This window comes from Argiope bruennichi, chromosome 11 (genome assembly GCF_947563725.1).
Source record: "Argiope bruennichi chromosome 11, qqArgBrue1.1, whole genome shotgun sequence".
Taxonomy (NCBI): domain Eukaryota; kingdom Metazoa; phylum Arthropoda; class Arachnida; order Araneae; family Araneidae; genus Argiope; species Argiope bruennichi.
This window is the reverse complement of record NC_079161.1, coordinates 12,326,560-13,479,992: the sequence shown is the minus strand read 5'-3', so window position 1 is coordinate 13,479,992 and position 1,153,433 is coordinate 12,326,560.

Here is a 1,153,433-nt window from a genome sequence, read left to right as displayed (position 1 = left end):
GGTATATGATCCTTATACCTGTAGATTTCTATCAAATCGTGACCAAAATATATTCAGAGGAACTCTGTCTCTTTGAATATAAGTTAACACGATAAGTACAACATGAAGAGAGCTAGATGGATGAAATTCGGTACATAGTGTAATATCTTGATTTAGACTGATCAAATAACGAAGCAGAATTTCCAGACAATTCTTTATTTTACAGCCCTATATATACAAAAGAACAACTTGTTCTAAACTTGGTTAAATAAATAGTTATTTACATCTGTAGTAGGAGACATAGCAGTTGAAGTCGAAAGTTTTCTTGAAACTCAGTTCGCCATCAATACGGAGAAACAACACCACAGGGAACTCACAGGTTGTTAGTCAACACGACCACTCCAGGGGTAGTTCTCCGGACTCCGAACTCGTGGGCGTAGTCCAACAGTCTGCCTGCAATTCGTTTCTTCTCTCCTCCTAAAGAAAATCTCCGCACTTTATTTCGGCAACAGTCTCCGCCTCTTAATTTACATTGGTCATTTCAGCTCTCTTTCCGCCAATCGGGGTTCAGCAATACGCTCTCTCAGCGGCGCCAGTGAGTTGTGGGAAGATCCTTTTAGTGAAGCCCCTTTCACAATGAGAAACATATAGCATCCAGATGTTTGGACACCCCTTTCTCTTTGAAGGTACTGTCAATATCTATTGGACAAGGATATCCCACATGTGGGCTTTCACTGTAGTCGCTAATAAACAGATGAGAGACCACCCAGGTGAAAAGATCCACCATCTGGCTATCTCGAGGAGTTTAATAATACACAGCTGGCTGTAAATATCTTATCAGTACTTGGAAACGGGGAATGTTACAATAGATTTAATATCTACATTGTAGACACATGTTAAAGTTTTAATTAATTAGAACAAGGGGTAAAGTGTTTGGCAGTCTGTAATTTCAAGAGCATGTAAATACGATTAACTCCGCAACACATTGATTTAAATATAAAAAATGTGGTATGGTGATTTTGCGATTCAAAATATAGTTTTGCATTGAATCTTTATTTCAATCGGTTGGGGAAAACGTTTATAAGACACATTTTTGATTATAGGATAATATTATCCTCATGTCAGTGATTAATCGCCAAAAACTAATCTAGGTTCATACGATAAATTCAGAAAAAATGTTAAATCCAAGAAAAGGGTTGATATTTCTTAAACATGAAAGGTGTATTTAGGGTAACACCTTTGTTAAAGAGATGCGAGAATGATTTGGGGAGAATGCCACAACTCAACCACTCCCACTGATTGAATTAAAACATTTATTCCCCGACAGAAAAAAAATGATAATCTAAAAACATTTTTTGGGGCGAGAGAAGGAGGGGTTGTTGTAAACCTTCTTTGATATTCTCGGACTCAGAAACATTTTAAAACAAGCAGATTCATTAAAATTTAGAAATAGAATTATTTAACAAATACAATACTTAAAGTACTTCGTACTTGAAAATGTTCGTCTGTCTGCTTGTGACAAAGTTAACTTAAAAACGCTTTGAATTAGACAGATAAACTTTGGTATCCACACTTAAAACAAAATTTGTAGATTATTATAATATTTTCAGGAAGTCTGTCTGATCTGCAGTTCGAATATATTTTGACACGATAACTACAAAACAAAGAGAGCTGGATAGATAAAATTTGATACTCAGAATTAACATCTATAATCTAGATAGCTATCAAATTTTGAGCAAAATATCCTACAACTGGCTTACCATATGTCGGTCTGTACTTTTAGAAACATATAAACGCGATAACTCAATGTTGCAAGGAAGTTAAGTAAAGGTTAAGTATATGAAATTTGGTATGTGACTGCACAACTACAAGGATAATTCTGTGTTAAGTTTTTATCTCAGTCGATTAGGAAAAATGGGTCTAAAACACAAATTCGATTTTATGATACTATTAACCACATACTGATAATGAATCGCCAAAAAACTCGCCAAGGATGATACGATAGATTCAATAAAAACGCTAAATTCAAGTAAAATAATATTTCGTAACTAATGCACGCCAAAGCTATTCAAGGTGTTCTCTAGGATAACATCTATATTAGAGTTTAGTTTAGTTATATTAAAGTCCCGTTTAAAGCAACATTAGGACTATTTTGGGACGGACCTCTTAATTTTGAACCGCGGTCAGATGATGAGGACGACACTTGAGCTGGCACCCCCCCCCCCCTCTCCACACCACACCAGCGGGAGGGCGTTTGGTCATGACAGATTTAGCGTGCAATAGAGCTCCCTTACACGACGGCTCTTCGGTGGAATAGGGTCACGAACCTGAAACCCTCCGGTTCCGAAGCCGAGACCTTAATACCAGGCCACCGCTGCCCATCTATATTAGAGAGTATGCGAGAAAGTTTTAAGGAGACCACTCCAGCTGATTACATTTGGTTTTGCGAAACATTCGTTATGAAAAGCACTCCTTCAGCGGAGTTTGAGTGTACTCTTTCGAAAGTCGTCATTCGCCATCAAACAAGATGTTCTGCAAAGTTCGTCATTTTCTACTTGGAAAAATTTATAATGATTACTACATCCTACAAAAATATTTATCTGTATAACATTTTAGCAAATTATCTGCGTGCTTTTTGTTTACCAAGTTTACCTCTGTCGAAAGAAAATGATTAGTTTAGTTTAGTTATATTAACGTCCCGTTCTAAAGCAACACTAGGTCTATTTTAGGACGGATCTCGTCATTTTGAACCGTGGTCAGATGACGAGGACGACACCTGAGCTGCACTCCCCTCTTCAAACCACACCACACCAGCGGGAGGATGTTTAGCATGACGGATTTAACGTGCAACACACCCCCTTACACGACGGTTCTTCAGTGGAATCGAGTCTCGAACCTTAAACCCTACGGCTCACAAGCCGAGATCTTAGCACCAGGCCACCGAGGCCCGCTCGAAGGAAAATGAATATCTAATATAAAAAAAATAATAATCAAAACGAAAATCCATAAGTAAAATAAAAATAACAAACCTTTGAGAGAATGAAGGCCAAATTTTGGGAAAAGAACGAAAAAGGGATCGAAACAGGTTGCCGCTCTGTATGAGCAGTGGATTTTCATAAGCCACTCGCAGTTTAGCGCTGACATTTATTTCTCTTACTTCTCATTTTCTCATTATTTTCATGCTTTATTGTTTACTTTTTTTCATTGAACATCGCATTTACAGAGTGAATTAGTTGATGTGGTCTCCCCCAAACTTTCTCGCATTTTTTTCTAATAAAGGTCTTATCTTAGAGAATGTCTTGAATGGCATTAGCGTACAATATTTAGGAAATAATATTCTTTGACATTAATGTAGCATTTTTGCTGAATCCATCGAGTGATGCAAGGAGAGTTTTTTTCTCCATTAACCCCTTCTATTAATAAATCAATTTTCGGTTTTAAACGATTTTTTCTCAACCGATTAAAACAAAATTAGACAAGTAATCACAAATCAAATTTGATATATTTTTGTCCTTGCGCTTTTGAGTTATCTCGTCTAGACGTTTCTGAAAGTACAGACCGAGAGATGGTCGAATCCCTCTTGGATTCGATTCAAAATTTGATAAGTGTCTACAATCTAGACGTTCAGTTTGTATACCACATTTTATCTATCTAGCTCTCTTTTGTTGTAGTCATCTTACACACATATATTCGAATAGCTAGACAGACAAACTTCTTCTGAATAAATTTTGCTAAAAATATGATAGGAATCTTCAAATTTGGTGTGAAGTCCGTAGACCAAATTTCATTCGTCTAGCTCAAAGCGTTTTTGAGTTATCTTTATCACAGACATGCGTAATACCTAAAATGCGTTGTTTTTGTTTGTTTTTTTCCAATTCGGGTAAATCTCAATTGTGGAAATTCTTCAAATTCGAATTTTTTTACCATTACAATATTTTCTATATCCTTCGCATACGAAAAAATAATTATTTTCATTCTGTATTGAAGAGTCCTCATATTAACAACTTAAATCAATTTCTTACTTAAATTAAACGTTTGTATGAGTGGAATTCACTGAAAAGAGAAAACGTTTTAATTTACTGCATCAGACAAACACAAAAACATAATTTTAAAGACAATATAATAATTTCGAACACTTTTCTCCGGTATAAACGAGTAAAAGAAAATGCGAAAAATTAAAGCGAAAACCTGCGCTTAATCTAAATTTAACAAGGAATTGTGAGAGTTAAGGCAATGGAATTCTTTTAGCAAGTAACTTCCCATGTTCGGTTTCTACGTAACAAGTGTCAGGTGAATAAAACGAAAAAAATAAGAAGGGAAGAAAATTATTTCGAATATAAAAGTAGAGAAAATTAGTTTACAAATATCATTCCGGGAGAAAAAAAATGAATTCTGTGTGAGGATATTTAAAACTACGTCGACAGGCAAGTAGGAAACTAAATTAATTTTTTTTTAAACGAGAAATATTTGAAAATTGTAATGGAAAAAAGTTGTACAATAAATGTATTAAATTAAATTGAAATGTATATCCCTCGGTGTTGAGTGTAGGGTTTTTTTTTTCATTTGTGTCCCCCAAGATTAATTTCTATAAAAATAAATAGGAAAGCTCTTAAAATTTCACATCATACAGAATAAATAAATCTCTAATTGAATTTAAAATTCTTTTATCAACCTCGTCTTTACCAATATTATAGTTATTAATATTTTTCAGCATTGAAATGATATTGTAAGCAATTTTATGCGCAAAAAATGGGAAATGCATTTTACAATTTAAAATTTTGTTAATGCTTTTTTTTTCAAATCTTTATTAATAAATTGCTTACCATACATTTAACTATAACAAGCGCAAAAATAAAATGTTTCTATTAAGTACTTAATGTTTCTGGATGCCAGAAAAAAGATAATAAAATCTAATTAAAAATGGTAAAAAATTATCATAATTATTATTATTAAATATGAAAATAAAATTAAAACCTTCATAATTTCACCTATAATATAAAAAAGAATATTGTATTTTTATAATACTGATCTTATAAGTTCATATATCTCGGAATCAAAATTAAGTTATTTCAAATTATATTTTAACAATGATATATTTTCAGTGAGATATATTACATCCTTGAAATGCTTGGCAGCAATGTCTTGGTCTTGACCTTGGAGTCAGAGGATTTCAGCTTCAAAACCCGAATTCACTAAAGACCTGTTTATGTGGGCATGATGCTTGCTAAATATCAGGCAGTGGGCCAAACGTCCTTCTGTTGGTGTGGTGTTGAAGTTGGGAGAGGAGAGTACTCTCTGAGTGTCATCATTGTAATCCGACTGGGGTTCAAAATTACGAGGTCCATCCCAAAATAGCCCTAATGTAGCTTTCGAAAGAGACATTAATATAACTATACTCTGTTTCACCCTAACTTGGCAGTATTGTAAAAGGTAGAAAATGTGACGCTCCGCGTTGGGAAAGAATTCCCCATCAATTCCGACTTTAAAATAGTTAAAATGCGCAGAAATTTATCAAATAGCATCATAAATTACAGAAATCCTTTTTTTATGAATATGTATTTAAAATTATTCTCAAGTTAGAAGTGCTTATATGTTAAGTATTTTGTAAATAAAGCGAACGAATAAAACTAAAAGATTGACATAATGAATTCCACTTTCGCTAAAACCGGTCTTCAAGGTCAATATTTGGAGCACTTTTCTTTTACGTCTCCGCCAACTCAACTTCATTCAGTTCGCAACCATTATCATCTTTCGTACTTTTTTATTTTAGCTTTTTTAGCAGCTGATATTTTTGATACTATTAATCGCATTAGTAGTTATTAGTTTTGTTTGGTGAATATTTATTCGATTCGTCATTTCTATTAACTTCTAAAATGTTTGAAAAAGAGAAAGTGTTTTTACCGACTACGCTGTGCACACCTTCAAGACGAGTGAAACCAACAAAAAGTGCAACATGTAAAAACATATTAAATGTTTATTCTCGACTCCGAGAAAACCCTTAAGATTCTATCAATCAAATCGTTGATAAAGTTTCGCATCTTACAGATGTTTCGAAATGAACAGTTGTCCTTTTCAAAAAAGAAATAAAAGCATCCTTTAAGTACCCCTGGAAAGAAGCGACCAGGCTCAGTAGATAAACATTCAGGTCTTGTAAAATATGATGATTTTACATTAATCTGTATTTGACGAAAAATCCGTGCATTTTTTTAGCAGAAATGAGATCCCAACATTAGATAAAGTTTTAAAAGTTGTGAACGATGATACAGATATCTTTTCGAAAAACATTAGCCGAACTACGCTTTACAGAATATTGAAAGATATATTGTTTTCTTTTGAGAAACGGTGAAACGAAATGAAATAACTTTAATGATTTATTAAAATAATGTGTCAATAATACTGAAAAAATAATGAAAATAAGGAAACAATTAATTCTCCGATAAAGTGATAATATGATAAAGTAAATAAATATTTACTATTTGGCGAAAAATTTGCGGGATAAAGTTTCGCCAGCGATCTGCATTTCTAGTAACATTGTACTTTAAAGTAACCCTGTTCCCCTGACGACGACTGCGATTCGGCATGCCTAGAATATACACTACTGCCAAGTTAGGGTGAAACAGAGTATAAATTAAATACTGAAATGCCTAGTTTTACAAGCTTTTATGTATTTTTAAGAGACTGCAAAGAGAGAATTTACTCGACTACTGGTTCTCATGTGAGCGCACCATCTTTTATAGCTCGCGTGACTCGTCTCTAATTTCTAATTGAATATTCGATAAGAAATTAGACATATAGCTAGATTCTTATATACCCTTGAACTTTCAATTTTGTCGAGATATTTGATGCCAGTGGCAGGTGTCACTGAAATGACATTTATTCAGCATCCTCTAGTGTAATTAGATATCAGTGAAACTCTGTTCGTTACTAAGAAAATGAGTAAAGAGGAAGTATAAAAGATTCGTAACATGAGTTTTTGTTTGAAGATTCTAAATGCGGGATTTTGCAAATGAGCTTCTCTAACTTAATGATGCGCTTGTCTGTTGAAATTGTACATATTAGTAAGTCAACCATCTGACTCTCCGACCCGCCACTAAGGCACACGGATTTAAATCATAAAACTGAATGACCGGACCGCCGCAACAGCAACATTGGCGGGAACTGTGGTTGAGTCCTAAGGGCCGTCACCGGCCAAGGTAAAACCCTCCCCGAAGGAAGTACGTCCCGCCATCGATGGTAGGAGCCAGATCCCTCACCTATTAGTGTACCTTCCAGGGTGGCGAGATCCAACCACTATGCCGGAAGCATCTCATCCTCATTTCGAGGTGCCCCCCCGGGGGGGGATTGTACATATTAGTAAGTTCCCAATAACATAATATTTTAACATTTCAACATTTTTTTTTATCAATTAACTTCTTTGTTTCGATACAGGAAGCGGGCATCTGGCAATACATTTGAAAAAAAATTAACGAAACAATTCCAAACAATTATAATAACGAATAGTTAAATAATGAAATTAATAGTGAATAGTTATAATAGTGTAAAGGGTTAGTAGCGACTAGTATTAATTATAGAAGTAAGTGATTACAGTAATGTAAATATTGCAATCTGGAATACGATTCTCCGATGGAAAATTTTTTGCACCGCTTAGCCATTAAAGCTGAGGGAAAAGTGATTAATACTAGGGGTTTGAAGATTATTTTTCACGCTTGTGGGTAACTCTGATGAGCGTATTTTATTGCTTAAAAATATATAAAAATTTTTGAGAAAGTAAAAAGAGGGTAAAAACATTCAGCTTTACAGTGCAAAAATTCGGGAATGAATAATCTATTTCCAGCCAAGCAAATATGTTTTTAAAGAAATCTGAAAATGCATTTTAATGTGAAAATAAGTTTAAGTCTAATTTTTTGCTTTGAATGTCAATTATATTTATTACTCTTGTGTACGAAAGTATATATAGAGTGTTGCAATCTTTGAAAACTATTGATTTTGACAAATTACCACATTTCAGTGTGGTAATTATATCTGTGTGTTGCTCTGTCTGCTTGTCTGCCGAGACAATACTTCAAAACAGCATTGAGCTAGACGGATGAAATTCAGTCATGTTGTTTTAATACCACATTTTTAGATTTCTATCAAATTTTGAACAAAATTCTTTCAAAGAAAAAGGAAATAAAGCCTTTTTTCTGCCTGTCTACCCAAATGTGAAAATATTATAGAAATCGGAGTAGGTAATCCGAGATGATGCGATGATTAGCAGAAAGAAATTAGAAAAAGAAAAAGATTAAATATGTTTTGAAAAAACTCATTTTTGTTGGTTGAATAAAATAAAGAAATATTTTTCTAGAAAAATGTAACTTTTTAAATCTCAAGCTCTTGATGTCATATATACATCAAGGTATCGGTTTCAAACTAATTTTTTTATTATAACTATCATTTGAATACTCTATAACTCGACACAAAAATTGTACATAACCCACAAATATTTCAAGTCTTATTTTCATGTATTCCGTATTGAAACAGTAATAAAGTATATTTCCCAAAGAAAAATGTCATGTAATTAGATTTTATAACCAGAAGGTTTGGTCTTTCCTAAACTTTCTTGCATATTCTCTAATAAAGATAATATCCCAATGCAAGGCGCTAGGATAAACTCTTTATTAGAGAGTATGCCTTGACGTACAATAGTAATAAAATATTAATCTTTGGCGTGAATTCAGCATTTTTATTGAATCTATCGTGTGATATTTGGCGAGTGTCTTAGCAATTCATCTCTGACATGCGGTGAAAAGCCTCCAAAAATTGAATTTGAGTTTCAGATGCGCTCTGCCCAACGGAAATTTGGCATAAATATACACTTAAAGTCGCAAAATCATGTGCCAAAAGTGATATATATTAATTCACTGCGTTTTCGAGTTATCGCATTTATATGTTTCTGAAACTACTGACCGACATACGGTCAACCCCTTGTAGGATTTCATTGAAAATTTGACAGGTGCGTACATTGTAGATGTTAAATCTGTGTACCAAATTTTATTCATTTAGTTCTCTTCATTTTGTAAAAATCGTGTTAACTTATATTCGGACAGCCGGACAGGTGGATTTCCTCTAATCAGATTTTACTCAAAATTTGGCAGAAGTTCTCCGTTAATTTTAAGTCTGCGTACCAAATTTCATCCGTCTAGCTCAAAGCGTCTTTGTGTTATCTTTATCATATACAGATGGACATATTCCAATAGGGGGATTTTCGAACAGGCAGGTTTAAAACTCAGAAATTCATCAAAATCTCGAGTTCGAATTTTTTTAGGATTATTATATTTTCTCTATACTTCGTTTATGATAAAGTAAAAAAAAAAAAAAAAAAAACAATTTCTACACAGCAAAGTAAAAGCAGCAAAAGCATGTGATGCTGACAACAATACAGGAAAGACATTAATCTATAATGGATATTAAAAGAAGGAGAATTCTTAAATTTCATAAAATATAAAAATATATATAAATGTGAATAAGATTTATAATTTCTTTAGAAAATTTATAATTGTGCTGTACATTTTCCTCCGACCTTTATGTTCCTGATTAAAAATATCATTTCAGACTTTTTAGTGCAATAACATATGAGTATTTTTTAAATTATTATTTTTTATTATTTTGTTTAAGATATAATTAATATTATAAATAGTTATTTGGACAAAAATTTCTTAAAAACATTTTGAAACATAAACTAAAAAATGATTGCATTTTTTTAAAGAGATGGGCTTAGCACTTTCGTTTCAAAAGTGCCTTTTCGTTTCGTACCTCCTCTAGTCAATGCATTTGAGCTAAAGCTTTTTAAATCGTCGATGAACAGATATTTAAATATAAATAGAGTTGTAAATATTTTAAGTCATCGCGTAGAAAGTTTCTGCTACTTAATTATTCACATCCAAATGCCGCCTACAACAAATACTACAAAAGCATTGCACTCAGGCTGTCTTTCGAATTGATTTCTACCATCCAATCCCAGGAAATACTGAAGCTTTTCATTTAAATTCCTTAAAATAAAAAGAAAGTATTCCTTTTTTTTTTCCTTCCCTCGTAAATAAAATATTTTTAAGTACATTGCAAGAACACGCATAAAAGAAATTTTAATTTATGAAAAGCTTTTTTTTTCTATTTTTCATATAATTTAATAAGAAATTTCAAAAATTGAACCTGTTTTTAGGATTTAATAAACTAAAGTATCGTAGTAAGGTAATATTTCTTTTGATTTGCAAAAGTTGGATTGGAATGTAGAGATCAAAAGACTGATCCATTAATATAAAATGCTTAGTTAAGTTATGTGATATGACATAAAATGTCATTACTTATGTGAATAAATGACCATAAAATTTTTACATTCATGAAATTATGTGAATAAATGACCATAACATTTTTACATTCATAAAATTATGTGAATAAATTACCATAACATTTTTATATTCATAAGATTATGTGAATAAATGACCATAACATTTTTATATTCATAAGATTATGTGAATAAATGACCATAACATTTTTACATTCATAAAATTATGTGAATAAATGACCATAACATTTTTACATTCATAAAATTATGTGAATAAATGACCATAACATTTTTATATTCATAAGATTATGTGAATAAATGACCATAACATTTTTATATTCATAAGATTATGTGAATAAATGACCATAACATTTTTACATTCATAAAATTATGTGAATAAATGACCATAACATTTTTACATTCATAAAATTATGTGAATAAATGACCATAACATTTTTATATTCATAAGATTATGTGAATAAATGACCATAACATTTTTATATTCATAAGATTATGTGAATAAATGACCATAACATTTTTACATTCATAAAATTATGTGAATAAATGACCATAACATTTTTACATTCATAAAATTATGTGAATAAATGAAAATAACATTTTTACATTCATAAAATTATGTGAATAAATGACCATAACATTTTTACATTCATAAAATTATGTGAATAAATGACCATAACATTTTTACATTCATAAAATTATGTGAATAAATGACCATAACATTTTTACATTCATAAAATTATGTGAATAAATGACCATAACATTTTTACATTCATAAAATTATGTGAATAAATGACCATAACATTTTTACATTCATAAAATTATGTGAATAAATGACCATAACATTTTTACATTCATAAAATTATGTGAATAAATGACCATAACATTTTTACATTCATAAAATTATGTGAATAAATGACCATAACATTTTTTACATTCATAAAATTATGTAATAAATGACCATAACATTTTTACATTCATAAAATTATGTGAATAAATGACCATAACATTTTTATATTCATAAAATTATGTGAATAAATTACCATAACATTTTTACATTCATAAAATTATGCATATATTAATGCATTATATTAATTAATATATTAATAAAATTCTGCATATATTAATGTGAATAAATGACCATAACATTTTTACATTCATAAAATTATGTGAATAAATGACCATAACATTTCTTACATTCATAAAATTATGTAATAAATGACCATAACATTTCTTACTTTCATAAAATTATGTAATAAATGACCATAACATTTTTATATTCATAAAATTATGTGAATAAATGACCATAACATTTTTACATTCATAAAATTATGTGAATAAATGACCATAACATTTTTATATTCATAAAATTATGTGAATAAATTACCATAACATTTTTACATTCATAAAATTATGTGAATAAATGACCATAACAATTTTATATTCATAAAATTATGTGAATAAATGACCATAACATTTTTACATTCATAAAATTATGTGAATAAATGACCATAACATTTTTACATTCATAAAATTATGTGAATAAATGACCATAACATTTTTACATTCATAAAATTATGTGAATAAATGACCATAACATTTTTTACATTCATAAAATTATGTAAATAAATGACCATAACATTTTTTACATTCATAAAATTATGTAATAAATGACCATAACATTTTTACATTCATAAAATTATGTGAATAAATGACCATAACATTTTTATATTCATAAAATTATGTGAATAAATTACCATAACATTTTTACATTCATAAAATTATGCATATATTAATGCATTATATTAATTAATATATTAATAAAATTATGCATATATTAATGTGAATAAATGACCATAACATTTTTACATTCATACCATTATGTGAATAAATGACCATAACATTTTTACATTCATAAAATTATGCATATATAATTGCATTATATTAATTAATATATTAATAAAATTATGCATATGTGGGAAGCGCTGACAGATCCCGTATCCTGTATGGCGCCATGCTGGCCATGTTGCGTCACGTCATTAATCACGTGATGCTTTCCCGCCATTATTGGCAGACGAGAGTTGGGCAGTGAGACTGCAAGACGTGTAGCTCACGCTCATGTATCTTTTATGTTTTATGTAGTAATGTTTTGTCCTTTGTACTTTAATCTTAATAAATATATTTCAAATATTAATGCTGGTCGTTGCCTTTTCCCACATTTTTGGGGGCTCGGCCTTTCTCGTGAATACCCCTAGCAAATCCCGCCAAATTGTTGAAAAGCTGTGGACGTTAGTACAATTTAAGACGTTAAATTGATGCTAAGAATTTTGATAAGAGTGGATTTTTGCCGTGGATATTTTAATGGACGTTAGTGCACTTTTGGATGGATATGATTCAGGTGGAAACGTTAAAGGCTCAATTACTTCGTGTTCTTGTGCAACTGTGCTGACATATATTGGCTGCTTTAAAAAAAAAAGGAACTTTTAAGAGTGAATAATTCGACTGCTCCCAACCAGGTAGGCGCAATTTTTACCCAAGTTTGTAATTTATAGTATAGTACGTTACTTTATTCCATTCTCCCTTTAAATTTTAATCCCGAGTGAATGTGCATTAGTTCTGTTTTAATTCATTACAATGTCTTTAAAACTAGGCGATATTGAATTAATCGCTAACACCCTTAAATATGCAAAAACTAATTCCGTAAAATTGCTTAACTCTGTGTTAGGTTACAGTAATTTTGACCATTCTTCTCGAAAAAGAATGAGAAATTTTGAAAGATTTGAAAATTTAGATGTAGAAAAACATAAACAAGAATTGCTGAAGATTTTTTCTTTATCTGATTTTATCTCCGTTTCTAATTTATTACACTTAGAAGTAACTGAGACCGACAAAGATGCTATGTGTGAAAATATTTTTAAAGCCCTAACAAATTTAAATGAATTTCAGAACTCGCTAGATATTAGTTTTTTATCGGAAACAGAAGAAAAACCTTTGTCTCCTCAAAAGGTTTCTCAAACCGAAACTTCATCTATTAATAACAGCTCTATGAGTAATACGGGTAATAATTCTTCCTTCCCCATCCCCGTAACTTCAGACGAAACATTAATAAATAACAGTCAGGCATTAATTACTGGCGCCAAAAGGGAATCACTCGAAAATGATCCCTCGAATAAACAAACGATGAATGAAATAAACCTTCAGTTTTGTTTTTTATTACGCGATCTCTGTGGTAGTAGCAGAAACTTCACAGGAAATGATTCCTATTCGATTAAAAGTTTTTTTTGTGATGTTGAAGAGAATTTTTCGCTTTTTCCTTCTTTAAGCGAACAACAAAAATTAATCTTTGCAAAGAGGTTAGTTTCCGGTACTGCTAAATCTTTTTTATTCTCCCAAAGAAATCTAAATTCCTATCAAGCTTTTAAAAGTGCATTAATTAATGAATTTTCCTATAAAGTAACTTCTATTGAAATACATAAACAACTAGAAAGACGTAAAATGCGCTCGAATGAAACTTTTATGCAATATTTTATTGCCATGCGTGAAATTGCGAATCAGTCTGAAACCCTTATTGATGAATGTTCTGTTATTCAATGCACAATAAATGGATACAGGGTTCTCCTTCTGATAAAATTATTCTTTATGGTGCAAAATGTTATTCTGAGTTTAAAGAAAAATTACGAATTTTCGAAACTATCGTAAGTGCAATGAACGCAAATAATTCAAAGATGTCGTATTCTAGATATGCTAATGACGGCCAAAGACGTGATACAATACATAAAATCCCTGTCCAACAAAGAGAATCAAAATTGAATCTTAGTAATCCGACTAACAGTAAGACGCGTTGTTTTAACTGTAACGATTTTGGACATATCTCAAAGTCTTGCCCTAATCGTAATCGTGGTCCTAAATGTCTTTCTTGTAATTTTTTCGGACATAAATCTTCCGATTGTCATCGTACTACTCGGAATGACAGTTCTACCCCACGGGATAATGTCAACACTTTACATTCATTGCATTCTCCGTCGAATATGCATAAAGAGGTTGTTATTCTTAATAATACACTTTCCGGATTAGTCGATACTGGTAGTTTTTCGACACTTCTCAAACATTCTGCATGGATTAAACTAGGATCGCCGCCGTTGACGAATAACAAGATAACACTAACTGGATTCGGTTTTTCCCAAACTAAAATAATAGGTTCCTTTGAATCTGAAATTATTATTGACAAACAAAGTTTTCCTGTTTTTATTTCTGTGGTACCTAATAATTGTACTACTTATGACCTAATAATAGGTTGCGACGTAATAAATCAGGCAAATTTGACAATTAAACCTGACGGTGTTGTATTTTCCAAAATTTCTAAATCTGATGATCCTGTTGAAACTGACAGTTTTATAATGGCTATTTCTGCCGAAACTCCCACGTTTGATATAGGTTCGAATATTTCTAAACAAATTCGCAATAAGGTTGAACAGATTTTGTTAGCCTATAAACCTAACAAAAATGAAACCGCGAACATCGCACTTGATATAACGCTTACTGACGATGAGCCAATTTTCCACTCTCCTCGACGTTTACCCTTTGCCGAACGTGATATAGTAAATGCGCAGATAGACGAGTGGTTAAAAAATGGAATTATAGAACCATGTTCTTCACCCTATGCTAGTCAAGTTGTCGTAGTTCGTAAGAAAGATGGAAAACATAGAGTCTGTATAGATTATAGAAAATTAAATCGTAAATTAGTTAAAGACCATTATCCACTACCATTAATTGATGACATTTTAGATCGTCTTCAAAATGCTAAAATTTTCAGTACTCTCGATTTGCGTAACGGATTTTTTCATGTGGCGGTAAAAGAAAAAAGTCGTTGTTACACCAGTTTCGTCACAAATACAGGTCAATTTCAATTCCGTTATATGCCATTCGGTTTAAGTTCATGTCCTCCTGTCTTTATGCGATACATAAATGCCGTTTTTCGTGATCTTATTGCAAAAGGCATTGTCCTCCCGTATATGGATGACATCGTCATTCCCGCAAATAATGAATCTGAGGCTCTCGAACGCCTTAACACTGTTCTAAAAGTAGCTCGCGATTATGGACTAGATATAAACTTTAAAAAATGTCAATTTTTGCATAGTCAGATTGAATTTTTGGGTCACGTAGTAGAACACGGCAAATTGCTCCCTTCACCCTCCAAAACTAAAGCCGTTCTTAATTATCCTGAGTTAAAAAATGCAAAAGACGTACAACGTTTTCTAGGTCTTACGGGATACTTTAGAAAATTTATTCCCTCATACTCTACTATAGCAAAACCACTTAGTGATCTTCTTCGTAAGGACAGCCCCTTTCTATTTCAAGCTCAGCAAAAAACTGCGTTTTTACGCTTAAAACAGTTACTTTCTGATAAACCCGTTTTAACTATTTTTAATCAAGGCAGTCCCATTGAAATTCATACAGACGCGTCAATTGATGGCTTGGGGGCAGTCCTACTACAAAAATCCAAAGATGATAACAAATTCCATCCAGTGTATTATATGTCCAAGAAAACGTCTGACAGCGAAAGAAAATACACCAGCTATGAACTGGAGGTACTCGCCATTGTAGAAGCTCTTAAAAAATTCCGAATTTACATCCTCGGATCACACTTTAAAATTATCACTGACTGTAATGCATTCGTCAAAACGTTAAATAAAAAAGAAATGAATTCCCGCATTTCGCGATGGGCATTATACCTTCAGGATTTTGACTACGAAATAGAGCATCGAACCGGTTCAAAGATGACTCATGTCGACGCTCTTAGCCGAAGCCCATGCTGCATGATCATTCAAGACTGTGTCAATCTTCAAATTTTCAAAGCTCAACAGACAGATGAGCATATTACAGCTATAAAAGCATTACTTCAAAATGCACCTTACGAGAACTACATAGTCAAGAACAACATTTTATATAAGAACTTAGACGGAATCGATTTATTTGTCGTACCTGATGATATGCAGGTCAACATTATTAAATCCTGTCATGAACGAGGCCATTTTGCAGTAAAACGCGCGCAGGAAATGTTAAACAAAGAATTCTTTATTCCGAACTTGAAAGAGAAAATTGAACGATGCATACGCAACTGTGTAACATGCATTCTAAATAACAGAAAACGTGGCAAATTAGATGGCACTTTGCATCCACTTGACAAAGACGATACTCCCTTTCATACATATCATATTGATCATTTGGGTCCTCTTCCCAGCACTTATAAGAAATATAAGCATATTCTGGCGATCATCGATTCCTTTACGAAGTTTGTGTGGCTTTACCCGACCAAGTCCACCGACACCGCTGAAGTTCTCAATAAGCTCGAATGCCAAAGATCAGTTTTCGGTAATCCTTCAAGGATTATTACGGACAGAGGTACCGCTTTCACATCTACGTCATTCAAAGAATATTGTGAACATCAGCATATCACCCACATTGCTATTACAGCTGGACTTCCTAGATCAAACGGTCAAGTAGAAAGACTTAATTCTACTATCATATCTGTACTCTCCAAGCTATCCATAGAAAACCCTGAGAAATGGTATAGCCATGTTGCTTCCGTTCAGCAAATTATTAATTCTACATTTCAACGAAGTATCAATTCTACTCCATTCGAAATTCTGTTTGGAACTAAAATGAAATCTGAGCATGATATAAAAATCCTCGAAATCGTCAACGAAGAGATCCAGTCTGCATTTCTCCAACAGCGTGATGAGCTCCGTAAAGATGCAAAACAACAAATCCTCAAAATCCAAGAAGAAAATCGCCGTACCTACAATCTGCGTAGGAAACATGCTCAGAAATTTCAATTGAATGATCTCGTCGCAATCAAGCGCACTCAATTTGGCCCTGGTCTGAAACTGAAACAAAAATTTCTCGGACCATATAAAGTGATCAAAATTAAAGCAAACGACACATACGATGTTGAAAAGTATGATTTCTTCGATGGACCATCAAAAACTTCAACTTGTGCAGAATATATGAAACCATGGTCCAGCAATATAGAACATATCACTTGAATTGTGTTTCAAAAGAAAACACTGAACACTACTTAAAGAGAAAGAGAACTATTTTCCTTCTTTTTGTGTGTGTATATTTGGACGATATAGACTTTGATTTTTTTTTCTCTGTTTATTTTGTGTTTTTATATTTTTATATGTTCAACACTAATATTATTTTTATTTTTAGTTAGTTATTCTATATTTCCAGTGCACGCTATTGTATTGCTATATACTTATGCTGTCACGGATGGTATGACTATTTTATTTGTTTTATCTTGTGAATATTTCAATTTTACATATCATTATTTTCCTGTATTTGCTGTTTGTTTTATATATTTACTTCAATGTACTGTATACCATAAGGCGAGGTCGCCTATCCTGTCATGATGGCCGATGTGGGAAGCGCTGACAGATCCCGTATCCTGTATGGCGCCATGCTGGCCATGTTGCGTCACGTCATTAATCACGTGATGCTTTCCCGCCATTATTGGCAGACGAGAGTTGGGCAGTGAGACTGCAAGACGTGTAGCTCACGCTCATGTATCTTTTATGTTTTATGTAGTAATGTTTTGTCCTTTGTACTTTAATCTTAATAAATATATTTCAAATATTAATGCTGGTCGTTGCCTTTTCCCACACATATATAATTGTATTATATTAATTAATATATTAATAAAATTATGCATATATAATTGCATTATATTAATTAATATATTAATAAAATTATGCATATATTAATCCTCTGAATTCACATTAAGAAAAAGTTTGTCTTTTTAACATGAACAATTCTTTCTTTTACATGCATTTTAGCCGTTCTTTTTTTTTTTTTTTTTTTTATAATTACAACTGAATTATATGTAGGGTAATTCTAAAAATGACAAATATACCAACTCGAGAATGAAATGAATATTAATGAAAGGTCACTTTGAAAAAATTCGATTTGACTGCCATTATTACCAATAATCAAAGACAGTAACTAACATTGTAATCCAATTTTGACATGAATCAATTTGAAAGATATTTTGCATAACATGGAAGCTTTATGGGTTAAACTATCGTTCTGTTTAGTATTTCTTGCAGCTTCTATAATCTACTAAATACCAAGGTCCAAAGAATTTAAATCTGGAATTCAAAGAGGCCAATAAGTCTGGCTTTAAAAAATTTGTCCAACAGACATGAAATCAAATATGTTAATTTGGTTCGATATGAAGGTGCAAAATTTTGTTAAAAGATGTAATTCTGTCTTGTTATACAATCTGTCAGTATGACACAATAGTCAATTATATAGTTATAGTTACCTTGTTTGTGATATTTTGCTTTGGTGTTCAGTCTTTTATTAATGAATTTCTTGGGGAATTTTCCATTGGTTGACATTGCAGAAAAACCCATAACAGAATTATTGTTCCGAAAGCGTATAATAAATCGAAGTTATGTCATAGTAACGTACTGAATTTGAGGAATTTTTAGCAACAGAAAAACATTCAGGATGAAATGGCTTCTTATTGAAAACAACCAAGCTGCCTACGTTTTGCTACAGTGCCAATTTAAAAATATTAAATCTACCATATTATCCCTTTATATTATCTGTACGTTAAATAAATCCCGAGCATTATTTTTGAGAAACTATCACATCTTTATTTACTAGCGTAATAACCTGTTATTTCTCATTTTTTTAGTTCTTTTTATTCGATTTTTTCATTTGCAGAAGACTATGGATTTCGGAAAATAAAATAGAATCATGAATTCCTTGATGAGTTATTTTGCACTGCTTGAGCGTTGCTGTAAAAAATGATATACTACTATTAGTATAGAAATTATCGGATTCCTTCATGAAATATCCTATTAAAACCAAAACCTTTAGCTTAGAAAGTTTATTGGCACAGCATAGCCAAGCATGGCTCTTGTGCCAGAAACTAACACAAACCAAACCAAATCCAAAACCTCCATGATCAAAAGCACTTAAACCATTATCCTTTTGATTCCCATCAATATGATAATTATAATTTTTATTTATTTTTATATATATAAATCGTCTGCACTAAAAGAATATTGAAAATTGTAGAAACTAGAGTAATGAATTATTTTACCAAACGATTTAAATTTTCTTTATTTTCTGGAGTGTAACAATATTTAGTAGCATCCGCTGTTTATGTAGCGGTTATTATTTTCTTTTAATTCAATTTTTATTTAATATTAGAAGTTAATTTGTCCATAGGTTTTTCTTTGATTATGAATTTAGAAATTGGTTAGATATTTTAAAATCACAATTCGTGTGTATTTGTATTATTACATCGTCTGCTAAAATTCCTCCTTTTTTTTATCTTCATGGTGCAGTACATTTTTTCACAGCAAGTGGTATTTTTTATTCGGTGCAAATTCTCTGCTGATGACATTCCTTGTTATTCAGAATATTTCATACATTGCTTCGGATCTCTCTTCATGTTTTCCTTGTCACTCTTCACCACTTCTTCCATATGTCTTTTTTTTATACACAGCTATTATATTCTGATTAACATATTTTTATTTCTTATCATTCAACTGAAATGAAATGGTAGACTATGTCAAACAAATGGGATACATTTATTACAAAAACGTCTTATTATTTTTTTTTCACCGCGCTATTAAATTCGAATGAACAGATTTTTATTTCTTAAGGTAATTAAGTGGTAGACTGTGTCTAGTAAATTTAATTGAATTTTTTCTAAAACATGTCCTTTTTGTGATCGCGCTATTAAATTCGAACTAATAATTTTTTTAATTATTTTTTCATTAAAGCAAAATGAAATAGTTCACAATGCTGGATAATTTATTTATAATTAATTATTTCTAAAGTATGCATTTTTTGTCGCCACACAATTAAATTTGAACTTTTCATTAACATCATATATAAGACATGTTGCAGATTAGAATGAAAATTAGAAAAGTAAATAAAAATTAATTCATTTAAATTAAGAAAAAGTTGACAAATAATTTCAGTTTTTCAAAGGTTGGTTGAAAATATGCAGAAAATAACAAATTAATTCCCGATATAAATTCCATGCACTGTTAACTTTATTTTTATCTGTTTTCCTCATTCATATTTGAAAGCCGTTCTACCATATTAAAATACTTCCCGAATTTAGGTTTTTATTGAAAAAAAATGGCAATCGGTGCCAGTTTTCTTTATTTTTATTAACTACTGTAGTATACTTTTCAAATAATATTCAATTCTAAGAGCTTAGTTATGAAAAAACAATTGTATTTTTAATTTCTTGTTAACACAGAATTCTAACTGCAAATGATTTGACATCAAGATTTTGGTAATGTACCACCAATTCGGAATTAATATTTAACTAAGATAAATCAATTAAACTGAAAATTAAATCCGAAAATTATGAAACATCGAGTAAACACAAGCATATAAAATTTTACTCTAATTCGTTTAGCAAATAATTGATTATAATACTCGAAATTATAATCATGTCTAAAATTCCAATTTAAAAATATATTTGTCACAAAATATAAATCCACAGATCTAAATCTAATTTTTATTTTTTTATTTTTCATGATCCAAAAATAGAACAGATTTCCATGTCAGTTTAAGTATTTGGGCGAGTCTACCTTTTACATTTTATGTTTCGTATTTATGGGTGGAGACTATGACGTAGTCGGTAATGTATCCTCAGTATTATGATCCACGCCCTTTGCCGCCAATCTAATTTGCGATCTCTTAAATCTACCACAAATTGTTCTCCATTTATGGACTTAAATTCACCAGGAATAGCAGAACATTAATACTAGCAAACGTTTGATAATAAGACTTTATCTTATAATGTTATGGAATTTCAGTGTAAAATGCAGAAAGAAGAGATTTTCTTCTCACAAACTTTGATTTCATCTCATATATCTTCTACGTATATTTAACCAGTTAAGTGCGTCCGATATGTATACATGTCAATACAAATCATCATTTTGGAACAATCGATATGCAAATTTTTATCTAGTAAAAATGAAACCATTTTTGCTTTTGCAAAATTTACAATGCAACCATTTGTATTAAGTTTGATATGTATATATATCATCATTTGATTTTAAAAAGAGGATCTTGAGGGCATTTAAAAAAAAATTTAGTTAACTGGTTACTAAATAGTCGTCTTTCAGGACCAGTGTGTTAACCGAGAATATAAGTTGTGCTTCATTTCAATTAAATCTCTTTTGTAAAATTTAATTTTTATGATTTCCTTAACGAAATAGTTTTAGACATCAAATGGTGTAAAAACTGCACTTTTTTTTTTACCGTAGTTCTTCTGAAATAGTTGGGCAATATCCATAAATCCCCTCAAAAATAAAAACAATTTTTAATCGAAGAAACAAATATATCTGCAGTTACACTTATATCATAGAACGAAAACATGCAGTATTGTTTAGAATGCAATCTTTATTAGTTGTTTTATTAAATACGATACAGTTTATAGCAATATCGGCACACTTCGACATGTGATATGCCGAAGAAAAATTGTTCCATAGTATAAATAGTTAGACCTTTTGGAATTTATTGAATTAAAAAAAAGAAAAAAAAAATGTTTGGCATATTATCAATTCTTAGGTAAAAGTTGCTCACCAGTAAAGGTTTTTTTAAATTTTAATTAAATATTAGTTGAATTTTAATGTTTATCTTCAAGAACTTAAGACATATTATGGCATATATGCCAATTTTATACCATTATAAAATTCATAGAAATAACTGTTTTTACACCAATTTCCTTGCTTTCCTTTTTTTTTCTAAATTTAATAAGGTTATGCTCTCTAGGTTAAGAAATAACCTTCAATTTAGTAAAGTTCCTCACGAATAGTAAGACGTGGTTACTAACATGAATTCAATTTGTTGATGAGTCTTAAATATGTTTATTTACTTTGGATTGTTTACTCCATCTACAGAAAAACATTTATATTTGCCTATAGAAATTTTGGTTTTGATGGTTATCATAATAATAAATCAACGCATGGAACACATGATGCCTAGTATTCGATAACAACAAAATAAAAATTGAAATTTTTTCAACTTTGTTTTCTACAAAATTTTTATTGTTATTACAATTAATCTGAAACTTTTGTTACACTTGTTATAATTACAGTTAAATTATTTTTAATTAAATGCGAGTTGTGACGACATTAGCAATTTAATGGTCGTTCGACTACGCAGTCAAACATCGCCAGGGGCTAGAAATTTTTTGAAGGATTAATTAAAAAAATCTTTATGCAAATTCAAGAAATAATTCAACATGCGTGAACATACATCTCTAAAAACATTACTAACACATTTAATGCAATACATTTAACAGCAAATTTAATATTTTTCCTTTGTGAGATAATTTTAAAACCAGGTAATAATACGATCATTACCTGAAATCAAAGATGCAGCGAGGGAATGAGAGACAATAACAATATTCACACATGTTTACGTTCCTCAGTCATCACACAGAGAGTTTAGAACCGGCCAAGGACCTTCAGCGGTAACATCACACACATGTTGTTTGAGAGGTCACAAACATTTGTTCTGGATATCATATACGTTGAGCGAATTCAGCCATTAACCCTTTAAAGGGCCATTTTTTTTCTTGTCATATTATGTTAAAATATTTTTAGGCTTGAAATTAGAATAAGAAAAAGGATTCATTTAGCTTATTAGATAAGTTTAATTTGATTCATTAATTAATTTAGTTAATTAATAATTAAGTAACAAATCAAGACACATCATTTTGTCTGAGATAAAGAACTGAAGCATCTAAGTTTCTGACTTATTAAAAAAATGTGTCAGAACTTATGCCAACCTACATAATTTCATATAAAGATTGATAAATTTGGTGGGAAGCATACTAGAAAGGGTTAAAGTAGTAAATAGAATTTTTGTAGGCACATTATATTTCTTAGGAGTCAATTTTTGAAATTACAAATGCAAAGAGTTATTATTCTACGATTTCTTAACTTGGGTGGGGGATTCGAATATGCTTAAAGATCGCTTATTCGTATGTGCCATCAAAGCGTTTTATATTAAAAATAAAATTTTGACTAAAGCACACGTCCTCAACATTGAAAAAAACATTAATTCTCTAATTATGCGTTTATATACTTGGAGAGTTACGAGGATATAGGAAATACAGATTTCTTTGTTTATTAAGTATAAGTATCATGTGTGTTGTAAACGACTGATTGTCCACTAAAGTCGAATACAGTAACCGACAGTCCCTAAATCTCCTATAGATATTACTCAGCAGATGAAGTAAGCCCATCCGAATTCGGCCAAAAGCCATATCCAAGAGGTGCCTGCAAATCAAATTCTGGTCATTTAATGAATCATGTTATTTCTGTGGGTCCCCGAATCGAGAGAGACGTAACACATAACAAAGCTTTCAGTCAGAGGAAGTTTTGAATGAGCTAATGCTTGGATTCTGTTCCCTTTTGCAACTGTGGAGATTTGTTTCATTTTAAAGATGTCGCCTATGGATTTCCTGGAATTCTATTAAAGCTATTTTCTCCAATTCAAGCTTGGCAAGTTCGAATCATTTAAAGGCAAACCAGCTGGAATGGTCTCTACGAAAATTTCTCGCATACTCTTTAATAAAGATATTATCTTCATTCCTCTCCATATAAAATGTTGGTACTTAGGTGAAGTCGAAAACACCACAAGACATCAGATTTTTATATTTAAATCACACACATCAGAGTTTAGTGTTTCGTACTACAGTAAAAAAAAAAATGCATTTTGAATGAAATTTTAGCGTCTGATTAAAATCAAAATTTGACATAATACCACAATTTTAAACAAGCACATTCCAAATTTGGTTTATGTAAATTATTGTGTCGAGATTTGGTGATTATGGAGCACCCGGCTGACGTAGCGAGGCTATCTCCTTCCTTACAACGGTTAAGACCTTGCGTCTAAGGATGCCATCGACTGATGACAGACTGAGATCGAAATGGTCCATCGCAGTGACCGGGGTGCAGAGACTGGGAGCGGGAGAGGGGGGGGGGAGTTCTCTTGTCCAATGGGAAAGCACTTCCATCGTTCTTGCGAACGTTCGGAACGCACTCCGAATCCATTTTTACGAGTCCGAACATTTTACGAGTCGCGACCGTTGTGGTCGCGGGGGACGCCTTGACTATGGAGGATCCCTCAGGTAAATTATTGTGTTTTTGAGTTGTTGCGTTTAAAGAATGGGAAGTACAGAGCGACAGATGGTTAACCCCTTGAGCGGATATGACTTCAAAACTGATGCAATTCTATACTTTAGACCACATCTTTGTACCACATTTTATCCCTCTAGTTTTTTACATTTTGTAGTTATCATATTCATTTGTACTAAGGCAGATAGATAAATAACCTTCCTTTATATGAATTTCGTATAATACATGAAAGAAATCTGCAAATTTCATATAAAAACCTCATACCAAATTCCTTTGGTCTGTTGTTATTTCTTATGGCACTTGCCATGGACAAGCCCGCTTGTTACGAAGACAATGGTTTTAAGCCGGTGGGGGAGGATCTCTTGTTTTTATAGTAGCGCCATCTAGGACCAAGAGTACGACTTAGCTACATACACATCACAACCCTTTTTACGGGGCGAACTTCATTCACTCATTTCCGCATCCACAGATTGTAATTTAGGCTTGAATCAGGGAACGATCACCCCTGTTCCAGTACCCCCAGATTCCATCCTGAGAACTTCTAGATGAAATGCTCTCCCACAAAAATCTTCCCCTCAAACTTTCTTCTTGAGGACATAATTTCCCTCAAACAAGAATTCCAACCTACAAACAAGACGGATATTTTTACAGATGGATCCAAAATCGAGGGGAAAACCGGCTTTGCCTACTGCGTATTCCAAAACGGACAAATTACTCATCAGTGGCTCGGCAAACTGAACGAAAATAATTCTGTCTTTCAGGCAGAGCTGCTGGCCATTAAGGAAGCATGTAAATGGGCTAGCAAATACGATCATAACGCTAAAATATGGAGTGATAGCGAGTCCAGCTTAAAAGTGATCAGTTCATTCTCCACCTCAAGCCCAATTGTTCAGGAAATTCAAGCCATTCTGCTCCCCCAACCTTCTATTAAGTTAGGATGGGTTAAAGCACATGTGGGCCACAACGGAAACGAGGTTGCAGATTCCCTAGCCAAACAGGCCATTTCTGCAGGTACGCCCGTTCAATACCCAGCTCCTAGAAGCCATCTGAAAAGTATTGTAAATGAATTGAGCCTACAGCGATGGCAAGAAGAATGGGATAATGGCTCAACTGGCAGAAACATCCATCAAATCATCTCGAAAGTGTCCTTTAACCCATCATCTTGGAATAGGCTTGACATTATCTTTGCAACTGGCCATGGCCCTTTCCCTTCATATTTCAAGAGATTCCATATTAAAGGATCTGATCAATGTGGCTGCGGCGAAGTAGGCGATCCCCTTCATTATGCCACCAGTTGCCCTCTCACCACATCTTTTCATCTCAAAAAACCCATCCACGACCTAGAAAATATCTGGTGGACTAACGTTATGAGAAACAAGATGTCCAAGGTTAAAATTAGAAATCTTGTGCGGTTCCTACAAGAGAACGAGGAATTGATTTCTCCAGACCCAAGCCCAGTATAAATTTTCGTTTCATTTCTCAACCAAGCTCTTCTCCAGAATATATTACCTTCAATAGATTTCATCTGCTCATACTCCCCACCGTACACCTCCCTCATCATTATAATATTGTATATAGTTACTTTTTATGTGTATTGATGATATTTTATGCCTTTTTATTTGTATATTGATATTTTATGTTTTTTTTGTGTATATTGATTTTTTTGTCTTTTTATGTGTATTTCTTTTATCTTAATAAATACTCCCACGTATATCCTTTCAACCGACAGGGAATCCTAGAGATTCCGAGTTCGGGGATATTCTGTGGCGAAAGAAAGAAAGTGGTATTACTCTCGAAAAGGAGGACTTTGTGACCCCGATAGATTTATACGCGCATCAGTCAAGACACATACGGACAGTATTCGGTCGGCGGGGTTCAAATTCGCAACCTAAGGGACGCGAATACAAAGCTCTACAAACCAGGTTATCCCAGCCCTTTCCCTTGGCCTAATGTATGTTTAAGCTAATGCGCTCATAGAAGAAAAAAAAAAAGGCAAACATCCCAAAAATAAGTTTCCCGAACTCAGTTAGTCTCTGAAATGCGGGTATTCTTCCAAATCTGGAGTTTAAATTTGATTTATCTAAATTCTTGTGTTTCTGAGTAATTGCGTCTATAAGCGTAGGAAGTACAAACCGACAGATGATCCACCCCTTGAAGGATATGACTCCAAATCTGATATAAATCTGCATTTTAGATGTTAAATGTTTGTACCATATTTTCTCTATTTAGCTCTTTACATTCTGTAGTTACCGCGCTCATTTGTATTCGGATGGATAGATAAATAACCTTCCTCTATGTGAATGTCTCACAAAAATGAATACAAAAAATTTGAAATAATTGAATTGAAAATAAATTTGAAAAAAAAATGTATAAATTTGGCTTAAAGACCTCATACAAAATGTTCTATATTTAAATTAATGTTTGTATGAGCTAATATGCTCACAGACAAACAAGCATCATTTTATAAATGAATTTCTCGCACATAAAAAGGTATTCGAAATGCAAATTTTCATCAAAATCTGACATTTTTTATGATTAAAATAATCTTTTCTTTGTGTATTATTTCGTACAGTAGAAAGTAATAACGTTCGCTGGAAAAGTGATGATTTATAATAAATGCCTCTCGTTGATGAAATTCAACGATCAGTTCACGGCTCAACAAATATGTTAATGGAAATTCCGGAACTGAAAAGCTGTTTACATAAATTTCTATGGTTCTTACAATAACTCCTGTCTTACAATAAAAATAAGGGAAAATGAATTCGTGTTGCCACTCAAATAAACATATCTCAAACTGCATAGAAATAGATTGAAATAAATGAATTTTACGAATTTTTCTACATATATCAAGTTATGGACATTTAAGGGAAATGCAGCGCGCGTATTTCTTAGTGAATTGGGAGCTTTGAAAGAAAGGTAGTTGTTATCTATGCCACAACATTTCTCAACTCGAAACGCGAATCACGTTTGGAAAATGAAGCCAAAAGAATTCATAGGCTACTTGCAAAAAAGAGGCTTTTTGACGATTGGGCTAACAAAGTTACGACAATTAGAGTTATACCTGTTAGATTTGGAGAGACATGGAAAAAAATACATTATTTTAAAGACGAAAATTATTATAAAAATATAAATATAATATATTTTTATAAAACCTGAGAAAATTAATGATCTACTATTTAGTGTAATGTATTATTGTAAATAATTTAAGAAAATTGAAATGCATCTTAATAAAAGATTGGAAAGACTGTTAGAGATATTACTATTAAAGATTGGTATATGATACAGCATTTCCATATATATGATATTTTATTATAAAAAATTGTAAATTTTTATTTACACTATTCCTATTTCATCCCTGCCAGAATTTAAAAAAAAAAAATCTTAATTGGCTTTTGATTTTGTAGAGCAAAGAAAATTAAGAAAACACTGTTTCCACAATTCTCCTATTAGTAATACTACTGTAACATTCCCCGTTTCCCAGTACTGATAAGACATTTACAGCAAGCTGTGTCGTCGCTGTTAATTACTAAACCCCTCGAGATAGCCAGATGGTGGATCTTTTCACCTGGGTGGTCTCGCATAGTTTCATTAGCAACTAGAATGACAGACCACATATGGAATTCCTCGTCCCAGAGGTATTGATAGTACCTTCAAAGAGAAAGGGGTGTCCTAAGATCTGGATGCTAGATGTTTCTCTTTGTGAAAGGACCTTCCCACGACCCACTGGCGCCGCTAAGAGAGCATATGGCTGAACCCCGATTGGCCGAAGGAGAGCTCAAATGACGAATGTAAATTAAGAGGCGAAGGTTGTCGCCGAAATAAAGCGCGGAGATTTCTTTTTAGAGAGGAGAAGAGACGAATTGCAGAAACTGTTGGACTACGCCCACGAGTTCGGAGTCTGAGAAACTACCCCTGGGAGTTGTCGTGTTGACATGATGGAGAACTGAGTTCCAAGAAAAACCTTCAAATTTGACTGTTGTATCTCTTACTACAGGTGTAAATAATTATTTATTTAACCAAGATTAGAACAAATTGTTCTTTGTATATATAGGGCTATAAAATAAAGAATTGTTTGGAAATTCTGCTTCGTTATTTGATCAGTCTAGATCAGGACATTACAATACAATATTCAAGGAATTTATTAAAATTAGTAATTTTATGATGAACAAAATAGAAGAAAATCTAGAATATCTTCAATAAAGAATCAAATAAAGTATCAAATCAAACATTACATATAAAACTGTTAATTCTAACATTGTACCGAATTATATGTATGCATATGTAAATTAACTATATGCCACAGTTAATTTCTTCGGCAGACAAAATACCTTAATTCCACACTATTTTGTGTATTTATTAGCAATTATCGTATTTGCCACTTCAACCCGATAGTCCACCCTCCCAAGATCCCCCTATCCACATTGTTGATCAAGGCAATCAAGTTAATCCTAGGTCTGTCTCACTTGCAAATGGGATTTCGGTTTCTCTCCAATCCTATTACCGATGAGAAGCTCTGAAGCGAAATTCATTCTCTACGTAAACATACCAAAGCTTTCCTGACAAGACTTTTAAATACTCTTACATTTCGGTTTTGCCTCTTTGAAAATCATAGCTTTGAACTTAAAATTTAAAAGGATTATGAATTCCGAAAAATTAGTTGCATTGCATGTAACTTGTCTAGATTTTTTTTTTAAGTTATAGATTAGAAGTCTTAATTTCTTTTAACAGGAATTCTTTTCTTGCAGTCACCAATTAAGTTTGTATGACAGGTGAAAGGAAGAAAACATGTTACAATTATACATATTAAAAATGTAATAATTATACATATTACATATTAAAATTATAAAGACTAACCTCTGAAGAGGGCAGAGAATCCATTGTATGGCATCGACATAAAATAAGTAAGAAATATTATTCTTTCGGACTTTTGCTGCATCTACCATGTGATCCTTGGCGAGTTTTTTGGCGATTAAATCCAGGAGAATGATTAAGAGTATTCGAAAATCCAATTTTTATTTTAGTCGCGTTTTCCTCAATCAATGAGAATCAAAATTTAACACACACTTCGCAAGTTATACACGTTAAGTTATCGCATTTGCATTTTTCTGAAAGTACAAACAGACAGACGGTCAACTCCTCCTTGGAGGTGGCTCAAAATTTTATAGGTGTCTACACTATAAATGTGATATCTCTGTAGTGAATTTTATGCATCTAGTTTTCTTCGTTTTGTAGTCATAGTGTTAACTTATATTCGAAAGCCAGACATACAGATTTCTTCAGACTGGATTTTGCTCAAAATTTGACAGAAATCTACAAATTTGGCGTAAAGATTGTATACCAAATTTCATCCATCAAGGTCAAAGTATTTTTGAATTATAAAAGTCACAGACGAATAGACAGACAAATGTGTGTTTTTCGATGTCAGTAAGATTTAATATGTGGAGATTTGTCAAAGTCTCAAATCTGAAATTTTTTCGATTATAATACATTTTCTGTACTTCGTATTTCAGAAAGTATCAAAGACTGATGATTTACTGTGTGAAATGCTGCTTTAGTGATTTTTAAACAAAAAAAGTGAATTTTTTTTTCTTTTTCAAACAAAACAAGATATATGTAAATTAAAATGTGAAATCTTTAATTAGTTGGCTGAAATATCCAACGTATCTAAGGATGTGCCTTCATGTTTTTTTTTTATGAGTGAACATTTAAAGTTTAATTAATTGTAACAAATACTTCATTAAATCCTTATTTATGCTTCGTTTTTTGTGAGCAAAATTCCAATTAGGAGTCCAATGCGTATATAATAATGGCATTCCAACGCACTCATAAGCAAACGATTTAAAAAACGCATTTCTAATGCAAAAGATTTAAATTATTTTGAATAAAATATTATATCATCCGAATTATTTCTTACGTCTATATTTTTATATTTCTTTTATTATAATAACAATAAATAATCATATTTATAATTTATCTGAAGACCAGACTGTTTGACTTAGAGCTAAAATGTACATTGGCGGTTAAAAATAAGTACCTTGGAGTCTTTTCTTTAAAAAATTTGATAAATTAAAATGTAAGCAAAATTTTGGTGTTTTCAGGAAAAACTTCGAAAATATTCCAGCTAAAAATTACTGTTATATCCTTTTAAAATATTTTTTCAATAATATCTACTATTTTGCAGCATATGTTTTCAATTTTTAATCACTTTCAAATGCAAAAATAACAATAAGAGGCATATAAAGAGAATCGTAACTTGAATCTCAAATCAACTTGTTTACACGGAATAAATCACCGTGTTTGTAACTACAAGTCGATTCCATTCCTTTCATGATCCACGTGTCCATCTAGCTGATGGCGCCAAATGAAACTTAATCCGCTGCGAGCCAGGCTTGGTTTGCCAACAAGATTTAGGTTCCTCGCCAATCCCGTTACCGATGAGAATCGCCAAAATGAAACTCCTTTGTGGACAAAGGATATGACAAAGCTGATTGCCGACTGGAGATTCGAAAATGATTACGCTTCTGTTTTGTTGCTCTACGAAGATTACAAATTTTGCATCTGTTAAAAGGATTATACAATTTGGGAAACTATTTGTAATACTTTCAAGTTGTGAAGAATATTATTTTTTTTTTGTTTTATGTTGTGACTTACTTTTTACTTTCTCATATATGAAGTATGGAAGAAATATTGTAATCTTCAGAAAATTCGAACTCTAGATTTTGACAAAACTCTTCATCTTGGAACTTTTTTAGTGCGCAAAACACATACCTGGAAAATGTCTTTCTGTAGCGAAGATAATTCAAAAACGCTTTGAGCTAAACGGATGAAATTTGCTATACAGGTTTTGCACCATATTTATAGATTTATATCAGATTTTGTGCGAAGTACAAATAGTGAAAATCTGTCGATCAGCTGAACAAAACAAATTTACCTAGATGGATAAAATTAGGCACACAAATTTAAAATCTATACTGCAGACTTCTACCAAATTTTGAGTGAAATTTAACAAGGGGTTAACCATCTGTCGGTCAGTACTTTCAGAAGCATGTAAACCGATAACTCAAAAACGCTATGACTTAAATACAGCAAATTTGATATGTGATTTTGGGAATAAAATTACAGTTCTGCGTCAAGTTTTTGTTTGAACCGGTTGAGAGAAATATATATGAAACACAAAATCATCTTTTTTAGAGAAAATGCGAGAAAGTTTTACGGAGGCCCTTCCAGCTGGCTTGGATTATGACTTGCTTTCTTATTAGAGTAACTTTCTTTTCGTTGGAATTATTTTATATTTAATAAATCCTTATAATTATGTAAAAGCATGTATATAATTAGTTGATATCTCCGGCACTGTTCAGAATTAAAATCAGTCCTTTCATGCATAATATTTTAACAGAAAAACTAACTTTGCTTAAAACATAATAATAAGCAAAGTCCTTTTATCATTAACTTTTAATTAAAATTAGAATATCTATTCAATCAAATAACTTTTTAAAGCCACTGATAAGTTATTCATTTTGTTAATATTTAATAATTATTCATTTATTATTAATATTTGTTATAATATCATTTCACATTTTGTTCATAAATTCAAAGTTATGCAAAAAAATTCTTCATTTCAGTAATTCACTTCAGATAAATTTTAAATATGGTTAAATCACTGCTTTAAAGCGAATAAAAGTATCGTCAAAATAAAAATTAAAAGATGAATTTAAAACATATTAATAGAGAATTTAGAACATATTAATTACAAATTTATAAAAATATAATATTTCTTTTTTATATTTTGAAGTTTCAAAATATAAAAAAGAAATATTCTATTTTTATAAATTTCTAATAAATTGAAGGTTTAATTAATTTTTGTGCTTCAAAAATTTGACAGTATTCTTTCTCGTGCTTCATATAATAAATGTACAAAATCTAATTGAACTTGGCCCATATGTTTACTAAATATGGAATATAAATGTGTGCACATACCAATAATGAATTTTACTTATATTTAGATTTATTAAGCCATTTAACAGCTAATAAATATTTAAAAATTAAAAATCAATAGAATTTAAATTCAGATTTTAATAATACCAATAAATTTTTCGTTTAAACATAAAATGAAGTTAATACTTAACGTGCTTTGTTTTGTCAAAATGTTTTATTTGCTCACCATGCATTTCCGTTTTACATTGAATGAATACATTAATTTTTCATTATCAGTTTTTTTCTTACAGTAAATTTACACTCTTAATTTATTCATAATAAGAACATGATCAACATTTGTTATATAAATCGACGCATAACAAATTCTATAATTTCATGTCCCATCCATATTTTATATTTTTTTGACCTCACCATTACAAATTTAATTATGCATTTTACTAAAGTATTTTTTTTCTTAATGTTTATATATTGCGGAATCTTATTGTGGGGCAGTGACTAATTTCTATAGATTAGATACAGACACATTTCTCCCAAAAAGTTCTAAATATCAAAAAGCTATATTCTATGTTATTCCAGTCTAAAAAAGTAACTACTGCAAAATTTTCGATGCCAAAATCTTAATATATCTCCAACCTTTTCTTTTTATTTAGTAAACTATCAGTGGCATCAATATATAGAAAAAGAAAACTGTTCCATATTCTTACGATTAGTACAGACTCAATTATAAAGCTTTGTATATTCTAGATTTTAGTCCTTTCTGCATATAACTATCATCCAAATTTCCAAGAAGAAACAATATTTCAAAAAAATATATATTTTCAGAGATTTGAAACAATTAAACATTTAGTGTTTATACGAAAAACATTACAAAGAATTTCTCTCTGATTGAAAGAATATTAACATTATCTTTAAACATACGAAGGAATGATTATGTTTGAGAATGAAAAAAAAAAAAAAATAACGAGTTACTGAAAGAAATGATAAGCTGTGACGAAAAAAAAAAAAAAAATCCTAACTTTATTTTGAAGTCAGGTTACGTACATCTTACAAGATAATTAATTATGCCAAAATTGTGAAAAAGAATGCAGCAAAAATAATGCATCGTTTTCATTGCTTTAGGACCATTAACTTGGTTGTCATGTACCATGAGAATTGATACGAAAAAAAAATTAACTGACACGGAAAATCTATAAGCTGAAGAAATCTATTTATTTCCTCCTTTTTTATATTCAAAATCACGCCGTCAAAAAAAATCACAAAAATGACAATCAAGTAAAAATCTGTTGGGAGATAAAGTAACATTGAAATTATTTGTAACTCTTCTTATTTTATTGAGATCTACCACTTACTTTCTTCAACACTTACTCAATCATGAAAACCGTCAAACAATAATTATTTTTTAAAGAAATAAATAAAAAAAAGTTACATCTTTTTTCATTCTAATTTCTCCAGTTTTAATCCATTAATTAATCGGCTGTTTATTGTTTAAACAATATATCTATGAAAAAAGAATAACTGCAGTAAAAATCTTAAAATAAATAAATAAATTTAGAGATTTAATTTACTTTTTAATGAAACAGAATTAAAATTACAACATTTTTTTTTCATTATGTTAATATAATTGCGAAAATGATTCTTATTATTTGATAAATGCGGGTTACACATTTTATTGTCATATGCTAGTGGAACACATATTAAAAAATATTTTTCATTTATGGTATTTTTGTTCCTGACAATTTTAGTAATTTTTATATTCTTATAGTGATAAAAAATCGTTTGAACTGTGGTTTCCTTTTCTTTTTATAATTCAGTTAATTTAATTGTAGAATGGAATCAATTTAATGTTACTTAATAATTATGTATTTAATTAATTCCATTTAATTATTTAATGAATTCCGTGTTTCTTAATAACACCTATTAATATTATTGTTTAATAATGAATTCTATGTTAATTTGAAATCTATTGCAATAGCGCAATTGTCACTCAGAAGGGCTAAAAAAATAATTTTGTCATTTAAAAAAGTATTTATGTTTTGTTTCACAAATTCCTTACTAACATAATTTTATTACATATATTAAATCTTTATTATATTCTAGTACATATTTTAAAGATTTTTATCTTCTCGCATGCGAAATATATAAAGAGAAAGTGTGGTAATTAAACATAATATTCAATATAGGCACATCGGCATTTGTAATTTTCGCGATTTAGTCCACAATATGTTCCAAAAAAGCATTCTTGTATTTGTGTAAAAATGCTCTGAAAATAAAAATCTGATTATTCGTAGATTTTTTCAAGCTTGATTGATAGTCATCCACATTGATTCAAATTATGATTTATAGTTATTTTTTGAAAGTTTGTTTATTTTTTGGTTTATATATTTTTGGATACAACACTTTGAATATACAAAATTCACCTAATATTTTTTCAAAAAACCTTTTTAATGTAATAGATTTATTGTTTCCACCATTTTTCGATACATAACTGTAGCGGCAAGTGCTGTTTGAAATAAAAAAAAATCATACAATAAGTTTGGACATTTGTCAGCAAAACGACAGCAGCAGATTAGTTCATTTGTATTTGTATCATAAATTTATTTTTGATCGAAGACATCAGTTAGTAACACTTAAAAATATCTTTATTCCAAAATGAAATATATTTTCAGTAACTGAATGCAAAGTTACGCATTTTATTAAGGAGTTTTCAAAGAACGGACTTTAATTCAATAATTCAGAAATGATTTATGTTATCCATATGTGGGAAATTTGCTTTTTTTTGCAAATGTCGACAAATAGAAGATAGATAAATCAAGCCTCAAATATTATCACGCTACGAACAGAAGTTAGAATTTAACCAATTATCCTTAATGGTATGTATCTTCTATGCCTCCGAAAAAATTTTGATAATAATAATTTTGATGTTAAAACTATCTACTTTCTTTTAGTATACTTGAGACTATGAGGAAATAAAAATTAAGAATAGATGTACAAACTCTGAACAAAATCAAAGAGAGAAAAAAATTCTATTGAATCAAAGAAATTTGTTTTTTATTTTCCTATTGAAACAAGCAACATGAAGAAACATTTCATATGAAACTGCTATTTTTAACTTATCTAGGTTGCTATTTTTAACATCTCAGAAATTGTGAGATGACATTTATTTTCAGCTGCAATTTCCAGATTTCATATCAGCTTCTGCAGGCCGGAAAAAGTGGCCATAAATAAATAATGATATCACGATAAATGTTGTGTTGGACGATATGTCGCAATAATGAAATTCCCTCATCGGCCAGCTGTCCTCTTTACTACAGGGGCATTAAAATTTCTAGCAATGCGATTCATTTTTTAGTAACCGAATCTGCAACAATCTAATTCATCCTCAGCGAAATGATTTTTTTTTAGAGACGTATAGCGCACATTCATTCAAAAACAAGTTTTATAGGCAAATATATATATAATTATTGAGAAAAAAACATTTAGTAAATATTAAAGGTAAAAATTGTTTACACGACTGATAGAGAAAGCAATGTGAAATGAACGCTTGCGCAACTTGAAGTGTATACTCATAATGAAATCGCGTGTCTGATTAAGTGAGCGGATCTAACAGGAGTTTCATTGCTTATATACGAATTGCATTTTGTTGTGTTGAAAATGATTTCCTTCCTACATCATATTTTTGAAACTTTTGGTACGATACAATATATTGATGAAATCTACCAAAAATTGACTCAGGATCCACAATTTATCCATCCCTTACCCTACTGTATAAACCCGAAAGTGAATTGCTCTGTATGGTGACGGAAGTAACCAATCATTTTTGTCAGAGAATTTGACCTTGATAAAGCACGCCAAAACCATCACTAGAAATAATCAGTATTCTGTCTGTGGTGTGGGCCGTGGTGGCCTGGTGGTAAGGTCTCGGCTTGTGAGCCGTAGGGTTTCAGGTTCGAAACCACATTCCACCGAAGAACCGCCGTGCAAGGGGGTCTGTTGCACGATAAATCCGTCAGGTCAAAACGTCCTCACGTTGGTGTGGTGTGGTGTGGAGGGGGATGCCAACTCGGGTGTCGTACCCGTCATCCTACCGCGGTTCAAAATTATGAGGCAAGTCCCAAAATAACCCTAGTGTTGCTTTAAACGGGACGTTAATATAACTAAACTAAAACCGCATGTGGTCTCTACCGTCGCAGTATGTTTAAAGTTATATGTTGTTATCTGCCGTGATGTCACAACAGTGCCACTATTGCTTGCGTTAAAATATGATTTGATTTCCCTATTGTTCAAAGAAATTTTGAATTATAGTGTCCTGATTACTTATTTCACAGAATGTTAAGGTAATGTTATCGCTATGGGTTGTTAAGTCATATTCTGATTTTTTTACTGTTCAAATAAATTTTTTGTTTTATAGTATTCTGATTGATTTTTTTTTCTTTTTAAAGTATGATAATGTTATTACATTGTAATACTAAAGTGTATTATATCTTAGCCACTGATAGACCTAAAAAGTTAGGCGTAATCCCTGGTTTTATTAATGCATTGCTCGGTAAAATGGCTGAAAGGAGAAAATTTGTTATATTCGATTTTTAATTAGAAATTAACAATCTTTGGCTGAAAAATGAAAACGAAGTACCGCTAGTATTTACCCAATGATACCAAATGTTATGCTGAAAAAAAATTGAACAAGGTTTCAAAAATGCAAGTTTGAGGTTAGAGTGGAATCCTGCTACTCTGTATATGTACTAAAAAAATTCTGATAGTTTTTACAACCTAGATCCGAATGTTGATGGTTAGTTAAATTTTCAAATTAAATCTAAATTAATCTTTGAATTTCATTATTTTGGAAAATGCAAAGTCTGCTTCCAAGAAGCGACATCTGTTGACTGGAGTTTTCCATTAAGCCTCCATTGAAATAGTTTGCCAGAATCGCTCAAAATAATGAAATTTAAAACTTGACAACTCGATCCATTTTGATTACAGAACAATGGATTTTCTTTGTTTAAAATGTTACTGAATCAAGATTATTTTACGAAACACTATCAATAGGATAGAATTATCGAATAAGAATTTACACTTCTTAATGTTTTCAGAGTACATAAATTGATTCAAACACTATAAAAATATTTTTTACTTCACATAAAGCATCTAAGTTAGAAATATATGCACTTCACGAACAGTTTAGTAATTAGCTGTTGAGCCATGATTAAATGAGACATTCTCTATTTCAAAGTCAACTTAATTATCATAATAAATAGTATTTGAAAATACATAATATTTTCTTAGTTTTACTGACAAAATATTCATAAAATCTAATAAATATTTTCAGTCATTAAAGTCAAAATTAAGATTTCAATTTGAAATAACAAATCTCAAAAAATTTATTTCAGATCTAGAGTATTTTTGGGAAGTGCTCTGCGTCTTTCTTTAATTATATAACGCCAACTGCTCCTCATTATTTGCATCTTTTTGTGAATATACTTATATCAAGTTTCTCATAGGGACTATCAGTTACAACAAATTTAACCAGCGTTTCACGCATGCCGATGGTACAAAGAAAGGATCCAAATGGATCTTGGAGGTTTCTTCTCTTTCAATTAAGCGATTTGAAGAAATATTGAAATCGAAGAGTGCTATTTTTAACTTCTTCGTCTCAGCAGTTTCTTTTCAGCTTCGCTTTCCAGATTTCGTATCAGACAAAACGCTTTGCTAAGTTCTTTTTCAACAAACCGCGAGTAGAAAATTCAATATTTTTCCAAAACGTCAGCAGGTTCAGCCGTAATGAAATGACTTGATAGGATTATATTTAGCACATTGTGAGATCGCTGTTTGAAGAAAGAGATAGGTGTATGTCTCGGTATACTTTGGTGTTTAATGAATATAATTCTGTTAAAACCGCCTGCTGTTTGTTTCAATTTGATATTTGCAAAATTTTTACATATATTCAAATTTCAGAACCTGTTTCATTTTTTTCATTTCTTTTAGACATCAGTATGACGCTTTCTGGTATATAGAATCTTATGATGGAGTAAGAAAGTATATAAATGAAATTATATCTTTGTGAGACCCTAATTTCGAACTCTTAGATGAAGAATCCATTTGTACTATAAGAGACTTTTTGATATAGAGAATTTGATAATAGAGAAAAAAAATAATATTAATAAAATTATGCTTTTGTGAACCCCCAGTTTTGAATTCTTAAAAGATAAATCCATTTAAACTGCATGCAAATTCATTGAAAACCGATAAAATATTATCAAAAAAAATTCATTCAAATTAAGATCCGATACCGTCAAGCGCGGGAACTTAAAATTAGAGTTTAATGTCTGAAGTGTCAGTATAGCTCATTTTACCGAAACACAAAAAACTGCAAATCTTAAATTAAATCTGAAAATTTATTTAAATTCCAAATTTAATGTTACATTTTATTTTAAACATTTATTGTTAAATCCATAAATGCTAAAAAATGCCCTTTAATTTAAATAAAAAATCGGAAGCTACCAAAAGTTTTCCTTTTGGAGCAACTAAAATTTTTATTTAAAAGTTTTCTGTTTAGTTTTTCTCGATACATAGTTCCTGCATCTGTTTAGTTTTCTGTTAACAGGAAATGAATTTATTGTTTGTTATAATATATACTAACTTTATCAATGAAAGAAAGAGAATCGATTCTAAAATGCTTTCATAATATAAATTTTATTTGAAATTCAAGTTTTAAACATTGAAAAAAATATCTTTCCTCAGCGTAAATATGTTTTTTTTTGTATTTTTAAGGAACACAATTGATATCTATTAAATTAAAACTTTTCCAATATTTTTTTCATATATTCAGCTAAAATTTGTGAACGTCTAGGCGGGCTGTTATCCTATTAAATATATCTCGGATACGATTATCGCAAATTAATTAACAAAAGTTTCCGTAGAAAGTCTCATTTTATGCTTAATCAAAAAAAATTATTTGCATTACATTGTACATGTTTTTAACAAAAGCGCATTCTATAATTAAAGCATCTATTGCCCATTTTGAATTCGTCAGTTATATAGCGCCAAACGTACTTGGAGCATTGTTGCGTTTTATAAACGTTTTATTTGAGATAACGTCACAAAAATTCGAATGAGTTGTTCAGTGAACGCGGAGGCTATTTTCCCATTTAACACTGGTGACATTTTTTTTTACTCTCTATTATGATAAATATACAAGAAAATTATTGTGATTGTCAAAAAATTCGATTTTCTGATTTTGGCGAGTATACTCATTCCCTACTTTGCTGAGGTCGAAAAAAATGTAAATGTAATTATTTATTATCTTTGAGCACGATAACTCAGACATACTTTGTGCTAGACGGATGAAATTTGGTATATGGTTTCTACTTCCAATTTGTCATCTTACCCTTACTTGAGAATGCAGGTAGCTTCAGGTAGCAGGTTTGCTTCAGGTAGCAAAAATCAGAAATGTACATCATATAGTCCACGGTCTTGTCATACAAACTTAATAAAATATTCTTATTACACTAGCAATTTAAATTAAACAAAATTAGTTTTGCATTCCGAACTAACTGATAGAGTTATGTGACTCATCATTTTAGACAATTTCAAAGGCCGGATCCATAAAAATGGACTCCACTTCCATCGATTGCCTCACAATAATGAAAAACGTTAAGATGAAACTAAACAATAAGGAATCATATGCATGCCAATATTAAGTAGATTTATTTTAATCCGACATGTATGGTGCAAGAAACCTGCCGGATTAACAAAAGTGTAAGAACTATGAAGAATCATATAGATATTATTTAATTCTACAATTATGGTGTTTTTTTTCTTTGTGTGAGGAACGCGCTAAAATGTGTAAAGGGGATGAATAGGAGACGTTAAACAGACAAAGCACTGAAGAGTGGGAAAGTGTTTCAAGTTGCAACCAGAAACTTTCTCGCATAAAACTCTCTAATAAAAGTGTTATACCAAATAATGCCTTGTTTCTTATTGGCGCACAATATTTACGAAATATTAAAGTTTGGCATGCATTTAGGATTTTTACTGACTCCATCATGCCATCCATGGCGATTTAGCCCGTTTAACTTGACATGCAGTTAATAGCATCCAAAAATCGAATCTGTGTTTTGAATGCCTTTTTCCCAATTCGATTGAAACAAAAATTCGCTAAAACGCTATATTTGCAGAAACAAAATTCAATATCAAATTTAAAGTATATAACTCATTGTGTTTTTGATTTTTTGCAACAGACCGTCACTCACTCTTTGGCTCAAAATTTGATGAGTGTCTATAATACAGAAGTTAAATGTGTGTGCGAAATTTCTTCCAGCTAGCTCTGATCGACTTCCTTCGAAAGAATTTTGTTCAAAATTTCATAGAATCCACAAATTTAGTCTTAATATCCAGTCCTTCTTCAAGTTAGTTCAAGTTAGTCTTCTTCAAGTCTGTCCAACACAAAGAGGCTTTGAGTTATCTGTGTCACCGATGCACAGACAAACGGATATTTTCCTAGAAATGTGTTTTACGAACTCAGCGAGATCTCAAAAGTGGAGATTTGTCAAAAGCTCGTGTTCGAGTTTTTTGGAGATAAATATACTTTCTCTATATCACGTATGCGAGAAAGTAAAATCCAACTTCTCTCCCCGAAATTCTTTCGCTTACCCTCTAATAAAGATTCTATAGTCCACCTCCCACAGAGAATTGTGGGCCTTGGTAAAGCAGAGAAAGCATACACTGACGTACAATAGTAACAAAATATTGATCTCTGGTTTGAATTTAGCATCTTTATAGAATAACTTATCGCGTCATCCTTGGTGAGTGTTACGGAGATCATGTAGTTATTAGAATCCGAAAATCGAATCTTGTTTTGGACGCGTTTTTCGCCAACCGATTGAAACAAAAATTTGATACAGAACTTTAACTATAGTCATAAAATCATATACGAAATTTGATATATTTAAATAGCTGAATTTTTGAGTTATCGATTTTACATGTACAGAAAAAATACAGACGATAGATGGTCATATCCCTAGTTGTATGTGGATGAAACTTTCATAGTGTTATGAAATTTACGGGTTCGTTTGGATAGTGGAAGTGACATGGCGTGGAGAACGCTCAATCAGCAGGCGTCAGTAGAAAAAAAAACAACGACGTTCATTTACACGAAGACAGGATAACACAAAGATGACAACTATGTAAAGCAGAGACGAACACAGTAGACGACAGTAGCACACTTCAGTAGACAGCAGCACACGAAGCGGATAGACAGAATCCAGCAGGAGAGGGGTTCCTGGGAGATTCGCTTTACCGTCTCTGCAACGGCTGAACTTCTCGCTTTAGCTGCCGACTCGCTACTTCTCACACGACTTCACTTACACCACTCACCTGCAGCTTGAGAGTGCCTGTCTTTTATAGTTGCGGGGGGGGGTCTAGAATCTTCCAGACCAATCATGACGTCTCTGGGTGTATGTCGGTTCCTACTGGATGGATCGTGAAACTTCTCGAACTTTCCGGTATGATCTATTTTCTCGCCAAATTCATCACCAAGTCGCCAAATGATCGCCAAGTTGGTCGCCAAGCTCTGAGTTCATTGACGCTCAGCACGCACAGGACAGATCGTACATCCTGTGTTTCTTACGATGACATTAGTCGTACTGGGAAGCAAAATTACAGGCTTGTAACAATAGGCATTTTCACCATAGTTTCAAAGGTATCTTTACCATGTTAAATCTGTGCAACGAATTCTATTCATCTAGCTCTGTTCGTTTCATAGTTATATTCGAGCAGCGGGGACAGACTTCTGACCGGAATTTGCCCAAAATTTGATAGAAATCTATAAATCGAATTCAGTGAGCTCTAAAACGTAGTGCTTCGTCAAAATCTATATTTCGATTTTTCTGCAATTATAGTATTTTCTCTGTACTTTGTAAGTGAGGAAGTAAAAAAAAAATGACTCATTACCATCGTCCAACACATAAAAATAGTGAAAATATCGGAGTAATGAGTGTAGGATTAGAGAGAGTCTGCTGAATATTTTTTTCCTTTTTGTGCATTTTCTAATCGTTAAAATGGAATAGCAAATGTGCAACAACGTATATTTTCAATACCATTTGATTTTTTTTTTTTTTTTTTTTTTTTTTTTTTACATTTTAAATGGGATCACGGAAATAATTCATGAGTTCTATGATGTAAAAGAAGAAGAAAATAATCCTTCAAAGTACCACTCACAACTGATTTCAGTGATGCATTTAATGCTACTAATAATAAGGAAACAAAAATCAATAATGATGGAATCAAATTCTTCAAATAACTAAAGGAATTTTTAAATTATAAATTTGAAAATGCCCTTGAGTGTAAGAATGCCTTATTATATTTCTTCAATCTTTTTCATTATTGTTCTAAGCAATTCTGCTTTATTCTGCAAAATTATAAATGATCTCAAAATATGAGCCATCTCAATGACGTCAAGATTCGAAAGACTTCCTATTTGAAATATTATTTAAAACTCAACTGACCAATTTACAGTTTATACAAAAAAAAGAAATCTCACAGTTAAAAAGAGGGGAAAAAAAGACAAATTCTTCGAAATGAATACTTGCTTTGGTTTTGTTGACTCAACTAAATGAAAGAAAATCATCCGAGGAAAAAAAACTAGTCATTTCCTCAAGATACTGAAAGCTACCGACCATCACTTCTAAAAAAGACTTTCCAAATTAAATGACTCACTGGAAAGTAACGTTTGGAAAGGAAATGAAAACAGAAAGCCTTAAAAAAGAACTAGATTAAACGGAATGAGCAAACGGATAAGGTCATCGAAGTAATATGCAAATCTTAGAAAAGATAGTAAAAGCAAACCAAAGTTTTTATGTAAAATATTATCTTTTGAGTATTCAAATTTTTTAAAGAATTAGATTTATGATTATTGAAAAACGCTATAATATATGATTCCTAGTGATTTTACCGTTCAAAAAAAGGGAATTAAATTTTAATTGCAAGTATTTTACAGTGTTCATTCGAGATTTATAGGAAAGGCAATCAGTAAGCTCTCACAGTTATGGTTGCGATGAAAACATTTCGAAATTTTAAAAAAGTAGCTTTTTTTTATGGAAGAGGAATCTTTATAGTAAGAAAAAGGCCAATATATGAAGTGCTATTTCATGAACAAATCTGCCAACACTGTGTGAACAGTTGTCAATCTACTTTGCTGAATCTTTGTCGAAGTCTGAAGAAGATACTAAGGTCTGCAGATTTCTTTCTATAGCATCATGTAGGTAATAGCCATTGCCATGAGGAACAAACAGTGATTTGAGATCTGCGTCTTGTTATCTTGCATTTTAACTTGAATAATATGTCTCTTAGGGTGAATTAGCGAGGTTAAATGATAGAACTACAAGACCTGAATGGTTCAAAAGGCATTTCATGTTTATCGAAGTAACCAAGGGCTACGATGAGTCCTGCATTCAGTGCAAACTGTATGGAACTGGATATGCAAATTTAAACAAATTGGTTCACTTAAAATCTATCTCGTCTTTCACTACTTTCTGTTCCTTGTGAAGTTGTTCGAAAAGTGCATCCAGTGATAGAAGAAAATTCATATAAGAAAAGTATGTGGGGTTTTACGGATGCCGAGGTCTAATTCCACAAAATTATACCCACTGTTTTTAATATGCTTCTTTACCGATTTCATATTGGTGGTGGTGGTTTGACAATTTCAGATTGTTTAAGATGATGATCAATTACTGCAATTGAATTTTGTTAATAAATTAATCATCCATTATGCTATTAGTAATAACTAATCACTCATTCACTTTCCGTGAACAGACGAGGTACATATACCATTCATTAATTCAAAAAAGAGCATTCGTTTGCTGGACTGTTGAAATTCTTTGTGATGTGGCCCCACTTCCGTTACACGAAGCAAAAGTGACTACTTGGTGAAGGATAACAGGTATGCGGTTAGGGATAATTTCATTTGACTCTTAGATTTTTGAAGTGATTTCCATAAAGACAACGCAAATGATTGTGTGCCAATGTCGGTAACTTTGACAGGGTATAAAAATTACGCTGCTATCACATTTTAATTTTTATTTTTCAATATTTTTCATTAAAAATAAATTATTCTGCTTAATTCATTTTTAAATACGCCTCTTTAAACTAACATTTTGAAATGATATCCTCCGGATTACTAAAAAAAAAATTAGAACTGATATTTTTTATTCATACGTTCATATATGAACATCTTTGTTTGAAAATACTGTCAAAGACTAAAACTTACAGCAACTTCGGCAGGAGCTAAATTGTTGAGAGAAACCATGAAAGGAAATAGGACTTACCTAAAAGAGAAAAAAAAAAACACATAAGAAAAAAGAAAGTCAGAGATTTTTCTGAAAATAGCATTTAAATAATAAATCACATAAAGATTATATATTTTAATACTAATAAATGTCATTGTAAATGCATATGTTCTTAAAGTTCCACATCTCTTCCTTAACAATTGTTTTCAAATTATACTAAATTTAGAGCATTTATTGTTTTTGACAAAAGAACAAATATTGTTGACTTTTCATTGTTCAAGCTTTAGTTAAATATTCAGCTAATCAGAAACTAAAACGAAATTGCTGTTTGTCTTCTATAATTTTGGAATAAATTATCCAATATGAAATATTTGGATAATTAGTTCCATTTAACTTTAAATTTTCTTTTCAGAGATATCAGTTTCCTTTCTGCACAGCAATTTCTTCGATTTTTATAAATTTCTGTAATTTAATGAATAATTGATAATAGAAATTCTAAAAAATGAAAATAAAGTAGTTGAATGCTTCACTGATGCCAAATAACAAAATATAAATAACTTCATTTGTTTTAAATTCATTAAAAGAAAAGTTTAAAAGCAAGCGATTAACAGTTTACAGCAGGATGAATTATTGATTTAGTCTATTTTCGAATTTTTTTATTAATAAAAATTTTACAATTGAAATATTTATCAAAAAATGTATTAGAACCACAGAGTTATGGAACTGTTTTGATTCAATAATATTTGAGAACAAAATTTCAAATATTTATATTGTAAATATTCAAATGCAAGAAAAAATATAGATATCCCAATTTTTTAAAAATCGTCTGCTCCAATTGGTATCGTCATTTTAATATAAAAAAACATTTCAGCCGATAAAAGTATTTTGTGCATTACAATATCTTGTGCAAAAGTAGTTCTTCCATTAAAAATATTAGATAAAAAGTATTTAATACATGCTACGAAAGATTATGAACTAATCAAAGATACATTCCTAATGCTTTGATTAAATTATAATTTTGCAGTCATTTTTTCCAAATATACTAAGTTGCGATAGAAATTACATAAATTTGCGATATAAAATAACTAATTATCAGCATTGTAGAGCCAAATAATGAGACTGGGTAACTTTATTTATTGATTTTTAGTTATAAATATTCAAATTAAAGGCTTTTATGAATATGCAGTATAGTATCGCTGCATTATTTCGCCATAATTAAAGAAAAATTTTCCATAGTATATCTCGTTACCATTTCAATAACATTTTTGATGACTGTTTTTCAGGCAATATTTTAGATGGTGATATTTCAGAGCATCAGGACATTCTACGGGGAAAAATATATACAGTGGCTCAAATAATTCAGAGTACACCTGACTTTTAATTGATAAATCCGACTTTTAATATAAATAACACATTACCGGGAAGTGCAGACATGTTTTTTTATTTTTACACCTAACAAATGGTTTAATTTAGAGTAAAAATAAAGAAAAACCAATGAAAAACTTCTAAATTGAAAAATTTCAGAAGCATTTTAAATAAACATACTCAGAATTTTGCCTCAAAAAATTGAGAATACACCAATGAAATTCTTGTAATATCCCGCATAGAAAGAATGTGCCTGCATTTAGTTACATGTCTTTTGGCTCTTATAATGGCCTTTAAACGTCATGGTACCGATTCGACCCATTTTTGGTGTTATCTGAAGATATTTTACCCCATTCTTCTTGCACTACTTGTTTTAAATGGGATTTGTTGTAATTTTGTGTTTTTGGATCACTGCTTCGAGTGTGGCCCACAGATATTCAATGGTATTGATGTCGGGGTACTGTGGTGGTGTATGCAACTGCTGTTTACAATGAAAAAGACACCATATTTTGATGTTACGTGCATTCTGTTTGGGGCCGTTGTCCTACTGGAAAATGAAATTTCCATCTAAACCCAAATTTTTAGCACTTTCCTTTACATTGCTGCGAAGTACATCGAAGTAAACAATATCGTTTATAATGCCATCTATAAAAATTAAATTTCCTTCCCCGGATGAAGCCATGCAACCTCACATCATGACGGAATCACCAGCATGTTTAATTTTAGTACGTAAATTTTTTGGATCCAAAGCAGTATTAGGTTTTCTCCATCAATACGATGTCAATTGTGTGCCAATTGTCTGCGGCTGCTTGAGTTTTCTTTCATTGCTAAATATAGCTCTCTTCCAAAGGTTATTGGTCTTTAATTGATGAGTTTTTGCAAACTTCAAATGCGTTTTCTGAATTTGCAAGCTGATGAACGGTTTCTCTCTAACAATGCGACTTTTATATCCAGCTTGTCTAATGGCATTTCGCACAGTTTCACTTACACTTCTGCCTATGATTTGAAAAGTTCCTGCAACAAGTTGGATAAACCATATGGTCGCAGCAATCTAAAGGAAAGTGTTAAACATTTGGGTTTAGATGGAAATTCAATTTTCCAGTAGGACAACGACCCCAAACAGAATGCACGTAACGTCAAAATAAGCTGTCTTTTTCATTGTAAACAGCAATTACACACACCATCACAGTACCCTGACATCTATAGCATTGGATATTCGTGGGCCATACCCGAAAAAGGGGCTCAAAACACAAAATTAGAAACAAAACCCATTTAAAACAAGTGGTGCAAGAAGAATGGGTTAAAATATTTTCAAATACCACCAAAAATTAATCGAATCGGTACCATGACGTTTAAAGGCCATTATAAGAGCCAAAAGACATGCAACTTAATAGTGGCACTTTATTTCTATGCCTGTATTGCAAAAAGTTCATTGGTGTATTCTCAATTTTTTGAGGCAAAAATCTGCTTATGTTTATTTCAAATTCTTCTGAAACTTTTCAATTTCGAAGTTTTTCGTTGATTTTTCTTTATTTTTACTCTAAATTAAACCATTTGTTATGTGTAAAAATAAAAACATATCTGCACTTCCCGGTAATGTGTTATTTATATTGAAAGTCGGATTTATTAATTAAAAGTCAGGTGTACTCTCAATTTTTTCAGCCACTGTATGTTTTATTAATTCCCTACTTTCTACGTGGAATTTCATTTATTTATGTATCTGTATTTTGAGTGATTAGCATTTACATATATGAGAATGTACAGACTAATACAACGGCCAACACTTTTACAGATTCCTTAGTATGAATTTAAATGCATCATTTCCCATACTATTTTTCTTAATATTAATTTTTTTCATATTATTTGAAAACGGAAATACGATTGTAGCATATCGCATCATAAATAGACCTAATAACAAAATTATGTTTAAAATCCGCGATAAATACTTTAGACAACCCAATTATCTATATGTGGCGTTGGAAAAAGGTGCTCAAATTGTCCAGCTCAAATACATTCTACTTGTGGCGTTGGCAACAGCAGCTAAAATACATTATTATTATTTAAAATAAATGTCGGATGGAGCAATGCCAATGTTGTTATTTATATTTCATTTTGCTGTAGTTCAAGGCTTTGCATCAGTAAAAAAATATTATTATAATAATTGTAGATTAATCCTTTCCACTTTAATTTAAAGTATAAATTCTACTGGAGCTAACAGAAAATGAGAGAGATACATATTAAGTTATGACTGAAGGCCTTTATAATATTACGAGTGAATTATATGAATATCAAAATTTGAAGTTTTAAAATATTTTGATGAAGAATCTATTAAAGTAGGAATTCGTAAAATATTTAATTATTAAAATTTAAACGAACATTAAGATTGGCGAACCGGCTGGTCGCCAAAGGTGGCTAGTTTAAAATAAATGTCGGATGGAGGAGCAATGTCAATGTTGTTATTTCTATTTCATTTTGCTGTAGTTCAAGCTTTGGATTTGGTTAATCATAGATGTGTATTGCATATTACTTCACCAAGCAGTAAAAGTGCTTTAAGTGTTATTAATTAAATTTATGGGTTTAAATCTATTAAGTTGTGTGTTTATTCTCCATTGCCAAATATATATACATAAACATAGACTGTAAAAGTACGAAGCACAGAAATCGCGTTTTTTACTTATTGTCGAATGGCAACAATCACATTTAACCAAACTATCTACGAATTCAAACTTCATCATTCAACGTTTTTAGATATATTTTGAATTCTTTGTTTCGGTTAGATAATCAATGCAGCTGCAAAATATAATCTGGAGAAGGTTAGCTGTGTCACTAAACATCCATTCGGCCAAAGTATCGTTTAAATTTGTTCAGCCAATGGAAAGAAGATACAAAAGAAATCAAAAATAAACTTCAAATAAAAAAAATTAAATGGAGTGCAAAAATAAGCTTAACCATCCTGAGAAAGATAATCGCTATGAATATTGATGTCCATATCCTCCAAAAATTTTATTACAAAAATAATCTTTGTTTTATCTTAAGACTCAAAAAATTGTCTTCTTAATGACATCAATTTCATTTAGGTATAATTTCTCCTTCGATTTTTATAATATTTTTTAATTCAGATTGATAAGCAATCTGTTTTGAACCATTATAATGGAATTCAAACTCCTTCGTTAAAACATTAAATAGCGTGGTTTTAACAATCATTAAATCGGTAGTAGGATTTTCATTTTCTCTTTTATTTCGCTTATTACATATGTACATTTTAATTACCGACAATTGATTGAACAGAATTCATGTTTATTATATAACTAGAAGAAATTTTTTTAAAGAATACAATTCATAATAATAATTTAAAATCTTAAAAAGTCAGTAATCTAAGGTAACAAACGGGTCACCAAAGGCGGCTGCTTTTATTTGAAAACCGGTAACAATTTCTCATAAAGTAGCAATCGTATTCAATAAAACAAATGTCTAACAATCAAATGCGATTATAACCCAGCGCCCAAATCTGCGTTCCAGCTCCCAATCAGCATCTTGGTAAACACACCGATCCCTCACCATGGCAACAGGCCACTTTTCCGTTGCTATTGACAACCAAGGAACTATTTGTTTCCCTTCTCTAATTTATGAGAGCTAAATTCCAAAGAAAAGCGAGAGTGCTGTTTTTACCACTTGCAGCTTTTTGCCGGAAATGCTCTTGGCTGGATTTATTGGCGGCAAATAAATCTTTTTTTTGCAGAATGAATAGAAATGAATAACCATATTTTGACGTCCCGAAATGCACTTTTCATCTGGAGAGAATAAAACAGGTCCGGAGTTTACGTTCTGTTCTGGCTGATTTGGCGATGTTTTTGTCGAACACCGGGAACATATTCCCCCTGAAAACATTCTCATGCGACGGAGCTGTCATATTTATAGGTTTACATATGTTTTGTCTATATTTGTTTATTTTTAGAAAGTTAAAACACTTATTTTGTTGTTGGGCATTTCATAATTTTTATTATTTTATAATTTCTTTTAAATAAAATATGGAGACATACATAATAAAAACAGATTCATATATAATACGAAACATGTTTAAACAGATTTTTTTTTTGTTTTAATGCGTAAATTTTATAAAGAATAAGAAAAATATAGGATATTAATTGACAGATCATTAATTTTACTTGTATTTAAAAACAAACATATCATTAGCATTTTTAATATGATATTTACTTTGTAAACAGTTGCGAAAGAATGCAAATACATAGGAAAAATTCATGAATATTAAAAACATATACTAGCGATATGAACTTTATTTTTAATTACTATATCCCTTATAATTCACATCAGCTTTAATTATTGATTTCAAAAATTAAAGAAAAATAATTAAAAAAAATTAAATTAACTTAAAAATGACTTAATAGTTACACGGAAATGTTACGTATAAATTAAAAATAAGGATATTGACAAATTAAATATATTAATACATATTATATGATTATCTGTATTATAATATATATTATATAAATATATTAATATATATTATAGCAAATTAAATAATTATATATATTATATAAATCACATAGTTTAAGTAAGTAAATTCGTAATATTATATTTTTAAAACATTTAAAAAACATTTAGAATTTTAAAATTCAAAATAAAAAAAAGAAAGGTTCCTAAAACAGATGTATACAGACATCAGATAATATATGTATGTCTCGTTTGAAAGCCACAGAAACGTTATTTCGGGACAGACATCATAATTTTGAAACAATATCAGATGACAAGGTGAAACCAGAGCTAACACTCTTTCTCCAAGAGAAATCTCAAAAATATCATTTCACTTGAGAGCTCATGACATCTAAATTCATTAAAGATGGACGCCTACTCTCCATTTTAAAGAATTATCTCAAAATAAAACATTAACCCAGTCTCAATAACTGCACCAGTTACGCCGTAATACATCTTCGCAAGTATAGCTAACTATTTTAAAAAAATTAATTATTATGTAAATATTATTTAAAATAATAATTTCATTTGGTAAGATAAAAAGTAGAGCTAGTTGGCTGTCATAGGCGGCCAGTTTTATATATAAGAACTAAAATAATTTTTCCGGAGTTATAACTATTCCTTACGAGATTAATAAATGAAAAACCATAAAATAGTAGTAATTTTTAGTAATTGAAGGGTAAAAAATCATATTTTCAATATTTGTTACTTGAAATAGTTTTTTAATAACTGATAATGGATTTATTTTTAAAAAGAAACTCCTAAAAATTCTCTCTTTCTGGGTCATAAAACCTTTTCGTATAAAAACTATCTTCCCTACATATAAATAATTGATTTTTCATACTTGATGGCAGCTGCTGTATTACGATATTCAATAATTTCAGAAAAGATATAAAAAGAAACAAGATTTATCTATACTACATAAAATCAGAAGCACTTTATCTCCATTCGCGGGGTCCTCGGTTCGCTGACCATCGGTCATAAAACTGAAAATGAAATCGTAAGAGATATTACCGTTGTTCGCGAGTTTTCTTTACATTGTGGTCAGTGACCCGACACTTGGACTATTAACGGTATAATAGCTGAAGCGAAGAAGAATTACGATAAAAGATTCGATATTAATTTTTTTTTCTTGCAGGTACATTAGATGTAAAGAGAGTAAGTCTCAATTTCAGTATATTGTCGATCAATGACAATGATTGAAAGAAGAATTCGAAATACGGACAGAATAAAAGCATTTCAATCGAATCAATTGGCAACAGTTTTTTCTATCATCTCAAAGAACGCAGTATCTATTAAATTAAAAAAAAAACATATGCGATCCATTTTGCACATTTTAATTGGATAGTGTCTTGAAACCGTATATTATATTTATTGAAATTGCAAGTTGAAACAAACATTCAAGCGTTCAAAATGCAAATTCTTTCATGTCAAAAGTGGCATTAAATTCTCACCAGAGAAATACAAGACTTAATAAAACGGTTTTTTTAAATTTTAATTATTTAATTTAATGTTTTATTTCATAATGTTTTAATTGTGAATATGATAATATTAATAACATTTTTACATCACTTTAAAATAATAACTTATTAGTAGTGTCAATTCTATTCAACGCATTTTTGAGTTTTCTTTGTAGTAGATAAAGAAACCGACAAACAGACAAATATATTTCAAAAAATCTGTTTTTCGAAATCAGAGAAGGCTGCAATACTTATTGAAAATGAAAAAATTGCCTCTATACTTCATATTTTACAGAATAAAAATAAATTGGTTGAAAATAAATTGAAGTTAGTAATTTCTCTCAGCTACTGTGTCTGAAACACATCCAATGGTTTAAGTCGCGCATCGTTTGCAGAGTTTATTAAGGAAACAAAACCACACAGTAGGAATTTTAAAAATGTTCTGTATTATTTTCTAAACACAGACTACAATAATATTTTCTGATAAGATAAAACCACAAGATAGGATTTAAAATAGAATTTTTTTTTTTTATGCATGCGAATTCGCACAGACGAAAACAATACAAACCTTTTTCGACAAGCTAGGTTTTTTTTTTAACAAAGTTGAATTTTTTTAAACATAATGTAGATACTGATCTTGAAATTTTCAGTAAACATTTTCTACTACGGAATTTGTATTTAAATAAAATTCCAAAAATGTAATTAAAAGAAAAATATATTAAACAACTCTAATCTTTGATTAAATTAAAATCTTATTTTAAAGATTTTATTTCACTCCTGTTTAATGCATTACTTTTCATTTTATTTACTCTTTTCTTAATTACAACCTCTCATTTGAATGTGAAAAATCATTACTTCGCTTTTCTCCCTCTCCCATATGACATCTCATCTGATATCCCTGGGGGAAACTTAGGAACCTGTTTTGCATGGCCAATTCAACAACCTTAATTCCAAAAATTATATAATAATAATGTACTGGGTTATTAAACGCGAAAAGATTACGATCATATTAAATACAATTTTTGTTTTGTAAATTTTTTCCAACTTCTTCATATCAACTTACATAGAATTTACAGAGCAGTAGCAGGACACAAAGTTGATCAAAGATCTAAAGCATTGCCCAAACATGATAAACAATAAATTAAACCCTTTCGTTACTAACCCGGATGTGAAAGTTTTATATTAATGTGCATGTGTTGAGCAGGATTCTTTTTTAAACGAGAGGTACATAATGAGAAACAAGTTATCACTAACGATGCCTTCGTTTTACACCCTAAATTTCTCGTTATCACTAACTATGCCTTCGTTTCACATCCTAAATTCCTCGTTATCACTAAAGATGCCTTCGTTTTACATCCAAAATTCCTCGTTATCACTAAAGATGCCTTCGTTTTACATCCAAAATACCTCGTTATCACTAAAGGTGCCTTCGTTTTACATCCTAAATTCCTCGTTATCACTAAAGGTGCCTTCGTTTTACATCCTAAATTCCTCGTTCTCACTAATGATCCTTCGTTTTACATCCTAAATTCCTCGTTATCACTAATGATGCCTTCGTTTTACATCCTAAATTCCTCGTTATCACTAATGATGCCTTCGTTTTACATCCTAAATTCCTCTTTATCACTAAAGATGCCTTCGTTTTACATCCTAAATTCCTCGTTATCACTAATGATGCCTTCGTTTTACATCCTAAATTCCTCGTTATCACTAATGATGCCTTCGTTTTACATCCTAAATTCCTCGTTTGAAAAAGAAACCGCTCCCCAAACGGCCATTTGGTATAAAATTTGCACTGCTTGTTTGGGCTAGTTTAGTAATGAGAAAGTAAAAATCGACCATTAGAATTCCATGGAGTGTCCGCAAACACTACGTAAAAATTATGGAAGTTAAATTTGAGATCTACATCTTTTATTTCTATTTTATCGAGTCATTCAGTTTCTGTCCTCTTAAATTTATTCCTAAAATGGATGTCAAAAGTATCATTTTGTAGAGCGATGAATGCAGTACAAAGCCCTCATTGGTATTCACAATTTATACGAAAGTCATTTGAAACTGGCATTTCTAAACAAATTTATTCCTTAAATGGATGTTTATTCTTATCCTTATGATGATACTTATGTTTTTGTACAAAGAATATTTTTGTAGAGCGATAAACGCAGCTAAAAGTCCAGACTGGCATTGAAAATGTATAAAAATGCCAGTTGAACTAGTATTTCCAAACAAATTCTCTTCTATCAAAATACATATACAATATCAAAATACAAAATACATACTAGATGCATATTCTATTTTGTTTCAAAAATCAGGAATTTAATCTGTTCTGAAACGTTTATAAGAAAATCTCTAAATTGAATTCTCTCTATTTTTGAAATCATTCAAATATTCCATTAAAAAAATTCATGGAGACAAATTAACATTTCATATTTGACTCCGTGCATCTTTTAAACCAGGTTTATAAAATATCAAATTCTTTGATATTCGGAAGAAATTGAGAAAAAAGAAGTTCTACTGCGAGTTTTTCCAATCCTCATTTGTATGCGAGATCAGAAAAGTGTAAATCAACAACTGCCTCAAAATATTTAAATTTCGTTTCATATAAAATATTCTGAGCAGATTTGGATATTTTATTCCTCTACGAATCATTTTTTTTCAAAGAACGTGACTGTTCCCAATGGAAATATAAAATAAAAATTATAGGAAATATATTTTTCCAAGTTCAATTTCGTGCTCAACGAATGTGATGTTTCTCAAATTACATAAACATCTTTTAAAATGTTTAGTTTTTGAGACAAATTTAAGTTTTTGTTACACTTTCTAAAGAAAATAAAGGATGTCCCAAAATTAACTCAAGGTTTGAATTTGCCACCATTCGTACAAGAAACAGTTGGCAACTCCATTAAAAAACAAGTTTTTTTTTTTTCTTTTTAGATAAAAATGATGACGTATATTAAATTTCTTCAGATTGTTTCATGTAGAATTCAAAATTATTTTTCAAGTATTTTAAATAAATGTTTAAGATTTGTAATTTAACTTTGATATACAAATTATTTATTTTTACTTTCTCTTGTTCGAAATACACTCAAATAAAATATTGTAACAGTAAAAAAAATTGGAATTCAAGATTTTGACATTCCAAAAAATAAAGTGGCTTTTTTTCTGTGTATTTGTGAGACAACTCAGAAACATTTTTTGTTACCTGAATGAAATTTAATATTTGGTCTTTACAGCAAATTTGCAAATTTCTATGAAGTTTCAACGAAATTCATTCGAAAGATGTGGATTTTCCTACCTATCCAAATAAAAGGTAATTTGATAGCTGCAAACAAAGGCAGTTAGATCAATAAAATTTAACTAGCAGATTTAGCATAAAAAGTTGTGATATGTATCAAATTTAGAACAATCGGTCGATTTGTATTTTTATATCCTAAAAAATGCGATATTCTAAAACCTAACTTAAAAAATGAAATTTGGCTCTTAGTTTTAGGCAAATATAGATCTTAAACTAATTTTGTATTATATCTGTGAAAAGACTGTCTGTCTGCCTGTTTGTATTTTCACTTACTTTTCACCTACATGAAAATAGCCACAGTTTAAAGATCAGTTCAACTAAAAAAAAATTAAATACTAGATTTATTTATTCGTTGCTGGTAGATTTTAATAAATATAAGAAACAAATACTTGCATAAATTTACAAAAAGAACTTAATTAAGAATTAAAAATATGAATCAATATTTATCAAGTAAAAAAAGCACCCGACATTTCTTTTTTTTTTAAGTAATAAAAACTTTCTCCCACTTTAATTAAATATTGTACAAAAATTTGTATGAGACAGATATTAAATAAATTACAAAATTATATGTATTTTTTCAACATTTCATTTTTCAATTTTCGCGTTATTTTTTTTTCCCTCAAAACTAGGAATGGCATCAGCTTGAAAAAAATGAAATGAATTGTGTGTCAAAATTAAAGAATTCATAGAAAATCAATGAAATTTTAATTAAAATGATAATGTCAATACATTTAAATTAGAATGCCAACGTCAATCAATTATTTGTTATGAAGTAATTTTTTTAAAAAGTGCATGTTGTTTTTTTCACCAAGTAAACACAAATTCAAAGAAAATTGGAAAAGTAATTATGCTTTTTTATTTTACATATTTCTTTTTTCACATTTTTAATTGAATTTATGAAAAACACTTTTGTTTAACGATAGAAATTTCTTAAATGCCAACAATTTGCAAAAAAAGAGTAACAATTTTTTTAATCATCTGGGAAATTAAAATAAGGAATAAATATTTAACAAAAGTTTGGTTTTTGAAAATTTATTGGATTTATAATTAACAGATGGAGTAAAAACAATTTGCAATTTCATTTTCCATAAATCTAATTCGTATGGTAGATATAGCCTTAAATAAAAGCAGAACTGAACATTTTTTTTAAATAAGATTTTCTAAATGAATTGGCACTAACATTGGCTAAATAAGTTGCGATAAAAGTTTCTTCAAAAAGCAATAAAAAACATAAATGAATTTTATTTTCCTTTATACAATATAATTTTTTTATGCTTTGAATTGGTGTTTATTGTTGGTGGTTTCAATGCCATAAAACAAACATGAAATATTTCTTTCATAATTATTTTTAAAAACTGATAATGAAATATTCTTTTCGATAAAAATTAGAATTCTTCAATTAATATATAATTCTTTACTAACCCTTTAAAGGGCCATTTTTTTCTAGTCATTATGTTAAAATATTTTTAGACTTGAAATTAGAATAAGAAAAGGGATTCATTTAGCTTATTAGATAAATTTGATTTCATTCATTCATTCATTTGGTTCATTAATAATTAAGTAACAAATCAAGACACATCATTTTGTGTGAGATAAAGAACTGAAGTATGTTAGTTTCTGTCTTTCTACAAAAGTGAATCAGAACTTATGCCAACCTACATCATTTCATACAAAGATTGATAAATTTGGTGGGAAGCATACTTCCCACGGCCCTAGAAAGAGTTAATCAACAGGACCACTGCTTTTGGTATTTACAAACTGAGAAATATCATTTATATAGATGTTGGACAATGTTTTGAATCACGAATCATGCTATCTTTGATGCATCTAAATTATCGCTTCCATCACTACATAAAAGAAACACGTAATTACTCTCCTACCGAGTAAGCACAGATTTCCATTTGAAAACTTTTTAAAAAGTTACTTTTAAAACTAGAGTTGCTTATAATTTTTTTTTAATTTTACTTTTTCTTGAATGAAGTCTATGAAGGGAAAACACTAAATTCTCACAAAACTTGATTTCAAGTCCAAATCTCCACGCTTCAAAACTCCAGAAGTTCGAAAAACACATTTAAAAAATTCAAAAATATTTTGAACTAGAAATATATGTTTTGGTGCAAGGTAAATTTGATTTACACTAGAATTTTAATTTATAATTTAACTAGAATTCTATTGAATTTCAAATAAAATCCACTTACATGAATTTAGGCTTTCCAATTGTATAAGTTATATTTGACTTCGCTATAACATATGAATACGACATCTACAAAATGTAAAGACCCAGATAGATTACTTTTGGTACCCAGGATTAGAATCTAAAATATGAATTCCTATCAGATTTTGAGATATGAATCTGAAGTTTTTAAAATGTAAATTGCTATCAGATTTTTAAAATGGTTGACTGTTTATTTTTTTGAATAAATGTAAAAGCGATTATTTAAAAACGTAAGTATGTTAAATTTAAATTTTGTATGTGATTTGGTGATTACAGTTTCAGTTTTATATCAAAATGCGGTTTTAATAGGTCGGAAAAAAGGCGTCATACAAATTAAATATTTGATTTTATGAAATCTGTTTATTAACCGCCATGTCAATGATTCATTCCTAAAAAAAGTAAGATAAATTTAGTATAAAAGCTAGATTTAAGATAAAAATAATCATTTTTTATTTCATAACTTTTACTCTCTAGAGATAAGTAAATATCGGTTTCCTTTACTATATTATTAAGCATACAACGCACATGGGTAAAAATTTAAATCTGAAAATTCCAGAAACATTCAGAATTTTATGTATTCGAGAAAGTTTAAAAGAAACCACTCCTACTGGTTTGAAGATTACGACATTTTTTTTTTTCTAACAAGTAACAATATACACTTCAATCGTCAGAAGCAATGTTATTCGAGTCTGCTTCTCGCCCTTTTATCGGAATTATTCTTGGAGTAGTTTTAAACTTTTCTTCATTCTTAAACCAAACCTCTTAACCAAATTGAAAACAGAGCAGAGAGACTCATCGGATGTGATACGGGATTTGATATTTTATTTATCAAACTGTTTTCTATAGTACTAGTTATCGAACATTTTAAATAGCCAATAAAACTGGAGAACGACAAAGAAACAATAATCATAAAATTGACGTAATAGGAGAAATTCCAGCTCTTAGATAAAAAATTGTTTCAGGAAATGGTTCCTTTCTACAAATACAATGTACTGTTTGTCTCATAAAGATATATATATTTTATTTTGGTTTATTTATTTATACGTCCATCCAATGTAATGAAGTGAATAGTATTTTTCGATGAAATTTAAATGAAAGAAACTTGTGCATTTTGTCGCTAAATGGATAAACAGTACTTGCATTTTTTCTGAACTTTTTAATATAATTGCACTTACGTTTTTTATAGATTTAAAAGACTGATACATTCTTGGGATTTATTCCAGACATAAAAAGAGTATCTAGCACATAAATAATAAATTACTGAGCAGAAATTTCAACTATCATTCTTCAGTTTGATGAAAATTGATTATAGTGATGAAATTCTTCCTATTCATTACATTTAGAATAATTGTGAACTTTTATTTAACTGTAAAATTTCCTACCAGTTAATAATCTATGTCAAAGTTTTTTCTGCGTTTAGAAAATATCCAGCATGAAGAGTCTTAAAAAGTCGTTCCTATTTCGTCAATGTGGAAACTAGAATTTAAATAAACATTCAAACAATCAAATAAATTCTCTGAAATTTGTAGTTTTGCTTTGAAATTCATTCAAAGTAGAAAAATGTTTTTAAAGTTATTTTAACAGAAAATTTAAGGAACTACGCAAAAATATCGAGTTATCGAAGAATTCGAATTAAACGCTTAGAATTTCCCAGCTCCACTTACCAAACTTACTTTGATCTTCTAAAGTCTCTTAGTAGGTAACGTAACAGCGACTAAGCATCTTGCATACTTAAAATTTATTTTAAGTGAAACTGCACATGAAAGAGTACAGTCATGAACTCTGAGTTCGGAAGGGGATCAAAAGGCAAATTTAGGCTATGAATGCGCCTTCTCAATGCTTTTGCATCTCTCAGTTCTCAACATAATCTCTACTTACAATAAAGTGTGCGCGCGTCCGTGCGTGTGAATGTATTTGTATGCGTGAGAGAGTGTGTGTGTGTATGCGTGCGAGTGTGTGTGTGTGTGTGTGTCTGTGTGTATGCGTGCGTGCGTGCGTGCGCGAGAACTAGAATGCTCAGCCTAGAATTACCTAACTGAGCATGTATACGTTTTGAAGGATGGAAATATTTACCTCGGAGATACATTTTAAAATTTTAATTAGAATTTCAATCAAATAAAAAGTAAACAAAAATCCGAAATGCTTTTGAAGTAGCTTGCGCGAACTAGAGTGCTTAGGCTAGAATTACCTAACTGAGCATGTATACGTTTTGAAGGATGAAAATATTTACCTCGGAGATACATTTTAAAATTTTAATTAGAATTTCAATCAAATAAAAAGTAAACAAAAATCCGAAATGCTTTTGAAGTAGCTTGCGCGAACTAGAATGCTTAGGCTAGAATTACCTAACTGAGCATGTATACGTTTTGAAGGATGAAAATATTTACCTCGGAGATACATTTTAAAATTTTAATTAGAATTTCAATCAAATAAAAAGTAAACAAAAATCCGAAATGCTTTTGAAGTAGCTTGCGCGAACTAGAATGCTTAGGCTAGAATTACCTAACTGAGCATGTATACATTTTGAAGGATGAAAATATTTACCTCGGAGATACATTTTAAAATTTTAATTAGAATTTCAATCAAATAAAAAGTAAACAAAAATCCGAAATGCTTTTGAAGTAGCTTGCGCGAACTAGAATGCTTAGGCTAGAATTACCTAACTGAGCATGTATACGTTTTGAAGGATGAAAATATTTACTTCGGAGATACATTTTAAAATTTTAATTAGAATTTCAATCAAATAAAAAGTAAACAAAAATCCGAAATGCTTTTGAAGTAGCTTGCGCGAACTAGAATGCTTAGGCTAGAATTACCTAACTGAGCATGTATACGTTTTGAAGGATGAAAATATTTTCCTCGGAGATACATTTTAAAATTTTAATTAGTATTTCAATCAAATAAAAAGTAAACAAAAATCCGAAATGCTTTTGAAGTAGCTTGCGCGAACTAGAATGCTTAGGCTAGAATTACCTAACTGAGCATGTATACGTTTTGAAGGATGGAAATATTTACCTCGGAGATACATTTTAAAATTTTAATTAGAATTTCAATCAAATAAAAAGTAAACAAAAATCCGAAATGCTTTTGAAGTAGCTTATATCCCAGCGCAATGTTGACATTTACATCATATTAAAACTAAGTTCGATTTCTATGATACATACGGTAGCGTTATATTATCTATACTTATAATAAAGCTCAATGTGTGTGTGTGTGTGTGTTGGCGCTCTACAGGCCAGGTCATTTGACATACAGCTACCAAATTTGGAACGTGTATACCTTAGATGTTGGGAAGAATTTTTAATTAGAATTTTAATTATTAATTAAAAACTACCCAAGCAGCAAGAGAAGTCGCTAAACGATTGGCCAAGCATCGCAGCCATCTGATATACGCCTCCCGTATTTTGCCAATGTCACCTTTGCATTGGCGCGACATTGGATTTTGACCCTATTTTTTTCTGTCGCCTCTGAAGATCGCTTTTTCATCGGGGCGAACTCCTACGGCGACTTAGTGAAAAAGACCGACTCAAAGCAATCGGCCCATAGTCGCCTCGATGTCGGGAAAGTTGCTTTTCCTAGGTGGCGCTATGCGAACATATTTTAGAAATTTCCCATGAATCACCTGGCGTGTATTGGATTTTGAAATTCAATCAGCAACGCATACTGTCATTTCAAGAAACTTGGTAAGTGTAAAGTTTTTATTATTATATATTTGTAAATAATATATTATTTATTCTAAATAGTGAATAAAAAAGATTATTTTTGTTGAAGCCGTTCGAACTCGTTGCTTAACATGGAGTTGCACGTGATATTATTAGCGTTAGGCGTAAGCTACGATTATCATTTCTTTTCTTGTTTGTATTCTTTTCAAGTGATTTTATTTCCTATCTTTTTTTGTGTGTGTGTGTCTGTTCTTAAATTATTGCAGATATTTTTCCATTTCATTTACAATGCCTTTCCTTTTGTTAACAACAATTTCTAAGTTAAAAAAAAATATTAAATTACGTTCTTATGTTTTGGTTTTGCAATAACATTTGTGTTATTATTTTTATTTCGACATAAAGCTAAAAAAATAGATTAGCAGAATATATTTATTGTAAATTTCAAAAAAAAAAAAAAAAAAAATCTTTAAAACTTTCAATTATGTAGTTATATTTGAATACTCTTATGTGAATAGTTTATAATTATTTCACCTTTCATAAAATAGTAACATAAATTTTACATCCATTAGTTTATATTATTTTTCTCTATTGTCCTAAACATTATTATAATATTTGCCTATATAGTTTTATCAGATTGATAACATTATCAAGCTTATGAAGTTCTATATATCTATTTTACTCCTTAATTACATATCTCCAATTGTCAACAAATATTTTATTTGTACTTTTAAAAGAAGTGAAAGCTCAATCATTATTCTAATTAAGGAATATGTTTTTTAGGTTCATCAAATCTGCAAAAAGAAGAGTGAACTTGAAGAAAAGTATATGTATAATTCTTTATATGTATTACCAGCAAGATATGAAATCCAGTATTCTATAGAATGCCCAAGCGTTGTATATAATGCCTAAAACAAGCCAGTAATGTATGAAACAATTTGTATTTCATACATTTTCTAAGCATTCTATAGAATGCCAAATGACAACCTGGCAAAGTATGAAATACAACTCTCATTCAATGAAATAAAAATTTTGTGCAACCTTTGTTTCAAAACTGAAAATGCAATTAAAGATAAAATAAATTTTAAAATTGATCTATAAATATAAACAAAAAAAAATTCTCAATATTTTTTTGGAAACTACTGCGCAAGCTTCTATTCCTGACTTCAAGAAAGAGCAAAATATTGGAAGTTATAATTAATGTGACGGAGTATGGTTTCTACCTACTTGGAACATCAGAAGGAAATTTAAAACAATTATATGTCCCATTTCACTTTATATCCTAAGAACTTGTTTAGAATTGAAGATATTCCAAATCAGAAAATTTCTCTCTGGTCAGTTGCAATTACTCAGAGCAATGGAAGCAATCAAGGATTTATCAGATGTATGTGTTTAAGTGCCAAAATATGTAATGTCTTTTCGTGAAAAATGTAGTAAAACTTCAAAATGTTGCAATGTGATAGGCTTGAATGACAAGTAGGTAAATTTTAATTTCTGATTTTTTTATCTGAAAACTTATTTGCCTTAATTAGAAAGGCATAAATTTTGTTTTGTACAAATTTTATTTTTCTATATAATTTGAATAAATTTTTTTAATGGCAACCTCATTATTTTTTCAGACTGACAATTCAAGTGATTTTAATTCTATTTAGCTTAGTTAATTTTCCTTTTCATTTACAATTTTTCTATGAAAGAAGTTTAATAAAATATTAAATAACATTTTTATATTTTGGTATTGAAATAACATTTGTGTAATTATTTTTATTTTGACATGAGGCTAAAAAAAAGTTTAGCAGAATGTATTTATTTTAAACTTCAAAAAAAAAAAAACTTTAAAACTTGAGATTATGCAAGCATTTTTGAGTTCTCTTATATGAATGTTTCAAAGTATTTCGCATTTCATATAACAGTAACATAAATTTTACTCCCATTAGTTTGAATTTTTTTTTTCTTTATTATCCTAAACCTTATTATAAAGTTTGCTTACACAGTCTAGTATCAGAACAAAAATATTATGCTTATGAAGTTCTATAAGACTTTTGCTTGTTAATTACTCATGTCCACTTGTAAACAAATGTTTTATTTGTACTTTTAAATGAAGCGAAATCTCAATTACTATTATAATTGTTTTCTAGGTTCAGTAAAAAGGAAAAATGAAATGTATAAATAAATGTATAATTTTTTATATGTAGCTGAAGATTCAGTTATACATATATAGAATATTTATATAAATGTGTGTGGATTTTTAGAAATTTCAAACTCTTCAAGTATTACATAATAAATAAAGTTTAAATAAATTTTTTATAAATTACTTTGTGTCAATATTATTTATTCTTCTAAATTATAAGTCATAGTTTCAGGATTTTGCTTTGGTGTATAAGTCATTACAGAAAATTCAGTAAAAAATTTCAAGTAAATTATTATTTTACTTTGTATTTCTAAAATATTATTTAATGAAGGTCTTTGTAAATAAATTGTTTTGCATAGTTGTTTTTCTTTTCTCCTAAAAATAAAGAGGGGAAAATAATAATTAAAAAAATATTTGTCTAAAGAAATTTTGTATAATTGAAAGTAGTGTTTACATTTTTAGGTATGGAGTTTTTGTAAAATATTCAGAGTTAATCATAGATAAAATTTGGTTCTTGTGCCATGAAACAAAACCAAACTAATCATAGATTTTAAAAAAAATTAGAAATTTGAAGTAAATTGTTAATTTGTGCTTGTAAAATGTTATCAATTGCACATTAGCTAACACTAACATTTGTAATAAGGTATAAAATTTCTACACCATAAAGTAACTTTGTAAGTTAATAATAATAAAGTAAATTTGTAAGTTAATAATAAGATTTCGTATAAGTAAAAGAAGTGTTGTATTTTTGTGCATGGAATTTTTGTGAAACATATTTTTCAAATATTCAGAGTTAATCATGGATCAAATTTGGTTATTTTGCCACAAATCTAAACCTCACTAAACATAAATTATGAAAATATTAGAAATTTGAAGTAAGTTATTAAATAAGAAGTAAGTTTGTGCTTGTAAATTGTTGTTTATTGAATATTAGCTAACACTAACATTTATAATGAGGTTTAAAATTAATGCAATATGAAGTAACTCTGTAAATTAATAGTAAATAAAATTTCCTATAATGGGAAGAAGTGTTCCATGTTTGGGTATGGAATTTTTGTGAAATATTCAGTGTTAATCATTAATTAAATTTGGTTCTTGTGCTACAAAACCAAACAACTAAATATAGATCAAGAAAATATTAGAAATTTGAAGTAAATTATTAATTTGTGCTTGTAAAATGTTGTATGTTGGACATCAACCGACACTAACATTTATAATGTGTAAAATTTCTACAACTTGAAGAAACTTTACATGTTAATAGTAAATTTAAGGAATTTTGTAGAATTGAAAGAAGTGCTGCATTTTTGTGTATGGAATTTTTGAGAAATATTCAGTGTTAATCAAAGATCAAATTTAATTCTTGTGCCATAAAACCAAACTAATCATAGATAATAAAAAAAAATATTAGAAATTTGAAGTAAATTATTATTTTGTGCTTGTAAAATGTTATCTATTGGACATTAGCTAACACTAAAATTTATAATGAGGTATAAAATTTCTTCATGAAGTAATTTTGTAAAATCAATAGTAAATAGAATCAGTAAAATTGAAAGAAGCGTTACATTTTTGTATATGGAATTTTTATGAAACATATTTGTGAAATATTCGGGGTTTAACATTGATCAAATTTTGTTATTTTGCTACGAATCTAAACCTCACTAAACATAAATTATGAAAATATTAGAAATTTGAAGTAACTTATTAATTTGTGCTTGTAAAATATTTTCTATTGAAGAAACATATAATAGGAATTATATAATTTAGTGTTTGAAACTATTTTTAACCAATGCATTAAATTTTAGGGTGTTAAAATAGGAATTTGTGTTTTATTCATTATTCTTTAGGAATTATTTGTTTATTGCTCACATTAAGCAATATAAAAGTGTGTATAGTAAATATATATATATATATATGTATATATATTTTTTTTAATAGGAATTATATATTTTTCTGTTTCGAATTTTTATAAAATAGCTTTTAAAAACAAATGATATAGGCAATATATATAATACATCTACTTTTAAATTTCTAATATCAGTTAACATCATACTAATTAATTATATAATTGAAACTATGATTATGTTAACATTTCTTCCCATGCATTAAACAATGAAAATAAATAGGAAATATCAATGAAGGAAATAAATCTTATATGTAGATAGATGTTCAGGGGATCAAATTTAAAATTGTCAGATAATTTTAACATTTGTTTATTTTTTTAAAGAACAGTAAAAAAATGTCATTTAAACATTTTATAGGGTAAAATTGTGGTAAAATCTATGCTATAATAATAGTTAAAAAAAAGTTGGAAGAATTGTTAGAATGACATTTTCCATGAATTTTTATCGAAAACAAGTATTTTATGGAATTTTAAATTTATCAAAATAAATAACAAACACTATTATTAATAGGTAAAAAAGAAAAGTAAACTATTCAAAATATCTCGTATTTTCAGGCTTTTGGCAAAATTTTGAAAGTATGATAGTTTTAAATATTATGACACTAGTTTCTAGAGTTTGAGAAAATTGAATAACCATTAAACTAATATTTCAATTTGACACCAGCAAGTGTTCAGAAATAAATTGCCTATTGATTTTCATTTAGTTGCCCATTGCTAAAATACTTGGGGAAATGATTGGTATTGGGTCGACCATTGCTAAAACACATGGGGAAATGATTGGGTATTGGGTCGCCGATTGTTAAAACACATGGGGAAATGATTGGTATTGGGTCGCCGATTGTTAAAACACATCGGGAAATGATTGGTATTGGGTCGCCCATTGCTAAAATACAAGGGGAAATGATTGGTATTGGGTCGCCCATTGCTAAAATACAAGGGGAAATGATTGGTATTGGGTCGCCGATTGTTAAAACACATCGGGAAATGATTGGTATTGGGTCGCCCATTGATAAAACAGGTCGCGAAATGATTGGTATAACGTCGCCCGTGATAATAACAAGTCGCCAAAGGATCGGCTAATTCGTCGAAAACAAGTCGAGGCGACCATCGCGCGGCGAACCGCCGGGGGACATGACCAATGTCGGGGCGAGATCGCCTCCGATCTCGCCCCAATCTCGCTCGTTCCGTGGGGCGATGCTTGGCCAATGGTTGGCCAACGATCTTTTGCTGCTTGGGTAACTTTCCCGCCAAAAAAATCTTCCATTTTCCCCACCGCCAACTTTTCCGCCAAAAAAAATCTTCCATTTTCCCCACCGCCAAATGAGAAAGGCTTCAAGTTTTTTTTTCTCCCAACAGTAAAGAGGCTAGGGTTAACATTTTTCAGCCGATTATTTCAAACGATTCTGTTTATTTTCTTAATGTTTTATGCATTTAAAATGAAACATTGTTAATTAATCCATGTTTCAGATTCATTCTGAAGTACTTTTGAATTAAAATAACAGAGAATAAAGTAAATTAAAAATGTCTCATCTGCATAGCGTTACCCCAACTGGCGTAGAAAAATTCACGCATTTGCGTTACCGTAAATGGCGAAGAAAATTCACACATGCGCATTGTGTTCTGATTGTTGCCATGACAATTATTATCAACGGATGATTTAAATTATTTTTAGGTTAGTTGCATGCTTTTGTAAGTAAATTGTATTTATGTTAGTTATATATTTTTTGTATATGCTTATAGTTTTAAGTACATCGTTTTTTAAGTGGTTTTTTTAAACCTGTTTCCGACCGATTATTTTAAACGATTCATTTTATTTTCTTAGTGTTTGATGATTTTAGAATTAAACATTGTTAATGAATCGATCTGTTCATGATGAATCTGAGAAAATTTTTGACAAATTCTTGAGATATTACATAAATTAAGAAATATATTCTTTAGTGCCCATATAGTTTAAATGCTCATTGACTCTGTTATCAGTAATCATATTATTAAAAAAAATGCTTTGTTTCAGTAAAAAATATTATTATATTAATTGCAGATTAATCATTTACATTTTAATTTAAAGCATAAATTCTACGGGAGGTAACAGAAAATGAGAGAGATTCATATTACGTTATGACTGAAGGCCTTTATAATATTATGAGTGAGTTATATGACTCTCAAAATTTGAAGTTTTAAAATATTTTGATGAAGAATCTATTAAAGTTGGAATTGCGTAAAATATTTAATGGTACGACCGGAGTTTAACCACTTGCTTGGCGCAATTTTTAAAAATCGCCAACAACGGTCTTGCGAAATATTCAAAAGCAAAGGATCAGATGTTCAATTATAGTGCATAAAAAAGATTGTCAGCTTTGGCGCGTTATCGCAACTTGGCGAAGAAGCGTGTTAAACTCCGGTTCAACCTATTTAATTATTAAAATTTAAGCGAACATTAAGATTGGCGAACCGGCTGGTCGCCAAAGGCGGCTGGTATTATATAAGAGAGACAGAGAATATGTAGGATAAAGGTTACAGATCAAAATCACTTCTCTGTTTTGGAAGTCTCAAAAGTTGAGACATTTCCTGTCCTTACCTAACTAGGAACCTCTTTCAAAACCTTATTCAGTATCCAACTTTCTCTGTGCTCTCACTTTAACAATCATGCCAAGAATACAAAATCGCTGAATCTACCATAGGACTCGTGAGACATTCTACAAGTATTTTATATACAGAAGGGGATACTACTGCAATGCCCTATCCGTTCCACTGGCTGCTATAGAGATAACTCTTAAAGTAAGGAAGCACGGGGAAGACTAAAATGTTATCCATTCCCCAGATAGAAAAGAGGATAAGAAGCAAAAACCATTTTCTACCATTTTCGTCGCCCAGACTAGCAAATCATCCATCTTCATTCCTACCCACCTCCCCTCCCTTACATACATACAGAATTGGTAGAACTTATGGTTCCTTATCAGGTAGACAAAGACTGAGGCATTCATTTTGCGTAGCTGAGGGGACCAAGAAGAATTTCCGTCCCCCTGCCCCGGGGGCAAAGAGAGCTTGCTGACGCTGAAAAGGTAATAGGATCCTCCAGTTGGGATCGAATAAAAGAAGGGACATGGAAAAAATATTAAAAGAGATAAATAGGAATTTTTCTTTCTTCTAATGGAGTGGTGTCCTTTTGTGCGCAGGTATTATTTAACCGATCGCATGTCGCGCCACATTCCGCTAATGACCTCGATGCAATTTTCATGAAATATGTATTTCTTAATAATAATGAATCGGACATTTCTTTCTCTCTCTCTCTCTCTAAATATATATATATATATATATATGAACAGAATTTCGTTTATAACGTCGCTTTTCGTGACTAGCTTGTTTCCACAGAATAATTACTTTTCTAGCTGTTTAACTATTAATACGAAATATATTTATTAAAATTTCACCATACAATTTAATGAAACACATGAATTAAATGTAATAATCTACAAAAACTTACTATTCTGGCAAATAAAATGTGGTTTAAACATATGATCAATGTACTATCGCCAAAATTCAATCACTATTTCACGCCAAAACGTTCCAGTTTTCATTGCAACCCTAAAATCTACTTGCAACTACTGCAATATTCGGTAGTTATACAAGATGATAGACTTTTTTCGAGTCTTTGAACGATTGGCACGATTTTGACGTGCTTAGAGAGACCAAAATATGCATAACAATTTGCATGTATAATTCAATGATTTCATAGAACTTAATTATTTCAAAATAACTGATAGCGAGTTATCAGCTATTTCATAGATATTTCATGAAGTATCTTATCGCATTGTACAAAATAATGGATTATATGCTTTAACGATAGTTATAAAGATTATTTAAGATGACAATGTTTATATAATTAGTTCTTTCCGAATAAAAAGAAATGAATTATGTCTGCATGTCTCTAAATTGGAAAGAGTTAAACAAAAAATGAACCTGGAACTAAAATAAACAACTAAAATAAGCATGCGAGAAAGAACTGTCAGTGCATAAATAAACAGGCGATATTCCAAAACCAAAATTTTATTGTTTAACATGTTGTTTTCGATATGTTTATTGCAATTGACATTCAAAAATGTATACTGTTGCAACGGGAAACGAACAAACTTTATTTATTTATTTATTTTTTGAGGATGTTTAACAGTTGTCGGTTAGAACTCCAAAAAGGAGAAATTGTATTTTTCAATAATCTGCATTAAAAATGTTAAACAAAATGTCCTCACTGCTTTTGTCTTGTGGAGAAGTCATTGGATTTTTTTTTAGTGTAGGCAAGCTCCATCCCGGGACATTTTGGTTCGAACTTTGATCAGCAGAAAGGTATGTGGATTCTTTTTTGTTGATCAGTAGAAATTAAAGAACATCAAATCCGCAATATATACAATTTGATTTTATCATACTTACATCATTATTTATTTTGCTTCATATCTAAATATAATTAAATATAAAGATTCTAGAATTAACGAAGAAGAGAAAAATAACATAGTTGTCAATTTTATATCATTGAATAAATTAATTCTTGAACGTTAAAATTGTTTTTGGCCTCTGACAGTTTCCAAAGATACCTCAAAATAATTATATAAAAATACAAAAGTCCTCAAACTTTAATATAAACGGTTATTCCGAATTTTATTATAGACGCGTAACACGCCGTCGTTTATTTTTTGACATTTTACATACAAATGGAAATATAGAAAAAAAAAATTCGATAACAGAGAATTACAATTTTTTCTTTTACACTTAGATAAACTTCAATGCTTACTGAAGTTTTTATAAATATTTGATCGTTTTCGAGTGTTAAAAAATTGTTCAGAAAATATTTCATATTTCAACTGTAATTATTTTCTTTAAACACGTAGTTTTGAATTACACGGATACACAAGAATCACTTCTCAAACTTGTAAAATGAAATCAAATCATATTCAGATAATACAAATGGATAAAAAAAATTACACCTTAAGTGCTGTATGGATTTTTAATTACATAATTGGCAGAGCACCTTCCCGAAACGTGAGGTATCATCGGATTAGATTATAAAAGCATTTAAGCGCGGGGCAGTTAAGGGGTTAATTACCTGGCTTTGGGAAACTTCGTCTTTTTTTCTTAGTTATTGGAAGCAATTGTTCTTATAACATTATTAAAGGGAAATTTAAATAATGGAATAAAGAAATAATATTTTCCACATAGTGAAATCCTTATCGTTACTAAAATGTAATGTAGATGTTTTTTCGTTTAAATACCGACATTCATTAATAATAATTACTAAGTCTTGGTGATCTGTCAAAAAAAAAAAAAAAAATTGGCAGTTGTTCTGAAGTTCCAGAGTTATAATGTTTTTAACCTTCTAAGGCAATTTTTTTAAAAAAATAATAATGACTATATAAACTCTTATTTTATTAAATTTTGCTAATTTTTTATCACTAAATACAATTAATCAGAAAAAAATCAAACTAATTCATTTGAAAGTTTCACAGCATTCAATATAAAATAAACTTTTAAAAACTGATTCTCATTTCTCTAAATCTAATTTCATTTTAAAGAAAAAATAAAAGTAAACATATGCATTAATACCCCTACAGTGTTTTAAAAACTATGCACTGGTTGTCCAGTCTTGTAATCCTATACGAAATATAAAAACTACTAAATATATGCTTTGAAAAATGCTTTGAATGGCATGAAGAATTATATTGTTACAAAATTTTTCTTCTACAAATACCGCCACTCAATTGTTGCGCCACTCAGCGTATTTAATTGCTAGCGCAGCAGCTTTCTTGCTGTCTAATTCTCCAGTTTTTCTACGTGTCGGCGACTCCGACCACTCTCACACACCATCGCCTCTGACTATACACACACTTCTGACGATACACACGACTTCTTCGTAGCTTCTGAGTGCCCGTCTTTTATAGTTCCGGGAGGCGGGGCTAGAATCTTCTGACCAATCAGGGCGTATCTGAGTGTATCTCTGTTATTACTGGATGGATCATGAAACTTCTCGAACTTTCTGGTATTATCCATTTAGTCGCCAAATTCGCCAAATTCAACGCCAAGTCGCCAAATGGTTGTCAAGCTCAGCACGCCGTGCCGGATAGCAAAATTACAGATTTGTAACAATATATATGTTTCGGTCATTAAATGAATCACTCAAAAAATCTAACAATTACAAATTTTAAATTGTTTTGATCAAAAATCTAATAATAAACAAATTTTAGAATTACAAAATCTAACTCTTTCTACACCGCCCACTCCTATCCTGTAAGTGATATTGATGAAAATTTTATTAACACGTTGATATTTCAAACACAGAAAAATGCGTCTGTTCTGAAATTAAAATGAACCGACTCATGAAACTTTCAATTCCATCAATATTTTAAACCAATCAACATCAATTCGAATGTGTACTATACTTTGATTTGTAGATCTTCTTCGAGTAAGTCATAGAAATGATTTAAAAACTTCTGAAATGGTGACATCCAAAACTTCATGGTTGAGTTATTGTCAGTTAGTGGTATGGTTGGATATAATGCATTAATGTGATTTCATCAGGTATCAAGTATTTGGTACCCGTTTTTGTATACCTCATTAGTTATCAATGTGCAATATTATATCAATCTGACACGAAGTATTAAATCGTTTTACACTAATTACTTTTTCTAACTGACATTGACTATCTGTTCTATGACCATACGAGAGATTTTTTTACTTCATATATATCTAATCTCCACTCTTTACTGTCCATTACTTCATGGCGCAGACTGCATATCAATGAACAATTCCTGGCTTCTCCTATATTTACAACAGCAAAATTCTTTTTCCCTTCCTAACCACCATAAGTCACTTTTAAAATAAAAACTACTGGTGTTTGTCATCAGTATCTCATATGAAAAAGCGAAATCCTTCGTTTGGAATCATATTCTTAAAGTATCAGTTATTTATGAAGTTGCAAGCGTGAGAGCAATGTACATAAAGTGCCCAATTTCATTCAACTACAAAAGAATCAACTCCAGGTTGTATCAGGTACAAAAACATCAGATACAGTGCAGTCAAATAACGTTATCAACCTATACCTGCTATTGCAAAACCAGATATCAACCCAAAACTGTCAGATATCAACTGTATCAGATACAAAATTATCAGGCACTGGCGAGTATCAGTATGATCATATTCTTGATATAGTAAAACCGGGTATTAAACGAATCCTAGTGAAATGCAGATTATTCAAGCACTGTATCATAGGGAGAAACAATAATTTGACCCTTTTTCACTACACACGGAAAAGATAAACAAAACCCATTTAGACGCTCAACCAAGAAAATTCTTCATCTTCATTCCGTGCCTCACATATAGAATTGAAAGAAGTTATGTTTTCTTACCAGGCAGAGAAAGACTGGGACATCCAGACTGTTTGGATGTGTTAATAAAGAAAGATTTCCATCCCGGGAGCTGACAGAATTTGCTGTCAATGAAATGACTAGTAGATTCCTTTTTTGGGAGGAGCATATAGTAAAGCGATCATAAAAAAATATCGAAAGTATAAATAGAATTTCCGTACATATAATTGAAGGGCTCTTTGTTTCAATATCATTTGTCGGATCGTTTGCAGCGACAGTATATAGTATTGATCATGAAGAACCTTTTATATTTGATGCCTTGTTCTTATTTAAATTCCTTAAGTCTTTAGTGATAGAGGGCATTCATTCGAATTGAAATAATAAGAAAAATTGGAATCAAGTGTGTATCGGGGAGCAATTGCCAATTTGTTAATTTTGAATTCATGGGTAAAAACTGGACTTGCTGATTATAATATGCAGTACAAAATTAAAAACGTCCCAATTGTGTTATAGTATATCCGTTAAACAAAATACTATCTTTCAATAATGAATTCTATTAACCGTTTAGATAGAATAAAAGAAAACATGAAAAAAATAAAATGTAATTTTTCTTTTAATTTAATGATTTACTGATAAATAGAAGGCATTTATTAAAAGGTGATAATGCTTTGAAAATAACTCAAGAAGATCCAACAAGTTTACATCCCCAATGGTACCAAAAAATCTAATCGCTAATATTAGAGTTAGGTAACAGTGTATCACACTTATACTTTGCATCAGTTATACAAAATTGATACTATTAATCTGTTTCAGGTACTTGGTACCAATTTTCGATCTCGGATTAATACCAATTGGCAATATCTCCAAGTAACTCACTTAAAGAATGATGTTTCTCAGAACGTGTAGTAAAGAGACACGTGACGTCCCATGCTGATTGGCCTGTATCAATCTGTGTTTGAAGGGAACCCTCATATCTACATGGAAGTTTGGTTCGGATAGCGTTGTCGAATGCGACTCCGAGGAATCTTAGCAAGTGTATATGGAGTTTTAAACGCAATATCCTTGATTATCACCGAGATTATGAGATTAGAGGTGGAAAGCAATGACATCGAGGAGATGGTGGCAGAATATGGCCAGAACTGCCGAAGAATGTATGGAACTTCATTCTGTGTCAACAGAAAACAAAACCTGTGAAAGAGATTCGGTCCGGATAAAAGAAAATAATAGCTGCAACAGAACGACAACTTTGTAGTGAGGAAAAAGAAAAAAATAATCGACGAGACTGTATTTAGTGTCAAGTTTATGCGATGTGAGGTGAATAGCAACAACATCGATGGACTGATCTAAGAACATAGAAGAATTCACGCAGCTGAATTCTATGCCAAAGCAAGAAGTTGTGGAGGAGATATGGTCAGGAGCAAGGGGGAAAAATAATTGGTGCATCAGAGCAGCTATCTTCCATTGAAATAAAGGATATGCTGAAAACAATGTCACCGTTACATCATATGTTGAGAATGAGAATTGGCGGATGAGGCATGATCGCTACAAATTCATTTATCGATAGTGCTGCGTCTCACTTCGGCCAATTTTTGAGAGTAGCCGAAGACATATTCTTAGACAATTTTCTTGTAAACAAATCATGCATTATGAGTATAAATTTGAGTATTTTTTTTTTGGAATAGAACGCGTTGCTCTGTTTTACATTGATTCCTATGGATAAAATTGTATCGTCTTAATTAGTGTTTCGCATCATGGGAGGTTCGGGAATGAATGACGCTCTTTAAGCAAAGTGAAAATAACCTAGTTCCCCATCCTCACATGGCAACGCTATGGGCAGGCATGGGTTTTTTTCACCATCCTCAACCACTATTGGTCTCTCCTCATATAATGGTACACTCAACTTTGAAAGAACCCCAAATTCCACTTAGCTTTTAATTTCATTATTTTGTCCACTCGTCCATCAATGTCAAAATCAACTCCACCGCACATAGTCATCAGTATCTCTTTTGAAATTACCATATTTGTATCAACATTCCACCACCAGCCGTATAAAGTACAAAAATATGAGATGCAATCAAGTATCAGTGTCAATTTCTACCTGATATAACAGGAGCAGAAAACAGCCCAATCCTAATAGAAATTAATATTAAGACAATCGGATTTTTAGGGTAGAAAGACAAGGGTTAGTAAGTTACAATTTTGGGAAAAAATGTTTTTGAATGTATCCTCGATTCCATGATTATAATTGCTTATTTTTATAGATTAACTATTCATTCGTTATATGTACTTTAAAAAGAACCATTCAATTTTTTTTTTAAATTTTAGCACCATTTAGCAATTTTGTTGATTTTTCAAAACTTTCCTGATGTTTGAATTAACCTGGATATGAAGTAAGTTGTGACCGGCGTGGAGAAAGATATAAAAATAAAAACAAAAATATTTAAAATTATATTTCCTTTATCATTTTTTATTAAATAAAATATATAAGATATTTGCTAATTATCATTACTTAACATAATGATAATACATAATATTAATTGGTTTATAGTAAAATAAACATAAAAAGTATTTAACCATTGAAAATGGAAGTCAGTTTTCAATGAACGCAAACACATAGTAAATCGTTTCAAATCGAAGAGATTTTGCAGCTACAATTTTTTTTAAACTAAGAGTTGAATCCATGCTTGTACATCAGAATTGCAAGACTTCGGGGGCCTGTTTATAATGTCTTCCAGCCTGGAATGTTCCAGGTTTGAAATCAGATTTCATTAAAAAAAATCACCGTGTAAATGGATTTAGAGCACGCATAGTAAAATAAATAAATAAATAAAGGAAAATCAGTCTGACCTGATCGGTTTCCCCCTAATGCCTCGCTGAAAGGGAAGAGGGAGAGCTAACTCAGGCGCAATCCACGTCATCTGACCGCTACTTAAAATTATATGGTTTATTCCAAAATAGCTGATGCTTCAAAATGGTGTCTAATAAAATATAATATATCGTCAGGGTTGATGTTAGAAAGAAGAAAGGTTAGATGTTCAAAATGTTTGAGTTATTTCTGTCATTGACGGACAGACAGACAAATTTTTTCAAAAATATGTTTTTCGATCTCAGGGAGGCTTAAAACGTGGAATTCGACAAAATCTCGAGTTCGAATTTTTTGACGATTACAATACGCTTTTTTTACTTGGTATACGAAAAACATTAGTTAAAATTAGAAAATATTTCGATGAAAATCTTGGAATGTTCTAACAATTGCAGTATTTTCTCTTCATATACTTGTATAGGAAAAAGTGAAAAATGGACGAAACATCAACTCATTTCATTCCACCCATACTTTGCTCGAAGAAATTGAAAAAAACATCTTCTGGGTTAAAAGTTGTGATCTATCTGCAAGGGTGCCACGATCATCAGAGCTGATGATTATTGATACCTTAAACTGATAATGTTTATAGGCAGGATAATACCTGTATATTGTGTGATGCATTAGGAGACATTCGCTTTGAGTATCCCTGTTACCGTTAAAGTTCGAACGCCCTTAATGTGCATATTACCTTGCTAATCCACATATTAACTAATTTGCTCCGTTAAAATGCGCCATCAAGAGTTTTCTGCTTTTTAACAAGGTAATGTGCACATTGGTGGTTTCCTTATCGTTAAAGTTCAAGAGTTTCTCTCTGCAGCTCGATTTCAGTTGTGGTTTTTAATAAAATAGAGGATGCATTTTATACACTTGGTACTAAAACGCGTATTTTTACAAAAATTATATGCGAGATTTGAATTATGTGTTGCAAAAAAAAAAAAAAAAAAAAAAAAGATTTTTTAACGACAGAAGATGGATGTCCCTGCTGCAGAAATATCTTAATGTCAAACAGCAATAAAACATTGGTACTGGGTAGGGTTTCAAAAACTGCGACAACAATTCTATATGTGCTACAAATAAGAGTGCTTGTCGTAAAAGCCATTTGCTATTCAGTTTAAAGGGTCCCCCAGTTTTAGATTGCAGTATAAATAAGCATCATTTTATCATACATTTCACATATTCAATTCCTTAATTGTAATATTATGCTAAACCATTTGACTCTTTTTTTTTAGTTTTTCAATTGATGGATGGTCGATTCTATCAATTAATTTGTTGTTTGCTTGTTTGTATTAACGCGATTCTTTATATATCGAAAAATAAATAACATTATATCCACTTTCTTAAAGGCAATAATATTTTAAACCGTTTGACTCTTTGTATTGAAGCTTTTCAATTAACTGATGATTGATTCTTTCAACTAAATTGTTGATTATTGTATTAACTTGATTCACTAGATATCAAAAAATAAATGGGCAAAATTTAATTTAAGGGAACAGAAACATGGCTGTCGCTTCAGGAAAGATCTTATTTTCACTTTAACGAAGGCCTAGTAGATAATGAGCAGATTAACTAAGTAATTCGCAGATTACCTAGGTAATTTGAGAAATGAAACAATTTATCGCAATTAACGGATCACCCCTATTCAAAGCGAAGATTAACTAGCCAATCTGCAGATTAAATCCCCTGCAATTAGCGGTAACACTTCTAAGTGCAGATTCTTTTATCTATAACTACCATATTTGACTGTTGTTTTTGCGTACTTAACTTTTTAATTAAAAATTAACCAAAATATCGATACTTCAAGGTTTTTTTTTTATAAGTATATATCTATATACTTTTTTATAAGTATATAAGTATATTTTTATAAAATATATCTTTAAGTTTTAGTTTATAAAAATAATAATGAAGTGAAGGTTCATTTTCAAGAAATAATAACTTTCCAAAAATGATAAAAATTTTAAATCTAATTATTAGAAAATGTCCTGGAGAAACTCCTATACACTCTATTCAAGAAATGATTTTGTAATTATAAAATGTTATACAGTTTGCAGGAGAAAATATAATGTTCATTTCTGAAGGTATGAAAATACAGAAGTTTATGAAAGATCCGTCTTTATCTGCCTCCCAGGTAAATTGAAAAATTGATTTAACGTTTAGTCAATGATCGATGAATTTAATTCTCTGTTAACAGATTCATTAGTAGATAATAGAAGCTGTAGAGGGTGTTAAAACAAAAAGACGCAAAATAAATTAGGAACCTGTTTACTAAAGATTCGTATTTAAATTGTGGCCAAAATACAAATATTTCTATTGCATTGCAATATAATACTTCTACAATATGGATTTACTCTAACTCAAATTATTAATTAGAAAAAAAAGTCTTGGTATCAAACATTAACTTTGAAAAGTTTAAAAAAATCCTTAAAATTGTTGGTAAAAATCTTCTAAAATTCCGCAACGTGTAATTTTTTTATTATAAGATGTTCTTTAATTCTTTAGGAATAAATTTATAGAAATTTTATATCTGAATGATAGAGATATGCCCCGTTACGTCCGAAAGGATTAAGTCATAAAAATTTACATTTTATTACATGCTAACAAACCCCGCAAAGAGTTTCTCGTAATATGATGGAAACTAGTGAAATTAAAATTATAGTCTGCATATATATTAAATGCTTACGTACATGGCACAGAAATCTCTTATTATTTTTTGTCGAATGACACAGTCAAATGTCATAAAAACGTATCAATCTCCTTTTTCAACCTTTTATAGCTGTCTTCAATTCAAGTCCCACTTAGCGAATTAAATAAGCTTATTAGAAATTCTGAGGAGAGGACTCACTGTGTCCTTCAAAACTCTATTCAACCAGAAGAAAAAATATGTAAAAAAAAAAATCAAGGTTATAGAAATAGGCATCAAAGCTTAATCGACGGTAAAATAGGCTTAACCGAAGTCGCTATGGCTAGCCCATGGAAATAGCCTTCCAAAATTATTCTCTCAGAAAAAATTGTTGCCACCTTATTTAACAATTCAAAACCTTTTTTTTAAATAATATTAATTTCATTTCGAAATTTTTTCTTTATCTTTAATATTTTCTAAAATTTAATTTGATACACAGTCTTTTTTAATGGCATGGTGAAATTCAAACTCATTCATTAAAACACTCAGCTATTTGTTTTTGCCAATATTAAAATTAATATTTAAAATGTCCCAAGAAAGCAGTTTTTAACTCCGAACTAAGATTTTCACTTCACATTCTTTTCGCTTTAAATAACAAGATAAAAACCTTGTTATTTGATCCAACAATTGCAAAAGGTTGTCGTATGACGTCTAGTAGCCTACTATAAAACTATGAAAAAGAAAAATAGAGATTTTACTGTTTTATTTTTATTTGTTTACTCTTGATGAATTATAAAGAATAAAAATCGAAATAAATAAATAAACATGAAGACTCTATAATAATAAATTTAATGATTTTTTTGCTTCTTAATTCTGTTTTTCTGAGAAATGTTTCGCAGCAGATCCAGGAAAAACAATCTTTGATTCTTGCCACATATTCTAAGAAGTAAAACTTCGCTCCCCAATTCTAAATTTTGATAAAAGTGTCTAGCATAAAGTATCGAAAATAAAATCCAAAGCAATTTTTTTTTCAAATTTATAACAATAAATTGTCTACATATTCTGCAGTTTCTGAACTACAGAATACGCACTCTGTTCATTTAAAAAGATCTTGCAGATGTTTAACAATGCGAACAAATTACACATTTCATGTTATTTGTCAGTAGAACTCCAGTATTTTAATATTAGATAAAAATACAGCGCATGTCTTATTTCAGAAACTAGGCAATGTATTTTTTTAAGTTATCTGGAAAATTTAGAACAAATCGTTGATAAATTTTCAACTTAGATGGTTTTAGCTTTCTACTTGTTTTTAACCTAAAAGCAAACCATTTGTCAAAGAAACTTGACTTATAACAGATATATTTTTGTTTCATTAATCTATTATTATCAGATCTGTTCTAAATTATATTTATTTTATATTTTTGTAACTATACTGAAAAATATTAACATAATTTTAATTCATTTATTTTGCAAATATTTTGATACATTGTCGTTTGGCAACAAAAATTCTAAAAACATTAAATCTTATGATTTACTCTAATTTTATAAATATGGTTTTGTCACTTGTATTTTTCGAAACGCTAGCATTCTTTGTAAGGATTCGCCTCTCAAAAGTGTCTATAAAAGACTAGATGCACAAAAGAATCGATTCGTCCAATCGTTTTTCGTTGATCCAAAAGAATGACGTCAGTCCTTTGAAATCCTCCAACGTGTCTATTTATACCTCTTTCCATCATTCTATCTTCTGCTACGCAAGTTATTACGGGATTAAACATTTTTGCAAACAAACACGTGATAGAAACATTGTCTCGTTTCAAAATACAGGTTGGTAATAAATGAATATCCCACCCCTGTAAGTCTGTAAGATAAGATAAAACAAAGTACAGCCTTGTTGTTCATCTAAAGTCAAGTACAGTACGCTCCCGAATATCCGGGCTAATGTAGTGGAAGGGTAGGCCGGATAACAAAAAAAGCCGGATAGCGCGGAGTTCTATGAACTCTTTTCTTTGCCCACCAATGCCAGAAAACAAAGTTTTTTTTATACCAAAAGTCACTGTTATATCTATTTTTTCACTTTTTATTGAGTACTAAGCCCTCCATGTATCTCAAGTCACGAAGAATGTAAACGTGGTCGCAGCCTTGTGAATCAAAGAAGCAGTTGTCGGAAAAATGTCAAGTTAAAATAGAAGACTCTGCACTGGTAGTTCATATATGTTTATACACTGCACTGCACATTTAAAAATTATTAGAGAAAAATTAAGTTTAAGGGATATAAACTTTTCACATCTATCTATACGTATAATAAAGCTCAATGTGTGTGTGTGTGTGTGTGTTGGCGCTCTACAGGCCAGGTCATTTGACATACAGCTTTCAAATTTGGTACATGTATACCTTAGAGGACGGGAATGTGCACCTGGGGTCCATTTTTTTGAATTTTTAATCAGAATTTTAATTATCAATTAAAAACTAAGTTTCCCGCCAAAAAAATCTTCCATTTTCCCCACCGCCAAATGAGTAAGGCTTCATTTTTTTTTCTCCCAACAGTAAAGAGGCTAGGGTTAACATTTTTCGGCGGATTATTTCAAACGATTCTGTTTATTTTCTTAATGTTTTATGCATTTAAAATGAAACATTGTTAATTAATCCATGTTTCAGATTCATTCTGAAGTACTTTTGAATTAAAATAACACAGAATAAAGGAAATTAAAAATGTATAATCTGCATAGCGTTACTCCAACTGGCGTAGAAAAATTCACGCATTTGCATGACCGTAATTGGCGAAGAAAATTCACGCATGCGCAGTGTGTTCTGATTGTTGCCATGACAACAATTATCAACGGATGATTTACATTATTTTTAGGTTAGTTGCATGCTTTTGTAAGTAAATTGTATTTATGTTAGTTATATATTTTTTTGTATATGCTTATAGTTTTAAGTACATCGTTTTTTAAGTAGTTTTTTTTAACCTGTTTTCAATTATTTAAATTATTTTTAGGTCAGTTGCATGCTTTTGTAATTAAATTATATTCATGTTAGTTATATATTTTTTTGTATATGCTTATAGTTTTAAGTACATCGTTTTTTAAGTAGTTTTTTTAGAACCTGTTTTCAACCGATTATTTTAAATGATTCGTTTTATTTTCTAAGTGTTTGATGCATTTAAAATTAAACATTGTTAATATATCGATCTGCTCATGATGAATTTGAGAAAATTTTGTGGACAAATTCTTGAGATATTACATAAATTAAGAAAGATATTCTTTGGTGAACATAAAGTTTAAACGCTCAGTGACTCTGTTTTCAGTAATCATATTATAAAAAATGCTTTGTTTCAGTAAAAAATGTTATATTAATTGCAGATTAATCCTTTCCACTTTAATTAAAAGCATAAATTTTACGGGATCTAACCGAAAATTAGAGGGATACATATTACGTTATGGCTGAAGGCCTTTATGAGTGAATTATATGACTCTCAAAATTTGAAGTTTTAAAATATTTTAATGAAGAAGTTATTAAAGTAGGAATTGCATAAAATATTTAATTATTAAAATTTTAACGAACATTAAGATTGGCAAACCGGCGTGTCGCCAAAGGCGGCTAGTTTTAGAATAAAATCTGTAATGCCTCACTTAAATTCAGGAAACAAACAAAACGTTAACGTAAAACGTAGGTCTAATCCTTAAGAAAAACTGACTGAAACTGATTTTATTTTTTGCTGATAAATAATTACACAGATATGAAAATGTAACCCTAAGATAAGAGTCACAATTTTCGAAAAATCCTTTAATAGATGACTTAATGGACGCATTGCCTTCCTCATTTAATTACGATAGAAGAAAACTAGGCCGGATATTCGAGAGTTTACTGTATAACCACTGAATTTTTAAATTCAGCAGAGTTGTAATGTTCAATGTGAGCTCCTCTAGAAATGCGTAGGGTATCGAGGCGGTACAATATTTCATCCAAAAAACGTATTTCCGCATGCTCGGTATGAAGTTTTGAAAGGATGCAGATATGCGTGACGAGAAATATTCGATTTTCTTTTTATTGAGCTAAGTAAAATAGCAGGTATTTGTTCCACCTCCTCTGCCAGCTGACGTTGACGAACTAAAGACTTGCATATCGGGAGGTTTTTGAAGTGTCACATCAGAGATGCTGAAAGAGTGTGCGATGAGCGAGTTATCGTATCGTCTTGATACCTTCTTCTTGTATACAGCCGACCACCCCACCACCACTGAACGTAGCAGTATCGACAGGATATTTTGTGGACGATTGCTATCTTTAGCATTGTCTTGATACCGTTCGTATTTTTAAACAGTGTCAAGTCGTAAGTATTCATTCGGCTTAATATGAATATTTATTTATGAATGTGTTAAATTTAAACATTCAACTTATTTGTAATTTCAGACGATCAATAAAGTTGCACTTTATTATTTCTTTTAGTGGGTCTGCAAAGATGGGATATTCAATTATAATCTCCCAGCATATATCCTCTTCAGGACGGACATGTCATAAGAATCACCTATGAACGTCTCTCACAGCTGGGCAACCTGTGTCCATTACTTTTGAAATGAAAATAACTTTAATATCCTGACCTTCAGTTCGTTGGTATCAGACCTACCTATGGTATTTCATTCATCAGCTGTTGAGGGAAGCTTTCCACGTGATAGAAACATTCTCGTGTTTATGGTCTCACTCCGAATTTTATTTATTATTATTTTCTATTTTATTTTTGCAACTATGCATGGTCTGTTTGGGTTTTACCGTAAGTTCTTTTGCATTTAGCGTAACATTCAAATACGTTACGCGTACTTTTTTTTTATTTCGGGATGCCTTGAATTCGATTTGTTATGGTAAAAAAAAAACGTTATTTATCAGAGGGAAAAAAACTCACATTATGTATAAGGCAATTAGTGGCACAGATGATGCCACTAATTGCCTTATACATAATGTGCTTAGCTGTGAGAGTGATGATTGATGTATGGTCTAAAGAATTAAGAATCGAGATTTTCAGAGATTCTGATACGGATATTTTATCAAAATCCGAGGTCACTACGTGTTTGCCATATTTTTGAATATTCATTTTAAAGTTTATAAAATTATTTGTCCATTAAAATTTCAGAATAATTTGAATAGAACTTCAGAAAATTATTTTACAAAGTAAATGTTGTTCTTTTGATACATTTTAATGTAAAAATAAAATTAATAAAAGATTACTTAATATTAATTTTAACGTATATGACAGCTGAACTAATAATCTAAATTGATACCAAAAATTATGATCTTTGGACTTCAACTTTATTTTTTGTGATTTTTTTTTAGAGTTAGGCTCAGCGACGTAAAACCTACGTCCAGTGGGATGATTCCTTTCGCTCACGCTCCGTCCTGACTGAACATCTACAGGACCCACGACCGGAGGATCTTCACAGATGTGGTCATAAAACTGTCATCCTTCCTTCGTGGTGCCACCCCCGTCTGTGGCGGCGGACCCACGACCGGAGAAATCTTCAGACGGCACGCGTTTCCCTTTCGACCCCTCTTGCGGTTTTCTGGGGTGCTTTGATGCCTCGGATGGCTGCTCAAAACAAACTGACTCTCAGTTTCTTTGACCCCCCCCCCCCGTAGCTCAAACAGATTTTCCGGCTTTGATTTTTTGTCCATTTTACCGACATGTTACGGGAAGCTCTCCGACGTCTACAGGCGTACCACGGGTGACGGGAAAGTGTGGTCCCCCAATGGGTCGGATGTCAGATTTATGACCAAATCCATGAGGTGGCAGGTCGTTGGACCGCCGCTTAAAAGAGAGACATCCCTTCCCGGAAGGGATATACTGTCAATTTTATACAAACTACCCACTTTAACTGTGATCTAATATATCATTTCTGAATCACAAAAATAGAAACATGTGTTTGCAACAAAAAGAATATTCTAAATGACAAAAAATTTGGTCGAAATTAATGATCTAAATTTTTGAACAAACACCTAATTCTATAAGTCCTATTTAGTAAACTATTCTTGATATGTTAATATACTTTCCTCGATACACATAAAAGTATTTTCTTCTACGGCATTATGTTCACTTCCGAGTTTTGAAATTTCGAATTTCAATTTTTTGGAACGTCAATGGCGGCCTCTGAAAAAAGGCTGTGTGTTCATTAGCAGATTTTCATCGAAATGATGATTAAAGTGGACTGACGTGCTGACTACTGCGTTCCTGAGGCTCGTAAAAGTAGTGCAAGTTTCATAACTCAGTCAGTTTTTGTCATAGAAAAAATGAACACATGTTTTGTCTAAAATAATAATGCACCAAGCATATTTTATCAAATTTGATTAAGAGGATTGATGCATTGTAAAAATATTTACAATTATGTTATAAATTAGGCCAGTAGACATTCTCAAAATGTGGTCGTACATCCTTTAAAGCAATTTTCAAGCGGAAATTATATGTATTCCTAACAGTGTAGAAATCAGTTATTGGATCAGAATTGGATTAAATATCTTCCATGTAATTCCATCTGTACAATGAAGTAAATTTTCAATAAATCTGCTCATTGCCAATATATTTATCTATTCAAATGTTACAATCTTTACAATATCAATTTAAAAGATTAAACAAGACCATCAAGCCTCCCCTCCTTTCCAAAAAAATAAAAACAGACTAATTACAACTTTAATTTGACGCTAACATTATGCAAGAGAAGTTTCAATGTGCAATGAAAAATACTACTCAAAATCTTAAAAAGTCAATCCAGTAAAAATTTAAACAATTAACGAATTTTCAATCTAAACAAATTTTGAAGGGGTAAAATAAGGAATAACTGGAACGAATTTACCGATTGTTATAAAAAAGTGGTTTAAAAATCAGTAGACAATGTACTTTAGTTCTAATTTGATTTCCTAGTAACTAAAAGAATCTTTATAGAAGTCCGTAGACAATGTAAAAAATCCATAATTTTAATCACAAAATCACTGATGCACTCCCCCCACCCCCACCCCTGTGGGATGGAAAGACTATATAATTTTCTTTCGCCCAGTTTCGTTAAATAGCGTAGGAGATCAAAAGTAAATTAACATTTTACGTGTTCTGTCCTGTATTTTCTTATTTGTACTTTGCGAATTAATTTTATCAGCTTTTTTTTTTATCATTTTGGACACAAACTTCATTCTTAATTTCGCCGCTAAAAGCGCCGCAGGTTGCTACATTGCGAAGGGTGTAGCAATTTTCGTATTTTTAGATTTTTCATTTACAGCCGATTTTTTCAAATGTTATTCGTTCTGAAGTTAATTTAAGTATTAATTCTGTATAGTTAAGAGTGATTTTAAACCATTTACAGCTTCGAATTTCATCCTGTTTATAATTATACAAGTCATTTGTACTCCGTTACTGAAATGTTTAACGGCTGTAATTACTTCTTTTAAGGAAATGCAATTGCAGTTTTTAAAAAAAATCGAAATATTTCCTTTTCTAATTTATCCTCACATAATAGGATACTTTCTGTTTACTTATGTATGAATGCTTTTCATAGGGACATCCATTACGTATGTTTTTCAGGAAACTATTTATTTCTACTTCAGACAAAACTAACTGTATATTGTATTTTTAGTTAAAATATTAAATAATTGTTTATTCAAGGGCAATTTACAATCACATCTTATAATTTATTTCATTTGTACCAAAAAGTAAAATCTGAACTTTAAAAATTTTAAAAAGAAATAATGTTTTACAGGAGCATTCGCGTTAACAATTTATACAACTTCTGAGCAATAGTATAATAAGTAAATGAAAGCGTTTACTCTCTTTATGCATAAATACCACACATTTTCTTTTGCTTAATATGAAATAGTCACAATAAATAATATAATAATAATGTAAATTAACTTTAAAAATGAATTTTAAATTAAAAATAAAGGCTTCTTTTAAAGAAAAGTATGATTCAAATTCAGCTTTTCTTTCATCTTATTATTAGAAAAATCCGCAACAAACCTCAATGTAAAAAAACGATTTAGAACAAAAAGCAAATGGATAAATACCGTACTTAAAAAATAAAATAAAACTGAATTCAAAAGACAAAAGCGGCGGACTGACAGGAAAATGATTTATTTACCAATAATTTATCCTCTTTAATATACAAAAGCTGTCATTTTCTAACTCAAACTGAATGATGAATGCTTCTTGTTTGTCAGAAATTATTAAAATATTTCTGCTTCGCTGTGCTTCATTAGATTAAATCAACATTACTTAACTCTAGTTCTTAAAAAAAACTAAAGAGGTTCACCATAAATGTTTACTTATTATTACTGAAAGTAAATCATGATGTTCTATAATAAAATGGAGAAATGAAAAGTTCTAGTTATTGATGATTACGTTGAAATCATTTTCTTTGAAATTAATGTAACTTCATTTTATCTCAGTTATGGTGTTGCTATATTTATGTCAGTTGGCTACAAGAATTCGCCGTAAAAATAGTTGCGTGTCGATGGGATGTTTATATATTTCAGAAGTGTGAAGCCAAAAAATTTATTATTAAAAGAAGACAAGCTTTTTAATTTTGAAAATAAAATTTTGATTTGAAATACGGTTTAAAAATTAAATAACATAATCAGGACCCAAAACATTGTAAATTTTCCTGCGTTTTCGTCAAATAATAATTGAAAAAAAAAAACTATGTTATATATAAGAAAACACAGGACCTCTATCGTCTTAGTATTTAAAAGCATTATATTAACATTAAAACTAGTCTGATATATATTATATTTAATTAATTTTTGTATGAAAATCTGATATATCCATCTTATATATATATTAAAATAATATGTAACCAATCTAAAGTAAGAAATGTTTAGAAAACGAAACTAAAATGAAAACGAAACGAAATAGTTTCGGAATCGCAACTAAAAATTATTTCTTATTCAAACTAAAACAAAAAAGGAACAGGAAAAACTTCATAGTATTTAGAGAGCGCAAATGCAGCTACTTCTAAAACACAGATGAATTGATACAAAAGTATTAAAATCAAGTTTATAGGAAAATCAAATAAACCAAATAAAAAAAGAATCCGCCTGAAGACTTTTTCAAGGGTCACCCTCAGGCAGGGATTCAAAAAAGGGATTTTTTTCTATGAGGGAATGTAGACAAAAGATCTAATGATTCCTCGTGACCCGAAAATCCCCTAAAATTAGGTCTAAGAGATATACCATTTTAATAGAAAGGACAATACAAAATAACAAATTAGAATAAAAAAATCCACTAATAAGTAAAAAACAATAACAAAATAACAATAAATAATTAAAACGCTTAAACCACTAAAGAAAAAACAAAACGAAAGCACATACCAGCAGCAGGCAAGGAAATTTTAAGCTATCGATTGTGATTCCCGCTTTTTAAAAACACAAAGCTAACGCATTAATGTAAATAATAATTGCAGTCTCCCAGCGCCATCTATTGAGTGATCTAATATGCAAGGAAAGTTCTATTTCTATTTTAGGTAAAGGATTAATCCCAAACCATACCTTGTTTAATTAAAAAGTTGGCATTACAGTAATTTTTAGGAAATTCATTTTTAATTAAATTTTTAATGACTTTATTTGATGCATCAATATAGGAATTTTTATTATTGCAAACCCTTCAACTTAAGAAAGAAAATTAGATTTTTGAAAATTTTAGAGTTTAGATTGGAATGATAGTTACATAGTTTTTTAATTTTAAAGTTGAATTCCTCCCTTTTATCGTAGATACCAACTACTGTTTTATCATTAGCAATTTCGATTTTTAAATCCAGTAAGGTAGCCTCAAGTTGATTTTTATTTGTTTCTGTTAGAGTTAAATCTTTTGGATAGCAATTAGTAACAATATTAGTATTGTCGAAGTTTATCAAAAGTAAGTCATCAATATACCTCCACCCGTTTATTAAATTATATTTAATTATTTTTTTTCTCATAGTAATGTAGCAAAATATTAGCTAAATCACTTGAGAAAGCTGTTCCCATTGGAATTCCCTTAACTTGTTTATAAAAATTAATACCATTAAACAGTAATTTTTAGTAACATTAAAATTACATAACTCTAGCCAGTTATTTTTAGGAATGACATTTTCATTTAAATATTCGTCATATATAAAAGACCTTTATTAATTTTTCATGTGGTAGATTGGTGTAATCATAAGAATTAAGTTTATTAATGTTGTTATCTTTAAGAAAATCCAGTACTTCTTTGTTATTAGAAATAATAAAGTTGTCATCTTTTATCTTGTCCAGGATAATTTTGAAGTATTTAAAGAAATATTTACCCGTATAGTAATTATAACTGCCAGTGCTACAGGTCACGAACCTGAATTTTAATGGATTTTTATAAAATTTGACTGTTGGCAATAAATAAGGATAGTTCAGAGAGCAAGTCTTAATTTTAGTTTTTTTTTTTTTTTTTTTTTTTTTTGCGAAAGCTAGCATTCTTTTATCTAATTCCTTTTTTCCGGTGTTCTTTAACATATAAGCTGCGTTAGAGTTATATTCATTAATTAAAAGTTCTTTATAATAATATTTACAAATTAAACAGAAAATTATTTGCTGATTTATCTATTACTGTAATAACAAATTTTTCTTTTAAATATTTTATTTCGTTTTTTAATGTTTTACTAAAATAAATCCCACCTATTAAAATAATATGATATATTAATCTTTCATATAAAAAACAATTTCAAAAAGCATTAAAAACAACACCATAAACATACAATAAAGAAAATATCTGGAGTATTCATTAAAAATTACAACAAAATATGAATACGAATACTGTTGCAACTCACATTTTTATCTGTGTCTCATACCTTTTACTTTTTTCCCTTCCATAAATTTGAATCAAAATTATGAAAACATAAAAGAACTAATAATAGTGCGTTCTCAAATAGAATTTATTATTTTACTTCCTGTTATAAATTTTTGCTCTTTTTTTTTAAAAAGTTGTTTCTTTATTTGAATTGTATTTCTTTTTTTTTCTAATACTTTCTCCCAGCTATTTGGGAGCACTCTAAGAGAGAATACATCACACAAGATAACCAGCCTGTCTTGATATTTAAACAAAGTATTTATATTCTGCTTACATTAAGTTAATGATTATTTCGATCAAGAATCCCGTGAAATGAGGGTTAATCATATATGAGGTAAACATAATGCTTGATGCATGGCGCCTTCATGAATCCGATATGAGACGACGGCAATTCAGATAATGTATCGGGCTTCTTGAAGGCAACAATGAATGAATTACTACTGTTAATCAATGAAATCAATGCAGGCCGAATGTTCTGTAATTTGTATACGATAGTCTTTGAATAATATTAATATTGCGCACTTATCAATGAGTTCCAGACTGCTGTAATTTATGAAAATACGGAATGAATTCTTGGTTTTATGTTTAGATATCCAATTAGGTTATAAGATGAATTTTTAAAAAAAATGTATACTTAAACATTTTTTTTATAGTTCGAAATAACTAAAAGACTTGAAAGATCACTATTAGAGGGTAAAAAATACATTCATTGATTTTAGTTTTTGAAATAAACTGTTTATTTAAAGAAAATTTAACAAGATTTTCAATATTAGGGAAAAGAGTAAGTTAAAAAATAAAGCGGATATTTAATTTTTATTTCATCTACATAGAGCTCAAACTACAGATCACAAGATAAAAGTTATTTTAATAAATAAACATTTTAGGGGCATTTGAAGGTATCGTTATATATCTTTTTTCCCATATGAGTCTTTTTTACTGAAAGTATCTGTAAAAATATGTATAAATGAAGCTATCTTAAAATGCGTGGTCTATTAAACACTCACAGGTTTAAGATATATAACTAATTTGATGAAATTTTATTGAAGTGATTTTGAGATATCAGTTTTCCGTGAACCAATTGCAGTGAAATATTCATTCTTCTGAAAATGCGTTTAGATATTGTATTTGTAAATTATATCCAAATGCGCTAGAAGCAAAAAATGTTTTCCCGTTTTTTTTTTAACTGAAATGCCAAAAATAAGCAGACGACGGCAGAGTAGGTGGAGAGTTGATATAAACATATCAAATATTTTGGAGAATTCCTCAGAAAAAAATAAAATAAATCACTCATTTTCGCTTAAAAATACCACTGGTTCCGATGTCATTTTTATTTGTTGCGTATTATTGAAACTACTGCATCTATACTTCTGTCTTACATATATTAAAAACAAAGTCAGTTTTAGGACTACGAAGTTTTTCAGATCATAAAAAAAATTCAAATTTTTATGGAAAATTATTTACAACCGAGTCAGATACCTTAACATCTTTAAGCCTAAAAATGTGTTTGCGTTCCTTTCATGTTAAATTCACACAAGTTTCCGATTATTCTGAAGAATTTATTCATTCATTAGAGCATAAACTATGCACCTCTCATCATAAACCACACGAGAAAAAGCTTTTCTTCTGTCAATTTTAAAGAGAACGTCGGATGTTTGCAAAACCTTAAAAAATATCAGACAAAGTATAACGAATATATCAGGAAAAAAATCTCATTAATGATTGCATAGCGGCTGATGTTATAAGCATTTAATACCACATAAGGCGAATATACACAACGCTAAAAACTTTCAAGAATTTTTACAAATGCCTGGTAAAATATTAATAAAAAAAAATAGAAATTTTGTTTTAATGTATTTAAAAAGTGAAAAATAAAAAAAAGGATTCTCAAACATTAAAATATAACATAAATAATGATATATAAAATTCATTCTTTTTGATGTTACCGAGATGGCATTTTAAACCACAAGAACTTAGAGAGTCATTTTTATATAGTCATATTTCCTTTTTAATTTCATAACCATAAATATTATTGTTGTCTTCTTTCAGCCGTACATCAATAGTATTTATTTCATTTTCTTAAACATGTGAAGATGTCCTTTTTATGATATTCGTACCTAATCAGTTTCCTTATAGTATTGTTTACAACACGATGATTTTACAACTTTTGTTTTGGCCTCCAGATTTTCCTTTAAAACCCCATTTTCATTTCTAATACACTAATAGAAATGTGCTTAACTTTCTTATTTTTAGATAGTTTGCATTTTATTGTCGTTCATATATTATTTTATTTATTATGAAAATAGTCATGGTTTCTTGTATTCTTTTAATAAGGCACTATACGGTTCTTTATGACACATATGAAATCAAAATTTAATCAAAATCAATTTACAAAATGATAATAAAGTTCTGAAAATATAGTATTGTATTACCATTTTAAATTAGATCATTTTAGTACTTCAAGAATTAAATAGGGAATGGATTATAAAGCTCCTTTTTCAGAAATGCGAAATTTACACTAATAATAAAAGGTTAGAAAAATAATCCGAACATTTCTTTTCACATTAAAATAAGTGTTTTAATGTGAAAGCAATGTTTAAAACCATTGTTAATTAATGCCATTAAAGCCAGTGTTTTATTGATCGTAAATGATAATTTTGTTTCTGATTTGCAAAAATAACCCAAACTTTTATAATTAGATTTCGATTATTTCCAAACAATTAAAACGAGTCTTTCCTGGAAAATATGTTGCTTGCAATCCTTGTTTAAATTGTACTGAAATTTATGATTTAAAGTGAATTCTTTTTGATTCATTTATTTTATAGTAATTTCAGAAAACTTCTCAAACCAGATTTCATGCTTCTAATTTGTAAATACGAAATTTTGCAATTGATATTTCGCTTACTTTCATAAATCCATTAATATATTTGGTTTAAAATTGATAAGAATATAACAATAAATGTTAAAAATGTATAATATTTTATTAATCTGGCCCTTTGAATTTTACATTTATCATATTCACTTGCACTTGGATAGGTGTGCTTCCTTTGAACGGAGTTTAAATATCTGTCAAAATTTGAACAATTTTAAGTATAGACCAGATTTCGTCTGCATGATATAAAGCATTTTTTATTTATTATGCACATAGACAGACAGACAGACAGAAATACAGATGGATGAACAAATGCAATTCTAGCAACGGGCTTGGGCTCCTCTAAAACATTCTAGTATATTCTCTAAATTGCAATTATCCCACAGAATGCCTTTTATGGCATTGACATCAAATTACGAGATACTAATCTATGGGGTGAATTTAGTAGTTTTACTGAATCTATCATATCGTTCTCGGAGAGGTTTTTGGACGCGATGTGACGCGTGAGTAATTTTGTAGCCACGTATCACATACTAAATTTGATTCTAGAAAGTCATTACGTTTTTGAATTATAGCGTTTACTTTTTTTGGAAATATAGACCGAGAGGCGCTCAACCCCTTGTAGAATTTGGCTCAAATTTGATAGGCGTCTACACAATACAAAATCTGTGTAAAATTTTAAATTTTATATAGCGCTCTACATTTTTAGCTATCATTTTAAATTAAATTCCAACAGTCGTACCTACAGAGTTCCTTAGAACGAAATTTTCCCAATATTTCATAGAAATTTACAAATTTGGTGTAAATGCTGTATATCAAATTTAATTTCAGTCAGTGACTTATTTTGTGTTTTCTTTGTCTCAAACAGACGAGCTAACAGAGAGACAAACATAATGCCAAAAACATATTTTTCTAACTCAGAGAGGTCTAAAACTTGGAGATTCATTAACAGCTTGAATTGGATTTTTTTTTTGACGATTGTTATGCTATTTCTATACTTCGTAAACCTCCCGCTGATAAGGAGTGGAAATTTTGAGAAGTGCGTGCCATCTCAGGTGTCGTCCTCGTCCTCTGACTGCGGTTCAAAATGACGAAGTCCGTCCCAAAATATTCCTAGGGTTGCTTTAATAAACGGGACGTTAAATACCTAAACTAAAAATTATACTTTGTATGCGAGAAACTAAAAATGAGTTTTTCAGAAAAGAGATATAAAACAGGGATATTCGTTAAAGTCTCCATGTTCGTTTGACGATTGCAAATACCTGCACTTCCTACACGAGAATATAAAAACGGTCTTCTCAATCAAAATCACTCTTCTTTATCATATATGAATACATAATGTCTTATGCATGAATAATAAACAACGGAATTTCCCAACACTCGATTGAGCATGCGCGTATAATTGCTTTATTTCAATGTTTTTCAACTGCCGGATGTAAACTGCTGCAAATCTAATAAGATCCTTTCTGCTTTCAAATAAAATTTTACCGAAAGAACTCACTTCGTTTTTATCCTTCCAGGAAAAGAGAGAAAATTTAATTTTCGGAAATGAAGGAACGTCATAAAATGTCACTCATAATGCAGTTTCCAATTTTTTTTTTTTTTTTTTTTTTTTAGAGTTTTCCAACGAGTGAACGCAAAAACGAGTGCTTCGCTTTCCTCAGTTTTATTTAGTTTGCTTTATGGAAATGATTTTTCTCGATTCTGGTTCTTTATTCTTTGGGAAAACATAGCTCGATTTCAGAGCTATAAAAACTCAAAACCGAGAAATATCTACAGAATTTTTCATGCATTTCTTTTTATGTGCTTAAAATTTTTTTTCTATGATATTAATGAAATAAAGCCATTTTCTAAATGAAATGTTTCTAGAAATATTTAGAATTTTATTCCTATAAGAATCGAATGTTCGAATATTTCTTTAACCCTTTATTTATCGAATTATTTTATCATCCATTTTTCAACTTTATTTTTGCACCAGTAATTAAGTTCCATTAGAGAATAATCCCAGGGAATCCAAAAAATGCTTTTCAATTAATCTAAATAAATTAATAATTAAAAATAAGGCCCGGGATAGTCTGGTTATTAGGGCGTGTATTTACATCCCTTGGGTTGCGAGTTCAAACCCTGCCGGGAAAAGATTCTACGTGTACATGGTGGCTGGTGCACGTATAAATCTGTCGTAGCCACAAAGTCCTCCAAGTCGAGACAATACCATTGAGGGTGCTGTTTAGAGGTGATCGTTCTCAGATTCAGCTCTAAATTACGATCTGTGGATGCTTGAATGAAGTCCGCCCCGTGAAAAGGGTTGTGACGCATAAGTAGCTAAGACGTACTCTTGGCCCTACATGGTACTACTGAAACAAGAGACGTTAAAATTCGGCTTAAAAAAACTGCTGACTTTGTCAGCAGGTTTATCTATGGAAACAGCCATAAGCAACAACAACATAATTAAAAAAAATTAATTTCTTCTTTTAGCATATATTAATTCCTTGTTATCTGGGTTATATTCTCCGTGTTCTTTAGAATACCATCAGAAAATATAGTCATATTGCGAATATATAAGTCAGTTTTAAATGGTACTTTTAGTACCGTCACTAAATAAAGGGATTACCGTCATGATATAATGCCTCAGTCTGGTGATTAATTAACTCCCTAGTATTATTGGTTATATTTTTCTCAACAAATAATTTAACATTCTGACAAACATGAAATGCATGTTAATTTAATAATCTTAAGCCTATCATGCGCAGGATCATTCCTAATGGAGTTAATTCCCATGGCGTCATAATACCATAGCTTTAGGAAATATATTTTCTCATTGTGCTCTGTTATTTCCATAATATAATTTCGTTTCTTGATTCCCTATGTAAAATGACAGAAATTAAACAGAATCTCTTTTTCTAAACTTTCAAAGTTGGCGGAAAATGACGTGAAGAAATATTTAACGAAATCGATTTGAATTTGAATACTACAATCAAAACTAATTTTGAAAATTATCTGTGAAGTAATTATCACAAACATTTTCAAAATTCAGGAAAAAATTACACTGCAAAAAATGAAGTATCATTCAGAAGACAATTTTTGTAATTTAAAACAGCTTAAAATTCAAATTTGAACAACATTTATAGAAGTTAGCGAAGAAAGATTACAAATTTCGTTTAATTTTTAATTAATTAATATTTTAATTCAAAAATTCAAAAAAAATGATGTAAAATACAAGTATCCACTTGCTGAAGTGAACTTTTAAGAAATTTGATATCTAGTTCTCGGTCAAACAGTCGATCTATAAACCCAAACCTTTTTGCTTTCTCCAGTGCAAAATATATAAAGAAAAATCGTTGTAATTGTTCAACGATTCGGCCTCAAGCTATTAACATTTTATATTTTCTGGAATCACATTTGTGTATCAGTCTGCAAACTCGGTAGTTTAAGAAAAAAATAGATGAAATGTATGGATTTACACCAAATTTGTAGATTTCTATTTGAACAATAGTCATGAGCGAGGAATTTCAATATCAGTCCGAGTAAAAATTATAATTCCAAAACATAAAACTTTAGATGAATAAAATTTCATACACAATTTTCTAAAATATAAATTTATATCAAATTTCGAACCAAATTCAACAACGGAGTGGAAGGTTGTTGTGTGTGCATTCGAGTACATAAAGAGATTCGAAAATATGCAATGATTTTTAGAAATGAAATTTGATGTACGATTTTGTTATTAAAATATTTAGTTTTTTAAAAACCAAGTTTTGGTTTTAATGACCGATAAACAAAAGTGTTCAATATGCATACTTTGTATTGTTTACTATATTATGAATCCCAAAAAGCTGATGTGTGGTACTCTGAAAATAAAAATCTGAGCTCATGCGGAGATCCACAATTTTTATGCGGAGTGAAGGTAGAGGGTGGGTTAATATTTTTACTAGGGAGTATTCGAGAAAGTTTCGGAAAGATCATTTCTATTGATGAATATTTAATAATTAGTCATGCATAACATCTATCAGAATGTTTTCATTGAATCCATGAGAGTACACATAATTCTAGTCAATAACAGCGAAAAGTCAACTTTTAAGAGCAATAAGATCTTTCCTGCATTGAATTAAAATGCCAACGAAAAGAATTCTTTTTCAAAAAAGACAAAATATTATTTTCAGAAATAAAGGAACTTCATCAAATGTCATTCATAATGTATTCTGCAATCATCAATAAAGTTTTCAAAAGATTGGAGAAGTCGGGTTCTTCATTTTTCTCCTGTTTTATTTATAGACATTTTTATGCAGATAAAGTTCTTTTTTCTACGCAAAAATACTTTTTTTTCCCTTGAAATAAATGAAATTTAATGTCTAAGATATATAAAAAATTTTCTTTATCTTAGTTATACTCCGATAGCTAATCCTAATATTATGTCCATTTTACTCCACATGATTTAAATTGCTCTAAAATAAAAAGAATACAACTTTCATACATATAAATATTAATTGCAGCTATTACAAAAGGTATTTTATTTTCAAATAACTTTGGCATTTTAAATATTTCAAGAAATCCGTTCTCCTTTGTGTGTTTACGAAAAATTTACTCTGTATTTCGCGTGAATTTAATATATCTTTGAAACACGTTAAATTTTCAGACAAAGGAATGAATCATTGATTCTCTCTGCTTATCTCTGGGCATTAAATAAGCCTCTAAACCACAAAAGTAGATTGGTCTCGGTTCTCAACTCCCAAAGTGGTCCACTTGGGAACACTCACTTCACGACTTTACTGCTCTCTCCAATTCGCAAAGGGTAAAACCACCGGCTGTGAAGTGAAGAGGGTATTTTCTTACTGAAAAGTTGCACCATAAAAATTTTAAAATGTGATCACTGATGAAGTTTATTCAAAAGCTCTTAGTTATTCACCACTGCTGCGAGTGCTTAAACAGAATGAACTGAGGAATGAGTAGTCATTTAAAGCTGTAGGAAGTGTAACGAACATTTAGATTAAGCATTTAAATCTTCAGAAATTATGAATTGTTTAGCAACTGAGCTATGAAGTAACTGACTTTCATTTCCAAATTCACATTTATCTCTCACACTTTGCCGTATGATAGAAAATGAACACTGCGCCTTTACTTTGAATGAATCCCTTTTCTTGATATCTAAATATACAGATATCTGAACAGTATTGTAATGTCTTGATCTAGACTGATCAAATAACGAAGCAGAATTTCCAGACAATTCTTTATTTTACATCCCTATATATACAAAAGAACAACTTGTTCTCATCTTGGTTAAATAAATAGTTATTTACACCTGTAGTAGGAGACACAACAGTCGAAGTCGAAGGCTTTCTTGAAACTCAGTTGGTTCTCGGACTCCAAATTCGTGGGCGTAGTCCAACAGTCTGCTTGCAATTCGTTTCTTCTCTTCCTAAAAAAATCTCCGCACTTTATTATTTCGGCGACAATCTCAGCCTCTTAATTTACATTGGTCATTTGAGCTCTCTTTCGGCCAATCGGGGTTCAGCAATATGCTCCCTCAGCGGTGCCAGTAGGTCGTGGGAAGGTCCTTTTAGTGATACACCTTTCATAACCGACTATTCTGGAACACGGAGTTATCGTAGTTCTTTCACAATGAGAAACATTTAGCATCCAGATGTTTGGACACCCCTTTCTCTTTGAAGATAATATCAATACCTCTTGGACGAGAAATTCCACATGTGGTCTTTCACTGTAGCCGCTAATGAGCAGATGCGAGACCACCCAGGTGAAAAGATCCACCATCTGGCTATCTCGAGGAGTTTAGTAAGTAACAGCGATGACACAGCTGGCTGTAAATGTCTTATCAGTGCTGGGAAACGGGGAATATTACAGTATAAAATTTCAATTTACCGTTTCGATAACCATTCCAGATAAGTCAATGTAATAGCTGAGTAGATTTTTACATACGCATACTTATTATCTTCAATTATTACTAGCTCTTGCACTCGCATTAGTTTTCATAATAGCTGCTTTGTAACAATCTGTAGAAGTATATATGAAGTATATATAGAAGTAGTATAATGCAGTAAATGTAAATATCGTCATATTATAATAAAAAATTTTAAGTAATCTCATTTCGTCAAGTCGAATTTTTGTTAAGTTCTATAACCAAGGTGATCAAAATTAAAAACACCCCTACTCTGATTTCTCTATACAGCGAATGACTCAGTGTAAAGGCGCCAAAATTGGTGAGCGTATTATTCACGACATGGGGAGGATTGCGAGAAAGAAAAAAATTAGTTTCTGAAACACCGATAGATGGAGCTGCACAACAAATAAAGGTTGAAAAGATTTAAAAGACACATTTATAGCATTTTGTTCTAACGTATCAAAGATTCAATCACACGGACCTTACCAATGCTTATCAGTTTGTTCAACTGCGGATTCTAATGGGTCGATTCAGATGCTTCTCACATGCAGAGTGTGATGCTGTCTTTCAAATCTGCCAAGATTACCAGACGCTCTCGATAAACAAAAGTTTTAAGTATCCAAAAGCCAAAAATCGTAGGGATTAAGATGTGTAGAACGAGATGGTTAGGTTGCCGGCAACACACGACAAATTACTCTATCATTAGTAAAATGTTGCCTAAAAAACTGTCGTACACAGTACAATGAGTGGACGTATTTCATCTTGCAAAAAGGTAATTGAGTCAAGACATTGGCGCAATTGCATTGGGGTACAACAAAATTTTCGATCATGGTGCCTTGCTGGTCCTTTGTCAAAATTCTTAAGCCAAAAAACTTTCGAAACGAAGCTGCAGCAGTTCCTTTGTTTTCATAAAACAACTTCACAAGCAAAGCACGAAGCCATCGCTGATAAGAAAGACATTTTCCCAGCTTTATCCATTTTATGGCTAGAACAGTAGCAGCTAACTAAAGATGTATGCACATTTTTGTTCTTACAGTGCGAAATTGCATTTGCAATGACAGTTTCAGTTTCTTCACTTTTTATATTTTTTTTTCATTTAAGCAATAGAAACTGGAAAGGAAACATTTCATACCGCATGTGTGTGTGTTTGTGTGTGATTATTTGTATCTTTTTAGCATGTTTTCTCTTGTACAATGCCATCTATAGGTGATTCTGGAACTAATTTTTTTTTAATTCTTGTCTTGACATGGGGCCCCATGTCTTGAATAGTATGCTCGACAATTTTGAGTAGTTCGCTTTATAGAGAGCTCAGAGTAGGGGTGTTTTAATTTGATCACCTCGTACTTTCGTAACCCAATTTAAAATAATACGCCAAGCATCTATTCCTATTAATAACCAACAATGATTATGAGCCTATCAAGCATCATGACTGCTTGTAGATAATTTGTTCTCGAATTCTTTCTACACATTTTACAAAGAAATAATGCTACTTTTCCGTTAGCCGGGCGCAAATGTCGCCAATTGTGAACCAAAAGCAAATTTGGCGGAAATCTACATTATTTGGCGATTTTTCGCTTCCGCCCAGTAACCGGATTGTGAATCAAACGCGAATTTGGCTTAAGAAATTTGGTGGAATTCTACATTATTTGGCGATTTTTCGCTTCCTCCCAGCTAACGAATTGTGAATCAAACGCGAATTTGGCTTAAGAAATTTGGCGGAATTCTACATTATTTGGCGATTTTTGGCATCCTCCCAGCTAACGAATTGTGAACCAAACTCGAATTTGGGTAAGAAATTTGGCGGAATTCTACATTATTTGGTGATTTTTCGCTTCCGCCCGGATAACGGATTGTGAACCAAACTCGAATTTGGCTTAAGAAATTTGGCGGAATTCTACATTATTTGGCGATTTTTCTCTTGCACCCGGCTAACTGAAAAGTACCGAAATAACAATGTTTACTGCACCATATGTAATGTATATGCCATAAGCAAAACATATTTTTATCGCTCACTTATTCTACAAGTTTTAAGTATTCATCTTACAATAACAAAAATAAGACTTAGAATGAAGTTTAGAAGAATCTAGATCAAAAACTTTCAGAAATGTTAAGTTTTACATTAAACAAATGCTTAATGTAAACGAAGTATCATACAATGTGAACAATAAAGCTGTTGTCGATAGAAATAGTTATAAAATGCACTTCTTTGTAAAACATTGACAGGTTTGTCTGCAAAGGGATTAAGAAGAAGAAGATAAACATGGATGAAATCCAATGACAAGTTCTTTCTTCGCATCCAGTAAACCGAGATAAGAAATAGACACATTTCTTAAAAATTAATCAAAAATAGAGAGTCGCATGTGGTGGGAACAAAATAAGACCAGACTGTCTGCTGCCATTAGGGATAGGAATAGTTTGGGAGGCAGATGGTATCAATTGTCCTTGGAAGGGACATTCAAATCGAATCAATGAGAGATGAAATCAATAAAATTGGATAAGAGAAAATGTTTCTTACGAGTTTTTTCCCCATGAACTACGATTTCAGTTAAAGAATACAAACACCTATTGAAATTATTTGAGTAGATTTGTTTCAGTTTCAACTAATATAAGTATTATCTGGGGGCTATTGTTTTTTAAGTTTGATTAATTAGCTAGTTTCAGACATTTCAGTCAGTTACTGTATGTTCATTTCCACAAAATTTTCTGGAAGTTTGAGCTTTGACGATAGATATGCCTGTCTTAAAAAGCAGCATAATTGAAAATGTAATCATTTGCGCCTTAAGTTTGGACAGACAGTTGCCTTTTCTTGGGTGATTTTATTTTCAAGGAGATGTAATGGATGTATAATGCAAAAAAAATGTATTAATTTTCATACATTTTTATTTATGTCTGTAAGTTTAAGTGTGCCTCGAATTTTCTTCGCTTAATTTTTTTTCTTTTTAGTTAGAGTATTTTTAATTTGCGGAACTGTGATTTTAACCTTTCCGTTATAGACAGTAGAAATGCTTTGAAAATCATTTTTAATTCCTCATTTGAGAAATATACAGATTATACAAATAATCATAAGATTCAAACCCAATATTGTGATGAATCTCCTAGTCTTAGAAGAGACGAGAAAAGTGCTTTAAACTTTGGAAAACTGATTAAAAATAAAAGACTGTTTATACGGGTAAGGCATTTCGAATTGTTTAAAAAATTAATCTTATTTGTTCTAAGATAATGCAAAACTAATGTCGACGAGGTGATAAGTTCTGAAGTTATCATGGAAAAACTTTAAAATGTGCAATCCCAATTTTAAACTCCGAAGAAAATATATCCATCAAATTTCTTTTGAATTCATCAAGATGTATAGAATTTTAAGATTCAAACAAGCAAATGGGTATTTATATTATATAAATTTGTAAATATTTTGTATTTTTATTATATTTCTTTGTAAATGTGTCAGGTGAATCAGATTTTATGCGTTAGTGCCCGCTAGCGAAGGATCGGTTTCTCCGTTTGCAGTGGTGCCGCTTGGCGACCAATTTAGTGACTTTAATGCAGACTTGGCGGCATTCCATAAGATTTCGAAAGATTGAGTATTGAAGCTCTAGCTCTAATATTTCGGGAGTTACGGGACTTTTCCGGAAATCAGTGGAATAATGCTTACGTCTCATCTCGCCAAGCTAGAATATAAATAGGACGTGTCATAGAACAAGTGGAGAGACGAGTTCACTAAGAGCATTTTCGCTTGTGATCTGATCGTCTGAGACTTTTTGAAGTCTGTTATTCTGCTGTTACTACTGGAATTATGTTGTATTTGCTTCGTGTACAATCCTGAATTCTCTGGAATAAATATTTTAGACTTTTAAAGGACTGTTTCTTCAAAGACTCACAAATCTAAAGAAGCCCGAATTCATAACAATATGCAGAGTGGTTATATTTAAAGTTTCACTTTGAAATGGTCATAAAAGGAAAACTACTGGACGAAATGCTATCAAATTTGGTAATAGTTTAAAGGAGGTCATGGGAATTTCTTTTCCGGCAGGAAAAAGTGCAAATACCATTACTCATTACTGAGCGTCATTGTTCACCACCAGGGGAGAAATGGCGCTGTATGCAATATTGTTAAACAACATGAAGACATCGGTTTAAAATGTATTTAATCATTTCTGAAACATGTTTGCAAAGCATGTTCAATGTGTGTTAATCTCAAAAAGGCACTATTTAAGGGGATAACATGAACAATTTGGCGGAAATAAAAGGTGCAATGCACCGAAAAGTGCGTAACATTTCTCCAGGTATGCTAAGAGTTACTGTTGAGAATGCAGTAATGCGATTTAAGGTGTATATAAACACTTGAAACTTCGAAAATCGTTCAAAATATCGAATATTTTTTTATTGCTTAATAATGTTCTCTGATACTTTAGCTTTCAAACGATATCCAGATGTTGTCAATATTCGAAATATTTCTCGAGTTATAATTATTTTTCTGGAGGTGTCTGCATTAAAAACTCTAGTTACGGGTTTTTTAAACTCATTTTATGAAGAATGTTATTTCTCCACTATGTTGCTTCATTCAAACAATTATAACTTAACAAGAAATGAACTAAATACAATTATTTTTATATCAAATTTAATCTGTATGAAATAGCGGATGTTTTGTGCCTCAATCAAAGTTATATTTATAGAAATAAATTTTTAATAGCTATTTAAAAGTTAAAATGACAAAAAAAATCTCTTTTTCTATTCATCGTTGATGAAAAAATTATTAAAAAAAAAACTATATATTTTCATAACTTGATTGAGGCAGGCAACATGAAGACTAATATGAGGCATCATTTCCAACTAGAATTGTGTGTCTGTACAAATTAGAATTTAAGATATCATGTTTCAAAAAATAGGCTCATTAGCTCATTAAATATTATTTATTTAATTAATAATTAGTGTAATATGATTTTTTCTCACTGAAATGAGTTTAAACATATATTAATGACCTACTGTGAAAAAACTGGATTTTTAAAGTTAAAATTTAAAAAAAAATCTTCTAGTGTGTACGTACACCTTAACTTGCTTTCAGAAAATGGTGAACGCCGCATTGAACATGCTTTGCAACACATTTTAGAAACGATTCAACATATTTTTGGGATGACAGCCTTTGTAGCTAAAAATCCCTAAATCCCCCTCATTCAAACAAACAAAAAACAAACATATTTTAAACCGATGTCTTTCTTCATTTCCTATTTTGCTTAACAATATTGAATACAACGCCATTTTCCCCCTGGTGAATAGTTTCTGAACTTTTTTTTTCCGCCAAAAAAAATTTCCATATCCTCTTTTAAATTATTACCAAGTTTGATAGCATTTGGTCCAGTAGTTTTCCTTTTATGACCATTTCAAAGTGAAACTTTAAACATAACCATTCTGTGTATATTATATGTATTTAGATAAATATAATTATATATGATATTTACGTCAGAAATTCTTCGTTTTATATATATATTTTCCGTACACTTATAATTTTGGAAATTTGAATTGAGAGAAAAAAAATCGCTATGTGGTAAATAAAATACCCAAACTAAGATCACAGATTTTAATATGTGAATATCTAAAAGATAAAAACAAAGCAATTACAGACGAAAAACATATTCCAGTTCTTATTCATCCACCCATTGGCTGCATTGCAATACATCATTGTAAATAAAACCCACCAGACTGCACGGCTTCCATTGATCAGTTCCCTTAGAAAAGGACTCGGAATATCCGAGTATATGTTCACAAAGCTCAAGGGCAATGTCTTTGTCCGACGCAAGAGGTATCGGATGCGCCTGGACTAGAACTTATTTCTCCAAAAAATAATCGAACGACTGTCGTATCTTAAGCCAAGAGGATGAAAGTAAGGAGATGCTGTCTAATATCAACACGGCGAGACGCATTTTTGGGAGCAGGTGGTGGAGAGAGAGTTGGAACTGCATTATACGATGAAGGAATAAATATGGACCAGAAAAGATCAATAAGATGTATACCTAATAAAATCAGCGAGAAACGTCTCCCTGTAGATGAATCGTAAATTTTCTAATTGCTGATTATGGGTAAGGCTGTTAAAGCTAGAAGTGTTTAGATATTTAGCAGTTTGTAAAGTAATTCGATGCATAGTTATTCAACCCAATACCTATCTTGTTTAGTGCCCCTAAAAATAAATATATGTACATATATGTGTTTAAGTTTCTCCGAAAAAGTAATCTACAACTTCTTGCAACACTGTAAACATTTTTAACAATTAAAAATTAAAAAAAAAAAATAAATAAAACGTCAAAATGAGGCACCGTCTTGAGTCCCAGAGCAAAGGATTAATTTTCAGCACATGACAGCCTTGTGTTTGATGTCTTTCTTAACCAAATGAAATAGAAATAGGATAAAAAGCTAAAATTTATGTGACAAAATCATTTACCAAATTTCATCTGTTTAACTCTTTAGTTTTATTTTTAACGTTATTAACGCCCCATTTTATAGCAACTCTAGGGCGATTTTGGAACGGTCACATAATTATGAACCTCGGTCAGATGACGAGGACGACACCTGATCTGTTACCTACCCTCCTCTCCATACTTCCACATCACCCCAGCGGGAGGAAGTTTGACTCCGATGGATTTAACGTGCACCAGTCCCGCTTACACGACTTGAATCATATAATAAATTTAGTTAAATTTTAATTCAAACTGCAAATTGTCTGTGCGTATTACTCCTGACGAATAAACTCGTCATAACGCAAGATGTACTTTTTTCATGGCGAGTATGAGTCGTCAAAAACAGTTAACTGGTTAAAACGGAGCATTAAATTATTATTAACGGAGCAAGCACCTAAAAATCAAGAAAAGGCAAAAAGTGGAATTAACTACCAATGCACTTTTCCTTTTAAAATTTAAACACTACATATTAACAATACAATAGGTAATATAAACACATCCTCTATTTCTGAGGCTTTTCTGATTTATTTTTACAACAAAAGGAAGCCAAAGATTTTCCGGGGTTCGTTTGGATAGTGGGAGTTGTATGGTGTGGAGAACACTAAATCAGCAGGCGGCAGTAGAAAATGAAACAACGACGTTTATTTACACGAAGACACACAGGACAGCACAAAGACGACAACTATATACAGCACAGAAGACGATTATCTTCAGCGGAGACGTGCAGCATACAACAATATACACAGCAGCATACAACAGTATACACAACAGCCTACAACAGTATACACAGCAGCTCTCCTCTGTCGCTGCTCCGCTAGTCCCTGGAAGACGAGTTCTTCACCGTCGCTTCCGACTACTCTTCGACTCCACGACCCAATTCACCGTCTGGTTCACAACTACGACGACTCCACTGGTCCACGACCACTCTGTTCTGTCGCTTCCGACTACTCCTCAATTTACCACTACTCCCCTTGATGGTTAGGTTGACGGGGCGCCTAGCCCCGGCAGAGGCTTATCCCCGGTAAGGAGAGACTTCACAGTGCTTTGCTGTCTATACTTTGCCGTGGCCGTCACCACTACTACCCGGCAGTTGAAGCTCCTTTTATAGGTCTCAGGAGGAGGGGCTAGAAGCCTCTCCACCAATCGGGAACGTTCGAGGCGTATCTCCGTTTCTACTAGACGAATCGGCAAAATTCTCGATGTTTCGGGTATAATCTATTTTGGCGCCAAATTCGTCGCCAAATAGTCGCCAAGCTCTGGGACCTCCCATGGAACCGACTATGCTGGGAAGTCGCCTCGCAGATTCGTAACAATATATTCAGTAAGAAAAACTGAATTTACGCTAAAACTAATATTTAATAACTATTGTACGACAGTGCTGTGCAAAGTATTCCCTGAGATAGCACATCTTTACTAAGCAGTGTGCGATGAAGTTTGGTTTATCCACACACGTTGGTTTTTGATTCATTCGAACCTAAGTTATCGGTTCTATCAACTTAGTTAATTACTTATTCTTGCTTCTATTTATGATAAATTTATTCAACTCACATGAGACGAAATAATCGAATGCCAATGTGAAACGCTTTGCAAGGTTAGCAGTAGTGTTTTGGAAACCAGTTTATATTTAGACAACAAAAGAGAAATTAAAAGTTTCATTATTCTTTGCCAGATGTTTCCAAAATTGAATAATATCTAAGATGCTGCTTATGAATTCAACAAAGGAGAGATTTAACAGATAAGAATACGGTAGGAAAGGAAATAGCATTGGCCAATCAATAATTTAGCATTCCTTATAGAAAGTAAATTCATAGTGTTAAAATATTTGTACTGCTGTAAGAATAAAATTAATGATATTTGCCTGTTAGAGAGTTGACGGTCACTTGGCGAAATCATGCTAAACTTAAAATAACATTTCAAAAATAAGATCTCCAGTCTTCCCGAGATTATTTTTTGAAAAATTGTATATTCTAAATTTTAAGATTCGGAAGCTAATAACGAATAATAAAATTAAAAGGAATCACTTAAAATCCTTTTTAAAAATAGTTACTAATGCATTGTTTTAAAATATTTCAGCGTATTGTATATTTAACGACGTCTTCCATCTATCTAAAGCTAACTTGCTTGCCATAGATATCGCTCTTATTACATATTGTCGAATGACAAATGTAGTTTAGTTATATAAACGTCCCGTTGTAAAGCAACACTTGGGTTACTTTGGGACGGCCCTTGCAATTTTGAACCAAGGTCAGATGACGAGGACGACACCAGAGCTGGCACCCCCCTCTCCACACCACACCAGCGAGAGGACGTTTGGTCTGATGGATTTAACGTGCAACAGACCCCCTTACATGACGGTTCTTCGGGGGATCTCGAACCTGAAACCCTACGGCTCACGAGCCGAGACCTTACTACCAGGCCATGGCGGCTCGCTGTCGAATGACAAAACTCAAATGTAAATAAACCATCATTCGAACTTCAGCCTGCTTCACTGAAAATCTTTAAAACGACGTTTTTTAACCTTTCGTATTTCTAATTAATGGAACTGCACAATATCATTAGAAATGTTCTAGAGAGGGTTCGCCGTGTCGCCAAAATGTATATTCAGTCAGAGGAAAGAAGATATAAATGAAATCTAGATATAGGCTTCAAACAGAAAGCGTAAGTAAGGGCAAAAAAGATTTAACCGTTGCCAGATATATAATAGTTAAGAGTTGCTCTCGGAAATTGATACTTATAACTTACAAAACAATTATCTTATCAAAATGGCTCTTTCTATTAACTTAAGATTAAAAATAACACTTTTTTTAATTATATCAATTTCATCTCCTTCGAATGTTTCCTTAATTTTAATATCTAAACGAATTTATTAATAGTATGCAAAAGTGTTTTCAAATGATATAATAGAATTCAAGCTCTTACATTAAAGCATTGAATCGTCTATTTTTGCCAACCATTAATTCCATAGTCACTTCAGCTTTTATTCTGAAATGTATACATTTTTTTTTTAATTTGCAGTAAGCTGATTCCATTTAAATCACATTTTCCCGTCGCATCAAATACCAAGATGATGCATGTTTTAGAAACGCATTCCATAAATTATTTGATAGTCTAAAAAGTTAATAAAATCAACTTTAACGAGAAAACTAGTCGCCAAGGGCGGCTAGTATTTATTTAAGTACAGTCAAAGAAATTAGGCAGTTATTGTTAATAGTGATGGTGATTAATATAGGTTAAGGGTGTTATTAATGCTAACTGAATTATCTTATATGTATCCTGTATATTAACATTCCATTCAATTTCTTGCAGCAAAACTTCGTAACATATTCTACCAGCTGCAAATGAATTATTTACCATCAAAGATGATGGCATGAAATTGAAGCGGTAGACGAACGAGAAAATATTTATGATCAGAAAATGGCGCAAGTATTGATATTACTACAAAGGACTCAATAGTCATTTCTTTTCAAACACGGTTTGTTTGTTTATTTCTTTATTTATTGAACCAATTCGATCGTGCACTTTCCTTTATGAAGGTTTCTTGGCCTTTTTTTCATCGACATATAAACCAGAAAAACATAGTAAGAACACAGACAATGCCCGAAAGCAAGTGTTTTGTTCGCAACAAACATCAATGGATTGCCAGATCCTATTTAAAAAAAATAGAATCTTTATCGTGACCCATGTGTTGGAGATGAAAAGAAATTAACCGATTAGAGTCGGGAAATTTCTTTGAGGCAGATGGTACCAGTAAAGACAGTTACCGAAGAGAGGCGGATCTATGGATCGAATCCTCCGAAATCTTTTTTTTTTTTTTTTTTTGTTCGTTCTGCAATGAAAGATCGATTATTTGCCATGAAAAATTCTTTATTCTTGATCAAATATGTAAATATTTACGGTTTTTTCGAACTGCAACTGTTGCCAACTATTGTCAATAACAAGATGAATGTTAAAAGAAGATTTTGTTTTCAAAAATGTCAGTTTTTTTTCCCCCTTTTCGTTTTTACCTCTCTGATCTTTTGTTTCCGCTTTACACCACTTTCCTCAAATTTAGATGTCATTCATTTGGTTCATTTGTTTGGCTTTTATTTTTCTTTATGTCTTATTTTCTTTGTGAAAGATGACGCGTTTTCGAAAACAATTTGTGATAATAAATTACGTGTTGACATCTCCCCAAATAATTTTTTTGTCTACTGTTTACCATCAAATTTAGTGATCCGAAAGAAGATTGGATTATCTTATTGTGAAATGCATACATTCTGTAAATTCATCTTGAAACTAAATTATTATTCATTTTTAAATCTTTTAAAAAAAACTGGACTCTTCAAATCTTTTCTTAATCATTTAATTATGGGCTACAGAAAAATCATACTTTTCATGCAGATAATTTGACAAAGAAACGAAAACTATTTCTTTTATTTTCAACTCATTAGAAAATAATGTTTGCTGCCACTTTCGAGTGAGTTTCGACTTATTCACTCTCACATACAAGATGGCGGATCTGGTAAGCCTGAGGTAACACATTCTTGCTTTCCTCCTTTGGGTGTAAAAATAATACATCTGCTTCCATGGTGAATAAAACTAACAGATTAATGACATAGTGGAGAGAAACTCTTATAAATTAGTTGTATAAAATCTATATGAGACCCTATTAAAAGAAAAACTGATCTAACAACATACGTACAATAAGAAAAAAAAATCAGTGCTAATTTTTTAGTAGAAAAACGTTATTTTTTAAAAAATGCTCTTAGTATATTGTACAGCACTATTTAAAAATGTATTCCTTAGCAATTCATTAATACGTGGGAGAAACTTGATCGCCTTTGGCATTTGAATTGGCGTTTTGGCGACATCATGCCAATTGTATCCATACAGCAGCGATCCCGAAGTTCCACCATCATTTCGCTATTTCTAGCTATTCAGAGTTTAAGGATTATATGAAAAGCATTATATTCGAATGCATCTGATAAGGAAGATAATGAGACATTATCATGACTAATATTAATTTAGCAGTTTTTATCCCTTATTTTAAACATTATCGTTGGTGTTTATTTCAATATTGTGTCTATCGAACATACGTCTATGGTTTAATACATTATGGTTGTTAACTTAAGTCGCAGGTTTATACATTAAAATTAGGAAGTTAGCCTCCCCCCCCCTCATTTTCATGACGTGACATACATGCCTCCAAAGGAAGCCTTTGTTTCTTAGTAAATACGTTGCGGCCTTGAGCAGTGCACATTACAAGGCCTTTTATACAATTAGGATGCCTTAGTTTCATATTTTTAACATAATAAAAGTATTAGCTTAAAAAATAAATTAATTTGTAGATGTGTATTTAATTTTATTTATCTATTATAATTCCAAACTAGAAGACATCCACATTTGTACCTAACATTACTGAAGCAGATAGTTGGTTTTTTAACTATTTTAATAGCTAAATGAAGTAAATGCAACATGTAGAAACCTAGGCACTTTTACTTGATGGAATGTTAATATTATCCTATAATTTTAAAATTCATAGACTTTGCATTTTACTATAAAAAAATATTTGATTATTAATAAAACAATGTTTTTAATTGACCTATTTGAGGACTCTGTGATCAGCGGTTGATTGACTTTGACTAAACAGCTGCTTAAGTGGAAATTGAGCAAGTTCCCACTGGATACGATCTTTAAGGCATTCCGCGCGTTTCGGCCGATCAGGTAAAATCTGGTACGATCAAGCTACTAGGTAAACAATTACGATATTTTAATGTTTTTCGAACTTATCAATTAAAAAGTTTTTTTTTTATTTATTAGTTCAGATTTAATACGATGGACGCAATCTAGAAAGGAATTTGTGAAAATATATTACAGCCATATAAGATTGTATGAAAACCGTAACAAAGCACTAAAAACTCAAAAAAGGAAATATATTTTTTAAATCACGTTTTTATTATAGTACTAAAATGAAGAAAAAAAATTCCTCGTCGGAAAAGCATAAAAGAATAGAGTTATAATTTTTTTTATAAAGTAGAATTATTTTCAAATCCTTGTATTGGTCTATGGCACCTAGGCAATTTCTTTTTTTATTGCCTTTTTAAATTTTATCTGTGCGAACAATGAAAGCAAGCAAACTTATGTAAATCCAAATATATTAAATATATTATACTGTCATCTGGAACCCATAGCAAATGTCCGATTTTTAGCCTAATAAGAAGCAAATGAAAATACTTTTGAAAATTTCAGTCTCACTATTTAAAACAAATTAATATAAGCATTTTTCAATTAGCTAAATGCAGTTACGGAAAATATATTACGGCTGTAATTTCGCCCTTAGGCAACAAGTGTTATTATTCAATTTTTTAAAGCTGAATTTAATTGAAAGCCGCGCATTTCAAAAATAACTCGGATTTGTACACTTTCATCCAAGTATTCCGGCTGTAATACAGAACGGTTAAGTTTCCAATCTGAAATATCCATTCGAGAGTTTCAACTTGAGAACTCTTAACCAGTAACGACTTTCATCCTCGGACGATGGATTTATACATAAAGGAACCAACTACGCATTTTATTTGAAGAATCTGGATAAATATTTTCAGTTATTGTTGAATTTTTCAGTTGGAAGTTGCAGAATCATTTTTATCTTTTCAATTCGTCTATTTCTTTTCTTAAGTTGTTATTGAAATTTTTGATTTTTAGTTTTTCGGGTATGAAAAATACAAAAAGAATGTATATTGCAATCAGTGGCGGATTTATACTGTTTGAGGTCTAGTTACTATGCATCAGGTGGTCTCCTTTGAATAAATCAGTGTAATTTTATATCATAAACAGATATATTTTAAAAATGAATCTTTAACATGTTCATCATGCAAGTTATTTTTGAAATTTAAATAACTTTATAAAAATAAAAATTTTATTTTTTTTAATAATTTTTAACTTCAATATTTTTTTTTACTCTTGTCAATCATGTTTGTATATAATTATATTAATTCAGACTTTCCCAAGTACATTATACATGGTAAATACCCACAATGATTATAAGAATATTATCCTATACAAAATTATTAGTATTATTATGATTGACAAGTATTATTAGTATTATTATGATTGACAAGTATTATTAGTATTATTATGATTGACAAGTATTATTAGTATTATTATCCTATACAAAATTATTAGTATTAGTATACAAGTATTAATTTATACTGATAATATTTGAATATTCTATAAAGTTATTTGATAATTAGCTAATGACATTCATGAGGGGCTACAATAAAATAAACAGTATCCTTAGGCTAATAGCCAAATAAAAAAAATTATAAAAAATATAAATGCAATGAATTTTAAAATAACGTAACTATTTAATATAATATTAATAACGTAAACTAATGTAACTTAAAGTAATGTAACATAAATAATTGACCCAGTTGTTATCTTTTCATTTCGTTCATTTAGTTATTGCAATTTTTATAAGCACTGAGTGCCTGTTTCATTGTGCATCTAGTAGTCATGAGTCATAATAAATACATAAAAACCTGCACTTGCACAAAATCAAAATTAAAAAAATTAGACTGAAATAAAAAAAAATTAACCTTAATTAAATAACTTATTGTTAAAATTGAGTTGAAATGTTAATTTCAAATGACAGTGAAATTTTGATTTATAAAGAAATTTCACAATGCTTAAATTTGGCCTTGATGCCAACACAATATATAAAAACAAGTTTAGAAAATAAAACTTGATCCGAGATCGTTAAATCAAAGCCATACATCCGAGATTTTAAATTACTAAAATAATATTCATTAAGTTAAGAAAACTTTATTTATAACTTCATTCGTTTCCATAGCAACACAACAGTTTGCAGAGAAGTTAAAAATTCAATCCATACTAATAATATCTGACGTAACAATGTTCTGAAGCAAAAAAAGAAGTTTGTAATAATAATATAGTTTTCTTTACATTTTTTAAAAAAATGCTCCACAATATAAATTCAATAGCTTCTTTTAATATTTTATACGTGATAGAGGTGAGAAATAAATTACACATTTTGATTAATCTCCGATATCTATGATTTGGCCAGACCTGAGAAACAATTATTGAATTACGTCCGTCATTCGGTTCTTAAACACGATAATCTGGCAAGCATTTAACATAAACTTTGCATTAATGTACATGTTTATAAAATTCTGAATAAAAATCGTTTACCGAATACTGTTGGTTCACTGGTGGTAAACTAAACGCATAAACTCAAAGCGTAATAAGCTAGTTGAATGAAATTCGGTATCCAAGATGAAACTCGACTAATCCAAATATAATGCGAATAATGGAAATTATCATTCGATTCTTTTCCAAATTCTACAGATATCTGTAAAAAGTTTGGAAATGCTGATTGTCTGGTTATGTGTATATAAATATAATAAAATGAATATATAATGAATTATACAAACGAATAAATACCTCCATAATACTAGCCCATTTATTAATTCATAATACATATTCATCAATTTTGGAATTTTAAAGGAATTGTTATAATTCTAAGAGAAAGATGCTGGATTTAGATACTGAATTTAATATTCTTTTTTACTATTCTTGAAGAAATTATTAATTTTAATTACTCTATTATCATTAATATTCGTCGAATATTATATATTAATATATCAAATTATTATTTCAATTACTCTATTATCATTAATATTTGTCGAATATTATATATTAATATATCAAATTATTATTTCAATTACTCTATTATCATTAATATTTGTCGAATATTATATATTAATATATCAAATTATTATTTCAATTACTCTATTATCATTAATATTTGTCGAATATTATATATTAATATATCAAATTATTATTTCAATTACTCTATTATCATTAATATTTGTCGAATACTATATATTAATATATCAAATTATTATTTCAATTACTCTATTATCATTAATATTTGTCGAATATTATATATTAATATAACAAATTATTATTTCAATTAGTCGATAATTTTTAATAACATTCCTTTGAATTTTTGCATGCTCTTTTGTGATACTTCAACATAAAATCGAAAAAGTATCAGATCGGTATGAAATTCTTTTGTGAAAGCTTTTTTCTTTTTATCTCTGAACCTTTACTAATTTTTTCATAAGAAAAAAGATAATAAATATAGTGAGAGAAAAGATAATTCTCATAATATTTTATTGCAATAAATCCCCAAAAGCTTTTAGACAGTAATTATTCAATAAAAACCTATGATATCAAATTGTCTTTCTTAAATAAACAGACTCCACTAAATATTCATTGAAAAATTTATTTGAAAAAGTTATCCATGTATTTTATTAAAATATCAAAACGATAATGAATTGTTAGATATAAAAATAAAATTAAGAAATTAATCGAATTAAAATTAATTAATTCGATGCTTTAGAGTTTAAAAAAATACTATACAAATTTTACACTTTCAATTTTGTTTGCATTTGTAGGCCACATAAAATTTTATCTTTCAAGCTTCGATGGCTTAGTATAGTAATCAAACTGTAAATACGAAGTTTAGAAAAAATATGGTATTAAAGCGCCATCTATCAACCAGAGTTACAGTTATAAGAAATTCTTCGGCGCTTTAGGACAATTTAGCAACAAATAGAAAAGAGCGTTTTATATTTGGACATAATATAAGTAAGTTAAACTTAATTAGCAAATACAATAACAAAACAGTTCAATACATATGGACAAGTTAAGCCAGTTCATTTATGTATGAATTTAGGAGAAATCCAAAAATGTTTAAATAATTAACGCCATTTCATATTGTTTCTATATGCTTTCTAAATTTTCTTTTACACAATTTTACTTCTGAAATTAAAAAATTACATTAAAACATTGTAGAATTCACTTTGAATAGTAACAATATAAACGTATAACGTTATTTCATTATATTGAAACCAGATAATAATATAAGAGAATCATTTGAAGTAATGAGCTCTAAAAATTTGTCAGTATCGGAAAAAAAAATCTTCTGTAAATAATTGATAATATGATCATTGGTTTAAAATTTGAATTTTAGAGCACAAGATTTTAAAAGTCTGAGTTCATGAACTCAAATGTTGTCGAGAGTTTTCTTTCGTTTTTTTAATGGATGCCAGTAATTAAATTACATATTAGAAACTAGTACTTACAAGCAATAATAATTAAAAAATTCATAATAAAAAGCATTTCCTTATTATTTGAAAAGACTTCATTCAATTTTTATTGATTGACATTTACTTATTTATTTTGACATTTTCGGACACTAAACTAAATAGCAAACATTAAAATGGTATTAAAAAAATCAATATAAGAAATTTGAACCGAACATCGTACCATAAAAATCACTTAGGCTTGATTACTCCCGCCTTATTTTATTTTTTAAAAACTTAATAATAGCAAAGAAAATGTGCACTAAATTTAATACCTTTGCAATGCGCGTGTGTGTAAAATACAATTACTAAATATAAAGAGTATTATAGTAAAATATACCTAAAGATATGTTTGACAAATATATAAAAGGAAAAAAATTTTACGGAAACAAAAAAAGTTAAAAAGAAAAATTCGTTTCCACAAAAAAATCCAAAAAATTTTAAAAACTGGAGAAAAATTAAAATGAAATCTCGATCGCAATTTCATCATGTGACAACATTATTATTTTTAAGTCATTATTTGTCTTAATTAAAGTCATTAACCAGTTTATAACAATCATGAGACTTCTCTATCGGTCTGTGTCTCTACAAATATAATTTTTTTTTAACTTTCATTTTCAATTTTTCTACCTGGCAAACAAAGTTTTGGAGCTCGACCGATTTTGAGATGAAATAACAGCTATGACGTCATGTTCTACGTCAACCTTTTAAAAGCGCATCTGCTGTCAAAGAAGCATCCGAAATAATAATGCAATACTGGTAAAAGCAGGTAAAAAAAAATAGATGCGAGTAAAAGATGATGTTGAAAATTGTCATTTATGCTTTATTCTTTGCCTACGCGATTTCGAGCTTCGAAATCTCCTAACCAAAACAACATCATGTTCTCGCATGACAATAAAAAGTAAGGATTTTTTTAAATTTTATTTTATTTTTCGACTAGCGTGAATACGCATTTGAGAATAATATGCTTCGTCGTTATTGAAGAAAAAACGTTAGATTCAATTAATACTTAGTTTAAAAATCTCATTAATTATTTAAAAGTATGTCTGCAACTTTAGATTTAAAGACTTTCCCTATCAAATAATTTTCATAAATTAGATATAAATGCTATTATAACAAAAATAAAACATCATCATAATTTTAAACTTTTCTTATTAAAATGAATAAATTTACGAAAAACATCTTTATTATTCGTGTTTTTTCCTATTTACCCGGGAACTAGTTATTTTTATAGATTGTGTAACATCCAAAATTGTAGCACGGGTTGAAAACATTTTAAAATTAAATTTAAAAAATGCAATGAGATTTTTATTTTACTTTAGAGGGGTTTTTTCCGAGACAAGGGCTATACTGTACCAAAAATTTGTTCTTCAAATCCCACATAAGAATATTTCAGCATTTAAAATTAAATCAATTTAATGAGTTTAACATCCCTCAAAAATGAAAGTTTTCATTAGGTATTTTTCTTCAAAATATTAATTTATTCCAAATTGTGCATACCTTTGAAAATAATTTTTGCAAACACGTAAAATATGTTTAATATTAAGAATAGAATATTAATTGTTGCATATATTAGCAAGTCGAATCATAAAAGAAACATATGTTAAAAATGCAAATCGATTAAATATTATGTATATAAGCGAATTGGATAAAAAAAAAGTAAAAATACTGGCAGGCATATTATTTCTACTGTTTTAGAAGTCATGAGCAATTGAGTTTATTGTGAAATACATTTTCCTAATTGTCTTATATCTTCATATATCCAATTATGTCACATGAAAGAGCAACAATGTCTAAAAAGGATTGCACTCAAATTTTTCATCAGTTCTTGATTCTAAAATTAAATCTTAATTCCAAGTAAAACAAAATTTTATCTTTTTAAGCATACTCTATATTGAAACTTACTCAACATAGAAATATAAGCCGAACTTTTCTGTTTTGATCCTGAAGCAATGGGAAAATATAAGAATAAAATATTGATTGCAGCAACGAAAACAACTCGAGTTTCATTTCAGCAATGGAATATGTTGTTTCAAAATATAAAGAATTTTGTTAATTTGTTAAAAATAGGAAAAAATTATATTCCAAAATTTGATATCATGAAAAAAGTAATCTTTTTAATTTTGAGATGGTTTAAAAATTATTTTCCTGTTATAATATTTTTGGAATTTATTACAAAACATTAAAGTTTCAGCTATTTTTTAATTAAAATTCTTATTCAAGATTTAAAAAAATGCTCCGAAGAGCACATTTTCACTTTCAAAGTTATGTATCTGTCAAATTTGGTGGTTTCGGGTTAACGGTTTAGCCAGTTGAACCCCAAAATAAACGCACTAATCTTAATACCACATTCTCATGTATAATTAATACAGATAAATTCTTTATTAATTTTCAAAAGAATAAAACAGATTGCTCCAAGTTCAGATACGTATTTCAAACAATTCGTTTCGCATGGTCAGCATATAATCTACTTAAAGTACAAAGCAAACATTGTAAATATATCGATAAAAAATAATCGATAAATTTATATTAAAATTTCGAAAATATTGTATTTTTATCAAGAACACAAAGCTGTATGTTAAGAATTCAGTTAACCACTAATCATATATCACGTGGTCTCTCTGTTATTTAGTATATTTTTTTTTCTAGTAGGAGCGAACTTGACTCCTGTACTAGGGGGAGTGTGATCTCGGCTCTCTCTTACCCGAGAAATTTTATGTGTAGTTTCCCTAGGCCTACTACACTATGGCGTACTCATGTGCCTTTTGTTGTTGATGTTAACAATAAACCCCATAAAAGACACCCTGCGTCTTGAAGTCATTTCACCCAGACCGCAACCTTCACTTTCGAATAAATTATTATGCAATCAAGAAATGCAATAATAATTTATACTGTACAAACTTTCGAACCTACACCGTCAAGAAATGAATGAGTCATTGTTTCTAAAATTCCATGTTTATAAACATAAAAACGGTTAAATAAAAAAAAACTTGTAAGAACATAATTTTGAAACAGTCTCTACCAGTTTCTATTTTGACTTTGTTCCAAAGAAAACAGGATCTCTCCAATGCTTGAAATGATCCAAACAAACCAAACTGCCAAACGGTTCTTTTCTGCCTAACCGACTCCGACATCCTCCACCTTCTAATGGTTTTGTCCCCGGTTGAAGAACTTTGAACTTCCTGCCCGACAACTTCCTCTCCTTCCTAAATCCGACTTCCTGAAGTAAGGGCAGGAAAGATATTATACAGGGACCATTGATTTTATTGTATCGCCATCCGAAGAATTTTGTTCAACAGCATCAAGACCCTGGCTGTTAAGAACAGCCATTTTACGGCAATTCTTATGGACATCAGAAAATGATTTTCGGCATATGAAGGTCTTATTTTCTCATTCGGAACTCAAATGAGTAGTTTCCAGATCATCGAGTTGTTATATTGTAGTTTAATAGCAAAAAAAAAAAAAAAAGATTGTACTAAAGAACAATAATAAGAGTTATGCCCTAGATAATTTATCTTTTTCACGCTATTCAACAGCAATGTTTAGAAGTATGAATTATGTTAATACACTAAGGGCCCAATTACAGACTATGTACTGGGCCAAGAACAATACAATTTCTTCTCCCAGGGTTAGCCTGGTTGGTAGAGCGTTGGATTCGCGTCCCTTAGGTTGCGAGTTCGAACCCCGCCGGCCGAAGATTCCTATAAATCTGTCATGGTCACAAAGTCCTCCATATCGAGAGTAATACCAATGGGGGTACTGGATCAGGGGTGATCGTTCTCTGATTCAGCTGTAAATTACGATCTGTGCATGAGTGAATGAAATCCGTGCATGAATTCCGCCCCGTAAAAAGGGTTGCGACGTGTGTGTAGCTAAGTCGTTCTCTTGGCCCTAGATGGCGCTAGTGTAAAAACAAGAGACGCTCCCCCACCGGCTTAAAATCGCTGCCTTCGTAACAGCGGGCTTGTCCATGGCAAGTGCGATAAGAAACAACAACAATTTCTTATAAATAGGAGGAAGAATCAATTTATAGAGGCAAAAGTACATTTTGGACAGTGAAATAGACAAAAATGGATATTAAAATAGATATAAAACTAAGAAAATACAACAATTAATGATAAAGGCTGTATTTTTGGAATGCAAAATAAATTTCTTTTTATAATGTAATTAAACATTTTATATATTTAAATATTTTAATGTAAAAATTTATTTTTTATGAATGACCTGCTCTTAAAGTTTGTCCTTTTATTTTGGAAGCACACTTTTTCAAACATTTTGATCATTATACAAAATTTGTAAACAAACCAAAATTTGATTCTAGTAAAAAATATAAAACAGATGCATTCCTTAATAAAATGTTTTGAGCGGTTGACTTATTTTTTCTCACATACATGCTGGAAATATACGTTAAAAGCAACAGAAAATATCAATATTTTCCACATCTTGGATGTTCATAATACTGAAAATTCATTTATACCTTCGTTTTTATTTGCGATGTTAACTTTTAAAAAAATCGAATGTCTATTTTTCTATAGCGTGAGAGCTTTGCTAAATGGGCGATTCCTCAGAATTATTTGATAAAATTGTTTCCCTGTACGAAATCGTTTGATTAAGAGATTCAGTTCAGATTTCAATATTGCCAGTTGAAAGGGAACCTCATCCATTTCAAGAATTTTATATGCATTTTATAAAATGAAGTGAAATATATATTAGCAAGTTCATTTCAAACAAAACGTTTACTTGCATCTTTTATTTAATCGTAAATAAAGTACAAAAAGGGTTAAACTGTAATCGTCCAAAAATATTCGAAATAGAATTTTGAACATTTCCATGCGTTATACTTTCCCCGAATCCTAAAAACATATTTTAAAAATTATATCTGTTTATAAACACAACAAACGGAAAACAGCGACAGGTAGAGCAAATGCAGATGCAAATTTATAAACGATATTCATAAGAATATTGTAGAATAATGGATGAAATCTACAGTAAATATTTCTATAGCTCCACTCGTTCATGGTCGCTTGGTCTGTCGATATGCGATCGGTTTGTGTTTTCGGAACTTTGGAGAAAGAGCGACAGCTCAGGTGTCATCTGAACGCTGTTCAAAATTAGAAGGACTGTCCCAAAATAGCTTTTGTGTTGCTTCAAAAAAAATGGATATAAAATTTTTTTACCCTTTTAAGACAATTTAATTAAGGTGTATATACACACTTGAAACTTCGAAAATCGTTCAAAATGTCGAATATTTTTTTATTGCTTAATAATGTTATCTGATCCTTTAGCTTTCAAACGATACCAAGATGTTGTCAATATTCGAAATATTTCTCGAGTTATAATTATTTTTCTGGAGGTGCTTTCATTAAAAACTCTAGTTACGGTGTTTTTAAAACTCATTTTATGAAGAATGACATTTTTCCTCTATGTTGTTTCATTCAAGCAATCATAACTCAACAAGAAATGAACAAAATACAGTTATTTATATATCAAAATAATCTATGAAATAGCGGATGTTTTGTGTCTCAATCACAGTTATAATTATAGAAATAAATTTTTAATAGCTGTTTAAAAGTTAAATTTACAGAAAAAAAACTCGCTTTTTCCATTCATCGTTGATGAAAAAATTGTTTTAAAAAAACTATACATTTTTATAACGTGTTTGAGGCAGACAACATGAAGACTAATATGAGGCATCATTTCCAACTAGAGTTGTGTGTCTATAGAATTTAAGATATCATGTTTCAAAAAATAGGCTCATTAGCTCATTAAATATTATTTAATTAATAATTAGTGTAACATGGTTTTTTTCTCACTGAAATGAGTTGAAACATATATTAATAACCTACTGTGAAAAAACTGGATTTTTAAAGTTAAATTTTTTAAAAAAATCTTCAAGTGTGTACGTACACCTTAAACTAAATTATCGACCCGTGTATAAGATAACTGAAAAAACGCAACGAGCTACAGAAATGAAATTTGGTACGAGGCCTTTTCACCTCATTTGCTGATAACAATCGAATTTTGTACACATTCGTTATTAGTCTATGCGATTATATGCTCCCGTCCATTTGAACACAACTGAAAAAGAGCAAATACCTAGTTGGAAGAAATAAAGCTTTGTTATTAAAACTATAACTAATGCTGCAAATCCCCAAGTGGTTATCAAAATAACGGAAGCGCCACAAACGAATACAAAAATCCATATTAATAAAGCGTTGGGCCACCTTTGCTGTAAGTAACTTGGATTCGACTGAAAATAGAATGATACAAGTGATGAATAGGGTTTAAAAGAATATTGTACCGTTCATCATAAAGACATTGTGGAAGTTAGGAGAGATGCCGGTGGAGGATATTGATTTCGGCTTGACAGCTCTAAAATAAACCATATCGGTTTCAATACAAGGTCGGGTGATTTGCGCAAGCCAAGGTAGATGTTTCACTTCACCCCTGTTTTTAACAAACAGCGATTGGACAAATCCCGTTGCATGAATAGGAGCGTTATCATCTTATAAAATTCCATCTCCTGCCAGAGAAAACGTTTCATCATAGGATGGACCTGGTCAGCTAACATTTCTCTATACTTCTCCCCAGTGATCCTTCTTTTCAGGGTTACGATTGAGCCAGCAGATCTGGCGTTTCCTACATTTAATAAAACTACATAAACTCCAAGATAAAACTCCTATACTAAAGCCACCTCATGATATAAACTTTTTATATTAAAAAAAATCTCGTAGCTATTATTATATTTTAATGCTCACGAAGCGCATTCTTTAGTGTAACATTTATTTAAAGACGTTTCCATTATTTTGATAAACACATATCTGACTATTTGGATGCTGTAAGTCAGAGGATTGCCGATATCTATATTTGAATATGCGAACGCGATGATGCGAAAACAAAATAATAAGGATTTTATAATAAATATGAAGGATTTTATAATCACACTTGTAAATAGGCATCGGCATTTTGCCCAATTGGTGAAAATATGAGCCCAAAATTTATACGCGATTTCTTCACAGTATCGTGAAACATTAAATGTGCATATCGTGTTAGAAACGAAGGAATTCGAGGGGATAACACGCCTACTCGTTTATTGTGTTGTTTATTATACTCTCTCTCAAAGGTATTAGCACACAGCTTCTGCAAAAAATTACGAAGCTCGAGTAAGACAGAATACCTTGCAAGATCTGGCTGTGCAATAATTATTTGATATTAACCCTTGGTGTGAATTTAGAACTTTTACTAAATTTATCCTATGATCCGCGAGATTTTCGGGTAAATAATCCTTTATGCAATTAATTTGTACTTAAAAGTAACTGAATTAATTTTGAATTATGCAATTAATAGTAACTGAAAACCGAATTTGTACTTAAAACGAATTTTTCATAAATTTTTGAAATAAAAATATGATATAGAATTATAGTCATACAATCACGTACGAAACTTGACGTGTTTCAGTCAATGCGCTTTTATCACTTTTACGTGCTTCTGAAAGCACAGACTGACAGGTGGTCAAACGTTTGCTGGATATGGCTCAAAATTACTTAGATGTCTACACTATAGATGTTAAATCTATGTACAGAATTTCATCTATGTAGCTCTCTTCATTTTGTAGTTATTGCGTTTACTTTTATCCGAGCAAACGAATACACTTCCTCAATGGAGTTTGATCAAAATTAAGAGGAATTTACGAATTTGGTGTAAAGACCCCATGCTAAATGTCATCCGTCTAGCACTAAGCGTTTTTGAGTTATCTTAGTCACAGGTAGACAAAAATGTGTTTTTAAGTATAAAATGTGGAGATCTGTCAAAATCTCGAGTTCGAATTTTTTGACGATTACAAACTTTCTCTACACTTTAGAAAAGAGGAAAATAATAGCGATTATTTTCACTTCATCACTATCTGGAGAATTATCAGTTCAGTGAATATCTTATTTTCCAACATATTTGCCTCCAATATTACGATGCTATCAAAACATTCAGCATTATTAAGTACAGTTTCCTTTTTAGTATAAGCAGCCTCTGCTAAAAATCAGAATTCGCATTTAACTGTTTGAAAAAATGTGCACATTTTTCTTTTTAAAACTGTAAGTTTGAACATTGTTTAATTTTAATTTTCCTTTAGATAAAAGATTCTTTAGTCAAGAGTTAGAAAATTTCTCACACATCTGTATTATATTGATATCTATATGATCATCTATTTGCTTACCATAAGCTATTGAGTGAAGAATAAATGCGAAGCACACTGAAAAAGAAATGGATGAGGATTTCTAATGAGCATAATGCGTATAGAGTAAAATTCGACAGAAGTTGAAAACAATTTTTCATCTCCTGTATTCTGAGACGTTGCAGCTGTCGAAAAACTTTTTAACAAAGACTGTTAATTATGGTGGTGGCATTTATTAACCCTTTAAAGGGCCATTTTTTAGGCTTGTTAAATATGTTAAAATATGTTAAATTATATTATATTATGTTAAAATATTTTTAGGCTTGAAATTAGAATAAGAAAAGGGATTCATTTAGCTTATTAGATAAATTTAATTTGATTCATTAATTTGGTTCATTAATAATTAAGTGACCAACCAAGACACATCATTTTGTGTGAGATAAGGAACTGAAGCATCTAAGTTTCTGTCTTTCTAAAAAAATGTGTCAAAACTTATGCCAACTTACATAATTTCATACAAAGATTGATAAATTTGATGGGAAACATACTTCCCACTGCCTTAGAAAGGGTTAAATTATAACACCACCAGAAAAAACACCTGAAAATACTAAAGTATTGTCTCCAGTAAAATTCTATAACAAATCCAACAATTTAAATAAAAATTCAATATTTTTTTTAATTTGTTTAAACTCGTGTTATGGGACATACGAATTATCTTTTTGAAAGACTCATTATATTCCAAAAGATATTTATTTCAATACTAGTTGTCTTAAGCGATCAGCTGATTCGATGTGGATACTGACTATATTTCCTTTCAGATAAATTTTTTAAATATAACTTCATATCCATGATTCCCACACATTGTCAAATATTAATGCTTTGTTATTGTAATTTTCTTTCCTAAATGTTCTATAAATTGTGCATTTTCGATGGATGTCAGGCCCATGACATTATGGCAGTATTAAAATAGTAAATATGAAATTTTCAGTATTGTAAGCTTAATTTTCTATTAGTCTTGAAAACAACACAAATTTAAACAATTTTCAAATATGGGAAAAAAAACAATGTTATTAAATATTTCATGGAACTATGAAAGCGATTTGAATTCGAGCAAAAATTCAATTTGTCGTTGAAAGTTAAACAAAAGATTTATTTTTAACCCTTTAAACTACCATTTTTTTATAGACATTATGTTAAAATATCTTTAGGCTTGAAATGAGAATAATAAAAGGTATTCATTTAGCTTATTAGATAAATTTAATATGATTAATTAATTTGGATAATTAATAATTAAGTAACAAATCAAGACACATCATTTTGTCTGAGATAAAGAATGAAGCATCTAAGTTTCTGACTTACTAAAAAAATGTGTCAGAACTGATGCCAACCTACATCATTTCATACAAAGGTTGATCAATTTGGTGGGAAGCATACTTCCCACGGCCTTAGAAAGGGTTAAAAAGTCAAACAATAGGACAAATTTGCACAATCATTAACTAAGTATAATTTAGAAGTTTTTATAAAATTTTGAAACGGTGTGAAATTTAATTTTGTGCAGTTATAGTTTCGGAAGTTATCGTAGAACAAAGGCAAAATTTCTTATTTTTTAGTTCTTTAAAAACATTTAGAAAAAGACTTATCCTAAGCGCACATTCTCGCCTTCCAAAGTACGTATGGGTCAAGTTTAGTAATTCTTGGTCTATTCTCTTGTGAAGAACATCCACACGCACGCACGTATAGTTTCATTTTTATTATTGATAAGGATATTGCATGCTTAGTATAAATAATTATCAGCATTTCACTAAAAATATTCAAAAAATATTTAAGTATATTTTGGAATATGGAATTGTCATATAAAACCTACCATTTATCTGGTTTCCAAATGCTTCAGATTTTTAATCTATTTTTTCTAATTAAAAAGCAAAACTAGGATTAAACTTATCACTTTCTATTCTATATATCTAACACATCCACTAGACTAACACTCCGAATGTATTACATTATGATGCCAAAAGACAATGCTTCATTCCCCATCACTAGTCTATTAACGCTTGCTCAGATTCAGGAGAGTTTTCTCCAGCTGTTAAGCTCCAGGAAGAGGTCGGCGACGTCATTAGCGGTGATCAGGGGTCACTTGACATCAGCTTAACACCTCCGCAGCGATTGCGTGTTTATGAATTTAGGAGAAAGCACTAAGTAGGGATTCTTTCGGGTGGTTTGTAGTCTTAATCTCAGGTTATGCGAAATTTCATAGGATACGGAGAAGACTTTACCAAGAATTGATTTATAAATTTTACATGAACACATTGTTATCTTATCCAATTCTATGGACAATAAAGACGCATGTATATGTTTTCATTTAACAGAACAGACCGTTTGACATCGAGTTACAAAATGTTGCCTAAATAAACAGTACACTCCCAAATATCCGGCTTAATGTGGCGGAAGCGTAGGCAGGATAACAAAAACGTCGAATAGACTGGAACTCTGAACTCATTTGTTTTCTGGTATTGGTGGGCAAAGAAAGTTTTAATAACAAAACACTTCTTATTAAATACTTTAACTTATATATATATTTTAACTTCTTATTGAATACTAAGTCTTCCATTTATCTCAAGTCAAGTAGAATGCGAATGGTTTGTTCTCATTTTCACCCCACTTCCACTAGCTTCTGCAACATGCCACTTCTCAATTCCTGTCTTATTTTTTTTATCAGTTACCCACTGTACTTTTCCCAAATCATAACTCCAAAGTTATTTTTTTTTTTTTGTTATTACACCTGGGTATAACCTTCTCCATATTCACCACGACTTTTTTTTTCTTTATCACACATTTCGGAATCTTCACTGTGGTATATTTAAAAAAAAAAAAAACATTAAGCATATTCTAAGAACAATTCACGAATACTGTAAGCACTGTGCAGTTATAATAGGAGACAGCATCGAAAATGGAGGTCCTTTACACACTGACAAAACAATGAGCAACAAGCAGAACTCTGCTCTTTTCCTGTCACAACTTGTATTTTGCACACGGCAAGTAGGACAGTAGTAGACGCCCCCTTCCAGTGCCTTAGCAAAATTGTCAATTGAACGGCATGCTTTACTCATTTAATTATGATAAAAAGAAAATTAGGCCGGATAATCAAGAACCGGACACTCGGGAATGTTCTGTAGACTACAGTGTACTTTGAAGCGATTTATTTGAAATCTTGGTCAAAAACTAATCGAAAAATCGATATTTTCCAAATATTTCCAAAAAAAAAAACAAAAATCTTCTCATTTACTCTTGTCCTCTCTCCACCGCAAAAAAATGGAGACTTTCGGTAATAGAGTAAATTCCTTACATAGGTGTACAATAATTACGAAATATTTACCTTTGGCGTAAATTTAGTATTTTTACTATATCTATCATGTCATTCTTGGCGAGTCTTTTGGCGATTATCCCCTGGCATGCGATTAAAAGTATCCGACAACTGAAACACAAAATCACTGATGTGCTGCTGTCATTATGTTTATCAGATGGCCAAGCTTTACTGTTGGCATTTCTGATCTGCCTATTTCAATCAGCACTTATCGCTGCCACCTACAGAAGAAGGTAGATGCAAAATTGCACACATAATAGAGTAGATGTAGTTATATGGCTACTCAATTTTTATTTCCTGTTTGAAATTTGCACAATGACTATTAGGATACGATATCTTAATTATAACTAGAGTGTAGATTTATTAACACACGTAACATAACACGAAACGGTCCATCATTATTTAATCATGCAAGATTTCAAAAGCAAATGATTCCCTTACAGAAAAATAAATTATCTCCTGATATTTCTTTTCAGCATTGCGATTTGAGAATTATAGTCATAACGCTCCTCAATTAACATATAAAAATTTATAAAACATTTCTTCAAAAACACTCATTTTTTCTCAATCCGTTTTCATTGTTATTTCATGAATATTTTCATAACAACTCCGAATTAATTTATCTGATTCATAATTGAATGATACCAAGCCTTTCAGTGACTACAGTTCTATACTTAGTCAATGTATTTGAAACAGCTAATCTCAAACGCGAAAAAATAAAATAAAAAATATTCTATCTTGTCTAAAAAAACTGAATAAATAAAGTATTATGCAACAATTAAAATTCAAAGAAACAATTAAAATTGAAATTTCCAGTATGAAACGTTTTTTAATTGCAAAGTTGTTTATTTAAATAAAAAAAATCATAAATAATATTATATTTGTTTCAAAACAGTCTATACATCTATGTACTCTCCACATCTGCTTATGAACCGAATTCGGCCAAACTTCATACATTTATTGTTTAAGATAAAAAAAAAAACCCTCAATTTTCAATGTAAAAAGTTCATTTAATATTGAATTAATTAAAAATGGATCGGAATGTGTACCAGTTTTAAGTTAAAAAAAATTATTCCACTAAAAATATTTTTATGCCATAAAATGAAAAATTTTACTGTTTTAATTACACTTATTTCATTTATGTTCAATTTTTACTTCGATTTGAATAAAACAGTTTTCAAATGTAATAGCTGAATAGGGGCTAATTGTTTTTAAAGAACACAATTTATAGATAATCCGTTGGTAGGAGACAAGGTTTTTAATTACAATTTTTTTAAATATGTCTGTTTAAAGCTTAAAAGAATTTTGATAAGTTTTATTATTCCCCTAAAATTTATTCCCAGAACTATAAATTAAATATAAATTAATTAAATATAAATAAAAATCAGCTTTTAAAATTTGATGCACTTTCTCGTAACTATTAAATAACAAAAAAGCACATGAAGAACTATAGCCAGAATATATTAGCAGAATGTTGCATGGACATAAACAGACAATTTGTCATTTATATGAAAAACAATTATAAATTTGGATTTGTAATTAAAAATTAATTGTATAATTATCTGTACTAAAAAATTCAGTAAGACTTTAATAATGCTTCAATTCTTAAGAATAAAATTCGTTGCATTTCTATAACGTATATCAATTACATATGGAGAAAATGAACTACAGACGATTTTAAAAATAATTCGTTTCAATGTTTTTCGAATTTTAATTGAAGACAATAGAATTGAGTATTGCAATATTTTATAAAAAAAAGTAATTTCACATTAAAAATATTAGACATTATGAGTATTTTGATTCCAAACATCGCCAGATATATCAGCTGATAAAGAATATAAATTCTTTTCTTACGAGTCTATTAACGCTCTCTTAGATTTAGGAAGTGAAACATTTCTGTAGATATTAAGCTCGGGAATAGACCGCCGACGTCATTAACAGTGACCGAGGATCACTCGACCCCAGCTTAACTACCTCCATGGAATCCATATAAGCTCCGATTACGTGTTTACGAAGTGTTATTGGGATTTATGAAAAGTCACTGAACTAACATTCTTTTGGGCATTCGTTTTCTTAATTCTCCGTTGCAGTTATTGCTGTTTCTGGAACAAAGATATTTTCTGTCACAGAAATTCTGACAAAAATTCTTTGTTAACAGTTTGCGAATATCTTCCTATTCAATGTAAGTAATCATTAACAAATGCTGAAATTATTTGCAATTTAAAGCCACTAACAGTTTAAGAACTAATACATTTGTTCGCAGAATTTATTTCTTCGGTATTAATTCGATTAAATTATTTAAACAAAGCTCGATTTTAATGACCCCTTCAGTAAAGAATTTTAAAATTCATATTTCAAATACAGGAATTAAATTCGTAGTAAATTTTAGGAAAGTTCCGCTTATTGCGCAAGGCACCTGTATTTACTGCTGTTTCACTATCCACTATGTAATCTGGCCGGCAAGAACTTAATATTTCCTTCACAGCCCGAAAGAGCTACTTCAACTTCTTCTGTTAATCTTTTTTGTTTTGTTCTTGTTTAAAGTAAAATCTCTTGTTCTTGTTAAAAATGGCGTAGCATTTCTTGCAGCTCTGAACATTTTAAGTGGAGGAATCATTCCATAGCCCCCACCCCACCTTTCTATCATCTCATCTAAAATTTCAAACTAATCAGTTGGTTATGCTTAATTTCAGTTAAGTTGTTTAGATAAAACTTCAAATCCACGATTCCCTCAAATTATCAAGTATTAAAGCCATATTATCTATTTTTAGTATATGGATCTGTGGTAATCCTGCTTTTATCAAGATGACGTCACAGATTAAGCTGCCTCTCGAGCCAGCGAATTAATCATGCGATGCACGAGCGAACTGTATTTTATTTCCTTTTTTGAGATTTATATATGTATTCAATTAACTAAGAAAACTTCTTAAAGTTTAGTGTCAAATAAAAATGTTACTTTTTACAACAGTTATTGAATTGAATATTATGGACAACATCCATATTGGTTTTTTGATGTATAGTTAAATGGAGTCAACAGAAACTTCTTCAAAATGGCTTTTTAACGTTAAATAATGCTTTATATCTTTCTTAATCAGAAACTTTCAAAATCCTACGAGGCTTCACTCCTTCTTCAAAAATTATACGTTGTTGTAAAAAAAAGAAATTTTTCTGCTTACAATGATGCAAAGATTTTGAAAATCCGTCCAATATTTCAAAAGTTATTGGCACGTGAAGATGCATCATTATTCCATTGAAGCAATTCAAGTAAAATGCTGGAAAATTCAAGCCTTTTTCATCACACAAAACTTCCTTTCATCAAATGAAAACAATATGTTAATTGCCCTTAAAAAATTAGGAAGGATTATAACCCTTTTTAGTGTTTTCTGATCCCATTTAATCTTTAATATTTATCCTATGGGACCCTCAAAAGTTTGATATAGTTATCGTTTAATTATATCAAAAGATAATATATTTACATTAATTCTATTTCTAAGTATTCATTAAATTTATTGTTTTACAAAGAACAATCTTAAATAAAAAAAAGAATAAATTAAATATTAAGTATAAAAAATATCGTCTGTTAAAATGTTGATTTCTTTTTTTCCCTTGAAATATAAAGCGTCGTGTATTAATTTCAAAATAAGCGACACAAAATTTGTTTTTGCAATTTATCGATTCTTGCAAAATAACTTAGCGACATTTCGATTATTTTTTATGCTAATTTAGAATTCTGACGGAGAATTTAGAGTTCATAAAACAGCGCTTATTAATTACATAAGAAATACTGATTTATTCCCTGACTTGAGTTTTTAAAAATTATTAATAGTAAGTGCAATACAAGGATTACAATGACATTAGGGGAAGTTTTGATATATTTTTTAGAATTTTTGCTTTTGAGTTATCTAAACTTCTCAACTTTTTTTATGTGCATAAAATAATAAGGAAGAGTTAAAAGACCTTTACTATGTAAAATAAATCAGTGAATTAATCCCAACTTTTATGTGACTGTCAGATCATTAAACACATTTCTAGTTATGGATTTTGGCATTTTATTTTCGTAGCAAAAATTATAATTATCATCAAAATGCTTTTACATTACACACATTTCATTTATGCACTTCATATACTATGTTCTTTTTTCTTGACTTATCCCTATCTGCTTAAGATACTTTTTATTCGTGTATATATTTTTCTACATCGTATAGTTTTATTTACTTTTATTACATACTAGCCGCCTTTGGCGACCAACCGGTTCGCCAATCTTAATGCTGATTAAAATTTTAATTAAATATTTTATGCAACTCCCATTTTAATAGCTTCTTCATCAAAATATTTTAAAGCTTTAAATTTTGGTAGTCATATAGTCACTCATAATATTATTAAGGCCTTCAGCCGTAAAGTAATAGGCATCTCTCTAATTTTCCGTTAGCTCCCGTAGAATTTATGCTTTAAATTAAAGTGGAAAAATGGTTAAATTGCAATTAATATAAGAGCATTTTTTACTGAAACAGGGCATTTTATTTTAATATGAGTACTGAAAACATAGTCGCTGAGAATTTAACCTTATGGACACTAAAGAATCTTTCTTAATTTATGTCATATCTCAAGAATTTTTCTATAAAATTCTGAGATTCTTCATGAACAGATCAATTAATGGACAATGTTTACTTTTAAATGCATGAAACTCTAAAAAAATAAACAATCGTTTGAAATAATCGATCGGAAACACATTCAAAACCAAGTCCGTATTCATTGAAAATAGATTGTTAACTAATCAGAACACAATGCGCATGCGTGAATTTTCAACGCCAATTATGGTAACGCAAATGCTTGAATTTTCTACGTCAGTTGGGGTAACGCTACGCACATAAGAAATTTTTAATTTCCTTTATTCAGTTTTATTTTAATTCAAAAGTACTTCAGAATGAATCTGGAAGATCGATTCATTAACAATGTTTAGTTTTAAATGCATGAAACATTAAGAAAATAAACAGAATCGTTTGAAATAATTGGCCTAAAATATGTTAAGCCTGTCCTCGTTAGCGTGGGAAAAAAACTGAAGCCTTACTCATTTGGCGGTGGAGAAAAGAAAATATTTTTTGGCGGGAAAGTTAATTTTTAATTAATAATTAAAATTTTAATTAATAATTAAAATTTTTATTAAAAATTCAGAAAAAGGGACCCCAGGTGCACATTCCCGCCCTCCGAGATATGCATGTGCCAAATTTGATAGCTGTAGGTCGAACGATCTGCCCTGTAGAGTGCCAACACACACACACACGAGATATATATAAGTATAGATTTCGGATAACATCTTTCTGGTAACATTTTGTAAATATTTGTAAAATCTTAGTTTGGTATGTTACTATACAAAAGGAATTTGAAAAATTTCTTTTAAAATTTTGGCTGATTTTGATTAAAAAGTGGAAAATTCATTTTCAAACTTTTGATTTTTTTTTTATTAGTCAAGAACTTGTATATGTAAATTAAATAGTAACATAGTTTAAATTATTTATGTTTTTAAATATAAACGTTTTATGGCATGATTAATTATACACTACTAAAATTGTACGCAAAGACAAAGTTTCTTTAAAATCGTGCAGTTCTTTAACTCGTGCATCAGATGTTCGAAGTGTTTAACATTTCTTTGAAGTGACATCAGCTTCAGATAGCAATACTAATTTATTTTTTGGTTTCTTACTTTTAATTAAGACATTCAAATAGCGCAACCAATTTATCATTTGGTTTCTTACTTTTAATTAATTAATTAATCTCGGGCACAAGTCATCGTGAAAATATCTTATGGCCTTTCCGAACTTTTTAAGCTTTAATTTTCCCACTTTTGTAATATGTAATTTATGTTTATTTTTAACGACGTTTTGGCATATATTATAAAAGCTCTTTTATTAATTTCTCGTGAATTGTTATTGTTTCTTAAAAAACCTGTATATAAGTTGAAAATATTAGAATATAAACTTTAAAATAAGCTGCATTGCACTCATTGGAATTTACTATTGATACAATAATTTCCAGATTAGTCCAATAATAGCGAACTTATGATCGAAAGTGACATATTTGTTCATTTCAGTTACCGGAATGCAATCTTACCATATTGACATAATTATTCAAAATTTTAACATAAATTTTGAGATCAGTCTATTTAATTTTAAGATATTCTCCAAATTATCTCGCATCAAATTATGAATTCAAGTGCCAATCTAAACTCACTCGTGCGGGAATTTATTTTTAGGTTCCGTTCGAAACGTTCTTACTTTTCTAAGCATAAATATTTTGTTTGTCACTAGAGCAGTAGATTTTCTGGTTAACTCCGAGTTTTTCTAAAAAATTTATATCTCTTGATCACTCATCGCGTTTTGTGTCAGAATGAAAGAATACTCTATTCTAGTATAATCAAAATGTTTCGTCTATCCATTTGATTGTCATTTGCATGATTTTAAAAATGAAGATGACACATAAGTAGACTATCTTTTCTTTAAATCTAAACACTACACCAACGGAAGTTTAATTTAGTTATAGTAACGAACCTTTTTAAAGTAACACTAGGGCTGTTTTGGGATGGACTCGTCATTTTGAACCGTCGTCAGATGACGAGGATGGCAACTGAGCCGGCACCTCCCGGATGCTTCCTTTTATAGGTCTCAGGAGGCGGGGCTAGAAGCCTCTCAACCAATCAGGAACGTTCGAGGCGTATTTCCGTTCCTACTCGACGGATCGGGAAAATTCTCGATGTTTCGCGTATAATCTATTTTGACGCCAAAGTCGCCAAATTCGTCGCCAAGTCGCCAAATGGTCGCCAAGTTTGTCGCCAAGCTCGGGGACCTCCTATGGAACCGACTATGCTGGGAAGCCGCCTCACAGATTCGTAACAATATTGAAACAGCCCCGCATCAACAATGAAATTGATTTCGCCAATTTATTTCGTCACTTTGCGTGCGTAATAAACAAATGAGATTGTTCTACGTTTATTAAGCAAGAATAATACAAAATAGTACTTTCAGTTGGGACAATCATACTCGGTAGATGTTGCCAAATACTATTAATATCGCTGATGAACAGCTGAACGAAGGCGGAAAATTTCCGTAATTATTTGCCTGCACTTATTTAAAGCAAAGTATAAATTATGCTCAGTACTTCTTATCAATAATCCTGCTTCTAATTTGAAAGATTCTCACATCCTTATAAACTTTTAAAGAAGAAGCGTTTAAAGCATTGTCATTCTTTAGTTTCCGATATTCATTCAGTAAATTTAGCAATCAGTGTTCCCTCGCCACTTTAATATTGTTACGAATCTGTGATGCTGCTTCCCAGCATAGTTGCTTTCATCATCAGAAAGACTGTAAAACAGTCATCTGTATTGGACGGAGTCCGGGTGCCGCGTCGGAGGAGCTTGGCGACAAACTTGGCGACCATTTGGCGACGGAGTCAAGCTAATGCTGAACTAAGCTGTGCGCTACTGTCTGCAGTAGAGTCTTGTTGTGTGCACGTCTCGGCTGAAGATAATTGTCTTCTCTGTGCTGTATATAGTTGTCGTCTTTGTGCTGTCCTGTGTGTCGTAGTGTCAATAAACGCGTTGTGTGTTCGTCTACAGAAAGGACTGATCATTGTGTTGTGTTCATCTTCATACCATACACAACCACTAAATACACACGAGTAAACGAACCCGACGGATTGGTAGTGATAGAGGGAAATCCGTAACAATATTAATATTATTAGCTGTAGCATTACTTAAAAATGATCCAGAAATTTAACGTGTTTGAAAGAGTCGAACAGCTCTTTCAAACATATTTCAAAAGTAGACTATCAAAATTATAAATCAAAAATGTCTTATAAAACTAAGTATTCATGAACTTCAGAACAAAATACCTCACTTTACCAAGTGATAAATACAACCAATTTTTAGATAATAATACAACCAATAAAAAATACAATATAAATACAACCAATAGGAACAGCTTTACCTTGGGTCTCAATATTATTTCTCTCATAGAACGCTTTCAAATATTTACATACATATAGGTTTCAGCGTTACATTTTAGATTGATAGGAAACAAATGATTTAATCTTTTAAATATCTTAATAGAAAATGTATACTGAATATTTAGGACTATCACAAACCAAAAAAAAAAAAAAAAAAATCAGTGGAAGTGGTTCCCTAAAATTTTCAAACATGATCCCTAGTAAATTAGTTATTCTTTTGATTCCAAATAAAACTGTGAACACAGGGTTAAGCCACGAATATCTTGCACTGCAATGGTGAATAATAGTTCCGAAACATAGACCTCTCTTGAATCTATCTTGGCGATTAATCTATGGCATTTAATAGTGAATGCTCGGAAATCGATTTGTGTTTCAGAGGCATTATAGTCAACAGATTGGAACCGAAATTCACACAAAACCACAATTCCAAGAACAAAATTACATCTCAAACTTGATAGATTTATGTCATTGCAGTTTTGTCTTATTGCGTTTAAATTCTTATGAAAGTGCAGGCAGACAAAAAAGTCAACACCTTTTTAAAATTTGGAAACAAATTCGTCAAATATCTGCATTTTAGACTGTAAATTTGAGTACCAGATTTTTTACTCTCTTCAAATTGTAGTTATCGTCGTTATCGGACAGCCGGACAGATAGAGGCTGGACAGATCGCTCAAAATTTGACAGAAATCAATAAATTTGGTATAAGGAACGATACAAATTTCATCAGCCTGGCCCAAAGTATTTTTTAATTATCTTAATTGTAGACGGACAGACAAATAAGATACCAAACATTTATTTTCATACTTTGGGAGGTCAAAAATGGAGATTCGTCAAAATTTGAAGTTCGACTTTTTTTTTCTTTTGAAGATAACAATTTTTTCTCTATTTCTTATGCGAGAAAGTACAGAGTGAAGCACATTAAGGAGGTTGGCGGTCTTTTACACTACTACTTCAATTATCACAATCACGAAATGCAAACATCTTCTATCGGCAACTATCGGTCTAGCAAGATCCAGGGACAGAGAGTCAGGGATGACGTCATGCTTATTCAACGTTTTGCCATTTGGTGGAATTAAAATGCCTTCTCATACAGTATTGTACAGTTTATCAGAAATCTTTCGGTACTGACATCCAACCCCACGTAAAATATCTTGGTATCTGTCTTCAGAAAATCTTTAATGATAAAGAAATTACGCTTTCGGTTACATTATTATTATTTTTGTAGTAACAGTTTCATATATGTTTGTTAGGCTTAATAATCAGAAAGTTTTCAAGTGAATTATTTTGTTAATCAAGAATAAAATTTAGCAGTAGAGATGTTATTTATCTAGCCATTATGTATACAGACAGTTTAGGCGAATTATTCTGTGATGTAAATAGAAAATATTCTTATTCATCAAATTCAATATTTATTAAAATACATTGTTATAATACTGGCTAGAAATGCTGACCGCAATAAGTTTTAATCAGAGCGGATTTAATGACTTTATTATTTATTTTATCGAAGAATGCACTTCTAATATTTGAAGCAACATGGAAGTTAGAGACTTCGCAATAATTTTTATCATGAAACGAGGGAAATATAGTATGTCTGAAGTAAACACCGCTGCAATACTATTATTTCAAATTTTGTTACTTTAACAAAAATGTTACCAAGCTTTCTGTGCAAGCTTTGGTCGAGATTTTCGGTTCATTTTCTTTTAAAGCTAATTATTTTGTTTACAAAGAATTACGACGAAAATGAAATAACTAGTATTCTGAAACTATCTTGATCAAAATTTAAATTCATGTCTCCCTTACTTTATTAAATTTAAAACAGAGAGAAATCTTCCACTTTAGAAATAAAATAAATAACATCTAGAATGTTTATTTGGGATATTTAATATTTTGGAAATAATTCTTTTGTAAATTATAACCAAAGTTTTATGCTGGTAAAGAATGACTTCCAAAATCTTATCCGATGAATTATTTAAATGAGATACGTACTTGCAAACGCTTGAGAAAATAAAACTTGAAAAATAACACAATATCCACTTTCCCATGCAATAATTATTCCATTTATGTAATTTAATCAAACTTGTGTTTCCACTGAATATTAAACTTTCAATGAACTCTAGAACAAATAGCAAAATGGTGAATTTTAAAGTACTGTATTATTGTGAATATCGAGTGAACTATTCTTGAATTAATATGCAACTTCAAATTTTCTTTTATGTTGCTTTAATAACCCTATTAAAACATAGTTTAATGATTGCTTTATTAATCAATTTAAACAATCTTATTCTACGCTTAGTTCTAGTTTTGTGAACAAAGTGACGAGATTCACTAGGATTCAGTACAAATTTTTATAATGAACAAGGAGAATTATCACTAATTATATATTTTCGAAATAAAACAATAAATGCTTGCATTACAGTTACAAATTTGAAATACAGTGGCTCCCAAAAGTGTTCGTACACTAAAGAAATTTGCAGAAATTGTGTTCTATACTTCTTAATAAAGCATTTTATTAGTTGATTTTTTTTAATTAGCATCTTTAAATAGTTCTTAATAAAACTGAACTAGTATTTTTATAAAAAAAATCAAGTAGTATTGTTCTAAAAAATAAATAAATAAAAAATGTCACAAAATTAGAACACAAAAGTCTTCGTACATCCAAACATTATTTAAATTCATCATAAAAATATCTTTTGCGGCTTATTTTTCTTCTAATTGAAAAATACACTAAAATCGTTTGATTTCAGTATTTAATATCACAATTATTTATTCTATTTACTTTATTCTTAGATATGAAGCGCATTCGTAAAGAAACGAGTTTAGACGTACGAAAATTATTTATATTTCATTTTAAAGCTGGAAAATCAATTAGAGGCATTGCAACTATAACTAATCTACCTCATTCAACGGTGCAAAGCATAATAAAACGTTACAGAGAGGGAAAAAGGATTGCAAACAAGCCTCGTAATGGTCGCCCTCAAATTCTGTCAGCTAGAAGTCAAAGAAATATTGTGAGTAAATTTTTAAAAAATCCACGTCTGAGTACAATCAAGTTTACTTCACAATATAATGAATCAAATGGAACTTCTATTTCCTGTGAAACTATTCGTAGAATTCTTCGGAATGCTGGTATACATGGCCGCTCTGCACGAAGAAAATTCTTTGTAAGTCAAAAGAATAGAATTGCTAGGCTTAAATTTGCCAAATCTATCATCTACCAGCCAGAGAGCTATTGGAATCGTGTCTTATTTGCAGATGAAAGTAAGTTTAACATCTTTGGGTCAGATGGGAGAATCATTGTATGGAGAAAAAAAAAACGAAGAACTTAATCCCAAGAATTTAGTTGGAACAGTAAAACATGGCGGTGGAGGTGTCATGGTTTGGGGGTGTATGTCAGCGGCTGGAGTGGGAAATTTAGTATTCATTGATGGTATAATGGATCATAGAGTTTATATAAATATTCCCAATAATAATTTAAAAGTGTCAGCACGAAAATTGGGCATTTTAAACAACTTTGTGTATTACCAAGACAACGATCCTAAGCACACGGCCATGAATGTTCGTCTTTTTTTCCTCTATCATTGACCTCAAACCCTTAAAACACCAGCTCAATCACCGGATTTAAACCCTATAGAACATATTTGGAAAAAATTAGAGGTGCGAATAAAAAGTCACGACATTAAATCGAAAATTCAACTGAAAGCAGTAATGATCGAAGAATGGAACAAGATAGGTGCAGAAGTAACCAACCGTTTAGTTAAATCGATGCCCAAACGTTTAAAAGCTGTTATAAAGAATAAAGGATATCCTACTAAATACTAAACATTTATAAAAATTTAGAAAATTTCTTATTTAATGATGTTTTTTTAAAGTGTATGATCAATTTTGTGTCCTATTTTTGTGCAATTTTATTTATTGTCATTTTTAAAAAAATAATTTGCACCGTAATTAAAATTTATTCTTCACTGCTTTATTAAGAACTGTAAAAATATGCTATGGAAAAATTTTCATGTAAAAATAAGAATATATAATGGTAAATAATGAGGTTTTTAATTGATTCTTGTTGGTGTACGAACACTTTTGGGAGCCACTGTATATATCAGTAAAATATTCTTTGTCGAGGAATTTTGCCATACTTTTGTTAGTAAAATGTAAATAACGCAAACGATTAAATATTTGTACTCAAAAGAATCTGGAACTACTGAATAAATTCTCCTTATTTTGCTTAGAAATACAACAGATCTAAAGAAGAGTTAACAATTTTTTTTTCCAGACATTTACTGTTTGAACTTTTTCTTAGTTAAACACTTGGCATTTATTGTTCTAAAAATAACATAGTAAACAAATGATGTGTGTAACTAAATTAAATTTAAAGCAAAAACAAGGAAAATATTTAAATAAAATTTATTTTCTCACCTTTATATCAATAATATTTTATTTAATTTTGAAATTGTTCCGAGGTCTAATACTCAAAAATTATTTAACTCGTAAGTTATTTGTTTTTAAACTCCAATCTCCATGATCAAAAACGACTGCTTTCACATTTTCAACTAGCTATCTTTGGTCACCAGCTGATTCGCCCGGATCATGGCCCCCTAAAATTTTTAAATATTTTAGTTGACTTGGTCTGTCAATATTATCTTCAGCAAAACAATTTTAAACTTTAAATTTTGTCAATAACTCATACTATTATAGAAGTCGTAAGCCATTCTGCTTTGTACTTCTCCAATTTTCCCTTGCTTTTCGCAGAATTTGAACTTTAAATTGAAAAGGTAGTAGATTAAATTTCAACTAATACTACAAAAAGTTTTAAACACGAGTACAAAAGAAAAAAACGAATCTTTCAGCATTGAAATCTTAAATAAATACAAAATATTTCTCACAAAAGAATTTACTACAGACTAATTTTACTAGTAAATAATGCAATATATCTCAAAGAATTATTTTAAAAAATTGCTTTGATTCATACTAAATTCATTCCTTGTTTTACTTTCAAAATTTCTAGAAAATATGTTTCATTTTTTTATGTCATTTGATGCGAACACGAGCTAAAAATTAGATTTCTATAGACTTAATTTTCAGTAAAAGTCAATTTTATGTTTTACTTTGAGCTTTTAACAACGCGAAGATAAAATGTTAATAAAAGCTAATATTTTTCCCACACACGCATAAAGGTTCAAGCATTGGTAATATTCATATTTCTATCGAACAATTCGGTATTTATTGTATTAATTATCATTCTAAAAATATGCACAAATATAGGCTTCTTACAAAGTTTATGTTACTGAATGTGTAGAAATATACGTTTGTAAATATACTTCTTTCAATCAAATGCAAAAAATAAGGTTTTATGGTAGAAAGTACGAATTTGTTTAGTTTTTCATTTATATTTGAGGAAAAATAGCGTCTGCTTTTCTTATTTAATATTTGATTTTATTTCATTTGCATTTAAATATTTCAATTATAATTATTCATTAGAGTAAAAGGAAATTTATCAACAGGTTTTTTTTTAATATTATTCTTTGGCATTTGTGTATTAATTGCAAGGCATTGCAAACTTTAGGCTTAAACACATGCCCTTAGCGAACATAATCAATAGATCGAATGAAATTCATTTTTTTAAAGATAAAAGCATAATTAAAAGAAAGGCTTCCGGAAATTTTTAAAGCTCATCATTTTTAAATAATGTGACCATTAAATCTTTTCCCCCTTTTACTTAATTAGTTTTCTTCAAACTTTTTTTATTTTTACTCCACATGCATTTAATCCATTTCAAACCATGGAAATAAAAGAAAAGTAAAAGGTTTGTTTTATTTCTTTTTAAACCTCTCAGTCAAAATCAGTCAAAATTAGGGCTTGAAAATCACTTTTCAGCTCTTCACTTCGAAGCAATTGCAGCTATAGAAAAACTTTAAATACAAAGGTTGTTTGTCTTAATGATGCGCTAATTCGGCTAATTTTAAGTTATTTTTCTATCTTTAGTATTTAGGGAGTTACAGCAAAATGAAAATTTAACCCCCACCATTTCCATCCCCTTTGGGCTAGATGGCTCATATACGAACTCATCCGAGGATTTTACATTTCTTACAACATATTCCAAGCTGGTTAAAATCCAAACAAAATTACTCCAGTTATATGTTCACAAGGTAACATGGGAAAAGTGTTAAGCGATTATATAACTTTTGAACGGAGGGTGGTTTTGGGTTCAAATGACCATTATCCGTGAAGATCTGCAGAAAGTTATTTTAAAAATGAAATTACGCTGTTTTTAATATAAAGAAAAGCTACTTCATGCATATATGGAGCTATCAAATTTCATAAAATTACAAAAGACTATTTCAACTATAGCCAATACAAAGGTATATTTCAAATATATACACATTTTTCATAGCTAAAAAAAACTGCAATACTGTGGATTCTATATTTATCCATGCGCGCAAAGTGGGAACCTAGTAACAGTACAGAAGTTAAAGCTTTAGAACATTTGGGAATATTCAAAAATACTTTCGGATATTGCTAAACATTTTTTTCAAATGTTACTGGAACATTTGGGCTCATTGTTTGATTTTAATTCATGAACTATAGTCAGATATTAAAATTAAATATATACATTATTAATATAATATTGTGAATCATTTGAAAATTTAAAATAAAGAAATATTTCTGTAAATTAATGCATTTTAGAACAATTTCATAACATTACACAACATTATGTAAATTTCCGAAAATTATAGATAATTCCATATTTTTTGTAATTCTATCAATCTGAAATATCCTAAAAAAGAATATTTCAGATTCGGAAAAGGATATTTTATGTACAATACAAAAAATAATTTTATTATGTATTGTATTTTACATCAATGGAAAATTTAAAATACGTACTTTTCTGCGTTTTTATTAGAATTATACCATTGAAGATTGATAAAGTTTGAAAGGATGAATTCAAAAAAAGAGGATCCATAAGATATTTATGTTTTCAGTTGAAAGTTATTGGCAATCTTTGCAAAAACAGAAAAGGAAGAAAACATGAAGAGACTATGATCTCACAAAACGTTGGATGTATAAACTAGAAATATTCGGGAGTAATTTGAATTTTATTAATAGGAATAAAGCTAGTAATAAAAGTATGCTAAGCAATATTCGGGAGCTCTCCAAGTAAATGTTAAAACTATTATTTCGTTTGGTAAAAACTAATACTTTCTAATCATTAATCATTCATACTTTCAACATTTATACTTTCCAGATACAATGTTAAAATTTTGATGCTTAGTTTCATTTATTTTTAGTTATACTTACGATCCATTTTAATATTTTACGAAAGCGCCTTTTTTGAGGACAAATTTCTAATTTAGAACCATGATCAGATGAAGAGGACGACAATGAGCCGACATCCCAACTTCTTAATGTCACTAGCGGGTATTTATTTGATCTACGATATTAGATTTGGTATCTACCATGTTCTCGCAACGTCTGTTTTCAGATTAAATCAGGTTTCGAACCTAGGACTCTGAAAATTTCACTTTACAAAAGGTCAACATAACCCCTTATTTGAGTGATTACTATTTACTGTAAACCTACAAATAATTATCGTTTAACTGACTTGGGCATTATATTAAAATATAAAGTACACATTTTATCAAATGCAATGTAGGATTAAAATTATTTTTGCAGATCTATTCTAGTAAGAAATATTGTTCGATTGCTTCCATGCAGATATTTATCTTAATTTCAGTTCAGCGAAATAAGATAAGGAAAAGAGCTTTAGAGAAAATAGTTAAAAAATGTTAAGAATTAGCATTCTTCCATTTCAGCTCTCAGCATCTTATTTGATCTATAAATTCGATTCAATTTTACTCGAATAAAATAAGAAAGATTAATGACATTTGATTAGTATTCTTTGTAAAAGGCTTAGAATTGCATTCAGTACTGTATAATTACATAAACCGCATTTTATCTAAAAGTTATTCTCGAAATTTTAACGACAGAACTGTTTACTCAAGAAAGATCCATGTTTGCTTAGACTTGGAGAGTTTATTTTAAGCCATCCAAAAGTTGCTGCATTTATTTTCCGTTCTAAAGCTTCACTAAGTTTGCTGCATTTTAAAGAATCAGAAATTCTGTTTAATTTCATTAACATTCTCTTTGTTCCAAGTTTAAAACTAAAAATATCCAAATTAAGAAAATTAAAGTCATTATGCATTCGTTCTAACGAGTAGTTAGAGTATATATAACAAACAAATTTTCCAACATTGCATTATCTGGTAAATAATGAATGACCACAACTTTCTGATCTCGGGTAAATGCAAAAAAAGTTCTACAGTCTTGTTGTCATAAGTAAATTAGATAATTAACTTGGCGGCATTTCAGCAACTACTATTGTTTATTCGTCTGAAACAGAATTTAAAATTATTCCGGTTATAAAATGACAAACATAAAGAAGTCGCACTTAACGAGTAAATAGTTGTTAAAAAGCTTCTTGTCAAGTTGATTTACTTTAGATTAATTTAAGCATTATTATTATTATTAAAAACCTTTTCTAATCGTACATCATACATTTATACCTTTTCTTTTTCAAAAATGTTATTTCTATTCTACGTTATTAAACATTTGACTAATTAAACTGTGCTTAATTAGGTATACTAGTAATAATTTTACTAATTTGTACTCTTATTAATTAGTAAAATAAACGCTACAACCTTGATGTGCTAACTTTCATAAAAAAAGTTGATGCCATTCATCAAATGTTTCAATTATTGATTTGAGGTTCTATTTAACGTTTGGTCACAATATATATTTAATTTCTACTATTAGAAGATTACATAAATTATTATAATAATTGAACAATTTAATGTCATAAATTTGTAACTCCCGAGTTTGTGAAGAATACCTTTATAATTATCTCTCTGCTAGTGTCCAGTATATTTGCACAGAAATTGTAATTCTCTGCAACTAATTTAAACATTTGTATCACATTTTGCGTCAAAATCGTCAACAATAAAATTAATTTTCTTTCTCAAGTAATAGGTTTTTTCCAGTCCAAACATAACTTAATTTACGAATTTTTAAATAAGAACTTCATATACAAAATTTTACGAAAAGTGCTGCCACATGCAGGTAGAATGAAAATATTAAATGCTAGCCGCCTTTATAGATTAGTTTACGCATCCAGATTGACATTTTAGGCTTCAAAATGATAAAATGTTGAATGCATTTAAATTGTATTGCTGAAAAACATTTCAATTATAATTTTAATATGCAGTTACTTTTTAATTTTAAGGGGGAAAGGAAATAAAAATCTTACTACAGAGTTAATACTTGTAAGCGATTGAATGTTTCGATGCATGAGTTCGAATTCCATCATAGCATTTAAAAACATTCTTACAGATGAACAATATCACAACGAACTGAATGAAAAGCATCTTTAAAATTAAGAGGGCATTTGAAAGAAAGGGAACTGATATGAATAAAAAAGTAATTTTTGAATCTTAAGATAATAAAAAGACCAGTTTTGAAGGTAATTGTATCAAAAAGGTAAAAATAAAATTTTCTAAGTCAGTCATAACGATTATTCGTTTAGCGACGGTTAAGTCATTTTTTGCGTAAATTTGTTTGAAATTTGCTTTTTGATTCCTTTTATATCTTCTTTTCTATGACTGAATAGGTATTTTGGTGATACGGCGAGCCATCTCCAGAACATTTCTAATAATATTTTGTAGTTCTCTTCGGGGAATTGAATTCTTTGCTGTTATAAAAACGACCAATAGAGCAGTCTGAAGTTGGTACGACTGTTTATTTGCTCCTGAATGTTGCCATTCGATAGTAAGTAATAAAGAGCGAATTTTATGTCTATTCCCTATTTGAAGATGATTTTCCGATTCATGAAAAGGTACATTCAGTCTGAGGAAAGAAGATTTAAAAGAAATCAAGAAACGGGCTTTAAGCAGAAAGTTAATCAAATAATAAGCTTAAAATCATCGCAAATACGAAATCGATTTGACTTAATTGTGGTTCATATCTTTCAAAGCAATTGTCTTAAAAAAAAAGTCTCTGAAATATCTTAAGACTAAAAAAAACATTTTTACATGATATCAATTTCAATCGCACGATATCCTTTAATTTTAATAATTTTAAATTCAAATTAACATAATCTTTTAAATATTATTATGGAATTAAAACTCATCTAGCGCAACATTTAGTTAAGTATTGGCAATTATTCACTTCGTAGAAGGATTTCCATTTATGTTTTTATTTCATATCTTATACACTTTAATTAAACTTTGTAAGCAAGCTGATCTTCAAAGGCAGCTTTTTTTTTAATTACACTAAATTGTATATTTTAACTGTATATTTTTTTCAGTTTCCAGATAGTGGAAAATGAATAGACGTGGAGATATACAGGCAAGAAAGCAATCCCAAATCACTCACCTTTCTTCAGATTTGGATTTCCACCGTAGGCTTCCTATGTCAGGTGATGGACAACGGTCAATAATGGCCGAAGAATGAGGTGGCAAGGGATTTCTGTTCGGAGATCTTCTGCTAGGGGAATGTCTGGACGAAGAACTTCGGGTGGAATATTTTTCCATAGCTAGCACTGTTTTTCAATAAGTTTACCGGGATATATCGACTGTATTTGAATGTATATCGTACTGTAGAATCCACTAAATGCACGGGATTTCAGCAGTCAGAACTTTTTTTTTTTTTATTCTCCAAAGTTCAGTTCTTGGACCCGATAATATATATGCAAAATATAGGCATCATGTAATTTATCAAAGCACTAATTTGAAAAATTCTTTTGATGTTGTTATAAAAACGTATCCGAGAAAATAATATTCATTCCTTTTATTTCAACTTTGGAAGTTCATTTTGAATTTCTTCTAATAATTTACTACAAAAGAACTGTCCGAATTTAGTGGAGGCAATATAGATTTTTCTATTGACGAATTAGTTTTAAAATAAGTGTTGAAGAATGTTCTCAAAACAGTTTTCTAGAAACTGATTACATAAATAACAATGAATTGATTTAAAGAAAAAAAAGGCCAGCGTAATTCTACAAAAAAATCAGTCTGAAATATAGATGTCAATTTATTTTAAGATTTAGTTTTATTAAATAGCACAAAATGTTTTGGCTGGCTTTTTTAATACAATCTATTTATAAAACATCAGCAAACTTGAAACCTTTTAGCATCATGGACTGAATTCTACATTCTTTGAAGTACAATTATTTATTTAAAAGAATTTTTAAACTTATTGAAAATAATGCAGTTCCGATTCAGTGGTTTTTCAACAATTTCTATGGTGCAGTATCAATAGACTTGTTCTGTTTTACAATTCTGTTTTCATATAATGGATAAAGTTATATTATAAATTTTACAACAAAGTGGAGCTGATTGATAACCTTTTTTTATAACAAGATAAAAATAATTCAAAAAAAGAATTTCTAGACATTATTTTATGCACAATTTTGTACTTTTAATAAGACTAGTGATTATTCAAATAAATCATAATCTTACATCAAAGAATAAGCCAATGTCATCCACTGTATTTTAATAAAGGTTCTTTTTTTATTTCACATCAGATTCTTTTTTAGAATAAAAAGTATAAAAAGAATTCAACACTATGGTTTCACCATAAAATTCACAAATTAGTTTTAAAAAAAAGATCGAAATTTTTAACCTATACTTTCAACAAAATTTTGCTGAACTTCTCAATTTTAATATAATATTTGAAGCAATAATGGATAAAGTAGCATCTTATATAGCCATCAGCTTTATAAGAAATTCATACTTATGAATTTCCAATAGAAGTTCATAGACAAACTTTCAATGATAAAATATTAAAATCATGATGGTCTAAGATTGAAAAATTAAAATCATTCATATAATCTGTAAACCAATTTCTTCAAAAGTTACGTTTGTTTGCCAATAGAAAATTTATGTCCTTATTTTGCTTTTCCCATCAAATATCATTTATACTAACTAGTATCGTAATCGTAACTAGTTTTAGTGGTATTAAGTTATAGTTTATTAATTATTCTAATATTTCCATTAAACATGTAGCATTTACCAACAGCACTTTATCATGACACTGAAACATATTTCGTCTTCCAAATAAAAGTCTTGACATCCGTTGCTATGGTTTCCTTTTATGTCTCTAATAAAATACTTTAGGAGGATATTACAACTTTAGTATCGAATTATATCCTTGGCTGACTAACGTTTACCACAACAACCAGAAGTAATAAGTATTGTTTTACGAGCATATAATTGTGAATACAAGGGGTTGACAGCGATAATATTAGGGTTAGTTTCAGATGCTATATAAAATAGATAGTTTCAGCAGTAGGTTCTCATGGAATGCACATTGGTGGACGTATTTCTACAAAAAAAAAAAAAAAAAAAAAAAAAAAAAAAAAAAAAAAAAGAATACTATCATTCTTTGGCTTTTAACTAAAAAATATGATTAATACTTTCTTTTGTTTAAAGATTGTTACTTAGTATATATATATAATTATTTCCTAACAAAAATGTACGTTTGAAATAATCCAAAACTGATTGATTATCAATCTTTTCAATCTTGATGCTTGCTGGATGGTTATTGAATACAAATTTTAGTAAAATTTTCATACGAACTGATGAAGAAAGAGCATATTACAATTTATTTTTTTAAATGCAAGTTTTCTGTCAAAAAATCCATATAAATAAGATTTTAAAAAAACTTTCACCACTTTAAAAGGATGATTCACTGAGTTTTAAACTTAACAGAGTTTAAGTAGTCAACATCTGACATTAAATAATTAGTATGTATTGTAATTGCAATAGAAGAGAATGATTGAAACAATTTGCTGAAATATTTATTTTGTTCGGTGGAATTATTCTCTTCGATTTAATATGAAATTTAATTTATCTAAATAAGAAGGCTAAAACAAACCAAGTTATTACAATATTTTTCTGAAACTATTCCTTTCCACTTTAACTATAAAATCGTTTGTTTATTTATATGAACTGACTGTTTCATGATCTGTCAAGTAATAAAACTTTTCACTGAATATGTTTGTAATTTCCTTTTTGGGCACTAAAGTTTTTTTCCAGTTAAATCCACTTAGTGAAGATTCAAATAATTTATACACTTCCTATTGATGCAATAACACTGAAATAAATTGATGACCAATGCAATATTAGCGATAAAATGTCATTCACGTTTCAGTTCGGTGCAATTAACACCGTTACGTAAATCACAGCAAATGGGACATTAAAATCAATACGAGCCAAGAAATCAATGTGTTGGCCCTCGCTTTCTGAAACCAGGCCAAGTCAATACATTTAAAAAAATCCGCACGTTTTACTTTTGGCGAGGTAATTATTCAGTAGTAATTAAATCCATTCACCACTGGACGCACACACATACACACACCAGCCTTACTACAAACGTAAACAAGCCACAGCGATCACGTGACAATGTTTGCACCACATTATAGAACACGCCGGGAGACGTTGACATTGGAGAGCAGCCCGGCAATGTCAAAGGGAAGACTTTTAGTCAATAAATTTGCGAGCACACTTCCGAATTTGCAGCAGGAAACCGAACCCTTTCAGGCATTCCTTCGTCACATTACAGAAATCGGATATTTTAAATCACGTACGAAACAGGCGGGAAAAAAGATCGCAACATCCCACGTTTACTACTTAGATTAAGGGAGGAGAAAACTGAGAGTGGACCAGTCCATTGCGGGGGGAATTCCTGGGGTGGGGGAAGGTGGGATGGAAGATGAGAGCTCCAAAGGGTATCATCCTGTTCGATGGAGGAGAAAGAAAAGCATGTTATTTTTTTCCCCGTCTCGACTTTTTTTTATTTTTTTTTATGTATTTTTATTTGGATTTGTTTCTGGCTTCAATTTGCAGACGGGTATCTTTAAAAGAGTTTTATAACCAGACCATCTTTTCTTTGAGATTTTTAACGAGTGAACTCTCTTTTTGTGAAGCATTGATCTTCATTTTTTGAAACAGGCTTAGTTACCTTGTCAAAAGTAACGATTCGGAAAGTCCATTTGAAGATATGAAACAATTTTTTTTTGAGTTGCACTCAATTGTGTTTGATATGAAGCTATCATTAATTAGCCAACGAAGATCATACAAACGAATTGAAGTAATTTTGTTTTGAAGATTTTTTTTTTCTTTTTACGAATCTTTGGAAATGAAGTACACATTCTTATAAAATTATTATAATGTTTTATAACTATCAACTCAATATTTTGAAGACTTACCTAAAGATCCTTATTAAATATTTTATTTTTTTCCTATATAAAGTTTTAATTGTGAAAGACAATCTTCTATGATACATCTTTTATTCAAAGAAAATTTTCAAAAATATAAAAACAGAAAAATAAGCCATTCATTTCACATAATAAATAAAATAATTTACTTCAAATTTACATTTTAAAATCCATTATCTTATATGGCAATTATATGTTTCCATTATCTGTCTACAAATTTTGCTTACTGAGATTTTGCTTTAATGCTATTACTTTAATTTTAATAAATAAGTTTCTTTATTTTTGGCATGCCTGCTTAATTTACCCCATTACCTAGGCCCACAATGTATTCTTGCGTAAAAGACAATGCTGAATTTCTAGCGAGGCAGCCTAAGCAGATGGGGCTGGGACGACTGGGCGCAGGGAAGGCAATTAAAAAATATTATAAGCACAATTTTTATATGTCCGAATTCTATTAACTATAAAATAATAAATCTACAATCTATGTTTGCATTATAATATCAAAGTTATTATATTAATCAAAATTACTTACTTATAATATGAAATAATTTTAAGCATTTTATTTGTTTCTTATTTTGTTATTTATCTGAATGTTCTGCCGAACTGTCTGACATCAAAATCTACTTATTGTCTTAGTTAAGTTCCATATATTGTGTACATAAAATTTTCTATTGGAGGCAATTGTATAACATCACTTAAAATATATATATATATATCCTTTGGATTTCTTCTAAATTTCGGCTTCGCAATTCGGTAATTTTAATTGTCTCGTAAATTAAACCCCCGGAGGGGCACCTCGAAATGACGGTCAGAGGCTTCCAAGTATGGTGGTTGGATCTAGCCAAGCCGGTGGTATATAAATAGGTGGAGATCCTCCCATCGATGACGGGACGTACTTCCTTCGGGAAGGGTTGTACCGTGGCCGGTGATGGCCCTTAGTACTCACAGTTCCTACCAATGTTGCTGTTGCGGCGGTCCGGTCATTCAGTATTCTTTAACCGTGGGCCTTCCGGCAGTTCGAAGGGTCAGTGATATAACTTGTCTCATAACATTAAACGGAGTTTTTTTTTTTTTTTTTTTTGCTTTCAAGAATGCAAGAAAATTGTAAGATGTAGAATTTCATGACACAAAACAGTTTGAACTTCAGGACGACAATTCAATTTATTATTGGAAACAAATTAAATTTTTTTAATTACCAAAAATCTGCAAAAATTCTCGCAATTAATTAATACAATTAAAAAGACAAATTAATAAAACTAATTTTTCAAGAATTTTACTACTACAGTTATTTTTTTTGTTTTACATTTTACATTGTTTCACAAACTTTTTACAAATTTACTGAAATAAATAAAAATTAATCACTATGTTAATTATTTGTTTTATTTTAAGAGAAAAATATGCTCAAAAATATGAAAATAAGTTAAAGAATTATAGAAACGAGCTAATATTGAGAACAACCTAGCATTATATTTAAATCCACCAATGATAGTCCTATATCTTTCTTATAAATATTTCGAATAATTTTCAATACATTCATTCTACCGGTGGGGTCTATGGCCTTTCATAGGCCGACGATAATGAGTTTCAGACGTTATAGGAAAATAATATGTCATTTAACTCCTTCTCAAAGCATGACGAGTTTGATTTACTCATTGAATTACTGATTTTTTTTTTTTACTCTGCAGATAAGCGAAGGTATTAAGTGAATTAAAAGATAAATGATTTAAAAACTCTTCAATATCTGAAATTACCATATTTTAAGAAAAATAATAATTGTTCCAAATTGGATGTGTCATCTAATTAATAAGTTAAATAAATTCATAAGTTAAGTGGTTGACGAGTTCTTTAAAAAAGAGCGTACATACAATTCGTTAATATAAATAAAGGCCAAACTATTTTATGTTTTTATAAATTACTACTTGCAAAAATTACTTTGAATTATGCAAATTTAGCGCCATTCTTTTGAAAAATTATCCAAAAATTTATCTAAGAATCAGAAATTTTTCTAATCAATTTATCAAAAAAAAAAAAAAAAAAGATAGCATTATTGGATTTTATAAATAAGATGCAACAAAAGTAGATTGGAATTACAGCTTTGACTACTGAGTGACTTCAAAAAAATTGCCCGCGTCCTTATAAATATATCAAACACATTTATGTTCATGTTGCCATGACTACTAATCAATGTATTCAATCAATGAACAGAAACTCATGGAATTTTAAAATAGATTAAAAATCATACGCATAGTCATTTTCGTTATTTTCCATAGAAAAGTTGTAATTATAAAATTAATCGAATAGAAAATTATAAAACTAAAATACTTTGATTTTCTTTAGTGTATTCTTTAAAATTTGAAACTGTCATTTTTCTTTCTTTAATGCATAAAAATTAGTGCTTAGAGTTAGTTCATTGAACGTTTTTGTACTTATACATGCACTTAAATTTATTCATAGAATTTTAAGAAAGCATATAAACATGGGTTTTAGATATATTCCATTCAGAAACAATACAGACTATTTTTCGATAGGCATTATTTTGCATAGCGGTCAAAGAATGACAACAAGACACGAAAAAGCATCTGCTCTTTTAATTTCCGCAGACTACCAGAGGGAGGGCATTTGACCTCAAACTTCAGATTCAGTGTACATTAGGCTCATACCCGACGGCCTCCTAGACCTTACCACCACGGAGACAAATATAAAGTCTCTTAAATGTTTTTGAAATGAACATAGAAAATGGAAGAGATTTGTTCAGCCGATTTAAAAAGATAAAAATTTGAATATGAAAGTTTTATTGAATATTAAAAAAAAATCCCCGAAATCTTTGTTATCAAATTTATTTCCTTCTTAGTATTATACATCATTTTTTATAGTTTAATAGGTTCCCGAAGAGTACAGGCAGTCAACTCTGAAACCCTTTATTACACAGATAAATGAAATAAATGGCAAAAATACACCAATTTAAAAGAAAATAATAAGAAAAAAATGTGCAAATAATAATTCAAATAAAAAAAAACTAATAAAAGTTGACAATTTATGTTATGTTGGCTTTAAACTCTTTCGGAATTTTTCTTGCTTTTAATTTTAACTCAAAATAAAGCTACTCTGAATTTTTTAGAATACAATAACTTTTAACGGGGGGTTTTCTAGGAAATATATTTTTTTTCCATCTCTTAGATTTCAACTATTAACAGTGTTCATCTCTTTGACTGTCGTGGGCGAGTATATGCGTCCACCAAACAATCGGTGCGCCTATGAACGCGTCTGTGCGTTCGGCGAAGGTCTAGGTTATTTACTGCAGTCTCATGTCTATATTCGAAAATTATTTTAATCGGATATGTTCCAACACTCGCAGAGATCTCATACTTGGTTGCTTATCAAAGAGGAAAAATCTCGTTTATTTGATTATTTGATTTGGTTCAACCTACCATTTCGTTTGAGGGATAAATATTTTTCTTCGAAAATTTTAAATGGAGCTGGCAACTTGAGAAGTAAAAAATGTGTTTCCTCTACAGGAAACATAAAAGAAGAAGGGATATTCCATACGAGTGTATAAAATGCGATGTCGGATTAGATGTGGATACATGTTTTGAAATTTATCATACACAATTGAACTATTAAATTTTTATTGTTGTTTCTTAGAAGAAAGGTTTTTTTTTGTTTATATATAGAATATTTATTACTTTTTTTTTTCATTTTCAATATCCAAATGCAAACATCATAAATTATAAAATTTTGGCGTTTTAAAACTTTACCATTGATGAATAAAAAAAAAAAATGGGGTCCGTTTTGGACAAGACAATATAATAGCAATTGGATTGTGCATTATATGTTAATACGCTGCCGACATGACCCATTTTGAGCTAAAAAGTATCGAGTCTTCAGTGATCGCTGTTGCAGGTCGCTCAAGCGAAGGACAATTAACAGTCAAAGGGGCAATCATCTAATTAGATAAAATGGTAATTATTTCTTTAATTCATTGATGGGATAGTGAAATAAGGAAATTACAAAGAGAACAAATTTACTTTTAATTAAGTTCGCAATTGTATTTTCTTTACAAGTCACCGTGTACCCAACGGTGAAGACATTAAAAAAATCACTTAAATCATCTTATTAATATGTCTAATGAGCTTATACGGATTTTCTTTGCCTAAAATAATTAAGTGAACTTTATTATAATGTGCACTGAAGCTGATGGAATGATCGAGTTAATTTCATTCATTAAAAATATTGATTTATCAGTCATTTCTTCCCAGCAAATAATATATCAGGAGAAAATATCTTTTACAAAATTTTTTTTACGCATCAAATACTTAATAATGACGAAGAAATCAAATAAGTTGTTTCTCCGTTATTCTTAATTGGGAAGTGTTCTATTAATTTTTTAAAGTTTACTTTCACCTTTCAAGATGTTAAAGAATGCTCCAAAAGTACTTGTGCTATTTATCAGAACAGCATACAAAAATTCCCCCCCTTTTAATCATTTTCCAAATGTTAAATTTTATCGTTTTGCGTAAAACCGGAAACTAGTCGGAACAGATTTTTTACCCTGTTTGAATATGTACAACTTAAGAACGTAGCCCATGATTACAAGCACTCAAAATTTCTAATCGAGGGGAGGTAAACCTGTGGGAACCTTCTGGTGACAAATTACCAATCGCATCTTAACATTCTGGTACTTCCTCAACCAGCTCGTTTCCCTGATAAAACTTCTCCTTTGGATGAAGAATTGACTTAAGGGGCAACGAATTCCAAAATTCTGTAAAAAAGTGTGTCAACGAAGGCATTAGAGAAAGAAATAAAAGCAGGCTTGCCGGATGTGGAGTGCAAGCTGCAATACTTCTGATATTAACAGGTTAACTAAAGTAATTTTGATCGGATCCAAACTGACGAGAAATCTGATATGTGGAGAGTGAACTCTCGGACGAGCTTATAAATGAGCTATCCAGCATAAAGTGCTTAAAGTGATGGGAGGCGCAAATTTTCATTTACCTTCAACTCTTACGATTAAAAAAACTGAAAGAGAATTCAGTTTAGTTGTAATAACGTCCACATTCAATTTTTAAAGCATTAGCGCTATTTTGGGACGAACCTAATAATTTCGAATCGCGGTTAGATGACGAGGACGACACCTGAGCTGACATCCCCCCTCTCCAAACTTCCGCACCGCACCACACCACACCACACCAGAGGGAGAACAATCAATCCCGACGTATTTAGCACGCACCACACCCACTTACACAACGGTTCTCCGGTGGAATCCAGTTTCAAACCTGGACTCCCCCTGCCCGTCCCGAAGACGAATCCTTACAACCAGACCGCCATGGCCCCGAAATATAATTCAAACTAAATGAACTGTCATCATTTTAACGAAAAAATTTTGTATAGAAATTTTTGCAGCTATAATAACTCAGGATTAAGACGCTGAAAAGTAATTTTCGATGACTTCAATAGCTTTATAACACAGACTGGCATACTTTACTAGAAAGACCCCCATAATTGCATTCCTTTTCCCTTTCTTTCAACCGCATAATATCAAGGAGAGGAAATTTAAAGGAGAAGTATTTCTTTAAATCTACTTGCAAATCGAAACTAGCTTCTTTATCTAGATAGCCGACATAAATATTTATGATTGAAAAAAAATATTTATATCATTCATCTCAGTGTTACTTTGATCTTTTCTTATCAAAACTCTGAAAGGTAAAAAGAAAAATAAAACAATATTAAAAGTAATTTTTCATTAAAGGCAGTCTATCGCAATTTATCTAGCTTCGATATAACTGGTTTTAAAAATTTTTAATTGTCACATAATTAGATGCAGATAATTATCTGCTTTTTCAAGAGTTATTTTTTAATCGCTAAAGTGAAGTCTATAATTAAATTATTTTTTATGCTATTTGAACAGAGTAATTACCGTAAATCGATGAATTAAAAAAAATAATTGATGAATTAAAGCATCTTCAATTTTAATATTTGGAAGATAGTACTTAATTAATTTGTGTTAAAATTTAATGGGTCGAAAGAAAACATTTAAAAATGAAAGTAATAAAAAAAATATATAATATGTCACTTTATTTTCGCGTTTCTCTTTATTCAAACAGCTTTATTAAAGTGCATAAAGCAAAAACGCCAAATTTAATACTTTAAAATGATCTTAAAATTATTTGTTTAGGCTATCAATAAAATGCTATTGCTAGAGAGGAATAAAATTTTTGAACTAAAACATGTAACCTTTTGAAATGTTAAAATTGTTGTAACATGTTGACATTTTTTTAAAACATGACAACTCTTTTTTAAAATTTCTACCTATTCTACCTTTAAAATTTCTACCTATTTTCCAGTACGACAGCGACCCCAAACAGAATGCAAGTAACGTCAAAACAGGGCGTCTTTTTCATTGTAAACAGCAGTTACACACACCACCATAGTAGCCAAACATCAATCCCATTGAATATCTGTGGGCCACACTCCAAGCAGTGGTCCAAAATCACAAAATTAGAAACAAAACTCATTTAAAACAAGTGGTGCAAGAAGAATGGGGTATAATTTAGATACACACCAAAAATTGGTTGAATCGGTACTACGACGTTTAGAGGCTATTATAAAAGCCAAAATACATGCAACTAAGTATTGACAGTTCTTTCTATGCGAGATATTACAAGAATTTCATTGGTGTATTCTCAATTTTTTGAGGCAAAATTCTGCGTATGTTTATTTAAAATGCTTCTAAAATTTTTCAGTTTAGAAGTTTTTCGTCGATTTTTCTATTTTTACTCTAAACTTGTTATGTGTAAAAATAAAATCATGTTTACACTTCCCGGTAGTGTGTTATTTATATTGAAAGTCAGATTTATCAAGTAAAACCTAGGTGTACTCTCAATTTTTTGAGCCACTGTATGCGCAACTTAAAATGAGTAAAGGAAGATATCAAATAATTTAATATTACCAAAAATGATTATTTAGAAGAGGAATCAATATTTTGATAAAAATGTTATTACTTCGCACACTCTTTGTTCTTAACGATAAAGAATAGTCCAATAAATGGGCCAGAGAAAATATTCTCTTTAATTTTTTATATTTTATCCCTTTCACTACTAATTTGACCCATCCGGTCGAGCGTATTTTATACCAATGGGTCGATTTCTTTTCAAACGGGGAATTCCGGATGTAAAGCGAGGGCATCCTTAGTAATAAATTGCTTTACTGCATGCACTCCTTATTTGGAACAGAAACGCCAATTAGTATAAAACTTTTATGACAAGATTAGTACTGAAAAAGTTAACATAAAATTGCATATTGTGTGCTTCATAATATATAAAATAAACTTTTAAACTTTGGTAAAATTACGCCAGTGAAATATCTGGTAAATCCATAAAACTGATTGGATTTCATTATACCAGTAAAAAACAAAGCTGGATATTATATTTAAATTTGAAAAAATTATTAGAATTGGATGAAAAAGTTTTACTAAAACTGCACCACTAAAATGCTGATTTTCAAATATGTTCAGATTAATGCTGAAAAATATGTTTCAGATTTATAACTGGATTATTAAAAAATAACAAAACTAAAAATTTGATTAGAACTTCTTAATGAAATTCTAATAAAGAAGAAATAATTACCTGCCAAATTTAATAGCTAAGTGCAAGTGTAACGTAATATTTCTAAATGTGAATTTTCCTTTTGAAACCATGCAATACACAAAAACGTTAAATGGCATAAAAATATTTCCGTATTGAATTAAATGTTACAAATTTTGATTTATGTTTTAATGAACACGATGAAAAATGCAAACGATAATAAATGCATATCTAATATCTAATCGTTTTGACTATTTCAAAATCTACAAAAATAACTAGCTGCTTATTTTTTTTAATTTGCACTAAACACAGCCGAACTGTTAAAAAATTCTTCCTTAGTACTTGAATAACCCAAAATATGTACGATGCTACCGCCCAAGGTTTTTGACCTGCATTACGTTTTCTGTGTGATGAACGATGAACATAAACAAGCTTTTAAAATTAACTCTTTAAAAATATTGCCGGAGACCCTGACGTTATTTGTCTGCGTGGGCGTTCGTCCATTCATTGCTAAACACCAACCTCTAATCTATTTATCAGAATAAGGAATTAAATAATGCATCGTGAAACCTCAAATATTTCATATGCTTATATTTTGCCGAACACTTGCAAATTTGTTTTGAATTACGCAACTTATTTCATGAAATATTCTCCAAATTATCAACTCATACATTTTTATATGCTATCATAAATATATGAATAGATTGATCATGCCATGGTTTTAAATATAAAAAAGGATATTTCATTATTTTTGTAAAAAATAACATATTAAAATGATTTGGTGTATATTATATACTAGCCGCCTTTGGCGACCAGCCGGTTCGCCAATCTTAATGTTCGTTAAAATTTTAATAATTAAATATTTTATAAAATTTCTACTTTAATAGCTTCTTCATCAAAATATTTTAAAACTTCAAATTTTGTTTGTCATATAATTGATTCATAATATTATAAAGGCCTTCAGTCATAACGTAATATGTATCTCTCATTTTCTTTTAGACCCGTAGAATTTATGCTTGAAATTAAAGTGGAAAGAATTAATCTTCAATTAATATAATAATATTTTTTATTGAAACAAAGCATTTTTTTATTATCTGATTACTGAAAATAGAGTCGCTCAGCGTTTAAACTTTATGGGCACTAAAGAATATCTTTTTTATTTTATGTAATAACTCAAGAGTTGGTCAACAAAATTTTCTTAGATTCATTATGAGCAGATAGATTCATTAACAATGTTTAAATTTAAATGCATCAAACACTAAGAAGATAGAACGAATCGTTTAAAATAAATGGTTGAAAACAGGTTTTAAAAAAACTACTTAAAAAACGATGTACTTAAAACTATAAGCATATACAAAAAATATATAACTAACATAAATACAATTTACTTACAAAAGCATGCGACTAACTCAAAAATAATTTAAATCATCCATTGATAACGGTTGTCATGGCAACAATCAGAACAGAATGCGCATGCGTCAATTTTCTTCCCCAGTTACATAACGCAAATACGTGATTTTTTCTACGCCAGTTGGGGTAACGCTATGTGGATTAGAAATTTTTAATTTCCTTTATTCTGTTTCATTTTAATTCAAAAGTACTTCAGAATGAATCTAAAAGATCGATTAATTAACAATGTTTAATTTTAAATGCATCAAACATTAAGAAAATAAACAGAAGCGATTGAAATAATCCGCCGAAAAATTTTAACCCTAGCCTCATTACTGTTGGGAAAAAAAAAATTGAAGCCTTTCTCATTTGGCGTTGGGGAAAATGGAAGATTTTTTTGGCGGGAAAGTTAGTTTTTAATTAATAATTAAAATTCTAATTAAAAATTCAAAAAAAGGGACCCCAGGTGCACATTCCCGACCTCTAAGGTATACATGTACCAAATTTGATAGCTGTATGTCAAATGACCTGGCCTGTAGAGCGCCAACACACACACACACACACACACACACACACACACACACACACACACACACACACACACACACACACACACACACACACACACACACACACACACACATTGAGCTTTATTATAAGTATAGATAACACATGTAACGGGTTAGAATTACAAGATTGTTCATATCGATTTATAGCGCAAAATGATTAGCTTTTATTTTTATTTAATTTTATGTTCATTTTTTTCCTTTTTCTCAAGTGAAAAGTAATGTACAATACAAATTTGAAGCTACAGTTCTCAAAGAAATTCCATTTCTAGTATGGATATTCTATTCCATCAACTTTTATCGAAAAACCACTCAAATCCTTCAGAAATCGAGCTTTCCTACAGAAACTTCACTTGAAAATTTTATATATAAATATATTTTTCGTCCTTTCTCTCTCTCTCAATAAGAAAATACTTTTACAGAAAAATAGATCCATAATTCTTCAGCATTTCTATATTGAATTAACGAAATCCCTTGATATATATATATATTATTTCTTCATTCTTTTCTTTTAGAAATTTCATACTAAAATTATGAAATGTTACTATCTATAATCTCAGTTTTAATTTTTGAATATAATATAAAATAACAATGACAAAAAATTACTGCCAGATTATTTCGACGTACTTAATATCAGTTATTTTTTTAAACAAGTGCACAATAAAATATATTAGAAGATCTGGCGACTGAGGCTATATTTTCAGGCCAAGTCGAAATCAAAGGAACAAATAAAAAGATATGCTTTGCGCCATGCTTTGCTCAATACCATTCTCCAACAATAAATTAAAATAAAATAATTTTTTTGTGTTTCTTTTCGTTCATATGCAAAAACATGTAGGTTAGTTTAAGTAAATTAATAAATGCAATTATTGAAATACAAAAAGGTCATTTCATTACAGCATAATTTCATATTACACATGCTCTGTTTTTGACGAGTAGACTCGTCGTCGCTAAATCTTCTCGAAACAATTTAAATAATCATTTTTCGAAGAAGTCAAAACAGTTAATTGGTTAAAAAATTCAGAAATGCAGTTGGTATACTCTTACCGCATAGAAATATAGCAGTTCATCTTCAGTATAACAACTCGAAATTTCTGTGGTGAATATCTTGTAAAACCAATCAACCAGTACTCAATCAATATTTCCAAAAAACAGTGTTTTCTAACAGACTTCAAAGGGGCACTTACTATCTGGATTGATCCTTTCAAATGACGATTAAGAACAACTTGTGATATCACACATAAAAAATTCGCCCGAGGATCTTGAATTAAATTCAGACGAACTAAATTTACAAAAGCAATTATCTTGCATTTCTTAAAGATGTTCCTTTCTCAGATATATAATTAAATCTACAATTCTCCCAGTTAAAATGCAAAAAACTGCTTATTAAATTTCTTTAAAAATAGAAAAAAAAACCTATCTTTTTTCAAAGTCTAAACCGTAATTACTCTTTTACTTCTCTGGAGCATATGGTCTCTAAGGTTCTTAAATTAAGGTTCTTTAATTCCATTAATTCCGGAATCAAATTTTGCCAACTTTTCCTTGTTTATATTGACTTTCAGCATTTACTGCAATTTTTAAAATCTATCAACAGATCTTTCAAAAGTCCTGTGATGTCTTAATTCAATGATTATCAATTTACTCAGCAAGAAAAAGTATTGATGAAGAGTTTTTTCCCCTTAAGCATTATCTTCGAAAGAATTAATCGGTTTTCTCGTGCTTTTGAAACACACAAATGCTGAATTGTGTCATGTTATTCAAGAAATGAAAAATATATTTTTTTTTACTTTAATATTCGTCTAAAGCAGATAGATTGCGACTTCAAATTATGACGCCAAGTAACGCCAAACTTAGTCACACAACCGCTTTTAAATCTGTAGAACTGGACAAATATAATATCAATTTACAAGTAGATGTATCAAGTATATCAATCAAATATAATATCAATTACTTTGTATTGAAGTATATAAAGTATTGTAAAAAATGTGAACTTTTTTTAATTTTTATTCTAAAAATTTTGAAAAGGTCGTAGTTTCAGCGAAGCTACTAGTGACGTAATAAAAAAAATTCACGAGGTAGAAAAATATGAAAATAAATAAATAAAAGTAAAAATCTATAAATTCCGCAAGCGTGTCATCTACAAACTAAATACAACTTCAAAAGATTATTACTTTTATGTACGGTCATCGGAAATGGCTAATATTTATAATGAATTTAATTATGCAAATCAAATTTAATGAATTATATTACCTCACAGCAAAAGAAAAATTATATTTACATAATAATGAATGAGTATTCTAATCAGTTAATTAAACAACAAAGAGGCAACATTAAATAATGAAGATGGATCCATTTTGAGACTGAGAATTTTGTCAATGTTTTATTTTGCAATATCTCTCGAAAAATTGAGAAAAGACTTCATTTGATCCTTAGATACCGAAAGTTGCACAATACCAACTCCTTTATAAACAGTAACAAATGTTGCTTTGATTGGTATTTAAAAGAAAATCTGAGGTATTTGTGCAAACATTTTCTTCTGATAATAGTTTATCAAAGTTGGTGGAATTTTAATTTTACACTCATTGCTTTCCCTATAAAAAATCCTCTAATGTCTGGGCTATTATCGTCCATTATTTCAATATCTTTACTCGGATGATATAAAACACTTATGAGAAAATGATGCTTACTCATATTATATTATACCCATGAAAAAAATTTGAAAATTCTTAATCTCAGAGGTTAAAAATCTTACATTTATATTGCATAATATAATAATTTAAAACTTTCATCAAATCATGAATTTCATCCCTTATCCACTTGTCAATTTAATAAATTTGTGAAAAGGAAAATGATTTTCCAAATAAAGATGATTGGGCATTCAAAACATATTGCTTATTTGAAAAGTAGTGAAATTATAGAAATTTTGCTTGCCATATAATATTCATACTGCAAGAAATCAGTGTGTGAAAAGGCATGAATAAATTATGGCAAAAAATATAGAGATGCAAACATATCAATTACACATAAGTTACAATACACGAGCAAAATGATATTTTCACAGGAATTATCCACGTCCGTCAATTTTACTACTAATCAAAATAAAACGGAATAGTTCCATCAAATCCTCCATTGGTTTGTGGCCAATCAGAGCAATTCAACAGATAGACGTCACATTTATACGAGGATGTATGCTATACTCATAGGTATTTCCCATTTCAACCATTCGGCACCAAATTGTACCTTAATGCAATATTAAAAATGCGTTTAAATGTATTGGACAACATTTCAATTGTATATCCTCCCTTGGCAATTTTTCTCGTCTACGAAAGATAGATAAAGTTTTGGAATCATGAAAAAATTAGAAGTTTAACTCGAAACTTTAATGAAACCCCATGTCTTATACATCCCAGTGTCCTAAAAAAGTTTTTGGCATTATGTCTAGCTGTCCGTCAGTCACAAAGATAACTAAAAAATGCCTTGATCTAGGGGGATGAAATTAAATATATGGTCTTTATACCAAATCTGTAAATTTCGAATAAATTTTGAGCAAACTCTGTTCAGAGGGGGTTTGTAGTGACAATATTCGAATTTAAGTTATAATGATAACTACGAAACGAAGATAACTGAATGGTTAAAATTCGGTACACTGATTTAACATCTATAATCTAGAAATTCGTCAAATATTGTGTCAAGTTCAACAGGGAGTTGGTCATCTGTCGGTCTGGACTTTCAGAAACATGCAACCGCGATAACTTAAAAATCACAACGATTTAAAAATATCTTATTATGATTTTGTACTTACAAGTATAATTCCATGGCAAATTTGATGAGACTCGGTTGAGGAAAATGCGTTTAAAGTACAAATTCGATTTTCAAACATTATTAACTGTAGAGATGCAGAATCCACGATTTTTTGAATAACAAATAATATTGCTATTGTTATTTTTAAATATGCGTTACAAATATCTGTTATTTCAATCATACTATTAATTAAAAATTTTACTTAATATTAAATATAAAATTTATTAATTGTAATTATACTTAATTTACTAATTTAAGTAACGTGTGAATTAATTTATCTGTTTCAGCTTACTTCTTAATTTTTTCTTCTTCAAAACTATTTATTTAATTTATTTATTAGAGTGTACCATTTTCTGGAAAAGGTGAGTTAAAAATATATGTCATTTCTTTAAAATGTTTACTTTAGTCCTATATTCTACCAATAGATGGCTCCAGCAGTAAACAGAGTACATGTAATCAAAGTCAATCATGTCACGAGCAATTAAAAATGATCTGTATGGAATAGTGCATCATCAAATACGAATATCGGTCACTCCCGTAAAGTGGAGCGGTGACTTCGCACTTTCCAGTGAAGCCTCGCAATCTCCGGTGAAATCACCGCTCCGATACATTTCAGTGATATGCAATTCAATGATACGATACGATAATTCCACTAACCGGTCCGTTCACTTTTCAATCCAATCAGATTTCTTTCGAGAGATTCCATTGGACAGATCGTATCGATTGTTACTTTCCAGCTAAGTCACTGCCCCCGTAAATTTCAGTGATATCGTATCGATTGTTACTTTCTATCGTGATCCAAGACCTGTAATCGGAATATCGCCAGTAAGATCGTATCAAGGATTTGAATCACACCCCTTTTTGAAAAGTATTGATCACTTGTATTTGACTTTTTGATATTGGTTACGTAATAACCGCTCTGAAAATATTCGTCATCCCTAATTAAGTGCATGCCAGGGATTAATCGACAAATAATTCACCAAGGATCCCACAATAGATTCAGTAAAACTGGTAAATCCCCACCAAAGGTTAATATTTCGCAATCATAGTACAACAGTGCCATGCAACCATACTTGGCCCAAGGTCCACAAGTTTTTGCGGTGGTTGGAGAATGACGTCGTTTTGAGGAGAAGGTTGTATTTTAAGGATTTTTGGAATAAAAGAAATGACTTCGATTAATTTGATTTTCTAAGAATTATTGGGGTTATTTTTATATACAAAGCTTAAATTTTACACTTATTTTATGAGATTGTTTAATCTGTTAAGATTTTATGGATTTTGCAATGTAATTATATCTGCTTCAGCTATATACATGTGGTGGTGATCGTAATCTGTCTTCTACTTGTTTATTTTAAATATTTGTTTTATGGTTTATAACTTACTATATTATATTCCGTATATAAATTTTACCGCTTATTTTTATATTTTTAACTATATGACGCAGCATAATGACATCTCGCTGCTGTGCCCTTAAATCCACTCATTCAGGAAAATTAATTCAAAATCTTTTACAATGATATTCCACACACGTTGCACAGAATGCAAGAATGTATGCTACTTGAGTCCCTATTTTTATTACTTCAAGATGAAGCGGTTCGTCTGTCAAAACTGTGAAGTAAAAATCAGAGCAAATCCCGCCCCATCTCCGAGAATCCGAGAAGAAAGTTATGAGCTCCAGACTCAAAGCAACCATAAAGCTCAGCATTCTTTTATTCTTTTCTTTGTATCAATGCCTATATAGATTGGCTAAAAAGAGGGGATATAAATGTATGTTGCGAATCTTGGGGTGGAACTAGTATTTTTTTTATTCGTGAATGGAATGGGCATGCATTTCCTTTTCCTCCATCCTTTTATTCTTTCGACAATCTCTGGCAACATTCCAAAATCGAGCGGAATGATACCCTTTCACAGGATCGTGGGGTTGGTTTCGATGATTGGTTTCGGGTCTTATCGGGAAGTTGCACTCGGATGAGTGCCTATTACTTGAGGCAAACAGCCAATCAGTTCAGAACACGAAAATGAAAAGGAAATTATTCATATTTTTTCTGATGATAATGCTTGTTTGGATACTTTGTGTTGTGTACTTGCATGAAGCACAGTGGCGGCTAGTCCATATGGGCTGCAGCATCCCCTTGAAGTTATTTTTTTAAAATTACATTTTCGGTTTTCATCAGATTTGCTTACCTTATCATTCAATTCAATAATGATTGTAAATTAACTAGACTCAGCATTGGCCATACCCGTTTAACTCATCGACATCTTTTATTCGGCGAAAGAGTTCCTACTTGCCCAAACTGCCTTGTAAATTTAACTATTGTTCATGTTTTAATCGAGTGTCCTAATTTTATATGTCATCGGAAACAATCTTTGAACTGCTCATCGCTAGAAATGCAAATTCTGGTGGGGGAACACCCCCACCAAAACATTTTAAAATTTTTAAAAGCTATTGGTGTGTACCATTTTATTTAATGCTTTATCATAATGTAATTTAAACCTCTTGTTCTCTTTTAAAAACACCATGCCTACATTTTAATCATAGTGCATTTTGACACTTATTAAATTTTTACACGCATAATATATATATTTTAACCATACGTCTGGCGCAGTATGGGCAGAATTGGTTCTTGCACCATTAAAACCCACAAATTCAATCCAATTCAATAATGAATGAAAATTGAAGATGCCAATACAGAAGTAAAAATAAGCGAAAAAATAAATCAATAAACCTGATAAAGGCAATCGGACCTGTTCGGTGAACAAAACATAATATGACTTTGAAGACCTTATGTGAACACTTTCAGCCTTTGAATTTAGGGGCATTAGAGCTACAGCAAGACAGAAACTAAGCTTTATATCATTTTACTCTTATACTTTCTCGTTTATGAAGTATAGAAAAAGTATTGTAATTGTGGAAAAATTCAAATTCGAGATTTTGACACAATTTTGGCAGATTTTGGTAGAAAAATACATTTTAGTAGATTTCCAACAAAGTTGAGTAAAATGCACAAAAAGGAAAAGCTAATACAAAGGATACCTTTACAAAAGGATTAGAGTGAGATGAATAAAATTCAATACACAGATTTAATATCTATAGCGTAGACACCTACCAAATTTTGAACGAAATCCAAGAAGGGGTTGAACGTCTGTCCGTACTTTCAGAAAATGCAAACGCGATAACTTAAAAACGCATTGAATTAAATACATCAAATTTGGTATATATTTTTGTAATTGCTTAGTTTTGTATCAATTATTGGATTTCCGGATATTAATAACCTCATATCAGGGAAAACTCGCCAAAGATCACACGATAGATTAAGTGATCTTTGGCGAGTTTGAAGATGCGAAATCCTCGCCAAATTTTAATATTTCTTAACAACTCTACGCCAATGCCATCCAAATGATTATTTAGTCACATCTTTATTAGAGGATTCGCGAAAATGCTGAGGTGACCCCTCCCACAGGCTTTTACCCCACTATGCAAGACCACATTAATTCTCTTTTCCTTCTTCCTATGTTTGGCTCCTTCTCTTTAGCTGTTTTATGAGCTTCATTTCGATTCTTGTTAATTGATCAAAGCATATGTGATTTGCCGACTATTCTTCTTTTCCTTTTGTTAATGGTCATACTAAGAAAAAAATATACATATTGTTTTCTTAAAGCGTTTTCCATAAACTTCATAAGACCTTCGGTGATTCCCTAAGTTCTATTCGATGTCGTTTCTATCCATTTATAGCTCCTATACCTTGGCTAGAGACATAATTTAATCGATTAATGCCTCCCATGTGTATATTCAAACCTCTCAGTCTTCTTCGACAACGCTATCTGGTCAAAGTTTCCATGTCGATACAAGGGGTTTCTTCAAACAAGCACCCATCTCTGACTAATACAAACCACTCCAGCATGTTACCATTCGCGAAACATCAGTAGCGTTATCACTATTTCGAATCCACTATCATATCAGTTTATATTGCGAGTTTATACAAATACTGTTCAGCTTCCTACGTGTTTTTTTTTCAAAGAATAAAGCGTTGCCTGTCATAAATCCACTGGACTCACACTACTTCCATGATGATTACAATTTATCTGTTTTCTAAAAATAATTATTTTCTAATAACTAAAATTTAAGCTTCACTTTGACCATAGCAGTAAATTTATATTGAACATTATTGTGAGTATTGTTAAACATCGTGAAAAAATTTATAATATTCTTGAATATTCAATAATATAATACAACAGGCTGTGCTACCTGGGGGCTGACTTCCCACACGCTATTGAACAAGTTTTTTGTTTTACATTTGGAAAACAGAAATCTCTGTGAGGAATGAAAATTGAATTCATCAAGAATAAAAATATATAATTCAAGAACTCCATGGTTGTTCTTTACAAAGAAAATATCTCATAAAGAGCTATTTTTGTTAGCTGTTATTTAACACAGAATTAAAAGTTAGGAATTAATAAAAACATATCACGAAATGTTAATTAGAATAATAAGAAACGCTTCTATAAAAATATTAATAATAGATGTAAAAGTCTAATATTTATATTCAGCTATTGTTTCTGTATTAATTACTTGTTAAAGCATTCAAAGTGAAATTTCTGTTTTTGACACATCGGATGTGGAAATATTGTATCCGATTTAGGAATTAGGACTCGAACTTTCGTGGAATGCGGATGCACACAAATTTCCGAATTCTTCCATTCTTCAAACAGTCTAGGTTTTACACACAAATAAGATATTCACTTCAAAATAATGAGAAAAAAAAATGCTCCAAAAGTAAAAAAAATACATGCAGATATATGAAACAGAAAATTCACAAAAACATCTTTAAAAACACTTTTCACAATAATCACGAACATAACTTACATAGAACATGTTTTTTATTTCTCGAAAAATAAAATAAATCCCTATTTTGTCAAAATCAACACACAAATTCCTAACAAATCCTGTCAAATCTCCCTGAAGAAATTGCGAGTTTTATGCAGAGAAATATCCCAACTTGCTTTTTCCTTTTTAGCATGGGTGTACTGAAGGATTGGATAAAAAGGGGACTTTCTAAAATCTTAGGCGGAATTCACTTTTTTTTTTTGGATGTGACGGGCATTCCTTTTTCTTGATGCCTCATTTTTTTTCTTTCTTTCCTTTTTATATTCTCCTTCGTTCTTTAGTCAATCTCTGGCAGGATTCCAAAGATGCGTGGTCTTTTTCTGCCATTGTAAGGTCCATTTCGATTACAGGTTCAAGGTCTTATCACAGATATGCACTCAAGTAAGCCATGTTTCTTTGTGCTATAAAAAGGAATGGGTTGAAAACTTGGAACGGAAAAATATTGGCTGGTATGTTATAGTAATTAAACATCTTTGGAGGCCACTTTGCTTGTCCAGGTCATTGGCTTTTTTTTATTCTGTTAAATATTAATGTGGAAAGCATATATTATATATTTAATTTCATTTTTTATAAGACCAAAAAATAAATTTAATTGTATAATTCAAAACAAATTGTAACCTGTTCAAATTAAAAAAGCGTATATAATATGAAATAAAAGCGGAAATGAATATACGATTTCAAAATGCCAAAGAAAGCATTTTGTAAACTGTATTTTAACATTGGCAAAAGCACTTTAATGAATGTTTTGATGGATGGATTTGAATTCCATTCCATTATAAAATATTACTAATTGCGTTTTAAAAACGATAATTAAAATAAAACACTGTATATAAATGAAACTGGTATCAATAAAAAGGTACTTTTTTTACTTTAAAATAATGCAAAAGCCATTTTGATGAGAAAATAGTTTCAGAAGATACGGTCATCCATTTCCATGGGTAAGCCATAGTTTTTTCCCAGATGTCAATAGTTAAGCCTATTTTCGAACCCGATTAAACTTTGACGCCTCTTTCTTGATTTCTTTTGTATCCTCTTTCCTCTAATTGTATAGAATTGTTGCATAGATTTAATCATAGATTTTAAACAATGCTTTCCAATTTCGTTAAGGAAACTTCAAATTAAATACAGCTATAAAAATGTTCAATAAAGTCGTCTGAAACGTTGGTATAGAGATGTGTTTTCATTTGACTGTTGCCATTCAGTAATATGTAATAACATTGATTACTGTGTCACAAATTAGAATTCTAAATTTAGAATTCTTTAGAATATAAAAATATATATATAAAATATATTCTATATTTAGAATTCTATGTAAATATAATAGAACTGTATAACCACATTTTTATACTATAACAATTACTTATCTTTGTAAAATCGGAATTCTATCTGTGCAATCAATTTTTTGAAAAGGTTCTCTTTCTAAAGCGCTAGAGGTTTCAAAATTCTAGCTTTCTTACAACAAAAAAGTATTTTAACATTTTCAGATTCACAAAATAATTGCTTTCATTCCATGAAATAAAACGACATCAAGAGCGAATTGCAAGGAAAAAAATCTAAAAGATATTCTGTAAAAAATATTCTGAATTACGAAATGTAATAAAATCCAAAATAATTAAAAAAATACTTTAATTCATGTACCTAAAAGCAATTTAAAAAAATCTGGAATAGATAAAAAATGTAAAGATAAGAAAATTAGTATTTGATAAGAAAATTAAGCAGCAAGTATATGCATTAAAGGAACGGCGTCGGAATCTCTTAGGCAGTTTTGTGAATTATTCATTTAAAGCTATAAAAATGTATAGGGCTTCTAATATAAATACATAAAATATTTTAAAACCCTGAAATGAAATATTATTTTAAAAATTAAATTCATGATTTAAAAATCTCAAAAATTTAAAGCGACTTAATTATTTTGTATTATATTTTGGTTATCCTATATAAATTTATTTTGAGCAGAACTATGAATGATTTTGTCATTCCAATTAAAGATTAATTTTTTGAAATATTTTTATACACATCGAATGCATTTTATGCATATCGAATTTTCGAAAGAATTGTGTTTCGTCTGTTTTCTTTTTAATGTACTTGAAAACTTTATTATCAATTTTACGTAATTTCCTTACAAATTAAGACACTCGGATCGTTTTAAAGATACTTAAAACTAATTATATCATAATTTGGATAAGGAGTCATTAAAAATATATTTAATCCTCTGATCTCCATAAATACACTTTTTATTGAATAATACATTTTATGTTTTTGTTGAATGAACTTATGTTTTGGTGATGAAATAAAATATATTAAAATATTAATGCCACCTTCGCTGACAAGGTGGCTAGCCCATCATAAATAATCAAGTTAATTCAACTTAATTTTTTTAGTACGCTTGGTAAGCAGAGATCACCGATTGCTACAAAAGATTGCTTTGATATTCTAGAGTAGAATAGAAAACTTTCGGATTTGAAATTAAAAAAAAAAATCTTTAAATCAATTTAGAAGAATAAACCGCCTTCACACATGCACCCATTCCAAAATTATCAAAAACTCTGTTCATAAAACTGATTATTCCTCTCGAAACAAGACCATAAAATTGAGTTCTTTCCACTTTCTTCACATGAGCAATTTTAAAGTAAAACAATCTACTTTACCAAAATTCTAGAAAGAACCTCCCCTTCAGTAGTTTTTAATCCCAGAGCAGACAATTGCGAATTCCATAAACGAAAATTCGAACACAGAAAAAGTCTTCTTTCTTTCCTAGGTTCACTTTTCCATTCGAAAACTGAATACACAGAATAGACAAAAGCTACAAAGACTAGATACACACAGAACTTGCAGTTTCATTTTCATCATTTCTGAAATCTGAAAGATATTGACTTTTTTTTATTCTTTATGTCTCTCATCTATTTGTCTTTCCTCTTTATTTTTTTTCATTTATTCCATGTAATATTCAAAAGATACATGGAAGAATATTCTTTCTATATTGCGAGACCGTTTCAATGACGAAAAGATGGAAAATGACACCTGAATGGACCATTCTTTTTAATAAAGAAATCGGCAGAAAAAAAATGATGATTGAAATTTGATTATACATTTTTATTGAAATTTGATTATACATTTTTATTGAAATGTTGATAAAATGCTTTTTTATAAAATGTTTTTTTATATTTTTATTTTGACACTTCTCATGAAAGGTACATGATCCATTGATTTTTCAGATAGGAGAGAACAATTGCCGATACTGACGAGCAGCCACATCGACAAACATTCGTCAGAACTTACCACAGTGAATTTGATTGACGGATCGTCTATCCCCGACAGGGATTATCCCCGGTAGACGGCAAGATGAGAATGGGCCTAATGATCAATATGTTACCTTGACCTTCGTACAAGATGGCATGGGACAGACGTTGATAGCCGGTAGTTCGAGGCAGAAATGAATAGGAATACGCTGAGAAAGGAAAGACTGAGGTCTGGGAGAAGATGGAGAGATAAGTTCCCTCAGCCAATAGGGAGGCAGTGCTTCAGATGAATATGCGAGGGTGAAGAAATGATTTCTTCACCTGTTTATAGATGATGATGGATTACAGGTTGTTGATGAGGAACTAATCAAGAGTGAAGAAAAAAACAGTTGGGTTGGAGTTAGGAATTTGCGACTTGGTTTAATTCACCAGCGCTTTGAAAATTATAAGTTTGTTTTACTTCCTTACAATTTGCTTGTTTGGCTAATTTCGCAGATTTTAAAGGATTAGGGAAATCCTTTAATATATGTTTGAGCTCCTTTAATACTTCAAGGGTTTCTTTAAGGGTGGAAATGGTCCCATGGGGGGGGGGGGGGGGCACCTCGCAATTGAGGATGAGAAGCTTCCTTCCGGCATGATGGTTGGTTCTCGTCACCCTTGTGAGTACACGAGAAGATGGGGGTCTGGCTCCTCCCATCGATGAGGATGTACTTCTTTAGGGAAGGATTTGTACTGGGGCCAGAGATGACCCTTAGTACTCAACAACAGTTCCTGCCAGTGTTGCTGTTGCGTAGATCCTATCATTCAAGTTTTTCCGTGTGCGTTCCGACGAGTCGGTTTGTTTGTTTGATTGTTGTTTTATGGCACAAGAACCATATTTGGTTATACTGCGCCAATCAAACGGTAAAATGAAAGCCAAATATTAAAATCTATATTAATATAGAACTTTATAAAAGATAGTATTGCAAAAATTAAATATACGATATTACAAAATAAACATACGTGTTAACATATGAAAATGTAAAACAATGAGACAATGCAAAACACAAAAGGTAAAAAGTGCTAAATACAAGTATAAAAATGAATGGCTTTTAAAAAGTTAAAAATATTTGGGTGGAATTTTTCACCCACCAAGTCCTGTAAAGTTATTGATGATGTATGAAAGTAATATATACGTTGATGGTTAAATACAGGGCATTCAATCAAAATGTGTTTTGTACTAAAATCAACATGGCATGTAGGGCACACTGGCTTCCTGTCACCAAAAATGAGATGCCTGTGAGTGTATCTAGTGTGTCCTATACGGAGACGAGTCAATTTAACATCGATCTCGCGTATTGGAAGAACAGGCCAAGAACCAATGATAGGTTTCACGGAGTGTAACTGATTATGGATCTGCAGACCCCATGCCTCCTGCCAAGAGGAATTTATATGACGGGAGAATGCCACCTTAAAGTCACAAAATGGAAGTCCAGTCCTCCGACGAGTCGGAGTAGTCAGTTTATGTTTATGGGTGGAAATGTTCGCCTAAATCTGGTAGATTTGCTGTGGGGTGAGGGGGTCTGGAGTTCACAGTTATTTGAGGCTGTTGAGTTTCTTTTCTATCGATTTTTCTGGAGATATCAGCATACGTTGGTCTACCACCTCTGAATTCAGCCTTGGGAAAGTTTGTGTCCTTTCCAGGAAGCTGCTCTTTTCAATTCACGCAGAGAGCCTCAGCAATATTGGTTCGGATTAGGGTTTATACAAAAACCGACTTTTTGAAAAACCGGTTTTCGAATTCGATATTTCCAAAAAAAAAACCGATTTTAGCCGGTTTTCGAATTTTTGACAAAAAAAATGAATAGGGAAAAATAAACTATTTTTCCCTATTCTATTTTTTTTATTTTATTTTAATTTAAATAAAAAAACGAAATCGATGTCAAAGTCAAAATATAAAAAACAAAATTAAAGATTACATATACATATTACTTACACAAGATAACGAAAACTCAAACAAAAATTTCAAATAATATTTATATTATTTTCACTAATTTTAATTTCTCCTAAGAAAATAGGATTTTAAAAAACATAAAATATCCACTGAACGGTGGCTGTCTCATTCTCATTTTGGACACAATATTGCCCGAAATTGAAAATGCTCGTTCACTAGTTACCGAGTTAGGCATCAAATTACAAATCTAAGTTTTTTGTTCTTTTATTCGCTTTTTCAAATAATAAAAATTCAGCTTTCAGAGTCTTTGGATTTGTAAGTTTTTCCTTCAGGGTCCTTAAGAAATTAAACAATTATATTATATCCGACAGTTATTTTATGAACTGCTTTCAAATGATTATGTAGATTGCTCGTAGATGATCCTTTGCAGCTCAACATTTTATTACAATGATTTCAGATTCCCTTGCCTATCCCGAATTTTTTGAAATTATCCCAAACTTCCGACTTACTCATTTTTATCTAAAAATGAAATTCAAGTTATTTAATAAATATTTTCGATGTTTATTTTACAATTTTATTATTTTAACTATTAATATTAATTGAATTTAAAATAATCTAATCTACACATTTTCTAGGAATGTTGAAAAAAAAAAACACTTCTTAATCTAATTCTGATGCTTGCTAAAGACATAATTTATATTAAAACGTTGCGAAAGAAAATATGGAATATTTTAACACCCTGTGTTTTATTTAAAATTCCAATTTTATTTTAATTGAATATTTCATATTGATATGGCTAGTTCAAGTGGTGTAGTAAGAAAGCTTTCAGAAGTGGTACGAAGAAAATTTTATATATCATTAAATACTGTGATCAGGAAGCAGAAAACGGGGAATTCTTTATTCCTTTCACACGTTCTTCGAAACGAGCCAGTCAAATTGCTGACGTTTCTATTAGCACCGACTTCATACTGATAGACAAAACATGCAACGAAAACTTCAAACTTTTGTTTTCACGTAGAAAAAAAAATGAAAAGGGATGTTCATGAGAAACAAATTGACGAATTCGAGACGCAACTGTGCAGTGCACAAGCATTGGTCAACGCAACTTGCAACGTTGAAACAATGTGTTTGCTGCCTGTTGCATAAAATGAATAGCAAATCAAATAAGTTCAAAATTAATTTTTACATAATAATATGAATTCTTAAAACCGGTTTTCGAATGTGATAAATTTACTTTAAAAAACCGGTTTTGAAAACCGTCAAACCCTAGTTCGGATTTCGCAATTCCTGGTCTGGTGCTCGCCCCCAAATTTTATGCATTTTCGCTTGCATTTGCAGTTTATCGTTGACTGGTAGAAACCTGGGTAGTTGTAGCAGAACGTGACAGTAAGTATTCTTTGTATGTTTATTTTAATTTTGAGGTGGATTAGAGTTTTTTCATTATAAATCTTCATTGAATTGGGTGATTTTTTTTTAATTTCCAGGAATTTGTTAGCATTACCAGTATGAGTGCTTGATAAATAACACGGAGGTAGGGCCATTTAGCAACTTGACATCAGCTTTATGTACAAATAAGGTAAAATGGTATCTTCTGTTTTTTTCTGTTCATATGAGGAGGCCAAATTTTCATAGTATGTTTTATATTCCGAAATTTGTTTTCGGTTTTGGAATTTTAAAGCGCCTTTTCGGTATTTACAGATGCTTTAATAGATATTTTTCAATCGTATTTCTCTCAAAATGATCGATCTCGCACCCTTGTTCGACTTCTAGTTTCATGCAAATCAACATGAGAATGCGTCAAACTAATTATAATTGTAAAGTTTCGAGAAAAACATACATTAGATAGAAAAAATTCTTTTAAATATGATATACCAACATGTATTTATACATGTTTAATAAACAAACTAAACTTGCATTAGAAAAGAATTCGCTTATGATTTTTAATGGGCGAATAAAATTTACTATGTCAAAATAGGTATAGGATTTAATACATTTGTAATATTAAGAAAGAAACATTTATTATTGAAAACATACGACGGAAACCTATAATAATACCAAATCTCACACACACACACACACACACACACACACACACACACACACACACACACACACACACACACACACACACACAATAATCTAATATATGTTTTCTCTTTAATCAATTTTTCATCCATTTTCCGATAGAATACTATCTAATTCCCTAGTTTATTTTCTGATGATAAATGGTGAATAAATTTAAGAAATGATATGGAAACGCGCCAAAAAAATATTATAGATTCCCTAATCCAACAATCAGATCTTCCAGAAAATTTTAAGAAAACAATTGTTAAAATATTATAAAACCAAAAAAAGAAAAGAGACGCGTTTAAACAAAATTATTTCCCCCTAGAAGAACACTTTTTTTTTAAGTAGAATCTTAGCACTCACAATTTGTCTTCCTTTATGTTTACAGTTTAGCAATAAGAAAATAATGTCCATTTTATTTAAACGGACGTATGAATGAATGAGTGAGTGGTTTGAAAGAAAGGAATAACTCAGTTTTCAAAGCAATTCATATAAAAGAAAATTTGCTTTTATTGTTTAAAATGATAATAAAAGAACTCCAATATAACAGCTATCAAGAATTAGAAAAAGATTCTTCCGAAGTCTTAAAAGGGCAAAAATTTGAACAGATTTAGTTTCTTTGTTAAACGACAATGGCTCCTAATAGTTTAGGAAATTGTATTTTATTGCTGGTCGTTCGCTAAGTCACCATTTTTTGTTTGGGGGGGGGGTCACTGAAACATAAATAGTGGCAATCATCTGGAAACATTTTTTATAAAGTCGTATATAAAACAAAAACTTTATGCTGTATTCGTCATTTAAAAATATACATCAAAAGCTTATCTTTAATGGTTCCGTTTTCTTAATATATACTTAGTTCCTTAATAGATAATAGTTTTTCTTCATAAGTGAATTTTATTTTATTGATCAATTTTATAAAAACTCAAGGATTTACTTTTTAGAAACGAATATCGTCATTCACAACAGTATCATAACTAGCAAGATACGCAAGATAGCATCACATCCTCCAAACATCAAAAAGATGCCAAAAGGAAGACATTTGACTGCCATTTTTATTCTTAAGAATTGATTTTGCACTTAAATATCTTCGATTGTGAAAGCGAAAAACATAAGACGACCTTTAGGAGTTTACTGTAAAGACATCTTTGAAGTTTTCCAAGAGGCCGCGGTGGCCTGGTGGTAAGGTCTCGGCTTGTGAACCGTAGGGTTTCAGGTTCGAGACACGATTCCACAGAAGAACCGTCGTGTAAGCGGGTCTGGTGCACGTTAAATCATTTGAGGCCAAATGTCCTCCCGCTGGCGTGGTGTGGAGAGGGGGCTGCCAGCTCAGGTGTCGTTCTCGTCATCTGACCGCGGTTCAAAATTACAAGATCCTTCCCAAAATAGCCCTAGCGTTTCTTTACAACGGGACGTTAATATAACTAAACTAAACTTGAAGTTTTCCGAAACTAACTCCTTCCATTCTATTTGTGAATGAGAATTTTTAAAATTCAGAGTCACTCATTGTCATGACAATATGCATGGGGTTATAAAACCCCAAAGGACTATGAGAAATTTTATACTTTAGTCCATTTTAAAAATGTGACGTATTATATTTATTTGAATAATTATTTTTTTTCTATAAAGCAAAACATCCTCCTCTAGGATTCAAAAATATGAGTAACTCGTGTCATGCATGTTCTTATCCAGTCTACATTTTTATGTAGGAAAAGACGTGGAAAATACTTTTATAAGAGGATGTGAAAAAATTTTGAGGTGGCCACCTCCACTGGTTGAAATTATCTACATAAATTGCATTCGCTGCAAACTGTTTTTGAATCTAATGTTTTTTTTTTTTTTTTCGTTTTTTTTAAAAATTTATAAAATTTGTAAGAATATAATACCAATTTTTTCTAACAATTTTATAAAGTAAACAATATTAAAATATATCCATGATGTGATCTGATAGTTTATTTCTAAATTTTATAAAGACATGTGAAAATATTATGATTTGCAAAGAAATAATTCATTATAAGTAATGTTGAAGTAATTAGAAATTTAGAGATGACTCTGAAGCCGTCATCATGGACCGTAACCTTTTATTGGATTCTAACAAAAAATAAAATTTGTTCGCCATCTTTGCGATTAAAACTGGCGATACATGAAGCCTTTTAATATCAATATTTTAAAGATAGTGTTAGACCATTACAATGACTGTGTCATGAAGACGCTCAAATCACCTCACAGCATTTCATCTAGCCGATCATTCATTGGACTAAAATAATAGGAAGCCCCACATCTATCAGATTTGGAGGCAGAAAATAAGTGACATTTTAAATGATAATACGATGATTATTTTATTGAATACTAGCCGCCTTTGGCGACCAGCCGGTTCGCCAATCTTAATGTTCGTTAAAATTTTAATAATTAAATATTTTATGCAATTCCAACTTTAATAGATTCTTCAGCAAAATATTTTAAAACTTCAAATTTTGATAGTCATATAATTCACTCATAATATTATAAAGGCCTTCAGTCATAACGTGATATGTATCTCTCATTTTCTGTTACACCTCGTAGAATTGATGCTTTAAATTAAAGTGTAAATGATTAATCTGCGATTAATATAATAATATTTTTTACTGAAACAAAGCATTTTTTTAATATGATTACTGATAATAGAATCACTGAGCGTTTAAACTTTATGGGCACTACAGAATATCTTTCTTAATTTATGTAATCTCTCAAGAATTTCTCAACAAAATTTTCTCAGATTCATCATGAACAGATCGATTCATTAACAATGTTTCATTTTAAATGCATCAAACACTAAGAAAATAAAATGAATCGTTTAAAATAATCGGTCTAAAACAGGTTTAAAAAAACTACTTAAAAAACGATGTACTTAAAACTATAAGCATATACAAAAAATATATAACTAACATAAATAAAATTTACTTACAAAAGCATGCAACTAACCGAAAAATAATTTAAATCATCCGTTGAGAATGGTTGTCATGACAACAATCAGAATACAATACGCATGCGTGAATTTTCTTCGCCAGTTACGGTAACGCAAATGCGTGCTTTTTTCTACTCCAGTTGGGGTAACGCTATGCAGATTAGACATTTTTAATTTCCTTTATTCTGTGTTATTTTAATTCAAAAGTACTTCAGAATGAATCTGAAACATGGATTGATTAACAATGTTTCATTTTAAATGCATAAAACGTTAAGAAAATAAACAGAATCGTTTGAAATAATCCGCCGAAAAATGTTAACCCTAGCCTCATTACTGTTGGGAGAAAAAATCTTACTCATTTGGCGGTGGGGAAAATGGAAGATTATTTTGGCGGGAAAGTTAGTTTTTAATTAATAATTAAAATTCTAATTAAAATTTCAAAAAAAGGGACCCCAGGTGCACATTCCCGGCCTCCAAGGTATACACGTGCCAAATTTGGTAGCTGTAGGTTGAATGGTCTGGCCTGTAGAGCGCCAACACACACACACATTGAGCTTTATTATAAGTATAGACTAGCCGCATTCCGAGACTAGCTGATCCGCCATGTTTAATGCCAGCTAAAAATTGAAAAAATCTATACTGCAAAATAAGAAATGAAGATATTTTTTGAATTTTAAAATGATGAAAAATTATTTGTCAGTTCTAATATTTTAGGAAATGATGGAAAGATGGCGAAATTTATCTTATTTTTCTTTAATTATATTTCTAATTAAAATTTGTAAAAAATTGTAAAAAATTATTAATAGTATAGGTAGATTAGTATAGAAAAAATTAAACGACCCAGCTGGTTTATGTCTGCAGTTCTACAAATCAGGGATATTCGCATATTTCGAAAACAGAAAAATTTATTGTAGATTCTTCTATCATATATCAACAGCCCCTTAATATATTTTGAATCGCATTTCAAAACAAAATTTAAATTACGTCTTGCAGAATCAATTGAAGGATATCTCGTTCTAAATAAATTCTAAAATTACATAATGTAGATATTTAAAACTTGATTTATATACTTCTTAACTTCATTATGAGTTAGATGAAAATAACAGACGAATTTCAGGAACAGTCATTTAATTATTTTCTAAGTTCCACATTTCACAAGACAAAACCAACACATACACGAAAATACAGGGCACTCACTTTGTATACAATCCAATAATAACCCCCAAGAAGGATCATGGAGAATATACCTTGATGTTAATAAGGTAACGCCATCTGTTGTATCAAAAGAGAAGAGAGTAGAGTTATGCAACCGCAACATGAAAATGTATTCAAATTTTAATTCAATAGCGCTCTTAAAAATATAATTCAAATCAGACGTCCTTTCATTTGTAAATTGGAAAGAAACTGACAAGGTAGAACTTTTTAACGGATTCCAGCGCTGTCAACTAACAAACACCATTGCCTCCAGCCTCCGTAACACTAATCCACCCATTTGCGTTTCCTCTCAAACAACTCAACCCACTTCATTAAATTCTGACAGATGCCAACACATAACCGAAGAGGCTTGTAGCTGAGAAGACTTAGCAATCAGAGAATGGCTTGTTACATCTAATTGGCATTACGATTCTGGAATGACTTGTTAAATTCCAACTTTAACAATGAGATATAATTCTCACTCAGCGTGATAAATTAAAAACAGTGAAAATTACAATTGCTTGGCGTGAGAAATTACAGAGTTCTAATATTTTATTTCTCGTAAATGGCTCAATGCGATGAATATGGTAGAAAAGGAGTTTGAAATATTATTTGTTAGATGCGTAACAACCATTAATTTAAACGTAGACCATAACTGAATCGAATTCAATTACAAGTAAGTACTGGGAAAGTCAAGGAAAGTACTGGGTCAAACGTAATTTCCTTTTTCATGTATAATATTAATACTATGGGGAACCATTTACAATGATGTAAAAAATAGTAATTTCATTACTTTATATCAACACGTAAACCGAGTAACTTCACTTGAATTATTAAAAGATAATTACCTTGAATATATTACTTTTAGCGATCTGATAAAACACTGTTCAATTATAAAGCTTTATTTGAAAAAGAAATCAAAAATTGATATCAGTAACTATTTCACCCAGTAACAAATTTAGTTGTTATATAAACAAACATGTAAAATTTGATTCGCTGCGAGTTTTCCTAATAATGTTAATTCTAATACTGTTTTTAATTCAATTTCACAGCAATGAAAAAGTAGATTCATTATAAAATTATGTAATAAATGTCATTGAATTTCATTATTAGTAATAGATTTTCAATTTTAATAATAAATAGCATTCATTTTCAGTTTTAGTAATAAATATCATTTTCAGTTTTAGTAATAAATAGCATTCATTTTCAGTTTTAGTAATAAATATCATTTTCAGTTTTAGTAATAAATATCATTTTCAGTTTTAGTAATAAATAGCATTCATTTTCAGTTTTAGTAATAAATATCATTTTCAGTTTTAGTAATAAATAGCATTCATTTTCAGTTTTAGTAATAAATATCATTTTCAGTTTTAGTAATAAATAGCATTCATTTTCAGTTTTAGTAATAAATAGCATTCATTTTCAGTTTTAGTAATAAATAGCATTCATTTTCAGTTTTAGTAATAAATAGCATTCATTTTCAGTTTTAGTAATAAATATCATTTTCAGTTTTAGTAATAAATATCATTTTCAGTTTTAGTAATAAATATCATTTTCAGTTTTAGTAATAAATATCATTTTCAGTTTTAGTAATAAATATCATTTTCAGTTTTAGTAATAAATATCATTTTCAGTTTTAGTAATAAATATCATTTTCAGTTTTAGTAATAAATATCATTTTCAGTTTTAGTAATAAATATCATTTTCAGTTTTAGTAATAAATATCATTTTCAGTTTTAGTAATAAATATCATTTTCAGTTTTAGTAATAAATATCATTTTCAGTTTTAGTAATAAATATCATTTTCAGTTTTAGTAATAAATATCATTTTCAGTTTTAGTAATAAATATCATTTTCAGTTTTAGTAATAAATATCATTTTCAGTTTTAGTAATAAATATCATTTTCAGTTTTAGTAATAAATATCATTTTCAGTTTTAGTAATAAATATCATTTTCAGTTTTAGTAATAAATATCATTTTCAGTTTTAGTAATAAATATCACGCACCAACCTTCATACGTCAACTCGTTATATTTTACGAGTCATTATGTTCCACTTGCTCTAGTGGACACAGACAAATTTTCTACTAGACAGGATTGGTCAAAAATTATATATTGTTATGAAACTGAAAAATTCAATTGCTAAATGAGCCCCATGGTCGTAGAGGTCGTTACAACTATTCTTAATAGATTTTGAATGGATGCCAAATCAATGATCATTGCTCTTGATGACAGAAACGAATGTTCTGGAAAATGCAAGAATCATGGTCTTTTTCTAAAATTAGAAATAGAGAGGAAAGATCCTTCCAAAAAAATCCCATGTGGCCTCATGCATTCTGAAGTTTCATAAAATTGTAAAGTTACATGACAAAAGCATTACTTTTTTTTTTGTACGTTGATAATACAGCGAACTCCACCTGAATATGCCAAGCGTTATTCTTCTATTTAACGATCTGATACTATTAAGTAGAGTAACAAAATAGAGTGAAATACAACTTTTCTCTATTTTGTTACCTCTGCCGAGTGTTTTCCAGAATAATCGTAGAAAAAAGTATCTATTTTAATTATCTAACGTGTTTGTTCATCAATCATTTATACATTTCAGATCCAAAACCGCCAAATGGTCAAAATGTCGTCAAGTGTGGCGGTCAGTGAGGCACACATCCATTTAGCATGCATTAAAAATCTGTAAATCGCTTTTTCCACAGATGAGATTAACATTGCAAGAAAGTGTGGTGAAGCTTTATAAGTCAGATAACAGCTACGAGACATGAGTAATTACTGTTGTCTTGTGGTAATGTTACTCGGTTGCGAGTTCGGTCCTCGCCTATCACCAATAGCAACAAAAGCAATACTACAGATTCGTAACAATATCAATATCTAAAATTTGAATACAAACATTAGAATAACTTTGACATTATGACTGAGTTTTTTGCAAACAGAATCGCAGACATGCAATTTCAAAAATGTTTCTCGTGGACTCGGTTAAGTTTAACTATTTGCGGTAGAAAGACGTGCCATGTACGTTGAATTACTTTAGTCTCAAAATCGCCAATGACGCATTACACACGTCAACAGGTAATTACTACAGAAGTAAAGACGAGGTTCTCGACTCGTCGACTGAGATTGTTTGCCGGCATACAGCTTACAGGACCAGTATCATAGATCGAAAATTTATTCATTTTGATGATAAATCTTTTTCCTATCAATATAAATAAATATAAAATATCGGATACTTTGTGTGACCTCACTGCGAATTCCAATGAATTGTTGAGCCACGCGCGCCTGTGATTTTTTTGTCACTCTGCAAGTATTTAACCTTTCTTTGCATGATTTTTTCTTCTTTTTTTAGGAGAGGGGGTTTAGTTTAGTTTAATTAGTTATATTAACGTCCCGTTGTAAAGCAACACTAGAGCTATTTTTGGGACGGACCTCGTCATTTTGAACCGCGGTCAGATGACGAGGACGACATCTGAGCTGACACCCCCCTCTCCACACCACACCAGCGCGAGTACGTTTGGCATAACGGATTTAACGTGCAACACACCCCCTTACACGGCGGTTCTTCTGTGGAATCGGGTCTCGAACCTGAAACCCTACAGCTAACAAGCCGAGACCTTGCCACCAGGCCACCGTGGCCCTTTTTTTGGGGGGGGGAATAAATCAGGGTGATATGATTCATTCTATAGATTAAAAGAAAAATGTTTAGAAGAATCCCAGTATAAATATATAATTTAAAATAATTAAAAAACAGTATGATAGAAATATCCATCATGAAAATTTACATGTTCAGCTCAATGCAAAATCTTCAGTGTCCCTCCCTTCTAAATTTCTCCACTTGCTTTTATCAGCGAAAATATCAGATTAGTTATAAATATTCAAGAAATCCCAACCACAACAAACAGCGGAATCACAAATTAAAATCCTCTGTAATGATTGTGACATTTGATTTTTTTAGAGCTATGTTCCTTATTAAGCAATAGTCTTAAAAAAAGTTGCCAACAACAATCAATTTACCGTACATCTGTTTTGAGTACAATTTTTTGTCCACTAAATTTTATGAGGGAAATTTCCATCACCATTGCAAAGAAGGACAGTCATGAAAATCGTAAGTCGATAACTTTTAAAATCAAAAAGTTCAATTTTTATACTTCTAAATGAGAAAATAACGCAAATATACGAGCGTTATAAATAAATAAAATATATAAATAATATGCAAAAAACGTAAAATATATAAATAAAATGCAAAAAACGTAAAATATATAAATAAAATGCAAAAAACGTAAAATATATAAATAAAATGCAAAAAACGTAAAATAAAATATATAAATAAAATGAAAAAAACGTAAAATAAAATATATAAATAAAATGAAAAAAACGTAAAATAAAATATATAAATAAAACGCAAATATACGAGCGTTGTATATTTAAAATACAGACTTAAATATATAAATTTTAATTTGAAATTCTAAATATAATTAACCTAAACTTAAAAAAATATTCAAAAAATTTCATTTGAAATAATCTAAAGAAATCTCGTAACTCACTTTTTTCAGTTGATTTATGAATTCAAATCTCCGATTTTTACTTTTTCGAGAAATACCGATTATTTAAAGAATTAATTGCTTATGAAGAGCGTTTTCCTTTTGAAATACGATATTTCTATTTTTGAAAAAAATAAACTTATTCTCCAAGACAAACACCCAGTATTCCAAAAGTGAAATTAAAATGAATGTTCAAAATTCAAAGGAAATATTTTCATAAGATTTTATTCCTCGGTAAAAACTAAATCGTCGTATTTGTTATCGCCTAAATTGCACGCATTTGTACTGAAAAAATATTTTTCAAGATTAATGAGCGAAATGAATTTCTTTCTTTTAATATGTCGTTATTTTCTGAAATAACGCAGTTCTGCACAATAGTTAGTAGGCGATTTCTCTTTGAAAGAAACGGGTTACTGTTACAAGAAATTAATTTGGCAGAAATGAAACTTTCCTTTTTACAAAAAAATATAAACAATCTTTTCTTTGAAAAAAAGTTCTTAAATAAATGATTAAGATAAATTCAAAACTTCAGCTCAAGTAATATCTTAGCGTTTAAACTCTTATTCGTCTTTCTTTATATTTTATTTAAAAGTTAATTTGTAACTAGCAGATAAAATTAGCTTTGCTCAGGATTAAAATACTTTTATGTTTTATATTTTTCATGCCAAAATTACGTAAGTATAAAATTCTTTTAACACGGGAAAGGATTTTTAAAAAGGAAAAGATCAGCTTTATAGACAATTTTTAAAATCTGCAGATAGTGATTTTTTTTCTCTTATCACTATACTAAAAATAGTAGTTGTTCTTTATAAAAATTCTTGTTAATTGCTGAAATTTTGTTATCATTATTCTATTAGAAGTCTTCTAATCTATTCTTGCTACTGTTCTTCGTTTGAATTTTTATTCCACAAACTCAGACAATATCGGTTAGTGGCTTTTGAAATCCATAATAAAACAAAAATGCCTTTAAAATGTTTTAAAGTAGAACTATCCAATATTAAATGTAGATTATTTGAAAATCTCTCACTTATTAAAAAGATATTTATAAATTCTTATTTCAAAATCGTATGTATTCATTAAAACTTAATAGAAAAAATGCTTGAAAAAATTAATAAAAAAATAACTGAAATAAAATTTCCGTGGAAATTAAATTGACATCATTGAAGTGGAAATTGACTTCTAAGATAATATTAATATAAATATATATTTTTTCAGCTGATTTACTTATTCATTACTGTTGACAAATGCCATATGTCGATTAATTTCAAATTTCAAATTAATTGTAAATTTTGAATTTATTTCAGAATGCTTTGTGCATTGCAAAATGTGAAATCATCCATTTTGAAAGATTTATGATCCAAATTTGCTTTTAAAAATTATTTAAAAAAATCCCTCAAACATTATGCGGTTCGTCATTTTAAGAAAATGACACAAATGCAAAATTTTGAAATACAAATGCAACACATAGATACATGTTTCTGCTGAAATAGACGTTTTTATATTAATCTATACTTATTATAAAGATGGGCGCGTGTGGCCGTTTTATCTTGTTACCAAATTTGGCATAAATATATCTTGAAGTGTGCTAATGTGCCCCCTCGCAGATACATATATTTTGAAACTTTTGATTAAAGTTTAGCTAATTAAAAATTATTTGAATATTACATCACAAATTTTTGAATATTGTCTTTTAAATAATGCCAGTTTAATAGTGTGAATTTTTGTTGTAAGTCCCCAATTTTTTTAAACCTTATTTATAAAAATAGATTAAAATTGTCATCTTGAAATCGTTTTTATTGGTTAATTAAATATATCATCACTGGAATTTTTTCCATTGTTGAAAGTTAAAGAACGAATTTTCTGCTTAATATCTATGTATTATGCGAGAAATATATAAAATCGCGAAATTTTGAAAATAGATGAACCGGACATTTACATTTTTCACACCGCTATGATGTTATGCGACTGACTCCAACACAGACACTTCTGCGCACAACATATAGAGTAAATAACATTTAGGAAAACTCGAGTTGAATGTCAAATAATTTGGCTGAATTTTAGACCTGAAGTTATATTTGAATAATTTAATCGAAAACAATTCGAAACATTCTGTTAAACAAGCTGGTCATCTGAGGCGACCGGAAGCAATAAAGATCAAAATCAAGTTAATACAGAGCAAAAAGTTGCTTAGCTAATGAAAAGTTTCAGATTAATAAAGTTCATTAATAAAGAGTTGACCCGAGTTAATAAAGTTAATATAGAGCAAAAAAAACTGAGTCTTCAAGAAACTTTCTCGCCTTCTTCATAAAAGTATTATCGCATAAAAATAATAAGCCTTGATCCAGATTGCGAATACATCGAGTGATCTGCTCTTTATTTTCAAAGTTTCATACAAGAGTGTTTTCTGCCTCGTATTACAAATATTCAGAAAATACAGAAGCTAACAATCTACATTTCAGTTTAAGAAAATCCTAAATTCGAAGCATTTTTAACAATCTCCTTCACTTCAGAAAAAAGTTGTTTCACTGAGCGCTAGTTACTACAAAATTACCTACGACTTCTTGAAACATTTATCATCTACCAGTTATCTAGATAAAAATAAATGTACTACTACTTCAGAAAAGATTGTTTCAAAAAAAAGAAAAATTAATTTTGAAACTTCGAAGAAAATATTCCGATCGTAATTTATATTCCACAAAATAAGGATCTAAATGTGTTTGCTCATTTTCTTATCTCCGAAAGATATTCAATTTTTACCGATTAAAAAAAAACGAAAATGAGAAAAATTCGTCTTTTCAATGTTATTATCTTCTTAACCAAAATAAATCTTCAAATACAAGAGGAAAAATATTTTAGAAGCAACTAATTCTTATATAAAGAAATAAATTATTTAAAGAACACGAAGTTCTTTCCAGTGAATTTAATAGTGTTGCCATCTTAGAAACCATTTCTTACATTTCAAGGAATAAAAATTGCAGCGAGAACTAAACGATAAAATATTTTGCAATGATGAAAGCGAAAACATCGAATAAACTTCAACATATTTTTGAATTGAAATACTCCATTTTCCAATGCGAAAAAAAATTCATAAAACAAACTTCAGAGAACTTTCAATTTATTCTGTAAAGAACATTTGTAAAATATTCGGAATATCTTTCCTTAATGCATTTTTCAATACTTTAAGAATATCATGTCTTTCTTAAAAGATTCATTTTTTGGAACAAAAAAAAAAGGATTCTTCTAAATAACTGTTGCAGATTATTTTTCTTGGTGTGCATATTTTAGCAAAATAGTCGTATAAAGTTTCATCCTAAAACATTTATATGAATTGCATCAAATATATTAAATCGTTATTCATACAGTTATATGGAAATGAGACAATTGGGAACTATAAATGCCCAGCGACATAAATTTCAAAAATATTCCAACATCGTTTTCGTGGTGAAGTCAGCGAAGCATTTATCTTTAATATTATGGCCTGGTGGTAAAATGTTCGGCAGTCTAGTAAAGAGTTAGCTACTACAAGCAGATTTTACTTTTCTGTTATACGAAATATGAAGTAATATAATCGTCAAAAACTTTGAACTCGAGATTGACGAATCTCCACGTTTTACATTTCCGAGTTTGAAAAACACTGATAACTTTGGCATTATACTTTGTATGTGACAAAGATAACTCAAAAATATTTTCACTTAGATAAAATTTCGTATAAGGTTTTTACATCAAATGTGTAGATTCACTCAAATTTTAAGCAAAATTCATTCAGACAAAATCTGTTTGTCCAGCTGCAGTGCATGGTTACAAAACGAAAGAATTACGTCGATAAAATTCAAACAAATTTAATATCTATACTATTTGATCCAAATCCAAGAAAGGGGTTGATCGTCTGTCCGTGTGCACGTTCAGAAACATGTAATTCAAAAACGTAGTGACTTAAATATGTCAAATTTGGTACATGATTTTGTGACTACAAGGTAGTATTGTATCAAATGTTGGTTTCAATTGGTTGGGAAAAACTGCATCTAAAAATATTCAATTTTTAGAAATTATCAACTGAATTTAATTATTCTTGAAAAAAATAAGCCAAAGATCAGACGATAGATTCTGTAACAATGCTAAACCTACGCCAAAGATTAATATTTCGTAACTGTAAGCCAATCTCACGCAACATTATGTCTGTTTTACCCCAAATCCACATTTTTTTGCTGGGTGTAAGTTGATATCTTTATTAGATATCATGCGAGAAAATTTCAAAGAAACCACTACCTTCGATTTCAATTGGAAGTATATGGCAATTTAACAGTTTAGAAAATTATAGACCCACAGAGAGAGTAGACATCCTCTATATATTTCGTTATATATACACGAAGGTAATTGGAATTTGGTCAACACATATCACTTCCTATATCTCATTGGATTGTACCGCAAACCCTATTCACCTGATTCGTAGTTGGCTAATTCATAGAATGGAGATTTGAGACTACATCTGCTTGGGGCTTTAGTGGGCGTGCAGTTGAGGAGTTCGCATATCCTCGTGGGTGTAACTTGTCTCTGTATATGGCTTGTGGTAATGGATACGAAATCTTCCCAACAAATAGATGATTCACAGTAGTTTTCCCATAAATTCGAATGTGGATTATAGTTAGTGGATTGGAAATGTTGATCTCGGCCACTGTCAATTATTTTCTTAAAAATATTTATGTAAACAAATTTGATTGCAAACAAAACCTAATTTCATTAGGGTTTTTTTCCCCTTACACAAATAATTCAAACGCAGAAATATTCTATATATTTTATTATAAAATATATTATACATAAATATTCAAAATTCATTTAATTGCTGTTAATTCTAATGCCAAACATTTAGAATTTTTCTTTACAAAGTAGATAAAAATTTTAAAATCTAGTTGATTCATTTGAAAGTTTTAACGCTAAAAAACACAAGGATTAATCTTAATGTTATATAAACAAATAGATTGAAAGATTGTAACGAGATGAATTTTTGAAGTTGATTCGTTTATGTTAAAATTGACTCATGATACTATAGCAGCAATAAGGTAGACAAATTTTATTTTTTTTAAATATTTGACACAAAGCATAGAGAATAAACGCAGAAACTCAAAAAGAATGAATAGCGCTGATGTAAAATACAATTTAAATACTCTTATAAATTTAATAAAATAAGAAAAGAAATCATATGGAAGAATTATTTTCGTTGGTAGGTTAAGAATTTAAATAATCAAAAATAAATAAATAATCATAAAAAATGGTGCTTGAAATATGAGGAGAATTATTGAAAAATATTAAAACGTTTAACATTTGAATAATATTAAAATAAAATATATAATTATAATTTTTATGAAATAATTTATTGAGTAAACATTACGCAAGAGACAACTACGTGTCAAATTCAGTAGCTCCGAGTGAAATGATCTGCTCTGTAAAGCGTTTTTAAAGATTCTTCAGTTTGAAGTTCATGAATATACTAGCCTAACTTTTTGTTTTAAAATTTAAGATATTTTTATGATGCATACTATCATTTATTTTACTTTTAAAAGGATAATTAGTTCATAAAAAAAACTTTAATGACATGACTAAACTCACTTTTCTACGATTAGTAAAACTTTTAAGCACCGAAAATGTCAATTATTTTGTTCTCCGACAAATAAAAAATGCAGCTTTCTTATCAACCATGTTGTAATTGTTTTTGATAATTATATTTCTGAAGTAGAATTCAACGAATGACAGGTACGCGAATTATTCTTTCGATTTTTTTTTCGTGTTTCATTGGAGAAAGAATGATTACTTTCCGCCTGCCTTGTTTCAAAGCAATTATTTAATTAAATAATAGAATTATCCGGTTTCTTTGAGTTTATTTTCTCTTTCAAAGAAACGGCAATTCTGATTAATGAGAGCAATCATTGTTATTAAAATGAATTATTGTTTAGTCGTAATGCATTTCTTTTTAAAGTAGTGCAGCTTTAATTCGCTTGAAATATTAATGTGAAAACTTTTCTATGTTAATCGCTCACGTCTTGGATATTTCGGTAATAAAAAGAATTTCTGCCATTCGAAATAATGTAAGCGGATATCTCGTAATGTAATAATATCGTAATGTAAGCGGAAATAATGTAATAATATCTCGGAAAAATTTGAATTATCATTCTATAATAAATGAGTTTATAGTTTTAAAGCCAATCTAATAACCCTTTACACTCGGAAAAGTAATTCGATGCTCAATTCTCCAAAAACGAGGAATTATATTTTTCGAAGCAATAAATAATATTTTTAAGTTGAACTGCCAAGAAAAATTAATCAATATCTTATTACTCTGTAGGCAATTTAACAATCAAAATTTAAATAAGAGTCTATAAAGCAAATCTACGTGGCACAGAAATCATGCTTATTAATAATTGTCGAATGACAGCAGTTAAACAAACAAAGCATTATACTGAATTTAAGATTACTTCAGTTATTGAAAATTTTTACGGCGGTATTGATTGAAATGCTCCGTATTTGCAAAATATCAGATGTGTTCCGGAGATAGTTCATTCCACCAAAGAGGGCATTCAATCGGAAAAAAAAGATATAAAAGAAATAGGTTTCAAATAAAAATTTCAAATCAAGCCCAAACGTAGTCATAACCGTTGTCAGATAAGTAATCTTGGCTAGACTTAAGATTAATGTACGGTTTCTCGCCAAGCACGTGAAAATGGTGCCAATCGCCCCAAAAAACTCTAAAAGACTGCATTCCTGGTTGTATACAGAACAGAACGCCGTCTCATACCCCCTTATCCGTGGCCATTCTGGTCACTGAACGGTTTGGTGGGCATGTTACGGGAATTTTATTTAATTAACAAAATATTTACAGTAGGAAAACGAAACAAAAATAACTTTTTACAGAATTTATAATTGTACAAGAAATTATATTGAGATGAGACCGTTTACATAAGTTTCCAACTTAGAAATATAATTTGTAGTAATAAACTTAGAAATATAATGTGTAAAAATACACATATAATCTGTGTTCACTTATATTTTATGATATAGTAGATCATAATGCAGTTAAAAATTAGATGGAAAATAATTTGAGAAATGGAAATGAAGAGAATCTGTTTGATTGAAATGTGTGACAGGAGACTACTGTGCTTGTTTTTTCCCTTAATATTTTTGGTGTGAGACTTGATGTTGGCAGCTATGGAGGCAAGAATATGTCTTTATTTTCACTTATAAATTTGATTATACTGTGGATTTTTTGCCAGGAAAGGAAGTTGCCGGCGACTCTTTTCAGCCATTCCTGTTCATGGCTTGGTGATGGTTTTTTCATATGCCAGGAGATTGTAAGGATGCATTCCGTAGCATAATGAAGTGCGGTGCCTGTCCCACCACAACTGCACTGGTCACTCTGACAGATTGAACGTTTTGAGGTAGGAAGGAAAAGGGCGTGTTCTGAAAAGAAAATAATATCCTCTCTGATCCAGTTAATTTGATTAAGGGTGAATGAAGGCAGGATATTAAAAAATTTTCTGCCTGTGACACCATTGTCCAATATCCTTGACATTCCTCAAGCATGTCTTTCCGGAGGAGGGCTTTTTATATGTGCTTTAGGAAGCTTTGTTTGCCTATAAAATTGCCCATTTTGCTTTGCGTCCTTTGCCAGTTGATCTGCTTTTTCATTGCCTATATTGCCCGCATGTACTTTAAGCCATGAAATTTTTATTTTTGGTTTTGAAAGCAGGACACCAAAAATTTCTCTTGCTGTTTGGTTTGTGCTCTTTGGATTTGAAGATGCCATGATACTAGCTCTATTGTCGACATGTATTTTAAAAGTATTGTTGTTTGAAAACTGTGATGTATATTTTACTGCTTCATGAAGTGCGGTGATTTCAGCTTGGAAAACCGTATTGTTGTCATTCAATTTGGCAGAACAGTGGTAGGACCAGGAATCATTAAACAGAACACAAAACGCAGCTCCAACTCCATGCTCTGTTTTTGAGCCATCTGTGAAGATATTGATATTATTTATTTGAGATAAATTTATTCCTTCATCTTCCAATGAGATTTGGTTGGGATTGAGATGCTGTGAAGGGTGAGTTGACCAACCAGTTGCTTTCTTCTCTAGATCTTCTGGTTGTATCTCTGTTATATTATGAGGAAGAGGGATTCTTAGGCGATATATTGTCGTTAGTCTGGCTTCAAACTGTAATTGCAGGTGCAGGGGTGGAATGCCGAGAATGGTTTGTAGCGCTGCTGTTGGAGTTGTGCGGTAAGCACCTGAAATGTAGAGAAGAAATGGTCTCTGAATGGTGGAGAGCTTCCTCTTCATTCTATATGTTGGGTTTAGACACCACGCTGATGAACCATGGGTGAGCATTCTCTCAACTACTGTCTTGTAGAGAACTCGTGTTTCTGAGAGATTCCCCATGTGCTGCCAGTGATTCTTTTGAGGTTTTGGTGCATTTTAATGGCCTTTTCTCCTTGTTTTTCTATGTGTTCTAGCCAGTTTAATTGGTCATCAATGTGGACTCCTAGATATTTAATAGATTTGTTTCGCTTAATGATGTCTCCATTCCACATGATTCTGGGGCCTCTCACCATTTTGCTAAATAAAATATTTGTTGTTTTTTCCGTGGAGATGGAAAGTTGATTATTTGAGCACCAGGAGTTAAATTTGGCTATTGCAAGTTCAGTTTCTCTTTCCAGGCTACTTTTTGTGTCCGCTTCGATAACCAGTCAAAATCATCTGCAAAGGCTTGGATGTGTACATTTTCTGGCCAGACCTGTTTGAGAATTTCGTTGGCTACGAGATTCCAGAGAGCGGGACCACTGCATGATCCTTCAGGGCAGCCTTGTTTCTGATCTTTCATGGCCCTACCTTCTGGAGTCATTAGGGTCACTTTCCTGTTTTGGAGGAGACTGAAAGAGTCCTGGTTGTATACAAGAAATGTCAACAAGCGGGTTTTAAAGTTACAATCAAAAATTGTTACGATTATATTTGGCTAGAAATTGTAAGTTTGGCGCTCATATAAATAATTTAAAGTCTAGGTCTAGCCATAATCGTTATGACTTGCCTACAAAATTGATACTTATATCTTTTAAAACAATTATCTTACAAAAGTGTTTTTTTTGTATTATTTCGAGATTAAAAAAATTATAATATAAATTTCACTTAGTTTTAATATTATTTCATTCAATTTGATGCTCTATCTGAAAAAAAATCATTTTAAATGATATGATGGGATTAAAACTCTCCATTAAAATATTCAAGCATTTGCTTTAGCCAATCCTTCAACCCTTAGTAGGATTTTTTCCCGCTTTTATTTCGTAATATATACATTTTATAATTTTCAGCAAATTATTTTAATTTATGTGTTTTAGTCGTATGGAATAACTAGGTGAAATGATTTTTTTAAAAGAAATACATCCCGTATTAATTAACGGCCTAAAAACACAATAATTAAGAGGAACAAACTGGACGTCAAAAGCGGCTAGTAAATAAAACATCACTATGATGCATCGTTTTGAATGGCGCCTAAAAGGAACCATTTGAGCGTAAAGGATTAAACAGTTTTACAATTCAGGTGTCTTATTATAGAGCACATAATAGTGTTAATCAGTAAAGGATTGATGGCCTAACTCACTGCACATTATAATACTTCGATTTTTAGAACTGCTAATTTTTCATTTTCACATCTCAACATATTTTTAGTTATCGTATACTTCGTATACATAAAAGCACTGTAATTTTCAACAAATTTTAAGAAGATTTTGACGCATAACATTTAAAAAGTGTCCATCGGTCTGTGATAGCTAAAAGAGAACTCAATAAAATTCTGAACTAAATGAATAAAAAAAAATTATAATCTTTATAAGAAATGTGTTGCTTTCTGTCAAATTTTGAGCTAAATATATTCAGAGGAAGTCTGTAAGGCTACTGGAATTCAAGTTAATACGATGACAATACGAAGAAAGAGGTGAATAAAATCAGGCAGACAGATTTAACATACATTGTAGCCACCAACTAGATGAGCCAAATCCAATTAGGGGCTGTACGTCTGTACTTTCAGAAGCATCTAAATAAGGTGATTCAAAAACGCAATGCCAAATATATCAAATTTGGTAAGTGATTTTGTGATTGCAATTGTAGTCTTATGTGAACTTTTGATTTCAATAGGTAGGAAAAAACACGTCTAGAACAAAAATTTGGTTTTCGGACACGATTAACACTTTGCACTCGGATGGTACCTCGCACTCGCCATTCAAGACTATACATCATTTTAACGTTTTATTTATTTTTCAAATTTGATTGTTAAAACCCCTACAGAATGGTAAAAAGATGCAGATTTTTTCCAAAGAATCCGACTTAAAACAATTGTACAAATATTTATTTTTGCAAACAATAAACAAATATTTTTATTAGGTGAATAATTTTGCATCGAATTACTTTTCAAAGTGCATAGGGTTAAACGCATTTCATCACTGTACAGCGAAAAGATTGCACCAGACCGGCTGATTTACGATATGATTTTTATTTTATCTCTAAGAGAATTCATGTACTTTATATTTATTTGATTGGAATGCTTCTCTTTCTCGAGAATAAAGAAATTTCCTGAAAACTTGGTCGAATATATACCTCCCATGGGGAGTTATAAAAGATTAATCTGAAGAGTTGTCTCAGGAAATTTAAAGGGTATCATTTCTTTTCTGCAAGCAACATACTATCAAAGTAAGAGAATTGCTGATATATTATTTATACTTTGTTCGGGAGATCTCGGGAAAAGCACTTTTTCGAACTCAAACAATCGAGATTCAATGCTACCCAAGAGATTTTTAGAGCCCTGGTTTTAAAAGCATTCACGTTTTCGGTTTTCCTGAAAGCTGGAAAATGTTCGCAACTTTCAGCAAGAACTGTAACTTATCGGCCGGGAATGCGTTTAAAGATACGCCACTCTAATGGCGAAATATAGTTTATAAACCATTGTTTATATAAAAATATATTCCTAATTGGAAAATATTCTTTGTTTTAGTCGATAAATGTTCTGCTGCAATCAATCACAAAATTTAAATTATGTAACCTACCGGTTTTATTAGTTGCATTTACCAAAAAAATTAGTTTATTGCCATTTTAAACAAAAAGTATTACTTTTTGGAAATCCAATTTTCTGTTATGTATCTTTCTATTCCATTGTTTTAAGGCCATTTGACGACCGATTCGTAGAAACGATAGGATTATTGGCGATCTAATCAATTTTAATATTATCGTCTGCAAGACATTGCCTAATACATTAAGTAAATAAGCTGAACTAATGTTTTGGAAAATATACATTTTTTTAATAAGGCATTTACGAAAACAGATATGTTGAAAAAGGTATTACTATTTGTGTTAACATTTTTCGATAAGATTGAGAATATAAATATTATTGCAAAGACTAGAAAACTATGGAATACTAATTGTTATGAACTGTTATAAAAAAATATCAAAGTTTCAACCCAATATGGAAGGAAAAAAATTATTAGCAGAAATTGATTTAATTAAGTTGTATTAATTAGAAATCGATAATTAAATTACATACTTTGCTATTATTTATGCTTTTACACCAGTAAACAACTATAAATTAATTTTATTTTAAAACACAAACAGCATGCATGCAAGTGAAATAGAAGCTCAACCTCTTCCAATAAAATTTTCATCAATGGAAATCGGCACCTTTAAGAAAGGAAATTTCCTTACAATTCATTGCATATTTTAGCTCTTTAGGATCCATTCATTTCATATTAAAGCCAAGAATTTAGCTTTTTTTTCCCGAAAACTTTTTCATTTTATGCGAAACATGGCAGTTTTTTTTTTCGGTTCACTAAAGGAAGTTTTATCCCAATACGAGATAAATAATACTTCAAATGAAATCGAATGTAAAAATCACTTTTTATAAATTCCGATCACTCAAAATATAAAAATTGGTTTTTAATAACAACATAATTACTTACTATAGTCTTTGTCAATTTTAAGTAACTCAATTCTTCAGAAAATTAAAAAATGTGGGAAATTTTCAAGTGTACAGAGTTTATGGTGAAATCGTATCCCAGTAAGGATTAAATTCCACCAGACAACTAGCAACAAAATGAAGTTCGCTTATTGTATTGCATCAGGAATGCTTTCAATGACATTTTGCTCAAACTTCCCTTGGGAAACAGGTGCTTTTCTGTTTACTTTTTAAGGGCTGCATAGAGAAAAAGATTTGTCTTTCAATAACTAATAAGAGGTTAGAAAAAAAATCACTATTTATTTAAATATTTTTTACCGTAATTTTACGTTTTAATATGTTCATATATTCATATGTTTGGCACGGCATGATCCTTTGGCTTTTATGTCATAAGAATCCAACTTTTTTTTTTTGGCCAGTTTTTAGGAATGACTTAATTTCTAATACATTAGAGATATACATATAAACCCAAATGGTTTTTACTTACAAAATATAAACTATGGAGAAAAATTACGAAAACTAAATGTTTATAGTATGAAAACTGTTAATGTGAAACCATAAACTCATAGAAAATTAATGTTATTTTGTTCCTTTATTTATGATCAACTACAAGACTAATGTAAATTTTTCAAATTTAGTAATTTTCAAACTTAACATATAGTGCCTTTTTAAGGTAGTCGACTACGTTCAAAGCAATATTTTTGAAAAATTGGATTTTTTAAAAACTATTTAGGGTTTCTAGATGCATTGTCAATTATAAACACTATATATACAAAAAAAATTTGGAAATATAATATATTGAGAAATAAGAAAATTTGTAGTAAATTTTAATGAAATTTAACCTAAACGGTTAACACTCTACACAAAATTGTAATGCAGGTATCCCATTTTTCTTTGTACACAAGTTATAGAATATAATGATGAATGAAATGAACCAAAATCTAAGAAACATTTTGAGAAATTATAGGTAAAAATGTACGTATATATACATTTTTTCCATAAATTTACAACTTAATTTTTCTAAAAATACCTATAAATGAAAAAGTATTTCACCAACAATAAAACTTTTGGTCCATTTCATTGCCCACAGTATTTAAAACACAAGCTGAAATTTTTATGTCAATACCTCTATTAGTTTTTGAGATATTATGTTAACGGTGGATAATTTTTATAAAAATTAAAGTTTAAGAAAATTGAAATTAAAAAAATATTTTAGCTAAAAAATTGTTTAAAATTATCCTGGATGATAGATCAGACCTTCTTTTTCCTAGAAAATACTATTTTGGAAAGAGGAAAGCCTGAACTATAAGAAATAATAATAAAAGAAGTTTGCTCTTAATAGAAAGACGATAAATGTAATGAAAAAATGTAATGTTGTTCATAATGCATTTGTAACTTAATGTAGTACCTAAAATAAAGAAAAGCGGTGGTGTGAAATAACTATGTTTTAAATAAGTTGTTTAAAAAATCTTTCGGAAAATAATTGGTACCACTATGAAAATTTAATTTTTAGTTTCTCGTACACAAGGTATTATAATCTTCGAAAAATTTGAATTCGAGATTTTGACAATTCGCCATGTTTCAAGACATCTTTGAATCAGGAATACGTATTTCCAGAACCATGTCTGCCAGGTGTGTCTCTCAAAGCGATAATTCAAAACAGTTTTATATGTGATCGTATGAAACGGAAAGTGATGAAATTCGGTACATTTAATTAAAACCGAATTTTCAGATTTCTATCAAAATTTCGAACGAATTTTTTTCAAAAAAGTCTGTCTACACATCTGTCAGGCTGCAAATGAACGCGATAGCTAAAAAACTTAAAGAAGCAAATGCATAAAATTTAGATTTAACATTGAATCTTTTTCACTAGGAAAGGTCATTAGAAGAATGTTTAACATAATATAAAAGTTCATTTCATTGTTAAGAGGTATAAAATACAAGGCAGAATTTAATTTTTTCAAAACCTTATGCTGTCCTTTTCTTACAAAACTGTATATATTCTCTCAAAGTAAAAAATTGAACATATATTCTACTTCAGGTGTACGCATTTCAGCCAAATGAGGGATCATTTTAAACTTCCATTTATCAAAATCGAAATCCACCCTTAGTTTTTCCAAAACTCACCGCCGAATCTTTTGATATATCCCTTAATCCACCGAAACTTCATTTTACACTCGAAAACAAAAGGGAGTTCCCTAGTTTTCTAATCCCAAGAACAATATCACGTCACATTTAATCGACCCTAAAACTCCAAGAAATCGATTTCTGAACCATTCCAAACCTCGATGTCTCCTTCAAAACTGATAGAGGTCGCACCATCCTTCTGAGAACACAAAGAGGACAAGCAAGGGTGTGCAGCAAACGATTTTTGGGAGTCAGCAGTCTTAATAGTCGGATAATTATCGTCCATCCCTCCCCTTGCTTCGTTAGTTCAATTCCGCGAATCCAACCTGCAGAACGGCGTCTTTGAAGTGGCTTCGAATTGATTAAGCTGGGGCAGATTTTTCCCACCCAGAACCGCGGGGGGCGTTTTAATGAATGGGATGATCTAGGAGAGATTTCAGCATCTATGCCAAATGCTTGTTCTGTCTGATGAAAATTAACTAATTCATTAGAATAATTATGGAGATAAAAGTTTTTGAAAATTCAGAATTGCTTATAGTTTCCTAGCATGACGCGTGCCATTCAGGATATAATGCACTTATAAATTAATATTAAGTTATATTATGTTAATGTTATTAATCTACATTAACATTAATAAAATATTACACGATGCGTCCTTTTAGAAGGGGCTGTTATAGAGTTAATAAACTTTCGGATATGATTTTCACCGATTGAGTTGTACTAGGAAATCCCATGCACATTGACAGATGGCTTAACGAATAAATGTTATTTGTAGTACATTTCAGGCTTAAATATACAATAACATTAGAAATGTTTTCTTGTCATTGACTTTTTCCATAATGTTCACAATTAATTGGTCTCCTTAATCGACTTAATTTTTTTAAATAAAACCATATGTATAAATTGAAGGTCCCTTTTCAGAACTTGCCTCAAGCGAATATTTCAGGGTAAACATGTAAATTGAGTGCCTAGAATGTGATGTCTAAGTGGTATAAAAAGCACGTGGTGTAAGGGCTTTTCCGTGAACTTTACATGTCAGTTCAGAAACTAGTGCTCGTACATCGAAATCTATACACATTTTTTTTTGTAATGTAAAATGTAATACTTGTCAGCGTGGTACCGAAGAAAACTCTATAAATCACGTGATCAACGCCTATGTTCAATGATTAGACATACTCAGATGACCAAGAAATTGGATGTCTCATGATGTCGAAGAACCCTTAAACATTCAAGCCATTAAATTTTGTATTTTAAAGACATTTTGTCAAAGCTCTTGTTTTTAATTCTTCCCTAATTTAAAAAGTTGACATACGTTTAATGTATTCCTAATGTTACACATTTTAATATGCAATGTAAAATGTTTTTTCGAGACCAATATGAATTCCGTCTAGAGGGTCCTTTGTTTTTTCTATTTTCCGATATCATGAAGTGTCATTCGTTCTTTCGTGTTTCCCAGATGGCATCTGGCTAGGTAGGTTGTTGTTCGTATATCGAAGGTTGTAGGAGGTACAACGAATACTCAGAGTTGTACGGCATCACCGTATTTGTACGAATATAACTTAACACAATATTATCAAGGATAGAATAATATGGAAATTTTTTCATTTGTTAACGATTTGAAACAAGCTCGGTCACGAAGTACCTTAGAAATAACGTTTCCTGAAATCCCATTTATTGCCGATACTCAATTCTTATTTCCGTTTAAGGGCAATTCACTTTTGAATTCTGAACTGATTCTCGTCCTACGATACTTCAGATGTGTAACACATCAACACATGCATCAGTCAGGGGAAATCTTCATTTCGACTTTCAGAGATAATGCCACAAGTCTACAGAAATCGAATTCTTAGAGTTAGATGAAATTATACATCAACTACATTTCGTTACATTATTTTTATCATAATTTTCTATGATTCCAGAAGAAAAAAACTTGGAAGCCATATGGAAAGCGAAAGGCTCGTATTACCTTTCTGAAGCCTTTTCTTTCATTACCAACACTTGAAATCACTACAGATGCATCAGCGGGAGGGGTCTTCTAGAACTTTCTAGCATCCACTAAAAACCTGATTTTTCTTTCAGAATTAACCTTCTGGCTGTGTAATTCTTTAAAATCACTATTTGCAGGCGATGTTTGCAAAGAAGTTCAAATATTTTTCAAAGAAAGTGAGCTAATTGTATATGTTACATGATAATATAATAAAAATCTGTAATTGTAAAAATAAATTCTCTAAACTTCAAAAAAACGCTGGATGCAACAGAAAATGGACTGATTTTGAACACGCGGAAATCGAGGGATATGCAGCTGAAGGGGAGGGGAGGGTTATATGTCAGTTCAAAATCCTCTTCTATACTCAATTTCCTTCATTTTCTCTTTTGGGGATTTTTTCTCTCTTAAACCTTTCATTTCCCTTCATCCTTTTATTTTCTTGTTTTCATTTTTTTATTAATTATGTCTCCATGTTCTTTTTCTTTTGCATATCAGGTGCTTCATTTAGGAAGAGCGATAATTATTAAGTTAATAATTATAATTATTATTATTAAGTTAATAATTATAATTATTATTATTAAGTTAATAATTATAATTATTACTATATTATTAAGTAGCTTTTGATACTCTTTTGAAGCTGAATCCTTGGAATAGGAGAGAATCTCATCTCTGAGGTCCATTCTAAGATTGCAGAAGATTGAATTACACGAATCAAATACAAATCGAGATAAATCTTGCAATTTGTAGCCGTCGAATACCTTCGGACGTTTTCGTAAATTCATAAAAAATTTATCGCGATTAGAAAAGAAAAACAAAATCAAAGCGATTTTTAAATCTTAATACATAATCAAAAAAGTTCCAAAAATATTTGACTAATTTACCTTAATTTTGTAAAATATTTTTTCCTTATTAACTATCTAAAAACAGAATACATATTCAAAACCTCTCACTATCCGTAGGGTAGTAATTTTATATAATAGTAAATGTCGTCGTACTTACTAAATATCCGAACTAAGAATTTTTAAAGCCCTTTGCAAAAATCGTCCGTTACAACATGTCCCGACATTCCTTTCTACATTTTTTTATTAATGAGAAATGGCAAGAATGCTAACCATATCGAAGTTGAGAAAGGCAGAAATAGTAAAATGACATAGAATTTCCACCTTTAACTTAAATTTTAAGATAATAAAATATTTGCCAATTAAGGTTGACAGAACACTTTTACAACATTGTGTTAAGAAATGTATCTTTAGAGGGAAGAAAAGAAATTCAATGAAATCTTACTTGAGAAATAAAATCAAAATATTTTATAAAAATAAAGTGAAATCTATTCAAAATTGGTTTGAAATCAAAACCTATTCAACTGCGAGATCTAATCAAGATTAAACTGAATCGAATTGATCACAATTCATAAACTGCCTTGTACCAAATCTGTAATTTATACAGTTATGCAGTGTGAATCATTGAATAAAGTGATTAATAAATATTATTAACGGATAATAAATGGATTACAGGTGAATGACCCCTTATATTGGCGATTCATTTGGCGATGGAAATAAATGGTTTGAGAAACGCGGGAATTTGGTGATATCTCTGTTAGGACTCGAAATCTAATGATTCATCAAGAACATACATTTCATGCATCGACAGAAAACCTATTTAAAAGCGAAAGATCCAAGTCAGTTAAGACAATTTTCTCTCTAAAATATTCGATCACCGAGTGATCAGAGTGTTATTGCAGTTCTCTTTGCTTGTAATACAAATTTCTATAGAAGCTGATCTGTGCATAAAATCCTGCTGTTTTTTCATTATTTGTGCTACAAGAATTCTCGTGAAATAAAACTTCATTTTACCCTTATTCTTCTTGCACTGTACACCCACAAGACAACTTTCATAAAAACAATAGAAGGTAAAAAAAGAGTATTAGATATCTTTATCTCACAAACTAATAGAATTTTTTTCTAACTGTATGGCGTCAAATTTTTCGAATGAACCTGCCGATATCATTCTTATGACAACCTATAGCAATTAAATTTTCTCAAATACTAAATGCAGAGAATTTCAAATTTCCTAAATTGTTCTTTATATCCGAAAACTGCATTCATAATGTATTAGCCCCAAGTAGTGGCCCTATAGTTTATGTATTCGTCCGTAATCCTATTGCAATTCCTCCTACATCATAGTGGCAATCGATTTTCTCCATACACGCATGCAAGGCCGATAATGTCATTCTTCAAGAACGGCCCACGATAAGAAAACGATATCTGGTAGTCAGCAGTTTCGTGTCCTTCATCGTTTCTATCGCCAATTACAGTTCGTCTTCCCCTTTACTTTATTCTATTTGCCAAGAACAATCTAGAAGAGACTCTTATCACAAATTAAGTTGCCAAGAGTAGATTTTTTGTTCCCGATATACCCAAGTTGCATCTTAATTTATTCGAGATTATTAAGGCAATTTTGTCCAATTCAAGTTTAATCGTTGTTATTGAATATTTTTTTTTCGCAACGGCAAATTTACATAATTTTCCTCAAAATTCAACTCCTGTACCCCCCCCCCCAAAAAAAATACCCACAAATATGTTGTTTAAATACTGAAAATGAATGTTGAACAAAATACAAATATTACGGCCAACGTGACTAATCGGTTATCGTTTGGATTATTCTGTTATTGATATCTGTAAAGCAGGGGTTCAGTTCAAAAATATCCCCCACCTTTTGCTCTGTATCTTTATCAGATGATGGAATCGCATTCTATGTTTTGACGTCAATCGATTTTAGAGGGGTTTTTTTTTTAATGTTTAAAGTAACTGAATTATTGTAATGTGAAAAACTAAGAATAAAAAAAAATAAACTTCATGTTTCATTTGCATTATTTTGTGCTGAATTGTAACAAAAGTCAATAGGCGGAGGACTTATTCACATTGTTTTATATTTATGCTGATTCAATATATTCTCCCTTTACGAATCAATCGAACTTTTTCACAAGAAAACCTTGCTTTATTAGCTTTCAAAATATATGATTACTTGGATTAACTGTTAAATTGGCTATGAAAAATCACAATTAAGTCCTCTACTAAAAAACGAAATGGCATTCCGAACAACCTAATATTAATAACTGCATTTTCAGCAACGTTTTGCTAACCTAAATTAAATAACTGCGTTTTTAAGCTTTCACATTTATATGCTTGTGAACGCATTGAAAGACCGGCAGTCTATCGATGAAAGATTCGGAATTCGATGCTTGTCTATACTTTGGATTTTAAAAATATGTGTACCAAATTTTAATCATCTAGTTGTATTTTGTTGTAAGTGTATTAAATTATATTCGGGCAGTCCGATATACCATTGAATGGATTTTGTTCACAATTTAATAGATTTCTGCAAATATGGTGTAAAGACTATTAAATGTCATGTTTAGCTTAAATCGAGCTTAAAGTTACAGAAAAATAGATAGTTCAAAAAAGATTTTTTCGGGCTCAAACGGTCGAAAACGTGCCGATTTGCGAAATTCTTGAAATCTTTTGACGATTTCAATACTTTGTAAACTTCGTATAAGATAAAGCAATAAGGTTTGTCTGTACATAGAATACACATAATTCTACTTTATTATGAGACTGAACACTTAATTTCAATAGCTTAAGGGAAGTGTTACAGACGATCATTAAATAAGTAATATTGATTCAGCATTTATTACATTCCAAAGGAAAGCTTACGACTAAAATTTGCATTGTATGTAATGATTCAATAAAGATAAACAAATAATTAATATTTAATTAATCATTTTTACAATTAATGGATTAAAGCTATAATGAAAATTAAATCACGATAGAATGGTACATTTATTCAAATGTCGCAAGTGAAAATGTAGATATAGAAATCAAAGATTTAGAGTAATGCACAGCTACACTTCTGAACAGATGATTAACTTTAGGGGCTAAGCGCTTTTGTGAAATATCACTCGTTTTAATTTATAAATAAAATAAAGCATTTTCTCAAAAAATGGCCATATTTTTACTGGTTTCTATATTACCATATGCAGCAAAGCATACAAAATAATAAAATACGTTTGAAAGAAAATTTTAAAATTATTTCAAGATAGTTCACAATTATTGAATATAGAAAATAATTTGCATGTAATATAAATTCGCTCTTTCACTCTCAGAAGATTAGTCTAGCAAGCGGATCAAGTTTTAGTCATTTATTATCAAATTCGACAGTCATCCGAACTCTTTCTGAATATTAATTCAAAAATCTTTTCAAGAGTTTACTATTCCTCCAAAGTTTCCCAAGACCCCAAACTAGGGAAGTTTTCAAAAATCCATTAATTTTCCTACGATTTCTTTAAAATTGGCACAGAAGGGTTGTGGTCTTTGTGTGATTTAATCCGAATAAGTGCTCCCACACATAATTGATTTACGCGTCCTTGAAATAATAGCCCGGGGAATGGATCCTCCAATCGCAGGCAAATTATCTGATGTTACGACATCTCTTTCAAAACTGTGGAAGGTCATTATCTATCAATGAAAACAAAAAGATCCGTCAGAGTGCGTCTTTAGGAATTGGATAATTATTAACCGCCCCTCCGACTTCAGCTCATTAGTCCATTTCACAAACATAAGCTACATTCCCTCAGTGCGATTGTTATGAATTAAGTTTTAATGATGGACTATTCAGATAGATTGTATTAATGAAAGAATTAAAATACATAAACTTTGGAATTAATTTCCAACTGCATATTTTCGTTATCCTTTCATAGTTAACTTCTATGATTATATATATTTTAATTTCCTAATTTTTATCACAATTTAGCCCAAATTAATTTTATTCTAAAATGTTTTATGTTCTGATCCAGTTCCACTTTATATTTAATTACTTTTAACAAGCGCTCTAGAATATGATGGTCTCAGAAGGTTCTTGAGCTCTGAATGAAGGGATCAAAATCCTTAATGCTTATCATATTCTTTTAAAGATGCCTGAATGTTTCCTATTCTAAATCTACACGTTCTAAAGAAATACTAAAATATCATAAAATCACTGAGGGATAAATTGCGGTTTCTTTTGTTCCGCTACACTTATTCTATATCTATAATTTCTCTTATTAATGAAGTTGCAGAATGTTTCCATTTCCGCTTTTATTTTGCAATATTCTTTTAAAAATTTGTAAGCGTTATAATTTATTTTGATTTATTCACTTAAATGACAAAGGGGAAATATTAAAAAATAGACAGGCATCCTACACTAATAATATTTAATAGTTGAAAAAGTCTACCACTGCCGAAGAAACTAGTCCCCAAAATTGGTTAATTTTATAGAAAAAAAAACATTGTAGTAAACTTTTAAATGCTTCTTTATATTTCAAAACTTATGTACATTTTTCCAGAATACCCAAAATTTTCTAAGCGGGAGTTCTTAATTACAGCTATGAGCGAAATATTAGTATTTTAAGAAGTAGGTAGGTCAAATATAGAGAACAGGAGCGAAGCAGGTTTTTTACATACAAAAATAGAATTTGCAAACTCTGTCATCACACGTGTCAGATGCAATGGCATTACCAGAGTAGAACAGACAGGCCAAGTAGCCTGGGAACCATTATCAGAGAGAGCAAAAATAGAGGGATAAATTAATCGCAATTTTGTAAAAAGTACTGTTTTTTACTATCATTCCTCAGGACTAGAATAAAACTTCGTAAAAATAAAAATGAAGTATTTAAATATCTTGATTCAGTTGTTTACCTCGAAACTGTCCAATACAAATCCTTACTTAAGCACCATGCCTAGTTTAGCTTCTGACTTTGATAATTGATACGCCAGAGTTCGGAAATATTTTTTTCAGTCAATGATTATATTAATAATTATAATAATAAATATATTGCATCAATCTCTTCGCATACAATGGCGAATCTTCTAAATTTTTAATTTTAAATTTATATTTAAGTGAAAGCATTAAGTAATTTAAAATGCAAAAATTACTTAAAAACGTTTCAATTTCTCAAATGTTTATGTTGATGATGCCGAGTTCGTGTTACCAGGGAAAGGGGAGGGGGCAGTAGCTTCTGAGGGTAAAGACCCCTGAGCACCAGAGGACAGAATTCTGACTTCTAGCTCGTATGAAGATGACACACATTTGCTTGCTCAACCCCTTTTTACAGGGGGGGGGGGGCACATTCACACACCTCACAGATAGAACAGAGATGAAGAACAACTATGCCCGAACTGGGATTCGAACCCCGGAGGCCCAGATCACGGGGAAGATGCGCTACCCCTATGCAAGGACGCTGGCAATGTTTATGTTATTGGAATCAAAATAACAAATGCCCTATATAGGACGTGTCATCTAATTAGGGAATTAAATTGTAGGTTAAGGGGTTAATATAAATTGATTATGAAGGTATTCAATTTCACTATCGTCTTATCTTTTTCTTTTTTTTTTAGTCTTTAAAGGGCAATGGAATTATTTAAAATATTAAAAATTTCCCGTTTTATAATAAACTTTCAAACTAAAGGGATACCAAATACATAAATAGGAAGATTTCCGTAAATTTCTTTATAAACATGCTTTTAACAAAATTAAGTAGATGGATAATGAACTAGTTATAGTACAGTACAGGTAAAGCCAAAAAATAGTATTTCAATTCTTGAAATTTTGACGGTAATTTTATTTGTAAATTAGTTTAAACCATTTCTATAGCCTAGCCTATCTATTGAGGATGTGTAATATGGATAATGAAACAATTTTCCAAAACACTCGAAAGGCGAGACGATCTTTGAATTTAGAGGTATCAAATCTGGCATGCAGTTGCTTCAGGTATAGTATGTATTCATTAAGAAATATTCTTTTAATAAGGAGTTTTTAATTTAAAAAGTTTCAAATCTTACTTCAAATTTTCCTGGTTTTAAAATAAATGTTTTTTGCACTTTCTTGCAATATGTTGAAAACTCGAAATTTTTATTAAGTTTAGTTATTGTATTTATATTCATATGCGAAATTAAGATAATTTTTTTGTATGTTGCTTTTGCTATCAAATTCTAAAAATAATGGAGGGTGAATCAAGCTTAAAAAATTTCATGCCACGATATTTCGATTTTTTTTTTTTTTTTAATATTCTTTGAAAGAATACTTTGAATCAACTATCTCAAACATAGTGCTTCGACTTCTTTCTCGAATATCTGCAAAATTATACGACAATATATCATGTAATGTTAATGTAAAATATACTAAAAATAGATTTGGAAATTTATATTCATAATTTCCCTTGAATCAAAGTGCTTAACTATAAAAAACAGTAAAGCTGTAAAAAGGCATAACTATGGAAGATTTAAACCAATGCATGTGATGGACACATTTTTTGTAATATGAAGGTAAACAGCAACATTACACAAAATATCCGAAAAATCAAATATTTTATAAATTTTGTTAATTAAATTCGAAAAATGAGAAAGCGGAACATTTATAAATGGTCGAAAGAATTTGAATTACAATATATTCCCGAGTAACCGGCCTGCCCTTCGCCACATTAGGCAAATTAGTTCATTAAAAACATTTAGAAAAAAAACATCCCAAGTGCACATTCTCGCCTTCCAAAGTACGTATGGGCCAAGTTCAATAATTCTTTGTCTATTCTCTTGAAGAATATCAACACACACGCTCGAACGCACGCGCGGTTTCATTTTCATTATTAATAAGGATATTGTGTGCTTAGTATGAATAATTCTCAGCATTTCACTAAAAACATTCAAAAAATATTTAAGTGTATTTTAGAATATGGCATTGTCATATAAAACCTACCATTTATCTGGTTTCCAAATGCTTCAGATTTTTAATCTATTTTTTCTAATTAAAAAGCAAAACTAGGATTAAACTTATCACTTTCTATTCTATATATCTAACACATCCACTAGACTAACACTCCGAATGTATTACATTATGATGCCAAAAGACAATGCTTCATTCCCCATCACTAGTCTATTAACGCTTGCTCAGATTCAGGAGAGATTTCTCCAGCTGTTAAGCTCCAGGAAGAGGTCGGCGACGTCATTAGCGGTGATCAGGGGTCACTTGACATCAGCTTAATACCTCAGCAGCGATTGCGTGTTTATGAATTTAGGAGAAAGCACTAAGTAGGGATTCTTTCGGGTGGTTTGTAGTCTTAATCTCAGGTTATGCGAAAATCAATTTCACAGGATACGGCGAAGACTTTACCAAGAATTGATTTATAATTATTACATGAGCACATTGTTATCTTATCTAATTCTATGGACAATAAAGACGCATGTATATGTTTTCATTTAACAGAACAGACCGTTTGACCTCGATTACCAAATGTCGCATAAATATACATTACACTCCCAAGTATCCGGCCAAATGTGACGAAGGGCAGGCCGGATAACAAAAACGCCGGATAGATTGCAGCTGTATGAACTCATTTCTTTACCCACTAATACCAAAAGACAGTTTTCATACCAAAAATTTGGCTTCGGGTATGTATTTTCTCGAATTTTATTCAGTACTGAGACCTCCATTTATCTTAAACCATTAGACAAATGTGACGGCCTGGTAAGTCATAGAAACCATTGTCGGCAGCGTGTCGGGTTAAAATAGAAGGATCTGTACTGGTAGTGTATATATATTTATATACTGCGCTGCGTGTTTCGGTAAAAGTGAATTATAGTGTGAACCCTGAATTGCGCCAACAATGCCAAGTCGCCAATAAAGATGGCGGACTAAATAAACAAATACTTCCACGGAACAGTTACGGTTACCATTTCCCGCCATATAATTAGGACTTTTATTGATATTTTTTCCCTACTACCCGGTGTCTTCTACAGATGTCTTCAGCAACTGCAGAAGGCACAGGGAAGAATTTTTTAACTTAAAAAACGCTTTGCTAGCAACGGGAGCGGGAATCTAGTAGCTTCGCTAGCGCGTTGAACACAAGGACTGTGTGGATAACAGAAACAGTACATAACCTGTGGTGATGTTCATGTAGAGTGTAGTGTAAAGCATTTCATCGCTATTAGAAAAATAAACTCTTTATTACACTAACAACTATCGGAACATCGCTGCTTAGCGCACGTATACACAGAACGGGGATTCCCCGGGAGAAGTATATACATAGATTGTATTAGGGAAAGTAGATAGGTAGCGCTTTAGAATGACATGATTAAAGATGGCGCTACGATCACTACATGAGTATCCCCCTAGTGAACAAGGAGAACGACAAATGTAATAATACAAGATAATTATACGCGCATAAAAATAAAACATCACATAATACAATAAGTATAATATAGGATAATGGTTTCAATGGTAAATAGAAATTGAAGTAAATAGATGCAATAATATATGAAATACATAAAATTACAGTTACAATATATATATATATGCATAACAATTTATATCTCAGTAATTAATCTCGTTGGAAAATGGACATGACGTCCACTACGAGTGGTAGTTGGTTTTGTCGGTAATTGTTCATTTTTAGAAGAAAGTTCACCTTGAGTTTTATGAATAGTTGCAGGTATAGAAGGTAACGAGTCATTAGATCCTGTCAACACATATGCAGGTTTGACACGGTCTATGGAAACTGTTACATTTTTATTATTAACTTTTAATACAAAAGTTTTATCTTTCCTGCTGATTACAAGGTGTGGACCAGTGTAAGGAGGTGAAAGAGGAGGTTTAACACTGTCCACTCTCAAAAATACATGAGAGCAAGTACTTAAGGATGGATGAATATAAATAGGTTTAACCGAGTGTCTAGACGTTGAGATAGGATTTATAGATTGCATTAGTGCTTTGAATTTTGATACATAAGTATCTGTTGGTACTGATAGATCTACTTTTGAGGTTAAAATGTCAGAAGGCAATCTGAGGCTTGTACCAAAGACTAATTCAGCACATGTGGCATTTATGTCCGGTTTAATTGCAGATCGAATTCCGAGTAAAACTATGGGAATAGTTTCAGTCCAGTTTGGTTGACAATGGGCTATAATAGAACTCTTAAGATCCCTGTGGAAACGTTCTACAAGTCCATTGGATTGGGGATGGTAGGACGTTGTGCGGATTCGATTTGTGCCCAAAATATTATTCAAATGTCTAAATAGATGTGAATCAAAATTTTTACCTTGATCTGTAGTTATAGTTACTGGACAACCGAAACGAGATATCCAATTATGAATTAGGGCTTTACATGTTGTTTCAGCAGTTATATCTGAAGTAGGAATAGCTTCCGGCCATCTGGTAAATCGGTCAACTATTGTCATACAATATTTATAACCATCAGATAGTGGGAGTGGTCCTATGAAATCAATGTTTATATGGGCAAATCGAGCATCTGGCAAAGCGAAAGTGCCTATAGGAGATTTTGTATGTTTTTGAATTTTAGAACGTTGGCAATTATGACAAGATTGAACAGAATTTTTAATAAATGAATTCATGTTTGGCCAAAAATAACGTTTAGTAATCAGCTTTCTTGTTGCTCGAATGCCAGGATGAGAAAGATTGTGAATATTTTCAAAAACTATTGAACGAAAAGAATTTGGAATGTACGGACGAGGTGAATTAGTAGATAAGTCACAATACAAGGATACATCCTCTAAGGGAAAATATTGCTTTTCTATTTTACAATTTGAAGACTTCAGATATTCTTTAAGTTCAGAATCATTTAACTGTGCAAGTGAGATGTCATTAAAATTTAAATTTTTCTTTGAAATTGAATTGATTTCAATGCGAGACAATGCATCTGCAACAATGTTTTCTGTACCCTTGACATAACGAATATCGGTAGAAAACTGGGATATGAAGTCTAAATGTCTCAGTTGACGAGGTGAACATTTATCCGGCTTTTGCTTAAAAGCTTCAGTAAGGGGTCTTTGATCAGTATAGATTGAAAATTCCCTACCTTCAAGCATGTGTCGAAATTTTTTTATGGAAGCATAAATAGCAAGAAGTTCTCTGTCGTATGTTGACCAATTAGTTTGACTTTTAGAAAGTTTCATTGAGAAGAATGCAATAGGTTCCCAAATTCCATTTGAAAGTTGATTTAAAGAGCTTCCGATAGCAAATAAGGATGCATCAGTCCACAGACTTAAAGGAGCTCCAGGAATCGGATGTTTGAGTAGGGTAGCTTCGGCAAGAGCTTTCTTAGCATTAGAAAATGCCTTATCAGCTTCCTCAGACCATTGCAGAGTAGTTTCAGATTTTTTTGCTGGCCGTGGTGATTTCTTTTTGTTAGTATGGCCTTCAAGAAACTTAATCAAAGGTGATAATATGTGAGCTGCCTTGGGAAGAAATCTGCGGTAAAAATTAAACATACCCAAAAATCTACGAAGTTGAGTAAGGGTAGTGGGTCGTGGGAATTCTTGAATTGCACTAACTCGATCAGGAATTGGAGAAATACCTTCTTTGGAAACTTTAAATCCTAAAAAATCTAGGGTAGGAACACCAAATGTACACTTAGAAGATTTAATTGTAAGTCCATAATGGTCTAATTTTGAAAAGAGAACTCTGAGATGTTGTCTATGCTCTTCGATTGATTTTGAAGCAATTAATAAATCGTCAATAAAAGCATACACACCATCTAAATCTCTAGTAACTTCATCAATAAATCTCTGAAAGGTACTTGATGCATTGCACAAACCAAATTGCATCCGAGTGCTCTCGAAGAGTCCGAACGGAGTACAAATAGCTGTTTTATGAACGTCCTCGGGAGCAATCGGAATTTGATGAAAAGCTTTTACTAAATCAATATGAGAAAAAATTGTGGTTCCATGTAGTTCGCTAGTAAAATCCAAAACACTGGGAATCGGATATTTGTCCTTTTTGGTCTGAGCATTAAGAGCTCTAAAATCACCAACAGGACGCCAATCGTCACTTCCCTTTTTCGGAACCATATGTAGAGGAGAGGCATAATTGCTGTTGGATGGCCGCATATGGCCTAAATCCAACATATGCTGAAATTCCATTTTAGCGATTTTTAAGCGATCGGGTGCTAGCCTACGAGGTTTAGCATAAACAGGAGAACCAAAAGTTTCAATATGATGCATAACAGAATGTTTTACAGTTTGGTTTGCACATGGAGCTTTAACAATATTAGGAAAATCATTCAATAACTTTGAAAAATCATCATTACAAAATACAGATTTTACAGAATGAACATCAGTATTATTAAGAATAGCATGGGCATTTATATGTGTATACATATCATTTAAACGACGATTTCTTAAATTAGGTTGCAAATTAAAATGATGTAAAAAATCTGCACCAATAATTGCAGTTTTAATATCACAAACATAAAAAGGATAAACAAATTGTTTTCTTAAACCTAAATCTAAAGATAATAACTTTTGTTTATAAACATTTATGATGGAACCATTTGCTGCAAAGAATTTTTGAATCGGAATACACAGTTTATCATTTCTAGTCGCAGGAATCAAACTACAATCACTGCCAGTGTCAACAAGAAAATTTACATTTGATTTTCTATCGCGAACAAAAAGGCGACGAGAACTACTGGGCGAGGCGTATGTCGCCGCTACTCCTTGCCGTTGTGGTTTGGCTGATAATTGCAAGGCGGAATGCATTTTTGCGCTTTGGAGTCGTACTTCCGATGATACCAACAGATATCATCATTACTGGCAGGGCTTTTCCGTCGAAAACGAGGTTGGCGATTCCGTGAATGACTTCTGGAATGGCGACGTATCTGTGCAATTTCTTTACGCAACATTTTAATTTCTGATAACAGTTCAGAATCAGCTGTAGCAGTTGCATTTGAAACAGCACTTACCTGGTTTGGTGTTATATCCAGTATTTTGTCGGCTATTTCAGAGGCTTTTTGAGGTGTCAAAGGTTGTATTGAGGCAAGAATCGATTGCACATTAGATGGTAGTTGCTGAAGAAATAATTCCAGTAAGAGAGAATCGGCAATATTGTGACTTTCGGCACGTCTTTGCATAATTCTTAACAGCTCGGACGGCTTTCTATCATGCAACTGTTCTCCAGCCAATAACTTACGAATTTCCTGAGATTTTGATTCTCCGCATCGGGAAATTATCTCAGATTTAAGTTGGCTGTAAGGGTCAGTTGCATCTGGCGAAAGAATGATATCGCGCACAGTTATCGCGATTTCAGGTGGCAAAGTGCTCACGCAGTAGTTGAATTTAGTGCGAGAAGCTGTAATTGGCTTTGGAATAGCCAATTCAAATGTTGACTCCACCATCGTAAACCATAGGGAAGGGTCGGACGGAATGAAGTTAGGCATCCTCACAGCTGAGATTTCCTCCATCATGAAGTGCGCTTTCGTTTCAAAACGAAACTTAGTAAGATAATATTAATCAAATTGAATCAAAAGAGATGCGAGATTTCTTATCCGGGTCACCATTTGTGGTGATGTTCATGTAGAGTGTAGTGTAAAGCATTTCATCGCTATTAGAAAAATAAACTCTTTATTACACTAACAACTATCGGAACATCGCTGCTTAGCGCACGTATACACAGAACGGGGATTCCCCGGGAGAAGTATATACATAGATTGTATTAGGGAAAGTAGATAGGTAGCGCTTTAGAATGACATGATTAAAGATGGCGCTACGATCACTACAAACCAAAAGAAAAGAACGGAGAAAGAAGGAACATTCTCCATACAAAATTTCAAACAAGCATCCTTTCCTAACTTCATCAACTCGTAAAATTATATATATATATATATATATATATATATATATATATATATTCATCCATTCTATAGGTTCGAAATATTCCCGACATAACAAATTATGAAGAGAACCAACCGTTAGAACACCAAAAGAATTACGAGAACTGCGAAGAAGTCCATTGCAACTGTCTTTTAAAGTGAGAATGCAGGCGATTTTTTAAAGCGCATACTGAGAATTAAAAATTGCAAAGGAATAAATATTTTCTGTTCGTATTCACATTAAACAAAGAAAGAGGAAAATAACTTAATTATAAGCTTAACTTTCTTTATTTAATAAACTTTTAATTATAATAAAGAACAAAATTAAAATCTTTAATCGATATTTTTTTAATATTTTTAATTTAACATTTTTCATAATACAGTTGTAGTTTATGTACAACTCAACCATTGCAAAAAGCAGTAAACAAAACAGCATTAGGGTTGTTAGAAGAGCGATCCGATGGGTTGCCATATTGGCGACAAACTCGGGGGCACACTATTTTTCACTTTATCCCGTGTTTCAAAAATTTACTAGAAAAGAAGCAAGTTAAAGGATATAAATTGTTCACATTTCAACATAAATTCTGTAATAACCGACTTAAATGCAGGAAACAAAACAACGTAAATCGTAGACCGAATTCTTAATAAAATTGGCTCAAACCAGATTTTATTTTTCTCTGATTAAATGATATACAAATTATAAAAAAGTAACCCTAAGTGGTAACTAGGGTTAACTAGGAAAATTATAAAAACTTTGAAAAACTAGGTCGGAGAGTACGGAAGAGAAATATTCGCGAATTGAATACTCGGGAGTGCACTGTACTTATTGAAAATGAGTTGTAAACATCAACAATTTTAAATTAATTCTATGAAGAAATAGTATCAATTGCTTTATAGCAATAGTAGTATCTTGGCTAGGAAATATTTTAGATATTTACTAAGAAAATGAAAATGTATTGTCGTAATTAGGGTTGCGTGTATTTGTTGCGACTCCAATTATTGCAACGTTTTAGAAAAAAATAATTTTATTTACATTTTTAACTAAAGAAATTAAACATTAGATTTTACTACGAGCTTCACCAAGGTAGTTCGGAAGTGAAAGGACGATGATAGCTTTTTTAGAAGGATACCCGGATGATGACCGGCGCGGTAATTGCATCACACACAGCCTCCATGGAGCCTGTAGTTTGCAGGTATTTGATATGATTTATGATAGATATATATGATTTGTGATAGGCATTCACTACAGTATAAAATACTTTCAGAATAGCAAAATTATCCGCACAAACTCCTTTCAAAAACATTTTGTAAATGAATCAATTACATATCAAATCTCCAAAAATGTAAACAAAATATTAACCTCTGATTGATTCATTATTCTGAAACACTGCCACTGGATTGTATTTCTCACAGAAATCTAACATCGACATTACATTCAAAATAAATTGAATATGATATCAAATTCAATTCGATATCATATTCAAATCATTTTTTTGTAGAAAAAAAACTGGCTAAGGGTGTTTGCAAAAAAAAATTTGGGGATTCAGCATTTTTAATAGAAGGATAATTGTCATTCCTCTGGCCATTCATTAGTTCATTTCCCCGGGCAAATCCCAACAATCAGATGCTTTTAAGGTTCCTCATATAAACCGTGTTGAGATTGAATTTTATGCTAGGCGACCATGAATATTTTAAATGAAAGAATTGAGATATTTTGTCAATAAATAAGAACTGCATCTGTGCATTATCTAGCACATTCAAATGAGTTGGCACTAGTTCTTTAGAATAACCATATTTAAAAAGTTGCACCTTCAAAGATTTTATTTCTCAGGCAGTTATTTTAGGAGTCTGTAAATAAAAGCCTAGTTACTTCAATTTCAAAATGTTAATTTAAACAAGTATTAAGAATTCATAGTAAATTTCCCCAAATCCTTAAATCCAAATAAAAGCGTTTTAATTTATTTACATCCTGGAATTTTTGTCAAATGTTAAATTTTAGTTAAATTTCCTTACAAAAAGGTCAGAAGTTAATGCTTATTTTTCGTAGAAATTTTGTATAATATGTTCTATAATATAAACAGTTTAGAAATATGTTACAGTTTTAATGTTTCATTATGCGAAAAAAATCAATTTTTAATGCTATTTATGCGTTGGACCCTAGTATTTAAAATTGGATAGAAAAATAATCTTTTAATTCAGGAAATATGTTCTTAAGTTATTTTTAAAAAAAATTTATTTAAAAATCAACCTGGGAAACCAAACTTCGCTCGGCAGTTGCATTTCTATTTTTATTTATTTATTTATTTGTAAAATTATAAATAAAATCCTATCTTCGGCTCGTTTAAAGTGAAATCTAATAGAATTGCAAACACGGAATCGAACGTGAGAAAAATGCATAGTAATTCGAATTTGTAACCACTACTCCATTTCTGATACACTTATGCAGGTCATGTATAGCCACATGTCAATATTTAGCTATAAAAATGTGGGTTGTTTTGGGGTAAAATCATGTTTTTTCAAGAAAAAAGCCCATTTAGATAAAATTAAAAAGCAGGACCCTATCTAAATATAATATTTAATCCAAATCGTTAGATCTGTTTCCGAAATAAATTGTATGTATGCAAGAATTGTTCGTTTGAAGTTGCAAGATTTAATAAATTTCAAAACGAGGTGGCTTTTGTTTTACATCATTTTTGACAAGAAACAGCATATTCTTCCAATTTTCAAACCACTTCTTTTTACCGATACATTTGTTTCATAAATGTTCTTTCTCTTATGCAAAAATTCGATAATATAAGTACTTTATAACATTTTTTCACAAAAATTCATTCTAACTGTAATCACATCAAAACACTACAAAATATACTTCTATAACAATGTACAGATATAAGCCTATGAAAGTCATACCTTTTTACGTCACTATACAAAACAATTTAATTTTCTTATTCAATTTTGAATAATCAGAATTTAATAGTATACAATTGCTTAAGGACAATAAAAGTTGCAAAACTGCATATTTAAAAGTTAATACAAATTATCGCTAAAACAATAAATTTCAATTTAAACAAAAAAAAAAAACATACACTTACCTTGGGATTTTTATTATTTGAGGCGAGTAAATCGCATAGCCTGTCGCTAAATTGAGAACATCACGCTCAGATTGTTATTGATACGCGTCTAGTAATAGCAAAGCAGTCAGATAACTACACGTTCCAAAAATGCAAGAACATGAATCTACTAAGTTGAAGTAAAATTTTACTGGCTTATGCTGCTTGAAAAACGAGATTTTGCCTGCCTGCCAGCCATCCAAACAATTAGTTGCACACGTTTGATTCCTATGTGAAAAGTCTCGTCATTTTTCACTGCTTCTCTGCAACTACGAAGTTGTCCCCAAATTTCTTATGACGAAATAGAACTCATGTTGCCACACACAAAAAGAAACATATGCTTATTATTATAAAATATTAATGTCTGGCTTTGAAGCAGCACGTGGATTTAATCTAGCCGAACACAAAATTTTGGAACGCAGTCGAATGTCTATAAATATAACTGAAAGAGCATTCTCCTTTCAGAATCAAACCCTAAATTCCTAAACCCTAAAATATTGTAAGCTATTCGCTGCTTCTTTAAAAAATATTTACCAATTAAATATTATTTTCAAATATCTTAGAGTTAAGTGCATTTTAGATTAAAGAAATATTTCTCATACAACTTTCTTCGAAATTCTAGGGAATTGATTCTCTAGAATGAATTGATGTACGTTTTTGGCTTAATATGGTATCAGAAATTGATAATTGGATACCGGCTACACGATGATATATTGGTCAATTCCCAAGAATATTGGTCACTAGGTACTTTTTAGCATTGTGTGTTGGGACTGTGACCTACCAGCCTCCGATGAACATTCACATTGGAAGATGTTCCGAGGGTGACCGTTTTTTAACACTCAAGTCAATGGACCATTCGTTTACATGAGCTTACGGTCGTGCGGCAGAAGCCTTTTGCCTCGTAAATCAGGTAAATAATCATTTTTATGTTTTTTTTAAGAAAATGAACAAGATAATGCCACCATTGCGAAATGACAACTGCAACTTCTTCTTTGCCATTATCTGGTTCTGTCAAACCGTCAAACATGGATTCAAGTTTAACAATGTCAAACATTTATCGCTTCGCGTAGCAGAAGCATTGGTTTTTGCAAATGACGAATGATTTGTTGCATTCTGTAAGGCCAATTGCCACGGGAATAGTCAGTGATTCCCGATCAAATACTTTCTAATTAATTGGTAACAAAGGAAGGTGCATCTAATTAGAATCATGGTTCCACCCTATGCATGTGTCGGCGCGGTAAACGTGTAAAAATCTTAATATTTGCTGAGTGGAGCCGAGATTAATTCGCAGACATTTTTTAAGAAAAAAACTAATCTGGTTCGAGAAATGAGTGAGCAGTTATTATTTATGGTATGTTATGATTTATTATATGGGCAAGCGATTAGTTAATTTACGGGGAAGATGTGTCCCTCAACTTCAAACAAATCGATTTCTCGTCGGATGGTTTTTGGATATAACTGATTGTATTTTGGCTTATTGAAAAATTTTTATTTATCGCCAATTGTAATTTTTGTTCAAGAGACAATTCCTTTTCACTATCGACATTAGTGTCATCAAAATATTCGATAACTGAAAGGAATTCCTCTGCATATGGATAGGTTTATGTGTAAAAAATGTTAAGAAAATTTACTGTAAACTTAATCAGATTTGAATTGGTTATTTTCTTTTCTTCTTTTTCATTTTCATTTTTAAAATCATTATAATTATGTAGATACCATAAGACATTTTCTATTTCGGTATGGTTTTCTTCTCTGTGATTTTCCAATGTAATATATAATTCTTCAGAATGTGATGTGTGCTGTTCTTTCAGTGACTGTAACATGAAATTTATTGTTGTATTAGTTGTTAATAAATTAGAATCTCTCCGACATAATGACTCAATATTCAGTTTTATTGGAAGTAGAGCTGATTCAGTTCTGATTAAATCGAATTCACAATCTGAAAAATTAATTTATAGGTTTAGGTCGATTATTGGTTGGATTGGATTTCTCAGTTTCAAAAATCGTTCCATCATTAGCAGTAAACTGTTCCAACGTGTTTTAGAATCTAATATTAATATTTATTCTATTTTATTTTCAGTTAGTATATATTTTAGTAATATGTCATTTTTTATAGGGGAACGTTTAAATATCTTAACAATTTTTCGAACTTTATAAATTATAGGAAGAAATTCTTGATGGGTTAATATTTCATCCTCATTAGCAATATCTTCTTCAACAATTACATTGTCATTATCTTCATTGTCAATATCACTCTCACTCTTACTCTCTTCAAAGTTGGAATCCGAATTTTCTATATCCACAGTATTTGGATTCTTCTGTTCTTTATATTTTTGGTATAATACATCTATTACACCTAATTGAATTCCATGAGCATAGCACAATTGCTGATTTGCACCAATCCACTTTCCAACTTTTTTCATAACTGTTGCTCCATCAGTGGATTAAGGATACAATATGGATACAATATTTTACTTCAGGGATAATCCATGTTTCGCTAAGTTAGACTTAAGCAATTAATTAAGCCATTAATTAGCTAATTAATTTCGTCTGTTTGGGAGATATAAAAACAAAAGTGTATACTATTTTGCTATGTTGGCGATCCCTGAACATATAGTGGAGTCAATTTTAAAAATTTCTAGTAAATACCGAAAAACCGGTATTTAAACTTGTGAATACCGGTATTACAAAATTGTAGAAATGGCTCAAAATACCGTTATATACCGGTATTGCAATCCCTAGTAGCAAAACCATTAAAGCAGAAGATTTCATGTTTACAATTTAACAGACATAATGTGAAAAATGTTTTTCCCCGAACTCAGGATGGTCTAAAACTTGAAGATTCGTCAAAAGCTCGAATTGAATTATTATTATTATTGAGGATTACAACATTTCCTCTGAACTTCATATAAGACAAAATACAGAATCTGCGAAAGAAGACAAGAAGTGGTGGCCGGTGTCTTAGCAATTATTTTAAATATATTCGTTTATAAATCTAGGTAAAAGAAAATACAATTTATTTGCAAGAAAATGCAAGTTGAAAAAGTTAGATTTATAAATAATTAAAATCCAAAGAAAATTCTTGATAATTTAAGACGCCGAGAGCAAGGTGATAAAAAAAAATTACTTTACTCTCCCTTTTATTTCATTATATTTTTTTAACTACAAAAGAACTTAGCTCTCACACAATAAGAGATTTTCCTAAATAAAAGGGTTTAAAAGCGATCAATCTCAGAAGCAAAAATTAAAGGAACCTAGCCTGCCGAAACCTCTTGGTATGTTCCTTAAAAAGATGTTATCCCATTTCTGTAATGCAAAAACAAAATTATGGATTTGGGCAAAAGACATAAAAGCCACGAGGGCTCAGATTTTTCCTTTCTCCTATATAAGGTACAGTGAAAATGCTGAAATTGTGGGGGATTATATGAGCGAGAATAGAACCTGGGACCTTGTGGTTCGCAGCCGAGTCACAGGACCACAAAACAAAAGTAATTACTTGTGGTGAAAGCGTATAAGCCAGATAACAACTACGGGACACATGTAATTACTCTTGTCTTGTGGTCTTGTTACTCGGCTACGAACCACAAGGTCCCAGTTTCTAACCTCGCTTATACAATCCACCACAAAACCATCAAAAGGTTTTAACTTAAGAACCTCCACGTTTGCTAAGTTCGAGAATCACATTTTTGTCATCATGCATGTCTGTCTATGGCAAACTCAAGTACGATTTGACTTAGAGAGATGAAATTTGATATACGATCTTTAGACCAAATTTGTAGCTTTCTACCGAATTTTGACAAATTCCGTTCAGAGGATGTATGTCTGTCAGGGTATCGCAATATAAGTCAAAACGATAATTACAAAGCGAACACCAATGGATAAAATTCATTACACGATTTCAAACCTATAATGTAGACACCTATAAAATTGTGATCCAAATCCTCCAAGGGGGTGGACCATCTGTCGGTCTGTACTTTCAGAATCAAGTAAACGCGGTAATTCAAAAACACAAGAACTTAAATGCATCAATTTTGGTAAGTTATTTTGTGACGGCATTTGTAATTCTATGTCAAATTTTAGTTTCATTTGGCTGGGAGAAAAATACATCTATGCGAGAAAGTTTTAGCTAGCTAATAGATTATTTTCAGAAACATGCATAGGAATGCTTTTTTGCTTAATTATATACTAGCCGCCTTTGGCAACCAGCCGGTTGCCAATCTTAATGCTCGTTAAAATTTTAATAATTAAATATTTTATGTAATTCCTACTTTAATAGCTTCTTCATCAAAATATTTTAAAACTTCAAATATTGATAGTCATATAATTCACTCATAATATTACACACTCCTTCAGTCATAACGTAATATGTATCTCTCTAATTTTCTGTTACCCCTCGTAGAATTTATGCTTTAAATGAAAGTGGAAAGGATTAATCTGCAATTAATAAAATAATATTTTTTACTGAAACAAAGCTTTTTTTTTAATAATATGATTACTGAAAACAGTGTCACTGAGCATTTAAACCTTATGGGCACTAAAGTATAAATTTCTTAATTTATGTAATATCTCAAGAATTTATGAACAACATTTTCTCAGATCATTAATCGATTCATGAACAATGTTTGATTTTAAATGCATCAAACACTAAGAAAATAAACAGAATCTTTTAAAATAATCGGTCGAAAACGGGTTAAAAAAACTACTTTAAAAAACGATGTACTTAAAATTATAAGCATATACAAAAAATAGATTATTTTCAGAAACATGAATAGGAATGTTTTTTTTTTTTTGCTTTATTATATACAAAAAATATATGACTAAAATAAATACAATTTAATTACAAAAGCATAAAACTAACCTAAAAATAATTTAAATCAAGACCGCATCCGTTGAAAATAATTGTGAACAATCAGAACACAATGCGCATGCGTGAATTTTCAACGCCAGTTATGGTAACGCAAATGCGTGCATTTTTCTACGCCAGTTGGGGGTAACGCTATGCAAATTAGACATTTTTAATTTCCTTTATTCTGTGTTATTTTAATTCAAAAGTACTTCAGAAGGAATCTGAAAGATCGATTCATTAACAATGTTTCATTTTAGATTCATCAAACACTAAGAAAATAAACAGAATCGGTTGAAACAATCGGTCGAAAATATGTTAAGACTATCCTTGTTAGCGTGGGAAAAAAACTGAAGCCTTACTCATTTGGCGGTGGAGAAATGAAAAGAATTTTTGGCGGGAAAGTTATTTTTTATTAATAATTAAAATTCTAATTAAAAATTCCAAAAAAGGGACCCCAGGGGCACATTCCCGACCACCAAAGTATGTAAGTGCCAAATTTGGTAGCTGTAGGTCGAACGATCTGGCCTGTAGAGCGCCAACACACACACACATTGAGCTTTATATAAGTATAGATAGTGAAGGATACTTATGCATTTAGGATTTCATTCTTCCAATCGATTGGAATTGAAATTTAACACAGAAATATAATTTTTGTAATAATATCATATTTAAGATTTCGTATATATTATGTCGTTGCATTTTGTAAGTTAATCGGATTCATATTTCTGGGAACGGGCAGACCGATGAATGGTAAATCTGCTGACGAAATTCGTTCAAAACTTGACACGAATGAAACTTCAAAAGCTATGAATCTAATTCAAATTTTATTCATTTAGCTCTTAACATTTTGTAGTTATCGCTTGAATGGAGAGAGACTTTCATTAAACGGGTTTCTGCAAATTTAGTGTAAAGATTAGGTACAGAATGTCACCCCTCTGTTAGTTTTGAGTTATCGTGCATACAGACAGACGGACATACATAATTCCAAAAAATTTTCAGACTCGAGGAGTTCTGAAAAGTTTAGAATTACCAAAAGTTTGATGATGATGGCAGTGTGTGTGTGTGTGTGTGTGTGTGTGTGTGTGTGTGTGTGTGTGTGTGTGTGTCTGTGTGTGTGCGTGTGCGTGTGTGTTTCAAATACGAGAAAGTAAAAATAAATCCCAATTTATCTAAGATTAATTTAAGGTACGCTATAAACCTTTTATGCTCTTACTGCAATTTTTTTATTCCTTTATGAATTATTCGTATCAAAAAATGATATTTAGAGAGTTTTGTTTCCTTACTCGTCTTATTATATTTTCACTAATCCAGCAAATTCGATATGGCAGCACTGGCACACAAAAAATGAATCAGTTATTAATATTCGTTCTGACACAAAAGGGAATGAGTAATTGTATTCCCTGGACATCTTTTTACTTTATTCTTTTTCTACTTACTCACACACCAGTTTTTTTTACACAATTAAATATATCGATTTTCTTCCCATAATGAACGTTTTTTCCTTCTGCGAAGATAATTTTATCTTTCTGTTAAGTTGAATTGAAAGTGGTAATGACATCTTATCCACAGCCAAAAATAAATTTACGGTTTTCCCCACCACCTTTTTCACCATGATATAATGTTACTCCGATCTAGTTAAAAGCCATGCTACTTTTTTTTCTTTTGAGGCATTTTTTTTCAAACGAAAATGTAATTAATGGTGATTTTTTTAGAAGTAATTTCGCAATGGGTTTCTTATAGCAAAAATGACAAATGCACTTGGAAATAGAATTTTTATAACTGGTTGTGAAGAAAAGTAAAAAATGTTTTCTGTTGAATGGATATACATGGATCGAAAAATCAAATGAATGTTCTTTATGCTTTGTTCTGATTGCAAAATGCACGAATCGAAAATACAAATGAATGTTCTTTATGCTTTGTTCTGATTTCAAAATACATGGATCGGAGATTCAAATAAATGTTCTTTATGCTTTGTTCTGATTTCAAAATACATGGATCGGAGATTCAAATGAATGTTCTTTATGCATTGTTCTGATTGCAAAATGCACGAATCGAAAATACAAATCAATGTTCTTTATGCTTTGTTCTGATTTCAAAATACATGGATCGGAGATTCAAATGAATGTTCTTTATGCTTTGTTCTGATTGCAAAATGCACGAATCGAAAATACAAATGAATGTTCTTTATGCTTTGTTCTGATTGAAAAATGCACGAATCGAAAATACAAATCAATGTTCTTTATGCTCTGTTCTGATTGCAAAATGCACGAATCGAAAATACAAATCAATGTTCTTTATGCTTTGTTCTGATTTCAAAATACATGGATCGGAGATTCAAATAAATGTTCTTTATGCTTTGTTCTGATTGCAAAATGCACGAATCGAAAATACAAATCAATGTTCTTTATGCTTTGTTCTGATTTCACAATACATGGATCGGAGATTCAAATAAATGTTCTTTATGCTTTGTTCTGATTGCAAAATGCACGGATCGAAAATACAAATCAATGTTTTTTATGCTTTGTTCTGATTTCAAAATACATGGATCGGAGATTCAAATAAATGTTCTTTACGCACGAATCGAAAATACAAATCAATGTTCTTTATGCTTGTTCTGATTGCAAACTATATAGAAAATTGAAATCAATGTTCTTTATGCTTTGTTCTGATTGCAAAATGCACGAATCGAAAATACAAATCAATGTTCTTTATGCTTTGTTCTGATTTCAAAATACATGGATCGGAGATTCAAATAAATGTTCTTTATGCTTTGTTCTGATTGCAAAATGCACGAATCGAAAATACAAATCAATGTTCTTTATGCTTTGTTCTGATTTCACAATACATGGATCGGAGATTCAAATAAATGTTCTTTATGCTTTGTTCTGATTGCAAAATGCACGGATCGAAAATACAAATCAATGTTTTTTATGCTTTGTTCTGATTTCAAAATACATGGATCGGAGATTCAAATAAATGTTCTTTACGCACGAATCGAAAATACAAATCAATGTTCTTTATGCTTGTTCTGATTGCAAACTATATAGAAAATTGAAATCAATGTTCTTTATGCTTTGTTCTGATTGCAAAATGCACGAATCGAAAATACAAATCAATGTTCTTTATGCTTTGTTCTGATTTCAAAATACATGGATCGGAGATTCAAATAAATGTTCTTTATGCTTTGCTCTGATTGCAAAATGCACGGATCGAAAATACAAATCAATGTTCTTTATGCTTTGTTCCGATTTCAAAATACATGGATCGGAGATTCAAATAAATGTTCTTTACGCACGAATCGAAAATACAAATCAATGTTCTTTATGCTTGTTCTGATTGCAAACTATATAGAAAATTGAAATCAATGTTCTTTATGCTTTGTTCTGATTGCAAAATGCACGAATCGAAAATACAAATCAATGTTCTTTATGCTTTGTTCTGATTTCAAAATACATGGATCGGAGATTCAAATAAATGTTCTTTATGCTTTGCTCTGATTGCAAAATGCACGGATCGAAAATACAAATCAATGTTCTTTATGCTTTGTTCCGATTTCAAAATACATGGATCGGAGATTCAAATAAATGTTCTTTACGCACGAATCGAAAATACAAATCAATGTTCTTTATGCTTGTTCTGATTGCAAACTATATAGAAAATTGAAATCAATGTTCTTTATGCTTTGTTCTGATTGCAAAATGCACGAATCGAAAATACAAATCAATGTTCTTTATGCTTTGTTCTGATTTCAAAATACATGGATCGGAGATTCAAATCAATGTTCTTTATGCTTTGTTCTTATTGTCAATTGCAGAGATCAAAAATTAAAATAAATGGTCTTCATGCTTTGTTCTTATTGCAAAATACATGGATCGGAAATTCAAATCCATATTTTTAGGTTTTGTTCTGACAGCAAAATACATAGAAAATTCAAATCAATATTCTTTGTGCTTTGTTCTGATTTTCATTCATTTGATAGGCAAAAGTAAAATTTTGAACTAATCTCCAACACTATATTTTTAAATATCTCTTTTATTTTAATAAAAGTCATTTCAAAATATCCTTTCATTGAAATAGTTATTTAATGGTTGCAAAATATGCTTTAAAATTTTCCTTCTACTTCATCATTTGTAAGGAAATTTTGCAGTATTAATTCAACAAATATTAATAACTTATTTAGAAATTATCTGTCATTGGTTTTTTAAAAATTGTCACATGATATTCTAATTTTTATTTAAAATAAATTTTTCAGATGACAAAAGGATTTTGTGTATTTTAATACTTTGCACAAAATTAATTTTTATGTTAAAAAGTGTCATACGCGAAAAGTTTCTAATCTCGAGAAACGCCGAGCATATATGGTATAGGTCATAAAAATCAAATTAGATTATGAATTAAAAGAAAAATAATGTAATGTAAAATACGAAATTGCAGCATGTAATTACTTATTTATTTATCTGAAAAATGGGTGCTAAAATTGATTTCAAAAATTGATTAACTTTCCATGTCTTATTTTGAAAAATTTGTAACTCCTTGCTGTTCATGGTTGATTACAAGAAATTTCTATTTGGTTTGAAAATTGAATAATTTCACTCTTTAGCTTCCAATTGTCTTAATAAAACTGAAATAAATAGTTTAAATGCAAGATTATGAGGGAAGAAATGTTCTAATCTGTAACAGCGAATGAAATCTAATAGTTAAACACAGCCTAAATCCCATCGTTCCATTTATCTTCACAGTAGCAGCAGAAATAAAATTTTGCAGACAATATAAAAAATTTTAAGTTAATATTATCATTATTGGTAATTTAGTGTTAAAAGTCGAAAAATATTAATTAATAATCTTAAAACACGTTTTTTAAGTACACAATGATTGAGCTACTGCCGTTTCTCCTAGCAGTCAATTGGCTTTTCTTCTTCCGCCAATTCCCATGGACCGCCAAGACCAGGCGGCTAATGAGTTTTCAGCCTCTTGTAAAATGAAGTAAAGTGTTTGGTGTCCCATCGTGAAACTTATGATAAATGCAACCAAATGTAAATTTCAAACATGCCATCCCAATTTATGTAAAAGAATATCAAGTTCTAATTTTCGTTACAGCTGCAAAAGGGTTCTGCAAGCGCAGTTGGTTAACCCTCTCTAAGGCCATGGGAAGTATGCTTTCCACCAAATTTATCAATCTTTGTATGAAATTTTGTAGGTTGGCATCAGTTCTGACAATTTTTTTTTAGAAAGACAGAAACTTAGATGCTTCAGTTCTTTATCTCACGCAAAATGATGTGTCTTGGTTTGTCGCTTAATTATTAATTAATCAAATTAAATTTATCTAATAAGCTAAATGAATCCCTTTTCTTATTCTAATTTCAAACCTAAAAATATTTTAACATAATACGACTGGAAAAAAATGGCCCTTTAAAGGGTTAAGGCAGTTGTTCGAAAGAATTACAGAAATCGGAATTTCCATTTTGAATTTTATTTTGGCATCGTTGTTAGATGCTGTGAGTTCAAACAGCTTATTTGAAAAAAAAAAAAAGAGTAAGTCCCTTATGGTAGATGCCACATTTCTTCAATTTTGACGACATTTTCTGGAAATTCTAAGCCAAAACATTGCAGACAAATAGAAAATTATCGTTCCCTATACTGTAGGTGGACATCGAAATAATAATTGCCTGTAATTTTGACTCTCTCGTACCAGTAGTATAGAGAAAGTATTTTAATTCTCAAAAAATTTGAACTCAAATGAACTTGTATTAATCTTCGTTTGCTTTTAGATGTGTATATAACTGCTACATTATATGATGGTATTTGAATACAAACTTAATGTAAAACAATTTGTGAGCCATAACGCAGTTTTCTCAATAGCTGAAGCTAAAATAAGTTAAAACAGGATTTTTTTTTAATAATTTTATTACATCATTTTATTTATGCATTTTCGAATGTAATGACGATTATAAAAACTTACAGGATTTTCTTAAAACCTTGAACAGGTGAAAGGAACAAGAAAAATAGTGATGAACTTACTTGAAACGAAAAAAAAAACATTTATTAAAAAAATACCAAAAAAATTTAAAGAAACAATTTGATTAAAATATAAATTACGAAAAAAACAATCAAATATTAAATAACATAAAATACAAAAATAAGGTTAATTATTTATGCATATATATTATCCTACATGGAAAAACAATTGAAATGTGTAGAAACTGCGCTAACTCATGCACTTGTTTACATTTCAATACCATTCATTGAAGAGTACCACAAAATACAACTTTTACACCAATTACAACAAAATATAAATAAAATATTTCAGAAGCCCGATTTTATCGAACAATTTGGAAGAAAAAAATTCAACTGCTCAGCGATAGACTTTTCCAGAATGATTTTATAAAGGGAAAAAAAAAACCCTCTTAAAAGCGCATTTCTCCAATTCCATTTCCGGCTTATTTCTTATTCACGCTGAAGTGAGTCGCAAAGATATTCCATATGATGATTTTCCCAAGTATGCATTGCCTCTAGAGAATATCCTAATCGTTCTCCGGAGGCGGGCTATTCGATATTCTTTCCGCACAATTCTTTCAGACCCTTCAAATTTCAAGCCGAAATGGGTAAGAGAATAAATCATTGTAAATCTGTCTCCTTTACTTCCTAATATGTCTGAAAGTAAATCTCTTTTCTTGGTTAATAAACGATCTCTGCTCACTCAGTGGGGAAATTTCATCAAAATGCTTTTTTCATGTTCGAATCATATAAGTAGTGGTATTTCATCATCTTAATGAAATGTAGAGTCAATAAATATCTATCTATAATATATTAAATAATCGCATATATTTAATGCATGATGCCGCCTCTGGCGTGGAGTTTGTTCGACCAGATTATTAATTTATTAAGCTGTTAAATTATTAATATGAGATACATTTCTTAAAAAAAATATTTCACCTAGTTATTTAATACGACCAAAACACATGAATTTAATTAAAACAGTTGACTAACAAAAGCACGTGATTGAAAGTTTTGGTAGAGCGTTTGAATCCAGTAAAGCATTGTTCTTGATATTGTATAAAATTGAATTAAAATATTATTAAAGTTGAATGAAGAATGGTACGAAAATGAAATTTATGTCATTAGAAAGTTAATTTTTTTGTCTTAAGATGAGACAAAAAGCACCTTTTATAAGATAATTTTTTTAGAAGATATGAACATCCATTTCCGAAGGCAAGTCATAGCGATTATGACTGGACTTCAAGATTAATATGCGGGCGCCAAAATGGAACAATGTTTGAGCGATTTCTTGCTAGATATAGTCCTGTCAATTTTTGATAGCAACTTTAAAAGCTTTTTGTTAGCATTTCTGGTATACACTTAGGATTGTAGACATCCAGAGACTTTTTGGATGATTGGCATGATTCCGACATGCTTGGCGGGAAACTATACATTAATCTTGCCACGATTACTTATTTGGCGGTGTTAATTCTATTTTTGCACTTGATTGAATCTTTTTTGTAGCATATTTCTTGATTTCTTTTATATCTTCTTTGCTCTGATTGAATGTCCTCTTTGGTGGCATGGCGAACTATTTGCAGAACACATCTAATATTATTGTGCAGCTCCATTGATTAGCTGAGCGAAGCATTTGATTCAGTACAGCTGTAAAATTGTTCAATGAATGAAGCAGTCTGAAATTCGTATGATGTTTTGTTTATATTTAACTGCCGCCATTCAACAATTAGTAATAAATTAGATTTCTTTACCGCATATGTTAGCATTTTATATATAAAGATATTGTTTGTTTCAGGATCCTACGCTTAGTACTTGATTGATGATTATATTACACTAAGATATGGCAGGGAGAAAAATGAGCAGTTATTTTATCTTCGAATTTTACAAATAATAAATAGTTCGCCCTAATACTAAAGGAAAATATCTACTATTTTCATATTTCCTTTCCTCATTTTTTTTTTTTTGACTAAATAATGGAATTCTGTCGCAGTTTCAATAGTATGGATTGTTTTCGAATCCGATAATGAACAGTATTAGTGATATATATTTAAGAGCAAAAGACAATACTTCCCTTTCACTTTCTCAAATAATATGAACGTTTTGTGCGCAGTATCCTAGCTTAGTATAGAAAATCGTCTGCATTTTATATATCTTCCTTTGTCAGAGAGTTTCCAAATAACAACGACAAATAACAATATCTTTGTTTTTCTTAATATAATTGTTCAATAAGATGTTTTGAGCTTATTGAGCTATTGCGCTTCAGCTACTTGAGCTTCATGTGCATTAGACATCAGTCACCCATTAGGCGGATTGCGGAAAACACAGATTCAGAAGACTGATGTTAAAACTATTTAGAGCATGAAATTGATTCTTTTTAATTATCGTGTAAATATGAATATATACAGACAGACGAACAGACTTATCTCTGAAGAAACGCTTGACAGAAATCTACAATTTTCTTGTAGAGAAGATACATTAAATAGCATTTCTCTGGATTGTGTAACTTTTGAGTCGACGTTTTTATAGAGAAATAAAATTCCAAAATTATTTTATGTAATCGAGGATATTTTAAACTTGAATATGTCCAAGGAAGTATTTATCATTTCTATTTTTAAATAATAGTTCACTTTTGGTATAAATAAATATTATATCCCCATTGAGAAAAATTAAAGATAATTTAAGTAATTCTTAGCTCACAGCAATAATTATTTTCATCTCCTTTGCGTAGTTATTAAGGCTAAAAAGATAAAATCGAAGAAATCAATTTATTATGAAAAGAAAACGAAAAAAATGGCACATGAATAAAATGCAAATGTAGCAAATTTATTACAACTTGCGCTAATATTCCTGAAATCTTAGAAGGGTGAGAATCGAATTTGTGGGGTCGAAAATCGGAGTAGCTATTAAGAACTGCATACAATTTTATTCATTTCAAGATCCAAATGGATTAAAATATTTCAGCTCCTTACATCATGCTGAAGTATTTTCAAATGGCACACTTTAAATATATAGGTGAGATGACGCCTAACTCAATTTACCAAAAAATGTCGGTATGTCCACTTTTGTTTCCAATGCCTCATTTGCGAAATTATCTAAATATATAATGATTCACTGCTATCTGTAATGGTGGGAGGAATTTAAAAATATTCCTGTACTTAAATTTTCACCGTTATCGAATGTAAAATTCCAAGTTCTGTTTAGAAGCCCAGCAACAATGAAATTGTTTTCATTTGTTTAAATTCATTGATTTATTGGTGTACAAATAAACCTAAGTAAAAATAAACAGTAAATATCAATGAGCTGATGTCTGCATTTTTATTATTTTCTAATTATGCCGATTCACTATAAACTCCCTTCATTTGCCAAACTAAAAATTCTTGTTAAGATTTTCTTTCAACCTTCTTTAAAATTCTGTATTCTTAATCGAGTATTTTTTTTTTCCTTAATGGATCATTATTTTTTTCAATCCGATTTTAGAGATGAGTTTTGATTTAGTTGTTCGCGAACACTATGGATAGAGAAGATCTCATTGCAAGGGGGAAAAAACTATATATTTACACCAAAAGTGAACTGAAATTAATATATAATATATATTTTAATGTCCTAAGCATTATGCTAACTTAGGGAATTTTGCAAAAATTCCTAAGCTGACAAAATGCTAACTATGCCTATGTCTTGCTAATTTTGCATAATAGCTAAATTTTGTCTCTGGTATTTTCTACTGCAACTACCGTTAGTTAATTCATAAAAATTAGATCTCAGATAATGGTGACAGCATAACAGACCATCCAGGCAGGCATATCTTCCAGTGACGAAATTTTAGGATACCATTAGACTTTAAAATTACAAAAACAACCCAGATTTAAACCTTATGTACCACAATCCATTAATAAGACTGGAGTCAGAGAATATTTGATTTCGATGATATCATTACTAAATAAAAATATCTTAAAGATATTTATTAGTAAAAAATAGAGTTTCAACAATATCTTATAAAGTTGTCCCAAAATGAATGCAAGATTTGAATTTTCTATTATTCGTGCAGTAATGCCTTGGTAGCCCTTATTAAAAAACATTTGGCAGCTGATAATTTAGAGTTAGTAATAATGGAGTGTTACACGATAGAATAAGGTGTTTCCATTGTTCAACAATATTTCAAAAATAATGAAAATCTGGCTTCCACAGTCCGAAAATTCGACAATTGGCCCCCTAGATCGTGTGATTTAACACCATTGGATTTCTTTTTGCTGCGATATTTGAAGTCAAAGATCTATGCCATCAGGGTCCACTAGCACTTAAGCACGTTGACGAAGGAAATTCAACCACATATTTGCAGAATGGCCATGGAAAATTTCGACAAAAGAGTACGTAAACGCTGGAGCCGTGGAGGCCATTTTTCCTATGTGTTATTCCATATATCACCCTATACTGTATACTTTACTATTTAATAAAATATTACAATTTGAAGAAAAATCTTTTTCGCAATCATTCAAGTCTTGCGTTAACACGTAGTATGTAACATTACGTTTTTACTAACCCTAAACTATCAGGAGTCAAATGATGTTTTAATAAGGTTGCTAACACTTTACTTCACGAATGGTGGCAAATTCAAATCTTGCGTCACTTTTTGGACACACTTTGCTTTAAAATCAAACATTTTTGAATAATAATTTCTGCTTTTAAATCAAACATTTTTGAATAATAATTTCTGCTTTCGAATCAAACATTTTTGAATAATAATTTCATTCTATTTTACCAACATTTTCAATAAAGAATTTATTCAAACAGATGGCTTTTATATATTCAGAGATTCTGCAATGAATTCACAGCACGGCTCATAAATTTTGTTACTTGGGATTTGTTTCGATGTTTGATCTCTTATTCATAATCAAATGTAGGAACTCGGTCATTACCGAGAAATATTTCATCTTAAGGATTTATTTATTTAAATTCCTACAGAAAATGCAAGCCTCGACAGATAACGAATTGGGAATTCTGGGGTAATTGGACATAATCTCTGAAATTTCTGTCGCCATGGCAATTCATTTCACGAGTAAATGTAACAAGCTGAAAATTGGTTTATGTAACGAATAAATTCTGAATCGCCTTAATGATGAGTTATGAGCAGAATAAAGATTGTGAGCGACACAATCTCAGTATTTTTTTATTTTTTATTTTATGTAATATCTGATTTTGTTACAATCTGAAATATTTAGTACTACAAAATTATTTATTAAGGAACTAAATTGTCATTGAATCTAGAATGCAGGACTTTTTATTATTTATAAAAAATATTGTTACGAATCTGTGATGCGGCTTTCCAGCATAGTTGGTTCCATATGAGGTCCCAGAGCTTGGCGACAAACTTGGCGCCATCTGGCGACTTGGCGACGAATTTGGTGACTTTGGCGCTAAAATAGATTATACCCGAAACATCGAGAATTTTCCCGATCCGTCCAGTAGGAACGGAGATACGCTTTGAACGTTCCTGATTGGTTGAGAGGCTTCTAGCCCCGCCTCCTGAGACCTATAAAAGGAGCTGCAGCTGCCGGGGAGTGGATCGGGGACCATTGGAGTCGAAGAGTAATCGGGATCGACGGTAAAGAACTGCCCTTTCAGAGATAAGCGGAGCAGCGACGGAGTGAAGCTAGTGCTGAACTAAGCTGTGCGCTACTGTCTGCAGTAGAGACTGTTGTATGCTGCTGTGTATGCTGCACGTCTCGGCTGAAGATAATCGTCTTTTGTGCTGTATATAGTTGTCGTCTTTGTGCTGTCCTGTGTGTCTTCGTGTAAATAAACGTCGTTGTTTTATTTTCTACTGCCGCCTGGTGATTGAGCGTTCTCCACACCATATAACTTCCACTATCTAAGCGAACCCAGGAAATTTCGTGACAATATATATATTTTAAATAGCTGGATATAACTTACGAAAATTAAGGAGAAAAAAAAATGAATATTTTAGTGAAATTAAAAACAAATTAATATGTTCCAAATGGCTACATTATGAATTAAAAAATATCCTAGGGGAAAAAAATAGCACTTAAAAATTCTGAAATAAAAAAATATCACTACCGATATATTCTTTATAATGCAAAAAAAAAAAAAAAAAAAATGATAGTACTTTTATTGGTAGAAATATCCATACGATAGCCATTTTAGTATTTTCCCAAGTTTCCAGTTTAAGTATAATTCCAGTATCGTTATTGGCATATATCGGTCTTTACTGCAAATTTTTATCAAAAAGTATTCTAAAAAGCATTTCTATACATTCATTATTGCCCTTTGGAACAGTCACGTGAAGCTAATAAATGAAAATAAAAATATGTAGCCAAATAGCTACACGATACACGATTGGGAAAAATGAAATTATTGGCATAAAATTCGCTATTAATTCACCCTTTAACTTTTTGGTACCAAAGGTAATTCAAAATCTAATCCACAAAACTATGAGGGAGATTAGAAAATACAAACATAAACCAGACTCCTGTAGGAAAGCATAAACGGAACAACCAATCAGATGATCAAGAGGATATAAGAAGGGACAAAGTTAATAAGGTAATTTACAAGTAAAAACTTTGCTCAGATAAACTTTTTACTTAGACAGTACGTGCACGTCTAAGTTCATAGCAGCTGTTCAAGCTCTTACCATACAAGATTCAAACAGGTTGTTACAAAATACATGCAGGGGAGTAGGTGGCGCTGTATGTATGCACTTTCATTTGTTAAAATTGCATACACTTTCTTGTAAATTGTTCACTTTTGTAAATTCTTCGTGCATTAAACATGAGTTTAATTGGAGTTTCATCCTAACAAGGAGTAACATGATATGCAGGCCAACTACAGGGAGTGAGTCCTCTAAACAAATAATTCACTGATACTTTTGTGAAAATATCCACCATTTCGTAAACACATTGGTCTCATCAGTTTCATTGTTATCAAATACTCTATAATTAAGGTGCACACCCGCTGTCGGTCCTTTAAAGGGTTAATTTTGCGCTCTGTCACACAATATATGAACGAGCAGGAGAGATATCGACTCACCGTTCTGGCATATTCTCTAATGTAGATGTTATTTCTCCTCCCTACATAAAAATCGGGGATCTTGGGAACGAATTCCCGAGAACACAAAAAATGTTCGGAATTTTATTCTCTGATTTCCGAATGTCAGCACTTTGTGTTTTGTAGTATATCGAAGAAAACGGAGTTCGATGTTTGGATGTTTATTTCAAAGGATTGAAAGCAGAACATGTCACAGAACTATAATATCATTAACACATACCAAATTTTGCCTGTCTAAATCACTACGATTTTGGATGATTTTATTTAAATGCATTCGAATGTACACAGAGAAAGAGAGTAAACCCTTTCAATGATATGGTTCAAAATTTGATTGGGATCAATATTTGAAACGCTAAAATTATGTAGCAAATTTTACTAAACAAACTCTTACTGAATTTTAAAATTATCATGCTATTCACACACGGATAGACAGACAGATAAACATCTGTTAAAGGATTTCATTCAAAATTTTCTAGAAATCTACACATTTGGAGTAAGGACCATAAACCAAATGCCATCGATCTAGCTCAAAGCATGTTTTATCTATTGTGATCACAGGTATAGGCATAATTAATGCCAAGAATAGTTTTTTTTCGGATTCAGGGTGATCTAAAACTTGGAGAATCATCAAAATCTCCAATTCTAATTTTTGACGATCATAATACTTTCTCTTTTTTATGGTTCTTGTATGAGAAGGTAAAAAGTAACAACATAAAAAATTAAAACCAAACTCAAAACATAAAAGCAAAATATAAAGACTTATGGCATATAATAAAATTTTAGCATTTAAAATTAAATTTGGCCTATACATGTCTATTACTTTTAATACTTTAAGATTATATCAAGGACTATTTAATGGATCGTAATTTCTCAATACACAAGTGGCATTTTGACCTGGATGCCATAATTATTAAATCTTATCTTTGTGCTTTAATATTCCATTCTGTATAATGTCAAAGCTCTAAAACTTAATCTGATTTAGCGAGGAAATAACCAATTTATGCAAACGAATGTCGCATCGAAGTAAATAGTGAACACCAGCTTCAAGTTCGTGACAGCTTGAAAAATGCAAACACTCATTTTCCACGCCCTTCCACTTTCAAAGGAAAGTACCTACTCATTTTCAGCGATTCTTTCTTATAAATATTTGCCGACTTTATTTGCCATTTATCACCCTGCAGCATGAGACGGATGCTGTAATTAATCTTAAGCATAAGCTCCGGGATGCCTCAGTTTGTTAAGAAGTTTAAAAGTACAGTTTGGATCGTTGTTTATGCAAAGATAGCGTAAATGAGTTTCCGGTCCATGTTTGAACATTGTCTTTAGTCGCGGCATCGTTTAAAAAGACTTGTGAACGTTTTGTCCAAATATCTGAAGTATTTCCACTGAAAGACGTCACTTATATTGGCATTTTAACTGCAATAAATAAATAAATAAAGGAGTAGTATCTTTTAAATTTCCATCTATACTTACTGATAAAGATGTTATCCCCCCCCCCACTCCGCAAAATATCTTGGATCTTGGGTATGGTAGAGAACGTCTTACATACCACTGCCGTACAATAGTTTACAAAACCTGAACTTTTACGGCATTTTTGCTGAATCCATCGTGGCATCTTTGGCGAACTTTTGGCGATTAATTCTTAATAGTACCCCAAAATCGAATTTGTGTTTTAGAAACACATTTTTTCCCGGCCGACTGAAACTAATATTTGACACATCATATGCCAAATTTCATACATATATGTCATTGCGTTATTGTGTCATCGCGTGTTCATGCTTCTTTGTAGTAGTTATCATGTTAAATTACATTTAAATAGCCGGACAGACAGACTTCCTCTAAACGGAGTTTGCTCAAAATTTGACAGAAATCTACAAATCATGCATTAATACCTCATTCGGAATTTCATCCTTCCAGGTCGATGTGTTAGTGAGTTATCTTTGTCACACACAGACATAATGCCAAAAGTGTATTTTTCGAACGCAGGGAGATCTGAAATTTGGAGATTCGTCTAGTTTTGCAGTTCTAATTTTTTGACGATTTCTATACTTTCTCTGTACTTCGAATACGAGAAAATAAAAATTGAATTATATTTCTCAGAAATATAATATAACTGTAATAATAAGTATCAAAAGGCGCAACAGCAATTTTTGTGCTATGTTGGTTATTCAAAACATCCGTATGTTTGCACCGAATACGCTAACATAGAAGAAAGTTGAACATAGATTTTTTCTTTTAAATAAACAATTATGAATTTGAAAAAAAAATGTTTAAATTAAAAAGGCCTATAAAATGAGACGAGGAACGTTTTTTGTTTATTTTATTTATTTATTTATTTTGTCGTGTGATTATTTAAACCAAATTTTTGCGCAGTAGTTTCTGAGGGTAAAGACGCCTGAGCACCTGAGGGCAGAAGTCAGACGTCTAGCTCAAATGAAGTTAGCACACACACACTCGCTTGCACAACCCCTTTTTACAGGGGCATTCACGCACCTCACACAGAGAACATAAGGTGAGAGAACAACCAAGCCCTAACCGGGACTCGAAACCAGGTCGCCCAGGTCACGGGGAAGAAGCACTACTGCTATGCCAGGACGCCGGCGAGGAACGTTATGACAGCTTAATTAGATCAGCGGTAAATTTTTAAAAGAGTGGAAATTTGGAAATATCTTTTTCCTTGTTTTTAAAATGTAAGCTTTTAGATAGATTCCTATTGGAAAACTATTTATTGCAATAGTTCTCCTGACAAGTCTCTGGGAAAATTTCTTCACTTCTTTATTGACCATGGTCCCCAGAAACCAAAACCATCCCTCGTTCAAAAAAATATATATATAGACTTTGTCCATTTTATCTGGGGAACAGAATAACTAGAGTAATATTGTTTGGAAAATGTTGTTAGAAATGTAAAAACTCTCGAACGCATTTGCAAATGGCCTATCTAACTGACTAAAGGGTGGAAATAGTGGGTGGGGAGGTAGAAATTTTCATTTCACTATATCTTTCTTAGCATTGGAAATAGAAAAATAAATCCAGTTATCCAAATTACACCATATTAAGAGGAACAACTTCTCTATTTATAGTTCTTCAATAATAAGAAATAGCTTAGAAGCTAAGGGCTGAAAAGTGATTTTCAAACCCTAATTTTGACTGTTTCGAGCATCAACAATTTATATTGCCAGATAGTAACTTACATGTAAAGGAATTTACCTTTGCCTTCACGCTTGCCGGGAGGATTTTTTAAATAAGAATTTCACTTAATTACGTCCTTCATCGAAAAGCATAACTAGTAAAAATTTCTGATCTATATCCACATTTATTTTATCTACCTATTTATATTGAAAAATTCGATTTTGTTGAAAAGGCAGGGTTGTCGAAAAATACCTGCATTCATCCCCCGAAGACAAATTTTATTCTAAAACTGTTGCTCTTCGACTTTTTAAAAAGTGTTCATTCTAATCGAGCGCATAGCTATTTTCTAGATTGTTAGAGGTTAGTACAAATTTTCAGTTGGAAAAATGCTCTAAATGGTTATATTTTCCGACTAGATGTTTCTAGTCGGAGATATACTGTGGTGAAAAGAATGAAAAAGAAAAGTTCTATTAGCCAAATAAAAATATATATTCTTGACATTCTAATACTTTACACATTTTTTTAAATTTCAGCGTTTTGTTTTAAATTGTTTCCACTGCCGCTCGGTGGGGAAATATACCAATCAAAGCAAGGTTTTATCTTTGGAGTAAAAAAAAAAAAACTGTTTTTTCCAAAACTCATAAAACGCATATTTTTAAAACTTATTTTGAGGTATTTTTTATCTATGGATAGAATCAGCAGCATTTTATTTCTAAAGGGTAGTAGTTTTAAAAAATAAAGAAATTCGTAGCTTCAATTCGTTAATTGGCTAGAAAAAAATAAATTTTCATAAAAATCAGTTTTGATCTCATCGGAATGAAACTTCTTTTTTGTTTAAAATGCGGGAGCGTAAAAAATTGTTTATTAACCATATACTTATTGGGATTGGGGAAATGAATAAAAAAAATATTCTTCGCATTTTTTTGGAATTCAATTAATGACTCAATTAACAGAAAATGCAAAGCGAATGTATTGCCCTCACTAGAAAATGTTGTTATGAAATAACCGCTGAAGATAGTAATAATAATTTAAATATTACATAGTCTTGATCTTGATCATTTTTTACCACTATATAATTGTGGAAATAATCCAAACATGTTAAACTGAATATTTTAAATTTTAATAGAATGGATTTGAGAGAAGAATGCAAAGAGTGATTTTTTTTATAATGCCCTGAAATAAATTTTTTCCCCAGAGAGCCATTTTATTTCCAGAGGAGTTAAAACTTAGTTATGGATGTTTGCCACACCGTTTCGTCATAATCAAGCACCGAATGCAAGGCAACAAATGTTGCGCCTAGGGTTAAGTAATAAATCTTGAACAATTTATGTTGAAAACTAGAATAGTGACTTGACACTTTTCGCGCTGCTCAAGGAGTTCACGATGAAATTTGCCACACTAATTAATAAGAATTTATAATTTATCACACTAGTTAGTAAAAATTTACATTTTGTGACAATATTTTTGCATTTACAATTTGCTAAAGGAAAATATATATCATTGTATTATATATATATATAAAGATATTTTTAAATCTAATTTAAATATTGATTCATTTCAAATTATTATCGTAATTTAATTCATTATTAGCTTCATTCTAAAATGGCCTCTTATTTCCTGATAAAATTCCATCTTTTTTATTTAATTAATGCTACAAGAGCTCTATGAAAATGTTTCCTTTTGCAAGTGCTCATTTTCCGAGTAAAGGGATAAAACTCTTTAATGTTTACCACATTCTTCTAAAGTTACCTAAAATTCTCATACCTAAATCGGCACGTGTCAAAAAAAAATCCTGTAAAATTCTCATTATAAAATCACCGAGGGAAAAATTTCGGTTTCTTTTGCTCTTGTGTCGCGATGTAGACTGATGTATTTCTTACCAAAAAATTATGCCTCCCAATACGGAATAAAATGAAATTTTTAAAAGCTTCTTCCATTCTGTTCTTCTATATTATATATATATATATATATATATATATATATATATATATATATATATATATATATACAAAAGTTATTATAATCTTTACGCTCACCCTCTATAATTTTTTACGCTTTTTTTTACCTGGAGGGATATGTCTGTTTCTAAAAGTTTAGAATCTAGCAATCAGGGCATTTAACACGTTCACTGCCGCTGCTCCCCCCTGATATTCAGTCCATTTATCTAATTAGATCGCCCCTTCCAATCATCTTATCTAATTAGACAGATGATTAGGTACGATTAAAAGTGGGTGATGCGCAGGGTAATGAAAGCGTTAAACTTTCAAACGAGAGGTAGAAACGAAAATGAGAAAAGTGATCATTGAAGATAAAAAGAAAGATTTCGGAGATTCTGCCATGGTAATCGCTGCAAGAAATATAATTCTTATCTGAAATCTACCTATTAAATACATTAACAGAGGTGAATCACATGAATTATACTAATAAACTTCACAACAAATACGTCAAAATAAACAAAAGTGTTTAATTAATCTTTTTCTTAACAAACAATATAACTTTTTTGCATTATTAGATGAGACATTTCATTGCGTTTGTTGATTTTAGAACATTAGTCCATACAGCCTTTGAACTCTCCAATATCAATAAAAGTGATATCATCTAAGAATATTTTTTATTTGCGATAGGAATTTATTCATATTTATTAAAAATAACAAATTAAATAAAAGAAGAAAAATAGAAACTAAATAATTCATATTCACTTAATTTTAAGCAACATTTGTACTTGTGTTTGTTTGAAAACATAATACGTATTCCTAATGTATTGTTAGTCACTAAAATTTGTACAGAAAATATACGTATAGGAAAACATCTTCCTCATTTCTGAAAGACAAATTTAATTCTAAGTAAAAAAAAAAATCAATTTTAACTTTAGAAACCATTAAGTCATAAGGTATTCTTTTTCTTAGAAAAGATGTTACCCCAAATTGCACAAAATATCATACAAAATTATTACAGTGCGTTTTCGTTACTGTACAGCATTAAAAATGGCGAAAAACATCATAAAAACATACGACAATATCTGTATAGCTTTAAGGAATGCATTTATCTTATGATTATTTTTTTAAATTCATTTTTAAAAATTTCATCTTGGAAATATTTGTTAAAACACTGTATTCAAATGAGAAATTAATATTTTAGGTATTCAGATTCAAACTTCAAATATTATGATAACAGTTTATAAATGTATACAATTTGTGAATGCAAAATAAAAGAAAAAATGGAAATATTTAATCATAATGGTATGAAAATAATGCAATTAAAATTATTTAATGAACTGCCAGTTTAGATTTATAACTACACATCCTGACCCTTCATAGATTCGATCAGAAAAAAGTTCGACTCCAAAAGAACTTAGACATTTACAATAACTGCAAATAAAAAGAATCGAGAAAATACTCTGATATTAAATGATGATTTTAATGAAATTTGAGTTAAATCTCTTTCAAACCTTTTATATTTTTATTTTAGCTATAATAAATTAAAATTTTGCTTTCTTATTCTTTTCAAGTGGAAAATCTCAGAAAATGTTTCTGTCTGAAAAACGATTACAAATCCTAAAATCTATAAATAGTTCGATCAGAAAAAAGTTCGACTCCAAAAGAACTCAAATATTTTCAATAACTGCAAATAAAAAGAATCGAGAAAATACTCTGATATTAAATGATGATTTTAATGAAATTTGAGTTAAATCTCTTTCAAACCTTTTATATTTTTATTTTAGCTATAATAAATTAAAATTTTGCTTTCTTATTCTTTTCAAGTGGAAAATCTCAGAAAATGTTTCTGTCTGAAAAACGATTACAAATCCTAAAATCTATAAATATCATTTATAAAGAATAAATAAAACATTATTCATCGTTTACTAGTATTCTTATTTAAAGTTTATTTGATAAAATGGTTTGAAATTTGTTTCAATGCAAAATTGTCATTGAAATAAGAAATATAAAATTCCAAACTGTACTTCAGCTCTGTATTACAGCGTGCAGCCACAGATGGCAGCACGTAATGAAGGGTCCACTGATTATTTGGAATTAAGAATATTAGAAAAATTCCGGACTATTACGTTAGGATAAAGTCTTGGTTAAAAGAAAAAAAATTACATTTCTCCTTTTAAATAGAATGTTCACAAGATAGCAGCGATAACTATTCATTTATTCCACAGACATAAATATTTTGTGAATGATAAAATAAAGTAATAATCATTTAATCATCTAATGATCAAATACATTATATCATTAGATGATTAGTTTCTGATTATACATATAATGCATGTTGATGAGCTATGGCAGATTTCCAAATACAAAGACTAGTCTCCTATCCGCTAAGCCAAGACGGGGTCGCAAAACTATCTATTACAAAACTTTATTTTCTTACTTGCCAAATAATATAAAGTTTGTAAAATTTACAAATACTATAATGATAAAATATTAGGACGCTATTAACCCTTAACTGGGGAGGTGAAATTTTAGGACTTAACTGGGGAGGTGCGGTCTACGAGACCGCATTTCATTTACACTCAAATTAAATTTTCTGATGAATGTATTAGTATGAAAAACTGCCAATCTATTTTGCAGATGTTTTTTTCTTGATATATAGATATGTTTTAGAAATTTTTCAAAATATATTATCATTGAAAAAAGTAAATGAGTTGGAACAAACATTTTCTTCTCAAATGACATGTTACAATAAATAATATTCATGTAAAAACATATTACTTTTTTAATCATATTTATTTTTACAGTATATGAAGGTGTATAGAAGACAATATAATGTAAAATTCAACAATTATATGAAAAATAATAAAAACTGACAATGAATAAAATTGGCCTTTTTTTTATCAGCTTCTGTGACTTTCATAGCTTGGTTTTCGAAGGCATTTTAAACATCCAGGTTCAGGTTAAGAACTAGTATAAAAATCAACTTATAAATTCTGTATATGTATATATATATATATATATATATATATATATATATATATATATATCATGGTATATTAATAAATTTTATAAATTTTTTAAAATACATTATCACTAAAAAAATTAATTATGTTTGAACATACATATCAGAATCAGTTGAATGCGAACTTTCATTGAAAAACTCTTCTGTACAATTATCCTTATCACTAAAATCACTTTCTGCTTCAATTAAAAGTGTCTGGAGAATTGCTTCATAACAGGATTAGTAAATTGGATAATATTACGGGACCCAAGTTTTAGCGCCATCTGCTAAGCCTTGTTTATCACTGGGACACTAACAGGGAGATGCGGTCTTAAAGGCCACACTCAAAGAAATAACTGAATTATTTTAAAAAGCATCCGCTGAAATCTGTTGAAAAAGTAGGCGTGTATTTTGAAGGTCACTAAACAGTAAGCTACAGGGTTAATCCATTCCATTGAGCTAAAAATAGAATAGGGGTGAAAGAAAATCCATCGCTAGCGGTCTCACAGACGTCCCCAGTTAAAGGTTAACACTTTATCAAGTATAACCAGTCAAATTCTTACAAGCTTCTTTTCTTTCATTTTGTTATTAGAAAATTAACAATAGAAGACGTGGGCCTGACAATCGATAAATAAATACAAATGCATATTCATAAAATTAATGAAAAAAAATTGAAATCTGAAAAATTGAAATGTCAAGTTATCATGTCAGAACGTTACTTTTTTTAAAGTCAAGTGGTACCAATCCAAGAGAAAATCAACATGTTCTCACATGACTCACATTTCGCAATCGCCAACATCAGAAAAGCGATGTTTTTAACCATCTCAAAATCAATCGAGTTCTAAAATTCTTCTCTCGAGGCCAGAATTTTTTTCGTGTAAAATCGGTTTAAACTGGTTTCAAATAATTACTTAACTATCAGATTACGCATGCGTCAATATTTAAAAAACATTTTTTTTTTTTTTTTTTTTTTTTTGCTAAAACTTGGTTTAAACCGGTTTTAGAATGATCACATGATTATTGTATTGCGCAATTGTCGACTTTTAAAAGAGCAATTTTTTTTTTATTCATCTTAAAATTATTTGAGCACCAAAGCTTTTTTTTGCCTGCTGCAAAAAATGAAAACTAAACTATATGACTTTCGGTATCTCCTCTCGCTGTTTCGCGTCTATTCCCATTTTCTTATTTGTGCTTCTTCGAGCGATAACTTCTTTACTCGCTAGACAGGGGAATCTTGTACATGGCGAACTTTCACGCTAAGTTGTAACCTTTTGTTGGCGGTAAGTCGCCAAATGTGACAACATTGTTCTTTATTATTTTTAATAACCGTAAAAGAGAGAAATGAATGCCTTAAAAGCGATAAATCTCCATTTTATTGCCCGTGCAATTTGAAGCTTTAAAAATTCCAAACCAAAACATTATCATGGACTCACACGATAAATATATATATATATTAATCTAGAAATTATTTGTCTGCTCACAAACTGCTGAATTAAAACTAAATTAAACATCGTATTAAAAAAGTGGTCTGAGAATGTGCATTTATCGCCAAGGACCGCAAAATATCAAATTCTACACTAGCTTTATATCAGCAACAAATTCTTTAACGTTAAACGCATTTTTCAACATGTTTTTTTTATCTGCGTTTTATGTTATCAGAGTTGTATCAGCCTGAAACTATGGATGTGATTCAGTTTTTTTTAAAGCAGTTTCGGAATTTCGTTTTACATGTCATTAATTAATGTTTCGATTTCTTATTTACTCTCGGTGCACCCCCGGGGTGGGCACTTCGAAATAGAGGATGAGATGCTTCCGGTATGGTGGTTGGATCTCGCCATCCCGGTGGGTACACAAAAAGGTGGGAAACTGGCTCCTCCCGTCGATGAAGGAACTTACTTCCTTCTGGAAGGGCTGTACCGTGGCCGGTGATGGCCCTTAGGACTCAACCACAGTTCCCGCCAGTGTTGCTGTTGCGGCGGTTCGGTCTTTCAGTATTCTTTATCCATGTGCCTTCGGGCGTGTCAGAGAGTCAGTGATATGACTTACTGTCGGTGCGACGAAAATATATAAAAAAGTAAATTTTGGAATCCAGGCAAAATATTGTGCAAGTAATATCGTCGCTTTTTTTAAACCATTCACAATTAATTTCAATCAGAAGATCCAAAAGCTGTGAACAGAGAATGCACAGCTCTGAGACATCAATAATCCAAGGGCTTCAGAATTTTCATTATACTGATTTTAATTTTGGATTAAAATATTTGCCTGGTTATAGTCTAATATTATGATTGGAGCTTATAAATTGTAATATACAACAATCGATTGTGTAATCTATACATATAATAAAGCTCAATGTGTGTGTGTGTGTGTGTTGGCGCTCTACAGGCAAGGTCATTTGACAGACAGCTACCAAATTTGGTACATATATACCTTAGAGGTCGGGAATGTGCACCTGGGGTCCCTTTTTTGAATTTTTAATTAGAATTTTAATTAAAAACTAACTTTCCCGCCAAAAATACCTTCCATTTTCCACACCGCCAACTTTCCCGCCAAAAAAATCTTCCATTTTCCCCACCGCCAAATGAGTGAGGCTTCATTTATTTTTTTTCTCCCAACAGTAATGAGGCTAGGGTTAACATTTTTCGGCGGATGATTTCAAACGATTCTGTTTATTTTCTTAATGTTTTATACATTTAAAATGAAACATTGTTAATGAATCCCTCTTTCAGATGCATTCTGAAGTACTATTGAATTAAAATAACACAGAATAAAGGAAATTAAAAATGTATAATCTGCATAGCGTCACCCCAACTGGCGTAGAAAAATTCACGCATTTGCGTTACCCAACTGGCGAAGAAAATTCACGCCTGCGCATTGTGTTCTGATTGTTGTCATGACAACCATTATCAACGGATGATTTAAATTATTTTTAGGTTAGTTGCATGCTTTTGTAATTAAATTGTATTTATGTTAGTTATATATTTTTTGTATATGCTTATAGTTTTAAGTACATCGTTTTTTAAGTAGTTTTTTTAAACCTGTTTTCAATGATTTAAATTATTTTTAGGTTAGTTGCATGCTTTTGTAATTAAATTGTATTTATGTTAGTTATATATTTTTTGTATATGCTTATAGTTTTAAGTACATCGTTTTTTAAGTAGTTTTTTTAAACCTGTTTTCAATGATTTAAATTATTTTTAGGTTAGTTGCATGCTTTTGTAATTAAATTGTATTTATGTTAGTTATATTTTTTTTGTATATGCTTATAGTTTTAAGTACATCGTTTTTTAAGTAGTTTTTTTAAACCTGTTTTCAATGATTTAAATTATTTTTAGGTTAGTTGCATGCTTTTGTAATTAAATTGTATTTATGTTAGTTATATATTTTTTGTATATGCTTATAGTTTTAAGTACATCGTTTTTTAAGTAGTTTTTTTAAACCTGTTTTCAATGATTTAAATTATTTTTAGGTTAGTTGCATGCTTTTGTAATTAAATTGTATTTATGTTAGTTATATTTTTTTTTTGTATATGCTTATAGTTTTAAGTACATCGTTTTTTAAGTAGTTTTTTAAACCTGTTTTCAATGATTTAAATTATTTTTAGGTTAGTTGCATGCTTTTGTAATTAAATTGTATTTATGTTAGTTATATATTTTTTGTATATGCTTATAGTTTTAAGTACATCGTTTTTAAAGTAGTTTTTTTTAACCTGTTTTCAATGATTTAAATTATTTTTAGGTTAGTTGCATGCTTTTGTAATTAAATTGTATTTATGTTAGTTATATTTTTTTTTGTATATGCTTATAGTTTTAAGTACATCCTTTTTTAAGTAGTTTTTTTAAACCTGTTCATACAAAGTCATACAATAAGAAAATCCTAAACTAAATGTTTATGAGAAGTTCCTTGAAGTTCTATATGATTAGAATAAATCTTTTGGTATTTTCTTTTACAAAAACGTTTCATGCATATTTTGATCCTTTTAATACTTTTTAAATGTTAAATAAAATACAATGTGAATACATTTCACTATGGTATTTTAATACATTTTACTGAATTTGAATACATTTTACTGTGCCGGCTTCCTAACATAGCGGTAGCGCGTCTTCCCCGTTATCTGGGCGTCCTGGGTTCGAGTCCCGGTTCGGACATGGTTGTTCTTCTGTTCTATCTGTGAGATGTGTGAATGTGCCTTCCTGTAAAAAGGGGCTGTACAAACGAATGTGATGCGTAAGTAGCAAAATAGTACTCTCAGCCCTAGTTGGCGCTATTAAAACAAGAGTCCATGACAAGTTTCATCATTAACAACAGCAATATTTTACTGTATTAATTTAAAAGCATTCTTAATTTAAGCACAATATATAAAGGTATTTGAAGGACACATTATAGAATCGTTATTAGAAATTTGAACAGTTACTATTTTACTGAATGTACAGTAAATTAATTAAAGGAAAGAAATAAAAATAAATCTTTTTTTAATGCTTGAATGAATTTTTTAATGCTATGGTATTGACAAGTCCCCTTCCGACAATCCTGATTCTGCATTTAATTAATATTATCATCTGCCTCATAAGAAATATTTTCATATAATTATTACATGAAACAATACAATCATACGCTTAAAATTGAAGATGTCAAGTCTTCACATTTCAGCAAAACAGCAAAGATTCAGTTGGGAAGTTTTGGACCATCCACAATACAACCTGGAATTCTCAGTTTTTCATCTGCTTCGACGATCTCAGATGGGCCTTGCATCAGCGGCTCAACTTCAAGCTGACGCCGTTAGAACTAATGCTTGAACACGATTAGCAGTTATGTCGCAAAACAGTGAACTGGCTACATTTTCCTTTTTCTTTCATATTATCATTCCACATTTATTTTTATAACTGGATTCAAAATTTTGTGAATGATTCTTGATTTCCCCTTGCAATTTTTTTCAATTTTTTAATAACGATTTTTTTTCCTTCATATAAGTAAAAAAATTGAATTGAATAAATGGAAGAAAATGAAAATAATATTTATAATTTTTGTGGGAAACAGTTGAACATTGTATTTATAATTCTTCCTATATAATTTTTTGTGGGAAATAATCAAAAATAAATCAAAATTTATGAATGACAATGATAATTTAAATGTTATTGAATTTTTTTTGAAATATCGAAGTTCATATATCAGCATGAAAGTCTTCTTTTTTCAGACCAAGCCAAAATTCTATTAGTATCGCCAAAATTCTTTTCTATAAATAGAGACCAAAGCGTCTCTATTTATAAACGTTGAATTTTATGTTCATGCCAAATTATTTTAAATAAAAAAAACGAATCATATATCATCAAAAGTTTTGTGATTAAAATGATAAAAAATATTAAAGGAGGGCATTAAGTTAGTTTTCTCTAAATTTTCTTTATGTCTTTAATCGTATTTTATTACATAACTAGCCGCCTTTGGCGACTAGCCGGTTCGCCAATCTTAATGCAAGTTAAAATTTTAATAATTTAATATTTTATGAACTCCTATTTTAATTGCTTTTTCATTAAAATATTTTAAAACTTCAAATTTCAATAGTCTTATAATTCATTCATATGGCCGTACCGTAACATGTATCAACGTATGTTCAACGTAATATGTATCTCTCTAATTTTCTGTTTGCTCCCGTAGAATGTATGCTTTAAATTAAATTGGAAATTATTAAACTGCTATAAATAAAATAATATTTTTTTTACTGAAACGAAGCATTTTTTAAATGTGGGTACTGAAAACAGAGTCGCTGAGTATTTAAAACGTATGGGCATTAAAGAATATTGTTCTTAATTTATATACTATCTCAAGAAGTTTTCAACAAAATTTTCTCAGATTCATCATGAACAGATCGATTCATTAACAATGTTTAGTTTTAAATGCGTAAAACACTAAAAAAAATAAACAGAATCGTTTGAAATAATCTGTCGAAAACATATTAAACCTTCGAAACCAAGTCCGTATCCGTTGAAAATAGTTATCAACAATCAGAACACAATGCGCATGCGTTAATTTTCAACGCCAATTATGGTAACGCAAATGCGTGAATTTTCTACTCCTGTTGGGGTCAAATTCAAAAGTACTTCAGAATGAATCTGAAAGATCGATTCATTAACAATGTTTAATTTTAAATGATTCAAACATTAAGAAAATAAACAGAATCCTTTGAATTAATCTGCCAAAAATTTCTTAAGCCTATCCTCCTTAGCGTGGGGGAAAAAAACTGAAACCTTACTCATTTGTAGGTGGGGAAATGAAAAGATTTTTTTGGTGGAAAAGTTAATTTTTAATTAATAATTAAAATTCTAATTAAAATTTCAAAAAAGGGACCCCAGGTGCACATTTCCGACCTCCAAGGTATGCATGTGCCAAATTTGGTAGCTGTAGGTCAAATGGCCTGGCCTGTAGAGCGCCAACACACACATACACACATTGAGCTTTATATAAGTATAGATATCACATCATTAAAGGGAAACAAAAAAAGAAAATTATTATTATTAAAACGAATTTTGCTTCTTCGCAAAATTTTGTTTTAAAGAAAAAGATAATTTTCATTTATTATGGCCTTGAACAACGTCAAAAGCTATTTTTGGAACTTATACTACAAAATTTACGATTTCGCACTTCTCCGTTTAAGGACACACAGCATAATACCATCAAGTTAGGAAAAAAAAGTGTAAAACTTTTTCATCGTTTTAGATATTTTGTAGCCTTTCAACTATCAATCATTTTGATGAATGGCGTCCTTTGTACTTTCTGAAACAATTTATTACCTAACCATTTTTCTTTGTACTTGTTCCTGTATCGTTTTTCTTTAAAAGCTTAGAGAGTTATGGTACCGGATATCATAATTATTAAGTTTTTTTTTCCTTAACTATACTGATAAATTTGGCACTTTTTAATCGAATTTCGTGTATATTTCGAAAATAATTTCTTTTAATGCTAATTCTTTAAGATACTAAAATAAAATAAGACTTTGCCTAAAATATTTAAATTATTTTCAGGATTTGACCTCAACATTTTTCCACAAAATGTTTAATATTAAAGGAAGTATTGTAACTTAAATTTCGTTCATATATGCATTAAAAATTTAGTATTTTTTAAAAAAAAGTATCGGATATAAATGCGTTGCTTCAATTTAATAACGCGGTATTTAACTCACTCATTTCTTATTTATACAGATGGGATTTTTTACTAAATTTTTGTTTACATATTACAGGACGAAGATTTGAAATTGCACACTTGTAAATTTTGAATGTTAATAGAAAATTTTCAAAAAAATTCAGAATCTGTTTACCATTTAATAAATTAATTCACGAAATTTTTGATTCCATGTGAATGTTTTTGCAGAATAGAAAATTTAAATAAAATTGAGTTAACGATGCCATAATACTTTTAATAATAAATTATATAATAATTATATATTTATTAATTATATATTATTATAATATATAATATATATTATAATTATATATTATTACATTATAATATAATATATTATATATAATATTATAATTTTAATAATAATTATAAATTATATAAATAAAAAATCTATTTGAATTTGTAAATAAGTCAAATAAAAAATTCAACTATTTAATACATAAATAAAAATGTGTTATAAAACCTGTTTGAATTTATTTTAAATAATAGAGATACATTTATATAATTGATTTTTTAAAGTTAGAGTATGCTTCGTTTCAGATATGTGCGTAATAAAATTTGTCAGTTGATAATAAATTCTTGATAGGATATGATTAACTCTGATTATTTAACGCTTTATGAAACAACAAAACTTAAAATATTGCATGTACTTACAAAGCTCATTTAAAATTTAAACTGTATTTTAAAAAAATTAAAAAATTTCAAAATTGAAAAAATATATATATTTTTTATACGTTATGCATGGAGTAGGGATTTATTGAAATACAGAAAATCATACAAAGAAAAATCTGAGATTCTCATATAAGAATATAAGACAACAAAATTCAAAGAAATTTTTATTGGTTTATTAAGAATAGATAATTAATCATTTTGTCATTTTATACATTTCCGACTCTAATTTACATAATTAATATCATTAAATCCGATAATTTATTTTCTAAAAGTCACTTTTAGGTGGTGCCACTGGTTTTGATATAATGATTAAATTATTTGATTAACTGACTATTAATTTCTAAAAAATATTAATAAAATTAATTTTCATCAATAACCTAAACGGGTCAAAATTTCATAATTCTGGTATGATCGAAAATAGGCGAAAACCGATTGCGAAATTCCATTTACACACACTTCAAACAATTTTTATAAATAAATGGGGGGGGGGGTGTAGCGCTTTAGATATATATTAGTAAATTCTGCCGACTGATAAATGTTAGCTGATGCAAATATTATGTCACTTCTTATTCAATGTTTTCTGCAAGAAAATGAAATGAAATGAAATATTGCAAATGTTATTTTCGGTCAAAAAAGAAAACTCCTCCGTCAAAAATTCTGATAAGTTCATTGATATCCAGCAGGAATCGTCTGCCTGATACTTTCTACATATAAAGGTGTTGTTCCCCTTCCCCTTGCATAAAAATTAAAACTATGGCAAGAGCATGGATTTCAGATTTATTTTCAAAGCTCAGCATGCAAGAATTTTATGCTTTATAGTATAGGCTAGAAAACGAAATATGCACTTTGGAGACCTTTCTTTAGGCCAATTGAAACCAAAATTTGACGCAGAACTGCAATTTCAGTAGCAAATTCCATACCATCTAAGTTTTCGCCTTTTTGAGTTATAGCGGTTATATACAGATCGACAGGTAATCACTCCCTTAAACTATACACGAAATGTTTTAAATCTATCACTTTCTGTTTTATAGTTAGGCGCATTGGATAGGCTAACTTCTTCTAAATGGATTTAGTTTAAAATTTGATTAAAAAAAACTACGAATATCTATCATTTCTGTGCCTACGAGATCACAAGAAAATATGAGTGAGTAATAAGTCTAGCCCTCTGAATTCCTTTGCTCTTTGAAATGCAGTTCTTTTAAAATCCAAAACGACCGAAATACACGATATACGATAGAAGACGAGCATTTCCCTCCCCCTTCTTGCGGTCAAGAGTTCATTTGAAGTGTGGGAGAGTATCGCTGTATTCCTGCAGTGAAATCACTGCTGATGAATAAGGGATTGTATACCGGCGTCTTGGCATAGGGGTAGCGCGTCTTCCCCGTGATCTGGGCGTCCCGGGTTCGAGTCCCGGTTTGGGCATGGTTGTTCTTCTGTTGTTCTATCTGTGAGATGTGTGAATGGGCCCTCCTGTAAAAAGGGGTTGTGCAAGCGAATGAATGATGCGTGAGTGGCAAAGTCGTACTCTTGGCCCTAGTTGGCGCTGTTATAAAAAAAATAAGAGACGTCCCCCTCAGGCTTAAATCGCTGTCTTCGTAACAGCGGGCTTGTCAATGGCAAGTGCCATAAGAAACAAACAAGGGATTGTATACAAAATTTAATAACACTTTATAATTTCACATAAAGATTTTCCAGGCGTTCCGTTTTTTTTTTTTTTTTCTTTCTTTTTACCGCTGTGTTTGATTATAATTTATCAGTTACTGAAAGACGCATTTGATGTTGAAATATAACATTGAAATAGTATATTCGCATATTCATTAAAATCACTGCTGCATCAGAAAATTTAATCATTCAGGAGTTCGCTCTCTCTTTTTTTTTTCATCTTTTTTTTATCTTTATTTTAGGCGTTATTGATATAAATAACGTACTGTAAGTACTTAAAAATTCTTCAAAGCAATTGCTTGCATTTATTTATTAGAATATTAAGAGAATAATGTTCTAATGTTGAAAACTTATTAAAATATATGTAGATTCATATTTAAAAAATAACTTAATTAACAATGCAAATTTTCAAAATTTACTAAAATTTATTAATTTAAAATGACAAAATAGTAACACAGGGCAAATATTATTTTATGGAAAAAATATTATTTTTCTGGTATACTTACAAAATTATCCTCCCCTTTCCCTTCAAAACGACTCTACATATCCAAAATAGCTGTTAAATACTAAAATATGCATTCTACAAAAAAAAAAAAAAATGTCCGATTTTTTGAATACAGCAATCAAACTCCGAATTTCTAACCAAACAGAACGTTTGTTAGCATTTTTTTAATTCTGTTTTTTTGATTTAAGCAATGCACAAAAGACATAATATCAGTCAATTTTCAAATGATTTGCAAAATTCTTTAAGGAAGGAATATTTAATTTGTTATTTCATAATTAAAACTGTTTCAAGAGCTGGTATAGGGGAGATTGAGCTTTGAAAAATAATGAATACTATTTTAAACACAGTTTTCTGAAACAATAAGCATTTTAATTCGTTTTTTTTAATTTATTATTTTTACATACTTTCCGATATTTGTAAATTATGGATTGGGCCTGAAAGTTGGTCCAATTTCGGAATGAAAACAATTTTATTTACTATCAAATCTGATATCCATTCAATAATCTGTCCCATGTTATCTATTTTAGGAAACTTTAATATTGTCTTCGTTAACAGAATCATTTTCTAATAAAGTAGAAATGTTTTCTTCTTGAAAAGAGCTTGAAGTCTCAAATCCAGCATTTTCCTCATCACTTATATCAAATTAGATTCATCTGAATCTTCAAAGAGTATTTTATTAATTTCTTTTTGAGTTAAGACTTTCCGATAACCCGGCATTTTAGCAAGAGATTTTAATGGTTGGCGAGCAGAAAGCGTACTGTAAATTAAGCATCTGCCCTCAAACACTTTCTGGAGACACCAATGAACAGTGTCAGTGGAAACCAGTGTTAAAAAGACAAAATCGACCGCACCGTTTTACGGCCCTGCTGAGAAAAGGGGAAGAAAATAAACAGCCGTAATAATAATAAAATAATAATTTCAGCCGCTCGGCCGTTCTGTAGATGTCTGAATGTACAGCCATCTCGGACGCATTGGGAGTCAGAAGGCTAGAAAAATTACCTACCAAATCATCCAATCGAAGAACCGTACGAAATTTAAAACTGAGAATATATTTAATTATCTGTAGACAATGAAAAGTAGGTGGTAGAATTTCATATCCAATATCGAATTTCTTTTGTCATAATTTGAAGTGAAAATGGATCAATGTAGATTTTAATTTCGAGAAAAGAACTGACTTTCAGAACCAATAAGAAAATATCGCATTTCCCTTTGATTTTTATTTTTATTTTCCTTGATTTGATTTTCTTTATCTGATATCGAAAAGTTGGGGAAATCAATAAAGATGCAAAGTTTAAGTTTGCTTAATATCTTCAAAAAATTCTGGAAATGCTCGAAATAGAAGGGAGAAAACCTCTGATGATAAAAAGAGTTAAATAAAATTTTGAAATATCAGTTCGACGAAATAGGGAAAAAAATAAAGTTTTATTTATCTTATGTAAATTTCTTTATTAAAAGAAAAAAAAGGTGAAATACTACGAAGAGTTATAACCTTTTACTTTTTCTTATCGAGAAAGTAGTATGAAAGTATTGTAATGTCAAAAAAAATTCAAATTCAATATTTTGACAAATCTCAATGTTTTAGTCCTCCATGTGTTCAAAAAACCCATTTTTTTTGTATTATGTCTGTCCGTCTGTGACAAAGATAACTCAAAAACGCTTTGAACTAGATGAGATTACTAGACTGATTAAATTTATGTGGTTTTTATACCACATTTGAAGATTTCTATCATATTTTGAGCAAAACACATTCAGAGAAAAAAATTCTGTCCAGTTGTTCGAATATAATTTAACATAATTACCGTAAAATAAAAAGAGCTAGATGGATTCAATTCGGTTCACAGTTTTAACACATACAGTGCATGTACCTATCCATTTTTGAGTGATATTCAACAAAATATCTACTTTCTGTAGGCTTGTTTTCATAAAAATGTAAATGCAATGACTTAAAGATGCAATGACATAAATATATCACAAATTTTGTGACCATTGTAGAGTTTTTTTTTCTTTCCTTTTGTCAAATTTTGGCTTCAATCGATTTGGAAAAATGCGTCTAAAACGCAAATTCACTTTTATTAGAAAGTTTGCAGAGACAGCTCCTGCTGATTCTTTGTCAGGTTTTTCTGAAATAAGAATTCTATATCAATAGTTTTCTATTTTGAGGAATCGATGTTATTATTTTGTAATTAATATTATCCAAATAGTTAATCTTGGCATAATAGGGTGTACTTCATAAGATTAAATCAAGCACATAATTTTCACCTTATATGTATCAATTAACCATTATACCAACAAATAGATTATCAAAAACCTGATATAAACTACTTTTTGAGAAAACGTAGTTGTAATAATCAATATAATAATATTAATTTACAATGGCATCGTTTCGATTATATTATGTTAAATTAATCTTATTATTCCATGCAAGAATACGTGCAAGAATTTGAAAGAATTTTTATGTATATTTTTCTATACATAATATTTCCAATAATTATTATCTGTCTGTTTTTTTTTGATTGACAAAAACTTTATTTTGCAGATGAATATTTATATTCCATTCAGTTTTAACACACGTCATTAATGAAGAAAGGAAACTTCTAAAAATAGGTTTCAATTATTGACTCTCATACAGAAGAAAACAAGCAAAATTCTATTCTTTTAGTATCCAATTGTTTCGCTTACCCGTTTTCAAAAATGTGTCACTTTTCGTAAAAATAGAATAATACTAAAAAAAATGCTCAGAAGGCTCCTCTGATAAAGATGATTGAATGCGTTACATATCCAAAGAAAAATCATCAAAATATTTTGCTAAAATTTCTAATCAGCGAAATGGGATAAAACAATTTTCGTACAACTAAATGACGTAACGTGAAAAGTAGCACAAAAGTTTCGGCACCATAAAGAAGTGATTTTAGTCTCATTATGAAACTAAAATGACTCCGGCTATTTTTGGCGCGAAACTGCAATCATTGGAGAAGAGTGTCCCTGAAATCACGGTGAATAATTTTTACCAATTTGTGATGAAAGGTGGTGGTGTATCAGAATCCACTCAAAATAGTTCTGAAAACATGATTGTTCGAAGTGGAATATATAATATTTTTGGCTGTTGAGTGATTACAAAAATAGAGGCTCATTTCAGTAGAAATATTTGGACTTCATTTCTGCTTAAATAGCAAAAATTTGTTTAAAGAAAATATTTATAACTTTATTATTCGATGAACGTTTCACTCTCATAATATAATTGATAATTCAAATATGGAATTCTCAACTCATTTACAAATCTTTTCATTCTAAAATGTGAATCTTTTTAATTAGTAATTAGTTGATATTATTTCGATTTTATTAAGATAAACGTTTACTTGCAATTATGATATAGAGAAAGATGAAAAATCGTAATTGTTAAAAGATCCGACCTAGAGATTTTGATGAATTTTTACGCTTTTATCTTCTTTTAGCCAAAAGTAATCCAGTTTTTTTAAATTATTCTTTGGCTGCCTACCTGTGAATGTGGTGATTAAACCGGTGGTGTAAAAAGATTTCTCGCATGCTCTCTAATAAAGGTATATCCCCCCCACCTGTAGTAAATATTCATAATAAATTTAAATGTGTTGTTACGAATCTGCGATGCGGCTTTCCAGCATAGTTGGTTCCATGGGAAGTTCCAGAGCTTGGCTACAAACTTGGCGATCATTTGGCGACGCATTTGGCGACTTTGGTGGAAAATAGATTATACCCGAAACATCTAGAATTTTCCCGATCCGTCCAGTAGGAACGAGTTACGCCTCGAACGTTCCTGATTGATTGAGAGGTTTCTAGTCCCGCCTCCTGAGACCTATAAAAGGAAGCACCCGCAGCTGCCGGGCAGTGATGAACCAGTGGTGAATTGAGTCGTGAACCAGATTGGAGAGTTGTAGTCGGAAGCGACAGAGTGGAGTCGAAGAGTAGTCGGAAGCGACGGTGAAGAACTCGTCTTCCAAGGACTAGCGGAGCAGCGACGGAGTAGAGCGGCTGTGTATACTGTTGTATGCTGCACGTCTCGGCTGAAGATAATCGTCTTCTGTGCTGTATATAGTTGTCGTCTTTGTGCTGTCCTGTGTGTCTTCGTGTAAATAAACGTCGTTGTTTTATTTTCTACTGCTGATTGAGCGTTCTCCAAACCATATAACTCCCACTATCCAAACGAACCCCCGGACATTTGGTAACAGTGTCTTTTTATGTGTATTTACATTAATAGTGAATATGTTATGTCTTATAGCAGATGCCAAATTAATTCTTAAATATTTATTCAAATTTAATTTAATAAATTCATATATATTCTGTCCTTATATTTGACTTTTGCCCACTTTCTGCAATTTATAATACCAAAAGTTTAAGGCAGATGCGAAACTCCTCATTGCGTTCTCCTATACATAACCAAATGGCGGCTTATTAATTAATTCCTAAATTAATAGTAGAAGCGAACATTCGGCTCGAAAAATGGTCTAAAATGGATTAAAAAATTGGAATGAGCAAATTTTTATATACCTTCACAGTCTTATTAGCCAAATATATTGAAATATTCTAGGCATTTTGATATTAAAAACAATTCCATGATTTCTGTGTTTTAAACTAACGGAAACAGGAAGCTTTAATATCACTATATCAGACAATCTCAATGATAGCTTTGAAAGAAATTTCGCTAAAGAATGGAAGTTGCTTCCTTGAGGCTACTATTGATTGACATATAATATTGAAATACAAACCTTCATATCTCGTTGAGTTTTGCGTTTTGGTTAATCTATTTCTTTTAAAACGTTATTTCGTTGAAAATATTTTATAAGAAATGATTAATAGCATCGTGGATATTAATTGATTTCATAAATTTTCGGTTGTATATTTATTGATTTACAAAATATAAAATTCTTTAGGTAATTAAAATTAATTTGTCAGTTTGAAGCATATGACTTTTTCTAAAGGGGTTAGAAATATATATGGCAACCTTTAGAATAAGCTTCATTTTAGTATTAACTAATCAGATTGATGGTTCTTTTATGTGGTTAAAAGAGCATTGCAGTCGAAGGAAAGTCCTATATTTAGATTTTGATGAGTCTCGAACATTTCAAACCTTCATAAATTTTCTTAAAATCATCTTTGAAAAAATGTTTGCTAACTTGCTGGAGTTTAAACTGCTGTGATAAACTAAAAGTTCAACTCATTTGGAAGATGAAATTCTGATTTTAATTGCTAATATTTTTTAAATTTATTGTTTAAATTTTAATACTAAATCTCATTTAAGTCTAAAACATTACAGTTGCACGAAATATAAAGATAACTAGCGGTATTTCAAATTATTATCTACAATCAAAATAATGCTATTATCATTTCACAGAATATTGTATGCAGCTAAAATAAAGAAAAAAAAACTTTAAAATTCGCATAAAACAGTAAACATTCGCAGATTTTTATTAACATTCCTCGGTTAATTAACCCTAAATTTTTAACAAATTTAGATACCGAAGAATTGAGGGATAAAGTTTCAAAATAATAGATTCTAAAATTTCGAAAAAGAAATGATAATTTCTGAATTTTAATAAGAAAGAAATCATAGTAAAAATGTTTCATTTTGCACTGGTCTTATTATTGAGCTAAATTTTCTTTGTTGTTTATTTCTATTTCACAGTAGATGAAAAAAGAAAGATGTTTCCTAATTTCAATAGATACCCTTCCCGCTTAATCGGGTTGAAAAAAAACAATGTGGTATGAAGAAGCCCGCTTGTTTATAAAAATAATTCCATGTAGAATGTGTAATTTACTTCCTTTCAGTTTGATTGTGTAAATATCAGTGTATATATATATGATTCAGTCCCTCTTTTCTTTCTTGTAATACAAAATATAGAGAAAATATTGCATCTTCAAAGGTATTTCGATGGAATTTTTACATTCTAAATCTTCATGAGATCGAAAAACATATTTTGGGTCATGTGTTAGTCTATCTGTGACAAAGATAACTTAAAAATGCTTTGAGCTAGACGGCTGAAATTTTGTGTACATTCTTTATATCAAATTTGTAAATTTCTTCCAAATTACCAGCAAATCTTATCCATAGGAAGTCTGTCTGATAAGTTCAAAACTTAGAAAGTTAGATGAATAAAATTGGGTCCACGGATTTAATATCTACATTGTACACACCTATCAAATTGTGAAGAAAATCCAAAAAGAGATTGGAAGTCTGTTGGTCTCTACTTCCAGAAGCATATAAATGCCATTAACTCAAATTCTTTAACTTAATTGCATGACTGTATACTAGTGTAATTCTGTAACACATTTTTGTTTCTATCGGTTGCGTCTAAATCCCAATGAGTCAATCGCGAAGAATACCACGATAGTTTCAGTGAGGATGTTAAATACACAAATAGATACACTTTTATATATCAAATTTGATATGTGACTGCAACAAAAACTATGTTGCAGTTGTTTGGGGAAAACCTGTATATGTTACGGCCAAAGCCCGAAATCGGCCAATTCGCGATCTGGCCAACGTTGCTGTAAACTTACCGGCCAATGTCCGATCTTTGCTTGATTTCGGGCTTTGGCCGGCCAATTCGCGAAATGGCTTGGGACGATCGGCCAAAGTAGGAAGAAAGGAATCAAGAGCAGATTGTTTTACACCCTGTTAAAAATGAAGTATTTAAAAATGAGTACTTCTGTGTACTGTTTTTTTTAAGTACAATTGTTTCAGAAACGAGTTCAAATATAAGTGACACCTCTGAGTTAAAAAAAGCTTGTAATATATAAAAATATGATCTCGTGTTATTTTGTTCTCATATTAAAGCCATAAAAGAAATTATTCAGTGAACGTATATACTGTAACAACGTGATAGCGTGAAGATTAGATTTGCGCCCTTCAAAATGAACGAATTATATCTTGAGCAAAGGCGTTGCGTATCGTGTATGAATACAAAGGCAAATTGAGTATTCTGTTTTCAATTACCTTTAAGGGTGATCCTTAAACTTTTTCTGCTCCATTTTCTAATGTCAAAGATCCCACATCACATTGTCTCCCGAAATATCGCTTCAAAAAATATGAAATTGTTTGCAAAGGCAAATAGCAAAAATAAGGACTAATTAAAACAAATATGAAGGACAAATAGTTTTGTTATTAATATCATTTAAGGACATTTCTTTGTTGGAACCATCCGTCGAATTTCACATACAACATGTCCTTAATTATATTTTATACATGAATACTCATTATATTTATTTACCACTAGTCGCCTTTGGCGACCAGCCGGTTCACCAGTATTAATGATCGCTAAAATTTTCAATTAATGTAACTTGTTCTCTTAGTAGCGTTTTCTGCAAAATATTTTTGAGCTTCATATTTTGGTAGTTATATGATTCAGTCGTACTTTTATGTAGGCCTTAAACAGTTCTGTTTCATTGTACTACTTTCCCTAATGTTCTGTCAGTATCCATAAAATTTTAAATTAAAGTGGAAATGTTAAACTGCAATCAATATAAAAGCTTTTTATATTGAAGCTAACCATGTCTTTTTTTAAATATGAAAATTGAAATCAGAGTCGTTCGGCAGTGAAATTATGTGTGCACTGCAGAATAATTTATATAATATCTTAAAGAATTATTCAACAAAAATTTCTCTGACTCATCGTAAAATTAATTTTTTACTTTCAAAAGGACGATGCAAATAAAAATATTTTATTTTATTTCAGTCAATAAATTACGAATTTTAAATTTTACACAATCCTTTGGTCCCAAGGAATCCTATTCTGCGAAATACTCTTGACACCAACTTTTAAATAAATAAATAAACTTCCTTATCTTTTGCGATGAATCTGACCGATTTATGAAATTTTTATACATCAGTTTTAGAACAATCAACATTTTTATAATAACACGCCAATCACTGTCGAGAAACCCTGCAGAGGATTAGCGTATCTTCATTGGAACAATCGTTGAAGTAGCCTAAAATCGCCAGTTTTTATAGAAGAGTGATACTGAAATTTCATAAATCAGTCAGTTTTAGTGATTGATTTATTTGGTTGATTTTTTATTAAAAATATTGGTGTCTCAAGAATATTTTGTTAAATATGATTCAAAGGGCAGAGGACCTATGTAAAAATTTAAAATTCCTGATTCATCGGAGCATTTATTGACTAAAGTTATATTAAATATAATTTAGTTCCTTTAGACCATTTTGTTAGCAAGTGTATGTCCCAAATTAGCTGATGGTCGCTGATTAAAATGATTATCCTAAGTATATTAAACTATTTTTGCCTTAAATTAAATTGTTTTATTGAATTAATAATATAGGTATTGTCAAAGATCCTAGAAAACTTTTCCTCCTTTTACTTTTCTGAAAATATCTTATTTCATTTTTTTTTTCATTTTATACAGACACCTGCCGAAAATTACAATTTTGTTTATTAAATTTGCAATAATAGTTGATTTATTTTTTAATTTAAACTTCTATCAATATGATGGCAACACGTTGATAAAAGCTATTTTTTTTAACTTGACGTGCTCGTGCAGATAACATTTTAGCATAATTTAATCTAAGCATAATTTATAAATTAAATTTTAAGCTTTAGTTAAAAAAAGCTTTAATTTGATGCAAAAATTGATTTTGTGCTGTAAATTTTCTGGTTACAGCGACAAAACGCCGAAATTACGCTTAATTTTTAATTAAAATTCTAATTAAAAATTTTAAAATATCGTTCCATGGTGCACATTCCCGACCTCCATGGTATATATATGCCAAATTTGATAACTCTATGTCAAACGGTTTGGACTGTAGAGCGCCAAAACACACACACAAACATACATTGAGCTTTATTCATAAGTATAGATTCCCGGCCACTTCGCGAAATGGCCAGCCAAAGTAGAAAATACAACATTAATTGCAAGTATTTCGGACTTTGGCCAAACCTCTTGGCCAGTTCGCGAATTTGCCAGGAAATTCGCGAACTGGCAGTTCTTCGGGCTTTGGCCGTAACATATACAATACAAATTCACTTTTATTAGAGAGTATACGAAAAAATATCAGGTAAACATTCCAGCTGGTTTTTGAAATGTGCTAGTTATTTAAAACCCCTTCGTGACGGGTGTGTCATATATGCATCAGCAGCGAACATCTCTCACAGTCGGGCCTACCACCCGTGCACTTCTAGAAATCGAACTCATGGGACGGTAATGTATATATGCATTCTAAACTGGAACAAATTTTAATCACCACTAGATGGAACACTGTTTCCATTGCTTTTTGAAACAAATATAGTTTTTGCACCCTGAGCTTCAATTTGTTCATATTCAGCCTTTGGTATTTCACTCATCAGTTGTTGCGGAGGAGGGGGGGGGGAAGAGTAATGTAAATAAACAGAGCTGAGTTGTGCAACGTTCCACTTGATAGAATCATATGCGTTCCTGATCTAACTCCGAATTCTTTTCTTTTTCTTCTTCTTCTTTCTTTTCTTTTTTGTTATTGCTGTATAACTGTAACTAGTCTTTTTTGGGTTTTACCATCAGTTTTGTTTATTTTGCGTAGCTTTCGGATACATTTCGCGTACTTCTCTTTTTCTTACGGAAAGCATTGGTTTCGTTTTATTATGGTAGGAAAGCGTGATTTGTGCACGAAGAATGTGCTCAAATTATGAATGAACTAATAATCTGAAAAGGTAGAAAAAATGACGACGTTAGGACTTATTATTTTTTTTTATTGTTTTTCAAAGTTAGGCTGAGCGACGCAAAAACCCCAACCTGTGGAATGATTGCTTTCGCGAACGCTTCGTCCCGTGCGTGCATCTAGGATAGAGGCCTCCAGTCCCAAAAGGGTTAAATTAAATATCAGTTTATTCAAAATACTTCCGTCCCAAAAATACATTATTGACGCATGTTTCGATCAAAAACAAATTCCACTATAAAAAAAATGCCGTTGTTTAAATACATTTCAGCTTTCAAGCCAAATTTGGATGTTTGTGTAGGAATTAAAATCTCCTTCAAAAAAGGTACTCAACATGAAGCAAAAGAAATAACATTTTGAAGGAGTATTACTGCTACTTTTTTTATAATTTATGTATCATTGTTTTACAGAAATAGATGCAAATGTTATTCAATTTTAAATTCCTACAAAAGTTTAATGGGGGGTCCAAAGGATATTACTTCTTCAGAAAGATATTTTAAAGCCTTTTACTTTTGAAGCTAGATCAAGCATTAAAATTGTCTTAAACTCTTATTAAATGAAATGGAAAGAAATAGATAGCAAAAATATATTCTCTGAAATAAAACATCAAGAAAGTTATTTAACTTTTATGAATTATATATAAAATCTTACAAATCACTAAACCTAAAAAGATTAAAAAAACCATGAAAGGGTTATATTCCTTGAAAGTCTGTTTTCCTTTTGGGTTTGAGGCACTTAAAATCAGTGAATTTACCTTTAAAATAAAGACAAATATAAGAAAAGAAAATTTAAAAATAAACACATATTTATGTTTCAAACGTTTTAAGAAATACTTGATGACGTATGGAATCAATACTTCGATTTTGTGATTGTTCTGATGGAGGATGAGGTTAAAATGGAATCCAAGAGAGATATATGTGTGGTTTTGCATCTGGGAGAGAATTCTAATAATAGGGGAAACTGCAGATGACGTCACATTAAATTACTAGTTACATTACTTAACGCTTAGGATCGACTAGGCATTTTCCCGAAAGATAAATAATGCATTTCATTTTAAAATAAGAGTTTTTTTTTTATCTTTAATTACAGTTATATTACAGTGCTTGTTTTTTTCCCAACAATTCATTTTATTTTCAAATTAACTAATGACAGCGTCTTTCAATTTTTTGATTTTGAATCTAAAATATTTTCAACTTACCCTCATGGGAATGTTTCTGAAAGGTTAAGCATGACGTCACTTAACCCTTAAAGGGCCATTTTTTTCTAGTTATATTATGTTAAAATATTTTTAGGCTTGAAATTAGAATAAGAAAAGGGATTCATTTAGCTTATTAGATAAATTTAATTTGATTCATTCATTCATTTGGTTCATTAATAATTAACTAACAAATCAAGACACATCATTTTGTCTGAGATAAAGAACTGACGCATCTAAGTTTCTGACTTACTAAAAAAATGTGTCCCAACTGATGCCAACCTACATAATTTCATACAAAGATTGATAAATTTGGTGGGAAGCATACTTCCCACGGCCCTAGAAAGGGTTAATTAAGCTACAATACAATAATAAAGTCTAAAATATATATGGAGAGTTTTGAATGGTCAAGTTTATTTTAATGACGTTAAGGTCATTTAAGCACTGCTTAGTTTAGTTGTCGAAAGCATCGTTTTGATGTTATACTAGGATTATTTTGGGCATTTTTTTTCGGCGAAATGACAATTTCGAACCGTAGTCAGACGATGAGGACAATTGAAACCGCTGCCCGACGATAGGATGATTGACCATCGACAATTTTAACAAGGTTGGTACACACGAAACTTCTTGACTAGAATCGAATTTCGATTCTATCATCCTCCAATTAGATAGTATGCGAGAAAGTTTTGAGGCGACCCCTTCCTCTGGTGTAACGTTATGATCACGTACAAAATTTCATTTCCCTTGCTTATTGCGCTTTTGAATTCCATCTTTTACACATTCATGAACTCGCAATCAAATATCTGATGGATTTGTTTCTAAATTCGACACACATCTTCGAATTCCAGCCTCGATTTGCCGAATCTTGAAAACCCATCCCATTGTATTTGTCCACACAAACAAGAACATATGCGAGAGAATTTTTTATCGAACTATTATTTCATGCTAGCGATTTTTTTTCAAAAATTTTACTAAAATCCCCAATTATGGGGGTTGATGCATCATTCCAATTTCCATTACTGTAGCTTATTACATGTAATAAGTTGAGTTCACATATGAATGATAATTATTATTCCAGAAATCTATTTTTCGTAATCAGGAAAGTCTGCAAAGTAGAGATTCATCATTACGTGATAAACGAATTTTTTTGAGAGTGCAATTTTTTCTCTTGGCATTCGGGAAAATGAATTAAACAGGAATCTGTTACAATTGCTATTATACCACATCATTTATGTTATAAGCATAAACAACAAGATAACTAACAAGAAAAAAAAGTAAAAATCGTGAACTTTACGATAAAGATATTTTTTTTATCATATGAGAACATGATGTTGTTTTGGTTTCAGGATTTCGAAGCCACAAAATGCAGGGGCAGAAAGCTGGCGATTTACCACTTTTGAAGCAGCCATTTTTCGCTTTTAGGGTTATTAGAAAATAATATTGTCACATTTAATGACTTATCGCCAACAAACATTATAACTTGGCGCGAACATTTGCCATGGACCCGATTCTCCTGTCTGGCCAATAAAGGGCATGGTCGTAAGAAACTAATGCCCGAACAGGCCCTAAGAAGTAAACGGGAATCAACGCGAAACAGCAAGGAGAGATATCGTAATATGAATATTTATATATTATATTGATAATAATAATATTATTTTTTTAAAACTTTCATTTTCGGTTTTTCTAGCTGACAAAAAAAGCTTTGAAGCTCTCAGAATTTTGAGATGGGGGGGGGGGGAAGCGTAGCTTTTCTAAAAATTAAAGATTCCAAAATACAATACTCACTTGATCATTCCAAATCAATTTAAACATGATTTTTGCAAAACAAAGTTTTCTGGCCTTCAGAAAAAATTTTGGAGCTCTAGCGATTTTGAGATGAATAAAACTCATCGTTTTTCTAAATATCGACGCATGCGTAATTTGATAGTCACGTAATTGTTTCACGTCGGTTTACACTGGTTTTGACTTAAATTAATTAAGACAAACAATGACAAAAATAATAATGTTCTCACATGATAACTTGAAATCTGCTATCGCAGATTTCCATTTATTTATTTTTAATTCTTTTACTGATTTCGACTGAAGTCTCCGCATTTCTTTCTTAATTTTCTTCAGTTATTTTTAAAAGAATGAAGCTTTCATTGAATCATTTTCCCCTCGACTGAAACTCTTTTCAGCTCCATTCTTCTTCTTTTCTTCTCTATTCTTGTCCGTGACAATTAGGAGACAGAAATTCTTTGAATAACACGAAGTTAAAGGTTCACTGTAGAGCAGCGTTGTACTTTCCAGTCTTTTTTTGCTGCGATCATTTCTCTCTCACATGCGCACATTTACCCCTTTACTGGTTAAAAAATTCAATGTAAGTACCTTAAATCTTCAATATCGGTCTTCAAATCTGTCTTCAAATAATTCAATTTTATTTAAATAATAACAATATAAACTATATAAAGTGTAAAGAATTCCTGAAATGTTTTCTTCCGACTAAAGGGGTCTTTATAAAAACCGATAGATAATCAATAATTTAAATAAATTCAAAATCAACGCTATGCCATGAATCTACTCTACTGCTCACTCTGAAATCCTCAATAGATAGACTGACAGGCAAAATTTCTACAAACGGATTTCGCTAAAAATTTGAAAGAAATGTATAAAATGGATGTAAAAAAAACTCTTCATTTCATTTCATTTCATTTATCAAGCTCAAAGAGTGTCTGAGTTATTTGTTCACAGATAGAAAAACATAGTTCTAAAAATGTGCTTTTCTAATTTGGGGATACTGAAACGCCGACATTCGTCGAAATATAAAGTTAAAATTTCAATACTTTCTCTTCATATACGAGAAATGTAAAAAAGAGAATTAATAAACAAATTTCCTATTAAAAGATATTTATGATTTTAAACAATTAAAATGCAGATGCGAAAGAAAGATAAATGCGTAAATTATTTATAAAATTTTGTGAGAAATTTACCATATCAATAGAGTCCTGCGTTTGCTATTTTTAAACAAAATATACTATTTGTACTGTATAAGCACATTTGCGACAACCAAATACATTTTCTTACACGCATTTACGAATTCAAGAACCAGGCACAATTTATCTTGAAGTACAGACAATATTTTATCATTTTGATGCATTTTGATATGGAGACAGAATGTAGGGTAAATATAAGATATATCTCACTGATATAAAATATATCCAGCAGCTTGTCACTGTTGATAAAGACAAAAATATGAGCCGTGTCTCAGCGAAAGATTTTTCAATATTTTCAGTAGAAAAGCGTTGGAGGAAACCATTCATTTCAAATACGTCCCTGAAGTTTCGATCAGCCATCAAAGTCCATAAATCTTTAAAATAAACTTCTCCTAAAGTTAAAAAGTTTCGGGAAATAGTATTTTTTGCTACACTTTTAGCATTATTTTTAGAAATATTCCTTCCCTATGCTAACTGGAATTATTTTTGAAATATTGCACTGTTTGCTTTCTGTGTTCTTATTTGAGATTTTTTTAATGTTGTTTTTTTATGCTGTTTAGTTATAAAACCAGAAGTTTGAGTAACGCTTACTAATTTCAAAACTAAGTTGTGGATTTGATGAAATTTTATATATACACTTAGAGAACAATTTTAATAAGCAGTTTTAATTCACAAGAAAACAAATACTTTCCTCTTCGTTTCACCTAACTAAAAATTGTTATGCATTCAATGAATTTACAAATAATAAACATTTTTTACAAATAATAAAATTAAAAAAATATTCCTAATGGTATTGGCAGTAATACATACAGTTATATTTTGCATTTACTGTTTAGAAAAATGATATTTCATATTTATTTCATTTGCAATAATATTTAACTTATTTTTTAATTTGAGCTTTTGTGAATGTGATGGCAAAGCGTTGACAAGCGCTAATTTTTTCCCATGCACGCGTAACGTTCTCGCGAGTTCGCAAATTGTACAGACTAAGTCTATGGCAAAGGATACCGAGGTGCTCTAATTGGTTTAAGCCTTGGCATCCTTTTGGCAATGTTTTGCCAAAAAGATGCCATAACAAAATATATTTTTACAAAAATAAATAAAATTTGTGGATTTATCCCCCCCCCTATTTTTTACGGTTTACATGTAATATTTATCTGAAACACATATACAGCGGAAAAGATCAAATCCTGAAACCTAAATTCAGGAAATATAAAAATTACAATTTATTCAAAATAATTTTTGTATGTGTTTCTTCTTAATATTATTTTGATATAACTAAAAAAATTAGCTGCGAAATCACATATTCCGTTAAAGCTTACATATTTATTCGTTTTGGGCATTAAGTAATCATCTCCCCATATGTAGTTGATGGGAAAGTAACAAATGTTCAGCAACAAGTTTCAATGACTGCATAAATTATCTAATAAAGGCACGAAAATCATAGAAAAATAAGAATTATTTAATTGCTGCATCATATGTTTAGTAATTACTTTCATATAGTTTTTATACTTCTGTGCATAAACAACATTAGTTACTTGTATTACTAGTATTATTAGTAATACTTATTATTATTATTAATAATTAGTATTAGTAGTATTACTAGTAATATTTAGAGAAAACAATTATATTAATAAAAATTAGATCGTGTTGATATTCACTCGTATCTTCCATAAAACTAATGAAAGGTACAAAGTTTGAGCCAAATAAGCGAAAACTACACTATTATGAGTGCAAAACATTGCCAAAAAGATGCCAAGGCTTAAACCAATCAGAGCACGTCGGTATCCTTTGCCATAGACTTAGTCTGTACAATTTGCGAACTCGCAACGTTCTCATGCAGGTTAAATTTTATTTTTATATCGTGCGAGCTAAACTGCTGATAAATATGATTCAATTATTTTTTTAAAAAATAATTAAAAAATGAAGATTTAATTTGTTGGTTAAAACATTAGTATTATAGAAAAGAATAATTTTTTGATCTTCAATATTGTTATATTTACGTTTGGAATTCAAAATTTTATGTTAGTGGCAATGCTTTTAGAATTTTTTTTAGTTTAGCGAAAGTGGCAACGCTGTTGTAATATTCCATAAAATCAAAATATGTCGTTTTAAAAAATGGTTGTTAGTTTCTTACTTTTGTTATGAATATCTATTTTAATATAATCTATTTTTCTATTTTAATATAAAACATAAACTTTATTTTGAGATATATAACGTACGAGTTTTTTGTGACTCTTTAGTAAACCACGTTTTCAACTTTATGCTAAACATACCGAAGTGATAAGTTAAAAAATTCAATATTCTTTCATTTTCATTCAGATAATATTAAAATTCAAAAGGAAATAATTTAATATTCTCTTAAAAATAGTTTTATTTTGCGTTTGTACAGAATGAATAATTAACTAAGAAAGTCCGATGAATGTTTATCTTTAATTTCCTTAAAGCGATTGAAAAAAACTCAAGGATATTTAAAATGTTAATTTTATGCGAAAGAAAAACACTTATAAATTAAGCAGGAGTTAAAAGTGTTTCAGCCAGTTAAATGTTGCTTAAAACAACAAAACAGAATTTAGTTAATCGAAAAAAAAAAAAACAAATATATTAATAATATACAATTTGAGGCTTCCTTTATTCCAACATTAACTCTATGCTATAACAATGTTTTAAAAAGCAGTCTCTCAATTAAGAACTCTTCCAAAATATATGCTTTGTTTCAAAAAAGATGAACATGGCATTTTTGATTTTATTGAAGTGTATGATTATATTGCTTTTCATTGATTCACAAAATAATAATAATAATAATAATTTTATATTTGGCACCTTTTTCTTAGGTAAATTTTAATTTTTCATTTCTAATTAACCTAATATATATTTTAAAATCTTACATGTACTGTACCGTGCATTTTTAAAAGTAATAATTAAATGTATTTCTGAATGAATAAGTGTCAGGTTTCTTCATCACAGTCAATAAATACAAAGAATCAGAAAGCAATGCAAACAAAATCAAAGTTATAATTAGATTACTACACTATTCCTAAATTGCTTTAAAAATAATTACTCTTTATTATGAATTTAAATAAATATCCAGCCGAATCTAAGCAAATATATTATAATCATTTAAAAAAATTCTATTTACAAATTTATATTATACGCACACACACATACATATCTAATATATAAAAAATGAATTTTTGTTTATTCATACCTCATGCGCTGCCGTACCGTTCAACCGATTGCGGTGAAGTTTGGTCAACTTATTACTTGCACCTGCGCGAAGTTTATAGGCATAGTACAGTTATAATATGTAATGTATAAAATTAATTTTTATTTGTCCGTACGTTATGTGCCGCCATACCGTTCAACCGATTGGTATGAAACTTGGCCTTCTTAATACTTGCACCTGCGCGGACAGCCAAGAAATTTACTTGTTTTTACTGAAGACGGAAAAACTAAAAAATATTGTCCTGTTGCGACATAAATTGTAAATATTTTATTTAAAAGTAGCTAACGCTTATTTTAATGATTATAAATTTTATTTTGTAAATAGTTGTAAAATTCAGATTGGCAACAGTGATATTTTTGGAACTTTTAAATTGTTGTTTAAAAACGATGCTAGAATGTTGAATGAAAATAAGTTGATGCAAATTCGATAATATTATCTATAATGTAATAAGATTTAGTTTTATAGTAAATTTGTCTGCGTTTTATTTTTGTTGACACACGAACACAACAGTCTAATATTAAAGCACTTGAGTTATAAAGTTAAAAAAAAAGGATAATATTTTTTTATACTTCTCCTTTGTATATCATTCAATTTCAATGAATGTATTCACTGTCGGCAAGAAAATAAATAACATTCGTCCTATCATTCCTAATTAAACAAGACAGCTATTTCAAATATCAAACGATATTTCCAAAATTATTTCTTCTCCGGTAGCAACGCTCCGGGTACTAGCTAGTATATATATATATATATATATAATTGTAACTCTTAATCTAATTTAAATCCTAATTAATTTCCTAATTTTTTTCTTCATTTAGGCCACATTAACTTTATTTACAAATGTTCTCTTATTTCCCGATCCAATTCCACATTTTTTATTTAATTCAAGCTAAACGACTCAGTAATACTACTGAAATCAATGAGTTTCCAGACTCCGAGTGAAAGGATAAAAGTCCTTACTGTTTAAACATTCCTTTAGAAATACCTTAATTTCCTAACCTAATCGACACATTTCAAAGAAAATTCCTATCAGAATCTCATAGTATAAAATTACAGAGGGGTCTCTTTTTGTGTGTGTGTGTGTGTCGCGATGTAGACGGATGTATTTCTGATCACTTATTCTTTGTACGCAAATCATACATCCTGGGGTGGAATAAATCGAGTTTAAAAACTGAAAAGTATCATATCTTATGCCACGCATCTCTAAAAATGATATATATATATGTGTGTGTGTGTGTGTGTGTGTGTGTGTGTGTGTGTGTGTGTGTGTGTGTGTGTGTGTGTGTGTGTGTGTGTGTGTGTGTGTGTGTGTGTGTGTGTGTGTGTGTGTGTGTGTGTGTGTGTGTGTGTGTGTGTGTGTGTGTGTGTGTGTGTGTGTGTCAGATGTGCATAAATGTATTCAAATATTTTCATTGAGTTTGATAGATGATATATTCGGAAAAAAAATTCTAACAAGAAAACTATGGCGGCGAAACGTATCTTAAAATGAGTTTATTGATCAAAGAGAAAAAAAAACCAGAAAGTGCTCTCTTCTCTTTCCTAGTGATTGGAAGGAACTATCCGTTATCTTTATTACCAATCTTAGGTCTCTTAGTCGTATCTTTTCTTGCTAAAAGCAAGCCATCACAAGGGACATCATTAGAGTCTCAATCGATATGTGAATAGAGTGAAACTGAATGCATCAGAAATGTACCAATCCGATCACGTAAGAATATGTGAGTCAATATGAAGTCTCTTTAAAATTACAAAAGCATTAAATAGATAATAGGAAAAAAAGATGATGGGCGACATAAATGAAACTAGCCGCCTTTGGCGAACAGTTAGATCACTAGATTAATAACACTTTTAGATAGCTAACTTCTTAATATAGGATGCATTTATTTAAAAAAATTTCATCTTATCATTTGATGAGACTAAAAAACTTAAGATATTGATTAATTTAAACACATTAATACTTTATTAATTTTATTATTATTATTATTATTTGATTATTTTTTATTAATATTTTATTAGTATTTAAGATATTAATTAATTAAAATTAAAACAATTTACTGCAATTTACAAAGTGTGTGTATTACGTGATCAATGTGTGCAATCAATAAATATTTACTCAATTATGGTATCATGCTAAAGAAATAAAAATTTTATGAAAAGAATCAAAAAAGCCTCAACTGCTAAAGAAAAGGCACAAAAGATTTACGAATCTATAGCAAAGTTTCCTTGCCATGTTAATTTTATGGTAAAAAGAAAACGATTTATAGAGAATTTCAACGGATGCTACAACACTGATATCCGATTTGGCGACAAAAACGAGAATTCGAAAATGAACGAATTATGGCCCTATTTTTATTAGGAAAGAGATTTGGATACATTTCTGGGGATTTCCATGTGATGCCACGTCCTGTTAAAAACTATGAATATACGTGCTGCTTGGACTTATTAATTTCTCTCTGAAACTATTACACTTTGAGTAATAGCACTATTACTGTTATTTAAATAGCGCTTTTGATAGCGCGGTTACTACTATATAAATAGTGCCTTTGTTGTAAGTTATTATACGATTTTTACAATCATTGGATTTCCTTCACCGTATGACCATTCGACGTATATTCCACGGTCGATTTTGTAAAAATATTTACCTTGGGACATGTATCTTTCTAGGACGGTTAGATTGAAGCTGTAAACTGTCGAACATAAATAAGATATTAATGACTTGAAGCAAAATATCATTTCAAATTTATTAAGAGATATAATGCCTTTTATTGCTCTTTAAATAATTAATGAATTATATTTTATTTTGATTTAGGCAATAAATATAGAGTTGAGAAATGACGAAATCTAAATTTTTATACTTTTTCCATTAAATTTATTTTACTAAAATCCTTAAGGAATCAATTTTTTTTTTTATAAAAAGCCTATTTCTTCTGATATTTTTAAACTGATTAGATTATGAAATTTAATATCAGCATTTTAGGACTTTTCAACTGCAAGGCAAATCCGACAATAAATGTACGTTGCTTCCTCGATTAAAAAAAGAAATCTATGAAATCCAAAACTTCATGACTCTGTCATCTGTGTTGTTAAGTGTTAGAAGAATGGGTTGCTTTCTTTTTCGAGTAGAAGTCAATATTTTAATATACTATATAACTAATAAATCTGAAAAATTGAATAAACATTTGAACTTCTTAATTTTTTCTGCAAAACATTTATTAATTGAACAATTCTTTCCGTTACATTTAGTATATTTTTCTAACCAAACTAATTTACCTAATTCTAAATATTTAGAAAATAGTCTCTGGACGACCGAGATTAAAATACATTTCTGCTTGTAATGCAGCTCTTTAGATTTATTTCATCATAATTTCCATTAATTGCATGAATAATAGCAAAATTGAAATGCTGAAATAATGTATTAAATATTGTGAAATACCGAAATAATGCATTAAGCATTTGAAGAACCGAAACAATTCTTTGAAGTAATTTGATATATCTAAATAAGAATATTAAAATATCTAAATAATGTATTAAGTAATTGGAAGTATCGAAATAATGTATTAAATAACCGGAAGTATCGAAATAATATATTAAGTAATTGGAAATATCGAAATAATGTATTAAGTATTTTGAAGCATCGAAATAAGGTATTAAGTAATTTGAAATATCGAAATAACATATTAAGTAATCGGAAGTATCGAAATAATGTATGAAGTATTGTGAAGTATCGAAATAATGTATTAAGTAATTTGAAATATCGAAATAACATATTAAGTAATCGGAAGTATCGAAATAATGTATTAAGTATTTTGAAGTATCGAAATAATGTATTAAGTAATTTGAAATATCGAAATAACATATTAAGTAATCGGAAGTATTGAAGTAATTGCAAATGCAAATGCAAATTAGGATTGCAAATGATGAAGTCGCACACTGGAATTTTCCCCAGCCGTTTCTGCTAATTGTTAAAAACTAGATCTCACCCCATCCATACATGAAAAAAAACTTTACATTTAAATTTTATTTGACATATGAAAACAAGTCTGCCATGTGATGTTTTCCTTCACTGAATTGATTCCATTATATTCTTTAATGCAGGGTAAAATCTATCTAAACAAGCATAATTTTTTGTACTTCACATTTTGCCACTATTAAATTCTTTATTTTAAACATTCTTCCATTTTTCGTGTTTATACATTTTTACTTTCCAATCTAATAGATTTTCTAATTTTCTCAACCAATTGAAATGAATGTAAGGAATATTAATTTGCAAACTTAATTAAACGAGATTACCTTTTGGTATTATTTAAGCAATATAAGAAATATCCCCAACAGAAATTTCACCCCTTAATTTCAAGCATCAGTTATCAATTTAAACAATCAATTTAGCTCTTAATATAATAGATGAAATTATTTCTGAAAACCAAACTCGTGGTAATCGGTTTAAAATAAAAATCATCTGCAATAACAGAAATATTATTTTCCGCTCCAATGAATAAATTGGAATTTCTCATTCAAGTGCAAAATAAGCAAGCCATTTCGGTTAGATTGTTTGTCTTTTATTTCATTAATTATGGTCCAAAGATTATTTATGCAACGGCAATATTCTACAATGACTAAATGAATCAGTAAGTGATCAGTAAGAATTGCTTTTCTATTATTCCGTGAGTAAAATGATTAAATGCGACGCAAATTAAATGCATTTACGCTGATTTAACATTCTACGAAATCGCAATTGAGGTTGGAATTAAATGAGCCTAAGCAAGAATTCCGTTCAAATATCCATTATTATTTTTTTCAGATATGATTACGTATTGAGTGAGATCTCATGAATATTTTACAATTAATTCTCTGGAAACAAAATGCTGATATTTTTGTTCGAGTTAAACTTCTTTAGCATAAAATCACAATGAATATAAAATATTGCTGTTCATTATTTTATGAAATATAATACATGTTTTGCTTTTTTTATTCTATTGTAAATAATTTGCTATATCTATAATTCTTCACCTGTACTACCCTATTTTTGGTCATAAAAAGAACACCAATGTTCTAAATAAAAATCAACAAAACAAGAATCCATTTTGTAGAATCCTTTTCTGAGCATACTTTCTTTTAGAGTTTTTTTTCCCTTTAAATAATTTGTTTACAATATTTTTTACACATGTAAACATTATCTGAGAAACTATAAGATGATAAGACAGTTTCTAAAGAACATCTTATTTTCAAATTAAACGTCCACTAAAAATAAAATTCAATCAAATTCCGCAAGCAAACGAAATTTAATCTGCTTCCGCCATTCCTGGAAATCATTCGTTCATTTCGAAACGATTTTATTAAGAACAATGCATTGACGGAGAAAACGATTCTTTAATGACCCCTGGAATTGACAAATCCGATTAGAATAATTCGACGCGCAATCATGAGAGCGATAATTTTTGGGTAATCTCGAAAGTCGTCTTACTACTCGTATAGGAATGACTAAATTGCAGGAAATAATTTCATTGGATAAATCGAATTCCACTTAATTGCATTTTATACGGACATTGAACGCAGCAGCAATGGACAGTTTAAATTACCGATCGGATATTTCACATTGGAATTTGGTAATTGCGTCTTCAAATGGTTGCTATCGGTAACGAAATTTAAAATTAGGAACAAATTAAATCCAATGTGAAGAGATATTAATTAAAAAATAGAATAAAATATATGAGTATAAAATCATATAGATATAAAAATATAAAAAAATATCTCATATTTCCGAAGGAAAAAAAAGTATTTAATACATCGCCCGAAGATATATATATATAGAAGAAATATTAAGCAAATAAATGCCAAATGAGAAGGTGGCTAATACTAGCGGGAATTGTCTTTCTCTCAAAAACTTTCTTTTTACTTTAAGATGAGGGTTAACTATAACGGCTTTTGGGAAAATGCTTATATTTTTAAATGTATCTGATTTCCTATTATAACAATATATTTTATAGCTTCACTATTCATTCTCAGTATACAAGAAGAAAAAAACATTTCACAAATTTGTTCATTTTAGTACCAAAAATTTTGTTTCAAAACTTGTTGCAATTTGTCTCTGATATGGGACAAGCTGGAAAAGATGTGCGGTAAGTTGTAACAGTAAAAACTACAATATTTAAAAATTAAAATGCGCAATGTATTTGGGAATTATTATCACTTATTATAGTGGTAATAACTGTTATCAAATGATTTACAATAAAATATAGAAAGAAAAAAAATATTTAACGCAACAACATAAAAGGTTAGTCCGTATCACAATTGCAGTTAACGTAAGCAAATGATGGACTGCTTTCTATCATAAACTTATTGTAACCAAAATTTTCAAATTAAGCAATGAACTCATTTTCCTTTATGAGAACCTCCGGTCGATGTCCTCGAAGAGCCATTGTTTAAGTTGGTCGAGTACATGCCGAATCTGAAGATGTTTCCTCAGGAAACGGTGTGGTACTCACGCAGTATCGTCGTCATCCTTTCAAAATCCAGCAGTTTGTCCCCAAATACCACTCACTTTGCTTCAAAACAGGAAGCCAGGGTAACATACTGTGTTATGATATATCGCCAATATGCGCTTCAGCAAACTAGGGAAAACTCTTTCCCATTTTCAGAATCTGTAGAGAAGTTCAAATTCTTCTTTTTCACCTCTTCTTACCCTTTCTTTCTCTTTCGGACTTTGTTTTAAATCTTTTTTTTTGTTATGCTTTTTTTCTTTTCTCCATTCTTTATTATTATTCCATTCCTTATGTTAGGAAGTGAGGTGTTTTTTTTATTATTATTATTAAGTAGACCATTGTCAAACTTCTTCTAAGATCAATCCTTAGGCAAGGATCTGATTGTAGAGGTCAAGTCATTTAAGTAGAAAGTCAAACTTAATAATCTTCGTTTCATAATATGTTATAACTTTCCCTATCCCACAGTTTAGGACATTTTTATTAATTAATAAAAAATATTAAGATTAGAAAAGAAATTAAAGCAGTTTTTAAAACTTAATACGTAGGCATAATAAATAAATAAAAATATTTTTGAGAAAACCAACTAATTTATCTTAAGTCAAATTTTATGAAATATTCCCTTTCATTACCTAGAATTACAATTGTAGTTACAAGAATATATATCAAATTTCATTGATTTGAGTCAGTGCGTGTTTGAGTTACATGCGTGTTTTACATGGGCATGCGAAAGTATAAACAGACAAAAGGTCAACTTCTTGATGATTTTTGTTCCAAATGTGATACATACCTACACTTTAAATCTTAAATCTGCATTATAAATTTCATACCTCTAACTATCTTTATTTTAAAGTTTTATTGTTAAATGACGATGTGCCAAATTTCATCCGCCTAGCTCAAAGAAGTTTAGGGTTTACAAATAGACAGACGAAAGCGCAAAATTAATCCAGAATGGCAGAAATCAGTTTTTGGAATTCGGAGGTCTCAAACGTGGAGATTCGATAAATTCTCGTGTTCAAATTTTTCGACTTGCAATATTAATTTTCCTCGATTATTTAGTATAACTTGTTACCCGAAGCAATTTACTTTGTATTAAATGTTTACATAAAGTGTAATTTTATATCAAAAGAAGGAAAATATTAAAATTTCTTCATATTGCTCAAATTAGTTCATATGTTCAAATTTTTCGACTTGCAGTATTATTTTTAATCAATTATTTAGTATAACTTGTTACCCAAAGCAATTTACTTTGTATTAAATGTTTACATAAAGTGTAATTTTATATCAAAAGAAGGAAAATATTAAAATTTCTTCATATTGCTCAAATTAGTTCATATGTTCAAATTTTTCGACTTGCAATATTATTTTTCCTCGATTATTTAGTATAACTTGTTACCCGAATCAATTGAATTTGAATTAAATGTTTACATGAAGTATAATTTTATTTCAAAAGAAAGAAAATATTAAAATTTCTTCATATTGCTCAAATTAGTTCATATGTTCAAATTTTTCGACTTGCAGTATTATTTTTCCTCAATTATTTAGTATAACTTGTTACCCGAATCAATTGAATTTGAATTAAATGTTTACATGAAGTATAATTTTATTTCAAAAGAAAGAAAATATTAAAATTTCTTCATATTGCTCAAATTAGTTCATATGTTCAAATTTTTCGACTTGCAGTATTATTTTTCCTCAATTATTTAGTATAACTTGTTACCCGAAGCAATTTACTTTGTATTAAATGTTTACATAAAGTGTAATTTTATATCAAAAGAAGGAAAATATTAAAATTTCTTCATATTGCTCAAATTAGTTCATATGTTCAAATTTTTCGACTTGCAGTATTATTTTTAATCAATTATTTAGTATAACTTGTTACCCAAAGCAATTTACTTTGTATTAAATGTTTACATAAAGTGTAATTTTATATCAAAAGAAGGAAAATATTAAAATTTCTTCATATTGCTCAAATTAGTTCATATTCAAATTTTTCGACTTGCAATATTATTTTTCCTCGATTATTTAGTATAACTTGTTACCCGAATCAATTGAATTTGAATTAAATGTTTACATGAAGTATAATTTTATTTCAAAAGAAAGAAAATATTAAAATTTCTTCATATTGCTCAAATTAGTTCATATGTTCAAATTTTTCGACTTGCAGTATTATTTTTCCTCAATTATTTAGTATAACTTGTTACCCGAAGCAATTTACTTTGTATTAAATGTTTACATAAAGTGTAATTTTATATCAAAAGAAGGAAAATATTAAAATTTCTTCATATTGCTCAAATTAGTTCATATGTTCAAATTTTTCGACTTGCAGTATTATTTTTCATCAATTATTTAGTATAACTTGTTACCCAAAGCAATTTACTTTGTATTAAATGTTTACATAAAGTATAATTTTATTTCAAAAGAGGAGAATATTAAAATTTCTTCATATTGCTGAAATTAGTTCATATGTTCAAATTTTTCGACTTGCAATATTATTTTTCCTCGATTATTTAGTATAACTTGTTACTCGAATCAATTGAATTTGAATTAAATGTTTACATGAAGTATAATTTTATTTCAAAAGAGGAAAATATTAAAATTTCTTCATATTGCTCAAATTGGTTTATCAATACATTAAAAGCTGTTGTCCTGGCATACGGGTAACGCGTCTTCCCCGAGATCTGGGGAAGTCATGGGTTCGAGTCCCGGTTTGGGCATGGGTGTTCTTCATCTGTTCTATCTGTGAGATGTGTGAATGTGCCCCCCTGTAAAAAAGGGTTGTGCAAGCGAATGTGATGCGTGAGTAGTTAAGACGTACTCTTGGTCCTAGTTGGAGCTACTAAAACAACAAACCCTTGGCTTAAAATCACCGACTTCGTCAGCGAGGCTTATCCATGGCAAGTGCCACTATAAACGACAATAAATTAAAAATAAATCTATTGTAATATTTAAATTGGTTATATTATGAGAATTAAGATAATATCGTAGTGTAATAAAAATAAAGTAGAAAATGCCTTATCTAACCCTGGTTCAAAATTATGCTATAAAGTTTTCAATATAAGCATAGATCTACATTTGAATGAGATTTAATAACAGTTGAGCATATTTCTATGGCAGATTTTAACATTCCTTTTATTTGAAGGAATTCCATTTTTTAATAAAAATAATTTAAATTAATGCAATAATAATGAATGTGTCTTTTTTTTCCAAAACTTCATGATTAGCATTATAAAATTATTACTATTTCTTAAAATTTTATCATAGAATCTCAACAAAATGTAATTATTAAGAACGGATAATAATGGTTTTTTTCTATTACATTAAAAAGAATTAGAATGATTATCTTTCGTTTCAAGTGTTTCTTATTGGCTAAATGTTTTAGCTTTGTATGAACAGAAAAGTTTTGATTTTAGTATGAATCAATTTTGATTCACTTGATTTTTTTAACTTGTTTGATTCTAGACTGCGATTAAATGATTATTGAGATTGAATTGATTTTATATCGTTAAGATTTGTCATCTCTTATGCTGTTAAACGATGCATTGTTAAATTTTGAAAAATCATGATAGTAAAAATTTTTTTTTTTTCAAATATAAAAATTAATGGTGTAATAAAAATATCTTCCTGCTGTCATATGAGGAATAAAAGCGATTTTCTTCAGCTAAGACTTATAAAAAGGGTTTAAATATAGAATTTGTGTTTAAGAAAAGTCTTTCTTCCTATTGAGGTAAGCGACTATGTGGGTAGGTCAATTGGTAAGACATCTTAACCAGTCAACATGTTGGTAAAACAACTTAGCGAATTGTAATGTTGATGTACTCTTAAAGTTTGTGTCTCGTCCTTGACAGAAGAAGCAGTTAGAGGTGCATAATCCACGATTTTTTGAATAACAAATAATATTGCTATTGTTATTTTTAAATATGCGTTCAAAATATCTGTTATTTCAATCATATTATTAAATAAAAATTATTACTTAATATTAAATATAAAATTTATTCATTGTAATTAATACTTAATTTACTAATTTAAGTAACGTGTGAATGAATTAATTTATCTGTTTCAGCTTACTTCTTAATTTTTTTTCTCAAAACTATTTATTTAATTTATTTATTAGAGTGAACCATTTTCTGGAAAAGATGAGTTAAAAATATATGTCATTTCTTTAAAATGTTTACTTTAGTCCTATACTCTACCAATAGATGGCGCCAGCTGTAAAAAGAGTACATATAATCAAAGTCAATCATGTCACGAACAATAAAAAATGATCTGTATGGAATAGTGCATCATCAAATACGAATATCGGTGACTTCGCACTTTCCAGTGAAGCCTCGCACTTTCCGGTGAAATCACCGCTCCGATACATTTCAGTGATATGCAATTCAATGATACGATACGATAATTCCAATAACCGGTCCGTTCACTTTTCAATCCAATCTCAGATTTCTTTCGAGAGCTTCCATTGGACAGATCGTATCGTCACCGCTCCGGCAAATTTCAGTGATATCGTATCGATTGTTAGTTTCTATCGTGATCCAAAACTTGTAATCGAAATATCATCAGTAAGATCGTATCAAGGATTTGAATCACACCCCTCTTTGAAAAGTATTGATCACTTGTATTTGTGACTTTTTGATATCGGTTACGTAATAACCGCTCTGAAAATATTCGTCATCTCTAGAAGCAGTAGCATGTGTGTCATGGGACTAGTCAGTTGAAATGGCGGCGTCTGCAGTGGCGAAGGTTTTTTGTGTTCTTCAACTTAGCAAAATGGAATCCGCAACTGTTGTGAAAAGTTCTAATTAGAAAATATATCTATCAGGAAAATGTAAAAAAAATTCGGGCTGTTTGTGCATAAGGTATAAATCCTGGACGACTGACTGTATCGCAAGAAGTAGTCATTCAATGAAACCTGGAAAAATCAATGCAAAAGGTGAGTTTTGGAGTTCAGATTTCTCAACCCACCGTCTGAAAATTTTTGAGAAAAAGGCTGAAAACGATTCCCGCACTTCGTATGGTGTTGTAAAATCTGAATGACTTTGATAGACAAAGGACTTTGAATTGTGTGCCGTTTCGTTTTGAAAATGCCGATCGCTTAGTTTTCATTGATAAAGCAACATTTCATATCAGTGAGAAGATACAAAAGCACAATGTTCCCTTTTGTGGAAGAGAGAATCTCAAATTCACAGTGCAACACACGCAAGATTCTTCTAAGGTAAATTTGCTCTGTGTATTGATTGTCTAGAAAGAAAGTGCATGGCCCCTTCTAAAGGGTAACACATAGAGCAACAACTGTCTCTAACAAAACTTAAAATAACTTCATACAATTATATTACAATAAACATATAATATCTTACATTGTTCTGATTTATTATCACTTATTTATGAATCACCCTGTATAATTCCTGTTGAAATTTGGTATAATAATTTCCCAATATATTCTGAAGTCCTAAAGAAAAATAAACTTATTCATTTTGGAAGATTTGCCATTGTTTAAAGCTTCGTAACGTAAAAAGAAAAAGAAAACTGGAAATATGTTATTTGTCAAAAGGACCTCAAAGACTTGATAAAAAATACAGTTTATTTTTTTAGCTTAGAATCTAAAACATAAGCTGTGTAATTTGATAAACTTTTAAATTAAGTTTTTTTTTTTTTTTTTTTTTTTTTTTTTTTTTTTTTTGCATTTCTAGCCGCCCCTCCCCCTTCCTCTTCAAAAAAAATTCAGCCTTCAAACTGCCATATTTCCGTTTCAAAGGAGTGTTTTAAAATTTACTACGTGTAAAAATTTATTTCTTATGACATTTCGGAAAAAACACTTTATCTCGAATGCAGTCACATACTCTTAAAATAATGATATAATAAGACATTTTGTCATCCATAAAAAGATTTTTAATGATAGAAAAACTCCGAACTTTTCAACTTCAATCTATTCAAGCGACAATAAAAGTGGATATTTAAAGTAACGCTCAATTTGAAATACTACAATGTAATGAACGGAAATAAAATGAAATCTTTCAAAAGATTAACTAAAATGAATCCCTATTCACATCGTAATAGAATTATCTATTCCTTTCGAATAGTTTTCATTCATTATCAATGCTCGCAAGGAGATAATTATCTTTTAATAGTTCTGAAATTGAAAAACTCGATTCAAGCAAATCGATACGTAATCACCGAGAGCAATAATTTATAGTTAATCTGGAAAGCTAGGCTACATCGGAATTGCAGAACAATGAGGAATCATTTCTGCGAATAAATTCACTTTCACTTAATTGCATTCCACAAGGACATTAAGGCTACCTACAATGTGGGACCTCGACTGGACCGTTAGGAAATTAAGAATTTAGAATTAGAATTTCACGTTTTTAAATGGCTGCCATTCTATCAAGGTTATTTCATTACTTTCTCGTATTCGATAGTAAAGAGATAATATTGCAATCGCCCCCCCCCAAAAAAATGAAATCTAGTTTTGACGGATCTACACGTTTTAGGCATCTCTAGTTCAGTAAACCTATTTTTGGAAAATGTCTGTCTGTCCGTCTATCTTCCAATGCCTGACAAAGATAACTAAAGGGTGCATTCTGGTTTAAGGTGTATGTACACACTTGAAACTTCGAAAATCGTTCAAAATATCGAATATTTTTTTTATTGCTTAATAATGTTCTCTGATCTTTTAGCTTTCAAACGATACCAAGATGCTATCAATATTCGAAATATGTCTCGAGTTATAATTATTTTTCTTGAGGTTGCTTGCATTAAAAACTCTAGTTACGGTGTTTTTAAAACTCATTTTATGAAGAATGATATTTTCCCACTATGTTGCTTCATTCAAACAATCATAACTCAACAAGAAATGAACCAAATACAATTATTTATATATCAAAATAATCTGTATGAAATAGCGGATGTTTTGTGCTTCCATCAAATTTATATTTATAGAAATAAATTTTTAATAGCTGTTTAAAAGTTAAAATGACAGAAAAAATCTCGCTTTTTCTATTCATCGTTGATGAAAAAATTGTAAAAAAAAACTATACATTTTTATAACTTGATTGAGGCAGACAACATGAAGACTCATATGAGGCATCATTTCCAACTAGAATTGTGTGTCTGTACAAATTAGAATTTAAGATATCATGTTTCAAAAAATAGGCTCATTAGCTCATTAATTATGATTTAATTAATTAATAATGAGTGTAATATTGTTTTTTCTCATTGAAATGAGTTTAAACAAATATTAATGACTTACTGTGAAAAAACTGGATTTTTAAATTTAAAATTAAAAAAAAAAATCTTCAAGTGTGTACGTACAAGTTTACATTGATGTTTGTGGATTATGTAACATCAAACAACTTTTGAAAATGTAATAAAATGTATTTCTGTAGCAACTTTCTTCAGTACCTGTATTCTGAAGGAAGAAAAGACAATGAATTATGCGCTGATCGAAACTGTTCTGCGAAGTTCATGTCCGATAAGTTTGCATGGCTTCAAATTCACACAACAGTTGAGAAACGAAGTTAATTCTTTATCGAGAAGTCAGAATTTCGACAGACACTACCTATGACAATTATATTTTTCTAATATCTTTTAAAGTAATAAAATAGTATAATGTGTTTATATGTGTTTATGAAAACAAAGAAACATACAATAGTTGAAAAATTTTCGGTTTTAGTTAGATAATAATGATATGATGAAAAATAATAATGAATTAATGGATAATTAGATAATAATGAATGATAATTAATCCAGTCAAGTATTAAGAACGCTGCTTAGTGTGCATATCTCTCTAAACTTCCGCACCAAACTAAGGCGTTTGTGTTATTAGAATTATGTGAAAATATATCAGAAGTTTATCAATATATCACATTATAAACTGCATTGCTATGGTGTCAAAGATTAGAAGGCAAAAGCACATTTGCCGTGTTTGACATCAGCACTGGTTACTTTCTACTTGACATTGTTCAAGATTAAAGTAATTTCAAGTCTAATATTTTTAATGTAAAAATTACTGTCATATAAAATAATATAATACACGAAATCTTCATCGTCTAAACTTTTTTTTGATTAAAATAATATCAGTTAAACAAGACTGTTTTTGTTTAAATGACGAGAAGTAATTTTTCTCCCCACTGCAAAACAAAGTTCAAAGTTACTACTTTTTCCAGGTATAAATTATTGTTCATGTGTTTTAAACTTCTCTTTTAGTGCTCTTTCAAAATAGAAACTAGCAATAGCTCTTCGTTTTATTTTATTCATGTTCTTCAACAGCAAAAAAAAAAAAAAAAAAAATGAATACATTTTGAACAAGTATGTAATAATATTTTTAAAGCCAATAAAAAATGCCAAAAATAGTTTAAAAATAAAACAGAAATATTCAAAAAATAAAGATCGAATAGTTCAACGTCTCGCCGTTTTCCTTTATTCAAAATCGGCTGCATATATACAACTATTTATTAAATTTTATAAGAAAAATAAAAGTTTTCAGGAAAATGAAACTGATATCACTGAAAAGGTAAAACTTTGAGTTTTAATTTATTAAAAAAATATTACTTCTGAGATAATTTTCTCCAAACTTACTGCAGAAAACTGGCAGTATTCCGATTATATTCTAATTAATGGACTATTTAGACAAGTTTTACATTCTGGAAAGTTGGCAACATTCTGCCGTCTGAAACAATAAATATACAAAGTCTAGTTGTATTCAACCCAGTTGTTGGTGATATAGAACGCACAAACAATGACTCTAATTTACTGTTCGATTCAGTATCCCAAGACAATCACATTTTGCCTCGTTAAGGGGTGAGACGCGGAAGAATGAACACATTTCTGGAATTCTTCGCCATTCTTCGACTTTGATTTCCGGCTCATTAGCTACTTTTTTTTCAGTTTTTCCCCCTGTTCTTTTCTTTACCACTGCATGTGAGTGTCGAGTCGTTTCTGGACCGTACCATTCTATTTTAAATCAAAATTCCATATTGATTGCTTATATGGTTAGTTCAAGCTGCAAAATAACTTTGAGGAGCGGCACACACAATACTTCTTATAACATCATTAAATGTGATCGAGTTTATCTACCACTGTCAACCCCCGGGGGGCACCTCGAAATGAGGATGAGATGCTTCCGGCATGGTGGTTGGATCTCGCCACCCTGGAGGGTACACTAATAGGTGGGGGATCTGACTCTTCCCATCGATGACGGAACATACTTCCTTCAGGGAGGGTTGTACCGTGGCCGGTGACGGCCCTTAGGACTCAACCACATTTCCCGCCAATGTTGCTGTTGCGGCAGTCCGGTCATTCAGTTTTATGGTTTAAATCCGTGTGCCTTCGTGGAGGGTCGGAGAGTTAGATGGTTGACTTATCTACCACTGTCATTTCAAAACGTTATCAAAATTTCAGTAATTAATTTTTAAAGTGTTTCCACATAAAAAGTTAATTATGAAATTTTTAGAACCGAAATCTTCCATTATTAGTACATTTTTTCTCCACAATATTACATCAGTAATTCTTTCTATGTCCGCGAACAATCCGAGTTCACATAATTGTTAAATGTGAACATGATCCCTTTTCATTTCTCCTCTCATTTTTTTTTATTAATAAATGCATCCTGACAAATGCACACAATTGCAGAGAGTTTTTGAATCTATGAACGGAAAGAATATATAAAGACTATTTCAATCGCAAATATATTTCAAGGCAAAAGAGCAGCATTATTATTATTGGATTAATTTATTCACTGCCATACAGCTAAAGCCCTTGATATTCAAAAAAAAAAAATTCTTATTGATAAAAACATTTTCATATAAAAAAAAGTTATTTCACTTTTAAAAGCGAAAACACAGCATAAACAAATATTATATTCACCTTTTATCATAAATTTCTTGAAGACTAAAATGGATATTTGCAAGCCTATTTTCCAAAAACACCTTTGTCACATATCCTATTATATTATAAAACATTCTTTGGGATAATTTTTTTTTAACTTTTCAAAACTCTAGTTCAAACAGAAAAATCTGAGGATTAATATTCTTTCTCCTTGAACATGTCATTTGCAATGAGATGTTACGCAAGGGATTAAATCGATCGGAGGCAGAATATCCGAGCCAGGAATAGAGATTTCGCAAACAAAAAACAGCTGGAATTGAGTGCAGATATTCTGTCGAGATTTCTTTTAAAGAATAGATTAACTTGAGAAGATGTCAAGCGGCGACAGTAAAGCTGTAAACAAAATATTTATTTTTTATTTCATTAAATCTAAAAGAAGGCTTATGAAAAAGGAAAGAATTCTTGGTATGATATTTTGACTATAATTCAGGTTTCTGGAATCAGTATGGTATTCTAAAATATGTTCGAATCATAAAAGAGCATACTATCAGGAACATAAGCATAATAATACATTTTTAAGATCCCAGTGAGTCTGCATGCTATGGTCCCTCCTCTAAGAACTGATTGATTTAGTTTTGGCTTTTAAAAAAATAACTTTTAATCATTTTTTTTTAAAATTAATTGAAATAATCATTTTCTCACACGTAGTATGTAGAAAATACAGTAATCGTCATAAAAATTCGAACTCGAGATTTTGAATATTCGACTGAGATTTGACTTTGAGGTGTGAGCTAGGCGAATGAAATTTGTTATATGGTCTTTACATAAAATTTTCAAATTTCTATCAAATTTTGAGTAAACCCAAGCGGCAAGAGTGATCGCTAAATGATTGGTCAATGGTCGGAATGCTCGGTAAAAACTCGCCCATTTTCCCGCGATAGTCGTTTTTGCGTTAGGGCGATATCGGATTCTGACCATATTTTTTTCTGTCGCATTTTCATCGGGGCGACATCCCAGGGCGATTTTGTGAAAATGGTCGTTTCAATGCGATCACCCTATAGTCGCTATGATGTCTAGAAAGTCGCCTTTTCTAGATGGCGCTTGCGAATATATTTTAGGAATTTCCCATGAATTATCTGGCTTGTATTGGATTTTGGAATTTCAAGCAGTCATTCCAAGAAACTTAGTAAGTGCAAATTATTTATTATTTTATATTTGTAAATAGTATAGTATTTATTCTAAATAATGAATAAAAGAGATTATTTTTGTTAAAGCCCTCCGAACTTGTTGACTACCTGAAACATGGAGTCGCATGCGATATTATTACTGTTAGGTGCAGGCGACCATAAAGCAGAATTAATATTTAAGTTAACGATCCACTGTTAATCTCTCTAATTCGTTTAAGTGCTGAAACTTCACTTTGTTAATTGAGCTATTGTCTTTTCTTTTCTTGTTCGTATTTTTTAAACGAGATTATTTCTTGTTAGATTTTTATTTTGCTTGTTCTTAAATTATTGCAGTTATTTTTTCCTTTTCATTTACAATTTCTTTCTTTTTGTTAACAACAATTTCAAATGTTCAAATGAATGAAATTTTTAAAAAATGTATTAAATAACATTCTTATATTTTGGCATGGCAATAACATTTGTGTAATTATTTTTATTTTGACATGAGGCTAAAAAAAGCTTAGCAGAATGTATTTATTGTAAACATCAAAAAAAAAAAAAAATTCTTTAAAACTTAAGATTCTGTAGACATTTTTGAGTACTCTTATATGAATAGTTTCTAATTATTTCACTTTTCATAAAGCAGTAAAAACTTTTTCTCCCATTTGATTGTGTTATTTTTATTTTTCTCTATTGTCCTAAACATTATTATAAAGTTTGCCTACACAGGCCAGTATCAGAACGAAAACATTAGCATGCTTATGAAGTTCTATAAGACTTTTTCTTGTTAATTACACATCTCCAATTGTCAACAAATGTTTTATTTGTACTTTTAAATGAAGAGAAAGCTCAATCATTATTATAATTGTTTTCTAGGTTCATCAAATCTAATCAAAAAGGGAAGATGAACCTAAAGAAATGTATAATCTATAATTATATAAAACTCAATGTTTGTGTGTGTGTGTGTTGGCGCTCTACAGGCCAGACCGTTCGACCTATAGCTACCAAATTTGGTACATGTATACCTCGGAGGTCGAGAATGTGCACCTGCGGTCCACTTTTTTTGATATTTTAATTAGAATTTTAATTATTAATTAAAAACTAACTTTCCCGACAAAAAAATATTTATTTTCCCCACCGCCAAATGAGTAAGGATTCAATTTTTCCCCCCAGGCTAATGAGGATAGTCTTAACATTTTTTGACTGATTATTTCAAACGATTCTGTTTACTTTCTTAATGTTTGATGCATTTAAAATTAAACATTGTTAATGAATCGATCTTTCAGATTCATTCTGAAGTACTTTTGAATTAAAATAAAACAGAATAAAAGGAAATTAAAAATTTCTTATCTGCATAGCGTTACCCCAACAGGAGTAGAAAATTCACGCATGCGCATTGTGTTCAGATTGTTGAAAGCTATTTTCAACTGATACGGACTTGGTTTTGAAGGTTTAATATGTTTTCGACAGATTATTTCAAACGATATTGTTTATTATTTTAGGGTTTGATGCATTTAAAACTAAACATTGTTAATGAATCGATCTGTTCAAGATGAATTTGAGAAAATTTTGTTGAAAACTTCTTGAGATATTATATAAATTAAGAAAAATATTCTTTAGTACCCATAAGGTTTAAATTGTGAATTAATAGATCTGTTCATGATGAATCTGCGAAAATTTTGTTGAAAACTTCTTTTAGGTATTATATAAATTAGAAAAATATTCTTTACTGCCCATAAGGTTTAAATACTTAGCGACTCTGTTTTCAGTACCGACATTTAAAAAAATGCTTCGTTTCAGTAAAAAAAAAAATATTATTATATTTATTGCAGTTTAATCCTTTCCACTTTAATTGAAAGCATAAATTCTACGGGAGCTAACAGAAAATGAGAGAGATACATATTACGTTATGGCTGAAGGCCTTTAAAATATTATGAGTGAATTATATGACTATTAAAATTTGAAGTTTTAAAATATTTTAATGAAGAAGCAATTAAAATGGGAGTTCCATAAAATATTTAATTATTAAAATTTTAACGAGCATTAAGATTGGCGAACTGGCTGGTCGCCAAAGGCGGCTAGTTCTTTATATATAGCAGAAGATTCAGTTATACATATATATAATATCTATATAAATGTCTGCGGAATTTTAGAAATTTCAAACTCATCATTACATTCTAAATAAAGACAAAAAGATTTGTGAATAAAGTTTAAATAAATTTTTTGATAAATGATTTTGTCACCTTATTATTTATTCTTGTAAGTTATAAGTCATAATTTCAGGATGTTGTTGGTTGTATGTTACAGAAAATTCAGTCAAAAATTTCAAGTAAATTATTATTTTACTTTGTATTTCTAAAATATTACTTAATGAAGGTCTTTGTAAATAAATTATTTTGCGTAATTGTTTTTCTTTTCTCCAAAAAATAAAAAGGAGAAAATGATAGTTTATTTTAATATTTGTCTAAAGAATGTTCGTATAATTCAAAGTAATGTCTTCATTTTTGAGTATGTAATTTTTGTGAAGTATTTTCACAAAATATGTGTCTATTGAATATTAGCTAACACTAGCATTTATAATGAGGTGTAAACCTAATTCAATATGAAGTAGTTTTGTAAATTAATAGTAAAATTTCCTGTAATGGGAAGAAGTGTTGCATTTTTGGGTATGGAATTTTTGTGAAATATATTTGTGAAATATTCAGAGTTAATCATTAATCAAATTTGGTTCTTGTGCCACAGAACCAAACGACTAAACATATAACAAGAAAATATTAGAAATTTGAAGTAAATTATTAATTTGTGCTTGTAATATTTTGTCTATTGGACATTAGCTAACAATAACATTTATAATGAGAGTTTCTACAACATGAAGTCACTTTGTAAGTTAATAATAAATAAAAGAGATTTCATATAAGTGAAAGAAGTGTTGCATATTTGTGAAATATTTAGAGTTTAACATCGATCAAATTTGGTTATTTTGCCAAAAATCCAAACCTCGCTAAACATAAATCATGAAAATATTAGAAATTTGAAGTAACTTATTAATTTGTGCTTGTAAAATGTTGTCTATTGAAGAAAAATATAATAAGAATTATATAATTTAGTGTTTTACACAATTTTTAATTAATGCATTAAAAAAGGGAGGTAGGGTATTCAAAATACGTTAAAATAGGAATTTGTGTTTTATTCATTATTCTTTAGAAATTACTTGTTTATTGCTCACATTAAGCAATATAAAGGTGTGTATAGTAAAGAAAATATGCTTTAAAAAGAACTATATATTTTTCTATTTGAATTTTTATGAAATAACTTTTAAAAACTGATGATATCGGCCATATTAGAAATTTAAAAGTAGATGTATTATATATACTTATATATATCAATAAAATTATATTGATTCATTATACAATTGAAACTATGATTATGTTAACATTTCTTCCTATAAATAATAATAATTAAATAATGAAAATAAGCAGGAAATATAAATGAAGGAAATAAATCTTGTAAATACAGAGATGTGTAGGTGATCAAATTTAAAATTATTTCAGATAATTTTAACATTTGTTTATTTTTCTTAAAGAGCAGTAAAAGAAGATATCATTTAAAAATTTTTTAGGCTAAGATTGTGGTAAAATATATGCTATAATTATAGTTTAAAAAGTTGAAGAAAAGTTAAAATCATGGAAAATGTCATTCTATCAAAAGCAAGTGCTTTGTGGAATTTTAAATATATCCAAATAAATAACAAACAAAATTATTCATCGGTAAAAAAAGAAAAGTAAACTATTCAAAATGTTTCGTATTTTCAGTCGTTTCACAAAATTTTGATAGTTTTAAATATTATGACACTAATTTATAGAATCTGAGAAAGCCGAACAACCAATAAACTAATATTTTAATTTGATGCCGGCAAGTGTTCAAAAAATAAATCGCCTTATGATTGGTATTGGGTCGCCCATTGCTAAAATACATGGGGAAATGATAGTATTGAGTTGCCCATTGTTAAAATACATCGCGAAATGCTTAGTATAAAGTATAAATATATTAGTATATTGCACGTCGGAATTTGATTAGCAAATTTGTCGGAAACAAGCCGGGGCGATCATCGTGTGGCGTTCCGACGGGGACATGACCAATGTCAGGGCGAGATCGGAGGCGATCTTATGTATAGTCTTTGTACCAAATTTCGTTGCAATTCGTTCACCCATTTGCGTTGCAGGATGCTGTTTACAGGGGAAGTTTAATTAAAACCATCCTGTAATATAATATAATGCAAACACATATTTAAGCAGTTTCGTGGTCGAAGAGAGAGGAGGCACTTCGAAATTTTAAAAATTCCGATATATTCCACCCCGGGAGGCATTATTTTTGTACAAGAAAGAAGCGACGATGAAACTAACATCCATTCACAAGCGATACAAGAGCAATAGAGCAAAATATTTTTCCCGAATGATTTTACACTATGAGATTCTGATAGGGATTCTTTCACACGTTTATATTTAGGAGAGGAAATATATGTATCTTGTAAAAGAACTTGTCTAACTTGTAAATTTTTATCCCTTCCCTTGGAACTTTTAGAAACACGAGCTCTGCGAGTTTCACAGAGCTCGGGTACAATAATTAAATAAAAAAAGGTGGAATTGGATCAGGAAATAAGAGAACATTTTAGAATTAAGTTAATATGAATTAAATTAAGATAAATACTTTGGTAATTAATTAAGTTTAAATTAGACTTAAAAATATTATATATATATATATATATATATATATATATATATATATATATATATATATATATATATATATATATGTATATATGTAATGATATTTTAACTCTAATTTCAGTTTAATTAATTTTCATAATAACTTCATCTTAATTTAGGACACAGTAACTTCATTCTAAAATATTCTCTTATTTCGTGATCCAATTCCACTGTCTCTACTTAATTAATTCAAGAGAAGCTTTGTTAAATTGTTGAATCAGCTAAAATCTAACTTTCCCACACTACGCGTGAAGAGATAACATACCTCTGATCAAGCAAATTCTTTTTTAAAATCTCCCTTTGTTTCCCCTACCTTCTCGGCGCCTGTAATGAAAATCCCTATCGAAATCTCATAATATATTAGCACTGTGAAGAAATATTTTCCCTATCAAAATCATAGGTTATATAAGACCATGGATAAAATGTCCGAGAGCTCTTCCTTCATTCCTTTCTGTGTCGTACTGTGTGCTCGTCGCTTGTACATATGCTTGCTTCGTCAAAATGAAATAAAACGACGTCACTTAATTAAAAGTATCTTCATTGTCTTCAAACTGCATCATGCTTCACAACAAATAATATTACATATTAAAAAGTCGACAAGGATAGTTTCCTGTGAAAAATTATGAAATGAACTAAAAGAATTAAAATTAAATCCGCTGGCCAGATTTCAACGTTGCAATGCGCTCGCCGTGCTCCAAAGATGAATTCCGTTCAAGTTTCGCCCAGTTGCGATGTTTTCAACGCCGTCTTCGTTCGGCTGCCGCCGGCCACATCGTTTCACGCAAACCGTAGTCCGGGATCCGGTCAAGTTCCCGTTGAATCCTATGCCTTCCACAACCTGTGACTTCATCCGACACTGCTTGTGTTTGTGCTCCATATCGTCATGTGAGTGCTCCTTATATCCTCAAGGAGTTGGGGCTCCTTGTCATCATAAAAATTTTCTTGCTCCTTACCTGTGCTGAATAATCCCGATCTCGACGTTATTTCCATTTTATATCATCACCACAATATAATACTCGCCAGTGGTCTCCAGTGCTAAATTGAATCAACCAGATTTTCAAAATATAACTTGTGATTTACGTCATCACCAAAATAATAGTCACCTGTCGTAGTCTCCAGTTCCAGTGCTCAAAATTTCATTTTGTTATTAATTAAAAAAGTGATTATTCTTCAAAAAGTGATCAGTGTTTAAAGAAAAAAAATCATCCATCAGCTGACTCAACGAGTGAAATTCGAAATTTATATTCTGTACTTTTGATTTGATTTTAAATTGCATTTTTCTGTTATAATATAATTGCAAATAATCTTGTTATATTATTATTCAAAATATCATGAGTTTTAGTTTAAAATATTGAGTTTTTAAATTTTTTCATATTTATTATTTAAAATTTATTCATAATATTATAATTTGTTGAATTTGAAATTTATATGCTTGCTATTAATAACTAAGAAAAAATGATTTCCCCAATTTAATTATATTTATCTAACTCAAAGGTTTTTAAAAATTATGCATACAAACCTTGTGAAAAAAAAATAACATACCAAGATTCTTATATACTTAATAATTAATGGTACATGATAATTAGACAAATGTAGTGAATACCTCAGGGGAAATATTTGCACCTCTGACAGTTATTAAGCTGCCGTCTGTTATCACTGTGTCCAAATACTTGTTTTTTACAAAATACAGATATTTTTTTTATATTACATTTTTTTTTTCTTTTTCAAATACTATAAGAGTATTTTGAGTCTTGCGTTTCTTACATTCATTCACAAGTGTTTTGTTTGATATTTTTAATTTTGCAATTATTATTTGAAATACATGAATCTCACATTTATTTACATTTCCAAATGTTTTATATGAAATCATTCAATTTTCCAAGTATTATTTTTATTACCAAGAATTTCATTACATATTTTTGAATTTCATATTTATGGTTTCAGTTCCAAGTGTTTAATATGAAATATTTCAATTCTGCAAGTATTATTTTCATATCCAAGTTTTTATCTGAAGTTTCGAATCTTGTGTTTTTATTTACAGTTAAAATACTTTACTTAAAAAAATAATTATACCGATAATTCATTTGCGTGAAATCATAACAATATTGATATTATATTTAATAATTTATATCTAAATTAATAATTTTGTTGAATCAGACTTTGTAGAATTTAAGAATAATATAAGCAAGCCTGTCAGATTATTTTCACTAAATTAAGAGAACTACATAATAATAAGAATACATTTGTACATTATATCATTTAATTTTTAATATTTTGTTATTACTGATGATTATTATGATTTTTATATACTATTTTCACAAATATAATTCTTTTTATACTTTTAATGTAAAATGATGAATGGGATTTCTGAATTAATGTTTATATAATGTGAAGGTAAGGGAAACTTTGGTATCAGTTATAATATGCTTTTAAATTTTAATTTTTCTTACTTGACCACCACTATAAGATAAGGCTGTGTGTCAAGGGCCCGACATACTTTCACAACTTGCAGTGGGGGGAAAAATGTAATGATATTTTAAACTTTAATTTCAACTTAATTAATTTCCAAAGTTTTATCTTAATTTAGCCCATAGTAACTTCATTCTAAAATATTCTCTTATTTCGTGATCCAATTCCACTGTCGCTACTTAATTAATTCAAGAGAAGCTTTATAAAATTGCTTAGTCAAGCTAAACGCCGATATTTTCACACGCTCGGCGTGAAGGGGTAAAAATGTCCAGTAAGCACATTCTTTCTTAAAATCTCCCTTTGTTTCCCCTACCTTCTCGGCGCCTGTAATGAAAATCCCTATCGAAATCTCATAATACATTAGCACTGTGAAGAAATGTTTTCCCTATCAAAATCATAGGTTATATAAGACCAGGGATAAAATGTCCGAGAGCTCTTCCCTCATTCCTTTCTGTGTCGTTCTGTGTGCTCGTCGCTTGTACATATGCTTGCTTCGTCAAAATGAAATAAAACGACGTCACTTAATTAAAAGTATCTTCATTGTCTTCAAACTGCATCATGCTTCACAACAAATAATATTATATTATATTATATTATATATATATATATATATATATAATAAAGTATTAATATATTCTTTTTACATTGATTTCTATGGCAAAGAATTGATTCGCATGACAAGTAAACTTTCTGGAACGAATTATATTCGGTAAGCGGGGCTTCTATTTACTATAGAAAATAGTAACGCTACGCATAAAATGAATACGTTGAAATGGAAATGCATCTCTTCCTTAGAATAAACATTTCTAATTAATTCCTTACACCGAGTTATACAGATTCTATTTTAAACATAAAGTGAAGGAAACAGGGTTATCCAGGAAGCTCATGCGAAATACCAAAGCCCACCAACACATTCATCAGTTATTCATGTCAGGAACAGTTTAATTTATCTGGCCGGCCAGGGTGTGGTTCCGCTCTCAGGTCGGGATATTTATTATAGTAGCATACCTCAGAGTTGGTACGTTAGGTAAACAGGAGCTGATATAATGGAAAATTACATTTATTCATTTTCTTCCATTGTGTTTAGATAAATTACCCAATAGTTTTTGTATTTAAAATTTTAGCAATAATTCTTTTCGTTTTCTTTTTAGTTTAACCCTTTAAAAGGGCCATTTCTTTATAGTCATATTATGTTAAAATATTTTTAGGTTTAAAATTAGAGTAAGAAAAGGGATTCATTTAGCTTATTAGATAAATTTAATTTTAATTAATTAATTAGATTAATTAATAATTAAGTAACACATCAAGACACATCATTTTGTCTGAGATAAAGAACTAAAGCATTTAAGTTTCTGACTTTCTAAAAAAATGTGTCAGAACTGATGCCAACCTACATAATTTCATACAAAGATTGAAAAATTTGGTGGGAAGCATACTTCCCACGGCCCTAGAAAGGGTTAATTAAACATTTCTTTTTGTGATAATCATATTTAAAACCTTTGTCCCAAATGTAATTAAAAAATTCTGAATGGTATGATAAATGATGCATTTGAGATTTTTATTCGTTTAACTTATGGAAAAGCAATTAAATTATTGTGAAGATTTGTATATTACTTTCAAAAGCAGAAAATTTTTATTCAAGGCCTTTCAAACAAACAAAAAAAAAAGATATTTAAATATTTTTGAGTCTGTGGTGGATTGCGATGAGCGAGAAGATAACGTGGGACCTTGTGGTTCGCTGCCGAGTAACATGACCACAATGCATAAGCAATTGCTCGTGTAGCGTGGCTGTTAACTCGCTTATAAGCTTTCATCACAGACTCTCCCTCCAGTGAGTCGGAGGTGAGACGAACGATATGGCTGTTGAGTGGTGATTATTAGCTGTTGATTCTAATGCGCCTGTACCCATTTGAGTAGCACCAAGCGTTATAGCGAACGTGCGTGGGTGAGTGGCTACTGTTGTGCGTCAAGTGAGTCTGACGCTTTGTGTTGCTGCGTCAAGTGAATCTGACGACTTTGGGTTTCTGCATAAAGTGAATCTGACGACTTTGGGTTTCTGCATAAAGGAATCTGACGACTTTGGTTTGCTATAGGTAGATGGCACCACAACAGCTGTACGAAGATTCAAGGTTCATCGTCCGAGGTCACCAATTTGGCGGATTGTGATGTGCGAAGATAGAACCTGGGACCTTGTGTGTTCGCAGTCCAGTAACATGACAATGATACTAAAGCAATTGCTCGGGTAGCGTAGTTGTTAACTGGTTTATAAGCTTTCATCCCAATTCCTTAAATATTGATTATAGGCATATACTGTAAATTACAAAATTGCATAAAAAAGTGTTAAAATGTTATGAAATCGATTAAAATTTTCAGAAGATAAATTATTTTCAGGGGATTCAGGGGACCAATAATCCACTAGTTTGTTATTCTTAACATAAAATATATTTTACTGGAGGGGCAAAATGGCTAACAATTTGAGATATGGTTGCTCAATGTATCGTTTGTAACTGTTTCAAACAATGCAATTCATTATGAAAAAAGAAGATAATTTTATGATAAATATTTTCATAATTATCTTCTTTGTAAAGTGGTTGATTATAGTTTCACAATTCCCTTAATAATAAAACTACTGTAGTAGAATAAAAGGCGCCACTTTAATCGATATCTGAAGCTTTCTAAACTATTAAAATAGGTACAGGCTTCAAGCATATGCTTAAAATAAATTAACGGATTATTTATGTTGCTTACTAAAATATATAGCTTAAGCATTTTGGCAAAATTTAAATTTTAATAAAATTCCCATTTTTATAAAACTCTTAACAGACACAAGAATTTTATACATAACTTATAAAGATCTATTGTCATGTGCGAGACGACTTACGACTGTTAAGGGTTAAAGTAATCTTTTCACAGAAACAATTTTACTCTTCCAAAATTAACAATATTAGAAAACATGCGAGTTTCATTACTTGGGTCAATCAAGAGTCGCCTCTAGAAAGTAGGCTCCTAGGCGGAATTTGCATGACAGAACATTTAACATTATCAATAATAGCTTTTAATAAACAAATTAACCACAGTGGTTATAAACCGGTCAGTTTAGACCATACAAGATTGGAATTCTTTTCTTTTAAAATGTTAATGTATAAATATGTAATGTATAAAGCATCTTAGTGTCAATTTACTAAATATGACACTAACAATGGACCAGAAAGATCCATTAAAATTTATATTTTTATAATTATTTCATCATAATAAATCTATACTTATTATAAAGCTTAATGTGTGTGCGTGTGTGCGTGTTGGCTCTCTACAGGCCAGACGGTTTGACCTACAGCTACCAAATTTGGTACATGTATACCTCGGAGGTCGAGAATGTGCACCTGCGGTCCACTTTTTTTGATATTTTAATTAGAATTTTAATTATTAATTAAAAACTAACTTTCCCGACAAAAAAATATTTATTTTCCCCACCGCCAAATGAGTAAGGATTCAATTTTTCCCCCCAGGCTAATGAGGATAGTCTTAACATTTTTTGACTGATTATTTCAAACGATTCTGTTTATTTTCTTATTGTTTGATGCATTTAAAATGAAACATTGTTCATTAATCGATCTTTCTGATTCATTCTGAAGTACTTTTGAATTAAAATAAAATAGAATAAAGGAAATAAAAAATGTCTAATCTGCATAGCGTTACCCCAACTGGCGTAGAAAAATTCACGCATTTGCGTTACCGTAATTGGCGTTGAAAATTCCCGCATGAGCATTGTGTTCTGATTGTTGACAACTATTTTCAACGGATGCGAACTTGATTTAAATTATTTTTAGGTTAGTTGTGTGCTTTTGTAATTAAATTGTATTTATGTTAGTTATATATTTTTTGTATATACTTATAGTTTTAAGCACATCGTTTTTTAGGTAGTTTTTTTTAACCTGTTTTTGACCGATTATTTCAAACGATTCTGTTTATTTTCTTAGTGTTCGTTGCATTTAAAATGAAACATTGTTAATAAATCGATCTGCTCATGGTGAATCTGAGAAAATTTTGTTGACTAATTCTGAGATATTACATAAATTAAGAAAGATATCCTTTAGTGTCCATAAGATTTACACGCTCAGTGACTGTTTTCAGTAATCATATTATAAAAAAATGCTTTGTTTCAGAAAAAATAATATTAATTGCAGATTAATCATTTCCACTTTAATTTAAAGCATATTCCACGGGAGCTAACAGAAAATTAGAGAGATGCATATTACGTTATGACTGAAGGCCTTTATAATAATATGAGTAAATTATAAGACTAACAAAATTTGAATTTTTAAAATATTAAAGTAGAAATTACATAAAATATGTAATTATTAAAATTTTAACGAACATTAAGATTGGCGAACCGGCTGGTCGCCAAAGGCAGGTAGTAAATAATACAACTAAAATAATACAAGATATAGTTTTTAGACCTTTTGAACTATTTTCGCCATTTCCAAATATAGCTTAAGGTCTGATGGTTTAAAAATAAGCCACGGCACCATGATGAGATAGATACACTGTATACCATTCGCGAAGAGAACGAGCTGTACTCGTGAAACATTATTGAAACCAAAATGCGTAGTCAGCCTCGTGCATGTGCCATGATATATTGCATGCAGGTTAGCAAGTGTCATTCGTGCTATGTTTGCAGCGACTGATTTTACACGTTATTACCTTTCTATGCCATTACAAAATAAATTTTTTTTGGGCCAAGATGGATAACCACAAACTTGGATACTTTGACCCGCCACTATAAGCTGATTGATCGAAAAGCATTCGCGACAACATTCGTGGGAACTAAGGTTGAGTTCTAACGGCCATCACCGGCCAAAGTACAACCCTCCTTTTGGAGGTACGTCCCATCATTGGTAGGAGGCAGATGACCCCCGTCATTTTTATTACCCACCCGGAGTGGAGAGAACCAATCACCAAGCCGGAAAATTCTCATCTCCATATCTGAAGGACTCTCAGATGAGGATACATTATAATGCTACACGGTTCATCAATGAATTTAATAACTCTTTTTTCAAAAGGAAATCATCTTTCAATTGTATATTTTTCTGTTCTCAAAACTTGTAATGCTTAAATCTCTATTCTATCAATTTATAAATATATTCCAATGTTTTATAAGCTGTTAGATTTTTTTTTGTAATATCACTGCCTTTTTTTTATTATGAAGACATACAATATTAGTTAGCAAAATAATTTTTTAAAGGACAAATGCTAATTTAAATCCACAATTTTACATAGTAAATCCAGTACATTCAAAGCGTTTTACAATTTAAAAAAAAAAAAAAAACATGAGGTTTTCATTATCTGAAAAAATAAGATCTGCATTCCTTTATTTTCTAGCATTCTACCACATTCTCAACCCTTTTTATCAAGCGGAACCACACCCTGGTCTGTTAACCGTTTCGGTCATGAATAACGAATGAGTGTCAGTGGACTTCGGAAGCTTATATGAGCTCAGTGCGTTTCAGTTAAAGCTCACACCAGAATCGATATCAGTACACACAGTGTCTATTCAGTAGGTCGGCAGACGTCGAAGGAAAATAAAAGTTTTAATGTGAATGTTTTACATTACAATGATTTATTATATCACGAGGACTATTTTAGGGGCATGAGAAATAACATGCATGGACAATAATATAACTATAACTTCAAGCAGCTACAGCTGAAAAGCACGAAACCATTAAAAGAATCAGGATTAACTGACATTTCCAGAAGCACATTCAGAAATTAACACGAGTGGCCTTAACGAATCTCTTTCGCATATTTGGTAATAAAGGCATAAACAATTAAATTCATTAAAATTTGCAAATCGAGTTTTTTTTTTAATTAGTAAAATATTTATCATGTTACGCAAAAAAACCACCAGGGTTAAATAATATATTTATTTCCATCGTTATATTTTGTACAATACTATCACATTAGAAGTTACGAATCTTCAACATCCCGTAGCCCCCACAAGTGCTCAGATTTTTACTTTTATAGACCTCCATATGAAATATTTATAATTTCAAAAGGCAAAGTTGTTTCTGGACTATAAATGTCCAAAACAATTAAATTCATTAAAATTTGAATATCGAGTTGTTTTTTTTAAATTAGTGAAATATTTATCATACTACGAAAAAAACCAACAGGGTTAAACAATATCTTTATTTCTATCGTTATATTTTGTAGAATACTATCACATTAGAAGTTAAGAATCTTCAACTTCCTATAGCCTCCACAAGTGCTCAGATTTTTACTTTTATAGACCTCCATATGAAATATTTATAATTCCAAAAATCAAAGTTGTTTCTGGACTATAAATGTCCAAAACAATTAAATTCATTAAAATTTGAATATCGAGTTTTTTTTTTAATTAGTAAAATATTTATCATATTACGAAAAAAACCAACAGGGTTAAACAATATATTTATTTGTATCGTTATATTTTGTAGAATACTATCACATTAGAAATTAAGAATCTTCAACATGCCGTTAACGCCACAAGTGCTCAGATTTTTATTTTCATAGACCTCCATATGAAGCATTAGATCTTGCAACAAGAGAAGGCTAAATTTCATTTCAATCAATTTGTTTTGTTTTGTTTATTTGTTTCAACTTTTTAGGGCTATTATTCTTAAATGCTGACAGATACACATCTATGATTGCAAAAACAAACGTTGTTTCCGGACTATAAATGTTCAAATCAATTCAATTCATCAAAATTTGGATGTCGAATTTTTTAAAACAGCAAGAAATAGATTATGTTAAGACAAAAACTGTCAGGGTTAAACAATATATTTATGTCTATTAACGAAGAATATAATCGCATTAATGTAACATTACTTAGTTACATAAGTGTAAGGTTACACTTTTTAAAAATATTTTATAATAAAGCTGTCTGAATAAAAAAAAAGTTTTAACACGTATGGCTGTCAAAGCGAATATGAGAAAAAAAAAAAGCTGTTTAAAGACACACACCCAAAATCCTTTTCAAAGAACGTTACTTAAATACTATGATTAGCCAATAGAAATTCTCGGTGGTTGGAATATGTGGTTGACGATATATAACGTGAGATTGAAGGCTTTTAAGAAAAAAATAACTTAAAATCAACAGATCAATTATTTTTCCTCAGTATCAGCAAATGCGGAAAGTTATGTGATGTCCTGTTTGACATAAAGATATCTCAGTTTTTAAGCCAAAATTATCAGTTTGGCAGACACTTTAATGGATTTTTTTTGTCACTGACTGACTCATGGGACATATATGTTAACACATTTTCTCGCCATATTGGATTTTGTGGATAGTAAAAGTTAAAACAAATTATCTTTCACATTGATAAATATCTGCATTTTTAACCATGTTACTATATTTCAATTGATTAATTATTAATTTTAATAAAATTTATTTCTTTATATGCCTTGATCAAGAAAAAAATACCTTGGAATTATAACTTTAATGAAAAATTTATTGTTTCACATGAATTAATTTAATTAGTTTAGTTATAATAACATGACGTTGAAAGTAACACAATGCTATATTGGGATGCACCTTGTAATATTGAACCTTGGTCAAATGATAAGAACTGTACTTGAGCTGTCAACTTTCTCTTCATGATTCCACGCCTACGTAAAAAGACGTCCTTCCGGACTGAAATCAAAACTTTATGATTTTTCTACAGCAACCGAATAAATTAAAATTAATTAATCTTATTATTATCTTAATCTTATTAATCTTAAATTTCGAAAAATATAAAAAAAAATAACCAATGATTTTTTTTTATTTTCCATTTTTCGCGATCAAAGATTGAAATATATAACTTTTTCCGCAACATTGCCCTACAAGGAAAGCTGCCATAAACGTTATTCGAGTATAATTACAAACATTACATGTGTTTATTCGAGTATATTTCAAAACAATACAAGCTTTATTTATAAAGTTGACGAAAAGAATTTGATAAAATCACAGGAAGTGGTCTCTCAAAATATTGATATGCTTACACAATTTAGCGCATTTCATAGCTCTTAGAACAGAGAAAAAAACTGAATATGGATTTCGGGTGCATTTCCTTTTGCCAATTGCATCCAACATTTGACACAAAATGACAACGTTAGTGAGTAAACCAGAAACTAAATTTCATTTATCCGTCTCCCTATTTATTATTATTAATTTTTACATTTATAGTCATCACAACAAATAACTGATCGACAGACAATCCAAATGATTACCCCCACTATTTGACATGGATTTACAACTTTAATTACACATCTATTGACTTAATTTATCCAATTGGAATACAAACTATTTTTTTTTGGTATATCATGCTTCTTTTTCAATTTTAAATAAGCCGTTAGCACTACCTAAGCATCTGTGCAGTGAGTAAAATTCAAAACAGAAATTGTCTCTTGTTGTACTACAGCCAAAAGCAAGCATGCAGTCCTGAAATTGTCCTACACGAAAAGATGTGGAAAAGCTTAAATTTTTAGTGGGAGAATAGCCGATTAGTTAACCCTTTAAAGGGCTATTTTTTTCTAGTCATGATATATTAAAATATTTTTAGAATTGTGATTGGCTTAAGAAAAGTGACTCATTTAGCTTATTAGATAAATTTCTTTTGATTCATTAATTAATTTGGTTAATTAATAATTAAGTAAAAAATCAATGCGCACCATTTTGTGTGAGATAAGGAAATGAAGCATCTAAGTTTGTTTCCGTCTGATTGAAAAATTTGTCAGAACTTACGCAAAACTGCATAATTCCATACAAAGATTGATGAATTTGGTGGGAAGCATACTTCCCATGGCCCTAGAAAGGGTTAAAACGTGACAGAATCCAAATAGATAAAAATATCCCAGGAACTGGAAATCTCACGTGTTCATATTTAGTTTATGATAAGGGTTTCAAAATGTTGAAAACGCAAGAAAAAAAATCTTCAGTATAGGACGTTTTTTATTTCGTATAAAATGGTCACGAAATAGGTGAATATTGTTACGAATCTGTAATTCGGCTTCCCAGCATATTTGGTTCCATAGGAGGTCCCAGAGCTTGGCGACAAAATTGGCAATCATTTGGCGACTTGGCGAGGAATTTGGCGACTTTGGCGCAAAAATAGATTGTACCCGAAACATCGAGAATTTTCCCGATCCGTCCAGTAGGAACCGAGTTACGCCTCGAACGTTCCTGCTTGGTTGAGAGGCTTCTAGCCCCGCCTCCTGAGACCTATAAAAGGAAGCAGTCCTGCCGCTGCCGGGTAGTCGTGAACCAGTCGTAGTCCGAGTGGTGGACAGAGAAGAGTAGTCGGGATCGACGGTAAAGAACTGGCCTTCCAGAGATAAGCGGAGCAGCGACGGAGTGAAGCTAGTGCTGAACTAAGCTGTGCGCTACTGACTGCAGTAGAGTCTGTTGTATGCTGCACGTCTCGGCTGAAGATAATCGTGTTGTCTGCTGTATATTGTTGCAAATCTGTAATTTTGCTACCCGGCATGAAAAGTGTCATCGTGAGAAAGACCGTTGTAAGATCTGTGCTGAGCAGCTGCCGCGTAAATAACCTGAGGGCTTGGCGACCATTTGGCGACTTGGCGACGAATTTGGCGAGTTTGGCGACTAAATGGATACTACTGGAAAGTTCGAGAACTTTCACGATCCATCCACTAAGACCCGAGATACAGCCAGAATACGCTCTGATTGGTCTGAAGACTCTAGCCCCGCCTCCCGGAACTATAAAAGACGGGCACTCAGAAGCTACGAGGAAGTCGTGTCGTGTGTATCGGAAGAAGTTGTGTGGATCGTCAGAAATGGTGTTTGCGAGTGGTCGGAGTCGCCGACGAGTAAACAGATTTGAGAGGATCAGACAGCAAGCAAGCTGCTGAACTATTAGAGATTAAATGTGCTGCGTCATTAAGATTAATTGACGATATTTGTAGTAGAAGAAAATTTTCGTAACATTTGGTGTCAGAAGTGGGATTAGTTGGACTTTCCTGTGTATGCCTTGAACCAGAAAAATGGTCGTGTCGTGTGTATCGGAAGAAGTTGTGTGGATCGCCAGAAATGGTGTGTGCGAGTGGTCGGAGTCGCCGACGAGTAAACAGATTTGAGAGGATCAGACAGCAAGCAAGCTGCTGAACTATTAGAGATTAAATGTGCTGCGTCATTAAGATTAATTGACGATATTTGTAGTAGAAGAAAATTTTCGTAACAATATAGTTGCCATCCTTGTGCTGTTCTATGTGTCTTCGTGTAAATAAACGTCGTTGTTTTATTTTCTACTGCCGCCTGGTGATTGAGCGTTTTTCACACCATATAACTTCCAATATCTAAATGAACCCCGGAAAATTTCGTAACAATATTTTCTGTAAAACTTGTCGCAACTATCGATATTCATAAAAAGTACTCTTTCAAGATTAACCGTCTGTTAAACATGGTTTATATTCCGTAGAGGTGTTCCTGTCAGGGGAAAGTTTTACTGAATCTCCAGCACAGAACACAGAGCGGGCAGAGAATATAATAATTGAAAAGTCAGAACAGTGCGCTGTTTTCAATTGAATCTAAAACTTTTCCCCAAACCGATTCACACCGCACATTCCACATGGAAAACATTAAGAATCCCTTATGATAAATATTAATTTAACTGAATTCTATAAATATTTCGCTTGAAAACAATACTAGGGATACTTTGGAAGGAATCGCATCATTTTAAACCCTAGTCAGATGATGAGAGCGACATCTGAACTGACAATTTCCTCTTTAAACTTCGGCATGATACCAAGTTATGATCAAGAAAATGCCAGTATCAAAACTCCGGAGATGCTGGATTTCTGGGTCTGGGGCGGCATTTCAAACAGATCTGGGTATCTTAGGAGAAGCATTAGCAGACTATGTTTATTTATTCATTACTTTGCAGCCCATTCTCCTTCAAAAAAGAGTAATGGATGCAGGTTTTATCTTTATGGTGGATAACGTGTATTTTTAGCGTGCAACCATATTAAAAAGATTTTTTGACGAAAATGGTATCATCATTACTAAGTAACCGGATTTTTCCTACAATTTGATCTCAGTTTACAATGAAGAGAACAAAATACGTCACCCACCTCCTTGTTCTGTTTTTGTACTTTAAATAGCGCTGATTGAAGAAGACCGTGTAATGTAATATCCTCTAGATATTTTATTACTCAGCATGAAAGAATATCGTTGTACTGATATTCTTGCAGCAAACAACAACTATACAGCATAATAGCTTTCATAAAAACTATATGATGTTCATTTTCCGTCTCAAGAATGGACTGTTTCTTCACTCGAAGATGCATTTCACCTATTTTATCAGGTATTGTAGTTCATATACCTAATTCATTCATATTCGTCATTTCCACGAACCGACTCTATTTTACAGTGTTTTGTTTGCCTCCTTTTGACTTAATATGTATTAAGTGTTATTATCGTAAGTTTATACTTATGAGTGCGATAGAGAAAGTTCATATTAAAACGGAATGCTTCCATTTAAAGATAAGTTTTACCTCCCCTTTTTATTCCCAAATTTAATTTCTCATATATAGCTTGCTAATTGTCGATAATTCTATAAATTATTTGATGTAGGGAGATTCACAAACAGAAAACACGTAATTTAATTTCAAATGTTCTTAATAAATAAGTAGAAAGATATACAGGGTGTTTATTTAGTCCCGGACCCATTTTGATGCTTAATTACTCATAAAATAATAAAGAGAGATTAAAATTAATAACATAAATGGTTAAATAGACTCAAAAAGTTTCATGACCCTTGTCAATGAACTTCCACGTGTGCCCCCTTCGTTGCACGGAGAATATCAAGTCGATAGTCAATTTCACGCCAGGTAGCGGCAAGCATGTCGGCATCCACAGAGCCTATTGCGGTTGTAATTCTGGCTTTTAGGTCACCAATGTTCGACAATCTCCTCCTGAAAACGTTGGAGGATCTTTTTGGTAAATTCTGAAATTTCTCTGTGCTTGCACTATCGATTTCGTTTCTATGAACCACCATAAAATCTGTGCTTTCTCTTGTGGTGTATGCATTCTCCTTAATATCCGCTCGAATAAAACATCACATACAAAAGTACTACATAGAACAAACACATCAAAAGTAAACATAACATAGCAATAGTTGCCAAAAACAAAAGAGAAAAATGCAATAAATAAGCAGACGATATTTAGAAAAGTACAGATATTTAGACTGGAAAATAAAATTATCTGAAATTAACCACACGCGCAGACGATATTTACAAAAGTAAAAATATTCAAACCTGAAAAGGAAAATATATGAATTATTCCATCAATAAATGCCATAAGTTTGTTTAAATCTTCATTATTTTATGAGTTATTAAACATCAAAATGGGTCCGAGACTTTATAAACACCCTGTATAATTGAAAAAATTAAGTAAAATTTTTTTAATTAGTTTTCTTTTTACATTTTAATCACCATGTTAATTATTTTCTTAAAGTAAGATGTTTAATAAATTGTTTTATCATCCATTTACAGTACAATAACTTAAATAGCTGGTTTTAAAAGTTTATACTTTATTATTTTTCTTGTAAAATTCTTGTATTTATTCAAATTTTCTTTTTAATTTCTTTTCTTTAAGATTGTATGTAATTACTTTCTAATCAGTAAATTTCCTTAACCCTCATTCACTTAAAGGTCTTTATTGTTTGTTTGTTTCTTATGGTACTTGCCACTGACAAGCCGGCTGTTAATTCGAAGACAGCGATTTAAGCCTGAGGGGGAACGTCTCTTATTTTTTATAGCAGCGCCAACTAGGGCCAAGAGTACGACTTTGCCACTCACGCATCATTCTTTCGCTTGCACAACCCCTTTTTACAGGAGGGCACATTCACACATCTCACAGATAGAACAACAGAAGAACAACCATGCCCAAACCGGGACTCGAACCCGAGACGCCCAGATCACGGGGAAGACGCGCTACCCCTATGCCAGGAAGCCGGCAAAGGTCTTTATAAATCAATTGAAAAAAGCAGGCAAAACACACATGTTAAATGACAATTGAATAAGTGAATAAAAATAGTCATAAAAAATCCATCAAAATCAATTTTGAGAACGTTATGAATAATCCATACACACACACACACAAATATTTTTGTATATTTTCTATCCTATACTCCAAATGGCATGCGTCATTCGAACTATTCCAAATAACAGTAGCATGTTGTTACGCAATGCAGTTTATGAAAATGGCAGTCACGTTTTGGAGTCACATCTCTGTAACCGAATCGATGAAATATGGCACAATATTCAGAACAGCACGAATTCAAGTTATCGAAAGAAAATATCAGTTTTCCATTTAGGCTTTTATGAGAAATCTTACGTTTCGCCAGATTTCGTGTTTCGGCAGCTATTAGGTTTTTACGAGAACGAAAGAGAATGATCTTTCCGAAATAAAATTACATACTATCTATTAAAGATATTATCCACTTAAATCTCTTAGTATAAAATTATGGAATTTGGGCAAAATTATAAATAATACTGCCAAGAGTTGTATTTACTGAACGTGACACATGAGAACGTTGAGTGCCATTGTGCAGTAAAGAAAACTAAATAAGAATTTTGGATGTTTTTTTTTATTGTTGCAATCATAATTTGACACAATATTACAAAATCAGATACCAAATTTCATATATTTAAATCATTGTGTTTTTAAGTTATAGGGTTTCAATACTTCTGAAAATACAGAACGAATGGCAGTCAACCCCTTGATAGATTTGGTTCCAAGCTGATACAGATATACATTTTAGATGCTAATTCTACATGCCAAATTTTATTTATCTAGCGCTCTTCACTGAGCAGTAATCTGCTCAATTACATTCTGAGATACGGAATAAAACTTTATTCGCATGAATTTCGTTTAAAATCTAAAAAAAAAATATATTGTTGTTGTTTCTAATGGCACTTGTTAAAGACAAGTCCGCTAACGAAGTCAGCGTCTTTAAGCCGAGAGAACGTCTCTTGTTTTCCAGCAGCGCCTTCTAGGGCCAAAAGTACGTCTTAGTTACTCACACCTCACAACCCTTTGTACGGGGCGAACTTCATTCATGCATTTCATTCAAAGATCGAAATTTAGAACTGAATCAGAGAACGAGCACCTCTGAACCAGTACCCCCAGTGGTATTACTCTCGATATGAAGGAATTTGTGACCACAACCGATTTATAGGTGCAACAGCTACCATGCACACGGAGAGTCTTCGACCGGCATGGTTCAAACTCACAAGACAAGGGGTGTTAATCCAACGCCCTACCAAACAGGATATCCCGGCCTTCTGAAAGAAATCTACACATTTGAAATTGAGACCAAGGGCCCAAATTCATCGGTCTACCTCAAAGTGGTTTCGAGACATCGTGTTCACAAACAAATGGGCAAAATGCCAAAAATGTTAAATTTTTTTTTTTTTTTTTTTTTTTTTTTTTTTTTTTTACTCAAGGAGATCTGAAGCGTGGTGAAGCGCGATTTCGAATTTATTAAAGATTACCTGTAATTTCTTTAATCATATTTTTCATATATGAGAAAATTGAAATACCTCTTGCAAAATACATTTACTTGTGCTCGTCTAATATTATTCAATTCGTAAAAAGAAGTGCAATTATTTTTTTAATTTACTAAAGTTTGGAACAGTTCCGAGAAACCTCAAACTATTTCATTTTTTTTATTTAATATCTATATACATATTCAGCAGCAAATATTTAAAATAATTATACTGTTTAGAAATTACTTATATAATATTTATGCAATACAAATACAAATTGTTTACATTTTACTTCGTGTTTTCATTTAAATTATTAATATATTTGCGATCCTTAATAAAATGTTTAAAAAATAAATGGTTAGAATAGCTATTTTTTTAACGCTTGCCTAGAGAGAAATGGAGGAAGAAAAAGTCGTTTAAAAAATTGAAAAAGGAGAAACAAAAAATGAAAAAGCGTGCGCTACGTTTTAAAACGTTTATTTAATGAAAGAAAAATTTCAAAATATCTGGTTATCACAAGTATACACATCAAATAAATTATTAAACTGTAAAGCGAAAAGATATAACAAAGAAATTAAGCCATAATGTATATCATTACGAAACGGATATAAATTTATGACATGTTAACATTATTATAAATTTGTAATAAATTATATATATGAATGAAATATATTTACTTAAGAGAATTCAAACCAGCGTCTTGTGTTGATATTTATTTTTCAATCCGAAACATTTTATAAAATATATTATCGCTTCCTTTTACATACAATATAAATATATTTAAAAAAAACTTATTTCATAATGTTTTACTCCAAAGACATATCCATTTATTCATAACGTAAAACAAAATTCGATCTCGCATCAAATGAAGCTATACTTGTCTAAAAGACCTTATCGAAATGCCTTTAGAAGTAAGTATTCATTGATCACGAAAATACCAATATCGTATATTTATTCTACTCCCAGAACCCTAATGGCATGCGACTTCGAACTTTTCCAAATAACGGCATCGGGTTATTACACAACGGGACTTTTGAAAATGGCCGTCACGTTCCCATGTCGGCCTTCGAATTTCCGAATCGATGAAATATGATACTCGTGACCCATTCGGAAGGCTGCCACGGAAAAGATAATTTTTCCTCGTTCCTGCTGAGGCTTTTACGTGAAAGGTCATTTTCTGCTATCGTGTTTCTGCAATAAAGGACTTTTACTCTCTCACTTACGACGTGTATAGAAAGTATTGTAATCCTCGAAAATTTCGAACTCGAGAGTTTAAGGATGCCGTATACACGCCACCTACAATTTTCAAACGTAATGTTATCCTATGGAGAAATATTGTAGCGTTTTTTTCATTTGCTATTGCGAGTTTTTTTATGAAGTCATCTGCAATCGGTAGTGGGAATGAAAACACAGGTTTCTACCAAAGGATTTTCTCTCGGACTTCTCAAAGTATTTTATATTATCGGAGGAATACTCTATAAACCCTCCCTTTACCCTTTGATTGATTGTGACTTTTATAATCTGGTCTTCACTACGTTTTAAAATCTCCCCCTCAGCATTATTTTCTTTTTGCCTTGCTTTCTTCTTTTCTTTTTCTTTTTAATTTATTTTGTTTGCTATTACAGCTGTGGAAAACAAAATCCACACTTGTTTCTGCGAATGCTATCGCACTTTTGGAAACAAATTTAGTAGACTTTTTTCAAGTATATGATATGAAAGTATATGCTCAAATATATGAAAACACAATAAGAATATTTCCGAAGCCTTTTGTTCTCTGGACACTTTTATAACTGCACTTTTTTTGTATATAATTCGTTGCTATTTTGCCTACGTTTTTTATCAGTGTTTTATATATTTGATCTTGTACATAAAATTTATCTTATTTATACATTTTGCAATAAATGATAATAAATTTTATTCTTAACGGAAAAGAAATATTGCTAATTTTAAGTTGATCTACAAATTAATTTTCATTACAATACTATCGATAATTATCTGTTTGAAATTTCAATTTATTTTTCAGATGATTTAAATTCTAAATAAAAAATTTAGAAATTCGCTCTTAGATGCACACTTCTCTTCCTTCAAAGTATAAATATGCAATGGTTGGTAATACTCGGTGAAACCCAAAACACACAGACATTCATTTATATTGTTAGTAGATATTTCACAAATCACTGCTCATTATAAAGATAAATGGGTGTATGTATGTGACATGGCATTCTACTTTCTCGCATATAAAGTATACAAAAAGAATGTGTTTTAATCATTAAAAAAATCAAACTGGAGATCTCGGTGAATCTCCACGTTTCAGATATCCAAAGTTTGAAAAATCGAAGTTTTGAATTATGCCTGTCTGTCCAATTAAAAGATAACATATATACATGAACTTATATTATAGTTTTAAAAAATGTTCAAGTAATGCATGAAATTTAAGCGCTTGTTCAAATTAAAACATTTGTTCAGAATGAGCACCTTCGATACCTATAAATATTGCATTCTTTTAACAACATTTGCGCATATGCGATCGCCGCTTGTGACTTCAGATAAGCTTTTTAAATTCATTAGCAAATATCTACAAATCATGAACTACCAGCGTTAATTCCTCCTTTAAATTAGGCATCAGTTTCAAACATCCCTAAATAATATTATGTGCATGTGTTGATATTTTAAACTTTAATTTAAATTTAATTAGTTTCCTAATTTTTATCGCAATTCAGCCAATAGTAACTTCATTCTAAAATATTCTCTTATTTCCTGATCCCATTCCACTTTTTTCTACTTAATTAATTCAACTGAAGCTTTGTGAAAATGCTTTCGTCAGCGGTTCCCACGCTCCGAGTGAGGGGATGGAAAATTGCTGATCTAAAAAAATTATTTTTAAAAGATCCCTGTGTTTCCCTTGTCTAAAGCGGTGCGTGTGAGAAATCCCTATCAGAATCTTAATAGTATATAATCACTGTGAAAAATATTTTCTCTATCAAAATATGGTATATAAGACCGATGATAATTTTTTTCGCTCTTGTGCCGCTTTGTCAGCGAACTTGCCTTTCCCGCGCCTCTTGTAAATAAGTATGCCTTCCCGGGATGGATTAAAGCGAACTTAAAATTGTCATGATCTTTTCCTCATTTCGTCGTTCATTGTATCGTTCTTTGTTGCGCTCGTCGCTTCTGCTTGTACAAGGGTCTCCCAGGACGGAAATAAAACGAAGTTAAAAAATTCAAAGTCTGCTCACTTCTTCGAAACTGCCTTCTGTTTTCAAAAATAATGTTCATATATATAAGTGTGTGTGTGTGTGTGTGTGTGTGTGTGTGTGTGTGTGTGTGTGTGTGTGTGTGCGTGTGTGTGTGTGTGCGTGCGTGTGTGTGTGTGTGTGTGTGTGCGTGTGTGTGTGTGTGTGTGTGTGTGTCAAAAATAGATGAAATAAATAGATGAAATTCAGTATATTGTCGTTAATAGAATATATACAAATGTGGTACAAATTTTGAACGAAATCCATTCAGAGGTAGTCTTGTCTATTTGACTGTCCGAGAACAAGCGAATTCAATAACTAAAAAATGAAGAGAGCTTGATGGATAAAATTTGTACCCTCGGATTTAACATTTAAAATATAGGTATGTATCAAATATTAAATCCGTCAAGATATTGATTAGTCGCGGTGTGTATTTTCAGAATCATGTAAAACGATGACACAGAATTGAATGATTAAAGTATATGGGATTTGGTATACGATTTTATGACTACAATTATAGTTAATCAGTAGGGAAAAAATCATCCAAAATCCATCCATATTCAATCTACCAGCACTTGTGAATGAGCAGCTTCCCAGGGAATTATCGCCAAAAATTGCCAAAGATGGCTCTTTATTACTTTTTCGTAACAACTTCTCGCCAATGGCATATGATTAATAATACACAGGTCACTTTATTAGAGAGTACATGAAAAAGTTTCGTGGAAATGAATCCCAATGGGTTTTTTTAAGACTTAAATTTCTAACAAGCATCAAATATGCTTGAATTCATCAAGCATAAATATGTCATCTAAACAAGCTGAAGAGATCCCGTCTGAACTTTATAGTGCACTTTATAATAAAAGTGAATTTGAGTTTTAGACGCGTTTTTCCCAACCGATTGAAATATTTGACACAGAAATGTAACTGCGGTCAGAAAATCACATACCAAATTTGATATAGTTAAGTCATCGCGTTTTGGAGTCATTGCTTTTCCATGTTTCTGAAAGCACAGATTGTCAGATGATCAACCCTTGTTGGTTTAGTTTAGTTATATTAACGTCCCGTTGTAAAGCAACACTAGGGCTATTTTGGGACGGACTTCGTCATTTTGAACCTCGGTCAGATGACGAGGACGACACCTGAGCTGGCACCCCCCTCGCCACACCACACCACATCACATCATCAGGATCAACCCTTGTTGGAATTGGAACAAGATTTCATAAGTATCTGCTCTATAACTGCCAATCTGTGTGCCAAATATTTGTTATCCGTGTACCGAATTTTCGATTGTTTTATTTGTAATTATCGTGTTATATTCCGGACAGTAAGTTTTCTTTTTATGAAGAGAGTTTGCTTAAAATTTGATACAAATCTACATTTTTGTTGTAAAAGCCCCGTGTCAAATTTCATTTATCTAGATCAAAGAGTTATGAGTTAACTTTGTAATAAACAAGCGGACATAATGCCAACAATGTGAATTCTCAAAACGTGGAAATTCTCAAAAACTCGAGTTTTTGACGATATTTCGTGTACAAAGTATAAAAGCGTGAGGGATATCGATCTGGAAGATTAACAGCCGCCGAGAGACTTAAGAGGCGCAATTTATCTCTCCGTAAATATTCGAAGTCAAGCCAGGGAGCTCGAAATTCTCGAGAACCATTACTTCTGCGTTGGAGCATATTTCATTATCCGCGCGATATTAAAAGGGTCTAAAGTGATTGTTTATGGCACTCATTAAGGCCTCATAAAAATCTGATGGAGAACCACATTAAATCCCTGGGATCCATACAGCTGATTTCGCTTCGATTTTCAAACTTAGGAAATATTCGTTTATAAGATGTTATTATTTCTTTATTAAAATTAAAATTAGATAGATGACTGCTGCAACGATATTTGGTTTAAAAAATGCAAACTTTGGATGTTTATTTCAGTAGAAGTTGAAATATTTAATATTTAATTTATTATTTACCGAAATTTGATTTTCGAATACTATTGACCGCATGACAGGATCAATCGCCAAAAAATTCGCCAAGATTCAATAGATTCAATACGTATGCTAAACTCAAGTCGAAGATTAATATCTTTCAACTATGGTACATCAATGGCATGCAAGGCGATTTCTCCCTTATCCAAGGACCACAATTTTTTTGAGAAATGGGGTTATCATCTTTATTAAAGAATATGCGAGAAAGATCAGGAAGAACACTCCAGCTTTATTCTGGACAATATTTCTGAATAATGTCGTGCTTCGCTAATGATAGTTTTATATGGTTTAGTAAATCAATTTGTTCTTTTAGGGAGCGCAAACACTCAAAATCTAAATTACCTTTGTCAAGATATATCCTTTTTCTTCCTCTTTTAACTGGGCACTGCAGGATTACAGCTTTGCAGAAATAAATCGCAGTGATTCCACTTTTTTTTTTTCTTGATAGTATTTGACTGAGAATAATTTATTGTGCTTCAAATAAGTTTTGATATTATGAGATGGTTACGCAAAATTAAAAAGTAAACAAACCAGAGATTCTATATTAAACTTATTAAATATAGTTCAAATTCTTGAAGCTATGCTAAGGCTATTTTGAGAGAGGCATCGTCATGTAGTGAAGCTTATAAGCCAGATAACAATATCGAGATAACAGTGTACACTTTTGTCTAGTGGTCTTGTTACTCGGCTACAAACCCCAACGTTGTGAGTTCGGTCCTACGCAATACACCACTCCTTCTCAGTCATTTTGAATGTTTTCGAATGATGAAGACAATACTTTAAATGCATATATCATTCAGACTTCATCCCAACAAGAAAATAAATTTTCCTTTGAAATAATCTTTCAGGTGATTTTGGTTACATTCATTTTACTTATTATAATATTTCAAGATGATGGAACTATTTAATTTTATTGATCTTTGAATTCTACTTTTGTACTAAATATCAATGCGATTATTTATTTGCTAGGAATAAGTGACGAGCGATAATAACAATCCAAACAGTTGAAAGAAACTCAGCTTGAGTACGTAATATTAGTATAGAAACATCATATAGGCATACTATTACTTAATCAACATGTTAACATTTACATAAGGTACATTAACATTTATATAAAAGCATTAATAGTTTTTATTTTTTGATAGAGATGTTATATTAAACTACTTAAAATTTAACCATTCCTATGTAAATAATCTGTGTCCTTTAATTTTCATTCAACTGACAATTTTTCTTTCTTATAATATTACGTAAAATTTAATGGCTGAATTTACTATAAAAGGAAGGAAGAATAGACGATTAACCCTAGCGGCAGATGAAAAGGATCACATATCTTATATTTTGATGAAATATATAAAAAGAGAAAACATATCCCCGTTTCTCCATGGCAGTCTATTTTCAAAGATATTTTGTAAATTTATAACCAATATAAAAAGCCCATATTTTCTATGAAAAAAGGTTAAAATAGTTTTTTGTTTATATCATTTACTTTGACAATTTGTTTTTTAGTATTAATTATAAAATAGATGCAATGCTCATATTAATTTTTGGTAATTGTTAATAAATATTAAGAAACGTTATTATATCCGGAATAATTGTGTCACGATATTTAACATTTAAAACTATACTTCGAAAAATATACATTATCTCACGTATCAAATTACTAATAGAATTCATTCATTTCAATTCGAGGAAATAATTCATTTTCTCATTACAATTTTATTACTGAACAAAAAAAATGGAACACCTTGGTGATAATAAGAGTTGGTACTTTTTCTACAAGACAAGCATCTAAAAAAAATTTGATGTAAAAATGTCGTCCATATATAAAATTGCACAAAAATTTGTTTCAGCGCTAATGACGTATTCTCCCCTTTATTGCTATTTTACTCAAATTTGTGTTTTATATAATCTGTTTTCTATGCATAAGAGACAGAAAGGAAAGGGCTATCAAATTACAAGAAAGTTCGAATCAATTCCATTCCGTTTGTTTTTATAGAAAATAAAACTAAAGCAATAAAAATAGTAATATATAAATTTCTAAAATCAAAAAGCTTTTTTAAAATTATACCAAATCCTGAAAATTTGTGAAATGCAGGAAAACAAAATCCAGTTAATTTTTTATGAAACGATCAGTGAGATAATAATGCGAACATAATTCAGAGGTTCAATTTATCATCTTAATACTTCATAAATTCCCCTCCTCTTGTGCACAGAGAAATACCACACTCCGTGCTATATTTTACTATTCGCCTGACACTTCAAAGTCATCTCTATGTGGATGATAGGGAAAATCCTTAAATTCTCATAAAAAGTGAAAAAAAGGCCAGAAAGGATAGGTCGTAGCACCTCTTTTTCCCCTTGAGCAGAGAGCGCCTCCTTGTAGCGTTTACAGACAAGCAGTTGAACGGCAGACCTGCAACCTGAGGTCGACTTTTTCCCTATGCGCAACCCTTGCGCTAACGCCGAATGTTTTCGGTTGGAAACGGTGGAACCCCTCTACCATACTGTTTTCTTTAACCTAATTGTCTATGTGTGTTTGTAAATTTTGTAGCGTAGCTGTGTTTGTGGAAATTTTAAATAGTATATTTAAAACAGGGAAGTTCATTAGAAAATCACAACACACTCACTATAAGGTTTAACTTGTGGAGGAAGGCGATTTTCGAACTACTTATACAATCACCATTAACTCTACTTTGTCTTTCCTTATGGAAAAAGGAGGGAAAATCTTGTTTTAACTGCTCATCTATTCCGTTTTTGGAGCTAAAACCAACAAGAGCGGTCTCTCAGAAACATTCTGGCATGTTTCCTAATAATTTCTTATTTACATTTCTCTCCGTATAAAAATCGTGGAAGGCCAAAGATACCACGAGTGCTCAGATTTTTATTTTCAAACTTTCGCGCACGAAAGTTTTGTTTTTTGTAGTAAAAAAAAGAAAAAGAAGAGAAAAGTGTATGCATTTTTTGACCGAATTTAACACGAAACTGCAAGGTTTAGCAACAAGATCATACATGAAAATTCATTTCTGCAAATCAATACATTTTTGAGTTAACCGCATTTACAAGAATCTAGGTGAACAGAAAGATAGACGATTAGCTGTTTGATGGATTTGATTTAAAATTTGATATTTATTTGATTTGAAATTTGATTCCGCACTTTAGAAGATAAAATATCGTATCAAATTTTATTCACTTGGCACTTTGCATTTTAATATTTTCATGTTCATTTGATTTCATCAGAAAGGCTTTCTGTGAAGAAGTTTCGTTAAAACTTTGATAGAATTCTTTTGTATGAAGACATCACACTCCATTTCATCCACCTAGTTTCAAATCTTTTTCGTATTATCATGTTCACAGACAGACAGAGTGACAGTCAAAGTTTCCAAAAATATGTTCTCCGCATACAGGGAGTTATGAAATGTGAAGTGTCCTCAAATTCTAGAACTGTTAATGTTTGACTATCATAGGACTTTTCGTTTTTATATTTCTTTAACTAGAAAGCGAAATTTATGGGAAACAATTTATTTCATTGTATAATAATATCTTATATATATTTTAAACTCTTAATTTAATCCAAATCAATTTCCAAAACTTTATCTTAATTTAGCCCATCGTAATTTCATTCTAAAATATTCTCTTATTTCGTGATCCAATTCCACTTTCGGTTTAATTAATTCCTCTGTAAAACTAATGCGCCATCAATACTACGTATCAAATGAAAGTGATATCTTCTATACCCTTCAAAAGGTGTCAAAAGTCACCACATTGGCGCCTGGCCAGAAATCCTATGTTATATAAGACTAGTGATCATTTGTTCGTTCCTTTTTTGCCTTCTGCTTTTGTGATGCGCTGCACCTTGTAAATAATCACGTTTGTCTCCCGTGAGAGAAGAGAAAGAATAAAACGAAATTAAAAATACCTAGTCTCTTCACTGCTTAGAACCTGCATTCTACTTAAACCAAAATAAGTTACATATTATTTAGCCGAATGGATTCGAAAATATGACATATATATATAAAGAATAGATAGCAGCAGTTCGAAAACAAAGTCCTTCAAACTCAAGAATGACTAAATCTACGATCAGACTACGCCCACTGTATGTGTGACGAAAACTGAGGAGAAAGATAAGAGCCGTCCTGATACTTAAAGCACACAATTTATCTCCGAAACTTTTCGTGAGTCTTTCCACGTCCAGACTAGAAGCTAGATATTTTCAAGAACAAAGAATTGTTTCTCTTAGAATATTTATGTGCTGGTTCATACGAAGTATTCGTGAACTGATAAAAAGCCGAGAAGATATCTTTAAATATCTTCTCGGCTTTTTATATGTATTTAATAATGGATATGCATTTAAGATACAGAAAATGATATTGCCTTCGAATAGTTTGATTTTTTTTCCTTACTGTCTCATGCACGATGGAAAAATAATGCATTTTCAAAAGATTAAACCATGAGAATATTTTTTCTTTAGTTTTAGATGTACAAAGATAAAATAATGTCACTGCCAAAAGTTTAAAAAATGATTTTTTTTCGTTACGTTATTACGTACAAAGAGCAAATAATATCAGCGTCAAAAACTTAAACAATAGTAATTTTATTTATTTATTCATTTATTCATTTTTCTTTATTATATCAGGCACTAAGAGAAAATAATGGGATTGCCAAATGATTAAACCATGAGAAAAATTGTTTTCTTTTTTCTTTAATTTTTTCTTTATTTTTCTCATGTTTAAAAAGAAAATAACTTGACTGGAAAAAGGCTAATTGTATTTTTTTTTCTGACACCGCCAAAAAATTAAACCATAATTTTTATTTTTAAGTACGAAAAGAAAACAATTCCATTGACAAAAGATTAAACCATAAGAATAAATTTTTTAATTTTTTTCTCTTATTTTCTAATCTACGAAGAAAAAATAAAGTGATTGCCAAAAGATTAAACCCTGATATTTGAAGAAAGATTCAAAGAAAGCTCATGATTTTGGAATTATATCTGTTTTTAAGTACATCAATATGCCACAATATACACGAAGCAATTTACGTTTATGGGTCTTACACCAAAATTGTAGATATTTACCGATTTGACTTGGTATGATTCAGGTATATTAACGTAATTGTAGATATCTACCGATTTGATTTGGATTGATTTAGGTATATTAACGTAATTGTAGATATCTACCGATTTGATTTGGTTTGATTTAGGTATATTAACGTAACTGTAGATATCTACCGACTTGATTTGGTTTGATTTAGGTATATTAACGTAACAGTAGATATCTACTGATTTGATTTGGTTTGGTTTGATTTAGGTATATTAACGTTCCGATTTAGAAGCAACATAAGGGCTATTTTGAAATACTTCTTATTTTTAATACCTGCCTGATGATTAGCACGGCACCAGAGTTGGCGTCCTCACCACACTTCCTCGCCATACGAGTACCAGAACATTTAACCCATGATATCAAATTTAGCGTAAGGTAGACTCTCAAACAGGACAGATCATTGATGGAATCAAACTCTTGGAACTCTCCGAAGCCGATGATTCCTTCATTGAATGGCATTTCGGATCTTCACAGAGTAGAACAACTTTGACTCGTCCATTCACCAGCAGGACCTCAGTTCCTTTGACATTACTTTAAAAATAAAAATTTCGCTATATATTGGAGGTAAATGGTATGCTTTATTTTAGATTGGGTTGATGAGAAATTATGGATAAAGTTCCAAGGAGATAATGACAAAAGCGATTTCTTTAATTGAAGAGATGATTATTGCATGCTTCAGTAAATCTAGTTAATTGGCTGATAATCCAATTTATTTGATACTGATAATTTACTTACTCTGGTTTCTCAAAGCTCACACTCTTTAATCAGGTGATTAACCGTTCCCACTCTCTTTCCTTACTGACATCTGTTGTCATTACCAAAAAGTCTCAGTTGGTGAATTCTAAAAATCTCATGTAAGCATTTGGATGAGGAAAGAGTTTCCTTTATTCCCTTTGAATTTAATTTCCTCAAAAAAATTCTTTTGTTTTTGAACTCTTCTTTCAGCATTATTACAATAAGCTTGCCCTTCCTCTTTCATTCCATGTGTACCTTCTTTTCTAATCTGAAAAATAGATAAATTGTAGTGAATTTCAATTTCGCCTGATAGAAGAAATGATTCGGCTCATTTATTTTCTCTTTCTGTTCCATAGTTCCCTTCAATAGTATTATGTAAAACAATTTCTTAAATTGGGAAATAAATTTTCAGAAAACAACAAAAAAAAAAAAAAAAAATGAATCGAGAATTGAAAATCACAAAAATAATGTTTTACCCTGTTTAAACAAAAGGAAAGGAAAACCAAATTTATTTGCATCTGCTCAATAGAAAATCCAAACATTGGGAAAAAAAAAGATTTAAAAGAAGTTCATAAAAAATCGTTAGGCGGGTATCGATCAGCAGAATAAGAAGCGAGATTCAATTGTTAGAACTATTTATCTCCGGACCCTTCTTAAATTCTCTAAGTCGAGGCATTAAAGTTTGCCAATTTTAAACAGCCAACGATTTTCAGTGGAAGGTTCTTTCATGATCCGGCTCATATGAAGTGGGTCCAAAGGGGTTGTTTATTATTCTAGCTAAAGCCTCATAAAAACGTGATGGAGTACCACACTGGCTGTTATCTCCCATCTCTTCTTTTTTTTTTGGAGACATAATCAAGTTTTACGCGCCATGCGATTTCTTTTTTCTAGTTTCGACATTTTTATAATGAGATAATATTTATTTCGTTATAAAAAATGACTTAATTTGTTATTTTAGATCTTTTCAATGGAAATCTAATTTTTTCTGAAATAGTGTTGTACAGAGAAAGAAAAAGAAATTGGAAAAATAATTTTTTGACAGCAGTTTTGTTTGTGGACTAAAAAGTAAAACATTTCCTCTAAAATCTGAGAGCCTCTAAATAAGTAAATTTAGAACTATTCAAAATATATCGGAATTTATAACGCAATTCAAATTTAATGAATACTCAAATTTATTTTTTATTATATTGTTACGAAATTTCCGGTGGTTCGATTGGATAGTGGGAGTTATATGGTGTGGAGAACGCTCAATCACCAGGCGGTAGTAGAAAATAAAACAATGACGTTTATTTACACGAAGACACACAGAACAGAACAAAGACGACAACTATATACAGCACAGAAGACGATTATCTTCAGCCGAGACGTGCAGCATACAACAGCAGCATACAATAGACTCTACTGCAGACAGTAGAACACAGCTTAGTTCAGCACTAGCTTCACTCCATCGCTGCTCCGCTAGTCCCTGTAAGGTCAGTTCTTTACCGTCGTTTCCGACTACTCTTCGACTCCACTGGTCCACGACTCAATTCTCCTTCGGTTCACAACTACGACGACTCCACTGGTCCACGACCACTCTTCTCTGTCGCTTCCGACTACTCAATTCACCACTAGACTCACCACTGCCCAGCAGCTGCGGGTGCTTCCTTTTATAGGTCTCAGGAGGCGGGGCTAGACGCCTATCAACCAATCAGGAACGTTCGAGGCGTATCTCCATTCCTGCTGGAAGGATTGGGAAAATTCTCGATGTTTCGGGTATAATCTATTTTGGCGCCAAAGTCGCCAAATTCGTCGCCAAATGGTTTCCAAGCTCTGGGACCTCCTATGGAACCGACTATGCTGGAAAGCAGCATTACAGATTCGTAACAATATCTTTTGCGACTATTTGTTCTGGCTATAAAGAGAAAGCATTGTAACGTCAGAAAATTAGATCATGAAATTTTTCATGAATCTCAAAGTTTTGGATCTCCCTCAATTCGAAAAACACATTTCTGGAACTATGTCTGTCTGTCTATCTATTCTGTGAATACAGTAGCTCAAAAACTCTTTGAGTTAAATCTTATAACTTTAAACGAGCAATTCTTGTATATATAAATTTCGTTTACCTTGGAAATAGCTCTAATGATTTGGATAAAATTTTATATTAAGTATAAAATTGTAAGTAATAAAATATCATATTTAAAAATTTTTTTATATAAAATTTTATATAGATAAGTTTTGCTTCTTAAGTTTATCTTTATAGGTGTTTTTACTGAAAAAACCTGATTTTATACAAAAAAAAACCCCATTTTTAATAACTAAATACGGGTTTGAAAGTCAATTAGATTTCACTTACAATTTTAAATGAGCCATCCAATAGGATTTTATTGACTATTTTCCAAAAAAACTGTCGAGCGAATCCTGGTCTGTGAGGTACTCGATATATTTTGGAATATGATCTTTAATCTAAATTTCTAAATATCAGATTTTCGATGAAATACTCTCACACCATCTGTTAATCCGGTTGTCCCAATATCGGTTAATTCATTACTACACAGCAAAATGAGGAAAATGTATAAAGTCTGACACAGAGATTTAGCACCTAAAGTGTAGATCTGGGAAAAATTTTGGTACTCAACCGTCAAGGGATTGAACGTTTTTCTGTCCATATCGTCATATCATGCAACGTAAAAGCACAAAAACGCAATGTCTAAAATGAATTGAAGTGGAAATATCTTTTGGCTTCAATTACAGCTCCGTGTCAACTTTTGGTTTTAATTGGTCTAAAAAGAGGTATCCTAAATACATATTAGATTTTCTGTTACATATGTATAAGCCTCATTCCAGGAATTTGCCGCCAAAATCACGTACCAATGCATTACTTCCTACCCATTTTTTTAATAGCATGCTTATAATGCACAAAGATCTGCCACGTGTAAGAAATCGATTTCTCAGAAGAACAATTCACATATGCTGACTTCCATAACGAAATGGTGATTTGACGATCATAATACTTTTTCTGTTCTTCAAGCACGAGAAAGTGAAAACGATACATGCACAAAAATATGTATTGATTGTTAAATAATAATTGTCAAAGAGGTAGAACAGCATTAACTAAAAAATATATTTTTTGAAATAAACTATAGGCAACCTTAAAATCATTCATCGGCAGATATTGTAATTAAAATTTCAAAAAAATGACTCTCAGATGCGTTTTTCCAAAGTGTATCAACCCCAAATTTAGTTGCGCTGAATCAAATTGTCTACCCTAAAACGCGCCAACGCATACACTTTTATTATTATTAGATATAATTAACGCCTTGACGTATGAACTTATTTAACTTCCGAATCAGATAACACATCCTATTTGGTGCATTTATTTTTATTTTAATTCCTATAATAATTTAAGAATCCTTCGATATATTGGAGAGTTTCTGAATGATTTTTGGGTAAAATCTTAGAATGGCCCACCTCTTGGCGACTTATTTGAAATTTCGCCAAGTTGACCACTAATTGAATATTTGTTATTATTATTTTTCAATTAAAAAATGGTACTTGAAGGCCAGAAATAATAATAAATAAAATAAATCTAATAAAAAATAAATACAATAAATAAATAAAATAAATAACTAAAAATAAATATAATAAATAAATAATAATAATAATAATAAAATAAAATAATAAATAAATAAAAAATAAAAATAAATAAATAAATATAATAAAAAATAAAATAAAATAAAAAAATCCGTCTACCACATTACCACATTGGCGACGTTATCGCCACTCGTTTGGCGAGAATTCAAAAAGACGCCAAGAGATGGGCTGTGCTAGGATCTACCCGATTTTTGCATTTTAAATTACTTAATTCCTTTATTTTATAGCAAATTTAAACCTAAAATTTCTCTATTTAGATGCGAGTCCGACTCGTCATTGTATGCGAAGGGAGTAATATTTGGTGTAATATCAAATATATTCACATCCTTTATCTCATTTGAAAATTCTGATACCGCTGGGACTGGGTTTTATTTATCTTGAATGAAATAAGATTCTTCTGATAATTCAATAAATGAACTGCAGTTCAGTTATGGAACTTGTCCATTAAAAGCGGCAGCAAAAACATTTGAACATAATTAAATAAACATCCACACACAAAATATCATCAAATGTACGCATTTTTATTTGTACAAATAATAACAAAGCGTTTTGCAGTCGCAGTCAGTTTCTCGAGGAGAATAGAAAATATATATATATAATTCTAAAGAGAAATAATTAAATCCGATGGCATGCTGTTAATTTCCATTTACAAGATTAATGTTATTTTAACATAAAAAATAACTTTTGATTTAAATACCATTTTAGTAGTTCCTGAATCAATAATTCAGTCAGCGTAGCAACTCAAACCCGGCAAAAGAAGCATGCTGTTTCGGTCTTTCAAACAGAATACCCCCCCCCCTACTGTGATTTAATACAAAAGAAAAAATAAATCTATGGCCACTTTTCTTCACTGTTCGGGAGCTATTTTATTCCCAGCACCTGCTTGCAATCGATTTTCTGCTTAGGAGAACAACATTTTCTTTTTTAGTCTTTCGCTTGGAAACATCAGACGCCTTTTGTTAAGAACTAAGAAACAAACAGCAAATTTCATCTTTTAATTTATAGAATCTTCATTCATTCATTCTATACATTCAGAGAATGTATAGAACTGTTTCATATTGGGTAAATAAGAAAATTTTCCAACGTTTCGTCATGTAATAAACATAAATATTTTTACAATAGATATCGTAGCGACAACTATTATAGAAATTCTGTAATTTCATAAAGTTGTCACGATACAAAACTATCGTATTTTGAAAACGTTTGGCCGTAATTTGTGGCTGGACAATTTTAAACAAGCTTGGACAAAAATTTGTTTTTCTGAATATTTACAGCTAATCTTATTTGATAAACTAATTAGAAAAACTTTTTCGTATACTCTCCCATAGAGATAATACTCTCCAATAAATATGTTATCCCAGAGAATGTATTGCATGGTATTGGCGAACAATAATCAAGAAATATTAATCTTTGGCGTGAGTTTGATTATTGAATCCATCGTGCCATATTTGGCGATAAATCCACGGAATGCGGTAAATAGAGAAAGAAAATCTAATTTCTACTTTAGACGAGTTTTTGCCAACCGACTAAAATCAAAATTCGACACAAAACTACACTTGTAATTACGAAATGCCATACATAATTAGACATATTTAAATCATTTTGTTTTTGAGTTTCGTTATGTTTCTGAAAATACAGAATGACATACGATCACCCCTTTTCTGGATTTGGCTCAACTTTGATATGCGTCTATGCTATTGAAGTTACGATTGTGTACCAAATTTCATTTATCTACCTCTTTTCGGGATGTAGTTATGGTGATAATTTATATTTGAACAACCGAATATGCAGACTTTCTTGGATTTTCAAAATTTGTTAAAAATTTACAACTTTGGTATGAAGGCCGTATGCGTATTGAAACTTGAAGATAAACGTTTTTCGCTTTTTATTTCCTTGAATCATATCTACTATAGGAGCTCCTGCTAGATTAATTGTAAAAGTATAATTAATAAGCTTTCGAATGATCAAATTTGTACAAATTATACATTCCTGTAATCAGTAAGGCGCTTTCTAATTTATTAGACAAAAATTGAAAAATCAATTTTTTAATGGCACAAATGTTTACAGTAAAAATAGACCTCATAATGTTTAGTCTAGGCAGCAAGATCCATTGACTTTATATTTATATATAATATTAACTAATCTAGGTTTGAATTATTACTAATCTGGGAAAGTGGGTAACACGCTTTACGGGATTTTATTTAAAGGTTGTATAAATAAAATTCCGTAAAGCGTATGCGATGCATATAATATTACCTGTAATAGGGACTTACTACATGTAATCAGGTTTTAACGCTTCAGCACATGCATCCATTTTATGAACCTTAGTATATGTGGGGTCATTTTGACCCCAAATTGTCAGGCACTCACTCCTTATATTATAGGCTATTTTATAAAAATTTATATATATATATATATATATATATATATATATATATATGAATATTTTTCATATAAATATGTTCATATTTAATATGCAAATTCGATTTTTAATAAGAACCAAAACCTCCCTTCCTCTGCCTCGAACTTAACCTTTACTTTTTTTTTCTAAACCTTTTCTGTATTCCCATTCCATTCATTAATTATTTTTAATGTAACTAGTTTTTTTTCTGCATAAAAATATTAAAAAAATAAGGAAACCTATATTTTACATGTAATTCATATTAGAAATTATTTGGAAAAAGAAGTATAATTTTACAATTTTAAAAATTTATATCTTAATATATATAAATTACGTGTCAAGTTGTTTGTCCGCGATGGACTCCTAAACTACTTAACCGATTTTAATCAAATTTGCACACCGTGTGCAGTTTGATCTAACTTAAAAGATAGGATAGCCCTTTTTTTGAATTTTTAATTAGAATTTAAATTATTAATTAAAAACTAACTTTCCCGCCAAAAAAATCTTTTCATTTTCCCCACCGCCAAATGAGTACGGCTTCAGTTTTTTTCCCCCAACAGTCATGAGGCTAAGCTTAAGATTTTTCGGCTGATTATTTGAAACGATTCTATTTATTTTCTTAATGTTTGATGCATTTAAAATGAAACATTGTTAATGAATCGATCTTTCAGATTCATTCTTAAGTACTTTTGAATTAAAATAAAACAGAATAAAGGAAACTAAAAATTTCTGATCTGCATAGCGTTACCCCAACTGGCCTAGAAAAACTCACGCATTTGCGTTAACGTAACTGGCGTTGAAAATTCACGCATGCGCATTGTGTTCTGATTGTTGAACACAATTTTCAACGAATGCGGACTACATTTTAATTATTTTTAGATTAGTTTTATGCTTTTGTAATTAAATTTTATTTATGTTAGTCATATTTTTTTGCATATGCTTATAGTTTTAAGTACATCGTTTTTTTAACCTGTTTTCAACCGATTATTTTAAACGATTCGTTTTATTTTCTTAGTGTTTGATGCATTTAAAATTAAACATTGTTAATGAATCGTTCTGGTCATAATGAATCTGAGAATATTTTGTTGACAAATTCTTGAAATATTACATAAATTAGGAAAAATATTCTTTAGTGCCCATAAAGTTTAAACACTCAGTGACTGTTTTCAGTAATCATATTACAAAAAAATACTTTGTTTTAGTAAAAAATATTATTATATTAATTGCAGATTAATCCTTTCCACTTTAATTTATAGTATAAATTCTACGGGAACTAACAGAAACTTAGAGAGATACATATTACATTATGACTGAAGGCGTTTATAATATTATGAGAGAATTATATGACTATCAAAATTTGAAGTTTTAAAATATTTTGATGAAGAAGCTATTAAAGTTGGAATGGCATAAAATATTTAATTATTAAAATTTTAACATTAAGATTGGCGAACCGGCTGGTCGCCAAAGGCGGCTAGTATATATATATATATATATATACACTCAAAAAATACTTTTATCGTTCCTCATTCAGAATAAAAGGAATTTTTAACATAAATTTCAAAAAAAAAATTATTCACACTATTATAGAATACATTTTATATGTGGATTTGCTGCATTTTCTATGAGCGGGAAAAGACGATCAAATGCTCCAGAGTATTCGTTATCTGCGTTTTATTCCAATTCTGTATCCTGATCACTTTACAAAATTTAATCAATACATTACAAATCTGAGATATCATCGTCTTCACTATCAATTGTAACACTTGTGAGAAGATCCCTGAATCTTTGCTGCTCAAGTCCGTACACTGTCGTAGCCTTAACATTAAAATAATCTGAAACGCTTGCGCGTGAAGGAGATAATTTGGCATGTATTTGTATGTACTAAGGAGGGAATTTGTAATCTATTTATTTTATATTCTGTAAGTTCGAAACAAGAGTATGAATACTTTTGTTTAGTCTTTATCTTTTAAAATAAATTTAACCGTGGCAGTATTTATGAGGTTCAGATTCTTAACCTTTTGGGAACACATTTATTTAACCCTTTAAAGGGCCATTTTTTTCTAGTCATAGTATGGCTAGAATATTTTTAGGCTTGAAATTAGAATAAGAAAAGGGATTCATTTAGCTTATTAGATAAATTTAATTAATTAATTAATTTGGTTCATTAATAATTAAGCAACAAATCAAGACACATCATTTTGTGTAAGATAAAGAACTGAAGCATCTAAGTTTCTGTCTTTGTAAAAAAAATTTCAGAACTTATGCCAACCTACATAATTTCATACGAATTTCATACGAAAATTGATAAATTTGGTGGGAAGCAAACTTCCCAAGGCCTTAGAAAGGGTTAAACCGGTTTTTTTTTTTTAATTTGAAGAACGTTTCATTTCCTGGGTATGTAAAAACAGTATTTACACCAGTAGCAATACTTACGCAATATTTTATTTACTTCCTAATTTTAATGAAATCTATATGATATTGAGATAATCGAAGGTTGTTAATAATACAAAATAAATTGATATATAAATTCAATGCTTGACGTTCTGTTTCGTTAAACACATCCAAAAGATTCATCTAAGTCTTTCTTTTTACAATCTTATATCTGTCATATTTTTAAGTAAATTGTGATTTCCAAACTTGGACATCATTCAGCATTCAAATCAGAATGAAACAAAAGCAGGAGAAAAAAGAAATACCACGCAACTTCATGAAGATATATGGTTTTTTCAATAAATATAAGACTAAATAACTCATGATTTATGCGTCCAAAAATTCTAAATGATAAGAAACGCAAATGTGTACTTCATTAAAGATTAGAGTTCTGAAATTACTGAACATGCACATACAAATGCAAAACGAAAAATTACGAATTGTGATAAAATATTAAAAAATATATAAAAATACAGCGAGTGATTTTTAATAGATGTCAAAACAGGCGTGGTTCGGGACCCGCTCATCTTAAATATGCTTAGCTCCATCAGAAATGAACGAGATTAAGCAGCCATTTTTTTCCTCATTTAGAGCATGCAATATTAACTCTTAATTGCAAAATCGATACATTAATCGATTGGTTCTGCTTTGGAGCTTTAAATGTCACTGCATTATCCGAATTCATGTTTTTGTAATCGATTCATTAAAATTTATGAAGAGGTATTGCTTGCTTATTTAATTCCCACATGCGGTATAGATAAAGAAATACAGTTTTTGGTATTTTATTATGCCCTCGTGGAAATTATGGCAAAGTTCGGAATGAAGTATTTTCATATTTAATTAGCCACCTTCGGGAATCAGATGTTCATCTACTTTATTAATAGGATTAATTTAAGCTGGGTTATCAATATTCATAAAATAAATCTCATACAAGCAAAAGACACTACAACTACTTCAAATTATACTTGTAAAATAAAACAGAACTGTAATTGTTTAATTATGCATTAAATGGCGAAACAGCTCCAATAGTTTAATTTGGGGCTCTTTCAAAGTTTTATTTTGTGAGATCTTTCGAAAATGGTGTTTGGTGGTAGCTGGCGACTACCTATGACATATCTAAAGACCACGAGTTTTCATTTAAAATAAAAATGGAGAAAATTGGATAGTAGTTGAACCTGGGAGGGGGGGGGGACAATCATACCTGGCTTAGCTAGACTTCCTCCATAACGAGTTATCTGCATAACAAGCATTGTCGGCGTAGCTCATGAAAAGAACTCACAACTAACTCAATAAATAAATGCTCATTTAGCGGACTGTAATTCACTTTTAATTCGCACTCAATAATTTGATGAGAGCCGATGTTACACACATCTCTTCCCGGCTGCTCGCACTCCACCGAACTGTTTACACAAAAACTCGTTTTCCATACAGACGGCGCGATGGTAGAACTAAAGCATTAAAATATTAAAAGAAAGACATAAAATACGATGCTTTATTAAGAGACATGTAGACTTCCCATGCATCTTAGTCATTCATTAGAAATAATGATCAGGTATAGAAACATTTTCAATCATTTAAGAATAGAATTTCTGGACAATGCAACAAAAATATTAATGGTATATAATATTGCCATACTTCTTCTTAGGCTGCTGTTTTATTTTATTTCATTTTTTGACGATGGATTAGTTTAGTTTAGTTATATTGACGTCCCGTTTTAAAGCAACACTAAGGCTATTTTGGGACGGACCTCGTAATTTTGAACGTCGGTCAGATGATGAGGACGTCACCTGAACTGGCACTCCCCTCTACACCACACCACACCAGCGGGAGGACATTTAGCCCGGACGGTTTAACGTGCACCAGACCCGCTTACACGACAGTGGAATAGGGTCTCGAATCTGAAACCCTACGGTTCCGAAGCCGTGACCTTACCATCAGGCCACCACGGTCCTTTTGACGATGAAATCATTTTCTAATCTTTTAGGCGAATAAATGAAACGTAAATACAGGAAAGATGCTTTTTATTAAGGCAACATTTTGTGGTTCATTAATTAGTTTCTATGCCAGAAACAAATACCCAGAAACGAAATTAAAATGTCCATGGCCCAAAAAACCATCTACAGTTTTAAACTTTTATAATTCACAAAGGATAATATTTCATTATATATCTAATCAAAAACTGGATATATCTATTCTTGAGTGGAAAATCAATGCTGTTAATTTTCCAAAAACGTATTTTTAAATTAACAATTTCATTTAAGACCTCAAAATAACAATGCGTTAGAAAATACTTTAAAATCAGAGAAATCATATTTCTTTGCGACATTTTCAAAGAATTCGAGTCTCGATACCTTAACACATTGTAGATCAGGGAGTGTTTTGAAAAAACAGAAGCGTGTGGTCGGTTTTTTTTTTTTTTTTTTTGAAAAGTGAAAAAAAATATTTATAATATAAACAACTTTTTCGTCACATAATAAATTTATTAGGAACTTTGCACATACGTTATTAAAGCATTTTAATATTTTTTTAAGAACATGATATACTGTACAGCTGGCACCTACGTGATTCCCAGTCAACAACGCATGATTATCGAAGGACGTCACCTGACATTTCCGATCAACAATCTGTTAACAGCAAGATTTGTTGGTAGATCGTATCAGAAAAAAAAAAGCTGGTTCGACAAATATGCTTTTTCTCACATACAAACCTTTATTTTGTTCATATTTTTGAACTAAGGCAACAACCAAAGACAAAGAATAAACATCTTAATGAAATGAAGGCATTTCAGATTTTCAGTAAATGTTAGACCAAAGAACATAAAAAAATGACAAATTCAATTTATTCTCGTATTTTTATTAACCTTAACAAAATCTTTAACCAGATTTTAGTTTTCTATAGATACACCCGCTTTGAAACATTTAGTAATTCATTTCTAATAATCACGATACAGTCTTCATGGATTTTTAAGAACTTAATTATACTAACTCTTTGCTTCCGAGCGTATTAGAAATTTAATGACGGATACCAATCTTAGACTTCAAAAATGACTTCTAACGATCGGGTAGTTTCATTAAAATTTATAAACAGAGCTAAAGCACTCACGCTTTTAAACAGCAATCCTTAAATCCGCCATCACTTTTAATGATACGAAATCAGTATATTATTATGGACAATCTAATTCCATCCACCGCTATGTCCTGCCATTTTCTCAGCAGAAACGTCTATCCTTTGATGATCCTCAAGCACTACCAAGTGCTGCAAATATATGCTTAGCGACCGATAGAAGAGGTTTAAAGCGATAATCACGACGGATCTGTAACGATGACGTTCTCAAAGCATAAAGCTATGCATGCGGTTAGGACTGGACATGGTTCAGCTTAATGGCTTTTCTGCGTAATGACAGGGAGAACATGAATGGGGTCTGTTATCATAAAATTGGTTTCAACCTGCTATTGGGGTTTATAGGAAATGGATTCAAATTTAAGATTGCTTCTGAGCGCTGATGCGTGTCATTTTTAATATTAAGAAGTCAGTTAATTCAAAGTTTATACATGCATTAGCAATAATTAATAACTTTTATAGCGAAGCACGGTAGTGCGTATGATTTAGAGGAGTGTATCATTTTCTATGAAGATTTATATTAAAAATTGTAGTCCTGGTGTGAAATAAGTTATGGTTTGATTATAAAAGGAAGAATTCAGTTTCGACTATTTTTGTATCGAAATATGAGATATACTAAAATATGTATACACAGTTTAAACAACTTGTTACAATAGCAATTACTGATATACATGAAAGTTTCAAAAGTCAAAATGATAAACGAAACTACAATGCTTTGAATTCAATTTAAAGTTTCATTGCTCAAAATGAATCTTTTTTTTTCTTTTCATTTAAAGGGGACACTGGACTTTGAAATAAGCAAAAGCGATCGAAAATATTAAATTTCTTTTTATTGCTTCAACATGACCCCCGGGGGGGGCACCTCGAAATGAGGATGATATGCTTCCGGCATGGTGGTTGGATCTCGCCACCATGGAGGGTACAATAATAGGTGGGGTATCTGACTCCTCCCATCGATTACGGGATGTACTTCCTTCGGGGAGGGTTGTACCGTGGCCGGTGATGGCCCTTAGGACTCAACCACAGTTCGAGCCAGTGCTGCTGTTGTGGCGGTCCGGTCATTCAGTTTTATGGTTTGACCCACCACAATACAGTATTTCAAGCTGAGATCCTGGCCCTATACAAGGCCGCAGAATTTCTGAAGTCCACATCAGCAACATCTACCATCTACGTAGACAATAGGGCCAGCATCTTAGCAGCAAAAAATCCAAAATCCAATAACAAATGTGCCAGGAAAATCTTTGCAATACTTTCTACAAATGCAAACATAAAGATATCCTGGATTAAAGCCCACGCCGGATATGCAGGTAATGAGAAAGCGGATAGACTTGCCAAACAAGCTGCTGATTCAGACAGCCCTATCCAGCCCGAACCATACCCAATCTCATTCATAAAGTCCAGTCTAAGGCTAAACATGTTGGAAAAGTGGCAAACGGAATGGGACAATGGCGAAACTGGAAGACTCATCTACCAGCTTCTTCCAAAAGCCACTCTACAACTCACGCCCTGGAGAAGGGAAGAAATTCTCTTCTTCACAGGCCATGGCCCATTTCCCACCTACTTAAAAAGGTTCAATTTAGCAGACGAACCTTACTGCACCTGCGGCGAAGTGGGGTCACCACTCCACTACGCAACAGAATGCATTTTAACTACATCTTATCACCTAACGAAACCATCAGCTAACCTTCAACAGGTCTGGTTCTCCAGGGTAGCAGATAACTCTCTCAGCAGGGCCAAGATCAGAAAAATGGTTCAATTCCTGCATGAAGAGTCACAGCTGTTCAGATACTGACCGCCACTCCTATAACATCGGAAAACCCATCTCACCACCTGCACGACAAGACTTCCACCCAGGCCCGGAAACTCCAACCACCAACGCAGCGCATCCTCAAGCTCAGACAACTCCATTCAGTCCTGCATAGCCCATGACATCCCTGCTCCAACCCAACCAAAAACCAACCATTCCTGCTCTAACCCAGCCAAGTCAGCTCCTCGCCAGTCTAACCGAATTCAGCTCGCCTACTCCAATGCAACCCACTGCAGCCTAAAAATCTTTAACCCATCCAACTACAACTCAGCCAACATCAGCTTCACATCATCAGCCCAATCACCATTACCTCCACATCATTAGCTTAGCCATCTGCAACTCTCACTCTCCATGTCCACCCAACTGTTTAAATAATCGTTAAGATTATAGTCGCAGGGGCATGGAGAGGTGTTAAGTGTTAAGTTTTATGGTTTAAATCCGTGCGTCTTCGTGGTGGGTCGGAGAGTCAGATGACTGACTTATTGTTTCAACACCAATATATATATATTTATATTCAATTAAAAGAGTGTGGTAAATTGTATTGCTCAATAAAATGAATATTCGGAAGGCCTAGAAAAAAGTGCATTTTATAACATTACATTTTCACAAAATGTTGGTTCTGATTAAAATATTTTTAAATGTTCCTGGTGTCTTAAATGTTGAGGAATTTAAATAAAATCGATCATTTTGACTAAGAGCATTTTATAGAAAACTGGGCATGCATTTTATGTTTCGAGTTTTTTAGATTCTTAAAAGACAATTTTACTTCAGAAAAACAGAAAAAAAAATAATTATAATGAAAATTTACTGCGTGTTCATAAAAATGTTTCTAAAAATTAATATATACTTGGAAGGATAAAATCCTAAACAATTTTATTCTATATAAATTTATATAGGACGATAAGGAAAAAAAAATAACTGAAAAAACTAAACCGCATGACATATTTTGAAATAGAATATTGACTTTGGCAAATGCCTTGCATTGCATGCCTGAACAATAAAGGCGAGATATTGAGCTAACATTTTAATTGTATCTATCATGTTCTCCTTGGCGATTTTCTTATTCATTCATTCCTACTATGTGATTAATAAAATAAGTACCCGGACATGGAATTTATATTTTGAAGCTTTTTTTTTTCTATGAACTGAAACCCAAATTTGACAGAGCCACGACTGCAGTCGCAAGACATGCCAAATTTCATTATTCAAAAGCCATTGGGGTATTGAGTTTTCGTATTTACTTATAAGCAAAAGTACCGACTGAAAGACGATCCATTCTATAACAGATTTTGTTAGAAATTTGATATGCATCTTTATTTCAGATATTATATCTATGTACCAAATGTTATTCATTCAGATGTCTTTGTTTTGTTGGTCGTTTTTAACTGTTGATTTTTAAATAATCAATTTACATGTAGGCAAAATTTTGAATCCAATAACAGTTGACACCTTAACGGATTTAGACTTTTTTTAAAAATTAAAATTTCTACATTTTAGATACTGAATCTACGCAATAAATTTCATTTACCTACTCTTTACGTTTTGTAGTTATTTTGCTTACAAATATTATAACAGCCCAGACAGAGAGACTTTAGAATGGATTCCACTTTAAATTTGATAAAAAAAAATCTTCTCATTTGGTTTTAAGTCTTCAGACCAAATGTCACAAGTCTAGCACAAAGCATTTTCGAGTTATCCTCTACACAGACAAACATAACTCCACAAAAGTGTTTTTCAAACTCAGGCAGGAAATCTGAAACGCGCAGATGCGTCACAATTTCGAGTTCAAATATTTTTGAACGATTTCATTCGTTTCTCTTTTGATATTTCGTATACCAAGAAGTAATAATGACTCGTATGTATTAAAGTTTGTAAATGTTTTTTCGGACAAATATTGAATTTGTGGTGAATAGCTTATAAGCCAGTTAACAGCTACGCTACCCGAGCGATTGCTTTTGTATCATGGTCATGTTACTTGGCTGCGAACCACAAGGTCTCAGGTTCTATCCTCGCGCATCACAATTCGCACAAACTCAAGATCAGTGACAGTCAAATAAATGAGAACATCTAACTGATACTGATTTGCGAACTTCTATTCCCTTTCTTGAGTTTTTTTAAAAAAGATATTTATTTTAATTACTAGGTTAGTTTGGCATCATAGAGTTACATTTCTTTCTCAATATGTTATAATGTATGAACAAGACTGTATACTGTACAGCCAATAGTCCAAACATTTTTAAAACAAATCGTTTTTTACTATAGCACACATCAGAACTACTTAATATTTTAATTCATTTGATATAAATTTTAGAAACGTCATTTCGGATTTGTCTGTCATGTTTCGCTTTCCGCGGCCATCTTCTTGTCTCTTTCTCTCCAATTTAACAAGGAAGAGCAACTCTTCTTGGTAATTCCAATAGATGGCGCTGTTACAAAATTTACTCAACTTACTCATGAGAATTGTGCAAAGGTGTTATTTATAAATGAGTTAGAAATAACAAAACCATAAATTCATTATCTACCCCGCGAAGCATTTTAAATCAACTGGTTTATACACTTTTTTCCTTTATAAAATTAAAGATCTGAAGAGTCAAAGTAAAGTTCATAGTTTTTTTGTTTTGTTTTTTTCACTTCAAGAAACTTCCAGAATTATTTCTGCCTGAGGTAATCGAATCATTTTTCAATTAAATTCTTGTTCTTTTATCTTAAGATTTTCGAAGAAGAATCTCATTAACTGACCTGCTTAATCTAGAGAATACCATAAAGTTAAAAAAAGTTAGTTCTGTTTTACTTTCTTATTATAGTAGAACAGTTTACTTTCATCTTTCCGCTCTTTTTCTTACTTTTTTTCATTTTTAATTACCGTTCGAGTTCTGACTTTTGTTTTCATTCAATTATCCGACACATTTACAAGAAAAATAAAGTTTTACGTTGCATTTAACGTCTCTCAAATCTCTATACACTTTCTGCAACTCGATCTGAGCTGTTTTTGTTAAGTATCCTTTGCTTCACATAAATTGATAGAATAATGCATGTATTTAAAGACATCAATATCGTATAATTTATGAAAAGAAATTAAAACATGTATTCTTATTCATATTTTCTTATGAAATATCTTAAATTCTTGTAAATAAAATCACAAAAAAATATCTAAGCCTTACAATATGTTTACTCCGTTCATTGAATGGAAGAATCATTTAATTTTAAATACAAATGTAGATGCAGAAATTGATTTCAGAGCGACAATATGACTAATACACAATGGGATCACTTCCATGAAAACAAGCGACACAATTAAAAATGTAGCGACCTTACGTCAATCATAGAAAGCAGTCTTTCTGCGTCTTCTATATTCTATTAAATACTCTGCTTTTTGTGTTAAGATTCGTACTCCAAAGAAGAGATGGAAGAATGTATTTACAGCTGTTCGTTTGAACCAATTATTTACAAAATATAATACAAATTTGCAATTATGATGTTATGGCCTCATACCAAATTTCATTTATTTAGTTTTGTGGTGAATAGCATATAAGCCAGTTAACAGCTCTGCTACGTGAGCAATTTTTTTGGTATCATGGTCATACTACTGGACTGCGAACCACAAGATCTCAGGTTCTATCCTCGCGCATCCCAATCTGCTAAATTGGTGACCTCGGACGATGAACCTTCGAAAAGCTGTTGTGGTGTCATCTACCCACAGCAAACCAAACTCGTCAGATTCACTTGAAGCAGCAACCCAAAAGTCGCCAGACTCACTCGGAGCAGCAGCATCAGCAACCACTCGCCATAACGCTTGGCGCTACTCAACTATGTACAGGCCCATTAGACAACAACCAATTAATACATCACCACTCAACAAGTCATATCGTTCGTCTCACCTCCGACTCACTGGAGGGAGAGTCTGTGGTGAATAGAAGCCAGTTAACAGCTCTGCTACCCGAGCAATTGTTTTGGTATCGTGGTCATGCTACTGGACTGCGAACCACAAGGTCTCAGGTTCTATCCTCGCGCATCCCAATCTACTACATTGGTGACCTCGGACGATGAACCTTCAACCTTCGAACAGCTGTTGTGGTGTCATGTACTCACAGCAAACCAAAGTCGTCAGATTCACTTGACGCAGCAACCCAAAAGTTGCCAGACTCACTCGGAGCAGCAGCATCAGCAACCACTCGCCATAACGCTTGGCGCTACTCAACTAGGTACAGGCCCAATAGACAACAGCCAATAAATACATCACCACTCAACAAGTCATATCGTTCGTCTCACCTCCGACTCACTGGAGGGACAGTCTGTGGTGAATAGAAGCCAGTTAACAGCTCTGCTACCCGAGCAATTGTTTTGGTATCGTGGTCATGTTACGGGACTGCGAACCACAAGGTCTCAGGTTCTATCCTCGCGCATCCCAATCTGCTACATTGGTGACCTCGGACGATGAACCTTCGAACAGCTGTTGTGGTGTCATCTACCCACAGCAAACCAAAGTCGTCAGATTCACTTGACGCAGCAAACCAAAAGTCGCCAGACTCACTCGGAGCAGCAGCATCAGCAACCACTCGCCATAACGCTTGGCGCTACTCAACTAGGTACAGGCCCATTAGACAACAACCAATTAATACATCACCACTCAACAAGTCACATCGTTCGTCTCACCTCCGACTCACTGGAGGGAGAGTCTGTGGTGAATAGAAGCCAGTTAACAGCTCTGCTACCCGAGCAATTGTTTTGGTATCGTGGTCATGCTACTGGACTGCGAACCACAAGGTCTCAGGTTCTATCCTCGCGCATCCCAATCTACTACATTGGTGACCTCGGACGATGAACCTTCAACCTTCGAACAGCTGTTGTGGTGTCATGTACTCACAGCAAACCAAAGTCGTCAGATTCACTTTACGCAGCAACCCAAAAGTCGCCAGACTCACTCGGAGCAGCAGCATCAGCAACAACTCGCCATAACGCTTGGCGCTACTCAACTAGGTACAGGCCCAATAGACAACAGCCAATAAATACATCACCACTCAACAAGTCATATCGTTCGTCTCACCTCCGACTCACTGGAGGGACAGTCTGTGGTGAATAGAAGCCAGTTAACAGCTCTGCTACCCGAGCAATTGTTTTGGTATCGTGGTCATGTTACGGGACTGCGAACCACAAGGTCTCAGGTTCTATCCTCGCGCATCCCAATCTCCTACATTGGTGACCTCGGACGATGAACCTTCGAACAGCTGTTGTGGTGTCATCTACCCACAGCAAACCAAAGTCGTCAGATTCACTTGACGCAGCAACCCAAAAGTCGCCAGACTCACTCGGAGCAGCAGCATCAGCAACCACTCGCCATAACGCTTGGCGCTACTCAACTAGGTACAGGCCTAATAGACAACAGCCAATAAATACATCACCACTCAACAAGTCATATCGTTCGTCTCACCTCCGACTCACTGGAGGGACAGTCTGTGGTGAATAGAAGCCAGTTAACAGCTCTGCTACCCGAGCAATTGTTTTGGTATCGTGGTCATGCTACTGGACTGCGAACCACAAGGTCTCAGGTTCTATCCTCGCGCATCCCAATCTACTACATTGGTGACCTCGGACGATGAACCTTCAACCTTCGAACAGCTGTTGTGGTGTCATGTACTCACAGCAAACCAAAGTCGTCAGATTCACTTGACGCAGCAACCCAAAAGTCGCCAGACTCACTCGGAGCAGCAGCAGCAGTAACCACTCGCCATAACGCTTGGCGCTACTCAACTAGGTACAGGCCCAATAGACAACAGCCAATAAATACATCACCACTCAACAAGTCATATCGTTCGTCTCACCTCCGACTCACTGGAGGGACAGTCTGTGGTGAATAGAAGCCAGTTAACAGCTCTGATACCCGAGCAATTGTTTTGGTATCGTGGTCATGTTACGGGACTGCGAACCACAAGGTCTCAGGTTCTATCCTCGCGCATCCCAATCTGCTACATTGGTGACCTCGGACGATGAACCTTCGAACAGCTGTTGTGGTGTCATCTACCCACAGCAAACCAAAGTCGTCAGATTCACTTGACGCAGCAACCCAAAAGTCGCCAGACTCACTCGGAGAATCAGCATCAGCAACCACTCGCCATAACGCTTGGCGCTACTCAACTAGGTACAGGCCCAATAGACAACAGCCAATAAATACATCACCACTCAACAAGTCATATCGTTCGTCTCACCACCGACTCACTGGAGGGAGAGTCTGTGGTGAATAGAAGCCAGTTAACAGCTCTGCTACCCGAGCAATTGTTTTGGTATCGTGGTCATGCTACTAGACTGCTAACCACAAGGTCTCAGGTTCTATCCTCGCGCATCCCAATCTACTACATTGGTGACCTCGGACGATGAACCTTCAACCTTCGAACAGCTGTTGTGGTGTCATCTACTCACAGCAAACCAAAGTCGTCAGATTCACTTGACGCAGCAAACCAAAGTCGTCAGATTCATTTGACGCAGCAACCCAAAAGTCGCCAGACTCACTCGGAGAATCAGCATCAGCAACCACTCGCCATAACGCTTGGCGCTACTCAACTAGGTACAGGCCCAATAGACAACAGCCAATAAATACATCACCACTCAACAAGTCATATCGTTCGTCTCACCTCCGACTCACTGGAGGGACAGTCTGTGGTGAATAGAAGCCAGTTAACAGCTCTGCTACCCGAGCAATTGTTTTGGTATCGTGGTCATGTTACGGGACTGCGAACCACAAGGTCTCAGGTTCAATCCTCGCGCATCCCAATCTGCTACATTGGTGACCTCGGACGATGAACCTTCGAACAGCTGTTGTGGTGTCATCTACCCACAGCAAACCAAAGTCGTCAGATTCACGTGACGCAGCAACCCAAAAGTCCCCAGACTCACTCGGAGCAGCAGCATCAGCAACCACTCGCCATAACGCTTGGTGCTACTCAATTAGGTACAGGCCCATTAGACAACAACCAATTAATACATCACCACTCAACAAGCCATATCGTTCGTCTCACCTCCGACTCACTGGAGGGAGAGTCTGTGGTGAATAGAAGCCAGTTAACAGCTCTGCTACCAGAGCAATTGTTTTGGTATCGTGCTCATGTTACTGGACTGCGAACCACAAGATCTCAGGTTCTATCCTTTCGCATCCCAATATGCTACAGTTTATCGTTTTGAGTCACCTGTTTCACAAATATGCGATTAACAGCCCTCAACACTTAAGTGTATTTGTCGATGCTTAACTTAAAGTTCTGTTGAATCATCGAATTCAATTTAAGAATGGTTTGACGTGCAGAGTTCGCTTTGGAGATCCAAGATTTAAAACAAATCCGAAATTTTATTGTAAATATTTTATATAAAAGAATACAAAATACTTTTTGCATTCTTATATATTTTATATAAAAGAATAAAAAAATATCAGGATCTGTAATTATACGAATACAGATTACGAATACAATACAATAATTTATTCGAAATATTTGATTAATTTATACTATATTTTAAATAAAGCTCTGTTATATAATTATTTTTCCAAGGTTATTAATGCCAAAATACAGCGATTATCAACTATGTTTTAAGTACATTGAAATCTTTCAACTCGCTGATTGTACTCCAAACCTTTTATTTCACGCATTTAAATGAGAAAAAAAAATCGTCTGGAGAGTACAGAGTTTCTATCCTCCTGTGTACTTTTTATCACGTTTCAGTGTCGAGGCGTGCAGGGTTCTCCATCCGTTGTAAGTACTCCTTTTCATTCTGTAACATTTGCAGCATCTTGCCAAAACGTATTCCTATTATGTGAATAGAAACGAGTTTCCCCCTATACTCATTAGATCTCCTACCTATAGTCTATCTTTTCCTTGAAACATGTAAAACTTAAGGCTTATAATTACTAGAATATCCAGATAAATATCTTAATATCGTCAAAATACCAGTTATAAATAATAAAGCGATATTTAAAACGAGCTTCTTGCATAGATTAACATTCACACTTTGTACCATTATCAAGTTTAGTTTCTTTATATTAACGTGCCGTTTTAAAGCAACCCTAGGGCTATTTGGGGACGGACCTCGAAATTTTGAATCGCGATCACAGGACGAAGACGACACCTGAGCGGAAGCCCCACTCTCCAAGCTTCCACACCACACCAGTAGGAGGACAATTGACCCCGACGTATTTAACGTGCACCAGTCCCGCTTTCACGATAGTTCAGTGGAATCGGGTCTCGAACCTGAAAACCACCGGCTCCGAGGCCGAGACCTTGCCACCAGGCCACCGTAGCCTCTTGTACCATTATTGAGACAGCGGGAATGGTCTCCGCAAAACTCTCTTGTACATTTTCTAATAAACAGGACACCCCACCCCACTTCTCCTAGCACAAAAATAGTGAATTTTGAGCAAATGCGATGAAAGCCGCCAGATTGAAGCCAAAATTAGATTCAGAACTGTAATTTTAATAACAAGAGGACAAAAAAAAAATGTTATTTATCTAAGTTACAGAGTTTCAGTTACCGCGATTACAAACACAAGATGCACTTCTTTTGTACAGCCGACCTCCCCGCCACCACTAAATGAAGTAGTACGATAAAATTTACTGTGGCCGAGTGCTGTCTTAAGCATAATCCATCCATAAAACCGGTCTATTCACCGAACTGTCATCCTCTTCGAAGTGGTTGGCCCAGAGCCACAAAATGGTCAATCCCTGACCATCCTCTTCATTTTCCTGTGCAAGTATCATTCACACAAGAAACACTATAAGATGGTCAAGGCGTTGATGGATTCAGTTCAAAATTCGATGCTGGTATAAACTTTAGCATATAAAGTTGTGTACTCATTTCATCCATCTAGTTCTTGACGTTTTGCAGTTGTCGCGTTCACTTTTACTCGGGTAGACAAACTTCCGCATGGATGTTGTTCAAAATTTTATAGATATTTACAGATTTGATATCCAATCTATATTCAAAGTCTCCTTCTATTTCAAAGCGTTTTTGCGTTTGCATACTCACATACAAATAGATAGATATAATTCCAAAAAGTATATTTTTGGATTCAAGAAGTGCTGAAACATGTAAATTACTCGAAATCTCAAGGTCAAATTTTGACAAATATTGCATTCTCCCTTTGTTCATTTCTTATATGAATCAATAAAAATTTTCTACCTCGGAAGCTGAAGCACTACCTTCGAAAGCACATTCCATATTAGAATCCTGAGATAATTAAACAATGCAGTAATGAAACTAAAAGAAAGTTGGTGAAAATAATTATTATTGACATTTCTTTTTTTATTTCATGGCATAAAAGAAACCATTTACATCGAAGCCATTTACCTGAAGAATAAAGAAAATAATTCTTCTTAACAAAATCTGAAAGCGAATTGAAGAAATTAAACTAAACTACTCGAAAAAAATTCTAGCAAAATTTAATTAAAATGAGAAACTAATGAAATCGTTCATTTGTACCAGAGGAGGAAGTAAAATTAATAAACGAACCAAATTTTCCTTTAATTATATCACTAAAATGATTTATTCTTATTATTTTAAACAACCGTATTTTTTTCAATTATTTAATTCATAGTTATTTTGAATATTTTAGTATCATTAACTAGATATGCAATTGAATATTGAAAAATATCAGCAGTGAGTCAGTAATCAAGTTAAACTTGTGGCGGATTGAAATGAGCGAGGATAGAAAGAATCTGGGACCTTGTGGTTCGCAGTCCAGTAACATAACCAGGATACAAAAGCAATTGCTCGTGCAGCGTAGTTGTTAACTGGCTTATAAACTATTCACTACAAACTGTAACTATTTATCTTGATTTAGATCGCCTTTGTTGGAAACATACTCAGGAATACTACTTTCTAGATTTTAACTATAATCGTTAAAGTATTATATGTATCTAAATAATACATTCTTTTGGAGCATCCTGCATGTCTCATATGCAAGAAACACATTCAGTAAACGTTATTTATGTGTTAGATATATGAATGGTTTTATTTCTACAAAAATGTGTCCTATATTTTATAAACATATCTCTCGTGAAATTTTCTCAGTCTTGAAAAGCTTCTCTGGCTTTATCATTACCGTAACTCTTGAAATGATTTCACTTATTCTAAGCCCAATTCAACATATTTTTCAGATCTTCAAAAATCCTATTTTTAAGTTTATGCAGTTTTTCTTCAAATGGAAAATTTAAACGGAATTGCTAAACGATTACTGTAGTAAATATTTTAAAGGAAACAATTTCTGAAAAAGAAGAATTTTGAAAAAACTGAACATATAACCAGATACACACGATAGCAAACAACAAAATATTTTTTTCCAGTAAGAATAAAGCCTTAATATATGTGGAACAAGAAAAAAAGAAAACTGGATGTTTTCAATGAGTGAAAAAAAACACATTCATGTTATGAAAACAAACTTACTTTCTTTTTCTTCACTCGAATGGATTTCTACAAAAACCAAATTCTATGATAAGCTTTTAAACGACGCAAAATTGAATTTTTTTTTCATGCTGTAAGCTTTTCGTTTGAAAATAAAAGGCAATTTATTTTTTTAACATCTGTACGGCTATTTTGTATCTTCTCCCAAAGAGATTTGAAGAGATTCGAATTTCTTATTTTATAATATTTTTGCATGATTTTTTTTTATTTCAACAAGTAGCAGAATATAGAAAGTTTTTCAGATAAATAATTTTTTATCAGTCCTTTAGTGGAAATACTATAGTATACATGTGCACATAACTTAGAAATCACCGAAAATGTTTATTTGAAATGTTTTAAAAGCCTTTATAAATAAAAGATATGCGTATGAATCCTGAAATATGAATACTTTTCAATCGTATTTAGTCGTAATGTTTAAAAATAAAGCAAACTGTCATTTTCCTGCAACGCAAAAAAGTTTTTTTAAACACCTTTGTTCTTACTCTGCAAATACAGGAATTTTTATTTAGATATGGCAACTTAAAATAAATAGGCAGTGGAAATTTTCATTTAAATTGTTGGCATTATGTGCAAGCTACATTAAATTTTTATTTAAAGGAAAATAAAGACAATTTAACTTGTTTATCAACTGTAAATACTGTTTACATATTTATTAGTTTAAGAAAATTTATAACAGAATGTTAATTATTTTTTTCTAAAATAGAATAGATAGAAATAAATGAACATTAACATAATCTTGATGAATCCTTACAAAATATAGTCAAGGCACGACGGGTACAGGTATCAGACAAACCATTTTTCTGGCCATCACAAAGCTGATCCATTTACTCAAAATTCCTTTATTCTGCCATACTGCTGCTGCTTTCCAGTCACGAAATGGAGTTTTTGTACGAGTATATCCAAAATGTCTGCACCTTTGCAGCGCTATCTACCGCATCAGGAAAGCGTTTGTAACTCAACATTGTTAAGCCGTTCATAGTCGTCTTGGTGAACCATCATTCTCTAAAATGTTTGTAGACTTTTAGTTGCGATACGTTTACAATAAATACAACTAACCTCGAGAATGCGTGTAACAGCTGTTTAGTGTAATTATATTAACATCCTACTTTGAAACAGCATGATGGCATTTCAAATAGAATCTTTTCATTTTGAACTGTGATAAGTTAATAAGGCGGAAATGGTGCTTTTCTTTTCAAACTTCCACTATTGAGAGGTCCACTAATTCCGCACTATTGAGAGGTTTTCCGATTCAAGATATTCGATTTCTTCTTATTCGATTTCGCACAAAATTTGATTGATAGAAATTCTATAAATTTTGTGTAAAAATCAAATGCCAAATCTTAGCCATCAAACTAAAAGTCTCCCAGTACTATTGACTATACTGAACGCATGAATTTTTATTTCATACGAAATTTTTTGACACCTAGATTTGCCACCAGTGGTAATCTACCCTTTTGCTTTCTCGATATAGAAGACATCGTAAATTTAAACTTCCACAGATTTCCCATTCTCAAAAGCTTGAGAAACTATTCCAATTTCATCTCTTTGAAAAAAATTTCATTTGGTGAAATGTGGTTCATCAAAGTTGTTTGTCATGACTAAATTATACTTTTAATGATGATTCTAAAAAAATAAGAAAAAAACTTTAAAATGATGGAAAAAATTAAATTTGAAAGGAAGTTCACGGCAAAAAAAATATTTCGTTAACTTTTGCACACCATTGTCCAGTAAAACGTTGTCTGCAATTTCTTTTTTTACGAAGAATAAAGGAATAACACCTTTATTAGAGGTTACGCCAGAATATTTTAAGAACTATTTCTGTTTATATAAATAAATAGAAACGTACATAAAAATATCCTCCCAAAGTGCTTTAATGCATCATGAAGAGCAAAAATTCATAAAAGATTTTCGGAATAGCAAATTGTATTATCTAAATTCTATTCGTCAAAAATAAATTTCTGCAGAAATTTAATAAAAATTTTCAAAACTAGTGCACGATTCTAAAAGCATCCGTTTTCTTTTACTGAAAAGAAAATATGGATGTATCAAAAATGGTATACTTTAGATTTGTGAGAAGTGTATATCTTTTTCAGATGCAAATGCACAAGTTCAATAAAATCCAGGAAACTTTAACATATTCATGACATGCGAAAAAATAAACATGAATTGGTGAAAAAGCCAGACTTTCCAAATCCGAAAATCCCGAGTTGAACAGTTTCCATGTCACGCGAAAAAAATAAACAACCATGAAATAAGCTTCAAGATTTTGTCAAGTTGAGTAAGCAAACCTAACAAAAACATAAACTTCTAGAAACATTTTACTTTTTACTTGAGATTTCGAATGCATTCCAGGTTATTATAAATCACTCTAGAAATATCTACATACTCGTGGCACTTTGACTATTTTTAGGAACTTTCGTTCAGGTTACAATAAAAAAAAGGGGGAGAAATACCTTTCCGAGTGTTAAAACAATTTCGTAATTTAACATTTTCCATTTTATAGTTAGTTCTCTAGTAATAGTTAAATCATGGGTACTAAAAGTTCACTACTTTAATTTGTAGATGGATCATCAGTTTATATACAAATAAGATTTTGGCGGTTCCTACAGTCGTACTATTGAGATAAAAAATTACAGAAAAAAAAAAAGATTACGATGATGTTCGTTTTAGAGTCACTAAGTTCAAAGAATATTATTATTCATGTTAAAATGAGGCACTGTAAAAGTTCGACAATTGAATATATTATTCAAGACATGTAGAAACGGATTGTACGAAAAAAATATTAGTTCCAGAAACATCGATAGATGGTGCTGTACAACAGAAAATATGCTGAAAAGACAATTACAGAAAACACACACACATGCGGTAGAATTTTTTCCTTTCTAATTTCTATCGCAGATATGAAAAATAGATAAAATAAGTGAAGAAACTTTAACTGTTGTTGTAACTGCAATTTCGCAATGTAAGCACAAAATTTTGAATAAACCCTTGTTTTGCCGCTACTGTTCTGAGCATTCTGGGATAAAGCTATAAAAATGCATTCTTATCAGCAATTTAAATGCACTTTTCCACTCTATACACATTAAGAACTAAAGTATCGCTCTGCTTTTACGTTTTATTTTTAACTGCTCTTGTTTTTGCTGTCCCTCCCTTATTCCTCCATCAATTACAACTCTTTTTGACTAACTCATGTTTTCTATTTCCAAAAAGCATCAAAATTTTAGATTTCAATTTTATGAAATGTGTTGTTTTCAAATATTTACAACATTTGTGGCAGTTTAACCGAGAAAACAATCGAAATGAAATGGCATGGCAACCAACTGAAAATGTTTCGAGTAACCATAGCATCATTTGCACATGGGGGAAAGGGTGAAAAAACAGTTCAATTCTATGAGAGCGTGTATACTATATATATATATATGTGTGTGTGTGTGTGTCTTGATGGCAGTGATCCTGGCGAAATATAAAAGATTGGTTGTAAGCTCACATTATTACTAAAAATATTAAGAGATATACAATTCTGTCTGAAACATTTTGTATACTTGGGTTCATAAATATACATATTGATATTTTAAGACGTTTCATAATTGATTCTTGAATAATTCGGCACTTTCGTTACTGTAACATACTTTTGATCTGATATGTGCAAAAACTGCCGAAAACTACAATATTGTAAAAAATTCCTAATATAATTTTTTGCCTTATATTTCACGGCGACAAAAACATGCACCACTCTATTATAAATTTCTTTAATTCATCCAAATTTGACATAATCTTAATTCTTATAGACTATAACCTAGATAACCTTATTTGTTTGAGCGCATTCACTTTGAAAGATTGCCTGCTATATGATGTAATACAAAACATGATAAGTTAGCATATTTCATACAACTAAAATATATAAAAAATAATATATATTTTTAAAATTCTATAACTGCATAAAATTCGTTGCAATTAACAATATTTGATGTAAAATAGTTTCAAAATAATTAATTTATCTACTTTTAATTTATCATTATTATGTGGACAACAGAGGGCTTGGTATTAATGCTATGTGAAATTCTGATTTTCTTTTTATTTTACAAATGCGATTATAATCCAAATTATGCAGTGTTTTTAATATGAAAACTGAATTATGTAACTGATTTTGTAAATAATTAGGATAAACAGATATAGGAAGCATTTGACATTTATTTCAAAATGTTTTTGACATCTGATTTATTTCACATCTCCCACAAATAACTTGAGATGTTACCTCTTTGTTTTGGGCGCATGTAACATGAGATGTAACATAATTTGATTTTCTTTCTTTGCAGCTTCTCGAGAGAATATTTGCATACTATTTGTGCAGCGTTTACAATGAGTTTTAAAAATAAAAAAAAAAAGCGAAATCTTTCAAAAAGTGCCTCATAGTAGCAAATTTTTCTGATGATTTAGTTTAGTTTAATTGCATTAACCTCCCGTTTTAAAGCAACACTGGCTATTTTATTTTTATTTGAACATTTATTATTGCCATTTAATACAGTATATGAAATAAAATAAAAACAGTAAAAGAATTTGCTACAGAACGTCGGAATCAGCAGCCAGTGTTTTGAACTGTTGAGCGATTTATGAATAAACAATTTGCAGCGGACACAAGTTCAAGGGCAAACACAGATATTAGAGCACATGGAGTAAACAAAAGGGGCTTTTGGTGAATAAATAACTCGACGCGAAAAAGAAACTCAAGGCCAAATGTAAATATTTAAACATCGGCGAAACGAAAATAGAAAAATGGGTTCGGATTAGGGATTGCAATACCGGACCAAAATTTCAATACCGGTATTCGGTATTTTTTAAATCTTAATACCGGGATACCGGTTTTAATACCGGTATTAGAAATTTTAGAAAAAGAAAGAAAACACAGGTGTTTCTTTGTTTTATTTGCCAGTTTTGTTAGAGAGTGTAAATATCACAAAAAATAATTTGTAACTTATAAATTATAACAGTATATAATCACAAAAAAGTAAAGAAATATTTTATTTATTTAAATCACAAAGAAAGTGTAAATATCACTATTCAGTCAGTGGTACTATTACAAATTTTTGAAATGTGATCTTACAAAACATTATGCATCAATTGTACTGTCATTAAGCCTGAAAAGTAATTTTGTGTAAAAATGACCAGCTGTCGAAAACGCTCTTCCGGCATCTACGCTAGTTGGTGGTTCTGTTAGCAATGCGCGATATACTTTTTCCAAGTATTTACCTCTAAATCCCTCATCTTCGAATAAATCGATTTCTCATCGGATGGTTTTGGATATAGCTGATTTCTGTATTGTATTTTGGTTCGTTGAAATTTTCTTATTTATCGCTAATTCTAATTTTTGTTCAAGAGACAATTCCTTTTCACTATCGACAGTAGTGACATCATAATCTTCGATAATTGAACCGAATTCTTCTGAATGTGGATAGGATTGTGGGTAAAAAATTTTAAGAAAATTTACTCTAAACTTAATCAGATTTGAATTGATTATTTTCTTTTCTTCTTTTTCATTTTCATTTTTAAAATCACTATAATTATGTAAATACCATAAGACATTTTCTATTTCGGTATGCCTTTCTTCTGTGCGATTTTTCAATGTAATATATAATTTTTCAGATAATGATGTGTGCTGTTCTTTCAGTGACTGCAACATGAAATTTATTGTTGCATTAGCTGTTAATAAATTAGAATCTCTCAGACATAATGCCTCAATAGTCAGTTTTATTAGAAGTAGAGCTGATATAGTTCTGGATATTAAGTCAAATCCCTTATCTGAAAAATTAATTTACAGGTTTAAGTCGACTATTGCTTTTTGGATTGGATTTCTCAGTTTCAAAAATCGTTCCATCATTAGGAGTAAACTGTTCCAACGTGTTTTAGAATCTAATATTAACATATATTCTGTTTTATTTTCAGCTAGTATATATTTAAGTAATATATCCTTTTATAGGGGAACGTTTAAATATCTTAACAATTTTTCGAACTCTATAAATTATACGAAGCAATTCTTGATGGGTTAATATTTCATCCTCATTAGTAATATCTTCTTCAACAATTACATTGTCATTATCTTCATTGTCTATATCACTCACCCTTTTACTCTCTTCAATGTCTGAATCCGAAGTTTCTATATCCACAGTATTTGAATTCTTTTGTTCTTTATTATTTTTTTTTCTATAATACATCTATTACTCCCAATTGAATTCCATGAGCATAGCTTAATTGCTGATTTGCACCAATCAACTTTTAAACTTTTTTATAACTGTTGCTCCATCAGCCGTTATTAATACAATATTTTCTTTCAGGGATAATGCATGTTTCACTAATTTAGATTTAAGCAATTAATGAAGCCATTAATTAGCTAATAAATTTTGCCCGTTAGGGAGACATAAAAACAAAAACGTATAATATTTTGCTATGCTGGCGATCCCTGAACATATAGTGGAGGCCATTTTAAAAATTTCTAGTAAATACCGAAAAACCGGTATTTAAACTTGTGAATACCGGTATTACAAAATTGTACAAATGGCTCAAAATACCGGTATTCGGTATCCCGGTATACCGGTATTGCAATCCCTAGTTCGGATATTAGCGCTATAGTTTTTTGAGAGAGAAATTCAAAATAGAAGAAGCGATAGATTAATTCATACGGCCTTTGAATTTTATTTCGTTTCTCTATCGCCCAACTAAATTAAAAGCATAAATCTTGTCAAATTTCTTTTAAATTATGTTGAACACTAAAACTGTGTTATTAAATTAAATATCGAGTTTCTCTTTTAAAAAATGTATCGAAAATTCGATCAAAAATTATTTGATCCTTTATGTCAAAATTTTTTAAATATAGTAAAATATAAAAACTTATAAATTTTTTGAATTCCTTTCAATCAAATTCAAGTTATGAATTAAATAATTTTAGAACATTATTAAAGGAAATTATTACTAATTATTTTAAATTTAATTAAATTAAAATCATATTAAAATTCAGGAATTTATATAGACGTATTAGATAAAACTAAATGGAAATGATGAAATAATATCGAACATTAGATTCGAACGTTAAATATAATTATTTTATTTATCAAACCATGTACAATAAAGATGAAAATTTTGAATTGATAAACAGATTGAAAAGATAACCATTTCGGATTGAATAGTTTTTGTTCATATGCCAGTGTTATGATATTCAGTCTATTTTGAATAATCTAGTATTAATAGATTAATAGATGAATTAATTGAAAATCAAATTAGTCGAATTTATTTTCGTAAAGAATAAAAATACAAAAAAAAGCACATTTAAGAACAATTTTTTTATTTCAGATTTTTAAACAGAATCTCATTCACAGACATGAAGATTTTTGGCAATAAATAAATTCCAGAAAAAGGAGAAATCGTTCGCAAGAATTATGAATATTTACTTCAGTAAAAGAGTGCACGATTTCTTATTTGCTGTTTCTGAGAGAGGGACACTTTCTTATGCAGAAAAAAAATATATGCAAGAATTCTATATTTATGATACAATATTGGTATAAATAATTTTTTTTATATATAATATTGCCAAGCATTCATAATGACATTTCCAAAGGAGTTATTTTCAAATCACCTTCGGATAAACAGTGAAAGAAACTACCAGACGAAAGGTATTTCAAAATAATGTGTTTAATTCCTTTTAATTTTTCACTTAAAAAATTAGAATATGTAAATTCATTTTGTAAGTTTGGACAATGTAGTATATATTGAGAGTAAAACGTGGAATTCGTAACTTTCAAATTAGGAGAAAAGAAAAAAAAATATTTTTTTTTTAAAATTCAAGAATAAAAAAGGAATTAAAACTTCAGTTTCAGTATACATTGGATGGAAGATTTTTTACTTCTTAATTAGTTATGTAAAATTTAAACTTCAGATATCTAAAAATTGGAAAGGTTTTTTTTTTTTTGAGTCAACTAAAAAGAAGAGATGAATTGCGTGGATTTAAAATGGTAGAAATAATCGATAGGAAAACAATTTAACCGAAATAAAAATCAAGAAAAACAGAGAAAGAAAAGTCATGACCCAATAAACACAAGCAATAAACAAGATGCGAGATTTAAAGTCGATTTTTTAAAGTGAGCTTTAATGGAACAAAAACACATCACAGAAGATTTCAAGGTCAAAACAGCATGGAAAGGTGTCGCAATCGATTTCCTTTGCTGTTGATTCGATCCGTTCGATTTTTTACGAAAGCAAACGGCTCCAGTAAGTCTCATCGAATACTTAAACATCGAATGCACGAACTGCTTGTAATAAAAAGAAATTAAAATCCAGCAGAAACGGGATGCTGTGGCCGATAGCAATCATTGCGGTTTTTAATCACAACATATGCATCCAGTTTTACAAAAAAAAATATTAATATTTTGCACTCGGAAAGAGTATTTGGATACATTATATTATTATTATTATTATTAAAAAGTAAGTAAATATATAATTGTTTTAAGATGAATTTTACCGAAAAATTCATTTACATCTTATGACACTGTATTTTTAACAATCAAAATTATAAAAAATAAATAAATAATATGATTCCCTGACTTGAATGATGTCCGAGAGGAGACATCCGCATTCAAAGGGTTCATTTTGATGTAACATTGAAAAAACAATATTGCATTTTCAAAATTTTATTTTAAAAATATTTTTTAGAATTTCTATTTTAATATTATTTTTAAATTTTCATTTATGTTAACAAATGAAAAGAATGAATGGAGAATTTTATATCAACCAATTAGAGATTACGATAGATTTTTTTCCTCTATAAGCCCTATACATTTTTAAAATTTTTCCAACGTAAAGGTCTCTTGTATGATAACATTTTATTTCAGAAACAGAAATAAACAAAATTTAAGAAATTCGGCGTGTCAGTATTTCTAACTCCAAACCTGTACATTAGAATGAAAACTTTGAATCATGCTATGCATAAAGAAAAAGCAATTCATAAATGCTAAATAAATTGCACAAATTTCCTTACAGTTGTAGTGGTTTGTGAAGATGAGTATAGAACCTGGGACGTTGCAGTTCGCAGCCGAGTAACATGACCACAATACAAAAGCAATTGCTCGTGTAGCATAGCTGTTAACTGTCTTATAAGCTTTCACCACAGACTCCCCTTCCAGTGAGTCGGAAATGAAACGAACGATATGGCTGCTGAGTGGTGATGTATTAGCTGTTGATTCTAATGAGCCTGTACCCATTTGTGTAGCTCCAAGCATTATGGCGAGCGTGTATGGGTGAGTGGTTGCTGATGCTGTTGCTGCGTCAAGGGAGTCTGACGACTTTGGTTTGCTGTGGGTAGATGGCGCCTCAACAATTGTACGAAGATTGAAAGTTCATCTTCCGAGGTCCCCAATGTGGCGAATTGAATTGAGCGAGGATAGAACATGGGGGCCTTGTGGTTCGCAGCCGAGTAACATGACCACAACACAAAAGCAATTGCTCGTGTAGCGTAGCTGTTAACTGGCTTATAAGCTTTCACCACACAGTGCATTGAAACTGTTTGAAAATGAGATAAAACAAATCCTTAAAAGTTTATTAACTAGTTACTGATCTTCATAAGCACAATTCAAAAAATTTTATTAAATGCATTCTCTGGCGTTCTGTTTAATCATGATAAAAAAGAATAGTTTTGCAAAATGGGGTGGAAATAAAATAAAACTAGTATCAGCTTGATTTCCTCGAAACTTTCCCTCACTCTTTCAAATCATTCTCCTTTTCCTTTCTAACATAAAATTGTTGTCCTAGACCAAAAAGTCTAGAGCAAACCGATTTTTACTTTCTCGAATATGGAATTTGAAGTCATGTAATAAAAAAAAATTCGAACTTGATATTGACAAATCTCCACGTTTTAGGCCTCCCAGAATTTGAAATACACATTTTTAGCATTATGTTTTTTTCTCGTCTGTCTGTAATATAGATAACTCAAAAACGATTTGAGATATACGGATAAAATATGATCTCTACATCGAATATGCAGATATCTATCAGCCGGCGTCCTGGCATAGGGGTAGCGCGCCTTCCCCGTGATCTGGGTGTCCCGGGTTCGAGTCCCAGTTTGGATTCTTACTGTTCTATCTGTGAGATGTGTGAATGTGCCCTCCTGCAAAAAGGGGTTGTGCAAGCGAATGAGGGATGCATGAGTAATCAAGTCGTACTCTTGGCCCAAGTTGGCTCTACGATAAAAAACAAGAGGCGCTTTCCCTTAGGCTTAAATTGGCTGTCTTCGAACAGCGGGCTTGTCCGCGGCAAGTGCCATAAGAAACAACAACAGATATCTATCAAATTTCGAGCAAAATTAATGCACAGGAATTTTGTCTGTCCGTCATTTCGAATATGATAACAAAACGAACAAAGTTAGATGAATAAAATTCAATACACAGATTTAATATCTATAATGTGAACACTCAAATTATGAATCAAATTCAACAAAGAGTCGACCGCAGGTCGGTAGATCTCAGAAGCATGTAAATTGGATAATTAAAAATGCAATGACTTGTTGTTTCTAATGGCACTTGCCATGGACAAGCCCGCTGTCGAAGACAGCCGATTTAAGCTTCAAGGGGAACGCCTCTTGTTTCAATAGTAGCGCCATCTAGGGCCAAGAGTACGACTTACCTACACACATCTCACAACCCTTTTTACGGGGAGGACTTCATTCATGCATTTCATTAACATATCGTAATTTAGACCTGAATCAGAGAACGATCGCCCCTGATCCAGTACCCCCAGTGGTATCACTCTCGACATGGAGGACCTTGTGACCACGACAGATTTAACGCGCGTCAGCCACCAAGCACGCGGGGAATCTTCGGCCGGCGGGGTTCGAACTCGCAACCTAAGGGACGCGAATCCGACGCTCTACCAACCAGGCTATCCCGGCCTTATGACTTAATATATTAAATGCAATGACTTAAATATATTAAATGTATGGGAATTTGTGGCTACAAGCGTTGTTCTGCGGCAAATTTTAGATTCTTTCAAATGGGAAAAATTCAAATTCGATTTTTGGATACTGTTAACCGCATGAGAAGGATTAATCGCCAAACTCTCGCCAAGAATCACATGACAGATTCAGTAAATTCGTACATGCCAAAACTTTCGTAACTGTTGTATTCCAATGCCATGCAAGCGTTCTCTGCTTTACCCAAGGTACATAATTTTTTACGGAAAGGTGAATAATAACACTTTTATCAAGGAGTACGCGAGAAAGTCTTGAGGAGACCCTCCCACTAGTTATTTTAATATAGTGAAGAGAATCCAATATGAATTTTAGGCGGCGCCTCTTTTTGTCAAAAGACACCAAAGGAACTTACAAGTTGGATTCGAATTCCTTATGTTGCGAGTTCGAACAACGCCGGCCGAAGACTCTCCGTGTGCTTGGTGGCTGACGCGCGTTAAATCTGTCGTGGTCACAAGGTCCTCCATGTCGAGAGTGATACCACTGGGGGTACTGGATCAGGGGCGATCGTTCTCTGATTCAGGTCTAAATTACGATCTGTATGAAGTCCGCCCCGTAAAAAAGGTTGTGGTGTGTGAGTAGCTAAGTCGTATTCTTGGCCCTAGATGGCGCTACTGAAAAAACAAGAGACGCTCATTCCGCTTAACACATTGACTGCCGCATGACGCGCCAGTGCGTCACAGATAATATGTAATTGTACCAAACCATCTATGTTATTAGATGACACCTTCTCTACTACAGTCAGGAGATAGCAAAGAAGGGGTCATCTAACTAGATGGAGGACCCGAATATTGGGTGTGAGTCGTGGCAGAGAGAGTGTTAAATCGCTGACAGATAACTGTAAGTGGGTTTGTAAAGTACCATAAATCACAACACAACAACAAACTTACAAGAACTACGATTCTCGGAACAACAACATATACCAAACTATGTTTATCTGATTTCGATTCATACCGAAGTACAGACAAACGGACTGTCAATTTCTTGACATATCTTGCTGAAAAGTGGATGCAGATCTACTCGTTAAATACTGATACCATGGACTATATATTAACAAATTAGTTTGACAGTTTGCAATTATTGTGTTCACTCACACTTGGACAGCCGGGCAGACAGACTTCCTCTGAATTGATTTCTCTGAAAATTTGACAGAAATCTACAAATTTAGTTTTCAGATAACATGCCAAATTTTAGCTTAAATATTTTTGAATAATCGTGTTCACAAACATAATTTCGAAAATATATTTTTCGTTCTCAAAGATAGCTTAAACGAGAGATTCGTCAAAATCTGGAGTTCGATTTTATTTTCCGAACGATAGCAGAACTTTATCTTTACATATTTCGTATTAGAGGAAGAAAAGATGCTCAAACTTAAGTTGTTAATAAAGTATCACTGAATTATAAATCCGAGTAAAAATTATTCTTCTGGGGAAAAAAAATTGTGAAGTTCTTACCAAAAAAAACTAGAAACAAAGGAAATTGAAAAATTGTGACAATTATCCATAGGAAATGTAATTTATGAAACTTTCGATGCAATTTTAAGAGATATCGAAAACAAAACAAGCAACATCATCTATGTAAATTTCTTAAGTTTTCAAGAGGAAGAAAAGAACTAATTTTCTTCATAACTAATAACGATTATTTCGCCTTTTTGTCATAAAAATTTGTAAACGTCAAAAAAATTCTTTTACAGATTGCAACGTGAAATTTTGATACGCAATCCTGTTACAATCATAGTTCTGCTTCAAATTTTGATACGCAATCCTGTTACAATCATAGTTCTGCTTCAAATTTTGATACGCAATCCTGTTACAATCATAGTTCTGCTTCAAATTTTGATACGCAATCCTGTTACAATCATAGTTCTGCTTCAAATTTTGATACGCAATCCTGTTACAATCATAGTTCTGCTTCAAATTTTGATACGCAATCCTGTTACAATCATAGTTCTGCTTCAAATTTTGATACGCAATCCTGTTACAATCATAGTTCTGCTTCAAATTTTGATACGCAATCCTGTTACAATCATAGTTCTGTTTCAAATTTTGATACGCAATCCTGTTACAATCATAGTTCTGCTTCAAATTTTGATACGCAATCCTGTTACAATCATAGTTCTGCTTCAAATTTTGATTTCCATAGTCGTAAAAAACGCATCTAAGAAGAATATGCGGTTTCTTTTGTTATTTTATAAAGCGCAAAACGCTCCATTTTGGAATTCTGAAAATATATTTTAAGAAAATTCGCACTCGTAGCGTTCACGTCCTATTCAAATGTTTCAAGAGTCGTAGTTTTTATGCAGGACATGGGTTAATACTTGAATTAGGAAATATGCGAAAAAGTTTTAGACAATTTCCAGCTGGTTTACTTCTGGTGCGAACATGAGTTTGCATGTTCATATCAGATATGAAAGAAAGTAATAAATATTGGTTTTTAATTGGAAAGTAATCTATTGTGAAAAAAACTCACTTTTTTCTGCCTCTTGAAAATTTAGGAAATTGAGACAAATATTGCTTATTCGACTATTATTCAGTGACAATGTTCAATAATTAAATTCTAAAAATATTAATATGCTGTTTATCAGGAACATTCAATCACAAAAAATTTGTTAACTCTAGATACACAAGAAATGATAAATTTCAAAATTCCATTTTTAGAAACATGAAATAAATAAGTTAAATAAAATGTGCAAAAAAAGTCTTTATCCGATTTTGTTTTTTAATTTTAATATCTTTCAAGAGAGTTGCAGAATTTTTTGATTCTATTTACAGCACAGAATTATATTTGAGAAAAATTTACACGATCAATTAAAACGTAAGACAATTTTCGATATCATATTTCCTTGAAAAATAAGAAATATTTTCAGAAACTATCGTTTGCAACTACATTAATAACTGACGAATATTAAAAGAGTACTTAATACTTGAAATAGAACAATTAAGGGAATAGAAACCAAAGAAGGAAATTATTACTGCTTAATAAATATGCAACGATTTTTTTCAAAATCTTTTAATAGAGACTTTTTCTTAGGATTGGATCTCATTTGGAGGTTCCTTACAGCACCCGTGATAATTCTGTCGTATAATTAAACTCCCTTAATTAGCTTACATATTTCAGTCTCATTAAAATTGGTAAGATCTTGTTCTCTCATTAGCAGAGCAGAAAATGCTGGGGGAAAAAGTTGAATTTCACACAGCAGGCACTTCAACCCCTCCCCCCCACACAAAATATATATATTGGCACATACACTGTTAATAAATCACGGGTCGTTTCATTTGAAATCATCTATGTTTAAAGCATTTGGCATTTTTTACAAAAGGTTACATTTACAGTAGACTAATAAATGAGTTATTATTCAAGAGAAACAATCTTTTCTGATAGGAATCCATATAAAATAAGCCGATGCGTTCAATTAAAAAAAAATACTATTATGTTGATTATTATTTATAATGCCTTTTCTTACAAGAAAGTTGTCTAAAGGCATTAGTTACGCTTCAAAATCTGTCCAAAATGAAATACAGTATTAATGCCTAATAAATATGATGCTTCCCAAAGCACAATGTTATATTACTCCCATGCTTTCATCATCTCCCTTATTTCACTGGAAAGTATTTGCTCAACAAAGGCTAGTATTTGCTTCTCCAATGATCAAATCTCCTCCGCAACTCTTTGCTGTGACACAGCCAGAAGAACTTATAGAATTGCATTCTAAGTTCTTGCACCAACTACTCGATGTTGTTACTATCCATCTTTAGGCTCACAATCTTGGCAAGAGAAACAAATTCGGCAGTTAAGGCTCTACAAGCACTTGTACCAACATCTCGAAGTCATATGTGACAAAATTATCATGCCCAAACTTTTTCCGAGTAGATGTAAGAGTTCTCTTTGAATAAGCATTCAACACAAATAGATATAAGACAATCCAGCTCGGTGTCTCCTCATCACACGTTCTGCGAAACATCGCTCGCTAAGCGATTCACTTTTTTGATTTTTGTTTCATCGTTATACGAGGTTTAACTGCATACCTAATTACTTAAGAACCGTGATCACCTCGTGGCAGAGTCTTAGTATCCGTGATAAGAGTACATAGGTTTCGAAACCGATTCCTTGAAAATATTCATCTGTGTATGCTAACCTGGAATTTCAAACATCCTCCTCCAGGTGTGGAGTGGAAATCTGCAGAAAGCTTATTTGCAGCAGTATTTCTCGTCTTTTTATAGAGAATTACGATGATAATAATGTTAGCCCCAAAATAGTCCTTGCATTGTTTTAAATCGGAAAGTTGAAACAGATTAATTATCTGTTTAATTATTTTATTCAACTATAAATAATTATAAGTATATTTATATAAATAATAATATTTAAGAATATAAAAAATCTACGTCTAATTTAACAATCCCCCCCCTCACAAAATAAAGAGTCAGATTTTTCAATTTATTATTTTACGCCTAAATTTCACAACAAAGGTTATATGTATGATTGCTCACTTTCACCATTTTAGATTTTGTTCTCGCTTCTTTGTAAACTGCACATTAACCAGCGGGGATGGTTTCCTCGACACTTCCTCGCATATTCTCTAACAAAATTGCTATCCACTACCTCAGCAAAATATTGTTGACCTTGGGCAAGTCAGAGAACGCCTTGCACGGCCTTGGCCTTCAACAGTTATGGAATATTAAACTCTTTCATAAATTTAGCCTTTCTGCTGTATCTATCATGTAACTTTGGCAAGTGTTTTGGCGATTAATCAATGGCATATGGTTAATAGTATCCGATAATCGAATTTGTGGTTTAGGCGTGTTTAGTTTTTGAATGAAACCAAAAGTTGACACAGAACTTTAAATGTTTTCATAACACCGCACAAGCAAAAGTTGGATTTGATTATAGCATTTTTGACCCTTTAACTATGAATAAGATTACATTCTGGAACACTGAACACACACAAAAAAAAAATAATAAGTCGATTTCAAAGTACATAAAAGTATATAAGAACATACATACTTCGTTGACTTTTGTATTTCTGGGAAGGCTCACATTCAAAACTTAATACTTTATTGAATTTAAACTTTCTACTATTATTTTTAATTCCGAATGAACAACAAAGTTGCAGTTTTTTTTTCTTTTAAAAGCCTTGCAAAATTGGGATGCTCATTTATAAATACCTTTTAGAATATCAATTACACGGTGAATCTTACAACAGAAAGTATTCCAATCTATAGGATGTGAAAATTCCACATTCTATGGCCGGGGTCCTGGCATAGAGGTAGCGAGCGCGTCTTCCCCGTGATCTCGGCGTCCCGGGTTCGAGTCCCGGTTTGGGCATGGTTGTTCTTCCTGTTCTATCTGTGAGATGTGTGAATGTGCCCCCCTGTTAAAAGGGGTTGTGCAAGCGAGTGTGTGATGCGTGAGTAATCAAGTCGTACTCTTGGCCCAAGTTGGCTCCACGATAAAAACAAGAGGCGCTCCTCCTTACGCTTAAATCGGCTGTCTTTGTACAGCGGGCTTGTCCGTGGCAAGTGCCATAAGAAACAACAGAGTATTTAGTAACAAGGATTGAATTACCGATTTAAATTATAATGATATATATTCTAACTACTCAATCATTTTCTGTTTAAATACTCATTTGACATTTAATTTTGAATATCGTTAGCTGAAAGATTTAACTTACAAGCAGAACGTTGCGTTTCATGACAAAATTATGACTAAACCTCTCCTATGTTTCAAGAATACAGGAGTTCAGCATAGTATTTAGTTAACAGCGACGCTGATTGATTACTTCAAAGTTGGAAGGAAATAATTTGTGAAATGTTAGTATAGACAGAGTAGAAATTTCTCTTCTAATTGAGACCATTCAATGAATTCCCCATCTGTTCAATTCGCTTTGCATATCTTTTAAAGGTCTGTTTAACCCTTTCTAGGGCTGTGAGTAGCATGCTTCCCACCAAATTTATCCATCTTTGTATGAAATGATATAGGTTGGCATCAGTTCTGACACATTTTTTTAGTAAGTCAGAAACTTAGATGCTTCAGTTCTTTATCTCAGACAAAATGATGGGTCTTGATTTGTTACTTATTAATTAACCAAACTAATTAATGAATCAAATTAAATTTATCTAATAAGCTAATGAATCCCTTTTCTTATTCTCATTTCAAGCCTCAAAATATTTTAACATAATATGACTAGAAAAAAATGGCCCTTTAAAGGGTTAAAATACAGTATCCGTAATGAATTATTGAGATAAATTAATTATCATTGAGATAAATAGTAACAAAAACTTTTTGAACCTTAAAGGATTGCTAAAACGCAATTGTATCATGATTGAATTTTTATAAATATATGCATATATAATTCTAATTTTTAAATATTTCGATTACACTGAGAAGCCTAATGTATTTAATTATAAAATAGCAAAAAATTTGAATAAAAAATTAATACTTTAGTGAATTCATCTGCATTCTAAAGAAACTTTTAACCTTGATGAAATAAAATAAGAATGGATACATACAAATTTCTGAAATGAAAGTAATTATTATATGCTATATTTGAAATCGGATGCATGAGGCAACTTGTGAAATCATTAAAAACCAGAAAACGATTCTCAAACTCACTGAAAGATATTTGACATTCCCCTGTTTTTAAAGTGAAAATTGTTTTTTCACTCTTGCAATTGAAATATCACTTGAGCCAATAAGCAGTTTAAACGTACAGTCAGTTTCGATATATTAAAAAAATATCCGAGACAACAGATATCTAAGATATCTTCAGTGTCTTCCCTTCTTTATAAAGTCGATTTGCAACTGTCGACCGATCAAAATGAACAAAATGATGCGTCATCGGGAAATAGGACGATTGGTTGATGTACGATTGGACACATATTTGTATCGCCGCATCGTACGTTGAAAAGCATTGACCTGATAAGGCAGTAGCTATAAGCACTTAAAATTCAATATCTGGAAGACTGAACTTTGCTCGGCATTTTTTTTTTTTTGGTAAGATTTGGAAATTCTGTACAATAATTTTCGGAGAAAATATTTAGATACGATTCACAAACAGATTACATATGAATATTTTCCCATTTTACCTACATATGAATTGGCCATTTAAATAATAAAAAAAAATCGTCAATACACTTAGTTTAACATGTTACTTACATTTTTGAACTTACACTCAGTTTTACCATGATGAAATCGAATCTGAGAGGGAGATATACGACATCCCCAGCATGAAAACTGATAGAAAAAAGCTCTAATAGTTATAAAAATTGGCGTGTGTGTGTTTTCTGGAAAGACACCTATATAGATTATATTTAATATTTTTGCTTTTTAAATTTAAGTTTAAAAAAACGCGAATCGAATCGAAGACTCGCAACACATGCGCCATTCATGGTGTAATGACCACTATACTGCACTGTCCATACTTCGAAGCGGAAGTTGAATATATTGATTCTATTAATTAGAAAAAAAAATGCTTTTTCTTTGTGCTATTTGTAAAATCACGTTTTCACAAGAATCACACCTATACAGACAAACTGAAAAAGCAAAACATTTTCTAAATATAAAATTTCATCCAAATCGTTAGAATCATTATTGAGATACATGAAATAAATTTGTAACCATACAAGAATGGCTCGTGTAAAGTTAAAACTGTGTCTCATTATCGTCAATTTGAGAAGTAGCCAAATAAAGGCATCTTTAGACAACTTTCTCGCCAAAAAGAAGCATGCATTATAAATAATAAATTACATTATAAATTTGAGTATTTTTTCACGAATGCATTATCCTATTTTACACATGTTTTTCTCTGAAAAATAGGTTTTATATACAGAGTGTTTCGCATTACGAGGAAAATTCGGGAACGAACTGCTTTGGTTCCAGAATTTTCCGAACTGCGAGGTTCAACAGTATAAATAATGATTCCACAGATAATAGACTCGCATTTATTTACAGTTTACTTTATTTTTACAGTTTGTTACATTTTAGAAACTTATAGCGCATCTTTCAATCACTTTTCCCCAAACTCCAAAAACAAATCTAGCAGTGCTCAACACAGACGTTACTTTTTTTTTTATAAGTAACTATAACGTTTACAATAAAACAAAAAGCAGCAAAAAAAAAAAAAGAGTAAAAAACGTATATATAAAAGATAAAATAAGCTACTTACTTAGTACAGATTGTTTCCGTCAAAGTCATCCTCTGTACATTACTTTTCTGACCCATCCACTAACGCAGGAGAAGAAAGGAAAATGTCATTTACCAGAAGCAGATTTATTTGTCTTTTTCCCATATAATGCGGCAGTCAATTCGGTTGCGGAAAAACATGTTATTACGCCGGCTTGATACACAGTATCTCCTATCCGCCTGTCTTTTAACAGATTGGGAGACAAGATATCCTCCATAATCTCTACTAGTAATAAAGTTGTATCAGAATATGCAATGCTTACCCCTCCAGCTGTTTATCTCGCGATTTCCGCGGGTTGGCAATCAGTCCATTTTCTAATGCATCCCGCGTTTTTCGCGATTTAGAGTTTATTTTTATGATTGCAGATTTTTATTATATTATCATCATGTAACATATATTTAACAAATATTTCTTACTTACAAACATCGCATCTAGATAGTGATTTTAAAAAAAATTACACGTTAAGGGGTTCAGAGGCTAGACTGTTTGAGCCAGATTTAAAATGCTTGTTTAGTTTAGTTATATAAACGTATCGTTGTAAAGCAACATTAGGGCTAGTTTGCGGATCTGGTCATTTTGAACCGCGGTCAGATGACGAGGACGACACCTGAGCTGGCACCTGCCTCTCCACACCACACCAGCGGGAGGACGTTTGGTCTGAGGGTTTTAACGTGCAACAGACCCCCTTACACGACGGTTCTTCGGTGAAATCGGGTCTTGAACCTGAAACCCTACGGCTTACAAACCGAGACTTTACCACCAGGTCACCGCGGCCTTTTTTAAAATGCTTAGAGCATATATACTTTAGAGGATAGAAATGCGCAAAACGAAGCAACTTTTCGATGAAATTTTTAAATATTTACCCTAATTTCAGAAAATGTTACAGCACAAGAAAATGTTTACGTCATCCTACAATCAAAATGTTATTTTTGAATGATATTTGCATTTCAATTTTTTTTAATTAACTTTCAAAAATTATTTAAGAATTTTTCAACAATGTATTTTATTTCTGAAGTGAAACACAAATCATTTTTTACTGTAGCTACTAATGTTCCATCCTAACTTTTTCATTATGATGATTCAAATATTCGGCTTAGATTCCAGAACTATTTCAGGATCTATATATAACATGATTTCTTTTGCTATAAATAAAGTTCAGATTTAACTTCAGAATAAAACAGCGGAGGAAATTTTTTTAAAGTACGTCCGATTTTAAACAATAAAAATAGTAAGAAATTTAAAGAAATGCTTAGCGCAAAAATGACAATGCTGTAATACTTACGAAATAGTAGTAATTATATAACTATTAAAGTATGGCATTTAATATTTTGTTGAGAAAGCCAATAAGGCCAAGCTTGTGAAATATTTTACTGAAATTTTCAGCAACCATCATTCCGGGTGAACCAACTGTTGACCAAGACGGTTAGTGTTTAATATACCAAAGTATATCTTAAAGTAAACGTTAAAAAATACAGCTGAAAATATAATTTTGCATAATTAATGATATTATCAAACGAATTGTTTTATTAATAATACTTTTGAAAATTAACATGTTTATTATGTTACGGTTGAATGAAAAAATGAGCGCCATTTCTTTTTTGTTGATATTAATAAAAAACCAACTCTCTATATTTATTGCATAGTTATCATTTTTATATAAACAGAGGTGCAAGGAAACTACTCGGGAAATATTAGATACACTGTTTTCTTTTCATTACAGTGAACATCTGAGTTCCTGCCTTTGCCCGAAAAGAAAACAATTATCGGAAACCAAATAATGAGCCTTATTCCCACACGTAGGATGATCTGCCGATGATGCTTCAGACAAACATTATTACTCTGGCTTGATATCACAGTTATTATTCATTACATAATACGTTTTATCCTCTTATTAATATTTTACATAATGTTTATATATCAAAGAATGCATTGAAGATGTTTTATAAATTTATATTAATTCGAGAAAAGTTGTACCTAATATAAAGCAGAAAATAAGATACGAATGTTTGTCAGTTACAAGACTTCAAATAGCAAAAGGCATTTTGAAATGCGTTTCAACCAGATGGAGTTCCAACTTTTGAAACTAATCTATCTCTACTAATAATAAACATTTATTTTTATGTGTTTTGGTGCTCTGCAAGCTAGACCATTTGATCAATAACCACCAAATTTCGTACATCGAAGACAGCTGTCGGCCACAACAAATCCTGTCGACACTGCTGCATTCAGTAATGGCGGGGTGGTCGACTGTACACAAGAAGAAACTTTCAAATTTCGCACCTTGAAGGATGAGAAAGTGCATCAAATAGTTCTTTGAAACTTTTGAATTTTAATTAATAAAAAATTAAGTTGAATTTTGACGTTTTCCTTGATTACTTCCGAAAATACTGCAAAAAAGAATTACGTTGTTTTTCAAAATTGTCTTTTAAATAATACCCATTTACTAGTTACGTAATTTTTGAAACACTTTGGTAATTTAAAATATATATATAAAAAATTTTAACAGCATTTCATTGTTTTTCTGAAGTTTAAATCGTTTCCATTGTTCCATCAACTATTAGATCATGTGATTTTCTTCCGTCACTGAAAATTAAAGAAGGATTTTCTTTCAAACTGGTGTAGTTTACTAGATATATAAAAAAAAGAAAAGTTACAATATTACGAAATTAATAAAGATGGACAAACAACACGTTTACATTTCTATTAACGCCATGTCATCGGATGGTCACGATGAACGGAACATATGTAAGACAATGACAGTAACACATCTTTAATATCTGGCAATATTAGGGTATTATGGAAAAGAAAGCATGTTATACCCAAACATTAAAAGATTTAACACAAATTAATGATAACCAATATTCCAGCGAATATCTGGTGGCCAAATGCGATTAATTCTTAATAAAATCATGACAATTACGATAAATATTAGGGAAAAACGAGCGGTAACTAAAGCACAAAAATTATTTTAACTATAATCAAGAAAAATAATTTATTATAATTATACTGATTTTATTGCAGAACAGTTTTTTTCGACTCATTTCAATAAGCCTTTCAGAATTCATTTCAAACACAATTTACAACAATGAAATCAAAAGCAACTTACAGTTACATCTAATAGGTAAATATTAACCCTCTGCACTCGACTGGTCACTCATGGTCGCCATTCAAGACTGTTCATCATTTTGACTTTTTATTTATTTAGTTTTGATTGTTAAACGTAAATGCAGAGTAGTAAGAAGATACAAATAAATTAAACTGGAGAATTCATCTTAAAACAATTATATATATATATATTTATTTTTCGGGGCAATAAAGAAGTCTTTGCATTAGTTGAATAATTACGCATGGAATTACTTTTTGCAAAGGGTTAATATGTTACAGCGCAATAGTGCGGCTTTGAATTATTCTATTTTTATTTTATAAATTTTTTTATTGCTTTTAATTGTTTGTGTGTGTGTGCGTGACAAATTCCAAAGCTCATTTAATTAAAATAAAAAATACTGCCATTAAAATCGTCTGCCGACTTAAAATTTCAGCTAATTAAAAATTAAGCAAACTTCTGGCGTCCTTCCAATCTTTCTTTCGAAAATTTCACAAAAATTTTTTAATCGTATTAAAATTTTAAAAAAATAAAACTTTTCCGTGACACGAATTTCATACAGTTTATTATGCACATTATTTTCATAAACTTATTTCTTTTATATCAATAAATTTTTGAAATTACTTTTGCACGCAATAATATAACTAAATTTTTCTAACGTTGAGGAACAAGAATATATAAAAATAAATGTTGCCAAAACGCATTAGTAGGAAGAACATTTGAAAAAATTTCAGTCAGATGTTTAAAGTTCTTATCACTAGGCACTATTTAGGATAACTATTAATTATTTTTATTTTCATGATCTTTATTTTTTTAAATTAATTGTCTCAATGAGTTCAGAGTGGCTTTTAAAAATCGCTTGGTTCAATTTCTTTTTTTATTAAAAAACATTTCAGAGGCTAGAATCTTGAGTGTTAAACCATTTTAAATAAAAATTTTATATTAAAATACTACGCACGTTAATACCTAGCGACACAGGATACATCGACTATAATATAAATGAAACAAAAATGATGCATTAATTTTTCATTATATCATAATATTTTCCACTCTAAATTGAAATAATGTGTTAAAGAAAGAAATGTGAATGCCAATTATTAAATGTTGCCTTTGATAGATTTAAAAAAAACTCGTGAAATTTATGTGCCAATCTTTCTTGTACGCTATAGAAATCCTAAACAACTTCATAGATTTTTTTTTATTTTGTTTCTAAATACAATTCTATAAACCATAAAAAGGTGCTAGTGAAGATTTCATGACAATTCATTAAACATAGTTATTATTTTATTAATTAAAAAACTTTCTCCAAATCCTTCTGTGCGATTCAAAGGTGTTTGCGGTTTTGCGTAGAAATGTAGTTTAGTTATATTAATGTCTTTTTTTTAAGGCAACACTAGGGCTATTTTGGGGCGGACCTCATCATTTTGAACCGTTTTCAGATGACGAGGAAGACACCTGAACTGGCACCTAACTCTCCACACCACATCAGAGGGAGGGTGTTTGGCCCCGATAGCTTTAACGTGAATGCTAGAAACATACGGTTTTGAAACGTTGCTTCCTAGCGCAATGAGTTAGAACATAAAAAAGGCAGTCGGTCCTGTTGAATGCTGACAACATGTCGGATGGAAGATCAATGTCGATTTCAGAGTCTAGTGAGGAATTCAGTCAAAATAAAAAAAAACACGGGGCACAAAAAGCACAAAGCAAAATAAAAAAAAGCACGGGGCACAAAAAGCACAAAGCAAAATAAAAAAAAGCACAAAACAAAAAAGCAAAATAAAAAAGCACATAAAAACACGGGGGGTTAAATGACTTGCCGAATAGAGTAACATTAACAACAAGACCGCTATCTTACATCATATATCAGCAAACAATCATCTGCTAAAATTAGTTAATGAAACATTTTTTTTTTTAATTTTAATATATGCCCTTTAAAATATCCAGTGGAAGTAGTCGCCAAAATTTTCTCACAAATTCTCAAATAAAGGTGTTATACCAGAGAATACCTTGCATGGCATGAGGGTATAATAACCCAATATAAACGTTTGGCGGGAATTTAGCATCCTTCTTGAATATATCGTGTGATCCTTGGCGAGGATTTTGGCGAGTTATTCACGACGTACAGTTAATAGATTCCGAAAATCTTTTACGCGTTCTTTTCAATTGATTGAAATAAAAATTTGATAGAGAACTACACGTATACAGTCATGTAATTAAGTAATCGCATTTACACATTTCTGAAAATACAGCCCAATAAACGACCAAAAAATACCGCCAAAATCTAGCTTCCGAATATAATATATTTTTGTTTGTTTTGAGGAATATAATATATTTTTTTATACTTCATACACGAGAAGGTAAAAAAAGAGAAAAATTTGAATAATTTAAAGTCTAATAAAGAGAAATTGCCGTTTCATTCTGAGATTTTATTTTATGTATATTTATGAAAGTCATTTAAAGGAGATTATATGAAAAAATATTTGTTTAAGTTTTTAAATTCAGAAAGAAAATCGGGACTACAAATACTAAAGGCTTTTAAATATTTAAATCCTCTACATTTATCGAGCTTCGCTTCCACAAATTTAAGCTTATTTTTTCAACAAAATATGGCTCAAATTGTACGAATCGTGTCTAGACAGTTTCTGTCTAAAAAAAAGATATCTAACATTTCCAGACCGTACTGAAGAAAAACAACCGGCAGTAGCAGATTGAAAGAAAACAGAAAATATCCGTTAACATTATTTTCTTTCTATCGCAGTGGTTTGTGAATACCGGACCAATAATATTCAGCACAAAAGAGAAAAACATAATATGCTAGAATGGAGCACTGTAGCAGTCAATTACGTTAAGATACATTATTACGGATTATATCAGAATTCTTGTTCAATACATAGTATTTCCTTTCGTCATAAGAATATCTTAATTTCACCCTACATGTAAGGAACATTTAGAATTCATATTAAATTATTTTTGACATTATTAATTAAAAGAACAAAGGGTATAAGTGAAATATTATAGTTACAATATTGCTCCCACCTTTTTTTCGAAAAATGGTTTATCGAACTTTAGTTTAGTTATAGTAAAATCCCGTTTTTAAAGCAAAGGGTAGGACTTTTGGGGACGGACTTTGTAATTTTTAACCGCGGTAAGATAACGAGGACGACACCTGAGCTGGCGCCCTCCTTCTCCAAACTTCTACACCAAAGAGGAGGTTACGCCCCGACGGATTTAGCGTGAACCAGAATCGCTTACACGACGGTTCTTCGGTGGAATAGGGTCTCGAACCTGAATCCCTCAGGTTCCGAAGCTGAGATCTTACCACCAGGCCACCGCAGCCCATGGCTAGTCGAAATGCGCACATTAAAAAAATGCGAGTTTAAGTGTGTGTCAATATATTAACATCACCATTTTATTGAATTTGTGTTTGCCTCATAAATTTATCCTAGATCGAAGATGTCAGTTTTCGATTCAAATTCTTATAATTTGCGGTAAATTTTGATTTTCCGCTTCCATTCGAAGAAAACTGTAGTTGAAGGGCATTGAATTTTCTTAAGCACTTACGGCGTGTCTTACGGTGAGAAAGAATATGTCCTGAGTTGTTTCAACCCGAATATTCATGGGTTGTTCTGTTTATTTAATGGAATCATCTAGGTAATATACATTATGAGCTATTTAAACTGATTAAAACCCTCACTGGGGATCAGTATCGAACAAAAATTTATGAGTTTGAGCCGAGAATTGAAGGAGAAACGACGGTAGTCCTAAGATACGACAAAGTTATCTTCCTCCTTGACAGTGCTCATCCAAGTGTTAAGACAAATTTGGAAACACTAACATGGAAGCTCTTACCTCTCCCACCGAATTTTCCAGATGTTGCTCCGTTCGATTACCATTTCTTTCGAAAAATAGAACACGACTCGCCAATCAACATTTCCGCTTTTATGATGAACTGGAAGTGATTTATCAATTGCTTGCGGTTTTTACAGTACGCAGTTTCATGTCATTTATTCCCGCTAATAACCAAAGATAATAAACAAACGCCTTTAGAGAACTAGTACCATCTGCATTTCCAAAAAATTGATTTTTCAATTTTAGTCTAATAATAACAAAGAGGACATTTTACTGATTACAGATATGTATTATTTGTATAAGTTTGAGATGCTGAAAAACATTATAAATTATTCTTTAACAATAAATCTAACATGAATTTCAGTGGTAAAAAGATAGAGATTTTTCTCTCTTTCTCGAAACATATTTTCTATAAATCTTGGTATGCATATAACAATCTATTTATTGCAAACATACGAAAATTTACACAACAAAATTTATAAAAATGAAGCATCCGTTAAACCTTTTTTTACTTTTTCTACGCTATAGTATCAATTTTTAAAGGATATTTATTATACAATATAATATTATTTGTTGTAAAGCATGATGCAGTTTGAAGACAATGAAGATACTTTTAATTTCGTGACGTCGTTTTATTTCATTTTGAAGAAGCAGGCATATGTACAAGCGATGAGCACACAGAGCGACACAGAAAAGGAATGAGGAAAAAGCTCTCGGACATTTTATCCCTGGTCTTATATAACCTATGATTTTGATGGGGAAAACATTTCTTTACAGTGCTTATATATTATGAGATTTCGATAGGGATTTTCGTTACACGCGTGGACAAGACAGGGGAAACACAGGGAGATTTTAAAAAAGAATTTGCCTGATCAGCGGTATTTTGCCTCTTCACGCGGAATGTGGGAAAGTTTGACTTTTAGCTGATTCAGCCATTTAACAAAGCTTCTCTTGAATTAATTAAGTAGAAATAGTGGAATTGGATCACGAAATAAAAGAATATTTTAGAATGAAGTTACTATGGGTTAAATTAAGATAAAATCTTGAAAATTAATTAAACTGAAATTAGAGTTAAAATATCATGAGATATATATATCAATTTATATTTTTCAAGTTCAACGTTATAAGTTTTGTTAGAAATTTTTATTGCAAGTATATTTAAATTCGACGTAATTACTAATTTATCTTTACACATTATGGTTATTTTAGTGTGATTTTAATCAGAATTTTTCTTTTCGTGGTACCGATTTTTGGTTATGAACTTTGAAATTATCGCATTTCAACTCATATTCGATTTCTCAATCAAAAATAAATTCCTAAAGAAACAAATATTCCTCTGCTATTTAAGATTAAAATACATAAGGCATGAATTATTTTAAACTTTTTTCAGCTATAAAATTTATTGGTAAAAACATCCGCATCATTTGGAATAAAAATTTTGGGATTTTTTTATCCAGAACATCCCAGTTCATTATATAATCATAGAATGATTAAGACAATTTTAATTGTGGTGTTTATTGTTGTAATTTGTCCCATATACGGGCAAAATGCAACAGATAAATTATGAAATATTTTTGGTGTAAAGATTCATAAAATTGTTGAATGTGTTTTTATGCATATTATGATGAATAGTTAAGCTTAAATCATTCTTTATATTCAAGAACTCGCAAAAACACAAACATATAAATGTTTTTTCCAAACGTTGCTGCAATTAGCTCCAGTTTCCCCTACATAAAAACTGTTCTTACAACCATATTCTACAAAACATGAATTAAAAAGAACATACATAAGCACAACGTCACTTTCTGTGCAAGAAAATACGCTTTATTGAATCTCACAAAATTATAGACATATATAGACATTATATAGAAAGACATTTTTAAAAATGAAAGATTTTTAAAATAAAAACTGAGATCCATACGTTTGTGAACGATGAAGTTCTTTTAAAAAAAAATATGGATAGTAGGAAAATGTCTGCTATGTAATTTCAAAGTGATATAAAAAAAAAGAACAAAATAACTTAAATTTGGAAATAATGACAAATACTGAAAATCATACTGTTAAAATATGCTACATTACGTTAAATTTATTACGTTTACATCTTAATATATATAAATTACGTGTCACGTTGTTTGTCCGCGATGGACTCCTAGACTACTTAACCGATTTTAATCAAATTTGCACACCGTGTGCAGTTTGATCTAACTTAAAAGATAGGATAGCCCTTTTTTTGAATTTTTAATTAGAATTTTAATTATTAATTAAAAACTAACTTTCCCGCCAAAAAAATCTTCAAATCGCCAAATGAGTACGGCTTCAATTTTTTTTTCCAACGGTCATGAGGCTAGGCTTAAGATTTTTCGGCTGATTATTTGAAACGATTCTATTTATTTTCTTAATGTTTGATGCATTTAAAATTAAACATTGTTAATGAATCGATCTTTCAGATTCATTCTGAAGTACTTTTGAATTAAAATAAAACAGAATAAAGGAAATTAAAAATTTCTAATCTGCAAAGCGTTACCCCAACTGGCGTAGAAAAAATCACGCATTTGCGTTCAGTAACTGGCGTTGAAATTTCACGCATGCGCATTGTATTATGATTGTTTACATTTCAACGGAAGCGGACTCGATTTAAATTATTTTTAGGTTCGTTGCATGTTTTTGTAATTAAATTGTATTTAAGTTAGTTATATATTTTTTGTATACGCTTATAGTTTTAAGTACATCGTTTTTTAAGTAGTTTTTTTTAACCTGTTTTCGACCGATTATTTTAAACGATTCGTTTTATTTTCTTAGTGTTTGATGCATTTAAAATTAAACGTTGTTAATGAATCGTTCTGGTCATGATGAATCTGAGAAGACTTATTTGTTGACAAATTCTTGAGATATTACATAAATTAAAAAAGATATTCTTTAGTGCCCATAAAGTTTAAACGCTCAGTGACTCTTTTCAGTAATCATATTACAAAAAAATGCTTTGTTTCAGTAAAAAATATTATTATATTAATTGCAGATTAATCCTTTCCACTTTAATTTATAGTATAAATTCTACGGGAACTAACAGAAAATTAGAGAGATACATATTACGTTGTGACTGAAGGCGTTTATAATATTATGAGTGAATTATATATAAAAATTTGAAGTTTTAAAATATTTTGATGAAGAAGTTATTAAAGTAGGAATTGCATAAAATATTTAATTATTAAAATTTTAACGAACATTAAGATGGGCGAACCGGCTGGTCGCCAAAGGCGGCTAGTTTATTTATATTTTTTCAAAATAAATTTCGCAACTTTCCTGCTTTTCAAGCGAAAATAATCACGTGTCTGACTATTCAAAACACGTTCCATCCAGTGCTAACACATACTTGTAGCTGGTAAATACAAGAATTCAAAATATCTCGTCGCGGGAAAATCAACTCATAAGTGCTCTTTCACCACAATATGGCAGTTCACGGGCTTAAGAACCAATGACGAGATGCTCTTGAGAACCAATTTATTCCTCTAATCGCTCCTCCTATGACTTCTCTCAGAGGAAGAATACAATAAAGATTGAACGATCTTTAAGTTCCGAAAAAGTGCATCGACCAAAGTACTGGAAGAGGTGGTAAGAGTCAATCTACAATCCGCATTTGCATTTTTATATAAAGATGACAAATATGCATGGTTTTGAAGAGTAATTATTTCAAAGGGTTTCAAATAAGCAAGCGCTATCTCTATTTCATTCTTTTAAATACAATAAATTCTGAAACTTTGAAAGGAGCAGTATATATAAATAATTCTAATCACAAAATTTTTCTTAAATTTATACTAAAAGCAATATCCATCATAATCAAACGGTTATTTAACATTTTTTATTATTATTCAATTAAAATAGAAGAGATCGATACATTTTTTTTCTCCTTAAAATAACTATATAAAGAAAGTTAGAAAAAAGGTTCCAAAATATTTCTTATTAATTGACATTTCAAAAGATAATTTTAATGTGGAATTCGAATATTAGTGCCGTCTAAAAGATTCAGGCCAATTTAGTTAACATTTTTTTTTAATGCAAAGGAAATTCGCTAGCCTTAAACCGTATAGAACACAAAAAAAGTTAAGGATAGCATTATAAGATTCTAGTCTTTACACATTAAAAAATAAAATATAAACTTGTTTTGAATTCCTTTCAATCTCATTTTCGAAAGACCCCAAAAGTATAAAATCCTAACATGTTTACAAAAACCTGAAGGCAGTTCCAATATTTCTAAAGAGAAAATCGCTGTTTCGAAAAATATTATTTTCGAAAATATCTTCGTGTATGTGTATATTATATATATAAATTTCACGCTTTCGTTACTACTTTAAATATAAAAGTAGTAACAAATCTTCAAAACATTTCGATCAGAAATGGAATGTTTTTCCTTGTGTGATAAAAGGATTTCAATTTATAAATTGAGTTGTGTTCGCGAAAGGAGTTCACAATTTAGTTCGCGAAAACATGTTTTTAATGCTTACCAAGATATTGCTTCTGAAATTCTTAAAGAAAATCTTATTCTATCGGCTACTACACTAAAGGGAACATTCTTTCAATGAACAAACGTACTTTTATGAATAAGGATATTTAGACGTAAAAATGTTATTCAAACGTAAAGGTACAGGATGATGAGAAGTAGGGGGTAGGGCTTTGGGCATTTCTGCTTCTTTGTTTCTTCAAACCATATCATATCATTCATTCATTCATCCATCCATCCATCACATCATATCATATATATGTTACCGCTAAAATGCAGAAATCAGTTAATCTGCCTATTAACTAGAGTAATCAGTTAAAGTGCTAAAATTATTTCATTTCTCAAATTACCTAGGTAATCAGGAATTACCTTGGTAATCTACACAGTACCTACTTGGCACTCATTTAAATGAAAATAAGATTTTTGCTGGAACAACGGCAACGTTCCTTTAAACTTCAGTGAAATGTAGTTTATTTGTTGATATCTAAAGTATCAAGTTAAGATAGTCGAGCAATCAACACATTAGTTTATAGAATCAATCATCAATCAAATGGTTCAATACAAAGAATCAAATGGTTTAAAATATTATGTGAATTAAAGAAAGTGACATAATGTGATCTATTTATTTTTCGATATCTAAAGAATCATGTTAATACAATCAAGCAAACAACAAATTAGTTAATGAATCAATGAACTGAAAAACTATATACAACGAATAAAACGATTTAATATAATATTACAACCAAGGAAACGGAATTGCGAAACATAAAATTATGCTTTTTTATTAGTGTAATCTAGTTTCTGACTTCTAGACTTTATTGAGACTCTACTTTATATCTCATTTCTATCTTGGTCTAGACTAGTTTCTATCTCATTGCTATCTTGATCTAGACTAGTTTCTATCTCATTTCTATCTTGATCTAGACTAGTTTCTATCTCATTTCTATCTTGATCTAGACTAGTTTCTATCTCATTTCTATCTTGATCTAGACTAGTTTCTATCTCATTTCTATCTTGATCTAGACTAGTTTCTATCTCATTTCTATCTTGATCTAGACTAGTTTCTATCTTGATCTAGACTAGTTTCTATCTCATTTCTATCTTGATCTAGACTCTAGTTATTTTCTAGATTCTATTTCTAGACTTTAAATCGCAAAGCAATTGATTTTTGCGACAAGCAGAACTATTCGTGGTACATTCCGATTTGCAGTCACCTTTTTTGAAACCCTGCTTGATACCAAAGGATTGTTTTATTGCTGTTTGGCATAAAGATATTTCTACAGCAGGAATATTTTCTTTCGTTAAAAATCTTTTTGGAAACACTGGATTCAGATCTCGCATAACAAGCTGGAAGGAGAGAGGGAAGAAGTAGGGAGCGGAAATGAAAGAAACTTTTAAACTTTAACAAAACGGAAGCCGATAATGTGCATATTACCTAGTTAAAATGCGGAAACCTCGATTACGCACTTTAATGGAGCAAATCAGTTAATCTTCAAATTGTCTAGGTAATCTGCACATTAATGGCTTCCGAGCTTTGACGGTAACATATATAAATATAGAAAGAATTAAATCTAACAAAATGGGCATTATGTCAAATATCAAAAACTAGATTTCTATTTTTTTTTATTTCTTTCCATGTTGGTGGCAACGATTGAAGTATTACAAGATAAGTTGTTAAGCGTTTTAAGTTTCGGTTTATGTGACAAAAACAGGTTCTTTTGGAGCAGATCTATTGTGAAGCGTACACAAACGATGAAATTCGACCATCTTCCTTTTCTCAAAACTACCAAGTCGTACCAATGGTGAGTTAAGTGACTCACTACGTAACACGGATTTCAACATAATGTAGAAAAACCCAATTGTGTAAAAATCAAAGAAACATTTTTAGGAAAATAAAAAAATAAAAAACAATTTCAAGGATTCTATAATTTATTTCAAAAGTAACTATTGAAACATTCATTAATTGTTGCTTGTCGACAATTATTCCTTAGGAGTACAATTATGCTTTGCAACACTTGTACTACATTTTAAAAAGTCGTTCAAAAATTGTTAAATTCTGCGTTCCCAAATAGCACTTGTCTCATTTCGACCTTCGTTGTTGTGTCTGTCTTTAAAATAATCGATCTGAGCGAAACCATCACGAATTATTCTCTGGTTCAGATAAAAAAATCAAATTCAAAATTTTTCAATGAAGTAACTGAAATTTTCAACAAAATGTTCACTCATTTTTTTTAATCAATATAAATAAGAATAATAATATATGATACTGCAGATATGAGAAAAAAATACATCTGGCAAACTAAATATTTCATCGAAGCATTAATTAATTTTAAATTTAAAGCCTGTAATTAAAAGGTCTTTGAAGAGATTGATAAAAATACAATTTTTAACGATCATCGATACGATTAAAAAAAAATTAAAATGAATATATATACATTATACGATAAACAAACACAAGAATTAATATTGTTAGTAAATAAAAAAAATTAATTAAGGAATAAAGAAATAAAATTTTCAAACAATACGAAGCCTCTTATTTCGAGGTACAAAGACTTTCAATAACAATTACTTCATAAAATTATATGTTCATAAAAAAATATAAATTAAATATACTTTGGTAATATAGATTTCAGCTGAATTATATTAAAGAAACATAAAATATTAATATACATTAGAGCAAAAATATTTCAATTCATTTTGAATGTATAAACCTAAAATGAGCCTTCAATTCATTAAAAACAATACATAAATGTCTAAATTCATTTAACAATGTTTGATATGATTTAAAAATTTATATCATATAATGTATCAATATTCATTTAACAAACACAAGAAGCAATGTTGGAAGAAAATAAAAAGAATTGAATGAATGATGAAATGAATTAAATGTATGAAATAAATTAAAAAATAAATGAAATGGAATAAATTAAATTGTATGTATCGAAAATGAATTTGAATAACAGATTTGGTAGATATACATTTTGATAACTAAGAATTTAATTATATAATTGTAATGTTTAAGATTTGTTAAAATTAATTATTTAGAATTACAAAAGAGACAATAGCAGAGAAAAACGAAGAAAAAAAAAATCAAAAACTATATATGAAGTAAATTTGAAATAAGAACTTTAATTCAATTTATCGAACACAGACATAGACACAATGTAGGAAGGAAAAGGGGGAATTCGGGAAAGAGAACGCTACTAATGGCGGTAGAATCAATACCTTGGAATTTTAAAACAGCGAATGAAAAATATTCAAATACTCATGAATATCGGAGAAACTATTTATAGATCAGAACACAGAAAGTTCCGAGACGAACTCGGAAGTACAATTGGTGCTTGTTGTACTTTATTGGATAGCGAATTTAAGGCTATTCAATCTGCCAACTCGAATTTCCAAATGGAACATTGGAAAATGAGAGCTGTAACGTGAGTTATACCATAAATGTCAACTTCGGAGTTGATGCTATTGGATATATATACATATTCTGGCATCCAGTAGTGGCTTTCATTTCAAAAATACTAGCAAGATATATTCTATAAAAATATTTTAATTTTCATCAAAACCAGAATGTTTATTTACATTCTCATCTTCTAAATTTTTATTCGAAAATGGACAAGTGTACAGGGCGTCCCAGAATCACGATTGCAATCTTTTAGGTGAGGTAGAGTGCATTTAAATAGCTCTAAATTCATATTCTAGGTTCGAAAGACTTTAGAGAAGCAAGGTATTCCCGAGGATATTCATCTGGACATTCCATAACAAGATTCAACGATCATAACCAATGACATCACAACGGGTCACATTGCAAGGAGCAATGTTGTTAAATCAGAAAATGCATCATTAATATTAAAGTTATGAAAAATTAATTCACAGCACACTCAAAAACCTCCATGCACTTTCGGATGAAACTAAAATCTTGAATGGAGAGGTTTCCAATCGTATTTTTCCCAACCAAAGAAAAGAATGATAAGTAGAAAGTGAACGTCAAAAAATGAACGTTTCTTTACAATTAAAAACTAATATGGCTTCATGACTTCATCGATCAAAATGCGTACGGTATAAAAGTTTTCTGCAGATGAACTCTCTCTCTCTCTCACTAATATATATTATATATATATTGAATCCAAAATTTGGATTTATTGACGTGAAATGTGACTACGTCATTTATGTAACTATTTTATTCTCACGTGAATAGCTGAAGTCACTGGTTAAGACCACTAAATCTTTTTATGATACACTGAGTGAAATCCAAAATTTGGATTTATTGACGTGAGATGTGACTACGTCATTTATGTAACTATTCTATTCTCACGTGAATAGCTGAAGTCACTGGTTAAGACCACTAAATCTTTTTATGATACACTGAGTGAAATCCAAAATTTGGATTTAAAGACGTGAGATGTGACTACGTCATTTATGTAACTATTCTATTCTCACGTGAATAGTTGAAGTCACTGGTTAAGACCACTAAATATTTTTATGGAATACTTAAATGCACTGCCATCGACCTCGTCTCGGAAGCGTTTCCGATCCTGCATTGTTCTGAGATTTCGAGTCTTCTCAGTGTGTCACACCCCTTCTAGAAGTTTGTAACCTCTAAAGATGAGTCACTATGTATTTGGTAGAAAATCATAACATATTTGGCTTCGGACACGAACTTCGTAGTTAGGTACCCAACACCAATAGTGGGAAAATAGAACAATTTATTGGGAACTAACGGGTACAAAATCACCTGTATCTAGAAATTCGATCAATAATGATTGGATTTTAGATCATGACTTTTCTTTCATGAAGCTTATCAAATTTGTTTATCTTTTATGCCTCTTTATATCATTTCTTAAGTGTTTACAGAGCAGAATATTCGTTTAAGATTCGTCACTAGTTTAAGTATAGGTCCCGAAATGCAGCTGTGCATTGAAGAAAGCAATTTAGATGAGAATCTACAGTTATATTTTTTTCTGTAAGATGTTTTTCGCTTACACAGCATTACAAAAGAGAAGAGACTTATAGAGCATTGGAATATTTTGGTAGATTTATAATTAAAATCATAGGTAATAATTGCATTTATCTCTCTATATGATTACCGAGAATGTGTGTGTCGATATACAACAAAGAGTTTAAGAAAATTTAAATACCTAGTAAAGAATTCTAAATCTTTCAAAAATGAAGAATTTGGGGAAAATTAAATTCATTAATAGGAAGGGCTAATGATGGTTCGTCTTGTTAATTTGCAAAGTAGGGCTTTTGAAACTTTTGAAACTGAAGACAGCGGGAGTAATTCTCTGAAAATTTTCTCATATACTCTCTAATCAAGATGTTATCCCAGAGGATGAGCCTCTTGCAAGGCACTTGGGAACAATGGTAACGAAATTCTAACCTTTGCATTTTTATTGAATCTATCATATTATCCTTGGCAAGATTTCTTTGGCGATTAAACCCTGAAATGCGGTTAATGGTATCCAAAAATCGAATTTCTGTTTTAAACGAATTTTTCAACCGACGAAAACCAAAATTTTCCTTGATTTATATTTGTATTCACAAAATCCCACGGTATATTTAGACCTTTGCATTTTTGAGTAATCACGTTGACATGTTCCTGATAGCACAGACTGACAGGTGGTCAACACTTGGATTTCGCTAAAAATTTCTAGCGCTAATTGTAATTGATTTGTGCGGGTTGAGGTTCGAACTCGCTACGTTAGGGTTCATAGCCGAGTAACAAAGCCACTAGACAAAAGTGTACACTCTTCTCCGGAAGTTGTTATCTGGCTTATGATGTTACCACCACAGATTCATATTTTCCACACAGGCGGAGAAACAAATATAATATCAAAAATGTGTTTCTAGAATTCAGAGAGGCTAAAGCTTGGAAATTTTAATTTTTTCTATGCTTAGTAAACAAGAAATAAAGAAGTTTATATAAAAACGCAGACCTAAAGCGGGAAGAAATTATTAACATAATTCAGAAGAAATATAATTAAAAGAATTTTCTCGTTACAGTAAATAGAATGATTAAAAAATAAAAAAAAAATCAGATGGAAAAACTTTCATTCTGTGGGAATGTTATTAGAAGATTCATGTCCCACTTCATTAGTAAACAATTCACAGTACCAATTACAGCTCAAGAAAGATAAATATCATTTTCTTGTTTAAATGATTCATCGTTATCAAAGAGAACACGAGTTAAAGCTTCATTCACAAATAAAAAAAATTGGGAGCAGACGAGATTAGATTTTTGGTGGAAAGAAAACTTATTTTAATATGGTTTTATTTATTTCAGATACATTTTGTTGGGTTGCAATATTTCACCTGGCACATTAAATCGGTCGATGAAGCATTTAATGTGCCGGGTGAAATATTAATCGTTCAATGGGTGTTAAGGTATTTAAAAAAAATGTGTGTCAAATGACCGGCTTCCAAATGAGGCTCTGAAATTTAGATTCATTAAGGGAAAATAGTTTTAATGAGATTCATAAGAAATTTCAAGAATTAAGATAAAATAGATATTAGCAATAAGACAAACAAAAAAAAAGTTGCTAAGAAAAGTATGAAAGAAAATATTTGAAAGATGAAACCGGTTGATAGTAGTAGTAAATATACCATTTAAAAATGAGAAAACAATCTTGGAAGCTGTAATGTCGAATGCTTAATTTCTTGGAGAATAAATGAAAGCTGAATATTTGGGATTGTTTATTATCTTTAAATATGGAGATTTCGGATTATATATGGTAGAATTCCTTAAATACATCATCTACTTTAAGGTGTACATACACACTTGAAACTTCGAAAATCGTTCAAAATATCGAATATTTTTTTTTTATTGCTTCAAAATATTCTCTGATTCTTTAGTTTTCAAACGAAACCAAGATGTTGTCAATATTCGGAATATTTCTCGAGTTATAATTATTTTTCTTGAGGTGCTTTCATTAAAAACTCTAGTTACGGTTTTTTTTAAACTCATTTTATGAGGAATGATATTTTCCCACTTTGTTGCTTCATTCAAACAGTCATAACTCAACAAGAAATGAACCAAATACAATTATTTATATGTCAAAATAATATGTATGAAACAGTGGATGTTTTGTGTCTCAATCAACGTTATATTTGTAGAAATAAATTTTTAATAGCTATTTAAAAGTTAAAATGACAAAAAAAATCTCGCTATGATCTCGCTAAAAACTATATTTTTATAACTTGATTGAGGCAGAAAGCATGAAGACTAATATTAGACACAATTTCCAACTAGAATTGTGTGTCTGTACAATTAGAATTTAAGATATCATGTTTCAAAAAATATGCTCATTAGCTCATTAAATATTATTTAATTAATTAATAATCAGTGTAATATGTTTTTTTCTCACTGAAATGAGTTTAAACACAAATTAATGACCTACTGTATAAAAACTGAATTTTTAAAGTTAAAATTTAAAAAAAAAAATCTTCAAGTGTGTACGTACACCTTAAGTCTAAATTAATTGTTCATAAACAAGTAATAGGTTAATAGATAGAAAATAAATTCCCACCATATAACTGTATAGAAATTTATTCTAATATTCCATTTTTAAGGAAAGATTCTTCTCTAAAACCAAAAATTTGGAGAAGGAATTTCCGCGAACAACCTCTAGAGCTTCTCTCCAATACTCTTTAATAAATATGCTGCCCACTTTCCCCTAAAAAATCTGTGGACTTTTACTGCGAATGTTTTGTATGACACTGGTGAAGAATTAAGAAATATCGATATTTGACATAAAATTAGAATTTTAATTTCATGAATGCATTTTTAATGATAAATGATATTTGGAATGAATTTGATGATGAATGATATTTGATGATTCATGCCTGGCGTGCAGTCAATACACAAGTACCCGAAAATAGAGTAGGAATTTTGAACACCTTTTATTCAATTTAAAAACTAAAATTTGACAAACCAGAATTATTACCACAAGATCGCATAATAAATTCCATTTAATCTTCTGAAAATAAAGACCGACAGATTGTCAACTGTTGCTTATTTGATTCAAATGTTATAAGAATCTATATTGTAAATAACAAAGCTATCTTATACAGTTTGGCCTGTTGAAACTCACTTATTAAGTTTTCCTCTTGGTTGTCTAAGAAAGATCAAAATGACGGCTTTCAATAAAACAGTATATTTTTTTTCACAAAAACAAAAATTAATGCGTGTTAAGAGATTAAGCTAACTTTTAAGACTTACAATATCTTCCAAAATAATTGTTTCAGCATGTATATGAAACATTATTTGTTGTGAAGCATGATGCAGTTTGAAGACAGTGAAGATACTTTTAATTTCGTGACGTCGTTTTATTTCATTTTGAAGAAGCAAGCATATGTACAAGCGATGAGCACACAGAACGACACAGAAAGGAATGAGGGAAGAGCTCTTGGACATTTTATCCCTGGTCTTATATAACCTATGATTTTGATAGGGAAAATATTTCTTTACAGTGCTAATATATTATGAGATTTCGATAGGGATTTTCGTTACGCGCGCGGAGAAGGTAGGGGAAACACAGGGAGATTTTAGAAAAGAATTTGCCTCATCAGCGGTATTTTGCCTCTTCACGCGGAATGTGGGGAAGTTTGACTTTTAGATGATTCAGCCATTTAACAAAGCTTCTCTTGAATTAATTAAGTAGAAATAGTGGAATTGGATCACGAAATAAAAGAATATTTTAGAATGAAGTTACTAGGGGCTAAATGAAGATAAAATCTTGAAAATTAATTAAATTGAAATTAGAGTTAAAATATCATTGCATATATACTTTTTCAACACACGAAAATCATTAATAACTTTTTTATTAGTGGCAGATGAAATTTGAAATTTATTCATTTAAAATAAAAGGAAAAATAGTCAGTGCATACTATTATTATGCAAAAAAGGAATTTAGATCAAGGAGATCAAAATACAAAGCATAATTCACAAAATATGACTGCCTTTTTTCATGTATCTTTATGTATATGATCCTGAAAGTTTTAAATTTGACGCAGAACTACAATTATAGTTTCAAAATGACATACCAAATTTGATGCAATACGCCAATGCACTTTTCAGCTATGGCGTTTACATGTTTCTGAACATACAGACCGACAGATGGTAAAACCCTCGTTAAATTTAGTTCAAAATTTGAGTGTCTACACTATAGATGTTAAATATGTGCATCGAATCTTATCTGTTTAGCTCTCTTCATTTTTGTAGTAAACTTGTTATATTCTATTGGACGGGCGGACTTCCTCTGAACGGATTTCGTGCAAAATTTGATAGAAATATACAAATTTGGTGTAAGGACCATATACCAAATTTCACCGGTACAGCTCAGCCCTTTTCAATTATATTTGTCACAGATAAAAAACAACAACAACGATCTGGAGTTCAAATTCTTTGACGATTGTATTATACTTTCCCAGCTACGAAGAATACAAAGAAAAAATGCGCCGAATCCTTTCCCAAAAGCAGGTAAATGGAAGTAAGTTTCTCTTCCACTCACTAGAACAATATATCACCATCTAAACAAGAGCATTTGTTCACTTGTTAGAATAAATGTGTCGCCTGAAATATTACTTCCTCAACAACGCTCGAAGGCACTCCGTTATAAATGATGCATGAATTCGTTATGCGTGGCCGCGATAAACGACGCCATCTCGATTCGCAAATGCATTGCGCTAAAGAACCGCAGTATAAATGATCTTATTTCATCCGTGTGTTGGATTGCAGTGAGCCACATTTGCGCAAACGTGCGTGCGAAACTGTTCATTTATGCAGAGATAAATAGGACTAATGGAGATGTGTATGGTAACAACTGAAGCCTTTCAACTGAAACCTGGCAGCATAGCTGCGTATTTATACCAATCCAGATCGCTCTAGTCCAGAATGAAGAATGGAAACTCCATCCGTGGGAAAAATTGCACTTAAATGTTTCTTTGCAATGGGCATGTCTGTTCTCTGTGTCAGAAATGCAAATACTAAAATAATGTATTTGAGTGCATTTGAAAACGTCAGTTAGGAGCGCGAGAATGTGATATAAAGCGGATGAGGCATTAACGGCGATCACATTAAGAGGTGTCCACTATAGCACGTTTTTTCGGTTGATTAATTAGAATTAAAACTACATATTAATCTGTAACACTCACGGCACTAAAAAGTAAATTTATTTTTTTCCTAATCACTTTGATTCTAAGTTATGCTCACAGACAAACACGTAATTTTATAAATGCTTATACGTTCAGGAAAAACCAAACGAGGCATCGAAACCGATAGATTGAGTTAATTAGCTATTATAATACATTAACCTTATACTCCGCATACGATTATACAAAATTCATGGTTGTGCTTTATATAAGTTAAGCAAAAGGAAAAACGAAGCATTTAATTATTCATGATTTTATTCAATCCAAAAGAAAACTGTTTCTTCAGCTAATTTAAATAAAGTACTAAAGACGGTCATTCCTTCATCAAAAAGGAACACCGCTAATAAACAAGGAATGGAAAGTTCGCTTCATTTATAATGGAAACAATAAATGAATCATACCTTTCTTTAACAAGACCTTTCGCTCATATATCTGAATAATTCATGCATTGTTTATCTAACATTCAAAGAGACGAGCCACTAGGAAGTATAACGTGATGAATATCATTATCTAGATCCCCGCATGCATTAAGCGGGTGAACAAAAATTATCTTGCTATGTAATGGTTAATTACATTAATTATTTAACGATGGTAAATGAGTTAAGATAATTAATCCCATCGAGCTGTATGTTTAATTTTGGTTGCATTAAATGGTGGATACCTAATGCACTTTATTTTTTACATTCTAAAATATACGATAAGATAGTAGACTGGAAAAAAAATATTTAAATGAAACTCTCCTCTTGACACTTTCCTGCCTCCTGCCAATATGATAGGCAGGGGGAGGGGGTTGACCAAAGAACAGGTTACAGGTATTGTAAAGAAAATGATAATTAACGTTTCTTTTTCATTTCATTTCTCATCTACATAATCGGTATATTTGCTGTTGCTTCTAACATCCCTTGGATATTCTTTTAATTGCCCCTCATTCCTTATGTGTTAATAAAAACAAAAGGTAAAAAAAATAGTATTAAAAATTTATGCTTATTTTATAAAATTTTATAATATATTTTTTCGTCTCCTTTTAAAAACTTCCTGTAAAAAGTTTCTCTATCCCAATTATCTATAATTCAAAAGATTGGTTTACGAATTTTTAATATTTTTCCCTTTACGCATTTTTCTAAAATAAAAAAAGTACAAATTTATTTTTTATGTACAAAACACATCAAAACTTTCTGTCATGACAAAAAAATATTCATTACTTTTAAAGCAAAAACTTTATAAACGGGAAGATCTTTTTTTTTTTTTTTTTTTTTTTTTACAGTATTACTGTCTTAAGCTCAGTTTTAAGCCAAATCCAATCCGTATTATTCCTGAGTAAAAAATTAATGACCTGTTAAAAATTTAGAATATTAACAAAAAAAAATTAAAATTTGTTAAAATTTCACAATTGAGATAAATGAATTTCTTTTATTTTAAAAGCAAAAATGATTCCGATTTTGTGACACTTATATTATTTCAGTGGAAAGATTCGATTTCTTTTCGTTGGTTAAAAATACATAATTACTTAAAAGTTAAAAAATGTCTCTGCGTAATAAAACAATAATATTCATTTTAAATTATCAGATTGTATTTCCGTAAATCAATTTTTATAAAGAAAAAAACCGTTTTGAGAAGAAATTCCTATTATGTTGCTTTTTATTACAAATATAAGTATTTTATTTTGTTCTAAACAAAAGATGTTAATCCATTTATTTTTTACTTTGAAGCTTATTTGACAATTACAAAAAATTATTTTGGAATAGTTTTATTTCCGTTAATATTAATGATATAATTCGTTAACACACAAGTAATTTAATTTCATTAAAGAATTCGAATGATTAAGTTAATAGAATACGTCAAAACAAATACGCTTTTCTTAAAAATTGGAAATGGAGCTTTTATTTATTTATAATTTGATTAGTCAATTTTCTTCATACATTATGGATATAAATACTAAACTATTTTATCAAATTCGTTATATTATAGACAAATTATTTTGTTATTAATTGATACATCCGACATTGTTTTGGATAAAAATCCTATCATGTTTTATATTTTTAACGTAAACTAATTTTGTATAAAATATTTTAATATACAAAAATTAGCTTGAAAAAAGAACAGAAATTTAAAAAAATTAGTGGTTAGTTCAGAGTCTTAAAATTCCGTAGCCAAATAGTACCTGCAAGCTTTACAAATCAAAATCGTCTGCTACAAATCAAATCGTCAGATTTTTGAATAATTGAAAATTGGATAACTGAAATAATTGAAAAATAAAATAACTGAAAAAAAATTGCGCAAAAATGAAATCGGCTGCGCAACTTTTAATTTTATGGCTCAATTTTTTCGGAATCATTTCTTGCAAAGTTTCTTCGAAAAAAAAGCCAAAATATTGGTTGAATTTTCCATAACCTAAAGCGACTGCTGTTTTCAATTATTTATTTGTTTGATAGGAAATGCATTATTTTCCTTACATCCATTTAATAAACTAAATTATGCCCTCTTTTATAGGCATTGCTAAATCAATACTTTGTAGAAAAATATGCATTAAAATAAAACGGAAAATATAAAATTAGTGCTAGAATAATTCAAAGTTAGATTTATTTTAAATGATTTTATTTTTTTTAAATCAATAGCAATTGAAGGATATATTATGCAAAAAGAAATTGATAACTTTGAAATAGTAACATTTTGAATTTTCAGAAGGTATTGAAATGTTTCGTGTCAGATTTCCTCCGAAGTTATCTAAAACAGAATTGTGCATTATAATTTCGGTTAAATTCTAATTGATTAAAATTTGCACTTGAAAAAAACTGATAATATTCTTTATCGTCTTTAAACAAATGTGCAAAGTTGGAAATAGGGCCAGTCGTTTAGAAGAAATTGTGGAATATATAAGCCACAATGATTTATTTATACTAATGTGATTAATGCAAACTGTGCGCATTTTAAGAAATTCAAAATCTGAGTAGCTAACAATTATATTTACTCTTGCAAATCCCATTAAATAGCACGACGAAACTTTTGAAACGAAAGTATCCATTAGTTTCTTCAAAGTAAAAGGATTTCTTTCAGAATTGAATCCTAATTCCTAATTCGAAGCTCTCAGCTTTTCTAAGTTTATTAATGCTAATCCTTTTGACGTAATGCATAAGTAAAATAGGACTCTCAAATGGGCTGTACAGTCTTAAAATTATATGCTATTAAATTGTAGGATAAATATTTATTTTTAGATTTATCGCGTCATTTTAGAATATTTAAATTCATCATTTGCTATACAAAGGAATAAATCAAATTTAAAATAAACTGTTATCTATTTGATATAAACATGGAATATCTGTAACTAAAAATAATTAAAAAAGTGTGTTTATGTCAAATCTTCATGTGAAAAATTAAAAAGCATCTTATTTTATATATATTCATATAGACCATTTTATATCATGATATACATTTCAAAATGTAATGAGAACGTGCACAATCAGCATATTAATTTTCAAAACTTGAAAATAACTTTATAAAATAAAATCTTAAATCTGGGAGAATCGTCTATTCAAAACTTTCTCGCCTACTCTTCAATAAAGGCATCATCTACTTCCCTTGGAAAAAATTGTGGACCTTAGGTAAGGCAGAGAAGGCCTTTCAAACCATTTGAGTATAATAGTTTCAATATATATAAGAAGTTGGCGCGAATTCATTCCTTTCTAGTGAATCTAACTTGCTATCCTTGGAGAATTTTTTGATGAATAATCCCTGCCAATCGGTTAATAGTACCAAAATGAGTGTTTTAGATGCATTTTTTCCCACCCGATTGAGACCAAAATTTGATAGAGGATTACACTTGTAGTTAAAAAATTCACAAATCAAATTTGATGCATTCAAAGCATTGCCTTTCTGAGTTATTGCGCTCTTAAGTTTCAGAATATATAGATAGACAAAAGATCAATTTCTGGTTCGATTTGGCTCAAAATTTGGCAGATGTCCTCATATAGATGTTAAATTTGTGTTAAACTGAATTCTATCCTCCTTTGTTCTTATAGAGTTATATTCGAACAGCAGGACAAACAGACTTTCTCTGAACAGAGTTTACTCAGAATACTTATCTACAAATTTGGTTTTCAGATCATAAACCAAATATCATCTGTCTATCGATTTTGAACTATTTCTCAGAAGACATTTTTCAAAAATGTGTTTTTTCGAGCTCAGTGATTTCTAAAACTTCTAAATTCGCCAAAATCTCGAGTTTTATTTTTTTATAATATTTTCTTAATATTTTGAATTCTAAAAATCTGATTTTTAGAGATACGTTTGTGGTAGTAATGGCGTCCTGGCAGATCGATGTTTTCTAGTAGCTATACAAAGTCATCTCAGTAAATGCATCGCATCTATACTTCATACATTCTAATTCTAGCTCAGTAGCATTTCGTCCATCCTCTTACAGAAAATCCAATTGCAGAAACAAACGCATTAGCTTAATTTATCATATGTGATTAAAAATTTACGAAGCTTATATGATCACATTTTTCATCCCAGCAATCCAATCGATTCGAAATCGCCATAAACAATGTTTGACAATTTATATGCCTGATCTTGTTGCCTAAATGTGAAACTAAAATTCTCTAATTTATTTCAAATGACTGGTTGTAAGTTTTAGATTTATGATTTTAACAAATACTAGGAACGTTCGATACAGTTTTACAATTTCTGGATAATGCTTTTGAAATTTTAGTAACAATGGTACTATAACATGCTAAAAAACTGATTTTAAGGTAAATAACTACGTTATTTTTTTTTTTTTTTTTTACGAAATTAGAAATTTTTTTTATTTATTAATATACTTAATGTTTGAAGTGTTCCTTCAAGTTTCCTTATAAAACCTTCAGAATTTGGTTTCCAAGTCTTTTTTTGAGAGGCTACAATTATTTTTATATTTGCATTGACATACTTTTTAATGCTGTTTTACATCTTCAGATGCTATTCTCACAAATTCTAATTTTTGTTGGAATTTTCTAACGAAAAACCTCATAAGTTAAAATACAAAGCATATCTTTTGTTCAAATTTGGTATATGTTTTGTAGCCCCTAAATTCATTTAAAATATTTATAATTGTTTTAGTGCTTCATAATTAGTAAAAAATTAAAATTTCCTGTTATTTGCCAGTAGAATCCTAAATATTTAAAGAATGGATAGAAATACAGCATATTTTTTTAATTCAGGAACAAGAAAACTATTTCGTAAGCTACCTGCAAAATTTTAAATCATTTCGTAAACCTCTAAACTAAAATATTTTTCTTTATACCTCTTTTTATACGAAAAATGACTTTTCCATTTTTTTAACATAAATAAATGTGCAACTTAACTGCTATAGTTTGGTTTGACAGATTTTTTTTCAATCTTTTTTATGCAAATATTCAAAAATATATTCATTTCCAAACCTTTTCTCAAAATGTTTGTTACAAAAGCAATCGCATACTTTAAAAAAAAATCACTTAATTTTGCTTTTTGTTTTATCTAAAAACGAAGGAAATATGGTAAAGAATTTAGAATATTTTTATCATCAAGTACCCATTAAAATGCGAAATGAATTTTTAAATATATATTTAAATCCAAAATATTTTTGACATCTTTGAAATTATAATTTCTCTTTCAGATCAATATTCTCCCAGTTCACAAAGCACCTGTACCAAATTTTGGAGATTTCGATTGTACGATTTGTCCGGTAGAACAACAGAGACACGCATCAGCTTTAATTATTATGAAAAATGAGGATTTGAAGAACAAATTTGTTTCGTCGTCTTATACTAGAACAAGAATTTAGCAAATAAACTAATTAGATCATACTAATTAGGAATCCCGTTCTCATTTGATAAAGAAAATTGTTAATACGCAGATATTAGAATTCCTCTTAAATATTCAAGTATAAAATTAATTTTTAAAACATGCGATTAAATTTATTTTCATTAAAATACAGCAGATCTGCAGGCATGTTTTAAATTCATAATACTGCCCTTCATTCAATGGGATTTAGAATTATTTTTTTAAATTTAACTATACAATAACTTACTATTCATCCACATTTTATGCAAATATCTTTTTAAATGCCATTATATCACATTTTTTCAGGGTATATATTAGAAGCATTTGCATATATATTATTTCAAAGTTAATTTTAAATCGAATCTAAACTTTTCAAACAAAATGTTCTTTTATTTTCCACTAAGTAAACGTAATTTTTCCAGACAGATTTAATTAATTCCATCGTTCTATCATTTTGTGAGCTCTTGTTGAAAACGGGTATTACAAAAAAGTGTTTTAGAAACTTGCATTTAACCTTCATAAAGTAATCTGAAGAACATTCATAATATTTATGAACTATTTGAATGCATTTGGCAACAAGATTCATTATATGAATTGATGCAGACGATTTTATCGTTTTACAATATATGAATAAAAAGCAAACGAACAATCCACAGTTTTAATTGAAATTTAATTATTTCTGCTTTTATCGGGCTTGTTATGGATTGTTAATCTATGAATTATTTCTCCAATGATATAATATTATATCCCTTTTTTTAGGTTTTTATCGTCTAGATTAAAAAAACTATTTTTTTCACAATACATGTATGGTAAAAAGGTTTATTTACATTTTAGAATAATTTAAATAAATTGAGCCTCTGTGTTTTCGGTTTAAAATAATATACAAAACTGGAACCGTTTTTTGATTATAAGTTAATCGCATATACGAAATGCATGAAAACATTGCAATAAATTGAGGAAAACAATCGAGTAATTTTTTAAATTTTCTATTCAACGTTTTATTCTTTATATCCAAAATTTAAGTGAATAATTATTTTAAATTAATTAATTCGTGTATTTCAATAAGTGCTGATATGCAAAAGAATTAGAATAAGATAAAACCAATTTATGATTCATTATATTTAAAAACCAAATATTAAAAAATTTAGCTTCTTAGGAATAAAATTTAGTTTTCAGAACAATTATTCATTCCGAAACTTAAAAGCCAAGTTGTTTTTGTATTATTGTTTTCGAATATAAAGAATGTTCTATCTTATTTAATTCGAGGATCATTAAATTTAGTAAAAATTTAATCACTATTATCTTAGAAATACGTTTCGACCATTCTTTAATGAGTCAATTAAAACAAAGAACATTCAATACATTAAAGCTAAATCTAAAAGTCGTACACGAAGATAAAACTTAAAATAAGACGTTAATATCCGGAATATCTTGACAATATACAGCGTTATCTCTTTCATGAAGTTTATTCAATAGTTTCTTTCGAGCAGGAAATAAACCAATTTATTAAATCTGGAAGAGCATCTTATTAACTATTCAACTATAATTCATGCAAATAAATGATTCTGAAGTCATTTACAAGCATGGTTCAAAGATCCTCAGAATACATTTTGGCATTTTTGCTCAGAGGATTGTATTAAATCTCACAACGAAAGTTTTCAGACGAATTTCTCCATTAGTTTCCGTTGAGTAAATGCAATTCTTTTTAGACAGGAACCCAATTAATTCCGTCGCTCAAAAGTTGGCGCGACTGTTGCCACTCCTCTGGATGTAACTTATAATTAGAGTGGGACTTTGAAAAATCAATGACTCTGAGATCTTAAAAATATTTTCACGTAGAAACTTTGAGACAGATAAATTCACGGGATTCTTTGTTTGAGGAAAAGTGAAGAATGGACTTTAAATGTCTAGACGTTATTATTATTTTTTTAATTAGCATTACGCGTTTAATAATAATTATTGTTATGAAGTTTCTTTAACTTTATTCAAATCAATTTTTTTAACTTTAAAAGCTATCTTAAGAGATTTCATGAAAATAGTTTGATTTATTTCAAGAATTGTTTCTTCCTTGTTTTCTGAATTCCCCAATTTAAAATTGTATTTATTTTTACTTTTATTTCAATTTCCTAATTATTTAATTCTTTTTAAATTGCATTTATTTTAAAGATTTTGGGCATAATAATTCTACTTAAATGTTGGGTATCAGAATCAACTTTTTTTTTTCATTCCTTCATTCATTCATTTCATAAATCCTTATTTTTGAATACTTATTGCTATCATATTCTTACCAAACATAATAAAGACATTCATTAAAGTCTCATTAATTCAAATGTAAGACTTTAGTGAAGATGTTGCTTGCTTAGATTAACTTGAAAAAAAAACGATTCGAATATATTGTTACGGATCTGTGATGCGGCTTCCCAGCATAGTGGGTTCCATAGGAGGTCCCAGACATTGGCGACACACTTGGCGACCCTTTGGCGACTTGGCGACGAATTTGGCGACTTTGGCGTCAAAATAGATTATACCCGAAACATCGAGAATTTTCCCGATCCGTCCAGTAGGAACCGAGATATGCTTCGAACGTTCCTGATTGGGTGAGAGGCTCCTAGCCCCGCCTCCTGAGACCTATAAAAGGAAGCAGCCTCAACTGCCGTGGTCGTGGTGAATTGGGTCATCGTGAACCAGATAGGTCGTCGTAGTCGGAATCGACGGTAAAGAACTGGCCTTCCAGAAATTAGCAGAGCAGCGACGGAGTCAAGCTAGTGCTGAACTAAGCTGTGCGCTACAGTCTGTAGTAGAGAGTCTTGTTGTATGTTGCACGTCTTGGCTGAAGATAATCGTCTTCTGTGCTGTGTATAGTTGTCGTCCTTGTGCTGTCCTGTGTGCCTTCGTGTAAATAAACGTAGTTGTTTTATTTTCTACTGCCGCCTGGTGATTGAGCGTTCTTCACACCATATAACTCCCACTATCCAAACGAACCCCGGAAATTTCGTAACAATATCTAACATTTACAGAATTCCATGTTGATTTTACTTTTTATTTCATTTCATTCATTCATTCATTCATTGAACGCCAACACGAATAAAAACAATATTCAAATGATTTCACAATTAACGCAATTAGTTACGAATTATCCATTTTATTACCAATTATTTATATAGAAGACCACTTGATCAATCAACTTGTGGCGCTAAGCTTTTATAATTTGGTTTAAGCGAAGGCAAATATTATTTGAAGTCTGGAGCTGCGCCCAGACAGGAGACAAGGATAAAATGGATTTTAAAAGCCAACTGCTCTTTCCACATATTTTATATTCGTGAAAGATTAAATACTTTAAGGTTTTAAATATTTTACTGCTATCATTCCGATGTCTTGAAGTACTTACTACTTTTATTTTCTCGTACACAAAGTATACAAAAAGAAAATTTTGTAATCGTTCAAAACAGTTGAATTCAATAATTCAAAATTTCAACGAATATCCAGATTTTTTAAGTCAGAAAAACACATGAAATTATGGCAATTTTCCTGTCTAAAAACAAGATGAGCTAGAAGTGTAAAATTTGGCATATAGTTTCTAAAATAAATTTGACAGAAATCCATTCCAAGGAAGTTTGGAAGAGCAAGTGAGCACACTAACTAAAAACTACACGGATTAAATTCTTTACATTTTTAGTAGCCAATGAATAGATTCGCATCAGATTTTAAGATATTTCTGCTCAGGTAATGACCATTTGACCATCGGTACCTTGATATCCATATAAACATGATAACTTATAAATGAAACGACTCAGATAAATTAAATTCGTTACATGCTTTTGAAATTGTGGTGTTCTGTCAAATTCTGGTCTCAGTCGATCTGAAAAATATAAGGAGTCTCAGTTTTCTTCACCGTACGAAGAAGCACAAAATGTTCATGCATCAAAATGCTCACGATCCTGAAAATAAAATTAAAAGCACTCCTGCTTCTAAAATGTTAATGCAGAGGAGCGATATCTTAGCGATTAGGAAGTAGACAAAAAGTATTGGGGAAACCATTATCTGCTGGGGTTTTTTTTCTTTCTTATTCTGTATTTTTGCACCTTTTCTTTTGTTGCATCTTAGTTTGTTTCTCACTGCCTAATGATTAAAACATCTGCTCTATTAGAAATCCTAAATTGGAAAAAGTCCCCATCACTTATTAGAGGGATTCTTAACTCTTGATGAGATTTCTGGCAACAAACTCATTCGTTTTCTTGCCCTCTATGGCGCCAAAATAAGGTCTCTAAAGCTACATAACAAGATAAATAACGAGATATTTAAGGTATATATATGCCCTCTCTCCAGCAGACTGCAGGGTCTTACACCCTTTCGGGTAGGCGGATCGTCTTGGGATAGACCAAGACCAAAGTATATATGTACAGCTAAGTAAATTCAAAGCATAGAGAACTTAAATATGAACAACAGACGACTATATAGGAGTAAATATGAGAATATTATTTATATTTAATATAAAATATAAGAATATTATTAGACTAAATATGATATTTGTGTATCCAATGTAAAAAAAGAATACTAACTTTTTCCTGAAATGTGCAAAATATTTTGTTACAATTACCACAGCTGAAAATGACTAAAAATATAATATCAATACTAAAGTGAGCATTTAAATTTTTCACAAATATCAATCATTTTGTTATGCCACATTTTTGAATTTCTACATAGAAATGTATTGAAATTAAAAGTTTTAATTTTTCTATATCAGTTTTGTTAATATAATTTAAGATGAAGGCCACACTCCAAACGCTCGATGCATATTTTTTCTCCACGTATTTTTACGGCGTCGGTATTAATTTGTTAAATTGCAGTTAAGTATTTTATAATCTTGCCTTAAATGTCTTTACCGAATGTTCATAATATATTTCATGCATTAAATTGTGGAAGATAAACCGGCTCTTTAAATAGCTTTACAATTGTTCTTTTCATTATCTACATGATTCTAAATGGAATCGAATTCCATGACATTCCATGTCCAATGCCATTAAAAAATTAAATCTTTCCATTAACTATTTCAAACTACATGCTATATTATATACTTTCTTCCTTAGTTTACAATGATGCAAGAAAAGAACGCGATTCAAAATTTGACTAAGCAATTAAAACGGCTTGGACAGTTAAGTCTATGATTTTTAATAATTAAATTTATTGTTAATCGCTTTACCAAAATTATACAAAATTAATTCTTACATTCAATAATTATACAAGAGTCATTCTTAAAAATTACCAAAATTCAAAATTTTTTTTAAAGGAAAATTTAATCGGAATGATTAAAAAGACATTTTTTTATATATATATGGGGTTAAAATTAGCCATGTGAAATAATATATTTGAGGAGTTTTGCGGACAAACGCTAAAATCTCGTTTAGTTTGCAATTTATAGACATTGTAATTTTAAAAATCGTTCCGATTTCCACATACCCACTATTTAACCCTTTAAAGGGCCATTTTTTCCTAGTCATGTTATGTTAAAATATTTTTAGGTTTGAAATTAGAATAAGAAAAGGGATTCATTTAGCTTATTAGATAAATTTAATTTGATTCATTAATTCATTTGGTTAATTAATAAAGTAACAAATCAAGACACATCATTTTGTCTGAAATGAAGAACTGAAGCATCTAAGTTTCTGACTTACTAAAAAAATGTGTCAGAACTTATGCCAACCTACATCATTTCATACAAAGATTGAAAAATTTGGTGGGAAGCATACTTCCCACGGCCCTAGAAAGGCTTAAAGTATATCTTATACAATTTGGCCGCTTTAAGTCAAACAATCTGTTCTATAAAATGCTTACTCAGAGATTTTCCTTCATTATTATTATCAGAGAAGCTCGTCAATCTTCAGTCACACAATGTCGTTTTCTAGATTTACAATTAATTCAGCTGATGTCAGTATCTTTATCAAGTCAAACCATTTATTAATAAAAATTTTCAATGAATCTTCTTTATTGTGTATTTTTGTTGTGAGGGACTTTCGATTCTTCGTGAGATATAACTGCAATTTCCTTTTTAACCCTGTGCGATGCCGAAATAAGAGTTTCGAAATTTCAGGGCAAAACAAATAATGGAAAACTTAGCTGCACTTATCCTCTTTAACATGTTCAAAGCATGTTAAAGCTTGTATAGTAGATGACTTCAAACATGTTATGCTAAAATTTTAGTGAACGTTACAGTATTATTCAATCAAATAATGAGGAATCATTAATTTCTGGGCATATCGGAAGAGGAGAACCAACATTTAAATGTTAAAAGTACTATAAAAACTAATAGAAGAACATCATATCTCACCGGATATCTAAAATATTATATAGGAATACAAATGACGCAAATTAAGTATCAAGAATTTTTTGGTGCAATTATTTTAAAATTTCTTTTTGAAACAACACTAAGGCTATTTTGGAGATACTTGCATAATATTGAACCATGGTCAGACAACTATGCTGACTGGTCACTTTCCAAACTTTTTGCACCTCATCAGCGAGAAAAGTTTGAGCTAAAATCTTAAATTTAGTATGCAGTTTGTCAACATACATGGAATATCTTCGTGGAATTTGATCTTGGATATGAAACTGTCGACATATTACCTTCAAGATTGCTATTTTTCAAAAATAAACGATACAGAAACGATCAATAGCAAGCAAAATAATGCACTAAGCAGACGATCAGTACCTAATAAACTATAATAAAATAGACAGAGGATCAGTACTTAGTAGATAGGTTGGGGGCTAGTTATAACAATATTTGGAAAAGATGTTTTTAAAAATTAGATTTCTCGATTATGTCTGATTTTTATAGTGCAAATATTCATTCATTATATACAAAAAAGAAACATATACACAAAAGCAATTTTAATGATTTCAGCACAATAATTTAAAAAAAATCAGCTGTTACAACTTGCCAAGATCTTGGGAAAATTTTAACAATAAAAATATTTTAAAAATAACTTTTTTCATTAACATTCTTTTATTAATTGAAATAAAAAAGATATCTGTTAAATATTATTTGACAATTATATCAAGTGATTAATAGCGAAAAAAAAAGTCAAGCCTGTATAAGCAATTCACTTTAAAAGTGAACATTCTCTAAAGCTAAGCACACAGCAAATGAGAGTTAATCACTTTCAAGAACTCTCAGGAAACGACCATAAAACTCTTGGCAAGAAGTTTAAGATTGCACATTCCACAAACGTTTTCCTTCCAATCTTCGTTTGAAATATATTTTTCCTTCTCTTTTCTTAATCTTTTCTCCAAAAACCACGAAAAGGTCGAATTAAAATTGTCATTACTCTGCTCTGAAATTCACAAAAAGGATTCAAAGTTTCGAAATGAGGAATTTCCAATTTAGAACAGCATACAATGAATGAAATATGTTATTAAACTTTAGCTGGGTATTCCAGCCTACTAAGAAGTTTAATTTTTTTTTAAAGGAAAGGAACGGAAATATTTTTTGAACTATGAAGCTATTTGATGGCGCTTCAATAGCAGCAAAATTCAGCAGAACATAAAGCCGATATTAAGATGACAAATATTTCAAGAGAATGATTAATGGGCTGAAAATATTTTTAAGCTCTATGCATAAGACTCTCGATTTGCAAGATATTCGAATTCCATGAATTACGATTTCACTCTAAAATATATTCAACCGAGCTCTCATTTTTAAAAAGAAGAACCATTGCGTCTTTAAGAGTAATTTATCACGTCTTTTATCATCAATTTTTTAAGCCTAAATTTTTTTCTTTTCCGGAAAAAAAAACCGTTTAGCGAATACAAGGTTATAAAACAAAAAAGTTACGATGGAAATTCGCAGATTTTATTTACAACATATAACATCTCATTGTTTCAGATGCGAAAAAACCTCCAAGAATATAAAATGTTTATGATTCCAAAATTAATTATAGCTCAAATAACAAATTCAAATTATATGGAATTCTTAAAAAGATATTAACATTTTAAGATAAAAAAAAAGTAAACCAAACAGTTTACGGAAATAATTCGGCCAGGAAGTAAATGAAAAAAGTTATTGTCTTGCGATTTTTAACAATACTTAATTAACTGACAATTTATATACTGCTACTACATGAATATGTCTGAAGCAAACGGAAATAAGTCTGAAGCAAACGGAAATAAGTCTGAAGCAAACGGGAATAAGTCTGAAGCAAACGGGAATAAGTCTGAAGCAAACGGGAATAAGTCTGAAGCAAACGGGAATATGTCTGAAGCAAACGGGAATATGTCTGAAGCAAACGGGAATATGTCTGAAGCAATGCATGTATGATAAAATAGGAATATGTATGAAGCAAAATCATCCAAGATCGACGAGTTGAGGACAGCCTTTGAAAAATAAGATGTAATTTCTCAAATGTAAATACAATTCCCACCATCAATAATCTAGTCGCTTGGCATTGTTAATAGTGTCTGGGCAACATCTGTAAATTATTCGAATATTAAAACATCGATAACTAATAGTACTCAATAATTGCATACATTAATTTCAATTATAGATCTTTAGTGTACGTTTATAATGATATATGGAATAATTACTCAATATCTGTACAAACTGTTTTGGAGCACCACATAATTATTTTTTTTAAGTACTGTCTTTCTCTTTCCTTAGAAAGTCTGCCGTGGAATTCTGTTGAAAAACGGAAGAAGGAGGGGAGGGGGGATAAGAATGTAAGTTAATTCTCACTCCAAACCGAACATAGAAAAATATAAATTTTAACACATGCCTGCATAAAATAAAATAAAAATGAAACATGGTACTTCCTACAAAAATAAATGCAAGAAAAATGACTTAAATATCTTTATTATTCAACTAGCCGCCTTTGGCGACCAGCCGGTCCGCCAATCTTAACGTTCGTTTAAATTTTAATAATTTACGCAATTCCAACTTTAATAGATTCTTCAGCAAAATATTTTTTAACTTCAAATTTTGAGAGTCATAATTTACTCATAATATTATAAAGGCCTTCAGTCATAGCGTGATATGTATCTCTCTCATTTTCTGTTACCCCTCGTAGAAATTATGCATTAAATTAAAGTGTAAATGATTAATCTGCAATTAATATAATAATATTTTTTACTGAAACAAAGCATTTTTGTTTAATAACATGATTACTGATAATAGAGTCACTGAGCGTTTAAACTTTATGGGCACTAAAGAATATCTTTCTTAATTTATGTAATATCTCAAGAATTTGTCAACAAAAATTTCTCAGATTCACCATGAACAGATCGATTCATTAACAATGTTTAATTTTAAATGCATCAAACATTAACAAAATAAACAGAATCGTTTGAAATTATCCGCCGAAAAATGTTAACCCTAGCCTCATTACTGTTGGGGGAAAAAAATTGAAGCCTTACTCATTTGGCGGTGGGGAAAATGGAAGATTTTTTTGGCGGAAAAGTTAGTTTTTAATTAATAATTAAAATTCTAATTAAAATTTCAAAAAAGGGACCCCAGATGCACATTCCCGACCTCTAAGGTATACATATACCAAATTTGATAGCTGTATGTCAAATGACCTGGCCTGTAGAGCGCCAACACACACACATTGAGCTTTATTATAAATATAGATATTACTTTCTAATCAATTTCGAATTCAATTTTACTTTTATATCTTTATTAATTCAATAATTCTGAGTTATTTAAGACAGACATGGTTTAATATATATAAGATAACCATTTTAATTCAGCTTAAAAGCTAATTTCTATGCAGGCAATAATTTCATACACATGTAGCTAGAAAAATCGCCTTAATGAAGAAAATAATTTCATTTTATGTAGTTTTGATCAAATGTTTTTTAAATTACGAAGTTTTTATATAGACCTCTGTTCATATGAACTATATTTATTAATTATTTTACTTGATATAGTAAACCGAGCTTATAAAAAATCATAAATTCTTGTTGAAAAATCTTCTGAGATATTGTATAAATTTTAAAAAAATGATATCAACATAAGGTTTAGCGTGGGGGATTTATCGACTGTATTCATATTTTTAAAAAGCATAATAAGCTTCAGCAAAATTGTTTCTGAATGAGCTGAAATCAAATTACATCCGTTTTAAATAAAAGGAAGGTTTACGGGCAGATGACAGACAATTAGAGAAATGAATGGTGCAACGAACACAGCATTGTTAAAATATAAAAATAATATAAGTTATATGATTATCAAGATTTGAATTTGCAAAACATTTTACTGAGAAAGCCATTAAAAACGAAGTTTCATAAAATATTTAATTGAAAATTTCAGTAATCATTCCTCTTGGTGGACCAGCTGATCGCCAAAGACGGCTAGCCTTCAAAAAAATGGAAAATGGAACTCTTTAGCACTTATTTTAATGGAATGTGAAATAAAAGAAAATACTCACGTATTCACGTTCAGTTGAATTTTGTCGCCATAACTGGTCGACCGCGAGAGGGCGCCGATATCCATGAGCAAATCAATAATTATTTTGATGTAGCAAATCAATTGCCTTGAAATTGCACATGATGAAATGGACCAATTATTGATGTTTTTCCCTCCTTTTAGTAAACACTGTTCTTAATATAAAATTATAGACTTAATTTTATAAAAGTGCCTCATAAGATTAGTCAGTCTTTCTATTCCAAGATGTAAATGGCAGATATAAAATTAGCATTCAGATATAAATTCCTACACAACAAGCAATTATATTATTGAAAGACAAAATAATCTGATTTAGAAGAGCACTGCTAACGCAACTCTTTACAAGAACAAAATCCAACAATAACAGGATATTGAGTCTATACAGACTAGTTAAAGATTCATTTGTCGTAGACATTGAAACACAAAGGAAACCGGAATGAACAAAAGCAACAGACAGTCTATAGCACACGGAATCTACCCGTTGCCAAGGGAACTATAAAAAAAATAATAAAAGCGTGAAATTACGAAGGAAATGAGCAATATCGAAGTTGGAAAAAACAAGGCAAAATTATTGTTTTAGATGATTGAGTCTGACACGATAGTCTTGAGATTGGGTAAGACTGCTCCAAAAGCATTTATCGCTCGCACGATACAGCTTTTAAAAGAAAGATTAATCCTTGATTTTTATTTAGTTTTTTGGCAATGGATAAACACTATATTTTGTTTATTTTTGTTTACTGATGGAAACATGATAGTGATTGGATAATTTCAGATACTGATATGGCGGATTTATGAGGCATTACACAATGCACATAACGACATCCATCTGTAAATAAACTGATAGCTTCCATTTTTAACACATTTGTAAGATGTTTATTATTTATTTTAAGCTAATCACTTTATTTTATTAAGTTTATCAAAATGTATATGGTTTTATTTATCCATTGTGACTCTAGATTGATTTCATCTATGTATGTAATTAATATTATTAATGCATACATTCGGTACATATAAAGATTCTAATAACTAATGAAAAATACATAATGGGATATCCAGGAATCTGTCTAAATATACTAGTTAAATAGTTAATATCGTTATTGTTTTCAGTAATATCAGAGTCGTGGTTCTTTAAGACAGCACATTTATTACATTAAAAAAATGAATGCATAAATTAAAACGAATAAAAGAACGCGCAACATTTTCTATTTAGTATCTTAAAGCACACATCTACATCTTCAAGGGATCGTAATGAAGAAGACAATGAGTGGAATGAAGGTTAGGTTAAGTTTGGTTTAGTTTAGTTACATCCATATTCCATTTTAAAGCAACACTAGTGCTATTTTGGAGTGGACCTCATAATTTTGAACCGGTCAGACGACGAGGACGGCACCTGAGCTGGCATCCCCTCTCCAAACTTCCACACTACATCAGTGGGAGAACACTTGGTCCCGAAGGATTTAATGTGCACCAGACTCACTTACATGGCGTTTCTTCGGTGGAATGGGGTCTCGAACCTGAAACCCTCCGGTTCCGAAGCCGAGACCTTACCATCAGAGCACCATGGCCCCTTGGAACATGGGAAGAGGAGAACGTAATGAAATATATATGCATTCAAACAAAGATAATTTAGGGAAATAGATCGAATGCTTCTTTCCAACAATTATCTCAATATTTCGTAATTCATAAAATTTGTATTTTTAAAAACTTATTATTAGATATCTGTTCTGCTGTTCGGCTATTCCAATATTAAATTAAATTTTATAATCGCCTCTGTTGCTATCCCCTCAGAGCCTAGGGACAATAGACCGCAATCAAGTTAGAAATTAACCACTGATAGTTGAGAAAAAATGTAATGAAAAAACTTTTAGATAATTCGATGCTACATTCCATTTTCTCGCAAAGGAAGTATTTTGAATAATTTTTCAAGTTTCAGACCCCCACCTGTTAGAACACTGAGCTAGAGGAATGAAATTTGGAATATAGTCTTTACACCACATTTGTAGATTTTTAACAAATTTTGAGCAAGATCTGGGTAGGACCGGAGTTTAACCCCTTGCTTTGCACAATTATCAAAAATCTCCAACAACGGTCTTGCGAAATGTTCAAAAGCGAGGGAGCAGATGTCCAATCATAGCGCATAATAATGATTGCCAGCATTGGCGCGTTATTTCAACTTGGCGAAGAAGGGGGTTAATCTCCGGTTCACAAGATCTGCTCAAAGAAAGTCCGTATGTCTTGCTGTTCGGCTATTCCAATATTAACACGATAATTACAAAACAAACAACTAGATGGATACAGTTCGATACAAAGATTATAATATAGGCACTTGCCAAATTTTCAGTCAAATCCAACAAGGATTTGATTGGTTGTTGACCTATACTTTCAGAAATATACAAAAGCGATAACACGAAACAAATATATCAAATTTGGTATGTTGATATATGCGACTAGTTATAGTTTTTTTTGTCAAATTTTAATTTTAATCGATTGGGGAAAATGCGTTTTTATTAGAGGTTATGAGAGAAAGTTTTGAGAAGACCACTCTTGCTGGCTGAGACAATGACAGTCTGTCAGATTTTTTCCCCCTGTCCTTATTCATAACTCAAAATCATAACCAATTGATGGGCTACTATATTCAATTACAAAAAGAAAGGAAAGTTCGTAAAATTTGTGGTTTAGATAGAATAATTCGGAATCATTTGTGAAAATTCTCGAAGCATATTCTTGTACTTATTGCACCTTGAAATGTTCAAATCACAGATAGGTTATAAATCGTTGAAAATAAGGTCCTGCCCCGTTTTACAGAGACTTGATTATGAATTGCGGAAAAATTTTGGATTATTTTTTAAATAGCGCGTTATCTGTTCCTACAAGATAAGAAGTCAAATTTTATCTTTAAAAAATTATAAAATATTATAAGCACCTGTTCAGCATTTTCAGATAAAATATAAGAATCAACAGAATATGTAGCAAGGATTTAAGAACTATATATTACGAAGAAATTTATTAAGTTAGGCAAAAATTTAGTTAAGCTGTCCAATTTTATATAAATATAAAGAAAGAATACCACCAATAATTACTCCATATTTTTCACTAACCTTGAGACGAAGATATTTAAAATATTTTTTTCTTCAAGCATCTTACGGAACCTCTTATAAAGGATTTATTGCATAGCTAAAATTATTTTATTATACTAGAATAAACGAAAAACATTAGGCCTCTGTTTCATTAATACTTAAATCCTTTGGAATAAAAGAAAAGATTGTTATGGACATAAAATAAAACTAGGATATACAAATCCAAAAAGCTTATTAGTTATGTAAATAAAGTTTTCTGTTTTTCTTTAGAACTTTTTGCCACGTAACTCCTTCCATTATTCTACTTTTTTTATTCATAGTTTTTCTAATACATTAGATTTTTTACTAAAGAAATGTGTTTAGCGTTTTCAGCTTACTAAGCAAATAAATTTTTTTTTATATTCATTTGAATATTTTATTTACCTTTAAAGATATTTTTTTCCCTAAAGAAAATTAGAATCTAATTTCTTGATGTCATTGGAAGCAATTCCTATAACATTTTATTCCTATAAAAATAAGCGTTTCTTTAATGGGCTATTTGACGATTTTTTTTATTATTGATATTCTCATTTTTTTTTAGTAATGCTTAAATCGATTTACTTTTGCAAACCTACAACATTCGGTGTACTTATTTTTGAATGTCGACAATAAATTAAATATACTTTTTCCTAGCATACTGTAAAGAAATTAACACTTCAGTACAAAAATTCTTAATAACTGCATACACTTAAGCAATTCACTAATAATAATTTTGAAATTAAGTAAATAAGTGCTACATACAAAAGTAACCACGTGTAGAAAAACAAAACGTCGAACTGAAGTTATTTTAAAAGCAAATTCCTGTCATTTCCAGAAATATCAAAAAATTATCCTTGAAAAAATTCATTTTCCCTACCCAGACAAGCAAAAAGAAATGGAGATGCAAGCTCATAAAAAGGATTTTCCCCACATAAGAATTCCCTAAATTGAGGGAAAATCTTTAAACTAGCCTCAGAATTCATCGGCAGTTCAAAGAAAGAAGATCTGACACCGCCGTAATGTGACCATTAATAAAAATTTCAAATTATATCAATTTTTTGTGAATTGAGATACCTCGATTATTTTCTTCTCCATCACTTTCTAATCGATCCCTTAAAGTTTTTGTGACGTAATTTTAATTGTAAAACGTGCATCACGAAGAAAATAATTCAGTGCTAAAATTTGATACTGAACATTTGAAGTAACAATCTACTTTGATACGGAATATTTGATGCAACAATGGAAATTGATTTAATTGCACTGCAACAATAGTTGTTACATGTACAATAATAATTACAATGATAATATTTGCTTGAAATGCGAATTAAAAATTCAAAAGTGCCTTTTTTTTCCGACCACGCATCTGCTAAAATACGTTTTACATTATATATATATATATAATGTGTGTGTGTGTGTAAGCATATAATTCTTAAAAGCAGAAGGCAGGTTCGAAGACATAGAAGACATTTTGCATTTTTAAGTCCATTTTAATCCATCCCGGGAAGGCAATTCATTTACAAGCAGACGCGGACATAACAGGTCTACAACAGTACGGAACAAAAGCAGAAGGGTACTTATGTATTATCGCAACCAGGTTGGCGCGATTTGTAAGTTTGAGCAAGAATTAGTCGCCAAATTCGTACAAGTTGAGTAAGAATTAGGGTCGCCAAATTCGTACAAGTTGAGTAAGAATTAGGGTCGCCAAATTTGGCGATTTATGCGAATTTTGGCCTGGTTGCATTAATACGTAAGTACCAGCAGAAGTAAGAAAGGGACGAAACAAATGATCACTAGTCTTATATAACATGGGATTTCCGGCCACGTGTCAGTTCAATACTTATGTTGACCTTGGCAAGGGCAACTAATGGCGCATTATTACAAAGCTTCAGTGAATTATTTAATCAGAAAGTGGAATTGGATCAGGAAATAAGAGAAAGAAATTATTATGGACTAAATTAAGATAAAGCTTTAGAAATTTATTTGGATTAAATTAAGAGTTTAAAATATCATTACATATATATGCAACAATAAACAAGTCCTCATAATAGGTGAATAATTTTTCATGGAATTAATTTTCCGAGTTTAGAGATTAATTTTTAAATTTCAAAGTAATCGCTCGACGCTGTACATTTTCATCCTCAAAAGTAAACTTCGTACCTCTAGATCAAATGGTCCGACTTGTAAAACGAGAACAGGCACACATACCTTCATTCTATCCAAAAAGGAAGATTATTAAAAGCAGTACTTTATCCAAATTAAAAATTATCATTTATCAAAATTATCTGCATTTTAAACAAAAATACTCAAAACCTGAAAATCGCCTTTTTTCCCCCAACACATAAATCAAAATTTACTCGTATTTAAAATTCGAAATTTCTATTTCTTTATGAGAATTCACGAGAAATGAAAAGCATTAATCATCTGTAAAGGATTATGTATTTAATTAACTTTTATTCTTCTAGAAAAATAAATTGAAAATTCAGTTTTAGAAACAATATATTATTATTTGTGTTCACATTTTCGAAGATGTCTTCATGAAAGAGTTTAAATTTTATATAATACGTAATTAAATTTTGCTTACTTTTTCCCTGGGGAATAAATATTGGATTTTTAATTTTTAAACTTTATTAATCAAATTTGAACAAAACTATCAGTAATCCGAAAAAAATATTTTCCTTTTCTTGTTTTAAAGTAGAATCCCTAAAGGCGTTATTTGTTTTGTTTATTAATACTTTCGTGTATGATAAATGAATTAAATACAGGCATAAATATTTGCTTTCTCGAGTTTTTAAATATTATTTAATCACAGACTTGTCACCGATTCTTTAAATATTAACTTTATATTGTATATTTATTTTTAAGAATTCTTGAAAAGTAAATGCATTTGTAGAAGAAAGATTAAGTAATTAAATTACAGCCTGAATTTAATATCTTATTATTCATGTGACAAAACGATAGTTTTAAAAACAAACTAAACTGAAAGGATTAAAATTGCTATACGAGTTAAATTTAAATCATTGACAGATAATATATTAATATGGTAATACTTCAAGTTTCGCTCAAGATACTTTTATTTCATAGAAGTTACTATTTCAATACCTGTGCAAAGAATTAATAAAAAAACCTTAAACAAAACATGTTCTTACATAATAAAAAAATTTTTTAATCTGCTATCGTAGATTTCAAGTTCTCATGCGAAAACATTTTCTTTAATTCCCGTGGAATCAGTCCGACAGAAAAACTTGTTCTCGCATGACTATACTTCGCGATCTCCAACATATAGAAAAACGATGGTTTTTGACAATCTCAAAATCATTCAAGCTCGAAAACTTTTTATACCAGCTAGAAAAATTGAATATATAACTTTCAATATCTCTCCTCGTTGTTTCGCTACCTACCTTTCGTTAATCCTACCTTTATTTCCTCTCCTTGAATTTTGAGGCTTCAAATCCCCCAAACCAAAACATATTTTCACATAAGAAAATCTTCGTGCTAAAATCTAGATGTCTTGTATTTTCGGTTATGTTACACTGCTTTTCGACTGAAATCATTGCATTTCCAAAACATTATAAATGAAGAAATAATGTAGGAACATTCAATAGAGTAATGCATTTTTATCAATATTCCTTTAATAAAATGTATTTTACAATCCACTAATGTCAAAAGTGGTACAATATATATCAAAATATTTCCCATCATTTCTATAACTTTTCCCCATTTCGTCCAATAAGTCTTGCAACTGACTGTCTTCGAATGTTTTTGGCCCTCCAGTCCATTCTCTGTCATTGGCATCGTAATCACCGCTCTGATATCGTTGAAACTAAAACCGACAATTGGGATATGACGGGGCAGCATCACCAAAAGTTTCTAAAAGTGTCCAATGGGTTTCAGCAGCAGATTTTTTTAAATCAAACAAAAAAAAAAGCAATGAATTTCGAAAATGCAATTTGGAGCGTTCCATGATTAGGGTCTTTATACGCTGAATAACTCAACAATACTAAATGGGAACACTTTCGAAATGATAACAATAAAGTAATAGTAAATTGGCAAAACCCAAAACCATTGTCGTTTATATAGATACTTCTCATGTTTACCAACAGATGTCGCTGATTAAAATTCATACAAGCATCTAATTAGATGAATATAGGACACAGATTTCCAGCTCTAATAAAAGGGCATCTATACTATAAGCATGTGAAAAAAGTAAGAAAAAATGAGTAATAACTACAAGTATTATCTACAAGTATTTTCCCTCTCGCAACTCAATGATGAATACTCAAGCATCTCGCAATCTGGACATTTGCTTGTTTAAGCGACGACCATTCCTACTCAATGTTTAACTCCCTTCTGTCATTAGAAGGGCGTGGGGGAATTCCCGACTCCACCACCACCACACGAGCATTAACGTTTTAATAAATATACTGGTGATGTATTAACTCGATTCTTGTGGAATACTATATTATCTGTCATTTCAAATCATGACTGTTGATTATTCGGTAAATTTTTTCCTAAATTGAAAAAAAAAGAACGGTAATCGAATAATGAACAAAATAATCAATAAAATAGCATTCATTATTGGTATTTTTCGCTACAAGTTATTTTATCCAAAATCAAAAATTTATATATATTAAACAAGCATAAGTTCTTTAAATCTAGGTAAGCCGAGCTCTAAACGATTCATATTTCTATAATAAGAAAGGAAAGTTATGAAACATTAAAACTATTAAAACAATTTTTAACACTCATTAAACACATTTAATTATTTCAATACTGATGAAAGAAGAACCTTTAATTGCAATTATTTCAACACTGATGAAAGCAGACCCTTCAATTGCAATTATTTCAACACTGATGAAAGCAGACCCTTAAATTGCAATTATATCAACACTGATGAAAGCAAACCCTTAAATTGCAATTATATCAACACTGATGAAAGCAAACCCTTAAATTGCAATTATATCAACACTGATGAAAGCAAACCCTTAAATTGCAATTATTTCAATACTAATAAAAGCAAACCCTTAAATTGCAATTATTTCAATACTAATAAAAGCAAACCCTTAAATTGCAATTATTTCAATACTAATAAAAGCAGACCTTTCATTGCAATTATTTCAATACTAATAAAAGCAGACCTTTCATTGCAATTATTTCAATGCTAATAAAAGCAGACCTTTCATTGCAATTATATCAACACTGATGAAAGCAAACCATTAAATAAATTGCAATTATTTCAACACTAATAAAAGCAAACCCTTAAATTGCAATTATTTCAACACTAATAAAAGCAAACCCTTAAATTGCAATTATTTCAACACTAATAAAAGCAAACCCTTAAATTGCAATTATTTCAATACTAATAAAAGCAAACCCTTAAATTGCAATTATTTCAATACTAATAAAAGCAGACCTTTCATTGCAATTATTTCAATACTAATAAAAGCAGGCCTTTCATTGCAATTATTTCAATACTAATAAAAGCAGACCTTAAATTCAATTATATAAATATTGATAAAAGCAAAGATTTTTAAAGTAATTATATCAATACTAATAGAAGCAGATTAATTACAATTTTGTGAAAGCTAATTAAAATCATTTAAGCAGACGTTTAAATATCATTTTATGAATACTGATAAAACAATTTTATGCCCCTGCTCTAAAAACCAAATATCCAAAAAAGAACAGAAAATTTATGGATTTCATGTACGATTTAAATTCTAAATTACAATAATATTAGAAGTATATAAATATTGGAAGGTCAGCAAAATGAGGGAGTATTCGCTGGAATGTAAAATCAGCCTGTATGTTATATTGTTTATTTTAAAGTAAAAATTTCTTCATAGCAATTTCTGTCAGACTTTTTTTTATTTTATGATTATCATTTATAAAAAGAAATGGGAATTAAACGTAAAGGAAGTTTTTATACATCATAATTACAGACATATCATATTGTCGGAGGCAAATAACGTTTTCAAATTTTTTCCCCATTTTTTTTTAACGAAATACTTTAGAAAAATTTTAGTGTAAGGCTTTATTTCTCTATCGTCGATATAAAGCTGTTTGTTAAAATATTTATCCTTGAAGAAATATTTTATTGGTTTTCGCATAAATGTTTGCGAGTTTTAGTTCGGTACACATGAAGCATTAAATAAATTACTGTCAATGAATTTTGTTATCTTAATGTATCATAAATTAACTGAGCGTTATATTTCACACTAGCTGGATTAGACGCCCAGCCGGTTCGTCAGAATAAATGCTCACTAAAATGTTCAATTAATATTTTATGTAACTTGGTCTCCTAACAGGATTTTCAGCGAAACATTTTTAAACTTCAAATTTTGATAGTCACATAATTCACACACATTATTATGTAGGCCTTAAACCATTCTTTTCATTGTACTACGCATCTATAATTATATATCAGCGCCCATAAAATTCAATTTTAAATTAAAGTGGAAATGATGAAACTGCAATTAATATAAAGACATTTTTTTACTGAAACCATGCATGCATTTTTTTTAATTGGAAACTGAAAAAAGAATAGTTAGGCATTGAAGTCTTGCGTGCACTACAGAATAATCTTCATAATTTATAATATTTCAAAGAATTATTCAACAAAGATTTCCCGGATTCTTCGTAAAATTTATTTTTCAGTCTTATTTTCAAAAGAATTTAAATTATGTCAATACTTGTTTATTTTCCGGTAAATATATTTAAATTATGAAGTTTAAATTTAGACAGTCCTTTGGTCATAAAAAAATCATTCCGCAAAATATTCTTGACAGAACAAATTTTAAATAAATAAATAAATGTATCTATCTTCTGCGATCATATCTGACCAATTTATTAAATTTTCAATATTACACTTTTAGAACAATCAATATTTTTATCATCTTGGCCAATAACTTTTGAGAAACCCTGGGAAAGGATTGGCTTCTTTAAGACGGTCGATGAAGCAATCTAAAATCGCCCGTTTTCATAGAATTGTAATATTTAAATTTTCATAAATCGGTTAGCTTTACTGATTGATTTAGTTGATTGGAGTGCAACTCTTAAATATTCGAGTCTCAAGAATATTTTGATAGGTATGATTCACAGGGCAGAGGATATATATAAAAACTTAACATTCGTAATTCATCAACATTTATTGACTCAATTTGCATAAAATATAAATATTTCATTTGGACCATTTTTTAGCAGATGTATGTCTATTACTAAAGGTTTAAAAATTAGCAGTTAGGCTTCGAATGAAGAAGATATCTTGTACATTTTAAACCATATTTACCTTTAATTTTTTATAAAGTATATTTCATATTTATTTCATACAGACACGTGCTGAAAATTACACTTTTGTATGTTTCATTTGCAATAATTGATTTGTTTTATTTAATTTCAGCTTTTATCAATATGATGGCAATGCTTTGATAAAAGTTGATTTTTTCGCGAGTTCGCAAATTGTACAGACTAAGTCTATGGCAAAGGATACCGACGTGCTCTGGTGGGTTTAAGCCTTGGCATCTTTTTGGCAATGTTTTGCACTCATAATAGTGTAGTTTTCGCTTATTTTTCTCAATCTTTGTACCTTTCATTAGTTTTATGGAAGATACGAGTGAATATCAACACGATCTAATTTTTATTAATATAATTGTTTTCTCTAAATATTACTAGTAATACTACTAATACTAATTATTAATAATAAATATTACTAATAATACTAATGTCGTTTATGCACAGAAGTATAAAAACTAAATGAAAGTAATTACTCAACATATGATGCAGCAATTAAATAATTCTTTTTTTTTCTATGATTTTCGGGCCTTTATTAGATAATTTATGCAGTCATTTAAACTTGTTGCTGAACTCGTGAACCATCAACTACATATGGGGAGATGATTACTTAATGCCGAAAACGTATAAATATGTAAGCTGTAACGGAATATGTGATTTCGTAGTTAATTTTTTTAGTTATATCAAAATTATATTAAGAAGAAACACACACAAAAATATTTTTAATAAATTGTAATTTTTATATTTGCTGTGTTTAGGTTTCAGGATTTGATCTTTTTTGCTGTATATGTGTTCCAGATTAATATTACATGTAAACCGTAAAAAAATACGGTGGGGGGGGATAAATTCAAATTTTATTTATTTTTATAAAAATATATTTCGGTATGGCATCTTTTTAGCCAAACATTGCCAAAAAGATGCCAAGGCTTAAACCAATCAGAGCACGTCGGTATCCTTTGCCATAGACTTAGTCTGTACAATTTGCGAACTCGCGATTTTTTCCCCTTGCACTCGTAACTTGATCTTGCAGGTTAAATTTTATTTTTATTTAGTGCGAAATAAATTGTTGAAAAATATGCAGTCTGAAATAAATTACCTAGTTATATAAGTTCAGAATGGCACTATGACATTATGGGACTCTACTCCATTAGGAAGGTTCATGTGGACAATAAACAAAATATATATATATTTGTTTTAATAACAAGGTTCTCGAATATTATGTAGTCACCAAAAGGCGGCTATTGTTTTCTAAATTTACACAAGAGGAAGACGAAGCTTAACAAAATTAACATGTATCAGACGCAAATATATAAAAACGGGTTCATATTTCGAAACACCATACAGCTCATAAACTTCAGGAAGGTTCAAGTATCGAACCTACAACCCTCTTTCCCGAAACCCAGACAATATCCTACTATGAAAAAAGGAAATCGGGTGCAAACTGGCTCTCACGAGTATTTTTATTGATTAGGAGATGGACTTGTATCAAAGTTTCTTCCTTCTGGTTAAGTTAATAAAACTAGTTCAGTTACATTTTGAACCACGGTCAGATGACGAGGAGGGCACTTGATCTGGCATCTTCCTTTCTAAACTTCCACACCACACCAGCAGAAGGACGTTTGGCCCCGACGGATTTAGCATGCACAAGACCGGCTTACACAGACACAACTACCTGCTCAAGGTTTCAACATTTCCCTCAAACAAATTCATTCGTTTATTTAAAAATAGAAAACCATAGTAAACAATAAAGGGGGGATTGAGGCACCACAACCAAATCAATTATTCCATGTCTTTCTAAATTAAGATGCTTATTGAACAAAATAAATTCGTAACATTTTCAACAAATTATAATTATTTCAAACTTAAAGAAGCAAGTATAAGAGCAATAATTTAAATAAAACTTAATATATCTATTTGAAAGGAATAGAGAAATGAAAGAATTACAACACCTTTTGAATTAAGTGGAAAAATAGTTTACATCACCCTCTTCCTTTTACTTATTTTAGCCAGTTATCGATCACATCACTTACACTCTTCTGAAATGCGGAATGAAATGCAGGAAATTGGCAAATTACTTTCTGAAATGGAATCTTTAATTCATCTGAAGAAGAGTCTATTTATAGCGCTTCTTCTTAATCGAAATATATTGAAAATACTCAATATCTTGTTCTGTAAGGCATGCACCTGAAGCTTATTTATTTCAATACCGGTTTTGAACTTACTCGATCAAATAATTAAGGGTTTTCAAAATTGTTACTTTGTAAAATTTATTTTATTATAACATAAATTTATTTAAATTTATTAAATTTATTTTATTAAATTTATTTTATTATAACATTTTTAATGCAATCTCTTCATGATGAAGCTATTGTTATTACTGCGCTCAGCCTGCAGAAATTTATTAATTTAACCCTTTCTAGGAACTTGGGAAGTATCCCACCAAATTTATCACTCTTTGTATGAATTTATGTAGGTTGGCATCAGTTCTGACAATTTTGTTTTAGAAAGATAGAAACTTAGATGCTTCAGTTCTTTATCTCAGACAAAATGATGTGTCTTGATTTGTTACTTAATTATTAATTAACCAAATTAATTAATTAATCAAATTACATTTATCTGATAAGCTAAATGAATCCCTTTTCTTATTCTCATTTCAAGCCTAAAAATATTTTAACATAATATGACTAAATAAATGGTCCTTTAAAGGCTTAAAGAATATAAGGGAATTTGTTTAAACTAATTACACATTGTGTAAATGTTTTTATTCAGTTTAAATGCTACTTTTACTTTAGCGTATATTAAATATAAAGAAAGTATTGTAATCGCCACATGCTTCGAACTCGATATTGTGGCAAATCATTACATTTCCGACCTTCCAAAGCTTGCAAAACACAACTTTTGTGTTATATCTGTCTGTTACCAAGGTAACTGCAGTGGGGAAATATGCGTTTAAAATACAAATTCGATTTTTGGATACTATTTACCACATGTCAGGGAATAATAATCAAGAAGCATACGAGATTTGGTAACATTTAAATTCATGCCCAAGATTAAATTTCATAAATATTGTGAACTCATAATATAAAAGCACTGGAATGTCTTGATCAAATAACGAAGCAGAATTTCCAGACAATTCTTTATTTTACAGACATATATATACAAAAGAACAACTTGTTCTCATCTTGGTTAAATAAATAGTTATTTACACATGTAGTAGAAGACACAACAGTCGAAGGTTTATCTTAAAACTCAGTTCTCCATGAATACGGAGAAACAATAACACAGGGAACTAACAGGTTGTTAGTTAACACGACCACTCCAGTAGTAGGTCTCGGACTCCGAACTCGTGGGCGTAGTCCAACAGTCTGCCTTCAATTCGTTTCTTCTCCTCTCCCTAAAAAAAAATCTCCGCCTCTTAATTTACTTTGGTCATTTTAGCCCTCTTTCGGCCAATCGGGGTTCAGCAATATGCTCCCGCAGCGGTGCCAGTTGGTCGCGGGAAGGTCCTTTTAGTAATGCACCTTTCATAACCGAGTATTCTGGAACACAGAGTTATAGTCCTTTCAGAATGAGAAACATATAGCATCCAGATATTTGGACACCACTTTCTGTTTGAAGGTACTCGCAATATCTCTTAGATGAGGAATTCCCACATGTGGTCTTTCACTGTAGTCGCTAATGAACAGATGCGAAACCACCCAGGTGAAAAGTGCCACCATCTGGCTATCTCGAGGAATTTAGTAATTAACAGCGACGACACAGCTGGCTGTAAATGTCTTATCAGTATTGGGAAAAACGGGGAATGTTACAGCGTTCTCCGGGACACATTTATTAAAGAATATGAGAGAAAGATTTGGGGAGACATTCCACTTGTTAAATTTAAGATGCACTTAATAACACATATGAAATGTTTCGGTGTATCAAATGTTCAGTGTACTTGTCAAATGGTTTTACACATGCACATAAGTATTTTGGTACATATCTTAGGGAGTTTATCTACTGCATTCATCAATGACAGATCCTAGGAAATGTATGAACATCATCATGTCTTCTTATGCTTCGTAATATAATGAAAAAAATTGAGAATGCATTTCGAATACTTTCATTTCAATCGATTGTATCCAATATTTCCTGCATGCCTACACTTTGTTCCAACACAAATTCCAATCATTGCACTTTTCTAGCGCATTTGCTTACTGAGGAATTAAAATGCTGACAGACGCTCAAATTTACGACAGACTAGTCAAAAAATTTCCAGTTTTAGTGATCAGAATGGATCGATTACGAACTTTTTTCTTTTCTTTCCCAATTGATCAGTTTAGAATTTTGTAGCTGAAATTTCATTGAATCCACTCATAGTTTCTTATTTCAAGTAAGACAAAGTAAGACCAGACTTCAAAAAACGCTAAAAAAAGAATTCTTCTTAAAGGTTTAAAATATAAGAACAAGCCGAAATTTGGAAGAAAACAATACTTTGTATACAAGAAATGAAAAATTGAAATCCAAAAATGCTAAGCGAAATCAAGACTGAGCATCCATTATTAATTCCATATAAGCAATTTACATTTTTGTTTTAATTCTTTCGCCAAATCATGTAATTTTGGTGATTGCCTAATTGTGAATCTATTCAGACTTTTACAAATCGGATCATGCGAAGAAGATATTACATAAATAAATTACATTTGTAATGTCATAAATTACATTACATTACTAAAGCATAACTGAACAACCTCAGATTATATCGGTAAGTTCAGAGTTGAAAATCGTTCCAAAAACACCCACTTTTATTCTACATTTAGCAGCCAGATATTACATTATGATCTCAAGTATATTTCAAAACATAACAAACAAAATTAGGAATTTTTCCAAATCTGGAAAAAGGCCATAAAAATAATAAATACAAAACTTGAAAGAAACAAACATTTACTAAAATTTTCTAAAAAACTAGAATAAAGCAATTTTTAAAAATATGAGTCTACATTCCCTGGAACCCTCAAAGGGAGAATTATTAAATTTCCGAAGAACGCAAGGAAGAAAAAACATACCATCGCAAAAAATCTCCTGGAGCTGGAAATTGAAAAGCCTTGAAATAAGCTGTCTATTTTCGTTACAAATCTAGCCCAAATTCTTTTCTTTGAAGCGAATAAAGCTGTCAAAAGCTATGCACAAAGAATCGGATTACTACTAACAGGACTCCGAAAAAACTTTAACATCTATAAAATCTGACAAAATAAATATCTGGAGATAGTGTATTGAAAAGTGACTCAAGTGACATTCTGAAGAAAAAAATAGAAAGGATTAGGATTTTTTTTTTTTAAAGTCTTCTAGACATTCTAATTTATTCTCTTAAATAGAGGCCAGTTATAGCATGCCATAAAAAATGATTTTGCGAAATTATAAAAATTAGGAGCTTTACAACAAAACATTTTTTGTTAACAAGCAATTTCCAAAACATCAAAATTAAGATTTTACAAAAATTGTTCATTTTCTGATTATATAATTTTGATCCTTTATGGGAATTATCACGTTATAATAGGATTTCAAACCCCGCCCTAACCAGAAACCATACATGAAAAACCTATTAAGATTGCAGAATACAATCATGGCCCTAACAGGTTGTAAATCATACATAAGAATGTGTAAGAGACCAGCGCCCATTCCTTTTACTTCAAAAGCACACAATGAAACATGCTCATTCGTCACAAGCACCATAAAGTCTATCCACCGCACCAAAAGTCATCTATACTTACTCGACAAACACTGTTAACAAAACAGCGTATTCCCACGTTATGTTATCTATATTTATTTGAAGTTCAGTGTGTGTGTATGTGTGTGTGTGTGTGTGTGTGTGTGTGTGTGTGTGTGTGTGTGTGTGTGTGTGTGTGTGTGTGTGTTTGTGAGTGTGTGTGTGTTGGCGCTCTACAGGCCAGACCGTTCGACTTACAGCTACCAAATTTGGCACATGCATACCTTGGATGTCGGGAATGTGCACCTGGGGTTCTTTTTTCTGAATTTTAATTAGAATTTTAATTATTAATTAAAAACTAACTTTCCCGCCAAAAAAATTCTTTTCATTTTCCACCGAAAAATGAATAAGGCTTCAGTTTATTTTCCACGCTAACAAGGATAGGCTTAACATATTTTCGGCCGATTATTTCAAACAATTCTGTTTATTTTCTTAGTGTTTGATGCATTTAAAATTACACATTGAAAATTAATCGATCTTTCAGATTCATTCTGAAGTACTTTTGAATTAAAATAAAACAGAATAAAGGAAATTAAAAATGTTCTAATCTGCATAGCGTTACCACTACTGGCGTATAAAAATTCACACATTTGCGTTGCTATAACGCGTTGAAAATTCACGCATGCGCATTCATTTCCGATATTCTTTAGTGCCCATAAGGTTGAAATGCTCAGTGACTCTGTTTTCAGTAATCATATTATAAAAAAATGCTTTGTTTCAGTAAAAAATATTACTATATTAATTGCAGATTAATCCTTTCACTTTAATTTAAAGCATAAATTCTACGGGAGCTATAGAAAATCAGAGAGATACATATCACGTTATGACTGAAGGCCTTTATAATATTATGAGTGAATTATATGACAATCAAAATTTGAAGTTTTAAAATATTTTGATGAAGAAGCCATTAAAGTAGGAATTACATAATATATAATTATTAAAATTTTAACGAGCATTAAGACTGGGGAACCAGCTGGTCGCCAAAGGCGGCTAGTATATAATATAATAATTATAAAATATATATAATAAATTATATATTTCCTTATATATAAAGCAGATAAGTGACCGTCAAGACAAACTGGGAATTTGATTTACTTTTCCACATTAGGGTATAATTAATAGATGGGAAATGTAAGTAGAACACGTCTGTTCACACCTAAACAAGAGGAAAGTTTCAGTTGTTTTCCCCCACAGCATTTTTACTCGGAGATTCCTACAGAGATTTCTTTAAAATGTATCGATCCAGGAAAAGAGAATCTTAGATATATCAAGAAGGAGGCGTGGGCATTAGACATTTTTAACCTTTCCTTTGCGTGAGAATTAAAATAAGGATTTCCCGATTTCTTTCAACCATTACAAAATTATTAAAATATCTATAGTAATTATTCAACACTTTACATAAATCATTTTCTTGTACTTAACTTTTCTGAAAAATATTTCGTATGTATTTCATCTCTTACAAACATGTGATAAAAATTACACTTTTCTAAGTTTAATTTGAAATAAGAGTTATCTTGACATTCTGTCATCGCTAAACCTCCTGATACAAATGAACTAACGAAACTTTCACGATGTGCGACTTTAATTTTAGTTATATAAACGTCCCTTTTTAAAGCAACAATAGTGCTATTTTGAGATGGACCACGTCATTTTCAATCACGGTCAGATGGCGAGGACGACATTTGAGCCGGCATCCCTTCTCCAAACTTTCATGTCACACCAGTGGGACGGATTTAACATGCACTAGACCCGCTTACATGATGGTTCTTTGGAAGAATCTGGTCTCGAACCTGAAGTCCTGCGGCTCGAAAGCCGAGATCTTGCCACCAGGCCACCGCGGTATTCCATGATGTGTGACATCGTGACCAGATAGACAATTGTCATCATTTGCCTCCATAAATTAATGTTCATATCTTCCAAAACAAACATTTTCGCACAATTTTAACTTAATTTAAATAATATTTTAAATACACTAATTTAGCAATCTTTTTAAATGTTATGATGAAACTTTTTGACGATTACATTCATTGCTTTTTGCATACTTCATATATAAAAAAGAGAGTAAGTAGTAAACGAAGATGAAATAGAAAGACTTCCATTTAAATAAGTGTCCCAATGACGCCCGAGCGTCAATTCCGGAAAAATCCAGAAACTTCATTCACAAGGAAAATCATTTCCTGCTCATTCCCTTCGCTTCCAATACTTTTCCTTTCGTCCACATTTCGTGGCAACTAGCCAATGTACGGGGTAATTCGAAACTGCCAAGAGCCAATCATGTTCTGTCAACCTCGTGGATGTGGTATGAATGAATTCTGTGAGAAGCTGACAAAATCCATTTTGTCAGCTTTATCATCGGGAGAGTAATTAGTTCCGAGAGCGACAAGATCGCTGCGAAGGTGGATAGAAACAAGAAAACTATATTAATAGAGCTAATTCTGCTACTGAAAAAACAAAATATTAAGGGAACTAGACGCTCTTGGAAATGAAAATTATCGAAATTTCAGTTGTAATTTTTTCTTTCAGAAGTAAAATTTAATATTCAACAGAAACTTTTGGACATTCAGAACGAATGATTTATTTAATTATAAAAAAGTAAGGACATATTTGCCCCCTGAAAATTAGTTTTTGAGTGGTAAACCGAATATGTGATGTGATGTGATGGTTTTCAAGTTCATAACCACAAATAGGTTCGCTCAGAAATAATCATTAAAAAACTAGCATAATATGTGATAATAGATTTAATAATTGCAATGAAATCATTTCACTTAACCCTTTTTAGGGCCGTGGGAAGTATGCTTCCTACCAAATTTATCAATCTTTGTATGAAATGATGTAGGTTGGCATAAGTTCTGACACATTTTTTTTAGAAAGACAGAAACTTAGATGCTTCAGTTCTTTATCCCACACAAAATGACATGTCTTGATTTGTTAATTATTAATTAACCAAATTAATTAAATTAAATTTATCTAATAACTTAAATGATTCCTTTTTTTCTTATTCTAATTTCAAACCTAAAAAAACATTTAACATAATATGACTAGAAAAAAATGGCCCTTTAAAGGGCGAAATATGTTAATAATAAAAATTTCAAAAATAAATAAATAAAATAAAACTCGTGCAACTTTAAAAAGCTAAAATATGATATTCTGTGTGACAAATTGCCACTAATGATTGATATTATCAAGCAGAAAATGTAAAAATGCGTTTATCATATGCCTAATGTTAGCAAATATTGCATAAAGTTTCCTACGATTGTAATGAATAGAATGCGCTCTATGCATACCGAAATTGGATGAAAACGTGTTTCGAGAAAAAGGCGAAAAACTACCTCGGGAATTCCTGTAGATTCATTATTAAACGATAGATTTTTAAAGAAACTACAGAAACAATATTAACAATCCAGAACAAGAGTTCAGTTCTAGGAAAAAAATGTCGGGACTTGCATGCTTGCTAGAAGAGGAAGCTTTATGCAAGCAGGCTAGGGTATGAAACGTTTGCAGACGTTGTCATGTTTTATGCCATGCGGTTTCTCGTTATGGGGCCACTTAAAAAGTAATGTATCGTGCAGGTGTTGCGACGTTGAAGGACTTAAAGTACTCCGATAACGCTTCATGTGCGAAGCATCACAACTGATCAGTTCCGATCTGCTGTTGAACACACTGTCCGTGGACTTGAAATTTTGCAGGTGAATGAGGGTGGCCACATGGAGCATCTCTCCCTACATCGTCCTAGAGACGATTAACAACTGCTCCTATTGCGCAATTCTTCCAAATCCATTTTTGCTTCTGCAAACTGAACTGGATTCCCCCTCCCCCTCCCCCTCTCCTTTCAAACAGCGGACTGTGATTTTTTTTCCTTACCTTTACTTAATATGGTTCGATGACAAGATGATCAGAAACGAGTCAATAAATGTTCATATTGTTTCTGAATTCTGTTTTGGTCGTTTATTGTGTTAAATTTAACGTTTTTCGGATAAAGCGCCCTCTGATAATAATTTGAACTGATTTTTTTCTTCTTCAAAATTCCGTGAGCGTATCTCGTGTATAGTTATATACCAAATTTCGTTGGAATCCATTCACCCGTTTGCGTTGTAGGGTGCTGTTTACAGGGGAAGTTTAATTATAACCATCCTGTATGTATATTATATATATAATATGCAGCAGGTATTTATGTAATTTTTTATTCATTCCGGAAATAATTTGCTAATGCTCTTCTGCAAAAGTGCCCCGAAAGTTTCTTCACAGCCATGAAGTCATTTCCGAATTTGTCTCGAAAGCCGTCCGATTCGTGGCATCGGGCCAACTCATCACTAAAACCCGATGATTAAGGCGAAATTATTAAGAACATGCTGCTCTCCCCCCCCCCCCCCCTGTCTCAAAGACGATAAGTTAATGAATTCTACGTGACGAAGACGATGACAAAAGACATTTCATTCGCTCTTATCAAAGCAAAAGTAATTAATTTCCGAAAGGTGACAGAAGATTGGAAAAGTAGATAATGCAATAAAGACCATTTATATTGTTTTCTAGCAATGCTAGAAGGTAACTATTTCAAAATAAGTTATAAGCTTGTAAGGGTTATGTTTTTTAATCCCAGGTACATCGAGTGATTGGTAATTTGTTTTTCTTGTGCTCTTTCAATCTAATAATGTTATTGCCATAATGTAGTTTATTCTTTTGTTATAAATTATTACCAAAATATATCATTGAGAGAAATAAAACAGCGAGAGTCGTCTTTCTGAAATTTCCTTCCCTTTGCCTCACCACTGCTGAGACGATGAAAGCCACTAATGCTCAGATTTTTATTGTTAAAGTGCCACAAATGAGAGTTTTGGATTTCGTAGTAAAGTGAGGAAAACTGAAGGTGCCTTTCAAACATCTTTATTCTGACCAACTAAAACCAAAATTAGACTAAGAACTACGAGTTTAGTAGCAATATCACAGATTCATTTATTTATGTCACTGCGTTTTTGAGTTTTACATTAGCGGGTATCTAAACATACAACGGACGGAGTGCAAACTAGGACTTATTTAATTAAAAATTTGAAACGAATCTATACTTAAGACGTTAAAAAAATATTAATTTTTAATCCCATTTTATCTTCTGTAAAAAGACGTACAAATTTTTAAAAGAGCAGTTAATTTTTCTAATTGCTAAGGAAGAAATATAGCAGACCTCTTTTGAATCCTTAAAAGGATTCGAAATTGTATAAGGTTCCCACAAACAAACTGATAATATTGTAACATTCCCCGTTTCCCAGTACTGATAAGACATTGTGTTGTACTGATTCATTGTGTCGTCGCTGTTACTTACTAAACTCCTCGGGATAGCCAGATGGTGGATCTTTTCACCTGGGTGGTCTCGCATCTGTTCATTAGCGACTACAATGAAAGACCACATGTGGAATTCCTCGTCCAAGAGATATTGAGAGTACCTTCAAAGAGAAAGGGGTGTCCAAACACCTGGATGCTAGATGTTTCTCTTTGTGAAAGGACCTTACCACGACCCACTGGCGCCGCTGAGAGAGCATATGGCTGAGCCCCGATTGGCCGAAGGAGAGCTCAAATGACCCACGTAAATTAAGAGGCGGGGATTATCGCCGAAATAAAGCGCGGAGATCTTTTTTATAGAGGAGAGAAGAAACGAATTGCAGAGGACGTTTGGACTACGCCCACGAGTTCGGAGTCTGAGAGACTACCCCTGGAGTTGTGTTGCCATGATGGAAAACTGAGTTCCAAGAAGAAACTTTCGAATTTGGCTGTTGTATCTCCTACTACAGGTGTAAATATCTATTTTATTTAACCAAGATTAGAACAAGTTGTTCTTTGTATATATAGGGCTGTAAAATAAAGAATTGTCTGGAAATTCTGCCTCGTTATTTGATCAGTCTAGATCAGGATATTACAATAGGTATACATATAAAATGTGGTAAAGTTTTTTATTAAAACTTTATGACAGCCGACGCGATTGATAGCCATGAGCAAAAGAAACAAACTTCATGTCAGAAATTAAGATTCAACAGCAGATTTGATCCTTTCTATCCTATATCTTCAAGATTCAGGTATGCTGCTTATGATAAATTCTATTTTTATTTTATTATGTATTAATCTCCGTTTTGCTCGAGAAGAAAAATAGCAATACTATCAATTCAATTAAGTCACAGTATTCGCATCAATAATATAAAAGGCATAAGAAGACAAAATCGGTTCGTTTAGCCTGGTTTGGTTTAGTTACTTTAACATCAGGTTTTGGAAGCAACAAGTGAGCTATTAAGGAAACAATCATTGAAATTTTGAAAAGCGAGGATGATACTGGAGCAGGCATCATCATTCTCCTTTAATTGTCCGCAAGAAAGAAAAGACAAGGACATTTAGCCTCGTTATATTTAATGTTCTCACACAACAATTTTTGGGGGTATCGGGGTTTGCACTAGATTTTCGGCACTGAAAATGAGAGCATATTAATAGGCTACCACGATCTGACAACCTCTTCGGAAGCTCACCATAGACCGATTTAGCCAGATAACCGAAAACATAAGAATGCTGAAACAACGCACATTACCTAACAGCATGTTAAATGACATAGGCATTTAAGTTTGCCATAAGACTGCGTGATTACGTTAACTGACTTTACTCTAAAGCAAACCTTTCCTCGTTAAATCCCTCAATATAATCCAATTAACTTTTCCATACGATTCTTAACTTTATTAACCCATTAGCTACCACGATCTCCACTCGAGGAGTTCGGAATTTTACGTTCATTAGTTGGTACCAAAACACATTTGGTACACCTTACAGTTAAGTTTCATTTTATATTATGCATACATCAATCAATAGTGTGTAATCTTTATAAGAAGCGAACAAATTTGAAATTCGTCTGTAACCTGAAAGGAAGAGAATTATGTTTGGGGCATTATATTTTTAGTTCGGATTGTATACCGTAATGAAATACCGTACATAAATATGTGATTTAGAAGTTATGGTAACGCTTTGTTGCCTACTCAGTCTTTTGTTTTTTATTAAATTATTTATAATAAATTATATCAAATATTTTCAAAACAAATATTTCATTCATATTATTTATATATATAAAATTATCCGCCCCAAAATTTTAAAATAAAATTTGATGGCTAATGGGTTAATATAATATTACTTGATCGAAAACAACAACAAAAAAAAAAAACACAGATTGAAGTGATTATTAATCCAGTCAAAGTGCTACTGAGTACGTGGTGCTCTTAGTCTATATTCGTTTTCTGCACCCGATATTTCACCAATCTATCAGGCTGAAATATTATCAGGTATTAGGTTGATACAATATCACCCAACCGTAATTATACGTACCTCTTCTATTTATCAATGAAATTGGGCCTTTGTGTTTGAGTATTAGCTTTCAAATTCGAAGGAATACGTATTGAAGATCATATTATGTAAAAGATGCAACAGCGGTGGCGCAGTAACAATGGTTCTGCTTCTGGATAAGAAGGTTCTAAATGCCCAGTCAATGATGAAACGCCATCATCTTAATCTCTTCAGAATGAAAAATAAGTCATTCGATTCCAAAATAGCTTTGTGGCGGATTGCGATGCGAAGGGATAGAACCTGGGACCTTGTGGATCGCAGCCCAGTAACATGACCACGATACAAAAGCAATCGCTCATGCAGCGTAGTTGTTAACTGGCTTATAAGCTTTCACCACAGCCTTATAATGGAGCATTAACCATTTCTATTAGAAAAAGCGATACGAAGTATAATAATTCAATGAATACGAAAACTTATTCCGTTTCTTGTAAAATTAAAGAGTTCTGTGTCTGTCATCTGCTCTCCCGTAAAATTAGGAATATCAAAATGCTGTACCATCTAAAAAATTAAACTAGGCGTTACAGCATTTTAGAAATGCGCATCTTAAACCTCTAAGATCTAATAACTTTAATATAGTAGCTGAAATGGTTAAAACCCATTTTTTATGGGTATTTCTATTTAAAAGTATATAAACAAAATTAAAATTTGAGACAATCTAAACAATTTGTTATCTGTTAGATAACAAATTGATATATTTTCTGATATATTTTCAATACTGATACTGATATATTTTCAAGGAATATTTTCAATTATATGATCTTTGTCTTTAAAAATATTCCTTTAGAGGAGAAATTATATTTTAATACCTTTAAAAATATTCCTTTGGAGGAGAAATTATATTTTAATACCATTTGATATAAAGAGAATTCGAGTGATCGATCAATGAAATTTTTTTAGTAAAACTGAAAGACTAAAAACGAAAAGAATCTGCAATGTATCGCCAAAATTAAATTCAAAATAAAAATCTCAAGTATCCGAGGAATTTCCAGAATGGATGCAAAGCTAGACGTTTTCACCTCGTCCATGTCACTCGTAAACAGCAAGTGCAAGAGGAACTTTATAAAGAAAGCGTTGAGAATGAACGTCCATAAAGTTGGCTCTTTTCTTTTTGTTATGGTTTTCTTAAACAGCGCCAGATTTCTGCCATTTTCTAGCCAAGTACCGCAATTATTTCATCGTACGTTTCATTATAAACTCTTTTTCTACAGTGCTTCTGAAATATTTCTCGCGATATTTAATCCCAATATCGCAGTTTGCATGGGATTTCTGATAAAATAAATGATTTTTCGTACAAAATTTGTAATTTTAAAAGCTTTATTTTTAGATACTAAGGCTTTAACGCTTTAGATGATAAAACTATGAAAAGCTCCAAATGAATGAAAATGCCTTTTCCACATTATATTCCACATGAAAATGTTTGTAAAAAGCTATTAACGTCATTATATTAGGTAGAGATGTTCGCGTTTCTAAATATATGATTACAATATTGTAATTTATGTACGTAAATAAACTGCAGTTAATTATATATTTAAAAAGACTCATTTGATACATCCCTTGCTTCTTTGCAATTAAAGATCCCCCCCTGAAAAGGGATGTTTCACTCTCGACAAATCAAACTTATGACAGACCTCTAAAGATTCGATTTCCCCATTTCGTACTTCCAATATCCTAAATTCCATTATAAAAATATCTAACTGAACTATAAAACAAATATTCACTATAAAAACATTTAATAAAGATGCATTCTTTGATTTAACTGACATTTAAACTCTGAATCCGAGAGTTGCAGAACAAAAAATTAACTCTGAATACAACAGCAAGCGTAGTTTAACCCTTTAAAGGGACATTTTGTTCTAGTCATATTATGTTAAAATATTTTTAGGCTTGAAATTAGAATAAGAAAAGGGATTCATTTAGCTTATTAGATAAATTTAATTTGATTCATTAATTAATTTGGTTAATAATTAAGTAGCAAACCAAGACATGATTTTGTGTTGGATAAAGAACTGAAGCATCTAAGTTTCTATCTTTCTAAAAAAATGTGTCAGAACTGATGTGTCAGAACTTTGATCTCATACAAAGATTGATAAATTTGTTGGGTAGCATACTTCCCACGGCCCTAGAAAGGGTTAACGTCTTTGTTTACGAATTATAACTTGAAATCGATTTTCTCTTTACCAAAATGTTACCAAAAGAGTTCTTGTTATGCACACTAATTTGGGGAAATTTTCCATCTAGTTCTTCAGCATAGCATTTTTTTCGTTTTTTCATTTATTATTATTTATTTCATATGTACTCTTTAAGGTGTACGTACACACTAGAAGACTTTTTTTTTTAAATTTTAACTTTAAAAATCCAGTTTTTTCACAGTAGGTCATTAATATATGTTTAAACTCATTTCAGTGAGAAAAAACCATATTACACTAATTATTAATTAAATAATATTTAATGAGCTAATGAGCCTATTTTTTGAAACATGATATCTTAAATTCTAATTTGTACAGACACACAATTCTAGTTGGAAATGATGCCCAATATTAGTCTTCATGTTGTCTGCCTCAATCAAGTTATAAAAAATATATAGTTTTTTTTAACAATTTTTTCATCAACGATGAATAGAAAAAGCGAGATTTTTTTCTATAATTTTAACTTTTAAATAGCTATTAAAATTTATTTCTATAAATATAACTTTGATGGAAGCACAAAACATCTGCTATTTCATACAGATTATTTTGATATATAAATAATTGTTTATGGTTAATTCTTGTTGAGTTATGATTGTTTGAATGAAGCAACTTAGTGGAAAAATATTCTTCATAAAATGAGTTTTAAAAACACCGTAACGAGATTTTTTAATGAAAGCACCTCAAGAAAAATAATTATAACTCGAGACATATTTCGAATATGGACAACATCTTGGTATCGTTCGAAAGCTAAAGGATCAGAGAACATTATTAAGCAATAAAAAAAAATATTCGATATTTTGAACGATTTTCGAAGTTTCAAGTGTGTACATACATCTTAAGAGATGAAGTTAAAGCATTAGAGATCCAATCTGGCTGTGGGAATGTGTAGGATATTGAAATTTCTACGAAAATATAACATACTTCTTTGGTTAATAACTACCTAGAAGGGTAAGAAAACAAAAAGGTATGAATTTATTCATCAAAACTTTACTACATCGGCAAACATTTTTATCAAAATTTAAATGTGTTTTTAAAACCTCTTCAGCGTTCATAACAAAATTTTCTTTTACCGAATAAATAAACTCAAATATTTATCTGTAGAAAAAAATAGCATCCAAATCACATGATATTTCTGTATGATTTTCTGATACTTCTGTATGAATTGCATGCCAGATACTCCTTAAATAATCACCGAAAATCATTCACTAATAAGTAATATTTGTAGTTCTCATTCACCATTAGTATGTCGTTAAATCATACGTATTTTTTTTTTTTTTTACAAAAATTCAAACTAAACTGTCTTTTATGTCTCCTCCTCTCCCTTGTTCTGCTGTTTTATGTAAAGGACTGACTAAAAATCTGAGATCCACACCAAAAATTTTATACGAGGGAGGGGAGGAGGGACAAAAAATTTCGGTGATATCACTTCCACTAGTATGTATATTGCAATGTACTTCCAATTTGTATGGAATAAAAATATATAAACATTTATTTTTAATTAGTAGTTTGAGTATAAAGACTATTAAAATCAGTTTTACACTAATTCACTTATAATAAATTCATTAATTTTGTTATTCCAATTCTCTATTTATACTGTTGCGTGTTTTCAAACATTCACTTTGAACTTATATCTTCGTTTGCATTGTGTCCCGTCTCTTTAAGGAGGTTTACGATCCAAACGTTCCAATAATTTAGCATTAATGTCCGAAATAAAGTTATGGATGTTTCTCTTTTATTGGTTTCTTTTATCGCTCTTCCATCTAACGATAAATTCTCTCCGGCTGACAATTCACAGTGGAGAAAAGAAACAGATGTTAAATTCTCTTTGACAGGAAACATGAGGTTAGCAGAATTCGCTTTCGCGAAGTGGATTTTATTTTGCCTCTGGCATCTGAATGTTTTAACATTCCGAAAATGGCTCGCATAAACTTTAAAAATGTTCACATAATGGAATTGATGAATGTTAATGTCAATAATTCAAATTAACAATATACTAAGAAATGACGATAACTTTTTTTTCATTTTTTTAAATTATAATATAGATGATTCTAGAGGATTCATTCGCTCCAATGCAGCAGCTACATTTGTCAACAGAAGAAAAATCTCCTAAATGATACCATAAAATTCAGTTTAAAAAATGTCATTTGATTTGGTATAATATGCAAAAATTTGATGTGAGTAAATTTTATTCACATAAGAGGCCATCTAAATATATACGTCTGAATAACCTTCAAATGCTCCAAATAAGAACTGCAATTTTTACTCATTTTGAATAATGAAACTTTTTCAGATATGAAATTTTATTGAAATCTGGTTAAAATCACCATTTATACCAGGTAAAATATTCAGAGTTTGTTTCAATATCAACAAATATAGTAAATAGGTCACTTTAAATAATTTTTATTCAAATTTTTAATTTCAGTTCATAGGATAAATTTACTCTTAAAAAAATTTATATTAACTACATATAATATGCAAATCTGTATGTAATTTGCAATGAAATAAAACTAAGATTTCGAAATCCGCGTTTCAATTTTTATATTGCAAAAATATAGTATTTTCGAGTTGAATTGTTTAGAATTTAAAAAATGATAAATTAAATAATTCATATTAATGAAACGTTTTAATTAAAAGTTCTTGGAACATCTAAACAAAATAAGTCATATGCTTATTTTCTGGAAACATTCTTTTATAACTGAAACGTAAATAATATGCTGTTGATCTGCCTGCTTATTTTTCTACAAAGTGATATTTTGAATCATTTTTTAAAAATTTTATACTTAAAACCTCATTTTTAACTACAAAGATTATTAAAAGCTTTTTAAAAAATGTTTTTGCTTTTATAAACTTTTGTTCATTTTTTAAAAAGGATTTTGTGAAAGTCCAAGGACACTACATTATCTTCGCTCAAGAAATTGCTCTCATATTTTATTCAATAATGCTTTATTTCAAGCTATGTAAATATTTTGCTGTCAACAATTTTTGCGTCTGCGCTTTTTTCATTAATTAAAAGTCAAACAATTTCTTTAATTGTAATCGTCTTCCATTTGTATCAACTGAAGTTTCATTTGATACGTAACTGGAATAAAATCTGTTATAAAGTTTGATTTTTCACCTCACCTTAGCATTTATTTAAAAAAAATATCTTATTTAAAACAACATTAAAACAACTGGCATCATAACTTTAATCAATTTCCATTCAAAACTTTTTAACTTGTAAATTTGAAAATTAAAACTAAAATATACATTGATATTTTTATAACGAATAAAACGTCTTGTTTATTCAGTATTTTAATACACAATAAAAATTATTCCCATTGTAACTTGAGATATTTTGAAAATTCGGGAACTCTTATTTAACATCAGGAATTCAAATTTTCAATTGCTTTTAAAACATCTCGCGTTTAACCCTTTAAAGGGCCATTTTTTTCTAGTCATATTATGTTAAAAAAATTTTAGGCTTGAAATTAGAATAAGAAAAGGGTATCATTTAGCTTATTAGATAAATTTAATTTGATTCATTCATTAATTTGGTTCATTAATAATGAAGTAACAAACCAAAACGCATCATTTTGTGTGAGATAAAGAAATGGTGCATTTAAGTTTCTGTCTTTCTAAATAAATGTGTCAGAACTGATGCTAACCTATATAATTTCATACAAAGATTGATAAATTTGGTTAGAAGCATACTTCCCACGGCCCCAGAAAGGGTTAATAAAAATTACAAAATGTTAGTTTAGAGAATTCAAATATGTATTCAAAACTGGGTTTTCCTATTTGAAAAATGATTTTGATTGAATCTAATTTGAGTGAATCTAAACATGGCGGGAGGGGTAAAGGGAAGGCCCCTTATATAAAGACCCTTGTAAAGAAGAGAACATATCTACAGCGATAAGCATTTACAATTTTTTTGTAAATGCTTATTAGTTTGAGTAAATAAGTTTGAGTAAAAAGAAGTGCCCGGGTACTTTCACCAGGAAATTGCGAATTATACACCCCAAGAACTATCGAATCACCTTACATCTATATTTCGATCCATTTATGTGAAGACATTCAAAAACACGTTACTTTTTACACTTCCAAACGCATTGAAAAATTCTCTAAATTTTGAAAGAGTGAAACAATGAATGGCTATGAGGAGTTTCATTTTTGTTACAAGTCATTCTCAGAATCTGATCATCATTCACTGTCACAGCTCAGCACTGGCCTTTTTTTTTTGTTTTATGCATAATTTCATAAAATATGCATAGAAAGAAGCAGACTGCCTCTTTCAGTTTATTAGAAGCAATAGAAAAAGGATCATTCAGTCAGTCGGAAAGAAAGTGATTGGATAATAAGATTTTTCGTTCAAAGCGAAAAAAGTAAAGCGAATCTTCGAAATAAAAAAATTTATTTCAAAGGTGTAAAAGGAAAGGAGATTGACAAAAATAAAACGGCCTCGTAGTATCTTTAGTATTATCATATCCTTAAAAGCTTTTCCTACGTCAGCTGTGATTAAGAACACCATTCTAAACGCATTTTCTTCTGAAGGCCTCCAGTATGAATTTTAAAGCGTGGGTTTTCTATAAATTCTGTTCTTGTAATATTATTCACAGATATCGGCTCCCTCAAATTCTACTAGACACTATCTAGAATAATTTATAAATCAAAGAATGGTCAAAGAACATTTAGTTTAAACATAAAGACAGCAGTTTCGACATTTCTCGCTATATCTCTCTAGAAGAATCAATATTGTACATAAAGATTTCATTAAGTCTGCAAAATGAATGGATTCGGTGTTTTAGATGCAAGGTAAAACAGTTCAACAGATTCAATAAAAAGGAAAGGCGTTTATTCAATATGAAGACACGAACATACAGAAGGCAAACACAAAGCCAAGACGTTTATTCAGTATGATGACAAGAACATACAAAAGGTAAACACAAAGCCAAGACGTTTATTCAGTATGAAGACACGAATATACAGAAGGCAAACACTAAGCCAAGACGTTTATTCAGTATGAAGACACGAATATACAGAAGGCAAACACAAAGCCAAGACGTTTATTCAGTATGAAGACACGAACATACAGAAGGCAAACACAAAGCCAAGACGTTTATTCAGTATGAAGACAAGAACATACAGAAGGCAAACACTAAGACGTTTACAAGAGCAGATCTCACAGTTTACAGCAGCACACAAACAGCGAATCGGTAACATCACAGAACTCAGCAGGAAAAAGAGTTCACACAACTATTAACGTCACTCAAACAACTGCTATTTTCCACTATCTACTTGCTTCAGCTGAATTGAGTGCCGACTCACTACTAACTCATCTATACGATTGGCTAATCAACAGACTCAATATTCAACACTAATCATTTGAACTTAACAACTGAATGTACGTTTTCGTTCCCACAACTGATTAACTCCAGCTCGGCTTTTTATAGCTTCAAAAATGGGGCACTGAAACTTCTAAAAGGACCACCATAATTTGCATTCTAATGGTTCTATGAGCTAAATTCCTGTTGATTCTGGTATCTTCCCTTTTATCACCAAAAATCGCCACATTTATCCCCAAGTTTATCGCCAAATTGGGCTTAATTGATCCGGAATCCATTTAGCATTCATTAGAACTGTTCTTAAAATAGTCTTTCTTGCGCTGAAAATTTGACATTACAATGAAAGTCGCGACAATTATAGAATGACTCAAAAATTCTGTTAAGGATTGTTCATTTTCATAATAACAAATTAGATATTATCTAAAATGAAAAATGGGAAAGAGTATAGAAATCTAAACGAGTTTTTAAATTCCATTTATTTCTCACAAGTTGCAAATCGTTGGTAAAAAATAAACCAGTATTTTCCCATTAGCAGGGCCCAAACCAAAGCTCCAAATCTTGAGAACAACTCATTGCTCTAAATGTTGATCTCTCTTTGCTTGCTTTAATCTTTGCTCTGAATGTTGATCTCTCTTTGCTCTGAATGTTGATCTCTCTTTGCTCTGAATGTTGATCTCTCTTTGCTCTGAATGTTGATCTCTCTTTGCTCTGAATGTTGATCTCTCTTTGCTCTGAATGTTGATCTCTCTTTGCTCTGAATGTTGATCTCTCTTTGCTCTGAATGTTGATCTCTCTTTGCTCTGAATGTTGATCTCTCTTTGCTCTGAATGTTGATCTCTCTTTGCTCTGAATGTTGATCTCTCTTTGCTCTGAATGTTGATCTCTCTTTGCTCTGAATGTTGATCTCTCTTTGCTTGATTTAATCTTTGCTCTGAATGTTGATCTCTCTTTGCTTGATCTAATCTTTGCTCTGAATGTTGATCTCTCTTTGCTTGATTTAATCTTTGCTCTGAATGTTGATCTCTCTTTGCTTGATCTAATCTTTGCTCTGAATGTTGATCTCTCTTTGCTTGATCTAATCTTTGCTCTGAATGTTGATCTCTCTTTGCTTGATCTAATCTTTGCTCTGAATGTTGATCTCTCTTTGCTTGATCTAATCTTTGCTCTGAATGTTGATCTCTCTTTGCTTGATCTAATCTTTGCTCTGAATGTTGATCTCTCTTTGCTTGATCTAATCTTTGCTCTGAATGTTGATCTCTCTTTGCTTGATCTAATCTTTGCTCTGAATGTTGATCTCTCTTTGCTTGATCTAATCTTTGCTCTGAATGTTGATCTCTCTTTGCTTGATCTAATCTTTGCTCTGAATGTTGATCTCTCTTTGCTTGATCTCTCTTTGCTCTGAATGTTGATCTCTCTTTGCTCTGAATGTTGATCTCTCTTTGCTCTGAATGTTGATCTCTCTTTGCTCTGAATGTTGATCTCTCTTTGCTCTGAATGTTGATCTCTCTTTGCTCTGAATGTTGATCTCTCTTTGCTCTGAATGTTGATCTCTCTTTGCTCTGAATGTTGATCTCTCTTTGCTCTGAATGTTGATCTCTCTTTGCTCTGAATGTTGATCTCTCTTTGCTCTGAATGTTGATCTCTCTTTGCTCTGAATGTTGATCTCTCTTTGCTCTGAATGTTGATCTCTCTTTGCTCTGAATGTTGATCTCTCTTTGCTCTGAATGTTGATCTCTCTTTGCTCTGAATGTTGATCTCTCTTTGCTCTGAATGTTGATCTCTCTTTGCTCTGAATGTTGATCTCTCTTTGCTCTGAATGTTGATCTCTCTTTGCGTGCTTTAATCTTTGCTCTGAATGTTGATCTCTCTTTGCGTGCTTTAATCTTTGCTCTGAATGTTGATCTCTCTTTGCGTGCTTTAATCTTTGCTCTGAATGTTGATCTCTCTTTGCTTGATTTCATCTTTGCTCTGAATGTTGATCTCTCTTTGCTTGATTTAATCTTTGCTCTGAATGTTGATCTCTGTTTGCTTGATTTAATCTTTGCTCTGAATGTTGATCTCTCTTTGCTTGATCTAATCTTTGCTCTGAATGTTGATCTCTCTTTGCTTGATTTAATCTTTGCTCTGAATGTTGATCTCTGTTTGCTTGATTTAATCTTTGCTCTGAATGTTGATCTCTGTTTGCTTGATCTAATCTTTGCTCTGAATGTTGATCTCTCTTTGCTTGATCTAATCTGTGCTCTGAATGTTGGCATTAAAGAAATAAACATCTCGTCAATGGAAAAGTACAATATTTCTAAAAGCCCTGTTTGGCTACTCCATAAAACGCTGATTTTCAAGCATTCATGCATACACTCTTGATAAGCATGTCCGCATTTACGGATCATTCATCTATGAGCCAAGAGAAAAATAACATTTCGCACTAATTCCAACAGTCTGCAGTCCAACAACTGCATAGCAAAAGGAAAAATATGCATAAAAGTTTATATTAATGAATGATTTAATTTCAATTATTCATTAAAATTAACCAGTTGAGTTTTATCTCTGGTGACCTTCAAGAGGCTGCATCCTTTTGAGTAGGCGGTTAGTTGTGGGACAGACCAAGACCAAATAGTTAACAGTGTTTAGTTTAGTTATATTAACGTCCCGTTAGAAAGCAACACTAGGGCTATTTTGGGACGGAACTCCTCATTTTGAACAGCGGTCAGATGACGAGAACGACACACGAGCTGGCACCCCCCCCCTCTCCACACCACACCAGCGGGAGGACATTTGGCATGACGGATTTAACGTGCAACAGACTCCCTTACACGACTGTTCTTCGGTGGAATCGGGTCTCGAACCTGAAACCCTACGGCTCACAAGCCGAGATCTTACCACCAGGCCACCGCGGCCTAGTTAACAGTGCATACGGAGTGTATGCACGTCAATCCAATTTTTTACTCTGATGTTGTCGATGGGCAATTTTTTGTCTAATAAAAATAAAATTTTATTCGTTTTAGGAATTTTTGAAAAATTTACTAGGCAACGATTTGTATTGCATTCAATATATAAATGCGCCATCGTTGGATTTTAAAATAGGATATTTGAGTGACTTTAAAAAATAAATTCCGCAGTAAACTGATTAATCCTATCGTAAAAAATTTGGCAGTTTTGATTAGTGTTCCCATTCAAGTGATGATCTGAAGTTCGGGTAGATTAAACATTCTTTTCGGAAATTGCACGAGGACTCCTTTTCCTTTCTATTATATATGGGAACCTTGATAAAATGACGAAGACGGCAGCAGCTGAACTGCCGTTATGTCTACAAATTTTCTTAGCACACCTACGGACTCTCCAAAATTAAGAGCAAGAAAATTAAATGCTTTTCGCATAGCATCTCTTTGGTCTGCAGCATAAGGAGACTGTGACTCCAATTAAGACAACCGAACAAAAATGTGTTATGAACTTATAATTAAGATGCAAGAAAAAGATATTGCTAAAAAGATTTTTGAAATAAGAAATCTTTGTAAACATATAGTTATTCTTAAAAGAATTTTAATATTTAAATTTTGTTAAAAAAATGTTAATCATTTCAAATGGAAAATGATATTCTAGTCAAAATATTAATTTGCGGTTCAAATTAAAGAATTCCCTTGGACAAGAGTAAACAGTTTCTATCATCAAACTTAATTGTGGAAACTGATTTTAAAATACAGTTCTCACTCGAATTAAAGTGGAATAGTAAATAATATCTTTAAGAATATTTCAGTTTGTCAAATGAATTTGAAAAAATGTTAATGAACTGGTTTAATTATTTGTTATTTCTAAAAATGAAGTTGTGTTTGGAAGAGAAAATTTATTCTTTACAGTAATGCTATTTGCTTTATGTAATTATTTTTTTTAAAGCCAAGTCGCAATACATTTTCAATGACATGTTATTCTTATCCTACAAAACTTTGCGATTTAAAATATTTTAAATTAAACTAATCGATTTGAAGGAAATTTATGCTCGGTGAAAATAGAAGATAGAAATATTTATTTCTTTTGCCCTTGAGATAACGAATGCAAGTAGTCATGTTGTTTATCATTATGAATGTTATAATAAACATTTTATGTGGAGCTTAAAGCAAAATGTTCTGAATTATAGGCTTTATAAAACAACCATTCAGCCCTAAGTTTATATCATCAAAATAAAAACTTAAATTTTTAACAAGTAAAATGTTCATAAAAATTAAATTTGGATCATGGATATTAAGTTTCGTCCAGTTTTTGAAATAAAAGAATGATTGATAAAAAATTAATAATTTGCTAATTTATTATTGGGGCCTGTACACACCTATATTTATCTCAGTTGTAGTAATGTTTTAATGGCCTCACATTTACGCAGTCAAACTTTGCCAAGGTTTGGAAATATTTTTAAAGTATTCATTTTAAAAATATTTCCAAACCTTGGTAAATTCACGACCTTGGTAAATTCACGAAATAATTCAACATGTGCGAACATACACATAAAACAACACACACTGTATGAGCGGCCATTAAAGTATTAATTTCAGTTTCAAGTACTTTACGTTGGTTTAAATAAACATCGAAAATAGTACCATTTTCTGCACTTAAGTTAACCCTTTCTAGGGCCATGGGAAACCAAATTTATCACTCTTTGTATAAAATTATGTAGGTTGCATAAGATCCGACAAATTTTTCAATAAGACAGAATCTTAATTGCTTTAGTGCCTTATATCGCACAATATGATATGCCTTGACGTTAATTATTAACTAACCAAATTAATCAAATTTTATCTAATAAGCTAAAAGAATCACTTTTCTTAAAGCAATCTCAATTCTAAAAATATTTTAATGTACCATGACTAGAAAAAATCTCCCTTTAAAGGATTAAAATGTTCTAGGTATGTGTTGGCTTAATTCTGCCAATCTATTAAACGGGTTCAAAAAATTTAAATTTGTAGCCTTTTCACGTGAAAAGAAAAAATATTTTAAATGCTATGGCGATGTTTCTTTAAATCGTCATTTGTCCTTAAGAGAACTGGGTTGGCACATTCAAAACATTTCTCTAAATCTACATCTGATTTGAAACGAATTGTCTCCAATTACCAAATAACGAAATACATATTTCTTGATTATCTGAATGCAGTTGATTCACTTTCCATCGCATTTAAATATTACTTAGAAAAAATGTATAACGCTGAATGGTATTTGTCAAAAACGTCCATCGAGTGCATGACGGGAATACTATTCAAAGCGGTTTACAAGGACATTTGAATTAAGAGTTATCAAATTTAGCACGAAGTTACTTCTTGAATAGCAGGCACTTGCGAAGAAAGTGTTTTCAAATTTTAAATACATATTTTTATTTAAATTCCACATTCATAAAATGATGATTTAACGTTTTCCTGTCAATTGCAGCGCATTTGATCAAAAATCATTTTTGTTTGTTTGTTTGTTTGTTTCTTATGGCACTTGCCACTGACAAGCCCGCGGTTACGAAGACAGCGATTTAAGCCTGAGGGGAACGTCTCTTATTTTTTATAGCAGCGCCAACTAGGGCCAAGAGTACGACTTTGCCACTCACGCATCATTCATTCGCTTGCACAACCCCTTTTTACAGGAGGGCACATTCACACATCTCACAGATAGAACAACAGAAGAACAACCATGCCCATACCGGGACTCGAACCCGGGACGCCCAGATCACAGGGAAGACGCGCTACCCCTATGCCAGGACGCCGGCAAATCATTTTTAATTCACTTTAAAAATAAATATATTAATGATTTCAATCATTCTACTTTTAATAATTTTCAAAAGCTTTTAAATTCAATTAAAATTTTCTTCATTTTGTTTTTCTTTACTGCTGGTATTTATACTCGAATTACAATTACAATAATTAAACGCGCATGCATTTGTGTATTACAATAAGATTTAGAGTAATTTTTTTTAATATAAAAGCAGATGAATAAAGCCAAAAACATAATCATACCAAAATGTTTCGGATTATAAACTCGAGACTATTTTACCGTCTAAGTATGCATGTATAATTTGATTTAAGAGACAAATACTATTTCAGCATTTCAAACTACGTAAATGCTGACTCATTATAAAACAGTATCAGCAGAATATTAACATTTAAATAGTCTTTAGGATTAAGAAATGAATGCGGGGGCGCGGTAAATCCACTTAGAGAAGCAGAATTTATATCACGCAAATAAAGTTAATTCTGGGAAGCTATTTATAGAAGTTAGAAAAGCTTTCTAAAGATAGAATATGCAAATATTCTCTGAACGGAGTGTCGAACACTTTAAAAAAGCTTAGAAAAACGCATATTTGGTTTATTTTACCCTTTTTCTGTATGGAGTGTGAAGGTTTTTCAGACCCGGTTTTTTAAAATAAATTTGTCACACTTGAAAACCGGTTTTTAAATTTAGGAAACCGGTTTTCCGGAACACTTGAATATTCCTCTTCTTCTTCAAAAAAAAAAATGTTTTGAATTTTATCGGTTGGGACTAATTCGTCTAGCAGCTGAAGGCTTAGGGCGACGAGATAACAATTTATTAACAAGTGAAGGAATATTTGAATTTCAGTTAAATGAACTAAAAAATTTGAATGCTTTAGAAAAAGGAATTAAAAAAAAAGAAGTCAAGTAGAATTAGCAACTCTTTTACTATATTTACAAAATCCACAAAACATTTCTAGTTCAGAGAAGAAATCTAGTGTACTTTCTTTAGTTTCAAAAACCGAAATTAAGTTAACTGGAAAGATATTGACTAGAATATTTCCAAATTCTCATGTGGAAACCGATTCTGATGAAGAGCAAATAGAAGAAACTATTCATCAGAGTAATGTTTTTTTTTTTTTTTTTTTTAAAGAAACCATGGAAAATTTAATTCATAAGTTTCTCGAAGACCCAGAAGAAAAACTTACAAATCCAAAGACACTAATGCCGAATTTTCATTATTTGAGATAATGAATAAAACAGAAAAACAGATTTGTTATTTGATGCCATGAAAACTATAAAACGAAGTTCAGTAGCTAACGAACGAGTGTATACAATTTCAGGCAATATTGTGCCCAAAATAAGAACAAGACTTAGCCACCGTTCAGTGGATATTATGTTTTTTTAAAATCCTATTTTCTTAGGAGAAATTAAAATTAGTGAAAATAATGTAAATATTATTTTTATATTATAAATATTTTCATTTTGTGTAAATAATATGTATGTAATCCTTAATTTTTTTTAATTTTATATTTTGACTTTAGTATTGATTTCGTTTGTTATTTTGCATAAATTAAATAAAATATTTTTCCTATCCTAATTTTTGACAAAAATTCGAAAACTGGCTAAAACCGATTTTTCGGAAATATTGAATTTGAAAATCGGTTTTTGTATAAAGCCTAGAATGGAGCATACAAAAAAGTAAAAAATATCGATATCGATACTATGATAAATAACCACGCTTCAGAAATTCTATGTTCGATATTCTTTTTAAATTATATTTATGTTATCCCATCAGTCTACTTTTGGAAAAGATATTTAAAAAAAAAAAACAAGCCTTATTAATGGATTTAGATATACGATTTCATAAAAATTAGTGCTTTTTATTTAATTGAGTGAAATCTGAGTGGTAAATATACGACTTAAGTCTAATTTTGTTTCTAATCATAATTGCACAGATGGAATCATGTTTGAAACCAAGAGAAATCCTAAATGAAGAGCTAGCTCCTCGAAGTTTTTGAGGTTTAACGATAGTGTATATATATATATATATATATATATATATATATATATATATATATATATATATATTATATATATATATATATATGCATATTTCATGCACGAGAAAGTAATATTTAGATTCGGAACTTTTATCGTAACTAACTAGGTTTACCGTATTAACATCTCGTTAATAAACATTTAATATAACTAGCCTATAGCCTAGAAAGTTTAAGATCTATTTTTACAGCAATGCTATGATATTTTCGATAGTTTGGTTTGCTTAGTTATTTTAACGTCTCATTTTAAAGCAACACTGGGGCTACTTTGGGACGTACATCGTAATTTGGAACCGCGGCCAGATGACGAGGACGATACCTGAGCTGGCACCCTTTCTCCAAACCCCAGCAGCTGAAGGATGTTGGCCCTGGTGGATTTAATGTGCACTAGACCGACGGTTCTTCGGTTGAATCTGGTCTCGAACCGAAAACCCTCCGGTTCCGAAGCCGAGACCTTATCACCCGGCCTTCGATATTTTGGTAATACACTACCACGGTCAGATGACAAGAACGGAACATGAGCTTGTGTCCCATCTCCAAACATCTGCACCAGCTCTACAGTGGAACCATTCATCCCAAAGCCAAAACTTGACCACCTGGCCACAGCATCCTAGTTATAGTAGGCAATTATTTTTATAATAGAAAAAAAACTACTTCAATTGATTAGATCAAATAATGCTAAATAAAAATATATAAATATGGGATGTAATATATCGTTGCGAAATTTCAAAGTAAGTCGCTTACAACTGGATGTACTTCAGCAAATACCAAAATAACTGAAATGAAATTCCAAAACTGCTTAGAATCAACAAAAATTTCATGAAAATTTCGTTCAAAAATTAAAGTTTATTTCAATACTGCCCAAAAAACAAAAATTTCACCTCAAAAACATTTTCTTAATATTTCTGTAAATTGTTCTCAGCTGTTGCCACCGCATTTGATAGTAATCCAAAAAATGAAAGGGAACATTTCTCAAGATATAGAAAGTCTATTTCTGATATTTCCACAGGAAAGTTGCCTTCGTATAATGTGTTTTCTCAGGAAAAGTTTTGAAACAACTCAAATGAATCAGAATGATTTATTGCGAGAACCCAAATAAATAGGTTCAGTGTTATCGAGAATAGTTCGAACTTTTTTGATTTAGAGCCCGATTTTCAAAAGTTAGCTTATCGAATTTCCAAAGCATAAATTTCAAATGTAGTTCCAAGTTAATTCCTGCGTTACAACGTGCAGGTAGCAGTTTCAGAAATTTTATATCATGTAGCAAATGAATGCAAAGATAGCACTCCACTCATGTAAAAGAATATTTTGAAATATTTTGTAAAGTAATCCAAAATATGTTACAAAGGTTGTAGTCCCACACGAAGGGTTTAATCTATATCTCAAATTAAATCAATTATTCTTATCTTAAGAAGGATTTCCGTTTAAGAAAACAAACTTGCAAAACATGCAAAGTAGTCAGACATAAGACATTAAAAGATACTCATTTTTTTAATATAAATAATTATTATAGTCAAAATTTGGAGGATTCGGATTATAATTTCTAAAAAATAAAATATTGCATTTAAAAATATATTAACACATAAAAATTATCTAAAATGTGATTAAAAGTGATTAAAAAGGGAACGCAACTGAAGTTATCAGCCAAGTAAGAATTAAATTTTTTAACTTTTTAAATTTAATTAAATTTTTTCTAGAAAAGCATTTGCTATTTTTTATTCATCCAATTTTTACAAATAATCCAGCGGAAGGGGTCATCCAAATTTTCGTGCATAATCTCTAATAAAGTGTTATCTCTCATCCTCCTCGCAAAAAATTATGATCTTGGAAGTGAAGTGGTAAACAATAGTTACTAAATATTAACCCTTTCAACTCGGAAAAGTAATTCGATGCGTAATTATTCACATAATACTAGAGTTTATTTCCACAAATTACATATAATTTTTTTAAGTTGAATTTCTCCAAAAAATGAATGTACGTCTTTTTACCATTCTGTAGGTATTTTTAACAATCAAAATTAAAGAATAAAGTTTCAAAATGATGCACCGTCTTGAAGGTGTCCGAGAGGCACTATTCGAGTGCAAAGAGTTAAACCTTTGAAAGCAAATTTAACAATCTTATTGAATCTATCGAGTGATTCAAGACGATTAATTCCTGGCAGGAAGTTAATAGTATCCAGAAATCGAGTTTGTATTTTACGCGATTTTGTATTTTGAATCAGATTTGTATTTTTGGCAAAATTTGATTAAAAGTTACTCTTTGTCGCAAAATCGCATACCAAATTTGACATATTTATAAGTCATTGCGTTTCAGTTATCGCTTTTATAGGCTTCTGAACGTACAGACTGACAGACATTAAGACTGTAGCTGGATTTGACTCAAAATTTGAAAGGTGTTTGCAATATCGATACAGCACTTCCTCACGAAATTTTATACATCTAATCGTTTGTTTTGCAGTTATAATGTTAACTTATATTCGAACAGCCAGACAGAATTCTGAATGAATTTTGTTCAAAACTTCGTAGAAATCGAAACATTTGATGTAAAGACCGTATACTAAATTTCATTCATCTAGCTGAAAGCGTTTTCGAATTATCTTTGCCAGAGACAGGAAGATGGGTATAATGCCAAAATTGTATTTTTCGAACTCAGTGAGGTCTAAAATGGAAAGTCAAATTTCCGTGTCCGAATTTTTTGAAGATTACAATACTTTTTTCTATACTTCGTATAAGAGAATGTAGAAAAGGTATAATTTTCAAATCAAAAATTTATTTATCTGCGATAGAATTAAATGATAATGCAATTTTAATTTAATTACATTATAATTTGAATTAATGTAATTTGATTTAATGTAGTAATGTACATTTGTATTGTATTTTTTTAAATCACACTTGTTATTTTATGATGCTTCTTAAACAAATAAATCGATAATCTTTCTTTTGAAAAAGTCATTTCCTCGTACTGTTGACAAATGTGACGCTTCTCTAAATTTGTATTCATTTCGCCAGAAGGGTGAACTAAATTTTGCTAAAAAACATGCGAAATAAATAGAAAAATATGCATTTTCTGCTCAACAGTGCAAATAAACTGAACGCTCGAAAAGTGAAGGCAAATTACCTAGGGAAATTTGATGCAGAATTTGTTTTTGAACTGAAGGGTCTCGAATGAAATCAAATCAGATACCTCAGACATTTGGAGCGAAATTCTATTACACAAAACAAATATTTACAAAAGCAATGGATATCATTCTGAAACTCCATTTTTTAATATATATTTCCGTCGAAATAGAACTGCAAACACATGCCTTTTACAAATATAAATATACCGAAAATGCTCATAATGCTGCATTCTATAAAAATAAAAAAAATCAGTTCCTGTTGATTCAAGAATTATTTTAGAGAAGTTTTCGCAAATGGAAATGAATTTAAAAGAAATTTGTTTTTATAAAAGATAAAATAAAGCGCGGCTTAGACAAATTGATAGCTGATCTCCGAGTGCAGACAGACGAATGGGTTTGTTGAGAGGCAGAAAGGAATGAAAAGGAAAGCGAGGCATGAAAATATAAAAGGATTCTAACAAATAAAATTTTGAAATCAATAAAATTTTTAATAATTATTTTTTATATTTTGATTTTTTTCCTTCAATATTTTGATTCAGATCTTTTATCTGAATTTCATAATTATTAGAATTATATTTTTAGCGCAGCAGATATTAAGGTGTCTATATGCGAGTTTACTCTGAAGATCTAATCAAAGAAATATCAAAAATCCGAGACTAATGTACTTTCAGATTAGTAAGTTTTAAAAGCTGGTAATTAAAAAGCTTAAATTTATTCTCTCCAATTTACCTAGAAACTTTATATTGCTCCCACAAATAAATATATTTTACAAATTTGTAGAGCGAAAAAACCGATTTTTATATATATGTTGCCGTTAAAGTATATAATGCAGTTATTTCATAGAATACCTAGTTATTCCATGAAATAACTGATCGTGTCCGTTAAAGTGTGTAATATGTTATTCATTTGACACTTTAACTAGTTATTTTATGAAATAACTAGTTATTCTATAAATTAACTAATGAGAGACAGTTAAAATGAAAATAAACAATTTATCTAAAATGAAATTAAACTAATGATAGACAATTAAAATGAAAAAGAAGCCATTTATCTCATTTATGCAGCGTATAAATGGTATTTATGGAAACGTACCATAAAATCATTTGTTTCCACAAGGATTACTAAAATGACACTTGGAACGACAAAGAATATTATTTCTAAAACAAAAACATTTTTTATTTCTAAAACAAACAAACAAAAACATAAATGCAGTAGGGGTGGAAGGTAAATGTATTTGTCGTGCGAGATATATGATATAGATTATTTTACACTTTAGCGGGCTGCAGATCGTTATTCTATGAAATAACTAGTTAAACCATGAAATACAAGAGAGTTTTACACTTTAACGGACACGATCAGTTATTTTATGGAATAACTAGGTATTCTATAAAATAACGGATTTCATACTTTAACGGTAACACACACACACACACACACACACACACACACACACACACACACACACACACACACACACACACACACACACACACACACACACACACACATACATACACATATATGCGCCAAGCAATAAAGGCCAAAAATGTTACAAGAAAGTTTTATATTATATTAATATTAACCCTTCGCACTCGGATGGTGCCTCTAACTCACCATTCAAGACGGTGCCTCATTTTGACATGTTATTTATTTTTCAATTGTGATTTTTAACAACGCCTACAGAATAGTAAAAAGATGTAGATTATTTTTAAGGAAAATTCAACTTGAAACAATTATTTATATATTTATTTCTTGGAGCAATAAACATGCCCTTGTTTTAGGTGAATAATGACACATCGAATTTCTTTTCCAAGTTCAAAGAGTTAAAAAGTCTGAAAACATTAAACACTCTTCAAGAGTTGAATATAAGAATTCGAAAAGCATAAGCGAAGCTGCGGAAACAGTGGCTTGTTGAATATATTTTTTCCCATATACACGTGATGATTTTCGAACCATGAACATATATAGATGGAAATTCAATGGATCGTAGCTTTGAATTTTTGATATCCGATCGTAATACTGGAATTTTATCGAGCCATTGATTCTAAATGTAAATGCTTGATTCGGAAGAAAACAGGCATTAGAGTCCCATAATTTCCTCGCAACTTTCAATGTTATAATAATAAAAATAATCATATTGTAATTTATTTTATTATTCACTGGAAAAGTAACGGGATTTAACCAAAGTATTGAATTTTCATTTATCGTATTTTTCCAAGAAATAAAATATAGACAGAAGATGATATATAATTCATAACATTCTCAATACAATTTTTCACTGAACCATTTCTAACTTTTAAATGTCAAGTATGTCTATCTTAAAATAAATTACAACGATTTTAAAATTTTCCACATAATTGAATAACAACTTTTAAACTTAATCAACAAGAACAAACATCTGTTATTTGACGAAGCCTCTACCCCCAAAATATCAAGTACATGTTTCTATTCACGAATATCTGCATTTTTCAAATCTTCAGACATGCGGAAAAAAATTGTGGGATGAATAATCTACAGTGTCTCACAAAAGTGATGGGACACTTTTGCTTTACAAAAGAAAACTGTAATAAAATAAATAGATAAACATGTTCAAAAATTTTTTGGGTGTGTTTCATATTTAAAGTTAGTGACAATTATTACATAACATACATTTTGTCAAAATATTAAAATATTAATTTAATAAAAATACAATTGCTTAGAACGGAGCAAAAAATAGCTGTGGGATAAGTGAACATAAGTGATGGGAAACCATTAGATATGCAACAAAAATCGTCTGAAATAAGCAATAAAAATATTTTTGGTGGTTTTATTTTTACTCAAAAGCAATTGAAAATAATTTATAAAATCGTCTTCAGTATTTCTCTCTAGTTTGTTTTGGAATTTGTGTTTTTTAGCTCTGTGCAGCCATGAATGCTAAACAAAAAGAAACTTCATCTGAAATTCGAAAATGAGTTATTAATTTGCATATTGAACGTGGAAAATCTATTAGAAAAACTGTTGAAACTGTTAACTTGAGTCATTCAACAGTTTTCAATATCATTAAACGATATAAAAAGAATCATATTATTCAGGATAAAAGAAGACCTGGCCGACCATCAAAGCTATCCAATGGAAGAAAGCGAATTATCGTTCGAAATATTAAAAAAAAAATCCAAGAAAGAGTGCTCCTAAAGTTGCTGCTGATTTACAAGCATTATATGGAATAATTGTTAATCCTGAGACTATTAGAAGGGTAATTCGATATGCTGGATATCACGGTAGAGTAGCCAGGAAAAAAATTTTCGTAAGTGAAAAGAATAGAAAACTCAGACTAGCTTTCGCAAAGTCCAACATAAATAAGAATTCTGATTACTGGAATAAAGTTATATTTGCTGATGAGAGTAAATTTAATATATTTGGTTCTGACGGTAGAATCTTGGTGAGGACAAAAACCCAGGGAAGAATTTCGCAAGCAGAACTTGGTGCCAACAGTAAAACATGGTGGAGGAGGAGTTATGGTATGGGAGTGTATGTCGTCCGCTGGTTGGTAATCTTGTTTTTATTGACAGTATAATGAAACAGTACAATTATATTGACATTTTAAAGCAAAATTTGAAATCTTCAGCACGAAAATTGAACCTTCATAACGATTTTAAATTCTACGAGGACAATGACCCCAAGCACACTGCTTTGAACGTTAGACTCTGGCTGCTGTATAACTGTCCTGAAATAATAAAAACACCACCACAATCTCCAGACTTAAAACCCATAGAGAATATTTGGCAAGAATTGGAATCAAGAATTCGCAAACGCACCATTTCTTCAGAACAACAATTAAAATCGGTGCTTCAAGAAGAATGGGGCAAAATCACTCCAGAAGTCACAAAAAAATGAGTCGAATCCATCCCAAGAAGATCAAAGCATGTTTTAAAAGTAAAAGGAAATCAACAAAATATTAAAACCTTTTAAAAAGTAAAATTTTTGGATAAATATTTGATGGAAAAGCAAGTGTCCCATCACTTATGTGAGCCATTTTTTGCTCCGTTCTAAGCAATTGTATTTTTATTAAATTAATATTTTAATATTTTGACAAAATGTATGTTATGTAATAATTGTCACTAACTTTAAATATGAAACACACCCAAAAAATTTTTGAACATGTTTATCTATTTATTTTATTACAGTTTTCTTTTGTAAAGCACAAGTGTCCCATCACTTTTGTGAGACACTGTATATCCTTTGTATTTCTGAATGAGTTCATATACAAAACTTATAATTGCGCTGAATTTAAACTTGCAGCTGTTATTTTTGATTTCCGATGAACAACAAGGCTATATTTTCTTTTTGCAGACTTGAATATGTGGATATTCATTTGTAATCATGATTTACTTTAGGATTAATTTTGGGGATAATCGTCGCTTTGCCCTTCGCTTTTGTGGGTAATATTTTCTTGTCTTTTATCCATGAAAAATAATTGTTACTTTTTATTACGAATCAGTATTGAAATTCCCGGGAGTAAAATAAAATCCATAAGAATTTGCCATAAAAATGCGCAAATACCTGTTGGGTACATTAATGGCTGTGTTGCATTATTTTCGAACCCATGTGCTACGGAAAATCATAGTTCTGGTTAAAGCAGTAATTGCATGTAATGGTGTTAATGAGAGCTGTGATGAATCAGCTATTGAAGTCCAAAATTATTATTCGCGGCGGCCGGATATTCTAGATATCTATCCAGAGGGTGCAAAAGTTAGGGCTATGGTTTGAGTGTTTTAGGATTGAAAGTATTATCACATATCACGCTCTTACAGCAAAGATTAAAATAATAGTTTATCAAATCAGTCCCTGATAACGACTATGTCATTTAAACTGTACGCGTGAAATATAATTTTAAAACTGGTCAAACGACAATACGAACTTAATAGTTGCATTTTTAATGTAAATATAGACCTCCTTGTAAAATATTATAATGCACAGAAATTTCTCATGAAAATTTCATTTTTCTTCAATAATTTCAATCTCGTAGCATTTTCAAAATTGTCGATTACTATTTTTAAAACATACCTGAAGCTATATTTTTCCCTAAATTAATAATAGCTTTAAAAAATAATCAAAAATATACAGTGGCTCCCAAAATTGAGTATACACTATACTCTTCTTTAATTTTATTCTTTTTGATCTTAACATTCCTGTTTATGGCTAATATTTATAAGAACGACAAAATATACATTAACAAAAGTATTAGGCTAAAAAAGAAAACGGAAAAATCAATAATATTTTTATTACAGTCATTTTTATGTCAAAGTTACAAATTCCAAAGTCACAAAATTGAGTATATACCTCATAAAATATGCGACTTGACTACTATTATTTATTTTCAAATGAATAAGTAAATCAGTTTTGTTACTTTAATTGGCAATCATTGATTTCCAAGCGAAAACAAATGTTTTGGTTATCATAATGAGCTCCAGAAATGAAACAAATGTTGAAATTCGGAAACTTGTTATTCGATTGTCTGAAGATGGTAAATATCTACGAGAAATTGCAAGGGGAATTCAACGCAGTCACGGATGCGTTCAAAAAATTATCAGGGAGTATAAAATGTATAGCCAAATTGTTAATAAACCTGGAAGAGGAAGAAAAGAAATCCTCAGTGTCATGACCAAGAGAAGAGTTATTCGAGAGGTAGCAAACAATCCTAAGGTGAATGCTACAAAAATTGCTACATTTACTTCAAGAACAATTGGAAAGGGTGTTTCTGCAGAAACAATTCGAAGAGTAATCTGAAAAGCAAATTAAAATGGTCGCCTAGCTAGAACAAAACCATTCATTTCCAAAGTAAATAGAGAGAAAAGAATTTCATTTGTTAAAAGTCATATTTCAAAACCTCCGGACATCTGGAATCAAGTAATATTCAGTGACGAAGTAATTTCAATGTTTTGGTAGTGATGGTAGATGTTATGTTTGGAGAAAGCCCAATTCTGCACTTCCTCCTAAAAACACCAATGCTTCTGTCAAGCATGGAGGTGGTTCACTTCTTGTATGGGGCTGTGTGTCAGCAAAAGGAGTGGGGAATTTAGTATTCATTGATGGAATCATGGACAAAATCAAATATTTGGATACATTGAAGAAGAATTTAAAAACAAAGTGCTCAGAATTTGCGTTTAGGGTCAAGTTTTCTGTTTCAACAAAATAATGACCCGAAGCATACAGCTGAAATAGTTAAGTTATGAGTGTTGTATAGTTGTAAATTGCAATTGCACACCCCTCCTCAATCTCCAGATCTCAATGTGATTGAAAATTTGTGGCATAATTAGGAAAATCAATTTAAAAACACAATATTAGAGGCAAGGAACACTTAAAAAGAGTATTACAAGAAAAATGGTCTAAAATATCCGACGAAACAACTCAAATTCTTGTCAACTCAATGCCCCACCGTTTACAAGCTGTTCTAAATGCAAAATGATATGCAACAAAATATTAATTTAGCTTTTTCCCTTTTTGTTTAGAGATTTTGCTAGATGTATTCTCAACTTTGTGACTTTGACATAAAAATGACTGTAATGAAAATATTATTGATTCCTCCGTTTTGTTTTTTAGCCTAATATTTTTGTTAATGTATATTTTGTCATTCTTATAAATATTAGCCATAAATAGGAATGTTAAGATCAAAAAGAATAAAATTAAAGAAGAAAGAGTATAGTGCATACTCAATTTTCGGAGCCACTGTATTTTCTATGAAATAGCTTCAGTATTTTGAGAGTAAAATGATAGAATAATCGCATATCAAATCAGTCTCTGACAATGAATATGTCATTAAAATCCTATGCGTGAAAGTAAAAATAGAATTATAATATTAGAAAAATAACTATAATAACTTAATAGTTGCATTTTTAGAATATCTTTTATGTAAAAAAATACAGAAATTTCTCATTGTTTGTAAATATACGTGAAAAAAAAAATGGAAATTTTATTTTCATTCTCGTAACTTTTTCAAAAATTACTGACAGTATCAAACGACTTTTAAGTCATACCTAAAGCTATTTTTTTCTAAATAATATTCAAAAAAATTCAAAATTTAAATATGTTTTAGAAAATAGCTTCAAGGTAAATAAAAAATGATTTGAAATATAATATTTTCATTCAAAAGGAATGTTAACACTAAGGATAAAATATTTTCAACCTATGAAGACATCGTTTTAGTTTAATACAAAAGTAATCATTTAATTGTTCTTCACCTTCCTAATATTTGAGAAATTTTGAAGAAAATCCATTTAGTAATTATAATAACTACAGTATGAAAATTAACAGTCTGTCTTGACTAATGTATTACATACGGATAACAATTTATAATTAATCGACGCTTCAGAAATAATTTCCTAATCGTGGAGAATCCAAAGTCACTGTAACTTTAAATTCCGAGGTGCAAGATCTGCGGAATCAAAACACTGAATTGAGCAAATTCTTTTCTAAAACTATATCAGTTCAAAATACTTTTTGCTGTCACTTCTCTGCTTGGTCTTTCTATTCGATTCGTTGCATTGCTCTCATCATTGCTGTACAAAGAAATCTTGACGAACGCTAAAAACTGTACTATTTCGTTAAACAGAAAGAATATATATGAAGAATTTCCAAATATGTTTCTTTTTATATTTAGATATATAACAAGAAAATATCAGTCTCTGAAATGTTATTTAGTAAAGTTATTTACACAGTTTATGAATCGTTCAAGTCTCAAATCCTATATAGATGAAAATGAATCTTTTTATTTAACCTTTTAGAATAGGATTACTTTGAAATCTATTTCTAAAATATAATTTCCGTTTATTAAAGCATAAAATGCCAAGTTCTTGATTTAATAATGTTAAGGCTTTCCGGATAATTTATAACTTGTATAGAAAAATTTTAATAAACGTCTACAAAATGTGCGAAATTTTAACAACCTTGCCTTTTCCAGAGGGAATAACTGTCAGACTTTTGAGGAGAAAAAAGAAAATGAACGACAATTATATTCCCTAGATACCCGAGATTAATTATAATTCTCGCTAAATATGCAACTCATTTCAATCGCCTCAAGAAATATTTCCTGATGAATATTCAACAAAATTCTGTCAATTTTACCGGCACTATTCCGTTATGCATATTCAGAAAACTCATCAACATAACAGACACAACTGAAAGAAAATTATTTTCTGCTACGCCATACATCATTCCAAAATAATTAAAACTTTCAACATTTCAAAAATATGTTTGGAAACAATTTCATTCAAATGGTTATCTCAATATGTTTTTGTAACCTTTTCATCGCTGTAATCTCTAATTCTTCAATTTTGAAAAGCCTCGAAATATATATTTAATCCAAGTTCATCTTTAGATTCCTCGATGAATTTACTCGAAATATAAAACGAGTATTTAATGATAGAGATATACAAGTTGTGTTCAATTTTCTTTTCAATGAAACAATTTATACTTTAGCATTAACAAAACTCAAAAATTGTGCAACATTTTTTACATATTATTTTAATTATCTATAAATAAGAAAAGCAATTTCTTACATTCATACGTGCAAAAAGAAATTCTTCTGATATTTCTTTATATATCACAGCAGATTTTATTTATTTGTAAAAGTTATTAATATCTATTGTTTCTAAAACGCAAAAAAAACGTCAACAAAAAACATTTCCTTGAATTTAAAAGTTTTACAGAAGAATTGGCAAAATAATTGCTAAAATGCCTCCAAATTGAAAAAAAAAAATGCTGCCGAATACGATAAAAGAAACATTTTTAATTAAGCATTTTTATTATTGTTTTGATGTTTGACTCAATAAAAAAATTGTGTCATTGCAAAGTTATAAAATGTTAATTATTATGGCATCTTTCAATTGCGGAAATTTATTTTCCCGCGTTTTATCACTGGAACAGGAACAGAAACAGAAATTGCCATAAAAATGTAGAGAGACAAAATTTTATATTATATATATATTTATTTAATAGCATATTTCTGAAATAAACTACAGCAGGAAGCATTTCAAAGTAACATTTGCGGATATGAAAGTAATGATAATCAGTATATAAATACAAATTAAAAATTAACATTTACGCGAAAAAGTAAGATTAAGAATACTTTCAATCTCGTATTTTATTTATACTTCGCTATAAGTCTTTAAAAAATACAACAATTCGCATAATCATCTTTGAAAATATATATATATATATATATATATATATATATATTAACCCTTTCTAGGGCCATGGGAAGTATGCTTCCCACCAAATTTATCAATCTTTGTATGAGGCTGGCATAAGTTCTGACACATTTTTTTAGAAAGACAGAAACTTAGATGCTTCAGTTCTTTATCTCACACAAAATGATGCGTCTTGGTTTGTTACTTAATTATTAATTAATCAAATTAAATTTATCTAATCAGCTAAATGAATCCCTTTTCTTATTCTAATTTCAAGCCTCAAAATATTTTAACATAATATGACTAGAAAATAATTGGCCCTTTAAAGGGTTAAAGAACAATGAAGAAAAGGCTTAGATTTTCTTACAGTAAAAATGAAAATTTGTACATAACGAATATAAAGTAAAACTCTTTCACACAATAAATAACTCAACAATACATGAAAAAATACAAAATGGATACGAAATATATTGAAAACCACACGAGTGTCTTTAACTCCTTAATTGCTTCCTCTGTTATATTTCATTAATTTATACCTTCCATTATAGATATGTGCTGTAGGACAGGTTCAAATAAGAAGTTATAGAATAATTGGTGCTCGTAGGTTATGTTTTAATTTTATATCAAATAGTTTATTATGAATTAAACTTAGGTTAGAATGACTTGATATTAGATAACCACTTTGAGAAGTGATAATTCGATGCACACTGATGGCAAGTTAAATTTCCATTATGAATGGACATCCGGCAGATTTCTTTCCCTTTAAAAAATGTGTTGAAGAATTTTTTTACTAAATTGGAAATAATTCAGCAAATCCTTTTTTAATATTTAGTTTGAAGTAACTTCATGCTTTACAGAGAAAGAAAACATTTCTTCATTGAATTAAGATGGCTCGCATAAAAATTTGAAAACAGGAGGAAAATAAGGCAATCTATCAAAATACTTGCTAAAAATAAATGCTTTTATCGAAAAAAATTAAAAGTTAAAAATGTTTTTCTCTCAAAGAGTTCGTATATTTTTCTGAGAATGTCGATTATAATGCATATTCAAAAATGAACGATATGTGAACATGCAATCAGACATCCACTAGCAATTTCTCATTTTTGGAATCCTAAATTTTCTCTAATTATTTATCCGTTTTTAAAAATTTAAGAGATATTTCAAACATGCTTTGAAGAAACAGTTCTTGAACGAATTTTATTCTCAATAATTGTAGAGAAATATATAAATTTTTATATGCTATCTAGATTCTTTGCCCAAGCGATGGCGAGAGCACGATGCAACGCAGCTAAAAGGTATGAAAACGGCAGAAAAAAGACGCCATGAGAAAATATTCTAATGCAAGTTTTAGAAACGCATTTGTCGATACAGAAAACAGCCTGCGTCTGTCAGAAGTTTGAGTTACAATAAAGCCAGAGTGTGAGTGATTAGATATTTTAGATTCTAAACATCATTCATTTGATATTATATTTTATTTATAAATAATTAAATCATAAAATTCAAAAACTCATAAATTCAGAAAGGATATTTGGATTACCATTCTATTTTTTTTTCCTTATTCAGTGATGAATTACTGACTAGGCACTTGCTTTTGGACCAATGGAATGTAGGATGTCAATTAAAAATTATTGGCGTAACCATCTTATGAATAATATAATATATTTATAATACATAGAATATCTATCTACAATATAAAAATTTTGATAAGTATAAATTCCAGGTCCCTACCTGCTCCGTTATGCTTTTTTATTTATTACAGTATTTATAAATATCGAGCATCCGCATGATTAATATCGGTTTCAAACATGCATGCCGCTGCCCCCTTTCTAAGACCGTGGGAAGTATACTTCCCACCAAATTTATCAATCTTTGTATGAAATGATGTAGGTTGGCATAAGTTCTGACACATTTTTTTAGAAAGATAGAAACTTAGATGCTTCAGTTCTTTATCTCACACAATATGATGTGGCTTGGTTTGTCACTTAATTATTAATTAACCAAATTAATTAATTAAATTAAATTTATCTAATTAGCTAAATTCTTATTCTAATTTCAATTCAATTCTAATTTCTAATTTTTTATTCTAATTTCAATTCAGTTCTAATTTCTAATTTTTTATTCTAATTTCAATTCAATTCTAATTTCTAATTTTTTATTCTAATTTCAATTCAATTCTAATTTCTAATTTTTTATTCTAATTTCAATTCAATTCTAATTTCTAATTTTTTATTCTAATTTCAATTCAATTCTAATTTCTAATTTTTTATTCTAATTTCAATTCAATTCTAATTTCTAATTTTTTATTCTAATTTCAATTCAATTCTAATTTCTAATTTTTTATTCTAATTTCAATTCAATTCTAATTTCTAATTTTTTATTCTAATTTCAATTCAATTCTAATTTCAATTCAATTCTAATTTCAATTCAATTCTAATTTCTAATTTTTTATTCTAATTTCATATTCTAATTCAATTTTTTCTTATTCTAATTTCATATTCTAATTCAATTTTTTCTTATCCTAATTTCATATTCTAATTCAATTTTTTCTTATCCTAATTTCATATTCTAATTCAATTTTTTCTTATCCTAATTTCATATTCTAATTCAATTTTTTCTTATCCTAATTTCATATTCTAATTCAATTTTTTCTTATCCTAATTTCATATTCTAATTCAATTTTTTCTTATCCTAATTTCATATTCTAATTCAATTTTTTCTTATCCTAATTTCATATTCTAATTCAATTTTTTCTTATCCTAATTTCATATTCTAATTCAATTTTTTCTTATCCTAATTTCATATTCTAATTCAATTTTTTCTTATCCTAATTTCATATTCTAATTCAATTTTTTCTTATCCTAATTTCTAATTTTTTATTCTAATTTCATATCCTAATTTCTAATTTTTTATTCTAATTTCAAGCCTAAAAATATTTTAACATAATATGAATAGAAAAAAAATGGCTTTTTAAAAGGTTAATCAAGTTGTGTTGAAATGAAAAAGAAAATGAGTGGCTGCTCTAGAATTTGTGCATTTTTTTTATTTCAATTATTTATTTCAATTTTTGTAAATATATATATATATATATTTTTAGAATGAGCTTCAGCTGAAAAAACTGTTTCTTGATGTTCTTTTTAATTTAATTTAAACTAAATTATTTTGAAGCATACGTAAATTGGATATATTTCTTGAAAGTAAATCATAGCCGTGCTGTTAGGAATCATTAACATACAAATATGCATTTCCACATATTCATTGAAATAAAAAAAACTCACCGAAAATAAGTTCTTAACAAATTGATAAAAAGACTCATTTGGAATATAAAACAAAATTGACAAGTTAATCAAAAGTTAGGAATGGCAATGTACTGATTAGGGTTGCCAAATGTCTTAATTTCTAGTATAATTCATAAAATCTTTATAAAAATCCGTTTTAGAATTATATTCATGATAATGGTGGACATTATGTGGATACAAATATCATTTTTATCGGTAGCTCTATGTGGAAATTAAATACAATTTGAACAATTTTTTCAAGAATACAAACACCCATGTTCCAATTTTTATTGATTCTACTCCTTTTTATTTAATTCCATAAAGCAACAATAATAATATGTAAAGATTGGTCATGCTCGATCACAAACTTGATTAAAAATTTGTTATAGATTAACATGACTGATTAAAAGAAATTGTGATTTTCTCCGACTCAAAATCAGCACTCGAAGATATACATAACGGTAAAACAACAATAACGCCAGAAATTAATATCCTTCTCCATTTACTAAATATACCTTGCACTCTCCAGTGGATCCCAGCTCATGTTGGAATCAAGGGGAACGAATGTGCAGTTGCCCTTGCAAAGGAAGCACGCGACGAAGTGTAACCTCGAGTGGTCACCTGTGCAGATGCGAACGAAGGCTCTACAACCAGCATCTTAGCAAGACAACAATCCCCGATCAGAACTGCCCAAGAAACCTTTCCTCTACAATAGCTAGGCTACGTACTGGACATTTCAAAGGCATGAAGATCTCACGAACCAATATAAAATCCTATCCCATCTGCAAGTACTGTCCCCATTCGCAACTAACTCCAGATCATGTTTTTGACTTCCAGGCCATTATCGGTTCCCTCTTTCAACTTGGAGCACCTCCAATCGAAATCCTCCATAGCCATTCGGCTCCAGAACTTGCAGATCTTGTCACCAAGGCTTTTGGAGGACTAATCTTTTTCACTGTATGCATAGACACGACGACAACAACAACATAGACCAACATATATGACCGAGTTAAAATCTCATCCATCTAGCTCATCGCATTTGTGAATTCCCGTGGTTACGAACAACATATACACCTCCTAAAGAAGTGCTTTTGTTTAAATGAAATTTGAAATTTTAAAATTCTTTCAACATGGAAGCCGAAGTTTATGGTCCATTATGTTATATATTATACTTCATTCTATTACACACCATGCTTCGCATATGAAGTGCGAAAAAGATGCCAAAATCAATATTTAAACCAAATAAATTACAAACATTTTATCTATACAAGTATTCGTCTTCGAAGGGCTCTGATTTTGGAACATTACATTATAGACAGAAAAAAAATTCTATACTGAAAATAGATGAATAAATCATGAGATTTTATTTTAAAATGGAGACACCATCCACATGCGGCATGAAGAAGTCTAACTTTAAATATTTCGGGCAGTAAATTATTACCCTTTTAGCTTATTGTATTGTTGTGTAGCATGAATTATAACCCTATTTGTATGGAAGACCACGGAATAAGTAAACCATATAGAGTATAGAATGTCATTTTCGTGTATTTATTAGTTTTATATAACTATAATAAATACACTTGATAGATACCAGATGGAATACACATATGTGACCTGAATGATTTACATTGAGCTGTAATTCTCCAAGTTTCATGATATTGCGAGTGGTTAGAGTTGAAATAGGCTTGATTTGAACACCATGGAGAAAGCGCAGAAATTTAAAAATTGAATTTCAGCCATACGATCCGAATTTTAACCAGCTGCATATTCCTATGTACAATGACACAAATTTTAATTAAATAAATTAAAATAATTAATAAATTGTTAAAAAGGTAAATAATCTTTTTGAAATTTATTCACGTTTAAAGTAAGTAACTTTCAGATATGCACTTTAACCCTTTAAAGGGCCACTTTTTTTCTAGTCATATTATGTTAAAATATCTTTAGGCTTGTAATTAGAATAAGAAAATGGATTCATTTACTTATTAGATAAATTTAATTTCATTCATTAATTAATTTGGTTAATTAATAATTAAGTAACAAATCAAAACATCATTTTGTGTGAGACAAAGAACTGAAGCATCTAAGTTTCTGACTTGCTAAAAAAATTTGTCAGAACTTATGCCAACCTACATAATTTCATACAAAGGTTGATCAATTTGGTGGGAAGCATACTTCCCACGGCCCTAGAAAGGGTTAAAATATGGGGGGGGGGGAGTTCGCCAGCGGTGCATTTCGGGTAACTGGTTTTCCAAATATGGTAGGATCACCTATTTATTTAATCGTTGGAGTGCCGCAGACCATTTTTGAATAAATATAACGCTGAATAGACTGACGTGTGCACGAGAAAATGATAAAAAGTCATAGAACTGCATTACTCGTATGCAATATTTGTACATAATACAAATATTGCACTATAAAAATAATCAAAAATAAGCATTGCAAAAACAGTAACATTCAAGCAACAGCATTTTAGGATTATAAATTCATATGGATACTCCATGTATGAATCGAAATATAGCATTTTAAACACTGCATTTTTTCCTCTTTTATATTATAAAGAATATGGAAAAAAAATGGTAAAATTTTATAATTCGATACAAGAAATGCGGATAACCCATGAACATTTCAAAACTTTTCAGATACAGTGGTTCAATTAATAAAACAGCATATTTCGGAACCAGACAACGTTACTTTGTTAGAGTAAAAACAGTTTTAAGGGATTATAACTCAGTATATTTAAAAATATTGTAATTTTTTTTATGAAATGTTGCCATTATATTTGTGAAAAAAATGGCTAACTAAATAAAACAATTTTTAAAAAAAATCACTCCATCTCTGTAAATATTGTATAACAGTTAAGAGCTTTTACAATTAAAATTGTATAGATTTAAATGGTAAGTTTTTTTTTTATTTACCATCTGCCATAAAGAGTATTTAATTTTTACATCTAAAACACTACTAGACTCTCGAATTTATTAGAAGACTAAATATAAGTGATTGGTTCGTGATGAAACAGGAGGGAGAAGTCTTATGAAATGTGGAGCCCATGAAATGTGAACAGAAATGTGATACATTATCCATTTACTCTACTCATCGAAGTGAAAGTGCACAATGACATTCAGTAATAAGCAGCTATCCAATTGCCCTCGCATCTAAATTCGGTAATTGCAGACATAACTTCTTGGGGGGGGTGATTTTTTTTCATGTCCAATTCCCTCTTCTTTCATTGCCGTCACATTAATTAACCTTTCGCCGGGCGCGCGAATTTTCTTTTCACGACCGGGCGCGCGTTGTAAATTGTACAACAGGTGAAAAACATTTAATTTTAGCTGCTTTATTTTAATTTTACAAACAATTTTACAAACAAGTAACATATAATTTATCTCTGATAATAATTTAAGAAAATATTGTACCATACATTTACATTTATTTTTTTATAGTATATTAAAACAGAAGTTTAAACGTATGAAACAGTAAATACTGCTACAATTACAAAAAAAATATTAATGAATAATGAGTAACTAAAGAATTATAAAGTACTTTTGGACTTGCAGAATCAGTCGGACATTTCACCTGCATTATTTGCTTCACATGGCAGGCATAGGATTTGCTTTTTTGAATGCTGTTTACCTATGAACCTTACGCATTTGTTACACCTCATTGTAGAGGAGGAATTATATTTTTTCTGATAATATTTAGCTTCTACTCCTTGTATATATTTATTTGTGCAATAAATTACTTCATCAATCATACTCAGATCTATCAATTTCAGAAAAGCGTCCATTTTGGAAGCAGTTCCTTTTGCATATGCAGTTGGTCTTGGCAGTTTCTTTATAATATTTTTGTTCTTGGTTTTGGAGGTTTTTCCATTTTGTGATTTTATCCTTTCCCGTATAGCAATTTTCATCACTATTATTTTCAGTAATTTCTTCTTCTGATGCAGATATTTTAGAGTCACTGCTGTGATTTTCCTGTTCTAAATTTTCGTCACTAAATCTGCGTCATATTCAGGAAATTGTAAATCATCTTCACTATCAGAATCTTCATTCAAAATTTTCATTAGGTAATCCACCATTTCTTTGTGATCTTTAAAATATTGTTTTCGTTTAGACATTATTTTACCTCAAATCCCATTCAAAATACTAACAATTTCACTTAGAAAGATTCTGTCAAAAAAGAATTTCACAAGCAGGTGCGCGTTGCATAAAGTACAACACCGCAGATGTTTACAGCTAAAATTGACAGGTGCAGCTGATTGCACAATCAGAAACGCAACTAACTTTCAGGAAATGCGAAGGAAGATTCAATAAACGAATATGCATGGTAATTAACGCCCTCTATTGCCAGAATTATGTTTTGAAGAAAAAACAACCCAACTGTTGTACCTTTTACAAAGGCGCGTCCGGCGGAAGGTTAAAAGGATTTGCAACATTTTATACTAGGCCTTAGCAAGTAAGTAACATCTAACTTCAGAAATATATTACTATTTTAAACCATTAGTTTTTTTATGATATTCATTCTATTATTGTCTTCATAATTTTTAACGCATTCTTTTTCAGCTTTGATATGATCACTTTTTTTACAAGAAAATTAATTTCCATTATTTTGAGTGCTAGTATTTTTACTTTTTGAGCTTTAATATAATTAATAATTCATTGCTTCAAACATTGCTTGAGCATTTGTTTCTCTAATTCACTAGATGATGGTATCTCCAGCATAAAAATGTATGAATATTAATTCATGAACTAACCTCCGAAAAAAATTAAATTATTGTATTTCATTCGAGATCTTACAATAGTACTAAATTTCAAAACTCTAAAATATTAGAAAGGGATGGAAGCATCGATAATTAAATTTATACATCTGCGAATATAAAAGTTAAACAAAAAAAATCGTAAAAAATAATCAACTTCTAAAGAAATATTTGTTTAAATAGCATTTAACACTCAATCTGTAAAATTGGGAAAATGCATCTTGAAAACAAAATCATCACTGCATACAAATAACCTCCATAATAGACCTTTTTTGTTATTTTAAAAGAAAGCATTGAATTCCAGTGCAAATTTTATCAGGAGGACAAGCTTAAAAATCATTTCATGAGTTTAGAAGATAAATTTATAATTTTTCTCATCCGAGATACAAGTACAAGAAAACGGTACAAATCAAAAGAAATATACTTTACAATAAACAGGCATTTATAAAAATCGTAGAAAACAAATCACAGGATTTCACGTTGTGGCAGAACAATCTTTTAGAAAAGATTAAGATATTGTGTATTTTAAATTTACTATTGAGACCTCTACAGCTAGTGACAGGAAGAAAATCGAAGCCTTATTTTCTGCAAGAATAGTGACAGCGAATGCCCAAACTTTGTTTTCTGAAAACTTTCTTGTCAAAGTAACAGAAAACTCGCTTAAAGGATTTTGAAAATCTTTCTTTTATGCCAGAAATTTAATTATAATCTCCATCGCAAGCTTTAAAAGTTCAAGGTAAAAGCAATGGTTCTAATTCTAACCAGCAGGTAAGGCGGAAGGATTTTAAAATTTACAGAAGAAACAAAGTCTGTGGAGTTATAACAAGTATCGCCAGGAAATTAATTTGATATTGTCTTTCTTTTTTATCTATTGCTTACTAAATGTAAATCGTTTACATAGTGCTTCTTTTTCACACATCTTTTTTCTATCAAAGTCGTTTCGCTACTGAATCGTTCAATTACTATTATTGCTGACCCCCGGGGGGCACCTCGAAATGAGGATGAGATGCTTCCGTCATGGGGGTTGGATCTCGCCACCCTGGAGGCTACACAAATAGATGAGGGATCTGACTTCTCCCATCGATGATGGGATGTACTTCCTTCGGGAAGGGTTGTACCGTGGCCGGTGATGGCCCTTATGACTCGACCACAGTTCCCGCCAGTGTTGCTGTTGCGGTGGTCCGGTCATTCAGCCTTATGTTTTAAATCTGCCCTAATGGCGGGTCGGAGAGTCAGTTGGTTGACTTGCAACTATTGCGTATGGATAAACACGTTGACTACCACTGGCGTCATATGATTCCTACCCGTGATTCACACCTCTCTGATCGGATGATTCCTACCTGCGATTCACACCTCTCTGATCGGATGATTCCTACCCGTGATTCACACCTCTCTGATCGGATGATTCCTACCCGTGATTCACACCTCTGATCGGATGATTCCTACCCGCGATTCACACCTCTCTGATCGGATGATTCCTACCCGCGATTCACACCTCTCTGATCGGATGATTCCTACCCGCGATTCACACCTCTCTGATCGGATGATTCCTACCCGCGATTCACACCTCTCTGATCGGATGATTCCTACCCGCGATTCACACCTCTCTGATCGGATGATTCCTACCCGCGATTCACACCTCTGATCGGATGATTCCTACCCGCGATTCACACCTCTCTGATCGGATGATTCCTACCCGCGATTCACACCTCTCTAATCGGATGATTCCTACCCGTGATTCACACCTCTCTAATCGGATGATTCCTACCCGTGATTCACACCTCTCTAATTGGATGATCTCTCCTCCACTATCTGACTGAATAGATTTGGGGGCTTCACATACAATCAGAGGGAGTGATCTCCCCCAAAACTTTCTCGCATGTTCTCTAAGGTTAATTTGTTTACCCATTTGGTTAATTGTTTTACCCATAAGGTTAACTTGTTTCACCCATTTACAAATCGATTGTAAAAAAAATTAACTAAAAACTGAAATTGCAGTCACGAATTGCATATTAAATTTGATACATTTAAGTCATAGGAGTTATCACTTTTACAAGTTTCTGAAAATACAGACCGACAGACGTTCAACCCCTTGTTGGATTTGGCTCAAAATTTGATAGGCATTTACAATATCGATGTTAAATCTGTGTACAGAATTTTATTCATCTGCTCGTCTTTGATTTGTACTTATCGAGTTCTCTAATATTCGAATAACCGGACAAACTTCCTCCCAAATGCATTTCGCTCAAAATTTGACAGAAATCTATAATCTTGTGTGTAAAGACGGTATACCAAATTTCATTGATCTACCTCAAAACAGTTTCCAAAAATATGGAGGTCTAACACTTGGAGATTTGTCAAAATCGCTTGTTCCAAATTTTTTTGACAATTACGGTATTTTATTCTTCGTATATAAGAAAGTACAAGTGTACAAAAAAAAATCCGTAAACAATAAATTCTGCAAAACAATTTATAGCGAAACACTGGATCGACTTTAATCCCAATTCTCAGATTTCTACCGTTTAAGGGTGATATTTTTTCACAGTCTAATAAACTACAATTTCGTTGACCCTTTTCAATCAATCTTTCGAAAAATTGTCCTCACTAGATGCTATTTCATTTCCAGAAAAAAATGAAAAGATTTTTTTTAAGAAACAGAAATGTCATTTCTGATGTAATATTGGAAAACTGATTCCATACCGTCCGCCTCTACAAAAGACGAAAACAGACTCCACTGAACTGGAAGGAATTGAAAAGATTACCGATATAACTTTGATAAGTATTGAAGTTAATAACTCAAGTACACTCTTGGAATGAACTCTTTTTGATGTATGTAACGGAACAGTTGAAGAAAAGGTTTAAAACATTGCTTGGATTTCAAGTTGGAGTGTGTAGTTAGCTCTTTCAAAAAGGATATGTTTCCATTTTATAGAATTGCAAAAGTACTTCGAGATAATGTTATATAAGTAATGTTTAAAATGAAGGTAATGCCGCTTGTCTTTTTTAAATTTTGGTTATAAAAATATAATAAGGCGAAATATAAAAATATAATAAAGCGCACTCGGTAAAAGTGACTTTTAGTGTGCACCCAGCTGCGCCAACAATGCCAAGTCGCCAATAAAGATGGCGGACAAAATAAACAAATACTTCCGCGGAACAGTTACGGTTACCATTTCCCGCCATCTATTTAGGACTTTTTACTGATAAGTATCTTTTTTTTTTCATACTTTCATCTGTAGAAGGCACCGGGCAGAATGTTTTAACTTAAAAAAAACATCCTACGGCTTCGCTAGCAGCGGGAGCGGGAACCTAGTAGCTAGCTTCGCTACCACATTGAACATAAAGACTGTGTGGATAACAGAAACAGTACATAACCGAAAGAAAAGAAAAAATGAAGAAATAAGCAATCGGAACATTCTCCATACAAAATTTCAAACAAACATACTTTTCCCAACTTCATAAACTCGTAAAAAAATATATTCCATTCACCCTACATCCATTCTGCCGGTTCGATATCAAACCATTCTCAATACAAAATTTCAAACAAGCATCCTTTCCTAACTTTATCAACTCGTAAAAAATATATATATGCATATTTAACTCACCCTTCATCCATTCTACAGATTCGAAATACTCCCGACATAACAAATTATGAATGTAACCAACCGTTAGAACACCAAAAGAATTACGAGGACTGCGAAGAATTCCATTGCATCTGTCTTTTAAAGTGAGAATGCAGACGATTGTTTAAAGCGCATACTGAGAATTAAAAATTGCAAAAAGAAAAATATTTTCTGTTCGTATTCACATTAAACAAAGAAAGAAGAAAATAACTTAATTATAAGCTTAACTTTCTTTATTTAATAAAATTTTAATTATAATAAAGAACAAAATTAAAATCTTTATTCGATATTTTAATATTTTTAACTTAACATTTTTCATAATGTAATTGTAGTTTATGTACAACTCAACAATTGCAAAAAGTAGTAAACAAAATAGCAGTACGGTTGCTATAAGAGGGATCCGATGGGTTGCAATATTGGCGACAAACAGCTGGTGCACACTAATCTTCACTTAGGCCGCGCACTCAAAGCGAATGTTTAAATTCAGTGATTTTCAATTTCCAAGTAATAAATGTACAAAGGAAGGATAAAATATATAAAAGTACAAACAAAATTATTAAAATGCAAACTAACAATCGATACATTTTGCTTATTCATTTCAGAATGATAAGAGTAACCCTGGCGTTTGGCAGATTCCTCAAATCATGTTCAATAACCAGAGAATAGGCTTATAAAAGAATTTTCATATTACATTAAAGTAGTTAAATAAACAAATACGTCTGGTAAAATTGCAGAAAATTTTCCGTAAAGAATCTGAAGAATATTCACAAATAAACTTTAAATATATTATTTTGAACTATTCATTCGTATAAGATTTTACAAAGATAATTTTTTTTTTAATCAACTTCAAAATTGTAAAAAAGCCTTTCCATCCATAATAAAAATAACTATCAACCTCAATAAGTCCTTATTACTATTTGGTAATATATACATATGAAAGGTTTTAATTAGCCTATCAAGAAAAAGGCTTTTCTCGGGGGTTGAGAATTCGTTTTATATTTTAAGTACTTAGTTCAGCTTTCCTTTCGTTTCACTACAAGTAGAAAAATATAATAAATATTTTAATGTAAAAAAATCTGAAATATTTTATTTATGTAACTCGTTGCGCATTAAATACAAATATCCTTTCCAGTAATTAGCAAATTCTGCTTAATTTCTTCCATAAAATCAAATATGCTTCCATAATAAATAAGTACATTAAAGAAATTTGTAAAAGCCTATTATAGTTCAGAAACTATCTATATAATCTATTGAAAAAGTCATTACATTTCAGAAAAGGATTTAATCAATAGAAACTACTCTCGGCTAAGACAATTTGATGAAAAACAGTCTACTTATAATCTCAAAGCAGATACAATTCATTTGGTACGATACAGAAAAATATTCAATCAAAAATTTAAAATTTTATTTTACATCTTCAATTTCAGTTTTGATAATTAGATATTAATCAGTGGACACATTAACAATATCCTCCACCCCTGGCGAGAGTTATAACACAATCACCCTTATTTAAACGCTTGAGCTACGAATTTACTTCTAATTAGATGGCACCTCCTATCCGGGTCATTATTTTAATTCTTATAATACAAGGGTATTTAACATATTAAAGCATTTTAAGAAATTTTTATCCTTTAAATTATTAAATACTTTTCCCTTAATCACATTTAAAATTAAAAATTCAGTCATTCGATGCGCGAATCAGACTTCTCATTGTTTGGGAAAGGATTCACTAAGAAACTCCTACGACTTATTTTTTATATAATGAAAATTAAAATCGATCTCAAAGAAATAAAATTTATTATATTATTAACTATTCCCAAATTATTAAAGCAATTAAATATTAAATACGCATTTGCGAATGCCGAATCATTAAAAACACTCAGGAAATAGTCAGGAAATTCAGCCATATTCATAAATTGCTACTAAAAAATTTGATTTTATTTATTGCAAATGACGCATTATTTAAATTTTAAATTCTATTGATTTTTGAATATATATCTACTTCCTATTATTTCCAAGTTTAAACTTACCTCGCCTCGACATCCTCCAATGTGACCGAAGATCAACAAATTACATTTGTCAAACGCAGAGATGAATAAACAGATCCGTTGAATCCAATCCACTTGCAGTGATATGAAGTATCGAGGAGATATCTATTAAAACATCCAACGTTCAACAGCTACTACGTGTTTACAATATCACCTACAGTTAGAGTCTGTACAATTACTTTAATGGATACTACGTTCATTTTATTTGTCCTTACAGATAAGTGCTGAAATTATCCGAAGTTGCTGCCAAATGGTTAAAATATCAATATTTTATCGAACCATTTTCTAAAACATGTAAAAGAAGGAAAATTCACCTAATGTCCAATTCATACGATCAGCATACCAAAAGCAGCAGCTTTCATGCAAGCACTTCTTAGCGTACGTATGAACGCAGTGCAAGTACAGAGGTGAATGTAACCGGAACTGAAATCACAAATCGCAACTTAAAAGAGGTTACAGTTACTTTTCGGTTCGGATCTGAATAGGTTTTTTTTTCTAATTATGTAGGGAGAAATGAGGAATTGAGACGCCCCAATGACTGAGTAATACTGAGCATTTGTTATTCAAAAGAAAAAAAACATGCTCTGTTTTCTTTTAAGATGGGCTATTTTTAATGTATTATATGAAGGATACAATGAAAAGTACATTAATGATATCCAAGGCTCAAAACTTCTGATTAGAAGTAAACAAAATGTAGTTTGAAGATGCATTTTCCGAAAACATTTTTCCAATTTCGGTTTCATTTTCCCATCTTGATTTGCTCTCGCTCGAGAAAATAATTTCCCATTTTTGTTTTCTCATATTCGAAGGAAAGAAAAAAGCATTTAAATCGATAAAAAAAATTCGAAATCGAAATTCTGATGAATCTTGGTTTTTTAGTAACCCACGAAAAAGAAAGTATTGAAACTTTAAAAGAAAAAAGAAGAAAAAAAATTCGAACTCGAAAAATTCGAAAATCTCCACGATTTAGATCTCTCTGAGCTTGCAAAATACATTTTTGGCGTTATGTCCAGTTGTCTCGGTCTGTGAAAAAAGTAATTCAAAAATTCTTTGAACTAGATGAATGAAATTTGGTATAGGATTTTGTCATCAAATTTCTATCAAATTTTGAGCAAAATCTAATCATATGAATTCTATCGGTCCGATTGTTCCCGAATGCCATAAGTTAACACGATAACTACAAAATGAAGAGAGCTAGATGGATGAAATTCGGTACATAGATTTAATATCTGAAATGTAGACTCCTATCAAATTTCGTATCAAATAAAAAAAAGAGGTTGAACATCTATCTCTCTGGTAATACTTTCAGAAGCATGTAAACATGATCACTCAAAAACGTAATAATTTAAATATATCGGCTTTGGTATAGGATATTGTGACTGCAACTGTAGTTCGATGTGAAATTTTGATTTTAATCGGTATGGAAAAACGGGCTTAAAACACAAATTCAACTTTCGAATTCACGCCACAGGTTAATATTTTGTCAATTGCTATGTAAAATGGTTTTCTGCCTTCCCCAATATGCACAATTTTTTGCTGAGAGTGTGAGGGGAGTGCGGGGGGGGGGGTAACACCTTTATTAAAGTGTGCGAGAAAATGTTGGGAAACTAAGCCCACTGATTTTGAATATTGATAAAAACGCTTTTTCATATTTTTTTCCTACATTTTGGATTTTTATAAATAATTTAAAATATATTTTATAAATCAATCCTATAAATATAAAATCTTTTGAACAATTTTTTTCTTATTTATTAATGAATAGCACTTCATACATGGTAAAAATTTTGATTCAAATCAAATCAATATTGAGCAAACTAAGCACCAGAAATATTCAAACATTACATTATCATCAGGAATACACATATGTACGGAATTGCACGATTTTAGTGTATCTGAAAGTGGTTGAAGCTTCAATTACAAAATAAACTTGCAAACACAAAATAAACGTATAAAATAAACAAAAAGTGACGCAGAATAAAAAAAATCAGCTGCTTTTGAAAGAATTTTTGCTTGAAAATCATTCAATATTTAACAAATCTAAAGACGAATGTAGAATGCATTTTGAAAAGATGAATTTTATCGTACGTTGTCTACTATAGGCTCTTTATAAACACGTTGAATGTAGTAGACAATGTCTGGTACTTCAGGAAAACTTTATTGAATTCTAATGCAAATGGTCTCAAGCAGATCAATTGAAAGCCCATGAAATGAATTTGGAAACTGTAAATTTATTGATTTCCTTGATACTGGGTTTTCGAGAAAATCGAAAAAGTATTTGGAAGGGTACTTTAAAATGAATACTCAAATTTGTTTATAAAATGTAATAAAAAAAAGAATTTCCGGCCTTCATATAGTATTTACATATCTGAACAAAACATAAGTATGCACATATAAATATGCAGGAAAATTTCAAACACATCATTTGAAAAAGACAGATCCCATTTAATCAGTTTGTATTTCAAATTTAGCATATGAAATATGTGTTTCTTAATCTGCTGTAGTATCATCTAATAAATGAGTCATCTAATGACAGAATCTCAGCTTAGAGACCGGCGGATTGCATGTTCAAAACCGGATTCCTCGGGAAATATCTCCTTTGTATACAGGCAGATAATCTAGGGTTAATCGTTTTTTAGTTAATATAATGTAGAACTATGGAGAAAAGGTACACCTGGAAATACAAATGCGTCCATTTTATCGGAGTTCAGACGCAAAATATTATGTTCCCAAATAACCCTCGCACAGTTTTTAAGCGAGTAGATAAATTTTATTAAACTATTCTAACAAATGAAATATTGAGGTCATGTTTCTTACACTAGGAAAATATTCAAATAAAATAAATACAAAAACGCATTTTTCACCATGTGCACATAAACTAAAAAAAGAAAACTTAAAAAGTGAAACAAAAATTACCACATCAAAGGAAAAAAATTAAAATATGAGAAATTAAGCGATGAAAAGCAAGTCAACAAAAAAAGGGTAAAAGGAAAACCAAAGAGCTTTTGTTATGAATATTATTTGCAAAGAGAAAAAAATATTTCATTCTATTCATAACTATTTTTTCTGCCTTAATTTCCACAAATTAACGTTAAACATGCCCCGTTAATACACTTCTTAATTAAAACTAGGCTTTTAGTCCACAAATAAGAAATATATTTAATAATATAAAAAATATGAATACATACGGTGAATTAAAATTTATTTCTACATATTTTTGTTGTAGAAAAAATGTTAAAAAAGAATTCTTATTTTATGAAACAAATAAATTCAAATATAAATTTTTGTCTATTAAATGTGAAGACAATCTAACCATTTACAGCTGTTATATTGTTTGTTGAAGATTTACGTTTGTTTTCATATAAAATAATAACAGCATAATATATGGTGAATGTATTTTCATAAGAGAATTTTAAAAATCGGCTCGAACTAATCTATCACCGAAATGGGGATGTTAAAATGTGTATGAATTTGAAAGTGAATGCTTTTGAAAGGTACATGTGAAGTTCGTTAAAAAAAAAATAGTATATCTGTACATTTTTACCTCTATCTTCTTCATGAATTCTTAAAAATGAATTCTTTTAAATTCTTGATTTGACGTAGCAGATCTAATGGATATCTTCGCTGTGTTTTGCAAAGTTGTTCTCTAAATCACTTAAAATCAAATATGTATAAACTGAATAAAATTCAATAGGAACTCAAGAAAGATAAATACCTTCGAATATGATGTAATGGGTTCGAATATGATGTAAAGTTTTTTATCGGTAGTTTTATACATCAATCAATGAAACGAATCAATAAATATTTCAAACGAATGAAATAAATGATTGACGATAAATCGCCAACTACTCCAAAACTTCGTGCCACCTATAATTCAACATAGAGCTTTAACTCTCGTACATCTAACGTTTGCCTTTAACGACGCATTTGCAAAAGAAATTAGAATTTTACATTACTTTTTCTGTTTAGTTAGAAATCAAATTACAAAATGAAACAGAAACAATATTTAGATTAAATCAAATACTAACAGATGTCTTCAGTTCAATTTCAAAAAAATTATATAAATCTTAAATAATTCTCTTACATTGTTTTGGAGAGTAGCAAAGATTTTGGAGCTTCACGTATTGAAAGAAGCCAAAAGAAAGTCCGAAAAAATGACTTGTTTCAAAGTAAAATTATATTTCAAAATATTCGATTAAGTATGTGAAATCAGTTTGTTATTACGATTTTAGAATTTCAAAGAGATTTGTATAGATACAATGCAATAAGCTGGAAAAATCCATATAGCTTTTTCGCTTCTTTTTTGTTTAAATTTTTCAGGAAAACTTTTTTGAGTAAATTATTATTACAGTGTTGTAGAACCAGCAGAAGTGACCAAAACTTTCTCGCATACTCTCTGAAAAATTTGCTATACCATAAAACGCCTTGTATGGCACTGATGTACAATAGTTACGAAGTATTAATTTTTGGCGTGGATTTAACATTTATATTGAATCTATTGTGTTATTCTTGGCGAGTGTTTTGGCACTTAATCCCCGACATGTGTTTAATAGTATCCTAAAACTAAATTTGTGTTTTAGATACGTTTTTCAAAACCGACAGAAACAAAAATTTCTCACAGACCTGCAATTGTAATCACAGAATCATATACCAAATTTGATATACGTCAGTCGCTGAGTTTTTTAGTAATCGCGTTTACATGTTCCTGAAAGTACAGATTGACTCAAAATTTGATAGGTCTTGTAATGGCTTGATCTAGACTGATCAAATAACGAAGCAGAATTTCCAGAAAATTCTTTATTTTACAGCCCTATATATACAAAAGAACAACTTGTTCTAATCTTGGTTAAATAAATAGTTATTTACACCTGTAGTAGGAGACACAACAGTCGAAGTCGAAGGTTTATCTTGAAACTCAGTTCTCCATCAATACGGAGAAACAACACCACAGGGAACTCACAGGTTGTTAGTCAACACGACCACTTCAGGGGTAGTACTCAGACTCCGAACTCGTGGGCGTAATCCAACAGTCTGCCTGCAATTCGTTTCTTCTCCTCTCCCTAAAAAAATCTCCCCACTTTATTTCGACGGCAATCTCCGCCTCTTAATTTACATTGGTCATTTGAGTACTCTTTCGGCCAATCTGGGTTCAGAAATATGCTTCCTCAGCGGCCTTTCATAACTGACTATTCTGGAACACGGAGTTATCCTAGTCCTTTCACAATGAGAAACATTTAGCATCCAGATGTTTGGACACCCCTTTCTCTTTGAAGGTACTCTCAATACCTCTGGGACGAGAGTACCTGGGACACATGGGGCCTTTCACTGCAGACGCTAATGAACAGATGCGAGACCACCCAGGTGAAAAGATCCCCTATCTGGCTATCTCGAGGTGTTTAGTCATTAACAGCGACGACACAGCTGACTGTAAATGTTTTATCAGTGCTGGGAAACGGGGAAGCCTCAACATTGTTGACGTTAAATCTGCGTACCGAATTTTATATATCTGGCTCTCTTTGTTTTGTAGATATCGTGTGGATTTATATCTGAACAGCCAGGCAGGCATTAAGGTTAATATTCAATGTAACGACTTTAACTATTTCGTATACTGTCCACCGCTGTTACGCCAGGCTGTTTCTAGTACAGAACATTTATCACAGCATATTCGAGGAAAATTTGGAGAGACCATTTTGCAGGTTTTACTTTTAGCTTCAATATTTCGCTTCAATTTTTGCTTAATCGCACAAAAACTATTACAAAATTCACGGTGATTATTTTTAATTTGGATGTTATGTTGCACGTGAATATGTGAAGAAAAAGAATTATTGCAAAATACTGTACAAAACTCATTTTGAATGATTTATTAAAGTTAAAATTTAGCATGGAAAGTTTCTGATGTCGCTAAAAAAACAATATTTCGAATTCTAAAATGGCATGAAAAATATTTACAAGCTACAGTATTCAATCAGATTTCGGTCTACACTATTTACCGTAGCCATAGTAACCTTCAAACTATCTCATGTTGAAACGAGTGCAGCTTTTAAAAAAACTTTTAAATGTTTTTTTTTAACTTCTTTATTTAAAAAAATCGCAGTGCACGCAATTAAATTTGTTTGGAAATGTTTCTTAATGCAATGAAAATGAAAAGCATCTCACATTTGAGATGTTTGAGAACTGCTGATGTAATTGGCTTAACTTTCCCATTTAAAATCCGATTTTTACCATATGCTCTTAAGTTTTACATATGCTTTCATTATTGCTTCTTCGTGTTTTACGTAATTATCTCGATTTTTCGTGTTTTCTTTCTTTAACTGTGTTTTTTAACTTAACCTTTTGCTTGGCGCAGTATATACCTTTTGCTCCGTATATAACCACAAAACCAACCGACCAACCCATTTAACCCTTTAAAAGGCCATTTTTTTCCAGTCATATTATGTTAAAATGCTTTTAGGCTTGAAATTAGAATAAGAAAAGGGATTCATTTAGCTTACTTGATAAATTTAATTTGATTAATTAGTTAATTTGGTTAATTAATAATTAAGTAACAAATCAAGACACATCATTTTGTCTGAGATAAAGAATTGAAGCGTCTAAGTTTCTGACTTGCTAAAAAAATGTGTCAGAACTGATGCCAACCTACATCATTTCATACAAAGATTGATAAATTTGGTGGGAAGCATACTTCCCACGGCTTTAGAAAGGGTTAAAATCCGAGTCAATAGTACCAGACCTTTCGAGATGATAGATTTAAGACAGCATTCTATCTAAACCCTAAGAAAATTAGAATTTGAAACTTTATTCGAGGAAAATGATAAATAAGTTTAATACATCTGGTTGTGCTTGAAGTATCTTTACTTTTCCATTAAAATTTCAACAGATAGTAACATGTATAATTCAATATTTTGAATTGTTCTTGCATTATAATAACCTAAGACAATGGAGATTTATTTTAAAATCAATCTGTTCTTCCTACAAAACGAAAATTTCAAGTCATAAACCAAAAGAGAACGATCGAACTCGGTGTTTTCTTACCAACTTTTAATAAATTGAAGAATTACAAAGAAAAATAATTCCATCAATGTAAAATTTTAAACTGGAAATGTTGTTCTTTCAAAATTTATATCTTTTAATCGGGTTCGAATCTTAAACCCCTTGGAATATGATTTTGTTTATCTTTTTTATTAGATGACACATTCTGTAACGGATAATTATTAATATAAGATCATTTGAAATAATAAATAAAATTCGATGATGACTCGTTTTTAAATGATTTTTACATTTTAAATGGATTCTTTCACTTAATTGTAGATTTAAAATTAAATGTTCAGTAATTCGATGCGTGAGTCAGACTCATCATAAACGAAGTGGTTAAATACATAATAAGAGGAATTTCTATTGAATTTCGAAAGTGAGTCAAATATGCATTTGAATTTATATTCTTAGGTCTGAATTGAGGCTTAAATTCTATATCTATCTACAATTTTGACGTCAAGTCATACATCCAATTTTATTCATATAGCTTGCAGAGTTTATGAGTAATTATGTCCACATACTCACAAAGTGGCAGATAGACGTACGGGCAACCATTTGTTGGAAACATCTTTACAATTCTGAACTAACTCTAGATGCCAAATTACATCCATATATTTCTTTGCGTTTTTCAGTCATCTTAGGCACATTTCTGCGAACGAACAGAAAGAACAGATTTTCCGATTGTTCGGCGTTTCTATGAACTGACGTCATCTTCAGATGGCTCTATTAATTTATCGTTTGGTTTCTTACTTTTAATTGACTAAGACCTTTAGATAGCGGCACTAATTTATCGTTTGTTTTCTTACTTTTAATTAATTAATATCGCACCAGAAAGAATCACGAGCTCAAAGTTTAGTGTTTTTGAAGTTTAAATTATCGCATTCTTATATAGGAAACTTATATCTATTCTTTCACTACTTTTTGCACACATTATAAACGCACTCTTACGAATTATAAGTTTTCTCAAAGAATAGGTAAATGCTGTGAATATCTGAATGTAACTTTAAAATCAAGTTGAATTATATTCATTGGATTTTAACACACATACAACAGCTTCCAGAATATTCCTGTAATAGCGAACTTGTGATAAAATTACTTGATACTACTAGTTACTATCAACTTCTGCAATATAAATAATAGAAACCAATCATCTTAAATTTGACTAAATCTTTAATTGGGTTGTAGAAATTTTTTTTATTTACTTTGCATTCAAAAAAGTAAAAAACTTTTTTGTCTTCATTGTAATAATAAAACAACACTTGTATAATCAAAGTAATTTAGTTTTATTAACAGTATACAATAAATTTGAAGAGCAATAAGATTACAATTGGTTAGTAGTTCGCTGCAGATACCAAATAGCATTATCTTCTTCAAAAAAACTTTAAGAAGTGGAACAAAATCCTTCTAAACCAGCGTTTCTCAACCTTTCAGTACTCGCGGCCCAGGTCTCAATCATAATTTTCATCGCCCCCCCCCCCCCGCTTGCAATAAAACGTATACAACAATAATGCATATTGAGTATTTTAAATTCTGTTTTTAAATTATTTTTAACTAACTGCCAAAACAAGAGCAAAAGCGAGCCAACGTTGGCGAGAAACCACATTTGGCATTTTGCCAAGCGGATAGTGAACAGATGAAGTGAATGAAAGCGGGGAATATTTTAAATATTATATTTGAAATGAAAGCCAAAAAGGGAGATAACGTTAAAAGAATAAGAAAGTAGGAAAATAGAGATTGGCTATTTCTAATATTAAGCCTTCCTTCGAAAAATTTTGCTCTGAAAGACAGGCCCAAGGAAGTCACTAATAATTACTAAATTGTTTTTAATTTAGTATGTTTTAATTAGTGAATTTTGATTTAGTAAGTTTTTTTACTGTCATAAGTTATTAAATATGTCAAAATGTATTTTGTTTTATATGTGTATTGTGCTTTCCTTTCAGTCAGTTGATCAATTTTTTAAAATAATATTTTATCTTGGATATTCTCGCGACCCCCCTCTAGTGAGCTCGCGCCCCCCTAGGGGGGCGCGCCCCACAGGTTGATAATCGCTGTTCTAAACGAATCCCCCTCTACGTTTTAAGAATTCGTCTTCAAGGTTATAATGAGATTGTATGCGTAATCGAATATACCCGCGATAATCCAATTGTCCTAAAAGTTACTAAATAGCGAAAGGGGAAAATTATAAAACACCAATGCCATTATCTTTTGTCCTAATAATATAACAAAATAAATTAGGTTATGTCACCTTAATGTCACTTAATTTTATAAATTAAATATTTCAAACTATAGTGTCGCACATGTTTAATAAAAGGCGGATATATGTTTATCTGCACAAGTTTTAAAAACTTTTATTTGCATAATAAACTTTATTTATCAAAATGGTCGAGGATTTTTGTATTGTTTTTGATCGTCAATTGAAAAGAAATGCAAAAATTCAACGAAAAGTTTAAAACTAAACAAACCCTTTATTGCCATCCATGTTGCGCGATGTCAGGTTTACAGTTTAACAAGTGAAAATAGTCTCCTCCAAACTTTCTCGTATACTCATTAATAAAGGTGAATTGATGTTTTAGACCTTATTTTTCCCAATGGATTGAAATAAAAATTTGAGACAGAATTACAATGACAGTCACAAAGTCACATATTAAATTTAATATATTTAAGTAACGCGTTTAAAATGCTTTTGGAAATAGATATCGACAGACGTTCGACTCTTTTTTGACTCAAAACGCGAAAAGTGTTTACAATATTGTCCCGTAGGTACTCTAGTGTGACACTCAATGACACCCACACAAGAAGTAGAGCTAAACCAATTTATTAACTCAACTGAGAATACAGTGACTGACAGATCTTCTGCTTTTATACTAGCAGAGAAAGTTCCAGAAAACTTTTCTGGATACAGTAAGAAAAGTCCAGAACACTTATCTTGTAAACTAAAGAAATGTCCAGAATCTTCTGGAACATGAAATAAAGGGAAACATAAAATCAAGTATTTAAATATTTACAGACTGTGAATCGCACTGTCTCTAGCGAAATTCGAACTTACGATCTCTTGATTAAGAGACCAATGCTATGACCATTCGGTCATGGAGAGTCGACTGCCTTTTTTTTTAATGTGGCAATATGATGTTAAATTTCTGTACCGAATTTTATCCATCTCTTCTTTTTGTAATTATCGGGTTAAATTATACTTGAACAGTGAGGAAGATAGGCTTCCTTTAAATGGATTTTACTCAAAATTTGATAGAAATCTACACATTTGGTGTAAAAATTATATACCAAATTTCATTCCTCTAACTGAAAGCCTTTTTGAGTTATCTTTGTCACAGATTCACGGATAAACAGAAATGTTCCAACAATGCCTTTTTCGAATTGAGAGAGATCTAAAACATAGAGATTTGTCAAATTCTATAGTTCGAATTTTTTTTTACTTTTTATATAGTTCATATACGAGAATGTTGTGGTGAAAGCTTATAATCCAGTTAACAGCTACGCTATACAAGCAATTGCTTTTGTATTGTGGGCAGGTTACTTGGCTGTGAACCACAAGGTCCCAGGTTCTATCCTTGCTTCCAATCCGCTACAATGTAATTAAATGATTCATGTAATATAAATTTATTAATATGTAAAATAATTTCTAAAGATGCAAAAAATGCATTATTAACTATTTTACCAGCACAACGATCTGAATAATTCATATTGCCACATAGTGTAATCCTGCACAAGAAATAAAAGACTTGAACCACATGACGGCGTAAAAAAACGAGTCATAGGTTTCTTATCGCTTCACTTTGAAATCACGAGAGCTGACCTTGTTGAATATTTGTATAAAAGGAACAACAAAAAAATGACATTTATTTTCATGTTGAAAGAAATCTTTTATATTCTTTAACCAAAAATGATATTTTTAGTCATCTAAACTGCTTTTGAAGCACTTTAAAAAAGTCAGCTTGATAGGGGAAAAAATCATTTTTAAGGGAAGAACATTTGCATTTTTTCTCCTTCTTCAAAATTATTCCATCTTGGCAACATTTCAGAACAATTTCGAGGTGTAATTCAATCGCAGTCTTGTAGCTGGTTTCAAAATATACCCAACTGCCCCAATTTCAAGTTGATCTGAAACACCGCAGACGAGGGCTTCCTTAAACATTTAAAATGAACTCTCTTTAAAATAGTCAAATAAATATTTACATTCATTGTACTAACGAATGTAAATATTCTGAAAAAATAATTGGGAAAATAATAATATGAAAAGGTTAATTTGAACACTTAATTATATGTAGGCAGGCTCAATTTCAGTTTTAACTTTGCAATCGCAAAATGTTGCATATTTTTATAAAATAAAACAAATATGAATATTATGCAACTCATTATTCATGCACAAACAATAGAAATGCATGCCCCACATTATTCATACAAATATGCAAATTAACGACCGTTTAGTGGAGGCCTAAATACTGCTTTACTTTATTCTGTTTACATGAATTATAAGTTAACATCTTCATTCAAGACAAAACAGCTTTACTTGCAAATTAATACAACAAAATACAACAAATGTATTTGTTTCAAATGGCCATTAAACAAAAGCTAAGTAATTAAATTCAGCCAAATATTAGAGAATGATATAAAGAATTTTATAGCCCTTGCTTCCAGGTTTACAATTAAAATATTCTAATGAACTTAATGGGATATTCTTTATGAAAAATATCATTTATAAATAAAAAAAATTATGAACTAACATGAAAATGATAAAGCTGCACATAATTTTGTAGAAGCCGAGTAATTATTTTCTAGAAAAATTCGCAAATTATAACAAGAAAATTTTTTGTTCTTCAAAAAGGCTAATAAAGACGTAAACATATAGTTTCTTCCAAAACACTTTTGCAGTAACGTTATCTCCAATTAGTCCTCAGGCACTATAGATAAGAATTATCTTAAATATTTCTTCGCATTATTTTAAAAATCCTCAGCCAGACATAAAATAAGAAAATATGCGCCCATAAATTTAACTAGAATAATTAAACTATCCGAATAATTACCAAACTTGTACAAGGATTTAATTAATACTTGTTCTTCAGAGCTTTCGTGTTTTGTACATTTTTCATGTAAAGAAAACCAGTTTCATTTTACGACATGAAATAACATCTCGAATTAAATTTTCCAACTAACCACTTTCTACATATTTAACAATTAATAAACGTTGAAACCAATTTTAGTTTTCGATACGATACTGATATAATATTCCGAATTAAATCTTCCAATTTATCATTTTCTGCATATTTGACGATTAACAAACTTTCGATTGTTTGCGCATTCTGAGGTACTTTTAACAGTTTCATTCAAAATAAACAGCTGACATTTTTCTCGTCCATCAGAAAGGCAGAATGGTATTCCAGAATCATACAATTTTTAATTTGAATTAAACAAATTCACCCAAAGGGTTCGGTGTTATACAGACATGTTTTCCAATTTAATTCGATTTCGAAACTAATTAAAGAAGTTCCAATTTTAAGATACCGTTTTAAACTAAAAGTATTTTAATTAGTTTAAGGAGTTATTTCTCCCTCGCATAAATCAATAAATTTGGAAAAAGGAGAAATCATTCTTTTATAGCGTGATGTGACAATACTGTATAAAACATTTCACTACTTTTATGCACCAAAAATAATTAAATTCGTTTTAAGTTACTGTTATTACTGTTACAGCACAAATAAACATTTCTCTACATCATTTTACTTTTTTTTATAAAAACAGATGGTATAGGTTATTTATAATTTGACTGTCATGGTCACAAAGTCCTCCATGTCGAGAGTAATACCACAGGAGGTACTGGATCAGGGGTGATCGTTCTCTGATTCAGGTCTAAATTACGATCTGTGGATGAATGAATGAAGTCCGCCCCGTAGAAAGGGTTGTGACGTGTGTGTAGTTAAGTCGTACTCTCGGCCCTAGATGGCGCTACTATAAAAACAAGAGACACTCCCCCACCGGCTTAAAGTGCGCAAGTGCGATAAGAAACAACAACAACATATAATTTGGAGTCACCTCGTTGAGAAACCGGTGAGGATGCGTTTTTGCAAGCACTGCGAGTGTAATGACGGTTTGCAAAATTTATTTTAAACCAACGGGGTTGGTTTTCTCAAAACTTTCTCGCATATTCTCGATAAAAATGTGTTATCCGAGAAAATACCTTGCATAGCATTGGAGTCGAAAAATGACGAACATTTTGACGTGATTTTAGCATATTTACTGAATCTATCGTATCATCCTTGGCCAGTTATTTGGCGATTAAACCGAAAATCTAATCCATGTTTTACACGTGATTTTTCCTACAGATTGAAATAAAAATTTGACACAATGCTGCACTTCCAATCACAAAAATCACATACCAAATTTGATACATTTAAATCATTGCGACCTTGAGATTTGTTAAGTGTATAGATGTTAATTTTGTGCATCAAAGTTTATCTATGTACCTTTCTTCATTTTGCATTTATCCCGTTTAATTACATTCCAACAGCCGGACAGATTTTCTCTGATAGGAATTTGCACAAAATTTGATAGAAATCTACATAGTTAGTATAAAGCCCTTATACCAAATTTCATCTATCTATCAAAGCATTTAATTATCTTTGTCACATAGAGACAGACTGAGTAACTGACATTTTGAAAAAAATGTGTTTTTCGAACTTAGGGATTCTAAAACGTTGAGATTTGTCAAAATCTATCTCGAATTCTAGTTTTTGGATGATTACTATACTTTTTCTAAACAACGTATATGAGAAAGAAAAAACCGCTTAATTAAAGTTCAGGAAAAATCTATAAGATAATGATTTTTTTAAAGAAGTATTTTTTAAAGTTTCAAAATGGTGCAAAAATAAACCTTGTGCAATAATATTTCCGAGAATTATCACTAAGAAACTCGAAAATATCAGTTAGTTTAAAATTAATGAAAATTGTAAAATCCCTTCGAAATGCACAATCTCTACCTTCCAAAATATATGTATACGAAATAAGGTTGTTCTTGGAAAAACAGTCAAAGAACAGTATCAAAACATATACCACCTCTTTTATTACTAGTAGTAGGGTTACAGCAAATTCATATATTTTTAATGAAATGCTTGGCTGATGGTAGTATTTTGCACATTAGTGATAATAATACTATTGACTTTTTTTTGAGTCCGCGGAGGCTATACTGTCTTATATTTCAAAAATTTGTAATAAGTTGAAATTCGATGATTAAACTCGCTAACCACCGGAAATTTCCAGCTGCAAACCTTACTGATGGGGCCGGTGAATGTTGTAAATAAATAAATAAAAAGTAAATGCTTCAATAGGAATTCGATTTTGAACTCAATTAATTAACTGATTATCATTACATCAATTATAAATTGTAATCAAAAGACTACATTTTAGAACTTCAACATACATTCAATAGAATTGTTCAGAAACATAAATTTAACATTATAATACTATTATATTTGACATTTAAATCAGAAAGAGATAAAAAAAAACGAATTTTTTCGCTATTCTATCATTTTATTTGAAAGTAAATCGTGTTGGCAATTACGAAATAATTCCATGTCGCCTAGGATTCTTTTCATACTCAGAAAGAATCATTATATAACATAACAAACGATAATTCTATGAGACACATGTTTCAAGTATTTTCTGAAGCAAAAATATTGAAGCATCGTGTCTTGAGTAGGAATTGCAACACCGGTATACCGAGATACCAAATACCGGTATTTTGAGCCATTTGTACAATTTTTTAATACCGGTATTCACAAGTTTAAATACCGGTTTTTCGGTATTTACTAGAGATTTTTAAACCTGTCTCCACTGTATGTTCAGGTATTGCGAAACATAGCAAAATAGTATACGTTTTTGTTTTTATGTCTCCCTAACGGGCGAAATTAATTAGCTAATTAATGGCTTAATTAATTACTTAAATCTAAGGTAGAGAAACATGGATTATCCCTGAAAGAAAATATTGTATCCATAATGACTGATGGAGCAACAAGTATGAAAAAAGTTGGAAAGTGGATTGGTGCAAATCAGCAGTTGTGCTATGCACATGGAATTCAATTAGGAGTACTAGATGTATTATACCAAAAATATAAAGAACAGAAGAATCCAAATACTGTGGATATAGAAACTTCGGATTCCAACTTTGGAAAGAGTAAGAGTGAGAGTGATATTGACAATGAAGATAATGACAATGTAATTGTTAAAGAAGATATTGCTAATGAGGATGAAATATTAACCTATCAAGAATTGCTTCCTATCATTTATAAAGTTCGAAAAATTGTTAAAATATTTAAACGTTCCCCTATAAAAAGGATATATTACTATAATATATACTAACTGAAAATAAAGCAGAATATATGTTAATATTAGATTCTAAAACACGTTGGAACAGTTTACTCCTAATGATGGAACCATTTTTGCAACTGAGAAATCCAATCCAAAAAACAATAATCGACTTAAACCTGTAAATTAATTTTTCAGATAGTGAATTCGACTTAATATCCAGAACTATATCAGCTCTACTTCCAATAAAACTGACAATTGAGGTATTATGTCGGAGAGATTCTAATTCATTAACAACTAATGCAACAATAAATTTCATGTTGCAGTCACTGAAAGAACAACACACATTAGTATCTGAAGAATTATATATTACATTGAAAAATACTTGGAAAAAGTATATCGCGCGTTGCTAACAGTACCACCAACTACCGTAGATGCCGAAAGAGCGTTTTCGACAGCTGGTAATTCTTACACAAAATTACTTTTAAGGCTTAATGACATGACAGTACAATTATGTTTTTTAAGATCACATTTCAAAAATTTGTAATAGTACCACAAACTGAATAGTGATATTTACACTTTTTTTGTGATTTAAATAAATAAAATATTCCTTTACTTTTTTGTGTTTATATACTGTTATAATTTATAAGTTACAAATTAATTTTTGTGATATTTACACTCTCTAACAAAACTGGCAAATAAGAAAAAGAAACACCCGTGTTTTCTTTCTTTTTCCACAATTTCTACTACCGGTATTAAAAACGGTATCCCGGTATTAAGATCTAAAAAATACCGAATACCGGTATTGAAATTTTGGTCCGGTATTGCAATCCCTAGTCTTGAGATATTGCTTTTCTGTCTTTATAACATTTTTATTATCTTATATACAAAGTATAGATCTCTCTATGGCAAAGTATAGTTGAGCTATACTTTGCCATATATTCACAGAGAGGTTGACATAATTCCAACAAAAGTCTCAAATGTGGAGATTCGTTACAATCTCAGACTTCGATTTATTCACGATTGCAATACCATTACGAGGAAAGGAAAACACTTACCACGAAATAACTAACTGCATGCAGAAATCGATATCTTTAAATTCAGCCCTATAAGTCTTCATGGACGATATTTGAATCATTCACAACGAAATTTTCAGAAATAATATATAGAAATGTTTTTTATGTATAATCGCCATATATTTTCTTTTATTTAAACAATAAAATAATTTTTGCTGCAAGCACTCTTGAGCCATGATCGGACGATGAATGACGACGTCACCTTAGCCGGCAACTCTTTTTCTTAACTAGGCGACATGATTGAGTTATAATATTTTCTACCTTTGAGTTATAATATTTTCTGCCATCGATGCGAAATTTCAGCTTCTGTTGTTGTTTCTTATGGCACTTGCCATGGACAAGCCCGCTGTTACGAAGACAGCGATTTCAAGCCGGTGGGGGAGCGTCTCTTGTTTTTTTAGTAGCGCCAACTAGGGCCAACACTACGACTTCGCTACACACGCGTCACTCATTCGCTTTCACAACCCCTTTTTACCGGAGGACGCATTCACACAACTCACAGATAGAACAACCATGCCCAAATTTGGAATCGAACCCAGTACGCCCATATCATGGAGAAGACGCGCTACCCCTATGCCAGGACACTGGCTCTCAGCTCCCGTTTTACCTTGACAATTTGTTGTTATGCTTAGTATAACTTTTTGGTGAGCAAATAAAACCAATAAAGTACATAATTTCAAATATTATGTATATTTTTCATTCTTGATTGCAGAAAAGGTTAATGAGCTGAGGTCTGCAATTGTTATAATTTGATTATATTTATACCGATTCCGATTCAATGAAGGTTACTGCAAATATTATATTTCAAGATTGTTGTTTTTTATTTTGTATTTGGCCTTATACTTCTTTCTGCTAATGGATCATCATTTGTTTAAATCTGATTTTAGTAATTAGTATTGATCTGAGAGTTTATGAATATTATGAATAGAACAGATGCCTTATCAAGAAATAATATTACAATACATTTTTAATATTACTTTATATTTAAATTTAAAATGTACCACATATATATTTTTATTTCTTAAGCACTTACCCCATGTTCGTGATATTTTCTTATACAAGTTTCGTTATCACAAGCGATGTTATATTATTTCGAACTACCTAATTATACAGCTACTAGTTAATTATTCGTTAATGACAATCATATCTAAGATGTTTTTAACATAATAACATCCCATCTAGATTGGTACATCTTCTTGCATTATGAAACAAAACTTTCGTTTTCATTTGAAAAAAAAAAATATCTTTTATTTCACATTTTTAAAGAATCCCGCTACTTTTCCCAGAAACTAATGTAGCCAGGCAATATTCCAAAATTTTTCCAAACCTGTAATTAAGTCGCTTTTCCAACAACACTAGATCTAAGTAATAAAATAAGCGTTTTCTTAAATGATTCTTCACAGTATAGTGTCAGACTTGTAATAAGCTTAAAGTATTTAATTAACATAAAAAGCAATCATTAAACTCTGCCCTCAATCATCATTTGCTTATGCAGACTTAATTAGAATTTTTCTTTGTTGCCATCATGTGTTGTACAATTCCAAGAAATAAAATGAATTTGAATTTTTTATCACTTCTTTCACACAATTCCCCAAATAGCAATAAATTATTTTATACATATTTATACAACTGATTTTTTTTCTTACTTACATTATAGTTTTGATCCCTTGGCATATGAATAAAGAGTAACTTGATGTGTCCGAAAAGTATTATTTCATTTGGCTTAACTGAACAGTTTTGTGTAAGCTTAGAAACAGAATATTTTATTTGAAATTTGCATTGCTATATAACATTGAACTAAGTAGATATATAATGTCGATGGCAGTCATTAAGTAATATTATAAAATAATAATAAATAAAAATTCTAACTACAAAGTATGAAACATTTCAACACATTATGGAACATGTTAAAAAACTAAATATTTTTGTTCCAACAATTTTTTTAAAATTATTTTTCAAGGACACACCACATATCTTTGCAGGATGTTTCTTTTTATTATCGAATGTATATGATGAGAAGGGGGAGAAAATTGTGCGTTCGAAACAAAACAGAATCAACACCGATTCTCAACATCCACTGGAGACACTTACTAACTTCTCGTAGACGTTAACCTTTTGCACTCAGAAAATTCGATGTATTTCACCTAATCCAAGGACTCATTTATTGTTCCAAATATATAAGTATGTGTGTGCATGTATTTAATTTCAAAATGTTTAACTTAATTAAACCACTAACTTCATTCTAAAATATTCCCTTATTTCCTGATCCAATTCAACTTTAATTTGATTACTTTCAACCAGCGCTCTATAAAAATGCCTACTTCTGCATTTTCTCACGATCCCAGTGAAGGGATAAAAGTCCTTAATGCTTAGCACATTCCTTTAAAGATACCTAAATTTCTCTGTCCTAAATCGACACGTGTTAAAGAAATCTATCAAAATCTCATTGTAAAAACCACCGAAGGGAAAATGTCGGTCTCTTTTGCTCTTGTGTCACAATGTAGACTGACGTATTTCCTATCAATTATTCTTTGTAAGCAAATTATGTCTCCCATGTTGGAAATAAATTGAATTTAAAATTCCAAATGCTTCTTCTATTCGGTCACGCAACTGCTAAAATATGTTTACATATATATAATTGTTTTAAGTTGAATTACTCCGAAAAATTTATCTACTATGTCTTTACCACTCTGTAGGTATTTTTATCAATCAAAATTAAAAATAAATAAAATGTCAAAATACAGCATCTTTTTGAATGGTGCCTGATAGAGAAGTCATATAAGTGCAGAGCACATGTAATGAATGCCGCCTCCCAGATGCCACTGTAAGCCAATAGCGTTTTTCAAAATGAAGTCCACATTTATCTGCGAAAGCCCCAGAGACTCCGGTAGTGTGGTGATAGGGTCGTTGGGTATATGATAAAATAATCCTATATTCGAAATTCGATTTGAAGATCCATCGTCAATGTTGTTCTGGTGCACGGTAAATATGGCGTTGAAAATTAAATACTTTTTTGATCATGCGGTGCGACAGTTAAGATAGAAAAGCCATAGCTCTGATAATGGCTTAAAATTGCTAAGTTCGTAAAAAATATCCCTTCTGTTTTCTCAAAATTGAACACGAATAAACATTATAAAACTGAACAAAAATTAATCTGTCCAATTCTCAAAAACTTACTGAAGCTCCTCATAGGTATTAATTTGAAATTACAGGAAATTTGATGAACAATTTCAGAAGGAAATTCGTGTTTTGTCGCAACTTGCATTTTATGATTGAAGAATTAATTTAACGCATCGTTCTTGAGATAAATATTTAACTTAATTCACTCAGATAAAGCTTTATTATTTATTTCATGAAGAACTGTCGAAGTCTTCTTTCAAAGATATAATAGAAAGGAATTGTTTCATTAGAATTCAACTACATTCACTTCCACGAAATCATCATTTTCTCAAATATTTCCAAACTTCGTTACGTGGAAAGGATCTTGGCAATGGTGGAAATATCAAAATATATAATCGAATAAAATGAAAATAAGTGGCAGTTGTTTCCCAAATCTTTCTTGTACACTCTTTAATAAAGATGTTGTCTCCATCTCCTCATAAAACTGTAGAAATTTACAAAACCGTGAATGTCACGATACTCAGATTTTTATTTTCACATATGATAGTTAAATGTTTCCAATTACAGCTAATAAAATCTCCTTTTGCGAATGAATCGCATGATATTTCGTACGTAATATTGATTCCTGGAAGGACTTTCGGCAATTTTTTAAGGACAAATCATTCGCATACGGTTAAAACACAGGCATCAGAAAATTGAGAATTTATTTTTGATGCCTTTTATTTCCGATCATTTAAAACCAACATTTGACATAGCAACTGCATTTCTAAATTTGCATCCACGCGAAACTGCAAACCAGCGGTTGGTGAACTTTGACAGATTTAGTTCAAAATTAAAAATTTACATTTTAGATGCTAAAGCTGTGTGCTAAATTTTATTACTCTATTTTTTTTTTTTTTTTTACGTTTTGTAGATATCATGTTCACTTTTGCTCAAACAAATGGACAGACAGATATTCTATGAATGGATTTCGTTTAAAATTTGATAGAAATTTACAAATGTAGTATAAAATTTATATACCAATTTTTTTGTCTATCTTAAAGCATTTTTGAATTATCATATTCAGGTCCGCGGTGGCCTGGTGGTAAGGTCTTGGCTCGTGAGCCGTTAGGTTTCAGGTTCGAGACCCGATTCCACCGAAGAACAGTCGTGTAAGGGGGTCTGTTGCACGCTAAATCCGTCAGGCCAAACGTCCTCCCGCTGGTGTAAAGAGGGGGGTGCCAGCTCAGGTGTCGCCCTCGACATCTGACCGCGGTTCAAAATGACGAGGTCCTTCCCTAAATAGCCCTAGTGTTGCTTTACAAAGTGACATTAATATAACTAACCAATATAATATAACTTAATATAACTCTCAATTCCAAAAATGTCATGTCTCTGGGGGGTCTCGAACATGCAAGATTCAGGCAGTCAATCATTTGACAAATTTCAATCGATATTTGATAAGAATCTACATTTTTGATTCTGAACTTGTGTACAAAATTTATTCTATGTCTCTCTATGCGTTGTAGTTATTAAGTACATTTGTACGCGAGCATCCATATAGACAGCCCTCTTGTAAATGAATTTCTTTCACAATTTGTTAGAAATTTGATCGTAAATTCACATGCTATTTTTCTTCCATGGGGTGTTTTAGGCATCTTGTTCACAGACAGACATAATGTCAAAGGGTTTTCGAACTCAGGTAAGTCTGAAACTTAATAATTCGATCTCTCTAGTTCGATTTGGTTTTTGTCAAAAACAGAGCTTTTTTTTTATACTTCGTTTATGAGAATGTAAAATGGAACGAAATACAATCTATTCATTCTGTTAACTCATTCAGAAATGATTTTTAAAAAAAATTAATGATACTCACTGATACAAATTCGTCGGGTTTGAAATTGTTGATTTGTGTCGTTTTCTTATTTAAGCTATCGCCTTGTGGCGGTTTGTTATGAGCGAGGATAGAACCTGCGACCTTGTGATTCGCAGCCGAGTAACCAGATCACAAGACAAAAGTAATACTCATGTCGCATAGCTATTATCTGGCATATAAGGTTCACCACAGTACCGCTACTCAAATGGGTACAGGCACATTAGACTCAACAGCTAATACATCACCACTCAACTGCCATATCGTTCGTCTCACCTCCGACTGACTGGAGGGAGAGCACTGTGGTGAACCTTATAAACCAGATAACAGCTACGCTACACGAGTAATTGCTTTTATCTTGTGGTCTGGTTACTCGGTTGCAAACCACGTGGTCGCAGGTTCTATTCTCGCTCATAACAAACCGCCACAGCCTTTTACGCAGAGGGATAGCTGTAATGGACTATAAAAAGTAAGGGGCACTCAGAAATAAAATCCAAGAGTATGTAAGGGGAAAAAACATTGAAAACCTTCCTTTTCGGTTAGTAGGTTAAATGAGGAGTAATTAGCAGACTCCCATTGTTTGGTTTTACTTCATGCTCTCCCAATAATATTATCCCAAGCAATCCTGCACCATCGTTTTAACATTCTCGTTGGTTAATGACCATTAAAAAAACTGTAACTGCTAACTTTTTTTTCTCGTATACAAAGTACAGAGAAAGTATTTTAAGTGTCAGAACATTCAAACTCAAGATTTTGATGAGTTCTGAAAACCTGTTTTTGGCATTATGTCTTTCTGTCTGAGACAGAGATAACCCTAAATTGCTTTGAGCAAGACAAATAAAATTTGGTGCACTGTCTTTGAATAACATCTGTAAACGTCCATCAAATGTTGAGCAAGATACGTTCAAAAGAAGTCTCAATTATAATTTAAAATAATAATAACAAAACGAAGAGAGCTAATAGATAAAATTCAGTACACACAATTAAGATCTATCGTACAGACATCTGTCAAATGCTGAGCCAAATCCAACAATAGATTGACCACCTGTTTGGTCTGTCCTTTCAGAAATATGTAAAATATGTAAACAAATGTGATATACTTAATCCAAAAACTAAATAACTGAAATATATCGATTTGATATGCAATTTTGTGATTACAATTGTAATTTTTTTATCAAATTTCTTATACAATTGGTTGTGAAGATGGTGTCGAAAACACAATTTCGATTATCGGATACTATTAACCGCATGCCAAGGATTAATTCCCAAAATACTCGCCAAGGATAACACGATAGATTCAATAAAAATGCTAAATTCATGGCAGAAGTTAATATTTTGCCTTTACCGCTAACCATTCTCATGCAAGGTGTTCTCTAAAACGACTATTAGAACCAGGACGTTTTGAGGAAAGCAACTCCATTGGCTAGAAATTATAACAAATCCTACAGCTATTTCTCAGATTTCTAAACATTAAAAGGAACCCTTTCACTCACATGTGTACAAAATAATGCATCTCAATACTTTTCACAGTTTCTAAGTGTTAAGCTAATAAATTCAGTTTTACTGATACTTGAATCCGCAACCGAAACACAAAGAGCCTTGCTTTGAATAAAATCGTTACGAGAAGATTTTAAGACTATTAAGTATATATTTACTTTTCTACTGTTTCTGCAAATTTCGGCTTTAATTAAACAACCATAATTAACGTAATGAATTGTAAACTCTAAGACCGATCAAGGTAAATATTTGCCTATGTTCATTTACTAAAAGGTTTCCTAAATGCAGGTTAGCATATATTAATGTTGCATGAATTTCTTACAGGTATTAATTTAGAAGTCAGTATGATTTCTTGGACTGTTTTTAACATTCTGGATTTTAAGTCTTTAACATTTTATTATGAAATATTAAAATGCTTTATTCATATTTGTGCATTGATTTCTGCATACGTAGAATGCGAAAAACAACAAACGATTTTCAGAAATTGTTTCAAATTATATTTAAGCTTTAATCAAATTGTTGTTCCAATAATTTTTTCAGTTTACTTTTTTAAATAATAGAAGAAATGTTGAATTAAGTTCTGTGTTTAGGGGAAATTATTAATAATATGTGCAGAATATTTTTCTAGACTTATGATTAATTTATTTTTACTAAGGAATCCACCTCTAAAAATGGTTTTTAAATTTAATTTCCGAGTAAATAGATTTAAATACAGCCTTGTCTTTATCCTCTTAATGAAATTTTGAAATCTTAAATAACGTTGAAATATTAGGCACTGATGTTTATTAAGGAACATTTTTCAAATATTTTATATTAACATAGAAGCATTAACGTTTATTAGTCTTTATTCACTAAACGAAGTCTTTTCACAATTTCTTTATAAACAATTTTAAAGATTAGTTAAATTATTAGAGCTGTCAACAGAAAAAGAGAATTACTTAAAAAAATTCTAGAGATATTAACTTAAAATAAATAGTAATTCAATCAACTGCTCTGTAATTAAGTAAATATTTACTTGCCGCTTTGCAAACCCGCTTTTCAAATAAAGGCGTTTTAATTAATCAGTTGCGTTGATTTAATGCCCATAAGTCTATTAAATAATTCAAGAACAATCCCTTAAGATGCAAATGATTTAGCAATGGATTATTTTATCTAATTTGGCAGCTGGACTTTTTTGTGAAGTGAAAACAGAATATTTAAAACAGATAAAGAAGTCTTTGGAATTTAATGTTCAAAATCATTAACAATTGCATGTTATTTAATGATTTAAATAAAGACGGATAGTAAAAACTAGTTTTATCCCCATTGCGTTTTAACACAAAAATACCCTTAGAATGAATTAAATTCGACTTTAATTTAGCGCGTGGATTTAGAAGCTCAGCTAAAGTCCAGGCACCCAGCTTTATCCCGTTCATAAACAACATTTTAAAATATTTAAGTTAATTAAAATCAGAGAATTTTTCTTCGATTTATTTCAGAATATGTATATTTGAAGGAAATTTTAAGGTATTCATTCTGTTTCTAACTATAAATTAGACATTGCCAAATAATTTTTGGCAATTCGCTTTATACGTCTTTTGGAATTTTCAGTTGAATACTTTAGACGATAAATCAATGCTAATTTATCTTACTAAATTTGTTCGAATGAAAAAAAAATTATGATTTTAATAATATTTTGTGCAATCTATATTCACAACAATTGTTGCTTGAGTTCATTACTGTAGTTATTTTCATAACAAATAAGGTTGTTGATCATTTAGAAATAACCAAACATTTATGGATAAGGCTACTCTGAAAAATAATGCAATGAATCCTATGCGGATGTTTACATCTCAACATGAAAAAGTTTTCGTTTTAAATCATATATTTTTAATATCATACGACCTAAATATTCTGCAACATGATTTTATTTATTGTTTACAAAACTTGTTGCAATAGGACGAGCCAACTTCTTGAAAAATACGTTTATGAAACCTTTGTACTTTAACATAATTCCCAAATACTTCAAGCCATTCCAGCATTTTTAATTCGAATCTTTTCTCAGAAAATTCCAGTTTCGTACATAATGTTGAAATATTACATCCATTTCGAGTTTATTTTGGTTAGTTCGAGTCTTCACTTTAATAGTAGTGATAACGGTATTATTGATAATGAGTAAATAACATTATTCCCTAATTCAGTTTCCACTTTACATTGAAAAAATAGCAACAAAATATTATGAATTTTAACAACACATTAAATATGATAGCGTATTTTTACAATACTTCATACCGCATTCAAAATCCTGTTTACGGTTCTTTAAATTAAAACAGCAGATGTGGATTCTTTAAGAATAATTTTTATTCTTCGTCGTGTAACTAAAACATTCCAATTTTAATCCATTATCAATATATCTTTGCAACAGCCATGACCTGCTAGAGACACTGTCAGAAAAGAATGTCAAAAATCAAGAAGAAAAGCTACCTGGGAACGTACAATGAGCTTATACAGCTTGCAAAAGTAATTTTTCCTGAATTCTAGCTGAATCGGCTTTTGTTTTACACAGGTGCAGATTGAAAAGTATGGGAAATAAAAACTCACGCAACTGAGAAGCCCGAGTTCGAATGATTAGAAATTATTAATTATTCTTAAAGCGCTATTAAATAGAATAAATATGAGAATTTTTTTTTTCAATGACACTTTCAAAATTGTTTTCAAACCCCTTAAATGCAACCTTAACACATTTTAACTTCTTATTTTTACAGTTTCGCTCCCGGAACGCTGAACCACATTTCTGGGCTGTTGAAAGGATAACACTTTCTCTTCCGTTCTTTCTTTACTTTGATATTTCTGGCGGAGAATATTTATATTGCTTTTACCATGTGGTCAGGGCTCGGAAAAATAAAATAATATTTGAAGACTACACATAAGAATCATCTTTAACAATTCAAGTTAACATTAAACAAACGAATTCATTGATTAACAATAAACCACACAGTTTATCTACTACTGATTTTCTTCGAGACTATACAGCACGGCTTTTTTCTAATATGTTGCAAATATGCATTCATTAAAAAAAAAATTGATATAGAATTGTCGAATATTTTGCATAAGATTATGAGAAATTAAATCTCATTTAAATTGTAAGAAAATAAAAAAAAAACTTTAAATACAAAAATTGTTCGTCACAGTAAAGCGTTAATTCGACAAATTTGATTTATTTTTCTATCTTCAATATTAAGGAAGTTACCCCCACCACCACCACCACCACCACCACTATTTTCGCTAACTATGAGCGACATGGTCTATCTAAAAACTCATCCTTGGTTTTTACATTCTTCACAACATATTCCAAATTAGTTAAAATCCAAACAAAATTACTCTAATTATCACATGAGCAAAGCATTGTGTGTGTGTGTGTGTGTGTGTGTGTGTGTGTGTGTGTGTGTGTATAATGATATTTTAAAATTTAATTTAAATCTTTATTACTTTCCAAACTTTTAATTTAAATCATATTAAACTTCATTCTAAAAAGTTCTCTTATTTCCTGATCCAATTCCCACTTTTTAACTTAATTAATTCAACAAGCGCTCTATAAAAATGCTCTCTTATGTATTTTCTCACGCTCCGAGTGAAGGAATAAAAATCCTTAATGTTTATCACATTCTTTCAAAGATACCTAAATTTCCCTATTCTAAATCGACGCGTGTCAAAGAAATCCCTATCAAAATATCATTGCAAAAAACCATTGAAGGTTAAATTTCGATCCTTTTTGCTTTTCTGCTCTCGCTTCTCGATGTAAACTGACGTATTTCTTACCACTTATTCTTGTACATCAATTATGCCTCCCGGGATGGAATAAATCAAAGTTAGAATTTCAAAAGTTTCTTCTTCTCGGCCATGCATCTGATAAAATGTGTTTACATTTTATATATGTATATATATAGCTAGATAGAGCTGACAACGTTCCAAATACAATGATCGGTCAGAATCTTCAGAAATTTTCTCGACGTCGTGTTATAAGAATCATTTGCAATAGATAATCTCCTATAATGAATCTACTTTAAATATCATTAGTATCCTCATTACTCGTATATAAAGCATGATATCATATATGATAATGATTTACTGATAATACGAAGTAATAATTCTGTGTTCAAAATGTTGACAACACCAATTCCTCTATATACCAAAACTTGGAAAAGGCCAAATCGCTAATTCAAATAAATCATCTCCTTCGACAATGACGCTCTCGTTCAGCTACTGTCAATATTGTTCTAATAAGGTTGGGAAGATTCGCCTCGATAGCCAGTTAAACACACAAGCCTGATTTCAATTCACCTCCATTTAGCCGTCGAGCAAAGGCAGAGTAGTTCCTTGTATCAACTGATACATAAGTGTCTATTCATCGTCCTGAGAGAATGGATGAACATGTAATTACTGTCTCTGTTTAATAGAATTGCTACTCATTAAAATGTAAGACAAATTCATCTGTTATATAACGATACATACGAGTATTGGAAATGGGATATTTGATTTCCTTAATAGATTATAAATTTACCATCATTTATGTAAATTATGATGGCATCCATAATATTCTTAATATAAGCATCAGACACATTTGTTTCTATGCCCGTTTCTATCCAATTATTTTAATGCATTTTATGATGTTTTTGGATTCTGATAATGCAAAGGGAATTTGGCAATCATTCATTCTAATCAACAAAATTAATTTCTTTTTCGGGATTTTAGAAAGTAATGTCACATATAGTTAAGATAAATAGGCAAAAGAACAAAACTGAAAATTTAATGGCTAATAAAGATTATGGTGGGTGTCATTTTAAAACTACTTTGTCTACCACATTTACTTGAGTCTATGAATCAAATATTCAAAATAAAGAATTTCTCTAAATTTCTAATGAATAAATAAAATTTCGTCAAATCAACTGAATAAATTAAAATCTTTTATATTAACACCTCTTTTCTGCCAAAATTCGTTTTAATTTCCTACCATCCAAATATTTTCTTGAAATGCTTTAAAATTAAATAGTTTATTTTCAATTTTTTTTTAAATTCCATTTTAATATCGAATCGGTTTTCATGTTATTATGCATACCTTCACTAGGTTTTTTCAGACTCAACATAAGAGCTATGAGACCGAAATAAAAGATCTATTTTCATTGGTTTAGTAAACAAATATTCCTAAATAATTTCTCATAAGAAGATTAACTGGTTTAGTAAAGAAATATTCATAAATAATTCCTCATAAGAAGATTAACTGGTTTAGTAAACAAATATTCCTAAATAATTCCTCATGAGAAGATTAACTGGTTTAGTAAACAAATATTCCTAAATAATTCCTCATAAGAAGATTAACTGGTTTAGTAAACAAATATTCCTAAATAATTCCTCATGAGAAGATTAACTGGTTTAGTAAACAAATATTCCTAAATAATTCCTCATAAGAAGATTAACTGGTTTAGTAAACAAATATTCCTAAATAATTCCTCATAAGAAGATTAACTGGTTTAGTAAACAAATATTCCTAAATAATTCCTCATAAGAAGATTAACTGGTTTAGTAAACAAATATTCCTAAATAATTCCTCATAAGAAGATTAACTGGTTTAGTAAACAAATATTCCTAAATAATTCCTCATGAGAAGATTAACTGGTTTAGTAAACAAATATTCCTAAATAATTCCTCATAAGAAGATTAACTGGTTTAGTAAACAAATATTCCTAAATAATTCCTCATAAGAAGATTAACTGGTTTAGTAAACAAATATTCCTAAATAATTCCTCATAAGAAGATTAACTGGTTTAGTAAACAAATATTCATAAATAATTCCTCATAAGAAGATTAAGTGATCTTGAAATATCTCCGGAAGTTGCAAAATTTGTCTGAATGCTAAAGAATGTCACAATAATTTTCAGCAAACATGAAAAATGCAGCATTACGAATTCGAATATCACAAGTCATGCCACATAGATAAGGAAGAGAAGCTACCGAATCGCTTTGTCGTCACGATCTGCTTAGGAAATTAGGCAATTCTAGAAAACTCTTGTGCTCAAGTTTGAATATACTTTTCAAGATATTTTTTAGTTATTTTTTATTATTATTTAATTTTCTCTTATTAAATTTATTATTCATGTTTTCTATTATATTTATTATTCTTTAATTTTCTCTTATTATATTTATTATTAAATTTTCTCTTATTATATTTATTATTAAATTTTCTCTTATTATATTTATTATTAAATTTTCTCTTATATTTATTATTCATATTTTTTATTATATTTATTATTATTAAATTTGGTATTTCTATTATAAGATTGAAAATGCTTTTGACTCTCTTTATCCTATCATTTAATATAATCTTGACCTTTTTTAAGATAATTTAAAAATATGATACATTTTTTTCATGCCTTAAATCTGGCTCAAAATTCAAGTCTTCTGTTTGAATATTATTTCAATTCAATCATGAATAGTCTTTGATTCTTCTTACAGAATACGATCTGGGATAAAATACAGTATCGCGATTATCCGCGGGCGGGTTATCCGCAGTGCGGATTATCCGCGCCTGCCGCACAAAGTTTTTTTTTTTTTTTTTGACTGATTTTTTCAAAAAGGTGCAGTTTTACAGTTATGCTTTTGTAATTACATAATACATTACAGTATTAAAACAGTACATATGTATTCATTTTTCTGTGTATCCTTGACGCCTCTCGTAAGTACAGTACACTCCCGATTATCCGCGGGATTGGGTGGCGCGGCCGCCGCGGATAACAAAAATCGCGGATAATACGAAAAAAGCTAAAAACGGGTATAGCAAAAAAGAAAACAGTCATTCCAACTTTGAATGACTTTTTTATGTACAATAAAACGTAAAATAAACAGCAGGAAATGTTTAACTAACGCTTAATCTTTTAGTATATCACTCAAAACTAACCTAAAATGCATTTTGTTAATGAAAATAGAAAAGTGCTTTGTACTTACGAGAGGCGTCAAGGATACACAGAAAAATGAATACATATGTACTGTTTTAATACTGTAATGTATTATGTAATTACAAAAGCATAACTGTAAAACTGCACCTTTTTGAAAAAATCAGTCAAAAAAAAAAAAAAAAAACTTTGTGCGGCAGGCGCGGATAATCCGCACCGCGGATAACCCGCCCGCGGATAATCGGGAGTCTACTGTACAAAGCACCTTTCTATTTTCATTAACAAAATGCATTTTAGGTTAGTTTTGAGTGATATACTAAAAGATTAAGCGTTAGTTAAACATTTCCTGCTGTTTATTTTACGTTTTATTGTACATAAAAAAGTCATTCAAAGTTGGAATGACTGTTTTCTTTTTTGCTATACCCGTTTTTAGCTTTTTTCGTATTATCCGCGATTTTTGTTATCCGCGGCGGCCGCGCCACCCAATCCCGCGGATAATCGGGAGTGTACTGTATTAAATATCCTAAACATCAGAATTTGCTTAACAAATCTGGAAATTCTTAAATTCGAATCTTTTAAAAACTTTGCCATTTTATAATTTAAAAACTAATGAATAATAATGATAGGAATTTAAGTTATTCAACTTCAGTTTTGTTTTGATACTTTAACTTAAGAATAGGCATATAACTACCTTTAAACGAAAGAGGTGAATGCTTTTTAATTGGAATTATGTTTGTATAATTTGATAGTTAAGTTCAAATGTTTATCATAAACTTTATTTGCCACTTTCAGCTTGAAATCAGTGAAATAAATTTATGTCACAGCACTTTTTAATATATCAGCTGATTTCAAATTAAGAATAGGCTCAAATGGCTTCAAGATCAAACTTCAACTTTGGTTCATAATGGTAAAGAATCTACAAATTCTCATAAAATATGTTTTTAATAAAACAAATGCCTGAAATTTCTGAATGATGCCAAAAAACAAATGCCTGAAATTTCTAATGAAAATAAAGATTTATTTTCCAAATTCATTTTAAATTCGAATAGACCTAAATTGTAGCAAAACGTGCTTTCAAAAAAGATTTCACTTGAATATAATTGAATTAATAATTCTTTTATTGTGGTTTACCTCTCTTATAAATTTTCATAAATATTTGTCATAGTGTATTTGTACAAACTATAATAATGAGATTCTTTTTGTAGAAAATTCAATTTATTATGAATTTAATTATAATCTAAATTTTAATATCCTTTTCTTAGGGAGTCCTCTTACCCAAGCAATAACTACCTACCAAAATTTAAAGTTCTAAAAGATCTATCTTGTAGAGAACTGCAACAAATCACATTTTAAATATAAAAATAGATTAGATATCAAATGAAATACTGTTAAGTTTCAAGGTTTTAAAAAAAGGGTCAAAAGTTTATTTCAACTTGTTTTCAGCTGTTTAAAAGGATGAAGAAAATCTAAAATAGAAGGAATAATATTTTCGCCCAGAAAAAAAGATGTACTTTTCTGGAAATCCCATGATTCTTGCTGGAAGTTCAGTTTAAACTTTTTTAAAAAGCAGTGAAAAACAAATACGACAGAGTTTATGCCATAAAAATGCAACGGTGAATTTATCTTTAAACCGGGTCATTTGTCGGTTTAAAAGATAAGAAATAGTTCTAATAAGATTTTAATAATTAATATTTTTTTTGAAAAAGAAAGGAGAGTTATTTAGTTATAAAGCTTTGCCAACAGGAAAAACAAGAAATTAGTTATTTTATAGTTTGCTGTGTTTAGAATATAATTTAATTTATTTAAAGATGAAATCAAATTCATTACAATTTCTCGTTGAATATCTATATGAAACTGCTCATTACTTCAAAACCAACACTCTGTGTCGTGATCATAAAAAATTATTTATACGTTTTAATTGCTTATTTTTTCTATAACAATGTTAATGTTAAATGCTGTTGAAATGTTAAATTTCAAATGGAAATTGTCATGAAATTTTACTATTGAAAACTCAATGCAAATTGATTTCTACTTAAAACATTCTGTTAAAAAATTTAAAAGGGAGAGAAAAATAATGCATCAGTTGGTCTATTTTAAACTGCTGAAGATATCTTTACACAAGCTAAACAGAATTGCGTCATATCTTCTAACGAAATTTCTCAGTAAATATAAATTTCCCATTGCTTTAAACCTAGCAAAAACCGAATGACACAATATTAATTTCTTAAACTCAAAATGCTTTTTATTTCATTATTCAAACCATAAAACTTTCTAGCAACCACTCTGTAATAACTTAAATTCCTAATTTATCTCACCATTAAATATAAACATAGTTATTGAACCGCAAATATTAAGAACCGTAAAAGCATGCCACTGCGAGTAAAACCGATCCCAATCGTTGAATAACAAAAAACAAAACAGCAAACGATTTATTTAAACCTTTTATCCGCAATAAAATAGCAAAAAGAAAGCATCGACCGCTTTTGTCAGTCACGCGAATATTTTTTTTTATTTCATTCTTATTCCCTTTATTTATTTACTCTTTCCTCTTTCAAGGATCATTCATTCCACTTCAGTTCTTTCATCTCAAAGCGCCGCTGCCGTGAGGGAAAGAGAACAGATGCGTTTAGTCACTTACCGCTGGCCGTCGTCTCCGAATGCAAAGTCTCCCAGTATCAGATCCCTCAGACGATACCTCGGAGGCATAGGGGGCACCACCCCGCTCGACATCATTGTCTCGTTCGCCATTAGAGCGTTCTCTAAAAAATAACGAGCCCACAAAGACCAAACGATAACGTCGTACCGAGGAATTTAAAGGAAATGTGACCCTTTTGACTGCGGCGAAGAGATCTCTTCTTTTCCCGCGCTGGGCTTGTACTTGCCGGCTACGCATGCGTGGATGATCTTAAGGGGGCTCTCCGGCGGGGGAGTGTCTTCTCTTATGTCAGATCCCGGAAAAGGGGGGTGCAACCACTTGTTGAATGCAGATTTGCACAGTTTTATTTATTGAATCCAGGATGGATGGAGTGGCATTTAAATCGGATAGGAGCCAGATAATTTAAGAGGAGTTTTCAACAGATATTATTTGTTTTGCGTTTTATTATATTTTATATCTGAATTGATTTATATTTTTAAGCATTAAATAGAATATAAAAAAAGAGGTTTCGATTTCAAAGAGATGCATATAAATATCTAATATCGATTTCCTTTGATTATTTATTTTTCATTTCAGCATTTCTTATTCTAAAAGAATCAAGATTGTTTTTATTTATTTAATGTTGGATATATTTTTATTTAATGTTGGATATATAAGATGGTTTTTATTTTTTTACCTTTTTATTTATTTATTCGGAAGTTGAAATAAATAACTTTTACTGACAGTCATTGAAGCAATTATTATAAATGTAAAGAATATTTCAAGTTTGTTTACTTTTTAATTAATGTTAATTTTTTAAAGGAAAGAATTATTTTAGTAAATATTCGGTTGGTTTGGTTGGTAAAATTGTTTCAGATAATAACAAAAAATAACAACAAGAATTTACATTAATGTGATTAGCCTTTTGTATTATGACTTTCGAAATAATATATATAGAGAATAGTTTTAAAATAAATGTATCTCCGGAATATGTCCTGTTAATTAATTCATTAGACCACAATCTGATTGACAAGTTGCTCTAATTATATTATACAATATTCATAATTAAATACAAATAAGTTTATGATCATGGTTGTCTTTCTTTAATATAAAATGAATTAATAAATACAATAGCGAAAAACATCATACGTTTGTTATAAAGAGAAGAAATTCGAACAAAATTTTTATAATATAGCATTTGTAGAATTAAAAAAGTTTAGGCTAATTATTATAAAAATTATAAAGTATTAATTAGAAAATTAATTTATGACGCATCCTATTCATTTGATATATAATTTTTTTTAATTATTTAAGAGGCAATCTTTGTTGTTCGAAATTTTGTCGGTTTGAACTCTGACAAAGATAAATACTTTTACTTTTAAAAATCAAGATGGAGACTTTAAAAGGAACTGAAAATTCAAAATTCATTTGGGATCAAATTTATTACATTATATAATATTTAGCAATTTTTTAAAAAAATATCTAAAGTGTAATGTTTTCCGTTTAACTCCAATGACATTCTGAACGACGCAAGGTATACCAGAAGAATAGATTCCTTATAAAAAACATAGAAATACCTATCTAAACCCAAACTTTGATTTAGAATTGTATTTTATAATTCAATATTATGTAAATAACACTCAATAAATTATTTTTAAAATAAACTCCTTACAACAAATTCCGTTCTTCACTACTTATTCTACTTATTTGCAGGAAAAGAATTCGGGAATATTTCTCATAATTTATTAAAATATATAGACTATTGTGCAATTATTAATATTGCATGCAATTTCAATAATATTTATATTAATATTTAAATATGCAATATTAATATTAATAATAAAAATAGCATTTGAATTGCAAATTCTGTCACCTAATAAATGTAAATTATAAATAAATTTTAAAAAGACAGATGTGGTTTTTTTATTACTTCATTATTAAGAAATCTAAATTACTGCTGATAAAAAGAATTATTTTTGCAAAAAATATAAATATATATATATAATTTCTTTTCTTTTTTTTAGAAAAAAAGTATAATAATTATTTTTTACAAAAAATATTGTATTAATTTTTTTTTAAATTTAGAAATTATTTCTAAGGTTTAATTACTTATATTTTTAAACAATCATGCTTTCCTTAATATATTTTTATTTGAACTGAAATCTAGTTATTAATTTTGACAGCACATGTAATCTTATTTTTTTTAATTCATTAATACACAGAAACTCTAACGGTATAAAAAAAATTGCATCCAAAGATTTCTATTTATTTTGCATTTTAGCTAGTACAGTTGATGTCCATTATAATTTCGATTTCCCACTTCTTTAGCTTAAAAACTATGTATTATTTTCCAATCCGTCTCTGACTGAAGGAGAAGAATTTCTAGTGAAAACATTTTCTAGTTTTTTTTCCTCGAAAAGTCTAGTTTCAAAAGAACTTAATGATACTTCAAAAAATGATTAAATAACTTAAGGGATACTTTAATTTAAGAGTTAACTAATTTTCTCGTAAACATATTTCCTCATAAACTATTATAATTAATAACAAATATTTATCACTTATGTTGGTTATAATAATATACATACATACGAAAATTTCATCTTCTTAGAAATAAATAAAGATAACATGTCTAAATTTCTTGAGGATTTATTGTAGAAATTTCGTTTCTTTCGCTCTATTTTATTACTTTTCCAAATTTTTATTTAGAATAAAAATTTTATTTATTTTAACAAAAAAAAAAAAAAGATTAGCACTGCTTTCTTTTCTTTTTTTCTTTCTTTTAGTATTTAATATTTTTCGAAAAATAATTACAGTTTAAGAATGACATTAATTTTTCAAACCTCTTACGAAGAATTCTTTTTCTACGAAATGACAAGTCCGTTTCTTAACAATGATACAACTGTTGCTCGATAACAAGTTTCACAGTACAAGAAGAGTCACTCGCATTTATACTCATTGAAGCATATAAGGGATTAGCACTTCTTTCTTTTTTCTTTTTTTTTTTTTTTTAGTTTTTAATATTTTTTGAAAAATAAATGCAGTTAAAGAATGACAATAATTTTTCAAACCTCTTACGAAGAATTCTTTTGATACGAAATGACAAGTCCGTTTCTTTACAATGATACAACTGTTGCTCGATAACAAGTTTCACAGAACAAGAAGAGTCACTTGCATTTATACTCATTGAAGCATATAAGGGATTAGCACTTCTTTCTTTTTTTCTTTTTTTTTTTAGTTTTTAATATTTTTTGAAAAATAAATGCAGTTAAAGAATGACAATAATTTTTCAAACCTCTTACGAAGAATTCTTTTGATACGAAATGACAAGTCCGTTTCTTAACAATGATACAACTGTTGCTCGATAACAAGTTTCACAGTACAAGAAGAGTCACTCGCATTTATACTCATTGAAGCATATAAGGGATTAGCACTTCTTTCTTTTTTTTTTTTTTTTTAGTTTTTAATATTTTTTGAAAAATAAATGCAGTTAAAGAATGACAATAATTTTTCAAACCTCTTACGAAGATTTCTTTTGATACGAAATGACAAGTCCGTTTCTTTACAATGATACAACTGTTGCTCGATAACAAGTTTCACAGTACAAGAAGAGTCACTTGCATTTATACTCATTGAAGCATATAAGGGATTAGCACTTCTTTCTTTTTTCTTTTTTTTTTTTTTTTTAGTTTTTAATATTTTTTGAAAAATAAATGCAGTTAAAGAATGACAATAATTTTTCAAACCTCTTACGAAGAATTCTTTTGATACGAAATGACAAGTCCGTTTCTTTACAATGATACAACTGTTGCACGATAACAAGTTTCACAGTACAAGAAGAGTCACTCGCATTTATACTCATTGAAGCATATAAGGGATTAGCACTTCTTTCTTTTTTCTTTTTTTTAGTTTTTAATATTTTTCGAAAAATAAATGCAGTTAAAGAATGACAATAATTTTTCAAACCTCTTACGAAGAATTCTTTTCATACGAAATGACCATTTCTTTACAATGATACAACTGTTGCTCGATAACAAGTTTCACAGCACAAGGAGAGTCACTCGCATTTGTACTCATTCAAGAATAAAAGGGATTAGCACTTAAAAAAATGTACTATATTAAAAAGAATCAAATACAAATATCTTCATAAAATAAATTTCCGTTTATAAATTAATGCATTCAAAATACAATATTTATAATCAAAGGATAAAACATTTTTAAATCATGTTATCTCATTGTGCCTTTAAATTGAAATTTCACATCGTAATAAAACATAAATATTCTATTTATAACAGAGTATTAAATAACTTTCAAGATTGGGTACAAACTCTAATAGAAATAAGAGTTTATTGTTCATTTTGGTTTTTTAATTCAAAATAATTTGTGATCACAGCAGTTTCGTAATAAATTTAATGCCATTTCCAGTTCGAGTGTTTGAATCGCCTACAAAATATTAGTTGATACTATTTGTATGGTCAAAATATCATTTAAATAACGCCCTTTTAGTTTCGCTTTAAGTTTTTAGAATAAAGAGAATTACAAATCCTAAACCAGAAAGATGTTTTTTTAAAAAACAAATACGCAATATTGCAACTGTTTCAAACTATACGCAAGTTTTGACCGAATGGTTGGTGGGTCGGTTTGGGGTAGGGATTGCAATACCGGACCAAAATTTCAATACCGGTATTCGGTATTTTTTAAATCTTAATACCGGGATACCGGTATTAGAAATTTTAGAAAAAGAAAGAAAACACAGTTGTTTCTATGTTTTATTTGCCAGTTTTGTTAGAGAGTGTAAATATCACAAAAAATAATCTGCAACTTATAAATTATAACAGTATATAATCACAAAAAAGTAAAGAAACATCTTATTTATTTAAATACCAAAAAAAAGTGTAAATATGACTATTCAGTCTGTGGTACTTTTACAAATTTTTGAAATATCATCTTAAAAAACATAATGCATCAATTGTACTGTCATTAAGACTGAAAAGTAATTTTGTGTAAAAATTACCAGCTGTCGAAAACGATGTTTCGGCATCTACACTAGTTGGTGGTACTGTTAGCAATACGCGATATACTTTTTCCAAGTATTTGCCTTTAAATCCCTCATCTTCAAATAAATCGATTTCTCGTCAAATGGTTTTGGATATAGCTGATTTCTGTATTGTAATTTGGTTCGTTGAAATTTTTTTTTTTTATTTATCGCTAATTCTAATTTTTGTTCAAGAGACGATTCCTTTTAATTATCGACAGTAGTTACATCATAATCTTCGATAATTTAACCGAATTCTACTGAATGTGGATAGGTTTGTGGGTAAAAAATTTTAAATAAATTTACTCTAAGCTTAATCAGATTTGAATTGGTTATTTCCTTTTCTACTTTTTCATTTTCATTTTTAAAATCATTATAATGATGTAAATACCATAAGGCATTTTCTATTTCGGTATGCCTTTCTTCTGTGGATTTTTCAATGTAATATATAATTCTTCAGATAGTGATGTGTGCTGTTCTTTCAGTGACTGCAATATGAAATTTATTGTTGCATTAGCTGTTAATAAATTAGAATCTCTCCGACATAATGTCTCAATAGTCAGTTTTATTGGAAGTAGAGCTGATATAGTTCTGGATATTAAGTCGAATTCACCATCTGAAAAATTAATTTACAGGTTTAAGTCGATTATTGCTTTTTGGATTGTATTTCTCAGTTTCAAAAATCGTTCCATCATTAGGAGTAAACTGTTCCAACGTGTTTTAGAATCTAATATTAACATATATTCTGTTTTATTTTCAGTTAGTATATATTTTTGGAATATGGCATTTTTTGTAGGGGAACGTTTAAATATCTTAACAATTTTTCGAACTTTATAAATGATAGGAAGCAATTCTCGATAGGTTCATATTTCATCCTTATTAGCAATATCTTCTTCAACAATTACATTGTCATTATCTTCATTGTCAATATCACTCTCACTCTCACTCTTACTCTTTTCAAAGTTGGAATCCGAATTTTCTATATCCACAGTATTTGGATTCTTCCGTTCTTTATTTTTTTGGTATAATACATCTATTACTCCTGATTGAATTTCATGTGCATAGCACAACTGCTGATTTGCACCCATCAACTTTCCAACTTTTTTCATAATTGTTGCTCCATCAGTCGTTATGGATACAATATTTTCTTTCAGATATAATCCATGTTTCGCTAATTTAGATTTAAGCAATTAATTAAGCCATTAATTAGCTAATTAATTTCGCCCTTTATGGAGATATAAAAACCAAAACGTATACTATTTTGCTATGTTCGCGATATCTGAACATATAGCGGAGACAATTTTAAAAATTTCTAGTAAATACCGAAAAACCGGTATTTAAACTGGTGAATACCGGTATTACAAAATTGTACAAATGGCTCAAAATACCGGTATTCAGTATCCCGGTATACCGGTATTGCAATCCCTAGTTTGGGGTTAGTAGCACAAAAGCCAGTTTTGGCCATGGTAATTTAAGAAATATAGTAAGATTTAAAATTATGATACTAATCAATGATATGAAAAAAACAGACTTGTTATAAACTTCTAATATAAATGTCTTCTAATATAAATTGAACTCCGTGTTAAAAACTAAGATGCTAGAACATATTCAAGTTCACAGTGTTAAATGAATTCACATTTGATGACATATAAATATTGAAATTCTAACTTATGCTGTATTTTAAATTTGACAAGATATAAAACTGCTTTCCAAAGTATGTAGCATGTATCTTCTTATTTAATTTTCAAAAATTTACAAATTTTTAGCATTTACAAATAAATATATAAAAATAAGTTATTCGTGCATTGCACAGAACACATTTAGCGCTTCATAACGTTTATATTTTTCATTAAATTGTTTTGCTAACGAAAACGGTTTTTATTTTAAAAACCCAGCGGTTGTTTATTTCATTAAAGATCTGTTTTTGTCCCCTATTTTTTTATTATTATTATATTGGAGAATTCTATCTATATTTTGAAGGAAGGGAGAAAATTTGGACACTTTTAGAGTTTTTGCATTTTTTTTAAAATTAACATGGATATCAATATGAGATTTATCCAGTTAATTCATCAAATGAAAACTAAGTTTATAAAAGTGAATTCTTTAAATAATACATTTAAACCATATAATAATTTATATTTAAATAGAGAAATCTTATTCTCTTTATATATTAATTTATTAATTATGTAAAACATTGAATGTTTTTTGAGGATTAAACAAGAAATAAAATTTTAAAAATGTAAATAATTAGAATCCCACTTTCAATTTATCAAAAAATATATGAAAGCAGTTTATCTTCATATCGAAAAGATTCCTATTAAAATATTTTTTCTGAACAGAGATTTTACACATCTATGAAAATATGTTCATATTATCATAAATTTCATAAATATAACAAATTTTTAAGTTACTATTTATAGAGCCCCTTTTAAGTAATTATTTATAATGTTATGTGTCAAGCACCGCTTAATTGATATGGAAAATTAAGTAGCAATGCACGCAAAAATAATGTCTTGATATTTTGTCTTCATTTTTAAAATATTCACTTGTAAAAGTCTCTGAATTAAGGTTCCTTGTTTCTTAGTATACATTATTTTTCCACGTTTTATATATTAAGTACTTTTTAATTAAGTTTTAACTCTTATGTTAATTTAAATTTTCAAATGAAGTTAGGCTGAGTAGATTTTTTTCGTTCTTGAATTATTTGTCAAAATTTAGGTTGATCTGAATTTGATAGCTTGATTTGAAATTTGATAATTTGTTGATACAAATTTGACCTAGAATTTAATGTGCACCAGATCGGCTTACACAACGGTTCTTCGAATCTCTAACCTGAAACCCTCCGGTTCCAAAGCCGAGATCTTACCTCAAGGCCACCACGACCCATTTAGAGCTAAGTCGTAAGCCTGTCACTGGTCATCCTCACATCACTGAATGCTTTAACAAAATATTACGCTAATGAAATTGGGGTTTGCCTTCTCTACTTGAAACTTTGTTAAGAAAAGACGACAAGAATTAAAAGCAATGCCGGGAAACGCTAAAATCTGCATAGATTTTGCAAAATGTACTATAAAAAAACCAAAGCCGCTAGGGAGTAAGACTGTGAAAAACAATATTACAAAGTTTTCTGACATCTGGACGTTGGGAATTTTTGAAAGAAATAGCGCAGCCGTTAGGGATTTGTTTCCCTTCGCTTGCAGCAAAGGAAATATAATCTTTTCGAGTCAGCCATTTCTTAGAGCACGCGTTAGAACTCATTAAATAAAATATTGGGATGTGGGTCAGGAAATAAGAAAAATTTTAGAATATGTTAGCATTTAATTAGATTAAATACTTTTCTGTTTGTTTATTAATTTAATTCATATTTTAAAGTATCATCACATATGTCAGCACTGCCGAGCTTTCTCAATTTCGATTACTCATCTGGAAAAATAAGTAAGGCAAATCCTGCCCTTTTTATTAGCAAATGTAAACTAGAATAATTAGTATGACGCCAGATTTAGTTTTTTAACAACATTTAACTGACATTCACTTAGGACGAGACATAACATACAAGAACAATATAACAAAATTTAATACAAGAATATCATCGAGCTCCAAACGTCAATCCTCTCTCCGAGCTCCGTCTCCCCCGCCGTTCAACTCCTCCACTCTCTTCCCTTCAGTTCGTTTTTTCCTTCTCATCATCATCAGCGCCCTCACAACATATATGTAATTTTTACTGATGCAACCTGAGTTTTCAAAGGTTATTTTAATTAACAGAAAATGCACCATTCCCGGTCAGAAGGAATCTACATGAGTCTGACTCCTGGAATTGAATAAATTAAATGGAATTTGAATCACTTATTTCTCCAGAAATCAGGGATGAAAGTTATTAATAAAACATATATGTTTCTAAAATTCCATACATTATGACCTGCTTGTCTGTAGTCCACTTATCTGCAGTATTTGAAATTCCCCTACGAACCCATTCCAGTCTTTCACTGAATATTAATCATCAAAAATTCCGAACATAATATTCCTAAAAAATTCCATACATTATGACCTGCTTGTCTGTAGTCCACTTATCTGCAGTATTTGAAATTCCCCTACGAACCCATTCCAGTCTTTCACTGAATATTAATCATCAAAAATTCCGAACATAATATTCCTAAAAAATTCCATACATTATGACCTGCTTGTCTGTAGTCCACTTATCTGCAGTATTTGAAATTCCCCTACGAACCCATTCCAGTCTTTCACTGAATATTAATCATCAAAAATTCCGAACATAATATTCCTAAAAAATTCCATACATCATGACCTGCTTGTCTGTAGTCCACTTATCTGCAGTATTTGAAATTCCCCTACGAACCCATTCCAGTCTTTCACTGAATATTAATCATCAAAAATTCCGAACATAATATTCCTAAAAATTCAAATGCCATAACGAAAATGCTAAACGATGTATTCGATGATTTAAAGCAGAATGGTGACTTTAGCTGAGGTTTATTGTCATAAATCTTTCACATTCGTTTCAGTTGAAATATGAAAATATATTACAGCAACGAATTTTAAGGGAGGGCTTCATCATTTCGAGAGCATAATAAACTACGATTTAGGCTTCGGTGCCAGGAATTTCGAGATTTCCATCTCTAAGTAGCGCGTTGTTTGAGGAGAGAAAACTTTCAATCATTTTCAATGATTGTGTAAATATTCAGTAGTTACAGGAATTCGGATGATAATTACTTCAACCCTTGATATTGGCAAGGGAAGCTAAATATGAACGTTGCAAAACATTTGTTACTGAATTTTTGGGAGATTTATATCTCTAAATATTACTTAAATCAAATGGAAAGAAATGATTTTATTGATTCTTTGCACTCGGATAACTCCTTTCAGGAGCCATTCAAACAATTAAATGTTTTTGACGAATATACTCGTCGTGGAAAAAGTTTATTTTGCTTTATGACGAGTTTATTCGTCAGGAGTAATAAGCAGTGACAATTTGCAGTTTGAATTACAATTTTAGTAAAAACTTAAACATATTCGCAAATTTCAAGATGTTTAAAATATTTTGAGACCAAGTCGAAATCAAGGGAACAAATAAAAGATTATTAATAATTATCAAAAAATGCCGCATATAATAGGAATTGTTTTCTTAAACATATCGCTCTGTTATATTAACCCTTAACTGGGGAGGTGAAATTTTAGGACTTAACTGGGGAGATGCGGACTACGAGACCGCATTTCATTTACACTCAAATTAAATTTTTTAATGAATGCATTAGTATGAAAAACTGCCAATCTATTTTGCAGATATTTTTCTTGATATATAGATATGTTTTAGAAATTTTTCAAAATATATTATCATTGAAAAAAGTAAATGAGTTGGAACATACATTTTCTCCTCAAATGACATGTTACAATAAATAATATTCTTAAAGAAGTATATTACTTTTTAAATCATATTTATTTTTGCAATATATGAAGGTATATAGAAAACAATATAATGTAAAAATCGGCAATTATATGAAAAATAAAAAAATTGACAATAGGTAAAACTGGACCTTTTTTATCGGGCTGTGTGACTTTCATAACGCGGTTTCCTAAGGCATTTTAAACATATAAGTTAAGAACTAATATAAAAATCAACCTGTAAATTCTGTATATATATCTCTTGGTATATTAATATATTTTATAAATTTTTCAAAATACATTATCACTAGAAAAATTAATTATGTTTGAACATACATATCAAAATCAGTTAAATGCGAACTTTCATCGAAAAACTCTTCTGTACAATTATCCTTATCACTAAAACCACTTTCTGCTTCATTTAAAAGTGTCTGGAGCACTGCTTCATAATAGGATGAGTAAACTGGATGATATTTCGGGCCCACGTTTTAGCGCCATCTACTAAGCCTTGTTTATCACTGGGACACTAACAGGGAGATGCGGTCTTAGAGACCGCACTCGAAGAAATAACTGAATTATTTTAAAAAGTATCTGCTGAAATCGGTTGAAAAAGTGCGCGTGTATTGAATGTCACAGAACAGGAAGCTACAGGGTCAATCCATTCAATTGACCTAAAAAAAGAATAGGGGTGACAGAAAATCCATCGCTAGCTGTCTCACAGACCGCACGTCCCCAGTTAAGGGTTAATCCTTTCAGAAGCAATTAGGACACTATAAATGGTTTTAGACTATTCAATAAGTAGAGAGCCTAGTAATAAAACTAGGAAGAGGATCCTTTTGTATCCTTTTTACGTGTTTTCTGGAGGAGTTTTTTTTTTTTTTTTTTTTTTTTTTTTTTATGGCTTGTGTGCGGTATTCTTACACATACATCTTTAATGTGCACACCTTCCTATAGATTTGCACATTATAGGTGTAAGCATAGGAAAAAAATACAAGGAATAAATACATTGTGATATATAATGCACGGAAAAAATCGCGATATTGATGCGAAGGTCCATTATGCGTTGTACCATGTTTTACTCAATACCATACAGTAAACTAAAATAATAAATTAAATTTTTATGTTTCTTTTCACTCATATGCAATACATGTTTGTTGGTGCAAGTAAATAAATAAATGTGATTATTGAAATAAAAATAAAAGTCATTTCATTACAACATAATTTCATATGACACATATTCTGTGCTTGTCGAGTAGACTCGTCATCGCTCAATTTTTGAGACGCCATTTAGATACGCATTTTCCGAAGAGGTCTAAATAGTTAACTAGTTAAGGCAGTGCCACATTTTCACTTTTTATTATATATTTTTTAAATCTGATTATTAAAAACTACAGAGCGGTAAGAAGATCTAAATTAACGTTTCGGGGAACTGCAACTTAAAACAATTATATATTGTTACGAATCTGTAATGCTGCTTCCCAGCATAATTGGTTTCCCCCTCGGAAAGAATGTTTTACAGTCATCTGTATTGGAAGGAGTCCGTGTGTCGCGTCGGAGGTTCCAGAGCTTGGCGACAAACTTGGCGACCGTTTGGCGACTTTGACGCCAAAATAGATTATACCCGAAACATAGAGAATTTTCCCGATCCGTCCAGTAGGTACCGAGATACGCCTCGAACGTTCCTGATTGGTTGAGAGGCTTCTAGCCCCGCCTCCTGAGACCTATATAAGGAGACAGCCGTAGCTGCCAGAGTAGAGTAGTCGGAATTGATGGTGAAGAACTGGTCTTCCAGGGATAAGCGGAGCAACGACGGAGTCAAGCTAGTGCTGACTAAGCTGTGCGCTACTGTCTGCAGTAGAGAGTCTTGTTATATGCTGCACGTCTCGGCTGAAGATAATCGTCTTCTGTGCTGTATATGGTTGTCGTCTTTGTGCTGTCCTGTGTGTCTTCGTGTAAATAAACGTCGTTGCCTTTTTTTCTACTGCTGATTGAGCGTTCTCCACACCATATAACTCCCACTATCCAACGAACCCCGGAAATTTCGTAACAATATATTTATTTTTCCGTCAATAAACAAGTCCTTGTATTAGGTGAGTAATTATGCATCTTATTACTTTTCCGAGTGCAATGGGTTAACAAGATTCCGTTGACACTGATTTAGTAATTAGTGATTGTCCTTAAATTTTCTGTACAGATCGTGGCAGTTGCCGGTGACTGTCTCGTTAAAACACGCTAAACATTTTTATTTAAGATGAATCTAAACATCTATGAAGATCTTGGGCCAAACGGAAAGGAAGGCAGTATCGCGGCGTGACATCTAAAATGTTCATTCTATTTGGCTAAAAAATTTTCTTATGGCTGAAATATTTTATTTTCCTTTGATTGAAGCTTTGTATTGGTACTTCAAAATAAACCAAACCTTTTTCCACCCATTTATTAAATTTATACCATGGACTACTATTCTGTAGTTAGACTTAAAATGTTGCTTCATTAAATCTCGGAAGTTTCCATAAGATTCTTTTATCAGACTGAGGAATAATGCATAGCGGTAGTACTAAACCAAGAAGGAAATATGTGAGATAAAGAATAAGAGAATCGTACTTGGGCAATCAATATTTATATCGAGCCCTTTTATTTTCAAATTAATAATCCTTCCTACACCATTAGAATAGCCAAAATTAAACTTCTTTATAAACTGTTGTTATAAATTAATTAATATTAAGGTTTATTATTTTTGTTTATAGTAAAATTATTGCAAATTAGCCTTTAAAAATAGCAAACTTAAATAAAAAAGTAATTAATCAATATTTGACTTTATTTTAATTTCTGTTTGTTGTTTGTTTGTTTGTTTCTTATGGCACTTAAGCCTGAGGGGGACGTCTCTTATTTTTTATAGCAGCGCCAACTAGGGCCAAGAGTACGGCTTTGCTACTCACGCATCACTCATTCGCTTGCACAACCCCTTTTTACAAGAGGGCACATTCACACATCTCGCAGATAGAACAACAGAAGAACAACCATGCCCAAACCGGGACTCGAACCCGGGACGCCCAGATCACGGGGAAGACGCGATACCCCTATGCCAGGACGCCGGCATTTTAATTTCTTAGAATTAGAATTTCTTAGATATAGAAAATCATATGTTTTACTTAAATATCTAAATAGTTATTAATAAATATATAATTATTAATATAGCCTATATAGTTACTTTCTAAAAGTAATCATCTTTAAAAACCACCCTCACTAGATTTACGTTTTACCTTTTTGGCATTTAATCTTGGCTTTAAGGTATTAATTTTGACTTTAACATGTCTCGCAATCGGACGACATCTTCCGTTGCGTGAGTGTGTTATCTTACTGATTTTATTAAGAACTCAAATAATGCTTGAAGCTTTTGTGGAATATGTGTAATTTTTGTATCAAATATAGTCTTTATATGATTTAATTTCAACTTATGTTTAAAAAGCAATAAGTCGATATTCCGGTGATATATGAACCATCAACAGACTAACTGAAACTCCATTAATTTACTCATCACCCAATTTTAATCTTAAACCAAGTTATAAGATGTTATCACCATAAATAGAAATATCTTCTAAGATACAAGAGATATGTGACAGAAGTGTGAATCAGTCAAATAAAGATGCACCAAAAAAATACATATAGCTTATAATAATTTACTTTTCACTAAAGTTGAATATTTGCAACAAAATAAGGAAAACAAGTAATATATATAAAAAAAAATTCAGTCAATTCCTACATAGGTAAACAATTTTTTTTTTATTTTAGTTACTTTTTATTAAATAATTACAATTAATATAAATATGTATATACATACGACAGAATTAGAATATTAAGTGGCAAAATAGAGCTTGGTGACAAACTTGGCGACCATTTGGCGACATGGCGACGGATTTGATGACCAAATAGAAATAACTAGACCAATTTAATTAATTAATTAATATTTGAAAAAAAACTGTATTAACATCAAGTGTCATCCACTACAAGTTTAAAAAAAATGAATTTGAACTTGAGTGGATGAATAAAAAGTATTTTATTAACAATTGAAAACTTGAACAAGATATATGTAGAGAGAGAGTGTGATCTAATAGTAGGAATTGAAAAAAAAACTCTCTCAATACGAAAAAATTATTCTTGAAAGTAGGATATTATGTGATATAAATTAAATTATGCGCCAAAATAAAGTAACACATAATCCCATTTATAACACACTTCGCTAGTTAATTGGATAAAATGCTTAATACGAAGCAGAGGACTATTAACGCAAATCTTATTAGACTCATATGATACAATCACATCATTGTCTCCTATTCACACTGTTTAGAAATCTTATTTTTTAATTTCGTTATTAATAATTGCAATTTTATTTTAAGCTGTCCTGGATTACATACTCAGTGAATCTCCTGAGAGCGAGATCTGAAATCCGACATGAATTGGACATGGCGTTTTAGATCTCATAGCAAGCATTACAGAAGTCGACTTGTCAAATTTCGAGCTAATATGAAAAATTAGATTTGAATAAGAATGTCAGTATAGTTTAGTTTTAATAACCGTTTTAAAACCGAGAGTAGTTAGCAATATTTAAAAGTTTGGGAATCTGTATCAAAAATACTGTTTTCCGCAATTTACATCTTTAAAATCTTCACTTTCACTTCCAGATTTTCTTTAACATAATTGATTGATAAAAACATGCTTATTAAAGTTTATTTTGTTTTCATTTTTCTACGTTTATTCATTTTGTAATATTTTTTTTAAATTCCGATTAGTATGGAATTTCTCATTAATTTTTCTTAAACAAAATCTGAAATAACAACAGCCTCACATAGAAACAAACCCAGTAAAAATATAATTAGTTGTTGATTATGTTTTGAAAATATTAAAGTATTCCATAGGAAAGAAGAACTTACAATTCAAATCTCGACATTATATCGACTACAAAATTATATCTTCATCAGCATAAAATAAATCCCGTTTTAATAATACAGCGTCATCAACACATTTTGCAAATTTCAGTATATTTTTATTGAAATTCCATTCTTTGAGTAAATCATATTAAAGTTAAGACGAAATCTAAGTCTGTAACTATACTAATGAAATTCAACTCTAAAAATTTAGTTTCTGAATATCATCAGTTTCCATAGCAACAAAACAAGAGAAATTTAAAATTCAGCAAACGTTTTAATTAAGTCGCCCGCAAGTGTTATCGTAATTTTCGATACATTTAGTGAATTTGAAACAATAGAAGAATTTAATTATGTACTGACTTTAAACAAATTCCAAGAAATCTGATCATTAAAATGTCTGAAACATTATACAAAAATAAAGCCATAAATAGCTAGTTTTATTTTCCGTATACGAAGTACTCAAACAGAAAGTTTTTGACGAAATTTCGACGGATTTCTACATTTTAGAACTCCTCGAATCCAAGAAACACATTTCTGGAATTACTGGAATCTTTGTATGACATCACAATTTTGGATTCTTTCTATGTGAATATGATCACATTGAGCTAGAGTGGTAAAATTTAGATTGTAATTTTTAACACCACATTTGCATACTTCTATCAAATTTTGGATAAAAAAACGACAAAGCAAAATCTTCCCGTACTCATGTGGAAACGTTAATTTGAAAACACAAAGATATATGGGTGACATTTGGTACATTAATTGTAAAAGATAATAAATTTTGGACCAAATCTGCCACAGATACCGCTTATTGTATGTCTCAAAGAAATGCTAAAACTCATAAACGCTATGTATGAATTCTACTAATAAAATCCAATACCTAAATCATTCTCTTATGGAATGAGCTGTACCAGAATTCGTCAACTGCCTCTTTAACTAAATTATTTTTCCCCACAATATCTCAAAGGTTAAATAACAAGCATTTCTTCAGTGATTTTCACTTATCAAAATTTCTTACTGGCCACGGTAATTTCAATTACTATCTCAAGAAATTTGGATTATCGGGCACTGATCTGTGCTCTTGCAGCGTGGGTGGAGTTCAAAATGTCGAACACTTGCTTTTTGACTGCTCCACACTTACTGAAGGGAGAAATGATTTTATTGTGAATCTCGATGCCTGTAATCTTAAGTTTCCACCTCCGCTTCATGTTTTGGTCGACCACAAAATGGCTTTTTTCTCATTCTGTAAATTTATTGCCTTTGCTGCTTCAATTTTTAATTAGTCTTGCTGTTTATTTAATTTTTTCCTGTTGTTTTTATCCTTATTTTTATCTGTTTTTATTTATGTATGTAGTTGTTTCTACTTACTTCTGTAAGCCTTGTGCTGTACTTTGTGATGCATATAATATCTAAATAATATAATCTATATATATATATATAATATCTAAATAATAATAATCTGAAATATATGTCATCTAAATAAAATGGGTTGGCAAATTTATTATGTCTCCAGGAAGATGTCAAAAATACATATTCAGTTCTGTTCATTATATGACGAAGCACAAAATGTTCCATTCCACATTACTACGCGGAGAAGACGGGGAGTGGATAAAATCTTATAAGACGCTGTGGTCTATGTCTATTTATCAGTTTATCGTCTCCTCCCTTCTATCGTACCCTTCCCTTAAATATGTTTCTAGAATAAGATAAAAGAGAAACAGAGAAAATTCTGCTACATTTTTCTAACTATAGGTGGGAAGAAAATATTCCTGCTGGTTACTTTCACGAAATCATAAAATCCATTCTTTTTGAATAATTTAACTGAATGTAATTGCACGGCTTAAGTCAAGTTTAAACTGCTTTGAATTCCAAAACTGAACAACTAATGAATTCCTTCGCTAATAAAATATGCAACAACAGTACTCAAGTTCTTTAAAAGTTCATTAAAAGGGAACTAAACTCTGAAACAATTGCAGTTTGTACGATTCGTTAAGGAAGTAATGGATATTTTAACTTTCTGGTAGAAGAAGTATAGAGCCACTATTATAATCACCAAAAGATTCAAAGCCCAAAAATTCGAAAAACTCAGGGAAGTGTAAAACATGGAGAATTTATCGAATCTTCATGTTTTAGACTTCAATCAGCCCAAGCAAATATATTTTTAAAAAATTGCCTGCTTGTCCGTGACAAAGATAACTCGAGCACTATTTAAACTAGAAGGATGAAATTTAGTATACGCCCTAGAAAACAAAGTTGTAGACTCCTAGCAAATGTGGATTAAATTATTCAGAGGAAGTCTGCCTGTCCGACTGTTCAAATATGTCTTAACAAGGTTAGTACTAAACGAAGAGAGCTAGATGGATAAAATTCAGTACACAGATTGAACATCTATAGTGCTGACACCTACCAAAGTTTGGGTTAAATCTAAAAAAGGGTTGAAAGTCTGTCGGTCTGTACTCTCAAAAGTATGTAAATGCAATAATTAAGAAACGTAATGACTTAAATATATAAAATGTGGTGTGTAATTTTGTGACTACAAGTGTCATATTTTGGTTTCCAGTTGGTTGAGAAAAATGCATCTAAAACACAAATTTGATTTCTGCAAACCTTTAACCACATGCCAAGGATTAATCACCAAAACACTCGCCAAGAATGACACTACTGATGCAGTAAAAACGCCAAGCTCAAGACAATAAGTAATATTTCGAAACTATTGTTCGCCCTACCATGCAAGACTATGCCTACTTTATCCAAGGTCCACAATTTTTGCGGCAGTGGGACATAACATTTTTACTTGAGAGTATGCATTTCGGGAGGCCACTCCCGTTGGTTTAAATTTGTTATTTCTCTCGACATTAAATATGAGATTAAATATTTGATGAAACAACGAAAACATAATTTCAAGGCAGCAATGTAATGTATTATTACAAATTAGGCAAAAAAAAATGTTTTTAAAAATTGCCAGAATTCATCGAAAATTTCCAAGACTTCTCATTAATTTGGTATCATTAAAAAGATATTTTTTAATATTTTAAAAGGGTCTAAAATTCATTTTTCTGCAGTAATATTTTAGATAGTTATCTCGAAAATTCAGCTTAATATTTAATTAATAAAAATTCTAATTACAATTTGTAAAAAAATCAGTCCGAAATATAAATGTTACAAGTTTGATAGCTCCAGGGAAAACGGTCTGGCCAACACACACACATTCACCTTTATTACAAGTAAAGATGAAAATAACTCATGATTGAATGGCATCAACACTTGTCAATAGTATTATTTAATCATATGCTACAACATATTAAATATTTTCCTCAGTAAACAAAACAGACTGGTACCTGACAAGTTATGCTTGACAAGACACTAATAATATTCTTTTATTTTATAATTCATAAAATTCTTCACTTTCGCCTTTTATATATATAGAAATATTTGCAAATTCTTTCATTTAAAAACCAAACTAAAAAGAATTTTTAATCGATCTGCCTTTAGTTCCCTAACATCCCTATGCAGTTACCTAGTCCGCCACTGTAAACTTTAAACGCCATTTCATACACATGGCGAGGGACATTGATTTTAAATTAACTAGACAAGTATGGAGTCGGTGTACAATTAAGGGAGGGAGTGTGTTTAAAGTGGTATTCTTAAAAAATACTCTTATTAATACACAAAAAAAAATAGATTTCTTAAAAATTTTGATAAAGTTCCATTTTTTAGTGTTTAATACATAATTCCTTACTATAAATATGTACACTCTTGTTTTCACTTGATTTTAAATTCGCCGCCATACACGCCATGAGAATGGAATTAACATTTAATGAATTCCTCTGTTAAATGATAATCATAATTTTGAAAATAGTATATTGTCATCAACAATACAAAAGTCTACAAAATTTCAGAACTCAAGAACAGTAAGTGTGAAATCGCTCACAAACATAAATAAATCAAATAAAAATATATAATAAATAGAAAAGATCCTAAACACAAATCCGGTTAATGAAACTAACTGAGCAATTAAGCTACTAAGTAAATATAACAAAAAGACGATTTAATTATCCAGTTCTAAATCCTTAATTAGCCACGACAGGTAAATCGATAACCCTACCAATAAATAATCGTAAAAAGACAATCGTAAATTTGTGAAATGCTATCCTACTTCGGGGTCAAAGGAAATTAAATTCAAGCCCTCTTCTTTTTCGAAAGGAAATTAACTATACAACGTTTCAAGCTTGTAGTGCTATTTATTTTTAGAGTCTAGTCAAAAGTATTCAAATTCGTTATAAGAAACGTAACGGAAAAATATATGGTGAAAGGCCTAATTTTATTGTATTTTTTAAGGATTTTTCCATTTTATTATTATAACTTTCAGTATATTTCCTGTTCGATTGCCAGATATGTTCATACAGATTTCCACAATTTAAATCAGAGATTCAAATCATTTCCTTAAAATGCTTTTATTGTATCATATGTTTTTGATTTCATTTTAACTACAGTCTCAAATCATCTAAAGTTAATTGCAATCCTTTTACCATTATTATCGGACCAATTCAAGTGAATTAAATTGATAATATGCTTGACTAAAAATGTCCTGACATATATTGAACTGTACTTTGTAGTGCACATTATCCTGAAAAAAAATGAATCTTTTCAAAAATCAAGTGATTTCTAAAGCACAAAATCACTAGCACTAGAATGTCCGCGGTTTCGATTACACTTAAATGTCCGTCAGTGTCGTTTCGACACCGCAATATAAAACATATAAAATAATTGTAATAACTAAATAACTGCAGAGCTACTATTCAGTAGGGTTTAGTTTTAAAACTTTTTAATATTATTTCATGTAATTATCTTGTATTATGACCCTTTATATCATACAAAAATGTAACAAAACAAATTGCTTTTTCAGATTCTTCGCACTCGCTTTCACGAAATCATATGTCTTCATCGAAATCTAAATTAGAACAAGACAGCTCACCACCATCAGATTCATTCTCAGAAAGTTCTCGCAAAAAAATTTCATCAATGCTTAGGCCTTTTCTACAAGCCATCGTTTCAGGCTGTCTGCTCTGCACAAAGTTCGAAAATCGAATGAAATTTTTTTATGAGCAGATCAGCAAATGCTGCATAACGAAACACTTAGAAGCAACAATTTTAGAATAAATGATTTATTTCCGCTGTGAGCCCAATAATACTGCCTTCAAGGTCAAACAAATGTGCGATAGCACTTTGGGAAGTTTGCTTTACTTGTAATTAGTTAACCATCATTTGTTGAACGACAGCTATTTATAATGATAAATTGCCTTGATGTCGAAACGACATCAGCGGACTTTTTAGATATATTTAATTGTAAAATCGCACCTAATTAACCTAGAACCACAAATCTTTTTGTGTGTAATCATCATGGAAAATGATTAAAAGTCACGAAAAATTTTCATATTCTCTGCAAAAATGCGGAAAGGAGAAGAAACTAAACAGGCTCCGTTGTCCAATCGACAACGACGGACGTTGAAGTGTTAGACCCATAAGTATACTTATATCGGATATTGGGATTTTAAATAACTAAAATCAAAATACAGTTAAAGATAACGTTTAGTTTCTTAATGGTGAGAGATGATTTGGCATTTAAACAATTTTTCCTTTTCTATTAAAGTATGCTTTCAATATTTAATTATGCACATAGTGATCACTTCTTTTAGCTTATCAATGAGAAATTGGACTGTACATCAGTTCGTAACAGAAAGATAATATAAAAACGCAAATAGCTGTTTTGATGAAATCTAGCATTTAGATTATTGACTAAAACTACACATCTGCATCAAATGTTGGACTCAATCCGTTTAAAGTCGACTTTTAATGATTTGTATGTTTGCCACCACATGTACATTTTAACCCTTTAAAGGGCCATTTTTTTCTAGTCATATTATGTTAAAATATTTTTAGGCTTGAAATGAGAATAAGAAAAGGGATTCATTTAGCTTATTCGATAAATTTAATTTGATTTATTCATTCATATGGTTAATTAATAATCAAGTAACAAATCAAGACACATCATTTTGTCTGAGATAAAGAACTGAAGCATCTAAGTTTCTGTCTATCTAAAAAAATTTATCGAGAACTTATACCAACTTACATAATTTCATACAAAGATTGATAAATTTGGTGGGAAGCATACTTCCCACGGCCCTAGAAAGGGGCTCAAATCGCATTGAAGTAGGTGAATGAAATTTGAAGCTGAGTATGAGTAGATATCATGTACGGGTATCTGATATCAACAATATTTAATATCAAATTTTATAACCGAATGGGTGGAAATGTGGAATTATAAAATCCATATTTAATTTTCCTCATTGTAGTACAAAACACGCCTTATTGTGTAGCATACAAGAAAGTAACGCGTAAAACACTCCTCCTGGTATTGTATAATCTTTACACTGAATTCCCTACAGTATTTACGTTTCAGTATTTGCGTATCTCTCTGCTGACATAATTTGCATGACAAAAGCTAAGCAGAATAGGCTACGAAAACAATGATAGCGTGAAGAATTATTATCTTACGCGCATACTAGCTAGCCTTCTATGAATAACTAATTATATTTCGGCGAGCATTAACAACTCGACTTACTGCAAGCTGCATGAATTTCTCACAGCGCTTGCAAATATTTTAACACGTCTAGTAGGGCCTTTTAATAATGTATGATGCTCTTCTTATAATTGAATAACTCACTGACATCTGAATGGGATATATTATTAAAATATTAATGGCAATGAATAAATTTGGTAAATGTTCTTTGTAATAAAAGTTGGGTATCTCTGTAATAGATAAGCACACACCAATTAACATGATTAGGAATTCATCTAATACAGATGATGATAAATTCATTGTTTAAGAAAATAAATTTTCTTTGAAGCAATTTATCAGCTTGGAATGATACGCGCATTGAATTATTCCATTTTGAATTTTAAATATATAAAAGTGAAAGTAGCGACTAATTTAAAATGCAAAAATCAATTAAAATGCTTTAAGTGCTTTTATCTATACTTATAATAAAGCTCAATGTGTGTGTGTGTGTGTGTGTGTGTGTGTGTGTGTGTGTGTGTGTTGGTGCTCTACAGGCAAGGTCATTTGACATACAGCTATCAAATTTGGTACATGTATACCTTAGAGGTCGGGAATGTGCACCTGGGGTCCCTTTTTGTGAAATTTTAATTAGAATTTTATTTATTAATTAAAAACTAACTTTCCCGCCAAAAAATCTTCCATTTTCTCCATCGCCAACTTTTCCACCAAAAAAATCTTCCATTTTTCCCACCGCCAAATGAGTAAGAGTTCAGTTTTTTTTTTCTCCCAACAGAAATGAGGCTAGTGTTAACGTTTTTCGGCAGATTATTTCAAACGATTCTGTTTATTTTCTTAATGTTTGATGCATTTAAAATGAAACATTGTTAATGAATCGATCTTTCAGATTCATTCTGAAGTACTTTTGAATTAAAATAAAACAGAATAAAGGAAATTAAAAATTTCTAATCTGCGTAGCGTTACCCCAACTGGCGTAGAAAAATTCACGCATTTACGTTATCGTAACTGGCGAAGAAAATTCACGCATGCGCATTCTGTTCCGATTGTTGCCATGACAACCCTTATCAACGGACGATTTAAATTATTTTTAGGTTAGTTGCATGCTTTTGTAAGTAAATTTTATTTATGTTAGTTATAAATTTTTTGTATATGCTTATAGTTTTAAGTACATCGTTTTTTAAGTAGCTTTTTTTAACCTGTTTTCAATGATTTAAATTATTTTTAGGTTAGTTGCATGCTTTTGTAAGTAAATTGTATTTATATTAGTTATATATATTTTTTGTATATGCTTATAGTTTTAAGTACATCGTTTTTTAAGTAGTTTTTTTAAACCTGTTTTCGACCGATTATTTTAAACGATTCATTTTATTTTCTTAGTGTTTGATGCATTTAAAATGAAACATTGTTAATGAATCGATCTGTTCATGATGAATCTGAGAAAATTTTGTTGACAAATTCTTGAGATAATACATAAATTTAGAAAGATATTCTTTAGTGCCCATAAAGTTTAAACGCTCAGTGACTCTATTATCAGCAATCATATTACTAAAAAAATGCTTTGTTTCAGTAAAAAATATTATTATATTAATTGCAGATTAATCATTTACACTTTAATTTAATGTAAAGCATAAATTCTACGGGAGCTAACAGAAAATTAGAGAGATACAGATTACGTTATGACTGAAGGTCTTTATAATAATATGAGTGAATTGAAATTTGAAATTTTGAAATATTTTACTGAAGAAGCTATTAAAGTAGGAATCACATAAAATATTTAACTATTAAAATTTTAATGAGCATTAAGATTGGCGAACCGGCTGGTCGCCAAAGGCGGCTAGTAAGAAATAAAATAATAATAAATGTTCCAAATAGCATGTGTCATCTAATTAGGAAATTAAATAAATTCGTAGATCTAGCTATTAATATGATCGCCCTTGAATGATTGCATAGTATTTAAAGATTGCAGTAAGCGCGATCTAAAAACATAATAAAAAGTCCTCTGAAGGGTAAACAGTTAGGCCTACAGATATGAAATTTGGTGTAATATTACTTTTTTTGGCAATAGGCGATTATTACGAAACAAGTTTTAAAAATTTTCTTTAGTTTTAATTTAGTTATAGTAACATCCTGTTTTAAAACATTACTAGGGCTATTTTAGAACGGACCTCGTCATTTTGAACCACGGTCAGATGATGAAGACGACACCTGAGATGGCAAATGCGATAAAATATCTTCAGATACCGCCAAAAATTGGTGGAATCGGCACCATTTAGAGATCATTATAAGAGCCAAAAGGCATACAACTTAACAGTGACACTTTGTTTCTATGCCAGATATTGCAAAAAATTTCATTGGTGTATTCTCAATTTTTTGAGGCAAGAATCTGAATAGGTCTATTTAAAATGATTCTGAAACTTTTCAATTTAGAAGTTTTCCGTTGATTTTTTCTTTATTTTTACTCTAAATTAAATAATTTGTTATGGGTAAAAATAAAAAAATGTTTGCACTTCTCGGTAATGTGTTGTTTATATTGAAAGACGGATTTATCAAGTAAAAGTAAGGTGCGCTCTCGATTTTTTGAGCCACTGTATATTATTTTAGTTGTCTTACTTGTGCTCAGTTTATTATGTACAGGAACCTTTCTAATGAGGACCAGCACTGTGACCTCATGGCGCTATTAAAAATATAAATATCAGATTCATCCATCCAATACATTGCGAATTATTGTACACTTTTTAAACGACTCGAAAATACACAGATATTGCCGGCGTCCTGGCATAGGGGTAATGCGTCTTCCCCGTGATCTGGGGTTCCCGGGTTCGAGTTATGATTTGGGCATGGGTGATCTGTCTGCTTGTTGTGTGAATGTGCCCTCCTGTAAAAAGGGGTTGTGCAAGCGAATGAGTGATGCGTGGGTAGCAAAAGTCGTTCTCTTGGCCCTAGTTGGCGCTACTATAAAAACAAGAGACGCTACCCCTCCGGCATAAATCGCTGTCTTAGTAACAGCGGGCTTGTCCGTGGCAAGTGCCATGAGAAACATCGACACAGATATTAAACAGATTAATTCTACAATAGAAGAAAACCACTTAATCGGTTTATCAAACATTCATTTGATAAAATAATGAACTAGATTTGATTTTCAAAGTAAAAATGTAATCTATCATTGGAAATTAATCAACAAAAATTTTTTTATTTAATTGCTAAAATTTATTAAAAAATAAATTATTTATTTCCGTTTTTTATTGCTAACCTCATATAGGATTGCATATCTCATAATATTACTTTGGTTTGGATATCAATTGCTTCCTTTAAGCGCCAAATTCTATAACAATTTCATGAAAAATAAATTATTTTGTTCCATTTTTTTTATCTTTATTTTTCATCGGTGCCTAAATATGTTTTTACTTCCGATTATTAGCGAGAGATTAGTATCATTAAGAAGATTCTAATTTTTCTTCATATGTTTAAAAATTTTTTTAAGCATCTATTTGAATGTAAAACACAAACATCCCCCAGATTTTAGATACGTTAAAAGGTCCCACTTTTATAAATATCTATCGAGAAAGATTTATTTTTGTTGCTTTCTGTTATTATAATTAATTCATTTGCCTGTTACCATAGCAACATTCTGCAGACGATATTTGAAAAAAAACTTCAAAAGAACGCTAATCTTTTTGCTTAGCTCAGAAAAGAAAAAAAATATTATTTGATGGAAGAAAAACATGAAACAATTACATAGATATTTGTTACAATATTAAAATTTAATCTTTCCGGCATAAATATTTTTTTATATATATAATGTTAAGACTCCGTAAAATCTCTATCTTCAGAAAATATTGACTTGAACAATTCAAAGTAAAACATTTTTGTTGGATATTTTTTCTAGTTCAATTTTTAAGACTTATTTTTTTAAAATATATCAGGGAAAGTCTCTGCCTTTAAAGAGAAATTAGAGCACGTGAAAATTTTTTTATAGAAACAACTGCTGTAATTATTTTGGTCTTTTACAAGAATTAAGGAAATAATTTTGATTTTAATCAAAGAACAAATATCTTAAGAAAAATGACTGCTATTTTTCGTGTTAATTATGTACAAACAAAGAATTTTAATGGACAATTTTAAATAGAAAGAATAAATATGAATTCGAACTGCTTTTAGTCTGTCTCTTGGTACATGAATTCCAAAACTCTTTAAAAGAAATTTAATGAAATATTGACAAGATTTAATTGACTAAATTCTGAAGTTGTTATTAGTTAATATGAATTTCAATTACTTCATTAAACTGATCAATGAGATTGCTTTTTCCCTTTATATGCATACGATAATGCTAAGGCTAGTTGACCAATGAGTGAAATCAAGCATATATTTAAACCTTTTTAGTTTGGTCCATTTGTCCAGTAATGTGAAACAGAATGAAAATTATGATGTTCTAGATTAAAAAGTTCTTCAGGCATCATGTTCACAAATCATTCAACGATATGCTGACAAACAGTCTGTGGTGAAAGCTTATAAACCAGTTAACAGCTACGCTACACGGGCGATTGCTTTTGTCTTGTGGTCTTGTTACACGGTTGTGAACCAGAAGGTCTCAGGTTCTATCTTTGCCCGTAAGAAATCCGCCACAAGTCCATAACTTGACAGATTAGATAGAAATAACTGTGCAATACGATAGATTTGATTTTAAAATTCTACGCCAAATTCCATTCATCCTGTTTTCGTCCTTGCTTTTATTCTCCCCTATACATAGGGAAAAATACGGAAGTCATAAAATTACACTTCAAGATTTTGTCCAATCTCCTCGTTTCAACTATCCATGAATTCAAAAGAAAAAAAAACTAATTTTTTGAGTTATATTTATCTCTGAACAAGTTGAAACCTACAAGTATGAAATTTAGTAGGCAGTCTTTTCATCAAACTTTCGAGTGTTTATAAAACTTTGTACGAAATCAGTCAAAAGAAAGTATGCTTATTGACCCGTAAGCAAATAATTTATTGAATTATACAATTACACGAAAACGTATACTAAATTAGAAACAAGATGAATAATGAAATTAAGCATATGCATGTGACATGAGTTTTGTAAATGCGTGGCCGAAACGAGGATAGATTTAAAATTTAATTTCGATTTATTTTCCAAGGGAACACATGGTTTGTACTTGGGGGTTAAAGACAGAATGCGTGATATATTCTGTTCGCACCAGAATACAGGAGAAAAGTGTAAGACAATTAGCTTGCTTTTTTAATATTTTTTGTCACATGTAGATTTAGCGAATCTTAGATACCTTTGAAAGAAATACGTGGGTATTAAGGATTTTTATTCCTTCGATCGGACCGTGAGAATTCCCGATTCAGCAACATTTTAGATTGCATGTTACAAATAGTTAAATACAAAAGTGGTATTTGGATCAGAAAATAAGAAATAATTTTAGAATAAAGCAACATAGGCTAATTTAAGATTTTTAAAAAATTAGGAAATTAGCTAAGATTTAAATTAAATTAAGATATATTATTTCATACATTTAAGATCACAATCGTAAATTTTATTTAAATTTTTATCCAATCTTTAACCCTCTGGTTACGTAATTCTTTACAAATCACTATTTAAATGCAATGTTTGCAAATATGTTCAAATATTTTTCGAAGAAAGTGAGCTAATACTCTATGTTATACGATAATCTATAGTTATAATAAAGCTCAATGTGTGTGTGTGTGTGTGTTGGCGCTCTACAGACCAGACCGTTCGACCTATAGCTTCGAAATTTGTCATGTGTATACCTTGGAAGCCGAAAATGTGCACTTCGGAGCGATTTTTTTAAAATTTTTAATTAATTAAAAATTAAGTGAAATTTTAACGTTTTTCAGCTATAAGTTCCGAAAATATTATGGCAAAAAAAATGAATTTTACATCAAATTGAAGCCCCAAAAAATATCTTTTTAATAATACTAATGTTTTTACCTACAAATTTAAATTTCTATTTTTAATGAATTTTTAAATAAATATTTTAATCATATATTTCATTAATTTATTTCCCATAAAATAAAATTTAATTTGCACAAGAACGCTTCGCGAGCAAGGGAAAAAATTAGCTTTCATCAACAAAAGCTCAAATACCAAAAATAAACTATTATTGCAAATTTCATATAAAAAAATATGATTTTCAGCATATATCTGAATTAAATGAAAAAAAAAGTGAAATATATTTTCTAAAAAGTGAGTGCAAGGAAAAGCTTTCTATGACATTTGACAATATCTGTATTTTAATTAAGTAAAATAGTTTAATTTGAGAGAAACATAGTTTAATATATATATAGGATAATCACTCTAATCAGCGCCCGTCAGCTAATTTTGGGCATACATCTGCTAACAAAATGGTCTAAATGAACTATATAATTATATTTTGTGTAACTTCAGTCAATAATTGCTCTGATGAATTATGAATTTTAAATTTTTACATAGGTACTCTGTCCTTAGAATTACATTTAACCAAATATTTTTGAGACACCAATATTTTAAATAAAAATTGTTGAACTCCAATCAACTAAATTAATCACTAAAACTGATTAATTTATGAAATTTGAAAAACACTCTTCTATAAAAATTGATGCTTTCAGACCACTTCAGCGACCGTCTCAAGGAAGATACGCCAATATTCTGCCACGGTTTCTCGACAACGATTGGCCTATGATTGTGAAAATGTTGATTGTTCTAAAATTGATATATAAAAAAACTTAATAATGGGTCAGATTTGATCGCAGAAGATGGAAACATTTATTTATGTATTTAAAAGGTGAAGTGTCAAAAATATTTCGCAGGCTATGATTCCTTAGGACCAACGGATTGTGTAAAATTTGAACTTTTTCTAAAAACTAAGAAATTATACATTTTTTACAATTTTACAAAAAAATAAGTACATTTATTGACTGAAATAAAATAAAATATTTTTATTTACATTACTTAAATATTTTGAAAGTAAAACTAAAAACTGAACTTTACGATGAATAAGAGATATTTTTTTTGCATAATTCTTTAAGATATTTTATAAAATATGAAACTTATTCTGCAGTGCATATACAACTTTACTGCCGAACGCTTCAGCTTTCAATTTTCATATTAAAAAAAAGATATAGTTGATTTCAGAAAAAAATGTTTTTATATTAATTGCAGTTTAACATTTCCACTTTAATTTAAGGCATAGCTTCCCAAACTTTTTTTTCTCGTGGACCACTTTCAAAGTTTTACTATTTTCGGTAGACCCCCTGCTGCTACATTTCTACTGTATCCTCAAAACTCCTAAAAAATATCACCCTAAATTGGGGGTGTTAAGAAGAAAAAAAAAGTAGCACATTTTCAGTTTCAAAAAAGCAGCACAGCGCAAGTGGCATTTCATCCCTTTGCAGGTCTAAACAAGCATTCCGGACGAGCGGGCGCACCGGCGGCACTTTGGAAGTCCCGACATGTGGTGTACACTTGTACTATTATCTATTGTTCTATTTAATTCTGTGTTTGAACTGAGTCTCGAATATTTCAGAGTACCTACCTAGTGAATGATGCTACCTGCCTACGTTGATAGGTAAATCCAAGCCAAAATTTTTGTTCTTTATTATGAAAACCAGAAAATTTTTCGTGGACCCCCACTTACAACTTGTGAACCCCTGTTTTCTTTTCACGTCTACGTGGACCCCCTTGTGGTCTCCTATGGACCCCTGGGGGTCCACCTGGACCACTTTGGGAACCTATGATTTAAGGTATCCGAACACATTTGAGCACTTTTTAGAAGAACATGGTGTAGACATACTTTAACCATATTTCTGGGTTTAAGACTATTCAAAATTAATAATAGGATGTCCGTATTTGAAATAAACATTAAAACTTTTTGAAAATTGGCATTTAATAGCATAAATTTAAACAAATTCTTTAAAAACTTTAAATTGGTTACACCAAAAACTATTACTCTCATCCGAAAAAACCTTATACCAAAATAAACTGCATAGTTTTCTCTAGGGAATAAACTACAATCGTTTCGTTATAATAATAAATAAAAATTTTAGAACCAGTCGAAGAATTTATCATGAAATTTTTAGTAAATTTACGACGTTATTGTTCAAACAATAAGCTGTAAATTAAAAAATATTTCCTCAATCTAAATTCTTTTAGTTCAGTTCCTAGAAAATAGTATAAAGACAAAGCCCATCGTATTTAATTATAATATGATAATTATATTTTGAGTTATTTGATTTGAAGTGAGCAAAAAATAAGAAAAAATCAATTTTGAGAAAAATGCATTTAAAGTATACACTAGCATGTTTTAATAATAAATTATGGGCGTACAAATTTAAAATTTACCACATTTATAGGTTATGCCTTCTTCCTCCTCAGCATTTAATAATTTTCCTATTATAATCATTTTTTTTCCGGCAATTTTTGTGTTTGGCAGTGAATGCCGCCTAGATTCGTATATTTTGTTTTTGTCGAGCTCAGCAAATGCTCTAACTGAATTTGCACTAGGATACACTCCAACAACCTTAAGGATATTCAGTAATCCTATAAAATTTTCGTTAAAATGTATTACAGACATAAATTCACCTAATCTGAGGGTTCGGAGCTCAACAAAGACATCTTTAGGTAAAAATTTTTACAAAACACCGTTAAAATTCTCATTTGCACTTTTAATTTTGCAGTGCAAAAAGTGTTCCGTATTTAAAACTAAATTTGTGTTTATTCAAATTTTTAATATGTTTTTGGCCCTTTAAATTGGTATTCTGGTTATTTAAATGTCCAATTCCGGTTTACCGATCATTACGAAAATATTAGTATCTTAACTTCTAATTAATGTAGAGATAAAAGTAAACCTGTTATGGATAGCTCAAAGACTGGTCTATTCAATAAAGGAATTTTTAAAAAATGTCATTTTTGGCAAAAATCCACCTTTTTAACGTGTTCAGATACTTTAAAGTAGAAATTTTATGGACTCTGACAGAAAATTAGAGAAAGATATAAGTAGTACAATGAACAGAACTGTTTAAGGTCTACATTATAGTATGACTGAATTATATAACTATCAAAATCTAAAGTTTAAAAATATTTTGCAGAAAAATTTATTTAGAGAACCAGTTAAATATTTAAGTTAAAATATTTAATTGGAAATTTTAGTCAACATTTTATACTAGCGAACCGGCTGGTTGCCAAAGGCAGAAATGAATATCATTAAATAGGGTATCAATAAAAATTTATTAAAGCTCTGCTTCATGATTGTCATTATATTTCCTACTTGCTAAGAGCATTTCTGTTAGCAATCAAAATTCTTACATTTTTGTTTTAAACAGCTGATTTTTAATAAAATAACATATTTGCTTCTTTAAATGTATGAGTTTAACTGTAGCTCTAATTTCCTAAAAAAATATTTATAAATGTTTATTATTTAATGGTCTGAGAAAGAGCATGAAATTTTCATATTTATATATTTTTACAGTACAAGTTACAGGTGGATACTTATACAATACGATATTTTAATTATATAAAAACTGGAATTTTATTCAGCTATATTTTGTAAAATGGAGAAAAAAAATTACACAGTGAATTCAATAAACATTTCAATAAATAATGAGACATAAAATTGAAGCCGAAATTTTATTTGTGTGAAGGATCATGACAGGGCTATTGGAAATTTCGACTATTCTATAAAGTCTTCATTCTATAAAATCATAAGGAATCAGGTTCTTTTTGGAATCGCCGGGATGGTAATAGCAGAGCCATGATGACAGAACAAGCCTGGAGCCGTCAAGATGAAAGACTTAGATGATGAATCAGGTACCGCCGAGGTGACAGAGCGTTTAGGAAAGTCTTGCAAGACCGAGATGACAAAGCGAGATTCTAAATCTGGAACCACCAATTGACAGAACGAGATAGTACGTTTTCAAACTGTGCGAGATGGAAACTGTGGAACCATCGAAATAGCAGAATGAGTTGATAAGTCTTGAGCCGCTGAGATGAGGAAACAAGGTAGAAATCATGAGTCACCGAGAAGACATAAGTGAAAAGACTGATGACACTAATGTGATGGCATTCTTGATTTGCAGTCTTCTCAGAAATTTGCTGATGTCCGAAGTCATAATCAGTGTTAACCTCAGTGAGGTATTAGTCAAAGTCGGGAAAGTTTTCATATCAAGTAGCAGTAATAACAGTTGCAATTTACTGTAATCCTGCCATGCATATAAAATACACATAGCACATATCCAGTATATAAAATCCACAGTTTTAATAATAAATAAGAGTCCGCAGGTGAAATATAAAAAACAAACATAGAAAAAACAAAATAATATATACAATATATAAAATGATTACTCGTGCCCATTAGGACAAGGAGATTCTTAGAAGGTTATTGAACTTGTGCTTTTAAATCCATAAGTCCTTTCATTTTAGCCTTTGTCAGATAGTATATAAATTCAGAAATCTTTGAAGATATTAAGTGTTCATTTACTTCTCGAAAAAGTTGTTCCAAAATAATTTGCATGGCGTTTATAGAATATGGGTAGAACAGGGCATCTCATCTATTGAAAGACTAGTGATAGCGCAAAATGTTTCTCCCAGTTCTTGAAAAGTTAGCTCATAAGTAATTCAATAAAATTTCGCCATTTTTTTTAATTTGTTTAAAATTGCCATAATTATTTCAAGATCATTTTTTTCAGATTGTAAATATGCATAAAACACGTGTATCAGTAAATGTTCACTATTGTCCGACAATATTATTACTACTTTAGTTTCAAATAACATGGTGAATTGGTAACCATATTTCTTGACTTCAACCAAGACGCAACTTTGTTCACCTTTCGTTTCAAATAATGGTTGGGACGTGATGCCACTAATGTAAGATTGTCTTGCTTTAGACAGGAGCAAGTGTTAAGTTCAGACATTTTTTGTTCATTTGAAATGCCAGAAAAGGGATTGCTTTTTGCAATGATTGATTCTTTGAACGGGTTTGTATTTGTTAGTTCGAAAGGATTTCTTGCCAAAAATGGATTTGTAGCAAAATCGTTTTCCGAAGGATTGTCAAGAACACTGAAGACATTTTTGGAGTTTTCAAATATTTCTATCAATTCAGGTTCGTCCACTTCAAACCAGGATGGATCTATTTCTGGAGGTTCATCAACTTCCTGGTATAAAAGAGCTGTTTTCTCATTCGAATAAATATCAGTTTTGAAAGGATTTGTTTCTTTTTTCACATCTACAAAATCATCAAAATTGTCCAAGAATGGATTAGTTGCTTTTAATTCAATTGGGGATGCAACAAAATTGTCCAAGAAAAGATTATTACCAGGTAGAATGCATTTAGACTTTATATCTTCAAATTCCGACTGTGCAGAATCAACATCAAACACATATAGTCCAATTTCGCCAGAGCCATAAATATCAGTCAAAGTTGAAGCATGTTTGGTTGCTTGATTCTGTTGATAATCTGTCTGCACAGAGACATCAGTCTTTTTCTTGTTTTTTACGCTTGAGTTGCCCATTACGACAAGGTAAATTTATGATTGAATGAAGTGAAGGCAATTGAAAAATTCTAGGCAGAATATTCGAAACAGAGTCGGCACAAAATGGATAAAAGCACAAGGACTAATAGCAATCTCCGCAGTTTCAATGACTTAAATTCACTTGATGAAATCGCAAACAAACTCAAGTTCACCACACTTGAATGCGAACAAGCAGATAATATTGTATTGTTAGATTATAATTGCATTGATATATCATCAATAATAATTCCAAGTATTGTTAACAACAAATATTGAATTTTAACAATCACTGTTTAAACATAGGCATGCACTGTTGCATCATAACAATAAAATAGTTTTTAATTCTTATAATATAATATAATAAAACTGTGTAACCGTAAAAATAAACACTCTAAACTGCGTAAAATCTGAGATTCAGCCGAAAATGAACTAATTGCCCACCCGCGGAAATCGCGGGATACGCAGCTGGAGGGTTAGAAGTGGTAATAGCTTTTCGACCTATGCATTTACGAGTATATAAAAGAGATAACTTAGAAAAGCACAGATGAAACTCAGTACTTCGATGTATCAACACCACTTTAGATATGTATGGAAGCTATAGAAAGGAAGGCGCCTAAAATCTATACTCAGTTATTTTCCCTGATTATGAAGCTCAAATTAGCCCTAAAGATAAATAATTCCGATAAGATTTTTGGATTATAATATCCACATACTTTTCCTTAATATGTTTCACCGAAAATTTATTAGAAATCTGCAAAGGAAAACAGAAACTTACACATATTTGGTTGGCCATGATTCAAAAACGGGTTAATTGCTGGAAAGTGATTTTTCAAAATCCCGAAGTTTTAATTGAATATCCTATTTTTAATTCTTATCGTGCTCGTTTATTAACTCGTCTTCTTCAGCAATACAAGACATGGTGGGTAAAAAATAACAGCCAAAATTTTATAATTCTTAAGAGCTATTGGCTTTTTTACTTACTTATAACCTTTTTTATTATTCTATTTAAGTTGAACAATCCTTTTTAAGTTCTTGTACATCACATCATTATATCAAATTTTCATGAATTATAAGTATAAATTTTAAGCCAATAAATTATTTTTTACATCATATTTATGCATTTTATCTTTACACATCTCTGGTTATATTTTAATAAGTGAGTATTTTTTTTAATCTTTCATATTTTTACCATTTGATTGGCGCAGTATTGCCAAATATGGCTCTTGCGCCAATAAACCTCACAAAACCAAGCCAACCATCAAAACCTCGAAGTTATATGTTTTGCCGATTGTCATACTGTATCATCTGAAAGAGCAATTAAAATGTCACAAATTCTGACAGAATAGCTAATATTTAACAAAACACAATCAATTTAATTCTAAATACATTAATAAGGAAATGACTTTAGAAATGAAAAATTCAATCACAATGTTGAACAAATTCAAGAAATTGAAATAAATATTCGCAGATATACAAAATTCATTGATCGGTTTTTGTTTTGTTTTTTCGTTTAATCTGCAGTTAAAGTGGAGAAAACGAGAATGAATAAAATAGAAAAACACAATGATAGAAAAAGAAAATGAAACGCTTTTAGAAAAGTAACGTCTTTCTTGAGTTAAAAAGCTTCTGAAGTAGGATGGTAGTTTTTCTACAGCCTACTTCACTAGTATTTTTTTAACCTCTTTCCGCTTAATACTTAATAGAAATCGTTTGTCTGGAGACTGTATAAAGGAAAAAAGATTAAATTTCTGAAGAGCACTTTTTGTCCCAAAGGTGGTAACAAAAGACTTTTTCGCTTTCTTTGATTCTTAAAAAAAACGCATAAAGTAGGCGGAATAAATATTGAATTACCTAATGTAAAACCTATTTCTTTCAAGTCAAATCCATTTTTACTTTCTCATTTACGAAGGATACAGAAAGTATTATAATCGTCAAAAAAAATCGAATTCAAGACTTTGACGAATCTGTATGTTTCAGATTCGTTTATACATTTGTGTAAAACTATATTATACATACACATTACAAATACATTTGTGGCATTATGGTTGTCTGTCCGAGCAAAAGATAGTTGAAAACTGTTTCGAGCTAGATGGATAAAATGTGGTCTTTATACCAAGATTTGTATATTTCTATCAAATGTTAAGTAAAATAAGTTTAAAGGAGATATATCTGTCTGTCTGGCTGTTCGAATATATATTAACAAGATAATTACAAAACAAAGAAGGATAGATGGATCAAATTCGGTATATAGATATAACATATATAGTGTAGTGCTCATCATATTGTTACAAACTTGTAATTTGCTTCCCATTCACGGCTAGTATCACCGTAAGAAAGACCGTTGTAAGATCTGAGCTGAGCGGCTGCCACGTCAATGACCTGAGAGCTTGGCGACCATTTGGCGACTTGGCGGTGAATTTGGCGACTAAATGGATAATACCAGAAAGTTCGAGAAGTTTCATGATCCATCCAGTAATAACAGAGATACACCCAGGTACGCCCTGATTGGTCTGCCGTTTCTAGCCCCGCCTCCCGGAACTATAAAAGACGGGCCCTCTGAAGCTGGAGAAGAAGTCGTGTGGATCGTCAGAAATGGTGTGTGCGAGTGGTCGGAGTCGCCGACGAGTAAACAGATTTGAGAGGATCAGACAGCAAGCAAGCTGCTGAACTATAGCAATTAAATGTGCTGCGCTATTACAATTGATTAGCGGTATTTGTTGTAGAAGAAAATTTTTGTAACAATATTTTGAGCGAAGACTAGAGAGGGGTTAGCCTACTGCCAGTTTGTATTTTCAGAAGAATTTATACCCTATAACTCAACAACTCAATGACTTAAATATATCAAATTTAGTATGCGATTATGTGAGTTCAAGTTCAGGGTCAAATTTTGGCTTCAACCAGTAGGGAAAAGCACGTCTAAAGTAATATTCATGTTTCGAATAATATTAACTCTTAATTGGGGAGGTGAAATTTTAGGACTTAAGTGGGGAGATGCGGTCTACGAGACCGCATTTCACTTACACTCAAATTAAATTTTTTAATGAATGTATTAGAATGAAAAACTGTCAATATATTTTGCAGATATTTTTCTTGATATATGGATATGTTTTAGAAATTTTTCAAAATATATTGTCATTGAAAAAAGTAAATGCGTTGGAACATACATTTTCTCCTCAAATGACACGTTACAATAAAAAATATTCTTGAAAAAGTATATTACTTTTTACTTTTTAAATCATATTTATTTTTACAGTATATGAAGGTATATAGAAAACAATATAATGTAAAAATCGGCAATTATATGAAAAATAAAAAAATTGACAATAGGTAAAACTGGACCTTTTTTATCGGGCTGTGTGACTTTCATAACGCGGTTTCCTAAGGCATTTTAAACATATAAGTTAAGAACTAGTCTAAAAATGAACCTATAAATTCTGTATATATATCTCTTGGTATATTAATATATTTTATACATTTTTCAAAATACATTATCACTAGAAAAATTAATTATGTTTGAACATACATATCAAAATCAGTTGAATGCGAACTTTCATCGAAAAACTCTTCTGTACAATTATCCTTATCACTAAAATCACTTTCTGCTTCATTTAAAAGTGTCTGGAGCACTGCTTCATAATAGGATCAGTAAACTGAATGATATTTCGGGCCCACGTTTTAGCGCCATCTGCTAAGCCTTGTTTATCACTAGGACACTAACAGGGAGATGCGGTCTTAGAAACCGCACTCGAAGAAATAACTGATTTATTTTAAAAAGCATCTGCTGAAATCGGTTGAAAAAGTGCACGTGTATTGAAGGTCACAAAACAGGAAGCTACAGGGTCAATCCATTCAATGGACCTAAAAATAGAAAAGGGGTGACAGATAATCCATCGCTAGCTGTCTGACAGACCGCACGTCCCCAGTTAAGGGTTAATCGCATGTCAGAGATCACTCTCCAAAAGTCTCGCCAAGAATCACACAGTGGATTTAGTAAAAATGCTAAATTCACGCCAAAAGTTAATAATTAATAATGTTTGTACACTAATGCCATAGAAGGCTTCTCAAGAAAAATACTATTTAACAGACAATGTCTGAGAAAATTATGGGAAAACTACTCCACCTGGTTTTTATTTCTAATTGGTTCTTTATCAGTGAGTTTTGATACAAGACAGAACTTAAATTTTATATCTTTGGACAGAAACATATTTGATTAATTGTATTTCATTTTTTTTTCTGTTAGAAGCACTTGAAGATAGAAATATAAGTTTTTTTTTTAAATATTTTAAAGCAAGTGTAAATTTAGAATTTTGAAGTGATTTCTATGTTTATTTCATTTGAAGTATTAATTACTACATTTTGAACTCTTGAATTTGTGAACAGAGAAGTAAAAACTTAAGAAGGCTGTTAAGTTAAGGACAAAATATGAAAAAAAGGGAATTTCGTTCTGATTTCAAATTGTGTCTCAAGAAAGTAAGTTATTTATATGTTTTTAACTTTCAATAATGAAAGTCTTGAAGTAATTGAACTTTTAAAGCGTTAATAAATCAGTAACTTGCTTGAGTTATCAAGAATATAGATAACATTTCAAAATAAGCATTTTGATAGATGATTTTTTATTCCTTCTTTTTGTTATTAAGCAGAAAAAATCTTAATTCACCACTGCAAAAGAGACGAAGAGAAAGAAACGCATTAAGAAGTTTTAACTTTGTTTGATCGAAAAAGTTTCGAAGTTTAGCCATTTTTCCTTTTTGCGTTTGGCATCGGTTACAAAAGTTCGAGAAATAAGGAATTATGGGAGGAAATGTTTTACTCTCTAACAGTAACGAAGAATGTAAAAAAAAAAAAGAAATATAATCTTCAAAAAAATATTTTATCTCTCTTTCTCTCTCTCTTTCGACATTTGATTAAATATTTAAGATTTCAGACCATCCCGAATCTGAAAAGCATATTTTTGTGATCATATTTGACAACCGATTTTTTAACACGATAATTCAAAACAACAGCGCATGGAATTCACTTTGGAAATTTTTCATTAATATAGCATACGTGTGTCAATGTTTGGATGAAATTCGTTAAGGGAAAATTTGTCGTTCGTCCATCTATCTATATACTTATAATAAAGCTCAATGTGTGTGTGTGTGTGTGTGTGTGTGTGTGTGTGTGTGTGTGTGTGTGTGTGTGTGTGTGTGTGTGTTGGCGCTCTACAGGCCAGACCGTTTGACATACAGCTACCAAATTTGGTACATGTATACCTTGGAGGTTGGGAATGTGCACCTGGGGTTCCGTTTTTCGAATTTTTAATTAGAATTTTAATTATTAATTAAAAACTAACTTTCCCGCCAAAAAAATCTTCCATTTTTCCCACCGCCAACTTTTCCGCCAAAAAAATCTTCAATTTTCCCCACCGCCAAACGAGAAAGGCTTCAGCTTTTTTTTTCTCCCAACAGTAATGAGGCTAGGGTTAGAATTTCTCGGCGGATTATTTCAATCGATTCTGTTTATTTTCTTAATGTTTGATGCATTTAAAATTAAACATTGTTAATGAATCGATCTTTCAGATTCATTCTGAAGTACTTTTGAATTAAAATAGAACAGAATAAAGGAAATTAAAAATTTCTAATCCGCATAGCGTTACCCCAACTGGCGTAGAAAAAATCACGTATTTGCGTTACGTAACCGGCGAAGAAAATTCACGCATGCGCATTCTGTTCTGATTGTTGCCATGACAACCGTTATGAATGGATGATTTAAATTATTTTTGGGTTAGTTGCATGCTTTTGTAAGTAAATTGTATTTATGTTAGTTATATATTTTTTGTATATGCTTATAGTTTTAAGTACATCGTTTTTTAAGTAGTTTTTTTAAAACCTGTTTTCAACCGTTTATTTTAAACGATTCGTTTTATTTTCTTAGTGTTTGATGCATTTAAATTTAAACATTGTTAATGAATCGATCAGCTCATAATGAATGTAAGAAAATTTTGTTGACCAACTCTTGAGATATTACATAAATTAAAAAAGATATTCTTTAGTGCCCATAAAGTTTAAACGCTGAGTGACTCTATTTTCAGTAATCAGATTATAAAAAAAAATGCTTTGTTTCAGTAAAAAATATTGTTATATTAATTGAAGATTAATTCTTTCCACTTTAATTTAAAGCATAAATTCTACGGGTGCTAACAGAAAATGAGAGAGATACATATTACGTTATGACTGAAGGCCTTTATAATATTATGAATGATTTATATGATAATCAAAATTTGAAGTTTTAAAATATTTTGATGAAGAAGCTATTAAAGTAGAAATTGCATAAAATATTAATTATTAAAATTTTAACGAACATTAAGATTGGCGAACCGGCTGGTCGCCAAAGGCGGCTAGTACTTATATAAAGCTCAGTGTGTGTGTGTGTGTGTGTGTGTGTGTGTGTGTTGGAGCTCTACAGGTCAGATCGTTCGACCTACAGCTACCAAATTTGGCACATGCATACCTTGGAGGTCAGGAATGTGCACCTGGGGTCCCTTTTTTTTGAATTTTTAATTAGAATTTTAAATATTAATTAAAAACTAACTTTACCACCAAAAATTCTTTTCGTTTCCCCACCGACAAATGAGTAAGGCTTCAGTTTTTTTCCCACTCTAACGAGGATAGGTTTAGCTTATTTTCTGTTTATTTTCTTATTGTTTGATGCATTTATAATGAAACATTGTTAATGAATCCATGCTTCAGATTCATTCTGAAGTACTTTTGAATTAAAATAAAACAGAATAAAGGAAATTAAAAATTTCTAATCTGCGTAGCGTTACCCCAACTGGCGTAGAAAATGCACGCATTTGCGTTACCATAACTGGCGTAGAAAATTCACGCATGCGCATTGTGTTCTGACTGTTGACAACTGTATTTTCAACGGATACGGGCTTGGTTTTGAAGGTTCAACGTGTTTCCGACCGATTATTTCAAATGATTCTGTTTATTTTCTTAGAGTTTCATTGTTAATTAATAGATCTGCTCATGATGAATCTGCGAAAATTTTGTAGACAAATTAAACAATTACTCATATTAAATTAATTACTCAAACAAATTAAATTAATTACTCATATTTTTAAAAAAATGCCTCGTTTCAGTAAAAAAATGTTCTTATATTAATTGCCATTTAACCATTTCCGTTTTAATTTAAAGCATAAATTTTACGGGAGCTAACAGAAACTTTGAGAGATACATATTACGGTATGGCTGAAGGCTTTTATAATATTATGAGTGAATTATATGACTATTAAAATTTGAAGCTTTAAATTATTTTGATGAAAAATCTATTAAAATAGGAGTTACATAAAATAATTAATTATTAAAATTTTAACGAGCATTAAGATAGGCGAACCGGCTGGTCGCCAAAGGCGGCTAGTAAAAAATAAATATACGATAGCTTAAAAATTCAAAGAACTAGATTGATGAAATTCTGCATATAAATATATCATTAGAAATGCAGTTATGAACCAGATTCTATATCAAATTCCTCGAAGAAATAAATTTCTGTCAGACTTGACATTTATGAGTAAATGATGTTTAGTTTTTAGTTCAGTTATATTAACGTCCCTTTATAAAGCAACACTAGGGCTATTTTGGGACGGACCTAGAGATTTTGAACCGCGGTCAGATGACGAGGACGACACCTGAGCTCTGAGCTGAGCGACAAATAGATTATACCCGACACATCGAGAATTTTCCCGATCCGTCGAGTAGGAACGGAGATACGCCTCGAACGATCCTGATTGGTTGAGAGGCGTCTAGCCCCGCCTCCTGAGACCTATAAAAGGAAGCAGCCGCAGCTGCTGGGCAGTCGTGAACCGGGACGGTGAATTGAGAAGAAGTCGGAAGTGGCAGAGCAGAACAGAGTAGAGTAGTGTGAACCAGTGGTGAGTCGAGTGGTGAACCAGTGGTGAATTGAGTAGTCGGAAGCAACAGAGAAGAGTGGTCGTGAACCAGTGGAGTCGTCGTAGTTGTGAACCGACGGTGAATTGAGTCGTGGACCAGTGGAGTCGAAGAGTGGCGGTGAACCAGATCGGAGAGCTGTAGTCGGAAGCGACAGAGTGAAGAACTGGTCTTCCAGGGACTAGCGGAACAGCGACGGAGTCGAGCTGCTGTTGTATTCTGCTGTTATATGCTGCTGCGTTTGCTGTTGTTGCTGCACGTCTCGGCTGAAGATAATCGTCTTCTGTGCTGTATATAGTGTCGTCTTTGTGTTGTCCTGTGTGTCTTCGTGTAAATAAACGTCGTTATTTTATTTTCTACTGCCGCCTGCTGATTGAGCGTTCTCCACACCATATAACTCCCACTATCCAAACGAACCCCGGAAATTTCGAAACAATATGTTAAATAACATTACATATGTTAAATCCGTGTACCGAATTTTATCCATCTATATTTGTTTTGTAGATACGTATTAATTTATATTTGTACAGACAGACTTTCTCTGAATAGATTTCACGAAAAATTTAATAAAAATTTACAAATTTCGTGTTAAAATTGTATGCCAAATATCGTCTGTCAAGCTCAAAGCATTTTTGAGTTATTTTTATCACAGATATACGGGAGGGCATGTAGACATAATGCAAAAAAATATTTTTTTCGAACTCTAGGAGGAGAATCGTCGAAATCTCGTGTTCAAAATTTTTGACAATTACGATACTTTTTCTATACTTTGTGTACGATAAAATAAAAACATTCAAAATCCAAATTCAATTTTCTTTACAATTCTTTAAAGTAAAAAAAGGAATTTCATACTGAGGTGGTGCACAAAAAGAAAGATTTCTTCCTTTAGTTATTGCCTGTTTCGGCACTTGAAAAATAGATGTTAACCCTTTAAAAGGCCATTTTTTTCTAGTCATATTATGTTAAAATATTTTTAGGCTTGAAATTAGAATAAGAAAAGGAATTCATTTAGCTTATTAGATAAATTTAATTTGATTCATTAATTAATTTGGTTAATTAATAATTAAGTAACAACTCAAGACACATCATTTTGTCTGAGATAAAGAACTGAAGCCTCTAAGCTTCTGTCTTTCTAAAACATTTTGTCAGAACTTATGCCAACCTACATAAATTCATACAAAGATTGATAAATTTGGTGGGAAGCACACTTCCCACGGCCCTAGAAAGGGTTAAAAAGCTTGCTACAGTGTGAGTGTTATGATTGATTCCTATTATCTTATAAGATGAAATCTTTTCTACAGTATTAAAGAGATAGTAAAGAAGGGCTTATCAAATTTATTCCTATGGACTTGAATTGTGGTAGCAAACATGTTGAAACATTTTAAGCAGCTGGGAAAAAAATTGTCCCCAGATTTTCCTCAAATTATTATTATTATTTGCTTTTTCTATACATTTTTTTCGGTTTTCGAAAATTCCTTCCTTTACAATTTATCAATAACCGAAGTCAACATATGATTCTTTACTTTTTCACGGCTTCATGTACTTCTTCTACAGCTGTTACTGCAGTGAAGAAATCAGAAGTGGATATAAAACGCAGACGATACTCGAACATTTGTTGCAAATAGTTTGTTTTTTTGAAATGCATCAAATAATAACGGATGTCTCGCAAGCGATAAGAAAAGGCAGCTGCTGTTCAAATACTGCTAACTTTTTATCCTCCGAAACTGTTCGCTGTTTATAAAGATGGCTTGCAAGCAAGGATGAGAAACTCAATCTAATAATATCAAAGTTTACACTTACTGAAAAGAAAACCTTCAATTTTTATAGAAATGTGGTTTATTTTGAAAATACAGTGTAGGAAAGAACATGAACGAAGATAAAACTGATTCACAGATCTTTTCTCTGTTGCCATCTTTCGTTCTCGAAGATTACCTTATTCTAAACTAGCCACCTTTGGCTACCAGCCGGTTCACCAATCTTAATGCACGTTAAAATTTTAATAATTAAATATTTTATGGAACATATAATTTACTCATAATATTATAAAGGCCTTCAGCCATAACGTAATATGTATCTCTCTCATTTTCTGTTAGCTCCTGTAGAATTTAGGCTTTAAATTAAAGTGGAAATGATTAAACTGCCATTAATCTAATAATATTTTTTTCTTACTGAAACGAATCATTTTTTTAAAAAAAATATGAATACTGAAAACAGAGTCGCTGAGTATTTAAACCTTATGGGCACTAAAGAATATTTTTCTTAATTTATTTAAAATCTCAAGAAGTTTTCAACAAAATTTTCTCAGATTCATCATGAACAGATCGATTCATTAACTATGTTTCATTTTAAATGCATCGAACACTAAAAAAATAAACACGATTGTTTGAAATAATGTGCCGAAAATATATTAAGCCTTCAAAACCCAAGTCCGTATTCGTTGAAAATAGTTGAAAATCGGAACACAATGCGCATGCGTGAATTTCCAACATCAATCATGGTAACGCAAATGCGTGAATTTTCTACGCCAGTTGGGGTAACGCGATGCAGATTAGAAATTTTTAATTTCCTTTATTCTGATTTATTTTTATTCAAAAGTACTTCAGAATGAATCTGAAAGATCGATTGATTAACGATGTTTCATTTTAAATGCATGAAACATTAAGAAAATAAACATAATCATTTGAAATAAGAGGCCGAAAATTTGTAAAGCCTATCCTCTTTAGCGTGGGAAAAAAAATTGAAGCCTTACTCATTTGGTGGTGGGGAAATAAAAAGTTTTTTTGGCGGGAAAGTTAGTTTTTAATTAATAATTAAAATTCTAACTAAAAATTCAAAAAAAGGGACGCTAGGTGCATATTCCCGATCTCCAAGGTATGCATGTGCCAAATTTGATAGCTGTAGGTCAAACGGTCTGGCCTGTAGAGCGCCAACACACACACACACACATATTGAGCTTTATATAAGTATAGATAGATAGATGATTACTTTTCAAACTCGTTTAATGTGAATGCCAGTATACTAGAATTTGACAGGAGATTAATTCTTTACTTTTATAAGTGAAATTAACTGCTTTCACAGAAAAGAACTTACAAATGTAGAGATAATTTCTTATAATTTTCAAAGGAACTAATTATGCATAATTAGGAATTTTTTTTAATAAAAGACTAATATACGAAATTTTTATGAAACAAATTATATGTTAGCATATAAATGGCAAATGCAGCCTATTTGCTTTGAATTCAATTTTTGTTTTTGAAGAGTGAAATTTTATTTCTTTTTCCGCTTTTTTACAAATTTCAGTTGAAAACTAAATTACAATGTTCCCTTAGCAAATTATTTTTTTAAATGAAAGTAGTATTTCTATACAGGTTGTAACAAAAATATTCTAAATATTTATCTCCCAAAATATTGCACCTAAACATATTGAGAATGAGAAAGTTTCAACAAATAAAGTGAGTACTTACATGGAAACATTTTGGCTTGTATATATGTTGATAATATAAGTTAAGAAGGTAAAATTTATATTACTGCGATATTACAAAAGTGTCATTTAGAAAAGTGTCATTATTACAGTTCATACATGTGGATACAAAATTTCACGCTTCTTTCAACAAAATTTACAGAAACGTCTCTTTATCTTTACCTTAAACGTTAACCTGGACGGAAGTATTTATTTCAGGAATATAAATTTATTTAACGCAAAAAATTTGCGATATGAAAGTATTTGTCTATTATTGTATCATTCAATCACCATGACATAAAATAAATTTGCTAATCATAAGTACTGTTACGAAATTTACGGGTTCGTTTGGATAGTGGGGGTTATATGGTGTGGAGAACGCTCAATCAGCAGGCGTCAGTAGAAAAAAAAAATGACGTTTATTTACACGAAGACAGGATAACACAAAGACGACAACTATGTACTGCAGAGACGAACACAGTAGACGACAGTAGCACACTTCAGTAGACAGCAGCACACGAAGTGGAGAGACAGAATCCAGCAGGAGAGGGGTTCCTGGGAGCATCGTTCTACCGTCTCTCTAACGCGGCTGAACTTCTCGTTTTAGCTGCCGACTCGCTACTTCTCACACGACTTCACTTACACCACTACATCACTTTCTCTCGCAGGTTGACAGTGCTTGTCTTTTATAGTTCCGGGGGCGGGTGTAGAATCTTCCAGACCAATCAGGACGTCTCTGGGTGTATCTCGGTTCCTACTGGATGGATCGTAAAACTTCTCGAACTTTCCAGTATGATATATTTTGTCGCCAAGTTAGTCGCCAAGCTTTGAGTTCATTGACGCTTAGCACGCACAGGACAGATCGTACATCCTGTCTTTCTTACGATGACACTAGTCGTACTGGGAAGCAAAATTACAGGTTTGTAACAGTACTCTTTTTTCATGTCAATAGTTGCAACTTCGAATTAATAGTAAAACGTAAAAATCTAGAAAAATTAAACCTTTTAAATATTTCAGATAAGTAATACTATTTCGAAATCAAGATTATCGGCATGAAATTTTGAGCATGATATTAAGCTTTCCTGAAGAATGACGCATTTTGTTGGCAATCATAATGCTACTGTAACTGTAGAAGAAAACAAGCTTTGTTTATTGAATTCCTGCCATCCTTCCAAGAGGAATATTTACAGAATGATATAACTATTTCAAATTACAATATAATATAGTTTAACTAGCATGATTCATTTCCCGAATCATACTCGTAATTGGAAACTTTCGTTAAACGAAACAATTTTTTTCCCGTAGTTATACAAATAAAATAAAACAATGCATTCAGGAAAAGAATAACCAAAAAAATTTATAATAATGTAATTTTCTGTTTATATGGCCGGGATAGCCTGGTTGGTAGAGCGTCGGATTCTCGTCCCTTAGGTTGCGAGTTCGAACCCCGCAGGCCGAAGATTCCCTCGTGCTTGATGGCTGACGCGCGTTAAATCTGTCGTGGTCACAAAGTCCTCCATGTCGAGAGTAATACCACTGGATCAGGGGTGATCGTTCTCTGATTCATGTCTAAATTACAATCCGTGGGTGAGTGAATGAAGTCCCCCTCGTAAAAAGGGTTGTGACGTGTGTGTAGCTAAGTCGTTCTCTTGGCCCTAGATGGCGCTACTACAGAAACAAGAGGCGCTCCCCCTCAGGCTTAAATCAGCTGTCTTCGAACAGCGGGCTTGTCCATGGCAAGTGCCATAAGAAACAACAACTATTTATATGCATGCTTTTATACAAGAAAATTGTATAAAGACATTTCACTTTGGCCTACACGCCAAATTTCGGCAAAAATGAGAGACAATATTACCGTTAAAGGAATTTGTAGCGCGAATAGATATTTCTTATCAGGCATTGCTTCTGAACATAAAATGCAATATTTTCCAAACTTTCAGCATCTCCTTTATTTCATGGGCTCTGTTGCATCTAATATTTCTTCTTCTCCTAACCTTCTTCGTTAGTTCTGGTTATGTTCTTCGATCCTCACTTCAATTTCGTCAGCCATCCAACTCTAGCTCCATAATCGTCAGAGATAAAATCTTGTAGATTAAGGCTCCAAGGAAAAATTATTCAAATCCATCGAAAAAGCTTTCGACAAAACTGCCGGCCCAAATTACTATCTTGTAAATATAAGTGTTCATTTCAAACAAGCACCTAATACAGACTGATAAAAGCCAATCCAGCATTGACGTCACTGTATCTTCTCGCCACTCTTTCTACGAAACATCGCTCATTACCAGAGTCCTTTTTTGGTTTAGTTTTACTCTTATTTGAAGTTCTCTTAAAGCTAGGTTTGACTGTATAAGATCCATACTTCTACGGGCAAAGAGAGACGTTATGTAGGTTATACAGAAATCATCAATTTTGATTATTAATTTATCTTTGTCGAGTTGTACCATAATGATTTTGCACGATATAAAAATTAAAAACAATTGGCAGATGAATATCCATTAAAAAATTAAATTAAATTATGTTTTGTAACTAAAAATATCATTGCTGTTAATAAAACATTCTGATGTTATTTTTAAAGTGAACTATAAAACGATAATATTTATCCTTTTGCAATGATTATTGAATTACTTTATTCTAATTAAAATCGTATCTTCATGAATTTTGTTGAAACAGAAAATTAAAAATTAAAAACATCTGCTCGAGCTTCTTTAAATCGTTTGTCTTTCTTTCACAATTTTACATTTTAATATTATCTCGTCATTCTAACATAATTCTTTGCCATTTGTTGTTCTTTTCGTGGAGTGTTAATTCGATAAGTCTGTGAGTGTTCAATAATCCGACTTCTGTGAGTGTTCGATAATCCGAACTAATATGATCACAAATATTATCAGGGATATTGTATTGGAGAATTCGGTGCCTACATGACGAAGTATATATTGCGCCAATAGAACAATGCTTGCATTACTGAAAAGTTCTGCCATTTTTTACAGAAATTCCCCAATCCTTACCTGCTCATATGCAGAATTAGTTGAACTGAGTAAGTGTATTAATTTCTTCAAATTTCTTCTTAACAAAAGTATCAGTTTCTGCCAGCAAAGCTACCAGGAACGGATGATTACTTTTTTCATTGTGATGTTTCTGTTATCCTTGTATAATGTGTTATCGAAGCTACTATGTTCCTGATTCTGCTGCCACAAAAGCCATAGGTTTTTTTTAAATTAAAAAATCCCCCCCGGTGCTTTCTTTAGATGTCGAAGGTATCGTGAGCTCTAATTTTATTGTATAAAGCACAGATAGGAGCAAACGGTTTCTTTAAATCAGAATTCATAGAAAATTCAGCAATTGTGGTCCATAGAGGTTCATGGAGGTTGGGTGTTTATCATCTCCATATAAATATAGACGTTAGCTTCTTAAAATCTAGTTCATAACGAAGAATAAAATTGTTCAAGAAAATTGCGTTTCCATCGTCTTAATTATAACAAAAGATTTATTTTAATCAATTGCCGAAAACCATTGAGCATAAGAAAATACTATAGAGAAAAAGGGCTAAATTCTAGAGACGGGTACCGCCAAGTTTGGCGCCAAATTTTAAAGCTAAAGTTGCAAATATGGCAACCCCTCTACACCTGCAATGTATGGCAACCCTGTGAAGAGAATGGGGTGATATGTCGGTGATGTAATTATAAACTAATCAGGTATGAATTGACTTTGAATATCAACCAATTAGGTATAAGTGCAGCTTTTCGCGGGGAATTTCTAATTTCTACTGCTCCCCAAGTCTTGTAACGTATTTTTTCTTACTTTCTTCGATTTCTCTTATGCTGGCAGCTTTTCGTGGGGAATTTCAAGATTTTCTCTTAATTGACGATTGGATTTATTCTGATTTCTTCTGCTTGTAAAGTATTTTTTTTTTCTTACTTTCGTCGATTTTTCTTGTGGTGTAAAATGGCTGGTATGAATGTGACAAATGAGGAATCCCTTAAATTGAGGGGGTTTTTCGATTTAGAACGTTTGGAAGCGAAAGCGTGTGTTGAATGGTGCATGAAAATGGATTTAATTGCTGATGGAAGTGTGGTGAATGCGGGCAGGATATGGTATTAACAGAAAGGAAAGGTTTGTAGAAGAGAAGGGCATTATTGTAAATTAACGAAATTCACATCGTTAAATCGGGTGAGTTAAAAAAAATTTGTATTGTTATTTTTGTGCATTTTTTTAAAATTTAACATTGTTCAAATTGTGCTATTTTTAATTATTTCTTATATAATTATTCTTATTTTATAATTATAATATTTTAAATTCTACTATTCTAATATTCTAAATATAAATATAATATTCTATTAAATATAATTATTTTTCTTTTTTTTCTTTTTGTATACTTCATGCCAAATTTTTCTCCTGCCATCGCCCCAAGGACGCTGTAATCTTCAGAAAAAAATCTCTTGAAAATAGTCATAATATTGAGAAATACAATTCTGAAGATTTCAGCGTCCGCGGGGCTTGGTGAGAAAAATTTGGTGGGAAATCGCCAAATGGTATCCGTCTCTAGAACTGTACCAGAAAAAGAAAAAATACAAACAAAGCTGCTATATGTAAAAAAATGCGTTCTGTATCAAAGTCACAGTTAACCTGATGTTTAACTAGAAATAATAATACAGTTAGCGGTGTAAAATCAATAAAATAAAATTTATTCAGTCAAACAAACAGTTAATGAATTAAAAAGAGTTTTTCAATTTTGATGTTGCCACTTCGCTACAGGCTCAAAAAGATATCTTCTTAGATAAAGCAACACGAACAATAAAGCACATAATTTCAATAAAAAAGATGGATAATTGTAACTATTTCACATCCATTTTTTTCTGGTCACCCATCATGAGTGACGACTTGACACTATTGGCATACTTGGCAAGGTAAGAAAAACATTAAATCAAGATTTTACCCAACAATGCTTCCTTTTATAAAAATCTTTTAAAAACTACAACTACAACTATTTTGATAACGCATAACAAACGCTAAACTCGTTTTAAACTCGTTGCATTCTTTACATATTACTTAGAGTTACATTCATACTGTTTAAAGTTTTCCCCATTTTGTAAATTTTTTTTTAAAAAATGACTATTTTTGAAACTATTTCCTGGACAGTTTTTTTAGTGAGAGGCAGTATTTTAAATAAGTGTGCAAGTAAAAATTCATCTCAGAAGTTGGTTGCATTTTAAAATGTACTTTAAATGTAATTTTTTTTTTAATTTAATATATTGTTACAAAATTTTTCTTCTACAACAAATACCGCTAATCAATTATAATAATGTAACGTATTTAATTGCTATAGTTCAGCAGCTTCCTTGCTGTCTAATCCTCCAAGACCTTTATTTGTCGGCGACTCCGACTCATCTCACACACAACTTTTTACGATACACACGACTTCTCACTATCCACACAACTTCAGAGTGCCCGCCGTCTTTTATAGCTCTGAGAGGCGGGGCTAGAATCTTCAGACCAATCAGGGCGTACCTAGGTGTATCTTAGTTTCTACTGGATGGATCGTGAAGCTTCTCGAACTTTCCAGTGTAATCCATTTAGTCGCCAACCTCGCCAAATTCATCTCCAAGCCGCCAAATTTGTCGCCAAGCGCCGAGGTTATTGACGCGGCACCCACTCAACATGCACAGGACAGATCGTACAATTGTCTTTGTTACGATGACACTATTCGGGCCGGGTAGCAAAATTACAGATTTGTAACAATATCTAAGTGCTGATCCAATCTCAGTTGCAAATATAAATATTCAAGCAAAGAAAATTTTACTGCGTGTCTGGTTGAATTGGAAGGGAGTTATTTACTACAGGCTTCTGTAACCTGATCAAATTACTACAATTGTATGTTACCAGGACCAATTGATCAAATTAAGGGGTGTTCTGGAGGGAAAAAGATTATTCACTTTTCAAGGAGAGTGGAAAGTGATATTGTTGCACGGCAACGCTTTCCTCAAACAACAAAATGAACCTAGGAACTCATCTTCTCCTCAAACGGGAAAATTGCCCAGCATGCGCCCTATTCTCCAGACTTAGCTCCTTCTGATTATCACTTATTCGGATCTATGTCTTCATATCTGAAGGACCAGGGATTCATGAAAATTGAAGATGTGTGAAAATGGTTCTGTGACTATTTCGCTTCGAAACAGCCAAATTATTATCTACACAATAAATGACATAAAACCCATAGATAGCAGTGGTGAATATTACGATTATTAATCATTGTAACAAGTATCCATTCATTAAAGTTGAATTTGATAAAAAAAAACGAGTTTTTGCTTGCGCACCTAATATTATCTAGTTGAAGATAAAGTTCATTTTTTGTCATATTTGAATCAGCCATGTTTCAACGCATTTGCATAAAGCTCTTTTATCTGTGAAGTACCGCCGACATTTCGATCGAAATATTCCCCTATAGAGATTGGCAGAACAAACTAAAAATGGAGACTCTTTGATATCAATGAATTCAAATTTCCTTCAGGGAATTTCATTCTGAAATGGATCGACTGAATATGCTAAAGAATCAAAGTCTGAAGGAAGCTCTCAAATCTTTCCATTGTTTATACTGATGAAATATTCTATGTAATGATCGTTTTTATATGATGGGAACTTTATTCAACTGAAGAGGAATATTTCAATAAATGTTTAATGTTTTCTTTTCTCAAAACATAGTTTTACGGAAAGTCTGCTGTGTGTGTAGTAATGATACGTATGGATACAACATCAAGTGCCAAACGTTCTTCAACTGTCATCTTGAAAAAGTTTCTAAAGGACATGACAGCTCAAGATATTGATATCATCATGTTATTACGGTACAAAATGCCATGATTCATCTTAAAAGAGTTCTACCTTAAAATCAGCAGGAGTAGTCTCGCTAAAACTTTCCCACATACTTTCTAATAAAGGTGTTTCCTCCTATCTCTGGCAAAAAATTGTGGATTGTGAATAAGGCAGAGAATGTCTTGCAGGGCATTGGCCTACAATATTTAAGAAATATTAACCTTTCTCATGAATGAAGCCTTTTTACTGCATCTATCCTTGGCGAGGTTTAGTTTTATTAATTCATCCCCGGCATACAGTTAATAGTATCCAAAAATCAAATCTGGATTTTAGAGACATAGACCTACACTTGCAGTCACAAAATCACTTACCAAATTTGATATATTTAAGTCATTGCATTTTTCAGTTATCGCGTTTATAGGTTTCTGAAAGTACAGACCGACAGACAGTCAACCTCTTTATGAAATTGATTTGAAATTTGAAAAGTGTCTATACTATTGATGTTAAATCGATATGCAGAATTTTATCTATCTAGTTCTCTTCGTCTGGCTGTAATTATCTATTAACATGTATTCAAAAATCCTGGCAAACAGACTTTGAGACGAAATTTGCTCAAAATTTCATAAAAATCTACAAATTTGGTGTAAAGACTATATATCTAATTCGTCCGTTTAGGACGAAGCCTTTTTCTTTTCCATAGACAAACTGAGATAATTCTAAAAATGTGTTTTCCGAACACAGGTAGGCAAGTCTAAGACGTGGAGATTCCTCAAGATTTTGAGTTCGAATTTTTTGACGATTTCAATATTTCCTCTATACTTCATATACGAAATAGCAAAAAATACTTCACATACGAAAGAGCAAAAAATACTTCATATACGAAAGAGCAAAAAATACTTCACATACGAAAGAGCAAAAAATACTTCACATACGAAAGAGCAAAAAATACTTCACATACGAAAGAGCAAAAAATACTTCACATACGAAAGAGCAAAAAATACTTCACATACGAAAGAGCAAAAAATACTTCATATACGAAAGAGCAAAAAATACTTCATATACGAAAGAGCAAAAAATACTTCACATACGAAAGAGCAAAAAATACTTCATACACGAAAGAGCAAAAAATGAAACTGTGGTATAAGTTAATGAAACTGTATAAAATTTTAATTATCAATCGCTAGATGATATACACTTTTTAAAAATTTATTGAAGATATTATATATAAGAATTTTATAAAAATACATTATGGAAGAAAACATATTATTTCTTTTCAGTGAGCTGTAGAATTTGTAATACATAAAATAAATTTTATTGGGTAAAGTTAAATCAAAACACATTGTTTCCTAACAGTTAAGGATGTGTGTGTGTGTGTGTGTGTGTGTGTGTGTGTGTGTGTGTGTGTGTGTGTGTGTGTGTGTGTGTGTGTGTGTGTGTGTGTGTGTGTGCGTGTGTGTGTGTGTGTGTGTGTGTGTGTGTGTGTGTGTAATGATATTTTAAGCTCTTAATTTAACCCAAATTAATTTCCAAAACTGTATCTTAATTTAGTCCATCGTCACTTCATTCTAAAATATTCTCTTATTTCGTGATCCAATTCCACTTTAATTAATCCCTTTATAAAAATAATGCGCCATCAGTACTACTTATCAAATGAAAGTGATACTTTTGCCCTTATCAGAGATCAAAATATGTATTTTTCATCTGCACGTGGCCGGAAATTCTATGTTATATAAGACTAGTGATCATTTGTTTCGTCCTTTTTCACTTCTTTCATACTTCTGCTTTTGTGCCGAGCTGCGTCTGCGTGTAAATAAATTGGTTTCCCGAAATAAATATTAAAGAGAATTAAAAATAAAACGTCTCGACTATGTCTTCAAACCTTATATATATATATATATATATATATATATATATATATATATATATATATATATTATTAGCAAAACTGTATTTCATTCTCTTCTCTGCCGAAAATAAAATTTATAAGTCTTTATTTGTGTGGGTAATGAAGCCTTAAAGGCCAGATCGTTTGACCTATAGCTATTAAATTTAGCACATATATATTTTAGAGGATGAAAAAATGCACTTCGGACCATTCTTTAGAATTTCTTATAGAATTTTGATTACTCAAAGAATGAAGCTAAATTTTGATGTTCCTCGGTGATAAATATGTGTACGTTATATTTAAATGTGTACGTTATATTTATATATATATAAATGTATACGTTATATTTAATGATTTTTCAAGAAAAAATTTCTGTTTGACCCTTGAAACCTCTTTTTGAAAGAAAAAGAAATTCAATACGATGAAATGGGTCGCGACATATTTGATTTCACTAAATGGATTATTACATTAAAAATTTTGGAACTCATAATTTTAACTCCTTCTTCGAAATATAAAAGAAAGTTAAATTTCTACAATTAAGAATTTCAATAATAAGTGGTTTCTAATTACAAGTTCAAAAAAAAGTTCAATGAGTTTCAAACTCACATAAGATTATTTTATGGATATGAAATTTGGATGAAATGTCTAATAAAACATTAGGTTTATGCTTAAATAAAAAAAAAGAAGTTAAAAATTGTTTTTTTCAAACTCTCAATGCTCGAAGTACTTCATCTTTTCAGTTTTCTTCAACTAAAATTGATTTTTTTTCTCAACCAGATTGGAAGTGGGGAAAAACGAGGAGCCTTATAATTAATGAAAGGATAACAAAAACACTTAATATTGTTTTTAATTTTTCCAACGTTCAGATTCTGTGTGTCATTTTTATCGTAATTGCAACTCCAAAATAGAAAAGTGTTAACTATATCCTAGAAAGTAATAAAATATGCATTGAAAAATAATCAGTTTTTTTTCATTTTTCTTCTCTGCCAATGTCAGAAGCAGCGTTTTGGCTACGCGCCCATATAGTAAAGAGAAACTGTCATTGCTGTTTATCAGCTGCTTTCAATACCAGTAAATAAAAAAATGCTCTTACAGACTTAATTTTTTGAATAAGATGAATCGTATCATATCTGCTTCATCTTGAAATCACGGCATACTTCTAATTATCACAGTAGCTTCTGACATTTCTTTTCATTCCACTTTTATACATCAGCAAAAAATTAGTGATCAAAAAGTATTACGAAGAAACAATTTTTCAAAAGCTAAACTTGTTATTGTTCTAAGCAGGTAGAGGGGTAGAGAGCAGACACGTTTTTGAGTGAATAGCTTATAAGCCAGTTAACAGCTACGCTACCCGAGCAATTGCTTTTGTATCATGGTCATGTTACTGGACTGAAAACCACAAGGTCCCAGGTTCTAATCCTCTCTCATCACAATCTTCTTCATTTGTGACCTCGGACGATGATCCTTCAACCTTCGTACAGCTGTTGTGGCGCCATCTACCCACAGCAAACCAAAGTCGTCAGATTCACTTGACTCAGTAAACCAAAATCGTGAGACTCACTTGACGCAGCAGCACTAAAAAGGTTGCAGCAACCCAAAGTCGTCAGACTCACTTGACGCAGTAAGCCTCACCTACACACGCTCGCCATAACGCTTGGCGCTACTCAAAAGGGTACAGGTGCATTTGAATCAATAGCTAATACATCATCACTCAACAGCCATATCGTCCGACTCACTGGAGGGAGAGTCTGTAGTGAATAGCTTATAAGCCAGTTAACAGCTACGCTACCCGAGCAATTGCTTTTGTATCATGGTCATGTTACAGGACTGCGAACCATAAGGCCCCAGGTTCTATCCTCGCTCATAACAATCCGTTACATTTTTAGCATATTGAAGCCAAAAATTGACTCAGAACTACAATAGCGCTCACGAAATCACATACCAGATTTGATATATTTAATCCATTGAGTTTTTGAATAATTGTGCTCTCCTGTTTCTGAAAGTACAGATAGATGTTCAACCTTCTGTTGGATTTTGCACAAAATTTGACAACGTCTGCAATATAGATTCTAAATCTGTGTTCTGAATCATATCCATCTAACTCTCTTCATTTTGTTGCTAATTCATTTATATTCGAATAGCTAGACGAGCAGACTTCATCTGAATAGCTTTCGCTCAAAATTTAAGAAGTCTGAAAATTTGGCGGAAAAACCATATACCAAAAGTAATATATCTAACTCAAAGAGTTTTTGAGTTGTCTTTGACATAAGCAGACAGAAATAATGACAAAAATGTGTTTACTGAACTAAAGAAGGTCTGAAAGGTGGAGATTGTTCAAATTCTCGAGATCAATTTTTTTGGCAATTACAACAATACTTCCATTATAGTTTATATACGAAAAAGTTAAAAAAAAAAAAAAAAAAAAAAAAAAAAAAAAAAAAAAAAGACTATCTGATTGTAAGATAGAGTTTTCGACAATAGAGGATCCACAAGTCTAAAATAAGATTTAGTCATTAATGACTTGTGTATGCAATTTTTAATAGAATAATTGATTCCACTAAAATGTTGTGTTAGAAATTTTCTCTAACGTTTGAAAAAAAATTATATATCTCAATACGCGATCTTAGAAGTTTTTCTCCAATTGCGTTACTACATCCAGTGAATGTTAAAATAATTTAAATATTTTTACGAAATTTCCGGGGTTCGTTTGGATAGTGGGGGTTATATGGTGTGAAGAACGCTCAATCAGCAGGCGGCAGTAGAAAATAAAACAACGACGTTTATTTACACGAAGACACACAGGACAGCACAAAGACGACAACTATATACAGCACAGAAGACGATTATCTTCAGCCGAGACGTGCAGCAACAACAGCATACACAGCAGCATATAACAAGACAGACAGACAGTAGTGCACAGCTTATTTCGGCACTAGCTTCCTTCAATCCGTCGCTGCTCCGCTTATCTCTAGAAGGCCAGTTCTTCCCGTCGATTCCGACTACTCTTCGACTCCACTGGTTTCTACGACTCTCTTCTCTGTCGCTTCCGACTACGACTCAATTCACGACCACCGTGGCAGCTGCAGGCTGCTCCTTTTATAGGTCTCAGGAGGCGGGGCTAGAAATCTCTCAACCAATCAGGAACGTTCGAAGCGTAACTCGGTTCCTACTGGAACGGTACGGGAAAATTCTCGATGTTTCGGGTATAATCCATTTTGGCACCGAAGTCGTCAAATTGTCGCCAAGCTCTGTGATCTCCTATTGAACCCACTATGCTGGGAAGCCGCATCAAGGATTCGTAACAATATGGTTATTTTCTAGCATGATAATATTTTAGGATTGATACTTTTCTCTTCTATTTGGAAAATGAATGAACATGGAGCAAATAAAAAAGTTGTTGAATCGTCACAACGGTTATACTAATTAAAACAATGAAAATATTGTTTTATTAATGCTAGAGAAAAAATACACGCAAATAAAATTGACATTTCTAAAAAGTCTTTTTTTTTTTTTTTTGAATTTCAAAATAAAATAAAATTGCTTGATGTGCAATAATACGCCAAATGAAATTTTTAAGGAAAAGCGTGAAAAATGAGATTGGTCATTTATTAAAAAAGATTAAAATTGTTGAAAAAAAAACTTTGCTAGTGAAATTACGGAAGTAATGCAGTACATGCCAAATTTGGTGACTTTAAATCCAAATAGCGAAATATATTGTTGTATAATTAAAAATATTTTTAATTAGAGAATTTTGAGCGATTTCTGAACTATACGTGTCACTATTTGGTACTCAAAATACAGTAAAATCCACATTAGAGCATTTTGAGAGATTTATAGTCACCCATGAGATAATTTATAGATTATAAGCATATTCAGCTTATAAATGAAGCTTAAAAAATTCAATTTTCGAACAAAATCATATATTTTGCATGAGTTTGCCTCGTGATTTCTAATTTCTAACTTGATAGGTACTCACGAAGATAAAATTCATATAACTCCTGCTATAATATTAGAATGGTAATAATATTCTGTTCAATTTAGAATAGCGATAGAATTTCATGGAATAAATTATAATTATAATCATAGAAAAGAAATGCCACAATGTATAGTAATTTACAGAACGCATTGCACTTGGATATTTCTTTAAGTGCTTTACTCCGAGCCATTCAATTTCAATAATTCCAGTTTTTAATGGATGCTTACTGTATGTATTTACGCATAAATACAGCGAGTTCGCAAATCCTATGGCAAAGGATATAAACGTGCTCTGATTGGTTTAAGCCTTGACATCTTTTTAGCAATGTTTTGCACTCATAATAGTGTAGTTATCGCTTATTTGGCTCAAACCTTGCAAAACTGTGCCGAACTGTTTCCGATCTTTCTGATATTCTTGAATCCATTTCTAAAATATGTGTTACAGAAATGCAAGAAATAAGTATTCAAAAGAAATGTATAAACTATTTATATATTTATAAATCTTAATATTAAGACTTAATATTAATAACAAATATCAAGATTAATAATTAGATTGTTAATAACTATATGGATCTAAATAACAAATATAGCACATTTGCAGATAGACATCTTATGGTAATAATTTGAATACGAAATTAATAAATAAATATCTCCTTGTGTTATTTTATTTTGCATGAATATTCAATAAGAATTATAATGATTTCTATTCCGTTTAATGTCATCTAAATATCTTAATAAATGTCGTATATTTGCATATAAGTATTTTATGTCAATGATTTTAACGTGAAAATTAAATAAAAAAATTGGCCGATCATTTCCCGTAAAATAAAAGCTTAATTTTCAAGTCTTATTTTAATAATACTTCACAGAAAAATTGCTACCTGTGCTGATTCTTTATTTACAAGATCTGAAATACGAAAAATAGCTCTATTCTCATCAATCTCAATTATTTTATAATTGTATTTCTCTGGAAGATTTAATTTCTCCATTTTGAAAAATGGCAGGCAAAAAAGTACGTAAAAACTAAACAATGCAACAGGGTTGCAGCAGCTACAGCATAGGAAGTCTGTGCGAAAGAAATCGACCAATCAGAGCACGTCGGTATCCTTTGCCATAGAGTTTGTCTGCACAATTTGCGAACTCGCATAAATACATACAGTAATTACTACTATAACATCATCCGTTGTAAGTATGAGTCACAGTGATTGTAATTTACGAGACAGTGTATTATTAGATACAACTCTTCCTGTTCTACACGGAATACCATTTATTACAACGGTGCATTGTCCGCGCTTATGCCCATGCTAAATGCTTGGCACGCGAATCTCTCTTATCTCAACAAATACATGTTTTAGTTGCAGGGTACCTGAGAATTATTTACATTATAATAACGATTCCCTTATTCACTGCACTAATTATAGTTTATATAAATAAAAGCAATGTACCGTTAAAAACATTTATGTGTTATTCAAACGATATATTTAATAAGGAATCTTTCATTACAAGTAGGAAAAAAAAATTGCATGCACACACTTTTAAAATAACGCAGTAATTTAATTTACTATAGAAATAAATTTATATAGAATAAAAATATATTAAATAATTTTACTAGAGAATAAAATTTCATCATAGTATGCAGAAATCTTTAATAATAGGCTCCAATCAATTGAAACATAATTTTTCTGCCTATCTGCTGAAATGCAAAGTAGAACACATATAAATTTTTCAGTAATTTTCGATCGTATGTAATTTGTAATAATATGGCTATGTATCTTCTAAAAAGGGCATATATTATTAAGAACTATCTCCCTTGTGTAGAAAGGGAGATAGTTTCATAGAAATAGTAGCTGCTGTCGAATGGATGTCGCCTTGATGATCCTTTCGCGAATTGGCGATGCATTTGGTGACATCGGCAACAAAAATGAAGAGCCTCGAATATAGGAGAATCTTGGGGATATCACCATTATAACTCGAGTTCAATGATTGCTGTAAAAGTTTTATTCTTCTATTATGGAAAATATTACAACTTGAACAGGAAAATAATAATTTTCACTATACATAAAATTAAAAAAAAATTAAATAAAACTTAAAAAAGTGAAGGTGAAACGAATGCCTTCAACGAAACGAAGAACGCGAATCGAACCTACGACCACTTGTTTGCAGTTTGACACTCGGACCACAAGGCCACATACGATCCGTCAGGAGTCCGAATTTAAAGCCACATGTTTATTTATTTATTTTCATTCTATAATGGTGCAAATCCATGCTTGAAAGCCATGTGTATAAGAGAAGGAATGAGTCTGCGCATGCCCAGAGTCTCTGACCGAACTGAGACTTTTATTTGTACAATTTCTTTATTTTGGAAGTATTTTTAAATATAATATTGAAATCTTTGTAAATTTTGGTCAAAATTTTACTACTTGAAAAGAAAAATAAGAATTTTCTCAATACTTAAAATTAAAAAATTAATATGAAGAAAAGTGTAAGTAAAACGAATGCCGAGAGCGCGGATCGAACCTACGGCCAATGTCCAGCGAGTTGGCACAAGGCAACATATGATCCACTGGGAGGCCGAATTAAGTCACGTGTTTATTTATTTATTTTTTATTCTATAATGGTGCAAATCCATGCATGAAAGCCATGTGTATAAGAGAAGGAATAACTCTGCGCATGCCCAGAATCTCTGACCAAACTGAGACATTTATTTCTACAATTTTTTTTATTTTGGAAATAATTTTTACTTTCACTTTTTACGCGTGCGAAAAATGTCGTATTGTAATCGCGCTGTTCAGAACAGCGCGATCGCACGTTTCTTCAGGATTGTAGGCTGGAGTCGCTTATTTTGCTGTTTTTCTTATTTATGTATTTTCATTTAATAATGTTTTCATATTTTTCAGATTTTTGCGACAATATTTAGTAATGTTTTCCCTCTTTTAATGGCGAAGTTTGTATGAAATCTCTCTTCCAGCAAAAATGACCTTATTATACAAACTATCTATGATCGCTGTACGATTACATTGTGTCTTTTTTTTATGCTTCTGTTCTTCATGGGGATTGCAATAATAATAGAACACGCGTATAGTTAACACCTGTGAATGTGTGTGTGAAATGCAGCAGAGTGATCAGAGCAATGCGCGTGTCGGGGGACATCGGTTCGAGTCACTTTTGTTTTTTTTGGAAAGGAATTTTTATTTCATATTTTTATTTGAATTTTCCTGATTTTCTAACCCTATTTTTGAATATTTTTCTTCTTTAAGCTTCGAATTTTGATCTGAAAATTCCCTTCCGACTAAAGCGTCGAAGAATCGTATTTAAATGAATTGATTACAGAAGTTTTTATCTTTGATCTATTTTAGTATTGAAGTAACATAAAATAAATTATTGTGATTTATAAATGTTTTTTTAAAATATCCTTAGAAATAATAACAAAATTTAAAAAAATGATACTTTTTAAAAATTAGCGGAGTAAAATAATTAAAAAAGTCGTCTGAATTAAGTACCAGGTTCGAACCCCAAACAACGGATCGGAAATCCGCTGATGTGTCCACTACTCCATCACTGATACAGTAACCGTCTCATTTTAAAGTCACATGTCAAGTCTTCCAGATATTTATATAATTAGTTCTGCCTTTCGTAAAAGTACTCTCAATAGGAAATGCAGAGGTCACAGCGCATTCTTCAAGGATTTGATTGATTATAGCAACTTATACCTCAGATTTATTTTATTTCTATAGGATTATTAAATAAATTCTTAGTAATTTATGCATATCTTTTTAAATTATTTGTAAAAAATTAAATAAATAAAAAAAGAAACTTCTTTAGATAGCGGCAATACTGGCGAACCGGCTGGTCGCCAAAGGCGGCTAGTATTTCATAAAGCACAATTCTAAAAACACAATACATTAGATACAAGAATTTTCTGCGCATGTGCGAGGTGCAGATATCCAAAAACTATAAATTGTATATAGAGTTATTGTGGTATATTTCAGATATTGGAAATCAAATTAATGAAATATTCCGATGAAAATATATGAATTGTGTATACATTAATATAAAAAATTACCTTAAAAAAAGGGACTCCAGGTGTTAGGACTCAGATTTGAACCAAAGGCCCGCAAAAAATGCGAAAAAACAAGGCCGAACATACCACCCCACTGTACTTCCTTAAAGCGATTAAATGATATATAACTTCTTTTTTCAGGATATATCTCCGACTAATAGTTCATGGTATATATACCTAAAAGCGCAATGCATTGGATAGAAGGACATCCATAAATTATTAATTTTGTGTAAAATATTTTGTAATATATTTCACATGTTTGAAATGAAATGAATGAAATACTGCGATGAAATTATTTGAATTGCATATATACATTAATATAAAAAATAACTAAAAAAAAAGACGAGAAACTCGGAGCATAGGTATTCAGATTCGAACCGATATGAATGTAAGTGTTAAACGTTGAACTCTAGACTGTGAACATTTTTTTTTATTTTATGAGAAGATTTTATGGCTGTTTAAAATGTACATGTAAACTGGGTGTTTACATCCATATTAATTCCTTTCGATTCTTGGCTAAGGTTATATTACTTTACGTCTTTTTAGAATCAAATGCCATAAAAAGCAAAGCCCCAAATATTTTTGAATAAAAATTTCAGTATATTATAGATATAATAATGGTTCCAACTAATCGAAAACTTTTCTGTTTATATTTTGCACATTTATGATTTTTGCTTTGACTTCCAGAATTTTTTCAGGTGTCGTCCTCGTCATCTGACCGCGGTTCAAAATGACGAGGTCCGTCCCAAAATAGCCTTAGTGTTGCTTCAAACGGGACGTTAATATAACTAACCTAAACGTAACTAACCAGAATTTTTTTATTGAAAATTATTTTTCCCTTTATAAACTGATATAATAGACTTTCAGTTTATAATTAGTTAGAACTTATTAATGCGATATTTTACAGTCTTATGAATTTTGCTTAAATGTTAATATATCTGGCAGTGAAAAGTAGAACACTTTCACCTTCATTTGCCAATTGGCAGCTGAAAGAAGTGAATCGAATTTTTATTGCAATGGAAAATCGAATTTCCCATAATATAAAATCCGAAGTAAATAGTTTAAAGTCAGTGTGGTAAGATAAAAAATATGGTTTCAAATAAATCATTACAATAAATATGTACATATTTAATAAATGATAGGCGATTTAATAAAAGAAGTAAAAGAAAATTTAAATCATTTTTAAATTAATTTTAATATGGAAAATGAGCAATAGTAGTTTAATGAAACTTCAACCTAAACTGTACAATTTACATCCAATTAGTTTAAAGTTTTTAAAAATTCGATTCATTTTTTCCCCCAACTCAAAATTTTATTCTCTTGCAATCACCAACTATAAAAAGAAAAATATGAAAGACTAAATAATTGTCAGCTTTGAAATCAAATTAGATTTATTTTAAAAATATATTCATAAAACATTTTTAAAAAAATCAAAGAAAAATACGAAATCCCAAAATTTTATTTTATTTCTCGAGCATAAACAGGTTTTAAATAATTTCACTAGTATGTACTATCATTACACTAGTGCAATGAATTCTAGTGATTTTGATTTAAAAGGAAACGAATAAAATAATTTCTGGAATAAGATAGAAACCAGCAACGAGAAATTCTTATGAATGTCTATTCTTCCCGCCCTCCAAGATTCGAATGGATTCGGTCTTCTTCAAACGGCTCACGCACAATCTTCGATTCAGTATACGAATTTGTAAGAGTAGTCTCTAGCAAATATCAAAATTCTATAAAAGCAATTATTTTTGACAAATGACAAAAATATTTAGTAAGTAAACACAAAATGAATGCAAAATACATACTTTATTTGCAAGTTTGTGCAAAAACAGATGCTTTTCAAGATTGTTACAGTATAAATGCATTTGAATTCAGAACATATATCAAAGTAAATCAGCTACTGCATACACATTAACAAGAAATTTAAACAATTTAGTTATAAAAAAACATTTTACATAGGATGATAGTTTAGTTACGAATTCTACTACTATAATATATGTATGTCTTAAAAACCACATACATGTAAAATAAATAGTATAGTGAATTTTTAATTGGATTGTCAATGATTTTTTCGATGTATCATTCAATTTAGAATAAGAAAAAATTAAATATTAAATTCAATGATTTAGAAAGAAATAATTGCATTTAATACTTTGTTTTTAAAAATTTAATATTTAGAATTCTAAATAATCAGTTGCTAAATTTTTCATTTCATTATTGAAAAAGGTAACCAAAACGCAGCACTTGATTATGAGACATTCATGACATGCATTCACCATTTTTCTCAAAAAATATCTTTTACTTTCTCGTATCTCCCGTAAATTTTCCGGTATCTAATAATTTTAATTCATATTATACATGTGACAGCATCAAGTATTGATTGTTGTGATCAGACACACTGATCAAATGTTTTGTAAGAATTAAAGGATATTTTGATTAGATGGTTAAACAATTATATAAAAAATTATCCTTCGTTTGTAGTTAAACGAATAATTATGTGAATTTGGATTCAAAATTTCTTACTTAAAACTAGTATTAATATCACTCTTTAATTTCAAATAGAGTACGTCCCGTTTGAAGCAACACTAGACGGTTGGTTTGAAAATCTTTGTAAATGGACGCAAAGAATATTTAATTCCGATTTATTATATCTTTAGAAAAAATAACATTTCTGAACAGCGGTAATTGGAATTATACTAAATTAATGGTCACAAGACTAATTTTTTACATTTTTATCCGAGAGCAGTTAAATGCTATGAATGTTACATCATTGTGATGTAGAGATTACAGAAAAGAGAACTCAGTTTTAAAGTAATTACAATCGCAGTAGTAAAGAATTTTCAAAATGGAAAATATTTTTTAAATACTAACATAAAAGATTTTATCAAAAAGCGCATATGTTGTTTCATGTCCGCCAACATACAACTGTTATGACTGCAGTATTTATTAGAACTTGATTTTACATTAATTAAAACAGTATAGATAATGTTGAGAATGTATCCCCCACCCCTCGCCTTTCTTGACAACAGTATAGTAACCAAACACAAGAATATATATTACGCTTTTTTAGCATACAAAAATGCATTCTAGGATTTGCTTTGTGGCAAAAATTCTTATTGAAAATTTCGAGTTCAGACCAGTAGACTGAAATTAAAAATGCAAAAAGTTTTTTTTATTTTGCTTAAGACCAGCACTTTAAGGGTAAATTCTTGCAAAATACAAAATTCGATATAATAGCAGTAAACTTATAATTTTAAATTTCGTAAAATAAATTCTTTAATTTGATGATTACGAAATTCATTATCGCAAAATGGAATTTCAGATATGAAAAAAGGAAACTGCTATCGCACTAATTGCTACTCAGTAAAAATGAAAAAGGGAGACAAGAATTTTTATAAAATGTGTTGATAAGTTGTAAATGCTGACTCGAGGATTTTTCTGCTTAACGTTTAATCGGTTGGCAACTTTAAAAACGGATTTAAAACCGTTTATTGACAGTTATTTTAAATAATCAACGACATCAAGATGCATTCTCGGTAGTCAATTAACAACGATTTATATATTTTGTAAGAATTTATATACGACGATACACAAATTAGAATATTTTTAGAAATTTAGAATTTTTTTTTTCGATGAGATTGTATTGTTGTTTAAAAGATTCATGTAAACTTGTAAGAAGCTCAACAATTCCTGGTTAAAGTCTTTGATTTTAATACAAATAAAGCATAATGGGGACAGTAAGAAGCAAAATTCCAGATTTTGTTTCGTAAAAAGTTAAATGCATCAGATGCAATTCCAATTCCAATTCATTTAAAGCTTTTCTTTCTTTATCTCCAGACTTATAGCAATATTTTTCTTTTAATATACCGAAAAAATCGTTTTAAAAGATCATATGATTTAGCTCTCATTTATTTCAATATGTAATGTCCTACGGTCATCGTCTAATAATTTGACTTTTAACCTACAGTAGAACATATTTATGCAATGAAATTTATCGAATCCGCAATTTGAGAGGAGAGAAAGTTTTATTATTGCAATAGAAATTCGATTAACCCACAACATACAAATTGGAGACAAAATCTAAAAACTAATACTGAGAGGCAAGATTTTAAATGAAAACGGCAGATAGTTTACAAAGTTAAATTGCAACCGATTTGAATATAGTAAATAGGAAACATTCGATCCATTTCCAGATAGATGTTAACAGATTGCGTACAGGTCGCAAGATTTCTCGATTTTAGCAGACAGAATGTTGGGGCAGGATCACGAGATACCCCTTTTCGTGTTTTTTGGCTAAATAATGCATAACCAACCATAGGCAAATATTTCACAAATTAAGGACCGCAAAGAAGTCTTGCGACATACGCCTGGGACAGCACGTTTTTGGGTAAACTTGTACTTTCTAAAATCACCAACTTTGTTATATATGAAGCAATAACAGACGGGATATGCTATACGAGGAATCTCTAGAATGGTCCGAAACGGATGGGACGCAAAACACGAGAAAATTCGAGAGCTGTCGTTAAAACAAGATACTGCGGCAAAACGTGCCGAACACCATGCACAAGGGAATATGCTTTACCAAATAACACACAAAAGTATTACTCAAGTCTGCGAAATAAATATTAGTTAAAATGTAAGAAATCTTATAAATACATGTATGAAATACACAGTAATATTTAAGATTTATATAAATATAATACAAAATGCAAATTAAAAATGTGCATATATGCATCCTTTTTGCTTACCAAGCATGCTTTCTAGACCGTCCAAATATGTGCAGGGCCCTGGAAGCGCCGTAAGTAATGTGTTAATATACAAAATGAGCAAAGATAGCGAGATAAATTGCACAGTTCACATCTAGCTCCGTCAGTTTTTAAAATGGGAATGATTTTGTCCCGAATTTAAAAATCAAAACTTTTCAATTGTGATCGGGAAAGAACACGCAATGAGTAAAACTTACCTTGAAATTCGAATGACGATGAATTAGAATTCAAGACTTTAAAAATTCCAATTAGTCAACTTCTGTATTTCTAGAGAATGACCCGTTTCTAATATCTTATAATTATGTTCCATTATATTTGAATTGAAACAATACGATTTCAGGAACAGGATAGAAACTAATAATTAGTAATACATCTTATGAATTTCTAATTTTAATTAGAATCTATTCAGTATTGTTTTAGAGGACTTGGATGCATGTACAAACTTAATTAAGCTTGCGAACGTGTTAGAGGAATAGTTTCTAGGATGTATTGTTACTTATTGCATTTTACAAGCCCGCTGACGAACTGGAAGTAATAAATTATCAAAGCAATTAGAAAGGAGACAAGGCTATTTGGTAATTAAATACAAAATAGAATTCAAAATACATACTTTATTTGCATATTTAATATAAAAAGAAATACAATTTACAATATTATTACAACATAACAAGTAGAATATAAATGAATGGAATTGAGAATTCAGTATACTCAACAAAATTCGCTTTTGTTACTTTATGTAATAAATATATGAAGAAAGTCGGTTTTTAAAGTGATTGATTTTAAAACATTGATTTAACATAAAATTGATATACTTGAGTGGAAAAATTTAATGGAAGCACCGATTCTTAAAATAAAATTAAAGAAAATTAACATAATTTATTGTATACTGATAGAATTAATTTCAGTGGAAATTCATAAAAAGTATTCTGATTTCTATTACACATTAAAAAGCGAAAATTTAATATTTTATTAAATAATTTAGAAATGTTTTTAGAAGATCTTTTATTTTTTTAAAAGTCAAAGCCTCGTATTACTGAAGGAAAAAAAGACGGTACTATCTATATTTAACATTCGTCGCATCCATTCGCTTTTTCTCAAGAAATCCGATATTTTATTGCATTAGGTTAGATTTAGAAATTTAAATTCCTTCTAATCATGAAAAAACGTCATTTTTTCCTATAGGCATATTGATCACCATGGTGATCAGACACAGTGATCAAATGCTTTCTAAGAATCAGAGGATACTTTGATTGGCTGGCCGGCCGAACCAATCAAAGTATCCTTTATTCGCGGATGTACACATTTGCATCAAAATTAAAAACCGAAATAAGGTATATAGGACTCAAGATTTCGTATTTTAAATTTACTATAATTTTTTTAAAAAAAATAAGCTAGTAGTAGTTAACAAGAATAAAATCTTGAATTAAAACGCAGCTGCAAATGGATGCAACGAATCGATCATTAATTTTAATATACCTTCTCAAACTACGGTAAAATTTCAGAAACATTAAAGTTAAATTTAAATTTAAATTAATGAGTATAGATACCATGTACTATTAAATTTGGATTTAGGAATCATTAATACTATGATTTTTATGTCATTTTCGGATGTTAAACTTAACGAGGAGCAAAAAAGGAAAAAAAAAACTATTTTAAAATTACAGTTCCAACCATCAAACAAATTTAAAATTCAAGCATAAAATATAATTTTCAAAGCATAGAACCATTTCATGTGCACAAACTCCAAGTTGCAGCTTAGCAATATATATTTAAAATATTTTCAGACAATCTAAGAGATGAAGCATGCATATGCACAAAGCATTTTCCTCCTAATCTTTCAAGCAAAGTATGACCATTCATAGGTCATTGATGACTATTTGCAGATTTTAAATTATCGGAACATAAATATTTAGACATTTATATATCAAATTTTATTGTTTTATAGTTTGCTATGAGAACAAAAGACCTCACTGAAAATAATTTAGAGATTTCGGGGCCAACTACCGAAAATTAGCATAAAACATTTTTCCCTAATTAAGACCAGTATTTCAAAAAAGAATGTTCAGATAATTACGAGTTGCAAAATCCCTTCATATTAGAACTATACACAGATAATTATAGCAATTATTTTCAGATATTTGATCACTTATTTCATCATCATAATATTAAGTTACGTTCTAGAAATCGACAATAATGAAATTAGTTAAGAGATCATTTACATTCAGTACAAAATAAAAACAAACTACTACCATTTTTATAAAATTGTAGATAAATTGAGAAGTATATTACAAGCCCTTATGCTGATGTGAAGAAACTACAATGAATCGTTTCATAACAATAAAATTCAATTTTGCAAATTGTGTTACAGTAAGTGGTGATGAAAAGCAATCGTAACAAATCACCTCATAACATAAAGATGGATTATCCGTTGACAATAAGGGAGGAATGCATATGCAAATTTTTATTTAAAAAATTAGTTCTGTGGCAGTAAATTTTTAGTTTTGTTAGAAATTTGACTCATTTGATTTTCCTAGAAATCAAATATTACATTTTAATTTATCTACATGAAACATGTTTATCGATATCGATTGTCTCAAAATAGCTTGTTTCTCAAAGTACAAAGCAAGCACTACGTTTGAAGAAAATGAATGCAAACCAATATTTAAAGTCGTTTTAAGTAGATATATGAAAATTTCAAACAATTTTTAGATGAAATATCGATTGATATGCCAAACATTTGTTTTGAATGATAATTACATGCATTTCAAACTTTCACAATTTAAAAAAAATCCAAAAAAATGTAAGAAGATTCATTGTCATAGTCTTAAAATGGGATCATGAAATACTTCAAAGATATGATATTTTCAAATAATTTGCCATTACATTAGTAATCACAATTTCACCACTATGCAAACTGATGATTTTTGATAGAAAATATACATTTTGGATTTGGTGTAACATTTATATATTTACAAACCAACTACATTTGTCCGGAAATCAACATTTTAACTGTAGTGGCTCCGAATTCCAGTTTGCACTTGATAGAAGCTTCAGATGCTGCAGGTTGTGGCAGGATCACTTCGATCAAAACAAGTCAACATCTGAATCGGAATAGATTAGATCTGAAAAACAAGAAACCATTCAATTGCAGAATATACATGACAATTTTACTCTTTAAATATGCATTGATAATTACAAACGAAGCTTATGATTTCACTATTAATAGAAGCGATAATAGAAATCCTACTTCAAATGTAGATTTAAGTTTACCAATGGCTGATCTTTTGAAAATGAAACTTTATAGTGATTTATAGATTTTAAAATAATTAACTAAACAAGATCTTTCAGAAGCTGTGCATATATGTATTCTCTAAGGATCAGAAGTGGAGCAAATAATGCTCAAATAGCATTAGCACACTTCAGAATACCATATGTTATTTTGCCCTTTTCTAGAAACTTTCGTAAAATCGTTTAAACTGTCTCGGAACGAACGAATTAGTGCATAATGTAGAAAGAAACAAGGCTTCAAGCTTCGTTTGACAAACATGGACGTTTTCTTTCTTAAGGGTACAACCGAAGTTTTCTGGATTATCATTTAAATACTTTAAAAGGAAATTAACTTGGTGACCTTACCGATATTAGTATGTACCAGTTACTTCGATTAAAAAAATATTGAAAATTTTATGTATTTTAAATATAAATTACAATGAATTTAGAGCTTTCCAAAAAATGAGTTTACTGGAGGTTGAAATCGAGACGAAACAAAATTACATGGAAACGTCTTTTGCTCATCTGTCACAGGCGTATGTTTGAAAAAACTTTCTGTCCATGCAATATTTCCTTAATAGACGCCATGAAGAAAGCCTTACCTAGGCCGATTACTTCGACAATTACTTTTAGAAGTTGATCTCTTGGAATAAGTATATCAACTCGTTTCTTAGGTAAAAATACTGTATATTTCAATAATTATTTCCAGGAAATTATGGTTTATTTATCTTTAACTGCCACCGATATACTTTCTGGAGAATCCAAATAAAATGGTTATCGAGTGCCTCTCTGTGGTAGTTTTATTGTTATAATTCAGAAACTTACCATGCCTTTGAATTCCATGTACTTCGAACTCATCTGAAGGGAATATCCTCCCCGTATAAACTGCTTTCTATTGAAGACGTTTTTGGACCGTGAAAAGCGTATTATCGATGGTGATGGCATACTTTTTAACCGGAAAAGTAGCATCAACGGCCATGAGTTGTCTGACAGAAGAATACCTAAAACAAATAAAAGTATATTGTTATGGTTCTCATTCTCATTTGATAATCCAAGCCAATGATTGGAAATCATTTGACGGTGTGACAATTCGCACAACTTACCGACATTACTTCAATGACGTTCTTTCCAGGACATCTAGATACCTTCAACACATATGTAGATACTATATGGCTGGAACTGAAAGGGCATTCATTCCACTTAATAAATTTGGTCATTCTAGAAAGTTTACCGCAAGCCATGCAGAGACAACAGAATTACCTAGAAGCATTTTTGTCCTGCGTAGATGCTGGAATACAGTTTCAAACGGTTCCTGGCCATGGAGAATTTCCCTCGTAAGGAGTGTCACTGGGTGATTCCATTCTAAGACGTTCAATTACTTCGAATCCTATACTCAGAAACGCGTATGACAGGCGTTTGAATTCCGGTAATTCATTATGGTAGGTAGCCAATAGGGCTGCATCTGTTTCAATAAATATTTTAAGATAATTATGTTTCGCGTCTCTTTGCAGCCTCCAGTAATTTAATTTCTAAATGAACCAATTAATAGTTTTCAAATTCCATGCCATTTTGTTAAAATAAATAGCGTACTTACTGCGCCCTTGAATTGTCTCATCACCTTCAACATCACCTGTAAGGAATACTTCCTCGCATCCAGCATATTTGGGGTGGACAATCAAGTGCATGGAACAGAAAGCAACACTACTGGTGGTTGACGTAGTGCCTTTATCAAGCAAAATTACATGGATATAGGCCATGTTGTCCTGTCTGTCAATGCCTAGTGAAAAAATGTGTACATTTTTACAGTTATAATTACCATAGATATAATCACATGATTATATCTAACATTCATCACGATACGATAATTATAAATATCATAACTCACCGATATTACTTCTGTACGAAAGAAAAAATTTCGTTGTCATCCAGATAGCTGCCATCCATATTTTCGTCAAGAAAAAAGGCGGTCGCTTTGCTTACAGGAGTTGGCCATTGTTTCAAGCGAACAGCATAAAAAGTTTTTTTGCAGTGAACAGCTCCAACAACGGCAGGCGATTTTGTTAAATTCCTGACTTCTATGACGTATTTCACTCTGATGAGTGAAAAGGCCAGTGAATTGAACAGAAACTTTCTAGTATTACAGATATTTGATTTAAACGTTTCCCACTGGATAGTCTTACACAGAAGACTTGTCAAATTTGCATTAAACATTCTGTTCATTTATAGAAGAGGGCACAAGAGAGCAACTGCCACTGTTTCCTCTGTCATATTATACTGTACCAAGTAAAATCCCCATGATTATGGAATTTTCGTCGCTTAGAAACTACTCGAGTGGAATATTCAAAGATTATGAATATTTCTTCCACATTAAATGTGCAGATTTTAATGCATTTTAGAAAGTTTCCAATAGATTAAAAATATTTGAGCGGGAAATTGTTAGTAATTTTTAAACTTTAAAAGGGAATGGACTACAGAGATTCCGCGTTTGTTTTTCTTTACAATAAACAAATTTGATTTCAGAAAAAACATCTTTGCCTTAACTCATTTCATATTTTTAAGTGTTATGAAGATGATAATTTTTTATATACTTAAGTATAAAATGCAATACGAAATTTATCTGAATAATTTCAAGTAAGTTCAAAATAGCTTAATTTAGTACGATTTTTTTCTCAAATGCTTAGTAACTTAATTCAATTTTATTTCTAAAGGTTTTTCCTATCCTTATTCTAACCGATTACTGCCTTTAATTCATTCATTTTGATTCGAAGACAATTGCAATTCCTTCACATGAAGCTATTCAAACTTCCATTTCTGAATTGCGATATAGAACAAACTAAGTTATTTCTAGATAACTGAAGCGTAAGAATTCGTCTTTATTCAGTAAAAATTATATGTATCACATTAGGATGTAGAAATATTAGACACCGAATTGAACTAGGGTTTTTTTAATGAGATTCCAAATTGTTACATCAACAAGGGGAATAGTTAATGTACAGAAGGCCAAAAAATAACGAGGCAGATTGGAGATTTTAATTCCAAAACCGGGAGAAAAATTTCGTTTCAAGTACGAAATGTCACATAATTGAGCCTCAGATACGGAGCCAATACTGCTTTTGATGGCAAAAACAGCTAATTGGAATTTGAAAGAAAATGGCAGCTTTTAATTACATTTGGAGAAATTGATTCCCAATAAGCCGTCACTCACTACAATCCCCCCTAAATGAGAATAAATGAATATTATTCGAAGAAATTGGATATTTTAAAAGTTCTATTAAATTAATATTTCAATTTAAGTATAATTACGAGTATAGGTTCTTTTTATCGGATTCCGTCACAGCAAAACTTTGGGTTTTCTGGGATTTATGTCATTGAAATATCAAATTTAATCTTAATATGAATTTTAATCTACTCGGCTCATTGGAAAGTTTGCATTAATATGGTATCTGCCAATTTTTCCCCTTACTATAAAGGAGGTACTTCAGTTATTGATTCAAGTCATTACAAGTTATAATTGCCGACATAAGCAAAGGGTTCCTTATTAAAGATTATCTATTAATTAATTGTTCTATGTTTCCTCTGGTTTGAGATTCAAGGGAGGGAGAAACTCGGCATGAATATTTAGTGATGTATCCATCCGAAAAAATATAACTACCTATTAATGGGATTTAAATACAAAATAATTTAAAATTACGAATTAAATTCTTGCATATTAAACCTCGTTCACTTCAATTTCCTAAACATTTTTCAATAATTTCCTTACTTCAAAACGTTTTAAATTCGCTGCTTATATTCCTAATTCCTATTAAAATATTGGCCACGAAGGTGAAACTAAACTACCCCAAATGATTAGAAGTATCAAATCCTTGCACAGTACGCAAATGCCACAACTCACACATACACAACCCACACCGGCACCCCTAAAACCACAACTCACACATACACAACCCACACCGGCACCCCTAAAACCACAACTCACACATACACAACCCACACCGGCACCCCTAAAACCACAACTCACACATACACAACCCACACCGGCACCCCTAAAACCACAACTCACACATACACAACCCACACCGGCACCCCTAAAACCACAACTCACACATACACAACCCACACCGACACCCCTAAAACCACAACTCACACATACACAACCCACACCGACACCCCTAAAACCACAACTCACACATACACAACCCACACCGACACCCCTAAAACCACAACTCGCACATACACAACCCACACCGACACCCCTAAAACCACAACTCGCACATACACAACCCACACCGACACCCCTAAAACCACAACTCACACATACACAACCCACACCGACACCCCTAAAACCACAACTCACACATACACAACCCACACCGACACCCCTAAAACCACAACTCACACATACACAACCCACACCGACACCCCTAAAACCACAACTCACACATACACAACCCACACCGACACCCCTAAAACCACAACTCACACATACACAACCCACACCGACACCCCTAAAACCACAACTCACACATACACAACCCACACCGACACCCCTAAAACCACAACTCACACATACACAACCCACACCGACACCCCTAAAACCAAAACTCACACATACACAACCCACACCGACACCCCTAAAACCAAAACTCACACATACACAACCCACACCGACACCCCTAAAACCAAAACTCACACATACACAACCCACACCTCCAACGCCACCCAGAGACCCACACTTTCACAAACATAACCCACGCCTCCAACGCCACCCCGATACTCAAACTTTCACACCTTACCCACGCAGCCAGTTCCACTTCCAGTTCCTGATGTTCGCAAATATTATCCACATAACCCAAACCAGGATACAGTCAACAATTCTCTCTCAACCCCCACTAACACTTCCAATTCCCAAATTTCAACATTGCATAACAATATGTGATAACTCGACGAGTTAACCATGAAGGCAATCGTTTCTTTTCCCATAAGCCCATGGCGAAATAATTTATCACGTATTCATAATGGCTATTTCCACATTCCCCTATGCCTTCACTTCATGACGACTCCCAAAACGAAATATTAATTCCATTCCGTACATCACGCCCATACTTAAGATGAGACGCGATGTCTTTCACTATGCACATTACTTCTCAATATTCTCATTTACATAATGCGTTTTAACCTCAGAATAAAATGCACGTCAGTACCCCCGTTGCGTCCAGCCATGCATCGCGGAAACGACTTTTTTGAAATTAACACAAACCTAATTTTAAAAATACTAAACCCGGCGAATTTATGCTAGTTATGATGAGCGAAACGGTGAATTAAAGCAGGAAAACAGATTAAAGAAGACGTGCGGTTTGCTCAAAAGCATTATTCTAAACTTCATTCAAATATTACCTATATTCTGCACTGCTTTCATCGATTCATGATTTTAAACATCATTTTCCTCAAAATTCGGTATGAAACTGTCAAAAATGGACAACTAGCAATTTTCGATCCTGTCTCGAAATAATTCGATTCATTACAATCAAAATATATTAAGAATTAAATTTTCGATAAAATGCCATCTGTATAGAATACATGAAATGATTATTAAGTTTAAAAGTAGATATTTGGAAGTACAAATCTGGAGTTAGACGTACTACACTACCGCTAATGTTTTCCTTGCATTTCTTCAGTTTACTGTTTCAAATTTGCAATCTCAATATTCCAGATTTTTGCATTTCTTATATTAGATGGATACAAGACTAAATGTAATTTCCCAAATTTTAATTAATAAATTTTAAGACTTAATTTAATATGGCTCACTTCAGGCCGAAAACGTTAAAATAAACCTGAACTGAAATGTTATAATACATTTCATGTAATAACATGCGGGAGAATTTGCGATTTGATTAAATAAAGGTAAAGCAATAAGAATAGCATTATGTAAAGGGTGCAAACAAAATGCATGACTACCAACTACGCTTATACGATTTATATTTACTATATTAATATAAACCTACACGAATAACGAAATAAATAGAAATTAAGACAAACACAAACTTCTAATAAAAGGCAATTTAAAGATTTTTTTTTATGTATAACTTGGATTGGACAACTGAAGAAAACACAAATATAAGCAAATTCTTTCAAACAGCAAGAGAATGTTTAAGATAACGATCGGGAATTTAAGTGTGCACTATGGGTTCCACATATGAATCAGCGACTAGCACTTTTCACGTTTTTAAAATGTAAAAATCCTTACACTTTTAACATGAATTACAAAATAACGCATTTAACTCCTATAAAAAGGCTAGTGACATTAGAATTTCAATAATTTTTGTATTCTTCTGCCATCACATAGAACAGAAATTCGATTTATCACTCATTCATTTCAAAAAAATTCGGTCATTCTGAAAACTACTCAAAGTTAAAAAGTCTAATTTTACATTTTCATCATCCAGAAAAATTTCTTTCCATCGTGCACAAATTTATCTCGATCTGTCTGATTGTATTTAGCTCTTAGTCACTTCTCTATAGTATATCTATAAAATTCCATAACCAATAGAGCAGAAAACTAGTACGCCTTGGTGTTTGGAATTTTAATATTTGAACAAACAATTTATTCCTTTTCTTATAAAACCTTGTTTTCGACAAAAATTCTTCGACCCGAACAAGTATCAACTGTAAGATTTTTATTCTCAACATCCAGACGCGGCTCTTGATTAAGTAGTTAAACTTGTTTTAACAATAAAAGTCTCCTTTTTAAGAATTTAATTTTTACTACACAATCCGAGATTTGCCATATCGCAATTCTTAAGCAGAAGTTTGAATAACAGCATGTAATTAGCTAAACTAACGTTTTAACGTACTGACTGAAAGAAGTCGAAGCTGCATTATGAAGAAACCCCAGGAATTGTCAACAAGTTCGATGAAACATTCGATATTAGTTAGAAATATCTCGACACGAAACTATAGGGAGTTAAATGAAAGATTTTGGACAATCAATGTTAGAATCAATATTTAGAAAATGAGTTGATCTCCAAATTATCAATCATGAAAATTATTGGAATAAGTGAATTGTAGTTTGAGAATTATTTTGGAAAATTCACCTGAACGATTTTAATACATATCGTATCGGAAAGATATTCGACTTTTATTTTTAATTCGAGGGGATTGCATTTATTGCCAGGTTATTCTTGATTTCCGAACTATTACTCATCTTTGAAAGGGGATTCGATTGTTTCATATGCCAAATTGTCTTTTAAAAATGTTTTGAGCGATTCGTAAAAACCTTGGAAGGCATTAAAATCCAATCCTCGAGTATTCTGAAAGAGTGGAAAAGAAATATATAATCTCCGAATTTTTCACACAAGTAACCGCTAAGAGGCTAGGATGCCACAATTATGTAGACATACCTGGTAAGTCCAATAGAGTGGGAAAATCCAAAAGAAAATATAGTCCTCCGTCATCCAAGCATGGTGTGGTGTGATTATTAAGATCAGGCTCTCTCCTCAAACCAACTTGAAACCCAGTGTTGGATATTTAATCCAGAAATTGGAAGAATGACACTTGGAGGGAAGATAGTTTCAGTATATACAGCATACAGACGCAAATGTCGCTTTGGAATCGAAATTCTTTGTGAAACGAGCTGAAAGAGAAATTGTGGTTATTTTTATCTGTAATTATAAATAATAAATTATATAAAGAAATGCCTTTTTCATTTCTTTTCGAAGTGGAAGACATCTTATATCTTACAGATTTGTATAGACAAGTGTTTCGTTCTACAAGTATATTGCATTCCGAATAAGATTCCCTGAGTGAATTATGCTCGTTCAACATGGTTCCACTGTATCTCAATCTAAACCTAAATCAATGTTAAAAGAGTTTACGATTTAAAAAATTCTACAGGAGTCTTTATATAGACTTGCAATCAATGGCAAACATAACAGAATGAATGAACAATGTTTTTATAAAAAAAACAGCTTTGGCTAAGCTGCGACATACAAGGATACACCATCTGCATCGTAAACGTAATAGCATATCAGACAAATATATGAACGTCTCGTTGCATAACAGAACATATAAGCTTACTCAACATTCCAAGACGTGTTAAAGCCTTCTGCTATTATTAACATTCGGATAAGAAAAGGAGAATACCTTATTCAGCTTGCATTGACATAACAAGATTAACAAACAAATACGTTTTAAGTTTCTTAACACTGGCATGGTTTCCAAGGGCTTTTGCCTTCATGAGTTTATTATACAATAAATATATGTTGGAATATTTACAATAGGTGGTGTATAATCATATTTTTATTAGTTTATTTCATTAGAATTACCAATAATCCCAGTGGCTTTGAAAGTGTTTTGATAATGAAACATTCATTTCTCCCAGTAAAAGCCCGCTAAGAAAACCACGCCAAAAAACTATAATTGTGCTACGATTTTGCAAAATGTGTTATCAAAGCAACTAGCAAAGTTGAAACGTTCTGCATGAAAAATTCAAAGCAACAAGGAGCAATTAAAAAAACTGTGGACCCAAATTTCAATATAAACAGAGTTACTTTTATATGCTTCATACTGTATTAGTTTTTTTCCACACCATTGTAGCAAAAAGGATAAAAGTTTTTAAGTATTGACATTTGTTCAAATTATGCATTTCAAAAATTTCGGCTCGCCATCATAGATAGTCCAATAGCATTCGAAAATCTATTAAAAGCATTAACATGGTTGCTAGAAACAGACCCGAAATTCATGTCCTGTATTACTAAACTTTAAGAAATTTTCCTATTTTTAGGTTAGTTTATTTTCTTTATATTACACAGTGCAAAGATTCTCATTACACAAGGAATACAACGCTCTTTGGACATGTCTTTGGACCTAAAGCTATCAAATTTGGCAAACAGTGACTTCTGGAGGAGTGTCATTCACCGAAAAAAAAATTCACTTTTTCGAAATTTTAGCTTTTTAATTAAAAAATTAAACTCACTGCAAAATTTCATTTCTAGTAATAGATAATTTTCCTCTACAATTCCGGAACATACAACAAAGAAACCAATTTAAGAATTTAAAAGTCAACTTTTCATTGATACCAATTTTATTTCTATGCATTTAGTTTTCGGCAGATTTAATTTTAAAAAATAGTGACAACACTTATAATTTGAATAAAATTCCATTTGTTTTCTTGCCTATTTCAATAGCATGCTTTAGCTAATGTAAAGATATAATTTTAAAAAGTGAAATTTTATACATTAATTCCAAAATACAACTTCCATTTCTAATAAAGAACAAAGATTCAGACTTGTATTTTTCCTACAAATCGAACGACTGTAAACTTCCTATCCCCAGAGAGAATTGACTAATGAAACTAGTTCTAGACCAAGATGATTGAAACCTAAAATGCTATGCTATTACGAAATACAAATTCAACGTCATTTTTTCTCCAAGTTTAATATTAATAGTGATAAATAAAAAATAGTTTTACATTAATTTCTAAAGCCAATCGGGAATGGAATGAATTTTCTGCTAATAATAAACACAAAAACTTCCATTATAAAGAGAAGGTAAAACAATTCTGAAAATTAAAAATATGTTCTCCAATATGAAAATTAAATCGCCAAATCTAAGAAGAATTTTTTAACATATAAATTATAAAATATTAACGATAAGCTTCTTCGGAAAAAAAATCATAAACTAATATTTCAGTATAACAATTCTTTGCATCTTCAAGAGATAAAAACAAATCTACTAATCTTCCATTAATATATTTATGCATACTCAAAAAAACGCAACTTACCCATTATTATTCAACTCTGTATAAATGATGAGAAATTCTTGAAAAGGTGAAACTAAAGACATGGAGAACCCATTCACAAGAAACAATGATAGTTAAAAAATGTATCGAGTTAAGCTATCTTCAAAACATCTACATAGTTCATACTATTTTGTAAAGGAAACCTAACGTGGAGTGCAAGCAATAGTAATAGGAAAACCGATTAATCATTTGAGTTTTTATAGATTCACTGGGATCTAGAAACTTCTTATAATTTTTTCTCTTCTTCCAAAGATTTGTACTCAGCAAGTCACCTTTAGAAAAAATTAGAAATTTTTTACCCAAATTCGAACCCGAAATAATTATTGGGATAAATTGAAAAATAAATCTGCTGACTTTCATAAAAAAATTAGCCTGTCATTCAGCAAATATCAGTGATTACTTAATATGTTATAAGCGGTGTTTTCATGTAAGGAACATCAAAAAGTGATGGCTCCATTTCATAAGCGTCAGTGCAAGCACACCATGCTATTGATTGGCTCCTAATCCAAACTAATCCTAGCTGAAATAATATGTAGTCTTCGTTCTAGATTGACTTCTTTTTTCGTCTCCTTAAAATGGATAGCCAGGTATGACCCCGACTTTCAAAATCAGAGATTTGTAAACTGAATCTTTATTCTAAAAATGGTGTAAAAAAGGTAAAAACGTAAAACGTTTTTAAAAAAAGGTGTACAACTCTAAATCCTTTATTTGAATGGCCCTGAAGAATGGGACCCACATGTGATTCATAGAGCAAAAAAAATGGGAAATTCCTCACATAACGTTAGTAAAATTACTAGTTTAAAATTACATACAGAACTTTTACACATCTAACGGAGAATTTCTGGCCACGCAATACATAAAAGCAATAACTCTTTTCTACACATTATAAATACATTCAAAGCTCGAGCTCAGAAAAGTTAATCTTTTTTCTACATTCTTCAAAATGTATGAATTTACAGATGAAAACCAAAGAACTCTTTATAAATTATATTAAAAAAAATTTCAAAGATAAACTACTCCTTTATGAAATGTCTGAACACTCCGCTGGAAATGGAATTATACATCAAAATGGTAACAGATCCAAATTCACTTTCTCTCCATGCGCAGTATGGAAAGAGTTAAAAACATAAATCAAAATGGATACAATTTATTTTTGAAAACTATATAAAAAGCAGTTGCCTGTGTGTAAGTTAACAATTGAGCCAAAAATATAAAGAACTTTTCTTAACACATCCAAAGGAGCCACTCAACCTTCTCAAAATGTCATTTGCATCTCCGATCCCACGGCTGACCTTTAACCTTATACTTTATACACGGCTGACCTTTAACCTTTTTATGTCCTCCCGCTGGTGTGGTGTGGTGTGAAGAGAGGGTGCCAGCTCAGGTGTCGTCCTTGTCATCTGACCGCGGTTCAAAATGACAAGGTCCGTCCCGAAATAACCCTAGTGTTGCTTCAAACGGAACGTTAATATAACTAAACTAAACTAACTTAACCTTTGTTATCCATTTGCAGATATAAACCTAACTCAATGGCCGTATTCGGACGTTTCAACGATTTTCTGAGCGGTCCAATCGATTTTCCATTTGAATTTTAAAACAGATATTTAATATTTATAAACATATTTTTTAATATCGATAGATTAAACTTTATGATTCTTTAAACATCTCTCTTGTGTGTCTGCCATGGTAAGGCTTTATTTGTGGAACTTGAACTACATTTTCTGTTTTCCAATGGTCAACCCGGGACGTAATCAACTTTTTACTTTTCATTCGATAAGTTTCGCGTAACTTTATAAGGTCCAAAATATTTCTTTAACATTTTTTCAGATAAACCTACTTTTCTAATCGTTTTGAGAATCCATAATAAGTCCTCTGGTGCATAAGCTACTAGTCAATGTTTTGCATCATATCTCACTATCTCTCTCCTGTCTTTCAAAAGGGCAAAGACGAAAAATTTACCGAACTACTTTTGCTTTGCAAACTATATTGGCTGCATAATGAGTTTTCTAATGATACCCTGAGTCATTTTTGCCTCGTACTCTATATGAGAGATAAAATAGTGTGAATCCCGTCGTTTCTCGATACGCGAAAGATAAAATGGCATCCTAAACTCTCTGATTAACATCGACATGAATCGATAATATATCGGAGTGCGTTTTATTTCAGTTTGCATTTTATGGTGTTGGTTGAAGTGGCTGATTCTCTACACTGCACATCGATAAAAATTGGCTACTGCCTTTGAAAGAAACAAAGCGTCTCGATCTGATATAACACTTGGGACGCCCCATTTCATTTGGATAGCCACCAAAAACAACTTCAGATGCTTTTGCGCAAGGGAGGTGCTTTCGCAATTGCGTATCGAATCAAATAATCCATATAAACTGTAATCCACTTATTTAACTGCAAAGAGTTTGGGAAACGAAGAAATCAATTCCAGCTGGATCACAGGCCGCTTCTGCCGGTGGAAAGGATCTCAGGTGATCCGATGGAAACTACGGAATACTCTTCTACGTCTGATTTTCTTTAAGATGGCTAAGAAATCGTCGAACAGTTCGATATAAGAAAGATTAATAAAACCGTCATCTTATTCCATCTAACATTTTAGCAATCCCTAAATGACCCCCTGTATGAGCATTATGAAAATGATGGAGAATATATATATATATATATATATATATATATATATATATATATATATATATATATATATATATATATTTATAGTTTATATATATATATATATAAAATTCTTTGAGTTGTAATTTACGAATACGTAATCGGTTTTTGCGTAATATTTTTTACTCGAAAGTTATGAGGTACGGAAACCCCGACAATAATTAATGAACACCCTGTATATATATATACACGTCTAAAATTGCACCATAAGATATTCTTTTCACTCTGACACTTATAGAAATGTTAAAATGTTGATGAAAGGAAACAATGAGGAAGTGATAATAACTCAACTGATTAAACTTTACATTTGAGAGTTACAAAATGAAGCAGGCACTTCATAAAAAAATTCCAGTTTGGTCACCTGGTTCTTTAAGTGAACCAATATAATAAATTCGAAGCTACAATTCACTATAATTTACTATCCAAATTCTCAAAATTAGCTTTATATCCGAAACATACTCCAAATTTATACTCGAGATTTTGTAATTTGAGTTATTGAAGGAGGCAAATCTCAAAGAAATTGCAATGAAAGCTCTGTGAAGTCATGGTGCGTTCAAAGTATCGACCAAAAGAATGTAATAAATCTTTCTTAATAAGAAATAAACCTTGTGGGGAATTCACATTTCAATAAGTAAGAGAAACATTATTAGATAAAAATGAAAAAAAAATTAGTTAGTGTTGTAAAAATATCTGAAACATTAAGTTTTTTGGCGCAAAGAGCTATGCTTGACTGCATTGAGCCGTAAACCACTAGGAAGAAGAGTTTCAACCGGAATAATTATTTCTCAGGGAAGCTATTTCTAATTATACATTAGGCTACCAGAAAAATCTTAACATTTACATTTAATAAAGAGAAACAAATCTCTTTTGCTAAAATGTAGAAGCGATAAAATTAAATTTAATGTTTTTGAAATTGATGACTGAAGTTTGGCGAAATCTAAGTATGTTGTATAATCGAAATTTGGCGAAAATCTACGCATGAGGAAAACTAAGTTCTTAAATAGCGATTAAAGGAAAATACGTGGGCCGGGATACCCTTGTTGGTAGGTCGTTGGATTCGCATCTCTTGGGATGTGAGTTCGAGCCCCGCCACCCGAAGACTCCTCGTGTATGTGGTGGCAGGTGCACGTATAAAATTGTCGTGGTCACAGAATTCTCGAGATAATAAAACTGGGGATACTGGTTCAGAGGTGATCGTCTGATTGAGGCCTCTGTCGAATGTGTCTCTGATTGAGGTCTAAATTACAATCTGTGAAAAAAAATGCATGAATGAAGTCCGCCCCGTAAAAAGGGTTGTGACACATGAATAGCTAAGTCACACTCTTGGTCCTAGATGGCGCTGCTGATGGACATATTCTCTAGACTAAGTGGTACTGATGGCACTAGATGGCGCTCTTTCGACTTAAATCGCTGACTATGTCAGCGAGTTTGTCTATGACAAGGGCCATTAGAAACAACAACAACAGGAAATATGTGGATATATATATTTTTTTATTTATACAAAGTTCCACTTTGAATTTAATATATCAAGATGATTATCCCAAAAAATATAGCCAAAACTGAAATAATTGGCATCAAATTATTGCAAACTATACTCACATACTTATCCCTAATTCATTAATATCAATGCTATGGAAAAGTCTGAATTAAGAAACTCATTTCGAACATTTAGAAGAAAGTATACTTAACCAGCGGGACTGGTCTCCCAAAGCCTTTTCAAATATTCTTTAATAAAGTTGTTATTCCAGAAAACGCCTTGGATTGGCGTGCAATTTTTATGAAATATTAACCATTGATGTGAATTTGGAATTATTACTGAATCTATCATGTAAATACAAGTCAATTTCTTGGCAATGAATCCCTTGTATGCGCCTAAGAATATCTAAAAATCCAATTTGTGTTTTACAAGCGTTTTTTCAAAAAAAAAATGATACATAACTACTCATGCAGTCACAAAATTTCGTTCCATATTTCATATATTTAAAATATTAGATTTTGGAATTATGCATTTACATGCCTTTGAAAGTACAGGCAGACAGATGGCCAAACACTTTTTTACATTTAGCGCAAAATTTAATAGTCATCTGTAATTATAAATGTTAATGTATGATATTATATATATTTCAAAGGCGCGATGTATTGGATAGAAGCATGTGTTGCACAGATTCGACACCCGAACAACAAAAAATAATATTTTTTGTATATGTACTTTGTAGTATATTTCTATTATTTCAAGTGAAACATATGGAATGTTTTGTAGATATATTGGGGATTATATATAAAACATTAGAAAAAATCTGAAGGAATAAAAAGAACTCTGATTGAAAGAATTCAGACTCAAACTGTAGGCCTGCAAAATAGGAACAAGAACCCTGACATCATAAAAAAAATGCAATTTATCCATTAGTGGCAGTGGAAAAATTTCATCTAACTTAGGAATAGGACTTCTTCTAATTTCTTCTATTAAGGTATATCCATCCTAAAGGCACAATGTTGTTGTTGTTGTTGTTTCTAGTTTCTAATGGCACTTGCCATGAACAAGCCCGCTGTCGTCGACAGCCGATTTAAGTCTCAAGGGGAGCGCCTCTTGTTTCAATAGTAGCGCCATCTAGGGCCAAGAGAACGACTTAGCTACACACACGTCACAACCCTTTTTACGGGGTGGATTTCATTCACTCATCCACAGTTAGATCTGAATCGGAGAACGATCACCCCTGATCCAGTACCCCCAGTGGTATTACTCTCGACATGGAGGACTTTGTGACCACGACAGATTTAACGCGCGTCAGCCACCAAGCATGCGGGGAATCTTCGGCCAGCGGGGTTCGAACTCGCAACCTAAGGGACGCGAATCCGACCCTCTACCAACCAGGCTATCCCGGCCTATTATTGGCTATAAGCGTTTATTGCGCTTGCGTAATACCTTGTCTTAAAATAATAATTTTTATATAGATGTTTTGTATAATATTTCCATTATTTAAAGCGAAATTTACATAATGTTCTGTAGATATATTCGGAATTATATATAAAGTGGTACAAAAGAATTTTGAAAAAAAAAAGGAATTTTGAATGACAGGATTCAGATTCGAACCGAAGGCCTGCGAAATTGAAACAAATCCATTACCACCACACCAACTCACCAACAACACATTTGAAGCATAGGAGATATAACTTCTAAATTTTAAGCAGGACCTCGTTTAATATACGACAGTATATCTATTCTAATTGCACAATGTATTGGATTGCGAGACCCTGACATCTACAAATAATATTTTTGTAAAGGAACTTTTTAGTATATATCTGTTATTCCAAGTGAAAATTCAGGAGGGTTTTATGGATATATTGGGAATTATATACGTACAATAGTAGAAAAATTGGAAAAAAAAAACAGAACTCTGAATTAAAGGATTCAGATTCGAACAGAAGACCGGCAAAATAAAAGCAGGTACACCATCATAACACTAAGCCACCTTCACAGCTCTAAACGAGAAAAAAAATAACTTGTTACTTTGAAACAGGACATGTTTTACAATACGATGGTATATGTATTCTACATACTTACTATATTCGATAGAAGTATGCATTGCGCATGTGCGAGATCCTGACATTTAAAAATTATATTTTTTGAGCAGATATTTTAACGTACATTTACGTTTTTTTTTAAGTGAAAATAATGAAATAATTTGTAGATATATTCGGAATTATGTACACAATAGTATAAAAAAAAACTTTTAAAAAAAGAAATTAATTTAATAAAAATTAAATTAAGAAAAAATGAATCTTATTTTAAAAACCTTTTAAAATAAGATTCAGATTCGAATCGAAAGCCTGCAAAATGGGAACAAGCCCTCCGACATCATACCACCTCGTCAAATAAACAGTAGTAGATGAGAAGAAATATATTGCGAACAAGATTTTGTTTACAGTATGATGGTATATCTGTTCTAAAGGCATAATGCATTGAACAGAACCATTCAATATGCATGTAAAACACTCTGACATCTAAAGATAATAATTCTTGTATAGATATTTTGAAGTACATTATTAGAAGTGAAAATTATAGAATGCCATGTAGATATATTCAGAATAATATTGGCAATAGTATAAAAGGAGTTTAAAAAAAAATAGAAATTTTGAATGACATGATTCAGATCCCAATTAAACGCCTGGAAAATAAGAACAAGTCCACTGCCATCATGCCGCCGTGTCATCTACGCAGCAGTTGATGAGTTGCAAAATGGGTCGTAATAGCTGAAAAGTTAGTATTTACATAATAATGAAAAAAAGAATGAAAATATATGTAAATTATTCGTCGCTTTCCAGACACGAACAGAGACCAGCAAAAAATAGCATTAAAAACAATATCGTTCTATAAACCAGGTCACACATTCCTACTGCAGCGCCCCGGTCTAAGATTCTTCATACGATTCACTTTATCAAGTTTCAAATGCGATTGAAATCTCATCTAAAAGCTCAATGCTAAGAAAACGAATGATCTCTGAAAAAGTCCAAGATCTCGGCACTTAAAATTTCAATGAAATTTAGAGCAGTTTTAAAGTCAATTTTTCATTTATGGGGGTGGAAAGTGGGTCGAATTCGTAAAAAATGGGACAATACTATTTAAAAAATATTGGGAAAAAGACAAACAGAAAAATGTATAAAAATTATTCTTCGGCTTTCAAATCCGAACTTAAGACAACAACAAAAAAAAGGGATCGGAAAACAACATGTGATTCTATCCACAAGGTCACGAATGCTTCGGTCACCGCAGCAATAAAAGATTCTTAATACCATTAACCAAGTTTCAAATGTGATGGAAATCTGGTTAAAAATGCACAATGCAAAGCATACGGTTGATCTCTGCGCATGTTCAAGACATCGAGACTTAAAATCTATCTTATATCTCTATCTTATATTTTATTCTATAATGGTGCAACTCCGTGCATGAAAGTCATGTGTATAAGAGAAGGAATAAATCTGCGCATGCCCAGAATCCCTGACCGAACACAGACTTTTATTTGCACAATTTCTTTATTTTGGAAGTTTTTTTAAATAATATATTGAAATCTTTGTTAATTCTGGTCAAAATTTTACTTCTTGAAAAGAAAAATGATAATTTTCTCTATACTTCAAATTAAAAAAATAATGAATAATATGAAAAAAAGTGAAAGTAAAACGAATGAAGAGAGCGAGGATCGAACGTGCGACCACTGGTTTGCAGGTTGATACTCGGACCAATAGGCAACATAAGATCTGTTTTGAGGCCGAATTTAAAGCCACATGTTTATTTATTTATTTTTATTCTTTAATGGTGCAAATCCAATCATGAAAGCCATGTGTATAAGAGAAGGAATAAGTCTGCGCATGCACAGAATCTCTGACCGAACTGAGACTTTTAATTGTACAATTTCTTTATGTTGGAAGTTTTTTTAAATATAATATTGAAATCTTTGTAAATTCTGGTCAACATTTTAATCCTTGAAAAGAAAAATAATAATTTTCTCTATACATAAAATTAAAAAAAAATATATATCAATAAAAGTGAAAGTAAAACGAACTCCGAGAGCGAGGATCGAACCTACGACCACTGGTTTGCAGGCTGACACTCGAACCACTAGGCATCATACGATCCGTTGTTAGGCCGAATTTAAAGCCACGTGTTTATTTATTTATTTTCATTCTATAATGGTGCAAATCCATGCATGAAAGCCATGTGTATAAGAGAAGGAATACGTCTGCGCATGCCCAGAGTCTCTGACCGAACTGAGACTTTTATTTGTACAATATCTTTATTTTGGAAGTATTTTTAAATATAATATTGAAATCTTTCCAAACTCTGGTGAAAATTTTACTTCTTGAAAAGAAAAATAATAATTTTCTCTATGGTTAAAATTTAAAAAAAAATAATAATAATATGAAGAAAAGTGAAAGTAAAACGAACTCCGAGAGAGAGAATCGAACCTACAACCACTGGTTTGCAGGTTGACACTCGGACCACTAGGCAACATACGATCCGTTGGGAGGTCGAATTTAAAGCCACATGTTTATTTATTTATTTTCATTCTATAATGGTGCAAATCCATGCATGAAAGCCATGTGTATAAGAGAAGGAGTAAATCTGCGCATGACCAGAGTCTCTGACCGAACTGAGACTTTTATTTGTACAATTTCTTTATTTTGGAAGTATTTTTAAATATAATATTGAAATCTTTGTAAATTCTGGTCAAAATTTTACTTCTTGAAAAGAAAATTAATAATTTTCTCTGTACTTAAAATTAAAAAAAAAATAAATAAGATGAAGAAAAGTGAAAGTAAAACGAATGCCGAGAGAGAGAATCGAACCTAAAACCAATGGTTTGCAGATTGACACTCGGACCACTAGACAATATACGATCCGTTGGGAGTCCGAATTTAAAGCCACATGTTTATTTATTCATTTTCATTCTATGTTGGTGCAAATCCATGCATGAAAGCCATGTGTATAAGAGAAGGAGTAAATCTGCGCCTGCCCAGAGTCTCGGACCGAACTGAGACATTTATTTGTACAATATCTTTATTTTGGAAGTATTTTTAAATTATATTGAAATCTTTCCAAACTCTGGTCGAAATTTTACTTCTTGAAAAGAAAAATAATAGTTTTCTCTATGGCTAAAATTTAAAAAAAAAAATAATAATATGAAGAAAAGTGAAAGTAAAACGAATTCCGAGAGCGAGGATCGAACCTACGACCACTGGTTTGCAGGTTGACACTCGAACCACTAGGCAACATACCACTAGGCAACACTGTTAGGTCGAATTTAAAGCCACATGTTTATTTATTTATTTTCATTCCATAATGGTGCAAATCCATGCATGAAAGCCATGTGTATAAGAGAAGGAATGAGTCTGCGCATGCCCAGAGTCTCTGACCGAACTGAGACTTTTGTTTGGACAATTTCTTTATTTTGGAAGTATTTTTAAATATAATATTAAAATGTTTGTAAACTCTGTTTAAACTTTTATTCTTGAAAAGAAAAATAATAATTTTCTCTATACTGAAAATTAAAAAAAAAAATAATAATATGTAGAAAATTAAACTAAAACGAATGCCGAGAGAGAGGATCGAACCTGCGACCACTTGTTCACAGGCTGACACTCGGACCACTAGGCAACATACGATCCATTGTGAGGTCGAATTTAAAGCCACATGTTTATTTATTTATTTTCATTATATAATGGTGCAAATCCATGCATGAAAGCCATGTGTATAAGAGAAGGAATGAGTCTGCGCATGCCCAGAGTCTCTGACCGAACTGAGACTTTTGTTTGTACAATTTCTTTATTTTGGAAGTATTTTTAAATATAATATTAAAATGTTTGTAAACTCTGGTTAAACTTTTATTCTGGAAAAGAAAAATAATAATTTTCTCTATACTGAAAATTAAAAAAAAAATAATAATATGTAGAAAAGTAAAACTAAAACGAATGCCGAGAGAGAGGATCGAACCTGCGACCACTTGTTCACAGGCTGACACTCGGACCACTAGGCAACATACGATCCGTTGGGAGGTCGAATTTAAAGCCACATGTTTATTTATATATTTTCATTCTATAATGGTGCAAATCCATGCATGAAAGCCATGTGTATAAGAGAAGGAATGAGTCTGCGCATGCCCAGAGTCTCTGACCGAACTGAGACTTTTGTTTGTACAATTTCTTTATTTTGGAAGTATTTTTAAATATAATATTAAAATGTTTGTAAACTCTGGTTAAACTTTTATTCTGGAAAAGAAAAATAATAATTTTCTCTATACTGAAAATTTAAAAAAAAATAATAATATGTAGAAAAGTAAAACTAAAACGAATGCCGAGAGAGAGGATCGAACCTGCGACCACTTGTTCACAGGCTGACACTCGGACCACTAGGCAACATACGATCCGTTGGGAGGTCGAATTTAAAGCCACATGTTTATTTATTTATTTTCATTCCATAATGGTGCAAATCCATGCATGAAAGCCATGTGTATAAGAGAAGGAATGAGTCTGCGCGTGCCCAGAGTCTCTGACCGAACTGAGACTTTTGTTTGTACAATTTCTTTATTTTGGAAGTATTTTTAAATATAATATTAAAATGTTTGTAAACTCTGGTTAAACTTTTATTCTGGAAAAGAAAAATAATAATTTTCTCTATACTGAAAATTTAAAAAAAAATAATAATATGTAGAAAAGTAAAACTAAAACGAATGCCGGGAGAGAGGATCGAACCTGCGACCACTTGTTCACAGGCTGACACTCGGACCACTAGGCAACATACGATCCGTTGGGAGGTCGAATTTAAAGCCACATGTTTATTTATATATTTTCATTCTATAATGGTGCATATCCATGCATGAAAGCCATGTGTATAAGAGAAGGAATGAGTCTGCGCATGCCCAGACTCTCTGACCGAACTGAGACTTTTGTTTGTACAATTTCTTTATTTTGGAAGTATTTTTAAAAATAATATTAAAATGTTTGTAAACTCTGGTTAAACTTTTATTCTGGAAAAGAAAAATAATAATTTTCTCTATACTGAAAATTTAAAAAAAAATAATAATATGTAGAAAAGTAAAACTAAAACGAATGCCGGGAGAGAGGATCGAACCTGCGACCACTTGTTCACAGGCTGACACTCGGACCACTAGGCAACATACGATCCGTTGGGAGGTCGAATTTAAAGCCACATGTTTATTTATATATTTTCATTCTATAATGGTGCATATCCATGCATGAAAGCCATGTGTATAAGAGAAGGAATGAGTCTGCGCATGCCCAGACTCTCTGACCGAACTGAGACTTTTGTTTGTACAATTTCTTTATTTTGGAAGTATTTTTAAAAATAATATTAAAATGTTTGTAAACTCTGGTTACACTTTTATTCTTGAAAAGAAAAATAATAATTTTCTCTATACTTAAAATTAAAAAAATAATAATAATATGTAGAAAAGTAAAACTAAAACGAATACCGAGAGAGAGGATCGAACCTGCGACCACTTGTTCACAGGCTGACACTCGGACCACTAGGCAACATACGATCCGTTGGGAGGTCGAATTTAAAGCCACATGTTTATTTATATATTTTCATTCTATAATGGTGCAAATCCATGCATGAAAGCCATGTGTATAAGAGAAGGAATGAGTCTGCGCATGCCCAGAGTCTCTGACCGAACTGAGACTTTTGTTTGTACAATTTCTTTATTTTGGAAGTATTTTTAAATATAATATTGAAATGTTTGTAAACTCTGGTTAAACTTTTATTCTTGAAAAGAAAAAAATTAATTTTCTCTATACTTAAAATTAAAAAAATAATAATAATATGTAGAAAAGTAAAACTAAAACGAATGCCGAGAGAGAGGATCGAACCTGCGACCACTTGTTCACAGGCTGACACTCGGACCACTAGGCAACATACGATCCGTTGGGAGGTCGAATTTAAAGCCACATGTTTATTTATATATTTTCATTCTATAATGGTGCAAATCCATGCATGAAAGCCATGTGTATAAGAGAAGGAATGAGTCTGCGCATGCCCAGATTCTCTGACCGAACTGAGACTTTTGTTTGTACAATTTCTTTATTTTGGAAGTATTTTTAAATATAATATTGAAATGTTTGTAAACTCTGGTTAAACTTTTTTTCTTGAAAAGAAAAATAATAATTTTCTCTATACTTAAAATTAAAAAAATAATAATAATATGTAGAAAAGTAAAACTAAAACGAATGCCGAGAGAGAGGATCGAACCTGCGACCACTTGTTCACAGGCTGACACTCGGACCACTAGGCAACATACGATCCGTTGGGAGGTCGAATTTAAAGCCACATGTTTATTTATATATTTTCATTCTATAATGGTGCAAATCCATGCATGAAAGCCATGTGTATAAGAGAAGGAATGAGTCTGCGCATGCCCAGATTCTCTGACCGAACTGAGACTTTTGTTTGTACAATTTCTTTATTTTGGAAGTATTTTTAAATATAATATTGAAATGTTTGTAAACTCTGGTTAAACTTTTATTCTTGAAAAGAAAAATAATAATTTTCTCTATACTTAAAATTAAAAAAATAATAATAATATGTAGAAAAGTAAAACTAAAACGAATGCCGAGAGAGAGGATCAAACCTGCGACCACTTGCTCACAGGCTGACACTCGGACCACTATGCAACATACGATCCGTTGGGAGGTCGAATTTAAAGCCACATGTTTATTTATATATTTTCATTCTATAATGGTGCAAATCCATGCATGAAAGCCATGTGTATAAGAGAAGGAATGAGTCTGCGCATGCCCAGAGTCTCTGACCGAACTGAGACTTTTGTTTGTACAATTTCTTTATTTTGGAAGTATTTTTAAATATAATATTGAAATGTTTGTAAACTCTGGTTAAACTTTTATTCTTGAAAAGAAAAATAATAATTTTCTCTATACTTAAAATTAAAAAAATAATAATAATATGTAGAAAAGTAAAACTAAAACGAATGCCGAGAGAGAGGATCGAACCTGCGAACACTTGTTCACAGGCTGACACTCGGACCACTAGGCAACATACGATCCGTTGGGAGGTCGAATTTAAAGCCACATGTTTATTTATATATTTTCATTCTATAATGGTGCAAATCCATGCATGAAAGCCATGTGTATAAGAGAAGGAATGAGTCTGCGCATGCCCAGAGTCTCTGACCGAACTGAGACTTTTGTTTGTACAATTTCTTTATTTTGGAAGTATTTTTAAATATAATATTGAAATGTTTGTAAACTCTGGTTAAACTTTTATTCTTGAAAAGAAAAAAATTAATTTTCTCTATACTTAAAATTAAAAAAATAATAATAATATGTAGAAAAGTAAAACTAAAACGAATGCCGAGAGAGAGGATCGAACCTGCGACCACTTGTTCACAGGCTGACACTCGGACCACTAGGCAACATACGATCCGTTGGGAGGTCGAATTTAAAGCCACATGTTTATTTATATATTTTCATTCTATAATGGTGCAAATCCATGCATGAAAGCCATGTGTATAAGAGAAGGAATGAGTCTGCGCATGCCCAGAGTCTCTGACCGAACTGAGACTTTTGTTTGTACAATTTCTTTATTTTGGAAGTATTTTTAAAAATAATATTAAAATGTTTGTAAACTCTGGTTAAACTTTTATTCTTGAAAAGAAAAATAATAATTTTCTCTATACTTAAAATTAAAAAAATAATAATAATATGTAGAAAAGTAAAACTAAAACGAATGCCGGGAGAGAGGATCGAACCTACGACCACTTGTTCACAGGCTGACACTCGGACCACTAGGCAACATACGATCCGTTGGGAGGTCGAATTTAAAGCCACATGTTTATTTATATATTTTCATTCTATAATGGTGCAAATCCATGCATGAAAGCCATGTGTATAAGAGAAGGAATGAGTCTGCGCATGCCCAGAGTCTCTGACCGAACTGAGACTTTTGTTTGTACAATTTCTTTATTTTGGAAGTATTTTTAAAAATAATATTAAAATGTTTGTAAACTCTGGTTAAACTTTTATTCTTGAAAAGAAAAATAATAATTTTCTCTATACTTAAAATTAAAAAAATAATAATAATATGTAGAAAAGTAAAACTAAAACGAATGCCGAGAGAGAGGATCGAACCTGCGACCACTTGTTCACAGGCTGACACTCGGACCACTAGGCAACATACGATCCGTTGGGAGGTCGAATTTAAAGCCACATGTTTATTTATATATTTTCATTCTATAATAGTGCAAATCCATGCATGAAAGCCATGTGTATAAGAGAAGGAATGAGTCTGCGCATGCCCAGAGTCTCTGACCGAACTGAGACTTTTGTTTGTACAATTTCTTTATTTTGGAAGTATTTTTAAAAATAATATTAAAATGTTTGTAAACTCTGGTTAAACTTTTATTCTTGAAAAGAAAAATAATAATTTTCTCTATACTTAAAATTAAAATAATAATAATAATATGTAGAAAAGTAAAACGAATGCCGAGAGAGAGGATCGAACCTACGATCACTTGTTCGGAGGCAGACACTCGGACCACTAGGCAACATACGATCCGTTGGGAGGTCGAATTTAAAGCCTCATGTTTATTTATTTATTTTCATTCTATAATGGTGCAAATCCATGCATGAAAGCCATGTGTATAAGAGAAGGAATGAGTCTGCGCATGCCCAGAGTCTCTGACCGAACTGAGACTTTTGTTTGTACAATTTCTTTATTTTGGAAGTATTTTTAAAAATAATATTGAAATGTTTGTAAACTCTGGTTAAACTTTTATTCTTGAAAAGAAAAATAATAATTTTCTCTATACTTAAAATTAAAATAATAATAATATGTAGAAAAGTAAAACGAAAGCCGAGAGAGAGGATCGAACCTACGATCACTTGTTCGGAGGCAGACACTCGAACCTCTAGGCAACATACGATCCGTTGGGAGGTCGAATTTAAAGCCTCATGTTTATTTATTTATTTTCATTCTATAATGGTGCAAATCCATGCATGAAAGCCATGTGTATAAGAGAAGGAATGAGTCTGCGCATGCCCAGAGTCTCTGACCGAACTGAGACTTTTGTTTGTACAATTTCTTTATTTTGGAAGTATTTTTAAATATAATATTGAAATGTTTGTAAACTCTGGTTAAACTTTTATTCTTGAAAAGAAAAATAATAATTTTCTCTATACTTAAAATTAAAAAAATAATAATAATATGTAGAAAAGTAAAACTAAAACGAATGCCGAGAGAGAGGATCGAACCTGCGACCACTTGTTCACAGGCTGACACTCGGACCACTAGGCAACATACGATCCGTTGGGAGGTCGAATTTAAAGCCACATGTTTATTTATTTATTTTCATTCTATAATGGTGCAAATCCATGCATGAAAGCCATGTGTATAAGAGAAGGAATGAGTCTGCGCATGCCCAGAGTCTCTGACCGAACTGAGACTTTTGTTTGTACAATTTCTTTATTTTGGAAGTATTTTTAAAAATAATATTGAAATGTTTGTAAACTCTGGTTAAACTTTTATGCTTGAAAAGAAAAATAATAATTTTCTCTATACTTAAAATTAAAAAAAAAATAATAATAATATGTAGAAAAGTAAAACGAATGCCGAGAGAGAGGATCGTACCTACGATCACTTGTTCGAAGGCAGACACTCGGACCACTAGGCAACATACGATCCGTTGGGAGGTCGAATTTAAAGCCTCATGTTTAATTATTTATTTTCATTCTATAATGGTGCAAATCCATGCATGAAAGCCATGTGTATAAGAGAAGGAATGAGTCTGCGCATGCCCAGAGTCTCTGACCGAACTGAGACTTTTGTTTGTACAATTTCTTTATTTTGGAAGTATTTTTAAAAATAATATTAAAATGTTTGTAAACTCTGGTTAAACTTTTATTCTTGAAAAGAAAAATAATAATTTTCTCTATACTTAAAATTAAAAAAATAATAATAATATGTAGAAAAGTAAAACTAAAACGAATGCCGGGAGAGAGGATCGAACCTACGACCACTTGTTCACAGGCTGACACTCGGACCACTAGGCAACATACGATCCGTTGGGAGGTCGAATTTAAAGCCACATGTTTATTTATATATTTTCATTCTATAATGGTGCAAATCCATGCATGAAAGCCATGTGTATAAGAGAAGGAATAAGTCTGCGCATGCCCAGAGTCTCTGACCGAACTGAGACTTTTGTTTGTACAATTTCTTTATTTTGGAAGTATTTTTAAAAATAATATTGAAATGTTTGTAAACTCTGGTTAAACTTTTATGCTTGTGAAAGAAAAAGAATAATTTTCTCTATACTTAAAATTAAAAAAAAAAAATAATAATATGTAGAAAAGTAAAAGGAATGCCGAGAGAGAGGATCGAACCTACGATCACTTGTTCGAAGGCAGACACTCGGACCACTAGGCAACATACGATCCGTTGGGAGGTCGAATTTAAAGCCTCATGTTTATTTATTTATTTTCATTCTATAATGGTGCAAATCCATGCATGAAAGCCATGTGTATAAGAGAAGGAATGAGTCTGCGCATGCCCAGAGTCTCTGACCGAACTGAGACTTTTGTTTGTACAATTTCTTTATTTTGGAAGTATTTTTAAATATAATATTGAAATGTTTGTAAACTCTGGTTAAACTTTTATTCTTGAAAAGAAAAATAATAATTTTCTCTATACTTAAAATTAAAAAAAAATAATAATATGTAGAAAAGTAAAACTAAAACGAATGCCGAGATAGAGGATCGAACCTGCGACCACTTGTTCACAGGCTGACACTCGGACCACTAGGCAACATACGATCCGTTGGGAGGTCGAATTTAAAGCCACATGTTTATTTATTTATTTTCATTCTATAATGGTGCAAATCCATGCATGAAAGCCATGTGTATAAGAGAAGGAATGAGTCTGCGCATGCCCAGAGTCTCTGACCGAACTGAGACTTTTGTTTGTACAATTTCTTTATTTTGGAATTATTTTTAAATATAATATTGAAATGTTTGTAAACTCTGGTTAAACTTTTATTCTTGAAAAGAAAAATAATAATTTTCTCTATACTTAAAATTAAAAAAATAATAATAATATGTAGAAAAGTAAAACTAAAACGAATGCCGAGAGAGAGGATCGAACCTGCGACCACTTGTTCACAGGCTGACACTCGGACCACTAGGCAACATACGATCCGTTGGGAGGTCGAATTTAAAGCCACATGTTTATTTATTTATTTTCATTCTATAATGGTGCAAATCCATGCATGAAAGCCATGTGTATAAGAGAAGGAATGAGTCTGCGCTTGCCCAGAGTCTCGGACCGAACTGAGACTTTTGTTTGTACAATTTCTTTATTTTGGAAGTATTTTTAAATGTAATATTGAAATGTTTGTAAACTCTGGTTAAACTTTTATTCTTGAAAAGAAATATAATAATTTTCTCTATACTTAAAATTAAAAAAAATAATAATAATATGTAGAAAAGTATAACGAATGCCGAGAGAGAGGATCGAACCTACGATCACTTGTTCGGAGGCAGACACTCGGACCACTAGGAAACATACGATCCGTTGGGAGGTCGAATTTAAAGCCTCATGTTTATTTATTTATTTTCATTCTATAATGGTGCAAATCCATGCATGAAAGAAATGTGTATAAGAGAAGGAATGAGTCTGCGCATGCCCAGAGTCTCTGACAGAACTGAGACTTTTGTTTGTACAATTTCTTTATTTTGGAAGTATTTTTAAATATAATATTGAAATGTTTGTAAACTCTGGTTAAACTTTTATTCTTGAAAAGAAAAATAATGTTTTTCTCTATACTTAAAATTAAAAAAAAAAATAATAATATGTAGAAAAGTAAAACTAAAACGAATGCCGAGAGAGAGGATCGAACCTGCGACCACTTGTTCACAGGCTGACACTCGGACCACTAGGCAACATACGATCCGTTGGGAGGTCGAATTTAAAGCCACATGTTTATTTATTTATTTTCATTCTATAATGGTGCAAATCCATGCATGAAAGCCATGTGTATAAGAGAAGGAATGAGTCTGCGCATGCCCAGAGTCTCTGACAGAACTGAGACTTTTGTTTGTACAATTTCTTTATTTTGGAAGTATTTTTAAATATAATATTGAAATGTTTGTAAACTCTGGTTAAACTTTTATTCTTGAAAAGAAAAATAATAATTTTCTCTATACTGAAAATTAAAAAAAATAATAATAATATGTAGAAAAGTAAAACTAAAACGAATGCCGAGAGAGAGGATCGAACCTGCGACCACTTGTTCACAGGCTGACACTCGGACCACTAGGCAACATACGATCCGTTGGGAGGTCGAATTTAAAGCCACATGTTTATTTATTTATTTTCATTCTATAATGGTGCAAATCCATGCATGAATGCCATGTGTATAAGAGAAAGAATGAGTCTGCGCATGCCCAGAGTCTCTGACAGAACTGAGACTTTTGTTTGTACAATTTCTTTATTTTGGAAGTATTTTTAAATATAATATTGAAATGTTTGTAAACTCTGGTTAAACTTTTATTCTTGAAAAGAAAAATAATGTTTTTCTCTATACTTAAAATTAAAAAAAAAATAATAATATGTAGAAAAGTAAAACTAAAACGAATGCCGAGAGAGAGGATCGAACCTGCGACCACTTGTTCACAGGCTGACACTCGGACCACTAGGCAACATACGATCCGTTGGGAGGTCGAATTTAAAGCCACATGTTTATTTATTTATTTTCATTCTATAATGGTGCAAATCCATGCATGAATGCCATGTGTATAAGAGAAAGAATGAGTCTGCGCATGCCCAGAGTCTCGGACAGAACTGAGACTTGTGTTTGTACAATTTCTTTATTTTGGAAGTATTTTTAAATATAATATTGAAATGTTTGTAAACTCTGGTTAAACTTTTATTCTTGAAAAGAAAAATAATAATTTTCTCTATACTGAAAATTAAAAAAAATAATAATAATATGTAGAAAAGTAAAACTAAAACGAATGCCGAGAGAGAGGATCGAACCTACGACCACTTGTTCACAGGCTGACACTCGGACCACTAGGCAACATACGATCCGTTGGGAGGTCGAATTTAAAGCCTCATGTTTATTTATTTATTTTCATTCTATAATGGTGCAAATCCATGCATGAAAGCCATGTGTATAAGAGAAGGAATGAGTCTGCGCATGCCCAGAGTCTCTGACCGAACTGAGACTTTTGTTTGTACAATTTCTTTATTTTGGAATTATTTTTAAATATAATATTGAAATGTTTGTAAACTCTGGTTAAACTTTTATGCTTGTGAAAGAAAAAGAATAATTTTCTCTATACTTAAAATTAAAAAAAAAATAATAATATGTAGAAAAGTAAAAGGAATGCCGAGAGAGAGGATCGAACCTACGATCACTTGTTCGAAGGCAGACACTCGGACCACTAGGCAACATACGATCCGTTGGGAGGTCGAATTTAAAGCCTCATGTTTATTTATTTATTTTCATTCTATAATGGTGCAAATCCATGCATGAAAGCCATGTGTATAAGAGAAGGAATGAGTCTGCGCATGCCCAGAGTCTCTGACCGAACTGAGACTTTTGTTTGTACAATTTCTTTATTTTAGAAGTATTTTTAAATATAATATTGAAATGTTTGTAAACTCTGGTTAAACTTTTATTCTTGAAAAGAAAAATAATAATTTTCTCTATACTGAAAATTAAAAAAAATAATAATAATATGTAGAAAAGTAAAACTAAAACGAATGCCGAGAGAGAGGATCGAACCTACGACCACTTGTTCACAGGCTGACACTCGGACCACTAGGCAACATACGATCCGTTGGGAGGTCGAATTTAAAGCCTCATGTTTATTTATTTATTTTCATTCTATAATGGTGCAAATCCATGCATGAAAGCCATGTGTATAAGAGAAGGAATGAGTCTGCGCATGCCCAGAGTCTCTGACCGAACTGAGACTTTTGTTTGTACAATTTCTTTATTTTGGAATTATTTTTAAATATAATATTGAAATGTTTGTAAACTCTGGTTAAACTTTTATGCTTGTGAAAGAAAAAGAATAATTTTCTCTATACTTAAAATTAAAAAAAAATAATAATATGTAGAAAAGTAAAAGGAATGCCGAGAGAGAGGATCGAACCTACGATCACTTGTTCGAAGGCAGACACTCGGACCACTAGGCAACATACGATCCGTTGGGAGGTCGAATTTAAAGCCTCATGTTTATTTATTTATTTTCATTCTATAATGGTGCAAATCCATGCATGAAAGCCATGTGTATAAGAGAAGGAATGAGTCTGCGCATGCCCAGAGTCTCTGACAGAACTGAGACTTTTGTTTGTACAATTTCTTTATTTTGGAAGTATTTTTAAATATAATATTGAAATGTTTGTAAACTCTGGTTAAACTTTTATTCTTGAAAAGAAAAATAATGATTTTCTCTATACTTAAAATTAAAAAAAAATAATAATATGTAGAAAAGTAAAACTAAAACGAATGCCGAGAGAGAGGATCTAACCTGCGACCACTTGTTCACAGGCTGACACTCGGACCACTAGGCAACTTACGATCCGTTGGGAGGTCGAATTTAAAGCCACATGTTTATTTATTTATTTTCATTCTATAATGGTGCAAATCCATGCATGAAAGCCATGTGTATAAGAGAAGGAATGAGTCTGCGCATGCCCAGAGTCTCTGACCGAACTGAGACTTTTGTTTGTACAATTTCTTTATTTTGGAATTATTTTTAAATATAATATTGAAATGTTTGTAAACTCTGGTTAAACCTTTATTCTTGAAAAGGAAAATAATAATTTTCTCTATACTGAAAATTAAAAAAAATAATAATAATATGTAGAAAAGTAAAACTAAAACGAATGCCGAGAGAGAGGATCGAACCTACGACCACTTGTTCACAGGCTGACACTCGGACCACTAGGCAACATACGATCCGTTGGGAGGTCGAATTTAAAGCCTCATGTTTATTTATTTATTTTCATTCTATAATGGTGCAAATCCATGCATGAAAGCCATGTGTATAAGAGAAGGAATGAGTCTGCGCATGCCTAGAGTCTCTGACCGAACTGAGACTTTTGTTTGTACAATTTCTTTATTTTGGAATTATTTTTAAATATAATATTGAAATGTTTGTAAACTCTGGTTAAACTTTTATTCTTGAAAAGGAAAATAATAATTTTCTCTATACTGAAAATTAAAAAAAATAATAATAATATGAAGAAAAGTAAAACTAAAACGAATGCCGAGAGAGAGGATCGAACCTACGACCACTTGTTCACAGGTTGACACTCGGACCACTAGGCAACATACGATCCGTTGGGAGGTCGAATTTAAAGCCTCATGTTTATTTATTTATTTTCATTCTATAATGGTGCAAATCCATGCATGAAAGCCATGTGTATAAGAGAAGGAATGAGTCTGCGCATGCCCAGAGTCTCGGACCGAACTGAGACTTTTGTTTGTACAATTTCTTTATTTTGGAATTATTTTTAAATATAATATTGAAATATTTGTAAACTCTGGTTAAACTTTTATTCTTGAAAAGGAAAATAATAATTTTCTCTATACTGAAAATTAAAAAAAATAATAATAATATGTAGAAAAGTAAAACTAAAACGAATGCCGAGAGAGAGGATCGAACCTACGACCACTTGTTCACAGGCTGCCACTCGGACCACTAGGCAACATACGATCCGTTGGGAGGTCGAATTTAAAGCCTCATGTTTATTTATTTATTTTCATTCTATAATGGTGCAAATCCATGCATGAAAGCCATGTGTATAAGAGAAGGAATGAGTCTGCGCATGCCCAGAGTCTCTGACCGAACTGAGACTTTTGTTTGTACAATTTCTTTATTTTGGAATTATTTTTAAATATAATATTGAAATGTTTGTAAACTCTGGTTAAACTTTTATTCTTGAAAAGGAAAATAATAATTTTCTCTATACTGAAAATTAAAAAAAATATTAATAATATGAAGAAAAGTAAAACTAAAACGAATGCCGAGAGAGAGGATCGAACCTACGACCACTTGTTCACAGGCTGACACTCGGACCACTAGGCAACATACGATCCGTTGGGAGGTCGAATTTAAAGCCTCATGTTTATTTATTTATTTTCATTCTATAATGGTGCAAATCCATGCATGAAAGCCATGTGTATAAGAGAAGGAATGAGTCTGCGCATGCCCAGAGTCTCTGACCGAACTGAGACTTTTGTTTGTACAATTTCTTTATTTTGGAATTATTTTTAAATATAATATTGAAATGTTTGTAAACTCTGGTTAAACTTTTATTCTTGAAAAGGAAAATAATAATTTTCTCTATACTGAAAATTAAAAAAAATAATAATAATATGTAGAAAAGTAAAACTAAAACGAATGCCGAGAGAGAGGATCGAACCTACGACCACTTGTTCACAGGCTGACACTCGGACCACTAGGCAACATACGATCCGTTGGGAGGTCGAATTTAAAGCCTCATGTTTATTTATTTATTTTCATTCTATAATGGTGCAAATCCATGCATGAAAGCCATGTGTATAAGAGAAGTAATGAGTCTGCGCATGCCCAGAGTCTCTGACCGAACTGAGACTTTTGTTTGTACAATTTCTTTATTTTGGAATTATTTTTAAATATAATATTGAAATATTTGTAAACTCTGGTTAAACTTTTATTCTTGAAAAGGAAAATAATAATTTTCTCTATACTGAAAATTAAAAAAAATAATAATAATATGTAGAAAAGTAAAACTAAAACGAATGCCGAGAGAGAGGATCGAACCTACGACCACTTGTTCACAGGCTGCCACTCGGACCACTAGGCAACATACGATCCGTTGGGAGGTCGAATTTAAAGCCTCATGTTTATTTATTTATTTTCATTCTATAATGGTGCAAATCCATGCATGAAAGCCATGTGTATAAGAGAAGGAATGAGTCTGCGCATGCCCAGAGTCTCTGACCGAACTGAGACTTTTGTTTGTACAATTTCTTTATTTTGGAAGTATTTTTAAATATAATATTGAAATGTTTGTAAACTCTGGTTAAACTTTTATTCTTGAAAAGAAAAATAATAATTTTCTCTATACTTAAAATTAAAAAAAAAAAATAATAATATGTAGAAAAGTAAAACGAATGCCGAGAGAGAGGATCGAACCTACGATCACTTTTTCGGAGGCAGACACTCGGACCACTAGGCAACATACGATCCGTTGGGAATTCGAATTTAAAGCCTCATGTTTATTTATTTATTTTCATTCTATAATGGTGCAAATCCATGCATGAAAGCCATGTGTATAAGAGAAGTAATGAGTCTGCGCATGCCCAGAGTCTCTGACCGAACTGAGACTTTTGTTTGTACAATTTCTTTATTTTGGAAGTATTTTTAAATATAATATTGAAATGTTTGTAAACTCTGGTTAAACTTTTTTGAAAAGAAAAATAATAATTTTCTCTATACTTAAAATTAAAAAAAAATAATAATATGTAGAAAAGTAAAACTAAACCGAATGCCGAGATAGAGGGTCAAACCTGCGACCACTTGTTCACAGGCTGACACTCGGACCACTAGGCAACATGCGATCCGTTGGGAGGTCGAATTTAAAGCCTCATGTTTATTTATTTATTTTCATTCTATAATGGTGCAAATCCATGCATGAAAGCCATGTGTATAAGAGAAGGAATGAGTCTGCGCATGCCCAGAGTCTCTGACCGAACTGAGACTTTTGTTTGTAGAATTTCTTTATTTTGGAAGTATTTTTAAATATAATATTGAAATGTTTGTAAACTCTGGTTAAACTTTTATTCTTGAAAAGAAAAATAATAATTTTCTCTATACTTAAAATTAAAAAAAAAATAATAATATGTAGAAAAGTAAAACTAAACCGAATGCCGAGATAGAGGATCGAACCTGCGACCACTTGTTCACAGGCTGACACTCGGACCACTAGGCAACATACGATCCGTTGGGAGGTCGAATTTAAAGCCTCATGTTTATTTATTTATTTTCATTCTATAATGGTGCAAATCCATGCATGAAAGCCATGTGTATAAGAGAAGGAATGAGTCTGCGCATGCCCAGAGTCTCTGACCGAACTGAGACTTTTGTTTGTACAATTTCTTTATTTTGGAAGTATTTTTAAATATAATATTGAAATGTTTGTAAACTCTGGTTAAACTTTTATTCTTGAAAAGAAAAATAATAATTTTCTCTATACTTAAAATTAAAAAAAAAATAATAATATGTAGAAAAGTAAAACTAAACCGAATGCCGAGATAGAGGATCGAACCTGCGACCACTTGTTCACAGGCTGACACTCGGACCACTAGGCAACATACAATCCGTTGGGAGGTTGAATTTAAAGCCACATGTTTATTTATTTATTTTCATTCTATAATGGTGCAAATCCATGCATGAAAGCCATGTGTATAAGAGAAGGAATGAGTCTGCGCATGCCCAGAGTCTCTGACCGAACTGAGACTTTTGTTTGTACAATTTCTTTATTTTGGAAGTATTTTTAAATATAATATTGAAATGTTTGTAAACTCTGGTTAAACTTTTATTCTTGAAAAGAAAAATAATAATTTTCTCTATACTTAAAATTTAAAAAAAAAAATAATAATATGTAGAAAAGTAAAACGAATGCCGAGAGAGAGGATCGAACCTACGATCACTTTTTCGGAGACAGACACTCGGACCACTAGGCAACATACGATCCGTTGGGAGGTCGAATTTAAAGCCTCATGTTTATTTATTTATTTTCATTCTATAATGGTGCAAATCCATGCATGAAAGCCATGTGTATAAGAGAAGGAATGAGTCTGCGCATGCCCAGAGTCTCTGACCGAACTGAGACTTTTGTTTGTACAATTTCTTTATTTTGGAATTATTTTTAAATATAATATTGAAATGTTTGTAAACTCTGGTTAAACTTTTATTCTTGAAAAGGAAAATAATAATTTTCTCTTTACTGAAAATTAAAAAAAATATTAATAATATGAAGAAAAGTAAAACTAAAACGAATGCCGAGAGAGAGGATCGAACCTACGACCACTTGTTCACAGGCTGACACTCGGACCACTAGGCAACATACGATCCGTTGGGAGGTCGAATTTAAAGCCTCATGTTTATTTATTTATTTTCATTCTATAATGGTGCAAATCCATGCATGAAAGCCATGTGTATAAGAGAAGGAATGAGTCTGCGCATGCCCAGAGTCTCTGACCGAACTGAGACTTTTGTTTGTACAATTTCTTTATTTTGGAATTATTTTTAAATATAATATTGAAATGTTTGTAAACTCTGGTTAAACTTTTATTCTTGAAAAGGAAAATAATAATTTTCTCTATACTGAAAATTAAAAAAAATAATAATAATATGTAGAAAAGTAAAACTAAACCGAATGCCGAGATAGAGGATCGAACCTACGACCACTTGTTCACAGGCTGACACTCGGACCACTAGGCAACATACGATCCGTTGGGAGGTCGAAATTAAAGCCTCATGTTTATTTATTTATTTTCATTCTATAATGGTGCAAATCCATGCATGAAAGCCATGTGTATAAGAGAAGGAATGAGTCTGCGCATGCCCAGAGTCTCTGACCGAACTGAGACTTTTGTTTGTACAATTTCTTTATTTTGGAAGTATTTTTAAATATAATATTGAAATGTTTGTAAACTCTGGTTAAACTTTTATTCTTGAAAAGAAAAATAATAATTTTCTCTATACTTAAAATTAAAAAAAATAATAATAATATGTAGAAAAGTATAACGAATGCCGAGAGAGAGGATTGAACCTACGATCACTTGTTCGGAGGCAGACACTCGGACCACTAGGCAACATACGATCCGTTGGGAGGTCGAATTTAAAGCCTCATGTTTATTTATTTTTTTTCATTCTATAATGGTGCAAATCCATGCATGAAAGCCATGTGTATAAGAGAAGGAATGAGTCTGCGCATGCCCAGAGTCTCTGACCGAACTGAGACTTTTGTTTGTACAATTTCTTTATTTTGGAATTATTTTTAAATATAATATTGAAATGTTTGTAAACTCTGGTTAAACTTTTATTCTTGAAAAGGAAAATAATAATTTTCTCTATACTGAAAATTAAAAAAAATAATAATAATATGTAGAAAAGTAAAACTAAACCGAATGCCGAGATAGAGGATCGAACCTACGACCACTTGTTCACAGGCTGACACTCGGACCACTAGGCAACATACGATCCGTTGGGAGGTCGAATTTAAAGCCTCATGTTTATTTATTTATTTTCATTCTATAATGGTGCAAATCCATGCATGAAAGCCATGTGTATAAGAGAAGGAATGAGTCTGCGCATGCCCAGAGTCTCTGACCGAACTGAGACTTTTGTTTGTACAATTTCTTTATTTTGGAATTATTTTTAAATATAATATTGAAATGTTTGTAAACTCTGGTTAAACTTTTATTCTTGAAAAGGAAAATAATAATTTTCTCTATACTGAAAATTAAAAAAAATAATAATAATATGTAGAAAAGTAAAACTAAACCGAATGCCGAGATAGAGGATCGAACCTACGACCACTTGTTCACAGGCTGACACTCGGACCACTAGGCAACATACGATCCGTTGGGAGGTCGAATTTAAAGCCTCATGTTTATTTATTTTTTTTCATTCTATAATGGTGCAAATCCATGCATGAAAGCCATGTGTATAAGAGAAGGAATGAGTCTGCGCATGCCCAGAGTCTCTGACCGAACTGAGACTTTTGTTTGTACAATTTCTTTATTTTGGAATTATTTTTAAATATAATATTGAAATGTTTGTAAACTCTGGTTAAACTTTTATTCTTGAAAAGGAAAATAATAATTTTCTCTATACTGAAAATTAAAAAAAATAATAATAATATGTAGAAAAGTAAAACTAAACCGAATGCCGAGATAGAGGATCGAACCTACGACCACTTGTTCACAGGCTGACACTCGGACCACTAGGCAACATACGATCCGTTGGGAGGTCGAATTTAAAGCCTCATGTTTATTTATTTATTTTCATTCTATAATGGTGCAAATCCATGCATGAAAGCCATGTGTATAAGAGAAGGAATGAGTCTGCGCATGCCCAGAGTCTCTGACCGAACTGAGACTTTTGTTTGTACAATTTCTTTATTTTGGAAGTATTTTTAAATATAATATTGAAATGTTTGTAAACTCTGGTTAAACTTTTATTCTTGAAAAGAAAAATAATAATTTTCTCTATACTGAAAATTAAAAAAAATAATAATAATATGTAGAAAAGTAAAACTAAACCGAATGCCGAGATAGAGGATCGAACCTACGACCACTTGTTCACAGGCTGACACTCGGACCACTAGGCAACATACGATCCGTTGGGAGGTCGAATTTAAAGCCTCATGTTTATTTATTTTTTTTCATTCTATAATGGTGCAAATCCATGCATGAAAGCCATGTGTATAAGAGAAGGAATGAGTCTGCGCATGCCCAGAGTCTCTGACCGAACTGAGACTTTTGTTTGTACAATTTCTTTATTTTGGAAGTATTTTTAAATATAATATTGAAATGTTTGTAAACTCTGGTTAAACTTTTATTCTTGAAAAGAAAAATAATAATTTTCTCTATACTTAAAATTAAAAAAAATAATAATAATATGTAGAAAAGTATTAACGAATGCCGAGAGAGAGGAACGAACCTACGACCACTTGTTCACAGGCTGACACTCGGACCACTAGGCAACATACGATCCGTTGGGAGGTCGAATTTAAAGCCTCATGTTTATTTATTTATTTTCATTCTATAATGGTGCAAATCCATGCATGAAAGCCATGTGTATAAGAGAAGGAATGAGTCTGCGCATGCCCAGAGTCTCTGACCGAACTGAGACTTTTGTTTGTACAATTTCTTTATTTTGGAATTATTTTTAAATATAATATTGAAATGTTTGTAAACTCTGGTTAAACTTTTATTCTTGAAAAGGAAAATAATAATTTTCTCTATACTGAAAATTAAAAAAAATAATAATAATATGTAGAAAAGTAAAACTAAACCGAATGCCGAGATAGAGGATCGAACCTACGACCACTTGTTCACAGGCTGACACTCGGACCACTAGGCAACATACGATCCGTTGGGAGGTCGAATTTAAAGCCTCATGTTTATTTATTTTTTTTCATTCTATAATGGTGCAAATCCATGCATGAAAGCCATGTGTATAAGAGAAGGAATGAGTCTGCGCATGCCCAGAGTCTCTGACCGAACTGAGACTTTTGTTTGTACAATTTCTTTATTTTGGAAGTATTTTTAAATATAATATTGAAATGTTTGTAAACTCTGGTTAAACTTTTATTCTTGAAAAGAAAAATAATAATTTTCTCTATACTTAAAATTAAAAAAAATAATTATAATATGTAGAAAAGTATAACGAATGCCGAGAGAGAGGATCGAACCTACGATCACTTGTTCGGAGGCAGACACTCGGACCACTAGGCAACATACGATCCGTTGGGAGGTCGAATTTAAAGCCTCATGTTTATTTATTTATTTTCATTCTATAATGGTGCAAATCCATGCATGAAAGCCATGTGTATAAGAGAAGGAATGAGTCTGCGCATGCCCAGAGTCTCTGACCGAACTGAGACTTTTGTTTGTACAATTTCTTTATTTTGGAATTATTTTTAAATATAATATTGAAATGTTTGTAAACTCTGGTTAAACTTTTATTCTTGAAAAGGAAAATAATAATTTTCTCTATACTGAAAATTAAAAAAAATAATAATAATATGTAGAAAAGTAAAACTAAACCGAATGCCGAGATAGAGGATCGAACCTACGACCACTTGTTCACAGGCTGACACTCGGACCACTAGGCAACATACGATCCGTTGGGAGGTCGAATTTAAAGCCTCATGTTTATTTATTTTTTTTCATTCTATAATGGTGCAAATCCATGCATGAAAGCCATGTGTATAAGAGAAGGAATGAGTCTGCGCATGCCCAGAGTCTCTGACCGAACTGAGACTTTTGTTTGTACAATTTCTTTATTTTGGAAGTATTTTTAAATATAATATTGAAATGTTTGTAAACTCTGGTTAAACTTTTATTCTTGAAAAGAAAAATAATAATTTTCTCTATACTTAAAATTAAAAAAAATAATAATAATATGTAGAAAAGTATAACGAATGCCGAGAGAGAGGATCGAACCTACGATCACTTGTTCGGAGGCAGACACTCGGACCACTAGGCAACATACGATCCGTTGGGAGGTCGAATTTAAAGCCTCATGTTTATTTATTTATTTTCATTCTATAATGGTGCAAATCCATGCATGAAAGCCATGTGTATAAGAGAAGGAATGAGTCTGCGCATGCCCAGAGTCTCTGACCGAACTGAGACTTTTGTTTGTACAATTTCTTTATTTTGGAATTATTTTTAAATATAATATTGAAATGTTTGTAAACTCTGGTTAAACTTTTATTCTTGAAAAGAAAAATAATAATTTTCTCTATACTTAAAATTAAAAAAAAATAATAATATGTAGAAAAGTATAACGAATGCCGAGAGAGAGGATCGAACCTACGACCACTTGTTCACAGGCTGACACTCGGACCACTAGGCAACATACGATCCGTTGGGAGGTCGAATTTAAAGCCTCATGTTTATTTATTTTTTTTCATTCTATAATGGTGCAAATCCATGCATGAAAGCCATGTGTATAAGAGAAGGAATGAGTCTGCGCATGCCCAGAGTCTCTGACCGAACTGAGACTTTTGTTTGTACAATTTCTTTATTTTGGAAGTATTTTTAAATATAATATTGAAATGTTTGTAAACTCTGGTTAAACTTTTATTCTTGAAAAGAAAAATAATAATTTTCTCTATACTTAAAATTAAAAATAATAATAATAATATGTAGAAAAGTATAACGAATGCCGAGAGAGAGGATCGAACCTACGATCACTTGTTCGGAGGCAGACACTCGGACCACTAGGCAACATACGATCCGTTGGGAGGTCGAATTTAAAGCCTCATGTTTATTTATTTATTTTCATTCTATAATGGTGCAAATCCATGCATGAAAGCCATGTGTATAAGAGAAGGAATGAGTCTGCGCATGCCCAGAGTCTCTGACCGAACTGAGACTTTTGTTTGTACAATTTCTTTATTTTGGAAGTATTTTTAAATATAATATTGAAATGTTTGTAAACTCTGGTTAAACTTTTATTCTTGAAAAGAAAAATAATAATTTTCTCTATACTTAAAATTAAAAATAATAATAATAATATGTAGAAAAGTATAACGAATGCCGAGAGAGAGGATCGAACCTACGATCACTTGTTCGGAGGCAGACACTCGGACCACTAGGCAACATACGATCCGTTGGGAGGTCGAATTTAAAGCCTCATGTTTATTTATTTATTTTCATTCTATAATGGTGCAAATCCATGCATGAAAGCCATGTGTATAAGAGAAGGAATGAGTCTGCGCATGCCCAGAGTCTCTGACCGAACTGAGACTTTTGTTTGTACAATTTCTTTATTTTGGAAGTATTTTTAAATATAATATTGAAATGTTTGTAAACTCTGGTTAAACTTTTATTGTTGAAAAGAAAAATAATAATTTTCTCTATACTTAAAATTAAAAAAAATAATAATAATATGTAGAAAAGTATAACGAATGCCGAGAGAGAGGATCGAACCTACGATCACTTGTTCGGAGGCAGACACTCGGACCACTAGGCAACATACGATCCGTTGGGAGGTCGAATTTAAAGCCTCATGTTTATTTATTTATTTTCATTCTATAATGGTGCAAATCCATGCATGAAAGCCATGTGTATAAGAGAAGGAATGAGTCTGCGCATGCCCAGAGTCTCTGACCGAACTGAGACTTTTGTTTGTACAATTTCTTTATTTTGGAAGTATTTTTAAATATAATATTGAAATGTTTGTAAACTCTGGTTAAACTTTTATTGTTGAAAAGAAAAATAATAATTTTCTCTATACTTAAAATTAAAAAAAATAATAATAATATGTAGAAAAGTATAACGAATGCCGAGAGAGAGGATCGAACCTACGATCACTTGTTCGGAGGCAGACACTCGGACCACTAGGCAACATACGATCCGTTGGGAGGTCGAATTTAAAGCCACATGTTTATTTATTTATTTTCATTCTATAATGGTGCAAATCCATGCATGAAAGCCATGTGTATAAGAGAAGGAATGAGTCTGCGCATGCCCAGAGTCTCTGACCGAACTGAGACTTTTGTTTGTACAATTTCTTTATTTTGGAAGTATTTTTAAATATAATATTGAAATGTTTGTAAACTCTGGTTAAACTTTTATTCTTGAAAAGAAAAATAATAATTTTCTCTATACTTAAAATTAAAAAAAATAATAATAATATGTAGAAAAGTATAACGAATGCCGAGAGAGAGGATCGAACCTACGATCACTTGTTCGGAGGCAGACACTCGGACCACTAGGCAACATACGATCCGTTGGGAGGTCGAATTTAAAGCCTCATGTTTATTTATTTATTTTCATTCTATAATGGTGCAAATCCATGCATGAAAGCCATGTGTATAAGAGAAGGAATGAGTCTGCGCATGCCCAGAGTCTCTGACCGAACTGAGACTTTTGTTTGTACAATTTCTTTATTTTGGAAGTATTTTTAAATATAATATTGAAATGTTTGTAAACTCTGGTTAAACTTTTATTCTTGAAAAGAAAAATAATAATTTTCTCTATACTTAAAATTAAAAAAAATAATAATAATATGTAGAAAAGTATAACGAATGCCGAGAGAGAGGATCGAACCTACGATCACTTGTTCGGAGGCAGACACTCGGACCACTAGGCAACATACGATCCGTTGGGAGGTCGAATTTAAAGCCTCATGTTTATTTATTTATTTTCATTCTATAATGGTGCAAATCCATGCATGAAAGCCATGTGTATAAGAGAAGGAATGAGTCTGCGCATGCCCAGAGTCTCTGACCGAACTGAGACTTTTGTTTGTACAATTTCTTTATTTTGGAATTATTTTTAAATATAATATTAAAATGTTTGTAAACTCTGGTTAAACTTTTATTCTTGAAAAGAAAAATAATAATTTTCTCTATACTTAAAATTAAAAAAAAATAATAATATGTAGAAAAGTAAAACTAAACCGAATGCCGAGATAGAGGATCGAACCTGCGACCACTTGTTCGGAGGCAGACACTCGGACCACTAGGCAACATACGATCCGTTGGGAGGTCGAATTTAAAGCCTCATGTTTATTTATTTTTTTTCATTCTATAATGGTGCAAATCCATGCATGAAAGCCATGTGTATAAGAGAAGGAATGAGTCTGCGCATGCCCAGAGTCTCTGACCGAACTGAGACTTTTGTTTGTACAATTTCTTTATTTTGGAAGTATTTTTAAATATAATATTGAAATGTTTGTAAACTCTGGTTAAACTTTTATTGTTGAAAAGAAAAATAATAATTTTCTCTATACTTAAAATTAAAAAAAATAATAATAATATGTAGAAAAGTATAACGAATGCCGAGAGAGAGGATCGAACCTACGATCACTTGTTCGGAGGCAGACACTCGGACCACTAGGCAACATACGATCCGTTGGGAGGTTGAATTTAAAGCCACATGTTTATTTATTTATTTTCATTCTATAATGGTGCAAATCCATGCATGAAAGCCATGTGTATAAGAGAAGGAATGAGTCTGCGCATGCCCAGAGTCTCTGACCGAACTGAGACTTTTGTTTGTACAATTTCTTTATTTTGGAAGTATTTTTAAATATAATATTGAAATGTTTGTAAACTCTGGTTAAACTTTTATTGTTGAAAAGAAAAATAATAATTTTCTCTATACTTAAAATTAAAAAAAATAATAATAATATGTAGAAAAGTATAACGAATGCCGAGAGAGAGGATCGAACCTACGATCACTTGTTCGGAGGCAGACACTCGGACCACTAGGCAACATACGATCCGTTGGGAGGTCGAATTTAAAGCCTCATGTTTATTTATTTATTTTCATTCTATAATGGTGCAAATCCATGCATGAAAGCCATGTGTATAAGAGAAGGAATGAGTCTGCGCATGCCCAGAGTCTCTGACCGAACTGAGACTTTTGTTTGTACAATTTCTTTATTTTGGAAGTATTTTTAAATATAATATTGAAATGTTTGTAAACTCTGGTTAAACTTTTATTCTTGAAAAGAAAAATAATAATTTTCTCTATACTTAAAATTAAAAAAAATAATAATAATATGTAGAAAAGTATAACGAATGCCGAGAGAGAGGATCGAACCTACGATCACTTGTTCGGAGGCAGACACTCGGACCACTAGGCAACATACGATCCGTTGGGAGGTCGAATTTAAAGCCTCATGTTTATTTATTTATTTTCATTCTATAATGGTGCAAATCCATGCATGAAAGCCATGTGTATAAGAGAAGGAATGAGTCTGCGCATGCCCAGAGTCTCTGACCGAACTGAGACTTTTGTTTGTACAATTTCTTTATTTTGGAATTATTTTTAAATATAATATTGAAATGTTTGTAAACTCTGGTTAAACTTTTATTCTTGAAAAGAAAAATAATAATTTTCTCTATACTTAAAATTAAAAAAAAATAATAATATGTAGAAAAGTAAAACTAAACCGAATGCCGAGATAGAGGATCGAACCTGCGACCACTTGTTCACAGGCTGACACTCGGACCACTAGGCAACATACGATCCGTTGGGAGGTCGAATTTAAAGCCTCATGTTTATTTATTTTTTTTCATTCTATAATGGTGCAAATCCATGCATGAAAGCCATGTGTATAAGAGAAGGAATGAGTCTGCGCATGCCCAGAGTCTCTGACCGAACTGAGACTTTTGTTTGTACAATTTCTTTATTTTGGAAGTATTTTTAAATATAATATTGAAATGTTTGTAAACTCTGGTTAAACTTTTATTCTTGAAAAGAAAAATAATAATTTTCTCTATACTTAAAATTAAAAAAAATAATAATAATATGTAGAAAAGTATAACGAATGCCGAGAGAGAGGATCGAACCTACGATCACTTGTTCGGAGGCAGACACTCGGACCACTAGGCAACATACGATCCGTTGGGAGGTCGAATTTAAAGCCTCATGTTTATTTATTTATTTTCATTCTATAATGGTGCAAATCCATGCATGAAAGCCATGTGTATAAGAGAAGGAATGAGTCTGCGCATGCCCAGAGTCTCTGACCGAACTGAGACTTTTGTTTGTACAATTTCTTTATTTTGGAATTATTTTTAAATATAATATTGAAATGTTTGTAAACTCTGGTTAAACTTTTATTCTTGAAAAGAAAAATAATAATTTTCTCTATACTTAAAATTAAAAAAAAATAATAATATGTAGAAAAGTAAAACTAAACCGAATGCCGAGATAGAGGATCGAACCTGCGACCACTTGTTCACAGGCTGACACTCGGACCACTAGGCAACATACGATCCGTTGGGAGGTCGAATTTAAAGCCACATGTTTATTTATTTATTTTCATTCTATAATGGTGCAAATCCATGCATGAAAGCCATGTGTATAAGAGAAGGAATGAGTCTGCGCATGCCCAGAGTCTCTGACCGAACTGAGACTTTTGTTTGTACAATTTCTTTATTTTGGAAGTATTTTTAAATATAATATTGAAATGTTTGTAAACTCTGGTTAAACTTTTATTCTTGAAAAGAAAAATAATAATTTTCTCTATACTTAAAATTAAAAAAAAATAATAATATGTAGAAAAGTAAAACTAAACCGAATGCCGAGATAGAGGATCAAACCTGCGACCACTTGTTCACAGGCTGACACTCGGACCACTAGGCAACATGCGATCCGTTGGGAGGTCGAATTTAAAGCCTCATGTTTATTTATTTTTTTTCATTCTATAATGGTGCAAATCCATGCATGAAAGCCATGTGTATAAGAGAAGGAATGAGTCTGCGCATGCCCAGAGTCTCTGACCGAACTGAGACTTTTGTTTGTACAATTTCTTTATTTTGGAAGTATTTTTAAATATAATATTGAAATGTTTGTAAACTCTGGTTAAACTTTTATTCTTGAAAAGAAAAATAATAATTTTCTCTATACTTAAAATTAAAAAAAAAATAATAATATGTAGAAAAGTAAAACTAAACCGAATGCCGAGATAGAGGATCGAACCTGCGACCACTTGTTCACAGGCTGACACTCGGACCACTAGGCAACATACAATCCGTTGGGAGGTTGAATTTAAAGCCACATGTTTATTTATTTATTTTCATTCTATAATGGTGCAAATCCATGCATGAAAGCCATGTGTATAAGAGAAGGAATGAGTCTGCGCATGCCCAGAGTCTCGGACCGAACTGAGACTTTTGTTTGTACAATTTCTTTATTTTGGAAGTATTTTTAAATATAATATTGAAATGTTTGTAAACTCTGGTTAAACTTTTATTCTTGAAAAGAAAAATAATAATTTTCTCTATACTTAAAATTAAAAAAAAAATAATAATATGTAGAAAAGTAAAACTAAACCGAAGGCCGAGATAGAGGATCGAACCTGCGACCACTTGTTCACAGGCTGACACTCGGACCACTAGGCAACATACAATCCGTTGGGAGGTTGAATTTAAAGCCACATGTTTATTTATTTATTTTCATTCTATAATGGTGCAAATCCATGCATGAAAGCCATGTGTATAAGAGAAGGAATGAGTCTGCGCATGCCCAGAGTCTCTGACCGAACTGAGACTTTTGTTTGTACAATTTCTTTATTTTGGAAGTATTTTTAAATATAATATTGAAATGTTTGTAAACTCTGGTTAAACTTTTATTCTTGAAAAGAAAAATAATAATTTTCTCTATACTTAAAATTTAAAAAAAAAAATAATAATATGTAGAAAAGTAAAACGAATGCCGAGAGAGAGGATCGAACCTACGATCTCTTTTTCGGAGGCAGACACTCGGACCACTAGGCAACATACGATCCGTTGGGAGGTCGAATTTAAAGCCTCATGTTTATTTATTTATTTTCATTCTATAATGGTGCAAATCCATGCATGAAAGCCATGTGTATAAGAGAAGGAATGAGTCTGCGCATGCCCAGAGTCTCTGACCGAACTGAGACTTTTGTTTGTACAATTTCTTTATTTTGGAAGTATTTTTAAATATAATATTGAAATGTTTGTAAACTCTGGTTAAACTTTTATTCTTGAAAAGAAAAATAATAATTTTCTCTATACTTAAAATTAAAAAAAAAATAATAATATGTAGAAAAGTAAAACTAAACTGAATGCCGAGATAGAGGATCGAACCTGCGACCACTTGTTCACAGGCTGACACTCGGACCACTAGGCAACATACGATCCGTTGGGAGGTCGAATTTAAAGCCACATGTTTATTTATTTATTTTCATTCTATAATGGTGCAAATCCATGCATGAAAGCCATGTGTATAAGAGAAGGAATGAGTCTGCGCATGCCCAGAGTCTCTGACCGAACTGAGACTTTTGTTTGTACAATTTCTTTATTTTGGAAGTATTTTTAAATATAATATTGAAATGTTTGTAAACTCTGGTTAAACTTTTATTCTTGAAAAGAAAAATAATAATTTTCTCTATACTTAAAATTAAAAAAAATAATAATAATATGTAGAAAAGTATAACGAATGCCGAGAGAGAGGATCGAACCTACGATCACTTGTTCACAGGCTGACACTCGGACCACTAGGCAACATACGATCCGTTGGGAGGTCGAATTTAAAGCCTCATGTTTATTTATTTATTTTCATTCTATAATGGTGCAAATCCATGCATGAAAGCCATGTGTATAAGAGAAGGAATGAGTCTGCGCATGCCCAGAGTCTCTGACCGAACTGAGACTTTTGTTTGTACAATTTCTTTATTTTGGAAGTATTTTTAAATATAATATTGAAATGTTTGTAAACTCTGGTTAAACTTTTATTCTTGAAAAGAAAAATAATAATTTTCTCTATACTTAAAATTTAAAAAAAAAAATAATAATATGTAGAAAAGTAAAACGAATGCCGAGAGAGAGGATCGAACCTACGATCACTTGTTCGGAGGCAGACACTCGGACCACTAGGCAACATACGATCCGTTGGGAGGTTGAATTTAAAGCCACATGTTTATTTATTTATTTTCATTCTATAATGGTGCAAATCCATGCATGAAAGCCATGTGTATAAGAGAAGGAATGAGTCTGCGCATGCCCAGAGTCTCTGACCGAACTGAGACTTTTGTTTGTACAATTTCTTTATTTTGGAAGTATTTTTAAATATAATATTGAAATGTTTGTAAACTCTGGTTAAACTTTTATTCTTGAAAAGAAAAATAATAATTTTCTCTATACTTAAAATTAAAAAAAATAATAATAATATGTAGAAAAGTATAACGAATGCCGAGAGAGAGGATCGAACCTACGATCACTTGTTCGGAGGCAGACACTCGGACCACTAGGCAACATACGATCCGTTGGGAGGTCGAATTTAAAGCCTCATGTTTATTTATTTATTTTCATTCTATAATGGTGCAAATCCATGCATGAAAGCCATGTGTATAAGAGAAGGAATGAGTCTGCGCATGCCCAGAGTCTCTGACCGAACTGAGACTTTTGTTTGTACAATTTCTTTATTTTGGAAGTATTTTTAAATATAATATTGAAATGTTTGTAAACTCTGGTTAAACTTTTATTCTTGAAAAGAAAAATAATAATTTTCTCTATACTTAAAATTTAAAAAAAAAAATAATAATATGTAGAAAAGTAAAACGAATGCCGAGAGAGAGGATCGAACCTACGATCACTTTTTCGGAGGCAGACACTCGGACCACTAGGCAACATACGATCCGTTGGGAGGTTGAATTTAAAGCCACATGTTTATTTATTTATTTTCATTCTATAATGGTGCAAATCCATGCATGAAAGCCATGTGTATAAGAGAAGGAATGAGTCTGCGCATGCCCAGAGTCTCTGACCGAACTGAGACTTTTGTTTGTACAATTTCTTTATTTTGGAAGTATTTTTAAATATAATATTGAAATGTTTGTAAACTCTGGTTAAACTTTTATTCTTGAAAAGAAAAATAATAATTTTCTCTATACTTAAAATTAAAAAAAATAATAATAATATGTAGAAAAGTATAACGAATGCCGAGAGAGAGGATCGAACCTACGATCACTTGTTCGGAGGCAGACACTCGGACCACTAGGCAACATACGATCCGTTGGGAGGTCGAATTTAAAGCCTCATGTTTATTTAATTATTTTCATTCTATAATGGTGCAAATCCATGCATGAAAGCCATGTGTATAAGAGAAGGAATGAGTCTGCGCATGCCCAGAGTCTCTGACCGAACTGAGACTTTTGTTTGTACAATTTCTTTATTTTGGAAGTATTTTTAAATATAATATTGAAATGTTTGTAAACTCTGTTTAAACTTTTATTCTTGAAAAGAAAAATAATAATTTTCTCTATACTTAAAATTAAAAAAAAATAATAATATGTAGAAAAGTAAAACTAAACCGAATGCCGAGATAGAGGATCGAACCTGCGACCACTTGTTCACAGGCTGACACTCGGACCACTAGGCAACATACGATCCGTTGGGAGGTCGAATTTAAAGCCACATGTTTATTTATTTATTTTCATTCTATAATGGTGCAAATCCATGCATGAAAGCCATGTGTATAAGAGAAGGAATGAGTCTGCGCATGCCCAGAGTCTCTGACCGAACTGAGACTTTTGTTTGTACAATTTCTTTATTTTGGAAGTATTTTTAAATATAATATTGAAATGTTTGTAAACTCTGGTTAAACTTTTATTCTTGAAAAGAAAAATAATAATTTTCTCTATACTTAAAATTAAAAAAAAATAATAATATGTAGAAAAGTAAAACTAAACCGAATGCCGAGATAGAGGATCGAACCTGCTACCACTTGTTCACAGGCTGACACTCGGACCACTAGGCAACATACGATCCGTTGGGAGGTTGAATTTAAAGCCACATGTTTATTTATTTATTTTCATTCTATAATGGTGCAAATCCATGCATGAAAGCCATGTGTATAAGAGAAGGAATGAGTCTGCGCATGCCCAGAGTCTCTGACCGAACTGAGACTTTTGTTTGTACAATTTCTTTATTTTGGAAGTATTTTTAAATATAATATTGAAATGTTTGTAAACTCTGGTTAAACTTTTATTCTTGAAAAGAAAAATAATAATTTTCTCTATACTTAAAATTAAAAAAAATAATAATAATATGTAGAAAAGTATAACGAATGCCGAGAGAGAGGATCGAACCTACGATCACTTGTTCGGAGGCAGACACTCGGACCACTAGGCAACATACGATCCGTTGGGAGGTCGAATTTAAAGCCTCATGTTTATTTATTTATTTTCATTCTATAATGGTGCAAATCCGTGCATGAAAGCCATGTGTATAAGAGAAGGAATGAGTCTGCGCATGCCCAGAGTCTCTGACCGAACTGAGACTTTTGTTTGTACAATTTCTTTATTTTGGAAGTATTTTTAAATATAATATTGAAATGTTTGTAAACTCTGGTTAAACTTTTATTCTTGAAAAGAAAAATAATAATTTTCTCTATACTTAAAATTAAAAAAAAAATAATAATATGTAGAAAAGTAAAACTAAACCGAATGCCGAGATAGAGGATCGAACCTGCGACCACTTGTTCACAAGCTGACACTCGGACCACTAGGCAACATACAATCCGTTGGGAGGTTGAATTTAAAGCCACATGTTTATTTATTTATTTTCATTCTATAATGGTGCAAATCCATGCATGACAGCCATGTGTATAAGAGAAGGAATGAGTCTGCGCATGCCCAGAGTCTCTGACCGAACTGAGACTTTTGTTTGTACAATTTCTTTATTTTGGAAGTATTTTTAAATATAATATTGAAATGTTTGTAAACTCTGGTTAAACTTTTATTCTTGAAAAGAAAAATAATAATTTTCTCTATACTTAAAATTAAAAAAAAAAATAATAATATGTAGAAAAGTAAAACTAAACCGAATGCCGAGATAGAGGATCGAACCTGCGACCACTTGTTCACAGGCTGACACTCGGACCACTAGGCAACATACGATCCGTTGGGAGGTCGAATTTAAAGCCTCATGTTTATTTATTTATTTTCATTCTATAATGGTGCAAATCCATGCATGAAAGCCATGTGTATAAGAGAAGGAATGAGTCTGCGCATGCCCAGAGTCTCGGACCGAACTGAGACTTTTGTTTGTACAATTTCTTTATTTTGGAAGTATTTTTAAATATAATATTGAAATGTTTGTAAACTCTGGTTAAACTTTTATTCTTGAAAAGAAAAATAATAATTTTCTCTATACTTAAAATTAAAAAAAAAATAATAATATGTAGAAAAGTAAAACTAAACCGAATGCCGAGATAGAGGATCGAACCTGCGACCACTTGTTCACAGGCTGACACTCGGACCACTAGGCAACATACAATCCGTTGGGAGGTTGAATTTAAAGCCACATGTTTATTTATTTATTTTCATTCTATAATGGTGCAAATCCATGCATGAAAGCCATGTGTATAAGAGAAGGAATGAGTCTGCGCATGCCCAGAGTCTCTGACCGAACTGAGACTTTTGTTTGTACAATTTCTTTATTTTGGAAGTATTTTTAAATATAATATTGAAATGTTTGTAAACTCTGGTTAAACTTTTATTCTTGAAAAGAAAAATAATAATTTTCTCTATACTTAAAATTTAAAAAAAAAAATAATAATATGTAGAAAAGTAAAACGAATGCCGAGAGAGAGGATCGAACCTACGATCACTTTTTCGGAGGCAGACACTCGGACCACTAGGCAACATACGATCCGTTGGGAGGTCGAATTTAAAGCCTCATGTTTATTTATTTATTTTCATTCTATAATGGTGCAAATCCATGCATGAAAGCCATGTGTATAAGAGAAGGAATGAGTCTGCGCATGCCCAGAGTCTCTGACCGAACTGAGACTTTTGTTTGTACAATTTCTTTATTTTGGAAGTATTTTTAAATATAATATTGAAATGTTTGTAAACTCTGGTTAAACTTTTATTCTTGAAAAGAAAAATAATAATTTTCTCTATACTTAAAATTAAAAAAAAATAATAATATGTAGAAAAGTAAAACTAAACCGAATGCCGAGATAGAGGATCGAACCTGCGACCACTTGTTCACAGGCTGACACTCGGACCACTAGGCAACATACGATCCGTTGGGAGGTCGAATTTAAAGCCACATGTTTATTTATTTATTTTCATTCTATAATGGTGCAAATCCATGCATGAAAGCCATGTGTATAAGAGAAGGAATGAGTCTGCGCATGCCCAGAGTCTCTGACCGAACGGAGACTTTTGTTTGTACAATTTCTTTATTTTGGAAGTATTTTTAAATATAATATTGAAATGTTTGTAAACTCTGGTTAAACTTTTATTCTTGAAAAGAAAAATAATAATTTTCTCTATACTTAAAATTAAAAAAAAAAATAATAATATGTAGAAAAGTAAAACTAAACCGAATGCCGAGATAGAGGATCAAACCTGCGACCACTTGTTCACAGGCTGACACTCGGACCACTAGGCAACATGCGATCCGTTGGGAGGTCGAATTTAAAGCCTCATGTTTATTTATTTTTTTTCATTCTATAATGGTGCAAATCCATGCATGAAAGCCATGTGTATAAGAGAAGGAATGAGTCTGCGCATGCCCAGAGTCTCTGACCGAACTGAGACTTTTGTTTGTACAATTTCTTTATTTTGGAAGTATTTTTAAATATAATATTGAAATGTTTGTAAACTCTGGTTAAACTTTTATTCTTGAAAAGAAAAATAATAATTTTCTCTATACTTAAAATTAAAAAAAAAATAATAATATGTAGAAAAGTAAAACTAAACCGAATGCCGAGATAGAGGATCGAACCTGCGACCACTTGTTCACAGGCTGACACTCGGACCACTAGGCAACATACAATCCGTTGGGAGGTTGAATTTAAAGCCACATGTTTATTTATTTATTTTCATTCTATAATGGTGCAAATCCATGCATGAAAGCCATGTGTATAAGAGAAGGAATGAGTCTGCGCATGCCCAGAGTCTCGGACCGAACTGAGACTTTTGTTTGTACAATTTCTTTATTTTGGAAGTATTTTTAAATATAATATTGAAATGTTTGTAAACTCTGGTTAAACTTTTATTCTTGAAAAGAAAAATAATAATTTTCTCTATACTTAAAATTAAAAAAAAATAATAATATGTAGAAAAGTAAAACTAAACCGAATGCCGAGATAGAGGATCAAACCTGCGACCACTTGTTCACAGGCTGACACTCGGACCACTAGGCAACATGCGATCCGTTGGGAGGTCGAATTTAAAGCCTCATGTTTATTTATTTTTTTTCATTCTATAATGGTGCAAATCCATGCATGAAAGCCATGTGTATAAGAGAAGGAATGAGTCTGCGCATGCCCAGAGTCTCTGACCGAACTGAGACTTTTGTTTGTACAATTTCTTTATTTTGGAAGTATTTTTAAATATAATATTGAAATGTTTGTAAACTCTGGTTAAACTTTTATTCTTGAAAAGAAAAATAATAATTTTCTCTATACTTAAAATTAAAAAAAAAATAATAATATGTAGAAAAGTAAAACTAAACCGAATGCCGAGATAGAGGATCGAACCTGCGACCACTTGTTCACAAGCTGACACTCGGACCACTAGGCAACATACAATCCGTTGGGAGGTTGAATTTAAAGCCACATGTTTATTTATTTATTTTCATTCTATAATGGTGCAAATCCATGCATGAAAGCCATGTGTATAAGAGAAGGAATGAGTCTGCGCATGCCCAGAGTCTCTGACCGAACTGAGACTTTTGTTTGTACAATTTCTTTATTTTGGAAGTATTTTTAAATATAATATTGAAATGTTTGTAAACTCTGGTTAAACTTTTATTCTTGAAAAGAAAAATAATAATTTTCTCTATACTTAAAATTAAAAAAAAAAATAATAATATGTAGAAAAGTAAAACTAAACCGAATGCCGAGATAGAGGATCGAACCTGCGACCACTTGTTCACAGGCTGACACTCGGACCACTAGGCAACATACGATCCGTTGGGAGGTCGAATTTAAAGCCTCATGTTTATTTATTTATTTTCATTCTATAATGGTGCAAATCCATGCATGAAAGCCATGTGTATAAGAGAAGGAATGAGTCTGCGCATGCCCAGAGTCTCGGACCGAACTGAGACTTTTGTTTGTACAATTTCTTTATTTTGGAAGTATTTTTAAATATAATATTGAAATGTTTGTAAACTCTGGTTAAACTTTTATTCTTGAAAAGAAAAATAATAATTTTCTCTATACTTAAAATTAAAAAAAAAATAATAATATGTAGAAAAGTAAAACTAAACCGAATGCCGAGATAGAGGATCGAACCTGCGACCACTTGTTCACAGGCTGACACTCGGACCACTAGGCAACATACAATCCGTTGGGAGGTTGAATTTAAAGCCACATGTTTATTTATTTATTTTCATTCTATAATGGTGCAAATCCATGCATGAAAGCCATGTGTATAAGAGAAGGAATGAGTCTGCGCATGCCCAGAGTCTCTGACCGAACTGAGACTTTTGTTTGTACAATTTCTTTATTTTGGAAGTATTTTTAAATATAATATTGAAATGTTTGTAAACTCTGGTTAAACTTTTATTCTTGAAAAGAAAAATAATAATTTTCTCTATACTTAAAATTTAAAAAAAAAAAATAATAATATGTAGAAAAGTAAAACGAATGCCGAGAGAGAGGATCGAACCTACGATCACTTTTTCGGAGGCAGACACTCGGACCACTAGGCAACATACGATCCGTTGGGAGGTCGAATTTAAAGCCTCATGTTTATTTATTTATTTTCATTCTATAATGGTGCAAATCCATGCATGAAAGCCATGTGTATAAGAGAAGGAATGAGTCTGCGCATGCCCAGAGTCTCTGACCGAACTGAGACTTTTGTTTGTACAATTTCTTTATTTTGGAAGTATTTTTATATATAATATTGAAATGTTTGTAAACTCTGGTTAAACTTTTATTCTTGAAAAGAAAAATAATAATTTTCTCTATACTTAAAATTAAAAAAAAATAATAATATGTAGAAAAGTAAAACTAAACCGAATGCCGAGATAGAGGATCGAACCTGCGACCACTTGTTCACAGGCTGACACTCGGACCACTAGGCAACATACGATCCGTTGGGAGGTCGAATTTAAAGCCACATGTTTATTTATTTATTTTCATTCTATAATGGTGCAAATCCATGCATGAAAGCCATGTGTATAAGAGAAGGAATGAGTCTGCGCATGCCCAGAGTCTCTGACCGAACGGAGACTTTTGTTTGTACAATTTCTTTATTTTGGAAGTATTTTTAAATATAATATTGAAATGTTTGTAAACTCTGGTTAAACTTTTATTCTTGAAAAGAAAAATAATAATTTTCTCTATACTTAAAATTAAAAAAAAAAAATAATAATATGTAGAAAAGTAAAACTAAACCGAATGCCGAGATAGAGGATCAAACCTGCGACCACTTGTTCACAGGCTGACACTCGGACCACTAGGCAACATGCGATCCGTTGGGAGGTCGAATTTAAAGCTTCATGTTTATTTATTTTTTTTCATTCTATAATGGTGCAAATCCATGCATGAAAGCCATGTGTATAAGAGAAGGAATGAGTCTGCGCATGCCCAGAGTCTCTGACCGAACTGAGACTTTTGTTTGTACAATTTCTTTATTTTGGAAGTATTTTTAAATATAATATTGAAATGTTTGTAAACTCTGGTTAAACTTTTATTCTTGAAAAGAAAAATAATAATTTTCTCTATACTTAAAATTAAAAAAAAAATAATAATATGTAGAAAAGTAAAACTAAACCGAATGCCGAGATAGAGGATCGAACCTGCGACCACTTGTTCACAGGCTGACACTCGGACCACTAGGCAACATACAATCCGTTGGGAGGTTGAATTTAATGCCACATGTTTATTTATTTATTTTCATTCTATAATGGTGCAAATCCATGCATGAAAGCCATGTGTATAAGAGAAGGAATGAGTCTGCGCATGCCCAGAGTCTCTGACCGAACTGAGACTTTTGTTTGTACAATTTCTTTATTTTGGAAGTATTTTTAAATATAATATTGAAATGTTTGTAAACTCTGGTTAAACTTTTATTCTTGAAAAGAAAAATAATAATTTTCTCTATACTTAAAATTAAAAAAAAAATAATAATATGTAGAAAAGTAAAACTAAACCGAATGCCGAGATAGAGGATCGAACCTGCGACCACTTGTTCACAGGCTGACACTCGGACCACTAGGCAACATACAATCCGTTGGGAGGTTGAATTTAAAGCCACATGTTTATTTATTTATTTTCATTCTATAATGGTGCAAATCCATGCATGAAAGCCATGTGTATAAGAGAAGGAATGAGTCTGCGCATGCCCAGAGTCTCTGACCGAACTGAGACTTTTGTTTGTACAATTTCTTTATTTTGGAAGTATTTTTAAATATAATATTGAAATGTTTGTAAACTCTGGTTAAACTTTTATTCTTGAAAAGAAAAATAATAATTTTCTCTATACTTAAAATTTAAAAAAAAAAATAATAATATGTAGAAAAGTAAAACGAATGCCGAGAGAGAGGATCGAACCTACGATCACTTTTTCGGAGGCAGACACTCGGACCACTAGGCAACATACGATCCCTTGGGAGGTCGAATTTAAAGCCTCATGTTTATTTATTTATTTTCATTCTATAATGGTGCAAATCCATGCATGAAAGCCATGTGTATAAGAGAAGGAATGAGTCTGCGCATGCCCAGAGTCTCTGACCGAACTGAGACTTTTGTTTGTACAATTTCTTTATTTTGGAAGTATTTTTAAATATAATATTGAAATGTTTGTAAACTCTGGTTAAACTTTTATTCTTGAAAAGAAAAATAATAATTTTCTCTATACTTAAAATTAAAAAAAAAATAATAATATGTAGAAAAGTAAAACTAAACCGAATGCCGAGATAGAGGATCGAACCTGCGACCACTTGTTCACAGGCTGACACTCGGACCACTAGGCAACATACGATCCGTTGGGAGGTCGAATTTAAAGCCACATGTTTATTTATTTATTTTCATTCTATAATGGTGCAAATCCATGCATGAAAGCCATGTGTATAAGAGAAGGAATGAGTCTGCGCATGCCCAGAGTCTCTGACCGAACTGAGACTTTTGTTTGTACAATTTCTTTATTTTGGAAGTATTTTTAAATATAATATTGAAATGTTTGTAAACTCTGGTTAAACTTTTATTCTTGAAAAGAAAAATAATAATTTTCTCTATACTTAAAATTAAAAAAAAAATAATAATATGTAGAAAAGTAAAACTAAACCGAATGCCGAGATAGAGGATCGAACCTGCGACCACTTGTTCACAGGCTGACACTCGGACCACTAGGCAACATACGATCCGTTGGGAGGTCGAATTTAAAGCCTCATGTTTATTTATTTATTTTCATTCTATAATGGTGCAAATCCATGCATGAAAGCCATGTGTATAAGAGAAGGAATGAGTCTGCGCATGCCCAGAGTCTCTGACCGAACTGAGACTTTTGTTTGTACAATTTCTTTATTTTGGAAGTATTTTTAAATATAATATTGAAATGTTTGTAAACTCTGGTTAAACTTTTATTCTTGAAAAGAAAAATAATAATTTTCTCTATACTTAAAATTAAAAAAAAATAATAATATGTAGAAAAGTAAAACTAAACCGAATGCCGAGATAGAGGATCGAACCTGCTACCACTTGTTCACAGGCTGACACTCGGACCACTAGGCAACATACGATCCGTTGGGAGGTTGAATTTAAAGCCACATGTTTATTTATTTATTTTCATTCTATAATGGTGCAAATCCATGCATGAAAGCCATGTGTATAAGAGAAGGAATGAGTCTGCGCATGCCCAGAGTCTCTGACCGAACTGAGACTTTTGTTTGTACAATTTCTTTATTTTGGAAGTATTTTTAAATATAATATTGAAATGTTTGTAAACTCTGGTTAAACTTTTATTCTTGAAAAGAAAAATAATAATTTTCTTTATACTTAAAATTAAAAAAAAAATAATAATATGTAGAAAAGTAAAACTAAACCGAATGCCGAGATAGAGGATCGAACCTGCGACCACTTGTTCACAGGCTGACACTCGGACCACTAGGCAACATACGATCCGTTGGGAGGTCGAATTTAAAGCCTCATGTTTATTTATTTATTTTCATTCTATAATGGTGCAAATCCATGCATGAAAGCCATGTGTATAAGAGAAGGAATGAGTCTGCGCACTTTTGTTTGTACAATTTCTTTATTTTGGAAGTATTTTTAAATATAATATTGAAATGTTTGTAAACTCTGGTTAAACTTTTATTCTTGAAAAGAAAAAGGGAGGTTGGGAGGTTGAATGTTTACATGTTTATTTATTTATTTTCATTCTATAATGGTGCAAATCCATGCATGAAAGCCATGTGTATAAGAGAAGGAATGAGTCTGCGCATGCCCAGAGTCTCTGACCGAACTGAGACTTTTGTTTGTACAATTTCTTTATTTTGGAAGTATTTTTAAATATAATATTGAAATGTTTGTAAACTCTGGTTAAACTTTTATTCTTGAAAAGAAAAATAATAATTTTCTCTATACTTAAAATTAAAAAAATAAATAATAATATGTAGAAAAGTAAAACTAAACCGAATGCCGAGATAGAGGATCGATCCTGCGACCACTTGTTTACAGGCTGACACTCGGACCACTAGGCACCATACGATCCGTTGGGAGGTCGAATTTAAAGCCTCATGTTTATTTATTTATTTTCATTCTATAATGGTGCAAATCCATGCATGAAAGCCATGTGTATAAGAGAAGGAATGAGTCTGCGCATGCCCAGAGTCTCGGACCGAACTGAGACTTTTGTTTGTACAATTTCTTTATTTTGGAAGTATTTTTAAATATAATATTGAAAGGTTTGTAAACTCTGGTTAAACTTTTATTCTTGAAAAGAAAAATAATAATTTTCTCCATACTTAAAATTAAAAAAAAATAATAATAATATGTAGAAAAATAAAACTAAAACGAAAGCCGAGAGAGAGGATCGAACCTGCGACCACTTGTTCACAGGCTGACACTCGGACCACTAGGCAACATACGATCCGTTGGAAGGTCGAATTTAAAGCCACATGTTTATTTATTTATTTTCATTCTATAATGGTGCAAATGAATGCATGAAAGCCATGTGTATAAGAGAAGGAATGAGTCTGCGCATGCCCAGAGTCTCTGACCGAACTGAGACTTTTGTTTGTACAATTTCTTTATTTTGGAAGTATTTTTAAATATAATATTGAAATGTTTGTAAACTCTGGTTAAACTTTTATTCTTGAAAAGAAAAATAATAATTTTCTCTATACTTAAAATTAAAAAAAAAAATAATAATATGTAGAAAAGTAAAACTAAAACGAATGCCGAGAGAGAGGATCGAACCTGCGACCACTTGTTCATAGGCTGACACTCGGACCACTAGGCAACATACGATCCGTTGGGAGGTCAAATTTAAAGCCACATGTTTATTTATTTATTTTCATTCTATAATGGTGCAAATCCATGCATGAAAGCCATGTGTATAAGAGAAGGAATGAGTCTGCGCATGCCCAGAGTCTCTGACCGAACTGAGACTTTTGTTTGTACAATTTCTTTATTTTGGAAGTATATTTAAATATAATATTGAAATGTTTGTAAACTCTGGTTAAACTTTTATTCTTGAAAAGAAAAATAATAATTTTCTCTATACTTAAAATTAAAAAAAAATAATAATAATATGTAGAAAAGTAAAACTAAAGCCAATGCCGAGAGAGAGGATCGAACCTGCGACCACTTGTTCACAGGCTGACACTCGGACCACTAGGCAACATACGATCCGTTGGGAGGTCAAATTTAAAGCCACATGTTTATTTATTTATTTTCATTCTATAATGGTGCAAATCCATGCATGAAAGCCATGTGTATAAGAGAAGGAATGAGTCTGCGCATGCCCAGAGTCTCTGACCGAACTGAGACTTTTGTTTGTACAATTTCTTTATTTTGGAAGTATTTTTAAATATAATATTGGAATGTTTGTAAACTCTGGTTAAACTTTTATGCTTGAAAAGAAAAATAATAATTTTCTCTATACTTAAAATTAAAAAATAATAATAATAATATGTAGAAAAGTAAAACTAAACCGAATGCCGAGATAGAGGATCGAACCTGCGACCACTTGTTCACAGGCTGACACTCGGACCACTAGGCAACATACGATCCGTTGGGAGGTCGAATTTAAAGCCACATGTTTATTTATTTATTTTCATTCTATAATGGTGCAAATCCATGCATGAAAGCCATGTGTATAAGAGAAGGAATGAGTCTGCGCATGCCCAGAGTCTCTGACCGAACTGAGACTTTTGTTTGTACAATTTCTTTAATTTGGAAGTATTTTTAAATAAAATATAGAAATGTTTGTAAACTCTGGTTAAACTTTTATTCTTGAAAAGAAAAATTATAATTTTCTCTATACTTAAAATTAAAAAAAAATAATAATATGTAGAAAAGTAAAACTAAAACGAATGCCGAGAGAGAGGATCGAACCTACGACCACTTGTTCACAGGCTGACACTCGGACCACTAGGCAACATACGATCCGTTGGGAGGTCGAATTTAAAGCCACATGTTTATTTATTTATTTTCATTCTATAATGGTGCAAATCCATGCATGAAAGCCATGTGTATAAGAGAAGGAATGAGTCTGCGCATGCCCAGAGTCTCGGACCGAACTGAGACTTTTGTTTGTACAATTTCTTTATTTTGGAAGTATTTTTAAATATAATATTGAAATGTTTGTAAACTCTGGTTAAACTTTTATTCTTGAAAAGAAAAATAATAATTTTCTCTATACTGATAATTAAAAAAAATAATAATAATATGTAGAAAAAAAAACTAAAACGAATGCCGAGAGAGAGGATCGAACCTACGACCACTTGTTCACAGGCTGACACTCGGACCACTATGCAACATACGATCCGTTGGGAGGTCGAATTTAAAGCCACATGGTTATTTATTTATTTTCATTCTATAATGGTGCAAATCCATGCATGAAAGCCATGTGTATAAGAGAAGGAATGAGTCTGCGCATGCCCAGAGTCTCTGACCGAACTGAGACTTTTGTTTGTACAATTTCTTTATTTTGGAAGTATTTTTAAATATAATATTTAAATGTTTGTAAACTCTGGTTAAACTTTTATTCTTGAAAAGAAAAATAATAATTTTCTCTATACTTAAAATTAAAAAAAAATAATAATATGTAGAAAAGTAAAACTAAAACGAATGCCGAGAGAGAGGATCGAACCTGCGACCACTTGTTCGCAGGCTGACACTCGGACCACTAGGCAACATACGATCCGTTGGGAGGTCGAATTTAAAGCCACATGTTTATTTATTTATTTTCATTCTATAATGGTGCAAATCCATGCATGAAAGCCATGTGTATAAGAGAAGGAATGAGTCTGCGCATGCCCAGAGTCTCTGACCGAACTGAGACTTTTGTTTGTACAATTTCTTTATTTTGGAAGTATTTTTAAATATAATATTGAAATGTTTGTAAACTCTGGTTAAACTTTTATTCTTGAAAAGAAAAATTATAATTTTCTCTATACTTAAAATTAAAAAAAAATAATAATATGTAGAAAAGTAAAACTAAAACGAATGCCGAGAGAGAGGATCGAACCTGCGACCACTTGTTCGCAGGCTGAACTCGGACCACTATGCAACATACGATCCGTTGGGAGGTCGAATTTAAAGCCACATGTTTATTTATTTATTTTCATTCTATAATGGTGCAAATCCATGCATGAAAGCCATGTGTATAAGAGAAGGAATGAGTCTGCGCATGCCCAGAGTCTCGGACCGAACTGAGACTTTTGTTTGTACAATTTCTTTATTTTGGAAGTATTTTTAAATATAATATTGAAATGTTTGTAAACTCTGGTTAAACTTTTATTCTTGAAAAGAAAAATAATAATTTTCTCTATACTTAAAATTAAAAAAAAATAATAATATGTAGAAAAGTAAAACTAAAACGAATGCCGAGAGAGAGGATCGAACCTACGACCACTTGTTCACAGGCTGACACTCGGACCACTAGGCAACATACGATCCGTTGGGAGGTCGAATTTAAAGCCACATGTTTATTTATTTATTTTCATTCTATAATGGTGCAAATCCATGCATGAAAGCCATGTGTATAAGAGAAGGAATGAGTCTGCGCATGCCCAGAGTCTCGGACCGAACTGAGACTTTTGTTTGTACAATTTCTTTATTTTGGAAGTATTTTTAAATATAATATTGAAATGTTTGTAAACTCTGGTTAAACTTTTATTCTTGAAAAGAAAAATAATAATTTTCTCTATACTGATAATTAAAAAAAATAATAATAATATGTAGAAAAAAAAACTAAAACGAATGCCGAGAGAGAGGATCGAACCTACGACCACTTGTTCACAGGCTGACACTCGGACCACTATGCAACATACGATCCGTTGGGAGGTCGAATTTAAAGCCACATGGTTATTTATTTATTTTCATTCTATAATGGTGCAAATCCATGCATGAAAGCCATGTGTATAAGAGAAGGAATGAGTCTGCGCATGCCCAGAGTCTCTGACCGAACTGAGACTTTTGTTTGTACAATTTCTTTATTTTGGAAGTATTTTTAAATATAATATTTAAATGTTTGTAAACTCTGGTTAAACTTTTATTCTTGAAAAGAAAAATAATAATTTTCTCTATACTTAAAATTAAAAAAAAATAATAATATGTAGAAAAGTAAAACTAAAACGAATGCCGAGAGAGAGGATCGAACCTGCGACCACTTGTTCGCAGGCTGACACTCGGACCACTAGGCAACATACGATCCGTTGGGAGGTCGAATTTAAAGCCACATGTTTATTTATTTATTTTCATTCTATAATGGTGCAAATCCATGCATGAAAGCCATGTGTATAAGAGAAGGAATGAGTCTGCGCATGCCCAGAGTCTCTGACCGAACTGAGACTTTTGTTTGTACAATTTCTTTATTTTGGAAGTATTTTTAAATATAATATTGAAATGTTTGTAAACTCTGGTTAAACTTTTATTCTTGAAAAGAAAAATTATAATTTTCTCTATACTTAAAATTAAAAAAAAATAATAATATGTAGAAAAGTAAAACTAAAACGAATGCCGAGAGAGAGGATCGAACCTGCGACCACTTGTTCGCAGGCTGAACTCGGACCACTATGCAACATACGATCCGTTGGGAGGTCGAATTTAAAGCCACATGTTTATTTATTTATTTTCATTCTATAATGGTGCAAATCCATGCATGAAAGCCATGTGTATAAGAGAAGGAATGAGTCTGCGCATGCCCAGAGTCTCGGACCGAACTGAGACTTTTGTTTGTACAATTTCTTTATTTTGGAAGTATTTTTAAATATAATATTGAAATGTTTGTAAACTCTGGTTAAACTTTTATTCTTGAAAAGAAAAATAATAATTTTCTCTATACTTAAAATTAAAAAAAAATAATAATATGTAGAAAAGTAAAACTAAAACGAATGCCGAGAGAGAGGATCGAACCTACGACCACTTGTTCACAGGCTGACACTCGGACCACTAGGCAACATACGATCCGTTGGGAGGTCGAATTTAAAGCCACATGTTTATTTATTTATTTTCATTCTATAATGGTGCAAATCCATGCATGAAAGCCATGTGTATAAGAGAAGGAATGAGTCTGCGCATGCCCAGAGTCTCTGACCGAACTGAGACTTTTGTTTGTACAATTTCTTTATTTTAGAAGTATTTTTAAATATAATATTGAAATGTTTGTAAACTCTGGTTAAACTTTTATTCTTGAAAAGAAAAATAATAATTTTCTCTATACTGAAAATTAAAAAAAAAATAATAATAATATGTAGAAAAGTAAAACTGAAACGAATGCCGAGAGAGAGGATCGAACCTACGACCACTTGTTCACAGGCTGACACTCGGACCACTATGCAACATACGATCCGTTGGGAGGTCGAATTTAAAGCCACATGTGTATTTATTTATTTTCATTCTATAATGGTGCAAATCCATGCATGAAAGCCATGTGTATAAGAGAAGGAATGAGTCTGCGCATGCCCAGAGTCTCTGACCGAACTGAGACTTTTGTTTGTACAATTTCTTTATTTTGGAAGTATTTTTAAATATAATATTGAAATGTTTGTAAACTCTGGTTAAACTTTTATTCTTGAAAAGAAAAATAATAATTTTCTCTATACTGAAAATTAAAAAAAATAATAATAATATGTAGAAAAGTAAAACTAAAACGAATGCCGAGAGAGAGGATCGAACCTACGACCACTTGTTCACAGGCTGACACTCGGACCACTATGCAACATACGATCCGTTGGGAGGTCGAATTTAAAGCCACATGGTTATTTATTTATTTTCATTCTATAATGGTGCAAATCCATGCATGAAAGCCATGTGTATAAGAGAAGGAATGAGTCTGCGCATGCAAAGAGTCTCTGACCGAACTGAGACTTTTGTTTGTACAATTTCTTTATTTTGGAAGTATTTTTAAATATAATATTTAAATGTTTGTAAACTCTGGTTAAACTTTTATTCTTGAAAAGAAAAATAATAATTTTCTCTATACTTAAAATTAAAAAAAAATAATAATATGTAGAAAAGTAAAACTAAAACGAATGCCGAGAGAGAGGATCGAACCTGCGACCACTTGTTCGCAGGCTGACACTCGGACCACTAGGCAACATACGATCCGTTGGGAGGTCGAATTTAAAGCCACATGTTTATTTATTTATTTTCATTCTATAATGGTGCAAATCCATGCATGAAAGCCATGTGTATAAGAGAAGGAATGAGTCCGCGCATGCCCAGAGTCTCTGACCGAACTGAGACTTTTGTTTGTACAATTTCTTTATTTTGGAAGTATTTTTAAATATAATATTGAAATGTTTGTAAACTCTGGTTAAACTTTTATTCTTGAAAAGAAAAATTATAATTTTCTCTATACTTAAAATTAAAAAAAAATAATAATATGTAGAAAAGTAAAACTAAAACGAATGCCGAGAGAGAGGATCGAACCTGCGACCACTTGTTCGCAGGCTGACACTCGGACCACTATGCAACATACGATCCGTTGGGAGGTCGAATTTAAAGCCACATGTTTATTTATTTATTTTCATTCTATAATGGTGCAAATCCATGCATGAAAGCCATGTGTATAAGAGAAGGAATGAGTCTGCGCATGCCCAGAGTCTCGGACCGAACTGAGACTTTTGTTTGTACAATTTCTTTATTTTGGAAGTATTTTTAAATATAATATTGAAATGTTTGTAAACTCTGGTTAAACTTTTATTCTTGAAAAGAAAAATAATAATTTTCTCTATACTTAAAATTAAAAAAAAATAATAATATGTAGAAAAGTAAAACTAAAACGAATGCCGAGAGAGAGGATCGAACCTACGACCACTTGTTCACAGTCTGACACTCGGACCACTAGGCAACATACGATCCGTTGGGAGGTCGAATTTAAAGCCACATGTTTATTTATTTATTTTCATTCTATAATGGTGCAAATCCATGCATGAAAGCCATGTGTATAAGAGAAGGAATGAGTCTGCGCATGCCCAGAGTCTCTGACCGAACTGAGACTTTTGTTTGTACAATTTCTTTATTTTGGAAGTATTTTATATATAATATTGAAATGTTTGTAAACTCTGGTTAAACTTTTATTCTTGAAAAGGAAAATAATAATTTTCTCTATACTGAAAATTAAGAAAAATAATAATAATATGTAGAAAGGTAAAACTAAAACGAATGCCGAGAGAGAGGATCGAACCTACGACCACTTGCTCACAGGCTGACACTCGGACCACTATGCAACATACGATCCGTTGGGAGGTCGAATTTAAAGCCACATGTTTATTTATTTATTTTCATTCTATAATGGTGCAAATCCATGCATGAAAGCCATGTGTATAAGAGAAGGAATGAGTCTGCGCATGCCCAGAGTCTCTGACCGAACTGAGACTTTTGTTTGTACAATTTCTTTATTTTGGAAGTATTTTTAAATATAATATTGAAATGTTTGTAAACTCTGGTTAAACTTTTATTCTTGAAAAGAAAAATAATAATTTTCTCTATACTGAAAATTAAGAAAAATAATAATAATATGTAGAAAGGTAAAACTAAAACGAATGCCGAGAGAGAGGATCGAACCTACGACCACTTGCTCACAGGCTGACACTCGGACCACTATGCAACATACGATCCGTTGGGAGGTCGAATTTAAAGCCACATGTTTATTTATTTATTTTCATTCTATAATGGTGCAAATCCATGCATGAAAGCCATGTGTATAAGAGAAGGAATGAGTCTGCGCATGCCCAGAGTCTCTGACCGAACTGAGACTTTTGTTTGTACAATTTCTTTATTTTGGAAGTATTTTTAAATATAATATTGAAATGTTTGTAAACTCTGGTTAAACTTTTATTCTTGAAAAGAAAAATAATAATTTTCTCTATACTGAAAATTAAAAAAAAAATAATAATATGCAGAAAAATAAAACTAAAACGAAAGCCGAGAGAGAGGATCGAACCTGCGATCACTTGTTCACAGGCTGACACTCGGACCACTAGGCAACATACGATCCGTTGGGAGGTCGAATTTAAAGCCACATGTTTATTTATTTATTTTCATTCTATAATGGTGCAAATCCATGCATGAAAGCCATGTGTATAAGAGAAGGAATGAGTCTGCGCATGCCCAGAGTCTCTGACCGAACTGAGACTTTTGTTTGTACAATTTCTTTATTTTGGAAGTATTTTTTAATATAATATTGAAATGTTTGTAAACTCTGGTTAAACTTTTATTCTTGAAAAGAAAAATAATAATTTTTTCTATACTTAAAATTAAAAAAAATAATAATAATATGTAGAAAAGTAAAACTAAAACGAATGCCGAGAGAGAGGATCGAACCTGCGACCACTTGTTCATAGGCTGACACTCGGACCACTAGGCAACATACGATCCGTTCGGAGGTCAAATTTAAAGCCACATGTTTATTTATTTATTTTCATTCTATAATGGTGCAAATCCATGCATGAAAGCCATGTGTATAAGAGAAGGAATGAGTCTGCGCATGCCCAGAGTCTCTGACCGAACTGAGACTTTTGTTTGTACAATTTCTTTATTTTGGAAGTATTTTTAAATATAATATTGAAATGTTTGTAAACTCTGGTTAAACTTTTATTCTTGAAAAGAAAAATAATAATTTTCTCTATACTTAAAATTAAAAAAAATAATAATAATATGTAGAAAAGTAAAACTAAAGCCAATGCCGAGAGAGAGGATCGAACCTGCGACCACTTGTTCACAGGCTGACACTCGGACCACTAGGCAACATACGATCCGTTGGGAGGTCAAATTTAAAGCCACATGTTTATTTATTTATTTTCATTCTATAATGGTGCAAATCCATGCATGAAAGCCATGTGTATAAGAGAAGGAATGAGTCTGCGCATGCCCAGAGTCTCTGACCGAACTGAGACTTTTGTTTGTACAATTTCTTTATTTTGGAAGTATTTTTAAATATAATATTGAAATGTTTGTAAACTCTGGTTAAACTTTTATTCTTGAAAAGAAAAATAATAATTTTCTCTATACTTAAAATTAAAAAAAAAATAATAATATGTAGAAAAGTAAAACTAAACCGAATGCCGAGATAGAGGATCGAACCTGCGACCACTTGTTCACAGGCTGACACTCGGACCACTAGGCAACATACGATCCGTTGGGAGGTCGAATTTAAAGCCACATGTTTATTTATTTATTTTCATTCTATAATGGTGCAAATCCATGCATGAAAGCCATGTGTATAAGAGAAGGAATGAGTCTGCGCATGCCCAGAGTCTCTGACCGAACTGAGACTTTTGTTTGTACAATTTCTTTATTTTGGAAGTATTTTTAAATAAAATATAGAAATGTTTGTAAACTCTGGTTAAACTTTTATTCTTGAAAAGAAAAATTATAATTTTCTCTATACTTAAATTTAAAAAAAAATAATAATATGTAGAAAAGTAAAACTAAAACGAATGCCGAGAGAGAGGATCGAACCTGCGACCACTTGTTCGCAGGCTGACACTCGGACCACTAGGCAACATACGATCCGTTGGGAGGTCGAATTTAAAGCCACATGTTTATTTATTTATTTTCATTCTATAATGGTGCAAATCCATGCATGAAAGCCATGTGTATAAGAGAAGGAATGAGTCTGCGCATGCCCAGAGTCTCTGACCGAACTGAGACTTTTGTTTGTACAATTTCTTTATTTTGGAAGTATTTTTAAATATAATATTGAAATGTTTGTAAACTCTGGTTAAACTTTTATTCTTGAAAAGAAAAATTATAATTTTCTCTATACTTAAAATTAAAAAAAATAATAATATGTAGAAAAGTAAAACTAAAACGAATGCCGAGAGAGAGGATCGAACCAGCGACCACTTGTTCGCAGGCTGACACTCGGACCACTAGGCAACATACGATCCGTTGGGAGGTCGAATTTAAAGCCACATGTTTATTTATTTATTTTCATTCTATAATGGTGCAAATCCATGCATGAAAGCCATGTGTATAAGAGAAGGAATGAGTCTGCGCATGCCCAGAGTCTCTGACCGAACTGAGACTTTTGTTTGTACAATTTCTTTATTTTGGAAGTATTTTTAAATATAATATTGAAATGTTTGTAAACTCTGGTTAAACTTTTATTCTTTAAAAGAAAAATTATAATTTTCTCTATACTTAAAATTAAAAAAAAATAATAATATGTAGAAAAGTAAAACTAAAACGAATGCCGAGAGAGAGGATCGAACCTGGACCACTTGTTCGCAGGCTGACACTCGGACCACTATGCAACATACGATCCGTTGGGAGGTCGAATTTAAAGCCACATGTTTATTTATTTATTTTCATTCTATAATGGTGCAAATCCATGCATGAAAGCCATGTGTATAAGAGAAGGAATGAGTCTGCGCATGCCCACAGTCTCTGACCGAACTGAGACTTTTGTTTGTACAATTTCTTTATTTTGGAAGTAATTTTAAATATAATATTGAAATGTTTGTAAACTCTGGTTAAACTTTTATTCTTGAAAAGAAAAATTATAATTTTCTCTATACTTAAAATTAAAAAAAAAATAATAATATGTAGAAAAGTAAAACTAAAACGAATGCCGAGAGAGAGGATCGAACCTGCGACCACTTGTTCGCAGGCTGACACTCGGACCACTAGGCAACATACGATCCGTTGGGAGGTCGAATTTAAAGCCACATGTTTATTTATTTTTTTTCATTCTATAATGGTGCAAATCCATGCATGAAAGCCATGTGTATAAGAGAAGGAATGAGTCTGCGCATGCCCAGAGTCTCGGACCGAACTGAGACGTTTGTTTGTACAATTTCTTTATTTTGGAAGTATTTTTAAATATAATATTGAAATGTTTGTAAACTCTGGTTAAACTTTTATTCTTGAAAAGAAAAATTATAATTTTCTCTATACTTAAAATTAAAAAAAAATAATAATATGTAGAAAAGTAAAACTAAAACGAATGCCGAGAGAGAGGATCGAACCTGCGACCACTTGTTCGCAGGCTGACACTCGGACCACTAGGCAACATACGATCCGTTGGGAGGTCGAATTTAAAGCCACATGTTTATTTATTTTTTTTCATTCTATAATGGTGCAAATCCATGCATGAAAGCCATGTGTATAAGAGAAGGAATGAGTCTGCGCATGCCCAGAGTCTCGGACCGAACTGAGACGTTTGTTTGTACAATTTCTTTATTTTGGAAGTATTTTTAAATATAATATTGAAATGTTTGTAAACTCTGGTTAAACTTTTATTCTTGAAAAGAAAAATAATAATTTTCTCTATACTTAAAATTAAAAAAAAATAATAATATGTAGAAAAGTAAAACTAAAACGAATGCCGAGAGAGAGGATCGAACCTACGACCACTTGTTCACAGGCTGACACTCGGACCACTAGGCAACATACGATCCGTTGGGAGGTCGAATTTAAAGCCACATGTTTATTTATTTATTTTCATTCTATAATGGTGCAAATCCATGCATGAAAGCCATGTGTATAAGAGAAGGAATGAGTCTGCGCATGCCCAGAGTCTCTGACCGAACTGAGACTTTTGTTTGTACAATTTCTTTATTTTGGAAGTATTTTTAAATATAATATTGAAATGTTTGTAAACTCTGGTTAAACTTTTATTCTTGAAAAGAAAAATAATAATTTTCTCTATACTGAAAATTAAAAAAAATAATAATAATATGTAGAAAAGTAAAACTAAAACGAATGCCGAGAGAGAGGATCGAACCTACGACCACTTGTTCACAGGCTGACACTCGGACCACTATGCAACATACGATCCGTTGGGAGGTCGAATTTAAAGCCACATGTTTATTTATTTATTTTCATTCTATAATGGTGCAAATCCATGCATGAAAGCCATGTGTATAAGAGAAGGAATGAGTCTGCGCATGCCCAGATTCTCTGACCGAACTGAGACTTTTGTTTGTACAATTTCTTTATTTTGGAAGTATTTTTAAATATAATATTGAAATGTTTGTAAACTCTGGTTAAACTTTTATTCTTGAAAAGAAAAATAATAATTTTCTCTATACTGAAAATTAAAAAAAAAAATAATAATATGTAGAAAAATAAAACTAAAACGAAAGCCGAGAGAGAGGATCGAACCTGCGACCACTTGTTCACAGGCTGACACTCGGACCACTAGGCAACATACGATCCGTTGGGAGGTCGAATTTAAAGCCACATGTTTATTTATTTATTTTCATTCTATAATGGTGCAAATCCATGCATGAAAGCCATGTGTATAAGAGAAGGAATGAGTCTGCGCATGCCCAGAGTCTCTGACCGAACTGAGACTTTTGTTTGTACAATTTCTTTATTTTGGAAGTATTTTTAAATATAATATTGAAATGTTTGTAAACTCTGGTTAAACTTTTATTCTTGAAAAGAAAAATTATAATTTTCTCTATACTTAAAATTAAAAAAAAATAATAATATGTAGAAAAGTAAAACTAAAACAAATGCCGAGAGAGAGGATCGAACCTACGACCACTTGTTCACAGGCTGACACTCGGACCACTAGGCAACATACGATCCGTTGGGAGGTCGAATTTAAAGCCACATGTTTATTTATTTATTTTCATTCTATAATGGTGCAAATCCATGCATGAAAGCCATGTGTATAAGAGAAGGAATGAGTCTGCGCATGCCCAGAGTCTCTGACCGAACTGAGACTTTTGTTTGTACAATTTCTTTATTTTGGAAGTATTTTTAAATATAATATTGAAATGTTTGTAAACTCTGGTTAAACTTTTATTCTTGAAAAGAAAAATAATAATTTTCTCTATACTTAAAATTAAAAAAAAAATAATAATATGTAGAAAAGTAAAACTAAACCGAATGCCGAGATAGAGGATCGAACCTGCGACCACTTGTTCACAGGCTGACACTCGGACCACTAGGCAACATACGATCCGTTGGGAGGTCGAATTTAAAGCCACATGTTTATTCATTTATTTTCATTTTATAATGGTGCAAATCCATGCATGAAAGCCATGTGTATAAGAGAAGGAATGAGTCTGCGCATGCCCAGAGTCTCTGACCGAACTGAGACTTTTGTTTGTACAATTTCTTTATTTTGGAAGTATTTTTAAATATAATATTGAAATGTTTGTAAACTCTGGTTAAACTTTTATTCTTGAAAAGAAAAATAATAATTTTCTCTATACTGAAAATTAAAAAAAATAATAATAATATGTAGAAAAGTAAAACTAAAACGAATGCCGAGAGAGAGGATCGAACCTACGACCACTTGTTCACAGGCTGACACTCGGACCACTATGTAACATACGATCCGTTGAGAGGTCGAATTTAAAGACACATGTTTATTTATTTATTTTCATTCTATAATGGTGCAAATCCATGCATGAAAGCCATGTGTATAAGAGCAGGAATGAGTCTGCGCATGCCCAGAGTCACTGACCGAACTGAGACTTTTGTTAGTACAATTTCTTTATTTTGGAAGTATTTTTAAATATAATATTGAAATGTTTGTAAACTCTGGTTAAACTTTTATTCTTGAAAAGAAAAATAATAATTTTCTCTATACTTAAAATTAAAAAAAAATAATAATATGTAGAAAAGTAAAACTAAAACGAATGCCGAGAGAGAGGATCGAACCTGCGACCACTTGTTCGCAGGCTGACACTCGGACCACTAGGCAACATACGATCCGTTGGGAGGTCGAATTTAAAGCCACATGTTTATTTATTTATTTTCATTCTATAATGGTGCAAATCCATGCATGAAAGCCATGTGTATAAGAGAAGGAATGAGTCTGCGCATGCCCAGAGTCTCTGACCGAACTGAGAATTTTGTTTGTACAATTTCTTTATTTTGGAAGTATTTTTAAATATAATATTGAAATGTTTGTAAACTCTTCTTAAACTTTTATTCTTGAAAAGAAAAATAATAATTTTCTCTATACTGAAAATTAAAACAAATAATAATAATATGTAGAAAAGTAAAACTAAAACGAATGCCGAGAGAGAGGATCGAACCTACGACCACTTGTTCACAGGCTGACACTCGGACCACTATGCAACATACGATCCGTTGGGAGGTCGAATTTAAAGCCACATGTTTATTTATTTATTTTCATTCTATAATGGTGCAAATCCATGCATGAAAGCCATGTGTATAAGAGAAGGAATGAGTCTGCGCATGCCCAGAGTCTCTGACCGAACTGAGACTTTTGTTTGAACAATTTCTTTATTTTGGAAGTATTTTTAAATATAATATTGAAATGTTTGTAAACTCTGGTTAAACATTTATTCTTGAAAAGAAAAATAATAGTTTTCTCTATACTTAAAATTAAAAAAAAAATAATAATATGTAGAAAAGTAAAACTAAAACGAATGTCGAGAGAGAGGATCGAACCTGCGACCACTTGTTCACAGGCTGACACTCGGACCACTAGGCAACAAACGATCCGTTGGGAGGTCGAATTTAAAGCCACATGTTTATTTATTTATTTTCATTCTATAATGGTGCAAATCCATGCATGAAAGCCATGTGTATAAGAGAAGGAATGAGTCTGCGCATGCCCAGAGTCTCTGACCGAACTGAGACTTTTGTTTGAACAATTTCTTTATTTTGGAAGTATTTTTAAATATAATATTGAAATGTTTGTAAACTCTGGTTAAACTTTTATTCTTGAAAAGAAAAATAATAGTTTTCTCTATACTTAAAATTAAAAAAAAAATAATAATAATATGTAGAAAAGTAAAACTAAAACGAATGCCGAGAGAGAGGATCGAACCTACGACCACTTGTTCACAGGCTGACACTCGGACCACTATGCAACATACGATCCGTTGAGAGGTCGAATTTAAAGCCACATGTTTATTTATTTATTTTCATTCTATAATGGTGCAAATCCATGCATGAAAGCCATGTGTATAAGAGAAGGAATGAGTCTGCGCATGCCCAGAGTCTCTGACCGAACTGAGACTTTTGTTTGTACAATTTCTTTATTTTGGAAGTATTTTTAAATATAATATTGAAATGTTTGTAAACTCTGGTTAAACTTTTATTCTTGAAAAGAAAAATAATAATTTTCTCTATACTTAAAATTAAAAAAAAATAATAATATGTAGAAAAGTAAAACTAAAACGAATGCCGAGAGAGATGATCGAACCTGCGACCACTTGTTCGCAGGCTGACACTCGGACCACTAGGCAACATACGATCCGTTGGGAGGTCGAATTTAAAGCCACATGTTTATTTATTTATTTTCATTCTATAATGGTGCAAATCCATGCATGAAAGCCATGTGTATAAGAGAAGGAATGAGTCTGCGCATGCCCAGAGTCTCTGACCGAACTGAGACTTTTGTTTGTACAATTTCTTTATTTTGGAAGTATTTTTAAATATAATATTGAAATGTTTGTAAACTCTGGTTAAACTTTTATTCTTGAAAAGAAAAATAATAATTTTCTCTATACTTAAAATTAAAAAAAAATAATAATATGTAGAAAAGTAAAACTAAAACGAATGCCGAGAGAGAGGATCGAACCTGCGACCACTTGTTCGCAGGCTGACACTCGGACCACTAGGCAACATACGATCCGTTGGGAGGTCGAATTTAAAGCCACATGTTTATTTATTTATTTTCATTCTATAATGGTGCAAATCCATGCATGAAAGCCATGTGTATAAGAGAAGGAATGAGTCTGCGCATGCCCAGAGTCTCTGACCGAACTGAGAATTTTGTTTGTACAATTTCTTTATTTTGGAAGTATTTTTAAATATAATATTGAAATGTTTGTAAACTCTTCTTAAACTTTTATTCTTGAAAAGAAAAATAATAATTTTCTCTATACTGAAAATTAAAACAAATAATAATAATATGTAGAAAAGTAAAACTAAAACGAATGCCGAGAGAGAGGATCGAACCTACGACCACTTGTTCACAGGCTGACACTCGGACCACTATGCAACATACGATCCGTTGGGAGGTCGAATTTAAAGCCACATGTTTATTTATTTATTTTCATTCTATAATGGTGCAAATCCATGCATGAAAGCCATGTGTATAAGAGAAGGAATGAGTCTGCGCATGCCCAGAGTCTCTGACCGAACTGAGACTTTTGTTTGAACAATTTCTTTATTTTGGAAGTATTTTTAAATATAATATTGAAATGTTTGTAAACTCTGGTTAAACTTTTATTCTTGAAAAGAAAAATAATAGTTTTCTCTATACTTAAAATTAAAAAAAAAATAATAATAATATGTAGAAAAGTAAAACTAAAACGAATGCCGAGAGAGAGGATCGAACCTACGACCACTTGTTCACAGGCTGACACTCGGACCACTATGCAACATACGATCCGTTGAGAGGTCGAATTTAAAGCCACATGTTTATTTATTTATTTTCATTCTATAATGGTGCAAATCCATGCATGAAAGCCATGTGTATAAGAGAAGGAATGAGTCTGCGCATGCCCAGAGTCTCTGACCGAACTGAGACTTTTGTTTGTACAATTTCTTTATTTTGGAAGTATTTTTAAATATAATATTGAAATGTTTGTAAACTCTGGTTAAACTTTTATTCTTGAAAAGAAAAATAATAATTTTCTCTATACTTAAAATTAAAAAAAAATAATAATATGTAGAAAAGTAAAACTAAAACGAATGCCGAGAGAGAGGATCGAACCTGCGACCACTTGTTCGCAGGCTGACACTCGGACCACTAGGCAACATACGATCCGTTGGGAGGTCGAATTTAAAGCCACATGTCTATTTATTTATTTTCATTCTATAATGGTGCAAATCCATGCATGAAAGCCATGTGTATAAGAGAAGGAATGAGTCTGCGCATGCCCAGAGTCTCTGACCGAACTGAGACTTTTGTTTGTACAATTTCTTTATTTTGGAAGTATTTTTAAATATAATATTGAAATGTTTGTAAACTCTGGTTAAACTTTTATTCTTGAAAAGAAAAATAATAATTTTCTCTATACTGAAAATTAAAACAAATAATAATAATATGTAGAAAAGTAAAACTAAAACGAATGCCGAGAGAGAGGATCGAACCTACGACCACTTGTTCACAGGCTGACACTCGGACCACTATGCAACATACGATCCGTTGGGAGGTCGAATTTAAAGCGACATGTTTATTTATTTATTTTCATTCTATAATGGTGCAAATCCATGCATGAAAGCCATGTGTATAAGAGAAGGAATGAGTCTGCGCATGCCCAGAGTCTCTGACCGAACTGAGACTTTTGTTTGTACAATTTCTTTATTTTAGAAGTATTTTTAAATATAATATTGAAATGTTTGTAAACTCTGGTTAAACTTTTATTCTTGAAAAGAAAAATAATAATTTTCTCTATACTGAAAATTAAAAAAAAAAAAATAATAATATGTAGAAAAGTAAAACTAAAACGAATGCCGAGAGAGAGGATCGAACCTACGACCACTTGTTCACAGGCTGACACTCGGACCACTATGCAACATACGATCCGTTGGGAGGTCGAATTTAAAGCCACATGTGTATTTATTTATTTTCATTTTATAATGGTGCAAATCCATGCATGAAAGCCATGTGTATAAGAGAAGGAATGAGTCTGCGCATGCCCAGAGTCTCTGACCGAACTGAGAATTTTGTTTGTACAATTTCTTTATTTTGGAAGTATTTTTAAATATAATATTGAAATGTTTGTAAACTCTGGTTAAACTTTTATTCTTGAAAAGAAAAATAATAATTTTCTCTATACTGAAAATTAAAAAAAATAATAATAATATGTAGAAAAGTAAAACTAAAACGAATGCCGAGAGAGAGGATCGAACCTACGACCACTTGTTCACAGGCTGACACTCGGACCACTATGCAACATACGATCCGTTGGGAGGTCGAATTTAAAGCCACAAGTTTATTTATTTATTTTCATTCTATAATGGTGCAAATCCATGCATGAAAGCCATGTGTATAAGAGAAGGAATGAGTCTGCGCATGCCCAGAGTCTCTGACCGAACTGAGACTTTTGTTTGTACAATTTCTTTATTTTAGAAGTATTTTTAAATATAATATTGAAATGTTTGTAAACTCTGGTTAAACTTTTATTCTTGAAAAGAAAAATAATAATTTTCTCTATACTGAAAATTAAAAAAAATAATAATAATAATATGTAGAAAAGTAAAACTAAAACGAATGCCGAGAGAGAGGATCGAACCTACGACCACTTGTTCACAGGCTGACACTCGGACCACTATGCAACATACGATCCGTTGGGAGGTCGAATTTAAAGCCACATGTTTATTTATTTATTTTCATTCTATAATGGTGCAAATCCATGCATGAAAGCCATGTGTATAAGAGAAGGAATGAGTCTGCGCATGCCCAGAGTCTCTGACCGAACTGAGAATTTTGTTTGTACAATTTCTTTATTTTGGAAGTATTTTTAAATATAATATTGAAATGTTTGTAAACTCTGGTTAAACTTTTATTCTTGAAAAGAAAAATAATAATTTTCTCTATACTGAAAATTAAAAAAAATAATAATAATATGTAGAAAAGTAAAACTAAAACGAATGCCGAGAGAGAGGATCGAACCTACGACCACTTGTTCACAGGCTGACACTCGGACCACTATGCAACATACGATCCTTTGGGAGGTCGAATTTAAAGCCACATGTTTATTTATTTATTTTCATTCTATAATGGTGCAAATCCATGCATGAAAGCCATGTGTATAAGAGAAGGAATGAGTCTGCGCATGCCCAGAGTCTCTGACCGAACTGAGAATTTTGTTTGTACAATTTCTTTATTTTGGAAGTATTTTTAAATATAATACTGAAATGTTTGTAAACTCTAGTTAAACTTTTATTCTTGAAAAGAAAAATAATAATTTTCTCTATACTGAAAATTAAAAAAAATAATAATAATATGTAGAAAAGTAAAACTAAAACGAATGCCGAGAGAGAGGATCGAACCTACGACCACTTGTTCACAGGCTGACACTCGGACCACTATGCAACATACGATCCGTTGGGAGGTCGAATTTAAAGCCACATGTTTATTTATTTATTTTCATTCTATAATGGTGCAAATCCATGCATGAAAGATATGTGTATAAGAGAAGGAATGAGTCTGCGCATGCCCAGAGTCTCTGACCGAACTGAGAATTTTGTTTGTACAATTTCTTTATTTTGGAAGTATTTTTAAATCTAATATTGAAATGTTTGTAAACTCTGGTTAAACTTTTATTCTTGAAAAGAAAAATAATAATTTTCTCTATACTGATAATTAAAAAAAATAATAATAATATGTAGAAAAGTAAAACTAAAACGAATGCCGAGAGAGAGGATCGAACCTACGACCACTTGTTCACAGGCTGACACTCGGACCACTATGCAATATACGATCCGTTGGGAGGTCGAATTTAAAGCCACATGTTTATTTATTTATTTTCATTCTATAATGGTGCAAATCCATGCATGAAAGCCATGTGTATAAGAGAAGGAATGAGTCTGCGCATGCCCAGAGTCTCTGACCGAACTGAGACTTTTGTTTGTACAATTTCTTTATTTTGGAAGTATTTTTAAATATAATATTGAAATGTTTGTAAACTCTGGTTAAACTTTTATTCTTGAAAAGAAAAATAATAATTTTCTCTATACTGAAAATTAAAAAAAAAATAATAATATGTAGAAAAGTAAAACTAAAACGAATGCCGAGAGAGAGGATCGAACCTGCGACCACTTGTTCACAGGCTGACACTCGGACCACTAGGCAACATACAATCCGTTGGGAGGTCGAATTTAAAGCCACATGTTTATTTATTTATTTTCATTCTATAATGGTGCAAATCCATGCATGAAAGCCATGTGTATAAGAGAAGGAATGAGTCTGCGCATGCCCAGAGTCTCTGACCGAACTGAGACTTTTGTTTGTACAATTTCTTTATTTTAGAAGTATTTTTAAATATAATATTGAAATCTTTGTAAACTCTGGTTAAACTTTTATTCTTGAAAAGAAAAATAATAATTTTCTCTATACTGAAAATTAAAAAAAAAAATAATAATATGTAGAAAAGTAAAACTAAAACGAATGCCGAGAGAGAGGATCGAACCTGCGACCACTTGTTCACAGGCTGACACTCGGACCACTATGCAACATACGATCCGTTGGAAGGTCGAATTTAAAGCCACATGTTTATTTATTTATTTTCATTCTATAATGGTGCAAATCCATGCATGAAAGCCATGTGTATAAGAGAAGGAATGAGTCTGCGCATGCCCAGAGTCTCTGACCGAACTGAGACTTTTCTTTGTACAATTTCTTTATTTTGGAAGTATTTTTAAATCTAATATTGAAATGTTTGTAAACTCTGGTTAAACTTTTATTCTTGAAAAGAAAAATAATAATTTTCTCTATACTGAAAATTAAAAAAAATAATAATAATATGTAGAAAAGTAAAACTAAAACGAATGCCGAGAGAGAGGATCGAACCTACGACCACTTGTTCACAGGCTGACACTCGGACCACTATGCAATATACGATCCGTTGGGAGGTCGAATTTAAAGCCACATGTTTATTTATTTATTTTCATTCTATAATGGTGCAAATCCATGCATGAAAGCCATGTGTATAAGAGAAGGAATGAGTCTGCGCATGCCCAGAGTCTCTGACCGAACTGAGACTTTTGTTTGTACAATTTCTTTATTTTGGAAGTATTTTTAAATATAATATTGAAATGTTTGTAAACTCTGGTTAAACTTTTATTCTTGAAAAGAAAAATAATAATTTTCTCTATACTGAAAATTAAAAAAAAAATAATAATATGTAGAAAAGTAAAACTAAAACGAATGCCGAGAGAGAGGATCGAACCTGCGACCACTTGTTCACAGGCTGACACTCGGACCACTAGGCAACATACAATCCGTTGGGAGGTCGAATTTAAAGCCACATGTTTATTTATTTATTTTCATTCTATAATGGTGCAAATCCATGCATGAAAGCCATGTGTATAAGAGAAGGAATGAGTCTGCGCATGCCCAGAGTCTCTGACCGAACTGAGACTTTTGTTTGTACAATTTCTTTATTTTAGAAGTATTTTTAAATATAATATTGAAATGTTTGTAAACTCTGGTTAAACTTTTATTCTTGAAAAGAAAAATAATAATTTTCTCTATACTGAAAATTAAAAAAAAAATAATAATATGTAGAAAAGTAAAACTAAAACGAATGCCGAGAGAGAGGATCGAACCTGCGACCACTTGTTCACAGGCTGACACTCGGACCACTATGCAACATACGATCCGTTGGAAGGTCGAATTTAAAGCCACATGTTTATTTATTTATTTTCATTCTATAATGGTGCAAATCCATGCATGAAAGCCATGTGTATAAGAGAAGGAATGAGTCTGCGCATGCCCAGAGTCTCTGACCGAACTGAGACTTTTCTTTGTACAATTTCTTTATTTTAGAAGTATTTTTAAATATAATATTGAAATGTTTGTAAACTCTGGTTAAACTTTTATTCTTGAAAAGAAAAATAATAATTTTCTCTATACTGAAAATTAAAAAAAAATAATAATAATATGTAGAAAAGTAAAACTAAACGAATGCCGAAAGAGAGGATCGAACATGCGACCACTTGTTCACAGGCTGACACTCTGACCACTATGCAACATACGATCCGTTGGGAGGTCGAATTTAAAGCCACATGTTTATTTATTTATTTTCATTCTATAATGGTGCAAATCCATGCATGAAAGCCATGTGTATAAGAGAAGGAATGAGTCTGCGCATGCCCAGAGTCTCTGACCGAACTGAGACTTTTTTTTGTACAATTTCTTTATTTTAGAAGTATTTTTAAATATAATATTGAAATGTTTGTAAACTCTGATTAAACTTTTATACTTGAAAAGAAAAATAATAATTTTCTCTATACTGAAAATTAAAAAAAAAAAAAATAATAATATGTAGAAAAGTAAAACTAAAACGAATGCCGAGAGAGAGGATCGAACCTGCGACCACTTGTTCACAGGCTGACACTCGGACCACTATGCAACATACGATCCGTTGGAAGGTCGAATTTAAAGCCACATGTTTATTTATTTATTTTCATTCTATAATGGTGCAAATCCATGCATGAAAGCCATGTGTATAAGAGAAGGAATGAGTCTGCGCATGCCCAGAGTCTCTGACCGAACTGAGACTTTTGTTTGTACAATTTCTTTATTTTGGAAGTATTTTTAAATATAATATTGAAATGTTTGTAAACTCTGATTAAACTTTTATACTTGAAAAGAAAAATAATAATTTTCTCTATACTTAAAATTAAAAAAAAATAATAATAATATGTAGAAAAGTAAAACTAAAACGAATGCCGAGAGAGAGGATCGAACCTGCGACCACTTGTTCACAGGCTGACACTCGGACCACTATGCAACATACGATCCGTTGGAAGGTCGAATTTAAAGCCACATGTTTATTTATTTATTTTCATTCTATAATGGTGCAAATCCATGCATGAAAGCCATGTGTATAAGAGAAGGAATGAGTCTGCGCATGCCCAGAGTCTCTGACCGAACTGAGACTTTTGTTTGTACAATTTCTTTATTTTGGAAGTATTTTTAAATATAATATTGAAATGTTTGTAAACTCTGATTAAACTTTTATACTTGAAAAGAAAAATAATAATTTTCTCTATACTTAAAATTAAAAAAAAATAATAATAATATGTAGAAAAGTAAAACTAAAACGAATGCCGAGAGAGAGGATCGAACCTGCGACCACTTGTTCACAGGCTGACACTCGGACCACTATGCAACATACGATCCGTTGGGAGGTCGAATTTAAAGCCACATGTTTATTTATTTATTTTCATTCTATAATGGTGCAAATCCATGCATGAAAGCCATGTGTATAAGAGAAGGAATGAGTCTGCGCATGCCCAGAGTCTCTGACCGAACTGAGACTTTTTTTTGTACAATTTCTTTATTTTAGAAGTATTTTTAAATATAATATTGAAATGTTTGTAAACTCTGGTTAAACTTTTATTCTTGAAAAGAAAAATAATAATTTTCTCTATACTGAAAATTAAAAAAAAAATAATAATATGTAGAAAAGTAAAACTAAAACGAATGCCGAGAGAGAGGATCGAACCTGCGACCACTTGTTCACAGGCTGACACTCGGACCACTATGCAACATACGATCCGTTGGAAGGTCGAATTTAAAGCCACATGTTTATTTATTTATTTTCATTCTATAATGGTGCAAATCCATGCATGAAAGCCATGTGTATAAGAGAAGGAATGAGTCTGCGCATGCCCAGAGTCTCTGACCGAACTGAGACTTTTCTTTGTACAATTTCTTTATTTTAGAAGTATTTTTAAATATAATATTGAAATGTTTGTAAACTCTGGTTAAACTTTTATTCTTGAAAAGAAAAATAATAATTTTCTCTATACTGAAAATTAAAAAAAAATAATAATAATATGTAGAAAAGTAAAACTAAACGAATGCCGAAAGAGAGGATCGAACATGCGACCACTTGTTCACAGGCTGACACTCTGACCACTATGCAACATACGATCCGTTGGGAGGTCGAATTTAAAGCCACATGTTTATTTATTTATTTTCATTCTATAATGGTGCAAATCCATGCATGAAAGCCATGTGTATAAGAGAAGGAATGAGTCTGCGCATGCCCAGAGTCTCTGACCGAACTGAGACTTTTTTTTGTACAATTTCTTTATTTTAGAAGTATTTTTAAATATAATATTGAAATGTTTGTAAACTCTGATTAAACTTTTATACTTGAAAAGAAAAATAATAATTTTCTCTATACTGAAAATTAAAAAAAAAAAAAATAATAATATGTAGAAAAGTAAAACTAAAACGAATGCCGAGAGAGAGGATCGAACCTGCGACCACTTGTTCACAGGCTGACACTCGGACCACTATGCAACATACGATCCGTTGGAAGGTCGAATTTAAAGCCACATGTTTATTTATTTATTTTCATTCTATAATGGTGCAAATCCATGCATGAAAGCCATGTGTATAAGAGAAGGAATGAGTCTGCGCATGCCCAGAGTCTCTGACCGAACTGAGACTTTTGTTTGTACAATTTCTTTATTTTGGAAGTATTTTTAAATATAATATTGAAATGTTTGTAAACTCTGATTAAACTTTTATACTTGAAAAGAAAAATAATAATTTTCTCTATACTTAAAATTAAAAAAAAATAATAATAATATGTAGAAAAGTAAAACTAAAACGAATGCCGAGAGAGAGGATCGAACCTGCGACCACTTGTTCACAGGCTGACACTCGGACCACTATGCAACATACGATCCGTTGGGAGGTCGAATTTAAAGCCACATGTTTATTTATTTATTTTCATTCTATAATGGTGCAAATCCATGCATGAAAGCCATGTGTATAAGAGAAGGAATGAGTCTGCGCATGCCCAGAGTCTCTGACCGAACTGAGACTTTTTTTTGTACAATTTCTTTATTTTAGAAGTATTTTTAAATATAATATTGAAATGTTTGTAAACTCTGATTAAACTTTTATACTTGAAAAGAAAAATAATAATTTTCTCTATACTGAAAATTAAAAAAAAAAAATAATAATAATATGTAGAAAAGTAAAACTAAAACGAATGCCGAGAGAGAGGATCGAACCTGCGACCACTTGTTCACAGGCTGACACTCGGACCACTATGCAACATACGATCCGTTGGAAGGTCGAATTTAAAGCCACATGTTTATTTATTTATTTTCATTCTATAATGGTGCAAATCCATGCATGAAAGCCATGTGTATAATAGAAGGAATGAGTCTGCGCATGCCCAGAGTCTCTGACCGAACTGAGACTTTTGTTTGTACAATTTCTTTATTTTGGAAGTATTTTTAAATATAATATTGAAATGTTTGTAAACTCTGATTAAACTTTTATACTTGAAAAGAAAAATAATAATTTTCTCTATACTTAAAATTAAAAAAATAATAATAATAATATGTAGAAAAGTAAAACTAAAACGAATGCCGAGAGAGAGGATCGAACCTGCGACCACTTGTTCACAGGCTGACACTCGGACCACTATGCAACATACGATCCGTTGGGAGGTCGAATTTAAAGCCACATGTTTATTTATTTATTTTCATTCTATAATGGTGCAAATCCATGCATGAAAGCCATGTGTATAAGAGAATTAATGAGTCTGCGCATGCCCAGAGTCTCTGACCGAACTGAGACTTTTGTTTGTACAATTTCTTTATTTTAGAAGTATTTTTAAATATAATATTGAAATGTTTGTAAACTCTGGTTAAACTTTTATTCTTGAAAAGAAAAATAATAATTTTCTCTATACTGAAAATTAAAAAAAAAATAATAATAATATGTAGAAAAGTAAAACTAAAACGAATGCCGAGAGAGAGGATCGAACATGCGACCACTTGTTCACAGGCTGACACTCGGACCACTAGGCAACATACAATCCGTTGGGAGGTCGAATTTAAAGCCACATGTTTATTTATTTATTTTCATTCTATAATGGTGCAAATCCATGCATGAAAGCCATGTGTATAAGAGAAGGAATGAGTCTGCGCATGCCCAGAGTCTCTGACCGAACTGAGACTTTTGTTTGTACAATTTCTTTATTTTGGAAGTATTTTTAAATATAATATTGAAATGTTTGTAAACTCTGATTAAACTTTTATACTTGAAAAGAAAAATAATAATTTTCTCTATACTTAAAATTAAAAAAAAATAATAATAATATGTAGAAAAGTAAAACTAAAACGAATGCCGAGAGAGAGGATCGAACCTGCGACCACTTGTTCACAGGCTGACACTCGGACCACTATGCAACATACGATCCGTTGGGAGGTCGAATTTAAAGCCACATGTTTATTTATTTATTTTCATTCTATAATGGTGCAAATCCATGCATGAAAGCCATGTGTATAAGAGAAGGAATGAGTCTGCGCATGCCCAGAGTCTATGACCGAACTGAGACTTTTGTTTGTACAATTTCTTTATTTTGGAAGTATTTTTAAATATAATATTGAAATGTTTGTAAACTCTGATTAAACTTTTATACTTGAAAAGAAAAATAATAATTTTCTCTATACTTAAAATTAAAAAAAAATAATAATAATATGTAGAAAAGTAAAACTAAAACGAATGCCGAGAGAGAGGATCGAACCTGCGACCACTTGTTCACAGGCTGACACTCGGACCACTATGCAACATACGATCCGTTGGGAGGTCGAATTTAAAGCCACATGTTTATTTATTTATTTTCATTCTATAATGGTGCAAATCCATGCATGAAAGCCATGTGTATAAGAGAAGGAATGAGTCTGCGCATGCCCAGAGTCTATGACCGAACTGAGACTTTTGTTTGTACAATTTCTTTATTTTAGAAGTATTTTTAAATATAATATTGAAATGTTTGTAAACTCTGGTTAAACTTTTATTCTTGAAAAGAAAAATAATAATTTTCTCTATACTGAAAATTAAAAAAAAAAATAATAATAATATGTAGAAAAGTAAAACTAAAACGAATGCCGAGAGAGAGGATCGAACCTGCGACCACTTGTTCACAGGCTGACACTCGGACCACTAGGCAACATACGATCCGTTGGGAGGTCGAATTTAAAGCCACATGTTTATTTATTTATTTTCATTCTATAATGGTGCAAATCCATGCATGAAAGCCATGTGTATAAGAGAAGGAATGAGTCTGCGCATGCCCAGAGTCTCTGACCGAACTGAGACTTTTGTTTGTACAATTTCTTTATTTTAGAAGTATTTTTAAATACAATATTGAAATGTTTGTAAACTCTGGTTAAACTTTTATTCTTGAAAAGAAAAATAATAATTTTCTCTATACTTAAAATTAAAAAAAAAATAATAATATGTAGAAAAGTAAAACTAAAACGAATGCCGAGATAGAGGATCGAACCTGCGACCACTTGTTCACAGGCTGACACTCGGACCACTAGGCAACATACGATCCGTTGGGAGGTCGAATTTAAAGCCACATGTTTATTTATTTATTTTCATTCTATAATGGTGCAAATCCATGCATGAAAGCCATGTGTATAAGAGAAGGAATGAGTCTGCGCATGCCCAGAGTCTCTGACCGAACTGAGACTTTTGTTTGTACAATTTCTTTATTTTGGAAGTATTTTTAAATATAATATTGAAATGTTTGTAAACTCTGGTTAAACTTTTATTCTTGAAAAGAAAAATAATAATTTTCTCTATACTGAAAATTAAAAAAAATAATAATATGTAGAAAAGTAAAACTAAAACGAATGCCGAGAGAGAGGATCGAACCTACGACCACTTGTTCACAGGCTGACACTCGGACCACTAGGCAACATACGATCCGTTGGGAGGTCGAATTTAAAGCCACATGTTTATTTATTTATTTTCATTCTATAATGGTGCAAATCCATGCATGAAAGCCATGTGTTTAAGAGAATTAATGAGTCTGCGCATGCCCAGAGTCTCTGACCGAACTGAGACTTTTGTTTGTACAATTTCTTTATTTTGGAAGTATTTTTAAATATAATATTGAAATGTTTGTAAACTCTGGTTAAACTTTTATTCTTGAAAAGAAAAATAATAATTTTCTCTATACTGAAAATTAAAAAAAAAAATAATAATATGTAGAAAAGTAAAACTAAAACGAATGCCGAGAGAGAGGATCGAACCTGCGACCACTTGTTCACAGGCTGACACTCGGACCACTATGCAACATACGATCCGTTGGGAGGTCGAATTTAAAGCCACATGTTTATTTATTTATTTTCATTCTATAATGGTGCAAATCCATGCATGAAAGCCATGTGTATAAGAGAAGGAATGAGTCTGCGCATGCCCAGAGTCTCTGACCGAACTGAGACTTTTTTTTGTACAATTTCTTTATTTTAGAAGTATTTTTAAATATAATATTGAAATGTTTGTAAACTCTGATTAAACTTTTATACTTGAAAATAAAAATAATAATTTTCTCTATACTTAAAATTTAAAAAAAAAATAATAATATGTAGAAAATTAAAATTAAACGAATGCCGAGAGAGAGGATCGAACCTGCGACCACTTGTTCACAGGCTGACACTCGGACCACTATGCAACATACGATCCGTTGGGAGGTCGAATTTAAAGCCACATGTTTATTTATTTATTTTCATTCTATAATGGTGTAAATCCATGCATGAAAGCCATGTGTATAAGAGAAGGAATGAGTCTGCGCATGCCCAGAGTCTCTGACCGAACTGAGACTTTTGTTTGTACAATTTCTTTATTTTAGAAGTATTTTTAAATATAATATTGAAATGTTTGTAAACTCTGGTTAAACTTTTATTCTTGAAAAGAAAAATAATAATTTTCTCTATACTGAAAATTAAAAAAAATAATAATAATAATATGTAGAAAAGTAAAACTAAAACGAATGCCGAGAGAGAGGATCGAACCTGCGACCACTTGTTCACAGGCTGACACTCGGACCACTATGCAACATACGATCCGTTGGGAGGTCGAATTTAAAGCCACATGTTTATTTATTTATTTTCATTCTATAATGGTGCAAATCCATGCATGAAAGCCATGTGTATAAGAGAAGGAATGAGTCTGCGCATGCCCAGAGTCTCTGACCGAACTGAGACTTTTTTTGTACAATTTCTTTATTTTAGAAGTATTTTTAAATATAATATTGAAATGTTTGTAAACTCTGATTAAACTTTTATACTTGAAAAGAAAAATAATAATTTTCTCTATACTTAAAATTTAAAAAAAAAATAATAATATGTAGAAAAGTAAAACTAAAACGAATGCCGAGAGAGAGGATCGAACCTGCGACCACTTGTTCACAGGCTGACACTCGGACCACTATGCAACATACGATCCGTTGGGAGGTCGAATTTAAAGCCGCATGTTTATTTATTTATTTTCATTCTATAATGGTGCAAATCCATGCATGAAAGCCATGTGTATAAGAGAAGGAATGAGTCTGCGCATGCGCAGAGTCTCTGACCGAACTGAGACTTTTTTTTGTACAATTTCTTTATTTTAGAAGTATTTTTAAATATAATATTGAAATGTTTGTAAACTCTGATTAAATTTTTATACTTGAAAAGAAAAATAATAATTTTCTCTATACTGAAAATTAAAAAAAAAAAATAATAATATGTAGAAAAGTAAAACTAAAACGAATGCCGAGAGAGAGGATCGAACATGCGACCACTTGTTCACAGGCTGACACTCGGACCACTAGGCAACATACAATCCGTTGGGAGGTCGAATTTAAAGCCACATGTTTATTTATTTATTTTCATTCTATAATGGTGCAAATCCATGCATGAAAGCCATGTGTATAAGAGAAGGAATGAGTCTGCGCATGCCCAGAGTCTCTGACCGAACTGAGACTTTTTTTTGTACAATTTCTTTATTTTGGAAGTATTTTTAAATATAATATTGAAATGTTTGTAAACTCTGGTTAAACTTTTATTCTTGAAAAGAAAAATAATAATTTTCTCTATACTGAAAATTAAAAAAAAAATAATAATATGTAGAAAAGTAAAACTAAAACGAATGCCGAGAGAGAGGATCGAACCTGCGACCACTTGTTCACAGGCTGACACTCGGACCACTATGCAACATACGATCCGTTGGGAGGTCGAATTTAAAGCCACATGTTTATTTATTTATTTTCATTCTATAATGGTGCAAATCCATGCATGAAAGCCATGTGTATAAGAGAAGGAATGAGTCTGCGCATGCCCAGAGTCTCTGACCGAACTGAGACTTTTGTTTGTACAATTTCTTTATTTTGGAAGTATTTTTAAATATAATATTGAAATGTTTGTAAACTCTGGTTAAACTTTTATTCTTGAAAAGAAAAATAATAATTTTCTCTATACTGAAAATTAAAAAAAATAATAATATGTAGAAAAGTAAAACTAAAACGAATGCCGAGAGAGAGGATCGAACCTACGACCACTTGTTCACAGGCTGACACTCGGACCACTAGGCAACATACGATCCGTTGGGAGGTAGAATTTAAAGCCACATGTTTATTTATTTATTTTCATTCTATAATGGTGCAAATCCATGCATGAAAGCCATGTGTATAAGAGAAGGAATGAGTCTGCGCATGCCCAGAGTCTCTGACCGAACTGAGACTTTTGTTTGTACAATTTCTTTATTTTGGAAGTATTTTTAAATATAATATTGAAATGTTTGTAAACTCTGGTTAAACTTTTATTCTTGAAAAGAAAAATAATAATTTTCTCTATACTGAAAATTAAAAAAAAAAAATATTAATATGTAGAAAAGTAAAACTAAAACGAATGCCGAAAGAGAGGATCGAACATGCGACCACTTGTTCACAGGCTGACACTCGGACCACTAGGCAACATACAATCCGTTGGGAGGTCGAATTTAAAGCCACATGTTTATTTATTTATTTTCATTCTATAATGGTGCAAATCCATGCATGAAAGCCATGTGTATAAGAGAAGGTATGAGTCTGCGCATGCCCAGAGTCTCTGACCGAACTGAGACTTTTGTTTGTACAATTTCTTTATTTTGGAAGTATTTTTAAATATAATATTGAAATGTTTGTAAACTCTGATTAAACTTTTATACTTGAAAAGAAAAATAATAATTTTCTCTATACTTAAAATTTAAAAAAAAAATAATAATATGTAGAAAAGTAAAACTAAAACGAATGCCGAGAGAGAGGATCGAACCTGCGACCACTTGTTCACAGGCTGACACTCGGACCACTATGCAACATACGATCCGTTGGGAGGTCGAATTTAAAGCCACATGTTTATTTATTTATTTTCATTCTATAATGGTGTAAATCCATGCATGAAAGCCATGTGTATAAGAGAAGGAATGAGTCTGCGCATGCCCAGAGTCTCTGACCGAACTGAGACTTTTGTTTGTACAATTTCTTTATTTTAGAAGTATTTTTAAATATAATATTGAAATGTTTGTAAACTCTGGTTAAACTTTTATTCTTGAAAAGAAAAATAATAATTTTCTCTATACTGAAAATTAAAAAAAAAATAATAATAATATGTAGAAAAGTAAAACTAAAACGAATGCCGAGAGAGAGGATCGAACCTGCGACCACTTGTTCACAGGCTGACACTCGGACCACTATGCAACATACGATCCGTTGGGAGGTCGAATTTAAAGCCACATGTTTATTTATTTATTTTCATTCTATAATGGTGCAAATCCATGCATGAAAGCCATGTGTATAAGAGAAGGAATGAGTCTGCGCATGCCCAGAGTCTCTGACCGAACTGAGACTTTTTTTTGTACAATTTCTTTATTTTAGAAGTATTTTTAAATATAATATTGAAATGTTTGTAAACTCTGATTAAACTTTTATACTTGAAAAGAAAAATAATAATTTTCTCTATACTTAAAATTTAAAAAAAAAAAATAATAATATGTAGAAAAGTAAAACTAAAACGAATGCCGAGAGAGAGGATCGAACCTGCGACCACTTGTTCACAGGCTGACACTCGGACCACTATGCAACATACGATCCGTTGGGAGGTCGAATTTAAAGCCGCATGTTTATTTATTTATTTTCATTCTATAATGGTGCAAATCCATGCATGAAAGCCATGTGTATAAGAGAAGGAATGAATCTGCGCATGCCCAGAGTCTCTGACCGAACTGAGACTTTTTTTTGTACAATTTCTTTATTTTAGAAGTATTTTTAAATATAATATTGAAATGTTTGTAAACTCTGATTAAATTTTTATACTTGAAAAGAAAAATAATAATTTTCTCTATACTGAAAATTAAAAAAAAAAAAATAATAATATGTAGAAAAGTAAAACTAAAACGAATGCCGAGAGAGAGGATCGAACATGCGACCACTTGTTCACAGGCTGACACTCGGACCACTAGGCAACATACAATCCGTTGGGAGGTCGAATTTAAAGCCACATGTTTATTTATTTATTTTCATTCTATAATGGTGCAAATCCATGCATGAAAGCCATGTGTATAAGAGAAGGAATGAGTCTGCGCATGCCCAGAGTCTCTGACCGAACTGAGACTTTTTTTTGTACAATTTCTTTATTTTAGAAGTATTTTTAAATATAATATTGAAATGTTTGTAAACTCTGATTAAACTTTTATACTTGAAAAGAAAAATAATAATTTTCTCTATACTGAAAATTAAAAAAAAAATAATAATATGTAGAAAAGTAAAACTAAAACGAATGCCGAGAGAGAGGATCGAACATGCGACCACTTGTTCACAGGCTGACACTCGGACCACTAGGCAACATACAATCCGTTGGGAGGTCGAATTTAAAGCCACATGTTTATTTATTTATTTTCATTCTATAATGGTGCAAATCCATGCATGAAAGCCATGTGTATAAGAGAAGGAATGAGTCTGCGCATGCCCAGAGTCTCGGACCGAACTGAGACTTTTGTTTGTACAATTTCTTTATTTTAGAAGTATTTTTAAATATAATATTGAAATGTTTGTAAACTCTGGTTAAACTTTTATTCTTGAAAAGAAAAATAATAATTTTCTCTATACTGAAAATTAAAAAAAAAAATAATAATATGTAGAAAAGTAAAACTAAAACGAATGCCGAAAGAGAGGATCGAACATGCGACCACTTGTTCACAGGCTGACACTCGGACCACTATGCAACATACGATCCGTTGGGAGGTCGAATTTAAAGCCACATGTTTATTTATTTATTTTCATTCTATAATGGTGCAAATCCATGCATGAAAGCCATGTGTATAAGAGAAGGAATGAGTCTGCGCATGGCCAGAGTCTCTGACCGAACTGAGACTTTTTTTTTGTACAATTTCTTTATTTTAGAAGTATTTTTAAATATAATATTGAAATGTTTGTAAACTCTGGTTAAACTTTTATTCTTGAAAAGAAAAATAATAATTTTCTCTATACTTAAAATTAAAAAAAAAAAAAATAATAATATGTAGAAAAGTAAAACTAAAACGAATGCCGAGAGAGAGGATCGAACATGCGACCACTTCTTCACAGGCTGACACTCGGACCACTAGGCAACATACAATCCGTTGGGAGGTCGAATTTAAAGCCACATGTTTATTTATTTATTTTCATTCTATAATGGTGCAAATCCATGCATGAAAGCCATGTGTATAAGAGAAGGAATGAGTCTGCGCATGCCCAGAGTCTCTGACCGAACTGAGACTTTTGTTTGTACAATTTCTTTATTTTAGAAGTATTTTTAAATATAATATTGAAATGTTTGTAAACTCTGATTAAACTTTTATACTTGAAAAGAAAAATAATAATTTTCTCTATACTTAAAATTAAAAAAAAATAATAATAATATGTAGAAAAGTAAAACTAAAACGAATGCCGAGAGAGAGGATCGAACCTGCGACCACTTGTTCACAGGCTGACACTCGGACCACTATGCAACATACGATCCGTTGGGAGGTCGAATTTAAAGCCACATGTTTATTTATTTATTTTCATTCTATAATGGTGCAAATCCATGCATGAAAGCCATGTGTATAAGAGAAGGAATGAGTCTGCGCATGCCCAGAGTCTCTGACCGAACTGAGACTTTTTTTTGTACAATTTCTTTATTTTAGAAGTATTTTTAAATATAATATTGAAATGTTTGTAAACTCTGATTAAACTTTTATACTTGAAAAGAAAAATAATAATTTTCTCTATACTGAAAATTAAAAAAAAAATAATAATATGTAGAAAAGTAAAACTAAAACGAATGCCGAGAGAGAGGATCGAACATACGACCACTTGTTCACAGGCTGACACTCGGACCACTAGGCAACATACAATCCGTTGGGAGGACGAATTTAAAGCCACATGTTTATTTATTTATTTTCATTCTATAATGGTGCAAATCCATGCATGAAAGCCATGTGTATAAGAGAAGGAATGAGGGTGCGCATGCCCAGAGTCTCTGACCGAACTGAGACTTTTTTTTGTACAATTTCTTTATTTTAGAAGTATTTTTAAATATAATATTGAAATGTTTGTAAACTCTGATTAAACTTTTATACTTGAAAAGAAAAATAATAATTTTCTCTATACTGAAAATTAAAAAAAAAAAATAATAATATGTAGAAAAGTAAAACTAAAACGAATGCCGAGAGAGAGGATCGAACATGCGACCACTTCTTCACAGGCTGACACTCGGACCACTAGGCAACATACAATCCGTTGGGAGGTCGAATTTAAAGCCACATGTTTATTTATTTATTTTCATTCTATAATGGTGCAAATCCATGCATGAAAGCCATGTGTATAAGAGAAGGAATGAGTCTGCGCATGCCCAGAGTCTCTGACCGAACTGAGACTTTTGTTTGTACAATTTCTTTATTTTAGAAGTATTTTTAAATATAATATTGAAATGTTTGTAAACTCTGGTTAAACTTTTATTCTTGAAAAGAAAAATAATAATTTTCTCTATACTGAAAATTAAAAAAAATAATAATAATAATATGTAGAAAAGTAAAACTAAAACGAATGCCGAGAGAGAGGATCGAACCTGCGACCACTTGTTCACAGGCTAACACTCGGACCACTATGCAACATACGATCCGTTGGGAGGTCGAATTTAAAGCCACATGTTTATTTATTTATTTTCATTCTATAATGGTGCAAATCCATGCATGAAAGCCATGTGTATAAGAGAAGGAATGAGTCTGCGCATGCTCAGAGTCTCTGACCGAACTGAGACTTTTTTTTGTACAATTTCTTTATTTTAGAAGTATTTTTAAATATAATATTGAAATGTTTGTAAACTCTGATTAAACTTTTATACTTGAAAAGAAAAATAATAATTTTCTCTATACTTAAAATTAAAAAAAAATAATAATAATATGTAGAAAAGTAAAACTAAAACGAATGCCGAGAGAGAGGATCGAACCTGCGACCACTTGTTCACAGGCTGACACTCGGACCACTATGCAACATACGATCCGTTGGGAGGTCGAATTTAAAGCCACATGTTTATTTATTTATTTTCATTCTATAATGGTGCAAATCCATGCATGAAAGCCATGTGTATAAGAGAAGGAATGAGTCTGCGCATGCCCAGAGTCTCTGACCGAACTGAGACTTTTTTTTGTACAATTTCTTTATTTTAGAAGTATTTTTAAATATAATATTGAAATGTTTGTAAACTCTGATTAAACTTTTATACTTGAAAAGAAAAATAATAATTTTCTCTATACTGAAAATTAAAAAAAAAATAATAATATGTAGAAAAGTAAAACTAAAACGAATGCCGAGAGAGAGGATCGAACATGCGACCACTTGTTCACAGGCTGACACTCGGACCACTAGGCAACATACAATCCGTTGGGAGGACGAATTTAAAGCCACATGTTTATTTTTTTATTTTCATTCTATAATGGTGCAAATCCATGCATGAAAGCCATGTGTATAAGAGAAGGAATGAGGGTGCGCATGCCCAGAGTCTCTGACCGAACTGAGACTTTTTTTTGTACAATTTCTTTATTTTAGAAGTATTTTTAAATATAATATTGAAATGTTTGTAAACTCTGATTAAACTTTTATACTTGAAAAGAAAAATAATAATTTTCTCTATACTGAAAATTAAAAAAAAAAATAATAATATGTAGAAAAGTAAAACTAAAACGAATGCCGAGAGAGAGGATCGAACATGCGACCACTTCTTCACAGGCTGACACTCGGACCACTAGGCAACATACAATCCGTTGGGAGGTCGAATTTAAAGCCACATGTTTATTTATTTATTTTCATTCTATAATGGTGCAAATCCATGCATGAAAGCCATGTGTATAAGAGAAGGAATGAGTCTGCGCATGCCCAGAGTCTCTGACCGAACTGAGACTTTTGTTTGTACAATTTCTTTATTTTAGAAGTATTTTTAAATATAATATTGAAATGTTTGTAAACTCTGGTTAAACTTTTATTCTTGAAAAGAAAAATAATAATTTTCTCTATACTGAAAATTAAAAAAAAAAATAATAATAATATGTAGAAAAGTAAAACTAAAACGAATGCCGAGAGAGAGGATCGAACCTGCGACCACTTGTTCACAGGCTGACACTCGGACCACTATGCAACATACGATCCGTTGGGAGGTCGAATTTAAAGCCACATGTTTATTTATTTATTTTCATTCTATAATGGTGCAAATCCATGCATGAAAGCCATGTGTATAAGAGAAGGAATGAGTCTGCGCATGCTCAGAGTCTCTGACCGAACTGAGACTTTTTTTTGTACAATTTCTTTATTTTAGAAGTATTTTTAAATATAATATTGAAATGTTTGTAAACTCTGATTAAACTTTTATACTTGAAAAGAAAAATAATAATTTTCTCTATACTGAAAATTAAAAAAATAATAATAATATGTAGAAAAGTAAAACTAAAACGAATGCCGAGAGAGAGGATCGAACATGCGACCACTTGTTCACAGGCTGACACTCGGACCACTAGGCAACATACAATCCGTTGGGAGGTCGAATTTAAAGCCACATGTTTATTTATTTATTTTCATTCTATAATGGTGCAAATCCATGCATGAAAGCCATGTGTATAAGAGAAGGAATGAGTCTGCGCATGCCCAGAGTCTCTGACTGAACTGAGACTTTTGTTTGTACAATTTCTTTATTTTAGAAGTATTTTTAAATATAATATTGAAATGTTTGTAAACTCTGGTTAAACTTTTATTCTTGAAAAGAAAAATAATAATTTTCTCTATACTGAAAATTAAAAAAAAAATAATAATATGTAGAAAAGTAAAACTAAAACGAATGCCGAAAGAGAGGATCGAACATGCGACCACTTGTTCACAGGCTGACACTCGGACCACTAGGGAACATACAATCCGTTGGGAGGTCGAATTTAAAGCCACATGTTTATTTATTTATTTTCATTCTATAATGGTGCAAATCCATGCATGAAAGCCATGTGTATAAGAGAAGGAATGAGTCTGCGCATGCCCAGAGTCTCTGACCGAACTGAGACTTTTGTTTGTACAATTTCTTTATTTTAGAAGTATTTTTAAATATAATATTGAAATGTTTGTAAACTCTGGTTAAACTTTTATTCTTGAAAAGAAAAATAATAATTTTCTCTATACTGAAAATTAAAAAAAAAAAATAATAATAATATGTAGAAAAGTAAAACTAAAACGAATGCCGAGAGAGAGGATCGAACCTGCGACCACTTGTTCACAGGCTGACACTCGGACCACTATGCAACATACGATCCGTTGGGAGGTCGAATTTAAAGCCACATGTTTATTTATTTATTTTCATTCTATAATGGTGCAAATCCATGCATGAAAGCCATGTGTATAAGAGAAGGAATGAGTCTGCGCATGCCCAGAGTCTCTGACCGAACTGAGACTTTTTTTTGTACAATTTCTTTATTTTAGAAGTATTTTTAAATATAATATTGAAATGTTTGTAAACTCTGATTAAACTTTTATACTTGAAAAGAAAAATAATAATTTTCTCTATACTTAAAATTTAAAAAAAAAAATAATAATATGTAGAAAAGTAAAACTAAAACGAATGCCGAGAGAGAGGATCGAACCTGCGACCACTTGTTCACAGGCTGACACTCGGACCACTATGCAACATACGATCCGTTGGGAGGTCGAATTTAAAGCCACATGTTTATTTATTTATTTTCATTCTATAATGGTGCAAATCCATGCATGAAAGCCATGTGTATAAGAGAAGGAATGAGTCTGCGCATGCCCAGAGTCTCTGACCGAACTGAGACTTTTTTTTGTACAATTTCTTTATTTTAGAAGTATTTTTAAATATAATATTGAAATGTTTGTAAACTCTGATTAAACTTTTATACTTGAAAAGAAAAATAATAATTTTCTCTATACTTAAAATTTAAAAAAAAAATAATAATATGTAGAAAAGTAAAACTAAAACGAATGCCGAGAGAGAGGATCGAACCTGCGACCACTTGTTCACAGGCTGACACTCGGACCACTATGCAACATACGATCCGTTGGGAGGTCGAATTTAAAGCCACATGTTTATTTATTTATTTTCATTCTATAATGGTGCAAATCCATGCATGAAAGCCATGTGTATAAGAGAAGGAATGAGTCTGCGCATGCCCAGAGTCTCTGACCGAACTGAGACTTTTTTTTGTACAATTTCTTTATTTTAGAAGTATTTTTAAATATAATATTGAAATGTTTGTAAACTCTGATTAAACTTTTATACTTGAAAAGAAAAATAATAATTTTCTCTATACTGAAAATTAAAAAAAAAAATAATAATATGTAGAAAAGTAAAACTAAAACGAATGCCGAAAGAGAGGATCGAACATGCGACCACTTGTTCACAGGCTGACACTCGGACCACTAGGCAACATACAATCCGTTGGGAGGTCGAATTTAAAGCCACATGTTTATTTATTTATTTTCATTCTATAATGGTGCAAATCCATGCATGAAAGCCATGTGTATAAGAGAAGGAATGAGTCTGCGCATGCCCAGAGTCTCTGACCGAACTGAGACTTTTGTTTGTACAATTTCTTTATTTTGGAAGTATTTTTAAATATAATATTGAAATGTTTGTAAACTCTGATTAAACTTTTATACTTGAAAAGAAAAATAATAATTTTCTCTATACTTAAAATTTAAAAAAAAAAATAATAATATGTAGAAAAGTAAAACTAAAACGAATGCCGAGAGAGAGGATCGAACCTGCGACCACTTGTTCACAGGCTGACACTCGGACCACTATGCAACATACGATCCGTTGGGAGGTCGAATTTAAAGCCACATGTTTATTTATTTATTTTCATTCTATAATGGAGCAAATCCATGCATGAAAGCCATGTGTATAAGAGAAGGAATGAGTCTGCGCATGCCCAGAGTCTCTGACCGAACTGAGACTTTTGTTTGTACAATTTCTTTATTTTAGAAGTATTTTTAAATATAATATTGAAATGTTTGTAAACTCTGGTTAAACTTTTATTCTTGAAAAGAAAAATAATAATTTTCTCTATACTGAAAATTAAAAAAAATAATAATAATAATATGTAGAAAAGTAAAACTAAAACGAATGCCGAGAGAGAGGATCGAACCTGCGACCACTTGTTCACAGGCTGACACTCGGACCACTATGCAACATACGATCCTTTGAGAGGTCGAATTTAAAGCCACATGTTTATTTATTTATTTTCATTCTATAATGGTGCAAATCCATGCATGAAAGCCATGTGTATAAGAGAAGGAATGAGTCTGCGCATGCCCAGAGTCTCTGACCGAACTGAGACTTTTTTTTGTACAATTTCTTTATTTTAGAAGTATTTTTAAATATAATATTGAAATGTTTGTAAACTCTGATTAAACTTTTATACTTGAAAAGAAAAATAATAATTTTCTCTATACTTAAAATTTAAAAAAAAAAAATAATAATATGTAGAAAAGTAAAACTAAAACGAATGCCGAGAGAGAGGATCGAACCTGCGACCACTTGTTCACAGGCTGACACTCGTACCACTAGGCAACATACAATCCGTTGGGAGGTCGAATTTAAAGCCACATGTCTATTTATTTATTTTCATTCTATAATGGTGCAAATCCATGCATGAAAGCCATGTGTATAAGAGAAGGAATGAGTCTGCGCATGCCCAGAGTCTCTGACCGAACTGAGACTTTTTTTTGTACAATTTCTTTATTTTAGAAGTATTTTTAAATATAATATTGAAATGTTTGTAAACTCTGATTAAACTTTTATACTTGAAAAGAAAAATAATAATTTTCTCTATACTGAAAATTAAAAAAAAAAATAATAATATGTAGAAAAGTAAAACTAAAACGAATGCCGAGAGAGAGGATCGAACATGCGACCACTTGTTCACAGGCTGACACTCGGACCACTAGGCAACATACAATCCGTTGGGAGGTCGAATTTAAAGCCACATGTTTATTTATTTATTTTCATTCTATAATGGTGCAAATCCATGCATGAAAGCCATGTGTATAAGAGAAGGAATGAGTCTGGGCATGCCCAGAGTCTCTGACCGAACTGAGACTTTTGTTTGTACAATTTCTTTATTTTAGAAGTATTTTTAAATATAATATTGAAATGTTTGTAAACTCTGGTTAAACTTTTATTCTTGAAAAGAAAAATAATAATTTTCTCTATACTGAAAATTAAAAAAAAAAATAATAATAATATGTAGAAAAGTAAAACTAAAACGAATGCCGAGAGAGAGGATCGAACCTGCGACCACTTGTTCACAGGCTGACACTCGGACCACTATGCAACATACGATCCGTTGGGAGGTCGAATTTAAAGCCACATGTTTATTTATTTATTTTCATTCTATAATGGTGCAAATCCATGCATGAAAGCCATGTGTATAAGAGAAGGAATGAGTCTGCGCATGCCCAGAGTCTCTGACCGAACTGAGACTTTTTTTTGTACAATTTCTTTATTTTAGAAGTATTTTTAAATATAATATTGAAATGTTTGTAAACTCTGATTAAACTTTTATACTTGAAAAGAAAAATAATAATTTTCTCTATACTTAAAATTTAAAAAAAAAATAATAATATGTAGAAAAGTAAAACTAAAACGAATGCCGAGAGAGAGGATCGAACCTGCGACCACTTGTTCACAGGCTGACACTCGGACCACTATGCAACATACGATCCGTTGGGAGGTCGAATTTAAAGCCACATGTTTATTTATTTATTTTCATTCTATAATGGTGCAAATCCATGCATGAAAGCCATGTGTATAAGAGAAGGAATGAGTCTGCGCATGCCCAGAGTCTCTGACCGAACTGAGACTTTTTTTTGTACAATTTCTTTATCTTAGAAGTATTTTTAAATATAATATTGAAATGTTTGTAAACTCTGATTAAACTTTTATACTTGAAAAGAAAAATAATAATTTTCTCTATACTGAAAATTAAAAAAAAAAATAATAATATGTCGAAAAAAAAACTAAAACGAATGCCGAGAGAGAGGATCGAACATGCGACCACTTGTTCACAGGCTGACACTCGGACCACTAGGCAACATACAATCCTTTGGGAGATCGAATTTAAAGCCACATGTTTATTTATTTATTTTCATTCTATAATGGTGCAAATCCATGCATGAAAGCCATGTGTATAAGAGAAGGAATGAGGGTGCGCATGCCCAGAGTCCCTGACCGAACTGAGACTTTTTTTTGTACAATTTCTTTATTTTAGAAGTATTTTTAAATATAATATTGAAATATTTGTAAACTCTGATTAAACTTTTATACTTGAAAAGAAAAATAATAATTTTCTCTATACTGAAAATTAAAAAAAATAATAATAATATGTAGAAAAGTAAAACTAAAACGAATGCCGAGAGAGAGGATCGAACATGCGACCACTTCTTCACAGGCTGACACTCGGACCACTAGGCAACATACAATCCGTTGGGAGGTCGAATTTAAAGCCACATGTTTATTTATTTATTTTCATTCTATAATGGTGCAAATCCATGCATGAAAGCCATGTGTATAAGAGAAGGAATGAGTCTGCGCATGCCCAGAGTCTCTGACCGAACTGAGACTTTTGTTTGTACAATTTCTTTATTTTAGAAGTATTTTTAAATATAATATTGAAATGTTTGTAAACTCTGGTTAAACTTTTATTCTTGAAAAGAAAAATAATAATTTTCTCTATACTGAAAATTAAAAAAAATAATAATAATAATATGTAGAAAAGTAAAACTAAAACGAATGCCGAGAGAGAGGATCGAACCTGCGACCACTTGTTCACAGGCTGACACTCGGACCACTATGCAACATACGATCCGTTGGGAGGTCGATGTTAAAGCCACATGTTTATTTATTTATTTTCATTCTATAATGGTGCAAATCCATGCATGAAAGCCATGTGTATAAGCGAAGGAATGAGTCTGCGCATGCTCAGAGTCTCTGACCGAACTGAGACTTTTTTTTGTACAATTTCTTTATTTTAGAAGTATTTTTAAATATAATATTGAAATGTTTGTAAACTCTGATTAAACTTTTATACTTGAAAAGAAAAATAATAATTTTCTCTATACTGAAAATTAAAAAAAAAAATAATAATATGTAGAAAAGTAAAACTAAAACGAATGCCGAGAGAGAGGATCGAACCTGCGACCACTTGTTCACAGGCTGACACTCGGACCACTAGGCAACATACAATCCGTTGGGAGGTCGAATTTAAAGCCACATGTTTATTTATTTATTTTCATTCTATAATGGTGCAAATCCATGCATGAAAGCCATGTGTATAAGAGAAGGAATGAGTCTGCGCATGCCCAGAGTCTCTGACCGAACTGAGACTTTTGTTTGTACAATTTCTTTATTTTAGAAGTATTTTTAAATATAATATTGAAATGTTTGTAAACTCTGGTTAAACTTTTATTCTTGAAAAGAAAAATAATAATTTTCTCTATACTGAAAATTAAAAAAAATAATAATAATAATATGTAGAAAAGTAAAACTAAAACGAATGCCGAGAGAGAGGATCGGACCTGCAACCACTTGTTCACAGGCTGACACTCGGACCACTATGCAACATACGATCCGTTGGGAGGTCGAATTTAAAGCCACATGTTTATTTATTTATTTTCATTCTATAATGGTGCAAATCCATGCATGAAAGCCATGTGTATAAGAGAAGGAATGAGTCTGCGCATGCCCAGAGTCTCTGACCGAACTGAGACTTTTTTTTGTACAATTTCTTTATCTTAGAAGTATTTTTAAATATAATATTGAAATGTTTGTAAACTCTGATTAAACTTTTATACTTGAAAAGAAAAATAATAATTTTCTCTATACTGAAAATTAAAAAAAAAAATAATAATATGTCGAAAAAAAAACTAAAACGAATGCCGAGAGAGAGGATCGAACATGCGACCACTTGTTCACAGGCTGACACTCGGACCACTAGGCAACATACAATCCTTTGGGAGATCGAATTTAAAGCCACATGTTTATTTATTTATTTTCATTCTATAATGGTGCAAATCCATGCATGAAAGCCATGTGTATAAGAGAAGGAATGAGGGTGCGCATGCCCAGAGTCCCTGACCGAACTGAGACTTTTTTTTGTACAATTTCTTTATTTTAGAAGTATTTTTAAATATAATATTGAAATATTTGTAAACTCTGATTAAACTTTTATACTTGAAAAGAAAAATAATAATTTTCTCTATACTGAAAATTAAAAAAAATAATAATAATATGTAGAAAAGTAAAACTAAAACGAATGCCGAGAGAGAGGATCGAACATGCGACCACTTCTTCACAGGCTGACACTCGGACCACTAGGCAACATACAATCCGTTGGGAGGTCGAATTTAAAGCCACATGTTTATTTATTTATTTTCATTCTATAATGGTGCAAATCCATGCATGAAAGCCATGTGTATAAGAGAAGGAATGAGTCTGCGCATGCCCAGAGTCTCTGACCGAACTGAGACTTTTGTTTGTACAATTTCTTTATTTTAGAAGTATTTTTAAATATAATATTGAAATGTTTGTAAACTCTGGTTAAACTTTTATTCTTGAAAAGAAAAATAATAATTTTCTCTATACTGAAAATTAAAAAAAATAATAATAATAATATGTAGAAAAGTAAAACTAAAACGAATGCCGAGAGAGAGGATCGAACCTGCGACCACTTGTTCACAGGCTGACACTCGGACCACTATGCAACATACGATCCGTTGGGAGGTCGATGTTAAAGCCACATGTTTATTTATTTATTTTCATTCTATAATGGTGCAAATCCATGCATGAAAGCCATGTGTATAAGCGAAGGAATGAGTCTGCGCATGCTCAGAGTCTCTGACCGAACTGAGACTTTTTTTTGTACAATTTCTTTATTTTAGAAGTATTTTTAAATATAATATTGAAATGTTTGTAAACTCTGATTAAACTTTTATACTTGAAAAGAAAAATAATAATTTTCTCTATACTGAAAATTAAAAAAAAAAATAATAATATGTAGAAAAGTAAAACTAAAACGAATGCCGAGAGAGAGGATCGAACCTGCGACCACTTGTTCACAGGCTGACACTCGGACCACTAGGCAACATACAATCCGTTGGGAGGTCGAATTTAAAGCCACATGTTTATTTATTTATTTTCATTCTATAATGGTGCAAATCCATGCATGAAAGCCATGTGTATAAGAGAAGGAATGAGTCTGCGCATGCCCAGAGTCTCTGACCGAACTGAGACTTTTGTTTGTACAATTTCTTTATTTTAGAAGTATTTTTAAATATAATATTGAAATGTTTGTAAACTCTGGTTAAACTTTTATTCTTGAAAAGAAAAATAATAATTTTCTCTATACTGAAAATTAAAAAAAATAATAATAATAATATGTAGAAAAGTAAAACTAAAACGAATGCCGAGAGAGAGGATCGGACCTGCAACCACTTGTTCACAGGCTGACACTCGGACCACTATGCAACATACGATCCGTTGGGAGGTCGAATTTAAAGCCACATGTTTATTTATTTATTTTCATTCTATAATGGTGCAAATCCATGCATGAAAGCCATGTGTATAAGAGAAGGAATGAGTCTGCGCATGCCCAGAGTCTCTGACCGAACTGAGACTTTTTTTTGTACATTTTCTTTATTTTAGAAGTATTTTTAAATATAATATTGAAATGTTTGTAAACTCTGATTAAACTTTTATACTTGAAAAGAAAAATAATAATTTTCTCTATACTTAAAATAATAATATGTAGAAAAGTAAAACTAAAACGAATGCCGAGAGAGAGGATCGAACATGCGACCACTTGTTCACAGGCTGACACTCGGACCACTAGGCAACATACAATCCGTTGGGAGGTCGAATTTAAAGCCACATGTTTATTTATTTATTTTCATTCTATAATGGTGCAAATCCATGCATGAAAGCCATGTGTATAAGAGAAGGAATGAGTCTGCGCATGCCCAGAGTCTCGGACCGAACTGAGACTTTTGTTTGTACAATTTCTTTATTTTGGAAGTATTTTTAAATATAATATTGAAATGTTTGTAAACTCTGATTAAACTTTTATACTTGAAAAGAAAAATAATAATTTTCTCTATACTTAAAATTTAAAAAAAAAAATAATAATATGTAGAAAAGTAAAACGAATGCCGAGAGAGATTATCGAACCTGCGACCACTTGTTCACAGGCTGACACTCGGACCACTATGCAACATACGATCCGTTGGGAGGTCGAATTTAAAGCCACATGTTTATTTATTTATTTTCATTCTATAATGGAGCAAATCCATGCATGAAAGCCATGTGTATAAGAGAAGGAATGAGTCTGCGCATGCCCAGAGTCTCTGACCGAACTGAGACTTTTGTTTGTACAATTTCTTTATTTTAGAAGTATTTTTAAATATAATATTGAAATGTTTGTAAACTGTGGTTAAACTTTTATTCTTGAAAAGAAAAATAATAATTTTCTCTATACTGAAAATTAAAAAAAATAATAATAATAATATGTAGAAAAGTAAAACTAAAACGAATGCCGAGAGAGAGGATCGAACCTGCGACCACTTGTTCACATTCTGACACTCGGACCACTATGCAACTTACGATCCGTTGGGAGGTCGAATTTAAAGCCACATGTTTATTTATTTATTTTCATTCTATAATGGTGCAAATCCATGCATGAAAGCCATGTGTATAAGAGAAGGAATGAGTCTGCGCATGCCCAGAGTCTCTGACCGAACTGAGACTTTTTTTTGTACAATTTCTTTATTTTAGAAGTATTTTTAAATATAATATTGAAATGTTTGTAAACTCTGATTAAACTTTTATACTTGAAAAGAAAAATAATAATTTTCTCTATACTGAAAATTAAAAAAAAAAATAATAATATGTAGAAAAGTAAAACTAAAACGAATGCCGAGAGAGAGGATCGAACCTGCGACCACTTGTTCACAGGCTGACACTCGGACCACTATGCAACATACGATCCGTTGGGAGGTCGAATTTAAAGCCACATGTTTATTTATTTATTTTCATTCTATAATGGTGCAAATCCATGCATGAAAGCCATGTGTATAAGAGAAGGAATGAGTCTGCGCATGCCCAGAGTCTCTGACCGAACTGAGACATTTTTTTGTACAATTTCTTTATTTTAGAAGTATTTTTAAATATAATATTGAAATGTTTGTAAACTCTGATTAAACTTTTATACTTGAAAAGAAAAATAATAATTTTCTCTATACTGAAAATTAAAAAAAAATAATAATATGTAGAAAAGTAAAACTAAAACGAATGCCGAGAGAGAGGATCGAACATGCGACCACTTGTTCACAGGCTGACACTCGGACCACTAGGCAACATAGAATCCGTTGGGAGGTCGAATTTAAAGCCACATGTTTATTTATTTATTTTCATTCTATAATGGTGCAAATCCATGCATGAAAGCCATGTGTATAAGAGAAGGAATGAGTCTGCGCATGCCCAGAGTCTCGGACCGAACTGAGACTTTTGTTTGTACAATTTCTTTATTTTAGAAGTATTTTTAAATATAATATTGAAATGTTTGTAAACTCTGATTAAACTTTTATACTTGAAAAGAAAAATAATAATTTTCTCTATACTGAAAATTAAAAAAAAAAAATAATAATATGTAGAAAAGTAAAACTAAAACGAATGCCGAGAGAGGATCGAACATGCGACCACTTGTTCACAGGCTGACACTCGGACCACTAGGCAACATACAATCCGTTGGGAGGTCGAATTTAAAGCCACATGTTTATTTATTTATTTTCATTCTATAATGGTGCAAATCCATGCATGAAAGCCATGTGTATAAGAGAAGGAATGAGTCTGCGCATGCCCAGAGTCTCTGACCGAACTGAGACTTTTGTTTGTACAATTTCTTTATTTTAGAAGTATTTTTAAATATAATATTGAAATGTTTGTAAACTCTGGTTAAACTTTTATTCTTGAAAAGAAAAATAATAATTTTCTCTATACTGAAAATTAAAAAAAATAATAATAATAATATGTAGAAAAGTAAAACTAAAACGAATGCCGAGAGAGAGGATCGAACCTGCAACCACTTGTTCACAGGCTGACACTCGGACCACTATGCAACATACGATCCGTTGGGAGGTCGAATTTAAAGCCACATGTTTATTTATTTATTTTCATTCTATAATGGTGCAAATCCATGCATGAAAGCCATGTGTATAAGAGAAGGAATGAGTCTGCGCATGCCCAGAGTCTCTGACCGAACTGAGACTTTTTTTTGTACAATTTCTTTATTTTAGAAGTATTTTTAAATATAATATTGAAATGTTTGTAAACTCTGATTAAACTTTTATACTTGAAAAGAAAAATAATAATTTTCTTTATACTGAAAATTAAAACAAAAATAATAATAATATGTAGAAAAGTAAAACTAAAACGAATGCCGAGAGAGAGGATCGAACATGCGACCACTTGTTCACAGGCTGACACTTTGACCACTAGGCAACATACAATCCGTTGGGAGGTCGAATTTAAAGCCACATGTTTATTTATTTATTTTCATTCTATAATGGTGCAAATCCATGCATGAAAGCCATGTGTATAAGAGAAGGAATGAGTCTGCGCATGCCCAGAGTCTCTGACCGAACTGAGACTTTTGTTTGTACAATTTCTTTATTTTAGAAGTATTTTTAAATATAATATTGAAATGTTTGTAAACTCTGGTTAAACTTTTATTCTTGAAAAGAAAAATAATAATTTTCTCTATACTGAAAATTAAAAAAAAAAAATAATAATATGTAGAAAAGTAAAACTAAAACGAATGCCGAGAGAGAGGATCGAACATGCGACCACTTGTTCACAGGCTGACACTCGGACCACTAGGCAACATACAATCCGTTGGGAGGTCGAATTTAAAGCCACATGTTTATTTATTTATTTTCATTCTATAATGGTGCAAATCCATGCATGAAAGCCATGTGTATAAGAGAAGGAATGAGTCTGCGCATGCCCAGAGTCTCTGACCGAACTGAGACTTTTGTTTGTACAATTTCTTTATTTTGGAAGTATTTTTAAATATAATATTGAAATGTTTGTAAACTCTGATTAAACTTTTATACTTGAAAAGAAAAATAATAATTTTCTCTATACTTAAAATTTAAAAAAAAAATAATAATATGTAGAAAAGTAAAAGTAAAACGAATGCCGAGAGAGAGGATCGAACATGCGACCACTTGTTCACAGGCTGACACTCGGACCACTATGCAACAGACGATCCGTTGGGAGGTCGAATTTAAAGCCACATGTTTATTTATTTATTTTCATTCTATAATGGTGCAAATCCATGCATGAAAGCCATGTGTATAAGAGAAGGAATGAGTCTGCGCATGCCCAGAGTCTCTGACCGAACTGAGACTTTTGTTTGTACAATTTCTTTATTTTAGAAGTATTTTTAAATATAATATTGAAATGTTTGTAAACTCTGGTTAAACTTTTATTCTTGAAAAGAAAAATAATAATTTTCTCTATACTGAAAATTTAAAAAAAAAAATAATAATATGTAGAAAAGTAAAACTAAAACGAATGCCGAGAGAGAGGATCGAACCTGCGACCACTTGTTCACAGGCTGACACTCGGACCACTATGCAACATACGATCCGTTGGGAGGTCGAATTTAAAGCCACATGTTTATTTATTTATTTTCATTCTATAATGGTGCAAATCCATGCATGAAAGCCATGTGTATAAGAGAAGGAATGAGTCTGCGCATGCCCAGAGTCTCTGACCGAACTGAGACTTTTGTTTGTACAATTTCTTTATTTTAGAAGTATTTTTAAATATAATATTGAAATGTTTGTAAACTCTGGTTAAACTTTTATTCTTGAAAAGAAAAATAAAAATTTTCTCTATACTGAAAATTAAAAAAAAAAAATAATAATACGTAGAAAAGTAAAACTAAAACGAATGCCGAGAGAGAGGATCGAACCTGCGACCACTTGTTCACAGGCTGACACTCGGACCACTATGCAACATACGATCCGTTGGGAGGTCGAATTTAAAGCCACATGTTTATTTATTTATTTTCATTCTATAATGGTGCAAATCCATGCATGAAAGCCATGTGTATAAGAGAAGGAATGAGTCTGCGCATGCCCAGAGTCTCTGACCGAACTGAGACTTTTGTTTGTACAATTTCTTTATTTTGGAAGTATTTTTAAATATAATATTGAAATGTTTGTAAACTCTGATTAAACTTTTATACTTGAAAAGAAAAATAATAATTTTCTCTATACTGAAAATTAAAAAAAATAATAATAATAATATGTAGAAAAGTAAAACTAAAACGAATGCCGAGAGAGAGGATCGAACCTGCGACCACTTGTTCACAGGCTGACACTCGGACCACTATGCAACATACGATCCGTTGGGAGGTCGAATTTAAAGCCACATGTTTATTTATTTATTTTCATTCTATAATGGTGCAAATCCATGCATGAAAGCCATGTGTATAAGAGAAGGAATGAGTCTGCGCATGCCCAGAGTCTCTGACCGAACTGAGACTTTTGTTTGTACAATTTCTTTATTTTAGAAGTATTTTTAAATATAATATTGAAATGTTTGTAAACTCTGGTTAAACTTTTATTCTTGAAAAGAAAAATAATAATTTTCTCTATACTGAAAATTAAAAAAAAAATAATAATATGTAGAAAAGTAAAACTAAAACGAATGCCGAGAGAGAGGATCGAACCTGCGACAACTTGTTCACGGGCTGACACTCGGACCACTAGGCAATATACAATTCGTTGGGAGGTCGAATTTAAAGCCACATGTTTATTTATTTATTTTCATTCTATAATGGTGCAAATCCATGCATGAAAGCCATGTGTATAAGAGAAGGAATGAGTCTGCGCATGCCCAGAGTCTCTGACTGAACTGAGACTTTTGTTAGTACAATTTCTTTATTTTGGAAGTATTTTTAAATATAATATTGAAATGTTTGTAAACTCTGGTTAAACTTTTATTCTTGAAAAGAAAAATAATAATTTTCTCTATACTTAAAATTAAAAAAAAAATAATAATATGTAGAAAAGTAAAACTAAAACGAATGCCGAGAGAGAGGATCGAACCTGCGACCACTTGTTCACAGGCTGACACTCGGACCACTAGGCAACATACAATCCGTTGGGAGGTCGAATTTAAAGCCACATGTTTATTTATTTATTTTCATTCTATAATGGTGCAAATCCATGCATGAAAGCCATGTGTATAAGAGAAGGAATGAGTCTGCGCATGCCCAGAGTCTCTGACTGAACTGAGACTTTTGTTAGTACAATTTCTTTATTTTGGAAGTATTTTTAAATATAATATTGAAATGTTTGTAAACTCTGGTTAAACTTTTATTGTTGAAAAGAAAAATAATAATTTTCTCTATACTTAAAATTAAAAAAAAAATAATAATAATATGTAGAAAAGTAAAACTAAAACGAATGCCGAGAGAGAGGATCGAACCTGCGACCACTTGTTCACAGGCTGACACTCGGACCACTAGGCAACATACAATTCGTTGGGAGGTCGAATTTAAAGCCACATGTTTATTTTTTTATTTTCATTCTATAATGGTGCAAATCCATGCATGAAAGCCATGTGTATAAGAGAAGGAATGAGTCTGCGCATGCCCAGAGTCTCTGACCGAACTGAGACTTTTGTTTGTACAATTTCTTTATTTTGGAAGTATTTTTAAATATAATATTGAAATGTTTGTAAACTCTGATTAAACTTTTATACTTGAAAAGAAAAATAATAATTTTCTCTATACTTAAATTTAAAAAAAAAATAATAATATGTAGAAAAGTAAAACTAAAACGAATGCCGAAAGAGAGGATCGAACCTGCGACCACTTGTTCACAGGCTGACACTCGGACCACTAGGCAACATACGATCCGTTGGGAGGTCGAATTTAAAGCCACATGTTTATTTATTTATTTTCATTCTATAATGGTGCAAATCCATGCATGAAAGCCATGTGTATAAGAGAAGGAATGAGTCTGCGCATGCCCAGAGTCTCTGACCGAACTGAGACTTTTGTTTGTACAATTTCTTTATTTTGGAAGTATTTTTAAATATAATATTGAAATGTTTGTAAACTCTGATTAAACTTTTATACTTGAAAAGAAAAATAATAATTTTCTCTATACTGAAAATTAAAAAAAAAAAATAATAATATGTAGAAAAGTAAAACTAAAACGAATGCCGAAAGAGAGGATCGAACATGCGACCACTTGTTCACAGGCTGACACTCGGACCACTATGCAACATACAATCCGTTGGGAGGTCGAATTTAAAGCCACATGTTTATTTATTTATTTTCATTCTATAATGGTGCAAATCCATGCATGAACGCCATATGTATAAGAGAAGGAATGAGTCTGCGCATGCCCAGAGTCTCTGACCGAACTGAGACTTTTGTTTGTACAATTTCTTTATTTTGGAAGTATTTTTAAATATAATATTGAAATGTTTGTAAACTCTGATTAAACTTTTATACTTGAAAAGAAAAATAATAATTTTCTCTATACTTAAAATTAAAAAAAAAAATAATAATATGTAGAAAAGTAAAACTAAACCGAATGCCGAGAGAGAGGATCGAACCTGCGACCACTTGTTCACAGGCTGACACTCGGACCACTATGCAACATACGATCCGTTGGGAGGTCGAATTTAAAGCCACATGTTTATTTATTTATTTTCATTCTATAATGGTGCAAATCCATGCATGAAAGCCATGTGTATAAGAGAAGGAATGAGTCTGCGCATGCCCAGAGTCTCTGACCGAACTGAGACTTTTGTTTGTACAATTTCTTTATTTTAGAAGTATTTTTAAATATAATATTGAAATGTTTGTAAACACTGGTTAAACTTTTATTCTTGAAAAGAAAAATAATAATTTTCTCTATACTGAAAATTAAAAAAAATAATAATAATAATATGTAGAAAAGTAAAACTAAAACGAATGCCGAGAGAGAGGATCGAACCTGCGACCACTTGTTCACAGGCTGACACTCGGACCACTATGCAACATACGATCCGTTGGGAGGTCGAATTTAAAGCCACATGTTTATTTATTTATTTTCATTCTATAATGGTGCAAATCCATGCATGAAAGCCATGTGTATAAGAGAAGGAATGAGTCTGCGCATGCCCAGAGTCTCTGACCGAACTGAGACTTTTTTTTGTACAATTTCTTTATTTTAGAAGTATTTTTAAATATAATATTGAAATGTTTGTAAACTCTGATTAAACTTTTATACTTGAAAAGAAAAATAATACTTTTCTCTATACTTAAAATTTAAAAAAAATAATAATAATATGTAGAAAAGTAAAACTAAAACGAATGCCGAGAGAGAGGATCGAACCTGCGACCACTTGTTCACAGGCTGACACTCGGACCACTATGCAACATACGATCCGTTGGGAGGTCGAATTTAAAGCCACATGTTTATTTATTTATTTTCATTCTATAATGGTGCAAATCCATGCATGAAAGCCATGTGTATAAGAGAAGGAATGAGTCTGCGCATGCCCAGAGTCTCTGACCGAACTGAGACTTTTGTTTGTACAATTTCTTTATTTTAGAAGTATTTTTAAATATAATATTGAAATGTTTGTAAACTCTGGTTAAACTTTTATTCTTGAAAAGAAAAATAATAATTTTCTCTATACTGAAAATTAAAAAAAAAATAATAATAATATGTAGAAAAGTAAAACTAAAACGAATGCCGAGAGAGAGGATCGAACCTGCGACCACTTGTTCACAGGCTGACACTCGGACCACTATGCAACATACGATCCGTTGGGAGGTCAAATTTAAAGCCACATGTTTATTTATTTATTTTCATTCTATAATGGTGCAAATCCATGCATGAAAGCCATGTGTATAAGAGAAGGAATGAGTCTGCGCATGCCCAGAGTCTCTGACCGAACTGAGACTTTTGTTTGTACAATTTCTTTATTTTGGAAGTATTTTTAAATATAATATTGAAATGTTTGTAAACTCTGATTAAACTTTTATACTTGAAAAGAAAAATAATAATTTTCTCTATACTTAAAATTAAAAAAAAAATAATAATATGTAGAAAAGTAAAACTAAAACGAATGCCGAGATAGAGGATCGAACCTGCGACCACTTGTTCACAGGCTGACACTCGGACCACTAGGCAACATACAATCCGTTGGGAGGTCGAATTTAAAGCCACATGTTTATTTATTTATTTTCATTCTATAATGGTGCAAATCCATGCATGAAAGCCATGTGTATAAGAGAAGGAATGAGTCTGCGCATGCCCAGAGTCTCTGACCGAACTGAGACTTTTGTTTGCACAATTTCTTTATTTTAGAAGTATTTTTAAATATAATATTGAAATGTTTGTAAACTCTGGTTAAACTTTTATTCTTGAAAAGAAAAATAATAATTTTCTCTATACTGAAAATTAAAAAAATAATAATAATATGTAGAAAAGTAAAACTAAAACGAATGCCGAAAGAGAGGATCGAACATGCGACCACTTGTTCACAGGCTGACACTCGGACCACTATGCAACATACGATCCGTTGGGAGGTCGAATTTAAAGCCACATGTTTATTTATTTATTTTCATTCTATAATGGTGCAAATCCATGCATGAAAGCCATGTGTATAAGAGAAGGAATGAGTCTGCGCATGCCCAGAGTCTCTGACCGAACTGAGACTTTTGTTTGTACAATTTCTCTATTTTGGAAGTATTTTTAAATATAATATTGAAATGTTTGTAAACTCTGATTAAACTTTTATACTTGAAAAGAAAAATAATAATTTTCTCTATACTTAAAATTTAAAAAAATAAAACAATAATATGTAGAAAAGTAAAACTAAAACGAATGCCGAGAGAGAGGATCGAACCTGCGACCACTTGTTCACAGGCTGACACTCGGACCACTATGCAACATACGATCCGTTGGGAGGTCGAATTTAAAGCCACATGTTTATTTATTTATTTTCATTCTATAATGGTGCAAATCCATGCATGAAAGCCATGTGTATAAGAGAAGGAATGAGTCTGCGCATGCCCAGAGTCTCTGACCGAACTGAGACTTTTGTTTGTACAATTTCTTTATTTTAGAAGTATTTTTAAATATAATATTGAAATGTTTGTAAACTCTGGTTAAACTTTTATTCTTGAAAAGAAAAATAATAATTTTCTCTATACTGAAAATTAAAAAAAAAAAATAATAATAATATGTAGAAAAGTAAAACTAAAACGAATGCCGAGAGAGAGGATCGAACATGCGACCACTTGTTCACAGGCTGACACTCGGACCACTATGCAACATACGATCCGTAGGGAGGTCGAATTTAAAGCCACATGTTTATTTATTTATTTTCATTCTATAATGGTGCAAATCCATGCATGAAAGCCATGTGTATAAGAGAAGGAATGAGTCTGCGCATGCCCAGAGTCTCTGACCGAACTGAGACTTTTTTTTGTACAATTTCTTTATTTTAGAAGTATTTTTAAATATAATATTGAAATGTTTGTAAACTCTGATTAAACTTTTATACTTGAAAAGAAAAATAATAATTTTCTCTATACTTAAAATTTAAAAAAATAAAATAATAATATGTAGAAAAGTAAAACTAAAACGAATGCCGAGAGAGAGGATCGAACCTGCGACCACTTGTTCACAGGCTGACACTCGGACCACTATGCAACATACGATCCGTTGGGAGGTCGAATTTAAAGCCACATGTTTATTTATTTATTTTCATTCTATAATGGTGCAAATCCATGCATGAAAGCCATGTGTATAAGAGAAGGAATGAGTCTGCGCATGCCCAGAGTCTCTGACCGAACTGAGACTTTTTTTTGTACAATTTCTTTATTTTAGAAGTATTTTTAAATATAATATTGAAATGTTTGTAAACTCTGATTAAACTTTTATACTTGAAAAGAAAAATAATAATTTTCTTTATACTGAAAATTAAAAAAAAAAATAATAATATGTAGAAAAGTAAAACTAAAACGAATGCCGAAAGAGAGGATCGAACATGCGACCACTTGTTCACAGGCTGACACTCGGACCACTATGCAACATACAATCCGTTGGGAGGTCGAATTTAAAGCCACATGTTTATTTATTTATTTTCATTCTATAATGGTGCAAATCCATGCATGAACGCCATATGTATAAGAGAAGGAATGAGTCTGCGCATGCCCAGAGTCTCTGACCGAACTGAGACTTTTGTTTGTACAATTTCTTTATTTTGGAAGTATTTTTAAATATAATATTGAAATGTTTGTAAACTCTGATTAAACTTTTATACTTGAAAAGAAAAATAATAATTTTCTCTATACTTAAAATTAAAAAAAAAAATAATAATATGTAGAAAAGTAAAACTAAACCGAATGCCGAGAGAGAGGATCGAACCTGCGACCACTTGTTCACAGGCTGACACTTTTACCACTATGCAACATACGATCCGTTGGGAGGTCGAATTTAAAGCCACATGTTTATTTATTTATTTTCATTCTATAATGGTGCAAATCCATGCATGAAAGCCATGTGTATAAGAGAAGGAATGAGTCTGCGCATGCCCAGAGTCTCGGACCGAACTGAGACTTTTGTTTGTACAATTTCTTTATTTTAGAAGTATTTTTAAATATAATATTGAAATGTTTGTAAACACTGGTTAAACTTTTATTCTTGAAAAGAAAAATAATAATTTTCTCTATACTGAAAATTAAAAAAAATAATAATAATAATATGTAGAAAAGTAAAACTAAAACGAATGCCGAGAGAGAGGATCGAACCTGCGACCACTTGTTCACAGGCTGACACTCGGACCACTATGCAACATACGATCCGTTGGGAGGTCGAATTTAAAGCCACATGTTTATTTATTTATTTTCATTCTATAATGGTGCAAATCCATGCATGAAAGCCATGTGTATAAGAGAAGGAATGAGTCTGCGCATGCCCAGAGTCTCTGACCGAACTGAGACTTTTGTTTGTACAATTTCTTTATTTTAGAAGTATTTTTAAATATAATATTGAAATGTTTGTAAACTCTGGTTAAACTTTTATTCTTGAAAAGAAAAATAATAATTTTCTCTATACTGAAAATTAAAAAAAATAATAATAATAATATGTAGAAAAGTAAAACTAAAACGAATGCCGAGAGAGAGGATCGAACCTGCGACCACTTGTTCACAGGCTGACACTCGGACCACTATGCAACATACGATCCGTTCTGAGGTCGAATTTAAAGCCACATGTTTATTTATTTATTTTCATTCTATAATGGTGCAAATCCATGCATGAAAGCCATGTGTATAAGAGAAGGAATGAGTCTGCGCATGCCCAGAGTCTCTGACCGAACTGAGACTTTTTTTTGTACAATTTCTTTATTTTAGAAGTATTTTTAAATATAATATTGAAATGTTTGTAAACTCTGATTAAACTTTTATACTTGAAAAGAAAAATAATAATTTTCTCTATACTTAAAATTTAAAAAAAAAAATAATAATATGTAGAAAAGTAAAACTAAAACGAATGCCGAGAGAGAGGATCGAACCTGCGACCACTTGTTCACAGGCTGACACTCGGACCACTATGCAACATACGATCCGTTGGGAGGTCGAATTTAAAGCCACATGTTTATTTATTTATTTTCATTCTATAATGGTGCAAATCCATGCATGAAAGCCATGTGTATAAGAGAAGGAATGAGTCTGCGCATGCCCAGAGTCTCTGACCGAACTGAGACTTTTGTTTTTACAATTTCTTTATTTTGGAAGTATTTTTAAATATAATATTGAAATGTTTGTAAACTCTGGTTAAACTTTTATTCTTGAAAAGAAAAATAATAATTTTCTCTATACTGAAAATTAAAAAAAATAATAATAATAATATGTAGAAAAGTAAAACTAAAACGAATGCCGAGAGAGAGGATCGAACCTGCGACCACTTGTTCACAGGCTGACACTCGGACCACTATGCAACATACGATCCGTTGGGAGGTCGAATTGAAAGCCACATGTTTATTTATTTATTTTCATTCTATAATGGTGCAAATCCATGCATGAAAGCCATGTGTATAAGAGAAGGAATGAGTCTGCGCATGCCCAGAGTCTCTGACCGAACTGAGACTTTTGTTTGTACAATTTCTTTATTTTAGAAGTATTTTTAAATATAATATTGAAATGTTTGTAAACTCTGGTTAAACTTTTATTCTTGAAAAGAAAAATAATAATTTTCTCTATACTGAAAATTAAAAAAAATAATAATAATAATATGTAGAAAAGTAAAACTAAAACGAATGCCGAGAGAGAGGATCGAACCTGCGACCACTTGTTCACAGGCTGACACTCGGACCACTATGCAACATACGATCCGTTGGGAGGTCGAATTTAAAGCCACATGTTTATTTATTTATTTTCATTCTATAATGGTGCAAATCCATGCATGAAAGCCATGTGTATAAGAGAAGGAATGAGTCTGCGCATGCCCAGAGTCTCTGACCGAACTGAGACTTTTTTTTGTACAATTTCTTTATTTTAGAAGTATTTTTAAATATAATATTGAAATGTTTGTAAACTCTGATTAAACTTTTATACTTGAAAAGAAAAATAATAATTTTCTCTATACTTAAAATTTAAAAAAAAAAATAATAATATGTAGAAAAGTAAAACTAAAACGAATGCCGAGAGAGAGGATCGAACCTGCGACCACTTGTTCACAGGCTGACACTCGGACCACTATGCAACATACGATCCGTTGGGAGGTCGAATTTAAAGCCACATGTTTATTTATTTATTTTCATTCTATAATGGTGCAAATCCATGCATGAAAGCCATGTGTATAAGAGAAGGAATGAGTCTGCGCATGCCCAGAGTCTCTGACCGAACTGAGACTTTTGTTTTTACAATTTCTTTATTTTGGAAGTATTTTTAAATATAATATTGAAATGTTTGTAAACTCTGGTTAAACTTTTATTCTTGAAAAGAAAAATAATAATTTTCTCTATACTGAAAATTAAAAAAAATAATAATAATAATATGTAGAAAAGTAAAACTAAAACGAATGCCGAGAGAGAGGATCGAACCTGCGACCACTTGTTCACAGGCTGACACTCGGACCACTATGCAACATACGATCCGTTGGGAGGTCGAATTGAAAGCCACATGTTTATTTATTTATTTTCATTCTATAATGGTGCAAATCCATGCATGAAAGCCATGTGTATAAGAGAAGGAATGAATCTGCGCATGCCCAGAGTCTCTGACCGAACTGAGACTTTTTTTTGTACAATTTCTTTATTTTAGAAGTATTTTTAAATATAATATTGAAATGTTTGTAAACTCTGATTAAACTTTTATACTTGAAAAGAAAAATAATAATTTTCTCTATACTTAAAATTTAAAAAAAAAATAATAATATGTAGAAAAGTAAAACTAAAACGAATGCCGAGAGAGAGGATCGAACCTGCGACCACTTGTTCACAGGCTGACACTCGGACCACTATGCAACATACGATCCGTTGGGAGGTCGAATTTAAAGCCACATGTTTATTTATTTATTTTCATTCTATAATGGTGCAAATCCATGCATGAAAGCCATGTGTATAAGAGAAGGAATGAGTCTGCGCATGCCCAGAGTCTCTGACCGAACTGAGACTTTTGTTTGTACAATTTCTTTATTTTAGAAGTATTTTTAAATATAATATTGAAATGTTTGTAAACTCTGGTTAAACTTTTATTCTTGAAAAGAAAAATAATAATTTTCTCTATACTGAAAATTAAAAAAAAAATAATAATAATAATATGTAGAAAAGTAAAACTAAAACGAATGCCGAGAGAGAGGATCGAACCTGCGACCACTTGTTCACAGGCTGACACTCGGACCACTATGCAACATACGATCCGTTGGGAGGTCAAATTTAAAGCCACATGTTTATTTATTTATTTTCATTCTATAATGGTGCAAATCCATGCATGAAAGCCATGTGTATAAGAGAAGGAATGAGTCTGCGCATGCCCAGAGTCTCTGACCGAACTGAGACTTGTTTGTACAATTTCTTTATTTTGGAAGTACTTTTAAATATAATATTGAAATGTGTGTAAACTCTGATTAAACTTTTATACTTGAAAAGAAAAATAATAATTTTCTCTATACTTAAAATTAAAAAAAATAATAATAATAATATGTAGAAAAGTAAAACTAAAACGAATGCCGAGAGAGAGGATCGAACCTGCGACCACTTGTTCACAGGCTGACACTCGGACCACTATGCAACATACGATCCGTTGGGAGGTCGAATTTAAAGCCACATGTTTATTTATTTATTTTCATTCTATAATGGTGCAAATCCATGCATGAAAGCCATGTGTATAAGAGAAGGAATGAGTCTGCGCATGCCCAGAGTCTCTGACCGAACTGAGACTTTTATTTGTACAATTTCTTTATTTTGGAAGTATTTTTATATATAATATTGAAATGTTTGTAAACTCTGATTAAACTTTTATACTTGAAAAGAAAAATAATAATTTTCTCTATACTTAAAATTAAAAAAAAATAATAATAATATGTAGAAAAGTAAAACTAAAACGAATGCCGAGAGAGAGGATCGAACCTGCGACCACTTGTTCACAGGCTGACACTCGGACCACTATGCAACATACGATCCGTTGGGAGGTCGAATTTAAAGCCACATGTTTATTTATTTATTTTCATTCTATAATGGTGCAAATCCATGCATGAAAGCCATGTGTATAAGAGAAGGAATGAGTCTGCGCATGCCCAGAGTCTCTGACCGAACTGAGACTTTTGTTTGTACAATTTCTTTATTTTAGAAGTATTTTTAAATATAATATTGAAATGTTTGTAAACTCTGGTTAAACTTTTATTCTTGAAAAGAAAAATAATAATTTTCTCTATACTGAAAATTAAAAAAAAATAATAATATGTAGAAAAGTAAAACTAAAACGAATGCCGAGAGAGAGGATCGAACATGCGACCACTTGTTCACAGGCTGACACTCGGACCACTAGGCAACATACAATCCGTTGGGAGGTCGAATTTAAAGCCACATGTTTATTTATTTATTTTCATTCTATAATGGTGCAAATCCATGCATGAAAGCCATGTGTATAAGAGAAGGAATGAGTCTGCGCATGCCCAGAGTCTCTGACCGAACTGAGACTTTTGTTTGTACAATTTCTTTATTTTAGAAGTATTTTTAAATATAATATTGAAATGTTAGTAAACTCTGGTTAAACTTTTATTCTTGAAAAGAAAAATAATAATTTTCTCTATACTGAAAATTAAAAAAAAAAAAATAATATGTAGAAAAGTAAAACTAAAACGAATGCCGAAAGAGAGGATCGAACATGCGACCACTTGTTCACAGGCTGACACTCGGACCACTAGGCAACATACAATCCGTTGGGAGGTCGAATTTAAAGCCACATGTTTATTTATTTATTTTCATTCTATAATGGTGCAAATCCATGCATGAAAGCCATGTGTATAAGAGAAGGAATGAGTCTGCGCATGCCCAGAGTCTCTGACCGAACTGAGACTTTGGTTTGTACAATTTCTTTATTTTGGAAGTATTTTTAAATATAATATTGAAATGTTTGTAAACTCTGGTTAAACTTTTATACTTGAAAAGAAAAATAATAATTTTCTCTATACTTAAAATTAAAAAAAAAATAATATGTAGAAAAGTAAAACTAAAACGAATGCCGAGATAGAGGATCGAACCTGCGACCACTTGTTCACAGGCTGACACTCGGACCACTAGGCAACATACGATCCGTTGGGAGGTCGAATTTAAAGCCACATGTTTATTTATTTATTTTCATTCTATAATGGTGCAAATCCATGCATGAAAGCCATGTGTATAAGAGAAGGAATGAGTCTGCGCATGCCCAGAGTCTCTGACCGAACTGAGACTTTTGTTTGTACAATTTCTTTATTTTAGAAGTATTTTTAAATATAATATTGAAATGTTTGTAAACTCTGGTTAAACTTTTATTCTTGAAAAGAAAAATAATAATTTTCTCTATACTGAAAATTAAAAAAAAAAAATAATAATAATATGTAGAAAAGTAAAACTAAAACGAATGCCGAGAGAGAGGATCGAACCTGCGACCACTTGTTCACAGGCTGACACTCGGACCACTATGCAACATACGATCCGTTGGGAGGTCAAATTTAAAGCCCGAGTTTATTTATTTATTTTCATTCTATAATGGTGCAAATCCATGCATGAAAGCCATGTGTATAAGAGAAGGAATGAGTCTGCGCATGCCCAGAGTCTCTGACCGAACTGAGACTTGTTTGTACAATTTCTTTATTTTGGAAGTACTTTTAAATATAATATTGAAATGTGTGTAAACTCTGATTAAACTTTTATACTTGAAAAGAAAAATAATAATTTTCTCTATACTTAAAATTAAAAAAAAAAATAATAATAATATGTAGAAAAGTAAAACTAAAACGAATGCCGAGAGAGAGGATCGAACCTGCGACCACTTGTTCACAGACTGACACTCGGACCACTATGCAACATACAATCCGTTGGGAGGTCGAATTTAAAGCCACATGTTTATTTATTTATTTTCATTCTATAATGGTGCAAATCCATGCATGAAAGCCATGTGTATAAGAGAAGGAATGAGTCTGCGCATGCCCAGAGTCTCTGACCGAACTGAGACTTTTGTTTGTACAATTTCTTTATTTTGGAAGTATTTTTAAATATAATATTGAAATGTTTGTAAACTCTGATTAAACTTTTATACTTGAAAAGAAAAATAATAATTTTCTCTATACTTAAAATTAAAAAAAAAAATAATAATAATATGTAGAAAAGTAAAACTAAAACGAATGCCGAGAGAGAGGATCGAACCTGCGACCACTTGTTCACAGGCTGACACTCGGACCACTATGCAACATACGATCCGTTGGGAGGTCGAATTTAAAGCCACATGTTTATTTATTTATTTTCATTCTATAATGGTGCAAATCCATGCATGAAAGCCATGTGTATAAGAGAAGGAATGAGTCTGCGCATGCCCAGAGTCTCTGACCGAACTGAGACTTTTGTTTGTACAATTTCTTTATTTTGGAAGTATTTTTAAATATAATATTGAAATGTTTGTAAACTCTGATTAAACTTTTATACTTGAAAAGAAAAATAATAATTTTCTCTATACTTAAAATTAAAAAAAAAATAATAATAATATGTAGAAAAGTAAAACTAAAACGAATGCCGAGAGAGAGGATCGAACCTGCGACCACTTCTTCACAGGCTGACACTCGGACCACTATGCAACATACGATCCGTTGGGAGGTCGAATTTAAAGCCACATGTTTATTTATTTATTTTCATTCTAGAATGGTGCAAATCCATGCATGAAAGCCATGTGTATAAGAGAAGGAATGAGTCTGCGCATGCCCAGAGTCTCTGACCGAACTGAGACTTTTGTTTGTACAATTTCTTTATTTTGGAAGTATTTTTAAATATAATATTGAAATGTTTGTAAACTCTGATTAAACTTTTATACTTGAAAAGAAAAATAATAATTTTCTCTATACTTAAAATTAAAAAAAAATAATAATAATATGTAGAAAAGTAAAACTAAAACGAATGCCGAGAGAGAGGATCGAACCTGCGACCACTTGTTCACAGGCTGACACTCGGACCACTATGCAACATACGATCCGTTGGGAGGTCGAATTTAAAGCCACATGTTTATTTATTTATTTTCATTCTATAATGGTGCAAATCCATGCATGAAAGCCATGTGTATAAGAGAAGGAATGAGTCTGCGCATGCCCAGAGTCTCTGACCGAACTGAGACTTTTGTTTGTACAATTTCTTTATTTTAGAAGTATTTTTAAATATAATATTGAAATGTTTGTAAACTCTGGTTAAACTTTTATTCTTGAAAAGAAAAATAATAATTTTCTCTATACTGAAAATTAAAAAAAAAAAATAATATGTAGAAAAGTAAAACTAAAACGAATGCCGAAAGAGAGGATCGAACATGCGACCACTTGTTCACAGGCTGACACTCGGACCACTAGGCAACATACAATCCGTTGGGAGGTCGAATTTAAAGCCACATGTTTATTTATTTATTTTCATTCTATAATGGTGCAAATCCATGCATGAAAGCCATGTGTATAAGAGAAGGAATGAGTCTGCGCATGCCCAGAGTCTCTGACCGAACTGAGACTTTGGTTTGTACAATTTCTTTATTTTGGAAGTATTTTTAAATATAATATTGAAATGTTTGTAAACTCTGGTTAAACTTTTATACTTGAAAAGAAAAATAATAATTTTCTCTATACTTAAAATTAAAAAAAAAATAATATGTAGAAAAGTAAAACTAAAACGAATGCCGAGATAGAGGATCGAACCTGCGACCACTTGTTCACAGGCTGACACTCGGACCACTAGGCAACATACGATCCGTTGGGAGGTCGAATTTAAAGCCACATGTTTATTTATTTATTTTCATTCTATAATGGTGCAAATCCATGCATGAAATCCATGTGTATAAGAGAAGGAATGAGTCTGCGCATGCCCAGAGTCTCTGACCGAACTGAGACTTTTGTTTGTACAATTTCTTTATTTTGGAAGTATTTTTAAATATAATATTGAAATGTTTGTAAACTCTGGTTAAACTTTTATTCTTGAAAAGAAAAATAATAATTTTCTCTATACTGAAAATTAAAAAAAAATAAATAATAATATGTAGAAAAGTAAAACTAAAACGAATGCCGAGAGAGAGGATCGAACCTGCGACCACTTGTTCACAGGCTGACACTCGGACCACTAGGCAACATACAATCCGTTGGGAGGTCGAATTTAAAGCCACATGTTTATTTATTTATTTTCATTCTATAATGGTGCAAATCCATGCATGAAATCCATGTGTATAAGAGAAGGAATGAGTCTGCGCATGCCCAGAGTCTCTGACCGAACTGAGACTTTTGTTTGTACAATTTCTTTATTTTGGAAGTATTTTTAAATATAATATTGAAATGTTTGTAAACTCTGGTTAAACTTTTATTCTTGAAAAGAAAAATAATAATTTTCTCTATACTGAAAATTAAAAAAAAAAATAATAATATGTAGAAAAGTAAAACTAAAACGAATGCCGAGAGAGAGGATCGAACCTGCAACCACTTGTTCACAGGCTGACACTCGGACCAATAGGCAACATACGATCCGTTGGGAGGTCGAATTTAAAGCCACATGTTTATTTATTTATTTTCATTCTATAATGGTGCAAATCCATGCATGAAATCCATGTGCATAAGAGAAGGAATGAGTCTGCGCATGCCCAGACTCTCTGACCGAACTGAGACTTTTGATTGTACAATTTCTTTATTTTGGAAGTATTTTTAAATATAATATTGAAATGTTTGTAAACTCTGGTTAAACTTTTATTCTTGAAAAGAAAAATAATAATTTTCTCTATACTGAAAATTAAAAAAAAAAAAATAATATGTAGAAAAGTAAAACTAAAACGAATGCCGAAAGAGAGGATCGAACATGCGACCACTTGTTCACAGGCTGACACTCGGACCACTAGGCAACATACAATCCGTTGGGAGGTCGAATTTAAAGCCACATGTTTATTTATTTATTTTCATTCTATAATGGTGCAAATCCATGCATGAAAGCCATGTGTATAAGAGAAGGAATGAGTCTGCGCATGCCCAGAGTCTCTGACCGAACTGAGACTTTGGTTTGTACAATTTCTTTATTTTGGAAGTATTTTTAAATATAATATTGAAATGTTTGTAAACTCTGGTTAAACTTTTATTCTTGAAAAGAAAAATAATAATTTTCTCTATACTGAAAATTAAAAAAAAAAAATAATAATATGTAGAAAAGTAAAACTAAAACGAATGCCGAGAGAGAGGATCGAACCTGCGACCACTTGTTCACAGGCTGACACTCGGACCACTAGGCAACATACAATCCGTTGGGAGGTCGAATTTAAAGCCACATGTTTATTTATTTATTTTCATTCTATAATGGTGCAAATCCATGCATGAAATCCATGTGTATAAGAGAAGGAATGAGTCTGCGCATGCCCAGAGTCTCTGACCGAACTGAGACTTTTGTTTGTACAATTTCTTTATTTTGGAAGTATTTTTAAATATAATATTGAAATGTTTGTAAACTCTGGTTAAACTTTTATTCTCGAAAAGAAAAATAATAATTTTCTCTATACTGAAAATTAAAAAAAAAATAATAATATGTAGAAAAGTAAAACTAAAACGAATGCCGAGAGAGAGGATCGAACCTGCAACCACTTGTTCACAGGCTGACACTCGGACCAATAGGCAACATACGATCCGTTGGGAGGTCGAATTTAAAGCCACATGTTTATTTATTTATTTTCATTCTATAATGGTGCAAATCCATGCATGAAATCCATGTGCATAAGAGAAGGAATGAGTCTGCGCATGCCCAGAGTCTCTGACCGAACTGAGACTTTTGATTGTACAATTTCTTTATTTTGGAAGTATTTTTAAATATAATATTGAAATGTTTGTAAACTCTGGTTAAACTTTTATTCTTGAAAAAAAAAATAATAATTTTCTCTATACTGAAAATTAAAAAAAAAATAATAATATTTAGAAAAGTAAAACTAAAACGAATGCCGAGAGAGAGGATCGAACCTGCGACCACTTGTTCACAGGCTGACACTCGGACCACTAGGCAACATACAATCCGTTGGGAGGTCGAATTTAAAGCCACATGTTTATTTATTTATTTTCATTCTATAATGGTGCAAATCCATGCATGAAATCCATGTGTATAAGAGAAGGAATGAGTCTGCGCATGCCCAGAGTCTCTGACCGAACTGAGACTTTTGTTTGTACAATTTCTTTATTTTGGAAGTATTTTTAAATATAATATTGAAATGTTTGTAAACTCTGGTTAAACTTTTATTCTTGAAAAGAAAAATAACAATTTTCTCTATACTGAAAATTAAAAAAAAAATAATAATATGTAGAAAAGTAAAACTAAAACGAATGCCGAGAGAGAGGATCGAACCTGCGACCACTTGTTCACAGGCTGACACTCGGACCACTAGGCAACATACAATCCGTTGGGAGGTCGAATTTAAAGCCACATGTTTATTTATTTATTTTCATTCTATAATGGTGCAAATCCATGCATGAAAGCCATGTGTATAAGAGAAGGAATGAGTCTGCGCATGCCCAGAGTCTCTGACCGAACTGAGACTTTTGTTTGTACAATTTCTTTATTTTGGAAGTATTTTTAAATATAATATTGAAATGTTTGTAAACTCTGATTAAACTTTTATTCTTGAAAAGAAAAATAATAATTTTCTCTATACTTAAAATTAAAAAAATAATAATAATATGTAGAAAAGTAAAACTAAAACGAATGCCGAGAGAGAGGATCGAACCTGCGACCACTTGTTCACAGGCTGAAACTCGGACCACTAGGCAACATACGATCCGCTGGGAGGTCGAACTTAAAGCCACATGTTTATTTATTTATTTTCATTCTATAATGGTGCAAATCCATGCATGAAAGCCATGTGTATAAGAGAAGGAATGAGTCTGCACATGCCCAGAGTCTCTGACCGAACTGAGACTTTTGTTTGTACAATTTCTTTATTTTGGAAGTATTTTTAAATATAATATTGAAATGTTTGTAAACTCTGATTAAACTTTTATACTTGAAAAGAAAAACAATAATTTTCTCTATACTTAAAATTAAAAAAAAATAATAATATGTAGAAAAGTAAAACTAAAACGAATGCCGAGAGAGAGGATCGAACCTGCGACCACTTGTTCACAGGCTGACACTCGGACCACTAGGCAACATACGATCCGTTGGGAGGTCGAACTTAAAGCCACATGTTTATTTATTTTTTTTCATTCTATAATGGTGCAAATCCATGCATGAAAGCCATGTGTATAAGAGAAGGAATGAGTCTGCACATGCCCAGAGTCTCTGACCGAACTGAGACTTTTGTTTGTACAATTTCTTTATTTTGGAAGTATTTTTAAATATAATATTGAAATGTTTGTAAACTCTGGTTAAACCTTTATACTTGAAAAGAAAAATAATAATTTTCTCTATACTTAAAATTAAAAAAATAATAATAATATGTAGAAAAGTAAAACTAAAACGAATGCCGAGAGAGAGGATCGAACCTGCGACCACTTGTTCACAGGCTGACACTTTGGACCACTAGGCAACATACGATCCGCTGGGAGGTCGAACTTAAAGCCACATGTTTATTTATTTATTTTCATTCTATAATGGTGCAAATCCATGCATGAAAGCCATGTGTATAAGAGAAGGAATGAGTCTGCGCATGCCCAGAGTCTCTGACCGAACTGAGACTTTTGTTTGTACAATTTCTTTATTTTGGAAGTATTTTTAAATATAATATTGAAATGTTTGTAAACTCTGGTTAAACTTTTATTCTTGAAAAGAAAAATAATAATTTTCTCTATACTTAAAATTAAAAAAAAAAATAATAATATGTAGAAAAGTAAAACTAAAAAGAATGCCGAGAGAGAGGATCGAACCTGCGACCACTTGTTCACAGGCTGACACTCGGACCACTAGGCAAACTATGATCCGTTGGGAGGTCCAATTTAAAGCCACATGTTTATTTATTTATTTTCATTCTATAATGGTGCAAATCCATGCATGAAAGCCATGTGTATAAGAGAAGGAATGAGTCTGCGCATGCCCAGAGTCTCTGACCGAACTGAGACTTTTGTTTGTACAATTTCTTTATTTTGGAAGTATTTTTAAATATAATATTGAAATGTTTGTAAACTCTGGTTAAACTTTTATTCTTGAAAAGAAAAATAATAATTTTCTCTATACTGAAAATTAAAAAAAAAAATAATAATAATATGTAGAAAAGTAAAACTAAAACGAATGCCGAGAGAGAGGATCGAACCTGCAACCACTTGTTCACAGGCTGACACTCGGACCACTAGGCAACATACAATCCGTTGGGAGGTCGAACTTAAAGCCACATATTTATTTATTTATTTTCATTCTATAATGGTGCAAATCCATGCATGAAAGCCATGTGTATAAGAGAAGGAATGAGTCTGCGCATGCCCAGAGTCTCTGACCGAACTGAGACTTTTGTTTGTACAATTTCTTTATTTTGGAAGTATTTTTAAATATAATATTGAAATGTTTGTAAATTCTGGTTAATTTTTTATTCTTGGAAAGAAAAATAATAATTTTCTCTATACTGAAAATTAAAAAAAAAAAATAATAATATGTAGAAAAGTAAAACTAAAACGAATGCCGAGAGACAGGATCGAACCTGCGACCACTTGTTCACAGGCTGACACTCGGACCACTAGGCAACATACAATCCGTTGGGAGGTCGAACTTAAAGCCACATATTTATTTATTTATTTTCATTCTATAATGGTGCAAATCCATGCATGAAAGCCATGTGTATAAGAGAAGGAATGAGTCTGCGCATGCCCAGAGTCTCTGACCGAACTGAGACTTTTGTTTGTACAATTTCTTTATTTTGGAAGTATTTTTAAATATAATATTGAAATGTTTGTAAACTCTGGTTAAACTTTTATTCTTGAAAAGAAAAATAATAATTTTCTCTATACTGAAAATTAAAAAAAATAATAATAATATTATGTAGAAAAGTAAAACTAAAACGAATGCCGAGAGAGAGGATCGAACCTGCGACCACTTGTTCACAGGCTGACACTCGGACCACTAGGCAACATACAATCCGTTGGGAGGTCGAACTTAAAGCCACATATTTATTTATTTATTTTCATTCTATAATGGTGCAAATCCATGCATGAAAGCCATGTGTATAAGAGAAGGAATGAGTCTGCGCATGCCCAGAGTCTCTGACCGAACTGAGACTTTTGTTTGTACAATTTCTTTATTTTAGAAGTATTTTTAAATATAATATTGAAATGTTTGTAAACTCTGGTTAAACTTTTATTCTTGAAAAGAAAAATAATAATTTTCTCTATACTGAAAATTAAAAAAAAAAAATAATATGTAGAAAAGTAAAACTAAAACGAATGCCGAAAGAGAGGATCGAACATGCGACCACTTGTTCACAGGCTGACACTCGGACCACTAGGCAACATACAATCCGTTGGGAGGTCGAACTTAAAGCCACATGTTTATTTATTTATTTTCATTCTATAATGGTGCAAATCCATGCATGAAAGCCATGTGTATAAGAGAAGGAATGAGTCTGCGCATGCCCAGAGTCTCTGACCGAACTGAGACTTTTGTTTGTACAATTTCTTTATTTTGGAAGTATTTTTAAATATAATATTGAAATGTTTGTAAACTCTGGTTAAACTTTTATTCTTGAAAAGAAAAATAATAATTTTCTCTATACTTAAAATTAAAAAATAATAATAATATGTAGAAAAGTAAAACGAATGCCGAGAGAGAGGATCGAACCTACGATCACTTGTTCGGAGGCAGACACTCGGACCACTAAGCAACATACGATCCGTTGGGAGGTCGAACTTAAAGCCACATATTTATTTATTTATTTTCATTCTATAATGGTGCAAATCCATGCATGAAAGCCATGTGTATAAGAGAAGGAATGAGTCTGCGCATGCCCAGAGTCTCTGACCGAACTGAGACTTTTGTTTGTACAATTTCTTTATTTTGGAAGTATTTTTAAATATAATATTGAAATGTTTGTAAACTCTGGTTAAACTTTTATTCTTGGAAAGAAAAATAATAATTTTCTCTATACTGAAAATTAAAAAAAAAATAATAATAATATGTAGAAAAGTAAAACTAAAACGAACGCCGAGATAGAGGATCGAACCTGCGACCACTTGTTCACAGGCTGACACTCGGACCACTAGGCAACATACAATCCGTTGGGAGGTCGAACTTAAAGCCACATATTTATTTATTTATTTTCATTCTATAATGGTGCAAATCCATGCATGAAAGCCATGTGTATAAGAGAAGGAATGAGTCTGCGCATGCCCAGAGTCTCTGACCGAACTGAGACTTTTGTTTGTACAATTTCTTTATTTTGGAAGTATTTTTAAATATAATATTGAAATGTTTGTAAACTCTGGTTAAACTTTTATTCTTGAAAAGGAAAATAATAATTTTCTCTATACTTAAAATTAAAAAAAAATTAATAATATGTTGAAAAGTAAAACTAAAACGAATGCCGAGAGAGAGGATCGAACCTGCGACCACTTCTTCACAGGCTGACACTCGGACCACTAGGCAACATACAATCCGTTGGGAGGTCGAACTTAAAGCCACATATTTATTTATTTATTTTCATTCTATAATGGTGCAAATCCATGCATGAAAGCCAGGTGTATAAGAGAAGGAATGAGTCTGCGCATGCCCAGAGTCTCTGACCGAACTGAGACTTTTGTTTGTACAATTTCTTTATTTTGGAAGTATTTTTAAATATAATATTGAAATGTTTGTAAACTCTGGTTAAACTTTTATTCTTGAAAAGAAAAATAATAATTTTCTCTATACTGAAAATTAAAAAAAAAATAATAATAATATGTAGAAAAGTAAAACTAAAACGAATGCCGAGAGAGAGGATCGAACCTGCGACCACTTGTTCGGAGGCAGACACTCGGACCACTAGGCAACATACGATCCGTTGGGAGGTCGAATTTAAAGCCACATGTTTATTTATTTATTTTCATTCTATAATGGTGCAAATCCATGCATGAAAGCCATGTGTATAAGAGAAGGAATGAGTCTGCGCATGCCCAGAGTCTCTGACCGAACTGAGACTTTTGTTTGTACAATTTCTTTATTTTGGAAGTATTTTTAAATATAATATTGAAATGTTTGTAAACTCTGGTTAAACTTTTATTCTTGAAAAGAAAAATAATAATTTTCTCTATACTTAAAATTAAAAAATAATAATAATATGTAGAAAAGTAAAACGAATGCCGAGAGAGAGGATCGAACCGACGATCACTTGTTTGGAGGCAGACACTCGGACCACTAAGCAACATACGATCCGTTGGGAGGTCGAATTTAAAGCCTCATGTTTATTTATTTATTTTCATTCTATAATGGTGCAAATCCATGCATGAAAGCCATGTGTATAAGAGAAGGAATGAGTCTGCGCATGCCCAGAGTCTCTGACCGAACTGAGACTTTTGTTTGTACAATTTCTTTATTTTGGAAGTATTTTTAAATATAATATTGAAATGTTTGTAAACTCTGGTTAAACTTTTATTCTTGAAAAGAAAAATAATAATTTTCTCTATACTGAAAATTAAAAAAAAAAAATAATAATATGTAGAAAAGTAAAACTAAAACGAATGCCGAGATAGAGGATCGAACCTGCGATCACTTGTTCACAGGCTGACACTCGGACCACTAGGCAACATACAATCCGTTGGGAGGTTGTATTTAAAGCCACATGTTTATTTATTTATTTTCATTCTATAATGGTGCAAATCCATGCATGAAAGCCATGTGTATAAGAGAAGGAATGAGTCTGCGCATGCCCAGAGTCTCTGACCGAACTGAGACTTTTGTTTGTACAATTTCTTTATTTTGGAAGTATTTTTAAATATAATATTGAAATGTTTGTAAACTCTGGTTAAACTTTTATTCTTGAAAAGAAAAATAATAATTTTCTCTATACTGAAAATTAAAAAAAATAAATAATAATAATATGTAGAAAAGTAAAACTAAAACGAATGCCGAGATAGAGGATCGAACCTGCGACCACTTGTTCACAGGCTGACACTCGGACCACTAGGCAACATACGATCCGTTGGGAGGTCGAACTTAAAGCTACATATTTATTTATTTATTTTCATTCTATAATGGTGCAAATCCATGCATGAAAGCCATGTGTATAAGAGAAGGAATGAGTCTGCGCATGCCCAGAGTCTCTGACCGAACTGAGACTTTTGTTTGTACAATTTCTTTATTTTGGAAGTATTTTTAAATATAATATTGAAATGTTTGTAAACTCTGGTTAAACTTTTATTCTTGGAAAGAAAAATAATAATTTTCTCTATACTGAAAATTAAAAAAAAAATAATAATAATATGTAGAAAAGTAAAACTAAAACGAACGCCGAGATAGAGGATCGAACCTGCGACCACTTGTTCACAGGCTGACACTCGGACCACTAGGCAACATACGATCCGTTGGGAGGTCGAACTTAAAGCCACATATTTATTTATTTATTTTCATTCTATAATGGTGCAAATCCATGCATGAAAGCCATGTGTATAAGAGAAGGAATGAGTCTGCGCATGCCCAGAGTCTCTGACCGAACTGAGACTTTTGTTTGTACAATTTCTTTTGTTTTGGAAGTATTTTTAAATATAATATTGAAATGTTTGTAAACTCTGGTTAAACTTTTATTCTTGAAAAGAAAAATAATAATTTTCTCTATACTTAAAATTAAAAAAATAATAATAATATGAAGAAAAGTAAAACTAAAACGAATGCCGAGAGAGAGGATCGAACCTACGACCACTTGTTCGCAGCCTGACACTCGGACCACTAGGCAACATACGACCCATTGGGAGATCGAATTTAAAGCCACATGTTTATTTATTTATTTTCATTCTATAATGGTGCAAATCCATGCATGAAAGCCATGTGTATAAGGAATGAGTCTGCGCATGCCCAGAGTCTCTGACCGAACTGAGACTTTTGTTTGTACAATTTCTTTATTTTGGAAGTATTTTTAAATATAATATTGAAATGTTTGTAAACTCTGGTTAAACTTTTATTCTTGAAAAGAAAAATAATAATTTTCTCTATACTGAAAATTAAAAAAAAAAAATAATAATATGTAGAAAAGTAAAACTAAAACGAATGCCGAGATAGAGGATCGAACCTGCGATCACTTGTTCACAGGCTGACACTCGGACCACTAGGCAACATACGATCCGTTGGGAGGTCGAACTTAAAGCCACATATTTATTTATTTATTTTCATTCTATAATGGTGCAAATCCATGCATGAAAGCCATGTGTATAAGAGAAGGAATGAGTCTGCGCATGCCCAGAGTCTCTGACCGAACTGAGACTTTTGTTTGTACAATTTCTTTATTTTGGAAGTATTTTTAAATATAATATTGAAATGTTTGTAAACTCTGGTTAAACTTTTATTCTTGAAAAGAAAAATAATAATTTTCTCTATACTGAAAATTAAAAAAAAAAAATAATAATATGTAGAAAAGTAAAACTAAAACGAATGCCGAGATAGAGGATCGAACCTGCGATCACTTGTTCACAGGCTGACACTCGGACCACTAGGCAACATACAATCCGTTGGGAGGTTGAATTTAAAGCCACATGTTTATTTATTTATTTTCATTCTATAATGGTGCAAATCCATGCATGAAAGCCATGTGTATAAGAGAAGGAATGAGTCTGCGCATGCCCAGAGTCTCTGACCGAACTGAGACTTTTGTTTGTACAATTTCTTTATTTTGGAAGTATTTTTAAATATAATATTGAAATGTTTGTAAACTCTGGTTAAACTTTTATTCTTGAAAAGAAAAATAATAATTTTCTCTATACTGAAAATTAAAAAAAATAAATAATGATAATATGTAGAAAAGTAAAACTAAAACGAATGCCGAGATAGAGGATCGAACCTGCGACCACTTGTTCACAGGCTGACACTCGGACCACTAGGCAACATACGATCCGTTGGGAGGTCGAACTTAAAGCCACATATTTATTTATTTATTTTCATTCTATAATGGTGCAAATCCATGCATGAAAGCCATGTGTATAAGAGAAGGAATGAGTCTGCGCATGCCCAGAGTCTCTGACCGAACTGAGACTTTTGTTTGTACAATTTCTTTATTTTGGAAGTATTTTTAAATATAATATTGAAATGTTTGTAAACTCTGGTTAAACTTTTATTCTTGAAAAGAAAAATAATAATTTTCTCTATACTGAAAATTAAAAAAAAATAATAATAATATGTAGAAAAGTAAAACTAAAACGAATGCCGAGATAGAGGATCGAACCTGTGATCACTTGTTCACAGGCTGACACTCGGACCACTAGGCAACATACAATCCGTTGGGAGGTTGAATTTAAAGCCACATGTTTATTTATTTATTTTCATTCTATAATGGTGCAAATCCATGCATGAAAGCCATGTGTATAAGAGAAGGAATGAGTCTGCGCATGCCCAGAGTCTCTGACCGAACTGAGACTTTTGTTTGTACAATTTCTTTATTTTGGAAGTATTTTTAAATATAATATTGAAATGTTTGTAAACTCTGGTTAAACTTTTATTCTTGAAAAGAAAAATAATAATTTTCTCTATACTGAAAATTAAAAAAAATAAATAATAATAATATGTAGAAAAGTAAAACTAAAACGAATGCCGAGATAGAGGATCGAACCTGCGACCACTTGTTCACAGGCTGACACTCGGACCACTAGGCAACATACGATCCGTTGGGAGGTCGAACTTAAAGCCACATATTTATTTATTTATTTTCATTCTATAATGGTGCAAATTTATGCATGAAAGCCATGTGTATAAGAGAAGGAATGAGTCTGCGCATGCCCAGAGTCTCGGACCGAACTGAGACTTTTGTTTGTACAATTTCTTTATTTTGGAAGTATTTTTAAATATAATATTGAAATGTTTGTAAACTCTAGCTAAACTTTTATTCTTGGAAAGAAAAATAATAATTTTCTCTATACTGAAAATTAAAAAAAAAAAATAATAATATGTAGAAAAGTAAAACTAAAACGAACGCCGAGATAGAGGATCGAACCTGCGACCACTTGTTCACAGGCTGACACTCGGACCACTAGGCAACATACAATCCGTTGGGAGGTCGAACTTAAAGCCACATATTTATTTATTTATTTTCATTCTATAATGGTGCAAATCCATGCATGAAAGCCATGTGTATAAGAGAAGGAATGAGTCTGCGCATGCCCAGAGTCTCTGACCGAACTGAGACTTTTATTTGTACAATTTCTTTATTTTGGAAGTATTTTTAAATATAATATTGAAATGTTTGTAAACTCTGGTTAAACTTTTATTCTTGAAAAGGAAAATAATATTTTTCTCTATACTTAAAATTAAAAAAAAATTAATAATATGTTGAAAAGTAAAACTAAAACGAATGCCGAGAGAGAGGATCGAACCTGCGACCACTTCTTCACAGGCTGACACTCGGACCACTAGGCAACATACGATCCGTTGGGAGGTCGAATTTACAGCCACATGTTTATTTATTTATTTTCATTCTATAATGGTGCAAATCCATGCATGAAAGCCATGTGTATAAGAGAAGGAATGAGTCTGCGCATGCCCAGAGTCTCTGACCGAACTGAGACTTTTGTTTGTACAATTTCTTTATTTTGGAAGTATTTTTAAATATAATATTGAAATGTTTGTAAACTCTGGTTAAACTTTTATTCTTGAAAAGGAAAATAATATTTTTCTCTATACTTAAAATTAAAAAAAAATAATAATATGTAGAAAAGTAAAACTAAAACGAATGCCGAGAGAGAGGATCGAACCTACGACCACTTGTTCAGAGGCTGACACTCGGACCACTAGGCAACAAACGATCCGTTGGGAGGTCGAATTTAAAGCCACATGTTTATTTATTTATTTTCATTCTATAATGGTGCAAATCCATGCATGAAAGCCATGTGTATAAGAGAAGGAATGAGTCTGCGCATGCCCAGAGTCTCTGACCGATCTGAGACTTTTGTTTGTACAATTTCTTTATTTTGGAAGTATTTTTAAATATAATATTGAAATGTTTGTAAACTCTGGTTAAACTTTTATTCTTGAAAAGAAAAATAATAATTTTCTCTATACTGAAAATTAAAAAAAAATAATAATAATAATATGTAGAAAAGTAAAACTAAAACGAATGCCGAGATAGAGGATCGAACCTGCGACCACTTGTTCACAGGCTGACACTCGGACCACTAGGCAACATACGATCCGTTGGGAGGTCGAACTTAAAGCCACATATTTATTTATTTATTTTCATTCTATAATGGTGCAAATCCATGCATGAAAGCCATGTGTATAAGAGAAGGAATGAGTCTGCGCATGCCCAGAGTCTCTGACCGAACTGAGACTTTTGTTTGTACAATTTCTTTATTTTGGAAGTATTTTTAAATATAATATTGAAATGTTTGTAAACTCTGGTTAAACTTTTATTCTTGAAAAGAAAAATAATAATTTTCTCTATACTGAAAATTAAAAAAAAATAATAATAATATGTAGAAAAGTAAAACTAAAACGAATGCCGAGATAGAGGATCGAACCTGCGATCACTTGTTCACAGGCTGACACTCGGACCACTAGGCAACATACAATCCGTTGGGAGGTTGAATTTAAAGCCACATGTTTATTTATTTATTTTCATTCTATAATGGTGCAAATCCATGCATGAAAGCCATGTGTATAAGAGAAGGAATGAGTCTGCGCATGCCCAGAGTCTCTGACCGAACTGAGACTTTTGTTTGTACAATTTCTTTATTTTGGAAGTATTTTTAAATATAATATTGAAATGTTTGTAAACTCTGGTTAAACTTTTATTCTTGAAAAGAAAAATAATAATTTTCTCTATACTGAAAATTAAAAAAAAATAATAATAATAATATGTAGAAAAGTAAAACTAAAACGAATGCCGAGATAGAGGATCGAACCTGCGACCACTTGTTCACAGGCTGACACTCGGACCACTAGGCAACATACGATCCGTTGGGAGGTCGAACTTAAAGCCACATATTTATTTATTTATTTTCATTCTATAATGGTGCAAATCCATGCATGAAAGCCATGTGTATAAGAGAAGGAATGAGTCTGCGCATGCCCAGAGTCTCTGACCGAACTGAGACTTTTGTTTGTACAATTTCTTTATTTTGGAAGTATTTTTAAATATAATATTGAAATGTTTGTAAACTCTGGTTAAACTTTTATTCTTGAAAAGAAAAATAATAATTTTCTCTATACTGAAAATTAAAAAAAAATAATAATAATATGTAGAAAAGTAAAACTAAAACGAATGCCGAGATAGAGGATCGAACCTGCGATCACTTGTTCACAGGCTGACACTCGGACCACTAGGCAACATACAATCCGTTGGGAGGTTGAATTTAAAGCCACATGTTTATTTATTTATTTTCATTCTATAATGGTGCAAATCCATGCATGAAAGCCATGTGTATAAGAGAAGGAATGAGTCTGCGCATGCCCAGAGTCTCTGACCGAACTGAGACTTTTGTTTGTACAATTTCTTTATTTTGGAAGTATTTTTAAATATAATATTGAAATGTTTGTAAACTCTGGTTAAACTTTTATTCTTGAAAAGAAAAATAATAATTTTCTCTATACTGAAAATTAAAAAAAATAAATAATAATAATATGTAGAAAAGTAAAACTAAAACGAATGCCGAGATAGAGGATCGAACCTGCGACCACTTGTTCACAGGCTGACACTCGGACCACTAGGCAACATACGATCCGTTGGGAGGTCGAACTTAAAGCCACATATTTATTTATTTATTTTCATTCTATAATGGTGCAAATTTATGCATGAAAGCCATGTGTATAAGAGAAGGAATGAGTCTGCGCATGCCCAGAGTCTCGGACCGAACTGAGACTTTTGTTTGTACAATTTCTTTATTTTGGAAGTATTTTTAAATATAATATTGAAATGTTTGTAAACTCTGGCTAAACTTTTATTCTTGGAAAGAAAAATAATAATTTTCTCTATACTGAAAATTAAAAAAAAAAAATAATAATATGTAGAAAAGTAAAACTAAAACGAACGCCGAGATAGAGGATCGAACCTGCGACCACTTGTTCACAGGCTGACACTCGGACCACTAGGCAACATACAATCCGTTGGGAGGTCGAACTTAAAGCCACATATTTATTTATTTATTTTCATTCTATAATGGTGCAAATCCATGCATGAAAGCCATGTGTATAAGAGAAGGAATGAGTCTGCGCATGCCCAGAGTCTCTGACCGAACTGAGACTTTTATTTGTACAATTTCTTTATTTTGGAAGTATTTTTAAATATAATATTGAAATGTTTGTAAACTCTGGTTAAACTTTTATTCTTGAAAAGGAAAATAATATTTTTCTCTATACATAAAATTAAAAAAAAATTAATAATATGTTGAAAAGTAAAACTAAAACGAATGCCGAGAGAGAGGATCGAACCTGCGACCACTTCTTCACAGGCTGACACTCGGACCACTAGGCAACATACGAACCGTTGGGAGGTCGAATTTACAGCCACATGTTTATTTATTTATTTTCATTCTATAATGGTGCAAATCCATGCATGAAAGCCATGTGTATAAGAGAAGGAATGAGTCTGCGCATGCCCAGAGTCTCTGACCGAACTGAGACTTTTGTTTGTACAATTTCTTTATTTTGGAAGTATTTTTAAATATAATATTGAAATGTTTGTAAACTCTGGTTAAACTTTTATTCTTGAAAAGGAAAATAATATTTTTCTCTATACTTAAAATTAAAAAAAAATAATAATATGTAGAAAAGTAAAACTAAAACGAATGCCGAGAGAGAGGATCGAACCTACGACCACTTGTTCAGAGGCTGACACTCGGACCACTAGGCAACAAACGATCCGTTGGGAGGTCGAATTTAAAGCCACATGTTTATTTATTTATTTTCATTCTATAATGGTGCAAATCCATGCATGAAAGCCATGTGTATAAGAGAAGGAATGAGTCTGCGCATGCCCAGAGTCTCTGACCGAACTGAGACTTTTGTTTGTACAATTTCTTTATTTTGGAAGTATTTTTAAATATAATATTGAAATGTTTGTAAACTCTGGTTAAACTTTTATTCTTGAAAAGAAAAATAATAATTTTCTCTATACTGAAAATTAAAAAAAATAAATAATAATAATATGTAGAAAAGTAAAACTAAAACGAATGCCGAGATAGAGGATCGAACCTGCGACCACTTGTTCACAGGCTGACACTCGGACCACTAGGCAACATACGATCCGTTGGGAGGTCGAACTTAAAGCCACATATTTATTTATTTATTTTCATTCTATAATGGTGCAAATTTATGCATGAAAGCCATGTGTATAAGAGAAGGAATGAGTCTGCGCATGCCCAGAGTCTCGGACCGAACTGAGACTTTTGTTTGTACAATTTCTTTATTTTGGAAGTATTTTTAAATATAATATTGAAATGTTTGTAAACTCTAGCTAAACTTTTATTCTTGGAAAGAAAAATAATAATTTTCTCTATACTGAAAATTAAAAAAAAAAAAATAATAATATGTAGAAAAGTAAAACTAAAACGAACGCCGAGATAGAGGATCGAACCTGCGACCACTTGTTCACAGGCTGACACTCGGACCACTAGGCAACATACAATCCGTTGGGAGGTCGAACTTAAAGACACATATTTATTTATTTATTTTCATTCTATAATGGTGCAAATCCATGCATGAAAGCCATGTGTATAAGAGAAGGAATGAGTCTGCGCATGCCCAGAGTCTCTGACCGAACTGAGACTTTTATTTGTACAATTTCTTTATTTTGGAAGTATTTTTAAATATAATATTGAAATGTTTGTAAACTCTGGTTAAACTTTTATTCTTGAAAAGGAAAATAATATTTTTCTCTATACTTAAAATTAAAAAAAAATTAATAATATGTTGAAAAGTAAAACTAAAACGAATGCCGAGAGAGAGGATCGAACCTGCGACCACTTCTTCACAGGCTGACACTCGGACCACTAGGCAACATACGATCCGTTGGGAGGTCGAATTTACAGCCACATGTTTATTTATTTATTTTCATTCTATAATGGTGCAAATCCATGCATGAAAGCCATGTGTATAAGAGAAGGAATGAGTCTGCGCATGCCCAGAGTCTCTGACCGAACTGAGACTTTTGTTTGTACAATTTCTTTATTTTGGAAGTATTTTTAAATATAATATTGAAATGTTTGTAAACTCTGGTTAAACTTTTATTCTTGAAAAGGAAAATAATATTTTTCTCTATACTTAAAATTAAAAAAAAATAATAATATGTAGAAAAGTAAAACTAAAACGAATGCCGAGAGAGAGGATCGAACCTACGACCACTTGTTCAGAGGCTGACACTCGGACCACTAGGCAACAAACGATCCGTTGGGAGGTCGAATTTAAAGCCACATGTTTATTTATTTATTTTCATTCTATAATGGTGCAAATCCATGCATGAAAGCCATGTGTATAAGAGAAGGAATGAGTCTGCGCATGCCCAGAGTCTCTGACCGATCTGAGACTTTTGTTTGTACAATTTCTTTATTTTGGAAGTATTTTTAAATATAATATTGAAATGTTTGTAAACTCTGGTTAAACTTTTATTCTTGAAAAGAAAAATAATAATTTTCTCTATACTGAAAATTAAAAAAAAATAATAATAATAATATGTAGAAAAGTAAAACTAAAACGAATGCCGAGATAGAGGATCGAACCTGCGACCACTTGTTCACAGGCTGACACTCGGACCACTAGGCAACATACGATCCGTTGGGAGGTCGAACTTAAAGCCACATATTTATTTATTTATTTTCATTCTATAATGGTGCAAATCCATGCATGAAAGCCATGTGTATAAGAGAAGGAATGAGTCTGCGCATGCCCAGAGTCTCTGACCGAACTGAGACTTTTGTTTGTACAATTTCTTTATTTTGGAAGTATTTTTAAATATAATATTGAAATGTTTGTAAACTCTGGTTAAACTTTTATTCTTGAAAAGAAAAATAATAATTTTCTCTATACTGAAAATTAAAAAAAAATAATAATAATATGTAGAAAAGTAAAACTAAAACGAATGCCGAGATAGAGGATCGAACCTGCGATCACTTGTTCACAGGCTGACACTCGGACCACTAGGCAACATACAATCCGTTGGGAGGTTGAATTTAAAGCCACATGTTTATTTATTTATTTTCATTCTATAATGGTGCAAATCCATGCATGAAAGCCATGTGTATAAGAGAAGGAATGAGTCTGCGCATGCCCAGAGTCTCTGACCGAACTGAGACTTTTGTTTGTACAATTTCTTTATTTTGGAAGTATTTTTAAATATAATATTGAAATGTTTGTAAACTCTGGTTAAACTTTTATTCTTGAAAAGAAAAATAATAATTTTCTCTATACTGAAAATTAAAAAAAAATAATAATAATAATATGTAGAAAAGTAAAACTAAAACGAATGCCGAGATAGAGGATCGAACCTGCGACCACTTGTTCACAGGCTGACACTCGGACCACTAGGCAACATACGATCCGTTGGGAGGTCGAACTTAAAGCCACATATTTATTTATTTATTTTCATTCTATAATGGTGCAAATCCATGCATGAAAGCCATGTGTATAAGAGAAGGAATGAGTCTGCGCATGCCCAGAGTCTCTGACCGAACTGAGACTTTTGTTTGTACAATTTCTTTATTTTGGAAGTATTTTTAAATATAATATTGAAATGTTTGTAAACTCTGGTTAAACTTTTATTCTTGAAAAGAAAAATAATAATTTTCTCTATACTGAAAATTAAAAAAAAATAATAATAATATGTAGAAAAGTAAAACTAAAACGAATGCCGAGATAGAGGATCGAACCTGCGATCACTTGTTCACAGGCTGACACTCGGACCACTAGGCAACATACAATCCGTTGGGAGGTTGAATTTAAAGCCACATGTTTATTTATTTATTTTCATTCTATAATGGTGCAAATCCATGCATGAAAGCCATGTGTATAAGAGAAGGAATGAGTCTGCGCATGCCCAGAGTCTCTGACCGAACTGAGACTTTTGTTTGTACAATTTCTTTATTTTGGAAGTATTTTTAAATATAATATTGAAATGTTTGTAAACTCTGGTTAAACTTTTATTCTTGAAAAGAAAAATAATAATTTTCTCTATACTGAAAATTAAAAAAAATAAATAATAATAATATGTAGAAAAGTAAAACTAAAACGAATGCCGAGATAGAGGATCGAACCTGCGACCACTTGTTCACAGGCTGACACTCGGACCACTAGGCAACATACGATCCGTTGGGAGGTCGAACTTAAAGCCACATATTTATTTATTTATTTTCATTCTATAATGGTGCAAATTTATGCATGAAAGCCATGTGTATAAGAGAAGGAATGAGTCTGCGCATGCCCAGAGTCTCGGACCGAACTGAGACTTTTGTTTGTACAATTTCTTTATTTTGGAAGTATTTTTAAATATAATATTGAAATGTTTGTAAACTCTGGCTAAACTTTTATTCTTGGAAAGAAAAATAATAATTTTCTCTATACTGAAAATTAAAAAAAAAAAATAATAATATGTAGAAAAGTAAAACTAAAACGAACGCCGAGATAGAGGATCGAACCTGCGACCACTTGTTCACAGGCTGACACTCGGACCACTAGGCAACATACAATCCGTTGGGAGGTCGAACTTAAAGCCACATATTTATTTATTTATTTTCATTCTATAATGGTGCAAATCCATGCATGAAAGCCATGTGTATAAGAGAAGGAATGAGTCTGCGCATGCCCAGAGTCTCTGACCGAACTGAGACTTTTATTTGTACAATTTCTTTATTTTGGAAGTATTTTTAAATATAATATTGAAATGTTTGTAAACTCTGGTTAAACTTTTATTCTTGAAAAGGAAAATAATATTTTTCTCTATACATAAAATTAAAAAAAAATTAATAATATGTTGAAAAGTAAAACTAAAACGAATGCCGAGAGAGAGGATCGAACCTGCGACCACTTCTTCACAGGCTGACACTCGGACCACTAGGCAACATACGAACCGTTGGGAGGTCGAATTTACAGCCACATGTTTATTTATTTATTTTCATTCTATAATGGTGCAAATCCATGCATGAAAGCCATGTGTATAAGAGAAGGAATGAGTCTGCGCATGCCCAGAGTCTCTGACCGAACTGAGACTTTTGTTTGTACAATTTCTTTATTTTGGAAGTATTTTTAAATATAATATTGAAATGTTTGTAAACTCTGGTTAAACTTTTATTCTTGAAAAGGAAAATAATATTTTTCTCTATACTTAAAATTAAAAAAAAATAATAATATGTAGAAAAGTAAAACTAAAACGAATGCCGAGAGAGAGGATCGAACCTACGACCACTTGTTCAGAGGCTGACACTCGGACCACTAGGCAACAAACGATCCGTTGGGAGGTCGAATTTAAAGCCACATGTTTATTTATTTATTTTCATTCTATAATGGTGCAAATCCATGCATGAAAGCCATGTGTATAAGAGAAGGAATGAGTCTGCGCATGCCCAGAGTCTCTGACCGATCTGAGACTTTTGTTTGTACAATTTCTTTATTTTGGAAGTATTTTTAAATATAATATTGAAATGTTTGTAAACTCTGGTTAAACTTTTATTCTTGAAAAGAAAAATAATAATTTTCTCTATACTGAAAATTAAAAAAAAATAATAATAATAATATGTAGAAAAGTAAAACTAAAACGAATGCCGAGATAGAGGATCGAACCTGCGACCACTTGTTCACAGGCTGACACTCGGACCACTAGGCAACATACGATCCGTTGGGAGGTCGAACTTAAAGCCACATATTTATTTATTTATTTTCATTCTATAATGGTGCAAATCCATGCATGAAAGCCATGTGTATAAGAGAAGGAATGAGTCTGCGCATGCCCAGAGTCTCTGACCGAACTGAGACTTTTGTTTGTACAATTTCTTTATTTTGGAAGTATTTTTAAATATAATATTGAAATGTTTGTAAACTCTGGTTAAACTTTTATTCTTGGAAAGAAAAATAATAATTTTCTCTATACTGAAAATTAAAAAAAAAATAATAATAATATGTAGAAAAGTAAAACTAAAACGAATGCCGAGAGAGAGGATCGAACCTGCGACCACTTGTTCACAGGCTGACACTAGGACCACTAGGCAACATACAATCCGTTGGGAGGTCGAACTTAAAGCCACATATTTATTTATTTATTTTCATTCTATAATGGTGCAAATCCATGCATGAAAGCCATGTGTATAAGAGAAGGAATGAGTCTGCGCATGCCCAGAGTCTCTGACCGAAATGAGACTTTTGTTTGTACAATTTCTTTATTTTGGAAGTATTTTTAAATATAATATTGAAATGTTTGTAAACTCTGGTTAAACTTTTATTCTTGGAAAGAAAAATAATAATTTTCTCTATACTGAAAATTAAAAAAAAATAATAATAATATGTAGAAAAGTAAAACTAAAACGAATGCCGAGAGAGAGGATCGAACCTGCGACCACTTGTTCACAGGCTGACACTCGGACCACTAGGCAACATACAATCCGTTGGGAGGTCGAACTTAAAGCCACATATTTATTTATTTATTTTCATTCTATAATGGTGCAAATCCATGCATGAAAGCCATGTGTATAAGAGAAGGAATGAGTCTGCGCATGCCCAGAGTCTCTGACCGAACTGAGACTTTTGTTTGTACAATTTCTTTATTTTGGAAGTATTTTTAAATATAATATTGAAATGTTTGTAAACTCTGGTTAAACTTTTATTCTTGAAAAGGAAAATAATATTTTTCTCTATACTTAAAATTAAAAAAAAAATAATAATATGTAGAAAAGTAAAACTAAAACGAATGCCGAGAGAGAGGATCGAACCTGCGACCACTTGTTCACAGGCTGACACTCGGACCACTAGGCAACATACGATCCGTTGGGAGGTCGAATTTACAGCCACATGTTTATTTATTTATTTTCATTCTATAGTGGTGCAAATCCATGCATGAAAGCCATGTGTATAAGAGAAGGAATGAGTCTGCGCATGCCCAGAGTCTCTGACCGAACTGAGACTTTTGTTTGTACAATTTCTTTATTTTGGAAGTATTTTTAAATATAATATTGAAATGTTTGTAAACTCTGGTTAAACTTTTATTCTTGAAAAGGAAAATAATATTTTTCTCTATACTTAAAATTAAAAAAAAATAATAATATGTAGAAAAGTAAAACTAAAACGAATGCCGAGAGAGAGGATCGAACCTACGACCACTTGTTCACAGGCTGACACTCGGACCACTAGGCAACAAACGATCCGTTGGGAGGTCGAATTTAAAGCCACATGTTTATTTATTTATTTTCATTCTATAATGGTGCAAATCCATGCATGAAAGCCATGTGTATAAGAGAAGGAATGAGTCTGCGCATGCCCAGAGTCTCTGACCGATCTGAGACTTTTGTTTGTACAATTTCTTTATTTTGGAAGTATTTTTAAATATAATATTGAAATGTTTGTAAACTCTGGTTAAACTTTTATTCTTGAAAAGAAAAATAATAATTTTCTCTATACTGAAAATTAAAAAAAAAATAATAATAATAATATGTAGAAAAGTAAAACTAAAACGAATGCCGAGATAGAGGATCGAACCTGCGACCACTTGTTCACAGGCTGACACTCGGACCACTAGGCAACATACGATCCGTTGGGAGGTCGAACTTAAAGCCACATATTTATTTATTTATTTTCATTCTATAATGGTGCAAATCCATGCATGAAAGCCATGTGTATAAGAGAAGGAATGAGTCTGCGCATGCCCAGAGTCTCTGACCGAAATGAGACTTTTGTTTGTACAATTTCTTTATTTTGGAAGTATTTTTAAATATAATATTGAAATGTTTGTAAACTCTGGTTAAACTTTTATTCTTGGAAAGAAAAATAATAATTTTCTCTATACTGAAAATTAAAAAAAAAATAATAATAATATGTAGAAAAGTAAAACTAAAACGAATGCCGAGAGAGAGGATCGAACCTGCGACCACTTGTTCACAGGCTGACACTCGGACCACTAGGCAACATACAATCCGTTGGGAGGTCGAACTTAAAGCCACATATTTATTTATTTATTTTCATTCTATAATGGTGCAAATCCATGCATGAAAGCCATGTGTATAAGAGAAGGAATGAGTCTGCGCATGCCCAGAGTCTCTGACCGAACTGAGACTTTTGTTTGTACAATTTCTTTATTTTGGAAGTATTTTTAAATATAATATTGAAATGTTTGTGAACTCTGGTTAAACTTTTATTCTTGAAAAGAAAAATAATAATTTTCTCTATACATAAAATTAAAAAAATAATAATAATATGTAGAAAAGTAAAACTAAAACGAATGCCGAGATAGAGGATCGAACCTACGATCACTTGTTCGGAGGCAGACACTCGGACCACTAGGCAACATACGATCCGTTGGGAGGTCGAATTTAAAGCCTCATGTTTATTTATTTATTTTCATTCTATAATGGTGCAAATCCATGCATGAAAGCCATGTGTATAAGAGAAGGAATGAGTCTGCGCATGCCCAGAGTCTCTGACCGAACTGAGACTTTTGTTTGTACAATTTCTTTATTTTGGAAGTATTTTTAAATATAATATTGAAATGTTTGTAAACTCTGGTTAAACTTTTATACTTGAAAAGAAAAATAATAATTTTCTCTATACTTAAAATTAAAAAAATAATAATAATATGTAGAAAAGTAAAACTAAAACGAATGCCGAGATAGAGGATCGAACCTGCGACCACTTGTTCACAGGCTGACACTCGGACCACTAGGCAACATACGATCCGTTGGGAGGTCGAATTTAAAGCCACATGTTTATTTATTTATTTTCATTCTATAATGGTGCAAATCCATGCATGAAAGCCATGTGTATAAGAGAAGGAATGAGTCTGCGCATGCCCAGAGTCTCTGACCGAACTGAGACTTTTGTTTGTACAATTTCTTTATTTTGGAAGTATTTTTAAATATAATATTGAAATGTTTGTAAACTCTGGTTAAACTTTTATTCTTGAAAAGGAAAATAATATTTTTCTCTATACTTAAAATTAAAAAAAAAATAATAATAATATGTAGAAAAGTAAAACTAAAACGAATGCCGAGAGAGAGGATCGAACCTGCGACCACTTGTTCACAGGCTGACACTCGGACCACTAGGCAACAAACGATCCGTTGGGAGGTCGAATTTAAAGCCACATGTTTATTTATTTATTTTCATTCTAGAATGGTGCAAATCCATGCATGAAAGCCATGTGTATAAGAGAAGGAATGAGTCTGCGCATGCCCAGAGTCTCTGACCGAACTGAGACTTTTGTTTGTACAATTTCTTTATTTTGGAAGTATTTTTAAATATAATATTGAAATGTTTGTAAACTCTGGTTAAACTTTTATTCTTGAAAAGGAAAATAATATTTTTCTCTATACTTAAAATTAAAAAAAAAATAATAATATGTAGAAAAGTAAAACTAAAACGAATGCTGGGAGAGAGGATCGAACCTGCGACCACTTGTTCGGAGGCAGACACTCGGACCACTAGGCAACATACGATCCGTTGGGAGGTCGAATTTACAGCCACATGTTTATTTATTTATTTTCATTCTATAATGGTGCAAATCCATGCATGAAAGCCATGTGTATAAGAGAAGGAATGAGTCTGCGCATGCCCAGAGTCTCTGACCGAACTGAGACTTTTGTTTGTACAATTTCTTTATTTTGGAAGTATTTTTAAATATAATATTGAAATGTTTGTAAACTCTGGTTAAACTTTTATTCTTGAAAAGGAAAATAATATTTTTCTCTATACTTAAAATTAAAAAAAAAATAATAATATGTAGAAAAGTAAAACTAAAACGAATGCCGGGAGAGAGGATCGAACCTGCGACCACTTGTTCGGAGGCAGACACTCGGACCACTAGGCAACATACGATCCGTTGGGAGGTCGAATTTACAGCCACATGTTTATTTATTTATTTTCATTCTATAATGGTGCAAATCCATGCATGAAAGCCATGTGTATAAGAGAAGGAATGAGTCTGCGCATGCCCAGAGTCTCTGACCGAACTGAGACTTTTGTTTGTACAATTTCTTTATTTTGGAAGTATTTTTAAATATAATATTGAAATGTTTGTAAACTCTGGTTAAACTTTTATACTTGAAAAGAAAAATAATAATTTTCTCTATACTTAAAATTAAAAAAATAATAATAATATGTAGAAAAGTAAAACTAAAACGAATGCCGAGATAGATGATCGAACCTGCGACCACTTGTTCACAGGCTGACACTCGGACCACTAGGCAACATACGATCCGTTGGGAGGTCGAACTTAAAGCCACATATTTATTTATTTATTTTCATTCTATAATGGTGCAAATCCATGCATGAAAGCCATGTGTATAAGAGAAGGAATGAGTCTGCGCATGCCCAGAGTCTCTGACCGAAATGAGACTTTTGTTTGTACAATTTCTTTATTTTGGAAGTATTTTTAAATATAATATTGAAATGTTTGTAAACTCTGGTTAAACTTTTATTCTTGGAAAGAAAAATAATAATTTTCTCTATACTGAAAATTAAAAAAAAAATAATAATAATATGTAGAAAAGTAAAACTAAAACGAATGCCGAGAGAGAGGATCGAACCTGCGACCACTTGTTCACAGGCTGACACTCGGACCACTAGGCAACATACAATCCGTTGGGAGGTCGAACTTAAAGCCACATATTTATTTATTTATTTTCATTCTATAATGGTGCAAATCCATGCATGAAAGCCATGTGTATAAGAGAAGGAATGAGTCTGCGCATGCCCAGAGTCTCTGACCGAACTGAGACTTTTGTTTGTACAATTTCTTTATTTTGGAAGTATTTTTAAATATAATATTGAAATGTTTGTAAACTCTGGTTAAACTTTTATTCTTGAAAAGAAAAATAATAATTTTCTCTATACTGAAAATTAAAAAAAAAATAATAATAATATGTAGAAAAGTAAAACTAAAACGAATGCCGAGAGAGAGGATCGAACCTGCGACCACTTGTTCACAGGCTGACACTCGGACCACTAGGCAACATACGATCCGTTGGGAGGTCGAACTTAAAGCCACATATTTATTTATTTATTTTCATTCTATAATGGTGCAAATCCATGCATGAAAGCCATGTGTATAAGAGAAGGAATGAGTCTGCGCATGCCCAGAGTCTCTGACCGAAATGAGACTTTTGTTTGTACAATTTCTTTATTTTGGAAGTATTTTTAAATATAATATTGAAATGTTTGTAAACTCTGGTTAAACTTTTATTCTTGGAAAGAAAAATAATAATTTTCTCTATACTGAAAATTAAAAAAAAAATAATAATAATATGTAGAAAAGTAAAACTAAAACGAATGCCGAGAGAGAGGATCGAACCTGCGACCACTTGTTCACAGGCTGACACTCGGACCACTAGGCAACATACAATCCGTTGGGAGGTCGAACTTAAAGCCACATATTTATTTATTTATTTTCATTCTATAATGGTGCAAATCCATGCATGAAAGCCATGTGTATAAGAGAAGGAATGAGTCTGCGCATGCCCAGAGTCTCTGACCGAACTGAGACTTTTGTTTGTACAATTTCTTTATTTTGGAAGTATTTTTAAATATAATATTGAAATGTTTGTGAACTCTGGTTAAACTTTTATTCTTGAAAAGAAAAATAATAATTTTCTCTATACATAAAATTAAAAAAATAATAATAATATGTAGAAAAGTAAAACTAAAACGAATGCCGAGAGAGAGGATCGAACCTGCGACCACTTGTTCACAGGCTGACACTCGGACCACTAGGCAACATACGATCCGTTGGGAGGTCGAATTTAAAGCCTCATGTTTATTTATTTATTTTCATTCTATAATGGTGCAAATCCATGCATGAAAGCCATGTGTATAAGAGAAGGAATGAGTCTGCGCATGCCCAGAGTCTCTGACCGAACTGAGACTTTTGTTTGTACAATTTCTTTATTTTGGAAGTATTTTTAAATATAATATTGAAATGTTTGTAAACTCTGGTTAAACTTTTATACTTGAAAAGAAAAATAATAATTTTCTCTATACTTAAAATTAAAAAAATAATAATAATATGTAGAAAAGTAAAACTAAAACGAATGCCGAGATAGAGGATCGAACCTGCGACCACTTGTTCACAGGCTGACACTCGGACCACTAGGCAACATACGATCCGTTGGGAGGTCGAATTTAAAGCCACATGTTTATTTATTTATTTTCATTCTATAATGGTGCAAATCCATGCATGAAAGCCATGTGTATAAGAGAAGGAATGAGTCTGCGCATGCCCAGAGTCTCTGACCGAACTGAGACTTTTGTTTGTACAATTTCTTTATTTTGGAAGTATTTTTAAATATAATATTGAAATGTTTGTAAACTCTGGTTAAACTTTTATTCTTGAAAAGGAAAATAATATTTTTCTCTATACTTAAAATTAAAAAAAAAATAATAATATGTAGAAAAGTAAAACTAAAACAAATGCCGGGAGAGAGGATCGAACCTGCGACCACTTGTTCGGAGGCAGACACTCGGACCACTAGGCAACATACGATCCGTTGGGAGGTCGAATTTACAGCCACATGTTTATTTATTTATTTTCATTCTATAATGGTGCAAATCCATGCATGAAAGCCATGTGTATAAGAGAAGGAATGAGTCTGCGCATGCCCAGAGTCTCTGACCGAACTGAGACTTTTGTTTGTACAATTTCTTTATTTTGGAAGTATTTTTAAATATAATATTGAAATGTTTGTAAACTCTGGTTAAACTTTTATTCTTGAAAAGGAAAATAATATTTTTCTCTATACTTAAAATTAAAAAAAAAATAATAATATGTAGAAAAGTAAAACTAAAACGAATGCCGGGAGAGAGGATCGAACCTGCGACCACTTGTTCGGAGGCAGACACTCGGACCACTAGGCAACATACGATCCGTTGGGAGGTCGAATTTACAGCCACATGTTTATTTATTTATTTTCATTCTATAATGGTGCAAATCCATGCATGAAAGCCATGTGTATAAGAGAAGGAATGAGTCTGCGCATGCCCAGAGTCTCTGACCGAACTGAGACTTTTGTTTGTACAATTTCTTTATTTTGGAAGTATTTTTAAATATAATATTGAAATGTTTGTAAACTCTGGTTAAACTTTTATACTTGAAAAGAAAAATAATAATTTTCTCTATACTTAAAATTAAAAAAATAATAATAATATGTAGAAAAGTAAAACTAAAACGAATGCCGAGATAGATGATCGAACCTGCGACCACTTGTTCACAGGCTGACACTCGGACCACTAGGCAACATACGATCCGTTGGGAGGTCGAACTTAAAGCCACATATTTATTTATTTATTTTCATTCTATAATGGTGCAAATCCATGCATGAAAGCCATGTGTATAAGAGAAGGAATGAGTCTGCGCATGCCCAGAGTCTCTGACCGAAATGAGACTTTTGTTTGTACAATTTCTTTATTTTGGAAGTATTTTTAAATATAATATTGAAATGTTTGTAAACTCTGGTTAAACTTTTATTCTTGGAAAGAAAAATAATAATTTTCTCTATACTGAAAATTAAAAAAAAAATAATAATAATATGTAGAAAAGTAAAACTAAAACGAATGCCGAGAGAGAGGATCGAACCTGCGACCACTTGTTCACAGGCTGACACTCGGACCACTAGGCAACATACAATCCGTTGGGAGGTCGAACTTAAAGCCACATATTTATTTATTTATTTTCATTCTATAATGGTGCAAATCCATGCATGAAAGCCATGTGTATAAGAGAAGGAATGAGTCTGCGCATGCCCAGAGTCTCTGACCGAACTGAGACTTTTGTTTGTACAATTTCTTTATTTTGGAAGTATTTTTAAATATAATATTGAAATGTTTGTGAACTCTGGTTAAACTTTTATTCTTGAAAAGAAAAATAATAATTTTCTCTATACATAAAATTAAAAAAATAATAATAATATGTAGAAAAGTAAAACTAAAACGAATGCCGAGATAGAGGATCGAACCTACGATCACTTGTTCGGAGGCAGACACTCGGACCACTAGGCAACATACGATCCGTTGGGAGGTCGAATTTAAAGCCTCATGTTTATTTATTTATTTTCATTCTATAATGGTGCAAATCCATGCATGAAAGCCATGTGTATAAGAGAAGGAATGAGTCTGCGCATGCCCAGAGTCTCTGACCGAACTGAGACTTTTGTTTGTACAATTTCTTTATTTTGGAAGTATTTTTAAATATAATATTGAAATGTTTGTAAACTCTGGTTAAACTTTTATACTTGAAAAGAAAAATAATAATTTTCTCTATACTTAAAATTAAAAAAATAATAATAATATGTAGAAAAGTAAAACTAAAACGAATGCCGAGATAGATGATCGAACCTGCGACCACTTGTTCACAGGCTGACACTCGGACCACTAGGCAACATACGATCCGTTGGGAGGTCGAACTTAAAGCCACATATTTATTTATTTATTTTCATTCTATAATGGTGCAAATCCATGCATGAAAGCCATGTGTATAAGAGAAGGAATGAGTCTGCGCATGCCCAGAGTCTCTGACCGAAATGAGACTTTTGTTTGTACAATTTCTTTATTTTGGAAGTATTTTTAAATATAATATTGAAATGTTTGTAAACTCTGGTTAAACTTTTATTCTTGGAAAGAAAAATAATAATTTTCTCTATACTGAAAATTAAAAAAAAAATAATAATAATATGTAGAAAAGTAAAACTAAAACGAATGCCGAGAGAGAGGATCGAACCTGCGACCACTTGTTCACAGGCTGACACTCGGACCACTAGGCAACATACAATCCGTTGGGAGGTCGAACTTAAAGCCACATATTTATTTATTTATTTTCATTCTATAATGGTGCAAATCCATGCATGAAAGCCATGTGTATAAGAGAAGGAATGAGTCTGCGCATGCCCAGAGTCTCTGACCGAACTGAGACTTTTGTTTGTACAATTTCTTTATTTTGGAAGTATTTTTAAATATAATATTGAAATGTTTGTGAACTCTGGTTAAACTTTTATTCTTGAAAAGAAAAATAATAATTTTCTCTATACATAAAATTAAAAAAATAATAATAATATGTAGAAAAGTAAAACTAAAACGAATGCCGAGATAGAGGATCGAACCTACGATCACTTGTTCGGAGGCAGACACTCGGACCACTAGGCAACATACGATCCGTTGGGAGGTCGAATTTAAAGCCTCATGTTTATTTATTTATTTTCATTCTATAATGGTGCAAATCCATGCATGAAAGCCATGTGTATAAGAGAAGGAATGAGTCTGCGCATGCCCAGAGTCTCTGACCGAACTGAGACTTTTGTTTGTACAATTTCTTTATTTTGGAAGTATTTTTAAATATAATATTGAAATGTTTGTAAACTCTGGTTAAACTTTTATACTTGAAAAGAAAAATAATAATTTTCTCTATACTTAAAATTAAAAAAATAATAATAATATGTAGAAAAGTAAAACTAAAACGAATGCCGAGATAGAGGATCGAACCTGCGACCACTTGTTCACAGGCTGACACTCGGACCACTAGGCAACATACGATCCGTTGGGAGGTCGAATTTAAAGCCACATGTTTATTTATTTATTTTCATTCTATAATGGTGCAAATCCATGCATGAAAGCCATGTGTATAAGAGAAGGAATGAGTCTGCGCATGCCCAGAGTCTCTGACCGAACTGAGACTTTTGTTTGTACAATTTCTTTATTTTGGAAGTATTTTTAAATATAATATTGAAATGTTTGTAAACTCTGGTTAAACTTTTATTCTTGAAAAGGAAAATAATATTTTTCTCTATACTTAAAATTAAAAAAAAAATAATAATAATATGTAGAAAAGTAAAACTAAAACGAATGCCGAGAGAGAGGATCGAACCTGCGACCACTTGTTCACAGGCTGACACTCGGACCACTAGGCAACAAACGATCCGTTGGGAGGTCGAATTTAAAGCCACATGTTTATTTATTTATTTTCATTCTATAATGGTGCAAATCCATGCATGAAAGCCATGTGTATAAGAGAAGGAATGAGTCTGCGCATGCCCAGAGTCTCTGACCGAACTGAGACTTTTGTTTGTACAATTTCTTTATTTTGGAAGTATTTTTAAATATAATATTGAAATGTTTGTAAACTCTGGTTAAACTTTTATTCTTGAAAAGGAAAATAATATTTTTCTCTATACTTAAAATTAAAAAAAAAATAATAATATGTAGAAAAGTAAAACTAAAACGAATGCCGGGAGAGAGGATCGAACCTGCGACCACTTGTTCGGAGGCAGACACTCGGACCACTAGGCAACATACGATCCGTTGGGAGGTCGAATTTACAGCCACATGTTTATTTATTTATTTTCATTCTATAATGGTGCAAATCCATGCATGAAAGCCATGTGTATAAGAGAAGGAATGAGTCTGCGCATGCCCAGAGTCTCTGACCGAACTGAGACTTTTGTTTGTACAATTTCTTTATTTTGGAAGTATTTTTAAATATAATATTGAAATGTTTGTAAACTCTGGTTAAACTTTTATTCTTGAAAAGGAAAATAATATTTTTCTCTATACTTAAAATTAAAAAAATAATAATAATATGTAGAAAAGTAAAACTAAAACGAATGCCGGGAGAGAGGACCGAACCTGCGACCACTTGTTCGGAGGCAGACACTCGGACCACTAGGCAACATACGATCCGTTGGGAGGTCGAATTTACAGCCACATGTTTATTTATCTATTTTCATTCTATAATGGTGCAAATCCATGCATGAAAGCCATGTGTATAAGAGAAGGAATGAGTCTGCGCATGCCCAGAGTCTCTGACCGAACTGAGACTTTTGTTTGTACAATTTCTTTATTTTGGAAGTATTTTTAAATATAATATTGAAATGTTTGTAAACTCTGGTTAAACTTTTATACTTGAAAAGAAAAATAATAATTTTCTCTATACTTAAAATTAAAAAAATAATAATAATATGTAGAAAAGTAAAACTAAAACGAATGCCGAGATAGATGATCGAACCTGCGACCACTTGTTCACAGGCTGACACTCGGACCACTAGGCAACATACGATCCGTTGGGAGGTCGAATTTAAAGCCACATGTTTATTTATTTATTTTCATTCTATAATGGTGCAAATCCATGCATGAAAGCCATGTGTATAAGAGAAGGAATGAGTCTGCGCATGCCCAGAGTCTCTGACCGAACTGAGACTTTTGTTTGTACAATTTCTTTATTTTGGAAGTATTTTTAAATATAATATTGAAATGTTTGTAAACTCTGGTTAAACTTTTATTCTTGAAAAGGAAAATAATATTTTTCTCTATACTTAAAATTAAAAAAAAAAATAATAATATGTAGAAAAGTAAAACTAAAACGAATGCCGAGAGAAAGGATCGAACCTACGACCACTTGTTCACAGGCTGACACTCGGACCACTAGGCAACAAACGATCCGTTGGGAGGTCGAATTTAAAGCCACATGTTTATTTATTTATTTTCATTCTATAATGGTGCAAATCCATGCATGAAAGCCATGTGTATAAGAGAAGGAATGAGTCTGCGCATGCCCAGAGTCTCTGACCGATCTGAGACTTTTGTTTGTACAATTTCTTTATTTTGGAAGTATTTTTAAATATAATATTGAAATGTTTGTAAACTCTGGTTAAACTTTTATTCTTGAAAAGGAAAATAATATTTTTCTCTATACTTAAAATTAAAAAAAAAATAATAATATGTAGAAAAGTAAAACTAAAACGAATGCCGAGAGAGAGGATCGAACCTGCGACCACTTGTTCACAGGCTGACACTCGGACCACTAGGCAACATACGATCCGTTGGGAGGTCGAATTTACAGCCACATGTTTATTTATTTATTTTCATTCTATAATGGTGCAAATCCATGCATGAAAGCCATGTGTATAAGAGAAGGAATGAGTCTGCGCATGCCCAGAGTCTCTGACCGAACTGAGACTTTTTTTTGAACAATTTCTTTATTTTGGAAGTATTTTTAAATATAATATTGAAATGTTTGTAAACTCTGGTTAAACTTTTATTCTTGAAAAGAAAAATAATATTTTTCTCTATACTTAAAATTAAAAAAAATAATAATAATATGTAGAAAAGTAAAACTAAAACGAATGCCGAGAGAGAGGATCGAACCTGCGACCACTTGTTCACAGGCTGACACTCGGACCACTAGGCAACAAACGATCCGTTGGGAGGTCAAATTTAAAGCCACATGTTTATTTATTTATTTTCATTCTATAATGGTGCAAATCCATGCATGAAAGCCATGTGTATAAGAGAAGGAATGAGTCTGCGCATGCCCAGAGTCTCGGACCGAACTGAGACTTTTGTTTGAACAATTTCTTTATTTTGGAAGTATTTTTAAATATAATATTGAAATGTTTGTAAACTCTGGTTAAACTTTTATTCTTGAAAAGAAAAATAATATTTTTCTCTATACTTAAAATTAAAAAAAAAAATAATAATATGTAGAAAAGTAAAACTAAAACGAATGCCGAGAGAGAGGATCGAACCTGCGACCACTTGTTCACAGGCTGACACTCGGACCACTAGGCAACAAACGATCCGTTGGGAGGTCGAATTTACAGCCACATGTTTATTTATTTATTTTCATTCTATAATGGTGCAAATCCATGCATGAATGCCATGTGTATAAGAGAAGGAATGAGTCTGCGCATGCCCAGAGTCTCTGACCGAACTGAGACTTTTGTTTGAACAATTTCTTTATTTTGGAAGTATTTTTAAATATAATATTGAAATGTTTGTAAACTCTGGTTAAACTTTTATTCTTGAAAAGAAAAATAATATTTTTCTCTATACTTAAAATTAAAAAAAAAAATAATAATATGTAGAAAAGTAAAACTAAAACGAATGCCGAGAGGGAGGATCGAACCTGCGACCACTTGTTCACAGGCTGACACTCAGACCACTAGGCAACAAACGATCCGTTGGGAGGTCGAATTTAAAGCCACATGTTTATTTATTTATTTTCATTCTATAATGGTGCAAATCCATGCATGAAAGCCATGTGTATAAGAGAAGGAATGAGTCTGCGCATGCCCAGAGTCTCTGACCGAACTGAGACTTTTGTTAGAACAATTTCTTTATTTTGGAAGTATTTTTAAATATAATATTGAAATGTTTGTAAACTCTGGTTAAACTTTTATTCTTGAAAAGAAAAATAATAGTTTTCTCTATACTTAAAATTAAAAAAAAATAATAATATGTAGAAAAGTAAAACTAAAAGGAATGCCGAGAGAGAGGATCGAACCTGCGACCACTTGTTCACAGGCTGACACTCGGACCACTAGGCAACAAACGATCCGTTGGGAGGTCGAATTTAAAGCCACATGTTTATTTATTTATTTTCATTCTATAATGGTGCAAATCCATGCATGAAAGCCATGTGTATAAGAGAAGGAATGAGTCTGCGCATGCCCAGAGTCTCGGACCGAACTGAGACTTTTGTTTGAACAATTTCTTTATTTTGGAAGTATTTTTAAATATAATATTGAAATGTTTGTAAACTCTGGTTAAACTTTTATTCTTGAAAAGAAAAATAATATTTTTCTCTATACTTAAAATTAAAAAAAAAATAATAATATGTAGAAAAGTAAAACTAAAACGAAAGCCGAGAGAGAGGATCGAACCTGCGACCACTTGTTCACAGGCTGACACTCGGACCACTAGGCAACAAACGATCCGTTGGGAGGTCGAATTTACAGCCAGATGTTTATTTATTTATTTTCATTCTATAATGGTGCAAATCCATGCATGAATGCCATGTGTATAAGAGAAGGAATGAGTCTGCGCATGCCCAGAGTCTCTGACCGAACTGAGACTTTTGTTTGAACAATTTCTTTATTTTGGAAGTATTTTTAAATATAATATTGAAATGTTTGTAAACTCTGGTTAAACTTTTATACTTGAAAAGAAAAATAATAATTTTCTCTATACTTAAAATTAAAAAAAAAAATAATAATATGTAGAAAAGTAAAACTAAAACGAATGCCGAGAGAGAGGATCGAACCTGCGACCACTTGTTCACAGGCTGACACTCGGACCACTAGGCAACAAACGATCCGTTGGGAGGTCAAATTTAAAGCCACATGTTTATTTATTTATTTTCATTCTATAATGGTGCAAATCCATGCATGAAAGCCATGTGTATAAGAGAAGGAATGAGTCTGCGCATGCCCAGAGTCTCTGACCGAACTGAGACTTTTGATTGTACAATTTCTTTATTTTGGAAGTATTTTTAAATATAATATTGAAATGTTTGTAAACTCTGGTTAAACTTTTATACTTGAAAAGAAAAATAATAATTTTCTCTATACTTAAAATAAAAAAAAAAATAATAATATGTAGAAAAGTAAAACTAAAACGAATGCCGAGAGAGAGGATCGAACCTGCGACCACTTGTTCACAGGCTGACACTCGGACCACTAGGCAACATACAATCCGTTGGGAGGTCGAATTTATAGCCACATGTTTATTTATTTATTTTCATTCTATAATGGTGCAAATCCATGCATGAAAGCCATGTGTATAAGAGAAGGAATGAGTCTGCGCATGCCCAGAGTCTCTGACCGAACTGAGACTTTTGTTTGTACAATTTCTTTATTTTGGAAGTATTTTTAAATATAATATTGAAATGTTTGTAAACTCTGGTTAAACTTTTATTCTTGAAAAGAAAAATAATATTTTTCTCTATACTTAAAATTAAAAAAATAATAATAATATGTAGAAAAGTAAAACTAAAACGAATGCCGAGAGAGAGGATCGAACCTGCGACCACTTGTTCACAGGCTGACACTCGGACCACTAGGCAACAAACGATCCGTTGGGAGGTCGAATTTAAAGCCACATGTTTATTTATTTATTTTCATTCTATAATGGTGCAAATCCATGCATGAAAGCCATGTGTATAAGAGAAGGAATGAGTCTGCGCATGCCCAGAGTCTCTGACCGAACTGAGACTTTTGTTTGAACAATTTCTTTATTTTGGAAGTATTTTTAAATATAATATTGAAATGTTTGTAAACTCTGGTTAAACTTTTATTCTTGAAAAGAAAAATAATATTTTTCTCTATACTTAAAATTAAAAAAATAATAATAATATGTAGAAAAGTAAAACTAAAACGAATGCCGAGAGAGAGGATCGAACCTGCGACCACTTGTTCACAGGCTGACACTCGGACCACTAGGCAACAAACGATCCGTTGGGAGGTCGAATTTAAAGCCACATGTTTATTTATTTATTTTCATTCTATAATGGTGCAAATCCATGCATGAAAGCCATGTGTATAAGAGAAGGAATGAGTCTGCGCATGCCCAGAGTCTCTGACCGAACTGAGACTTTTGTTTGAACAATTTCTTTATTTTGGAAGTATTTTTAAATATAATATTGAAATGTTTGTAAACTCTGGTTAAACTTTTATTCTTGAAAAGAAAAATAATATTTTTCTCTATACTTAAAATTAAAAAAAAAAATAATAATATGTAGAAAAGTAAAACTAAAACGAATGCCGAGAGGGAGGATCGAACCTGCGACCACTTGTTTACAGGCTGACACTCAGACCACTAGGCAACAAACGATCCGTTGGGAGGTCGAATTTAAAGCCACATGTTTATTTATTTATTTTCATTCTATAATGGTGCAAATCCATGCATGAAAGCCATGTATATAAGAGAAGGAATGAGTCTGCGCATGCCCAGAGTCTCTGACCGAACTGAGACTTTTGTTAGAACAATTTCTTTATTTTGGAAGTATTTTTAAATATAATATTGAAATGTTTGTAAACTCTGGTTAAACTTTTATTCTTGAAAAGAAAAATAATAGTTTTCTCTATACTTAAAATTAAAAAAAAATAATAATATGTAGAAAAGTAAAACTAAAAGGAATGCCGAGAGAGAGGATCGAACCTGCGACCACTTGTTCACAGGCTGACACTCGGACCACTAGGCAACAAACGATCCGTTGGGAGGTCGAATTTAAAGCCACATGTTTATTTATTTATTTTCATTCTATAATGGTGCAAATCCATGCATGAAAGCCATGTGTATAAGAGAAGGAATGAGTCTGCGCATGCCCAGAGTCTCTGACCGAACTGAGACTTTTGTTTGTACAATTTCTTTATTTTGGAAGTATTTTTAAATATAATATTGAAATGTTTGTAAACTCTGGTTAATTTTGTATTCTTGAAAAGAAAAATAATAATTTTCTCTATACTTAAAATTAAAAAAAAAATAATAATATGTAGAAAAGTAAAACTAAAACGAATGTCGAGAGAGAGGATCGAACCTGCGACCACTTGTTCACAGGCTGACACTCGGACCACTAGGCAACAAACGATCCGTTGGGAGGTCGAATTTAAAGCCACATGTTTATTTATTTATTTTCATTCTATAATGCTGCAAATCCATGCATGAAAGCCATGTGTATAAGAGAAGGAATGAGTCTGCGCATGCCCAGAGTCTCTGACCGAACTGAGACTTTTGTTTGAACAATTTCTTTATTTTGGAAGTATTTTTAAATATAATATTGAAATGTTTGTAAACTCTGGTTAAACTTTTATTCTTGAAAAGAAAAATAATAATTTTCTCTATACTTAAAATTAAAAAAAAATAATAATATGTAGAAAAGTAAAACTAAAACGAATGCCGAGAGAGAGGATCGAACCTGCTACCACTTGTTCACAGGCTGACACTCGGACCATTAGGCAACAAACGATCCGTTGAAAGGTCGAATTTAAAGCCACATGTTTATTTATTTATTTTCATTCTATAATGGTGCAAATCCATGCATGAAAGCCATGTGTATAAGAGAAGGAATGAGTCTGCGCATGCCCAGATTCTCTGACCGAACTGAGACTTTTGTTTGAACAATTTCTTTATTTTGGAAGTATTTTTAAATATAATATTGAAATGTTTGTAAACTCTGGTTAAACTTTTATTCTTGAAAAGAAAAATAATAATTTTCTCTATACTTAAAATTAAAAAAAAATAATAATATGTAGAAAAGTAAAACTAAAACGAATGCCGAGAGAGAGGATCGAACCTGCGACCACTTGTTCACAGGCTGACACTCGGACTACTAGGCAACAAACGATCCGTTGGGAGGTCGAATTTAAAGCCACATGTTTATTTATTTATTTTCATTCTATAATGGTGCAAATCCATGCATGAAAACCATGTGTATAAGAGAAGGAATGAGTCTGCGCATGCCCAGAGTCTCTGACCGAACTGACACTTTTGTTTGTACAATTTCTTTATTTTGGAAGTATTTTTAAATATAATATTGAAATGTTTGTAAACTCTGGTTAAACTTTTATACTTGAAAAGAAAAATAATAATTTTCTCTATACTTAAAATTAAAAAAATAATAATAATATGTAGAAAAGTAAAACTAAAACGAATGCCGAGAGAGAGGATCGAACCTGCGACCACTTGTTCACAGGCTGACACTCCGACCACTAGGCAACATACGATCCGTTGGGAGGTCGAATTTACAGCCACATGTTTATTTATTTATTTTCATTCTATAATGGTGCAAATCCATGCATGAAAGCCATGTGTATAAGAGAAGGAATGAGTCTGCGCATGCCCAGAGTCTCTGACCGAACTGAGACTTTTGTTTGAACAATTTCTTTATTTTGGAAGTATTTTTAAATATAATATTGAAATGTTTGTAAACTCTGGTTAAACTTTTATTCTTGAAAAGGAAAATAATATTTTTCTCTATACTTAAAATTAAAAAAAAAAATAATAATATGTAGAAAAGTAAAACGAATGCCGAGAGAGAGGATCGAACCTGCGACCACTTGTTCACAGGCTGACACTCGGACCACTATGCAACATACGATCCGTTGGGAGGTCGAATTTAAAGCCACATGTTTATTTATTTATTTTCATTCTATAATGGTGCAAATCCATGCATGAAAGCCATGTGTATAAGAGAAGGAATGAGTCTGCGCATGCCCAGAGTCTCTGACCGAACTGAGACTTTTGTTTGAACAATTTCTTTATTTTGGAAGTATTTTTAAATATAATATTGAAATGTTTGTAAACTCTGGTTAAACTTTTATTCTTGAAAAGAAAAATAATATTTTTCTCTATACTTAAAATTAAAAAAAAAATAATAATATGTAGAAAAGTAAAACTAAAACGAATGCCGAAAGAGAGGATCGAACCTGCGACCACTTGTTCACAGGCTGACACTCGGACCACTAGGCAACAAACGATCCGTTGGGAGGTCAAATTTAAAGCCACATGTTTATTTATTTATTTTCATTCTATAATGGTGCAAATCCATGCATGAAAGCCATGTGTATAAGAGAAGGAATGAGTCTGCGCATGCCCAGAGTCTCTGACCGAACTGAGACTTTTGTTTGAACAATTTCTTTATTTTGGAAGTATTTTTAAATATAATATTGAAATGTTTGTAAACTCTGGTTCAACTTTTATACTTGAAAAGAAAAATAATAATTTTCTCTATACTTAAAATTAAAAAAAAAATAATAATATGTAGAAAAGTAAAACTAAAACGAATGCCGAGAGAGAGGATCGAACCTGCGACCACTTGTTCACAGGCTGACACTCGGACCACTAGGCAACAAACGATCCGTTGGGAGGTCGAATTTAAAGCCACATGTTTATTTATTTATTTTCATTCTATAATGGTGCAAATCCATGCATGAATGCCATGTGTATAAGAGAAGGAATGAGTCTGCGCATGCCCAGAGTCTCTGACCGAACTGAGACTTTTGATTGAACAATTTCTTTATTTTGGAAGTATTTTTAAATATAATATTGAAATGTTTGTAAACTCTGGTTAAACTTTTATTCTTGAAAAGAAAAATAATATTTTTCTCTATACTTAAATTTAAAAAAAAAAATAATAATATGTAGAAAAGTAAAACTAAAACGAATGCCGAGAGAGAGGATCGAACCTGCGACCACTTGTTCACAGGCTGACACTCGGACCACTAGGCAACAAACGATCCGTTGGGAGGGCGAATTTAAAGCCACATGTTTATTTATTTATTTTTATTCTATAATGGTGCAAATCCATGCATGAATGCCATGTGTATAAGAGAAGGAATGAGTCTGCGCATGCCCAGAGTCTCTGACCGAACTGAGACTTTTGTTTGAACAATTTCTTTATTTTGGAAGTATTTTTAAATATAATATTGAAATGTTTGTAAACTCTGGTTAAACTTTTATTCTTGAAAAGAAAAATAATATTTTTCTCTATACTTAAAATTAAAAAAAAAATAATAATATGTAGAAAAGTAAAACTAAAACGAATGCCGAGAGAGAGGATCGAACCTGCGACCACTTGTTCACAGGCTGACACTCGGACCACTAGGCAACAAACGATCCGTTGGGAGGTCAAATTTAAAGCCACATGTTTATTTATTTATTTTCATTCTATAATGGTGCAAATCCATGCATGAAAGCCATGTGTATAAGAGAAGGAATGAGTCTGCGCATGCCCAGAGTCTCTGACCGAACTGAGACTTTTGTTTGAACAATTTCTTTATTTTGGAAGTATTTTTAAATATAATATTGAAATGTTTGTAAACTCTGGTTAAACTTTTATTCTTGAAAAGAAAAATAATATTTTTCTCTATACTTAAATTTAAAAAAAAAATAATAATATGTAGAAAAGTAAAACTAAAACGAATGCCGAGAGAGAGGATCGAACCTGCGACCACTTGTTCACAGGCTGACACTCGGACCACTAGGCAACAAACGATCCGTTGGGAGGTCGAATTTAAAGCCACATGTTTATTTATTTATTTTCATTCTATAATGGTGCAAATCCATGCATGAATGCCATGTGTATAAGATAAGGAATGAGTCTGCGCATGCCCAGAGTCTCTGACCGAACTGAGACTTTTGTTTGAACAATTTCTTTATTTTGGAAGTATTTTTAAATATAATATTGAAATGTTTGTAAACTCTGGTTAAACTTTTATACTTGAAAAGAAAAATAATAATTTTCTCTATACTTAAAATTAAAAAAAAAATAATAATATGTAGAAAAGTAAAACTAAAACGAATGCCGAGAGAGAGGATCGAACCTGCGACCACTTGTTCACAGGCTGACACTCGGACCACTAGGCAACAAACGATCCGTTGGGAGGTCGAATTTACAGCCACATGTTTATTTATTTATTTTCATTCTATAATGGTGCAAATCCATGCATGAATGCCATGTGTATAAGAGAAGGAATGAGTCTGCGCATGCCCAGAGTCTCTGACCGAACTGAGACTTTTGTTTGAACAATTTCTTTATTTTGGAAGTATTTTTTAAATATAATATTGAAATGTTTGTAAACTCTGGTTAAACTTTTATTCTTGAAAAGAAAAATAATATTTTTCTCTATACTTAAAATTAAAAAAAAAATAATAATATGTAGAAAAGTAAAACTAAAACGAATGCCGAGAGAGAGGATCGAACCTGCGACCACTTGTTCACAGGCTGAAACTCGGACCACTAGGCAACAAACGATCCGTTGGGAGGTCGAATTTAAAGCCACATGTTTATTTATTTATTTTCATTCTATAATGGTGCAAATCCATGCATGAATGCCATGTGTATAAGATAAGGAATGAGTCTGCGCATGCCCAGAGTCTCTGACCGAACTGAGACTTTTGTTTGAACAATTTCTTTATTTTGGAAGTATTTTTAAATATAATATTTAAATGTTTGTAAACTCTGGTTAAACTTTTATACTTGAAAAGAAAAATAATAATTTTCTCTATACTTAAAATTAAAAAAAAAATAATAATATGTAGAAAAGTAAAACTAAAACGAATGCCGAGAGAGAGGATCGAACCTGCGACCACTTGTTCACAGGCTGACACTCGGACCACTAGGCAACAAACGATCCGTTGGGAGGTCGAATTTAAAGCCACATGTTTATTTATTTATTTTCATTCTATAATGGTGCAAATCCATGCATGAATGCCATGTGTATAAGAGAAGGAATGAGTCTGCGCATGCCCAGAGTCTCGGACCGAACTGAGACTTTTGTTTGAACAATTTTTTTATTTTGGAAGTATTTTTAAATATAATATTGAAATGTTTGTAAACTCTGGTTAAACTTTTATTCTTGAAAAGAAAAATAATATTTTTCTCTATACTTAAAATTAAAAAAAAAAAAATAATATGTAGAAAAGTAAAACTAAAACGAATGCCGAGAGAGAGGATCGAAAATGCGACCACTTGTTCACAGGCTGACACTAGGACCACTAGGCAACAAACGATCCGTTGGGAGGTCGAATTTAAAGCCACATGTTTATTTATTTATTTTCATTCTATAATGGTGCAAATCCATGCATGAAAGCCATGTGTATAAGAGAAGGAATGAGTCTGCGCATGCCCAGAGTCTCTGACCGAACTGAGACTTTTGTTTGTACAATTTCTTTATTTTGGAAGTATTTTTAAATATAATATTGAAATGTTTGTAAACTCTGGTTAAACTTTTATTCTTGAAAAGAAAAATAATAATTTTCTCTATACTTAAAATTAAAAAAAAAATAATAATATGTAGAAAAGTAAAACTAAAACGAATGCTGGGAGAGAGGATCGAACCTGCGACTACTTGTTCACAGGCTGACACTCGGACCACTAGGCAACAAACGATCCGTTGGGAGGGCGAATTTAAAGCCACATGTTTATTTATTTATTTTCATTCTATAATGGTGCAAATCCATGCATGAATGCCATGTGTATAAGAGAAGGAATGAGTCTGCGCATGCCCAGAGTCTCTGACCGAACTGAGACTTTTGTTTGAACAATTTCTTTATTTTGGAAGTATTTTTAAATATAATATTGAAATGTTTGTAAACTCTGGTTAAACTTTTATACTTGAAAAGAAAAATAATAATTTTCTCTATACTTAAAATTAAAAAAAAAATAATAATATGTAGAAAAGTAAAACTAAAACGAATGCCGAGAGAGAGGATCGAACCTGCGACCACTTGTTCACAGGCTGACACTCGGACCACTAGGCAACAAACGATCCGTTGGGAGGTCGAATTTAAAGCCACATGTTTATTTATTTATTTTCATTCTATAATGGTGCAAATCCATGCATGAATGCCATGTGTATAAGAGAAGGAATGAGTCTGCGCATGCCCAGAGTCTCTGACCGAACTGAGACTTTTGATTGAACAATTTCTTTATTTTGGAAGTATTTTTAAATATAATATTGAAATGTTTGTAAACTCTGGTTAAACTTTTATTCTTGAAAAGAAAAATAATATTTTTCTCTATACTTAAATTTAAAAAAAAAAATAATAATATGTAGAAAAGTAAAACTAAAACGAATGCCGAGAGAGAGGATCGAACCTGCGACCACTTGTTCACAGGCTGACACTCGGACCACTAGGCAACAAACGATCCGTTGGGAGGGCGAATTTAAAGCCACATGTTTATTTATTTATTTTTATTCTATAATGGTGCAAATCCATGCATGAATGCCATGTGTATAAGAGAAGGAATGAGTCTGCGCATGCCCAGAGTCTCTGACCGAACTGAGACTTTTGTTTGAACAATTTCTTTATTTTGGAAGTATTTTTAAATATAATATTGAAATGTTTGTAAACTCTGGTTAAACTTTTATTCTTGAAAAGAAAAATAATATTTTTCTCTATACTTAAAATTAAAAAAAAAATAATAATATGTAGAAAAGTAAAACTAAAACGAATGCCGAGAGAGAGGATCGAACCTGCGACCACTTGTTCACAGGCTGACACTCGGACCACTAGGCAACAAACGATCCGTTGGGAGGTCAAATTTAAAGCCACATGTTTATTTATTTATTTTCATTCTATAATGGTGCAAATCCATGCATGAAAGCCATGTGTATAAGAGAAGGAATGAGTCTGCGCATGCCCAGAGTCTCTGACCGAACTGAGACTTTTGTTTGAACAATTTCTTTATTTTGGAAGTATTTTTAAATATAATATTGAAATGTTTGTAAACTCTGGTTAAACTTTTATTCTTGAAAAGAAAAATAATATTTTTCTCTATACTTAAATTTAAAAAAAAAATAATAATATGTAGAAAAGTAAAACTAAAACGAATGCCGAGAGAGAGGATCGAACCTGCGACCACTTGTTCACAGGCTGACACTCGGACCACTAGGCAACAAACGATCCGTTGGGAGGTCGAATTTAAAGCCACATGTTTATTTATTTATTTTCATTCTATAATGGTGCAAATCCATGCATGAATGCCATGTGTATAAGATAAGGAATGAGTCTGCGCATGCCCAGAGTCTCTGACCGAACTGAGACTTTTGTTTGAACAATTTCTTTATTTTGGAAGTATTTTTAAATATAATATTGAAATGTTTGTAAACTCTGGTTAAACTTTTATACTTGAAAAGAAAAATAATAATTTTCTCTATACTTAAAATTAAAAAAAAAATAATAATATGTAGAAAAGTAAAACTAAAACGAATGCCGAGAGAGAGGATCGAACCTGCGACCACTTGTTCACAGGCTGACACTCGGACCACTAGGCAACAAACGATCCGTTGGGAGGTCGAATTTACAGCCACATGTTTATTTATTTATTTTCATTCTATAATGGTGCAAATCCATGCATGAATGCCATGTGTATAAGAGAAGGAATGAGTCTGCGCATGCCCAGAGTCTCTGACCGAACTGAGACTTTTGTTTGAACAATTTCTTTATTTTGGAAGTATTTTTTAAATATAATATTGAAATGTTTGTAAACTCTGGTTAAACTTTTATTCTTGAAAAGAAAAATAATATTTTTCTCTATACTTAAAATTAAAAAAAAAATAATAATATGTAGAAAAGTAAAACTAAAACGAATGCCGAGAGAGAGGATCGAACCTGCGACCACTTGTTCACAGGCTGAAACTCGGACCACTAGGCAACAAACGATCCGTTGGGAGGTCGAATTTAAAGCCACATGTTTATTTATTTATTTTCATTCTATAATGGTGCAAATCCATGCATGAATGCCATGTGTATAAGATAAGGAATGAGTCTGCGCATGCCCAGAGTCTCTGACCGAACTGAGACTTTTGTTTGAACAATTTCTTTATTTTGGAAGTATTTTTAAATATAATATTTAAATGTTTGTAAACTCTGGTTAAACTTTTATACTTGAAAAGAAAAATAATAATTTTCTCTATACTTAAAATTAAAAAAAAAATAATAATATGTAGAAAAGTAAAACTAAAACGAATGCCGAGAGAGAGGATCGAACCTGCGACCACTTGTTCACAGGCTGACACTCGGACCACTAGGCAACAAACGATCCGTTGGGAGGTCGAATTTAAAGCCACATGTTTATTTATTTATTTTCATTCTATAATGGTGCAAATCCATGCATGAATGCCATGTGTATAAGAGAAGGAATGAGTCTGCGCATGCCCAGAGTCTCGGACCGAACTGAGACTTTTGTTTGAACAATTTTTTTATTTTGGAAGTATTTTTAAATATAATATTGAAATGTTTGTAAACTCTGGTTAAACTTTTATTCTTGAAAAGAAAAATAATATTTTTCTCTATACTTAAAATTAAAAAAAAAAAAATAATATGTAGAAAAGTAAAACTAAAACGAATGCCGAGAGAGAGGATCGAAAATGCGACCACTTGTTCACAGGCTGACACTAGGACCACTAGGCAACAAACGATCCGTTGGGAGGTCGAATTTAAAGCCACATGTTTATTTATTTATTTTCATTCTATAATGGTGCAAATCCATGCATGAAAGCCATGTGTATAAGAGAAGGAATGAGTCTGCGCATGCCCAGAGTCTCTGACCGAACTGAGACTTTTGTTTGTACAATTTCTTTATTTTGGAAGTATTTTTAAATATAATATTGAAATGTTTGTAAACTCTGGTTAAACTTTTATTCTTGAAAAGAAAAATAATAATTTTCTCTATACTTAAAATTAAAAAAAAAATAATAATATGTAGAAAAGTAAAACTAAAACGAATGCTGGGAGAGAGGATCGAACCTGCGACTACTTGTTCACAGGCTGACACTCGGACCACTAGGCAACAAACGATCCGTTGGGAGGGCGAATTTAAAGCCACATGTTTATTTATTTATTTTCATTCTATAATGGTGCAAATCCATGCATGAATGCCATGTGTATAAGAGAAGGAATGAGTCTGCGCATGCCCAGAGTCTCTGACCGAACTGAGACTTTTGTTTGAACAATTTCTTTATTTTGGAAGTATTTTTAAATATAATATTGAAATGTTTGTAAACTCTGGTTAAACTTTTATACTTGAAAAGAAAAATAATAATTTTCTCTATACTTAAAATTAAAAAAAAAATAATAATATGTAGAAAAGTAAAACTAAAACGAACTCCGAGAGAGAGGATCGAACCTGCGACCACTTGTTCACAGGCTGACACTCGGACCACTAGGCAACAAACGATCCGTTGGGAGGTCGAATTTACAGCCACATGTTTATTTATTTATTTTCATTCTATAATGGTGCAAATCCATGCATGAATGCCATGTGTATAAGAGAAGGAATGAGTCTGCGCATGCCCAGAGTCTCTGACCGAACTGAGACTTTTGTTTGAACAATTTCTTTATTTTGGAAGTATTTTTAAATATAATATTGAAATGTTTGTAAACTCTGGTTAAACTTTTATTCTTGAAAAGAAAAATAATATTTTTCTCTATACTTAAAATTAAAAAAAAAATAATAATATGTAGAAAAGTAAAACTAAAACGAATGCCGAGAGAGAGGATCGAACCTGCGACCACTTGTTCACAGGCTGACACTCGGACCACTAGGCAACAAACGATCCGTTGGGAGGTCGAATTTAAAGCCACATGTTTATTTATTTATTTTCATTCTATAATGGTGCAAATCCATGCATGAATGCCATGTGTATAAGATAAGGAATGAGTCTGCGCATGCCCAGAGTCTCTGACCGAACTGAGACTTTTGTTTGAACAATTTCTTTATTTTGGAAGTATTTTTAAATATAATATTTAAATGTTTGTAAACTCTGGTTAAACTTTTATACTTGAAAAGAAAAATAATAATTTTCTCTATACTTAAAATTAAAAAAAAAATAATAATATGTAGAAAAGTAAAACTAAAACGAATGCCGAGAGAGAGGATCGAACCTGCGACCACTTGTTCACAGGCTGACACTCGGACCACTAGGCAACAAACGATCCGTTGGGAGGTCGAATTTAAAGCCACATGTTTATTTATTTATTTTCATTCTATAATGGTGCAAATCCATGCATGAATGCCATGTGTATAAGAGAAGGAATGAGTCTGCGCATGCCCAGAGTCTCGGACCGAACTGAGACTTTTGTTTGAACAATTTTTTTATTTTGGAAGTATTTTTAAATATAATATTGAAATGTTTGTAAACTCTGGTTAAACTTTTATTCTTGAAAAGAAAAATAATATTTTTCTCTATACTTAAAATTAAAAAAAAAAATAATAATATGTAGAAAAGTAAAACTAAAACGAATGCCGAGAGAGAGGATCGAAAATGCGACCACTTGTTCACAGGCTGACACTCGGACCACTAGGCAACAAACGATCCGTTGGGAGGTCGAATTTACAGCCACATGTTTATTTATTTATTTTCATTCTATAATGGTGCAAATCCATGCATGAATGCCATGTGTATAAGAGAAGGAATGAGTCTGCGCATGCCCAGAGTCTCTGACCGAACTGAGACTTTTGTTTGAACAATTTCTTTATTTTGGAAGTATTTTTAAATATAATATTGAAATGTTTGTAAACTCTGGTTAAACTTTTATACTTGAAAAGAAAAATAATAATTTTCTCTATACTTAAAATTAAAAAAAAAATAATAATATGTAGAAAAGTAAAACTAAAACGAATGCCGAGAGAGAGGATCGAACCTGCGACCACTTGTTCACAGGCTGACACTCGGACCACTAGGCAACAAACGATCCGTTGGGAGGTCAAATTTAAAGCCACATGTTTATTTATTTATTTACATTCTATAATGGTGCAAATCCATGCATGAAAGCCATGTGTATAAGAGAAGGAATGAGTCTGCGCATGCCCAGAGTCTCTGACCGAACTGAGACTTTTGATTGTACAATTTCTTTATTTTGGAAGTATTTTTAAATATAATATTGAAATGTTTGTAAACTCTGGTTAAACTTTTATACTTGAAAAGAAAAATAATAATATTCTCTATACTTAAAATTAAAAAAAAAATAATAATATGTAGAAAAGTAAAACTAAAACGAATGCCGAGAGAGAGGATCGAACCTGCGACCACTTGTTCACAGGCTGACACTCGGACCACTAGGCAACAAACGATCCGTTGGGAGGTCAAATTTAAAGCCACATGTTTATTTATTTATTTTCATTCTATAATGGTGCAAATCCATGCATGAAAGCCATGTGTATAAGAGAAGGAATGAGTCTGCGCATGCCCAGAGTCTCTGACCGAACTGAGACTTTTGTTTGAACAATTTCTTTATTTTGGAAGTATTTTTAAATATAATATTGAAATGTTTGTAAACTCTGGTTAAACTTTTATACTTGAAAAGAAAAATAATAATTTTCTCTATACTTAAAATTAAAAAAAAAATAATAATATGTAGAAAAGTAAAACTAAAACGAATGCCGAGAGAGAGGATCGAACCTGCGACCACTTGTTCACAGGCTGACACTCGGACCACTAGGCAACAAACGATCCGTTGGGAGGTCGAATTTAAAGCCACATGTTTATTTATTTATTTTCATTCTATAATGGTGCAAATCCATGCATGAATGCCATGTGTATAAGAGAAGGAATGAGTCTGCGCATGCCCAGAGTCTCGGACCGAACTGAGACTTTTGTTTGAACAATTTTTTTATTTTGGAAGTATTTTTAAATATAATATTGAAATGTTTGTAAACTCTGGTTAAACTTTTATTCTTGAAAAGAAAAAATATATTTTTCTCTATACTTAAAATTAAAAAAAAAAAATAATAATATGTAGAAAAGTAAAACTAAAACGAATGCCGAGAGAGAGGATCGAAAATGCGACCACTTGTTCACAGGCTGACACTCGGACCACTAGGCAACAAACGATCCGTTGGGAGGTCGAATTTACAGCCACATGTTTATTTATTTATTTTCATTCTATAATGGTGCAAATCCATGCATGAATGCCATGTGTATAAGAGAAGGAATGAGTCTGCGCATGCCCAGAGTCTCTGACCGAACTGAGACTTTTGTTTGAACAATTTCTTTATTTTGGAAGTATTTTTAAATATAATATTGAAATGTTTGTAAACTCTGGTTAAACTTTTATACTTGAAAAGAAAAATAATAATTTTCTCTATACTTAAAATTAAAAAAAAAATAATAATATGTAGAAAAGTAAAACTAAAACGAATGCCGAGAGAGAGGATCGAACCTGCGACCACTTGTTCACAGGCTGACACTCGGACCACTAGGCAACAAACGATCCGTTGGGAGGTCAAATTTAAAGCCACATGTTTATTTATTTATTTACATTCTATAATGGTGCAAATCCATGCATGAAAGCCATGTGTATAAGAGAAGGAATGAGTCTGCGCATGCCCAGAGTCTCTGACCGAACTGAGACTTTTGATTGTACAATTTCTTTATTTTGGAAGTATTTTTAAATATAATATTGAAATGTTTGTAAACTCTGGTTAAACTTTTATACTTGAAAAGAAAAATAATAATATTCTCTATACTTAAAATTAAAAAAAAAATAATAATATGTAGAAAAGTAAAACTAAAACGAATGCCGAGAGAGAGGATCGAACCTGCGACCACTTGTTCACAGGCTGACACTCGGACCACTAGGCAACAAACGATCCGTTGGGAGGTCAAATTTAAAGCCACATGTTTATTTATTTATTTTCATTCTATAATGGTGCAAATCCATGCATGAAAGCCATGTGTATAAGAGAAGGAATGAGTCTGCGCATGCCCAGAGTCTCTGACCGAACTGAGACTTTTGTTTGAACAATTTCTTTATTTTGGAAGTATTTTTAAATATAATATTGAAATGTTTGTAAACTCTGGTTAAACTTTTATACTTGAAAAGAAAAATAATAATTTTCTCTATACTTAAAATTAAAAAAAAAAATAATAATATGTAGAAAAGTAAAACTAAAACGAATTCCGAGAGAGAGGATCGAACCTGCGACCACTTGTTCAAAGGCTGACACTCGGACCACTAGGCAACATACGATCCGTTGGGAGGTCGAATTTAAAGCCTCATGTTTATTTATTTATTTTCATTCTATAATGGTGCAAATCCATGCATGAAAGCCATGTGTATAAGAGAAGGAATGAGTCTGCGCATGCCCAGAGTCTCTGACCGAACTGAGACTTTTGTTTGAACAATTTCTTTATTTTGGAAGTATTTTTAAATATAATATTGAAATGTTTGTAAACTCTGGTTAAACTTTTATACTTGAAAAGAAAAATAATAATTTTCTCTATACTTAAAATTAAAAAAAAAATAATAATATGTAGAAAAGTAAAACTAAAACGAATGCCGAGAGAGAGGATCGAACCTGCGACCACTTGTTCACAGGCTGACACTCGGACCACTAGGCAACAAACGATCCGTTGGGAGGTCGAATTTAAAGCCACATGTTTATTTATTTATTTTCATTCTATAATGGTGCAAATCCATGCATGAAAGCCATGTGTATAAGAGAAGGAATGAGTCTGCGCATGCCCAGAGTCTCTGACCGAACTGAGACTTTTGTTTGTACAATTTCTTTATTTTGGAAGTATTTTTAAATATAATATTGAAATGTTTGTAAACTCTGGTTAAACTTTTATTCTTGAAAAGAAAAATAATAATTTTCTCTATACTTAAAATTAAAAAAAAAATAATAATATGTAGAAAAGTAAAACTAAAACGAATGCTGGGAGAGAGGATCGAACCTGCGACTACTTGTTCACAGGCTGACACTCGGACCACTAGGCAACAAACGATCCGTTGGGAGGTCGAATTTAAAGCCACATGTTTATTTATTTATTTTCATTCTATAATGGTGCAAATCCATGCATGAATGCCATGTGTATAAGAGAAGGAATGAGTCTGCGCATGCCCAGAGTCTCTGACCGAACTGAGACTTTTGTTTGTACAATTTCTTTATTTTGGAAGTATTTTTAAATATAGTATTGAAATGTTTGTAAACTCTGGTTAAACTTTTATTCTTGAAAAGAAAAATAATATTTTTCTCTATACTTAAAATTAAAAAAAAATAATAATAATATGTAGAAAAGTAAAACTAAAACGAATGCCGAGATAGAGGATCGAACCTGCGACCACTTGTTCACAGGCTGACACTCGGACCACTAGGCAACATACGATCCGTTGGGAGGTCGAATTTAAAGCCACATGTTTATTTATTTATTTTCATTCTATAATGGTGCAAATCCATGCATGAAAGCCATGTGTATAAGAGAAGGAATGAGTCTGCGCATGCCCAGAGTCTCTGACCGAACTGAGACTTTTGTTTGAACAATTTCTTTATTTTGGAAGTATTTTTAAATATAATATTGAAATGTTTGTAAACTCTGGTTAAACTTTTATTCTTGAAAAGAAAAATAATAATTTTCTCTATACTTAAAATTAAAAAAAAAATAATAATATGTAGAAAAGTAAAACTAAAACGAATGTCGAGAGAGAGGATCGAACCTGCGACCACTTGTTCACAGGCTGACACTCGGACCACTAGGCAACAAACGATCCGTTGGGAGGTCGAATTTAAAGCCACACGTTTATTTATTTATTTTCATTCTATAATGGTGCAAATCCATGCATGAAAGCCATGTGTATAAGAGAAGGAATGAGTCTGCGCATGCCCAGAGTCTCTGACCGAACTGAGACTTTTGTTTGAACAATTTCTTTATTTTGGAAGTATTTTTAAATATAATATTGAAATGTTTGTAAACTCTGGTTAAACTTTTATTCTTGAAAAGAAAAATAATAGTTTTCTCTATACTTAAAATTAAAAAAAATAATAATATGTAGAAAAGTAAAACTAAAACGAATGCCGAGAGAGAGGATCGAACCTGCGACCACTTGTTAACAGGCTGACACTCGGACCACTAGGCAACAAACGATCCGTTGGGAGGTCGAATTTAAAGCCACATGTTTATTTATTTATTTTCATTCTATAATGGTGCAAATCCATGCATGAAAGCCATGTGTATAAGAGAAGGAATGAGTCTGCGCATGCCCAGAGTCTCTGACCGAACTGAGACTTTTGTTTGTACAATTTCTTTATTTTGGAAGTATTTTTAAATATAATATTGAAATGTTTGTAAACTCTGGTTAAACTTTTATTCTTGAAAAGAAAAATAATATTTTTCTCTATACTTAAAATTAAAAAAAAATAATAATAATATGTAGAAAAGTAAAACTAAAACGAATGCCGAGATAGAGGATCGAACCTGCGACCACTTGTTCACAGGCTGACACTCGGACCACTAGGCAACATACGATCCGTTGGGAGGTCGAATTTAAAGCCACATGTTTATTTATTTATTTTCATTCTATAATGGTGCAAATCCATGCATGAAAGCCATGTGTATAAGAGAAGGAATGAGTCTGCGCATGCCCAGAGTCTCTGACCGAACTGAGACTTTTGTTTGAACAATTTCTTTATTTTGGAAGTATTTTTAAATATAATATTGAAATGTTTGTAAACTCTGGTTAAACTTTTATACTTGAAAAGAAAAATAATAATTTTCTCTATACTTAAAATTAAAAAAATAATAATAATATGTAGAAAAGTAAAACGAATTCCGAGAGAGAGGATCGAACCTGCGACCACTTGTTCACAGGCTGACACTCGGACCACTAGGCAACAAACGATCCGTTGGGAGGTCGAATTTAAAGCCACATGTTTATTTATTTATTTTCATTCTATAATGGTGCAAATCCATGCATGAAAGCCATGTGTATAAGAGAAGGAATGAGTCTGCGCATGCCCAGAGTCTCTGACCGAACTGAGACTTTTGTTTGTACAATTTCTTTATTTTGGAAGTATTTTTAAATATAATATTGAAATGTTTGTAAACTCTGGTTAAACTTTTATACTTGAAAAGAAAAATAATAATTTTCTCTATACTTAAAATTTAAAAAAAAATAATAATATGTAGAAAAGTAAAACTAAAACGAACTCCGAGAGAGAGGATCGAACCTGCGACCACTTGTTCACAGGTTGACACTCGGACCACTAGGCAACAAACGATCCGTTGGGAGGTCGAATTTAAAGCCACATGTTTATTTATTTATTTTCATTCTATAATGGTGCAAATCCATGCATGAAAGCCATGTGTATAAGAGAAGGAATGAGTCTGCGCATGCCCAGAGTCTCTGACCGAACTGAGACTTTTGTTTGTACAATTTCTTTATTTTGGAAGTATTTTTAAATATAGTATTGAAATGTTTGTAAACTCTGGTTAAACTTTTATTCTTGAAAAGAAAAATAATATTTTTCTCTATACTTAAAATTAAAAAAAAATAATAATAATATGTAGAAAAGTAAAACTAAAACGAATGCCGAGATAGAGGATCGAACCTGCGACCACTTGTTCACAGGCTGACACTCGGACCACTAGGCAACATACGATCCGTTGGGAGGTCGAATTTAAAGCCACATGTTTATTTATTTATTTTCATTCTATAATGGTGCAAATCCATGCATGAAAGCCATGTGTATAAGAGAAGGAATGAGTCTGCGCATGCCCAGAGTCTCTGACCGAACTCAGACTTTTGTTTGTACAATTTCTTTATTTTGGAAGTATTTTTAAATATAATATTGAAATGTTTGTAAACTCTGCTTAAACTTTCATTCTTGAAAAGAAAAATAATAATTTTCTCTATACTTAAAATTAAAAAAAAAATAATAATATGTAGAAAACTAAAACGAATGCCGAGAGAGAGGATCGAACCTGCGACCACTTGTTCACAGGCTGACACTCGGACCACTAGGCAACAAACGATCCGTTGGGAGGTCGAATTTAAAGCCACATGCTTATTTATTTATTTTCATTCTATAATGGTGCAAATCCATGCATGAAAGCCATGTGTATAAGAGAAGGAATGAGTCTGCGCATGCCCAGAGTCTCTGACCGAACTGAGACTTTTGTTTGAACAATTTCTTTATTTTGGAAGTATTTTTAAATATAATATTGAAATGTTTGTAAACTCTGGTTAAACTTTTATACTTGAAAAGAAAAATAATAATTTTCTCTATACTTAAAATTAAAAAAAAAATAATAATATGTAGAAAAGTAAAACTAAAACGAATTCCGAGAGAGAGGATCGAACCTGCGACCACTTGTTCACAGGCTGACACTCGGACCACTAGGCAACAAACGATCCGTTGGGAGGTCGAATTTAAAGCCACATGTTTATTTATTTATTTTCATTCTATAATGGTGCAAATCCATGCATGAAAGCCATGTGTATAAGAGAAGGAATGAGTCTGCGCATGCCCAGAGTCTCTGACCGAACTGAGACTTTTGTTTGTACAATTTCTTTATTTTGGAAGTATTTTTAAATATAATATTGAAATGTTTGTAAACTCTGGTTAAACTTTTATACTTGAAAAGAAAAATAATAATTTTCTCTATACTTAAAATTAAAAAAAAAATAATAATATGTAGAAAAGTAAAACTAAAACGAACTCCGAGAGAGAGGATCGAACCTGCGACCACTTGTTCACAGGTTGACACTCGGACCACTAGGCAACAAACGATCCGTTGGGAGGTCGAATTTAAAGCCACATGTTTATTTATTTATTTTCATTCTATAATGGTGCAAATCCATGCATGAAAGCCATGTGTATAAGAGAAGGAATGAGTCTGCGCATGCCCAGAGTCTCTGACCGAACTGAGACTTTTGTTTGTACAATTTCTTTATTTTGGAAGTATTTTTAAATATAGTATTGAAATGTTTGTAAACTCTGGTTAAACTTTTATTCTTGAAAAGAAAAATAATATTTTTCTCTATACTTAAAATTAAAAAAAAATAATAATAATATGTAGAAAAGTAAAACTAAAACGAATGCCGAGATAGAGGATCGAACCTGCGACCACTTGTTCACAGGCTGACACTCGGACCACTATGCAACATACGATCCGTTGGGAGGTCGAATTTAAAGCCACATGTTTATTTATTTATTTTCATTCTATAATGGTGCAAATCCATGCATGAAAGCCATGTGTATAAGAGAAGGAATGAGTCTGCGCATGCCCAGAGTCTCTGACCGAACTGAGACTTTTGTTTGTACAATTTCTTTATTTTGGAAGTATTTTTAAATATAATATTGAAATGTTTGTAAACTCTGGTTAAACTTTTATACTTGAAAAGAAAAATAATAATTTTCTCTATACTTAAAATTAAAAAAAAAATAATAATATGTAGAAAAGTAAAACTAAAACGAACTCCGAGAGAGAGGATCGAACCTGCGACCACTTGTTCACAGGTTGACACTCGGACCACTAGGCAACAAACGATCCGTTGGGAGGTCGAATTTAAAGCCACATGTTTATTTATTTATTTTCATTCTATAATGGTGCAAATCCATGCATGAAAGCCATGTGTATAAGAGAAGGAATGAGTCTGCGCATGCCCAGAGTCTCTGACCGAACTGAGACTTTTGTTTGTACAATTTCTTTATTTTGGAAGTATTTTTAAATATAGTATTGAAATGTTTGTAAACTCTGGTTAAACTTTTATTCTTGAAAAGAAAAATAATATTTTTCTCTATACTTAAAATTAAAAAAAAATAATAATAATATGTAGAAAAGTAAAACTAAAACGAATGCCGAGATAGAGGATCGAACCTGCGACCACTTGTTCACAGGCTGACACTCGGACCACTAGGCAACATACGATCCGTTGGGAGGTCGAATTTAAAGCCACATGTTTATTTATTTATTTTCATTCTATAATGGTGCAAATCCATGCATGAAAGCCATGTGTATAAGAGAAGGAATGAGTCTGCGCATGCCCAGAGTCTCTGACCGAACTGAGACTTTTGTTTGAACAATTTCTTTATTTTGGAAGTATTTTTAAATATAATATTGAAATGTTTGTAAACTCTGGTTAAACTTTTATTCTTGAAAAGAAAAATAATAGTTTTCTCTATACTTAAAATTAAAAAAAATAATAATATGTAGAAAAGTAAAACTAAAACGAATGCCGAGAGAGAGGATCGAACCTGCGACCACTTGTTAACAGGCTGACACTCGGACCACTAGGCAACAAACGATCCGTTGGGAGGTCGAATTTAAAGCCACATGTTTATTTATTTATTTTCATTCTATAATGGTGCAAATCCATGCATGAAAGCCATGTGTATAAGAGAAGGAATGAGTCTGCGCATGCCCAGAGTCTCTGACCGAACTGAGACTTTTGTTTGTACAATTTCTTTATTTTGGAAGTATTTTTAAATATAATATTGAAATGTTTGTAAACTCTGGTTAAACTTTTATTCTTGAAAAGAAAAATAATATTTTTCTCTATACTTAAAATTAAAAAAAAATAATAATAATATGTAGAAAAGTAAAACTAAAACGAATGCCGAGATAGAGGATCGAACCTGCGACCACTTGTTCACAGGCTGACACTCGGACCACTAGGCAACATACGATCCGTTGGGAGGTCGAATTTAAAGCCACATGTTTATTTATTTATTTTCATTCTATAATGGTGCAAATCCATGCATGAAAGCCATGTGTATAAGAGAAGGAATGAGTCTGCGCATGCCCAGAGTCTCTGACCGAACTGAGACTTTTGTTTGAACAATTTCTTTATTTTGGAAGTATTTTTAAATATAATATTGAAATGTTTGTAAACTCTGGTTAAACTTTTATACTTGAAAAGAAAAATAATAATTTTCTCTATACTTAAAATTAAAAAAATAATAATAATATGTAGAAAAGTAAAACGAATTCCGAGAGAGAGGATCGAACCTGCGACCACTTGTTCACAGGCTGACACTCGGACCACTAGGCAACAAACGATCCGTTGGGAGGTCGAATTTAAAGCCACATGTTTATTTATTTATTTTCATTCTATAATGGTGCAAATCCATGCATGAAAGCCATGTGTATAAGAGAAGGAATGAGTCTGCGCATGCCCAGAGTCTCTGACCGAACTGAGACTTTTGTTTGAACAATTTCTTTATTTTGGAAGTATTTTTAAATATAATATTGAAATGTTTGTAAACTCTGGTTAAACTTTTATACTTGAAAAGAAAAATAATAATTTTCTCTATACTTAAAATTAAAAAAATAATAATAATATGTAGAAAAGTAAAACGAATTCCGAGAGAGAGGATCGAACCTGCGACCACTTGTTCACAGGCTGACACTCGGACCACTAGGCAACAAACGATCCGTTGGGAGGTCGAATTTAAAGCCACATGTTTATTTATTTATTTTCATTCTATAATGGTGCAAATCCATGCATGAAAGCCATGTGTATAAGAGAAGGAATGAGTCTGCGCATGCCCAGAGTCTCTGACCGAACTGAGACTTTTGTTTGAACAATTTCTTTATTTTGGAAGTATTTTTAAATATAATATTGAAATGTTTGTAAACTCTGGTTAAACTTTTATACTTGAAAAGAAAAATAATAATTTTCTCTATACTTAAAATTAAAAAAAAAATAATAATATGTAGAAAAGTAAAACTAAAACGAATTCCGAGAGAGAGGATCGAACCTGCGACCACTTGTTCACAGGCTGACACTCGGACCACTAGGCAACAAACGATCCGTTGGGAGGTCGAATTTAAAGCCACATGTTTATTTATTTATTTTCATTCTATAATGGTGCAAATCCATGCATGAAAGCCATGTGTATAAGAGAAGGAATGAGTCTGCGCATGCCCAGAGTCTCTGACCGAACTGAGACTTTTGTTTGAACAATTTCTTTATTTTGGAAGTATTTTTAAATATAATATTGAAATGTTTGTAAACTCTGGTTAAACTTTTATACTTGAAAAGAAAAATAATAATTTTCTCTATACTTAAAATTAAAAAAAAAAATAATAATATGTAGAAAAGTAAAACTAAAACGAATGCTGAGAGAGAGGATCGAACCTGCGACTACTTGTTCACAGGCTGACACTCGGACCACTAGGCAACAAACGATCCGTTGGGAGGTCGAATTTAAAGCCACATGTTTATTTATTTATTTTCATTCTATAATGGTGCAAATCCATGCATGAATGCCATGTGTATAAGAGAAGGAATGAGTCTGCGCATGCCCAGAGTCTCTGACCGAACTGAGACTTTTGTTTGAACAATTTCTTTATTTTGGAAGTATTTTTAAATATAATATTGAAATGTTTGTAAACTCTGGTTAAACTTTTATACTTGAAAAGAAAAATAATAATTTTCTCTATACTTAAAATTAAAAAAAAAATAATAATATGTAGAAAAGTAAAACTAAAACGAACTCCGAGAGAGAGGATCGAACCTGCGACCACTTGTTCACAGGCTGACACTCGGACCACTAGGCAACAAACGATCCGTTGGGAGGTCGAATTTAAAGCCACATGTTTATTTATTTATTTTCATTCTATAATGGTGCAAATCCATGCATGAAAGCCATGTGTATAAGAGAAGGAATGAGTCTGCGCATGCCCAGAGTCTCTGACCGAACTGAGACTTTTGTTTGTACAATTTCTTTATTTTGGAAGTATTTTTAAATATAGTATTGAAATGTTTGTAAACTCTGGTTAAACTTTTATTCTTGAAAAGAAAAATAATATTTTTCTCTATACTTAAAATTAAAAAAAAATAATAATAATATGTAGAAAAGTAAAACTAAAACGAATGCCGAGATAGAGGATCGAACCTGCGACCACTTGTTCACAGGCTGACACTCGGACCACTAGGCAACATACGATCCGTTGGGAGGTCGAATTTAAAGCCACATGTTTATTTATTTATTTTCATTCTATAATGGTGCAAATCCATGCATGAAAGCCATGTGTATAAGAGAAGGAATGAGTCTGCGCATGCCCAGAGTCTCTGACCGAACTGAGACTTTTGTTTGAACAATTTCTTTATTTTGGAAGTATTTTTAAATATAATATTGAAATGTTTGTAAACTCTGGTTAAACTTTTATTCTTGAAAAGAAAAATAATAATTTTCTCTATACTTAAAATTAAAAAAAAAAATAATAATATGTAGAAAAGTAAAACTAAAACGAATGTCGAGAGAGAGGATCGAACCTGCGACCACTTGTTCACAGGCTGACACTCGGACCACTAGGCAACAAACGATCCGTTGGGAGGTCGAATTTAAAGCCACACGTTTATTTATTTATTTATTTTCATTCTATAATGGTGCAAATCCATGCATGAAAGCCATGTGTATAAGAGAAGGAATGAGTCTGCGCATGCCCAGAGTCTCTGACCGAACTGAGACTTTTGTTTGAACAATTTCTTTATTTTGGAAGTATTTTTAAATATAATATTGAAATGTTTGTAAACTCTGGTTAAACTTTTATTCTTGAAAAGAAAAATAATAGTTTTCTCTATACTTAAAATTAAAAAAAAATAATAATATGTAGAAAAGTAAAACTAAAACGAATGCCGAGAGAGAGGATCGAACCTGCGACCACTTGTTAACAGGCTGACACTCGGACCACTAGGCAACAAACGATCCGTTGGGAGGTCGAATTTAAAGCCACATGTTTATTTATTTATTTTCATTCTATAATGGTGCAAATCCATGCATGAAAGCCATGTGTATAAGAGAAGGAATGAGTCTGCGCATGCCCAGAGTCTCTGACCGAACTGAGACTTTTGTTTGTACAATTTCTTTATTTTGGAAGTATTTTTAAATATAATATTGAAATGTTTGTAAACTCTGGTTAAACTTTTATTCTTGAAAAGAAAAATAATATTTTTCTCTATACTTAAAATTAAAAAAAAATAATAATAATATGTAGAAAAGTAAAACTAAAACGAATGCCGAGATAGAGGATCGAACCTGCGACCACTTGTTCACAGGCTGACACTCGGACCACTAGGCAACATACGATCCGTTGGGAGGTCGAATTTAAAGCCACATGTTTATTTATTTATTTTCATTCTATAATGGTGCAAATATATGCATGAAAGCCATGTGTATAAGAGAAGGAATGAGTCTGCGCATGCCCAGAGTCTCTGACCGAACTGAGACTTTTGTTTGAACAATTTCTTTATTTTGGAAGTATTTTTAAATATAATATTGAAATGTTTGTAAACTCTGGTTAAACATTTATTCTTGAAAAGAAAAATAATAGTTTTCTCTATACTTAAAATTAAAAAAAAATAATAATATGTAGAAAAGTAAAACTAAAACGAATGTCGAGAGAGAGGATCGAACCTGCGACCACTTGTTCACAGGCTGACACTCGGACCACTAGGCAACAAACGATCCGTTGGGAGGTCGAATTTAAAGCCACATGTTTATTTATTTATTTTCATTCTATAATGGTGCAAATCCATGCATGAAAGCCATGTGTATAAGAGAAGGAATGAGTCTGCGCATGCCCAGAGTCTCTGACCGAACTGAGACTTTTGTTTGAACAATTTCTTTATTTTGGAAGTATTTTTAAATATAATATTGAAATGTTTGTAAACTCTGGTTAAACTTTTATTCTTGAAAAGAAAAATAATAGTTTTCTCTATACTTAAAATTAAAAAAAAATAATAATAATATGTAGAAAAGTAAAATTAAAACGAATGCCGAGAGAGAGGATCGAACCTGCGACCACTTGTTCACAGGCTGACACTCGGACCACTAGGCAACAAACGATCCGTTGGGAGGTCGAATTTAAAGCCACATGTTTATTTATTTATTTTCATTCTATAATGCTGCAAATCCATGCATGAAAGCCATGTGTATAAGAGAAGGAATGAGTCTGCGCATGCCCAGAGTCTCTGACCGAACTGAGATTTTTGTTTGAACAATTTCTTTATTTTGGAAGTATTTTTAAATATAATATTGAAATGTTTGTAAACTCTGGTTAAACTTTTATTCTTGAAAAGAAAAATAATAATTTTCTCTATACTTAAAATTAAAAAAAAATAATAATATGTAGAAAAGTAAAACTAAAACGAATGCCGAGAGAGAGGATCGAACCTGCGACCACTTGTTCACAGGCTGACACTCGGACCACTAGGCAACAAACGATCCGTTGGGAGGTCGAATTTAAAGCCACATGTTTATTTATTTATTTTCATTCTATAATGGTGCAAATCCATGCATGAAAGCCATGTGTATAAGAGAAGGAATGAGTCTGCGCATGCCCAGAGTCTCTGACCGAACTGACACTTTTGTTTGTACAATTTCTTTATTTTGGAAGTATTTTTAAATATAATATTGAAATGTTTGTAAACTCTGGTTAAACTTTTATTCTTGAAAAGAAAAATAATAATTTTCTCTATACTTAAAATTAAAAAAAAATAATAATATGTAGAAAAGTAAAACTAAAACGAATGCCGAGAGAGAGGATCGAACCTGCGACCACTTGTTCACAGGCTGACACTCGGACCACTAGGCAACAAACGATCCGTTGGGAGGTCGAATTTAAAGCCACATGTTTATTTATTTATTTTCATTCTATAATGGTGCAAATCAATGCATGAAAGCCATGTGTATAAGAGAAGGAATGAGTCTGCACATGCCCAGAGTCTCTGACCGAACTGAGACTTTTGTTTGTACAATTTCTTTATTTTGGAATTATTTTTAAATATAATATTGAAATGTTTGTAAACTCTGGTTAAACTTTTATTCTTGAAAAGAAAAATAATATTTTTCTCTATACTTAAAATTAAAAAAAAAATAATAATATGTAGAAAAGTAAAACTAAAACGAATGCCGAGATAGAGGATCGAACCTGCGACCACTTGTTCACAGGCTGACACTCGGACCACTAGGCAACATACGATCCGTTGGGATTTCAAATTTAAAGCCACATGTTTATTTATTTATTTTCATTCTATAATGGTGCAAATCCATGCATGAAAGCCATGTGTATAAGAGAAGGAATGAGTCTGCGCATGCCCAGAGTCTCTGACCGAACTGAGACTTTTGTTTGAACAATTTCTTTATTTTGGAAGTATTTTTAAATATAATATTGAAATGTTTGTAAACTCTGGTTAAACTTTTATTCTTGAAAAGAAAAATAATAATTTTCTCTATACTTAAAATTAAAAAAAAAATAATAATATGTAGAAAAGTAAAACTAAAACGAATGCCGAGAGAGAGGATCGAACCTGCGACCACTTGTTCACAGGCTGACACTCGGACCACTAGGCAACAAACGATCCGTTGGGAGGTCGAATTTAAAGCCACATGTTTATTTATTTATTTTCATTCTATAATGGTGCAAATCCATGCATGAAAGCCATGTGTATAAGAGAAGGAATGAGTCTGCGCATGCCCAGAGTCTCTGACCGAACTGACACTTTTGTTTGTACAATTTCTTTATTTTGGAAGTATTTTTAAATATAATATTGAAATGTTTGTAAACTCTGGTTAAACTTTTATTCTTGAAAAGAAAAATAATAATTTTCTCTATACTTAAAATTAAAAAAAAATAATAATATGTAGAAAAGTAAAACTAAAACGAATGCCGAGAGGGAGGATCGAACCTGCGACCACTTGTTCACAGGCTGACACTCGGACCACTAGGCAACAAACGATCCGTTGAGAGGTCGAATTTAAAGCCACATGTTTATTTATTTATTTTCATTCTATAATGGTGCAAATCAATGCATGAAAGCCATGTGTATAAGAGAAGGAATGAGTCTGCGCATGCCCAGAGTCTCTGACCGAACTGAGACTTTTGTTTGTACAATTTCTTTATTTTGGAATTATTTTTAAATATAATATTGAAATGTTTGTAAACTCTGGTTAAACTTTTATTCTTGAAAAGAAAAATAATATTTTTCTCTATACTTAAAATTAAAAAAAAAAATAATAATATGTAGAAAAGTAAAACTAAAACGAATGCCGAGATAGAGGATCGAACCTGCGACCACTTGTTCACAGGCTGACACTCGGACCACTAGGCAACATACGATCCGTTGGGAGGTCAAATTTAAAGCCACATGTTTATTTATTTATTTTCATTCTATAATGGTGCAAATCCATGCATGAAAGAGATGTGTATAAGAGAAGGAATGAGTCTGCGCATGCCCAGAGTCTCTGACCGAACTGAGACTTTTGTTTGAACAATTTCTTTATTTTGGAAGTATTTTTAAATATAATATTGAAATGTTTGTAAACTCTGGTTAAACTTTTATTCTTGAAAAGAAAAATAATATTTTTCTCTATACTTAAAATTAAAAAAAAATAATAATATGTAGAAAAGTAAAACTAAAACGAATGCCGAGAGACAGGATCGAACCTGCGACCACTTGTTCACAGGCTGACACTCGGACCACTAGGCAACAAACGATCCGTTGGGAGGTCGAATTTAAAGCCACATGTTTATTTATTTATTTTCATTCTATAATGGTGCAAATCCATGCATGAAAGCCATGTGTATAAGAGAAGGAATGAGTCTGCGCATGCCCAGAGTCTCTGACCGCACTGAGACTTTTGTTTGAACAATTTCTTTATTTTGGAAGTATTTTTAAATATAATATTGAAATGTTTGTAAACTCTGGTTAAACTTTTATACTTGAAAAAAAAATAATAATTTTCTCTATACTTAAAATTAAAAAAAAAAATAATAATATGTAGAAAAGTAAAACTAAAACGAATGCCGAGAGAGAGGATCGAACCTGCGACCACTTGTTCACAGGCTGACACTCGGACCACTAGGCAACATACGATCCGTTGGGAGGTCGAATATAAAGCCACATGTTTATTTATTTATTTTCATTCTATAATGGTGCAAATCCATGCATGAAAGCCATGTGTATAAGAGAAGGAATGAGTCTGCGCATGCCCAGAGTCTCTGACCGAACTGAGACTTTTGTTTGAACAATTTCTTTATTTTGGAAGTATTTTTAAATATAATATTGAAATGTTTGTAAACTCTGGTTAAACTTTTATACTTGAAAAGAAAAATAATAATTTTCTCTATACCTAAAATTAAAAAAAAATAATAATATGTAGAAAAGTAAAACTAAAACGAATGCCGAGAGAGAGGATCGAACCTGCGACCACTTGTTCACAGGCTGACACTCGGACCACTAGGCAACATACGATCCGTTGGGAGGTCGAATATAAAGCCACATGTTTATTTATTTATTTTCATTCTATAATGGTGCAAATCCATGCATGAAAGCCATGTGTATAAGAGAAGGAATGAGTCTGCGCATGCCCAGAGTCTCTGAAAGAACTGAGACTTTTGTTTGTACAATTTCTTTATTTTGGAAGTATTTTTAAATATAATATTGAAATGTTTGTAAACTCTGGTTAAACTTTTATTCTTGAAAAGAAAAATAATAATTTTCTCTATACTTAAAATTAAAAAAATAATAATAATATGTAGAAAAGTAAAACTAAAACGAATGCCGAGAGAGAGGATCGAACCTACGACCACTTGTTCACAGGCTGACACTCGGACCACTAGGCAACATACGATCCGTTGGGAGGTCGAATTTAAAGCCACATGTTTATTTATTTATTTTCATTCTATAATGGTGCAAATCCATGCATGAAAGCCATGTGTATAAGAGAAGGAATGAGTCTGCGCATGCCCAGAGTCTCTGACCGAACTGAGACTTTTGTTTGTACAATTTCTTTATTTTGGAAGTATTTTTAAATATAATATTGAAATGTTTGTAAACTCTGGTTAAACTTTTATTCTTGAAAAGAAAAATAATAATTTTCTCTATACTTAAAATTAAAAAAATAATAATAATATGTAGAAAAGTAAAACTAAAACGAATGCCGAGAGAGAGGATCGAACCTGCGACCACTTGTTCACAGGCTGACACTCGGACCACTAGGCAACATACGATCCGTTGGAGGTCGAAATTAAAGCCACATGCTTATTTATTTATTTTCATTCTATAATGGTGCAAATCCATGCATGAAAGCCATGTGTATAAGAGAAGGAATGAGTCTGCGCATGCCAAGAGTCTTTGACCGAACTGAGACTTTTGTTTGTACAATTTCTTTATTTTGGAAGTATTTTTAAATATAATATTGAAATGTTTGTAAACTCTGGTTAAACTTTTATTCTTGAAAAGAAAAATAATAATTTTCTCTATACTTAGAATTAAAAAAAAAATAATAATATGTAGAAAAGTAAAACTAAAACGAATGACGAGAGAGAGGATCGAACCTGCGACCACTTGTTCACAGGCTGACACTCGGACCACTAGGCAACATACGATCCGTTGGGAGGTCGAATTTAAAGCCACATGTTTATTTATTTATTTTCATTCTATAATGGTGCAAATCCATGCATGAAAGCCATGTGTATAAGAGAAGGAATGAGTCTGCGCATGCCAAGAGTCTTTGAACGAACTGAGACTTTTGTTTGTACAATTTCTTTATTTTGGAAGTATTTTTAAATATAATATTGAAATGTTTGTAAACTCTGGTTAAACTTTTATTCTTGAAAAGAAAAATAATAATTTTCTCTATACTGAAAATTTAAAATAATAATAATAATATGTAGAAAAGTAAAACTAAAACGAATGCCGAGAGAGAGGATCGAACCTGCGACCACTTGTTCACAGGCTGACACTCGGACCACTAGGCAACATACGATCCGTTGGAGGTCGAAATTAAAGCCACATGTTTATTTATTTATTTTCATTCTATAATGGTGCAAATCCATGCATGAAAGCCATGTGTATAAGAGAAGGAATGAGTCTGCGCATGCCAAGAGTCTTTGACCGAACTGAGACTTTTGTTTGTACAATTTCTTTATTTTGGAAGTATTTTTAAATATAATATTGAAATGTTTGTAAACTCTGGTTAAACTTTTATTCTTGAAAAGAAAAATAATAATTTTCTCTATACTTAGAATTAAAAAAAAAAATAATAATATGTAGAAAAGTAAAACTAAAACGAATGCCGAGAGAGAGGATCGAACCTGCGACCACTTGTTCACATGCTGACACTCGGACCACTAGGCAACATACGATCCGTTGGGAGGTCGAATTTAAAGCCTCATGTTTATTTATTTATTTTCATTCTATAATGGTTCAAATCCATGCATGAAAGCCATGTGTATAAGAGAAGGAATGAGTCTGCGCATGCCCAGAGTCTCTGACCGAACTGAGACTTTTGTTTGTACAATTTCTTTATTTTGGAAGTATTTTTAAATATAATATTGAAATGTTTGTAAACTCTGGTTAAACTTTTATTCTTGAAAAGAAAAATAATAATTTTCTCTATACTTAGAATTTAAAAAAAAAAATAATAATATGTAAAAAAGTAAAACTAAAACGAATGCCGAGAGAGAGGATCGAACCTGCGACCACTTGTTCACAGGCTGACACTCGGACCACTAGGCAACATACGATCCGTTGGGAGGTCGAATTTAAAGCCACATGTTTATTTATTTATTTTCATTCTATAATGGTGCAAATCCATGCATGAAAGCCATGTGTATAAGAGAAGGAATGAGTCTGCGCATGCCCAGAGTCTCGGACCGAACTGAGACTTTTGTTTGAACAATTTCTTTATTTTAGAAGTATTTTTAAATATAATATTGAAATGTTTGTAAACTCTGGTTAAACTTTTATTCTTGAAAAGAAAAATAATAATTTTCTCTATACTTAAAATTAAAAAAAATAATAATAATATGTAGAAAAGTAAAACTAAAACGAATGCCGAGAGAGAGGATCGAACCTGCGACCACTTGTTCACATGCTGACACTCGGACCACTAGGCAACATACGATCCCTTGGGAGGTCGAATTTAAAGCCTCATGTTTATTTATTTATTTTCATTCTATAATGGTTCAAATCCATGCATGAAAGTCATGTGTATAAGAGAAGGAATGAGTCTGCGCATGCCCAGAGTCTCTGACCGAACTGAGACTTTTGTTTGTACAATTTCTTTATTTTGGAAGTATTTTTAAATATAATATTGAAATGTTTGTAAACTCTGGTTAAACTTTTATTCTTGAAAAGAAAAATAATAATTTTCTCTATACTTAGAATTTAAAAAAAAAAATAATAATATGTAGAAAAGTAAAACTAAAACGAATGCCGAGAGAGAGGATCGAACCTGCGACCACTTGTTCACAGGCTGACACTCGGACCACTAGGCAACATACGATCCGTTGGGAGGTCGAATTTAAAGCCACATGTTTATTTATTTATTTTCATTCTATAATGGTGCAAATCCATGCATGAAAGCCATGTGTATAAGAGAAGGAATGAGTCTGCGCATGCCCAGAGTCTCGGACCGAACTGAGACTTTTGTTTGAACAATTTCTTTATTTTGGAAGTATTTTTAAATATAATATTGAAATGTTTGTAAACTCTGGTTAAACTTTTATTCTTGAAAAGAAAAATAATAATTTTCTCTATACTTAAAATTAAAAAAAATAATAATAATATGTAGAAAAGTAAAACTAAAACGAATGCCGAGAGAGAGGATCGAACCTGCGACCACTTGTTCACAGGCTGACACTCGGACCACTAGGCAACATACGATCCGTTGGGAGGTCGAATTTAAAGCCACATGTTTATTTATTTATTTTCATTCTATAATGGTGCAAATCCATGCATGAAAGCCATGTGTATAAGAGAAGGAATGAGTCTGCGCATGCCCAGAGTCTCGGACCGAACTGAGACTTTTGTTTGAACAATTTCTTTATTTTGGAAGTATTTTTAAATATAATATTGAAATGTTTGTAAACTCTGGTTAAACTTTTATTCTTGAAAAGAAAAATAATAATTTTCTCTATACTTAAAATTAAAAAAAATAATAATAATATGTAGAAAAGTAAAACTAAAACGAATGCCGAGAGAGAGGATCGAACCTGCGACCACTTGTTCACATGCTGACACTCGGACCACTAGGCAACATACGATCCGTTGGGAGGTCGAATTTAAAGCCTCATGTTTATTTATTTATTTTCATTCTATAATGGTTCAAATCCATGCATGAAAGCCATGTGTATAAGAGAAGGAATGAGTCTGCGCATGCCCAGAGTCTCTGACCGAACTGAGACTTTTGTTTGTACAATTTCTTTATTTTGGAAGTATTTTTAAATATAATATTGAAATGTTTGTAAACTCTGGTTAAACTTTTATTCTTGAAAAGAAAAATAATAATTTTCTCTATACTTAGAATTTAAAAAAAAAAATAATAATATGTAGAAAAGTAAAACTAAAACGAATGCCGAGAGAGAGGATCGAACCTGCGACCACTTGTTCACAGGCTGACACTCGGACCACTAGGCAACATACGATCCGTTGGGAGGTCGAATTTAAAGCCACATGTTTATTTATTTATTTTCATTCTATAATGGTGCAAATCCATGCATGAAAGCCATGTGTATAAGAGAAGGAATGAGTCTGCGCATGCCCAGAGTCTCGGACCGAACTGAGACTTTTGTTTGAACAATTTCTTTATTTTGGAAGTATTTTTAAATATAATATTGAAATGTTTGTAAACTCTGGTTAAACTTTTATTCTTGAAAAGAAAAATAATAATTTTCTCTATACTTAAAATTAAAAAAAATAATAATAATATGTAGAAAAGTAAAACTAAAACGAATGCCGAGAGAGAGGATCGAACCTGCGACCACTTGTTCACAGGCTGACACTCGGACCACTAGGCAACATACGATCCGTTGGGAGGTCGAATTTAAAGCCACATGTTTATTTATTTATTTTCATTCTATAATGGTGCAAATCCATGCATGAAAGCCATGTGTATAAGAGAAGGAATGAGTCTGCGCATGCCCAGAGTCTCGGACCGAACTGAGACTTTTGTTTGAACAATTTCTTTATTTTGGAAGTATTTTTAAATATAATATTGAAATGTTTGTAAACTCTGGTTAAACTTTTATTCTTGAAAAGAAAAATAATAATTTTCTCTATACTTAAAATTAAAAAAAATAATAATAATATGTAGAAAAGTAAAACTAAAACGAATGCCAAGAGAGAGGATCGAACCTGCGACCACTTGTTCACAGGCTGACACTCGGACCACTAGGCAACATACGATCCGTTGGGAGGTCGAATTTAAAGCCACATGTTTATTTATTTATTTTCATTCTATAATGGTGCAAATCCATGCATGAAAGCCATGTGTTTAAGAGAAGGAATGAGTCTGCGCATGCCCAGAGTCTCTGACCGAACTGAGACTTTTGTTTGAACAATTTCTTTATTTTGGAAGTATTTTTAAATATAATATTGAAATGTTTGTAAACTCTGGTTAAACTTTTATTCTTGAAAAGAAAAATAATAATTTTCTCTATACTTAAAATTAAAAAAAATAATAATAATATGTAGAAAAGTAAAACTAAAACGAATGCCAAGAGAGAGGATCGAACCTGCGACCACTTGTTCACAGGCTGACACTCGGACCACTATGCAACATACGATCCGTTGGGAGGTCGAATTTAAAGCCACATGTTTATTTATTTATTTTCATTCTATAATGGTGCAAATCCATGCATGAAAGCCATGTGTATAAGAGAAGGAATGAGTCTGCGCATGCCCAGAGTCTCTGACCGAACTGAGACTTTTGTTTGTACAATTTCTTTATTTTGGAAGTATTTTTAAATATAATATTGAAATGTTTGTAAACTCTGGTTAAACTTTTATTCTTGAAAAGGAAAATAATAATTTTCTCTATACTTAAAATTAAAAAAATAATAATAATATGTAGAAAAGTAAAACTAAAACGAATGCCGAGAGAGAGGATCGAACCTACGACCACTTGTTCACAGGCTGACACTCGGACCACTAGGCAACATACGATCCGTTGGGAGGTCGAATTTAAAGCCACATGTTTATTTATTTATTTTCATTCTATAATGGTGCAAATCCATGCATGAAAGCCATGTGTATAAGAGAAGGAATGAGTCTGCGCATGCCCAGAGTCTCTGACCGAACTGAGACTTTTGTTTGTCCAATTTCTTTATTTTGGAAGTATTTTTAAATATAATATTGAAATGTTTGTAAACTCTGGTTAAACTTTTATTCTTGAAAAGAAAAATAATAATTTTCTCTATACTGAAAATTTAAAATAATAATAATAATATGTAGAAAAGTAAAACTAAAACGAATGCCGAGAGAGAGGATCGAACCTGCGACCACTTGTTCACAGGCTGACACTCGGACCACTAGGCAACATACGATCCGTTGGGAGGTCGAAATTAAAGCCACATGTTTATTTATTTATTTTCATTCTATAATGGTGCAAATCCATGCATGAAAGCCATGTGTATAAGAGAAGGAATGAGTCTGCACATGCCCAGAGTCTCTGACCGAACTGAGACTTTTGTTTGTACAATTTCTTTATTTTGGAAGTATTTTTAAATATAATATTGAAATGTTTGTAAACTCTGGTTAAACTTTTATTCTTGAAAAGAAAAATAATAATTTTCTCTATACTGAAAATTTAAAATAATAATAATAATAGGTAGAAAAGTAAAACTAAAACTAATGCCGAGAGAGAGGATCGAACCTGCGACCACTTGTTAACAGGCTGACACTCGGACCACTAGGCAACATACGATCCGTTGGGAGGTCGAATTTAAAGCCACATGTTTATTTATTTATTTTCATTCTATAATGGTGCAAATCCATGCATGAAAGCCATGTGTATAAGAGAAGGAATGAGTCTGCGCATGCCCAGAGTCTCGGACCGAACTGAGACTTTTGTTTGAACAATTTCTTTATTTTGGAAGTATTTTTAAATATAATATTGAAATGTTTGTAAACTCTGGTTAAACTTTTATTCTTGAAAAGAAAAATAATAATTTTCTCTATACTTAAAATTAAAAAAAATAATAATAATATGTAGAAAAGTAAAACTAAAACGAATGCCAAGAGAGAGGATCGAACCTGCGACCACTTGTTCACAGGCTGACACTCGGACCACTAGGCAACATACGATCCGTTGGGAGGTCGAATTTAAAGCCACATGTTTATTTATTTATTTTCATTCTATAATGGTGCAAATCCATGCATGAAAGCCATGTGTATAAGAGAAGGAATGAGTCTGCGCATGCCCAGAGTCTCTGACCGAACTGAGACTTTTGTTTGTACAATTTCTTTATTTTGGAAGTATTTTTAAATATAATATTGAAATGTTTGTAAACTCTGGTTAAACTTTTATTCTTGAAAAGGAAAATAATAATTTTCTCTATACTTAAAATTAAAAAAATAATAATAATATGTAGAAAAGTAAAACTAAAACGAATGCCGAGAGAGAGGATCGAACCTACGACCACTTGTTCACAGGCTGACACTCGGACCACTAGGCAACATACGATCCGTTGGGAGGTCGAATTTAAAGCCACATGTTTATTTATTTATTTTCATTCTATAATGGTGCAAATCCATGCATGAAAGCCATGTGTATAAGAGAAGGAATGAGTCTGCGCATGCCCAGAGTCTCTGACCGAACTGAGACTTTTGTTTGTCCAATTTCTTTATTTTGGAAGTATTTTTAAATATAATATTGAAATGTTTGTAAACTCTGGTTAAACTTTTATTCTTGAAAAGAAAAATAATTATTTTCTCTATACTTAAAATTAAAAAAATAATAATAATATGTAGAAAAGTAAAACTAAAACGAATGCCGAGAGTGAGGATCGAACCTACAACCACTTGTTCACAGGCTGACACTCGGACCACTAGGCAACATACGATCCATTGGGAGGTCGAATTTAAAGCCACATGTTTATTTATTTATTTTCATTCTATAATGGTGCAAATCCATGCATGAAAGCCATGTGTATAAGAGAAGGAATGAGTCTGCGCATGCCCAGAGTCTCGGACCGAACTGAGACTTTTGTTTGTACAATTTCTTTATTTTGGAAGTATTTTTAAATATAATATTGAAATGTTTGTAAACTCTGGTTAAACTTTTATTCTTGAAAAGAAAAATAATAATTTTCTCTATACTGAAAATTTAAAATAATAATAATAATATGTAGAAAAGTAAAACTAAAACGAATGCCGAGAGAGAGGATCGAACCTGCGACCACTTGTTCACAGGCTGACACTCGGACCACTAGGCAACATACGATCCGTTGGGAGGTCGAAATTAAAGCCACATGTTTATTTATTTATTTTCATTCTATAATGGTGCAAATCCATGCATGAAAGCCATGTGTATAAGAGAAGGAATGAGTCTGCACATGCCCAGAGTCTCTGACCGAACTGAGACTTTTGTTTGTACAATTTCTTTATTTTGGAAGTATTTTTAAATATAATATTGAAATGTTTGTAAACTCTGGTTAAACTTTTATTCTTGAAAGGAAAAATAATAATTTTCTCTATACTTAGAATTAAAAAAATAAATAATAATATGTAGAAAAGTAAAACTAAAACGAATGCCGAGAGAGATGATCGAACCTGCGACCACTTGTTCACAGGCTGACACTCGGACCACTAGGCAACATACGATCCGTTGGGAGGTCGAAATTAAAGCCACATGTTTATTTATTTATTTTCATTCTATAATGGTGCAAATCCATGCATGAAAGCCATGTGTATAAAAGAAGGAATGAGTCTGCGCATGCCCAGAGTCTCTGACCGAACTGAGACTTTTGTTTGTACAATTTCTTTATTTTGGAAGTATTTTTAAATATAATATTGAAATGTTTGTAAACTCTGGTTAAACTTTTATTCTTGAAAAGAAAAATAATAATTTTCTCTATACTTAGAATTAAAAAAAAAATAATAATATGTAGAAAAGTAAAACTAAAACGAATGCCGAGAGAGAGAATCGAACCTGCGACCACTTGTTCACAGGCTGACATTTGGACCACTAGGCAACATACGATCCGTTGGGAGGTCGAAATTAAAGCCACATGTTTATTTATTTATTTTCATTCTATAATGGTGCAAATCCATGCATGAAAGCCATGTGTATAAAAGAAGGAATGAGTCTGCGCATGCCCAGAGTCTCTGACCGAACTCAGACTTTTGTTTGTACAATTTCTTTATTTTGGAAGTATTTTTAAATATAATATTGAAATGTTTGTAAACTCTGGTTAAACTTTTATTCTTGAAAAGAAAAATAATTATTTTCTCTATACTTAAAATTAAAAAAATAATAATAATATGTAGAAAAGTAAAACTAAAACGAATGCCGAGAGAGAGGATCGAACCTACAACCACTTCTTCACAGGCTGACACTCGGACCACTAGGCAACATACGATCCATTGGGAGGTCGAATTTAAAGCCACATGTTTATTTATTTATTTTCATTCTAGAATGGTGCAAATCCATGCATGAAAGCCATGTGTATAAGAGAAGGAATGAGTCTGCGCATGCCCAGAGTCTCTGACCGAACTGAGACTTTTGTTTGTACAATTTCTTTATTTTGGAAGTATTTTTAAATATAATATTGAAATGTTTGTAAACTCTGGTTAAACTTTTATTCTTGAAAAGAAAAATAATAATTTTCTCTATATTTAGAATTAAAAAAAAAATAATAATATGTAGAAAAGTAAAACTAAAACTAATGCCGAGAGAGAGGATCGAACCTGCGACCACTTGTTCACAGGCTGACACTCGGACCACTAGGCAACATACGATCCGTTGGGAGGTCGAATTTAAAGCCACATGTTTATTTATTTATTTTCATTCTATAATGGTGCAAATCCATGCATGAAAGCCATGTGTTCAAGAGAAGGAATGAGTCTGCGCATGCCAAGAGTCTTTGACCGAACTGAGACTTTTGTTTGTACAATTTCTTTATTTTGGAAGTATTTTTAAATATAATATTGAAATGTTTGTAAACTCAGGTTAAAATTTTATTCTTGAAAAGAAAAATAATAATTTTCTCTATACTGAAAATTTAAAATAATAATAATAATATGTAGAAAAGTAAAACTAAAACGAATGCCGAGAGAGAGGATCGAACCTGCGACCACTTGTTCACAGGCTGACACTCGGACCACTAGGGAACATACGATCCGTTGGGAGGTCGAAATTAAAGCCACATGTTTATTTATTTATTTTCATTCTATAATGGTGCAAATCCATGCATGAAAGCCATGTGTATAAGAGAAGGAATGAGTCTGCACATGCCCAGAGTCTCTGACCGAACTGAGACTTTTGTTTGTACAATTTCTTTATTTTGGAAGTATTTTTAAATATAATATTGAAATGTTTGTAAACTCTGGTTAAACTTTTATTCTTGAAAAGAAAAATAATAATTTTCTCTATACTTAGAATTAAAAAAAAAAATAATAATATGTAGAAAAGTAAAACTAAAACGAATGCCGAGAGAGAGGATCGAACCTGCGACCACTTGTTCACAGGCTGACACTCGGACCACTAGGCAACATACGATCCGTTGGGAGGTCGAAATTAAAGCCACATGTTTATTTATTTATTTTCATTCTATAATGGTGCAAATCCATGCATGAAAGCCATGTGTATAAAAGAAGGAATGAGTCTGCGCATGCCCAGAGTCTCTGACCGAACTGAGACTTTTGTTTGTACAATTTCTTTATTTTGGAAGTATTTTTAAATATAATATTGAAATGTTTGTAAACTCTGGTTAAACTTTTATTCTTGAAAAGAAAAATAATAATTTTCTCTATACTTAGAATTAAAAAAAAATAATAATATGTAGAAAAGTAAAACAAAAACGAATGCCGAGAGAGAGGATCGAACCTGCGACCACTTGTTCACAGGCTGACATTTGGACCACTAGGCAACATACGATCCGTTGGGAGGTCGAAATTAAAGCCACATGTTTATTTATTTATTTTCATTCTATAATGGTGCAAATCCATGCATGAAAGCCATGTGTATAAAAGAAGGAATGAGTCTGCGCATGCCCAGAGTCTCTGACCGAACTGAGACTTTTGTTTGTACAATTTCTTTATTTTGGAATTATTTTTAAATATAATATTGAAATGTTTGTAAACTCTGGTTAAACTTTTATTCTTGAAAAGAAAAATAATAATTTTCTCTATACTTAAAATTAATAAAAAAATAATAATATGTAGAAAAGTAAAACTAAAACGAATGCCGAGAGAGAGGATCGAACCTACGACCACTTGTTCACAGGCTGACACTCGGACCACTAGGCAACATACGATCCGTTGGGAGGTCGAATTTAGAGCCACATGTTTATTTATTTATTTTCATTCTATAATGGTGCAAATCCATGCATGAAAGCCATGTGTATAAGAGAAGGAATGAGTCTGCGCATGCCCAGAGTCTCTGACCGAACTGAGACTTTTGTTTGTACAATTTCTTTATTTTGGAAGTATTTTTAAATATAATATTGAAATGAACTCTGGTTAAACTTTTATTCTTGAAAAGGAAAATAATAATTTTCTCTATACTGAAAATTTAAAAAAAAATAATAATATGTAGAAAAGTAAAAATAAAACGAATGCCGAGAGAGAGGATCGACCCTACGACCACAAGTTCACAGGCTGACACTCGGACCACTAGGCAACATACGATCCGTTGGGAGGTCGAATTTAAAGCCACATGTTTATTGATTTATTTTCATTCTATAATGGTGCAAATCCATGCATGAAACCCATGTGTATAAGAGAAGGAATGAGTCTGCGCATGCCCAGAATCTCTGACCGAACTGAGACTTTTGTTTGTACAATTTCTTTATTTTGGAATTATTTTTAAATATAATATTGAAATGTTTGTAAACTCTGGTTAAACTTTTATTCTTGAAAAGAAAAATAATAATTTTCTCTATACTTAAAATTAAAAAAATAATAATAATATGTGGAAAAGTAAAACTAAAACGAATGCCGAGAGAGAGGATCGAACCTACGACCACTTGTTCACAGGCTGACACTCGGACCACTAGGCAACATACGATCCGTTGGGAGGTCGAATTTAGAGCCACATGTTTATTTATTTATTATCATTCTATAATGGTGCAAATCCATGCATGAAAGCCATGTGTATAAGAGAAGGAATGAGTCTGCGCATGCCCAGAGTCTCTGACCGAACTGAGACTTTTGTTTGTACAATTTCTTTATTTTGGAAGTATTTTTAAATATAATATTAAAATGTTTGTAAACTCTGGTTAAACTTTTATTCTTGAAAAGGAAAATAATAATTTTCTCTATACTGAAAATTTAAAAAAAAAAATAATAATATGTAGAAAAATAAAACTAAAACGAACGCCGAGAGAGAGGATCGAACCTACGACCACTTGTTCACAGGCTGACACTCGGACCACTAGGGAACATACGATCCGTTGGGAGGTCGAATTTAAAGCCACGTGTTTATTTATTGATTTTCATTCTATAATGGTGCAAATCCATGCATGAAAGCCATGTGTATAAGAGAAGGAATGAGTCGGCGCATGCCCAGAGTCTCTGACCGAACTGAGACTTTTGTTTGTACAATTTCTTTATTTTGGAAGTATTTTTATATATAATATTGAAATCTTTGTTAATTCTGTTCAAAATTTTACTTCTTGAAAAGAAAAATAATATTTTTCTCTATACTTAAAATTAAAAAAATAATAATAATATGATGATGAAAAGTAAAACTAAAACGAATGCCGAGAGAGAGAATCGAACCTGCGACCACTTGATCACAGGCTGACACTCGGACCACTAGGCAACATACGATCCGTTGGGAGGTCGAATTTAAAGCCACATGTTTATTTATTTATTTTCATTCTATAATGGTGCAAATCCATGCATGAAACCCATGTGTATAAGAGAAGGAATGAGTCTGCGCATTCCCAGAGTCTCTGACCGAACTGAGACTTTTGTTTGTACAATTTCTTTATTTTGGAATTATTTTTAAATATAATATTGAAATGTTTGTAAACTCTGGTTAAACTTTTATTCTTGAAAAGGAAAATAATAATTTTCTCTATACTGAAAATTTAAAAAAAAATAATAATAATATGTAGAAAAGTAAAACTAAAACGAATGCCGAGACAGAGGATCGAACCAACGACCACTTGTTCACAGGCTGACACTCGGACCACTAGGCAACATACGATCCGTTGGGAGGTCGAATTTAGAGCCACATGTTTATTTATTTATTTTCATTCTATAATGGATCAAATCCATGCATGAAAGCCATGTGTATAAGAGAAGGAATGAGTCTGCGCATGCCCAGAGTCTCTGACCGAACTGAGACTTTTGTTTGTACAATTTCTTTATTTTGGAACTATTTTTAAATATAATATTGAAATGTTTGTAAACTCTGGTTAAACTTTTATTCTTGAAAAGAAAAATAATAATTTTCTCTATACTTAGAATTAAAAAAAAATAATAATATGTAGAAAAGTAAAACTAAAACGAATGCCGAGAGAGAGGATCGAACCTGCGACCACTTGTTCACAGGCTGACATTTGGACCACTAGGCAACATACGATCCGTTGGGAGGTCGAAATTAAAGCCACATGTTTATTTATTTATTTTCATTCTATAATGGTGCAAATCCATGCATGAAAGCCATGTGTATAAAAGAAGGAATGAGTCTGCGCATGCCCAGAGTCTCTGACCGAACTGAGACTTTTGTTTGTACAATTTCTTTATTTTGGAATTATTTTTAAATATAATATTGAAATGTTTGTAAACTCTGGTTAAACTTTTATTCTTGAAAAGAAAAATAATAATTTTCTCTATACTTAAAATTAATAAAAAAATAATAATATGTAGAAAAGTAAAACTAAAACGAATGCCGAGAGAGAGGATCGAACCTACGACCACTTGTTCACAGGCTGACACTCGGACCACTAGGCAACATACGATCCGTTGGGAGGTCGAATTTAGAGCCACATGTTTATTTATTTATTTTCATTCTATAATGGTGCAAATCCATGCATGAAAGCCATGTGTATAAGAGAAGGAATGAGTCTGCGCATGCCCAGAGTCTCTGACCGAACTGAGACTTTTGTTTGTACAATTTCTTTATTTTGGAAGTATTTTTAAATATAATATTGAAATGAACTCTGGTTAAACTTTTATTCTTGAAAAGGAAAATAATAATTTTCTCTATACTGAAAATTTAAAAAAAAAATAATAATATGTAGAAAAGTAAAACTAAAACGAATGCCGAGAGAGAGGATCGACCCTACGACCACATGTTCACAGGCTGACACTCGGACCACTAGGCAACATACGATCCGTTGGGAGGTCGAATTTAAAGCCACATGTTTATTTATTTATTTTCATTCTATAATGGTGCAAATCCATGCATGAAACCCATGTGTATAAGAGAAGGAATGAGTCTGCGCATGCCCAGAGTCTCTGACCGAACTGAGACTTTTGTTTGTACAATTTCTTTATTTTGGAATTATTTTTAAATATAATATTGAAATGTTTGTAAACTCTGGTTAAACTTTTATTCTTGAAAAGAAAAATAATAATTTTCTCTATACTTAAAATTAAAAAAATAATAATAATATGTGGAAAAGTAAAACTAAAACGAATGCCGAGAGAGAGGATCGAACCTACGACCACTTGTTCACAGGCTGACACTCGGACCACTAGGCAACATACGATCCGTTGGGAGGTCGAATTTAGAGCCACATGTTTATTTATTTATTTTCATTCTATAATGGTGCAAATCCATGCATGAAAGCCATGTGTATAAGAGAAGGAATGAGTCTGCGCATGCCCAGAGTCTCTGACCGAACTGAGACTTTTGTTTGTACAATTTCTTTATTTTGGAAGTATTTTTATATATAATATTGAAATCTTTGTTAATTCTGTTCAAAATTTTACTTCTTGAAAAGAAAAATAATATTTTTCTCTATACTTAAAATTAAAAAAATAATAATAATAATATGATGAAAAGTAAAACTAAAACGAATGCCGAGAGAGAGGATCGAACCTGCGACCACTTGATCACAGGCTGACACTCGGACCACTAGGCAACATACGATCCGTTGGGAGGTCGAATTTAAAGCCACATGTTTATTTATTTATTTTCATTCTATAATGGTGCAAATCCATGCATGAAACCCATGTGTATAAGAGAAGGAATGAGTCTGCGCATGCCCAGAGTCTCTGACCGAACTGAGACTTTTGTTTGTACAATTTCTTTATTTTGGAATTATTTTTAAATATAATATTGAAATGTTTGTAAACTGTGGTTAAACTTTTATTCTTGAAAAGGAAAATAATAATTTTCTCTATACTGAAAATTTAAAAAAAAATAATAATAATATGTAGAAAAGTAAAACTAAAACGAATGCCGAGAGAGAGGATCGAACCTACGACCACTTGTTCGTAGGCTGACACTCGGACCACTAGGCAACATACGATCCGTTGGGAGGCCGAATTTAAAGCCACATGTTTATTTATTTATTTTCATTCTATAATGGTGCAAATCCATGCATGAAACCCATGTGTATAAGAGAAGGAATGAGTCTGCGCATGCCCAGAGTCTCTGACCGAACTGAGACTTTTGTTTGTACAATTTCTTTATTTTGGAATTATTTTTAAATATAATATTGAAATGTTTGTAAACTCTGGTTAAACTTTTATTCTTGAAAAGAAAAATAATAATTTTCTCTATACTTAAAATTAAAAAAAAAAATAATAATATGTAGAAAAGTAAAACTAAAACGAATGCCGAGAGAGAGAATCGAACCTGCGACCACTTGTTCACAGGCTGACACTCGGACCACTAGGCAACATACGATCCGTTGGGCGGTCGAATTTAAAGCCACATGTTTATTTATTTATTTTCATTCTATAATGGTGCAAATCCATGCATGAAACCCATGTGTATAAGAGAAGGAATGAGTCTGCGCATGCCCAGAGTCTCTGACCGAACTGAGACTTTTGTTTGTACAATTTCTTTATTTTGGAATTATTTTTAAATATAATATTGAAATGTTTGTAAACTCTGGTTAAACTTTTATTCTTGAAAAGAAAAATAATAATTTTCTCTATACTTAGAATTAAAAAAAAAAATAATAATATGTAGAAAAGTAAAACTAAAACGAATGCCGAGAGAGAGGATCGAACCTGCGACCACTTGTTCACAGGCTGACATTTGGACCACTAGGCAACATACGATCCGTTGGGAGGTCGAAATTAAAGCCACATGTTTATTTATTTATTTTCATTCTATAATGGTGCAAATCCATGCATGAAAGCCATGTGTATAAAAGAAGGAATGAGTCTGCGCATGCCCAGAGTCTCTGACCGAACTCAGACTTTTGTTTGTACAATTTCTTTATTTTGGAAGTATTTTTAAATATAATATTGAAATGTTTGTAAACTCTGGTTAAACTTTTATTCTTGAAAAGAAAAATAATTATTTTCTCTATACTTAAAATTAAAAAAATAATAATAATATGTAGAAAAGTAAAACTAAAACGAATGCCGAGAGAGAGGATCGAACCTACAACCACTTCTTCACAGGCTGACACTCGGACCACTAGGCAACATACGATTCATTGGGAGGTCGAATTTAAAGCCACATGTTTATTTATTTATTTTCATTCTATAATGGTGCAAATCCATGCATGAAAGCCATGTGTATAAGAGAAGGAATGAGTCTGCGCATGCCCAGAGTCTCTGACCGAACTGAGACTTTTGTTTGTACAATTTCTTTATTTTGGAAGTATTTTTAAATAAAATATTGAAATGTTTGTAAACTCTGGTTAAACTTTTATTCTTGAAAAGAAAAATAATAATTTTCTCTATACTTAGAATTAAAAAAAAAATAATAATATGTAGAAAAGTAAAACTAAAACGAATGCCGAGAGAGAGGATCGAACCTGCGACCACTTGTTCACAGGCTGACACTCGGACCACTAGGCAACATACGATCCGTTGGGAGGTCGAATTTAAAGCCACATGTTTATTTATTTATTTTCATTCTATAATGGTGCAAATCCATGCATGAAAGCCATGTGTTCAAGAGAAGGAATGAGTCTGCGCATGCCAAGAGTCTTTGACCGAACTGAGACTTTTGTTTGTACAATTTCTTTATTTTGGAAGTATTTTTAAATATAATATTGAAATGTTTGTAAACTCAGGTTAAAATTTTATTCTTGAAAAGAAAAATAATAATTTTCTCTATACTGAAAATTTAAAATAATAATAATAATATGTAGAAAAGTAAAACTAAAACGAATGCCGAGAGAGAGGATCGAACCTGCGACCACTTGTTCACAGGCTGACACTCGGACCACTAGGGAACATACGATCCGTTGGGAGGTCGAAATTAAAGCCACATGTTTATTTATTTATTTTCATTCTATAATGGTGCAAATCCATGCATGAAAGCCATGTGTATAAGAGAAGGAATGAGTCTGCACATGCCCAGAGTCTCTGACCGAACTGAGACTTTTGTTTGTACAATTTCTTTATTTTGGAAGTATTTTTAAATATAATATTGAAATGTTTGTAAACTCTGGTTAAACTTTTATTCTTGAAAAGAAAAATAATAATTTTCTCTATACTTAGAATTAAAAAAAAAAAAATAATATGTAGAAAAGTAAAACTAAAACGAATGCCGAGAGAGAGGATCGAACCTGCGACCACTTGTTCACAGGCTGACACTCGGACCACTAGGCAACATACGATCCGTTGGGAGGTCGAAATTAAAGCCACATGTTTATTTATTTATTTTCATTCTATAATGGTGCAAATCCATGCATGAAAGCCATGTGTATAAAAGAAGGAATGAGTCTGCGCATGCCCAGAGTCTCTGACCGAACTGAGACTTTTGTTTGTACAATTTCTTTATTTTGGAAGTATTTTTAAATATAATATTGAAATGTTTGTAAACTCTGGTTAAACTTTTATTCTTGAAAAGAAAAATAATAATTTTCTCTATACTTAGAATTAAAAAAAAAATAATAATATGTAGAAAAGTAAAACTAAAACGAATGCCGAGAGAGAGGATCGAACCTGCGACCACTTGTTCACAGGCTGACATTTGGACCACTAGGCAACATACGATCCGTTGGGAGGTCGAAATTAAAGCCACATGTTTATTTATTTATTTTCATTCTATAATGGTGCAAATCCATGCATGAAAGCCATGTGTATAAAAGAAGGAATGAGTCTGCGCATGCCCAGAGTCTCTGACCGAACTGAGACTTTTGTTTGTACAATTTCTTTATTTTGGAAGTATTTTTAAATATAATATTGAAATGTTTGTAAACTCTGGTTAAACTTTTATTCTTGAAAAGAAAAATAATAATTTTCTCTATACTTAGAATTAAAAAAAAATAATAATATGTAGAAAAGTAAAACTAAAACGAATGCCGAGAGAGAGGATCGAACCTGCGACCACTTGTTCACAGGCTGACACTCGGACCACTAGGCAACATACGATCCGTTGGGAGGTCGAATTTAAAGCCACATGTTTATTTATTTATTTTCATTCTATAATGGTGCAAATCCATGCATGAAAGCCATGTGTATAAGAGAAGGAATGAGTCTGCGCATGCCCAGAGTCTCTGACCGAACTGAGACTTTTGTTTGTACAATTTCTTTATTTTGGAACTATTTTTAAATATAATATTGAAATGTTTGTAAAATCTGGTTAAACTTTTATTCTTGAAAAGGAAAATAATAATTTTCTCTATACTGAAAATTTAAAAAAAAAAATAATAATATGTAGAAAAGTAAAACTAAAACGAATGCCGAGAGAGAGGATCGAACCTACGACCACTTGTTCACAGGCTGACACTCGGACCACTAGGCGACATACGATCCGTTGGGAGGTCGAATTTAAAGCCACATGTTTATTTATTTATTTTCATTCTATAATGGTGCAAATCCATGCATGAAAGCCATGTGTATAAGAGAAGGAATGAGTCTGCGCATGCCCAGAGTCTCTGACCGAACTGAGACTTTTGTTTGTACAATTTCTTTATTTTGGAATTATTTTTAAATATAATATGGAAATGTTTGTAAAATCTGGTTAAACTTTTATTCTTGAAAAGGAAAATAATAATTTTCTCTATACTGAAAATTTAAAAAAAAAAATAATAATATGTAGAAAAGTAAAACTAAAACGAATGCCGAGAGAGAGGATCGAACCTACGACCACTTGTTCACAGGCTGACACTCGGACCACTAGGCGACATACGATCCGTTGGGAGGTCGAATTTAAAGCCACATGTTTATTTATTTATTTTCATTCTATAATGGTGCAAATCCATGCATGAAAGCCATGTGTATAAGAGAAGGAATGAGTCTGCGCATGCCCAGAGTCTCTGACCGAACTGAGACTTTTGTTTGTACAATTTCTTTATTTTGGAATTATTTTTAAATATAATATGGAAATGTTTGTAAACTCTGGTTAAACTTTTATTCTTGAAAAGAAAAATAATAATTTTCTCTATACTTAAAATTAATAAAAAAATAATAATATGTAGAAAAGTAAAACTAAAACGAATGCCGAGAGAGAGGATCGAACCTACGACCACTTGTTCACAGGCTGACACTCGGACCACTAGGCAACATACGATCCGTTGGGAGGTCGAATTTAGAGCCACATGTTTATTTATTTATTTTCATTCTATAATGGTGCAAATCCATGCATGAAAGCCATGTGTATAAGAGAAGGAATGAGTCTGCGCATGCCCAGAGTCTCTGACCGAACTGAGACTTTTGTTTGTACAATTTCTTTATTTTGGAAGTATTTTTAAATATAATATTGAAATGAACTCTTTTTAAACTTTTATTCTTGAAAAGGAAAATAATAATTTTCTCTATACTGAAAATTTAAAAAAAAAATAATAATATGTAGAAAAGTAAAACTAAAACGAATGCCGAGAGAGAGGATCGACCCTACGACCACATGTTCACAGGCTGACACTCGGACCACTAGGCAACATACGATCCGTTGGGAGGTCGAATTTAAAGCCACATGTTTATTTATTTATTTTCATTCTATAATGGTGCAAATCCATGCATGAAACCCATGTGTATAAGAGAAGGAATGAGTCTGAACATGCCCAGAGTCTCTGACCGAACTGAGACTTTTGTTTGTACAATTTCTTTATTTTGGAATTATTTTTAAATATAATATTGAAATGTTTGTAAACTCTGGTTAAACTTTTATTCTTGAAAAGAAAAATAATAATTTTCTCTATACTTAAAATTAAAAAAATAATAATAATATGTGGAAAAGTAAAACTAAAACGAATGCCGAGAGAGAGGATCGAACCTACGACCACTTGTTCACAGGCTGACACTCGGACCACTAGGCAACATACGATCCGTTGGGAGGTCGAATTTAGAGCCACATGTTTATTTATTTATTTTCATTCTATAATGGTGCAAATCCATGCATGAAAGCCATGTGTATAAGAGAAGGAATGAGTCTGCGCATGCCCAGAGTCTCTGACCGAACTGAGACTTTTGTTTGTACAATTTCCTTATTTTGGAAGTATTTTTAAATATAATATTAAAATGTTTGTAAACTCTGGTTAAACTTTTATTCTTGAAAAGGAAAATAATAATTTTCTCTATACTGAAAATTTAAAAAAAAAATAATAATATGTAGAAAAATAAAACTAAAACGAACGCCGAGAGAGAGGATCGAACCTACGACCACTTGTTCACAGGCTGACACTCGGACCACTAGGGAACATACGATCCGTTGGGAGGTCGAATTTAAAGCCACATGTTTATTTATTGATTTTCATTCTATAATGGTGCAAATCCATGCATGAAAGCCATGTGTATAAGAGAAGGAATGAGTCGGCGCATGCCCAGAGTCTCTGACCGAACTGAGACTTTTGTTTGTACAATTTCTTTATTTTGGAAGTATTTTTATATATAATATTGAAATCTTTGTTAATTCTGTTCAAAATTTTACTTCTTGAAAAGAAAAATAATATTTTTCTCTATACTTAAAATTAAAAAAATAATAATAATAATATGATGAAAAGTAAAACTAAAACGAATGCCGAGAGAGAGAATCGAACCTGCGACCACTTGATCACAGGCTGACACTCGGACCACTAGGCAACATACGATCCGTTGGGAGGTCGAATTTAAAGCCACATGTTTATTTATTTATTTTCATTCTATAATGGTGCAAATCCATGCATGAAACCCATGTGTATAAGAGAAGGAATGAGTCTGCGCATGCCCAGAGTCTCTGACCGAACTGAGACTTTTGTTTGTACAATTTCTTTATTTTGGAATTATTTTTAAATATAATATTGAAATGTTTGTAAACTCTGGTTAAACTTTTATTCTTGAAAAGAAAAATAATAATTTTCTCTATACTTAAAATTAAAAAAATAATAATAATATGTGGAAAAGTAAAACTAAAACGAATGCCGAGAGAGAGGATCGAACCTACGACCACTTGTTCACAGGCTGACACTCGGACCACTAGGCAACATACGATCCGTTGGGAGGTCGAATTTAGAGCCACATGTTTATTTATTTATTTTCATTCTATAATGGTGCAAATCCATGCATGAAAGCCATGTGTATAAGAGAAGGAATGAGTCTGCGCATGCCCAGAGTCTCTGACCGAACTGAGACTTTTGTTTGTACAATTTCTTTATTTTGGAATTATTTTTAAATATAATATTGAAATGTTTGTAAACTCTGGTTAAACTTTTATTCTTGAAAAGAAAAATAATAATTTTCTCTATACTTAAAATTAAAAAAAAAATAATAATATGTAGAAAAGTAAAACTAAAACGAATGCCGAGAGAGAGAATCGAACCTGCGACCACTTGTTCACAGGCTGACACTCGGACCACTAGGCAACATACGATCCGTTGGGCGGTCGAATTTAAAGCCACATGTTTATTTATTTATTTTCATTCTATAATGGTGCAAATCCATGCATGAAAGCCATGTGTATAAGAGAAGGAATGAGTCGGCGCATGCCCAGAGTCTCTGACCGAACTGAGACTTTTGTTTGTACAATTTCTTTATTTTGGAATTATTTTTAAATATAATATTGAAATGTTTGTAAACTCTGGTTAAACTTTTATTCTTGAAAAGAAAAATAATAATTTTCTCTATACTTAAAATTAAAAAAAATAATAATAATATGTAGAAAAGTAAAACTAAAAGGAATGCCGAGAGAGAGGATCGAACCTACGACCACTTGTTCACAGGCTGACACTCGGACCACTAGGCAACATACGATCCGTTGGGAGGTCGAATTTAGAGCCACATGTTTATTTATTTATTTTCATTCTATAATGGTGCAAATCCATGCATGAAACCCATGTGTATAAGAGAAGGAATGAGTCTGCGCATGCCCAGAGTCTCTGACCGAACTGAGACTTTTGTTTGTACAATTTCTTTATTTTGGAATTATTTTTAAATATAATATTGAAATGTTTGTAAACTCTGGTTAAACTTTTATTCTTGAAAAGAAAAATAATAATTTTCTCTATACTTAAAATTAAAAAAATAATAATAATATGTAGAAAAGTAAAACTAAAACGAATGCCGAGAGAGAGGATCGAACCTACGACCACTTGTTCACAGGCTGACACTCGGACCACTAGGCAACATACGAACCGTTGGGAGGTCGAATTTAGAGCCACATGTTTATTTATTTATTTTCATTCTATAATGGTGCAAATCCATGCATGAAAGCCATGTGAATAAGAGAAGGAATGAGTCTGCGCATGCCCAGAGTCTCTGACCGAACTGAGACTTTTGTTTGTACAATTTCTTTATTTTGGAATTATTTTTAAATATAATATTGAAATGTTTGTAAACTCTGGTTAAACTTTTATTCTTGAAAAGAAAAATAATAATTTTCTCTATACTTAAAATTAAAAAAAAAATAATAATTTGTAGAAAAGTAAAATTAAACGAATGCCGAGAGAGAGGATCGAACCTACGACCACTTGTTCACAGGATGACACTCGGACCACTAGGCAACATACGATCCGTTGGGAGGTCGAATTTAGAGCCACATGTTTATTTATTTATTTTCATTCTATAATGGTGCAAATCCATGCATGAAACCCATGTGTATAAGAGAAGGAATGAGTCTGCGCATGCCCAGAGTCTCTGACCGAACTGAGACTTTTGTTTGTACAATTTCTTTATTTTGGAAGTATTTTTAAATATAATATTGAAATGTTTGTAAACTCAGGTTAAAATTTTATTCTTGAAAAGAAAAATAATAATTTTCTCTATACTGAAAATTTAAAATAATAATAATAATATGTAGAAAAGTAAAACTAAAACGAATGCCGAGAGAGAGGATCGAACCTGCGACCACTTGTTCACAGGCTGACACTCGGACCACTAGGGAACATACGATCCGTTGGGAGGTCGAAATTAAAGCCACATGTTTATTTATTTATTTTCATTCTATAATGGTGCAAATCCATGCATGAAAGCCATGTGTATAAGAGAAGGAATGAGTCTGCACATGCCCAGAGTCTCTGACCGAACTGAGACTTTTGTTTGTACAATTTCTTTATTTTGGAAGTATTTTTAAATATAATATTGAAATGTTTGTAAACTCTGGTTAAACTTTTATTCTTGAAAAGAAAAATAATAATTTTCTCTATACTTAGAATTAAAAAAAAAAAATAATATGTAGAAAAGTAAAACTAAAACGAATGCCGAGAGAGAGGATCGAACCTGCGACCACTTGTTCACAGGCTGACACTCGGACCACTAGGCAACATACGATCCGTTGGGAGGTCGAAATTAAAGCCACATGTTTATTTATTTATTTTCATTCTATAATGGTGCAAATCCATGCATGAAAGCCATGTGTATAAAAGAAGGAATGAGTCTGCGCATGCCCAGAGTCTCTGACCGAACTGAGACTTTTGTTTGTACAATTTCTTTATTTTGGAAGTATTTTTAAATATAATATTGAAATGTTTGTAAACTCTGGTTAAACTTTTATTCTTGAAAAGAAAAATAATAATTTTCTCTATACTTAGAATTAAAAAAAAAAATAATATGTAGAAAAGTAAAACTAAAACGAATGCCGAGAGAGAGGATCGAACCTGCGACCACTTGTTCACAGGCTGACACTCGGACCACTAGGCAACATACGATCCGTTGGGAGGTCGAAATTAAAGCCACATGTTTATTTATTTATTTTCATTCTATAATGGTGCAAATCCATGCATGAAAGCCATGTGTATAAAAGAAGGAATGAGTCTGCGCATGCCCAGAGTCTCTGACCGAACTGAGACTTTTGTTTGTACAATTTCTTTATTTTGGAAGTATTTTTAAATATAATATTGAAATGTTTGTAAACTGTGGTTAAACTTTTATTCTTGAAAAGAAAAATAATAATTTTCTCTATACTTAGAATTAAAAAAAAATAATAATATGTAGAAAAGTAAAACTAAAACGAATGCCGAGAGAGAGGATCGAACCTGCGACCACTTGTTCACAGGCTGACACTCGGACCACTAGGCAACATACGATCCGTTGGGAGGTCGAATTTAAAGCCACATGTTTATTTATTTATTTTCATTCTATAATGGTGCAAATCCATGCATGAAAGCCATGTGTATAAGAGAAGGAATGAGTCTGCGCATGCCCAGAGTCTCTGACCGAACTGAGACTTTTGTTTGTACAATTTCTTTATTTTGGAACTATTTTTAAATATAATATTGAAATGTTTGTAAACTCTGGTTAAACTTTTATTCTTGAAAAGGAAAATAATAATTTTCTCTATACTTAAAATTAAAAAAAAAATAATAATATGTAGAAAAGTAAAACTAAAACGAATGCCGAGAGAGAGGATCGAACCTACGACCACTTGTTCACAGGCTGACACTCGGACCACTAGGCAACATACGATCCGTTGGGAGGTCGAATTTAGAGCCACATGTTTATTTATTTATTTTCATTCTATAATGGTGCAAATCCATGCATGAAAGCCATGTGTATAAGAGAAGGAATGAGTCTGCGCATGCCCAGAGTCTCTGACCGAACTGAGACTTTTGTTTGTACAATTTCTTTATTTTGGAACTATTTTTAAATATAATATTGAAATGTTTGTAAAATCTGGTTAAACTTTTATTCTTGAAAAGGAAAATAATAATTTTCTCTATACTGAAAATTTAAAAAAAAAAAATAATAATATGTAGAAAAGTAAAACTAAAACGAATGCCGAGAGAGAGGATCGAACCTACGACCACTTGTTCACAGGCTGACACTCGGACCACTAGGCGACATACGATCCGTTGGGAGGTCGAATTTAAAGCCACATGTTTATTTATTTATTTTCATTCTATAATGGTGCAAATCCATGCATGAAAGCCATGTGTATAAGAGAAGGAATGAGTCTGCGCATGCCCAGAGTCTCTGACCGAACTGAGACTTTTGTTTGTACAATTTCTTTATTTTGGAATTATTTTTAAATATAATATGGAAATGTTTGTAAACTCTGGTTAAACTTTTATTCTTGAAAAGAAAAATAATAATTTTCTCTATACTTAAAATTAATAAAAAAATAATAATATGTAGAAAAGTAAAACTAAAACGAATGCCGAGAGAGAGGATCGAACCTACGACCACTTGTTCACAGGCTGACACTCGGACCACTAGGCAACATACGATCCGTTGGGAGGTCGAATTTAGAGCCACATGTTTATTTATTTATTTTCATTCTATAATGGTGCAAATCCATGCATGAAAGCCATGTGTATAAGAGAAGGAATGAGTCTGCGCATGCCCAGAGTCTCTGACCGAACTGAGACTTTTGTTTGTACAATTTCTTTATTTTGGAAGTATTTTTAAATATAATATTGAAATGAACTCTTTTTAAACTTTTATTCTTGAAAAGGAAAATAATAATTTTCTCTATACTGAAAATTTAAAAAAAAAATAATAATATGTAGAAAAGTAAAACTAAAACGAATGCCGAGAGAGAGGATCGACCCTACGACCACATGTTCACAGTCTGACACTCGGACCACTAGGCAACATACGATCCGTTGGGAGGTCGAATTTAAAGCCACATGTTTATTTATTTATTTTCATTCTATAATGGTGCAAATCCATGCATGAAACCCATGTGTATAAGAGAAGGAATGAGTCTGCGCATGCCCAGAGTCTCTGACCGAACTGAGACTTTTGTTTGTACAATTTCTTTATTTTGGAATTATTTTTAAATATAATATTGAAATGTTTGTAAACTCTGGTTAAACTTTTATTCTTGAAAAGAAAAATAATAATTTTCTCTATACTTAAAATTAAAAAAATAATAATAATATGTGGAAAAGTAAAACTAAAACGAATGCCGAGAGAGAGGATCGAACCTACGACCACTTGTTCACAGGCTGACACTCGGACCACTAGGCAACATACGATCCGTTGGGAGGTCGAATTTAGAGCCACATGTTTATTTATTTATTTTCATTCTATAATGGTGCAAATCCATGCATGAAAGCCATGTGTATAAGAGAAGGAATGAGTCTGCGCATGCCCAGAGTCTCTGACCGAACTGAGACTTTTGTTTGTACAATTTCTTTATTTTGGAAGTATTTTTAAATATAATATTAAAATGTTTGTAAACTCTGGTTAAACTTTTATTCTTGAAAAGGAAAATAATTATTTTCTCTATACTGAAAATTTAAAAAAAAAATAATAATATGTAGAAAAATAAAACTAAAACGAACGCCGAGAGAGAGGATCGAACCTACGACCACTTGTTCACAGGCTGACACTCGGACCACTAGGGAACATACGATCCGTTGGGAGGTCGAATTTAAAGCCACATGTTTATTTATTGATTTTCATTCTATAATGGTGCAAATCCATGCATGAAAGCCATGTGTATAAGAGAAGGAATGAGTCGGCGCATGCCCAGAGTCTCTGACCGAACTGAGACTTTTGTTTGTACAATTTCTTTATTTTGGAATTATTTTTATATATAATATTGAAATGTTTGTAAACTCTGGTTAAACTTTTATTCTTGAAAAGGAAAATAATAATTTTCTCTATACTGAAAATTTAAAAAAAAATAATAATAATATGTAGAAAAGTAAAACTAAAACGAATGCCGAGAGAGAGGATCGAACCTACGACCACTTGTTCGTAGGCTGACACTCGGACCACTAGGCAACATACGATCCGTTGGGAGGTCGAATTTAAAGCCACATGTTTATTTATTTATTTTCATTCTATAATGGTGCAAATCCATGCATGAAACCCATGTGTATAAGAGAAGGAATGAGTCTGCGCATGCCCAGAGTCTCTGACCGAACTGAGACTTTTGTTTGTACAATTTCTTTATTTTGGAATTATTTTTAAATATAATATTGAAATGTTTGTAAACTCTGGTTAAACTTTTATTCTTGAAAAGAAAAATAATAATTTTCTCTATACTTAAAATTAAAAAAAAAATAATAATATGTAGAAAAGTAAAACTAAAACGAATGCCGAGAGAGAGAATCGAACCTGCGACCACTTGTTCACAGGCTGACACTCGGACCACTAGGCAACATACGATCCGTTGGGCGGTCGAATTTAAAGCCACATGTTTATTTATTTATTTTCATTCTATAATGGTGCAAATCCATGCATGAAAGCCATGTGTATAAGAGAAGGAATGAGTCGGCGCATGCCCAGAGTCTCTGACCGAACTGAGACTTTTGTTTGTACAATTTCTTTATTTTGGAAGTATTTTTATATATAATATTGAAATCTTTGTTAATTCTGTTCAAAATTTTACTTCTTGAAAAGAAAAATAATATTTTTCTCTATACTTAAAATTAAAAAAATAATAATAATAATATGATGAAAAGTAAAACTAAAACGAATGCCGAGAGAGAGAATCGAACCTGCGACCACTTGATCACAGGCTGACACTCGGACCACTAGGCAACATACGATCCGTTGGGAGGTCGAATTTAAAGCCACATGTTTATTTATTTATTTTCATTCTATAATGGTGCAAATCCATGCATGAAACCCATGTGTATAAGAGAAGGAATGAGTCTGCGCATGCCCAGAGTCTCTGACCGAACTGAGACTTTTGTTTGTACAATTTCTTTATTTTGGAATTATTTTTAAATATAATATTGAAATGTTTGTAAACTCTGGTTAAACTTTTATTCTTGAAAAGGAAAATAATAATTTTCTCTATACTGAAAATTTAAAAAAAAATAATAATAATATGTAGAAAAGTAAAACTAAAACGAATGCCGAGAGAGAGGATCGAACCTACGACCACTTGTTCGTAGGCTGACACTCGGACCACTAGGCAACATACGATCCGTTGGGAGGTCGAATTTAAAGCCACATGTTTATTTATTTATTTTCATTCTATAATGGTGCAAATTCATGCATGAAACCCATGTGTATAAGAGAAGGAATGAGTCTGCGCATGCCCAGAGTCTCTGACCGAACTGAGACTTTTGTTTGTACAATTTCTTTATTTTGGAATTATTTTTAAATATAATATTGAAATGTTTGTAAACTCTGGTTAAACTTTTATTCTTGAAAAGAAAAATAATAATTTTCTCTATACTTAAAATTAAAAAAATAATAATAATATGTAGAAAAGTAAAACTAAAACGAATGCCGAGAGAGAGGATCGAACCTACGACCACAGGTTCACAGGCTGACACTCGGACCACTAGGCAACATACGATCCGTTGGGAGGTCGAATTTAGAGCCACATGTTTATTTATTTATTTTCATTCTATACTGGTGCAAATCCATGCATGAAAGCCATGTGTATAAGAGAAGGAATGAGTCTGCGCATGCCCAGAGTCTCTGACCGAACTGAGACTTTTGTTTGTACAATTTCTTTATTTTGGAATTATTTTTAAATATAATATTGAAATGTTTGTAAACTCTGGTTAAACTTTTATTCTTGAAAAGAAAAATAATAATTTTCTCTATACTTAAAATTAAAAAAAAAATAATAATATGTAGAAAAGTAAAACTAAAAGGAATGCCGAGAGAGAGGATCGAACCTACGACCACTTGTTCACAGGCTGACACTCGGACCACTAGGCAACATACGATCCGTTGGGAGGTCGAATTTAGAGCCACATGTTTATTTATTTATTTTCATTCTATAATGGTGCAAATCCATGCATGAAACCCATGTGTATAAGAGAAGGAATGAGTCTGCGCATGCCCAGAGTCTCTGACCGAACTGAGACTTTTGTTTGTACAATTTCTTTATTTTGGAATTATTTTTAAATATAATATTGAAATGTTTGTAAACTCTGGTTAAACTTTTATTCTTGAAAAGAAAAATAATAATTTTCTCTATACTTAAAATTAAAAAAATAATAATAATATGTAGAAAAGTAAAACTAAAACGAATGCCGAGAGAGAGGATCGAACCTACGACCACTTGTTCACAGGCTGACACTCGGACCACTAGGCAACATACGAACCGTTGGGAGGTCGAATTTAGAGCCACATGTTTATTTATTTATTTTCATTCTATAATGGTGCAAATCCATGCATGAAAGCCATGTGAATAAGAGAAGGAATGAGTCTGCGCATGCCCAGAGTCTCTGACCGAACTGAGACTTTTGTTTGTACAATTTCTTTATTTTGGAATTATTTTTAAATATAATATTGAAATGTTTGTAAACTCTGGTTAAACTTTTATTCTTGAAAAGAAAAATAATAATTTTCTCTATACTTAAAATTAAAAAAAAAAAATAATAATTTGTAGAAAAGTAAAATTAAACGAATGCCGAGAGAGAGGATCGAACCTACGACCACTTGTTCACAGGCTGACACTCGGACCACTAGGCAACATACGATCCGTTGGGAGGTCGAATTTAGAGCCACATGTTTATTTATTTATTTTCATTCTATAATGGTGCAAATCCATGCATGAAACCCATGTGTATAAGAGAAGGAATGAGTCTGCGCATGCCCAGAGTCTCTGACCGAACTGAGACTTTTGTTTGTACAATTTCTTTATTTTGGAATTATTTTTAAATATAATATTGAAATGTTTGTAAACTCTGGTTAAACTTTTATTCTTGAAAAGAAAAATAATAATTTTCTCTATACTTAAAATTAAAAAAAAAATAATAATATGTAGAAAAGTAAAACTAAAACGAATGCCGAGAGAGAGGATCGAACCTACGACCACTTGTTCACAGGCTGACACTCGGACCACTAGGCAACATACGATCCGTTGGGAGGTCGAATTTAAAGCCACATGTTTATTTATTTATTTTCATTCTATAATGGTGCAAATCCATGCATGAAAGCCATGTGTATAAGAGAAGGAATGAGTCTGCGCATACCCAGAGTCTCTGACCGAACTGAGACTTTTGTTTGTACAATTTCTTTATTTTGGAATTATTTTTAAATATAATATTGAAATGTTTGTAAACTCTGGTTAAACTTTTATTCTTGAAAAGGAAAATAATAATTTTCTCTATACTGAAAATTTAAAAAAAAATAATAATAATATGTAGAAAAGTAAAACTAAAACGAATGCCGAGAGAGAGGATCGAACCTACGACCACTTGTTCGTAGGCTGACACTCGGACCACTAGGCAACATACGATCCGTTGGGAGGTCGAATTTAAAGCCACATGTTTATTTATTTATTTTCATTCTATAATGGTGCAAATCCATGCATGAAACCCATGTGTATAAGAGAAGGAATGAGTCTGCGCATGCCCAGAGTCTCTGACCGAACTGAGACTTTTGTTTGTACAATTTCTTTATTTTGGAATTATTTTTAAATATAATATTGAAATGTTTGTAAACTCTGGTTAAACTTTTATTCTTGAAAAGAAAAATAATAATTTTCTCTATACTTAAAATTAAAAAAAAAAATAATAATATGTAGAAAAGTAAAACTAAAACGAATGCCGAGAGAGAGAATCGAACCTGCGACCACTTGTTCACAGGCTGACACTCGGACCACTAGGCAACATACGATCCGTTGGGAGGTCGAATTTAGAGCCACATGTTTATTTATTTATTTTCATTCTATAATGGTGCATATCCATGCATGAAACCCATGTGTATAAGAGAAGGAATGAGTCTGCGCATGCCCAGAGTCTCTGACCGAACTGAGACTTTTGTTTGTACAATTTCTTTATTTTGGAATTATTTTTAAATATAATATTGAAATGTTTGTAAACTCTGGTTAAACTTTTATTCTTGAAAAGAAAAATAATAATTTTCTCTATACTTAAAATTAAAAAAAAAAATAATAATATGTAGAAAAGTAAAACTAAAACGAATGCCGAGAGAGAGGATCGAACCTACGACCACTTGTTCACAGGCTGACACTCGGACCACTAGGCAACATACGATCCGTTGGGAGGCCGAATTTAGAGCCACATGTTTATTTATTTATTTTCATTCTATAATGGTGCAAATCCATGCATGAAACCCATGTGTATAAGAGAAGGAATGAGTCTGCGCATGCCCAGAGTCTCTGACCGAACTGAGACTTTTGTTTGTACAATTTCTTTATTTTGGAAGTATTTTTAAATATAATTTTGAAATGTTTGTAAACTCTGGTTAAACTTTTATTCTTGAAAAGAAAAATAATAATTTTCTCTATACTTAAAATTAAAAAAAAAATAATAATATGTAGAAAAGTAAAACTAAAACGAATGCCGAGAGAGAGGATCGAACCTACGACCACTTGTTCACAGGCTGACACTCGGACCACTAGGCAACATACGATCCGTTGGGAGGCCGAATTTAGAGCCACATGTTTATTTATTTATTTTCATTCTATAATGGTGCAAATCCATGCATGAAACCCATGTGTATAAGAGAAGGAATGAGTCTGCGCATGCCCAGAGTCTCTGACCGAACTCAGACTTTTGTTTGTACAATTTCTTTATTTTGGAATTATTTTTAAATATAATATTGAAATGTTTGTAAACTCTGGTTAAACTTTTATTCTTGAAAAGGAAAATAATAATTTTCTCTATTCTGAAAATTTAAAAAAAAATAATAATAATATGTAGAAAAGTAAAACTAAAACGAATGCCGAGAGAGAGGATCGAACCTGCGACCACTTGTTCACAGGCTGACACTCGGACCACTAGGCAACATACGATCCGTTGGGAGGTCGAATTTAAAGCCACATGTTTATTTATTTATTTTCATTCTATAATGGTGCAAATCCATGCATGCAACCCATGTGTATAAGAGAAGGAATGAGTCTGCGCATGCCCAGAGTCTCTGACCGAACTGAGACTTTTGTTTGTACAATTTCTTTATTTTGGAATTATTTTTAAATATAATATTGAAATGTTTGTAAACTCTGGTTAAACTTTTATTCTTGAAAAGAAAAATAATAATTTTCTCTATACTTAAAATTAAAAAAAAATAATAATATGTAGAAAAGTAAAACTAAAACGAATGCCGAGAGAGAGGATCGAACCTACGACCACTTGTTCACAGGCTGACACTCGGACCACTAGGCAACATACGATCCGTTGGGAGGTCGAATTTAGAGCCACATGTTTATTTATTTATTTTCATTCTATAATGGTGCAACTCCATGCATGAAAGCCATGTGTATAAGAGAAGGAATGAGTCTGCGCATGCCCAGAGTCTCTGACCGAACTGAGACTTTTGTTTGTACAATTTCTTTATTTTGGAAGTATTTTTAAATATAATATTGAAATGTTTGTAAACTCTGGTTAAACTTTTATTCTTGAAAAGAAAAATAATAATTTTCTCTATACTTAAAATTAAAAAAAAAATAATAATATGTAGAAAAGTAAAACTAAAACGAATGCCGAGAGAGAGGATCGAACCTACGACCACTTGTTCACAGGCTGACACTCGGACCACTAGGCAACATACGATCCGTTGGGAGGTCGAATTTAGAGCCACATGTTTATTTATTTATTTTCATTCTATAATGGTGCAAATCCATGCATGAAAGCCATGTGTATAAGAGAAGGAATGAGTCTGCGCATACCCAGAGTCTCTGACCGAACTGAGACTTTTGTTTGTACAATTTCTTTATTTTGGAAGTATTTTTAAATATAATATTGAAATGTTTGTAAACTCTGGTTAAACTTTTATTCTTGAAAAGAAAAATAATAATTTTCTCTATACTTAAAATTAAAAAAAAAATAATAATATGTAGAAAAGTAAAACTAAAACGAATGCCGAGAGAGAGGATCGAACCTACGACCACTTGTTCACAGGCTGACACTCGGACCACTAGGCAACATACGATCCGTTGGGAGGTCGAATTTAGAGCCACATGTTTATTTATTTATTTTCATTCTATAATGGTGCAAATCCATGCATGAAAGCCATGTGTATAAGAGAAGGAATGAGTCTGCGCATGCCCAGAGTCTCTGACCGAACTGAGACTTTTGTTTGTACAATTTCTTTATTTTGGAATTATTTTTAAATATAATATTGAAATGTTTGTAAACTCTGGTTAAACTTTTATTCTTGAAAAGAAAAATAATAATTTTCTCTATACTTAAAATTAAAAAAAAAATAATAATATGTAGAAAAGAAAAACTAAAACGAATGCCGAGAGAGAGGATCGAACCTACGACCACTTGTTCACAGGCTGACACTCGGACCACTAGGCAACATACGATCCGTTGGGAGGTCGAATTTAGAGCCACATGTTTATTTATTTATTTTCATTCTATAATGGTGCAAATCCATGCATGAAACCCATGTGTATAAGAGAAGGAATGAGTCTGCGCATGCCCAGAGTCTCTGACCGAACTGAGACTTTTGTTTGTACAATTTCTTTATTTTGGAATTATTTTTAAATATAATATTGAAATGTTTGTAAACTCTGGTTAAACTTTTATTCTTGAAAAGAAAAATAATAATTTTCTCTATACTTAAAATTTAAAAAAAAATAATAATATGTAGAAAAGTAAAACTAAAACGAATGCCGAGAGAGAGGATCGAACCTACGACCACTTGTTCACAGGCTGACACTCGGACCACTAGGCAACATACGATCCGTTGGGAGGTCGAATTTAGAGCCACATGTTTATTTATTTATTTTCATTCTATAATGGTGCAAATCCATGCATGAAAGCCATGTGTATAAGAGAAGGAATGAGTCTGCGCATGCCCAGAGTCTCTGACCGAACTGAGACTTTTGTTTGTACAATTTCTTTATTTTGGAATTATTTTTAAATATAATATTGAAATGTTTGTAAACTCTGGTTAAACTTTTATTCTTGAAAAGAAAAATAATAATTTTCTCTATACTTAAAATTAAAAAAAAAATAATAATATGTAGAAAAGAAAAACTAAAACGAATGCCGAGAGAGAGGATCGAACCTACGACCACTTGTTCACAGGCTGACACTCGGACCACTAGGCAACATACGATCCGTTGGGAGGTCGAATTTAGAGCCACATGTTTATTTATTTATTTTCATTCTATAATGGAGCAAATCCATGCATGAAACCCATGTGTATAAGAGAAGGAATGAGTCTGCGCATGCCCAGAGTCTCTGACCGAACTGAGACTTTTGTTTGTACAATTTCTTTATTTTGGAATTATTTTTAAATATAATATTGAAATGTTTGTAAACTCTGGTTAAACTTTTATTCTTGAAAAGAAAAATAATAATTTTCTCTATACTTAAAATTTAAAAAAAAATAATAATATGTAGAAAAGTAAAACTAAAACGAATGCCGAGAGAGAGGATCGAACCTACGACCACTTGTTCACAGGCTGACACTCGGACCACTAGGCAACATACGATCCGTTGGGAGGTCGAATTTAGAGCCACATGTTTATTTATTTATTTTCATTCTATAATGGTGCAAATCCATGCATGAAACCCATGTGTATTAGAGAAGGAATGAGTCTGCGCATGCCCAGAGTCTCTGACCGAACTGAGACTTTTGTTTGTACAATTTCTTTATTTTGGAATTATTTTTAAATATAATATTGAAATGTTTGTAAACTCTGGTTAAATTTTTATTCTTGAAAAGAAAAATAATAATTTTCTCTATACTTAAAATTAAAAAAAAAATAATATGTAGAAAAGTAAAACTAAAACGAATGCCGAGAGAGAGAATCGAACCTGCGACCACTTGTTCACAGGCTGACACTCGGACCACTAGGCAACATACGATCCGTTGGGAGGTCGAATTTAAAGCCACATGTTTATTTATTTATTTTCATTCTATAATGGTGCAAATCCATGCATGAAACCCATGTGTATAAGAGAAGGAATGAGTCTGCGCATGCCCAGAGTCTCTGACCGAACTGAGACTTTTGTTTGTACAATTTCTTTATTTTGGAATTATTTTTAAATATAATATTGAAATGTTTGTAAACTCTGGTTAAACTTTTATTCTTGAAAAGGAAAATAATAATTTTCTCTATACTGAAAATTTAAAAAAAATAAATAATAATATGTAGAAAAGTAAAACTAAAACGAATGCCGAGAGAGAGGATCGAACCTACGACCACTTGTTCACAGGCTGACACTCGGACCACTACGCAACATACGATCCGTTGGGAGGTCGAATTTAAAGCCACATGTTTATTTATTTATTTTCATTCTATAATGGTGCAAATCCATGCATGAAACCCATGTGTATAAGAGAAGGAATGAGTCTGCGCATGCCCAGAGTCTCTGACCGAACTGAGACTTTTGTTTGTACAATTTCTTTATTTTGGAATTATTTTTAAATATAATATTGAAATGTTTGTAAACTCTGGTTAAATTTTTATTCTTGAAAAGAAAATAATAATTTTCTCTATACTTAAAATTAAAAAAAAATAATAATATGTAGAAAAGTAAAACTAAAACGAATGCCGAGAGAGAGGATCGAACCTACGACCACTTGTTCATAGGCTGACACTCGGACCACTAGGCAACATACGATCCGTTGGGAGGTCGAATTTAAAGCCACATGTTTATTTATTTATTTTCATTCTATAATGGTGCAAATCCATGCATGAAAGCCATGTGTATAAGAGAAGGAATGAGTCTGCGCATGCCCAGAGTCTCTGACCGAACTGAGACTTTTGTTTGTACAATTTCTTTATTTTGGAATTATTTTTAAATATAATATTGAAATGTTTGTAAACTCTGGTTAAACTTTTATTCTTGAAAAGGAAAATAATAATTTTCTCTATACTGAAAATTTAAAAAAAATAATAATAATATGTAGAAAAGTAAAACTAAAACGAATGCCGAGAGAGAGGATCGAACCTGCGACCACTTATTCACAGGCTGACACTCGGACCACTAGGCAACATACGATCCGTTGGGAGGTCGAATTTAAAGCCACATGTTTATTTATTTATTTTCATTCTATAATGGTGCAAATCCATGCATGAAAGCCATGTGTATAAGAGAAGGAATGAGTCTGCGCATGCCCAGAGTCTCTGACCGAACTGAGACTTTTGTTTGTACAATTTCTTTATTTTGGAATTATTTTTAAATATAATATTGAAATGTTTGTAAACTCTGGTTAAACTTTTATTCTTGAAAAGAAAAATAATAATTTTCTCTATACTTAAAATTAAAATAATAATAATAATATGTAGAAAAGTAAAACTAAAACGAATGCCGAGAGAGAGAATCGAACCTGCGACCACTTGTTCACAGGCTGACACTCGGACCACTAGGCAACATACGATCCGTTGGGAGGTCGAATTTAAAGCCACATGTTTATTTATTTATTTTCATTCTATAATGGTGCAAATCCATGCATGAAACCCATGTGTATAAGAGAAGGAATGAGTCTGCGCATGCCCAGAGTCTCTGACCGAACTGAGACTTTTGTTTGTACAATTTCTTTATTTTGGAATTATTTTTAAATATAATATTGAAATGTTTGTAAACTCTGGTTAAACTTTTATTCTTGAAAAGAAAAATAATAATTTTCTCTATACTTAAAATTAAAAAAATAATAATAATATATAGAAAAGTAAAACTAAAACGAATGCCGAGAGAGAGGATCGAACCTACGACCACTTGTTCACAGGCTGACACTCGGACCACTAGGCAACATACGAACCGTTGGGAGGTCGAATTTAGAGCCACATGTTTATTTATTTATTTTCATTCTATAATGGTGCAAATCCATGCATGAAAGCCATGTGAATAAGAGAAGGAATGAGTCTGCGCATGCCCAGAGTCTCTGACCGAACTGAGACTTTTGTTTGTACAATTTCTTTATTTTGGAATTATTTTTAAATATAATATTGAAATGTTTGTAAACTCTGGTTAAACTTTTATTCTTGAAAAGAAAAATAATAATTTTCTCTATACTTAAAATTAAAAAAAATAATAATAATATGTAGAAAAGTAAAATTAAACGAATGCCGAGAGAGAGGATCGAACCTACGACCACTTGTTCACAGGCTGACACTCGGACCACTAGGCAACATACGATCCGTTGGGAGGTCGAATTTAGAGCCACATGTTTATTTATTTATTTTCATTCTATAATGGTGCAAATCCATGCATGAAACCCATGTGTATAAGAGAAGGAATGAGTCTGCGCATGCCCAGAGTCTCGGACCGAACTGAGACTTTTGTTTGTACAATTTCTTTATTTTGGAATTATTTTTAAATATAATATTGAAATGTTTGTAAACTCTGGTTAAACTTTTATTCTTGAAAAGAAAAATAATAATTTTCTCCATACTTAAAATTAAAAAAAAAAATAATAATATGTAGAAAAGTAAAACTAAAACGAATGCCGAGAGAGAGGATCGAACCTACGACCACTTGTTCACAGGCTGACACTCGGACCACTAGGCAACATACGATCCGTTGGGAGGTCGAATTTAAAGCCACATGTTTATTTATTTATTTTCATTCTATAATGGTGCAAATCCATGCATGAAACCCATGTGTATAAGAGAAGGAATGAGTCTGCGCATGCCCAGAGTCTCTGACCGAACTGAGACTTTTGTTTGTACAATTTCTTTATTTTGGAATTATTTTTAAATATAATATTGAAATGTTTGTAAACTCTGGTTAAACTTTTATTCTTGAAAAGAAAAATAATAATTTTCTCTATACTTAAAATTAAAAAAAAAATAATAATATGTAGAAAAGTAAAACTAAAACGAATGCCGAGAGAGAGGATCGAACCTACGACCACTTGTTCACAGGCTGACACTCGGACCACTAGGCAACATACGATCCGTTGGGAGGTCGAATTTAAAGCCACATGTTTATTTATTTATTTTCATTCTATAATGGTGCAAATCCATGCATGAAAGCCATGTGTATAAGAGAAGGAATGAGTCTGCGCATACCCAGAGTCTCTGACCGAACTGAGACTTTTGTTTGTACAATTTCTTTATTTTGGAATTATTTTTAAATATAATATTGAAATGTTTGTAAACTCTGGTTAAACTTTTATTCTTGAAAAGGAAAATAATAATTTTCTCTATACTGAAAATTTAAAAAAAAATAATAATAATATGTAGAAAAGTAAAACTAAAACGAATGCCGAGAGAGAGGATCGAACCTACGACCACTTGTTCGTAGGCTGACACTCGGACCACTAGGCAACATACGATCCGTTGGGAGGTCGAATTTAAAGCCACATGTTTATTTATTTATTTTCATTCTATAATGGTGCAAATCCATGCATGAAACCCATGTGTATAAGAGAAGGAATGAGTCTGCGCATGCCCAGAGTCTCTGACCGAACTGAGACTTTTGTTTGTACAATTTCTTTATTTTGGAATTATTTTTAAATATAATATTGAAATGTTTGTAAACTCTGGTTAAACTTTTATTCTTGAAAAGAAAAATAATAATTTTCTCTATACTTAAAATTAAAAAAAAAATAATAATATGTAGAAAAGTAAAACTAAAACGAATGCCGAGAGAGAGAATCGAACCTGCGACCACTTGTTCACAGGCTGACACTCGGACCACTAGGCAACATACGATCCGTTGGGAGGTCGAATTTAGAGCCACATGTTTATTTATTTATTTTCATTCTATAATGGTGCATATCCATGCATGAAACTCATGTGTATAAGAGAAGGAATGAGTCTGCGCATGCCCAGAGTCTCTGACCGAACTGAGACTTTTGTTTGTACAATTTCTTTATTTTGGAATTATTTTTAAATATAATATTGAAATGTTTGTAAACTCTGGTTAAACTTTTATTCTTGAAAAGAAAAATAATAATTTTCTCTATACTTAAAATTAAAAAAAAAATAATAATATGTAGAAAAGTAAAACTAAAACGAATGCCGAGAGAGAGGATCGAACCTACGACCACTTGTTCACAGGCTGACACTCGGACCACTAGGCAACATACGATCCGTTGGGAGGCCGAATTTAGAGCCACATGTTTATTTATTTATTTTCATTCTATAATGGTGCAAATCCATGCATGAAACCCATGTGTATAAGAGAAGGAATGAGTCTGCGCATGCCCAGAGTCTCTGACCGAACTGAGACTTTTGTTTGTACAATTTCTTTATTTTGGAAGTATTTTTAAATATAATATTGAAATGTTTGTAAACTCTGGTTAAACTTTTATTCTTGAAAAGAAAAATAATAATTTTCTCTATACTTAAAATTAAAAAAAAAATAATAATATGTAGAAAAGTAAAACTAAAACGAATGCCGAGAGAGAGGATCGAACCTACGACCACTTGGTCACAGGCTGACACTCGGACCACTAGGCAACATACGATCCGTTGGGAGGTCGAATTTAGAGCCACATGTTTATTTATTTATTTTCATTCTATAATGGTGCATATCCATGCATGAAACCCATGTGTATAAGAGAAGGAATGAGTCTGCGCATGCCCAGAGTCTCTGACCGAACTGAGACTTTTGTTTGTACAATTTCTTTATTTTGGAATTATTTTTAAATATAATATTGAAATGTTTGTAAACTCTGGTTAAACTTTTATTCTTGAAAAGAAAAATAATAATTTTCTCTATACTTAAAATTAAAAAAAAAATAATAATATGTAGAAAAGTAAAACTAAAACGAATGCCGAGAGAGAGGATCGAACCTACGACCACTTGTTCACAGGCTGACACTCGGACCACTAGGCAACATACGATCCGTTGGGAGGCCGAATTTAGAGCCACATGTTTATTTATTTATTTTCATTCTATAATGGTGCAAATCCATGCATGAAACCCATGTGTATAAGAGAAGGAATGAGTCTGCGCATGCCCAGAGTCTCTGACCGAACTCAGACTTTTGTTTGTACAATTTCTTTATTTTGGAATTATTTTTAAATATAATATTGAAATGTTTGTAAACTCTGGTTAAACTTTTATTCTTGAAAAGGAAAATAATAATTTTCTCTATTCTGAAAATTTAAAAAAAAATAATAATAATATGTAGAAAAGTAAAACTAAAACGAATGCCGAGAGAGAGGATCGAACCTGCGACCACTTGTTCACAGGCTGACACTCGGACCACTAGGCAACATACGATCCGTTGGGAGGTCGAATTTAAAGCCACATGTTTATTTATTTATTTTCATTCTATAATGGTGCAAATCCATGCATGCAACCCATGTGTATAAGAGAAGGAATGAGTCTGCGCATGCCCAGAGTCTCTGACCGAACTGAGACTTTTGTTTGTACAATTTCTTTATTTTGGAATTATTTTTAAATATAATATTGAAATGTTTGTAAACTCTGGTTAAACTTTTATTCTTGAAAAGAAAAATAATAATTTTCTCTATACTTAAAATTAAAAAAAAAATAATAATATGTAGAAAAGTAAAACTAAAACGAATGCCGAGAGAGAGGATCGAACCTACGACCACTTGTTCACAGGCTGACACTCGGACCACTAGGCAACATACGATCCGTTGGGAGGTCGAATTTAGAGCCACATGTTTATTTATTTATTTTCATTCTATAATGGTGCAAATCCATGCATGAAAGCCATGTGTATAAGAGAAGGAATGAGTCTGCGCATGCCCAGAGTCTCTGACCGAACTGAGACTTTTGTTTGTACAATTTCTTTATTTTGGAAGTATTTTTAAATATAATATTGAAATGTTTGTAAACTCTGGTTAAACTTTTATTCTTGAAAAGAAAAATAATAATTTTCTCTATACTTAAAATTAAAAAAAAAATAATAATATGTAGAAAAGTAAAACTAAAACGAATGCCGAGAGAGAGGATCGAACCTACGACCACTTGTTCACAGGCTGACACTCGGACCACTAGGCAACATACGATCCGTTGGGAGGTCGAATTTAGAGCCACATGTTTATTTATTTATTTTCATTCTATAATGGTGCAAATCCATGCATGAAAGCCATGTGTATAAGAGAAGGAATGAGTCTGCGCATGCCCAGAGTCTCTGACCGAACTGAGACTTTTGTTTGTACAATTTCTTTATTTTGGAATTATTTTTAAATATAATATTGAAATGTTTGTAAACTCTGGTTAAACTTTTATTCTTGAAAAGAAAAATAATAATTTTCTCTATACTTAAAATTAAAAAAAAAAATAATAATATGTAGAAAAGTAAAACTAAAACGAATGCCGAGAGAGAGGATCGAACCTACGACCACTTGTTCACAGGCTGACACTCGGACCACTAGGCAACATACGATCCGTTGGGAGGTCGAATTTAGAGCCACATGTTTATTTATTTATTTTCATTCTATAATGGTGCAAATCCATGCATGAAAGCCATGTGTATAAGAGAAGGAATGAGTCTGCGCATGCCCAGAGTCTCTGACCGAACTGAGACTTTTGTTTGTACAATTTCTTTATTTTGGAATTATTTTTAAATATAATATTGAAATGTTTGTAAACTCTGGTTAAACTTTTATTCTTGAAAAGAAAAATAATAATTTTCTCTATACTTAAAATTAAAAAAAAAATAATAATATGTAGAAAAGTAAAACTAAAACGAATGCCGAGAGAGAGGATCGAACCTACGACCACTTGTTCACAGGCTGACACTCGGACCACTAGGCAACATACGATCCGTTGGGAGGCCGAATTTAGAGCCACATGTTTATTTATTTATTTTCATTCTATAATGGTGCAAATCCATGCATGAAACCCATGTGTATAAGAGAAGGAATGAGTCTGCGCATGCCCAGAGTCTCTGACCGAACTCAGACTTTTGTTTGTACAATTTCTTTATTTTGGAATTATTTTTAAATATAATATTGAAATGTTTGTAAACTCTGGTTAAACTTTTATTCTTGAAAAGGAAAATAATAATTTTCTCTATTCTGAAAATTTAAAAAAAAATAATAATAATATGTAGAAAAGTAAAACTAAAACGAATGCCGAGAGAGAGGATCGAACCTGCGACCACTTGTTCACAGGCTGACACTCGGACCACTAGGCAACATACGATCCGTTGGGAGGTCGAATTTAAAGCCACATGTTTATTTATTTATTTTCATTCTATAATGGTGCAAATCCATGCATGCAACCCATGTGTATAAGAGAAGGAATGAGTCTGCGCATGCCCAGAGTCTCTGACTGAACTGAGACTTTTGTTTGTACAATTTCTTTATTTTGGAATTATTTTTAAATATAATATTGAAATGTTTGTAAACTCTGGTTAAACTTTTATTCTTGAAAAGAAAAATAATAATTTTCTCTATACTTAAAATTAAAAAAAAAATAATAATATGTAGAAAAGTAAAACTAAAACGAATGCCGAGAGAGAGGATCGAACCTACGACCACTTGTTCACAGGCTGACACTCGGACCACTAGGCAACATACGATCCGTTGGGAGGTCGAATTTAGAGCCACATGTTTATTTATTTATTTTCATTCTATAATGGTGCAAATCCATGCATGAAAGCCATGTGTATAAGAGAAGGAATGAGTCTGCGCATGCCCAGAGTCTCTGACCGAACTGAGACTTTTGTTTGTACAATTTCTTTATTTTGGAAGTATTTTTAAATATAATATTGAAATGTTTGTAAACTCTGGTTAAACTTTTATTCTTGAAAAGAAAAATAATAATTTTCTCTATACTTAAAATTAAAAAAAAAATAATAATATGTAGAAAAGTAAAACTAAAACGAATGCCGAGAGAGAGGATCGAACCTACGACCACTTGTTCACAGGCTGACACTCGGACCACTAGGCAACATACGATCCGTTGGGAGGTCGAATTTAGAGCCACATGTTTATTTATTTATTTTCATTCTATAATGGTGCAAATCCATGCATGAAAGCCATGTGTATAAGAGAAGGAATGAGTCTGCGCATGCCCAGAGTCTCTGACCGAACTGAGACTTTTGTTTGTACAATTTCTTTATTTTGGAATTATTTTTAAATATAATATTGAAATGTTTGTAAACTCTGGTTAAACTTTTATTCTTGAAAAGAAAAATAATAATTTTCTCTATACTTAAAATTAAAAAAAAAATAATAATATGTAGAAAAGTAAAACTAAAACGAATGCCGAGAGAGAGGATCGAACCTACGACCACTTGTTCACAGGCTGACACTCGGACCACTAGGCAACATACGATCCGTTGGGAGGTCGAATTTAGAGCCACATGTTTATTTATTTATTTTCATTCTATAATGGTGCAAATCCATGCATGAAAGCCATGTGTATAAGAGAAGGAATGAGTCTGCGCATGCCCAGAGTCTCTGACCGAACTGAGACTTTTGTTTGTACAATTTCTTTATTTTGGAAGTATTTTTAAATATAATATTGAAATGTTTGTAAACTCTGGTTAAACTTTTATTCTTGAAAAGAAAAATAATAATTTTCTCTATACTTAAAATTAAAAAAAAAATAATAATATGTAGAAAAGTAAAACTAAAACGAATGCCGAGAGAGAGGATCGAACCTACGACCACTTGTTCACAGGCTGACACTCGGACCACTAGGCAACATACGATCCGTTGGGAGGTCGAATTTAGAGCCACATGTTTATTTATTTATTTTCATTCTATAATGGTGCAAATCCATGCATGAAAGCCATGTGTATAAGAGAAGGAATGAGTCTGCGCATGCCCAGAGTCTCTGACCGAACTGAGACTTTTGTTTGTACAATTTCTTTATTTTGGAATTATTTTTAAATATAATATTGAAATGTTTGTAAACTCTGGTTAAACTTTTATTCTTGAAAAGAAAAATAATAATTTTCTCTATACTTAAAATTAAAAAAAAAAATAATAATATGTAGAAAAGTAAAACTAAAACGAATGCCGAGAGAGAGGATCGAACCTACGACCACTTGTTCACAGGCTGACACTCGGACCACTAGGCAACATACGATCCGTTGGGAGGTCGAATTTAGAGCCACATGTTTATTTATTTATTTTCATTCTATAATGGTGCAAATCCATGCATGAAAGCCATGTGTATAAGAGAAGGAATGAGTCTGCGCATGCCCAGAGTCTCTGACCGAACTGAGACTTTTGTTTGTACAATTTCTTTATTTTGGAAGTATTTTTAAATATAATATTGAAATGTTTGTAAACTCTGGTTAAACTTTTATTCTTGAAAAGAAAAATAATAATTTTCTCTATACTTAAAATTAAAAAAAAAATAATAATATGTAGAAAAGTAAAACTAAAACGAATGCCGAGAGAGAGGATCGAACCTACGACCACTTGTTCACAGGCTGACACTCGGACCACTAGGCAACATACGATCCGTTGGGAGGTCGAATTTAGAGCCACATGTTTATTTATTTATTTTCATTCTATAATGGTGCAAATCCATGCATGAAAGCCATGTGTATAAGAGAAGGAATGAGTCTGCGCATGCCCAGAGTCTCTGACCGAACTGAGACTTTTGTTTGTACAATTTCTTTATTTTGGAATTATTTTTAAATATAATATTGAAATGTTTGTAAACTCTGGTTAAACTTTTATTCTTGAAAAGAAAAATAATAATTTTCTCTATACTTAAAATTAAAAAAAAAATAATAATATGTAGAAAAGTAAAACTAAAACGAATGCCGAGAGAGAGGATCGAACCTACGACCACTTGTTCACAGGCTGACACTCGGACCACTAGGCAACATACGATCCGTTGGGAGGTCGAATTTAGAGCCACATGTTTATTTATTTATTTTCATTCTATAATGGTGCAAATCCATGCATGAAACCCATGTGTATAAGAGAAGGAATGAGTCTGCGCATGCCCAGAGTCTCTGACCGAACTGAGACTTTTGTTTGTACAATTTCTTTATTTTGGAATTATTTTTAAATATAATATTGAAATGTTTGTAAACTCTGGTTAAACTTTTATTCTTGAAAAGAAAAATAATTATTTTCTCTATACTTAAAATTTAAAAAAAAATAATAATATGTAGAAAAGTAAAACTAAAACGAATGCCGAGAGAGAGGATCGAACCTACGACCACTTGTTCACAGGCTGACACTCGGACCACTAGGCAACATACGATCCGTTGGGAGGTCGAATTTAAAGCCACATGTTTATTTATTTATTTTCATTCTATAATGGTGCAAATCCATGCATGAAACCCATGTGTATAAGAGAAGGAATGAGTCTGCGCATGCCCAGAGTCTCTGACCGAACTGAGACTTTTGTTTGTACAATTTCTTTATTTTGGAATTATTTTTAAATATAATATTGAAATGTTTGTAAACTCTGGTTAAACTTTTATTCTTGAAAAGAAAAATAATAATTTTCTCTATACTTAAAATTAAAAAAAAATAATAATATGTAGAAAAGTAAAACTAAAACGAATGCCGAGAGAGAGGATCGAACCTACGACCACTTGTTCACAGGCTGACACTCGGACCACTAGGCAACATACGATCCGTTGGGAGGTCGAATTTAAAGCCACATGTTTATTTATTTATTTTCATTCTATAATGGTGCAAATCCATGCATGAAAGCCATGTGTATAAGAGAAGGAATGAGTCTGCGCATGCCCAGAGTCTCTGACCGAACTGAGACTTTTGTTTGTACAATTTCTTTATTTTGGAATTATTTTTAAATATAATATTGAAATGTTTGTAAACTCTGGTTAAACTTTTATTCTTGAAAAGGAAAATAATAATTTTCTCTATACTGAAAATTTAAAAAAAAATAATAATAATATGTAGAAAAGTAAAACTAAAACGAATGCCGAGAGAGAGGATCGAACCTGCGACCACTTGTTCACAGGCTGACACTCGGACCACTAGGCAACATACGATCCGTTGGGAGGTCGAATTTAAAGCCACATGTTTATTTATTTATTTTCATTCTATAATGGTGCAAATCCATGCATGAAAGCCATGTGTATAAGAGAAGGAATGAGTCTGCGCATGCCCAGAGTCTCTGACCGAACTGAGACTTTTGTTTGTACAATTTCTTTATTTTGGAATTATTTTTAAATATAATATTGAAATGTTTGTAAACTCTGGTTAAACTTTTATTCTTGAAAATGAAAATAATAATTTTCTCTATACTGAAAATTTAAAAAAAAATAATAATAATATGTAGAAAAGTAAAACTAAAACGAATGCCGAGAGAGAGGATCGAACCTACGACCACTTGTTCGTAGGCTGACACTCGGACCACTAGGCAACATACGATCCGTTGGGAGGTCGAATTTAAAGCCACATGTTTATTTATTTATTTTCATTCTATAATGGTGCAAATCCATGCATGAAACCCATGTGTATAAGAGAAGGAATGAGTCTGCGCATGCCCAGAGTCTCTGACCGAACTAAGACTTTTGTTTGTACAATTTCTTTATTTTGGAATTATTTTTAAATATAATATTGAAATGTTTGTAAACTCTGGTTAAATTTTTATTCTTGAAAAGAAAAATAATAATTTTCTCTATACTTAAAATTAAAAAAAAAAATAATATGTAGAAAAGTAAAACTAAAACGAATGCCGAGAGAGAGAATCGAACCTGCGACCACTTGTTCACAGGCTGACACTCGGACCACTAGGCAACATACGATCCGTTGGGAGGTCGAATTTAAAGCCACATGTTTATTTATTTATTTTCATTCTATAATGGTGCAAATCCATGCATGAAACCCATGTGTATAAGAGAAGGAATGAGTCTGCGCATGCCCAGAGTCTCTGACCGAACTGAGACTTTTGTTTGTACAATTTCTTTATTTTGGAATTATTTTTAAATATAATATTGAAATGTTTGTAAACTCTGGTTAAACTTTTATTCTTGAAAAGGAAAATAATAATTTTCTCTATACTGAAAATTTAAAAAAAATAAATAATAATATGTAGAAAAGTAAAACTAAAACGAATGCCGAGAGAGAGGATCGAACCTACGACCACTTGTTCACAGGCTGACACTCGGACCACTAGGCAACATACGATCCGTTGGGAGGTCGAATTTAAAGCCACATGTTTATTTATTTATTTTCATTCTATAATGGTGCAAATCCATGCATGAAACCCATGTGTATAAGAGAAGGAATGAGTCTGCGCATGCCCAGAGTCTCTGACCGAACTGGGACTTTTGTTTGTACAATTTCTTTATTTTGGAATTATTTTTAAATATAATATTGAAATGTTTGTAAACTCTGGTTAAACTTTTATTCTTGAAAAGAAAAATAATAATTTTCTCTATACTTAAAATTAAAAAAAAATAATAATATGTAGAAAAGTAAAACTAAAACGAATGCCGAGAGAGAGGATCGAACCTACGACCACTTGTTCACAGGCTGACACTCGGACCACTAGGCAACATACGATCCGTTGGGAGGTCGAATTTAAAGCCACATGTTTATTTATTTATTTTCATTCTATAATGGTGCAAATCCATGCATGAAAGCCATGTGTATAAGAGAAGGAATGAGTCTGCGCATGCCCAGAGTCTCTGACCGAACTGAGACTTTTGTTTGTACAATTTCTTTATTTTGGAATTATTTTTAAATATAATATTGAAATGTTTGTAAACTCTGGTTAAACTTTTATTCTTGAAAAGGAAAATAATAATTTTCTCTATACTGAAAATTTAAAAAAAAATAATAATAATATGTAGAAAAGTAAAACTAAAACGAATGCCGAGAGAGAGGATCGAACCTGCGACCACTTGTTCACAGGCTGACACTCGGACCACTAGGCAACATACGATCCGTTGGGAGGTCGAATTTAAAGCCACATGTTTATTTATTTATTTTCATTCTATAATGGTGCAAATCCATGCATGAAAGCCATGTGTATAAGAGAAGGAATGAGTCTGCGCATGCCCAGAGTCTCTGACCGAACTGAGACTTTTGTTTGTACAATTTCTTTATTTTGGAATTATTTTTAAATATAATATTGAAATGTTTGTAAACTCTGGTTAAACTTTTATTCTTGAAAAGGAAAATAATAATTTTCTCTATACTGAAAATTTAAAAAAAAATAATAATAATATGTAGAAAAGTAAAACTAAAACGAATGCCGAGAGAGAGGATCGAACCTACGACCACTTGTTCGTAGGCTGACACTCGGACCACTAGGCAACATACGATCCGTTGGGAGGTCGAATTTAAAGCCACATGTTTATTTATTTATTTTCATTCTATAATGGTGCAAATCCATGCATGAAACCCATGTGTATAAGAGAAGGAATGAGTCTGCGCATGCCCAGAGTCTCTGACCGAACTGAGACTTTTGTTTGTACAATTTCTTTATTTTGGAATTATTTTTAAATATAATATTGAAATGTTTGTAAACTCTGGTTAAACTTTTATTCTTGAAAAGAAAAATAATAATTTTCTCTATACTTAAAATTAAAAAAATAATAATAATATGTAGAAAAGTAAAACTAAAACGAATGCCGAGAGAGAGAATCGAACCTGCGACCACTTGTTCACAGGCTGACACTCGGACCACTAGGCAACATACGATCCGTTGGGAGGTCGAATTTAAAGCCACATGTTTATTTATTTATTTTCATTCTATAATGGTGCAAATCCATGCATGAAACCCATGTGTATAAGAGAAGGAATGAGTCTGCGCATACCCAGAGTCTCTGACCGAACTGAGACTTTTGTTTGTACAATTTCTTTATTTTGGAATTATTTTTAAATATAATATTGAAATGTTTGTAAACTCTGGTTAAACTTTTATTCTTGAAAAGAAAAATAATAATTTTCTCTATACTTAAAATTTAAAAAAAAATAATAATATGTAGAAAAGTAAAACTAAAACGAATGCCGAGAGAGAGGATCGAACCTACGACCACTTGTTCACAGGCTGACACTCGGACCACTAGGCAACATACGATCCGTTGGGAGGTCGAATTTAGAGCCACATGTTTATTTATTTATTTTCATTCTATAATGGTGCAAATCCATGCATGAAAGCCATGTGTATAAGAGAAGGAATGAGTCTGCGCATGCCCAGAGTCTCTGACCGAACTGAGACTTTTGTTTGTACAATTTCTTTATTTTGGAAGTATTTTTAAATATAATATTGAAATGTTTGTAAACTCTGGTTAAACTTTTATTCTTGAAAAGAAAAATAATAATTTTCTCTATACTTAAAATTAAAAAAATAATAATAATATGTAGAAAAGTAAAACTAAAACGAATGCCGAGAGAGAGGATCGAACCTACGACCACTTGTTCACAGGCTGACACTCGGACCACTAGGCAACATACGATCCGTTGGGAGGTCGAATTTAGAGCCACATGTTTATTTATTTATTTTCATTCTATAATGGTGCAAATCCATGCATGAAACCCATGTGTATAAGAGAAGGAATGAGTCTGCGCATGCCCAGAGTCTCTGACCGAACTGAGACTTTTGTTTGTACAATTTCTTTATTTTGGAATTATTTTTAAATATAATATTGAAATGTTTGTAAACTCTGGTTAAACTATTATTCTTGAAAAGAAAAATAATAATTTTCTCTATACTTAAAATTAAAAAAAAAATAATAATATGTAGAAAAGTAAAACTAAAACGAATGCCGAGAGAGAGGATCGAACCTACGACCACTTGTTCACAGGCTGACACTCGGACCACTAGGCAACATACGATCCGTTGGGAGGCCGAATTTAGAGCCACATGTTTATTTATTTATTTTCATTCTATAATGGTGCAAATCCATGCATGAAACCCATGTGTATAAGAGAAGGAATAAGTCTGCGCATGCCCAGAGTCTCTGACCGAACTGAGACTTTTGTTTGTACAATTTCTTTATTTTGGAATTATTTTTAAATATAATATTGAAATGTTTGTAAACTCTGGTTAAACTTTTATTCTTGAAAAGGAAAATAATAATTTTCTCTATACTGAAAATTTAAAAAAAAATAATAATAATATGTAGAAAAGTAAAACTAAAACGAATGCCGAGAGAGAGGATCGAACCTACGACCACTTGTTCGTAGGCTGACACTCGGACCACTAGGCAACATACGATCCGTTGGGAGGTCGAATTTAAAGCCACATGTTTATTTATTTATTTTCATTCTATAATGGTGCAAATCCATGCATGAAACCCATGTGTATAAGAGAAGGAATGAGTCTGCGCATGCCCAGAGTCTCTGACCGAACTGAGACTTTTGTTTGTACAATTTCTTTATTTTGGAATTATTTTTAAATATAATATTGAAATGTTTGTAAACTCTGGTTAAACTTTTATTCTTGAAAAGAAAAATAATAATTTTCTCTATACTTAAAATTAAAAAAATAATAATAATATGTAGAAAAGTAAAACTAAAACGAATGCCGAGAGAGAGAATCGAACCTGCGACCACTTGTTCACAGGCTGACACTCGGACCACTAGGCAACATACGATCCGTTGGGAGGTCGAATTTAAAGCCACATGTTTATTTATTTATTTTCATTCTATAATGGTGCAAATCCATGCATGAAACCCATGTGTATAAGAGAAGGAATGAGTCTGCGCATACCCAGAGTCTCTGACCGAACTGAGACTTTTGTTTGTACAATTTCTTTATTTTGGAATTATTTTTAAATATAATATTGAAATGTTTGTAAACTCTGGTTAAACTTTTATTCTTGAAAAGAAAAATAATAATTTTCTCTATACTTAAAATTTAAAAAAAAATAATAATATGTAGAAAAGTAAAACTAAAACGAATGCCGAGAGAGAGGATCGAACCTACGACCACTTGTTCACAGGCTGACACTCGGACCACTAGGCAACATACGATCCGTTGGGAGGTCGAATTTAGAGCCACATGTTTATTTATTTATTTTCATTCTATAATGGTGCAAATCCATGCATGAAAGCCATGTGTATAAGAGAAGGAATGAGTCTGCGCATGCCCAGAGTCTCTGACCGAACTGAGACTTTTGTTTGTACAATTTCTTTATTTTGGAAGTATTTTTAAATATAATATTGAAATGTTTGTAAACTCTGGTTAAACTTTTATTCTTGAAAAGAAAAATAATAATTTTCTCTATACTTAAAATTAAAAAAATAATAATAATATGTAGAAAAGTAAAACTAAAACGAATGCCGAGAGAGAGGATCGAACCTACGACCACTTGTTCACAGGCTGACACTCGGACCACTAGGCAACATACGATCCGTTGGGAGGTCGAATTTAGAGCCACATGTTTATTTATTTATTTTCATTCTATAATGGTGCAAATCCATGCATGAAACCCATGTGTATAAGAGAAGGAATGAGTCTGCGCATGCCCAGAGTCTCTGACCGAACTGAGACTTTTGTTTGTACAATTTCTTTATTTTGGAATTATTTTTAAATATAATATTGAAATGTTTGTAAACTCTGGTTAAACTATTATTCTTGAAAAGAAAAATAATAATTTTCTCTATACTTAAAATTAAAAAAAAAATAATAATATGTAGAAAAGTAAAACTAAAACGAATGCCGAGAGAGAGGATCGAACCTACGACCACTTGTTCACAGGCTGACACTCGGACCACTAGGCAACATACGATCCGTTGGGAGGCCGAATTTAGAGCCACATGTTTATTTATTTATTTTCATTCTATAATGGTGCAAATCCATGCATGAAACCCATGTGTATAAGAGAAGGAATAAGTCTGCGCATGCCCAGAGTCTCTGACCGAACTGAGACTTTTGTTTGTACAATTTCTTTATTTTGGAATTATTTTTAAATATAATATTGAAATGTTTGTAAACTCTGGTTAAACTTTTATTCTTGAAAAGGAAAATAATAATTTTCTCTATTCTGAAAATTTAAAAAAAAATAATAATAATATGTAGAAAAGTAAAACTAAAACGAATGCCGAGAGAGAGGATCGAACCTGCGACCACTTGTTCACAGGCTGACACTCGGACCACTAGGCAACATACGATCCGTTGGGAGGTCGAATTTAAAGCCACATGTTTATTTATTTATTTTCATTCTATAATGGTGCAAATCCATGCATGAAACCCATGTGTATAAGAGAAGGAATGAGTCTGCGCATGCCCAGAGTCTCTGACCGAACTGAGACTTTTGTTTGTACAATTTCTTTATTTTGGAATTATTTTTAAATATAATATTGAAATGTTTGTAAACTCTGGTTAAACTTTTATTCTTGAAAAGAAAAATAATAATTTTCTCTATACTTAAAATTAAAAAAAAAATAATAATATGTAGAAAAGTAAAACTAAAACGAATGCCGAGAGAGAGGATCGAACCTACGACCACTTGTTCACAGGCTGACACTCGGACCACTAGGCAACATACGATCCGTTGGGAGGTCGAATTTAGAGCCACATGTTTATTTATTTATTTTCATTCTATAATGGTGCAAATCCATGCATGAAACCCATGTGTATAAGAGAAGGAATGAGTCTGCGCATGCCCAGAGTCTCTGACCGAACTGAGACTTTTGTTTGTACAATTTCTTTATTTTGGAATTATTTTTAAATATAATATTGAAATGTTTGTAAACTCTGGTTAAACTATTATTCTTGAAAAGAAAAATAATAATTTTCTCTATACTTAAAATTAAAAAAAAAATAATAATATGTAGAAAAGTAAAACTAAAACGAATGCCGAGAGAGAGGATCGAACCTACGACCACTTGTTCACAGGCTGACACTCGGACCACTAGGCAACATACGATCCGTTGGGAGGCCGAATTTAGAGCCACATGTTTATTTATTTATTTTCATTCTATAATGGTGCAAATCCATGCATGAAACCCATGTGTATAAGAGAAGGAATAAGTCTGCGCATGCCCAGAGTCTCTGACCGAACTGAGACTTTTGTTTGTACAATTTCTTTATTTTGGAATTATTTTTAAATATAATATTGAAATGTTTGTAAACTCTGGTTAAACTTTTATTCTTGAAAAGGAAAATAATAATTTTCTCTATTCTGAAAATTTAAAAAAAAATAATAATAATATGTAGAAAAGTAAAACTAAAACGAATGCCGAGAGAGAGGATCGAACCTGCGACCACTTGTTCACAGGCTGACACTCGGACCACTAGGCAACATACGATCCGTTGGGAGGTCGAATTTAAAGCCACATGTTTATTTATTTATTTTCATTCTATAATGGTGCAAATCCATGCATGAAACCCATGTGTATAAGAGAAGGAATGAGTCTGCGCATGCCCAGAGTCTCTGACCGAACTGAGACTTTTGTTTGTACAATTTCTTTATTTTGGAATTATTTTTAAATATAATATTGAAATGTTTGTAAACTCTGGTTAAACTTTTATTCTTGAAAAGAAAAATAATAATTTTCTCTATACTTAAAATTAAAAAAAAAATAATAATATGTAGAAAAGTAAAACTAAAACGAATGCCGAGAGAGAGGATCGAACCTACGACCACTTGTTCACAGGCTGACACTCGGACCACTAGGCAACATACGATCCGTTGGGAGGTCGAATTTAGAGCCACATGTTTATTTATTTATTTTCATTCTATAATGGTGCAAATCCATGCATGAAAGCCATGTGTATAAGAGAAGGAATGAGTCTGCGCATGCCCAGAGTCTCTGACCGAACTGAGACTTTTGTTTGTACAATTTCTTTATTTTGGAAGTATTTTTAAATATAATATTGAAATGTTTGTAAACTCTGGTTAAACTTTTATTCTTGAAAAGAAAAATAATAATTTTCTCTATACTTAAAATTAAAAAAAAAATAATAATATGTAGAAAAGTAAAACTAAAACGAATGCCGAGAGAGAGGATCGAACCTACGACCACTTGTTCACAGGCTGACACTCGGACCACTAGGCAACATACGATCCGTTGGGAGGTCGAATTTAGAGCCACATGTTTATTTATTTATTTTCATTCTATAATGGTGCAAATCCATGCATGAAACCCATGTGTATAAGAGAAGGAATGAGTCTGCGCATGCCCAGAGTCTCTGACCGAACTGAGACTTTTGTTTGTACAATTTCTTTATTTTGGAATTATTTTTAAATATAATATTGAAATGTTTGTAAACTCTGGTTAAACTATTATTCTTGAAAAGAAAAATAATAATTTTCTCTATACTTAAAATTAAAAAAAAAATAATAATATGTAGAAAAGTAAAACTAAAACGAATGCCGAGAGAGAGGATCGAACCTACGACCACTTGTTCACAGGCTGACACTCGGACCACTAGGCAACATACGATCCGTTGGGAGGCCGAATTTAGAGCCACATGTTTATTTATTTATTTTCATTCTATAATGGTGCAAATCCATGCATGAAACCCATGTGTATAAGAGAAGGAATAAGTCTGCGCATGCCCAGAGTCTCTGACCGAACTGAGACTTTTGTTTGTACAATTTCTTTATTTTGGAATTATTTTTAAATATAATATTGAAATGTTTGTAAACTCTGGTTAAACTTTTATTCTTGAAAAGGAAAATAATAATTTTCTCTATTCTGAAAATTTAAAAAAAAATAATAATAATATGTAGAAAAGTAAAACTAAAACGAATGCCGAGAGAGAGGATCGAACCTGCGACCACTTGTTCACAGGCTGACACTCGGACCACTAGGCAACATACGATCCGTTGGGAGGTCGAATTTAAAGCCACATGTTTATTTATTTATTTTCATTCTATAATGGTGCAAATCCATGCATGAAACCCATGTGTATAAGAGAAGGAATGAGTCTGCGCATGCCCAGAGTCTCTGACCGAACTGAGACTTTTGTTTGTACAATTTCTTTATTTTGGAATTATTTTTAAATATAATATTGAAATGTTTGTAAACTCTGGTTAAACTTTTATTCTTGAAAAGAAAAATAATAATTTTCTCTATACTTAAAATTAAAAAAAAAATAATAATATGTAGAAAAGTAAAACTAAAACGAATGACGAGAGAGAGGATCGAACCTACGACCACTTGTTCACAGGCTGACACTCGGACCACTAGGCAACATACGATCCGTTGGGAGGTCGAATTTAGAGCCACATGTTTATTTATTTATTTTCATTCTATAATGGTGCAAATCCATGCATGAAAGCCATGTGTATAAGAGAAGGAATGAGTCTGCGCATGCCCAGAGTCTCTGACCGAACTGAGACTTTTGTTTGTACAATTTCTTTATTTTGGAATTATTTTTAAATATAATATTGAAATGTTTGTAAACTCTGGTTAAACTTTTATTCTTGAAAAGAAAAATAATAATTTTCTCTATACTTAAAATTAAAAAAAAAATAATAATATGTAGAAAAGTAAAACTAAAACGAATGCCGAGAGAGAGGATCGAACCTACGACCACTTGTTCACAGGCTGACACTCGGACCACTAGGCAACATACGATCCGTTGGGAGGTCTAATTTAGAGCCACATGTTTATTTATTTATTTTCATTCTATAATGGTGCAAATCCATGCATGAAACCCATGTGTATAAGAGAAGGAATGAGTCTGCGCATGCCCAGAGTCTCTGACCGAACTGAGACTTTTGTTTGTACAATTTCTTTATTTTGGAATTATTTTTAAATATAATATTGAAATGTTTGTAAACTCTGGTTAAACTTTTATTCTTGAAAAGAAAAATAATAATTTTCTCTATACTTAAAATTTAAAAAAAAATAATAATATGTAGAAAAGTAAAACTAAAACGAATGCCGAGAGAGAGGATCGAACCTACGACCACTTGTTCACAGGCTGACACTCGGACCACTAGGCAACATACGATCCGTTGGGAGGTCGAATTTAGAGCCACATGTTTATTTATTTATTTTCATTCTATAATGGTGCAAATCCATGCATGAAACCCATGTGTATAAGAGAAGGAATGAGTCTGCGCTTGCCCAGAGTCTCTGACAGAACTGAGACTTTTGTTTGTACAATTTCTTTATTTTGGAATTATTTTTAAATATAATATTGAAATGTTGGTAAACTCTGGTTAAACTTTTATTCTTGAAAAGAAAAATAATAATTTTCTCTATACTTAAAATTAAAAAAAAAATAATAATATGTAGAAAAGTAAAACTAAAACGAATGCCGAGAGAGAGAATCGAACCTACGACCACTTGTTCACAGGCTGACACTCGGACCACTAGGCAACCTACGATCCGTTGTGAGGTCGAATTTAGAGCCACATGTTTATTTATTTATTTTCATTCTATAATGGTGCAAATCCATGCATGAAAGCCATGTGTATAAGAGAAGGAATGAGTCTGCGCATGCCCAGAGTCTCTGACCGAACTGAGACTTTTGTTTGTACAATTTCTTTATTTTGGAAGTATTTTTAAATATAATATTGAAATGTTTGTAAACTCTGGTTAAACTTTTATTCTTGAAAAGGAAAATAATAATTTTCTCTATACTGAAAATTTAAAAAAAAATATAATAATATGTAGAAAAGTAAAACTAAAACGAATGCCGAGAGAGAGGATCGAACCTGCGACCACTTGTTCACAGGCTGACACTCGGACCACTAGGCAACATACGATCCGTTGGGAGGTCGAATTTAAAGCCACATGTTTATTTATTTATTTTCATTCTATAATGGTGCAAATCCATGCATGAAAGCCATGTGTATAAGAGAAGGAATGAGTCTGCGCATGCCCAGAGTCTCTGACCGAACTGAGACTTTTGTTTGTACAATTTCTTTATTTTGGAAGTATTTTTAAATATAATATTGAAATGTTTGTAAACTCTGGTTAAACTTTTATTCTTGAAAAGGAAAATAATAATTTTCTCTATACTGAAAATTTAAAAAAAAAAAATAATAATATGTAGAAAAGTAAAACTAAAACGAATGCCGAGAGAGAGAATCGAACCTACGACCACTTGTTCACAGGCTGACACTCGGACCACTAGGTAACATACGATCCGTTGGGAGGTCGAATTTAGAGCCACATGTTTATTTATTTATTTTCATTCTATAATGGTGCAAATCCATGCATGAAAGCCATGTGTATAAGAGAAGGAATGAGTCTGCGCATGCCCAGAGTCTCTGACCGAACTGAGACTTTTGTTTGTACAATTTCTTTATTTTGGAAGTATTTTTAAATATAATATTGAAATGTTTGTAAACTCTGGTTAAACTTTTATTCTTGAAAAGGAAAATAATAATTTTCTCTATACTGAAAATTTAAAAAAAAAATAATAATATGTAGAAAAGTAAAACTAAAACGAATGCCGAGAGAGAGGATCGAACCTGCAACCACTTGTTCACAGGCTGACACTCGGACCACTAGGCAACATACGATCCGTTGGGAGGTCGAATTTAAAGCCACATGTTTATTTATTTATTTTCATTCTATAATGGTGCAAATCCATGCATGAAAGCCTTGTGTATAAGAGAAGGAATGAGTCTGCGCATGCCCAGAGTCTCTGACCGAACTGAGACTTTTGTTTGTACAATTTCTGTATTTTGGAATTATTTTTAAATATAATATTGAAATGTTTGTAAACTCTGGTTAAACTTTTATTCTTGAAAAGAAAAATAATAATTTTCTCTATACTTAAAATTAAAAAAAAAATAATAATATGTAGAAAAGTAAAACTAAAACGAATGCCGAGAGAGAGGATCGAACCTGCGACCACTTGTTCACAGGCTGACACTCGGACCACTAGGCAATATACGATCCGTTGGGAGGTCGAATTTAAAGCCACATGTTTATTTATTTATTTTCATTCTATAATGGTGCAAATCCATGCATGAAACCCATGTGTATAAGAGAAGGAATGAGTCTGCGCATGCCCAGAGTCTCTGACCGAACTGAGACTTTTGTTTGTACAATTTCTTTATTTTGGAAGTATTTTTAAATATAATATTGAAATGTTTGTAAACTCTGGTTAGACTTTTATTCTTGAAAAGGAAAATAATAATTTTCTCTATACTGAAAATTTAAAAAAAAAATAATAATATGTAGAAAAGTAAAACTAAAACGAATGCCGAGAGAGAGGATCGAACCTGCGACCACTTGTTCACAGGCTGACACTCGGACCACTAGGCAACATACGATCCGTTGGGAGGTCGAATTTAAAGCCACATGTTTATTTATTTATTTTCATTCTATAATGGTGCAAATCCATGCATGAAACCCATGTGTATAAGAGAAGGAATGAGTCTGCGCATGCCCAGAGTCTCTGACCGAACTGAGACTTTTGTTTGTACAATTTCTTTATTTTGGAAGTATTTTTAAATATAATATTGAAATGTTTGTAAACTCTGGTTAAACTTTTATTGTTGAAAAGAAAAATAATAATTTTCTCTATACTTAAAATTAAAAAAAAATAATAATATGTAGAAAAGTAAAACTAAAACGAATGCCGAGAGAGAGGATTGAACCTGTGACCACTTGTTCACAGGCTGACACTCGGACCACTAGGCAACATACGATCCGTTGGGAGGTCGAATTTAAAGCCACATGTTTATTTATTTATTTTCATTCTATAATGGTGCAAATCCATGCATGAAAGCCATGTGTATAAGAGAAGGAATGAGTCTGCGCATGCCCAGAGTCTCTGACCGAACTGAGACTTTTGTTTGTACAATTTCTTTATTTTGGAAGTATTTTTAAATATAATATTGAAATGTTTGTAAACTCTGGTTAAACTTTTATTCTTGAAAAGAAAAATAATAATTTTCTCTATACTTAAAATTAAAAAAAATAATAATATGTAGAAAAGTAAAACTAAAACGAATGCCGAGAGAGAGGATTGAACCTGTGACCACTTGTTCACAGGCTGACACTCGGACCACTAGGCAACATACGATCCGTTGGGAGGTCGAATTTAAAGCCACATGTTTATTTATTTATTTTCATTCTATAATGGTGCAAATCCATGCAAGAAAGCCATGTGTATAAGAGAAGGAATGAGTCTGCGCATGCCCAGAATCTCTGACCGAACTGAGACTTTTGTTTGTACAATTTCTTTATTTTGGAAGTATTTTTAAATATAATATTGAAATGTTTGTAAACTCTGGTTAAACTTTTATTCTTGAAAAGAAAAATAATAATTTTCTCTATACTTAAAATTAAAAAAAAATAATAATATGTAGAAAAGTAAAACTAAAACGAATGCCGAGAGAGAGGATTGAACCTGTGACCACTTGTTCACAGGCTGACACTCGGACCACTAGGCAACATACGATCCGTTGGGAGGTCGAATTTAAAGCCACATGTTTATTTATTTATTTTCATTCTATAATGGTGCAAATCCATGCATGAAACCCATGTGTATAAGAAAAGGAATGAGTCTGCGCATGCCCAGAGTCTCTGACCGAACTGAGACTTTTGTTTGTACAATTTCTTTATTTTGGAAGTATTTTTAAATATAATATTGAAATGTTTGTAAACTCTGGTTAAACTTTTATTGTTGAAAAGAAAAATAATAATTTTCTCTATACTTAAAATTAAAAAAAAAATAATAATATGTAGAAAAGTAAAACTAAAACGAATGCCGAGAGAGAGGATTGAACCTGTGACCACTTGTTCACAGGCTGACACTCGGACCACTAGGCAACATACGATCCGTTGGGAGGTCGAATTTAAAGCCTCATGTTTATTTATTTATTTTCATTCTATAATGGTGCAAATCCATGCATGAAAGCCATGTGTATAAGAGAAGGAATGAGTCTGCGCATGCCCAGAGTCTCTGACCGAACTGAGACTTTTGTTTGTACAATTTCTTTATTTTGGAAGTATTTTTAAATATAATATTGAAATGTTTGTAAACTCTGGTTAAACTTTTATTGTTGAAAAGAAAAATAATAATTTTCTCTATACTTAAAATTAAAAAAAAATAATAATATGTAGAAAAGTAAAACTAAAACGAATGCCGAGAGAGAGGATTGAACCTGTGACCACTTGTTCACAGGCTGACACTCGGACCACTAGGCAACATACGATCCGTTGGGAGGTCGAATTTAAAGCCACATGTTTATTTATTTATTTTCATTCTATAATGGTGCAAATCCATGCATGAAAGCCATGTGTATAAGAGAAGGAATGAGTCTGCGCATATAATATTGAAATGTTTGTAAACTCTGGTTAAACTTTTATTCTTGAAAAGAAAAATAATAATTTTCTCTATACTTAAAATTAAAAAAATAATAATAATATGTAGAAAAGTAAAACTAAAACGAATGCCGAGAGAGAGGATCGAACCTGCGACCACTTGTTCACAGGCTGACACTCGGACCACTAGGCAACATACGATCCGTTGGGTGGTCGAATTTAAAGCCTCATGTTTATTTATTTATTTTCATTCTATAATGGTGCAAATCCATGCATGAAAGCCATGTGTATAAGAGAAGGAATGAGTCTGCGCATGCCCAGAGTCTCTGACCGAACTGAGACTTTTGTTTGTACAATTTCTTTATTTTGGAAGTATTTTTAAATATAATATTGAAATGTTTGTAAACTCTGGTTAAACTTTTATTGTTGAAAAGAAAAATAATAATTTTCTCTATACTTAAAATAAAAAAAAATAATAATATGTAGAAAAGTAAAACTAAAACGAATGCCGAGAGAGAGGATTGAACCTGTGACCACTTGTTCACAGGCTGACACTCGGACCACTAGGCAACATACGATCCGTTGGGAGGTCGAATTTAAAGCCACATGTTTATTTATTTATTTTCATTCTATAATGGTGCAAATCCATGCATGAAAGCCATGTGTATAAGAGAAGGAATGAGTCTGCGCATATAATATTGAAATGTTTGTAAACTCTGGTTAAACTTTTATTCTTGAAAAGAAAAATAATAATTTTCTCTATACTTAAAATTAAAAAAATAATAATAATATGTAGAAAAGTAAAACTAAAACGAATGCCGAGAGAGAGGATCGAACCTGCGACCACTTGTTCACAGGCTGACACTCGGACCACTAGGCAACATACGATCCGTTGGGTGGTCGAATTTAAAGCCTCATGTTTATTTATTTATTTTCATTCTATAATGGTGCAAATCCATGCATGAAAGCCATGTGTATAAGAGAAGGAATGAGTCTGCGCATGCCCAGAGTCTCTGACCGAACTGAGACTTTTGTTTGTACAATTTCTTTATTTTGGAAGTATTTTTAAATATAATATTGAAATGTTTGTAAACTCTGGTTAAACTTTTATTCTTGAAAAGAAAAATAATAATTTTCTCTATACTTAAAATTAAAAAAATAATAATAATATGTAGAAAAGTAAAACTAAAACGAATGCCGAGAGAGAGGATCGAACCTGCGACCACTTGTTCACAGGCTGACACTCGGACCACTAGGCAACATACGATCCGTTGGGAGGTCGAATTTAAAGCCTCATGTTTATTTATTTATTTTCATTCTATAATGGTGCAAATCCATGCATGAAAGCCATGTGTATAAGAGAAGGAATGAGTCTGCGCATGCCCAGAGTCTCTGACCGAACTGAGACTTTTGTTTGTACAATTTCTTTATTTTGGAAGTATTTTTAAATATAATATTGAAATGTTTGTAAACTCTGGTTAAACTTTTATTCTTGAAAAGAAAAATAATAATTTTCTCTATACTTAAAATAAAAAAAAAATAATAATATGTAGAAAAGTAAAACTAAAACGAATGCCGAGAGAGAGGATCGAATCTGTGACCACTTGTTCACAGGCTGACACTCGGACCACTAGGCAACATACGATCCGTTGGGAGGTCGATTTTAAAGCCACATGTTTATTTATTTATTTTCATTCTATAATGGTGCAAATCCATGCATGAAAGCCATGTGTATAAGAGAAGGAATGAGTCTGCGCATGCCCAGAGTCTCTGACCGAACTGAGACTTTTGTTTGTACAATTTCTTTATTTTGGAAGTATTTTTAAATATAATATTGAAATGTTTGTAAACTCTGGTTAAACTTTTATTCTTGAAAAGAAAAATAATAATTTTCTCTATACTTAAAATTAAAAATAATAATAATAATATGTAGAAAAGTAAAACTAAAACGAATGCCGAGAGAGAGGATCGAACCTGCGACCACTTGTTCACAGGCTGACACTCGGACCACTAGGCAACATACGATCCGTTGGAAGGTCGAATTTAAAGCCTCATGTTTATTTATTTATTTTCATTCAATAATGGTGCAAATCCATGCATGAAAGCCATGTGTATAAGAGAAGGAATGAGTCTGCGCATATAATATTGAAATGTTTGTAAACTCTGGTTAAACTTTTATTCTTGAAAAGAAAAATAATAATTTTCTCTATACTTAAAATTAAAAAAATAATAATAATATGTAGAAAAGTAAAACTAAAACGAATGCCGAGAGAGAGGATCGAACCTGCGACCACTTGTTCACAGGCTGACACTCGGACCACTAGGCAACATACGATCCGTTGGGTGGTCGAATTTAAAGCCTCATGTTTATTTATTTATTTTCATTCTATAATGGTGCAAATCCATGCATGAAAGCCATGTGTATAAGAGAAGGAATGAGTCTGCGCATGCCCAGAGTCTCTGACCGAACTGAGACTTTTGTTTGTACAATTTCTTTATTTTGGAAGTATTTTTAAATATAATATTGAAATGTTTGTAAACTCTGGTTAAACTTTTATTCTTGAAAAGAAAAATAATAATTTTCTCTATACTTAAAATTAAAAAAATAATAATAATATGTAGAAAAGTAAAACTAAAACGAATGCCGAGAGAGAGGATCGAACCTGCGACCACTTGTTCACAGGCTGACACTCGGACCACTAGGCAACATACGATCCGTTGGGAGGTCGAATTTAAAGCCTCATGTTTATTTATTTATTTTCATTCTATAATGGTGCAAATCCATGCATGAAAGCCATGTGTATAAGAGAAGGAATGAGTCTGCGCATGCCCAGAGTCTCTGACCGAACTGAGACTTTTGTTTGTACAATTTCTTTATTTTGGAAGTATTTTTAAATATAATATTGAAATGTTTGTAAACTCTGGTTAAACTTTTATTCTTGAAAAGAAAAATAATAATTTTCTCTATACTTAAAATAAAAAAAAAATAATAATATGTAGAAAAGTAAAACTAAAACGAATGCCGAGAGAGAGGATCGAATCTGTGACCACTTGTTCACAGGCTGACACTCGGACCACTAGGCAACATACGATCCGTTGGGAGGTCGATTTTAAAGCCACATGTTTATTTATTTATTTTCATTCTATAATGGTGCAAATCCATGCATGAAAGCCATGTGTATAAGAGAAGGAATGAGTCTGCGCATGCCCAGAGTCTCTGACCGAACTGAGACTTTTGTTTGTACAATTTCTTTATTTTGGAAGTATTTTTAAATATAATATTGAAATGTTTGTAAACTCTGGTTAAACTTTTATTCTTGAAAAGAAAAATAATAATTTTCTCTATACTTAAAATTAAAAATAATAATAATAATATGTAGAAAAGTAAAACTAAAACGAATGCCGAGAGAGAGGATCGAACCTGCGACCACTTGTTCACAGGCTGACACTCGGACCACTAGGCAACATACGATCCGTTGGAAGGTCGAATTTAAAGCCTCATGTTTATTTATTTATTTTCATTCAATAATGGTGCAAATCCATGCATGAAAGCCATGTGTATAAGAGAAGGAATGAGTCTGCGCATGCCCAGAGTCTCTGACCGAACTGAGACTTTTGTTTGTACAATTTCTTTATTTTGGAAGTATTTTTAAATATAATATTGAAATGTTTGTAAACTCTGGTTAAACTTTTATTCTTGAAAAGAAAAATAATAATTTTCTCTATACTTAAAATTTAAAAAAAAATAATAATATGTATAAAAGTAAAACTAAAACGAATGCCGAGAGAGAGGATCGAACCTGCGACCACTTGTTCACAGGCTGACACTCGGACCACTAGGCAACATACGATCCGTTAGGAGGTCGAATTTAAAGCCTCATGTTTATTTATTTATTTTCATTCTATAATGGTGCAAATCCATGCATGAAAGCCATGTGTATAAGAGAAGGAATGAGTCTGCGCATATAATATTGAAATGTTTGTAAACTCTGGTTAAACTTTTATTCTTGAAAAGAAAAATAATAATTTTCTCTATACTTAAAATTAAAAAAATAATAATAATATGTAGAAAAGTAAAACTAAAACGAATGCCGAGAGAGAGGATCGAACCTGCGACCACTTGTTCACAGGCTGACACTCGGACCACTAGGCAACATACGATCCGTTGGGTGGTCGAATTTAAAGCCTCATGTTTATTTATTTATTTTCATTCTATAATGGTGCAAATCCATGCATGAAAGCCATGTGTATAAGAGAAGGAATGAGTCTGCGCATGCCCAGAGTCTCTGACCGAACTGAGACTTTTGTTTGTACAATTTCTTTATTTTGGAAGTATTTTTAAATATAATATTGAAATGTTTGTAAACTCTGGTTAAACTTTTATTCTTGAAAAGAAAAATAATAATTTTCTCTATACTTAAAATTAAAAAAATAATAATAATATGTAGAAAAGTAAAACTAAAACGAATGCCGAGAGAGAGGATCGAACCTGCGACCACTTGTTCACAGGCTGACACTCGGACCACTAGGCAACATACGATCCGTTGGGAGGTCGAATTTAAAGCCTCATGTTTATTTATTTATTTTCATTCTATAATGGTGCAAATCCATGCATGAAAGCCATGTGTATAAGAGAAGGAATGAGTCTGCGCATGCCCAGAGTCTCGGACCGAACTGAGACTTTTGTTTGTACAATTTCTTTATTTTGGAAGTATTTTTAAATATAATATTGAAATGTTTGTAAACTCTGGTTAAACTTTTATTCTTGAAAAGAAAAATAATAATTTTCTCTATACTTAAAATTAAAAAAATAATAATAATATGTAGAAAAGTAAAACTAAAACGAATGCCGAGAGAGAGGATCGAACCTGCGACCACTTGTTCACAGGCTGACACTCGGACCACTAGGCAACATACGATCCGTTGGGAGGTCGAATTTAAAGCCTCATGTTTATTTATTTATTTTCATTCTATAATGGTGCAAATCCATGCATGAAAGCCATGTGTATAAGAGAAGGAATGAGTCTGCGCATGCCCAGAGTCTCGGACCGAACTGAGACTTTTGTTTGTACAATTTCTTTATTTTGGAAGTATTTTTAAATATAATATTGAAATGTTTGTAAACTCTGGTTAAACTTTTATTCTTGAAAAGAAAAATAATAATTTTCTCTATACTTAAAATTTAAAAAAAAATAATAATATGTATAAAAGTAAAACTAAAACGAATGCCGAGAGAGAGGATCGAACCTGCGACCACTTGTTCACAGGCTGACACTCGGACCACTAGGCAACATACGATCCGTTAGGAGGTCGAATTTAAAGCCTCATGTTTATTTATTTATTTTCATTCTATAATGGTGCAAATCCATGCATGAAAGCCATGTGTATAAGAGAAGGAATGAGTCTGCGCATATAATATTGAAATGTTTGTAAACTCTGGTTAAACTTTTATTCTTGAAAAGAAAAATAATAATTTTCTCTATACTTAAAATTAAAAAAATAATAATAATATGTAGAAAAGTAAAACTAAAACGAATGCCGAGAGAGAGGATCGAACCTGCGACCACTTGTTCACAGGCTGACACTCGGACCACTAGGCAACATACGATCCGTTGGGTGGTCGAATTTAAAGCCTCATGTTTATTTATTTATTTTCATTCTATAATGGTGCAAATCCATGCATGAAAGCCATGTGTATAAGAGAAGGAATGAGTCTGCGCATGCCCAGAGTCTCTGACCGAACTGAGACTTTTGTTTGTACAATTTCTTTATTTTGGAAGTATTTTTAAATATAATATTGAAATGTTTGTAAACTCTGGTTAAACTTTTATTCTTGAAAAGAAAAATAATAATTTTCTCTATACTTAAAATTAAAAAAATAATAATAATATGTAGAAAAGTAAAACTAAAACGAATGCCGAGAGAGAGGATCGAACCTGCGACCACTTGTTCACAGGCTGACACTCGGACCACTAGGCAACATACGATCCGTTGGGAGGTCGAATTTAAAGCCTCATGTTTATTTATTTATTTTCATTATATAATGGTGCAAATCCATGCATGAAAGCCATGTGTATAAGAGAAGGAATGAGTCTGCGCATGCCCAGAGTCTCGGACCGAACTGAGACTTTTGTTTGTACAATTTCTTTATTTTGGAAGTATTTTTAAATATAATATTGAAATGTTTGTAAACTCTGGTTAAACTTTTATTCTTGAAAAGAAAAATAATAATTTTCTCTATACTTAAAATTAAAAAAATAATAATAATATGTAGAAAAGTAAAACTAAAACGAATGCCGAGAGAGAGGATCGAACCTGCGACCACTTGTTCACAGGCTGACACTCGGACCACTAGGCAACATACGATCCGTTGGGAGGTCGAATTTAAAGCCTCATGTTTATTTATTTATTTTCATTCTATAATGGTGCAAATCCATGCATGAAAGCCATGTGTATAAGAGAAGGAATGAGTCTGCGCATGCCCAGAGTCTCGGACCGAACTGAGACTTTTGTTTGTACAATTTCTTTATTTTGGAAGTATTTTTAAATATAATATTGAAATGTTTGTAAACTCTGATTAAACTTTTATTCTTGAAAAGAAAAATAATAATTTTCTCTATACTTAAAATTAAAAAAATAATAATAATATGTAGAAAAGTAAAACTAAAACGAATGCCGAGAGAGAGGATCGAACCTGCGACCACTTGTTCACAGGCTGACACTCGGACCACTAGGCAACATACGATCCGTTGGGAGGTCGAATTTAAAGCCTCATGTTTATTTATTTATTTTCATTCTATAATGGTGCAAATCCATGCATGAAAGCCATGTGTATAAGAGAAGGAATGATTCTGCGCATGCCCAGAGTCTCGGACCGAACTGAGACTTTTGTTTGTACAATTTCTTTATTTTGGAAGTATTTTTAAATATAATATTGAAATGTTTGTAAACTCTGGTTAAACTTTTATTCTTGAAAAGAAAAATAATAATTTTCTCTATACTTAAAATAAAAAAAAAATAATAATATGTAGAAAAGTAAAACTAAAACGAATGCCGAGAGAGAGGATCGAATCTGTGACCACTTGTTCACAGGCTGACACTCGGACCACTAGGCAACATACGATCCGTTGGGAGGTCGATTTTAAAGCCACATGTTTATTTATTTATTTTCATTCTATAATGGTGCAAATCCATGCATGAAAGCCATGTGTATAAGAGAAGGAATGAGTCTGCGCATATATTATTGAAATGTTTGTAAACTCTGGTTAAACTTTTATTCTTGAAAAGAAAAATAATAATTTTCTCTATACTTAAAATTAAAAAAATAATAATAATATGTAGAAAAGTAAAACTAAAACGAATGCCGAGAGAGAGGATCGAACCTGCGACCACTTGTTCACAGGCTGACACTCGGACCACTAGGCAACATACGATCCGTTGGGTGGTCGAATTTAAAGCCTCATGTTTATTTATTTATTTTCATTCTATAATGGTGCAAATCCATGCATGAAAGCCATGTGTATAAGAGAAGGAATGAGTCTGCGCATGCCCAGAGTCTCTGACCGAACTGAGACTTTTGTTTGTACAATTTCTTTATTTTGGAAGTATTTTTAAATATAATATTGAAATGTTTGTAAACTCTGGTTAAACTTTTATTCTTGAAAAGAAAAATAATAATTTTCTCTATACTTAAAATTAAAAAAATAATAATAATATGTAGAAAAGTAAAACTAAAACGAATGCCGAGAGAGAGGATCGAACCTGCGACCACTTGTTCACAGGCTGACACTCGGACCACTAGGCAACATACGATCCGTTGGGAGGTCGAATTTAAAGCCTCATGTTTATTTATTTATTTTCATTCTATAATGGTGCAAATCCATGCATGAAAGCCATGTGTATAAGAGAAGGAATGAGTCTGCGCATGCCCAGAGTCTCTGACCGAACTGAGACTTTTGTTTGTACAATTTCTTTATTTTGGAAGTATTTTTAAATATAATATTGAAATGTTTGTAAACTCTGGTTAAACTTTTATTCTTGAAAAGAAAAATAATAATTTTCTCTATACTTAAAATAAAAAAAAAATAATAATATGTAGAAAAGTAAAACTAAAACGAATGCCGAGAGAGAGGATCGAATCTGTGACCACTTGTTCACAGGCTGACACTCGGACCACTAGGCAACATACGATCCGTTGGGAGGTCGATTTTAAAGCCACATGTTTATTTATTTATTTTCATTCTATAATGGTGCAAATCCATGCATGAAAGCCATGTGTATAAGAGAAGGAATGAGTCTGCGCATGCCCAGAGTCTCTGACCGAACTGAGACTTTTGTTTGTACAATTTCTTTATTTTGGAAGTATTTTTAAATATAATATTGAAATGTTTGTAAACTCTGGTTAAACTTTTATTCTTGAAAAGAAAAATAATAATTTTATCTATACTTAAAATTAAAAAAAATAATAATAATATGTAGAAAAGTAAAACTAAAACGAATGCCGAGAGAGAGGATCGAACCTGCGACCACTTGTTCACAGGCTGACACTCGGACCACTAGGCAACATACGATCCGTTAGGAGGTTGAATTTAAAGCCTCATGTTTATTTATTTATTTTCATTCTATAATGGTGCAAATCCATGCATGAAAGCCATGTGTATAAGAGAAGGAATGAGTCTGCGCATGCCCAGAGTCTCTGACCGAACTGAGACTTTTGTTTGTACAATTTCTTTATTTTGGAAGTATTTTTAAATATAATATTGAAATGTTTGTAAACTCTGGTTAAACTTTCATTCTTGAAAAGAAAAATAATAATTTTCTCTATACTTAAAATTAAAAAAAAAAAATAATAATATGTAGAAAAGTAAAACTAAAACGAATGCCGAGAGAGAGGATCGAACCTGCAACCACTTGTTCACAGGCTGACACTCGGACCACTAGGCAACATACGATCCGTTGGGAGGTCGAATTTAAAGCCTCATGTTTATTTATTTATTTTCATTCTATAATGGTGCAAATCCATGCATGAAAGCCATGTGTATAAGAGAAGGAATGACTCTGCGCAAGCCCAGAGTCTCTGACCGAACTGAGACTTTTGTTTGTACAATTTCTTTATTTTGGAAGTATTTTTAAATATAATATTGAAATGTTTGTAAACTCTGGTTAAACTTTTATTCTTGAAAAGAAAAATAATAATTTTCTCTATACTTAAAATTAAAAAAAAATAATAATATGTAGAAAAGTAAAACTAAAACGAATGCCGAGAGAGAGGATCGAACCTGCGACCACTTGTTCACAGGCTGACACTCGGACCACTAGGCAACATACGATCCGTTGGGAGGTCGAATTTAAAGCCTCATGTTTATTTATTTATTTTCATTCTATAATGGTGCAAATCCATGCAAAAAAGCCATGTGTATAAGAGAAGGAATGAGTCTGCGCATGCCCAGAGTCTCGGACCGAACTGAGACTTTTGTTTGTACAATTTCTTTATTTTGGAAGTATTTTTAAATATAATATTGAAATGTTTGTAAACTCTGGTTAAACTTTTATTCTTGAAAAGAAAAATAATAATTTTCTCTATACTTAAAATTAAAAAAAAAATAATAATATGTAGAAAAGTAAAACTAAAACGAATGCCGAGAGAGAGGATCGAACCTGCGACCACTTGTTCACAGGCTGACACTCGGACCACTAGGCAACATACGATCCGTTAGGAGGTCGAATTTAAAGCCTCATGTTTATTTATTTATTTTCATTCTATAATGGTGCAAATCCATGCATGAAAGCCATGTGTATAAGAGAAGGAATGAGTCTGCGCATATAATATTGAAATGTTTGTAAACTCTGGTTAAACTTTTATTCTTGAAAAGAAAAATAATAAATTTCTCTATACTTTAAATTAAAAAAATAATAATAATATGTAGAAAAGTAAAACTAAAACGAATGCCGAGAGAGAGGATCGAACCTGCGACCACTTGTTCACAGGCTGACACTCGGACCACTAGGCAACATACGATCCGTTGGGTGGTCGAATTTAAAGCCTCATGTTTATTTATTTATTTTCATTCTATAATGGTGCAAATCCATGCATGAAAGCCATGTGTATAAGAGAAGGAATGAGTCTGCGCATGCCCACAGTCTCTGACCGAACTGAGACTTTTGTTTGTACAATTTCTTTATTTTGGAAGTATTTTTAAATATAATATTGAAATGTTTGTAAACTCTGGTTAAACTTTTATTCTTGAAAAGAAAAATAATAATTTTCTCTATACTTAAAATTAAAAAAATAATAATAATATGTAGAAAAGTAAAACTAAAACGAATGCCGAGAGAGAGGATCGAACCTGCGACCACTTGTTCACAGGCTGACACTCGGACCACTAGGCAACATACGATCCGTTGGGTGGTCGAATTTAAAGCCTCATGTTTATTTATTTATTTTCATTCTATAATGGTGCAAATCCATGCATGAAAGCCATGTGTATAAGAGAAGGAATGAGTCTGCGCATGCCCAGAGTCTCTGACCGAACTGAGACTTTTGTTTGTACAATTTCTTTATTTTGGAAGTATTTTTAAATATAATATTGAAATGTTTGTAAACTCTGGTTAAACTTTTATTCTTGAAAAGAAAAATAATAATTTTCTCTATACTTAAAATTAAAAAAATAATAATAATATGTAGAAAAGTAAAACTAAAACGAATGCCGAGAGAGAGGATCGAACCTGCGACCACTTGTTCACAGGCTGACACTCGGACCACTAGGCAACATACGATCCGTTGGGAGGTCGAATTTAAAGCCTCATGTTTATTTATTTATTTTCATTCTATAATGGTGCAAATCCATGCATGAAAGCCATGTGTATAAGAGAAGGAATGAGTCTGCGCATGCCCAGAGTCTCTGACCGAACTGAGACTTTTGTTTGTACAATTTCTTTATTTTGGAAGTATTTTTAAATATAATATTGAAATGTTTGTAAACTCTGGTTAAACTTTTATTCTTGAAAAGAAAAATAATAATTTTCTCTATACTTAAAATTAAAAAAATAATAATAATATGTAGAAAAGTAAAACTAAAACGAATGCCGAGAGAGAGGATCGAACCTGCGACCACTTGTTCACAGGCTGACACTCGGACCACTAAGCAACATACGACCCGTTAGGAGGTCGAATTTAAAGCCTCATGTTTATTTATTTATTTTCATTCTATAATGGTGCAAATCCATGCATGAAAGCCATGTGTATAAGAGAAGGAATGAGTCTGCGCATGCCCAGAGTCTCTGACCGAACTGAGACTTTTGTTTGTACAATTTCTTTATTTTGGAAGTATTTTTAAATATAATATTGAAATGTTTGTAAACTCTGGTTAAACTTTTATTCTTGAAAAGAAAAATAATAATTTTCTCTATACTTAAAATTAAAAAAAAAAAATAATAATATGTAGAAAAGTAAAACTAAAACGAATGCCGAGAGAGAGGATCGAACCTGCGACCACTTGTTCACAGGCTGACACTCGGACCACTAGGCAACATACGATCCGTTGGAAGGTCGAATTTAAAGCCTCATGTTTATTTATTTATTTTCATTCTATAATGGTGCAAATCCATGCATGAAAGCCATCTGTATAAGAGAAGGAATGAGTCTGCGCATGCCCAGAGTCTCTGACCGAACTGAGACTTTTGTTTGTACAATTTCTTTATTTTGGAAGTATTTTTAAATATAATATTGAAATGTTTGTAAACTCTGGTTAAACTTTTATTCTTGAAAAGAAAAATAATAATTTTCTCTATACTTAAAATTAAAAAAATAATAATAATATGTAGAAAAGTAAAACTAAAACGAATGCCGAGAGAGAGGATCGAACCTGCAACCACTTGTTCACAGGCTGACACTCGGACCACTAGGCAACATACGATCCGTTGGGAGGTCGAATTTAAAGCCTCATGTTTATTTATTTATTTTCATTCTATAATGGTGCAAATCCATGCATGAAAGCCATGTGTATAAGAGAAGGAATGACTCTGCGCAAGCCCAGAGTCTCTGACCGAACTGACACTTTTGTTTGTACAATTTCTTTATTTTGGAAATATTTTTAAATATAATATTGAAATGTTTGTAAACTCTGGTTAAACTTTTATTCTTGAAAAGAAAAATAATAATTTTCTCTATACTTAAAATTAAAAAAAATAATAATAATATGTAGAAAAGTAAAACTAAAACGAATGCCGAGAGAGAGAATCGAACCTGCGACCACTTGTTCACAGGCTGACACTCGGACCACTAGGCAACATACGATCCGTTGGAAGGTCGAATTTAAAGCCTCATGTTTATTTATTTATTTTCATTCTATAATGGTGCAAATCCATGCATGAAAGCCATCTGTATAAGAGAAGGAATGAGTCTGCGCATGCCCAGAGTCTCTGACCGAACTGAGACTTTTGTTTGTACAATTTCTTTATTTTGGAAGTATTTTTAAATATAATATTGAAATGTTTGTAAACTCTGGTTAAACTTTTATTCTTGAAAAGAAAAATAATAATTTTCTCTATACTTAAAATTAAAAAAATAATAATAATATGTAGAAAAGTAAAACTAAAACGAATGCCGAGAGAGAGGAATGAACCTGCGACCACTTGTTCACAGGCTGACACTCGGACTACTAGGCAACATACGATCCGTTGGGAGGCCGAATTTAAAGCCTCATGTTTATTTATTTATTTTCATTCTATAATGGTGCAAATCCATGCATGAAAGCCATGTGTATAAGAGAAGGAATGAGTCTGCGCATGCCCAGAGTCTCTGACCGAACTGAGACTTTTGTTTGTACAATTTCTTTATTTTGGAAGTATTTTTAAATATAATATTGAAATGTTTGTAAACTCTGGTTAAACTTTTATTCTTGAAAAGAAAAATAATAATTTTCTCTATACTTAAAATTAAAAAAAAAATAATAATATGTAGAAAAGTAAAACTAAAACGAATGCCGAGAGAGAGGATCGAACCTGCGACCACTTGTTCACAGGCTGACACTCGGACCACTAGGCAACATACGATCCGTTGGGAGGTCGAATTTAAAGCCTCATGTTTATTTATTTATTTTCATTCTATAATGGTGCAAATCCATGCATGAAAGCCATGTGTATAAGAGAAGGAATGAGTCTGCGCATGCCCAGAGTCTCGGACCGAACTGAGACTTTTGTTTGTACAATTTCTTTATTTTGGAAGTATTTTTAAATATAATATTGAAATGTTTGTAAACTCTGGTTAAACTTTTATTCTTGAAAAGAAAAATAATAATTTTCTCTATACTTAAAATTAAAAAAAAAAATAATAATATGTAGAAAAGTAAAACTAAAACGAATGCCGAGAGAGAGGATCGAACCTGCGACCACTTGTTCACAGGCTGACACTCGGACCACTAGGCAACATACGATCCGTTAGGAGGTCGAATTTAAAGCCTCATGTTTATTTATTTATTTTCATTCTATAATGGTGCAAATCCATGCATGAAAGCCATGTGTATAAGAGAAGGAATGAGTCTGCGCATATAATATTGAAATGTTTGTAAACTCTGGTTAAACTTTTATTCTTGAAAAGAAAAATAATAATTTTCTCTATACTTTAAATTAAAAAAATAATAATAATATGTAGAAAAGTAAAACTAAAACGAAAGCCGAGAGAGATTATCGAACCTGCGACCACTTGTTCACAGGCTGACACTCGGACCACTAGGCAACATACGATCCGTTGGGTGGTCGAATTTAAAGCCTCATGTTTATTTATTTATTTTCATTCTATAATGGTGCAAATCCATGCATGAAAGCCATGTGTATAAGAGAAGGAATGAGTCTGCGCATGCCCAGAGTCTCTGACCGAACTGAGACTTTTGTTTGTACAATTTCTTTATTTTGGAAGTATTTTTAAATATAATATTGAAATGTTTGTAAACTCTGGTTAAACTTTTATTCTTGAAAAGAAAAATAATAATTTTCTCTATACTTAAAATTAAAAAAAAAATAATAATATGTAGAAAAGTAAAACTAAAACGAATGCCGAGAGAGAGGATCGAACCTGCGACCACTTGTTCACAGGCTGACACTCGGACCACTAGGCAACATACGATCCGTTGGGAGGTCGAATTTAAAGCCTCATGTTTATTTATTTATTTTCATTCTATAATGGTGCAAATCCATGCATGAAAGCCATGTGTATAAGAGAAGGAATGAGTCTGCGCATGCCCAGAGTCTCTGACCGAACTGAGACTTTTGTTTGTACAATTTCTTTATTTTGGAAGTATTTTTAAATATAATATTGAAATGTTTGTAAACTCTGGTTAAACTTTTATTCTTGAAAAGAAAAATAATAATTTTCTCTATACTTAAAATTAAAAAAATAATAATAATATGTAGAAAAGTAAAACTAAAACGAATGCCGAGAGAGAAGATCGAACCAGCGACCACTTGTTCACAGGCTGACACTCGGACCACTAGGCAACATACGATCCGTTAGGAGGTCGAATTTAAAGCCTCATGTTTATTTATTTATTTTCATTCTATAATGGTGCAAATCCATGCATGAAAGCCATGTGTATAAGAGAAGGAATGAGTGTGCGCATGCCCAGAGTCTCTGACCGAACTGAGACTTTTGTTTGTACAATTTCTTTATTTTGGAAGTATTTTTAAATATAATATTGAAATGTTTGTAAACTCTGGTTAAACTTTTATTCTTGAAAAGAAAAATAATAATTTTCTCTATACTGAAAATTAAAAAAATAATAATAATATGTAGAAAAGTAAAACTAAAACGAATGCCGAGAGAGAGGATCGAACCTGCGACCACTTGTTCACAGGCTGACACTCGGACCACTAGGCAACATACGATCCGTTGGGAGGTCGAATTTAAAGCCTCACTTTTATTTATTTATTTTCATTCTATAATGGTGCAAATCCATGCATGAAAGCCATGTGTATAAGAGAAGGAATGAGTCTGCGCATATAATATTGAAATGTTTGTAAACTCCGGTTAAACTTTTATTCTTGAAAAGAAAAATAATAATTTTCTCTATACTTAAAATTAAAAAAATAATAATAATATGTAGAAAAGTAAAACTAAAACGAATGCCGAGAGAGAGGATCGAACCTGCGACCACTTGTTCACAGTCTGACACTCGGACCACTAGGCAACATACGATCCGTTGGGTGGTCGAATTTAAAGCCTCATGTTTATTTATTTATTTTCATTCTATAATGGTGCAAACCCATGCATGAAAGCCATGTGTATAAGAGAAGGAATGACTCTGCGCATGCCCAGAGTCTCTGACCGAACTGAGACTTTTGTTTGTACAATTTCTTTATTTTGGAAGTATTTTTAAATATAATATTGAAATGTTTGTAAACTCTGGTTAAACTTTTATTCTTGAAAAGAAAAATAATAATTTTCTCTATACTTAAAATTAAAAAAAAATAATAATATGTAGAAAAGTGAAACTAAAACGAATGCCGAGAGAGAGGATCGAACCTACGATCACTTGTTCGTAGGCTGACACTCGGGCCACTAGGCAACATACGATCCGTTGGGAGGTCGAATTTAAAGCCTCATGTTTATTTATTTATTTTCACTCTAAAATGGTGCAAATCCATGCATGAAAGCCATGTGTATAAGAAAAGGAATGAGTCTGCGCATGCCCAGAGTCTCTGACCGAACTGAGACTTTTGTTTGTACAATTTCTTTATTTTGGAAGTATTTTTAAATATAATATTGAAATGTTTGTAAACTCTGGTTAAACTTTTATTCTGGAAAAGAAAAATAATAATTTTCTCTATACTGAAAATTAAAAAAAAAATAATAATATGTAGAAAAGTAAAACTAAAACGAATGCCGAGAGAGAGGATCGAACCTGCGACCACTTGTTCACAGGCTGACACTCGGACCACAAGGCAACATACGATCCGTTGGGAGGTCGAATTTAAAGCCTCACGTTTATTTATTTATTTTAATTCTATAATGGTGCAAATCCATGCATGAAAGCCATGTGTATAAGAGAAGGAATGAGTCTGCGCATATAATATTGAAATGTTTGTAAACTCTGGTTAAACTTTTATTCTTGAAAAGAAAAATAATAATTTTCTCTATACTTAAAATTAAAAAAATAATAATAATATGTAGAAAAGTAAAACTAAAACGAATGCCGAGAGAGAGGATCGAACCTGCGACCACTTGTTCACAGGCTGACACTCGGACCACTAGGCAACATACGATCCGTTGGGTGGTCGAATTTAAAGCCTCATGTTTATTTATTTATTTTCATTCTATAATGGTGCAAACCCATGCATGAAAGCCATGTGTATAAGAGAAGGAATGACTCTGCGCATGCCCAGAGTCTCTGACCGAACTGAGACTTTTGTTTGTACAATTTCTTTATTTTGGAAGTATTTTTAAATATAATATTGAAATGTTTGTAAACTCTGGTTAAACTTTTATTCTTGAAAAGAAAAATAATAATTTTCTCTATACTTAAAATTAAAAAAAAATAATAATATGTAGAAAAGTGAAACTAAAACGAATGCCGAGAGAGAGGATCGAACCTACGATCACTTGTTCACAGGCTGACACTCGGACCACTAGGCAACATACGATCCGTTGGGTGGTCGAATTTAAAGCCTCATGTTTATTTATTTATTTTCATTCTATAATGGTGCAAACCCATGCATGAAAGCCATGTGTATAAGAGAAGGAATGACTCTGCGCATGCCCAGAGTCTCTGACCGAACTGAGACTTTTGTTTGTACAATTTCTTTATTTTGGAAGTATTTTTAAATATAATATTGAAATGTTTGTAAACTCTGGTTAAACTTTTATTCTTGAAAAGAAAAATAATAATTTTCTCTATACTTAAAATTAAAAAAAAATAATAATATGTAGAAAAGTGAAACTAAAACGAATGCCGAGAGAGAGGATCGAACCTACGATCACTTGTTCGTAGGCTGACACTCGGGCCACTAGGCAACATACGATCCATTGGGATGTCGAATTTAAAGCCTCATGTTTATTTATTTATTTTCATTCTATAATGGTGCAAATCCATGCATGAAAGCCATCTGTATAAGAGAAGGAATGAGTCTGCGCATGCCCAGAGTCTCTGACCGAACTGAGACTTTTGTTTGTACAATTTCTTTATTTTGAAAGTATTTTTAAATATAATATTGAAATGTTTGTAAACTCTGGTTAAACTTTTATTCTTGAAAAGAAAAATAATAATTTTCTCTATACTTAAAATTAAAAAAATAATAATAATATGTAGAAAAGTAAAACTAAAACGAATGCCGAGAGAGAGGATCGTACCTGCGACCACTTGTTCACAGGCTGACACTCGGACTACTAGGCAACATACGATCCGTTGGGAGGTCGAATTTAAAGCCTCATGTTTATTTATTTATTTTCATTCTATAATGGTGCAAATCCATGCATGAAAGCCATGTGTATAAGAGAAGGAATGAGTCTGCGCATGCCCAGAGTCTCGGACCGAACTGAGACTTTTGTTTGTACAATTTCTTTATTTTGGAAGTATTTTTAAATATAATATTGAAATGTTTGTAAACTCTGGTTAAACTTTTATTCTTGAAAAGAAAAATAATAATTTTCTCTATACTTAAAATTAAAAAAATAATAATAATATGTAGAAAAGTAAAACTAAAACGAATGCCGAGAGAGAGGATCGAACCTGCGACCACTTGTTCACAGGCTGACACTCGGTCCACTAGGCAACAAACGATCCGTTGGGAGGTCGAATTTACTGCCACATGTTTATTTATTTATTTTCATTCTATAATGGTGCAAATCCATGCATGAAAGCCATGTGTATAAGAGAAGGAATGAGTCTGCGCATGCCCAGAGTCTCTGACCGAACTGAGACTTTTGTTCGTAAAATTTCTTTATTTTGGAAGTATTTTTAAATATAATATTGAAATGTTTGTAAACTCTGGTTAAACTTTTATTCTTGAAAAGAAAAATAATAATTTTCTCTATACTTAAAATTAAAAAAATAATAATAATATGTAGAAAAGTAAAACTAAAACGAATGCCGAGAGAGAGGATCGTACCTGCGACCACTTGTTCACAGGCTGACACTCGGACTACTAGGCAACATACGATCCGTTGGGAGGTCGAATTTAAAGCCTCATGTTTATTTATTTATTTTCATTCTATAATGGTGCAAATCCATGCATGAAAGCCATGTGTATAAGAGAAGGAATGAGTCTGCGCATGCCCAGAGTCTCTGACCGAACTGAGACTTTTGTTTGTACAATTTCTTTATTTTGGAAGTATTTTTAAATATAATATTGAAATGTTTGTAAACTCTGGTTAAACTTTTATTCTTGAAAAGAAAAATAATAATTTTCTCTATACTTAAAATTAAAAAAATAATAATAATATGTAGAAAAGTAAAACTAAAACGAATGCCGAGAGAGAGGATCGAACCTGCGACCACTTGTTCACAGGCTGACACTCGGTCCACTAGGCAACATACGATCCGTTGGGAGGTCGAATTTACTGCCACATGTTTATTTATTTATTTTCATTCTATAATGGTGCAAATCCATGCATGAAAGCCATGTGTATAAGAGAAGGAATGAGTCTGCGCATGCCCAGAGTCTCTGACCGAACTGAGACTTTTGTTCGTAAAATTTCTTTATTTTGGAAGTATTTTTAAATATAATATTGAAATGTTTGTAAACTCTGGTTAAACTTTTATTCTTGAAAAGAAAAATAATAATTTTCTCTATACTTAAAATTAAAAAAAAAATAATAATATGTAGAAAAGTAAAACTAAAACGAATGCCGAGAGAGAGGATCGAACCTGCGACCACTTGTTCACAGGCTGACACTCGGACCACTATGCAACATACGATCCGTTGGGAGGTCGAATTTAAAGCCACATGTTTATTTATTTATTTTCATTCTATAATGGTGCAAATCCATGCATGAAAGCCATGTGTATAAGAGAAGGAATGAGTCTGCGCATGCCCAGAGTCTCTGACCGAACTGAGACTTTTGTTTGTACAATTTCTTTATTTTGGAAGTATTTTTAAATATAATATTGAAATGTTTGTAAACTGTGGTTAAACTTTTATTCTTGAAAAGAAAAATAATAATTTTCTCTATACTTAAAATTAAAAAAATAATAATAATATGTAGAAAAGTAAAACTAAAACGAATGCCGAGAGAGAGGATCGAACCTACGACCACTTGTTCACAGGCTGACACTCGGACCACTAGGCAACATACGATCCGTTGGGAGGTCGAATTTAAAGCCTCATGTTTATTTATTTATTTTCATTCTATAATGGTGCAAATCCATGCATGAAAGCCATGTGTATATGAGAAGGAATGAGTCTGCGCATGCCCAGAGTCTCTGACCGAACTGAGACTTTTGTTTGTACAATTTCTTTATTTTGGAAGTATTTTTAAATATAATATTGAAATGTTTGTAAACTCTGGTTAAACTTTTATTCTTGAAAAGAAAAATAATAATTTTCTCTATACTTAAAATTAAAAAAAAAATAATAATATGTAGAAAAGTAAAACTAAAACGAATGCCGAGAGAGAGGATCGAACCTACGACCACTTGTTCACAGGCTGACACTCGGACCACTAGGCAACATACGATCCGTTGGGAGGTCGAATTTAAAGCCTCATGTTTATTTATTTATTTTCATTCTATAATGGTGCAAATCCATGCATGAAAGCCATGTGTATAAGAGAAGGAATGAGTCTGCGCATGCCCAGAGTCTCTGACCGAACTGAGACTTTTGTTTGTACAATTTCTTTATTTTGGAAGTATTTTTAAATATAATATTGAAATGTTTGTAAACTCTGGTTAAACTTTTATTCTTGAAAAGAAAAATAATAATTTTCTCTATACTTAAAATTAAAAAAATAATAATAATATGTAGAAAAGTAAAACTAAAACGAATGCCGAGAGAGAGGATCGAACCTACGACCACTTGTTCACAGGCTGACACTCGGACCACTAGGCAACATACGATCCGTTGGGAGGTCGAATTTAAAGCCTCATGTTTATTTATTTATTTTCATTCTATAATGGTGCAAATCCATGCATGAAAGCCATGTGTATATGAGAAGGAATGAGTCTGCGCATGCCCAGAGTCTCTGACCGAACTGAGACTTTTGTTTGTACAATTTCTTTATTTTGGAAGTATTTTTAAATATAATATTGAAATGTTTGTAAACTCTGGTTAAACTTTTATTCTTGAAAAGAAAAATAATAATTTTCTCTATACTTAAAATTAAAAAAAAAATAATAATATGTAGAAAAGTAAAACTAAAACGAATGCCGAGAGAGAGGATCGAACCTACGACCACTTGTTCACAGGCTGACACTCGGACCACTAGGCAACATACGATCCGTTGGGAGGTCGAATTTAAAGCCTCATGTTTATTTATTTATTTTCATTCTATAATGGTGCAAATCCATGCATGAAAGCCATGTGTATAAGAGAAGGAATGAGTCTGCGCATGCCCAGAGTCTCTGACCGAACTGAGACTTTTGTTTGTACAATTTCTTTATTTTGGAAGTATTTTTAAATATAATATTGAAATGTTTGTAAACTCTGGTTAAACTTTTATTCTTGAAAAGAAAAATAATAATTTTCTCTATACTTAAAATTAAAAAAATAATAATAATATGTAGAAAAGTAAAACTAAAACGAATGCCGAGAGAGAGGATCGAACCTACGACCACTTGTTCACAGGCTGACACTCGGACCACTAGGCAACATACGATCCGTTGGGAGGTCGAATTTAAAGCCTCATGTTTATTTATTTATTTTCATTCTATAATGGTGCAAATCCATGCATGAAAGCCATGTGTATATGAGAAGGAATGAGTCTGCGCATGCCCAGAGTCTCTGACCGAACTGAGACTTTTGTTTGTACAATTTCTTTATTTTGGAAGTATTTTTAAATATAATATTGAAATGTTTGTAAACTCTGGTTAAACTTTTATTCTTGAAAAGAAAAATAATAATTTTCTCTATACTTAAAATTAAAAAAATAATAATAATATGTAGAAAAGTAAAACTAAAACGAATGCCGAGAGAGAGGATCGAACCTACGACCACTTGTTCACAGGCTGACACTCGGACCACTAGGCAACATACGATCCGTTGGGAGGTCCAATTTAAAGCCACATGTTTATTTATTTATTTTCATTCTATAATGGTGCAAATCCATGCATGAAAGCCATGTGTATAAGAGAAGGAATGAGTCTGCGCATGCCCAGAGTCTCTGACCGAACTGAGACTTTTGTTTGTACAATTTCTTTATTTTGGAAGTATTTTTAAATATAATATTGAAATGTTTGTAAACTCTGGTTAAACTTTTATTCTTGAAAAGAAAAATAATAATTTTCTCTATACTTAAAATTAAAAAAAAAATAATAATATGTAGAAAAGTAACTAAAGAAAACTAAAACGAATGCCGAGAGAGAGGATCGAACCTACGACCACTTGTTCACAGGCTGACACTCGGACCACTAGGCAACATACGATCCGTTGTGAGGTCGAATTTACAGCCACATGTTTATTTATTTATTTTCATTCTATAATGGTGCAAATCCATGCATGAAAGCCATGTGTATAAGAGAAGGAATGAGCCTGCGCATGCCCAGAGTCTCTGACCGAACTGAGACTTTTGTTCGTAAAATTTCTTTATTTTGGAAGTATTTTTAAATATAATATTGAAATGTTTGTAAACTCTGGTTAAACTTTTATTCTTGAAAAGAAAAATAATAATTTTATCTATACTTAAAATTAAAAAAAAATAATAATATGTAGAAAAGTAAAACTAAAACGAATGCCGAGAGAGAGGATCGAACCTACGACCACTTGTTCACAGGCTGACACTCGGACCACTAGGCAACATACGATCCGTTGGGAGGTCGAATTTAAAGCCTCATGTTTATTTATTTATTTTCATTCTATAATGGTGCAAATCCATGCATGAAAGCCATGTGTATAAGAGAAGGAATGAGTCTGCGCATGCCCAGAGTCTCTGACCGAACTGAGACTTTTGTTTGTACAATTTCTTTATTTTGGAAGTATTTTTAAATATAATATTGAAATGTTTGTAAACTCTGGTTAAACTTTTATTCTTGAAAAGAAAAATAATAATTTTCTCTATACTTAAAATTAAAAAAAAAATAATAATATGTAGAAAAGTAAAACTAAAACGAATGCCGAGAGAGAGGATCGAACCTACGACCACTTGTTCACAGGCTGACACTCGGACCACTAGGCAACATACGATCCGTTGGGAGGTCGAATTTAAAGCCTCGTGTTTATTTATTTATTTTCATTCTATAATGGTGCAAATCCATGCATGAAAGCCATGTGTATAAGAGAAGGAATGAGTCTGCGCATGCCCAGAGTCTCTGACCGAACTGAGACTTTTGTTTGTACAATTTCTTTATTTTGGAAGTATTTTTAAATATAATATTGAAATGTTTGTAAACTCTGGTTAAACTTTTATTCTTGAAAAGAAAAATAATAATTTTCTCTATACTTAAAATTAAAAAAATAATAATAATATGTAGAAAAGTAAAACTAAAACGAATGCCGAGAGAGAGGATCGAACCTACGACCACTTGTTCACAGGCTGACACTCGGACCACTAGGCAACATACGATCCGTTGGGAGGTCGAATTTAAAGCCTCATGTTTATTTATTTATTTTCATTCTATAATGGTGCAAATCCATGCATGAAAGCCATGTGTATATGAGAAGGAATGAGTCTGCGCATGCCCAGAGTCTCTGACCGAACTGAGACTTTTGTTTGTACAATTTCTTTATTTTGGAAGTATTTTTAAATATAATATTGAAATGTTTGTAAACTCTGGTTAAACTTTTATTCTTGAAAAGAAAAATAATAATTTTCTCTATACTTAAAATTAAAAAAATAATAATAATATGTAGAAAAGTAAAACTAAAACGAATGCCGAGAGAGAGGATCGAACCTACGACCACTTGTTCACAGGCTGACACTCGGACCACTAGGCAACATACGATCCGTTGGGAGGTCGAATTTAAAGCCTCATGTTTATTTATTTATTTTCATTCTATAATGGTGCAAATCCATGCATGAAAGCCATGTGTATAAGAGAAGGAATGAGTCTGCGCATGCCCAGAGTCTCTGACCGAACTGAGACTTTTGTTTGTACAATTTCTTTATTTTGGAAGTATTTTTAAATATAATATTGAAATGTTTGTAAACTCTGGTTAAACTTTTATTCTTGAAAAGAAAAATAATAATTTTCTCTATACTTAAAATTAAAAAAATAATAATAATATGTAGAAAAGTAAAACTAAAACGAATGCCGAGAGAGAGGATCGAACCTACGACCACTTGTTCACAGGCTGACACTCGGACCACTAGGCAACATACGATCCGTTGGGAGGTCGAATTTAAAGCCTCATGTTTATTTATTTATTTTCATTCTATAATGGTGCAAATCCATGCATGAAAGCCATGTGTATATGAGAAGGAATGAGTCTGCGCATGCCCAGAGTCTCTGACCGAACTGAGACTTTTGTTTGTACAATTTCTTTATTTTGGAAGTATTTTTAAATATAATATTGAAATGTTTGTAAACTCTGGTTAAACTTTTATTCTTGAAAAGAAAAATAATAATTTTCTCTATACTTAAAATTAAAAAAATAATAATAATATGTAGAAAAGTAAAACTAAAACGAATGCCGAGAGAGAGGATCGAACCTACGACCACTTGTTCACAGGCTGACACTCGGACCACTAGGCAACATACGATCCGTTGGGAGGTCCAATTTAAAGCCTCATGTTTATTTATTTATTTTCATTCTATAATGGTGCAAATCCATGCATGAAAGCCATGTGTATAAGAGAAGGAATGAGTCTGCGCATGCCCAGAGTCTCTGACCGAACTGAGACTTTTGTTTGTACAATTTCTTTATTTTGGAAGTATTTTTAAATATAATATTGAAATGTTTGTAAACTCTGGTTAAACTTTTATTCTTGAAAAGAAAAATAATAATTTTCTCTATACTTAAAATTAAAAAAAAAATAATAATATGTAGAAAAGTAAAACTAAAACGAATGCCGAGAGAGAGGATCGAACCTACGACCACTTGTTCACAGGCTGACACTCGGACCACTAGGCAACATACGATCCGTTGGGAGGTCGAATTTAAAGCCTCGTGTTTATTTATTTATTTTCATTCTATAATGGTGCAAATCCATGCATGAAAGCCATGTGTATAAGAGAAGGAATGAGTCTGCGCATGCCCAGAGTCTCTGACCGAACTGAGACTTTTGTTTGTACAATTTCTTTATTTTGGAAGTATTTTTAAATATAATATTGAAATGTTTGTAAACTCTGGTTAAACTTTTATTCTTGAAAAGAAAAATAATAATTTTCTCTATACTTAAAATTAAAAAAATAATAATAATATGTAGAAAAGTAAAACTAAAACGAATGCCGAGAGAGAGGATCGAACCTACGACCACTTGTTCACAGGCTGACACTCGGACCACTAGGCAACATACGATCCGTTGGGAGGTCCAATTTAAAGCCTCATGTTTATTTATTTATTTTCATTCTATAATGGTGCAAATCCATGCATGAAAGCCATGTGTATAAGAGAAGGAATGAGTCTGCGCATGCCCAGAGTCTCTGACCGAACTGAGACTTTTGTTTGTACAATTTCTTTATTTTGGAAGTATTTTTAAATATAATATTGAAATGTTTGTAAACTCTGGTTAAACTTTTATTCTTGAAAAGAAAAATAATAATTTTCTCTATACTTAAAATTAAAAAAAAAATAATAATATGTAGAAAAGTAAAACTAAAACGAATGCCGAGAGAGAGGATCGAACCTACGACCACTTGTTCACAGGCTGACACTCGGACCACTAGGCAACATACGATCCGTTGGGAGGTCGAATTTAAAGCCTCGTGTTTATTTATTTATTTTCATTCTATAATGGTGCAAATCCATGCATGAAAGCCATGTGTATAAGAGAAGGAATGAGTCTGCGCATGCCCAGAGTCTCTGACCGAACTGAGACTTTTGTTTGTACAATTTCTTTATTTTGGAAGTATTTTTAAATATAATATTGAAATGTTTGTAAACTCTGGTTAAACTTTTATTCTTGAAAAGAAAAATAATAATTTTCTCTATACTTAAAATTAAAAAAATAATAATAATATGTAGAAAAGTAAAACTAAAACGAATGCCGAGAGAGAGGATCGAACCTACGACCACTTGTTCACAGGCTGACACTCGGACCACTAGGCAACATACGATCCGTTGGGAGGTCGAATTTAAAGCCTCATGTTTATTTATTTATTTTCATTCTATAATGGTGCAAATCCATGCATGAAAGCCATGTGTATATGAGAAGGAATGAGTCTGCGCATGCCCAGAGTCTCTGACCGAACTGAGACTTTTGTTTGTACAATTTCTTTATTTTGGAAGTATTTTTAAATATAATATTGAAATGTTTGTAAACTCTGGTTAAACTTTTATTCTTGAAAAGAAAAATAATAATTTTCTCTATACTTAAAATTAAAAAAATAATAATAATATGTAGAAAAGTAAAACTAAAACGAATGCCGAGAGAGAGGATCGAACCTACGACCACTTGTTCACAGGCTGACACTCGGACCACTAGGCAACATACGATCCGTTGGGAGGTCGAATTTAAAGCCTCATGTTTATTTATTTATTTTCATTCTATAATGGTGCAAATCCATGCATGAAAGCCATGTGTATAAGAGAAGGAATGAGTCTGCGCATGCCCAGAGTCTCTGACCGAACTGAGACTTTTGTTTGTACAATTTCTTTATTTTGGAAGTATTTTTAAATATAATATTGAAATGTTTGTAAACTCTGGTTAAACTTTTATTCTTGAAAAGAAAAATAATAATTTTCTCTATACTTAAAATTAAAAAAATAATAATAATATGTAGAAAAGTAAAACTAAAACGAATGCCGAGAGAGAGGATCGAACCTACGACCACTTGTTCACAGGCTGACACTCGGACCACTAGGCAACATACGATCCGTTGGGAGGTCGAATTTAAAGCCTCATGTTTATTTATTTATTTTCATTCTATAATGGTGCAAATCCATGCATGAAAGCCATGTGTATATGAGAAGGAATGAGTCTGCGCATGCCCAGAGTCTCTGACCGAACTGAGACTTTTGTTTGTACAATTTCTTTATTTTGGAAGTATTTTTAAATATAATATTGAAATGTTTGTAAACTCTGGTTAAACTTTTATTCTTGAAAAGAAAAATAATAATTTTCTCTATACTTAAAATTAAAAAAATAATAATAATATGTAGAAAAGTAAAACTAAAACGAATGCCGAGAGAGAGGATCGAACCTACGACCACTTGTTCACAGGCTGACACTCGGACCACTAGGCAACATACGATCCGTTGGGAGGTCCAATTTAAAGCCTCATGTTTATTTATTTATTTTCATTCTATAATGGTGCAAATCCATGCATGAAAGCCATGTGTATAAGAGAAGGAATGAGTCTGCGCATGCCCAGAGTCTCTGACCGAACTGAGACTTTTGTTTGTACAATTTCTTTATTTTGGAAGTATTTTTAAATATAATATTGAAATGTTTGTAAACTCTGGTTAAACTTTTATTCTTGAAAAGAAAAATAATAATTTTCTCTATACTTAAAATTAAAAAAATAATAATAATATGTAGAAAAGTAAAACTAAAACGAATGCCGAGAGAGAGGATCGAACCTACGACCACTTGTTCACAGGCTGACACTCGGACCACTAGGCAACATACGATCCGTTGGGAGGTCGAATTTAAAGCCTCATGTTTATTTATTTATTTTCATTCTATAATGGTGCAAATCCATGCATGAAAGCCATGTGTATATGAGAAGGAATGAGTCTGCGCATGCCCAGAGTCTCTGACCGAACTGAGACTTTTGTTTGTACAATTTCTTTATTTTGGAAGTATTTTTAAATATAATATTGAAATGTTTGTAAACTCTGGTTAAACTTTTATTCTTGAAAAGAAAAATAATAATTTTCTCTATACTTAAAATTAAAAAAAAAATAATAATATGTAGAAAAGTAAAACTAAAACGAATGCCGAGAGAGAGGATCGAACCTACGACCACTTGTTCACAGGCTGACACTCGGACCACTAGGCAACATACGATCCGTTGGGAGGTCGAATTTAAAGCCTCATGTTTATTTATTTATTTTCATTCTATAATGGTGCAAATCCATGCATGAAAGCCATGTGTATAAGAGAAGGAATGAGTCTGCGCATGCCCAGAGTCTCTGACCGAACTGAGACTTTTGTTTGTACAATTTCTTTATTTTGGAAGTATTTTTAAATATAATATTGAAATGTTTGTAAACTCTGGTTAAACTTTTATTCTTGAAAAGAAAAATAATAATTTTCTCTATACTTAAAATTAAAAAAATAATAATAATATGTAGAAAAGTAAAACTAAAACGAATGCCGAGAGAGAGGATCGAACCTACGACCACTTGTTCACAGGCTGACACTCGGACCACTAGGCAACATACGATCCGTTGGGAGGTCCAATTTAAAGCCTCATGTTTATTTATTTATTTTCATTCTATAATGGTGCAAATCCATGCATGAAAGCCATGTGTATAAGAGAAGGAATGAGTCTGCGCATGCCCAGAGTCTCTGACCGAACTGAGACTTTTGTTTGTACAATTTCTTTATTTTGGAAGTATTTTTAAATATAATATTGAAATGTTTGTAAACTCTGGTTAAACTTTTATTCTTGAAAAGAAAAATAATAATTTTCTCTATACTTAAAATTAAAAAAAAAATAATAATATGTAGAAAAGTAAAACTAAAACGAATGCCGAGAGAGAGGATCGAACCTACGACCACTTGTTCACAGGCTGACACTCGGACCACTAGGCAACATACGATCCGTTGGGAGGTCGAATTTAAAGCCTCGTGTTTATTTATTTATTTTCATTCTATAATGGTGCAAATCCATGCATGAAAGCCATGTGTATAAGAGAAGGAATGAGTCTGCGCATGCCCAGAGTCTCTGACCGAACTGAGACTTTTGTTTGTACAATTTCTTTATTTTGGAAGTATTTTTAAATATAATATTGAAATGTTTGTAAACTCTGGTTAAACTTTTATTCTTGAAAAGAAAAATAATAATTTTCTCTATACTTAAAATTAAAAAAATAATAATAATATGTAGAAAAGTAAAACTAAAACGAATGCCGAGAGAGAGGATCGAACCTACGACCACTTGTTCACAGGCTGACACTCGGACCACTAGGCAACATACGATCCGTTGGGAGGTCGAATTTAAAGCCTCATGTTTATTTATTTATTTTCATTCTATAATGGTGCAAATCCATGCATGAAAGCCATGTGTATATGAGAAGGAATGAGTCTGCGCATGCCCAGAGTCTCTGACCGAACTGAGACTTTTGTTTGTACAATTTCTTTATTTTGGAAGTATTTTTAAATATAATATTGAAATGTTTGTAAACTCTGGTTAAACTTTTATTCTTGAAAAGAAAAATAATAATTTTCTCTATACTTAAAATTAAAAAAATAATAATAATATGTAGAAAAGTAAAACTAAAACGAATGCCGAGAGAGAGGATCGAACCTACGACCACTTGTTCACAGGCTGACACTCGGACCACTAGGCAACATACGATCCGTTGGGAGGTCGAATTTAAAGCCTCATGTTTATTTATTTATTTTCATTCTATAATGGTGCAAATCCATGCATGAAAGCCATGTGTATAAGAGAAGGAATGAGTCTGCGCATGCCCAGAGTCTCTGACCGAACTGAGACTTTTGTTTGTACAATTTCTTTATTTTGGAAGTATTTTTAAATATAATATTGAAATGTTTGTAAACTCTGGTTAAACTTTTATTCTTGAAAAGAAAAATAATAATTTTCTCTATACTTAAAATTAAAAAAATAATAATAATATGTAGAAAAGTAAAACTAAAACGAATGCCGAGAGAGAGGATCGAACCTACGACCACTTGTTCACAGGCTGACACTCGGACCACTAGGCAACATACGATCCGTTGGGAGGTCGAATTTAAAGCCTCATGTTTATTTATTTATTTTCATTCTATAATGGTGCAAATCCATGCATGAAAGCCATGTGTATATGAGAAGGAATGAGTCTGCGCATGCCCAGAGTCTCTGACCGAACTGAGACTTTTGTTTGTACAATTTCTTTATTTTGGAAGTATTTTTAAATATAATATTGAAATGTTTGTAAACTCTGGTTAAACTTTTATTCTTGAAAAGAAAAATAATAATTTTCTCTATACTTAAAATTAAAAAAATAATAATAATATGTAGAAAAGTAAAACTAAAACGAATGCCGAGAGAGAGGATCGAACCTACGACCACTTGTTCACAGGCTGACACTCGGACCACTAGGCAACATACGATCCGTTGGGAGGTCCAATTTAAAGCCTCATGTTTATTTATTTATTTTCATTCTATAATGGTGCAAATCCATGCATGAAAGCCATGTGTATAAGAGAAGGAATGAGTCTGCGCATGCCCAGAGTCTCTGACCGAACTGAGACTTTTGTTTGTACAATTTCTTTATTTTGGAAGTATTTTTAAATATAATATTGAAATGTTTGTAAACTCTGGTTAAACTTTTATTCTTGAAAAGAAAAATAATAATTTTCTCTATACTTAAAATTAAAAAAATAATAATAATATGTAGAAAAGTAAAACTAAAACGAATGCCGAGAGAGAGGATCGAACCTACGACCACTTGTTCACAGGCTGACACTCGGACCACTAGGCAACATACGATCCGTTGGGAGGTCGAATTTAAAGCCTCATGTTTATTTATTTATTTTCATTCTATAATGGTGCAAATCCATGCATGAAAGCCATGTGTATATGAGAAGGAATGAGTCTGCGCATGCCCAGAGTCTCTGACCGAACTGAGACTTTTGTTTGTACAATTTCTTTATTTTGGAAGTATTTTTAAATATAATATTGAAATGTTTGTAAACTCTGGTTAAACTTTTATTCTTGAAAAGAAAAATAATAATTTTCTCTATACTTAAAATTAAAAAAAAAATAATAATATGTAGAAAAGTAAAACTAAAACGAATGCCGAGAGAGAGGATCGAACCTACGACCACTTGTTCACAGGCTGACACTCGGACCACTAGGCAACATACGATCCGTTGGGAGGTCGAATTTAAAGCCTCATGTTTATTTATTTATTTTCATTCTATAATGGTGCAAATCCATGCATGAAAGCCATGTGTATAAGAGAAGGAATGAGTCTGCGCATGCCCAGAGTCTCTGACCGAACTGAGACTTTTGTTTGTACAATTTCTTTATTTTGGAAGTATTTTTAAATATAATATTGAAATGTTTGTAAACTCTGGTTAAACTTTTATTCTTGAAAAGAAAAATAATAATTTTCTCTATACTTAAAATTAAAAAAATAATAATAATATGTAGAAAAGTAAAACTAAAACGAATGCCGAGAGAGAGGATCGAACCTACGACCACTTGTTCACAGGCTGACACTCGGACCACTAGGCAACATACGATCCGTTGGGAGGTCGAATTTAAAGCCTCATGTTTATTTATTTATTTTCATTCTATAATGGTGCAAATCCATGCATGAAAGCCATGTGTATATGAGAAGGAATGAGTCTGCGCATGCCCAGAGTCTCTGACCGAACTGAGACTTTTGTTTGTACAATTTCTTTATTTTGGAAGTATTTTTAAATATAATATTGAAATGTTTGTAAACTCTGGTTAAACTTTTATTCTTGAAAAGAAAAATAATAATTTTCTCTATACTTAAAATTAAAAAAATAATAATAATATGTAGAAAAGTAAAACTAAAACGAATGCCGAGAGAGAGGATCGAACCTACGACCACTTGTTCACAGGCTGACACTCGGACCACTAGGCAACATACGATCCGTTGGGAGGTCCAATTTAAAGCCTCATGTTTATTTATTTATTTTCATTCTATAATGGTGCAAATCCATGCATGAAAGCCATGTGTATAAGAGAAGGAATGAGTCTGCGCATGCCCAGAGTCTCGGACCGAACTGAGACTTTTGTTTGTACAATTTCTTTATTTTGGAAGTATTTTTAAATATAATATTGAAATGTTTGTAAACTCTGGTTAAACTTTTATTCTTGAAAAGAAAAATAATAATTTTCTCTATACTTAAAATTAAAAAAATAATAATAATATGTAGAAAACTAAAACGAATGCCGAGAGAGAGGATCGAACCTACGACCACTTGTTCACAGGCTGACACTCGGACCACTAGGCAACATACGATCCGTTGGGAGGTCGAATTTACTGCCACATGTTTATTTATTTATTTTCATTCTATAATGGTGCAAATCCATGCATGAAAGCCATGTGTATAAGAGAAGGAATGAGTCTGCGCATGCCCAGAGTCTCTGACCGAACTGAGACTTTTGTTCGTAAAATTTCTTTATTTTGGAAGTATTTTTAAATATAATATTGAAATGTTTGTAAACTCTGGTTAAACTTTTATTCTTGAAAAGAAAAATAATAATTTTCTCTATACTTAAAATTAAAAAAAAAATAATAATATGTAGAAAAGTAAAACTAAAACGAATGCCGAGAGAGAGGATCGAACCTGCGACCACTTGTTCACAGGCTGACACTCGGACCACTATGCAACATACGATCCGTTGGGAGGTCGAATTTAAAGCCACATGTTTATTTATTTATTTTCATTCTATAATGGTGCAAATCCATGCATGAAAGCCATGTGTATAAGAGAAGGAATGAGTCTGCGCATGCCCAGAGTCTCTGACCGAACTGAGACTTTTGTTTGTACAATTTCTTTATTTTGGAAGTATTTTTAAATATAATATTGAAATGTTTGTAAACTCTGGTTAAACTTTTATTCTTGAAAAGAAAAATAATAATTTTCTCTATACTTAAAATTAAAAAAATAATAATAATATGTAGAAAAGTAAAACTAAAACGAATGCCGAGAGAGAGGATCGAACCTACGACCACTTGTTCACAGGCTGACACTCGGACCACTAGGCAACATACGATCCGTTGGGAGGTCGAATTTAAAGCCTCATGTTTATTTATTTATTTTCATTCTATAATGGTGCAAATCCATGCATGAACGCCATGTGTATATGAGAAGGAATGAGTCTGCGCATGCCCAGAGTCTCTGACCGAACTGAGACTTTTGTTTGTACAATTTCTTTATTTTGGAAGTATTTTTAAATATAATATTGAAATGTTTGTAAACTCTGGTTAAACTTTTATTCTTGAAAAGAAAAATAATAATTTTCTCTATACTTAAAATTAAAAAAAAAATAATAATATGTAGAAAAGTAAAACTAAAACGAATGCCGAGAGAGAGGATCGAACCTACGACCACTTGTTCACAGGCTGACACTCGGACCACTAGGCAACATACGATCCGTTGGGAGGTCGAATTTAAAGCCTCATGTTTATTTATTTATTTTCATTCTATAATGGTGCAAATCCATGCATGAAAGCCATGTGTATAAGAGAAGGAATGAGTCTGCGCATGCCCAGAGTCTCTGACCGAACTGAGACTTTTGTTTGTACAATTTCTTTATTTTGGAAGTATTTTTAAATATAATATTGAAATGTTTGTAAACTCTGGTTAAACTTTTATTCTTGAAAAGAAAAATAATAATTTTCTCTATACTTAAAATTAAAAAAATAATAATAATATGTAGAAAAGTAAAACTAAAACGAATGCCGAGAGAGAGGATCGAACCTACGACCACTTGTTCACAGGCTGACACTCGGACCACTAGGCAACATACGATCCGTTGGGAGGTCGAATTTAAAGCCTCATGTTTATTTATTTATTTTCATTCTATAATGGTGCAAATCCATGCATGAAAGCCATGTGTATATGAGAAGGAATGAGTCTGCGCATGCCCAGAGTCTCTGACCGAACTGAGACTTTTGTTTGTACAATTTCTTTATTTTGGAAGTATTTTTAAATATAATATTGAAATGTTTGTAAACTCTGGTTAAACTTTTATTCTTGAAAAGAAAAATAATAATTTTCTCTATACTTAAAATTAAAAAAAAAATAATAATATGTAGAAAAGTAAAACTAAAACGAATGCCGAGAGAGAGGATCGAACCTACGACCACTTTTTCACAGGCTGACACTCGGACCACTAGGCAACATACGATCCGTTGGGAGGTCGAATTTAAAGCCTCATGTTTATTTATTTATTTTCATTCTATAATGGTGCAAATCCATGCATGAAAGCCATGTGTATAAGAGAAGGAATGAGTCTGCGCATGCCCAGAGTCTCTGACCGAACTGAGACTTTTGTTTGTACAATTTCTTTATTTTGGAAGTATTTTTAAATATAATATTGAAATGTTTGTAAACTCTGGTTAAACTTTTATTCTTGAAAAGAAAAATAATAATTTTCTCTATACTTAAAATTAAAAAAATAATAATAATATGTAGAAAAGTAAAACTAAAACGAATGCCGAGAGAGAGGATCGAACCTACGACCACTTGTTCACAGGCTGACACTCGGACCACTAGGCAACATACGATCCGTTGGGAGGTCGAATTTAAAGCCTCATGTTTATTTATTTATTTTCATTCTATAATGGTGCAAATCCATGCATGAAAGCCATGTGTATATGAGAAGGAATGAGTCTGCGCATGCCCAGAGTCTCTGACCGAACTGAGACTTTTGTTTGTACAATTTCTTTATTTTGGAAGTATTTTTAAATATAATATTGAAATGTTTGTAAACTCTGGTTAAACTTTTATTCTTGAAAAGAAAAATAATAATTTTCTCTATACTTAAAATTAAAAAAATAATAATAATATGTAGAAAAGTAAAACTAAAACGAATGCCGAGAGAGAGGATCGAACCTACGACCACTTGTTCACAGGCTGACACTCGGACCACTAGGCAACATACGATCCGTTGGGAGGTCGAATTTAAAGCCTCATGTTTATTTATTTATTTTCATTCTATAATGGTGCAAATCCATGCATGAAAGCCATGTGTATATGAGAAGGAATGAGTCTGCGCATGCCCAGAGTCTCTGACCGAACTGAGACTTTTGTTTGTACAATTTCTTTATTTTGGAAGTATTTTTAAATATAATATTGAAATGTTTGTAAACTCTGGTTAAACTTTTATTCTTGAAAAGAAAAATAATAATTTTCTCTATACTTAAAATTAAAAAAAAAATAATAATATGTAGAAAAGTAAAACTAAAACGAATGCCGAGAGAGAGGATCGAACCTACGACCACTTTTTCACAGGCTGACACTCGGACCACTAGGCAACATACGATCCGTTGGGAGGTCGAATTTAAAGCCTCATGTTTATTTATTTATTTTCATTCTATAATGGTGCAAATCCATGCATGAAAGCCATGTGTATAAGAGAAGGAATGAGTCTGCGCATGCCCAGAGTCTCTGACCGAACTGAGACTTTTGTTTGTACAATTTCTTTATTTTGGAAGTATTTTTAAATATAATATTGAAATGTTTGTAAACTCTGGTTAAACTTTTATTCTTGAAAAGAAAAATAATAATTTTCTCTATACTTAAAATTAAAAAAATAATAATAATATGTAGAAAAGTAAAACTAAAACGAATGCCGAGAGAGAGGATCGAACCTACGACCACTTGTTCACAGGCTGACACTCGGACCACTAGGCAACATACGATCCGTTGGGAGGTCGAATTTAAAGCCTCATGTTTATTTATTTATTTTCATTCTATAATGGTGCAAATCCATGCATGAAAGCCATGTGTATATGAGAAGGAATGAGTCTGCGCATGCCCAGAGTCTCTGACCGAACTGAGACTTTTGTTTGTACAATTTCTTTATTTTGGAAGTATTTTTAAATATAATATTGAAATGTTTGTAAACTCTGGTTAAACTTTTATTCTTGAAAAGAAAAATAATAATTTTCTCTATACTTAAAATTAAAAAAATAATAATAATATGTAGAAAAGTAAAACTAAAACGAATGCCGAGAGAGAGGATCGAACCTACGACCACTTGTTCACAGGCTGACACTCGGACCACTAGGCAACATACGATCCGTTGGGAGGTCCAATTTAAAGCCTCATGTTTATTTATTTATTTTCATTCTATAATGGTGCAAATCCATGCATGAAAGCCATGTGTATAAGAGAAGGAATGAGTCTGCGCATGCCCAGAGTCTCTGACCGAACTGAGACTTTTGTTTGTACAATTTCTTTATTTTGGAAGTATTTTTAAATATAATATTGAAATGTTTGTAAACTCTGGTTAAACTTTTATTCTTGAAAAGAAAAATAATAATTTTCTCTATACTTAAAATTAAAAAAAAAAATAATAATATGTAGAAAAGTAAAACTAAAACGAATGCCGAGAGAGAGGATCGAACCTACGACCACTTGTTCACAGGCTGACACTCGGACCACTAGGCAACATACGATCCGTTGGGAGGTCGAATTTAAAGCCTCATGTTTATTTATTTATTTTCATTCTATAATGGTGCAAATCCATGCATGAAAGCCATGTGTATAAGAGAAGGAATGAGTCTGCGCATGCCCAGAGTCTCTGACCGAACTGAGACTTTTGTTTGTACAATTTCTTTATTTTGGAAGTATTTTTAAATATAATATTGAAATGTTTGTAAACTCTGGTTAAACTTTTATTCTTGAAAAGAAAAATAATAATTTTCTCTATACTTAAAATTAAAAAAATAATAATAATATGTAGAAAAGTAAAACTAAAACGAATGCCGAGAGAGAGGATCGAACCTACGACCACTTGTTCACAGGCTGACACTCGGACCACTAGGCAACATACGATCCGTTGGGAGGTCGAATTTAAAGCCTCATGTTTATTTATTTATTTTCATTCTATAATGGTGCAAATCCATGCATGAAAGCCATGTGTATATGAGAAGGAATGAGTCTGCGCATGCCCAGAGTCTCTGACCGAACTGAGACTTTTGTTTGTACAATTTCTTTATTTTGGAAGTATTTTTAAATATAATATTGAAATGTTTGTAAACTCTGGTTAAACTTTTATTCTTGAAAAGAAAAATAATAATTTTCTCTATACTTAAAATTAAAAAAAAAATAATAATATGTAGAAAAGTAAAACTAAAACGAATGCCGAGAGAGAGGATCGAACCTACGACCACTTTTTCACAGGCTGACACTCGGACCACTAGGCAACATACGATCCGTTGGGAGGTCGAATTTAAAGCCTCATGTTTATTTATTTATTTTCATTCTATAATGGTGCAAATCCATGCATGAAAGCCATGTGTATAAGAGAAGGAATGAGTCTGCGCATGCCCAGAGTCTCTGACCGAACTGAGACTTTTGTTTGTACAATTTCTTTATTTTGGAAGTATTTTTAAATATAATATTGAAATGTTTGTAAACTCTGGTTAAACTTTTATTCTTGAAAAGAAAAATAATAATTTTCTCTATACTTAAAATTAAAAAAATAATAATAATATGTAGAAAAGTAAAACTAAAACGAATGCCGAGAGAGAGGATCGAACCTACGACCACTTGTTCACAGGCTGACACTCGGACCACTAGGCAACATACGATCCGTTGGGAGGTCGAATTTAAAGCCTCATGTTTATTTATTTATTTTCATTCTATAATGGTGCAAATCCATGCATGAAAGCCATGTGTATATGAGAAGGAATGAGTCTGCGCATGCCCAGAGTCTCTGACCGAACTGAGACTTTTGTTTGTACAATTTCTTTATTTTGGAAGTATTTTTAAATATAATATTGAAATGTTTGTAAACTCTGGTTAAACTTTTATTCTTGAAAAGAAAAATAATAATTTTCTCTATACTTAAAATTAAAAAAATAATAATAATATGTAGAAAAGTAAAACTAAAACGAATGCCGAGAGAGAGGATCGAACCTACGACCACTTGTTCACAGGCTGACACTCGGACCACTAGGCAACATACGATCCGTTGGGAGGTCGAATTTAAAGCCTCATGTTTATTTATTTATTTTCATTCTATAATGGTGCAAATCCATGCATGAAAGCCATGTGTATATGAGAAGGAATGAGTCTGCGCATGCCCAGAGTCTCTGACCGAACTGAGACTTTTGTTTGTACAATTTCTTTATTTTGGAAGTATTTTTAAATATAATATTGAAATGTTTGTAAACTCTGGTTAAACTTTTATTCTTGAAAAGAAAAATAATAATTTTCTCTATACTTAAAATTAAAAAAAAAATAATAATATGTAGAAAAGTAAAACTAAAACGAATGCCGAGAGAGAGGATCGAACCTACGACCACTTTTTCACAGGCTGACACTCGGACCACTAGGCAACATACGATCCGTTGGGAGGTCGAATTTAAAGCCTCATGTTTATTTATTTATTTTCATTCTATAATGGTGCAAATCCATGCATGAAAGCCATGTGTATAAGAGAAGGAATGAGTCTGCGCATGCCCAGAGTCTCTGACCGAACTGAGACTTTTGTTTGTACAATTTCTTTATTTTGGAAGTATTTTTAAATATAATATTGAAATGTTTGTAAACTCTGGTTAAACTTTTATTCTTGAAAAGAAAAATAATAATTTTCTCTATACTTAAAATTAAAAAAATAATAATAATATGTAGAAAAGTAAAACTAAAACGAATGCCGAGAGAGAGGATCGAACCTACGACCACTTGTTCACAGGCTGACACTCGGACCACTAGGCAACATACGATCCGTTGGGAGGTCGAATTTAAAGCCTCATGTTTATTTATTTATTTTCATTCTATAATGGTGCAAATCCATGCATGAAAGCCATGTGTATATGAGAAGGAATGAGTCTGCGCATGCCCAGAGTCTCTGACCGAACTGAGACTTTTGTTTGTACAATTTCTTTATTTTGGAAGTATTTTTAAATATAATATTGAAATGTTTGTAAACTCTGGTTAAACTTTTATTCTTGAAAAGAAAAATAATAATTTTCTCTATACTTAAAATTAAAAAAATAATAATAATATGTAGAAAAGTAAAACTAAAACGAATGCCGAGAGAGAGGATCGAACCTACGACCACTTGTTCACAGGCTGACACTCGGACCACTAGGCAACATACGATCCGTTGGGAGGTCCAATTTAAAGCCTCATGTTTATTTATTTATTTTCATTCTATAATGGTGCAAATCCATGCATGAAAGCCATGTGTATAAGAGAAGGAATGAGTCTGCGCATGCCCAGAGTCTCTGACCGAACTGAGACTTTTGTTTGTACAATTTCTTTATTTTGGAAGTATTTTTAAATATAATATTGAAATGTTTGTAAACTCTGGTTAAACTTTTACTCTTGAAAAGAAAAATAATAATTTTCTCTATACTTAAAATTAAAAAAAAAATAATAATATGTAGAAAAGTAACTAAAGAAAACTAAAACGAATGCCGAGAGAGAGGATCGAACCTACGACCACTTGTTCACAGGCTGACACTCGGACCACTAGGCAACATACGATCCGTTGTGAGGTCGAATTTACAGCCACATGTTTATTTATTTATTTTCATTCTATAATGGTGCAAATCCATGCATGAAAGCCATGTGTATAAGAGAAGGAATGAGCCTGCGCATGCCCAGAGTCTCTGACCGAACTGAGACTTTTGTTCGTAAAATTTCTTTATTTTGGAAGTATTTTTAAATATAATATTGAAATGTTTGTAAACTCTGGTTAAACTTTTATTCTTGAAAAGAAAAATAATAATTTTATCTATACTTAAAATTAAAAAAATAATAATAATATGTAGAAAAGTAAAACTAAAACGAATGCCGAGAGAGAGGATCGAACCTGCGACCACTTGTTCACAGGCTGACACTCGGACCACTAGGCAACATACGACCCGTTAGGAGGTCGAATTTAAAGCCTCATGTTTATTTATTTATTTTCATTCTATAATGGTGCAAATCCATGCATGAAAGCCATGTGTATAAGAGAAGGAATGAGTCTGCGCATGCCCAGAGTCTCTGACCGAACTGAGACTTTTGTTTGTACAATTTCTTTATTTTGGAAGTATTTTTAAATATAATATTGAAATGTTTGTAAACTCTGGTTAAACTTTTATTCTTGAAAAGAAAAATAATAATTTTCTCTATACTTAAAATTAAAAAAAAAAAATAATAATATGTAGAAAAGTAAAACTAAAACGAATGCCGAGAGAGAGGATCGAACCTGCGACCACTTGTTCACAGGCTGACACTCGGACCACTAGGCAACATACGATCCGTTGGAAGGTCGAATTTAAAGCCTCATGTTTATTTATTTATTTTCATTCTATAATGGTGCAAATCCATGCATGAAAGCCATCTGTATAAGAGAAGGAATGAGTCTGCGCATGCCCAGAGTCTCTGACCGAACTGAGACTTTTGTTTGTACAATTTCTTTATTTTGGAAGTATTTTTAAATATAATATTGAAATGTTTGTAAACTCTGGTTAAACTTTTATTCTTGAAAAGAAAAATAATAATTTTCTCTATACTTAAAATTAAAAAAATAATAATAATATGTAGAAAATTAAAACTAAAACGAATGCCGAGAGAGAGGATCGAACCTGCAACCACTTGTTCACAGGCTGACACTCGGACCATTAGGCAACATACGATCCGTTGGGAGGTCGAATTTAAAGCCTCATGTTTATTTATTTATTTTCATTCTATAATGGTGCAAATCCATGCATGAAAGCCATGTGTATAAGAGAAGGAATGACTCTGCGCAAGCCCAGAGTCTCTGACCGAACTGAGACTTTTGTTTGTACAATTTCTTTATTTTGGAAATATTTTTAAATATAATATTGAAATGTTTGTAAACTCTGGTTAAACTTTTATTCTTGAAAAGAAAAATAATAATTTTCTCTATACTTAAAATTAAAAAAAATAATAATAATATGTAGAAAAGTAAAACTAAAACGAATGCCGAGAGAGAGGATCGAACCTGCGACCACTTGTTCACAGGCTGACACTCGGACCACTAGGCAACATACGATCCGTTGGAAGGTCGAATTTAAAGCCTCATGTTTATTTATTTATTTTCATTCTATAATGGTGCAAATCCATGCATGAAAGCCATCTGTATAAGAGAAGGAATGAGTCTGCGCATGCCCAGAGTCTCTGACCGAACTGAGACTTTTGTTTGTACAATTTCTTTATTTTGGAAGTATTTTTAAATATAATATTGAAATGTTTGTAAACTCTGGTTAAACTTTTATTCTTGAAAAGAAAAATAATAATTTTCTCTATACTTAAAATTAAAAAAATAATAATAATATGTAGAAAAGTAAAACTAAAACGAATGCCGAGAGAGAGGAATGAACCTGCGACCACTTGTTCACAGGCTGACACTCGGACTACTAGGCAACATACGATCCGTTGGGAGGCCGAATTTAAAGCCTCATGTTTATTTATTTATTTTCATTCTATAATGGTGCAAATCCATGCATGAAAGCCATGTGTATAAGAGAAGGAATGAGTCTGCGCATGCCCAGAGTCTCTGACCGAACTGAGACTTTTGTTTGTACAATTTCTTTATTTTGGAAGTATTTTTAAATATAATATTGAAATGTTTGTAAACTCTGGTTAAACGTTTATTCTTGAAAAGAAAAATAATAATTTTCTCTATACTTAAAATTAAAAAAAAAATAATAATATGTAGAAAAGTAAAACTAAAACGAATGCCGAGAGAGAGGATCGAACCTGCGACCACTTGTTCACAGGCTGACACTCGGACCACTAGGCAACATACGATCCGTTGGGAGGTCGAATTTAAAGCCTCATGTTTATTTATTTATTTTCATTCTATAATGGTGCAAATCCATGCATGAAAGCCATGTGTATAAGAGAAGGAATGAGTCTGCGCATGCCCAGAGTCTCGGACCGAACTGAGACTTTTGTTTGTACAATTTCTTTATTTTGGAAGTATTTTTAAATATAATATTGAAATGTTTGTAAACTCTGGTTAAACTTTTATTCTTGAAAAGAAAAATAATAATTTTCTCTATACTTAAAATTAAAAAAAAAATAATAATATGTAGAAAAGTAAAACTAAAACGAATGCCGAGAGAGAGGATCGAACCTGCGACCACTTGTTCACAGGCTGACACTCGGACCACTAGGCAACATACGATCCGTTAGGAGGTCGAATTTAAAGCCTCATGTTTATTTATTTATTTTCATTCTATAATGGTGCAAATCCATGCATGAAAGCCATGTGTATAAGAGAAGGAATGAGTCTGCGCATATAATATTGAAATGTTTGTAAACTCTGGTTAAACTTTTATTCTTGAAAAGAAAAATAATAATTTTCTCTATACTTTAAATTAAAAAAATAATAATAATATGTAGAAAAGTAAAACTAAAACGAATGCCGAGAGAGATTATCGAACCTGCGACCACTTGTTCACAGGCTGACACTCGGACCACTAGGCAACATACGATCCGTTGGGTGGTCGAATTTAAAGCCTCATGTTTATTTATTTATTTTCATTCTATAATGGTGCAAATCCATGCATGAAAGCCATGTGTATAAGAGAAGGAATGAGTCTGCGCATGCCCAGAGTCTCTGACCGAACTGAGACTTTTGTTTGTACAATTTCTTTATTTTGGAAGTATTTTTAAATATAATATTAAAATGTTTGTAAACTCTGGTTAAACTTTTATTCTTGAAAAGAAAAATAATAATTTTCTCTATACTTAAAATTAAAAAAAAAATAATAATATGTAGAAAAGTAAAACTAAAACGAATGCCGAGAGAGAGGATCGAACCTGCGACCACTTGTTCACAGGCTGACACTCGGACCACTAGGCAACATACGATCCGTTGGGAGGTCGAATTTAAAGCCTCATGTTTATTTATTTATTTTCATTCTATAATGGTGCAAATCCATGCATGAAAGCCATGTGTATAAGAGAAGGAATGAGTCTGCGCATGCCCAGAGTCTCTGACCGAACTGAGACTTTTGTTTGTACAATTTCTTTATTTTGGAAGTATTTTTAAATATAATATTGAAATGTTTGTAAACTCTGGTTAAACTTTTATTCTTGAAAAGAAAAATAATAATTTTCTCTATACTTAAAATTAAAAAAATAATAATAATATGTAGAAAAGTAAAACTAAAACGAATGCCGAGAGAGAAGATCGAACCAGCGACCACTTGTTCACAGGCTGACACTCGGACCACTAGGCAACATACGATCCGTTAGGAGGTCGAATTTAAAGCCTCATGTTTATTTATTTATTTTCATTCTATAATGGTGCAAATCCATGCATGAAAGCCATGTGTATAAGAGAAGGAATGAGTGTGCGCATGCCCAGAGTCTCTGACCGAACTGAGACTTTTGTTTGTACAATTTCTTTATTTTGGAAGTATTTTTAAATATAATATTGAAATGTTTGTAAACTCTGGTTAAACTTTTATTCTTGAAAAGAAAAATAATAATTTTCTCTATACTGAAAATTAAAAAAATAATAATAATATGTAGAAAAGTAAAACTAAAACGAATGCCGAGAGAGAGGATCGAACCTGCGACCACTTGTTCACAGGCTGACACTCGGACCACTAGGCAACATACGATCCGTTGGGAGGTCGAATTTAAAGCCTCACTTTTATTTATTTATTTTCATTCTATAATGGTGCAAATCCATGCATGAAAGCCATGTGTATAAGAGAAGGAATGAGTCTGCGCATATAATATTGAAATGTTTGTAAACTCCGGTTAAACTTTTATTCTTGAAAAGAAAAATAATAATTTTCTCTATACTTAAAATTAAAAAAATAATAATAATATGTAGAAAAGTAAAACTAAAACGAATGCCGAGAGAGAGGATCGAACCTGCGACCACTTGTTCACAGGCTGACACTCGGACCACTAGGCAACATACGATCCGTTGGGTGGTCGAATTTAAAGCCTCATGTTTATTTATTTATTTTCATTCTATAATGGTGCAAACCCATGCATGAAAGCCATGTGTATAAGAGAAGGAATGACTCTGCGCATGCCCAGAGTCTCTGACCGAACTGAGACTTTTGTTTGTACAATTTCTTTATTTTGGAAGTATTTTTAAATATAATATTGAAATGTTTGTAAACTCTGGTTAAACTTTTATTCTTGAAAAGAAAAATAATAATTTTCTCTATACTTAAAATTAAAAAAAAATAATAATATGTAGAAAAGTGAAACTAAAACGAATGCCGAGAGAGAGGATCGAACCTACGATCACTTGTTCGTAGGCTGACACTCGGGCCACTAGGCAACATACGATCCGTTGGGAGGTCGAATTTAAAGCCTCATGTTTATTTATTTATTTTCACTCTAAAATGGTGCAAATCCATGCATGAAAGCCATGTGTATAAGAAAAGGAATGAGTTTGCGCATGCCCAGAGTCTCTGACCGAACTGAGACTTTTGTTTGTACAATTTCTTTATTTTGGAAGTATTTTTAAATATAATATTGAAATGTTTGTAAACTCTGGTTAAACTTTTATTCTGGAAAAGAAAAATAATAATTTTCTCTATACTGAAAATTAAAAAAAAAATAATAATATGTAGAAAAGTAAAACTAAAACGAATGCCGAGAGAGAGGATCGAACCTGCGACCACTTTTTCACAGGCTGACACTCGGACCACTAGGCAACATACGATCCGTTGGGAGGTCGAATTTAAAGCCTCACGTTTATTTATTTATTTTAATTCTATAATGGTGCAAATCCATGCATGAAAGCCATGTGTATAAGAGAAGGAATGAGTCTGCGCATATAATATTGAAATGTTTGTAAACTCCGGTTAAACTTTTATTCTTGAAAAGAAAAATAATAATTTTCTCTATACTTAAAATTAAAAAAATAATAATAATATGTAGAAAAGTAAAACTAAAACGAATGCCGAGAGAGAGGATCGAACCTGCGACCACTTGTTCACAGGCTGACACTCGGACCACTAGGCAACATACGATCCGTTGGGTGGTCGAATTTAAAGCCTCATGTTTATTTATTTATTTTCATTCTATAATGGTGCAAACCCATGCATGAAAGCCATGTGTATAAGAGAAGGAATGACTCTGCGCATGCCCAGAGTCTCTGACCGAACTGAGACTTTTGTTTGTACAATTTCTTTATTTTGGAAGTATTTTTAAATATAATATTGAAATGTTTGTAAACTCTGGTTAAACTTTTATTCTTGAAAAGAAAAATAATAATTTTCTCTATACTTAAAATTAAAAAAAAATAATAATATGTAGAAAAGTGAAACTAAAACGAATGCCGAGAGAGAGGATCGAACCTACGATCACTTGTTCGTAGGCTGACACTCGGGCCACTAGGCAACATACGATCCGTTGGGAGGTCGAATTTAAAGCCTCATGTTTATTTATTTATTTTCACTCTAAAATGGTGCAAATCCATGCATGAAAGCCATGTGTATAAGAAAAGGAATGAGTTTGCGCATGCCCAGAGTCTCTGACCGAACTGAGACTTTTGTTTGTACAATTTCTTTATTTTGGAAGTATTTTTAAATATAATATTGAAATGTTTGTAAACTCTGGTTAAACTTTTATTCTGGAAAAGAAAAATAATAATTTTCTCTATACTGAAAATTAAAAAAAAAATAATAATATGTAGAAAAGTAAAACTAAAACGAATGCCGAGAGAGAGGATCGAACCTGCGACCACTTGTTCACAGGCTGACACTCGGACCACTAGGCAACATACGATCCGTTGGGAGGTCGAATTTAAAGCCTCACGTTTATTTATTTATTTTAATTCTATAATGGTGCAAATCCATGCATGAAAGCCATGTGTATAAGAGAAGGAATGAGTCTGCGCATATAATATTGAAATGTTTGTAAACTCTGGTTAAACTTTTATTCTTGAAAAGAAAAATAATAATTTTCTCTATACTTAAAATTAAAAAAATAATAATAATATGTAGAAAAGTAAAACTAAAATGAATGCCGAGAGAGAGGATCGAACCTGCGACCACTTGTTCACAGGCTGACACTCGGACCACTAGGCAACATACGATCCGTTGGGTGGTCGAATTTAAAGCCTCATGTTTATTTATTTATTTTCATTCTATAATGGTGCAAACCCATGCATGAAAGCCATGTGTATAAGAGAAGGAATGACTCTGCGCATGCCCAGAGTCTCTGACCGAACTGAGACTTTTGTTTGTACAATTTCTTTATTTTGGAAGTATTTTTAAATATAATATTGAAATGTTTGTAAACTCTGGTTAAACTTTTATTCTTGAAAACAAAAATAATAATTTTCTCTATACTTAAAATTAAAAAAAAATAATAATATGTAGAAAAGTGAAACTAAAACGAATGCCGAGAGAGAGGATCGAACCTACGATCACTTGTTCGTAGGCTGACACTCGGGAAACTAGGCAACATACGATCCATTGGGAGGTCGAATTTAAAGCCTCATGTTTATTTATTTATTTTCATTCTATAATGGTGCAAATCCATGCATGAAAGCCATCTGTATAAGAGAAGGAATGAGTCTGCGCATGCCCAGAGTCTCTGACCGAACTGAGACTTTTGTTTGTACAATTTCTTTATTTTGAAAGTATTTTTAAATATAATATTGAAATGTTTGTAAACTCTGGTTAAACTTTTATTCTTGAAAAGAAAAATAATAATTTTCTCTATACTTAAAATTAAAAAAATAATAATAATATGTAGAAAAGTAAAACTAAAACGAATGCCGAGAGAGAGGATCGTACCTGCGACCACTTGTTCACAGGCTGACACTCGGACTACTAGGCAACATACGATCCGTTGGGAGGTCGAATTTAAAGCCTCATGTTTATTTATTTATTTTCATTCTATAATGGTGCAAATCCATGCATGAAAGCCATGTGTATAAGAGAAGGAATGAGTCTGCGCATGCCCAGAGTCTCTGACCGAACTGAGACTTTTGTTTGTACAATTTCTTTATTTTGGAAGTATTTTTAAATATAATATTGAAATGTTTGTAAACTCTGGTTAAACTTTTATTCTTGAAAAGAAAAATAATAATTTTCTCTATACTTAAAATTAAAAAAATAATAATAATATGTAGAAAAGTAAAACTAAAACGAATGCCGAGAGAGAGGATCAAACCTGCGACCACTTGTTCACAGGCTGACACTCGGTCCACTAGGCAACATACGATCCGTTGGGAGGTCGAATTTAAAGCCTCATGTTTATTTATTTATTTTCATTCTATAATGGTGCAAATCCATGCATGAAAGCCATGTGTATAAGAGAAGGAATGAGTCTGCGCATATAATATTGAAATGTTTGTAAACTCTGGTTAAACTTTTATTCTTGAAAAGAAAAATAATAATTTTCTCTATACTTAAAATTAAAAAAAAATAATAATATGTAGAAAAGTGAAACTAAAACGAATGCCGAGAGAGAGGATCGAACCTACGATCACTTGTTCACAGGCTGACACTCGGACCACTAGGCAACATACGATCCGTTGGGAGGTCGAATTTACAGCCACATGTTTATTTATTTATTTTCATTCTATAATGGTGCAAATCCATGCATGAAAGCCATGTGTATAAGAGAAGGAATGACTCTGCGCAAGCCCAGAGTCTCTGACCGAACTGAGACTTTTGTTTGTATAATTTCTTTATTTTGGAAGTATTTTTAAATATAATATTGAAATGTTTGTAAACTCTGGTTAAACTTTTATTCTTGAAAAGAAAAATAATAATTTTCTCTATACTTAAAATTAAAAAAAAAATACTAATAATATGTAGAAAACTAAAACGAATGCCGAGAGAGAGGATCGAACCTACGACCACTTTTTCACAGGCTGACACTCGGACCACTAGGCAACATACGATCCGTTGGGAGGTCGAATTTAAAGCCTCATGTTTATTTATTTATTTTCATTCTATAATGGTGCAAATCCATGCATGAAAGCCATGTGTATAAGAGAAGGAATGAGTCTGCGCATGCCCAGAGTCTCGGACCGAACTGAGACTTTTGTTTGTACAATTTCTTTATTTTGGAAGTATTTTTAAATATAATATTGAAATGTTTGTAAACTCTGGTTAAACTTTTATTCTTGAAAAGAAAAATAATAATTTTCTCTATACTTAAAATTAAAAAAATAATAATAATATGTAGAAAACTAAAACGAATGCCGAGTGAGAGGATCGAACCTACGACCACTTGTTCACAGGCTGACACTCGGACCACTAGGCAACATACGATCCGTTGGGAGGTCGAATTTAAAGCCTCATGTTTATTTATTTATTTTCATTCTATAATGGTGCAAATCCATGCATGAAACCCATGTGTATAAGAGAAGGAATGAGTCTGCGCATGCCCAGAGTCTCTGACCGAACTGAGACTTTTGTTTGTACAATTTCTTTATTTTGGAAGTATTTTTAAATATAATATTGAAATGTTTGTAAACTCTGGTCAAACTTTTATTCTTGAAAAGAAAAATAATAATTTTCTCTATACTTAAAATTAAAAAAATAATAATAATATGTAGAAAAGTAAAACTAAAACGAATGCCGAGAGAGAGGATCGAACCTGCGACCACTTGTTCACAGGCTGACACTCGGACCACTAGGCAACATACGATCCGTTGGGAGGTCGAATTTACTGCCACATGTTTATTTATTTATTTTCATTCTATAATGGTGCAAATCCATGCATGAAAGCCATGTGTATAAGAGAAGGAATGAGTCTGCGCATGCCCAGAGTCTCTGACCGAACTGAGACTTTTGTTCGTAAAATTTCTTTATTTTGGAAGTATTTTTAAATATAATATTGAAATGTTTGTAAACTCTGGTTAAACTTTTATTCTTGAAAAGAAAAATAATAATTTTCTCTATACTTAAAATTAAAAAAAAAATAATAATATGTAGAAAAGTAAAACTAAAACGAATGCCGAGAGAGAGGATCGAACCTGCGACCACTTGTTCACAGGCTGACACTCGGACCACTATGCAACATACGATCCGTTGGGAGGTCGAATTTAAAGCCACATGTTTATTTATTTATTTTCATTCTATAATGGTGCAAATCCATGCATGAAAGCCATGTGTATAAGAGAAGGAATGAGTCTGCGCATGCCCAGAGTCTCTGACCGAACTGAGACTTTTGTTTGTACAATTTCTTTATTTTGGAAGTATTTTTAAATATAATATTGAAATGTTTGTAAACTCTGGTTAAACTTTTATTCTTGAAAAGAAAAATAATAATTTTCTCTATACTTAAAATTAAAAAAATAATAATAATATGTAGAAAAGTAAAACTAAAACGAATGCCGAGAGAGAGGATCGAACCTACGACCACTTGTTCACAGGCTGACACTCGGACCACTAGGCAACATACGATCCGTTGGGAGGTCGAATTTAAAGCCTCATGTTTATTTATTTATTTTCATTCTATAATGGTGCAAATCCATGCATGAAAGCCATGTGTATATGAGAAGGAATGAGTCTGCGCATGCCCAGAGTCTCTGACCGAACTGAGACTTTTGTTTGTACAATTTCTTTATTTTGGAAGTATTTTTAAATATAATATTGAAATGTTTGTAAACTCTGGTTAAACTTTTATTCTTGAAAAGAAAAATAATAATTTTCTCTATACTTAAAATTAAAAAAATAATAATAATATGTAGAAAAGTAAAACTAAAACGAATGCCGAGAGAGAGGATCGAACCTACGACCACTTGTTCACAGGCTGACACTCGGACCACTAGGCAACATACGATCCGTTGGGAGGTCGAATTTAAAGCCTCATGTTTATTTATTTATTTTCATTCTATAATGGTGCAAATCCATGCATGAAAGCCATGTGTATATGAGAAGGAATGAGTCTGCGCATGCCCAGAGTCTCTGACCGAACTGAGACTTTTGTTTGTACAATTTCTTTATTTTGGAAGTATTTTTAAATATAATATTGAAATGTTTGTAAACTCTGGTTAAACTTTTATTCTTGAAAAGAAAAATAATAATTTTCTCTATACTTAAAATTAAAAAATAATAATAATATGTAGAAAAGTAAAACTAAAACGAATGCCGAGAGAGAGGATCGAACCTACGACCACTTGTTCACAGGCTGACACTCGGACCACTAGGCAGCATACGATCCGTTGGGAGGTCCAATTTAAAGCCTCATGTTTATTTATTTATTTTCATTCTATAATGGTGCAAATCCATGCATGAAAGCCATGTGTATAAGAGAAGGAATGAGTCTGCGCATGCCCAGAGTCTCTGACCGAACTGAGACTTTTGTTTGTACAATTTCTTTATTTTGGAAGTATTTTTAAATATAATATTGAAATGTTTGTAAACTCTGGTTAAACTTTTATTCTTGAAAAGAAAAATAATAATTTTCTCTATACTTAAAATTAAAAAAATAATAATAATATGTAGAAAAGTAAAACTAAAACGAATGCCGAGAGAGAGGCTCGAACCTACGACCACTTGTTCACAGGCTGACACTCGGACCACTAGGCAACATACGATCCGTTGGGAGGTCGAATTTAAAGCCTCATGTTTATTTATTTATTTTCATTCTATAATGGTGCAAATCCATGCATGAAAGCCATGTGTATAAGAGAAGGAATGAGTCTGCGCATGCCCAGAGTCTCTGACCGAACTGAGACTTTTGTTTGTACAATTTCTTTATTTTGGAAGTATTTTTAAATATAATATTGAAATGTTTGTAAACTCTGGTTAAACTTTTATTCTTGAAAAGAAAAATAATAATTTTCTCTATACTTAAAATTAAAAAAATAATAATAATATGTAGAAAAGTAAAACTAAAACGAATGCCGAGAGAGAGGATCGAACCTACGACCACTTGTTCACAGGCTGACACTCGGACCACTAGGCAACATACGATCCGTTGGGAGGTCGAATTTAAAGCCTCATGTTTATTTATTTATTTTCATTCTATAATGGTGCAAATCCATGCATGAAAGCCATGTGTATATGAGAAGGAATGAGTCTGCGCATGCCCAGAGTCTCTGACCGAACTGAGACTTTTGTTTGTACAATTTCTTTATTTTGGAAGTATTTTTAAATATAATATTGAAATGTTTGTAAACTCTGGTTAAACTTTTATTCTTGAAAAGAAAAATAATAATTTTCTCTATACTTAAAATTAAAAAAATAATAATAATATGTAGAAAAGTAAAACTAAAACGAATGCCGAGAGAGAGGATCGAACCTACGACCACTTGTTCACAGGCTGACACTCGGACCACTAGGCAACATACGATCCGTTGGGAGGTCCAATTTAAAGCCTCATGTTTATTTATTTATTTTCATTCTATAATGGTGCAAATCCATGCATGAAAGCCATGTGTATAAGAGAAGGAATGAGTCTGCGCATGCCCAGAGTCTCTGACCGAACTGAGACTTTTGTTTGTACAATTTCTTTATTTTGGAAGTATTTTTAAATATAATATTGAAATGTTTGTAAACTCTGGTTAAACTTTTATTCTTGAAAAGAAAAATAATAATTTTATCTATACTTAAAATTAAAAAAAAAATAATAATATGTAGAAAAGTAAAACTAAAACGAATGCCGAGAGAGAGGATCGAACCTACGACCACTTGTTCACAGGCTGACACTCGGACCACTAGGCAACATACGATCCGTTGGGAGGTCGAATTTAAAGCCTCATGTTTATTTATTTATTTTCATTCTATAATGGTGCAAATCCATGCATGAAAGCCATGTGTATAAGAGAAGGAATGAGTCTGCGCATGCCCAGAGTCTCTGACCGAACTGAGACTTTTGTTTGTACAATTTCTTTATTTTGGAAGTATTTTTAAATATAATATTGAAATGTTTGTAAACTCTGGTTAAACTTTTATTCTTGAAAAGAAAAATAATAATTTTCTCTATACTTAAAATTAAAAAAATAATAATAATATGTAGAAAAGTAAAACTAAAACGAATGCCGAGAGAGAGGATCGAACCTACGACCACTTGTTCACAGGCTGACACTCGGACCACTAGGCAACATACGATCCGTTGGGAGGTCGAATTTAAAGCCTCATGTTTATTTATTTATTTTCATTCTATAATGGTGCAAATCCATGCATGAAAGCCATGTGTATATGAGAAGGAATGAGTCTGCGCATGCCCAGAGTCTCTGACCGAACTGAGACTTTTATTTGTACAATTTCTTTATTTTGGAAGTATTTTTAAATATAATATTGAAATGTTTGTAAACTCTGGTTAAACTTTTATTCTTGAAAAGAAAAATAATAATTTTCTCTATACTTAAAATTAAAAAAAAAATAATAATATGTAGAAAAGTAAAACTAAAACGAATGCCGAGAGAGAGGATCGAACCTACGACCACTTGTTCACAGGCTGACACTCGGACCACTAGGCAACATACGATCCGTTGGGAGGTCGAATTTAAAGCCTCATGTTTATTTATTTATTTTCATTCTATAATGGTGCAAATCCATGCATGAAAGCCATGTGTATAAGAGAAGGAATGAGTCTGCGCATGCCCAGAGTCTCTGACCGAACTGAGACTTTTGTTTGTACAATTTCTTTATTTTGGAAGTATTTTTAAATATAATATTGAAATGTTTGTAAACTCTGGTTAAACTTTTATTCTTGAAAAGAAAAATAATAATTTTCTCTATACTTAAAATTAAAAAAATAATAATAATATGTAGAAAAGTAAAACTAAAACGAATGCCGAGAGAGAGGATCGAACCTACGACCACTTGTTCACAGGCTGACACTCGGACCACTAGGCAACATACGATCCGTTGGGAGGTCGAATTTAAAGCCTCATGTTTATTTATTTATTTTCATTCTATAATGGTGCAAATCCATGCATGAAAGCCATGTGTATATGAGAAGGAATGAGTCTGCGCATGCCCAGAGTCTCTGACCGAACTGAGACTTTTGTTTGTACAATTTCTTTATTTTGGAAGTATTTTTAAATATAATATTGAAATGTTTGTAAACTCTGGTTAAACTTTTATTCTTGAAAAGAAAAATAATAATTTTCTCTATACTTAAAATTAAAAAAATAATAATAATATGTAGAAAAGTAAAACTAAAACGAATGCCGAGAGAGAGGATCGAACCTACGACCACTTGTTCACAGGCTGACACTCGGACCACTAGGCAACATACGATCCGTTGGGAGGTCTAATTTAAAGCCTCATGTTTATTTATTTATTTTCATTCTATAATGGTGCAAATCCATGCATGAAAGCCATGTGTATAAGAGAAGGAATGAGTCTGCGCATGCCCAGAGTCTCTGACCGAACTGAGACTTTTGTTTGTACAATTTCTTTATTTTGGAAGTATTTTTAAATATAATATTGAAATGTTTGTAAACTCTGGTTAAACTTTTATTCTTGAAAAGAAAAATAATAATTTTCTCTATACTTAAAATTAAAAAAAAATAATAATATGTAGAAAAGTAACTAAAGAAAACTAAAACGAATGCCGAGAGAGAGGATCGAACCTACGACCACTTGTTCACAGGCTGACACTCGGACCACTAGGCAACATACGATCCGTTGTGAGGTCGAATTTACAGCCACATGTTTATTTATTTATTTTCATTCTATAATGGTGCAAATCCATGCATGAAAGCCATGTGTATAAGAGAAGGAATGAGCCTGCGCATGCCCAGAGTCTCTGACCGAACTGAGACTTTTGTTCGTAAAATTTCTTTATTTTGGAAGTATTTTTAAATATAATATTGAAATGTTTGTACACTCTGGTTAAACTTTTATTCTTGAAAAGAAAAATAATAATTTTCTCTATACTTAAAATTAAAAAAAAAATAATAATATGTAGAAAAGTAAAACTAAAACGAATGCCGAGAGAGAGGATCGAACCTACGACCACTTGTTCACAGGCTGACACTCGGACCACTAGGCAACATACGATCCGTTGGGAGGTCGAATTTAAAGCCTCATGTTTATTTATTTATTTTCATTCTATAATGGTGCAAATCCATGCATGAAAGCCATGTGTATAAGAGAAGGAATGAGTCTGCGCATGCCCAGAGTCTCGGACCGAACTGAGACTTTTGTTTGTACAATTTCTTTATTTTGGAAGTATTTTTAAATATAATATTGAAATGTTTGTAAACTCTGGTTAAACTTTTATTCTTGAAAAGAAAAATAATAATTTTCTCTATACTTAAAATTAAAAAAATAATAATAATATGTAGAAAAGTAAAACTAAAACGAATGCCGAGAGAGAGGATCGAACCTGCGACCACTTGTTCACAGGCTGACACTCGGACCACTAGGCAACATACGATCCGTTGGGAGGTCGAATTTAAAGCCTCATGTTTATTTATTTATTTTCATTCTATAATGGTGCAAATCCATGCATGAAAGCCATCTGTATAAGAGAAGGAATGAGTCTGCGCATGCCCAGAGTCTCTGACCGAACTGAGACTTTTGTTTGTACAATTTCTTTATTTTGGAAGTATTTTTAAATATAATATTGAAATGTTTGTAAACTCTGGTTAAACTTTTATTCTTGAAAAGAAAAATAATAATTTTATCTATACTTAAAATTAAAAAAAAAATAATAATATGTAGAAAACTAAAACGAATGCCGAGAGAGAGGATCGAACCTACGACCACTTGTTCTCAGGCTGACACTCGGACCACTAGGCAACATACGATCCGTTGGGAGGTCGAATTTAAAGCCTCATGTTTATTTATTTTCATTCTATAATGGTGCAAATCCATGCATGAAAGCCATGTGTATAAGAGAAGGAATGAGTCTGCGCATGCCCAGAGTCTCTGACCGAACTGAGACTTTTGTTTGTACAATTTCTTTATTTTGGAAGTATTTTTAAATATAATATTGAAATGTTTGTAAACTCTGGTTAAAATTTTATTCTTGAAAAGAAAAATAATAATTTTCTCTATACTTAAAATTAAAAAAAAAATAATAATATGTAGAAAACTAAAACGAATGCCGAGAGAGAGGATCGAACCTACGACCACTTGTTCACAGGCTGACACTCGGACCACTAGGCAACATACGATCCGTTGGGAGGTCGAATTTAAAGCCTCATGTTTATTTATTTATTTTCATTCTATAATGGTGCAAATCCATGCATGAAAGCCGTGTGTATAAGAGAAGGAATGAGTCTGCGCATGCCCAGAGTCTCTGACCGAACTGAGACTTTTGTTTGTACAATTTCTTTATTTTGGAAGTATTTTTAAATATAATATTGAAATGTTTGTAAACTCTGGTTAAACTTTTATTCTTGAAAAGAAAAATAATAATTTTCTCTATACTTAAAATTAAAAAAAAAAATAATAATATGTAGAAAACTAAAACGAATGCCGAGAGAGAGGATCGAACCTACGACCACTTGTTCACAGGCTGACACTCGGACCACTAGGCAACATACGATCCGTTGGGAGGTCGAATTTAAAGCCTCATGTTTATTTATTTATTTTCATTCTATAATGGTGCAAATCCATGCATGAAAGCCATGTGTATAAGAGAAGGAATGAGTCTGCGCATGCCCAGAGTCTCTGACCGAACTGAGACTTTTGTTTGTACAATTTCTTTATTTTGGAAGTATTTTTAAATATAATATTGAAATGTTTGTAAACTCTGGTTAAACTTTTATTCTTGAAAAGAAAAATAATAATTTTCTCTATACTTAAAAGTAAAAAAAAAATAATAATATGTAGAAAAGTAAAACGAATGCCGAGAGAGAGGATCGAACCTACGACCACTTGTTCACAGGCTGACACTCGGACCACTAGGCAACATACGATCCGTTGGGAGGTCGAATTTAAAGCCTCATGTTTATTTATTTATTTTCATTCTATAATGGTGCAAATCCATGCATGAAAGCCATGTGTATAAGAGAAGGAATGAGTCTGCGCATGCCCAGAGTCTCTGACCGAACTGAGACTTTTGTTTGTACAATTTCTTTATTTTGGAAGTATTTTTAAATATAATATTGAAATGTTTGTAAACTCTGGTTAAACTTTTATTCTTGAAAAGAAAAATAATAATTTTCTCTATACTTAAAATTAAAAAAAAAATAATAATATGTAGAAAACTAAAACGAATGCCGAGAGAGAGGATCGAACCTACGACCACTTGTTCACAGGCTGACACTCGGACCACTAGGCAACATACGATCCGTTGGGAGGTCGAATTTAAAGCCTCATGTTTATTTATTTATTTTCATTCTATAATGGTGCAAATCCATGCATGAAAGCCATGTGTATAAGAGAAGGAATGAGTCTGCGCATGCCCAGAGTCTCTGACCGAACTGAGACTTTTGTTTGTACAATTTCTTTATTTTGGAAGTATTTTTAAATATAATATTGAAATGTTTGTAAACTCTGGTTAAACTTTTATTCTTGAAAAGAAAAATAATAATTTTCTCTATACTTAAAATTAAAAAAAAATAATAATATGTAGAAAACTAAAACGAATGCCGAGAGAGAGGACCGAACCTACGACCACTTGTTCACAGGCTGACACTCGGACCACTAGGCAACATACGATCCGTTGGGAGGTCGAATTTAAAGCCTCATGTTTATTTATTTATTTTCATTCTCTAATGGTGCAAATCCATGCATGAAAGCCATGTGTATAAGAGAAGGAATGAGTCTGCGCATGCCCAGAGTCTCTGACCGAACTCAGACTTTTGTTTGTACAATTTCTTTATTTTGGAAGTATTTTTAAATATAATATTGAAATGTTTGCAATCTCTGGTTAAACTTTTATTCTTGAAAAGAAAAATAATAATTTTCTCTATACTTAAAATTAAAAAAATAATAATAATATGTAGAAAACTAAAACGAATGCCGAGAGAGAGGATCGAACCTACGACCACTTGTTCACAGGCTGACACTCGGACCACTAGGCAACATACGATCCTTTGGGAGGTCGAATTTAAAGCCTCATGTTTATTTATTTATTTTCATTCTATAATGGTGCAAATCCATGCATGAAAGCCATGTGTATAAGAGAAGGAATGAGTCTGCGCATGCCCAGAGTCTCGGACCGAACTGAGACTTTTGTTTGTACAATTTCTTTATTTTGGAAGTATTTTTAAATATAATATTGAAATGTTTGTAAACTCTGGTTAAACTTTTATTCTTGAAAAGAAAAATAATAATTTTCTCTATACTTAAAATTAAAAAAATAATAATAATATGTAGAAAATTAAAACTAAAACGAATGCCGAGAGAGAGGATCGAACCTGCGACCACTTGTTCACAGGCTGACACTCGGACCACTAGGCAACATACGTTCCGTTGGGAGGTCGAATTTACAGCCACATGTTTATTTATTTATTATCATTCTATAATGGTGCAAATCCATGCATGAAAGCCATGTGTATAAGAGAAGGAATGAGTCTGCGCATGCCCAGAGTCTCTGACCGAACTGAGACTTTTGTTCGTAAAATTTCTTTATTTTGGAAGTATTTTTAAATATAATATTGAAATGTTTGTAAACTCTGGTTAAACTTTTATTCTTGAAAAGAAAAATAATAATTTTCTCTATACTTAAAATTAAAAAAAAAAATAATAATATGTAGAAAACTAAAACGAATGCCGAGAGAGAGGATCGAACCTACGACCACTTGTTCACAGGCTGACACTCGGACCACTAGGCAACATACGATCCGTTGGGAGGTCGAATTTAAAGCCTCATGTTTATTTATTTATTTTCATTCTATAATGGTGCAAATCCATGCATGAAAGCCATGTGTATAAGAGAAGGAATGAGTCTGCGCATGCCCAGAGTCTCTGACCGAACTGAGACTTTTGTTTGTACAATTTCTTTATTTTGGAAGTATTTTTAAATATAATATTGAAATGTTTGTAAACTCTGGTTAAACTTTTATTCTTGAAAAGAAAAATAATAATTTTCTCTATACTTAAAATTAAAAAAAAAAATAATAATATGTAGAAAAGTAAAACGAATGCCGAGAGAGAGGATCGAACCTACGATCACTTGTTCACAGGCTGACACTCGGACCACTAGGCAACATACGATCCGTTGGGAGGTCGAATTTAAAGCCTCATGTTTATTTATTTATTTTCATTCTATAATGGTGCAAATCCATGCATGAAAGCCATGTGTATAAGAGAAGGAATGAGTTTGCGCATGCCCAGAGTCTCTGACCGAACTGAGACTTTTGTTTGTACAATTTCTTTATTTTGGAAGTATTTTTAAATATAATATTGAAATGTTTGTAAACTCTGGTTAAACTTTTATTCTTGAAAAGAAAAATAATAATTTTCTCTATACTTAAAATTAAAAAAAAAATAATAATATGTAGAAAAGTACAACGAATGCCGAGAGAGAGGATCGAACCTACGATCACTTGTTCACAGGCTGACACTCGGACCACTAGGCAACATACGATCCGTTGGGAGGTCGAATTTATAGCCTCATGTTTATTTATTTATTTTCATTCTATAATGGTGCAAATCCATGCATGAAAGCCATGTGTATAAGAGAAGGAATGAGTTTGCGCATGCACAGAGTCTCTGACCGAACTGAGACTTTTGTTTGTACAATTTCTAAATTTTGGAAGTATTTTTAAATATAATATTGAAATGTTTGTAAACTCTGGTTAAACTTTTATTCTTGAAAAGAAAAATAATAATTTTCTCTATACTTAAAATTAAAAAAATAATAATAATATGTTGAAAACTAAAACGAATGCCGAGAGAGAGGATCGAACCTACGACCACTTGTTCACAGGCTGACACTCGGACCACTAGGCAACATACGATCCGTTGGGAGGTCGAATTTAAAGCCTCATGTTTATTTATTTATTTTCATTCTATAATGGTGCAAATCCATGCATGAAAGCCATGTGTATAAGAGAAGGAATGAGTCTGCGCATGCCCAGAGTCTCTGACCGAACTCAGACTTTTGTTTGTACAATTTCTTTATTTTGGAAGTATTTTTAAATATAATATTGAAATTTTTGTAAACTCTGGTTAAACTTTTATTCTTGAAAAGAAAAATAATAATTTTCTCTATACTTAAAATTAAAAAAATAATAATAATATGTAGAAAACTAAAACGAATGCCGAGAGAGAGGATCGAACCTACGACCACTTTTTCACAGGCTGACACTCGGACCACTAGGCAACATACGATCCGTTGGGAGGTCGAATTTAAAGCCTCATGTTTATTTATTTATTTTCATTCTATAATGGTGCAAATCCATGCATGAAAGCCATGTGTATAAGAGAAGGAATGAGTCTGCGCATGCCCAGAGTCTCTGACCGAACTGAGACTTTTGTTTGTACAATTTCTTTATTTTGGAAGTATTTTTAAATATAATATTGAAATGTTTGTAAACTCTGGTTAAACTTTTATTCTTGAAAAGAAAAATAATAATTTTCTCTATACTTAAAATTAAAAAAAAAAATAATAATATGTAGAAAACTAAAACGAATGCCGAGAGAGAGGATCGAACCTACGACCACGTGTTCACAGGCTGACACTCGGACCACTAGGCAACATACGATCCGTTGGGAGGTCGAATTTAAAGCCTCATGTTTATTTATTTATTTTCATTCTATAATGGTGCAAATCCATGCATGAAAGCCATGTGTATAACAGAAGGAATGAGTCTGCGCATGCCCAGAGTCTCTGACCGAACTGAGACTTTTGTTTGTACAATTTCTTTATTTTGGAAGTATTTTTAAATATAATATTGAAATGTTTGTAAACTCTGGTTAAACTTTTATTCTTGAAAAGAAAAATAATAATTTTCTCTATACTTAAAATTAAAAAAATAATAATAATATGTAGAAAATTAAAACTAAAACGAATGCCGAGAGAGAGGATCGAACCTGCGACCACTTGTTCACAGGCTGACACTCGGACCACTAGGCAACATACGTTCCGTTGGGAGGTCGAATTTACAGCCACATGTTTATTTATTTATTATCATTCTATAATGGTGCAAATCCATGCATGAAAGCCATGTGTATAAGAGAAGGAATGAGTCTGCGCATGCCCAGAGTCTCTGACCGAACTGAGACTTTTGTTCGTAAAATTTCTTTATTTTGGAAGTATTTTTAAATATAATATTGAAATGTTTGTAAACTCTGGTTAAACTTTTATTCTTGAAAAGAAAAATAATAATTTTCTCTATACTTAAAATTAAAAAAAAAAATAATAATATGTAGAAAACTAAAACGAATGCCGAGAGAGAGGATCGAACCTACGACCACTTGTTCACAGGCTGACACTCGGACCACTAGGCAACATACGATCCGTTGGGAGGTCGAATTTAAAGCCTCATGTTTATTTATTTATTTTCATTCTATAATGGTGCAAATCCATGCATGAAAGCCATGTGTATAAGAGAAGGAATGAGTCTGCGCATGCCCAGAGTCTCTGACCGAACTGAGACTTTTGTTTGTACAATTTCTTTATTTTGGAAGTATTTTTAAATATAATATTGAAATGTTTGTAAACTCTGGTTAAACTTTTATTCTTGAAAAGAAAAATAATAATTTTCTCTATACTTAAAATTAAAAAAAAAAATAATAATATGTAGAAAAGTAAAACGAATGCCGAGAGAGAGGATCGAACCTACGATCACTTGTTCACAGGCTGACACTCGGACCACTAGGCAACATACGATCCGTTGGGAGGTCGAATTTAAAGCCTCATGTTTATTTATTTATTTTCATTCTATAATGGTGCAAATCCATGCATGAAAGCCATGTGTATAAGAGAAGGAATGAGTTTGCGCATGCCCAGAGTCTCTGACCGAACTGAGACTTTTGTTTGTACAATTTCTTTATTTTGGAAGTATTTTTAAATATAATATTGAAATGTTTGTAAACTCTGGTTAAACTTTTATTCTTGAAAAGAAAAATAATAATTTTCTCTATACTTAAAATTAAAAAAAAAATAATAATATGTAGAAAAGTACAACGAATGCCGAGAGAGAGGATCGAACCTACGATCACTTGTTCACAGGCTGACACTCGGACCACTAGGCAACATACGATCCGTTGGGAGGTCGAATTTATAGCCTCATGTTTATTTATTTATTTTCATTCTATAATGGTGCAAATCCATGCATGAAAGCCATGTGTATAAGAGAAGGAATGAGTTTGCGCATGCACAGAGTCTCTGACCGAACTGAGACTTTTGTTTGTACAATTTCTAAATTTTGGAAGTATTTTTAAATATAATATTGAAATGTTTGTAAACTCTGGTTAAACTTTTATTCTTGAAAAGAAAAATAATAATTTTCTCTATACTTAAAATTAAAAAAATAATAATAATATGTTGAAAACTAAAACGAATGCCGAGAGAGAGGATCGAACCTACGACCACTTGTTCACAGGCTGACACTCGGACCACTAGGCAACATACGATCCGTTGGGAGGTCGAATTTAAAGCCTCATGTTTATTTATTTATTTTCATTCTATAATGGTGCAAATCCATGCATGAAAGCCATGTGTATAAGAGAAGGAATGAGTCTGCGCATGCCCAGAGTCTCTGACCGAACTCAGACTTTTGTTTGTACAATTTCTTTATTTTGGAAGTATTTTTAAATATAATATTGAAATTTTTGTAAACTCTGGTTAAACTTTTATTCTTGAAAAGAAAAATAATAATTTTCTCTATACTTAAAATTAAAAAAATAATAATAATATGTAGAAAACTAAAACGAATGCCGAGAGAGAGGATCGAACCTACGACCACTTTTTCACAGGCTGACACTCGGACCACTAGGCAACATACGATCCGTTGGGAGGTCGAATTTAAAGCCTCATGTTTATTTATTTATTTTCATTCTATAATGGTGCAAATCCATGCATGAAAGCCATGTGTATAAGAGAAGGAATGAGTCTGCGCATGCCCAGAGTCTCTGACCGAACTGAGACTTTTGTTTGTACAATTTCTTTATTTTGGAAGTATTTTTAAATATAATATTGAAATGTTTGTAAACTCTGGTTAAACTTTTATTCTTGAAAAGAAAAATAATAATTTTCTCTATACTTAAAATTAAAAAAAAAAATAATAATATGTAGAAAACTAAAACGAATGCCGAGAGAGAGGATCGAACCTACGACCACGTGTTCACAGGCTGACACTCGGACCACTAGGCAACATACGATCCGTTGGGAGGTCGAATTTAAAGCCTCATGTTTATTTATTTATTTTCATTCTATAATGGTGCAAATCCATGCATGAAAGCCATGTGTATAACAGAAGGAATGAGTCTGCGCATGCCCAGAGTCTCTGACCGAACTGAGACTTTTGTTTGTACAATTTCTTTATTTTGGAAGTATTTTTAAATATAATATTGAAATGTTTGTAAACTCTGGTTAAACTTTTATTCTTGAAAAGAAAAATAATAATTTTATCTATACTTAAAATTAAAAAAAAAATAATAATATGTAGAAAAGTAAAACTAAAACGAATGCCGAGAGAGAGGATCGAACCTACGACCACTGGTTCACAGGCTGACACTCGGACCACTAGGCAACATACGATCCGTTGGGCGGTCGAATTTAAAGCCTCATGTTTATTTATTTATTTTCATTCTAGAATGGTGCAAATCCATGCATGAAAGCCATGTGTATAAGAGAAGGAATGAGTCTGCGCATGCCCAGAGTCTCTGACCGAACTGAGACTTTTGTTTGTACAATTTCTTTATTTTGGAAGTATTTTTAAATATAATATTGAAATGTTTGTAAACTCTGGTTAAACTTTTATTCTTGAAAAGAAAAATAATAATTTTCTCTATACTTAAAATTAAAAAAAAATAATAATATGTAGAAAAGTAAAACTAAAACGAATGCCGAGAGAGAGGATCGAACCTACGACCACTTGTTCACAGGCTGACACTCGGACCACTAGGCAACATACGATCCGGTGGGAGGTCGAATTTAAAGCCTCATGTTTATTTATTTATTTTCATTCTATAATGGTGCAAATCCATGCATGAAAGCCATGTGTATAAGAGAAGGAATGAGTCTGCGCATGCCCAGAGTCTCTGACCGAACTCAGACTTTTGTTTGTACAATTTCTTTATTTTGGAAGTATTTTGAAATATAATATTGAAATGTTTGTAAACTCTGGTTAAACTTTTATTCTTGAAAAGAAAAATAATAATTTTCTCTATACTTAAAATTAAAAAAAATAATAATAATATGTAGAAAAGTAAAACTAAAACGAATGCCGAGAGAGAAGATCGAACCTACGACCACTTGTTCACAGGCTGACACTCGGACCACTAGGCAACATACGATCCGTTGGGAGGTCGAATTTAAAGCCTCATGTTTATTTATTTATTTTCATTCTATAATGGTGCAAATCCATGCATGAAAGCCATGTGTATAAGAGAAGGAATGAGTCTGCGCATGCCCAGAGTCTGACCGAACTGAGACTTTTGTTTGTACAATTTCTTTATTTTGGAAGTATTTTTAAATATAATATTGAAATGTTTGTAAACTCTGGTTAAACTTTTATTCTTGAAAAGAAAAATAATAATTGTATCTATACTTAAAATTAAAAAAAATAATAATAATATGTAGAAAAGTAAAACTAAAACGAATGCCGAGAGAGAGGATCGAACCTGCGACCACTTGTTCACAGGCTGACACTCGGACCACTAGGCAACATACGATCCGTTGGGAGGTCGAATTTAAAGCCTCATGTTTATTTATTTATTTTCATTCTATAATGGTGCAAATCCATGCATGAAAGCCATGTGTATAAGAGAAGGAATGAGTCTGCGCATGCCCAGAGTCTGACCGAACTGTGACTTTTGTTTGTACAATTTCTTTATTTTGGAAGTATTTTTAAATATAATATTGAAATGTTTGTAAACTCTGGTTAAACTTTTATTCTTGAAAAGAAAAATAATAATTTTATCTATACTTAAAATTTAAAAAAATAATAATAATATGTAGAAAAGTAAAACTAAAACGAATGCCGAGAGAGAGGATCGAACCTACGACCACTTGTTCACAGGCTGACACTCGGACCACTAGGCAACATACGATCCGTTGGGAGGTCGAATTTAAAGCCTCATGTTTATTTATTTATTTTCATTCTATAATGGTGCAAATCCATGCATGAAAGCCATGTGTATAAGAGAAGGAATGAGTCTGCGCATGCCCAGAGTCTCCGACCGAACTCAGACTTTTGTTTGTACAATTTCTTTATTTTGGAAGTATTTTTAAATATAATATTGAAATGTTTGTAAACTCTGGTTAAACTTTTATTCTTGAAAACAAAAATAATAATTGTATCTCTCTTTAAATTAAAAAAAAAATAATAATATGTTGAAAACTAAAACGAATGCCGAGAGAGAGCATCGAACCTACGACCACTTGTTCACAGGCTGACACTCGGACCACTAGGCAACATACGATCCGTTGGGAGGTCGAATTTAAAGCCTCATGTTTATTTATTTATTTTCATTCTATAATGGTGCAAATCCATGCATGAAAGCCATGTGTATAAGAGAAGGAATGAGTTTGCGCATGCCCAGAGTCTCTGACCGAACTGAGACTTTTGTTTGTACAATTTCTTTATTTTGGAAGTATTTTTAAATATAATATTGAAATGTTTGTAAACTCTGGTTAAACTTTTATTCTTGAAAAGAAAAATAATAATTTTCTCTATACTTAAAATTAAAAAAAAAATAATAATATGTTGAAAACTAAAACGAATGCCGAGAGAGAGGATCGAACCTACGACCACTTGTTCACAGGCTGACACTCGGACCACTAGGCAACATACGATCCGTTGGGAGGTCGAATTTAAAGCCTCATGTTTATTTATTTATTTTCATTCTATAATGGTGCAAATCCATGCATGAAAGCCATGTGTATAAGAGAAGGAATGAGTCTGCGCATGCCCAGAGTCTGACCGAACTGTGACTTTTGTTTGTACAATTTCTTTATTTTGGAAGTATTTTTAAATATAATATTGAAATGTTTGTAAACTCTGGTTAAACTTTTATTCTTGAAAAGAAAAATAATAATTTTATCTATACTTAAAATTTAAAAAAATAATAATAATATGTAGAAAAGTAAAACTAAAACGAATGCCGAGAGAGAGGATCGAACCTACGACCACTTGTTCACAGGCTGACCCTCGGACCACTAGGCAACATACGATCCGTTGGGAGGTCGAATTTAAAGCCTCATGTTTATTTATTTATTTTCATTCTATAATGGTGCAAATCCATGCATGAAAGCCATGTGTATAAGAGAAGGAATGAGTCTGCGCATGCCCAGAGTCTCCGACCGAACTCAGACTTTTGTTTGTACAATTTCTTTATTTTGGAAGTATTTTTAAATATAATATTGAAATGTTTGTAAACTCTGGTTAAACTTTTATTCTTGAACAGAAAAATAATAATTTTATCTATACTTAAAATTAAAAAAATAATAATAATATGTAGAAAAGTAAAACTAAAACGAATGCCGAGAGAGAGGATCGAACCTACGACCACTTGTTCACAGGCTGACACTCGGACCACTAGGCAACATACGATCCGTTGGGAGGTCGAATTTAAAGCCTCATGTTTATTTATTTATTTTCATTCTATAATGGTGCAAATCCATGCATGAAAGCCATGTGTATAAGAGAAGGAATGAGTCTGCGCATGCCCAGAGTCTCCGACCGAACTCAGACTTTTGTTTGTACAATTTCTTTATTTTGGAAGTATTTTTAAATATAATATTGAAATGTTTGTAAAATCTGGTTAAACTTTTATTCATGAAAAGAAAAATAATAATTGTATCTATACTTAAAATTAAAAAAATAATAATAATATGTAGAAAAGTAAAACTAAAACGAATGCCGAGAGAGAGGATCGAACCTACGACCACTTGTTCACAGGCTGACACTCGGACCACTAGACAACATACGATCCGTTGGGAGGTCGAATTTAAAGCCTCATGTTTATTTATTTATTTTCATTCTATAATGGTGCAAATCCATGCATGAAAGCCATGTGTATAAGAGAAGGAATGAGTCTGCGCATGCCCAGAGTCTGACCGAACTGAGACTTTTGTTTGTACAATTTCTTTATTTTGGAAGTATTTTTAAATATAATATTGAAATGTTTGTAAACTCTGGTTAAACTTTTATTCTTGAAAAGAAAAATAATAATTGTATCTATACTTAAAATTAAAAAAAAATAATAATATGTAGAAAAGTAAAACTAAAACGAATGCCGAGAGAGAGGATCGAACCTGCGACCACTTGTTCACAGGCTGACACTCGGACCACTAGGCAACATACGATCCGTTGGGAGGTCGAATTTAAAGCCTCATGTTTATTTATTTATTTTCATTCTATAATGGTGCAAATCCATGCATGAAAGCCATGTGTATAAGAGAAGGAATGAGTCTGCGCATGCCCAGAGTCTGACCGAACTGTGACTTTTGTTTGTACAATTTCTTTATTTTGGAAGTATTTTTAAATATAATATTGAAATGTTTGTAAACTCTGGTTAAACTTTTATTCTTGAAAAGAAAAATAATAATTTTATCTATACTTAAAATTTAAAAAAATAATAATAATATGTAGAAAAGTAAAACTAAAACGAATGCCGAGAGAGAGGATCGAACCTACGACCACTTGTTCACAGGCTGACACTCGGACCACTAGGCAACATACGATCCGTTGGGAGGTCGAATTTAAAGCCTCATGTTTATTTATTTATTTTCATTCTATAATGGTGCAAATCCATGCATGAAAGCCATGTGTATAAGAGAAGGAATGAGTTTGCGCATGCCCAGAGTCTCCGACCGAACTCAGACTTTTGTTTGTACAATTTCTTTATTTTGGAAGTATTTTTAAATATAATATTGAAATGTTTGTAAACTCTGGTTAAACTTTTATTCTTGAAAAGAAAAATAATAATTTTATCTATACTTAAAATTAAAAAAATAATAATAATATGTAGAAAAGTAAAACTAAAACGAATGCCGAGAGAGAGGATCGAACCTACGACCACTTGCTCACAGGCTGACACTCGGACCACTAGGCAACATACGATCCGTTGGGAGGTCGAATTTAAAGCCTCATGTTTATTTATTTATTTTCATTCTATAATGGTGCAAATCCATGCATGAAAGCCATGTGTATAAGAGAAGGAATGAGTCTGCGCATGCCCAGAGTCTCCGACCGAACTCAGACTTTTGTTTGTACAATTTCTTTATTTTGGAAGTATTTTTATATATAATATTGAAATGTTTGTAAACTCTGGTTAAACTTTTATTCTTGAAAAGAAAAATAATAATTGTATCTATACTTAAAATTAAAAAAAAAATAATAATATGTAGAAAAGTAAAACTAAAACGAATGCCGAGAGAGAGGATCGAACCTACGACCACTTGTTCACAGGCTGACACTCGGACCACTAGGCAACATACGATCCGTTGGGAGGTCGAATTTAAAGCCTCATGTTTATTTATTTATTTTCATTCTATAATGGTGCAAATCCATGCATGAAAGCCATGTGTATAAGAGAAGGAATGAGTCTGCGCATGCCCAGAGTCTCCGACCGAACTCAGACTTTTGTTTGTGCAATTTCTTTATTTTGGAAGTATTTTTAAATATAATATTGAAATGTTTGTAAACTCTGGTTAAACTTTTATTCTTGAAAAGAAAAATAATAATTGTATCTATACTTAAAATTAAAAAAATAATAATAATATGTAGAAAAGTAAAACTAAAACGAATGCCAAGAGAGAGGATCGAACCTACGACCACTTGTTCACAGGCTGACACTCGGACCACTAGGCAACATACGATCCGTTGGGAGGTCGAATTTAAAGCCTCATGTTTATTTATTTATTTTCATTCTATAATGGTGCAAATCCATGCATGAAAGCCATGTGTATAAGAGAAGGAATGAGTCTGCGCATGCCCAGAGTCTCCGACCGAACTCAGACTTTTGTTTGTACAATTTCTTTATTTTGGAAGTATTTTTAAATATAATATTGAAATGTTTGTAAACTCTGGTTAAACTTTTATTCTTGAAAAGAAAAATAATAATTTTATCTATACTTAAAATTAAAAAAATAATAATAATATGTAGAAAAGTAAAACTAAAACGAATGCCAAGAGAGAGGATCGAACCTACGACCACTTGTTCACAGGCTGACACTCGGACCACTAGGCAACATACGATCCGTTGGGAGGTCGAATTTAAAGCCTCATGTTTATTTATTTATTTTCATTCTATAATGGTGCAAATCCATGCATGAAAGCCATGTGTATAAGAGAAGGAATGAGTCTGCGCATGCCCAGAGTCTCCGACCGAACTCAGACTTTTGTTTGTACAATTTCTTTATTTTGGAAGTATTTTTAAATATAATATTGAAATGTTTGTAAACTCTGGTTAAACTTTTATTCTTGAAAAGAAAAATAATAATTTTATCTATACTTAAATTAAAAAAAATAATAATAATATGTAGAAAAGTAAAACTAAAACGAATGCCGAGAGAGAGGATCGAACCTACGACCACTTGTTCACAGGCCTACACTCGGACCACTAGGCAACATACGATCCGTTGGGAGGTCGAATTTAAAGCCTCATGTTTATTTATTTATTTTCATTCTATAATGGTGCAAATCCATGCATGAAAGCCATGTGTATAAGAGAAGGAATGAGTCTGCGCATGCCCAGAGTCTGACCGAACTGAGCTTTTGTTTGTACAATTTCTTTATTTTGGAAGTATTTTTAAATATAATATTGAAATGTTTGTAAACTCTGGTTAAACTTTTATTCTTGAAAAGAAAAATAATAATTGTATCTATACTTAAAATTTAAAAAAAAAATAATAATCTGTAGAAAAGAAAAACTAAAACGAATGCCGAGAGAGAGGATCGAACCTACGACCACTTGTTCACAGGCTGACACTCGGACCACTAGGCAACATACGATCCGTTGGGAGGTCGAATTTAAAGCCTCATGTTTATTTATTTATTTTCATTCTATTATGGTGCAAATCCATGCATGAAAGCCATGTGTATAAGAGAAGGAATGAGTCTGCGCATGCCCAGAGTCTGACCGAACTGAGACTTTTGTTTGTACAATTTCTTTATTTTGGAAGTATTTTTAAATATAATATTGAAATGTTTGTAAACTCTGGTTAAACTTTTATTCTTGAAAAGAAAAATAATAATTTTATCTATACTTAAAATTAAAAAAAAAATAATAATATGTAGAAAAGTAAAACTAAAACGAATGCCGAGAGAGAGGATCGAACCTACGACCACTTGTTCACAGGCTGACACTCGGACCACTAGGCAACATACGATCCGTTGGGAGGTCGAATTTAAAGCCTCATGTTTATTTATTTATTTTCATTCTATAATGGTGCAAATCCATGCATGAAAGCCATGTGTATAAGAGAAGGAATGAGTCTGCGCATGCCCAGAGTCTGACCGAACTGAGACTTTTGTTTGTACAATTTCTTTATTTTGGAAGTATTTTTAAATATAATATTGAAATGTTTGTAAACTCTGGTTAAACTTTTATTCTTGAAAAGAAAAATAATAATTGTATCTATACTTAAAATTAAAAAAAAATAATAATAATATGTAGAAAAGTAAAACTAAAACGAATGCCGAGAGAGAGGATCGAACCTACGACCACTTGTTCACAGGCTGACACTCGGACCACTAGGCAACATACGATCCGTTGGGAGGTCGAATTTAAAGCCTCATGTTTATTTATTTATTTTCATTCTATAATGGTGCAAATCCATGCATGAAAGCCATGTGTATAAGAGAAGGAATGAGTCTGCGCATGCCCAGAGTCTGACCGAACTGAGACTTTTGTTTGTACAATTTCTTTATTTTGGAAGTATTTTTAAATATAATATTGAAATGTTTGTAAACTCTGGTTAAACTTTTATTCTTGAAAAGAAAAATAATAATTGTATCTATACTTAAAATTAAAAAATAATAATAATAATATGTAGAAAAGTAAAACTAAAACGAATGCCGAGAGAGAGGATCGAACCTACGACCACTTGTTCACAGGCTGACACTCGGACCACTAGGCAACATACGATCCGTTGGGAGGTCGAATTTAAAGCCTCATGTTTATTTATTTATTTTCATTCTATAATGGTGCAAATCCATGCATGAAAGCCATGTGTATAAGAGAAGGAATGAGTCTGCGCATGCCCAGAGTCTGACCGAACTGAGACTTTTGTTTGTACAATTTCTTTATTTTGGAAGTATTTTTAAATATAATATTGAAATGTTTGTAAACTCTGGTTAAACTTTTATTCTTGAAAAGAAAAATAATAATTTTATCTATACTTAAAATTAAAAAAAAAATAATAATATGTAGAAAAGTAAAACTAAAACGAATGCCGAGAGAGAGGATCGAACCTACGACCACTTGTTCACAGGCTGACACTCGGACCACTAGGCAACATACGATCCGTTGGGAGGTCGAATTTATAGCCTCATGTTTATTTATTTATTTTCATTCTATAATGGTGCAAATCCATGCATGAAAGCCATGTGTATAAGAGAAGGAATGAGTTTGCGCATGCACAGAGTCTCTGACCGAACTGAGACTTTTGTTTGTACAATTTCTAAATTTTGGAAGTATTTTTAAATATAATATTGAAATGTTTGTAAACTCTGGTTAAACTTTTATTCTTGAAAAGAAAAATAATAATTTTCTCTATACTTAAAATTAAAAAAATAATAATAATATGTTGAAAACTAAAACGAATGCCGAGAGAGAGAATCGAACCTACGACCACTTGTTCACAGGCTGACACTCGGACCACTAGGCAACATACGATCCGTTGGGAGGTCGAATTTAAAGCCTCATGTTTATTTATTTATTTTCATTCTATAATGGTGCAAATCCATGCATGAAAGCCATGTGTATAAGAGAAGGAATGAGTCTGCGCATGCCCAGAGTCTCTGACCGAACTCAGACTTTTGTTTGTACAATTTCTTTATTTTGGAAGTATTTTTAAATATAATATTGAAATTTTTGTAAACTCTGGTTAAACTTTTATTCTTGAAAAGAAAAATAATAATTTTCTCTATACTTAAAATTAAAAAAATAATAATAATATGTAGAAAACTAAAACGAATGCCGAGAGAGAGGATCGAACCTACGACCACTTTTTCACAGGCTGACACTCGGACCACTAGGCAACATACGATCCGTTGGGAGGTCGAATTTAAAGCCTCATGTTTATTTATTTATTTTCATTCTATAATGGTGCAAATCCATGCATGAAAGCCATGTGTATAAGAGAAGGAATGAGTCTGCGCATGCCCAGAGTCTCTGACCGAACTGAGACTTTTGTTTGTACAATTTCTTTATTTTGGAAGTATTTTTAAATATAATATTGAAATGTTTGTAAACTCTGGTTAAACTTTTATTCTTGAAAAGAAAAATAATAATTTTCTCTATACTTAAAATTAAAAAAAAAAATAATAATATGTAGAAAACTAAAACGAATGCCGAGAGAGAGGATCGAACCTACGACCACGTGTTCACAGGCTGACACTCGGACCACTAGGCAACATACGATCCGTTGGGAGGTCGAATTTAAAGCCTCATGTTTATTTATTTATTTTCATTCTATAATGGTGCAAATCCATGCATGAAAGCCATGTGTATAACAGAAGGAATGAGTCTGCGCATGCCCAGAGTCTCTGACCGAACTGAGACTTTTGTTTGTACAATTTCTTTATTTTGGAAGTATTTTTAAATATAATATTGAAATGTTTGTAAACTCTGGTTAAACTTTTATTCTTGAAAAGAAAAATAATAATTTTCTCTATACTTAAAATTAAAAAAATAATAATAATATGTAGAAAATTAAAACTAAAACGAATGCCGAGAGAGAGGATCGAACCTGCGACCACTTGTTCACAGGCTGACACTCGGACCACTAGGCAACATACGTTCCGTTGGGAGGTCGAATTTACAGCCACATGTTTATTTATTTATTATCATTCTATAATGGTGCAAATCCATGCATGAACGCCATGTGTATAAGAGAAGGAATGAGTCTGCGCATGCCCAGAGTCTCTGACCGAACTGAGACTTTTGTTCGTAAAATTTCTTTATTTTGGAAGTATTTTTAAATATAATATTGAAATGTTTGTAAACTCTGGTTAAACTTTTATTCTTGAAAAGAAAAATAATAATTTTCTCTATACTTAAAATTAAAAAAAAAAATAATAATATGTAGAAAACTAAAACGAATGCCGAGAGAGAGGATCGAACCTACGACCACTTGTTCACAGGCTGACACTCGGACCACTAGGCAACATACGATCCGTTGGGAGGTCGAATTTAAAGCCTCATGTTTATTTATTTATTTTCATTCTATAATGGTGCAAATCCATGCATGAAAGCCATGTGTATAAGAGAAGGAATGAGTCTGCGCATGCCCAGAGTCTCTGACCGAACTGAGACTTTTGTTTGTACAATTTCTTTATTTTGGAAGTATTTTTAAATATAATATTGAAATGTTTGTAAACTCTGGTTAAACTTTTATTCTTGAAAAGAAAAATAATAATTTTCTCTATACTTAAAATTAAAAAAAAAAATAATAATATGTAGAAAAGTAAAACGAATGCCGAGAGAGAGGATCGAACCTACGATCACTTGTTCACAGGCTGACACTCGGACCACTAGGCAACATACGATCCGTTGGGAGGTCGAATTTAAAGCCTCATGTTTATTTATTTATTTTCATTCTATAATGGTGCAAATCCATGCATGAAAGCCATGTGTATAAGAGAAGGAATGAGTTTGCGCATGCCCAGAGTCTCTGACCGAACTGAGACTTTTGTTTGTACAATTTCTTTATTTTGGAAGTATTTTTAAATATAATATTGAAATGTTTGTAAACTCTGGTTAAACTTTTATTCTTGAAAAGAAAAATAATAATTTTCTCTATACTTAAAATTAAAAAAAAAATAATAATATGTAGAAAAGTACAACGAATGCCGAGAGAGAGGATCGAACCTACGATCACTTGTTCACAGGCTGACACTCGGACCACTAGGCAACATACGATCCGTTGGGAGGTCGAATTTATAGCCTCATGTTTATTTATTTATTTTCATTCTATAATGGTGCAAATCCATGCATGAAAGCCATGTGTATAAGAGAAGGAATGAGTTTGCGCATGCACAGAGTCTCTGACCGAACTGAGACTTTTGTTTGTACAATTTCTAAATTTTGGAAGTATTTTTAAATATAATATTGAAATGTTTGTAAACTCTGGTTAAACTTTTATTCTTGAAAAGAAAAATAATAATTTTCTCTATACTTAAAATTAAAAAAATAATAATAATATGTTGAAAACTAAAACGAATGCCGAGAGAGAGGATCGAACCTACGACCACTTGTTCACAGGCTGACACTCGGACCACTAGGCAACATACGATCCGTTGGGAGGTCGAATTTAAAGCCTCATGTTTATTTATTTATTTTCATTCTATAATGGTGCAAATCCATGCATGAAAGCCATGTGTATAAGAGAAGGAATGAGTCTGCGCATGCCCAGAGTCTCTGACCGAACTCAGACTTTTGTTTGTACAATTTCTTTATTTTGGAAGTATTTTTAAATATAATATTGAAATTTTTGTAAACTCTGGTTAAACTTTTATTCTTGAAAAGAAAAATAATAATTTTCTCTATACTTAAAATTAAAAAAATAATAATAATATGTAGAAAACTAAAACGAATGCCGAGAGAGAGGATCGAACCTACGACCACTTTTTCACAGGCTGACACTCGGACCACTAGGCAACATACGATCCGTTGGGAGGTCGAATTTAAAGCCTCATGTTTATTTATTTATTTTCATTCTATAATGGTGCAAATCCATGCATGAAAGCCATGTGTATAAGAGAAGGAATGAGTCTGCGCATGCCCAGAGTCTCTGACCGAACTGAGACTTTTGTTTGTACAATTTCTTTATTTTGGAAGTATTTTTAAATATAATATTGAAATGTTTGTAAACTCTGGTTAAACTTTTATTCTTGAAAAGAAAAATAATAATTTTCTCTATACTTAAAATTAAAAAAAAAAATAATAATATGTAGAAAACTAAAACGAATGCCGAGAGAGAGGATCGAACCTACGACCACGTGTTCACAGGCTGACACTCGGACCACTAGGCAACATACGATCCGTTGGGAGGTCGAATTTAAAGCCTCATGTTTATTTATTTATTTTCATTCTATAATGGTGCAAATCCATGCATGAAAGCCATGTGTATAACAGAAGGAATGAGTCTGCGCATGCCCAGAGTCTCTGACCGAACTGAGACTTTTGTTTGTACAATTTCTTTATTTTGGAAGTATTTTTAAATATAATATTGAAATGTTTGTAAACTCTGGTTAAACTTTTATTCTTGAAAAGAAAAATAATAATTTTATCTATACTTAAAATTAAAAAAAAAATAATAATATGTAGAAAAGTAAAACTAAAACGAATGCCGAGAGAGAGGATCGAACCTACGACCACTGGTTCACAGGCTGACACTCGGACCACTAGGCAACATACGATCCGTTGGGCGGTCGAATTTAAAGCCTCATGTTTATTTATTTATTTTCATTCTAGAATGGTGCAAATCCATGCATGAAAGCCATGTGTATAAGAGAAGGAATGAGTCTGCGCATGCCCAGAGTCTCTGACCGAACTGAGACTTTTGTTTGTACAATTTCTTTATTTTGGAAGTATTTTTAAATATAATATTGAAATGTTTGTAAACTCTGGTTAAACTTTTATTCTTGAAAAGAAAAATAATAATTTTCTCTATACTTAAAATTAAAAAAAAATAATAATATGTAGAAAAGTAAAACTAAAACGAATGCCGAGAGAGAGGATCGAACCTACGACCACTTGTTCACAGGCTGACACTCGGACCACTAGGCAACATACGATCCGGTGGGAGGTCGAATTTAAAGCCTCATGTTTATTTATTTATTTTCATTCTATAATGGTGCAAATCCATGCATGAAAGCCATGTGTATAAGAGAAGGAATGAGTCTGCGCATGCCCAGAGTCTCTGACCGAACTGAGACTTTTGTTTGTACAATTTCTTTATTTTGGAAGTATTTTGAAATATAATATTGAAATGTTTGTAAACTCTGGTTAAACTTTTATTCTTGAAAAGAAAAATAATAATTTTCTCTATACTTAAAATTAAAAAAAATAATAATAATATGTAGAAAAGTAAAACTAAAACGAATGCCGAGAGAGAAGATCGAACCTACGACCACTTGTTCACAGGCTGACACTCGGACCACTAGGCAACATACGATCCGTTGGGAGGTCGAATTTAAAGCCTCATGTTTATTTATTTATTTTCATTCTATAATGGTGCAAATCCATGCATGAAAGCCATGTGTATAAGAGAAGGAATGAGTCTGCGCATGCCCAGAGTCTGACCGAACTGAGACTTTTGTTTGTACAATTTCTTTATTTTGGAAGTATTTTTAAATATAATATTGAAATGTTTGTAAACTCTGGTTAAACTTTTATTCTTGAAAAGAAAAATAATAATTGTATCTATACTTAAAATTAAAAAAAATAATAATAATATGTAGAAAAGTAAAACTAAAACGAATGCCGAGAGAGAGGATCGAACCTGCGACCACTTGTTCACAGGCTGACACTCGGACCACTAGGCAACATACGATCCGTTGGGAGGTCGAATTTAAAGCCTCATGTTTATTTATTTATTTTCATTCTATAATGGTGCAAATCCATGCATGAAAGCCATGTGTATAAGAGAAGGAATGAGTCTGCGCATGCCCAGAGTCTGACCGAACTGTGACTTTTGTTTGTACAATTTCTTTATTTTGGAAGTATTTTTAAATATAATATTGAAATGTTTGTAAACTCTGGTTAAACTTTTATTCTTGAAAAGAAAAATAATAATTTTATCTATACTTAAAATTTAAAAAAATAATAATAATATGTAGAAAAGTAAAACTAAAACGAATGCCGAGAGAGAGGATCGAACCTACGACCACTTGTTCACAGGCTGACACTCGGACCACTAGGCAACATACGATCCGTTGGGAGGTCGAATTTAAAGCCTCATGTTTATTTATTTATTTTCATTCTATAATGGTGCAAATCCATGCATGAAAGCCATGTGTATAAGAGAAGGAATGAGTCTGCGCATGCCCAGAGTCTCCGACCGAACTCAGACTTTTGTTTGTACAATTTCTTTATTTTGGAAGTATTTTTAAATATAATATTGAAATGTTTGTAAACTCTGGTTAAACTTTTATTCTTGAAAACAAAAATAATAATTGTATCTCTCTTTAAATTAAAAAAAAAATAATAATATGTTGAAAACTAAAACGAATGCCGAGAGAGAGCATCGAACCTACGACCACTTGTTCACAGGCTGACACTCGGACCACTAGGCAACATACGATCCGTTGGGAGGTCGAATTTAAAGCCTCATGTTTATTTATTTATTTTCATTCTATAATGGTGCAAATCCATGCATGAAAGCCATGTGTATAAGAGAAGGAATGAGTTTGCGCATGCCCAGAGTCTCTGACCGAACTGAGACTTTTGTTTGTACAATTTCTTTATTTTGGAAGTATTTTTAAATATAATATTGAAATGTTTGTAAACTCTGGTTAAACTTTTATTCTTGAAAAGAAAAATAATAATTTTCTCTATACTTAAAATTAAAAAAAAAATAATAATATGTTGAAAACTAAAACGAATGCCGAGAGAGAGGATCGAACCTACGACCACTTGTTCACAGGCTGACACTCGGACCACTAGGCAACATACGATCCGTTGGGAGGTCGAATTTAAAGCCTCATGTTTATTTATTTATTTTCATTCTATAATGGTGCAAATCCATGCATGAAAGCCATGTGTATAAGAGAAGGAATGAGTCTGCGCATGCCCAGAGTCTGACCGAACTGTGACTTTTGTTTGTACAATTTCTTTATTTTGGAAGTATTTTTAAATATAATATTGAAATGTTTGTAAACTCTGGTTAAACTTTTATTCTTGAAAAGAAAAATAATAATTTTATCTATACTTAAAATTTAAAAAAATAATAATAATATGTAGAAAAGTAAAACTAAAACGAATGCCGAGAGAGAGGATCGAACCTACGACCACTTGTTCACAGGCTGACCCTCGGACCACTAGGCAACATACGATCCGTTGGGAGGTCGAATTTAAAGCCTCATGTTTATTTATTTATTTTCATTCTATAATGGTGCAAATCCATGCATGAAAGCCATGTGTATAAGAGAAGGAATGAGTCTGCGCATGCCCAGAGTCTCCGACCGAACTCAGACTTTTGTTTGTACAATTTCTTTATTTTGGAAGTATTTTTAAATATAATATTGAAATGTTTGTAAACTCTGGTTAAACTTTTATTCTTGAACAGAAAAATAATAATTTTATCTATACTTAAAATTAAAAAAATAATAATAATATGTAGAAAAGTAAAACTAAAACGAATGCCGAGAGAGAGGATCGAACCTACGACCACTTGTTCACAGGCTGACACTCGGACCACTAGGCAACATACGATCCGTTGGGAGGTCGAATTTAAAGCCTCATGTTTATTTATTTATTTTCATTCTATAATGGTGCAAATCCATGCATGAAAGCCATGTGTATAAGAGAAGGAATGAGTCTGCGCATGCCCAGAGTCTCCGACCGAACTCAGACTTTTGTTTGTACAATTTCTTTATTTTGGAAGTATTTTTAAATATAATATTGAAATGTTTGTAAAATCTGGTTAAACTTTTATTCATGAAAAGAAAAATAATAATTGTATCTATACTTAAAATTAAAAAAATAATAATAATATGTAGAAAAGTAAAACTAAAACGAATGCCGAGAGAGAGGATCGAACCTACGACCACTTGTTCACAGGCTGACACTCGGACCACTAGACAACATACGATCCGTTGGGAGGTCGAATTTAAAGCCTCATGTTTATTTATTTATTTTCATTCTATAATGGTGCAAATCCATGCATGAAAGCCATGTGTATAAGAGAAGGAATGAGTCTGCGCATGCCCAGAGTCTGACCGAACTGAGACTTTTGTTTGTACAATTTCTTTATTTTGGAAGTATTTTTAAATATAATATTGAAATGTTTGTAAACTCTGGTTAAACTTTTATTCTTGAAAAGAAAAATAATAATTGTATCTATACTTAAAATTAAAAAAAAATAATAATATGTAGAAAAGTAAAACTAAAACGAATGCCGAGAGAGAGGATCGAACCTGCGACCACTTGTTCACAGGCTGACACTCGGACCACTAGGCAACATACGATCCGTTGGGAGGTCGAATTTAAAGCCTCATGTTTATTTATTTATTTTCATTCTATAATGGTGCAAATCCATGCATGAAAGCCATGTGTATAAGAGAAGGAATGAGTCTGCGCATGCCCAGAGTCTGACCGAACTGTGACTTTTGTTTGTACAATTTCTTTATTTTGGAAGTATTTTTAAATATAATATTGAAATGTTTGTAAACTCTGGTTAAACTTTTATTCTTGAAAAGAAAAATAATAATTTTATCTATACTTAAAATTTAAAAAAATAATAATAATATGTAGAAAAGTAAAACTAAAACGAATGCCGAGAGAGAGGATCGAACCTACGACCACTTGTTCACAGGCTGACACTCGGACCACTAGGCAACATACGATCCGTTGGGAGGTCGAATTTAAAGCCTCATGTTTATTTATTTATTTTCATTCTATAATGGTGCAAATCCATGCATGAAAGCCATGTGTATAAGAGAAGGAATGAGTTTGCGCATGCCCAGAGTCTCCGACCGAACTCAGACTTTTGTTTGTACAATTTCTTTATTTTGGAAGTATTTTTAAATATAATATTGAAATGTTTGTAAACTCTGGTTAAACTTTTATTCTTGAAAAGAAAAATAATAATTTTATCTATACTTAAAATTAAAAAAATAATAATAATATGTAGAAAAGTAAAACTAAAACGAATGCCGAGAGAGAGGATCGAACCTACGACCACTTGCTCACAGGCTGACACTCGGACCACTAGGCAACATACGATCCGTTGGGAGGTCGAATTTAAAGCCTCATGTTTATTTATTTATTTTCATTCTATAATGGTGCAAATCCATGCATGAAAGCCATGTGTATAAGAGAAGGAATGAGTCTGCGCATGCCCAGAGTCTCCGACCGAACTCAGACTTTTGTTTGTACAATTTCTTTATTTTGGAAGTATTTTTATATATAATATTGAAATGTTTGTAAACTCTGGTTAAACTTTTATTCTTGAAAAGAAAAATAATAATTGTATCTATACTTAAAATTAAAAAAAAAATAATAATATGTAGAAAAGTAAAACTAAAACGAATGCCGAGAGAGAGGATCGAACCTACGACCACTTGTTCACAGGCTGACACTCGGACCACTAGGCAACATACGATCCGTTGGGAGGTCGAATTTAAAGCCTCATGTTTATTTATTTATTTTCATTCTATAATGGTGCAAATCCATGCATGAAAGCCATGTGTATAAGAGAAGGAATGAGTCTGCGCATGCCCAGAGTCTCCGACCGAACTCAGACTTTTGTTTGTGCAATTTCTTTATTTTGGAAGTATTTTTAAATATAATATTGAAATGTTTGTAAACTCTGGTTAAACTTTTATTCTTGAAAAGAAAAATAATAATTGTATCTATACTTAAAATTAAAAAAATAATAATAATATGTAGAAAAGTAAAACTAAAACGAATGCCAAGAGAGAGGATCGAACCTACGACCACTTGTTCACAGGCTGACACTCGGACCACTAGGCAACATACGATCCGTTGGGAGGTCGAATTTAAAGCCTCATGTTTATTTATTTATTTTCATTCTATAATGGTGCAAATCCATGCATGAAAGCCATGTGTATAAGAGAAGGAATGAGTCTGCGCATGCCCAGAGTCTCCGACCGAACTCAGACTTTTGTTTGTACAATTTCTTTATTTTGGAAGTATTTTTAAATATAATATTGAAATGTTTGTAAACTCTGGTTAAACTTTTATTCTTGAAAAGAAAAATAATAATTTTATCTATACTTAAATTAAAAAAAATAATAATAATATGTAGAAAAGTAAAACTAAAACGAATGCCGAGAGAGAGGATCGAACCTACGACCACTTGTTCACAGGCCTACACTCGGACCACTAGGCAACATACGATCCGTTGGGAGGTCGAATTTAAAGCCTCATGTTTATTTATTTATTTTCATTCTATAATGGTGCAAATCCATGCATGAAAGCCATGTGTATAAGAGAAGGAATGAGTCTGCGCATGCCCAGAGTCTGACCGAACTGAGCTTTTGTTTGTACAATTTCTTTATTTTGGAAGTATTTTTAAATATAATATTGAAATGTTTGTAAACTCTGGTTAAACTTTTATTCTTGAAAAGAAAAATAATAATTGTATCTATACTTAAAATTTAAAAAAAAAATAATAATCTGTAGAAAAGAAAAACTAAAACGAATGCCGAGAGAGAGGATCGAACCTACGACCACTTGTTCACAGGCTGACACTCGGACCACTAGGCAACATACGATCCGTTGGGAGGTCGAATTTAAAGCCTCATGTTTATTTATTTATTTTCATTCTATAATGGTGCAAATCCATGCATGAAAGCCATGTGTATAAGAGAAGGAATGAGTCTGCGCATGCCCAGAGTCTGACCGAACTGAGACTTTTGTTTGTACAATTTCTTTATTTTGGAAGTATTTTTAAATATAATATTGAAATGTTTGTAAACTCTGGTTAAACTTTTATTCTTGAAAAGAAAAATAATAATTTTATCTATACTTAAAATTAAAAAAAAAATAATAATATGTAGAAAAGTAAAACTAAAACGAATGCCGAGAGAGAGGATCGAACCTACGACCACTTGTTCACAGGCTGACACTCGGACCACTAGGCAACATACGATCCGTTGGGAGGTCGAATTTAAAGCCTCATGTTTATTTATTTATTTTCATTCTATAATGGTGCAAATCCATGCATGAAAGCCATGTGTATAAGAGAAGGAATGAGTCTGCGCATGCCCAGAGTCTGACCGAACTGAGACTTTTGTTTGTACAATTTCTTTATTTTGGAAGTATTTTTAAATATAATATTGAAATGTTTGTAAACTCTGGTTAAACTTTTATTCTTGAAAAGAAAAATAATAATTGTATCTATACTTAAAATTAAAAAAAAATAATAATAATATGTAGAAAAGTAAAACTAAAACGAATGCCGAGAGAGAGGATCGAACCTACGACCACTTGTTCACAGGCTGACACTCGGACCACTAGGCAACATACGATCCGTTGGGAGGTCGAATTTAAAGCCTCATGTTTATTTATTTATTTTCATTCTATAATGGTGCAAATCCATGCATGAAAGCCATGTGTATAAGAGAAGGAATGAGTCTGCGCATGCCCAGAGTCTGACCGAACTGAGACTTTTGTTTGTACAATTTCTTTATTTTGGAAGTATTTTTAAATATAATATTGAAATGTTTGTAAACTCTGGTTAAACTTTTATTCTTGAAAAGAAAAATAATAATTGTATCTATACTTAAAATTAAAAAAAAATAATAATAATATGTAGAAAAGTAAAACTAAAACGAATGCCGAGAGAGAGGATCGAACCTACGACCACTTGTTCACAGGCTGACACTCGGACCACTAGGCAACATACGATCCGTTGGGAGGTCGAATTTAAAGCCTCATGTTTATTTATTTATTTTCATTCTATAATGGTGCAAATCCATGCATGAAAGCCATGTGTATAAGAGAAGGAATGAGTCTGCGCATGCCCAGAGTCTGACCGAACTGAGACTTTTGTTTGTACAATTTCTTTATTTTGGAAGTATTTTTAAATATAATATTGAAATGTTTGTAAACTCTGGTTAAACTTTTATTCTTGAAAAGAAAAATAATAATTTTATCTATACTTAAAATTAAAAAAAAAATAATAATATGTAGAAAAGTAAAACTAAAACGAATGCCGAGAGAGAGGATCGAACCTACGACCACTTGTTCACAGGCTGACACTCGGACCACTAGGCAACATACGATCCGTTGGGAGGTCGAATTTAAAGCCTCATGTTTATTTATTTATTTTCATTCTATAATGGTGCAAATCCATGCATGAAAGCCATGTGTATAAGAGAAGGAATGAGTCTGCGCATGCCCAGAGTCTGACCGAACTGAGACTTTTGTTTGTACAATTTCTTTATTTTGGAAGTATTTTTAAATATAATATTGAAATGTTTGTAAACTCTGGTTAAACTTTTATTCTTGAAAAGAAAAATAATAATTGTATCTATACTTAAAATTAAAAAAAAAATAATAATATGTAGAAAAGTAAAACTAAAACGAATGCCGAGAGAGAGGATCGAACCTACGACCACTTGTTCACAGGCTGACACTCGGACCACTAGGCAACATACGATCCGTTGGGAGGTCGAATTTAAAGCCTCATGTTTATTTATTTATTTTCATTCTATAATGGTGCAAATCCATGCATGAAAGCCATGTGTATAAGAGAAGGAATGAGTCTGCGCATGCCCAGAGTCTGACCGAACTGAGACTTTTGTTTGTACAATTTCTTTATTTTGGAAGTATTTTTAAATATAATATTGAAATGTTTGTAAACTCTGGTTAAACTTTTATTCTTGAAAAGAAAAATAATAATTGTATCTATACTTAAAATTAAAAAAAAAATAATAATATGTAGAAAAGTAAAACTAAAACGAATGCCGAGAGAGAGGATCGAACCTACAACCACTTGTTCACAGGCTGACACTCGGACCACTAGGCAACATACGATCCGTTGGGAGGTCGAATTTAAAGCCTCATGTTTATTTATTTATTTTCATTCTATAATGGTGCAAATCCATGCATGAAAGCCATGTGTATAAGAGAAGGAATGAGTCTGCGCATGCCCAGAGTCTCCGACCGAACTTAGACTTTTGTTTGTACAATTTCTTTATTTTGGAAGTATTTTTAAATATAATATTGAAATGTTTGTAAACTCTGGTTAAACTTTTATTCTTGAAAAGAAAAATAATAATTTTATCTATACTTAAAATTAAAAAAAATAATAATAATATGTAGAAAAGTAAAACTAAAACGAATGCCGAGAGAGAGGATCGAACCTACGACCACTTGTTCACAGGCTGACACTCGGACCACTAGGCAACATACGATCCGTTGGGAGGTCGAATTTAAAGCCTCATGTTTATTTATTTATTTTCATTCTATAATGGTGCAAATCCATGCATGAAAGCCATGTGTATAAGAGAAGGAATGAGTCTGCGCATGCCCAGAGTCTCCGACCGAACTTAGACTTTTGTTTGTACAATTTCTTTATTTTGGAAGTATTTTTAAATATAATATTGAAATGTTTGTAAACTCTGGTTAAACTTTTATTCTTGAATAGAAAAATAATAATTTTATCTATACTTAAAATTAAAAAAAATAATAATATTATGTAGAAAAGTAAAACTAAAACGAATGCCGAGAGAGAGGATCGAACCTACGACCACTTGTTCACAGGCAGACACTCGGACCACTAGGCAACATACGATCCGTTGGGAGGTCGAATTTAAAGCCTCATGTTTATTTATTTATTTTCATTCTATAATGGTGCAAATCCATGCATGAAAGCCATGTGTATAAGAGAAGGAATGAGTCTGCGCATGCCCAGAGTCTCCGACCGAACTTAGACTTTTGTTTGTACAATTTCTTTATTTTGGAAGTATTTTTAAATATAATATTGAAATGTTTGTAAACTCTGGTTAAACTTTTATTCTTGAAAAGAAAAATAATAATTTTATCTATACTTAAAATTAAAAAAAATAATAATAATATGTAGAAAAGTAAAACTAAAACGAATGCCGAGAGAGAGGATCGAACGTACGACCACTTGTTCACAGGCTGACACTCGGACCACTAGGCAACATACGATCCGTTGGGAGGTCGAATTTAAAGCCTCATGTTTATTTATTTATTTTCATTCTATAATGGTGCAAATCCATGCATGAAAGCCATGTGTATAAGAGAAGGAATGAGTCTGCGCATGCCCAGAGTCTCCGACCGAACTTAGACTTTTGTTTGTACAATTTCTTTATTTTGGAAGTATTTTTAAATATAATATTGAAATGTTTGTAAACTCTGGTTAAACTTTTATTCTTGAATAGAAAAATAATAATTTTATCTATACTTAAAATTAAAAAAAATAATAATAATATGTAGAAAAGTAAAACTAAAACGAATGCCGAGAGAGAGGATCGAACCTACGACCACTTGTTCACAGGCAGACACTCGGACCACTAGGCAACATACGATCCGTTGGGAGGTCGAATTTAAAGCCTCATGTTTATTTATTTATTTTCATTCTATAATGGTGCAAATCCATGCATGAAAGCCATGTGTATAAGAGCAGGAATGAGTCTGCGCATGCCCAGAGTCTGACCGAACTGAGACTTTTGTTTGTACAATTTCTTTATTTTGGAAGTATTTTTAAATATTATATTGAAATGTTTGTAAACTCTGGTTAAACTTTTATTCTTGAAAAGAAAAATAATAATTTTATCTATACTTAAAATTAAAAAAAATAATAATAATATGTAGAAAAGTAAAACTAAAACGAATGCCGAGAGAGAGGATCGAACCTACGACCACTTGTTCACAGGCTGACACTCGGACCACTAGGCAACATACGATCCGTTGGGAGGTCGAATTTAAAGCCTCATGTTTATTTATTTATTTTCATTCTATAATGGTGCAAATCCATGCATGAAAGCCATGTGTATAAGAGAAGGAATGAGTCTGCGCATGCCCAGAGTCTCCGACCGAACTTAGACTTTTGTTTGTACAATTTCTTTATTTTGGAAGTATTTTTAAATATTATATTGAAATGTTTGTAAACTCTGGTTAAACTTTTATTCTTGAATAGAAAAATAATAATTTTATCTATACTTAAAATTAAAAAAAATAATAATATTATGTAGAAAAGTAAAACTAAAACGAATGCCGAGAGAGAGGATCGAACCTACGACCACTTGTTCACAGGCTGACACTCGGACCACTAGGCAACATACGATCCGTTGGGAGGTCGAATTTAAAGCCTCATGTTTATTTATTTATTTTCATTCTATAATGGTGCAAATCCATGCATGAAAGCCATGTGTATAAGAGAAGGAATGAGTCTGCGCATGCCCAGAGTCTCCGACCGAACTCAGACTTTTGTTTGTACAATTTCTTTATTTTGGAAGTATTTTTAAATATAATATTGAAATGTTTGTAAACTCTGGTTAAACTTTTATTCTTGAAAAGAAAAATAATAATTTTATCTATACTTAAAATTAAAAAAAATAATAATAATATGTAGAAAAGTAAAACTAAAACGAATGCCGAGAGAAAGGATCGAACCTACGACCACTTGTTCACAGGCTGACACTCGGACCACTATGCACCATACGATCCGTTGGGAGGTCGAATTTAAAGCCTCATGTTTATTTATTTATTTTCATTCTATAATGGTGCAAATCCATGCATGAAAGCCATGTGTATAAGAGAAGGAATGAGTCTGCGCATGCCCAGAGTCTGACCGAACTGAGACTTTTGTTTGTACAATTTCTTTATTTTGGAAGTATTTTTAAATATAATATTGAAATCTTTGTAAACTCTGGTTAAACTTTTATTCTTGAAAAGAAAAATAATAATTTTATCTATACTTAAAATTAAAAAAAATTATAATAATATGTAGAAAAGTAAAACTAAAACGAATGCCGAGAGAGAGGATCGAACCTACGACCACTTGTTCACAGGCTGACACTCGGACCACTAGGCAACATACGATCCGTTGGGAGGTCGAATTTAAAGCCTCATGTTTATTTATTTATTTTCATTCTATAATGGTGCAAATCCATGCATGAAAGCCATGTGTATAAGAGAAGGAATGAGTCTGCGCATGCCCAGAGTCTCCGACCGAACTCAGACTTTTGTTTGTACAATTTCTTTATTTTGGAAGTATTTTTAAATATAATATTGAAATGTTTGTAAACTCTGGATAAACTTTTATTCTTGAAAAGAAAAATAATAATTTTATCTATACTTAAAATTAAAAAAAAAATAATAATATGTAGAAAAGTAAAACTAAAACGAATGCCGAGAGAGAGGATCGAACCTACGACCACTTGTTCACAGGCTGACACTCGGACCACTAGGCAACATACGATCCGTTGGGAGGTCGAATTTAAAGCCTCATGTTTATTTATTTATTTTCATTCTATAATGGTGCAAATCCATGCATGAAAGCCATGTGTATAAGAGAAGGAATGAGTCTGCGCATGCCCAGAGTCTCCGACCGAACTCAGACTTTTGTTTGTACAATTTCTTTATTTTGGAAGTATTTTTAAATATAATATTGAAATGTTTGTAAACTCTGGTTAAACTTTTATTCTTGAAAAGAAAAATAATAATTGTATCTATACTTAAAATTAAAAAAAAATAATAATATGTAGAAAAGTAAAACTAAAACGAATGCCGAGAGAGAGGATCGAACCTACGACCACTTGTTCACAGGCTGACACTCGGACCACTAGGCAACATACGATCCGTTGGGAGGTCGAATTTAAAGCCTCATGTTTATTTATTTATTTTCATTCTATAATGGTGCAAATCCATGCATGAAAGCCATGTGTATAAGAGAAGGAATGAGTCTGCGCATGCCCAGAGTCTCCGACCGAACTCAGACTTTTGTTTGTACAATTTCTTTATTTTGGAAGTATTTTTAAATATAATATTGAAATGTTTGTAAACTCTGGTTAAACTTTTATTCTTGAAAAGAAAAATAATAATTTTATCTATACTTAAAATTAAAAAAAATAATAATAATATGTAGAAAAGTAAAACTAAAACGAATGCCGAGAGAGAGGATCGAACCTACGACCACTTGTTCACAGGCTGACACTCGGACCACTAGGCAACATACGATCCGTTGGGAGGTCGAATTTAAAGCCTCATGTTTATTTATTTATTTTCATTCTATAATGGTGCAAATCCATGCATGAAAGCCATGTGTATAAGAGAAGGAATGAGTCTGCGCATGCCCAGAGTCTGACCGAACTGAGACTTTTGTTTGTACAATTTCTTTATTTTGGAAGTATTTTTAAATATAATATTGAAATGTTTGTAAACTCTGGTTAAACTTTTATTTTTGAAAAGAAAAATAATAATTTTATCTATACTTAAAATTAAAAAAATAATAATAATATGTAGAAAAGTAAAACTAAAACGAATGCCGAGAGAGAGGATCGAACCTACGACCACTTGTTCACAGGCTGACACTCGGACCACTAGGCAACATACGATCCGTTGGGAGGTTGAATTTAAAGCCTCATGTTTATTTATTTATTTTCATTCTATAATGGTGCAAATCCATGCATGAAAGCCATGTGTATAAGAGAAGGAATGAGTCTGCGCATGCCCAGAGTCTCTGACCGAACTGAGACTTTTGTTTGTACAATTTCTTTATTTTGGAAGTATTTTTAAATATAATATTGAAATGTTTGTAAACTCTGGTTAAAATTTTATTCTTGAAAAGAAAAATAATAATTTTATCTATACTTAAAATTAAAAAAATAATAATAATATGTAGAAAAGTAAAACTAAAACGAATGCCGAGAGAGAGGATCGAACCTACGACCACTTGTTCACAGGCTGACACTCGGACCACTAGGAAACATACGATCCGTTGGGAGGTCGAATTTAAAGCCTCGTGTTTATTTATTTATTTTCATTCTAGAATGGTGCAAATCCATGCATGAAAGCCATGTGTATAATAGAAGGAATGAGTCTGCGCATGCCCAGAGTCTCTGACCGAACTGAGACTTTTGTTTGTACAATATCTTTATTTTGGAAGTATTTTTAAATATAATATTAAAATGTTTGTAAACTCTGGTTAAACTTTTATTCTTGAAAAGAAAAATAATAATTTTATCTATACTTAAAATTAAAAAAAATAATAATAATATGTAGAAAAGTAAAACTAAAACGAATGCCGAGAGAGAGGATCGAACCTACGACCACTTGTTCACAGGCTGACACTCGGACCACTAGGCAACATACGATCCGTTGGGAGGTCGAATTTAAAGCCTCGTGTTTATTTATTTATTTTCATTCTAGAATGGTGCAAATCCATGCATGAAAGCCATGTGTATAATAGAAGGAATGAGTCTGCGCATGCCCAGAGTCTCTGACCGAACTGAGACTTTTGTTTGTACAATATCTTTATTTTGGAAGTATTTTTAAATATAATATTGAAATGTTTGTAAACTCTGGTTAAACTTTTATTCTTGAAAAGAAAAATAATAATTTTATCTATACTTAAAATTAAAAAAAAAATAATAATATGTAGAAAAGTAAAACTAAAACGAATGCCGAGAGAGAGGATCGAACCTACGACCACTTGTACACAGGCTGACACTCGGACCACTAGGCAACATACGATCCGTTGGGAGGTCGAATTTAAAGCCTCGTGTTTATTTATTTATTTTCATTCTAGAATGGTGCAAATCCATGCATGAAAGCCATGTGTATAATAGAAGGAATTAGTCTGCGCATGCCCAGAGTCTCTGACCGAACTGAGACTTTTGTTTGTACAATATCTTTATTTTGGAAGTATTTTTAAATATAATATTGAAATGTTTGTAAACTCTGGTTAAACTATTATTCTTGAAAAGAAAAATAATAATTTTATCTATACTTAAAATTAAAAAAAAAATAATAATATGTAGAAAAGTAAAACTAAAACGAATGCCGAGAGAGAGGATCGAACCTACGACCACTTGTTCACAGGCTGACACTCGGGCCACTAGGCAACATACGATCCGTTGGGAGGTCGAATTTAAAGCCTCGTGTTTATTTATTTATTTTCATTCTAGAATGGTGCAAATCCATGCATGAAAGCCATGTGTATAATAGAAGGAATGAGTCTGCGCATGCCCAGAGTCTCTGACCGAACTGAGACTTTTGTTTGTACAATATCTTTATTTTGGAAGTATTTTTAAATATAATATTGAAATGTTTGTAAACTCTGGTTAAACTTTTATTCTTGAAAAGAAAAATAATAATTTTATCTATACTTAAAATTAAAAAAAATAATAATAATATGTAGAAAAGTAAAACTAAAACGAATGCCGAGAGAGAGGATCGAACCTACGACCACTTGTTCACAGGCTGACACTCGGACCACTAGGCAACATACGATCCGTTGGGAGGTCGAATTTAAAGCCTCATGTTTATTTATTTATTTTCATTCTATAATGGTGCAAATCCATGCATGAAAGCCATGTGTATAAGAGAAGGAATGAGTCTGCGCATGCCCAGAGTCTGACCGAACTGAGACTTTTGTTTGTACAATTTCTTTATTTTGGAAGTATTTTTAAATATAATATTGAAATGTTTGTAAACTCTGGTTAAACTTTTATTTTTGAAAAGAAAAATAATAATTTTATCTATACTTAAAATTAAAAAAAAAATAATAATATGTAGAAAAGTAAAACTAAAACGAATGCCGAGAGAGAGGATCGAACCTACGACCACTTGTTCACAGGCTGACACTCGGACCACTAGGCAACATACGATCCGTTGGGAGGTCGAATTTAAAGCCTCATGTTTATTTATTTATTTTCATTCTATAATGGTGCAAATCCATGCATGAAAGCCATGTGTATAAGAGAAGGAATGAGTCTGCGCATGCCCAGAGTCTGACCGAACTGAGACTTTTGTTTGTACAATTTCTTTATTTTGGAAGTATTTTTAAATATAATATTGAAATGTTTGTAAACTCTGGTTAAACTTTTATTTTTGAAAAGAAAAATAATAATTTTATCTATACTTAAAATTAAAAAAAAAATAATAATATGTAGAAAAGTAAAACTAAAACGAATGCCGAGAGAGAGGATCGAACCTACGACCACTTGTTCACAGGCTGACACTCGGACCACTAGGCAACATACGATCCGTTGGGAGGTTGAATTTAAAGCCTCATGTTTATTTATTTATTTTCATTCTATAATGGTGCAAATCCATGCATGAAAGCCATGTGTATAAGAGAAGGAATGAGTCTGCGCATGCCCAGAGTCTCTGACCGAACTGAGACTTTTGTTTGTACAATTTCTTTATTTTGGAAGTATTTTTAAATATAATATTGAAATGTTTGTAAACTCTGGTTAAAATTTTATTCTTGAAAAGAAAAATAATAATTTTATCTATACTTAAAATTAAAAAAAAAATAATAATATGTAGAAAAGTAAAACTAAAACGAATGCCGAGAGAGAGGATCGAACCTACGACCACTTGTTCACAGGCTGACACTCGGACCACTAGGCAACATACGATCCGTTGGGAGGTCGAATTTAAAGCCTCGTGTTTATTTATTTATTTTCATTCTAGAATGGTGCAAATCCATGCATGAAAGCCATGTGTATAATAGAAGGAATGAGTCTGCGCATGCCCAGAGTCTCTGACCGAACTGAGACTTTTGTTTGTACAATATCTTTATTTTGGAAGTATTTTGAAATATAATATTGAAATGTTTGTAAACTCTGGTTAAACTTTTATTCTTGAAAAGAAAAATAATAATTTTATCTATACTTAAAATTAAAAAAAATAATAATAATATGTAGAAAAGTAAAACTAAAACGAATGCCGAGAGAGAGGATCGAACCTACGACCACTTGTTCACAGGCTGACACTCGGACCACTAGGCAACATACGATCCGTTGGGAGGTCGAATTTAAAGCCTCGTGTTTATTTATTTATTTTCATTCTAGAATGGTGCAAATCCATGCATGAAAGCCATGTGTATAATAGAAGGAATGAGTCTGCGCATGCCCAGAGTCTCTGACCGAACTGAGACTTTTGTTTGTACAATATCTTTATTTTGGAAGTATTTTTAAATATAATATTGAAATGTTTGTAAACTCTGGTTAAACTTTTATTCTTGAAAAGAAAAATAATAATTTTATCTATACTTAAAATTAAAAAAAAAATAATAATATGTAGAAAAGTAAAACTAAAACGAATGCCGAGAGAGAGGATCGAACCTACGACCACTTGTTCACAGGCTGACACTCGGACCACTAGGCAACATACGATCCGTTGGGAGGTCGAATTTAAAGCCTCGTGTTTATTTATTTATTTTCATTCTAGAATGGTGCAAATCCATGCATGAAAGCCATGTGTATAATAGAAGGAATGAGTCTGCGCATGCCCAGAGTCTCTGACCGAACTGAGACTTTTGTTTGTACAATATCTTTATTTTGGAAGTATTTTTAAATATAATATTGAAATGTTTGTAAACTCTGGTTAAACTATTATTCTTGAAAAGAAAAATAATAATTTTATCTATACTTAAAATTAAAAAAAAAATAATAATATGTAGAAAAGTAAAACTAAAACGAATGCCGAGAGAGAGGATCGAACCTACGACCACTTGTTCACAGGCTGACACTCGGACCACTAGGCAACATACGATCCGTTGGGAGGTCGAATTTAAAGCCTCGTGTTTATTTATTTATTTTCATTCTAGAATGGTGCAAATCCATGCATGAAAGCCATGTGTATAATAGAAGGAATGAGTCTGCGCATGCCCAGAGTCTCTGACCGAACTGAGACTTTTGTTTGTACAATATCTTTATTTTGGAAGTATTTTTAAATATAATATTGAAATGTTTGTAAACTCTGGTTAAACTTTTATTCTTGAAAAGAAAAATAATAATTTTATCTATACTTAAAATTAAAAAAAAAATAATAATATGTAGAAAAGTAAAACTAAAACGAATGCCGAGAGAGAGGATCGAACCTACGACCACTTGTTCACAGGCTGACACTCGGACCACTAGGCAACATACGATCCGTTGGGAGGTCGAATTTAAAGCCTCGTGTTTATTTATTTATTTTCATTCTAGAATGGTGCAAATCCATGCATGAAAGCCATGTGTATAATAGAAGGAATGAGTCTGCGCATGCCCAGAGTCTCTGACCGAACTGAGACTTTTGTTTCTACAATATCTTTATTTTGGAAGTATTTTTAAATATAATATTGAAATGTTTGTAAACTCTGGTTAAACTTTTATTCTTGAAAAGAAAAATAATAATTTTATCTATACTTAAAATTAAAAAAAAAATAATAATATGTAGAAAAGTAAAACTAAAACGAATGCCGAGAGAGAGGATCGAACCTACGACCACTTGTTCACAGGCTGACACTCGGACCACTAGACAACATACGATCCGTTGGGAGGTCGAATTTAAAGCCTCGTGTTTATTTATTTATTTTCATTCTAGAATGGTGCAAATCCATGCATGAAAGCCATGTGTATAATAGAAGGAATGAGTCTGCGCATGCCCAGAGTCTCTGACCGAACTGAGACTTTTGTTTGTACAATATCTTTATTTTGGAAGTATTTTTAAATATAATATTGAAATGTTTGTAAACTCTGGTTAAACTTTTATTCTTGAAAAGAAAAATAATAATTTTATCTATACTTAAAATTAAAAAAAAAATAATAATATGTAGAAAAGTAAAACTAAAACGAATGCCGAGAGAGAGGATCGAACCTACGACCACTTGTTCACAGGCTGACACTCGGACCACTAGGCAACATACGATCCGTTGGGAGGTCGAATTTAAAGCCTCGTGTTTATTTATTTATTTTCATTCTAGAATGGTGCAAATCCATGCATGAAAGCCATGTGTATAATAGAAGGAATGAGTCTGCGCATGCCCAGAGTCTCTGACCGAACTGAGACTTTTGTTTGTACAATATCTTTATTTTGGAAGTATTTTTAAATATAATATTGAAATGTTTGTAAACTCTGGTTAAACTTTTATTCTTGAAAAGAAAAATAATAATTTTATCTATACTTAAAATTAAAAAAAAAATAATAATATGTAGAAAAGTAAAACTAAAACGAATGCCGAGAGAGAGGATCGAACCTACGACCACTTGTTCACAGGCTGACACTCGGACCACTAGGCAACATACGATCCGTTGGGAGGTCGAATTTAAAGCCTCATGTTTATTTATTTATTTTCATTCTAGAATGGTGCAAATCCATGCATGAAAGCCATGTGTATAATAGAAGGAATGAGTCTGCGCATGCCCAGAGTCTCTGACCGAACTGAGACTTTTGTTTGTACAATATCTTTATTTTGGAAGTATTTTTAAATATAATATTGAAATGTTTGTAAACTCTGGTTAAACTTTTATTCTTGAAAAGAAAAATAATAATTTTATCTATACTTAAAATTAAAAAAAAAATAATAATATGTAGAAAAGTAAAACTAAAACGAATGCCGAGAGAGAGGATCGAACCTACGACCACTTGTTCACAGGCTGACACTCGGACCACTAGGCAACATACGATCCGTTGGGAGGTCGAATTTAAAGCCTCGTGTTTATTTATTTATTTTCATTCTAGAATGGTGCAAATCCATGCATGAAAGCCATGTGTATAATAGAAGGAATGAGTCTGCGCATGCCCAGAGTCTCTGACCGAACTGAGACTTTTGTTTGTACAATATCTTTATTTTGGAAGTATTTTTAAATATAATATTGAAATGTTTGTAAACTCTGGTTAAACTTTTATTCTTGAAAAGAAAAATAATAATTTTATCTATACTTAAAATTAAAAAAAAAATAATAATATGTAGAAAAGTAAAACTAAAACGAATGCCGAGAGAGAGGATCGAACCTACGACCACTTGTTCACAGGCTGACACTCGGACCACTAGGCAACATACGATCCGTTGGGAGGTTGAATTTAAAGCCTCATGTTTATTTATTTATTTTCATTCTATAATGGTGCAAATCCATGCATGAAAGCCATGTGTATAAGAGAAGGAATGAGTCTGCGCATGCCCAGAGTCTCTGACCGAACTGAGACTTTTGTTTGTACAATTTCTTTATTTTGGAAGTATTTTTAAATATAATATTGAAATGTTTGTAAACTCTGGTTAAACTTTTATTCTTGAAAAGAAAAATAATAATTTTCTCTATACTTAAAATTTAAAAAAAATAATAATATGTAGAAAACTAAAACGAATGCCGAGAGAGAGAATCGAACCTACGACCACTTGTTCACAGGCTGACACTCGGACCACTAGGCAACATACGATCCGTTGGGAGGTCGAATTTAAAGCCTCGTGTTTATTTATTTATTTTCATTCTAGAATGGTGCAAATCCATGCATGAAAGCCATGTGTATAAGAGAAGGAATGAGTCTGCGCATGCCCAGAGTCTCTGACCGAACTGAGACTTTTGTTTGTACAATATCTTTATTTTGGAAGTATTTTTAAATATAATATTGAAATGTTTGTAAACTCTGGTTAAACTTTTATTCTTGAAAAGAAAAATAATAATTTTCTCTATACTTAAAATTAAAAAAATAATAATAATATGTAGAAAAGTAAAACTAAAACGAATGCCGAGAGAGAGGATCGAACCTACGACCACTTGTTCACAGGCTGACACTCGGACCACTAGGCAACATACGATCCGTTGGGAGGTCGAATTTAAAGCCTCATGTTTATTTATTTATTTTCATTCTATAATGGTGCAAATCCATGCATGAAAGCCATGTGTATAAGAGAAGGAATGAGTCTGCGCATGCCCAGAGTCTCTGACCGAACTGAGACTTTTGTTTGTACAATTTCTTTATTTTGGAAGTATTTTTAAATATAATATTGAAATGTTTGTAAACTCTGGTTAAACTTTTATTCTTGAAAAGAAAAATAATAATTTTCTCTATACTTAAAATTTAAAAAAAATAATAATATGTAGAAAACTAAAACGAATGGCGAGAGAGAGGATCGAACCTACGACCACTTGTTCACAGGCTGACACTCGGACCACTAGGCAACATACGATCCGTTGGGAGGTCGAATTTAAAGCCTCGTGTTTATTTATTTATTTTCATTCTATAATGGTGCAAATCCATGCATGAAAGCAATGTGTATAAGAGAAGGAATGAGTCTGCGCATGCCCAGAGTCTCTGACCGAACTGAGACTTTTGTTTGTACAATTTCTTTATTTTGGAAGTATTTTTAAATATAATATTGAAATGTTTGTAAACTCTGGTTAAACTTTTATTCTTGAAAAGAAAAATAATAATTTTATCTATACTTAAAATTAAAAAAAAATAATAATATGTAGAAAAGTAAAACTAAAACGAATGCCGAGAGAGAGGATCGAACCTACGACCACTTGTTCACAGGCTGACACTCGGACCACTAGGCAACATACGATCCGTTGGGAGGTCGAATTTAAAGCCTCGTGTTTATTTATTTATTTTCATTCTAGAATGGTGCAAATCCATGCATGAAAGCCATGTGTATAAGAGAAGGAATGAGTCTGCGCATGCCCAGAGTCTCTGACCGAACTCAGACTTTTGTTTGTACAATTTCTTTATTTTGGAAGTATTTTTAAATATAATATTGAAATGTTTGTAAACTCTGGTTAAACTTTTATTCTTGAAAAGAAAAATAATAATTTTATCTATACTTAAAATTAAAAAAAAAAATAATAATATGTAGAAAAGTAAAACTAAAACGAATGCCGAGAGAGAGGATCGAACCTACGACCACTTGTTCACAGGCTGACACTCGGACCACTAGGCAACAAACGATCCGTTGGGAGGTCGAATTTAAAGCCTCATGTTTATTTATTTATTTTCATTCTAGAATGGTGCAAATCCATGCATGAAACCCATGTGTATAAGAGAAGGAATGAGTCTGCGCATGCCCAGAGTCTCTGACCGAACTCAGACTTTTGTTTGTACAATTTCTTTATTTTGGAAGTATTTTTAAATATAATATTGAAATGTTTGTAAACTCTGGTTAAACTTTTATTCTTGAAAAGAAAAATAATAATTTTATCTATACTTAAAATTAAAAAAAAATAATAATATGTAGAAAAGTAAAACTAAAACGAATGCCGAGAGAGAGGATCGAACCTACGACCACTTGTTCACAGGCTGACACTCGGACCACTAGGCAACATACGATCCGTTGGGAGGTCGAATTTAAAGCCTCATGTTTATTTATTTATTTTCATTCTATAATGGTGCAAATCCATGCATGAAACCCATGTGTATAAGAGAAGGAATGAGTCTGCGCATGCCCAGAGTCTCTGACCGAACTCAGACTTTTGTTTGTACAATTTCTTTATTTTGGAAGTATTTTTAAATATAATATTGAAATGTTTGTAAACTCTGGTTAAACTTTTATTCTTGAAAAGAAAAATAATAATTTTATCTATACTTAAAATTAAAAAAAAAAATAATAATATGTAGAAAAGTAAAACTAAAACGAATGCCGAGAGAGAGGATCGAACCTACGACCACTTGTTCACAGGCTGACACTCGGACCACTAGGCAACATACGATCCGTTGGGAGGTCGAATTTAAAGCCTCATGTTTATTTATTTATTTTCATTCTATAATGGTGCAAATCCATGCATGAAACCCATGTGTATAAGAGAAGGAATGAGTCTGCGCATGCCCAGAGTCTCTGACCGAACTCAGACTTTTGTTTGTACAATTTCTTTATTTTGGAAGTATTTTTAAATATAATATTGAAATGTTTGTAAACTCTGGTTAAACTTTTATTCTTGAAAAGAAAAATAATAATTTTATCTATACTTAAAATTAAAAAAAAAAATAATATGTAGAAAAGTAAAACTAAAACGAATGCCGAGAGAGAGGATCGAACCTACGACCACTTGTTCACAGGCTGACACTCGGACCACTAGGCAACATACGATCCGTTGGGAGGTCGAATTTAAAGCCTCGTGTTTATTTATTTATTTTCATTCTAGAATGGTGCAAATCCATGCATGAAAGCCATGTGTATAAGAGAAGGAATGAGTCTGCGCATGCCCAGAGTCTCTGACCGAACTCAGACTTTTGTTTGTACAATTTCTTTATTTTGGAAGTATTTTTAAATATAATATTGAAATGTTTGTAAACTCTGGTTAAACTTTTATTCTTGAAAAGAAAAATAATAATTTTATCTATACTTAAAATTAAAAAAAAATAATAATATGTAGAAAAGTAAAACTAAAACGAATGCCGAGAGAGAGGATCGAACCTACGACCACTTGTTCACAGGCTGACACTCGGACCACTAGGCAACATACGATCCGTTGGGAGGTCGAATTTAAAGCCTCATGTTTATTTATTTATTTTCATTCTAGAATGGTGCAAATCCATGCATGAAAGCCATGTGTATAAGAGAAGGAATGAGTCTGCGCATGCCCAGAGTCTCTGACCGAACTCAGACTTTTGTTTGTACAATTTCTTTATTTTGGAAGTATTTTTAAATATAATATTGAAATGTTTGTAAACTCTGGTTAAACTTTTATTCTTGAAAAGAAAAATAATAATTTTATCTATACTTAAAATTAAAAAAAAATAATAATATGTAGAAAAGTAAAACTAAAACGAATGCCGAGAGAGAGGATCGAACCTACGACCACTTGTTCACAGGCTGACACTCGGACCACTAGGCAACATACGATCCGTTGGGAGGTCGAATTTAAAGCCTCATGTTTATTTATTTATTTTCATTCTATAATGGTGCAAATCCATGCATGAAACCCATGTGTATAAGAGAAGGAATGAGTCTGCGCATGCCCAGAGTCTCTGACCGAACTCAGACTTTTGTTTGTACAATTTCTTTATTTTGGAAGTAATTTTAAATATAATATTGAAATGTTTGTAAACTCTGGTTAAACTTTTATTCTTGAAAAGAAAAATAATAATTTTATCTATACTTAAAATTAAAAAAAAATAATAATATGTAGAAAAGTAAAACTAAAACGAATGCCGAGAGAGAGGATCGAACCTACGACCACTTGTTCACAGGCTGACACTCGGACCACTAGGCAACATACGATCCGTTGGGAGGTCGAATTTAAAGCCTCATGTTTATTTATTTATTTTCATTCTATAATGGTGCAAATCCATGCATGAAAGCCATGTGTATAAGAGAAGGAATGAGTCTGCGCATGCCCAGAGTCTCTGACCGAACTGAGACTTTTGTTTGTACAATATCTTTATTTTGGAAGTATTTTTAAATATAATATTGAAATGTTTGTAAACTCTGGTTAAACTTTTATTCTTGAAAAGAAAAATAATAATTTTCTCTATACTTAAAATTAAAAAAAAATAATAATATGTAGAAAAGTAAAACTAAAACGAATGCCGAGAGAGAGGATCGAACCTACGACCACTTGTTCACAGGCTGACACTCGGACCACTAGGCAACATACGATCCGTTGGGAGGTCGAATTTAAAGCCTCATGTTTATTTATTTATTTTCATTCTATAATGGTGCAAATCCATGCATGAAAGCCATGTGTATAAGAGAAGGAATGAGTCTGCGCATGCCCAGAGTCTCTGACCGAACTGAGACTTTTGTTTGTACAATTTCTTTATTTTGGAAGTATTTTTAAATATAATATTGAAATGTTTGTAAACTCTGGTTAAACTTTTATTCTTGAAAAGAAAAATAATAATTTTCTCTATACTTAAAATTTAAAAAAAATAATAATATGTAGAAAACTAAAACGAATGCCGAGAGAGAGGATCGAACCTACGACCACTTGTTCACAGGCTGACACTCGGACCACTAGGCAACATACGATCCGTTGGGAGGTCGAATTTAAAGCCTCGTGTTTATTTATTTATTTTCATTCTAGAATGGTGCAAATCCATGCATGAAAGCCATGTGTATAAGAGAAGGAATGAGTCTGCGCATGCCCAGAGTCTCTGACCGAACTGAGACTTTTGTTTGTACAATTTCTTTATTTTGGAAGTATTTTTAAATATAATATTGAAATGTTTGTAAACTCTGGTTAAACTTTTATTCTTGAAAAGAAAAATAATAATTTTATCTATACTTAAAATTAAAAAAAAATAATAATATGTAGAAAAGTAAAACTAAAACGAATGCCGAGAGAGAGGATCGAACCTACGACCACTTGTTCACAGGCTGACACTCGGACCACTAGGCAACATACGATCCGTTGGGAGGTCGAATTTAAAGCCTCGTGTTTATTTATTTATTTTCATTCTAGAATGGTGCAAATCCATGCATGAAAGCCATGTGTATAAGAGAAGGAATGAGTCTGCGCATGCCCAGAGTCTCTGACCGAACTCAGACTTTTGTTTGTACAATTTCTTTATTTTGGAAGTATTTTTAAATATAATATTGAAATGTTTGTAAACTCTGGTTAAACTTTTATTCTTGAAAAGAAAAATAATAATTTTATCTATACTTAAAATTAAAAAAAAAAATAATAATATGTAGAAAAGTAAAACTAAAACGAATGCCGAGAGAGAGGATCGAACCTACGACCACTTGTTCACAGGCTGACACTCGGACCACTAGGCAACATACGATCCGTTGGGAGGTCGAATTTAAAGCCTCATGTTTATTTATTTATTTTCATTCTAGAATGGTGCAAATCCATGCATGAAACCCATGTGTATAAGAGAAGGAATGAGTCTGCGCATGCCCAGAGTCTCTGACCGAACTCAGACTTTTGTTTGTACAATTTCTTTATTTTGGAAGTATTTTTAAATATAATATTGAAATGTTTGTAAACTCTGGTTAAACTTTTATTCTTGAAAAGAAAAATAATAATTTTATCTATACTTAAAATTAAAAAAAAATAATAATATGTAGAAAAGTAAAACTAAAACGAATGCCGAGAGAGAGGATCGAACCTACGACCACTTGTTCACAGGCTGACACTCGGACCACTAGGCAACATACGATCCATTGGGAGGTCGAATTTAAAGCCTCATGTTTATTTATTTATTTTCATTCTATAATGGTGCAAATCCATGCATGAAACCCATGTGTATAAGAGAAGGAATGAGTCTGCGCATGCCCAGAGTCTCTGACCGAACTCAGACTTTTGTTTGTACAATTTCTTTATTTTGGAAGTATTTTTAAATATAATATTGAAATGTTTGTAAACTCTGGTTAAACTTTTATTCTTGAAAAGAAAAATAATAATTTTATCTATACTTAAAATTAAAAAAAAATAATAATAATATGTAGAAAAGTAAAACTAAAACGAATGCCGAGAGAGAGGATCGAACCTACGACCACTTGTTCACAGGCTGACACTCGGACCACTAGGCAACATACGATCCGTTGGGAGGTCGAATTTAAAGCCTCATGTTTATTTATTTATTTTCATTCTATAACGGTGCAAATCCATGCATGAAACCCATGTGTATAAGAGAAGGAATGAGTCTGCGCATGCCCAGAGTCTCTGACCGAACTCAGACTTTTGTTTGTACAATTTCTTTATTTTGGAAGTATTTTTAAATATAATATTGAAATGTTTGTAAACTCTGGTTAAACTTTTATTCTTGAAAAGAAAAATAATAATTTTATCTATACTTAAAATTAAAAAAAAAAATAATAATATGTAGAAAAGTAAAACTAAAACGAATGCCGAGAGAGAGGATCGAACCTACGACCACTTGTTCACAGGCTGACACTCGGACGACTAGGCAACATACGATCCGTTGGGAGGTCGAATTTAAAGCCTCATGTTTATTTATTTATTTTCATTCTATAATGGTGCAAATCCATGCATGAAACCCATGTGTATAAGAGAAGGAATGAGTCTGCGCATGCCCAGAGTCTCTGACCGAACTCAGACTTTTGTTTGTACAATTTCTTTATTTTGGAAGTATTTTTAAATATAATATTGAAATGTTTGTAAACTCTGGTTAAACTTTTATTCTTGAAAAGAAAAATAATAATTTTATCTATACTTAAAATTAAAAAAAAATAATAATATGTAGAAAAGTAAAACTAAAACGAATGCCGAGAGAGAGGATCGAACCTACGACCACTTGTTCACAGGCTGACACTCGGACCACTAGGCAACATACGATCCGTTGGGAGGTCGAATTTAAAGCCTCATGTTTATTTATTTATTTTCATTCTATAATGGTGCAAATCCATGCATGAAACCCATGTGTATAAGAGAAGGAATGAGTCTGCGCATGCCCAGAGTCTCTGACCGAACTCAGACTTTTTTTTGTACAATTTCTTTATTTTAGAAGTATTTTTAAATATAATATTGAAATATTTGTAAACTCTGATTAAACTTTTATACTTGAAAAGAAAAATAATAATTTTCTCTATACTTAAAATTTAAAAAAAAAAATAATAATATGTAGAAAAGTAAAACTAAAACGAATGCCGAGAGAGAGGATCGAACCTGCGACCACTTGTTCACAGGCTGACACTCGGACCACTATGCAACATACGATCCGTTGGGAGGTCGAATTTAAAGCCACATGTTTATTTATTTATTTTCATTCTATAATGGTGCAAATCCATGCATGAAAGCCATGTGTATAAGAGAAGGAATGAGTCTGCGCATGCCCAGAGTCTCTGACCGAACTGAGACTTTTTTTTGTACAATTTCTTTATTTTAGAAGTATTTTTAAATATAATATTGAAATGTTTGTAAACTCTGATTAAACTTTTATACTTGAAAAGAAAAATAATAATTTTCTCTATACTGAAAATTAAAAAAAAAAAATAATAATATGTAGAAAAGTAAAACTAAAACGAATGCCGAGAGAGAGGATCGAACATGCGACCACTTCTTCACAGGCTGACACTCGGACCACTAGGCAACATACAATCCGTTGGGAGGTCGAATTTAAAGCCACATGTTTATTTATTTATTTTCATTCTATAATGGTGCAAATCCATGCATGAAAGCCATGTGTATAAGAGAAGGAATGAGTCTGCGCATGCCCAGAGTCTCTGACCGAACTGAGACTTTTGTTTGTACAATTTCTTTATTTTAGAAGTATTTTTAAATATAATATTGAAATGTTTGTAAACTCTGGTTAAACTTTTATTCTTGAAAAGAAAAATAATAATTTTCTCTATACTGAAAATTAAAAAAAAAAATAATAATAATATGTAGAAAAGTAAAACTAAAACGAATGCCGAGAGAGAGGATCGAACCTGCGACCACTTGTTCACAGGCTGACACTCGGACCACTATGCAACATACGATCCGTTGGGAGGTCGAATTTAAAGCCACATGTTTATTTATTTATTTTCATTCTATAATGGTGCAAATCCATGCATGAAAGCCATGTGTATAAGAGAAGGAATGAGTCTGCGCATGCCCAGAGTCTCTGACCGAACTGAGACTTTTGTTTGTACAATTTCTTTATTTTGGAAGTATTTTTAAATATAATATTGAAATGTTTGTAAACTCTGGTTAAACTTTTATTCTTGAAAAGAAAAATAATAATTTTCTCTATACTGAAAATTAAAAAAAATAATAATATGTAGAAAAGTAAAACTAAAACGAATGCCGAGAGAGAGGATCGAACCTACGACCACTTGTTCACAGGCTGACACTCGGACCACTAGGCAACATACGATCCGTTGGGAGGTCGAATTTAAAGCCACATGTTTATTTATTTATTTTCATTCTATAATGGTGCAAATCCATGCATGAAAGCCATGTGTATAAGAGAAGGAATGAGTCTGCGCATGCCCAGAGTCTCTGACCGAACTGAGACTTTTGTTTGTACAATTTCTTTATTTTGGAAGTATTTTTAAATATAATATTGAAATGTTTGTAAACTCTGGTTAAACTTTTATTCTTGAAAAGAAAAATAATAATTTTCTCTATACTGAAAATTAAAAAAAAAATATTAATATGTAGAAAAGTAAAACTAAAACGAATGCCGAAAGAGAGGATCGAACATGCGACCACTTGTTCACAGGCTGACACTCGGACCACTAGGCAACATACAATCCGTTGGGAGGTCGAATTTAAAGCCACATGTTTATTTATTTATTTTCATTCTATAATGGTGCAAATCCATGCATGAAAGCCATGTGTATAAGAGAAGGAATGAGTCTGCGCATGCCCAGAGTCTCTGACCGAACTGAGACTTTTGTTTGTACAATTTCTTTATTTTGGAAGTATTTTTAAATATAATATTGAAATGTTTGTAAACTCTGATTAAACTTTTATACTTGAAAAGAAAAATAATAATTTTCTCTATACTTAAAATTTAAAAAAAAATAATAATATGTAGAAAATTAAAACTAAAACGAATGCCGAGAGAGAGGATCGAACCTGCGACCACTTGTTCACAGGCTGACACTCGGACCACTATGCAACATACGATCCGTTGGGAGGTCGAATTTAAAGCCACATGTTTATTTATTTATTTTCATTCTATAATGGTGTAAATCCATGCATGAAAGCCATGTGTATAAGAGAAGGAATGAGTCTGCGCATGCCCAGAGTCTCTGACCGAACTGAGACTTTTGTTTGTACAATTTCTTTATTTTAGAAGTATTTTTAAATATAATATTGAAATGTTTGTAAACTCTGGTTAAACTTTTATTCTTGAAAAGAAAAATAATAATTTTCTCTATACTGAAAATTAAAAAAAATAATAATATGTAGAAAAGTAAAACTAAAACGAATGCCGAGAGAGAGGATCGAACCTGCGACCACTTGTTCACAGGCTGACACTCGGACCACTATGCAACATACGATCCGTTGGGAGGTCGAATTTAAAGCCACATGTTTATTTATTTATTTTCATTCTATAATGGTGCAAATCCATGCATGAAAGCCATTTGTATAAGAGAAGGAATGAGTCTGCGCATGCCCAGAGTCTCTGACCGAACTGAGACTTTTGTTTGTACAATTTCTTTATTTTGGAAGTATTTTTAAATATAATATTGAAATGTTTGTAAACTCTGGTTAAACTTTTATTCTTGAAAAGAAAAATAATAATTTTCTCTATACTGAAAATTAAAAAAAAAAATATTAATATGTAGAAAAGTAAAACTAAAACGAATGCCGAAAGAGAGGATCGAACATGCGACCACTTGTTCACAGGCTGACACTCGGACCACTAGGCAACATACAATCCGTTGGGAGGTCGAATTTAAAGCCACATGTTTATTTATTTATTTTCATTCTATAATGGTGCAAATACATGCATGAAAGCCATGTGTATAAGAGAAGGAATGAGTCTGCGCATGCCCAGAGTCTCTGACCGAACTGAGACTTTTGTTTGTACAATTTCTTTATTTTGGAAGTATTTTTAAATATAATATTGAAATGTTTGTAAACTCTGATTAAACTTTTATACTTGAAAAGAAAAATAATAATTTTCTCTATACTTAAAATTTAAAAAAAAAATAATAATATGTAGAAAATTAAAACTAAAACGAATGCCGAGAGAGAGGATCGAACCTGCGACCACTTGTTCACAGGCTGACACTCGGACCACTATGCAACATACGATCCGTTGGGAGGTCGAATTTAAAGCCACATGTTTATTTATTTATTTTCATTCTATAATGGTGTAAATCCATGCATGAAAGCCATGTGTATAAGAGAAGGAATGAGTCTGCGCATGCCCAGAGTCTCTGACCGAACTGAGACTTTTGTTTGTACAATTTCTTTATTTTAGAAGTATTTTTAAATATAATATTGAAATGTTTGTAAACTCTGGTTAAACTTTTATTCTTGAAAAGAAAAATAATTATTTTCTCTATACTGAAAATTAAAAAAAATAATAATAATAATATGTAGAAAAGTAAAACTAAAACGAATGCCGAGAGAGAGGATCGAACCTGCGACCACTTGTTCACAGGCTGACACTCGGACCACTATGCAACATACGATCCGTTGGGAGGTCGAATTTAAAGCCACATGTTTATTTATTTATTTTCATTCTATAATGGTGCAAATCCATGCATGAAAGCCATGTGTATAAGAGAAGGAATGAGTCTGCGCATGCCCAGAGTCTCTCACCGAACTGAGACTTTTTTTGTACAATTTCTTTATTTTAGAAGTATTTTTAAATATAATATTGAAATGTTTGTAAACTCTGATTAAACTTTTATACTTGAAAAGAAAAATAATAATTTTCTCTATACTTAAAATTTAAAAAAAAAATAATAATATGTAGAAAAGTAAAACTGAAACGAATGCCGAGAGAGAGGATCGAACCTGCGACCACTTGTTCACAGGCTGACACTCGGACCACTATGCAACATACGATCCGTTGGGAGGTCGAATTTAAAGCCGCATGTTTATTTATTTATTTTCATTCTATAATGGTGCAAATCCATGCATGAAAGCCATGTGTATAAGAGAAGGAATGAGTCTGCGCATGCGCAGAGTCTCTGACCGAACTGAGACTTTTTTTTGTACAATTTCTTTATTTTAGAAGTATTTTTAAATATAATATTGAAATGTTTGTAAACTCTGATTAAATTTTTATACTTGAAAAGAAAAATAATAATTTTCTCTATACTGAAAATTAAAAAAAAAAATAATAATATGTAGAAAAGTAAAACTAAAACGAATGCCGAGAGAGAGGATCGAACATGCGACCACTTGTTCACAGGCTGACACTCGGACCACTAGGCAACATACAATCCGTTGGGAGGTCGAATTTAAAGCCACATGTTTATTTATTTATTTTCATTCTATAATGGTGCAAATCCATGCATGAAAGCCATGTGTATAAGAGAAGGAATGAGTCTGCGCATGCCCAGAGTCTCTGACCGAACTGAGACTTTTGTTTGTACAATTTCTTTATTTTGGAAGTATTTTTAAATATAATATTGAAATGTTTGTAAACTCTGGTTAAACTTTTATTCTTGAAAAGAAAAATAATAATTTTCTCTATACTGAAAATTAAAAAAAAAAAATATTAATATGTAGAAAAGTAAAACTAAAACGAATGCCGAAAGAGAGGATCGAACATGCGACCACTTGTTCACAGGCTGACACTCGGACCACTAGGCAACATACAATCCGTTGGGAGGTCGAATTTAAAGCCACATGTTTATTTATTTATTTTCATTCTATAATGGTGCAAATCCATGCATGAAAGCCATGTGTATAAGAGAAGGAATGAGTCTGCGCATGCCCAGAGTCTCTGACCGAACTGAGACTTTTGTTTGTACAATTTCTTTATTTTGGAAGTATTTTTAAATATAATATTGAAATGTTTGTAAACTCTGATTAAACTTTTATACTTGAAAAGAAAAATAATAATTTTCACTATACTGAAAATTAAAAAAAATAATAATAATAATATGTAGAAAAGTAAAACTAAAACGAATGCCGAGAGAGAGGATCGAACCTGCGACCACTTGTTCACAGGCTGACACTCGGACCACTATGCAACATACGATCCGTTGGGAGGTCGAATTTAAAGCCACATGTTTATTTATTTATTTTCATTCTATAATGGTGCAAATCCATGCATGAAAGCCATGTGTATAAGAGAAGGAATGAGTCTGCGCATGCCCAGAGTCTCTCACCGAACTGAGACTTTTTTTGTACAATTTCTTTATTTTAGAAGTATTTTTAAATATAATATTGAAATGTTTGTAAACTCTGATTAAACTTTTATACTTGAAAAGAAAAATAATAATTTTCTCTATACTTAAAATTTAAAAAAAAAAATAATAATATGTAGAAAAGTAAAACTGAAACGAATGCCGAGAGAGAGGATCGAACCTGCGACCACTTGTTCACAGGCTGACACTCGGACCACTATGCAACATACGATCCGTTGGGAGGTCGAATTTAAAGCCGCATGTTTATTTATTTATTTTCATTCTATAATGGTGCAAATCCATGCATGAAAGCCATGTGTATAAGAGAAGGAATGAGTCTGCGCATGCCCAGAGTCTCTGACCGAACTGAGACTTTTGTTTGTACAATTTCTTTATTTTGGAAGTATTTTTAAATATAATATTGAAATGTTTGTAAACTCTGGTTAAACTTTTATTCTTGAAAAGAAAAATAATAATTTTCTCTATACTGAAAATTAAAAAAAAAAAATATTAATATGTAGAAAAGTAAAACTAAAACGAATGCCGAAAGAGAGGATCGAACATGCGACCACTTGTTCACAGGCTGACACTCGGACCACTAGGCAACATACAATCCGTTGGGAGGTCGAATTTAAAGCCACATGTTTATTTATTTATTTTCATTCTATAATGGTGCAAATCCATGCATGAAAGCCATGTGTATAAGAGAAGGAATGAGTCTGCGCATGCCCAGAGTCTCTGACCGAACTGAGACTTTTGTTTGTACAATTTCTTTATTTTGGAAGTATTTTTAAATATAATATTGAAATGTTTGTAAACTCTGATTAAACTTTTATACTTGAAAAGAAAAATAATAATTTTCTCTATACTTAAAATTTAAAAAAAAAAATAATAATATGTAGAAAAGTAAAACTAAAACGAATGCCGAGAGAGAGGATCGAACCTGCGACCACTTGTTCACAGGCTGACACTCGGACCACTATGCAACATACGATCCGTTGGGAGGTCGAATTTAAAGCCACATGTTTATTTATTTATTTTCATTCTATAATGGTGTAAATCCATGCATGAAAGCCATGTGTATAAGAGAAGGAATGAGTCTGCGCATGCCCAGAGTCTCTGACCGAACTGAGACTTTTGTTTGTACAATTTCTTTATTTTAGAAGTATTTTTAAATATAATATTGAAATGTTTGTAACCTCTGGTTAAACTTTTATTCTTGAAAAGAAAAATAATAATTTTCTCTATACTGAAAATTAAAAAAAAAATAATAATAATATGTAGAAAAGTAAAACTAAAACGAATGCCGAGAGAGAGGATCGAACCTGCGACCACTTGTTCACAGGCTGACACTCGGACCACTATGCAACATACGATCCGTTGGGAGGTCGAATTTAAAGCCACATGTTTATTTATTTATTTTCATTCTATAATGGTGCAAATCCATGCATGAAAGCCATGTGTATAAGAGAAGGAATGAGTCTGCGCATGCCCAGAGTCTCGGACCGAACTGAGACTTTTTTTTGTACAATTTCTTTATTTTAGAAGTATTTTTAAATATAATATTGAAATGTTTGTAAACTCTGATTAAACTTTTATACTTGAAAAGAAAAATAATAATTTTCTCTATACTTAAAATTTAAAAAAAAAAATAATAATATGTAGAAAAGTAAAACTAAAACGAATGCCGAGAGAGAGGATCGAACCTGCGACCACTTGTTCACAGGCTGACACTCGGACCACTATGCAACATACGATCCGTTGGGAGGTCGAATTTAAAGCCACATGTTTATTTATTTATTTTCATTCTATAATGGTGCAAATCCATGCATGAAAGCCATGTGTATAAGAGAAGGAATGAGTCTGCGCATGCCCAGAGTCTCTGACCGAACTGAGACTTTTGTTTGTACAATTTCTTTATTTTGGAAGTATTTTTAAATATAATATTGAAATGTTTGTAAACTCTGGTTAAACTTTTATTCTTGAAAAGAAAAATAATAATTTTCTCTATACTGAAAATTAAAAAAAAAAATATTAATATGTAGAAAAGTAAAACTAAAACGAATCCCGAGAGAGAGGATCGAACATGCGACCACTTCTTCACAGGCTGACACTCGGACCACTATGCAACATACGATCCGTTGGGAGGTCGAATTTAAAGCCACATGTTTATTTATTTATTTTCATTCTATAATGGTGCAAATCCATGCATGAAAGCCATGTGTATAAGAGAAGGAATGAGTCTGCGCATGCCCAGAGTCTCTGACCGAACTGAGACTTTTTTTTGTACAATTTCTTTATTTTAGAAGTATTTTTAAATATAATATTGAAATATTTGTAAACTCTGATTAAACTTTTATACTTGAAAAGAAAAATAATAATTTTCTCTATACTTAAAATTTAAAAAAAAAATAATAATATGTAGAAAAGTAAAACTAAAACGAATGCCGAGAGAGAGGATCGAACCTGCGACCACTTGTTCACAGGCTGACACTCGGACCACTATGCAACATACGATCCGTTGGGAGGTCGAATTTAAAGCCACATGTTTATTTATTTATTTTCATTCTATAATGGTGCAAATCCATGCATGAAAGCCATGTGTATAAGAGAAGGAATGAGTCTGCGCATGCCCAGAGTCTCTGACCGAACTGAGACTTTTTTTTGTACAATTTCTTTATTTTAGAAGTATTTTTAAATATAATATTGAAATGTTTGTAAACTCTGATTAAACTTTTATACTTGAAAAGAAAAATAATAATTTTCTCTATACTGAAAATTAAAAAAAAAAAATAATAATATGTAGAAAAGTAAAACTAAAACGAATGCCGAGAGAGAGGATCGAACATGCGACCACTTCTTCACAGGCTGACACTCGGACCACTAGGCAACATACAATCCGTTGGGAGGTCGAATTTAAAGCCACATGTTTATTTATTTATTTTCATTCTATAATGGTGCAAATCCATGCATGAAAGCCATGTGTATAAGAGAAGGAATGAGTCTGCGCATGCCCAGAGTCTCTGACCGAACTGAGACTTTTGTTTGTACAATTTCTTTATTTTAGAAGTATTTTTAAATATAATATTGAAATGTTTGTAAACTCTGGTTAAACTTTTATTCTTGAAAAGAAAAATAATAATTTTCTCTATACTGAAAATTAAAAAAAAAAATAATAATAATATGTAGAAAAGTAAAACTAAAACGAATGCCGAGAGAGAGGATCGAACCTGCGACCACTTGTTCACAGGCTGACACTCGGACCACTATGCAACATACGATCCGTTGGGAGGTCGAATTTAAAGCCACATGTTTATTTATTTATTTTCATTCTATAATGGTGCAAATCCATGCATGAAAGCCATGTGTATAAGAGAAGGAATGAGTCTGCGCATGCCCAGAGTCTCGGACCGAACTGAGACTTTTGTTTGTACAATTTCTTTATTTTGGAAGTATTTTTAAATATAATATTGAAATGTTTGTAAACTCTGGTTAAACTTTTATTCTTGAAAAGAAAAATAATAATTTTCTCTATACTGAAAATTAAAAAAAATAATAATATGTAGAAAAGTAAAACTAAAACGAATGCCGAGAGAGAGGATCGAACCTACGACCACTTGTTCACAGGCTGACACTCGGACCACTAGGCAACATACGATCCGTTGGGAGGTCGAATTTAAAGCCACATGTTTATTTATTTATTTTCATTCTATAATGGTGCAAATCCATGCATGAAAGCCATGTGTATAAGAGAAGGAATGAGTCTGCGCATGCCCAGAGTCTCTGACCGAACTGAGACTTTTGTTTGTACAATTTCTTTATTTTGGAAGTATTTTTAAATATAATATTGAAATGTTTGTAAACTCTGGTTAAACTTTTATTCTTGAAAAGAAAAATAATAATTTTCTCTATACTGAAAATTAAAAAAAAATATTAATATGTAGAAAAGTAAAACTAAAACGAATGCCGAAAGAGAGGATCGAACATGCGACCACTTGTTCACAGGCTGACACTCGGACCACTAGGCAACATACAATCCGTTGGGAGGTCGAATTTAAAGCCACATGTTTATTTATTTATTTTCATTCTATAATGGTGCAAATCCATGCATGAAAGCCATGTGTATAAGAGAAGGAATGAGTCTGCGCATGCCCAGAGTCTCTGACCGAACTGAGACTTTTGTTTGTACAATTTCTTTATTTTGGAAGTATTTTTAAATATAATATTGAAATGTTTGTAAACTCTGATTAAACTTTTATACTTGAAAAGAAAAATAATAATTTTCTCTATACTTAAAATTTAAAAAAAAAAAATAATAATATGTAGAAAATTAAAACTAAAACGAATGCCGAGAGAGAGGATCGAACCTGCGACCACTTGTTCACAGGCTGACACTCGGACCACTATGCAACATACGATCCGTTGGGAGGTCGAATTTAAAGCCACATGTTTATTTATTTATTTTCATTCTATAATGGTGTAAATCCATGCATGAAAGCCATGTGTATAAGAGAAGGAATGAGTCTGCGCATGCCCAGAGTCTCTGACCGAACTGAGACTTTTGTTTGTACAATTTCTTTATTTTAGAAGTATTTTTAAATATAATATTGAAATGTTTGTAAACTCTGGTTAAACTTTTATTCTTGAAAAGAAAAATAATAATTTTCTCTATACTGAAAATTAAAAAAAATAATAATATGTAGAAAAGTAAAACTAAAACGAATGCCGAGAGAGAGGATCGAACCTGCGACCACTTGTTCACAGGCTGACACTCGGACCACTATGCAACATACGATCCGTTGGGAGGTCGAATTTAAAGCCACATGTTTATTTATTTATTTTCATTCTATAATGGTGCAAATCCATGCATGAAAGCCATTTGTATAAGAGAAGGAATGAGTCTGCGCATGCCCAGAGTCTCTGACCGAACTGAGACTTTTGTTTGTACAATTTCTTTATTTTGGAAGTATTTTTAAATATAATATTGAAATGTTTGTAAACTCTGGTTAAACTTTTATTCTTGAAAAGAAAAATAATAATTTTCTCTATACTGAAAATTAAAAAAAAAAATATTAATATGTAGAAAAGTAAAACTAAAACGAATGCCGAAAGAGAGGATCGAACATGCGACCACTTGTTCACAGGCTGACACTCGGACCACTAGGCAACATACAATCCGTTGGGAGGTCGAATTTAAAGCCACATGTTTATTTATTTATTTTCATTCTATAATGGTGCAAATACATGCATGAAAGCCATGTGTATAAGAGAAGGAATGAGTCTGCGCATGCCCAGAGTCTCTGACCGAACTGAGACTTTTGTTTGTACAATTTCTTTATTTTGGAAGTATTTTTAAATATAATATTGAAATGTTTGTAAACTCTGATTAAACTTTTATACTTGAAAAGAAAAATAATAATTTTCTCTATACTTAAAATTTAAAAAAAAAATAATAATATGTAGAAAATTAAAACTAAAACGAATGCCGAGAGAGAGGATCGAACCTGCGACCACTTGTTCACAGGCTGACACTCGGACCACTATGCAACATACGATCCGTTGGGAGGTCGAATTTAAAGCCACATGTTTATTTATTTATTTTCATTCTATAATGGTGTAAATCCATGCATGAAAGCCATGTGTATAAGAGAAGGAATGAGTCTGCGCATGCCCAGAGTCTCTGACCGAACTGAGACTTTTGTTTGTACAATTTCTTTATTTTAGAAGTATTTTTAAATATAATATTGAAATGTTTGTAAACTCTGGTTAAACTTTTATTCTTGAAAAGAAAAATAATAATTTTCTCTATACTGAAAATTAAAAAAAATAATAATAATAATATGTAGAAAAGTAAAACTAAAACGAATGCCGAGAGAGAGGATCGAACCTGCGACCACTTGTTCACAGGCTGACACTCGGACCACTATGCAACATACGATCCGTTGGGAGGTCGAATTTAAAGCCGCATGTTTATTTATTTATTTTCATTCTATAATGGTGCAAATCCATGCATGAAAGCCATGTGTATAAGAGAAGGAATGAGTCTGCGCATGCGCAGAGTCTCTGACCGAACTGAGACTTTTTTTTGTACAATTTCTTTATTTTAGAAGTATTTTTAAATATAATATTGAAATGTTTGTAAACTCTGATTAAATTTTTATACTTGAAAAGAAAAATAATAATTTTCTCTATACTGAAAATTAAAAAAAAAAATAATAATATGTAGAAAAGTAAAACTAAAACGAATGCCGAGAGAGAGGATCGAACATGCGACCACTTGTTCACAGGCTGACACTCGGACCACTAGGCAACATACAATCCGTTGGGAGGTCGAATTTAAAGCCACATGTTTATTTATTTATTTTCATTCTATAATGGTGCAAATCCATGCATGAAAGCCATGTGTATAAGAGAAGGAATGAGTCTGCGCATGCCCAGAGTCTCTGACCGAACTGAGACTTTTTTTTGTACAATTTCTTTATTTTGGAAGTATTTTTAAATATAATATTGAAATGTTTGTAAACTCTGGTTAAACTTTTATTCTTGAAAAGAAAAATAATAATTTTCTCTATACTGAAAATTAAAAAAAAAAATAATAATATGTAGAAAAGTAAAACTAAAACGAATGCCGAGAGAGAGGATCGAACCTGCGACCACTTGTTCACAGGCTGACACTCGGACCACTATGCAACATACGATCCGTTGGGAGGTCGAATTTAAAGCCACATGTTTATTTATTTATTTTCATTCTATAATGGTGCAAATCCATGCATGAAAGCCATGTGTATAAGAGAAGGAATGAGTCTGCGCATGCCCAGAGTCTCTGACCGAACTGAGACTTTTGTTTGTACAATTTCTTTATTTTGGAAGTATTTTTAAATATAATATTGAAATGTTTGTAAACTCTGGTTAAACTTTTATTCTTGAAAAGAAAAATAATAATTTTCTCTATACTGAAAATTAAAAAAAATAATAATATGTAGAAAAGTAAAACTAAAACGAATGCCGAGAGAGAGGATCGAACCTACGACCACTTGTTCACAGGCTGACACTCGGACCACTAGGCAACATACGATCCGTTGGGAGGTAGAATTTAAAGCCACATGTTTATTTATTTATTTTCATTCTATAATGGTGCAAATCCATGCATGAAAGCCATGTGTATAAGAGAAGGAATGAGTCTGCGCATGCCCAGAGTCTCTGACCGAACTGAGACTTTTGTTTGTACAATTTCTTTATTTTGGAAGTATTTTTAAATATAATATTGAAATGTTTGTAAACTCTGGTTAAACTTTTATTCTTGAAAAGAAAAATAATAATTTTCTCTATACTGAAAATTAAAAAAAAAAAATATTAATATGTAGAAAAGTAAAACTAAAACGAATGCCGAAAGAGAGGATCGAACATGCGACCACTTGTTCACAGGCTGACACTCGGACCACTAGGCAACATACAATCCGTTGGGAGGTCGAATTTAAAGCCACATGTTTATTTATTTATTTTCATTCTATAATGGTGCAAATCCATGCATGAAAGCCATGTGTATAAGAGAAGGAATGAGTCTGCGCATGCCCAGAGTCTCTGACCGAACTGAGACTTTTGTTTGTACAATTTCTTTATTTTGGAAGTATTTTTAAATATAATATTGAAATGTTTGTAAACTCTGATTAAACTTTTATACTTGAAAAGAAAAATAATAATTTTCTCTATACTTAAAATTTAAAAAAAAAATAATAATATGTAGAAAAGTAAAACTAAAACGAATGCCGAGAGAGAGGATCGAACCTGCGACCACTTGTTCACAGGCTGACACTCGGACCACTATGCAACATACGATCCGTTGGGAGGTCGAATTTAAAGCCACATGTTTATTTATTTATTTTCATTCTATAATGGTGTAAATCCATGCATGAAAGCCATGTGTATAAGAGAAGGAATGAGTCTGCGCATGCCCAGAGTCTCTGACCGAACTGAGACTTTTGTTTGTACAATTTCTTTATTTTAGAAGTATTTTTAAATATAATATTGAAATGTTTGTAAACTCTGGTTAAACTTTTATTCTTGAAAAGAAAAATAATAATTTTCTCTATACTGAAAATTAAAAAAAAAATAATAATAATATGTAGAAAAGTGTAAAACTAAAACGAATGCCGAGAGAGAGGATCGAACCTGCGACCACTTGTTCACAGGCTGACACTCGGACCACTATGCAACATACGATCCGTTGGGAGGTCGAATTTAAAGCCACATGTTTATTTATTTATTTTCATTCTATAATGGTGTAAATCCATGCATGAAAGCCATGTGTATAAGAGAAGGAATGAGTCTGCGCATGCCCAGAGTCTCTGACCGAACTGAGACTTTTGTTTGTACAATTTCTTTATTTTAGAAGTATTTTTAAATATAATATTGAAATGTTTGTAAACTCTGGTTAAACTTTTATTCTTGAAAAGAAAAATAATAATTTTCTCTATACTGAAAATTAAAAAAAAAATAATAATAATATGTAGAAAAGTGTAAAACTAAAACGAATGCCGAGAGAGAGGATCGAACCTGCGACCACTTGTTCACAGGCTGACACTCGGACCACTATGCAACATACGATCCGTTGGGAGGTCGAATTTAAAGCCACATGTTTATTTATTTATTTTCATTCTATAATGGTGCAAATCCATGCATGAAAGCCATGTGTATAAGAGAAGGAATGAGTCTGCGCATGCCCAGAGTCTCTGACCGAACTGAGACTTTTTTTTGTACAATTTCTTTATTTTTGAAGTATTTTTAAATATAATATTGAAATGTTTGTAAACTCTGATTAAACTTTTATACTTGAAAAGAAAAATAATAATTTTCTCTATACTTAAAATTTAAAAAAAAAAAATAATAATATGTAGAAAAGTAAAACTAAAACGAATGCCGAGAGAGAGGATCGAACCTGCGACCACTTGTTCACAGGCTGACACTCGGACCACTATGCAACATACGATCCGTTGGGAGGTCGAATTTAAAGCCGCATGTTTATTTATTTATTTTCATTCTATAATGGTGCAAATCCATGCATGAAAGCCATGTGTATAAGAGAAGGAATGAATCTGCGCATGCCCAGAGTCTCTGACCGAACTGAGACTTTTTTTTGTACAATTTCTTTATTTTAGAAGTATTTTTAAATATAATATTGAAATGTTTGTAAACTCTGATTAAATTTTTATACTTGAAAAGAAAAATAATAATTTTCTCTATACTGAAAATTAAAAAAAAAAAATAATAATATGTAGAAAAGTAAAACTAAAACGAATGCCGAGAGAGAGGATCGAACATGCGACCACTTGTTCACAGGCTGACACTCGGACCACTAGGCAACATACAATCCGTTGGGAGGTCGAATTTAAAGCCACATGTTTATTTATTTATTTTCATTCTATAATGGTGCAAATCCATGCATGAAAGCCATGTGTATAAGAGAAGGAATGAGTCTGCGCATGCCCAGAGTCTCTGACCGAACTGAGACTTTTTTTTGTACAATTTCTTTATTTTAGAAGTATTTTTAAATATAATATTGAAATGTTTGTAAACTCTGATTAAACTTTTATACTTGAAAAGAAAAATAATAATTTTCTCTATACTGAAAATTAAAAAAAAAATAATAATATGTAGAAAAGTAAAACTAAAACGAATGCCGAGAGAGAGGATCGAACATGCGACCACTTGTTCACAGGCTGACACTCGGACCACTAGGCAACATACAATCCGTTGGGAGGTCGAATTTAAAGCCACATGTTTATTTATTTATTTTCATTCTATAATGGTGCAAATCCATGCATGAAAGCCATGTGTATAAGAGAAGGAATGAGTCTGCGCATGCCCAGAGTCTCGGACCGAACTGAGACTTTTGTTTGTACAATTTCTTTATTTTAGAAGTATTTTTAAATATAATATTGAAATGTTTGTAAACTCTGGTTAAACTTTTATTCTTGAAAAGAAAAATAATAATTTTCTCTATACTGAAAATTAAAAAAAAAAATAATAATATGTAGAAAAGTAAAACTAAAACGAATGCCGAAAGAGAGGATCGAACATGCGACCACTTGTTCACAGGCTGACACTCGGACCACTATGCAACATACGATCCGTTGGGAGGTCGAATTTAAAGCCACATGTTTATTTATTTATTTTCATTCTATAATGGTGCAAATCCATGCATGAAAGCCATGTGTATAAGAGAAGGAATGAGTCTGCGCATGGCCAGAGTCTCTGACCGAACTGAGACTTTTTTTTTGTACAATTTCTTTATTTTAGAAGTATTTTTAAATATAATATTGAAATGTTTGTAAACTCTGGTTAAACTTTTATTCTTGAAAAGAAAAATAATAATTTTCTCTATACTTAAAATTAAAAAAAAAAAATAATAATATGTAGAAAAGTAAAACTAAAACGAATGCCGAGAGAGAGGATCGAACCTGCGACCACTTGTTCACAGGCTGACACTCGGACCACTATGCAACATACGATCCGTTGGGAGGTCGAATTTAAAGCCACATGTTTATTTATTTATTTTCATTCTATAATGGTGCAAATCCATGCATGAAAGCCATGTGTATAAGAGAAGGAATGAGTCTGCGCATGCCCAGAGTCTCTGACCGAACTGAGACTTTTGTTTGTACAATTTCTTTATTTTAGAAGTATTTTTAAATATAATATTGAAATGTTTGTAAACTCTGATTAAACTTTTATACTTGAAAAGAAAAATAATAATTTTCTCTATACTTAAAATTAAAAAAAAATAATAATAATATGTAGAAAAGTAAAACTAAAACGAATGCCGAGAGAGAGGATCGAACCTGCGACCACTTGTTCACAGGCTGACACTCGGACCACTATGCAACATACGATCCGTTGGGAGGTCGAATTTAAAGCCACATGTTTATTTATTTATTTTCATTCTATAATGGTGCAAATCCATGCATGAAAGCCATGTGTATAAGAGAAGGAATGAGTCTGCGCATGCCCAGAGTCTCTGACCGAACTGAGACTTTTTTTTGTACAATTTCTTTATTTTAGAAGTATTTTTAAATATAATATTGAAATGTTTGTAAACTCTGATTAAACTTTTATACTTGAAAAGAAAAATAATAATTTTCTCTATACTGAAAATTAAAAAAAAAATAATAATATGTAGAAAAGTAAAACTAAAACGAATGCCGAGAGAGAGGATCGAACATGCGACCACTTGTTCACAGGCTGACACTCGGACCACTAGGCAACATACAATCCGTTGGGAGGACGAATTTAAAGCCACATGTTTATTTATTTATTTTCATTCTATAATGGTGCAAATCCATGCATGAAAGCCATGTGTATAAGAGAAGGAATGAGGGTGCGCATGCCCAGAGTCTCTGACCGAACTGAGACTTTTTTTTGTACAATTTCTTTATTTTAGAAGTATTTTTAAATATAATATTGAAATGTTTGTAAACTCTGATTAAACTTTTATACTTGAAAAGAAAAATAATAATTTTCTCTATACTGAAAATTAAAAAAAATAATAATAATATGTAGAAAAGTAAAACTAGAACGAATGCCGAGAGAGAGGATCGAACATGCGACCACTTCTTCACAGGCTGACACTCGGACCACTAGGCAACATACAATCCGTTGGGAGGTCGAATTTAAAGCCACATGTTTATTTATTTATTTTCATTCTATAATGGTGCAAATCCATGCATGAAAGCCATGTGTATAAGAGAAGGAATGAGTCTGCGCATGCCCAGAGTCTCTGACCGAACTGAGACTTTTGTTTGTACAATTTCTTTATTTTAGAAGTATTTTTAAATATAATATTGAAATGTTTGTAAACTCTGGTTAAACTTTTATTCTTGAAAAGAAAAATAATAATTTTATCTATACTGAAAATTAAAAAAAATAATAATAATAATATGTAGAAAAGTAAAACTAAAACGAATGCCGAGAGAGAGGATCGAACCTGCGACCACTTGTTCACAGGCTAACACTCGGACCACTATGCAACATACGATCCGTTGGGAGGTCGAATTTAAAGCCACATGTTTATTTATTTATTTTCATTCTATAATGGTGCAAATCCATGCATGAAAGCCATGTGTATAAGAGAAGGAATGAGTCTGCGCATGCTCAGAGTCTCTGACCGAACTGAGACTTTTTTTTGTACAATTTCTTTATTTTAGAAGTATTTTTAAATATAATATTGAAATGTTTGTAAACTCTGATTAAACTTTTATACTTGAAAAGAAAAATAATAATTTTCTCTATACTTAAAATTAAAAAAAAATAATAATAATATGTAGAAAAGTAAAACTAAAACGAATGCCGAGAGAGAGGATCGAACCTGCGACCACTTGTTCACAGGCTGACACTCGGACCACTATGCAACATACGATCCGTTGGGAGGTCGAAATTAAAGCCACATGTTTATTTATTTATTTTCATTCTATAATGGTGCAAATCCATGCATGAAAGCCATGTGTATAAGAGAAGGAATGAGTCTGCGCATGCCCAGAGTCTCTGACCGAACTGAGACTTTTTTTTGTACAATTTCTTTATTTTAGAAGTATTTTTAAATATAATATTGAAATGTTTGTAAACTCTGATTAAACTTTTATACTTGAAAAGAAAAATAATAATTTTCTCTATACTGAAAATTAAAAAAAAAATAATAATATGTAGAAAAGTAAAACTAAAACGAATGCCGAGAGAGAGGATCGAACATGCGACCACTTGTTCACAGGCTGACACTCGGACCACTAGGCAACATACAATCCGTTGGGAGGACGAATTTAAAGCCACATGTTTATTTTTTTATTTTCATTCTATAATGGTGCAAATCCATGCATGAAAGCCATGTGTATAAGAGAAGGAATGAGGGTGCGCATGCCCAGAGTCTCTGACCGAACTGAGACTTTTTTTTGTACAATTTCTTTATTTTAGAAGTATTTTTAAATATAATATTGAAATGTTTGTAAACTCTGATTAAACTTTTATACTTGAAAAGAAAAATAATAATTTTCTCTATACTGAAAATTAAAAAAAAAATAATAATATGTAGAAAAGTAAAACTAAAACGAATGCCGAGAGAGAGGATCGAACATGCGACCACTTCTTCACAGGCTGACACTCGGACCACTAGGCAACATACAATCCGTTGGGAGGTCGAATTTAAAGCCACATGTTTATTTATTTATTTTCATTCTATAATGGTGCAAATCCATGCATGAAAGCCATGTGTATAAGAGAAGGAATGAGTCTGCGCATGCCCAGAGTCTCTGACCGAACTGAGACTTTTGTTTGTACAATTTCTTTATTTTAGAAGTATTTTTAAATATAATATTGAAATGTTTGTAAACTCTGGTTAAACTTTTATTCTTGAAAAGAAAAATAATAATTTTCTCTATACTGAAAATTTAAAAAAATAATAATAATAATATGTAGAAAAGTAAAACTAAAACGAATGCCGAGAGAGAGGATCGAACCTGCGACCACTTGTTCACAGGCTGACACTCGGACCACTATGCAACATACGATCCGTTGGGAGGTCGAATTTAAAGCCACATGTTTATTTATTTATTTTCATTCTATAATGGTGCAAATCCATGCATGAAAGCCATGTGTATAAGAGAAGGAATGAGTCTGCGCATGCTCAGAGTCTCTGACCGAACTGAGACTTTTTTTTGTACAATTTCTTTATTTTAGAAGTATTTTTAAATATAATATTGAAATGTTTGTAAACTCTGATTAAACTTTTATACTTGAAAAGAAAAATAATAATTTTCTCTATACTGAAAATTAAAAAAATAATAATAATATGTAGAAAAGTAAAACTAAAACGAATGCCGAGAGAGAGGATCGAACATGCGACCACTTGTTCACAGGCTGACACTCGGACCACTAGGCAACATACAATCCGTTGGGAGGTCGAATTTAAAGCCACATGTTTATTTATTTATTTTCATTCTATAATGGTGCAAATCCATGCATGAAAGCCATGTGTATAAGAGAAGGAATGAGTCTGCGCATGCCCAGAGTCTCTGACTGAACTGAGACTTTTGTTTGTACAATTTCTTTATTTTAGAAGTATTTTTAAATATAATATTGAAATGTTTGTAAACTCTGGTTAAACTTTTATTCTTGAAAAGAAAAATAATAATTTTCTCTATACTGAAAATTAAAAAAAAAATAATAATATGTAGAAAAGTAAAACTAAAACGAATGCCGAAAGAGAGGATCGAACATGCGACCACTTGTTCACAGGCTGACACTCGGACCACTAGGCAACATACAATCCGTTGGGAGGTCGAATTTAAAGCCACATGTTTATTTATTTATTTTCATTCTATAATGGTGCAAATCCATGCATGAAAGCCATGTGTATAAGAGAAGGAATGAGTCTGCGCATGCCCAGAGTCTCTGACCGAACTGAGACTTTTGTTTGTACAATTTCTTTATTTTAGAAGTATTTTTAAATATAATATTGAAATGTTTGTAAACTCTGGTTAAACTTTTATTCTTGAAAAGAAAAATAATAATTTTCTCTATACTGAAAATTAAAAAAAAAAATAATAATAATATGTAGAAAAGTAAAACTAAAACGAATGCCGAGAGAGAGGATCGAACCTGCGACCACTTGTTCACAGGCTGACACTCGGACCACTATGCAACATACGATCCGTTGGGAGGTCGAATTTAAAGCCACATGTTTATTTATTTATTTTCATTCTATAATGGTGCAAATCCATGCATGAAAGCCATGTGTATAAGAGAAGGAATGAGTCTGCGCATGCCCAGAGTCTCTGACCGAACTGAGACTTTTTTTTGTACAATTTCTTTATTTTAGAAGTATTTTTAAATATAATATTGAAATGTTTGTAAACTCTGATTAAACTTTTATACTTGAAAAGAAAAATAATAATTTTCTCTATACTTAAAATTTAAAAAAAAAAATAATAATATGTAGAAAAGTAAAACTAAAACGAATGCCGAGAGAGAGGATCGAACCTGCGACCACTTGTTCACAGGCTGACACTCGGACCACTATGCAACATACGATCCGTTGGGAGGTCGAATTTAAAGCCACATGTTTATTTATTTATTTTCATTCTATAATGGTGCAAATCCATGCATGAAAGCCATGTGTATAAGAGAAGGAATGAGTCTGCGCATGCCCAGAGTCTCTGACCGAACTGAGACTTTTTTTTGTACAATTTCTTTATTTTAGAAGTATTTTTAAATATAATATTGAAATGTTTGTAAACTCTGATTAAACTTTTATACTTGAAAAGAAAAATAATAATTTTCTCTATACTGAAAATTAAAAAAAAAAATAATAATATGTAGAAAAGTAAAACTAAAACGAATGCCGAAAGAGAGGATCGAACATGCGACCACTTGTTCACAGGCTGACACTCGGACCACTAGGCAACATACAATCCGTTGGGAGGTCGAATTTAAAGCCACATGTTTATTTATTTATTTTCATTCTATAATGGTGCAAATCCATGCATGAAAGCCATGTGTATAAGAGAAGGAATGAGTCTGCGCATGCCCAGAGTCTCTGACCGAACTGAGACTTTTGTTTGTACAATTTCTTTATTTTGGAAGTATTTTTAAATATAATATTTAAATGTTTGTAAACTCTGATTAAACTTTTATACTTGAAAAGAAAAATAATAATTTTCTCTATACTTAAAATTTAAAAAAAAAAATAATAATATGTAGAAAAGTAAAACTAAAACGAATGCCGAGAGAGAGGATCGAACATGCGACCACTTGTTCACAGGCTGACACTCGGACCACTAGGCAACATACAATCCGTTGGGAGGTCGAATTTAAAGCCACATGTTTATTTATTTATTTTCATTCTATAATGGTGCAAATCCATGCATGAAAGCCATGTGTATAAGAGAAGGAATGAGTCTGGGCATGCCCAGAGTCTCTGACCGAACTGAGACTTTTGTTTGTACAATTTCTTTATTTTAGAAGTATTTTTAAATATAATATTGAAATGTTTGTAAACTCTGGTTAAACTTTTATTCTTGAAAAGAAAAATAATAATTTTCTCTATACTGAAAATTAAAAAAAAAAATAATAATAATATGTAGAAAAGTAAAACTAAAACGAATGCCGAGAGAGAGGATCGAACCTGCGACCACTTGTTCACAGGCTGACACTCGGACCACTATGCAACATACGATCCGTTGGGAGGTCGAATTTAAAGCCACATGTTTATTTATTTATTTTCATTCTATAATGGTGCAAATCCATGCATGAAAGCCATGTGTATAAGAGAAGGAATGAGTCTGCGCATGCCCAGAGTCTCTGACCGAACTGAGACTTTTTTTTGTACAATTTCTTTATTTTAGAAGTATTTTTAAATATAATATTGAAATGTTTGTAAACTCTGGTTAAACTTTTATTCTTGAAAAGAAAAATAATAATTTTCTCTATACTGAAAATTAAAAAAAATAATAATAATAATATGTAGAAAAGTAAAACTAAAACGAATGCCGAGAGAGAGGATCTAACCTGCGACCACTTGCTCACAGGCTGACACTCGGACCACTATGCAACATACGATCCGTTGGGAGGTCGATGTTAAAGCCACATGTTTATTTATTTATTTTCATTCTATAATGGTGCAAATCCATGCATGAAAGCCATGTGTATAAGCGAAGGAATGAGTCTGCGCATGCTCAGAGTCTCTGACCGAACTGAGACTTTTTTTTGTACAATTTCTTTATTTTAGAAGTATTTTTAAATATAATATTGAAATGTTTGTAAACTCTGATTAAACTTTTATACTTGAAAAGAAAAATAATAATTTTCTCTATACTGAAAATTAAAAAAAAAATAATAATATGTAGAAAAGTAAAACTAAAACGAATGCCGAGAGAGAGGATCGAACATGCGACCACTTGTTCACAGGCTGACACTCGGACCACTAGGCAACATACAATCCGTTGGGAGGTCGAATTTAAAGCCACATGTTTATTTATTTATTTTCATTCTATAATGGTGCAAATCCATGCATGAAAGCCATGTGTATAAGAGAAGGAATGAGTCTGCGCATGCCCAGAGTCTCTGACCGAACTGAGACTTTTGTTTGTACAATTTCTTTATTTTAGAAGTATTTTTAAATATAATATTGAAATGTTTGTAAACTCTGATTAAACTTTTATACTTGAAAAGAAAAATAATAATTTTCTCTATACTGAAAATTAAAAAAAAAAATAATAATATGTAGAAAAGTAAAACTAAAACGAATGCCGAGAGAGAGGATCGAACCTGCGACCACTTGTTCACAGGCTGACACTCGGACCACTAGGCAACATACAATCCGTTGGGAGGTCGAATTTAAAGCCACTTGTTTATTTATTTATTTTCATTCTATAATGGTGCAAATCCATGCATGAAAGCCATGTGTATAAGAGAAGGAATGAGTCTGCGCATGCCCAGAGTCTCTGACCGAACTGAGACTTTTGTTTGTACAATTTCTTTATTTTAGAAGTATTTTTAAATATAATATTGAAATGTTTGTAAACTCTGGTTAAACTTTTATTCTTGAAAAGAAAAATAATAATTTTCTCTATACTGAAAATTAAAAAAAATAATAATAATAATATGTAGAAAAGTAAAACTAAAACGAATGCCGAGAGAGAGGATCGGACCTGCAACCACTTGTTCACAGGCTGACACTCGGACCACTATGCAACATACGATCCGTTGGGAGGTCGAATTTAAAGCCACATGTTTATTTATTTATTTTCATTCTATAATGGTGCAAATCCATGCATGAAAGCCATGTGTATAAGAGAAGGAATGAGTCTGCGCATGCCCAGAGTCTCTGACCGAACTGAGACTTTTTTTTGTACATTTTCTTTATTTTAGAAGTATTTTTAAATATAATATTGAAATGTTTGTAAACTCTGATTAAACTTTTATACTTGAAAAGAAAAATAATAATTTTCTCTATACTTAAAATAATAATATGTAGAAAAGTAAAACTAAAACGAATGCCGAGAGAGAGGATCGAACATGCGACCACTTGTTCACAGGCTGACACTCGGACCACTAGGCAACATACAATCCGTTGGGAGGTCGAATTTAAAGCCACATGTTTATTTATTTATTTTCATTCTATAATGGTGCAAATCCATGCATGAAAGCCATGTGTATAAGAGAAGGAATGAGTCTGCGCATGCCCAGAGTCTCTGACCGAACTGAGACTTTTGTTTGTACAATTTCTTTATTTTGGAAGTATTTTTAAATATAATATTGAAATGTTTGTAAACTCTGATTAAACTTTTATACTTGAAAAGAAAAATAATAATTTTCTCTATACTTAAAATTTAAAAAAAAAAAATAATAATATGTAGAAAAGTAAAACGAATGCCGAGAGAGATTATCGAACCTGCGACCACTTGTTCACAGGCTGACACTCGGACCACTATGCAACATACGATCCGTTGGGAGGTCGAATTTAAAGCCACATGTTTATTTATTTATTTTCATTCTATAATGGAGCAAATCCATGCATGAAAGCCATGTGTATAAGAGAAGGAATGAGTCTGCGCATGCCTAGAGTCTCTGACCGAACTGAGACTTTTGTTTGTACAATTTCTTTATTTTAGAAGTATTTTTAAATATAATATTGAAATGTTTGTAAACTGTGGTTAAACTTTTATTCTTGAAAAGAAAAATAATAATTTTCTCTATACTGAAAATTAAAAAAAATAATAATAATAATATGTAGAAAAGTAAAACTAAAACGAATGCCGAGAGAGAGGATCGAACCTGCGACCACTTGTTCACAGGCTGACACTCGGACCACTATGCAACTTACGATCCGTTGGGAGGTCGAATTTAAAGCCACATGTTTATTTATTTATTTTCATTCTATAATGGTGCAAATCCATGCATGAAAGCCATGTGTATAAGAGAAGGAATGAGTCTGCGCATGCCCAGAGTCTCTGACCGAACTGAGACTTTTTTTTGTACAATTTCTTTATTTTAGAAGTATTTTTAAATATAATATTGAAATGTTTGTAAACTCTGATTAAACTTTTATACTTGAAAAGAAAAATAATAATTTTCTCTATACTGAAAATTAAAAAAAAAAATAATAATATGTAGAAAAGTAAAACTAAAACGAATGCCGAGAGAGAGGATCGAACCTGCGACCACTTGTTCACAGGCTGACACTCGGACCACTATGCAACATACGATCCGTTGGGAGGTCGAATTTAAAGCCACATGTTTATTTATTTATTTTCATTCTATAATGGTGCAAATCCATGCATGAAAGCCATGTGTATAAGAGAAGGAATGAGTCTGCGCATGCCCAGAGTCTCTGACCGAACTGAGACATTTTTTTGTACAATTTCTTTATTTTAGAAGTATTTTTAAATATAATATTGAAATGTTTGTAAACTCTGATTAAACTTTTATACTTGAAAAGAAAAATAATAATTTTCTCTATACTGAAAATTAAAAAAAAATAATAATATGTAGAAAAGTAAAACTAAAACGAATGCCGAGAGAGAGGATCGAACATGCGACCACTTGTTCACAGGCTGACACTCGGACCACTAGGCAACATACAATCCGTTGGGAGGTCGAATTTAAAGCCACATGTTGATTTATTTATTTTCATTCTATAATGGTGCAAATCCATGCATGAAAGCCATGTGTATAAGAGAAGGAATGAGTCTGCGCATGCCCAGAGTCTCGGACCGAACTGAGACTTTTGTTTGTACAATTTCTTTATTTTAGAAGTATTTTTAAATATAATATTGAAATGTTTGTAAACTCTGATTAAACTTTTATACTTGAAAAGAAAAATAATAATTTTCTCTATACTGAAAATTAAAAAAAAAAAATAATAATATGTAGAAAAGTAAAACTAAAACGAATGCCGAGAGAGGATCGAACATGCGACCACTTGTTCACAGGCTGACACTCGGACCACTAGGCAACATACAATCCGTTGGGAGGGCGAATTTAAAGCCACATGTTTATTTATTTATTTTCATTCTATAATGGTGCAAATCCATGCATGAAAGCCATGTGTATAAGAGAAGGAATGAGTCTGCGCATGCCCAGAGTCTCTGACCGAACTGAGACTTTTGTTTGTACAATTTCTTTATTTTAGAAGTATTTTTAAATATAATATTGAAATGTTTGTAAACTCTGGTTAAACTTTTATTCTTGAAAAGAAAAATAATAATTTTCTCTATACTGAAAATTAAAAAAAATAATAATAATAATATGTAGAAAAGTAAAACTAAAACGAATGCCGAGAGAGAGGATCGAACCTGCGACCACTTGTTCACAGGCTGACACTCGGACCACTATGCAACATACGATCCGTTGGGAGGTCGAATTTAAAGCCACATGTTTATTTATTTATTTTCATTCTATAATGGTGCAAATCCATGCATGAAAGCCATGTGTATAAGAGAAGGAATGAGTCTGCGCATGCCCAGAGTCTCTGACCGAACTGAGACTTTTGTTTGTACAATTTCTTTATTTTAGAAGTATTTTTAAATATAATATTGAAATGTTTGTAAACTCTGGTTAAACTTTTATTCTTGAAAAGAAAAATAATAATTTTCTCTATACTGAAAATTAAAAAAAAAAAATAATAATATGTAGAAAAGTAAAACTAAAACGAATGCCGAGAGAGAGGATCGAACATGCGACCACTTGTTCACAGGCTGACACTCGGACCACTAGGCAACATACAATCCGTTGGGAGGTCGAATTTAAAGCCACATGTTTATTTATTTATTTTCATTCTATAATGGTGCAAATCCATGCATGAAAGCCATGTGTATAAGAGAAGGAATGAGTCTGCGCATGCCCAGAGTCTCTGACCGAACTGAGACTTTTGTTTGTACAATTTCTTTATTTTGGAAGTATTTTTAAATATAATATTGAAATGTTTGTAAACTCTGATTAAACTTTTATACTTGAAAAGAAAAATAATAATTTTCTCTATACTTAAAATTTAAAAAAAAAATAATAATATGTAGAAAAGTAAAAGTAAAACGAATGCCGAGAGAGAGGATCGAACATGCGACCACTTGTTCACAGGCTGACACTCGGACCACTATGCAACAGACGATCCGTTGGGAGGTCGAATTTAAAGCCACATGTTTATTTATTTATTTTCATTCTATAATGGTGCAAATCCATGCATGAAAGCCATGTGTATAAGAGAAGGAATGAGTCTGCGCATGCCCAGAGTCTCTGACCGAACTGAGACTTTTTTTTGTACAATTTCTTTATTTTAGAAGTATTTTTAAATATAATATTGAAATGTTTGTAAACTCTGATTAAACTTTTATACTTGAAAAGAAATTAATAATTTTCTCTATACTTAAAATTTAAAAAAAAAAAATAATAATATGTAGAAAAGTAAAACTAAAACGAATGCCGAGAGAGAGGATCGAACCTGCGACCACTTGTTCACAGGCTGACACTCGGACCACTATGCAACATACGATCCGTTGGGAGGTCGAATTTAAAGCCACATGTTTATTTATTTATTTTCATTCTATAATGGTGCAAATCCATGCATGAAAGCCATGTGTATAAGAGAAGGAATGAGTCTGCGCATGCCCAGAGTCTCTGACCGAACTGAGACTTTTGTTTGTACAATTTCTTTATTTTAGAAGTATTTTTAAATATAATATTGAAATGTTTGTAAACTCTGGTTAAACATTTATTCTTGAAAAGAAAAATAATAATTTTCTCTATACTGAAAATTTAAAAAAAAAAATAATAATATGTAGAAAAGTAAAACTAAAACGAATGCCGAGAGAGAGGATCGAACCTGCGACCACTTGTTCACAGGCTGACACTCGGACCACTATGCAACATACGATCCGTTGGGAGGTCGAATTTAAAGCCACATGTTTATTTATTTATTTTCATTCTATAATGGTGCAAATCCATGCATGAAAGCCATGTGTATAAGAGAAGGAATGAGTCTGCGCATGCCCAGAGTCTCTGACCGAACTGAGACTTTTGTTTGTACAATTTCTTTATTTTAGAAGTATTTTTAAATATAATATTGAAATGTTTGTAAACTCTGGTTAAACTTTTATTCTTGAAAAGAAAAATAAAAATTTTCTCTATACTGAAAATTAAAAAAAAATAATAATAATACGTAGAAAAGTAAAACTAAAACGAATGCCGAGAGAGAGGATCGAACCTGCGACCACTTGTTCACAGGCTGACACTCGGACCACTATGCAACATACGATCCGTTGGGAGGTCGAATTTAAAGCCACATGTTTATTTATTTATTTTCATTCTATAATGGTGCAAATCCATGCATGAAAGCCATGTGTATAAGAGAAGGAATGAGTCTGCGCATGCCCAGAGTCTCTGACCGAACTGAGACTTTTGTTTGTACAATTTCTTTATTTTGGAAGTATTTTTAAATATAATATTGAAATGTTTGTAAACTCTGATTAAACTTTTATACTTGAAAAGAAAAATAATAATTTTCTCTATACTGAAAATTAAAAAAAATAATAATAATAATATGTAGAAAAGTAAAACTAAAACGAATGCCGAGAGAGAGGATCGAACCTGCGACCACTTGTTCACAGGCTGACACTCGGACCACTATGCAACATACGATCCGTTGGGAGGTCGAATTTAAAGCCACATGTTTATTTATTTATTTTCATTCTATAATGGTGCAAATCCATGCATGAAAGCCATGTGTATAAGAGAAGGAATGAGTCTGCGCATGCCCAGAGTCTCTGACCGAACTGAGACTTTTGTTTGTACAATTTCTTTATTTTAGAAGTATTTTTAAATATAATATTGAAATGTTTGTAAACTCTGGTTAAACTTTTATTCTTGAAAAGAAAAATAATAATTTTCTCTATACTGAAAATTAAAAAAAAAAATAATAATATGTAGAAAAGTAAAACTAAAACGAATGCCGAGAGAGAGGATCGAACCTGCGACAACTTGTTCACGGGCTGACACTCGGACCACTAGGCAACATACAATTCGTTGGGAGGTCGAATTTAAAGCCACATGTTTATTTATTTATTTTCATTCTATAATGGTGCAAATCCATGCATGAAAGCCATGTGTATAAGAGAAGGAATGAGTCTGCGCATGCCCAGAGTCTCTGACCGAACTGAGACTTTTGTTAGTACAATTTCTTTATTTTGGAAGTATTTTTAAATATAATATTGAAATGTTTGTAAACTCTGGTTAAACTTTTATTGTTGAAAAGAAAAATAATAATTTTCTCTATACTTAAAATTAAAAAAAAAATAATAATATGTAGAAAAGTAAAACTAAAACGAATGCCGAGATAGAGGATCGAACCTGCGACCACTTGTTCACAGGCTGACACTCGGACCACTAGGCACCATACGATCCGTTGGGAGGTCGAATTTAAAGCCACATGTTTATTTATTTATTTTCATTCTATAATGGTGCAAATCCATGCATGAAAGCCATGTGTATAAGAGAAGGAATGAGTCTGCGCATGCCCAGAGTCTCTGACTGAACTGAGACTTTTGTTAGTACAATTTCTTTATTTTGGAAGTATTTTTAAATATAATATTGAAATGTTTGTAAACTCTGGTTAAACTTTTATTCTTGAAAAGAAAAATAATAATTTTCTCTATACTTAAAATTAAAAAAAAAATAATAATATGTAGAAAAGTAAAACTAAAACGAATGCCGAGAGAGAGGATCGAACCTGCGACCACTTGTTCACAGGCTGACACTCGGACCACTAGGCAACATACAATCCGTTGGGAGGTCGAATTTAAAGCCACATGTTTATTTATTTATTTTCATTCTATAATGGTGCAAATCCATGCATGAAAGCCATGTGTATAAGAGAAGGAATGAGTCTGCGCATGCCCAGAGTCTCTGACTGAACTGAGACTTTTGTTAGTACAATTTCTTTATTTTGGAAGTATTTTTAAATATAATATTGAAATGTTTGTAAACTCTGGTTAAACTTTTATTGTTGAAAAGAAAAATAATAATTTTCTCTATACTTAAAATTAAAAAAAAATAATAATATGTAGAAAAGTAAAACTAAAACGAATGCCGAGAGAGAGGATCGAACCTGCGACCACTTGTTCACAGGCTGACACTCGGACCACTAGGCAACATACAATTCGTTGGGAGGTCGAATTTAAAGCCACATGTTTATTTTTTTATTTTCATTCTATAATGGTGCAAATCCATGCATGAAAGCCATGTGTATAAGAGAAGGAATGAGTCTGCGCATGCCCAGAGTCTCTGACCGAACTGAGACTTTTGTTTGTACAATTTCTTTATTTTGGAAGTATTTTTAAATATAATATTGAAATGTTTGTAAACTCTGATTAAACTTTTATACTTGAAAAGAAAAATAATAATTTTCTCTATACTTAAAATTAAAAAAAAAATAATAATATGTAGAAAAGTAAAACTAAAACGAATGCCGAAAGAGAGGATCGAACCTGCGACCACTTGTTCACAGGCTGACACTCGGACCACTAGGCAACATACGATCCGTTGGGAGGTCGAATTTAAAGCCACATGTTTATTTATTTATTTTCATTCTATAATGGTGAAAATCCATGCATGAAAGCCATGTGTATAAGAGAAGGAATGAGTCTGCGCATGCCCAGAGTCTCTGACCGAACTGAGACTTTTGTTTGTACAATTTCTTTATTTTGGAAGTATTTTTAAATATAATATTGAAATGTTTGTAAACTCTGATTAAACTTTTATACTTGAAAAGAAAAATAATAATTTTCTCTATACTGAAAATTAAAAAAAAAAATAATAATATGTAGAAAAGTAAAACTAAAACGAATGCCGAAAGAGAGGATCGAACATGCGACCACTTGTTCACAGGCTGACACTCGGACCACTATGCAACATACAATCCGTTGGGAGGTCGAATTTAAAGCCACATGTTTATTTATTTATTTTCATTCTATAATGGTGCAAATCCATGCATGAACGCCATATGTATAAGAGAAGGAATGAGTCTGCGCATGCCCAGAGTCTCTGACCGAACTGAGACTTTTGTTTGTACAATTTCTTTATTTTGGAAGTATTTTTAAATATAATATTGAAATGTTTGTAAACTCTGATTAAACTTTTATACTTGAAAAGAAAAATAATAATTTTCTCTATACTTAAAATTAAAAAAAAAAAATAATAATATGTAGAAAAGTAAAACTAAACCGAATGCCGAGAGAGAGGATCGAACCTGCGACCACTTGTTCACAGGCTGACACTCGGACCACTATGCAACATACGATCCGTTGGGAGGTCGAATTTAAAGCCACATGTTTATTTATTTATTTTCATTCTATAATGGTGCAAATCCATGCATGAAAGCCATGTGTATAAGAGAAGGAATGAGTCTGCGCATGCCCAGAGTCTCTGACCGAACAGAGACTTTTGTTTGTACAATTTCTTTATTTTAGAAGTATTTTTAAATATAATATTGAAATGTTTGTAAACACTGGTTAAACTTTTATTCTTGAAAAGAAAAATAATAATTTTCTCTATACTGAAAATTAAAAAAAATAATAATAATAATATGTAGAAAAGTAAAACTAAAACGAATGCCGAGAGAGAGGATCGAACCTGCGACCACTTGTTCACAGGCTGACACTCGGACCACTATGCAACATACGATCCGTTGGGAGGTCGAATTTAAAGCCACATGTTTATTTATTTATTTTCATTCTATAATGGTGCAAATCCATGCATGAAAGCCATGTGTATAAGAGAAGGAATGAGTCTGCGCATGCCCAGAGTCTCTGACCGAACTGAGACTTTTTTTTGTACAATTTCTTTATTTTAGAAGTATTTTTAAATATAATATTGAAATGTTTGTAAACTCTGATTAAACTTTTATACTTGAAAAGAAAAATAATAATTTTCTCTATACTTAAAATTTAAAAAAAATAATAATAATATGTAGAAAAGTAAAACTAAAACGAATGCCGAGAGAGAGGATCGAACCTGCGACCACTTGTTCACAGGCTGACACTCGGACCACTATGCAACATACGATCCGTTGGGAGGTCGAATTTAAAGCCACATGTTTATTTATTTATTTTCATTCTATAATGGTGCAAATCCATGCATGAAAGCCATGTGTATAAGAGAAGGAATGATTCTGCGCATGCCCAGAGTCTCTGACCGAACTGAGACTTTTGTTTGTACAATTTCTTTATTTTAGAAGTATTTTTAAATATAATATTGAAATGTTTGTAAACTCTGGTTAAACTTTTATTCTTGAAAAGAAAAATAATAATTTTCTCTATACTGAAAATTAAAAAAAAAATAATAATAATATGTAGAAAAGTAAAACTAAAACGAATGCCGAGAGAGAGGATCGAACCTGCGACCACTTGTTCACAGGCTGACACTCGGACCACTATGCAACATACGATCCGTTGGGAGGTCAAATTTAAAGCCACATGTTTATTTATTTATTTTCATTCTATAATGGTGCAAATCCATGCATGAAAGCCATGTGTATAAGAGAAGGAATGAGTCTGCGCATGCCCAGAGTCTCTGACCGAACTGAGACTTTTGTTTGTACAATTTCTTTATTTTGGAAGTATTTTTAAATATAATATTGAAATGTTTGTAAACTCTGATTAAACTTTTATACTTGAAAAGAAAAATAATAATTTTCTCTATACTTAAAATTAAAAAAAAAATAATAATATGTAGAAAAGTAAAACTAAAACGAATGCCGAGATAGAGGATCGAACCTGCGACCACTTGTTCACAGGCTGACACTCGGACCACTAGGCAACATACAATCCGTTGGGAGGTCGAATTTAAAGCCACATGTTTATTTATTTATTTTCATTCTATAATGGTGCAAATCCATGCATGAAAGCCATGTGTATAAGAGAAGGAATGAGTCTGCGCATGCCCAGAGTCTCTGACCGAACTGAGACTTTTGTTTGCACAATTTCTTTATTTTAGAAGTATTTTTAAATATAATATTGAAATGTTTGTAAACTCTGGTTAAACTTTTATTCTTGAAAAGAAAAATAATAATTTTCTCTATACTGAAAATTAAAAAAATAATAATAATATGTAGAAAAGTAAAACTAAAACGAATGCCGAAAGAGAGGATCGAACATGCGACCACTTGTTCACAGGCTGACACTCGGACCACTATGCAACATACGATCCGTTGGGAGGTCGAATTTAAAGCCACATGTTTATTTATTTATTTTCATTCTATAATGGTGCAAATCCATGCATGAAAGCCATGTGTATAAGAGAAGGAATGAGTCTGCGCATGCCCAGAGTCTCTGACCGAACTGAGACTTTTGTTTGTACAATTTCTCTATTTTGGAAGTATTTTTAAATATAATATTGAAATGTTTGTAAACTCTGATTAAACTTTTATACTTGAAAAGAAAAATAATAATTTTCTCTATACTTAAAATTTAAAAAAATAAAACAATAATATGTAGAAAAGTAAAACTAAAACGAATGCCGAGAGAGAGGATCGAACCTGCGACCACTTGTTCACAGGCTGACACTCGGACCACTATGCAACATACGATCCGTTGGGAGGTCGAATTTAAAGCCACATGTTTATTTATTTATTTTCATTCTATAATGGTGCAAATCCATGCATGAAAGCCATGTGTATAAGAGAAGGAATGAGTCTGCGCATGCCCAGAGTCTCTGACCGAACTGAGACTTTTGTTTGTACAATTTCTTTATTTTAGAAGTATTTTTAAATATAATATTGAAATGTTTGTAAACTCTGGTTAAACTTTTATTCTTGAAAAGAAAAATAATAATTTTCTCTATACTGAAAATTAAAAAAAAAAAATAATAATAATATGTAGAAAAGTAAAACTAAAACGAATGCCGAGAGAGAGGATCGAACATGCGACCACTTGTTCACAGGCTGACACTCGGACCACTATGCAACATACGATCCGTAGGGAGGTCGAATTTAAAGCCACATGTTTATTTATTTATTTTCATTCTATAATGGTGCAAAACCATGCATGAAAGCCATGTGTATAAGAGAAGGAATGAGTCTGCGCATGCCCAGAGTCTCTGACCGAACTGAGACTTTTTTTTGTACAATTTCTTTATTTTAGAAGTATTTTTAAATATAATATTGAAATGTTTGTAAACTCTGATTAAACTTTTATACTTGAAAAGAAAAATAATAATTTTCTCTATACTTAAAATTTAAAAAAATAAAATAATAATATGTAGAAAAGTAAAACTAAAACGAATGCCGAGAGAGAGGATCGAACCTGCGACCACTTGTTCACAGGCTGACACTCGGACCACTATGCAACATACGATCCGTTGGGAGGTCGAATTTAAAGCCACATGTTTATTTATTTATTTTCATTCTATAATGGTGCAAATCCATGCATGAAAGCCATGTGTATAAGAGAAGGAATGAGTCTGCGCATGCCCAGAGTCTCTGACCGAACTGAGACTTTTTTTTGTACAATTTCTTTATTTTAGAAGTATTTTTAAATATAATATTGAAATGTTTGTAAACTCTGATTAAACTTTTATACTTGAAAAGAAAAATAATAATTTTCTTTATACTGAAAATTAAAAAAAAAAATAATAATATGTAGAAAAGTAAAACTAAAACGAATGCCGAAAGAGAGGATCGAACATGCGACCACTTGTTCACAGGCTGACACTCGGACCACTATGCAACATACAATCCGTTGGGAGGTCGAATTTAAAGCCACATGTTTATTTATTTATTTTCATTCTATAATGGTGCAAATCCATGCATGAACGCCATATGTATAAGAGAAGGAATGAGTCTGCGCATGCCCAGAGTCTCTGACCGAACTGAGACTTTTGTTTGTACAATTTCTTTATTTTGGAAGTATTTTTAAATATAATATTGAAATGTTTGTAAACTCTGATTAAACTTTTATACTTGAAAAGAAAAATAATAATTTTCTCTATACTTAAAATTAAAAAAAAAAATAATAATATGTAGAAAAGTAAAACTAAACCGAATACCGAGAGAGAGGATCGAACCTGCGACCACTTGTTCACAGGCTGACACTTTTACCACTATGCACCATACGATCCGTTGGGAGGTCGAATTTAAAGCCACATGTTTATTTATTTATTTTCATTCTATAATGGTGCAAATCCATGCATGAAAGCCATGTGTATAAGAGAAGGAATGAGTCTGCGCATGCCCAGAGTCTCTGACCGAACTGAGACTTTTGTTTGTACAATTTCTTTATTTTAGAAGTATTTTTAAATATAATATTGAAATGTTTGTAAACACTGGTTAAACTTTTATTCTTGAAAAGAAAAATAATAATTTTCTCTATACTGAAAATTAAAAAAAATAATAATAATAATATGTAGAAAAGTAAAACTAAAACGAATGCCGAGAGAGAGGATCGAACCTGCGACCACTTGTTCACAGGCTGACACTCGGACCACTATGCAACATACGATCCGTTGGGAGGTCGAATTTAAAGCCACATGTTTATTTATTTATTTTCATTCTATAATGGTGCAAATCCATGCATGAAAGCCATGTGTATAAGAGAAGGAATGAGTCTGCGCATGCCCAGAGTCTCTGACCGAACTGAGACTTTTGTTTGTACAATTTCTTTATTTTAGAAGTATTTTTAAATATAATATTGAAATGTTTGTAAACTCTGGTTAAACTTTTATTCTTGAAAAGAAAAATAATAATTTTCTCTATACTGAAAATTAAAAAAAATAATAATAATAATATGTAGAAAAGTAAAACTAAAACGAATGCCGAGAGAGAGGATCGAACCTGCGACCACTTGTTCACAGGCTGACACTCGGACCACTATGCAACATACGATCCGTTGGGAGGTCGAATTTAAAGCCACATGTTTATTTATTTATTTTCATTCTATAATGGTGCAAATCCATGCATGAAAGCCATGTGTATAAGAGAAGGAATGAGTCTGCGCATGCCCAGAGTCTCTGACCGAACTGAGACTTTTTTTTGTACAATTTCTTTATTTTAGAAGTATTTTTAAATATAATATTGAAATGTTTGTAAACTCTGATTAAACTTTTATACTTGAAAAGAAAAATAATAATTTTCTCTATACTTAAAATTTTAAAAAAAAAATAATAATATGTAGAAAAGTAAAACTAAAACGAATGCCGAGAGAGAGGATCGAACCTGCGACCACTTGTTCACAGGCTGACACTCGGACCACTATGCAACATACGATCCGTTGGGAGGTCGAATTTAAAGCCACATGTTTATTTATTTATTTTCATTCTATAATGGTGCAAATCCATGCATGAAAGCCATGTGTATAAGAGAAGGAATGAGTCTGCGCATGCCCAGAGTCTCTGACCGAACTGAGACTTTTGTTTTTACAATTTCTTTATTTTGGAAGTATTTTTAAATATAATATTGAAATGTTTGTAAACTCTGGTTAAACTTTTATTCTTGAAAAGAAAAATAATAATTTTCTCTATACTGAAAATTAAAAAAAATAATAATAATAATATGTAGAAAAGTAAAACTAAAACGAATGCCGAGAGAGAGGATCGAACCTGCGACCACTTGTTCACAGGCTGACACTCGGACCACTATGCAACATACGATCCGTTGGGAGGTCGAATTGAAAGCCACATGTTTATTTATTTATTTTCATTCTATAATGGTGCAAATCCATGCATGAAAGCCATGTGTATAAGAGAAGGAATGAATCTGCGCATGCCCAGAGTCTCTGACCGAACTGAGACTTTTTTTTGTACAATTTCTTTATTTTAGAAGTATTTTTAAATATAATATTGAAATGTTTGTAAACTCTGATTAAACTTTTATACTTGAAAAGAAAAATAATAATTTTCTCTATACTTAAAATTTAAAAAAAAAAATAATAATATGTAGAAAAGTAAAACTAAAACGAATGCCGAGAGAGAGGATCGAACCTGCGACCACTTGTTCACAGGCTGACACTCGGACCACTATGCAACATACGATCCGTTGGGAGGTCGAATTTAAAGCCACATGTTTATTTATTTATTTTCATTCTATAATGGTGCAAATCCATGCATGAAAGCCATGTGTATAAGAGAAGGAATGAGTCTGCGCATGCCCAGAGTCTCGGACCGAACTGAGACTTTTGTTTGTACAATTTCTTTATTTTAGAAGTATTTTTAAATATAATATTGAAATGTTTGTAAACTCTGGTTAAACTTTTATTCTTGAAAAGAAAAATAATAATTTTCTCTATACTGAAAATTAAAAAAAAAAAAATAATAATAATATGTAGAAAAGTAAAACTAAAACGAATGCCGAGAGAGAGGATCGAACCTGCGACCACTTGTTCACAGGCTGACACTCGGACCACTATGCAACATACGATCCGTTGGGAGGTCAAATTTAAAGCCACATGTTTATTTATTTATTTTCATTCTATAATGGTGCAAATCCATGCATGAAAGCCATGTGTATAAGAGAAGGAATGAGTCTGCGCATGCCCAGAGTCTCTGACCGAACTGAGACTTGTTTGTACAATTTCTTTATTTTGGAAGTACTTTTAAATATAATATTGAAATGTGTGTAAACTCTGATTAAACTTTTATACTTGAAAAGAAAAATAATAATTTTCTCTATACTTAAAATTAAAAAAAAAAATAATAATAATATGTAGAAAAGTAAAACTAAAACGAATGCCGAGAGAGAGGATCGAACCTGCGACCACTTGTTCACAGGCTGACACTCGGACCACTATGCAACATACAATCCGTTGGGAGGTCGAATTTAAAGCCACATGTTTATTTATTTATTTTCATTCTATAATGGTGCAAATCCATGCATGAAAGCCATGTGTATAAGAGAAGGAATGAGTCTGCGCATGCCCAGAGTCTCTCACCGAACTGAGACTTTTATTTGTACAATTTCTTTATTTTGGAAGTATTTTTATATATAATATTGAAATGTTTGTAAACTCTGATTAAACTTTTATACTTGAAAAGAAAAATAATAATTTTCTCTATACTTAAAATTAAAAAAAAATAATAATAATATGTAGAAAAGTAAAACTAAAACGAATGCCGAGAGAGAGGATCGAACCTGCGACCACTTGTTCACAGGCTGACACTCGGACCACTATGCAACATACGATCCGTTGGGAGGTCGAATTTAAAGCCACATGTTTATTTATTTATTTTCATTCTATAATGGTGCAAATCCATGCATGAAAGCCATGTGTATAAGAGAAGGAATGAGTCTGCGCATGCCCAGAGTCTCTGACCGAACTGAGACTTTTGTTTGTACAATTTCTTTATTTTAGAAGTATTTTTAAATATAATATTGAAATGTTTGTAAACTCTGGTTAAACTTTTATTCTTGAAAAGAAAAATAATAATTTTCTCTATACTGAAAATTAAAAAAAAAATAATAATATGTAGAAAAGTAAAACTAAAACGAATGCCGAGAGAGAGGATCGAACATGCGACCACTTGTTCACAGGCTGACACTCGGACCACTAGGCAACATACAATCCGTTGGGAGGTCGAATTTAAAGCCACATGTTTATTTATTTATTTTCATTCTATAATGGTGCAAATCCATGCATGAAAGCCATGTGTATAAGAGAAGGAATGAGTCTGCGCATGCCCAGAGTCTCTGACCGAACTGAGACTTTTGTTTGTACAATTTCTTTATTTTAGAAGTATTTTTAAATATAATATTGAAATGTTAGTAAACTCTGGTTAAACTTTTATTCTTGAAAAGAAAAATAATAATTTTCTCTATACTGAAAATTAAAAAAAAAAAAATAATATGTAGAAAAGTAAAACTAAAACGAATGCCGAAAGAGAGGATCGAACATGCGACCACTTGTTCACAGGCTGACACTCGGACCACTAGGCAACATACAATCCGTTGGGAGGTCGAATTTAAAGCCACATGTTTATTTATTTATTTTCATTCTATAATGGTGCAAATCCATGCATGAAAGCCATGTGTATAAGAGAAGGAATGAGTCTGCGCATGCCCAGAGTCTCTGACCGAACTGAGACTTTGGTTTGTACAATTTCTTTATTTTGGAAGTATTTTTAAATATAATATTGAAATGTTTGTAAACTCTGGTTAAACTTTTATACTTGAAAAGAAAAATAATAATTTTCTCTATACTTAAAATTAAAAAAAAAATAATATGTAGAAAAGTAAAACTAAAACGAATGCCGAGATAGAGGATCGAAACTGCGACCACTTGTTCACAGGCTGACACTCGGACCACTAGGCAACATACGATCCGTTGGGAGGTCGAATTTAAAGCCACATGTTTATTTATTTATTTTCATTCTATAATGGTGCAAATCCATGCATGAAAGCCATGTGTATAAGAGAAGGAATGAGTCTGCGCATGCCCAGAGTCTCTGACCGAACTGAGACTTTTGTTTGTACAATTTCTTTATTTTAGAAGTATTTTTAAATATAATATTGAAATGTTTGTAAACTCTGGTTAAACTTTTATTCTTGAAAAGAAAAATAATAATTTTCTCTATACTGAAAATTAAAAAAAAAAATAATAATAATATGTAGAAAAGTAAAACTAAAACGAATGCCGAGAGAGAGGATCGAACCTGCGACCACTTGTTCACAGGCTGACACTCGGACCACTATGCAACATACGATCCGTTGGGAGGTCGAATTTAAAGCCACATGTTTATTTATTTATTTTCATTCTATAATGGTGCAAATCCATGCATGAAAGCCATGTGTATAAGAGAAGGAATGAGTCTGCGCATGCCCAGAGTCTCTGACCGAACTGAGACTTTTGTTTGTACAATTTCTTTATTTTAGAAGTATTTTTAAATATAATATTGAAATGTTTGTAAACTCTGGTTAAACTTTTATTCTTGAAAAGAAAAATAATAATTTTCTCTATACTGAAAATTAAAAAAAAAAAAATAATAATAATATGTAGAAAAGTAAAACTAAAACGAATGCCGAGAGAGAGGATCGAACATGCGACCACTTGTTCACAGGCTGACACTCGGACCACTATGCAACATACGATCCGTAGGGAGGTCGAATTTAAAGCCACATGTTTATTTATTTATTTTCATTCTATAATGGTGCAAATCCATGCATGAAAGCCATGTGTATAAGAGAAGGAATGAGTCTGCGCATGCCCAGAGTCTCTGACCGAACTGAGACTTTTTTTTGTACAATTTCTTTATTTTAGAAGTATTTTTAAATATAATATTGAAATGTTTGTAAACTCTGATTAAACTTTTATACTTGAAAAGAAAAATAATAATTTTCTCTATACTTAAAATTTAAAAAAATAAAATAATAATATGTAGAAAAGTAAAACTAAAACGAATGCCGAGAGAGAGGATCGAACCTGCGACCACTTGTTCACAGGCTGACACTCGGACCACTATGCAACATACGATCCGTTGGGAGGTCGAATTTAAAGCCACATGTTTATTTATTTATTTTCATTCTATAATGGTGCAAATCCATGCATGAAAGCCATGTGTATAAGAGAAGGAATGAGTCTGCGCATGCCCAGAGTCTCTGACCGAACTGAGACTTTTTTTTGTACAATTTCTTTATTTTAGAAGTATTTTTAAATATAATATTGAAATGTTTGTAAACTCTGATTAAACTTTTATACTTGAAAAGAAAAATAATAATTTTCTTTATACTGAAAATTAAAAAAAAAAATAATAATATGTAGAAAAGTAAAACTAAAACGAATGCCGAAAGAGAGGATCGAACATGCGACCACTTGTTCACAGGCTGACACTCGGACCACTATGCAACATACAATCCGTTGGGAGGTCGAATTTAAAGCCACATGTTTATTTATTTATTTTCATTCTATAATGGTGCAAATCCATGCATGAACGCCATATGTATAAGAGAAGGAATGAGTCTGCGCATGCCCAGAGTCTCTGACCGAACTGAGACTTTTGTTTGTACAATTTCTTTATTTTGGAAGTATTTTTAAATATAATATTGAAATGTTTGTAAACTCTGATTAAACTTTTATACTTGAAAAGAAAAATAATAATTTTCTCTATACTTAAAATTAAAAAAAAAAATAATAATATGTAGAAAAGTAAAACTAAACCGAATGCCGAGAGAGAGGATCGAACCTGCGACCACTTGTTCACAGGCTGACACTTTTACCACTATGCAACATACGATCCGTTGGGAGGTCGAATTTAAAGCCACATGTTTATTTATTTATTTTCATTCTATAATGGTGCAAATCCATGCATGAAAGCCATGTGTATAAGAGAAGGAATGAGTCTGCGCATGCCCAGAGTCTCTGACCGAACTGAGACTTTTGTTTGTACAATTTCTTTATTTTAGAAGTATTTTTAAATATAATATTGAAATGTTTGTAAACACTGGTTAAACTTTTATTCTTGAAAAGAAAAATAATAATTTTCTCTATACTGAAAATTAAAAAAAATAATAATAATAATATGTAGAAAAGTAAAACTAAAACGAATGCCGAGAGAGAGGATCGAACCTGCGACCACTTGTTCACAGGCTGACACTCGGACCACTATGCAACATACGATCCGTTGGGAGGTCGAATTTAAAGCCACATGTTTATTTATTTATTTTCATTCTATAATGGTGCAAATCCATGCATGAAAGCCATGTGTATAAGAGAAGGAATGAGTCTGCGCATGCCCAGAGTCTCTGACCGAACTGAGACTTTTGTTTGTACAATTTCTTTATTTTAGAAGTATTTTTAAATATAATATTGAAATGTTTGTAAACTCTGGTTAAACTTTTATTCTTGAAAAGAAAAATAATAATTTTCTCTATACTGAAAATTAAAAAAAATAATAATAATAATATGTAGAAAAGTAAAACTAAAACGAATGCCGAGAGAGAGGATCGAACCTGCGACCACTTGTTCACAGGCTGACACTCGGACCACTATGCAACATACGATCCGTTGGGAGGTCGAATTTAAAGCCACATGTTTATTTATTTATTTTCATTCTATAATGGTGCAAATCCATGCATGAAAGCCATGTGTATAAGAGAAGGAATGAGTCTGCGCATGCCCAGAGTCTCTGACCGAACTGAGACTTTTTTTTGTACAATTTCTTTATTTTAGAAGTATTTTTAAATATAATATTGAAATGTTTGTAAACTCTGATTAAACTTTTATACTTGAAAAGAAAAATAATAATTTTCTCTATACTTAAAATTTTAAAAAAAAAATAATAATATGTAGAAAAGTAAAACTAAAACGAATGCCGAGAGAGAGGATCGAACCTGCGACAACTTGTTCACAGGCTGACACTCGGACCACTATGCAACATACGATCCGTTGGGAGGTCGAATTTAAAGCCACATGTTTATTTATTTATTTTCATTCTATAATGGTGCAAATCCATGCATGAAAGCCATGTGTATAAGAGAAGGAATGAGTCTGCGCATGCCCAGAGTCTCTGACCGAACTGAGACTTTTGTTTTTACAATTTCTTTATTTTGGAAGTATTTTTAAATATAATATTGAAATGTTTGTAAACTCTGGTTAAACTTTTATTCTTGAAAAGAAAAATAATAATTTTCTCTATACTGAAAATTAAAAAAAATAATAATAATAATATGTAGAAAAGTAAAACTAAAACGAATGCCGAGAGAGAGGATCGAACCTGCGACCACTTGTTCACAGGCTGACACTCGGACCACTATGCAACATACGATCCGTTGGGAGGTCGAATTGAAAGCCACATGTTTATTTATTTATTTTCATTCTATAATGGTGCAAATCCATGCATGAAAGCCATGTGTATAAGAGAAGGAATGAATCTGCGCATGCCCAGAGTCTCTGACCGAACTGAGACTTTTTTTTGTACAATTTCTTTATTTTAGAAGTATTTTTAAATATAATATTGAAATGTTTGTAAACTCTGATTAAACTTTTATACTTGAAAAGAAAAATAATAATTTTCTCTATACTTAAAATTTAAAAAAAAAAATAATAATATGTAGAAAAGTAAAACTAAAACGAATGCCGAGAGAGAGGATCGAACCTGCGACCACTTGTTCACAGGCTGACACTCGGACCACTATGCAACATACGATCCGTTGGGAGGTCGAATTTAAAGCCACATGTTTATTTATTTATTTTCATTCTATAATGGTGCAAATCCATGCATGAAAGCCATGTGTATAAGAGAAGGAATGAGTCTGCGCATGCCCAGAGTCTCTGACCGAACTGAGACTTTTGTTTGTACAATTTCTTTATTTTAGAAGTATTTTTAAATATAATATTGAAATGTTTGTAAACTCTGGTTAAACTTTTATTCTTGAAAAGAAAAATAATAATTTTCTCTATACTGAAAATTAAAAAAAAAATAATAATAATAATATGTAGAAAAGTAAAACTAAAACGAATGCCGAGAGAGAGGATCGAACCTGCGACCACTTGTTCACAGGCTGACACTCGGACCACTATGCAACATACGATCCGTTGGGAGGTCAAATTTAAAGCCACATGTTTATTTATTTATTTTCATTCTATAATGGTGCAAATCCATGCATGAAAGCCATGTGTATAAGAGAAGGAATGAGTCTGCGCATGCCCAGAGTCTCTGACCGAACTGAGACTTGTTTGTACAATTTCTTTATTTTGGAAGTACTTTTAAATATAATATTGAAATGTGTGTAAACTCTGATTAAACTTTTATACTTGAAAAGAAAAATAATAATTTTCTCTATACTTAAAATTAAAAAAAAAAATAATAATAATATGTAGAAAAGTAAAACTAAAACGAATGCCGAGAGAGAGGATCGAACCTGCGACCACTTGTTCACAGGCTGACACTCGGACCACTATGCAACATACAATCCGTTGGGAGGTCGAATTTAAAGCCACATGTTTATTTATTTATTTTCATTCTATAATGGTGCAAATCCATGCATGAAAGCCATGTGTATAAGAGAAGGAATGAGTCTGCGCATGCCCAGAGTCTCTCACCGAACTGAGACTTTTATTTGTACAATTTCTTTATTTTGGAAGTATTTTTATATATAATATTGAAATGTTTGTAAACTCTGATTAAACTTTTATACTTGAAAAGAAAAATAATAATTTTCTCTATACTTAAAATTAAAAAAAAATAATAATAATATGTAGAAAAGTAAAACTAAAACGAATGCCGAGAGAGAGGATCGAATCTGCGACCACTTGTTCACAGGCTGACACTCGGACCACTATGCAACATACGATCCGTTGGGAGGTCGAATTTAAAGCCACATGTTTATTTATTTATTTTCATTCTATAATGGTGCAAATCCATGCATGAAAGCCATGTGTATAAGAGAAGGAATGAGTCTGCGCATGCCCAGAGTCTCTGACCGAACTGAGACTTTTGTTTGTACAATTTCTTTATTTTAGAAGTATTTTTAAATATAATATTGAAATGTTTGTAAACTCTGGTTAAACTTTTATTCTTGAAAAGAAAAATAATAATTTTCTCTATACTGAAAATTAAAAAAAAAATAATAATATGTAGAAAAGTAAAACTAAAACGAATGCCGAGAGAGAGGATCGAACATGCGACCACTTGTTCACAGGCTGACACTCGGACCACTAGGCAACATACAATCCGTTGGGAGGTCGAATTTAAAGCCACGTGTTTATTTATTTATTTTCATTCTATAATGGTGCAAATCCATGCATGAAAGCCATGTGTATAAGAGAAGGAATGAGTCTGCGCATGCCCAGAGTCTCTGACCGAACTGAGACTTTTGTTTGTACAATTTCTTTATTTTAGAAGTATTTTTAAATATAATATTGAAATGTTAGTAAACTCTGGTTAAACTTTTATTCTTGAAAAGAAAAATAATAATTTTCTCTATACTGAAAATTAAAAAAAAAAAAATAATATGTAGAAAAGTAAAACTAAAACGAATGCCGAAAGAGAGGATCGAACATGCGACCACTTGTTCACAGGCTGACACTCGGACCACTAGGCAACATACAATCCGTTGGGAGGTCGAATTTAAAGCCACATGTTTATTTATTTATTTTCATTCTATAATGGTGCAAATCCATGCATGAAAGCCATGTGTATAAGAGAAGGAATGAGTCTGCGCATGCCCAGAGTCTCTGACCGAACTGAGACTTTGGTTTGTACAATTTCTTTATTTTGGAAGTATTTTTAAATATAATATTGAAATGTTTGTAAACTCTGGTTAAACTTTTATACTTGAAAAGAAAAATAATAATTTTCTCTATACTTAAAATTAAAAAAAAAATAATATGTAGAAAAGTAAAACTAAAACGAATGCCGAGATAGAGGATCGAACCTGCGACCACTTGTTCACAGGCTGACACTCGGACCACTAGGCAACATACGATCCGTTGGGAGGTCGAATTTAAAGCCACATGTTTATTTATTTATTTTCATTCTATAATGGTGCAAATCCATGCATGAAAGCCATGTGTATAAGAGAAGGAATGAGTCTGCGCATGCCCAGAGTCTCTGACCGAACTGAGACTTTTGTTTGTACAATTTCTTTATTTTAGAAGTATTTTTAAATATAATATTGAAATGTTTGTAAACTCTGGTTAAACTTTTATTCTTGAAAAGAAAAATAATAATTTTCTCTATACTGAAAATTAAAAAAAAAAAATAATAATAATATGTAGAAAAGTAAAACTAAAACGAATGCCGAGAGAGAGGATCGAACCTGCGACCACTTGTTCACAGGCTGCCACTCGGACCACTATGCAACATACGATCCGTTGGGAGGTCAAATTTAAAGCCACATGTTTATTTATTTATTTTCATTCTATAATGGTGCAAATCCATGCATGAAAGCCATGTGTATAAGAGAAGGAATGAGTCTGCGCATGCCCAGAGTCTCTGACCGAACTGAGACTTGTTTGTACAATTTCTTTATTTTGGAAGTACTTTTAAATATAATATTGAAATGTGTGTAAACTCTGATTAAACTTTTATACTTGAAAAGAAAAATAATAATTTTCTCTATACTTAAAATTAAAAAAAAAAAAATAATAATAATATGTAGAAAAGTAAAACTAAAACGAATGCCGAGAGAGAGGATCGAACCTGCGACCACTTGTTCACAGGCTGACACTCGGACCACTATGCAACATACAATCCGTTGGGAGGTCGAATTTAAAGCCACATGTTTATTTATTTATTTTCATTCTATAATGGTGCAAATCCATGCATGAAAGCCATGTGTATAAGAGAAGGAATGAGTCTGCGCATGCCCAGAGTCTCTGACCGAACTGAGACTTTTGTTTGTACAATTTCTTTATTTTGGAAGTATTTTTAAATATAATATTGAAATGTTTGTAAACTCTGATTAAACTTTTATACTTGAAAAGAAAAATAATAATTTTCTCTATACTTAAAATTAAAAAAAAAAATAATAATAATATGTAGAAAAGTAAAACTAAAACGAATGCCGAGAGAGAGGATCGAACCTGCGACCACTTGTTCACAGGCTGACACTCGGACCACTATGCAACATACGATCCGTTGGGAGGTCGAATTTAAAGCCACATGTTTATTTATTTATTTTCATTCTATAATGGTGCAAATCCATGCATGAAAGCCATGTGTATAAGAGAAGGAATGAGTCTGCGCATGCCCAGAGTCTCTGACCGAACTGAGACTTTTGTTTGTACAATTTCTTTATTTTGGAAGTATTTTTAAATATAATATTGAAATGTTTGTAAACTCTGATTAAACTTTTATACTTGAAAAGAAAAATAATAATTTTCTCTATACTTAAAATTAAAAAAAAAAATAATAATAATATGTAGAAAAGTAAAACTAAAACGAATGCCGAGAGAGAGGATCGAACCTGCGACCACTTCTTCACAGGCTGACACTCGGACCACTATGCAACATACGATCCGTTGGGAGGTCGAATTTAAAGCCACAGGTTTATTTATTTATTTTCATTCTAGAATGGTGCAAATCCATGCATGAAAGCCATGTGTATAAGAGAAGGAATGAGTCTGCGCATGCCCAGAGTCTCTGACCGAACTGAGACTTTTGTTTGTACAATTTCTTTATTTTGGAAGTATTTTTAAATATAATATTGAAATGTTTGTAAACTCTGATTAAACTTTTATACTTGAAAAGAAAAATAATAATTTTCTCTATACTTAAAATTAAAAAAAAATAATAATAATATGTAGAAAAGTAAAACTAAAACGAATGCCGAGAGAGAGGATCGAACCTGCGACCACTTGTTCACAGGCTGACACTCGGACCACTATGCAACATACGATCCGTTGGGAGGTCGAATTTAAAGCCACATGTTTATTTATTTATTTTCATTCTATAATGGTGCAAATCCATGCATGAAAGCCATGTGTATAAGAGAAGGAATGAGTCTGCGCATGCCCAGAGTCTCTGACCGAACTGAGACTTTTGTTTGTACAATTTCTTTATTTTAGAAGTATTTTTAAATATAATATTGAAATGTTTGTAAACTCTGGTTAAACTTTTATTCTTGAAAAGAAAAATAATAATTTTCTCTATACTGAAAATTAAAAAAAAAAAATAATATGTAGAAAAGTAAAACTAAAACGAATGCCGAAAGAGAGGATCGAACATGCGACCACTTGTTCACAGGCTGACACTCGGACCACTAGGCAACATACAATCCGTTGGGAGGTCGAATTTAAAGCCACATGTTTATTTATTTATTTTCATTCTATAATGGTGCAAATCCATGCATGAAAGCCATGTGTATAAGAGAAGGAATGAGTCTGCGCATGCCCAGAGTCTCTGACCGAACTGAGACTTTGGTTTGTACAATTTCTTTATTTTGGAAGTATTTTTAAATATAATATTGAAATGTTTGTAAACTCTGGTTAAACTTTTATACTTGAAAAGAAAAATAATAATTTTCTCTATACTTAAAATTAAAAAAAAAATAATATGTAGAAAAGTAAAACTAAAACGAATGCCGAGATAGAGGATCGAACCTGCGACCACTTGTTCACAGGCTGACACTCGGACCACTAGGCAACATACGATCCGTTGGGAGGTCGAATTTAAAGCCACATGTTTATTTATTTATTTTCATTCTATAATGGTGCAAATCCATGCATGAAATCCATGTGTATAAGAGAAGGAATGAGTCTGCGCATGCCCAGAGTCTCTGACCGAACTGAGACTTTTGTTTGTACAATTTCTTTATTTTGGAAGTATTTTTAAATATAATATTGAAATGTTTGTAAACTCTGGTTAAACTTTTATTCTTGAAAAGAAAAATAATAATTTTCTCTATACTGAAAATTAAAAAAAAATAAATAATAATATGTAGAAAAGTAAAACTAAAACGAATGCCGAGAGAGAGGATCGAACCTGCGACCACTTGTTCACAGGCTGACACTCGGACCACTAGGCAACATACAATCCGTTGGGAGGTCGAATTTAAAGCCACATGTTTATTTATTTATTTTCATTCTATAATGGTGCAAATCCATGCATGAAATCCATGTGTATAAGAGAAGGAATGAGTCTGCGCATGCCCAGAGTCTCTGACCGAACTGAGACTTTTGTTTGTACAATTTCTTTATTTTGGAAGTATTTTTAAATATAATATTGAAATGTTTGTAAACTCTGGTTAAACTTTTATTCTTGAAAAGAAAAATAATAATTTTCTCTATACTGAAAATTAAAAAAAAAAATAATAATATGTAGAAAAGTAAAACTAAAACGAATGCCGAGAGAGAGGATCGAACCTGCAACCACTTGTTCACAGGCTGACACTCGGACCAATAGGCAACATACGATCCGTTGGGAGGTCGAATTTAAAGCCACATGTTTATTTATTTATTTTCATTCTATAATGGTGCAAATCCATGCATGAAATCCATGTGCATAAGAGAAGGAATGAGTCTGCGCATGCCCAGACTCTCTGACCGAACTGAGACTTTTGATTGTACAATTTCTTTATTTTGGAAGTATTTTTAAATATAATATTGAAATGTTTGTAAACTCTGGTTAAACTTTTATTCTTGAAAAGAAAAATAATAATTTTCTCTATACTGAAAATTAAAAAAAAAAAAATAATATGTAGAAAAGTAAAACTAAAACGAATGCCGAAAGAGAGGATCGAACATGCGACCACTTGTTCACAGGCTGACACTCGGACCACTAGGCAACATACAATCCGTTGGGAGGTCGAATTTAAAGCCACATGTTTATTTATTTATTTTCATTCTATAATGGTGCAAATCCATGCATGAAAGCCATGTGTATAAGAGAAGGAATGAGTCTGCGCATGCCCAGAGTCTCTGACCGAACTGAGACTTTGGTTTGTACAATTTCTTTATTTTGGAAGTATTTTTAAATATAATATTGAAATGTTTGTAAACTCTGGTTAAACTTTTATTCTTGAAAAGAAAAATAATAATTTTCTCTATACTGAAAATTAAAAAAAAAAAAATAATAATATGTAGAAAAGTAAAACTAAAACGAATGCCGAGAGAGAGGATCGAACCTGCGACCACTTGTTCACAGGCTGACACTCGGACCACTAGGCAACATACAATCCGTTGGGAGGTCGAATTTAAAGCCACATGTTTATTTATTTATTTTCATTCTATAATGGTGCAAATCCATGCATGAAATCCATGTGTATAAGAGAAGGAATGAGTCTGCGCATGCCCAGAGTCTCTGACCGAACTGAGACTTTTGTTTGTACAATTTCTTTATTTTGGAAGTATTTTTAAATATAATATTGAAATGTTTGTAAACTCTGGTTAAACTTTTATTCTTGAAAAGAAAAATAATAATTTTCTCTATACTGAAAATTAAAAAAAAAAATAATAATATGTAGAAAAGTAAAACTAAAACGAATGCCGAGAGAGAGGATCGAACCTGCAACCACTTGTTCACAGGCTGACACTCGGACCAATAGGCAACATACGATCCGTTGGGAGGTCGAATTTAAAGCCACATGTTTATTTATTTATTTTCATTCTATAATGGTGCAAATCCATGCATGAAATCCATGTGCATAAGAGAAGGAATGAGTCTGCGCATGCCCAGAGTCTCTGACCGAACTGAGACTTTTGATTGTACAATTTCTTTATTTTGGAAGTATTTTTAAATATAATATTGAAATGTTTGTAAACTCTGGTTAAACTTTTATTCTTGAAAAAAAAAATAATAATTTTCTCTATACTGAAAATTAAAAAAAAAATAATAATATTTAGAAAAGTAAAACTAAAACGAATGCCGAGAGAGAGGATCGAACCTGCGACCACTTGTTCACAGGCTGACACTCGGACCACTAGGCAACATACAATCCGTTGGGAGGTCGAATTTAAAGCCACATGTTTATTTATTTATTTTCATTCTATAATGGTGCAAATCCATGCATGAAATCCATGTGTATAAGAGAAGGAATGAGTCTGCGCATGCCCAGAGTCTCTGACCGAACTGAGACTTTTGTTTGTACAATTTCTTTATTTTGGAAGTATTTTTAAATATAATATTGAAATGTTTGTAAACTCTGGTTAAACTTTTATTCTTGAAAAGAAAAATAACAATTTTCTCTATACTGAAAATTAAAAAAAAAATAATAATATGTAGAAAAGTAAAACTAAAACGAATGCCGAGAGAGAGGATCGAACCTGCGACCACTTGTTCACAGGCTGACACTCGGACCACTAGGCAACATACAATCCGTTGGGAGGTCGAATTTAAAGCCACATGTTTATTTATTTATTTTCATTCTATAATGGTGCAAATCCATGCATGAAAGCCATGTGTATAAGAGAAGGAATGAGTCTGCGCATGCCCAGAGTCTCTGACCGAACTGAGACTTTTGTTTGTACAATTTCTTTATTTTGGAAGTATTTTTAAATATAATATTGAAATGTTTGTAAACTCTGATTAAACTTTTATTCTTGAAAAGAAAAATAATAATTTTCTCTATACTTAAAATTAAAAAAATAATAATAATATGTAGAAAAGTAAAACTAAAACGAATGCCGAGAGAGAGGATCGAACCTGCGACCACTTGTTCACAGGCTGACACTCGGACCACTAGGCAACATACGATCCGTTGGGAGGTCGAACTTAAAGCCACATGTTTATTTATTTATTTTCATTCTATAATGGTGCAAATCCATGCATGAAAGCCATGTGTATAAGAGAAGGAATGAGTCTGCGCATGCCCAGAGTCTCTGACCGAACTGAGACTTTTGTTTGTACAATTTCTTTATTTTGGAAGTATTTTTAAATATAATATTGAAATGTTTGTAAACTCTGGTTAAACTTTTATACTTGAAAAGAAAAATAATAATTTTCTCTATACTTAAAATTAAAAAAATAATAATAATATGTAGAAAAGTAAAACTAAAACGAATGCCGAGAGAGAGGATCGAACCTGCGACCACTTGTTCACAGGCTGAAACTCGGACCACTAGGCAACATACGATCCGCTGGGAGGTCGAACTTAAAGCCACATGTTTATTTATTTATTTTCATTCTATAATGGTGCAAATCCATGCATGAAAGCCATGTGTATAAGAGAAGGAATGAGTCTGCACATGCCCAGAGTCTCTGACCGAACTGAGACTTTTGTTTGTACAATTTCTTTATTTTGGAAGTATTTTTAAATATAATATTGAAATGTTTGTAAACTCTGATTAAACTTTTATACTTGAAAAGAAAAATAATAATTTTCTCTATACTTAAAATTAAAAAAAAATAATAATATGTAGAAAAGTAAAACTAAAACGAATGCCGAGAGAGAGGATCGAACCTGCGACCACTTGTTCACAGGCTGACACTCGGACCACTAGGCAACATACAATCCGTTGGGAGGTCGAATTTAAAGCCACATGTTTATTTATTTATTTTCATTCTATAATGGTGCAAATCCATGCATGAAATCCATGTGTATAAGAGAAGGAATGAGTCTGCGCATGCCCAGAGTCTCTGACCGAACTGAGACTTTTGTTTGTACAATTTCTTTATTTTGGAAGTATTTTTAAATATAATATTGAAATGTTTGTAAACTCTGGTTAAACTTTTATTCTTGAAAAGAAAAATAATAATTTTCTCTATACTGAAAATTAAAAAAAAAAATAATAATATGTAGAAAAGTAAAACTAAAACGAATGCCGAGAGAGAGGATCGAACCTGCAACCACTTGTTCACAGGCTGACACTCGGACCAATAGGCAACATACGATCCGTTGGGAGGTCGAATTTAAAGCCACATGTTTATTTATTTATTTTCATTCTATAATGGTGCAAATCGATGCATGAAATCCATGTGCATAAGAGAAGGAATGAGTCTGCGCATGCCCAGAGTCTCTGACCGAACTGAGACTTTTGATTGTACAATTTCTTTATTTTGGAAGTATTTTTAAATATAATATTGAAATGTTTGTAAACTCTGGTTAAACTTTTATTCTTGAAAAAAAAATAATAATTTTCTCTATACTGAAAATTAAAAAAAAAATAATAATATTTAGAAAAGTAAAACTAAAACGAATGCCGAGAGAGAGGATCGAACCTGCGACCACTTGTTCACAGGCTGACACTCGGACCACTAGGCAACATACAATCCGTTGGGAGGTCGAATTTAAAGCCACATGTTTATTTATTTATTTTCATTCTATAATGGTGCAAATCCATGCATGAAATCCATGTGTATAAGAGAAGGAATGAGTCTGCGCATGCCCAGAGTCTCTGACCGAACTGAGACTTTTTTTTGTACAATTTCTTTATTTTGGAAGTATTTTTAAATATAATATTGAAATGTTTGTAAACTCTGGTTAAACTTTTATTCTTGAAAAGAAAAATAACAATTTTCTCTATACTGAAAATTAAAAAAAAAATAATAATATGTAGAAAAGTAAAACTAAAACGAATGCCGAGAGAGAGGATCGAACCTGCGACCACTTGTTCACAGGCTGACACTCGGACCACTAGGCAACATACAATCCGTTGGGAGGTCGAATTTAAAGCCACATGTTTATTTATTTATTTTCATTCTATAATGGTGCAAATCCATGCATGAAAGCCATGTGTATAAGAGAAGGAATGAGTCTGCGCATGCCCAGAGTCTCTGACCGAACTGAGACTTTTGTTTGTACAATTTCTTTATTTTGGAAGTATTTTTAAATATAATATTGAAATGTTTGTAAACTCTGATTAAACTTTTATTCTTGAAAAGAAAAATAATAATTTTCTCTATACTTAAAATTAAAAAAATAATAATAATATGTAGAAAAGTAAAACTAAAACGAATGCCGAGAGAGAGGATCGAACCTGCGACCACTTGTTCACAGGCTGACACTCGGACCACTAGGCAACATACGATCCGTTGGGAGGTCGAACTTAAAGCCACATGTTTATTTATTTATTTTCATTCTATAATGGTGCAAATCCATGCATGAAAGCCATGTGTATAAGAGAAGGAATGAGTCTGCGCATGCCCAGAGTCTCTGACCGAACTGAGACTTTTGTTTGTACAATTTCTTTATTTTGGAAGTATTTTTAAATATAATATTGAAATGTTTGTAAACTCTGGTTAAACTTTTATACTTGAAAAGAAAAATAATAATTTTCTCTATACTTAAAATTAAAAAAATAATAATAATATGTAGAAAAGTAAAACTAAAACGAATGCCGAGAGAGAGGATCGAACCTGCGACCACTTGTTCACAGGCTGAAACTCGGACCACTAGGCAACATACGATCCGCTGGGAGGTCGAACTTAAAGCCACATGTTTATTTATTTATTTTCATTCTATAATGGTGCAAATCCATGCATGAAAGCCATGTGTATAAGAGAAGGAATGAGTCTGCACATGCCCAGAGTCTCTGACCGAACTGAGACTTTTGTTTGTACAATTTCTTTATTTTGGAAGTATTTTTAAATATAATATTGAAATGTTTGTAAACTCTGGTTAAACCTTTATACTTGAAAAGAAAAATAATAATTTTCTCTATACTTAAAATTAAAAAAATAATAATAATATGTAGAAAAGTAAAACTAAAACGAATGCCGAGAGAGAGGATCGAACCTGCGACCACTTGTTCACAGGCTGACACTTTGGACCACTAGGCAACATACGATCCGCTGGGAGGTCGAACTTAAAGCCACATGTTTATTTATTTATTTTCATTCTATAATGGTGCAAATCCATGCATGAAAGCCATGTATATAAGAGAAGGAATGAGTCTGCGCATGCCCAGAGTCTCTGACCGAACTGAGACTTTTGTTTGTACAATTTCTTTATTTTGGAAGTATTTTTAAATATAATATTGAAATGTTTGTAAACTCTGGTTAAACTTTTATTCTTGAAAAGAAAAATAATAATTTTCTCTATACTTAAAATTAAAAAAAAAAAATAATAATATGTAGAAAAGTAAAACTAAAAAGAATGCCGAGAGAGAGGATCGAACCTGCGACCACTTGTTCACAGGCTGACACTCGGACCACTAGGCAAACTATGATCCGTTGGGAGGTCCAATTTAAAGCCACATGTTTATTTATTTATTTTCATTCTATAATGGTGCAAATCCATGCATGAAAGCCATGTGTATAAGAGAAGGAATGAGTCTGCGCATGCCCAGAGTCTCTGACCGAACTGAGACTTTTGTTTGTACAATTTCTTTATTTTGGAAGTATTTTTAAATATAATATTGAAATGTTTGTAAACTCTGGTTAAACTTTTATTCTTGAAAAGAAAAATAATAATTTTCTCTATACTGAAAATTAAAAAAAAAAAAAATAATAATATGTAGAAAAGTAAAACTAAAACGAATGCCGAGAGAGAGGATCGAACCTGCAACCACTTGTTCACAGGCTGACACTCGGACCACTAGGCAACATACAATCCGTTGGGAGGTCGAACTTAAAGCCACATATTTATTTATTTATTTTCATTCTATAATGGTGCAAATCCATGCATGAAAGCCATGTGTATAAGAGAAGGAATGAGTCTGCGCATGCCCAGAGTCTCTGACCGAACTGAGACTTTTGTTTGTACAATTTCTTTATTTTGGAAGTATTTTTAAATATAATATTGAAATGTTTGTAAATTCTGGTTAATTTTTTATTCTTGGAAAGAAAAATAATAATTTTCTCTATACTGAAAATTAAAAAAAAAAAATAATAATATGTAGAAAAGTAAAACTAAAACGAATGCCGAGAGACAGGATCGAACCTGCGACCACTTGTTCACAGGCTGACACTCGGACCACTAGGCAACATACAATCCGTTGGGAGGTCGAACTTAAAGCCACATATTTATTTATTTATTTTCATTCTATAATGGTGCAAATCCATGCATGAAAGCCATGTGTATAAGAGAAGGAATGAGTCTGCGCATGCCCAGAGTCTCTGACCGAACTGAGACTTTTGTTTGTACAATTTCTTTATTTTGGAAGTATTTTTAAATATAATATTGAAATGTTTGTAAACTCTGGTTAAACTTTTATTCTTGAAAAGAAAAATAATAATTTTCTCTATACTGAAAATTAAAAAAAATAATAATAATATTATGTAGAAAAGTAAAACTAAAACGAATGCCGAGAGAGAGGATCGAACCTGCGACCACTTGTTCACAGGCTGACACTCGGACCACTAGGCAACATACAATCCGTTGGGAGGTCGAACTTAAAGCCACATATTTATTTATTTATTTTCATTCTATAATGGTGCAAATCCATGCATGAAAGCCATGTGTATAAGAGAAGGAATGAGTCTGCGCATGCCCAGAGTCTCTGACCGAACTGAGACTTTTGTTTGTACAATTTCTTTATTTTAGAAGTATTTTTAAATATAATATTGAAATGTTTGTAAACTCTGGTTAAACTTTTATTCTTGAAAAGAAAAATAATAAATTTCTCTATACTGAAAATTAAAAAAAAAAATAATATGTAGAAAAGTAAAACTAAAACGAATGCCGAAAGAGAGGATCGAACATGCGACCACTTGTTCACAGGCTGACACTCGGACCACTAGGCAACATACAATCCGTTGGGAGGTCGAACTTAAAGCCACATGTTTATTTATTTATTTTCATTCTATAATGGTGCAAATCCATGCATGAAAGCCATGTGTATAAGAGAAGGAATGAGTCTGCGCATGCCCAGAGTCTCTGACCGAACTGAGACTTTTGTTTGTACAATTTCTTTATTTTGGAAGTATTTTTAAATATAATATTGAAATGTTTGTAAACTCTGGTTAAACTTTTATTCTTGAAAAGAAAAATAATAATTTTCTCTATACTTAAAATTAAAAAATAATAATAATATGTAGAAAAGTAAAACGAATGCCGAGAGAGAGGATCGAACCTACGATCACTTGTTCGGAGGCAGACACTCGGACCACTAAGCAACATACGATCCGTTGGGAGGTCGAATTTAAAGCCTCATGTTTATTTATTTATTTTCATTCTATAATGGTGCAAATCCATGCATGAAAGCCATGTGTATAAGAGAAGGAATGAGTCTGCGCATGCCCAGAGTCTCTGACCGAACTGAGACTTTTGTTTGTACAATTTCTTTATTTTGGAAGTATTTTTAAATATAATATTGAAATGTTTGTAAACTCTGGTTAAACTTTTATTCTTGAAAAGAAAAATAATAATTTTCTCTATACTGAAAATTAAAAAAAAAATAATAATAATATGTAGAAAAGTAAAACTAAAACGAATGCCGAGATAGAGGATCGAACCTGCGATCACTTGTTCAAAGGCTGACACTCGGACCACTAGGCAACATACAATCCGTTGGGAGGTTGAATTTAAAGCCACATGTTTATTTATTTATTTTCATTCTATAATGGTGCAAATCCATGCATGAAAGCCATGTGTATAAGAGAAGGAAGGAGTCTGCGCATGCCCAGAGTCTCTGACCGAACTGAGACTTTTGTTTGTACAATTTCTTTATTTTGGAAGTATTTTTAAATATAATATTGAAATGTTTGTAAACTCTGGTTAAACTTTTATTCTTGAAAAGAAAAATAATAATTTTCTCTATACTGAAAATTAAAAAAAATAAATAATAATAATATGTAGAAAAGTAAAACTAAAACGAATGCCGAGATAGAGGATCGAACCTGCGACCACTTGTTCACAGGCTGACACTCGGACCACTAGGCAACATACGATCCGTTGGGAGGTCGAACTTAAAGCCACATATTTATTTATTTATTTTCATTCTATAATGGTGCAAATCCATGCATGAAAGCCATGTGTATAAGAGAAGGAATGAGTCTGCGCATGCCCAGAGTCTCTGACCGAACTGAGACTTTTGTTTGTACAATTTCTTTATTTTGGAAGTATTTTTAAATATAATATTGAAATGTTTGTAAACTCTGGTTAAACTTTTATTCTTGGAAAGAAAAATAATAATTTTCTCTATACTGAAAATTAAAAAAAAAATAATAATAATATGTAGAAAAGTAAAACTAAAACGAACGCCGAGATAGAGGATCGAACCTGCGACCACTTGTTCACAGGCTGACACTCGGACCACTAGGCAACATACAATCCGTTGGGAGGTCGAACTTAAAGCCACATATTTATTTATTTATTTCCATTCTATAATGGTGCAAATCCATGCATGAAAGCCATGTGTATAAGAGAAGGAATGAGTCTGCGCATGCCCAGAGTCTCTGACCGAACTGAGACTTTTGTTTGTACAATTTCTTTATTTTGGAAGTATTTTTAAATATAATATTGAAATGTTTGTAAACTCTGGTTAAACTTTTATTCTTGAAAAGGAAAATAATAATTTTCTCTATACTTAAAATTAAAAAAAAATTAATAATATGTTGAAAAGTAAAACTAAAACGAATGCCGAGAGAGAGGATCGAACCTGCGACCACTTCTTCACAGGCTGACACTCGGACCACTAGGCAACATACAATCCGTTGGGAGGTCGAACTTAAAGCCACATATTTATTTATTTATTTTCATTCTATAATGGTGCAAATCCATGCATGAAAGCCATGTGTATAAGAGAAGGAATGAGTCTGCGCATGCCCAGAGTCTCTGACCGAACTGAGACTTTTGTTTGTACAATTTCTTTATTTTGGAAGTATTTTTAAATATAATATTGAAATGTTTGTAAACTCTGGTTAAACTTTTATTCTTGAAAAGAAAAATAATAATTTTCTCTATACTGAAAATTAAAAAAAATAAATAATAATAATATGTAGAAAAGTAAAACTAAAACGAATGCCGAGATAGAGGATCGAACCTGCGACCACTTGGTCACAGGCTGACACTCGGACCACTAGGCAACATACGATCCGTTGGGAGGTCGAACTTAAAGCTACATATTTATTTATTTATTTTCATTCTATAATGGTGCAAATCCATGCATGAAAGCCATGTGTATAAGAGAAGGAATGAGTCTGCGCATGCCCAGAGTCTCTGACCGAACTGAGACTTTTGTTTGTACAATTTCTTTATTTTGGAAGTATTTTTAAATATAATATTGAAATGTTTGTAAACTCTGGTTAAACTTTTATTCTTGGAAAGAAAAATAATAATTTTCTCTATACTGAAAATTAAAAAAAAAATAATAATAATATGTAGAAAAGTAAAACTAAAACGAACGCCGAGATAGAGGATCGAACCTGCGACCACTTGTTCACAGGCTGACACTCGGACCACTAGGCAACATACAATCCGTTGGGAGGTCGAACTTAAAGCCACATATTTATTTATTTATTTTCATTCTATAATGGTGCAAATCCATGCATGAAAGCCATGTGTATAAGAGAAGGAATGAGTCTGCGCATGCCCAGAGTCTCTGACCGAACTGAGACTTTTGTTTGTACAATTTCTTTTGTTTTGGAAGTATTTTTAAATATAATATTGAAATGTTTGTAAACTCTGGTTAAACTTTTATTCTTGAAAAGAAAAATAATAATTTTCTCTATACTTAAAATTAAAAAAATAATAATAATATGAAGAAAAGTAAAACTAAAACGAATGCCGAGAGAGAGGATCGAACCTACGACCACTTGTTCGCAGCCTGACACTCGGACCACTAGGCAACATACGACCCATTGGGAGATCGAATTTAAAGCCACATGTTTATTTATTTATTTTCATTCTATAATGGTGCAAATCCATGCATGAAAGCCATGTGTATAAGAGAAGGAATGAGTCTGCGCATGCCCAGAGTCTCTGACCGAACTGAGACTTTTGTTTGTACAATTTCTTTATTTTGGAAGTATTTTTAAATATAATATTGAAATGTTTGTAAACTCTGGTTAAACTTTTATTCTTGAAAAGAAAAATAATAATTTTCTCTATACTGAAAATTAAAAAAAAAAAATAATAATATGTAGAAAAGTAAAACTAAAACGAATGCCGAGATAGAGGATCGAACCTGCGATCACTTGTTCACAGGCTGACACTCGGACCACTAGGCAACATACAATCCGTTGGGAGGTTGAATTTAAAGCCACATGTTTATTTATTTATTTTCATTCTATAATGGTGCAAATCCATGCATGAAAGCCATGTGTATAAGAGAAGGAATGAGTCTGCGCATGCCCAGAGTCTCTGACCGAACTGAGACTTTTGTTTGTACAATTTCTTTATTTTGGAAGTATTTTTAAATATAATATTGAAATGTTTGTAAACTCTGGTTAAACTTTTATTCTTGAAAAGAAAAATAATAATTTTCTCTATACTGAAAATTAAAAAAAATAAATAATGATAATATGTAGAAAAGTAAAACTAAAACGAATGCCGAGATAGAGGATCGAACCTGCGACCACTTGTTCACAGGCTGACACTCGGACCACTAGGCAACATACGATCCGTTGGGAGGTCGAACTTAAAGCTACATATTTATTTATTTATTTTCATTCTATAATGGTGCAAATCCATGCATGAAAGCCATGTGTATAAGAGAAGGAATGAGTCTGCGCATGCCCAGAGTCTCTGACCGAACTGAGACTTTTGTTTGTACAATTTCTTTATTTTGGAAGTATTTTTAAATATAATATTGAAATGTTTGTAAACTCTGGTTAAACTTTTATTCTTGGAAAGAAAAATAATAATTTTCTCTATACTGAAAATTAAAAAAAAAATAATAATAATATGTAGAAAAGTAAAACTAAAACGAACGCCGAGATAGAGGATCGAACCTGCGACCACTTGTTCACAGGCTGACACTCGGACCACTAGGCAACATACAACCCGTTGGGAGGTCGAACTTAAAGCCACATATTTATTTATTTATTTTCATTCTAGAATGGTGCAAATCCATGCATGAAAGCCATGTGTATAAGAGAAGGAATGAGTCTGCGCATGCCCAGAGTCTCTGACCGAACTGAGACTTTTGTTTGTACAATTTCTTTATTTTGGAAGTATTTTTAAATATAATATTGAAATGTTTGTAAACTCTGGTTAAAATTTTATTCTTGAAAAGGAAAATAATATTTTTCTCTATACTTAAAATTAAAAAAAAATTAATAATATGTTGAAAAGTAAAACTAAAACGAATGCCGAGAGAGAGGATCGAACCTGCGACCACTTCTTCACAGGCTGACACTCGGACCACTAGGCAACATACGATCCGTTGGGAGGTCGAACTTAAAGCCACATATTTATTTATTTATTTTCATTCTATAATGGTGCAAATCCATGCATGAAAGCCATGTGTATAAGAGAAGGAATGAGTCTGCGCATGCCCAGAGTCTCTGACCGAACTGAGACTTTTGTTTGTACAATTTCTTTTGTTTTGGAAGTATTTTTAAATATAATATTGAAATGTTTGTAAACTCTGGTTAAACTTTTATTCTTGAAAAGAAAAATAATAATTTTCTCTATACTTAAAATTAAAAAAATAATAATAATATGAAGAAAAGTAAAACTAAAACGAATGCCGAGAGTGAGGATCGAACCTACGACCACTTGTTCGCAGCCTGACACTCGGACCACTAGGCAACATACGACCCATTGGGAGATCGAATTTAAAGCCACATGTTTATTTATTTATTTTCATTCTATAATGGTGCAAATCCATGCATGAAAGCCATGTGTATAAGAGAAGGAATGAGTCTGCGCATGCCCAGAGTCTCTGACCGAACTGAGACTTTTGTTTGTACAATTTCTTTATTTTGGAAGTATTTTTAAATATAATATTGAAATGTTTGTAAACTCTGGTTAAACTTTTATTCTTGAAAAGAAAAATAATAATTTTCTCTATACTGAAAATTAAAAAAAATAAATAATAATAATATGTAGAAAAGTAAAACTAAAACGAATGCCGAGATAGAGGATCGAACCTGCGACCACTTGTTCACAGGCTGACACTCGGACCACTAGGCAACATACGATCCGTTGGGAGGTCGAACTTAAAGCCACATATTTATTTATTTATTTTCATTCTATAATGGTGCAAATTTATGCATGAAAGCCATGTGTATAAGAGAAGGAATGAGTCTGCGCATGCCCAGAGTCTCGGACCGAACTGAGACTTTTGTTTGTACAATTTCTTTATTTTGGAAGTATTTTTAAATATAATATTGAAATGTTTGTAAACTCTGGCTAAACTTTTATTCTTGGAAAGAAAAATAATAATTTTCTCTATACTGAAAATTAAAAAAAAAAAAAAAATAATATGTAGAAAAGTAAAACTAAAACGAACGCCGAGATAGAGGATCGAACCTGCGACCACTTGTTCACAGGCTGACACTCGGACCACTAGGCAACATACAATCCGTTGGGAGGTCGAACTTAAAGCCACATATTTATTTATTTATTTTCATTCTATAATGGTGCAAATCCATGCATGAAAGCCATGTGTATAAGAGAAGGAATGAGTCTGCGCATGCCCAGAGTCTCTGACCGAACTGAGACTTTTATTTGTACAATTTCTTTATTTTGGAAGTATTTTTAAATATAATATTGAAATGTTTGTAAACTCTGGTTAAACTTTTATTCTTGAAAAGGAAAATAATATTTTTCTCTATACTTAAAATTAAAAAAAAATTAATAATATGTTGAAAAGTAAAACTAAAACGAATGCCGAGAGAGAGGATCGAACCTGCGACCACTTCTTCACAGGCTGACACTCGGACCACTAGGCAACATACGATCCGTTGTGAGGTCGAATTTACAGCCACATGTTTATTTATTTATTTTCATTCTATAATGGTGCAAATCCATGCATGAAAGCCATGTGTATAAGAGAAGGAATGAGTCTGCGCATGCCCAGAGTCTCTGACCGAACTGAGACTTTTGTTTGTACAATTTCTTTATTTTGGAAGTATTTTTAAATATAATATTGAAATGTTTGTAAACTCTGGTTAAACTTTTATTCTTGAAAAGGAAAATAATATTTTTCTCTATACTTAAAATTAAAAAAAAATAATAATATGTAGAAAAGTAAAACTAAAACGAATGCCGAGAGAGAGGATCGAACCTACGACCACTTGTTCAGAGGCTGACACTCGGACCACTAGGCAACAAACGATCCGTTGGGAGGTCGAATTTAAAGCCACATGTTTATTTATTTATTTTCATTCTATAATGGTGCAAATCCATGCATGAAAGCCATGTGTATAAGAGAAGGAATGAGTCTGCGCATGCCCAGAGTCTCTGACCGATCTGAGACTTTTGTTTGTACAATTTCTTTATTTTGGAAGTATTTTTAAATATAATATTGAAATGTTTGTAAACTCTGGTTAAACTTTTATTCTTGAAAAGAAAAATAATAATTTTCTCTATACTGAAAATTAAAAAAAAATAATAATAATAATATGTAGAAAAGTAAAACTAAAACGAATGCCGAGATAGAGGATCGAACCTGCGACCACTTGTTCACAGGCTGACACTCGGACCACTAGGCAACATACGATCCGTTGGGAGGTCGAACTTAAAGCCACATATTTATTTATTTATTTTCATTCTATAATGGTGCAAATCCATGCATGAAAGCCATGTGTATAAGAGAAGGAATGAGTCTGCGCATGCCCAGAGTCTCTGACCGAACTGAGACTTTTGTTTGTACAATTTCTTTATTTTGGAAGTATTTTTAAATATAATATTGAAATGTTTGTAAACTCTGGTTAAACTTTTATTCTTGGAAAGAAAAATAATAATTTTCTCTATACTGAAAATTAAAAAAAAAATAATAATAATATGTAGAAAAGTAAAACTAAAACGAATGCCGAGAGAGAGGATCGAACCTGCGACCACTTGTTCACAGGCTGACACTCGGACCACTAGGCAACATACAATCCGTTGGGAGGTCGAACTTAAAGCCACATATTTATTTATTTATTTTCATTCTATAATGGTGCAAATCCATGCATGAAAGCCATGTGTATAAGAGAAGGAATGAGTCTGCGCATGCCCAGAGTCTCTGACCGAACTGAGACTTTTGTTTGTACAATTTCTTTATTTTGGAAGTATTTTTAAATATAATATTGAAATGTTTGTAAACTCTGGTTAAACTTTTATTCTTGGAAAGAAAAATAATAATTTTCTCTATACTGAAAATTAAAAAAAAATAATAATAATATGTAGAAAAGTAAAACTAAAACGAATGCCGAGAGAGAGGATCGAACCTGCGACCACTTGTTCACAGGCTGACACTCGGACCACTAGGCAACATACAATCCGTTGGGAGGTCGAACTTAAAGCCACATATTTATTTATTTATTTTCATTCTATAATGGTGCAAATCCATGCATGAAAGCCATGTGTATAAGAGAAGGAATGAGTCTGCGCATGCCCAGAGTCTCTGACCGAACTGAGACTTTTGTTTGTACAATTTCTTTATTTTGGAAGTATTTTTAAATATAATATTGAAATGTTTGTAAACTCTGGTTAAACTTTTATTCTTGAAAAGGAAAATAATATTTTTCTCTATACTTAAAATTAAAAAAAAAATAATAATATGTAGAAAAGTAAAACTAAAACGAATGCCGAGAGAGAGGATCGAACCTGCGACCACTTGTTCACAGGCTGACACTCGGACCACTAGGCAACATACGATCCGTTGGGAGGTCGAATTTACAGCCACATGTTTATTTATTTATTTTCATTCTATAATGGTGCAAATCCATGCATGAAAGCCATGTGTATAAGAGAAGGAATGAGTCTGCGCATGCCCAGAGTCTCTGACCGAACTGAGACTTTTGTTTGTACAATTTCTTTATTTTGGAAGTATTTTTAAATATAATATTGAAATGTTTGTAAACTCTGGTTAAACTTTTATTCTTGAAAAGGAAAATAATATTTTTCTCTATACTTAAAATTAAAAAAAAATAATAATATGTAGAAAAGTAAAACTAAAACGAATGCCGAGAGAGAGGATCGAACCTACGACCACTTGTTCACAGGCTGACACTCGGACCACTAGGCAACAAACGATCCGTTGGGAGGTCGAATTTAAAGCCACATGTTTATTTATTTATTTTCATTCTATAATGGTGCAAATCCATGCATGAAAGCCATGTGTATAAGAGAAGGAATGAGTCTGCGCATGCCCAGAGTCTCTGACCGATCTGAGACTTTTGTTTGTACAATTTCTTTATTTTGGAAGTATTTTTAAATATAATATTGAAATGTTTGTAAACTCTGGTTAAACTTTTATTCTTGAAAAGAAAAATAATAATTTTCTCTATACTGAAAATTAAAAAAAAAATAATAATAATAATATGTAGAAAAGTAAAACTAAAACGAATGCCGAGATAGAGGATCGAACCTGCGACCACTTGTTCACAGGCTGACACTCGGACCACTAGGCAACATACGATCCGTTGGGAGGTCGAACTTAAAGCCACATATTTATTTATTTATTTTCATTCTATAATGGTGCAAATCCATGCATGAAAGCCATGTGTATAAGAGAAGGAATGAGTCTGCGCATGCCCAGAGTCTCTGACCGAAATGAGACTTTTGTTTGTACAATTTCTTTATTTTGGAAGTATTTTTAAATATAATATTGAAATGTTTGTAAACTCTGGTTAAACTTTTATTCTTGGAAAGAAAAATAATAATTTTCTCTATACTGAAAATTAAAAAAAAAATAATAATAATATGTAGAAAAGTAAAACTAAAACGAATGCCGAGAGAGAGGATCGAACCTGCGACCACTTGTTCACAGGCTGACACTCGGACCACTAGGCAACATACAATCCGTTGGGAGGTCGAACTTAAAGCCACATATTTATTTATTTATTTTCATTCTATAATGGTGCAAATCCATGCATGAAAGCCATGTGTATAAGAGAAGGAATGAGTCTGCGCATGCCCAGAGTCTCTGACCGAACTGAGACTTTTGTTTGTACAATTTCTTTATTTTGGAAGTATTTTTAAATATAATATTGAAATGTTTGTGAACTCTGGTTAAACTTTTATTCTTGAAAAGAAAAATAATAATTTTCTCTATACATAAAATTAAAAAAATAATAATAATATGTAGAAAAGTAAAACTAAAACGAATGCCGAGATAGAGGATCGAACCTACGATCACTTGTTCGGAGGCAGACACTCGGACCACTAGGCAACATACGATCCGTTGGGAGGTCGAATTTAAAGCCTCATGTTTATTTATTTATTTTCATTCTATAATGGTGCAAATCCATGCATGAAAGCCATGTGTATAAGAGAAGGAATGAGTCTGCGCATGCCCAGAGTCTCTGACCGAACTGAGACTTTTGTTTGTACAATTTCTTTATTTTGGAAGTATTTTTAAATATAATATTGAAATGTTTGTAAACTCTGGTTAAACTTTTATACTTGAAAAGAAAAATAATAATTTTCTCTATACTTAAAATTAAAAAAATAATAATAATATGTAAAAAAGTAAAACTAAAACGAATGCCGAGATAGAGGATCGAACCTGCGACCACTTGTTCACAGGCTGACACTCGGACCACTAGGCAACATACGATCCGTTGGGAGGTCGAATTTAAAGCCACATGTTTATTTATTTATTTTCATTCTATAATGGTGCAAATCCATGCATGAAAGCCATGTGTATAAGAGAAGGAATGAGTCTGCGCATGCCCAGAGTCTCTGACCGAACTGAGACTTTTGTTTGTACAATTTCTTTATTTTGGAAGTATTTTTAAATATAATATTGAAATGTTTGTAAACTCTGGTTAAACTTTTATTCTTGAAAAGGAAAATAATATTTTTCTCTATACTTAAAATTAAAAAAAAAATAATAATAATATGTAGAAAAGTAAAACTAAAACGAATGCCGAGAGAGAGGATCGAACCTGCGACCACTTGTTCACAGGCTGACACTCGGACCACTAGGCAACAAACGATCCGTTGGGAGGTCGAATTTAAAGCCACATGTTTATTTATTTATTTTCATTCTAGAATGGTGCAAATCCATGCATGAAAGCCATGTGTATAAGAGAAGGAATGAGTCTGCGCATGCCCAGAGTCTCTGACCGAACTGAGACTTTTGTTTGTACAATTTCTTTATTTTGGAAGTATTTTTAAATATAATATTGAAATGTTTGTAAACTCTGGTTAAACTTTTATTCTTGAAAAGGAAAATAATATTTTTCTCTATACTTAAAATTAAAAAAAAAATAATAATATGTAGAAAAGTAAAACTAAAACGAATGCCGGGAGAGAGGATCGAACCTGCGACCACTTGTTCGGAGGCAGACACTCGGACCACTAGGCAACATACGATCCGTTGGGAGGTCGAATTTACAGCCACATGTTTATTTATTTATTTTCATTCTATAATGGTGCAAATCCATGCATGAAAGCCATGTGTATAAGAGAAGGAATGAGTCTGCGCATGCCCAGAGTCTCTGACCGAACTGAGACTTTTGTTTGTACAATTTCTTTATTTTGGAAGTATTTTTAAATATAATATTGAAATGTTTGTAAACTCTGGTTAAACTTTTATTCTTGAAAAGGAAAATAATATTTTTCTCTATACTTAAAATTAAAAAAAAAATAATAATATGTAGAAAAGTAAAACTAAAACGAATGCCGGGAGAGAGGATCGAACCTGCGACCACTTGTTCGGAGGCAGACACTCGGACCACTAGGCAACATACGATCCGTTGGGAGGTCGAATTTACAGCCACATGTTTATTTATTTATTTTCATTCTATAATGGTGCAAATCCATGCATGAAAGCCATGTGTATAAGAGAAGGAATGAGTCTGCGCATGCCCAGAGTCTCTGACCGAACTGAGACTTTTGTTTGTACAATTTCTTTATTTTGGAAGTATTTTTAAATATAATATTGAAATGTTTGTAAACTCTGGTTAAACTTTTATACTTGAAAAGAAAAATAATAATTTTCTCTATACTTAAAATTAAAAAAATAATAATAATATGTAGAAAAGTAAAACTAAAACGAATGCCGAGATAGATGATCGAACCTGCGACCACTTGTTCACAGGCTGACACTCGGACCACTAGGCAACATACGATCCGTTGGGAGGTCGAACTTAAAGCCACATATTTATTTATTTATTTTCATTCTATAATGGTGCAAATCCATGCATGAAAGCCATGTGTATAAGAGAAGGAATGAGTCTGCGCATGCCCAGAGTCTCTGACCGAAATGAGACTTTTGTTTGTACAATTTCTTTATTTTGGAAGTATTTTTAAATATAATATTGAAATGTTTGTAAACTCTGGTTAAACTTTTATTCTTGGAAAGAAAAATAATAATTTTCTCTATACTGAAAATTAAAAAAAAAATAATAATAATATGTAGAAAAGTAAAACTAAAACGAATGCCGAGAGAGAGGATCGAACCTGCGACCACTTGTTCACAGGCTGACACTCGGACCACTAGGCAACATACAATCCGTTGGGAGGTCGAACTTAAAGCCACATATTTATTTATTTATTTTCATTCTATAATGGTGCAAATCCATGCATGAAAGCCATGTGTATAAGAGAAGGAATGAGTCTGCGCATGCCCAGAGTCTCTGACCGAACTGAGACTTTTGTTTGTACAATTTCTTTATTTTGGAAGTATTTTTAAATATAATATTGAAATGTTTGTGAACTCTGGTTAAACTTTTATTCTTGAAAAGAAAAATAATAATTTTCTCTATACATAAAATTAAAAAAATAATAATAATATGTAGAAAAGTAAAACTAAAACGAATGCCGAGATAGAGGATCGAACCTACGATCACTTGTTCGGAGGCAGACACTCGGACCACTAGGCAACATACGATCCGTTGGGAGGTCGAATTTAAAGCCTCATGTTTATTTATTTATTTTCATTCTATAATGGTGCAAATCCATGCATGAAAGCCATGTGTATAAGAGAAGGAATGAGTCTGCGCATGCCCAGAGTCTCTGACCGAACTGAGACTTTTGTTTGTACAATTTCTTTATTTTGGAAGTATTTTTAAATATAATATTGAAATGTTTGTAAACTCTGGTTAAACTTTTATACTTGAAAAGAAAAATAATAATTTTCTCTATACTTAAAATTAAAAAAATAATAATAATATGTAGAAAAGTAAAACTAAAACGAATGCCGAGATAGAGGATCGAACCTGCGACCACTTGTTCACAGGCTGACACTCGGACCACTAGGCAACATACGATCCGTTGGGAGGTCGAATTTAAAGCCACATGTTTATTTATTTATTTTCATTCTATAATGGTGCAAATCCATGCATGAAAGCCATGTGTATAAGAGAAGGAATGAGTCTGCGCATGCCCAGAGTCTCGGACCGAACTGAGACTTTTGTTTGTACAATTTCTTTATTTTGGAAGTATTTTTAAATATAATATTGAAATGTTTGTAAACTCTGGTTAAACTTTTATTCTTGAAAAGGAAAATAATATTTTTCTCTATACTTAAAATTAAAAAAAAAAATAATAATAATATGTAGAAAAGTAAAACTAAAACGAATGCCGAGAGAGAGGATCGAACCTGCGACCACTTGTTCACAGGCTGACACTCGGACCACTAGGCAACAAACGATCCGTTGGGAGGTCGAATTTAAAGCCACATGTTTATTTATTTATTTTCATTCTATAATGGTGCAAATCCATGCATGAAAGCCATGTGTATAAGAGAAGGAATGAGTCTGCGCATGCCCAGAGTCTCTGACCGAACTGAGACTTTTGTTTGTACAATTTCTTTATTTTGGAAGTATTTTTAAATATAATATTGAAATGTTTGTAAACTCTGGTTAAACTTTTATTCTTGAAAAGGAAAATAATATTTTTCTCTATACTTAAAATTAAAAAAAAAATAATAATATGTAGAAAAGTAAAACTAAAACGAATGCCGGGAGAGAGGATCGAACCTGCGACCACTTGTTCGGAGGCAGACACTCGGACCACTAGGCAACATACGATCCGTTGGGAGGTCGAATCTACAGCCACATGTTTATTTATTTATTTTCATTCTATAATGGTGCAAATCCATGCATGAAAGCCATGTATATAAGAGAAGGAATGAGTCTGCGCATGCCCAGAGTCTCTGACCGAACTGAGACTTTTGTTTGTACAATTTCTTTATTTTGGAAGTATTTTTAAATATAATATTGAAATGTTTTTAAACTCTGGTTAAACTTTTATTCTTGAAAAGGAAAATAATATTTTTCTCTATACTTAAAATTAAAAAAAAAATAATAATATGTAGAAAAGTAAAACTAAAACGAATGCCAGGAGAGAGGATCGAACCTGCGACCACTTGTTCGGAGGCAGACACTCGGACCACTAGGCAACATACGATCCGTTGGGAGGTCGAATTTACAGCCACATGTTTATTTATTTATTTTCATTCTATAATGGTGCAAATCCATGCATGAAAGCCATGTGTATAAGAGAAGGAATGAGTCTGCGCATGCCCAGAGTCTCTGACCGAACTGAGACTTTTGTTTGTACAATTTCTTTATTTTGGAAGTATTTTTAAATATAATATTGAAATGTTTGTAAACTCTGGTTAAACTTTTATACTTGAAAAGAAAAATAATAATTTTCTCTATACTTAAAATTAAAAAAATAATAATAATATGTAGAAAAGTAAAACTAAAACGAATGCCGAGATAGATGATCGAACCTGCGACCACTTGTTCACAGGCTGACACTCGGACCACTAGGCAACATACGATCCGTTGGGAGGTCGAATTTAAAGCCACATGTTTATTTATTTATTTTCATTCTATAATGGTGCAAATCCATGCATGAAAGCCATGTGTATAAGAGAAGGAATGAGTCTGCGCATGCCCAGAGTCTCTGACCGAACTGAGACTTTTGTTTGTACAATTTCTTTATTTTGGAAGTATTTTTAAATATAATATTGAAATGTTTGTAAACTCTGGTTAAACTTTTATTCTTGAAAAGGAAAATAATATTTTTCTCTATACTTAAAATTAAAAAAAAAAATAATAATATGTAGAAAAGTAAAACTAAAACGAATGCCGAGAGAAAGGATCGAACCTACGACCACTTGTTCACAGGCTGACACTCGGACCACTAGGCAACAAACGATCCGTTGGGAGGTCGAATTTAAAGCCACATGTTTATTTATTTATTTTCATTCTATAATGGTGCAAATCCATGCATGAAAGCCATGTGTATAAGAGAAGGAATGAGTCTGCGCATGCCCAGAGTCTCTGACCGATCTGAGACTTTTGTTTGTACAATTTCTTTATTTTGGAAGTATTTTTAAATATAATATTGAAATGTTTGTAAACTCTGGTTAAACTTTTATTCTTGAAAAGGAAAATAATATTTTTCTCTATACTTAAAATTAAAAAAAAAATAATAATATGTAGAAAAGTAAAACTAAAACGAATGCCGAGAGAGAGGATCGAACCTGCGACCACTTGTTCACAGGCTGACACTCGGACCACTAGGCAACATACGATCCGTTGGGAGGTCGAATTTACAGCCACATGTTTATTTATTTATTTTCATTCTATAATGGTGCAAATCCATGCATGAAAGCCATGTGTATAAGAGAAGGAATGAGTCTGCGCATGCCCAGAGTCTCTGACCGAACTGAGACTTTTTTTTGAACAATTTCTTTATTTTGGAAGTATTTTTAAATATAATATTGAAATGTTTGTAAACTCTGGTTAAACTTTTATTCTTGAAAAGAAAAATAATATTTTTCTCTATACTTAAAATTAAAAAAAATAATAATAATATGTAGAAAAGTAAAACTAAAACGAATGCCGAGAGAGAGGATCGAACCTGCGACCACTTGTTCACAGGCTGACACTCGGACCACTAGGCAACAAACGATCCGTTGGGAGGTCAAATTTAAAGCCACATGTTTATTTATTTATTTTCATTCTATAATGGTGCAAATCCATGCATGAAAGCCATGTGTATAAGAGAAGGAATGAGTCTGCGCATGCCCAGAGTCTCGGACCGAACTGAGACTTTTGTTTGAACAATTTCTTTATTTTGGAAGTATTTTTAAATATAATATTGAAATGTTTGTAAACTCTGGTTAAACTTTTATTCTTGAAAAGAAAAATAATATTTTTCTCTATACTTAAAATTAAAAAAAAAAATAATAATATGTAGAAAAGTAAAACTAAAACGAATGCCGAGAGAGAGGATCGAACCTGCGACCACTTGTTCACAGGCTGACACTCGGACCACTAGGCAACAAACGATCCGTTGGGAGGTCGAATTTACAGCCACATGTTTATTTATTTATTTTCATTCTATAATGGTGCAAATCCATGCATGAATGCCATGTGTATAAGAGAAGGAATGAGTCTGCGCATGCCCAGAGTCTCTGACCGAACTGAGACTTTTGTTTGAACAATTTCTTTATTTTGGAAGTATTTTTAAATATAATATTGAAATGTTTGTAAACTCTGGTTAAACTTTTATACTTGAAAAGAAAAATAATAATTTTCTCTATACTTAAAATTAAAAAAAAAAAATAATAATATGTAGAAAAGTAAAACTAAAACGAATGCCGAGAGAGAGGATCGAACCTGCGACCACTTGTTCACAGGCTGACACTCGGACCACTAGGCAACAAACGATCCGTTGGGAGGTCAAATTTAAAGCCACATGTTTATTTATTTATTTTCATTCTATAATGGTGCAAATCCATGCATGAAAGCCATGTGTATAAGAGAAGGAATGAGTCTGCGCATGCCCAGAGTCTCTGACCGAACTGAGACTTTTGATTGTACAATTTCTTTATTTTGGAAGTATTTTTAAATATAATATTGAAATGTTTGTAAACTCTGGTTAAACTTTTATACTTGAAAAGAAAAATAATAATTTTCTCTATACTTAAAATAAAAAAAAAATAATAATATGTAGAAAAGTAAAACTAAAACGAATGCCGAGAGAGAGGATCGAACCTGCGACCACTTGTTCACAGGCTGACACTCGGACCACTAGGCAACATACAATCCGTTGGGAGGTCGAATTTATAGCCACATGTTTATTTATTTATTTTCATTCTATAATGGTGCAAATCCATGCATGAAAGCCATGTGTATAAGAGAAGGAATGAGTCTGCGCATGCCCAGAGTCTCTGACCGAACTGAGACTTTTGTTTGTACAATTTCTTTATTTTGGAAGTATTTTTAAATATAATATTGAAATGTTTGTAAACTCTGGTTAAACTTTTATTCTTGAAAAGAAAAATAATATTTTTCTCTATACTTAAAATTAAAAAAATAATAATAATATGTAGAAAAGTAAAACTAAAACGAATGCCGAGAGAGAGGATCGAACCTGCGACCACTTGTTCACAGGCTGACACTCGGACCACTAGGCAACAAACGATCCGTTGGGAGGTCGAATTTAAAGCCACATGTTTATTTATTTATTTTCATTCTATAATGGTGCAAATCCATGCATGAAAGCCATGTGTATAAGAGAAGGAATGAGTCTGCGCATGCCCAGTCTCTGACCGAACTGAGACTTTTGTTTGAACAATTTCTTTATTTTGGAAGTATTTTTAAATATAATATTGAAATGTTTGTAAACTCTGGTTAAACTTTTATTCTTGAAAAGAAAAATAATAGTTTTCTCTATACTTAAAATTAAAAAAAAATAATAATATGTAGAAAAGTAAAACTAAAAGGAATGCCGAGAGAGAGGATCGAACCTGCGACCACTTGTTCACAGGCTGACACTCGGACCACTAGGCAACAAACGATCCGTTGGGAGGTCGAATTTAAAGCCACATGTTTATTTATTTATTTTCATTCTATAATGGTGCAAATCCATGCATGAAAGCCATGTGTATAAGAGAAGGAATGAGTCTGCGCATGCCCAGAGTCTCGGACCGAACTGAGACTTTTGTTTGAACAATTTCTTTATTTTGGAAGTATTTTTAAATATAATATTGAAATGTTTGTAAACTCTGGTTAAACTTTTATTCTTGAAAAGAAAAATAATATTTTTCTCTATACTTAAAATTAAAAAAAAAAATAATAATATGTAGAAAAGTAAAACTAAAACGAATGCCGAGAGAGAGGATCGAACCTGCGACCACTTGTTCACAGGCTGACACTCGGACCACTAGGCAACAAACGATCCGTTGGGAGGTCGAATTTACAGCCACATGTTTATTTATTTATTTTCATTCTATAATGGTGCAAATCCATGCATGAATGCCATGTGTATAAGAGAAGGAATGAGTCTGCGCATGCCCAGAGTCTCTGACCGAACTGAGACTTTTGTTTGAACAATTTCTTTATTTTGGAAGTATTTTTAAATATAATATTGAAATGTTTGTAAACTCTGGTTAAACTTTTATACTTGAAAAGAAAAATAATAATTTTCTCTATACTTAAAATTAAAAAAAAAAATAATAATATGTAGAAAAGTAAAACTAAAACGAATGCCGAGAGAGAGGATCGAACCTGCGACCACTTGTTCACAGGCTGACACTCGGACCACTAGGCAACAAACGATCCGTTGGGAGGTCAAATTTAAAGCCACATGTTTATTTATTTATTTTCATTCTATAATGGTGCAAATCCATGCATGAAAGCCATGTGTATAAGAGAAGGAATGAGTCTGCGCATGCCCAGAGTCTCTGACCGAACTGAGACTTTTGATTGTACAATTTCTTTATTTTGGAAGTATTTTTAAATATAATATTGAAATGTTTGTAAACTCTGGTTAAACTTTTATACTTGAAAAGAAAAATAATAATTTTCTCTATACTTAAAATAAAAAAAAAAAATAATAATATGTAGAAAAGTAAAACTAAAACGAATGCCGAGAGAGAGGATCGAACCTGCGACCACTTGTTCACAGGCTGACACTCGGACCACTAGGCAACATACAATCCGTTGGGAGGTCGAATTTATAGCCACATGTTTATTTATTTATTTTCATTCTATAATGGTGCAAATCCATGCATGAAAGCCATGTGTATAAGAGAAGGAATGAGTCTGCGCATGCCCAGAGTCTCTGACCGAACTGAGACTTTTGTTTGTACAATTTCTTTATTTTGGAAGTATTTTTAAATATAATATTGAAATGTTTGTAAACTCTGGTTAAACTTTTATTCTTGAAAAGAAAAATAATATTTTTCTCTATACTTAAAATTAAAAAAATAATAATAATATGTAGAAAAGTAAAACTAAAACGAATGCCGAGAGAGAGGATCGAACCTGCGACCACTTGTTCACAGGCTGACACTCGGACCACTAGGCAACAAACGATCCGTTGGGAGGTCGTATTTAAAGCCACATGTTTATTTATTTATTTTCATTCTATAATGGTGCAAATCCATGCATGAAAGCCATGTGTATAAGAGAAGGAATGAGTCTGCGCATGCCCAGAGTCTCTGACCGAACTGAGACTTTTGTTTGAACAATTTCTTTATTTTGGAAGTATTTTTAAATATAATATTGAAATGTTTGTAAACTCTGGTTAAACTTTTATTCTTGAAAAGAAAAATAATATTTTTCTCTATACTTAAAATTAAAAAAATAATAATAATATGTAGAAAAGTAAAACTAAAACGAATGCCGAGAGAGAGGATCGAACCTGCGACCACTTGTTCACAGGCTGACACTCGGACCACTAGGCAACAAACGATCCGTTGGGAGGTCGAATTTAAAGCCACATGTTTATTTATTTATTTTCATTCTATAATGGTGCAAATCCATGCATGAAAGCCATGTGTATAAGAGAAGGAATGAGTCTGCGCATGCCCAGAGTCTCTGACCGAACTGAGACTTTTGTTTGAACAATTTCTTTATTTTGGAAGTATTTTTAAATATAATATTGAAATGTTTGTAAACTCTGGTTAAACTTTTATTCTTGAAAAGAAAAATAATATTTTTCTCTATACTTAAAATTAAAAAAAAAAAATAATAATATGTAGAAAAGTAAAACTAAAACGAATGCCGAGAGGGAGGATCGAACCTGCGACCACTTGTTCACAGGCTGACACTCAGACCACTAGGCAACAAACGATCCGTTGGGAGGTCGAATTTAAAGCCACATGTTTATTTATTTATTTTCATTCTATAATGGTGCAAATCCATGCATGAAAGCCATGTGTATAAGAGAAGGAATGAGTCTGCGCATGCCCAGAGTCTCTGACCGAACTGAGACTTTTGTTAGAACAATTTCTTTATTTTGGAAGTATTTTTAAATATAATATTGAAATGTTTGTAAACTCTGGTTAAACTTTTATTCTTGAAAAGAAAAATAATAGTTTTCTCTATACTTAAAATTAAAAAAAAATAATAATATGTAGAAAAGTAAAACTAAAAGGAATGCCGAGAGAGAGGATCGAACCTGCGACCACTTGTTCACAGGCTGACACTCGGACCACTAGGCAACAAACGATCCGTTGGGAGGTCGAATTTAAAGCCACATGTTTATTTATTTATTTTCATTCTATAATGGTGCAAATCCATGCATGAAAGCCATGTGTATAAGAGAAGGAATGAGTCTGCGCATGCCCAGAGTCTCTGACCGAACCGAGACTTTTGTTTGAACAATTTCTTTATTTTGGAAGTATTTTTAAATATAATATTGAAATGTTTGTAAACTCTGGTTAATTTTGTATTCTTGAAAAGAAAAATAATAATTTTCTCTATACTTAAAATTAAAAAAAAAATAATAATATGTAGAAAAGTAAAACTAAAACGAATGTCGAGAGAGAGGATCGAACCTGCGACCACTTGTTCACAGGCTGACACTCGGACCACTAGGCAACAAACGATCCGTTGGGAGGTCGAATTTAAAGCCACATGTTTATTTATTTATTTTCATTCTATAATGCTGCAAATCCATGCATGAAAGCCATGTGTATAAGAGAAGGAATGAGTCTGCGCATGCCCAGAGTCTCTGACCGAACTGAGACTTTTGTTTGAACAATTTCTTTATTTTGGAAGTATTTTTAAATATAATATTGAAATGTTTGTAAACTCTGGTTAAACTTTTATTCTTGAAAAGAAAAATAATAATTTTCTCTATACTTAAAATTAAAAAAAAATAATAATATGTAGAAAAGTAAAACTAAAACGAATGCCGAGAGAGAGGATCGAACCTGCGACCACTTGTTCACAGGCTGACACTCGGACCATTAGGCAACAAACGATCCGTTGAAAGGTCGAATTTAAAGCCACATGTTTATTTATTTATTTTCATTCTATAATGGTGCAAATCCATGCATGAAAGCCATGTGTATAAGAGAAGGAATGAGTCTGCGCATGCCCAGATTCTCTGACCGAACTGAGACTTTTGTTTGAACAATTTCTTTATTTTGGAAGTATTTTTAAATATAATATTGAAATGTTTGTAAACTCTGGTTAAACTTTTATTCTTGAAAAGAAAAATAATAATTTTCTCTATACTTAAAATTAAAAAAAAATAATAATATGTAGAAAAGTAAAACTAAAACGAATGCCGAGAGAGAGGATCGAACCTGCGACCACTTGTTCACAGGCTGACACTCGGACTACTAGGCAACAAACGATCCGTTGGGAGGTCGAATTTAAAGCCACATGTTTATTTATTTATTTTCATTCTATAATGGTGCAAATCCATGCATGAAAACCATGTGTATAAGAGAAGGAATGAGTCTGCGCATGCCCAGAGTCTCTGACCGAACTGACACTTTTGTTTGTACAATTTCTTTATTTTGGAAGTATTTTTAAATATAATATTGAAATGTTTGTAAACTCTGGTTAAACTTTTATACTTGAAAAGAAAAATAATAATTTTCTCTATACTTAAAATTAAAAAAATAATAATAATATGTAGAAAAGTAAAACTAAAACGAATGCCGAGAGAGAGGATCGAACCTGCGACCACTTGTTCACAGGCTGACACTCCGACCACTAGGCAACATACGATCCGTTGGGAGGTCGAATTTACAGCCACATGTTTATTTATTTATTTTCATTCTATAATGGTGCAAATCCATGTATGAAAGCCATGTGTATAAGAGAAGGAATGAGTCTGCGCATGCCCAGAGTCTCTGACCGAACTGAGACTTTTGTTTGAACAATTTCTTTATTTTGGAAGTATTTTTAAATATAATATTGAAATGTTTGTAAACTCTGGTTAAACTTTTATTCTTGAAAAGGAAAATAATATTTTTCTCTATACTTAAAATTAAAAAAAAAAATAATAATATGTAGAAAAGTAAAACTAAAACGAATGCCGAGAGAGAGGATCGAACCTGCGACCACTTGTTCACAGGCTGACACTCGGACCACTATGCAACATACGATCCGTTGGGAGGTCGAATTTAAAGCCACATGTTTATTTATTTATTTTCATTCTATAATGGTGCAAATCCATGCATGAAAGCCATGTGTATAAGAGAAGGAATGAGTCTGCGCATGCCCAGAGTCTCTGACCGAACTGAGACTTTTGTTTGAACAATTTCTTTATTTTGGAAGTATTTTTAAATATAATATTGAAATGTTTGTAAACTCTGGTTAAACTTTTATTCTTGAAAAGAAAAATAATATTTTTCTCTATACTTAAAATTAAAAAAAAAATAATAATATGTAGAAAAGTAAAACTAAAACGAATGCCGAAAGAGAGGATCGAACCTGCGACCACTTGTTCACAGGCTGACACTCGGACCACTAGGCAACAAACGATCCGTTGGGAGGTCAAATTTAAAGCCACATGTTTATTTATTTATTTTCATTCTATAATGGTGCAAATCCATGCATGAAAGCCATGTGTATAAGAGAAGGAATGAGTCTGCGCATGCCCAGAGTCTCTGACCGAACTGAGACTTTTGTTTGAACAATTTCTTTATTTTGGAAGTATTTTTAAATATAATATTGAAATGTTTGTAAACTCTGGTTCAACTTTTATACTTGAAAAGAAAAATAATAATTTTCTCTATACTTAAAATTAAAAAAAAAATAATAATATGTAGAAAAGTAAAACTAAAACGAATGCCGAGAGAGAGGATCGAACCTGCGACCACTTGTTCACAGGCTGACACTCGGACCACTAGGCAACAAACGATCCGTTGGGAGGTCGAATTTAAAGCCACATGTTTATTTATTTATTTTCATTCTATAATGGTGCAAATCCATGCATGAATGTCATGTGTATAAGAGAAGGAATGAGTCTGCGCATGCCCAGAGTCTCTGACCGAACTGAGACTTTTGATTGAACAATTTCTTTATTTTGGAAGTATTTTTAAATATAATATTGAAATGTTTGTAAACTCTGGTTAAACTTTTATTCTTGAAAAGAAAAATAATATTTTTCTCTATACTTAAATTTAAAAAAAAAAATAATAATATGTAGAAAAGTAAAACTAAAACGAATGCCGAGAGAGAGGATCGAACCTGCGACCACTTGTTCACAGGCTGACACTCGGACCACTAGGCAACAAACGATCCGTTGGGAGGGCGAATTTAAAGCCACATGTTTATTTATTTATTTTTATTCTATAATGGTGCAAATCCATGCATGAATGCCATGTGTATAAGAGAAGGAATGAGTCTGCGCATGCCCAGAGTCTCTGACCGAACTGAGACTTTTGTTTTAACAATTTCTTTATTTTGGAAGTATTTTTAAATATAATATTGAAATGTTTGTAAACTCTGGTTAAACTTTTATTCTTGAAAAGAAAAATAATATTTTTCTCTATACTTAAAATTAAAAAAAAAATAATAATATGTAGAAAAGTAAAACTAAAACGAATGCCGAGAGAGAGGATCGAACCTGCGACCACTTGTTCACAGGCTGACACTCGGACCACTAGGCAACAAACGATCCGTTGGGAGGTCAAATTTAAAGCCACATGTTTATTTATTTATTTTCATTCTATAATGGTGCAAATCCATGCATGAAAGCCATGTGTATAAGAGAAGGAATGAGTCTGCGCATGCCCAGAGTCTCTGACCGAACTGAGACTTTTGTTTGAACAATTTCTTTATTTTGGAAGTATTTTTAAATATAATATTGAAATGTTTGTAAACTCTGGTTAAACTTTTATTCTTGAAAAGAAAAATAATATTTTTCTCTATACTTAAATTTAAAAAAAAAATAATATTATGTAGAAAAGTAAAACTAAAACGAATGCCGAGAGAGAGGATCGAACCTGCGACCACTTGTTCACAGGCTGACACTCGGACCACTAGGCAACAAACGATCCGTTGGGAGGTCGAATTTAAAGCCACATGTTTATTTATTTATTTTCATTCTATAATGGTGCAAATCCATGCATGAATGCCATGTGTATAAGATAAGGAATGAGTCTGCGCATGACCAGAGTCTCTGACCGAACTGAGACTTTTGTTTGAACAATTTCTTTATTTTGGAAGTATTTTTAAATATAATATTTAAATGTTTGTAAACTCTGGTTAAACTTTTATACTTGAAAAGAAAAATAATAATTTTCTCTATACTTAAAATTAAAAAAAAAATAATAATATGTAGAAAAGTAAAACTAAAACGAATGCCGAGAGAGAGGATCGAAACTGCGACCACTTGTTCACAGGCTGACACTCGGACCACTAGGCAACAAACGATCCGTTGGGAGGTCGAATTTAAAGCCACATGTTTATTTATTTATTTTCATTCTATAATGGTGCAAATCCATGCATGAATGCCATGTGTATAAGAGAAGGAATGAGTCTGCGCATGCCCAGAGTCTCTGACCGAACTGAGACTTTTGTTTGAACAATTTTTTTATTTTGGAAGTATTTTTAAATATAATATTGAAATGTTTGTAAACTCTGGTTAAACTTTTATTCTTGAAAAGAAAAATAATATTTTTCTCTATACTTAAAATTAAAAAAAAAATAATAATATGTAGAAAAGTAAAACTAAAACGAATGCCGAGAGAGAGGATCGAACCTGCGACCACTTGTTCACAGGCTGACACTCGGACCACTAGGCAACAAACGATCCGTTGGGAGGTCGAATTTACAGCCACATGTTTATTTATTTATTTTCATTCTATAATGGTGCAAATCCATGCATGAATGCCATGTGTATAAGAGAAGGAATGAGTCTGCGCATGCCCAGAGTCTCTGACCGAACTGAGACTTTTGTTTGAACAATTTCTTTATTTTGGAAGTATTTTTAAATATAATATTGAAATGTTTGTAAACTCTGGTTAAACTTTTATTCTTGAAAAGAAAAATAATATTTTTCTCTATACTTAAAATTAAAAAAAAAATAATAATATGTAGAAAAGTAAAACTAAAACGAATGCCGAGAGAGAGGATCGAACCTGCGACCACTTGTTCACAGGCTGACACTCGGACCACTAGGCAACAAACGATCCGTTGGGAGGTCGAATTTAAAGCCACATGTTTATTTATTTATTTTCATTCTATAATGGTGCAAATCCATGCATGAATGCCATGTGTATAAGATAAGGAATGAGTCTGCGCATGCCCAGAGTCTCTGACCGAACTGAGACTTTTGTTTGAACAATTTCTTTATTTTGGAAGTATTTTTAAATATAATATTTAAATGTTTGTAAACTCTGGTTAAACTTTTATACTTGAAAAGAAAAATAATAATTTTCTCTATACTTAAAATTAAAAAAAAAATAATAATATGTAGAAAAGTAAAACTAAAACGAATGCCGAGAGAGAGGATCGAACCTGCGACCACTTGTTCACAGGCTGACACTCGGACCACTAGGCAACAAACGATCCGTTGGGAGGTCGAATTTAAAGCCACATGTTTATTTATTTATTTTCATTCTATAATGGTGCAAATCCATGCATGAATGCCATGTGTATAAGAGAAGGAATGAGTCTGCGCATGCCCAGAGTCTCGGACCGAACTGAGACTTTTGTTTGAACAATTTTTTTATTTTGGAAGTATTTTTAAATATAATATTGAAATGTTTGTAAACTCTGGTTAAACTTTTATTCTTGAAAAGAAAAATAATATTTTTCTCTATACTTAAAATTAAAAAAAAAAAATAATAATATGTAGAAAAGTAAAACTAAAACGAATGCCGAGAGAGAGGATCGAAAATGCGACCACTTGTTCACAGGCTGACACTCGGACCACTAGGCAACAAACGATCCGTTGGGAGGTCGAATTTACAGCCACATGTTTATTTATTTATTTTCATTCTATAATGGTGCAAATCCATGCATGAATGCCATGTGTATAAGAGAAGGAATGAGTCTGCGCATGCCCAGAGTCTCTGACCGAACTGAGACTTTTGTTTGAACAATTTCTTTATTTTGGAAGTATTTTTAAATATAATATTGAAATGTTTGTAAACTCTGGTTAAACTTTTATACTTGAAAAGAAAAATAATAATTTTCTCTATACTTAAAATTAAAAAAATAATAATAATATGTAGAAAAGTAAAACTAAAACGAATGCCGAGAGAGAGGATCGAACCTGCGACCACTTGTTCACAGGCTGACACTCGGACCACTAGGCAACAAACGATCCGTTGGGAGGTCAAATTTAAAGCCACATGTTTATTTATTTATTTTCATTCTATAATGGTGCAAATCCATGCATGAATGCCATGTGTATAAGAGAAGGAATGAGTCTGCGCATGCCCAGAGTCTCTGACCGAACTGAGACTTTTGTTTGAACAATTTCTTTATTTTGGAAGTATTTTTAAATATAATATTGAAATGTTTGTAAACTCTGGTTAAACTTTTATACTTGAAAAGAAAAATAATAATTTTCTCTATACTTAAAATTAAAAAAAAAATAATAATATGTAGAAAAGTAAAACTAAAACGAATGCCGAGAGAGAGGATCGAACCTGCGACCACTTGTTCACAGGCTGACACTCGGACCACTAGGCAACAAACGATCCGTTGGGAGGTCGAATTTACAGCCACATGTTTATTTATTTATTTTCATTCTATAATGGTGCAATTCCATGCATGAATGCCATGTGTATAAGAGAAGGAATGAGTCTGCGCATGCCCAGAGTCTCTGACCGAACTGAGACTTTTGTTTGAACAATTTCTTTATTTTGGAAGTATTTTTTAAATATAATATTGAAATGTTTGTAAACTCTGGTTAAACTTTTATTCTTGAAAAGAAAAATAATATTTTTCTCTATACTTAAAATTAAAAAAAAAATAATAATATGTAGAAAAGTAAAACTAAAACGAATGCCGAGAGAGAGGATCGAACCTGCGACCACTTGTTCACAGGCTGAAACTCGGACCACTAGGCAACAAACGATCCGTTGGGAGGTCGAATTTAAAGCCACATGTTTATTTATTTATTTTCATTCTATAATGGTGCAAATCCATGCATGAATGCCATGTGTATAAGATAAGGAATGAGTCTGCGCATGCCCAGAGTCTCTGACCGAACTGAGACTTTTGTTTGAACAATTTCTTTATTTTGGAAGTATTTTTAAATATAATATTTAAATGTTTGTAAACTCTGGTTAAACTTTTATACTTGAAAAGAAAAATAATAATTTTCTCTATACTTAAAATTTAAAAAAAAATAATAATATGTAGAAAAGTAAAACTAAAACGAATGCCGAGAGAGAGGATCGAACCTGCGACCACTTGTTCACAGGCTGACACTCGGACCACTAGGCAACAAACGATCCGTTGGGAGGTCGAATTTAAAGCCACATGTTTATTTATTTATTTTCATTCTATAATGGTGCAAATCCATGCATGAATGCCATGTGTATAAGAGAAGGAATGAGTCTGCGCATGCCCAGAGTCTCGGACCGAACTGAGACTTTTGTTTGAACAATTTTTTTATTTTGGAAGTATTTTTAAATATAATATTGAAATGTTTGTAAACTCTGGTTAAACTTTTATTCTTGAAAAGAAAAATAATATTTTTCTCTATACTTAAAATTAAAAAAAAAAATAATAATATGTAGAAAAGTAAAACTAAAACGAATGCCGAGAGAGAGGATCGAAAATGCGACCACTTGTTCACAGGCTGACACTAGGACCACTAGGCAACAAACGATCCGTTGGGAGGTCGAATTTACAGCCACATGTTTATTTATTTATTTTCATTCTATAATGGTGCAAATCCATGCATGAATGCCATGTGTATAAGAGAAGGAATGAGTCTGCGCATGCCCAGAGTCTCTGACCGAACTGAGACTTTTGTTTGAACAATTTCTTTATTTTGGAAGTATTTTTAAATATAATATTGAAATGTTTGTAAACTCTGGTTAAACTTTTATACTTGAAAAGAAAAATAATAATTTTCTCTATACTTAAAATTAAAAAAAAAATAATAATATGTAGAAAAGTAAAACTAAAACGAATTCCGAGAGAGAGGATCGAACCTGCGACCACTTGTTCAAAGGCTGACACTCGGACCACTAGGCAACATACGATCCGTTGGGAGGTCGAATTTAAAGCCTCATGTTTATTTATTTATTTTCATTCTATAATGGTGCAAATCCATGCATGAAAGCCATGTGTATAAGAGAAGGAATGAGTCTGCGCATGCCCAGAGTCTCTGACCGAACTGAGACTTTTGTTTGAACAATTTCTTTATTTTGGAAGTATTTTTAAATATAATATTGAAATGTTTGTAAACTCTGGTTAAACTTTTATACTTGAAAAGAAAAATAATAATTTTCTCTATACTTAAAATTAAAAAAAAAATAATAATATGTAGAAAAGTAAAACTAAAACGAATGCCGAGAGAGAGGATCGAACCTGCGACCACTTGTTCACAGGCTGACACTCGGACCACTAGGCAACAAACGATCCGTTGGGAGGTCGAATTTAAAGCCACATGTTTATTTATTTATTTTCATTCTATAATGGTGCAAATCCATGCATGAATGCCATGTGTATAAGAGAAGGAATGAGTCTGCGCATGCCCAGAGTCTCGGACCGAACTGAGACTTTTGTTTGAACAATTTTTTTATTTTGGAAGTATTTTTAAATATAATATTGAAATGTTTGTAAACTCTGGTTAAACTTTTATTCTTGAAAAGAAAAATAATAATTTTCTCTATACTTAAAATTAAAAAAAAAATAATAATATGTAGAAAAGTAAAACTAAAACGAATGCCGAGAGAGAGGATCGAACCTGCGACCACTTGTTCACAGGCTGACACTCGGACCACTAGGCAACAAACGATCCGTTGGGAGGTCGAATTTAAAGCCACATGTTTATTTATTTATTTTCATTCTATAATGGTGCAAATCCATGCATGAATGCCATGTGTATAAGAGAAGGAATGAGTCTGCGCATGCCCAGAGTCTCGGACCGAACTGAGACTTTTGTTTGAACAATTTTTTTATTTTGGAAGTATTTTTAAATATAATATTGAAATGTTTGTAAACTCTGGTTAAACTTTTATTCTTGAAAAGAAAAATAATATTTTTCTCTATACTTAAAATTAAAAAAAAAAATAATAATATGTAGAAAAGTAAAACTAAAACGAATGCCGAGAGAGAGGATCGAAAATGCGACCACTTGTTCACAGGCTGACACTCGGACCACTAGGCAACAAACGATCCGTTGGGAGGTCGAATTTACAGCCACATGTTTATTTATTTATTTTCATTCTATAATGGTGCAAATCCATGCATGAATGCCATGTGTATAAGAGAAGGAATGAGTCTGCGCATGCCCAGAGTCTCTGACCGAACTGAGACTTTTGTTTGAACAATTTCTTTATTTTGGAAGTATTTTTAAATATAATATTGAAATGTTTGTAAACTCTGGTTAAACTTTTATACTTGAAAAGAAAAATAATAATTTTCTCTATACTTAAAATTAAAAAAAAAATAATAATATGTAGAAAAGTAAAACTAAAACGAATGCCGAGAGAGAGGATCGAACCTGCGACCACTTGTTCACAGGCTGACACTCGGACCACTAGGCAACAAACGATCCGTTTGGAGGTCAAATTTAAAGCCACATGTTTATTTATTTATTTTCATTCTATAATGGTGCAAATCCATGCATGAATGCCATGTGTATAAGAGAAGGAATGAGTCTGCGCATGCCCAGAGTCTCTGACCGAACTGAGACTTTTGTTTGAACAATTTCTTTATTTTGGAAGTATTTTTAAATATAATATTGAAATGTTTGTAAACTCTGGTTAAACTTTTATACTTGAAAAGAAAAATAATAATTTTCTCTATACTTAAAATTAAAAAAAAAATAATAATATGTAGAAAAGTAAAACTAAAACGAATGCCGAGAGAGAGGATCGAACCTGCGACCACTTGTTCACAGGCTGACACTCGGACCACTAGGCAACAAACGATCCGTTGGGAGGTCGAATTTACAGCCACATGTTTATTTATTTATTTTCATTCTATAATGGTGCAAATCCATGCATGAATGCCATGTGTATAAGAGAAGGAATGAGTCTGCGCATGCCCAGAGTCTCTGACCGAACTGAGACTTTTGTTTGAACAATTTCTTTATTTTGGAAGTATTTTTTAAATATAATATTGAAATGTTTGTAAACTCTGGTTAAACTTTTATTCTTGAAAAGAAAAATAATATTTTTCTCTATACTTAAAATTAAAAAAAAAATAATAATATGTAGAAAAGTAAAACTAAAACGAATGCCGAGAGAGAGGATCGAACCTGCGACCACTTGTTCACAGGCTGAAACTCGGACCACTAGGCAACAAACGATCCGTTGGGAGGTCGAATTTAAAGCCACATGTTTATTTATTTATTTTCATTCTATAATGGTGCAAATCCATGCATGAATGCCATGTGTATAAGATAAGGAATGAGTCTGCGCATGCCCAGAGTCTCTGACCGAACTGAGACTTTTGTTTGAACAATTTCTTTATTTTGGAAGTATTTTTAAATATAATATTTAAATGTTTGTAAACTCTGGTTAAACTTTTATACTTGAAAAGAAAAATAATAATTTTCTCTATACTTAAAATAAAAAAAAAATAATAATATGTAGAAAAGTAAAACTAAAACGAATGCCGAGAGAGAGGATCGAACCTGCGACCACTTGTTCACAGGCTGACACTCGGACCACTAGGCAACAAACGATCCGTTGGGAGGTCGAATTTAAAGCCACATGTTTATTTATTTATTTTCATTCTATAATGGTGCAAATCCATGCATGAATGCCATGTGTATAAGAGAAGGAATGAGTCTGCGCATGCCCAGAGTCTCGGACCGAACTGAGACTTTTGTTTGAACAATTTTTTTATTTTGGAAGTATTTTTAAATATAATATTGAAATGTTTGTAAACTCTGGTTAAACTTTTATTCTTGAAAAGAAAAATAATATTTTTCTCTATACTTAAAATTAAAAAAAAAAAAATAATATGTAGAAAAGTAAAACTAAAACGAATGCCGAGAGAGAGGATCGAAAATGCGACCACTTGTTCACAGGCTGACACTAGGACCACTAGGCAACAAACGATCCGTTGGGAGGTCGAATTTACAGCCACATGTTTATTTATTTATTTTCATTCTATAATGGTGCAAATCCATGCATGAATGCCATGTGTATAAGAGAAGGAATGAGTCTGCGCATGCCCAGAGTCTCTGACCGAACTGAGACTTTTGTTTGAACAATTTCTTTATTTTGGAAGTATTTTTAAATATAATATTGAAATGTTTGTAAACTCTGGTTAAACTTTTATACTTGAAAAGAAAAATAATAATTTTCTCTATACTTAAAATTAAAAAAAAAATAATAATATGTAGAAAAGTAAAACTAAAACGAATTCCGAGAGAGAGGATCGAACCTGCGACCACTTGTTCAAAGGCTGACACTCGGACCACTAGGCAACATACGATCCGTTGGGAGGTCGAATTTAAAGCCTCATGTTTATTTATTTATTTTCATTCTATAATGGTGCAAATCCATGCATGAAAGCCATGTGTATAAGAGAAGGAATGAGTCTGCGCATGCCCAGAGTCTCTGACCGAACTGAGACTTTTGTTTGAACAATTTCTTTATTTTGGAAGTATTTTTAAATATAATATTGAAATGTTTGTAAACTCTGGTTAAACTTTTATACTTGAAAAGAAAAATAATAATTTTCTCTATACTTAAAATTAAAAAAAAAATAATAATATGTAGAAAAGTAAAACTAAAACGAATGCCGAGAGAGAGGATCGAACCTGCGACCACTTGTTCACAGGCTGACACTCGGACCACTAGGCAACAAACGATCCGTTGGGAGGTCGAATTTAAAGCCACATGTTTATTTATTTATTTTCATTCTATAATGGTGCAAATCCATGCATGAAAGCCATGTGTATAAGAGAAGGAATGAGTCTGCGCATGCCCAGAGTCTCTGACCGAACTGAGACTTTTGTTTGTACAATTTCTTTATTTTGGAAGTATTTTTAAATATAATATTGAAATGTTTGTAAACTCTGGTTAAACTTTTATTCTTGAAAAGAAAAATAATAATTTTCTCTATACTTAAAATTAAAAAAAAAAAAAAAATATGTAGAAAAGTAAAACTAAAACGAATGCTGGGAGAGAGGATCGAACCTGCGACTACTTGTTCACAGGCTGACACTCGGACCACTAGGCAACAAACGATCCGTTGGGAGGTCGAATTTAAAGCCACATGTTTATTTATTTATTTTCATTCTATAATGGTGCAAATCCATGCATGAATGCCATGTGTATAAGAGAAGGAATGAGTCTGCGCATGCCCAGAGTCTCTGACCGAACTGAGACTTTTGTTTGAACAATTTCTTTATTTTGGAAGTATTTTTAAATATAATATTGAAATGTTTGTAAACTCTGGTTAAACTTTTATACTTGAAAAGAAAAATAATAATTTTCTCTATACTTAAAATTAAAAAAAAAAATAATAATATGTAGAAAAGTAAAACTAAAACGAACTCCGAGAGAGAGGATCGAACCTGCGACCACTTGTTCACAGGCTGACACTCGGACCACTAGGCAACAAACGATCCGTTGGGAGGTCGAATTTACAGCCACATGTTTATTTATTTATTTTCATTCTATAATGGTGCAAATCCATGCATGAATGCCATGTGTATAAGAGAAGGAATGAGTCTGCGCATGCCCAGAGTCTCTGACCGAACTGAGACTTTTGTTTGAACAATTTCTTTATTTTGGAAGTATTTTTAAATATAATATTGAAATGTTTGTAAACTCTGGTTAAACTTTTATTCTTGAAAAGAAAAATAATATTTTTCTCTATACTTAAAATTAAAAAAAAAATAATAATATGTAGAAAAGTAAAACTAAAACGAATGCCGAGAGAGAGGATCGAACCTGCGACCACTTGTTCACAGGCTGACACTCGGACCACTAGGCAACAAACGATCCGTTGGGAGGTCGAATTTAAAGCCACATGTTTATTTATTTATTTTCATTCTATAATGGTGCAAATCCATGCATGAATGCCATGTGTATAAGATAAGGAATGAGTCTGCGCATGCCCAGAGTCTCTGACCGAACTGAGACTTTTGTTTGAACAATTTCTTTATTTTGGAAGTATTTTTAAATATAATATTTAAATGTTTGTAAACTCTGGTTAAACTTTTATACTTGAAAAGAAAAATAATAATTTTCTCTATACTTAAAATTAAAAAAAAAATAATAATATGTAGAAAAGTAAAACTAAAACGAATGCCGAGAGAGAGGATCGAACCTGCGACCACTTGTTCACAGGCTGACACTCGGACCACTAGGCAACAAACGATCCGTTGGGAGGTCGAATTTAAAGCCACATGTTTATTTATTTATTTTCATTCTATAATGGTGCAAATCCATGCATGAATGCCATGTGTATAAGAGAAGGAATGAGTCTGCGCATGCCCAGAGTCTCGGACCGAACTGAGACTTTTGTTTGAACAATTTTTTTATTTTGGAAGTATTTTTAAATATAATATTGAAATGTTTGTAAACTCTGGTTAAACTTTTATTCTTGAAAAGAAAAATAATATTTTTCTCTATACTTAAAATTAAAAAAAAAAAATAATATGTAGAAAAGTAAAACTAAAACGAATGCCGAGAGAGAGGATCGAAAATGCGACCACTTGTTCACAGGCTGACACTAGGACCACTAGGCAACAAACGATCCGTTGGGAGGTCGAATTTACAGCCACATGTTTATTTATTTATTTTCATTCTATAATGGTGCAAATCCATGCATGAATGCCATGTGTATAAGAGAAGGAATGAGTCTGCGCATGCCCAGAGTCTCTGACCGAACTGAGACTTTTGTTTGAACAATTTCTTTATTTTGGAAGTATTTTTAAATATAATATTGAAATGTTTGTAAACTCTGGTTAAACTTTTATACTTGAAAAGAAAAATAATAATTTTCTCTATACTTAAAATTAAAAAAAAAATAATAATATGTAGAAAAGTAAAACTAAAACGAATTCCGAGAGAGAGGATCGAACCTGCGACCACTTGTTCAAAGGCTGACACTCGGACCACTAGGCAACATACGATCCGTTGGGAGGTCGAATTTAAAGCCACATGTTTATTTATTTATTTTCATTCTATAATGGTGCAAATCCATGCATGAATGCCATGTGTATAAGAGAAGGAATGAGTCTGCGCATGCCCAGAGTCTCGGACCGAACTGAGACTTTTGTTTGAACAATTTTTTTATTTTGGAAGTATTTTTAAATATAATATTGAAATGTTTGTAAACTCTGGTTAAACTTTTATTCTTGAAAAGAAAAATAATATTTTTCTCTATACTTAAAATTAAAAAAAAAATAATAATATGTAGAAAAGTAAAACTAAAACGAATGCCGAGAGAGAGGATCGAAAATGCGACCACTTGTTCACAGGCTGACACTAGGACCACTAGGCAACAAACGATCCGTTGGGAGGTCGAATTTACAGCCACATGTTTATTTATTTATTTTCATTCTATAATGGTGCAAATCCATGCATGAATGCCATGTGTATAAGAGAAGGAATGAGTCTGCGCATGCCCAGAGTCTCTGACCGAACTGAGACTTTTGTTTGAACAATTTCTTTATTTTGGAAGTATTTTTAAATATAATATTGAAATGTTTGTAAACTCTGGTTAAACTTTTATACTTGAAAAGAAAAATAATAATTTTCTCTATACTTAAAATTAAAAAAAAAATAATAATATGTAGAAAAGTAAAACTAAAACGAATTCCGAGAGAGAGGATCGAACCTGCGACCACTTGTTCAAAGGCTGACACTCGGACCACTAGGCAACATACGATCCGTTGGGAGGTCGAATTTAAAGCCTCATGTTTATTTATTTATTTTCATTCTATAATGGTGCAAATCCATGCATGAAAGCCATGTGTATAAGAGAAGGAATGAGTCTGCGCATGCCCAGAGTCTCTGACCGAACTGAGACTTTTGTTTGAACAATTTCTTTATTTTGGAAGTATTTTTAAATATAATATTGAAATGTTTGTAAACTCTGGTTAAACTTTTATACTTGAAAAGAAAAATAATAATTTTCTCTATACTTAAAATTAAAAAAAAAATAATAATATGTAGAAAAGTAAAACTAAAACGAATGCCGAGAGAGAGGATCGAACCTGCGACCACTTGTTCACAGGCTGACACTCGGACCACTAGGCAACAAACGATCCGTTGGGAGGTCGAATTTAAAGCCACATGTTTATTTATTTATTTTCATTCTATAATGGTGCAAATCCATGCATGAAAGCCATGTGTATAAGAGAAGGAATGAGTCTGCGCATGCCCAGAGTCTCTGACCGAACTGAGACTTTTGTTTGTACAATTTCTTTATTTTGGAAGTATTTTTAAATATAATATTGAAATGTTTGTAAACTCTGGTTAAACTTTTATTCTTGAAAAGAAAAATAATAATTTTCTCTATACTTAAAATTAAAAAAAAAAAAAAATATGTAGAAAAGTAAAACTAAAACGAATGCTGGGAGAGAGGATCGAACCTGCGACTACTTGTTCACAAGCTGACACTCGGACCACTAGGCAACAAACGATCCGTTGGGAGGTCGAATTTAAAGCCACATGTTTATTTATTTATTTTCATTCTATAATGGTGCAAATCCATGCATGAATGCCATGTGTATAAGAGAAGGAATGAGTCTGCGCATGCCCAGAGTCTCTGACCGAACTGAGACTTTTGTTTGAACAATTTCTTTATTTTGGAAGTATTTTTAAATATAATATTGAAATGTTTGTAAACTCTGGTTAAACTTTTATACTTGAAAAGAAAAATAATAATTTTCTCTATACTTAAAATTAAAAAAAAAATAATAATATGTAGAAAAGTAAAACTAAAACGAAATCCGAGAGAGAGGATCGAACCTGCGACCACTTGTTCACAGGCTGACACTCGGACCACTAGGCAACAAACGATCCGTTGGGAGGTCGAATTTACAGCCACATGTTTATTTATTTATTTTCATTCTATAATGGTGCAAATCCATGCATGAATGCCATGTGTATAAGAGAAGGAATGAGTCTGCGCATGCCCAGAGTCTCTGACCGAACTGAGACTTTTGTTTGAACAATTTCTTTAATTTGGAAGTATTTTTAAATATAATATTGAAATGTTTGTAAACTCTGGTTAAACTTTTATTCTTGAAAAGAAAAATAATATTTTTCTCTATACTTAAAATTAAAAAAAAAATAATAATATGTAGAAAAGTAAAACTAAAACGAATGCCGAGAGAGAGGATCGAACCTGCGACCACTTGTTCACAGGCTGACACTCGGACCACTAGGCAACAAACGATCCGTTGGGAGGTCGAATTTAAAGCCACATGTTTATTTATTTATTTTCATTCTATAATGGTGCAAATCCATGCATGAATGCCATGTGTATAAGATAAGGAATGAGTCTGCGCATGCCCAGAGTCTCTGACCGAACTGAGACTTTTGTTTGAACAATTTCTTTATTTTGGAAGTATTTTTAAATATAATATTTAAATGTTTGTAAACTCTGGTTAAACTTTTATACTTGAAAAGAAAAATAATAATTTTCTCTATACTTAAAATTAAAAAAAAAATAATAATATGTAGAAAAGTAAAACTAAAACGAATGCCGAGAGAGAGGATCGAACCTGCGACCACTTGTTCACAGGCTGACACTCGGACCACTAGGCAACAAACGATCCGTTGGGAGGTCGAATTTAAAGCCACATGTTTATTTATTTATTTTCATTCTATAATGGTGCAAATCCATGCATGAATGCCATGTGTATAAGAGAAGGAATGAGTCTGCGCATGCCCAGAGTCTCGGACCGAACTGAGACTTTTGTTTGAACAATTTTTTTATTTTGGAAGTATTTTTAAATATAATATTGAAATGTTTGTAAACTCTGGTTAAACTTTTATTCTTGAAAAGAAAAATAATATTTTTCTCTATACTTAAAATTAAAAAAAAAAAATAATAATATGTAGAAAAGTAAAACTAAAACGAATGCCGAGAGAGAGGATCGAAAATGCGACCACTTGTTCACAGGCTGACACTCGGACCACTAGGCAACAAACGATCCGTTGGGAGGTCGAATTTACAGCCACATGTTTATTTATTTATTTTCATTCTATAATGGTGCAAATCCATGCATGAATGCCATGTGTATAAGAGAAGGAATGAGTCTGCGCATGCCCAGAGTCTCTGACCGAACTGAGACTTTTGTTTGAACAATTTCTTTATTTTGGAAGTATTTTTAAATATAATATTGAAATGTTTGTAAACTCTGGTTAAACTTTTATACTTGAAAAGAAAAATAATAATTTTCTCTATACTTAAAATTAAAAAAAAAATAATAATATGTAGAAAAGTAAAACTAAAACGAATGCCGAGAGAGAGGATCGAACCTGCGACCACTTGTTCACAGGCTGACACTCGGACCACTAGGCAACAAACGATCCGTTGGGAGGTCAAATTTAAAGCCACATGTTTATTTATTTATTTACATTCTATAATGGTGCAAATCCATGCATGAAAGCCATGTGTATAAGAGAAGGAATGAGTCTGCGCATGCCCAGAGTCTCTGACCGAACTGAGACTTTTGATTGTACAATTTCTTTATTTTGGAAGTATTTTTAAATATAATATTGAAATGTTTGTAAACTCTGGTTAAACTTTTATACTTGAAAAGAAAAATAATAATATTCTCTATACTTAAAATTAAAAAAAAAATAATAATATGTAGAAAAGTAAAACTAAAACGAATGCCGAGAGAGAGGATCGAACCTGCGACCACTTGTTCACAGGCTGACACTCGGACCACTAGGCAACAAACGATCCGTTGGGAGGTCAAATTTAAAGCCACATGTTTATTTATTTATTTTCATTCTATAATGGTGCAAATCCATGCATGAAAGCCATGTGTATAAGAGAAGGAATGAGTCTGCGCATGCCCAGAGTCTCTGACCGAACTGAGACTTTTGTTTGAACAATTTCTTTATTTTGGAAGTATTTTTAAATATAATATTGAAATGTTTGTAAACTCTGGTTAAACTTTTATACTTGAAAAGAAAAATAATAATTTTCTCTATACTTAAAATTAAAAAAAAAAATAATAATATGTAGAAAAGTAAAACTAAAACGAATTCCGAGAGAGAGGATCGAACCTGCGACCACTTGTTCAAAGGCTGACACTCGGACCACTAGGCAACATACGATCCGTTGGGAGGTCGAATTTAAAGCCTCATGTTTATTTATTTATTTTCATTCTATAATGGTGCAAATCCATGCATGAAAGCCATGTGTATAAGAGAAGGAATGAGTCTGCGCATGCCCAGAGTCTCGGACCGAACTGAGACTTTTGTTTGAACAATTTCTTTATTTTGGAAGTATTTTTAAATATAATATTTAAATGTTTGTAAACTCTGGTTAAACTTTTATACTTGAAAAGAAAAATAATAATTTTCTCTATACTTAAAATTAAAAAAAAAATAATAATATGTAGAAAAGTAAAACTAAAACGAATGCCGAGAGAGAGGATCGAACCTGCGACCACTTGTTCACAGGCTGACACTCGGACCACTAGGCAACAAACGATCCGTTGGGAGGTCGAATTTAAAGCCACATGTTTATTTATTTATTTTCATTCTATAATGGTGCAAATCCATGCATGAATGCCATGTGTATAAGAGAAGGAATGAGTCTGCGCATGCCCAGAGTCTCGGACCGAACTGAGACTTTTGTTTGAACAATTTTTTTATTTTGGAAGTATTTTTAAATATAATATTGAAATGTTTGTAAACTCTGGTTAAACTTTTATTCTTGAAAAGAAAAATAATATTTTTCTCTATACTTAAAATTAAAAAAAAAAATAATAATATGTAGAAAAGTAAAACTAAAACGAATGCCGAGAGAGAGGATCGAAAATGCGACCACTTGTTCACAGGCTGACACTCGGACCACTAGGCAACAAACGATCCGTTGGGAGGTCGAATTTACAGCCACATGTTTATTTATTTTCATTCTATAATGGTGCAAATCCATGCATGAATGCCATGTGTATAAGAGAAGGAATGAGTCTGCGCATGCCCAGAGTCTCTGACCGAACTGAGACTTTTGTTTGAACAATTTCTTTATTTTGGAAGTATTTTTAAATATAATATTGAAATGTTTGTAAACTCTGGTTAAACTTTTATACTTGAAAAGAAAAATAATAATATTCTCTATACTTAAAATTAAAAAAAAAATAATAATATGTAGAAAAGTAAAACTAAAACGAATGCCGAGAGAGAGGATCGAACCTGCGACCACTTGTTCACAGGCTGACACTCGGACCACTAGGCAACAAACGATCCGTTGGGAGGTCAAATTTAAAGCCACATGTTTATTTATTTATTTTCATTCTATAATGGTGCAAATCCATGCATGAAAGCCATGTGTATAAGAGAAGGAATGAGTCTGCGCATGCCCAGAGTCTCTGACCGAACTGAGACTTTTGTTTGAACAATTTCTTTATTTTGGAAGTATTTTTAAATATAATATTGAAATGTTTGTAAACTCTGGTTAAACTTTTATACTTGAAAAGAAAAATAATAATTTTCTCTATACTTAAAATTAAAAAAAAAAATAATAATATGTAGAAAAGTAAAACTAAAACGAATTCCGAGAGAGAGGATCGAACCTGCGACCACTTGTTCAAAGGCTGACACTCGGACCACTAGGCAACATACGATCCGTTGGGAGGTCGAATTTAAAGCCTCATGTTTATTTATTTATTTTCATTCTATAATGGTGCAAATCCATGCATGAAAGCCATGTGTATAAGAGAAGGAATGAGTCTGCGCATGCCCAGAGTCTCTGACCGAACTGAGACTTTTGTTTGAACAATTTCTTTATTTTGGAAGTATTTTTAAATATAATATTGAAATGTTTGTAAACTCTGGTTAAACTTTTATACTTGAAAAGAAAAATAATAATTTTCTCTATACTTAAAATTAAAAAAAAAATAATAATATGTAGAAAAGTAAAACTAAAACGAATGCCGAGAGAGAGGATCGAACCTGCGACCACTTGTTCACAGGCTGACACTCGGACCACTAGGCAACAAACGATCCGTTGGGAGGTCGAATTTAAAGCCACATGTTTATTTATTTATTTTCATTCTATAATGGTGCAAATCCATGCATGAAAGCCATGTGTATAAGAGAAGGAATGAGTCTGCGCATGCCCAGAGTCTCTGACCGAACTGAGACTTTTGTTTGTACAATTTCTTTATTTTGGAAGTATTTTTAAATATAATATTGAAATGTTTGTAAACTCTGGTTAAACTTTTATTCTTGAAAAGAAAAATAATAATTTTCTCTATACTTAAAATTAAAAAAAAAATAATAATATGTAGAAAAGTAAAACTAAAACGAATGCTGGGAGAGAGGATCGAACCTGCGACTACTTGTTCACAGGCTGACACTCGGACCACTAGGCAACAAACGATCCGTTGGGAGGTCGAATTTAAAGCCACATGTTTATTTATTTATTTTCATTCTATAATGGTGCAAATCCATGCATGAATGCCATGTGTATAAGAGAAGGAATGAGTCTGCGCATGCCCAGAGTCTCTGACCGAACTGAGACTTTTGTTTGTACAATTTCTTTATTTTGGAAGTATTTTTAAATATAGTATTGAAATGTTTGTAAACTCTGGTTAAACTTTTATTCTTGAAAAGAAAAATAATATTTTTCTCTATACTTAAAATTAAAAAAAAATAATAATAATATGTAGAAAAGTAAAACTAAAACGAATGCCGAGATAGAGGATCGAACCTGCGACCACTTGTTCACAGGCTGACACTCGGACCACTAGGCAACATACGATCCGTTGGGAGGTCGAATTTAAAGCCACATGTTTATTTATTTATTTTCATTCTATAATGGTGCAAATCCATGCATGAAAGCCATGTGTATAAGAGAAGGAATGAGTCTGCGCATGCCCAGAGTCTCTGACCGAACTGAGACTTTTGTTTGAACAATTTCTTTATTTTGGAAGTATTTTTAAATATAATATTGAAATGTTTGTAAACTCTGGTTAAACTTTTATTCTTGAAAAGAAAAATAATAATTTTCTCTATACTTAAAATTAAAAAAAAAATAATAATATGTAGAAAAGTAAAACTAAAACGAATGTCGAGAGAGAGGATCGAACCTGCGACCACTTGTTCACAGGCTGACACTCGGACCACTAGGCAACAAACGATCCGTTGGGAGGTCGAATTTAAAGCCACACGTTTATTTATTTATTTTCATTCTATAATGGTGCAAATCCATGCATGAAAGCCATGTGTATAAGAGAAGGAATGAGTCTGCGCATGCCCAGAGTCTCTGACCGAACTGAGACTTTTGTTTGAACAATTTCTTTATTTTGGAAGTATTTTTAAATATAATATTGAAATGTTTGTAAACTCTGGTTAAACTTTTATTCTTGAAAAGAAAAATAATAGTTTTCTCTATACTTAAAATTAAAAAAAATAATAATATGTAGAAAAGTAAAACTAAAACGAATGCCGAGAGAGAGGATCGAACCTGCGACCACTTGTTAACAGGCTGACACTCGGACCACTAGGCAACAAACGATCCGTTGGGAGGTCGAATTTAAAGCCACATGTTTATTTATTTATTTTCATTCTATAATGGTGCAAATCCATGCATGAAAGCCATGTGTATAAGAGAAGGAATGAGTCTGCGCATGCCCAGAGTCTTTGACCGAACTGAGACTTTTGTTTGTACAATTTCTTTATTTTGGAAGTATTTTTAAATATAATATTGAAATGTTTGTAAACTCTGGTTAAACTTTTATTCTTGAAAAGAAAAATAATAATTTTCTCTATACTTAAAATTAAAAAAAAAATAATAATATGTAGAAAAGTAAAACTAAAACGAATGCTGGGAGAGAGGATCGAACCTGCGACTACTTGTTCACAGGCTGACACTCGGACCACTAGGCAACAAACGATCCGTTGGGAGGTCGAATTTAAAGCCACATGTTTATTTATTTATTTTCATTCTATAATGGTGCAAATCCATGCATGAATGCCATGTGTATAAGAGAAGGAATGAGTCTGCGCATGCCCAGAGTCTCTGACCGAACTGAGACTTTTGTTTGTACAATTTCTTTATTTTGGAAGTATTTTTAAATATAGTATTGAAATGTTTGTAAACTCTGGTTAAACTTTTATTCTTGAAAAGAAAAATAATATTTTTCTCTATACTTAAAATTAAAAAAAAATAATAATAATATGTAGAAAAGTAAAACTAAAACGAATGCCGAGATAGAGGATCGAACCTGCGACCACTTGTTCACAGGCTGACACTCGGACCACTAGGCAACATACGATCCGTTGGGAGGTCGAATTTAAAGCCACATGTTTATTTATTTATTTTCATTCTATAATGGTGCAAATCCATGCATGAAAGCCATGTGTATAAGAGAAGGAATGAGTCTGCGCATGCCCAGAGTCTCTGACCGAACTGAGACTTTTGTTTGAACAATTTCTTTATTTTGGAAGTATTTTTAAATATAATATTGAAATGTTTGTAAACTCTGGATAAACTTTTATTCTTGAAAAGAAAAATAATAATTTTCTCTATACTTAAAATTAAAAAAATAATAATAATATGTAGAAAAGTAAAACTAAAACGAATGTCGAGAGAGAGGATCGAACCTGCGACCACTTGTTCACAGGCTGACACTCGGACCACTAGGCAACAAACGATCCGTTGGGAGGTCGAATTTAAAGCCACACGTTTATTTATTTATTTTCATTCTATAATGGTGCAAATCCATGCATGAAAGCCATGTGTATAAGAGAAGGAATGAGTCTGCGCATGCCCAGAGTCTCTGACCGAACTGAGACTTTTGTTTGAACAATTTCTTTATTTTGGAAGTATTTTTAAATATAATATTGAAATGTTTGTAAACTCTGGTTAAACTTTTATTCTTGAAAAGAAAAATAATAGTTTTCTCTATACTTAAAATTAAAAAAAATAATAATATGTAGAAAAGTAAAACTAAAACGAATGCCGAGAGAGAGGATCGAACCTGCGACCACTTGTTAACAGGCTGACACTCGGACCACTAGGCAACAAACGATCCGTTGGGAGGTCGAATTTAAAGCCACATGTTTATTTATTTATTTTCATTCTATAATGGTGCAAATCCATGCATGAAAGCCATGTGTATAAGAGAAGGAATGAGTCTGCGCATGCCCAGAGTCTTTGACCGAACTGAGACTTTTGTTTGTACAATTTCTTTATTTTGGAAGTATTTTTAAATATAATATTGAAATGTTTGTAAACTCTGGTTAAACTTTTATTCTTGAAAAGAAAAATAATATTTTTCTCTATACTTAAAATTAAAAAAAAATAATAATAATATGTAGAAAAGTAAAACTAAAACGAATGCCGAGATAGAGGATCGAACCTGCGACCACTTGTTCACAGGCTGACACTCGGACCACTAGGCAACATACGATCCGTTGGGAGGTCGAATTTAAAGCCACATGTTTATTTATTTATTTTCATTCTATAATGGTGCAAATCCATGCATGAAAGCCATGTGTATAAGAGAAGGAATGAGTCTGCGCATGCCCAGAGTCTCTGACCGAACTGAGACTTTTGTTTGAACAATTTCTTTATTTTGGAAGTATTTTTAAATATAATATTGAAATGTTTGTAAACTCTGGTTAAACTTTTATACTTGAAAAGAAAAATAATAATTTTCTCTATACTTAAAATTAAAAAAATAATAATAATATGTAGAAAAGTAAAACGAATTCCGAGAGAGAGGATCGAACCTGCGACCACTTGTTCACAGGCTGACACTCGGACCACTAGGCAACAAACGATCCGTTGGGAGGTCGAATTTAAAGCCACATGTTTATTTATTTATTTTCATTCTATAATGGTGCAAATCCATGCATGAAAGCCATGTGTATAAGAGAAGGAATGAGTCTGCGCATGCCCGGAGTCTCTGACCGAACTGAGACTTTTGTTTGTACAATTTCTTTATTTTGGAAGTATTTTTAAATATAATATTGAAATGTTTGTAAACTCTGGTTAAACTTTTATACTTGAAAAGAAAAATAATAATTTTCTCTATACTTAAAATTAAAAAAAAAATAATAATATGTAGAAAAGTAAAACTAAAACGAACTCCGAGAGAGAGGATCGAACCTGCGACCACTTGTTCACAGGTTGACACTCGGACCACTAGGCAACAAACGATCCGTTGGGAGGTCGAATTTAAAGCCACATGTTTATTTATTTATTTTCATTCTATAATGGTGCAAATCCATGCATGAAAGCCATGTGTATAAGAGAAGGAATGAGTCTGCGCATGCCCAGAGTCTCTGACCGAACTGAGACTTTTGTTTGTACAATTTCTTTATTTTGGAAGTATTTTTAAATATAGTATTGAAATGTTTGTAAACTCTGGTTAAACTTTTATTCTTGAAAAGAAAAATAATATTTTTCTCTATACTTAAAATTAAAAAAAAATAATAATAATATGTAGAAAAGTAAAACTAAAACGAATGCCGAGATAGAGGATCGAACCTGCGACCACTTGTTCACAGGCTGACACTCGGACCACTAGGCAACATACGATCCGTTGGGAGGTCGAATTTAAAGCCACATGTTTATTTATTTATTTTCATTCTATAATGGTGCAAATCCATGCATGAAAGCCATGTGTATAAGAGAAGGAATGAGTCTGCGCATGCCCAGAGTCTCTGACCGAACTCAGACTTTTGTTTGTACAATTTCTTTATTTTGGAAGTATTTTTAAATATAATATTGAAATGTTTGTAAACTCTGCTTAAACTTTCATTCTTGAAAAGAAAAATAATAATTTTCTCTATACTTAAAATTAAAAAAAAAATAATAATATGTAGAAAACTAAAACGAATGCCGAGAGAGAGGATCGAACCTGCGACCACTTGTTCACAGGCTGACACTCGGACCACTAGGCAACAAACGATCCGTTGGGAGGTCGAATTTAAAGCCACATGCTTATTTATTTATTTTCATTCTATAATGGTGCAAATCCATGCATGAAAGCCATGTGTATAAGAGAAGGAATGAGTCTGCGCATGCCCAGAGTCTCTGACCGAACTGAGACTTTTGTTTGAACAATTTCTTTATTTTGGAAGTATTTTTAAATATAATATTGAAATGTTTGTAAACTCTGGTTAAACTTTTATACTTGAAAAGAAAAATAATAATTTTCTCTATACTTAAAATTAAAAAAAAAATAATAATATGTAGAAAAGTAAAACTAAAACGAATTCCGAGAGAGAGGATCGAACCTGCGACCACTTGTTCACAGGCTGACACTCGGACCACTAGGCAACAAACGATCCGTTGGGAGGTCGAATTTAAAGCCACATGTTTATTTATTTATTTTCATTCTATAATGGTGCAAATCCATGCATGAAAGCCATGTGTATAAGAGAAGGAATGAGTCTGCGCATGCCCAGAGTCTCTGACCGAACTGAGACTTTTGTTTGTACAATTTCTTTATTTTGGAAGTATTTTTAAATATAATATTGAAATGTTTGTAAACTCTGGTTAAACTTTTATACTTGAAAAGAAAAATAATAATTTTCTCTATACTTAAAATTAAAAAAAAAATAATAATATGTAGAAAAGTAAAACTAAAACGAACTCCGAGAGAGAGGATCGAACCTGCGACCACTTGTTCACAGGTTGACACTCGGACCACTAGGCAACAAACGATCCGTTGGGAGGTCGAATTTAAAGCCACATGTTTATTTATTTATTTTCATTCTATAATGGTGCAAATCCATGCATGAAAGCCATGTGTATAAGAGAAGGAATGAGTCTGCGCATGCCCAGAGTCTCTGACCGAACTGAGACTTTTGTTTGTACAATTTCTTTATTTTGGAAGTATTTTTAAATATAGTATTGAAATGTTTGTAAACTCTGGTTAAACTTTTATTCTTGAAAAGAAAAATAATATTTTTCTCTATACTTAAAATTAAAAAAAAATAATAATAATATGTAGAAAAGTAAAACTAAAACGAATGCCGAGATAGAGGATCGAACCTGCGACCACTTGTTCACAGGCTGACACTCGGACCACTAGGCAACATACGATCCGTTGGGAGGTCGAATTTAAAGCCACATGTTTATTTATTTATTTTCATTCTATAATGGTGCAAATCCATGCATGAAAGCCATGTGTATAAGAGAAGGAATGAGTCTGCGCATGCCCAGAGTCTCTGACCGAACTGAGACTTTTGTTTGAACAATTTCTTTATTTTGGAAGTATTTTTAAATATAATATTGAAATGTTTGTAAACTCTGGTTAAACTTTTATTCTTGAAAAGAAAAATAATAGTTTTCTCTATACTTAAAATTAAAAAAAATAATAATATGTAGAAAAGTAAAACTAAAACGAATGCCGAGAGAGAGGATCGAACCTGCGACCACTTGTTAACAGGCTGACACTCGGACCGCTAGGCAACAAACGATCCGTTGGGAGGTCGAATTTAAAGCCACATGTTTATTTATTTATTTTCATTCTATAATGGTGCAAATCCATGCATGAAAGCCATGTGTATAAGAGAAGGAATGAGTCTGCGCATGCCCAGAGTCTCTGACCGAACTGAGACTTTTGTTTGTACAATTTCTTTATTTTGGAAGTATTTTTAAATATAATATTGAAATGTTTGTAAACTCTGGTTAAACTTTTATTCTTGAAAAGAAAAATAATATTTTTCTCTATACTTAAAATTAAAAAAAAATAATAATAATATGTAGAAAAGTAAAACTAAAACGAATGCCGAGATAGAGGATCGAACCTGCGACCACTTGTTCACAGGCTGACACTCGGACCACTAGGCAACATACGATCCGTTGGGAGGTCGAATTTAAAGCCACATGTTTATTTATTTATTTTCATTCTATAATGGTGCAAATCCATGCATGAAAGCCATGTGTATAAGAGAAGGAATGAGTCTGCGCATGCCCAGAGTCTCTGACCGAACTGAGACTTTTGTTTGAACAATTTCTTTATTTTGGAAGTATTTTTAAATATAATATTGAAATGTTTGTAAACTCTGGTTAAACTTTTATACTTGAAAAGAAAAATAATAATTTTCTCTATACTTAAAATTAAAAAAATAATAATAATATGTAGAAAAGTAAAACGAATTCCGAGAGAGAGGATCGAACCTGCGACCACTTGTTCACAGGCTGACACTCGGACCACTAGGCAACAAACGATCCGTTGGGAGGTCGAATTTAAAGCCACATGTTTATTTATTTATTTTCATTCTATAATGGTGCAAATCCATGCATGAAAGCCATGTGTATAAGAGAAGGAATGAGTCTGCGCATGCCCAGAGTCTCTGACCGAACTGAGACTTTTGTTTGAACAATTTCTTTATTTTGGAAGTATTTTTAAATATAATATTGAAATGTTTGTAAACTCTGGTTAAACTTTTATACTTGAAAAGAAAAATAATAATTTTCTCTATACTTAAAATTAAAAAAAAAATAATAATATGTAGAAAAGTAAAACTAAAACGAATTCCGAGAGAGAGGATCGAACCTGCGACCACTTGTTCACAGGCTGACACTCGGACCACTAGGCAACAAACGATCCGTTGGGAGGTCGAATTTAAAGCCACATGTTTATTTATTTATTTTCATTCTATAATGGTGCAAATCCATGCATGAAAGCCATGTGTATAAGAGAAGGAATGAGTCTGCGCATGCCCAGAGTCTCTGACCGAACTGAGACTTTTGTTTGAACAATTTCTTTATTTTGGAAGTATTTTTAAATATAATATTGAAATGTTTGTAAACTCTGGTTAAACTTTTATACTTGAAAAGAAAAATAATAATTTTCTCTATACTTAAAATTAAAAAAAAAAATAATAATATGTAGAAAAGTAAAACTAAAACGAATGCTGAGAGAGAGGATCGAACCTGCGACTATTTGTTCACAGGCTGACACTCGGACCACTAGGCAACAAACGATCCGTTGGGAGGTCGAATTTAAAGCCACATGTTTATTTATTTATTTTCATTCTATAATGGTGCAAATCCATGCATGAATGCCATGTGTATAAGAGAAGGAATGAGTCTGCGCATGCCCAGAGTCTCTGACCGAACTGAGACTTTTGTTTGAACAATTTCTTTATTTTGGAAGTATTTTTAAATATAATATTGAAATGTTTGTAAACTCTGGTTAAACTTTTATACTTGAAAAGAAAAATAATAATTTTCTCTATACTTAAAATTAAAAAAAAAATAATAATATGTAGAAAAGTAAAACTAAAACGAACTCCGAGAGAGAGGATCGAACCTGCGACCACTTGTTCACAGGCTGACACTCGGACCACTAGGCAACAAACGATCCGTTGGGAGGTCGAATTTAAAGCCACATGTTTATTTATTTATTTTCATTCTATAATGGTGCAAATCCATGCATGAAAGCCATGTGTATAAGAGAAGGAATGAGTCTGCGCATGCCCAGAGTCTCTGACCGAACTGAGACTTTTGTTTGTACAATTTCTTTATTTTGGAAGTATTTTTAAATATAGTATTGAAATGTTTGTAAACTCTGGTTAAACTTTTATTCTTGAAAAGAAAAATAATATTTTTCTCTATACTTAAAATTAAAAAAAAATAATAATAATATGTAGAAAAGTAAAACTAAAACGAATGCCGAGATAGAGGATCGAACCTGCGACCACTTGTTCACAGGCTGACACTCGGACCACTAGGCAACATACGATCCGTTGGGAGGTCGAATTTAAAGCCACATGTTTATTTATTTATTTTCATTCTATAATGGTGCAAATCCATGCATGAAAGCCATGTGTATAAGAGAAGGAATGAGTCTGCGCATGCCCAGAGTCTCTGACCGAACTGAGACTTTTGTTTGAACAATTTCTTTATTTTGAAGTATTTTTAAATATAATATTGAAATGTTTGTAAACTCTGGTTAAACTTTTATTCTTGAAAAGAAAAATAATAATTTTCTCTATACTTAAAATTAAAAAAAAAATAATAATATGTAGAAAAGTAAAACTAAAACGAATGTCGAGAGAGAGGATCGAACCTGCGACCACTTGTTCACAGGCTGACACTCGGACCACTAGGCAACAAACGATCCGTTGGGAGGTCGAATTTAAAGCCACACGTTTATTTATTTATTTATTTTCATTCTATAATGGTGCAAATCCATGCATGAAAGCCATGTGTATAAGAGAAGGAATGAGTCTGCGCATGCCCAGAGTCTCTGACCGAACTGAGACTTTTGTTTGAACAATTTCTTTATTTTGGAAGTATTTTTAAATATAATATTGAAATGTTTGTAAACTCTGGTTAAACTTTTATTCTTGAAAAGAAAAATAATAGTTTTCTCTATACTTAAAATTAAAAAAAAATAATAATATGTAGAAAAGTAAAACTAAAACGAATGCCGAGAGAGAGGATCGAACCTGCGACCACTTGTTAACAGGCTGACACTCGGACCACTAGGCAACAAACGATCCGTTGGGAGGTCGAATTTAAAGCCACATGTTTATTTATTTATTTTCATTCTATAATGGTGCAAATCCATGCATGAAAGCCATGTGTATAAGAGAAGGAATGAGTCTGCGCATGCCCAGAGTCTCTGACCGAACTGAGACTTTTGTTTGTACAATTTCTTTATTTTGGAAGTATTTTTAAATATAATATTGAAATGTTTGTAAACTCTGGTTAAACTTTTATTCTTGAAAAGAAAAATAATATTTTTCTCTATACTTAAAATTAAAAAAAAATAATAATAATATGTAGAAAAGTAAAACTAAAACGAATGCCGAGATAGAGGATCGAACCTGCGACCACTTGTTCACAGGCTGACACTCGGACCACTAGGCAACATACGATCCGTTGGGAGGTCGAATTTAAAGCCACATGTTTATTTATTTATTTTCATTCTATAATGGTGCAAATATATGCATGAAAGCCATGTGTATAAGAGAAGGAATGAGTCTGCGCATGCCCAGAGTCTCTGACCGAACTGAGACTTTTGTTTGAACAATTTCTTTATTTTGGAAGTATTTTTAAATATAATATTGAAATGTTTGTAAACTCTGGTTAAACATTTATTCTTGAAAAGAAAAATAATAGTTTTCTCTATACTTAAAATTAAAAAAAAATAATAATATGTAGAAAAGTAAAACTAAAACGAATGTCGAGAGAGAGGATCGAACCTGCGACCACTTGTTCACAGGCTGACACTCGGACCACTAGGCAACAAACGATCCGTTGGGAGGTCGAATTTAAAGCCACATGTTTATTTATTTATTTTCATTCTATAATGATGCAAATCCATGCATGAAAGCCATGTGTATAAGAGAAGGAATGAGTCTGCGCATGCCCAGAGTCTCTGACCGAACTGAGACTTTTGTTTGAACAATTTCTTTATTTTGGAAGTATTTTTAAATATAATATTGAAATGTTTGTAAACTCTGGTTAAACTTTTATTCTTGAAAAGAAAAATAATAGTTTTCTCTATACTTAAAATTAAAAAAAAATAATAATAATATGTAGAAAAGTAAAATTAAAACGAATGCCGAGAGAGAGGATCGAACCTGCGACCACTTGTTCACAGGCTGACACTCGGACCACTAGGCAACAAACGATCCGTTGGGAGGTCGAATTTAAAGCCACATGTTTATTTATTTATTTTCATTCTATAATGCTGCAAATCCATGCATGAAAGCCATGTGTATAAGAGAAGGAATGAGTCTGCGCATGCCCAGAGTCTCTGACCGAACTGAGATTTTTGTTTGAACAATTTCTTTATTTTGGAAGTATTTTTAAATATAATATTGAAATGTTTGTAAACTCTGGTTAAACTTTTATTCTTGAAAAGAAAAATAATAATTTTCTCTATACTTAAAATTAAAAAAAAATAATAATATGTAGAAAAGTAAAACTAAAACGAATGCCGAGAGAGAGGATCGAACCTGCGACCACTTGTTCACAGGCTGACACTCGGACCACTAGGCAACAAACGATCCGTTGGGAGGTCGAATTTAAAGCCACATGTTTATTTATTTATTTTCATTCTATAATGGTGCAAATCCATGCATGAAAGCCATGTGTATAAGAGAAGGAATGAGTCTGCGCATGCCCAGAGTCTCTGACCGAACTGACACTTTTGTTTGTACAATTTCTTTATTTTGGAAGTATTTTTAAATATAATATTGAAATGTTTGTAAACTCTGGTTAAACTTTTATTCTTGAAAAGAAAAATAATAATTTTCTCTATACTTAAAATTAAAAAAAAAAATAATATGTAGAAAAGTAAAACTAAAACGAATGCCGAGAGAGAGGATCGAACCTGCGACCACTTGTTCACAGGCTGACACTCGGACCACTAGGCAACAAACGATCCGTTGGGAGGTCGAATTTAAAGCCACATGTTTATTTATTTATTTTCATTCTATAATGGTGCAAATCAATGCATGAAAGCCATGTGTATAAGAGAAGGAATGAGTCTGCACATGCCCAGAGTCTCTGACCGAACTGAGACTTTTGTTTGTACAATTTCTTTATTTTGGAATTATTTTTAAATATAATATTGAAATGTTTGTAAACTCTGGTTAAACTTTTATTCTTGAAAAGAAAAATAATATTTTTCTCTATACTTAAAATTAAAAAAAAAATAATAATATGTAGAAAAGTAAAACTAAAACGAATGCCGAGATAGAGGATCGAACCTGCGACCACTTGTTCACAGGCTGACACTCGGACCACTAGGCAACATACGATCCGTTGGGATTTCAAATTTAAAGCCACATGTTTATTTATTTATTTTCATTCTATAATGGTGCAAATCCATGCATGAAAGCCATGTGTATAAGAGAAGGAATGAGTCTGCGCATGCCCAGAGTCTCTGACCGAACTGAGACTTTTGTTTGAACAATTTCTTTATTTTGGAAGTATTTTTAAATATAATATTGAAATGTTTGTAAACTCTGGTTAAACTTTTATTCTTGAAAAGAAAAATAATAATTTTCTCTATACTTAAAATTAAAAAAAAAATAATAATATGTAGAAAAGTAAAACTAAAACGAATGCCGAGAGAGAGGATCGAACCTGCGACCACTTGTTCACAGGCTGACACTCGGACCACTAGGCAACAAACGATCCGTTGGGAGGTCGAATTTAAAGCCACATGTTTATTTATTTATTTTCATTCTATAATGGTGCAAATCCATGCATGAAAGCCATGTGTATAAGAGAAGGAATGAGTCTGCGCATGCCCAGAGTCTCTGACCGAACTGACACTTTTGTTTGTACAATTTCTTTATTTTGGAAGTATTTTTAAATATAATATTGAAATGTTTGTAAACTCTGGTTAAACTTTTATTCTTGAAAAGAAAAATAATAATTTTCTCTATACTTAAAATTAAAAAAAAATAATAATATGTAGAAAAGTAAAACTAAAACGAATGCCGAGAGGGAGGATCGAACCTGCGACCACTTGTTCACAGGCTGACACTCGGACCACTAGGCAACAAACGATCCGTTGGGAGGTCGAATTTAAAGCCACATGTTTATTTATTTATTTTCATTCTATAATGGTGCAAATCAATGCATGAAAGCCATGTGTATAAGAGAAGGAATGAGTCTGCGCATGCCCAGAGTCTCTGACCGAACTGAGACTTTTGTTTGTACAATTTCTTTATTTTGGAATTATTTTTAAATATAATATTGAAATGTTTGTAAACTCTGGTTAAACTTTTATTCTTGAAAAGAAAAATAATATTTTTCTCTATACTTAAAATTAAAAAAAAAAATAATAATATGTAGAAAAGTAAAACTAAAACGAATGCCGAGATAGAGGATCGAACCTGCGACCACTTGTTCACAGGCTGACACTCGGACCACTAGGCAACATACGATCCGTTGGGAGGTCAAATTTAAAGCCACATGTTTATTTATTTATTTTCATTCTATAATGGTGCAAATCCATGCATGAAAGAGATGTGTATAAGAGAAGGAATGAGTCTGCGCATGCCCAGAGTCTCTGACCGAACTGAGACTTTTGTTTGAACAATTTCTTTATTTTGGAAGTATTTTTAAATATAATATTGAAATGTTTGTAAACTCTGGTTAAACTTTTATACTTGAAAAGAAAAATAATAATTTTCTCTATACTTAAAATTAAAAAAAAAATAATAATATGTAGAAAAGTAAAACTAAAACGAATGCCGAGAGAGAGGATCGAACCTGCGACCACTTGTTCACAGGCTGACACTCGGACCACTAGGCAACATACGATCCGTTGGGAGGTCGAATATAAAGCCACATGTTTATTTATTTATTTTCATTCTATAATGGTGCAAATCCATGCATGAAAGCCATGTGTATAAGAGAAGGAATGAGTCTGCGCATGCCCAGAGTCTCTGAAAGAACTGAGACTTTTGTTTGTACAATTTCTTTATTTTGGAAGTATTTTTAAATATAATATTGAAATGTTTGTAAACTCTGGTTAAACTTTTATTCTTGAAAAGAAAAATAATAATTTTCTCTATACTTAAAATTAAAAAAATAATAATAATATGTAGAAAAGTAAAACTAAAACGAATGCCGAGAGAGAGGATCGAACCTACGACCACTTGTTCACAGGCTGACACTCGGACCACTAGGCAACATACGATCCGTTGGGAGGTCGAATTTAAAGCCACATGTTTATTTATTTATTTTCATTCTATAATGGTGCAAATCCATGCATGAAAGCCATGTGTATAAGAGAAGGAATGAGTCTGCGCATGCCCAGAGTCTCTGACCGAACTGAGACTTTTGTTTGTACAATTTCTTTATTTTGGAAGTATTTTTAAATATAATATTGAAATGTTTGTAAACTCTGGTTAAACTTTTATTCTTGAAAAGAAAAATAATAATTTTCTCTATACTTAAAATTAAAAAAATAATAATAATATGTAGAAAAGTAAAACTAAAACGAATGCCGAGAGAGAGGATCGAACCTGCGACCACTTGTTCACAGGCTGACACTCGGACCACTAGGCAACATACGATCCGTTGGAGGTCGAAATTAAAGCCACATGCTTATTTATTTATTTTCATTCTATAATGGTGCAAATCCATGCATGAAAGCCATGTGTATAAGAGAAGGAATGAGTCTGCGCATGCCAAGAGTCTTTGACCGAACTGAGACTTTTGTTTGTACAATTTCTTTATTTTGGAAGTATTTTTAAATATAATATTGAAATGTTTGTAAACTCTGGTTAAACTTTTATTCTTGAAAAGAAAAATAATAATTTTCTCTATACTTAGAATTAAAAAAAAAATAATAATATGTAGAAAAGTAAAACTAAAACGAATGCCGAGAGAGAGGATCGAACCTGCGACCACTTGTTCACAGGCTGACACTCGGACCACTAGGCAACATACGATCCGTTGGGAGGTCGAATTTAAAGCCACATGTTTATTTATTTATTTTCATTCTATAATGGTGCAAATCCATGCATGAAAGCCATGTGTATAAGAGAAGGAATGAGTCTGCGCATGCCAAGAGTCTTTGAACGAACTGAGACTTTTGTTTGTACAATTTCTTTATTTTGGAAGTATTTTTAAATATAATATTGAAATGTTTGTAAACTCTGGTTAAACTTTTATTCTTGAAAAGAAAAATAATAATTTTCTCTATACTGAAAATTTAAAATAATAATAATAATATGTAGAAAAGTAAAACTAAAACGAATGCCGAGAGAGAGGATCGAACCTGCGACCACTTGTTCACAGGCTGACACTCGGACCACTAGGCAACATACGATCCGTTGGAGGTCGAAATTAAAGCCACATGTTTATTTATTTATTTTCATTCTATAATGGTGCAAATCCATGCATGAAAGCCATATGTGTATAAGAGAAGGAATGAGTCTGCGCATGCCAAGAGTCATTGACCGAACTGAGACTTTTGTTTGTACAATTTCTTTATTTTGGAAGTATTTTTAAATATAATATTGAAATGTTTGTAAACTCTGGTTAAACTTTTATTCTTGAAAAGAAAAATAATAATTTTCTCTATACTTAGAATTAAAAAAAAAAATAATAATATGTAGAAAAGTAAAACTAAAACGAATGCCGAGAGAGAGGATCGAACCTGCGACCACTTGTTCACATGCTGACACTCGGACCACTAGGCAACATACGATCCGTTGGGAGGTCGAATTTAAAGCCTCATGTTTATTTATTTATTTTCATTCTATAATGGTTCAAATCCATGCATGAAAGCCATGTGTATAAGAGAAGGAATGAGTCTGCGCATGCCCAGAGTCTCTGACCGAACTGAGACTTTTGTTTGTACAATTTCTTTATTTTGGAAGTATTTTTAAATATAATATTGAAATGTTTGTAAACTCTGGTTAAACTTTTATTCTTGAAAAGAAAAATAATAATTTTCTCTATACTTAGAATTTAAAAAAAAAAATAATAATATGTAAAAAAGTAAAACTAAAACGAATGCCGAGAGAGAGGATCGAACCTGCGACCACTTGTTCACAGGCTGACACTCGGACCACTAGGCAACATACGATCCGTTGGGAGGTCGAATTTAAAGCCACATGTTTATTTATTTATTTTCATTCTATAATGGTGCAAATCCATGCATGAAAGCCATGTGTATAAGAGAAGGAATGAGTCTGCGCATGCCCAGAGTCTCGGACCGAACTGAGACTTTTGTTTGAACAATTTCTTTATTTTAGAAGTATTTTTAAATATAATATTGAAATGTTTGTAAACTCTGGTTAAACTTTTATTCTTGAAAAGAAAAATAATAATTTTCTCTATACTTAAAATTAAAAAAAAAAATAATAATATGTAGAAAAGTAAAACTAAAACGAATGCCGAGAGAGAGGATCGAACCTGCGACCACTTGTTCACATGCTGACACTCGGACCACTAGGCAACATACGATCCCTTGGGAGGTCGAATTTAAAGCCTCATGTTTATTTATTTATTTTCATTCTATAATGGTTCAAATCCATGCATGAAAGCCATGTGTATAAGAGAAGGAATGAGTCTGCGCATGCCCAGAGTCTCTGACCGAACTGAGACTTTTGTTTGTACAATTTCTTTATTTTGGAAGTATTTTTAAATATAATATTGAAATGTTTGTAAACTCTGGTTAAACTTTTATTCTTGAAAAGAAAAATAATAATTTTCTCTATACTTAGAATTTAAAAAAAAAAATAATAATATGTAGAAAAGTAAAACTAAAACGAATGCCGAGAGAGAGGATCGAACCTGCGACCACTTGTTCACAGGCTGACACTCGGACCACTAGGCAACATACGATCCGTTGGGAGGTCGAATTTAAAGCCACATGTTTATTTATTTATTTTCATTCTATAATGGTGCAAATCCATGCATGAAAGCCATGTGTATAAGAGAAGGAATGAGTCTGCGCATGCCCAGAGTCTCGGACCGAACTGAGACTTTTGTTTGAACAATTTCTTTATTTTGGAAGTATTTTTAAATATAATATTGAAATGTTTGTAAACTCTGGTTAAACTTTTATTCTTGAAAAGAAAAATAATAATTTTCTCTATACTTAAAATTAAAAAAAATAATAATAATATGTAGAAAAGTAAAACTAAAACGAATGCCGAGAGAGAGGATCGAACCTGCGACCACTTGTTCACAGGCTGACACTCGGACCACTAGGCAACATACGATCCGTTGGGAGGTCGAATTTAAAGCCACATGTTTATTTATTTATTTTCATTCTATAATGGTGCAAATCCATGCATGAAAGCCATGTGTATAAGAGAAGGAATGAGTCTGCGCATGCCCAGAGTCTCGGACCGAACTGAGACTTTTGTTTGAACAATTTCTTTATTTTGGAAGTATTTTTAAATATAATATTGAAATGTTTGTAAACTCTGGTTAAACTTTTATTCTTGAAAAGAAAAATAATAATTTTCTCTATACTTAAAATTAAAAAAAATAATAATAATATGTAGAAAAGTAAAACTAAAACGAATGCCGAGAGAGAGGATCGAACCTGCGACCACTTGTTCACATGCTGACACTCGGACCCCTAGGCAACATACGATCCGTTGGGAGGTCGAATTTAAAGCCTCATGTTTATTTATTTATTTTCATTCTATAATGGTTCAAATCCATGCATGAAAGCCATGTGTATAAGAGAAGGAATGAGTCTGCGCATGCCCAGAGTCTCTGACCGAACTGAGACTTTTGTTTGTACAATTTCTTTATTTTGGAAGTATTTTTAAATATAATATTGAAATGTTTGTAAACTCTGGTTAAACTTTTATTCTTGAAAAGAAAAATAATAATTTTCTCTATACTTAGAATTTAAAAAAAAAATAATAATATGTAGAAAAGTAAAACTAAAACGAATGCCGAGAGAGAGGATCGAACCTGCGACCACTTGTTCGCAGGCTGACACTCGGACCACTAGGCAACATACGATCCGTTGGGAGGTCGAATTTAAAGCCACATGTTTATTTATTTATTTTCATTCTATAATGGTGCAAATCCATGCATGAAAGCCATGTGTATAAGAGAAGGAATGAGTCTGCGCATGCCCAGAGTCTCGGACCGAACTGAGACTTTTGTTTGAACAATTTCTTTATTTTGGAAGTATTTTTAAATATAATATTGAAATGTTTGTAAACTCTGGTTAAACTTTTATTCTTGAAAAGAAAAATAATAATTTTCTCTATACTTAAAATTAAAAAAAATAATAATAATATGTAGAAAAGTAAAACTAAAACGAATGCCGAGAGAGAGGATCGAACCTGCGACCACTTGTTCACAGGCTGACACTCGGACCACTAGGCAACATACGATCCGTTGGGAGGTCGAATTTAAAGCCACATGTTTATTTATTTATTTTCATTCTATAATGGTGCAAATCCATGCATGAAAGCCATGTGTATAAGAGAAGGAATGAGTCTGCGCATGCCCAGAGTCTCTGACCGAACTGAGACTTTTGTTTGTACAATTTCTTTATTTTGGAAGTATTTTTAAATATAATATTGAAATGTTTGTAAACTCTGGTTAAACTTTTATTCTTGAAAAGGAAAATAATAATTTTCTCTATACTTAAAATTAAAAAAATAATAATAATATGTAGAAAAGTAAAACTAAAACGAATGCCGAGAGAGAGGATCGAACCTACGACCACTTGTTCACAGGCTGACACTCGGACCACTAGGCAACATACGATCCGTTGGGAGGTCGAATTTAAAGCCACATGTTTATTTATTTATTTTCATTCTATAATGGTGCAAATCCATGCATGAAAGCCATGTGTATAAGAGAAGGAATGAGTCTGCGCATGCCCAGAGTCTCTGACCGAACTGAGACTTTTGTTTGTCCAATTTCTTTATTTTGGAAGTATTTTTAAATATAATATTGAAATGTTTGTAAACTCTGGTTAAACTTTTATTCTTGAAAAGAAAAATAATTATTTTCTCTATACTTAAAATTAAAAAAATAATAATAATATGTAGAAAAGTAAAACTAAAACGAATGCCGAGAGTGAGGATCGAACCTACAACCACTTGTTCACAGGCTGACACTCGGACCACTAGGCAACATACGATCCATTGGGAGGTCGAATTTAAAGCCACATGTTTATTTATTTATTTTCATTCTATAATGGTGCAAATCCATGCATGAAAGCCATGTGTATAAGAGAAGGAATGAGTCTGCGCATGCCCAGAGTCTCGGACCGAACTGAGACTTTTGTTTGTACAATTTCTTTATTTTGGAAGTATTTTTAAATATAATATTGAAATGTTTGTAAACTCTGGTTAAACTTTTATTCTTGAAAAGAAAAATAATAATTTTCTCTATACTGAAAATTTAAAATAATAATAATAATATGTAGAAAAGTAAAACTAAAACGAATGCCGAGAGAGAGGATCGAACCTGCGACCACTTGTTCACAGGCTGACACTCGGACCACTAGGCAACATACGATCCGTTGGGAGGTCGAAATTAAAGCCACATGTTTATTTATTTATTTTCATTCTATAATGGTGCAAATCCATGCATGAAAGCCATGTGTATAAGAGAAGGAATGAGTCTGCACATGCCCAGAGTCTCTGACCGAACTGAGACTTTTGTTTGTACAATTTCTTTATTTTGGAAGTATTTTTAAATATAATATTGAAATGTTTGTAAACTCTGGTTAAACTTTTATTCTTGAAAAGAAAAATAATAATTTTCTCTATACTGAAAATTTAAAATAATAATAATAATATGTAGAAAAGTAAAACTAAAACTAATGCCGAGAGAGAGGATCGAACCTGCGACCACTTGTTAACAGGCTGACACTCGGACCACTAGGCAACATACGATCCGTTGGGAGGTCGAATTTAAAGCCACATGTTTATTTATTTATTTTCATTCTATAATGGTGCAAATCCATGCATGAAAGCCATGTGTATAAGAGAAGGAATGAGTCTGCGCATGCCCAGAGTCTCGGACCGAACTGAGACTTTTGTTTGAACAATTTCTTTATTTTGGAAGTATTTTTAAATATAATATTGAAATGTTTGTAAACTCTGGTTAAACTTTTATTCTTGAAAAGAAAAATAATAATTTTCTCTATACTTAAAATTAAAAAAATAATAATAATATGTAGAAAAGTAAAACTAAAACGAAGGCCGAGAGAGAGGATCGAACCTGCGACCACTTGTTCACAGGCTGACACTCGGACCACTAGGCAACATACGATCCGTTGGAGGTCGAAATTAAAGCCACATGCTTATTTATTTATTTTCATTCTATAATGGTGCAAATCCATGCATGAAAGCCATGTGTATAAGAGAAGGAATGAGTCTGCGCATGCCAAGAGTCTTTGACCGAACTGAGACTTTTGTTTGTACAATTTCTTTATTTTGGAAGTATTTTTAAATATAATATTGAAATGTTTGTAAACTCTGGTTAAACTTTTATTCTTGAAAAGAAAAATAATAATTTTCTCTATACTTAGAATTAAAAAAAAAATAATAATATGTAGAAAAGTAAAACTAAAACGAATGCCGAGAGAGAGGATCGAACCTGCGACCACTTGTTCACAGGCTGACACTCGGACCACTAGGCAACATACGATCCGTTGGGAGGTCGAATTTAAAGCCACATGTTTATTTATTTATTTTCATTCTATAATGGTGCAAATCCATGCATGAAAGCCATGTGTATAAGAGAAGGAATGAGTCTGCGCATGCCAAGAGTCTTTGAACGAACTGAGACTTTTGTTTGTACAATTTCTTTATTTTGGAAGTATTTTTAAATATAATATTGAAATGTTTGTAAACTCTGGTTAAACTTTTATTCTTGAAAAGAAAAATAATAATTTTCTCTATACTGAAAATTTAAAATAATAATAATAATATGTAGAAAAGTAAAACTAAAACGAATGCCGAGAGAGAGGATCGAACCTGCGACCACTTGTTCACAGGCTGACACTCGGACCACTAGGCAACATACGATCCGTTGGAGGTCGAAATTAAAGCCACATGTTTATTTATTTATTTTCATTCTATAATGGTGCAAATCCATGCATGAAAGCCATGTGTATAAGAGAAGGAATGAGTCTGCGCATGCCAAGAGTCTTTGACCGAACTGAGACTTTTGTTTGTACAATTTCTTTATTTTGGAAGTATTTTTAAATATAATATTGAAATGTTTGTAAACTCTGGTTAAACTTTTATTCTTGAAAAGAAAAATAATAATTTTCTCTATACTTAGAATTAAAAAAAAAAATAATAATATGTAGAAAAGTAAAACTAAAACGAATGCCGAGAGAGAGGATCGAACCTGCGACCACTTGTTCACATGCTGACACTCGGACCACTAGGCAACATACGATCCGTTGGGAGGTCGAATTTAAAGCCTCATGTTTATTTATTTATTTTCATTCTATAATGGTTCAAATCCATGCATGAAAGCCATGTGTATAAGAGAAGGAATGAGTCTGCGCATGCCCAGAGTCTCTGACCGAACTGAGACTTTTGTTTGTACAATTTCTTTATTTTGGAAGTATTTTTAAATATAATATTGAAATGTTTGTAAACTCTGGTTAAACTTTTATTCTTGAAAAGAAAAATAATAATTTTCTCTATACTTAGAATTTAAAAAAAAAAATAATAATATGTAAAAAAGTAAAACTAAAACGAATGCCGAGAGAGAGGATCGAACCTGCGACCACTTGTTCACAGGCTGACACTCGGACCACTAGGCAACATACGATCCGTTGGGAGGTCGAATTTAAAGCCACATGTTTATTTATTTATTTTCATTCTATAATGGTGCAAATCCATGCATGAAAGCCATGTGTATAAGAGAAGGAATGAGTCTGCGCATGCCCAGAGTCTCGGACCGAACTGAGACTTTTGTTTGAACAATTTCTTTATTTTAGAAGTATTTTTAAATATAATATTGAAATGTTTGTAAACTCTGGTTAAACTTTTATTCTTGAAAAGAAAAATAATAATTTTCTCTATACTTAAAATTAAAAAAAAAAATAATAATATGTAGAAAAGTAAAACTAAAACGAATGCCGAGAGAGAGGATCGAACCTGCGACCACTTGTTCACATGCTGACACTCGGACCACTAGGCAACATACGATCCCTTGGGAGGTCGAATTTAAAGCCTCATGTTTATTTATTTATTTTCATTCTATAATGGTTCAAATCCATGCATGAAAGCCATGTGTATAAGAGAAGGAATGAGTCTGCGCATGCCCAGAGTCTCTGACCGAACTGAGACTTTTGTTTGTACAATTTCTTTATTTTGGAAGTATTTTTAAATATAATATTGAAATGTTTGTAAACTCTGGTTAAACTTTTATTCTTGAAAAGAAAAATAATAATTTTCTCTATACTTAGAATTTAAAAAAAAAAATAATAATATGTAGAAAAGTAAAACTAAAACGAATGCCGAGAGAGAGGATCGAACCTGCGACCACTTGTTCACAGGCTGACACTCGGACCACTAGGCAACATACGATCCGTTGGGAGGTCGAATTTAAAGCCACATGTTTATTTATTTATTTTCATTCTATAATGGTGCAAATCCATGCATGAAAGCCATGTGTATAAGAGAAGGAATGAGTCTGCGCATGCCCAGAGTCTCGGACCGAACTGAGACTTTTGTTTGAACAATTTCTTTATTTTGGAAGTATTTTTAAATATAATATTGAAATGTTTGTAAACTCTGGTTAAACTTTTATTCTTGAAAAGAAAAATAATAATTTTCTCTATACTTAAAATTAAAAAAAATAATAATAATATGTAGAAAAGTAAAACTAAAACGAATGCCGAGAGAGAGGATCGAACCTGCGACCACTTGTTCACAGGCTGACACTCGGACCACTAGGCAACATACGATCCGTTGGGAGGTCGAATTTAAAGCCACATGTTTATTTATTTATTTTCATTCTATAATGGTGCAAATCCATGCATGAAAGCCATGTGTATAAGAGAAGGAATGAGTCTGCGCATGCCCAGAGTCTCTGACCGAACTGAGACTTTTGTTTGTACAATTTCTTTATTTTGGAAGTATTTTTAAATATAATATTGAAATGTTTGTAAACTCTGGTTAAACTTTTATTCTTGAAAAGAAAAATAATAATTTTCTCTATACTTAGAATTTAAAAAAAAAAATAATAATATGTAGAAAAGTAAAACTAAAACGAATGCCGAGAGAGAGGATCGAACCTGCGACCACTTGTTCACAGGCTGACACTCGGACCACTAGGCAACATACGATCCGTTGGGAGGTCGAATTTAAAGCCACATGTTTATTTATTTATTTTCATTCTATAATGGTGCAAATCCATGCATGAAAGCCATGTGTATAAGAGAAGGAATGAGTCTGCGCATGCCCAGAGTCTCGGACCGAACTGAGACTTTTGTTTGAACAATTTCTTTATTTTGGAAGTATTTTTAAATATAATATTGAAATGTTTGTAAACTCTGGTTAAACTTTTATTCTTGAAAAGAAAAATAATAATTTTCTCTATACTTAAAATTAAAAAAAATAATAATAATATGTAGAAAAGTAAAACTAAAACGAATGCCGAGAGAGAGGATCGAACCTGCGACCACTTGTTCACAGGCTGACACTCGGACCACTAGGCAACATACGATCCGTTGGGAGGTCGAATTTAAAGCCACATGTTTATTTATTTATTTTCATTCTATAATGGTGCAAATCCATGCATGAAAGCCATGTGTATAAGAGAAGGAATGAGTCTGCGCATGCCCAGAGTCTCTGACCGAACTGAGACTTTTGTTTGTACAATTTCTTTATTTTGGAAGTATTTTTAAATATAATATTGAAATGTTTGTAAACTCTGGTTAAACTTTTATTCTTGAAAAGGAAAATAATAATTTTCTCTATACTTAAAATTAAAAAAATAATAATAATATGTAGAAAAGTAAAACTAAAACGAATGCCGAGAGAGAGGATCGAACCTACGACCACTTGTTCACAGGCTGACACTCGGACCACTAGGCAACATACGATCCGTTGGGAGGTCGAATTTAAAGCCACATGTTTATTTATTTATTTTCATTCTATAATGGTGCAAATCCATGCATGAAAGCCATGTGTATAAGAGAAGGAATGAGTCTGCGCATGCCCAGAGTCTCTGACCGAACTGAGACTTTTGTTTGTCCAATTTCTTTATTTTGGAAGTATTTTTAAATATAATATTGAAATGTTTGTAAACTCTGGTTAAACTTTTATTCTTGAAAAGAAAAATAATTATTTTCTCTATACTTAAAATTAAAAAAATAATAATAATATGTAGAAAAGTAAAACTAAAACGAATGCCGAGAGTGAGGATCGAACCTACAACCACTTGTTCACAGGCTGACACTCGGACCACTAGGCAACATACGATCCATTGGGAGGTCGAATTTAAAGCCACATGTTTATTTATTTATTTTCATTCTATAATGGTGCAAATCCATGCATGAAAGCCATGTGTATAAGAGAAGGAATGAGTCTGCGCATGCCCAGAGTCTCGGACCGAACTGAGACTTTTGTTTGTACAATTTCTTTATTTTGGAAGTATTTTTAAATATAATATTGAAATGTTTGTAAACTCTGGTTAAACTTTTATTCTTGAAAAGAAAAATAATAATTTTCTCTATACTGAAAATTTAAAATAATAATAATAATATGTAGAAAAGTAAAACTAAAACGAATGCCGAGAGAGAGGATCGAACCTGCGACCACTTGTTCACAGGCTGACACTCGGACCACTAGGCAACATACGATCCGTTGGGAGGTCGAAATTAAAGCCACATGTTTATTTATTTATTTTCATTCTATAATGGTGCAAATCCATGCATGAAAGCCATGTGTATAAGAGAAGGAATGAGTCTGCACATGCCCAGAGTCTCTGACCGAACTGAGACTTTTGTTTGTACAATTTCTTTATTTTGGAAGTATTTTTAAATATAATATTGAAATGTTTGTAAACTCTGGTTAAACTTTTATTCTTGAAAAGAAAAATAATAATTTTCTCTATACTGAAAATTTAAAATAATAATAATAATATGTAGAAAAGTAAAACTAAAACTAATGCCGAGAGAGAGGATCGAACCTGCGACCACTTGTTAACAGGCTGACACTCGGACCACTAGGCAACATACGATCCGTTGGGAGGTCGAATTTAAAGCCACATGTTTATTTATTTATTTTCATTCTATAATGGTGCAAATCCATGCATGAAAGCCATGTGTATAAGAGAAGGAATGAGTCTGCGCATGCCCAGAGTCTCGGACCGAACTGAGACTTTTGTTTGAACAATTTCTTTATTTTGGAAGTATTTTTAAATATAATATTGAAATGTTTGTAAACTCTGGTTAAACTTTTATTCTTGAAAAGAAAAATAATAATTTTCTCTATACTTAAAATTAAAAAAAATAATAATAATATGTAGAAAAGTAAAACTAAAACGAATGCCAAGAGAGAGGATCGAACCTGCGACCACTTGTTCACAGGCTGACACTCGGACCACTAGGCAACATACGATCCGTTGGGAGGTCGAATTTAAAGCCACATGTTTATTTATTTATTTTCATTCTATAATGGTGCAAATCCATGCATGAAAGCCATGTGTATAAGAGAAGGAATGAGTCTGCGCATGCCCAGAGTCTCTGACCGAACTGAGACTTTTGTTTGAACAATTTCTTTATTTTGGAAGTATTTTTAAATATAATATTGAAATGTTTGTAAACTCTGGTTAAACTTTTATTCTTGAAAAGAAAAATAATAATTTTCTCTATACTTAAAATTAAAAAAAATAATAATAATATGTAGAAAAGTAAAACTAAAACGAATGCCAAGAGAGAGGATCGAACCTGCGACCACTTGTTCACAGGCTGACACTCGGACCACTAGGGAACATACGATCCGTTGGGAGGTCGAATTTAAAGCCACATGTTTATTTATTTATTTTCATTCTATAATGGTGCAAATCCATGCATGAAAGCCATGTGTATAAGAGAAGGAATGAGTCTGCGCATGCCCAGAGTCTCTGACCGAACTGAGACTTTTGTTTGTACAATTTCTTTATTTTGGAAGTATTTTTAAATATAATATTGAAATGTTTGTAAACTCTGGTTAAACTTTTATTCTTGAAAAGGAAAATAATAATTTTCTCTATACTTAAAATTAAAAAAATAATAATAATATGTAGAAAAGTAAAACTAAAACGAATGCCGAGAGAGAGGATCGAACCTACGACCACTTGTTCACAGGCTGACACTCGGACCACTAGGCAACATACGATCCGTTGGGAGGTCGAATTTAAAGCCACATGTTTATTTATTTATTTTCATTCTATAATGGTGCAAATCCATGCATGAAAGCCATGTGTATAAGAGAAGGAATGAGTCTGCGCATGCCCAGAGTCTCTGACCGAACTGAGACTTTTGTTTGTCCAATTTCTTTATTTTGGAAGTATTTTTAAATATAATATTGAAATGTTTGTAAACTCTGGTTAAACTTTTATTCTTGAAAAGAAAAATAATTATTTTCTCTATACTTAAAATTAAAAAAATAATAATAATATGTAGAAAAGTAAAACTAAAACGAATGCCGAGAGTGAGGATCGAACCTACAACCACTTGTTCACAGGCTGACACTCGGACCACTAGGCAACATACGATCCATTGGGAGGTCGAATTTAAAGCCACATGTTTATTTATTTATTTTCATTCTATAATGGTGCAAATCCATGCATGAAAGCCATGTGTATAAGAGAAGGAATGAGTCTGCGCATGCCCAGAGTCTCGGACCGAACTGAGACTTTTGTTTGTACAATTTCTTTATTTTGGAAGTATTTTTAAATATAATATTGAAATGTTTGTAAACTCTGGTTAAACTTTTATTCTTGAAAAGAAAAATAATAATTTTCTCTATACTGAAAATTTAAAATAATAATAATAATATGTAGAAAAGTAAAACTAAAACGAATGCCGAGAGAGAGGATCGAACCTGCGACCACTTGTTCACAGGCTGACACTCGGACCACTAGGCAACATACGATCCGTTGGGAGGTCGAAATTAAAGCCACATGTTTATTTATTTATTTTCATTCTATAATGGTGCAAATCCATGCATGAAAGCCATGTGTATAAGAGAAGGAATGAGTCTGCACATGCCCAGAGTCTCTGACCGAACTGAGACTTTTGTTTGTACAATTTCTTTATTTTGGAAGTATTTTTAAATATAATATTGAAATGTTTGTAAACTCTGGTTAAACTTTTATTCTTGAAAAGAAAAATAATAATTTTCTCTATACTTAGAATTAAAAAAATAAATAATAATATGTAGAAAAGTAAAACTAAAACGAATGCCGAGAGAGATGATCGAACCTGCGACCACTTGTTCACAGGCTGACACTCGGACCACTAGGCAACATACGATCCGTTGGGAGGTCGAAATTAAAGCCACATGTTTATTTATTTATTTTCATTCTATAATGGTGCAAATCCATGCATGAAAGCCATGTGTATAAAAGAAGGAATGAGTCTGCGCATGCCCAGAGTCTCTGACCGAACTGAGACTTTTGTTTGTACAATTTCTTTATTTTGGAAGTATTTTTAAATATAATATTGAAATGTTTGTAAACTCTGGTTAAACTTTTATTCTTGAAAAGAAAAATAATAATTTTCTCTATACTTAGAATTAAAAAAAAAATAATAATATGTAGAAAAGTAAAACTAAAACGAATGCCGAGAGAGAGAATCGAACCTGCGACCACTTGTTCACAGGCTGACATTTGGACCACTAGGCAACATACGATCCGTTGGGAGGTCGAAATTAAAGCCACATGTTTATTTATTTATTTTCATTCTATAATGGTGCAAATCCATGCATGAAAGCCATGTGTATAAAAGAAGGAATGAGTCTGCGCATGCCCAGAGTCTCTGACCGAACTCAGACTTTTGTTTGTACAATTTCTTTATTTTGGAAGTATTTTTAAATATAATATTGAAATGTTTGTAAACTCTGGTTAAACTTTTATTCTTGAAAAGAAAAATAATTATTTTCTCTATACTTAAAATTAAAAAAATAATAATAATATGTAGAAAAGTAAAACTAAAACGAATGCCGAGAGAGAGGATCGAACCTACAACCACTTCTTCACAGGCTGACACTCGGACCACTAGGCAACATACGATCCATTGGGAGGTCGAATTTAAAGCCACATGTTTATTTATTTATTTTCATTCTAGAATGGTGCAAATCCATGCATGAAAGCCATGTGTATAAGAGAAGGAATGAGTCTGCGCATGCCCAGAGTCTCTGACCGAACTGAGACTTTTGTTTGTACAATTTCTTTATTTTGGAAGTATTTTTAAATATAATATTGAAATGTTTGTAAACTCTGGTTAAACTTTTATTCTTGAAAAGAAAAATAATAATTTTCTCTATATTTAGAATTAAAAAAAAAATAATAATATGTAGAAAAGTAAAACTAAAACTAATGCCGAGAGAGAGGATCGAACCTGCGACCACTTGTTCACAGGCTGACACTCGGACCACTAGGCAACATACGATCCGTTGGGAGGTCGAATTTAAAGCCACATGTTTATTTATTTATTTTCATTCTATAATGGTGCAAATCCATGCATGAAAGCCATGTGTTCAAGAGAAGGAATGAGTCTGCGCATGCCAAGAGTCTTTGACCGAACTGAGACTTTTGTTTGTACAATTTCTTTATTTTGGAAGTATTTTTAAATATAATATTGAAATGTTTGTAAACTCAGGTTAAAATTTTATTCTTGAAAAGAAAAATAATAATTTTCTCTATACTGAAAATTTAAAATAATAATAATAATATGTAGAAAAGTAAAACTAAAACGAATGCCGAGAGAGAGGATCGAACCTGCGACCACTTGTTCACAGGCTGACACTCGGACCACTAGGGAACATACGATCCGTTGGGAGGTCGAAATTAAAGCCACATGTTTATTTATTTATTTTCATTCTATAATGGTGCAAATCCATGCATGAAAGCCATGTGTATAAGAGAAGGAATGAGTCTGCACATGCCCAGAGTCTCTGACCGAACTGAGACTTTTGTTTGTACAATTTCTTTATTTTGGAAGTATTTTTAAATATAATATTGAAATGTTTGTAAACTCTGGTTAAACTTTTATTCTTGAAAAGAAAAATAATAATTTTCTCTATACTTAGAATTAAAAAAAAAAATAATAATATGTAGAAAAGTAAAACTAAAACGAATGCCGAGAGAGAGGATCGAACCTGCGACCACTTGTTCACAGGCTGACACTCGGACCACTAGGCAACATACGATCCGTTGGGAGGTCGAAATTAAAGCCACATGTTTATTTATTTATTTTCATTCTATAATGGTGCAAATCCATGCATGAAAGCCATGTGTATAAAAGAAGGAATGAGTCTGCGCATGCCCAGAGTCTCTGAACGAACTGAGACTTTTGTTTGTACAATTTCTTTATTTTGGAAGTATTTTTAAATATAATATTGAAATGTTTGTAAACTCTGGTTAAACTTTTATTCTTGAAAAGAAAAATAATAATTTTCTCTATACTTAGAATTAAAAAAAAATAATAATATGTAGAAAAGTAAAACAAAAACGAATGCCGAGAGAGAGGATCGAACCTGCGACCACTTGTTCACAGGCTGACATTTGGACCACTAGGCAACATACGATCCGTTGGGAGGTCGAAATTAAAGCCACATGTTTATTTATTTATTTTCATTCTATAATGGTGCAAATCCATGCATGAAAGCCATGTGTATAAAAGAAGGAATGAGTCTGCGCATGCCCAGAGTCTCTGACCGAACTGAGACTTTTGTTTGTACAATTTCTTTATTTTGGAATTATTTTTAAATATAATATTGAAATGTTTGTAAACTCTGGTTAAACTTTTATTCTTGAAAAGAAAAATAATAATTTTCTCTATACTTAAAATTAATAAAAAAATAATAATATGTAGAAAAGTAAAACTAAAACGAATGCCGAGAGAGAGGATCGAACCTACGACCACTTGTTCACAGGCTGACACTCGGACCACTAGGCAACATACGATCCGTTGGGAGGTCGAATTTAGAGCCACATGTTTATTTATTTATTTTCATTCTATAATGGTGCAAATCCATGCATGAAAGCCATGTGTATAAGAGAAGGAATGAGTCTGCGCATGCCCAGAGTCTCTGACCGAACTGAGACTTTTGTTTGTACAATTTCTTTATTTTGGAAGTATTTTTAAATATAATATTGAAATGAACTCTGGTTAAACTTTTATTCTTGAAAAGGAAAATAATAATTTTCTCTATACTGAAAATTTAAAAAAAAATAATAATATGTAGAAAAGTAAAAATAAAACGAATGCCGAGAGAGAGGATCGAACCTACGACCACTTGTTCACAGGCTGACACTCGGACCACTAGGCAACATACGATCCGTTGGGAGGTCGAATTTAGAGCCACATGTTTATTTATTTATTTTCATTCTATAATGGTGCAAATCCATGCATGAAAGCCATGTGTATAAGAGAAGGAATGAGTCTGCGCATGCCCAGAGTCTCTGACCGAACTGAGACTTTTGTTTGTACAATTTCTTTATTTTGGAAGTATTTTTAAATATAATATTAAAATGTTTGTAAACTCTGGTTAAACTTTTATTCTTGAAAAGGAAAATAATAATTTTCTCTATACTGAAAATTTAAAAAAAAAAATAATAATATGTAGAAAAATAAAACTAAAACGAACGCCGAGAGAGAGGATCGAACCTACGACCACTTGTTCACAGGCTGACACTCGGACCACTAGGGAACATACGATCCGTTGGGAGGTCGAATTTAAAGCCACATGTTTATTTATTGATTTTCATTCTATAATGGTGCAAATCCATGCATGAAAGCCATGTGTATAAGAGAAGGAATGAGTCGGCGCATGCCCAGAGTCTCTGACCGAACTGAGACTTTTGTTTGTACAATTTCTTTATTTTGGAAGTATTTTTATATATAATATTGAAATCTTTGTTAATTCTGTTCAAAATTTTACTTCTTGAAAAGAAAAATAATATTTTTCTCTATACTTAAAATTAAAAAAATAATAATAATATGATGATGAAAAGTAAAACTAAAACGAATGCCGAGAGAGAGAATCGAACCTGCGACCACTTGATCACAGGCTGACACTCGGACCACTAGGCAACATACGATCCGTTGGGAGGTCGAATTTAAAGCCACATGTTTATTTATTTATTTTCATTCTATAATGGTGCAAATCCATGCATGAAACCCATGTGTATAAGAGAAGGAATGAGTCTGCGCATGCCCAGAGTCTCTGACCGAACTGAGACTTTTGTTTGTACAATTTCTTTATTTTGGAATTATTTTTAAATATAATATTGAAATGTTTGTAAACTCTGGTTAAACTTTTATTCTTGAAAAGGAAAATAATAATTTTCTCTATACTGAAAATTTAAAAAAAAATAATAATAATATGTAGAAAAGTAAAACTAAAACGAATGCCGAGACAGAGGATCGAACCTACGACCACTTGTTCACAGGCTGACACTCGGACCACTAGGCAACATACGATCCGTTGGGAGGTCGAATTTAGAGCCACATGTTTATTTATTTATTTTCATTCTATAATGGATCAAATCCATGCATGAAAGCCATGTGTATAAGAGAAGGAATGAGTCTGCGCATGCCCAGAGTCTCTGACCGAACTGAGACTTTTGTTTGTACAATTTCTTTATTTTGGAACTATTTTTAAATATAATATTGAAATGTTTGTAAACTCTGGTTAAACTTTTATTCTTGAAAAGAAAAATAATAATTTTCTCTATACTTAGAATTAAAAAAAAAATAATAATATGTAGAAAAGTAAAACTAAAACGAATGCCGAGAGAGAGGATCGAACCTGCGACCACTTGTTCACAGGCTGACATTTGGACCACTAGGCAACATACGATCCGTTGGGAGGTCGAAATTAAAGCCACATGTTTATTTATTTATTTTCATTCTATAATGGTGCAAATCCATGCATGAAAGCCATGTGTATAAAAGAAGGAATGAGTCTGCGCATGCCCAGAGTCTCTGACCGAACTGAGACTTTTGTTTGTACAATTTCTTTATTTTGGAATTATTTTTAAATATAATATTGAAATGTTTGTAAACTCTGGTTAAACTTTTATTCTTGAAAAGAAAAATAATAATTTTCTCTATACTTAAAATTAATAAAAAAATAATAATATGTAGAAAAGTAAAACTAAAACGAATGCCGAGAGAGAGGATCGAACCTACGACCACTTGTTCACAGGCTGACACTCGGACCACTAGGCAACATACGATCCGTTGGGAGGTCGAATTTAGAGCCACATGTTTATTTATTTATTTTCATTCTATAATGGTGCAAATCCATGCATGAAAGCCATGTGTATAAGAGAAGGAATGAGTCTGCGCATGCCCAGAGTCTCTGACCGAACTGAGACTTTTGTTTGTACAATTTCTTTATTTTGGAAGTATTTTTAAATATAATATTGAAATGAACTCTGGTTAAACTTTTATTCTTGAAAAGGAAAATAATAATTTTCTCTATACTGAAAATTTAAAAAAAAAATAATAATATGTAGAAAAGTAAAACTAAAACGAATGCCGAGAGAGAGGATCGACCCTACGACCACATGTTCACAGGCTGACACTCGGACCACTAGGCAACATACGATCCGTTGGGAGGTCGAATTTAAAGCCACATGTTTATTTATTTATTTTCATTCTATAATGGTGCAAATCCATGCATGAAACCCATGTGTATAAGAGAAGGAATGAGTCTGCGCATGCCCAGAGTCTCTGACCGAACTGAGACTTTTGTTTGTACAATTTCTTTATTTTGGAATTATTTTTAAATATAATATTGAAATGTTTGTAAACTCTGGTTAAACTTTTATTCTTGAAAAGAAAAATAATAATTTTCTCTATACTTAAAATTAAAAAAATAATAATAATATGTGGAAAAGTAAAACTAAAACGAATGCCGAGAGAGAGGATCGAACCTACGACCACTTGTTCACAGGCTGACACTCGGACCACTAGGCAACATACGATCCGTTGGGAGGTCGAATTTAGAGCCACATGTTTATTTATTTATTTTCATTCTATAATGGTGCAAATCCATGCATGAAAGCCATGTGTATAAGAGAAGGAATGAGTCTGCGCATGCCCAGAGTCTCTGACCGAACTGAGACTTTTGTTTGTACAATTTCTTTATTTTGGAAATATTTTTAAATATAATATTAAAATGTTTGTAAACTCTGGTTAAACTTTTATTCTTGAAAAGGAAAATAATAATTTTCTCTATACTGAAAATTTAAAAAAAAATAATAATATGTAGAAAAATAAAACTAAAACGAACGCCGAGAGAGAGGATCGAACCTACGACCACTTGTTCACAGGCTGACACTCGGACCACTAGGGAACATACGATCCGTTGGGAGGTCGAATTTAAAGCCACATGTTTATTTATTGATTTTCATTCTATAATGGTGCAAATCCATGCATGAAAGCCATGTGTATAAGAGAAGGAATGAGTCGGCGCATGCCCAGAGTCTCTGACCGAACTGAGGCTTTTGTTTGTACAATTTCTTTATTTTGGAAGTATTTTTATATATAATATTGAAATCTTTGTTAATTCTGTTCAAAATTTTACTTCTTGAAAAGAAAAATAATATTTTTCTCTATACTTAAAATTAAAAAAATAATAATAATAATATGATGAAAAGTAAAACTAAAACGAATGCCGAGAGAGAGAATCGAACCTGCGACCACTTGATCACAGGCTGACACTCGGACCACTAGGCAACATACGATCCGTTGGGAGGTCGAATTTAAAGCCACATGTTTATTTATTTATTTTCATTCTATAATGGTGCAAATCCATGCATGAAACCCATGTGTATAAGAGAAGGAATGAGTCTGCGCATGCCCAGAGTCTCTGACCGAACTGAGACTTTTGTTTGTACAATTTCTTTATTTTGGAATTATTTTTAAATATAATATTGAAATGTTTGTAAACTGTGGTTAAACTTTTATTCTTGAAAAGGAAAATAATAATTTTCTCTATACTGAAAATTTAAAAAAAAATAATAATAATATGTAGAAAAGTAAAACTAAAACGAATGCCGAGAGAGAGGATCGAACCTACGACCACTTGTTCGTAGGCTGACACTCGGACCACTAGGCAACATACGATCCGTTGGGAGGCCGAATTTAAAGCCACATGTTTATTTATTTATTTTCATTCTATAATGGTGCAAATCCATGCATGAAACCCATGTGTATAAGAGAAGGAATGAGTCTGCGCATGCCCAGAGTCTCTGACCGAACTGAGACTTTTGTTTGTACAATTTCTTTATTTTGGAATTATTTTTAAATATAATATTGAAATGTTTGTAAACTCTGGTTAAACTTTTATTCTTGAAAAGAAAAATAATAATTTTCTCTATACTTAAAATTAAAAAAAAAAATAATAATATGTAGAAAAGTAAAACTAAAACGAATGCCGAGAGAGAGAATCGAACCTGCGACCACTTGTTCACAGGCTGACACTCGGACCACTAGGCAACATACGATCCGTTGGGCGGTCGAATTTAAAGCCACATGTTTATTTATTTATTTTCATTCTATAATGGTGCAAATCCATGCATGAAACCCATGTGTATAAGAGAAGGAATGAGTCTGCGCATGCCCAGAGTCTCTGACCGAACTGAGACTTTTGTTTGTACAATTTCTTTATTTTGGAATTATTTTTAAATATAATATTGAAATGTTTGTAAACTCTGGTTAAACTTTTATTCTTGAAAAGAAAAATAATAATTTTCTCTATACTTAGAATTAAAAAAAAAATAATAATATGTAGAAAAGTAAAACTAAAACGAATGCCGAGAGAGAGGATCGAACCTGCGACCACTTGTTCACAGGCTGACATTTGGACCACTAGGCAACATACGATCCGTTGGGAGGTCGAAATTAAAGCCACATGTTTATTTATTTATTTTCATTCTATAATGGTGCAAATCCATGCATGAAAGCCATGTGTATAAAAGAAGGAATGAGTCTGCGCATGCCCAGAGTCTCTGACCAAACTCAGACTTTTGTTTGTACAATTTCTTTATTTTGGAAGTATTTTTAAATATAATATTGAAATGTTTGTAAACTCTGGTTAAACTTTTATTCTTGAAAAGAAAAATAATTATTTTCTCTATACTTAAAATTAAAAAAATAATAATAATATGTAGAAAAGTAAAACTAAAACGAATGCCGAGAGAGAGGATCGAACCTACAACCACTTCTTCACAGGCTGACACTCGGACCACTAGGCAACATACGATCCATTGGGAGGTCGAATTTAAAGCCACATGTTTATTTATTTATTTTCATTCTATAATGGTGCAAATCCATGCATGAAAGCCATGTGTATAAGAGAAGGAATGAGTCTGCGCATGCCCAGAGTCTCTGACCGAACTGAGACTTTTGTTTGTACAATTTCTTTATTTTGGAAGTATTTTTAAATATAATATTGAAATGTTTGTAAACTCTGGTTAAACTTTTATTCTTGAAAAGAAAAATAATAATTTTCTCTATACTTAGAATTAAAAAAAAAATAATAATATGTAGAAAAGTAAAACTAAAACGAATGCCGAGAGAGAGGATCGAACCTGCGACCACTTGTTCACAGGCTGACACTCGGACCACTAGGCAACATACGATCCGTTGGGAGGTCGAAATTAAAGCCACATGTTTATTTATTTATTTTCATTCTATAATGGTGCAAATCCATGCATGAAAGCCATGTGTATAAAAGAAGGAATGAGTCTGCGCATGCCCAGAGTCTCTGACCGAACTGAGACTTTTGTTTGTACAATTTCTTTATTTTGGAAGTATTTTTAAATATAATATTGAAATGTTTGTAAACTCTGGTTAAACTTTTATTCTTGAAAAGAAAAATAATAATTTTCTCTATACTTAGAATTAAAAAAAAAATAATAATATGTAGAAAAGTAAAACTAAAACGAATGCCGAGAGAGAGGATCGAACCTGCGACCACTTGTTCACAGGCTGACATTTGGACCACTAGGCAACATACGATCCGTTGGGAGGTCGAAATTAAAGCCACATGTTTATTTATTTATTTTCATTCTATAATGGTGCAAATCCATGCATGAAAGCCATGTGTATAAAAGAAGGAATGAGTCTGCGCATGCCCAGAGTCTCTGACCGAACTGAGACTTTTGTTTGTACAATTTCTTTATTTTGGAAGTATTTTTAAATATAATATTGAAATGTTTGTAAACTCTGGTTAAACTTTTATTCTTGAAAAGAAAAATAATAATTTTCTCTATACTTAGAATTAAAAAAAAATAATAATATGTAGAAAAGTAAAACTAAAACGAATGCCGAGAGAGAGGATCGAACCTGCGACCACTTGTTCACAGGCTGACACTCGGACCACTAGGCAACATACGATCCGTTGGGAGGTCGAATTTAAAGCCACATGTTTATTTATTTATTTTCATTCTATAATGGTGCAAATCCATGCATGAAAGCCATGTGTATAAGAGAAGGAATGAGTCTGCGCATGCCCAGAGTCTCTGACCGAACTGAGACTTTTGTTTGTACAATTTCTTTATTTTGGAACTATTTTTAAATATAATATTGAAATGTTTGTAAAATCTGGTTAAACTTTTATTCTTGAAAAGGAAAATAATAATTTTCTCTATACTGAAAATTTAAAAAAAAAAATAATAATATGTAGAAAAGTAAAACTAAAACGAATGCCGAGAGAGAGGATCGAACCTACGACCACTTGTTCACAGGCTGACACTCGGACCACTAGGCGACATACGATCCGTTGGGAGGTCGAATTTAAAGCCACATGTTTATTTATTTATTTTCATTCTATAATGGTGCAAATCCATGCATGAAAGCCATGTGTATAAGAGAAGGAATGAGTCTGCGCATGCCCAGAGTCTCTGACCGAACTGAGACTTTTGTTTGTACAATTTCTTTATTTTGGAATTATTTTTAAATATAATATGGAAATGTTTGTAAAATCTGGTTAAACTTTTATTCTTGAAAAGGAAAATAATAATTTTCTCTATACTGAAAATTTAAAAAAAAAATAATAATATGTAGAAAAGTAAAACTAAAACGAATGCCGAGAGAGAGGATCGAACCTACGACCACTTGTTCACAGGCTGACACTCGGACCACTAGGCGACATACGATCCGTTGGGAGGTCGAATTTAAAGCCACATGTTTATTTATTTATTTTCATTCTATAATGGTGCAAATCCATGCATGAAAGCCATGTGTATAAGAGAAGGAATGAGTCTGCGCATGCCCAGAGTCTCTGACCGAACTGAGACTTTTGTTTGTACAATTTCTTTATTTTGGAATTATTTTTAAATATAATATGGAAATGTTTGTAAACTCTGGTTAAACTTTTATTCTTGAAAAGAAAAATAATAATTTTCTCTATACTTAAAATTAATAAAAAAATAATAATATGTAGAAAAGTAAAACTAAAACGAATGCCGAGAGAGAGGATCGAACCTACGACCACTTGTTCACAGGCTGACACTCGGACCACTAGGCAACATACGATCCGTTGGGAGGTCGAATTTAGAGCCACATGTTTATTTATTTATTTTCATTCTATAATGGTGCAAATCCATGCATGAAAGCCATGTGTATAAGAGAAGGAATGAGTCTGCGCATGCCCAGAGTCTCTGACCGAACTGAGACTTTTGTTTGTACAATTTCTTTATTTTGGAAGTATTTTTAAATATAATATTGAAATGAACTCTTTTTAAACTTTTATTCTTGAAAAGGAAAATAATAATTTTCTCTATACTGAAAATTTAAAAAAAAAATAATAATATGTAGAAAAGTAAAACTAAAACGAATGCCGAGAGAGAGGATCGACCCTACGACCACATGTTCACAGGCTGACACTCGGACCACTAGGCAACATACGATCCGTTGGGAGGTCGAATTTAAAGCCACATGTTTATTTATTTATTTTCATTCTATAATGGTGCAAATCCATGCATGAAACCCATGTGTATAAGAGAAGGAATGAGTCTGCGCATGCCCAGAGTCTCTGACCGAACTGAGACTTTTGTTTGTACAATTTCTTTATTTTTGAATTATTTTTAAATATAATATTGAAATGTTTGTAAACTCTGGTTAAACTTTTATTCTTGAAAAGAAAAATAATAATTTTCTCTATACTTAAAATTAAAAAAATAATAATAATATGTGGAAAAGTAAAACTAAAACGAATGCCGAGAGAGAGGATCGAACCTACGACCACTTGTTCACAGGCTGACACTCGGACCACTAGGCAACATACGATCCGTTGGGAGGTCGAATTTAGAGCCACATGTTTATTTATTTATTTTCATTCTATAATGGTGCAAATCCATGCATGAAAGCCATGTGTATAAGAGAAGGAATGAGTCTGCGCATGCCCAGAGTCTCTGACCGAACTGAGACTTTTGTTTGTACAATTTCCTTATTTTGGAAGTATTTTTAAATATAATATTAAAATGTTTGTAAACTCTGGTTAAACTTTTATTCTTGAAAAGGAAAATAATAATTTTCTCTATACTGAAAATTTAAAAAAAAAATAATAATATGTAGAAAAATAAAACTAAAACGAACGCCGAGAGAGAGGATCGAACCTACGACCACTTGTTCACAGGCTGACACTCGGACCACTAGGGAACATACGATCCGTTGGGAGGTCGAATTTAAAGCCACATGTTTATTTATTGATTTTCATTCTATAATGGTGCAAATCCATGCATGAAAGCCATGTGTATAAGAGAAGGAATGAGTCGGCGCATGCCCAGAGTCTCTGACCGAACTGAGACTTTTGTTTGTACAATTTCTTTATTTTGGAAGTATTTTTATATATAATATTGAAATCTTTGTTAATTCTGTTCAAAATTTTACTTCTTGAAAAGAAAAATAATATTTTTCTCTATACTTAAAATTAAAAAAATAATAATAATAATATGATGAAAAGTAAAACTAAAACGAATGCCGAGAGAGAGAATCGAACCTGCGACCACTTGATCACAGGCTGACACTCGGACCACTAGGCAACATACGATCCGTTGGGAGGTCGAATTTAAAGCCACATGTTTATTTATTTATTTTCATTCTATAATGGTGCAAATCCATGCATGAAACCCATGTGTATAAGAGAAGGAATGAGTCTGCGCATGCCCAGAGTCTCTGACCGAACTGAGACTTTTGTTTGTACAATTTCTTTATTTTGGAATTATTTTTAAATATAATATTGAAATGTTTGTAAACTCTGGTTAAACTTTTATTCTTGAAAAGAAAAATAATAATTTTCTCTATACTTAAAATTAAAAAAATAATAATAATATGTGGAAAAGTAAAACTAAAACGAATGCCGAGAGAGAGGATCGAACCTACGACCACTTGTTCACAGGCTGACACTCGGACCACTAGGCAACATACGATCCGTTGGGAGGTCGAATTTAGAGCCACATGTTTATTTATTTATTTTCATTCTATAATGGTGCAAATCCATGCATGAAAGCCATGTGTATAAGAGAAGGAATGAGTCTGCGCATGCCCAGAGTCTCTGACCGAACTGAGACTTTTGTTTGTACAATTTCTTTATTTTGGAAGTATTTTTAAATATAATATTAAAATGTTTGTAAACTCTGGTTAAACTTTTATTCTTGAAAAGGAAAATAATAATTTTCTCTATACTGAAAATTTAAAAAAAAAATAATAATATGTAGAAAAATAAAACTAAAACGAACGCCGAGAGAGAGGATCGAACCTACGACCACTTGTTCACAGGCTGACACTCGGACCACTAGGGAACATACGATCCGTTGGGAGGTCGAATTTAAAGCCACATGTTTATTTATTGATTTTCATTCTATAATGGTGCAAATCCATGCATGAAAGCCATGTGTATAAGAGAAGGAATGAGTCGGCGCATGCCCAGAGTCTCTGACCGAACTGAGACTTTTGTTTGCACAATTTCTTTATTTTGGAAGTATTTTTATATATAATATTGAAATCTTTGTTAATTCTGTTCAAAATTTTACTTCTTGAAAAGAAAAATAATATTTTTCTCTATACTTAAAATTAAAAAAATAATAATAATAATATGATGAAAAGTAAAACTAAAACGAATGCCGAGAGAGAGAATCGAACCTGCGACCACTTGATCACAGGCTGACACTCGGACCACTAGGCAACATACGATCCGTTGGGAGGTCGAATTTAAAGCCACATGTTTATTTATTTATTTTCATTCTATAATGGTGCAAATCCATGCATGAAACCCATGTGTATAAGAGAAGGAATGAGTCTGCGCATGCCCAGAGTCTCTGACCGAACTGAGACTTTTGTTTGTACAATTTCTTTATTTTGGAATTATTTTTAAATATAATATTGAAATGTTTGTAAACTCTGGTTAAACTTTTATTCTTGAAAAGAAAAATAATAATTTTCTCTATACTTAAAATTAAAAAAAAAATAATAATATGTAGAAAAGTAAAACTAAAACGAATGCCGAGAGAGAGAATCGAACCTGCGACCACTTGTTCACAGGCTGACACTCGGACCACTAGGCAACATACGATCCGTTGGGCGGTCGAATTTAAAGCCACATGTTTATTTATTTATTTTCATTCTATAATGGTGCAAATCCATGCATGAAAGCCATGTGTATAAGAGAAGGAATGAGTCGGCGCATGCCCAGAGTCTCTGACCGAACTGAGACTTTTGTTTGTACAATTTCTTTATTTTGGAATTATTTTTAAATATAATATTGAAATGTTTGTAAACTCTGGTTAAACTTTTATTCTTGAAAAGAAAAATAATAATTTTCTCTATACTTAAAATTAAAAAAATAATAATAATATGTAGAAAAGTAAAACTAAAAGGAATGCCGAGAGAGAGGATCGAACCTACGACCACTTGTTCACAGGCTGACACTCGGACCACTAGGCAACATACGATCCGTTGGGAGGTCGAATTTAGAGCCACATGTTTATTTATTTATTTTCATTCTATAATGGTGCAAATCCATGCATGAAACCCATGTGTATAAGAGAAGGAATGAGTCTGCGCATGCCCAGAGTCTCTGACCGAACTGAGACTTTTGTTTGTACAATTTCTTTATTTTGGAATTATTTTTAAATATAATATTGAAATGTTTGTAAACTCTGGTTAAACTTTTATTCTTGAAAAGAAAAATAATAATTTTCTCTATACTTAAAATTAAAAAAATAATAATAATATGTAGAAAAGTAAAACTAAAACGAATGCCGAGAGAGAGAATCGAACCTACGACCACTTGTTCACAGGCTGACACTCGGACCACTAGGCAACATACGAACCGTTGGGAGGTCGAATTTAGAGCCACATGTTTATTTATTTATTTTCATTCTATAATGGTGCAAATCCATGCATGAAAGCCATGTGAATAAGAGAAGGAATGAGTCTGCGCATGCCCAGAGTCTCTGACCGAACTGAGACTTTTGTTTGTACAATTTCTTTATTTTGGAATTATTTTTAAATATAATATTGAAATGTTTGTAAACTCTGGTTAAACTTTTATTCTTGAAAAGAAAAATAATAATTTTCTCTATACTTAAAATTAAAAAAAAAATAATAATTTGTAGAAAAGTAAAATTAAACGAATGCCGAGAGAGAGGATCGAACCTACGACCACTTGTTCACAGGCTGACACTCGGACCACTAGGCAACATACGATCCGTTGGGAGGTCGAATTTAGAGCCACATGTTTATTTATTTATTTTCATTCTATAATGGTGCAAATCCATGCATGAAACCCATGTGTATAAGAGAAGGAATGAGTCTGCGCATGCCCAGAGTCTCTGACCGAACTGAGACTTTTGTTTGTACAATTTCTTTATTTTGGAAGTATTTTTAAATATAATATTGAAATGTTTGTAAACTCAGGTTAAAATTTTATTCTTGAAAAGAAAAATAATAATTTTCTCTTTACTGAAAATTTAAAATAATAATAATAATATGTAGAAAAGTAAAACTAAAACGAATGCCGAGAGAGAGGATCGAACCTGCGACCACTTGTTCACAGGCTGACACTCGGACCACTAGGGAACATACGATCCGTTGGGAGGTCGAAATTAAAGCCACATGTTTATTTATTTATTTTCATTCTATAATGGTGCAAATCCATGCATGAAAGCCATGTGTATAAGAGAAGGAATGAGTCTGCACATGCCCAGAGTCTCTGACCGAACTGAGACTTTTGTTTGTACAATTTCTTTATTTTGGAAGTATTTTTAAATATAATATTGAAATGTTTGTAAACTCTGGTTAAACTTTTATTCTTGAAAAGAAAAATAATAATTTTCTCTATACTTAGAATTAAAAAAAAAAAAAATAATATGTAGAAAAGTAAAACTAAAACGAATGCCGAGAGAGAGGATCGAACCTGCGACCACTTGTTCACAGGCTGACACTCGGACCACTAGGCAACATACGATCCGTTGGGAGGTCGAAATTAAAGCCACATGTTTATTTATTTATTTTCATTCTATAATGGTGCAAATCCATGCATGAAAGCCATGTGTATAAAAGAAGGAATGAGTCTGCGCATGCCCAGAGTCTCTGACCGAACTGAGACTTTTGTTTGTACAATTTCTTTATTTTGGAAGTATTTTTAAATATAATATTGAAATGTTTGTAAATTCTGGTTAAACTTTTATTCTTGAAAAGAAAAATAATAATTTTCTCTATTCTTAGAATTAAAAAAAAAAAATAATATGTAGAAAAGTAAAACTAAAACGAATGCCGAGAGAGAGGATCGAACCTGCGACCACTTGTTCACAGGCTGACACTCGGACCACTAGGCAACATACGATCCGTTGGTAGGTCGAAATTAAAGCCACATGTTTATTTATTTATTTTCATTCTATAATGGTGCAAATCCATGCATGAAAGCCATGTGTATAAAAGAAGGAATGAGTCTGCGCATGCCCAGAGTCTCTGACCGAACTGAGACTTTTGTTTGTACAATTTCTTTATTTTGGAAGTATTTTTAAATATAATATTGAAATGTTTGTAAACTCTGGTTAAACTTTTATTCTTGAAAAGAAAAATAATAATTTTCTCTATACTTAGAATTAAAAAAAAAATAATAATATGTAGAAAAGTAAAACTAAAACGAATGCCGAGAGAGAGGATCGAACCTGCGACCACTTGTTCACAGGCTGACATTTGGACCACTAGGCAACATACGATCCGTTGGGAGGTCGAAATTAAAGCCACATGTTTATTTATTTATTTTCATTCTATAATGGTGCAAATCCATGCATGAAAGCCATGTGTATAAAAGAAGGAATGAGTCTGCGCATGCCCAGAGTCTCTGACCGAACTGAGACTTTTGTTTGTACAATTTCTTTATTTTGGAAGTATTTTTAAATATAATATTGAAATGTTTGTAAACTCTGGTTAAACTTTTATTCTTGAAAAGAAAAATAATAATTTTCTCTATACTTAGAATTAAAAAAAAATAATAATATGTAGAAAAGTAAAACTAAAACGAATGCCGAGAGAGAGGACAGAACCTGCGACCACTTGTTCACAGGCTGACACTCGGACCACTAGGCAACATACGATCCGTTGGGAGGTCGAATTTAAAGCCACATGTTTATTTATTTATTTTCATTCTATAATGGTGCAAATCCATGCATGAAAGCCATGTGTATAAGAGAAGGAATGAGTCTGCGCATGCCCAGAGTCTCTGACCGAACTGAGACTTTTGTTTGTACAATTTCTTTATTTTGGAACTATTTTTAAATATAATATTGAAATGTTTGTAAACTCTGGTTAAACTTTTATTCTTGAAAAGGAAAATAATAATTTTCTCTATACTTAAAATTAAAAAAAAAATAATAATATGTAGAAAAGTAAAACTAAAACGAATGCCGAGAGAGAGGATCGAACCTACGACCACTTGTTCACAGGCTGACACTCGGACCACTAGGCAACATACGATCCGTTGGGAGGTCGAATTTAGAGCCACATGTTTATTTATTTATTTTCATTCTATAATGGTGCAAATCCATGCATGAAAGCCATGTGTATAAGAGAAGGAATGAGTCTGCGCATGCCCAGAGTCTCTGACCGAACTGAGACTTTTGTTTGTACAATTTCTTTATTTTGGAACTATTTTTAAATATAATATTGAAATGTTTGTAAAATCTGGTTAAACTTTTATTCTTGAAAAGGAAAATAATAATTTTCTCTATACTGAAAATTTAAAAAAAAAAAATAATAATATGTAGAAAAGTAAAACTAAAACGAATGCCGAGAGAGAGGATCGAACCTACGACCACTTGTTCACAGGCTGACACTCGGACCACTAGGCGACATACGATCCGTTGGGAGGTCGAATTTAAAGCCACATGTTTATTTATTTATTTTCATTCTATAATGGTGCAAATCCATGCATGAAAGCCATGTGTATAAGAGAAGGAATGAGTCTGCGCATGCCCAGAGTCTCTGACCGAACTGAGACTTTTGTTTGTACAATTTCTTTATTTTGGAATTATTTTTAAATATAATATGGAAATGTTTGTAAACTCTGGTTAAACTTTTATTCTTGAAAAGAAAAATAATAATTTTCTCTATACTTAAAATTAATAAAAAAATAATAATATGTAGAAAAGTAAAACTAAAACGAATGCCGAGAGAGAGGATCGAACCTACGACCACTTGTTCACAGGCTGACACTCGGACCACTAGGCAACATACGATCCGTTGGGAGGTCGAATTTAGAGCCACATGTTTATTTATTTATTTTCATTCTATAATGGTGCAAATCCATGCATGAAAGCCATGTGTATAAGAGAAGGAATGAGTCTGCGCATGCCCAGAGTCTCTGACCGAACTGAGACTTTTGTTTGTACAATTTCTTTATTTTGGAAGTATTTTTAAATATAATATTGAAATGAACTCTTTTTAAACTTTTATTCTTGAAAAGGAAAATAATAATTTTCTCTATACTGAAAATTTAAAAAAAAAATAATAATATGTAGAAAAGTAAAACTAAAACGAATGCCGAGAGAGAGGATCGACCCTACGACCACATGTTCACAGGCTGACACTCGGACCACTAGGCAACATACGATCCGTTGGGAGGTCGAATTTAAAGCCACATGTTTATTTATTTATTTTCATTCTATAATGGTGCAAATCCATGCATGAAACCCATGTGTATAAGAGAAGGAATGAGTCTGCGCATGCCCAGAGTCTCTGACCGAACTGAGACTTTTGTTTGTACAATTTCTTTATTTTGGAATTATTTTTAAATATAATATTGAAATGTTTGTAAACTCTGGTTAAACTTTTATTCTTGAAAAGAAAAATAATAATTTTCTCTATACTTAAAATTAAAAAAATAATAATAATATGTGGAAAAGTAAAACTAAAACGAATGCCGAGAGAGAGGATCGAACCTACGACCACTTGTTCACAGGCTGACACTCGGACCACTAGGCAACATACGATCCGTTGGGAGGTCGAATTTAGAGCCACATGTTTATTTATTTATTTTCATTCTATAATGGTGCAAATCCATGCATGAAAGCCATGTGTATAAGAGAAGGAATGAGTCTGCGCATGCCCAGAGTCTCTGACCGAACTGAGACTTTTGTTTGTACAATTTCTTTATTTTGGAAGTATTTTTAAATATAATATTAAAATGTTTGTAAACTCTGGTTAAACTTTTATTCTTGAAAAGGAAAATAATAATTTTCTCTATACTGAAAATTTAAAAAAAAAAATAATAATATGTAGAAAAATAAAACTAAAACGAACGCCGAGAGAGAGGATCGAACCTACGACCACTTGTTCACAGGCTGACACTCGGACCACTAGGGAACATACGATCCGTTGGGAGGTCGAATTTAAAGCCACATGTTTATTTATTGATTTTCATTCTATAATGGTGCAAATCCATGCATGAAAGCCATGTGTATAAGAGAAGGAATGAGTCGGCGCATGCCCAGAGTCTCTGACCGAACTGAGACTTTTGTTTGTACAATTTCTTTATTTTGGAAGTATTTTTATATATAATATTGAAATCTTTGTTAATTCTGTTCAAAATTTTAATTCTTGAAAAGAAAAATAATATTTTTCTCTATACTTAAAATTAAAAAAATAATAATAATAATATGATGAAAAGTAAAACTAAAACGAATGCCGAGAGAGAGAATCGAACCTGCGACCACTTGATCACAGGCTGACACTCGGACCACTAGGCAACATACGATCCGTTGGGAGGTCGAATTTAAAGCCACATGTTTATTTATTTATTTTCATTCTATAATGGTGCAAATCCATGCATGAAACCCATGTGTATAAGAGAAGGAATGAGTCTGCGCATGCCCAGAGTCTCGGACCGAACTGAGACTTTTGTTTGTACAATTTCTTTATTTTGGAATTATTTTTAAATATAATATTGAAATGTTTGTAAACTCTGGTTAAACTTTTATTCTTGAAAAGGAAAATAATAATTTTCTCTATACTGAAAATTTAAAAAAAAATAATAATAATATGTAGAAAAGTAAAACTAAAACGAATGCCGAGAGAGAGGATCGAACCTACGACCACTTGTTCGTAGGCTGACACTCGGACCACTAGGCAACATACGATCCGTTGGGAGGTCGAATTTAAAGCCACATGTTTATTTATTTATTTTCATTCTATAATGGTGCAAATCCATGCATGAAACCCATGTGTATAAGAGAAGGAATGAGTCTGCGCATGCCCAGAGTCTCTGACCGAACTGAGACTTTTGTTTGTACAATTTCTTTATTTTGGAATTATTTTTAAATATAATATTGAAATGTTTGTAAACTCTGGTTAAACTTTTATTCTTGAAAAGAAAAATAATAATTTTCTCTATACTTAAAATTAAAAAAAAAATAATAATATGTAGAAAAGTAAAACTAAAACGAATGCCGAGAGAGAGAATCGAACCTGCGACCACTTGTTCACAGGCTGACACTCGGACCACTAGGCAACATACGATCCGTTGGGCGGTCGAATTTAAAGCCACATGTTTATTTATTTATTTTCATTCTATAATGGTGCAAATCCATGCATGAAAGCCATGTGTATAAGAGAAGGAATGAGTCGGCGCATGCCCAGAGTCTCTGACCGAACTGAGACTTTTGTTTGTACAATTTCTTTATTTTGGAAGTATTTTTATATATAATATTGAAATCTTTGTTAATTCTGTTCAAAATTTTACTTCTTGAAAAGAAAAATAATATTTTTCTCTATACTTAAAATTAAAAAAATAATAATAATAATATGATGAAAAGTAAAACTAAAACGAATGCCGAGAGAGAGAATCGAACCTGCGACCACTTGATCACAGGCTGACACTCGGACCACTAGGCAACATACGATCCGTTGGGAGGTCGAATTTAAAGCCACATGTTTATTTATTTATTTTCATTCTATAATGGTGCAAATCCATGCATGAAACCCATGTGTATAAGAGAAGGAATGAGTCTGCGCATGCCCAGAGTCTCTGACCGAACTGAGACTTTTGTTTGTACAATTTCTTTATTTTGGAATTATTTTTAAATATAATATTGAAATGTTTGTAAACTCTGGTTAAACTTTTATTCTTGAAAAGGAAAATAATAATTTTCTCTATACTGAAAATTTAAAAAAAAATAATAATAATATGTAGAAAAGTAAAACTAAAACGAATGCCGAGAGAGAGGATCGAACCTACGACCACTTGTTCGTAGGCTGACACTCGGACCACTAGGCAACATACGATCCGTTGGGAGGTCGAATTTAAAGCCACATGTTTATTTATTTATTTTCATTCTATAATGGTGCAAATTCATGCATGAAACCCATGTGTATAAGAGAAGGAATGAGTCTGCGCATGCCCAGAGTCTCTGACCGAACTGAGACTTTTGTTTGTACAATTTCTTTATTTTGGAATTATTTTTAAATATAATATTGAAATGTTTGTAAACTCTGGTTAAACTTTTATTCTTGAAAAGAAAAATAATAATTTTCTCTATACTTAAAATTAAAAAAATAATAATAATATGTAGAAAAGTAAAACTAAAACGAATGCCGAGAGAGAGGATCGAACCTACGACCACAGGTTCACAGGCTGACACTCGGACCACTAGGCAACATACGATCCGTTGGGAGGTCGAATTTAGAGCCACATGTTTATTTATTTATTTTCATTCTATACTGGTGCAAATCCATGCATGAAAGCCATGTGTATAAGAGAAGGAATGAGTCTGCGCATGCCCAGAGTCTCTGACCGAACTGAGACTTTTGTTTGTACAATTTCATTATTTTGGAATTATTTTTAAATATAATATTGAAATGTTTGTAAACTCTGGTTAAACTTTTATTCTTGAAAAGAAAAATAATAATTTTCTCTATACTTAAAATTAAAAAAAAAATAATAATATGTAGAAAAGTAAAACTAAAAGGAATGCCGAGAGAGAGGATCGAACCTACGACCACTTGTTCACAGGCTGACACTCGGACCACTAGGCAACATACGATCCGTTGGGAGGTCGAATTTAGAGCCACATGTTTATTTATTTATTTTCATTCTATAATGGTGCAAATCCATGCATGAAACCCATGTGTATAAGAGAAGGAATGAGTCTGCGCATGCCCAGAGTCTCTGACCGAACTGAGACTTTTGTTTGTACAATTTCTTTATTTTGGAATTATTTTTAAATATAATATTGAAATGTTTGTAAACTCTGGTTAAACTTTTATTCTTGAAAAGAAAAATAATAATTTTCTCTATACTTAAAATTAAAAAAATAATAATAATATGTAGAAAAGTAAAACTAAAACGAATGCCGAGAGAGAGGATCGAACCTACGACCACTTGTTCACAGGCTGACACTCGGACCACTAGGCAACATACGAACCGTTGGGAGGTCGAATTTAGAGCCACATGTTTATTTATTTATTTTCATTCTATAATGGTGCAAATCCATGCATGAAAGCCATGTGAATAAGAGAAGGAATGAGTCTGCGCATGCCCAGAGTCTCTGACCGAACTGAGACTTTTGTTTGTACAATTTCTTTATTTTGGAATTATTTTTAAATATAATATTGAAATGTTTGTAAACTCTGGTTAAACTTTTATTCTTGAAAAGAAAAATAATAATTTTCTCTATACTTAAAATTAAAAAAAAAAATAATAATTTGTAGAAAAGTAAAATTAAACGAATGCCGAGAGAGAGGATCGAACCTACGACCACTTGTTCACAGGCTGACACTCGGACCACTAGGCAACATACGATCCGTTGGGAGGTCGAATTTAGAGCCACATGTTTATTTATTTATTTTCATTCTATAATGGTGCAAATCCATGCATGAAACCCATGTGTATAAGAGAAGGAATGAGTCTGCGCATGCCCAGAGTCTCTGACCGAACTGAGACTTTTGTTTGTACAATTTCTTTATTTTGGAATTATTTTTAAATATAATATTGAAATGTTTGTAAACTCTGGTTAAACTTTTATTCTTGAAAAGAAAAATAATAATTTTCTCTATACTTAAAATTAAAAAAAAAATAATAATATGTAGAAAAGTAAAACTAAAACGAATGCCGAGAGAGAGGATCGAACCTACGACCACTTGTTCACAGGCTGACACTCGGACCACTAGGCAACATACGATCCGTTGGGAGGTCGAATTTAAAGCCACATGTTTATTTATTTATTTTCATTCTATAATGGTGCAAATCCATGCATGAAAGCCATGTGTATAAGAGAAGGAATGAGTCTGCGCATACCCAGAGTCTCTGACCGAACTGAGACTTTTGTTTGTACAATTTCTTTATTTTGGAATTATTTTTAAATATAATATTGAAATGTTTGTAAACTCTGGTTAAACTTTTATTCTTGAAAAGGAAAATAATAATTTTCTCTATACTGAAAATTTAAAAAAAAATAATAATAATATGTAGAAAAGTAAAACTAAAACGAATGCCGAGAGAGAGGATCGAACCTACGACCACTTGTTCGTAGGCTGACACTCGGACCACTAGGCAACATACGATCCGTTGGGAGGTCGAATTTAAAGCCACATGTTTATTTATTTATTTTCATTCTATAATGGTGCAAATCCATGCATGAAACCCATGTGTATAAGAGAAGGAATGAGTCTGCGCATGCCCAGAGTCTCTGACCGAACTGAGACTTTTGTTTGTACAATTTCTTTATTTTGGAATTATTTTTAAATATAATATTGAAATGTTTGTAAACTCTGGTTAAACTTTTATTCTTGAAAAGAAAAATAATAATTTTCTCTATACTTAAAATTAAAAAAAAAAATAATAATATGTAGAAAAGTAAAACTAAAACGAATGCCGAGAGAGAGAATCGAACCTGCGACCACTTGTTCACAGGCTGACACTCGGACCACTAGGCAACATACGATCCGTTGGGAGGTCGAATTTAGAGCCACATGTTTATTTATTTATTTTCATTCTATAATGGTGCATATCCATGCATGAAACCCATGTGTATAAGAGAAGGAATGAGTCTGCGCATGCCCAGAGTCTCTGACCGAACTGAGACTTTTGTTTGTACAATTTCTTTATTTTGGAATTATTTTTAAATATAATATTGAAATGTTTGTAAACTCTGGTTAAACTTTTATTCTTGAAAAGAAAAATAATAATTTTCTCTATACTTAAAATTAAAAAAAAAAATAATAATATGTAGAAAAGTAAAACTAAAACGAATGCCGAGAGAGAGGATCGAACCGACGACCACTTGTTCACAGGCTGACACTCGGACCACTAGGCAACATACGATCCGTTGGGAGGCCGAATTTAGAGCCACATGTTTATTTATTTATTTTCATTCTATAATGGTGCAAATCCATGCATGAAACCCATGTGTATAAGAGAAGGAATGAGTCTGCGCATGCCCAGAGTCTCTGACCGAACTGAGACTTTTGTTTGTACAATTTCTTTATTTTGGAAGTATTTTTAAATATAATTTTGAAATGTTTGTAAACTCTGGTTAAACTTTTATTCTTGAAAAGAAAAATAATAATTTTCTCTATACTTAAAATTAAAAAAAAAATAATAATATGTAGAAAAGTAAAACTAAAACGAATGCCGAGAGAGAGGATCGAACCTACGACCACTTGTTCACAGGCTGACACTCGGACCACTAGGCAACATACGATCCGTTGGGAGGCCGAATTTAGAGCCACATGTTTATTTATTTATTTTCATTCTATAATGGTGCAAATCCATGCATGAAACCCATGTGTATAAGAGAAGGAATGAGTCTGCGCATGCCCAGAGTCTCTGACCGAACTCAGACTTTTGTTTGTACAATTTCTTTATTTTGGAATTATTTTTAAATATAATATTGAAATGTTTGTAAACTCTGGTTAAACTTTTATTCTTGAAAAGGAAAATAATAATTTTCTCTATTCTGAAAATTTAAAAAAAAATAATAATAATATGTAGAAAAGTAAAACTAAAACGAATGCCGAGAGAGAGGATCGAACCTGCGACCACTTGTTCACAGGCTGACACTCGGACCACTAGGCAACATACGATCCGTTGGGAGGTCGAATTTAAAGCCACATGTTTATTTATTTATTTTCATTCTATAATGGTGCAAATCCATGCATGCAACCCATGTGTATAAGAGAAGGAATGAGTCTGCGCATGCCCAGAGTCTCTGACCGAACTGAGACTTTTGTTTGTACAATTTCTTTATTTTGGAATTATTTTTAAATATAATATTGAAATGTTTGTAAACTCTGGTTAAACTTTTATTCTTGAAAAGAAAAATAATAATTTTCTCTATACTTAAAATTAAAAAAAAAATAATAATATGTAGAAAAGTAAAACTAAAACGAATGCCGAGAGAGAGGATCGAACCTACGACCACTTGTTCACAGGCTGACACTCGGACCACTAGGCAACATACGATCCGTTGGGAGGTCGAATTTAGAGCCACATGTTTATTTATTTATTTTCATTCTATAATGGTGCAAATCCATGCATGAAAGCCATGTGTATAAGAGAAGGAATGAGTCTGCGCATGCCCAGAGTCTCTGACCGAACTGAGACTTTTGTTTGTACAATTTCTTTATTTTGGAAGTATTTTTAAATATAATATTGAAATGTTTGTAAACTCTGGTTAAACTTTTATTCTTGAAAAGAAAAATAATAATTTTCTCTATACTTAAAATTAAAAAAAAAATAATAATATGTAGAAAAGTAAAACTAAAACGAATGCCGAGAGAGAGGATCGAACCTACGACCACTTGTTCACAGGCTGACACTCGGACCACTAGGCAACATACGATCCGTTGGGAGGTCGAATTTAGAGCCACATGTTTATTTATTTATTTTCATTCTATAATGGTGCAAATCCATGCATGAAAGCCATGTGTATAAGAGAAGGAATGAGTCTGCGCATACCCAGAGTCTCTGACCGAACTGAGACTTTTGTTTGTACAATTTCTTTATTTTGGAAGTATTTTTAAATATAATATTGAAATGTTTGTAAACTCTGGTTAAACTTTTATTCTTGAAAAGAAAAATAATAATTTTCTCTATACTTAAAATTAAAAAAAAAATAATAATATGTAGAAAAGTAAAACTAAAACGAATGCCGAGAGAGAGGATCGAACCTACGACCACTTGTTCACAGGCTGACACTCGGACCACTAGGCAACATACGATCCGTTGGGAGGTCGAATTTAGAGCCACATGTTTATTTATTTATTTTCATTCTATAATGGTGCAAATCCATGCATGAAAGCCATGTGTATAAGAGAAGGAATGAGTCTGCGCATGCCCAGAGTCTCTGACCGAACTGAGACTTTTGTTTGTACAATTTCTTTATTTTGGAATTATTTTTAAATATAATATTGAAATGTTTGTAAACTCTGGTTAAACTTTTATTCTTGAAAAGAAAAATAATAATTTTCTCTATACTTAAAATTAAAAAAAAAATAATAATATGTAGAAAAGAAAAACTAAAACGAATGCCGAGAGAGAGGATCGAACCTACGACCACTTGTTCACAGGCTGACACTCGGACCACTAGGCAACATACGATCCGTTGGGAGGTCGAATTTAGAGCCACATGTTTATTTATTTATTTTCATTCTATAATGGTGCAAATCCATGCATGAAACCCATGTGTATAAGAGAAGGAATGAGTCTGCGCATGCCCAGAGTCTCTGACCGAACTGAGACTTTTGTTTGTACAATTTCTTTATTTTGGAATTATTTTTAAATATAATATTGAAATGTTTGTAAACTCTGGTTAAACTTTTATTCTTGAAAAGAAAAATAATAATTTTCTCTATACTTAAAATTTAAAAAAAAATAATAATATGTAGAAAAGTAAAACTAAAACGAATGCCGAGAGAGAGGATCGAACCTACGACCACTTGTTCACAGGCTGACACTCGGACCACTAGGCAACATACGATCCGTTGGGAGGTCGAATTTAGAGCCACATGTTTATTTATTTATTTTCATTCTATAATGGTGCAAATCCATGCATGAAAGCCATGTGTATAAGAGAAGGAATGAGTCTGCGCATGCCCAGAGTCTCTGACCGAACTGAGACTTTTGTTTGTACAATTTCTTTATTTTGGAATTATTTTTAAATATAATATTGAAATGTTTGTAAACTCTGGTTAAACTTTTATTCTTGAAAAGAAAAATAATAATTTTCTCTATACTTAAAATTAAAAAAAAAATAATAATATGTAGAAAAGAAAAACTAAAACGAATGCCGAGAGAGAGGATCGAACCTACGACCACTTGTTCACAGGCTGACACTCGGACCACTAGGCAACATACGATCCGTTGGGAGGTCGAATTTAGAGCCACATGTTTATTTATTTATTTTCATTCTATAATGGTGCAAATCCATGCATGAAACCCATGTGTATAAGAGAAGGAATGAGTCTGCGCATGCCCAGAGTCTCTGACCGAACTGAGACTTTTGTTTGTACAATTTCTTTATTTTGGAATTATTTTTAAATATAATATTGAAATGTTTGTAAACTCTGGTTAAACTTTTATTCTTGAAAAGAAAAATAATAATTTTCTCTATACTTAAAATTTAAAAAAAAATAATAATATGTAGAAAAGTAAAACTAAAACGAATGCCGAGAGAGAGGATCGAACCTACGACCACTTGTTCACAGGCTGACACTCGGACCACTAGGCAACATACGATCCGTTGGGAGGTCGAATTTAGAGCCACATGTTTATTTATTTATTTTCATTCTATAATGGTGCAAATCCATGCATGAAACCCATGTGTATAAGAGAAGGAATGAGTCTGCGCATGCCCAGAGTCTCTGACCGAACTGAGACTTTTGTTTGTACAATTTCTTTATTTTGGAATTATTTTTAAATATAATATTGAAATGTTTGTAAACTCTGGTTAAATTTTTATTCTTGAAAAGAAAAATAATAATTTTCTCTATACTTAAAATTAAAAAAAAAATAATATGTAGAAAAGTAAAACTAAAACGAATGCCGAGAGAGAGAATCGAACCTGCGACCACTTGTTCACAGGCTGACACTCGGACCACTAGGCAACATACGATCCGTTGGGAGGTCGAATTTAAAGCCACATGTTTATTTATTTATTTTCATTCTATAATGGTGCAAATCCATGCATGAAACCCATGTGTATAAGAGAAGGAATGAGTCTGCGCATGCCCAGAGTCTCTGACCGAACTGAGACTTTTGTTTGTACAATTTCTTTATTTTGGAATTATTTTTAAATATAATATTGAAATGTTTGTAAACTCTGGTTAAACTTTTATTCTTGAAAAGGAAAATAATAATTTTCTCTATACTGAAAATTTAAAAAAAATAAATAATAATATGTAGAAAAGTAAAACTAAAACGAATGCCGAGAGAGAGGATCGAACCTACGACCACTTGTTCACAGGCTGACACTCGGACCACTACGCAACATACGATCCGTTGGGAGGTCGAATTTAAAGCCACATGTTTATTTATTTATTTTCATTCTATAATGGTGCAAATCCATGCATGAAACCCATGTGTATAAGAGAAGGAATGAGTCTGCGCATGCCCAGAGTCTCTGACCGAACTGAGACTTTTGTTTGTACAATTTCTTTATTTTGGAATTATTTTTAAATATAATATTGAAATGTTTGTAAACTCTGGTTAAATTTTTATTCTTGAAAAGAAAATAATAATTTTCTCTATACTTAAAATTAAAAAAAAATAATAATATGTAGAAAAGTAAAACTAAAACGAATGCCGAGAGAGAGGATCGAACCTACGACCACTTGTTCATAGGCTGACACTCGGACCACTAGGCAACATACGATCCGTTGGGAGGTCGAATTTAAAGCCACATGTTTATTTATTTATTTTCATTCTATAATGGTGCAAATCCATGCATGAAAGCCATGTGTATAAGAGAAGGAATGAGTCTGCGCATGCCCAGAGTCTCTGACCGAACTGAGACTTTTGTTTGTACAATTTCTTTATTTTGGAATTATTTTTAAATATAATATTGAAATGTTTGTAAACTCTGGTTAAACTTTTATTCTTGAAAAGGAAAATAATAATTTTCTCTATACTGAAAATTTAAAAAAAAATAATAATAATATGTAGAAAAGTAAAACTAAAACGAATGCCGAGAGAGAGGATCGAACCTGCGACCACTTGTTCACAGGCTGACACTCGGACCACTAGGCAACATACGATCCGTTGGGAGGTCGAATTTAAAGCCACATGTTTATTTATTTATTTTCATTCTATAATGGTGCAAATCCATGCATGAAAGCCATGTGTATAAGAGAAGGAATGAGTCTGCGCATGCCCAGAGTCTCTGACCGAACTGAGACTTTTGTTTGTACAATTTCTTTATTTTGGAATTATTTTTAAATATAATATTGAAATGTTTGTAAACTCTGGTTAAACTTTTATTCTTGAAAAGAAAAATAATAATTTTCTCTATACTTAAAATTAAAATAATAATAATAATATGTAGAAAAGTAAAACTAAAACGAATGCCGAGAGAGAGAATCGAACCTGCGACCACTTGTTCACAGGCTGACACTCGGACCACTAGGCAACATACGATCCGTTGGGAGGTCGAATTTAAAGCCACATGTTTATTTATTTATTTTCATTCTATAATGGTGCAAATCCATGCATGAAACCCATGTGTATAAGAGAAGGAATGAGTCTGCGCATGCCCAGAGTCTCTGACCGAACTGAGACTTTTGTTTGTACAATTTCTTTATTTTGGAATTATTTTTAAATATAATATTGAAATGTTTGTAAACTCTGGTTAAACTTTTATTCTTGAAAAGAAAAATAATAATTTTCTCTATACTTAAAATTAAAAAAATAATAATAATATATAGAAAAGTAAAACTAAAACGAATGCCGAGAGAGAGGATCGAACCTACGACCACTTGTTCACAGGCTGACACTCGGACCACTAGGCAACATACGAACCGTTGGGAGGTCGAATTTAGAGCCACATGTTTATTTATTTATTTTCATTCTATAATGGTGCAAATCCATGCATGAAAGCCATGTGAATAAGAGAAGGAATGAGTCTGCGCATGCCCAGAGTCTCTGACCGAACTGAGACTTTTGTTTGTACAATTTCTTTATTTTGGAATTATTTTTAAATATAATATTGAAATGTTTGTAAACTCTGGTTAAACTTTTTCTCTTGAAAAGAAAAATAATAATTTTCTCTATACTTAAAATTAAAAAAAATAATAATAATATGTAGAAAAGTAAAATTAAACGAATGCCGAGAGAGAGGATCGAACCTACGACCACTTGTTCACAGGCTGACACTCGGACCACTAGGCAACATACGATCCGTTGGGAGGTCGAATTTAGAGCCACATGTTTATTTATTTATTTTCATTCTATAATGGTGCAAATCCATGCATGAAACCCATGTGTATAAGAGAAGGAATGAGTCTGCGCATGCCCAGAGTCTCGGACCGAACTGAGACTTTTGTTTGTACAATTTCTTTATTTTGGAATTATTTTTAAATATAATATTGAAATGTTTGTAAACTCTGGTTAAACTTTTATTCTTGAAAAGAAAAATAATAATTTTCTCCATACTTAAAATTAAAAAAAAAAATAATAATATGTAGAAAAGTAAAACTAAAACGAATGCCGAGAGAGAGGATCGAACCTACGACCACTTGTTCACAGGCTGACACTCGGACCACTAGGCAACATACGATCCGTTGGGAGGTCGAATTTAAAGCCACATGTTTATTTATTTATTTTCATTCTATAATGGTGCAAATCCATGCATGAAACCCATGTGTATAAGAGAAGGAATGAGTCTGCGCATGCCCAGAGTCTCTGACCGAACTGAGACTTTTGTTTGTACAATTTCTTTATTTTGGAATTATTTTTAAATATAATATTGAAATGTTTGTAAACTCTGGTTAAACTTTTATTCTTGAAAAGAAAAATAATCATTTTCTCTATACTTAAAATTAAAAAAATAATAATAATATGTAGAAAAGTAAAACTAAAACGAATGCCGAGAGAGAGAATCGAACCTGCGACCACTTGTTCACAGGCTGACACTCGGACCACTAGGCAACATACGATCCGTTGGGAGGTCGAATTTAAAGCCACATGTTTATTTATTTATTTTCATTCTATAATGGTGCATGGCTTTCATGCAAATCCATGCATAAAAGCCATGTGTATAAGAGAAGGAATGAGTCTGCGCATACCCAGAGTCTCTGACCGAACTGAGACTTTTGTTTGTACAATTTCTTTATTTTGGAATTATTTTTAAATATAATATTGAAATGTTTGTAAACTCTGGTTAAACTTTTATTCTTGAAAAGGAAAATAATAATTTTCTCTATACTGAAAATTTAAAAAAAAAAAATAATAATATGTAGAAAAGTAAAACTAAAACGAATGCCGAGAGAGAGGATCGAACCTACGACCACTTGTTCGTAGGCTGACACTCGGACCACTAGGCAACATACGATCCGTTGGGAGGTCGAATTTAAAGCCACATGTTTATTTATTTATTTTCATTCTATAATGGTGCAAATCCATGCATGAAACCCATGTGTATAAGAGAAGGAATGAGTCTGCGCATGCCCAGAGTCTCTGACCGAACTGAGACTTTTGTTTGTACAATTTCTTTATTTTGGAATTATTTTTAAATATAATATTGAAATGTTTGTAAACTCTGGTTAAACTTTTATTCTTGAAAAGAAAAATAATAATTTTCTCTATACTTAAAATTAAAAAAAAAATAATAATATGTAGAAAAGTAAAACTAAAACGAATGCCGAGAGAGAGGATCGAACCTACGACCACTTGTTCACAGGCTGACACTCGGACCACTAGGCAACATACGATCCGTTGGGAGGTCGAATTTAAAGCCACATGTTTATTTATTTATTTTCATTCTATAATGGTGCAAATCCATGCATGAAAGCCATGTGTATAAGAGAAGGAATGAGTCTGCGCATACCCAGAGTCTCTGACCGAACTGAGACTTTTGTTTGTACAATTTCTTTATTTTGGAATTATTTTTAAATATAATATTGAAATGTTTGTAAACTCTGGTTAAACTTTTATTCTTGAAAAGGAAAATAATAATTTTCTCTATACTGAAAATTTAAAAAAAAATAATAATAATATGTAGAAAAGTAAAACTAAAACGAATGCCGAGAGAGAGGATCGAACCTACGACCACTTGTTCGTAGGCTGACACTCGGACCACTAGGCAACATACGATCCGTTGGGAGGTCGAATTTAAAGCCACATGTTTATTTATTTATTTTCATTCTATAATGGTGCAAATCCATGCATGAAACCCATGTGTATAAGAGAAGGAATGAGTCTGCGCATGCCCAGAGTCTCTGACCGAACTGAGACTTTTGTTTGTACAATTTCTTTATTTTGGGAATTATTTTGAAATATAATATTGAAATGTTTGTAAACTCTGGTTAAACTTTTATTCTTGAAAAGAAAAATAATAATTTTCTCTATACTTAAAATTAAAAAAAAAATAATAATATGTAGAAAAGTAAAACTAAAACGAATGCCGAGAGAGAGAATCGAACCTGCGACCACTTGTTCACAGGCTGACACTCGGACCACTAGGCAACATACGATCCGTTGGGAGGTCGAATTTAGAGCCACATGTTTATTTATTTATTTTCATTCTATAATGGTGCATATCCATGCATGAAACTCATGTGTATAAGAGAAGGAATGAGTCTGCGCATGCCCAGAGTCTCTGACCGAACTGAGACTTTTGTTTGTACAATTTCTTTATTTTGGAATTATTTTTAAATATAATATTGAAATGTTTGTAAACTCTGGTTAAACTTTTATTCTTGAAAAGAAAAATAATAATTTTCTCTATACTTAAAATTAAAAAAAAAAATAATAATATGTAGAAAAGTAAAACTAAAACGAATGCCGAGAGAGAGGATCGAACCTACGACCACTTGTTCACAGGCTGACACTCGGACCACTAGGCAACATACGATCCGTTGGGAGGCCGAATTTAGAGCCACATGTTTATTTATTTATTTTCATTCTATAATGGTGCAAATCCATGCATGAAACCCATGTGTATAAGAGAAGGAATGAGTCTGCGCATGCCCAGAGTCTCTGACCGAACTGAGACTTTTGTTTGTACAATTTCTTTATTTTGGAAGTATTTTTAAATATAATATTGAAATGTTTGTAAACTCTGGTTAAACTTTTATTCTTGAAAAGAAAAATAATAATTTTCTCTATACTTAAAATTAAAAAAAAAATAATAATATGTAGAAAAGTAAAACTAAAACGAATGCCGAGAGAGAGGATCGAACCTACGACCACTTGGTCACAGGCTGACACTCGGACCACTAGGCAACATACGATCCGTTGGGAGGTCGAATTTAGAGCCACATGTTTATTTATTTATTTTCATTCTATAATGGTGCATATCCATGCATGAAACCCATGTGTATAAGAGAAGGAATGAGTCTGCGCATGCCCAGAGTCTCTGACCGAACTGAGACTTTTGTTTGTACAATTTCTTTATTTTGGAATTATTTTTAAATATAATATTGAAATGTTTGTAAACTCTGGTTAAACTTTTATTCTTGAAAAGAAAAATAATAATTTTCTCTATACTTAAAATTAAAAAAAAAATAATAATATGTAGAAAAGTAAAACTAAAACGAATGCCGAGAGAGAGGATCGAACCTACGACCACTTGTTCACAGGCTGACACTCGGACCACTAGGCAACATACGATCCGTTGGGAGGCCGAATTTAGAGCCACATGTTTATTTATTTATTTTCATTCTATAATGGTGCAAATCCATGCATGAAACCCATGTGTATAAGAGAAGGAATGAGTCTGCGCATGCCCAGAGTCTCTGACCGAACTCAGACTTTTGTTTGTACAATTTCTTTATTTTGGAATTATTTTTAAATATAATATTGAAATGTTTGTAAACTCTGGTTAAACTTTTATTCTTGAAAAGGAAAATAATAATTTTCTCTATTCTGAAAATTTAAAAAAAAATAATAATAATATGTAGAAAAGTAAAACTAAAACGAATGCCGAGAGAGAGGATCGAACCTGCGACCACTTGTTCACAGGCTGACACTCGGACCACTAGGCAACATACGATCCGTTGGGAGGTCGAATTTAAAGCCACATGTTTATTTATTTATTTTCATTCTATAATGGTGCAAATCCATGCATGCAACCCATGTGTATAAGAGAAGGAATGAGTCTGCGCATGCCCAGAGTCTCTGACCGAACTGAGACTTTTGTTTGTACAATTTCTTTATTTTGGAATTATTTTTAAATATAATATTGAAATGTTTGTAAACTCTGGTTAAACTTTTATTCTTGAAAAGAAATATAATAATTTTCTCTATACTTAAAATTAAAAAAAAAATAATAATATGTAGAAAAGTAAAACTAAAACGAATGCCGAGAGAGAGGATCGAACCTACGACCACTTGTTCACAGGCTGACACTCGGACCACTAGGCAACATACGATCCGTTGGGAGGTCGAATTTAGAGCCACATGTTTATTTATTTATTTTCATTCTATAATGGTGCAAATCCATGCATGAAAGCCATGTGTATAAGAGAAGGAATGAGTCTGCGCATGCCCAGAGTCTCTGACCGAACTGAGACTTTTGTTTGTACAATTTCTTTATTTTGGAAGTATTTTTAAATATAATATTGAAATGTTTGTAAACTCTGGTTAAACTTTTATTCTTGAAAAGAAAAATAATAATTTTCTCTATACTTAAAATTAAAAAAAAAATAATAATATGTAGAAAAGTAAAACTAAAACGAATGCCGAGAGAGAGGATCGAACCTACGACCACTTGTTCACAGGCTGACACTCGGACCACTAGGCAACATACGATCCGTTGGGAGGTCGAATTTAGAGCCACATGTTTATTTATTTATTTTCATTCTATAATGGTGCAAATCCATGCATGAAAGCCATGTGTATAAGAGAAGGAATGAGTCTGCGCATGCCCAGAGTCTCTGACCGAACTGAGACTTTTGTTTGTACAATTTCTTTATTTTGGAATTATTTTTAAATATAATATTGAAATGTTTGTAAACTCTGGTTAAACTTTTATTCTTGAAAAGAAAAATAATAATTTTCTCTATACTTAAAATTAAAAAAAAAAATAATAATATGTAGAAAAGTAAAACTAAAACGAATGCCGAGAGAGAGGATCGAACCTACGACCACTTGTTCACAGGCTGACACTCGGACCACTAGGCAACATACGATCCGTTGGGAGGTCGAATTTAGAGCCACATGTTTATTTATTTATTTTCATTCTATAATGGTGCAAATCCATGCATGAAAGCCATGTGTATAAGAGAAGGAATGAGTCTGCGCATGCCCAGAGTCTCTGACCGAACTGAGACTTTTGTTTGTACAATTTCTTTATTTTGGAAGTATTTTTAAATATAATATTGAAATGTTTGTAAACTCTGGTTAAACTTTTATTCTTGAAAAGAAAAATAATAATTTTCTCTATACTTAAAATTAAAAAAAAAATAATAATATGTAGAAAAGTAAAACTAAAACGAATGCCGAGAGAGAGGATCGAACCTACGACCACTTGTTCACAGGCTGACACTCGGACCACTAAGCAACATACGATCCGTTGGGAGGTCGAATTTAGAGCCACATGTTTATTTATTTATTTTCATTCTATAATGGTGCAAATCCATGCATGAAAGCCATGTGTATAAGAGAAGGAATGAGTCTGCGCATGCCCAGAGTCTCTGACCGAACTGAGACTTTTGTTTGTACAATTTCTTTATTTTGGAATTATTTTTAAATATAATATTGAAATGTTTGTAAACTCTGGTTAAACTTTTATTCTTGAAAAGAAAAATAATAATTTTCTCTATACTTAAAATTAAAAAAAAATAATAATATGTAGAAAAGTAAAACTAAAACGAATGCCGAGAGAGAGGATCGAACCTACGACCACTTGTTCACAGGCTGACACTCGGACCACTAGGCAACATACGATCCGTTGGGAGGTCGAATTTAGAGCCACATGTTTATTTATTTATTTTCATTCTATAATGGTGCAAATCCATGCATGAAACCCATGTGTATAAGAGAAGGAATGAGTCTGCGCATGCCCAGAGTCTCTGACCGAACTGAGACTTTTGTTTGTACAATTTCTTTATTTTGGAATTATTTTTAAATATAATATTGAAATGTTTGTAAACTCTGGTTAAACTTTTATTCTTGAAAAGAAAAATAATAATTTTCTCTATACTTAAAATTTAAAAAAAAATAATAATATGTAGAAAAGTAAAACTAAAACGAATGCCGAGAGAGAGGATCGAACCTACGACCACTTGTTCACAGGCTGACACTCGGACCACTAGGCAACATACGATCCGTTGGGAGGTCGAATTTAGAGCCACATGTTTATTTATTTATTTTCATTCTATAATGGTGCAAATCCATGCATGAAACCCATGTGTATAAGAGAAGGAATGAGTCTGCGCATGCCCAGAGTCTCTGACCGAACTGAGACTTTTGTTTGTACAATTTCTTTATTTTGGAATTATTTTTAAATATAATATTGAAATGTTTGTAAACTCTGGTTAAATTTTTATTCTTGAAAAGAAAAATAATAATTTTCTCTATACTTAAAATTAAAAAAAAAATAATATGTAGAAAAGTAAAACTAAAACGAATGCCGAGAGAGAGAATCGAACCTGCGACCACTTGTTCACAGGCTGACACTCGGACCACTAGGCAACATACGATCCGTTGGGAGGTCGAATTTAAAGCCACATGTTTATTTATTTATTTTCATTCTATAATGGTGCAAATCCATGCATGAAACCCATGTGTATAAGAGAAGGAATGAGTCTGCGCATGCCCAGAGTCTCTGACCGAACTGAGACTTTTGTTTGTACAATTTCTTTATTTTGGAATTATTTTTAAATATAATATTGAAATGTTTGTAAACTCTGGTTAAACTTTTATTCTTGAAAAGGAAAATAATAATTTTCTCTATACTGAAAATTTAAAAAAAATAAATAATAATATGTAGAAAAGTAAAACTAAAACGAATGCCGAGAGAGAGGATCGAACCTACGACCACTTGTTCACAGGCTGACACTCGGACCACTAGGCAACATACGATCCGTTGGGAGGTCGAATTTAAAGCCACATGTTTATTTATTTATTTTCATTCTATAATGGTGCAAATCCATGCATGAAACCCATGTGTATAAGAGAAGGAATGAGTCTGCGCATGCCCAGAGTCTCTGACCGAACTGAGACTTTTGTTTGTACAATTTCTTTATTTTGGAATTATTTTTAAATATAATATTGAAATGTTTGTAAACTCTGGTTAAATTTTTATTCTTGAAAAGAAAAATAATAATTTTCTCTATACTTAAAATTAAAAAAAAAATAATATGTAGAAAAGTAAAACTAAAACGAATGCCGAGAGAGAGAATCGAACCTGCGACCACTTGTTCACAGGCTGACACTCGGACCACTAGGCAACATACGATCCGTTGGGAGGTCGAATTTAAAGCCACATGTTTATTTATTTATTTTCATTCTATAATGGTGCAAATCCATGCATGAAACCCATGTGTATAAGAGAAGGAATGAGTCTGCGCATGCCCAGAGTCTCTGACCGAACTGAGACTTTTGTTTGTACAATTTCTTTATTTTGGAATTATTTTTAAATATAATATTGAAATGTTTGTAAACTCTGGTTAAACTTTTATTCTTGAAAAGGAAAATAATAATTTTCTCTATACTGAAAATTTAAAAAAAAATAAATAATAATATGTAGAAAAGTAAAACTAAAACGAATGCCGAGAGAGAGGATCGAACCTACGACCACTTGTTCACAGGCTGACACTCGGACCACTAGGCAACATACGATCCGTTGGGAGGTCGAATTTAAAGCCACATGTTTATTTATTTATTTTCATTCTATAATGGTGCAAATCCATGCATGAAACCCATGTGTATAAGAGAAGGAATGAGTCTGCGCATGCCCAGAGTCTCTGACCGAACTGAGACTTTTGTTTGTACAATTTCTTTATTTTGGAATTATTTTTAAATATAATATTGAAATGTTTGTAAACTCTGGTTAAACTTTTATTCTTGAAAAGAAAAATAATAATTTTCTCTATACTTAAAATTAAAAAAAAATAATAATATGTAGAAAAGTAAAACTAAAACGAATGCCGAGAGAGAGGATCGAACCTACGACCACTTGTTCACAGGCTGACACTCGGACCACTAGGCAACATACGATCCGTTGGGAGGTCGAATTTAAAGCCACATGTTTATTTATTTATTTTCATTCTATAATGGTGCAAATCCATGCATGAAAGCCATGTGTATAAGAGAAGGAATGAGTCTGCGCATGCCCAGAGTCTCTGACCGAACTGAGACTTTTGTTTGTACAATTTCTTTATTTTGGAATTATTTTTAAATATAATATTGAAATGTTTGTAAACTCTGGTTAAACTTTTATTCTTGAAAAGGAAAATAATAATTTTCTCTATACTGAAAATTTAAAAAAAAATAATAATAATATGTAGAAAAGTAAAACTAAAACGAATGCCGAGAGAGAGGATCGAACCTGCGACCACTTGTTCACAGGCTGACACTCGGACCACTAGGCAACATACGATCCGTTGGGAGGTCGAATTTAAAGCCACATGTTTATTTATTTATTTTCATTCTATAATGGTGCAAATCCATGCATGAAAGCCATGTGTATAAGAGAAGGAATGAGTCTGCGCATGCCCAGAGTCTCTGACCGAACTGAGACTTTTGTTTGTACAATTTCTTTATTTTGGAATTATTTTTAAATATAATATTGAAATGTTTGTAAACTCTGGTTAAACTTTTATTCTTGAAAATGAAAATAATAATTTTCTCTATACTGAAAATTTAAAAAAAAATAATAATAATATGTAGAAAAGTAAAACTAAAACGAATGCCGAGAGAGAGGATCGAACCTACGACCACTTGTTCGTAGGCTGACACTCGGACCACTAGGCAACATACGATCCGTTGGGAGGTCGAATTTAAAGCCACATGTTTATTTATTTATTTTCATTCTATAATGGTGCAAATCCATGCATGAAACCCATGTGTATAAGAGAAGGAATGAGTCTGCGCATGCCCAGAGTCTCTGACCGAACTAAGACTTTTGTTTGTACAATTTCTTTATTTTGGAATTATTTTTAAATATAATATTGAAATGTTTGTAAACTCTGGTTAAATTTTTATTCTTGAAAAGAAAAATAATAATTTTCTCTATACTTAAAATTAAAAAAAAAAATAATATGTAGAAAAGTAAAACTAAAACGAATGCCGAGAGAGAGAATCGAACCTGCGACCACTTGTTCACAGGCTGACACTCGAACCACTAGGCAACATACGATCCGTTGGGAGGTCGAATTTAAAGCCACATGTTTATTTATTTATTTTCATTCTATAATGGTGCAAATCCATGCATGAAACCCATGTGTATAAGAGAAGGAATGAGTCTGCGCATGCCCAGAGTCTCTGACCGAACTGAGACTTTTGTTTGTACAATTTCTTTATTTTGGAATTATTTTTAAATATAATATTGAAATGTTTGTAAACTCTGGTTAAACTTTTATTCTTGAAAAGGAAAATAATAATTTTCTCTATACTGAAAATTTAAAAAAAATAAATAATAATATGTAGAAAAGTAAAACTAAAACGAATGCCGAGAGAGAGGATCGAACCTACGACCACTTGTTCACAGGCTGACACTCGGACCACTAGGCAACATACGATCCGTTGGGAGGTCGAATTTAAAGCCACATGTTTATTTATTTATTTTCATTCTATAATGGTGCAAATCCATGCATGAAACCCATGTGTATAAGAGAAGGAATGAGTCTGCGCATGCCCAGAGTCTCTGACCGAACTGAGACTTTTGTTTGTACAATTTCTTTATTTTGGAATTATTTTTAAATATAATATTGAAATGTTTGTAAACTCTGGTTAAACTTTTATTCTTGAAAAGAAAAATAATAATTTTCTCTATACTTAAAATTAAAAAAAAATAATAATATGTAGAAAAGTAAAACTAAAACGAATGCCGAGAGAGAGGATCGAACCTACGACCACTTGTTCACAGGCTGACACTCGGACCACTAGGCAACATACGATCCGTTGGGAGGTCGAATTTAAAGCCACATGTTTATTTATTTATTTTCATTCTATAATGGTGCAAATCCATGCATGAAAGCCATGTGTATAAGAGAAGGAATGAGTCTGCGCATGCCCAGAGTCTCTGACCGAACTGAGACTTTTGTTTGTACAATTTCTTTATTTTGGAATTATTTTTAAATATAATATTGAAATGTTTGTAAACTCTGGTTAAACTTTTATTCTTGAAAAGGAAAATAATAATTTTCTCTATACTGAAAATTTAAAAAAAATAAATAATAATATGTAGAAAAGTAAAACTAAAACGAATGCCGAGAGAGAGGATCGAACCTACGACCACTTGTTCACAGGCTGACACTCGGACCACTAGGCAACATACGATCCGTTGGGAGGTCGAATTTAAAGCCACATGTTTATTTATTTATTTTCATTCTATAATGGTGCAAATCCATGCATGAAACCCATGTGTATAAGAGAAGGAATGAGTCCGCATGCCCAGAGTCTCTGACCGAACTGAGACTTTTGTTTGTACAATTTCTTTATTTTGGAATTATTTTTAAATATAATATTGAAATGTTTGTAAACTCTGGTTAAACTTTTATTCTTGAAAAGAAAAATAATAATTTTCTCTATACTTAAAATTAAAAAAAAATAATAATATGTAGAAAAGTAAAACTAAAACGAATGCCGAGAGAGAGGATCGAACCTACGACCACTTGTTCACAGGCTGACACTCGGACCACTAGGCAACATACGATCCGTTGGGAGGTCGAATTTAAAGCCACATGTTTATTTATTTATTTTCATTCTATAATGGTGCAAATCCATGCATGAAAGCCATGTGTATAAGAGAAGGAATGAGTCTGCGCATGCCCAGAGTCTCTGACCGAACTGAGACTTTTGTTTGTACAATTTCTTTATTTTGGAATTATTTTTAAATATAATATTGAAATGTTTGTAAACTCTGGTTAAACTTTTATTCTTGAAAAGGAAAATAATAATTTTCTCTATACTGAAAATTTAAAAAAAAATAATAATAATATGTAGAAAAGTAAAACTAAAACGAATGCCGAGAGAGAGGATCGAACCTGCGACCACTTGTTCACAGGCTGACACTCGGACCACTAGGCAACATACGATCCGTTGGGAGGTCGAATTTAAAGCCACATGTTTATTTATTTATTTTCATTCTATAATGGTGCAAATCCATGCATGAAAGCCATGTGTATAAGAGAAGGAATGAGTCTGCGCATGCCCAGAGTCTCTGACCGAACTGAGACTTTTGTTTGTACAATTTCTTTATTTTGGAATTATTTTTAAATATAATATTGAAATGTTTGTAAACTCTGGTTAAACTTTTATTCTTGAAAAGGAAAATAATAATTTTCTCTATACTGAAAATTTAAAAAAAAATAATAATAATATGTAGAAAAGTAAAACTAAAACGAATGCCGAGAGAGAGGATCGAACCTACGACCACTTGTTCGTAGGCTGACACTCGGACCACTAGGCAACATACGATCCGTTGGGAGGTCGAATTTAAAGCCACATGTTTATTTATTTATTTTCATTCTATAATGGTGCAAATCCATGCATGAAACCCATGTGTATAAGAGAAGGAATGAGTCTGCGCATGCCCAGAGTCTCTGACCGAACTGAGACTTTTGTTTGTACAATTTCTTTATTTTGGAATTATTTTTAAATATAATATTGAAATGTTTGTAAACTCTGGTTAAACTTTTATTCTTGAAAAGAAAAATAATAATTTTCTCTATACTTAAAATTAAAAAAATAATAATAATATGTAGAAAAGTAAAACTAAAACGAATGCCGAGAGAGAGAATCGAACCTGCGACCACTTGTTCACAGGCTGACACTCGGACCACTAGGCAACATACGATCCGTTGGGAGGTCGAATTTAAAGCCACATGTTTATTTATTTATTTTCATTCTATAATGGTGCAAATCCATGCATGAAACCCATGTGTATAAGAGAAGGAATGAGTCTGCGCATACCCAGAGTCTCTGACCGAACTGAGACTTTTGTTTGTACAATTTCTTTATTTTGGAATTATTTTTAAATATAATATTGAAATGTTTGTAAACTCTGGTTAAACTTTTATTCTTGAAAAGAAAAATAATAATTTTCTCTATACTTAAAATTTAAAAAAAAATAATAATATGTAGAAAAGTAAAACTAAAACGAATGCCGAGAGAGAGGATCGAACCTACGACCACTTGTTCACAGGCTGACACTCGGACCACTAGGCAACATACGATCCGTTGGGAGGTCGAATTTAGAGCCACATGTTTATTTATTTATTTTCATTCTATAATGGTGCAAATCCATGCATGAAAGCCATGTGTATAAGAGAAGGAATGAGTCTGCGCATGCCCAGAGTCTCTGACCGAACTGAGACTTTTGTTTGTACAATTTCTTTATTTTGGAAGTATTTTTAAATATAATATTGAAATGTTTGTAAACTCTGGTTAAACTTTTATTCTTGAAAAGAAAAATAATAATTTTCTCTATACTTAAAATTAAAAAAATAATAATAATATGTAGAAAAGTAAAACTAAAACGAATGCCGAGAGAGAGGATCGAACCTACGACCACTTGTTCACAGGCTGACACTCGGACCACTAGGCAACATACGATCCGTTGGGAGGTCGAATTTAGAGCCACATGTTTATTTATTTATTTTCATTCTATAATGGTGCAAATCCATGCATGAAACCCATGTGTATAAGAGAAGGAATGAGTCTGCGCATGCCCAGAGTCTCTGACCGAACTGAGACTTTTGTTTGTACAATTTCTTTATTTTGGAATTATTTTTAAATATAATATTGAAATGTTTGTAAACTCTGGTTAAACTATTATTCTTGAAAAGAAAAATAATAATTTTCTCTATACTTAAAATTAAAAAAAAAATAATAATATGTAGAAAAGTAAAACTAAAACGAATGCCGAGAGAGAGGATCGAACCTACGACCACTTGTTCACAGGCTGACACTCGGACCACTAGGCAACATACGATCCGTTGGGAGGCCGAATTTAGAGCCACATGTTTATTTATTTATTTTCATTCTATAATGGTGCAAATCCATGCATGAAACCCATGTGTATAAGAGAAGGAATAAGTCTGCGCATGCCCAGAGTCTCTGACCGAACTGAGACTTTTGTTTGTACAATTTCTTTATTTTGGAATTATTTTTAAATATAATATTGAAATGTTTGTAAACTCTGGTTAAACTTTTATTCTTGAAAAGGAAAATAATAATTTTCTCTATTCTGAAAATTTAAAAAAAAATAATAATAATATGTAGAAAAGTAAAACTAAAACGAATGCCGAGAGAGAGGATCGAACCTGCGACCACTTGTTCACAGGCTGACACTCGGACCACTAGGCAACATACGATCCGTTGGGAGGTCGAATTTAAAGCCACATGTTTATTTATTTATTTTCATTCTATAATGGTGCAAATCCATGCATGAAACCCATGTGTATAAGAGAAGGAATGAGTCTGCGCATGCCCAGAGTCTCTGACCGAACTGAGACTTTTGTTTGTACAATTTCTTTATTTTGGAATTATTTTTAAATATAATATTGAAATGTTTGTAAACTCTGGTTAAACTTTTATTCTTGAAAAGAAAAATAATAATTTTCTCTATACTTAAAATTAAAAAAAAAATAATAATATGTAGAAAAGTAAAACTAAAACGAATGCCGAGAGAGAGGATCGAACCTACGACCACTTGTTCACAGGCTGACACTCGGACCACTAGGCAACATACGATCCGTTGGGAGGTCGAATTTAGAGCCACATGTTTATTTATTTATTTTCATTCTATAATGGTGCAAATCCATGCATGAAAGCCATGTGTATAAGAGAAGGAATGAGTCTGCGCATGCCCAGAGTCTCTGACCGAACTGAGACTTTTGTTTGTACAATTTCTTTATTTTGGAAGTATTTTTAAATATAATATTGAAATGTTTGTAAACTCTGGTTAAACTTTTATTCTTGAAAAGAAAAATAATAATTTTCTCTATACTTAAAATTAAAAAAAAAATAATAATATGTAGAAAAGTAAAACTAAAACGAATGCCGAGAGAGAGGATCGAACCTACGACCACTTGTTCACAGGCTGACACTCGGACCACTAGGCAACATACGATCCGTTGGGAGGTCGAATTTAGAGCCACATGTTTATTTATTTATTTTCATTCTATAATGGTGCAAATCCATGCATGAAACCCATGTGTATAAGAGAAGGAATGAGTCTGCGCATGCCCAGAGTCTCTGACCGAACTGAGACTTTTGTTTGTACAATTTCTTTATTTTGGAATTATTTTTAAATATAATATTGAAATGTTTGTAAACTCTGGTTAAACTATTATTCTTGAAAAGAAAAATAATAATTTTCTCTATACTTAAAATTAAAAAAAAAATAATAATATGTAGAAAAGTAAAACTAAAACGAATGCCGAGAGAGAGGATCGAACCTACGACCACTTGTTCACAGGCTGACACTCGGACCACTAGGCAACATACGATCCGTTGGGAGGCCGAATTTAGAGCCACATGTTTATTTATTTATTTTCATTCTATAATGGTGCAAATCCATGCATGAAACCCATGTGTATAAGAGAAGGAATAAGTCTGCGCATGCCCAGAGTCTCTGACCGAACTGAGACTTTTGTTTGTACAATTTCTTTATTTTGGAATTATTTTTAAATATAATATTGAAATGTTTGTAAACTCTGGTTAAACTTTTATTCTTGAAAAGGAAAATAATAATTTTCTCTATTCTGAAAATTTAAAAAAAAATAATAATAATATGTAGAAAAGTAAAACTAAAACGAATGCCGAGAGAGAGGATCGAACCTGCGACCACTTGTTCACAGGCTGACACTCGGACCACTAGGCAACATACGATCCGTTGGGAGGTCGAATTTAAAGCCACATGTTTATTTATTTATTTTCATTCTATAATGGTGCAAATCCATGCATGAAACCCATGTGTATAAGAGAAGGAATGAGTCTGCGCATGCCCAGAGTCTCTGACCGAACTGAGACTTTTGTTTGTACAATTTCTTTATTTTGGAATTATTTTTAAATATAATATTGAAATGTTTGTAAACTCTGGTTAAACTTTTATTCTTGAAAAGAAAAATAATAATTTTCTCTATACTTAAAATTAAAAAAAAAATAATAATATGTAGAAAAGTAAAACTAAAACGAATGCCGAGAGAGAGGATCGAACCTACGACCACTTGTTCACAGGCTGACACTCGGACCACTAGGCAACATACGATCCGTTGGGAGGTCGAATTTAGAGCCACATGTTTATTTATTTATTTTCATTCTATAATGGTGCAAATCCATGCATGAAAGCCATGTGTATAAGAGAAGGAATGAGTCTGCGCATGCCCAGAGTCTCTGACCGAACTGAGACTTTTGTTTGTACAATTTCTTTATTTTGGAATTATTTTTAAATATAATATTGAAATGTTTGTAAACTCTGGTTAAACTTTTATTCTTGAAAAGAAAAATAATAATTTTCTCTATACTTAAAATTAAAAAAAAAATAATAATATGTAGAAAAGTAAAACTAAAACGAATGCCGAGAGAGAGGATCGAACCTACGACCACTTGTTCACAGGCTGACACTCGGACCACTAGGCAACATACGATCCGTTGGGAGGTCTAATTTAGAGCCACATGTTTATTTATTTATTTTCATTCTATAATGGTGCAAATCCATGCATGAAACCCATGTGTATAAGAGAAGGAATGAGTCTGCGCATGCCCAGAGTCTCTGACCGAACTGAGACTTTTGTTTGTACAATTTCTTTATTTTGGAATTATTTTTAAATATAATATTGAAATGTTTGTAAACTCTGGTTAAACTTTTATTCTTGAAAAGGAAAATAATAATTTTCTCTATACTGAAAATTTAAAAAAAAATATAATAATATGTAGAAAAGTAAAACTAAAACGAATGCCGAGAGAGAGGATCGAACCTGCGACCACTTGTTCACAGGCTGACACTCGGACCACTAGGCAACATACGATCCGTTGGGAGGTCGAATTTAAAGCCACATGTTTATTTATTTATTTTCATTCTATAATGGTGCAAATCCATGCATGAAAGCCATGTGTATAAGAGAAGGAATGAGTCTGCGCATGCCCAGAGTCTCTGACCGAACTGAGACTTTTGTTTGTACAATTTCTTTATTTTGGAAGTATTTTTAAATATAATATTGAAATGTTTGTAAACTCTGGTTAAACTTTTATTCTTGAAAAGGAAAATAATAATTTTCTCTATACTGAAAATTTAAAAAAAAAAATAATAATATGTAGAAAAGTAAAACTAAAACGAATGCCGAGAGAGAGAATCGAACCTACGACCACTTGTTCACAGGCTGACACTCGGACCACTAGGTAACATACGATCCGTTGGGAGGTCGAATTTAGAGCCACATGTTTATTTATTTATTTTCATTCTATAATGGTGCAAATCCATGCATGAAAGCCATGTGTATAAGAGAAGGAATGAGTCTGCGCATGCCCAGAGTCTCTGACCGAACTGAGACTTTTGTTTGTACAATTTCTTTATTTTGGAAGTATTTTTAAATATAATATTGAAATGTTTGTAAACTCTGGTTAAACTTTTATTCTTGAAAAGGAAAATAATAATTTTCTCTATACTGAAAATTTAAAAAAAAAATAATAATATGTAGAAAAGTAAAACTAAAACGAATGCCGAGAGAGAGGATCGAACCTGCAACCACTTGTTCACAGGCTGACACTCGGACCACTAGGCAACATACGATCCGTTGGGAGGTCGAATTTAAAGCCACATGTTTATTTATTTATTTTCATTCTATAATGGTGCAAATCCATGCATGAAAGCCTTGTGTATAAGAGAAGGAATGAGTCTGCGCATGCCCAGAGTCTCTGACCGAACTGAGACTTTTGTTTGTACAATTTCTTTATTTTGGAATTATTTTTAAATATAATATTGAAATGTTTGTAAACTCTGGTTAAACTTTTATTCTTGAAAAGAAAAATAATAATTTTCTCTATACTTAAAATTAAAAAAAAATAATAATATGTAGAAAAGTAAAACTAAAACGAATGCCGAGAGAGAGGATCGAACCTGCGACCACTTGTTCACAGGCTGACACTCGGACCACTAGGCAATATACGATCCGTTGGGAGGTCGAATTTAAAGCCACATGTTTATTTATTTATTTTCATTCTATAATGGTGCAAATCCATGCATGAAACCCATGTGTATAAGAGAAGGAATGAGTCTGCGCATGCCCAGAGTCTCTGACCGAACTGAGACTTTTGTTTGTACAATTTCTTTATTTTGGAAGTATTTTTAAATATAATATTGAAATGTTTGTAAACTCTGGTTAGACTTTTATTCTTGAAAAGGAAAATAATAATTTTCTCTATACTGAAAATTTAAAAAAAAAATAATAATATGTAGAAAAGTAAAACTAAAACGAATGCCGAGAGAGAGGATCGAACCTGCGACCACTTGTTCACAGGCTGACACTCGGACCACTAGGCAACATACGATCCGTTGGGAGGTCGAATTTAAAGCCACATGTTTATTTATTTATTTTCATTCTATAATGGTGCAAATCCATGCATGAAACCCATGTGTATAAGAGAAGGAATGAGTCTGCGCATGCCCAGAGTCTCTGACCGAACTGAGACTTTTGTTTGTACAATTTCTTTATTTTGGAAGTATTTTTAAATATAATATTGAAATGTTTGTAAACTCTGGTTAAACTTTTATTGTTGAAAAGAAAAATAATAATTTTCTCTATACTTAAAATTAAAAAAAAATAATAATATGTAGAAAAGTAAAACTAAAACGAATGCCGAGAGAGAGGATTGAACCTGTGACCACTTGTTCACAGGCTGACACTCGGACCACTAGGCAACATACGATCCGTTGGGAGGTCGAATTTAAAGCCACATGTTTATTTATTTATTTTCATTCTATAATGGTGCAAATCCATGCATGAAAGCCATGTGTATAAGAGAAGGAATGAGTCTGCGCATGCCCAGAGTCTCTGACCGAACTGAGACTTTTGTTTGTACAATTTCTTTATTTTGGAAGTATTTTTAAATATAATATTGAAATGTTTGTAAACTCTGGTTAAACTTTTATTCTTGAAAAGAAAAATAATAATTTTCTCTATACTTAAAATTAAAAAAAATAATAATATGTAGAAAAGTAAAACTAAAACGAATGCCGAGAGAGAGGATTGAACCTGTGACCACTTGTTCACAGGCTGACACTCGGACCACTAGGCAACATACGATCCGTTGGGAGGTCGAATTTAAAGCCACATGTTTATTTATTTATTTTCATTCTATAATGGTGCAAATCCATGCAAGAAAGCCATGTGTATAAGAGAAGGAATGAGTCTGCGCATGCCCAGAATCTCTGACCGAACTGAGACTTTTGTTTGTACAATTTCTTTATTTTGGAAGTATTTTTAAATATAATATTGAAATGTTTGTAAACTCTGGTTAAACTTTTATTCTTGAAAAGAAAAATAATAATTTTCTCTATACTTAAAATTAAAAAAAAATAATAATATGTAGAAAAGTAAAACTAAAACGAATGCCGAGAGAGAGGATTGAACCTGTGACCACTTGTTCACAGGCTGACACTCGGACCACTAGGCAACATACGATCCGGTGGGAGGTCGAATTTAAAGCCACATGTTTATTTATTTATTTTCATTCTATAATGGTGCAAATCCATGCATGAAACCCATGTGTATAAGAAAAGGAATGAGTCTGCGCATGCCCAGAGTCTCTGACCGAACTGAGACTTTTGTTTGTACAATTTCTTTATTTTGGAAGTATTTTTAAATATAATATTGAAATGTTTGTAAACTCTGGTTAAACTTTTATTGTTGAAAAGAAAAATAATAATTTTCTCTATACTTAAAATTAAAAAAAAAATAATAATATGTAGAAAAGTAAAACTAAAACGAATGCCGAGAGAGAGGATTGAACCTGTGACCACTTGTTCACAGGCTGACACTCGGACCACTAGGCAACATACGATCCGTTGGGAGGTCGAATTTAAAGCCTCATGTTTATTTATTTATTTTCATTCTATAATGGTGCAAATCCATGCATGAAAGCCATGTGTATAAGAGAAGGAATGAGTCTGCGCATGCCCAGAGTCTCTGACCGAACTGAGACTTTTGTTTGTACAATTTCTTTATTTTGGAAGTATTTTTAAATATAATATTGAAATGTTTGTAAACTCTGGTTAAACTTTTATTGTTGAAAAGAAAAATAATAATTTTCTCTATACTTAAAATTAAAAAAAAATAATAATATGTAGAAAAGTAAAACTAAAACGAATGCCGAGAGAGAGGATTGAACCTGTGACCACTTGTTCACAGGCTGACACTCGGACCACTAGGCAACATACGATCCGTTGGGAGGTCGAATTTAAAGCCACATGTTTATTTATTTATTTTCATTCTATAATGGTGCAAATCCATGCATGAAAGCCATGTGTATAAGAGAAGGAATGAGTCTGCGCATGCCCAGAGTCTCTGACCGAACTGAGACTTTTGTTTGTACAATTTCTTTATTTTGGAAGTATTTTTAAATATAATATTGAAATGTTTGTAAACTCTGGTTAAACTTTTATTCTTGAAAAGAAAAATAATAATTTTCTCTATACTTAAAATTAAAAAAAAATAATAATATGTAGAAAAGTAAAACTAAAACGAATGCCGAGAGAGAGGATTGAACCTGTGACCACTTGTTCACAGGCTGACACTCGGACCACTATCCAACATACGATCCGTTGGGAGGTCGAATTTAAAGCCACATGTTTATTTATTTATTTTCATTCTATAATGGTGCAAATCCATGCATGAAAGCCATGTGTATAAGAGAAGGAATGAGTCTGCGCATGCCCAGAGTCTCTGACCGAACTGAGACGTTTGTTTGTACAATTTCTTTATTTTGGAAGTATTTTTAAATATAATATTGAAATGTTTGTAAACTCTGGTTAAACTTTTATTGTTGAAAAGAAAAATAATAATTTTCTCTATACTTAAAATTAAAAAAAAATAATAATATGTAGAAAAGTAAAACTAAAACGAATGCCGAGAGAGAGGATTGAACCTGTGACCACTTGTTCACAGGCTGACACTCGGACCACTAGGCAACATACGATCCGTTGGGAGGTCGAATTTAAAGCCACATGTTTATTTATTTATTTTCATTCTATAATGGTGCAAATCCATGCATGAAAGCCATGTGTATAAGAGAAGGAATGAGTCTGCGCATATAATATTGAAATGTTTGTAAACTCTGGTTAAACTTTTATTCTTGAAAAGAAAAATAATAATTTTCTCTATACTTAAAATTAAAAAAATAATAATAATATGTAGAAAAGTAAAACTAAAACGAATGCCGAGAGAGAGGATCGAACCTGCGACCACTTGTTCACAGGCTGACACTCGGACCACTAGGCAACATACGATCCGTTGGGTGGTCGAATTTAAAGCCTCATGTTTATTTATTTATTTTCATTCTATAATGGTGCAAATCCATGCATGAAAGCCATGTGTATAAGAGAAGGAATGAGTCTGCGCATGCCCAGAGTCTCTGACCGAACTGAGACTTTTGTTTGTACAATTTCTTTATTTTGGAAGTATTTTTAAATATAATATTGAAATGTTTGTAAACTCTGGTTAAACTTTTATTCTTGAAAAGAAAAATAATAATTTTCTCTATACTTAAAATTAAAAAAATAATAATAATATGTAGAAAAGTAAAACTAAAACGAATGCCGAGAGAGAGGATCGAACCTGCGACCACTTGTTCACAGGCTGACACTCGGACCACTAGGCAACATACGATCCGTTGGGAGGTCGAATTTAAAGCCTCATGTTTATTTATTTATTTTCATTCTATAATGGTGCAAATCCATGCATGAAAGCCATGTGTATAAGAGAAGGAATGAGTCTGCGCATGCCCAGAGTCTCTGACCGAACTGAGACTTTTGTTTGTACAATTTCTTTATTTTGGAAGTATTTTTAAATATAATATTGAAATGTTTGTAAACTCTGGTTAAACTTTTATTCTTGAAAAGAAAAATAATAATTTTCTCTATACTTAAAATAAAAAAAAAATAATAATATGTAGAAAAGTAAAACTAAAACGAATGCCGAGAGAGAGGATCGAATCTGTGACCACTTGTTCACAGGCTGACACTCGGACCACTAGGCAACATACGATCCGTTGGGAGGTCGATTTTAAAGCCACATGTTTATTTATTTATTTTCATTCTATAATGGTGCAAATCCATGCATGAAAGCCATGTGTATAAGAGAAGGAATGAGTCTGCGCATGCCCAGAGTCTCTGACCGAACTGAGACTTTTGTTTGTACAATTTCTTTATTTTGGAAGTATTTTTAAATATAATATTGAAATGTTTGTAAACTCTGGTTAAACTTTTATTCTTGAAAAGAAAAATAATAATTTTCTCTATACTTAAAATTAAAAATAATAATAATAATATGTAGAAAAGTAAAACTAAAACGAATGCCGAGAGAGAGGATCGAACCTGCGACCACTTGTTCACAGGCTGACACTCGGACCACTAGGCAACATACGATCCGTTGGAAGGTCGAATTTAAAGCCTCATGTTTATTTATTTATTTTCATTCAATAATGGTGCAAATCCATGCATGAAAGCCATGTGTATAAGAGAAGGAATGAGTCTGCGCATATAATATTGAAATGTTTGTAAACTCTGGTTAAACTTTTATTCTTGAAAAGAAAAATAATAATTTTCTCTATACTTAAAATTAAAAAAATAATAATAATATGTAGAAAAGTAAAACTAAAACGAATGCCGAGAGAGAGGATCGAACCTGCGACCACTTGTTCACAGGCTGACACTCGGACCACTAGGCAACATACGATCCGTTGGGTGGTCGAATTTAAAGCCTCATGTTTATTTATTTATTTTCATTCTATAATGGTGCAAATCCATGCATGAAAGCCATGTGTATAAGAGAAGGAATGAGTCTGCGCATGCCCAGAGTCTCTGACCGAACTGAGACTTTTGTTTGTACAATTTCTTTATTTTGGAAGTATTTTTAAATATAATATTGAAATGTTTGTAAACTCTGGTTAAACTTTTATTCTTGAAAAGAAAAATAATAATTTTCTCTATACTTAAAATTAAAAAAATAATAATAATATGTAGAAAAGTAAAACTAAAACGAATGCCGAGAGAGAGGATCGAACCTGCGACCACTTGTTCACAGGCTGACACTCGGACCACTAGGCAACATACGATCCGTTGGGAGGTCGAATTTAAAGCCTCATGTTTATTTATTTATTTTCATTCTATAATGGTGCAAATCCATGCATGAAAGCCATGTGTATAAGAGAAGGAATGAGTCTGCGCATGCCCAGAGTCTCTGACCGAACTGAGACTTTTGTTTGTACAATTTCTTTATTTTGGAAGTATTTTTAAATATAATATTGAAATGTTTGTAAACTCTGGTTAAACTTTTATTCTTGAAAAGAAAAATAATAATTTTCTCTATACTTAAAATAAAAAAAAAATAATAATATGTAGAAAAGTAAAACTAAAACGAATGCCGAGAGAGAGGATCGAATCTGTGACCACTTGTTCACAGGCTGACACTCGGACCACTAGGCAACATACGATCCGTTGGGAGGTCGATTTTAAAGCCACATGTTTATTTATTTATTTTCATTCTATAATGGTGCAAATCCATGCATGAAAGCCATGTGTATAAGAGAAGGAATGAGTCTGCGCATGCCCAGAGTCTCTGACCGAACTGAGACTTTTGTTTGTACAATTTCTTTATTTTGGAAGTATTTTTAAATATAATATTGAAATGTTTGTAAACTCTGGTTAAACTTTTATTCTTGAAAAGAAAAATAATAATTTTCTCTATACTTAAAATTAAAAATAATAATAATAATATGTAGAAAAGTAAAACTAAAACGAATGCCGAGAGAGAGGATCGAACCTGCGACCACTTGTTCACAGGCTGACACTCGGACCACTAGGCAACATACGATCCGTTGGAAGGTCGAATTTAAAGCCTCATGTTTATTTATTTATTTTCATTCAATAATGGTGCAAATCCATGCATGAAAGCCATGTGTATAAGAGAAGGAATGAGTCTGCGCATGCCCAGAGTCTCTGACCGAACTGAGACTTTTGTTTGTACAATTTCTTTATTTTGGAAGTATTTTTAAATATAATATTGAAATGTTTGTAAACTCTGGTTAAACTTTTATTCTTGAAAAGAAAAATAATAATTTTCTCTATACTTAAAATTTAAAAAAAAATAATAATATGTATAAAAGTAAAACTAAAACGAATGCCGAGAGAGAGGATCGAACCTGCGACCACTTGTTCACAGGCTGACACTCGGACCACTAGGCAACATACGATCCGTTAGGAGGTCGAATTTAAAGCCTCATGTTTATTTATTTATTTTCATTCTATAATGGTGCAAATCCATGCATGAAAGCCATGTGTATAAGAGAAGGAATGAGTCTGCGCATATAATATTGAAATGTTTGTAAACTCTGGTTAAACTTTTATTCTTGAAAAGAAAAATAATAATTTTCTCTATACTTAAAATTAAAAAAATAATAATAATATGTAGAAAAGTAAAACTAAAACGAATGCCGAGAGAGAGGATCGAACCTGCGACCACTTGTTCACAGGCTGACACTCGGACCACTAGGCAACATACGATCCGTTGGGTGGTCGAATTTAAAGCCTCATGTTTATTTATTTATTTTCATTCTATAATGGTGCAAATCCATGCATGAAAGCCATGTGTATAAGAGAAGGAATGAGTCTGCGCATGCCCAGAGTCTCTGACCGAACTGAGACTTTTGTTTGTACAATTTCTTTATTTTGGAAGTATTTTTAAATATAATATTGAAATGTTTGTAAACTCTGGTTAAACTTTTATTCTTGAAAAGAAAAATAATAATTTTCTCTATACTTAAAATTAAAAAAATAATAATAATATGTAGAAAAGTAAAACTAAAACGAATGCCGAGAGAGAGGATCGAACCTGCGACCACTTGTTCACAGGCTGACACTCGGACCACTAGGCAACATACGATCCGTTGGGAGGTCGAATTTAAAGCCTCATGTTTATTTATTTATTTTCATTCTATAATGGTGCAAATCCATGCATGAAAGCCATGTGTATAAGAGAAGGAATGAGTCTGCGCATGCCCAGAGTCTCGGACCGAACTGAGACTTTTGTTTGTACAATTTCTTTATTTTGGAAGTATTTTTAAATATAATATTGAAATGTTTGTAAACTCTGGTTAAACTTTTATTCTTGAAAAGAAAAATAATAATTTTCTCTATACTTAAAATTAAAAAAATAATAATAATATGTAGAAAAGTAAAACTAAAACGAATGCCGAGAGAGAGGATCGAACCTGCGACCACTTGTTCACAGGCTGACACTCGGACCACTAGGCAACATACGATCCGTTGGGAGGTCGAATTTAAAGCCTCATGTTTATTTATTTATTTTCATTCTATAATGGTGCAAATCCATGCATGAAAGCCATGTGTATAAGAGAAGGAATGAGTCTGCGCATGCCCAGAGTCTCGGACCGAACTGAGACTTTTGTTTGTACAATTTCTTTATTTTGGAAGTATTTTTAAATATAATATTGAAATGTTTGTAAACTCTGGTTAAACTTTTATTCTTGAAAAGAAAAATAATAATTTTCTCTATACTTAAAATAAAAAAAAAATAATAATATGTAGAAAAGTAAAACTAAAACGAATGCCGAGAGAGAGGATCGAATCTGTGACCACTTGTTCACAGGCTGACACTCGGACCACTAGGCAACATACGATCCGTTGGGAGGTCGATTTTAAAGCCACATGTTTATTTATTTATTTTCATTCTATAATGGTGCAAATCCATGCATGAAAGCCATGTGTATAAGAGAAGGAATGAGTCTGCGCATGCCCAGAGTCTCTGACCGAACTGAGACTTTTGTTTGTACAATTTCTTTATTTTGGAAGTATTTTTAAATATAATATTGAAATGTTTGTAAACTCTGGTTAAACTTTTATTCTTGAAAAGAAAAATAATAATTTTCTCTATACTTAAAATTAAAAATAATAATAATAATATGTAGAAAAGTAAAACTAAAACGAATGCCGAGAGAGAGGATCGAACATGCGACCACTTGTTCACAGGCTGACACTCGGACCACTAGGCAACATACGATCCGTTGGAAGGTCGAATTTAAAGCCTCATGTTTATTTATTTATTTTCATTCAATAATGGTGCAAATCCATGCATGAAAGCCATGTGTATAAGAGAAGGAATGAGTCTGCGCATGCCCAGAGTCTCTGACCGAACTGAGACTTTTGTTTGTACAATTTCTTTATTTTGGAAGTATTTTTAAATATAATATTGAAATGTTTGTAAACTCTGGTTAAACTTTTATTCTTGAAAAGAAAAATAATAATTTTCTCTATACTTAAAATTTAAAAAAAAATAATAATATGTAGAAAAGTAAAACTAAAACGAATGCCGAGAGAGAGGATCGAACCTGCGACCACTTGTTCACAGGCTGACACTCGGACCACTAGGCAACATACGATCCGTTAGGAGGTCGAATTTAAAGCCTCATGTTTATTTATTTATTTTCATTCTATAATGGTGCAAATCCATGCATGAAAGCCATGTGTATAAGAGAAGGAATGAGTCTGCGCATATATTATTGAAATGTTTGTAAACTCTGGTTAAACTTTTATTCTTGAAAAGAAAAATAATAATTTTCTCTATACTTAAAATTTAAAAAAAAATAATAATATGTAGAAAAGTAAAACTAAAACGAATGCCGAGAGAGAGGATCGAACCTGCGACCACTTGTTCACAGGCTGACACTCGGACCACTAGGCAACATACGATCCGTTAGGAGGTCGAATTTAAAGCCTCATGTTTATTTATTTATTTTCATTCTATAATGGTGCAAATCCATGCATGAAAGCCATGTGTATAAGAGAAGGAATGAGTCTGCGCATATAATATTGAAATGTTTGTAAACTCTGGTTAAACTTTTATTCTTGAAAAGAAAAATAATAATTTTCTCTATACTTAAAATTAAAAAAATAATAATAATATGTAGAAAAGTAAAACTAAAACGAATGCCCAGACAGAGGATCGAACCTGCGACCACTTGTTCACAGGCTGACACTCGGACCACTAGGCAACATACGATCCGTTGGGTGGTCGAATTTAAAGCCTCATGTTTATTTATTTATTTTCATTCTATAATGGTGCAAATCCATGCATGAAAGCCATGTGTATAAGAGAAGGAATGAGTCTGCGCATGCCCAGAGTCTCTGACCGAACTGAGACTTTTGTTTGTACAATTTCTTTATTTTGGAAGTATTTTTAAATATAATATTGAAATGTTTGTAAACTCTGGTTAAACTTTTATTCTTGAAAAGAAAAATAATAATTTTCTCTATACTTAAAATTAAAAAAATAATAATAATATGTAGAAAAGTAAAACTAAAACGAATGCCGAGAGAGAGGATCGAACCTGCGACCACTTGTTCACAGGCTGACACTCGGACCACTAGGCAACATACGATCCGTTGGGAGGTCGAATTTAAAGCCTCATGTTTATTTATTTATTTTCATTCTATAATGGTGCAAATCCATGCATGAAAGCCATGTGTATAAGAGAAGGAATGAGTCTGCGCATGCCCAGAGTCTCGGACCGAACTGAGACTTTTGTTTGTACAATTTCTTTATTTTGGAAGTATTTTTAAATATAATATTGAAATGTTTGTAAACTCTGGTTAAACTTTTATTCTTGAAAAGAAAAATAATAATTTTCTCTATACTTAAAATTAAAAAAATAATAATAATATGTAGAAAAGTAAAACTAAAACGAATGCCGAGAGAGAGGATCGAACCTGCGACCACTTGTTCACAGGCTGACACTCGGACCACTAGGCAACATACGATCCGTTGGGAGGTCGAATTTAAAGCCTCATGTTTATTTATTTATTTTCATTCTATAATGGTGCAAATCCATGCATGAAAGCCATGTGTATAAGAGAAGGAATGAGTCTGCGCATGCCCAGAGTCTCGGACCGAACTGAGACTTTTGTTTGTACAATTTCTTTATTTTGGAAGTATTTTTAAATATAATATTGAAATGTTTGTAAACTCTGGTTAAACTTTTATTCTTGAAAAGAAAAATAATAATTTTCTCTATACTTAAAATAAAAAAAAAATAATAATATGTAGAAAAGTAAAACTAAAACGAATGCCGAGAGAGAGGATCGAATCTGTGACCACTTGTTCACAGGCTGACACTCGGACCACTAGGCAACATACGATCCGTTGGGAGGTCGATTTTAAAGCCACATGTTTATTTATTTATTTTCATTCTATAATGGTGCAAATCCATGCATGAAAGCCATGTGTATAAGAGAAGGAATGAGTCTGCGCATGCCCAGAGTCTCTGACCGAACTGAGACTTTTGTTTGTACAATTTCTTTATTTTGGAAGTATTTTTAAATATAATATTGAAATGTTTGTAAACTCTGGTTAAACTTTTATTCTTGAAAAGAAAAATAATAATTTTCTCTATACTTAAAATTAAAAATAATAATAATAATATGTAGAAAAGTAAAACTAAAACGAATGCCGAGAGAGAGGATCGAACCTGCGACCACTTGTTCACAGGCTGACACTCGGACCACTAGGCAACATACGATCCGTTGGAAGGTCGAATTTAAAGCCTCATGTTTATTTATTTATTTTCATTCAATAATGGTGCAAATCCATGCATGAAAGCCATGTGTATAAGAGAAGGAATGAGTCTGCGCATGCCCAGAGTCTCTGACCGAACTGAGACTTTTGTTTGTACAATTTCTTTATTTTGGAAGTATTTTTAAATATAATATTGAAATGTTTGTAAACTCTGGTTAAACTTTTATTCTTGAAAAGAAAAATAATAATTTTCTCTATACTTAAAATTTAAAAAAAAATAATAATATGTAGAAAAGTAAAACTAAAACGAATGCCGAGAGAGAGGATCGAACCTGCGACCACTTGTTCACAGGCTGACACTCGGACCACTAGGCAACATACGATCCGTTAGGAGGTCGAATTTAAAGCCTCATGTTTATTTATTTATTTTCATTCTATAATGGTGCAAATCCATGCATGAAAGCCATGTGTATAAGAGAAGGAATGAGTCTGCGCATATATTATTGAAATGTTTGTAAACTCTGGTTAAACTTTTATTCTTGAAAAGAAAAATAATAATTTTCTCTATACTTAAAATTAAAAAAATAATAATAATATGTAGAAAAGTAAAACTAAAACGAATGCCGAGAGAGAGGATCGAACCTGCGACCACTTGTTCACAGGCTGACACTCGGACCACTAGGCAACATACGATCCGTTGGGTGGTCGAATTTAAAGCCTCATGTTTATTTATTTATTTTCATTCTATAATGGTGCAAATCCATGCATGAAAGCCATGTGTATAAGAGAAGGAATGAGTCTGCGCATGCCCAGAGTCTCTGACCGAACTGAGACTTTTGTTTGTACAATTTCTTTATTTTGGAAGTATTTTTAAATATAATATTGAAATGTTTGTAAACTCTGGTTAAACTTTTATTCTTGAAAAGAAAAATAATAATTTTCTCTATACTTAAAATTAAAAAAATAATAATAATATGTAGAAAAGTAAAACTAAAACGAATGCCGAGAGAGAGGATCGAACCTGCGACCACTTGTTCACAGGCTGACACTCGGACCACTAGGCAACATACGATCCGTTGGGAGGTCGAATTTAAAGCCTCATGTTTATTTATTTATTTTCATTCTATAATGGTGCAAATCCATGCATGAAAGCCATGTGTATAAGAGAAGGAATGAGTCTGCGCATGCCCAGAGTCTCTGACCGAACTGAGACTTTTGTTTGTACAATTTCTTTATTTTGGAAGTATTTTTAAATATAATATTGAAATGTTTGTAAACTCTGGTTAAACTTTTATTCTTGAAAAGAAAAATAATAATTTTCTCTATACTTAAAATAAAAAAAAAATAATAATATGTAGAAAAGTAAAACTAAAACGAATGCCGAGAGAGAGGATCGAATCTGTGACCACTTGTTCACAGGCTGACACTCGGACCACTAGGCAACATACGATCCGTTGGGAGGTCGATTTTAAAGCCACATGTTTATTTATTTATTTTCATTCTATAATGGTGCAAATCCATGCATGAAAGCCATGTGTATAAGAGAAGGAATGAGTCTGCGCATGCCCAGAGTCTCTGACCGAACTGAGACTTTTGTTTGTACAATTTCTTTATTTTGGAAGTATTTTTAAATATAATATTGAAATGTTTGTAAACTCTGGTTAAACTTTTATTCTTGAAAAGAAAAATAATAATTTTATCTATACTTAAAATTAAAAAAAATAATAATAATATGTAGAAAAGTAAAACTAAAACGAATGCCGAGAGAGAGGATCGAACCTGCGACCACTTGTTCACAGGCTGACACTCGGACCACTAGGCAACATACGATCCGTTAGGAGGTTGAATTTAAAGCCTCATGTTTATTTATTTATTTTCATTCTATAATGGTGCAAATCCATGCATGAAAGCCATGTGTATAAGAGAAGGAATGAGTCTGCGCATGCCCAGAGTCTCTGACCGAACTGAGACTTTTGTTTGTACAATTTCTTTATTTTGGAAGTATTTTTAAATATAATATTGAAATGTTTGTAAACTCTGGTTAAACTTTTATTCTTGAAAAGAAAAATAATAATTTTCTCTATACTTAAAATTAAAAAAAAAAAAATAATAATATGTAGAAAAGTAAAACTAAAACGAATGCCGAGAGAGAGGATCGAACCTGCAACCACTTGTTCACAGGCTGACACTCGGACCACTAGGCAACATACGATCCGTTGGGAGGTCGAATTTAAAGCCTCATGTTTATTTATTTATTTTCATTCTATAATGGTGCAAATCCATGCATGAAAGCCATGTGTATAAGAGAAGGAATGACTCTGCGCAAGCCCAGAGTCTCTGACCGAACTGAGACTTTTGTTTGTACAATTTCTTTATTTTGGAAGTATTTTTAAATATAATATTGAAATGTTTGTAAACTCTGGTTAAACTTTTATTCTTGAAAAGAAAAATAATAACTTTCTCTATACTTAAAATTAAAAAAAAATAATAATATGTAGAAAAGTAAAACTAAAACGAATGCCGAGAGAGAGGATCGAACCTGCGACCACTTGTTCACAGGCTGACACTCGGACCACTAGGCAACATACGATCCGTTGGGAGGTCGAATTTAAAGCCTCATGTTTATTTATTTATTTTCATTCTATAATGGTGCAAATCCATGCAAAAAAGCCATGTGTATAAGAGAAGGAATGAGTCTGCGCATGCCCAGAGTCTCGGACCGAACTGAGACTTTTGTTTGTACAATTTCTTTATTTTGGAAGTATTTTTAAATATAATATTGAAATGTTTGTAAACTCTGGTTAAACTTTTATTCTTGAAAAGAAAAATAATAATTTTCTCTATACTTAAAATTAAAAAAAAAATAATAATATGTAGAAAAGTAAAACTAAAACGAATGCCGAGAGAGAGGATCGAACCTGCGACCACTTGTTCACAGGCTGACACTCGGACCACTAGGCAACATACGATCCGTTAGGAGGTCGAATTTAAAGCCTCATGTTTATTTATTTATTTTCATTCTATAATGGTGCAAATCCATGCATGAAAGCCATGTGTATAAGAGAAGGAATGAGTCTGCGCATATAATATTGAAATGTTTGTAAACTCTGGTTAAACTTTTATTCTTGAAAAGAAAAATAATAAATTTCTCTATACTTTAAATTAAAAAAATAATAATAATATGTAGAAAAGTAAAACTAAAACGAATGCCGAGAGAGAGGATCGAACCTGCGACCACTTGTTCACAGGCTGACACTCGGACCACTAGGCAACATACGATCCGTTGGGTGGTCGAATTTAAAGCCTCATGTTTATTTATTTATTTTCATTCTATAATGGTGCAAATCCATGCATGAAAGCCATGTGTATAAGAGAAGGAATGAGTCTGCGCATGCCCACAGTCTCTGACCGAACTGAGACTTTTGTTTGTACAATTTCTTTATTTTGGAAGTATTTTTAAATATAATATTGAAATGTTTGTAAACTCTGGTTAAACTTTTATTCTTGAAAAGAAAAATAATAATTTTCTCTATACTTAAAATTAAAAAAATAATAATAATATGTAGAAAAGTAAAACTAAAACGAATGCCGAGAGAGAGGATCGAACCTGCGACCACTTGTTCACAGGCTGACACTCGGACCACTAGGCAACATACGATCCGTTGGGTGGTCGAATTTAAAGCCTCATGTTTATTTATTTATTTTCATTCTATAATGGTGCAAATCCATGCATGAAAGCCATGTGTATAAGAGAAGGAATGAGTCTGCGCATGCCCAGAGTCTCTGACCGAACTGAGACTTTTGTTTGTACAATTTCTTTATTTTGGAAGTATTTTTAAATATAATATTGAAATGTTTGTAAACTCTGGTTAAACTTTTATTCTTGAAAAGAAAAATAATAATTTTCTCTATACTTAAAATTAAAAAAATAATAATAATATGTAGAAAAGTAAAACTAAAACGAATGCCGAGAGAGAGGATCGAACCTGCGACCACTTGTTCACAGGCTGACACTCGGACCACTAGGCAACATACGATCCGTTGGGAGGTCGAATTTAAAGCCTCATGTTTATTTATTTATTTTCATTCTATAATGGTGCAAATCCATGCATGAAAGCCATGTGTATAAGAGAAGGAATGAGTCTGCGCATGCCCAGAGTCTCTGACCGAACTGAGACTTTTGTTTGTACAATTTCTTTATTTTGGAAGTATTTTTAAATATAATATTGAAATGTTTGTAAACTCTGGTTAAACTTTTATTCTTGAAAAGAAAAATAATAATTTTCTCTATACTTAAAATTAAAAAAATAATAATAATATGTAGAAAAGTAAAACTAAAACGAATGCCGAGAGAGAGGATCGAACCTGCGACCACTTGTTCACAGGCTGACACTCGGACCACTAAGCAACATACGACCCGTTAGGAGGTCGAATTTAAAGCCTCATGTTTATTTATTTATTTTCATTCTATAATGGTGCAAATCCATGCATGAAAGCCATGTGTATAAGAGAAGGAATGAGTCTGCGCATGCCCAGAGTCTCTGACCGAACTGAGACTTTTGTTTGTACAATTTCTTTATTTTGGAAGTATTTTTAAATATAATATTGAAATGTTTGTAAACTCTGGTTAAACTTTTATTCTTGAAAAGAAAAATAATAATTTTCTCTATACTTAAAATTAAAAAAAAAAAATAATAATATGTAGAAAAGTAAAACTAAAACGAATGCCGAGAGAGAGGATCGAACCTGCGACCACTTGTTCACAGGCTGACACTCGGACCACTAGGCAACATACGATCCGTTGGAAGGTCGAATTTAAAGCCTCATGTTTATTTATTTATATTCATTCTATAATGGTGCAAATCCATGCATGAAAGCCATCTGTATAAGAGAAGGAATGAGTCTGCGCATGCCCAGAGTCTCTGACCGAACTGAGACTTTTGTTTGTACAATTTCTTTATTTTGGAAGTATTTTTAAATATAATATTGAAATGTTTGTAAACTCTGGTTAAACTTTTATTCTTGAAAAGAAAAATAATAATTTTCTCTATACTTAAAATTAAAAAAATAATAATAATATGTAGAAAAGTAAAACTAAAACGAATGCCGAGAGAGAGGATCGAACCTGCAACCACTTGTTCACAGGCTGACACTCGGACCACTAGGCAACATACGATCCGTTGGGAGGTCGAATTTAAAGCCTCATGTTTATTTATTTATTTTCATTCTATAATGGTGCAAATCCATGCATGAAAGCCATGTGTATAAGAGAAGGAATGACTCTGCGCAAGCCCAGAGTCTCTGACCGAACTGACACTTTTGTTTGTACAATTTCTTTATTTTGGAAATATTTTTAAATATAATATTGAAATGTTTGTAAACTCTGGTTAAACTTTTATTCTTGAAAAGAAAAATAATAATTTTCTCTATACTTAAAATTAAAAAAAATAATAATAATATGTAGAAAAGTAAAACTAAAACGAATGCCGAGAGAGAGGATCGAACCTGCGACCACTTGTTCACAGGCTGACACTCGGACCACTAGGCAACATACGATCCGTTGGAAGGTCGAATTTAAAGCCTCATGTTTATTTATTTATTTTCATTCTATAATGGTGCAAATCCATGCATGAAAGCCATCTGTATAAGAGAAGGAATGAGTCTGCGCATGCCCAGAGTCTCTGACCGAACTGAGACTTTTGTTTGTACAATTTCTTTATTTTGGAAGTATTTTTAAATATAATATTGAAATGTTTGTAAACTCTGGTTAAACTTTTATTCTTGAAAAGAAAAATAATAATTTTCTCTATACTTAAAATTAAAAAAATAATAATAATATGTAGAAAAGTAAAACTAAAACGAATGCCGAGAGAGAGGAATGAACCTGCGACCACTTGTTCACAGGCTGACACTCGGACTACTAGGCAACATACGATCCGTTGGGAGGCCGAATTTAAAGCCTCATGTTTATTTATTTATTTTCATTCTATAATGGTGCAAATCCATGCATGAAAGCCATGTGTATAAGAGAAGGAATGAGTCTGCGCATATAATATTGAAATGTTTGTAAACTCTGGTTAAACTTTTATTCTTGAAAAGAAAAATAATAATTTTCTCTATACTTTAAATTAAAAAAATAATAATAATATGTAGAAAAGTAAAACTAAAACGAAAGCCGAGAGAGATTATCGAACCTGCGACCACTTGTTCACAGGCTGACACTCGGACCACTAGGCAACATACGATCCGTTGGGTGGTCGAATTTAAAGCCTCATGTTTATTTATTTATTTTCATTCTATAATGGTGCAAATCCATGCATGAAAGCCATGTGTATAAGAGAAGGAATGAGTCTGCGCATGCCCAGAGTCTCTGACCGAACTGAGACTTTTGTTTGTACAATTTCTTTATTTTGGAAGTATTTTTAAATATAATATTGAAATGTTTGTAAACTCTGGTTAAACTTTTATTCTTGAAAAGAAAAATAATAATTTTCTCTATACTTAAAATTAAAAAAAAAATAATAATATGTAGAAAAGTAAAACTAAAACGAATGCCGAGAGAGAGGATCGAACCTGCGACCACTTGTTCACAGGCTGACACTCGGACCACTAGGCAACATACGATCCGTTGGGAGGTCGAATTTAAAGCCTCATGTTTATTTATTTATTTTCATTCTATAATGGTGCAAATCCATGCACGAAAGCCATGTGTATAAGAGAAGGAATGAGTCTGCGCATGCCCAGAGTCTCTGACCGAACTGAGACTTTTGTTTGTACAATTTCTTTATTTTGGAAGTATTTTTAAATATAATATTGAAATGTTTGTAAACTCTGGTTAAACTTTTATTCTTGAAAAGAAAAATAATAATTTTATCTATACTTAAAATTAAAAAAAAATAATAATATGTAGAAAAGTAAAACTAAAACGAATGCCGAGAGAGAGGATCGAACCTACGACCACTTGTTCACAGGCTGACACTCGGACCACTAGGCAACATACGATCCGTTGGGAGGTCGAATTTAAAGCCTCATGTTTATTTATTTATTTTCATTCTATAATGGTGCAAATCCATGCATGAAAGCCATGTGTATAAGAGAAGGAATGAGTGTGCGCATGCCCAGAGTCTCTGACCGAACTGAGACTTTTGTTTGTACAATTTCTTTATTTTGGAAGTATTTTTAAATATAATATTGAAATGTTTGTAAACTCTGGTTAAACTTTTATTCTTGAAAAGAAAAATAATAATTTTCTCTATACTGAAAATTAAAAAAATAATAATAATATGTAGAAAAGTAAAACTAAAACGAATGCCGAGAGAGAGGATCGAACCTGCGACCACTTGTTCACAGGCTGACACTCGGACCACTAGGCAACATACGATCCGTTGGGAGGTCGAATTTAAAGCCTCACTTTTATTTATTTATTTTCATTCTATAATGGTGCAAATCCATGCATGAAAGCCATGTGTATAAGAGAAGGAATGAGTCTGCGCATATAATATTGAAATGTTTGTAAACTCCGGTTAAACTTTTATTCTTGAAAAGAAAAATAATAATTTTCTCTATACTTAAAATTAAAAAAATAATAATAATATGTAGAAAAGTAAAACTAAAACGAATGCCGAGAGAGAGGATCGAACCTGCGACCACTTGTTCACAGTCTGACACTCGGACCACTAGGCAACATACGATCCGTTGGGTGGTCGAATTTAAAGCCTCATGTTTATTTATTTATTTTCATTCTATAATGGTGCAAACCCATGCATGAAAGCCATGTGTATAAGAGAAGGAATGACTCTGCGCATGCCCAGAGTCTCTGACCGAACTGAGACTTTTGTTTGTACAATTTCTTTATTTTGGAAGTATTTTTAAATATAATATTGAAATGTTTGTAAACTCTGGTTAAACTTTTATTCTTGAAAAGAAAAATAATAATTTTCTCTATACTTAAAATTAAAAAAAAATAATAATATGTAGAAAAGTGAAACTAAAACGAATGCCGAGAGAGAGGATCGAACCTACGATCACTTGTTCGTAGGCTGACACTCGGGCCACTAGGCAACATACGATCCGTTGGGAGGTCGAATTTAAAGCCTCATGTTTATTTATTTATTTTCACTCTAAAATGGTGCAAATCCATGCATGAAAGCCATGTGTATAAGAAAAGGAATGAGTCTGCGCATGCCCAGAGTCTCTGACCGAACTGAGACTTTTGTTTGTACAATTTCTTTATTTTGGAAGTATTTTTAAATATAATATTGAAATGTTTGTAAACTCTGGTTAAACTTTTATTCTGGAAAAGAAAAATAATAATTTTCTCTATACTGAAAATTAAAAAAAAAATAATAATATGTAGAAAAGTAAAACTAAAACGAATGCCGAGAGAGAGGATCGAACCTGCGACCACTTGTTCACAGGCTGACACTCGGACCACAAGGCAACATACGATCCGTTGGGAGGTCGAATTTAAAGCCTCACGTTTATTTATTTATTTTAATTCTATAATGGTGCAAATCCATGCATGAAAGCCATGTGTATAAGAGAAGGAATGAGTCTGCGCATATAATATTGAAATGTTTGTAAACTCTGGTTAAACTTTTATTCTTGAAAAGAAAAATAATAATTTTCTCTATACTTAAAATTAAAAAAATAATAATAATATGTAGAAAAGTAAAACTAAAACGAATGCCGAGAGAGAGGATCGAACCTGCGACCACTTGTTCACAGGCTGACACTCGGACCACTAGGCAACATACGATCCGTTGGGTGGTCGAATTTAAAGCCTCATGTTTATTTATTTATTTTCATTCTATAATGGTGCAAACCCATGCATGAAAGCCATGTGTATAAGAGAAGGAATGACTCTGCGCATGCCCAGAGTCTCTGACCGAACTGAGACTTTTGTTTGTACAATTTCTTTATTTTGGAAGTATTTTTAAATATAATATTGAAATGTTTGTAAACTCTGGTTAAACTTTTATTCTTGAAAAGAAAAATAATAATTTTCTCTATACTTAAAATTAAAAAAAAATAATAATATGTAGAAAAGTGAAACTAAAACGAATGCCGAGAGAGAGGATCGAACCTACGATCACTTGTTCACAGGCTGACACTCGGACCACTAGGCAACATACGATCCGTTGGGTGGTCGAATTTAAAGCCTCATGTTTATTTATTTATTTTCATTCTATAATGGTGCAAACCCATGCATGAAAGCCATGTGTATAAGAGAAGGAATGACTCTGCGCATGCCCAGAGTCTCTGACCGAACTGAGACTTTTGTTTGTACAATTTCTTTATTTTGGAAGTATTTTTAAATATAATATTGAAATGTTTGTAAACTCTGGTTAAACTTTTATTCTTGAAAAGAAAAATAATAATTTTCTCTATACTTAAAATTAAAAAAAAATAATAATATGTAGAAAAGTGAAACTAAAACGAATGCCGAGAGAGAGGATCGAACCTACGATCACTTGTTCGTAGGCTGACACTCGGGCCACTAGGCAACATACGATCCATTGGGATGTCGAATTTAAAGCCTCATGTTTATTTATTTATTTTCATTCTATAATGGTGCAAATCCATGCATGAAAGCCATCTGTATAAGAGAAGGAATGAGTCTGCGCATGCCCAGAGTCTCTGACCGAACTGAGACTTTTGTTTGTACAATTTCTTTATTTTGAAAGTATTTTTAAATATAATATTGAAATGTTTGTAAACTCTGGTTAAACTTTTATTCTTGAAAAGAAAAATAATAATTTTCTCTATACTTAAAATTAAAAAAATAATAATAATATGTAGAAAAGTAAAACTAAAACGAATGCCGAGAGAGAGGATCGTACCTGCGACCACTTGTTCACAGGCTGACACTCGGACTACTAGGCAACATACGATCCATTGGGAGGTCGAATTTAAAGCCTCATGTTTATTTATTTATTTTCATTCTATAATGGTGCAAATCCATGCATGAAAGCCATGTGTATAAGAGAAGGAATGAGTCTGCGCATGCCCAGAGTCTCTGACCGAACTGAGACTTTTGTTTGTACAATTTCTTTATTTTGGAAGTATTTTTAAATATAATATTGAAATGTTTGTAAACTCTGGTTAAACTTTTATTCTTGAAAAGAAAAATAATAATTTTCTCTATACTTAAAATTAAAAAAATAATAATAATATGTAGAAAAGTAAAACTAAAACGAATGCCGAGAGAGAGGATCGAACCTGCGACCACTTGTTCACAGGCTGACACTCGGTCCACTAGGCAACATACGATCCGTTGGGAGGTCGAATTTACTGCCACATGTTTATTTATTTATTTTCATTCTATAATGGTGCAAATCCATGCATGAAAGCCATGTGTATAAGAGAAGGAATGAGTCTGCGCATGCCCAGAGTCTCTGACCGAACTGAGACTTTTGTTCGTAAAATTTCTTTATTTTGGAAGTATTTTTAAATATAATATTGAAATGTTTGTAAACTCTGGTTAAACTTTTATTCTTGAAAAGAAAAATAATAATTTTCTCTATACTTAAAATTAAAAAAATAATAATAATATGTAGAAAAGTAAAACTAAAACGAATGCCGATAGAGAGGATCGTACCTGCGACCACTTGTTCACAGGCTGACACTCGGACTACTAGGCAACATACGATCCGTTGGGAGGTCGAATTTAAAGCCTCATGTTTTTTTATTTATTTTCATTCTATAATGGTGCAAATCCATGCATGAAAGCCATGTGTATAAGAGAAGGAATGAGTCTGCGCATGCCCAGAGTCTCTGACCGAACTGAGACTTTTGTTTGTACAATTTCTTTATTTTGGAAGTATTTTTAAATATAATATTGAAATGTTTGTAAACTCTGGTTAAACTTTTATTCTTGAAAAGAAAAATAATAATTTTCTCTATACTTAAAATTAAAAAAATAATAATAATATGTAGAAAAGTAAAACTAAAACGAATGCCGAGAGAGAGGATCGAACCTGCGACCACTTGTTCACAGGCTGACACTCGGTCCACTAGGCAACATACGATCCGTTGGGAGGTCGAATTTACTGCCACATGTTTATTTATTTATTTTCATTCTATAATGGTGCAAATCCATGCATGAAAGCCATGTGTATAAGAGAAGGAATGAGTCTGCGCATGCCCAGAGTCTCTGACCGAACTGAGACTTTTGTTCGTAAAATTTCTTTATTTTGGAAGTATTTTTAAATATAATATTGAAATGTTTGTAAACTCTGGTTAAACTTTTATTCTTGAAAAGAAAAATAATAATTTTCTCTATACTTAAAATTAAAAAAAAAATAATAATATGTAGAAAAGTAAAACTAAAACGAATGCCGAGAGAGAGGATCGAACCTGCGACCACTTGTTCACAGGCTGACACTCGGACCACTATGCAACATACGATCCGTTGGGAGGTCGAATTTAAAGCCACATGTTTATTTATTTATTTTCATTCTATAATGGTGCAAATCCATGCATGAAAGCCATGTGTATAAGAGAAGGAATGAGTCTGCGCATGCCCAGAGTCTCTGACCGAACTGAGATTTTTGTTTGTACAATTTCTTTATTTTGGAAGTATTTTTAAATATAATATTGAAATGTTTGTAAACTGTGGTTAAACTTTTATTCTTGAAAAGAAAAATAATAATTTTCTCTATACTTAAAATTAAAAAAATAATAATAATATGTAGAAAAGTAAAACTAAAACGAATGCCGAGAGAGAGGATCGAACCTACGACCACTTGTTCACAGGCTGACACTCGGACCACTAGGCAACATACGATCCGTTGGGAGGTCGAATTTAAAGCCTCATGTTTATTTATTTATTTTCATTCTATAATGGTGCAAATCCATGCATGAAAGCCATGTGTATATGAGAAGGAATGAGTCTGCGCATGCCCAGAGTCTCTGACCGAACTGAGACTTTTGTTTGTACAATTTCTTTATTTTGGAAGTATTTTTAAATATAATATTGAAATGTTTGTAAACTCTGGTTAAACTTTTATTCTTGAAAAGAAAAATAATAATTTTCTCTATACTTAAAATTAAAAAAAAAATAATAATATGTAGAAAAGTAAAACTAAAACGAATGCCGAGAGAGAGGATCGAACCTACGACCACTTGTTCACAGGCTGACACTCGGACCACTAGGCAACATACGATCCGTTGGGAGGTCGAATTTAAAGCCTCATGTTTATTTATTTATTTTCATTCTATAATGGTGCAAATCCATGCATGAAAGCCATGTGTATAAGAGAAGGAATGAGTCTGCGCATGCCCAGAGTCTCGGACCGAACTGAGACTTTTGTTTGTACAATTTCTTTATTTTGGAAGTATTTTTAAATATAATATTGAAATGTTTGTAAACTCTGGTTAAACTTTTATTCTTGAAAAGAAAAATAATAATTTTCTCTATACTTAAAATTAAAAAAATAATAATAATATGTAGAAAAGTAAAACTAAAACGAATGCCGAGAGAGAGGATCGAACCTACGACCACTTGTTCACAGGCTGACACTCGGACCACTAGGCAACATACGATCCGTTGGGAGGTCGAATTTAAAGCCTCATGTTTATTTATTTATTTTCATTCTATAATGGTGCAAATCCATGCATGAAAGCCATGTGTATATGAGAAGGAATGAGTCTGCGCATGCCCAGAGTCTCTGACCGAACTGAGACTTTTGTTTGTACAATTTCTTTATTTTGGAAGTATTTTTAAATATAATATTGAAATGTTTGTAAACTCTGGTTAAACTTTTATTCTTGAAAAGAAAAATAATAATTTTCTCTATACTTAAAATTAAAAAAAAAATAATAATATGTAGAAAAGTAAAACTAAAACGAATGCCGAGAGAGAGGATCGAACCTACGACCACTTGTTCACAGGCTGACACTCGGACCACTAGGCAACATACGATCCGTTGGGAGGTCGAATTTAAAGCCTCATGTTTATTTATTTATTTTCATTCTATAATGGTGCAAATCCATGCATGAAAGCCATGTGTATAAGAGAAGGAATGAGTCTGCGCATGCCCAGAGTCTCTGACCGAACTGAGACTTTTGTTTGTACAATTTCTTTATTTTGGAAGTATTTTTAAATATAATATTGAAATGTTTGTAAACTCTGGTTAAACTTTTATTCTTGAAAAGAAAAATAATAATTTTCTCTATACTTAAAATTAAAAAAATAATAATAATATGTAGAAAAGTAAAACTAAAACGAATGCCGAGAGAGAGGATCGAACCTACGACCACTTGTTCACAGGCTGACACTCGGACCACTAGGCAACATACGATCCGTTGGGAGGTCGAATTTAAAGCCTCATGTTTATTTATTTATTTTCATTCTATAATGGTGCAAATCCATGCATGAAAGCCATGTGTATATGAGAAGGAATGAGTCTGCGCATGCCCAGAGTCTCTGACCGAACTGAGACTTTTGTTTGTACAATTTCTTTATTTTGGAAGTATTTTTAAATATAATATTGAAATGTTTGTAAACTCTGGTTAAACTTTTATTCTTGAAAAGAAAAATAATAATTTTCTCTATACTTAAAATTAAAAAAATAATAATAATATGTAGAAAAGTAAAACTAAAACGAATGCCGAGAGAGAGGATCGAACCTACGACCACTTGTTCACAGGCTGACACTCGGACCACTAGGCAACATACGATCCGTTGGGAGGTCCAATTTAAAGCCACATGTTTATTTATTTATTTTCATTCTATAATGGTGCAAATCCATGCATGAAAGCCATGTGTATAAGAGAAGGAATGAGTCTGCGCATGCCCAGAGTCTCTGACCGAACTGAGACTTTTGTTTGTACAATTTCTTTATTTTGGAAGTATTTTTAAATATAATATTGAAATGTTTGTAAACTCTGGTTAAACTTTTATTCTTGAAAAGAAAAATAATAATTTTCTCTATACTTAAAATTAAAAAAAAAATAATAATATGTAGAAAAGTAACTAAAGAAAACTAAAACGAATGCCGAGAGAGAGGATCGAACCTACGACCACTTGTTCACAGGCTGACACTCGGACCACTAGGCAACATACGATCCGTTGTGAGGTCGAATTTACAGCCACATGTTTATTTATTTATTTTCATTCTATAATGGTGCAAATCCATGCATGAAAGCCATGTGTATAAGAGAAGGAATGAGCCTGCGCATGCCCAGAGTCTCTGACCGAACTGAGACTTTTGTTCGTAAAATTTCTTTATTTTGGAAGTATTTTTAAATATAATATTGAAATGTTTGTAAACTCTGGTTAAACTTTTATTCTTGAAAAGAAAAATAATAATTTTATCTATACTTAAAATTAAAAAAAAATAATAATATGTAGAAAAGTAAAACTAAAACGAATGCCGAGAGAGAGGATCGAACCTACGACCACTTGTTCACAGGCTGACACTCGGACCACTAGGCAACATACGATCCGTTGGGAGGTCGAATTTAAAGCCTCATGTTTATTTATTTATTTTCATTCTATAATGGTGCAAATCCATGCATGAAAGCCATGTGTATAAGAGAAGGAATGAGTCTGCGCATGCCCAGAGTCTCTGACCGAACTGAGACTTTTGTTTGTACAATTTCTTTATTTTGGAAGTATTTTTAAATATAATATTGAAATGTTTGTAAACTCTGGTTAAACTTTTATTCTTGAAAAGAAAAATAATAATTTTCTCTATACTTAAAATTAAAAAAAAAAAATAATATGTAGAAAAGTAAAACTAAAACGAATGCCGAGAGAGAGGATCGAACCTACGACCACTTGTTCACAGGCTGACACTCGGACCACTAGGCAACATACGATCCGTTGGGAGGTCGAATTTAAAGCCTCGTGTTTATTTATTTATTTTCATTCTATAATGGTGCAAATCCATGCATGAAAGCCATGTGTATAAGAGAAGGAATGAGTCTGCGCATGCCCAGAGTCTCTGACCGAACTGAGACTTTTGTTTGTACAATTTCTTTATTTTGGAAGTATTTTTAAATATAATATTGAAATGTTTGTAAACTCTGGTTAAACTTTTATTCTTGAAAAGAAAAATAATAATTTTCTCTATACTTAAAATTAAAAAAATAATAATAATATGTAGAAAAGTAAAACTAAAACGAATGCCGAGAGAGAGGATCGAACCTACGACCACTTGTTCACAGGCTGACACTCGGACCACTAGGCAACATACGATCCGTTGGGAGGTCGAATTTAAAGCCTCATGTTTATTTATTTATTTTCATTCTATAATGGTGCAAATCCATGCATGAAAGCCATGTGTATATGAGAAGGAATGAGTCTGCGCATGCCCAGAGTCTCTGACCGAACTGAGACTTTTGTTTGTACAATTTCTTTATTTTGGAAGTATTTTTAAATATAATATTGAAATGTTTGTAAACTCTGGTTAAACTTTTATTCTTGAAAAGAAAAATAATAATTTTCTCTATACTTAAAATTAAAAAAATAATAATAATATGTAGAAAAGTAAAACTAAAACGAATGCCGAGAGAGAGGATCGAACCTACGACCACTTGTTCACAGGCTGACACTCGGACCACTAGGCAACATACGATCCGTTGGGAGGTCCAATTTAAAGCCTCATGTTTATTTATTTATTTTCATTCTATAATGGTGCAAATCCATGCATGAAAGCCATGTGTATAAGAGAAGGAATGAGTCTGCGCATGCCCAGAGTCTCTGACCGAACTGAGACTTTTGTTTGTACAATTTCTTTATTTTGGAAGTATTTTTAAATATAATATTGAAATGTTTGTAAACTCTGGTTAAACTTTTATTCTTGAAAAGAAAAATAATAATTTTCTCTATACTTAAAATTAAAAAAATAATAATAATATGTAGAAAAGTAAAACTAAAACGAATGCCGAGAGAGAGGATCGAACCTACGACCACTTGTTCACAGGCTGACACTCGGACCACTAGGCAACATACGATCCGTTGGGAGGTCGAATTTAAAGCCTCATGTTTATTTATTTATTTTCATTCTATAATGGTGCAAATCCATGCATGAAAGCCATGTGTATATGAGAAGGAATGAGTCTGCGCATGCCCAGAGTCTCTGACCGAACTGAGACTTTTGTTTGTACAATTTCTTTATTTTGGAAGTATTTTTAAATATAATATTGAAATGTTTGTAAACTCTGGTTAAACTTTTATTCTTGAAAAGAAAAATAATAATTTTCTCTATACTTAAAATTAAAAAAATAATAATAATATGTAGAAAAGTAAAACTAAAACGAATGCCGAGAGAGAGGATCGAACCTACGACCACTTGTTCACAGGCTGACACTCGGACCACTAGGCAACATACGATCCGTTGGGAGGTCGAATTTAAAGCCTCATGTTTATTTATTTATTTTCATTCTATAATGGTGCAAATCCATGCATGAAAGCCATGTGTATAAGAGAAGGAATGAGTCTGCGCATGCCCAGAGTCTCTGACCGAACTGAGACTTTTGTTTGTACAATTTCTTTATTTTGGAAGTATTTTTAAATATAATATTGAAATGTTTGTAAACTCTGGTTAAACTTTTATTCTTGAAAAGAAAAATAATAATTTTCTCTATACTTAAAATTAAAAAAATAATAATAATATGTAGAAAAGTAAAACTAAAACGAATGCCGAGAGAGAGGATCGAACCTACGACCACTTGTTCACAGGCTGACACTCGGACCACTAGGCAACATACGATCCGTTGGGAGGTCGAATTTAAAGCCTCATGTTTATTTATTTATTTTCATTCTATAATGGTGCAAATCCATGCATGAAAGCCATGTGTATAAGAGAAGGAATGAGTCTGCGCATGCCCAGAGTCTCTGACCGAACTGAGACTTTTGTTTGTACAATTTCTTTATTTTGGAAGTATTTTTAAATATAATATTGAAATGTTTGTAAACTCTGGTTAAACTTTTATTCTTGAAAAGAAAAATAATAATTTTCTCTATACTTAAAATTAAAAAAATAATAATAATATGTAGAAAAGTAAAACTAAAACGAATGCCGAGAGAGAGGATCGAACCTACGACCACTTGTTCACAGGCTGACACTCGGACCACTAGGCAACATACGATCCGTTGGGAGGTCGAATTTAAAGCCTCATGTTTATTTATTTATTTTCATTCTATAATGGTGCAAATCCATGCATGAAAGCCATGTGTATATGAGAAGGAATGAGTCTGCGCATGCCCAGAGTCTCTGACCGAACTGAGACTTTTGTTTGTACAATTTCTTTATTTTGGAAGTATTTTTAAATATAATATTGAAATGTTTGTAAACTCTGGTTAAACTTTTATTCTTGAAAAGAAAAATAATAATTTTCTCTATACTTAAAATTAAAAAAATAATAATAATATGTAGAAAAGTAAAACTAAAACGAATGCCGAGAGAGAGGATCGAACCTACGACCACTTGTTCACAGGCTGACACTCGGACCACTAGGCAACATACGATCCGTTGGGAGGTCCAATTTAAAGCCTCATGTTTATTTATTTATTTTCATTCTATAATGGTGCAAATCCATGCATGAAAGCCATGTGTATAAGAGAAGGAATGAGTCTGCGCATGCCCAGAGTCTCGGACCGAACTGAGACTTTTGTTTGTACAATTTCTTTATTTTGGAAGTATTTTTAAATATAATATTGAAATGTTTGTAAACTCTGGTTAAACTTTTATTCTTGAAAAGAAAAATAATAATTTTCTCTATACTTAAAATTAAAAAAATAATAATAATATGTAGAAAACTAAAACGAATGCCGAGAGAGAGGATCGAACCTACGACCACTTGTTCACAGGCTGACACTCGGACCACTAGGCAACATACGAGCCGTTGGGAGGTCGAATTTAAAGCCTCATGTTTATTTATTTATTTTCATTCTATAATGGTGCAAATCCATGCATGAAACCCATGTGTATAAGAGAAGGAATGAGTCTGCGCATGCCCAGAGTCTCTGACCGAACTGAGACTTTTGTTTGTACAATTTCTTTATTTTGGAAGTATTTTTAAATATAATATTGAAATGTTTGTAAACTCTGGTCAAACTTTTATTCTTGAAAAGAAAAATAATAATTTTCTCTATACTTAAAATTAAAAAAATAATAATAATATGTAGAAAAGTAAAACTAAAACGAATGCCGAGAGAGAGGATCGAACCTGCGACCACTTGTTCACAGGCTGACACTCGGACCACTAGGCAACATACGATCCGTTGGGAGGTCGAATTTACTGCCACATGTTTATTTATTTATTTTCATTCTATAATGGTGCAAATCCATGCATGAAAGCCATGTGTATAAGAGAAGGAATGAGTCTGCGCATGCCCAGAGTCTCTGACCGAACTGAGACTTTTGTTCGTAAAATTTCTTTATTTTGGAAGTATTTTTAAATATAATATTGAAATGTTTGTAAACTCTGGTTAAACTTTTATTCTTGAAAAGAAAAATAATAATTTTCTCTATACTTAAAATTAAAAAAAAAATAATAATATGTAGAAAAGTAAAACTAAAACGAATGCCGAGAGAGAGGATCGAACCTACGACCACTTGTTCACAGGCTGACACTCGGACCACTAGGCAACATACGATCCGTTGGGAGGTCGAATTTAAAGCCTCATGTTTATTTATTTATTTTCATTCTATAATGGTGCAAATCCATGCATGAAAGCCATGTGTATAAGAGAAGGAATGAGTCTGCGCATGCCCAGAGTCTCTGACCGAACTGAGACTTTTGTTTGTACAATTTCTTTATTTTGGAAGTATTTTTAAATATAATATTGAAATGTTTGTAAACTCTGGTTAAACTTTTATTCTTGAAAAGAAAAATAATAATTTTCTCTATACTTAAAATTAAAAAAATAATAATAATATGTAGAAAAGTAAAACTAAAACGAATGCCGAGAGAGAGGATCGAACCTACGACCACTTGTTCACAGGCTGACACTCGGACCACTAGGCAACATACGATCCGTTGGGAGGTCGAATTTAAAGCCTCATGTTTATTTATTTATTTTCATTCTATAATGGTGCAAATCCATGCATGAAAGCCATGTGTATATGAGAAGGAATGAGTCTGCGCATGCCCAGAGTCTCTGACCGAACTGAGACTTTTGTTTGTACAATTTCTTTATTTTGGAAGTATTTTTAAATATAATATTGAAATGTTTGTAAACTCTGGTTAAACTTTTATTCTTGAAAAGAAAAATAATAATTTTCTCTATACTTAAAATTAAAAAAAAAATAATAATATGTAGAAAAGTAAAACTAAAACGAATGCCGAGAGAGAGGATCGAACCTACGACCACTTTTTCACAGGCTGACACTCGGACCACTAGGCAACATACGATCCGTTGGGAGGTCGAATTTAAAGCCTCATGTTTATTTATTTATTTTCATTCTATAATGGTGCAAATCCATGCATGAAAGCCATGTGTATAAGAGAAGGAATGAGTCTGCGCATGCCCAGAGTCTCTGACCGAACTGAGACTTTTGTTTGTACAATTTCTTTATTTTGGAAGTATTTTTAAATATAATATTGAAATGTTTGTAAACTCTGGTTAAACTTTTATTCTTGAAAAGAAAAATAATAATTTTCTCTATACTTAAAATTAAAAAAATAATAATAATATGTAGAAAAGTAAAACTAAAACGAATGCCGAGAGAGAGGATCGAAACTACGACCACTTGTTCACAGGCTGACACTCGGACCACTAGGCAACATACGATCCGTTGGGAGGTCGAATTTAAAGCCTCATGTTTATTTATTTATTTTCATTCTATAATGGTGCAAATCCATGCATGAAAGCCATGTGTATATGAGAAGGAATGAGTCTGCGCATGCCCAGAGTCTCTGACCGAACTGAGACTTTTGTTTGTACAATTTCTTTATTTTGGAAGTATTTTTAAATATAATATTGAAATGTTTGTAAACTCTGGTTAAACTTTTATTCTTGAAAAGAAAAATAATAATTTTCTCTATACTTAAAATTAAAAAAATAATAATAATATGTAGAAAAGTAAAACTAAAACGAATGCCGAGAGAGAGGATCGAACCTACGACCACTTGTTCACAGGCTGACACTCGGACCACTAGGCAACATACGATCCGTTGGGAGGTCCAATTTAAAGCCTCATGTTTATTTATTTATTTTCATTCTATAATGGTGCAAATCCATGCATGAAAGCCATGTGTATAAGAGAAGGAATGAGTCTGCGCATGCCCAGAGTCTCTGACCGAACTGAGACTTTTGTTTGTACAATTTCTTTATTTTGGAAGTATTTTTAAATATAATATTGAAATGTTTGTAAACTCTGGTTAAACTTTTACTCTTGAAAAGAAAAATAATAATTTTCTCTATACTTAAAATTAAAAAAAAAATAATAATATGTAGAAAAGTAACTAAAGAAAACTAAAACGAATGCCGAGAGAGAGGATCGAACCTACGACCACTTGTTCACAGGCTGACACTCGGACCACTAGGCAACATACGATCCGTTGTGAGGTCGAATTTACAGCCACATGTTTATTTATTTATTTTCATTCTATAATGGTGCAAATCCATGCATGAAAGCCATGTGTATAAGAGAAGGAATGAGCCTGCGCATGCCCAGAGTCTCTGACCGAACTGAGACTTTTGTTCGTAAAATTTCTTTATTTTGGAAGTATTTTTAAATATAATATTGAAATGTTTGTAAACTCTGGTTAAACTTTTATTCTTGAAAAGAAAAATAATAATTTTATCTATACTTAAAATTAAAAAAATAATAATAATATGTAGAAAAGTAAAACTAAAACGAATGCCGAGAGAGAGGATCGAACCTGCGACCACTTGTTCACAGGCTGACACTCGGACCACTAGGCAACATACGACCCGTTAGGAGGTCGAATTTAAAGCCTCATGTTTATTTATTTATTTTCATTCTATAATGGTGCAAATCCATGCATGAAAGCCATGTGTATAAGAGAAGGAATGAGTCTGCGCATGCCCAGAGTCTCTGACCGAACTGAGACTTTTGTTTGTACAATTTCTTTATTTTGGAAGTATTTTTAAATATAATATTGAAATGTTTGTAAACTCTGGTTAAACTTTTATTCTTGAAAAGAAAAATAATAATTTTCTCTATACTTAAAATTAAAAAAAAAATAATAATAATATGTAGAAAAGTAAAACTAAAACGAATGCCGAGAGAGAGGATCGAACCTGCGACCACTTGTTCACAGGCTGACACTCGGACCACTAGGCAACATACGATCCGTTGGAAGGTCGAATTTAAAGCCTCATGTTTATTTATTTATTTTCATTCTATAATGGTGCAAATCCATGCATGAAAGCCATCTGTATAAGAGAAGGAATGAGTCTGCGCATGCCCAGAGTCTCTGACCGAACTGAGACTTTTGTTTGTACAATTTCTTTATTTTGGAAGTATTTTTAAATATAATATTGAAATGTTTGTAAACTCTGGTTAAACTTTTATTCTTGAAAAGAAAAATAATAATTTTCTCTATACTTAAAATTAAAAAAATAATAATAATATGTAGAAAATTAAAACTAAAACGAATGCCGAGAGAGAGGATCGAACCTGCAACCACTTGTTCACAGGCTGACACTCGGACCACTAGGCAACATACGATCCGTTGGGAGGTCGAATTTAAAGCCTCATGTTTATTTATTTATTTTCATTCTATAATGGTGCAAATCCATGCATGAAAGCCATGTGTATATGAGAAGGAATGAGTCTGCGCATGCCCAGAGTCTCTGACCGAACTGAGACTTTTGTTTGTACAATTTCTTTATTTTGGAAGTATTTTTAAATATAATATTGAAATGTTTGTAAACTCTGGTTAAACTTTTATTCTTGAAAAGAAAAATAATAATTTTCTCTATACTTAAAATTAAAAAAATAATAATAATATGTAGAAAAGTAAAACTAAAACGAATGCCGAGAGAGAGGATCGAACCTACGACCACTTGTTCACAGGCTGACACTCGGACCACTAGGCAACATACGATCCGTTGGGAGGTCCAATTTAAAGCCTCATGTTTATTTATTTATTTTCATTCTATAATGGTGCAAATCCATGCATGAAAGCCATGTGTATAAGAGAAGGAATGAGTCTGCGCATGCCCAGAGTCTCTGACCGAACTGAGACTTTTGTTTGTACAATTTCTTTATTTTGGAAGTATTTTTAAATATAATATTGAAATGTTTGTAAACTCTGGTTAAACTTTTACTCTTGAAAAGAAAAATAATAATTTTCTCTATACTTAAAATTAAAAAAAAAATAATAATATGTAGAAAAGTAACTAAAGAAAACTAAAACGAATGCCGAGAGAGAGGATCGAACCTACGACCACTTGTTCACAGGCTGACACTCGGACCACTAGGCAACATACGATCCGTTGTGAGGTCGAATTTACAGCCACATGTTTATTTATTTATTTTCATTCTATAATGGTGCAAATCCATGCATGAAAGCCATGTGTATAAGAGAAGGAATGAGCCTGCGCATGCCCAGAGTCTCTGACCGAACTGAGACTTTTGTTCGTAAAATTTCTTTATTTTGGAAGTATTTTTAAATATAATATTGAAATGTTTGTAAACTCTGGTTAAACTTTTATTCTTGAAAAGAAAAATAATAATTTTATCTATACTTAAAATTAAAAAAATAATAATAATATGTAGAAAAGTAAAACTAAAACGAATGCCGAGAGAGAGGATCGAACCTGCGACCACTTGTTCACAGGCTGACACTCGGACCACTAGGCAACATACGACCCGTTAGGAGGTCGAATTTAAAGCCTCATGTTTATTTATTTATTTTCATTCTATAATGGTGCAAATCCATGCATGAAAGCCATGTGTATAAGAGAAGGAATGAGTCTGCGCATGCCCAGAGTCTCTGACCGAACTGAGACTTTTGTTTGTACAATTTCTTTATTTTGGAAGTATTTTTAAATATAATATTGAAATGTTTGTAAACTCTGGTTAAACTTTTATTCTTGAAAAGAAAAATAATAATTTTCTCTATACTTAAAATTAAAAAAAAAATAATAATAATATGTAGAAAAGTAAAACTAAAACGAATGCCGAGAGAGAGGATCGAACCTGCGACCACTTGTTCACAGGCTGACACTCGGACCACTAGGCAACATACGATCCGTTGGAAGGTCGAATTTAAAGCCTCATGTTTATTTATTTATTTTCATTCTATAATGGTGCAAATCCATGCATGAAAGCCATCTGTATAAGAGAAGGAATGAGTCTGCGCATGCCCAGAGTCTCTGACCGAACTGAGACTTTTGTTTGTACAATTTCTTTATTTTGGAAGTATTTTTAAATATAATATTGAAATGTTTGTAAACTCTGGTTAAACTTTTATTCTTGAAAAGAAAAATAATAATTTTCTCTATACTTAAAATTAAAAAAATAATAATAATATGTAGAAAATTAAAACTAAAACGAATGCCGAGAGAGAGGATCGAACCTGCAACCACTTGTTCACAGGCTGACACTCGGACCACTAGGCAACATACGATCCGTTGGGAGGTCGAATTTAAAGCCTCATGTTTATTTATTTATTTTCATTCTATAATGGTGCAAATCCATGCATGAAAGCCATGTGTATAAGAGAAGGAATGACTCTGCGCAAGCCCAGAGTCTCTGACCGAACTGAGACTTTTGTTTGTACAATTTCTTTATTTTGGAAATATTTTTAAATATAATATTGAAATGTTTGTAAACTCTGGTTAAACTTTTATTCTTGAAAAGAAAAATAATAATTTTCTCTATACTTAAAATTAAAAAAAATAATAATAATATGTAGAAAAGTAAAACTAAAACGAATGCCGAGAGAGAGGATCGAACCTGCGACCACTTGTTCACAGGCTGACACTCGGACCACTAGGCAACATACGATCCGTTGGAAGGTCGAATTTAAAGCCTCATGTTTATTTATTTATTTTCATTCTATAATGGTGCAAATCCATGCATGAAAGCCATCTGTATAAGAGAAGGAATGAGTCTGCGCATGCCCAGAGTCTCTGACCGAACTGAGACTTTTGTTTGTACAATTTCTTTATTTTGGAAGTATTTTTAAATATAATATTGAAATGTTTGTAAACTCTGGTTAAACTTTTATTCTTGAAAAGAAAAATAATAATTTTCTCTATACTTAAAATTAAAAAAATAATAATAATATGTAGAAAAGTAAAACTAAAACGAATGCCGAGAGAGAGGAATGAACCTGCGACCACTTGTTCACAGGCTGACACTCGGACTACTAGGCAACATACGATCCGTTGGGAGGCCGAATTTAAAGCCTCATGTTTATTTATTTATTTTCATTCTATAATGGTGCAAATCCATGCATGAAAGCCATGTGTATAAGAGAAGGAATGAGTCTGCGCATGCCCAGAGTCTCTGACCGAACTGAGACTTTTGTTTGTACAATTTCTTTATTTTGGAAGTATTTTTAAATATAATATTGAAATGTTTGTAAACTCTGGTTAAACTTTTATTCTTGAAAAGAAAAATAATAATTTTCTCTATACTTAAAATTAAAAAAAAAATAATAATATGTAGAAAAGTAAAACTAAAACGAATGCCGAGAGAGAGGATCGAACCTGCGACCACTTGTTCACAGGCTGACACTCGGACCACTAGGCAACATACGATCCGTTGGGAGGTCGAATTTAAAGCCTCATGTTTATTTATTTATTTTCATTCTATAATGGTGCAAATCCATGCATGAAAGCCATGTGTATAAGAGAAGGAATGAGTCTGCGCATGCCCAGAGTCTCGGACCGAACTGAGACTTTTGTTTGTACAATTTCTTTATTTTGGAAGTATTTTTAAATATAATATTGAAATGTTTGTAAACTCTGGTTAAACTTTTATTCTTGAAAAGAAAAATAATAATTTTCTCTATACTTAAAATTAAAAAAAAAATAATAATATGTAGAAAAGTAAAACTAAAACGAATGCCGAGAGAGAGGATCGAACCTGCGACCACTTGTTCACAGGCTGACACTCGGACCACTAGGCAACATACGATCCGTTAGGAGGTCGAATTTAAAGCCTCATGTTTATTTATTTATTTTCATTCTATAATGGTGCAAATCCATGCATGAAAGCCATGTGTATAAGAGAAGGAATGAGTCTGCGCATATAATATTGAAATGTTTGTAAACTCTGGTTAAACTTTTATTCTTGAAAAGAAAAATAATAATTTTCTCTATACTTTAAATTAAAAAAATAATAATAATATGTAGAAAAGTAAAACTAAAACGAATGCCGAGAGAGATTATCGAACCTGCGACCACTTGTTCACAGGCTGACACTCGGACCACTAGGCAACATACGATCCGTTGGGTGGTCGAATTTAAAGCCTCATGTTTATTTATTTATTTTCATTCTATAATGGTGCAAATCCATGCATGAAAGCCATGTGTATAAGAGAAGGAATGAGTCTGCGCATGCCCAGAGTCTCTGACCGAACTGAGACTTTTGTTTGTACAATTTCTTTATTTTGGAAGTATTTTTAAATATAATATTGAAATGTTTGTAAACTCTGGTTAAACTTTTATTCTTGAAAAGAAAAATAATAATTTTCTCTATACTTAAAATTAAAAAAAAAAAATAATAATATGTAGAAAAGTAAAACTAAAACGAATGCCGAGAGAGAGGATCGAACCTGCAACCACTTGTTCACAGGCTGACACTCGGACCACTAGGCAACATACGATCCGTTGGGAGGTCGAATTTAAAGCCTCATGTTTATTTATTTATTTTCATTCTATAATGGTGCAAATCCATGCATGAAAGCCATGTGTATAAGAGAAGGAATGAGTCTGCGCATGCCCAGAGTCTCTGACCGAACTGAGACTTTTGTTTGTACAATTTCTTTATTTTGGAAGTATTTTTAAATATAATATTGAAATGTTTGTAAACTCTGGTTAAACTTTTATTCTTGAAAAGAAAAATAATAATTTTCTCTATACTTAAAATTAAAAAAATAATAATAATATGTAGAAAAGTAAAACTAAAACGAATGCCGAGAGAGAAGATCGAACCAGCGACCACTTGTTAACAGGCTGACACTCGGACCACTAGGCAACATACGATCCGTTAGGAGGTCGAATTTAAAGCCTCATGTTTATTTATTTATTTTCATTCTATAATGGTGCAAATCCATGCATGAAAGCCATGTGTATAAGAGAAGGAATGAGTGTGCGCATGCCCAGAGTCTCTGACCGAACTGAGACTTTTGTTTGTACAATTTCTTTATTTTGGAAGTATTTTTAAATATAATATTGAAATGTTTGTAAACTCTGGTTAAACTTTTATTCTTGAAAAGAAAAATAATAATTTTCTCTATACTGAAAATTAAAAAAATAATAATAATATGTAGAAAAGTAAAACTAAAACGAATGCCGAGAGAGAGGATCGAACCTGCGACCACTTGTTCACAGGCTGACACTCGGACCACTAGGCAACATACGATCCGTTGGGAGGTCGAATTTAAAGCCTCACTTTTATTTATTTATTTTCATTCTATAATGGTGCAAATCCATGCATGAAAGCCATGTGTATAAGAGAAGGAATGAGTCTGCGCATATAATATTGAAATGTTTGTAAACTCCGGTTAAACTTTTATTCTTGAAAAGAAAAATAATAATTTTCTCTATACTTAAAATTAAAAAAATAATAATAATATGTAGAAAAGTAAAACTAAAACGAATGCCGAGAGAGAGGATCGAACCTGCGACCACTTGTTCACAGGCTGACACTCGGACCACTAGGCAACATACGATCCGTTGGGTGGTCGAATTTAAAGCCTCATGTTTATTTATTTATTTTCATTCTATAATGGTGCAAACCCATGCATGAAAGCCATGTGTATAAGAGAAGGAATGACTCTGCGCATGCCCAGAGTCTCTGACCGAACTGAGACTTTTGTTTGTACAATTTCTTTATTTTGGAAGTATTTTTAAATATAATATTGAAATGTTTGTAAACTCTGGTTAAACTTTTATTCTTGAAAAGAAAAATAATAATTTTCTCTATACTTAAAATTAAAAAAAAATAATAATATGTAGAAAAGTGAAACTAAAACGAATGCCGAGAGAGAGGATCGAACCTACGATCACTTGTTCGTAGGCTGACACTCGGGCCACTAGGCAACATACGATCCGTTGGGAGGTCGAATTTAAAGCCTCATGTTTATTTATTTATTTTCACTCTAAAATGGTGCAAATCCATGCATGAAAGCCATGTGTATAAGAAAAGGAATGAGTTTGCGCATGCCCAGAGTCTCTGACCGAACTGAGACTTTTGTTTGTACAATTTCTTTATTTTGGAAGTATTTTTAAATATAATATTGAAATGTTTGTAAACTCTGGTTAAACTTTTATTCTGGAAAAGAAAAATAATAATTTTCTCTATACTGAAAATTAAAAAAAAATAATAATATGTAGAAAAGTAAAACTAAAACGAATGCCGAGAGAGAGGATCGAACCTGCGACCACTTGTTCACAGGCTGACACTCGGACCACTAGGCAACATACGATCCGTTGGGAGGTCGAATTTAAAGCCTCACGTTTATTTATTTATTTTAATTCTATAATGGTGCAAATCCATGCATGAAAGCCATGTGTATAAGAGAAGGAATGAGTCTGCGCATATAATATTGAAATGTTTGTAAACTCTGGTTAAACTTTTATTCTTGAAAAGAAAAATAATAATTTTCTCTATACTTAAAATTAAAAAAAAAATACTAATAATATGTAGAAAACTAAAACGAATGCCGAGAGAGAGGATCGAACCTACGACCACTTTTTCACAGGCTGACACTCGGACCACTAGGCAACATACGATCCGTTGGGAGGTCGAATTTAAAGCCTCATGTTTATTTATTTATTTTCATTCTATAATGGTGCAAATCCATGCATGAAAGCCATGTGTATAAGAGAAGGAATGAGTCTGCGCATGCCCAGAGTCTCGGACCGAACTGAGACTTTTGTTTGTACAATTTCTTTATTTTGGAAGTATTTTTAAATATAATATTGAAATGTTTGTAAACTCTGGTTAAACTTTTATTCTTGAAAAGAAAAATAATAATTTTCTCTATACTTAAAATTAAAAAAATAATAATAATATGTAGAAAACTAAAACGAATGCCGAGTGAGAGGATCGAACCTACAACCACTTGTTCACAGGCTGACACTCGGACCACTAGGCAACATACGATCCGTTGGGAGGTCGAATTTAAAGCCTCATGTTTATTTATTTATTTTCATTCTATAATGGTGCAAATCCATGCATGAAACCCATGTGTATAAGAGAAGGAATGAGTCTGCGCATGCCCAGAGTCTCTGACCGAACTGAGACTTTTGTTTGTACAATTTCTTTATTTTGGAAGTATTTTTAAATATAATATTGAAATGTTTGTAAACTCTGGTCAAACTTTTATTCTTGAAAAGAAAAATAATAATTTTCTCTATACTTAAAATTAAAAAAATAATAATAATATGTAGAAAAGTAAAACTAAAACGAATGCCGAGAGAGAGGATCGAACCTGCGACCACTTGTTCACAGGCTGACACTCGGACCACTAGGCAACATACGATCCGTTGGGAGGTCGAATTTACTGCCACATGTTTATTTATTTCTTTTCATTCTATAATGGTGCAAATCCATGCATGAAAGCCATGTGTATAAGAGAAGGAATGAGTCTGCGCATGCCCAGAGTCTCTGACCGAACTGAGACTTTTGTTCGTAAAATTTCTTTATTTTGGAAGTATTTTTAAATATAATATTGAAATGTTTGTAAACTCTGGTTAAACTTTTATTCTTGAAAAGAAAAATAATAATTTTCTCTATACTTAAAATTAAAAAAAAAATAATAATATGTAGAAAAGTAAAACTAAAACGAATGCCGAGAGAGAGGATCGAACCTGCGACCACTTGTTCACAGGCTGACACTCGGACCACTATGCAACATACGATCCGTTGGGAGGTCGAATTTAAAGCCACATGTTTATTTATTTATTTTCATTCTATAATGGTGCAAATCCATGCATGAAAGCCATGTGTATAAGAGAAGGAATGAGTCTGCGCATGCCCAGAGTCTCTGACCGAACTGAGACTTTTGTTTGTACAATTTCTTTATTTTGGAAGTATTTTTAAATATAATATTGAAATGTTTGTAAACTCTGGTTAAACTTTTATTCTTGAAAAGAAAAATAATAATTTTCTCTATACTTAAAATTAAAAAAATAATAATAATATGTAGAAAAGTAAAACTAAAACGAATGCCGAGAGAGAGGATCGAACCTACGACCACTTGTTCACAGGCTGACACTCGGACCACTAGGCAACATACGATCCGTTGGGAGGTCGAATTTAAAGCCTCATGTTTATTTATTTATTTTCATTCTATAATGGTGCAAATCCATGCATGAAAGCCATGTGTATATGAGAAGGAATGAGTCTGCGCATGCCCAGAGTCTCTGACCGAACTGAGACTTTTGTTTGTACAATTTCTTTATTTTGGAAGTATTTTTAAATATAATATTGAAATGTTTGTAAACTCTGGTTAAACTTTTATTCTTGAAAAGAAAAATAATAATTTTCTCTATACTTAAAATTAAAAAAATAATAATAATATGTAGAAAAGTAAAACTAAAACGAATGCCGAGAGAGAGGATCGAACCTACGACCACTTGTTCACAGGCTGACACTCGGACCACTAGGCAACATACGATCCGTTGGGAGGTCGAATTTAAAGCCTCATGTTTATTTATTTATTTTCATTCTATAATGGTGCAAATCCATGCATGAAAGCCATGTGTATATGAGAAGGAATGAGTCTGCGCATGCCCAGAGTCTCTGACCGAACTGAGACTTTTGTTTGTACAATTTCTTTATTTTGGAAGTATTTTTAAATATAATATTGAAATGTTTGTAAACTCTGGTTAAACTTTTATTCTTGAAAAGAAAAATAATAATTTTCTCTATACTTAAAATTAAAAAATAATAATAATATGTAGAAAAGTAAAACTAAAACGAATGCCGAGAGAGAGGATCGAACCTACGACCACTTGTTCACAGGCTGACACTCGGACCACTAGGCAACATACGATCCGTTGGGAGGTCCAATTTAAAGCCTCATGTTTATTTATTTATTTTCATTCTATAATGGTGCAAATCCATGCATGAAAGCCATGTGTATAAGAGAAGGAATGAGTCTGCGCATGCCCAGAGTCTCTGACCGAACTGAGACTTTTGTTTGTACAATTTCTTTATTTTGGAAGTATTTTTAAATATAATATTGAAATGTTTGTAAACTCTGGTTAAACTTTTATTCTTGAAAAGAAAAATAATAATTTTCTCTATACTTAAAATTAAAAAAATAATAATAATATGTAGAAAAGTAAAACTAAAACGAATGCCGAGAGAGAGGATCGAACCTACGACCACTTGTTCACAGGCTGACACTCGGACCACTAGGCAACATACGATCCGTTGGGAGGTCGAATTTAAAGCCTCATGTTTATTTATTTATTTTCATTCTATAATGGTGCAAATCCATGCATGAAAGCCATGTGTATATGAGAAGGAATGAGTCTGCGCATGCCCAGAGTCTCTGACCGAACTGAGACTTTTGTTTGTACAATTTCTTTATTTTGGAAGTATTTTTAAATATAATATTGAAATGTTTGTAAACTCTGGTTAAACTTTTATTCTTGAAAAGAAAAATAATAATTTTCTCTATACTTAAAATTAAAAAAATAATAATAATATGTAGAAAAGTAAAACTAAAACGAATGCCGAGAGAGAGGATCGAACCTACGACCACTTGTTCACAGGCTGACACTCGGACCACTAGGCAACATACGATCCGTTGGGAGGTCCAATTTAAAGCCTCATGTTTATTTATTTATTTTCATTCTATAATGGTGCAAATCCATGCATGAAAGCCATGTGTATAAGAGAAGGAATGAGTCTGCGCATGCCCAGAGTCTCTGACCGAACTGAGACTTTTGTTTGTACAATTTCTTTATTTTGGAAGTATTTTTAAATATAATATTGAAATGTTTGTAAACTCTGGTTAAACTTTTATTCTTGAAAAGAAAAATAATAATTTTCTCTATACTTAAAATTAAAAAAATAATAATAATATGTAGAAAAGTAAAACTAAAACGAATGCCGAGAGAGAGGATCGAACCTACGACCACTTGTTCACAGGCTGACACTCGGACCACTAGGCAACATACGATCCGTTGGGAGGTCGAATTTAAAGCCTCATGTTTATTTATTTATTTTCATTCTATAATGGTGCAAATCCATGCATGAAAGCCATGTGTATATGAGAAGGAATGAGTCTGCGCATGCCCAGAGTCTCTGACCGAACTGAGACTTTTGTTTGTACAATTTCTTTATTTTGGAAGTATTTTTAAATATAATATTGAAATGTTTGTAAACTCTGGTTAAACTTTTATTCTTGAAAAGAAAAATAATAATTTTCTCTATACTTAAAATTAAAAAAAAAATAATAATATGTAGAAAAGTAAAACTAAAACGAATGCCGAGAGAGAGGATCGAACCTACGACCACTTGTTCACAGGCTGACACTCGGACCACTAGGCAACATACGATCCGTTGGGAGGTCCAATTTAAAGCCTCATGTTTATTTATTTATTTTCATTCTATAATGGTGCAAATCCATGCATGAAAGCCATGTGTATAAGAGAAGGAATGAGTCTGCGCATGCCCAGAGTCTCTGACCGAACTGAGACTTTTGTTTGTACAATTTCTTTATTTTGGAAGTATTTTTAAATATAATATTGAAATGTTTGTAAACTCTGGTTAAACTTTTATTCTTGAAAAGAAAAATAATAATTTTCTCTATACTTAAAATTAAAAAAATAATAATAATATGTAGAAAAGTAAAACTAAAACGAATGCCGAGAGAGAGGATCGAACCTACGACCACTTGTTCACAGGCTGACACTCGGACCACTAGGCAACATACGATCCGTTGGGAGGTCGAATTTAAAGCCTCATGTTTATTTATTTATTTTCATTCTATAATGGTGCAAATCCATGCATGAAAGCCATGTGTATATGAGAAGGAATGAGTCTGCGCATGCCCAGAGTCTCTGACCGAACTGAGACTTTTGTTTGTACAATTTCTTTATTTTGGAAGTATTTTTAAATATAATATTGAAATGTTTGTAAACTCTGGTTAAACTTTTATTCTTGAAAAGAAAAATAATAATTTTCTCTATACTTAAAATTAAAAAAATAATAATAATATGTAGAAAAGTAAAACTAAAACGAATGCCGAGAGAGAGGATCGAACCTACGACCACTTGTTCACAGGCTGACACTCGGACCACTAGGCAACATACGATCCGTTGGGAGGTCCAATTTAAAGCCTCATGTTTATTTATTTATTTTCATTCTATAATGGTGCAAATCCATGCATGAAAGCCATGTGTATAAGAGAAGGAATGAGTCTGCGCATGCCCAGAGTCTCTGACCGAACTGAGACTTTTGTTTGTACAATTTCTTTATTTTGGAAGTATTTTTAAATATAATATTGAAATGTTTGTAAACTCTGGTTAAACTTTTATTCTTGAAAAGAAAAATAATAATTTTATCTATACTTAAAATTAAAAAAAAATAATAATATGTAGAAAAGTAAAACTAAAACGAATGCCGAGAGAGAGGATCGAACCTACGACCACTTGTTCACAGGCTGACACTCGGACCACTAGGCAACATACGATCCGTTGGGAGGTCGAATTTAAAGCCTCATGTTTATTTATTTATTTTCATTCTATAATGGTGCAAATCCATGCATGAAAGCCATGTGTATAAGAGAAGGAATGAGTCTGCGCATGCCCAGAGTCTCTGACCGAACTGAGACTTTTGTTTGTACAATTTCTTTATTTTGGAAGTATTTTTAAATATAATATTGAAATGTTTGTAAACTCTGGTTAAACTTTTATTCTTGAAAAGAAAAATAATAATTTTCTCTATACTTAAAATTAAAAAAATAATAATAATATGTAGAAAAGTAAAACTAAAACGAATGCCGAGAGAGAGGATCGAACCTACGACCACTTGTTCACAGGCTGACACTCGGACCACTAGGCAACATACGATCCGTTGGGAGGTCGAATTTAAAGCCTCATGTTTATTTATTTATTTTCATTCTATAATGGTGCAAATCCATGCATGAAAGCCATGTGTATATGAGAAGGAATGAGTCTGCGCATGCCCAGAGTCTCTGACCGAACTGAGACTTTTGTTTGTACAATTTCTTTATTTTGGAAGTATTTTTAAATATAATATTGAAATGTTTGTAAACTCTGGTTAAACTTTTATTCTTGAAAAGAAAAATAATAATTTTCTCTATACTTAAAATTAAAAAAAAAATAATAATATGTAGAAAAGTAAAACTAAAACGAATGCCGAGAGAGAGGATCGAACCTACGACCACTTGTTCACAGGCTGACACTCGGACCACTAGGCAACATACGATCCGTTGGGAGGTCGAATTTAAAGCCTCATGTTTATTTATTTATTTTCATTCTATAATGGTGCAAATCCATGCATGAAAGCCATGTGTATAAGAGAAGGAATGAGTCTGCGCATGCCCAGAGTCTCTGACCGAACTGAGACTTTTGTTTGTACAATTTCTTTATTTTGGAAGTATTTTTAAATATAATATTGAAATGTTTGTAAACTCTGGTTAAACGTTTATTCTTGAAAAGAAAAATAATAATTTTCTCTATACTTAAAATTAAAAAAATAATAATAATATGTAGAAAAGTAAAACTAAAACGAATGCCGAGAGAGAGGATCGAACCTACGACCACTTGTTCACAGGCTGACACTCGGACCACTAGGCAACATACGATCCGTTGGGAGGTCGAATTTAAAGCCTCATGTTTATTTATTTATTTTCATTCTATAATGGTGCAAATCCATGCATGAAAGCCATGTGTATATGAGAAGGAATGAGTCTGCGCATGCCCAGAGTCTCTGACCGAACTGAGACTTTTGTTTGTACAATTTCTTTATTTTGGAAGTATTTTTAAATATAATATTGAAATGTTTGTAAACTCTGGTTAAACTTTTATTCTTGAAAAGAAAAATAATAATTTTCTCTATACTTAAAATTAAAAAAATAATAATAATATGTAGAAAAGTAAAACTAAAACGAATGCCGAGAGAGAGGATCGAACCTACGACCACTTGTTCACAGGCTGACACTCGGACCACTAGGCAACATACGATCCGTTGGGAGGTCTAATTTAAAGCCTCATGTTTATTTATTTATTTTCATTCTATAATGGTGCAAATCCATGCATGAAAGCCATGTGTATAAGAGAAGGAATGAGTCTGCGCATGCCCAGAGTCTCTGACCGAACTGAGACTTTTGTTTGTACAATTTCTTTATTTTGGAAGTATTTTTAAATATAATATTGAAATGTTTGTAAACTCTGGTTAAACTTTTATTCTTGAAAAGAAAAATAATAATTTTCTCTATACTTAAAATTAAAAAAAAATAATAATATGTAGAAAAGTAACTAAAGAAAACTAAAACGAATGCCGAGAGAGAGGATCGAACCTACGACCACTTGTTCACAGGCTGACACTCGGACCACTAGGCAACATACGATCCGTTGTGAGGTCGAATTTACAGCCACATGTTTATTTATTTATTTTCATTCTATAATGGTGCAAATCCATGCATGAAAGCCATGTGTATAAGAGAAGGAATGAGCCTGCGCATGCCCAGAGTCTCTGACCGAACTGAGACTTTTGTTCGTAAAATTTCTTTATTTTGGAAGTATTTTTAAATATAATATTGAAATGTTTGTACACTCTGGTTAAACTTTTATTCTTGAAAAGAAAAATAATAATTTTCTCTATACTTAAAATTAAAAAAAAAATAATAATATGTAGAAAAGTAAAACTAAAACGAATGCCGAGAGAGAGGATCGAACCTACGACCACTTGTTCACAGGCTGACACTCGGACCACTAGGCAACATACGATCCGTTGGGAGGTCGAATTTAAAGCCTCATGTTTATTTATTTATTTTCATTCTATAATGGTGCAAATCCATGCATGAAAGCCATGTGTATAAGAGAAGGAATGAGTCTGCGCATGCCCAGAGTCTCGGACCGAACTGAGACTTTTGTTTGTACAATTTCTTTATTTTGGAAGTATTTTTAAATATAATATTGAAATGTTTGTAAACTCTGGTTAAACTTTTATTCTTGAAAAGAAAAATAATAATTTTCTCTATACTTAAAATTAAAAAAATAATAATAATATGTAGAAAAGTAAAACTAAAACGAATGCCGAGAGAGAGGATCGAACCTGCGACCACTTGTTCACAGGCTGACACTCGGACCACTAGGCAACATACGATCCGTTGGGAGGTCGAATTTAAAGCCTCATGTTTATTTATTTATTTTCATTCTATAATGGTGCAAATCCATGCATGAAAGCCATCTGTATAAGAGAAGGAATGAGTCTGCGCATGCCCAGAGTCTCTGACCGAACTGAGACTTTTGTTTGTACAATTTCTTTATTTTGGAAGTATTTTTAAATATAATATTGAAATGTTTGTAAACTCTGGTTAAACTTTTATTCTTGAAAAGAAAAATAATAATTTTATCTATACTTAAAATTAAAAAAAAATAATAATATGTAGAAAACTAAAACGAATGCCGAGAGAGAGGATCGAACCTACGACCACTTGTTCACAGGCTGACACTCGGACCACTAGGCAACATACGATCCGTTGGGAGGTCGAATTTAAAGCCTCATGTTTATTTATTTTCATTCTATAATGGTGCAAATCCATGCATGAAAGCCATGTGTATAAGAGAAGGAATGCGTCTGCGCATGCCCAGAGTCTCTGACCGAACTGAGACTTTTGTTTGTACAATTTCTTTATTTTGGAAGTATTTTTAAATATAATATTGAAATGTTTGTAAACTCTGGTTAAACTTTTATTCTTGAAAAGAAAAATAATAATTTTCTCTATACTTAAAATTAAAAAAAAAAATAATAATATGTAGAAAACTAAAACGAATGCCGAGAGAGAGGATCGAACCTACGACCACTTGTTCACAGGCTGACACTCGGACCACTAGGCAACATACGATCCGTTGGGAGGTCGAATTTAAAGCCTCATGTTTATTTATTTATTTTCATTCTATAATGGTGCAAATCCATGCATGAAAGCCATGTGTATAAGAGAAGGAATGAGTCTGCGCATGCCCAGAGTCTCGGACCGAACTGAGACTTTTGTTTGTACAATTTCTTTATTTTGGAAGTATTTTTAAATATAATATTGAAATGTTTGTAAACTCTGGTTAAACTTTTATTCTTGAAAAGAAAAATAATAATTTTCTCTATACTTAAAAGTAAAAAAAAAATAATAATATGTAGAAAAGTAAAACGAATGCCGAGAGAGAGGATCGAACCTACGACCACTTGTTCACAGGCTGACACTCGGACCACTAGGCAACATACGATCCGTTGGGAGGTCGAATTTAAAGCCTCATGTTTATTTATTTATTTTCATTCTATAATGGTGCAAATCCATGCATGAAAGCCATGTGTATAAGAGAAGGAATGAGTCTGCGCATGCCCAGAGTCTCTGACCGAACTGAGACTTTTGTTTGTACAATTTCTTTATTTTGGAAGTATTTTTAAATATAATATTGAAATGTTTGTAAACTCTGGTTAAACTTTTATTCTTGAAAAGAAAAATAATAATTTTCTCTATACTTAAAATTAAAAAAAAATAATAATATGTAGAAAACTAAAACGAATGCCGAGAGAGAGGATCGAACCTACGACCACTTGTTCACAGGCTGACACTCGGACCACTAGGCAACATACGATCCGTTGGGAGGTCGAATTTAAAGCCTCATGTTTATTTATTTATTTTCATTCTATAATGGTGCAAATCCATGCATGAAAGCCATGTGTATAAGAGAAGGAATGAGTCTGCGCATGCCCAGAGTCTCTGACCGAACTGAGACTTTTGTTTGTACAATTTCTTTATTTTGGAAGTATTTTTAAATATAATATTGAAATGTTTGTAAACTCTGGTTAAACTTTTATTCTTGAAAAGAAAAATAATAATTTTCTCTATACTTAAAATTAAAAAAAAATAATAATATGTAGAAAACTAAAACGAATGCCGAGAGAGAGGACCGAACCTACGACCACTTGTTCACAGGCTGACACTCGGACCACTAGGCAACATACGATCCGTTGGGAGGTCGAATTTAAAGCCTCATGTTTATTTATTTATTTTCATTCTCTAATGGTGCAAATCCATGCATGAAAGCCATGTGTATAAGAGAAGGAATTAGTCTGCGCATGCCCAGAGTCTCTGACCGAACTCAGACTTTTGTTTGTACAATTTCTTTATTTTGGAAGTATTTTTAAATATAATATTGAAATGTTTGCAATCTCTGGTTAAACTTTTATTCTTGAAAAGAAAAATAATAATTTTCTCTATACTTAAAATTAAAAAAATAATAATAATATGTAGAAAACTAAAACGAATGCCGAGAGAGAGGATCGAACCTACGACCACTTGTTCACAGGCTGACACTCGGACCACTAGGCAACATACGATCCGTTGGGAGGTCGAATTTAAAGCCTCATGTTTATTTATTTATTTTCATTCTATAATGGTGCAAATCCATGCATGAAAGCCATGTGTATAAGAGAAGGAATGAGTCTGCGCATGCCCAGAGTCTCGGACCGAACTGAGACTTTTGTTTGTACAATTTCTTTATTTTGGAAGTATTTTTAAATATAATATTGAAATGTTTGTAAACTCTGGTTAAACTTTTATTCTTGAAAAGAAAAATAATAATTTTCTCTATACTTAAAAGTAAAAAAAAAATAATAATATGTAGAAAAGTAAAACGAATGCCGAGAGAGAGGATCGAACCTACGACCACTTGTTCACAGGCTGACACTCGGACCACTAGGCAACATACGATCCGTTGGGAGGTCGAATTTAAAGCCTCATGTTTATTTATTTATTTTCATTCTATAATGGTGCAAATCCATGCATGAAAGCCATGTGTATAAGAGAAGGAATGAGTCTGCGCATGCCCAGAGTCTCTGACCGAACTGAGACTTTTGTTTGTACAATTTCTTTATTTTGGAAGTATTTTTAAATATAATATTGAAATGTTTGTAAACTCTGGTTAAACTTTTATTCTTGAAAAGAAAAATAATAATTTTCTCTATACTTAAAATTAAAAAAAAATAATAATATGTAGAAAACTAAAACGAATGCCGAGAGAGAGGATCGAACCTACGACCACTTGTTCACAGGCTGACACTCGGACCACTAGGCAACATACGATCCGTTGGGAGGTCGAATTTAAAGCCTCATGTTTATTTATTTATTTTCATTCTATAATGGTGCAAATCCATGCATGAAAGCCATGTGTATAAGAGAAGGAATGAGTCTGCGCATGCCCAGAGTCTCTGACCGAACTGAGACTTTTGTTTGTACAATTTCTTTATTTTGGAAGTATTTTTAAATATAATATTGAAATGTTTGTAAACTCTGGTTAAACTTTTATTCTTGAAAAGAAAAATAATAATTTTCTCTATACTTAAAATTAAAAAAAAAAATAATAATATGTAGAAAAGTAAAACGAATGCCGAGAGAGAGGATCGAACCTACGATCACTTGTTCACAGGCTGACACTCGGACCACTAGGCAACATACGATCCGTTGGGAGGTCGAATTTAAAGCCTCATGTTTATTTATTTATTTTCATTCTATAATGGTGCAAATCCATGCATGAAAGCCATGTGTATAAGAGAAGGAATGAGTTTGCGCATGCCCAGAGTCTCTGACCGAACTGAGACTTTTGTTTGTACAATTTCTTTATTTTGGAAGTATTTTTAAATATAATATTGAAATGTTTGTAAACTCTGGTTAAACTTTTATTCTTGAAAAGAAAAATAATAATTTTCTCTATACTTAAAATTAAAAAAAAAATAATAATATGTAGAAAAGTACAACGAATGCCGAGAGAGAGGATCGAACCTACGATCACTTGTTCACAGGCTGACACTCGGACCACTAGGCAACATACGATCCGTTGGGAGGTCGAATTTATAGCCTCATGTTTATTTATTTATTTTCATTCTATAATGGTGCAAATCCATGCATGAAAGCCATGTGTATAAGAGAAGGAATGAGTTTGCGCATGCACAGAGTCTCTGACCGAACTGAGACTTTTGTTTGTACAATTTCTAAATTTTGGAAGTATTTTTAAATATAATATTGAAATGTTTGTAAACTCTGGTTAAACTTTTATTCTTGAAAAGAAAAATAATAATTTTCTCTATACTTAAAATTAAAAAAATAATAATAATATGTTGAAAACTAAAACGAATGCCGAGAGAGAGGATCGAACCTACGACCACTTGTTCACAGGCTGACACTCGGACCACTAGGCAACATACGATCCGTTGGGAGGTCGAATTTAAAGCCTCATGTTTATTTATTTATTTTCATTCTATAATGGTGCAAATCCATGCATGAAAGCCATGTGTATAAGAGAAGGAATGAGTCTGCGCATGCCCAGAGTCTCTGACCGAACTCAGACTTTTGTTTGTACAATTTCTTTATTTTGGAAGTATTTTTAAATATAATATTGAAATTTTTGTAAACTCTGGTTAAACTTTTATTCTTGAAAAGAAAAATAATAATTTTCTCTATACTTAAAATTAAAAAAATAATAATAATATGTAGAAAACTAAAACGAATGCCGAGAGAGAGGATCGAACCTACGACCACTTTTTCACAGGCTGACACTCGGACCACTAGGCAACATACGATCCGTTGGGAGGTCGAATTTAAAGCCTCATGTTTATTTATTTATTTTCATTCTATAATGGTGCAAATCCATGCATGAAAGCCATGTGTATAAGAGAAGGAATGAGTCTGCGCATGCCCAGAGTCTCTGACCGAACTGAGACTTTTGTTTGTACAATTTCTTTATTTTGGAAGTATTTTTAAATATAATATTGAAATGTTTGTAAACTCTGGTTAAACTTTTATTCTTGAAAAGAAAAATAATAATTTTCTCTATACTTAAAATTAAAAAAAAAAATAATAATATGTAGAAAACTAAAACGAATGCCGAGAGAGAGGATCGAACCTACGACCACTTGTTCACAGGCTGACACTCGGACCACTAGGCAACATACGATCCGTTGGGAGGTCGAATTTAAAGCCTCATGTTTATTTATTTATTTTCATTCTATAATGGTGCAAATCCATGCATGAAAGCCATGTGTATAACAGAAGGAATGAGTCTGCGCATGCCCAGAGTCTCTGACCGAACTGAGACTTTTGTTTGTACAATTTCTTTATTTTGGAAGTATTTTTAAATATAATATTGAAATGTTTGTAAACTCTGGTTAAACTTTTATTCTTGAAAAGAAAAATAATAATTTTATCTATACTTAAAATTAAAAAAAAAATAATAATATGTAGAAAAGTAAAACTAAAACGAATGCCGAGAGAGAGGATCGAACCTACGACCACTGGTTCACAGGCTGACACTCGGACCACTAGGCAACATACGATCCGTTGGGCGGTCGAATTTAAAGCCTCATGTTTATTTATTTATTTTCATTCTATAATGGTGCAAATCCATGCATGAAAGCCATGTGTATAAGAGAAGGAATGAGTCTGCGCATGCCCAGAGTCTCTGACCGAACTGAGACTTTTGTTTGTACAATTTCTTTATTTTGGAAGTATTTTTAAATATAATATTGAAATGTTTGTAAACTCTGGTTAAACTTTTATTCTTGAAAAGAAAAATAATAATTTTCTCTATACTTAAAATTAAAAAAAAATAATAATATGTAGAAAAGTAAAACTAAAACGAATGCCGAGAGAGAGGATCGAACCTACGACCACTTGTTGACAGGCTGACACTCGGACCACTAGGCAACATACGATCCGGTGGGAGGTCGAATTTAAAGCCTCATGTTTATTTATTTATTTTCATTCTATAATGGTGCAAATCCATGCATGAAAGCCATGTGTATAAGAGAAGGAATGAGTCTGCGCATGCCCAGAGTCTCTGACCGAACTGAGACTTTTGTTTGTACAATTTCTTTATTTTGGAAGTATTTTGAAATATAATATTGAAATGTTTGTAAACTCTGGTTAAACTTTTATTCTTGAAAAGAAAAATAATAATTTTCTCTATACTTAAAATTAAAAAAAATAATAATAATATGTAGAAAAGTAAAACTAAAACGAATGCCGAGAGAGAAGATCGAACCTACGACCACTTGTTCACAGGCTGACACTCGGACCACTAGGCAACATACGATCCGTTGGGAGGTCGAATTTAAAGCCTCATGTTTATTTATTTATTTTCATTCTATAATGGTGCAAATCCATGCATGAAAGCCATGTGTATAAGAGAAGGAATGAGTCTGCGCATGCCCAGAGTCTGACCGAACTGAGACTTTTGTTTGTACAATTTCTTTATTTTGGAAGTATTTTTAAATATAATATTGAAATGTTTGTAAACTCTGGTTAAACTTTTATTCTTGAAAAGAAAAATAATAATTGTATCTATACTTAAAATTAAAAAAAATAATAATAATATGTAGAAAAGTAAAACTAAAACGAATGCCGAGAGAGAGGATCGAACCTGCGACCACTTGTTCACAGGCTGACACTCGGACCACTAGGCAACATACGATCCGTTGGGAGGTCGAATTTAAAGCCTCATGTTTATTTATTTATTTTCATTCTATAATGGTGCAAATCCATGCATGAAAGCCATGTGTATAAGAGAAGGAATGAGTCTGCGCATGCCCAGAGTCTGACCGAACTGTGACTTTTGTTTGTACAATTTCTTTATTTTGGAAGTATTTTTAAATATAATATTGAAATGTTTGTAAACTCTGGTTAAACTTTTATTCTTGAAAAGAAAAATAATAATTTTATCTATACTTAAAATTTAAAAAAATAATAATAATATGTAGAAAAGTAAAACTAAAACGAATGCCGAGAGAGAGGATCGAACCTACGACCACTTGTTCACAGGCTGACACTCGGACCACTAGGCAACATACGATCCGTTGGGAGGTCGAATTTAAAGCCTCATGTTTATTTATTTATTTTCATTCTATAATGGTGCAAATCCATGCATGAAAGCCATGTGTATAAGAGAAGGAATGAGTCTGCGCATGCCCAGAGTCTCCGACCGAACTCAGACTTTTGTTTGTACAATTTCTTTATTTTGGAAGTATTTTTAAATATAATATTGAAATGTTTGTAAACTCTGGTTAAACTTTTATTCTTGAAAACAAAAATAATAATTGTATCTCTCTTTAAATTAAAAAAAAAATAATAATATGTTGAAAACTAAAACGAATGCCGAGAGAGAGGATCGAACCTACGACCACTTGTTCACAGGCTGACACTCGGACCACTAGGCAACATACGATCCGTTGGGAGGTCGAATTTAAAGCCTCATGTTTATTTATTTATTTTCATTCTATAATGGTGCAAATCCATGCATGAAAGCCATGTGTATAAGAGAAGGAATGAGTCTGCGCATGCCCAGAGTCTCGGACCGAACTGAGACTTTTGTTTGTACAATTTCTTTATTTTGGAAGTATTTTTAAATATAATATTGAAATGTTTGTAAACTCTGGTTAAACTTTTATTCTTGAAAAGAAAAATAATAATTTTCTCTATACTTAAAATTAAAAAAAAAATAATAATATGTAGAAAAGTAAAACTAAAACGAATGCCGAGAGAGAGGATCGAACCTGCGACCACTTGTTCACAGGCTGACACTCGGACCACTAGGCAACATACGATCCGTTAGGAGGTCGAATTTAAAGCCTCATGTTTATTTATTTATTTTCATTCTATAATGGTGCAAATCCATGCATGAAAGCCATGTGTATAAGAGAAGGAATGAGTCTGCGCATATAATATTGAAATGTTTGTAAACTCTGGTTAAACTTTTATTCTTGAAAAGAAAAATAATAATTTTCTCTATACTTTAAATTAAAAAAATAATAATAATATGTAGAAAAGTAAAACTAAAACGAATGCCGAGAGAGATTATCGAACCTGCGACCACTTGTTCACAGGCTGACACTCGGACCACTAGGCAACATACGATCCGTTGGGTGGTCGAATTTAAAGCCTCATGTTTATTTATTTATTTTCATTCTATAATGGTGCAAATCCATGCATGAAAGCCATGTGTATAAGAGAAGGAATGAGTCTGCGCATGCCCAGAGTCTCTGACCGAACTGAGACTTTTGTTTGTACAATTTCTTTATTTTGGAAGTATTTTTAAATATAATATTGAAATGTTTGTAAACTCTGGTTAAACTTTTATTCTTGAAAAGAAAAATAATAATTTTCTCTATACTTAAAATTAAAAAAAAAAAATAATAATATGTAGAAAAGTAAAACTAAAACGAATGCCGAGAGAGAGGATCGAACCTGCAACCACTTGTTCACAGGCTGACACTCGGACCACTAGGCAACATACGATCCGTTGGGAGGTCGAATTTAAAGCCTCATGTTTATTTATTTATTTTCATTCTATAATGGTGCAAATCCATGCATGAAAGCCATGTGTATAAGAGAAGGAATGAGTCTGCGCATGCCCAGAGTCTCTGACCGAACTGAGACTTTTGTTTGTACAATTTCTTTATTTTGGAAGTATTTTTAAATATAATATTGAAATGTTTGTAAACTCTGGTTAAACTTTTATTCTTGAAAAGAAAAATAATAATTTTCTCTATACTTAAAATTAAAAAAATAATAATAATATGTAGAAAAGTAAAACTAAAACGAATGCCGAGAGAGAAGATCGAACCAGCGACCACTTGTTAACAGGCTGACACTCGGACCACTAGGCAACATACGATCCGTTAGGAGGTCGAATTTAAAGCCTCATGTTTATTTATTTATTTTCATTCTATAATGGTGCAAATCCATGCATGAAAGCCATGTGTATAAGAGAAGGAATGAGTGTGCGCATGCCCAGAGTCTCTGACCGAACTGAGACTTTTGTTTGTACAATTTCTTTATTTTGGAAGTATTTTTAAATATAATATTGAAATGTTTGTAAACTCTGGTTAAACTTTTATTCTTGAAAAGAAAAATAATAATTTTCTCTATACTGAAAATTAAAAAAATAATAATAATATGTAGAAAAGTAAAACTAAAACGAATGCCGAGAGAGAGGATCGAACCTGCGACCACTTGTTCACAGGCTGACACTCGGACCACTAGGCAACATACGATCCGTTGGGAGGTCGAATTTAAAGCCTCACTTTTATTTATTTATTTTCATTCTATAATGGTGCAAATCCATGCATGAAAGCCATGTGTATAAGAGAAGGAATGAGTCTGCGCATATAATATTGAAATGTTTGTAAACTCCGGTTAAACTTTTATTCTTGAAAAGAAAAATAATAATTTTCTCTATACTTAAAATTAAAAAAATAATAATAATATGTAGAAAAGTAAAACTAAAACGAATGCCGAGAGAGAGGATCGAACCTGCGACCACTTGTTCACAGGCTGACACTCGGACCACTAGGCAACATACGATCCGTTGGGTGGTCGAATTTAAAGCCTCATGTTTATTTATTTATTTTCATTCTATAATGGTGCAAACCCATGCATGAAAGCCATGTGTATAAGAGAAGGAATGACTCTGCGCATGCCCAGAGTCTCTGACCGAACTGAGACTTTTGTTTGTACAATTTCTTTATTTTGGAAGTATTTTTAAATATAATATTGAAATGTTTGTAAACTCTGGTTAAACTTTTATTCTTGAAAAGAAAAATAATAATTTTCTCTATACTTAAAATTAAAAAAAAATAATAATATGTAGAAAAGTGAAACTAAAACGAATGCCGAGAGAGAGGATCGAACCTACGATCACTTGTTCGTAGGCTGACACTCGGGCCACTAGGCAACATACGATCCGTTGGGAGGTCGAATTTAAAGCCTCATGTTTATTTATTTATTTTCACTCTAAAATGGTGCAAATCCATGCATGAAAGCCATGTGTATAAGAAAAGGAATGAGTTTGCGCATGCCCAGAGTCTCTGACCGAACTGAGACTTTTGTTTGTACAATTTCTTTATTTTGGAAGTATTTTTAAATATAATATTGAAATGTTTGTAAACTCTGGTTAAACTTTTATTCTGGAAAAGAAAAATAATAATTTTCTCTATACTGAAAATTAAAAAAAAATAATAATATGTAGAAAAGTAAAACTAAAACGAATGCCGAGAGAGAGGATCGAACCTGCGACCACTTGTTCACAGGCTGACACTCGGACCACTAGGCAACATACGATCCGTTGGGAGGTCGAATTTAAAGCCTCACGTTTATTTATTTATTTTAATTCTATAATGGTGCAAATCCATGCATGAAAGCCATGTGTATAAGAGAAGGAATGAGTCTGCGCATATAATATTGAAATGTTTGTAAACTCTGGTTAAACTTTTATTCTTGAAAAGAAAAATAATAATTTTCTCTATACTTAAAATTAAAAAAAAAATACTAATAATATGTAGAAAACTAAAACGAATGCCGAGAGAGAGGATCGAACCTACGACCACTTTTTCACAGGCTGACACTCGGACCACTAGGCAACATACGATCCGTTGGGAGGTCGAATTTAAAGCCTCATGTTTATTTATTTATTTTCATTCTATAATGGTGCAAATCCATGCATGAAAGCCATGTGTATAAGAGAAGGAATGAGTCTGCGCATGCCCAGAGTCTCGGACCGAACTGAGACTTTTGTTTGTACAATTTCTTTATTTTGGAAGTATTTTTAAATATAATATTGAAATGTTTGTAAACTCTGGTTAAACTTTTATTCTTGAAAAGAAAAATAATAATTTTCTCTATACTTAAAATTAAAAAAATAATAATAATATGTAGAAAACTAAAACGAATGCCGAGTGAGAGGATCGAACCTACAACCACTTGTTCACAGGCTGACACTCGGACCACTAGGCAACATACGATCCGTTGGGAGGTCGAATTTAAAGCCTCATGTTTATTTATTTATTTTCATTCTATAATGGTGCAAATCCATGCATGAAACCCATGTGTATAAGAGAAGGAATGAGTCTGCGCATGCCCAGAGTCTCTGACCGAACTGAGACTTTTGTTTGTACAATTTCTTTATTTTGGAAGTATTTTTAAATATAATATTGAAATGTTTGTAAACTCTGGTCAAACTTTTATTCTTGAAAAGAAAAATAATAATTTTCTCTATACTTAAAATTAAAAAAATAATAATAATATGTAGAAAAGTAAAACTAAAACGAATGCCGAGAGAGAGGATCGAACCTGCGACCACTTGTTCACAGGCTGACACTCGGACCACTAGGCAACATACGATCCGTTGGGAGGTCGAATTTACTGCCACATGTTTATTTATTTCTTTTCATTCTATAATGGTGCAAATCCATGCATGAAAGCCATGTGTATAAGAGAAGGAATGAGTCTGCGCATGCCCAGAGTCTCTGACCGAACTGAGACTTTTGTTCGTAAAATTTCTTTATTTTGGAAGTATTTTTAAATATAATATTGAAATGTTTGTAAACTCTGGTTAAACTTTTATTCTTGAAAAGAAAAATAATAATTTTCTCTATACTTAAAATTAAAAAAAAAATAATAATATGTAGAAAAGTAAAACTAAAACGAATGCCGAGAGAGAGGATCGAACCTGCGACCACTTGTTCACAGGCTGACACTCGGACCACTATGCAACATACGATCCGTTGGGAGGTCGAATTTAAAGCCACATGTTTATTTATTTATTTTCATTCTATAATGGTGCAAATCCATGCATGAAAGCCATGTGTATAAGAGAAGGAATGAGTCTGCGCATGCCCAGAGTCTCTGACCGAACTGAGACTTTTGTTTGTACAATTTCTTTATTTTGGAAGTATTTTTAAATATAATATTGAAATGTTTGTAAACTCTGGTTAAACTTTTATTCTTGAAAAGAAAAATAATAATTTTCTCTATACTTAAAATTAAAAAAATAATAATAATATGTAGAAAAGTAAAACTAAAACGAATGCCGAGAGAGAGGATCGAACCTACGACCACTTGTTCACAGGCTGACACTCGGACCACTAGGCAACATACGATCCGTTGGGAGGTCGAATTTAAAGCCTCATGTTTATTTATTTATTTTCATTCTATAATGGTGCAAATCCATGCATGAAAGCCATGTGTATATGAGAAGGAATGAGTCTGCGCATGCCCAGAGTCTCTGACCGAACTGAGACTTTTGTTTGTACAATTTCTTTATTTTGGAAGTATTTTTAAATATAATATTGAAATGTTTGTAAACTCTGGTTAAACTTTTATTCTTGAAAAGAAAAATAATAATTTTCTCTATACTTAAAATTAAAAAAATAATAATAATATGTAGAAAAGTAAAACTAAAACGAATGCCGAGAGAGAGGATCGAACCTACGACCACTTGTTCACAGGCTGACACTCGGACCACTAGGCAACATACGATCCGTTGGGAGGTCGAATTTAAAGCCTCATGTTTATTTATTTATTTTCATTCTATAATGGTGCAAATCCATGCATGAAAGCCATGTGTATATGAGAAGGAATGAGTCTGCGCATGCCCAGAGTCTCTGACCGAACTGAGACTTTTGTTTGTACAATTTCTTTATTTTGGAAGTATTTTTAAATATAATATTGAAATGTTTGTAAACTCTGGTTAAACTTTTATTCTTGAAAAGAAAAATAATAATTTTCTCTATACTTAAAATTAAAAAATAATAATAATATGTAGAAAAGTAAAACTAAAACGAATGCCGAGAGAGAGGATCGAACCTACGACCACTTGTTCACAGGCTGACACTCGGACCACTAGGCAACATACGATCCGTTGGGAGGTCCAATTTAAAGCCTCATGTTTATTTATTTATTTTCATTCTATAATGGTGCAAATCCATGCATGAAAGCCATGTGTATAAGAGAAGGAATGAGTCTGCGCATGCCCAGAGTCTCTGACCGAACTGAGACTTTTGTTTGTACAATTTCTTTATTTTGGAAGTATTTTTAAATATAATATTGAAATGTTTGTAAACTCTGGTTAAACTTTTATTCTTGAAAAGAAAAATAATAATTTTCTCTATACTTAAAATTAAAAAAATAATAATAATATGTAGAAAAGTAAAACTAAAACGAATGCCGAGAGAGAGGATCGAACCTACGACCACTTGTTCACAGGCTGACACTCGGACCACTAGGCAACATACGATCCGTTGGGAGGTCGAATTTAAAGCCTCATGTTTATTTATTTATTTTCATTCTATAATGGTGCAAATCCATGCATGAAAGCCATGTGTATATGAGAAGGAATGAGTCTGCGCATGCCCAGAGTCTCTGACCGAACTGAGACTTTTGTTTGTACAATTTCTTTATTTTGGAAGTATTTTTAAATATAATATTGAAATGTTTGTAAACTCTGGTTAAACTTTTATTCTTGAAAAGAAAAATAATAATTTTCTCTATACTTAAAATTAAAAAAATAATAATAATATGTAGAAAAGTAAAACTAAAACGAATGCCGAGAGAGAGGATCGAACCTACGACCACTTGTTCACAGGCTGACACTCGGACCACTAGGCAACATACGATCCGTTGGGAGGTCCAATTTAAAGCCTCATGTTTATTTATTTATTTTCATTCTATAATGGTGCAAATCCATGCATGAAAGCCATGTGTATAAGAGAAGGAATGAGTCTGCGCATGCCCAGAGTCTCTGACCGAACTGAGACTTTTGTTTGTACAATTTCTTTATTTTGGAAGTATTTTTAAATATAATATTGAAATGTTTGTAAACTCTGGTTAAACTTTTATTCTTGAAAAGAAAAATAATAATTTTCTCTATACTTAAAATTAAAAAAATAATAATAATATGTAGAAAAGTAAAACTAAAACGAATGCCGAGAGAGAGGATCGAACCTACGACCACTTGTTCACAGGCTGACACTCGGACCACTAGGCAACATACGATCCGTTGGGAGGTCGAATTTAAAGCCTCATGTTTATTTATTTATTTTCATTCTATAATGGTGCAAATCCATGCATGAAAGCCATGTGTATATGAGAAGGAATGAGTCTGCGCATGCCCAGAGTCTCTGACCGAACTGAGACTTTTGTTTGTACAATTTCTTTATTTTGGAAGTATTTTTAAATATAATATTGAAATGTTTGTAAACTCTGGTTAAACTTTTATTCTTGAAAAGAAAAATAATAATTTTCTCTATACTTAAAATTAAAAAAAAAATAATAATATGTAGAAAAGTAAAACTAAAACGAATGCCGAGAGAGAGGATCGAACCTACGACCACTTGTTCACAGGCTGACACTCGGACCACTAGGCAACATACGATCCGTTGGGAGGTCCAATTTAAAGCCTCATGTTTATTTATTTATTTTCATTCTATAATGGTGCAAATCCATGCATGAAAGCCATGTGTATAAGAGAAGGAATGAGTCTGCGCATGCCCAGAGTCTCTGACCGAACTGAGACTTTTGTTTGTACAATTTCTTTATTTTGGAAGTATTTTTAAATATAATATTGAAATGTTTGTAAACTCTGGTTAAACTTTTATTCTTGAAAAGAAAAATAATAATTTTCTCTATACTTAAAATTAAAAAAATAATAATAATATGTAGAAAAGTAAAACTAAAACGAATGCCGAGAGAGAGGATCGAACCTACGACCACTTGTTCACAGGCTGACACTCGGACCACTAGGCAACATACGATCCGTTGGGAGGTCGAATTTAAAGCCTCATGTTTATTTATTTATTTTCATTCTATAATGGTGCAAATCCATGCATGAAAGCCATGTGTATATGAGAAGGAATGAGTCTGCGCATGCCCAGAGTCTCTGACCGAACTGAGACTTTTGTTTGTACAATTTCTTTATTTTGGAAGTATTTTTAAATATAATATTGAAATGTTTGTAAACTCTGGTTAAACTTTTATTCTTGAAAAGAAAAATAATAATTTTCTCTATACTTAAAATTAAAAAAATAATAATAATATGTAGAAAAGTAAAACTAAAACGAATGCCGAGAGAGAGGATCGAACCTACGACCACTTGTTCACAGGCTGACACTCGGACCACTAGGCAACATACGATCCGTTGGGAGGTCCAATTTAAAGCCTCATGTTTATTTATTTATTTTCATTCTATAATGGTGCAAATCCATGCATGAAAGCCATGTGTATAAGAGAAGGAATGAGTCTGCGCATGCCCAGAGTCTCTGACCGAACTGAGACTTTTGTTTGTACAATTTCTTTATTTTGGAAGTATTTTTAAATATAATATTGAAATGTTTGTAAACTCTGGTTAAACTTTTATTCTTGAAAAGAAAAATAATAATTTTATCTATACTTAAAATTAAAAAAAAATAATAATATGTAGAAAAGTAAAACTAAAACGAATGCCGAGAGAGAGGATCGAACCTACGACCACTTGTTCACAGGCTGACACTCGGACCACTAGGCAACATACGATCCGTTGGGAGGTCGAATTTAAAGCCTCATGTTTATTTATTTATTTTCATTCTATAATGGTGCAAATCCATGCATGAAAGCCATGTGTATAAGAGAAGGAATGAGTCTGCGCATGCCCAGAGTCTCTGACCGAACTGAGACTTTTGTTTGTACAATTTCTTTATTTTGGAAGTATTTTTAAATATAATATTGAAATGTTTGTAAACTCTGGTTAAACTTTTATTCTTGAAAAGAAAAATAATAATTTTCTCTATACTTAAAATTAAAAAAATAATAATAATATGTAGAAAAGTAAAACTAAAACGAATGCCGAGAGAGAGGATCGAACCTACGACCACTTGTTCACAGGCTGACACTCGGACCACTAGGCAACATACGATCCGTTGGGAGGTCGAATTTAAAGCCTCATGTTTATTTATTTATTTTCATTCTATAATGGTGCAAATCCATGCATGAAAGCCATGTGTATATGAGAAGGAATGAGTCTGCGCATGCCCAGAGTCTCTGACCGAACTGAGACTTTTGTTTGTACAATTTCTTTATTTTGGAAGTATTTTTAAATATAATATTGAAATGTTTGTAAACTCTGGTTAAACTTTTATTCTTGAAAAGAAAAATAATAATTTTCTCTATACTTAAAATTAAAAAAAAAATAATAATATGTAGAAAAGTAAAACTAAAACGAATGCCGAGAGAGAGGATCGAACCTACGACCACTTGTTCACAGGCTGACACTCGGACCACTAGGCAACATACGATCCGTTGGGAGGTCGAATTTAAAGCCTCATGTTTATTTATTTATTTTCATTCTATAATGGTGCAAATCCATGCATGAAAGCCATGTGTATAAGAGAAGGAATGAGTCTGCGCATGCCCAGAGTCTCTGACCGAACTGAGACTTTTGTTTGTACAATTTCTTTATTTTGGAAGTATTTTTAAATATAATATTGAAATGTTTGTAAACTCTGGTTAAACGTTTATTCTTGAAAAGAAAAATAATAATTTTCTCTATACTTAAAATTAAAAAAATAATAATAATATGTAGAAAAGTAAAACTAAAACGAATGCCGAGAGAGAGGATCGAACCTACGACCACTTGTTCACAGGCTGACACTCGGACCACTAGGCAACATACGATCCGTTGGGAGGTCGAATTTAAAGCCTCATGTTTATTTATTTATTTTCATTCTATAATGGTGCAAATCCATGCATGAAAGCCATGTGTATATGAGAAGGAATGAGTCTGCGCATGCCCAGAGTCTCTGACCGAACTGAGACTTTTGTTTGTACAATTTCTTTATTTTGGAAGTATTTTTAAATATAATATTGAAATGTTTGTAAACTCTGGTTAAACTTTTATTCTTGAAAAGAAAAATAATAATTTTCTCTATACTTAAAATTAAAAAAATAATAATAATATGTAGAAAAGTAAAACTAAAACGAATGCCGAGAGAGAGGATCGAACCTACGACCACTTGTTCACAGGCTGACACTCGGACCACTAGGCAACATACGATCCGTTGGGAGGTCTAATTTAAAGCCTCATGTTTATTTATTTATTTTCATTCTATAATGGTGCAAATCCATGCATGAAAGCCATGTGTATAAGAGAAGGAATGAGTCTGCGCATGCCCAGAGTCTCTGACCGAACTGAGACTTTTGTTTGTACAATTTCTTTATTTTGGAAGTATTTTTAAATATAATATTGAAATGTTTGTAAACTCTGGTTAAACTTTTATTCTTGAAAAGAAAAATAATAATTTTCTCTATACTTAAAATTAAAAAAAAATAATAATATGTAGAAAAGTAACTAAAGAAAACTAAAACGAATGCCGAGAGAGAGGATCGAACCTACGACCACTTGTTCACAGGCTGACACTCGGACCACTAGGCAACATACGATCCGTTGTGAGGTCGAATTTACAGCCACATGTTTATTTATTTATTTTCATTCTATAATGGTGCAAATCCATGCATGAAAGCCATGTGTATAAGAGAAGGAATGAGCCTGCGCATGCCCAGAGTCTCTGACCGAACTGAGACTTTTGTTCGTAAAATTTCTTTATTTTGGAAGTATTTTTAAATATAATATTGAAATGTTTGTACACTCTGGTTAAACTTTTATTCTTGAAAAGAAAAATAATAATTTTCTCTATACTTAAAATTAAAAAAAAAATAATAATATGTAGAAAAGTAAAACTAAAACGAATGCCGAGAGAGAGGATCGAACCTACGACCACTTGTTCACAGGCTGACACTCGGACCACTAGGCAACATACGATCCGTTGGGAGGTCGAATTTAAAGCCTCATGTTTATTTATTTATTTTCATTCTATAATGGTGCAAATCCATGCATGAAAGCCATGTGTATAAGAGAAGGAATGAGTCTGCGCATGCCCAGAGTCTCGGACCGAACTGAGACTTTTGTTTGTACAATTTCTTTATTTTGGAAGTATTTTTAAATATAATATTGAAATGTTTGTAAACTCTGGTTAAACTTTTATTCTTGAAAAGAAAAATAATAATTTTCTCTATACTTAAAATTAAAAAAATAATAATAATATGTAGAAAAGTAAAACTAAAACGAATGCCGAGAGAGAGGATCGAACCTGCGACCACTTGTTCACAGGCTGACACTCGGACCACTAGGCAACATACGATCCGTTGGGAGGTCGAATTTAAAGCCTCATGTTTATTTATTTATTTTCATTCTATAATGGTGCAAATCCATGCATGAAAGCCATCTGTATAAGAGAAGGAATGAGTCTGCGCATGCCCAGAGTCTCTGACCGAACTGAGACTTTTGTTTGTACAATTTCTTTATTTTGGAAGTATTTTTAAATATAATATTGAAATGTTTGTAAACTCTGGTTAAACTTTTATTCTTGAAAAGAAAAATAATAATTTTATCTATACTTAAAATTAAAAAAAAATAATAATATGTAGAAAACTAAAACGAATGCCGAGAGAGAGGATCGAACCTACGACCACTTGTTCACAGGCTGACACTCGGACCACTAGGCAACATACGATCCGTTGGGAGGTCGAATTTAAAGCCTCATGTTTATTTATTTTCATTCTATAATGGTGCAAATCCATGCATGAAAGCCATGTGTATAAGAGAAGGAATGCGTCTGCGCATGCCCAGAGTCTCGGACCGAACTGAGACTTTTGTTTGTACAATTTCTTTATTTTGGAAGTATTTTTAAATATAATATTGAAATGTTTGTAAACTCTGGTTAAACTTTTATTCTTGAAAAGAAAAATAATAATTTTCTCTATACTTAAAATTAAAAAAAAAAATAATAATATGTAGAAAACTAAAACGAATGCCGAGAGAGAGGATCGAACCTACGACCACTTGTTCACAGGCTGACACTCGGACCACTAGGCAACATACGATCCGTTGGGAGGTCGAATTTAAAGCCTCATGTTTATTTATTTATTTTCATTCTATAATGGTGCAAATCCATGCATGAAAGCCATGTGTATAAGAGAAGGAATGAGTCTGCGCATGCCCAGAGTCTCGGACCGAACTGAGACTTTTGTTTGTACAATTTCTTTATTTTGGAAGTATTTTTAAATATAATATTGAAATGTTTGTAAACTCTGGTTAAACTTTTATTCTTGAAAAGAAAAATAATAATTTTCTCTATACTTAAAAGTAAAAAAAAAATAATAATATGTAGAAAAGTAAAACGAATGCCGAGAGAGAGGATCGAACCTACGACCACTTGTTCACAGGCTGACACTCGGACCACTAGGCAACATACGATCCGTTGGGAGGTCGAATTTAAAGCCTCATGTTTATTTATTTATTTTCATTCTATAATGGTGCAAATCCATGCATGAAAGCCATGTGTATAAGAGAAGGAATGAGTCTGCGCATGCCCAGAGTCTCTGACCGAACTGAGACTTTTGTTTGTACAATTTCTTTATTTTGGAAGTATTTTTAAATATAATATTGAAATGTTTGTAAACTCTGGTTAAACTTTTATTCTTGAAAAGAAAAATAATAATTTTCTCTATACTTAAAATTAAAAAAAAATAATAATATGTAGAAAACTAAAACGAATGCCGAGAGAGAGGATCGAACCTACGACCACTTGTTCACAGGCTGACACTCGGACCACTAGGCAACATACGATCCGTTGGGAGGTCGAATTTAAAGCCTCATGTTTATTTATTTATTTTCATTCTATAATGGTGCAAATCCATGCATGAAAGCCATGTGTATAAGAGAAGGAATGAGTCTGCGCATGCCCAGAGTCTCTGACCGAACTGAGACTTTTGTTTGTACAATTTCTTTATTTTGGAAGTATTTTTAAATATAATATTGAAATGTTTGTAAACTCTGGTTAAACTTTTATTCTTGAAAAGAAAAATAATAATTTTCTCTATACTTAAAATTAAAAAAAAATAATAATATGTAGAAAACTAAAACGAATGCCGAGAGAGAGGACCGAACCTACGACCACTTGTTCACAGGCTGACACTCGGACCACTAGGCAACATACGATCCGTTGGGAGGTCGAATTTAAAGCCTCATGTTTATTTATTTATTTTCATTCTCTAATGGTGCAAATCCATGCATGAAAGCCATGTGTATAAGAGAAGGAATTAGTCTGCGCATGCCCAGAGTCTCTGACCGAACTCAGACTTTTGTTTGTACAATTTCTTTATTTTGGAAGTATTTTTAAATATAATATTGAAATGTTTGCAATCTCTGGTTAAACTTTTATTCTTGAAAAGAAAAATAATAATTTTCTCTATACTTAAAATTAAAAAAATAATAATAATATGTAGAAAACTAAAACGAATGCCGAGAGAGAGGATCGAACCTACGACCACTTGTTCACAGGCTGACACTCGGACCACTAGGCAACATACGATCCTTTGGGAGGTCGAATTTAAAGCCTCATGTTTATTTATTTATTTTCATTCTATAATGGTGCAAATCCATGCATGAAAGCCATGTGTATAAGAGAAGGAATGAGTCTGCGCATGCCCAGAGTCTCGGACCGAACTGAGACTTTTGTTTGTACAATTTCTTTATTTTGGAAGTATTTTTAAATATAATATTGAAATGTTTGTAAACTCTGGTTAAACTTTTATTCTTGAAAAGAAAAATAATAATTTTCTCTATACTTAAAATTAAAAAAATAATAATAATATGTAGAAAATTAAAACTAAAACGAATGCCGAGAGAGAGGATCGAACCTGCGACCACTTGTTCACAGGCTGACACTCGGACCACTAGGCAACATACGTTCCGTTGGGAGGTCGAATTTACAGCCACATGTTTATTTATTTATTATCATTCTATAATGGTGCAAATCCATGCATGAAAGCCATGTGTATAAGAGAAGGAATGAGTCTGCGCATGCCCAGAGTCTCTGACCGAACTGAGACTTTTGTTCGTAAAATTTCTTTATTTTGGAAGTATTTTTAAATATAATATTGAAATGTTTGTAAACTCTGGTTAAACTTTTATTCTTGAAAAGAAAAATAATAATTTTCTCTATACTTAAAATTAAAAAAAAAAAATAATAATATGTAGAAAACTAAAACGAATGCCGAGAGAGAGGATCGAACCTACGACCACTTGTTCACAGGCTGACACTCGGACCACTAGGCAACATACGATCCGTTGGGAGGTCGAATTTAAAGCCTCATGTTTATTTATTTATTTTCATTCTATAATGGTGCAAATCCATGCATGAAAGCCATGTGTATAAGAGAAGGAATGAGTCTGCGCATGCCCAGAGTCTCTGACCGAACTGAGACTTTTGTTTGTACAATTTCTTTATTTTGGAAGTATTTTTAAATATAATATTGAAATGTTTGTAAACTCTGGTTAAACTTTTATTCTTGAAAAGAAAAATAATAATTTTCTCTATACTTAAAATTAAAAAAAAAAATAATAATATGTAGAAAAGTAAAACGAATGCCGAGAGAGAGGATCGAACCTACGATCACTTGTTCACAGGCTGACACTCGGACCACTAGGCAACATACGATCCGTTGGGAGGTCGAATTTAAAGCCTCATGTTTATTTATTTATTTTCATTCTATAATGGTGCAAATCCATGCATGAAAGCCATGTGTATAAGAGAAGGAATGAGTTTGCGCATGCCCAGAGTCTCTGACCGAACTGAGACTTTTGTTTGTACAATTTCTTTATTTTGGAAGTATTTTTAAATATAATATTGAAATGTTTGTAAACTCTGGTTAAACTTTTATTCTTGAAAAGAAAAATAATAATTTTCTCTATACTTAAAATTAAAAAAAAAATAATAATATGTAGAAAAGTACAACGAATGCCGAGAGAGAGGATCGAACCTACGATCACTTGTTCACAGGCTGACACTCGGACCACTAGGCAACATACGATCCGTTGGGAGGTCGAATTTATAGCCTCATGTTTATTTATTTATTTTCATTCTATAATGGTGCAAATCCATGCATGAAAGCCATGTGTATAAGAGAAGGAATGAGTTTGCGCATGCACAGAGTCTCTGACCGAACTGAGACTTTTGTTTGTACAATTTCTAAATTTTGGAAGTATTTTTAAATATAATATTGAAATGTTTGTAAACTCTGGTTAAACTTTTATTCTTGAAAAGAAAAATAATAATTTTCTCTATACTTAAAATTAAAAAAATAATAATAATATGTTGAAAACTAAAACGAATGCCGAGAGAGAGGATCGAACCTACGACCACTTGTTCACAGGCTGACACTCGGACCACTAGGCAACATACGATCCGTTGGGAGGTCGAATTTAAAGCCTCATGTTTATTTATTTATTTTCATTCTATAATGGTGCAAATCCATGCATGAAAGCCATGTGTATAAGAGAAGGAATGAGTCTGCGCATGCCCAGAGTCTCTGACCGAACTCAGACTTTTGTTTGTACAATTTCTTTATTTTGGAAGTATTTTTAAATATAATATTGAAATTTTTGTAAACTCTGGTTAAACTTTTATTCTTGAAAAGAAAAATAATAATTTTCTCTATACTTAAAATTAAAAAAATAATAATAATATGTAGAAAACTAAAACGAATGCCGAGAGAGAGGATCGAACCTACGACCACTTTTTCACAGGCTGACACTCGGACCACTAGGCAACATACGATCCGTTGGGAGGTCGAATTTAAAGCCTCATGTTTATTTATTTATTTTCATTCTATAATGGTGCAAATCCATGCATGAAAGCCATGTGTATAAGAGAAGGAATGAGTCTGCGCATGCCCAGAGTCTCTGACCGAACTGAGACTTTTGTTTGTACAATTTCTTTATTTTGGAAGTATTTTTAAATATAATATTGAAATGTTTGTAAACTCTGGTTAAACTTTTATTCTTGAAAAGAAAAATAATAATTTTCTCTATACTTAAAATTAAAAAAAAAAATAATAATATGTAGAAAACTAAAACGAATGCCGAGAGAGAGGATCGAACCTACGACCACTTGTTCACAGGCTGACACTCGGACCACTAGGCAACATACGATCCGTTGGGAGGTCGAATTTAAAGCCTCATGTTTATTTATTTATTTTCATTCTATAATGGTGCAAATCCATGCATGAAAGCCATGTGTATAACAGAAGGAATGAGTCTGCGCATGCCCAGAGTCTCTGACCGAACTGAGACTTTTGTTTGTACAATTTCTTTATTTTGGAAGTATTTTTAAATATAATATTGAAATGTTTGTAAACTCTGGTTAAACTTTTATTCTTGAAAAGAAAAATAATAATTTTATCTATACTTAAAATTAAAAAAAAAATAATAATATGTAGAAAAGTAAAACTAAAACGAATGCCGAGAGAGAGGATCGAACCTACGACCACTGGTTCACAGGCTGACACTCGGACCACTAGGCAACATACGATCCGTTGGGCGGTCGAATTTAAAGCCTCATGTTTATTTATTTATTTTCATTCTATAATGGTGCAAATCCATGCATGAAAGCCATGTGTATAAGAGAAGGAATGAGTCTGCGCATGCCCAGAGTCTCTGACCGAACTGAGACTTTTGTTTGTACAATTTCTTTATTTTGGAAGTATTTTTAAATATAATATTGAAATGTTTGTAAACTCTGGTTAAACTTTTATTCTTGAAAAGAAAAATAATAATTTTCTCTATACTTAAAATTAAAAAAAAATAATAATATGTAGAAAAGTAAAACTAAAACGAATGCCGAGAGAGAGGATCGAACCTACGACCACTTGTTGACAGGCTGACACTCGGACCACTAGGCAACATACGATCCGGTGGGAGGTCGAATTTAAAGCCTCATGTTTATTTATTTATTTTCATTCTATAATGGTGCAAATCCATGCATGAAAGCCATGTGTATAAGAGAAGGAATGAGTCTGCGCATGCCCAGAGTCTCTGACCGAACTGAGACTTTTGTTTGTACAATTTCTTTATTTTGGAAGTATTTTGAAATATAATATTGAAATGTTTGTAAACTCTGGTTAAACTTTTATTCTTGAAAAGAAAAATAATAATTTTCTCTATACTTAAAATTAAAAAAAATAATAATAATATGTAGAAAAGTAAAACTAAAACGAATGCCGAGAGAGAAGATCGAACCTACGACCACTTGTTCACAGGCTGACACTCGGACCACTAGGCAACATACGATCCGTTGGGAGGTCGAATTTAAAGCCTCATGTTTATTTATTTATTTTCATTCTATAATGGTGCAAATCCATGCATGAAAGCCATGTGTATAAGAGAAGGAATGAGTCTGCGCATGCCCAGAGTCTGACCGAACTGAGACTTTTGTTTGTACAATTTCTTTATTTTGGAAGTATTTTTAAATATAATATTGAAATGTTTGTAAACTCTGGTTAAACTTTTATTCTTGAAAAGAAAAATAATAATTGTATCTATACTTAAAATTAAAAAAAATAATAATAATATGTAGAAAAGTAAAACTAAAACGAATGCCGAGAGAGAGGATCGAACCTGCGACCACTTGTTCACAGGCTGACACTCGGACCACTAGGCAACATACGATCCGTTGGGAGGTCGAATTTAAAGCCTCATGTTTATTTATTTATTTTCATTCTATAATGGTGCAAATCCATGCATGAAAGCCATGTGTATAAGAGAAGGAATGAGTCTGCGCATGCCCAGAGTCTGACCGAACTGTGACTTTTGTTTGTACAATTTCTTTATTTTGGAAGTATTTTTAAATATAATATTGAAATGTTTGTAAACTCTGGTTAAACTTTTATTCTTGAAAAGAAAAATAATAATTTTATCTATACTTAAAATTTAAAAAAATAATAATAATATGTAGAAAAGTAAAACTAAAACGAATGCCGAGAGAGAGGATCGAACCTACGACCACTTGTTCACAGGCTGACACTCGGACCACTAGGCAACATACGATCCGTTGGGAGGTCGAATTTAAAGCCTCATGTTTATTTATTTATTTTCATTCTATAATGGTGCAAATCCATGCATGAAAGCCATGTGTATAAGAGAAGGAATGAGTCTGCGCATGCCCAGAGTCTCCGACCGAACTCAGACTTTTGTTTGTACAATTTCTTTATTTTGGAAGTATTTTTAAATATAATATTGAAATGTTTGTAAACTCTGGTTAAACTTTTATTCTTGAAAACAAAAATAATAATTGTATCTCTCTTTAAATTAAAAAAAAAATAATAATATGTTGAAAACTAAAACGAATGCCGAGAGAGAGGATCGAACCTACGACCACTTGTTCACAGGCTGACACTCGGACCACTAGGCAACATACGATCCGTTGGGAGGTCGAATTTAAAGCCTCATGTTTATTTATTTATTTTCATTCTATAATGGTGCAAATCCATGCATGAAAGCCATGTGTATAAGAGAAGGAATGAGTTTGCGCATGCCCAGAGTCTCTGACCGAACTGAGACTTTTGTTTGTACAATTTCTTTATTTTGGAAGTATTTTTAAATATAATATTGAAATGTTTGTAAACTCTGGTTAAACTTTTATTCTTGAAAAGAAAAATAATAATTTTCTCTATACTTAAAATTAAAAAAAAAATAATAATATGTTGAAAACTAAAACGAATGCCGAGAGAGAGGATCGAACCTACGACCACTTGTTCACAGGCTGACACTCGGACCACTAGGCAACATACGATCCGTTGGGAGGTCGAATTTAAAGCCTCATGTTTATTTATTTATTTTCATTCTATAATGGTGCAAATCCATGCATGAAAGCCATGTGTATAAGAGAAGGAATGAGTCTGCGCATGCCCATAGTCTCTGACCGAACTGAGACTTTTGTTTGTACAATTTCTTTATTTTGGAAGTATTTTTAAATATAATATTGAAATGTTTGTAAACTCTGGTTAAACTTTTATTCTTGAAAAGAAAATAAATAATTTTATCTATACTTAAAATTAAAAAAATAATAATAATATGTAGAAAAGTAAAACTAAATCGAATGCCGAGAGAGAGGATCGAACCTACGACCACTTGTTCACAGGCTGACACTCGGACCACTAGGCAACATACGATCCGTTGGGAGGTCGAATTTAAAGCCTCATGTTTATTTATTTATTTTCATTCTATAATGGTGCAAATCCATGCATGAAAGCCATGTGTATAAGAGAAGGAATGAGTCTGCGCATGCCCAGAGTCTGACCGAACTGAGACTTTTGTTTGTACAATTTCTTTATTTTGGAAGTATTTTTAAATATAATATTGAAATGTTTGTAAACTCTGGTTAAACTTTTATTCTTGAAAAGAAAAATAATAATTGTATCTATACTTAAAATTAAAAAAAAAAATAATAATATGTAGAAAAGTAAAACTAAAACGAATGCCGAGAGAGAGGATCGAACCTGCGACCACTTGTTCACAGGCTGACACTCGGACCACTAGGCAACATACGATCCGTTGGGAGGTCGAATTTAAAGCCTCATGTTTATTTATTTATTTTCATTCTATAATGGTGCAAATCCATGCATGAAAGCCATGTGTATAAGAGAAGGAATGAGTCTGCGCATGCCCAGAGTCTGACCGAACTGTGACTTTTGTTTGTACAATTTCTTTATTTTGGAAGTATTTTTAAATATAATATTGAAATGTTTGTAAACTCTGGTTAAACTTTTATTCTTGAAAAGAAAAATAATAATTTTATCTATACTTAAAATTTAAAAAAATAATAATAATATGTAGAAAAGTAAAACTAAAACGAATGCCGAGAGAGAGGATCGAACCTACGACCACTTGTTCACAGGCTGACCCTCGGACCACTAGGCAACATACGATCCGTTGGGAGGTCGAATTTAAAGCCTCATGTTTATTTATTTATTTTCATTCTATAATGGTGCAAATCCATGCATGAAAGCCATGTGTATAAGAGAAGGAATGAGTCTGCGCATGCCCAGAGTCTCCGACCGAACTCAGACTTTTGTTTGTACAATTTCTTTATTTTGGAAGTATTTTTAAATATAATATTGAAATGTTTGTAAACTCTGGTTAAACTTTTATTCTTGAACAGAAAAATAATAATTTTATCTATACTTA